Here is a 1,153,433-nt window from a genome sequence, read left to right on the forward strand (position 1 = left end):
TTGTTATTGTCTGAGACCAGATTTTAATTCACAAAGATGAGTCTTTCTAACTCCAGGTCTGGCACTCTGTTCACTGAGCCCCATAACTGCTCTAGGCTACTTCTTTATCTTCTGATTAAGCTTGTAATGCTTTTTGTATAGACAGATAATTGATGTCCTTGCTGTGAATGAAGCCAGCAGTCACAAAGGAAGGTTAGAAGTTGGTAGAGGTAATTTCCCTTCTGCCCAAAGGCAACAAAAAACATCTCATGTTGCAAATCTAAACAAACAATACTGTGAAGATGATTCATTTATATGGAATAATATTTGTTGCAGAGGACAAATAAGTTGAAAAATGCTATGAAGAATTTGGTAAAATATTCCTAACAAAAGCAACATTTCCTTGATTCTTGGATTTTGTTGTGAAAGGGGAGGACAGCAAAAAAGGATGGGGGGATGAAGGGTAATTTCAGAACTTTGATCTAGGGACCAATGAGTGGAAAAACACTGGCACATTGACTGCTCAGGAATTTCCTACCTATATATCATGACTCTGTGTTTCAAGAGGAGACATAGTCAGCCCTGAATGTGACAAGTACTGAATGACATTGTCTAAAAAAACCAAAACAAAACCAAAAACAGACTTACTATATAATTTAAGAGAAAGAAAATGGTTAGAGACAGGAGTTATTTCAGAATAACCCTGTGTGCAGATCAGTCATCAAATGGTAAAAGCAGAAGTGAGCATATGCACTGAATTAGAAAAAAGGATAATTATATAAATATCTCTGTTTATGATTACAGCAGTTCCAGCCTCACCTGTTTAATAAGCTGTCAGTCCTGAAAAATGGGGACTGAATGCAGATAAGAAAATTCATTATCACTATTTCCCAGAGAAGTTGAACTAAAACAGAGTTGCCACAATGGGAAGGTGTTTTAAAAAAAACAAAACCTGTTGTAGCAAAAGGCATTTCACAATTCAATCCCAATGATCCAACAAACATTTAATAAATGCTTAATAAAGCACTGTTTTAGGCCCTGAGGAAGCAAAGACACTAATATAATACTAAGTGGAAGAAATGAGGGAAGGGTTCCTATAGGAGGCAGCACCTGAACTGACCCTTGAAGAAAGAGAAGGATATTGAATGGCAAAGAAGAGAGAATGCCAGCCCGGTATTGGAAAACACTGAGTGAATATATGGACATAGGAAGTAGAATGAGATCAGAGAGCAGCTAGTAATCTAGTTTGACTAGAATATGAAGGAAGACCATTGAAATAAGGTGGGAGCTAAATTGTGGAGTAACTTACATGCCAGTTTAAGGAATTTGATTCCCCATTGCTTATAGGACATATGAGCAGAGGGGGCTGTTATCTACTGTCCCCACAGGGGTCTCCTTCCTTTCTGAATGGGTTCAATGCCTGGATCACAGTCTTTCTTTGCACCACAATTCCTGTTCACATATTAGGGGATAGACAAATAATAGAATTGATGATAAATAGAAATAGAAATGATAGAAAGATAATAGAGAAAGATGATAAATAGATAGTTGATAGAGATAGATATAGATAGACAGAGAGAGATAGGTAGAGATGAGAAATGAGAGAGATAATAGATGATAGAAAGATGATGGATAGAGATATAGGTAGATGATAGAGACAGATGATAGAAAGATGATAAATAGATACAAAGATGATAGAGATGATAGATAGATAGATATTCCCTCAAATACTCTGTTTTCCCAGCTCTTCAATCTCAATTTCCATGACCTACTCCTTCACTCCATCCTAGCTAAACATAAAAATGGTTATATTCATCACCAAAGTGTTCCACTGTCATGTTCATAAGCTCAAAAATTCCTTTAATATTTTAATAGCATAATATTTTATCATTCCATCTTTTTCTCTGCCTTATAAACCCTAACCCATTCTAAGTGCTCACTATGACCTTCAATCCCTCCAACTCAGTTCCTTCCCAGGCCATTGCTGATACGCTACCTGCATTTAACACTCTCTCAACTTCCCTATCTCATCCCTTGGGCGCATCATTTGAACTCCCCACCCCTGCTCTACACTATCCTCTATATGTGCATCCCTTGGCCCCTTACCCTAGAGCTGATCATTCCTTGCCAAACCCCAACCCTACCCAGTTTATTCCCACCATCAGTTGCTTTTACTTGTATTCACATGCTATTGAACAGAGCTTAAATAAAAATGATTAAGTGGTACTGACAGGGCTCACCATAAATTTGTTACATAATGAAGGAGAATCAATATGTACATATACACATATACCTACATACATATACAAACATATTTGTGTGTGTGTGTGCTGAAGTCCCCTAATATAAGAACAGGAGTTGTGGTGAGAGAAAGACTGTAATCCATGCACTGAACCCTTTGATGAAGGAAGGAGAGCATCCTCCAGAGTCAATAAATAACTAGGCTCTCACTATCCAAGGCAATGCTTTTCTACCTCCCTGTTCAGTTCACTATCCCAGTCACAACTGTGGCTATTCCAAATGTTTTCATCTCTCATGGCACCCCTTTTTTCACTTCTGAGAGCTGAGAGTTTGACCTCATACTTCACTAAGAAAACACCATTTGTTGAAAGCTGACGGTCCTCATCTCACATCACTCAGATGCCTTCCCCCACTATCCCTTCCTTCACCCCTGTCTCACACAAAGTACTGGCCCTTCTTCTTGCCAAGGAAAACCCTTCCACAGATACCCCTGATACTATTGCATCCTGTAGTGTCCAGAAGATTGTCCCATCCATCATCTTTACTCTCTCACTAATCTCCAGTCTCTGTCTACTGGCTCCTTCCCTGAGGCACAAACACATGCACATCTCCATCCTTAAAATGTCCTTGCCTGATGCTGTCATCTCCACTAACTCTGTCACTGAATAGCTCTCCTTTCATGACTCAATTTCTTAAGAAAGCCATTTAGAATCGATGTTTCCAGTTTTCTCACTGGCTTCTAAACCTTCCGTAGTATGCCTTCTACCTTATCATTCAACTAAAATTGTTCTCTCCAAAGTTACCAGTGAACTCTGAATGAACAAAATGAATGACCTCTTCTTGATGCTCATCCTCATTGGCCTCTCTGAGGTCTTCAATACTATCAATCACCCTCCTCTCTTCTTTAAGTTTTCATGACATTGCTTTCCCTCGGTTCCTCTTCTACCTGTCTGACTACCATTCAGTCTTCTTTGCTGGCTACCCATCCAGGTCACACCCACTTATTATGGCTGTCCCCCAAGACTCTGTCCTAGGACAGCTTCCCTTCTCCATCTATACTGTCCTGCTTAATGATCTCATCAGGGTCTTCTTAGGGGGCAAGTCTGATCATCTCTGTCTCTGTCTCTCTGTCTCTCTCTCTCTTGCACATGCACACACACACACACACACACACACACACACACACACACACTCCTCCAGTGACTTTTTATTATGTCTAGAGTAACAACCTTCTCGATCTTCTTTTATTTTACTCCCTTCTACTTGCAAGTCAAGACATCACCCTCCTTATGTCATTGATCCACATTCTCTTTCATCCAGTGAAACCAGTTTTCCTGATGTTCCTTACACATGATACTCCATCTCCTGATTCTTTGCTCTTGCCCTGGCTGTCCCCTGTGACTGGAAAGTTCTCCTTTTTCACGTCTGCTTACTAGCTTCCTTCAAGATTCAACTAAAATCCTATCTTCTTCTGCAAGAGGCCATTCCTGGTCCCATCCCACTTCCAGTGCCTTCCTTCAGAGATGATCTCCCTTTTATACTGTACATTTCTTATGTGCATGTAGTTGTCTACAAGTCACCTCCCCCAACTCAAATGTGAATTTCTTAAGGACAAGGAGTGTGTTTTTTACTTTTTTTGTATCTCCAGTGCTTAGCCCAGTGCCTGGTACATTAAGAAATGATTGTTGACTGACTGAGGACTGACAGAGGCAGACCTGTGACTTAGAAGTATTGATTTTCCTGAAATTTTGGTCAGCAAATTGTAGAGGTGAGAGACTAGAAACAGGAAGATTAAGAGGCTTCCAGAAGAGTCCAGGTAAGGTCCTGAATTAGTGGGACATGTCCCTTTGTGAAGGAAAAAAGGCATAAAGATGAAAGCTATCGTAAAGGTAGAATTGACCACACTTATCAATGCTATATAGGGTGAGAGAAAGGGAAGAGTCAAGGATGGCTCTGAAGTTACAATCCATATGGCTAGAAGGGCAGTGGTGTCTTTGAAACAAGGAAATATGGAGGAACTTGGGTTTAGGGGAAAAAGAAATTCCCTTCATGTTATCTATTGTTTATTGAGGGTTTCTAAATTGGCAATTGGTTTTTATATTGGCATCAAAATCATAAGATATTCTGAGAATAATAAAATAATTTTAAAGAATAATACAGAGACAGAATAATGAGGTAATTTTCTTTACTTTTTCACTTAGAATTGAGAGGTAGCATGATGTACTCTAAGGAATACTATTCCTGGATCCGATCTCATTCTGACTCTTCCTAGTTGTGTGAGCCTTAACAAATCATCTTACCTACCTGAACCTTAGTTTTCTCATGCATGAAAAGAGGATAATAACACATGTGCAGAAACTAAGGGAAACACTTAAATATGAAAAGCCAGCAACAGATTTTGGGAGAAGGAATAGAAGTTATTGTGAGGCTTAAACAAGATAATACATGTAAAATGTTTTGAAAAGTTTACAGTGCTACATAAGGTTTATCATTATTGAAATAAAGTAAGAAAAATAGGGATGCATAAGCTCACCTAAGATAATAGCTAGCGTCAGGAAAGATGTCTCGTGTAAATTTTAAATAAAAGAAGCATTCAAAGAGGTAAAATTCTTCTAGTGCTCCTATCTACAAATGGACTTTATTAATTGTACAGTGTCCAAACACTAAAAAAAATTAATAAATGAATCCCCTCAGTTACTTCTACAATAGTGTTAAAGATATTGCTCTAACCATCCATGTTGGAAAAACAAAGTGGATGAAAAAAAATATTGCCCAGATTATGGCATACACCTGGACAAAATGCTCTTTGAATTAATCCACCTAAATGTATAATTTGGAAGGCTCTGCAAATGGACTATGAACTAGGGCCAAAAGAGAGTAAGAGGAGATTGGGGAATTACAGTGGCTCCAATAATCCCAAACTTCTCATTGCTTCACAGGCCCATTTCTTTAATATCAGCATACTCCTTCATGAAGTTATATGGCTATGACCCATGAAACACTACTACCTTGGAAGAATTATAGTTACAAATAGCACAGACAGTAATGAAAAGACCCATGGTGAGCATCAATACATTATAGCACATAGCATGGCATGTGTATAGAAAGTATTTTAAAAGAGAGAATTGCAAATATAGATAATCAGAGAAGGACATGTAGGCAGAGGAAAATCAGGAGGACTGATGAAGAATCCAAGTGGTCATATGAGTACCCCTAAAATATTAAATCAAAACAAAATGAGACCTCTAGAACAGTTGGTGTATGCTCTTTATGGGATTGACAGTAAAACATAAGAGCCACAACATACACAAGGTAAAAAGGTTGCCAGTAATTTCCTTTAATGGGGGCAACACCCAAACAACTCCATTTACAGTACTTCTACCACATTAGACAAAGGCCAGAGGATGGTCAAATCTGGGACTCTCAATGATCTAATGGTCACAGGGAATATAATCATTTTGTAGAGGTTCATGAAGCCACCCAAATCACTGTATCCCTGGCAGAGACTCAGTATTATAGACTCCAATAGAAAATCATTTTACATGTGTTTAAAAATCTGAATTAAATTTTGTTCACAACATTTTGTTATGTGCTAGGGATTTGCATCTTATGAGAAAATCACTTCCTAAGATACCTGTTTCAAAAGTCTTCATGTGCTGTTACTAGGGCTTTTTTTTTGTAAAGCTAGCCACTTCAGGGTAGCAATTAAAATATACAATAGTATGTAAATTAATTCAGTGGCCCAAGCTAATGAAAGCTGAAATTAGGAGAAAATTAGAAAAGCTGAAAAAGGAGAAATTATAAATGGTAAGTTGGCAGCCATTTAAAAAAATGGGATTGATTTGAAAGCTACCACCTAATAATGATTAGTTTAGAACAGTCTTGGCAGCTGTTTTTCAGCACCTACTTCTATGAAGAAAGTTGACAGCTGCTCTTAGAGGTTGGAAAACAAAACAGAGAATTCTGGAAAAGCAAACAAATGCCCTTATGTGGTGAGCTCAGAAGGAAATGTAATAAAAAACATAATTAAAAGAGGTCTAAATTTGGAGTCAGATGAGTTATGATCAAAACTCTAATACTTCCTATCTTAAAGCAGCTGGGTGGTTCAGTGGTTAGAGGACTGGACTAGAGTCAGGAAGATCTGAGTTCAAATCCTGCTCAGACACTTACATGCTGCTGTATGACCTTTGGCAAGTCACTTCAACTCAATTTCCCCAAAGGTGCTAACAACAGCACATACATCACAGGGTTGTTGTGTCATAGTTAAGACCTAGTTGGGGGTAGCTAGATGGCTCAGTGGATAGAGCATTGGACCTGAATCAGAAGCCTTGGACATTTAACTAGCTGTGCCACCCTAGGCAAAAGTCACTTAACCTCTATTTGCCTTAATCCATTGCAGAAGAAAATAGCAAACTCCCTACAATATCTCTGCCAAAAAAACCAAACCCATGGACAGTAAGTGTGCCCCCCAACCCCATAAAGAATGAACGAGGCTTAGTTAGAAAAGTACTACATTGTCCCACAGGCAATAATTCTTTGTGCTGCTTTAAAAAAATTATCTGTTTTCACTGGTCAATACTGATAAAGTTCAATAGTTGTAACAAAGAGATTTACTTTTTGCTAGTAAAAGGAAATCAGAGATGATGCTAGTCTAACCCTTTCAAAATGACTTTGCATGTATTTTGTATTTAATTTTCAATGTAGCTACCACTCTGCCACTCATAAGACAATGTAACTTTCTTGAGAGCAGATTGTTTTAAATCTTTGTCTGAAAGACAATTATTACTGTTATCTATTATGTTGTTTAATTTTATCTATTACTCCAACTGGGTCTTTGAACAACACTCCTGCTGCTAACATTTTTCACCTTCACATTCAGTTTTCTCTTTTTGAAAAATTAAAAAAGAATGCAGGACTTGCATTTTCCCCAGCCATGTAAATGCACAGAGCTGTTTAAAAGGCACTGTGTTCTTGTAGCAGGATGGGGATTAGCAAATCATTTACCCTGTCTGGGTCTCACTTTCTTCAATTATGAAACGAGGGAGTTTGACAAGATGGCCTCTAAAGTCCTTCCCAGTTTAAATCCTGCCTCAGGATTTTGATTTTGTGATTTTGAAAGTAACTTGCTTTGTGCTTCCAAGTTGAGTGATGGGTGAGAGAACCCATTGCATATTTGATGGGTACTACTGTGATCAAGTCATCAGGGCAAGTACCTGTAAGGTTTAAGAAAATGAAAGAGAGGGAGAAGGAGAGGGAGAGAGAGACATAGAGAGACAGAGAGAGAGAGAGACAGAGAGACAGAGACAGAGACAGAGAGACAGAGACAGAGAGACAGAGAGAGAGACAGAGATAGAGAGACAGAGACAGAGACAGAGACAGAGAGACAGACAGACAGAGAGACAGAGACAGAGAGATAAAAACAGAGAGAATCTATACTGTTATTAAAGTAAACACCAAACACCTAAATGAATATTGGCTGAATTAAGAGTTTCTGTGAAGATTCATGCAAATTTTAAATTGCTAATCTTGCCAACATTAGCAAAATTTTTTAAAAAATGAAATAACCTTTTTCTACTTCAATTTCTTGCTCCTTCCTCCTCTTCCTCACCCTACATGACACTTCCTGATTAGACACTGCAATTGAGTTAATCAGTGACGAATAATGAACCGTGCCCAGTATTAAGTACTAGTTTGCTGACAGCATTGGTGTGAGGAAACATCCATCTTCCCTTAATATGTGTGCACCATCATTAATAACGTAGGTCATTCTCTGTTTCAAGACCCATGGCAAGTGTTTGTCAATGTCATTTAAATTTCTCTGTCTTGTGTAGACTTTGCCTCCTGAGGAATGTGGGAGGTAGTGTGGTGTGGTAGAAAGACTTTCACTGGAAGTCAGCAACACCTGCTTCAAAATTCCTTCTTTGCTACTTACTGCGTGACCTTGGACAATTCACTTTTCCTCACTTTATCATCTGTCAAATTGGACTAGATGATTTTAAAGTTCCCTTGCAGCTCTTGAGACTATGGTCCTGTACCTATGGTGGAGTCATTGCAAGGCTCGTTCATTAGTGATATTCAGAATCCTCTTCAACCAGTGTTCCTAATTTTGTTGTTGCTGCTGCTACTGTTTAGTCGGTTAGTAGTGTCTGACTCTTCATGACCCCATTTGGGGTTTTCTTGGCAAGGATACTGGAGTATCCTTCTCCAGCTTATTTTACAGATGAGGAAACTGAGGCAAACAGGATTAAGTGACTTGCCCAGGGTCACACAACTAGTAAGTGTCTAAGACTGGCTTTGACCTCAGGTCTTCCTGACTCCAGGCCCAGCATTGTATCTACTGCTTCACCTAGTTGCCCCTTCATTAGAAAATAAATTGCATTAAAACTTGATCAGCATTCAAAGTCTTTCATAATCTGTCTACAATTTACCTTTCTAGCCTTATCTCCTTACTTCCTTTCACATGGTTTATATTTCAGCCAAACTCAAACATTAGTACTCACTCTCCCCATTCTGATCTAGCCCTCTCCATCTTGCACATTTCATTCACAATATCTTTCATGCCTACGTGGAGTGGCTATTACTTTGTTGTAGCATCCCAGGGTCTCCACTGTTCATCCTCTTTACAGCCTCTCCCACCAAGTTTACTGGGATTGCAACAACCCTGATATCTGCCATTGGCCTCCCCAGTAGTGTCCTAGACTCTCTGTACCACACACATCACCTCTGATCAAGTAAAATGAAAATGCAATTTGGGTCAGCTTGCCTTGGTTGCAAAAATACCTAGTTACAGTTTTGCTCTTTCTTTCCACTCCTCATCTCTTCCTGTTAAAATCCCTCCCTCCTTAAAGGCCCAGTTCAAGTGATGCCTCCTTCATCACTCCATTTCCGCTCTCACCCACAGTCAAAGTAATTGCTCTCTCTCTCCTTCCCTCTCTCCCTCCCCACCCCCCTCTCTCTCCCCCTCTATCTCTACCTCCCCTCAAATTTGCTATAGTATCTTGTTCAAATCTCTCCATTGAGCTTATAGCATTCTGGGTTGTGTCATAGCCATTTGTGTATATTACCATTTCTTTTTTAAATAATTAATTAGTTTTTAGTTTTCAGCATTCACTTCCATAAGATTTTGAGTTTTAAATTTTCTCCCCCTATGTGTCTTCCCCCTCCCTGCTCCAAAACAACATGAACTCTGATATAGGCTCTACTTATACATTCATATTAAACATTTTCACTTAGTCATGATGTAAAGAAGAATTAGAACTAATGGGAGGAACCATGAGAAAGAAGAAACAAAACAAAACAACAAAAGAAAAGGAGAGCAATTAGTCTGCTTCCATCCACACTCAGACTCCAAAGTTCTTTCTCTGGATGTGGATAGCATTTTCCATCATGAATCTTTTGGAGTTTCTTAGATCCTTGCATTGTTGAGAAGAGCTAAGTCTATCAGAGTCAGTCATCATACAATGTCACTGTTACTGTATACAGTGTTCTTCTGGTTCTGCTCACTTCACTCAACATCAGTTCAAGTAAGTTTTTCCAGGTTTTTCTGAAGTCTGCTTGCTCATCATTTCTTTTTTTTATTATTAATTTTATTTATTTTCAGTGTTCTACAATCACTACCATATAACTTAAATTTTTCCCCCCTCCCTTCTCCCTCCCTCCCCAAGATGGCATACAATTTTATATAGGTTCTACATGTACATTCCTATTAAATACATTTTCACTATAGTCATGCTGTGTAGAATTGTTTATCATTTCTTATAGCACAATAGTATTCCGTTACATTCATGTACTACAACTTGTTCAGTCATTCCTCAATTGAGGGACATCCCCTTAATTTCCAATTCTTTGCCACCACAAAAAGAGCTGCTATATATATTTTTGTACATGTGGGTCTTGTTTTGTTTTTTACCATCTTTGTGATCTCTTGGGGATATAGACCTAGAAGTGGTATGGCTGGGTATGCACAGCTTGATAATCCTTTAGGCATAGTTCCAAATTGCTCTCTAGAATGGTTGGATCAGTTCACAAGTACACTAACAATGCATTAGTGTTCCAATTTTCCCACATCTCCAACATTTTATATTATCATATCTTCTCATCATTAGACTTTCACTTCTTAGAGGATCAGTGACATTTTTTGCCTTTGTATCCCCAGTGCATGCACATAGAAGGTGCTTAAAAATTTTAGTTGAACTGAATAATGATTCCATTTACCAGAATATTGGTCTTCTCTTGACTGCACTGCTGTTTGTAGGTAATTCTGTCCACCAATCCCCATACAAATAATGCCTGACACTAGTGAAATATCATCTAAGATGAATCTTTTTATAAAAGAGTGAATATTCTCTAATCTATGGAAATAGCCGAATATTGTGGTTAATTTACCTTTCATGCAACAACTAAAAGCGATGGTATCATTTGAGGGAAGGACCCACTCTGGGTTCATTCTCCCAATTTGCAAAAACACTGGCTGACTGGGTCCAAGGCAATGACAAATTCTTTGCTGAGAGTCCTAGGGGCAACCTTGAAGAGTTAGAATTTCTAATTCTGCCACTCAAAAGCCCTTATTTGTTACACCTATCCAGGCTATGACCCCTAATCATGAGAGTCTCCCAAGACTCTTTTCTAGGCCATCTTCTCTTGTCTCTTCATTATTCCAGCTCCTGTGGATTTAAGTATCACCCCTATGGGGATGATTCTCAGATCTTTTAATCTAGCTTGACCCATAGTGTCACTCTCCAACCACCGACTGGACATCACTTGTGAAAAACCTTTTAAGTTGCCTCATATGTGACAGGCCTGATTCCTCATCTATAAAATGGAGGTCAAACAAAAAAAGTTCTTATGTCTTTTCTAATTCTGACAGTCTAGTTACTTATTACATTTTATGATTTACAAAGGCATACAGTACAATCATTGTTATCCTTATTTAACTGATGAAAAAACTGAGGCTCAAAGAAGTAAGTGTTTTTGTCCAAGGTCATATACTGGTATTATATAGTAAATAGGAGATCTGGATGCAGTCTTAGGTCCAAATCCAGTGCCCTTCCCACTCTACCATAGTTCCCCTCTAAACCCCTAGGCATCTAGAAGATATGTGCCATGCTCACATAATCTTGGCAAGACTTTAGTCCTTTTTCTACATCACCAAACCCTTTCTGATTCTAGTACTGAAATCAATGTCACATTTTAGTGGTAGAAAAACTACACTGAAATAATCCTAACATCATGAAAAAAGTCAACAATCTATAATCATTGGACACTCAGCAGTTTTGTTGTTCTAACAGGCTTTAAAAAACTAATGTTGTTCATTTTACCAATGTTAGTCAATAAAGTCTCAGGCTATTATTTGATCCTTGTTCATGTTTTGACTGTATATGAAGTTGTTGGTGAAATGAGAATGTTCTCTGACCTCACTTCTACTTCTTGAAATTCCTTGCTTCCTTCAAAATTCGTCTCAAGCACCAGCTCCTGTGGGAGTCTTTCCTGGCTCTCTTCTCCGGTACCCTCTCCCTGTTCTTAGTCCTCCCCTCCAAATAAATTATTTTGTATTTACTTAAATGTATACCTGTTATTTCCCTTCAGTAGAATATAAGGTCCTTGAGGTCAGGGCCTGTCTCATTTTTCCTCTTTGTGTTCCCAGAATCTAGCAGACTCCTAACAAATGCTTATTCAATTGAATTTAACCTTCTTCACTTACTGTGTAATGTTGGGCAAGTCATTTCATCTCTCTAGATTTATTGCCTCATCTGTAATATTAAGATTTGGGATGAGATGACCTTCAAGGTCCCTTCAAGCACAAAATCCATGATCCTATGGGTTGTTAACTCTTAGGATCATGGAGGAGAGGACATGGTATTTGGATGTAACCTTCTGGCCTTCTAGACTTCATCTTCATTTCTTTGTGACGAGTTGGGGGAGGGGAGAGAAGATAGGAATGTGCACTGATAACCTGTCTTCTGCTTAACTCCTTCATAGAATGAATTAGTCTTGATTAACAATAGGCAAAAGAAAGTAGAAGTTTGAGATGTGTGAGACTGATCAACACACTAAACAAAACATCAAGGATTGCTTCATGCATGAGCATAACTATTTAATGGCTTTCTCCCTAGCTGACTCATCTCTAAGACAGGTAGAACACAGGTCTGCATCATAGGTACATATAAACTGTAACTACCATTTACCCAGAGTGTGACTTTTGAAAAGGAGTGAAGGTCTCCGGCCTGGAAGAAATAAAAGTAGTAAACCCTCAGGGGTATATGGCTTTTAGAATATGACTGGAATGTAGTCCCACCCTGGGATGGTAACGCCTACAGGTATGTCACTTACAGCCACAATAATAATCACGTATTCCTAGTAATTGAAAGTTGGCCACGCCTTTCGGCTCCACCGACAAAGGTCTGGGAGTTTGTTTGGTGTAAACTTTGCTTCTCTCCTAGGACTTGTCCCAGTGAAATGCACATAATAGCAGAATCAGAGAGCTGAAAGGGCCATCCAACCTGTACCTGGACAGAATTCCCCTCTCCAACATCTCCAACAAGTCATCATCCAGCTTTTGTTTGATGACTCAAGACAACCCATTCCCATTTGAGGGTAGCTGTATATGTCTGAAAATTCCCCTCATCATGTTCTATGCACTCATACACTTTTGTTGAATTGAATTTAAAGTATTTCCCTCATAATAACTCCATGGGTTAGTTATAATAAGTCATAGTACCTCCATTTTACAGATAAGGAAACTGAGGCTCAGAGAAATTAAACAATTTGTCTATGTAACCTGTCTTTGGGGTACAGCATCAATTCTTAGGTTTCTTAGGACCATTGATCTAGAATTGGAAGGGATCTCAGAGATGTCTTGGTCATGCAGTTAGTAAGTGGTTGGGATTTGAATTCAGGTTTAGCTTCTTCCATTTGCTACCCACAATTCTTTTTGTTTCCAATGGTGAGTGGAAGGCAAGCATGGACATGAAGTTCTACCCACTCCATCCAGTGGTAGGGCTATTTCCCTAAATCTCTTCCCCCTAAAATTATACCCACAGTTACCCAGCTAGTAAGTTGAGGACTTCTCTAGGTGTTTTCTGAACCTAATGAGAGGAAAAAAGCAAAATCTATGGGACTACTTGCCAGTTCCAGACAATTAGATTATACTTTGAGGGGAAAAGTGATGTCTAGTCCCATTCTAAGGCTATTAAAAGGATATTATAAATGACATTGACTGAGAAAGGGAAACTGGTCTTTACAATGAACTCTAAAAAACAAGGGCACGGCAATTTGGAAGAGGCACTAGGATCCTCTCCTGGGTTTAGGAGTTCTGTCTATGTTCAGGAACGTGGCCAATCTATCAGGAAGTGCTGGGAAGTAACTAGCTCCTGGATTCTATACTACAAGAGCTATGTACTATACTGAATTATGTGCGATCATTTGCTGGTTCTCTCCTATATCACTCTGGTAAATAAATACAGAGTAGAACCCAGGAAGAAATTCAGGACATCCTTCAGATGCCACAGGGATGCTTGGGTGCACACCAGCCATTTCACCAGAGCAAGAGATGAATGGCAGCACTCTGAATGGTCCAATCCAACTTGACAAGCATTTAAGTGCTGATGGTAATTCAGGGAACTGGCACACAATGATAAAACATTCCTTGAGGAGATTACATTCTCCTGAGCAGGGAGGAGGGGGAAAGGGAGGAAAATGGCATTTGCTGAGAATCTACTATGTGCAAGGCACTATGCTAAGCACTTTATTGTCTCATTTGATCCTCTGAACAACCAGGAGAAACAGGTGTTGTTGGTGCTGTAATTATCCCCATTTTACAATTGAGGAAACTGAGGCAAATAGATTTTAAGTGACTTGCCTGGGGTTACATAAGTAGTATGTGAGGTTAGAACTTGAAGCCAGGTCTATCCTGGCTCCAAGGGTCAGTGCTCTATCCACTGAGCAACCTAGCTGGCAAGGTACAATCCAAACAAATAATTTAACCAAAGATAAGAGGTCCATGAATCCTAAATCAGGCATATGGTGGCTCTACTGAGTTAGGTGAAATAACATTATTAGACAGGAATAGAGGAATAGACAGCAGGGTCCTGAAGAAACTGACTATCCTTTGGTAACTGAATGACGTTGGCCAACATAAAACTGTAGTCCACTGGACTTTAGTGCCATCCCAGGAAATCTTATCTTGTTTGACTAGTTGTCAATAAATCTCTCCCACTGTGAACACACACTTGTAAGTAGGAGAATTGACCTGCCCAACTGTCTTTCCTGAGGAGGTTGGGGGGGGAGGGGGCGGGATTGGAAGACCTCTGGATTTAGAATCAGAATGACTGGGCTTGAAGAGCCATCCCTGCCACTTAACTACCACCTGTACAAACTTAGGCAAATCCCTTCCTTTCTATTCCCCTCAGTTTCCTAAACTGTAGAATGAGCTGGTTAGACAGATCATCTACCTCCAAAGTCCTTCCTATAATTCTGAAGAACAGCCTGGTGTCGTAGGAAGGGCCCTGGACTCCACGTACTGTCATAGAAGCTAAGGAAGGATGTGTTCTTTTCTAGTTCCAGGAAAACTTATATTCTGGTTGTACCTGTCCTTCCCCTTCTCCTCCCTCTCAGTGACATCACCCAGTTGTCGAATTTAACTGAACTGTTTGGTCAAACAAACATCCTATGTTTCTGGGTGGGAGCTCAAATTTGTAACTGATTGTTTGGCTTTTCTCCGAAGCGTGGTGCCAGGTTGTGCTGCTTCAGTTCCATCCCCAAAATAAGATGGGGACGGTCAGAGTCAATGGATTTGGCAGTATTGGGTGCCTGGTGACCAGGGCTGCATTTACCTCAGGTAGAGTAGACATCATGGCCATCCATGACCCCTTCATTGACCTCAACTACATGGTTTATATGTTTCAATATGACTCCACCTATGGCAAGTTCAAGGGCACTATCAAGGCTAATGAGAAACTGGTGATAATGAAAAAGACATTACCATCTTTCAGGAGCAGGATCCCACTAAATTCAAATGGGGAGATTCTGGAACCAAGTATGTTGTAGAGTCCACTAGAGTCTTTATCATCATTGCAAAGGCTGGGGCTCATTTGAAGAGTGGAGCCAAGAGGGTCATAATCTCTGCCCCTTCTGCTGATGCCCCAATATTCGCAATGGGAGTGAACCATGAAGAACATGATAATTCCCTTAAGACTGTCAGTAATGCTTACTGCACTACCAGCTGCTTGGCCCCCTTGAACAAGGTCATTCATGACAACTTTGGCATTATGGAAGGACTCGTGACTACAGCCAGAAAACAGTAGATGGCCCAGTAGCTGGTGTGATAGGCATAGTACCTCCCCAAAAGACATCACTCCTGCTTACACTGGTGCTGCTCAGGCTGTCGGCTAGAGAAGCTCACAGACATGGCCTTCTGCATTCCTATGCCCCATGTATCTGTGGTGGATCTGACCTGCCACCTGGAGAAACCTGCCAAATATGATGATATCAAGAAAGTGGTGAAGTAGGCATCAGAGGGACCCTTGAAGGGTATCTTGGGGTACACAGAGGACCTGGTAGATTGTATCCTGTGACTAACAGCAACAGCCACTTTTCTACCTTTGATGCTGGAGCTGGTATTGCCCTCGATGACCAATACGTCAAGCTCATTTCTTAGTATGACAATGAGTATGGTTATAGCAATTGTGCAGTAGACCTCCTGGTCTACCTGGCCTCTAAGGAGTAAAGAGGAAAGCCATGGCTCTTCATCCCCAGCCAAAAAAGGAGTTCCACTACTGGGGAGCTTACATTTCTAATCTATGTTCCTATGCTGGAGGTCCCATGTCACATTCACAACCTTGTCCCAAAGCACCCCTGTAGTAGGGGGGAGAAGCCTAGAGTTCTGTATTGTGTACCATCAATAAAGTCTCCACGTTCAGTGCAAAAAAAAAAGGGTAACTGATTGTTTTAGTTGAGATTCCTCTTATTATAGTTAGAAAGGTAAGATTCCACATCTTACATGCTCAAATAAAGCAATGGACAAATCTCAAGAAACATTAGCACTTCCCTTGAAAATTTGCACAGTCACACATCTTCAGGAAAGCAGAGTCCAGTCCCACCTGAGAACAAATTTCCCAGAGGTCTAGAATCTGGCAACCTTTCAGCTCAGAATGTGCTGAGTGTTTAATCTCTTCTTATTCAACTGGCATGTTCCAAGTCAAGTCCAATAAAAATTCTTTCCTCTTTCTCTTTCTCCTTTACTTCCTTTTATTCCCTTCTCCCCTCCCCCCCTCCCTCTCCTCTCCTCTCCTCTCCTCCCTTCTCCTCCTTCCCCTCCCCTCCTCTCTCTCTCTCTCTCTCTCTTCCTTTCTCCCTCTCTTTCCCTCTCTCTTTCTTTTCTTTCTCTCTCCCTCCCTCCAGATTTTCTATAATTGTAGTTTGCTTTTTCTGCCCCATAAAGTATTTAAGAAGCACCTGGAATTACCAACTCTTCAATCTATCTATTGAGAGACAGCCTGAAATCTGTTGAATCCAAGTGGAGCAACAAAATGTCCTAAATATGTACATTTCAGGAACACTTCAGACTACAGCCATCACTGAACAACATCCAAACATCTCCCACATCAAAGGAAAAGTCATCAATAATCTGGCACAGGACCTACCTCAGGGACTAATTTTTAGGATTTTCTTAAGTCAACTTCTACTGAAAATTCTATGCCCATCCAAATGAACCAAAGGACCTAATTGGTTGTGATGCATTTTCTTGTTGTTCAATTATTTTTCAGCTGTGTCCCACTCTTCATGGCCCCTTTTGGTGTTTTCTGGGCCAAGATATTGGAGTGGTTTTCCATTTCCTTCTCCAGCTCATTTTACAGATAAGGAAACTGAGGCAATCAGAGTTAAGTGACTTGTCAAGAGTGATACAGTAAGTGTTTGAGGTCAGATTTTAACTCAAGAAGATGAATCTTCTTAACTCCAGACCTGGTACTCTATCTACTGTACCCCCTAACTGCCCTTATGATCCAAAGGTCTCACAGAAGTTCAACAATTCCTCTTTCAAATAAATAAAGAGAAAAAGTCCCTTCACTGACTTAAATACTTCTGTTATTGGTGGAGTCTGAAATTCTACCAATGTGAGATTCATTTGAGTTTACAAGCAATTGTTCATACCATGGTGTGCACAGAATTGAGGTATAGATGAGGCTAGGTTTAGATGTAATGGGCTCCTGAATCAACTCTCCTTATAAACATTTCTTCCTTGTCAATTTCCCTACTTGGCCTGAACCTCAAGGTCAGCCACTGACATCCTCAATGGACGAGCCATCATTCTCTTGATCACTTCATCTTCCATCCTATTGATCTTCAAACTTGGGGAATCCCTTCTATCCATTTTTGTCATTCCTACTCCAACACTGTAGAGGAAGTCAAGAAACCACTGATTTTATGTTACAAATTACTTGCATAGCTTCAAGGAGGGCCCTTGTTGCCTCTCATCAGTTCTTTCATATCACATCAATTCTTACAGCACTCCTCACCAAGTCTATCCTAAATCTTCCTTTTTATCCTCAAAATCCAACTGCATTCTCAGCAAATGACATGACCTCTCACTTTATTGAAAAAGTTAAGGTCAGCTAACTATTCTGTCTTCTCATCTCAAAGCAAGTCATAGAATCCAAAAATTGGGCACATGCCCATAATCTCTGCCACTGGGGAAGTCAAGACTGGTAGATTTCTTGAGTTCTAGAGTTCACAGCTACTTTAGGGCTAATGCTGATTAGTTGTCCACACTAATTCTGGCACCAATATGGTGAGCCCATTAGCCCCTACCCAAGAGTGGGAGGCCACCAGGCTGCCTAAGGAAGGGCAAACTAGTCCAGGGTGGAAAAATGGGACAGGTTCAAAGCTTCTATGCCAATCAGCAGTGGAATTAGGCCAATAAGTAGCCACTGCATTTCCCATCTGAGAAATGAAGGAAGGAAGGAAGGAAGGAAGGAAGGAAGGAAGGAAGGAAGGAGGAAGGAAAAAAGGAAGGAAGAAGGAAGGAAAAAAGGAAGGAAGGAAGGTAGAAAGAAGAAAAGAAGGGAGAAAGAAAGAAGGAAAGTAGGAAGGAAGGAAATAAAGAAGAAAGGAATGAAAGAAGGAAAATAGGGAGAACCCAAGAATTGGAAGTGCCCTTAGTGGTCATCCACCTAAAATATGAACCCTCTTTACAGTGTCACTGAATGATCATTCAGCCTCTGCTTGAAGATAGAATAATAGGGACTTTTTCCTTTTCCTTTTTTTTTAAAGATATTATCAAAGAGAAAAAAAATAAATTAGATTGTTGCTGATTACTTGGGGGCGGAGAGAAGTACAAAAAGTAAAAAATGTGCATTGCAAAGTAAAAATTTGCTAAGAGCATGTAGTTCTCTTTGTTAGTAAACATTTTAATCTTTCTTTTATAAAAGATGTACTCTAAAACTAGATAACCACATTCTTTAGCACTAGAGGGGTCCCTTGCTATCAGAGTATATAATGTGAGAACTGACTACCGAGGGCCCAATTCTGACCAGTTATTGTTGATGATTTTTGCATAGTTTGTTGAATTGTGCTGAATGAATGTAGAAGCCTAGGGGATAGAGAAGATTAAGGAAGAAATTGGTCAACAGGATCAAATGCCTCAGATGCTGAGGATGAGACTCCAAAAAGTCATTTAATTAGTTGGGAGTCTATTGAAAGAACAAATCAATACCAGCCAGATTGCAAAGGTTTGAGGGGTGTCAGTAGTAAGGAAATAGAATTGGCAGTGATTGTAGATTATTTGTTCAAAAAAAATTGGAAGGGAAAGGCAGAAAAGAGGGACATGTATAGACATAAAGCCAATATGTTGATTTGTTTTGTTTGATTATACCTACTAATTACATGAAAGGATTTTTATTTCAATGAGTTCAATTAGTGGTTAATAAGAGTGATACCTCCCTCCCAAAAAAGGAAGATAAGAAATGATTATTCTGAGAAAGCTGAATGGTACAGTGAAAAAGAACACTGGCCCTGAAGTTAGAGGATTTGGGCTCAAATCTCACCCTTGATACTTATACTTGGGCCTTAGTTTCCTCATCTGTATAATGAGGAGGTTGGCTTCATTACCTTCTTTGGTCCCTTCTATTTCTAAATCTGTGATCCTTTGATCTTAGTAAGACATTTAAAAAATTAGCACAGACAAGAGACCAGAAAAAACTTCCGAAGGGAGCACAGGCAGTGCAGATTTGTTACTGTTGTAAAAAAAAATTCAAATAATTTCAAAAGCTTTAATGAGAGAAGTCCACAGTTCCATATGTGATCCTTTTTATGTTCCTTGTTCGTTAGAATACGAGCATTTATGTTGGCTACATTCACAATAAAAATAATTTCTAAAAAGAAGGAAGAGATAGCAAAGTGAGTTGAGGAAGAATGACGTATTTTTCTTCAATGCCAGTAACTGCAAGTTCATTAGAACACCCCAAGGTGGTTCCTCCTTCTCATGATCTTAGGCTCTTTCTTCAACTGGGCACACCCCTCTTGAAAGAGTCCCTGCTTCCAGGCCCACGTGGTGCAAGGTGTCCTGTGGCTCCTCTCATGGGACACTGACTCCCCTGCTTTAGCCAGTATTGACAATGAGGTGGGGCAGGAGTCAGCTGTTATGACCTGTGACCTTCCTCTTTGGGTTGGGGGTCTTGGCCAGCCAGACCCTATGCTGTTCTCAGGACGCAATGAATGAGGCGGGAGGCAGGGTGTAAGGCAACTCCGTTTATTATCAGTAAAGCAGCATTATTTATAACATAATAGCCTCCGGAATTACGCCCTTCAGCCAATCCCTTTGAAGGTCAAATCTACTCCTCCAACCCTGCTCCACGATTACCCACTTTCCCCAAACTCCAGGAGAAAAACAAGGGCGGCGGTCCTGCCTCAGATGCCATTAGTTCTAGGCACCTTGGGTGCGGTCCTACCCTGGCGTCCAAGAGTTCCTAGCCCCCTTACAATGACCCACGGCCCAGGTACCCCTATCACATCTAGTCAAAACTATATTTGAACAGGAATCTTCTCTAAAACACCTCCAGCAAGCAGTCAACTGACCTTTCCTACAGAAATCTGTTGTGCAACCCAGTCTCTCCTGAGGCAGCCCATGGATAGCTCTAATAATTAGAAAAATGTGGAAAAACTTGCACAAAGTAATTGAGTGAAATTAACAAAACCAAGGGAACACTGTATACAGTAACAGCAATGCTATTTGAAGAATGACTGAGTGAATAAGATTTTTTTGTCTATCGTAAATATCCAACTTAACTATAAAGGACATGTGAAGAAAAGTATGTGCATGTATATGTATATACACACACATGCCTACCTGTGTCTAATGGTAATCATCTTTAGGACAGGAGGGAGGGGGAGGAAAGGAAAAAAAGAAATTTACATGATAATTTTATTATATATTTAAAAGGAATAGGAAGTTGATCATAATAGATTTGCCATTTCATGTGCAATCATCTTTTTTAAAATTATATTATGTTATGGAAATGCTTGTTTTATTCTATAAATAAAAATAAAATAATAGTACAAGAAAGTATTTTCTTATATCAACAAAAACCTACCTCCACCACTTCCACTCATTGCTCCTAATAGCTGTCTAGGGTCAAGAAGGACATATAATAACACTTCATATACCCTCCCCTCTGTTTAAAATAAAGGGAGTCCCAAAAGTCACTTTTAAACTTGCTTTAAAGCTGCACTGAGTCTTTTGGAACAGCCAAAATATGTACGTGTATGTTAGTTGGAACTTAAGAATTTTCTCTCCTTTTTGTTCAGAAATAGTAATTATCCATTTTTGGCCGCAATCAACGACCCAGTAGGCTCTGCACAAAACGAGGTTATTTAACTTGACAGTGGGAGCAGGTTAAAAACACAAACACAAGCTCAAAGAGTGGATTATGGGTAGTACACCCAGCCAAGAGGAAGGTAAGGCCATTTCATCATTCCAGTGCCTATGGTTTTCCTGCATATGTGATTTAGATGCCAAAAACTCTTTGAATCTGAAGATTTTTCTTTGTAAATCCTGGCAGCACAATAGTTGTTTGACTACAAGGAACATTTTCCACCTTTCTTTTCATGATGGTAAAAGCAAATAATAAATCACTTTTAAAAATAGAATGGGCATAAATTCTGTTCCTTCCTTTGAATCTAGGATTTTTATTCTGGTCTTGAACATTTTTACATCCTTTTGCTTTCTTTCTCTATGTTTTTAAACTTCAAAAAGATTCATTTTACCAAGTGTTAGGGACAAAAAAATGTGTCATGTCTTCAATCAGGGTGTTTAAATATATTCTAACCATATTGCTAGGGCAGATAGAAAGAATGCTGGGCTTGGAGTCAGGAAGACCTGAGTTAAAATCTGACATCAGACACTTATTAGCTATGTGATCCTGGGCAAGTCACTTAGCCCTGTTTGCCTCAGTTTCCCCATCTGTAAAATGAGTCTGAGAAGGAAATGGCAAGCCACTCCAGTGTCTTTGCCAAGAGAACCCCAAACGGGGTCACAAAGAGTCGGAAATAACTAAACAACAACTTCCATACAGATCTTCATCTGAGTTAAGACTTTTTTCTTTCTTACATCCTTTAACGGCAGAGCATTTACCAGATCTTTTAGATACTAAAAATTGAAGTTCCACTGTCAAAGAAAGCAATACTTGTACTTGTTTAGAGGCAAATTGCCTTGTTACTTAGGAGCTGTTACTGAGGGGTTGGGGATGGGAGAACTTGATCACAGAGCACCTGTACACAATCAATTTGCTAATTCCTTTTCATCCCCATCCAAGTATTCTTTCATATTAATGACACATGATACTGTTTTTGGACTTAAGATCTCTGGAATCTTACGTGGTAGAGGCATTTCAAAAATGCTTGTTGTACTGGCTTGTTTTTTTGGCATTTTAAAAAGTGTGTTTGTATTTGTTAAAATAGTTTATATCAGAACTTCTTACATGACACAGAGGTCCTGAGTAGTACATCTCTATTCCCCCTCCCCGCCAAAAAAGATTGAACTTTCAAATATACAGATATGACCTAGTATATTTTCACTCACCTTACATCTAAGTGCACACTTCAGTCAACTAATCAGTCAGTCAAAAAAACATTTATTAAGTACTTGTTACATCCCAGCACTGGGGATATGATGAAAGGCAAAACCTACCCTCGACAAGCTCATAGTCTCTCCAATCAGCAAGCTTAACGAAGAAAAAGTTTATTTGTAGGTCAATTTATAGGACAAATTGAACTCATATGAGAACTCCTGAAAACTATGAACACCTGCTAAAAAGATTTTTCTATATCTTCAGCCACTTGCAGTCACCCAGTAAGCAGGACGCCCAATAGGTCCTACCTATTGGCATGGCACCTACTACAACTTCCAGCAGATGGTGCCCATTGGGGGTGCTCCACCCACTCCCAATTGTCTGAGGATTACAGGAATCATTTTATCAGCTAGCTTTTAGAGCTCCAGCAATGTCCTTTGTTTATAGGGCCATACCTTGGTACAAACAGAGCTTGTGCTCCAGGTGAGCTTAAAGCATGTAGTGTAAGGATCATTGCCATGTTATTACCATAAGAAGAAAACTTGGGCAGCTGAGGCATGGAGTAGTGAGCTATGGGAGTCTATGACAGCATAGGTAACAATGGCTAATGAACTATTCCAGCTCAGCACTGTTACTTTACTATTCTCTACTGTTACCTGTTGTAGAAGGTACCATGTCCCACTGTCTCCAGTGCCTTGATTTCCCCAATCACCATCCCACTCCATGTCTGTCTCTAGCATGTTCCCAGACCTGTGGATCATTTCTCTTAAACATCTCCTATGGGTCCTCAATGAACTAGACTCCTGGGCAATAACTTTGGTATCTCCTATATGACCTGACACTTGCAGGATGGGCTTAGAAGGTGGACCAGGTAGGCCTTTGTTAAAGTTTCTGGAACCTAGAACCCTGATATATCAGCCATGGCATGCAGTTCTGGGTCTGGGCTCTGGTCATTAATTATGGCAATAACTGCATCAAGTCCTCATACACCTTTATGAACTCTGTGTCTCCCATCAGCTCATCTGAGGTAAGAGCAGTTAATCCAGCTAGAACAATCTGACTTGACTTATATCTGTATTTTCTACAGTGCTATCACTATCTCACACTTTTTTACTTGATATATGTATATGCTACAAAGTGGTCAACACAACATTAAACTGAAAAATATGATCTGGTCCTGGGCTGACAGAGTCATCAAAAGATTATTGAATGTTTTGATCATACCTTTTCAAACGCTCTTTAAATTTTTTAAAATTCTGAACTTTTATACCACTTGCTTTTAAAAAATAAAGTATATTATAAAATAGATGCATTACTGCTCTCTGGAGGCATGCCACTATGTTGATCAGAGTTCTTAAGACTTTCAAAATTGCTTTTTTTTTTTTTACAGTTGTTGTTCATGTATAAACTGTCCTGGTTCTGTTCATTTCACTCTGTATCAATTTATAACTCACAAAATTCTTTAAAAGTATCTCTCATCAATTATTTTTTAAAATTCTTATTATTTTATTATCTTAAAAAATTCAGTTAGCAAGCATTTAACTTATTTTCCTTCTACCCTTCTACTTACTAGGAAAAAAAGGAAAAAAAAACCCCTGGTAACAGATATTCAGTCAAACAAGACAAATTCCCATGTTTACCACGTCCAAAGATGGTAAAATGTGGGTAGTATGAATCATCAATTGATCCCCTGGAATTGTAGTTAGTTATTGCATCGATCAGAGTTAAATCTTTCAAAGTTATTTGTCTTTACAGTGCTCTTTTGTTTTCCTAGTTTTGCTCACTTCGTTCTGCATCTGTTCAGAATTCTCAGGGGAGAATTCTATTCTCTAAAGATCAAGAAGAAACCCTAAATCATAACCATTTCCTAAAGAAGTAAAGCTGGTATAGGTTTTACAATCAAAACTAATCTAGTCAACAAGCTTGTATGCCTGCCAAAAGCAGTGAATGACAGGTTCATGACAATGCCATTGTCACTTGCAGGAAAATGCCATGCTGTCATCATCATGCCTATGCTCTCATCATGACAAACCCTGATGAAAAGTTTTATGAAGCCCTGGAGACCCTTATCATCAGTGTGCCAAAAGAGGATGAGCTTATGATTACAGATGACTTTCATGCTAGAGTAGGCTCAGACTACCAGACACGGCAGGGAGTCCTTGGGAAGAACATAGTTGGAAAAAGTAACAGCAATGGATACTACTGAAGTCTTGTGCATCTCATGACCTTCTCACCACCAACACTGTCTTCCATTTTCCTAAACACAATAAAACTTCATGGATGCACCCTTGCAGCAAATATTGGTGTTTAATAGACTATGTGATTGTAAGGAGAAGAGACAGACAGGATGTCACAGTGACAAAGCCAATGTGTGGTGCAGAGTGCTGGACTGATCATAGATATCCTCTCCAAGCTAAATATTCTCAACCAACAAAAGCAGCAGCCCCAAGGCAAAATGACTAACAGAAGAATTAATGTCAACAGATTAGAGAGCTTCTCTGAGTGGAAACAGTTGGTTGCTAACATGGAGGGAAAGTTGAGCCAACACACAGTTGACAACAGTGGAGCAGAAAAAGAGTGGACAGCTTTCAGAGATTTGGTGTACAGCACTGCATTTACTCATCTGGGCCAGAACACTGGCAAACATCAACTGGTTTGATGAAAATGATGGGGAAATTCAGAAGCTGCTAAAAGAAAAACAAGAACTTCACAGGGTTTACCAGCAGGATAGTTCATCCACCTCTAAGAAGGCAGCATTTAAAATTACATCAAAAGTAAAGTACAAGTAAAGCTTAGAGAGATTATGAGGATTTGTGGCTCAGAAAGAAGGCAGATGAAATTCAGTTTTATGCTGATAGTAACAATCTGAAGTGCTTTTATGAAGCCCTGATGGCTATTTATGGGGCCAAAGACCTATTGTACATCTCAACTACTCAGTGCCAACAGTGCCACATTGATTATTGAGAAGGATGTGAGTCTAGAGAGATGGGCTGAATACTTCCATAGTGTTCTCAACAGACCGTCATTAATCAATGTTGAGGCCATTGACCTTTTATCTGAGGCTGAAGTCAATCCCTCCCTAGCTGAACTTCCAACTGAAGAGGAGGTTTTGAATGCCATTAGTCTCTTTTCGTGTGGCAAAGCACCTGGTGCTGATTCTATTCCAGCTGAGATTTACAAGGTGGTGGTGGTGGGGTCCATTGCTCATACAAAAGCTGACTGAAATTTTCTGGGTTATATGGCAAGAAGAAATTATCTCCCAAGAGTTCAAGGATGCCTCCATTGTCCATCTCTATAAATGTAAAGGAAATAGATTGTCCTGTGACAATCATAGTGGGGTCTCTCTCTCTTAGTCATTGCTGGTGAGATTCTTGCCAGAGTCTTCCTTAATGGGCTGATACTTCACTTGGAAGAAGGTCATCTACCTGATAGCCAATGTGGCTTCAGAAAGGGTTGAGGAACAGTCTATATAGTTTCCAGGAGAAAGGCCAGGAATAGAACAGAGGTCTGCACACAATGTTTATAGATCTGACCAAGGCCTTTGATACTGTTAGTAGTGAGGTCTTATGGAAAATTATGTCAAAATTTGGTTGCCTGGAGAAGTTCATTAGGATGGTATTTCAATTTCTTTCTCAAACTACATTGCCAAACATTCAAATTCTACTTCAGAGAGCACAACTCTGATGGGGTGGCCACACTCTTCAAATATGAAATGTATACTTGCCAAAACAACTATTTTGTGGAAAACTCACACAGCACAAACACTCACATGGTGGTCAGAAAAAAGTATACAAGGACATTCTCAAGGTCTCTCTCAAGAACTTTGGAATTGGGGGAGGAGCCAAGATGGTGGAGTAGAAAGATACACATATGCTAGCTCCTAACCCACAGCTCATAAAATACCTATAAAGAGGAACTCCCAACAAATTCTGGAGCAGCAGAAGCCACACAACAACAGAGTGGAGAAGATTTCTGTTCCAGAGAGACCTGAAAAACTGACACGAAAGGTCTGTCACACCCCAGACCCAGAGCACAGCCCAGCCCTGCTTTGGCCATGCAGCACCAAGAGGAGCAGATCCGAGCAGGCTTCAGGGACAGAATCTCCAGTGGCCACGAAGGTCCCTCCACCCACAGGCGCCAAAGGTCAGTGAGAGGGTCTCTGAGAGGGGAGTGGGGTGTCCTCATAACTCAGGCCTCCTCGGGAGGCAGCAGCAGACAGGGGCTCCCAAAGCAGGCAGGAGCTTGGATCCGTTGTTGAAGGTCTCCACATAAACCTCCTGAGGGAACTGAGCCCCGTGAGGTGGCCCTGCCCCCACCGAACCACCTAAACTTAATCTCACACTGAATAGCAGCCCCGCCCTGCTGAAGCCCTAAGGCTGGGAAGCAGCACTTGAATCTCAGACCCCAAGCACTAGCTGGGCAGATCTGGAGGTGAGTTGGGTGTGGAGAGGAAACTCAGAAGTCAAGTAACTGGCTGGGAAAATGCCCAGAAAACGGGAAAAAAAATAAGACCATAGAAGGTTACTTTCTTGGGGAACAGATATCTCCTCCCATCCTTTCAGATGAGGAAGAACAATGCGTACCATCAGGGAAAGACATAGAAGTCAAGGCTTCTGTATCCCAAACATCCAGAATAAATATTCAATGGACTCAGGCCATGGAAGAGCTCAAAAAGGATTTTGAAAATCAAGTTAGAGAGGTGGAGGAAAAACTGGGAAGAGAAATGAGAGAGATGAAAGAAAAGCATGAAAAGCAGGTCAACACCTTGCTAAAGGAGACCCAAAATAATGCTGAAGAAAATAACACCTTGAAAAATAGGCTAACTCAAATTGGCAAAAGAGGTTCAAAAAGCCAATGAGGAGAATGCTTTCAAAAGCAGAATTAGCCAAATGGAAAAGGAGGTTCAAAAGCTCACTGAAGAAAATAGTTCTTTAAAAATTAGAATGGAACAGATGGAGGCTAATGACTTTATGAGAAACCAAGAAACCACAAAACAAAACCAAAAAAATGCAGACTGGAAGATAATGTGAAATATTTCATTGGAAAAACAACTGACCTGGAAAATAGATCCAGGAGAGACAATTTAAAAATTATGGGACTACCTGAAAGCCATGATCCAAAAAAGAGCCTAGACATCATCTTTCATGAAATTATCAAGGAAAACTGCCTTGATATTCTAGAACTAGAGGGCAAAATTAATATTCAAGGAATCCACCGATCACCGCCTGAAAGAGATCCAAGAAGAGAAACTCCTAGGAACATTGTGGCCAAATCCCAGAGTTCCCTGGTCAAGGAGAAAATATTGCAAGCAGCTAGGAAGAAACAATTCAAGTATTGTGGAAATGCAATCAGGATAACACAGGATCTAGCAGCTTCTACATTAAGGGATCGAAGGGTGTGGAATATGATATTCCAGAAGTCAAAGGAACTAGGACTAAAACCAAGAATCACCTACCCAGCAAAATTGAGTATAATACTTCAGGGGAAAAAATGGTCTTTCAATGAAATAGAGGACTTTCAAGCATTCTTGAAGAAAAGACCAGAGCTGAAGAGAAAATTTGACTTTCAAACACAAGAATGAAGAGAAGCGTGAAAAAGTAAACAGCAAAGAGAAGTCATAAGGGACTTATAAAAGTTGAACTGTTTACATTCCTACATGGAAAGACAATATTTGTAGCTCTTGAAACTTTTCAGTATCTGGGTAGTTGGGGGATTACACCCCCACACCCCCACACCCACACCCACACACACACACACACACACACACACAGAGCACAGAGTGAATTGAATAGGATGGGATCATATCTTAAAAAAAAGAAATTAAGTGGTGAGAGAGAAATATAATGGGAGGAGAAATGGAGAAATGGAATGGGGCAAATTATCTCTCATAAAAGAGGCAAGCAAAAGACTTTTTAGTGGAGGGAAAAAGAGGGGAGGTGAGAGAAAAACATGAAGTTTACTCTCATCACATTTGACTAAAGGAAGGAATAAAATACACACTCATTTTGGTATGAAAACTTATCTTACAACACAGGAAAGTGGGGGAGAAGGGGATAAGCAGGGTAGGGGGGGATGATGGAAGGGAGGGCAATGGGAGGAGGGAGTAATCTGAAGTCAACACTCTTGGGGAGGGACAGGATCAAAAGAGAGAATAGAAGCAATGGGGGGCAGGATAGGATGGAGGGAAATATAGTTAGTCTTATACAACACAACTATTACGGAAGTCATTTGCAAAACTACACAGATATGGCCTATATTGAATTGCTTGCCTTCCCAAAGGGAATGGGTGAGGAGGGAGGGATGAAGAGAAGTTGGAACTCAAAGTTTTAGGAACAACTGTCAAGTACCGTTCTTGCTATTAGGAAATAAGAAATACAGGTAATGGGGTATAGAAAGTTATCTGGCCCTACAGGACAAAAGAGAAGATGGGGACAAGGGAATGGAGGGATGATAGAAGAGAGGGCAGATTGGTGATAGGAGCAATCAGAATGCCAGTGTTTTGGGGTGGGGGGAGGGGACAAATGGGGAGAAAATTTGGAACCCAAAATTTTGTGAAAATGCATGTTAAAAGTTAAATAAATAAATTTTAAAAAAAAGAACTTTGGAATTGATTGTGTGACATGGAAGACATTGGCACAAGACTGCCCAGCATGATGCACCCTCAATAGAGAAGTTACTGAGCTCTATGAGCAAACCAGAATCAAAGTAACTCAAAAGAAACATGAGATGTGCCAGTTTAGAGAATCTGCCCCAAATGTTCATATGGACTATTTGTGTCTGACCTGTGGTAGGGTATCTCAAGCTCACATTGGTCTGATCAGCCACAGTCAGACATATTGTGACTTGACTCTAACATAGTGATGTCATTTTTGTCCTCTTCAAGAAAGAAGGATAACAACCAACTATTCAGATGGATGAATACATATAGAGTTCTTCCGTTAGTACATTGGACAGGTAGTTGAATTGGAAGAGGATGGGCTAGGTTTCATTTGAGAACTGACTTATTACTCAAGCCTCTCCCTTAAAAAAAGACTTACCTTGAATAACAAGGTATATGGTGATAATGTATATGCCCGTAAGTCATGGAATACCACTATGAAGAACTGAAGTTCAAGATCACCCAATGAGCAATGGAAAGATGAATGGCAGCTATGAATAGACTGCAACACATTATATATAAGAAACTATATGGAAGAAGCAATGTAATGGATGTCATCAGAGAAATGTGTGATCAGAAAAGAAGATAAGTTGGTCAAATAGTAAAAATGAGAGATAATGGATGATAGATAGCATGTATTCCCCTGGCATAAGGATGACTAAAGAAAGATCTCCTATTCACCATACCACATTGGGTGTACTCCTTATGTTGGATTCATGGGATATCATGGACAAGACACAGAGGTGGGGAACCAGCAGCCTCGAGGTCACATGTGACCCTCTAGGTCCTCAAATGTGCCCCTTTGACTGAATCCAAACTTCTCAGAACAAATTCCCTTAATAAAAGGATTTGTTCTGTAAAACTCAGACTCAGTTAAAAGGCCATACCTAAGGACCTATAAGGCCACATGTGACCTCAAAGCCTCAGGTTCACCACCCCTAGACAAGAGCATCACAAGATAGGCTTGCATAGATGGACTACCATATTCACTGTTGCAGCAAGCAAATATATATGTATCAAAGTTCAATGAATAATACCTTAGTGTATTTACACGCTCATGGGAAATTCTACTCTGGATTACAGCTCCTACATTTGAAGGGAAATATAAGGAAATAGGGAGAGTTTTTGATTGTTCCAGTCCCTTGGGATCCTTGCTCTAATGCCTCTATTGCCTTTTGAATCAAATAGAAACTCCTCCTTTTGATATTTAAAACCCTTCAGGACTATCCTTGACCTACTTTTCTGACTTCATTCTACAAGGCACACATGTTATGTCTACTCAAACCGGTCTTTTCACTATTCCTTATCCATTACATCTCTACGCCTTTGCATATGTCCCATGCTTGGAATGAAATCCTTCCTCATCTTAAAATCCCTACTTTCCTTCAAGTCTCTGCCCAGATGTTACCTTCTACATTAAGGTTTTCCTTATCCTTCATCTCTCAAGCCTTTGTCCTTAATGTCTATACTTGTGTATGTGTACATACACACATGAGATCTATACATATATGTGGATCTATACATATATGTGCATAGATATGCAGACATATTCTGTGTCTGTATATATGTGTATAGATCTTTATATATCTATATGCACACACATATACATATGCACACAAATATACATATATATACATATATGAAAATCATATATGTATATGAGAGAGAGTTATTCTAGTTCAGGAACTATCTCACTTTTGTACTTCTATTCTCTAGTAGCTATAGAGTGGATGCTTAATAAATGCTTTTTAATTGATAAATTGTATTGTTCTGGTGAATGATTTTCAATATATCTAGAACAAGGGAATAAGACAAAAACAAAACCTCCCATTCAGCCTTGCCCTGAAAAGATTCAATGCATGAGGTTCAAGTCGGGGTCAGAATATTCTCCACGATATGAATTGCCACAACTAGTAATTACACCCTCCTCTGTGGGATGTCAGGAAAAGCCTTGGATTCTCTCGGCTAGATCTTGATGATAACAACTCTTATAAAATCCAGTTGTGTTTTTAAGAATAGTCTTTCCATCTGAGTGACTTCTACTGTAAGCCTTCCTCTTTCACCTATTTACGTAGTGCCCCTATCCTGCCTTGAAGTTTTATGTACTCTTTAAAATGTCATAGTCCTACAGTGGAACTTGAACCAGTGTCCTGGCCCCAGGGTGACAGTTCTGTTACCATTCAATTAATAGTGTTTTCTCAAGTCTTCTAAATGGAAACTCTAAACTGAAATCCCATCTGGTAACTGCCTGGTGCAATGCTGATAAAATATCTTATCTTACTTAAAAATGCTTATCTTGTTATTTTTCACCAATTCATTGATGGGTACTGGGTGTAATAGAAAGTGGAAACAAAAAGGAATAAAGTTGTCAGTTCCAAAGTTGAGACTAAAGTCCTTAAACCTCTTTCTGTAAATCTTCTTTACATACTGTCCTAGGACCACATTGCTTCATGACTACTAGACTGTAGAGTCCTTTAGAGTGGGGTGTGAAGGAATTACTCAGGTGTTGTCTAAGGCAAACCTTGTTCCTGGTTTTTAGATAAGAATTCATTAGCAATTCAGCACCTGGGTGTACTTGCAGCATGACTAGTCACTCAAAACTTCTCTGGGGACACATACCTGATCAATGTATCTGAGATATATAGGGAAGAACATCTGCAGCCCAATTAGTCCTCCATGAGGAGATCTCCTTGCTCATTCTCTCTCTCTCTCTCTCTCTCTCTCTCTCTCTCTCTCTCTCTCTCTCTCTCTCCCTCTCTCTCTCCTCCATTTTTCTCTCATCTCCTAAGAGAAAAACCTCTGTTATAGGGTTTCTATATTTTTTTGTGTTATGGACCCCTTTGGCAGTTCTTTGAAACCTACAGACCCATTCTCAGAATGATATTTTTAGATATATATAATAAAAATACAGTGTAAAACATCACTAAGATTTGGGATGTGCTGTACAAAGGATTGCAAAGAAAATCAATTATGTTGAAATCGTTATATCAAATTTTTTAGGGACTATAGATTAAAAACATCTGATAGATAGTGTAGTTGATAGAATGCTAGTCACACAATAGCTGTGAGACCCTGAGCAAGTCACTCACCCTCTATTTTCCTCAGTTTCCTCATCTGTAAAATGGGGATAATACTAGCAAATACCTCCCAGGGTTGCTGTGAGGATCAAATGAGATAATATGTAAGTGCACAAAAAACTGTGTTATTTTCAATTTTTTCTCTCTAGAACCTATGCCAATGCTTTGTGTTAATAATAATAAATATTTATTTGGCATTTTAAGATCTAAAAAGCATGCCACATAGTTATAGCTTTTGATCCTCACAACAGCCCTGTGAGGAAGTGCTATTATTATCTTAATTTTATAGAAAAGGAAAGTGAGACTGAAAGAGGTCAGGTGACTTACCCAAAGTCACACCTGTCCCAGGCAGGATTTAAACTTGAGTCTAGTAAGCTCTTAATTTTAAAATTGAATTTTGCTTCACTAAACTTAAATATATATATATATATGTATATATATATATACATATATGCATATATGTATATATATATATATATATATATATATATATACATATATATATCAGTGCTTATTGTGAACCCATTGAGGAGCTAGGCAGCCTAGAAGATATGAGTATATGACATAGTCATAGAATTTTTTATTTGAAAGGGATCTTTGAAGACCCTTAGTTTAATCTCCTCATTTATAGACAATGAAACAAGATGTCAGTGTCAAGGTAATTTACCTAAGGTCACACAGGCTCCTTGTCTTATACTCAGAACAATAAAGAATCAAATGCTGCTGGAGTTTTTGAGGCTATGTTCACATGTTAAAGATGTTTGGAAAACAGTGTGGGCTGAAGATGACATTTGCCACCTGAGAAAGATGGCCTTTGAATGAGGTAATACCAGGATCCAAGGGAGGGGCAGGGCAAGAATCCAAAGAAAAAGATGATTAGGAAAAGAAGAAAACAGTAGTGATAAAAATGAGGGAGGAAATCATGCTGATGCATCATCCTGCTGCCAACATCATGTTTATCTCCCTTTGAAATATACTTATAATACCTCTCTATATTCTTGGTGGAATTTGAACCTCACTTATAGAAATATAGCACTTGATTGTTTTTTTTATTCCTTTAAGAATCATAAAATGCTTTTAGATATTCTGTCTTTATGGGATAGGCTTCTGAATTTATAGACATTTAAGAGCACTTTGAATAAAAGGGCAAAAAATGTTTTTTTATTATTCCAGTAAAATCTTTGTCATGATTGATAAGAATCCCAGAAAAATAGGCAGAGTTTGCAAATGGAACAAAGATCCATAACATGGCAGCACTTCTACTGATTTTTTAAAAATTTTTAAATTTTAAATTTTTTAAAATTTCATTTTTTTAACGAACAAATATTTTCTCTTCCTTCCACCTTTCCCTCAACACCATTTGGAATAAAAAGGAAAAACAGAATAAAATCCTTTTGACAAATATGTAGTCAAGCGAAGTGAATTCTTCCAATGCCCATGTCTAAAAATATGTTTTATTCTTTCTTAAAAAATGTATGTCATATTGAGTTCAACACTTCTAGTAGGAGGTGCTGTTTCATCTCAGTCTTCTGGACTCAAGATTTATTATACTATACTCAGAGTTCTAAAGTCTTTTAAAGTTGTTTTTCTCTGTAATGTTGTTAATGTATAAATTATTTTAGTTTTTGATCACTTTGCTCTGAATCAATTCATAGAGACCTTCACAATTCTCTCTGATACTGTCCATTTCATCATTACTTATGGCATAATGATACTCCATTACCATATACCATATTTTGTTTATATACCATATAAACCATATATCATATACCATAATTTGTTTATCCACTCCAGAAAGAAAAGAATTGGTTTGCAGTTTACTTTTGGTTCAGCCATTTCAGTTATGTGTAACTCTTAGCTATCCCATTCGGGGTTTCCTTGGCAAAGATCCTGGAGTGATTTGCTATTTCTTCCTCCAACTCATTTTATAGATGAGGAAATTGAGGCAAAAAGGGTTAAATGACTTGCCCAGGGTCACACAGCTAGTATCTGAGACTAGATTTGAACTCAGGTCTTCCTGAGTGATTTTTTTCTAGAGCCTCATGCTCGATCTACTGTGCCACCTACCTGCCCTATATGTTGTTTAGTAACTATGATCACAGTTCCAAATTTAACTGGGCCAATTTACAGATCTACCAACAGTTCATAAGCATTGTTTTCCCATAACCCCTTTGACATTTGCCATCTTTGCAATCTTGTGGGTGTGAAGTAGAACCTCAGAGTTGCTTTAATTAACATTTATCTAATTATTAATGTTCTGGAGCATTTTTTTTTCCAATGGTTATCGATAGTTTAGATTTCTTCCTTTGAAACCTACCTCTTCATATCCTTTGACCATTTATCATTTGGGTAATGGATCTTATTTTTATTATGTGAATCAGTTCTTTATATAGCAAGGCTGGCTCAATTTGGTGTTGTGTATCTCACAGAAAGGCAAAAATAGGTACATTTCTAGTGTCTCCTCCCCTCCCAGACCACACACACACACACACACACACACACACACCCCTTTTCTGCAGCGGACACTGGTTCTTAGCAGGAAGAGAAGGAGGAGGTTGGGGCCAGAGGCTACACTCTCTCCTTTTCTCAGATACCAGAATAGAATTTTGTCTCCTCCTTTAAGTATTATTAGTCTAGCAGATGCAGTTTTCGTGTTAAGCTAAACTCCTGATCATTGTTTCTTAAAGGGGAAGGAAGACTCCAAGCTTCGCTACCCAACAAATACCGATTCCATAATGAACAGCATATAGCAAAGAAACCCATTAGTCAAATTGAGAGCAGAACAAATCAGGGGAAAAAAATCTCCACATTAGAAGATAAACCAGACAATTCTTATCGAAGGAGCTCTCCCATTGGGAGTAAAATGAGCAACTCAGCTAAAAGGGAAAAGTCCCAGATCTAAAAGGGAAAAGTCCCAGATCTCACAGGGGGAAATTCCACTAAGTCCCTAGTGCAACACGCTGTGGATAGGGACATGATAAAGATCACCAACTCTTCTCATGCTGACTTGCTACCAGAGTCTCTTCTCTTTACTGACCTAAAAAAAGGGTAGCATGGTATGGGTCTTTTTTTCTTCCAAAGTACTTGAAGAGACCAGATCTCTCTTTTCTGACTGCCCCTCATGCAGATATAGGACACTGATCTCTAACCATGATGAGAGAGTCCCATGACAGTGGTCTTTGGGGTTCAGGTTATGTTCATATATATATATATATACATCTGGAAATGAAACTCATCAGGGAAACCTGCTGCAAATATTTTCCTATTAAAGATTTCCTTTCTAATATAGGTTTCATTGGATTTATTTTGCAAAACCTTTTAAATTTTATATAATCAAAATTGTCCATTTTATGTTCTATAATCTTTATTCGTTGTTTGGTCATGAACTCTTGTCCCATCTACAGATCTGACGTTTTCTTTGTCTCTCTAATTTGGTTATGATGTGAATTTTTATATCTGTCATCTATCTATTTGGAGATTATCTTGGTCCATGGTATGAGATGTTGGGTCTAAACTCTAAACCTTATATTTGCTATTGAGTCTTCCTAGGAGTTTTTGCCAAATAGGGAGACCTCACCCTACTAGCAACAGTTCTTTGTGTTTGTCAAATACTAGGCTGCTAGTTTTGTATACTTCTGTTTACTGTGGAGTTCATCTGTTCCACAGATTGGCTCTTCTATTTTTTTTAACCCATACCAAGTTATTTTGATGATTATTGTTTTATAGAATAATTTGGGATTTGGTGCTGCTATGTTTCCTTCCCACTTTTTTTTTCCCATTTTGCCCTAGAAGTTAATTGTTTCATTGAATTTTATTCCTGCAGATGAATTATGTTATTATTTTTTCTAGTTTTAAAAAAGTCATATTTTAGTACTTTGACAGGTGTGGCACCAAATTATTTTAAGCAGTTTATTGTTTTCATTATATTAGCTCAGCTTATCTATAAGCAATTGTCATTTCTCCAGTTTTTAGGTCTATCTTTATTTTTGTAAATAGGGATTGTATTGTTTTGCACATTGTTCCTAAATGTACCTTGGTTAGTACGTTACACATTTGGTAGTTTTTTAAGTGGGATCTTTCTTCCTATTGGTTTTCATTGGTGATGTGCAGAGATACTGATGATTTATATGTTAATTTCATATCCTATTATTTTGCTGAAGTTTATTTCAATTAATTTTAGTTGGCTCTCTAGGATTCTCTAAGTAAACTATATTATCTGCAAAAAGTAATAAATCTATTTCCTTTTTGCTTGCACTTACTCTCTGCATATCTTTTCTTGTCTTATTGCTATAACTAGTATTTCTAGAGCTAGTAGCAGTGATAATGGACATCCTTGCTTTTCCTCTGATCTTAATGGAAAATTTTCCTATTATTATATATTATTGGCTCTTGGTTTAGATAGATACTGCTTATCATACTAAGGAAAAGTCAATTTGTTCCTTTTTTTTTAGTGCTTTTGACAGGGATGGGTATTGTATCTTATTAAAAAGTTTTTTCCTTATTTGTTAATAGAATGACATGATGTTTTATTGTTCTTGTTATTAATGTGGTTTAGTTTGTTCATAGCTATCTTTTTTAAAATTTATGGAATAAAATGAGCATTTCCATAACATAGTATAATAAAAAAAGGTGATCATACATAAAATTGCAAATCTATTGTGGACAACTTCCTTTTCCTTTTTAATGCATAATAAAGCTATCATATAAATTTTTTTTCTTCCCTTTTTCCCTCCCCTGACTTAGAGCTGACTATCTTTAGACACAAATAGGTATATGTATGTAAAATTATTCTATACATATTTCTATTTGTTAGTTCTTTCTCTGGATGCAGATAGTGTCTTTATTCATATGTCCTTTATAATTAATTTTGATATCTATGACTTATTTGCTCAAATGACTTATTTGCTCAAAGCCGTTTTGAAAATAATATGGTTGTTACTGCATACCATGTTCTTTTGGATCTGCACATTTCACTCTTCATTATTTTGTGCAAGTCTTTCTGTGGTTTTTTATTTAAGATAATTATCTTAATGTTAAACCAGTCCTGCAATCCTGATATAAAGTGAATATGGTCATAGTGTATGAACTTTTTGATACATTGGCCTCTTTGCTAATATTTTTTTTTAAATTTTGGTGTCAATATTTATTAGAGACATTGATCTATTGTTGGGTTTTTTTTTTAACTCTTCCTGGATGAGGTATTAAGGCCATATTTGTGCTACAGGATGAATTTGTTTGCATCCTTATATTTCCAATTTTTGCAGACACTTTCTCTTATATTAGAATTAACTGTTCTTTGTTTGATTCACTTGTAAGTCCATCTGATCACTTGATTCTTTTCTTTAGAAATTCACTTTTTGTCTTTTTTCTAAAAGGGTGTTATTAAAAATCTCTGTTTCTTGTTATATTAATCTGGAAATTTTATATGTTTGTATATAATTGTTTCATTTAAGTTTTTGTTTTTATGTAGCGTATAGTCACTAAAATAATTTCTAATAATTTTCTTTATCCTTTTTTGTTGTGAGTTCTTTTTCTTTTGCGAACAGTAATTATACTTTTTAAGAAAAAAAATCAAAAATAGCTAGTGGCATATCTATTTTATTGTTCAAAAAATAACTCCTACTCATTTTATTTGTTAATTCAGTGTTAGTTTTTTTCTATCAGTTTGGTCAATTTCTTTCTCAATTCTCTGTTTTTCTATTTTGAGTGTTTAAAACATTTTAATTGTATTCTCAATTCATAGATATGTTCTTCTTATTCTCTTTTGTTGATGAAAATATTGATAGATTAAATTTCCCGCAAGGACTGCAACTCCCAAATTTTGGTGTATTTCCATTGTTGTCATTATCTTTAATGAAATTATTTATTGCTTTTATAATTTGTTCTTTGTTTCTTTCTTTTTTGCTTTTTTTTCTCAGAAGAAAATATTGTGGTATTTTTATTATCTGGTACTACATTATGAATTATTTGTAAAATTATTTTTCTGTAGGGCTGCAAAAAGCATTTTCAGAGGGACTTCAGACCTTATCTCAGTCTGACAATAAAGACAACTATCCCTTCAAGGAAGGGAGCCAATTGTCCTTTGCTATCCTTACCTGATAGTGAACTTGTTGGGCATGTCTCCAAGGTAGATGACTACCAGAGCCAGTCAGGACGCTCTGTTCCACTTCGCTTCTTTTTTCAGTTTAGAGGGAAATGTTTTATAATCACCACATTTTGTCTGATTTTACTCTCCTCCTGGCAGTCAGTCAACTAGCATTTATTAAGCCCTTACTATGTGCCAGGCTATATGCTAAATGCTGGAGATACAGGGATACAAAGAAAGGCAAGTAAAATAAAATTCAAGTTTAGGTTTAGGTAAAGAGCACTGGATTTGGAGTTGTAGATATTGTGGTGAATCTTGGCCATGTTACTTAATATCTGTATGACCTTCATTTCTCTGAATCTCACTTTCCTCATCTATGAAATGAGGGAGGTTGTTTTAGAAAACTTTAAATGTCCCTTCTAGTTTTAAATATCATTATCAAAGTGTTTTGCCCCCTACTCTTTCACTTCCTCATGGAAAAAAAAAGGAGAGAGAGAGATGGAATGTTTTGTGTGAAGAATGGGATGGAGGCCAGTGTCACTGGATCATAGTATATACTGCATTGGAAAGGAAGGTATAAGAAGACTGGAAAGGTAGGAAGAAGGGCTTTCAAGATCAAACAATGGATTTTGCATTTGATCTTGGAGGTAATAGCAGTTACTGGAGTTGATTGAATAGGGAGGTGACATGCTCAAACATGTGCTTTAAGAAGACAACTTTTATAGTTTAGTGGAGGATGGCCTGAGCTGTGGAGAGACTTGAGGCAGGGAGACCAACCACTAGACTAGTCTAATAGTCCAGGCTAGAGGTGATGAAGGCATGTACCAGGGTAGCAGCATGTCAAAAGACAGAAGGGGTAATATACAAGAAATGGTATGTAAGTAGAAGTTAGATATGGCAACAAATCTAATATGGGGGGAATAAGAGAGGTTGGGGAGGAGGGGAAAGAGTTGAGGATGACACCTAGCTTGTAAGCCTGATCAACTGGAAAGATGATGGTACCTGGACAATAAGAGGGAAGTTTGGAATTGGGGAGGACTTAGTGCTTGATTGGAAGGGGAAGATATAAGGAATGTGATCTCCTTGGAAGCAAGGTCAGTCTTGCTTTTCTATTTGTTTCCCTTGGCATTCAGCACATTCTTAAATGCCTTTTCATTCATTCCATCATTCATTACTGATATCATTGCTAGTAGTGAGCTTATCTATTTCCTCAGGCTTGGTCACACCAAGATAACTAGTGAATGGGGTCACACTGAAGTCTACTATTTCAGAAGACCTCTGAAAATGATGAATTAAAAAATGTACCTCAGCTGGATATGATATTGAACACCTATAATCCCTGCTACTGGAGAGGCTACTAGGGTGGATCACTTGAGCTTGGGAGTTCTGAGCAGCAGGAGGGATGAAGTTAATCAGGTGTGTCCGTACAAAGTCCAACACCAATATGGCAAAACCCCAGGAGAAGAGGACCAGCAGGCTGCCAAAAGGGATAAGTGGTCCAGGTTAGAAAAAGAGCATGTCAGAGCTTCTGAATGGATCCACACCAGGGTGGAGCCCATGAAGAGTCATTGAACTTTCAGCCTGAACTAGCTAAGGAGACTCACTGTCCACCCTCTTTTCCCCCAAAAAAGTATACCTCCAAAATTGTCTATGAGATATTTGGAAGGGGAAGCAGTATTCAGCTGCAGATTGTAAAAATGAAGCACTGAAGTACTGAAGCAACTAAGCCAGGCCAATTTGCCATGATAGAGTTGCAATTTAGACTGTCTCCTGATTCCTGTCCAAAACTGCCTTGAGCCATGACATGTAAATAGGTCTACTTAGAAAAGAACTACCTGTCTCCAATGAAGACTATCTGTCTCCACCCCTAGCTATTGGGAACCAAAAAAGAATCTAAAAATTGCAACTTGCTGAGCTTAAAAAGAAAAAGCATAAATATATTTTATAACCTTATTCAAACAGGAAGTATGAATAATGAATGGTAAAGAATGAATAATCAACTATTTTAATAATTTTTTTCCCTCCAATTACATGTAAAAACAATTTTCAACATTCTTTTATTTAAATTTTGAGTTTCAAATTCTGTCTTCCCTCCCTGAGATGGTAAGCAATTTGATACAGCTTATATATGCACAATCATATAAAACATTTCCATATTAATAATTTTGTGGAAGAAAACAAACTAAAAAAGAAAGAAAGTGAAAAATAGTATGTTTCAGGATGCATTCAGATTCTATCAGTTCTTTCTGGAGGCAATTTCATCATGCGTCCTTTGAAATTGTCTTGGATTATTGTATTGCTGAAAATAGCTAAGTCATTCACAGTTGTTCATCATAGAATGCTGCTATTATTGTGTATAATGTGCTTCTGGTTCTGCTCACTTCACTCTGCATCAGTTCATGTAAGTCCTTCCAGGTTTTTCTAAAACCATCCTGCTCATTATTTCTTATAGCATTATAGTATGCCATTACCATCATATACAGTTTGTTCAGTCATTCTCCAATTGATGGGCATCCCTGAAAAATCAACTATTTAGAAAATATATATTTGATGGTATTGTAAAATGTAAACACTTGGAAGCGATCAGGGAAGGATTTCTAAACAGAAACCCTTCCCCTCCTTGATCAAGTTATTAAGAACTATCAGAGTAATAAGAATTTCAAGATGTTACCTCCTTCAGTTGTTAAAAATAACAGAGAAAGCAAAGTTCTCAAAGAAGTCAGTTTGCTATGTGGAGGATATCACAATCAAATTCCAAAGGACAAGTAGCATTGCTCATCATTCACTCAAGAGATATTTACCAGGATACCAAAATGATAATACTTGATAATACAATGCTAATACATAGTAACAATTCTATCATGTAGGATTTATAGTCTAGCAGAAGGGGATAAGTCAAATGCAAAAACAGTATAGACTCATCTTGAATATGGTAAGTGTTCTAACAGAGCTACAAAGTGCTATATCTGAGTCCAGAGGAAGAAGAGGTGACTTCTTGTTAGAGGAATCAGAAAAACCTTCATGAAAAAAGTCACATTTGATCTGGGCTTTGTACAGCCGGATAAGATTTCAAAGGTGGGAAATGGCAGGGATTGAGGAGGGACAATGAAGAAAGGCATTCCAGTAAGAGGGAATAGTATAAGAAAAGTCACAAAAATAGAAATGTAAAGCATATTCAGGGAATATCTATTAAAACAGTGTAACCTTAGGCAAGTCACTTAATCCTGTTTGCCTCAGTTTGCTCATCTGTAAAATGAACTGGAAAAGTAAATGACAAACCACTCCAGTATCTTTGCCAAGAAAACCCCAAAAGGGGTCTTGAAGAGTTGGACACAACTGAAATGAATAAACGACAAAATAGAATATATTATACTTAATAGAACATGAAGTCCTTAACAGCAGAGACTGTTTCATTTTTGTCTTTGTATCTCTAGTGCCTAGAATGGTGCATAACAGGCAAACAATAAATGCCGATTGATTGATTGATTGTCTGTGTTCATTAGTGGTGGTATTTTTCTTCCTGGAAAGGTAGAGAAATGGGGAAAACAATTCCTAATTTTCAGACCTGTAAGTTAAGACCATTCATTAGGGCATAAAACAAGTACTAAAGAAAATTATACCTGTATATATATCAGCAAGGGTAGTGATTAAAATAATCCTCTTCATCTTTTGGTGGAATAAATATGCATCATCAAAAAGGAACCCATAGATAAACAGGTTTCTGTATTGAGATAGACTATCCATTTATATGAGAGACAGCAAGGTAAGGCAGATTAAGGCTTGACTTCAGATTCAGAATCACATAGGTACTGGTCCTTCCTCTGACACATATAAACTGTTATCACCTTGGCCATGTATCTTAGCCTCTCAGTGTCCCAGGCAATTCAAGTTACAAATGAGTTTCTGACCTGGGAGAAGGGGGGCAAGGTGGGGAAGAAGGAAATTTCCATAATGGGAGTTCCCTAGGCAGATGAAATCCTAAATCAAGATCAAATGAAAAAATCAGTTAACCATACAATGAATAAATAAATAAGTTCAGTTGTATAAGTGTTGTCCAAGTAGTCCCTGACGTATGGAAGGTCTCCGGAAGAGAGAATAATTAACGAGCTGTCCATCACTCTAATTTGTTGGGAGCTTGCTAGGTCAGAGTGCCAGACAATAAGGGGACAGGGAGGAAGTAATTACAAAAGAAGGGATAGAAACTGTCTCTGTTCTGGATGTCCTTAGCATCCAATGATCCAGAACAAAGCTGAAAGCATACATGTAAGAACACAACACCATGTCCTACAGTGATTAGCTGCAATGCCACATACAACTATATACACCCAGAACAGCTCAAAGTTCACCTTCAGAAAAGTGATAATAAGAAGAAATTCACTAAAGTAACAATCCAAGTTCTCCCAATTATGCTTGGGTTAACGTCAAACACCTTTAGAAATCACCTTTCACTCCTTCAAACCATCAAGGATAATATAAATTTGGATCCTTCCCAAATTTTAGCCAAGGTTTTATGTAAAATTTTTCTATACCAAAGAGCACTTAATTCTCCTCATCTCTTTATCTTGGTTAATGTGAAAATCATGTCATGTATGTGTGTCTATGTATATATATATGTATACCCATATATGTATGTATATATACACATACACACATACCTACATATATACGACTACTTGACAACTACTTGAAACCAATTATATACAGTCCATTTTACTGTGATACATGAATTCACCAAAAGCACCTCAATTTGCAAAACTGTTCAATAAGAACCAGTGTTTATGGGGAAATGGGATTGTAGCACAATGATCAAAAACTTTGTGACACATAAGAACATGCATGCTAAATGGTTAGGTATTACATAAATACTAGTAGAGTCATGATGACAAATGCTATACACATCCAGGGAAATAATTAATGGAGTCTGAATACAAATTGAAGCAGCCTTTAAAATTTTTTTTCATGGTTTTTTCCTTTTTTTGTTCTGTTTCCTCTTTCACAATATGACTAATTTGGAAATATGTTTTACATGATTGTGCATATATAACCTATATCAAATTGCTTACTGTCTTTGGGAAGGGAAAGGGGAGAAAAAAGGAGAAAACATTTGGAACTCAAAATTTTTTTAAAAAAATAAATGTTAAAAATTGTCTTTGCATGGAATTGGGAAAAAATAAAATAGTGTTTGAAAAATTACTACTATCGAGAGTTTGTCTCCAGATTTGGGAAACTGTTTGACTTGCGTACATGACTGTATCAGCAAGGTGGGCAGGGGAAAACTGGCAGGATGGCGCTGCCTCATGCCCCTACTACACCAGAAGAAATGTAATAAATATGGCACTTTACCCTGACAAAGACCACTTTGCTTATGGAAGTGGACGATGGAAGGGTTGCAACTTGTGAGTTATTGTGAAGTGGTACAGTATTCTACATTTTTTATGTTTCTCATAGAAGAAATCTCACAGGAGCAAACTGAAAATTTGACTTATGCTTGAAATGTTCCCTAATATATCAATCACACTGGAACAAATTTGTTTTTGAAACATGTTACAAAAGAACTGATTACACATTATTTCTCTTTAAATATTTCTTGGTGGCATATTTCATATATCTTTAAGAAAGTCTCTGAGGCTATATTTATTTTATTTTTGCTTTTTTCAACAAACAATTTTTGCTTCTTTCAATTTCTTATAACCTGTCCACCAAGCTTGCTAGCTTTTGTGTTGCTTAGTGAAAAATCAACCTTTTCCCTGAAGGGGATTCTTCTCTCATCTCCTCTCATCTCACAGTGAGCCAGGTACCTAGAAGGTAGCTGACTACTACCATTCTCAGGAGTCTAGGGATAACTGAAGGGCTGGAATTTGTAACCCTGTAGCTCCTGAACCTTCATCTGCTTTGGTTCCCTATAATCAATCAATCAGTAGAATTCTATTAGCTTTTTAAAAAGGTTATTTTAAAAAGTATAGTAAGAAAAATCATTTCAAAAATATTCTCCCCAAACTCCGATGTGCACTCTTCCCTTGTACACACAAGGTACTTGGGAAGAGTGGGTACAAACCTAAAATACAATGGTAGTGAGGCACATGTGTAGAGAATAAATGTGACCAAGAAGTACCTCTCAGTTCTGGGCCCAGAAGTACTTTTCCACCTTTGTGGAGTTCTCATGAGTTTCCCTTTAGGTATGATTCTCTGTTGGGCTCTGAGGATCAGTAGTTTTCTGATCCATTGCCAACAATTCTCTTTTTCATAGGGGATCAGGATTACTGAAGCTATTCTTCATCCTCAGGTGACTTTCTTTCCATTTCTATCTTAAGGTACTTCTTCTTTTATCAGCCTCTACTATTCTGGTGGACTCTGCTATTAATTATAGTTGCTATTGGGACCATTGATGGCTTTGATGAATCTCCCAGTAACCTGTATATAGCAGCCTTTCAGAATCTTCATTCCAGATCAGGGAAGAACAAACACAAAAGAAAAAGGGTGCTAAGTCTGTGGACACATGGTGAGCACGTGAGAAATAAGACTGTTACCCTCCCTCATTTTTCACATATTCTATAGCAATTCTTGCTATAGTTGGTAATCAGGAAGGAAGAGACTGAGAAATCATTGTGTTCCCTTTTGTGTGTGAATTCAGTCCAGGTTCAGTACCTCTTCAGTCGTTAGCATTTCTGGTTCTGTAGCTAATTAAAAGATTTTGTCATCACACTATACCAGCCCCACTCAGTAACTAATGGCTGGAAACTGACTCCCCAAAATTCCACATACTGGATGAAAACCAGGTAAGGAATATCTTCCCATGCTCCACATAACTCATGAGGAAAAGCCAATCTGAGCCTGCTGGAAGGACTGAGCCTTCATTGTACAGTCCTATTATATAAAAATAAAGTTTTAGAACCATTCATTTAATGTGGGTGGGTTGAAGATTTTTCCTTATATTATCATTTGGAGTTTAAATAGCTACATAGTGCTTCCTGGTTTACAAGACACATTCCTGTGAGTTGTGAGCACAATATTACCCCATTTTGCAGAGGAGGGAAGTGAGGTTCCATTGGCTTGCCAGTGATGGTAGAGATGGGACTGAACCCAGGTCTCTTGATCCCAAGATGATTTATTCTTTCATAACCTATTTCAATTTCTTTCAAATTGATTATCCTAGCCAAATAAACTAAACTCACCTCTTGGTTAATGGAACATGTGGGACATTTGTGAGTATATGTATATGTGTGTATAAAAAAAAACTGGTTTATATAACTGCGGGATGTTTGAATGCCAAATGTACACTTACCTAAAAGACTGTTTTATGAAGAACTCACACAGGATAAGGGCTCAAGTGGTCAGAAGAAGAGATACAAGGACACTCTCAAGGCCTCCTTAAGAACCTTGGAAATCATTGTGTGACATGGGAGACCCTGGCACAGGACCGCTCAGCAAGATGTGCCCTCATCAGAGAAGGTGCTGTGCTCTAAGAGCAAAGGAGAATTGAAGTAGCTTGAAAGAAAGGTGAGATAGGCAAATTTAGAGACTCCACCCCAAATGTTCACATGGATTATTTGTGCCCGACCTGTGGCAGAGCATTCCAAGCTTGTATTGGTCCAATCAGCCACAGGTGGACACGCTGTAACTTGACGCTAACATAGTGATATCATTTTGGTCCTCATCAAGAACAAAGGACAACCACCCAACCAACCGTGTGTGTGTGTGTGTGTGTGTGTGTGTGTGTGTGTGTGTGTGTGTGTGTGTGTGTGTGTGTGTGTATGCATCTAAAAAACTGATTTATATAACTGTGGGATGTTAGCTATGGGCTACAGAGCTGAGTCATTAGGTGGGGCTCACTTTAGGAGAGAACAATTTAATATCAGTTCTTAACTTTCTTTTTGGATGGAGTACAGGCATGTATTAAGTGCATTAAAGATATTTATAAATCTGAGTTTTTACTGAAACCAGCTTATCAAAACATTTCTTTCGTCTGCATTATTTTACTTTCTTATAATCCAGATAGAACTCCCTCTTCCTACAATTTGTTGGTGTGGCAAGAGCACTGGATCTGAAATCAGAAAACCTATATTTTGGTCCCGGGTATGCCAGTTAGTAACTAGATGACCTTGGGAAACAGAACTTCAATTTCTTCTTCTGTAAAATGAAAGATAACAATCTTTTCCCCTATCTAACTCACAAGGTTATTGGGAGTGTCAAATGAGAGGATTCGTGTAAAGTGTTTTGTAATCTGCCAACAAATTGTCATTATTATTCCTATTGCAGTCAAAATTGTATTCTACAGGACTTTATTCAATTCACCTTCCTGTACGGCAATGCTATAGATTAATGGACTTGGAATCATGAAGAGCTGAATTCAAATCCTGCCTTTAATGATTATTAGCTGTGTAAAACTGGGCAACTGACAACCTTTTTGAGTATTGGTTTCTCCATCTGTCAAATAGGGATAAGAAAACTTAGAGCTTCTGCCTCATAGAGCTGCTGTAAACCCTAAATTACAGATTGTTTGTAAAAAACCATATTATTAGATTGTCGAGTCAGTTATAAATTATCCATTACATTATAACCCTGATTCTTTGTCTTGGACAAATTCTAACCACTGCTGTCTTAGCCATTGTGCCAAAAGTGTTTCTGTGTTTCAAATGTGATCTATGCTACAGAAGATGGGATGAAACTGGATGCAAGCTTTGGTCACCTTTCTACCTTTATCATTGGTGTTTTTTGTTCAGTCAGTCACATCTGACTCTTTGGGACCCTATTTTTTTTTTTGTTGCAAAGATACTGGATTGGCTCACCATTTCCTTCTCTAGCTCATTTTACAGATGAGGAAACTGAGGCAAACAGGGCTAAGGGACTCACCCAGGGTCACACAGCTAGTAAATGTCTGAGGCCAGATTTGAATTCAGAAAGATGAGTCTTTCTAACTTTCTAACTCCAGGCCTTGCACTCTATCCACTGTGCCACTTAGCTGCTCCTTCTACCTTTACATATAATGTTAGAGTCCTCCCTCACTCAAAACAAAGTCAAGCTCAAGTCATGTCATCATTTCTCTGATGGCATGGTCTTCTTTGCCAACAAAGGACAAACACAAAAACAGGGTTAGAAAATTGTCTCAGATGCTAAGAGATTGAGTGGTTTCCCCAGGGTAAATACAATATATGTCAGAGTCAATATCAGAATTAAGAATTTCCTTACTTTGAGGGCAGCTCTTTCTACTACTCCAGGTTCCCTCCTAGCCACAAGGGGATAAAATTTCCCAGGGCTTTCTAGCAGGGATATGAAATAGCCTTTAAGAATATGAATACCTAGTTTAGTCCTATTAGGAAAATTATTTTCTTACTTGATAACAAAGTGGAAATTAGGATAGTATTCACACTGTTTGGCACAATCATGTAGCCTTGCATACATAATGGTGAAAGAAATATCTTAGGAGAAATTGAAGCAATTCCCATCCTTCCCCCCCCTCCAAAAAAAATTTGTTTTTCCCACCCAGCATTCACCATCAGTAAAAATTTTGTCAGTGTCAGAATGGAAACAAACAAACAAATCACATACATGTGAGAAAAAATAGTTGAAGTCATTCATTAATATTCCAGCTATTTGAAAGTACACGAAAAAGTAGGGCAGCTAAGTGATACAATGGATAGAGCCCCGACCTTGGAGACAAGACGATCTGACTTCGAAGCTGGCCTCAGATGTTTACTAGTTGTGTGACCCTGGGCAAGTCACTTAGCCCTGTTTGCCTTAGCTCCTGACCTGTAAAAAGAGATGGAGAAGGAAATGGCAAATCACTTCAGTATCTTTGCCAAGAAAACATCAAATCCAGGTTGTAGAGAGTCAGACACAACTAAAACAAGTAGAAGGCTAAATTATAAAAGGATTTCTGGAATATGGATGTAATAAAATGAGAATCATTTTTATAAACAGTCTAATTTTGTCAATATATTTCATTTGCAACTAGCTTACCCTGGGCAAATTTTAAGTGATGGAAATCTGACCATGTAACTATCAGAGAAGAAACGTGTTAAGTGAACCTTGAAACCAGAAATAATATTGCCTATCAGCGTTACTCATTTACAACCCTGTTTATGCTAAACTTGCTTCTTTAGTTTTTATATGTCTTCCTTTACTGCATTTGCAGATATGTACCATAAAGGAGCTGATACATCCTGCTAGTTCACCTGTGCTTTGCCGTCTTTTTTTTTCATTATTGAAGTGCCCAACACATCAATATATCAAGTGTCTGTGATTTTGTAGGTAGGTGAATTTCCTCCACCAATTCAAGGACAACCAGCTATAACTTAATAGGATGAGGAGAGAAACTAGACATGTGACTTTATTGGTACTGTAGGGAATTCCTGGGTGGAACAATTACCCTCTATTAAATGCAAATTTCTACCTGAGATTAGATGGTTACCTAGAGCAGAGATAGCAAACTCAAAGCATATCAGAAAACAAAAGGAAATTTAGAAGGAGGCACAGAAAAGCAGGGTGGCTTTGAAAACAATTTATAGTACTTACCCCGTAGTTAAAAAAATAATAAATCGTGTTAGATGGAAATTTACTGTTCTATGTTGACTCTTCTTTTTACATACATGGAAAGGTTCTCTTTTTTTGTGTTTGTGTATTTAAGTTCAAAATGAATAATTTTTTTAAAAAAGGCATATAATGCCCCAGTCCTGCCTCTCTTCCTCCACCTTATTTCTGTCTTCATCTGTCACCTTGTGTACATTTAGAAAAAAAAATATTACTGGTTTCTCTGTTCTCACTCTGTTGCTAACCTTGGCTGCTACATGTCTGTTGTCTTGTGTTTTCAAGAAGCAAGAAATTTCTTCAGGACTGATTTTCTTTCTAAGAATGTTTTAAACATATTATTGTGATTCTCTTTTTTTCATTTATGGTTAAAGCCCCACAAAACTCCTCAGTGTTATAGAGTCAGATTAAAATGTAATTGGAAAATGTTTAACAAAATATATAAAAAATGACAGCATAGATAATGTTTGCTGTGATTTTCTAAATCAATATGTAACAAGAAGGGTCTGTTTCTATTTGAGCTTGATAGTTCTGTCTAGAACACTGAGATATTAAGTGGATTGCTCAAGGTTCCACAGCTAATATGTGTCATAGGTCTTTCTGACTGAGGACAGATCACGCTCCTTCTCTTTTCTAGCACATAGTAAGTATTTAATAATTAATAGATGAATTTGAATTTCATTCAAACAATAAATATATATGATAATATATTGTAAGTTGAGCAACACTGCTAAAGGTAATAGATCACTTAAAGTATTTTTTGAGTGGAATAATTTAGAATCTTTTAGTCACAAATGTGAGAATCTCATATTTGAAAGGGAATACAGAAGCCCTATAGTTTAAACTAAACCCGAAGAAGAAAACTCTTGGAGAATGATAAAATTGGGACTTTTTATAGAAGGAAAAAAAAAGTCAGCCCATCTTCCAAGTAGCACTTTGGCATGGCAGAGACTTGTTTGACTTTCATAAAGCTCTCTTATGTTGGTTGTGGACATTTTAAAGTGGACAGCAATTAAATGCTTTTTGGGTGTCAAAGGCTTCAGAGAGATCAAGAAGTATGAGGACTGAGAAAAGGCATTTGGGTGTGGGATTAAGAGATCACTAGAAACATTGAGAACAGTTTTGGTTGAATAATGACGTCAGAAGTCTAACCATAGAGAGTTAAGGAGAGAGTGAGAGTAGTGGAAGTGGAAATACCTATTGTAAATAGCCATCTCAAGAAGTTTAGGAGTAACATGGTAAGGAATGTTCTTGCATTAGCTTCAAATCCTCAGTTTTCTTGTAGTTATAAGAATTTAATCATAAGTTTGGATCTCTGCTCTAATTTGAATTTATGTTTATTTTTAGCTAACCCCTCACCTCTTCATAGTTGAGGCAAGGATTCAAGTTAGAAGGTAAAGAAAAAATTAGGGCATGTTAAAGTGCCTATTAATGGACAGGTACCAGCAAGGCAATTTGAGGTAAGAGCAGATCTTTTCATTTAACTTCCCTCAGTCCTTGAGAGGTTGGATATAAACTGGTGCCTTCAGTCCAAATCTTTTGCTCTGAGATGCCTGTGGAGGTCAATGACCTGGCTTGATCTGTCTTTTCTTTTTTTTTACATCAACTTTACTTTTTTTTTTTTTTTTTTTGGCATATTGACCTTGTGTTGAGGATTAGGACTCTTGAGGTCCTGGTTCCTTTGTTTCTCTCAATCTCCTTGAAGATTGGGTTTCTTTTAGAGCTATAGTGTGTGATTCAATTCCTATGGCTGGCTTTTAAATTATTCTCAAGACTGAGAGACTATATATGACTACATGGGAAAGAGGTTTTTGACTTGAATGCTAGAAAGCTGCCTCAGTGACAACCTCAAGTTATATTTCTTTCAAGGGGAAGTTGATAGGCTATTTGAGCACCTTATATGTTTCTATATCTGTCTCCTGTGAAATCTCTGAGCTTGTGGTGAAATAAATGCCATCTGTACCCTATAGTTATTCTGTAGTTTAAGTACTTGTGTGGGAGCTGGGGACCCTATTATCTACATTTGGAAAGACCTAGACAATAACTGTGAGTACAAATTGGGCAACAATTTTTAATATATTAGGGAAATGTAGGACCACTTGCCCTCCAGCCCATTTCAGTTTTAGAAAGCTCCTTCCTCGAATTAAGCCTAGTCAAGAGAGAGAATAACCCTCTTGGGGATCCATGTGAACCCAGAGTCTTTTGGCAAGGGGTAAAGAGGGAATGTTGGATCACAGGTTACATATAGTTTTATAAAAATTAAGGCAACTACTGCTAAGATGATAATCTGAGGTGAAAGCCTTTGTGATTTAAAAAATGACTGCATTATTACTCTATGTAACAGCTAAAGATTTTCCTTACAGATATGAGGAATTTTAAAAACTCTATCTCTTGTTCTGTCAGATAAGTCAATGAATTAGAAATACATACTGTGCTTACCTCTCTACATATTGCAGGCCTTCTCAAGTTACCACTAAGTTACAGTAAAAAAGAAGTATAGTTGTGTGAGAGGTAGACTCTGAAATAACTGAGGAAACAAAGTTTTGAGTTTCAGAGCATACCAATTTATTAAGCAATGCACACCAATTGCATAACAAATCAGGACCAGACCTCCTTAGCTTGGAACTGGACTCTGAATACAGGGGGAAACAGAATTTTATGCATTAAAAGAAAACAATTAGTCGGATATAAATCGGAATGCAAGATTACACAATCTGATTTCTAATTGAAGGAAAGATTAGGGGCTTTCTGATTTGGGAAGGTGATGGGTGATTTTTTGAGACCTGGGTGGGGATGGGGAGGAAACACATGATTCCCTGAAATCAAAAAAAGGTGTTCCACTCCTCTCAAGTATCTGTATTCAATCAAAGGAACAAGGAAACAATAACTGATTGACCTGTGTAGGTCCAGTTTTTAGATAAGACATAAGAGATTGCTTCAGATGTATAACTGTGAGAAAACTTGCATCAGTCTTTGGATAACTCTGGGTTTCTGGGCAGTATAACCTCTGTCCTTAGTTAAGGGTCTCTAAGCAACAGATAGAGGTGGTCCAGCTTCCCAGTCATGCAAGGCTAGGTTCAAATAATGCAGTAAGGTTTTCTCCCAATTCTCATAATTGAATAACGTTTTTTCCCAAGACCTAAGTTGGACTAAATCTATAACTAAATCAAAAAGAAATTGAGCTAGATCCAGAATTGAGTCACAAAATGGAGTCAATGTGGTTCACTCAATTCCCACAATTTTCTCAGTTTCTATCTATGATTTACTCTCTATGAATAAATATACTTCCAGTTCCAGAAATGCCCTTCAAAAGGAAAGGAACTTTGGCTTTGTTTTTTTTCTCTCTCTTCTCCTTGGGTCTTTCAGTTGCATTTATACAATCATGAAGATGAATTATCTTTTTTTTTTTCCTGAAAGCATGTTATTTTTAAAATCTCATCTATGTAGTTCAATTCATAGACTCATAGGTTTAGATCTAAAAGGGACATTGGAAGTCATCTATTCTAACTCTTTTATTTTACAGATCAGGGAGCAGAGAGATGAAAACTACTTGCTCAAGGTCACATAGGTAGTAAATAGCAGAGTCCAGATTAGAATTCATGTCTTCTGGCTCCAAATACAGCATTATTCATGTCATCTTAGATTTTGGATACTTTTTCCTCACAAAAATCTTTTTACAACTATAATTCTAGTACAGATTTGTTAGTGTATAATTATATTCATTTAGTTCTTGGGAAGTTTTTAAATTTTATATCAAACTTTCAACATTCCAATTGGTAATAGGGGACAGAAAAAGCATAATCCTATTATTAATCTTTAACAAATACATAGATATGTGTTTCTAGTGTGAAAAAAATCACTGTCCTACAAAGAAACAGAAAACAAACACTAAGGATAATTCTTTTCAATTTTCAAAAAAAAAAAGATTATTGTTAATAATAAAAAAGGAATAGCTTGACATAGGGAAAATTAAAAATGAAAGCAAAGTGTTATTATTCTAAAGAATGTGGGGGTTGTTTCTTCCTTCTATAGTCTATCCTCCACACTAAACTTATTATTTTTTAAAAAACACAGATCTATGTCACTTAGTTACTTATATATCTTCAAAGATTCCTTATTGCTTGTAGGATCAAAGATGAATTCTTCAACCTGGCACTTAAAACTTTCCCACAGTATGACTGTCACCATTAGAGTGAGGAGAAATGGGGTTTTTTTTTAACTTTTCTTTGTAGCTCCTGTGCCTGGCACACAGTAGGTGCTCAATAAATGCTTACTGACTGAGCAGTCTTACTTAATATTACTGTCCTTCATGAACTTTTTTCTTTTACATGACATTACATCTCTTGCTCCCATGCCTTAACACAAATGTCCCCCCTCTGTTGGCAGAATGTTTCCTCACCTCCATCTCACAAAACCCCTAGAGCTTCTTTCAAAGCACAGTTAATTTTTGCTTCCTGTGCAAAACCTTTCCCTATCCTTCAAGAAGGATAGTAAACTCTCCTTCTAAAAACTATGTGTGTTACTTTAGATACACTTTGCGTTTATTTACTTGCATGCACGTCTTATTCCTTCAATGGAGGAATAAGTAAGGACCAATAAGGGCAGAAATTGGTCCTTTTTTAAAAAAAAATTTCCTTTCGAGTGCCTAGAATAGTGCCCTGCATATAATTGGTTTTTAATAAATGTCTGCTGAATTAAATTTAAAATTAAATTAAATTTCATTGAATTTTCTTCAGATGAATGCACCCCCCCCAAAAAAAAGTTAATACAAGTTGGAAGAATAATTGTACTGAAAGAACTCAGCGAGTTTCTGATAAAATTCTGATATGCAAGATGTACAGGAAAGTGATAAAAATATATAAGCATATGATCCATTGACCAATAGATAATTGGTCAAAGGATATTGAAAGGCAGTTCTCAAAAGAAAAAAATGTAAGCTATCAGCAAAAGTATTAAAGAATGTTCCAAATGTCTCATGACAAGAGAAATGTGAATGACAACACATGTGAATTTGTATCTCACCATCATCAGATTGGCAAAGATAACAGAAAAGAAAAATGAAAATTGTTGGAGGGCCTGCGAGAAAATAGGCAACATAGATATGTGAATTAATCCAAGCTTTCTGGAAAACAATTTGGAACTATATAAAAAAAATTACTGAACTGGATTCTTCCTTTGACCCAGTAATTACCATTAGTAGGCGTGTAACCCAAAATACACCAAAGACTGAGAGAAAGGAGCAGTATGCATAAATATATTTATAGTAGCACATTTTGCTATGGAAAGAACTCTTTTTTTTGTAAAAGTGAGTATCCACTAATTGGGAAATGGTTGAGTGAAATACAATGTGTAAATGAAATGGAACACTATTGTCCTGTAAGAGATAACAAAAGGGACATAGAGACATGTGGGAACACTTACATGCACTGATGCAGACTGAAGTAAGCAGAACCAGCTATGTGACATAATGGTGGCCACCGCAACTGGAGTCAGAAAAACCCAAATTCAAATTTTGCCTCAGATGTTTACTAGCTGTGAGACTGTGGGCAAGTGACTTAACTTCCATTTGTCTCAGTTTCCTCATCTGTAAAATGGGGAGGGGTTAACAACAGCACCTACCTCTCAAGATTGTGTGAAATCAAACGAAATAATAATTGTAAAGTACTTAGCACAGTGCCTGGCACATAATAAGTACTCTGTAAATGCTAGCTATTGCTACCACACATAATAGTAATATTACTATTACACAACCAGGGTACATACCTGACAATGATGATGGACTGGAGGCACAGAATGACATATTTCTTAGACACAAGTAATATGTAAATTTTCATTGCTCTACTATATTTGTTTCAAGGAAGAGAAGAGAAGAGAAGAGAAGAGAAGAGAAGAGAAGAGAAGAGAAGAGAAGAGAAGAGAAGAGAAGAGAAGAGAAGAGAAGAGAAGAGAAGAGGAGAGGAGAGGAGAGGAGAGGAGAGGAGAGGAGATGAGGAGGAGGAGGAGGAAGGGGAGATTGTGATAGTGATGACAAAAAAGGAAAAGAAAGGAAAATATTAATGAAACATTTTTAAGAAACACAGGAAAGAAAAAGAGAATTGGAACTGAAAATAATTTTTCTTAACTGAAATACATAGAAAAAAGTAGAAGAAAGTTAAGACAAGCAGGACAGTATTGGAACTCTTTTGTTGCATTTAATATACATATTTAAAAGTAAGCTTTACATACAAATTTATAGTTTAAAATAAATAAATCTAAGTGATTGAAGAAGTTGTTTAGTGAGTCCTTAGAAAAAGAATCTCAATAAGAAGTACAGGCTCCATAAGTGCTAATCCATCCCATTTTAACTTCATTTCCTTTTTTTCACAGGGTTAAAAGGCTAACAGGAAAAGGATCTCTACATAGAATTCCTAACTTCAGCAAGGCATTTGGCAACGTATCTCATGATACTTTGAGAAAACGGAGATTTGTGGGTTGGAAGATAGTACAAATAGATAGATTCAGAACTGATTAAATGATTAGACCCAAAGATTAGTGATTAATAGATATGAATCATCTCAGAAGAGAGTTGCTAGGAGGGTGCCACAAGATTCTGTCCTTCATTATGTTTTGTTCATAGTGTTTATCAATTACTTAGATCTTAAAATGTAGTCTAAGGACCCCTAGAATTCACCCAAACCCTTTCAAGGTCAAAAATTAGTTTCATAATCCTATTAAGATGTTTTGATTTCCAATACAATAAATAGAAATAGATATAATCCAAACAAACAAAACTCCAGGAGTCTTTACTTTCATATTCTAAACATATCTTTTAAAAACTTAAGTTGGATTATGAAGTTCCAGTGTATCTACTTAGACAATTCTCACCCTTTTATCTTCATCAAAATAGTTTCCCTTAGTTTTTTCAGAATTTCATTTTTAAGAAAAGTAGAGTCACTGCTCGGAGCCTCAATTTCCTTATCTATGTATGGGAGGAGGGATTGGTTAAGATCTCACTGATCAATTAACCTCCCTTTGTCCAAACAAAGAAATCACAAAAAGGCCAAGGTATTATTTTCTTGATCAAAATACTAAGCAAAGTTTTTATTCTTGATGAGTTAGTGAACAAGTTCTTCATTGATGGAATTTGGAATGTACCTTGTCATGGCTGGCAAAAAAAGTTAGCTTGTAAACCATATGAACAGTTAGGGTAGGAGAGTTTTGTGGAGTGTGATCCCTGGCAGCAGAGAGGAGAGCCAGTTATAGAGGAAGAATACAACTCCAGAGATGGAATCACTCTTTATCGTTCCTTTTGCCTCTTTGACAGAGGACAGCAGAGATGAGGAAGCATATTACTTTGGAGCTAATTATCTAGTGGAAGGACATAACAAGAAGATAGTCAATAAGCCAGTCCAAGGATTTACTGCTGGCCGTAAAAAGGAGCCAGTAACATCTGACTCCTGGTAGTTAGGAGGATAGTTACAGAGGAAGGCAGGCTCAGGAAGCCCCACTGAGAACACTACCCAGCAAAAATACAACTCCATGTGAGATGCAAAGTGAGATCACCACAAGAAGACAAAGGCCATTGGAGCTCTGCATTCCCAGGGAAAATTACTTTCCTTGGCCACATGTGATCTCTACATGTGTGTTTCACTATGAATGTAACCTATGTGTCTGCCCATTCTTCCAAGTGCCATTGTGTATATTTGTGGGATAGAACACCACAAGTTTGTTGGGGGGATGCTTTGTAGTTACTTACTATACCATCTTAGAAAATAACTTTGCTTTGAGCTAATTTTGTCTACTGGCCATCTATCAAAGGTAAGGACACTAGCTGGGGCTCATGAACAATATCATTTGGAAGTGTAGAACCACAGAGTATCTTTAAGTCTGGGTACGTAATCACCCTCTGAGGGACACAATCTATGAATGAGTGGGACAACTGGGGGATAGCCACTGAGGCAGGGATCCTACTTATAAAATAACAGCTGTGGTACCTACCTCACAAGACTAGTGAGAGGATAAAATATGACATGCCTGTACTTTGTAAATATACATGATACACTTTGTATAATTTATAACATTGTATAAATGGCCATTGTTGCTGTTAATGAGAAACGTAAAGCAATATGCTTGAGTTTAAAGGGAATCAGCTGTAGTAATACAAAATGAAAAGGGCAGAGATGAACAACAATTCATGTGAAAAAAAGACTTGGGGGTTGTAAACCCCCACTATTTAACTGTGAATTATTTTTTAGTGTGACATGGCAGCCAAAAATGTGAATGTGATTTTAGGCTAAATTTTGTTGTTGTTCATTTGTTTCAGTTGTGTCCAACTCTTTGTGTGACCCCATTTGGGGTTTTCTCCACAAAGATACTGGAGGGGTTGGCCATTTCCTTCTCTAGCTCATTTTTATAGGTGAGGTAACTGAGGCAAATGGTTAAGTGACCTGCCCAAGGTGACCCAACTAGTAAGTGTCTGAAGCCTGATTTGAACTCAGAAAGATGAGTCTTCCTGATTCCAGTTACTCTGTCCACTGCTACCTAACATCCTCTTAGGCTAAATTATCAAAAACATTATCTAGATTAAGAGATATTATAACTTTGCTTTAATCTATCTGGTCAAACTGCAGCTGGAGTATTATGTTCAGTTCTGGGCACCATGTTTTAGGGAAGACATTGACAAATTGGAGCATATCTAGATCTATAAAATAATCTGGCAATTTAATTGGTATGGCATTTAGGCAATATTGTCATTTTATTATATTGGCTTAACCCTACCCATAAGCAAGTAATATTTCTCCAATTATTTAGGTATTTATTCATTTAAAGAATATCTTGTAATTTTATTCGTGTAAGTAAGCATATCTAAAGAGGACAAACCAGATAGATCAAGTTAATTCACACCAGCTGATGCTGAGTGAAGTGAGCATAACCAAGAAAACACCGTACACAGCAACAGCAACATTGTTTGATGACTGACATTGTGGGATGTAGCTCCTCTGAGCAATGCAATGGTTTACGATAATTCCAAAGATTCATGATGGAAAATGCTATCCACATCCAGAAGAAAAACTGTGGAATCTGAGTGCAGATCAAAGCATACTATTCTCCCTTTCTTTTGTTGTTTTCTGTTTTTTTCTTTCTCATGATTTTTCCCTTTTGTTCTGATTCTTCTTTCACAACATGACTAATGTGGAAATATGTTTAATGGGATCATATATATATATATATATACATATATATATATATATATGTATATATATATATATACACAACCTATATCAGATTGCATGCTGTCTTGGGAAGGGGGGAGAGGAGGGAAGAGGGAAAACAGAACTCAAAATCTTATAAAAGGGAATGTTGAAAACAAATTAATTGAAAATTTTTTGGAAATTTGAATATTTGAAAAAAATTTTTAAAGTTAACTCATACCTTGTGAGATTTGGTTAAAGGGATTGGAAAAGTCTAGTTCAGAGAAGAAATGACAAAGGGAAATTTGATATTTGTCTTCAAGTATTGGTGTAGAACTATTATTTTGTTTGTTTGTTTTGTCTAGGCCTAGACAGCAAAATTAGTTCCAAAGGACAGAAATTTCAGAGAGGCAGATTTCAACTTGTTATAAGGGGAGGGGTGCAGGGAGAGAAATGCGTACCAAGGTTGTCAAAAAGTGAAAAGAGCTGCTTAAAAAGGTAGGGATTTCCCCATTACTTCTGGTCTTCCAGTGCAGGAGCACATATCCAAGTAGTTGTAAAAAGCAAGCTGGATCTAGATAGCTTCTGAGGTCCCTTCCAATTAAGTGTCTATGGATTCACAGTCTTCTCACACATACCCTTAGCAGATGTGTATCTACATGGGTTTCAAAGCAATTGTCTTCATACAAGAAGGAGAAAGAATAAAGCTGGGAACAAAAGAATACTTTTTTAAAAAGGCTCCAATTATAAAAAAAGAATACTTAATGCTGTACATTTGAGGGCAAAGTTTGCCAATTATCAACATGAACCAGTCTAGGGTTTCTTGTTCTTCCTCTTCATAATATACCCCAACTAACTTCTCTCATGTCATCACCTTGATTTCAGTTGCTCAATTTGTAAACTGGTTTTTTGGGGTTTTTTTTTTTTTTGGCATACCAGTTCTTAGTCCAAAGGTAACTTTGACAAGACTTAAATTGGTCTAGTTGTGGTTGTGCTTTGTCCTTCAATCTCAAAGAGGGCCATGACATCAGGGAGATGATGAAATGACTTGCAATTGACTTTGATTTAAGTGAGGGAGAGCTATGCAAAGTCACCAGCCTCACTTTCTCCTCTAGAGCCATCTGAGTCCAGTGGCTATCTATCTATCAGGTCAACAGGTCTGCCCTTTCTGTGATCATTTTTTTTCTGAATGACAATGTGTTTTGTGGGCAAGTCTCCAAATTAGGTTTTCCAAAAGGCTTCTTGATTCTCAAACTGACTGCTGCAGGATTCACTTCTAAACTATTAGCATTTCTACAGCAACTAAAGTTACTTTATTTTCAAATTCTCCTGCATCTCCCAGCGTGAAAAAATTCATTTTTTTAAACCTCACTTTACCTTAGGAGAACTAGGCAAAGAGATGAAGGGAAAGCGTTTTTGTTTAAGACATTCGTGGGTAACTTGCTCCAGGAGTTTTTGGGTTTTATCTAGAATACCTCGTTATCTTCTTAATACAACTTAGAAGTAAGCAACAAATAGTTATTGTTGCAGCTTCTCCACATTTTCACTGACTTTCCCCCAGGCCTGGAATTCTTTCCCTCCTTATCTCTACCTCCCAGTTTCCTTCCAGCCTTAGCTAAAGTCCTACCTTTTGCAAGTCTGTCTCATCCCTCTTACTACTATTCCCTTCCATCTGAGATTACCTCCAATTTATCTTGTGTGTGTGTGTACGTACGTATGTATATTTGTGTATTATATATGTATACACACATATAACACACACATATGTATATGTATATATACACATATATACCCACACATATACATTATATACACATATACACATATAACATATATATATTGTACACAATTGTTTTCAGTGTTATTTCTGCCATTATACTATAAGCTCTTCAAATGCAAGGACTATTTTCGTCTTTATTTTTACCTCCAACCTGGCATACGGTAAACATTTAAAATGCTTATTGACGACTTATAGAGGTTCTTCACAAGTCACCATTCCAAGTAAACACTATATTCATCACTAACCATTAGCAATTATGTACTATTATTTTGCTTATGATGTGTATTTACAGAGGTTCATGTGTAATCTGTATAATTTCCCAGGACTACACATCTTTACCTGGGTGGGGGGGAAGGCTACAGAGGAACAGTTAAAGTTTACCCCCTGCCAAATACTGCACTGCTTCTGACAAATATGGTAAATAAAGGCAGAAATGCGTGTGAGTAGAGAACAAAGTTTTTGCCTCCTTAGCTTACCTTTGGTTGTGACACCAACTTATTTGCATGCCAAACCATAAAGGAATTTGTAATGTCTAACCCTAAGTTAGATAATTATCTGGAAAGGAATACTAATGTTCTCAGATTTAGGGGTTGAAAAGAAAACAATCTTAGCCTAGAGACAATATGCCTAGCCTTTATGAGATAATATAGTAGCCACTACTAAAGATCTACAAGATTGTCCTTATCATGGAGAGATTTTAGTCACTGAACCTTAGTGAATGAGGTGATATGGACAGTGAGTGACCCTGAATACATGATTCAAGAACCTGGTGGCAAGAAATAATGCCTAGTTAAGACTATGCACCCAGTAGCTACCGCAAGACCCAGAAATCACCATGAGATCAGGGGAGATAACATCCCCAGTGGGAGGAGCTTGATGACATTATCAGAAGATCAGCATCATAGGAATAGATTGCTTTTTGTGTACATGCACCTGCCACATGTTTTCTTCATGCCCCTTCCCCCTCCCCCATGCATTCACCCTCTCCCCACTAATAGGGTACTTATTTGTGATAGTGTGCCCTAGGTCTATGGGGAGGAATATTCTATTGAAATTTTCTTATTATATTTTTCATTAGATTAACTTTGCAATAATTGTACCCTCTGTTTATTAGTGAAAAGGGGGCAGCTAGGTGGCACAATGGATAGAGAATAGGGTTTGGAATCAGGAAGAGTCATCTTTATGAATTCAAATCCTCAGATACTAACTGTGTGTCCCTAGGCAAGTCACTTGACCCTGTTTGCCTCAGTTCCTCATCTGTAAAATGAGATGGAGAAGGAAATGGCAAACCACTCCAGTATCTTTGTCAAGAAAACCCCCAAAATGGGGTCACAAAGAGTCAGACATGACTGAAATGACTGAACAATAAAATTGTTAGTGAAAAAGTGATTGCTCCCCAATTGATAAATGGTCAAAGGATATGAACAGGCAATTTTCAGAGGAAGAAATTAAAGCTATCTATAATCATATGAAAAAATGCTCTAAATCACTATTGGTTAGAGAGATGCAAATCAAAACAACTCTGAGGTACCACATCACACCTATAAGATTGGCAAACATGACAGAACAAGAAAATGATAAATGCTGGAGAGGATGTGGGAAAGTTGGAACACTAATTCATTGTTGGTGGAGCTGCGAGCGCATCCAACCATTCTGGAGAGCAATTTGGAACTATGCCCAAAGGGCTACAAAAATGTGCATACCCTTTGACCCAGCAATATCGCTACTAGGACTATATCCCCAAGAGATCATAAAAATGGGAAAGGGTCCCACATGTACAAAAATATTTATAGCAGCACTCTATGTAGTTGCCAAAAACTGGAAGTCAAGGGGATGTCCATCAATTGGGGAATGGCTGAATAAATTATGGTATATGAATGTAATGGAGTACTATTGTGCCATAAGAAATGATGAACAAGAAGACTTCAGAGAGGCCTGGAAGGACTTATATGACCTGACGCTGAGTGAAAGGAGCAGAACCAGGAGAACTTTATGCACAGCAACAACCACAGTGTGTGAGAGTTTTTTCTGGTAGACTTAGATTTTTGTTATAACACAAGAACTTCTTACCAAAAAAAAAAAAACAAAACCCCAATGGAGGATCTCAAGGCAAAATGCCTGCCACACTCAGAGAGAGAAATATGGAAGTCACTCACATATTGTAGCAGATCATGTTTGTGTATGTGTATGTGTTTGTGTATCATGTTCTGATTTGTTATACGATTTCTTTCATTTATCTTAGTCTGACTACATAGCATGACTATAGTGAAAATATACTCAATAGGAAAGTATATGTAGAATCTATACAGAATTGTATGCAGTCGTGGGGAGGGAGGGGGGTAGTGGGGAGTAGGTGGGGAGGGATAAAATCGCAATTGTATGGCAGTGATTGTTAAACATTACAAAATAAAAAAATAAATAAATAAATAAATAAAAATTAAAAAAAAAGAAAAGAAAAAGTGATTGCAAACTACAATTTCAAGTGGATGTAGACCCACAAAATACCTTAAATCTGTGTTGGCTATTCCAGGAGCCCTAAAATAAAGAGAAATACCTCAGGGATACAAAAATTACATGAAAATTGCCTTTGAGAGGTGCTATGTGAGGCCCAGGAGAAATCAGGGAAGACCTCCTGGAGCAGGTAGCATTTGAATGGGATTTTAAAGAATAGGCAGGCATTCAGCTGGGACATAGAAGAAAATACAGAAAGTTTCTTAATACTACACTTTCCTTTGTACCCCCCAGCATCTAACACAGTACTAGAGATGCTTAATAGATGATTAATGTTCTGTGGACAGAATACTATTTGAATAAGGTTTACAAAGTAATTGTGTCTCTCCTACTTTAAGGGCAGGAAAGTCATAGTCAAGTTTTCCAACTGTACCAGCTATGCTAAGATAGTTCCTGATGTTCCCAAAGAAAAATGCCTGTGTCTAGGGATCAGGACTATCTCAGGAGACCCTAGGGAATCCTGGAGTTTCCAAAACCATTTAGTGTCCCCTGGAATCTTGTTTTATTCTCTCCCCCCATTTTTTTTTTTTTGTCCTCTCAGTACTCCACCTTGGGAAAGCTTATTTTTTCCCTTAAAACAATGTTAGACAAGACTCTGAAATATCAAATCCAAAACAGAACTGTCATTCACTTCTGCTGAAAGATTTGATTCTTGTCTGAATCTGATGAAAACTCCATTCCTTGTGGAAGCAAGAGAGCAGTGTTTCCAATTACATGGAAGTCAAAGGTGCATGAGAATGGCAAAAAGAGAAATTCCAAATGGTGAAAACATTGCTTAAAATAAAACATCATAAATTGACCTTTCTACTTGTGCCTTCTGCTTAAGTTTAAGGGAATAACTAGGACATATTCTTCTTTCCTTTCCAGAAGTTAATTTTGGTTATCCCTCCATAGATCCCAAGCTTTACTTTTGCATAAGCCCTCCTGCCCTTAGCTAAAATGAGCAGCTTCCATTTAAGAATGTAAGCTTTGACTTCACCTGATCACCACACCCCAGAAGATGAATCCAGGTGGAGACAGGAGGCCCTTCTGTCCCAGATTTACATTGCCTAATCAGGGCTGGGAATCTTTGTGACCAGACAGCCCTTCAGAACCCTAACAAGTTTCTGGTGTGGGCGAGAGAGGCATGTAAAGTGGAGGTGCAGAAGGCAAAGATTCACAGGAGAATGTGACACATCTCCATTCTTCTTGCCACCTGTGTTGAGCATGACCCACTTGTGATCAGACAAAGGAAAACTAGCTCGATTTCCCAACCTGTCCTTTCAAATGTTCTCATTCATTCTCCACTTGACTGTCAAGGTAGAACTCCCAAGGCTGTGCCAATGTTCCTTAATATGAGCTTGCCCATAGATGCTACAGCTGCCCTGCTATTATTAGGAAATTTGGCACCTGGGCTCTTCGGGACCCCCCCCCCCCCCCCCGCCCCAGCATACTTACAGACTCTGGTCTTCCCTGGACATCGAACCTTGCTGCTTCCCTCCCCTTCCTCCACCTGGAGGGTGGAGCCCCTGTCCGTCCCAGCCTCCTACAATTCCAGCTGGCCAGGTAGGTGGGCAGGGCTTGGAGCAACACCTTTATAGGAGGAAGAAAAAAAAAACCAACCAAAGATAAAAAAATCTTCACATTTCCTCTGTCTTGGCAGTCCCGTAGAGGCGCTCCAACCTGCCACCATGGGTAAGTGAGAGGGAACAGAAACTTAGCGGGTCAGAATCAAAAGTTTTGCCCAACTCCTTGAACTTTCCCTTTTTTACTGCAGAATGCCTGCTATCCAAAGACCTCCGGACCTAGCAGGTGGGCTAAGGGAGACGCGCTCAAACTGGAGCTCTTAGACTTCCAGAGGCTGAAGAGCGCAGCGTAGTAGGAGATGGGGGTAGAAGCGGAACCAAAGGAGCAGCAAGCTCGCGCTCCTTCCAGCAGTAGCAACCTGCCCTCCTCTCTCCATAGCACCTACGATCTCCTTGAATAGCAACAACCCTTCTCCTAGTAGCATGGAGCTCCCCTCCCCGCCTTCTCCGCCGAGACCCCCCCCAAGGGGCCAGGAGCCCGATCCCCCCACCCCAGCACCAAACTTCCCCCTGAATAGCAGCGAGCCCATTACTCTGAGCTCACAGAATAGGAGCGAGCCCACCCCCTCCTCCGCTCAGGTGCAACAAGCCCACTACTCAGACCTCATTCCGAGTAGTGGAGACCCTCCCCCCCCCCCCCCCCCCCAGGAACAGCGAATGCCCTCACTATACGAAGCTGAAACGGAGGTCTCAGCTGAGTGCCAGCTCAGAGCTCAGCCCCGGAATAGCGGGCACATTATCTACCAGAGCCGGCCAATCCCAGAATCCTCACAGTCCACTTCTGTGGTGGGGACGGGGGATGGCCGTAGGTTAGGGAGGTTGGATGGAAAAAACAGACGCCAGAGCACACGCAATAGGAGATAGGGAAAAGAATGAGTGCCAAGAGGCCACGGAGATTGGTTAGGCTGGGGTCCTAAAGTCTAAGTCCCTTCCCTCAAATGCTGAAACAATGTCAGAGGATTACATCGGCTTGGGTGGACGCTAGGTGAGCGACACCAAATGCTGCCTACTTGGCGGGGCCTAGTCTTTGGCCACCTGCAGGGAGCCTTTAGGGAAATGGAGTGAGGACACAGCCTTTCCTGTGTATTCTGCGCGGAGGGGATGCTTCCGGACTCCTTTTGTGATGGAGATAGGAGGTTGGGGAGGAAGGAGAGGAAGAGACTCAAGCTGGTAGGAAAAGGATATGTGTGTGTGTGTGTGTGTGTGTGTGTGTGTGTGTGTGTGTGTGTGTGTGTGTGTGTGTATGTACGTATATGTATCTGTATCTGTATCCAAAGGAGGAAGAAATGGAACATTCCCTCTTTGTCCAAAAGATTCCTTTTCTATTTATGAGTCCTTCCCTAACTGGGCATCCTTTCCACATCCTTCAAGCGACTATGCACCCTGCTGTCTGTAGGCCATGCTCACTCTCTTGGGAGGCACTCCACTTTCTAAATAGCTAGCTGTCTGCAAATGTCTTCTTTTGCCAGATTGAAGTAATAGCAATTGAACAACATGAGTTTGTCCCAGTTCTGACTCCCTCTTGGAGAGGAGGCTGATGCAAAACTTTGGAGACAGCTGTGTTACCCCCTCCCCCTTTTCTCCTCTGGTTTTTTCTAATGTGGCATGATTTTCTTACTAATTGGTACCTTTTACAGTTCTGGATAGACTCCATTTTGTCAGTATTTTTCATAAAAATTGGCACACCCACACTCTAGGTGTTTAACTTGGTAAAACATTTTGGCAATGGTTTTGGTTTTGGTGGAGATAGGGGAGGAAGATAAATTTGTTCTGCCTAGACAATGGGAAGGAAGAAATTCGGAGTGGAAATGGGCAGAAAAATGAAACTCCAAGTTTCTCAAATATAGTTTTTAGACATGACTAAATCTAATTGTCACCTGGAGTTGAATGAACACTATCAAGTTGTGGGCTTGTCTGGCAGGAGTTTAAAGAAGTGGTGATCTCTAGCAGCTAGGTTGTGTTTGTATGGTCTTCCCTCTTTACTGCTTTTGTGAAATGGGCCCTTGATAGCAACTACTCTGCCAGGGAAGAAGAATCATTGCCTTTTGGGGGGTCATTGTTCAGTGTTCTGGAGCTAATTCACATGTTTTTTATGCTAAAGATTAAAGCTTGAATAATTCTGCATCTACAAAGCATAAGTGGCCCCTGCTCATACCACATATTGCACTCAGTTTATAGAAAAACAGCAAATCAGCTAGTTGGGCTGAAACATGCAGTGAGTGGGGAACAACGCAAAGTATGTCTGGAAAAGTGCATTGAAACCAAATTTTGAAAAGCTTGAAGGCCAAACCAAGGAATTTATATTTTGTCCTAGAGGCAATAGGGAGCCACTAGAATTTCTTGATCAGGAATGCTGTGCTCCAGGAATATCATTGGATAACTGTGTGAAGGATGGATTAGAGAAGGAAAAGACTAGAAGCACTGAGATCAATTAGGAAGGAAGGAAGCATTTATTAAGTACCTACTGTGTGCCCAACACTGTGATAAGCCTGTTGCTAATATCTCATTTGATCCTCACCTTGGGAAGTAGGTGCTATTATTATTCCCAGTTTAGGGGACTGAGGAAACTGAGGCAAACAGGTTAAGTGACTTGCCCAGAGTCTCATAGCTAGTAAGTATCTGAGGGCACATTTGAACTCGAGTCTTCCTGATTCCACACCCTGCGCTCCATCCACTGGGCCAGAAGGAGACTATTGTAGTAGTTTTGGTGGGAAATGATGGACTGAAAGAGGCTGAATGGGGAGAAAATGATGGTTGTGAGATATTATGGAGGTAGGGTAAAGAAGCCTTGGCAACTTATTGAATATAAAGGATGAGGAAGACTGAAGACAGGAGGCTGACTAAGGTTTTTAGTCTCTGCGTTATAGATATTTCCACTTTCAAGTACAATTCACTGTTCTACAGTGTCTATAGAAATGTTCATTTATTTCGTGTTTTAAGTTGAGAATAAGAAAAAATGAAAAACACTAAAAAGATGCTAATGACTTCAACAGAAATAAGTGAAGGGAACAGGAGGGCAGATTTAGGAAGAGAGGTGAGTTCTGTTTTGAGATGTTTTAATTTTGAGGAAACACATGGTACGTCCGGTGGCAATGTCCAGTAGGCAGAAAAGAAACTCACATGTGAGGGCTGGATGTATAGATATGGTGGCTGGATAGATGGATATGGGAGTCACCTACAGAGAAACAGTCAATGAGATTATCGATTTTACGTGGCAAGGAAAGAAGAGTACTTAGGGAGATAACCTGGAGATAGCAGGAAGGACTTGGTGACCTCAGATAACTCTGGACAACTTCATCTAGACCAATGATGTCATACTCAAATAGAAATCTGAGTCTGAGAAATTTGAGATTAATTGGAGCTACTCATCCATACATGAGGGTGACTTTGGGCTGCATATTGACTTAGTTTTAAAATGTAACGTTACCTATGCTTTATTGTATTTTAACTTTGTTTAATTTTTCCCAGTTACATTTCAATATGTTTCTGGCTTCATTAAGGAGTCATATGTCCCAGGACTTTGTGCATTACATTTCTCCTCTAGATTATTTTAGGTATGGTCAAAGACCTGTCCCTTAGCTAGCTCCAAGAAACATTAATGAAATCTTGGCGAAGTCCTTGGCTTGCACTGTACAAATTATGTGGAAGTTGCAGATGTAGTAGAAGACTACATGGTCTTAGATCTTAAACCTATAATGACTATCTCTATTGAACACCTGAAACTGAGAATATGCAGGGGAAAACTGTTACCCAAGTGATAGGTGACTGTATCCAGAGGGTTGCCATTTGAAGTGTTCCAAGTGCAATACTATGTTAGAAAAGGCTGATTTTTAGACAAATTAGATGCTCTAGAGTTAGACTGAATGATGTTTGAGGTCTCTTCCACTTCTGAATGTATGTTCCTATATCCTTAAAGTCTGAGAAGGGGGCAAGATGATCAAGTATTGAAGAGAATCTCTGACTTACTTTAAGACTCAACTTGACACACTCTGCATTATAGATATTTCCACTTTCAAGTACAATTCACTGTTCTACAGTGTCTATAGAAATGCCCATTTATTTCGTGTTTTAAGTTGAGAATAAGAAAAAAGGAAAAATGACAGCTCTAGTGCTACTTGCTCTAGGAAGCCTTCTTCTGTTTCCCTGGCTGTTAGTATCATCTCGTCTAAGGCTACCTACCCTCTGTATACTCGATTAATCTTGAAGGTGGTGATTTTTATGTGTGTGAGAGCATTGTCCCCTCTATTAGCCTGCAAGTTCCCTGAAAACAGTGACTGTTTTTGCCTTTTGTTTATCTCCCGAATACTTAACAGTGCCTGAAGTCAACAGTTAAAAAATGCTTATTGATTGAATTTGGCATGGATTAGACTAAGGATTCTGGGAATCAAATGTAGTATCTATCCCTAGTATAGTTATTCATAGGGAGGGGGAGTCAGATTTTTGAGGTAGAATAGGAAAATGTGGGATATGAAAAATGTTTAGTTCAAAATTTTGACAAATTGTATTAGACAAATGTAAACAATGAAAAATTATTTGCAAAAGTAATTTGGTATGGAAATGATAGTATTAATTTAATTACTTAATTAAATCAATTAGATATTAGTATAGGAATATGTAATAAAAATTCTATGCAGTTATGATTGTTTACAATAAGTTGTGGTTTGTCCTTCATTCATGAAGAGGACCATGACATCAGGGAGATGATGACATGACTTGCAACTGAATTGGATTTGAATGTGGGAAGGCTGTGCAGTCACCAGCCTCACTTTCTCCTCCAGAGCCATCTGGGTCCAGTGGTCAGATATAGATCAGGATGCAGTGGGGGACCTCAGCCTTTTTAAGCTAAGGTCTTTTCAAGTTCTCACTTTGACTGAGGTCAGGAATTGGGACAGACAGAATTAAGGCATTAAATGTTAACTTTGGTTCATAGTTTTCCTGGGGTCAGTGGAGGTGGAAGGGCCCTGAATTTCATCCAGTTATTGAGTAGGCTAACTACAGTGGTATGGAGAAATTACCCCTGGAGAACTTGGTCTATAAATAACACTGTTAAAGGGAGTTCAGCCAAAAGTAGGCACAGAGAGCTTGAAGGAAATGGTCAGTAGGATGGGTGAGAGAACATTACTGGGACACAAGCCAGGATTCAAGGAACTGGGTTGGTGTACCAAATCCAGAGTCAACAGACCCAGACAAAATAGTCATGATGACAATATTAAACAGCAGACTTGAGTCAGAGAGAGAAGACAGATTTGCTATATTCTGACAGGCATTGAGGGGACATGATTGAGGTCAGTTGGATGTGGATGAGGTCTTCACAAAGAAGTTCCTATTGGTTGACTGGAATAATCTGGTAGCCATTTTCCACTGTAAATTCCTAGTCATTGGTCCATTAGCCCTAGAACCTGTGGTTCTTTTCCAATTTGCCATGATACCCTTTTGTTGATTAGGTGTTTAGTGGTTTTCTTGGCAAAGATACTAGAGTGACTTTGCCATTTCCTTCTCCAGCTCATTTTACAGATGAGGAAACTGAGGCTAACAGGGTTGAGTGAATTGCCCAGGGTTATACAGCTAGTAAGTGTCTGAGGTCATATTTGAACTCAGGAAGATGAGACTTCCTGACTCCAGGCTTGGCACTCTATCATTCTTACCACTTGACTGTGCTTACAACTTTCTTAATCACAGTTATTCTTTCCTTGTCTTATTCATCCTTTGAGCAGTCTGTTGAAGCCTATCTACATGGACCTCTGATCCTATTACATCTGTTTCTTCAGCAGATTGCCTCTTTTATCATCTTTACTTTCTCACTTATCTTTGATCTTCCTATCTATAGGCTGCTATAGTCCCTGCTGCCTACAAGTATGCCCATTTCTCCCCTATCTTTTTAAAAAAATACTCATTTGATCCTACCATCCCTATTAGGAGTTGTCTTGTACTGTCTTGGCTAACTTAATTGAAAAAAGCTATCTATACCTGGTGCATCCACTTCCTCTCGCATATCAAAATATGGGTTTGAATTCTACCTCTCCCATATCAAGTCAATAAGGTTTTATTATGTACCTACAATGTGCCAGGCACTATGTGAAACATTAGACATATAAAGGCAAAAACAGTCCTTGATCTCAAGGAGCTCACAGTCTAATAGGGGAGACAGCTTACAAACAAGATGTGTGTGTGTGTGTGTGTGTGTGTGTATGTATGTGTATACAGATACACACAAACATATGATAAACCTGGAGTTAGTCTCAGAGGAAAGGCACTGAATTAGAGTTATCTCTGAGAAAAGGCACTGGCCAGGGAAAGACTTCTTGGAAAAGATATGGCTTTAGCTAAGATTGGAAGGAAACCCAGGAGGCAACAATGAGAATGGGGAGGCTTCCAGGTATGAAAGCCAGTCATAATACATGGAGTTGGGAGGAGTTATAGTAAGGAGGATAGAATCACTGTATCATAGAGTAGATGGAGAGAAAGATGTGAGAACACTGGAAAAGTAGGAAGAGGACAGATTAGAAAGAGCTTTCAAAACCAAACAGGATTTTATATTTGATCCTGGAGGCACGAAGGAGCTTGTTTATTGAACAGAAGTAGTTTATTAATAATATAATAATATTAATTAATATTATTTATTAAGAAGTAGTTTATTGAACAGAAATGAGATATGGCCAGACCTGCACTTTAGGAAGATAACTTTGAGAATTGAGTAAAGAATGGACTAGAGCAGGAAAATTCTTATTAGCAATGGAACCTAGAGAAAGTCATTTCAAGCCTTAGTTTCCTTGTTACTTGTACTGTTTAGCTTAGAGGGTGAGATTAAAGTAGCTGAAAAATGATATACAAATGTGAACTTTTATTCTCCCAGCCCAAAGGTAGGCCAAACTCAGAAGGCAAGAAACCCTAGCCATTACTAGCTATGGACACTGCAGGTGTGGGGATGTGGGAAGGAGTAAGAATGATTAAGAAAATTTTAAAAAGGATGGATCTATTGCTTGGAAAGTTTAAGACATGGGATAGAACTACTCTATTTTGCTTCTGTATTCTCTAATAAAGACAAAGATCTCTAGGCTAAGACATAAAATTTAAATTAGTCAGAAGTGAGATAAAACATACCATAAGTGAGATGACTTAGTGAGAGTATTTACCTCCCTTTATGTAGTCAAGTTAGGAGATTTGATTAAAAAAACAACAATAAATGAAATAATTTAGAAATGATGGCCATGCCAATGTTTTAGCACAGTAATGGAAAATGGGAGAGGTGCCACAGAACAAAAGAATCAAAAGTCTGTCTGTCTCTCCCCCTCTCCCCCTCTTCTTCTCTCACTCCCCCCCTCTCTCTGTGTCCGTCTGTGTCTCTGTGTCTTTCTCTGTCTTTCTCTCACTGTCCCTCTCTCTCTTTAAATGGGAAGTTGTTTGTAGGTTTTCTGAAATTGCCAAGCTTCACTTGGTTTCACGTTTTAGAATATTGCAAGGAATTGGTTTACGAGTACTTAGAAGGGAAAGCAATGATGATGGTATGTTAGCTTGTGGACATCTAAAGAGACTAACCTTATTTCCCTTTGGCAGAGGTACCAGATGGGAATGCCATGCAAATTGTACTGAGATTGCCAAGATTTTTAGGATCAAGGTATCATGAACTGATATTTAGAGTTGTAGCAGACCTTCAATATGATCTAGTCCACTCTGTTTTGAAGATGAACCACTGAAGACTTAGAAATACTTAATCCAGACTAATCTTCACAGGTAGTAAATAACAGAACTAGGATTTGAGCTTAAAGTCTTCTGGTTCTAAATTCAGCACTCTTTCCAATGTATTACATTAAATTTTTTACGTCTTCTGTCCATCTTTTGATGACAGCTGTGTCCTAGATGAAAGTAATTATGTGGAATCAAAACTGATTGAACAATTGGACCTAAAGAGTTATGAATGGATTGAATAAGATAACATATGAAATGCACTCTGCAAACCTTAAAGTGTTATATATATTATTATTTTCATTATTACTAATTAGTATATATCACCCTGATATAGAAAGGTTTATAATAATGTCACATATCTATTCTTAGTCCTTGTCAACATTTTGATCAATGATTAGATGGTCCCTTTTATCAGATTTGTGGATGACAAACCAAGACATCCACCATATTGGATGACAGAATTGGACCCCACAAAGATTGAGTAGGTAACAGCAATGGGATGAAGAAGATGAAATCAAACAAGTATTAGTGTAGGGAACTGGACTTAGGTTAAAACAAACATCCACAGACATAAGCACAGTGGGAAAAAGTGTGGGTACATAGTTCATACAAAAAGAGATGGAGAGGTGGGTCTTAACGAACTACAAAATTAACTGCTTCACAATTACATAAGATTTCTGCCCCCCATGTGAAATAGATGTACCTGTGTTTTAATTTGTGTCATAGTTATCCATGTATGTAACCTTTTGTTGCTAGGACTTAAGACAGCAACAAGTCTGCATTCCCAGTGAATTGCCAACACCACCCACTTTGCAATCAAATAGTGTTGTGCAAATTATTTGGAAAAAGTAAAATAATTAATCTGTTGACTAAGAAGCTTTAAAAGATTTTTTTTGCTTCAATCACTTGTTTTATGTGATTTGATGTTGAGTTCATACATTTTGAAATTCACCAGGAAACCGTACTTTTATTACATATTACATATAAAGCATCCTTTTGACAAACTCGTTTTTCAATTGTAGCCTTGATTATAGCTCATAGGTTTTCAGCGGGGTTTAAAACAGGCAAATTCCCAGGCCACTAAAGCATGTTTAGCTCTACCTCTTTGATAAATTTCATAGTCTTTTGTGACATGTGACTGATCTGCTTTTGCAGAGTTTCTTTAGTTGGTAGTTTTCTATACCTATGAATTCACCGGTCAGGTCCCTGTATCTAGCAGCAGAGTATGCTGCTTCAGGAAGAAACAGTAACTAGTTTTCAGTGTCTATGATTTGGTCAAGACTGATAATTGATCATCAGAAGGAATAAATACCCTAGCCCTGGGCTTTTGTTAAAGGCTTTATACTGTAACTTACAAAGTGTCCCTTTAATAGCTAGTCATTCTAAATTATCTACTTTGGGCATTATACCCTAGCCCTGGGCTTTTGTTAAAGGCTTTATACTGTAACTTACAAAGTGTCCCTTTAATAGCTAGTCATTCTAAATTATCTACTTTGGGCATTATTCATGCTGTTTCTCATTGCTGACCATTCATTTTTACTGTTTGTGATTGGTTTCATTCTTTAAAAAAAGTAGTCAAGGGAAATGAAAGATCTGCTTCAAAATTAGTTGTTTATGTCTTATTAACACTGGCTTTTTGGAGGAGAATTACATTTAATTTTTCTTTTTTTCCTCAATTACATATAAATACAAATTTTTGACTTTCATTTTTTTTCAATTTTGAGTTCCATATAGTCTCTCTTCCACCTTCTCTTCTTCCCTCCTTGAGAAAACAAGCAATTTGATATAGATTATACATGTGCGATCATGTAAAACATTTCAACATTAGCGATGTTACCAAAAAAAAAGAATAATGAAGTTCAAAAGAGTGCTTCAATCTGCATTCAGACTCCATCTGTTCTTTCTCTGGAGGTGGATATCATTTTTCATCATAAATCCTTCAGAATTGTCATGGATCATTGTATTTCTGAAAATAGCTAAATCATTCACAGTTGATCATTGCACAATATTGCTGTCACTATGTACAATATTCTCCTCATTCTGTTCATTTCACTTCACTTAAACCTGTTTTCCTCATTTCCTCATCAGTAAAATGTTCTGGAGAAGGAAATGGCAAACTACTCCAGTATCTTTGCCAGGAAAACCCCAAATGGGGTCACAGAGAGTTGGACATGTCAGAAGCAACTCAACAAAAACATTCCATCCTAAGCATGTACCTAACTGACTGGTTCAGCCATTCCCCTATGGATGAGCATCCTCTCAATTTCTAATTCATACTAATCCCAAAAGAGCTGCTATAAATATTTTTGTAGATATAGGTCCTTTTCCTATTTTTCCCCTATTGATTTTAAAACGGGAGATGGGAACTTAAAAGAAGCAGACACTACTAAATAAAAGAATTTGTGGTGACTGTGTGTGGGGGACAGCCAGCATGGCAGAGTGAACAGACAGAGCCAAAAAGACCTAATGTATGACTCCTGGCGCATATGCCTAGTTGAGTCACTTAACCCCCCCTCCCCCCCTCACTGCTTTAGATAACTCTAAGACCCATCAGTTTCAGAGAAGTTGCTGACATGCTCTGGTAGAAAGAATTTCCTCACCTGGGAGTAGCCTCTATCAACACTTTCACAGGTCCAAACCTATCCCTAGGAGTGTTTGTAATATTGAGGCATTTAGTGTTCCATTTCCTGCTGCTATTATGTGACAAGCACTATGCAAGGTGTAGGGGTTACAAACACAAAGGAACTGTCCCTATCCCCATCAAGGAGTATGAATTCTAATGGGAGAATGAATACATGTGTAAGCATTGAGATAATAGCAGTTAGGAAGGTAAATAGGGTGGTAGGGCACTATCTGTTGACGGGAGCAGTAGTCAAGAAGTAATACTTGAACTGCACCTTGAACGAAGAGAGAAGGTTCTATCAGGAGGAAATGGATAAACTGCTTAGTAAGTGAAGGGAGCTTAAAAGATAAAAACCTTACCTAAAAAAAAAAGGCCTGCCTAAGGTCATACCAAGATGGGGGTGCATAAAACAGTATGGCTGTAAAATTATTAAATGCCTATTGTATGCAAGGCACTGTACTAGGTTCTTAGAATATGAAAATAAAAAGTCCCTGCTCATCTTCTCCACAGAATGTTGGGATTGACTAGATTTCTGAGAACCTTTCAGTCATAATAGAAGATTCAACTGTATCATATATCCACTCACTCTGGATGTTTGAAACATCCTTTTTTTCGATGAGATTCCTCACCTACTAGCTTCAGAATGCTACACTTAGCAGTTGACCCTAAACAAGAGGAGATTAACTGTTCTTGGAAAGAGCCATGCCAAGATTCCCAACACCTTTCATTTTGATAGACTCTGCCTTGGAGAGGGAGTAGGGGGAAGAAAAAAGTATACTGAAGGCAAATTGGACATTGATCACTTACCATTAAGTCTGAAAAGTAGAGAGTGGGGAAGCCCTACACCTCTTAGTGCTTCCTGCTGGTAGTGACTTTTCAAAATGGCAAAGGGTTTATGCGTGCAGCAAAACAGTTGTTTCAGATCTCTGTCGAAAATCAAAGTGATTAGAAGCTCTAATCAGAGGCTGATTCATAGTTTCAGTTCTACCTCCATGTTGCTATGCTACCTATTCCTATCTGTTCACTTGTAAAAGATAATAATTTTAATATTCCCAAGGCAAGTGCTAAAAATCAAACTCACTACTAACTCCTAGAAATTCAGTGCCTTCCTGTTATTACTCTCCGTCTCAAAACACCAACAGAGTTTTGGTTTCGCCTGATGTTCTAAGAATCCACTTGCCCCACCTACTCTTGGAACAACACCAAATTTCCCTTATGTCTTGTGCTAGGTCAAACTAACCTAAGAACTGAATTTATCATTGCTATTTCAAGTATTTCATGTTAAATCACGTATTGTTTTATGTTACCTAAGAAGATATCTAAACTGACCCTACTACTATTTCAGGGTTTAAAAAAAATCAGCTTCCTAGAAGCTTTTCTTTCTGGAAAACTTAACTAGGATGTGTAAAGTCTCGTTGTCTAAAGTATTTTCAAGGGTATAAAACTTAGCCCTTGAGTTATACATCTGTTTTCTATTTCTCAAGTCCTCCTCTTTTTGATATCTTATTACTGAAGTTATGGTGCCCTATCCCTTTCATTATGTCTTTTCATTACCCTTGCGATACTAGTATTTTAGATTCAGGTTGTGACATTTTATGATTTGCCACCATGGAGCATTGATTGGATAAAATGGGCATTTGAGGGTTAGTTTCACAGCAATGAATAGCTTTGGATTACTGAAAATACTGAGTAACTTGCCAGATGATAAATTCACCTCATGTCTTACCTATAAATTTTGGGTCCAGCTCATTGGCCAACTGTCTAGGTAAAATTTTTTTCCCTGAACATGCACCTATCAGTCTATTTGCCCCACCTTCCTACAGAGAAAGTTAAGTTTAAGTTTGAAAATTATGAACAAACCATGTTACCAAAGAAAAAAAATATGACCTAGCACATAAGCTTAAAAATCACATAAGCATAAAAACTTAAATATCAAAGTACACATCCTCTTTGCACTTGAGCTTTCTGTCCCTGATAAATCTGTTTACCTTTAGTATATTAAGATAAGAAATGCTGACCAGGTTCTCTTAAACTTAAGAGTCCAATAATCTCTGATCTTTCTTATGAAGAATGTTCCCCTTCAGGAGGGCTATAAAGGTGACTACTTGAAGTACTTACTGTAGGTGGAGCCTCCCTTCAATGCCAGAGGTCAAGTATTGAATCCCAGATTTTACTTGAAGTTTCTTATATTTTAGAGCTGGAAGAGACCTTGAGGATGAACTATTACAATAATTCTCATTTTATACACAAAGAAACTGATTCTCAGATTATCCAAATCTTATCAGTGCCTTATTCAAAATAACATAGCCATTAAAACCCAAGACCTCCAGATGCCAAATTCAGGGGTCTTTTCATGATAGAATATGGACATGTTTAGTAACTTGACTTTCTTTAGTATTAGTTATGATGACTGATTGAAACATACCCATATCAATGAGGTCACAGGTCCAATCATTTATGAAAACTGTGGTAAGACCCCACCTTTCTATTGAAACTACTCCCTTAAAGAAAACCACTCATCTCTTTATTGTTCAGTGGCATTTTCTCGTTCTTCATCTACCACAACCTTTCTGCAGATTTCAATACCAAAAATCTTCCCTTCACTTCTCTAACATTTTTCTCCTGGCTGTGTTCCTTTCTTATAACAACTTCTCATTCTCTCCAGCCTCTTTATCTCTTGTTTTCAGAGTATGGAATATTACTCAAGACTGTATCTTAGACTGCTTTATCGAACCCATCTGTTTCCATATCACATCTTTACAGATGACTCCTCAAGTTATATCTTCAGTTCAAACTTCTTATGTACCTCTAGTCCTATATCTCCAACCTCTTATTAGACATAATCTGTAGTCATCAATAACAATTCAGATCAAACACAAAACTCTTTTTCTTTCCTCTCCTTGAATCTATTTTTCCCTCAATCTATCAGGAAACAATGGTACCACAATCTCCCCAGTAACCCAGGGTTGCAGCCTCACTCCTGGATCTTCCATTTGCCCACTTCCATCCCAGTTGCCAAGTCCTGTCAATTCTACCATCACTACAGTTTATGTATCCACCCCCTTCTCCTGGTCAGTTTCTCTCTGTGTCTGTCTGTCTGTCTCTGTCTGTATCTCTTTGTCTCACTTACACACACACACACATACACACACACACACACACACACACACACACACACACACACACACACACCCCATTCTAGTTCAGATCTTGCACTACTTGCCTTGACTATTACAATAGCCTTAAACTGAGCTCCCAGTCTTTCCAGTCTTCACATTAAGAGGACAGGGACGGGAAAAAAAACGCCATCTATATAGCACCTACTCTGTATCCGACACTGTGCTAAGCACTTTTTACAAATATCCTTTTTTTTTTTTTTTGATCCTCACATCAGCCTTTTTATAACTGTTTTTATTTCAGGCTCATCTCTCTATCCGCTGAGCTATATAGTACTTAATTTAAATATGAAAGTGAATGGTATGATTCTACGATTTTCTTCTAAAGTAGCTAGGAAGCCATTGCCCTTTTCCCACCCGTCCCTCCTGTGGTAGCCAGAGCACCCTCTTCCAAGTGGGAAACCAGTTCAGTTCTCTTCCTGATGATCTAGTGGTTAAGTTTCCTGATGAGTCTCTCACTAGACCAATTAAACCAGGGCATAATTAGGTTCTATAAACCTACAAAAGAATTATGGGGGAAAGAGTATGACTCTTTAGAAATCTGGGAATCGTTCACTTGGATCTTCACTAAGTAAATCAGGGGTCACCAAGACAGAATGTTGCTTTGGTCTTTTTTAAGGTAAACACAATCATATCATAGGTATAATGCACTCTTCCTTTTTCAAGAAAAAAAATGGAACCCAGAATATTTCACAGTTTGATTTGTATGTTTGTAGGGGGGGCAAACATGGTTAAATTTTGAGTTTTTCTTTTGTTAATTCCCTTGTGATTAGGAAGGTTTTTAAATTGAAACTTATTGAAACTACCCTAATCAATGACATAAATCAAAGATCTTTATTTGTGTTTTTCATTTGGAAAATGAACCTAAAGTGCATTAAAGTAAAAGTATAGCACAATTGTTTATTGTGTTCTAGAAAGAGTTATTTCATAACTGAAAGATCATACACATTGTATTCACAGTAACCTGAGTTCCCTAGTCACTAACTAATACATTTGAATTCATGTTTCAGTATTTAGGAGATTAATATATAAATATTTAGAAATATTTTATTTGACTTTCTAGTCTTAACTGAATATTTTTTCTCTCATTTTAGGGACCACCAAATCATTGGTGAGTATGTCATTTCAGTTATTGCTTAATGTCTTCCTTATTTAAGACTTCCATATGTGTAAACAATTATGTTATATTCTTAAATTTTTAAAATTGAATTAATTAATTTGTTTTCAGTTTTCAACAATCACTTCCATAAGTTTTAAATTTTCTCCCTCTCCCTTTTCCCTCCCTCCCCGAGATGGCATGAAATCTTTTAAGAGTTCTACACTTACATTCTAATTAAACACATTTTTGCATTAGTCATGTTGCATAGAAGATATTCTTAAATTTTTATTGATAATTATCGAGTAGTCTTCAATACCTATCCCTTTTTAATTATGAAGAGATTATATTGACTAGTTAATTTATATCAAATATTTTATTCATAAACTCAGTGAATAAACTTTTCTCCTAGACCAGTTTATAGTAAGTGTGAAATGATTTAAGACAAAGAATTTGAATTTTTAAACTCTGGATTGTTGCAAAACTTTGGAGCTTTGAATAAGTAACTAAATATAGCTGTCTCTTTTCTTGTCTCTGAGAACACTAATGTGAAATATTCTCTGAGTCCATGATACACATTTCAGTTGTGTAAGTTGAACATTGTCTCCCCTTCCTCTTCAGAGTTGCCTTGGTTACCCTGTAAGCATCTTTTTCATTATTGTCAATGAATTCTGTGAAAGATTTTCCTACTATGGAATGAGAGGTAACTATTTGAATTCACACTCTTCTATTAGCTTCAACAAATGCTTGTCTTGAATATTTGAACATCTCCTTTTTCCACTCCTTGCCCCCTCCACGTACAGCAATTCTAGTTCTGTATTTCCAACGTTTCCTTCAATGGGATGATAACCTGTCTACTGCCATCTATCACACATTTGTTGCTCTATGCTATCTAACACCAATCCTTGGAGCTCTTATTGCTGACTCATGGCTGGGAAAATTCAAGTGAGTAGTCTCTATTTTTTATTTAAGGAGATTCTTTATCAATTCAGATAGTATCCTTTTTAGACTCTGGGAGATATGGACTAAACAAAGTATATGTACTTTTCTTTTTGTATATAGAGTTAAGCTTTAACATTCTTTAAGTAATGGAACAACATTTAAGCACATGTTACGTATAGGGCACCATGTTCAAGTGCAGTAAGGATGGATACATAGGACATCTTTCCTCATAGGTCTTGTAATTTCACTGGAGTTGTAAATATGGAAACACAAAAACAGAATATACTATCTTTTATTAAATGAGACTATGCTATAGGCAGCCAAAGAAAGTGGGAGGACTTGAGTTGAGAAATGAAGGCCTTCATAGGAAGGCATTCTTAGAAGAATGACTTGAGCAAAGATGCAGAGGCTGGAATGTTTGATTTTAATCACACTAAAATTAACAGTATACTTTGGTAATGCTCTGTTCAATTCAACAGGCATGTTCCATGATACTTGCCATCATATGAGGCAGATAGTTATAAAAGATCTCAAAAGAACTTATGATTTCATGAGCAATTGATGTTTATGAAATGGGGAATCTTTTTTGGTCTAGGGAAAAATTTGCAAGTATAGGTAGATCTTCTTATCGCAACTTTTTCTTTGTTTTAAAGAACAATCATCTCATTGTCCATTGTTTATACTTTGGGGCAAGCGGTCCTTGCCATAAGTTCCATTAATGACCTCTCGGATGCTAACCATGATGGAAACCCTGATAGCATTGCCTTGCATGTGTAAGTTGAAACTTATTTTCCTATGTATTTTTTCCAGCTTTATCTGTTTAACTTACTTCTCTCTGGCCTGCTAAAAATGTGCCTGTTCTTCCACAGTTAACTTATAGAAATAAAAGAGACCATTCCTCTCAGTCACAAGTTGGGCCTTGAATATATCATCATTTTGACGTCGGATGGTATTTTCTGTCCTCTGGTTTTGATGTTCCACTTACCTCCATGCCTTACTCATAAACAAGCAATTTGTATTGTGATCATGCTCTCCTTGAGGCAATTGAAAGATTCCTAGTAATAAGCAGCTTGGCAAACACAGGGAGCTTTTGCAGTGTTTATGTGGCACCTTCTTGCTTACTTCAGTGTTTATGTCAAATGCTAACTTTTTCTAGACTGAATTAATTTTCTTTTCATTGAGGTGTGGCCTAATGACCAAGGTCCTAATAGTGTCCTTTGTTGTGTATTGTTTTCATAAATCTATAGAAAGCAAAGCTGAGAACTAATCTGCTTTGCAGTCTGGACAAGCCAAGCTGGGAAAAATTGTTCCTTCAAAAATATTAGATACCTTAATTTACTTTCCATGGTGATCATTCGATTAATAGTAGATTTTTTTAATGTTAATAGTAATAACACAACATCACTTCCAAAGGAAATGTAACATTTAAAAGCCTCTATTGCCAGGTAAGCCAGAAAAACAAAAATTTTTAAGAATTTTTACTTTTAGATAATAACCTCTTGGCTTTCCTCCAGGTTTTTCCTAAAGTTTACAAGGTGTTTGGTGAATATTCTTAATATAAAACAAATAATTTAACCTCACTTTTTATTTATGTATAGCTGAATTTCCTTACTAAAACTTGCTGGTTTGTTGGCATTAACTTGTTTTGAAATCTAGTTAAAAAAACTTTTTATTAAGAAAAAGCATTGAGAGAGAATGTGAGGTACTTAGTCTCGGCCATCTCTAGAGTTTAACATAAGTTATTTAACCTATTAGGATTTTCGGGAACTCTAAGACAGTCATAGATGAAATGTCAGTCTGTATCAGCAGAAGGAATCTTTTCACTGAGAATCCCTGCACTCATGAAATTGCATCTGGAGCCCAAAATAATACTGCCCTAACCTCTGCCATTGTGTGACAATGTGATTGCTATTCTATACTCCACCCTACAGTTGGGATTCCCTATACCAAGAATCTTTAACCTATCCACAGAAACTATCCCAGTCTATCCATCATATTTTTATGTGAGGACTTAAGTTTTGTAATGATGTCAGTTACTTTCCATAAGCTGTCCGTATTTAGGGACGATTTCTTTGTCAGTAATAATAACATTAATATTAGCTAGTATGTTGTAGCATTCTAAGGTTTACAAACGTTAACTCATTTGATTCTCATAACAGCCTGGGGAACAGGTGCCATTATCCCCAGAGATAGAGTTAATTGACTTTCCCAGAGTAACACAGCTAATAAATCTAAGGCAGAATTCAAACTGAGGTTTTCTGACTCAAAGTTCAGCACTTTATCCATTATGCTACCTAGTTGCCTAATTCATGACAAGTTGTTAAGATGTGGCTATTTGGATATGGTCAAGAAAGCAAAAAGAAAAACCACATACATTTAAAAAGCTTTTAGGCTGTGTTCTATAATTTTAGGTCACTGCCCCATCAGTTTACTCAGCATCTACAGTATCTGACATAAGGGGAGTCAGGGATATTTGACTTCCTAATCCCCAAGTTCCAGCTTTGGTCTACCCCATACAACTTGTTAGATTAACACTTTGGACTTTCTCTGTCAGTCTAAACTCATTTGAGTTATAGTCTCTACTTGAGAAGATCTGGTGATTACTAGGGAAAAAAGTGAGTCACTCTTCCCATTCTACTTCAAGAAGGCTACTTAAAAATTCATCTCCTATCCTTGAATCAACCATCTCTTAGCACTCCAGCATTCTACCTGTAAACCCTCAGGTGTTCCTCTGGTAACCTTCTATATAAATCTCAACATTTTGTATCTGTTAGTATAGCCAAATAGACCCACCTACCACCCCAGCACTATTAATCCTAATAGCTCCCCAATGGCTGATTTTAAGCTGATTTTGTCCAAGCCTTAGCTATTCAAGTATACCCATTTCAAATATATGTTGTAGCTATGGAACTTAACTATCTCTTATAATATCACCTTGCTTAGTCCCATTTTCATGGAACCATTCAGAGGCATTAGGTACAGTATGCTTATGTCATTTCTCCAGATAGGCTGTTTACTGGGAGGAGAGAAAATTTATTATATGCTACTAAGATATTGTAGACAAAATTTGTAGGAATCAGAATATCACTTTCTTCAATAAATATTTGAGCCTCCTCTGTGCCACTATATCAAATAGAAAGAGAAGATTATTAAGAGCAGAGAAGAGACACCCTCTACCTTTAAGGAATGGATGTTTTTAAAAGTTAATTCCTTTTCCTAGATCTTTGTCTATGGTGGGACTTATCCTGATTGCTCTTGGTACTGGTGGAATAAAACCTTGCGTGTCGGCCTTTGGTGGAGATCAGTTTGAAGAAAATCAGGTACGTGCCCTTTGTTGAAAATAGGTGATTGCACCAATATGTCTAGGAACAAAATTCCATTGACACAAGTTCCATCAGCCACTTGTGTTTTTCAAGTATGCCTTGAGTAACGTATACAGTGATAGAAGATGAGCTAATGTCAGACAACCAGTTGGTTTTTGTCCTTAACAGTTGCTATCAATTTGTGCTCATGTTTTTTTAATATCCTTTCCAATACAGGAAAAACAAAGAAACAGATTTTTTTCCATATTTTATCTGGCCATCAATGCTGGAAGTCTGATTTCTACAATCATAACACCCATACTCAGAGGTAAAAAATCTTGACCCATAGGATTCCTACTTCTTCCTCTCTTGAATGGTAAAATCACATTATTGCACATTAAACTGGGAGTCAGAGCTTGAATTTGAATGCCAGCTCTGCTGACAATATGCCAATTTAGAGCAAGTCTCTTAATCTCTATTGTCCTCAGTTTTCTCAACTGTAAAATGAGGAGGCTTGACTAGATGACTTCAGTGCTTTCTTTCTTTTCAGTGCTAACTCTGAGCCCATGAACTTTTCCTTTTCCTCCTTGCTATTTATCTTATAATAATAAAAAGTGCTTTCCCCTTCTTGCAGCTCAGGCTAGGAAGAGAAATCTGGACTCAATTTCTACTCAATTTTATCTCTACATTCTAGTCCCTTAATAGTTATGTAACAAATCTCAGAGAAACTTATTTTAAAAAAAGCTTTATTCATTAGTTTTTAATCCACAATGCAACTTATTTAAAGCAAAGGAGGTTAGTTGACATTCCAATCTCCCTGCCCCCATACACCGTATGAACCAGAAGTGTTTCCTTGAAAATTTAAGAAAAGGATATGATCATTCGGAAAATAGTACAAGTATTTTCTGGGAAAAAAATGGAAAAGACAATTTGAAAATCAACAGAATTCATAGGACACCAATAAGAGTAAACTTCCAATGCAGTTCATCTGGATATTGTCAAGCTTTAAGACAACAACAAAGTTGGTTTCATAATAGCTAAGTAGAAAGTGATCACATGAAAAATTCATCACTGAGCCAACACAGTTTTTCTGTGTTCCTACAAGAAAAACAATAGTAATATTCTGATAGTTAATTTCCCAACTAGCTCCTCAGAAAAACCATGTTCTTTTTTTAATAAATAAAATTATATTGGTATTTTTTATTTTTACATCACCTAAATTTTTCCCCATATCCCTCCCCTGCCACGCAACCATTCATATAAGAAATAATATTTTTGAGGAAAAAATGAGAAGAAAAATATTTTTAAAATCAGCAAAACTGATCAATACATTGAAAAAGTCTGAAAAAATGTAAGAATGGAGCAAAGGTTAGATGGGTAGATCCCTAAACAACATTCCCAAATCAAGCAGAGGTGGAGGTATGTTGGGGGAGAAAAGAAGAAAGGACTGGAAAATCTCGATTTCAAATGAAATCTAGAGTTAATAGTCTAAAATAGAACTATGTTGAGTTGTATATACTTGTATGTATAGAATTAATACTAATGAAGTGAAAGTACCTATTGCCTTCTGATGAAATGATTTTATCAAAATATGATAGAAGATAGAGTTTAATTATTATAATAAAATTTAATGTAAATAAATTGAGTTGTCCTATTTAGAAGAAAAGATATTTAAGGGCATTTAACACAATCCAACAATGTTGCCTCCAAGCAGCAACATTAGAGCACAAATACTTACTACTCTAACATGATAAACTAAAATTTACAATGCTTGAGCCAGTTTTGGGAGATCAAGAGTAGCCATAATATTAGACTCTAGTAGAATTAGGAAACATTGAGATAAGGGAATTTTATAGCATGCTTAAGTGTTTCATTAACAGAACATCAATATTAAACATATAGGTACCTAATTGAATAGCAACTGCATTTATAAAGGAAGCATTAATAGAGTTCTAAAAAATTAGAAAGTCAATAATAATAAGTTTTAACACCAATGAGATATGATAGAAAAATCAAGCAAAGATCAGAAATCATGCTATAGGTAGAATGATGTAGAAATTGGATTACTTTTGGAGAGAACTTAATGAAAAATATAGAGAATGTGTACTCTTTTTTAAAATAACAAACATTCAAAAATACATGTAGGACATCAATAAAAAAAATTTCAAGCACATTTTAAAAAGTGTTATATTGTCTATGTGATCCCAGACAAGTTTCCTTATCTCAGTGCTCTAGATAATGCTCTGAGACTCTCAGTAGCAGAACTGTAGCTCTTCTGTATTAGAAGAGGCAATTTCCTCACTGGGAGTTCTCTGCATTGATCATCACAATTCTACCCTAAAAAAAAAATTCAGAAACAATTGACAAAGAAAATAATATCAGAAGGTACTTATAGGCTTGAAAATGATGTGTATACCAATTTTTTCATTAAATTACAGGATTAATAGCATAATGATATTATAAACATAGCATATAAAAATCTGAGATTGAAACAAATTATATCAGTTAACTAGAATCTAGCAACTTGAGTTTGCAGCTAGAGAACTAATACCTGAAAAAATGGTAAAGAAAATATATAAATATAAAGAATTATCAAATTAATAAAAAATAGATCTGATTTTTATGAAGACAAACTTAATAAACCAGCAGCGAATTGAATCCAGAATGAAGAAATGGATCAAGTGGGCAAAATGAGAGATCTCAGTCAATGGAGAAATCTAGAAAAATATATTATGGTTTTATGTTACATACTTATATATTATACTATATATTACATGTTACATTATTTTAAAAAACTAAGCATAAATAAGTGCATTAATAGCTAGAAAAAAATCTAACCCAAACTGAAAAAATAAGAAAGCAAAAATCTATTAATTGTGGAAAAAAGACATTTAAACAGGTTAATAAAAAGCTGATATATTAAAAACTCCAAAATCGGACAGATTCACAGTCAATTAACAAAGAAAATTAATTTTCTTAAAAAATAGGCAGTTCCATCAGGTAAATACAGTAGATATGGTCCCCAAATCTGTTAAGAATGAGGCAGAGAACTATAGACATATCACTGAAGATCAATGTTAAACCAGTAAATAAAATAAAAATGTCAAAATGATTACGATGATCGAGTAGGATGTATGGAATTGGCTGCAAGAATGAGTCAGTATTAGGAAGTCAATCGGTATAATTGCTTCTATTAAAGTTCTGCTTTGTGGTTTAGTGTTTTTCAATCATGTCTGACTTTTTGTGAACCTATTTGGAGTTTTCTCCACAAAGATACTGGAGTGATTTGCCATTTTCTTCTCCAGCTCATTTTACAGATGAGGAAATGGAGGCAAGCAGGGTTAAGTGACTTGCCCAAGGGTCATACACTTTGTAAGTGTCTGAGGCCCAATTTTGAAGAGGAATCTTCCTGACTCCAGGCCCAGCATGCTATCTATGTTCCACATAACTGTCCAACACTCTACTACAGTGCCTTAACCTTCTTTGTGTCAGAGACCCCTTTGGCAATCTGGTGAAGCCTACAGACCCCCTTCTCAGAATAATTTTTTTAGTGAATGAAACACATAGAATTACAAAGGAAACCAATAATATTGAAATAAAAGTGTATTTTTTTTCAATCAAAGTTTACATACCTATGAACAATGATAAGTTAAGGGGTATGGGTAGGAAGAAATAGATGTTTACAGAAACATTTCTTCTGGTGGAGAGGAGAAAGTACAGACATCCAAGAAGCCAAAGAAGTGAGACTGCAAGAGGGAAACCTTGAGGACTGTAGAGAGACTCAGTGGGATGCATTGGAGAAAAGTGGTTTAAGGATTGTAACTTCACCACTAGATATTTGCTGTTCCCTCCTCCATGTGGTCTTGAAGAGATTGAAAGGGGTCCCTTAGGAAATATCCTAGGAACTGGTCCCAGAAGGCAGACCTGGGACCAAAGGATACCTCTTCTAGGGAGGCCAGAGACATTCCAATTGGATCAAGCTTCTTGGGGAAGTAATAAGCATCTTGTCACTGTGAGTATTCAAGAAAACACTGAATGACCTAGTGGAGACCATTGTTGTTGTGTTTGAGAGGACTATGGCATCAAAATGATGACATGACTTGCAATTGACTTTGATTTGAGTGAGGGAGGGCTGTGCAAGGTCACCAACCTCACTTTCTCCTCCAAAGCCATCTGGATCCAGTGGCCCAATATTCATCAGGATGACTGGAGATGGTCCAGGATGCAGTGGGAGACCCTGGACATTTTAGGCTAAGGTCTTATCACATTCTCACTTTGAGTGAGATACACCCATTCAATGAATAGGCCTCTTCAAGCAGTTACTCAAGGGATGGCCCCTTTTAATCACAGACCCAGGATCATAGAGATGGAAAAGACCTTAGGGACCAGATAATCCAGGGGTCCTTAACTTTTTTGTATTATGGATCCCTTTGGCTATCTGGTGAAGCCTCTGGACTCTCTTCTCAGAATGATGGAAAGCCAATTATAGTGAAATGAAGAATTTTTTTCCCCCAAGTACATGGACCATGGAAATCTATCCGTGGACCTCAGGTTAAGAGCCACTGCCCTATGTCATTGAAATGGCTCTGGGATCTCCAAAGCTGTGAATTAAGCACAAGCTCTGGTAGGTCCTACTGAGGTAGAAAATGACTTTTATTGTTGGAGAACCAACCTAGCAAAGTTTGGAGGAGCTCTTGAGGACAACTGCAGGTTTATCCTAGTTGCAGTAATTCTCAAAGACCAGTTATTAAGTTATAGCTGGGTTGTTCATTGATCAGTTTGCCAAAGAACTGTGAGTTTAAGCTCGGTATGTTGAAAAGGAACCATTGAATTTAATATATTTTTTTACTTAAAGGAGTCTGTGTATCAAGTTTTGGGGTCTTTGTTTTAGATGGCTTTTTATCTCAACTGGGAAGGGAAAGATTTACCAAAATGAAGTATTTATTTGGAGCTATCATATAAACATTTTTTCAAATCTGTTAATTGATATATTCTTTTAAAATTTGTTTTCTTTTTATTTTATGGAATAAAATAAACATTTCCATATTATAATACAATAAAAACGATGATTATACATGAAACTGCAAATCTACTATGCACAACTTGCTAACCCTTTCAAGTACACACGACAATTATCGGGTAAATTTCTTTTTGTTCCTCTTTCTCCTTCCCACTTTAGAGATTGCTACCATTAGACACAAAGAGGTGCATGTGTATGTATATGTATACATATATATTTATGTATATGTATAGACTCATGCATACATGTATAATTATTAAATATTTTCTTACCCATACCTCCCTCCCTTTTTTGCTCAGTGTGAAGAATATGTTGTAAGGAAGGAGAAAAAAAAGTGTGTGGGGAGTGGACAAATCAAGTTAACCAGCATATCCACTCTATGTGGCAGCATATGCAATGTTTCTCACCTGTAGTCCCTCCTGCAAAGAAGAGATCATAGGCTCATAAGTTTAGAGTTAGAAGGTACTGAGAGCACTGATTCCAACTCCTTCATTTTGCAGACAAGGCCAAGTACTCACAAAGAAGGTGGCAGAGACACTATTTGAACTGAGGTTCTCTGACTACAAATCCTTTGTTCTTTCACACTGTACTAGGAGAGGGTGATAGATAAAGAAATTCATTTTAAAACAGAAAGCTTCCTACGCTTACTGAATTTTCTTGTGTGCATATCAAAGTCTTATAACATGCGATTCTTAGCATAGTAGATTTTTTTTAAAATTCAGTTTGATTTTCAGCTCCAAATTCTCTTCCTCCTCCCTCACCTTTCCCCACTCATTGAGAAAACAAGATTGACAAAACAGCCAAATGTGTCATGGATAGAGTTCTGGACCTGGAATCAAGAAGACCTGAGTTTAAATCCAGCTTCAGACGCGAGCTGTGTGACTTTGGACAAATCACGCATAGTCTTGTACTATATAATAAGTGGGGGAAAAATGAAAACTTAAAAAAACTGTAAGAAGACTTTTATATAAAATAATGCAGAATCAATATCCAAACCAATTATAGTCACACCGTTGATTGTTATGCTGATGATGGAAATAAAATCTGGAAAAGAAAAAGGTTTAGAAAGAGACATGAGCCCAATTTTGTCATTTTTTCATCAAAGTTATATGTATTTGAAATGAAAATGCTATCATAATGAAATCTTACAATTCATAGTTTACAAATTCATTATGTATTCAAATCTGTTAAAAACATTTTACAATTTCTCATATGTTATCCAGTCTTCTTTTTTCCTTCTGCTGGATTTTGATTCCAATTCATTGCCCATTTGAACTACCTCTCCCTAATATGTGTGTATGTATGTATGCTTATGTATATATGTATATAATTCTGTGGGCTTGCTATCCAACTGCATGACATAGTTTGGATTACATGCAATTTGCTTCTCTACTTTTCTACAATATAAGGCTAATTTTTTAATCGCAAGGACAAAAGCCCTTTTTGTTAACTCAAATTTTCTTCTGGTGAGCCTCTAGGGTTGCAAATCTTCACCTTCCAATATTCAAAGAACTATAACAGTATAGGAACTGAGAAGAATGCTAATAGGCTACAATATATCTGTAATCATCGCATACTGCAAAAATTCTGAAATGAAGAATAACTAGGAAGTGAGTGATGAGAAAAGTAACAGACAGATAACTAGATTGATATACTGATAGTGACAAAACGTAAAAATGCCTAGAAATAGATCTTTAGAATACACACTGAGAAGGTCTCCTATGGGATGACATGATCAAATATTTTACAGCATAAGAAGGCATAGATGAGCTGTTGATGGTATCCAAGTCAATGAAGTCACAAATATATTTAAATATAATGGATGTATATGTATCTGTGGATAAAGACTATCTGTAAATTTTTTGAGGAGGCAAAAAGAAAAAGATCAGAGCCACCAATTTGAATTTTTTTTTTGTTTAATTTCCAGGACAGATTCTGTTAGAGAATCTTTTTGTGACTCAAACATTTCAGGATATCCAGGTTTATGTTAAAAAGTAAACGTTGATCTAAAACATTATGTGTCAGAATTACCACGTGATTACATTTCATGATAACTTATTTCTCTTTTTTCTCTATAGAAACGCTACAGAACTGAGTCATAGATTTTTTTTGTTGTTGTTGAGGGCTGGTTGCTTTCATATATGTCAACTCACTTTTTTTTTCCCTATGAGGAAACAGGCCTAGAGAGCTGTCTTGCCTAAAGTTGTGGATCAGGTTGGAATAAGAAACTAGGTTTCCTGTCTTTAAGGTCATTATCTTTCCCTATTCCTTTTTCTCTCTTCATTATAACATAGCCTACTGAAAGAGGAACTTTTGTAAGTCAGAGGTAAAAGGGAAAGTTCAGGTAGTTGAGTAAAGATAAAACGTATTTAAGTCAACTGTAAGTTCTTTGAGGAAATCTTCAAAATTTGTTTCATCTATCATGATGCTTTTTATGCGGTAGGTACTTCATGAGCATTTTATCTTTAAATTGGTAACTAATCTAGCTTTTGTTAAAGTGTGTATTTCTGTAACGAACTGTGGTCTATTTTAATTTTCCTGCAGTTCAAGAATGTGGCATTCATAGCAAACAAGCATGTTATCCATTGGCATTTGGAGTTCCTGCTGCTCTGATGGCTGTCTCTCTATGTAAGTCTCTCCAGTTTGCTAATGTAATAAACTTGCTGAGTCTACCATCATACACAGCATGGTAGACAGCTTTGTTTTATGTTTACAATCTTTGAAAATCCAGGTAGAACGATTATATTCCTCTTTCTAGAATGTAAGTATAGATGAGTTCATTTTTTTTGCCTTTGTTTCCCTAGCACCTAGCGTATTGTCTTGTACATCAAGCTGGTTGATTCCTCCTTGCTGCCTCAATGAGTTCAGCAGCTTACTGATGGGCTTTCTCTTCTCCCAAACTACTTCTCTAATACTAGGATATTTCAGCCTCTATGTTGCTACTCCCTCAAACACCTCAACTTTCAAGTTCCTCAATTTACTCCTTTTCTATGACCTATTCCTCCACTCTCCCTGTCTAAATATACCTTTGACGCTGCCATCACTGACAAATGTTCCACTTCCATGTTTTTAAACTGAAATTCCTTTATCTAATCATAATCAATCCTTCCTTTCTTTCTGCTTTGCAATGCCGATCCCTATCTTCACTGTGAACTCTACCCTTCAGTTCTTTCTTAGGATGTAATCCCTACACTAGCAATACACTCTTCTCCCTTCTCTGTCTTGAGTCACCCTTTGGTGACTCTTCTCAATAATCAAGTCCCTTGTCCTCCTAACTAATCATACTTTGCTAAGCTTCAACATGATATTAACCTATCATCTTCCTCCTTTCTCCTCCCTATTCTATATGAATATATAGAATATTATATATCTATATAGAATATCTGTATCCTATAGAAGATGGTATTTGTAAAGCACTCAGAACAATATCTGGCTCATAGCTGGTTCATTGGTGGTTGTCCTTTGTTCTCAAAGAGGACCAAAATGGCATCACTATGATAGAGTCAAGTTATAGTGTGTCCAACTGTCGCTGATCAGACCAGTATAAACTCAGAATGCACAGGTTGGTCACAAATAGTCCGTGTGAACTTTTGGGGTAGAGTCTCTAACTTTGTGCTCCTCATGTTTCTTTAGAGCTACTTCAATTCTGCTTTGCTCATAGAGCACAGTACCTACTCTGATGAGGGCACACTATGCTGGGTAGTTCTGTGTTAGTGTCTCCCATGTCATGCAATCAATTCCAAAGTTCTTAAAAGAAACCTTGAGAAAACACACTAGGTGCCATCTAAATGTTTATTCCTTTTCTTTCCTCTACTGTTATCCATATGCTCCTGAGCAGAGCTACAGAAAATCATGAAATTGTATTGTCTAGGTATACTACAAAGTTATGTTACATAATCTCAACTGGACTGTCATTCATTACAGCAAGGTAATCCTGTTATATCTCCCTAATTGATTATTATTCAATCAACACAATTTTTCCAAACATTTTCATCCTTCCTCAAACCTCCCATGGCAACCTCCTACCCTTTCAGCTGAGAATCTTGCTTCATACTTTGCTGGGAAAAAAAAATGAGGCGATTTCCTGAGAGCTCTCACTTCCCTCTTACTCATCTTATGTCACTCAATTATCTTCCCTATTATCTCACAGGAAGTAGCCCTTTTCCTTGCCAAGGCAAACGCTTCTGCATATACACATGATCTCATTCCATCTCATGTTTTCCAGAAAAATGACTCCTTTTATCATCTCTGCTCTCTCACTAATCTTTAATCCTTCTCTATCTACAGGCTGCTTATTTGTTGCCTACAAAAATATACCTGTGTCTCCTCTATCCTTAAAAACCCTCACTTAAACCTTCCATCCCAACAAGTTATAGTTGTTTATCTCTTCCTTTTCCGAGTTAAGTTCCTTGATCACTGCCTCTACTTCATATCCTCTTATTATCCTATAACTCTTTTTCAGTCTGATTTCCCAGCTCATCATTTAACTGAAGCTCCTTTTTCCAAAGTTACCAATAATATTTTATTGCCAAATCTTTCACATAATTATTGTTTCTTTGATTTTTTTTCTTTGATTCACTCATTACTTAAGATTTCATTATTAAGTCTCCATTTGGGTCTGTGTTTTGTGTGTATATGTTTCTGTGTGGCTGTGTTCCCTATACTGAATTCTATTTTGATTGTGTTATAGTCTGTAATAGATGTACTTAATCATTTCCATTTTTTTATATTTGTTTGCACTATTTATGTGCCTTAATATCTGGATAGCTTTTATAAAAGTTCCACATTGTGTCAAGAAATACATATGTTCTTTAGTAATCTCATTTAGAAGATGCTATACATCTTTTATCTCTGGTCTCTATCAATTTGTTGAAATCTAAATTTCCCCTTTTATTTATCATTCTGTTAGACTTGTTATAAAAACTAAGAGAGAGAGAGAGAGTGAGAGAGAGAGTGAAATCTCCTTGTAACTATTGTGTTACTATGTCTTCTTACAGTTCAGTTAATTTTTTTCTTATGAATTTAGATTTAAGGCATTTGAAGCATGTAAGTTTAATGTTGATATTTGTTGTCCATGATTTCGTTTAGCATATTGTAGTTTGCTTCCTTATCCCTTTTTATACTGTGAATTTTTTTGATAACATGAATATAATTCTTATTTATACATAGTTTTATTCTGTGTATATCTTTGTTTTTAAATGTGTTTCTTATACTTGGAACTTAATTTTCTTATCCTATCTATTACTCTTTTCATTTTATTGGATTGTTTAATTCTATCGTATTTAAAGTTGTGAGAATTACTTTCCTCCACTTGTCTCTAAGGTTGTTTTTTTTTTAAGTGAGCAACATGGTCAGACTGGAGTTTTAGGGAGATTACTTTGGCAGCAGCAAAGGATGAGATGGAAGGGGATGAGACTTAAAGTAGGGAGGCCAACCAAAAGGCTATTTGCAATGTTGGTGACTATGTGAGGAGAGAAGGGGAAATATATGAGAGATGTTGCAAAGGTAGAATTGACAAAATAGGCAATAGAATGGATATGAGAGGGTGAAAGCAAGTGAGGAATTAAAGATGACATCTAGGTTTAAATCCTGAGTGATGAAGAGTATTGTAGTGCCCTCAACAATAACAGGAAAATTCAGAAGACAGGAGGGTTTAGGAATAAAAATGATTTGTTCAGTTTGGAACATGTTAAGTTTAAGATGGAGAAAAGGACATTCAGCTGAAATATTAAATAGGCAGTTGAAGATAGGAGACTGGAGAGAGGTGAGGGTTAGACAAATAGATCTAAGAATTATGCACATAGAGATGATAATAGATTTCATAGGGACTGTTAAGATCACCACAGAACATAATATAGAGTGAGAAATGGAGAGGGTCCAGGACAGAGCCTTGGAGGATACTCATAACTTCAGCTGTCTACATGATCTAGATCATGTAGAGAAAGGTAATCCTCAATTTTCAATGTGCTCCCTCAGCACTCTCTACCCCATTGCACTCCATGCTTTGGCAAGACTACACAATCTATCACAGAACAAAACTCAACTCTACCCTCTTTCTTCCTCCCAGTATTTTGTAAAACCAAAAACACAGAGGTTTTCTCTGGTTGAAATTACAATGTGAGAATTTCTCTGTACTACAAAAGAACTCAGCCAGAGAACTGAGGAATGAAGGGAACTAGGATAGGATGACAGGATGTAAGGCTGTGTGACACAAGAGTCCGGTATCCAGTTAAAACCAATGCTGTCCTCCAAAAAAGATGGGATAGAAACTGAGATTGGTAAAATATAAATTGTCCATCATGGGAGGAAGGTGAAATGGCTTTGAGGTCTAGCCTCCAAGGAAATCCCTATCAAAGGGGAAAGAGTCCAAAAGTGAGCAATAGAGAAATATAAAGAAAAAAAAGATATTCTGAAATTACCAAAGATCTTAGGACAAAGAAAATGCAACTAAAGATCTTCAATATAAGCAGATAAGTCAACAAGTAAAGCATTAATAATGAGAGGGAATATGACCTCTAGATGAGATAAATGAACCCAGGCATCTATGAATAAATATTTTAAGATAAAAGACAATGAATTGACACCTGATAAGGGACAATACCTTGTGGATTTCCAAGACACCATAGAACCAGAGCAGAATGTTTTTGAATAGTTTAAAAGGAAAATAAGAATTGTAAAAGTAAAATTTATGGTTTTCACAGCAAAAAAAAAAAAAAAGGCAAAATAGAAAAATATGAATCCACAGTGGCAAATCTCACCAAAGAAACAAAAGTGAGAATAATTGATTGGGAATGCAAAGACACAGAAGTGAAGGACAATATGAAAGGAAGGAAACAAAAAGCAATGATATTATAAGAAAAGATGGTCTTACAAGCAAAACATTTTGATCTTGAATATAGGGTATGTAGGGACAACTTAAGGAACATAGGTCTCCCAGAAGAACACAATCTGTGTATATTTAGAAAGAAACTTTGATCTAATACCTGAAGAAATTAACTTAGAACATTTAATGAATTATTGAATTGTCTAACGGGAGTCCTGTCTTCCAACTTATTTATTTGCATTGTTAAATCATCAGAAAGCAAACTAAAAAAGACTTATAAAAAGTGCGTCCATCAAGTTGTGAGTTTTTTATGCTCCATGTTTTTATAAAAGTAAATATGAAAACAGTCTGTTTGAAGAGTACTTCAGTGTCTTTTATAAAACTGTTACAGATTTCATTCATGATGTCCTTGATATGGAAAGAATAGTATAAGAAATTCTTCCCTTCACTTTAGTTATAAGGGGTAAAGTATTCCTAATAGATGGGATTATATGTGTATTTCTCTTAATCATAGCAGTTAGGAAATTTGGAGCCAGGTTTGCTGTTTTTAAAAATCCATTGTATCTAGATGAGTGTATACCACATGATTTGAGAGTGGAAACAAAGCAGTCACATTTAGGGGAGGGTGGATATAAGAAAGACTTCCTCTAGGAAATGCTTTGAAGAAAGGCAAGGAATTCAAGACAGAAGGGCAGTTTATATTTTTAAAATGTTCATCCTTTTCATTTAGATTGTCAAATTTATGGGCATACAGTTGGGCAAAGTAATTTCTAATTATTGTTTCAATTTCCTCCTCGTTAGAAGTGAGTTCACCCTTTTCATTTTTGATATTGGTAATTTGGTTTAGTTCTTTTTTTTTTAAATGAAATTGACCAATTTTATTGGTTTTTTCATAAAACCAACTCAGTTTCATTTATTAGTTCGATTTCTTAATTTCAATTTTATTAATCTCTCCTTCGGATTTAAGGCAGAAGGAAGGGAATTAATTCCCAAATACTTTCAAAGGCACAGGGAGCAGTAAAATATAGAATGCCATGTTAGGGGAATGGAGAGGCCAGTTTAGCTATAATAGAGTGCTGTGAGATCCAGCTTGAAAGATAGTTTGGAGTTCAGTGGAAAAAAGATTTAATACAAGACAGTGTACTTTATCTGGAATACATAAGGAGTCACTAGAACTTCTTGAGTTGGAATAATATGGTCATATATACTCTACAGGAATACTAAAGTTACCATTAGAGGATGGATTGGAGGGGAGAAAAATTGGAGGCAGGCACAACAATTGGAAGGCTTATCTAATCATCCAGGTGAAGAATCATGAGAGAATGAGCTGAGTGATAGCCATGTGATCAGAGAGAAGGAAATACATGAGATGCTGATTTTTTTTTAATCTTCAGAGAAGTGCTGACTGAATGGACATGGGAAGTGAGAGTGAAGGAAAAAAAGATGACTCTGTGGTTGGAAAAATTGAAGTCTAGAAGGCTAGTGGCATCATCAACCAAAGTAGGAAAGTTATGGGAGGGCAGTTTAAGCAAGAAAAAAATAAATTCTTTTGGGAGTATGTAGTATTTGAAGTGCTGATTGGACATTGAAGACAAAGTATCTGGCAGGGAGATATTGTTATAACATGATTGGTGTTCAAAGAAGATACAAGTGCTCTTGTATGGAAGCTGAGGAAATCAATGAAAGCTGACATAGTGGAAAGTCATAATAGCTAATTAGGGAGTTAGCTATGGCATGATTCAAATCGGGTAGACATTATATACCTTAAAGGTCACAAGGTCTTTTTGATACATCCCAATATAATATAAGCACCTTGACAGCGAAAACTGAGTTTTGTCTTTGTAATCTTAACACAACACATGAAACACAGGAGTTTAATAAAGCCTTGCTGACTGATTCTCTGATCTGTTCCTCTGTAGTTGTGTTCATCGTGGGCAGTAGCATGTACAAGAAGGTTCAACCTCAAGGCAATATCATGTCTAAAGTTGCCCATTGCATTGGTGTAAGTATGACAAACTTCTATGTTAATATTTAATTTAACCATCTTAGAAAAATCTTTGTTTCCCATTGGGGGAAAAAAATTTCTCTTTGTATTATATTCATAGTCTTTCTTACCATTTCACTTTTTTAATGCCATGTAATTTACACTGAAAGACCTTTTTGAAAACATCAGGCAGTTATAAAATAATCTTGGATCTCTTCTAGTTTGAATTAGGTTAACTTATATGCTTAGCTTTACAGCTTTAAGAAGCTCTGCAAATGTACCTTTCTTACACAAGATACATATATATATTCCTAAAAAATTGCCAGCAAGAATAGATCCACTTCAAACAATCTTCTTCTTCTTGGCTTCCATTTTAAAAATGGAAGATTTTCCCATGAAAAAGAGCTTCAGCATTTAAGTGAGGAACCTGCCATTAAGTAGCTATGTGCCTTGGAACAAGTCACTAAAGGCATACTGGGCCTCAGACCTGGGATGTCTAATCCAGGTATTCTGACTCTTTACCCAGTGCTCCTTCTATTGTACCACTCTGATTCTAAATAAGAAGATTCATCATCCCTTAAGTGAGACATGTGACTTTTAGAGGGTGTGACTCCTTGAATACTCCAAGTGAAGAGTTGTTATTCATAACTTAAAAATCGTGAATGATCTAAGGATCATTTCTTATGCCATTTGGTTCAATCCTTTTCAATGTGAAACTGAAGCCTGGAGAAACTTACTGTGTTGTCCAAGATATTTAATAACTGAAAGGGGAGTAGAATTTTGATCTTCTTCTAGTCTAGTATTCATTTAACAACATCATTACCTTGATATCTGTTATTGTTCAATCATTACAGTCATGTCTGACTCTGTTGACCCCATTTGGGGTTTTCTTAGCAAAGATACTGGAATTGTTTGCCATTTCCTTCTCCAACTCAATTACAGATGAAGAAACTGAGGCAAGCAGGGTTAAATGACTTGCCCAGGGTCACACAGCTAGTAAGTGTCTGTGGCCATATTTGAACTCAAATCTTCCCGACTATAGGTCCAGCACTGTATCCACTTCACCACCTATCTGCACAACCTTGAAACACCTTTCTTTTATTTTACAAAACTAGCAACCCCTCCAAAACCCAAGCACTTATGTTTAACTACTCTGATGGTCATTGCTCATCATCAATCCTCTTCTGTCTTTTAAGATCAAGATATTCTCTTTACTCTTGTCCTTTTATTTAATTTCTGACTATCTTTAATAGTGATACCTTTTATTGTTTTGTTTTTCCAGTTTGCAATTAAGAATAGATTTAATCACCGGAGTAAAGAATTCCCAAAGAGGAAGCACTGGCTGGATTGGGCTAAAGAAAAATATGATGTAAGTGCTTTATCCATCTTAGATTGGACTCAATCAGTTTCCCCTGGAAAGAGTTTCAATAAGGTTTTCCATGTGGTAGTCACTGTCTGGGCTGAATTTAATTCATTATCAGTGTTCTAATATGAAACCACCCTGTGTGTTCCTGAAATACTTAGCAGGCATATTGTGGTTGAAGTTTCTGAATATATTCCTTTGACTGCTTCATTCTATTCTACCATTAGTCTTTGTCCCTCATGTAATCTTGTCTTTCAAGATGTTGCTCAAGCACTGACTTGTGTGTTAAGGTTTCTTCACGCTTTTTGTGACAAGGAGACATTTGTCAGTCTCACGCTTATGGACCCCTTCTCAGAAGAATGTTTTTAAATCATAAAGTTATATACATGTGGGGGGGGGAGGCTACAAAGGAAGCCAATTGTATTAAAAAAATAGTTATCTAAATAAATATTGATTAACAAAGACCTTAAGAAAGTATCTGTGGACCCTAACTTTAAAATCCCTCTTCTACAAGAAAAATTTCCCAATTTTACCTTTCCCTAACTACTAGTTTTCTGCTTCCCTAGGTCACCTTGTATTTAATTACTTTTTATATATTTGTCTTTATTCTGTACACACTTATTCTGTATTCACCTACATCTGTGCTTTTTGTCTTCCTCATTTGAATCTGAGCTCCTTGTGAAGGAAGAATTTTCATTTTTTGTATTTACATCCCTAGTGTCTAACGCAGGGACTGGCATATGGTAGGTACTCAATAAATTTCTGGTTCATAGTTTGATGTCACTTTCATATATGCTAATATTTATCATTTCAAAGGCAAATCTTGATTTTTATGCACTTGGTACAGTCCTGAAATAAATATAAGTTTGGAATCACTTTTTGAACAATTGTCAAATTCTTCCATAACTTTTAGGCTTTTTGATCATGTGAATTTCCAATTACTTGTACGTTTTTTGGACCTATATAACAAACAGAGGTACACTAGAGCTGGCAGATGAGAGGTGAAGGAAATACTTAAATGAGATGTCTTGTTTTGTTTCTCCCCCTTTTAGGAGCGGCTTATTGCCCAAGTAAAGATGGTCCTAAGGGTATTGTTCCTGTATATTCCTCTCCCAATGTTTTGGGCTCTGTTTGATCAACAGGTAATAAAGCTACTGTCAGGTGTGCATTTTAAATATTTAAATTCCCAGGAGGCATACATTTGGAAGGATGGCAGAGCATTCTGGGTCCCTGTCCCATTATTAGCCATACTGCTGGCTATACTTCTGACTCAGATATTAAGTGAGAAAGTTAGATTTGTGAATCCTGTGAAAGCTTGGCCATTTAAAAAAAATAATTCAGGATCTGAGGTAGAAGGGTAGCCAGCAGAACAGCCTAGAACAGTCATTACTTGCTAAGAATTCAGATAATTTCATTCTTACTATATCATTGGGTATTTATAATGATATTATTTTCAAGGGCTCAAGATGGACTCTACAAGCAACAACCATGAATGGAAACTTTGTAAGTGTATAAAATCTCTGCCCCAACCTTAAACATTCATTGCTTATTTGGGCTGACTGATCAATGAAGCCTCCTTTCTCTCTTGTAGGGAGCGATTGAAATTCAGCCTGATCAGATGCAGGTATGGCCGAGGACTTGGAAGACTTTAATTCTTGAAGATGACTGGAAACTTTGAAAGTGGCTAAATTAACTGTGTGTACTTTGTTCCTGATTTACTTGCAACAGACTGTGAATGCCATCCTGATTGTTATCATGGTACCAGTTGTGGATGCCGTGGTTTATCCTTTAATTGCCAAGTGTGGGTTAAATTTCACGTAAGTATAAGTTATTTCATACATCCTTATATGTATATGTGTCTATGTATACACCTATGCATATGAGTGTATACATGGATATATTTGTACATAAATGTGAAATACATTTTATTTATATATAGATTTATATATAATATAGATTCCCTACACATAAATGTATATAAATTTATAATAAAATATGTAAATATATAATAAAATATGCAAACATGTAAATATAAATTTATAAATAAATATATAAATAATGTAATATGATAAAATATATAAATATCCATATACATGCATATAGAAATATAAATTTGTAATAAAGTATGTAAATATATAATAAATGTAATGTAATAAAATATATAAATATACACACATATAAATGTATATAAATATGAATTTGTAATAAAATATATAATGTAATATAATAAAACATATAAATGTATATAGATATAAATTTATAATAAAATATATAGATATACTATATCATATTATAATAAATATACATGAATGTAACAAATATAATGTAATAAAATATATGCATATACATATATAAATCTACATTTATAATAAATTATAGAAATCCATAAAATATGATGTAATATAAATAATAAATGTAACAAAATATATACATACATATGTAAATACACACACATATGACTTATGCTGTTTATGGGTTCTATGCCTCAAGTAGACTGAGTTTCTGGAAGGAGATGACTTTTTTATCTATTTCCTCTCACCTCCTAATTTAATGCTTTTTAGGACTTTGCAACCAAGAGTCCAATAAATGCCTTAGGTTGGTCAAGTGTATGTTCATGGGCCTCTCAGAACTTACCCTTTAAAATTAAGCACCCTTGAAAGAAATCATGAATGTATGTGATCTCTAATTTAGGAAAGGTGAAGGTTGATTAGACAATTCTGGATATCTTCCTTATGGAATAATAGATTTGGAACTATTAGGAGATCATTAGAACTATATTGTAGACCATTGATAACAACTTATTCCTTTTATAGATAAGAAAACTGAGACTGAGATAGATTAACTGGCCTATGATCACACAAATCCTAAGTGTTGGAGGCAGGATTTGAACTTAGGTCTTTTTGACTACAGGTCCAGTGGTGTATCCACTGGGCCACCCAACTGCCTCAAGAAACAGCCTTTGACTCAGATGAGGTCTGAGATTTTTTTTTTCTTTTAGCAAAACTGTTTTTTCACCTAATGTAGTCACCTCCAGTAGACCAGCAGTGAATAAGGAGATATTGTAAATTAAAGCCTCCTAGTAATTATGAACTGCAATTAAACCTGAATGTAATTAATTACAGCCTGTAGAGACATGAATTTCTAATGTGCCACTGGTGAAAACTTAAGACACCCCTGATTTTATTTTTGGAGGGTTTTTTGAATGGTTTGACTGGCTTTTTCAGACTATCAGATACTTCTTCAGTCCAGACCTGCAGCATCAGGAGTTCTCAATGTAGAAATTCCATCCATTAGGTTTGCAACTGAATCACTTCACCTGTAGTGGAGAAGTACCTGCCTTACATATTCCTCTAAGAAACAGGACTCCGACCTAGATCTTCTAACTCCAAGGCAAGCTTTCTGTCCATTGTACAGTGTTGCCTCTGGTTGTAGATTAGTGTTTCAAAGGCCATTGCACAAATACTTTAAGATCAGTTTGTCATTAATTTTTTTGAGCTGTTAGGATTTTCTTCTCCCACTTCTTCCCTACCTTCTCCTACTCTGTCTCTGCCTCCATCTTGTTCTCATATTGACCATTCAAATCTAGTGGAATTTAGTCCCAGGCTATGTTTATTCCATTCGTATAAAGCAGGAGGTGAGGAATTTATATTGGGTAGTAGTGTAAATGCTCCACATCTTTCCTCTGCAGGGCCCTGAAGAAGATGACAGTGGGCATGTTCTTAGCTGCTATGGCTTTTGTTGCAGCTGCCATTGTGCAATTGGAAATTGATGTAAGTTGCCCTTTGTAATTAGGTAGCATCTTAAGGGATTTCTCCCAGTTGCTCTAGGGAGGTGGGGGTTCCTTGGACAATGAATGAAAGGGAGTCCAGGTTCTTTTCCTCCCATGAAAGCCCCAAAAGTCTGAGTCAGGGGTGGGAAACCTGCAACCTCAAGGCCACATGTGGCCCTGTAGGTCTTCAAGAGTGACCCTTTGACAGAATCCAACCTTCACAGAACAAAACTTCTTAATAAAAGGATTCCTTTGGAAAACTTGGACTCAGTCAAAAGGCCACACTCAATGTGGCCTCAAGGTTTTGGGTTCCCCACCCCTGGAAGGAATGAACCCTGCCAAAACAGTGAAATAACCCATCTCTAAAAGATAGAGCTGGGTAAGCTGTTAGCTTTGACCTTCCCCTAGTCAAAGAGATAAAAAACAAAAAGATTGTGAAAAACTTTGGGGAATTTCTGAGAAGTTTGTTTGAATGGGAGGGAAGAAAGTTACTTATCAAATGCTATTGGTAAGTGGAGAAACAAGTTATTAGGGCAGAACCTAACAGTTTTGAAATAGGTTCCCTTCTGTTTCGGCAACCTCCTCCTCCCTTCGTTTTTCCATATTCCTTTCCCTAGGTGCAGCCCACCCTTGCCCACCCTTCCCCAAGGAGCTTAAAACTAATTACAGGGAGTGTTTGTTTTTCTTTAGTGAAGTGAATCCCAAATCTACAGGCTAGCTCCAGCTTACTTCTCTAAGATATCGTGGCCCATTACATCCTTTTATATTCATTGTTCTAGATTGCTTGTTCTAGCTTGCTTTTCTGTCCATTGTTCCAACTATTGCTCTAGTCCTTGTTCTAGATTGGTTTTATGTTCATTGTTCTAGCTTGCTTGGTTTTCACTCCCCACACCCCAGACTTGATGTATAACCTCCCTGTCTTTGACCAACCTGCTTCTCTGCTCTGGTATTTCATCACACGCTACCTTCTCTTATCCTAGCTATTAGCGTCCTCTCGCTCAGCCCTTTCAAATTACCTTTTATTTACTTATCTGGGTACGCTTGGTATTCCATCCAACCAAACAAAGGTAAGCTCCCTGAGGAAACTTACCCTTTTACTATTTTTATGTTGGCTTTGCTCAGAGTAAATCTAAATGTTTAGGTTAAATTTAGTGCCAGGAAATAGAAAAGGTGCATGGCGTATACCCTAACATGCAATTTTGGGCCCACATCTCCTAGAATTTGCCACAATACGGCGGTGCCAAACAGAGCTATTAGCAAATAGCACAACTAACAATGAAGAAATGTATATGTGCGAGTGTGTGTGTGCATGTGTGTTCAAGACCTTTATATTAGGTGATGGATATGTAATGGTGTGCTGGTAAATGTTTAACAATCAGATCTGGAGAGGGGAAAGGGAATAAATATGTCTAATCTATTTTCAAGTTTAATTTTCATAATTAACATTTTTTCCATCACTTACTTAAGTCTAGACAACCAACAGTTGCTCATGCTGAAATTTTAACATTCAGCTCTTGTGGGCCAGTTTGAGTTGGCTCCAGCACATGCCTGTGTATAAGCCAATTTAGAGATTTCTGCTTATGATTAAGGCTATTTTTATGCAGTTTTCATTTAGATAAAATTCCACTGATTGTAATTACTGCACTAAACATATTCTCCTACCTACTTTTTTTTTCCATTTTGCCCAGAAAACTCTTCCAGTCTTTCCTACAGGGAATCAAATCCAAGTTCAGGTACTGAATGTAGGCAATCAACCCTTACATGTATCTTTTCCTGGACATGGTATGAACATACAGGTGAACCAGGTAAGTAGGATTGAATATGATTTTTTGTATTTTTGACTCCTTGCTTGCTTTCACTTTGATTTGGAGAAGCTATTTTCCAGTAAACCAATTAGACAAAGAATACCTACCGCCTAGACTATGGTCAATATTTGGATGGACAATTTACAGAACTTGTCCATGAGTATATGTGTGTGTGCATGTTCATGTTTATGGGTATATACACATAAAAACACACATATATATGAGCATAAACATATATGTCACAAGTCCTAAAGCATGTATAGAGAAAATCAACATGGAACAATTTTGAATGACATGACGATTTTATTTTTAACAGATGAACTTTTTTCAGTCATTCTGACTAGTTGCTTTGCTTGAGGCTTGAAATCCTGAAACTACTTTTATAGGAAGAATTACTTTTGCTGCTTCCTGATGTTTGAAACAACGTACTTGATTATCTAGCATAGTATCAATAGTTATTTATAAGATCTCAAACTATTTTGAATAAGATCAGTAGTGAGTAAGGAGATTTGGAAGCTAGTTCTATCTCAATCATCAATAACTACCTTTGTGAACTTTAGAAACAGATGTGTCTTCTTGTGACTTGAATTTCTTTACAAAGCTGGAGGATTTGGACCTCTAGAGTCCCTACTAGCTCTAAAATGAACATATTAGAATCGAAATATTCTCTGGGCTATTAATGACTTATGGTCGGGAGGTGGGGTAGTATTCTCAAGTCCACTCTGCCATTGATTTGTATGACACCATACAGATTATTTTCTCAATATATTGATCAAATTCTCATTACATTGCTTCTCTCATTCCCTATTTATTCAATCAATCATAAATGACTCTAGTCATAGATTCTCAGGAACTGGAAGAGACATCACACATCATCTAGCTGAAATCTTCAAGTCATGCATCTTGCTTCAACCATCCTAAAAAAGTATTTATTAAGCCTTTGCTGAAACACTTCCATTGACAGGGAGATTGTGCCATCCTCCAAGGAAGCTCCTCTTTTTTGGATTACTATAGCTATTTTTCCTAAAATATGCTTCCCTATAACATTTTCTCGGGCAGAACTCCTAGCTCTGCTTTTTGGAGCCAAGCCAAACTGGTCAAATCTATCTTTGGTACAATAATCTTCAAATACTTGAAGACATCATATTCTTTCCTTTATTATCCCAAATGCTTCTCTTCTCTAGCCTAAACATTTTCAATTCCTTCTACAAATTTCGTATTTTTGACTCCTTCACCACCCTCTTCCACCTCTTTTTACACTATAGGAATTGCCTGGCAAAGTATTCACATGGAATTGAACCTTGTTTGACCTTCTGATCATTGCTTGATATTAGGTGATACATGAAACAGAGAGAAAATGTCACTGTCATGGAGGAGGTGGAGTCCAGAGTCCAAGTTAGAGGATTTCTGATAATTATACTAAGTCTTCTAGATTATCCTGTTTGCTTGAATTAAGCCCTGGAACATTTCAGGTCCTACTGCATAAGATAAAGCTCATAAGTTTGGTCTCATTATCCAAAAAGAAAAAAACAATTAGATGAAGAATGTATATTATTTAGTCTGTGATATGTATCTGAATGGATAGTCTTTAGGGCTCATCCATGAATATATATGACTATCTTAGGCAATAAATTGAAACTGAAGATTGCCTAGAGAGTAGTGAGGAAGCAAGCATACGATGAGTGTGAAGATGAGGGAACATATCATCAATAAGAAATTATGAAGAAAAACTGGAGTTAGGGATGGTATTAAAGCAATGTATTTGTGAGAAATATGACCACTTTATAGTAAAATTGAGGGATGAGCCATAGATAGATAAGCTCTTGTGTTCCATTCTCAACCCAGCAAGGAAAAGAGAAAGAAAGGAATGTCCCCCACCTGTTGGGTAGACCTTCTGTGTCAAATTTAGGAGAGAAAATAGACAAGTCACACAAGCTGGACTGGCATTGTTGACAAGTGAGCTGCATCGTTGCAGGGAATACCCTTGATGAAAATACAGATCCATTTTGGCTGAGTTTAATATCTCTTCTAATATGTCACACAGAATTAGACTTCCAATGTGATCTGACTTTCCTTGTTCTCTCTATGTTTATATTAATGAAATTTTAAGACTTTCTTAGTTCTTTTAACAGCTACTGACTCTTTAAGCTTACAGTTCACTAAACTCCTAGGTCTCTCACACATAAACAGCTATTGAATCATGGCTCCATTGACCTGTATATATATAACTGTGGTGGTGGTTTTTTTTCTTTTTTAAACCCAGGCAGAGGATTTAAACAAAATTAAGTAGAGAATAAACATAAATTTGAGCCCACCATTCCAGTCAGCCACTTTGGCGATCTTAAATATGCCATGCTATGTATTGGCAATTCATAGCTGTCATACACTAATTTGATAAGCACACTATCGGGGCAGCTAGGTGGTGCAGTAGATAGAGCACCAGCCCTGTAGTCAGGAGGACCTGAATTCAAATCCAGCCTCAGACCCTTACTAGCTGTGTGGCCCTGGACCAATCATTTAACCCTGATTACTTCCAAAGAGCGGAAAAAACTAGAGTAGTTAATACACATACTAACTATACTTTAAGCCAAAAACTTTCTATCTTTCTATCTATCTATCTATCTATCTATCTATCTATCTATCTATCTATCTATCTATCCATCTATCTATCTATCTATCTAGAATAGGGCAAAAAAAATACTCCCCCATGCCACTTGACTAGTCAACCTAGCAGGATCATTCATTAATTCTTTTGTACTAATCACTATTCCAGAACTATCCATGAAAGAATTGTTACAATTCAAATAACTATACCTGAGGGGGGAAATGATATCAGTTGAAATGACCTATTCTTCATGAACCCATTTTGGTTCTTGGTAATCACTTGCTGAACACCGTTGAAACCTGAATTCAATCTAGAATTTTGTTACGTATTAAAGATAAGCTAAGCCAGTGAAGTATCCATGCTTTTCCCTTTTTAAAAATTGTGACAATGCTTTGAGTATCCATCTCCAGTTTTAAGCACTTTCTCTTTCTCTATAACTTTTCCAAGAGCAAACATAATTGCTTAGATTGATTGTTTTTATTGTCTTGTTATTGTTGGTTTTAGTACATTAGGATATGGTTAATCTAGAGAACTAACTTGAACCCATTAAGGAAAGCGAAGCTCTCTTACTACCTCTGAATTTATTTCTTGTCTTTTTTTGCTGTCAACTCCAGTCTTCTCATCTATTAAAAGCAAGAGTCCAGTAACTTCCTGATATTTTTTTCTTATCCCTAACATAAGGGGGGAAAGTTTTTGTTTTTAGCACTTAGTACAAGCCTCAATACCTACTGAAATTTATTCTTCCTGATAGGACTCATACAGATCTTCACCATTATTTTTTTTCTATTTGTCCTCACTTGCCACATCATCAGTATCTTGCACATTTAAAATCTCTGATCTTACTAGACATTCTCCTTAGCTATACTTCCTCCCCCTTTTCTCCTCATTCTAATCAAGTGTGACTTTGAGCTAACTTCACTCTCTAAAAATCTTTATTTAGGTCATGATATCAATCCTATATCTGAATTCTCAAATCCACCCTCTTGAAGTCTGAGGTTGTAAAACTGTGACTCCCTTTCCCTCTTTATTATAGATTCTAAGATTGCTTTTGATGTGATAGACTTTTTATTCTTAACTTTCATGTTAAACTGACATTAGTTCCTACCTTTCAAACTATGACTAGATATATATTTGATAAAGTAACTTCTTTACTGGAACACACTCTGATGTCAGGATGATTAAAGTAATAAGGGCTAACATCATGGAAAATTCTCCAGGGTTAAGTCATCTTTGGCTTGAGTTATTAGTTAAAATTATCACTAAATAAGTAGACATTTGACACTTGAGCTGTCTTATTCCAAAAGAATAGAGGAATTTACTGCAAATGATGTGACTTGTCACTTGGTAAAGCTGACTGACTTGACAAGAGTAGGAAACCAATTCTATTTCAAACCAGACAGAATGTGACAAAATTGTAATTGTGATCAAATAGACTTGGGCTTGAATTCCACTTCTAACAGTAGTTTCATGACAGTCATCAAATAACTTAACCTTTCAAGGCTTAGATTATTTATCTATAAAATGAGAGAGTTGGACTTGACCCCTAAAGTCTTTTCTAGTTGTAAAGTTGGTCCACTTATGATAGCTAATATTTACATGGCAGGTTAAGGTTTATAAAGCACTTTATGTATCTTATTTGATCCACACAATAACTCTGAAATAGGTGCAACATGTATTATCCCTGTCTTACAGGTGAAGAAACTGAGGCTCAAATTAAGTGAGTGCCCTTGGTCATATAGCTAATAAGAATCAGACACAGGATTTGAATCTAGCTTCCTTGTTCTTTCCATTATATTATATAGCCATTATATCATACTTAGTAGAAAGCTCAAAATGGTTGACATCCAGTCTGAACTGAGAGTTCTGAGAAATTCTGGTACACCCCTTTGTACAGTGAAAAGGATGATTTTTCCCCCTTTTAATTATTGGGCATGAGATATTAAGGGAGGTATAAGACCCTTGATTACTATGGCTAGGAAGATAACAGATAATGAGAAAATTACTCATAATTTTTCTTCCGTTTACTTTGCCAAAAAGAATCTCCAGACTGGGAAAGATAAAATAAAAGTTAATAACAAGCAACTAAAACCCATATAAGTGAGAATAAGGTAAGGTCATAGAAGCTTCTTTAGGCCCTTGACATAACCCAGACTGGGTTATGTAACCCATAGTTACATTTTACCCATTGATAGCAATTTCTGGCTTATGTTCTTTGACCTTCATAGGATATAATAAAGACAGATATGACAGACCTTGTGGAAACTTACGTAATCCTTCTGTAATCCTAAAATATTTTGAGGCAAAGGTTGTTGCATGGGAGGTCTGGGCAAAAAAAGAAGCAAATATGAAGAGATAAAAAGCCTGTTTGTTTAGATATGCATGAAGATGATTCAGGGATGATGGGGAGTGTTCCACAAGCAACTGAATTCCAAAATCTTGAAGTTTCCAATTTGGCATGATAGAATAGATGAGATTTATGATTATGGCCATCTTTTTTTCTTCTACAGGCCAGTGGCTTCCACACTTTGGAAGCCAGTATCCCGCCAAATATAAACATTACTTATGGGCAAAACCTTTACACAATTCCAAATAACTTTGAAAGGGGCTATCGCCACAGTATTCTAGCATGGGATATCAATAACATTGTTGTGGTAAGTCTTTCTACTAAAGTACTAGCTCTGTATTGGTGGGGCATATAGTTGATATCCTTGGCTTATTATTGTGGTTTTTGACGTTTGCCATCTCTGGAGATGATTGTGGGTCTTTTTTTAAAAGAATTGTCTCTGTTCCTGTTGCTCACAAACGTAAGTTAGTTTACCTCCTTCCCATGTAAGCTGAAGCTAAGAAGACAATGCTTGATCTCGGTTACCAGGGTGTTAGTTATAGTTAGTCCATCTGATTTCCTTGAGAAGAAAATAATTAGAGATCAGTCAAGGATTTATTAAGTGCCAGAAACTATGTTAGGCACTGAAGATACAAATATAAAGTTAAGAATTCTCATTCTGAAAGAGATGAGTTAATCTTCCACATTATGACTTGCCCCACATAGTGGTTTTGATATTGTGGGTCAGCATAAGAAATTAAATGGGAATTTGGGGGGAGTTTTGCAGAAGCTGCAGATGACCCACAAAGGCCAGCAGATGATACAGAAAGAGTTTAGAAATTTAGAAATGCATAAAACATTTGCATGGTATTGTAAAATATCAACATATTTTATCTTTTAATACCATAATAATTCACACTTCTCTGGTACAAAGAGAGGACCAAAAAATTTTATGGATTTATCAGAATGCAGGGACGTGATATCTCTAACCCCTACCATGTGGAAGGTTATAATATATTCACATAGCATATAATTAATATATTAATATAATTATGATATCTTAATTCCATCTAACAATGAACATTGAAACCATCAGTGTTCTTTCCAATGAATCAGAAAACCAGCAACATCTTAGTACCTGAGAAGCTAGATTTTCCAATGAAATTAATTTGGTGACACTAAACACTTTTAAACAGCAAGGGAATGCAGATATATACAAGGTTTCCTACTGATACACCTCAACAAGAAAGAAGCTGGAGAAATTAATTGCTCTGCCCATTACACCATCTAACCCTTGAACTATGCATCCCTCTACTTTAAAGATACTTATGGTTAATACTTAATCTGACCTTTATTCTCTGAGAAATACATACTTAAATTTTCTCTCTCTCTCTCTCTCTCTCTCTCTCTCTCTCTCTCTCTCTCTCTCTCTCTCTCTCTCTCTCTCTCTCTCTCTCAGCTGCGAGATAGCCTTAAAAGCAAGCCAGAAAAAGGACAAAATGGAATCAGGTATCTTTTTTTTTTTTTAACAAATCTACATTTTTCTCTTCAGCAGTCTAGATTTCACTGAGGATTTGACATTTTCAGTATAAATTTTACTATTTTCCCCAATCACTTTATTGAATCAATTTATAATCTGTGTTCATTTGAAGGTAGGTATTAGCAATAGCTTTCAAAAGCCATGATCTGTCACTTCTGAGGGGGTTTTTGATTATGAAGCTTAGGAAAAATATCAACTATTTTTGGCCAAAGGCTGACTTCATTTAATGATATGATGAGGTCAAAAAGTGAAGTTTGTATGAGCTAGCCTTAAATTAAGCTAAGTCTTAATCTCTAAAGATGGATCTTGTAAAAGGCAATTCTGCTTCTTATTTTAAGTTTGGTGTTTTCTCATCTTTCTCTATTACAGCCCTAATGTAAGTGCCTTTGATTTCTATATATTCCCCTTTGGAATGTGTTGACTTAATCATCTTAATATGAGTTCTTCAATATGCTCTGGGATTTACATATCTTAAGTCAAGATCCTATTTTATCACACATTCACACATCTTTGATAATGAGCTCATACCATTGAATGCTTTTCTTCAGGCTCAAAAACAGAAAGTGACTGTACCAAGATCATACATCTATTAAATGTCAGTATCATGACTCAACTTTGGTCCAGATCTCTCAAAGATTACATTACATCTTGTTGTCTCTCTAAAACTCTATGTTTCAGTCCTCCTTGAAAAGTGGGTCTTCTATGTGTTTTGTTTTGCGTGATTGTACTTATTTGTTAATGAGTGAGAGTTCTCCCATTGGATGGAGAATCAATGAGAAGTAAGAGGTTTTTTATTTGGTTTTTTTTTTTTTTTTAGAACATCAATAAAATACTTTAAGAGAGACTTCCCCTAAAATCTATTCTTTTGTGTTTATATTGCTACTTGTGTTATAGTCTGTCTGTCATAGAGATATCATTGTAATAGGGATCTGAGAATTTGCTACAGCTCAGCTCTCTCATGCTATCCCCATTCCCCATCACTTCCTTAGCAGTTCACTCCGTTAGGTGGGGCTAATACTGTTATATGAGTGCTGTTCCACTCATGAAGACCTATTTCTTTTCTGTCCACGGGCCTTCTTGGAGATTCATGTCTTTTTAAATGTTAGACATTCTCAAGTTCACCTACAAGTTCAAAGATCAATATAGTTCATGGGTTAGGAGGGAGCACTTCTCCCTCTGAATTCCAAATTACAGCCAAACCCTATTACCTCATGTTACACAATTGAGTTTCTATCTATCACTTTCCCATGTAGCATTTTGCTTAATCCTCTTTCAGTGGGGATAGGTTGGGAAGGTTTTTCCATTTTTAGAGAAATATAAGATAAGGTTCAATAAAATAAATGGTGGCTCTTGGACTAGAATCTATAACTTCTGATTCTTAACCAATTAACTGCTCTTCTTAATATGATTCTATTAATATTCAGTCAATGAAATAAATTCTAATGATCTGTTTAGAAACTTGGCATAGCAGATATTTAGACTATATAGACTGACTCCAGCATACATTCTAGAAATACTTTTTAAAAACTGAATACCTTTATTTTGAGTCTTTCTCCTATATGTAGTGCCCAGAAAATTCTGGTAATTTTAGAATGGTGGAATAATTGTATATTAAATGTATGTTGAATTTTTATAGGTGCTTTAGAATCTCAGAGAAGAGATTAAGTTTCAACATGGGTTATTTTATAATCCATAGGTTACTTTTTATTAACTATTTAAACTCTTATAATTTTATAGTATTTTAAGACTTTCAAAGTACATATTTTCCTCGTTAACGTATCCTAAATTTTAGGAAGAAAAAAATCCCCAAAGCTTTCAACCTCAGTTTTCTTGCCCAAAGTCATATGGTCTCTAGGAAGAAAAGTCTGTATTAGAACCCAAGTTTTTTAACTCCTAGTCCAGTGTTCTTTCTGATATGTCATTATGGTCATTTTTTTTTAGCACCTTTAGAATTTTATCCTTTATTTACAATGTTATTTTTTATAGTTGAAACTTTTCTTTTTCTTTAATGGATTTATTTGTATAATGCCATAATGCATAAAGGAATTTCTTTAGATTTGGCACTAAACAAAGCAGACTATAGAGTTAATACTATAGTAGATGTATTTAACTATTGGGGGACCTCTTCTCTTTTAAAAAAAACACTAATTTATTTTATCGTAGGGAAGGCAATCAAGGTTAAGTGACTCAGGTCCTTCTGACTGCAGGGAAGGTGCTATATCCACTCTGCCACCTAGCTGCCCCTAAAGTTATTCTTTTCTAAGTGTCAGACAAATATTTTGAACAGAAATTCCGTCAAAGAGTGTGTGTGTGTTCATCCGTTCATCCTTCCTTGCCGAAGAAGACTGTGCTATCAGAGAAATAATGACATGACTTGCACTTGACTTTGTTTTGAGTTAGGGAGGGCTGTGCAGGTCACCAGCCTCACTTCTCCAGGGCCATCTGAACCCAGTGACTAGATATTCATCAGGATGACTGGAGATGACCCAGGATGAGGCAATTGGGGTTAAGTGACTTGCCCAAGGTCACACAGTTAGTGAGTGTCAAGTGTCTGAGGTGAGATTTGAACTCAGGTCCTCCTGACTCCTACACTGGTGCTCTATCTACTGCACCACCTAGCTGCCTCCCATCAAAAAACAGATCTTAGTAAAGACAGTGAAATATAAGGGCTCTGTTAGAGAACTAGTGATGACGTTAAATGCTCAAGATGTGTACTTTATTGTATTTTAAAAGGCACCTAAATCATTGCCAAATCTTTCAGGTTTGTCAATGCCTTGAGTGAAACCATCACTGTCAAAATGGCTGAAACATTGTATGAGAATATCACCAGATACAATGCCAGTGATTATAAGTTTTTTCCTTCTGGCACGTAAGTACATTCAAAAAATTTCAAGTGGGAACTTTTAGCTCTATTTTCTTTAAAAATAATAGAGTCAAGGCAAAGAGCAGTAAAGATGGTGAAACAGAAGGAAATGGTACAGCACAGCTCCACCCTACAACTATTCCAGCAAAGCCCTAGAGCGTCAGATTACCACAACCCAGATTTCCAGTTAGAAGATTATACAAATAAGGATGAAGAAATTGGGGGATCAGACTACACTTGTACCTTATTTTCATCTGAACTAGTCAAAGGAAGGTAGAATACATCCACATTCACTCACTGACACATGCAAAGAATTGGGTCCAGAAGTACACTTCAGTCAACAAAGAAACAGAATATGGGGTCAAGAGGGGAGAAAACAAGAAACAAAACAAGAAAACAAGAGGGGAGGCAAATTCAGGAAAGGATTAATTAGAAGCAAAGTGAACTAGAACCTAGGAGAATGGATTTCAAAGAAAGATTTTAAGGAAAAAGAGAAAGAGCAAGATTTGGATCGCAGTCTCAGCTGAGGAAAGAGGAAAGCCACTGAGGGAGGCAGAAGCAGAATGCATCAAGCACATAACACTGATGTTAAACACATTCATCTTTCACCTCCCTCTTCTTCCTTAAAAAGGGATGGGTAGCAAAAAGATGAAAAAAGTATAAGAGACTGGATAGAGGCGAATGTACAGTTAATGATCACAACTCTCAATGTGAATGGAATGAACTCACCTATATGCAAAAAATAGAAAATTATAGCAGATGGATTAGAAAGAATCCAACAATAAGTTCCTAATAAAGGGCACACTTGAAAAAAGGTTTACAGAGAATGAAAAAGGGTCTGAATCAATATCTATTCTGTTGCAGCTAGAGTCAGAGGCAGAGCGTAATGACCATAATCTCAGAAAAGGCAACTTTGAAAATATCTTTAATGAAAGAAACCATCAGGGTGATTATATTATACTGAAGATATAATAGAAAATGAATTAATATTAATATTTAAAATATATGTACCAAGTAGTATAGTACATACATACTAAAAGAAAAGGCTAAATAAGGTACAAGAAGATATAGATTTAATAGTAGGGACTTGTACCTATCTCAGAGCAGTTAGCTAATCTAATGGAAATATAAATAAGTAGTTAATTACTTAATAGAATTATAGAAACTTTATAATAGACATTTGGTGATTATTAGACAGAAGTGTACATTTATCTCAGTCACACATGATACCTTTACAAAAATTGATCATGTACTAGGGTATAAAAAATGCACAAAAGCACAAAAATGAAAGATTTATATTTTATGATCATAGTATAAGAAAAATTGCATTTAATAAAGGGCCACTGAAGAAATAATTAAAAATTAGAAATTAAATAACTTTATCTTAAAGAACTGGTGGGTCAAAGAACAAGTTATAGAAACAATAGTTAATTTATTAATGATAATGACAGCAACTAGACAACAGGACAAAATTTGTGAGATATAGTCAAAACAATTCTTCAGGAAAAATGTATTTCTTTAAACATGTTTATGAACAAAAGAAAAAAAGGGTCAAGGAAATGGGCATGCAAGCAACTAAGAAAGACCTAGAAAACCAGGAACTTTAAAGACCTCAATTAAACACACAAAGCAGAAATTCAGAAAATCAAAGAAGAGATTAACAATGCTGAAAGCAAAAAAAAAAAAAAAAAAGAACCAAAACCAAACAACCCATTGAATTAATAAAAAAAAGTCATTATCTGCTTTGATTTTTTTTTAAAAAGTAAACCAAATTACCATTATCAAAAAAGGAACATTCACAACAAAGGAAGAAACAAGGAATTTTGGATGATAATTTATAAAATATAAATTGTCCAGATTAGCAGAATATTAAACAAATATTTAAATAACCCTTCTCGTAAAATGACACTGAACATACCATAAATAATTTCCAAAGTAAAAAAAAAAGGCTTGAGACCATTTGGATTTACAAGCAAATTCTGTTGAAATTCAAAGAACAATTCCAACATTATATTAACTGTTAGAAAAAGTAGGAAAATAATGAGTACTACCAAATTCCTTTTGTAATATAAATACACCTTTGGTACCTAAACTGGGAAGAACCAAAACAGAAAGAAAACTATAAAACAATGTTCTATAACCATAAAACAATTTTTAATGAAACTTTTAAGTAAAATATTAGTAAGGAGACTAGAGTAACATACCACAAAGATATAGGCTATGGCCAGGTTGGATTTATATTAGGAATTTATATCAGTATTAGAAAAATTATCAACAGAATAAATTAGAGTGACAATAAGAACACCAAAAACACATGATTTCTATCCAATAAATGCAGGAAAAGTTTTTGAAAATGTACATCTATTTCTGTAATAGAGAGCTTAGTAATAAATAGATCTTTCCATAATAAAAGCAGTATTTGTCTAAAACTAAGAGTGAACATTATATGTAATGAGGATGAACTAAAAGTCTTGACAGGCAATCAAGAGTAAAAGCAAAAGTGTCTATTTTTACCATTAGTGTTTGATGTAGTCCTGGAAATACTAGCTATAGAATTAAGACTAGAAGAAGAAATTGAGGAAATAAATATAAACAAACAGAAAACAAAATTATTGCTTTTTGCACATAACATCATGGTTTATTTAGTGAACCTTAGAGAGGAAAATAAAAATTACCTAAAATAATGTCAGCAACCTTATAGACTGTAAAAGAAATCTACATAAATCAGCAATATCTTTACATATTAGCACTAAAACCTTTCAACTCTATGAATTAGGGAACACTTCAAGACCAAATGAAGATTGGAGAAAATCTCAGGAGATACAGTGGACAATTTTTATTACATAAAATCTAAAACTTTCACATGAACAAAATCTATTCAGCTAGGAAAAAAATCTTTGCAGTAAGTTATTCTGATGCCTATCATTTCCAAAATATATAAGGAACGAATTCAAATTTATAAGGATAAAAACCATTCCCCAACTGACTCAAGCACTAGAAATAGGCAATCCTCAGAGGAAAAAAAAAATCCTTGTTATTAATAGCATATGAAATAATGCTTTAAGTCATTAATAATTAGAGAAATATAAATTAAAGTAGCTCAGAAGTCCCACTTCACACACACCCCACTCATCAAATTGGCAAAAAAGACAAATATTGAAAGGGTTGTGGGAAAAGAGGTATATTAGCACACTATTTGGAGTTGTGAATTGGTTCAGCCATTCAGGAAAGCAAGTTAGCAATACTACCCAAAACTTACTAAATGAAGCAGACAATGTAAACTCAGTATATCACTACTAGGCTTATATTCTAAAGAGATCAAAGAAAGAGGAAAATAATTCATATGTACAAAATATTTATGACGTCTTTTTATGGTAATAAAGAACTAGAAAGGCATGTCTATCAATTGGGGAATGGCTGAACACATTATGGTATATGAATGTAATGGAATATTCTTTTACTATGAGAAATTATGAAAAGGCTGGTTTCAGAGAAATTGTATGAAGAATTGTATGAACTGATGCAGAATAAAATGAGCTTAATTAGAATAATTTACGTAATGACAACATTGTAAAGACAACTTTGAAAGCAATGCTAATCAAAGCAACTCCTACAATACTAGGAGTCCCATTGATAAAACATGCTACACAACTCCTGACAAAGGGATGATAGACTCAGGATGCAGAATAAGACATTTTTTGGACACATCCAGTGTGGGATTTCATTTGTTTATCTATGCATGTTTGTTAAAAAGGGGCTTCCCCCATAGTGATAATGGTAAAGAAATAGATATTTACTAATTGAGCATTTTTCAATTAAAAATAGTATATGAAAGCCTCTGCTTATGAAAAAAATGCCTATTAAATGAGAAATTCTTTCCCCCCCTTCAATAGAAAAACTATCCAAATTTTAGGAGGCTGCGAAAGTCATTCTCCGAGACTTGAATTTGGGAGTGCATATACTTATGTGATAACAAAGGTAAGCTACCAATTCCATTGTAGCAGATTTGTTACAGATTTCTGTGCTATTTGCATCTACCCCCCTCCCCCATATCACTATAGTTAACATTTCTAGTGTTTCAAAAGTAATTATCAATTGAGTATGTAATTAATTTAATTTGGGATTTACCTTATTAAACATTCTTTCTAACTTTAATTCTAATTCGTTGAAACCAGAGACTATTTAAACAATCTTCTTGATTTTTTTTGTTCTAAAATTAAAAAATCAAGCCCTGTCTCCTCGAGATATTAGTGATAAATAGATTTTGAGCCAGATTTTTATCCTGTTAAGATGCCTTAAGCAAACTGTATCTTTGCTCAAATTTTATTCTCACCCTTTGAAAGAAGTATTGGTAGCAAATACTTTTATAGTCTACTAAGATATAGTTCCATAATTCTTTCATGTGAATTAGGGTACTTTCTTAAACTTCATTAGAAATGCTCATTGTGTGTCTTGGTTAAAAGAAAACAAAACTCATGACTGTCCTCTAACCTTTAAAATTCCATTACTACTCTTTTTTAGGAGGCAAAAATGTATTAATCTCTCTTTACCCTTTATCTCTTTTCTTATTACTTTAGTGTGATGCCAATGGCCTAGAATTCAAGAATTTTGTAGATATTGAACCCAATACAGTCAATATGGCTCTACAGATCCCACAATATTTCCTTCTGACCTGTGGTGAAGTTGTCTTCTCTGTAACTGGCTTGGAGTTCTCATATTCACAGGTTCTGTATTCTCTTTTTCTCTCTCCAAAAACATTCATATCTGTACCCTTGTTATTTAGATTGTAGATCTAGCAATATCATTAGTCCATACCTATTGAATATGTTACTCTTTGGAACAGTATTAGAACAATTTTGTTTGTAATCTCATTTAAGGTTCGTATGAAAATTTATTCATACTATTTCTCGATGCTCAAACGAGAGTCCATAAAAGATTTTTGAGGCATCAAACTGCATTATCAGTTCAGAATGAAGCTCAGAATAACTGAAATACTGTTTGATTTTCCACCTAGCCAAACTTTGTTTGTAATAACTAGCAAGGTACTCCAGTAACAGTTGTATGGATTAAGCAGTTGGAGTAGTTTAATAGATCCAGTTCATTAGAATTGTTACTTTAATCAAATATCTACTAAACAAAATCTAGAACCCTAAATTGTTACAATTCTCCCTCATCAAATTAATTTTTTCAGATGAACAAATTTCTAAGGAGACATTTGTGCACAGGAAAAGTTTGAAGGGACAGGCTGGTGCTAGAGATCAGTATACCATTAACTTATTCATGTTGAGAATGATCATTTTCATCTAATCATTTTAGACTCAACCTAGTAAGTATCTAGGTAGCTTAGGGAGAATAGTTTTTTGCTAACAAATGATGAGCTGGTTGATTCTAGAAAACATGAGACTTGCATGAAATAATGAAAAGTTGAGCTGAACCAAGAGAACATTTTATATGGTAACAGCAATATTGTCCGAAAAATAGTTATAAACAACCAGATTGTTCTGAGTACTATAAATACTCAGATCAACTGTAAATGTCATCTATCTCCAGAGAAAGAACTGATAAATAGAAGTATGCATAGGATGGTTTTACATACATTCATAAATCTGTGCCAAATGGTGGCTTACTCTAGTGCACAGTGGGGAAGAAGGGAGGAAAACAGTTCAGAATTTGAAATTTTAACCAAAAAAATTTATATGTATATATATAAATATACATATATGTGTGTGTGTGTGTGTGTGTGTGTGTGTGTGTGTGTGTGTGTATTCCTTATCCTGTACTAGGTAAGTGACTATTGCAAGGATATTTTAACATTTGACTTAGTTAATTATTCTTTTTCTCTTCTACATGTAAGCCAGAATGATTGACCTAATGATAAAATTTTAGTGCCAACCAAGCAGGCAATCAAAGCTTCCTGCTGTTGAATTTGCATCTTTTTGTGAATGTCTTATTTCTACAGGCTCCTTCCAACATGAAGTCAGTACTTCAAGCAGGCTGGCTGCTCACTGTGGCTGTGGGGAACATCATTGTTCTTATTGTAGCTGGAGCAGGCCAGTTCAGTGAACAGGTAAGTAGATGCTTGAAAGAGCCCTGGTTATGTTCAGCCCCTTGGAGTTCTGCTTGGGCAGAAAGAATTGGCTCCATGGTTGAACTCATCAGTATTGTTAGTCCCAGTGACCCAGCTGTCTTTGTTGCAATAGCAAGGGCTGTATGGCTTTCCCTGTACTTTCTACATTATGGCCACTGGTAGCTGTTAGACACAGGAGAATTTCCATGAAGTGTGTATATATTAACAACTTTTCCCCTCCCTTTTTTCTCTACTACTTCTGCACCTTTAAAGTGGGCTGAGTACATTCTCTTTGCCGGGCTGCTGTTGGTTGTTTGCGTTATATTTGCCATCATGGCGTATTACTACACCTATGTCAATCCAGCGGAGATTGAAGCCCAGTTTGGTGATGATGATGAGAAAAAGAAGAAACCTGAAAAAACTGGGGATGTATATGATCCATATGAAAAACCTGAGTCATTTTCCCAGACATCGATGTGAATGTTAAGAGCAAATGCTGGGAACACATGAGGACTACTGTAATGTAAGCAGAGCATGATTGGACTGTGACTGATGAGGAAGAACTTAATTTGTCAGTACCTGTGGTGGGCAACCATACCAAGCTAACTCTTCTCAGCTGTAGTGAATGGCAATCTCTGAAAGCATTTATAAGACAGATTTGCTTTTAAAAAGAAAGCACAAATTTAATTTTTATAACACAAACTCAACCTTGTTGAGGACTATCCTTATCTCCACCATGAAAAGAACTAGCCATTTTTTATATTTTTCTTTTTTATCGTGAAAAGGCATCTTTCCAAATACACCCTACTGTCTACACTTCAGTACACTTCTAACAAGAGACATGATGTTAGAAAATGTAACTAAAATCCATGCTAAAAATCAACCAACCAACCCATAGTTCAGTATATGAATGTCTAATTACCTGTTAGTATTACTTCACTGTCCACTTTCACCAACTTCTACCTCTTCTTAAGCTGTGTGTGTAACTCAGAAAACTGCTCAGAAGAAGGCCAGTTATGGTACTGGGTGAATAAATGATTTATTGAATAAATTCCTGTTCCTAAAAATAAATGCTTAGAATTTTTGCTTTGGAGGAAGTAAACAGTTTTACTTGTTGGATCTTGGCTTTTTGACAGATAATCGTTTCAATGGTTGGACATTGTAAATGTACTTCTTGGGCAGTTCATGTCCCACGAACTCAGGTTTCCATATTTTCCCAATTTCTGTCCTCAGTTTGTGTATTTCTTGAGCCAGCAATCTAGAATGTCAATGAAATCAGTTCTTTTGAAATATTTAGTGTGGATATTCACTCTGTCAACCTAAACAGAATGCTTATGTGCCTTAGATGATCTTTACAACCAAAAATTTCATCTCCTGATAACCCAGTTCTCTGGGTCCTCTGAGCTCAATGAATTGAGAAGTGAATGAGTGATGGGAATGTCTCTTGGTAGAGTCTCTTTTAGATACTATTGGGTTTTTTCCCCTCTCTTCCTTTTCAACCAGGTTAGACTGAATCCCTGGTAACCCCTCACACAATGGAGAGAGTCTAATCCTCTAAGACCAAAGAGTGAGGATACAATTGTTCTTAATCCTTGATACTCAGCTACTTCTGCCTTAATTAAAATGCTGAATGCTGAAGAAATTCAGGCTAAAAGGATGAGGCTTCTATTGATAACTATATTTGCAATGCTGTATTAGTCATATACTAAAGGATGTAAAATCCCCATTCTCTTTTCTATCAATAAATCTTTTGGGTTTTACTATTCCTATTCTGCACTTGGAGAAACTGAGGATCAAGGTTAAATTACTTGCTCAGGATCATACATCTAATATATGTGTGAGGCAGAGTCCAAACCTAGGTGCCTTATGATTTCAAGTTTAGGAATCTTGCCCACTACCCTGTCTGATTTCATCAATGTAACATTCCCTTCATTGATGCAGGTCAACACTCCTCTCTCATAATTCTGAATTGCTGTTGCAAACAAAATAAAATTTTAAAAAATCATTACTTGACAGTATGATAAGACCTTGCTTCAAAACCTAGCTCTGCTTCTTGCTATGTAAACTTGTACAAGTCACTAATTTTCATTGGGTGTCCACTTCTATATCTTGCCACTAGACCCAGATGGCTCTGGAAGAGAAAATGGGGCTGGTGACTTTGCACAGCCCTGCCTCACTTAAATCCAGTTCACTTGCATATCATGGCATCACCTTCTTGATGTCATGGTCCTCTTAGAGAATAAAGGATAAACAATGACAACGGAGTCAGTGTTGTAAAAGACTTAATGCATTTCACTCTGATGATCAACCATGATTTCAGAAAACTCTTGAAGAATGCTGTCCACCTCAAGAATGAAACACAATGTCCAAATATGCATCATGAGAAACACATTTTTGGATGTGGCAAAGTAGAAAGTGGTTTGGTTGACTGCTCCTATGACACGAGATTATTTTTTTGTTAATCTTTCTTTGTGGCTAGATGGAACAATGGATACCATTGAATCTGGAGTCAGGAAAACCTGAGTTCAATATAGTTTCTGACATTTATAAGCTATGTGATCCTGGGAAAGTCACAGCCTCTGTCTGACTCAGTTTTCTCATCTATAAACTGGAAATAATAGTAGAATCTATTTCTCAAGATTACTGTGAGGATCAAATAATGTTTCTAAATCACATAGCAAACTTTAAAGCACTGTGTAAATTCTAATTATATGTTCCAAATTTCGGTATTTCTTCCTTTCTATCTATTCTTTCTTTATGGTGAGGGAAGAGGAGATTTAAAGGGAAAAATGCTTTATAATTGAGAAAATTATTTCAAAAAATAAATTAGAAGTAGAACAGATGTTTCTTAAGCTCTCTTTCATTTCTAAATATTATGGATAGTCATAAGTTATAATCCTCCTAGGTGAAAGAAAATTCTTTCTTTCACAGAATCATGGTGTTATTAAATATTGGATTATTTATGCACAGGAAGAAGAAAGAAAACTGAAAAATAATATTTAGAACTTGTATATTTAAAATTGAGTCTATAGTGAAATTTGATCATTTATACTGGGTGCATACTACCAAAAAAGTACAGTATGAATGGTGATATTGGTTTCTATAACAAACTCAGCCACTGTAGTCTGGTGGTGATGGGAGAAGATAAAAATTAGTAGCTAATATTTTCAACTTTTTTTTAATAAAAGGAAAAAATCTTGAAGGCATTTAGTAACATCTCCATTTGTTTAATGACACCTTACTTCTGCCTAGTTAATTGAGATTGATGTCAATTTTCAACCAATTTATAGTAATTTAAAATAATATTTCATTCATTTAATTTTAAAAGAAATTTCGATGTCACCTGACAATTTTTTCTTGGCCACTTCATTCTTTCTACCTGTCAATACTATGACATTTCTAAAAAGAATAGTTTGTATTTGTTGGTTCTATCTTCCCACTCCAAATCCCTGCAATTTGGTTTCTGTTTCCATTCCTCTTCTGAAATCATCTGCTGCAAAAATGATCAGTGACCTAATTGCTAAATGCAATGACATCTTAGTTCTCAATCTTCTTGACTTTTCTGCAATATTTGTTACTGACCACTCCCTTTTCTCTAATGTTCTTTTTCTGTTTTACTGTCTTCCATGACACTTGTCTCATCACTTCCCCCCCTAACTTTCTGAAAGTCTGTGCTAGTCTTCTTTGTCCTTCCTCCTCTTGCCCCTTAAATGAAGCCATCCGCTAAGTCTCTGCACTTGGATTTCTTCATTTCTTTGGTGATGGGTAATTTTCCAACTACTTTGGCTTCAATAACAACTTCTAAAGATGGACAGGTCATAACTGCACTTTCTGAGTAGGTGAGAAACCTACTCAGAGATCATGTAACTCAACCCTTAACCATGGAGTAACGTATGTGGAGAAATATATGGGTGGTCATCCAACCTTGGGCACCTACGTGGGCATAGTGGATAGAGTGCCAGACCTGGAGTCAGGAAGACTCATCTTCTTGAGTTCAAATCTGGCCTCAGACAACTTGTGTGACCCTGGGCAAGTCACTTAACCCTGTTTGACTCAGTTTCCTCATCTGTAAAATGAGCTGGAGAAGGAAATGGAAAATTATTCCAGTATCTTTGCCAGGATGACCCCAGATAGGGTCATGAAGAATTGGACATGACTGAAACAACTCAACAATTATGACACTAACAACAAAATCTAACCTTTGCTTGAAAAAACCATCAGTCTGGGGAATTCACCACCACTAAATGTCTGATTTTGAATAGCTCTAATTGTTGGGAAGATTTTCTTTAGATATAGCTGAAATCTTTGTAATTTTCAATCAACCTTAGTTCTGTCCTTGAGGGTCAACCAAAATAAATCCTATTCCTCTTCCCTATACTATTTCAGACCAAGGCTATAAAGTGAGACCCTCACTACCTTCATTCTCCTCACCACAGTCCTATTGATATGGCTTAAGATCCCATTAGTCACAGAATCATACTTTTAGAGTTAGATGAGATCTCAGTGGTCATCTATTCTATCCCACACATTAAAAAACCATCTTCTTTACAAACACACCAGAGAAGTGGTTATCCAACCTTTTCTTGAAGACCTCCAATGAGGTGCTCCCCAGGCAACCCTTTCCATGACTGTCTAGCTCTACTTCTTTAGGATATTTTTACTTCTATCAACTCTGTTGCCTCTCTGAAACTTTCATCCATTGCTTCTAGTTCAAGCCTGTGGAAAGCAAAACCCATATGTCATAGACTATACACTTCACCTGTCACTCATTTTTCTGTGACTGGCTAGCTTCCCGCCCCCCTTTTCCACTTAGCAATTTAATTTCCTTCACTAAAGTCCTCTGAAACCTCATCTTATAGGAGGCATCATCGTGTAGTGCAGAGCTTCAAACATACAGGTCCATAAAACTCCCCAGTGCTATCAAACCACATTAAAATGTATAGGGGAGGTATTTAACAAAAATAAATACAAGATAGATGCTATTAAAATTTAGTTTTCTAAGTCAACATGTGGCTCACAGGGATCCTTACGTATAGTGCTCAGGGCCTGCCCTGAGCTGTCGCCTGGAGCTTACCTCTCCAGCTGCTCCAACTGCTTTACCGGTCTTCCAACGGTTCCGGGCCCCTCCTGTGGGGGAGGGGAATGACCAAACAGTGCACTCGAGGAGCTGCTTACTGCACTTTATTGCTTACCCCAAATCCTCCCGACCTTCCCGTGTTCCCCCTTATATACCCTGCCGTAGCTCCTCCCATGTTCCGCCCTGGAGGCAGAGCTCAGCTCCGGAAGGGGCGTTCCCAGCACCCAAAGGCGGGTTCTCACCCCCAGGCGTCTCCGGGCTCACCAGCGGGCCATGGTCCAGAGCTTGGCCCTCTACAGTATAGTGGCACCTGTTTCCACTTGAGTTTGACACTGTTGGTGTAGCAGAAGGAATGCTGGCTCCAGCTTCCAATCTTGGCTCTACCACTTACCTCTTGTGTAACCTTGAACTTTCTGCCCCTCAGTTTTCTCATCTATAAGATGAAGATGCTAGATTGACTCTGAGATCCCTTCAAACTACAGATTCATGAGCCTATGATCACCATGGCATGACTGTAGTTTCAGTTATCCAAATACTGTGCCACGTGAAACATAAACTCTAGCACGTCTTACCAAGTTGGAAGGCTTCAAGTATTGATCTGGAAATTATGTATATTTTTCATCCAGAAACCAGCCTAGTTAAATCTGGAGAAACTCATCACCAGGTTGACCATAGAGTGAACAAATTTTTAGCCATGCCACCTAATAAATAGCAATATTTATATATAAATATTAATAATATTGATTATATTCATTATATTTGTTTTATTTATATATTATAGTAATATAAATGTTAATCTAAATAAATCATAACTCATAGGGAAGTTTTCATTGGTTTTGGTCAAGTACTCATACCAACAACACCACAGATCCTTGGACCTCTGAAATACCTTTAACTTAGATAGAAGGAAATAATTACTGGACTTGGAAGATCATAGTTAGCACCTTTGTGCCTCCTTTGTATGTATCTGCTAGGGTGGGCCAGGTGTGTGAGTATAAAGGGAGAAAACAGGAAGAACTGGCTATTCCAGACAAGAAGATACAGTGCAAAGACAATGTAAGGAAAGATTAAAACAGAACTTACCTCTAAGTATTCTGTCTTTCTTGTTGCATACTCTGAAAATGACCACAAAGAAAACTTTGTCATAAATGCTTTTGAAGACAGCAAGCAACATTTCATAATCTCCCAAGACACTAAGCTATGATAGAAATATCATCGAAATTGCAAATGAGGTTAAATCTGAGAATAATTCAGTTGTGTCTATAGGAGAATCACTTATCCTTTCTTAGCCTTAGTTTTCCTTCTCTGTAAAATGGGCGTACTCCTTATGCTGGGTTGCTATAAGAAAAGCATATAGGAAAGCATTACTTAAATGTGGGTTGTTATTGTTGCTATAAATTACACACACACACGTATACTTTTTTTTTTTTTTTTACTATTCCTATGATTTTGTTGGTCGAGGGAATTTCTGGTGAAGAGCTCCTTCTACCAAGGGAGAACTGCAACTTAGGTTTCTTAAAGTATTCAATGATCTGAGGCCACTGAGAGTATAAGTGAATTTCTTGGGTCATACAGTCATTATTTGTCATAGGCAGTACTTAAACACAAGTCTTCTCACGCGAAGCCCAGATCTCTAGCTACTATATTACACTGCCTCTACATAAATGTTATTATTAAACACAGAGCAGAACCAAACCAAAGCAGAATTTAAGAATCCCTGAAATTTCATGGTAGGCTTATAGCATCAATTCAATTCAATAGACATTTTAAGTTTCTACCATGTGTAAGGCACTTTGCTAAGTGTCAGGGATACAAAAGAGGTGAAAGATAAAGGAGTTTACAATTTAATGGGAGACAACATACAAACAAATATATTTGAAGCAAACTATACACAGGATAAATAAGGTCTGTGTTATAGATAGAGATAGGTAGAGAGAGATACACAGATATCTCTATCTATCTATCTATCTATCTATCTATCTATCTATCTATCTACTATCTATTTATCTATCTATCTATCTCCACATGAGTTATCCGAAATGGAGCTTGTGACAGTCACTGATAGATATGAGCTGAGATCTGGACTAACTCTGAGAAGATTTCAGTTACTGCCTTGAGGGGAGGAGAAAGGCCACTCACTTCTAATACTGAACAAAAATTGTATTTGTCTTTACCCTAAGTTTACCCACTGGCTTAGCTCCTTTCTACCAAATATTAGTTTCACAAAATGCCATAACAAATAGTGAATAGTGAATAAGTACATTTATCCAACATACAGAAACTGGAGAAGCTATATACAGATCATAATATATCAGAAAATGTATAAGTCTTCTAGAGAAAAGTGAGACAAGAACTTAGATTAGCCAAAAGGAAGGTCCCAGTCTCATGCTAGGGGAAAATCTCTGAAAATTCTACCAAAACAGGTTGGATATCAGGATCATGTTGAGGGACCAGCTTTCCCCCACATATCTATCACTTCCATATGCCTTTCCTCAAAGAGCTTGGAGCTATGCATCTCTGCCTATCCTTCCTCCCACCATACCCTCAAAATAACTTTCACACAAACTCCCCTTCTCACTGTCATAACATGTGGCATCATCATTCTGTCCATCAATTAGGTGAGTCATGCAGAAGGACCTAGGCTTAGCTAGAGCCCCAAGTTAAAATAAATTGGAAGTTTTCTCCTCCTTTAAAGAGGAAACTTTTTCTCTCTTAGGTAGCAAACCATTATCCTGAACTTGATGCCTAAAGTATATAGTAGATAATTTTTTTGTCATACTATGCTATGCCTTCAGTACCTTTATTATCCCTTGTATGATTTTTTTTAATCAATTCTAGACCACAGACTCTTCTCAAAATTAGAATATCATATTACCACACTGAATTCTGAGTCAGATCTTACCATAGCTCCCTGTTAAGAAGAGATACAACTGTAGGAAAATAGGCACATTAATGTATTCTTGGCAAAGCTGTGAATTGGTCCAGGTATCTGGAAAGCAATTTAACCTATGTCCCCAAATTTGCTGAACTGTGCATAATCTTTTATCACCTCAGTGATAAAGGAGGGAAAAGATCTATTTGTCATAAGTAACTTGGGAGATGCTCCTCAATTGGAGAGTAGCTGAACAAATTATGGTATATGAATGTAATGAAATACTATTATGAGATAAGAAATTATTAAAAGTGATGGTTTAAGAGAAACCTTGGAAGACTTCTATGAATTGACACAGAATGAACACAACCAATTATACAATTTATACAATAAAGAAGGCAAACAACTTTGAAAGACTTAAGAACTGACCAGAACAATAACCAACTGTGATCCTGGAGGATCTGTGATGAAACATGCTATCCATTTCTTGACAGAGGTGTAGAATAAGACATATATTTTTTGGACATGACCAATGCAGGAATTTGTTTTGCTTGTCTATGGATATTTGTTACAAGGTTTTGTTCCCAACCCCTCCATGGGGTAGTGGGGAAAGGGAAGAAAAGATTTTTTCTTCATTAAAAAAATAATTAAAAAATAGACCAGCCCAATGATACCACTGCTAAGGACCTCAGATAGAATTGTAGAGTAGACTCATGTCAATTTCTGAGGAACTGCTTCTAAAGAATTCTTTTTTATGCAAACTAAGAGACAAGGCAAGGCAAGTCAACAAGCATTTATCTGTGCTGAGTAGTACATCAAGTGCTGAGGATACAAATAAAGGCAAAAGGACCTCACAGTCTGAGGGAGATAACATGCAAACAACTAAGTTCAAATGAGATATACACATATACATATATACACACGTATATATAATATATAAGATAAATTAGAGATCATCAATAGAGGGCAATAGCATTAAAAGGAATCAGGAAAGGCTTCCCACAGAAGGTGGGGTTTTAACTGGGATTTAAAGAAAGACAAGAAGCAGTAATGAGGAAGGATAGCATTCCCAGCAGGGGGTATAGCCAGTGAAAATTCCTGGAGTCAGGAGATGGAGTGTCTTGTTCAAGGAATAGCAAGGAGGCCAGTGTCACTGGGTTGCAGAATATGTTGAGGGTAAGAAGACTGGAAATATTGGAGGAAGAGCAAATGGAACTTTCCTTAAAATAAAAAATAGTTATCTTTCTAAAATCATCAGCAGGCATTATCTGTAACGGAGATAAGCTTGTAACTTTCCCAATGAGAGCAGAGGTAAAGCAAGGATGCCCATTATCACCACTATTATTCAATATTGTACTAGAAATGCAATTGTAGCAATAAGAGAAAACAAAGAAATTGAAGGAATTAGAATAAGCAATGAAGAAACAAAACTATAACTTTGCAGATATTATGATGGCATAATTGGAGAGACATAAAGAAAATCAACTAAAAACTACTTGAAATAATTAACAACCTTAGCAAAGTTGCAGAATAGAAAATAAACCCTCATTAATCATCAGCATTTCCATATATTACCAACAAAGTCCAGCAAAAAGAGAAAGAGAATTCTATTTTTTAATGTAGAATAATGTTTTATTTTATTTTATTTTTTAATGTTCTACAATCACTACCATAAAACTTAGATTTTTACCCCCTCACACCTACCCCCTACCACCCCCCTCCCTCCCCAAGATGGCAAACAATTCTATGTAGGATCTACATATACTTTCCTATTGAATACGTTTTCACTATAGTCATGCTATGCAGACGAACTAAAATAAATGGAAGAAATCATAACAAATCAAAACATAATACACACACACACACAAACATGATCTGCTACATTCTGCAAATGAATTCTATAGTTCTTTCTCTGAGTGCGGAAGGCGTTTTGCCTTAGAAAACCATTGGGAATTTTTCTTTTTTAAGTTCTTGCGTTATTACGATGTTCAAAGTCTACCAGAAAAAACTCGCACACTGCAGTCATTGCTGTGCACAAAGTTCTCCTGGTTCTGCTCCTTTCGCTCAGCATCAGTTCATATAAGTCCTTCCAGGACTCCCTGAAGTCTTCTTGTTCATTATTTCTTATGGCGCAATAGTACTCCATTATATTCATATACTATAATTTATTCAGCCATTCCCCAATTGATAGACATCCCCTTGATGAGAATTCTGTTTTAAGTAGCTGCAGACAATATAAAATTCTTCAGAGTCTACTAGCCAAGACAAATCCAGGAATTATATGAACACAATTACAAAGCACTTTTCACACAAATAAAATCAGATCTAAACAATTGGAAAAATATTAATTGCTCATGAGTAGGTAAAGCCAATATAGCAAAAATGACAATTCTAACTAAATTAATTTACTTGTTCGATACCATACCAATGAAACTTCAAACAATTATTGTATAGGGCTAGAAAAATTATAAGAATATTCATATGAAAGTACAAAAAACAAGGAATATCAAGAGCATTAATTTAAAAAAATGTGGAGGAAGATGGTTTCAAACTGTACTTCAAAGTAGTGATCATCAAAACAATCTGATTCTGAGTAAAAAATAAAGTCGTTTATCAGTGGAATAGATTAAGTACACAATATGCAGCAGTAAATGTCCACGGTAATCTAATCTGATAAACCCAAAGACCCAAGATTTGGGGACAAAAAAAATCATTATTTTATGAACAGTGCTGGGAAAATTGGAAAGCAATTTTGGTAGAAACATCTCACCCTGTATATCAAGATGAGATCAAAATAGGTATATGATGTAGACATAAAGAGTGTTAGCATAAGCAAATTAGGGGAGCATGGAATAGTTTATCTGTCAGGTCCACGGATAAGTGAAGAATTTATGGCAAAATAAGAGATAAAAAGCATTAGGGGTTACAAAATAGATAATTTTGATAACATAAAATTAAAAGGTTTTGCACAAACAAAATCAATGTGGCCAAGATTAGAAGTAAAGCAGAAAAGTAGGAGAAATTTTTATAGCAAGTTTCTCTAATAAAGGTCGCATTTCTCAGATTTATAGAGAACTACATCAAATTTACAAGAATATGTCATTCTCCAATTGATATGTGGTCAAAGGCATGAATAGGCAGTTTTCAGATGAAGAAATCAATCTATAGACATATGAAAAAATGCTCTAAAACACAATTGATTAGAGAAATGCAAATTAAAACAATCCTGAGGCACCACATCACATTCATCAAATTTACTAATGTGACAAAAAAAAGGAAAGTGATAAATGTTGGAGGGGATGTTGGGAAACTGGGACATTAATGTAGTATCGGTTGAGTTGTAAACTGATCCAACCATTCTTGGGAGCAATTTGGAACTATACCCAAGGGAGTATAAAACTGTGCATGCCCTTTGATCCAGCAATACCACCACAAGGTCTGTATCCCAAAGAGATTATTTTTAAAAAGGAAAAATAACCTATTTGTGTAAAAATATTTATAACAACTCTTTTTGTGGTGACTAACAATTGGAAATTGAGGGAATACCCATCAATTGAAGAATGACTGAACAAGTTCTGGTATATGAATATAATGGAATACTATTGTACATGATTGTGATGGAATACGAATTGATGAGCAGGATGCTTTCAGAAAAACTTGAAAAGATTTATGTGAACTGATTCAAAGTAAAGTGAGCAGCCAAGAGAACATTATACATTTTATCAACAATATTATATGATAATCAACTGTAAGTGACAGCTATTCTCAGCAATACAATGCTCCAACACAATTCTGAAGGACTCATGATGAAAAATGCAATCCACCTCCAGAGAAAGAACTGATGGAGTCTGAATGCAGATAAAGCATACTTTTTAAAAATTGTCTTTACTGTTCTTGGTTTGTTTGGGTTTAGTTGTTTTTTTTGGTCTGTCTTTTATTCACAACATGATTAATATGGAAATATGTTTTATGTAACTACACACACATAACTTGTGCCAAATTGCTTGCCTTCTCAATGAGGAGGGAGAAAATCTAGAACTCAAAGTTCAAGAAAAACTAAAGTTAAAAGTTGTTTTATATGTAATTGGAAAAAATAAAAAAAGAATGAAGTGAACTGGGAGAAAGATTTATTCAGTAAGAGTATTGACACACATTTTTAAAAAATTACAAATCAGGGGATTTGTTTTGCTCGGTTATACATGTTTGTAATGGGGACTTTGTTTTTTTCTTTCTCAACGGCGGGTATAGAAGAGAGGAATGGTGCATTTCAAAATTCAAAGATGTCATAAAAATAACTTCGTATAATCATAGAGATTTTGGTAGGTATGTTCTAATAAGTCCTTTTGGAAATAAGGAATAGAATTTGGTGATTGATGCTAATTCAATAAACTATAAGTTTAAATTCTTTTATTTTTAGAATTGTATTTTCCCACTAGGAAGAAATGAAAGTGTTACGTAGTATTTGTCCTGATAACTGCCAGTATCAATCTTTCTAGGAAATATTATTGCACCATAAGAAATTATATCCAGTAAAATGGATAAAAGGTTGGCCTCATATAGACCATGAGCTTTCAAGTCCAATGTCTTACACATACTGACTGTGTGACTCTGGTCAAATTATTGAACCTCTGAGTGCCCTAAGCAATGCTATTAAACTATAAATTGCAAGAGAGTTTCTGATCTGCATTGGGAAGAGGAGTTTCTTCATGGGAAGCTCTCTTTACCAAAAATATTTCCCCATCATCTACCACAGTGCTTGGCACTTCATAAATGCTCCTTGAATGAACAAATGGTTAAATGCATCTGCATTCACTTACTCTAAGCAAGAGTATGTTCTGTCTCTCAGTACAAGTGAGTGCAACTCAACACAAAGGTAGATAACATCAACAATCATTTTTACAGTTTCAGTAGTAATTTTAAATGGTCCAATAATATAGATATAATCAGGTCATTTTCGGTTGTCAAGATGTCCACAGTGACTGAACTGGATATTACCCAAGAGTTATGCAATGGAGAAAGCACTGTTCTTGGAGACAAGAAGCCCTAAGGTTAAAGTCTACATCTGATAGACACTAGCTTTATGACTCTGAACAAGTGACCTAACCTGTCCCAGTCTGTTTCTCTGTCTGAAAGATGGAGATCGTATTACCTGTGGCCCATGTCTCCTAGAGTTGTGAGAGCTCAGATGAAATATAGGATGTAAAATTGCCATGCAAATTATAAAGTGCTATGCCATAGGATCCCAGAGACAGAATGGACTTTAGAGGCTATCTGATGTAACTCCTTCATTTTACAGTGAGGAAACTGAGGTCCGGGGAAATTAAAGGATTTGCCCCAAATTACATTTGTGACAAATATAAAAGGGAAGACTTGAACCGAGGGACTTTGAGTCTAAAGCAAATGTTCTACCCCACCACGTAAATTTCCCTTGCTATGATTGTTATAAGAAGAGGTAACTACATGAATGCAGTCTATAACTGAAAACTAGTATGACATGAAATTCGAAGAAATGGAGAAGGGGGAAAAATTGTAATTCCAAGCTAGCTGCCTATAGCTATCCTGGGTGGTTCAGTGGATACAGTGAGGAAAGTCTAACTTCAAATCCTGTCTCACTAGCTGTATGACCTTGGGCAAGTCACTTAACTTATGTCTGCCTCAGTTTCCCCAACTGATAAGAGATATAATAATAGCACCTACCTCCCAGGGTTGTTGTGATGATCAGATGAAGTTCTTAGCACAGTGACTGGCCCATAGTAGGTGCTTTATAGGTTCTTGTTTCCTCTCTCCTTTCTTCCCAACACATTACTAGATTGCTTCTTCAATTTGTCAGTTGGGAATGTACTTAGAGAAACCAATTTTCAGATTAACTTAAAGAAAAATAAAATTAGCAAGATAAATCTTGGTGAGGGAGCAGTCAAACTGTATCATAAAATAATAAGTGAATTACTTTTGAATTATCCTCATGACTATTTCTTGATAGAAACAAATAGTATTTAAAGTGTTTGAAACCATCCATCACGGTATTCTCTCAGTCTACCCCCTCCAGATAGATCCAGTGGCAGGTAGAATTGTTGCTTCAAGGTCCTTCTAGGACTTTTAGAAGCAAAGGAACCTTGGATGGGGTTTGAACCTCATGTCTTACACTGAAGACTGAGTCTTTGCTTGGAGGAGGGAATTACAATTTTGTTTTGCAACTCTGTCATATTTTTGCTTGAGAGCATCCAGACATTCTCTCATTTTCCAACATTTTAAGCCTATTTTTTTTAAAAGGGACCTAACTCTCATTAAGAAAAGATTTCCGCGGGGGGCTTCCACCTAGACTGTGTCTTGACAAAATCAAGTGCTTTCTATACTCTCCAAGCCTTAAAAAGACCTGAAAATGTTCCTCTTGCACATTCACTTCTTTCCACCATTTCAGGGACATAAAGTGAGGTTTAAATTTATTATCTAGACTCCTATGCACTAAAATCTATGATAGATTCCTATTTTATTTTTCTAGAGACAAATTCTATTATGGGTACATCACATTCTTTGTCAACAACGCAACACATTAAAGTCAGGAAGTTGGATTGAAAGCACAAACAAGGAGAGGTCAATACCTTGCGATGTCTTTGCTGGGTATCAATGATGGTGACCCTCACTGCATGCCTCCCCCACCCCAAGGGAACAGAAGTGTGTGTGTTAAAACATCTTCCTATCCATCCTGAATCTCAAAATCTCAAAATCCCTCTGGCTTTTATTTTTCTATAACAGCTGGCTTGTTCTAATGAGGACCCCTGGCTCTATGAAGTCCTTGGGGATTTGAATGGAGTAGGTGGCTAACTATATGGACATGAAATTATTCCTTTGTATCTATTATCCTTGAGTCTCCTCTACCTGCTGGGCTGAAGACCGATCCTTTTTTTTCTGTTCTGAGATTAAAAGAACTATTCCCTTTGAGATACATTTCCTGAGAGAATCTTTGGGATTTCAAGATCCTTTCAGTTCTGTGGGAATCAAAGGACTACTCCCCAGTGCAGGACTGGGGCTTTGGCCTTGGTTACTCTCTCCACTGCTAGTGCTATACAAAGATAGATATATAGATATATTTTTATGTAACAGTTTCCGTTTCATAAGTGACTTTTGGAAACTTAAAGCGCATCCCATCCCTGCCAAGAAAAAACAGAAGAAAAGGAATCGGCAGCACCAAGTAAGTGTTCATATCTATGTAAGTTTGTCAGGCTTTCCCTAAATTCATTATTATGGGCAAATAGTACTGATATGAGAGTCAGAAAATTTGGATATGAGTCTTGATTCTGTCACTAAGTACATGTGCGGCTTCGAGGAAGTCACTCTCTGGTCTCAGTTTCCTTATGGGTCAAATGAGACTGTCACTCTAGGTAACATCTGAGGGATCTTGAGCAAGTCATTTGAGACATGGTAGCACGAAATAGTCATTGGAGAAGGAAATGACAAATTAATCCAGTATCTTTCCCGTGAAAACCCCATAGACAGCGTGGTCCACGGAATCACATAGAGTCAGACACCACTAAATTACAATGACAACAAAAAAGGATGAAGTAGTAGGAAGAATACCAGATTTAGAGAAGTCAATAGACCAGTGAGTCACTTGTCTGGTCTTCAGTGTCATCCTCTGAAAAATATGGAAGTTAGAGTCGTGACTACAAAAGTCTTTCCAGATCTACATCTAGGATTTATTCATTATTTAACCTCAGTTTCCCCATCTGTAAAATGAAATGATCTTTAAAGTGGCATCCAGTTTTAAATCTATGACTATGATTCCTTTCAGCTCAAATTACCAGAGTCCAATGTTCTGTCTAATGATTACTATCTAATCTCTAATATGTTTTTGATCCTTGCACCAAATAGAAACCCAAGCAGCATCTTTATGCAGAGATTATAATTTCCAGCTGCCCCCTTCTGTTCAGATGACGTCCTAGTTATCTTTCTTTGGCTACTGGGTTCAAACACCTAGAAGGATTCTCAGGATGTATCCATCCATCTATCACCTTGCTCCAACTAATCAACACATACTTATTATGCTACTATTCTGTGTCAGGTTCCAGGGCTACAAAGACAAGAATCAAATAATACGTGCTCTCCAGGGATGTATGTTCTATTATGTCATAGGATCAAAAGCCTCTACAATTTTAGAATTAGAAAGGAACGTAGAATCCCCTTATTTTACAGAAGAGGAAATGGAAATCCACTAAGATTAAGGAACTTGTTGAAGATGTGGCATTCCTATAAATGTCAAGGCATATTCGAATTTTATAAGTGACATTCAAATGTAATTTATCATATATGAACTGTATTATATATGGATTATAAATGACATTCACATGTAATTTATTACATATGGACTGTATGTTCTGTGCTCAACATTATAGAGAATACACAAGTAGAAACCATTGTCCTTTTCTTAAAGGAGTTATAATATAACGGGAGAGACAAGATAAAAATGTGAGGAAAAAACAATCTAGTACATCAGGTAATTGAGAATTCTCTCTTTTTTTCTTGAGTCAAAAGGTCTCAAACCTTTATTAATATTTGCCTTCTATGTGATAAGAAACATACTATATGCCTTAAGCATCAATTTTATGCTTATGTATGTCTCTCCTAGCTCCTTTTTCACCTGATTCTTTTTTTTAAATTAGGTGTATTTTATTCTGAACTTAAGAAATTAAGTAAGCTTTCCATAGCAGAGTAGAATAGAAAAAAAGAAAAAGATGATTGTACATGGATTTCTCATTTCATTGTCTGATTCATCTTGATCTTGGGAACAGAAATCTTGGTAGGCTCTTTCAATTATCCTGGATCTAACTGGGGGAGGTGAGTAGGGGTTAGATTGGTATGTAATGTAAGGCCTAAATGGGATGATGGGGAGAAGACATGGAATCTTTGCAAAAGTATTCATCTTGACCTGTCATGTCTTGACGTTTTAAGTGATTTTTTAAGGTTCTGTCCTCAAATCATATCCTAAGACTACTTATTAATCCAGTGAGACAAGGGGAAGGTATCCATGGATCAGAGATTGTTGGATTTCTTTAATGAGATTGTGACAGTACTGTCAAAACTAGCACTGTTGTAATGTTTTCCTTTCATAATGCATATGAGGCATCTAGGTGGTGAAATGACTAGCATGCTGGACGTGGAGTCAGAAAGAACTGAATTCAAATCCTGTCTCACACATTTACTAAGAGCCACCCAGGGCAAGCTTTTTTAGCCTCAACTTTCTCATCTGTAAAATGGAAATAATAGCAGTATCTACTTATTGTGGGATGTTGAATGAGGTAATGTATGTAAAAATGTTTTGTAAACCTTAAAGCCTTATATAAATGCTAGCTCTAATTGTATAAGTATTTTGTTCTGGATATGGGATTGCTTTGGCGTAGGAAATTCCCAGTTGAGAAAAGTTGTTCAGCGATGCAAATCAATACCTGCTCTGCATTTTATAGTCTTAGGGATTGTAGCCTGGACAAAGAGAAATTAAGTGATTTGCCTAGGGTCACAAAGGCTGTCTGTGTCTGAGCTCAAACTGAGCCCCAAGGGCCAACTCTCAATCCACTAGCTACCCTGCTTATGTTTAGTAGAGACAGGGACTCTATTCCTAGGGACCTAAGATTTCACTCCCTCTACCAACTGAAGCTCAGCAGCTTCTCTTAAAGCATTAGTCAGATTCTGGGTCTAAGCACTGAGATGTCAGACTTGCCCAGGGTCACAAAGACAGTAAATGGTCAGAAGGAGATCTTGAACCATCTGCCTATTTCTGAGGCTAGCTCTCTATTCACTATATAATGTTGTCTTTCAGAGGTTTGTTATTTAATATTATTATAACTACAAATACTTCCTTTCCTTTTATGAATGAATTGACTTTGCTTGCTAATCTCCTTAAGGAAAGAGCCTATTGTCTTTTCACTAAAGAATATGCCTCAAGGTCATTTCCCTTGGCCATGGTCAAATCATTTGGAGATAAAACTACTCCTTTTAGGATACTAACTGTATTTTCCTGCTTACTGATATAGTTTGCTTCTTTAGAGCTTGAATTGTTTATTTTCCTGCTGAGGAATCCAATTTTTTGTTTTCCATTATTTGACTTTCTATTCCTAAACTGCTGAGATCTTTCCTTGTTTCAAAAAAATTACTACTGTATTTTATAGACAATGCTCATCTCAGCCCAAACATAGTCATTTTTTTAAGGTTCCCTAGTTTCCGTAGATCACATTTTTGTATCCTAGGTAGATAAGAGAAACTTTCTTTTTTCCCCCTTTTCTCTTATTATGTCCTTCCCCTTACTGCACCTACCACCGTCATTGAGCAATATTTTCAAATGAAAATAAGGCTGTCAATACCTAAATGCATAGACCAGAAAAAAATCCCATATTAGCTATGTCTGGATATGTATATCTCATATATATTTGCCTTCCCATCTTGCCAGTTACTGTCTTCAGATTTCTGGGAACTGGAAAACTGAAATAAAGATGACATGTATCAGCGATGGGACTTTTTCTGTTAAAAAAGGGTGAGATAACGAGCCCTTTTCAGTACTGCAAACCCAAGGGTCATCTCCCACCCCCTAGTGAGTTGAACTGAGATCATAGGCCCCTGTGTCTGCTCAGAGAGCTGGTAGAAACCCAACTCAAGAAGAAGACTTGAGGGGTCATACAACCTCTATTTCCATTCTTTATAAGACCTCCTCTGGCTATAAAGAATATCCTTCAATATGTGTGTGTGTGTGTGTATTTATATATACACATTTTTTTCTTTTCTTTCTAGTGGGACAGTTTTCCACAAAATCACTCATTTAGGGAGTGATGTTGCTAAATGTAGAAAATAAAATGGACAAGAGAATTTGATCAATTTCCTTTTCAATTATTCCTATGAATCTCAAAAATAATACTTGATATGTCTAGTGCAAAATATTAGTATTCTAAATATAAAGAAAATGAGCAAGTTGGCTTTTCACTGCTTAAGACAGATGGACGTAGAAATCATCAATGGACCCTGAAAATGTAAAATCTATTTTGATACACCAAAGGAACTGCTCAGTGTTGACAAGAGAGGTTGGAAAATAAAATTAAGAATAAATAATTAATGAACAAGTGTAGTTTTTCAAACAATTATGAATAGGACTATCAATTACAATAGGACATATATGATGAAAATTATAATATAGCTGTTGTATTAATTTTTGGCTGAATTTTCTATTTCTTTTCATGTGATTCATGACAATTTGCCACCATCATGGAAGATATCCAGAAGAGAGAGATTCTCTACAGATAGTGAAATTCTTCACATAGCCTTGTTTGCATTTTACATTATATACTGATTACATTAAGCAGAATATAATCAACAACAATTACTATATGAAGTGCCTACTATGTGCCAGGCACTGTGCTAAGAGTTTGCCCTAATTCTCTATGCAGGAATAATAACATGGATTAAGAATGCATGTTATTAAGGCTATTATGGTCAGCTTGTATAAGCTATAAAGATCTCTGTTTCTGTGTGTGTATGTATTTCTGTCTCTCTGTCTCTGTCTCTCTCTGTCTCCCCATATAAACATATATTTTGATAACTATATATCTATGTCTCACTATGCATCATAGTGAGATGTAGACATATAGTTAGATAATTATCAAGATGTGTGTATGATAAATATGTACATACACATACACAGATATATACACATATATGTGTATATATATGTATATATATAATGATAAAAATTATTTCACCTCTGGCACTCTCTGGTGCTATGACTCTCTTAAATGAAGGGATGATCCTACCATTTATATTTGCCTGTTTTTGTTACAGGTCACTTCCATGGACCCAATGCAAAGCATCAGGGAACCTAAGAAGCCCCTTTAAAAATTACCAACTTAATAAGACACTGAAAAAATACAAAGCAAAAGAGCATTGTCTTTTGAGTCAGAGGACTTGGGTACATATCCTGCCTCTGACACAATATTTACAAGAACAAATTACCTGAGGATCATTTTTCTCATGTAGAAAAAAGGGAATTGGACTAAATGATCTCTGAGATCCTTTTCAGCTCTAAATCTATGATGCTATGACATATAAACCAAAGAAAAATTTAAAATCCCTAGCAAAATTTAAGTTATTTATATTCCAATAATAAAACTTTAGAAAAAAATTAGTAACAATAACAGTTTATTCTCCACCCCCTTTGAATAGGGATGTACTTAGGGGAGCTAGGTGGTACAATGGGTTGAGTGTTGGGCCCAAAGCCAACAAGATCTGAGTTCAAATCCAGCCACAGACATTTACTAGCTGCATGACCCTGGGCAAGTCATTTAATCCTGTTTGCCTCAGTTTTCTCATCTATAAAATGAACTGGAGAAGGAAATGTCACAGCATTCCAGTGTCTTTGCCAAGAAAGCCTTGATTGGGATCATAAAAACTTGCACACAACTGAACAACACAACCCGTAACTAGAATGGTTGAGTGACTGTGTTTGATAATAACTATTGGTTTAGCACTTTAAATATTCTATGGTAGATAATATTAGCTACATCTTACAAATGAGCAAAGTAAGGCTCATTGGTCTTGTACTGTAGTCACCCAGTTAATAAATAGGTTTAAGCCAAATCTGAAGGCAGATTTTCCTCACTTCAAGTCAGCTCTCTATCCACTACAACACTCAGCCTCTAAGAAAGTTGTAGTTAATTTGTATGTTTTCTTGGTTTAACTCATAATCATTCATTTCCCTGAACTCAATTCTCTCTTTCAACGAATTATTTTGTTCAGTGGGCTTTTGAACCTTCTCCTCCATTTGGCTAATTCTGCTTTTTAAAACCTCCTTCTCCTCGTTGGCTTTTTGGACCTCTTTTTCCAATTTAGTCAGCCCCCCCTTTTCTTTCTTTCTTTCTTTCTTTATTTAACTTTCAACATTCATTTTCTTTTTTTATTTGTTTAACTTTTAACATTCATTTTAACAAAATTTTGGGTTCCAAATTTTCTCCCCTTTTGTCCCCTCCCCCCCAAACACTAAGCATTCTAATTGCCCCTATGACCAATCTGCTCTCTCTTCTATCATCCCTCTCTGCCCTTGTCTCCATCTTCTCTTTTGTCCTGTAGGGCCAGATAACTTTCTATACCCCTTTACCTGTATTTCTTATTTCCTAGTGGCAAGAACATTACTCGACAGTTGTTCCTAACACTTTGAGTTCCATCTTCTTTACCTCCCTCCCTCCCCACCCCTTCCCTTTGGAGGGCAAGCAATTCAATATAGGCCAAATCTGTGTAGTTTTGCAAATAACTTCCATAATAGTTGTGTTGTATAAGACTAACTGTATTTCCCTCCATCCTATCCTGTCCCCCATTACTTCTATTCCCTTTTGATCCTGTCCCTCCCCATGAGTGTCAACCTCAAATTGCTCCCTCTTCCCCATGTCCTCCCTTCCATCATCCTCCCCACCCTGCTTATCCCCTTATCCCCCACTTTCCTGTATTGTAAGATAGGTTTTCATACCAAAATGAGTGTGCATTTTATTCCTTCCTTTAGTGGAATGTGATGAGAGTAAGCTACATGTTTTTCTCTCACTTCCTCTCTTTATCCCTCCTCTAAAAAGTCTTTTGCTTGCCTCTTTTATGAGAGATAATTTGCCCCATTCCATTTCTCCCTTTCTCCTCCCAATATATTTCTCTCTCATTGCTTGATTTCATTTTTTTAAGATATGAGCCCATCCTCTTCAATTCACTCTGTGCACTCTGTCTCTATGTGTGTGTGCTTGTGCATGTGCGTGTGTGTGTGTGTAATCCCACCCAGTACCCAGATACTGAAAAGTTTCAAGAGTTACAAATATTGTCTTTCCATGTAGGAATGTAAACAGTTCAACTTTAGTAAGTCCCTTATGACTTCTCTTTGCTGTTCACCTTTTCATGCTTCTCTTCATTCTTGTGTTTGAAAGTCAAATTTTCTTTTCAGCTCTGGTCTTTTTATCAAGAATGCTTGAAAGTCCTCTGTTTCATTGAAAGACCAATTTTTCCCCTGAAGTATTATACTCAGTTTTGCTGGGTAGGTGATTCTTGGTTTTAGTCCTAGTTCCTTTGACTTCTGGAATATCCTATTCCATGCCCTTCGATCCCTTAATGTAGAAGCTGCTAGATCCTGGGTTATCCTGATTGTATTTCCACAATACTTGAATTGTTTCTTTCTAGCTGCTTGCAATATTTTCTCCTTGACCTGGGAACTCTGGAATTTGGCCACAATGTTCCTAGGAGTTTCTCTTTTTGGATCTCTTTCAGGAGGTGTTCTGTGGATTCCTTGAATATTTATTTTGCCCTCTGATTCTAGAATCTCAGGGCAGTTTTCCTTGATAATTTCATGAAAGATGATGTCTAGGCTCTTTTTTGGATCATGGCTTTCAGGTAGGCCCATAATTTTTAAATTGTCTCTCCTGGATCTATTTTCCAGGTCACTTGTTTTTCCCATGAGATATTTCACATTATCTTCCATTTTTTCATTCTTTTGGTTTTGTTTTGTGATTTCTTGGTTTCTCATAAAGTCATTAGCCTCCATCTGTTCCATTCTAATTTTTAAGGAACTATTTTCTTCAGTGAGCTTTTGAATCTCCTTTTCCATTTGGCTAATTCTGCTTTTGAAAGCATTTTTCTCCTCATTGGCTTTTTGAACCTCTTTTGCCAATTGAGTTAGCCTATTTTTCAAGGTGTTATTTTCTTCAGCATTTTTTTGGGTCTCCTTTAGCAGGGTGCTGACCTGCTGTGCATGCTTTGACTGCATGTCTCTCATTTCTCTTCCCAGCTTTTCCTCCACCTCTCTAACTTGATTTTCAAAATCCTTTTTGAGCTCTTCCATGGCCTGAGCCCATTGAGTGGGCTGGGATATAGAAGCCTTGACTTCTGTGTCTTTGCCTGATGGTAAGCATTGTTCTTCCTCATCAGAAAGGAAGGGAGGAAATGCCTGTTCACCGAGAAAGTAACCTTCTATAGTCTTATTTCTTTTCCCTTTTCTGGGCATTTTCCCAGCCAGTTACTTGACTTCTGAGTATTCTCTTCACACCCACTTCACCTCCAGATCCTCCCAGCCAGCGCTTGGGGTCTGAGATTCAAATGCTGCTTCCCAGCCTCAGGGCTTTTGGCGGGGGCAGGGCTGCTATTCAGTGTGTGATTAAGTTCAGGTGCTCAGGTTGGGACAGGGCCACCACACATGGCTCAGTTTCCTCAGGGGGTTTATGATGAGACCTTCAACAATGGATGTAGGCTACTGCCTGCTTTGGCCTTGTCCACTGCTGCCTCTACTGCTGCCTCCTGAGGAGGCCTGGGTTATGGGGACACCCTGCTCCCCTCTCAGCCAGCCAAAAAGACCCTCTCACTGACCTTTAGAGCCTTTGGGTTGAGGGATCTGTGCTGCAGCTGGAGATTCTGTCCCTGAAGCCTGCTTGGTTCTGCTCCTCCCTGTGCCGCCTGGCCAAGGCAGGGCTGGACTCTGCTCCATGTCTGGTGCATGACAGACCTTTCCCATCAGTTTTCAGGTCTCTCTGGGATAGGAATCTCCTCCACTCTATTGTTCTGTGGCTTCTGCTGCTCTAGAATTTGTTGAGAGTTCTTCTTTACAGGTATTTTATGGGCTGTGAGGTAAGAGTTACCATATGTTCATCTTTCTACTCCGCCATCTTGGCTCCACCCCCAATTTGTATGTTTTCTTATTCAGCTGAATGGTCTCTTTTCAGTTCCCTGGAGTTAGATGAGTCTTGGAAAACAAATTTTTTTATTACGTGAGGAATTATGACCTCTGGATTCGATACCTCCTGGTGGTTACCATGCATGGGGGTGGGAGTGGGGGAAGAAGATGAGAGGTAGTTCTCTAAGCCTAAAATCATTTAAATAAGCAGTTTCTCAATTGCCTTGAATCCTTGAAAGTTGCTGAGCCTAGGCAGCATACTTATAGTAAAAATAACAGCAATTTGGGAGTTAAAGAACCTGGGTTTGAATCTCACCCCTTCTCAGCTGCAAGAATACCAATTTCAACATCTGTTAAAGGAGAAAATGTTCTAATCTAGATGGTTTCTAAAGTGACCCAGCAGTGTGCTAGTGTTTAACAATCAGCTCTCAGGGTGGGAAAATGTATATATGACATACTTTTAAGTTTAACCTGTTTTATTAGCATTTCTTCCATCTCTTTCTTAAGTATAGACAATTGATAAAAAAAAAAACAAATCAGGCCCTGATTTGGAGCATCTGGTGTCACTGCAAATTTGGTCACACTGCAAATTTAAGTATCTGCTCTCCCAAATCAACACTCCCCTTCTAAACATTTCTGCCACCTCTAAATCTAATTAATCTATTTATTATTTTCCTTTTGTTGTTTAGTCATTCAATTATATCCAATTCTTTTATCCATGGGGTTTTCTTGGCAAAGATATTGCCATTTCCTTGTCCAATATTATTTTCCTACCCTAGATCTGTCTGAAGAAGGATTTTAATTTCAATCTGAGTTTCTGGTAGACCCTGACGCTATATATTTTATGAGCAGCAGAGATACTGGTCCAGTAGAGGTGATTTGACTTCACGCCATGCTCCAAGAGAGTAAATTAGAAAACAATTGGAGTGCCTAGTCAACCCTTAGGCCATTCAGGAGAAGTCCTTAAAATACTCAGGAAGACATCAAAATTGAGCTAAGCTTTCAGTCACCCTACCTACAAAAGGAGGCAGTTCATCTGACTTTCATGCACTGCACAATAATCTTCCATAGTGAATCTCCGTCGTTCTAGCTCTGCTATTTACCGACTGTGTGACCTTAGGTAGGTCACTTCTGTAGCAGTCCCAAAGGAATGAGTAGCATCTTTTCCTTGCACAGGAACAGGAGATGATATTGAGGGGATTTATAATACACAGCTAGACTTCAGCCAGGTCACCACTAGGAGCTTGCTCAAAGCAACCAGCTGTCCAAAGAGGCTGCAGATTAAAAAGCTAAGCCAGGACCCTTGAGAACCTCAGACCAAAAGAGAGTTGGGGTGCCCTGCAAAGGGACAGCAACAATAAATAACAAAAATAATCATTGCTACAGTATTTTAGGGTTTACAGAATGCTTCGCAAATATCATCTTATTTTATCCTCATGATAAGCTCTGCAAGTTAAGTAACTATTATTATCCCCATTTTACAGATAAAACAACTGAGACAGACAGAAATTTAGGGACTTACCCAGGAATAACACAGCTAGTAAGTGTCTCAGGCTGGATTTGAATTCAGTCCTTTCTGCTTTCTGTCCCCTGAAACACCTAGCTTGCCTCACAATGGTGACAACGCAATAGCAGTGGGGGATGGTAAGCCACCCCCAAGAAGAGACAGTCAAGGGCTAAAGGATAATACTGTGCCTTCCTGAAATCTATTCACTAAGTACTCCTTGAGTTTTCAGAGATGGCAGTCAAACCTCTTTAGAAGAAAGAGGAGCTCATGGAAGGGGGCTATTTATTTTGCCTTTGTGTTAACTAATAAACCTATTCTTTGTTTGATATTTTGTTAGCCTCAGTGCCTGAAGTGAATTTGGTCACTTAAGGAGACATAAGTCAAATTCTGATGCTCATAGAACCTACCCTGTGTGTAGGCTGAACTATACAGATGAAGAGAAGGAAACTCTAAAGACTGAGCAGGGTGTATCATACCTGACTGACCGAGCAACAGGTGATTTTCTGGGCCTCCATTTCCTTATCTACAAAATGAGGTGCTTTTTTTTTCTTAAACCAAATTTTCCCCAAATTCCCTATAAGCTCTAAATATAGAGACAGTTGAATTATTATTGAATATGAAATATTATTGAATTATTAGCCAAATTGACATGCCTTAATAAAGAGAAGCCCTTGGTCTAGCACCTCATTGCTAGAGCTATGAATTCTGTATGGGAGAGCAGGAACCATCTGGGCAAATTGAGGAATAAACTCTCAGACTCTCCTTAAAGACCTATAGAATCTTAACTGGAAAGAAGCTTAGAGGTTATCCAGTCTGATCCTTACCTGAATAGCCATCTCCTTTACATTGACAAATGTTCCCCAGTCTCTCCAAATGGGGAACAGATTTCTTCTGAAGGCATCCCATTCCTCCTTCGAATAGCTCTAGTTGTTAGGAATCTTTCTTTCCTTACACTGAACTGAAATCTGCTTCCTTGCATCAATTTCTCCTAATTCTCTTATTTAAGGTCTAGTCAGACATGAAATTCCCTTCCACTTGGCCACCCTTCCAATATTTGAAGATAGCTATTATGTCTTCCCCAAGTCTTCTGCAGGTTATACCTCTCTACTTCCTTCAGACCAGTCTTGTCTATCTGTCTTCTGCTGAGCACAGGAACTGGGTCACAGTAAATACTTAATAAATGCTTGTTAACTGACAAAAAGTCTTCAGCATAATTTATAGTCCCTTTGGATTCATTCATTCTCCCTTGCATGTGTTCCAGTTTGTCAGTGTACTTAACTACAGTAGCAGTTCTTAACGTGTGGTCTATGGGACCCTTCGGGTCCCTAAGACTTCTTCAGTGGTTTCCTCAAAGTCAAAACAACTTTCACAATAATACCAATATTGACCTGTTAAAATACTCCTTCCTTTTCCAACTACATACCTGTATGCGGCTAGATTTTCTTCTTATACTTTGACCAAAATGTTGTTTGTCCTCCATTTTTGAAGAGCACCATGGCACCAGGAAGGTGATGCCATGACTTGCAAGTGAATTGGATTTAAATGAGGGAGGGCTGTGCAAAGTAACTGGCCTCAATTTTAACCAAAATAGATGCAGTATAAAAGAAAATATGAGAATTTAATTACCTTTTATTAGACCAGACATTGAATAGATTTCCAAAAATATATAAAACAATACTAATTTCCTCAAAATTTTTTATTTTGGAAAACATAGCTATTTTTGTAGAAGCATATTATTTATGTTAATATGTAATGGCTTATTATTATTTAAATTAATAAATATTTAAAAATTTTATCTAATATGGCAAATATTGACAGATATAACCCACATATTTAAAAAAAGATTTTTGGGGTATTCAGTAATTTTTAAAATTTAAAAAAATTTTTAAAAGGGGGTCCTGAGACCAAAAAGTTTGAAAACCACTGAGCTAGAATATTCATAATAAGTAGTGCCTGCCCCCCAATGACCTACAAAGCACACTGATCAAGAAAAAAATGTCAGTTTCTTTTCTCACCTTAAACTTATCAGATGCATCCTTTTGGGAGCAGCATTCATGGAAACAGTGCACATAGCATGATGGTGGGAAAGTAAATGACCCGAGGAAATACTGAATATGAGATCTTGTGGGATTTGATCTATGATTTTTGTTGCAGGATACATAATATTTGTTGATTTTTATTTCCAACTAATAATATTTTATTTTGCTCCATCACACCAGTCTACATGTAAGTGAGAGTTGGTGCCAACTTCCAAGAGTGGGCTATCTAATAGGAAGATTGTCCTGTTTCTCAGTGGGGAAAAAAACGGATGTTAGAGCTGGAAGAGACTTTAAATGTCATCTGATCCATCCCCTTCATTTTACATGTGGGGAAACTGAATTTCAGACATTATAAATCATATGATTTAGAGCTGGATAGGATATTAGAGGTCATGTAATCCAACTCCTTTATTTTGTGGATGGGAAAAGCTAGAAAGTAGCACAGCTAGCACTTTTAATCTCTGGACTCTAAGTCTAGTCCAAAGACTTGGTGACTTACTGGAACTGGAATTCATATTTTCAAATTTGAATTTAATTGCACTCATGCCACTAGTAGGTCTATGTCCCAAAGAGATCAAAGAAAAGGAAAAAGGAGATATTTGTACAAAAATATTTATAGTAGCTCTTTTTATCATTGCAAAGAATTGAAAATTGAGAGAATGCACATTAAGTGGGGAATGGCTTAACAAGTTGTGGTATAAGATTGTTACAGAATGCTATTGTTCTATAAGAAATGACTAATAGGATGGTTTTAGAAAAAACCTAGAATAACTTCTATGAACTGATACAAAGTGAAGTGAATAGAAGTAGAAGAATATTGTACGCAATAATAGCAATTTTGTAACAATTATCAACCGTGAAAGACTCAGCTACTCTGATCAAGATAATGTTCCAAGATAATTCCCAAGGTCCCATGGTGGAAAATACTATCCATCTTCAGAGAGAGAGAGAGAGTTGATGAACTCTTAAGTGCCGACTGAAGCACTCCTTTTTTCATTTTCTTTATTTTTCTTGTTTGTGTGTCTGAGTGTGTTTTTCTATTACAACAGGGCAAAAATGAAAATATGCTTTGTATGACTTCGCATGTGTAATTGATGCCATATTGCTTGCCTTTTCAAGGTTGAAAGGGAGAGAGAGAATTTGGAACTCAAAATCTGAAAAAATGAATGCTAAAAAATGTTAAATGAATTTTGAAAATATTTAATGAAATAAAAAATATAAAAAAAGAATTGGATTGCCTTCAACTACACTTTCCTGTAGTGTGACATCTCCCCCAAAGAAATATGAGCCCTTTGTGCCATAAGTATGAGTCAGTAAATAAACCTTTGTTAAATGATGCTGTGGGCCAGACATTGTGCTAAGCAGTAGGGATGCAAATAGAAATGAAAGAAAATTAATCTCTTCCCTCAAGGAAGCATATAATCTAATGGAGGAAGACAATACACAAAAAAACATTGAAAAGGGGGACCCTACAGGACCATGACGTTCATGGAGTCAAAACCAAGCCGATCCATTGGTGGAAAATGAAAATTAACTGGAAAATTCTGAGCCCTATAAAAGGGAAGGCTTTGGGAGGGTTTGTTGTTTGGATTCGCAGTCCTCCAATTAGAGGGAAGAGGTAATTAAGGGTGCTAGAAGGTGTTGAATACCAAATATGAGTCAGTCTGCATCTCTGATCCAAGGATTACATTTTTATGAGCTATTCTATTAACAATAATAAGTTGCCGCTCATTGGCATAACGGCAAAGTCCAAATTGCTAGTTTCTAGTTAGAATTAGAATAGCAGATAAGGAAAATAGTTATTTATAGGCACTTACTAGTTGTGTGAATCTGGGCAAGTCACTTAACCTTCAGTTTCCTCATTTATGAAATGAACTGGAGAAGGAAATGGCAAACCAGTGCACTATCTTTGCCAAGAAAACCCCAAATGGAGTCATGAGGAGTCAGTCATGACTGAAAACAACTGAACAATAAGTTGGAGAGTTAGAATAGCAAACAAACAAAATTGTCACTTATAGAAACTAAATGATCTGCTGTGGTTATGATGTCATCTCACTGACATGGTAGAAAATAACGCTGGATGGAATGAGAATATCTTGATTTTAATCTTGGCTCTGTTACTAGAATGACAAAATGGGAAAGGGATCCTCTCTGGCTTTTAAAGCCCACCATAACTTCTTCTAAGAAGTACCTTCTTATCTTTTAAAACCTTCCTCCTCCCCACCTTCTGCCAACCCTTCAATCCAGTGACACTGACCTCCTAATTCTTTTTTTAACCAGACACTCCATCTTTCAGCTCTGGGTATTTTCACTGGCTATTTCTCACGCTGAGAATTCTCTTCTCTCCCTCTTTATCTTCACCTTCCTTCAAGTCCCAGCTAAAATCTCACCACCTCCTGAAAGAATTTCGACCACTTAATGCTAGTACCTTCCCTCTGTTGACTATTTCCACTGTACCCTATATATATCTTGTTTATATATGATTATTTGCATTTTTCTCCCCTAGACTATAAGTTGCATGAAAACAGGGACTGTTTTGTTTGTTTTTCATTTTTACTTGTTTTATTTTTAATTTATGAAACAAAACAAGCATTCCCATATAATAAATAAAAAGAGGATTATACATGAAACTGCAAATCTATTATGTACAACTTGCTATTTCTTTTAAATATACAATATCATGTAAATTTCTTTTTCTTTCTTTCCTCTCTCCACCCTGTCCTAGAGATGGCTACCATTAGACACAAATGTGTGTGTATGTGAAATCATTCTATACATTTATTTATCAGTTTTTTTCTCCAGAAGCATTCATATATCCTTTGTATATTTGGGTATTTATACTAGTCAAAATGATTTAGTCAAAGTTGTTCTTAAAATAATATTGCTGTTATTGTACACAACATTCCCTTAGTTCTGCTCATTTTGTGCATCTATCCATGTTTTTCTAAGATCGTCAAGGTCATCATTTCTTATACCATCGTAGTAATCTATCACAATCATACACCACAATTTATGCAGCCATTTTCCAATCGATGAGTCTCCCCGCAATTTCCAGTTCTTTGCCACCACAAAGAGAGCCATTTTAAATAACTTAAAACATATAAGTTTTTTTCCTTTTTCCCTAATCATCTTGGGAAACAGACTGAAGAGCGGTATTATTGGGTCAAAGGATATGGGCAGTTTAATAACTCTTTGGGATAATTCCAAATGGCTCTCCAAAATGGTTGGATCAGCTCTACCAACAATGAATTAAGGTCCCAATTCTTCCACCTTCTCTCCCACATTTGTCACTGTTCCTTCTATCACTTTAAGTCAATCTATGTCAATGGTATAAAATGGTATCTCAAGGTTGTTTTCATTTTCATTTCTCTAATCAATAATGATTTAGGTCATTTTTATATGACTATTAATTGTTTTGATTCCTTCATTGGAAAACCACCTGTTCATATCCTTTGACCATTTATCAGTTGGGGAATGATTCATATTCTTATAGATTTGATAAAGTTCTTTATATATTTGAGCTATGACACCTTTACCTGAGAAACTGCCTATAAATTTTTTCTCCAGTTTTTTGCTTTTCTTCTGATCTTGGCTGCATTTTTTTTTATTTATACAAAAACTTTTAAATTTAATATAACTGAATTTATCCATTTTACACCTTGCAGTGCTCGCTATCTTTTGTTTCTTCATAAATTGCTTGCCTATCCCTAAGTCTGTAATATGTTCCATATTCTTCAAATTTTCTTGTAATATCTCTTTATATTTAGGTCATGCATCCATTTTGACTTCATCTTGGTAAATGATGTTAGATACTGGTTTATGCCTAGTTTCTGTGATACCGCTTTCCAGTTTTCCCAATAACGATTACCAAATAATGAATTCTTATCCCAAAATCTTGTCTTTACACTTGTCAAATACAAGGCTACTATATATACCCATATATCCACACACACATATATATATATATGTATGTATATATGTATGTGTGTATGTATATATGTGTGTGAGTATATATGTGTATATGTATATATAATATCTATATTTGCTGCTGTAAATTGCATGTCAACTCTCTTCCATTGATCTACCTTTCTATTTCTTAGCCAGTACCAGATAATTTTGACAATTATTACTTTATAATATAGTTTAAGATCTGATACTGCTCATTTTGTGTGTGTGTGTATTATATTTTGGTTTGTCATATATTTCTCCCATTTATTTTAGTTCTTCTACATAGCATGACTATAGTGAGAATGTATTCAATAGGAATGTATATGTAGAACCTACATAAAATTGTATGCCGTCTCGGGGAGGGAGGGAGGAGATGGGGAGTAGGTAGGGGGGAAAAAATCTAAGTTTTATGGTAGTGATTGTAGAACACTAAAAATAAACAAAATTAATATGTATTAAAAAAGATCTGATACTGCTAAACTTCTTTCCTTTATATTTTTTCATTAGTTCCTTTGATATTCTTTTCTTTTTGTTCTTCCAAGTGAATTTTGTTATTATTTTCTAATTCAGTAAAAGAATTTTTTGGTAATTTAATTGGGATGGTATTGAATACACAAATTAGTTTAGGTACATTGTCATTTTTATTATGTTAACCGTCTACCCATGAACATTAACATTTCTCCAATTATTTGTATAAAAAAAATTTTATAATTTTTCTTATTTGTAATTTTATAAGTTTTATAATTTATATATTTCCTGGGATTGTTTTGGCTGGTGTACTCCCAGTATTTTATACTGTCTGGAGTTATTTTAAGTGGGATATCTCTTATTATCTCTTCTTCCAGGTTTTTGTTTGTGAGATATAAGAATGCTGCTGATTTATATGGATTTGCTTCATATTTTGCTAAAATTATTAATTGTTTCAACTAACTTTTTAATTGAGTCTTTGATGTGTGTGTCCTTTGTTGCTGAAGAAGACCATGCCATCAGAGAAATAATGACAAGACTTGCACTTGACTGTTTTGAGTGAGGGAGGGCTGTGAAAGTCACCAGCCTCACTTCTCCTCCAGGGCCATCTGAACCCAATGACCAGATATTCATCAGGATAACTGGAGATGGCCCAGGATGAGGCAGTTGGGGGTAAGTGACTTGCCCAAGGTCACACAGCTAGTGAGTGTTAAGTATCTGAGGTAAGATTTGAACTCAGGTCCTCCTGACTCCTGCACTGGTGCTCTATTCACTGCACCACCTAGCTGCCCCTGAGTCTTTTGTATTTTCCAAGTAAATCATCATATCATCTGTAAAAGAGATAGTTTTATTACCTCATTCCCTATTCTGATTCCTTCTGTTTCTTTTTCTTCTCTTATTGCTAGGATTTCTAATACAATATTGAATAATTGTTTGTTTGTTTTTAAGCTTTCTTTGTAACTCTAATGTTTAGCACAGTGCCAGGCATATAATTGTTGTTTGGTCATTTTTCAGTCATGTCCAACTCTGCATGACCCCATTTGGGGTTCTCTTGGCAAAGATACTGAAGTATTTTGCTATTTCCTTCTCCAGTTCAAACAGGATTAATTAACTTGTGTAGGGTCACACAGCTAGTAAATGTCTAAGGCCAGATTTGAACTTAGGAAGTCTTCCTGACTCCAGGCCCGTAGCTCTATCCAGTATATCACCTAGCTGCCCTAGGTACATAGGCATTGTGGTATAATAGGTACCTAATAATTCTTTTTGACTGACTGATTGAATTCTACTACCATGTTTCCTCAATCAGTTATATTACTTAGGATAAGGAACAAACTCTCTGGACTTCAGGTTCCTCATCTGTAAAATGAAGGGGTTCGATCAAGCCACATTTACTCTACACTTGTGACTTCATTTCATTTAGGTAGATCTAGCCAAACCATTTATAACTACTAACATCTAAGAAGCATAGAGTTTTTAAGCCAGAAAGACCTTACACATTATCTAACTTAACATAATTTTTTATGGATGAGGAAACTGAGGCAAGTAAAAGTGATTGTTACTTGACCCATGTTGTATCCCATGTCATAGGCAGAGTAGAATACTGAAGCCAGTGTCTCCTGATTCCTAGTATAATACTCATTTCACTACCACACTCTGTTTGGGAACTTGACTACATATAGCGAGTGCCAGGATATATTCTCCATCCTCCCCTCCTTTTGTCTGAGTGGGAAGCATAGGAAAGGAACAGCTCTCTGATTTCATTGATGCAAGAAATTCCCCATGAGAAAACTTGGAAGGGAACCTGTTCTGCAATGTCTACTCTCAGAGAGTTGCCCAATTTGAGTAACTAGGAAAAAGAAAGCGTATCCAGCATTGTAGAAGGCATCCAGTCACTGCAACAGAAGAGAAAAAAAGAAAATGGGAAGATTTGGCAGAAGCAACTAGGAGAGAAGATAGGATTTTGTCCTCACGTTGTACAAGGGAGATGGCACAGAAAGACAAATCTTATTTCTGTTCAGTATTATCACAGGGAAACTGGTGGGACCAGAGAATGATCCTAAAGAGAAACAATTGGAATTTAAGTAGAGAAAGGAGAAACGAACACTATATCTAGTCTTTCCTTATTGACTTACATGGAGCAGTGGGGCAGTTAGGTGGTGCAGTGAATAGAGCACCAGTTGAGGAGTCAGGAGGACCTGAGTTCAAATCTCACCTCAGACACATGACACTCACTAGCTGTGTGACCTTGGGCTTAACCCCACTTAACCCCAATTGCCTCATCCTAGGTCATCTCCAGTCATCCTGATGAATATCTGGTCACTGGATTCAGATGGCTCTGGGGGAGAAGTGAGGCTGGTGACCTGCACAGCCCTCCCTCACTCAAAACAAAGTCAAGTGCAAGACATGTCATCATTTCTCTGATGGCATGGTCTTCTTTGGCAATGAAGGACGAACACACACAAAGCAATGGGTCAATAAAGACCAGAGGGTGCTAAAGGGTCCTAGAGGGGATTCAAGGTGGTGACCCCAGGGGCGCATATATCTATCGATATATAATAATAGGTATAGATATGTATAAATGGAACAGCTAGGTGGCACAGTGGATAAAGTGCCAGGTCTAGAATCAAGAAGATTCATTCTCCTGAGTTCAAATCTGGTCTCAGATACTTACTAGTTGTGTGATGTTGGCCAAGTCACCCTGTTTGCCTCAGTTTCCTCATCTGTAAAATGAGCTGGAGAAGGAAATGGTAAACCACTCCAGCATCTTTACCAAGAAAACTCTAACCAGGGTCACGAAGAGTCAGACATGACTGTAAAAGGCTAAACAACAAATATGTATAAGATAACCTTGGTACTAATAGCTGCTCATTTGAGGATTCTTATTTTGTTTTCCTCCTTCCTTAAACAAAACTTTCTTCTTCTGTAATTCTGTGAACTCTGTCTTTCCAAATGAGGAGAAAGTCTGAGGATGCTGGGGAGCAGTAGCAGCATTACCACAACCCCCTCATTTTACAGCCCAGAAAATGCCATGCAGACATTTCCACAGGTCTCTGATTGGGCTTTATAAACCAAAAGAGTGCACCTGAAGTGTCCCTGCACCCTTAGTGGTAAGAGAGTCTCTGAGAGGATTATGTTTTTTTAAAAATACATGTCTTCTGAAGAAAAATTTTGTTATGGAAACCCTGCTTCCAAAAAGAAAAATGTTTATTATGCTTTGAATAAAATACTTGAATTCTAACTCATTGTTCTAGATTTTTATTGGAAAAATAAAAAGGCCTGTTAAATATTAGAGAACCCTACCTTCTAAATAATGCCTGAAAACTCATAGCAGCTGGGAACATAGTGTGTGAGCTATGCCTACAACATTGTGAGAACAATACCTTGGGTTTATGGGTTCTTATTTTTCATTCTGAGGCTTGTGTCACTTGATATAGTGTGTCCTTTCATTTATGTTCACAGCAGTAATAACTAGGACTCCTGGAGATCAGTCACTATGGTTTATGTATCTTTATATTCCCCACAGTGTCTCATAAGCGCCTCACACACAGTAGGCTGTACTCAATCAGCATCTATTGATTTGCTTTCTGAGGTTTCTAAACAATGGGGGAACTTGAGAAGCTGGGTAGGATCAGAATTTGGTCAAAAAGTGACAACAGGTTTTTGGCCTCCTGCCTTCTGCAAGTCCAACCCTGCCTTCATTCTTTTAATACGATGGATGAAGGGAGTCTATTGTAAATGGTAAATGTGGAATGTTGGTGCTTAGCCACTAGATGGCAGAAATGTATATGGCTCAAGGGCTGTCTAGGAGACAAAGGAATTTCATCCAGAAGATAAAAGCTGCGTAGAATCTTAATAATTTAGAAATTTCTAGTTCATTGCTACAACAAGACCTGGTATCTAGACTTGGATGTATTTCTTAGATGAAAATAAAAGAGTCTCATTGATATGGGTATGTGGAGGAATTAGAAATTGCACAATGATTTAGGTTTGCCTCTGGTTTCCAGGTTGAAATTATGACAGGAGTAAGTAGGCCATCACAATGCCAGAGGACAATTGAAGGAAGAATTTGCTTCCAAACTGGTTTTCTGAAACTCCCTAAATCATTCTCATGTGAGTGAAAATGGATATCATTACATCACCCTCACTCACTCTGTTGCCCACAACGTTCCCAAGCAAAACCAAAATTCAAAACAACAGACCAGATGGTCATTTACAGTGTGTAGTCTTGGGGAGATGGATTTGAAACCTGAAAAGAGAGAGGTAGATTGTTCAGTCATTTTCCAGTTGTGTCTAACTCTTCATGACCCCATTTGGGTTTTGGGGCTTTTTTGCAAAGATACTGGAGCGGTTTGCCACTTCCTTCTCCAGTTCATTTTAAAGATGTGGAAATTAAGGCAGACAGGGTTAAGTGACTTGCTCAGGGTCACATAGCTAATAAGTGTCTGAGGCCAGATTTGAACTCAGAGTGAGTATTCCTGACTCTAGGTCCAGCACTCTATCCACTGTGCCAAAGTCTGAATGTTCTTATCAGTTGGGTGGTGAAGGCTCCCTCTTGTACAAATGAATATATTCTTAGTTATTTCTTTAAGCATTGAGATATAAGCACTTTGGAGACAGAAAGTTTTTCATTTTTGTCTTTGTATGGTGGTTTAGGGTGGTATAACAGAGTACTTGTGAAGTGGTCCTCTCACCAACCCTCCCCCTACCTCTCCCACCAAAGAGTACCATACTGCTTCAGCACCAGGGCAGCTCCTCACTTGAATTCCAGAGACAGAAGTTGTGGGAATACATACAGCAGGTGCTCATTAAATGATTGCTTAATTGAATTGACCCAAATGAATCCCATTGGTCTCATCATTGGCCAGAATAGTTTGGGTCAAAACAAGGATATTTTCTAAGGGAAAAGGCGTGTGTTTGTCCTTGGTTGCCGAACAAGACCATGCCATCAGAGAAATAATGACATGACTTGCAATTGACTTTGTTTTGAGTGAGGGAGGGCTGTGCAGGTCACCAGCCTCACTTCTCCTCCAGAGCCATCTGAATTCAGTGACCACATACTCATCAGGATGACTGGAGATGACCCAGATGAGGCAATTGCCCAAGGTCACACATATAGTGAGTGTCAAGTGTCTGAGGTGAGATTTGAACTCAGGTCCTCCTGACTCCTGCACTGGTGCTCTATCCACTGCACCACCTATTTTCCAAGGGAAAAGGAATGAGTTCTTAAGCCAAGGTAGATTTAGAAAAAATAAATTGAAGATGAAGTTCTGACAATATTGTGCTTACTAGTTTTCCTTTATTTTTTATCTTTACTTTGTATGTTGCAGATTTTTAAAGCAAATAATAATTTATAGCTCATCAGAAGATTGGCTTCCAGGTGTTGAATTTTTTTGTTCACTTCCTATAAAAAGTGTTTCTTGATTCCCCTTGTTAAAGCTTTCCCTACCAAAAAAAAAAATACTTTTTACATGTTTTGTATATTTTTTATTTCCTTATTTTAATATATGCCATTTCTCACAATAGGATGCTTCTTTAGGGGGGCATTTTTTTCCTTTTTGTTGCTAGATCCCCGTAGGTTCCTAATACAGTAATTGGTACATAGTAGGCTGTCGAATTGAATTGGCCATGGCAAATCCTAAGGACCTGCCTACTCCTGAGCTGTATCCAGAGTTGGATTCCTTCTGCATAACTGAAAAGAGTAAGGTACACTGATAAAGATCACAGGGCTTTTTTAGGTATTGAAAAGATATTTCTTGTGGCAAACCATTTGTATCGTTTGTTGGTTTTCTATTCAAAGCTCTGGAAATGAAGAAACTCCTCTTAGAAGCCCAGGTGTGATCCTTTAGCTTCATTATTGTCCTTTCTTCTCCTTCACTTTGCTTCTCGGAAGGGCAGGTTATAAGTTTTCCTGGTACTATCCCTGATTGACTTCATAATAACATTATTAATACATTATCACTATTATCATGTTATTAATACATTATACATGTACAATCATGTTATTAATGTATTATAATGTCATAATACTTCACTGTTAACATCATTTGGCCAATCAAGCATTGCTAACATTTACAATACAGTTCCTATATAGAACTACTTTCCCAGGTGGACTTGGTAGTCCCCTGAAAGACAGCATACCTATAGGCAGACATCAGTCCTGATTGGTATGTAAGGGAGACATGACTCCAAACTGACTGAGAAGTTTTGAGGGGTGATGAAAGTAGAGAAGATAGACTCAGAGTTTGAGAGGATAAGATGCTTCCCATCTTGTGGAACAACGTGGAGGTTTTCGTTTCCTCCTCAGCTCCTGCATCCAGAGGGTCCGAGAACCTATGCCCACAAAAACACTGCCAAGTTTAGTAAGAAAACCCTAGTGATGCTTTCCCTTCTGAAGGTTCCTGTTAAGAGATGGTGAAGGTTGTGATTGACTACTCTCCTGTCCTGTAGCTAAGCAAGAAGCCTCTTCCCTTGTCTGTAGTCATAAAATCACTGCTACCCCATGTCAGAGACAGGTCTACATCTAAGCACCTCTGTCCTCATCCCTTTATGCAATACCACATGTGAAAGCGGGTCCTCGACACCTGATTTTGTTTCCATCACTTTTCTTTGGTTTCTTTTACTAATTATATAAATTTAGCCTTGACATATTGCTCACATTGTTTTAATTTGAGCTGATCACTTCACAAGATACGTTTCTCTTTCTGGGAGTCCAGGTTGCTTGGAGCTTAGGCATGGACATAATTGTAATTGCGCTTCCTGCAGGACAGAATCTTATAACCATTCTCTTAGTTCTTAGTCTCATATCCTTTGCTATGGTTATTTTGCCTCAGAAAAGGATTCATATTTTGTTTGGCATTTTCCCCTAAGAGATTTTTTGAGACAATTTTGTTTCATTTACTGGTTATATGCTGGAATTATTTTCCTGGTGATTATTCTAGAAAAGATCTATTATTTACTATTTATTGATTTTTATAGGGATGTCTAGCAGTTATTCCAGCCCAGCTTGGTTTCTCATATTCTATCTGATACTAACATGAAAATATTGCTATGAAATATGTCCTGCTGAATTTTATAAGAAATGTTTATAAGAAAGTTTTGAATGCCAGCTGTATGCATGCTTATTTGCTATATGTTAGTACATAAAAAAGTTATTGATACTGCTTTCGTTAGTTTCAGTTTATGCCTGGAGCTTTGACATTTTTTGCATAGTAGTTTATGCACAGAATATTAATTGCATAGAGGTTAGCTTGCTGCAATAGTCACAATTATATTGCTTGAAATAACTTTTTTTGGTATTTATGATGTCACACATTATCCAGCCCCTTAAAAAAATGGTAGTTGAAGCATTTGAATTGTATTATCACCGTTTGGTGTGGAAAATCATAGTCTTCATAATAGGTATCGATCTGATTTTAAGGATAAATATATTTAAAGAATTTTACATAGGAATGTGAAGGGTTTAGAGGACTGTACGAAGGAGATTACTAGCTTAAAAGCAGGTAAGATCATTCAGAAAGTATTTTTGATTTTTTTACACCTTCTGGATACCTTCTATCCTCTGGTTTCCAGAGGGACTGACATTAGGAAATAATACCTGGAAACTGTGAAGCAGTTCACCACTTGAGGATGAAGAGTTATTAAAAAGTAAGATGCATACTAATGAAAAAGGTTTTTCCACAGAGAAAATGAATGGCACTTCTATTGTGGCCTTGAGGCCACATGTGGCCTTCTAGATCCTTAAGTGTGACCTTCTGGCTGAATCCAAGTAAAACCGCGCTTAAGGATGTAGAAGGTTCTACTTGTACCATCATCACTTAATAACCTCCTCCTTTGATGTTCAGTAAATCCGTACATACTACCCAATCAAAATTCTGGTAGATGTTGTCTGCTGACCTGTCAGGACACTCTTCTTTCCTTTTTTTCTTTTAATATTTATTTATCTTTAGTTTCCAACATTCATTTCCACAAAATTTTGAGTTCCAAAATTTCTTCCCATCTCTCCCCACCTGCCACCCCAAAACACCGTGCATTCTGATTACCCCTTCCCTCAATCTGCCCTCCCTTCTATCACACCTCTCCCTTCCCTTATCCCCATCTGGTCTCTTTTCTTGTAGGGCAAGATAGATTTCTATATCCCATTACTGTATTTCTTATTTCCCAGTTGTATGCAAAAACAAGTCTCTACATTTGTTCCTAAAACTTTGAGTTCCATTTCTCTCCCTTTCTCCCTCCCCACCCATCCCCACTAAGGCAAATAATTAAATATAGGCTATACATGTGTAGTTTTGCAAAAGATTTCCATAATAGCCATGTTGTGTAAGACTAACTATATTTCCCTCCATCCTATCCTGCCCCCCATTTATTCTATTCTCTCTTTTGACCTTGTCCCTCCCCAAAAGTATTTACTTCTAATTACTCCCTCATCCCATTTGCCCTCCCTTCTATCATACCCCCCACCCAACTTATTCCCTTCTTCCCTACTTTCCTGTAGTATAAGATAGATTTTCATACCAAATTGAGTGTGCATGTTGTTCCTTCCTTAAGTCAAATGTGATGAGAGTAAGCTTCATACCTTTCCTCTCACCTCCCTCCCTTTTCCCCTCCATTGAAAAAGCTTTTTCTTTCCTAGCTCACAGTATTTCTTCCTTAACACCTACTCTCATGTTAAGGGATCTTGATATCCATTTTGATGCCCTCACTAAACTCTCATTTCACAGTTATTCAACATCTCAAACTGAATGTCTTTATTGTCAACATGTCCAAAACAAAACTCATTATTTTCCCCCAAAAACCTACCTCTCTCCCTAATTTGCCTATTATTGTTGATGGTACTGCCATCCTCCCTGTCACCCTGGCTTATGATCTAGGTGTCATCCTCAACTCCTCAGTCCTCCCCTTTCTGTTGCCAATGCCAGTCAATTTTGCCTTTGTAATATATTTCACATATGTGCCCTTCTATCCTCTGACACTTCTACTACTCTGGTACAGGTCCTCATCACATCACTCATAGACTATCACAATAGCCTCCTGTTAGGTCTGCCTGCCAAAAGCTTTTCCCACTGATACCTTTATTTAGGTACCTATTTAGGTACCTAAGCACAGGTCTTAGGGGTAACTAGGGGGCACAAGGGAGAGAATCCCAGGAGTCAGGAGACCTGAGTTCAAATCTAGCCTTAGACACTTACTGGTTTGTGACTTAACCCTGATTGCCTAGAGGAGGAAAAAAGCATGGGTCTTACTATGCCATGTCCCTACTCAATAAACTTCAGTGGCTCCTTATTACCTTCAAGATCAAATATAAAATCTTCTGTTTGGCATTCAAGCCCTCAATAACCTGTCCCTCTGCCTCTTACATCCTCCCCCATATTCCATTTAGTGACTCTGTGATTCATCGACATTGGCTTCCTTGCTGTTCCACAAACAAGACACTCTATCTCTTAGCTTCAGACATTTTCTCTGGCTGTCCCCAGTACCTGTAATGTTCTTCCTCTTCATCTCTACCTCCAGGCTTCCCTAGCTTCCTTCAAGTCCCAGCTAAAATCTCACCTTCTATAGGAAACCTTTCCTGTTCTCTTGGAATGTTAGCATTTCCTTTTGTTGATTATCTCAGATTTATCTTGTATGTAGCTTGTTGGTACATAGCTGTTTGCATGTTGCCTCCCATGTTAGAACATGAATGCCTAGAGAGCAGGGACTGTCTGTTACCTTTCTTTGGATCTTCAGAGTTTAGTATATCGCCTAGCAAGTAGTAGACAATGAACGTTTATTTTCTGACTAATGTTTAGAAATATTACTTCAGTTATGGGTAAAGCCAGAGGTGGGGAACCTGTGACCTTGAGGCCATATGTGGCCTTCTACATCCTTAAGTGTGGCCTTAATTGGATTCAGCCAAAAGATTGCACTTAAGGATCTAGAAGGCTATATGTGGACTCAAAGCCACAGATTTCCCTATCCCTGGGCAAAGCTGAGGCCATACTACCTGCTGTAGATAGATATTGTTGTTCAATCATGTCCAACACTCTGTGACCCCATGGACCATACTGTCCATAGAGTTTTCTTGATATTTGCCATTTCCTTCTTCAATGAATTAAGGCAAACAGAGGTTAAGTGACTTTCCCAGGATTACACAACTAGTAAGTGTCTGAAACTGTGTTTGAAGTTGGGTCTTCCTGACTCTAGGTCTGGCACTCTATCCATTAAGACACCTAGCTGTCTCCTGTAAATAGATACTATAGTCCAAAATATAGTGTCTTCTTTGGACAGGAACTATGCCCCTGCAGAAGAACAGCAGGTTTGGATTCAATAGTTTGTTTTGTTTTGACAAGTTAGAGACTCAGTATGGTGGAGGCAAGACATTATGAGAAGCATATTATCATTTTATACAGAAAAGCAAACAAAAGAAGGTATGATTAGTTGACCTTGATTTTTCAAGATAATTTCTCTCAGGTGGACACAAGCTCCTGATAATACTACCTAAAATGAGGGATGTTCTCCTGAACATGAACCGTGAGGCTGGTAGGAAAGGGTCGTCAGCATTGGCTGGTCCAGGATCTCCTTCTTGAAAGTGTACCACAAAAGCACAACAAAGAATGAGGAGACACAAGCCCAGGCCCAAAAGTGATGAAAGAGGGAGCAGAGTTTAAAACCACTGTTCTAGGGCAGACAGAGGATCAACAAATGGGAAGAAAGGCCCAAAGCCCTGACACGCAACCTCCTCCATAAGACAAGATGCAGTGGTGTCAAACACACAGAAGCAGGGGCCACTGATCCTTGTAGGCTACATGTAGACTTTTAAAAACCATACTTTTTTATATGTGTATGTATGTATACACTGTATACACACATATATATATTTATTAAGACATCAGCACATTAAAATCAGATAGGAAGTGCATTTTGATCTGATTCAGGCTACATGGGGGTGCAGGGGGGAGCGGTGTTGTGGGTCACATGTGGCCTATCTGTGGGCCATGTTTTTGACTCCTTTGCATTAGGACATGGGAATGAAGTGTTGATTGCAGAAAAGCTGATGTCTTCTTTTTCCAACCTGAGGCAGGGCAGGGAAAGAGGTCTTCCTGACCCCGAGATGATGACCTCACTGTCTCACTGACCTCATCATCTGCTGCCTTTCATGTAAGATTTGGTGTAGGATGATGGTAAAGATTGAGGATGTGAACTGCAGTACCGTCCTGGGCAGTGGGGCTCAAGTTGACATAATTTCTCAATCTTTTTTAATATGCTAGAGAAAAATACCTGTAAAACCTATCGTGGGGGGGTGTGTGGGGGGGGGACTTGGGCTTGTTGGATCGAGTGATCAATGCTGCATCAAGGTCATATCAAGGTGAGTTTCACATTCCCTGAGAAAGTTGTTTGTTATCCACAAAAAAGTAGACACTGTGACCCTGCTATGTTCATATCCTAAGGGGCAGCTAGGTGGTGCAGTGGAGAGAGTGCTAGACCAGGATGACCTGAGTTCAAACCTGACTTCAAACACTTACAGGTATGTGACCCTGGACAAGTCACTTCACCCCTGATTGCCTTGGTTTCCTCATCTGTAAAATGGGGATAATGATAGCATTTATCTCCCAGAGTTATTGTAAGGCTCAAATGAGAGAAAAACTGGAAAGTTCTTAGCACAGTGCCTGGCACATAATAAGTAATATATAAATCTTACCTATTGTTGTTATGATGAATTATTATTATCGTGGATGAGAACAAATTCCAGCCTTTCCAGAATTCTGGTGGGATACTACCCATGAACTAATGTTTACTTATTGAGAGCCAAGCAAATCTGTTGTTGTCCACATAGATACTAGCCTGGAAGTTTTGGAATCTGTCCTATACCAAGAGAATAATTGTCACCAAAAACCAATAAGAGTACAGGCTTGACTTATTGCCTTTTCCCCAAGCTTGAATTATTTTTTAAATAATATTTTATTTTTTCCAATTAAATGCAAAAATAATTTTAAGATTCTTTTTTTCTATCCCTCCCTCCCTTTCCTGTCCCTTTCCTGAGACATTAAGCAATGTGATATAGATTATATATGTGCAATCATGTAAAACATTTCCATATTAGTAACTTTGTGCAAGAAAACTCAAACAATGAAGAATGGAAGAAAGAAAGGAAGGAAGGAAGAAAGGAAGGAAGGAAGGAAGGAAGGAAGGAAGGAAGGAAGGAAGGAAGGAAGGAAGGAAGAAAGGAAGGAAGGAAGGAAGGAAGGAAGGAAGGAAGGAAGGAAGGAAGGAAGGAAGGAAAGAAGGAAGGAAGGAAGGAAAGAAAGGAAGGGAAAAATAGTATGCTTCAATCTGTATTCAGATAGCATCAGTTATTTCTCTGGAGGTGGATAGCATTTTTCATCATGAGTCCTTCAGAATTGTCTTGCATCATTGTATAGCTGAGAACAGCTAAATCATTCACATAATTGTTTATCATACAATATTGCAGTCACTATGTACAATATTCTCCTGGTTTTGCTCACTTCACTTTGTATCAGTTCATGTAAGTCTTTCCAGGTTTTTCTGAAATCATCCTGCTTTTCATTTCTTATAGTACAATAATATTCCATCACAATCACATACCACAATTTGTTCAGCCTTTCCCCAATTGATGGGCGTTCCCTCAATTTCCAATTCTTAGCCACCACAAAAAGAGCTGCTAGAAATAGTTTTGTACAAATAGGTTCCTTTCCCTTTTTAAAAAAAATTTCTTTAGGATACAGACTTTGTAATAATATTGCTGAATCAAAGGGTATGTAGTTTTATACTCCTTTGGGTATAGTTCCAAATTACTCTCCAGAATCGTTGAATCAGTTCACAACTCCACTAACAGTGCATTAATGTCCCAGTTTCCCCACATCCCCTCCAAAATTTATCATTTTTCTTTTTGTCATATTAGTCAATCTAATGGGTGTGACGGTACCTCAGAGTTGTTTTAATTTGCATTTTTCTAATCAATAGTGATTTAGAGCATTTTTTTTTGTATGACTACAGAGAGCTTTGATTTCTTCACCTGAAAACTGCCTGTTCATATCCTTTAAGCATTTATCAGTTGGGGAATGGTTTTCATTCTTATAAATGTGACTCAATTTTCTGAAAAATTGAGAAATGAGGCCTTTATCACAGACACTTGCTGTAAAACATTTTCCCCAGTTTTCTGTTCTCCTTCTAATCTGGGTTGCACTGGTTTTGTTCATGCACTAATTTTATATAATCAAAATTATTCATTTAACATTTTGTAATGCTCTCTATATCTTATTTTGTCCTTAATTCTTCTTTTATCCATAGATCTGACAGGTAAATTATTCCATGCTCTCCTAATTTACTTGTGGTATCACCCTTTATGTGTAAATCACGTGCTCATTTTGACCTTATCTTGATTTTATGGTGTGAGTTGTTGGCATATACTTAGTTTCTGCTTTTTGGCATATACTTAGTTTTAGGTTTACCAGAAATTTTTGTCAAATAATGACAAGCTTTTGTCTCAAAAGCTGGGATATTTGTATTTATCAAACACAAGATTACTATGGTCATTTTCTGCTGTTTATGGTGTACCTAATCTATTTCACAGATCCAGCACTTGTTCTGATGCTTTTTGTTTGAGATCTGGTACATCTAGACCATCTCCTTCACATTTTTTTTCATTGATTCCCTTAATATTCTTGACCTTTTTTTCCTTCCTTTTCCTTCCTATTTTTTTTCTATCTCTATCAAGGAATTTTTGGTAGTTTGGTATGGTACTAAGTAAGTAGATAATTTAGGTAGAGTTGTAATTTTTACTATATTGGCTCAGCCTAACAACTATGAGCCATTAATATTTTTCTAGTTGCTTAGATCTGACTTTATGTGTGTGAAAAGTATTTTGCAATTGTGTCATATAGTTCCTGGATTTGTTGGGCAGGTTGACTCTCAAGTATTTTATGTTGTCTACAATTATTTAAATTGTAGAATTTCTATTTTTATCTCTTGCTGTTGAACTTTGTTTGTAATATATAGAAATGGTGATGATTTGTGAGGGCTTATCTTATATCTTGCAACTTTGCTACAGTTGTTAATAATTAAATATTACATCGTATCATCTGCAAAGAGTGATTGTTTAGTTTCCTCATTGCCTATTCTAATTCCTTCAATTTTTTTCCTCTTATTGCTATAACTAGCATTTCTAGTATGCAGCTGAATAATATTGGTGATGATGGGGATCCTTGTTTCATTACTAATCTTACTGTGAAAGCTTCTCACTTATCCCCATTGCAGATAGTGCTTGCTGGTGGTTTTAGATACGTATTATTTATCATTGTAAGGAGAGCTCCATTTATTCCTATGCTCTCTAGTGTTTTTAATAGGAATGGTATTATGTTTTGTCAAAGGTTTTTTCCTCCATCTATTGAGATAATGATATTACTTCTGTTGGTTTTGTTATTGATGTAGTTAATTATACTGATAGTTTTCCTGATGTTGAACCAACCTTGCGTTCCTGGTACAAATTCCACCAGGTCATAGTTTATGATCTTTGGGATATATTGCTGTAATCTCCTTTCTAGCATTTTATTTAAAATATTTGCTTTCATTAGGGAAATTGGTCTACACTTTTCTCTGTTTTCACTCTTCCTGGTTTAGATATCAGCACCATATTTGCATGAAAGAAATTTGGTAGGACTCTTTCTTTGCCTATTTTTCCAAATAGCTTATATAGTATTAGAATTAGTTGTTCTTTAAATGTTTGGTAGAGTTAACTAAACTTGAATTCTTGGCATTAAAATTAGCTTTCACTAAGAAATTAGAAGACTGGATATGTGAAGCAAGACCCAAAATATAGATGGATAAATTTCATTGATATATTTTGACCAGTGCAAAGTTGGGGATAGCTTACCAAAGATAGGTAGTAACCCCAGCCTCTGTTGATTTGAGCATAAACTACAGACTTCATAAAACCAATGTGGAGGCAGATGCCCTCTACAGAAACCATGTGACATTGAACTATATTACAATCAGAAGAAAGTGTGAAAGCAATATGTGACACCCCCAAAATTGGACTACAGCCAAGTAGATAATATAGCTGAGAGCTTGGAACTGCCACTAGATAGCATGCCAAATTAATAGATAAATCTTGTTTTTATTGAACCAATTTTCCTTGCCTCGGTTGTCTGTGATTGACAGTGAGAACAGATGGCTAATGAAGGACTAAAAGAATAGATACAAGCCAAAAAGCAAAGAAGTGCTTCTAAAAACTTTACATCAAGGTCAAGAAGGATGAGGCATGAGAAAAAACCATGAGATTTCCTTTTTTCACAGAACAGAGTCTGAGCAAGGTACACATAAAGCAAAGCAACATGTTATCAGCCACCATTTTGATATTTGGCAGGAAGTCTGAAAAGGGTTATCTAGAACTGAAGGCTCAGTATAAACATATCTTTCTCTCTGTGTGTATATGTGTGTATGTAATTGCACATGACATAGGTCTCAAAGTTGTGTGCATCCATTAGTATGAATTAGTGTAAATCTGTCATTTCAATGTCATGGAAAGAAAGACAGAAAGAGGCAAGGAAGGATGGACTTTAATAGATGTTTTCTATGTACCAAGCACTGGCTCAGGTGCTTGTGTTTGATGAAATTCACCTCTTAAGTTCATCTGGTTAAAGATTTCCATGCCCCATCCCTACCCCCAAGTTCCTTTATAACTAGTTCAACTTTTTTCCCCTAAAATTGAGTTGGTGTTCTGTTCATTTGGATCTTTTACATTTTTGTAAATAATTCTCTGTCTCTTTCAAATTCTCAGTTTTGCTGATATTCAGCCGAAACAAAAACAAAAAGAAACTTTGAAAAAAGAAAAAAAAACCTTCCCTCAAGGAACTTACATTCTAGTGTTTGTATGTATGGGGATGGGGTACCATATATGAAAAGAGAGCTAAAGGGGCTGGTTTTAAGGTCTAAAAGAGATAAGGAGCAGGGCCAGGAGGGGAATAAAGGCTAGTTGGCCTGGGCCCCTCCTCCAAATGGAAGTTCCAGGAAGAACTTACCAATGGTAGAAGAAGGACAAGTTTTGCAGAGGGATAATCTCTGTTGAATGTTCTGATGGGGATGGTGATGGGATACTACTACTTTACTGTAACAAATGATGAACTGGTTCATTTTAGAATAACATGGAAATACTTACATGAAATAATGGCAAGTGAAGAGAGCAGAACCAAGAAAGCATTGTTATATAGTCTGAGAACTATTGTTCAAAGAATAATTGTGAACAACCAAATGATTCTGAGTACAATGCATACTCAAATCAACAATGAAGGAAGATGCTAGCCACCTCTAGAGTAAGAACTGATAAATAGAAGTATCCATAGTTTGGTTTTACAAACATTTATAAATATGAGTTAAAATGGTGGCCTTCTCTAGTGTATGGTGGGGAGGGAGGAAGAGAGGGAGGGAGATAGTTCAGAAGTTAAAATGTAACAAAAAATATATAATTTATTTTTTTAAAAAAGAAAGAAAACATACTAGAGTTACTGAGAGCCAGCTAAAAAAGTCCTCAGGGAAAAAGTCATATGCCCAAGAACACATGCTAACAACTAGAAAAAGAAAAAATTAATGAACTGAATAAGCAATTCAAAAATTATACAATGAACACAAAATAGGAAGTCATAAAATTACAGAAGAAATAGGAAAGTTGGAATAACATAAACACTATAGAACTGATTTTAAAAATCTTTTAAATGCTAAAAAAAATAGACAAATCTTTAGATAATCTGATTTAAAGAAGGGGAGGGAAGTAAAATTAATTTAAAAATGAATAAGGTGAATTCATAACAGAGAAGAAATAAAAATTATCAGACCCTTCTATACAATTATATGACAGTGAAACTTAGAATTTAAAAGAAATAGAGGATTACCTACAAAAATATAAACTATCCACATTAGCAGAATAACAACTAGACAGCTTAATTAAATTTTAGAAAAAGAATTTGAACAAGTGTCATGGGAGTTAAAAATCTTCCCTACTCATTGATAAGCCTCAGGTGGGGCTATTGAGGGAGGCTTGATTAGGGGAGGCTTGTTTTGTATGGAGGCCCACATCTTTTGCTGATTGAGGCAAGAGTATATATACTCTGAGTGAGGTTTTGCTTTGGGACTTACTTTTTGGAAGAAGGTTCTTGCGCCAGATGAGACTCTGGGCAGCTGTTTTAAGAAGCCCTTCCCAGCTTTGAAAACCCAGATGTTGGTGCTTCTGTCTCTGGCAATAATGTATATATTGCCTATGGTCAGACAGTTGGAAGCCCTGTCTGTTGGACCTGCTTGTATTTTTTCTGTTGGTATGTGTGTTTGATTAAAGCGATTGTTGACCCCTCAAAAGATGCTTTCCTTTAAGAAAAGCAGATCTAAGAACCTTTGCAACAGGCCCTCCTGTGTATACCAGGGTCCTTGCTACTATAACAAGTTATAAAGGAACTGAGTAGAAGGGTGAGGATTCTGATCCAGATGAATTTAGATGTAAATATTTTCAGTCTTATAAAATAATTACTATCTATATTGCACAAGTTATTCTCAAAAATTGAGAAAGAAAACATTCAAATTCCTTTTAGAACCTAAATACAATCCCAATATCTAAATCAGGGAAGTAGAAGGTAAAAAAAAGAGAACTATAGATCCGTCACTAATTAATAAAGATTCTAAATTTTTCAACATAACACAGAAAAAAAAGACTAGATTAATACATGAAAAATATTATCAAATTGAACTTATACCAAAGATGAAAGCAAACTTCATTGATAAGAAAACAATTAGCATAATTACACACAATATTTTAAATAGAATTATATCTACATATGCAGAAAATATTTGACAAAGTAAAACATGAATCTACAATGAAAAATGTAAAAAACATAGGCATAAAAATTGTTTTAAATATGAAAAAATATATAAACCAAAAGCTAGCATTATATGTAAATGGGGAAACACTAGAAGTTTTTCCAACAAATACAAGAATAAAGCACAGATACCCCTTTTCACTACCCGTGTTATTTGATATTGTTCTGACAGCAATAGCTAATAACAGTTCTGATAGCAATACAGTAAAAGAAAGAAGTCAAAGATATAAACATTGGTAAGGGAAAGATAAAACTACCCCCATCTATACATGATTGTTTCTTAGACCAATAAAGATTTGCTAATGAAATTGAGATGAGTTTCAGTAAATTAGCATGATATAAAATAAACCCCCCCAAAATCAATACCATTTCTATATAACAATCAAAAATCCAGGGAGAAATTACAGAAATGGAAGCCCCATTCAAAATAACTATAAATAGAGGTCAATAACTGGATACATATTCAATCCTCATGGGTGAATCATGCTAATATAATAAAATGATATCACTGAAATAATTATACAGATTTAATGCTATACTAATCAAACTGCCAAGATTATAATTTATAGAGCTACCTTTAAAACATACATTGGACAAATAAAGGATCTATATAATATCTAGAGGAAATGGGGGGAAAGTAAGTAAGAGAAAGAACAAGCACCTCCAGATCCCAAATTATCCTATAAAGCAATAATAATTTAAATATTTTTGGTGCTGATTAGAAAATTAGATCTGTGGGGGCAGAGCCAAGATGGTGGAGTAGAAAGATGCACCTACTCTAGCTCTGCCCCCACAGCACATAAAATATTTGCAAAAAATGACTCTGAATAAATTCTAGAGCAGCAGAAGCCACAAAACTACAGAGTGAAAGAGATTTCCATCCCAAGGCAGCCTGGAAAGCCAACAGGAAAGGTCTATCGCATGGGGCATGAAGTGGAACACAGTGCAGCCTTGGCTACATGGCACCAACAGGAACAGGATGGGAGCAGGCCTCGGGGGCAGAACCCCTGGCAGCAGCTACAGTTCCCAGATCCCTCAACCCACAAATGCCAAAGACAGCTTCAAAGGTCAGTGAGAAAGTACTTTCACCTGGTTGAGAAGGGAGTAGGGTCCTCCCCTAGCCCCAGCAACAGCAGCGTCCATTTGGGGAGTGCTCAGCCTAAAGCCCCTGGGGGAATTGAGATACCGATCAGAGTCTCAGCCCTGAGTGGTGGTCCTGGAGTGAGGAAGAGTGCTGGTGTGGTGGACCTGGTGCAGGCTCTGGAAAGGGAATTGTACTTGCAGATCCTGGGCAGAAAAGCTTTGGTATCTCCTAGACCAGAGCACAGGCCAGGAAAGGAATAAACTCCTCTCCCTTGATTGTGCCACCTTGGAAGAACTGAGAACATACAGGTCCCCAGGGTATACCTTCCTCTTGACAAAGGACACAAGTGCCCCAGAAAAGGGGAAAAAATAAGACTATAAAAGGTTACTTTCTTGGTGAACAAGTATTTTCTTCCATCCTTTTGGATGGGGAAGAACAATGCATACCATCAGATGAAGACCTAAAAGTCAAGGCTTCTACATCCAAAACCTCCAAAATAAACATGCAATGATCTCAGGCCACTGAAGAGCTCAAAAAAAGGATTTTGAAAATCGAGTAAGAGAGGTGGAGGAAAAATTGGGAAGAAAAATGAGAGTTATGCAAGAAAATCATGAAAAGCAAGTCAACAGCTTGCTAAAGGAGACTCAAAAAAATGCTGAAGAAAATAATACCTTTAAAAATAGGTTATCTCAACTGACAAAAGAGGTCCAAAAAGCCAATGAGGAGAAGAATGTTTTAAAAAGCAGAATTAGCCAAATGGAAAAGGAGGTTCAAAAGCTCACTGAAGAAAATAGTTCTTTAAAAATTGGAATGGAACAGATCAAAGTTAATGACTTTGTGAGAAACCAAGAAATTACAAAGCAAAACCAAAAGAATGAAAAAATAGAAGACAATGTGAAATATCTCATTGGAAAAACAACTGACCTGGAAAATAGATCCAGGAGAGACAATTTAAAAATTGTGGAACTACCTGAAAGCCCTGATCAAGAAAAGAGCCTAGACATCATCTTTCATGAAATTACCAAGGAAATGTACCCTGACATTCTAGAACCAGAGGATAAACTAAATATTGAAAGAATCCACTTGCACCTTCACAAAGAGATCTGAAAAGAAAAACTCCTAGGAATGTTGTAGCAAAATTCCAGAGTTCCCAGGCCAAGGAGAAAATATTGCACGCAGCCAGAAAGAAGCAATTTGAGTATTGTGGAAATACAATCAGGATAATACAAGATCTAGCAGCTTCTACATTAAGGGATTAAAGGGCTTGGAATATGATATTTCAGAAGTCAAAGGAATTAGAATTAAAACCAAGAATCACTTACCCAGCAAAACTGAGTATAATACTTCAGGGGAAAAAATGGTCATTCAATGAAATAGAGGACTTTCAAGCATTCAGCAGGGCTGAATAGAAAATTTGATTTTCAAACACAACAATCAAGAGAATCATGTAAAGGTAAACAGGAAAGAGAAATCATGAGGGACTTACTAAAATTGAACTGTTTACATTCCTACATGGAAAGGTAATATCTGTAAGTCTTGAAACTTTTCTCAGTATTTGGGTAGTTGAAGGGATTATATATATATATGGAGAGAGAGAGAGAGAGAGAGAGAGAGAGAGAGAGAGAGAGAGAGAGAGAGAGAGAGAGAGAGATGACAGAGGGCACAGGGTGAGTTGAATAGGAAGGGATGATATCTAAAAAAATAAAATTAAGGTGTGAGAGAGGAATATGTTGGGAGGAGAAAGGGAGAAATAGAATGAGGCAAATTATCTCTCATAAAAGAGGCAAGAAATAGCTTTTTTAATGGAGGGGAAAAGGAGAGAGGTGAGAGGGAAAAAGTGAAGCTTACTCCCTTCACATTTGGCTTAAGAAGAGAACAACGTGCACACTCAATATGGTATGAGAATCTATCTTACACTACAGGAAAGTAGGGGAGAAGGGGAAAAATGGGGTGGGAGGATGACAGAAGGGAAGGCAAATGGGAGGAGGGAGTAATAAGAAGTAATCACTTTAGGGGAGAGACAAGGTCTAAAGAGAGAATAGAATAAATAGGGGGCAGGATAGGATGGAGGGAAATATAATTAGTCTTTCACAACATGATTATTATGAAAGTCTTTAGCAAAACTGCACATTTATAACCTATATTGAATTGCTTGCCTTCTCAGTGGGGATGGGTGGAGACTGAGGAAAAGAGAGAAGTTGGAACTCAAAGCTTAAGGAATGAGTGTTGAGAATTGTTTTTCCATGCCACTGGGAAATAAGAAATACAGGTAATGGTGTATAGAAATCTGTCTTGCCCTACAAGAAAAGAGAGAAGATGGGGATAAGGGAAGGGAGGGGTATGATAGAAGGGAAAGCAGATTGGGGGAAGGGGTAATCAGAATGCACCTTGTTTCAGGGTGGGGCATGGGGAAATGGGGAGAAAATTTGGAACTCAAAATCTTGTGGAAATGAATGTTGAAAACTAAAAATAAATAAATTAATGATAATAAAAAAGAATTAGATCAGTAAACAACTAGATAAAGAAGAAAAAATTATTAAATTTAGTAATCTAGACTTCAGTAAAGTCAAGTGTATAAAATACTTGGGGTAAATTCCCTGTTAGACATAAAAAGGCTAGAAAAACTAAAAGACAGTTTGACAGAAATCAGGTTTAGATCAACATCTTAGGCCATATACTACAATAAGATCAGAATGAATGTGCAACCTGAATACTCAAGGTCGTACAATAAGCAAATCAAAAAAATGAGCACCAGATCAGGTATCTTTCACAGTTAAATCTAGGGGAGAAATTATTAACCAAATAAGGAACAGAAGAAATAACATTTTTTTAAAAAAATGACAGATAATTTTAGTTGTATGAAATTGAAAGGCTATTGAATGAACAAAATCAATGCAATTAGCATAAGAAAGGAAAGTCAACTATGGGGATGGAATCTTTGCACCAATTATCTTCAATAAAGGTTTTATATTTAAGATCTATAGAGAGCTAATATCAACAGATGACTAAAAGTCATTTCCCCATGGATCAAAGAATATGAACAAATATTTTTCCAAAAAAAATAAAAATACGAACTCAACCATATGAAAGACTGCACCAGATCAAAATTGTGCCAAATATTTAGGGAAATGCAAATAAACACAACTCTGAGGTTTCATCCCATGCTCAGTGAACTAGCAAAAATGACAAAAGATGGAAAGAAAATGGAAAGAAAAGTGAATGAATACACTATTGGTGAAGTTGTGAATTGATTCAATCATTTCAGAAAGCAATTTGGAATTATGCTACTAATTAAGTGACCATATTTTTTGGTCTAGAGAAAACACCAATATTCCACTGAGAGGTAAAAGGTGGAAAAGTCCCGTATACCGCAAGATATATAAAGCAACACTTTTTGTAGTAATAAAGAGCTAGAAACAAAAGGGGATGCCTGTTAATTGGGGAATGGCTAAAAAATTATAATGGAACATTATTACTGTGTGCCATGAGAGACAGTAAAAATGAGGAATACAGAAAAATATGACAAGATTCATATGAATTGGTGAAAATGAAATAGAACCAGCAAAACAATGTAACCAATGAATACTATGTAAATATAAATTTAAAAATTCAAAGTTGAATGATATATAATCATAATGACTAAATTTATTTCTGAAGAAGTATGATAATGCCCCTCCTTCTCTTCTTTGTACAGGTATAAAACTCTGCATATGATGTCAAACTTAGTTGATATATTGATTAGTTTTGCTAAACTACTTTTTCTTTTCTCTTTTTTATTCTTTGTTAAAAGACTTGGCCCTTTTGGGTAGGGAAGGCTGAGGAATATATTGGGAAATGACAATGACACAAAGACAAAAGATACTTATATAAATATATGTCATACACGCACGCACACACACAGGACAACTAGATAGTACAGTAGTTAGAGTGTTGGACCTGGAGTCAAGGAGACTTGGCTTTATGAGTTCAAATCCAACCTCAGACACTTACTAGCAGCATGACCCTGGGCAGATCACTTAACAATTTTCTCATCTATAAAATGGGCAGGAGAAGGAAATGGTAAAACATTCTAGTATCTTTGCCAAAAAACCTAAAACTGAATCACAAAGAGTTAGACACGACTGATAGTAACAGCAGTAACAATCAATATAAATATTTTATGTGTGGTATATATATTACATATTATATATACATATATATCCACAGACACACATGTATGTTTGTATAAGTGTATGTATATAATTTTGTGTGTAAAATGGAAAGAAGTTAGTTCAAAACCGATGAACTGCCCCAGTCTAAAAAGCAGTTATTAATCAATTCATGTCAATCTAATGGGAGGTCCTGGTGCCATTGCCCTTTTGTTCTCGACATTGTTTTAATGACTTGGATGGAGCTATGGGTAGTATGCTTCTTAAATATTCAGATCACACAAAATTGGAAGAGATTTATTAAATGACAGAATTAGTACTCAGGAAAGGCTGAATCTAAAAAGTTAAATCTGAACAGGGATCATAGATCTAGAATGGACAGGGACCTCAGAAGTCTTCTGGTTCAACCCTCTCACTTTATAAGGGATAAATGTAAAGTCATATAATCTAGAGAGAAAGAAAATCTACCTAAGTACAAAACAAAGGAAACCTAGCTCAAACATTAGTTCACATGAAAAAAGATCTAAGAGTTTTTAGGGACTGCCAACTGAATTTGAGTCATCAGTGAAAAAGGAAACCGAAAAGTAAATGCCTCCTTTGGGTACATTAGTAAAAGTATAATGTCCAGAGTAAAGGAAGGAATAGTCCTACTACATAAAATTTGCCCTGATTGCACCATATTGGGATGGTTGTATCCAGTTCTGGGTGACACAGTTTAGAAAGGACATTGACAAACTGGAGCTCAGTCAGAGCAGGGAGATGAGGGGAGAGAATTTTGAATGATGCCATACCATAGCAGTTGAAGGAACTATGATGGCATAGTGGATAAAGTGCAAGAGTTAGAATCAGGAAGTCCTTGAGTGGGAATCTTGTTTCAGATACTCAATAGTTGTGTGAACCTGGGTTAGTTGCTTAACTTCTCAGTTTCAGCTTCCCCCATCTATAAAGAGGGAATAGTTATAGCACCTACCTTGTAGGGTTGTTGTGAAAATCATGTGAGTTAATACATGTAAGGAGCTTTGCAAACCTTTAAGTGCTATATTCATGTTTGTGATTATTATAATTATAATTATTTTCACTAAAGAGAGAAGACTTCGAAGATACATGATATCTATTTCCATATATTTGTATGTTTGTCATAGGAAGGAGAGAGTAAACGTGTTCTGCTTGTCTCTGGAGCATAGAACTTAGAACACAAACTTGTTCAGAAAATTACAGGAATATAAAGTTTGTCTCAAAATAATGACAGACTTCCTAATAACCAGAACTTTCCAAGAAGAAGGTGCTAAGTTCCCTTTCACTAGGCGTCTTCAAACAAAGTATGGATGATCACTTGTCAAGGGCATGGCAAAGGGAACCATGATTTGGGCACGGATTAGATTGATGTACTTCTAAATCTCTTCCAGCTTTGAGCTTTAATGAGTTTAGGATTTTGGGGGAAGCTAGGTGGCGCTAGCATCCCAGGCCTTAAGTCAGGGAGACTGCTCTCCCTGAGTTCAAATCTGACCTCAGACACTTACTTATTCATTGTATGTCCCTGGGCATGTCACTTAATCCCATTTGCCTCAGTTTCCTCATCTGTAAAATGAACTGGAGAAAGATATGGCAAACAACTCCAGCATCATTGTCAAGAAAACCCCAAATGAAGTCACAAAGAGTCAGACACAACTGAAACATCTGAACAAGGACTTTTGTCATGTAGAACGACCCGTCAAATGATTGTAAAATCATTTTGATACATTTCTTTTCACGTTGTAAAGTGCTAGGACGCTTTTCACAACAAAATTAAATTTGATAATCAGTAAGGATACTTAAAATCATTAAACCAAAGTCCAGGAAAAACACTAGTAGCTAGGGCTCTCAGCATCTACTTTATAAAAAGTGCAGAGAAGTGGAAAAAGCACTGATTTTGAGGCAGAAGATCTATCTGGGTTCCAGTCCAAACTGCCAGTCTAATAACCATGATTACTTATGTGGGAGATAGTAGAGTGTAATGATAAAATATTGGAGTGGGACTCAGGAAAGATATGGATTAAAACTTTGACCAGATTATTTTTAGTTGTGTGACCTTGGAAAGTCACTTAGCCTTAGTTCAACTAAAAAAAAATAGTTTTGTAAGGAAAGCTGCTACGTTAAAATGAATTAGTATTATCATGCAATCTTGAACATGTTATTCATGTCTGTGAGTATCAATTTCCTGATCTGTAAGATGGAGATAAGAATACTTGTCACATACCTCACAGGGTTTTTGTGAAAAAAAAATTATTCTCTAAATTAAAAAGCAATATATAGATATGAGCTGTCATTATTATTTGAGAAGACTTGAGGTATAGTGCAAAGAGTCCTGATTTGAGGTCAGAGGATCTGAGTTCAAATTCTATCTCTAATACTTATTATCCCTATTTTGCAATTGAGGAAACTGAGGCAAACAGTTCAATGACTTGCCCAAGGTCACACAGCTAGTAAGTGTCTGAGGCCTCATCTGGACTCAGGTCTTCCTGATTTCAGGCCCAATGTTCTATTTGCATGACCTGGGGAAAGTCTTTTAAAGACCCTGAGCCTTAGTTTCTTCATATGTAAAATAAGAGAGTTGGACCAGAGGTCCTCAAAGGTCCTTTCCATCTCAATCTATGATCCTACAACCAAATGAGCAGCTAGGCGGCACAGTGGATAGAGCGTTGGGTCTGAAGTTAGGAAGACCTGAATTCAGATTTGGCCTCAGAAACCTACTGTGTAACACCAGGCAAGTCACTTAACTCTGCCTCACTTTCCTCACCTGTCAACTGAGCTAGAGAAGGAAATGTCATACCACTCCACATATCTTTGCCAAGAAAATCCCAAATGGAGTCACAAAGAGTCAGACACGATGGAAGCAGCTGAACAAAAAACACAACCAAACACTTCTGAGGACCCTAAATTTTGATCATCTATATTAGAATAATAACATCCATTACTATCTCCTGAGTAAGCAGGGCTTTCACTCTAATTATACAATTAATTCATTAGTAGCCTCTGTGAGAAATGTAAGATGTTTTCTAATAACATAATAAATTTGAAGAAGAATAGTATCCAGGAATATTATTTATAGATGATGAGAATATTATTAGTCAAATTAATGGGACTGTGTTCCCCAGATGTCCAATAAATCACACTTGCAGATTATAAGTTTTTTTCCCTTTAGAGCTGCACCACATAGATTTGAATATGAAACAACTACGAAGACAGAGCTATTTGTAATCAAATTGAAATGGAAACTCAAAATTATTTGAATGAAATATGTATGATTCTAAAATATTTTTAAATGCAATTATACTTCCAAGAGGCAAAGTTTTATCTTCTTTTCCATTTATCATTTGGATTTCAAAAAGATTAAGATATGTAGAAGGGAAAGGAAGGGTATTTGTTGTTTAGGTGTTTTAGTCATGTATGCCTCTTTGTGACCCCATTTGGGTTGTCTTGGTAAAGAGAATGGAGTAGTTTTCCATTTCTTTTTCCAGCTCATTTTATAGATGAGGAAACTGAGGCCAACAGAGTAAAGTGACTTGCCCCAAGTCACACAGTTAGTAAGAATGTGAGGTCACATTTGAACTCGGACCTTTCTAAGCTCTATCCACTGTGCCACCTGGCTGCCTGATCAACGCATCATATGTATCTGTGCTTTGGGCAAATACACTGATGATTAGTCATTTTATAGAATAACTCAGGTCTTAAGTTAAAGTAGAGCTATATTTATTAGCATCATGGGATCATAGATTTATAGTTGAAAGGGACTTTCAGTCCATCCTTGTCATTTTACATTTAAGGCAACTGAGGCCCAGAAATGTTAAGTGACTTGCCCAGGGTCACCCAGTTAGTTAATGTCTGAGGTGAGAACGGAATCCAAGTCTTCCTGATTCCAATTCTATACCCTATCTACTATGCCAGGCTGACTATGCCTGATACATAGTAGGCCTTAACAACTACTTGTTAACTTCTTTTTCATTCCCCTTATCTTTTTTTACTGGACTGTACAGGTAGAAAGAACTAGAAGAGACTATAGAGGTCATCTTGTAGAAGCCACCTCAGGTATACAACTGTAGAGAATGGAATATATAGGAGAGATGTTTTATGAAGGTATCAGCCCCAAGACTTGGCAACAGATTAAATATGTGGGTGAGCACAAGTGAGGAATCAAATATGGCACCAAGGTTTCTAGGAAGATACATTTGTACAAGGTACAATGTACAAGGTACATTTGAAAGTAACATGGGTGATGACCCAGAGAAGAAGTAAGGAGTCAAGGGATTGGTGATCACAGTACGAACTAAGAATAGGGTTGAGGTTATGGGTAAAGAGATGGCGTGACAACAAATCACGAGCTCATAAGGGAACTTCAGAATTTGTGAATATGAAAGAATAAATAAGGAGTATTTGTGGGTGATGGCAAGATCAAAGATATAGCCATCTCAGTGTCTATGTATAGCTGAACTGGGGTGGAAGAATATGTCATGCGAAATGAGTAATTTGAGGAATTGGAAGGTAGGATGTGTGAGGGTGTATCAATCTGCACACTGAAGTCCCCTAGTTTGAGGGCAAGAGTTGAAGAAGAGAGAGACTTTGAACCAACCACTGAATTTCTTGAGGGAAGGAGAGAGTCCTAGAGATCTGTAGATAACAGCTCCCAGAATCTTAATTGGGTAACAACTAAGCATTGAATGAACCTCAAATGAGCTTTGTTATCTATGGAGCAAGCATTCCAGAGAGCACAGTAGAAGGAGTAAGTAGCCTCAGAGTGGGACATGGGGGATTGGAGTGGGGATGGATCTTTCATCAGGGATGGAGAATGGCATTTGAACAATGATAGTTGAAAGTTCAGAATCACTGGTACAGGGTAAGGGTTTGATGGGGTGAGAGTTTGCCAATCACTGAGGAATAAGTTCAAATAGACTATCACCATCCTTATGGGTCAAAATCTTTTTGGATGCTTAACCTACAACCTAATGAATTAGCCGTACCTCCCAGCTCTGAGTCATCCAAACAAATGAAAATCACATCCAAACTTTCATCTAAGTCACTGGTTAATGTTGATCAGAAAGTGGTGGGGAGGGGGAGGAGGGGGAGCAGCCAAGGAAAGACCCTTGAGGTATTACATTAGCAACTTCCTCTAAGTTGACATCAAATAGTACTCTTTGAATTCAATCATTCCACCAGTTTGGAATCTACCTAAGTATACTATATTCCTGCTCAGATCTCTCTTTTTCTCTTTTCTTCTCTATGTGTCTGTCTGTCTATTATCCACAGAATACCACGAAAGACTCAGTCACATGCTTTGGGCATTTCCAGGCATACTGTATTTATGGCATCTCCCTGATTTTTCAGCCTTGCATACTTTGAAACCAGTTGGTCCATGATTTTTATGGATATAGCTACTGTCTCTACCAATCCCTTTACATTTTATATCGTGTAATTCTTACTCATAGTTTTTAATAGGTGACTCAGTGGATAGAGGACTGAGGCTTGGTTTAAGAAGAGCTCACATCCAGCCTCAGATACTAGTCCTGTTCCCTTGGACAAATCACTTTAACTTCAATTTCATCTGCCAAGTGAAAATAATAATAGCAACTATCTCCCACAGTTGTTGTGAGGATAAAAAAATGAGGTAATATTTATAAAGCACATTGCAAATCTTAAAGCACTATCTAAATGCTGGTTATTGTTATTACTTACATGATGCACAGGGTCTTTTAGCATTTCATAGCTATCAGGTCAGGACTCGAACTATTATCTTTTTTCCTTGCTAGCTAACAAGCCCACCTCCTTTTCCAAAAATAAATGCCTTTGATGTCTCTTACATCACTGCTAACATGCAAATTGTAATTGACATTATCCTGCTACTCTCTACGCGCAACCACCGTGTGTCTTCCCATTGTCCTTTGGTTCACTTGCAATCATTTTCTTCCTAGACCATGATGTTCTATGATTTGCAGTTAGCGTCACTGAAAGAATACTGGTACATCTTTAAAAGTTGGACTTCCATAGCAGGGAGCACATTGGGATCACTGAAAGTGCTCGTTAGTCTCTGATATTCAGGCCAGCCTGAGCCACTTGGTCCTTTGATTCTAGATAGTTCATTGTCTATCTACAGTGTGTGTCCAAGATATATGAACTAATAGACTGGTTAAAGGGCCATACTGTTTAATTGCCTCTCATAGTCTGGGCAATATGCATTCTTTATCCACTTGATTTTTCCCATGCAGATTATTAGATCAATCTTTTTTTGAATGACTCTTGAAGAGGACCATGACATCAAGATGATGACATGATTTGCAGTTGACATTGATTTGAGTGAGGGAGGGCTGTGTAAGGTCACCAGTCTCACTTTCTTCTCCTGAGCCATCTGGGTCCAGTGGCCTGATATTCCTCAGGACTGCTGGAGATGGCCCAGGTTGCAATGGCTAAGGTCTTAAAGCATTCTCACTTTGAGTGAGATACACTATGCATCTCATCAACGAGGGGAGACAGCATGATGTTATCCACAAATAAGAGCATCTAGAGAGCGTCACTATCTCTAGGCAATACATCCTTCTCCCAAGGCTATCTTTGTTCCATTGACATTAGAAAACACATTTGGCATTCAAGCAGATGGCTCTATGTTTATGCCTCTCTTGATGTTGATGTTAAGAGGAAAGTTGAAAAAAATTATCTTGGCTGCTGTACTTATCATGAAATCTCATATTCCATGATAGAAATGGAAGTTGTTACATAATCATAATATATTCATGAGAAACACCTTGTTAGAAAAGAGACTTTGCAGTTACATTTTGTTGTAATCAAGTATTTATACAGTGCTTCAAGGTTTACAAAGTGCTTTATAAATATTATCTCATTTTATCTTTACAATAACCTTGGGAGTTGTGCTATTATCACCATTTTACAGATAAAATAAACTGAGACAGCCAGAGGTTAAATGATTTGCATGAGGAAACACAGTTAATAAGTGTCTAAGACTGGATTTGAACTCAGTTTTTTTTTTCAAACTCCAGGTCTAACGTTCTATTATAAAGCACATTGCAAAACTTAAAGCACCATCTAAATGCTAATTATTATTATATAAATAATGCACAGGTTCTTTTAATATTTTGTGGGTATCAGATCAGGACTCAGATTATTACTACTGTTCTATCCACTGCACCACTCAACTGCCACTAGTGAGTCACTTGTTTGTTGGGAATTTTTTTTGGTAATCAACAAACAATAAACAAAGCAGAATTTTATATTTTCTACATGTCTGAGTCATGACATGAAGCAGTGGTCTGTTGTAAAAACAAATCATCTTCAAAAGCTTATTTATGTCTTCCTCTAGGAGTATATCCCTATATAGAATTCTCATGAAGATGTTATAGAGGTAACAAAGTAGGAATGTGTGTTCTTGGTTCTGACTATTTTCTTGATTATTTATTTGTAAAAATTCTAATCATCTCATTTTCATTATTTTGAACACAGCCTCATTTAAATGCTAGCTATAATAATTATTATTAATATTGTTATTCTAACTATGTTGTCCTTTCCATGGGGAACTCTTTTTTTTTATTTAGGGACCCAATTACAGATGTAAGTATCATTTCAATATCACCTACTTTCTAATTTGGTATGAGGGCTATTGTTTAAAAACACACACACTCTCTAAAAAACAACCTGACTAAATTTCGTTTTTTTCCTTTCTTCCCTCATCATCCTATTTGTCACTCCATAAAACAGACCTATGTGCCTGTTTCCTATGAATATTTTAATAACCTAGTCTTTCTCTTTTTTCCCATAGTAGCTCCTTGATAATTTGATAAAGTAAAGAAATACAGCAAAGGCTGGAAAATATGATTCTCTAAACCAGAATTGTCAACTTCAAGGTTTACAGGCTGCCCCCAAACTCCCAAAGTGCAGTTGAAACCAGACCATAATGTAACTGGGAAATGTTCAGTAGAATATATAAAAATCTAATACAATTTAGATGATATTAATTTGTGATTTTCTCAGTCAATATATAGCCTACAGAATTTCTATTTAAGTTTAACATCACTGCTTTAAACCAGTGATTTGCAAGCCTTAGAGACTGAGCTACATTTTTAGTTTTATTTAACATGTGACAGAGCAAGGCAGATCTACTGCTGGACATCAGAGTAGATAGATGATGGAGCAGACACCCCAGTTGGGAAGTCCACCATGGCCCTAACACAGCTGCCTCTATAGCAAGAGAATGAGGAAGCTAGCCAGCAAGTAGACACACCCTACTATGATGACCCTTCAAGGAGATCAGGAATATAAAGCCAGCCTGCAGCCAATCCCCACTCTACCAGCATTAACTATTGCTGGTAGACCTTGACCTACCTTACTTCCTGTCTTGCTGCTCTCCTGCTATGGTCTAGGACTCTGATTTTCATAGAAGGTCAGAGCCAGAAGGGACCACAGTGATTATCTAATCAAATCTCTTCATTTTCCATTTTAAAAAAACAGAAATCTACAGAGAGGAAGTGACTCACCTAAGGTTACTTAGGTAGTAAGAGGCAAAGTCAAGATTTCTGTCACCAAGTCAAAGACTTTCCCCACTGAACCATGCCTCCCCAACTTTCATTATTATTGCTGGATCCCACTGAGGACCTACTTTGCTAAATTACAAAGATACAATTTTTGTCTCTAGATCTTTGGAACTTTCTTTTGGTTGACCCCTTAACAAATTGTTCATTGAAGATAAGCCCCAATGCTTACCTGTTCCCCAATCAGTCATCGATGGAACTAATTCCACACTCTTAATTTCATTCCTCCCCATGTTGCATTCCTGATTCTCCATAGTTTTTCTATCAAACCACAAAAATCTCTTCATTCTGCAATTTCATTCTTTCCATCAATTTCTCACACTGGAAGTACCCTCCACCCTGCAGCCTCTTCCTCTGTGGTTCACTGGTTCCTTCCAGAATCTCCATTTTAAGGAGGATGTCCAGGTCAGCCATGTCTTCATTCCTCTTCAGGTTGCACCCTTGACTCTCTGGATTTTCTCTGTTCCCTTGTGTAGTCAGAGAATTTTAGTTCTAATTCTTAAAAGACAGATATTTTTTGAATATTAATTTATGAAGGCCTTTATTTTTATTCATTAAAGGCAGGAACAGATAACATTCAAGACAGGAAACAGTTTCAAGAAATGAAACTTCTAGCAGCATAGAAAAGAGCTGCTTATGGATTTAAGACAAAACTATCTTTTAAGAGCTGATCTGCAGAGAAGAATAGACTCCAGAGAATCTAGGTTAGCCATCTGCTCAGGGTCTCTTATAAAACTTCATGAAAACATAAAGAACATTTAAACTCAATTGCAATGAATCATATTGGCCATGTGTATTCTCTACAGGTGCACCTCATCACTATTGTAGTTTGTGCCCATTTTTCTCATGGATAGTTTGTATATTTTTGGGAGCATGTACCACAGGCTAGGGCAAGAAGATGGAGGGGGGGGGTGTTTTGTAACTACTCTTTTTATCATGCCATCTTAGCAAAATGCCTTTGTTTTGATCTGATTGTGTCTTCTGCTTGACTAAAAAAATAGTAAGCTCACTCACTGGGGATAATGACCTGTAGTTTTAGGAGTATGAATGTATAGGGTAACCTCTAGAACAGGGGTTCTTAACATTTCTTGATATGGACCCCTTTGGCAGAATGGTAAAGGCAATGGACCCCTTCTCAAGAACATTTTCAAGTAATTGAAGGAAATACTAAACTTCTGTTAGAAATTCATGAAAATAAAGATGTTCAGGGTTTTCTTCATCCAAGTTCCTAGTGCCCTTGAAATCTGTTCACAGATCAAGAAATCCTTGGATTCCAGTTGAATGACTCTGCTCTAGAACCTATAAGAGTAGCTGCCCTACTGAGGACTCAGTCCATGAGTGAGTTAAGCAGGTAGTTTCTGTAGGGACCATTAATAATAATTACTAACAATTTACAAAATATTTACTATGTGCCAAGCACTGTTATCTCATTTGATCCTTATAACAACACTAGGAAGTAGGTGCTGTATTATCTCGATTTTACAGGTGAGAAAACTGAGGCAGTCAGACCTCAAGTGACTTGCCCAGGGTCACAAGTATCCAAGGTCAAATTTGAACTCAGGTCTTCCTGATTCCAGACTCAGCACTCTATCCATTGTGCCATTATAACCCTTCTTAGCATTTAACACAATGCTTTGAACATACTAGACCCTTGGTAAAAAATATTTGCTGAATTAAAAAATATAGTTTAGGATTGAAAACATACAGTATTTCTTATACAGCTCAAGAAGGTTCATCACTGGGGCATATTAACATTCTCTCCCCGTTTCACTCCCCCCCCATCTAGGTTGCTTTCACAAACAGCTTCCCCCCTCCCTGATTCTAATGTGTTTATTTTAGCCCTGACTCACAAGATAGTTTTACTAATAGGAAACAAGGGAAAAAGTAAATGTGAGTTGGTGAGTCAGCTTCATTCCTCAAGCAATTTAGTGAGTTCTTTTCTAAAGAGCTCTCCAGTGACTCACATAAGCTGGAGTATATTAAGCTAAAGGGAACATAGACCTGCTAAAATGTCACAGTCCTCACACACAGATGTTTTCTTTTCTTCCCTTAAGGAAAAAAAAATCTATTCCTAATCTAGTCTTTTCTGGCAATCTAAGCCCTGAACTTCCAGAATTTTCTTACAAGCCTAGTTTGGAATACAGAATGACAAGTAAACTAATGTCTACCACTACAACACTGACAACTATAATTACAGATGTGTCCAGGGGTTTCTAATAGGAAACTTAGAAGTTCTGGCCAACCACTTTATATCTGGAGCCTAGAATTGTAAAGTTGTAGATCCTGAGAGACTTGTGATTTCATTTCTGGCAGGAATGAGGGATAAAAGTAGCCAGCCTCACCCAACAAATTCCAGGTTTCCTAAATGAACTCTCTTTGATGAGGTTTGAAGGGAATATTCCTATCCTAACTCAGAGATCAGGTTGTATTCAAGTAGTGGCAGCTGAGGTAGAAGTAAAACAGCCATAAGGTCAGAAAATGCCAAGCACTCCTCTGGCTGGCTGTGGGTCTGAATCACAAGGAGTTAAAATAAACCCTGGGACTATGAGCCAAAAGAGTTGAGTCTTCTCCCCCATAGGGAAAAGGTTATTTAGCAGCTACTATTCAGAAGAAAGCCAGCAGGTGGCAGCATCAGAGATTCCGCAGAAACATTAATAGATGGCAGACAAAGAGTACCAAGTAGACTGGTAGAGGACTCTAGCCATTTGTAGAAGGAGTGCTATTGCCATATGGCATCACCAGCACAGCAGATGAAAGCAGCAGCTCTGGGAGGAAACAGACCACAGCATCAGAGTCGAAAGGGGATTCCAGGGGAGATGTAGCCCTAGGATTGTGGATTATTAATGAATCAACCAGCCAATACAAGCTGTGTACCATGCAGGGAGCAGGAACAGAAGCCAGCTGGCACCTATGTCATTATGACCCTGAACTCCAGTGGGGACCTTGAACAGATTGCAGCTCAGACCTGAGGTTGTGTAGCAGGAAAGAGTGTTTAAGCATCCAGCTCAAACTTCACTACAGAGTAGAGAAACTAGAGAAAGGGAAACCAGTTAGAAGGTTGGCAGTAGGTAATAAGAGTAATGATGGTGGAAAAGGAGAGGAGAGAATGGATACAAGGCATATTTCACTAAGGCTTCATCTGAAAAAAAAGGGAAATAATTCTGAGATTTTGCACCTTGGTATGTACCTGGGAGGATGACTGTTTCACGGAGAAGAATGGAATTATCCGCAGGTTTAGTTGGGGAAAACAGAGAGAATGATGGAGTCAGGGGATAATATTTCATTTTGGACAGAATACAAGTTGATTTAAGAGACAGGAAGTTTTTTCATTTGTTAACTATTAATACCATGCTCTGGAGAGAGTCCCTTTGAACCAGTTGCTGCATTCTTGAAATCATTGTGTGTTTAGTCCATAACCCGGCTGAGTATAGTGATGTACTCTGCCTCCCGCCAGATGTCTCAGAAGCACAGGGAGCAACATGAAGAACAGCAATTCCACCAACATGTTCAATATCATTAGAAGGATGACCTACAATGAACCAATTCTTCTCATTCCGCATTATTCCTCTCCTTGTTTAGCATCTTCTTGCACCAGGCAATGAGTCATCTACCAGCCTAAGGTATGCATCGGGAATAGAGGAGAATAAATGCTGTCCAGGAACTTTCCAGGAAGGAATGTAGTCATTCCTCCTAGAAAATCTAAGGTCCTGGGGACAATGCCTCACCCATAATAATATATGCTTAATATATGCTTGTTGAATGACTTATAGAGTATATGAATGAGTAGATAGATAGCCCATTTCATAGCCAAGAAGATGTGAGGTTGAGATCAGCCTCTGGCACACACTTGCTACATGACCCTGGACATTTAACTTCTCTAAATGGTAACTTTAAATGGTACAACCCTCCCTCACTCAAAACAAAGTCAAGTGAAAGTCATGTCATCATTTCTCTGATGGCATGGTCTTTTTCAGCAACAAAGGATAAACACACAACTTTAAATGGTTACCTAGAAGAAAGATTAAAGGTGATGCACTGGAATTCGGAGAAGAAAGAAGTATTTCAGTGGAATTACAAGGCAGGGCAGGAGGCCAGCATGAAGGCCCTAAAATCCATGCAAAATGGTGGCCAGTAATAAAACTCAGTTCCTTAGGCTCTTGCCCTGCAAGTTTTACCATGTTTTACGTTTCCACTGTGGTACCAGCCCAGCAGTGCAAGCAGGAATAGTCCTGGAAGGAAAGGCAACACTACAGAACAGAGAAATAAGAATTCCTATGTGAAGAAAGTAAGTCTACCAGAGGCAAGGATAGATAGATGCACCAGCTGAAGCCAATACAATGCCAATGATGGTAGCTAGAAATAGCTATCTGTTGGACCTGAATCAAAGAGCCTGTTGCTGAAAATTTATAGAAAGATTAAATGAACATGCCGATACCAATTGGTCTCCTTTATTGGCATGCTCAAAGTCACATGGATAATTGAGGATGCCTTAAGGAGACCACAGATGGGGTGGGAGAAACAGACAGGAGCATTAAGATTTAAGTAGTAAGCTTGACATTGGAGTCAGGCCTATTGCCTCTGAAAGAAAGAGAAGATCAAAGGGATACCAATAGGAATGTGGCCAGGGTATTTTGGACGCAAGAGTTCTTCAGCTATAAAGATCTTGAGAGAGGTTACTCTGAGGGCAATTAGGTGGCACAATGGCTAGTGTACTGGCCCTGGAGTCAGGAGGAACTGAGTTCAAATCCAACCTCAAAGACTTGACACTTACTAGCTGTGTCACTTAACCCCAATTGCCTTACCAAAAAAAAAAAAAAAAAAAGGAAAGAAAGAGGCTGCTCCCAGGAACTGGTACATAGTTACTCAAGAAAGCTCTAGCCTCAAGACAGCTGGGGATCTGGGCAGTTGAGGCATTTTACAAGGAAGAGGTGGGCTCTGCTCAGGCCTGTCTATTTAGTTTTTCACCTCTGAGGTTACAACCTGGAAGTGGCAAAGCAATGAGGGTTTCAGAGTGAGGACAGGGCAGAAGAAAAGGATAAATCACAAAGTGGAGGAAAGGGCGTAGCTGAGGCATAGACAGTTTGTTGGGCTAAAAAATATTTGTCCTGAAAAACCAAAGATTATTCTAAAATTAATGGGCACCAAGCATTAGTTGATTCTAGATCCTTAGGGAGCTGTATTGCCTAAAGCCAGACAATGAAATGCAGTGAAGGAATGTGAGGAGATGCCACTATGATAGAAATGCATCCTAAAATGGATAGTTAGGATGTGGCATAGAACTCTGATAGGGAGTCTACTTTGGAAGAGTACATATCATTGACTTGTTAGGCAATCAAGATCCACTCAGAGGGTGATCTTAGAGATGGTAAACATGGCTATGGTGAAGGTGGCTTTTGACCTGCAATGGTTACAATGAGACATTCCCCTTGGACTGAACTATGTTGACCATGTTGCATACGAACTTTTCTGACCATGCAAGTCATTGGACCTCCCCAAGAATGCTCTATAAAAATTATTGTTAATTTTAAAAGATTTAAGAACTCTCATCAATATAATCATCAACCAAATATATGTACATATATGTCTGGACCCAGATGACTCTGGAAGAGAAAGTGAGGCACAGCCCTCCCTCACGTTAATCCAATTCACTTGCATGTCAATTCTCTTCAAGAATGAAGGACAGATAACAACAGATAACAATATTCACACAGAATATATGAATGCACAGCCTTCCCTCACTCAAAACAAAGTCAAGTGCAAGTCATATCATTATTTCTCTGATAGTATGGTCTTCTTTGGCAACGAAGGATGAACACACATGAATGCATGCACATATACTCACATACTTATATATACATGTACATACATAGTACATATATACATGCATGTACATAATGCATGTACATACTCATACCCCTATATATATACATGGACATACATAGATACATACACATGTATATGTATGTATGTCTGTATATGTACGTATGTATGAGGTAGTCAAGAGGACTAGCACCTCTGGTGTTGAGGGCTTGCTCAGCATTTTTCAGATGCTTCTCATCCATCTTTGGTGTCTTCCTGGTTCACCCAATTCTCATCTGTGACTATAGGAAGTTGAAGTTAAAAAAATCTTGGCAGATAGGCTAAAATAAGTTGAGGCCTCAAAACCTGTCAGTGAGTTACCGGGATGCCTACCCCAAGCAGGTGAAGACTTTCCCTAGTGCAGTGAGTAGATGAGAACATTTTGTTCCACACACCATGAAGGCGGTTGAAGCAAGCACTGTGGAGCACTTAGAGCTTAATCAGGCACCAAAGACACTGTAGTCATCCACTACATTCTAGGCCAGTGACAGCCATCTTGATTTTTGTCCTGCCACTAGACTTCGATGATTCAGGAAGACAGAATGAGGCTGATGACTTTCTGTGACTCTGCCTCACTTAAATCTAATTCACACACAAGTCAGGACATCACCCCATGATGTCATTAATCCTCTTTGAAAACAAAGAACAAACAACATATATACACACACATAAATGTATATACGTACACATACATATATATGCATGCATATACACACATACAGAAATACACACAATATATTCACACATATATGTGGACATGTGTGTGTGTATACCTAAATATAGATAAGCATGATGTACCTACTTAGATCTGAGCATATCTTTTTAAAAATTTTATTCATTTTTAGTTTTCAACATTCATTTCTGCATGATTTTGAGTTCCAAATTTTCTCCCCATCTCTCTTCTTCCCCCAACCCCAAGATGGCATGCATTCTGATTACCCTCTCCTCCAATCTGCCCTCCCTTTTATCATCCCCCCCTTTTATCCCCTTCCCTTTTACTTTCTTGAAGGACAAGATAGATTTCTATACCCTATTGACTGTATATCTTATTTCCCAGTAACATGTAAAAAACAATTTTTTAACATTTATTTTTAAAACAATAAGTCCCAAATTCTCTCCCTTCTTCCCTCCCCACCCACCCTCATTGAGAAGGCAAGCAATTCAACATAGATTATACATGTGTAGTTATGCAAAACACTTACATAATAGTCATGTTGTGATTATCCTATCCTGCCCCCCAATTATTCTATTTTCTCCTTCAACTTTGTCCCTTTTCTAGAGTGTTTGCTTCTGCCTACCATCTCCTCCAATCTGCCCTTCCTTTTATCATTCCTCCCTCTTATCCCCTTCCCCCCTGTTTTCCTGTAGGGTAAGATACCCAATTGAGTGTGTATGTTATTCCCTCCTTAAGCCAAATCAGATGAGAGTAAGTAAGGTTCATTTATTCTTTCTCACCTCCCCCCCCCCCTTCCCCTCCATTGTGAAACCTTTTTCTTGCCTCTTTTATGTGAGGTAATTTACCCCATTCTATATATCCCTTTCTCCTCCCAATATATTCCTCCCTCATCCCCTAATTTTATTTTTTAGATATCATTCCTTCATATTCAACTCACCCTGTACCCTCTATCTATCTATCTATCTATCTATCTATCTATCTATCTATCTATCTATCTATCTATCTATCTGTCTGTCTGTCTGTCTGTCTGTCTGTCTGTCTGTCTATCTATCTATGTACAAAGTTCTCCTGGTTCTGCTCCTTTCACTCAGCATCGGTTCATGAAAGTCTTTCCAGACCTCTCTGAAGTCTTCCAGTTCATTTCTTATAGCACAATAGCATTCCATTACATTCATATACCACAACCTGTTCAGCCATTCCCCAATTGATGGTCATCCCCTTGATTTCCAGTTTTGGATCACCACAAAGAGAGCTGCTATAAATATTTTTGTACATGTGGGACCCTTTCCCATTTTTATGATCTCTTTGGTATACAGTCCTAGAAGTGATATTGCTGGGTCAAAGGGTTTGCACATTTTTGTAGCCCTTTGGGCATAGTTCTAAATTGCTCTCCAGAATGGTTGGATCTGCTCACAGCTCCACTAACAATGAATTAGTGCTCCAACTCTCCCACATCTTCTCCAGCATTTATCATCTTCCTGTTTTGTCATGTTAACCAATCTGATAGGTGTGATGTGGTACCTCAGAGTTGTTTTGATTTGCATCTCTCTAATCAAGAGTGATTTAGAGCATTTTTTTATATGACTATAAATAACTTTGATTTCTTCCTCTGAAAACTGTGTGTTCATATTCTCTGACCATTTATCAATTGGAGAATGACTTGTATTCTCGGACATTTGACTCAGTTCTCTATATACTTTAGAAATAAAGCTGTTATCGCAGATACTAGTTACAGAAATTCTTTCCTAGTTTTCTGCTTCCCTCTTAATCCTGGTTGTGTTAGGTTTGTTTGTGCAAAAACTTTTCAGTTTAATTCAATCAAAATTATCTATTTTGCACTTCATAATGTTTTCTATTTCTTGTTTAGTCAAAAATTTCTCCATTCTCCATAAATCTGACAAATACACTGCTCCTTGCTCCACTAGTTTGTTTATAGTATCAATCTTTATACCTAGATCACGTACCCATTTGGACTTTACTCTTGTATACAGTGTCAGCCATTGGTCTATGCCCAGTTTCTGCCACACTGCTATCCAATTTTCCCAGCAATTTTTGTCAAACAGTGAGTTCTTATCCCAGAAGCTGGAGTCCTTGGGTTTACAAGAGAGATTGCTATATTCATTGACTACTGTGTCTTGAGTACCTAACCTGTTCCACTGGTCTATCCCTCTGTTTCTTAGCCAGCACCAGCTGGTTTTGATGATTGCTGCTTTAGAATACAATTTGAGATCTGTTAGAGCTAGGCCACCTTCCCTAGCATTTCTTTTCATTAGTTCCCTTGTTATTCTGGACCTTTTGTTCTTCCAGATGAATTTTGATATTATTTTTCTAGCTCTAGAAAATAATTATCTGATAGTTTGATTGCTATGGCACTGAGTAAGTAAATTAATTTAGGTAGAATTGTCATTTTTATAATATTGGCTCAAGCCAACTGATTGGCTCGAGCCAACAGTTGCATGAGCAACTGATGTTTTTCCACTTACTTAGATCTGACTTTATTTGTGCAAAAAGTTTTTTGCAATTGTGTTCATATAGTCCCTGGGTTTGTTTTGGCAGGTAGACTCTCAGATATTTTAGAGTGTCTTCTGTAGCTTTAAATGGGATTTCTCTTTCTATCTCTTTCTGTTGGGCTTTGTGAGTAATATGTAGAAATGCAGATGATTTATGTGGGTTTATTTTGTAATCTGCAACTTCCTCTACTTCTCTTACTTGATTTTCAAAATGCTTTTTGAGCTCTTCCAAAGCCTATGACCAATTCATATTTTTCTTGGAGACTTTTGATGTGGGAGCTTTGACTTTTTCTTCTGGTTGTATGTTTTGATCTTCTTTTCATCACCAAAGTAAGATTCTATAGTCTGAGTTCTTTTATGATGTTTACTTGTTTTCCCAGCCAAATATTTGACTTTCTAACTCTTTGTCAAGGCAGGACTTTGCTTCCAATGGGGGTAGGGGTGGGGATGGGGTGGGTGTACTGTCCCAGGTTTCAGGGATTTTGTATCAGCCACTTGATCCCCCACCATCTGTGGGCCCAGAGTTCTGGAAATGGCCTCTGCCACTGCTGCTGCTGTTGCAGCCACACTGCTGCCACCACCCCCACACCCTAGGACTGGGGCCAGACCACACCAGACAGCATGCTCCTCTTTCACCCATGTCCAACAGATTTTTCCCACTGACCATTTAGGCATTTGTTGGTTGAGAAGTCTGGAAACTACCACAGCTGCCAATGATTCTGTTCCCTGAGGTCTGCTCTGGCAGGTCTGTGCCAGTCCTGGCCATGCTGGACTGCAATCCACAACCTGCCTAGTGTGATAGACCCTTCCCTTCAACTTTCCAGGTTGTCTTGGGCTAGGGATTTATTTCACTCTGTTATTTTGTGTGTTCTGTAGCTCTAGAATTTATTTAGTCATTCTTACAGGTATTTAGAGGTCTTTGGGGGAGAGCTCAGGGAAGTCCCTGATTTTACTCCTCCATCTTGTCTCTGTCCCTGAACATATCTTTTTAATAACTGTGTCCCACAACTTAGGAATGGAGGATTCAGCAGAAAGAAATGGGAATGAAGCCACGGTTCATATTTGGGATGTGTACATTTGTGATGGATCAACCAAGAATGCTTCAACTATATAGCCACCAAGGGTGCTTGATCATGTCAATGCAGAGAACAAGTCTCAAGGTTATATCTGAGAATCTTACCAAGACCAAGAATTTTACCTACTGGCATTAGAGATGAAAGACTGGATTTGCAAGATCCAGCTTAGAACCGTGGATGCAATTGATACCAGTGGACAAAGGCCCTAGAGGAGACCATGCAATACATCTCCCACAAAGTGGAGTGGGAGGGGCAATTCCTGGGGGTAAGCTAGAACCAGCTTACACCAGCTTGTAAGAGCCAATTATTAAATTTTTGTTGTGAGCATTTATACCTAATAAATCACCAAACACTACGTACCATGAATTGAATTATTGTTTTGTTGATTGTACAGATTTAGGAAAGTGATGGAGAAAATATTAATTATATAGATTAAACTTAAAAGTGGGTCATAGGTATATTTCCTTGCCCACCCCCACCCCACCCCACAGAGAGCTTGGATCTAGTGACCAGATATTCATCAGGATGACTGGAGATGGCCCAGGATGCAATGGGAGACCTTGGCCTTTTAGGGTAAGGTCTTTCCAGGCACTCACTGAAAATGAGGTAATGCCCATTCATATAAATGGATGATGCAATGTTGGAGCAGAACCTTTAAAGCTGAATTTTGTTCTTCTTGGTCATATACTGTTTTATAGTCCACAAACCATAAATATAGCAGGATTTTACATTGTTTGCACCTGTTAGGCAATAATGTATTGTAAAGATGAAATTGTAGTCTACTGTAAAAGTTTTCTAGGGAGGGATAATAGTACAGCAAAAGAAAATTCTGGAAGAAGATCTGGATTCAAATCCTGACTGACACTACTTGTGTATCTATGGAAAAGGCACTTAACACGGGCATTACCTGTTATATGATGGGATTAGACTAGATGGTCTCTGAAGTTGATTCCAGCTCTAGATGCCTATTACCCCTATTCTCTTTCCATACTCCTCATCAAAGATACTCTGAATGAGTGTGTAAGTTGCTCATTTTCATGAAGAATTTAGAAAGATAAGAAAATAGTAAAATGCTTTGTTACTACTGTATCAAAAACTTTTGGGGGAGAAAAATTCCTATCTCCTAATATGGTACTGATTTTAACTTTTTCTCTTTTCAGCGTTTTTTACCTTGAAATTTACTTCCAAAATAACTCCCATGTTAGTAATCAGTGATTTATTGTTCAAGATGTAGTCAATTTCATTTTTTTCTTATGTTGTGAAGTGAGCCCTATGACTAGTTCCTTCCCAGAGTATATTCTCATTGAAAGCCATAATAACTCAGATGAAATCAACCTAACCCTCCATACAGGAAAAACTAAATGAATGAAGAAGTCAAATTCTCAAAGTTAAGGCACACCATAAGAAGGGCAGCCCTTTGATTCAGTCCATCAAAACAGATCTTAACAGCAACTACAGGTGGACAATGAGCTAGGCCCAAAATTGAATAGGAGAAAGACAATGCATGGCATTATGTTTGAGGGAATTGTATCATATCTTCAAAAATTTTAAGGAGCTGCTGGATACACAGAAAACCATTTTTATGTACCACTATTCTCTATATGATGCTAGGGGTCATGAATTATAGAATACCAGTTTATGAATAAATAAAAATGTGGGTGACCCAAAGAGCAATGATGAAATGCAAAGTCTAGATAATTGCCTACAGCATGCTACTAATGACTTCCACAAAAGAACGAGCACAGAAGATATGGTGTAAAACATATCATCAAGGGAATTTATGACCAGAAAAGAAGATAATAATAATTTTTGTTGTGTCATTTCAGTCATGGCCAACTCTCCATAGTCTCATTTGGGGCTTTCTTGGCAAGGGTACTAGAGTGATTTGTCATTTCCTTCTCCAGCCCATGTTATAGAAGAGGAAACTGAGGCAAACAGAGTTAGGTGACTTGCCCAGGGTCCCATAGCTAGTAAGCACCTGAAGCCAGGTTTGAACTCAGGAGGATGTCTTCCTGATTCCAGGATTTCCTGATTCTCTATCCACTGTGCCACCTAGTTGTCCTAGCAACAGTAGCTGGCATTTATATAGCTTTTTAAGGTTTGCAAAGCACTTTACAAATATTACCTCATTTTTATCTTCACAATGATCTTGGGAGGTAGGTGTTATTATTATCTATAATTTGTGAACAAGGGAATTGAGGCAGACATAGGTTAAATAATTTACCCAAGGTCATACAGGTTACCGTTTGAGGCAAGATTTGAATTCATGTCTTCTGACTTTGAGTCTAATGCTCTATCTATTCTACCATCTAGTTAGCTCTAGATGGGCAAGGTGTATACCAAGATCATAGATAACAGATAACCTGAATATTGCACTGACACTCACAAAATATTAAAAGACCAACACACATTGTTTAGAACCTCCATGGAGATACACTGAGATGGTGTGTGCTGCACTCTGCCTCCCTGGAGGAATCAAAGTGGGAAGAGAAAATACAGTTATAGAATATACAAGCATGAACTTCCATTACATGTCATCATGATTCTCCTGGAAGCAGTTGCCTAGCATTCTCCATGTGGAGATACCATCTGAGCAGACACATGTGCCAGACCCCCATTAAATTAGTTTTTATTTTATCACCAAGCTTCATGTAGGCGCACAGTTGAAAAAGGCAATGAATTTTTCATTGTCTTTTTGTGAAGAGCTAAACATTTTCTCTTTGTTCTTATCTCAAACTGTCATATTTAAAAAATTATTGATTGTAATCTAAAATCTGAAGATAATTCTCTAAGTTTTTCCTACTTTATGTCCAGAAGGTTGTTATTTTGGTAATTCAGCAGTGGATTTTAAAGATTCATGCAAGTATTTCCCCAAGAGTTTATAACTAATGTTTGAACTTCTTATATTTAACCTTGAAAATTCAGAGAATGAAGGAAACATTTCACGATTATTCTCTTTGGCATGCTTCAGCCAAACATGGGGGTTCCATTATACAAATTGAGGGTGGTAGCTTTAATATCTTGGAGATTCAAAGTTAAGTCATTCATGAATGAAAAGAGATCAAATAAATAAGTACACTTTGCAATTTATCATGAAAACATTTAACCAAATTTAAATTCTTTTGATTTTGCAGCATTTATTTTTTTTTTCAAATCTTACCCTCTCAGTGGGTCTATACATCTGTTTTATGATAGCCAGTGGACTTGAACAGTAATTTGTAAATGCTTGTGTTCAGATCCCGTATTTATAATCCAAATTGAAAACATTTGTTAATTCAATGCTCTGCTTCTAATATACTTTACAAATTCAACTGATTGTGTAAGCACTGCAATTGAGCATTTGTTTTTTGCTTCTAAATATACATGGTTAATTTTTAAAATGTACAAATGTAATTTTATCTGTCAAACTTCTTTAATTTTCACTCTTACACCAGAATGGCTGCCAATTGTATTTGTTGCCCCATCTGTACATAGTCTAACACATTACCAATCAAGAAATATATTGCCAACATGTTAATATATTAACTTAATTAGTTAATCAATTAGTTACAAACTAGTTGCTCTAAAAGATATTTCAGTAGAACACAATAATTCTTTCATTATTAGCAGTTCTTATCATTATCATAATAATTAATAAAATAACTACAGAATAAAAAAAATGCTTCCATTTTTGTCTTTCTATTTCTTCAGTATGACTGCTTAGCTGGCTTTTTTTCCAAGCTTTCTTTAAAAAGGTTTCACCCTCCTGTGTTTACCGTCATATCCACTGTCTTGCTATGCTTTCATCTTTCCCTGGTCACTGACTCATTCCCTGCTGACTATCCCCCCAGTCCATAAAAAACCCTCATTTGATCCAGCTATCCATGCTAGTTATTACTCTTTAACTTTCCTTCTCTTTATAGCGAAACTCTTTGAGAAAGCCATCTACATTAGATTACTATACTTCCTTTTCTCTCACTTGCTTTTAAGCCATCTTGAAATTCAAACCACATCATTCAACTGAAACTAATCTTTCCAGAGTTCCCATTGATCTTTTAGTTGCCAGATTTAATGGCCTTCTTTCAGCCCTCACCCTTCTTGATCTCTCTGATTTCTCCTTCTGAAAACTTTCTCTTGTATAGTTTTCATGACACTGCTCTCTCCTGTATGTCTGACTACTCCTCAGTCTTCTTTGCTGTGTCTCCATCTAGATACTACCCACTAATTTGTGGGCTTCTCCCATGGCTGCGTTTCTTCTTTTCTTCCCATATATCATCTTGCTTGATGATTTCATCAGTTCTCTTGAGTTTAACTATTATCTTATGCAGATATTTCTCAGATCTATATATTTAGCCCTCCTCTCTCTGCTAAACTCCTGTTTCACATCATTAATTTCCTTTTAGACATCTTGAATTGGATTGCTCATAGTTCAAACTCAACACATCCAAACAGAACCCCCCATAACCTTCTCTTCCAAATTTCCCCATTACTGTTTAGGTCACCACCATCTTCCATGTCACCAAGCCTTACAGAACTTGATGTCATCTTTAATTATTTACTTTTACTCCCTCCATCCATATCCAATCTATTATGAAATGTTATCATTTTTACCTTCATAGGGCAGTTAAGTGGTACAATGGATAGAGTGGTAAGCCTGGAGTCAGGAAGACTTATCTTCATGAGTTCAAATGTGGTTTCAGACACTTATTAGCTGTATGATCCTGGTCAAGTCACTTCACCCCTACTTGTTTCAGTTCCTTATCTGTAAAATGGGGACACATTGGAGGATGAAATAGCAAACCATTCTGGGATCTTTGCCAAGAACACTCCATGAACAAATACATGCACTCATGAAGAGTTGGATATGACTGCACAAAAATAATAACAAAAACAACAGCGTGTCAGACACCATGCCAAGTGAACGTATTGTAGAACAATAAAAAATTGTTGGGTAATAATTCCAGTCTGTAGACCCACAGTGGGAAATATCGCTCTATAAGGAAATGGAATGATAAATATGTACAAAATCACATGTCAATTCACAAGTAAAAATAATAGTAATAATAACATATTTATGTGACACTTTATAATTACAAAGCATTAGCTCATTTGAAAATCCTAAGTAAATATTTTGTTTGCAATCGTATTGCCCAAATGTAACCATAAAATGAAAGTGACTATATAAGATGGATAGTGACAGGCAATATTATCAATTTGTTCTGGAAATATTTTTAAAATGATACCTATGTGAATACTAAACCCTGTGAAAGTTCTGTATTTTGTTTTATGTAACATTATGTAACTTTGAGGTATAATGAGAAAGTGCTTGGAAAAATCCCACCGTGTGAATAGGGAAAACTTCATAATCAGATATGGGATAAAGAAGATTATGAAAGACAAAACAATTTCCATGAAATAAAATTGTAAAAGTTTTTGAATGAATAAAACCAATGCAGTTAAATTTACAGAAATGATATATTGAGAAGAATCTTAGCATCAAACATCTGTTTAATAAAGTATGATATCCAAACTCTACAGGAAATGGACATGTCTATAAGATTAAGAACAATTACCCAATAGACATGTGACCAAAAGATATAAGTAAATTATTTTCTTCAAAATATGTGTATATATACATATATATGTATATATACATTTGGCTTTCATTTTTACATGACAGATAGTTCCTAATAAACACCTAAACATCTTTTACAAAGAAAATGCACTTAGAAAACATTTTGATTATTGATTACTAACAGAAAAGAGGGCTGTGTCCTTTGGCAGTATATATTAAAATTGAGAATCTTATTTTTCCCAAGTTTTGTTGCCTTTCCAAGTTGACTTTGTTTACAAGGTTATAATCATATTATTCTCTTGGTTCTGCTTCCTTCCTTCTGGATTAAATCCAGTCCAACCTAATCCAATTACTTCATACAAGTCTTTCCATATTTCCCTGGATTTTTCATTTGTCATTCTGTATGTTACTGTAATATTCCATCATGTTCATCTATAATTTGTTCAAAGTCATTGCTCATATAAACCTCTTCTATAAACCTCGAATTTCTTTTGCAGAATTTTAATTATTTTTTACTGCCAAGTGGGAAAGGTTTTATTTTATAATTCTTGTGATTTCTTTTAAAATCACCTTTTTAGGGGGTGGAGCCAAGATGGCGGAGTAGAAAGACGCACATATACATAGCTCCGAACCCACAACCCATAGAACATCTACAAAAAAGTAACTCACGGCAAATTCTGCACCCAGAGGCCACAGAACATTGGAGCAAGGGAGATTTCTGTTCCAGAGAGACCTGCAAACCTCTCGCAAAAGGTCCTTCGTGCCGCGGACTGGGCGCCAGGACTGGGAGCTGAGTACAGCCCTGCCGCGGCCGCGGCACCGAGAGGAAAAGATCCGAGCAGGCTTCAGGGACGGAATCTCCAGCGCCCACACGGGTCCCTCTACCCACAGGTGACAGGGGTTGGTGAGAGGGTCCCTTTGGCAGGTCGAGAGGGGAGTGGGGTGCCCCCATAACTCAGGCCCCCTCGGGAGGCAACAGCGGAGACGGGAGCAGACAGGGGCTCCCCAAGCAGGCAGGAGCCTGGATCCATTGTTGAAGGTCTCTGCATAAACCCCCTGAGGGAACTGAGCCCATGAGGCGGCCCTGCCCTGACCTGAGCACCTGAACTTAATCACACACTGAATAGCAGCCCTGCCCCTGCCAAAAGCCCTGAGGCTGGCAAGCAGCATTTGAATCTCAAACCCCAAGCGCTGGCTGGGAGGATCTGGAGGCGAAGTGGGTGTGAAGAGAATATTCAGAAGTCAAATCACTGGCTGGGAAAATGCCCAGAAAAGGGAAAAGAAATAAGACTATAGAAGGTTACTTTCTTGGGGAACAGGCATCTCCTCCCTTCCTTTCTGATGAGGAAGAACAATGCTTACCATCAGGCAAAGACACAGAAGTCAAGGCCTCTATATCCCAGCCCACTCAATGGGCTCAGGCCATAGAAGGGCTCATAGAAAATCAAGTTAGAGAGGTGGAAGAAAAGCTGGGAAGAGAAATGAGAGACATGCAGTCAAAGCATGAACAGCAGATCAGCTCCCTGCTAAAGGAGACCCAAAAAAATGCTGAAGAAAATACCACCTTGAAAAATAGGCTAACTCAATTGGCAAAAGAGGTTCAAGAAGCCAATGAGGAGAAGAATGCTTTCAAAAGCAGAATCAGCCAGATGGAAAAGGAGATTCAAAAGCTCACTGAAGAAAATAATTCTTTAAAAATTAGAATGGAACAGATGGAGGCTAATGACTTTATGAGAAACCAAGAAATCACAAAACAAAACCAAAAGAATGAAAAAATGGAAGATAATGTGAAATATCTCATTGGAAAAACAACTGACCTGGAGAATAGATCCAGGAGAGACAATTTAAAAATTATGGGCCTACCTGAAAGCCAGGATCAAAAAAAGAGCCTAGACATCATCTTTCATGAAATTATCAAGGAAAACTGCCCTGAGATTCTAGAACCAGAGGGCAAAATAAATATTCAAGGAATCCACAGAACACCGCATGAAAGAGATCCAAAAAGAGAAACTCCTAGGAACATTGTGGCCAAATTCCAGAGTTCCCAGGTCAAGGAGAAAATATTGCAAGCAGCTAGAAAGAAACAATTCAAGTATTGTGGAAATACAATCAGGATAACACAAGATCTAGCAGCTTCTACATTAAGGGATCGAAGGGCGTGGAATAGGATATTCCAGAAGTCAAAGGAACTAGGACTAAAACCAAGAATCACCTACCCAGCAAAACTGAATATAATACTTCAGGGGAAAAATTGGTCTTTCAATGAAATAGAGGACTTTCAAGCGTTCTTGATGAAAAGACCAGAGCTGAAAAGAAAATTTGAGTTTCAAACACAAGAATGAAGAGAACCATGAAAAGGTAAATAGCAAAGAGAAGTGATAAGGGACTTTACAAAAGTTGAACTGTTTACATTCCTACATGGAAAGACAATATTTGTAACTCTTGAAACTATGCAGCATCTGGGTACTGGGTGGGATTACACACACACACACATGCACACGCACACGCACACATACATAGAGAGAGAGTGCACAGAGTGAACTGAAGAGGAGGGGATCATATCTTAAAAAAAAAAATGAAATCAAGCAATGAGAGAGAAATATATTGGGAGGAGAAAGGGAGAAATGGAATGGGGCAAATTATCTCTCATAAAAGAGGCAGGCAAAAGACTTTTTAGTGAAGGGAAAAAGAGGGGAGGTAAGAGAAAAACATGAAGTTTACTCTCATCACATTCCCCTAAAGGAAGGAATAAAATGCACAGTCATTTTGGTATGAAAACCTATCTTACAATACAGGAAAGTGGGGGATAAGGGGATAAGCAGGGTGGGGGGGATGATGGAAGGGAGGGCACCGGGAGGAGGGAGCAATTTGAGGTCAACACTCATGGGGAGGGTCAGGATCAAAAGAGAGAACAGAAGTAATGGGGGACAGGATAGGATGGAGGGAAATATAATTAGTTCTTACACAACACTACTATTATGGAAGTCATTTGCAAAACTACACAGATCTGGCCTATATTGAATTGCTTGCTTTCCAAAGGGAAGGGGTGGGGAGGGAGGGAGGGCAGACTGGCAGACAGGGGCAATTAGAACGTTCGGTGTTTTGGGGTGGGGGGAGGGGACAAAAGGGGAGAAAATGTGGAACCCAAAATTTTGTGAAAATGAATGTTAAAAGTTAAATAAATTAATAAAAAAAAGAAAAAAAATCACCTTTTTAAAAATATCACTAATTAGTGTTCTAGTAGTGAGATCTTTGGTTAAAGGGATCTAGACAATTTAGTAACTTTTCTTTCATAATATACCAATTTTTCTTTTGAAATGGTTGGAAGTAATCCACAATTCCGCGAGGAATGGAATGGCATGAGTTTTTTTCTTTTATTCCAACAGCCCTTTCAACAATGAATTTTCCCTATCCTTTAGTATCTTTGCAATCTTTATGTCTAAGAGAACCCTATCTCAGGGTTCTCTTAATCTTAGCATGTTTCAAATGAAGAAATTTAAACTATTCAACAGCCATATTTTTGTTAAAAATTGTTCAAAATCTGTTGGAGAAATTCAAATCAAAACTACTCTGAGACATCACCTCAAACCCATGGAACTGGTAAAAATGATAAAAGATGGAAAAATTCAATGTTGAAGGAGCTTTAGGAAACCAAGTATGTTAATTCACCACTGGGAGGTTAACCACTCTGGAAAATAATTTGTAATTACTTGAGACAAGCTACTGAATTGTTCATGAATCCTTCTCCTGGATTTATGCCTCACAGACAGAAAGAACCAAATTACCAAAGAATTTATATACCTAAATGATCATGTTATCCCTATTTGTAACAGCAAGAAACTAGCCACATGCCCATAATTGGGGAGTCAGTAAAGAAATGGTGTTATGTCAACGTAATAAGACCGTATTTTGTAAAGGATGTTAAGGACGATGTAAAGAATTTTCAGAATGATTAATGTAAATAATGATAAGGAGAGAAGACTTGTTCAAACTGATATAGACTAAACGAAGCAAAGTCAAAGAACAACATAGATAGCATTGAAAAAAATGACTCAGGACTATGCTTCTGCTTAGTCAATTTTTTTTTTTTTTAATGTACAAGGAAAGAACCAAACCATGGATACATTACTAGGTTCCTTAGACATAGTCTTCCCTGACCTGAAAGCAGAGTATTCAATTCTTAGGGATTACAAAGTCAAAACATAGGTACTGCACAGTTGAAAGACAAATGGGGAGGAGGGGAAGTAACACATAGCATTCTGGGAATAAGTAACATACTGACAGAAAAATTGATTACAACATGCTGGGCAAGTGCTTTCCCTTGTTCTGCCTAGAGGCAGCCAAGTTTTTAGAGGAAACATAATGTCTCATGATCCCTCTGGGTAGTGATGCTGGTCCCTTTGCAGTAATGTCAACCAACTCTAGAGGTACAGTAAAGAAGGAAGGACAGGTCTTGAATCTTGTTTCCACAATGGTGACTATAATTATGTAAATAAAGACGACACCAACAGGCTATATAATTCAAGTCATATGCCATGGACAAAATCCTTTCTGTTAAAAACAACAAAAGAGAAAGTCACGTTTACCATTTTTAAAAATCAGTTTGTAAGTTTTATTTTTAGGTTAGGAACTTAACAAACATCAGCAAACATGAATATTTCCATACACAAAGAACACAAAAGAGAATTTTATATGAAACCAAATCTGTAGTATATACAGCTTATTTTCTAGGTCTAAATTAAATTATACCTATTAGTACCAACACTACCCAGCTTGTCCGGGTTCCCTTCCAAACTTCCTTCTGTTCTCAAGTCACTCTTAACTCCAATGGCTCCCTATTGTATCCAAGATTAAGTATAAAATCCTCTGTTTGATATTCCAGACTCCTGATAGCCTCCCCCAATTCCAGCTTTCCAGTCTTATACCTCTCTGGTCATGTAATCTTTGATCCAGTGACATTGGTCCCATCTTGTTATTCCTTGGATAAGCATTCCATCTTCCAACTCTGGGCATTTAGATTGCCAGTCCACCATGCTTGGGATGTCCTTCCTCCTCATCTCTGCCACCTATCCTTGCTTTAATGTCCTCCCCATTCCTCCAATCTTTCATAATTCTAGTGCCTTACCTCTGTGGATTATTTCCTATTATTTCCTATTTTTCCTTTATGTAGCTTTTCTTGTTATTTGTACCTTTTCTCTTTTTTGATATTCTTTTTATCTCCAGCATTTAACACACTTCCTGGCATATAGAAGATGTCTGATAAATGTTTATTTGTTGACTGACTTCTATGTATTTTAAAAAAATTTTTCATCAGCACTATTTTCTTTCTTTTCTTCTGCCCCTTCAACCCTCTCCCTTCTTCCCACAACTCTTATCCACAAAATATAAAAGCTTTTCATTGTAACAAGTAAATGTAGTCAACCACGACAAATTCTCACATTGCTTGTGTCTGAAAATGTAGGTTTCGTTCTGTTCCATCAGTCCATTATATCTCTGCCAAGAAGTGGGAAGCATGTTTCCTTATTATCCTTCAAGAGTCATGATTGGTCACTGAACTGGAGAGTTCTCAAGTCTTTCAAAGGTGCTTTCTTCTACATTATTGTTGTAATTGTAAAGGTTGTTCTCCTGGTCCTGTTCACTACACTTTCCATTAGTTCTTAAAATTGTGCTTGTCTGAATCTGACTCTTTCATTGTTTCTTGAAGCATAATCATATTCCGTTACACTCATATATCATAATTTATTTAGCTCTTCCCCAGTTGATGGATATCCTTTCAGTTTCTAACTCTTTACTATCATAAAAAGAGCTGCTATAATTATTATTTGTAGCTTTGGGTCTTTTCCCTTTTTCCTCTTTGGAATATATGCCTAGTAGAAATATCGTTGAGACAAAGGTTATCCACAGTTTAGTGACTTTGGGGGGTATAGTTTTAAATTGCTTTTCAGAATGGTTAGACTATTTCATAGCTTCACCAAGAGCGCATTACTATATCTCCAACAATTTTAATTGTCATATTTATTAATCTCATAAGGATGAGGTAGAACCACTGAGTTGTATTAATTATATACAATATAATATGATATAAAGTAATGTAATGTAATGTAAAGTAATGTAATGTAGTGTAGTGAAGTGTATTGTAGTATGATATGATATAATCCAATGTATGATATGATATAAATAAGTTATTATAATTGAATAATTTTCAACTTTATTCAATTTTTCAATAATTCAACAATATAATATTATTAAAAACAATAACAATTAATAATTAATATAATATTTATATAGTATAATAACATTTTCATATCATTAATATGTTAGTAGTTTGCTTTTCTTGTTTTTATCAATCTGATCATAAGGCAAGTAGCTAATACAGTGAATAGAATGCTACACTTGGAGCCAAGAAGACATGAGTTTGAATTCGGCCTCAGATGCTGTATAGCTGTGTGACCCTAGTTTTGTGGGCAAGTCACTTAACCCCTGCTTGCCTCAGTTTTCCTCATCTGCAAAATAGAGATAACAATAAACTCTACCCCAGTGTTTTTGTGAGAGTCAAATGAGACGATATATGCTTTTCAAACCTTAAAATGCAATACAAATGCTAAATTAGTTATCTATTGGAAAATGACTCTTGTTCTTATATATTTGTATCTGAGGCATACTATTATTTTTAGTCAAATTAGTGATTTAGTTTAAGTTATTTATGAAAAGCTGTTTGGGAATGGGTATTTGTTGGAAAGTGATAGATGTGTCATGATCAACAAACCATTTAGTAAGCACCTATTTTGTGTCAGGCACTGTGCTAACTGCTGGGATAAAAAAGACAAAAATTGAATAGTCCCTTGCCCTGGTCCTTGAAGGAGTTTATATTGTATAAACAGAGTGCATCAATTTTTTAAAATCCCACTGAAGAGTTGCTAAGAATTCTTTTTTAAAAAGCTTTAATATTTCTATTTTTCCAAGTTCCCATTTTATAATTTCCTAGTCTCTATCCCCATTTGGGAATAATTATCATGTATAACCCCTGATGAATAGGGAGCCTTTCCCAGCCTGTTCAAGTTCAATGTTCTTCTACTTCAGTGCCTACTCGTGCTGATGCTTTCTCTGAGTGAACCATATTTAATCACTGAAATTCCCAGGGAAATGAAAATGCAATAAAAATAAGAACAGGAAAAAGACAAAGATAAAACATGCTTCCAGAAGGAATGCTCTGTTAAAACATTTTGAAAACTTAGCCTCTTTTTATTAGCAATTCAGAGTAAAGGAAATTATTCTAATAATAGATCCTAGGCACCAGTGAGCTGAAAGGACCTATATTGGCATGAAGTCAATATTAGCATGCCTGATTAAGAACAATTTATGGATTGAAGGATGAGCGTTTCTTAGTAACATTTTTTTGGAGGAAGATATTATAACTAAGCAGTTTAAATTTTGTCCTCCCTCTTCACCTCCCTCCCCCAATACTCTCCTCCCTGTTCCCTATTCCACAGATCCCATGCTTTCTCATTTAAAGAAATGTAATTCTCATACAATGATCTAAGACAATTTCTAAGGACTTAATGTTTAAAAATGCTATTCACCACCAGAGAAAGAACTGATGGAGTCTGAATGCAGATCAAAGCATGCTATGTTTCACTTTCTGCATTTTTCATGCTTTTTTTTTTCCTTTGGGTCTGTGTCTTTTCTCACAACATGACTAATATGGAAATGTGTTTTGCATGATTGAACATGTATAACCTATATCAAATTTCTTACTGTCTCAGGGAGAGGGGAAGTGAAGGAGGGAGAGAGAAAATTTGGAACTCAAATTTTTTTAAAAAATCAATGTTAAAAATTATTTTTATATGTAGATGGGGAAAATAAAATATCACTTTTTAAAAAATAAAGAACTGTTTTCTCATGGAGTTTCAAAACTTCAAATAGAGATGGAAGAGATATGAAAGTGTGGAGAGATCAATAGTTTGTTATAATTTTCCTTTCACTTACTCCTATTTTGGAGGAGATGAAACATTTGCCATTTTAGATTTTAATTTTCCCTCATTGCTTGCATGTAATCATTTTATAGAATAAGATTATAAGATTTTAGAACTGGAAGGTCCAACATGGAAATCTCAGATTTAAATATGTAAGAGAACTCAGAGGTCACCCACCTAGACAAAGTTTGTAGATGAGGAAACTGGAGTCCAAGAAGCTAAGGGATTTGCTTAATGCAGTTTGGTTGGTTGGCTGGCTGTTGTCCTTGGTTCTCAAAGAGGACCAAAATGACATCACTATGACAGAGTCAAGTTTCAATGTGTCCAACTGTGGCTGATCAGACCAACACAAGCTCAGAATACTGTACCACAAATCGGGCACAAACAGTCCATGTGAACATTTGGGATGGATACTCTAAATCTGTGCATCCTGAATTTCCTTTGACCTGTTTCAATTCTGATTTGCTCACAGAGCACAGCACCTTCTCCAATGTGGGCACATTATGCTGAGTGTCTTGTGCCAGTGTCTCCCATGCCACATCATCAATTCCAAAGTTCTTGAGAGCATCCTTATATCTGTTCTTCTGACCACCATGTGATTGCTTGCCCTGTGTGAGTTCTCCATAAAATAGTCTTTTTGGCAAGTGTATGTTTTGCATTCAAACAACATGGCCAGTCCATCAGAGTTGTGCTCTCTTAAGCAGAGTTTGAATGTTTGGCAGTTTAGTTCGAGTAAGGACCTTCATGTCTGATATGTTACCCTGCCAGATGATCTTCAAAATCTTCCTAAAACAATTCAGATGGAAGCATGGGGCTGATAGATTGTCCAGGTTTCACAGGCACACAACAGTGAGGTCAGCACAATGGCTCTGTAGACCTTCAGTTTGGTAGTCAATCTAATACCTCTTTTCTCCCATACTTTCTTTTGGAGTCTCCCAAACACTGAGCTAGCTCTGGCAATGCGTGCATCAACCTCATTGTCAATGTGTTCACTATCAAGGTAAGTGAACTTATCCACAACATTCAAAACTTCACCATTTGTTGTAACCAATGTTGCCACATAGGAATGGTGTGGTGGTGGCTGATGGAGCATCTGTGTTTTCTTGGTGCTAATTGTTAGGCCAAAATTAACACAAGCAGCAGATACTTTGTTGCATCTGAGCTTCAGAGTCTGCATTGAGTGCACAGTCATCTGCAAACAGAAAATCATGCACCAATGCTCCCTTCCCTTTGTAGCCTTTTCAAACTGAAGAAATACCATTGGTGTGGTAGCTAACCTTGATGCCATGTTCATCTTCGTTGAAATCATTTGACAACATGGCTGAAAACATCAAGCTAAAAAGGATGGGAGGAAGCACACAGCCTTGTTTCTCTCCTTTGGTGACTGGGAAGGTAAGAGAGTATTGTCCATTATTTAGAACCTATGCCAGCATGCTGTCATGAAATTGATAGGCAATACTGATGAACTTCTCTGGGCAGCCAAATTTTGACATAATTTTCCATAAACCCTCATGACTAGCAGTGTCAAAGGCCTTGGTCAGATCTGCAAACATTGTGTACAGACCTCTGTTCTGCTCCTGACATTTTTCCTGCAGTTGTCAGGCAGCAAACTCCATATTGACCATTCCTCAGCCCTTTCTGAAGCATTTTAACATGTAAGTGACAAAATCAGAATTCAAACCCATATCCCCTGACTTCAAATTTAGCCCTCTTCCCACTGTACCATATTTCCTTATTTTAAAGATCATCAGGTCCAACTCTACACATTTCACAGTTTTGCACATTAAGATTTCAATAAACTAAATGGGCAATGTTCTTACATGTATGTGACAGAGCCAGGGTTTGGAAACCCAGATTCACTGTCTCCAGGTCCGTTCTCCTCCTACAACATCAGATTAATTCCCTATTTCCTTACAGTTTTGTAACACATGAAGGTACACTTCTTAGGGCAGCTAGGTGGGACAGTGGATAGAATGCTGGGTCCGGAGTCAGGAAGACTCATATTCCTGAGTTCAAATCTAGCCTCAGACACTTACTAGCTATGTGACCCTGAGCAAGTCACTTAAACCTGTTTGCCTCCATTTCCTCATTTGCAAAATGAACTGGAAAAGGAAATGGCAAACCATTCTAGTATCTTTACCAAGAAAATCCCAAATGGGGCCATGAAGACTCAGACACAACTGAAAGGACTGAACAACAGGGGACACATCCAGGATCAGGAGAATTAGCAAAAGATGGAAAAAGTAGTTCAATCTAAATCAGCAGGATGAAGTACTGAGGTTTAGTGAGTGACAGGTGAGCCAGACGAGAGAGATAGCTGGGATCTGTCGACTAGAAAGAATCACTGAGGAAGGGAACCTCCGGCGTAGGGTAGTTGGAGGAAGCAGGGACATATGCATGGCCTGTCAGAGGAGTGTGACAGCAGGTAACAGGCAGAGAAACAGGTTGCTTGTGTAAGGGAGGTCTAGTAATGGGAAGCACATGGGCTCCCTGCAAGGTGGATGAAACATGACCTCAGGGGTCATGGGTTTGGATGATATATCATATATGAAGTTCTAGGCAGGCAGCCAGGACCAGAGAAAGACAGAAGGAGGTAGCAGGAATCCAGCCATAAGGACAGTGACTTAGGAAAAGGGCAAGTGGATATGAGCAAGAGTGTGCTGGTGAGTGTTTAAAAACTAGCTCTTTCTACAGACGTGTACGTTGGGACATGCTTTTAGGTTTAACCTGCATTCCTAACATTTTTTCCATTACTTCCTTGTTGATGTTGTAGTTGAGTTGTTTCAGTCATATCTGACTTTCTCAGACTCCATTTTGGGGTTTTCTTGGCATGGATACTAGAGTGGCTCGCCGTTTCCTTCTCCAGTTCATTTTACAAATGAGGAAACAGACTAACAGGGTTATGCGACTTTCCCAGGGTCACATAGCTTTGAACTCACAAAAACAAATCTTTCTGATTCCAAGTTCAGTGCTCTATCAACTGTACCACCTCACTACTCCTTTGCTTTCTGGAGTCTCCACCATCAACAGAACAATAAATCAGTCCTGGATTTGTAGCCTTTGATAATTTTGGTGTAAAGGCTTACAATGAATATTCAATATTTGGCTCTTGAGCCTGTTCAAGCTGCCTACAGCACTACCCTTGGACATGAAACTTGCTGACAAAGCTACGGATGTAGGCGTGAAAGACCAAAACAGATATCAGTCTGCTGAGAGGTTGGAGTAAAAGGTAGCTTCTTGGTCATACTGAAGCAAGCCAGAGTGAGAGTGAGAAAAGGCACGAAAGTACTCGTTCTCTTTGACTCCGTGATCTCACTATCAAGCATACACCTCAATGAGATCAGTGACAGACAGTCCCATGTATTACCAAAACATTCATATCATATGGGAGGGGAAAAGCAAAACAAAACATACTGTGAATTCCCATCAATTAGAGAATGACTGAATAAATTGGGGTATCATAAACATATCTGAATAAATATATTGCCTGGCCTATAATTGGCGCTCAATAAATGCTTATTGATTGATTGCTATTGTAGCATAAGAAATAAATTAAAAGAATGTGAGACTTGCATGAAATGAGCATTCCTTTTCTACGTCATAATGTGTATCATGCTTCCCCTCCCTCAGTGCTCTGCCCTTTGCTCTCTTTTCCCTCTCCCTACAGTCCTACTCTCTTATCAACTCCCTTGACTTCAATAATCATTCCTCTGTCATGAATCACAGATCTATTTATCCAGCTCTAGTCTCTCTCCTGAGCTGGACTTCAGTAATATATTACCAACTGCCTGTTTATTACACACTTAGAACTGCATGTCTCACAGGCATCTCAAACTTAGCATGTCCAGAAATAAACTCACTCTCTTTCTCCTGAGAATATACCTCTCTTTTGAGTTTCCCTATTTTTCTTAAGGAGATCATCATTCTTCCAGTCTCCTAGCTTCAGAACATTAGGGTCATCCTTGACCCCGCTCATCTCACTTATTCAGTTAGTTGCTTGGTGGTGCAGCGGATAGAGCACTGGACCTGGTGTCAGGGAGATCTGAGTTCAGATTATGTGAGCCTGGGAAAGTCACATAACCTTGTTTGCCTCCATTTCCTCATTTGTAAAATAAGCTGGAGAAGGGAATGGCAAACCACTTCAGCATCTTTGCCGAGAAAACCCCAAATGGGGTCACAGAGTTGGACGTGACTGAGTAACAACGCCAAAAGCTGTGGATTCCACCTCCTCAGCACCTCTCACATCTGCTCTTTTTCCTCACTCCCACCCTAGTTCAGGCCCTCCTCACCTCTTGCCTGGATTGTTGCAGTAACTCCCTAACTGTACTTCCTCCCTCCACTTTCTCCCTCTCTCCTTCCTACTTCATCTCACCCAGCTGCCAAAGTGGTTTTCCTAAAGCATGACCATGTCACTCCCCTCCTCAATAAACTCTAGTGGCTCACTGTTACCCCTAGGATCAAATACAAATTCCTCTTTTTGGTATGTAAATCCCTTCACACTGCGGCTCTAACGTTCCTTTTCAATTTTGTAGTACTTTATTTGCTTTGCACACTCTAAAGTCCAGCCAACCTGGCCTTGTCGCTCTTCACATGTTAATACTTTATCTCTGGTCTTTATACATTTGTTCTGGCTTTTCTTCCTTCCTGGAATGTGTTCCCTCTTTATTTTTGCCTCTTAGAATCCCTAGTTACCTTCAAAACTCAGTCCAGGTTCTCCCTTCTTTATGAGGCCTTTGTTAGGATCTCCCTCCAGAAAAATTCCCTTATGTTTTTTGTGTAAACGTATGTACTTGCTTTTCTCCCCAGATAGAACATACACTCTTTGAGGGTAGGGATTTTCATTGTCTCTGTGCTTCTGGTGCCTAACATAGTAGCTGGCACTTAAATGTTTGGTTCATTGACTGAAATAATGCAAAACAAAAAGAAGAGAAATAATGTAGAACAAAGAAAAGACCAAGAGAAAAATATACAAAACAGCTACAATAATGCAAATGACAAATACTACTAATAGGCAGCTGGCTTAACTACAATGAAAAACCTTGATTTGAGAAGATACAAGATGAAATGCTCCTAACTCCTTTCTTAGAGAGAACAGGCACCACGTGCACAGAAAGGTATTTATGGCATCATAGGAGGTTGTTTTGTCAGTTGGTTTAGTTGTTTATCTTTATTATAAGAGAGGATTGAATGGGTGGGGTTAGCATGTCAGGAAATATTTGTAATATGAAAACAAAGTATCAATTAAAAATAAAGGAAGTGAAAGGTGGAAGAAAGAGCCCAGTTATACAAGGTCAAAGAGGGACCAGAAGTAAGGAGGCTTTGAGAGGTAAGGACCCATGGATCTTTATATATTTCAGCTTTGGGAGTCTAGATTCATTCCACAGCCTGGTGTGGGGAAAATCTACTAGCAGAAGTCAAGGGTCTCCAATTGCAGATACAATTAGCAGGATGAGGACTGGGGAACCAGGCCAACATAAGCTTATCTTCATTGAATGAGCAAGCAGTCGGTTGTCAATGACTTGAAATGCAGGACTTTCTTTTTTCTCATACCTAAATCATTTATCAAAATCACTTAATTGTCTCAACAAACTTCATGCATAAACAATGTCTTGAGCTCATCAGCATCACACAGATGTAGAGTCCACCAACTTTCAGATCCTTCTGATAGGATGATCTACCATCACTATGCTCCTGCCATTCACTATTTCTTTGGCTTTAACTATGGGATAAAGCTCACCCACACCCAGAAGGAAATATAACAGAGACCAGAGAGTAAACAGTCCCAAGGTCATTCTAGTGTTCTTTGCTCAATACTGTTACTTCTGTGAACTCTCCAATCTTCTGGACCATGTACCTTGCCTCCCTTCCTGTCTAAATTCTCTAGACTTGTCCAGTTCAAGCTATTACTCACTCCGTCTAACCTTACAGCCTTGCATGATCCATCACCAGTTCTAAGCTTAGATATCTTCCTGATATAGTAAGCCAAGTCTCATTTCCTGCCCCATCCCCACTCAATGACCTATACCTTGCTTCTATCCACCTCTTTTCCTTATTCTCTTCAATGTGGCAAGAGAATAAGAGATCTCTTCATTTATTAATTCACTGAATTAATTCTACAGACATTAATTGAGTGCCTGCTAGGATGGGGGAGATGATGAAATGGTGTTACCAAGTTTAGATTAGAGATGGTCCCTGCCCTCATGGAGCTTACTTTTAAAAAACTAAATTTGAGTTTTTCAAAGAAAAATCTATTTTTTTCTCCCTCTTAATCTACCTCTGCCACTAAAAATGGGAAAAAGAAAACTTTTGTAACAGATATGTGTAGCCAAGCAAAAAACAAATTTCTGCCAGGACCAAGTCCAAAAAAATATATTTTTCATTGTACATTTTGAGTCCATCACCTCTTATCAAGAAGTGGGTAGCATGATTCATCCATCATTGGTCCTCTGAAATCGTATTGGTCATCGCATTGATTAAAATGCAAAGTCTTTTTGTTTGCTTCTTGTTTACTTACAATGTTATTGTCCAAATAGTTCTTGGAGCTTATAGTCTTAAAGAACCTGTGAAACTCTATGGAATTATACCTAGTGAGCTTTGTTAGTGAGAATGGTCATTGATTAGGAAACCTCAAGGTCACCAACCTGGATTAGCTAGAGACAAATATGAAGAAAATAAGCCATCACAGAATCACAAAATATGGGTCAGTTAGTGTTGGCTTTTTAGGGATAAACCCTAGCTTTGGTATCAGTTCAGGGTCTGATTCTCACTTAGAAGCTATGTGACTATTAGCAAGTCACTTCCTCTCTCTGATTTTTCCATTTCTTTATGAACACGATACTTACACAATGTACCTCATAGAATTTTTTCTTGAAAGAAGAGCTCTGCCACTCTTAAGAATACAAGCTAGTATCTATACTGCGCTTGATGGTTTGCAAAGTGCTTTACAAATATTATTTCATTTCACACTCCTGGGAGGTAGGTGATATTATTATTCCCATTTTATAGATGAGAAGAAAGAGGTTTAGAAAGATTGACTTACCCAGGGTCACAGCTAATAAGTGTCTGAAGCCTAATTTGATCTCAGGTCTTACTGATTTCAGCTCTAGCATTTTATCTGCTGCTATTACTATATAACCAGGTAGAGGGTCATGGGCAAATATTCATAGCCCATAATCTGAATAGTTTAAGATAGTGGCTGGGAAATTCCAAGGGGAAACTCGAATGGAGTCAGAAGGGTTATGACAACAGTCATATACACATGTAACAGTAAAGAGAGGCTATGAGCAACCTTGGCTCTGGAGGAACTTCTGCCTTTTCATGATGAAGTGGATCAGTTTCATTTACCTACCCTGGATAGCCAACTCTTTTCATTGGAAATGACCCTTGCTAAATTATGACTAGACATCTTTACCAAGCCACCTACACAAAGAGAGCTATATCCTTGGCAAGGACTGGGGAGGCTGACTGAAGGTAAGGTCCAATTTCTGGGGACTTGAAAGATAGACCCCACATTTTCTCTTTGCCAATGCTATCTCAGAGCAAGCACACTCTTCCAGCTGGTACCATATGGGCCCTAGAACAACCAAATGTATCAGGCTAGTGCCTGATTATGCTCAAAAAAATTCCTGCTCTTCTTCTGCTCCTAAATGAGAGATGCCAGATTTAAGTGGAACTGGGTCTAGGAAGAGTTATTGGAGTTGGTCAGGAGGGTTCTTCAATTGCATAAGGAACAGAAGGATGTTTGTCAAGTGAATTAACTCTATTTATATAAAGAATCATAGCTTTGTTCTATGTGATTAGAACATACTTGTCCAGCCACATTGGCATTTTGTTTGTTTGAATTTTATATGTCTTTGCAAAACCAATACTCAGTTAACAAATTCTGGTTTTTTGGTGATATTAAGATGCACAACGTTGAATAGAGAGCATTGTTCAAGGAATTTGGTGGAGTTTTTATTATTCAAATATATTTGACATAAGAGTAAAATAATTTTAAATTTGATTTGAATAAATGTTAAAATGAAAAAAATAAGAATCATGGCTTTGGAGGCAGGTTATTTGCCTCCTACTTTTGGGTATTCAGTAAGTTTTGAGCCTGAAAATCAAGTATTGAGAAGAAAAGGGCTGCCACTGATTCAATTTTCAAGCGGTCTGGAGACATTATTAATTTATCTGTTGGTTGGTTGATTGCTTGCTTGATTTACTTCAATACTTAAACAATCAGAGATTTCATCGGTGTGGGACATATCTATCATAATTCTCCATGACCTAGTGGAAAATCTTCAAGAGCTACTAGGGGTAAAGAATTTCTCATCCAAAGACCAAGCTGGAAAAGAAACTCACTGAAGTGAATCCGAAACAAGTGTTCAAAGCCCTTCTAGCTACCAGAGCTTGTGTTCATTGACATAGCCATGGAAGACCCAGGTGTACCTTCACACCATGACGAGGTATTAAGGTAGATTTGTAGGACTTTGTTCACTTTTAATAATGATGAAGTTGAGCAACTTATAAGAGGGAAAAGGACCTACAGAAAAGAGTTCAGGGGAGGCGGAGCCAAGATGGCGGAGTGAAAGCAATGACTCACCTAAGCTCCTGGAAAAACTCCTTTGGATATCTCTGGGGGGAGAGTCTGACCAGACTTTGGAGGTGTAGAATCCAGTGGGAGACGGACTTTGACAGATTCGGAGCCCAGGCTGGACTGGAAGGTCCACGGGAGGGATCTGTTCCGCGGGGGTAAGACCCCGGCGCACAGCGCAGCGCGGTCGGCGCGGCAGGGTGGAGGCGACCCGAGGGGCCCGAGAGTGGCGGGCGAGACCAGCAGAGCAGGAGATAAGCCAGGCCGAGCCAACGATATCAGCGCAAGAGCCTTTGAAATCTTCAGCCTAAAGACGGGACTTCAGTGGGTCACTACTTGAACATCCAGGAGCTGGGATGCCGGAGTGATCAGTAAGTGCTCTCCCCTCCCCCCCGATGACCGTGAGGGAACCATAAAATTCTTCCCCAGATTAATCCTGGATCAGTGGGAACAGCAGAAGGGGGCAGGTGGTCTCATAACACCAGAGGCTGGAAAAGTGGCAAAGGGGGATTCTTCCCACCGTGGTGGAGGCTATCTGGAGGGACAGACGACCCAGGGCAGAGAAAATTCGCACTGAGACCCAAGCAAGCCTCAGCCCGGGAGACCCAGGAGGGGCGGGAACACGCATTAGCCTCTAGGCGTGCCCCAGCCCTCCAGGGGAAAGGGAAGACAATAGGGAAGCTGGGATCACCATCCCCGGACCTTGCCTTTGCCTCAGGCCAGCTGAGGAGATATCCTGAGACCAGACCACACCTCCCACACACCTATCAAGCTAACCCCAGGGTTGATCTGGGAAACAACAACAACAACAACAACAACAACAACAAAAAAGCCTGCTTTTAGCCTAGACAAACATCAACTCAACTTAAAAGATCTGTACCTTCTGACTGAAAGAACCAGAAGCTACAACACTCAGCCAACATCATGAATCGGAAAAAGCAGACGAAAAGTGAAAAAACCATAGAATCTTTCTATGGGGATAAGGACCAAAACCCAAACACCAAAGAGGTCAGAGCTGAGACTGTACTTCCATCTGAAACCTCAGATGGGACTATGAATTTCTCGCAAGCACAACTAGATTACCTGGAACGTCTGAAGAAGGATATAAAAGAAAAACTGGCCAATGATTTTAAAACTATAAAAAAAGAATTCACTGATGAGAACATCAATCTGAAAAAGAAAATTGAAGAAATGGAAAAGGAAGTTCAAAAATTAACTGGAGAGAATAATTCCCTAAAAGGAAGAGTTAATCAAACGGAAAAGGAAACTCAAAACCTAATAGGGAAAATTGATCAGATGGAAAAGGAAACCCAAAACCTAACTGGGAAAATTGGTCGAATGGAAAAAGAAGTACAAAAATTAAATGGAGAAAATAGCTCCTTAAAGGGAAAAATTGGCCAGATGCAAAAGGAGATGCGAAAGCTAACTGAAGAAAACAATACGATCAAGATTAGAATTGGGCAAGTAGAAACTAATGACTCAATGAGGCAACAAGAATCAGTCAAACAAAATCTAAAGAATGAAAAGATAGAAGAAAATCTAAAATATTTAATTGGAAAAACAACTGACCTGGAAAATAGATCCAGGAGAGAAAATCTAAGAATTATTGGCCTGCCAGAAACCCATGATGAAGAAAAGAGTCTGGACAATATCTTCCAGGAAATCATCAAGGAAAACTGCCCAGAAGTACTAGACTCAGAGGGCAAAATAGTCATCGAAAGAATCCACCGTTCCCCACCGGAAAGGGATCCCAAACTCAAAACCCCAAGAAATATAGTTGCCAAATTCCAGAGCTATCAAGTGAAGGAGAAAATACTACAAGCAGCCAGAAAGAAACAATTTAAATATCAAGGTCACACAGTCAGGATCACACAGGACCTTGCAGCTTCTACATTAAAAGATCGAAAGAATTGGAACCCAATATTCCGTAAGGCAAAGGAGTTGGGACTCCAACCAAGGATCAACTACCCAGCAAAGTTCAGCATAACATTTCAGGCAAGGAGAAAGTCATTCAACGAAATAAGGGATTTCCAGAGCTTCCTGACCAAAACACCAGAACTCAATAGACAATTTGATCTTCAAATGCAGGTCTCCAGAGAATCATAAAAAGGTAAACAGAGGGGAAAAAACAAAAACAAAAACTTGCAACTCAATTAGGGCAACCTGTTTACCTCCCTATAAGGGAAGATGATACCTGTTAATCTTGAGAACTGTGCAGCTATTATGATAAAAGGGATATATGTAGAGGGAACGGGCATAAAGTAAATGATGTCATGTCAAAAATATGATTTAAGTATGAGAAGGGAATGTAATAGGAGGTGTGGAAAGGGGGAAGCAGAAAATGGCAAATTATATCACAGGAAGAAGTACAAAACTATAGTAGAGGGAAGGAGGGGAGGGAGATGAGCATTGTTTGAGAGGTACTCTCATCTGATTTGTTCAAAAGAGGGAACAATAATCTTAAGCAGATAATCCTAACTAGCTCTATAGGTAGTAGGAGGGGAAGGGGGAAGAAAGGGGAGGGTGGCTAAAAGGGAGGAAAGAAGCAATAAGAGTAAAGGGGACTAAAAGGGAGGGGGGCTAAAAGAAGGAGGGGAAGGCTGCAGGAGGAGGGGGAGAAAAGTGAATACTATTGAGGAGGGGAAGGGAGACGGGAGAGTTAAAAGCACAAATGGTGGGAAAGAGGGTGGAGGGAAATACACAGATTGTAATCATAACTGTGAATGTGAATGGGATGAACTCTCCCATAAAACGGAGACGGATAGCAGAATGGATTAAAAGCCATAATCCAACAATATGCTGCTTACAAGAAACACATTTGAAACGGGGGGATACACATAGGATAAAGGTCAAAGGATGGAGCAGAATATATTGTGCCTCAGCTCATGTAAGAAAGGCAGGAGTAGCAATCCTAATCTCAGACAAAGCAAAAGCAGAAATAGATCTAATCAAAAGGGATAAGGATGGAAACTATATCCTACTAAAAGGCACCATAGACAATGAAGCAATATCATTACTAAACATGTATGCTCCAAGTGGTATAGCATCCAGATTCTTAGAGGAGAGGTTGGGGGAGTTGAAGGAAGAAATTGATAGCAAAACTATACTAGTGGGGGACCTCAACCTCCCCCTCTCTGAACTCGATAAATCCAACCTCAAAATAAACAAGAAAGAGGTTAAGGAGGTAAATAAAACTCTGGATAAGGTAGATATGATAGATCTTTGGAGAAAATTAAATGGGAATAGAAAGGAATATACCTTTTTCTCAGCGGTACATGGAACATTTACAAAAATTGACCATGTACTAGGACATAAAAATCTCACAATCCAGTGCAGAAAGGTAGAGATAATCAATGCATCCTTTTCAGATCATAATGCATTAAAAATTACATGTAATAAAAGGCCATGGAAAGAGAAACCAAAAATCAATTGGAAACTAAATAATCTAATTCTAAAGAAGGATTGGGTTAAAGAAGAAATCATAGAAACAATCAACAACTTCATTCAAGAGAATGACAATAGTGAGACAACATACCAAAACTTATGGGACACTGCAAAAGCAGTTATTAGGGGAAGTTTTATATCTCTGAATGCTTACATAAATAAAATAGAGAAAGAGGAGATCAATGACTTAGGCTTGCAGTTGAAAAAGCTAGAAAAAGAACAAATTGAAAATCCCCAAGTAAATACCAAATTAGAAATACTGAAAACCAAAGAAGAGATTAATAAAATTGAAATTAAGAAAACTATTGAATTAATAAATAAAACCAATAGTTGGTTTTATGAAAAAACTAATAAAATTGATAAACCTTTGGTTAATCTGATCAAAAAAAAGAAAGAAGAAAACCAAATTACTAACATCAAAAATGAAAGGGGTGAACTCACCTCCAATGAGGAGGAAATTAAAACAATAATTAGAAACTACTTTGCCCAACTTTATGCCCACAAATTCGACAATCTAAATGAGATGGATGAATATTTTAAAAAATACAAATTGCCCAGATTAACAGAAGAGGAAGTTGAATACTTAAACAACCCCATCTCAGAAAAAGAAATTGAACAAGCCATCAATGAACTCCCTAGGAAAAAATCTCCAGGGCCAGATGGATTCACAAGTGAATTCTATCAAACATTTAAAGAACAGTTAATTCCAATACTACATACACTATTCTTGAAAATTGGGGAAGAAGGAGTCCTCCCAAATTCTTTCTATGATACAAATATGGTTTTGATACCCAAACCAGGAAGAGACAAAACAGAGAAAGAAAATTATAGACCAATTTCCCTAATGAATATAGATGCAAAAATTTTAAATAAGATTTTAGCAAAACGAATACAGCATCTTATCACGAGATAAATACATTATGATCAGGTAGGATTCATACCAGGACTACAGGGCTGGTTCAATATTAGGAAAACTATTAGCATTATCGATCACATCAACAACAAAGCTAACAAAAACCACATGATTATCTCAATAGATGCAGAAAAAGCTTTTGACAAAATACAACATCCATTCCTACTAAAAACATTGGAGAACGTAGGAATAAAGGGAACTTTCCATAAAATAATAAGCAGTATCTATCTAAAACCTTCAGCAAGCATTATATGCAATGGGGATAAGCTAGATGCATTCCCAATAAGATCAGGGGTGAAACAAGGTTGTCCATTATCACCACTATTATTCAATATGGTACTAGAAATGTTAGCTGTAGCAATTAGACAAGATAAAGATATTCAAGGAATTAGAATAGCCAAAGAAGAAACTAAGTTATCACTCTTTGCAGATGATATGATGATTTACCTAGAGAATCCCAGAGATTCAAGTAAAAAATTACTTGAATTAATAAACAACTTTGGCAAAGTTGCAGGGTACAAAATAAACCCACACAAATCTTCTGCATTCCTATATATTAGCAACAAAGTTCAACAGCAAGAGATAGAAAGAGAAATCCCATTTAAAGTTAGGGTAGACAGTATAAAATACTTAGGAGTCTTCCTGCCAAAACAAACCCAGGGACTATATGAACACAATTACAAGACACTTTTTGCACAAATAAAGTCAGATTTAAGTAAGTGGAAAAACATTAGTTGCTCATGGGCAGGCCGTGCTAATATAATAAAAATGACAATTCTACCCAAATTAATATACTTATTTAGTGCCATACCAATTAAACTATCAGACAATTACTTTCTAGAGCTGGATAAAATAATATCAAAATTCATTTGGAAAAACAAAAGGTCCAGAATATCAAAGGGACTAATGAAAAGAAATGCCTGGGAAGGTGGCCTAGCGCTACCAGACCTTAAACTGTACTATAAAGCATCAATTATCAAAACCACTTGGTATTGGCTAAGAAACAGAGAGGTAGACAAGTGGAATAGACTTGGCACTCAAGAGGCAGTAGGCAAGGAATATAGCAACCTTCTGTTTGATAAACCCAAGGACCCCAGCTTCTGGGATAAGAACTCATTGTTTGATAAAAATTGCTGGGAAAACTGGATAACAGTGTGGCGGAAATTAGGCATAGACCCATACCTGACACCGTACACAAGAATAAAGTCCAAATGGGTACATGATTTAGGTATAAAGATTGATACCATGAATAAACTGGAGAAGCAAGGAATAGTGTATTTATCAGATCTATGGAGAAGGGAAGAATTCTTTACTAAAGGAGAGATAGAATGCATTATGAAATGCAAAATGGATAACTTTGATTACATTAAACTGAGAAGTTTTTGCACAACCAAACCCAATCCAACCAAAATCCGGAGGGATGTAGTAAATTGGGAAAAAATTTTTACAGCTAAGCTCGGGGATAAAGGCCTCATTTCTAGAATATATAGAGAACTGACCCAAATGTATAATCATACAAGTCATTCCCCAATTGATAAATGGTCAAAGGATATGAACAGGCAATTTTCAGAGGAAGAAATTAAAGCTATCTATAATCATATGAAAAAATGCTCTAAATCACTATTGGTTAGAGAGATGCAAATCAAAACAACTCTGAGGTACCACATCACACCTATAAGATTGGCAAACATGACAGAACAAGAAAATGATAAATGCTGGAGAGGATGTGGGAGAGTTGGAACACTAATTCATTGTTGGTGGAGCTGCGAGCGCATCCAACCATTCTGGAGAGCAATTTGGAACTATGCCCAAAGGGCTACAAAAATGTGCATACCCTTTGACCCAGCAATATCGCTACTAGGACTATATCCCCAAGAGATCATAAAAATGGGAAAGGGTCCCACATGTACAAAAATATTTATAGCAGCACTCTATGTAGTTGCCAAAAACTGGAAGTCAGGGGGATGTCCATCAATTGGGGAATGGCTGAATAAATTATGGTATACGAATGTAATGGAGTACTATTGTGCCATAAGAAATGATGAACAAGAAGACTTCAGAGAGGCCTGGAAGGACTTATATGACCTGATGCTGAGTGAAAGGAGCAGAACCAGGAGAACTTTATGCACAGCAACAACCACAGTGTGTGAGAGTTTTTTCTGGTAGACTTAGATTTTTGTAATAACACAAGAACTTCTGAAAAAAAAAAAATCCCAATGGTGGACCTCAAGGCAAAATGCCTTCCACACTCAGAGAGAGAAATATGGAAGTCACTCACATAATGTAGCAGATCATGTTTGTGTATGTGTATCTGTTTGTGTATCATGTTCTGATTTGTTATACGGATTCTTTCATTTATCTTAGTCTGACTACATAGCATGACTATAGTGAAAATATACTCAATAGGAAAGTATATGTAGAATCTATACAGAATTGTATGCAGTCGTGGGGAGGGAGGGAGGTAGTGGGGGGTGGGTGGGGAGGGATAAAATCGCAATTGTATGGCAGTGATTGTTAAACATTAAAAAAAAAGAAAAAAAGAAAAAAAATAAAAAAAAAAAGAAAGAAAAGAGTTCACATCTCTTAGTTCTCTACCGGTCTTTGTTAATGGACTGTATATCTTTACATATATGTGTACATGTTATTTTGTGCTTTGCTTTTTTCATGTAATGTTATTTCCTAGACACAGTCCTACATACTGATTGTTGAAAATAACCACATACTATTTCATTGCATTATGACACCACATTTTGTTTAGCTGTTCCCATGTTTTTGAACATTTGGGTTATTCCCAGTTGGTTTTGTTGTTGTTTGGGGATTGTTGATTGAAGGTCTGTTTCTTGACAGTATTTTAAATAGCTGTTGGACCTATGATTTCATTGGTAATAAGGGATTCCTGGTGAGAAAACTCCCTTTGAAGTGTATTCTCTCTGGAATGGAATATATACACACATATGCATACACACATGTATGTGTATATAGTGGAACATATATAGATAATGTATATGTAATGTACAGTAATAGCAATATTGTTGTAAAGACAACTCTGAGCAACTAAGTTATTTTGACTATTATAAATACTCAAATTAACTACAAAAGACCTATGAAGAAAGATATTATCAACATCTAGAGAAATAACTGATAAATAGAAGTATGTATGGAATGATTTTACGTATACATATTTGTGGCTAATGGTAGCCATCTCTAGGGTTGGGGGAGAATGAAGAAAAAATAAAGAAAAAAGTTACATGATAACTATTATATATTTAAAAGAAATAGCAAGTTGTACATAATAGATTTGCAGTTGCATGTGTCATCGTTTTTTATTCTATTATGTTATGGAAAGTTTTTCATAAATTAAAAATAGTAAACATATAAAATGTAATACATATAATAGATTATATATACTTGTAAGCATATATGATGGAATGTGTGTGTATGTGTGTGTATGCACACACATATATTCCATTCTGGAATTCTTGGGGCAGCTAGGTGGCACACAGAACACTGGGCTTGGAATCAAGAAGACTCATCTTCCTGATTCCAAATCCAACCAGTGTAACCCTGGGCAAGGCACTTAACCCTGTATGCCTTAGTTCCTCATCTGTAAAATGAGCTGGAGAAAGAAATGGCAAACTACTTTAGTATCTTTGACAAGAAAATCCCAAAATGGGGTCAGAGGAGTCAGACATAACTGAAACAACTGAATAACAACAAAAGGTATGTGTATATACATATGCACATATATGTATACACACAAAACATATGTATACATACATATGTATATATACAAATATGTATATAGATACATGTGTATATATGTGTGTATATACACACACCTGTATCTATATGTATGTCTAGATATGTTGTTGTTGTCCAGTAGTTTCAGTTGTGTCTGACTCATTTGACTGCATTTGGGCTTTTCTTGGAAAAGATATGGAGTGATTTGCCCTTTCCTTCTCCAGCTCATTTTACTGATGAGGAAATTTAGGCAACACAGGGTTAAGTGACTTTCCCAGGGTCACCCAGTTAGTAAGTGTCTGAGGTCAAATTTGAATTCATGAATATGAGTCTTCCTAATTCCAAACTCAGTACTCTACCCAGTTTACCACCTAGCTGCCCCATGTCTAGATATATAAATATAGATCAATTTGTGTCTCTAAACACACAAATAGATCAAATGTAGTCCAGCCATTTCTGCATCTCTTTTTTCTTCAATTCCATTTCTACTTCTTCAGGAAGCATATTCAGAACTGTGATGTCAGAATCTCAATAGAGTGACAGCTCCTCGACAATAAGGACCATTTTAATTTTGGTTTTCTATTCCCCATGTTTAGCATAGTATCCATCACATAGTAGGCGCTTAGTAAATGTCTGTTGATTGTTCAATTGACATTGAAAGGAGTTGGCTATGAAAATCTTTACTGATCTTTTCCATCTCTGATCACTGTTGTCCTCCCAACTGCAGCCAAAAATGCCCTCAGGATAACTTTATTTAACTAGGCACCTTGCCAGGCTTTCTTGAATCTTATTTTTTAAATCTCAGACAGATGCTACAATGGGCATCTGGACAGATGCTACAGTTATGACTGAAACAGTGTAGGATGAGAAAAGCAAACTGACCTGCCTTTGGGAAATTACATAATTCTTTTAATGAATTCAAGTTTCTCCTTGAAACAAAAGCCCATCTTTTTAACACCAGTATTGTTATATAGCTATGAGTCATTGAATACTATGGCCTCCAAAGAATTAAAGTTGGGGATCACCCAAAGTACAATGAAGAAGCATATGGTGGGTGTTAGCAGGCTGGAACACACTGTCAATAAGAATTAATTCAGGAAAAGTGATATAAAGCATATCGCTAAAGACATAGAAGATGCATAGTCACATGCATCCTCACCAGTATCTTCACAATGTTCATGGAGGCTCTTAACATTTTGTGAAGGCTTCCAAATTCATCTGTGATAAACTTATAGGAATACATGAATAAAAGTCACACAAGCACAGAGTAGGCAACTACTGATATGGTATTTTTTTCCGAATTAACTACCTTTATACACTCAGACCACCAACTTGGTAGTATCAAAATAAAGTTTCAAAACTACAATAAAAATGAGAAAAAAAAACAGTATGCAAGTAAAACAACTCCAATCTGATTTGTACCAAAAACAGGAAATGCATAGAGATGCCAAGTATTACAATTACCTTAAAGATAATAACAAAAGATCCCAGAAACCTCCTCTGTCACTGTGAACATTTTTTTTATCTCCTTGCTAAACAAAGAGAAAAAGCAGCCAAAAGTAGTGCTGCTTTAGAAATGTAAACTTATTTGTAAAGTATAATAGGGGATAACAGAAGACTATGAATAGGATCACCTCATGAAACAATGAGAAGGGGGCTGTAGTCAAGATGGCAGAGTAAAGGCAGGGACTCACCTGATCTCTCCCTCAAACCACTCTAAATATCTTTAAAAGAATGACTCTAAACAAATTCTAGCGCAGCAGACCTCACAAAAAGACAGAGTGAAACAAATTTCCAACCCAAGGCAACCTGGAAGGTTGACAGGAAAGGTCTGTTGCACCAGGCTGAGAGAGGAGCGCAGTCCAGACCAGGCTGGGCCAGGGCAAACTGGGCTCCAGCAAATTTGGAGCAGGCCTCAGGTGACTGAATCATTGGCAGCAGTGATGGTTTCTGGATTTCGCAGTCCACAGATGCCAAAGACAACTTAGAAAGTCAGCTGGAAAGGTCTATTGGACCTGGGTGATAGAGGAGCACAGTACAGTGCGGGCTGCTCCAGCACAGTCCCCACCCCATTAAACTAGGAGCAGGCCTTGGAAGTGACTGAATCAGCAGTGGCAGTGGCAATGGCTGTTTCTTGAACTCTTAGGCAATAGACAGTAAGGGGATTGAACAACGGGTCAGAAAGAGATTACAGGAGTCTCTTTGCTAGCACTGAGGCAGGACTCTGCTGCTTGGATCTGAGTTGCAGTCCTGGGTGGCAGTCTGGAAGAGAGAAGGAGCAGAGCAGAGGCATAACAGAGCCTATGGACACAGTTCAGTGTGGACACTCCTCATAGTTCCAGGGCCTAAAAGAGTGCTGTGATCACCAGATACAGGTGAAGAAAGGAGTAAACACCTCTCCTTTGATTGTACCAACTTGGAAAAACTGAAAACCTACAGGTCCCCTAGAAGTATCTCTGAAAACAGCTGCACAAAACCCTTGAAGTATGGGACACTTCACCCTCCACACTGGAAGCAGAGTCTTACCTTTAAAAAGAGTTAAAAAGTCAAGTAATTGGCTGACAAAATGAGCAAACAACAACAACAACAACAAAAACCAAACCTCTGACTATAGAAACTTACTTTGGTGACAAGGAAGATCAAAACACACACTCAGAAGAAGACAACAAGGTCAAAGCTCCCACAGCCAAAGCCTGCAAGAAAAATATGAATTGGTCTCAGGCCATGGAAGAGCTCAAAAAGGATTTTGAAAATCAAGTAAAAGAAGTAGAGGAAAAACTGGGAAGAGAAATGAAAGTGATGTAATAAACTCATGGAAAATGAGTCAACTGCTTGCTAAAGGATACCCAAAAAATGCTGAAGAAAATAACACCTTTAAAAATAGACTAGCCCAAATAGCAAAAGAGGTTCAAAAAGTCAATGAGGAGAAAAAATGCCTTAAAAAGCAGAATTAGCCAAATGGAAAAGGAAGTCCAAAAGTTCACTGAAGAAGACAATTACTTAAAAAGAAGGAGCAAATGTAAGCTGATGATTTTATGAGAAATCACGAAACAGCAAAACAAAATCAAAAGAATGAAAAAATAGCAGACAATGTGAAATATCTCATTGGGAAAACAACTGACCTGGAAAATAGATTCAGGAGAGAAAATTTAAATGTTATTGGACTATCTGAAAGCCATAATCAAAAAAAAGAGCCTAAACATAATCTTTCAAGAAATTATCAAGGAAAACTGCCCTGAAATACTAGAACCAGAGGGTAAAATAGAAATTGGAAGAATTCGCTGATTGCCTCTGGAAAGAGATCCTAAAAGGAAAACTCCTAGGAATATTGTAGCCAAATTCCAGAGTTCCCAGGACAAAGAGAAAATATTGCAAGCAGTCAGAAAGAAACAATTCGAGTATTGTGGAAACTCAATCAGGAAAACACAAGATCTATCAGCTTCTACATTAAGGGATTAAAGGGCTGGGAATATGATATTCTGGAGATCAGAGGAGCTAGGATTAAAACCAAGAATCACCTACCTAACAAAACTGAGTATAATCCTTCAGGGGAAAAAGTGGACATTCAATGAAAGAGAGGACTTTTAAGCATTCTTGATGAAAAGACCAGAGCTGAATAGAAAATTTGACTTTCAAATAAAAGAATCAAGAGAAGTATGAAAAGGTAAACAGGAAAGAGAAATCATAAGAGACTTATTAAAGTTGAACTGTTTGCATTTCTATATGGAAAGATATTTACAACTCAAAAGACCTTTCTCATTATTAGGGTCATTAGAAGGAGTGTATATAGACAGAGGGTGCAGGTGTGAGTTGAATATGAAGGGATAATATCTAAAAAATAAAATTAAGGGGTTAGAGAGAGGAAGGTACTGGGAGAAAGAGAAAGGAAGAGGTAGAACGGAGTAAATTATCTCACATATAAGAGGCAAGAAAAAGATTTTATAGTGGAGGGCAAGAGGGAGGAAAAGAGAGGGATTGAGTGAACCTTACCCTCGTCGGAATTGGCTCAATGGGAATAACATAAATATTCAATTGGGTATAAAAATCTATTTTACCCTACAGGAAAATAGAAGGGAAGGGAATAAGGGAGGAGAGGATGACAGAAGGGAGAGTAGATTGGGGAAAGGGATAGTTAGAAGCAAAATACTTTTGAGGATGGAAAAGGTGAAAGGAGAGAGAGAACACAATAAATGGGGGGACAGAATAAGATGGAGGGAGATATAATCTCTCACAACATGACTTATGGAAATATTTGGCATGACCACACATGTATAACCTGTATTGAATTGCTTGCTGTCTCAGTGAGGTGGGGTGGGGAGGGAGGAAGGGAGAGAATTTGGAACTCAAAGTTTTAAAAAAATGAATGTTAAAATTGTTTTTACATGTAACTAGGGAAAAATTAAATACTAAATAAAAGTTTTAAAAAAACACACCCAGGTTGGGAGGGATAGAGACATAAGAATTATAAAAATTCTAAAAACCTAAACAAGCAGTAAACAAATCCATGGCATAAGGGAAAAAAACCCATAATGACTCAAAGGGAACCAAACACCAATAAAATGTTTTTCTCTCAATAAATAAATAAATAGAAACAGTGGGAGAAAAGATAAATTTAAAAGAAAACAAGCCTGGTGATAAAATCACCCAAGCAAAGTCATCTTGAGGGCATTTAAGGATGAAACTTGACAAAGCACAGTAAAGAGATGAAAAATGGAAAAATTCCATTAAGATTTCTATAACAATTTTCTATCCATCAAGGATCCTCCATATTGGGATTTTAACTGGAATGTTGTATACTGATGAAAAGAAAGAGAGGAAAAATGGGGGGACTAGACCTAGTAGACATAGAAGACATCCATGCTAGAGAATACAATTCTGAGGTACTAAGGGATTGACTCTCAAGGTTACATGAAAGAGGAGAAGGCTTCTAAATGTTTGGAAAAAATCTCAGGTTTTGTTATTGCCAAAAAATAAAACCAAGAGGATTGTAAATAATTAATGGCCAATATTTAAGTTGGGCCCAGAATCAAATGGGAGAAAGACAAAAATGGGTTCCATTCCTCTTGAGAGATTATGTCGTGCTTTTAATGACCCCAAGTACTCTCTGGTATCAAAGTCCATCTTTTTAACACAAATGTTATCTCAGTGATGCTGTGTGGCTACAAATCTGGGAAAACCCAAATCTGAGAATCAGAATGGTAGCTAACTCAAATGGCTTTGTGAAGAAATGCATAGCAGATGAAGGTAGGCTGCAATATTATTTCCAAAAATGGACTAACTGCAGTACATGACATAAAGGATATAATTCATGTTCTAAATTAATGAGTATCTTTATTTATGGACATGAACTTCCCTAACAACCCATAAAGCCTCCAAGAAAGCAGCAAAAGAGCTGTTTTTTATGTTGGTGAAAGTATGAAAATTCCTAATATGCAAAATCTTTTCATATACAAAATAAGTTCTCAGAAAACTAGTTTCTTAGCTGTGACATGTTCAAAAAGTCAGTTTGTCATAGTTTTCTGAGAGCATTGTAGGAAATTACTTCCAATCTGAACACATTTATGTTTACCCCATGTCTTGAGAATCCCTGCAAGCCAGTCAACTCAGTGTCAGTAGGACCTCAAAACTGTTCATTTTCACCTCAACCTAAGTATACTTTAGTAACTATCTCTAGTCTTTTAAAACTGCCATGTAACTCACTTCCATGCTCTTGTCATTCCAAACTGAACACGATGAACTGATCTGTCAGGTTAACATAACCCCATCATTATCATCCCTTGGAGCAGAAGAAGATAATTCATCCTGAGCAAAATCCATCACCACCACCACCTTCACTTCAGGAAGACAGTCGTGCCTTTCATTTAGCCCCAAATGTTCACTGGTCTTTCTTCCCCTCGTTCCTTCTCCTAGGTCACGTTCTACCATTCTCAGACCTCCTGACAACTTAAGATTCTTCCATGTCACTTGATACCATTCTTTTTTCTTTTCTTTTCTTTTTTTTTAAATATCTAAGTACTTTTAAGATTACAGATTTACAGTTGTAAAGAACTTCAGAGGCCAGGAAGCTCATCCTCCTCATTACAGATGAAGTTAAGGGACTTTCACACAGGTATCATCAGAGGCTGGATTTGAATCCAGATTCTCTGACTTCAGAGAAAGCATGTCTGTTCTTTCCAGGAACATTTCATTGTCCCTAATAACAGGACAAGTAGAAAGGTATTTCTCAAACATCATTTGGATTGCTTGGCTTTTTGTTTGTTTGTTATTAGGTTTGGGTTTTCTTGGGGGGGTTGGCAAGATTTTAGTTTTTAGAGGCAGTGTGGTATAGTAGATAGAGAACTGACCTGAGAATCTGGAAAGCTTGAGTTTCAGTCCAACTCACACATAGAGGCTGTGTGACCTTAGACAAGTTACTTGATGTATAAGTCCTAGGCAACTCTAAGTTTCAGAGATGGTGCTGGTCTATAACGGAAGATGGAATCTATCCATTTTAGGGGCATGAGAAAACAAAATCACATATCCAGTCCCTACGTTTTAGTTTTTGATTTTTAAAGATGATGGGATAGCACCCAATACTGGTAGTTATATTGGTGTAAAGAATTCCTAATGTGAAAAACCCTTTCTTCACTCAAGATCCACAACTGTTTAGTAGCATATGGGGTCACACAGCTAGCATTTGTCAGAAATAAGCATGAACCCAGGCCACCCTGATTTGGCAATCTTTCTCTCTATGCAGTATTCACTAATCTCTTAAATGAACACACACACACACACAAGCATGAATGTGCATGTATTTAAGATTGCCTGACAACCACAAAATGAAACAAAGGGAAAAGAGGTGGCCAAATGGGAGATTTTTCACCAAGTTATAATAGTTTGGTGAGTGACCAGCCCAGATACTTGTCAGATAATTGTGCTGTTAGGGTTCAGGAAAATTCTTCTTGCTCAGCTCTCTTCTCTGATGAAAACTAACACTCCAAATTTATGAAAACAACATTCCATCGTTATCCTTTGGATGGAGTGTTTATTCTAGTTTTTAGTTCCACTTCCTAATTAGCTCTTGCCTGGCCTCTGGGCTTCTGCCCTACTGCCCCACTGCCTGTTTCCCCTTCACCCAGTTCCTCTGTCCAGTTGCCTAAAAAAGGCCTCTTTGTGCACCTAAAATTACTATAGTGGGAGGGACCAGTTGACATGGAGAGGACTAGCCATGTACAAACATAGTTTCTCATGGCAAACTGGAGAAACTAGTTTTTCAGGAAGCCTGCTGAAGCAAGAACTGGTTTTTTTTAGGAATGTGTTGGCACACACACAAGGCCTACTGAGCTCAAGTTTGCATTTCATAGACTCTAACGCTAGACAAGGTTCAACCAGCTCTGATCCTATCAGGCTCAAAAGCAAACGGTGCAGGAGTTTGCAAGGGTTTGCTGTAAGAATATGTAGGAATGGTGCTTCCAGCAGTTGGGGAGCTGGGTGGTATGCCAGAGAGAGCTGGGCCTGGAGCCGGGAAGACCTTATTTCAATTCTGGCCTCAGAAATTTACTAGCTATATGAACCTGGGCAAGTCACTTAACCCTCTGTTTGCCTCAGTTTCCTCAAATAGGGATAATAATAACACCCACCCCACTGCTAGGGTTGTTGTGAGGATCAAATGAAAAATTTGTAAATCATTTGGCACAATGTCAGACACAGATTAGGTACTTAATAAATGTTTATTCCCTTCCTTTTCCCCAAACAGCAGAGCTCTATTAGAAAAAAGCCTGAGGTCTGGGTGGTTGGTCATCACCTGTCTCTTTCATTTTCCCGGGCAGAAAGGTAGGGCTACTTCATGGATCACCAAGCAAATGCTCCAAGCCAGTGACTGGTATGTAGGACAGAGAGCAAACAATATAGAATGAAGAACTTAGCCTAGAGCTGCCTTCCAGCATGGTGATCAGTCATGGGTGAGAGAAATGATAAGACTTGGCCTCTAATACACGGTCTTATCTGAAGCAGCCTATTAAGGTATGCGTCAGAGAGGCATTGAAAGGATTTTTTTAAAGAGCTAAAAGTGGTCTGTAAAAAGTTGGCATAACTAACTCCCTTTTTTTCTGTAGTTGTCTTTTTTTTTAAGCTATGTCATGTTTCAACACATACAGCAAAATGTCTCTCCCCTTCAAAATCTCTCTTCCTCCTAATCACTTTACAAAAGAAGACTCCAGAGGACTTTGACAGGTCAAGGGACTTGTCACCTTCTCCTTATCCTGTCTAATAACGTCCTTATTGGCAAAAGTCCTAATCTGTAGTATTGCTTTGGGTTCTGGGTATCCCTATTTAAGGAAATGAGTCCTCAGGTGATTGGTGCTTAACAAATGCTGATTGACTGACAAACCCAATGAATCCACTGATGAATCAGACTGATTAGTCAAAAAGACTGATAAAACTGTTTGGTGTAATATAAATAGCTGGGCTAACAAGAACAGATTCTTGCCTTTGAACAAGTGATAACTATCCCCTTTTATTGCAATAAGTACCTTTCTTGTCTATATGTTGTACCCACTCTAACTGAAACTGCTTTGTCAGAAGCAATTATGATGACAGTGATGGCTAACATTTATTCCAGGCACTGTGCTAAGTGCCTCACAATTGTCATCTCATTTGGTTTTCACAACAACCCTGGGAGGCAGATGCTGTTATTATTCCCATTTACAGATGAGGAAACTGAGGCAAATAGAGGCTAAGTGACTTGCCCAAAGTCACACAGCTAGCGTCTAAAGTCAGATTCAAATTCGGCTCTTTCTGATGCCAGTACTCTATCCAATGACTATCACTTAGCTGCCTGGTTTTTTGTTTTTGTTTTTTTTTGTTTTGTTACTGCATCTTTTTTTTTTGTTACTCTGGCTCATGTAGCTTAGTGTAACAGTGAGAACCTCAGCACACACAGAAGGGCTTGCTGTACAGATTCCTAGATCTGCTTTTCTAAAAGGAAAGCAATTTTTGAGGGGTCAGCAAGCTACTTTCATCAAGCACATATTCATTCAGTTAGTTCAGGGGAAAAGCCAGCCCCCTGAACTTCAAAGAAAATACAAACAAATTACAAGCAGAAATTACAAAGAGAAAGACCAATTTACTTTTACTAAATTCATCTGGATCAGAATCCTCACCCTTCCACTCAGTTCCTTTATAGCTTGTTGCAGTAGCAACGACCCCTGCATACGCAGGAGCTCCTGTTGCAAAGGTTCTTAGATCTGCTTTTCTTAAAGGAAAGCAGCTTTTGAGGGGTCAGCAATGACTTTAATCAAACATACCAACAGAGAAAATGCAAGCTGAGAAATAAAGACCAACAGACAGGGCTTTCGACTATCTGACCATAGACAATACATATATCATTGCCAGAGAGAGAAGCACCAACATCTGGGTGTTCAAAGCTGGGGGACTTCTTAAAGTGGCTGCTCAGAGTTTCATCTGATACATGAACCTCCTTCCAAAAAATAAGCTCCAAAGCAAAGCCTCACCTCAGAATATATATACTCTTTTCAGGGCTGGAGGGCAAGACCCTCTTGACCCAGTGCCTCATTAGAAACTAACAAAAGGTATCTGAGGCTTATTAATGGGTGGGGAAGATCTTTAATTCTTCCCCCCACTCACCATTAATCTTACATTAATGTTACACTTAGGAAGGAAGAACACACACACACGCACACAGGCAGCTAGGTAGCACAGTGGATAGAGTGCTGAACCTGGAATAAGGAAGACCTGAGTTCACATCTGACCTCAAATATTTACTAACTGTGTGACCCTGGGCAAGTCACTTAATCCTATTTGCCTCAGTTTCCTCATCTATAAAATGAGTTGGAGAAGGAAATGGCAAACCACTTTAATACTTCTGCCCAAAAAAAGAACCCACCAAAATGGGGTCACAAGGGCTCAGACATGACTGAAAAATGAATGAACAACATATACACACATAAATACACATATACATATATATATGTCATCTTCTGAGTTATCAGACACCTACTGATGGTAGATATCACAGTACTGAGTGAATAAACAACATGTAGTTTACTTGTCTGTATCCTATGCAAGTTTATTTATTAGCAGTTGCCCAGAAGGACTCTGAAGATTCTTTCAACAGAGGGAAAATGAAGTTTGGCAGTGACTCTCAGCCAGAAACTATGTTAATGTTCTATCAATCAATCCACAAGTTCCTATGTGTGCTGTCTAGGGTACACACTGCAATTTTGTCTGACTCTTCGTGACCCCATTTGGGATTTACATGGCAAGGATACCAGAGTGGTTTGCCATTTCCTTCTGCAGCTCATTTTACAGATGAGAAAACTGAGTCAAACAAGGTTAAATGACTTTCCCTGGGGGCACACAGCTAGTAAGTGTCTGAGGCCAGATTTGAATTCAGGAAGATGAGTCTTCCTGATTCCATGCCCAGTGCTCTTTCCATTTGCCACCTAAAACAAAAATAAAGTCATCCCTATCCTCATGGAACTCACATTCTAACCAGAGAGACCATACGTCCACACAAAAATATATAAAATATGAATATGTAAGTGCTTGCTGAGCAGTCATTTTACACTCCACTCTTCACATCACGACCTTGTTGTGAGCAAAGCTATCCTAGGATTTATTCCATCATTCCATCTTTGAATGGGACATATGTCAACCCAAAAAGCTTATGCAATCTTGAGTTACATTAAGAAAGGAACAGCTTCTACCTAAATTAATTTACTTATTTAGTGCCATACCAATTAAACTATCAGATAATTATTTTCTAGAGCTGGATAAAATCATATCAAAATTCATTTGGAAGAACAAAAGGTCCAGAATATCAAAGGGACTAATGAAAAGAAATGCTTGGGGAGGTGGCCTAGCGCTACCAGACCTCAAATTGTACTATAAAGCAGCAATTATCAAAACCACTTGGTATTGGCTAAGAAACAGAGAGGTAGACAAGTGGAATAGACTTGGCACTCAAGATACAGTAGGCAAGGAATATAGCAACCTGCTGTTTGATAAACCTAATGACCCCAGCTTCTGGAAAAAGAATTCACTGTTCAACAAAAATTGCTGGGAAAACTGGATAACAGTGTGGTGGAAATTAGGCATAGACCCATGCCTGACACTGTACACAAGAATAAAGTCCAAATGGGTACATGATTTAAGTATAAAGATTGATACCATTAATAAACTGGAGGAGCAAGGAATAGTGTATTTATCAGATTTATGGAGAAGGGAAGAATTTTTTACTAAAGAAGAGATAGAAAGCATTATGAAATGCAAGATGGATAATTTTGATTACATTAAACTGAAAAGTTTTTGCACAACCAAACCCAATGCAGCCAAAATTCAGAGGGATGTAGTAAATTGGGAAAGAATTTTTACGGCTAATCTTGGGGATAAAGGCCTCATTTCTAGAATATATAGAGAACTGACTCAAATGTATAACTACACAAGTCATTCCCCAATTGATAAATGGTCAAAGGATATGAACAGGCAATTTTCAAAGGAAGAAATTAAAGATATCTATAATCATATAAAAAAATGCTCTAAATCAGTATTGATTAGAGAGATGCAAATCAAAACAACTCTGAGGTACCACATCTCACCTATAAGATTGGCAAACATGACAGAACAAGAAAATGATAAATGTTGGAGATGATGTGGGAGAGTTGGAACACTAATTCATTGTTGGTGGAACTGTGAGCTCATCCAACCATTCTGGAGAGCAATTTGGAACTATGCCCAAAGGGCTACAAAAATGTGCATACCCTTTGACCCAGCAATATTGCTACTAGGACTGTATCCCCAAGGGATCGTAAAAATGGGAAAGGGTCCCACATGTACAAAAATATTTATAGCACCACTCTTTGTAGTTGTCAAAAACTGGAAGTCAAGGGGATGCCCATCAATTGGGGAATGGATGAATAAGTTTTGATATATGAATGTAATAGAGTACTATCGCACCATAAGAAATGATGAACAAGAAGACTTCAGAGAGGCCTGGAAGGACTTATATGATCTGACGCTGAGTGACAGGAGCAGAACCAGGAGAACTTTGTGCACAGCAATGACCACAGTGTGAGAGAGTTTTTTCTGGTAGACTTGGAATTTTGTAATAACGCAAGAACTTATTAATTAAAAAAAAAAAATCCCAAAGGTGGTTCTCAAGGCAAAATGCCTTCCACACTCAGAGAAAGAAATATGGAAGTCATTCACAGAATGCAGCAGATCATGTTTGTGTGTGTGTTTTTGTGTATTATGTTTTGATTTGTTATGTGATTTCTTCCATTTATTTTAGTTTGACTGCATAGCATGACTATAGTGAAAACGTACTCAATAGGAAAGTATATATAGAACCTATACAGAATTGTATGCTGTCATGGGGAGGGAGGGGGGTAGTGGGGGGTAGGTGTGGGGGGGGATAAAATCTTAATTTTATGGCAGTGATTGTAAAACATTAAAAAATAATAATAATAAAATTAAATTAAAAAAAAAAAGGAACAGCTTCCAGGAACAGGCTGGTGATGATTCTCATTAGACTTAATCTGGAAAATTGTGTTCAGTTCTAGGTATCACAGTTTAAGGTCACTGAGAAGATGATGAAGGGCCTCGAGTCCATGGCATGACTGTTGTTTGTCCTTTGTTTTTGAAGAAGACTGTCAGGGAGGTGATGCCATGACATACAAGTGAATTGGGTTTAAGTGATAAAGGGCTGTGCTCAATCATCAACCTCACTGTCTTCCCTGCAACCATCTGGGTCCAGTGGCCAGATACAGATAAGGACAACTGGATGTGGCCCAAGATGCAATGGGGGACTTTGGCCTTTTCAAACTAAGATCTTCAACAGGTTTCAGTCTGACTGAGGCAACACCCATTCAGTGATTAAGGCTTAATAAGAAATGAGGCTGAGAATAGCCTCTTTCCCTCATCCAAAAAAAAAATCAGTCAGAGGGTGAGGGGGTGGGGAAGGCCCTACATAAGAGGATTGGTTAAAGGGACTGGGTGTATTTAGACTGGAGTAAAGAAGACTCAGGGGAGGATATGATGGTTGTCTTCAAGTATTTGAAAAATTACAATGTAGAGAAGGGATGGGCTTTATTTTTTATCCCAAAGGGTAGAAAGGGAAGCACTGGGTAAAGTTACAAAGAGGCAAACTTAAATTTAATGTCAAAAAAAAAATTCCTGGTAATTAGAGGTGTCCTAGACTGGAAAGCGCTGCCTCCATAGGTGGCCAGCCTTCCTTCCTTGGGAGTTCTCAAGCAGACTGGATGCCATTTGTTTGCTATGTTATGATAGAGATTCCTCTTGTATTTGGGTTGGCCTGAATATCTGTAGGATATAGATAACTTGCAGATTCTATTATTTTGTGATCACCTATGTGTAAAGACCACAGTGCTAGGTATCAGGGAAGACTCAAAGTGTGTGTAAGATACTGTTTCTGCTCTTGAAGAGTTTAAGAATATGCGATATGTATGTGTAATTGCTTGCTAGGCAATCATTTTGCTGGGGATAAGACACCTACAAAGATAACTTTAGTTGTAAGAATTTAATCGCAGAATCTGTATCACTGCAGAGAGCAAAAGTATCTCTATATGAAGCAGAGGGAAATTTGATATACAGATGGTACAGCTTGGATTGCCTCTATTGGCAGTTAGCTTGAGCCTATAAATCAACAAGTCAAGTTAAATAAACAAGAATTTCTTAAGCTCCAGCTATGTGCCTGCCTACCACTGTGTTACATGCTAGGTATACAAAGAAAGGCAAAGCAAACAAAAACAGACCCTGCTCCCAAGGAGCTCACTTTCTAATGGGGAAAACAACATACAAATAACCCTGACCAAACAAGGTAAATATAGGTACAGAATAAATTGGAGATAATCTCAGAGGGAAGGCAGGAAGATTAGGGAGGATTGAGGAAGATTTCTTGCAGAAGGTGGGCCTTCCGCTGAGACAAGTACTAATATCGGAGATATCTCCAATGCTGGAAATCTGGTCTGGTTTCCTTTATCAGTCTGTATGTGAGAGGCTGCTAAACAACAGAAAGAAAGAAGGAAGGAAGCAAGCATTTATTAAGTGCTTCCAATCTGCCAGGCACAAAGTTAAGCCCCTACACAGAAGCTCTGTGTAGTTTCACATATGGGATGCTTAACTAGAATAACATCAGATGGTGTAGAGCTACAAGTCTACTGTATCCTGACAGTCTAAGTCTAAGGTCTAGCATACTTGACCCCATTGCTCCTGTAAACCTAAGGAACCTAAAGGAGGGGATATGGCAGCTAGATGGTGCAGTAGATAGTAGTACCAGGGTCAAAGTTGGGAAGAATTGAATTCAAATATGGCCTCAGACATTTACTAGCTATCTGATCTTGGGCGAGTCACTTGAACTCTGTTTGTTTCAGCTTCCTCACTTGTGAAATGGAAATAATAATAGCACCTACCTCCCAGGGTTCTTGTAAGGATCAAATAAGATAATAATTGTAAAGTACTTAGCACAAAGTAAGTGCTATATCAATGTTAGCTGTCATCATCATTATCAGGGTAAGTACTGTATTGGCTTAGCTTTATGTGGCATAGCACAAGTACTTTACAACCAATCGTGTCCCCCCATCTACAAGGGCATGCTGCTTCCTACATCGACCATTATTTCCCCACCCATGATGCAGGATCTACAACAACAAACGCCGATCTTCCTAGGCTATCTTATGGTGAGAGGGGTCACTCATGAGAATAACCTTTATTGTTGGCAAGAGAGTATGACGGTGGGGTACAGAAACTGCTTTGGACAAGGAAATTCTTCTACTAAAGAAAGGAAATCTGTAGATGTGGCCCTATCAGGCAGTTCCTAGGAGAGTTTCTCCATTCCAAGTAGGAAACAACTCCTGCCAGTGCTAGGTACCCAACAAGGCTGATACATTCTAATAGGAGATATAGTCATAGACATAGAAGATGTTTGTAAAGATGCTATAGATATAAATGATATGAAATAGATATAGCACATAGGATATAGAATATAGGATATAGCTATAGACACAGATATAGGCATAAATAAATTCTACCAATTGCGGAACCACCTTGTTCTGGGAGGATGTGGTACTAAGAGAAGGCTTGAATGAAAACTTAATAGACCACTTGATAGTCTTTTCCTGGGGATCTGGCAGATTAAATGATATTAAATTGAGTGATATAACAGTAAATAATACAACAGTTCAGTTGAATGCTCACCTAGAAAACAGGAAAAGGGAATAAGTTTGGGCTCAGAAAAACTAAACAGAGTCATAGGATCAGGAGGAGAGACTGAATCCAAGGAAGGAGAGGTCAGCAAAGGATGGCAATATTGAGTTCACTGTGACCTATACTTCTAGTTAAGGAGATCTTCATTTTTTTGTGTGTCCTTTGGCAGTCCAGGGAAGCCTATGGACTCATTTTTAGAACAATGTTTTAAAATGCATAAATTAAAATACACAGAATTATAAAGAAAACCAATTATATATTGAGATAGTTACCAGAATATGTTAAAAAACAAATTCACAGACCCCAGTTTAAGAACCCCTGTTATCTGCTATGACCTCTGATCATCCAGCTAAGGAATACCATGGTGTCTAAGACTGACCTTATAGAACAGAGTCCTTAGAAAGTCAGTGGAGATGGAAGAGTGGGCAAGTAGAGACCTGACAAAGACCTATCTAGGTTCACATTATTTCCTCTCAATAGAATATAAGCTCCTTGAGGGCAGGAATTATTTCATTTGGGGCCTTTATATGCCAATTGCTTAGTGCCTGTCACATAGTAGAGGCTTAATAAATTATTATTAGATGAATAGATGGTGCAATCTACCCCTCCTTGAAGAATTCCAAAGGTACAAAGGGAAAAGGAAACAACTGGAATAGTTCTGAGTGCAACCTAGTCCTTTGAAAAAATAGCAAGAAGGAAGACTGATTGAAAGAAAAGACAAAGATCAGTAGATAGCAATACATTGAGCCAGGTATGCAAAGCCTCTATATGTTAGATCTGAGGGTTCATCAGCTGTGAGCAGAACTACCCATAGCTTTTGTGATTAACCTCATCCCCTCCCAGGAACATAGGAGAAGCATCAAAGTCTTGCCCGAGTCTGGCATTCCATGGAAAAAGCAGACGCTCCTGTTGGCTGAACAGAGTTGTAGTGGATACATTTAAGGGTGCTCGAAGCTTAGTTCCACGAGTGAAGTTTAAGAAGCAAGTGTGTCTTTGATATAATCCAACTTAATGTGCTTGTAAGAATGAGCTATATGTTAGTGTGCACGTTAAAAAGTATAAATCTACACGAATGGATTAGAACCTATCTATATAAATGTGCCTATATGAGGACACCTGGACAAGAGAGAGGAAGCATTATTTGCCCTTCTGTACCTTGAGAGGTAGAGAGAGATCACAATGTGTGTGTGTGTGTGTGTGTGTGTGTGTGTGAAAAAGAGAGAGAGAGAGAGAGAGAGAGAGAGAGAGAGAGAGAGAGAGAGAGAGAGAGAGAGAGAGAGAAGTTTTGTGAGAGTCAAGTAGCGTGGAAGTCCACAGAGCTAGGCACTGATGCTCTCTTGTCAGAAGCATGGAGATGACTGCTGCTCTGAAAATACAAAGTCTTGGTATGTACCTACTAAAGTGTTTGAAAATCCTGTGTCTCTAGCTAATCCCCACAGTGACAAGCTGTCATCAAGAGTGGGAAGTGGGGCCATTATAAAATTACAGCTGTGGAATCACAGTCGGGAGAAAGCAGATGGTCATGGAGATTGTTGGGGCCATGGACCATTCTCTTGACTTGAACCTTTCTTCTCAATGTCCCCAATGCTGTAATACCTTGTTGCCTGACCAGCATAGACTTTGGGTGAGTTGAGAGGGAGAAGGAAAGAGCGGCAGAACCTGGGACAAAACAATACTAACGCAGTTGTGCTGGACCCAGTCAGAGAAATCAAAAAGCCTTTTAGAGAGATGTCTAAAGCATCTCACTAAACCTAACTATCTAGGCTGATATGATTCACACTGCTGGTACAGCAGCTGAACAGTCACACCCTCAGTGTCTGTTCTACCTTGTGTACAGAAATGCATGCTTTTACTTGGTGTTTGCCAAGTTCAAAAACAAAAAAATTTTTTAAAAGCAAAGCAGTAGCCCTTAGCTATGGATTAGGAAAAAGAAAATCTTCCCTAGGAGAGAATGGGTACCTGTTCCTTTTTTTTCATTATGAAGTCACTTGTCTTGCATTTTCAGCATCATGACTAGAAAGCTTTCCATCTCCAACAGTGACTTAGACCTGCACAGCCCTCCCTCACTCAAAACAAAGTCACGTGCAAGTCATGTCATTATTTCTCTGATGGCATGGTCTTCTTCAGCAATGAAGGACAAACACACAAATCAGGTATCAAGCTCTTTAGGAAATAGGGCAGATAGATTTATTATTTTATTTAAACTAAATTTCCTGATCCTGGGCTTGGGTCTTTAAGAGATTTCAACTTAGCATTTAGTCTACTTCAGGGTTTGGCCACACCTAGTCATTGTCCAGGTAGAGATGGTTCTTTCAACAAACTACCAGGAGCTTTAGCGTTTCATGTTCCCCAGTTTCCCAATTCCCAACCCACATCTGCTCTCTCACACAAATTGTTGTTGCTACTGTCCTTTGTTTTTGAAGAGTACCAGTGACATGATGGGGCGAGTGTCTTGTCTTGTGCATGAATTGGATTTAAGTGAGGCAGAGTTGCATGGAGCCATCAGCCTCACTCTCTCTTCCAGAACCGTCAAGGTAATGGCAAGCTAAAAGTCAAATGACTGGTGATGGCCCAGGATGCAATGAATGACATCTTAGATGTCTGGTCAAGTTCTAAGTGTCCCACAGCATCTGCTTCAGCCACCTTCATGGCTGCTGGGAAAAAAAATTGTTCTCATCTGCCTATTTTGCCAAGGGAAATTTTCACATGCTTGGGGTGGACAAAATTAGTAGACAGTTGGCAGAAGTGAGAAAGTCCCAGACACAAAGCTAAGCCCAGAGGCTAAAGTCATTGTCTAGTCACATTCCTGGCCTATCATCTCTATGCACAGCAGTCAAAGGTTTCAGACTTTGAGTCTATCCTTATACCAACAGAAACTTTGGTACAATGATACTGAATATTGTCAGATCAAAAACTTTTGTTGTTCAACCAAAGGATTTATCTGAAAATAGGAGCATCTGGAGGGAATCCACCATCTCTAGGGAATCAGTCTGTCATTTGGGCTCTGGGTTAGACATCCTCTGTACAACAGTAAATGTCTTTGGCAAGCATGTCTACTTATTTTATCCATCACTGATAATGATAATAAGAGGAACACTGAACAAAGTTATCTCTTTGTTATATGTCAAATGTTACATCTTTAGAGGAATCCTATATAATTTTGACAAATGCATGGGAAATACCTTGTTGGAAGGAAGTTTTTAAGGTCTTTTGCTTTTCAAATTAAACAAAATTAACTCCATTGTTATATCTTTCAAGGAACCATTTAAGGTTTTAAATATGCGTGTGAGATACTTTGAAGGAGAGCCTTTGAAGGGGCATTTTGCTCTGTAAATTAAATCCTTTTTTTCAATAGTCAAAGAAGAAGTACATTGAGGCCTTGTATTCTCTACACTAGTCAAGTGTGTGATTGTAAAGCTGCAGCCTACTGTGTGGGATGGCTCAGGCCCCTACATAAATCAATTACTCAGAGGCCTCTCAAAGTGATGACAGAAAAGAGATTTATTCGATTCTCGAGAATCTGGACAATCCTACAGCAGTTCACCTGGTGTAGGAAAGCCGAAGACAAAGAAAGGGCAGTGATTTATATAGACTCTAACGCAAGTCCCTCCCCCCCACACTGACCATTATTCTCATTAGCTGAGAATATGATCTTACATTCTAGACACGAAATCTAACCAATCCCTTTCGAAATGAAGACATTGAAGAATTAGGTAAACTTTACCCAGTCATTGAGACCCTAATATACTACACAGTTTTATATCCTTATATGGAATTATTCTGTTCTAAAAATATAGTAACCTTGAGCCTCTCAGTCTTACCTCACCCCTGGGAGAAGAATTACAATCTGAGAAGTCTTCACTAAACCTATCCCACTCACTACTGTAGAGTATCAAAAAGTCATCTTTTCCCTTTCTCATCATTCCTCAAGAAATCCTCCAATACACATGTATACTGTTCTAATAGATATTTTGCAGAAGTAAAATATAGATTAATAGGTCAGTAATTATTATTTTCTCTACTGCTCTTCTTTTGGTAATAAGTGTCAGGATTATTCAAAGCTTTTGGTCTCCCTTTTTCATGTCAATCAATAAGCATTTATTATATACCTACTACATGCCCATAACTATATGTTATGCATTGGTGATATAAAAACAAAAATAAGGACAGATGCTGGCCTCAAGGATAATATCCTTTGCTGAGAGAGACAACTGTAATGTTAATTATCTTAATGAGAGTTAAAGGTCCTGACCCATTAATGGGCCTGCCCATTAAGGGAAGTTTGATTAGGGGAGATTTGTTTTGTAGGAAGGCCCACATCTTTTGCTAATTTTTAATGAGACCCTAGTTCTCAAGGGTTGTGATGCTCTCTGGCTCTGAAAAGTGTATATGTACTCTGAGGTGAGGTTTTGTTTTGGGGCTTACTCATTGGAAGTGTTTGACCAGAAGAGACTGTGAGTAGCCACTAAGGAGGCCTCCCCCACCTTTGAAAATCCAGATGTTGGTGGTTCTATCTCTGGTAACTATGTATGTATGTAATGGTCAGATCTGTGATGTATGTATTGCTTACGGTCAGACAGTTGGAAGCCCTGTCTGTTGGTCTTTATTTCTCTGCTTGCATTTTCTCTGAAGTTCAGGGTGCTGACTTTTCTCCTTGAACTAAGTGAATGATATATGTACTTGATTAAAGTAGATTGTTGACCCCCTCAAAAGTTGCTTTCTTTTTAGAAAAATGGATTTAAGAACCTGTACAGCAGGCCCTCCTATGTATGCTGGGGCCCTTGCTGTTACAACAACATGTAGCTAAGTATATTACACATAATATATATTATATAATGAGAGAAAGAGAGAGAGTGTGTGTATGTATGTGTGTGTAGTATGAGATAGTGGGAAAATCTGGAATATAGTATATATATAAATGTAGGACGCAGGAAAAATCCAGAAAAACTTTTATATAATTTCAAGGCAAGAGATGGACATGTGGAAAGCAATGAGACTTTGAAATTACTGCAGAAAGATATAGATCTACTTAAAGGAAGTTTAATAATGGCCAAGTTTCCAAGCCAAAAAGATAAGTACTGAAGACAATTTACACTTCTCAAATCAAGATAAACCAGTTTCTGGCAATGCAAGAATGCTTAGATTATCAGGTTGGCTAAGTTACTAAATGTTTCTAAAGGGCATGTCAAAGAGAGAAAAAAGTATATCGGGAAGGGGAATCTGAAAAGGAGAGAAGTATTATAAAAGTCATGTTTTAGGGAAGGGAATCCTAAAGTAAAAGAAATATATCTTGTCATCAGGATAATACAGGAGAACTTTGCATAGAGTAGCTTTGTTGATTTTAGGATAATAATAGAAATAATAAGAGTAAGAAAGTACACATTTCAGTAGGATTTAATAAAAGACAAACGTAACAGCTGTAAAACTAAAAGAAAATGTATTAAACTCTCTAATAAAAATACTAAAAGAAAAAGGAATGTTTTATTCCAAGTATGGAGAGGATGAACATTTTTTATCCATCAAGTAAATTAAATAAATTGAGTCAAAATCAATGAATTTGATAACAATACAGATAAAAGGATTTCAGTAAAAAAAAAAATAATACCACAGAAATTTTTAAAAAATAGATTGAGGAAAAGTTGTTGTTACTTAGTTTTCAGTCACATCTGACTCTTCATGACCCCATTTGGGGGTTTTCTTGGCAAAGATTCTAGAGTGGTTTGCCATTTCCTTCTCCATCTCATTTTATGGATGAGGAAACTGAGGTAAACAGGGTTAAGTGACTTGCCCTGGGTCACATGCTAGTAAGTGTCTAACATCAGATTTGAACTCATAAACAGTAGTCTTTCTGACCCCAGGCCCAGCACTCTATCCACTGTGCTCCCTATTTTCATCTTGCTGAGGGAAAATATTGTCTGTAATGTAAAATGTATCTGGTCTCATATCCAGAATCTATAAAGAATCAACACAGATCTATAAAACTGGTACATACTTCCCAGGGGAACCGTGTAAAAGCACCAACTTTCAAAGGAGAAAATTATACTGTTAAATAATTCCCAATTCCCTAATTGTCAGAGAAAAGCAAATCAAGATACCACCATTCACCCACGAGAATTCTAAAAATAAGAAAAAAACATTCAATGTTAATGCTGACATGTCTACAGAGGTTATAGAACTCTGCTACCTTGTTGGTGGAACTGGAGATTAGAGTAAATGTAACTTGGCAATATACACAAAGAGTAACAAAGTTTTATAATGATAATTGACATTTATATGGTGCTTTTTAAAGTATGCATAACATTATCATATACACTATCTCATTGTGTCCTACAACACCTGTGAGGTAAGTTCTGTAAACATTATTATCTATTTTACTGATGATGAAATAGACTCAGAAAAATTAAATGACATGTCTGTGGTCCCAGTTAGTGTCAGAGGTAGTACTGGAATACAAGTCTTCCTGACTCTCAAGTACTGTGCTTTTTCCACTACACCTCTTGACCCAATCATTCCTTTTCTACAATTCTGTCCCCAAAATTAAAAAAAATGTAAAAGAAAAATTACCTACCAGCACAAATGTTTTCACAGATCTACAAAAATATTCATTCATAGTATTTATTTTTAATGGCAAAAACCTAGAAACAAATTAGATGCCCAAACTATTAGAGAATAGTGTGGTATGACTAACAACTTACAACATATTAATGTAACAGAATAATATAATACTATTGAAAATACACACACATATTTATTTATACATAAACTAAGACAGAGTCCGAGTTTAAGTGACTTGCCAAAAGCCATATAACAAACTGATGGACTACAATTGGACTACAACTCATTTCTCCAGACCACTAATCTGTTTCTTCTTTAATTGTTATCATGTTTTCTTTTCTTAAATATTTATAGAGACATCTAGATGGTGCATTGGAGGACCTGGAGTCAGAAAAGACCTGAGTTTATCCAGCTTCAAACACGAGGTATATGACCCTGGATGTCAAAATTTTCATTAAGTTTTAGTGTTTTTATCCAGGCTGCTTGAAAATCCTCTATTTCTTTAAATATTTATTCCCTCTCCCCAATTGGGTTATACTTTGTTTTGCCAGGTATGTTATTCTTGGTATAATCTTAGTTCCTTTGTCTTCTAGAATATCATATTCCCACCTTCTACTCCTTTATTGCGGTAGCTGCTAAATCTTGTATGATCCTGAATGCGGCCCCACAGTATTTGAGTTATTTCTTTATAGCTACTTTTAGTAGTTTCAACATGACCTGGGAACTCTGGAACTTGGCTACAATATTACTAGGAATTTTCATTTTGGGATCTCTTTCAGGAGATTAACCAAGGATTTTTTCCGTTTCTACTTTGCTCTCTGGTTCTAAGATATCTAGGCAATTGTTCTTGATAATTTCTGGAAATATGATGTCTAGGCTCTTTTTCTGATCATAAATTTTAGGCAGCCTAATTTAATTTACCTTTCCTTGATTCATTTTCCAGGTTGATTGTTTTTACAGTAAGATATTACACATTTTCTTCGACTTTTTTTCAGTCTTTTCACTGTGTTCTATGTATGTCTCATGGAGTTCTTAGTTTCCAACTGAACAGTTCTCATTTTTTAGGAGTAATTTTCTCCTAGGAGGATTTTGTACCTCTTCTGCCAAGCTGTTAATTCTCCTTTCATAATTTTCTTGCAGAATTTTTGACTAAAAAAGAGACAGAAAGCACTATGAAGTACAAGATGGATAATTTTTATTACATTAAACTGAAAAGTTTTGCACAACTAAACCCAATGCAACCAAAATTTGGAGGGATGTAGAAAACTGGGAAAGAATTTTTACAGCTAATATCAGTGATAAAGGCCTCATTTCTAGAATATATAGAAAACTGAGTCAAATGTACAAAAATACAAGTCATTCCCCAATTGATAAATGGTCAAAGGATATGAACACGCAATTTTCAGAGGAAGAAATTAAAGATATCTATAGTCATATGAAAAAAATGCTCTAAATCACTTTTGATTAGAGAGATGCAAATCAAAACAACTCTGAGGTACCACATCATACCTATGAGATTGGCAAACATGACAGAACAGGAAGATGATAAATGTTGGAGAGGATGTGGGAGAGTTGGAACACTAATTCATTATTGGTGGAGCTGTGAGCTGATCCAACCATTCTGGAGAGCAATTTGGAACTATGCCCAAAGGGCTACAAAAATATGCATACCCTTTGACCCAGCGATATTGCTTCTAGGACTCTATCTCCAAGAAATCATAATTTTCTTGCATCACTTGCCTTTCTTTTCTCAATTTTTCCTCTACTGCTCTTATTTGATTTTTAAAATCATTTTTGCTCTTCCTATAAGATATCTTTATTTCCTTTTGGGATCCTTATTGGGTTTGTGTATGACCTATATTTTTCTTTGAGGCTTTACTTATAGATATTTTCAAATGATTGATTGCCTTCTTCCAAGTTTGTGTCTTGAGTTTTGTCATCACAGAAACTTTTTGTGATCAGGTGCTTTCTTTGCTGTTTGCTTATTTTTCCAGCCTTAGTTCTTGGCTTTGGACTTTATGTTAGATTTGAGCTCTGCTCACTTTTAAGGAGGGATAATCAGTCTGAAGTTCTGTAACTTGATCTGGGGACCTATAGGTTTCTGGAGCTTCTTAGATGGAGTGACCCAGAGAGTAGTCTGATTACCACCCACCTGCTCTGTGCTCTGATCCTTGTCCAGATAGGACCCTGCCCCCTTGTGACAATGGCTTTCTTTTCTACCCTGGAATTGTAACCTAGAACTGGTTAATAGTCTACAAAGTTGCCAAATGGATCCTATGCCTAGTGCTAAAAAAGTTATCCCTAGAATTTCTTTCTGATCGGAGGTTTAATCTCCTTACCACCTAACTATGGATTGGGCATGTCTGGTGCTCCTGCTGCTGTAGCTGCCTCCAAGGCTCACCTCAACCTGTGCACTGAGCTCCCAGGCAGCCTCTATCCAAGTGTCTAAAGACCCTCTTTTTCTGTCTCTCTAAGCTGCACTGGGTTGGAATAATAACTCACTCGGATTTTTTGTAACTAGTAAGTGTGTGAGGCCAGATTTGAACTCAAGGAGATGAGTCTTTCTGACTCCAAGAGAGGCATTCTATCCACTGTGCCATCTAGCTACCCTGTAATACTACATAAATGTTAGCTATTATTACTCTAGAAATGACTAGTTATTAGACAGATTTTGTTGATATAAATATTAGATATCCTTGATATTAATTTCATTCTTTAAATAAAATTACTCATACAGCAACAATAACAACAAAACCCCAAACCAGTATTCTTGGAATCAATCAATCTACATGCATTTATTGACATCCACTATGCTGATGCCAGGTACTAGCACCAGATATTGTGCTAGATGCAAGGGATGTAAAGTCAAGAATTAAACAAGTTGATGCAATGAGACCACCAAGTGATGAGGTAGAAAAATCACTCAATTTGATATAAACAGCATATCAAACAGAAATTTCTCCTGTTTCTCATGACATTAGAATTATTTGTAAGTGAAACAGAATAAATAACTGAAAAACAGATCCAAGAGACTTTGAGATTTGAAAGTTCTTAATATTCTAAGAAATAATTATTCAGGTGCTAATAAAGGTGATGTGCAAGGACAAGTCTTAATAAATGAGTTAATATTCTTCCTATTCATCACATTAGTTACCTCAATGAATTAATACTTCCTCTCAGCTTGCACTGAATGTATCCTTCATTTTTGTTTTTCTCAGCTTCTCAACAGATAAGAGAAGGGTGGAGGGAAGGAGATAAATTGAAACTGAAAAGAAAATAAAATTGAGCTAAAAAAATATATATATTTACCCATGGTTAAAGTGACCATTAGCACATGCTCTCTTTCAATTCTTTTTTTTCTGATTGAATTAAGAACATCAAATTCTGACTCTCTACCTTTGTTATCTTCTGAATTCCTTTCTTTTAAGTTAATAAGAGCTATCAAATATATTACAGCTAAAACAGGTATTTATAATCCTTTCATCTTCTAAGTTACAGACTGTATGTTTTTTTCTTACTACTGTATGATTCTTTAATTTTAGTATGCAAAGGTTGGATATCTCCAGGTGAGTCCCTTGGCTTCTCAGTGCTCTCCAGGCAACTTGGTAAGACTATAAATTGCCAAGAAGGTACCTCATATCTATGAAATCATAGTTCTAATCCCAATCTCCTGTTCCCTACTATGAATGCAGGATCTTTTTGTCCCTTCTATTTTCTAGGTAGTTACATGCAAAATAAAAGTTTCTAGATGATTAATTCTCCTTGTCAGTGGAAAAATACAATTTCTCCAAGGGTACATATACTAATCATTTTTCTTAAAATCTCTGGAGAATGAGACAGGGAAGGAATGGGTGTAAAAGAAAGGACAGCTATAATCATGAGCACCTCAAAATTCTGCTTACATGAATTTCTTCCTTCCCCAAGAAAGTCTGGAGCATTTAGAAATCAAGGTGATTCCAACAGAAGAATGAGGAGATTAACCATCCAGGTTACCACTCTCAAAGGGCATCAAGTCAGGGATCAAAGGGCCTCATGCTGCGACTTGGTTTCTGCCCTGTTATTTTTACCCTCTTCCCACTTAGTCCAATCACCCACTGATGTGGAAATAAGACTGTAGGGCTGTCTTAGGGCTCTCTGAGATTCCTTTTCTCTTCAGTGCTCAGAGTTTTGGAAAACAGCTCTGCTCTGAAGTAACTATCTAACCATAATTACAATGTGTCCAGAGCAGCTGTTTCCTACTTCCTATTTAAGTATGTTCCCATCAAGAGTAGGTTGATAGTTAGACCCTAAGGTTTGAATTTATAAATGGACTTAGAAGGAGAAGGATTATTGTAAACAATAAATTATTGAATAAGTAAAATACTTTTTTTGTGGGTTCTACCTCCACCTCCCCAAACTCCCCTTAGCAGAATATAGGTTCCTTGAGGGCAAAAGCTGAATTTAATTTTTTGTCCGTGTGTTCTCCAGTGTCTAATATAGCGCATGGCACATATAGGCCCTTTAAGAAAAGTTGGTTCAATTTTATCTTTTTGGTTCACTGAAGCAGATTTAATTAAAATCATTCCTAACATATTTTTCTCTTCAGGCTATTTGTTCCTGTTGTTATTGCTTGCTTAATTAATGAATGCCGAAAGTACACTGACAGATTAGACCTTTGTGTTATTCTCCCTAGAATTATGGAGGTCTACATTTTGCAAAATAGAGTTCAAGGTGCTATGAAGGTATCAGATAATTTGTGTGAAGTTCTAAAGACCAGAAAACAAATCCTTATGTAACCCATGAGCCAGAACCTCGTATTCTAGGCTTACACAGGATAAGTTTAATCTTGGGAGACTCTCATAAAACATTCTTTGGCTCATGTTCCCCTGGGAAACTCAAATTTTGGCTTGTCTTTCTCCTCGGACCTTCTTCTGGAACTGTCAGCATATAGCTTGTGTTTCAGACTCCACAAATGTGGACAAAAGGGGCCAAGCATGTTATATCAAAATCCAGAGAATAATTTCACACAGAGTTGTAAACAAAGAATAAGTCTCCAGAGGAAGTCTTTGAACAAGCCAAGAAAGGCAGACAAGTATCAGAGACACTTTAATCTGTTTCTGAGGGGATATACTGAGAAGCAAAGTTGTTGTGCTGTTTCAGTCATGTCCAACTCTTCATGACCCCATTTTGGGATTTTCTTGGCAAAGATACTGGAGTGGCTTGGAGTCAAAGTTAAAATAAATCAAAATAGAACAAATATATTAGGCTCAATTATTTTTTCCCATCCCAAAATTTCTTTTTTAGATTTTTAAAATTAAACTTTGTATTTAAGAATGTCATTGGGACATTCTTAAATGTCTCACTAAGAAGTGAGAAATCATTTTCTTGCAAATATGTAACACTTCAAATCTGTTTTAGTGATATGGTCTCAATTCAGTTTTAAATTCAGTTGAGAACTATGCATTAAATCTACCTTCACAGATTAAAGGGATATTTGGTCATGATGGTCACTGCTAATAATCTTCCTGTGTCTCAAGGTCCCACCACATTAAAATGTTCAGGATGTAAAATAAAGAACTTTTGCGGGGGGGGGGGGGGAATTAAAGGGTTTAGATTTTCTGGATTCATATTGGTGGTATACTATCAGTAATTTGTTTTATTATGCCTTTGCCAAAATATCATAAACCCATTTTATAAATCTGGCTTCTTGGAAACAGCTCTACTAGAAAAAGGAGTCTCCAGGAACTAGCTTCATGGACTCCTGAGATGTGCAGTTTGGTGTCTCAAATAGCCCTCTTCTCAGCCTAGAAAGTGACAGGATCCTTGGACTGGGCTGAGAGAGGTTATGTCAGTGCAAAAAATTAAAATGTCCGTGACGAGGATGAAGAGGAAGATGTAATAGGAACAATGGAGGATGTTGTGTATGGGGTTTGACAGTAAGCCTTGAGCAGCTGGAAGCTTTTTTCTTGTTTTTGGCTCTACTTTTTGAGAGAATCCAGCTAGGGATTACCTGGAAAGATTGTTAGAATAACGGCAAAATTGCTCCACTCGTGGCTTCTCCATCTGTTTTATTGCCACCTGAAAAACAGCCAGAATGGTTTACTCCTAAGCATTTTCCCAATTAAAAAAAAATGTCTTAGTTGCCATATTGAGAGTATATGTTGCTTTTAGATGACAGTGTTTTTCTCTACATGAAGACATGATGATCTGAATTGTGTCTTTGTATATAGAACTGATATGGAGAGAGGAAACTATTGGTTATTTGAAAACACAGAATTTAACAGATCAGAGATAGTTCTCTCTGGTCTGATGACTAGAGGTTACTCTAGTTCAGGGGTTCTGGGTTTTTATGGCTTTTATTAATAAAAGTGGGTCTTATATCTGTGCAAAATATTCCCCAAGTCAAAATTCTGCATAGCTAATCTTATGTTATGTAGGTTGAGCTGCTTTAACTACCCTGACATGGCAATCTCCAGTTCTACCACGCAAGCCCTCACAAGAGAAAGGAGTGTGGTGCTACCAGGTCTGTATCCCAAAAGAGATTGAAAAAAAAATAAAAAATAAAAGGATGTATATGTACCAAAATATTTATAGTGGCTCTTTTCTGGTGGCAAAGAATTAGAAATTGAGGGGATACTCATCAACTGAGGAATGGCTGAACAAGTTGTGGTATGTGATTGTGATGGTATACTATTGTGCTAAGGGAAATGAGCTCTCAGAAAAGTCTGGAGACTTTTGCATGGGCTTGTATGAACTGATGCAAAGTGAAATGTACTGTCTACAAAGTTACAGCAATATTTTAAGATGATCAGCCATGAATGGTGTAGCTATTCTCAGCTATACAACAATCCAAGACAACTTTGAAGGACTTATGATAGAAAATGCTATCTGTTCCCAGAGAAAGAACTGATGGCATCTGAATATAAATTGAAGCTCACTTTTTTGAACTTTCTTTTTTTTTCTTGGTCTATGTTTTCTTTCATAACATGATGAGTATGGAAATGTTTTACATGACAACATAGTATAACATATCAAATTGCCTGTCTTCTCAATGAGGCAGGGGTGGGGAAGGAGGGAGAGAATTTGGAACTCAAAGTTTTAAAAATAAATGTTAAAAATTGTTTTTACATGGAGCTGGAGAAAATAAAATGCTAAATAAAAACTTAAAAAGGGGGGAGTGTGGTGAGAGAGGGAGTAGAAATGTGACCAGAGGGAAGGTAATAGCCCAAAGCAAAGCTCCATGATTAGAGACAGGTATGATCTCGAAGGCATCCTCTGTTGTAACTTTGCTCCAATCCCCTTTCATCTTCCCTGGAGATAACCCTTTCAATTATTCCCTATTTCTCCTTAATTTTTAACCTTGCCTTACCTAATAACCCCTACTCCCTTACTTACAAACATGCTCACATCTTTCCCATCCCTAAAAATGTCCTTGACTTGGTCCTTCCATTCCTTCAACTTTTCTCTCTGTGTCTGTCTGTCTGTCTGTCTGTCTGTCTGTCTGTCTGTCTCTCTCTCTCTCTCTCTCTCTCTCTCTCACACACACACACACACACACACACACACACACACACACACACACACACACGCCCCATACCTGGACTAATTCTCATCTTCAACTCACAGAATCCATTACTTTCTCCAAGCTCAGATAGAGAGGAGCTTCTGGAGGAAGCCTCTTCTAATTGCCACAGTTGCTAATGATCTCCCACAAAAAATTATTTTGCATGCCTCTGTATGTCGGGTTTCACATTCATATTGATTCCTTCACCCACTTACCTTCCCTGCCCTGCTTCCCAGAACGTAAACATCTTTTTTTTTGTTTTTGTTTTTAATTAATTTGTTTGTTTTCAGTTTTCAACAATCACTTCCATAAATTTTAAATTTTCTCCCCTTCTTTCTTCCCTCCCTCCCTGAGATGGCATGCAATCTTATATGGGTTCTACACATACACAGAATGTAAACATCTTAAGGGCAGGGATTGTTCCATTTTTTGTCTCTACATCCTAGGGCCGAGCATAGTACCTGGTAGTAGTAGTTGCTTTTAAAAAATGCTTATTAAAGGGAACTGAACAGCCTGATGAGGATATTGACACATATAATGCAAGTTGCACCATCTGAACCAAAGCTAAAATTTGATGGGTTTCTTAGATGGCATGTTTTTGGCCTGTTTTGCATGAGGCATTCATGAGGAAGTCTTTTAATGGCACTTTTTGAGAAATGAATAAGTCAGAGCTCTCTGTTTGTTTTTTGCAATTCTGGGATTTCCAACAGAATCCATTTTGGACAATGGGTATGTATTTACCTCACTAGAACTTAAGGAATTTGTAGATTTCTTAATAGGACCGTTCTCTGAGTTGTCACCATGGTACCAAATTATTCTGAATTAAATGGTCAAGCTGAAAAGAGATACAAAGCAAGGATACTCTGAAGTAGATTTTTGGATAAAATTGACTACTAAGTTCTGTCCTTTTCCCATCATTCAACATATTACCCTATTTTCAACAATTTGAGACAGTTCTACTAGATTACTAATGGAATAATGATTTAAAAGTTTTCATCCAGATGTATTTGAGAATTTACAGTGCAAATAAGAACATACATTCGTTTACGAGTTCCTTGAGAGCAAGGACTGTCTTTTGTCTGTTTTTGTAACCCTGGCACTTAATAAACGTTTATTGATTGATATTGAGTGACTGACCTATTGATCTGTATTCATCTAGTGAGGCAGTGGGTCACTTAGTGACTTCCCTATTAAGTGTCAAGTGTCTGAGGCTGGATTTGAAGTCAGGTCCTCCAGACTCCAGGGATGGTACTGTATTCACTGCGTCACCTACCTGTCCTTGTATTCATCTATTCTTGGTTAACTTTTGCCATAAGAGTTAGTCTTGGCTAGAAACCATGGAATTCAACCAAAGTGTATTCCTGATGCTATACTTAAAAAAAAAATGCAACCTTGGTTATCTAAGTTCCAGAATACAAACGATGAGAAATGGGCAGATCTTGATAGTCAATTTCTTCTTCAAGAAGAAGACCAATCCTTGGTCTAGATTTCTTTTCAATCAGAAAAATTATATGGGGAAGAGGTAACAGAAGTGATAATATTCCATTGAGTGTTCTTCTTATCTTTAAAGATAGCTTTTTACCTGCAAGGCAATTACCAGTGGCGTAATCTTTCTAGTATTTCAAGCCCAAATCTAAGACTTCTTTCTCATAACTTAACCACCCTACCTAAACCTGTCCCAAGCATCCTTACTCCAGCTTCCCAATCAGCAGAGAGAGAATTCTCAGTTTCCCTCAGTTCTCTATATCTTGTCTATGTTTCTGACCCCATAAATACAGTTAGAGCCTTAAAGAATCCCAGTGAAGACAGAGCCTCTGCTCTTTTTACCATCAAAAAACATTAGAACAAAATTTACCCCTTTGAATGCCTTAGCAGCCCTTGCTATAATGGCCCCTGTTCTGAATAGCCATGAATTTTTTACAAATATCCTTTAATCCATTTATTGTCCCCTTAATCTACTGAAATAAATTTTGTCTGTGAAATGGCAAACATCCAAGAAGTTGTTCAACATGAGATGGAAAAGTTCAATTACTTATGTGGATTATAAATTCTTACCAGCAGGCACTATAAGGTTTTATGGGAGAAGCACTATAATGTTTTATAGGAAAGGCATTGCAAAGTAATTTAGTAACCTTAATTACTATTGGAATCACTTGAAACAACAAATCCTGATTTGAATAAAGGGGATAAAGGCAATTGTCAAGTGATATTAGACTCTCATTACTTGCTTCAGGTATATTTTTTATTTATTTTATTTTAATTATTTTTATAAACTAGTGTGCAAATTTTTTAACAGGAAAAGGAGATGAAATGATGACTGTACTTTATTAAGCATCTATTTTGTGCTATGAACTGAGAGTGATACAGATTTTAGACAAAGCACAGTCCCTATTCTCTTAAAGGGATAGTACTAGGACTAGGTGACTCCCTGGTGAGGAAACTGCCATTATAAAATCAAGTCAGCACCTTTTCTGCAACTTACAGAAATGCCTATACCATTGAGAAGTTAAGCGACTTGCCCAGAGTCACATAACCAGTATTTGTCAGAGGTAAGAATTGAATCTAGGTCTTCCAAGGTCATCTTTGTTTCCACTATACTATACTACTTCCTTTCCTCTTCACATCATTATCCTTGACATTTTGTTGTTGTTCAATCATTTTCAGTCATGTCCAACTCTTCATGACCCCAGTTGGGATTTTCTTAGCAAAGACACTGGAGTGGTATGCCATTTCCTTCTCCAACTCATTTTACAGATGAGGAAACTGAGGGTTAAGTGACTTGCCCAGGGTCACACAGCTAGTAAGTGTCTGAGGCCAGATTTGAACTCCAGAAAATGAGTTTTTCTGACTTCAGGATTGGCATTCTATCCACCGAGTCACCGGGCTGCCCTTCCTTGACATTTATATAGCTCTTTAGTGTTTGTAAAACATTTTATTTAGTCTATCTCATTAATCCCCAACGCAACTCTGTGAGGTACTAATAAGGCACTATTAATCTCATTTTACAGGCGAAGAAATTGGGATTCATAAGAGTAATTCGACTTGCCCATGGTCCTGTGGATAGTTGCTACTGAAGTCAAGATTTGAACTTGTCTTCTTGATTTAAAATAATATGTAATAAATTGTAAAGTAAATAAAATGTAATATAATAAAATTCATGTAAAATAATTACACAACAAGTAAATTAGAGAATTATAAGAAGAGAGGGTAGACTGTGTGAGGTCCTAGAGGGAAGGAGGATGAAGGAAAATGTTTGCATTCCTTACAGTACCAAGCTCAATACCTTGTACACAGGAAATTTTTGATAAAATTTGATAAATATTTGTTGAATCGATGAATGAATCCCACAGAATGCCATAGTGGATAGAGTGCTAGGACTAAAGTCAGGGAGATTCACCCTCCTGAATTCAAATCCAGTCTCAGATACTTGCTAGCTGTGTGACCCCAGCCAAGTCACTTAGCCGTTTGTCTCAGTTTCCTTATCTGTAAAATAAGGTGCAGACGAAAATGGCAAACTATTCCAGGGTCTTTGCCAAGAAAACTCCAGATGGAGTCAAGAAGAGTTAGACATGACTGAAAAATGACTGAACTGAACTTTCCCAAATATAGCCATTTTTACAGGTCTTTTCCCTCGCTTCAAAATCCTCCTAGGATGCAATCAGATCCCCGACTGATCTCCAGGATGCAAAGAAGGAGCTAAGATTATGTCAGAAAGGGATACACAGTAGAAACAACTAAATTTGTTTATGGGATGCCCTTTCGCTCTTACTCGTTCTTACTTTTTCAGACTCTTTCCGTACCTTCTGCAATTGTACTGACTCAGACTGGGATTACAGTTGATGACAGGAAGTGTTTAGAAAGGACAGATAGCAGAAGCAGAGAAAAGTGGTCCTATGCTCAAGGAGAAGGTAGTATAAGAACAACAGTGGCATTGCCCCTTGCCAGGTTGCCTATGAACTCCACCACACAGGGCTTGTGATGGGTTTACCACTTCCAAACAAGGATGGAAGACCCCTCTGGAGACCAGAGAAACCAACAACCTCTCTCGAGTTTTTATTTGTACCAGATCCTGGTTTTTGGCTCCTATGCTGCGTGTGAGCTGAGTTTCTGACTTCAGAATTTCTCATTTGTACCTGATAATAAGTCCTATGGGATGTGTATGTTTGTGTGTGTGTGTGTGTGTGTGTGTGTGTGTGTGTGTGAGAGAGAGAAAGAGAGAGAGAGAGAGAGAGAGAGAGAGAGAGAGAGAGAGAGAGAGAGAGAGAGAGAGAGAAGCATCCCTAAGGAACGGTTACTGCACTTTTTTTGACTACTCAGGGAGGGCTCATACAGTGCATATCCTGGTCCCAATCAATATTATGTTAAAGGAAAGAGACCTCTTATAAACTCATAGAGACACTCTAGAAAAGTGGCAAGCAAATATCTATAGATATTTATATGCTTTATAATGCATGATGTTTTAGTAATTATATACTGAGTATTTACTTATTGGCTGTAAGCTAAGAGAAAAAGCCATGTGCCTGGTCAAATTCATTATGTGCAGGCCATGTAAATAGGATTAACAGAATATATAGCACATTCACTGGGAGGTAGGGGTAAATACAATGAGATGGGGGCTCACAGCTAATTTTAATTAGGTAGATACTCAAGTTCACATCCCTCTGGACAATGAATAACACTGCCTCATAGAAAGATGAAGAGCTGGTTACATAAAGGACATAACAATTTATATTATGAAGTCTACATAAAGAACATGACAATAATCTTACCCCAGTAGGGTATTTACAAAATACCAGGGTGAGTGTGGGACCATGTGGAATAGTTTCACCTAGTGGTAAAACAGTGAAAAGGATAAAGAGATTACATAACTCAAACTTTCTGGGTCTCATCTTCCTCTCTGGGGGTAGGACTATATCTAAGATCTGAAATTCAATGATTTTAGACTTTAGTCCAATCATACGATGTGTGTGGATACCAGGATACTATTAAGAGCCATTTGTAAACCAATTGTCTAACTAACTCTGCAAAGTAAACTTTCTAGAATGAAATTAATGATACAGGAACAAATTGGATATATTAGAAAGGCCAAACCTTCTAGTCTTTTTCCCTTTTTGGATCAATATGTCTATATTTGGCCCAGAATGAAATAGATTCCCAGAAACAGGAATCACCTCAGACCACCCATTGTTACCTCCAAAAAATAGCTTCCAGATTTGTTACGCTGATAAGAATTCCATGTACTCTGTTAGTACTCCACAAAATCCTACTCCAAATCTCCTCTATCATGGAGGTGATTTTTGATTCTTAAACTCTTTGCCAATAGAGTGTAAACACTGAAATGTTGTATTATGCCATAAAGGTTTTGTGTGTTGTCCCTGTAACAGACTGTGGTAGTTTTCTGAGGTCCATCTAACTGAAGGATGGAGAGGCTCATCCATAATAGGGTAGTCATTTAATGATGAATTTGTTGGTCAAAACAAAGAGAAACACAAAGTAACCCTTGCTTCTGTGGAATCCCCTTCAGTATTTGTAGTGCTAGTAACAGTGAGTGGGGGATGCTAAAAATTACAACAAATAAAATCATGAATTTTAACTTGACTGTTAATACTTTTGAAAAGATGTCAGAAAAAAATCATACGGGATGTACAATCATTACTCACTTTATCATTAGAAGGAATATTCAAATGGATGAGATCACAAATTCGTGTGAGGGGTTTTTTTTTATTATTATATTCATCATGGTAGGTATAGGTAGGCTACAATCTACTTCCAATGTAGAATTACATGGGATAAATAGTGTAAAGGATGGCATTAAAGAACTGCCTTCTGGGAAGGGAGGAGCACTGGTCATATCCATGCAAACAATGAACATTCATTGGTATCCGAACAATGCCAAGAGATCTAGAAGGTCTCTAGTGAGGTGGGCAGACCCACTGTAAACTATTTATGGGGACAGATAGCATGGAAGTATATTCAACAATAATATCCAGTTCCTAGCCAAAACATTGCCACTTTCTATAAGACTCTTCCTACCCTTCCCACGTTGAAGAATATTAAATCTGAAAATAAATAACCTTGGAAGGTCTTCTGATTCATGTCCTCCTTCTTCAGGCATGAATACACAAACCATTCCAGACAGGGGAAAGAAAATCTATCCTATTTTTAAAAGGCCTTCAGGGAAAGAGATTCTACAGTGTTTCCCTTTTTAAACAATTCTCACCATCAGGAAATTCTTTTTCATGTCTAGTATAGAACTAAGTCCTCTCCCCTTTTATTTTGGACTGAGTAGAAATAGAAAAGAAGTGGTGAGCATTTTCTAGGTTATACTGTAGCTTTTCAAATACTCGGAAACTACTCCTCCAACTTTTCTTCTCTGATCCATCAATGTAGTATTTACTAATGCAATCCTTATGTCAGAGCCTCATGACAAGAAAAGGGCCCAAGCAACTTTTAGAAGTTTTCTCACTTCTTGCCTAAGTCCTCACTCGGGAAATCTGAGAATCTCTGTATAGGGTCCTCTCTACCTCCACACACCCTCCCTGCAATATACTGTGATCAACTTGCAACCTGCAAGTGCAGTTCCCAGTACTACAGAGGGAAGGGGTGGGTTGGGTTTTGTTTTAAGTCATTCCTTTTGTTTTTACAACAGTCATTTCTTAGTGTGTTTCTCCCACCTCCCCTACACAGTAAGTTTTCTTTTGTAAATGAAGAAAAACAGTTATTCAAAAACAGCCAATACATTTACCACAGCTGAGAGAATTTGTAACATCCATTATCTATGGTCCCTTACCTATCCAAAAAGGAGTGAGTTGCATTTGCTTATCTCTTCTCTTATGTGGAGATAAGTCCTTAAAATTATTCAGCATTCAGTCTCTGCTAAGTGATTTTATCCTGAGTCCCATATCACCAACTGCCTACTGCACATTCTAAACTAGGTATCTCATAGACATTTGAGATTTACTATGTCCAAAACTTATTATCTATCTCATCAAACCATCCCCTCTTTTGAATTTCCTTATCCAGGTTGGGGCTATCCTTCTAGTCACTAAGGTGTCTAACTTCGGAGTCATGTTAATATGTCCTGTCAATGCTACTTCCATACTTTATCTCATATTCATCACCTCTCTTCTCTACATCACTACTTGCCATCACCCCAGATCAGACACTTCTTGCCTGGATAATCTTAATAGCCTCTCAATTGTATTTCTTGCCTCAATTATCTTTCCTGTTCAAACCATCCTCATCACACCTGTGAAAGTGATTTTCAGATAATCATGACACTATCCTATTCAATAAACTCCACTGACTCCCTATTGTCTCTAGGATCAAATAAAAGCTCCTCAGTTTGACATTTTAAATCCTTCACAACAATGAACATTTTAGTCACCTTTTGTTTTAGCATAAATCCAAATTATTTTCCAGCATGATTAGATCAAATATCTCCAACAACAGTACATTTGTATGTCTTTCGTCTTGTAGTTCATCCAACATTGAAAATTCCCTTCTTTTGTCACTTTTGACAATTTGTTGAGTATGAGGCAAAACCTCAGAGTTGTTTTAATTTATATTTCTCTTATTGTTAGTGATTTGGAGCAATCTTTCATATGTTTCTTCATATCCTTTGATCATTTACGAATTGGGGCATCTTTTGTATTTCTATTAATACATATCATGGATAGTAGACCTTTATCGGATGCAAAGAGTTTTCCTTGTTATCCTAACTTTATTGTCTTTGTGCAAAAGCTTTTCAATTCCATTTAAGTGGAATTGTTCATTTTATTTTCCTTGATCTTTTCTGTCACTGTTTGGTTAAGAATTCTTCCCCCTAACTGTAGTTGTCAGAGACACCTACTTCCAATTACATGCAGTAAAGTTTTACACAAAGTAGAAAGAAAACAGACTATTGAGTGAACATCTATGAGTTCCTAAGATTTATTTAGATTCTCAGCTTCACTTATAATCCCAGATAGGAAGGCCTTCTTGTAGAGTCTCCCCACCCCCCAACACACACACACACACATACACACACACACACACACACACACACACACACACACACACACACACACAGTCTTGACATCAAGGGCTTATCTCAACTTTTTTTAACTATCCAGGAGTATGGAATGGAAGATGTTTTGTCTTCTAGCTTCCAGTCATTCTGTGGCTCTCCCTGTTTCATACTTTAGTCTATGGACTTCCCAGGAAAAGGTGAGACTTTAAGACTTCCCATCATTTCCATGCCCCCAAGATCAGTAGATAAAAATCTCCAGAGTTCCCTTCTTCCTTTTCCAGTGCTTCCCTTTTCTGCTCTTGCCTTTTTTCCCACCTCTCTATTCATTCTACCAGGATGCATCTCCTTTCCTAAAAGGTTTGTTTTCTAACTCTTTATTCACTATGTCTCTGAATCTCTCCCAAATTCTTTCCTTCTTGATTGTGTAGCATGAGGTTCCATTCCCTGATAAAGATCCCACAAGTTTTGAATTTGGAATTAAGACAATTACTTCATGACTCTCCATGCTCTGCCATTTAAATGCACTCTGGGATCATGTTTCCCTATTTTTTAACTATATTACTACACTCCAGACTGATTTAAATATACTCTGGGATCATGCTTCCTTCTTTCTTTTAACGACAATATTACTACACTGAAGACTTATTTAGATGCAGTCCGAGGTCATGCAGACTTACTTAGAATCTATGGGCCAATAGCTGGTCTTGGTATTTTCTATTATATTTGTAATATAACTGTAGTTAGTTCAGGTGATATCCTGAACTGAGTCTGTTTCAATCTCACTCTACTGATATATGAATACTCATCCAAATTACTAGGTGCCTCAGTGGATTTTACACTGGACTTGGAATCGGGAAGACTTGTCTTCCTGAGTTCAAATCTGGCATCAGGTGGATGACCCCTGTCAAATTACTTAACCCTGTTTACCTCAGTTCCTCATCTGTAAAATGAACTGTAAAAGGAAATGGCAAACCACTCCAGTATCTTTGCCAAGAAAACTCCAGTTGGGGTCACAAAGAGTTGGACATGACTGAAACAATTGACCAAGTACACTCATAATATACTTTAATCTAAATCATTAATATTTTCTCCATCATTTTCCCATCTAGATAATTAGCAAAACAATAAATCAAGCCTTGGTGTTTGGCTTTCTCCAGTTTCTAAGGTGTAAGTGCTCACGTTGAAAACTTAACCATTAGAGCCAGCGCAAGCTAACTCTAGCACATCCCTGTAGAGAGGGATTGCCTCTCTATAATAAATAAATTGCCAAAGGTCACACCACTAGTAAGTGTCAGAAGTCAGGTCCCCTGACTCCAAATCGAAGCCTTTTCCAGCAGCTCTGAGTACTGCAATATCATGACATTTTGGCCTAATATATTGCCTATCTTCAATACATTGCCCAGCTCTATATAAAGTTAAATACATAGCCCAGGTCTGTATAAAGTGAAGAAATATCATTCCCCCAAACTGCCACTTCTTGTCTGAAAACAGACCTAATGGCTGCTAAGGTTTAGTTCTTGCAGTTAGTTGTATGACTGGTATCTGGGATGCTGTCTTCTTTACAAGTAGAGTTTCACTTTGGCCTTTCAAAAATAGTCTCATATTGAAAACAAATCCCAGCCTGGAGAATTGGAAATCTTCACACAGTCACAAGTCACAGGGCTTGAGCCCTTGCATGCTTGGGGCTTTCCCATTTGAGCTGAGGTCAAATGGTGATGGTTCAGTAGGTGACCAGCAGCCTTGTTAATTGGCACTCTGCCAAGCAGGATTGCTAATGAGGATTTCAGTTGTGAACATGCTCCAATGAGCCTTTTGAGCACCTTAAGATGACTCACTATTGTGAGCCCTAAGAACTGCTGATCAAAAATTGCAAAGCTTATAAAAAAAAAAAGTCTGGTCTTTTGGAGTGCTCAGCAAACTGGTGCTGACTAAATGGAAGTCTAGAGTCCCAATCAGAGAAATGCAGAATATTAGCCTTGGAAATGTCTCTTAGAGATCCTTTAGGACAAACCTCTCATCGTACATGTGAGGAAACTGAGGCCCAGAGTGATGCAATACTTTTACCAAAATTAGAGTGTCTGGAGTTAAAAATGACATGTCCTTCAAGTATAATAAAGTTTGAGGATGAAAGGTTTGGGGAGGGGATGGCATTGAATGGTACCTTAGAAGCAGTCAGACCTTTTTCCAACAGAGGAAATGTTTTCAGCCCTTTGGCTGAAAGGAGTATTTATTAAAATCGAAAGAAAGCCTCCCTACAAACCACAAACTTATTTCTGACAAATTTTGCCATGGACTCTGGGTGTTTTCTCTTAGTCAGAAACATGTTATCAGGAAACCACCCAGTTGTGCCTGGCCTTTACTATCAGTTGTCTCTGGATTCCTGCACAGGAGGCCTGTGTTCTGGTTACATATTGTAGGAGATAAGGTTTGAGAGCTACACGCCCAAGGAAGTGAACAAAGGTTTCCTGCTCCTAGCAGACAGGACTCAGTCAAGAAAAGCTTCCTCATTCACGACTGAAACGCAGAATCTTTGTGCCCCAGAGGCCCTGAATAACAGGGCCACTCAGGCATGGCTGAAGAGTCAATGGGGTAGAGCTCATGTGACCCACAATTGGCAAGCCTGCCAACAACTGCTCTCTGTGCCTCAAAACCACAGCCTGGAACTTTCTTCAGATACTATAAGGCATTGATCATCCTGTGTATTAGGGAGGTTTTTCTGGATTTTTCTGCCTACATATTTCTCCCCTTATATCACTTCATTTTTCTAGTTGTGTTATTTTATACGAAAGTAAATTATTTATCCTTCTTTTATGACTGTACCTTTTAAGCATATGTAGATATTTGTTAGGCCTTCTGTTAATTACTTGGCCAACTTATCTATCCCCAGCTTCCCACTTCCAGCTCCAGAAATATCCTCTCTTGTCATCTCTTTGTCTGTCATCTCTTTAATCTGGGAATCTCAATTTCTAATGCTCTGCTTGTGTAACTCTTGTTTGTGACATGGCATTTGGAGTGTTTACCTTTTGAAATAAGAAGGCAAAGAGGATCCTCATAGCACTCCTGAGACAGTACAGCTGTTGAAATGGAAGAGTTCAGGTCAGGAAGTGGGAGTCTATACTCAAAGGTACTCATTCTAGGTAAATAACTATTACTTCCATTTATAGTACCACCCCCAAAGAAAGAAATACAGGAATTATTATCCTCATTTTGTAAAATGAAGTAACTGAATTTCAGAAAAGATGAGACCTGACCATGGTAATACAGATAGAAAGTGGTGAACTCCCCATTTTCTGATCTCAAGACCGAGTCTCTTTCCATTATAACACTGCCTCTCTAGTTATGGGAATGCTTTGTGGAGTTCAGAAGATTGTGTTTAGAAGACAGAGACAGAACTCTTGCCATTTTGTGAACATTTTAATTTAGCCCTTGGGATAGTCTATAAAGCAAAACCATTTGAAGGTCAGTTGTGTCACCATGGTGACAAGGAAATGAGTCATCCTTGTAGAGACCCTCAAAATCCTTCCTTCTGGCTTTATGTTGATATAGGAGCTTTTGTAATTATATCTTTGAGAGGGCAATAAGAACAGTACCAATGTTCACCATGAACAATGAAAATAATAGCATTTTATTTTCTTATATCATTTTTTTCCTCAGGGAGATTGAAGGATATCTCTGTCTCAAATATCCTTCCACTCTTAATACAAGGTAGAGGATAGATGCTATTTTACATCTGATTGATTGAGAATCTGAGAAGCAGATTGGTTCAGTTACTTGTTCAAAATCACACAGCAAGGCAGCAGTAGAATCAAGGATAAACAAAATTCTAAACTGAATGATCAAAATAGATGATTGTGAGCACATAGAGAAAATAAGAGGTGATCATTAAGAATCAGGATAGATTCACTAAGAACAATTCATTCCAAGTTATCCTTATTTCCTTTTTTATTTTTTGTAGTTTCCAGATTGGTAGATCAGGAGAATGCCAAAAACATAATGCATCTTGATTTTTAGCAAGGCATTGACAATCTTTCATGATATCTTTGCGGATATGTTGAAGAAAGATTCTTGGCTGGTTGAATAAGACTCAGAGGATATTGGTTAGTTCAAAGATATCAGTCTGAAGGGAGGTCTCTTATGGTGTACTGAAGTGCTCTTTACTTGATCATATCACATGCAACTTTTTAATCAGTAATTTGTAGACATAGAATTTGTGCTGCTTATTTAAGCTGCACATAGTGAAAAGCAAGATTGGATGTGGTGGTGGTGGTGGTGGTACCTAAAACTTTGAAGACAAAATTCAAAGTTCTCAACTAGCGAAATGCTGGTTGAAACCACCAAAATGAAATTTATTTGTGTACTTCTATGAATCCATGATCTTATCAATGTGGGTGTTCCTTTCCCTTGTGCAGATTGCAACTCATCTACACCTCACCCTGTGTGATTATCTCACAAATATAAATAATCCTTAGAAGATCTAACTGGGGATCTTTTTAATATTCCAGGGCATTAAGGCAACATTCAGACTTTATTTCCTCCTCCTCAGAAAATGACTGTCTCCTTTTCTTTTCTGGTCATACTTGTCCTGAATGATGGCTTTTATACTAATTCTCTCATACAAATCATTGCTTACTCACAACTCACCATGAATTTTTCCATTGCCTTTTGAGTCATCTGGATTTTCATTGTTCTGTGTTGATGATGCTATTCACTGGAAGTGAATATGGCTTTTTTGGCAGAGACCAGTCTGGACTCTAAAAGTGATATACCATTTACAACCCCAAAGGTCCATTCCAACTCTGAAATTTTGGAAACAATTTGAAAGGCTGAGTCAATGATAGATACTTTTATCTCTCTTTTTCCAGTTTAGTTCTAGACTCAGTTCATTATCCATCTGAAGTGGTCATCCAAGGTATATGTATGGATGAAATAACTCAATGAACTACCTTTCCAACTGGATGGATATTGTAATTTGGGCAAATTGTGCTTTTCATCCAATTTGATATTCTAGCCCAGGGGTTAAACCATTCTCCTACAAATGGTTATGGATTTCATTAGGTTTTTGATGCAATTGTTATTGTGTTTGTCCTTAGTTCCTGAAGACGACCATGGCATCAAGATGATGACATAACTTGCAGTTGACTTTGATTTGAGTGAGGGCTGGTTACAATTAGTACAATTGTCATTGGTGAATGATGGCATTTGGAATTAAATTTCTTAAGGAAAAATATAAAGTCCTGCACCTGGGTTCAAAGAAATCAATTATACAGTATCCCATATGTGGAGGTAACTTGGCTTAAATGCAGTTGATGTGAAAAAAAAAGACCTAAAGATTTTATTTGACTGAAAATTCAATACTAATCAGTAATGTGACCTGGCTGTCAAATAAGCTGAAGCAATTTCTCATAGCATTTATAGAAATATAATATCCAGAACAAGGGATGTAATAGCCTTATTTTAAACTGTCAGACTACACCTAGAATATTATGTTCAGTTCTAAGCATTAGTTTTAAAATGGATGAAAAGTACCGAGATGCTGAATGGTCTGGAAAACATCATATGGAGAATGTTGGTAGGAACTAGGATAATGAGGTAACACAAAGGGAAACCTTAAGGGAGACATAATAGCTGATATCACCTTTTGGAAAGACTATTCTGTGGAAAAAGGTTAGACCATGCAGTTCCAGAGTCAGAATTAGGACTAATTTGGAGTCTATCTTAGGAAACACTTTCTAACAATTAGAGAGGTGTTTACAAATGGAATGTGTGAGGGAGTGAGGTTTCCGTTTCAGGCAATACCCCCAATAGAAGCTGGGTGATTAGATCATGTCAAGGATGTCAAAGAGATCCCAGCATAGTTCAGTTGTTGTCTGACTCTTCATGACCTCATTTGGGGGTTTCTTGGCAAAGATGCTAGAGAGGTTTGCTTCTCCAACTTACTTTAAAGATGAGGAAACTGAGGCAGAGTTTAATGACTTGCATTACACAGGGTCACATAGCTAGTAAGTGCCTGAAGCCAGACTAGATCTCAAGAAGATGAGTCTTCCTGATTCCAGGCCTGTAGTCTATCCACTGTACTACCTAGCTGCCCTGCATAGGATGGGTAGTTAAAACTATTTAACCTTCCAGACCATTTACATTCCATATTCACATTCACATCCTCATTTTTTACATAATGAAACATTTCTTTCTTATTTTCTGGGTAGGGACTGAACCTTTCATTTTATTTGTATGAGGAATTCCAAGGTTATTACTCCCTTGGCCAATGCAAGCCAGCACATTCTCTGCAACTTGTAGTGTTGGAGAATTGCCTAGAACACCATGAGATTAGGTAACCAGAAGGTTTCAGGGGTGGGGCTTGAATCCAAATCTTCTGGTCTTCAAGGCCAGCTCTCTACCCATTATGTCTTGTTGCCTCTCTTTGTTTTCAGATGAATGTTAAATGTGGGTCACTGCTATTATCAACTAAATCTGAAAGAAGAGAAACCCCCAAATTGACCAGTTCATGGTCTCTTTTCCACAGAAATCCTGCTCTGGTCAGATGATAAAATGTATTCATTAACTAATAGGATTTTAAGAGGTGGAAGGTACCTTAAAGATCCTCTTGTCTGGCTCCTTCATTTTGTGGATGAGGATGTCCTGAGGTCTAGAGTGAAGAAATGACTTGTTCAAGATTGCACAGTTCATGAGTTTATGATAGAACTAAAACTGTAGCCAGAGCCCAGTTTTTTTGACTCCCAGGCCAGTGAAAGTCCTTCCCATGCTACCCCACATTGCTAAAGTGTTGCACGGTGTTATAAAGCATTTCTTTAAGAGGGAAGAACATCTTTACTGGAAGCTGAACATACTGAGCTGGGGCTTTCTACCCACCCATGATTTTGAAACCTTTGGAATAGGCTTTTGGTCCCAGTTACTTTTATCTTCTTCAGCACCTTGAAAATCTTGCTGAGGGCCAACACTTGCCTATGTTCACCTATGTCCTGACTTAGAGAGTTTTAGAAACCAAGAGACAGGTGTGTGGACATATTTTTACTATGCCTCTTCTTAAAATGCTGTTGACTCATTTCAGTTGGGTCTGACTCTTGGTGACCCCATTTGGGGTTTTCTTGGCAAAGATACTGAAGTGATTTGCCATTTCCTTCTCCAGCTCATTTTATAAATGAGGAATGGAGGCAAATAGGCTTAAGTGACTTGTCCAGGGTCACACAGCTAATAAATGTTTGAGGCCAGGATTTGAACTCAGATTCTCCAGGCTGCCCTGAAACAGTTGTACTTTGGGCTTTAATACAAGAAACTAAGGAAAATTACCATCCTCCTCTTCATCTTTTTTTTCACCCACACCAAACAAGTTTCTGCCTTCTTTGTAGCTGTTACTTCTTGTTGATATAGGTGCTTTGATGACCTTCTTAATAAGTATTTGTTGAATTGAATCAAATCATTTCAAGCTCTCTACACACTTGGCAGTCTTCTACAAAGAGAAATTGGCATTGTAGTCATAAAACACTAATCAGGTGTTCACAGTATTCTGCTGTATCCTTCCTGACTCACTGATGGGGAAGCAGTGACCAAAACTTCTTGTCAACACAATTCATTTGGCACTTGGCATATGATACTTCATGTTGTTATTTATGTTTTTGTGCATGAGTACTGGCTCCCCAACTGAATGTCGATCCCTTGAAGGCAGAAATCATGTTTTTGTATTATATTTTTCCTTCCTATCAAGGATATAACATAGTTCAAAGAATGTGTGCACTATGGGTGAGGTTGGGGGGGGAAATGGGGGACAAAGATATGCTTAATAAATATTTGATCATGGCCAATATGATATCTTTGAGAGTCTTAGAAAAAACAAATAAGCAAAAGGCAAGTATTACATCCAGGAAAATGTCAGTGAATTTAGTCCTAAAGTCCCCTAAATTCCCCCATTTCTCTTTTAGCCTTTCTCTTAGCTGGATAATAGGATGTATTGGAAAATATGACTTTCAAATCAGAAGACTTGGTTTGTAGTTTCTAACCAGATAGCTGTGCAACCTTAAGAAAGGCAAACCCCTTTCTGGACTTTATTTTCCATATCTGTAAAATTAAGAGTTAGATCAGAGGTGTCAAAAACAGTTGGTAACTCCTCTGAATGCCTGCCAAACCAGATGGTTAAAATGGAATTAGGAAACATTTAGAAAAATAATAACAATACAATAGAACATAGATAAAGCTAATGAGTAGTTTTAATATGGCACCTACAGGGATCATCATATACCCACTCTGTTTGAGTTTGACATCACTGGACTAGATGACCAAGACGCTTCCTTACAACACTAAAATTCTATGGTCTACTCGAGTTTAAATAATGAGCAGCTATTATCTATTTTTTCATCTGTCCAGGTCAGAAAAATGTTCAGCTATTTTTAGAGCATAGAATAGTAGCTACAGAAGGGATTTCAGAGGTCATCTAATACAATATTTATGTATCTATTTATCTACCTTCTTAGGACTTTCAGGAGGATCATATGAGATAATCACTTGAGAAAATAGCTCATCAAGTAAGACCGGTATTTAACCCAGTTCATGGGACAAAGTAGGTGCTTAAAAATGCTTTTTCCTTTATCTATCCATCCATCCATCCATCCATCTGATAGATGAGCATACCAACAGAATGTAAGCTTCTTGAGAACAGGTATGGTTCTATTTTTGTCTTTAATATCCCAGTTCCTAATACAGTGACTGGAGCTTAAGATGCACTTAAAAAGATACTTGTTGAATAATTGGTTGATCTTGATGTCTAGCCTACTGCACTTTCCACTGCTTAAGAAAGTTGAGTCTTTGTGACTTGTATTTCTGGTGGCATTGGGAGGGGGTATCACCTCTGGCCTTAGAGAGCACATATGTATTGACATAGAAGCACATTAGGTAGGAAAAGTTATCTGGTCCTAAGTAGTTATAAATTGCTATTCAGAAGCAGATATCCTATGACACAAAGCTGGGGCATGTTCTTATCTCCAGCTAATAATGTAATTTGTGAATATCATTTCAGTGGTTTCCTCTGCCCTGCGCAATGAAGCTCAACTCTTAAACCTGGAATTCCATGCCCTTTCTCAATCTGGCAGCAACTTTCATTTTTAAGCTTCATTTCACCTAGTTCCATTCTCATGGTCTACATTGTAGCTAGAGTGTATAACTCTCCATTTCCTGTTCTAGCCCAGTTCTTTTCCATCTCTGCTCATTTGTATTTACTCCATTCATTGAACCTGGAATATATACTTTAATTTCCCCAACCCCCAATTCCCAATTTCTTAAAACTCCCTCCCATCTCCCAGGGTCCAAATCAGGTACTGCCTTTCTTCATGCCAATCCCAGTCCACCCAACTAGAAATGGTTTCTTTCTCATCAGATTTTTGATGGTACTTTGTGGGAAGCTTTACATTTTCATATTCTGCCTAGTATGGTTAAATTAATGTCATGTCTCATGTAAGACTAAAAGCAGATGTGTTCCCAAGACATCGTCTAACTTTTTGTATTTCCAGAGCCTCACACAGTGCCTGGCACATAGTAAGTGCTTCATAAATACTTGTTAATGGAAGCAAAGGGACTTTTTTTCTCACAAAAAGGACAGCATTACTAATTCAACTTATGGCTCCATTTATGAATCTGATATCATAATTTCACACTGAACTCCCAAACCCTTTGGCTTTTATTCTTGAAAGATAACAGATCAGGAAAAGAACAAGATTAGGGGATGACTTCAATATTATTTGTGGGATTAACCACGTAGCTTGATATAGTAAAAAGAGCACTGCATTTGGAATCAGGAGGTTTTGCCATTAACTAGGCTGAGTGAGTAATTTAACCTTTCTGGGCTTCAGTTGTCTGCTGGCAAAATGAAGGTGTTAGATTAGATGGACCCTGAGGTCTTTTCCAGCTCTAATTCTATGATCTTGTTTCTTCATAGAAAGTGGAATCTAATCTACAGAAGAGTTAAGGCCTTCAACCTGAATCTGAGCTAGAAAAGACCCTCAAGTCTAATTTCCTCATTTTACAACTGAAAACACTGAGGTCCAGAAAAGTTGTGACTTTTTCAAGGTTACCTAGAGCATTAGAGAAGCCACTTCTCATTTCCCTTTGTGCAGCACTCTAAGGGAGATATTACAGCAGGAGCTGATGGAGAAATAGGCAAGGAAATCTTTGCCCCTGATTGAATAGTAAATAGTGTTGTTTCAGCCAAAGTGAGACCAAAGAGAAGTTTCAGGACCTACTGGTTATTCCACTTTTGAAAGGAAGGGAGGGAGGGAGGAAGGGGGAAAGAAATGGAGGAAGGGAGGGAGAAAGGAATAAAGTTCTTTTGACTTATTTTCCTGTTGGCTGCTGGAGCCTATTTCACACACAAAAAGATGGCTAAATGGTTCAGGGCCGTGGGACTGCGAGTAAGAACGGATCATAAAGGCGGAAAGGATTTTAGAAACAATCTAACCTAAGAGGTGGAAAGGATTTTAGAAACAATCTAACCTAAGAGGTGGAAAGGATTTTAGAAACAATGTAACTTAATTCCCTCTTTTTACAGATTCAGGACCCAGGATCACACAGGTAGGAAATCCCCAAGCTGGGATTCCAACCAAGGTGCTATGATGCCATATCCAGCACCTCCTTTCTTCCCCAGAAACTCCTGAGCGTGGGTTAAATTAGGAATGGGATGACATAGGAGCCAAATCAGAGTATTAGCGGGCAGTGTGGTGCAGAGGACAGACATGAGGCTTGGCGTCAGAAGTTCTGGCGTCCCTGGCTACTGAGACCAAGGGAAGTTACTGAAAGATCTTTGTATGAGGGGGGAAGGAATACCATATTTGCGTTACCACCTGGCAGAGCCGCCCAGGGTAAAGCGTTTTGGACTTTGCTAAGAGCTCTACACGCAAGAGCTCACTATTCTTTCTTGGTTCCCTGGTTCCCACGCCCGTGGGGTGGACTCGTTCGCCTGGGTTCGGGGCTCGGAGACGAAGGAATCCAGCCACGTCCCTTGTCATTTGTCGGTAGCTGGGGTGCCTGCGGGGCTCAATGCTCCCAAGCCGTGGTCATGGACTTTCCAGCACTCCAGTCCCCTGGAGAGCCCTCCTCCATTCCTCCTCTGTCCGGGCTGGGAAGTCCGTGGGCCGTGGGAGCACCCACTGGCTCCTCTCCCCATTGTTTCCAGCTGCCTCCCCTCCCCCGCTCTGCCTCCAGGACTCGTTCGGAGGGGCCGGGGAAGGACTATTGATTTCCACCGGGAGGGCTTCTTTTAGCCCGAGTAGTGACAGCGTGACAGCGGAGGAGCAGGAGGGGAAAGGTGAGGACGCGAGGGAGTTCTGAGAGGGGGCCCTCCCCCTGGCCGGCTTCGGTTACCGTCCCTTGGGTACTCCGGCCAGGGGAGGACTGGGGACTGGATGCCCAACCCTCGCGGCCAGCCCCAGTTCCTGGTGCCCCAGACCGCGGAGATCGCTCCCCGCCACCCCACTTCCTGGCCCTCCCCCCGCCCCGGCCTTGGGGGAGGGGTAGGCTGACCCCGCCGCCGCCGCGTCGCCCCTTCCCCGCCCTCTCCGTCCGCTCCCGCAGCCCAATCAGCGTCGGCGGCGGCCGCGAGGACTCCTCCCCTCCCAGGAGCCCGCCCCCGCCCCCGCCCGAGGCCCCGGAAGGTGCGGAGCTCTCGCGGCTGCGGACTCGGGTTTGCCGGGGCCGGCTGTCTGTCGGAGGCCGCCTCCTTCTCCCGGAAACACCGGGCGGGGAGGGGGGATCCCACACCCCGGGGCCGGCCGGGGGGAGGGGGAGGAGGAGGGGGCGGAGGCTGGGGCGGGGGCGGGGGCTGCTGCTGCTGCCCTGGGCGGGGCGGACACGGCTCCTGGCTGGGTGTGCGTGGGGAGTCGCCGAGCGTCCCGCGGCCGCCCCGGAGAGTCCGGAAGGAGCCGCCGCCGCCGCCGCCGCCGCCGCTGCCTCTGCCTCTGCCTGCCCGGGAGGAGGAGGAAGAAGAGGAGGAGGCGCTGCCGCTCGGCCGTCGTGCATGGAGACTGCGCGGCCCACCACCAGCCGCTGATCCCCGAGCCCCCGGCGCCCCGGCCGGGACGAGCGTGGGGGTGCCGGGCCGGGCAGGCCGCCGCTGCCGCCCGCCCGTCCTGCTCCTCGTCCGATCCGCCCGCCGCCGCCGCCGTCGCCGCGGGGAAGGGGCCCGGCCCGGTCGGTCCGGAGCGGCGGCGCAGCCATGGCTCACTCGCCCGTGCAGCCGGGCCTGCCCGGGATGCAGGTGAGAGCGGCGGGGAGCGGGCGTGCGAGAGTGTGGTAGAGGGAATCGTGCGGGAAGGAGCGGGCGTGAGTGCGTGCCTGAGTTTGTGGCAGTGCCAGGGTGCGATGGTGTGACTGTGTGAGTTTGTGGGAATGTGAGGAACTTCTCCCGGTAAACAGAACCCCCCAAGCCGCCAGCTCCGCTCACCCTTCCGGGAGGGGGTGCGCCGGCGAGGCTGCCTCCGCCCCCCGGGCCCGGGGAGGGCGAGGTCTCGGGGGCTCCGTGCACCCGGACACGCCGCCTGCTCTAGGAAGGAGGGAGGAGGAAGTGGAGGAGAAGAGGGTCCTGCAGACCTTCCCCGCCGCGGGCGGGGGAGCTGTGGGCGTGAACGTGGCCCTGGCCGGGTGGAGAGGCCGCCCCGGCCTCCAGGGAGGGACTCTGCCCCGCCGAGGCTTTCCTCCTCTTCCCTCTAAGCTCCCGGCTCCGGGGAGGAGTGATGCCCCCCTTTACTGTGGGTCTCGAGGTGTTCTAGGCCGAAGGGGGGAAATGAGGGTAGAGGTTGGAGAAGCCCCCTTGGGGCAGCCCCTGGGCAGAGGGCGGAGGGGGAGGGAGAAAGCGGAGCCGAGCAGGTCCGGACTGGTGCGGCGGGCCGGGCCAGGAGCCCGGGAAGGCGGGGTGCCGGGGGGCGGGGGGTGCTTTTTAAAACCAGCTTTGCAGGCAGAGCTTTTCCAGTATCCAACTTGGAGGAGCTTGTTGTGGAGCCACGGGGGGAGGGAAGCCCAAGGGGACCCTCTGGGACAAATCCGCTTCCACAAGACCCCGGAGAGGAGAGAGGAGGCAGGAGGCGATCCCTGCCGTGGATACAATGTTACTCGCCTCCCCTCCTCGCCTCGGACGCCCCTCAGCAGATTCCAGGACACCATATTTTTTTTTTTTAGTTTGACTTCCTGTTTTCATGGGGTATCGCTTAGCTACCCCTCCGAACTTTATGTCGATACTTTCCAGCATCGTGACCAAAAAGTACGTTTTTTGGAGCAGTTTTTGTCTGGTTGTGAACATTTTTTTGGCCTTTTGACATACAGTGTTTTCCAAAATCTTACTGCAGTTTCAAACTGTACCAAGACTTTTGGGACGCCCTTTATAGTGTCCTCATACCTTTATAAGTTGATGCTATTTTAAATAGCTTCAGAATTATTAGGATATAAAATCTACATCACCGCTCTCCACATATAGACACAAAATATCTTTGTTTTTTTACTATATCAAAGTAATATGTACATGGTGTAATTTTTTCTTAAAATTAACCAACATGGCTTTACAGGTTTACGTAAATAATCTTGGTGACCAGTCTTTTGGGATTCATCCCTGTTCTAAGCAATTTGATGACTTCTGGTCAATAATCTTTCATCTGGCTAGAGAACAACCCCCATGGCACTCTGTACCTTTCTTAGGGGCTTAACATTTTTTCCCTTATGCTTTAGGTTATTTGTGTAATGAACTTAATCTTATTACGTTGTGAGTTTGCTATGGGAAGGCCTAGGCCTTAGGTCAGGAGGATGTCAACTTGTTATAAAAAATATTTTGACAACAATTTTAATATAATTTATTTCCTTTGTAATTCTATGCTGTTGGATTCTTTTTTTTTTCATTTAAAAACATTTTTCTGACAAGGCTTCTTTAGGTTTCACCGGACTGCCAAATGGCAAAAAAAAAAACCAAAACAAAACTCCTCTTGGTAGAAGAAAGAGACCTGATTTTGCGAATGGTAAATCTGAGTTTAAACTTTAATTTTGATACTTAATAGCTGAGTAAGTCATTTAAATTCTTTGGGTCTCAGTTTCTTTATCTGTCAAATCAGAATAAAAATGATGTTTGCTATTTATTTCTCTTGGTACTTGTGAGAAAAACACTTTGAGAACATTAAGGTGTATAACTGTCACTTCTGTCACCATTTCTAAGAACTGTGCCTTGCGTATTAAGGTGCACAGTAAATTTTTGTTGAATTGAGTAAATGGCATTCTTCAAAGTTTTTTTTTAAAGGAAATTAAAAGCCTCATCTCATGAGAGATGCTTTCGTTTTAGGAATTTCAGATTTTTATAAACTTGTACGTGCAATTGAGGATGGCAGCTGCATTTTCAGTTATGTTTTAGCTATGTGCTCTTAGAAATATTAAAGTGAAGGTGGTGATAGTGGATGTTGTGAAATGGGCTTTGAAACTCATGATTCAATGAAATAAAGTAATTATGCTGTTGCAACTAAATAAATAATTAAAAGTGGCTTTTAAAAAATGTTGGTAAAACTCTGTAGTAAAAAAAGAAATCAGTCTCTTGTATATTTGATTTAATTTTGAAAGGTGGCATTGAATGTTACCTAACCAGTGAAACAAGAATGGCATCTTGTAATAAAATTGATCAAGAGGCATTTCGTGTTGACTGGTTTCTCTGTGGCAGTGTCAGAAACCAGACCATCTCCGAACCAATTTTCTCAGATACTTAGGAATTAGATAAGTGGTAAAAGTGGCCCATTTATGTATTAAGTGCTAGATACTAGGGTTTTGTTTGCACAAAGTGGATTGTAATAGGAAATAACTTCTTAGAGACTTGTATACATTGGGGCTTCTAAGTCAGTATAAAATTGTGGGAATCATTTGGGTATCCAGTATCAGCAACTGCTTAAGAGGGATACATTGGTTAAGTATTTTTTTAAAGTGGAAAAAAAAATTTCTTGCCTTGTGTCTTAAGAGCAAACAAGTATACTTTTCTTGGTAACTGTATAGTGAAAAAATTTGTTTTGGGCTTTTGGAAAAAAAAGACTTGAAAAAAATGTCTTGACAGGAAAGTTATCCCAATTTTGCCATGTTCCTAGTGAGTTTAGGGTTGCCAGTGTGATATGAAGGCATCATCTGTGTGCCTTAGAATTTGTTGATACTTCTTACTCTATTTTGGGAAGAAAATAGTAAAATGTTTTCTCTTCATAGTTGGCCCCTTTAGTTTCCCACCATCAACTTTTTCCCCCAATTGAATCAACAACTCCTTAGAAGCTTCATTAAGGAGAGCTAATTTTTTTTTAATAGTCTGGGGAAGTAGATGGTTAAATTAAAGGAGTAGCTGGCAACTTGCCATTACCCAGGCTAGTCTACAATCCTCTATACTACCTATGAGGACTCTCTTCTTCCCCCCCATCTCTATCCTCTGACTAGACTTTGGGTGTAAGGTTTTGGTATAAACTATAGGTAAAAGGAAGAGGAGTAGGTTATTCTTATATTAATTCATTTTGGTCCAGAATTACCCATGGTCTAAACCTGAAATTTGAAAAGTGTGCAATACTAAACACTCCAATTTATTTGCAACATATCTCTATGCAATATTTCTTTTAAAAATGCAATTAAAATACTAAGTGTCTACTGTGATCATTGTACTGTGGGATACAATGATAGGGCAAAAGGGACATAACTTTCTTTTAGATTGTAAACTCTTTGAGGGTTAGAGCCAAATACACAAAGAACTAAGTGTAGCTATACTAAACTATATCACAGCTATGAGCTGTACTTTATTACCGTTATATAGGCTGTGATAAATGCATTGGAGAGGTCAGAAGATTCTGGTAATTGCTACTTTCTGAGGAAATCAGTAAGATTTTTTTGAAGGAAGTGGCATCTGAGCTAGATCTTAGGGAGAAAAGAAAGGCAGACATATGCAAATGAACCACTGTAGGAATAGGGGATAGATGCAGGTTCTATTCCGTTAAGCCAGCCCCTTTGTTAACTACAAAGGTTGTAGAATTCAAGAATGCTATTGGAGAACAGCCAGTAATCCAGTTTGGCCGGAACATAGAGTGCGTTAAGGTCAATAATGTGAAATAAGTGTAGGGTAGTGGAAAGAGTCCCGACATTGGAAGCAGAGAAACCTGTGTTACTTGGACATTAAGGAGCTTTGTAGCCATGAAAAAAATCACTTAGCCTCTCTCAGCTTCAGTTTTCTCATTGTAAAGTGGAGTGATAGTCATATTTCCTACTTAACAAGCTTGTTAGTATCCAGTGAGCGACTGTAGAGAAAGCATTATAAACCTTAAATCTCTCTATAAATGGAAGCTGTCATTATTAAATAATGCTAAAGAGTTAGGTTGCATGTTAGTGTAAGGAGTTTGAGTATGTTTAACGAGGAGACATGAAAGTCTTTGAATCAGGGGAGTGGGGAGGATGATTCTGACCTTGGAATTTTGAAGATGATTTTGACAGCAGAAGATGGGATTTGGAGAGGGGAGATTTCCCTACTGGGAGACAGAACAGTTGAAAGGCTGCTCCATTAGTCCAGGTGAGAAGTATCGAGTACCTTAATCATGGTGGTGTTCAGAGTGACTAGGAAGTGGATGTAAAAAAAAAGTTCCAGAAGTAGAATCAGATAAAACTTAGCAATTTAGTTCAACCGTATTTATTTAGTACCTACTGTGATACAAAGACAAAAATGAAGCAGTTTCTACCCTTAAAGAACTTAGGTTCTATGACAGTACAACATGTGCATGGTTAAGTAAGTACCCCCAAAATGAAGTAGTACAGAGCAGTTACACGAGATTGAAAACACTAATATTTGGGGGCTGAATGGGTGGAGGGAGGACCAGGAAAATCCTTGAATGGGAAGTGGCACCCGAATTATGCTTTTTAGGAAGCTAGGGATTCTAAGAGATGCAGTCCAGTCCAGATATGGAGGACAGACAGAGTTAGAAAGTTGCAGAGGTCCAGGAGGGACTATAGAGGGGAAACAGGTCAGTTGGAGTGGAATGGAGAGTAAGAGAAGGCAGATAACATGGAAGAAGAGTGGAAAGTTGGATTAAAAACTGTATTGTGGAATATTTTAAATTCTCAAATGAGGGTTTTGTATTTTATCCTAAAACAGGGGTTCTTAACCTTTTTTTTTGTCATGGCCATCTTAGGCAGTTTGGTGAAGCTTACAGACCCCTTCACAGAGTAATGTTTTAAAATGCATAATATAAAATACTTAGGAGTACAAAGGACACCAAAAATTAGTGAAAAAAAGGTGTAAGCTTTTTTCCCATTCAAATGAACAGATTCCCCTGGAATCTATGTATGGACCCTGGGTTGAAAACCCTCATACTACAGACAAAGAAGGTTGATACATGAAGATTCTTGTGTGGAGGAGTAATGTGTTGAGATTTGTGTTTCAGGGGTGTCATTCAGCAAGCATTAAGTATCTGCTATGTGCCAGACTCTGTCCTAGGCAGTGGTGGTATGAATACAAAAGTAAGACAGTCCTTGCTTTCAGGAAGTTTACATTCTGTTAGGAGGATATGGAAATGAAGCCAGAGAACTCCGGGAACTCCACCTGGGTGATAGGGTAGATTGTTAGTAGCAAGCATAAGTCTAGAGGAGGAAGATGATAAAATCTAGTTTTGGGCTAATTAAGTTAACTTGAGAGCTGTGGTATAATTGGAAGTAACAGATTTGGAGGCACAGGGTCTAGGTTTGCATCCAAACTGCCAGTTACCACCTATGTAATCTTGAGCAAAGCAGAATTGAAGTAGCTCAGAAGAAATGAGAGGTGTGCAGCTTGAGAGAATCAACTAAAAATATTCACATGGACTATTTGTGCCCTCCCTGTGGTAGAGCATTGGTCTAATCAGCTCCAGTCGGATACACTGTAACTTGACTCTAACCTAGTGATTTCATTTTGGTCTTTGAGAATGAAGGACAATAACCAGCCAACCATGTAATCTTGGACAAGTCACTTCACTTCCTTTGTCTTCTTTTTCATCATCTGTGAAATGAGAAGTTTGGACTAGGTTCCTTTCAGTTCTAAATCCAAAAGTGCCTGGAGAACATAGAGGAGATGCCCAGTAGGCAGGTAGAGATGCTTAACTGGAACTAAGGGGAAAAGTTTCAGGTTGAGGTAAAGATTTGGAAGTTTTCTGGGTATAGTTACTATTGAAAGCAACAATGGCGATAGCCTAGGGTAGATGTCAGGGATGGGAGATAGCATAAGAACCAGTGATAGGAGACTGAAAAGGATAGTTAAGAGCAGAGTCATGGAAACCAGAAGAATAAAGATTATCAAGGAAGGGGGTGATCAACAAGGTCAATGCAGCAGAAAAGTTAAGGAGGACTAAGGCCTTTGGATTTGTCAGTTCAAAAATAAGTAATTAGTGAAGTTGCAAAGATGGTTTCACAGGAGTGGTGAGGAGGTCAGATTGCATGGGACTGAGGAGTAGATTCCCCAGGAGGATAATGGCATTACAAATATAGGACTAAAAATAGGTATCCTTAAGGTGCCAGTAGATTTGGAGATGTGGGAAAGAAAGGGTCAATGGAAGTTATGTTTAAATTTTGTTTTTTTGGATCTTCTGTTGATTTGCTGTTCATCCAGGTCTTTTTTGCTACTTCTTTCCCTCTCACCCCTATGTATTTTAGATGTTTCATTGTTTTTATTATGGGTGTAGTGGGGAGAAAATTGGACTGAGAATTAGATTGGGTGTCTGGGTCTCCGTATCTTTAATAGGGAGATTGGACTAGATCAGAGGTACTTAACCTTTTCTTGTTTCATGGACTCCTTTGGCAGTCTGGTGAAATCTACAAACCCCCTCTCAGGATGTTTTTAAATGCATAAAATAAAACACATAGGATTAAAGAGGAAGCCAGATATTTTAAAATATAGTTATCTTAATATTTTAAGAAACAGAGTTCGAGGGACCTTGGTTTAGAACCACTGGACTAGATGATTTCTAAACTGTGACTTTGGTGTAAGTCCCTTAACCTCACAGACCTCCAATTTCCCTAATTTATTAAATAAAGAAACATGAATAGAATTGGCGATTTCATTGGCATTGCAAATCTTAGGTGAGGGGACACTCTACCAATTAAGTTCAGCACTTTCTTTGCAAGTTATGGTCTTAGAAAGCTGGTTAGGATGCTGAGAGGCTAAGTGACTTCCCTAGAGTTGTATAGTGAGTTTGCTTTGGAGACTGAACTTGAATGGTTTCCAGGCTAGCTACTATATAGTGCTGCCTCTACATCAGGAATAATGCTTATAGTACTGAATTTGTCCGGTTGTTGTAAGGAGGTGCTTTGCAAACCTTAAGCTGCTGTATAAATATGAATTCTTAATATGATTAAAATTGCAAGTAAGGTTGGTCAAGAAATGAAAACAAATGAAATTGACACGAGTTGAGTTTTTCTTCAGTGCTTGCAATGCAATGAAAAGTTTTTTAATGGAAGATTACTAGAAACATCTCAAGAATTGGTAGGAACCCTAGAAAACAGAAGAATTTGTTCTCATTTGGGAGTTACATATGTAAAATTGAATTTTCCATGTTCTCCCTGACCCTCTAGAACTGTATGTAGAAAGTTAATATGACAGGCTTTGAAGTTGTTTCTGAGTAAAAATTGACACTTGATAGAAAATGACCCTTAGTTTTGTTTAGGGTGCTAAGGTTGGTTTCTAACTGGCTTCCTAAAGTTACTTTGTGATGATCTGTGAATAGCAGCTAATGATGTGAAGCTGCTGTATCAAGAGCAGGTATTGTTTTGATACTGGGCCTCGGGTTGGAGCAGCCTTGCCTTCAATATGGCAAGTATTTATTACTGTCTATTCAAGTTCTGTATTGGACATTGGGGCAGTGAGAAAAGAAGAATCCAAAAGAGGACAACATGTTAATGACTCTCTTCTTCCTCATACTTGGGGGGAAAATACTATTTCACCTATTTATTTCAGGTATTCTTTGAAGGCAGGCTAAAGTTCCAGGGGAGAGATGAAGTTTTCTGAAAGATATCATTCTTCATTTAGAAAGTTTCTCCAGCACTAGAGTTCTGTGCTTGATAAGCCTGCCAGTGCCTTTTTATCTACAAGGAGCAGACCATTCCTGACTTTTCTTTTTTTTAATTTTTTAAAAATTTTTAAAATTTATTTATTTTTAGTTTTCAACATTCATTTCCACAAGATTTTGAGTTCCACATTTTCTCCTCATCTCTTCCCTCCCCTCACCCCAAGACACTATGCATTCAGATTATCCCTTCCCCCAATCTGTCCTCCCTTCTATCACACCCCTCCCTTCCTTTATTCCCATCTCCTCTATTTTCTTGTAGGACAAGATAGATTTCTGTACCCCACTACCTGTACTTCTTATTTCCCAGTTGTATGTAAAAATGATTTTTAACATTTGTTTTTAAAACTTTGAGCTCCAACTTCTCTCTCTTACTCCCTCCCCACTCATCCCCACTGGGAAGGCAAGCAATTCAGTATAGGTTATACATGTGTAGTTATGCAAAAGACTTCCATAAAAGTCATGTTGTGAAACACTAACTATATTTCCCTCCATCCTATCCTGCCCCCCATTTATTCTATTCTTTTTTTTGACCTTGTCTCTCCCCTAAAAGTGTTTACTTCTAATTACCCTCTCCTCTCATTTGCCCTCCCTTCTATCATCACCCTACACCCCACTTATCCCCTTCTCCCCTGCTTTTCTGTAGTATAAGACAGATTTTCATACCAAATTGAATGTGCATGTTATTCTCTCCTTAAGCCAAATGTGAAGAGAGTAAGCTTCAGTTTTTCCTTCTCACCTCCCTCCTTTTCTGCTCTGTTGAAAAAATTTTTTCTTGCCACTTTTATGAAAGATGATTTGCCCCATTCTATTTTTCTCCTTTTCTGTTCCCAGTATATTCCTCTCTCACCCCTTAATTTTATGTTTTTAGATATCCTCCCTTCCTATTCAACTCACCCTATGCCCTCTGTCTGTATGTATATAATGCCACCAGCTACCCAAATACTGAGAAAAATCTCAAGAGTTACAAATATTATCTTTCCATGTAGGAATGTAAGCAGTTCTACTTTAGTAAGTCTCTTATGATTTCTCTTTTCTGTTTACCTTTTTATACTTCTCTTGATTCTTGTATTTGAAAGTCAGATTTTCTCTTTAGCTCTGGTCTTTTCATCAAGAATGCTTGAAAGTCCTCTATTTCACTGAATGACCATTTTTTCCCCTGAAGTTATTATACTCAGTTTTGCTGGGTAGGTGATTCTTAGTTTTAATCCTAGCTAATTTGACTTCTGGAATATCATATTCCAAGCCCTTTGATCCCTTAATGTAGAAGCTGCTAGATCTTGTATTATCCTGATTGTATTTCCACAGTACTTGAATTGTTTCTTTCTGGCTGCTTGCAATATTTTCTTCTTGCCCTGGGAACTCTGAAATTTTGCTGCAATATTCCTAGGAGTTTTTCTTTTGGTATCTCTTTCAGGAGGTGATCAGTGAATTCTTTCAATATTTATTTTGCCCTCTGGTTCTAGAATATCAGAGCAGTTTTCCTTGATAATTTCATGAAATATGATGTCTAGGCCCTTTTTTTTTTGATCATGGCTTTTAGGTAGTCCAATAACTTTTAAATTCGCTCTCCTGGATCTGTTTTCTAGATCAGTTGTTTTTCCAGTGAGATATTTCACACTGCTATTTTTTCATTCCTTTGGTTTTGTTTTATAATTTCTTGATTTTTCATAAAGTCATTAACTTCCATCTTCTCCATTCTAATCTTTAAGGAATTATTTTCTTCAGTGAGCTTTTGGATCTCCTTTTCCATCTGGTCAGTGATACTTTTTAGGGCATTTTTCTCCTCATTGGCTTTTTGGATCTCTTTTGTCATTTGGGTTAGTCTACTTAAGTGTTATTTTCTTCAGCATTTTTTTGGGTCTCCTTTAGCAAGCACTTACTTGTTTTTCATGATTTTCTTGGCATCACTCTCATTTCTCTTCCCAATTTTTGGTCTACTTTTCTTACTTGATATTCAAAATCCTTTTTGAGCTCTTCCATGACCTGAGACCAATTCATATTTTTCTTTGAGGCTATGAATGGAGGAGCTTTGTCTTGTTTTCTTCTGTTTGTGTATTTTGGTCTTGTCACTACAGTAATTAGATTCTGTAGTCTGATTCTTTTTTCAGTTTTCGCTTATTTCCCCAGTCATTTACTTGAGTTTTGAGCTCTTTGTCAAGGTAGATCTCTGCTTCCAGTGGGGGTGAGGGGTCTACTGTCAGCTGCTCTAGTATCCCACAATCTTTGGTCTTAGAACTCCAGAAACAGTGGCTGCAGCTGCCCCTGCTGCTGCTGTGGCTGCTATAGGTTCCTCTGTCCCCTCCCCCCTCTGCTGTCCTGGGGCTGGACTACTCCACTCTCCTAGAGGCTTTTTCCACTGACCTTCCAATTTATCCTCAGGGCTTTTGGGTCCTGAAGTCTGGAAGCTGTCACAGGTGTGAGAGATTCAGTCTCCCCAAGGCCTGCTCAGGTCCCCTGTGTGTACTCGTGACCCGCACTGGACTGCACTGTGCTCCCAGCTTGGCGTGATAGACATTTCCCGGCAACCTTCCATGCTGTCATGGGCTGGAGATTTGCTTCACTCTTGTCATTTGTTTAGAGCCATTTTTTACAGGTTTTTGGCTGGGCTTGGTAGGAGTGCTGTAGAAAGTTCATGCTGTTGCTTTGCCATCTTGGCTCCCCCCCTCCCCTCCCCTGCCATTCTTAACATGACCTTTTGCATGCTTGAATATAAAATTATTGTCACAAAAGGGCTCCCATCCATTAAGTGGATACAGCTTTTGAACTGTGTAACTCCAGTATTATTGCTTAGATTTACTGTTATTGAGCACTCTATGCTTGCTCCATCCAAGCTGTGCCATGGAATTTGTATGCAGATCTGAATATTGCATTGGTTAAGGAGGGAAGAAAATTCTGTCATAGTATCTGATCAGTGAGACTGAGTGAGATTGGCTTCCCTGTCTTCATTTTATATTTCTCCCTGTTTCCATGGGGATAGGTTACAAGCAAGATAGGCCTTTCCTTTCTTTCTTCAAAAAGCAAGATAATTCCAGGTCTGTGGATTTGGAAAGTGCTTGATATGAACATCCTAAGGAACCATCACTTTCAAGGTAATGAAAGGGACTGACCCTGTGATTTCTTTGACTTGGGAAACTACCAATGCAGATCTTAGAGTTGCCTTGGAGCACCAAGAGGATAAGTGATTTTCTGAGGTAGAACTTGAACTTAGACCTTCCTCTATGTCTAGTATGCCATGCTGACTTTTGTTAATAAGAGTACTGAGAAAAAAAAAGACACTTAAAACTCTTTGCTTTGGTCCAGTGGGCTTCAGTGATTGAAAAGAGTAAAGTGGAAATAAAAAGCTCTCAGGTCCAGCCTTAGAGTATATTGTTACTCTATAGCCATGTAACTATCATATTGTATTTGGTTTATGGTTCTAAATGTCCACTATAGTTCATTTAAGTTTATAAAATATTACCTGAAATCCTGAGGAAGGGAGCTGTTATAATTTGAATATTGCCATGCCTTGTCACAACTTCATTTTCCTGGGACTTTAGGAAAAAAAGTCATCCAAGAGAGAAGGACTAATTCATTCACTAGTGTGTACCTTCAGGCATTTTTTTAATGTCTGAAGTTACCCGTCTCATATATCCTTGTGTTCAGTGTACTAATTGGTGGGGAAAGTGGCTTAAATTGTGATCTTGCCATTAAACTGTTCTAAATGTCATTGAAAATGTTACTTTTCCACCCCAAAATCATTGCTTTATTGTATTGAGAGAGCACTTAAGTTTCCATTTGCCAAATTTCATTCTATTTTTGTTCAAAGATCCATTCATGGTATGATCTCAGCAGCAACCACCACATACCACGTAGGGTAGGTCCTGTTTCCTTCAGGGTCAGCTTGTACTCAGGTGGGAATCTCAAGAAAAAGAGATTGAGATCAGTAGTATTCATTGAGATAGGTTATTTTCAAGGTTGTCATTTTGCAGTTTTTTTGATTTTTTTTCTCTTAGTATTGTTGGCCTTGTTACATAGTTAACCTGTTCCATGGCTTTTCAGATCCTGCTGATACGCCTGAGTGAATGAATTTGCTGTATTGGTTCACCCAGATCTATTGCTTTTTACTCAAAAAGTCTTGTGAATTTGTCACTTTCTCTATTTCTGCCATCCTTCCTAACATAAGTCAGCTGCTTCTGAATTGGTCTTCTTTATTCCAGTCTATTCTTCATAAAATGTCAGAACAGTTTTTCATAACCACCATGGTGGTTACCACATTTCCTCTGTTCAAAAGACCGTGGTGGTTTCCTGCTACCTCTTCAAGTCAAATCTAAACTCTAGCATTGAGCCTTCCTAAGTCTGTTCTTGAACCTCATCTTGCTTCTTTTAAGCTCCACTATTACCCTACCCAAAGGAAGGCCAGTTTTGAAGATAGAATTTAAAGCTGGAGAAGGATCTTAGAAATCCTCTGATCCAACTTCTTCATTTTACAGATGAGGAGGGAAGTGAGGTCCAGACAGGGCTGTTGACTTACCCAGGGTCATCTCTGCAACTTCTCTATATCTAGATCTGTCTTGGACTTTAGGTATGCAAACTCACTTTCATTTCCTTCTCTAAGGCTCAGCTTCTGACTTACCACCTCAGAATGTCTTACAAATGACCCATCCCTACTCTGTCTACTCCTTTAGGACATTTTTTGTACATTTTGTGCTGTAATATCACTTGCATTTGTTCTTTCTAGTTCCATCAATATGTACTTTACCAATTAGTTTGAAAACTCCAGGGTAGATTTCTCTCTTGTAGTTTTACATTACAAGAAAAAAAAATAGATCTCTACATTAGCAATGCTGTAGAGGGCATCCTTCAACTTAAATATGCCTTTTATTTACTTAGGATCATAGATAATAGAGGTAGAAGGAATCTCAGAGGTAATCCTGTCTAGTTCCATTGTTTTATAGATGAGGAAACTGAGGTTGAGGGAAACTAAGAAACTTGCCCAAGGTGACACAAGGTTTTAGTAAGTATTGCAGTTGGGGGTGAATGTGTACCTGGTGTGGTTCTCTTCCTCTCTCTACTTTCCTGTATAAGCTTCTTGAGGGGAGAGACTTTTCTGTTTTTGCCTTTTTTTTCCCCAGTGCATAATTCTGGCACACAGAAGATTGTACTTAATACATGTTAACTGATTGGATAATTTTATCTATAACCCTTAGAAGCACAGTAGTACTCTTCCCCTCCTTTATGAATGAATGGTTGTATTGAGTTTTTCCCTTTGTAATCTTTGTTTAGAAATTTTATCTTTTTCCTCTTACTGAAGTTTCAAAAGGATATATAAATTCTTGATTTTGGGGAAAAAAATGTTTCCAGTCAACAGGTACTTCAGTACTATAGTACTTCAGGCCAGGCCTTCAGTGCTATATGTGGTAATTTTTACTTTTAGCCCAGAGAGTGTTTGTATTAAATATTTCATACTACACAAGGTTTTGTTAATTGATTCCATTATTGGACTTTAGCTCTAGCTATATGTCAGTCTTCGTTCTAATGTTGTGCAACTTTAATCTCATTTATTATACATGTTTTTCATTGGTTTTCTGGTAAATGTAACCTTATAGGTGTTAGGTGATTGTCAGCATAGTTAATCACCAGTGATGACAGAAATTTTTTTTTTGGTTGCTTTTTAAATTCACCGGAAACCAAGGTTCTCTATTTATTTAGTAGACCCTGGGGGTGGGATGAGTGAGGTTGAGGGGCTAAATGGATCAGAAAAACCAGTTATAAGGGATTTCATTTGTCCTGTTTTTTCCGTCATTGATGAAAATTTTTGAATCTTTGTTTTAGAGTAAGTCAGATTGTTTCCTTTAAAAAAAAGCAATATATAGCATACATGAAGTACAGTCAAGCTTAATGGCCTACTTCTAAGACCATCTGTATTTGTCTCTGAAATTGTAGCTCAGCTCTAATTAAAATCTGTGAAATCATACTGGTAGTGGTAGTCTTTGTACAGCTACAGCAGAATAGCTACATTGACCTACAATCTTTAGCTTCCTGCTGGTGTAAGACTTCGGATAATAGTAGATGGTGTTCAGTTCTCTAGGAGACATGAAGTGGAATTTTATTTTAAAATTAGAAAGGAACTTTTAAAAAAACTTGAGAATTTGGAATATGTAGTGGCACTGAGCTGGAAGTGAAGAAACCTGGATTCTCATTTGGTCTCTGACCCAAGTTAGCTGAGTAACCTTGGGCAAGTCATTGAGACACTGTTTCCTTATCATTTAAAGAAGAAGTCGAGTTGGACTAGGTGGTTGCTCTGTTCCCTTCTTCCCTTAAACTCTAACATCTTTTCATCCTGTAAGTTAATTTAACTAGCCAAGTTTTTCATTGACAAGAATAATGTGCAGGACAGCCTAAAGTAACATATCTTGAAGAACCCTTTTTCTCATCTAGTAATTTTGAATCCTGGCACAATGCTTGGGGCACAATCCCTGTACTTCATCCCCAGCTGTTGTAAATATATCATGATCTTGTATTTTACTATGTATATACTTATATGTATATGTACATATTATTTTCTCTCCTAGAAAGTAAACTCCTTGGGAGTAGGAATTTTAACTTTTTCCTTTGTATTCCTAGCCTGTAGCCCAGACCCTTACACGTAGTAAACATTTAACAAATGCTTATTGATTGATCTACAGTTGTTATTAGGATAAAAATGAATTTATATATGTAAAACCTTTGCTAACCTTAAAGTGCTATAAACCTGTTAGCTCTTCTTCTTTCTCCCCCACTGATCCCCCTCTTACATCATTCTTCCTCCTTCTCTCTTTGCTCTTTTCTTCCTTCCCCCCAATGTAGTTATCTCTGTTTTTGCAAATGAAGAAACTGAGTCTGGGAGGGGTTAACTGCTTATGTTTATGCAGCTTGTGTCACTAGTCTGGTGCATCATGCCAAGCTACCTCAAGTAGAAGCAACACCGAGCTTGGAATGAGAGATTTGAGGCTTACTTCTGAATCCTAATCATAGAGTCCAAAGGAAAGACCTTGGCTGTCACTCACTTCAGCTCCCTTGGTGAGGAAACTAAGGCATACTAGCTTCAAGACCTTTGGGCAAGTCACTTCATCTCTAGGTGCATGTTTCCTTTCATGAAAAAATGGAATGCGCCACCTACGTCAAGGGGTTTTGACGGAAGTTTGACGGAAGTACTTATGTAACCTTAAGAGTGCTATATACATGTGAACTTAACATTTATTAAGCTGATATTTTATGCCAAGTGCTATGTTAGATGCTGGGGATAGGAAGACAAAAATGAAAACAGTCTTTTCCCTTAAGGAACTCACGTTACAATGTAATTATTGAAATTGAGTCATAGTATCACTGCTATTCTTTTGTAGATAGGAAACTTGGGGAGAAGAGAAATTAATTTTCAGAAGGCAGTAGAGTGAATGGATTTTTGTATGTTGTTGCTCCTGTGATAAGTTAAACTTGAGAGTGGCACTGGGGTGCTTGATTTGGTTAAGTATTCTTCAGAGAGTGAAGAGGAAGAAAATAGTTTATTGGAAATCCTTTGATATCTTAAGATGAAAGTTACCATATAAATATAGGATACTGGCTTGTTATTATCTGGTATATTTATGTGCACTTGGGCATATTAGTATTTTGTGCTGTATTTCTTGAGTATTAGTGTTTTAATTTGATAGACAACTTATACAAAAGGAAGCAAAGCTCATTCATGTGACAGAAGAAAAGGGTAGTTCCCAGCTTACTCACAGGTATTCATAAGTTGAAAGTTCATTCTTTGTAACTTGGAACACTACTGTTCCATAGAAACAATACTACAAATGGAGGTTAGGGTATAAGTTTTTGTTCAATTTTTAAGTGTTATATAAATGAAAGTCATTTTCCTTGCTAATATTTGGCTCATGACTGGATTTCATAGCATGGATCATAGCTGGATTTCTCTACTCAAGCCCTGCTTTGATGTCTTCCATGAAGATGGCCTTGGGTTTTTTAAAAGCTATGCCAGTGGATCGAAAGCTCTAGCAGTACCTAAGATGCTTGCATGCTTTGAAGTTGAGCATCTTGATGGACAGTGGGTCTGCTGTTTGAGAACTAGAACTCAGAAGCTCATCAATATGTAGGCCATAGCTATTTTTTGTTGATGAGCTTATGGCCCTGAAGTTTCAAATGTAAAGTACTAAATTATTGCACCAAATTTGGGGTCCTAGGAGTAGGAATATGCAAAAAAGCGAAACAGCTTTCTTTCTGGTAAAGGTCCTGCTCTGGACACAATTTCAAAGTACGCTGACTTTGTCTTTGGTTCTCTCTTCCCTCTTCCTTTTTGTACCTTTGTCTCATCTCCCAGGACATTGTTTTTCCTAGCTTACAGTTTTCCTGGGTGCTTTACTGCTGCACCTTGATTTTGGGAGATGGTTTTGATTGGTGATAGACACAAAAAGTGGAGTATAGAGCAAAACTGAGTCAGAGTAGACTTGCCCTCATATTCCCTAAAATGGCTACTGTAGGGGCTCTAATCTAGGGCTGGGCCCTTTGAGAGCACGCAAGGGAAATGCTAAGACTTGGCATGCATGAGAGTGACACACCCTGATGTAGGCATTCCACAGCTTGGATGATGCAACCAGGAACACTTTTAATGAACTCTGGGTGTCCTGGCACTCACCAAATGGAATAGTGGAAAGTTGGATCAGGCCTTCAAAGACAGTAGTATTAGAGTCAATGCCAAAGAAATACTTGAAGGAAGACAAACGCCTACAGAAGAGTCAGAGTGAGTTTTTTGAATCTAAGATTTTAAATTTATAGGATATTTCATAAGATTTTTTTTCTTTAAAATGCTAGTTTTATGGGGAGAAGGGAATTTTGAAGTTGCATGTAATCGTGGATTTTTATTCTGTTAGAGACATTGGTATGCATCTGTCAACATTTGGAGTCCAAACATCAGGAATTTTGTAGTGTTTCTATTTACAATGTGAATAATATCTTCTCTACGATACTAGCTTTGCATAAAGAATTACTTAGTAATTAGACTGGAAAGACCTATTTGGAAACTGAGCCTTTTCCATGTATAGAACAGTAAGTGGTAAAAAAAAATCTTGGGAATTTTGAGTTAGTGAAGTTTTGTTTTCAGCTCGGGTACTTTCTGTTTGGCCTCCAGCTGGATGGCTTCACTTCTTGGGGCATCAGTTTTAATCACCTGTAAAGTAGGGTAAGATATACCTACCTCACCAAGGTTGGTGTGAGCAAAGTACTTCAAAGACTAAAGTGTGTTATTTAAATGTGAGTTATTAGTGCTAAGGAGGTAGCCACTTCTGGCAGCCCACCATGAAAAGACAGCAATTGGATAATTTTGCTCAAGTGTTTTTTCTTCTCTTGTCTGGAATAGGGTTTTTTGAGCCTGATAGATTATAAAACTTCTGAGATCTTGGAGAGCATTTTCTTGAGCCTTCAACATTTTCTTCATTTCTTTAAAAAAAAATTTTTAACATCTGTTTTATTTAACCTACATTACCCAATTTCCTTACTCTTCAGAAAACTGTTCCTTTATATAACAGATAATGGAGGGAAAACTAGAAAAACTAATCAGCACATATCATCAAATCTGACGTTATATGCTTAATGTTTTGCTCATTTCTCTGTTCCCAAAAGAAGAGAGAGAGGTACATTTTCATGTGTCTTCCTTGGGGCCTATAGTGGTCATAATTTTGGAGCTCCTAGTTCCATTTACATTATCGTACTTCCAGTTTACATTATTGTCACCTTTGTATATATTGTTTCCCTGTTTCTACTTCATTTTGTATCAATTTCCCATACTTCTATATTCTTCATTTCTTACAGTCCACTAATATTCCCTTTTATTATGTTACCTCAAACATTCATTCAGCAACTTAAAGGAGCCATTCTCCAGTTGATAAAATGGTCAAAGAAGATGAACTGGCAGTTTGCAGATGAACTCAAAGCTTTCAGTTAGTAATATGAAAAAGTGCTCTAAATCACTAATTGGAGAAATGTGGATTATAAACTCACTTGGTCTTCCTAAATCTTATTCATCTGTTCAGATGGAATTTGTAAGACTATGAGATTCCTTCCAGCTTTACATCTGTGCTTCTTTAAATTTGATATTTGGTCTTCTTATGACCATAGATCTGGTATGTGATGAAATTCAGATTATTAATTCCTTATTTTATGAATAATAGGAGATGATTAAGTAGAAATCAAAGACACCAAATAAAAGGATAAAGTTGCGGTAGGTCCTTCAAGGGATCAGCAGTTGATCTTTTCACTTTCATGATAAACTGTTATTCACTTTTCAGCGATCACTTGAAAAGTATATTTGAGGTTTCTCTTTGTCATGCTGCTGGCTATTACAAAACATAACCCTGGGACCTGAGGCCCTGACCATTGAACTAGAAAAAGTGACTTACATGGACTTCTCTCTGCAGTGAAGAAGAAGATGGTTGGTACCCAATATAGGAGCCTTTGTAATGGGGAAAAGAGAGGACCTTGATTTTTATGCTTATGAGAGAGAGAGGGAGAGAGACAGAGAGAGAACACTAAGTGGGGAGAGGTATAGAGATGCTGGTACTGTTTGTCCTGGAGAAGAAAGAAGTCCCCACTGACTATCATCTGTACTTTGGCCAAGGAGTAGGTGACTTCAGCTCCGGGAAGAATCAGAATGATGTAATCCATATGAATTGAAGATTAATTTTAGAGGTGTTTGTGATGTAATCACAAAGTAATAAAGAGTTTCTAATGAGTGAATGGAGAAATGCTTGCTTTGACATTTTGTTGAAACATTAAAGTTAGTGTTCCACTTTGTGGTATGTCTGAATTATGTAGCTTAGTTGATAAGAAAGTAGGGCTAATGAAATCAGTTTTGGCCTTGATCCTTGTATAAGACAGTTAGCCTTTTTTTTTTTAATTTTAAACTTTGACTGATAGTTTTTGTTTTTATCACATTATGAACAGTTTGTCTTGAATAAAGATATTTTTGTGTATCAGGATGCCTTCTGAATCCCCTAATTCAAACTAGTTACCTCATGTATCATTGGTCATAAGGAGACGGCAATTTGTGCTTCATGAGCAAGGCAAAAACAGCTTGGTACTTGTGTCCTGCATAATTATTTACTAATCATGTGGATTGGAAAGAATGGGAAAACCTTTGTTATTGGCACTTAGGTGCCAAGGACTGGACTAAGCTCCAGGGATAAAAAGGCAAGAAAGTAAGGCAGTCCTTGTTCTTAAAGAGCTCACACTCTAATATGGGAAGACAACTTATGTAGGGAGCAGTGATCAGAGAGGAGTGCTTTGGTACTGGTGGATTGATTTTTGTTCTTAGAGCTATGGAAGGAAAGAGAAGGAGGAGGGGATAGATGTGGTTGCCTGGAATGAAATTGACAATGACTAAGGAGGTGACAGATCTGAATCTAAACAACACAGAGCCAGTTTGGATTCCTGGGTTGGAGGTGGAGGCTGGAGTGCAAAAGTATTGTCTCAGAAAGATGACTGGTGAGTAGAATGCTATTATATTTAGAGAATTACAGTTGAGAATTTTGTTGTGAGTGTAAAGGAGGTGAGTGTGCTGGACAATCTCAAATCAAGGAGTGATTGTAGCTACAGAAGTTGCAGGACAGGAAGTGTGTGTGTGTGTGTGTGTGTGTGTGTGTATATGTGTGTGTGTGTGTGTGTGTGTGTATATATATATTTTTTATTTATATATATATGCATGAGAGAGATAGAGAGAGATAGACAGTGTCCCTACAGGGAGGAGGAGAAAGGAGAGAAACAGAATATGCATGTGTATGATATGGAAGTTTTTAGTGGAGAAAAACAAACTTATCTCTTTTAAGCCTGTTTCAAAGGTTCAAAATGGAAGATGAAATGGAAATGAAAGAGAAAAATAAGTTTGAATTTGAGGCTGGAGATCACCCCTTCTGCATTTGTAGAATTGAAGATAGAAGGGCTATTATTGTCCATTGTTTTGTAGTATTTAGAGACTGGCAGCTGGAGTGCTTATCTTGGGTTTAGCTGACCAAAGAAAGGGGAGGACCGTTCTGGGTAGTGGTGGTCCTGTTTGCTGTTGATAGTAGTAAGCACATAAACACTGAAGAAGATAAAGCATCGTTCTGTCCCTTGCTCTGTAGCTCTAAGTAGGTCACAACACAGTACCGGCAACTCTCTCCAGAGTCACCAGTGACCTTTTTTCTGTCCTCTGCCTTCTTGAATTGACTGCAGCATTTTATACTGTGTAATCTCCTTCTTCTTCTTTTTCTCTTGGCTTCCATGACACTCTTGGTTTCCTGCTTTTCTCTAAGATTCCCTTGTCATTGGTTCTACAGCCTTCTGCCCCTTAGATGGCCGTGTTCTTGGCGCACTATTTTTTTCTTGCCATGTATTCTTCCTTTGCTAATCTAGTCCACTCCCATTGTCTCAGTTATTACATCCATGAAGATGAATCCCAAATCTTTGTCTCTGGCATTGACTTCTCTCCAGAATTTAAGTCATTTCCAACTGCCTTTGTTAATGTTTTTTATTTGACTGGTAGGTTTCTCAATTGACAGGTCTCAAATTGGTTCCTCAAACATATGTCTATATTTTCAGCCCAGTTATTGTTATTGACCACCCACCTTCGGAGCTGGCTGAAAGATAACTATTACACTTGAATCCTGATTACAAGGGATTAAACAGTGAGAGGGAGGAGAGGAAGTAGAAGCAAAGAATTTGGTTCTGAGAGGGAGAAGAGATGTAAAATGATAATAGTTTGAGAGAATGTCAGAGTTAAGTAAGAACTTATAACAACTGGGACTATCTGGGTATGTTTTTAGCTTCCAGGAAGGAATCAGCAGATAAATATATTGAAGATGAGATTGGTGAAACAAAGGAGAGGGAGGGCAAGGGGGAGTAGTGGTTAAGGCTACTGGTAGAGAAGGGAAGGAACTCTTTGCATATGGTCTCTATTTTTCTTATCAAGGTCTTCTGAAAAGGAAGTGTGTGGGTAGCTTGAGAAGAAGAAAACTTTTGTAAATGAATGAATAACCATGTATACATATATATGTATATATATATTTATAACATTTAGTAGAAAGAAGATTTAGGCTCTTTAGTTGTGGGATTGAGGTCTCTGCATTCATACTGCAATAAATACTAATAACAGAGATGACTCAGGCTAAAGGACATTGCTGGGGAAAAGGTACTTTTGCTGGTAAGTCCATTCTGAATGAGTTCAACATTTACCTTCTGAAATGTGAATCATAGTTTGTTATCTTGAGCTCTGGCAACACTAACTGAACCGTTTAAAAGCCTTGAGTTCATCAGTTCTCTTTGCAGTAATTATCTTGCCACATCTTGTTCTTTCATTCCTGAAAGGGAACACATGTAATTAAACATGCTATCCTTTCATTGCAGTCAGAGCTGCTTAATTCTTAGAACTATTTTACATCATATGTTATTTCTTTCCCCTTATTTCTTGTTCCCTTTAAGAAGACAAAGCTTTAGAAATGCAGCTGAATAGAATTAAAATAGTCATCTGAGAAACTCCTTTTCATTTTGTTAAATGCCTTTCATCTCTTCAGGTACCTTTTTTTTTTTTTAATTCTTAAGGAATACTTAAAAAATATTCCTGATATAAATGTAAGGAGAAATTAATTTTTCTTAATATTTCAAATTTACATGATGCTTTTTAGGATTTATCCATGTCCTTCCTGTCTATTTTATCTTACATAGTAGTCAGGGGTGAGTCAATCTGGTGGGATTGAGGTTGCTTAATCTAGCATAGCAGAACACTTGCTATTTTTGTTTTTTTATACTGTCTAGGTTTCTTAGAGTTACAAATTAAAAGCCAGTTGATACAGACTTCATGGTGATATTTCTAGACTTAGAGGTCATTGACACAAAAGCTTCCTTCATTGGTCAGATCTTATCTATTTGAGTCTTAAGTCTGTTTGCCAATGTATTTATAGTTTGGGAAGGCTTGGTGATAACTGTGGTGATCTTTCCATTAGTAGATCTTTCCCTAGAATTCTAGAATCTTAAAATTAAATAGGAACATGGAGGTCATCTAGTCCAAACTGTGCCTGTATGGAAGGTCCCCTCTGTTGTCTTCATAGTTTACATGGACTAAAGCCGTGGTCTCTGTGCCTTTGCATAGCTCAGGCTGTGGCCCATTCCTGGAATGCTGTTCTCCTCATCTCTGCCTCTTGGAACTCTACCTCTCTTTAAGGGTCTGCTCCAGTGCTACCTCTTTAAGAGACCTTTCTCAGTTTCCCCTGGTTGTTACTGCAAGCATCCTCTGTCTCACCTCTCCCCACTTTGCATAAATCTGTGTATATCATAATAATTTATCTGTGAACATGAGCTTTTGGTTTTTGTATCCCCAGCACATAGGACAGTACCTGGCACATAATTGGCCCTTGTTAATTGTAGGTGGAAGGAGAATGATTAATTGAAGTTGGGGAGAGGTGACTATTAGCTGCAGAGGTGTGGCCTCAATAGCATCCTGTGTTGGGTATGGTAGAGTAGGATGTTCGTTCTGAACACTTATGCCAAAGTGGTTATGGTATTCATCATCCCCAGAGACTATCTGGAACAGATTAATGAAGCTCAGCTGCTACAATGGTTAATTCATAATAGAATTTTGAAGTGGGTGTGATCTTTTTAGATTTATGGTTATTGTCTCTTAAAGTATGTCAGGTACTAATAAGCTGTTTTTAACAACCTCGAGATACATTGCTTTGTTAAATGTAAGGAAACATAAGTTACTTGTTCTCGTAAGTTCATTTCAGCAAACTTAGAGCACTATGTCAAATGGTGTGTGTGTGTGTGTGTGTGTGTGTGTGTGTTTGTGAGGAAATAAAATAATAAAGCTCAATCCCTGCCTATAAGGAGCTTGTGATGTGTGTAGGTGGGGGAGAGAGGGGAAATGAAGCAGTTGTAAAAAGCAGATATAGTAGGAAAGAGGCAGTATGATTTAGTGGATAGAGAGCTGGCCTCAAAGTCAGAAAGACTTTCGGCAATCCTGGGCAAGTCACTTAATCTCTAACTGACCTAGGCTAGTGGTATCAAACTCAAATAGAAATGGGGACCACTAATCCATAATCCACTAATCCATATGTAAGGATCCCTGGAAGCCACATATTGACTTAATTTTAAAATGTAATATTATCTATGTTTTATTGTACTTTTATTTATTTTGTTAAATATTACCCAGTTATATTTTAATCTGGTTTGAATGCTGCAGGTCTCATGGGGTGTTTCTAGGCAACTCAGTCTGTGAATTGGAAGGGAAGGTACTATCCTGCATTGGCAGAGTGGTTTCTTCACCTGGGGATTATTTTTAACTTCTTTGTTCGTTTCAGTAGATTCCTTCACTTGAACTTTCAATTTAATGAGGAATCAAATGTAAAAATTACTCATTATGACATTGTGTTCTTGTTCTGCAGTTGGTATCCACAAAGCTAGCGACTACTTTCCCCCTACCCTCCCAATCTGACACTTTAGCGTATAACCTTTCATTGTATTTTCAAACTGGTTTTGAATCTTAGACCCACAGATTTCACTTCAATGAACATTTATTGATCTTTGAGTTTGAGATATCCTCAGGGGATTGGTAGTGATTAATCTGTATCTGAAGCTGAGATGTTCTTCAGAACCTTTTGAGGAGTGGTCATGTAATCTCATGAGAAACCTCCATAGAGAACTCATTACTTACGTAAGGCATTTCTTTTTACTTTTGCGTGATTCTAGTTATTAGTCAGCAAGCGTTTAAGTGCTTACCATGTGTCAGGCACTAACCTTAGTCGAAAGTATCCTTATCTTGAAGAAACATAGAGTGTAATGTGGGAAACAGTGTGTGAGTAGCCATGTACGTAAAAGATATATACAAAACATGGAAAGTGGGCAAGAAAGAGACAGCATTGGACTCCTACAGAAGGGTAGGCTTTTGAGCAGTTTAAGTTTTCATTATGTCAAGACCAGGGCTTCCTCTTTGTTATTTTTTCTCATTTGGTTTAATTCTCCTCTCTGGTGCCAAAATCAATAAATATAATCCATATTTTATATGACAGCTTTTTGAATCTTTGATGTTTGCCATCATGTCTCCTCTAGGTCTCTTCTCTAGATTCTTCAACCAGTCTTTGAAGCAAAGGCATATTTACAAGTTCCCATGTCATACCTTTGGATTTTCTCACCATGCTTTTATGGCCATGTTTTAGCTTGTCAACATCTTTCCTAAAATGGGGCTGAACCAAGCAATCCAGATGTGACCTGTGAGGCCTGGTACACTAGGATGTTAATATCCTTCATTCTAAATATTATGCTTACATTAATGCAGCCTAAGATCATAATGCCTGTTTTATTCTTGCTGTATTATTCTCGACTCATATTAAGCTGTAGGAAATTAGCACTTCAGGGCCTTTCCCATATAAACTATTGTAGTTCTTCTATTATATACTTGATGTATTTTAACCTAAGCATATGACTTTATATATGCCTTTATATTTGGCCCCACTCTTATCATGTTATTAGATTTAGCCTAATGTTCTCGCCTGTTGAGATTTTTTGGAGCATTTCCCCATTTTCTACATTTTCCATTCTCCACAGGTTTTTGAAGGCCACTGACATTGGTTTAGCAGCCACATCAATAGTTCTTTCAATACCCAGGAGTGCAGTTTATTCAAATGTAGTTGGTCATCCAGTGACTTGAATTTATTGAGTATATTTAGAGAGGTAAGAGAGTGCTTTCAGTACCCCTTTATTTCTCCTGGGCTTCAGTTTCCCATTAATTGTTTTTGTTACATCTTTCTAAGGGTGAAGATCATTCTCTTTAGTAGAGAAAACAGAAGCAGATTGGGAATCTCCACTGTTCCTTATCATGGTACTTACTATATACCTCATAGAGTAGTCCTATCTCATTAATATAATTCTTTTTCTTCTTCCTGATATGGCTTTTTTTTTTTAAGAAGGTCAGATTTGAACTCAGGAAGATGAGTCTTTCTGACTTCAGGTCCAGTGCTCTATCCACTGTACCACCTAGCTTCTCTTTTTAAGAAAAATATTTTTATTCTGTTTAGTATTCATTGAAAGCCTCAGCTCACTCTAGGCTCCAGTTTTTCTGATATTCTTATAGAATTGTACCCCTTTTATATTCACCTTTGATACTTCAATTCTCATCTTTTAGGGGTGTGAATATGTGTGTGTGTGTGGGGTAAATGGCATTGAACTTCAACAAAATATGCCTTATAATGTGTATTTTGTTGATGTTCAGTGACATTTAGTGCCTTTTCAATGGTCTACTCCTTTTGATTTACTTTTTAGTGTCTTTGGCATTCTTAAGGATCCTACCCATATTTAAAGGAAGTTGCAAATCACTTAAAACCACGTTCACCTTCTAAACTATGTTTTACTTCTTCCACCTTATCTTGTGGACTTGAGTAAATACTGCTGCACTTCCTCTTAAATTCAGTACCTGTATTAATCCATCTATTAGCTTTACAAAGGATCTCATGACCTTCATGAAGAAACTTGCTTCTCCAGCTGTAAAATTGTTATATAGATTTGTTAAAATCACTAAGATTTTTAGTGTAATGAATGCTATTTTAAAATTCTAATGAAAAAAGTTTTTAATTGTATGTAGTAGTGAAGATACTGATTTACTTTTGTCTTATCTCATTTTTGTATTTGCAGTACCTGGCACATGGTAGGTTTTAAATTAATACTTGTTGATGGACTGAGTCATCTTTTCTGGTGTGTTATCCCAGGATATATGGAGAACCCTTTATTGTCTGTTTTACCTAAAGAGTAGGATGTAGGAAACTTGTAGGGTCAGTTATGGTGGTAGAAAGTGTTTTGGACTCATGCTCAGAATCAACTGTCCTGAGTTCAAGGTCTGGTTCTCTCATTTATTGGATCTATGATGCCGAGCAGGTTGCTGAATCTTTAAGTCTCAGTTTCCTTATCTGTCAAACATGACTAATGTAATGTTGGCAAAGCTGGTTCAGAATCAGGAAGAACTAGGTTAAAGTCCTACTTGTGACATCTATTGACTCAGTGATCCTGATCACGTCAGTTAAGCTGGTTGTTCCTCCTTCATTTTTGAAGACAGCCAGTGTCATCGTGGGTGATAGCTTGAGTTGCACGTGAATTGGATTGAAGTGAGCCTGTTTTAGCTACCTTCATGGCCATTGGACAAGTTATTCTCATCAACCCGTTCTTGGGATGGGGGGGAAAGGTTTGAAGGCTTGTTACCCTTAACCTAGTTTAAGGGTCTGTCTGGCGTATGGCCACTGCCTATGCTGCAGCATCTTGGAGGCATCGGTAAGAGTTGGGTGGCAGGTGGATACCAAAGGTGGGTGAGCAGCCCTGAAAAGGACTCAGCGATTTCTCACACCGGAAGTGCTAGTCCTCCCTGAATACCCCACGTGCTAGGGACTAGGTAGGTAGCTCAGTGGATAGAGTACTGACCTGAAGTCAGGAAGAGCTGAGTTCAAATGTGGCCTGACACTAGCTATGTGACCCTGGTAAAGTCACTTAACTCTGCCTCTGTTTCCTTACCTAACTGGTAGCAGAGCAAGTGAAGCTCTACATTGGAAGAGAAATTGTACACTAATGAAATCACAGTTTCAGCAAAAAAACAAAAACAATTCTTGGTCTGTTTAGTAAGGGTTGTTGCCAGAATCCATTGTATTGGTGTATATGTAGAACTTTGCAAACCTTAAAGTGAGATATGAATATGAATTATTATCTTTAGCTCTTTTGGAATCTTAGCTGTGATTTGTTAGCAGCTGGCAAGCTTCTTTTGTCCTGGAAGAGCTTGTATATAATAAGACAAAGACCTTCAGTTGATCTCCCCCAATTTTCTAAGTCATTTGAACTATGTTAACTAATTTTAGATTAGAAAGTTTATTCAGAAAACTTGTCTTCTCATAATGTGTTCTTATGATAAGTAACCATAGAACCCAAAAACTTTCAGGAGCAAGGAGTGTATAGGGGAGGAATCTATAAGACTATAGGTTATCTAGTGTTATTGGTAGAGGAAGTGGGGTAGATGAGTAAAATATTCAGATTTGGTTCAGTCAGATAAATATTCATTGAGTATTGTAAAATGTACAGCATTGTGCATGTGTTTTGACCTGCTTAGGCCATCGCAATAGGTCTTCCTTGCTTCTGTACTCTCAAAAATATGTACAGCTGCAGTTGGACAGGTTGAGAGGGAATGGTGGTAACTGTGATATTCATGTTTGTATCAGAATTTCAGAACTATCTGGATAATACCCAAACAAGAAACAAGTGTTCTTTCTTCCCTTTCCTCCTCCTTGCAGTGTACCCAGTAGGAATTTATTTATGTGATTTGTCCTTCAAATGTTTGCTTTTGCCTTTGTGTGTGTTTCTTAAATCTTCTTAAATAAATTTTTTAAAATAAATCTTCACTACAGAGTATTTGGAGAGAAAAGAATTATTACCCTCAAATTCAAACTTTCACATGATATTAGCAGTGGCTTTTTTTTTTCTAGTACAAAAATAAAAAGTCAGTTTTTATGTCTTCTTCCCTTTCCCATTAGTAGATCTATAAAGGTCAGTGTAGCTTCAGTTGAGACATTCTATTACACATTGATGCAAGTTATTACCTTCAAAGGAATTGAGTTTCAAGTATTGATTTGCTGGATGAAAAAACAAGTTCCTCTCATCATATTCCCCACAGTGACTGTTTAGATCCTTTCCCTGTCCCCTGTCCTACAACCATCCCAGTCCCTATACTTAGATAAATTGCCATCCTATTTCATTCTGAAGATGAAGGCTAGCAATTGTGAGCAACTTAATCTTTTTTCTGATCCTTATTCCTCATGCTTCAAAACTTCTCAGTGTTATCACCAACTCATTCTTCCCTGTGGTCACAAAGCAGTATCCTTGCTCCTTGTGCCTTCCCAAGGCTAGTTCTTCTCCTCTTCCTTCTTTTTAGATTGTTTTGTTGCCTTCCACATTTTGTTCATTTGCTTTTTCATTTAATTTTTTGCTATTCTGAACTTAAACATCAGTAAACATGAATATTTACACGTGGAAAGAACAGAAAAACAAAATGTATATGAAATTATTATGTGTGAACAGTTTATATTTTAAAGTATGTAGTAAATTCAGTATGTTTCACAGCTAGCTATATCACTTGTGTCTTCTGAATTTTCCTCCATTCTCTTGTACATTAAGAAAAACGCTTCAGTGACTCTATTTTTTTATTTTTTGACATTATTATCTTTCTGCTGTTTAACCTAATTTAATTCACTATTAACCCTCATTCTTGAACCCTTCATGTGTAAAATAGTGGCAGTGTGGATGTGGGGGCTACTTAGACTTCATGATGTTTAGGGCTCTTTGAGTGTCTGACAATCCTGGGTTTTTTGGCAGTTTGTTCCTATGGATGGTAGAGCTGGAGAGGGCTATCCATGATTTGCAATGCTTTGTGCAGTTCATACCCCCATACGTATTTTGTGTAAGCACCCTTTTGTAATTGGTTATACAATTGATGTTCTCAGTAAGCACTGAGCAGTCAGTAGAATGATGCATCCAGAAAACAATACCATATCATCAGATGGGCCTGTCACGCGAGGAAAATAATTAAGACTTGTGAGGGCCCTCAGTTTTCCAGCTGGTTATTAAAAAAAACAAACAACCTCCCACTCCCCCTGACAAAATAAGAGTTATAAATAGTTTAAGGTTAAAGTCATTAAGCAGTTTTTAGAACAGGAGAAGACTAAGCGCCAAATATCTGAAGCCCTTTGTTTCCAAATCCAGAGGTGTGTGCATGTGGACTGTTTGGTGTCTTGCCAAAGGTCAATGATGGATTGTTGGAGCTCTTTCATGTATGTGAGTCCTCTTTGGCTCGATAAGTGGGTGCCCTCACATCCAGACTAATGATCTCTCTCCTGGATGATGCTTAGCTGAGAATTTTGCATTGTGGTCAAGGATTATAGTGTGTTTGACTCTGGGAATGCAACCAGTTTTGGATTAGTGGAGATTCAAGGCCAGGCCTCACGTAGGCTGGTGACTATTGACTGAACCATTTCAGTTAGTGGCAGCGATTTCAGATTCAAGGGAGTACCTTAATGGGGATAGCATTATCGTCCTCTCTTTACAGATGAAGTGATCCATTTTCTAATTAGTTTCAACAAACTCTGGAAGTGGAAATTTTCACTACTCCAGCTATTGTTATCCCTTGAACATCCACAATTTTTTTCATTTAGTCTTTGTCCTTTTGTTTAGGCCTCTACTTGGAATGTCTTCCCTTCTTACCTTAATTCCACCTACTCTTAAAGGACCAATTCAAGTTTGCCTCCTTTGTGAAGCCTTCCCTGACCACTTTAGCCCATGGTAACTATACAGCTGGGTAATATGATAGATAGAACACTATATTTGGATTTAGGAAGACCCGAGTTCAAATGTGAACTCTTACTTATAGGTTCTAGGCACAGAACTTGGGCAAGTCACTTAACTGCTGCCCGCCTCAGTGTCATTATCTGTACAATAGGAATGATAATATCTACCTCAGTTGTTGTGAAAATAAAGATGAGGCAATATTTGTAAAGCTTTTGCAAACCTTAAAGCACTCTATAAAAGTTATGAGAATGATAGTGATGTTGTCCTCCTGATGTATTCTAGTGTCTTCTCCCATAGTATTTAGATATTTACCATACCACTCCTGGCACTTATCAACTGCTTCGTTAAATATCTTCTGTGTATGTGGTGATTGGACTGTAAGATCTTGAGGGTAGGAACTATATCTTATATCCCACAATATGCTAGCTCAGCACACAGTAATTCTTTGGTAAATACTGATTAACTTTTAAAGTAATCACCAAGGATCTCTTGGAGAATCTTTAAGTTGTAAGAAATATGATTTTTAACAAATACTGAAATATAGTTCATTATATAACCAAATCTGACCTTTAACTACAGGTGTTCTGTGATGAGAATAGCCATGAAGCTAGATTCTTCCAGTTTCCTCTTCCATTTGCTACCTGTGTGACTGTGGCTCAGTCATTTAATTTCAGTTTTCTCATCTGTGAAATGAGAAATTTTTTAAGGTCTCAAGAAGCTCTTTAAATTATAACCCTATTTCACTCACCACTCCTTCCTTTAGACTTAGATATTTGAAGTTCTGTGTTAAATGCAAATTCTCAGCAGTGGACACCCACTTTAGTTCTGTTACATGATGTAATAATCTTTCAGGGAAGTGGGGGAGATTAGCCCCACTTCTTTTTAGGGGTGGGGTGGGGAGGGACTAGAGCTTTTCCTTGATAGTATAATTTCTGATTGGAAATTTGTATAAAGTTGAAAATGTCCATGTTCATTAAATTCAGTAAGTACTTATTAAGAGCGTTATTAAGAATACTTCTATTCCAGGTAGTATATTTGGTGCTGAGGATATAAAAACAAAATGAAGCATTACCTGTCTTCAAGGAACTTATATTCTGTTATCAGAAACTTGAGACTTATTTATCTCCCTTGCGTTATGTAACACTGAGCAAATGAATAATACAAACATGGCTCATTTATATTGAGTGAATTGTAAAGTGATATTGACAAAAAAGTTATCCCCAAATACTCTACCATAGGCGTGCACAGTATTTGGCCTGTGTGCCTCTTTTGGCCTGTGAAAGGGTTTTGGGCAGACCATGAAAAATGTAGAGGATGTAAAACAGGCCTGTACAATATGCCACCTGTGAGTCGCATGCTGTGCAGCTCTGTTCTACCAGAAGAATATGTTAATGGCAAGTTTGATAGATCTCTTAAAAAGTTTCTAAATTGAGGTAAGCACTTCTTTGGTCAGAGGATAGGAAGCAAAATCAAAATGATCTGAAACTTGTGAACCTCTTAGTTCTCTTGTAGTGTAAGCCTTCACTGAGGAAAGATTCCCATTTTCAATGTGGGAACCTGAAGTTCAGGGCCTTTGTAGTAATCAAGAAGCTAACCCAGCAGGTGTGGCATCAATTCAAACCACTTCCTTTACAGAATTAGTCACATGAGGTACATTGTGTTGGAGATATGCAAACCATAATGAGTGAATATCACATGTCAGTTTACCGTAATACTGCAAGAGATTCATGAACTCATCTGTGGGTTCTCCATCAACCAATTCTTCCATACCTTAGTAGACTGTTTCATGAGTTGCTGTGGCCAAAAGTTTTTTTATTATCTCATGACCAACCCTTCTGGTAGTGAATGTCTTTGGACTTGGCTAGGTTGTTTCTTGAGTTGAGGCTTGGGCAGTCCAAGGCTCCTACTCAAAGCTTTTCCAACTCTGTAGAGCTGCTAGAGCTCTATCTTAAGTAAACCAGATCTTACTGTCTTCTGAGACGACTTTGGAGAACCTAGGATCACCTTGAAGGAGGCATAAGAATAACAAAGGTATATATTATTAGTACATTTAAAATGTTAAGTTTTACATCAGGTGGTCCAGACTCCAGAATTATATACCCAAAGTTTTTTTTTTCTTTTTTTAAGCCAAGAGTTAGGCTGTATAACTGATCCAAGGTACACTGGAGAGAGCACTTATTTAGGAATTAGGATTCCTGGTTTCTAGTCTGGGCTCTGTCCACTCACTAGCTATGTGACCTTAGGCAAGTTCACTTTATCTCTCTGTGCCAAAGTTGACTCATTTATTTATTAAATAAAAGGATTGGATTAGATCAGGGGTTCTTAATCTGGGGATGGGAGGTGGGGAGAGTTATGAGAATTATTCTGAGCAACGACACATAGATTTTGTTGGATTCTCAGAAGGGTCCATGATAAGAAAAAGATTGAGAATCCTTTAAGACCTCTTCCAGTTCCAACTTTTTATGACTGCGAGTAATCCAGTTCTGACATCCTTCCCAGCGTTGGATTCAGATCCTGAAGTGCCACTCCTACTGAAGTCAGAGCAATTAATTGTGGACCATGGCTGCAGGAATTGGCAACAGGAAAGAACAGAACTAGATAACACCAACATATTGCATGCAAGTACCATAATGAGGAAATTTTGTCATAATAGCTTTGACTTGGTAAATGAATGTAACTGAAATTTTTTTTTAATTTTCCAAAGTTGCCTTGATCCTTATCATTCTTTGTTGGTAAAAATAAGAGGACAAGAGTATTTTCATGGAGACTCAGATTATATGATGTTTTTTCTTTAAAATCCTGGAATGCTTTCTTGGATAGAATTGACATGGCCTATAGTTCTTCTCAGCCTCAAGAAGTTCCTTGTCTTCAGTAGCTTATGTCTGGATCCATAACTGATCTTAAGTTGCATCCCAATGATTGAAAGTCATTTAGATTCATTTCTTTAATGGGAAATAAAGCTGAGCTCAGTGTGCTAGATAAGCTTGTAAAACATTTTGAAGTTGCAGTTAGCTTAATCTAGCCCTGGATAGACCATGTTTAGAGGCTAAAAAAAAATGAAAGTACATGGAATGGTATCGGGTATCATCTTGGATAGAGTTTATCAAGTCACCTTTTTATACATTTGATACAATCACCTGATCTTTTGTTGTATCTTTCTGTGAATTCTGTGAGGGGCAGGACCACCTTTTACTTTTTTGTATCTTCAGCACTTAGCACAATGTTTGGCACATGGTAGACACTTAATGAATGCTTATTGACTGATTTTTCACAGGAATGATGCTACCTTTATTTATATGCCACCTTAAATTATATGTATGGAGAATCTTTCTTACAGCAACCCTGTGAAATTGACAAGGCAGCATGATGCTGGGGATAGAGCACTGGACTTGGAGGAGTCAGACTACCCCGAGTACTTCACGCACCAAGAAGTTGCAAAGTTGCATGATTTTGGTCAAGTTACTTAACCTCTGTGAGTCTCAGTTTCCTCATCTGTAAAATAAAGGAGTTGGATCTATAAAGTCCCTTCCAGGTCAAAAAGGTTATCTAGGCCAGCTCCCTTGATTTACAAGTGAGGAAACTGACATTGAGTAGAGCTGCACAAAAATCTTACAGCAGTGGTGGAGCCAGAATTTGAACCCAGTTCTCTTGACACCAAATCTTCCATTATTTATATTACCACACCACAATTCTAAGTGCTGATGGAAAATAAGCACTTGACTGCAAAGGGAAGCAGGCAGTTCTGATATAATGGAATAAAAGTAGCATTGACACTTTGTCATCTTTGAAATATCCCCTTAGGAATCATGACTCTAGCATAAGAAATATTGTTACAGTCAAGGTGGTTGCCTTTTTTTTTTTTTTTTGTAAAGCCTTGGGATATCTGGAGCAGAGGAAGGAAGAGGAATCAGAGATATGGAAGTAATTAAAACAAGGCAAGGCTTATGAAAACCTTAGGTATAAAATAAATTTTTTACTAGATTAATAATTTACTTCTTGCAAGTCCTCAACTTTTCCCCCCTCCATTTGTGCCTAGGGTCAGTTCAAGGTGGAAGCTAAGAGACTAAATGCAAAAAGGATTGTAAGTAGAAAGCTTGTCTTCTTTCCTTTCTTGCTGGAGCCTGAAGTTCAGAGTAGTTGGCATCTGAGAGAAGTTTTAGGCCATGGCAGAGAGACTTTTAGAAGAATTAGTGGGTATTTTCGATGAGTATGGTGTAAAACAAATAACCAATTGTAGGAAGTCAGGAGGTAGGCTGGTTGTTGACTGCTCTGGCCAGATGCCCTTCTGTGAACATAAATGAACTTGATCTTGACTCCTCAGCGGATTCAGGGCTTCAATGAAGGACAAACACATCATGCCCAGTTGAAGGCCAGAAACAGAGGAATCCTTACTGGTATCATAGGTACTTTTTACAGTGAGAAATATCAGGGAACTCCCCACTCCCTTACCTCTCCCCTACCTCCCCCAAAGAACCTCTTAAGCAAGTTCTTCTCCATTTCTCCCTCTCAAACCTCTTGATCCATGACCAAGTGTCAAAAGAAACTAACAAAAAGAAAAAAACTTAAGTGTGACAGTATGATTCTTTGGCCAAGGTTAAGGGAGCAAATGTATTGATGCAGCATTTTGATCAGGTCCCTGAGAACAGGCTGTTTTTAATGTAGAAGCAAAAAAAAAAGAAGGGAATAGTAGCAGGTATACTTTCCAATTCTAAGTAATAGTAAAATGTTCATGATGTTTGGTGTTAAGAGGCACTGAGGCATAGTGGATGGAGGACTGGGCTTGGAGTCAAAAAGAGAAACACTTCAATACTTGAGTCCTTTCCACCTTCTTTCTTCCTTCCCTTCCACCCTTAAGACTTGCCCTCTCCCTCACACCTTTTCTCACTTTCTCTTCCTTTCTACCCCTTCCTCCAACACTAGATAGTACTATCATGAGAAAATGACTTGGTGAAATCAGGAACAAATTTTCTAAAATTCTGTCCTGCTCAGATGAAAACAGCTCTTGTTACACAGAGAGCTCTCATTGCCTGTAACTGAGTAACATTCCTAAAATTCTAACACGTTAAAAAAACAAAGCTTAAAAGAGGAGAAAGGGAAGGAAAAAAGTGTCCTTGAATTAGTGGAGAGTTGTGAAGCTACCCTACAATGTAGGAGAGGCAGCATGGAAAAGTACATTAGTGTATTGGACCCTGAGTCAGAGAACCTGGGTTCTAAATTTTGGCTGTGTGCCCTGTTAGCTTTGTGGTCTTGGTCCAATCACTTATTCTCTTAGGGACCTTATGTTTCTTTGTATATAAAATGAGAAGTTCTAGCTTTAATATGTGATATTGATCCTTTCTGAAAATTAAACAAAAAATGAATTGGGACTTACTTTTGTCATCCTAATAGCAAATATCTATCTCAGACCTTTGAAATACTTCTGTTTTAGATATTGAAGTTACCAGGCAATAGATTAGGAAGACTTTGATGATTGTATTTTAAGAGCCTGGAAGCAACCAGATCAACTGATCTAGTCCCTCACTTTTTGGCCTAGACACTTGGCCAAAGTTGAATAAGTAATCCCAAAGCCAGGACTAAAAACCCAGATATTTAGTACCATTTCTCCATGGTGCTCTTCAATACTTCCATTCAATTCATTCTGTTCGACAAATGTATATATTATTTTATTAAAGGAGGCAGCCTTTCAAATGTTGAATTCTTTCAGTTCTAGAATTCTGTTATTCTGTATCTTAGGTTAGAAAATTAGAGAGGAGAAAACTCATTCTCTTAGCTGGCTATTTTGATTAGAAGTACATTTTCCTAGCATCAGACTCCCTTAACTTATGTATCTGGAAATTACACAGTTGACTATCAGGTTTAGAAAAAGCACATCTAATTCTGCATCAGAATTCTTTATGCATTTGTTGCTAGAAATTATATTAAAATTTGTCAAAATTTTGCTAATTAATGTTTCATCTAGCCAGACTGGCTCAGTAGCAAACTTGCCTGAAGGCCTTATTTTATCTATGATACTGGAAAGAGATTTCTGTTGTGAACATAGGACTATCTGTCCCAGGCAGTGAATATCAAAATAGTTCCTTAGCAGGTAGCTAGTTCCTTCATCACTTTGTTTGGTTGTGAGCCTTGAAGAGAGGTACTCATCCCGGTAGGAGGAATGAAGAAGATTGCAAGGAAGATAGGGGAGGTTTTTAGTTCACTGAAGAAGGTAGGGGAAGGGAAAGGAAGTTGTGGGAGGAGTTCTGCTGAGTTATTCAGGGAATATGATCTTTGAAAGAGTAATATCTAAAAGTACCTCCTATCGTGTTGCCATAGGATGATTTGGCCGCGCCACAGTTGTGTGATAGATGTATCTATAGAAAGGTTTGGATTTAGTTGCCCAATCCAGGATCTTTTCTCTGGAAAGTCATTACACTGCAGAAAAAGGACAAAAGACTAGATCAGCTGTTGATTGATTCAGTGATTGCATTGGTGCCTTCTGTTATCTCTGTGAATTATGCAGTTTGTTCTATCTTAAATACATTTGATTGGTATATTCCTTTTCTCTTGCCAAAAATGTGCTTCTCTCTTACCTTCCAGAAATGCCCCATAATTTTTTTTCCGTCTCAGGGTCCATCATGAAAATTTAGCTTTGTCTTTAGTCTGTTTCTTTTCTATCCAGTTCTTTTCCAGTTGCTTTCTCCTTGCAGTTTGAAAGGTTTTCAAAGGAAAGGGAACATGAATGCTGATTGAAATATTTAATCCAAGGCTATTTATGAAGACAGTTGTAGGATTGAAAACGGGCTAAGACTAGTTAGTATATTTGATCTGAGTGTAGTCAAAGGTACAAGGCATGAGAGAAAGGGAAAAAAGCTTCGCAGCTTCACAGCTTTGTGCATTTAGCATCTTGCTTGCCCCTTAATCCAGATCTGATCTTGGAATCTTGGTAGTCTAGAAATAAATGGGAAGGGACCACATTTACCGAAGATTCTTCTACTTGAGATATAGTCACATCTGAAATTCACAAGCATGTTCCCAAATATCTGTTGATGGGGTAGGAACTTTTGTAGCTACTCACCATGGGGGGTGTTAAAGTATTGGAAACAGAAGTTCTTTTGTATTGTAGAGGGAAGTTATAAATTTCACATTCTAGTTGCAGTTATAAGAGACCAGAGACAAAATAATATTGCAATATTATTCATAGTAATTACAATAATATTAATAGCTGGATATTTACATAGTGCATATTTTCTCTCTTGAGCCTCAGCAACCCTAAGAGGTGGTTGTTACATTTTGGAGATGAGGAAACTGAGGCCAAGAAGCTGGACTCACTAACTCCAAGTCTAACGCTGTCTAAGATGTGTTTTCATTTCCATTAACCAGAGATAGCTCAATTTCTCTGTATTCATATAGTATGTTATTCAACAAGTAATAGAATATTTAGAAACTGGATATTTTAGGGTGACATCTGGAAAATAGGAACCCAAAATAGACTTAAATCACTTTGTGCCTCAAGTTCCTTTCATGTTAAGTGGGGATAATTCTCCTTACTAATACAATAATACCTTATTAATTCAGACTCTACTCTTTGGAAATATGTGGCTATTAGGGTAGGTCCAGTCTCCTTTACTACCTGAACACAGAAAGAAACTTTCCCTGTAATGACAGGGTTTTTTTTTCCAGAGAATATTGTCTGCCTGGTGATTTTATTACCACAGTGCCATAAGCCTCCCTACATTGGTCTTGAGCTCAATAGTAAGTTTTTTTTTTAAAAAATCTTATTTAATATTTTTTTCCCCCAATTACATGTAAAAACAATTTTAACATTTTTTTCTTCAAATTTTGAATTCTAAATCTCTGCTGAACCTTTCCCTCTCATTGAGGAGACAAGCAATTTGACATAGGTTATAAGTGTGTAGTCAGAAAGAAAACACAGACCAGAAAAAAAAATCCCAAAGAAAAAGTATCTTTGGTCAGCATTCAATTTCTACCATTTCTTTCTCACTTTTCATTTAGGGTTAGGGTGGATCACAGTAGTATTCCATCATAATCACTTGTTTAGCCATTTCCCAATTGATAGACATCCCCTCAATTTTCAATTCTTTCCCACCATAAAAGGCCTGCTATACATAAATTTGTACACATAAATCCTTTTCTTTTTCTTTAAATCTCTTTGGGATGCAGTAGTGGTACTAGATACTAGTAGTGGTGTTGTTTGGTCAAGGGTTTTATAGCCCCTTTTTAAATAACCCTTTAGGCATAGTTCCAAATTGTTCTCCAGAATGATTGAATCAGTATACAACTTCACACGAGTAGAGTAGTGTTTTTAATTTTGCCACATTTTCTCCAACTTTTGTCATTTTCCTTTTCTGTCATATTAGCCAGTCTGACAGGTGTGAGCTAGTAGCTCAGAGTTGTTTGATTTGCATTTCTCTCATCAATAGTGATTTAGAGCTTTTTTTTTATATGAGTATAGATTGCTTTGCCTGTTCATATCCTTTGAGAGTTTTTCAGTTGAGGACATGGCTCTTATTTCTATAAATTTGACTCATTTTCCTATATGTTTGAGAAATGAAGTCTTTGTCAGAGAAATTCACTGTAAAATATTTTCTCACAGTAATGATTATCAACTATGTATTTCCCTCCATCCTATTTTCCCTGTTTATCCTACTCTTATCTTTTTACCCTGTACATGCTCAAAATGGTTTTGCTTCTGATTTTTACCTCCCCCAAACTGCCCTCTCTTTTCTCAGCTCCCCCCTACCCTCCCCATCCCCTTCCCTTCCTAATTTACTGTATGGTAAGGCAGATTTCTGTACCCAGCTGAGTGTGTATACTATTCCCTCTTTGAGCCAATTCTGATGAGAGTAAGGTTCATGTTTTCCTGTCCCCATTCCGCCATTTTCCCTTCCACTGTAAAAATCTCTTTCAGGCCTCTTTTATAGTAAGATAATTTCTCTCATTCTGCTTCTGCCTTTCCCCTTCTCCCAGTGCATTCTTTTTTCTCATTCCTTAATTTTTTTTTTTTAATAATCATACCGTCACATTGTACTCACTCTTCTGCTTTCTGTGTATAGTTTTTCCAATTGCACTAATGAGATGTGTGGGATGGCTCAGGTCCCTACTTCAATTAATTACTCAGAGGCCTCTCAAAGTGATGACAGAAAGTTGATTTATTCGATTCTCGAGAAGCGGGACAATCCTACACCAGTTCACCTGGAGTAGGAAAGCCAAAGACAAAGAAAAGACAATGATTTATATAGACCCTAACGCAAGTCCCTCCTCCCCCACTGACCATTATCTTCATTAGCTGAGAATATGATCTTACATTCTAGACACGAAATCTAACCAGTCCCTTTTGAAATGAAGACATCGAGGAATTATGTAAGTTTTATCCAGTCATTGAGACCCTAATATACTACACAGTTTTATATCCTTATATGGAACTATTCTATTCTAAAAATATTGTAACCTTGAGTCTCTAGGTCTTACCTCACCCCTGGGAGAAGAATTACAATCTGAGAAGTCTTCACTAAACCTATCCCACTCAGTGAGAAAGTGTTTAGGATTTATAAATGTTTTCCCATGTAGGAAAGTTGATTTCTCTTTCCTTTTTACTTTTATATGCTTCTTTTGCAAGTTGTATTTGAAAGTCAGATTTTCTGTTTAGCTCTGTTCTTTTCACCAGGAATGCTTGAAAGTCTTCTATGTCATTGAATATCCATTTTTTTCCCCTGGAAGGGATTATACTCAGTTTTTCTGGGGAGGTGATTCTTGGTTGTAATCCTAGGTCTTGCCTAGGAAATACAGTAGTACAGTGCCCCTCCATTGGGGCATCTGGAATATCATATTCTAAGCCCTTCAGAGCCTTTAATGTGGAAGATGCTAAATCTTGTGTAACCTTAACCGTGTTGCTACAGTACTTGAACTGCTTCTTTTGGGCTACTTACAGTATTTTCTCCTTGATTTGGAGGTGTGGAACATGGCTGTAATATTCCTGGGAGTTTTCATTTTTCTGGTCTTTAAGGAAGTGGTTAGTGAATTCTTTAAATTTATATTTTACCCTCTAGTTTTAGAATATCAGGGCAGTTTTCCTTGATAACTTCTTGAAAGGTGATGTCTAGGCTCTTTTTTTTTTGATCATGTCTTTAAAATAGTCCAACAATTCTTAAATTATCTCTCCTGGATCTCCTGGTCAGTTGTTTTTCCAATGAAATAGTTCACATTTTCATCTGTACTTTCATTCTTGTGATTTTGTTTGGTTGTTTCCTGTTGTCTCAAAGGCATTTGCTTTCACTTGCTCAATCCTAACTTTTAAGGAATCATTCTCTTCAGTGAGCATTTGTTCTTCCTTTTCCTTTTGGCCAATTCTGCTTTTCAAGGTACATTCTTCTCTTCATTGGGTTTTTGTGCCTCATTTACCGTTTGGCCTGTTACGTAGTGCCTCCTTTACCAAGCTGTTGACTCTTTTTTTCATGATTTTCTTATATCACTCTCATTTTTCTTCCCAATTTTTCCTCCCTCTCTCTCTTACTTTTTAAGATCCTTTTTGAGCTGTTCAGTGGTCTGAGACCAATTATTTTTTTTTTTTAAACTCTGAGGCATTGGATACAGGAATTCTGACTTTGTTATCTTCTTCTGAGTATGGGTTTTGACCTTGTCACCATAGTAACTTTCTATGGTCAGAGTTTTTTTCTGTGGTTTGATCATTTTCCAGCCTATTTCATGCCTTTTGGCACTATACTAAAATGGAGCCCTGCTTCCCAAGTGCAGGGGCACTGTACCAAACTTTAGTTTTTTTGTGCAGCTCTTTTCAGAGGTAATTCTGGGGACCTGTAGGTTTTTGTCTCTTTTAAGGTGGTATGATCTAGGGAGAGGTGTGTTTACTACTCTCCTGTACTGTGCACTGGTTTGTGAGTGACCACAAGCTCTTTTTTCAACCCTGTAACTGTGTTCAGAGTCCTTGCTCCCCTGCATCTGCAAATTCTGGTGTGCTAACTTTCCTCCTCACACTGGGACTAAGACTCAGATTTAAGTATAGGTAATGCAACAGTCTTGCCCCTGGTGCCAGCAAAGGGACCCAGCTGTAGGCTGAGAGGTCTTGAAACTGCCATTGCTGACACTGATTCAGTCAGCTTGAAGCCTGCACTTGATCTGCTGGGGCCTGGTCTGCTGCCAGTGTTGGACTTCGCTGCTCTCTCACCCTGTTGCAGCAGACCTTTCCTGCTGACCTTATAAGTTGTCTTGGGCTGGAAAATTGCTCACTCTGTCTTTTTGTGGGTTCTGCTACTCTAGAATTTTAGAGTCTTTATTTAAAGGTATTTAGAGGGTTTTGGGGGACAGCTTAGCCTCTGTCTCTCAGAAGTAGGCTCTGAACTCCTTCCTCTATACTTAAAGGAAGGGAGGCTACTTTAGATATCTAATAGTGACACCTGAGTAAAATATCCTTGAACTTTAAGGATCAATTTTCTCAAAAAAAGCATGGTTTTTTTTCTTAGTAAAAGCTTGAATGAAGGTAAGAATTAGGCATTGCACATTATTTTAAAAAACATTTTTGCTTACACTTATTTCTAGAGTTGTGTAGATGTTTAATATCTCTGAGAAACAAAATAAGATAAACTTACCCAACTCAAAATTCCTGATTTTAAAATATCTTCAGAAAGATTTTTTTTTTCTGTGACTAGTGTTAAATTTTGTCCTTATGTTGTAAACTTATACTCCCTGTATAGTCTTCATTGAAAGAGTATTGACCATTTAAACCTCAGTTCTGTCAGATCTCAGGGAGTTTCTGGCAGTGATTGGATTGCAGACTTGTTGGAAAGAGTGAAGAGACCTAGCTGGAATGTAGAGAATCTGAAACCATAGCAGCATTTTCAGTGGAGCACTTAGCAGTTTACAGATGTCTGTGTTTTAGACAAATTCTGTCTGCCTGGTGGGATTGACTGTTCAAATTCATCTGATAGGCAGGCTTTTCAAAGTTTCTAAATTGTTTGCAGATCCCTAGTACACTTTATTTATAGAAAAGAAGGATTCATGTTTAAATAAATGAGCAATGTATGTAGAAGCATAAAATTAAGCAGCATTTCACCAAAACTAGGGTTGAAGAGAGCTATTTTTGATAGCTATTTCTAATTTTTAAGAGTTCTCCAAAGTAAAGCCCTATTTCAAAAGTAGCCCTTATTGTACTCAAGTGATCTATCACCTCATTATCCCCTTTATAAAAAAGGAGGGGAGGAGGTGGTTGGTTGTTGTCCTTTGTCCGTCTTCAAAGAGGACCAAAATGACATCACCGCTGTAAAGTGAAATTTCATTGTGTCTGACTGTGGCTGATCAGACCAGTATGAGCTCGGAATGTTCTACCACAAGTTGGGCACAGATAGTCCATGTGAATATTTGGGGTGAATATCCCAAATTTGCGCATCCTGCATTTACTTTGTGCTGTCTCAGTTCCTTTCTTATGTGGGCACGCCATGCTGAGTGGTCCTGTGCCAGTGTCTCCCATGTTGCACAGTCAAATCCAGAGTTCTTGTGAGAGACCTTGAGAGTGTCCTTGTATCGTTTCTTCTGGCTACCATGTGATTGCCTGCCCCATGCAATTTCTCCATAAAATAGTCTTTTGGGCAGGTGTACAATTTGCATTCGGAACAACGTGGCCAGTCCATTGGAGGGTGCTCTCTGAAGCGTAGTTTGAATACTTGGCAGTTCAGCTGTAGCAAGAACTTCAGTGTCTGGTACCTTATCTTGCCAGGTGATCCTCAGAATCTTCCTAAGACAGTTCAAACGGAAGCAATTAATTTTCCTGGCATGGTGCTGATAGATTGTCCCATGTTTCACAAGCATATAACAATGAGGGCAGCACAGTGGATCCGCAGACCTTCAATTTGGTAGTCAGTCTAATACCTCTTCTCTCCCAAACCTTTCTTTGGAGCCTCCCAAACACTGAGCTAGCTCTGGCAATCCATGCATCAGCCTCACTGTCAATGTGTACATCCCTAGGAAGTACACTACCAAGGTAAGTGAACTTATCCACAGTTTTCAAAACTTCTCCATTTGTTGTAACCAATGGTTCCACATATGGATGGTGTGATGGTGACTGATGGAGCACCTGTGTTTTTTTGGTGTTACTTATTAGGCCAAAATTAGCACAGGAAGCAGAGAATTGATCCATACTTTTGTTACTTCTCAGCTTCAGAGGCTGCATTGAGTGCACAACCATCTGCAAACAGAAAATCATACACCAACACTCCCTCCACTTGGTCTTGGCTTGTAACCTTTTCAAATTGAAGAACTTACCATCAGTACGGTAGTTGACCTTGATGCTGTTTTCATCCTCATTGAAAGTATTAGTCAGCATGGCTGAAAACATCATGCTAAAAAAGCATGGGAGCAAGCACACAGCCCTGTTTCACTCCATTGGTGATTGGGAAGGCACAAGAGCTTTGTCCATTATCCAGAACTCAGGCAAACATGCTATCATGAAATTGACATACAATATTGATGAACTTCTCCAGGCATCCAAATTTTGACATAATTTTCCATAAGCCTTCATGACTAACAGTGTCAAAGGCCTTGGGCAGATCCACAAACATTGTGTACAGCCCTCCGTTCTGTTCCTGGCATTTCTCCTGGAGTTGTCAGGCAGTAGACACCACATCAGCTGTTCCTTGGCCCTTTCTGAAGCCACACTGGCTCTCAGGTGTATGCCCATCTTCCAGGTGAAGGATCAGCCTGTTAAGGAGGACTCTAGCAAGAATTTTGCCAGCAGTGACTAAGAGAGAGACCTGACTGTGATTGTCGCAGGACAATCTATTCCCTTTTCCCTTATAGAGATGGACAGTGGAGGCATCCTTGAACTCATGGGGGATAACCTTCTCTTGCCATATAACCTGCAAAATTTCAGTTGGCTTTTGTATGAGCAATGGTCCCCCTACCTTTTAAATCTCAGCTGGAATAGAATCAGCACCAGGTGCTTTGCCAGGTGCTTTTCATGTGGCAAGGGGGGAGGTAAGGCATAGTGGAAGGAACACTGGACCAGGAAACAGGAGGCACTCAGGTTCTAGTCTTTAGCTTACTTTATGACATTCCATCATGTCTCAAACTTTTGAAAGTTCAGTTTCCTAATTTGCAAAATGGAAATAATGCTTGCATTGCATTGTGAGGAAAGTAGTTTGTGGAATAAAGTCTATATAAATATGAACTGTTAGTGTTGATTCTCTTGACTTTATCTGTAAAATGAGGAATTTGGACTAGATGATTTCTAAATACTTTTCCAGCTCTCATTTCTGAGCTTTTGTCTCCTGTGCCAGATAGATATATGACAACCAAGCCTAATGGTTTCATTGCTAAATACTCTTGTTTTCCTCTGATTTGTGGTGGGGGAAGGCCACGTAATTTCGATATCTAGTTCACTTGAGTGGATATGAGAATTTCGTTGTAGTAAATATTTTATTTTAAAAAACTCTTTTTTTGTTAAAAAATACTAGGCAGTATCCCTTAGGCCAACCTGGTTTCAGTTCATAAGTCTTTAGTAGTATGTAGAAAAACTGCATGTAGATTCTGATTTGCTTTTGTTTTGTACCTTAAGAGACCAGGTCCACTTGTTTTTACATGTCTCACCCCATTAAGTGTCCATTTTGTTGGTTTATATGTGATATATATGAAAAAAAAAAGCCATGGAATTTTTTTCTCTTTCTGAGCTGCAAACCGCATCTGTTCTCCCACTGAATGTACTATAATAGAAATAAATCACCTGTGGGCTTTCATTATTAAGTTATTCTTTGGGGGAAATAATATAGTAGTTAGCAAGACAAAGAAATGACAGTTCTAGTCAGTTCTTTTTCTTCTGTTTTATTGGAGAAGGAGAATGATTTCCAAACTGGAGAGATTGGAACAAGCATGTTAGAGCAAATTAAAACTGGCTAGGAGCTGCTTTAAATGAGTTCAGATATCCAAACCTAGATGAATTACAACTATTCCAGGATTCTGAAAGAAATTATAGCTGTGGTCTCAGAACTCCCAACTAGTAATCATTGCCAATTCATGGGGAAGAGGGGAGGAGCCAGGAAACTGGAAGTACAGTAGTAAATGTTGCCCTGGATTTTAAAAAGGAGAAAAAGGATGAGAGGTTACAGACCCAAAAGCCTGACATTGATGCCTGGCCAAAGTTTGGAGAAGACAAGTATATGGCAGATGATTTGTGAACATTTGGAAAAGAATATGGATGATTATTAAATATAAATTTGGTTTCATTAAAAATGTCACATGATAATAACCCCATTTCATTTTTGATTAGGGTTGGCAGGGTGGTAGAGAACATGCCAGAAACATAATGTATATTGATGTCGTCAAAGAGTATGACAGTCTCTCAGGGTACTTTTGTGAACAAGATTGAAAAATATTAAGGTGGATAAAGTTTAAAGTATGGATGCAGCTACTTGAGCCATCTTATCTAAAGAGTTGTTAGTGCCCCACACTGTTCTAGAGGCAGAGTATACTAGGACAAAAATGAAGTAATTCTAGTACTCAAGGAAATTATATTAGGGGAAACAAGTACACATTTAAGTGTACAAAATATATGAATTAGCAGCCAGGGGGTTCTGGGAAGCTCTTATACTTGATTGTAGTGCTGTGTATTGTAAGAACACTGTCCCAGGAGATGGCAAATTGAATTCTGTTCCTCACTCTGTTACTAACTTACCTAGGTTACTTTAGAAAAATCAAATAACCTCTTTGGATACCAGTCTTAGGTCAGGACCCAAAGTATAATCACCAGGGATCTAGAAAAGACTTCCAAGGGGTGTTTTGGAAAAGCTCACTTTCTCGTCAGTATTGGTGGTCTGAAGCCCTTCCCACACTGTCCCTTAGCTTAGTGCGTGCCACTGACAGAACTGAAGCAATTGTAGCTGAAAAATCATAGAGTCCAAGAGGTTTCCTAATGATGCCTGTAATTTGTGATACTGTGGAGCGGCCTCTTCAAGTTATGGGAAGAACAAAGCTCTTCTGAAGCTTTAGGTACGATTTTTCCCAACTATGCCAGCCCCGCCGTGAAATTGCAATGTGTTTCAGTAACCTGGTGCCTAGTACCTGGGGTCTCCCACAAGGCCATTGGGAGAACTACGGGTAGGAAATTTTCTTGACTTATGTGATTTCCTTGCTCTTCTTTATCAATTTCAGATCTGGATTAATTCCTATATTTTTACCTAGTTTCTTGAAAATTTCAACCATAACCAGTTATTCATTACATTTAGTTCAATTCAGCAAACATGTATTAAGCATTTACTTTGGGCCAGGCAGGCACTTTCCAGAGGCAGCTGTTGGCATAATGGATAGAGTGCTGGGCTGGGAGTCAGGGAGACCTGAGTCCAAACTTGGTCTCAGATGTGGTCTCAGATGGTTACTAGCAGTGTGACCCTAGGCAGATAACTTAACCTTTGTTTGCTTCAGTTTCTTCAACTGTAAAATGAGGATAATAGCAGCTGCTACATTCCAGAGTTGTTGTGAGGATCAAATGAGATAATTGTAAAGTGCATACCTGGCATGGAGTAGGCACTATTTAAATGCTTATTCCTGCCTCTTCCTTCCCTTCTGTTCCTACTTTTTGTAGGAAAGATAAAGATAAAATAGAAATCTCTACTCTCAACATGAACATTCAGAGGCAGATTGTTTTCTCCTACAGTGAAGTCTGCTAGGTCAGGGCAGTACTCAAGGTGAACTCTACTTACTTTGGACAAGAAAGTTGAGCAGAGTGATTGGCAACGTCTTTATGCTCATGAGCTGGTTAAGGCAGGTAGCAGTTAGCATTGAGTTGGAGCCAGAAGTCCTAGATTTGAGATCTGCCCATTAGGCAGATTTGAGCTTTGGCAAGTCCCTGAATGAACTCTCTTATGTTCCTTTCCTCATCTGGAAATTGGGGGGTAATGAAACTTGCCCTACATTTCTCTCCGGGCTGTTGTGGAGGAAATTGTTTTTTAAACCTCTGGAGTGCTCTATAAAGATGAATTATTGCTAATCATTACCAGGTGACCAGATGGAAATGTAAAGAAAGGCTGAAAAACCCTAGTGCTCCTCTTGAAAGAAACTCCATCACTCTCACTGATTTTCATCATCAGAAACATTGATTAAGCCTGCCCTTCCTATTGGACACAGCACTGTTGTAAGGTACTACTAGCATGGCTGTGACTGATGGCACCTGTAGGTTTGATGTTCTTGGGGACCTTAGCCATTCATTTAACAAGTGCTGTATTCAGCACTTGTGCTGCTTGATATATGTGATATCCTTGCCCTTCAGGAATTTGATGACTTGGAAAAACAAACCAAATGCCTGAAATAAAGCAGTGGTAATTAGGAGCCAAGCTGTAGAGGTGCGCAGATGATGACATTTTTGAGGAGTTTGGAGAAGTGAGAGAAACATGGAAGCAGAAGTAGTTGTGAGAGATGCTTCCTGAAGGGATGGGTAAGTTTTGATAAATAAGCAGACAGGAATTGATCACTAATTTCTAATTTGTGAATGTCCATTAATATACTTGGTGATATAAACATTCACTAAACGGTCTTGAAGACAGGCCACAATATGAGCAACCGCTCATTCAGAGTGAGTAACCTCTCAGCTATAAGCCATCAGGAGCCAAATGGGCAAGAAAGGGAGTTTTGGCCAAGTTAAAACCATGAGGAGCATTTGTGGTGCATGTGTTTCTACTTCTCATTCTGTCTTCTGTGGACTCCTTGGTACATGTGTGTGCCCTGTCCTCCGGGTTTGGACTGGATTCACCGTTTTTTCTGATCCCCATCTCCCTCCCTCCCATTTTAACAAATATTTGGTCAGTGTCTTCTTTGTGTACAGCACTGCGATAGAGGTTGAGATAACTTCAAATTTTATTTTATTTTATTTCTTTTTAAGTTTTATTTTTCATTTTTAGCAGAGTTTGTAACAGATAAAACAATTCAAACTTTTGGTCAGGTGATACTTCTTCTTAAAGCATTTACAATATGGACCACAAAAGGATTTCTTTTTAAACATTAACCAACTGAGACACAAATAATATTTATATTGCTAACTTCACAAGCTCTTGACCTACTTGTCTCCACACTATTACTAAGAATTAAAGCACCCTAACTTGTTGTTGGTCTAAAGTCCTATTCCTAATAGCTTAATTTTAGACAACCTCAGATGTTCCCCTACCAATAATCTATAATTCAATAGATCTGGTATTAAGCTTACAAACCTTTTGACTATAGGAAATTGCCACCAAGAGTAGGGACAATGCAGGGATACAATATCTCCCCAACTTCATGTCAATTCCAGGCAGGATTAGATTGTCCACTTGCATTGAGTCAGGCTTAAAGTCTGCCAGGTGTCAGTGGGGAAATTGAGTCAGGAGAATCCTACCTCAGCCCAGGCTGAACAGCTGCTCTCCCACCCTTCCCATGAGATCACCTTTTGCAGTTCTTACCAGGATCTCACAGGCTTACTGGCATCATGGATTGGAGGCTCAGACCGCCTTTCTTGCTATCCATACCTGGAGTTAGACTCAGAAGAACAGTCACTTAATCTAAAAATGGCAAGTTCCAGTAACCAGGTTTCAAATATGATTATAATTTCATTTGGCTAAGAAACATCTTTTGAGGCAAGTCTTAAGTAGCTTACATGCCTTTCTGTACATGATAACTTCAAATTTTAGATAAGACTCTCAGTCGATTAAAATCCTTCAGGACCTAGGTCAAATACTGTTTTCTCCATTGCAGACTTATTATGGGACCTATCTCATCCAATCCCCTCATTTTTTACCAAGGTATAGACCAATTAAGTGGCTTGGTCAAGGGAGCAAATAGAAAACCACTTCAGACCTTGATCCACTGACTTGAAATTCATTGTACCAGACTACTCCTTCCTGATATGGTAATGTACTACCAATTCTCGCCCTCTCAATAGAAGTGGTCCTTTCTCACCTTTAATTTGTAATGTTTTTTTCTTACCTGTTCTGTGCTTTTCATTTTCTGACTTGTGTAATAGTTGTTTCCTTACATCTTATCCCTTCTGTCAGTTTGTAAATTTGTTGAGGGCAAGGACTGTTATTTTTACTTTTCATTCTCATTACTCAACATAGTACCTTGGTACTTAACAAGTGTTTGAATTGTTTTCTTACTGCACCTTGTGTTGCAGTCTCAGTTTCCTCATTCCTAAAAATGAGGATATACCTCCCAGGTGAGGTCAGACGAGATAATGAAGGTGAAAGTACAAGTGGTAAAGTCTTCTAGAAATGTAAGGTGTCATGGTGATCATGATAATTTGGGAATGAGTCTTATTGAATCCACTTGGTTGCCTTAGTTTTAAAGCCACAGATTTATTCCGTGGCCGTGGCACTGGCAGAAATGCACTTTTATTTGATTTAGACTGAAGTTATTGAAAGTGTACATCCAGGGGATGGTAGAATCTGGGTATAAATAGTTTGTATGCAAGTTGATCCCAATATGAAACTATATTTCTGTAAGCATGCCAGAACTACCAGAGTTATGGGTCATGTTTTTCTATTTAGTGCCATGGTGTTGGTTATGTGTAGTAAGTGAATGTTATAAAAGCACTGTAAACTTGTGTAATTCTTTATCTTCATTAAAAAGCAAGTGACAAATTTTGGTCGTTGCCCAGAAAATGGAGAAAGGTGTTAAGTGCATCTCAAGCTAAGTGATCTTAAGCATTCATAACTAATACTAATTGTATTTTACAGTGATGAGACAAAAGGAAACCATAATAGCAGTTCAGGTTTTAAAGTATAAAATAGTTTAAAATCATCACTAAACTACCTTGATGAATTCTCCCAAGGGGCTATAAAATTCTAATGCAACACTGAAGAAACCTGAGCTCCAAACAGACAAAGCCATGACATTTCTCTTTGGCTCTAAAGTGACAGGGACATAGTTAACATTTTCACTTGTATGGCAGAGAAACCTATCTACACCTATCCTAACAATAAATTCAAGTTGCCTCCTTAATAGATAAAGAGCAGAGAAAGCTTTGGGTTTCACAAAACCTTCTGAGGAAGGGAAGTAATGCTGGTCACTTCTGTGTTGAGGCTGGTTGGAATTTGTAGGAGAGATGAGAGATTCACTTTGTTTTGAAGTGGTGTAACTAACTTTTAAAAATGATGTTTTAGGCTTTAGACTGTAACTTGATAGACACTATTTTTGTTTTACCTCTCAGTAAATGTATTTGGTCCCTGATAGCTAAGCTTCTGCCTTATCTTGCATGGGAATCAGCTTTCCCCATGCTTCCCAGGTTATCTCCATACCATTCTCCCTCTGCTTCTCTTCCGCTTTTAACTTCCCTTTTTATTATTTATCTATCTAATCCTATCTTTCCATCGAACCAGGCTGTGATCTAATATTCTTTGTATTGAGATTTTATCTGTCAATCAGCAAACAGGTGTTAATTAAGCATGTGAAAAGAAGCAGCCTTGTGGTGTAGGGGAGGGAGAACTGGTTTTAGAGTCAAGAAGACCTGGTTTGGTTCCCTCTGTCACGTAGGCTCTCTCTTCCTAGCTGACTGAGCCACTTAACATCTCAGTGCCCCAGGCAGCAAAGACTTTAAGTTGTTCAGGAGCCTGACATTGTTCCTTTCTACTTCCTACACTGTTGAATGATGAAGTTACAGGTCCAGGACAAAATAGATGTGTTAAAAAAAAAATCCCTTTGATGTTTAGTTTACCTATAGTGTCTATTTCTCTAATCTCTTTGTATTTTTGCTTCTTGAGCTGCATAACTTAATAACACTTTACCTTTTCTTCCTTATTTCTGAGTCCATTTGGGTCCATCAACCCAATTTTGTATTGCTCTGGCTTTCCACCTCTATACTATTCTCTCTCTGCTCTTTTCCTCCCATCCCCTTTATTTTTCCCTTCTCTCTTAATTCTTCCCTCACTCTCTTAATTTTTAATTGTCTTTTATTGGGGAGGGTGATTAAAGGGGAATTCTGGGCAGAGTGAAAGAGCTCTGGCAGGTCTGGGCGGGTAAGCTTCAGGGATGAATCACTATTAGCTAGAGGCCTAGGTTAGTTGAACATTGTCGTTATTATTAGAAGTTAAGGAGGCATTATTCCTTCATAAAGGTCAAGACAATTTCTGTGGTTATGTGGGTAATAATAACAATTGTTCCACTTTATAGTTTTCAAGTTGCATTTTTCACTGGCCAAGGTTAAGCACATGACCTCATGGTTTCTTGGGCACTGTAACAATGAAGAAAACCAGTGTGTTTATCTCCCTGGGAAAATGTTCACAAATGGTAATGCTAGTGGATGGAAAACTAAAAGAATCGATCTGGCTGAGACCTGGTGAGCAAGTTTTGTCTTGGTGATAGATAATGGAGTGAGCACTGACACAAAGGTGATATTTTTTCCCCCAATTATTCACCTGGAAATCAGAAATTATTTCAAGTGGATAGATATGGAGAAATGTTTTTATTTTCTGTTGACTTTGAATTTATTACTACTTTTTTTTTGTTGGAATAATACTACTCATGATGATTGAATAAATAGCTAGCCAGAATAATTATCATTTCAAAAATTAGAAGACTCATTAGTATATAAAATAATCTGATATCACCATTAACACACATGACTTGCTATAGGTTAAGTTTGTACATTGGAGTTTTGTCAGTTTGTCAGAATATTTTTATTCAAGTTTAACGAGGAGCAGCACAAGTTTCAGGATGGTGAGATCCTCTATCTAATCCAACTCTAATTTTACAGATGAGGAAAAGATGAGTGGGTCACAGTAATACTGGTCACTACTTGTGATAGTGACCTTTAACATTGGGGCCAGAAGGCTTGGGTTCAAATCCTGACTCCTATGACAGGTGGGAACTGGTTGTTACTGTGAACCACATATGTTAATGAATTGCTGTAGTGACTTGCATTGAGAGACAAACAAAGCAATTTTGCAAGCCCTGCAAGTGTAAGTGAGAAGAAGTAGGAAGGTTAAATGTTATTTTCCTAGGTATGGAACTTTAATTTCATTGTGGGAACTCCTTGGTATAGTAGAAAAGAGCACTGCTTTGGAGTTAGAGGGCCTTCCACCTCTGGCTTTAAGCAAGCGGCTTAAATTCGTTAGGCCTCAGTTTCCTCACATGTAAAAAATTAAGTTGAAACAGATGGTCCCTGAGGCCAAGAAAAGTAAAAAGTCTTGTTTTCTGAGCATGTAATACATAGTGTTGAGGTTACTAAGGAGATGACAATTCGGAAAGTCATGTAAATGAATGTTGAACCAAATGAAAATCTTTGAAGGAAATAGGGAGAGAGTTTTAACCTTCTTAGTAGTAGTAGTAGTGGTGTTCTAGCTTAGTTATTCACTTAATAGACTCTTAGGAACATCTAAAGACAGAGAAGACTCAGTGGTTGATTGACCACTTTGGTGATTGATAGGTTGTCTCTTTACTATAAAAGAGCTCATTTCTGCCTATTTTGTTGATGCTCTGGGGTTATTCAGTGTTCTGCTAAAGTCAAGGAAGTGTGGGCATTTGGCACCCAGTGTTCTGCTTTGTTCTCTAGCCAACTTCTGAGGTTAGGGTACTTCTATTTAAGTCACAGCCTCAGGCAACCTTGCTAGAGTCCTGTGCTACTCTGATACTCAGCTAATTTTCAGGGCTAGAATGTGCTTCAGTGGGAAGTCATTGAAAACTGACTTTGAAGAGAAACATTCTTCCAGAAAGTCAGATGGAGGTTGGATGGTCAAGGAGGAGAAAGTAGTCTTATGATATGGTTTTCACTGATTTAGTTGAATTCTATAGTACCTTCTAATGCTATTTCAGACTCCCCCCCCCCCCCCCAAGTCATTTAACCTCTATCTGCCTCAGGCAAAACTTCCAAGGATTTACCTGCAAAATTTACAGACTGGATTTAGTTTTGGGATCCTTAGGAGCTAAAGCTGGAAGGGATCTTATGGTATATCTAGTCCAAAATCTTATTTTCCAAGAATGAAAATGGAGTTCTAGGGAGTTTTAAGTAACTTGTCTAAGGTCAAAGTGTTGTGGTTCTGATTTCCAGAGCTGGAACAGACCTCAGAGATCATCTGTTTCAACTTAATTTTTTACATGTGAGGAAACTGAGGCCTAATGAATTTAAGCTGCTTGCTTAAAGCCAGAGGTGGAAGGCCCTCTGACTCCAAAGCAGTGCTCTTTTCTACTATACCAGGGAGTTCCCACAATGAGCACTGCATAGTGTGATGAAATCAAATTTCCTTGTGGGTGTTTTAAGTTTATTAGATTGTACTCCCTGCTACCTGCTTTTTGCTGAAACAGATCGCTCCTAGAACCTCTCATCTGGCTTCCTTTTAGTGGGAAGTTAACTAGCATCTCCTGTTTGTTTGGAGGAATAGTGTGGTAAGGGTGGTAGCAGGCTGGTGAATAGGTTTGAGAGAACTCACTTAACGTGACCATTGTAAATAAAGGTAAGTTTTTCAGGAAAAAATTCTGAAGAGTATTTTATGGAAGATCACCTTTTTAACTTCTAGTAATAAACCACAGTGTTGACTCATGCTGCCAGTCTCACTGGGTTGTTGTGAGGAAATTAACTTTGCAAACCAGAGAGTACCACATGGATCCTGGGCTTTGAGCTGGAAGGATCTTTGTGGCTTTCTTAGTCCAAACCCCTCATTTTACAAATGAGACTGGAAAAGGTTAAAGGAACTTTTCTCAGGTCACCCAGGGAACAAGGAGGAAGATTGTGACCAAGGTCCTGACTCCAAACCCAGCACTCTCTTCATTCTACTAATCTTAATTCCCTCGTCCTCTGTTTTCTGGAAGGAACAGCCCTGATAAAAGAATATGAGGTAACTTTTTGCAGCAGTCACGTGTTTTTTGGCTTATATTTATGCAACAATGAAGCACTAGGTAGTAATGAATTTTAAGGATGAGTTGCCAGAGGGCAAATAGAGGTGTTACAGAACCATACTGCATTTAGTGTCAGGCTATCAGAGCATATGTCTTAATTGGGACAATTTTCAACCAGGTTTCCAGTTGCAAACACGGTGGCAAAGAGCTCTTAATGACTCAGAATCCTAGAGACCAGATGTGACAATAAAGCCACATTTTTGCTGAACTTACAGGTGGCAGACTCTTCTGGAAATGCATTTTTAAAGAGGCAGTGGCAGAAGTTATAGAGAGAATAGCTGTTTTCTAACCTCTCTGAAATCATGCTAAAGAACAGCAAGCAGTTTGCTAAACTGGAACATTGTTTTCCAGCTTGCCACTCTCGTCCTTCATTGCCATTGAGGTCAATGTTGTTTTTTCAGGATTGGAAATTTTTTGTCTCTGGCATGTCTCTCTTTACTCACACAGTCGCCACGTGGTTCAGGCCCTTGTCACAACTTTCCTAGACTCTTTCAGTAGCCTTCTAATTGGTCTTCTTGTCTCAGGTCTCTGCTTTTCTCCAACTGTCCAGATAGCTAGCTGTCAAACTGATTATCCTAAAGAGTAGGCCTGTCTGTGTCATCCTCCGATTCTGTCAGTTCCAGGGGTTCCTTCTTGACTACAGAATCAAAAGCCATTTTATTTTTGTCTCATTCTTTACTAATTTTTTTTCATAAAGTACAATTAGTGCAGCAGTTTATTTATAAATAAATTTATGCACATGGGGGTGTACATTCTAAAAAACCTTTTGCTGAAGGGCTACAAAATAAAGTTATAGATTTAGTCAGTGACTTTTCACTTGCCTAGGTTAGTTTTTATAAACTTTTATATTCATTTAATTTTAAAAAATTGTTGATATTTTTGTTTTTATATCACATTCTGAGTATACCCCTCATCCTTACTAGCCTTACCTTCTAACAAAGCTGAAAAAGAAGGAAGTCAGCAAAAATTATATGTGACATTTCAGTCATAGTCTCATCCAGCCAAGGAAAGAAGCTAGGCTGTGCCTTCCATTTTCTGAATTTTATATGTCAACAAAGGCATTTGAAATATTATTCTTGATGATCTGAAGGTCCACCGCAGAATTGTGCCTCCCTGTTTTTCCCCCCATTACCAGAAATTTGGTAAACTTTTATCAAGTAAGTATAGTATAATTCTGTTCTTCAGGACACTTAAAAGGTAAACAGAGCAGCAGTGTATTCATCAGTGGCATATGGATACACATTTCTCTCTCTGCCTTTGTGAGCCCCAGCCTAGAATTCTCAGCTCATGCACATTGTCATTATCCAGTTTTAACTAGTATTCCATGCAACCTAATCTTGTGCCAAAGACACTTTAGTAATAAATGATTTTCAAGTAATACTGGCACAGTCAAAAAAAAGGCATCACATCTGCAACGGTCATGGGGAAAGATACGGTAATTGATATATTTACCTTATATCTTCAAGGAGAAATGAAAACAGTAAATAGTGTCAGTCTCATTATTATAGGTTGTTGTCTTAAGTGTGTAATTATACTGTTATGGTTAATGACCACATGAAAAAGGAATGATACACTTTTGTTTCAGCAGTTGTACTTTTTGGGGATGGGGTATTCCTAGAGCAAAGGTTCTTTATCTTTTTTATTTCATGGATCCCTTTGGTAGTCTGTTGAAGTCTATGGATCACTTCTCAGAATAATGTTTTTTAAAATAAAGAAGATGTCAAAGGCAGCCAATTACGTAGGTATTTTTTAGCCCATAAACTCTAATTTAAGAACTCTTGGTTTAGAAATAAGTCAGTTTAGAAAGCATAATGCTTTTCTTCCAACAAGCATGTTATAAAGGGGGATGGAGGTAAGAAGTGAAACAAGAATTTGTTATTTAACATGTGCCAGACATTGTGCTTAAAGCACTTGATAAATATTATCCCATTTGATCCTCTCAACAATCCTGAGGAATAGGTACTGTTACTTTCCCCTGTTTTACAGTTGAGGAAACTGAGCCAGACAGAGGTTAAGTCAGAATTGGAAAACCATTTACCTTGGGTCATATAGCTAAGTGTCTCAGGTCATATTTGAACTTAGGTCTTCTTGCTATCTAACTAGTGACACAAAAGCTCACAAAAAAAAAAAATGTAACAAATTGATTTAATTTATTCTTCCCCTGTTAGTTTACTCATACTCCACAAAATTGTCTTCCTGTTTCCCTCCCACTCTTTTGCTCTTCTCTAGATGATCTTCCTTGATCTACTTTATATATTGCTACAGCTTCGTTATGCGTTAAAAGGCTTTTTTTTTGTTAGTCTGGAGATTTAATATCCAGTCATGATATTGTTTCTTTGAAAAACTGCATTTCATAACCTCGGGCAAGAAGAGAATTTTGAGACTTGAGGAATACTACTCTCTGATCAGGACTGAAGCAAAGTGAACTGATAGTTTTTGCAAATAGAGTATTCAGTGAGTCAGGAAGATTGAAGGAGGTATTTTTGGGGGGTGGGTGGGTTGGGGTGGAGGGGTTAATTGAGTCCCTTAGTTAAGAGCCTTTGAAAGTGTTATTTTTTTTTCCAGTTTCTTTTTAGTTGAACGTTTATTTTACAGATTAAAACTAGGTTAGTAAAAACACAGGTAGAAACATAGGATTTAAAGCTATAAGCCATCTTATTGAAGCTAGTTACTGTAGAGGTGACAAAGATAAAACCTAGAGAAGGGAATTAGAACTTTCCCCCAAAGTCATAGACTTGATAAATCATAGAGCCAGAATTTGAACCTAGATCTTCTGAAAAAATCCAGTGCTCATTTCACTTGCTATATCATGCTGTTTCCCCAGACTGTTATTAACAACACATTTTATGTGCAGAAAGATATGAAAAGAATGCTGGCTTTGAAGGTCAGGAGCTTGGTGGCAGTTCTAAGCTTCCTCCTAGTTTCCTGGGTGACCTTGGTCAATTTCCTCCAACCTTTTCCAGTCTCATGTGTAAAAGATGGCTGCTGACTTCCTTTCCAGCTAAAAATTCGTGATCTTGTGTGGTACTCTTTGGTTTACAAAGTTGATTTCTTCACAACCCAGTGAGAACAATAGCATGAATTCAGTCACAAAGAAAGAGGTTCGGTTACTTCCCTAAACGAAAAAGTGGCAGTCAGAACTGAAATCCAGGGCCCTTGGGTCCAAGGCTAGTTTTTTCCCCAGTCACTGTGACTGATCCTGATGATTTTCTTAAGATGTTAGTATTAAGTGAAAATGTTCAGTCATTTACAGTCTTATCTGACTTTTAGTGACCTCAGTTGGGGTTTTCTTGGCAAAGATACTGGAGTGCTTTCCTTCTCCAGCTCATTTTACAGATGAGCAAACTTAGGCGTACAGGCTGAAATGGCTTACTTGCCCAGGGTCACACAGCTAGGGAAGATTGAGAGTTCCTTTACTGTAAGCCCCACACTCTCTCTACTTCTCTACCTAGCTGCCCTGGTATACAGTGAGTCTACACATTTATTTTGAGTAATTTTTTGTATTAATATTTATTTTATTTATGAACACTTGTTTAAAAATCTATATTCTCATTGTTGTAAAGAAGTACTATATGTGGAATTATAAACATTGATACATCTTAATTTATATTACATGTAACTTTAGCAAGTATTTGAAACTTAAAAGACATCTGTCTAAACATAGAAAAGAGTTATTCTAAGACTTCTCATAGATACTAGATCTGAAGCTAAACAGAAAAATCCCATCAGGACAATGCAAATAACTCTGCCTTCCTCCCTGCCCCTTTTTCTTCTTTCTAATAGAATCTAAAAGCAGACCCAGAAGAGCTTTTTACAAAACTTGAAAAAATTGGAAAAGGTTCCTTCGGTGAGGTCTTTAAAGGCATTGACAATCGGACTCAGAAAGTAGTTGCCATAAAAATCATTGATTTGGAAGAAGCAGAAGATGAAATTGAAGACATTCAGCAAGAAATCACAGTGCTGAGCCAATGCGACAGTCCATATGTCACCAAGTATTATGGATCTTATCTCAAGGTAAGAAATCTTTTAAAAAATCCTTTTGATTTTTGAATGTGAAACTTTTTGCAGATGTGCAGAGAGTTTATGTGAGAGGCTTGGATAGCATAGCTTTGCTTTCAAAAGAGAAGAGGAAACATTTTTATCTTCGCAATCAAACAGACTTTGCTTTCTAAAGCATAAATCTTTTGGGTTTGTACATTGATGACATTTAAAATTTTGAGATAATGTAAATATATATATTATGGGACAAATTGTTTGGAGGTTAAAATTTGATTCAGCTTATAATGAGCTGGAGGGAGGTGGTAACCTAGGATCTTTGTTCTTGAAAACAGAACATAATGAATTTCTTAAATTACTTTAGCAACCAATATAGATTACCTGATTTTAGAAAGAATTCTTAATACAATTCATATAGACTTAGGAGTTTGCTGGTTATAGAGTTTACATTATTTAATTGAATGCTACTACAAGTGTTGTTTTGTTGTATTTTTTCAGTTGAATGTAGAATTTGTCTTAGTTTTACTTTTAAGACCCTTGGGCCAATACATGGTCATAATGTCTTTTAGGAAAAGTTGGAGGTTCAGGACAAGTACAGTAACCATTATTTGTCTTTATTCAGTGATATTGAAGCAACATTTTCCTGCCTTTTCCTTTTCCTGAGTCAAGTAAATTGAATGTAGGTCCACTTAAATTAATTGTTTCTAAAGAAGAACTAGAATACCACTCATTTCTTTTTTCATCTCCACCTCAAGTCTCATCTTGTTCTTGACCCCAATAGAGAGTTTTCTTTATTGGGGATTAAGGATTCTCCGAGGCTTGCTTTGTTGGAGAATTCTGAGGAGATTCTTGTAGAAAGCTGAACTTTATTTGTATTGACAGCACAATAATGAACCATAAACTGTGTATAGAATAAGCTAGTCCCTTTTACCTCTGGGTGTTCCCCTCCATTTCTGCTCTGTTAGTATCTTCTGATATTAAGAAGAACGTGGGAACTGCATTGGTTTAATTTTTTGTTTTTTTGTTAAAAGGAGTTGGAGGTGTAGTTTAAAAATGATATAGAAGATGGGGGATTGTCTGATCTAAAAAGTTTGAGAACCATTGGACTATAAAGTGGAAGTTTTAAGATACTTAGTTTGGAAGGATGCAGCTTCTAGTATAATAAGCTTCCTCAGAATCCTACTTCAAAATGAATTTATAGTTAAGTAAAACAAACGGAGACATTGACTTTTTCTAACAACATATGCCCTATTTTGCACTTTTCCTCTTTTGAAACTGGGGAACTCTATCTCATTATCGTTCTTTAAAAAAGCATCATGTTATCAATATTTTGAAGTCAAGATGGCACGGATTTGGATTTGGATGTGTTTACATTATTGTTGGCAGTGTGTACACACACACACACACATTTATATATGTTCTATTGACTTACTTTTTTTTTCATTCTGCCTCATTTGTCTTTCCAGAAATTTCCTGACTCTCTCATGTTCATTATTTCTTATAATAAAATAATATATTCCAGAATTGTTCACTGGAATGCTAGAACTGTTTTGTAGCTTTGCCAGCCTTGTGTTAATGTGCCCATTTTCCCCACAGCCCCTACAAGTTTGACTAATTCTATATTTTATCATCTTTGCTTATTTGTCAAGAGTGAGAGGAAATTTCAGAATTGTTTTAATTTATACATCTCAAAATGATTTGAAGCATTTTTGTACTTTAATGGTTTGCATTTCTTTTTAAATTGTTCATATCCTTTAGCTTCTTATAAGACTAACTTGGAAACTGCTCTTGGTCTTATGTATTTGTTAATATTTACATTTTTAATTTCAGAGCTTTATCTAAGGTATTTAATAAACATGTTTTTCCTTATTCAGCCATTTCTTCTTTGGGAAATTATTGTCTTACATAAATAGCGTCCCACAAGTCTTAGTGTAGATCTAAACTGTTATGACTTGAAACTATGCTAAGACTTTAGGGACATCCTGTGTTTTCATCACTTCCCCCATATGTATTTAATATGAGAGATACTTGATGTAAAGAATTCCTCCCCCTCCCACTTGACAAGATATTTTGACATTTTGTTCCTATAAAAGCAATGTGTAGTTTTTAAAAGTGGCTAGCATGATATTATAGTTGTCTGTTGTGGTTTGTGTGATTTTCCCTACTCCTTTTTTTGATTGCAGGATACTTCAGGGACAACTCTTTCTTTCTCTGTCTACCTTTTCTTCTGAAAGGACAAAACTTTTTTTTAAAGTTTTCATTTTTATTATACACATAATGATTATTTACAAAGATGAATATTTCCAATTAAAGAAAAACAAAAGAAGTGAACTGTATATGAAATTGTGAACTTTTGTTCTCTTTTTAAAAATCTTCAGGTGTGAATGAGATGACCATTTATTTGTTGAGTGTTAAATTAAGAATTGTTTTGGTGTGGAGGTTTGAACAAGATGATCTTTGAGATCCTTTTACAACTTTCAAATTCTGTGAATTCTTTTCAATGAAGAATTGTAATTAAAAGTAGAAATAATACTGTCTTACATTTTACATAATGCTACATTCTATATACAAAGTTGCCTATTCTACAGATATTCTGTGACATAACAGTATAGCCCATTTGGGAAAATTATAACTATCTCTTAAGTCAGTGAAATAGAAGATTATGTGCTCCTTTGCTAAAAGAATATCAGAGAATGAATCTTGTAAAATGACATTAAGTATTATAAATCTGATTTAGAAATTCCAGTCCTGTGATTTCTGTTTTCTCTGTAAGTTGTTAGCAGGATTTAGCCTATTATATGTTATAGTTTACCCTTCAAACATACCTTGGATTGGAAGAGTGGTTAAGAATCAAAGACTACATGGAAGTTAACTGAATATAATCTTAACTTTCAAGAAAGTAAGAGACAAGTGACTTTGCAAAAGAAAAGTAAACTGTGCTAGAAGTTTGAAAATAGTTTTGTGTATGATGTTACCGTGTGGAGTTTATTTTTTGCCACTCTTCAGTATCCTCACATTTATGGCTGCTGACTTAGTTTTGTATGTAGAAATAGGGTAAATAAAGGGCCTTTTTAGGCTCCACACTCCATGTTACAAGATTTTGTTTTGGATAAATTTACTTTGGAGGAATGTATTACTAAGCGTGTGACTTTTTCGTCACCCAGTGATCATTGTAAAAGTCAGCTAACTATCCCGTGTTACAATTAATCTAGAAAACTGTGTTGAAAGTATTTTATGTGAGGTAGTTCTGTCATAGACAAGACACTGTTACTTGAGAGAGAAATTGACCTGACCCACTTGGGACCTGGGTGTTGGTAGGTTCATATCTCCCCATTTTTGTATACTGCAAGAACCCTTTTCCTGCTATATCCTGTCTTAAGTTTTGGATTGTGAAGGCATGTGCAGGTCGTTGATTTTTATTCTGGGACATGGTTTTCCCATGTCGTGAGTGAGCATACTTCATTATCTAGAACCCAGGTAACCAGTTACTGTTTCACCTTTGTAGTATTATACAATGATAATTGATGTTCTTAAAAGGAATGTAGTGGCTAAGAGACCATAAGGACCTCAGTCAGTAGGCATTTATTCAACACTTATTAGGTATCAGGCATTGTGGTAGGGATATAAATTTAAAAGTTAGGTAGTCCTTGCCCTCAAGAAGCTTACTGATTTTAAGTATTGAGGCATAGTCTCTAGTAGAAACCAAAACAGAAAAGTGAGGGTCAAATCCTGGATTCAGATTTCTCTAGATTTAACTATTGCTTTTTTGACTTGAACTTTTACTTTATTCTGCCTAAATTTCTCCATATTTGAAATGAAGACAGCACCAAAAAATTTCAAAAGGAAATTGTCAAAATTGAGTATTTCCTAATAAAAGAACACTTTGGGATGCTTAGAGAAGTTATACCACAAGTGTCAATTATGTGCAGTTTACTTGATAAAACTTAGAATTATGTATATTTTACTGCCCCAGGGCCTGGATCACAGTAGGTGCTTAAAAAAATTTGATTTGGTTGATTGATTAATAGAGGATTTAGAGTGATTGTAACATCCTCAACTGAGTATTAATTTGACACCCCCTTTTTCCCCGCCCCAGTATTTCTTTCTATTAATTCATGACAGACTGTTCAAATTGTTCGTGTATTGACATCTAGAATTCAGGAAACATTTAGAGACATACATAATTTTTCTGAATATGCATTTCAGTTCAGATCTGTGCCTAGAACTTGATTTAATCTCTTATATGCTTGAAAGACATGAACAACCTTGACAGCCTTCCCCCTTTCCCAATGTTGCTATTTTTGTCTTAAAGAGACAGAAAAACTCACCCCACTTTGCTTTTGGTCTGATGATACATGTGACAAAACTGGGATGATAATGTGGTACATAAGGAGAATTGGAAAACTTATATTTGACTTGGGAAAAGGGTAACAAACCTTAAAAGCTCTGAAAAAAGAGGCATTCCCATCCACTAGTTAGATGCTTCCCAGTCTTAGAACATGGGTGCTATCTGGCCAAGAGAATGGGAGCTCATTCACAAGGGACAGAAGAAGGCCAGAAGAGGCGTAAAATAGAACTGGTGCTGAGCCAACTGAACCGATTCTCACCTTGCAACAGAGGGACTACCTATCTTCATTGTTGTTCCTAGATTATGAATCACTTTTGAAGACCTCAACTAAAGTTAGATTTATGAACATCATATTTTATATATATGCGGGGAAGAACTCGGGAGCCAAAAGCTATATATCCTTTTTGTTTTCTTCAGTATCAGACTCTCTTTGGGAATAAGAAAAAATGTTGAATATGTAATTAGTGGAATTATAAATGAGAAGACTTTTATTACTGTTGTCTTTAGAAAATAGGAGCCTGTCATACATAGATCAAGGCTAGCGGGGACTTTAGAACCCATCTGGAACAACCCCTTCATTTGAAAAATAAAAGAATAGAGGTTATAGATGTCTTCTCTTATCTTATTTGGGGCCAAATGAATACTTTGTAATTTCACAACATTTGTTTTTATTTGCTGTGTGCTTTTTTTCCTATGGTAGTCTTTGTGTATATTATTTTCTTGGCTCTGCTTACTTTGCATCAGTTTGTGTAGGTCTTTCCATGCTTCTCGGTATTCATAATATTCATTATTACTTACTTTATAGTAATATTCCATTATTTTCATTCCAATATTTCATTATTGTATTTTGTTTATCCATTCTTGAATGGATGGGCATTCTTTGTTTCCATTTCTTTGCTACCACAAAAAAATACTAATTCATAGCTCCACCAGCGATGTATCTGTCTTTCTACAATTCTGCTGATTGATTTACCCTATCTTTTATTCCTTTTGTCAATTTGCTAGGGTCTGAGGTAAAACTTTGGCAATTTTCATTTTTATAGTTTGGGCCTGGTTGCCAAGATGACCACAATTCTCTTAGGAATTACATAGGATTGAGAAATTTTCTCTAATATGCCTCTACCTGAAACAGTAGGATCTGTTTTGTGTGGCTTATGAGAGGGCTCTGTCATATTTCTGGTGAACTCCAGCCTTGGTAGAGTTCATCTCTTCTGCTTCAAGAGCAAAGGAATGTTTGGGGGTTTTAATCAGTGCCTGAGTGGGTTTGATACAGAAAGACACTCAAGTGTTACTTCTCTGACTTTTATTTCATTTTATTTAATGTAGTTAATTTGGTGTTTTCTGTTTATACCTGAGCATTCTTTCAAGGGGGAGTTATAGGGTACTCTTGAGATATCAGTACAAGAAGAGAGGAATCTGTCAGTGTTAACAAAGATGAACATTTGCCCTACAGAGGCAGTTTCTGTCAACAGGAAGTGTTGTTTGTTGTGTCTTCCCAATTTTATGCAATTTGAGACTGATATGTCTTTAAAAGGAGTATGTATAACAGTTAATAACAGAAACAAATGTTTAGCAAAGCATGTTAATCTCTTTAGTTCATCTCGACCTCTTATTAATTAGATGTATTCCTGAAAAAAGTGCGTTGAATATGCTTTTTCATTAACTTTGCATTATAATGTTAGAGATGGAGTACCTCAGAAAACAAAAAAAAGGTTCTTTCAAATAATGTTTTTACTTAATCTGAGCATTGTTATAAGAATATATAGTCTGTCCATGTTCTTTATTTATAATAAAGTAGTAGTATAGTAGTAGTAGTCCCTATCAGAGAGGCATCTAGTCAGTTGATGACAAGCATTTATTTAGTACCTACTATGTGCTAGGCATTGCCCAGGAAATCAAAATAGAGCTAGAAGAGACCTTAGAGGTCATTCTAGCCTCTAGTTTTGCAGAGCTGGAAGTTGAGTCCTGGTGGTGGTGGTGGTGGGGTTCAATGTGCACCAGTTTTTCTTTTTTTTTTTTAAACAATAGATTCTTATGTAATAATAAAAAAAGACCTTGCACTTAAATATGAGTCAGAAGAAGATTAATATTTTTAAAACTGACCATTGGGACCCTTGAAGGATTTTATAAACTAATTTAGAGAGGCAGCTAGAATTGGAATCAAAAGGTCTGTGTTTGACTCTTGTCTTTTGGATAGTTGCTAGCTTTGGACCCTGTCAAATTACTTAATGTCTCCTAAGCCTCAACTGGCTTACTGGCAATATGGGTAATAATACTTCAACTGTCTGCCTCTTGGATTTATTGTGAAGTCACTCTGTAAGCCTTAAAGCCTTAAAGAAATGTAAATCAGGAGCATCTGCAAAGGTTCTTTAGAGAGCTCCAGACTTAGAATTCTGTGGCTCATAAAATCAGTGTAGAGTTTTTAACTTTGAGCAAATCCCAGATCCAGGGGTCCCCTCCTTCAGAAACCTGTGCTGCTCCCACAAGTTGGTAGTGTCCTTTTTATCCCCTTCCTCAGCACCTCCCCACCCCAAAATATTGGCTCCTTTAGTGCAGGAATAATTGACTTTTTTTCCTTTGTATCCCTAGTGCCTAGCACACAGCCTGTCATGTAGTAGGCAATTAATAAACTCTTGTTGAATGAATAAATCCTTGTTAAAATTTGTGGAATCATGAAATGAATTTAGTACCTATGTGAATAGTTTGAGCTGGCTGCCTGAGTACCTTTTCCGCCTTTAAGGCAAGGATTCTTTTTTTTTTTTTTTTTAATATTATTTTGTTTTTAGTGTTCTACCATCACTTCCATATATCTTAGATTTTTTTCTCCTCCCTCTCACTCCTTCCCCATACCTTCCCTGAGATGGCATACAATTTTATATAGGTTCTACACATACATTCCTATTAAATACACTTTCACCTTAGCCATGTTGCATAGAGTTAAAATGAATAGGAGAAACCATATAACAAAACAAAACATAATACAAAGAATATGGTCTGCTTCATTCTGTGATCCAATTCCATAGTTCTTTCTCTGGATGTGAAAGGCATTTTGCCTTAAGAGACCATTGGGAATTTTTTAAGTCCTTGCATTGCAATGAAGTTCTAAGTCTACCAGAAAAAACTCTCACACACTGTGGTTGTTGCTGTGCACAAAGTTCTCCTGCTTCTGTTCCTTTCACTCAGCATCATTTCATATGAGTCTTTCCAGGGCTCTCTGAAGTCTTCCTGTTCATCGTTTCTCATAGCACAATAGTATTCCATTCCATTCATATACTACAACTTGTTCAGTCATCCCCTAATTGATGGGCATCCCCTTGATTTCCAGTTTTTGGCCACCACAAAGAGAGCTGCTATAAATATTTTTGTACATGTGGGAACCTTCCTCATTTTGATGATCTCTTGAAGATACAGTCCTAGAAGCAGTATTGCTGGGTCAAAGGGTATGAACACTTTCGTAGCGTTTTGGGCATAGTTCCAAATTGTGGTACCTCAGAGTTGTTTTGGTTTGCATCTCTCTATCAATAGTGATTGAGAGCATTTTTTCATATGATTATAGATAGCTTTAAGGCAAGGATTCTTAACCTAGGGTCCACAGAAAGAGTTCAGCATGTCCCTAAACTTTGATGGGGGAGAAAAGTTACATCTTTATTTTCACTAACTTCTAACTGAAATTTATCATTTCTTTCAGTTATTTTAAAGCATAATTCTGTAGAGGGGTCCGTAGCATTCACCAGACTGCCATATAAGTCCATGACAAAAAAAAAAAAAAGGCTATAAAGCTGTCAGAAATACCTACATAGTATCAGATAGGTGTTTTGGTAATGGTAGCCTCTGAAAGACAAATGTAGATTAATTGGATTCATGTGAAAGGATATGAGGTTTGTGGGAACATCTGAGAGAAAAGATTATTGGAGTACTGAAAATGACATTAAAAATATTTGTGGTTGATTCTAAATGCGCCTGCATGTTGAGGGTGAGGGTTTTTCTGCTGTAGTAGTACTCATAACAAATCATCTTCCCTAAATGAAACAATAACAAAGCACGTTGGACTAAATTTCCTTGTTTATTTAACAATGTTTGTACTCTACCAAAGGGCCTGAATTATTTTACTGGTTAAACGTTGTCTGATCTGATGGTAAGGCAGGGATTTTGAGTCTCTTCTCCCTAGAATACTTGGCTGCTTGTTCTTGCTGCTTCAGGTTGGTTGTTGCTGTGGAGACCAGTGAGGAATTTTACAGCTGAAGGGATTTCAGAAATTTAAAGGACAACAATTTAAAGAAATAAATGCTTATCTGGAGAACAACTTTGGAAAAGTGTGATTATTCCTTGTCTAACAGTGTCCTTTTATTTATTAGTTAGGAAACTGAGTCTGGCGGCAGAAGGTCTTAATTCAAATGTAGACAGAAATACTAGCTGTGTGATCCTGGGCAAATTACTTAACTTCTGTGTTTCTCAGTTTCCTTACTTGTAAAATGGAGAAAATAATGACAAGCACCTGCCTTCCAAGGTGGTTAGTTTAGAAAAGATAATATTTGTAAAGATCTTTGCCCAAGTTCCTAGCCATGTGGTAGGCACTAACTCTGCTATTACTTGTTACTATTACTTCTACTGCTGCGACAGCAGCAGCAACACATTACCTCTCACTTGGCTCCTTAGGACCTTGGGATCCTCATTTTGACTCTTCTGTGTCAGAGCTGGCTTCCTACCTTTGGCCTTTCGCTCTATCTAAAACCTTGGTTCTTGGTCTTACCTTTTCGGCACAGTGATTCCATCCCTTAGCTGCCTCTATGCTTTCAACCAGTGATTTTTCACTCTCCCTTGTTCCTCAAGCCAGGGAGCTTTCATGAAAACAACTTAGCCCTGGGCCTGCCCAGATAAATCAACATATTTATTCCAAAATGAAGACAATCTTCATGGAACACTACTTAATTCAGTCTCATCCAGTGTTGTGCGATGGACAACTCCCCTTGCCATTTTCTTAATTTTCTAGGTAAACTCTACACTACAGGATGAATTTCCTTAGCTGAATTAGCTGTATCTTTGTCTAGGTAATGCCTGGTAATGTGGGTATCCCCTGAGTCTCTATCCTAGGACTTCTTCCATTCTGTATTTATGCTTTTTCCCTTGGTGATCTCATCAGCTCCCATGAATTCAGTTATTTCTGTGTTGGTGATTCTCAGATCTACTTATCCAGTCCTAACCTCCAGACTCTCTTCTCCAACTAGATATCTCAAACTGGATGCCCTGAGACAATTTTAATTCAGCATGTCAAAAACAATTTATCATTCTTCTCAAACAGTCCTTTCTTCCTACTTTCCCTATTGTTATTGATCCCACCATTCTCCCAGTCACACAGATTTGCAACCTAAATGTCATCCTCAACTTCACACCCCTCTTATCTAGTCTGTTGCCAGATCTGTTGATGGTATTTTCCATTCTATCTGTCTTCTCTCTTTGACACTCCCAGTCACCCTTGTGTATCTCACTCCTGGACTAATGAGATAGCTGGCTGGTTAGTTTCCCTGCTTCTTCTCTCCCCACTCCAACCCATCCTCCACTCCGCTCTCAGATTGATATCCTTAAAACTCAAGTCTGACACCCCTCCACCATACCTCCACCTAGGGGGCGACTCAGGTGACTCTAGTGATGCTCTCTTTACCTCCAGGATCAAATGGGTCTATCTTTCGGTTTTCTTTCTGTCCCCAGCATTGAGCACTATTGGCCTGGCAAATGATAAAATACTTATTGACTGACTAGTTAGTGGGATAAAAGGGACCCTGGATTTGAAGTCAGAAGACCAGGATTTCAGGCCTGGATCTGCCACTTACTTCCTATGCAATCTGGGGCAGTTTATTAACTTTGCTGGGCCTCAGTTTCCATACCTGTAAAATGAGGTGATTGTACTAGATAATCTACAATATCACTTCACTTCTAACTGAATGATCCCATAATTCTGTGAACAGGGAGTTAATTTTCCAATTCTCTTTAGAATTTTTCCTTCTAAGGAAAGAAAACAGATTTGTTCTCTGTTTAGGAAATCTATTGAAGTTTGATTTATCTCTCCTTTGGATTCCATCATGTTTCTTAGTAGTGTTTTATTTGTTTTCACCTCAGTCAGGACAACTAGTGGTCGTACGGAAAGTGTTGCCAAGTAGGTGTAGCCCAACAGTGCAGTGCAGTGGAAGCCTGAGCTTTCAGCTATGATTAGAGATGACATTTTCTGAACTTGGAGGTTCTCTCTTGGAATCCTTGAAGAAGAATACCTTCTTAGCATTCTTCCTCCTCGCATTTTCCTCCAGGTTAGAGGGCAAACTTTAATTCTGTATTACCTCTTGTTAGAGCAGTTATGGCAGCTGAGAGAGGCAAAAAAGACCTGTTTTATCGGCTACTTTTCTCTCTTTTTTTTTCTTTCAAAGACAGCTTCTTATGGTAACCTGTACCTTTTTCAGAAAGGAACCTTTGACCTTACTGAGGACAATAGGGCATTGCCAAGGTGGATTTCTTTCTTAGCATTTCTTTTCTAATCATGAGTTTGGAAAAGTGCTGAGACAGAGGATTGCAGATTGAAATTTGTAATCGGTCATTGAGTTATTCAGATCCTGAGCCCACAAGCCCTCTGCATACATCTAACAACAACTTGCTATGTTTCTGGTATGGAGGAATATTTTTCAATTAATTTGCTTTATTCTGCTTGATCTTGCTTTTCGAAAGAGAATTGACCACATAGACAAGCAAGACGGTGGGCCCCCTTTCTAATGTTCTTTGAAGGAAGGAAGAGCCCTTTTCTCTTTAATTTAATTGAGTTTATCTCGTTACTAATAAGGGATTCACAGCCACTGAGGTCTCTCTCCTACTGGGATTGTGATTACATATAGAGATGCCCAAAAAGCTGTGTGAAAGGATTCACTCCCCAGTTTTTCTGCCTTTTTCGTAGTGATTGTGGCAATCAGTAGGGAGGGAGAGAATACTCTCCAGAAGATTCCAAATCTGACCTTTTCCTGGGCCTTTCTCATTCATTCATCCATTCCTCATTGAATGTTTATTACTGTTTTCTCATTTGCGGCATATAAAGTTCATCTGCTTGGCCCAAAGACCATAAATAAAATAAATCTGCTTTCCTTTGCTATCAAATAACTTATTTGATGAGTGAGTTGAAAATACGTTAGACAAGTAAAAACAAGATTATAGCCTTCACAACTACCTGTACTGCTTTTCTGGTTGAAAGTCTTCTGTCAGGGCAGAACTAGGCAGGAGAATCAGTCCACCAGTCCAACACTAGAATTCAAGGAGCCAGAACCAAAGAGGTCAGTGAAATGAATGCTTCCAGCTTACTGAATGAATGAAAGTTTCCCCCAAATAAGGATTGTGTTACTCATCCATCTTTGGTTGCATGCCTGTTATTTAAGTGTTGTCTCCTTAGACTAGGAGCTCCTTGCTCTTGCTTCTCTTCTCCAGTGATTGAGCAGTTCCTGGCACATGTTAAGTGCTTAAGAAATGCTTTTTTCACTGGTTGACTTCGTACTTGTGTCTCTAGCAACCAGCAGAGTGCTGGACGCACACTAGGGACTTAATATATGCTTGTTTCATCATAATGCTATCTATTTTCCATTCCACTTTCCATTCTCCAAAGAGACTCAGATTTTTACTCTCCTTCATTGTGGTTTGGGATAGCCAAAAGTTGAAAAATGGGGCAACATGATACAGTGTCAAGAATGCTGAAAATGAATCAGAGGGGCAGGGTTTGAATATCAGCTATGTCATTCATGACCTCTGTACTCTTCAGTTAAGTCTCTTTGCTTCTTATAGGGCCTCATTTCTTCATCTTTACAGTGGGAGTGCTGCACTAGATAACCTAAGGCCTCTTTTAGTGCTAAACTTTGTGATCTTGGGGTTCATTTTGTATCTCAAGGTCTTAAATGTTAACGCTCTCATTGTTCAGTCTCTTTTTAGTAATGTCTAACTCATTGTTGACTCCATTTGTTTTTTTTGGAGGGGTTGCAAAGAAACTGTAGTGGTTTGCCATTCCTTTCTCCAGTTCATTTTACAGATGAGGAAATTGAGGCAAACATGGTCAAGTTACGTTCCCAGGGTTACACAGCTAGTAAACGTGTGAAGCCAGATTTGAACTTGGGGGATGAGTCTTCCTGACTCCAGGCTGGTTACTCTATCCACTGTGCCACCTAGCAATAGATCGGTGCTGTTAAATGTCTTTAGAATGTTGGAGACTTGTTACTGTGCAGAAAGACTTGGGAGAGAGCTGTTCCTTACATTTGTCTGAATCCTTGTAACGTTCCTTCAGAACACCTTCTGGTGTCACCTGCTATGGGAGGCCTTTTCTGATCTTCCCAGTTGTTAGTGGTCCTTCCTTGTCCCCATGTGATAGTTCTGTATATGTTTTTGTGTAATTTCTGTGTGTACATGTTATTTTCCCCCAATAGACTTCATGCTCTTTGAGCACAAGAACTCTTTCTTTTTTTGTGTTTTCAGGGCGGAGCACAATATCTGGCACATAATAATGGGGGAATAAAATGTTTGAATTGACTTTTGTACTGTAGACATGAAGAACACATGCTTCCCTATTTTTATTAAGAGTTCATTGTGTGAAAATGCTACTTTCTGTTATTATAGAATTACCCTTGATCTCCCCTCTTTTGTATGAGTTATTTGTATTGTGACTGTAGTAGAATGGGCAGGCAAGGAATTCTGATGTTTTGCTTTTTTTCCAGATAGTGATAGTCATTTTTTGGAAGAGGGAGGCAAGAGAGTGGGCAATGTTGTTTAAAGGGAAATTCTGAGGTTATGTTAGATAGCAAATGTATATTACTGATATGTGTGTGTGAATAATATGAGGTTTTATATTATAGTATTAAATTATTTTTGGTTTCTGGTTCTCAGGAGATTAAATTGTTAGGAATGAAATTTACATAACTTGTTAAGTAGATGAAGAAATACACTGGATTAAGCACTAGTATAGAGCCCTCTAAGTTTGATTCCTTTTGTTTGACTCAGTATTTATATTGATTTTCTGATTGGATCCTTCTTTGGTTTCTCATGAATGGGTTTTTCTGGTTATTTATAGTAGCCATTTTTGAAGATAATTAGCAGAGAATAAATTTAGTCAAGTGGTTACAGAAGCTAATCTTTAATATTTTATAGTTTTATTACATAATATTGCCTTTTGTATGTTATGTGATTCTTCAGGTGGTGCTGGGCATTTGGTATTGAGAGTAGGTCTCTAGAGTCCTCATTGATCACCTCTTAATTTGGAAAGTTGTGATATTGTGATACTGCTGGTCTGAAGAAGGCAAGTGTTATTGAAATGGAGGTTGTCAATCTCAGAAGGAATGATTAGGTCTGCTTTGGTGTATAATAAGATGTTGTTATCTGTATCCACCAAAATTACTCTGCAGCATTCAAGCACTTCTTTTCCCCCCAGATCTGTTTCATATTCTGGCAGATATGTATTTTTGGATCATTTGCTTTTTGTGGTTCAGATCCATTCAAAGGCTGACAGACCTGTCCCCAGAAGAAAGGGGCATAAAGATGCCAAATGCAAAACCACAATAATTTCTTTGATTGCAGGGACTTTTTGGCCAGCCTGAAGTAAGAACTTGACTTTAGAAGAACCTTTGGGCCCATCAGTGTCTCCCTCTCCTCAAAAGGGATGGCAGGCTGAAAAACAGCTGGCAATCACCCTGACCGCAGACTTCAGAGGAGGTAAGCACCTCTGTCGGTACTCCTCAGACAAATATATAGTTCCTGCTTATCCCTTCCACCCCCTGAGCTCCGTCCAAGTCTTGTGTAGACCATGCTGTGAAAAATCCTTCAGACTTCATCTTCTGGTTCTGGCTGTGCATAGGTTCACAGAAATAACCATTGTTGCCAACAGCCTTTTTTCCCTTTTGGCCTAGAAAAGGGGTCAAAAAGCTATTTCGTCTTTCCTCTGATTGAGGACAGACGTGTCTGAACACATAGAATACTTTTTTAATTTTCCCCTGGTTTCAGATGTCTGCCATCTTAATTCAGTCTCATTTTCTGCCTTCTTTGAGTTCATGATGCCACTTGAGGACAACTTGCAGAGTCTCACTCCCCTTATTTTTTCTACTTGGGTTGTGAAGGCAGAATTTTTTTAGGGTTGTCTCCTCCCCTAAATGGTAACCAATTCAGAAACTGAACTCTTGAGGATTTTCTAGGAGGAATTACTCCTGATCTTGATACTGGAATAATAATATGGACCAGAAACCTTGCATTTCCTTAGAGGATTGTGCCTGTTGAGGAAGTTGTGGAATGAATAAATATATAAAACCTGAAGGATACTTGGCTGTATTGACAGTCAGGTTCTTAGTGCCGAGGGGCAGTTAATAGTTTCCCCATTATCTGTGTATTTGCTCTTTAGTCTTTAAGAAATGAGTGTCAGAAAAGATAGCATGAATTAGCACAGTTGCTTAGCCAGATTTTCAGTTGCTGCTTCTGTAAATATATTTGTGTGTGTGTGTGTGTGTGTGTGTGTGTATGTGTGTGTGTGTGTGTGTGTGTGTGTATGTACATTTTGGGATTTTGGAGACAATTAGCTCACAAAGTTGGAAGTTACTCTTGGGGAAAATAGAGTAGATATGAATGTTCTATTGACTATTTATAATCTATTAAGAGATTAAAAAAATGGTAGAAGTTGAATGTTTCTAGTGAAAAGAGAATCGATTTTAGCCAAAATGTAGTCTATCAAACTAACTGCTTTTTTATCTGATAACCAATGCTAAAAATAGCAAAGGAGAACATTTATTGTGTGTATTGCCAGAATTGCAGATTTACTGGCACCATTTACAGTGGTGTGCATTAAGGTGTTGTACAGATTGAGTTTAAATAGGAGTTGCTTTCTGAAGACAATTGGGAGTCATCTAGAAAATTACTTAAGGTCTTTATCACCATAGAAGAATAAGTATTTTATAGAAATAGGTGTTTCAGAAAGACTGTATTACTTCTTGGGAAGGAAAAATCTTTAGAGTTTGTTTCATTTTAAATTGTTTTCCATCTAATTTCTAACTCTCTAAACATAATTGTGATTGATCTGGACCTTCTCCAAGTGCTACATCATGCAAGTCAGTATACTGAATCTTGACACTACCCAGAAGAAAGACTCAGTATTGAGTACTAACTAATAGATTTTACAAAGTTATTTAATGTTTATATTTTAAGAGTAACAGAACACTGCTAACTCAAATTTTGATTGGCTTGTAGTTTCTCTTTGGTTTCTAGATCTTTTGTCTTACAGACTGCATTAATAAGAAAAGATATTTTAAAAGTGGTAACATAAAAAATAACTTATCAAGGTAGGAAATAAGCTGATGTTTAACTAAATGGTATTGTCTCTTTGCATGTATGAGTAAATCATAATTTCTAACAAGTAACAACTTCTATTTTATGAACTCTGTCAACCAGAATGTAAATTCTGACCAAAAGAACATTAAATCTGTTAGCCATCATTGGAGGTGGTGCCCACATAAAAAAGTAAGATAAATTTTGTTTGCCTTTAATAAATTTTATATCTTAACTAGCTAACTGAGATTGACTACAGTATCTAAACACAATGTCTGTCAGTTATGTCCAATATAAATAAAAATTAAAAAATCCTTGTTCCTTCAGTAACAGGATGCTATACTTTGGGAATGAAGGGATATTTAGTGAGTTGTCATAGTTTAGGAGTAAAATACAGAAAAATTGAGAACTAACAATTTTTTTTTCAGTTTAGGAATGAATCTTTGAGTTGGAAGAGAGCCTACTTGGTTATGTAGTCCTGTATATAGCAGGACAGAAACTTCCTCTCCTTTTTGTCAGTATTCTTCCTAAAATGTGGTACCCTGGATTGAACAGAACACAACAGATGGGGTCCAGCAATTGAGAATTCTCTTCTTTTCATTCTAGATGGTCTATTAATGCAGACTAAAGTTGTGTCTGCTTTTAGGGTACTTCTTTATCATGTTGGCTACACCTTCCTCCCTAGCCTTTACTTATATACTTATATACTTATATACTTATATACTTATATACTTAAAGGAATTTGCATTTTTGTTTTGCCTGTTGTTCTAGTATGTCAAGATTTCTTGGGATCGGGATCCTTTCATTCAACAATTATCTGAAATGCATTATAGAACCACTGATCTGAGACAGTGTAGAGTAGAAGAGGGAATATTTGTCTTGAGTATGTCAGGCCAAGTCTTTGCTCTAATGATGAGCCTGCAGTATTATTACCCTTTTAAAGTCATTTAACCTCTTTCAGCCTCATACCTTTTATCCATGAAATGGCGATAATAATAATAACAATAAAGAATTTATGTCCCCGGTGGTTAGCACAGAGACATTTTAAAAAGTCCTTTGCTTGCTTTTTGTGGATTTGTGGATCTATCTCTTGGAGTTGTTGTGGAGAAAGAAAGCACATGGTAGGTATTAAAGTGCCATAGAAATTCAAGTTATCTCATCCAGCTTTGTTTTATTTGCAGATTTTATAAACTTGCCATCTCTGCTTTTATCCACATCACTGATAAAGATGTTGAATATCCTAGCCAAGCATAGATCCCTTGTGTACTCCATTAAAGTTCTCCCTCTAAGTTGATACTAATCTGTTAATGTCTAGTCTTTGGGTCAAGTCATTCCATTGGTATGGACTCTTCCAATTATGCCATCATACAGCCTACATGTGTGTTTGAATTGGACCTCTCTAGTTCACTCGATAACCTAAAGAGACTTTGCCATGCTTTGTGGAATTACGTGTACAATTTTGGTAGCATTCCCCAGATTTTACAGTCTGGTGACCTTTTCAGAAAAGAAAATGAGATTATTTTAACATAATCTCATTTTTAAACAAGAAGTTGATGTCCTTTCTTTTTATACCAGAGTCCTTTCCCAGTTTATTATTCCCTGCTCTCCTTTGAACTATCAACCCTAACATAGAAACTCAAGGGTTAAACTAATAGATAGAGAATTCTTGTCAAAATTGTTCTCCTAGGTAACATTTGACATGAGATCTGTTCTTGAGGAAGTCCTTATTTGATGGCCCTTACTGATCGCTACTTTCTTCTCCAAATGTTTACAATTTCTTATACTATTATATGTAATATGTATTATTATACATATTAATGTTGTAGAATTTTGCAAGGAATTGAAGTAAAATGCATTCCCCCTTCTCCCCTTTTGAAAATTCTGCCCTCTGATATTTTTAGAAACCTGACATTTGCTCTGCTCTAATCTTGTGACACATCTCTATCATTCTTTATAATCCTTCAAAAATCATTCTTAATAGCCATTAATAATAATCTTCACTGTTTTTTAGTGGGGGGGTAGGAGGACCCTTTGGTGCAGTTTGTCTAGTCATGGTGACTTGAATTCATTGAGGATGCCTATGTCCTATTTTACCACTTTGTTACTTAATCTTAGGGTAGTGCTTGGATGGAGATTTGTGTTCCATCTTTCCCTGTGTGAAAATCTCTTGATAGTGAAAGTGTTAACCTTCTTCCATTACCATCATCTCATCTTCCTTGAGTATCAGTTCCTTTTTTTTTTAATCTTCTTCTGGGCCCCAACAGACCTCTAAATAAAAATCCTTTCTGTTGTCTTAAACATTCATTGCCAGCCTTAGCTCACTCTGAGTTTTAGCACTTCTGACATTCTTCTGTCAAGACTATACTGGCATGTTTTATATGAATATAAAAAGATATTCATCCTCATTTACCTTTGTTTCCTTCTATGTGGTACACCAAAAAAGGATATGGAGAAAAAGTACTTCACAATGCATCTATCTTGTATTACTGACTTATCCCTTCAGTGGTTATAAACTGGGGTTGGGGACTTCTTAAAAACAAAATCCTGCTACCTTTTTTTTCCCTTTAAGAGCCAAGCTGATTGTTAATGGTTAGGCAGAGGTGTTTTAAACTACTAGTATGAAGAAAGAGCTATGGTGTGAGAATGTATGCCTAAAGACCACACCATTCATATGTGGAACCATCAGTTACAGCAAATGGGGAAGTTTTGAATGCTGTGGATAAGTTCACTTACCTTGATAGTTACTTTCTAGGGATGTTCACACTAGTGATGAGGTTGATGCATGTGTTGTCAGAGCTAGCTCAGTGTTTGGGAGGCACAGAAGGAAAGTATGGGAGAGAAGAGGTATCAGACTGACAGCCAAACTGAAGGTCTACGGAGCCATTGTGCTGACCTCATTGTTGTATGCCTGTGAAACCTGGACAGTCTACCAGCGCCATGCCAGGAAACTGAATCGCTTCATTTGCATTGTCTTAGGAAGATTCTGAAGATCATCTAGTAGGATAGGATAAGTGCCAGACACTGAGGTCCTTACTTGAACTAAACTGCCAAGCATTCAAACTGTCCTTCAGAGAGCGCAACTCTCATGGGCTGGCCATATTGTTTAAATGCAATATGTATGCTTACCAAAAAGACTGTTGTATAGAGAACTCACACAGGGCAAGCATTCACATGGTGGTCAGAAGAGATTACAAGGACACTCTCGAGATCTCCCTTAAGAACTATGGAATTGATTGATATGGGAGATACTGGCACAGGACTGCTCAGCATGGTGTGCCCATATCAGAGAAGGTGCTGTACTCTGTGAACATATCAGAATTGAAACAGCTCAAAGGAAATGCAGCAATGCCAAATTTAGGGTATCCACCCCAAATGTTCACACAGACTATTTGTGCCCGATCTGTGATAGAGCATTCTGAGCTCTTACTTGTCTCATCAGCCACAGTCGGACACATTGAAACTTGACTCTAGCACAGTGATGTCATTTTAGTCCTCTTGGAAAATGAAGGACAACAACCAACTATAAATGTTGGATAGAAATGAAATGCCTAAAGAAATCTAGGTTATAGTCCATTAAAAATATTCATTCCTGAATTACCTCATTTTGTGCATTTGAATTCTTAAATTTCCATTTGAATATTTGGGCCCCGTAAACTGGTTATCAGAAGTGAATATATTGGCTGTCTAAGGTTTACTACCTATGTCACTTTGGGTAATTTCCTTAAGCTCCCTGAGCTTACTTTATTCTTAAACTTTTGGGTAAATGACTTCTGAGATCCCTTTTAGCTCTTGATATCTGATCCTGTCCCCTACAATAGAGTTCTTCCTCTGTCATCTTTTACTATTTCACTTTTATCTCCAGCCTCTCCCTGCTTACTGGTTCACTCCCTACAACCTCCAAACACGCCTATCCTCAAAACAGAACAAAACAAAACAAAAACCCTTCATTTGATCCTTCCATGCCTGCTAACCATCATTTTATCTTTTTCTTGGCCTTTCTACCTAAATTCCTTGAAAAGCCAACTTCAGTACATGCCTCTACTTTGACTTGTCTCACTCTTGTACCATCTTACGATATAGCTCATTGTTCCACCAACTGTTTTCTCCAAAGTTATCATTAATCTCTTACTTGCTAAATCCAAGACTTTTTCTCAGTTTTCATTTTCCTTGACCTTTCTGCACCCTTTGACCTATTAATCACCCTGTCCTTGAAACATTCTTATATCCACTTTTTTTTTTGGACTGTGCTTTCTCCTAGTTCTACTTATCTGACCACTCCTCCTCTGTCTCCTTTGCTGAGTCCTCATCTAGATCATGCCCAGTAATACATTGGTGTCCCTCAGTGTTCTGTCCTTGCCTCTGCTTCACTACATCAGTTGGTGATCTCATCCACTCTCATGAATTTAATTCCTGTCTCTCTTTACTGGTGATTCTCAAATCTACTATAGAAGGCAATGCACCATCCTCCTAAGTCCCTCAGGCTTGTAACCAAGGAGTCGTCCTGGATTCCTCACTGTCTCTCACCCTCACATATTTGCTGCCATGGCTTGTCAGTTATGCTCCCTTCTCTTGTTTTTCATTGCCACCACTCTGGTCAGGCCCTCATCACCTCATATACCTTGATTATTGCAGTATCCTGCTAGTAGATCTGGCTGCCTCAAATTTCTTTCCCACTCCAGTCCATCCACTGTTTAGTCACTAACGTGATTTTCCATTCATCTCCCATCCCCCCAGCTCTCTTTTACTTCAGGATCAACTACAAAATGATATTTGGCTTTCAGAGCCCTTCATAACCTAACCACCTTCTATATTTCCAGTATTCTTATAATTTTATTTCTCAACACATACTCTTTGATCCTTTAGTTCTGTTGTCCTGGCTGTACTTCATCTCTGGCTCTGAAAATTTTCTCTGGCCAAGACTTCCATGCCTAGAACACTCTGCCCTCTGCTCCAGTGACTGACCTTTCTGGCTTTAAATCCCCCCCAAAATCTCATCTTCTAGCCTTCTTCCACCTCCACCCCACCTTACTTCTAGTGCCTTCCTATTTATTCTGTGTGGAGCTTGCTTTGCCTACATTTGTCTGCATGTTGTCTTCCCTCCTTGAGGTTAGGAACCGTCTTTTGCCTCTTTTTGTATCCACAGTACTTAGAACAGTACCTGTCACATTAAACACTTAATAAACGCATATCGATTGGTTGTATAATTGCTTGAGGTAGAATGAATATATTTATAGCATTATTATGTTACTAATTAGTGTACCTTAGGAATTATAAATCAAGTGGATTTTCACTTTGGCCATTATGGAGAGGCTTACCGCCAGGATATTAGGCATTAAGATAATCAACTTTTTGCCCAACCATGAAACATAAAACTACAAAATGGCCCTCAGTTCTGTGTTGTCCTTTTCCATTTCTAAGAACGGTGGAACAGAGCACAGAGGATAAGAATTTCACAATTCCTTGACTATCCGCATTCTTTTAACTTTTGGTATTCTACGTGTGTGATCTTTGTCCATGACTAGTAAATGCATCGACATGTTGTAATAACTTAACATTTGTATTTACTTTCTTGCTGTATCTTGAAACCAAAAAGATACATCAGAGCTGCTATTAAATGAAAGGAAGCCTCATAGAGCAGCTTGCTGATGCAGTGGGTAGAGTGGCGGGGTCTGGAGTCAGGGAGACTCATCTTCCTGAGTTCAGATATGACCTCAGACACTTAATAGCTGTGTGATCCTTAAGTTGAAATGGCAAAGCATTCCAGTATGTTTTCTAAGAAAACCCCAAATCATGGAGAAAAAATAAAGGAGTTACTATCCTGATGCATGTAAAGGTAATAAGAATCATGATTTCATGAGATGCTGAGTCTTGGAAGTGCTTTAGGTGATTTTCCAGAAAATGACCATGAGAATATTCCTAGTTTCATTGAAGGTATCCACCTATCTTTAGCCAGATGCAAGTATTGTCTGGCAAGTAGTGACATTTTAACCAATTATCTAGGTATTCTCTGACATTATGTGATTATCATTGCTATCATGACACATGACTGACTTACTCCTCTTCTGGTTATATTTATTTTTGATGATATATTTTGTTTCTTGCCCCGAGTAACAACTCGTCTGTTTACAAACTGTTTACACACACATTGGGTCATTCATCTTTCTGTTGGCCTACAGTCTGAATTATCTGATATTTTTATCTTTTGTCATACAATGATTCCTTCAAGTTATTTATTTCATGGATATTAACCTCCATTATTTTACAATTTTTTTAGATGCCATTTAAAAATAACTCATGTTTATACTACTTTTTGGATGGTTTTCCCTTTAAGGAAAATGGATTTGGATTTACGATTGCATTTAAATTAGAAGGATGTAAGAAGCTCTGTTAGTATGTTTTCAGAATTGTTGGAAACAGACCTCGGAGCTTCATGCAAATTTATATAAACATGGTCAAATGAATAATTGGGTTTACAAATTGTTCTGGGGCAATAATTTTTTCCAGATTTTTGTTGTTGTGTGTCTATTTAAACAGGGTTTCTATTAAAAAAAAAAAAAGGCCAAATTGTTAATCATTCACATGTGGCCACACCCAGGGCCACAATGTCAGGACCCAGGATAGTAATGGTATCAGTAGTACACAGAGATGTTTTAGGTCTGATGAATATAAAGTTGTTCATTTTCTATCCATCTCTGATTGCTCAAAGTATACCTGGATGTCTGTACTTGATAACAGGTAGTCTGCACCTGGGAGATTTCTTTTTCCCCTGGACTGTAGTCACAAGTTGATGTCATAAGTTCTCAGAATTCATTTTTCTGCCAAGATTGCATTTCTGTGAGCAGTGAGCAAGGTTCTTTCCTTACTACTAAAATTGGTATTTGCCCCTACCCTCTCTGGTCTTACTGCCATTGTGAGGTATTGATGCCAAAGTTTGGCAACGAGTAAATCTTTGTTCAAGTTTTCCCTGTTGGGCATTTAAAACTTGTGATTGTCAGAAAGATAATTTTCCCAGATTCCTCTTTGGTTATTTGCTGGTCCAGTCATGGTCTAAGGATTCCCATGAAATGGGTACCAGGATCTGTGAAATAACCTGTTCAATATTCAGCCACATAGAATTAGTTACCCTGTCAGTGTAACTTTGGTTTTGGGAGGTCATCTGAATTCTGGATTGGCTCAGAACAGATGGAACTTCTGGGCAAGGAAAAAGCACATCTGTTTTCTCAGAGTAATTTTTAGCACACCAAATATCTGTCCTCATGTTTCTGGGAAAAGTAGAAATGGTTTCAGTACATTAAGCCTCTGTTGAATGCCAATAAGTAAAGGAGGTACAAAGCTATTCGTTTTTCTTTTAGGTAGGCTAAACAGACATCAGGCTAAGTCTGATTTGAACTAACAGGAGATAGCTTTTCATTAGCCATTCAATTGTTTAAAAAGTGAGACTGATTGCCAAGGATAATGTGTTGCACCAGAGTATTGTGAAGAATGGGGGTTAGTGAAGAAACTTCTGTCTTTTCCCTGCTCATCTTCTCTTAAGGCAATTGAGAAAAGTCCCTCAAGACATCTGACTGCTTTGCTTTCTTTGTTTTCTCTCCCTCCAAGTAAATGGAATGAAATTCAAGTTCCCAAGTGGACTAATAAGTATTTTAATTTTTGGCCAAGAAAATGAATCCTCATTAGTGAACTAATGTATTAGATCTTTGAGATTTGAATGGGTCCTGAAATTTAAGATGTCTTATACTCTTGTCCATTGTGTTATTTTACTGTAAGGATAATCTCAGGGATCCTGGGAATGGTTGTTGTTAGACTTCATTGTTGATATACTGAAGTAGTAAATGGCAATTTTGTGCCCAGCTTTTGTCTCAGTTGCAAAGACAAAAATGAAAGAATTTCTGCCTTCAGGAAGTTTACTGGGGGGTGGGGAGTGGGGATGTATCACACAAGTTAAGTAAAAACAGAAGTATACCAAGTAATGCAAAGTGATTTCAAGGAGTAGAATATATTAGTAACTAGGTGGATTTGAAGGAGTGATGGGACCTGCACCCATAAACGGTTTGAAAAGACCATGTGTTTGAAAGCAACCCATTCCCTGAAATTTCCCATACATTTCAGTAGCCCAGATCACTAGCTCTCCTCCAAGGCATTTGGCCCACTCCAGCCCACCTGGATACTTGACAGTCCTTTTACTTGCACTCTTGTCTCATCCCAGGCTATTTGCCATACCTTAATCCCATCCAGATCTTTTCACTGTCCCTCCTTTTTTATTGTATATAAGTATCTGTCTCACCCCCATTAAGTTGCAGATTCAGTAGCAATTTAGCCTTCACTATTGGCATTACAATAAACCTTGCCACTTTGACTGGAAGAAGGTTTGAGGGTGTAAATTCTTTCCAGGTGGCCGCCACCGTGTACCCTGACATTTCAGGGTTCCCTGCCACCCCAGACCACATCAGATTGCTGTGAGAGGACTAAGAAAGCCCATATGTCGTTTACCCTCTCTAGGCCTCAGTTTCCTTCTCTGTAAAATGAGGAATTTGTAAGCCCCACTTCCAGTTCTAAATCAGCGCTCTTATTATATAGGGAGAAACATTTGAGCTAAGCTTGGAATTCTGAAAGGATGAAGTGAAGAGGAAATGCCTCCCAGGGATAAGAGAGATTGCCCTTGCAGCAGGTGTGGATATGGGAAGGAGGATGAGGTGGAGAAATACAAACACAGCAGCTTCACCAAAGCTTAGCCTCCTTCAGGTACTTCCCACAGATTGCCATAGAATATTAAAGATAAGGGAAGAACGTCTTTGCTTACTCTGGGAATTCTGTTGTTTCTAATTCTTTATGCTGCTGCCTTCCATGTTGTGGGCATATGTTTACTTTTTTAAAAATTGTGCCCTTGAAAAATGGTTCAGCAATGAGTAAAGGCAAAACATTCTATTTTTAAGAGTAAATCTTTGGGTCCTTAATTGATGTGAGAAAAGACAAGTATTTCAGTATTTTTGCTGTCCCTTTTTTGACCCTCAGATTATTCCTGGGCACATTTAGAGGCAGAAGTATGTGTTCCAATTTTAGTACATTTGATTGAATGAACTGAACTTTTACTGCATACTCTTGAGAGGAGAGGTGGAAAACTTGGGCAAATTAATGACTCGGAATTGGTTTTGTTTATTTAATTATACTTTTTGGATGAGTTCAGGAAGGGGAAAGAGCAGGTGATCTATGTCATGTCTTTGAATCTCCCAGTCTTTCTGGTTTTACTATGGGTATGTTTCGTTGGAGATCCCCCATTCTTTAAAAAATCAATTTAACATTATGTGCAAAATGCTATTTTATGCTCTATAGAAGTTTTAGTTAAGGTAGAGTCCTTGTCCTCCTAAAGTTTATAGTCTGATAAGAGTGAGATCAATCACTAGGCTTCTATTAAGTGTCTGCTCTTTGTGTCAGGTACTGTACTAGAGCCAGGTAATGAAACCGTCCCTGTCCTTAGGGCAGACAGCATGTAACTAAATATGAGATATACGCAAAATAAATACAAAGTAATTTTCAAATTGGGAGGCACTAGCAGCTGGATGGATCACTTAAGAGGTGTCTCTTTGAACTGAACTTTGGAAGAAGGGAAGGAATTCAAGGAGGGGGACTTGAAAAAGGCACAGAGAGAGAAGGTGGAATGTGTTTTGTGAGGAAAAGTAAGGCCAGTTTGGCTGGATTATAGAATGTGTGAAGGTTGTGAACTTGTGATAAGCTTCAAGACACATAGTCAACAGGTATTTTTAACAAAGGTACTTTTTTCCAATAAATACTTTTCTTTCTTTCCCACCCTCAAATCCCCCCTCTCCCCCCGGTGAAAACAAAATATTTTTAAAATGTGCAGAATCAAGCAAAACATGTCCTGCATTTGGACACATCCAAAAATAGATGTCTTATTTTGTGTTGTGTCCTTTGCTTCTCTGTCAAGAGGTAGGTAGCATGTATCATCTTCAGTCCTCTGGAATCATCAATATGTTGATCAGTGTTTTTTAAAACTTTGTATTTTTTTCTTTCAGTTTTTTTTCACCAGTGCTTTTTTTCACCAGTCTTCAAAATTTTTTTTTATGTTTTCTATAATATGGTTATTTTATAAACTGTTTTGGTTCTGCTTATTTTACTCTGCACCAATTTATACAAGTCTTCCTAGGTTTCTCTGAATCTATCCCCTTCGCTATTTCTAATAGTGCAGTAATATTCCATTATATTACTGTTCCATAATTCAGCTATTCTGTAATTGATGGGTAGGGTACCTTCTTAGTTTCTAGCTCTTTGCCACTAGAAAAAAGAGTTCTTTAAAGTTTGTGTTTATAAGGATTCTTTTCTTCCTAATTTGATCTCTTTGGGATATAGGCCTAGTAGCACTGTGACTGTATAACAGAATATGAACAGTTTAATGTCTTCATTGGAATTTTCCTAATTGCTTTCCTGAATGGCAGGACCAATGTACAGCTGCACCAAAGGTGCATCAGTGTTCCTTTTTTCCTTCACCTTCTCCCAGATTTGTCAATTGAATTTTTTGTTCAAGGTTCCACTGAAGCACCAGTTTGTATAGAAAGCATTACACCCACACACACACCCACACAGTCTGTGTCTCTGTGTCTCTCTCTCTCTCTCTCTCTCTCTCTCTCTCTCTCAGAGTTTAACTCAGTAACTCTTTCTTAACTAGAATAGTCAGATGTACTTCCATTTTATAAAAGAAAATGAGTGGTATATAGCATGACACATTAGTCAGAAAGTTCTTTCAGTTCAGAGCTGCACTGTTTTATTCTCCTGATTCCGTTAAACATTTTGCTACACTACAATTCTCAGTGAATTGTTCCTTGTACTTTGGATTCCTTATAGATCAGGTCTGTACAACCTGTGGATGGTTTCTTCCACATTTTTTGTGGGCCACCCAAAATCCTTTGGCATGCTGCAAGAGGCCTGCGGGCTACAGGTTTGTTATGAATTAAATATAAGGCTTGTGTACGTATCATTTACAGTGGAAAAAAAAATCTCACTTTAAGAACCCTAACATTTGCTTTTTGCTTATTTTTGTTATTTTTCATTTACTTTTCATATGCTTATTCAGTCAAGAGTTAAGAGAATGATGGTTTTGGAGTCAGAGGACACCTGGGTTCTGTTTTTGCTCTGCCATTTTCTCATGTGACTGTGACTTTAACCTCTGGGATTAGATGGTCTGTAAAGATCTTCCAACTCAAAACCTAGGAGTCTATGAACTTCTTTTAAAAGATAGTTTTTGCAGGAGCAGTGAACTTAGGTCATGATAGCTTTACATCTAGTGGTATTTGATCTTCTTTAGAAAAACTAGCTCTATATAAGTGCATTGTAAGTGTACCTTTTAAAATTGTGGGAGCAGCTAAGTAGTGTAGTGAATACAGCATCAGCCCTGGGCTTATGAGGATCTGAGTTCAAATATGGCTGTAGACACTTGACACTTAGTAGCTGTGTGACCTTGGGCAAGTTGCTTAACCCCAATTGCCTTTCCTTTTTCCCTCCAAAAAAAAAAAAAAACCAACCTATAATAAAATTGTGGTGTGTGATCCATTCCTGTTTTAAATCAGTTGAGTTGATTTTTTTCATCTGAAACTCTCTACAAGTAAAAACAATTCTAATTTTAAATCATCCATTTGTTCCAGTCTTTGAAAATATGAAGGTTGTAATTACATATATTGGCAAATAACAGCAGTTAGCCTTTACCTGAGAATCAAGAAGGAGGTGTCTTTATTAGACACACCTTGTCAGTCTTTCCTCTGTCCTTCTAAGACAGTCATTTGTAACTATACTCTTGTCGTAAGCTTAGAACATTTCTAAAACATGAAAACATTTCACTTTGGCCAGAAATTTACATCAAAAGGAATACTCATGTTCTGATTTTTCATCAAATTTTGTGTCATTCAGGCATTTGTGAAGTTATTTTGAGCCATAGATTATGATGATAACACTGAGATCTTATAGTTTTATGTCATATTTCATGTGATGCACAGCAGAATGAGTAGCATATACTACACAAGAAAACTGAAGCTCAGAGAAGGGAGGTGATTAACAGCATTGGGCAGCAATTAAATTTAATAAAATTGGACAGAGCTCGGCCCAGAACTTGTGTTTCCTAACTTATAATTCCAAGCATTTTGTGAACTTGTATCTTATGAATTAGAGTGAAGAGATTCTTTCTGTGTATATTGGGGGCCGATGTAAGTAAAGTACTTTGGGAAGGGCAGCATTGGCTTTGATTCAAGGCATTGTAGTATAGTTTAAGCATTTTCAAAAATAATTTGTTCAAAAACATTTTGGGACTTTAGAAATATGTTCATATATTTCATGCTGGTTCGGTGTTCAAGGGTATATATAGAGTTTCTCTGGAAGGGGTTTAGGAGATTTCAGAGCAAAATAGAGGTAGGTAAGGTTGATATTATAACATTTTTATCATGTGTGATAAATATTTTCAGTAAGTAATTTCATGTTTAATTCTTTAGGAGGAAAAAGTTGCTAGCATCTTAATTTTCTTAAGGAATATAGGTTCACATCATAGGCCATAGGATTACAAATTTGGAGCTGGAAAGGACCTTACAAGCCATCTAATCCAGTTCCCTAATATTACACAGGGAAGGAAACTGAGGCGTAACGAGGTGGGTGACTGCTCAAAGAATTGGGACTTGAATCCAACCTTTCTGACTCCAAACCTATATATCTTTTCCATTGCTCTGTGCTACCTTTCACATAAACTTGGGAAGTGGTGCAATGGAAAGAACATTAGGCGTAGGTTTCAGAATTAAAGGGCAGGTTCATGCTGTAGAGGTGATCCCTGCTCCAGGTGTGAATTGGAGTAGGTGCCTTCTGTGTTCAGTTCCATCATTTACTGACCATGGGAATATTTGGGGTGGGGCTGGAGAGTGGGCAGAGTGGCTTCGTTTCCTCATTTCTAAAAATGGGAATGATATGGGCACAATTCTCATTTATGAAGCACTTTATTCCATAATTCAGATTAACCCCATAGCATCACTGGAAGAATATTGATACTGTGAAAAGTGAGCTTTTGTTTCAGGAAAAAACTTGGGAGTTTTCCAAAGCACTGTGCAGTTTTTTAAATACAGTGGGGTAGACCCAGTTCATTTTTCCCTTCTAGAATCAGTCCAAGATACAGATATAGTTGGCCCAGTTCTGTGATCTCTGGAATAATTTGCATGTCATAGTCTAGGAAGTAGGTATTCTTGATTTTCTGATCTTGTTTAGATAGTTTCAGGTCTCCTGAAGGGCACTGAAGAGACATATATATATATATATATATATATATATATATATATATATATATATACACACACACACACACACACACACACACACATATACATATAAAATGTAAAAAGGCTTCTCTTAGATTTTTACCAACAAAGAATCATGATTCAGGAGTAGGATAAAAGATCATTATGAAAAAATAAGAGGTTTGGGAAAAGTTAAGTGACTTTTTTGGGGTCACACAGTTAGGAACTGTCTGGAGTTGCATTTGAACTTGAGTCTTCCTGACTTCTAGTCCAGTACTCTCTCCACTGGGCCCATCTACACTAGTTTTGAGATTTGTTGAAGAAGTAGGACTTAAAGAGGGTAGCTTCACTTTGCTTAGTTAAATAGAGGGAGTGGTGTAAACATTACACTTTTTTACATATGTATGTGTGTGTGTGCATCAGAACCAGAGGCACTGAACTTAGCTTTGTATATATAGGGAATAGTTAGCAGACTGACAAGAAATCCTGAGATTGGATAGGTAGGTTGGAATTAGATTGTGGAGATGCTCAGGGATTTGAGAGCCACTGAAATCTTTTATAAGAAGAGTGACATAATAATTTATATGTAATTTGTAAGTAGTAACATTGAAGCAGCTGGCTGGCATAGTGGATGGAGTCAAGAAGAGTTGAGTTCACCACGTCTAGTGCCAGGTGCTTTGTCGTCAGTCGCTTAACCTCTCTGCCTACACTTTTCCTCAGCTGTAAAATGAAAATAACAGTGACAGCAACAGGAGTAATAATGCGTCCCTTGTAAGGTTGCTGTGAGATGCAAAAGAAATTTTTGTAAAATGCTTAGCATAGTGCTTGGCACATGGTAAAGTGCTCTATAAATGCTCATTCCCTTTCCTTCCCCTAGAAAAGCAGAATTTTTTATTTTTTTCAAGTGGAAAATGGTAGGTGGTTTTTTTGCTTGTGTTTTTTAATATAATTTTTATTTTACACTTAAATGCAAAATGAGGAAAGAAAAAAATTGCCCTGTATACAGCAAACCATAGGAGACAATTGACTATAAAACAAATTTCCATTTCAAGAAAATCTATGTAATAAATACTACGTTATTTTCAAAGCTGCCCAGCTTTTCTTTGCTTCCACTTGCTGATTTTCTTTTGTTGTACATTTTTTACTTTTATCTTCTTTCCCCCTCACCCCACTAAGCGTGGCCACACACACACACACACACACACACACACACACACACACACCCTATCTATAAACATAAATATGTATATACATACACATACATACACTCATACACATGTATGTAAAACCATATTATGCTTATTTCCACCTGTGATCTGTTTCTCTGAGGATGGATAACATCTTTCTTCATATGTCCAAGCCTTTCCATGTTTTTCTAAATCAACCAGTTCATCACAGCAGTATTGTGTCCCAATCACATACTATCCGAGGGATTGTTTATGAAAATTTTTTCCTCCAGTTTTCTGCATTCCTTTTATTCTTGACTGCATAGGTTTCATTTATACAAGAAAAATTTAAAATAATTGAAATTATCCTTTTTGCACTTAAACAAAACTCTCCTTTATGTGATTTAAGGTCTGATACTACTAAATCTACTCCCTTTGCATCCTTTTCCTAGGTTTCTTTGGAATTCCTAACCTTTTGTTCTTCCAAATGAACATATTTTTCTAGCTCAGTAAAATAATTTTTTTACTACTTTAATTGGGATGACATTGAACAAGTAAATTAGTTAGGTAAAATTGTCATTTTAAAAATTATATTTGCTTTACCTATCTATGAACAATAAATATTACTTCAGTTATTTAGAGCTGAGTTTATTTGTATAAAAAGTGTTTGATGTTTATTTTCGTTTAGCTCCCTGGCCTGTTTTGGCAGGTATACACTCAAGTGTTTTATATTGTCTAGTTATTTTAAATGGTCTAAAGCTGTACTGAAAAATATTGCTGACACATAGTACAGTTTCTCTATTTTTTCACTTTAGATTAAATCTATTTTAACTGTTAACTTTGAGATCATGATTACCATCCTTTTTTTTTTTTTACATAATAAATTCTACTCCTGGCCTTTACTTTATCTTTGTGTATATCTCTCTTATTTGATTTTTAAAGTCCTTTTTGAGTTCTCCCAAGAACTCTTTTTGCTCTGGGGACCATTTGACTGTCCTCCTTGAAAAAAGGAGGGGCTTTTTTTTTTTAACTCCATTATCTTCCTCTGAATAGGAACACAGATTTTCTCTATCCTGATAGTTACTATCTGTGGTTGGGTTCTTTCTCCTTTGCTTACACACTCCACTTATTTATTTGTTTATTTACTTATGTTTTATGTTTTATTTTGTTTTTTAGCAGCTATTAGTGTAATCAAGTTGTAGACTTGAGGTATGGGGAATGATGCCACAAATCTTAGGTCCTTATTGCTGTTTTCTGAGGTCTGTCTCCTTGAGCACTTCTGTCCACTCCCAAGCCATGGCTAGGGCCCCCAGCCATAAAATCTGCAAATGATCGTAGCTTGCTGCAAACTACAGCTGCCCTCTTTGTCCTGGAACTGAAACTGCTCTCCTGTAAGTGCCCACAGACAACAGGATTCTTGTTCCTCACCACTGCACTCACCAGGTGTGTGGTAATGCCTTTTTTCCGCAGCTTGGACCTGTCTGGTCTGCACAGCTGTTCCTGGCATCCCTATAGGTGGAAGTCTTCTACTCAGCCGTCAGATTCCCCACAGTCTGCAAAATGAAAGTTTCTGAGGCTGATGCTTCCTCTCCATTCAACTGCCCCGGGGACTTGTTCATTGATTATGTCAAGATGACTTGGGAGTGTTTGCACTTCACTCTGGCTGAATCTGGCCCCTGCAGGTTGGATCTTTCCTGAAGTCTTTTCAAATTGTCTTTGGAGGACAACTGCTTTACCCATGTTTATTTCTGCTGCTCTGAGGTGATGTACTAGGTTTTGATTTTTTTTTTTAATGGAGGAGATTTGGAGAGACAGCCATCTTCACAGAATCCTTCTGATGACAAGCAGTATTTTTTATAATATGACTTTGCCAGCATGTTGCAGGGACAGGAAGACCTTCAGAAGAGAGACTAGAGATAAGGAGACTAGTTAGAAGATATTTGAAGTATTTAGCTGTGAGTTTTTAAGAGTCAGAATTAACTTCACTCACCATCAGTTCATGTAATTCTTCTCAGGTTTTTCTGAAATCTTCCTGTTCATCGTTTTCCTATAGCACAATAGTATTCCATTACATTCATAGACCACAGCTTGTTTAGCCATTCCGCAGTTGACGTGCATCCCTTCAGTTTCCAGTTCTTTGCCACTACAGAAAGAACTGTTACAAATATTTTTGTACATGTAGGTGCTTTTCTCTTTTTTATGATCTCTTTGGGATACAGACCTAGTAGTGGTATTGCTGGATCAAAGGGTAAGCACAGTTTGATTGCCTTTTGGGCATAATTCCATATTGTTCCCTAGAGTGGTTGAATCAGTTCACAGCTCTACCAGCAATGAATTAGTGTCCCAGTTTTCTCACATCTCCAATATTTATTGTTTTCCTTTTCTGTCATATTAGTCAATCTGATAGGTATGAGGTGGTACCTAAGAGTTGTTTTAATTTGCATTTCTCTAATCAATAGTGATTTAGAGCACTTTTTCCCCACAATTTCACCAGTCATGTTGAATAGAAGAATTAAAATGAGTGGGAGAAACCATAAAACCAAACATAAAAAATACAACACAAAAGAAAATGGTCTGCTTCATTCTGTGATCCAATTCCATAGTTCTTTTTCTGGATGTGGAAAGCATTTTGCCTCAGGAGTCCTTTGGGAATTTTTTAGGTCCTTGCATTGCTATGAAAGACTAAGTCTGCCAGAAAAATTCCTCACACACTGTGGTTGTTGCTGTGTACAAAGTTCTCCTGCTTCTGTCAGCATCAGTTTATATGAGTCTTTTCAGGCCACTCTGAAGAGCATTTTTTTTTTCATGATTATGGATACCTTATCTGAAAACTGACTTCATAATAGGATCCTATATTTTAGCTGGGAAATAACTTTTGAGATTTCATTTTGTAGATGAGGAAATTGAGACCAAAACAGATTAAGTGACTTGTTTGTAGTCAAATAGCTAGTTTGTGACACAGCCATAAAAAGGGCTCCCAGCTCCTGTCTTGGAGTCTGGGCGGAAGTAGGAAAGAGGAGGGCAGAGTTACATTTAATTGGAAAAACGTAATAGACAGAGATAGACTACAACTTGTTTAACAGCTCCAGCCTAGAGATAGAGATTGAGGATTGAAGGAGAAGAGCAGAAAGCTAAATTCTTAATTATAAGTATTCAGTTTCAGGGAATAGCCCTGGGTTAGAAGGAAGAATGAGAGAGAAGTCGACAGCCAAAGGGTGGACACCCCTCCCTTATTACCTACTTCTCTTAGTAGGCCAGATCTGCTTGGTTACGTGGTTTTATTTTTCTCTTGTAGAAATGCTCTGTGGACCTTTGGGCAGAGAAAATACGAGTTATTGTTAGAAAAAAGAAACACCAAGTTTAGAGGTTTTGGAGATAGAGTTATATTTTGTAAGGAAGAGTGTCATTCAGCCAGGGTATGTCATGGATGGTGTGGCTAGATATGAGGTCTAGAAGACTGCTTGTGTGAAAAGGAAGAAAGGTAGGGGCGGGATGGGAGGAGGCACAATGAAGCTGGGCTATTTTGGCTCCTTTTCTGAGGTGTTCCTGGCCAAAATGATAATTCTACATATGCCCAAATATTGTTTGTCTAGTGGTACAGTTATTTTTAGGGCTTCCATACAAAAAGCTGCTCCCCTGGTTTCACTTTGTCAGCTTATGCTTATAGTTTAATTCATTCCTACTAAAAGATATTCACACAAAAGGCCATCACAAATAGTGAACAGCAGACAAACACATGGGAGAGGTTCTCCAAATTAGAGTATACTGGAAAATACCCAACATCAAAGAAAGCTATCTGCTGGAATATAACAGCTCAAATCAGAAAGAAGCTTCAATGTCATCCAAGAGGAAAGTCTCCAGAACTTCTGGTAAACCATTCTAACAGTCAGGGATGTACTGAGGAGCCAGCTTTTTGCCTACATGACTGTAGCTTCCTCTTGAACTTCTTAAGTGTCAACTCCAAAAAGCTCTGCCACAACCTTACTCCTAACTCTGCTCTCCCTCACACTCCTTCATTCTTCTTCCATCCACAGTACAAGGTTCCCCTTCCCCACTCAGATTGGGTGGAAATTGAGTCACATTCTTAAAAAGTACCAGAAGTCAGATTAGTGCTTCTGCTCCCTCTCTATCCAAGTAGAAGATGGTAGCCATAACTGAGGGTGGTATTATTGGTGTTTGAGAACACCGAGTGGTCACTTGCCTTTGCTGTTAAGTCACTGATTATTTTTGGTGGCTTTTATTTGACCAAAACGCAAATGAAAACATTAGTACAGAAAACTGTTTGAATTCTAAATGTATGCCAATTTTGGTTATTAAAGAATTTAAAAAAACCACTTCTTTGATTTTTGTTGTTGATACGGTGTCTCCACCCCCATGAGGGACTATTAATTACCCTTTTTTCCTCTGAAGACTCGTTTTTTGCTTTTTTTTGCTGACTAATTAGGAGGAGAGAAGCCTGGAAATAGTTGATGGATAGGGGATGGAGGCTTTAGGATAAATTATTAGAGGAATAGTTTGTGGCCTGTTGCTGTTCCAGGAAGTTCTGTGTATGGATGTTTAATTTCTGAGGTCATCAAGAAACTTTTCCCAGGGAATAGTATTGCACAATTGGCTGCAGATGGGGCTTGCTTGTTTTTTTCTCTTAAAAAGATTAAGGGAAGGTGAAGAAAGATATCCACCCAGGACAAACTTATCTTGACATCAGTAGGGCCTTTATTTTGATGCTCCATAAAAGGGTACCATGGATTAAGGAACATAACTGTAAGAAGAGTTATAGAGCACCTTATTCCTCTGCAGTAGATTACTACAAGAATTCAGGAATTCAGTGTTTGAATGCTCTTCTGTTGTCCTGTGTCAGGAGGTATTGTGGTCCAGAACACTAATGGAGCCAGAGAGGCTTTTATTAAATCACCTCACTCCTCCTCAACAAATACCAGCTGGGACTGTTGTGATCCCAGAAGCAATCAAGCCCACCTGGGGCAGATTGAGTTAACTTTGCTTCCCTTAGATTGATCTGTGGCTCTTCTCTGGGTCCAGCAAGAAAGACATAAAGACAGTTTTTAGGAGTTGGGAGATTTCCTGAGATCTAGAAAAATTCCTTGGTAGTTGCCAGTTGGCTTTTATCTTGTAGACTGCTTTTTACTATCTTGTGGATATTTTATTTGGGGATTGTTGAGTATTTTTACAAAAGTAATTGTTTATCTGAACCTTTGGACAGTGAGTGACCATAGGTGGAACCATGATTGGGACAGGTTATACAGTATAGTGATATCAATCTTAATTGGAAATTGTTTTCTGCTGTTATACCCTCCCTTCAAAATCCCCCCTCCCCTGGGGTGTGGGAGAAGTTCCTAAAGGGAATAATTTAATTAAATATTTATCAAGTTGCTACTATAGGCATGCAGCTGGCCAGGTTCTAAGGATAAAATTAACTGTACATGTGCTTGAATAGCTTACTGTATTTTGGGGAGATTTTACATGCACATAGATATATAGATTATTGTCATAAGTTTGACACATACCAAATTCAATGAGGTTAAAGTAAAAACAATCACCTTTCTAATTTTTGTAAAATTTTGCTGCTTTTCTCCCAAAAACCAAAAGTACCCAACTAACAAAAACAAAAATTAACTCTTGAATTAAAAGGCCTTCTATAGGTCCTCTACGAAAACCCATGACATTTTCTAAGGTTGCTATCAGTGGCTTTTGATTTTGATTTGCCTGCAACATCTGATAAATTACCAGTTATTTCTATATTTTGCTCACTCAGCCAACAAGCATTTGTTAAGTGCCAGGGATTATGTATGCAATGTGCTGGCAAGACAATGCAAAAAAACCCAGTATCTTCCCTCAGTGATCTTACATCCTAATATGCAAGTAACTATGCACATACAAGATACATACCTTTATACAAGGTATAAATAGAAGCAGTGCTTCAGTAGGTATGGTCAGGAAAGGTGAGATTTGAGCTCAGTCTTGAAGGATGCTAGGGAAACCCAGAGGTGAGGAGGGAGAGAGGAATGGAGGCTAGCCAGTAAAGAGACTGGGTTTGGGAGATATGTCTTCAGGCATGGTGATTGATTGTGTTAAGAGTTCTGAGGTGCTTCATTATACCTCTGTGGTTATCGAGCACATTGTTCTCCTACTTCTGCAACAGTCTATACAAGGCCTAACTTCATATTCACCACTTAAAGAACTTGTGCCAGCATTTTTTGGAGAAAGTTCACTCCAGAAGCTTTCGCTGAAAAAGATGACAGTTCCTCAGGCATGAAAACAAGCCCGAATTTTTATTTCAGAACTATTCTCTTAATATCTTCTATTGAATCGAATTCCAAGTTCAGGAAAAGAATTGAAAATTGCCATTTAATTGCTACAGCCAGATTTGCAGTTCTGTGGGTTGCCTTTAGGAGCAAATCTCTCATGACATCCTTTCTATAATGACACATTCATATTCTGAATAACACTCTCATATCAGTGAAATAGCAATGACAGGGAAAGCTTGGAAAATATTACTTGATACACTGCTCCCTGAACGTGAGTTTTAGAATTGCACAGCTTTGTGGCCGATGTGCCTACAGTATTTTTGCCCTGTGGGGATCAAAAGACATATAAAAACTTGTTTCTTTCCCTCCACTATTCTCCCATACTGGAGCACACAGCAGTAGACTTCCCCCTGGTATTCTATGAAATTCCTCTTGGGGGATATCTGAGTGTTCTCCTCTTTGTCACCTTACTCTGAACAAGCACTACAGAGACTTTATTCTCTATCTTTGTCACTTACCTTAGTAGCTGCTGCTAATTGATCACCACTGATCTCTTGTGTCTTTTAAAAAATATTTTCTTTCTTTATTATGGATCTAACAACTAATGAATACAATTTTTAATATACAGAAACACAATGTCTTGTGTAAGAAACCAGGCTTTTATTATGTACAGCTTTCAAAAGAAGTATGCGTGTATGTATTAAATTTAAACAAGCTATTAACAAAACTTTTTTATCTTCTATACCATTTTTCTAATGTGTATTTTAAAAATATATATCTTATTGGCATCCACTATTCCCCCAGCCCCCACCCCAATAGAAATCCTCTCTTGTAATAAGTACATATGTTTTTGAAATTCTTTACATTTTTAAAATTAATTTTGTTTTCAGTGTTCCACAATCACTACCATACAACCCCACTACCTCCCCCCTCCTTTCCCGAGATGGCATACAATCTTATATAGGTTCTACACATACATTACTGTTAAATACACTTTCACTATAGTCGCACTGTGTAGAAGAATTAAAATCAATGGGAGAAATCATCTAACAAACCAAAACGTAATACATGTACACAAAATGATCTGCTTCATTCTGCGATTGAATTCCATAGATCTTTCTCTGGATGTGGAAGGCATTTTGCCTTAGAAGACCATTGAGAATTTTTTTAAGTCCTAGCATTGCTATGAAGTTCCAGGTCTACCAGAAAAACTCCTCATGTACTGTGGTCGTTGCTGTGCACAAAGTTCTCCTGGTTCTGCTCCTTCCACTCAGCATCAGATCATATAAATCTTTCCAGGCCTCTCTAGTACATATATTCTTGCAGAATAAATTAATGGGCATCTCCGGAAATACACCTCATCCTGCATCTCAGAATTTATTTATTTCTCCACCAAGAGATGGGAGTTATATTTCAACAATCACTTTCTGAAGTCATGATTGGTTAGATGCTTTGGTCAGAGTTTTAAGGTCTTCAGAGTTTTCTTTCTCCCCTATATTATTGTTGTTATGTATTGTAGATTGTTTTCCTGGTCCTGCTCATTTAAGGCCGCATAATTTAGTATATCTTCTCATGTTTCATTGAATCTACCATGTTTATTATTTCCAATAGTATTCCATTACATTCAGAGAACATAATTCATTTAGCCAGTCCTCAGTTAGTGGGCACCTGTTTTGTTTCAAGTTCTTTGCTACTACATAAAGTGCTTTTATAAATATTCTTGTGCAAATGGACCCTTTTCTTCTATCCTTGATCTTAGCAGTACATATACGCATACATATAGCACAGTAATATTACTGGGGGGGTGCGGGCGGGGGAGAGAGAGAGAGATTTAGTGATAAGGTGCAGAATGTTTGCATGTGGTTGAATCAATTCACAGCTTCACCTACAGTCCATTTTAGTGTGTCTCTTCTCACGTAACCTCTTCAACAAATGCCATTTTGCTTTTTTGTAATCACTGCCAATATGAGTATGAGATGACTTCATAGTTTTAATTTGCATTTCTCTAAGTACTTAGAGATTTAGACTTAATTTTTAATAGTTTGTATTTCTTCATTGGAGTTTGACTATTCAGCTATTGAAAAATTGTTCTTGTTCTTACATCTATTTAAATAGCTTGATCAGAAAAAATTAGCTGTGATGATATTATGTAATTTTCCTTTTAATTGTAGCTGCATTTATTTTGCTTGTGCAAAAGCTTGAATTTTTTGTGATCTTAAGTTCTACTTTATCTTTCATATGATTACGTATTTTTTTTTAAATTTTTTAAAATTCTGAATTTAATAAACTGAATAAAACAAACACTTCCATAAAACAGAAAACAAACATTTCACACAAAGCCACGAATCTGTTTCATATAGCTTGCTTTTCCTTTCAAGTATAGAAGTTCAACATGGAGCTTTGAAATCTGTCTAGCTTCTGGCCTTCTTAGGTTAACTGCATCTTAAAAGATGTCTTAGTGATCTTCTTCTTCTTCCATTTATGATTCTCTCCCTTTAAAAAATAAAATAAAAACAAAGCCTTTGTAGCAAGTACACATAGTTGAGCACAACATTGCAGACATTGTTTTTCTCTGAAAATGTCTCCTTCTGTACCTACCTCTCTTTCTACCAGGAAGGGCCACAGCAAGCATGCTTCTTCGTTGTTCTTCAGTAATCCATTGATATGATTCATATTCTTACGTATTTGTAAAATCTTTGTATATATTCTGTATTAGAGTTTTATCAAAATTTGCTGTGAAGATTTTCCTTCATTTTCCCACTTTAATTCTTAAACTGCAGCTATTACGCTTGTGCAAAAGGTTTTCAGTTTTATGTTATTGAAATTGTACAATTTTATCTTTTATCTCTATCCCTTAGATTAGAATTTTCTCCTTAGCCATAATTATGGAAGAGATCTTCTTTCCTTCCATGATTTCTCTATGAACTTTTGTATTTGCATCGTTTATCTGTTTTCTTTTCTCTCTTTCTTTTCTGTTTTTCTTTCATCTCTACTCTATCTCCCAGTGTTTGTACAAAAAGCCTATCCTTTTGTATTTATCAGCTCCCCAGACCTCTTTTGCTTTGACACAATAAGTAGACCAGGTTAATCCTGTCACAAGTAAGCTTTGTGGATTTCATTCCTCTCAGTTTTATTCTTTTGCCTCAGAGATGGCCATTTTGCTTCTCAAGTCTTTTTTTTTTTTTTTTTTGAAGGACACCTCTTAACTGTTTCTGGTCTGAGACAATACAGAAGAAGGGATCCGTACAATAATAATTCTAGCAAGGGAATGGTGCTTAGGCCTTCTCATCTAACTTTTCCTTTTTAGTTCTAGAAGGCTGATCTCCAGTTAGAAGCTTTACTATTAATCAGTTTACTTTAAACGTGTTCACTATTCAGTATGTATTGTGACAACTTCCTATTCCTTTCGAAAGTGAACCTGTTAAATGGAGTTGTAAAATCTTCTAGCTCCCAATTATGGTCAGGAAGAAGCCTTTATTTTGATTATTTTCATTTTTAAACCTCTTTTGTATTTTGTTTTCTAGGATACCAAATTGTGGATAATAATGGAATATCTTGGTGGAGGCTCTGCATTAGATCTAGTAAGTATAACCTTAAGAGTTTCCTCGTGTAACAGTTTTTTTTTAAGGAAGCTTAAAAAAAAAACTACTTTGGCTGTAGTTCATTTCCTTGTGTCCTTTTGCAATGGTAGTATTTACATCAGGGGCAGCTAGGTGGTGCAGAGGATAGAGCACCAGTGCAGGAGTCAGGAGGGCTTGAGTTCAAATCTCAACCCAGACACTTGATACTCACTAGCTGCATGACCTTGGGCAAGTCACTTAACCCCACCTGCCTCATCCTGGGTCATCTCATCATCCTGATGAATATCTGGTCACTGGATTCAGATGGCTCTGGAGGAGAGGTGAGGCTGGTGACCTGCACAGCCCTCCCTCACTCAAAACAAAGTCAAGTGCAAGTCATGTTGTTATTTGTCTGATGGCATGGTCTTCAGCAACGAAGGACGAGCACACACCATTTACATCAGAAGAAACCTGCTCTCGGCCCCCACCAAATTTGCTCTGGACAGAATTGTTTGCTTTAGTTTTCCATAGTCTGAAATTGCAAATACAATTTTGATTTATTTTCTTTAACAGGATGATAAATGTTATAAGCAAATGAACCTATTCCTTAAGAGTTTTTCCCCAGCCTGGTGATCTAAGAGAACTTTCATTTCTCTGATTGTGAAGATCTGGTGATGACAGTGATTCTTATCCTTCATATAACTGATACTCCCATTTATTATATATGAGCTTTAGAAGCTTCCACATATCTCTACTCTCTGAATGATGAGTTTCAAAATTAAATTGAATAAATAAAACCTTTGTTTAAAAGACCATCTCTTGAAATAATGGGAAATGCCTAGTTAGGTTATCTCTTGTGCATAGAACTTGGTTACTTCTGTTGTCAGAGGTTATAACTGACATTGGGCCTTATCTTAAATGATTCTTTTGGAGAGTGTGGCCTCCTATATATAATCCTTCCTTTAGGTCTTTTTGAGGTTTTTCTAGGAACTGAGGTGATGATTTTACTAGCATGGGGAATTCTTAGATAGAGAGTAGCTTGGTGCCTTCTTTGCTACGTGGGTGCTGAGAGTGACTTGCCGAGGTCACATAGTTAATAGCGTCAGAAGAGACTGAATTTGAACCTGGGTCCTCCTTGCTCCAAGACTAGCATTCTCTCTGTCTACTGTACTATGCTACTTTTCTTTCTTGAAACATAAAAATGTGTTGGAGGGTTGGGTTTCACTTACAGTTACAAAGATAAGGGAAAGTTTCCTAGCTTAAATTAATCATGGTTTTACATGCAAATGTCCAGGAGCAAGTGATTTTCAGCTCAGCTGACTAGCCCAGTCCTGTCCAGGTGGAGTGCCTCACATTTCTAGTTGGTGTAGATTCTGTTTGGCAGTCATTAATAATGTATGTCAGCCCGTTTCCCCATCTCTGAACCTGCGTACAGAAGTCTGTGCCTGCCGTAGGCATCTACTCAGTTCCCTGCAACATGCTATCTTCCCAGGTTTTGACAGGCAATGAATGAATTTGTGGTTAGTTGCCTCCCTTACCATATGCTTTCTGGGCATGGACCTGTAGATATTTACCTCAAGTTCCTTCTCCAGGAGGACTTTGGCCTGATACTCCCCTTTTTTACCCTTTTGGAGATGTTAGTGGTTTGAGTGCTTGCATGTCTGAAACACATGTACTAGTCATCAGTGCCTGGTTCTGCCTTTTGTGGTGAAGTTAGCTTTTCTAGATCAGGAGATAGGAATATTTTTATTTTCATGGACCTCTTTAGCATTCTGGTGAATCTTGTGGACCCTTTAGAGTTATATTTTTAAATAATTGAAAGAAATGCTGTGTTTCAGTTAAAGGTTATTGAAAATAAAGATGATTTCCCCCCAAACCCCCATACAAGTTCAGGGATGTCTTGAAATCTTTCCATAAACCTCCATATTTAGAACCCTTATCCTGTATTTACATCTTGGCCTCTTCTCGGGAAATCACATATGGCTTATGACACAGGGGAAGGAGAAAGAACAGGTGATTATTTCTTTGATATGGAAATCAGGCAGCATAGGGGAGGTAGAAGATTAATACGAGTTCTGAGAAGAGGTCATGTATGCACAGAAGTCTTGAAGTTTACAAAATATTTTACTTGTAACTTTTTGATACAGACAAGGAAATTGAGTTTTTAGATAAAGAGGCTTGTTTATAAACAAACAATTGGGAAATGACAGCTAGAGAATTTAAACCTAGATCTCTGACAAGTCCACTGTAATATTAAACTTTTAAATTCATCGGGACCTATAACTCCTTTAGGTGATAAACACAATTTATTTTCAAAAATTATATTTAATAATGTTTAAATAATGTTTTAAAATAGTAACATCTTTAAATGCAAAGCATCTGAATTATGATTAACCGGAAAAAAGCTGTTGATGTTAGATCTTGTATCTTCTAATAGAATATAAATTCCTTAAGAATAGAGATGGTTTTCTTTTTGTCTTTGAATTCTAGCCCTAATACAGCATGAAACAGGTACAGAAATACTTATTGGAGAGTTCATTTGAAAATTTAGAAGAGTTATAGGACTGTTGTTAAAAAAAAAAAAAATAACATGCTGGGGGAGAGGGAACAAAGTGACTAACAGACATAAAAACTCCCTCATGATTTGTCCTGTTCTGCTACTTGACGATGATAAACCTCTTAAATATGTTAATATATTTTTACTTCCTTATTCTCTTGGGAAATCGTTCTTGAGGAAAGGTTAGAGTTACAAATTATTCAAATTTTATAGAATTATATAGACTAATATTTTAAGTTAAAATTTGCTTCTCATACAATTATGTAAAATTGCTGTTGCTCCCACTTGGCATCACTGGCAAAATTTTCAGATCTCTGGGTTCTGAATGTTTTAGGTAACTGTTAATAGTGATGATGATGATGATGGTCACACTAAGATTTCTTAAGAGCTTATTGCATGTATTGTGGACTAAGATGTTCTCTAAGGTCCCTGCTAACTCTGAACTTGTGATCTCATTTGATCCTTACAGTAGCCCTGTAAGGCAGGAGCTACAAGTATTGTATCCATTTTATAGCTAGAGTAATTCATAGCTGGTGTATATCAGCAGCAGGAATCAAAACTAGTTTTCTGCTGACTCGAGAGCTAGTATTCTTTCTACTGCATCAAACTGTTCCGTTTTAATACTGCGTTGATTTAATTATATTTAATGGATATTGAGGGACAGCCATGATGAAGCGGAAAGCTCTCTAGACTTAAAAGACCTGACCAAGTGTTTGGTTGTGAAATTTAAGAGATTAAAAAGCAGTCTTCTGTTTGATTTTGGGGTCAGCTGTGAGGTACCAAGAAAAGAGCAAAAAGAATCTTACTGACATGTTTTTATCCTTCTGGGCCTTGCTGGCATAGGGGATTTGGTCACTTATTTGAAAATCTCTTACTTGTTAGTTTGTTCTTGGAATACATTTGTAGTTAAAACTTATTAAAAATATATAGTTCAAGGATAATAGTATATCATTTCTTTTTCATGTTTTATTATTGTCTTTGTATTTTTGCCTCTCTTCTCCCTTCCCCTTGGTTAGTCTAGTTGGGGCAGGGAAGAGAGATCTTCAGTCATTTATATTCCCTATAGATTGATGCCTCTTAGTTGTCAAAATAACCCTTAATATCTCTTCGCTTAGGCCGTTACACCAGTGAATAATCCTCCATTGAACCTTATGACTGTACGGAATTAACGGAAAACTGGTATCTGGGTGGGTCACAGCATAGAGCAGTGGGCCTGGAGTCAGGAAGACTTGAGTTCAGATTTGGCCTCAGATACTCATTAGTTTAGTGACCCTGGGCACATCCTTTAATTTCCGTTTTTCTGTTCCACTGGAAAAAGAAAGGGCAAACCACCCTGGTATCTTTGCCAAGAAAACCCCTCATGGAGTCACAGAGTCAGACATGACTGAACAGCAATACAACCACACTCCTTATATAGGGGAAGCTAGGTGGCACAGTGGACAAATCTCCTGGCCTGGAGACAGGAAGACCAGAGTTTAAATCTGGGTGCAGACACTTAATAGCTGTGTGCCCCTGGGCACGTAACCTTGTTTGTCTCAGTTTCCTCATCTGTAAAATGATGTGCAAAAGGGAATTGTAAACCACTCTAGTTACCTTTGCCAAGAAAATCTCAAAGGGGGTCCTGAAGAGTTGGAAGCAACTGAAATGATAGAACAAGATATCTTAATTTTTAATGTCACCTTTTTCTGTCTAAATATCTGGGTAAATTTATTTTCACTTCTCTGTCTCTTGGGTGATCATATTTGAACTCTTGTGCCAGAGCTGCTATTCACACATTTCATCCCGGGGACAGATGAATTAGCTAACTGACTTAAATCTGCATAGCAACACAACTGAGTCGATAATAACTTTTAGAGTTGGAGAAAACCTTTGAGATCTCCTCCCCCAAACCTTTCATTTGATAGATAAATTGAGGCCCAGCCTTAATTGGGATTGGGCCTTGCTCTGAGTTGGTTAAATTTTTATGTATGTGCCAGGCACTGTGCTAAATGTTGGAGATACACAAAGAGTCAAAAGATAATTTTTACTCCCAAGGAGTTTACAGTCTAATGGAGGAGACAGCATGGAAACAAAACATACAGGATAAATAGTCAATAATCATCAGAATGATTGATCACTAGAATGATGAGGGATTGAGGAAAAGCTTCCTACAGAAAATGAGGTTTTAGTTGGGACTTAAAGGAAGCCAATAGATTGAGATGAGGAGGAAGAGCGTTTCAGACATGGGGATAGTCAGAGAGAATGCCTGGAGCCAAGAGATGGGGTGTCTTGTTCATGGATCAGCTTGGAGGACAGTGTCACTCAGTGGAAGAGTATATATTGAGGAGTAAGGTATAAAAAGACTGGAAAAATAAAGAGAGACCAAGGTTGTGAAGGACTTTGAACACCAGACAGCGCATTTTGTATTTGATCCTGGAAGAGCCACTGGAGTTTTTTAACTAGAGTGTATGTGTGTGAGATTATTGGACATATACTTTAGGAAAATCACTTAGGTGGCTGAATGAAGCATGAATTGGAGTAGACAGAGGCTTGAGGCAGGTAGACCACCAGTTGGCTATTTAAATAATACTGGCATGAGGTAATGAGGTCTTGTACCATAGTAGTGGCATTATCAGAGGAGAGAAGGGAACATATTTGAGAGATGTTATTAAGGTGAAATTGGCAGGCTTTGGCAACAGATTGGATATGTGGGGTGAGAAAGTAAGGAGCCAGGATAATTGAGGGACTAGGAGGATGGTGGAGGATAGGGGAAAGTAGGAGGCAGGGAGGGAGTTTAGGATGAAAGGCAGAGTTAGGTTTTGGACGTGTCGAATTTAAGATGTCTGGCAGACGTTCAGTTATAGGTGTCTCAAAGGCAATTAGAAATCCAAGACTGGAGAAGTCAGGGCAGGATAGGTAGATTTGAGAGTCATTAGCATAGAGATGGTAATTAGCTGAGTGCTGAAGAGATCATCAAATGAAGTAGTATTAGAGGGAGAAGAGAAGAGGACCCTGAGGCACACCAATGGTGAGAATGATCTGGAAGGGGAACCAGCCACGAATGTCAAGGAAGGAAGTGTGAGGAGCATGCAGCAAGGTTGAGGAGAAGGAATATTGAGGAAAGGCTATTGGATTTGGCTTGGAAGAGATCGTTGTTAACTTTGGAGAGTGATGAGGTCAGTAGCCATTTTATAAGTGTTTGGCACCACTTCCTTAAGAGATCTCCAGTTCCACTCTCCTCCCCTCAATCAGAGTTCTTTTCAGATTATTTATTACATAAATCTATTTCAAGTAATAATTTTTAAACTTGTGGATAGAATATTCAGTAAAAATAACCAGCATGTGTCTAGTGCTTTAAGGTTTGTAAAGCACTTAATTATTAAATCATTAATCTTCATAACAGCTTAAGGAGGTAGGTGCTATTATTGTCCCCAGTTTAGAGATGAGGAAACTGAGGCAGACAGAGGTTAAATGATTTATCCAGAATCACACAGCTAATACATCACTGTTGCTGGATTTGAACTTAGGTCTTCCTGACTCCAGGTTCAGTACTCTCTTTACTTGGGAAACAGAAGTCACTATTGAAGTCACTCTGTCACTTAGCTTTGGGACCTCACTGAGTCTGTAAAATGGGAGTAAAAGGTGGGTTTTGGGCTACATGGGCTGAAAACTCCCTTCCAGCTCTATAGTGCTGTGCTTGATTTAGAGTGTAGTAGGAAATACGCTGGATTAGGAACCAGCCTGGATTTGAATCGCAGCTTTCATTTTCTGCAGCAAGGCACTTACCCTTTCTGTACCTCAGTTTCCTCATCTATAAAATGAGATTGAACTAGACAGTTTCTGAGACTTTGAGGCAGAAGAAGCAAGGTCACACGACCAGAGTTCTGGAATGTCTGTTTAAACTCAGGAGAGATTTTGTTTATTCAGAGGTTAATAATGATCAGACTCTGAGGACAAGTGAAGTGTTTCCTTCACACTGGCAGAGCAAGTGTGTGAGCTCCCCATGCGCCTGATGACCATTCTTGTCATTTATATATGATTAATACATATGTATGTAGCTCATTATTTACATATGTAATTCTACTGTGGCAATAAGTGTATTTTGACCCTTTCAAAAACTTTGCAGTTTAATTCCTGTGATTTTGCTTTGTGTGATTTTTATAGAGACCTTAAAAATCAGACTTTATTTTATCATGATAGATAGGTCTTAGCTTATAGCAACAACAGCAGTGAGAATAACAATAATATATAGTGCTTTATGGTTTGGCACATGCTTTGTTTAAGAACAACTTGGGGTGGGTTCCATAGGTTATCTCTGCTTTTTTTCTTAGGCCAAACTTGTGATTTTCCTCCACCAATGCAGATTGACACCCTTTTATCCTGTTATAATCTTAGAGAGTTGCCTGGACTGTTGAGGTATGAAGTGACTTGCCCATATTTCTACACAAATGAGCCTTGAACTCAGCCTTTGTGACTCCAAGACTAGCTCTGTGTGCTCTGACGTTATGCTCATCTATTACAATTTTTCAGAAGCTCTTTAACTAATGATTTGCCTGTCTCTCTTTTCATTGTTATTTTAACGATCAAGTCTACTCTTCTGGTTTAACAGTGATTTCTAATAGATGAACACTTAGGAGGAAGTGAGCTTAGAGATTGTTCAGTATTGAGTAAGCACAGAAGATCTTCATAAAGCAGAATTACCATCTCAGTTCATGAATTCTTGCTTTGAGTTATTGAATGGCAGTAAATTGAAGCTCAAACACTGAGACCAAAGACTAAAAAGATTTTAGCTGATTAATGGATCAATTAGTATTTCTAGAAGGGCGGGCTAAGTGACAGCCTGGGAGGTTAATTGAGAAAGCTCCCTGCTGCTCTCATTGATCACCCTTAGTCATGAGTTTCATGCCAGGGCATGTGACCAACTGAAAAATGAGTATTCTCACAGCCTTGCACGAAGGAGGCAAAGGAAGCAACTTGCCCAGAATGCCTTTGTGAGGGCAAGGATTCTTGTGAACCTGTTTTAAGTGATCAGTTTCTTTCTGATGTTCTGCTCCCTGGAAGTGACAGTAATGTAAAATATAGTCTTTCTTGTTCTATGCTACATAAGAAAACTTGGGCTGTCATCATGGTTTTAATTTTTAATAAGCCACACATTTGAGTGTGCTGTTTCAGTATACCTTTGCAGATGAATTCAGTAGAAGTATTTGTTAGGTTTTTTTTCCCTCTCCCAAAGAGTGGTATCATCAGACAAAGTTAAATTGACCAGTTAACTTTGTACTTGAATTGAGCTATGAAAACGCAGGTCATGTAGCCAACTCAGGGTCATTCCATCCAGTTAGTTTAGCTGATCTACTTTGGTACTTCTCTGTGGTTTTGCATGCTACTTGACTGTTTCCTTACTCATCATTAGAATTAGCAACTTCATCAGAGACTGGAAATAGGAGCAGGTAAAATTCCTGCAATATTTATTACTTCTTCTAATAACTCTCATTTATGGAACATTTAGTATTTTCTTCACAGTGATTGCATGAAGTAGGTTATACAAATATTATACCCATTTCATAAATAAGGAAAGTAGTGAATTGGAGAAGCTTAAGAGCTCATGAGAACACAGCTAGTTTTGAAGCTGGAATTTGAACCAAAAGTTTCTTGATTCAAGTCCAGCACTCACTGCGTTCTATCCCGCTGCTTCATATAAGTTTTGACTTGTTTTGATGGGGGAGGAGATCGGAGCCATAGTCTCCAGTTCGATGATGGTTTTGCCTTCTGTGAGTAATCCATTAGTGAATTGGGTACAGAATAAACACAGTATTTCAAACTGATAGATGGTAGAATTACTGTTTAAAGTTTTTTTTCTGGTGTAAATTAATATTCAGAATGGAACCAGTTAACTTTTTACTATTCAACAAACTTAAAATAGGTGAAACAAACCTAAAATAGTAGAGAATGACTAAGAGCTGACTTGTGCAGTGTCTTTCTTATAACAAATCATTGACATTTTGCCTCAGTTCCAGAGGTAAAATCATGTAGAAGATTGAGAGAGCAAATGAGTTATTTGCTCATATAGCCATACCTTCCGTAAATCAAATTATATCAGAATCTAGATGAGTATGATTAGCTAGAGTTCAAATTCTGGACTCCCAAGCAAAACATTCAGTAACAGCTCCATCTTGGTTAATTGCAAAATGGGTTTCCAGTTAAATGTTGCCTTGTGGATATCAGAGTTCATAGCTTTGATAGGAGGCAATTATCAATAGGAAAGAAAACCACAATGTCTGTGAAATTATAATATACAACAATTAAAAACTGATTCTGTTTTTAAAAAAAATTTGATTTATGCTTAACTTTTCAGGAACACATTGTATGGTACAAAGTAGGCCTCTCTTTTTCCTTGAGGAAAGATGTGGAGTATATAAATAGAGTAGTCTGTGTTTACTCACCCAACTGTGGATTTATCAGTAATGCATCTGACCTTACAATGAATATTTTGCTTTCATATCTTCCTGGCTTTACTGCAGATTCTGTTTTTACTTGAGTTAAAAGTACACAGAGCATTGGGTACTTTCATTCACTGAATGTGCTCAAATATGTGCAAAACTGTAAGGGACCAGTATTGGTAAGTAGTGACCATATTTTGAAAATACAAGTAAAGGCATCACTAGTCTGCATACAGACTCTACTGGTTATTTTGTTAAAGGTGAACATTGAATTGCTGGGTCTCTCCAAGGCCCCAAACCCCCATCCCACCTATGTCATTATCTCCTTGTTTCATGGCCTGTGATGTCCATATTTAGGTCTTAGTCCTACTTTCTCAAGAAATAATTTAGATAATTAATGGAGATTTCACTTCTTAGTTCTTCACATTTGGATTTTATCACTGACCAGCCTTGATCCAGTCATTAATATTTTCTTATCTTTCTCTCCTTTGATAAATGAATTGATATGGCTTCCCAAGATCAAGAAGAGTATTGAGAAAATTAAAGAAAGTATTGATAATTGTAAGAGATGAAGGAGTCTATCAAGGACAAAGTATTATCATCACAAATAATAAAAGTATTAAGGACACAGAAGTGTTACAGTACTAACTAGAGTTTTTTTAGACACCCCCTCAACCCCCAAAGCCTTTTAAAATTCCTGATTCATTTCCTTGTTATCCTCTTTCAGTTTCTTTTTGGTCAGCGAACATCCCATGAATCCATAATATACTCTAAAGCACACGTAAAACATGAAGCATGGTGGTGCAGTGGCTAGAGTACTGGGTCTGGAGTCAGCCAGGCCTGAGTTTAAATCCCGCCTCAGACACTGAATAGCTGTGTGACTGAGAGGTAATAGCACCTACCTCCCAAAGGTATAAGGATATTTGCGAAGTGGTTTGGAAACCTTAAAGCATGTATAAATGCAAGCTGTTTGTCGTCATCGTCAATGTCATCATCATCATCGTCATCATCATCATTATGTAGCGGTCATGCTAAGTGTGTATAGTTACTACTTGCCCTGTAGGGGTCAGTAAAGGTAATAATATTTGAACCATTTCTCAAGCCCTTCCTGCAGGCGTAGTTGAACAGAGGGCCTAAATATCTTCTTTTCCTTGAATTATTTTGCTTGAGCTTCTTTAGCCTTACCATGAATCTGGGTTTTTCTTTTTCTCTCTCTACTCCTACCCTGCTCAGCTCTCTACAAGTTCTGTTATCGTAGCTCCAAGTATGTGGACCATTCATTGAACCCTCTGTTTTTGAGTGCTTTGATAGTTGACCTTGTGTAGACAAAAGGTTCAGATGTTTGATTTTTAAAACACCCTCCCCTCCCAACGTTTTGGTGTGCTGCAAACAGTAAACTATGCTTTCTCATGCCTTTTTTTTCAGCCCACAGTTAATTTTTTTTAGCATGGAAGATTCATGTTTCTTTTTTGTAGGATGACCAAAGGTGGTAGGATTCAGCAGAAATCCTTCAAAGACCTAAGATAGTCCATTTGAGTTTCTTGACATGCCTCGATTTCCTGGGCTTCTTGTCTTAGGGCTATGCCTCTTTGGGCTTTGAATTCTACCCGTTCCCCTCTTGTGCAGCATGGTGGACCAGAACTTAATATAAGTTTGCAGCAGATCCGGGTGCAGGTCACTGAAACCACAGACCTAAAAATATATGTTTATTTCCTCTCTTCTGGTCCGAGGCTGACCATCCCCCTTAGTAGCCTGGTGAGAACATTTGCTGGGGCAAGACAGGGAGCCGCTTACACCACTTTTTTCCTCTGTTAAATTTTTGTAGAAAAGGGTTTTACGTATACTTTCTCATCTGGAAAACAGAAATGATAATGCCTTCCTTGAGAGCTCAGAATGCCTCATACTTTTCCTAGCTGTGTGGCCCTAAGTCTCTCAGACTCTTAAGTTGTAAAGCAGGAACAAGCCTCTACTGAATTTCCTTGTCAGAATGAAATGATAGGTGTGTTTGAAACATATGCGTGTGCATGTGTGCGCACAGACACACACATACCATGCCCCCTTCCTTTCTGCAGTTTCTTAAAATTCTGTAGAAACATGAACCACTGTGGTTGTTGTTTACAAGTTTTGTGGGGTCTGATACATTACTCCCCCCCAGGTAAATTACTTTGTGATTGAAGATGTCATTTTAATGACTGTCACCAATTTATGTTTCTGATAGCTGGAACCTGGTGCTCTAGATGAAATTCAGATTGCTACTATATTAAGAGAAATCTTGAAAGGACTTGATTATTTGCATTCAGAAAAGAAAATTCACCGAGATATCAAAGGTAAGAAAAACATTTTGCTTTTCACTCCCTTAAAATTTGGGGTAATTGATCAAGCAGCTGAGGACCAGAACTTGAGTATGACTCCCATAGCTCTACAGTTCTCTCTGTTTTGAGCAGAATCTTTTTTCAGCTAATGAGCCTTGCATTCATTCCTCTTAAGTGCAAAGCACCGTGCTGGCTTTTGGTGGGAGAGAGAGGTAATATGTGGTATAAAGATCTGTACATATAAAAATGTATAAAAAATGATCCCTATCATTAAGAACCTTTATAGGTGAATTGGAATATCGACTCCATAGCTTTGAGAAATAAAAGTAGGCCCAGAATTGAATAGTTCATGACAATATTACACAAGATGTCACAAGGCAGCCCATGTTTTTTGTTTTCTAGCTGCAAATGTTCTGCTGTCTGAACAAGGGGAAGTGAAACTTGCCGATTTTGGAGTAGCCGGGCAGCTGACAGATACCCAAATAAAAAGAAACACCTTTGTGGGCACCCCATTCTGGATGGCACCTGAAGTTATCAAGCAGTCTGCTTATGATTCAAAGGTAAGATCAGAACAAAGCTTTATGTAACTTCTAGTAATACCTTCTTTTAAAGCAGGTCTTGAAACAGACTAAAAAAGTAAATACCTTGTTCTGAATCTACCAAAAAAAACCCAAACCAGCCACTGAGATGGCCCCTCCCCCTTACACACACACACACACACACACACACACACACACACACACACACTCTCTCTCTCTCTCTCTCTCTCTCTCTCTCTCTCTCTCTCTCTCATGTTTCTCACTCACTTTAGATCTCTAAAGCTCTGTTTTGGTCTTGATCTTACCCCCCATTTTCCCCTTTTGTCATTAAAACAAAATAACTATTCATTTTTGTCAACATTTGCCAATCTCCAGAGCTGGTAGCTTCTGTACCTGATGACCTAAATGTTTTATGAAATGAGGCTGGGAAGAATTTGAAAAATTGTTAGCTAAACTAAGTCTCAACACTGTTTAAAAGAATTGTTATTTTGAATGGCTATACCCACTCCCTGTATAGCTTGTGGAGGAAAGTTCCAGTTCATACAGGAGCTGTTGATTTTCCCCAGAGAGATATTATTTATCTGTCCAGCTTAAAGCTGCACTAAAACTTCTGAGGTATTAGAAACATAAAAAAGTTATCAGTTTTATGTGGTAGGAAGTCTGATACTACATACTTCGTATTTACTACATACTTAGGATGCATAGTAATGCATGCTTCTTGGGCATTGCGGTGGATCCATCCATGAAGGTATTTCTTCTAGCAGTGCAGTACGTGACCTTTCCATGTCTTCTCATTCTGTGCTGTTTTTGTCCAAGTATCTTTTCTTCTATTGAAGGCCTACCTAATATGCTAAAGGCTTTTTCCCCTTAGGTCTTTTAAAACTATAGGATCATAGCATTATAGATTTAGACCCCTAGAAGCCATATGATGCTTGGATAGCACTGCATACCTAAGGATATTTGTCTCTTGGCCCACAGTTTTGCTCTGAATGGCACATGTTCCTTCAGATTGAACATTTCTTGGTGATGTCCTTTATGCCAGTCCTGGTAAACATGATGTTACTGGCAGTATGCTGTAGCAATCTCGTTATGTCTGCCATTAGTTTTTTTCTGTCTTGCTTTTTTGAACTACTCACAATGTTGATTCTTTATAAAGGTTGAAAGGTTTGATGATCGCCAAACATTTAGCATCGTTGACTAAGATTGGGGGCGTGAGAGGGGATTAGGAGTGGTCCAGATGTGTGATTTACTGGTGTGGGAAACTCCCTTTCTCAATGAAGATCAGTGGCTGTTTTCCAAAACAAGATCTTGTAAAGCAGATCTGAGAAATCAGGTGGTTTGCTGAAGGACCAGAACCTAAGGTTTCCTGACTTGGAGGCCATCTGCCACTGTCCATGATTTCATGTCTTGCTATCTGAACTATTCTAAAGTATTTCTTACACTAGAAGCATATTAGTGTTAAAAAGGGGGAGATATGTGCTACATATAGCAGCTTGGGATGTGAGAAGTGCTGTGTCGTTTCCCAAATACAGTCTAGCCCATTCTCTTCTCTTTTTTCAGTTTTGGGCCCCAGATCATTGTTCATTTGTAGACATACTAATGACCTTATTTGATGACTACATCTCTTAATTAGGGAAAGCTTTCTTCATCCATTTTGTTTCTCTTGAGTCATTTTGAATCTCATTGAAGGATCTTGGGGCATGATGTCTATCATCATCACAGTGTCATCTGAAAACAAATGTACATGGAGGACGTCATAATATAAAAGAGAAGGCTTCAAAAAAAATAACCTGTAAGAGATTCATCTTCCAGGTAGATGCTATATAGCCCATCTTCTCTTACTGTGGCAAGCACATTTACTTTGAGTTTCTTTTTAATCTAAAAAATGAGGGAGTGGGACTAGATGACCTACCTCTGAGGTCTTTTTCCTACTTGAAATCTATGATCCTATGAGCTTCATTAGACTCCCTGTCCTGTTTTATGTCTCACTTGGTATTGAAGGAATTACTGAACAAAGTTCTGTCTGTGGTTCTGGCTGTCAAGGAATCTCATGTAGTTGTAACTTTTGTATAAGAGATACCTTGTGGGAGAAGCACCTTTATAACTTCATCTGGCTTTTCTCAAGTTAGGTCCTTTTTTTTCTTTTCTGATGAAGACATTGGGAATCTCAGTTGTGGGATTAGAAGATGTCTCCTGCTATGGGAAATCACTTGAAAAATCTGCCATTTCCTTCTTTTTCATATTTTCATCAAGATTGTTCTTGATATATTTGGAGATCATTTTCAGAAAGATATTACTGGAAGGAGGAAATAGGACTATGAATATATAGTTTCTGATGTCTTCTCAATCTCTTAAAAAAGTGATATTTAAATACAATCTTTTTTCTAGTCCTCTTTCAGATAGCTTGAAAATTTATCACTCAGTGTTTTAAAAGATTCTCTCTTCATCCTAGTTTTCTTCTGTATTTAGCTGGTCTAGCTGCTTCCTCAGCCTTAATATTGCCAGTTCCCCATATTCACATAGTACGTTGGGGACTGAGGCATTAGGACTCCAAATGTAGTAATTCTGTTTAAAAGCCTCACTTCCACATTTAAAGGGATGTGGAATTTCTTCATTATGGTCAGGCTTTCATGAGAACAATTCTTAGTTATGGGAAATAGTTCATGTTCTCCAGGGCCTCGTTAGGATTATGAATGATTGGAATTATGGCCTATTCTGGAAAAGCTTTTTGATGAAGTGTCTTAATCTGGTAGATGTTAAGTGTCATTTTCATTGCCTTATGGATATGTTGACTATTATTTGATGGTCTGCTTCATTATGTGTAATCTTTTTGGTGAAATTTCTCTTAATTATTTTAAAGGCACATTTACTATTTAAGTGCATTTAATGTTTTTGCTGAAATAGGCTCTTAATGATGTTCTCATCACCCATTATCTTTGATAGTTGACCACACTCAATATTCCCATAAATTTCTTACCAATGTTAGATAAAAAATGTAGTGCATTTTTTCTACCCAACAAATCATTCTTACTGAACTGCTTTGCCTTTATCTGTCTCAAGACTCTGGGCTGACTTTATATGCTTTTCTTTTAATGCCGAAGCATTCCGAGTATGCTCTCTAAGCTGAGGCTTTGATCAAAGTGAAGTCTGTGGCTGCCCCAGGGGTCTGGGAGGAGACAGTTGAGGAAAATTGTGATGGAACAAAGCCAGCCCTTAATTATCTAAGCCTCATATGAGCCAGAACCACACATAATCAGAAACCCCAGTTTACCCATGGATTTTATCATAAATGATATGTTTTTCTTCACATATGAATGGTGGTGGTACTAGGCCTTTTTTTGGTTGTTTTTTCCTTAAATGGTGATGGACACACACACTCACATCCACACCCATGCACACTCACTTTGATTTCCTTCCCCTTGTGGTCATTAGTATACATTGGGGATGTGGCTAACTGACCTACAGAGCAGTTGAACTCATGACCCTGGTCTCAGGAGCACACTGTTGTAACCTGCTGGGCTGACCTTCCCTGTACATAAGATACTAATAAACACCGAAGTTGGCTAAGAATTGATTTTTTCTAATTCTTTTAATGAAAGGTGGCAAACGTGCAATAAATGTGATTGATTTGAAGGGTATCTGTGTAATCCACTAGGTATAATTTTTTAAAAGAATTGGATGAAGTGACTCATAGCTTCTTTTTTTTTCCCTCATGGCCTATTTTATACATTAATCATTCTTTCCTTCTTTTTAAACTACTTAGGACGAAAACTTATTTGCAGCAAGATGGTGCGGTTCTGATAGTTTTTTTACTTTCTGATAATTTTATTCTTGTTCCTTTAAGATTTTTTTTTGGTATACCCTTTTATTTTTTTTAAATGAGCTTCCATTATTTTCTCCAACTTTTCTCTATCTGCATCTCATGAACTCTGACACAGGGATATCCAGGAGAATGAGGAATGGTTCAGAAAGGGTCAAGGATGCAGTTTTCACTGACGTTATGAAGACTAATAACCACCAAATCCCTCTGTAGCCTAGACCTCAAAATAACCTGTAGAATACCAGTAAACCTCCCAGAGTTTTCCCAGCTGCACCGTAAAGTGCAGGTAGCTCCCACACCTTTGTTTTTTACCTTCTATATTTTTTCTTTTTTGGAAATCTGTTCTGCTTTACCAAATATTTGATGCAGCTTGAACCTCTCTCTGAGTTACAGTCCCACGTTTTTAACTACCTTCTGGACTTCTTCATCTAAGTGCCCTGTTACTCACTACTTTGAATTTAATACGTCTAAACCTGAACTCATCGTCTTTCCCACTAAAACTTGCCCCCTTTCTTGACTTCCTTTCTTTAGGTGACAGCAGATCTTCCTCCAGCTCAGCCTTCCCCTCACCCATCTTCCACATTTAGTTGCTTGCCACATATTGATTTTCTCTCCCTAAATCTTCCTAATCTCTCCTCACCTGTCTACTTCTAGGTAGAGGTGCATTCTCTTAAATATGTATGGAAGTGTCAGAGTCTGAATGTTTCTCCTTTAAAGACTTACACTGCTGCCTCCGTCCCTTGGGCAAGACCCAGAGTCTCCCTTCTCATAAACTACTACCACACTTATTTTCCCTTCTGCACATATGGAACTGTTTTCATCAGCTTAAAAACCTTGAGTAGCTTTCCATTTGTTCTTCTACTTGAGGACTTCAGTGTACATGCAGGTGTTTTCTCAGATACCCTCCTCAGCCTATAGTTCCTCCAAGTGTGTAAACTTCACCTCCTCAACTGCACACAGGTCATACCTTTGCTCCTGCCTTCAGCCACAAGATTTGTCCTTCTGTGATCTAGAATTCCTAACTCTCTCTTCATTCCATCTTTTTACTAATACTTGCAAATAACTTCTTGGTTTTTTTGTTTTTACCAGGAATAGATGACTCATCAGGGTTTAAATCAAGCTCCAAAAGTTTATCTGAAGTTTTCATCCTACTCGCTTAGACCAAGAGGCTTGGGAAATACTCTAAAAGTTGATGTTTTAACTGTTGTTTCTCTGTCTTTGTAGACATCTTTTGTCGTCTTTATTTTCACCTCTTCAAAGGTGATCCTATATAAACCAACGGGAAACTTGAGGGCTATCCAAATAACTAATTTAGCACCAGCAACAGACTTTGAAAGACGGCAGGATTTGTTTTCCTGCTGACTGACACACTTGGTCTTGTAGCCACTTAACTGCTTGTAGAATCACCTTCAAACCTTATAAATTGACTCTTTTTTTAAAGCAGAGTCATCCTTTCCCCTCCTTCCCTGGGTTTGAAGAGGTCTGGCTTTCACATTCTGTGCTTTCCTTCTTCCTTAGCTGCCTTTGGCTTCACAGATAATTCTCCATTTTCCTCTGTTTTATGGAAAGGAACTTAGAGAACCCAGAAAGTTGTATAATGAGCGAGATTTCATTATAGAGAAATTAGGTCACTGAGTCAGAATGAGGACTTGGCACCTGTCCTTTAGTGTTTTTAGAGCTTTCAGACATCTCTCTTGAATAAGAAGGAATTAACATAGTTAACTGCTGGGCTGGTTTATCTGTCCCTCCTGAAGGGGTAGACTTCTCTTTGACAAGATTAAGAGGCTTTCTAATACTGGTTCTCTATCCTAGGTAGGGGACAGGTCTTTTTTTTTTTTTTGCCTCTTTATTATTTGAATCTCTGTTTCTCAAGTTGACCCCAGTGATATGCTTGGCAGTGGTGTTGTTGCCCTCAGGTCCACGTTCACGTATCATACATTACATATGTGTGTGTGTGTGTGTGTGTGTGTGTGTGTCAGAGAAAGAATATATGAACTTCAGTTACTTCTGGCAAATAGGAGATTCTAGCTCTCCCCAGCCAAGCCAGCACTGTCACCGAGAGGCAGAGAAAAGCTTATTCTTCTTATTTAATAACCATCAGAATAATGTGGTAAGACACTGGGATTTGCAGCCAGAACATCTGGGTTTACTTTTACCTCTGCTCCCTACTCTGGCTCACAATAGGTTATAAGTCACTTCTTGTGGGGCCTTGGTTTTCTCTTTTTCAAAATGAAGGAAGGGGCTAACAGTTTGGGATAATCTTTCAAGATCCTTCCAGCTCTAGAACCTAAGCCCAAAGCCTGTCCTTTCAGGAGGATGTAGGAGTCATGATAGGAGGAAATTCTGTGTTTCTCATTAGCTGTTGAATGTGAACGTGAATTCTTAAGTTGACCAGCAGTAGGTGATATAAATGTGATGTGGGTCACGTTCAACTCAGTTCCTTTTTCAGGTTGCATGATGTGGGGGATTGAGAACCTGGAAGCCAGCAGTCTTTGGCATCATATTCTGCCTCTCACGTACATTGGTTCATGAATGCTTAAGTGGTCATGCACAAGATCTCAGTGCTTTGCAGGGAAGGTGCCGCCCTGTGTTGGGCAAGGGAATTTTCTCACCTGGGAGTACCCTGTATCAATGAAACCACAGGCCCAGTTCCTATTACAGCACCACTTCTTAGCAGTTTTTAATTGCCTTTTTTTCCCCATGCAAGTTTTCCTTCCTGTTCAATTTTGAGCCTTCTCATTCTCTTTACATGGGAAGTTCAACAAGGGAAGTGGCTCCTTCCCCACTCTCCATCAAGGGTCAGTATTGGCTGCCTTCTTTTTCTAAACTTATTTCTTCTGATAGCTAATAGATTACATCTGATGACCCCATTAATGGGGGTGACAGGTGATTCCCAAACACTTCTGCTAAGGATCTTTTAAATGCCTACTGTGTGCCAAGCAATGTGCTAAAAACTACAGATATCCCATTTTACATTTGAGGAAACTGAGGTAGGTAGAAGTGAAATGACTTGCAGGGTTACACATCTAGTTGAGTGCCTGGAGCCAGATTTGAATTCATGTCTTGTTCACTCCAGCACCATTATTCTGTGTCCTGGATCACACAACTGCCCCCTTCTGATCTCTCATTCTTGACGTCCTCCAGTCTCTGCCTTTGGGTGACTTTTACAGTAAAATTTTCATCTTAGTGAATTGAAGTATGCTTCTCTCTAGCTTCTGTTGTCTATTGTTGTAATTTCTCTCACATACTAGAAGACAAGTATCATTTTCTTCTGCGGCCTTCAACCAGTCCTCCGAGCTTGGCCGTGCAGCCTCCTTCTTATCTTGGTTGCCCTCCTTGGGACTTATTTCAGCTCATCGTTATCCTTAAAATGTGGTGCCAAGGACTGAACCCACTGTTGTAAAGGAGACGTGACATGTTTGCTTAACTAAACCATCTTTGTTGAGCTGGCCAAGTGGCAGCTGTTAACACTTTCCAAAGATACCAACGCTCTTGGCATGTCTTTTCTCAAGCTACTTCTACCCAGAATGAAAATGTCATCCATACATGCCTTCAGTCCCTAAAGATTGTTTTGTGTTGCAGGCAGATATCTGGTCCCTGGGCATAACAGCGATAGAGCTGGCTAAAGGAGAACCTCCCCATTCGGAGCTGCACCCAATGAAGGTGTTATTCCTCATTCCAAAGAACAATCCACCAACGCTGGAAGGGAATTACAGCAAACCCCTCAAAGAGTTTGTGGAGGCCTGTCTGAATAAGGAGCCGAGCTTTGTAAGTTTTATCAGTGGATCTCTCTTGGAGTGTAAAGAATGGATTCATGCTCCTAGGATTTATTTTGCTTAATCGCAGAGAAACTTTAGTGTGGAAATATTTCCATTAGACAAACATTAGGTCTTGGGATCCCAAATTTTTTAAATGACAGTATGGAGTCAGGAAGAAATCACAGCCAACTGTGAAAATACTTTCATCTAAGTTAGGTGTGGAGGGTGGGAGGGTGCACACATGTTGGCATGCCAACCACCAGAATATCTTAAATATTATATGAGAAGAGCCACACAAACTTTTTCTTGGAATTTTTCCCCAAAGACTTCTAAAGTGACATCAGAAAAAAATCATTTGGAGGTGAATTTTCCACTGCTCAGTCTTGTTGTCCAAGCATGTTGAAATGCCCTTTAATGAGAGAATGAATCTGAATATAACATTAAAGTCTAAAGTCCTTCTATCTCAGAGTTTCTGAATAGAAACATTTCCGTTCCAGTCACATTATAATTTTGAATATGCTTCCTGCATTCTTGTAAAGATGCACCCATTTAAAAAATCTTAATTATAAGCTCACCCATTCTTTGAAAATCTTAGCCTAGATTTCAGTTGTCTTTTCACAACTTCCAGAAAAATCTGTTGTGTTCCTGTTTCTGTGACTGAGAACTTGAAGCCTTTGATGTTTTTTTGAATTAAAGAATAGATGAGGAAACTAAGAGAGAAGTCAAATGACTTGCCCAAGGTCACATGGACAAGTTTGAAAGCTGGGATTTGAATCTAGGTCTAATGCCTCTAAACCCTGTGCTCTTTCCACCATGTGCTGCTGCTTGTGCTCCTTTATAAGAAGAGGAGGTTCACAGGACAGAAAGCTGGGAGGAAGATTAGATTACTGTTGCCTCTGGTTTTTGTTTGGTTTCATTTGATAGGGTTGGTCCCCTTTGAGAGATGGCAAAAATTGAAAACCTGTGAACTTGACCTTTGGTAGGCAAGTGAGAGACATTCCCATTCTTTATGGCATGGAATGCATTGCTGTTTTTAAGTCTTGGGACACACCCTATCAACAGTTTAATTTTATTACTAGCAGGTTCAGAACAACATATCAGGCCGAATGTATATTTTCCTTTCATTTTTGTCTTCTGTTAACTATTGTTCACCTTGTTACATAGCCCTTTCTCTCCCTAGCCAGTTTGTGACTTATTTCTTCATGTAAACTTGTTTTTATGGTTGTTTTGCCTTTTAAAGCCTTTTACATCCAGGTCCTCCGTTCCTGGATCCTGATGATGCTTTTTTTCTCCTGGATTTTGATCCCCAGTTTCAGGCTGGAAGATAATTGTATTAAACATAGAAAATCCTAAAAATAATATTAAAATTTATCAAGAGCAAATTGTGAAGTATTAACAATGTTTTAAGCAATGTCAAAGCAAGTGAGAAAAATAATAGCTAGGTAGGTTTTTATGTAACTGTTTTCAGTTTCAGCTTGGCTTAAAACAAGAGAGAAAAAAACTTGAATATAATTGGCTCTCAGAAGGGTGGATGTGTTAGATTCTTCTCTCTTCTCTGTCTTTGCCTTTTTCCTCTCCTTTCATTCCATTCACATTTAATTAGAGGTAGAAAAGTCAAAGAACACTGATGATTACATAGTTTTGGCTTAACTTCTGCTCCAAATTAAGGTGTTAAGTACATGAGGCTGGTATTTTAGATGGAGTTTGGGGTTTAACAGCATAAGATGATAGTATGTAGAGCTGGAAGAGACCTTAGTGCTGGTCTGGTCTTCCCCCCTCTTTTTACAGATGAGGAAACAGGTCTGAGAGAGGTTAAGTGACCTGTCTGTAGGAACATGAATCATGAGTAGCAGAGCTAGGTCCTCTGACTCCAAAAGCAGGGCCTGTTTCCACATTACATAGGCGCCTTCCACTGAAGAGTCCTGAGCTGTTTTAGCTCTTTCATCTTTGTTTTCTCGTTGACTTCTATCTTAAGATGTAAAGCATGGATTGTTTCAGTGTAGTAGGGTATGCTGACACCTCGTCAGAGACTGAGTGAAGGAATAATGAGCTAACAGGATTGATAAAGCCAGAAACTAAAATGTCTCTATCTGTTCTTCTTCAGGTAATGTGCACTAAACTATCAATCTCATAAGATTGATACTCTTTTTGTTGGGTTGCAGGGAATCAGCAGTTGTAGATACTAATTGATCTGACTTTGATTTGACCCTCCTGTAAATTAAAATGCATACACCTTGGATATTGATAGCTGTTGATACAGCTATTTACCTACCAAGTCCCATTATCACGAAAGGAATCAAGAAGGAAGGTAGGGAACGTGATGTAAGGGCATTGGGAATGAGTAGGAAGTGAGAAGACATCTGATATTGCCAAATGTGTCGACGGACACAAGACTGAGTAATATGACACTCTGGTTAAGTACATCATTTGTTCCAAGAGAAGAGGTTTGATCTAACTCCAATTGTAGTTTCTGTATTTCCACCAAGTGGTGATTTGGGCCTTCATTTCATCCCTCCCTGTAATTGATATCCATTGTCCTCTCAAATAGCAGAAGCAGTTGGCAGGTCTTGGCCTGTGGCACCTCTGGGTCATGGCTGTTGCTATGCCAGAAGCATGAAACACTTCTTGGCTTAAGTAGTTGTAGGGAAGGTGCACTCCCAGAATGTAAGTGACATTTGCGAAGTTACTCAGTTAAATGATCTACCCATGACAAATCATTCAGATTCTTTAAAAAAAAAAAAAAGCTCCTGGCACATGAATATTTTGAAGACAACAATGTTTACAGGTTGCTATTTAATTTCCTTTAATCATATTGGAGCAGTTCTTGTATTTTCCTACAGAGCAAAGCCGGGCACAGAAAGTGAAGGAAACAGCTGGCTGTCTTTTTTCTTGTCAGAATTTCCAGTCCTACATAGATTCCCTCTGGATAGTGCACCTACCCTAAGCCACACAGATAATGCTGTATGAATTTCTTTTTGGAAGACGTTCCAAAAAGGAGAAGAACTTGTTCCTAAAAACTGAGCCATGATGACCTTTTAATAATAATCAAAAAAAGAGGTAACAATGATTGAAATAAACCTGCAGAACCTATACTCACCATGGTTTGTATGTAGCTTTATATATCAAAGTATCACTTACCTAAGTTTCACTTGTATACGTTATATTTTCCCAGTTGAATACTAGCTTCTCTTTTTATTTTCTTAGTATCTCCAGCATAGTATCTGCCACACAGTAGGTTCATAACAAATGTTTGAATTGGATGAGTATCGAGACAAGGACAATTCGAGGGAGACAATATAGGGCAGCTTCCTATGTGCTCACCTGACAAGTCTAGTTTTGTAGTGGTGTCATCATTGGAAGCACCAAGAAGGGAGGGATCCTAGAGGTACTTTCAAATAGAAGGTAGTGAACATCATCTTATTGACTTTTGTTTTTTCAAGAGACCTACAGCAAAGGAGTTATTGAAACACAAATTTATAATAAGGAATGCAAAGAAAACATCGTACTTGACAGAGCTCATTGACAGGTACAAGAGGTGGAAGGCTGAACAGAGCCAGGATGACTCCAGTTCAGAAGATTCAGACACGTGAGTATCTCCTGTCTGTTAACTATTTCATCAAACAGTAGAGAATATGCTTGGGATTTTTTTCTCCTCCTCTCCCAGCTGTTGCTTTTTCTCTGATATCCACTGCATCTAGTGGGCTTCCGATAGCAGATAACTGGTCTTGCAGGCCTTCATTTTAGTACTTCAGTAAGCACTAAACTTCAGTAAGAAATTTAACCATGAAGTACTTTGTTTCCCATGGTTTCTCAAAAAAAAAATTTTTTTTTTTGACGTTTAAAGCCAAATGAAGATTTTTAAAAAATGAATGAATCTAATATATTATTTGGATGTAAAACCAGGGATGTTCCAAAATATGATGTAGAAACTGAATGTGGTTGGGGATGGGAAAGGAAATGGATGTGTGATAACATCAGAATATATATCTCTTTTTAGAGAAAGAGAGAAAGCTATTAACAATAAAAACTGATAAAACCATGTATGGAAAGTCACTGGCTGATAAGCACCAGAACTTTAAAGAATGTATGTGCATGTATCAAGAGAGCTGCTTGATAACCCTGAAAAACTAAGAAGTGAAACCCCCACCTAAGGTGTATTTTCTGACTTTATCCAGATAAAAAGGCCATTGTGATGACCTGACACCCAGATCTCCATGCATTTGAGCAAATGGCTACGTCTTTTTCTTATTATATGTTCACTAAGTTCTGACAGCTTCTGTGAATAATAAAGTTCATCTACAGCTACTTCCAAATAGGTCCCTTTTCCTGTGGACATTCAGTAATGGAAATGCTCATTTGTAGTGGGCAGTTTGGGTTCCTCTTCTCACAGTTAATTCATTTAGCAGATTGCACGAGTAAATATAAATTAGTGAACAGGTTTATTTGGCTTTCTATACCTTTTGGGTGCCTTTATTTAAAAGATTGTGTCAAGTGATCAGACGCAAAAGAATTTCTTAGCTTGAGTTGACCACAGTGCTAATCAGCTTTCTCCAGCTCTTATAATCAGAGAATCACAGAGCAGAAAATGTCACTTCAAATTACTTTATGAGTTTTGGGCAGTAAATGTACCAGATTGAAATGATGCCTTTGTTAAGATTCCTTCTTAGAACATGTTAATGTTCTGTTAACCCCTTGATGCTATGAGTGAAACATCCCTAGGGTACAAATTGCTAATCCTTAACTGGTTTTCTTTTCCTGAAAATACTTCTGTGGTCAGTCTACTTCAAAATTCTGTTAATTTTTTTATTGATAACTGATCCTTTAAACTTCTGTTCCTTCTTAGCTAATGAGGTTAGGGGGGAAAAACCGAAAGTAACCTTGTTAAGCCTCCACAGCCGTAGCCAGATAATAGACTTTATATGATTAAGACAGAAAATAGCAATAGCCATTTAAGGACTGATAACTGGAAAGGACTTTTTTTCTAAAACCCCAGAGTCCTGAGAAAATTTAGACTAAAAAATTGAGAGTTAGACAGGAACATTCTAAAAATGTGTGCGATTAAGATCACAGATTGGAATTAGCTCCAAACTGAAAATGATTAAGATTTATGAGAAAAGTTTCCCTGATGTTGTTTTGATATCTTTTAAAATCTTACTTTTCAGAAACTATTTTTTATTTTAAAAAACCACCATTGAGCAGAAAATTTGTGCTTCATTTCTGGATTTCAGGCAGATTTGTGAACTCTAGGAAGCTAAAGATAGAAGCTTACGGCAGCTAGCTTTCATCAGTCTAGCAAAGTGGTGACCATCTCATTTTCTAAGCAGTGGCCCTGTGTAAATGAGAAAGTGCAGTGTTTGCAGTTTGGCTTCTGAAATCACAAGGATTCTAATTGGAGAGGGCTACCATGCCATGCTGGTTGTCTAAATCTCCTTCAGAAGAACTCAGTTCTGTGGCACAACATAGTAGATGTACTGCCGAGTTCAAACAGATCCACTAGAAGTTCTGTTGAGCTTGACTTCAATAGGCCACCCAGGATGTAGAGCTGCCCTTTATGTCTTAAATGCTGTGGCCTTGATTGGTGTTTCTAGTGTTTCATCTTCCCCTTTAATTGAATTGAGTCCTTTCAGCATTAATATACTTAGTGATGGAAGCCTTCTGAATTTTTGTTTTAAGAGAAACAGATGGTCAGGCATCAGGTGGCAGTGACTCAGGAGACTGGATCTTCACAATCAGAGAAAAAGATCCTAAGAACCTGGAGAATGGAGCAGTTCAGCCACAGGAGCTGGAAAGAAATAAGGTAGCATCTGATTATTTAAATATGAATAGAATTATTTAAACACAAATGTTTGAATATAAATTAGTTACAAAGGTATAAATAGAACCTGATTATTTAAATATTGTTGTTAATGATCACCTTTTTAGTTCTGAACACTGTGCAGTTATACCTCTTATCTCACCTGATATATGGAATTTTGCTGTTTAACTTAAAAATTTAGGAACAGACTGTGGGAACTTAAAACTCGACCTTTAGATACTTGGAAGACAGCTATCTTAGGCCCCTAAGCCTTCTAGCTGATTTCTTCCATTGAGCCTTGTTTAGCACATTGTCTCTTCCCACTTTTTAATGCTACTACAGTAGCTGTAGCTTTCAGTACATATTCAAACTAATGGTTACCTAGTAATGGTCTTGCTAATTCTGCTTTAATATAGAGCTGGATCATTTATAATTAACTCGGCAAGTAGGTATTACTGTAGTGTTAAGATAGTTTTTCTAAAAAAGCCTTAAAATTGGGGTCCCCATGCCCCATCTTGATTATAGTGTTAACTTAATTTACCTCAAAAAACCTTTCTCTCTAAGTAATTTAAAGATAAAATTAATCCCAGCTTCTTTATATTATGGATGTGATCCAGGAATTATTATGAATCAGAATAGTAAGGTTTTGTTGTGCTTTTCTGCCTCTGTGAGGAGAAGCATCGTAAGTTGTCATAGGCTGTCCTACTAGTTTGTTATTCTTCTCTTTAAATCATTTTTCCTTCGTTGGTGTTCACCCTTTAGAGTGAAAACTCTCTGTGAGGAGCCAAGTCTTCCACCTCTCCAGTAGCTTAAGGGTATAGAGCTATGTTTTGTTTTGTTTTTGAAACAAATATTACATCTTTTTAACCCAATGACAGTTTTTCATTGTAGTCTACAAGCTGTTTGCCTACCTTTCTATATTTGATTTTGTTTTATATATACAACTTCTGGTCTAATGAGAGAGAAAATCAAATTTGTGGTTACCTTTGATTAAATCCGTTGATAATGAACATGAGAGAACATTGTTTCCACTACCTTTGAGTCCAGGTGCTACAATGTAAGCGGCTTAAGTTCAGTGTTAAGCAGAAATAGTTACGCTTTGAATAAAAGATTTGAAATTAATAAATTTTGTTAAATGCAGAACAAATTATCAAATTATGTTAACGTTAATGTTTTTTTTTTAAGGTGAAAGATATCCCAAAGAGGCCTTTGTCTCAGTGCTTATCTACAGTTATTTCTCCTCTATTTGCAGAGGTAAGATTGATAACATTGCCAGCATTTTATTTTAGGAATTAGTCTTCCTGTGCTGGCAGGAGAATGGTAAATGAGAGAAATGTGTGCTTAAAGAGGTTCAGAAACTCAGGGTGTGTCTTAGGTCCTAAGGGTGCTTAGTATCAGTTCTGAGGAAATCTCCCCTCCTCGCACCTGCCTTCACATGCCTCTTCCTCCCCCCCCCCAGCCGGCTGGGCTGTGGCCACTTTTTCACCCCTGTGCAGGCTGAGGGTTGGTCACAGTGGTATCCTGTGTGGGGACAAACAGGGAACACTGTTCACTACAAGTACGTGGATCTCTGCAGCATGGGTCTTCATTTTAATTTTACTTGTAACTCTTACTCCCTAAAGAATAATTTTACTTCAGTCCATTTTGCTTTTGACTTCAGGCATCTTATTTACATGGCTTTGCCAAAAGTAGATGCGATCAGAAGAGTAACAGGCCCAGGGAATGCTTTTAGCATCTTAGATCCCTTTCATTTATCTCCCAGCTGTTGTCCAGCTTCAATTTTTTTTTTAACTACTTAAAGCAGTCCCATTAAAAGAAAAGTGAGAGCAGCCTATTAGGAGTTGGAGGGCCTGTTTTCCTTCCTTTGTATCTTGGTTCTCTCTCTGATGGGCATTTTCCTGTCCCTTTTCACTGGGACACTCCCCTGCCTCAAGGTGGTATCAGCATAGTTGGTGTTCTTTCCAGGACAGGTTCCCCCTAAGTACAAAAAAGAATGCTGCAATTACTTAGAAAGCACAAAGGATTTCTGGCCTGGGCAAAGCTGTACCTGTAGCCAGCAGTTAGCTAGTCTTGTACGTTGTTAGTTAGTTTCATTTTCAAAGCCTTTTCAGAGATGTTATCTTATGTCATTTCCACAGCTCTTGAGGTAAAAGGGACAGGTAGGAGACGTCATAGAAGATTCCCTTAAGATCTACTTTCTTGAAAGGGAATTTTTAGTCCTGTCCTTCCTTTAGGCCTTTGAGGAGCTGCAAGATTCATTTATATACTCTTTCATCAGAATTCCAACTCAGTGTTATCTCATCATAGGCTCATTTAGTAATCCTGGTTTCCTGTTTCTAACAAAACTAGTCTGTACTAGGGTACAGACTAAGGTTAGACTGGGGTATAATGCTTATCACAGAAATGGGAATGATCATAGGATTTAGAGTTAGGAGCAATCTTGGATGCCATTCAGTCCAATTCCCCTCCTTTTATAGATGAGGAGACCAAGGCATAGGACTTGACTTGCCCAAAATCACAGAACTCTAAAGAGTCTAGATTGAATCAAAATTTTCTCTTCCTGACTTCAAGTCCAGTGACCTGTCCACTATACCATGAATAGCTTCTGTCTGCTTTTCTCTACATGGTTTAGAGTGTCCCTTTTGAAAATGTTTAACAGATCTGATTTAGTCTATAGATCAGCACTCCGTTGTACAGAGGGGAGTATTGGCGGATAATTTAGCAGTACCACATACCCAGGTCTAATTGACTTTAAAACTAACTCCCATTGGGCTGCATTCATGCTTAAATTCAAAGGCTTTATACTTCCCTAGATAGTACTTTATTCTTTGTCTCATTACCATTCCAGTGTGTATATACGTATGTATATACACACATACACATACTTATGTATGTACATACGTGTGTATGTGACATCATTTTGATTTTTCTGGTAGATCAGGGTTTGTAGAGTTTCCTGAGTGTTCTTTCAGTTGTCCAGAATCTTACCAGTGTCACTTTGATAGGCTCAAGATCCACACTAGGCAGAATGTCATAGGTTTTGCTAAGTTGTAGTTGGGGGTGGGGTTTATGTTTTGTTTTTTGATGGGCACATGGAAAAAATATTCAGGAATATTTCCTTAGCTAACACCAGGAGGAAACTAGTGCGTTTGCTTTCCTTTTCTGTCAGTCCTTCAGCATGTTAGCTGCCTACTGTATGCCAAGCCTCATGCTAGGAGCTGGGGATACACAGAAAGGCAGTCCTTGCCCTTGAGGAACTCAAAACCTAATTCTCAGTAGTAGAACTTGAATAATGAACAGTCTGTTCTCTAATTTCCATAGCATTATTTCATGTCCTGTCTTTCAACTAAATTTATTATTCATGAACTTAAACCATAGCAAGTTAAAAAGAAAAAGGAAACCCCTTCAAATTTGCCTCAACCAAAAAAAATAATAAATCATACCTTGAATCTGAAAAGCACCTATTTGAAGAAGTACCAAGGTACTCTGTCTTAAATTCACTTATGCTGTAAAATACTTCATTGACCCAGATAATTGTTAAATGTTGGAAAAGTAGTACAAAGAGTTTTTGCTTGGGAATCTGGGTTTAGATGATGACTCTGATGTCTCCTACCTGTTTGACCCTGGTTGGGCTTGCCATTTATTTATTTATGTGTGTGTTTGTTTTTTGCTTTTAAAGTTAGAAATTTATTCCATTTAATCCACAACTTTATATACTTTTATTTAAAAAATGGACAAAAAGAAACCCTTATGGAAACAAAATAAGATGGTGAAAACATGACCATGTCCAAAACTGAGCCCCTTCCACTTTTCAAGAGTAAGAGCTCTGAAAGTTCAGTCTACCAGCTGGAAGAACCCTAACAAGACAAGAATTATGACCGGGGAAACGGTGTCATTTCACAGACAGAATTTTACTCCAGGTCCCTTTCTAGGCCATAACCGTCTGTACAAGCAAATGGGCAGTTGTGGGGAGGATTGGGGGGAGGGGGAGGGAAGAGAGGAAGGAACAAAATTTCTGTTCCAAATTTAAGTAGTTTACACAATGGGGTTTGGACTAGGTGGGGTTTGAGTACCTTGACAGATCTCTGGTCTATGATTTTATAAGGTCTTTGATTTATTTAGTCAATTTACATTTCAAAAGTCTTCACTTGAAAATGCTAATATAGACCTTGTAATGGCCAGGGATAGGGTCTTAGAAAAGGAGTCATGGACTATTGCAAATAACTCATTTAAAGACTCTTACTTGCTGTGGTACATTTACCTCTCTGAGAGATTTAGTCTCCTCTTGGTGAAAGTCTCGAGGTCAGACGTGTTGCAGTCTGGGTAGAAAAGGAAGAGATCTGTGTTACGAAGTTGAATTGCTCAGTTTCCCCTGATGTTTAAGTCTCATATGACATCTTGTCTTTCCTATTCGATTGCTGTTTGGTAAAAATTCAAGCGAGTAATTGATTCTAGGATGGTAAGAGCTAAAGAGAAGAACTGTCTACGAATGGGACACTGAAACTTTCCAAATCCTCTTCCAGTGCCAAAGCTGGACATGCAGCAAAACGTTTCTCACTGTTTGTAATAACAGAACTGGTTCTAGGCACCACCTGGGCACTGATGCACCCTTGCGGTCTCCAGCCTGCGCCTGCCCAGAAAGGCTCCCACGAGGGCCTCTCAGAGCAGCCATTTAATCCACTGCAGCACTGTCTTTGGACACCTGCAATTCCACAGCAGTTGCCTTGCCCCTCCTCTGGGAAAACCCTTCCCGCTCTGTAATGCTGCTTGATACCTTGGGACAATGTCACCCTAGGCAGAATCTCTCTGGGTGACGATAACCTATCTGAACTAACTCCTGCTCTTCCATTTCTTTCCCATCCCTCGGCTCACATTGCTCAAATCCTGTCCTCTGTTTGCAAGTCACTGTTCCCTTATTCCTTTCCTCACCTTGACCCCACTCCCATTATCCGATTCTTGCTCTACGCACCCCTTCCACTGTGCTTTCTGGAGTATCTGTTCCATAGGTAGCAAACAGGCTTTCATCTTTTCCTTTCTCATTCCCTCAGTTTTCTTGGACTTGAGATCTAGCTTCCACGGCCATCCATTTCACCATTAGTTATGCTTTGACACATAACCCAAACTCACTGTTTGTGGAGATGCTTTTGCTTCCCATAGCCACTTCCACACTCTCCCTCCAACACTGTCACTCAGTATCATCTCTTCCTTTCATGTTCGTTCAATCCGTATTTGTCACCCAGTTAAGGTTCTGGCCTACTCATCTCCAAGACTCCTTCCTTTCTCAGTGAGTTCAGTGTTTGGCTCACAGTCTTTCTTCGGTTTCTGTCATCACAGTAGGAGATCACAGTCCTCTCCTCCCCTCCCCCCATTTTTAAATGTCTCAATTTGTGCAAGAGTTTATCATTTCTCTGTTTGGAGATAAATAACATGTTCCACCAAAAGTCCTCTGAGATTATGGTTGGTCATTGTCTTTGACATACTCTTAACACTGTAATCTCCAAGTTGCTCAGGCGTATTCATTTTTAAAAAAAATATTATGTTTTATTGTATTTTTTTTTAGTTTTTGTTAAATATTTCTCATTTACATTTTAATCTGGTTCTGGTGGCACCCAGGAGTATTGTGGGTGGCATATGGCCAGCTGGCTTTGTATTTTATGCCTCTGATTTATATATAAATATATCTATATACCTATAATATATATCTGTGTAATATATATAGATATATATCTACATATTTGTACATATCTCTCTCTCTCTCTCTCTATATATAAAAATCTATACATAGACCAACATGAGTTTAACAGGGTATCCCTAACTTTGGATTTTCCTTGATAATGTTATGTTTGCTTTTTTGTTTTAATGTGTTTTTAACATTCTTTTCTTTTTACATTTTGAGTTCCAAATTGTCCCCTCCCCCAACCACTGAGGTGGTAAGCTACATGGTATCAATTAATACATGTGAAATCATGCAGAACATTTCCATGTTAGCCATTTTGCACACACACAGAAAAGTAAGAAAATTCGACTTGAGTTTGCACTCAGAGGTCATCAGTCTCTCTCTGGAGGTGGATAGCATTTTTCATCATGAGTCCTTTGGAGTGATCTTGGATCCTTATCTTTATCAGAGGAGCACTCGTGTCTTTCATGGTTGATCATCATTACAATATTGCTGTTACTGTGTACGATGATCTCCCAGTTCTCATTTCACTTTGCATCAGTCCTTATTGCTGTTTTTTTTCTGTCATTTCCCAGAGCACAGTGGTACTTCATCATGATCACATGCCACAAATGCCACAGCTTATTTAGCTGCTGCCCAATTGATGAGCATACACTTGATTTCCAGTTCTTTGCCATAAGTATACAGTTTTGATTTCTTCTACAGAAAACTGACAGTTTATATTCTTTGACCACTTATCAATTAGGAAATGGCTCTTATTTTTATAAATTTGACTCAGTTCTGTACTCAGTATATATCAGAGAAACTTGCTGCAAAAATTTTTGATATTACTTCATTGTCTCAAATACTTTTAAGAGAAATGTTGTTCAGCATCGTGACTGACACATAGTAGGTACTTATAAAATGATTCTTGGTTGACAGGAAGTTGGAAGGGATATAAGTAGGGGTTCATATTTGTCATCCATGCGATTTCATGTCTTAAGTTCCTTTTGTTCTGGGCAGTGTTGTTTGCACAAGTGAGTTTTACGTATGGACCAGTTACTTTTATAATTAATGAGGTTCCTAGGAAAATTGGCCTTAATTATTGTTGGAGCAAAGGTGCAAATAGTTATTCAGGTTAGATCTGCATGGTGAATTTCCAAGCATTCCTGTACTACCAAATTGAACCATTTGGCTCAAGACAGAAGACAGATTGCTGCATCTTTAGATTAGTCCTTTCAAGAAGGTGATTGACACATGACATTCAAAAGACTCTAATTAGTAAATAGAACTCTACTAAAAATCAGAGCTGAACTCTTGATGTGGGGTATTATGGGATTTGGGATTACTGTTTGATGAGTATCTCCACTAAAGTCCTGCTCTGACACTTTTTGGCATTCTTGATGATTGGTAGCCTTAGCTAGAGCTTAAATTGGGTGAGTTTTTGAGTTATGTGATCAGTGATGCAGTTTATGTCTATCCTTTGAAAGTGTATCATTGAAAATACACACACACACACAACATATCATATAGCTTACTATGCATAGAGAAGCTCTGTCAGTCTCAGGAAGTTAGCTGCAGCAGCCTGAGACTACTACACACTTGTGTAGCAATCTCTCGGGGAACATTGACATCAATGAAATCCAGAATCCTGGGAGAATTGAAGAAAATATTTCATTGATGACCTGAGCAGGGTTCAAGCCAAGAGAAAGTTTATATAGTGCTTGTAGTAAAACAGTGAAGCAGCGGTTTTCTTTGTTTTTTTTTAATCTGATATTATTTTTTTAAATGAACAAAAATCTTTCCCTTCCCACCTCCTTGACTCCCATTGCCTGGGGGTTGGGGGGAAGGAGATGAACATAAGAAAAACAAAACCTTTGTAACAAGTAAGCATAGTCAAGCAAAACACATTCGGCAGAGGCCATGTCTAAAAACCAGATGTCTCCATTGGACCCCTCTGGTATCATCAGCTCTCTTTGAGTTGGGATGCATGTGTCAGCCTTGCTGGAGATCTGCTTGGTCATGATATGAATCAGAGTTCCTAAGTTTTTTAAAGTTATTCATCTTTACAGTTTTGTAATTGTGTAAATTGTTCTGGTTCTTCTTATTTCCCTTAGTTTCATTCATGCATTTCTTCCCAAGTTTCTCTGAAACAGTTACCCCATTAATTTTCACATCACAGTAGAATCCCATTTCGTTCATGTGCCATAATTTGTTTGGCCATTTCCCAGTTGACAGGCTATCCTTTATCTACAGTTTTTTGCCACCACAAAGATTAATCACTGAATGAGCTTTTCTTCAAACTGAGACCAGTTAAAGACCTTAGCTTATAATGGCCAAGGTCTCCCACCATATCCTGGGCCATCTCCAGTCATCCTGATCTGTATCTGACCACTGGACCCAGATGGCTCTGGGGGAGAAAGTGAGGCTGGTGACTTTGCAGAGCCCTCCCTCACTTCATGTCATGGCATCCGCTCCCCGACGTCATGGTCCTTTTCAAGAACGAAGGACAAACAGCCCTAACATCACCACCACCCCTACCACAAAAATGAGCTGATAGATATTTTGCCCATGTGTGTTATTTTCCTCTTTCTTTGATCTTTTTGGGGTAGAGGCCTTTGTTGGGTCAAAGAGTATGCACAGTTCAGGGACTTTTGGCATAGTTCGTTCCAAGTAACAACTTTTTTTTTCTTATAAAGAAGGAATATATATGGTAGAGGACTACAGTGTGATAAAATTCCTCTGAGAAGTTGTCCAGTTACACCTTTTGAACCAAGCGCTTCTATTGCCAGACATTTAACCCAAGGAAGTCAAAGATGGGCTTGAATTTCCCTAAACTCTAAATACATTCATGGTAGTAGCATTTTGTGCGGAAGCAAAGAACTGGAAACAAAGTAGGGTCCATCGATTGGAAAATGGCTAAACAAATAGTGGTACATCAATGTGACGGAATATTACAGCTCCATGAGAAATGATGAATATGAAGAGTTCAGAGAAGTGGGCGGGGGGGGGGGGGCAGACTACTGAGATGAATCCATGGAGAATAAAGTCAGCAGAACCAGAAAAGCAAAATAAACAGTGCTTAGAAGGTGATTACTATCCTTAGAAGGACCAAGTGTGGGGGAGGACTCTGAGAGAGCAGTCACATCATGGGAGGTGGGTGTGCATGTGTTTGGTTTTTAATCTTTGTTACAAGAGATGGTTTGCTGGGTAGGAGAAGTGAAAGGAATAGATTGGAAGTGAAGGCTTTATTTTAAAAATAAGATTACAGTAATATGAGAAAAAGAAAAGCATTCTATTAACTTGATTAATGTTTATTTTTCCACATGTAAGATACATAAGTAGTATGTAAGTGCCGCTATTCACATATGGCTTCCAGCGTTTTCTCTAAACACCTGGGAGAAAGTATCCCCCTACCTGTCCTTGTCTAGGAGAAACCAGATAGTTTCAGGACCACTTAGATCCTCAGGAGTAAAGCTGGAAATACAGCCAAGAGATAGACAAATTTAACTTAGGGCTGTGCCAATGTGTTCACGTTATATCTGACAGTTCCTTTGCTGATATCGTTTTTGTTTTTTTATTGGTTTTTAAGTTGAAAGAGAAAAGCCAGGCAAGTGGAGGCAACATGGGATCCATTGAAGAACTGAGAGGTGCGATTTATTTGGCAGAAGAAGCTTGTCCTGGGATCTCGGACACCATGGTGTCTCATCTTGTACAGAGGCTGCAGAGGTAACGGACTCCTCAGTTTCCATGGGAGCTGAGCCCGAGCATGTGCTGGGAAGCAGTGCTAGTAGATGTGTTTATTGTTTTGGAAATGCTCTTTTTTTTAAACTCTGGACATGAAGAGACTTCAAAAAGGAACAGACCTTATTTCCTGTGCAACAAAGCAAACCTTACTCAAGAACCTTACTCTCCAAAGAAGAGTAACCAAGGCCAGTAGATGGGAGAGAACCCTGGGCCCTTCTGAGACTGTCACTGCATTCTGTATTCAGGGAGTCCTCTTCTTCCATGCCCTTCCCCCCTGCCCCTCCCATGAAGGTCTTTTAAAAAAAAATCATTAAGATGCTTTGAGAGCTTAAAGCTGTGACTAACAGCTGAAATTGGAGCAGTCCCTTGGCTACACACCAGCCCACATCTGTCACTCTGGCATTGATTTCCTGGTTTAAAGTACTCTTAGGACAAAGCTTTTGTCGTGATAAAGTTCATTTAAGCACTAAGGACTGTTGCTTTCGCAGGCAGATCACAGGCAGATTTGGCCCAGAGCATTACATAGTGTTTTGGACAAGGATTATGAATTTGGAGCTAGAACAGACACCTAGGAGTCCTGTAGCTCACACAGCTCATCTTAAAAGGGAGGAAATCAGACTCTGGGGAATTTGAGTGACTTACCTAAAGTCACACAGGCACTAAAGGGGCAGAGGGAAGATTTGACTTGAACCTGGGTCTCCTGGCTCCAAATCCAACACTCTCCACTCTGCCCCTCAGTTTCCCCAAATAGTTGTTTCTTGTTAAAGGCTTTCACTGAATTTATATTTGTAAGATTCGTTGAGGATGACAGACATAGAGACGATGTTTAGACAGTCCCTTCCAGCTCTAAGAGCTCTTAATTCTCTGATATCTATGAAATCCAATGCTGTTGTCAGAATTCCATGTTTATCACAAGATAGCATTATAACAGATAGCACAGTGCCTAGCACACAGTAAAATCCTTTTTTGATTGTTTGATTGTGCTGTAAATGAAGTCAGAAAGACCCTGGTTGCTGTCCTGTCTCAGACATTTACTAGCTGAATGAGGCTGGTCAAATTGCTTAACATCTGTGCCTCGGTTTCCTCATCTGTAAAATGAGGGAATTTGTACTTACTGACTTCTGAGGTTCCTTCCTTTCTTGAACCTGTGATCCAACATCTGTGGTGACATTTTGGGCAAAATGAGGCAGACGTTCTGAGACTTGAGTGTTCTTCAGACACACCTTAGAATATTCAGATTAATTAAAGTAGCATTAGACCAAGTCCCCTTCATAGATTGTTTCTATCGTCCCTTTTGGTCCTAAAGAAAGAATGGAGTTACTGCGTTCTGCTCCCGGTGCATCATGGGTTATCCCCATCCTTCTGGGATCTACATCCTCTCTTTGAGACGTGGGGCTCCCCTGCCCAGTGTGCTTTCAGTCGTGCTGTGACTCTCCACCTTGCTGTCCTCACGCCTAGCAAAGTCCGGGGCCAGCATTCACCTTGGTCAGTGTGGCTTATTGAGACCTGACTGTGACTGATAATTCCCCAAGCTTTTTGTTGGATGGTCATTGCATGGGATAAAGAGATGAGCCAGTTTTCAGTAAGGCTCACCTTCTTTCTCTTGCCTTCCTCTTTTTTTCCTTTTTGTTTTCTCTTGCTTTTCTCCTTCCTCCTTGGAATAGAGATGAAAAAAAATGGTTGGCAAAGTGGCTCCCCCCAGGGAGAGGGGATGAGAGCTGCTGACTGAGCCCGACCCCTCTGTCTTCATCAGGGCAAGTGCATTTCCTGAGAACTGTGACTGCTCTGTAAATGTCTTGAATTTTATTGAGGATAGGAATTAAAAGTTCGTATAATGAACTGTCTTCACTTGTATAAGGATTAGCCTGCAAAGGCTACTGTGAGTGCTTGCTTAGTGCATTTGAGCACCACCTGTTTTCTCATTATGAAGATGGTTATTATCAGGGAAGGGATCCCCAAGCACCCTGTGTTACCCTTGTGTGGAGGAGCGTTTCCAGCACTCCTCTTGCCATTTGGCCAGACCTGTGTGAAATTAATAGTTCTGAGCCTTAGTGTCCCTGGGACCTTGTGCAGACTTTCAGTTGCTGTGCAGCTTCCCATCTGCATCGGTAGGAGTTCCCTTGCTGGGAATTCTCTGCACCAAAGAAATCACAACTCCTATAAAAAGAAAAAAACGAGTAGTTCTGTTGCTTACAGGCAGCAGATAGGAGGGCTTGGAGTCCAGAAGACCTAACTTCGTATCACTTTGCCTCAGTTTTCTCAACTGTAAAATGGAGATAATAATTACGCCTGCCTGCCAGGGTTGTTGTAAAGATTAAATGAGATAATGCTTGTAAAGCACTTGGCACTATCCTTGGCAAGGCTCTTAATAAATTCTCCCCTCTGCCCTCCTTTCCGTCCTTGCCTCCTTCCCTCATTAACATATATAACTCTTCATATTTATTTGATCTATTCTTGCTTTGTAAGCCCTTAAATATTTTTTCTGCAGTTATGATGCAAGATACTAGGTCAGCTATGTCCTCAATTGTCACAATTAATTTTTGAAATATGTTTATGAATCATAAGCAGTTGCTGAATGTTAAACATCTTTTAAGAGTCTTATCTTTTATCTCAAGAATTGTTTTCTATGGCTTTCCCTTTTAAATGGGACTTTTTTCCCCTTGTTGACAGTGAAATCACTCATTAATTCATGTTTTGTTTCAGTAAGGGTTTCCCTTTCTTGTTCTTACAAGGCCTTCCTACCATGGCCTCTATCTTTCAGGGGTCTTCATCGCCCCGTCTTCTGTTTCCAGTATAGAGATCCCATACTTCCAGAGCACTCTTTCACAAAGATAGCCGATGTAGCGCTAATGTAACGGGGGGCGGGGGGCGGCTCGGCTCCAGGTGCATTATAGGCTTGAAAATGAAGTAATTGATTTTTGAAGAAATGCCTTTCAAAGACCTAGGAAGTACTCTGGCTTGGAAGTTTAGTTGGAAGGGCTCTCTGCTTTATTCCCCTGCTCCTTCTTCCTTTTCTTAATATATCTTGTGGTTCTCAGGTTCACTTTTGATGTGGCTGGAAGAATGAATTGGATAATTTGGGAGAGGAATTGTGCTTGCTTAAATTCACCTGTTTTTGGTCACTCCTTGGCTTAGTGAACTGTGGCAGGGAAGTGATGTCATTTTTTTCTTTCTTTCCCCAGATACTCACTGAGTGGTGGAGGAACTTCATCCCACTGAAATTTTTTTAGTATTTGGGTTTTTGTTTTTCCTTCTTTCTCTTTCCTTTTCTATTTTTTAAAAAAAATCAAGAAGACCCTGCGGTGACTCCTTGAAGAGGTGTGTGACTGACTGCAGGGATCATCTCCCACGGCCGGAGGAGGGAGAGCTGTCCACAGAACAAACATTCCCCAGTGGCCCACAGCAAGATGAAGTCTTCCAGTTGGGTGGTGTGTCAGCTCCTTAAAGCTAGTTTTATTTTATTACTGTTATTATTGTTTTTAATTTTAACCATAGTGCATATATTCAAGGGAAATATCTTTTAAAAAAAAGAAAAATAAACCAACCCTGAAATGTATATTTGGGATTGTGATAAGGCAACTAAAGATATTGTGAAACCTCAGGTATCCTGCTTTAAGTTGATAACTCCCACAGGAGATGGAGAATCGCTCTGTTGGATCTGTGTACAGATTTGTATATAGTGTCATTTTTACTGAAACCCTTTCAGCGTGCATAAGAAATCACTGTGTACAAAATGGCCAAGTGCTTCTGTAGATAATGTTAGTGGAGTAAATATTTGACGGGCCATAACTGAATATATTGCCTTGCCTTTATTACATGTACATTTTGAATGATGTGACCGTTGATTTGGGTTTGATTTGGTATCTACAGGGTTTGCCGTTCAATAATAATTATGCCCTCCTATGGACAGCTCCTGTTTGTACCTGAACAAATGCAGGGGTTTTTTTGACCCCGTATCTCTTGGTACACAGAGGTTGCTTTCATTTTTCAATGATGGTACTATTTCTCAGTGTTTTAAATTGGAAGGCGGCTAGCTTCACAAAGCTTTAAATTATTTTAAGTTCTCCCCCCACCCCCAGATTAAGTATCCTCATTTCATTTTGGTTTTAAATTGTACCACTGCCAATTTTGCACCAAATGTATCATCTATATTCTGTTGAACCTTGTAGTAGAATCTGAATATCATCTTTCCCACCTAAACATGTCTGAATGCTTACATGAATAAATTTTATATTACACCACTTTTGAAAAATCTCCTTGAAATGTGACTGTAAGAGAAAAGTTATTTCCTTCCACCATTTCTTGTGTCTTGTGTTTGTGTGAGTGTAGGTACCCCCTCAGTTTTTGAAGGAAACCATACAGAAGACTGCTAGAAGAAATGGCTCATTTTAGAACACTGAATTTTATTCAGGGTCCTGTGCATTTCCCTGAAGAGATGTGGATGAATGTTGCTGGTGTTTTTGACAAATATTTGTGAGAAATATCTGCTGTAATATGGACGGTCTGTCAGTCATTGTGTTGTTCCCAGGGCACACTGACTTCTTGTAGAAACTACCTTTCAAAAGGTACAAGGAAACTCTTGGTTTCCCTGGATCGGGCAGGGTCATTGAATTGCTTTAAGGTTTCATGACTGAATGTCTTAACATAAGGTTGTATTGATATGTTTGTACCTTTGTTTCTTACATGTTTTTAAGAATTGTCATTTTTAAAGAATGTTAAATATCTCATTGCCTGTCCTTGTGTTAGAGCGAGAAGGCAAGTAATTCCTGGAAACACTGAAGTTGTATGCAAAGTTTAGGCATGTGAGATGCCCATTGGCTTAGGGCACTACGTACTGTAGTGATGAGGAAAAAAGATTGCCAGGTGGTTTTTAGGTTTTTATCTGAATGGAGGAAGCACTATTTTTTTTTTTTTAAATTCTACCTTCAATTATATTGTGATATTAGATAATTAGAAACAGACCTTGGTTGAGCCGTGAATTTCTGTGTGGGATACATTTTGGTTGTAGGAAATAAACATAACTTAATTTGTTAAGTCTAGTTGTACATCTCTGTCCCCAGCATATTACAACAAATGTTTCATCTTGACGAGCAATTTTGGGCTTATTTCAGCCTATGTTGCCGAGTCTGTATGGTCAGAATTGGCTTCCATGAGTCATGTACACACCAGAGTTCATTTCAGAAGTAGGGGCCACTAAAATAAAGAGCTGGTTTTCTCTGGCAGCTATGTGTTAATAGCATTGTTTTAAAGGTAAAATGGATGACAAGGTAACAGCAGTTTGGAAAGATTCATAATTCCTTTTAAACTTAGAAATCAGCAAAGATTATAGATATTTTCCAGTGCTGAGGCCAATTTTGTTCTGAAGGGCCAGGCTTTATTATTCAGGATTTTTATATTAATAGTTAGTCTTTAAATCATCTTAAAATTGTAGGTCTGAATTCTGTTATTTGTAGAACTGCTTTGAATTACCTCCCATTTGGGGAAAACTTGTGGAGGGTTATTGACTTTCTTTTGAGGGAGCTGAGACTTTCTATGTATGAGTACCTAAGTTCAGAAAATTCTGAATTGTTAATGCATTATATAGTATGCTTTTCTGCATTATAACGTCTCCAAAAAGGAAAGACTTTTAATAGGAGATTTGGTCTTCTGTGATATCAAGTGTTCTTAAAGGAATCTAGTCTGAGTTGGACTAAACACTTGCCCTTCAGAGTCCCTTCTGATTCAGATTCCATCTCACTTCCAAGTTCATTTGTCCATGCACGTACAACCCATAATTCCAGCAGTATGGGTGCTGTAGGACTTAAAATTATACCTATCCTAGATGAGACATTCTTCATAGGCCTCTAGAGATAGACTAGAAGGTCAGTGGCTTAGAAGAAATAAAGCTTAGTGATACAGTGATTAACTCAAGTCATATATCAATGACTTACTGTATATATCAAAAGCTTATTGTAGAAAAAGGTCTTTAAATTACTCTTGTTTGGGTAAAGATAGTGATTGCATACTTAGCCTTTCAGGTTTGGCCAGCCAATGTCCAACTTGGTATTTGGGGTTATTACCTTACCGTTTTGGAAATCTTTCAGCATCCCTGAAACTGCACTAGATGGATGGATCATCTCTGTCCTTGTGGGGCCTGCTGTTGGAATAGGTGGTATCTTGGGAAAGTCATGAAACAGTTCTCCTATTTCTCTTCCTAACAGTTATTTTTCCCCCTCTGATATCCTTAACTTTTACTTACGGTATCTATTTCAGTTCTTGGGCTTTCTGTAGCATGTTGTGTGTGTGTGTATGTTTTTAAAACACACGGTCATTTTGGATATTTTTTATAATTTCCTCTAAAAGTGAAAAACATAGCTTCCGTATTTCTCTCTCTATCTCTCTCTCTCTCACACACACACACACACACACACAGAGGTAGACCCATAGGAAGTGTTGTTAAGCACAGGTATACTGTAAAATGTAAGAGACAGTAAAGATCACATAAAATGGTTTTTTGGGGGGAATAATGTTGTGTTTATATGATGTCTCTGAAAATCCAGTCATGGCCTGGGACCAGTGGGTGGATTTTAATCAACCTTGAGAAGAGTTGCCCTTATTATGTCACTTTCCCGTTGTGGCTTTGTTCTCCAATCCTGTCCCCACCCCAACGTGCAAATGCTTTAAAGAACCCCCACCAGTCATTAACAGTGCATGCTTATGCAACAGAAAAAATAAAGAGGACATTTAATACTAGTTTGATAGGCATGGTTATCAAGTTTCTGTAGACTAGACTTAATGGGGAAGTTATTGATGTACTTTGAGGGGAGAGATGTTGGAGGGGGAGGGGGAAGGGAAATGTCATTATTGTGAAAAACATTTCTTTGAAAATGTCCATTTGTATTTGGAACTATACATCTAGTAGAAAAATGTTGACATACAGACCACTTCTGGCCACAAATGGCTTTTAAAATGTAAACATTTTAATGTGTCTCAAGTGAAGAAGATGGGCCCATACTTGTCATTTGATCTGTAATCGCAAACTCACTTCCTGGGTCAAGGTTTACATGAAAAGTCAGTGAATGGAATTCTTCCAAAAGATGTAAACATCCATGTGGCCATGATTCTGAAAATTTCATTGCATCTTTAAGGTACACCATCAGCCAGGCATTGATCCTCACAGGGGGAGAGAGTCTCCTATCTTAGTTCAAACTTGTTGGAAAACCAGGATACTCAGAAACAAGCCAGTGGTCCAGGAATGGTTAATAAGTTCGTTTTTTTTTTTCTAAGTTTTGAGTCTCCTTTCTTCCACAAAGTTATTCTCTCCCACCTTGCTTATCTATCCTCATGGTGTAAATGAGCAGACAGCTAGCTGTTGGCCAGAGCTCGTAAGTGGTATGTAAAAAGTTTATCTCCACTCTGCTGTAAGGGTATGCTTGAAGACAACCTCTGAGTACCTTGGTTGGCTATGAGAACGCTGAGCACAGGACAAGCTGTCAGCCAAACGCTTTGTTTGGGGGAGGAGGTGGTTAACGAACTCACTGCACAGAGCCACTTATGTCCTCAGTAAGTTTTGGAAGCCTTTGCTCAAACTCAGGCTCTGACACTCACTACCTTTGTGATCTGGGACATGTCCCTTCATCTCTCTGATTCTCCAGGTTTACATCTGGAACTGAAAGAAGCCATTTTTAGCTCTGGATTTTTCTGTCAGCATAGTGTAATGATGGAGGGAAAAGTCTACCAGTAATGACAAACAAATGGGGAGGGGGGAGGACTGATATCTCTTCACTCTTTTGCCCCCAGTTTTCTTACGATGGCATTGACATCAGAGTTACTCCTTTACCCTGTAACTCCTCCCAGTTTAGTATATTTAACCTCATCAATTCATCCCCTTTTGACTCCAATAATCTTGTCTTCTTACAGAGTTTTCCTCCCCTTGTGCCTCCAACCTAGCAAGGAAATTGTAGTGTGCAGGGCGATAATCCCACCCTCCCCAGATCAGAGGGAGGAGGAGGAAGGAAAGGACAAGTTGTATTGCCTTCAAACTGTGGTATGCCCAGTGGTGCTGTGAGGTATTTTTATTCCCTTTTGTTGTTAGTACTTTAAACCATCTGGTACATGTTGTAAGGCAAGTGAAGAAAAAGTCTAAACCTACTAGTCCATCTCAAAATTGCAGTTTCCATATTTATCAAAGCCAGCCTCAGCTCTGGGAAGTCTTTGTGATCCAGCAAAAATTCCTTCCTTCATACCCTCCATGAGGCAGCATTAGCCTGGCTGGTGGGGTTGGGGGAAGAGAGGTGTGTTCATTGAGCTGGGCTTCTGCTCTTCTATGGTTTGTTTAGACTTGCATTAGCAAAGGCCTTCAGACCCGTAAGGGAACAGTCATGGATGCTTCTTGCCTGTCTTTGCACCTGATTGATGCCCTGTGGATACCAACAGTCCAGCACGTAAAATATCACACTACTGTTAATAACCCATGACCACAGGGCAAGAGGGAGATAACAGAAGAGACAGTCACAGTCTGTGTGCCCACAGAATGCTTCGTTTTAAATGAATTCTTTTCAGTAGGATAAAGGTCTTAATAATGAAAGCCTGGGGAAAAGGAGTAAGTACCATTACTTTATAGTGTTTCTGCATCCACTTAAGCCGACAAAAAACACTCTTCATAACTTAACATGTCACAAATGGCCCATGGTTAATGACATACAGGTATTTTTCATGCTTGTGAAACAAACAGCAAAACACCACAGCTTAATATCTTCCCATTGTACACACCATTCACAGTACATTTATAGCCCAAATAATATTGCACTGGACTTCTGTTTCATTGTTTCTCTTTAAAAAACAAACTACATTTTGCAAATAGTCATTACTTCTCAAAATTAACAGGTAAACAATTTGGTCAACTTGCACCAAGACAAAGGTCTGATAAATGTCATAGAGTAAGTAGCTCATTATAACATGAAACCCCGAAGTGAAATATTGTTTGTGTGCTGCAAACTTTTATAACAATAGAAAATTAGTAGGAATTCCTTGATTAATAAAGTAGAAAGATTGAAAAACAAAATCTGAAAATGACCTCCTTTACTGTAAGACTGCCTCTAGGGTGTATCATACACTGTGAAAAAGCCATTATTACATTTAAAAATGCAGTCTGCTGATGAAAACAATAAAAAGTTTTTTCTTTTTTTTCTTTTTTTTAAGAAAAAGAACTAGCACTTGCACATGGGATTACGTGTTTCACGGGGAAGGGGCAGGTACATTTGTACTGCTTTTTAAGGTGCAGTCTTGGAGGAAAGGAAATGTCATTTGGCACTCTAAGAAAGATATTTTAATACTGGCACAAGCTTAAAAAAAAAAAAACAGCACACCAAGAGAAGGACCTACAGAACACCACACAGGACAGGAGGTGGTGTGGTTCTGTTACCACCGGGATGGGGAGTCAACAGCCGGAAAGACTAGATTAAAAACAGCTTTGCTGGGACAGACAAGAGTTGCTGCAAAACCACTTGTTTTAATTTTACTAGACTTCGTTAATACAGGAGAAAGTAATTTCAGACGTCCTCTAGAAAAGCAGCTGGAACGAGAAACATGGGTGTTCGGCCATCAATACACGTGAGATTCTTTGTGACTTAGGACACAAGCACGTGACGCAGAGGTGGTGGCGCTCCGGATCACCTCCATCCACCTAGATGGGGAATACAAAAGATTAGATTCTTAAATTTTTTTTTAACCAACCCACACAATCTTAACTATACTGATGATTTCTCTGAACAACTGTCAGTAATAAAGGGAAGTATGGCATTTGGTATTGGAGAATCAGTATGGGATTCTAGAAGGGCCCATAGAGATAATCTATTCTAACCTACTGACTCAAGATCAGTCACGCTATATTTAGAGTTGGGAGACAAAGACGCAGTCACCAACCTTCATCCTTTGTCTGTAAAATGAAACTGAGCTAGAGTGTAGGACCTTTAGGTAGAAGGTTAAGTATGGCTTTTCTGTTGTTACCATATCCAGCTATTTTATTAGTTTAGTAGTTTAAAACCCTGGACTGAAATAACCCTTTTACTCAGTAATACCTCACAAGCTACAGTGACAAGAAGCTGATATTGAAAACTGAATTCAAATAAACTACCTCCTGGTTTTTAACAGCCTCTTTAGCCACTTGACGCTGAAAAATCTGTTGAAATGAGCAAATCACAAACCCTGTTTCCTCATCCTTTACCCTGTTTTTGCCTTCCTTTGTTTCCACAGCACTTGGCACAAAGTAATCACAACTGTTGACTCCTACAAGTAGAAGTTTTAAGGGGAGTGGTCGTGGAGTTGTCATTCTACAACTAGTTACTGAAGGAGAAGTAAAGGGAACTTTGGGACAAATTTTCATCACAGAGTTTGTAACAGAGGAAAAAGCAAAGTCAGATACAGTTTGAAGGAGGTCAGTTCAAAAGTTTGAGGAAAGAATATGGTATGATTCTGTGACCTAGTATTCTGCAGGTGAATTTTACTCCAAAGGGTTGTGACTCTGAAAATGGAATTCTGAAGAGAAGTGATTTTGAATGAGAAAAGGGAAAATTGCCTGAAGAGATCAATCTGTGTACTCTGGAAACTCACAGACCAACTCGGATCATAAAGAAATACATGAGATGAAAACGAGGGCATGTATGATTCCACAAGAAGAGTGTGTTTGTGTTAGAACCGTAGCTGGAAGCTCCAAAATGAAGCTAAGCCCAACAAAAAGGAGCAAGAGGGAGACCAAATAAAGGCCCATTCCCTGCTCAAGTGGGTGCGAAGGCTCTTGTCAGAGCTTGTCTCTTCCAAAGATAATGGAGGAGATGGGAAAGAAGCCTCATGTGCTTGTAGCCATGAGTCTTAACTCCATCCTGAAATGCGATTGCTAAGCCATTCTCAGTGACCTGAAAGATCTTGGGAAACAGGAGGGGTAGCATTAAAGACCAGGAAATTTGAATTGTGGCAAAATTCTAAAAAGGATGTGGTTTATGAGCACTTCTAAAAGGCAGGCCTAATTTCATAGAACTGGTCATATGCTCGAATAACTTCATTTCAGTTTCTTACAGCACGACACAGGTACATGCTTGTATTTCAGCCAAGCATGTCATGCGTTCACTTGTGAATAAGATGCTTCTATAAATTAAGAGCATTCAGAACTGGCTGAATGACCAGTGCAAAGAATGGTTGTAAATGAATCAAAGACCGTTTGGGGGAAAGTCTCCCATAGGGTGTATTGTAGTGTTTTGCCCCTGGCCTTGTATCGTTCAGTATTTTTGTAAGTGATTTGGATGAATCCCTAGAAGGTGCCCTGTGTCAGATTTGCAGACATCACAAAGTTAAGAGATTGCTAACCAGTCAGGATTTCACAAAATCAAACTAGATTCATAGCTCTGTGTTGCTTCTGACAAACAAAACACCATGGACAACTTTACAATTATTGTCCTACTTAGTTTCATTAGATTTGTTTCATTTTTTTATGTTATAAACTATTAAAGCTTAAGAGGATATTCTGTATTCAGGATCTGGGGGGCTTAGTGGACTGCTACGTCAGTTGTTGAGCATGCTGCACACAACAGGAAACATAATGTACTTTCATCAGACCAAGTTCAGAATACTACATTTAGTTCTGGGTGGTACATTTTAGGAAGGAAAAATGCTGGTTATTTCTGTTTCATGGCCTTATGGATGTTCCAAGGATTCCTTTTAGAGGAATGTCTCAGCATTCTTTAAATTATTTGCTAGACATAAAAATAGGGATAATATATTTGCAAACCTGAATTCTAATTAGACATTATGTATAGGACTGTCACCTAGAGTTTTAGTTTTGTTTAAAACCTCATTACAATTTAGATCAAAGACTCTTCCTGTGCTATTACCTAGCATTTATATGACACATTTATAATGTATATATTCAGGGCATATATCTTTTTTCCCTAGCCATTGAACTTGAGTGTTGAAATTTATTTCATATCCTTTGCTTATGAAAATGGTATTTATGTACAGGTGAGCACTGCTTTCCCTTCCCATCAGTTCTCTCTTCTCAAGTATCTTCTGGGCTGCTTCTTTTTACTTGTTTCTCTGACAGGAGAAAGAAACGGATTTTTTGTTTTCTTTGCATCAGACCATCATTAACAAGTTCTCCCCCATCTCTATTTACATATTTATTTTCTGTTATGCACAAGGAACTGCTTCTGGAACTAGATTCCTAGGGAGGTGGGGAGAAAAGAAATGAGGGAGGGAAAAGCAACCTGGAGTATCCAAATAAAAGGTGGCCCCCATTCAAATAACAGTTTCTTCGTTGCTGTGAGTGTTTAAGTGAATTTAGAATTATTAAAACAATTAGTTTCCTACATTAACCTCACCCACATACAAGTAGGAAAGATCAAACTGCACAGTGGAGGAACTTGATTTCTGAAACATGAATTCTCCCACATTACACCAAATGAAGCATCGAGGCCACTACTCACTTAGAGGACTCTTTTGGCTGCTGTAAATGGAACTAAAATACGGTCTAATATTAGACTGTATATTCCCATCCGTATCAAATAAAGGAATTCTTATTTGTGAATCATAGAGCGCAGAGAGCCATGGTGAAGACACACAGTGAGGCTACCGTCCTTGTAGCCAAAAGGGGCTAACTCCATCACTATAGGAAAGTCTTGCATTCAATAAACAAGATGCGCTCTGCCCAGGTAAGAGGTCAATCGAATACACAAAAAATCCTACCTTTCGAATGTATATTCGCTCTCAGCCCTGAAGTAATAGACATGGGACTTGAAGTGTAGTTTGAACACATAGTCTTTGTGGATGTTCTCTGATTCCAAGGGAATGGTGAGTGAATATCCTAATAAAGGCAGACTGGCTAAGGGATGATTGTCCTAGAAATAATGAGCAGAACAGGTTTGGAAAGCAGTCAGAGGCTAGCTCAACCACAGTTGCCTTGTAAATTGTCCCTAGAGCCTTAGTAACATGGCTTTCTCATCAGCACCATCCTTGATGCTCAGGTACTCATCAGAACTGGTTACTCCATGGACCACTTTGATAACTGTTCTCCATAACCCTGTTAGGTTGGGGATAGCATACGTAGCTATGTAACCCTGGTCAACTGATCCACCCAGTCCTAATTGCTCACAAACAGCTCCTGACAATTGGGAGTAATTAAATCATGACTCTTTTCTCCTCCAAGGTGGATAAAGATGAACAAGCCCATGTAAAAATGGCTGATGTTGTTCTCCCTGCGCCCTAACTTTAGATATTGTCTAGAAGCTTACAACAAGGAGTTAGAACAAGTTTGATGTTTCTTGGCTATACCCAGTCGTCTTCCATGACTATGCTTTTCATCACAGCCCTGCTTAATAGGAAAATGAGAATCTTAGACTAGGGCAAGTTGGTGGCCTAGCTGGGGCACACTGGGGACAGGATCAGAATGGACACTGGCCATGACTTTAGATGGCAGAGTTTGCTCGGTTTGTGTATTTTAAACCCAGACAAAATTAACCCTTAGGCTGGAGACACTGAACTTGTGACCCACAACAATCCAGAGGATGGGCCAATCCAGATTAAAATGTAATTGGAAAATATTTAAGATAAAAAAATACAATGAAACATAGACCATATTACATTTTAAAACAAAGTCAATATGCAAAGATCTATATGTACTGTTTCTATTTCACTTTAATACCATTTCATCTGTATCTAAATATTTTTTTATATATGGAAGATAATCTGATTTTTTTTCCCCTTGGAAAAAGCTTCCCCTAGCTGGGTGAAAAATAATAATCACATTTAAGGTTTGTTTCATCTCCTTCCTTTATCCTTGCAATAACCCTGACAGGTATTATTACTCCCATTTCACAGATGAAGAACTGTATGACAGAGATTAAGTCCAGGATCATACAGTCCTTAAGTGTGCAAGGCTTGGTTTGCACTCAGATCTTACTGACTTCAGGCCCAATCCTCTATCCATTGTACCATCTAGCTGCCTAAGAATAAAGAGAGGCCTCAGGTTATTTTATAAAACTCTTCCCTGGCATAAATTCCCTACTCCCTGTCCCTAAATTAACCACTCATTCTTCCTTAGATGTCTTTTGGGGAGAACACTTAAGCTGGAATCTATGTTCAAAGGCTTCATTCTAGCAGCAAAGATGTTGCATTAGCTTTCCTAATGGAAGTTTAAATGCCAAACCATTTACATAGTCGAATGCGCTAACCCTCAAAGGCCTTCTCCTGAGTAACATCTCAAGATTGATAGCATAGCTATCAATAGCACTGAGTGCCTGATCCTTTCATTGGACCTTGCACATCAAATGTGATTTCAATAGTGCTGTCTTAGAAAACAAAACATGGGAGCCAAAGTGTTAACCTGAGGCTTCTCTGTTGGTGAAGTCACTTGGATTAAACTGGCCTTAACTCCAAACTATACTAGGGTACAGAGGTTCAAGGCAAGAGACACTGGGAATAACTCCAGGAGTCTGCACATGCTTGCCTAGTGACCATCTCTGTCTGCCTCTGGACCAAAGACCTCCAGATTCTATCCATTCGGAGTAGCCAGTCCTGCTATGCAGTACAGAAGGATCCCATTTTTCTTCAGTGTGGCCACAGATATATGGACTACCCTGGAGAATGGGTTATCTGCCCTTGGGGGGAAAAAAAGCAAACCTATCCCTCAGAAGGTCACTGTTCCACTGCTTCAAAATAGAACTCCCTTAATTACCATTCCCATTATCATAGTTTGACTTCTTATGCTTTTAAACTCGTTGTTAGAAGCACCTACATGTCTCATTTACAAATCTTTATGCCCAGCCCTGATTTACTGGTTTGATTTAATCCACCACCATTTTTTTGGGTCAAGTGCTAGCTTCAAAATGCAGTGCGAAAGCACTGTCTGGGGGGAAAAAAGCCATGAAACAAGTCTTCCCAAGTTGGCAAGAACTGCAGAAAGTAACTCCTGCTCAAGTTTGTTGGGAGGTTGGATTCAATTCTATCCCATCACTACAGGCAGAGATGTTCAGATCCTATAACTTCTAGATCTCTATCCACTTTCTTGGTCTGATTCCATTGTAGAAGCAAGCCACACATGGTATTTACCTGGTGGGATTTGTAGAAGAACAGGCAGAAGTTGGTAAACACCACCCAGAGTTTCTGCCAACCATTGCTGTTTTTAAATTTCCTTAGCAGGTTCCCAGATAACTGATTCTGAAATGGAGAAAAATCATTGAGAGAGCAGCAGAAGGGCACACACACACTGAAGACTGAGAACCCTTGTCTGGAAAGAAGCAAAACCCAGCATAAAAGGAAAACTTATCCTCCACCCTCCCAATTTTTAATTACAAAGGAACACCATCTCCACCAAGGGTCCACCAACCTTTCCTGATGATCTGTATTTCTAGAAAAATTAATGTTCCTCTAAATGAAGCTTGTCTATAATCTAAGGGGAAAAACGGTCTGTTATTCCTTAAATGCAGAAATCCTTGTGGAATTAGACAAGCTAAGCTTAGCCTGATTAATTCTTCTTCAATCATCCCTCAACAAGCTTGGAATTTTTTTCTCCAAGTGCACTGTAAGCATTTTGCATTCCTCTTTGTGGGGGGGAGAGGGGAGAGAACGCCTGTGCCATAGGAACTGGCAGCCCAATCATTGGTAAAGGCGAGATAGCTCTTTACCGCCATCTAGTGCACTAAGGTCTCCCTGGTGTTTTTGCACGCAAAGCTTCAGAAGGAGCAAAGCCTGATACCGTGACTGTGCCCGGATAACAGAGCTGCCTGCCCCTCCTAAACTTTGCTCAGGGCTTCCCAGTTCTGGGAATGAATGGGGGAAAAACAAGAGAGGATAAAGACCATCTTCATTCGGTAGAGAAAGTCCTTGCTTTTAAAGTTCATGGAGATGAAAATTTGAAATTTCCTTCCTTTCCACCTGGAAAATCTCCGAAGTAATTAAGCATCCTGCCCTCCCTTCCAAGGGAGGATACCCTCCTAGGCCCTCTTTGTTTAGCTGCCTAGTTTTCTTGTTTTCAATGAAGAATGTTCTGAGGAAGGGTCATTTCAGTAAGGGAGAATGCTCCTTTGTGCCAAGGGCAAGGATTTGGAGGTTTGTTTCAGGAACTGTAATGATTGCCTGCAAGAACTAAGCAAAAACATCCTCTTAAGGTTCAGATTGGGAGCTAAAGGAACAGTGTAAATTCTGTCTGAACCAGGAAATGACCCTCCACATGGAGTTTCCACACCTAAGAAGAGAGCTACTCAAACTGGGAGTGAACCTAAGCCTTGAAAAATGGGCTGCCCATTTGAGTCCTTGGTTCCTGTGGAGGCGACTGAAGAAAGCAGATACACACAACGGACTCTGTATTTCCCATAAGAAGACAGAATAACACTTTATCTGTTTTCTAGTAAGAATGACGTAGCATGAAGAGGCTATTTCATGTTACCTGAAAAAAGAATTTTGACAGATGTGGCAGAGAGGAAAGTGCACTGACCCTGGAATCAAGAGGACTTGGTTCCAAAATCTATAAAATGAGAAAACTGGACTCGAAGGCCTCTGAGGTCCAGAACTCGACTTCTTAACTTTGTATCTTTAATACTACTAATAAGAATGTAAATGATAGCTATTTTATAGCACTTTAAGATTTGCAAATAAGGAAACTGAGGCTGAGAAAGATTAAGTGACTTGCCCAAAGATCACAAGGCTATGAAATGTCTGAGGCAGGATTCAAACTCAGGTCTCCCAGACTTCAAGTCTACTACTGTGCTCTGTTCCTTACATCACTTGCTTAGCTGCCTCTTTGGCATTTCGTTGGAGCCTACGGACCTCTCATCAGAATAATGTCTTTGAATACATACTATGTCTCAGTCAGAGATTAATGAAAAGAAAGATGTAATTTTTTCCCCATCCAAATTCATGGGCCCCTGAAACCTTTCCACTGACTCCTTTAGTACAGGTTAAGAACTCCTGTTCTACAGCAATGATCTTATAAAATTTAAGGTTAAATATCAAATAACATGATATGGCAGACTTCACTGTATTACTGAAGTATCAGGGGAGGGTCATACAATAGGTTTCACCATTTATAGGCAAGTTTTCTGGAAAATAAAGTGTTTTGGGTAATTCAAGAGTAAAGCTTCTTTAAATGGAGTTTAAGAGATGTAAACCTTATATCAAAATTCACTTTAAAACAAGCATGTAATAGGAAATTACCACTGTGACATGTACCAAAGTAGTCCAGCATATAACTTAGATTGGCCAGAATGTTCATAGTGCTTAACCAGAAAGTCTACAGTTTCGCTCCTGTCCATTCACGATCCTGATGAAATGTCTACTGGTCATCAGATCCAATGACCATTTTCTAGCCCATTCTTTTCCACTTTCCCCAGCACTTGATAAAATCAAACATTGTTCTCCATTTGCAATGTTTAGTCTTTGTTGGTTTTAGCGACATTGCACAAGGGCATTCCTGGTTTTCTGATGACACATCTGACTCCTTTGCCAACTAGTGCCTATCTCTTGCTTACAAAAGCATTTGCATGCAAAGCTTCAGTGCTTGCCCCTTTTGTCGTTCTCCCTTTACAACTTTTCCTTTGGAAGATCATCCACTCTAACAACTTTTCCCATCTTCATTCCTGACCTCTTTCTAATCAATGATCCTTTATTTCCAATTGCCTCCTGGATGGTTCTACCTGAATATCACGCCTTATAAGTCTCAAACTGAGTCCAACATATTACTCTCAAAACCAGTCTTCCCCCTAACTTCCTTTTTCCAATCATGAATTATTGTCTTTGATTCCCCCCTCCCTGCCTCTTGCTCCCCATATCCAATAAATCACCAAGCCTTGATCACTCTCTGGCTTCCATCCATTCCTTTCCATTTCCACTGCCATGACCTATTTCTAGGCTACTTTCAAGACCCGTATATAATGTCCCAGCTGGTCTCCTTATTGCCATTCTTTCCCTAATCCATCCTGTACATTACAGCCAGATTTAATCCTTAGCTTTCCCAAACCCTTCTTTCATCCTGTCAACTCTCAAGGATACTCTTGTCATGAGATTAAGTCCAAAATCCTTAGTCTGACATTCGAGGCCCACAATAACTTGGGCTCTACCAAACTTTCCAACTTTAAAGACCCTCAGCTCTACTGTAACTATTCTCACTACCCTTCTGAATATGTCTTATGTTTTCCCCTTTGGTTGTGCTGTTCTTTTACCTGTAACACCTAGAACAAACACCTTGCATGTTTGTGGATGAAGACCAGAATATATGAGAGAAAGAGATCTGAGCTGCCTTTCACATAAAATGTTGCCTGGAATCAGTCTTGAATCTATAAGAAACCTGAAACACTCTAGCACTCATTTGTGAATTCCATTTTTCAGTGTTTCTTGACTGGCTAAAGACATCTTCATGAAGAAATTTCTAAAATACCTTAGAAAATATACTTATACTTAAATAATTCATGACCATAATTGTACAAAATCACCTCTACCATCTAGGGAAGAAGATCTATGCCCAGTAGGACTTGTTACTTACATGGAATTAGGCTTCAAGCACCACAGTGTATATCTCAGGACGTCACTTTACTCTGATCAAAGGGCCTGTACTAGCTTTAGGGCTCAATGCCCTTGACTGCATTGGCTCTGAGTCCAACAAGATTTCCTCAAACTCTACAGTGTCACAAGCCAGCTTCTAGCATACAAACTCTAATGCTGCAAAGGCATGAGCAAGAACAGGTAATGGTTTCTCCCTTCAACAAAACATTCCCCTTCCTGGAGTTTAGCCAGATAGGTAAGATATCAGTTTGATTCATTTTTTTAAAAAAAAGACAGCTATCCATTCTTTCCTTTCTCACTATACATAAGCAGATCCTTTTTCCTTTTCCTCGCTCATCTGGAAGATTTCACAAAATGACACTTTGCATTTGGTGCCATCAGAGGTGTGAAATGGATACAGTTTGCTGACCACTGATCAATTCAGCAGGCCATTAAAGACAAACTCACAAAGAATAAAAAGATAGGGGTAGAAAATTGTGGGGAGGGGAGGGATGGCAAAAGGGAAGAAAAGACAGAGATAAGAATAAACCCTAATGCCCATAAGAAAGTCACACCAAGAAAAGGTGGAATGGATGGCTTCTGGGTACAAGGGGACAACTGGAAAGGATGGAATGTGGTGGTGCAGGGTGGCCATAGACTGTGGAGAACCAGATCTACTTCTGTTGAGTTGAAAGAATGAAGGAACAATAGTTTGTAAACTGCTTCAGCAAACAACTCTGACATAAGGGTTTACCTTCAAGGGGGGAAAAATAAAACCACCCACAAGATTTTCATTAATCAAACAACTGGGCAAGTTTTCAAGACTGTGGGTGTTAGAACATAACTGGAAAGCCTATGCTCAAGTCAGCTCTTGAATGGAAATTGATTCACATTTTAGTAGCCAGTTTTCCAAGATCAGTGTCATACACAGAACATGACAGAAACCCAAGCTTGCAGAAGCAATGTATCCAACTCCCAGCATAGACCATGAGGTACAAAAGCAATTGATCTCATCAGGTTTTCATTTTAAGACAAAATGATTTATATATCTTATGTATCTCATATATATATATATATATATATATCTCAAATGAGTTGGGCAAACAGAGAGCTCTGTGACTACAATACATGCTAATTAAAAGGCATCCTATAGAATAAGTGGTATTCCCTGCCTTCCCCCTCCTTACTCCTTAGATGAACCACTTTCTGAGTGTCTCTGTTTATATTATATATAATGGGATTAAATGGAATTAATATAGTAGTAGAAGAACTATGCCAGAACCTGAATTCATGTTAGGCTGCTGATACGTACTGGGTGTGTGAGCCTGGACCAGAAGTTACCACCTCTCAATGCTCTAGGCAACTGTCAAACACTATAAGTGGATAGAGGAGGAGCCAACCTGTAATGATACAGGGAGTCTGCTGATGTGGGAGTCCCCTTTACTAATAAATCATGGGTCTAGTCCCTACGTCTCTATGATACATAGGACAATATAAGTTTTCCTTTTCCCCCTACCAAGATTAGGCCTGGAGACACTCTACTTCCTTCTAAAGAGTTTGTTAATGCAGAAGTTCCTGATCCATGAGTTAAGGATCCCCTGAGGGAGAAATGGAGTTATTAAAAATAGTAGTTGCTATGTGTGGGTCCTCCAATCCAAATGAACACAAAGTATGACAGTTCAGACTACTCTTTTCTGTTCAGTTGTTTTCAGTCATGTCTGACTTTCTGTGATCCCAATTTGGGGCTTTCTTGCCAGAGATACTGGTGTGGTTTGCCAGCTCCTTCTCTAATTCATTTTTACAAATGAGAAAACTAAGGCAAACACAGGGTTAAGTGACTTTCCCAGGATCACACAGCTAGCCCTAGTAAGTATCCCACACCAGCACTGAACTCAGGGAGAGGAGTCTTCCTGCATCCTGGCCTGGTACTTTATCCTGTGCCTTCTAGTGGCTTATATCTTTATTTAGCCCTAACAAATTAGGCAAGGCAATATAAATGTAAGAATAGAAATTCCTTCTGTACCCTAAGTCTCATATATGTGTCAGTGTTTCAGATATATGTAGATCATGCTGTAATCAATGAACCCATTTAAAAGCACTGCTGAATAGTAGCTTTCTCTATTGGTAAATATTAGTATTTATCAGTAAATATTATAAATACAAATATAATAAATATTAGTAACAACTTTCATGTGCAGAAGTGCTGCAATATTAAAAGCAGATCTTCATACTTAAAAAGGTTAAGAACTGTGACCCTGAGGCAGCTTTCTGGCCAAAGGTATTTTGCAGTATTCCACCACCATCTCCATATTTAAATGAAGACCACCATGAAAGGCAGCTTTCTGCCTTTCCCACCTGAAAGTAAGCTTTCTAAGTATTTCAAATGCCTTTCTTCAAATATTTCACTTCTGGTGAGCCATCAAAAACTCCCCTCCTACTCCAAACCATTCTTGATTCTCAATACCTGCTATGAAATTGGTTTAGCCTGTGGTCAAGACTTTAATTGCACCATTTAAGGAATGAAATGATGGGATAGAGATCACATGTAAAGAAAAGGCCATGATGGACTGAACACACAGAGACCACAAGAAGACATCTTAAAAAAAACGAAAAGTGATTATTGGTATGGAAAACCAAGAGGCAGCTCTGCACTTACCAAGCCCAGCAAGAACACCCTTTTGGCTTTTCCTTGGTAGGAGGGATTGTTATACCCTGTGCTCAGTAACAGAAATATTTTGTATGAGATTTTCTTTGGTTTTTGTTGGTTCAGATTCATTTTTCCCTAACAACCTTAGGGTTTAGATAAAAACAGATGAAGACTGTACAAGCACAGATAATACTGCAATAGCTCATCAGGTACCAACAGGGAAACTAATTTTCAAGGCTTGCCACTGTTGCTCAAAATGGCAGAGCACAGCTAGACCCTTAAAGTAGTGGTGGGAAATGTTTCAGCTTGGCAGAAAAGCTCAAGGTAGGCTGGCCTTAGACCAAAAGGAAGTACTGTTACTGAGAAGTAGTCACTAGTTGGGTGGCCCAGGTAGATACCTCCACAGCAATGCTAAAGTCGATCATGGAGACACTGGTATTTCGGTGCCAGCAGACATGAACCATTGTGTTGCCCCGATGGGGAGATTGCCGCTCAAGGGAGGTGCGGGAGGCGCTGAGGTCATCCTCTGATTCTTGGTCTGCTGTGGAGTCATCAGGGCACTCTGTGGGATGCAGGTAAAAAAGCATCTCTTCTTGCAAATGTACACAATTTTTCCCTGTTATCATTATCAAGACTTAGAAAGTAGATTGGAGCTCACTGAGGCTTAGCTCTCTTGAGATACCTTGTCAGCCCACAGTGTCATACACTTTTAAATGTCTAAAATACTCTAACTGCCATTCGCTTGCTTTCCATGAGTTATCTTTCTCTCTGTTTTTTTTGGTTTGAAGGAAACTGACTCCATTTACACCTGGAGCTTGTGGTCCTTCTTTGTAAAATGATGCAGTCAAGGCTTAGAGAGGTTGGTGGCTTGCTTGAGGGGACATACATGGGCAATAAAGAGCAGAGTTGGAATTTGAATGCAGGTCTTCCAATTCAAAGATCCAATGCTCTTTTCTACCCCACTGCCTCACTATATAAGTAGTAAGGTTATAACCAAGCTTATCCCCAAAGAAGAGACTCCCCTCATCACCCCTTTTTAAAAAGAAATAGAGGACTACGTATGGTAGAGATGTCAAACATGCAGGTCACCTGCAATTCTGCTAGGTGCAGTACAAATCAGATTAAAATATAATTGGGAAATATTTAATAAAATAAAATTTAAAATACAATAAAACATGGATGATGCAAACATGTATTTTTCTAAGTCAATATGTGCTCACAGGGATCTTTATGCACAATCTAGTGGCCCCTATTTCTATTTGAGTCTGACACCACTGATATACAGGAAACATGGCACATAATATCAAGCTTTGTTGATGGTTATGTTACTTTTTCTGAAGTGCCTTTTTTAATTTTTTGTTGATAAGCAATAGTTCTCGAGGCATATTAAGGATAGGTATATGTTGAGAAATCAAGGCAATGTAGAAACAAAAGAAAACAATAAAAAAATTCTAAATCACTTTGCTGTCTTCTCCCCCCGCAAACCCTTTCTTGCCCTTGATACTATGCTTATGAGTTGACTATTAGGAAACTTGATTTTCCAACATACATATTAAAGTATATCACAAGCATAAAAGATGGCCAGAGATAGAATTTTTTAAAAATGGACTGCAATAATAATTTTCCTTAATATCACACTTATTTTCCCGTAATTAATCAGGGGGTTGATTGACAGCACTGGGTAAAGTTTGCATCTTACCACCATACTTACTATTTTCAGGTGGACTACTTGCTAGTAATTCAGGGGTGGGACCACTGCTTTTTTCTGCTAGGTCAATTGCCATCTGTATGTCCTCAACCCACTTTTCCATCTCAATCCGAGAACTGGAGATAGAAAATTTACATTTTATTTTCAGATCCAAAGCAGGTGACAGAAAAAAACATCAGTTAAGAAGTTACTTCATGAAATTACCTTGCTGCAACAATAATGGACTGATGTTGACCACAAAGTGTAAGACAGTGAGGAACACCCCACTCTTCTTCACTTTCTTCTATCTATAAGATACAAGTGTACAGTACGTTGTTACTAGACAGAGAAAACTGTTGAGGAAGTGAGTAAAAGTCAATTTCTTTTTAAACAATAACTAAATATATCATTCAAGTTGTCCCCTGAATTCAACAGCGTATGTACAGAAGTCTCAATATTCTCATGGACATTTGGGCTAGATATTAGTATGGTTTGTGGATTTAAAACTGTGTGAAATGACTGAGCCCAAAGAGTGATATTTATGGATTAATGTCATTTCAGAGGGAATTTTCTAGTAGAATGCCCCAAGAATCTTTCATCTTTTTTATCAATGACTTGGATGAACGTATAGGTGGCATGCTCATCAAGTTTGAAGATAATAAGTTAGGAAGAAAAGCTAACATGACAGTCAGGAACCAAAAAGTTCTCAAATGGATTGATCCAGGTATGATGGATATTAGACAGAGATCAGTGCATAGTTTTGGTTCAGAGAATTGTTGGGTGATTTGGTCTAGCCATTTTGGAAAGCACATTGGAACTATGTCACAAACATCCCTAAAATGTGCATATCTTGCCCTAAAGAGGTCAAAGCAACAAGAAAAAGACCTGTATGTGCAAAATTGATAATAGCCTTTTTACTAATAGCAAAGAATGATAAACCAAGGGAGTGTCCATCTATTGTAAAATGGCTAAAGAGATTATATGTATATGAATGTAAGGGAATTCTGGTGCCATTAGAAATTATGGAAACCCTGCTTCTCCCCCCTCAAAAAACACCTTTGGAAGACTTGAGCACTCTGGATATAATGGAAAATCATGATTCTAGAGAATTAATAATGAAGAATTCTTCCCACTTCTTGACAAAAAGGTAACGAACTGAAGATGCTTTAAGATATATTTTGGACACAGCTAATGGAGAATTTGATTCCCTTGATGATGCATATTTGTTGCAAGGAATTTTTCTTTTTTTATAATGGGAGGGCAGGTGGGAGTAAGAAGGGGGATAGAGAAACCTAAAAAAAGAGGATCATTGAGGCATCTTTTTAGAAAACTGCACAGAAAATAACCAGATCAAGGCTGGAAAGAAATATAGACAAGCAGAAAAGCTTTGAATGTTATAGTTTGATCTGTTAACTTAAAAGAAAATTGAAAAGTATATAACAAAGATCATCAGTTTCATCTACAATCCTCATTTTCTGTTCAACTAAAGCTATGGAAATGCTCATTTTACTTAACATTGTGTTCAGAATAAAAATAAAAGAAAAGATAAAAGAGCAAGATTTAGTCGATGTAAAGAAAAGAATATAAACAACTGTCCATGAATGGAATGGGTTGTCTTAGGAGGATCCCCTTCACAAGAGATCTTCCAGGAGAAATTTGGATGAATACCTATCTGGAATGTTACAGATCACACTACTGTTCAGGTAGTTCATGGACTGAACAGCCTTTAGGTTCCTTTGAACTGTGAGAGTTAGTGATTCTATAACTTTAGGCTGGGAAAGGATCATCACACAGGGAATTCCTCTTCCTTCACTCAATCGGAGACTTTAAAGAAATGGCCCTTGGAATAACCACAGCTACTATACAAATACACGCAAAAGCTTAACTCTTCCATTCATGAATAGACACAGCCAAAGTAGTTTTTCACCACATAGAAAACCATAACATTTCTGCTAAACTTGGGAGATTCAACCATGAACACAATGGTACCAAGGTGCATATCAGGGCTGTGCCAACAATAAATTCAACCAATATTAAGCACTTAGCTCAGGTAATATGAAAATGAAGATGGAGAACAATAATAGTGCCTTGCCTTCACAGAACCTGTCCATAAACAAATAAATAAAAGGTAGACTATAATATGGGCAAAGGAAAGAATTAGACAAAAAGCTAGAAGAATAAGAAAAAGTAGTGTTGACGGAAGGTATATAAGCCGGGCAAGGATTAATTCATTAAATGGCCTTAATCAGCAATGCTTTCCAGATTAATACCATGAAGAGATTTGAGAAGTGGGGGAAAACTAATTCCAGCTCACTAAGTAAGATCTAATCAAGGAGTTCTTAACATGAGGACTCTGAACTTGTTTTTTAAATGTTATGATAACCATATTTTGATACACTTGGTTTCCTTGGTAATCCTATGTATTTTACACATTTTAAAAACATTATTCTCAGCAAGGATTCAGAGGCTTCATTAGCCTGCCTGAGGCATGTGATACAAAAAAGGTTAAGAAACCCCAAGCTCATCAGTGGACAGAGGATCTAAAGATGGTACTGCTTTCTGAATCAGTTGAAGGTAATTGCATAGGTAATTATATAGAAGACATATTAAAAAAACCAGAAAAGGTATCCATTACTCTGGCAAAAAGACACAGGATATGAAGGTGTGGTTGGGCTATGTCCTGTAATGGTTGAAGTGGTACCCACACAGATGAAATCACAGGTCCCTTGCAGACTTGAGGAGATGAATGAAACCATAATTCCAATTTCTCAGTGTTTACTCTGCGTGAAGCAAGTTGAACCATCATTACTTTCCTTTCCATTACATAAGGAACCTTTCTCTCACTGGGCCCCTAAGAACTCATTTCTACTCTTAGGTCCATCAGAGCAGAGCAAGTTTCTTCACTGTCACTCTAGAGGATAACTGAAAGGCAAACATTCTTTGCACCTACCCATTTATTAGAAGAGAGGGAAGAAAATGGAGAGAATTTGGCACTCTATCTGTCTTCTGGCCAAGGGAAGGGTTCTAATATAAAGAAGGACTCTGTGATACACATACAAACTTTCCAATATTTTCGCCCACAAATGTCAACAACCCACGCTTCTTTCTACCCTGTTACAATCCATCAGCTACTGTAAGCAAAGCCTCCAGGTCTGATAGCATTCTGCTAACCCACTGCATACTCACGGTCATGCCATAGAGTGGGAGCTGTCCATGAACTTTGAACTGGTTGGTGGCAGTCAGTCCTCTACTTGTGTACAGCAAGACATCATTAAACTAGGAAGGTAAGGAAGATCAGAATGTAAGAAAATCCACAAGTAAGGAAGATCATTTAAAACTGAAGTCATTCTATTTTAAGAGACCAATAGTAATAGATAAGCCCAAATAAACAATCCAAATAATAAATAATAAACCCCAAAGTAAGGTAAAGCAACTCTCTAAGGCTAGAAGGTATATGAGTTGGCAGTCTCCACTGATGCAGGGAGTTTCTACACTGGAAAGAAGAAGCTATGATCCCTAAACCAAAAATACAGTGCAGGTTTATAAGTAGATACATAGCATTTCATTAATTTGTAGACCTTGAGCCTAAGTTATCACTACCATTTTGCTTCCCAGTTCCCATTCGTGTGACTCAATTCAAATGCCACTTCATTCCTTGGTACTAGTCATTTAAGTATACAGTAAGCACAAAATAGATATCCTTACTTACCAAGAAAAACATACGCTGCTGTAGCCCTTTCCCAGACAGCTTACTGAGGCTTCCCAGGCGAATGAATTCCTACGAAAGAAGCAAATCATGAGTGTCTCCTGACAGAATCTCAAGTTGAGTTAATGCCAAGATCCCTGACTTGGAAAAAACACTGCCCTTTGTTCCTGTCTGGAATGTTCAGAAAGGATTTGAACCATGGTGCAGACTTCAGTGCTCTTCATGAAGAGACATGTTAGAGAAGGGAAGACACACAGGAGGGAGAGACATCCTACATGCCTCTAAGAAGAACCTATTTATCCTTGGAATTGCTTACTGCAATGTGTATTCTATCCTGCCCTATACAAGGGATTTTATTCACTTTTTTCAAATTGGAAATTTAACACTCTCAACAAGTAATCTAATTATTAAGCCAAATAAAGCCATAAGCTTTGGAGAAGGAAAGGACAAACCACTCCAGAACTCTGCCAAGAAAACCCCAAAAAGGGTCACAAAGAGTTGGACCTGACTGAAACAAATGGACAACAAATTCAAATGATTTCCATGCACAACTGAGAAAAAATAACACAAGGTAATGGGAGCTGAGGATGGAAGCGGCATCTAGTCCAAAGTCCTTAATGTCCATTTGAGGATACTAAGTCCTAGAGAGAATTGACTTGCCCAGGATTATAGTAGCAGTAATGGTGTCAGAATCTGTAACTGTAAATTCCATAATCTTTCTACTATGTCATGCAGATTCTCTAACTGCAATAAGAAAAACACTAATATGCTTCTTCTATGTCCAGTTTTTGAATCTGTTTACAGATAGGTGTTTCCAAGGCAATCCAAAGAGCAAAGTCTTGTTATTTTAATATAGTTGTATTTGGTGTAAATAACCACTCTTATTCTGCTGACTTTTCATTTCTTACCCATATCACACTGTTGCTTATCTAAAGCAGGGCTCTCTCATGTAATAGACCTCTGGGTCCTATTAAAAAAACTGCATGTAGACAAATTAGCAAAGAACAAGTTGCCCTATTGCCTTTTCAGACTCTAAGTTCCTCAAGGGAAGGTGCCATATTTTATCAACAATACCCTCGCAGTCCCAAGTATCATGCACATAAATCATTGTTTTTTCAGACTCAACATAACCTTGCACAAACAATTCCAACTTTCTTGGGCCTGGGTGTGCTTTTAGGAAAGGTGAATTTCATTACTATATTGATCTAAATAGGTAATGTGGCATGAAGGAGAGAAGGCCAACCTTGGAGTCAGAAAGACCTGGGTATAAGACCTGCCTTTGGCACATAAGAGCTGTGTCACCCTGAGCAAGTCATTTAATGTTCTCAGGGCTATAAGAAACCCTCTAAGAGTATAAGATATGAGAGTTGACACTCTGTATTGGTGAAGGGAGTTTCCACATTGGAAATTCCACATGCCAGTGAAATAAGAGGTCTTCACAAACCCCTTCCAATATTTATCTGTACGTGTGTGTATATATATATGTATATATATATACATATATATATGTATATATATAGTCTTTCACCCAGAATATAGGTCACAAACCTAAAATAAGATCTCTCAGAAAAGGAAACAAATATTTTTAGACCCATCTAGTACTCACATTCCAAGTCAGATTTAGGGTCAAAAGTGACCTGTTTTCAAGCTAATAAGGTACCAAATGTTTTTTATTTGAATAACTAACAATATTAACAAATCTTCTCCTCTGTGCAAGGTAAAATATAAAGAGGAAAAAAGGCCCTCTTCAAGGATCTTTCAGTTTAGTAGGAAAAATAAACCATACAAAAATAGCTATCATACAAAGTAGGACATGACAAGTGCCTGAGAGAGGTGTGTCACGCAAAAGTTCAGGGGCAGGAGAGAGATTGTTTCTGGCAGGGAAGCAATTTATCAATTGAAGTGGTATATTTTGAAGATCAGTAAATAACATTTGGGAAACACTTGAATATCCTTGCATGAAGGGCACAGGAAGACCATGACATATCGCCGGTGTTATTTGAGGAAATGGTGTTAGAACTGAGTTTGTATGATGGAGGAGTAGCTACCCATCTATTTAAAAGGGGATACATTTCCAACAGATGCTTCTGATGGAACCGAATGTGGAAAGACAGGAGTGTTGCATTTAATGCTGTAAATGATTAAAGAAAGAAAAAGAAGGCATTTTTTCCAGCCCCTGGAGCCTACAGATAAGTGAGAACAAAGGAGGTGCGGAGTCAGAGTTCAATCCTATGGAGACAGAGATGGGAGATAATACTTGTTATATCAAACCAATTCAAAAGTATGGAAAGGCTTCATACAACAAAGCACCAAACAGGAATATTCTAAATGCATTAACTAGGGGATGAAGAAGTCCATCCTATTGTGACAGATTGTTTCACCAGCTATTAAGTTTCTTATTTGTAATCTGTAGGCTATTTATAGTCATACTGCCTTCGATAAAAGTCTCTGTCAAGACACTTAAGCAGAGAAAGGGGAAGGAAACAGATGCACAGTATCTTTAAACTTGGGTTCCTTCTCTTCTATAGTAAAGGAAAGGACCCCAAGGCTTATAAGTCAAAATAATAAATAGTTCACTATGCCAGATTCTCCCTTCCAGGTGTTGCCTTATTTTTCTACTTTGGGAAATGAGAAAGGAAGCAGGCAAGAGAACTACCTTTCTCTTGAACCAGAAATTCAGTCTGGGAGGAAACTAGCTACCAGCTCCACTTCATGTCCGCAATGAGCTTCTGGATGGAGGTCTAAAATACTATGTATTAAGAAAGCTCTATCTGCCAGGCACCAATACTGTCCCAATCAGAATCCTGCTGAGCACTGGGTACAAATGATGTCCCTATACGATACATAAATCATTGTCATAAATCACTGAAGGAAACAGATTTTAAATGGAAAAAATAGGTTGGTATGATTATTTGGGCAGTTTTAAGACTTTTTCACCCTCAAATAATAAATTTTCAAATTCTGTTTATAAACTAACTCATCAGAACCCATCTGCCCCACATCAGTCCCTTCAAATCATTTTAAAATGGTTCATTCAACCTTGCAGAATTAAAGTAATCCATTAGAGAATCTTCCTGATGACTAATAGGCACAAATGCTTCACTCTCTTCAGATAGGAGTTCAGACAATGAATGAGTCATGTCAGTTGGATGAGTAAGAAAACACAGTGATAAGGTGATTCTGCAATGCTAACTAGGGCCTTGATCTTTATTCAGATTTCCTACTAACTACAGGGTAGGTAGACCCAACAAAATTATAGCCATATGACTAAAAAAATACCCTTCCAATTATACACGTTGTAGATAAAAGAAAATTTGTTTATAATAATTTCCCATGGGAAACTTGTTAGTCACTTGCTTTAACATACAAATTTATCCAGAGAAAATTGAGCTCTCAAGGTGATTGCAGGCAACTTCACAAGTCATTTCCCTAGGACCCACATGAACCAAATATGACACTAAATGCTTAAAGGATTAAGTAGTTTCTACTCCTGCATGGCAGAGACAAATACTAACTTTAATTTCCACCCACCTCTTTCCATATATAACTATTACAACATGCTTCCAACCAAAGAGGAACGGTTTTGTGATTTTCAAGTCTGAAATACCCAGGCTTCCTGGAACCACATTTGGAAGGTCAATTCATCTTTCTTTCAGGGTATATCTCTCTCATATAAGACCAAAGCATTTCATCAAAAAAAGGAGATTTAGCTCTATGGAGTTTACATGTAAGGATCAGGAAATTGGTGATCCCATAATAATTCTTAACATTCAATCAATCCTGTATAAACAGTTGGGTTTATAACAACTACTGTCATTTAGAAAGCCCTTTTAAGACTGCAAAGGACTTCACAATAAACATAATCTAATTTGATCCTCACAACTCTGTGCTATTGTATTATTCCCATTTTATTTATGTGGAAACTTAAAGTTTTGATATAATGACTTGCCACAGGTCACACTGCTAGTGTTACAAGCTTGACTTTAAAAGCCAGGTCTTCTGGGTCCACTCTATCTGTCTCTCTCTGCATCTAAGATACTTAAGGTACCATTTTGACATGTTTGGCACAGTGCTGCGATAGTTCCTATAGAAGGACTGTTTTTAAAGGCTATATAATAGGTTTGTGATTTTCCCTTTGAGTTAGTTAGTGTGATTCTCTTTTTCTTAGAATGAATGCATCTCTATAACAGGCTTTGCTTTATTCAAAGATGTCAACATATCGCTCTAGGCCACTGGAGGACTCTGGTTAGATGAATGCCAAATGGCATAAATGAGGTTGCTTCACTCCCAGAACCGTGAGCTGGCATTTGATTCCTGAGCAGCTTGTGAGGGAAGAAAGAAAAATGACACCTTTAGGAGAAAAGCAAACCATTAGGCATTAAGATTTAAAGGGTTGCCATGATTCTCCTCCAACTCAATTCATGGCATCAATCAATCAATCAATCAATAGCTATTAAGTATTAAGTATCTACTAAGTGCATCCAGATCTTTGCAGCATTTTCTTAAACATATTAGGGGTAAAAGGAAAAACCCTAGAAGTAAGACAGTTTGCTACTGGGGCTTAATGAAAGAACATTTATACAGGCATATCTCCTTTTACTATACTTTACAAATACGGCATTTTTTCTTTTTTACAAATTGAAGGTTTGTGGCAACCCTGTGTCGAGCAAGTCTCTAGGTATCATTTTGCTAACAGCATGTGCTGATGTCATGTCCTAGTGTCACATTTTGGTAATTCTAGCAATATTTCCATTTTTTTCATTATTATTGTATCTGTCAGGGTGATCTGTGATCCGCCATCTTTGATGTTATTATTGTAATTGTTCTGGGGTGCCAAAAACCATGCCCATATAAGATGTCAAACTTAATCAATAAATGTTGTGTGTTCTGATGCTCTACTTATTGGCCGTCCCCCCAAATCTCTCTCTCCTGTCTCTCATTCTCTCTTCAGGCTTCCCTATTCTCTGAGGCATAACAATATTGAAATCTGGTCAATTAATAACTACGGTGGCCTTTAAGTATTCAAATGAAAGTTAGAGTCAAGTGATGCAGCAAACTTCATTGCTGTTTTATTTTATGAAACTGCCACAGTCACCTCAACCTTCAGCAAACACCACCCTGATCAGTCAGCAGCCATCAACATCAAGGCAAAACCCTCTACCAGTAAAAAGATTACAACTAGCCAAAGGCTCAGATGATGGTTAGCATTTTTTTTAGGAATAAAGTATTTTTAATTGCTACATGAATTGTGTTCGTAGATATAATTTTATTGTACACTTAACAGACTATAGTGTAAACATGACTTTTATGTACACAGGAAAATGAAAAAATTCATATGATTCACTTCATTGCAATATTCACTTTATTGTGGTGGTCTGGAACCAAACCCACAATATGTCCAATTCAGGCCTATTCAGAGTTTTAAGATTTGCAAAATGTGATCTCATTTGATCCTTACAACAACCCTGTGAGGCAGGAACTATTATTATGAGGTAGGTTAAGGCAGTGTCTAAGACTGGATTTGAATTCTGGTTTTCTTGACTTCAAATTCAATGTTCTATCCACTTCGCTATTTTGGACACAAATTGATTTAACATGAAAGCAGGTGGATCTCACCTTTTGCTTTGCTCACAGGTACCACCACTGACTGACCTGTCCTACTTACCCTTCCTGGGATCACAAGATTGTCAATGCCAATCAGATCTTTCTTGAGTTCATGCAGTTTCTGGAAATTTTCCATCTTTATCATGGTGCCATGGAGCTGAGCCACCATTTCTGTAATCTCTGCCAGTGCAGCTAATAAAATAAAAAGGAAAGAAAGTTCTAAGTGTTTATGAGAGACATGGGGGCTATTGGGTTTTTTCCCCCTTCTCCAGTTTAAGCTTCAGGATAAAACCCTCTAGGAGGACCATGTCAGAAAGTCTTCCTAGGGTTTAAACGGCATTGTTTCCCTCAGAGACATCAGCATAATAAAAACATAGTGATTTACTTCCCAGTGATAGCTTCCTTTGCTTTGGTTTCCCAACAGCATTTGACACATATAAACAATACCTTTACTCTTAGTTTCCATGGGGTACAATTGGCCTTCAAAGATAGTAACCTTGTGGTAGGCAGTAAAGAGAAAGCACCAAATGAAAGTGCTTATAGATTCTGTCACCAGGTTACAAAAGATCTTTGGAAGTTATTGTAACTGAAAAATGCATCGCCTTGTGGTCAGTCATTCTTAATATAACGTCTCTGAATTGAGCTAGGTTTATTCTCAGATTGATGTGACTAGAAGGGACTGGAGAGATAATTTTATAGATAAGGTAAATGAGGCCCAGAAAAGCTAATTAATTGATTTGCCCAAGGTAACTGCTAATTGAAGAAACAGGGCAAGAACTCGGGTTTCTTTCAGTCACAGAATCTCACATTTGGAAAGTACCTTTCAGGTCATCTGGTCCAACCTGTACCTGAATGAACAGGAGGGTACTTTTAGTCCTAGATCTATGGTCCCTCTAAAAAAAGTAAATATTTCAAAAGCATTAAATCCAAAGTTCCCCAAGACTAAGGGAAGGTTAAGGGCAAGTCAAACCAGGAATTGCATTCTCTGATAGACTCTAGGGAAAAGATTCTTGCCAGCAGCATACTGCTTTCAAACCGCTGTAATCTAGCCTTCTACGTTAGGAAGGGCATCAATTAACTCCTTCGTTGGAAAGAAAACAAACTTGGGAACATTTCCCCCCTACATCAACAGTGTCAGGAGAAAACGAAACATCACCAAAAAAATCCATCGTCATCACTTTTTAAACTTCAGAAAATTCATCACTTCCCACTTCCTACAGAATGTCATTACTGGCATAAAAGTCCCTCTAGGTATCAGTCTGTGAGTTAGCAAAATTGCAGATGTAGCATTAAAATTCATGAAACTCGAATGTATCCAGTGTTCTTTGTGGAAGGGACAGGGGGCGGGGGGGGGGGGGGGGTCTTTCTGCTTACCTCTGCAGTCCCTGAAATCCGAGTGGTTTGGTGGGTAATGCTTGCACAACCTCTCCATTATCTGCTTGTAGTGCATAAGCCTGTGCAAAGGCCGAAGGAGGAAGGTGTTGAGAGGCAGATAACAGACTTTCTGCAGCTCAAAGTCTCGACAAAAGCTCTCCAGTCTACGAGAGTTCTTGATCCCATTTTCCAACTCTACCAAAGCCTCATTGTGCTTCCACAGGTGATTTGTCAATTGCTTAGAGAAGGGGGAAAAAGGTAGATGGGGAAGAAACAGATTTGACATTTGTAAAAATGCAGCCTATATTTGGATTAATATGGTACCTGTTCATTATTTGAGGTATTGGAGGAGATACAAAGATAAACAGGGCATCTAGGTGGTACAGTGGATAGAGTGCAGGATTTCGAATCAAGAGGACCTGAGTTCAGATCTGGCTTGAGACACTAGCTGTGTGACACTGGACAAGTCACCTAAGCCTGTTTGCCTCAGTTTCCTCATATGTAAAATAAGTGGGAGAAGGAAATGGCAGATCACTCCAGTATCTTTGCCAAGAAAACCCCAAATGCGGTCACAAAGAATTGGATGCAACTGATCAACAAGAACAAAGACATTCATTTGAACCTTAACTCAATAAGCTTGTACCCATATTATAGTTCACTTTAAAAAAAAAAGTTTTTTGAACTAACAAAATGTTCTACCTAAGTTCAAAACAATACTGATGATGTTAAATTTATATCTATTAGAAAATAATTATACCAATCTTGAGTGTAGGGGCTGGCTGTTTTTTTAGACTGTGTAGTGTGGCTAAAATAGAGAGGGCACATAAGAAAGATAGAATAAAAATAACGTCAGCAAAAATATCCCAGCTAATGTACTCCACTGGCAAAGCTCCCTGAATAATGTCAACATCCTCCCTGAATATAAGGCTAATAATAAGATATTCACTAATCTCTCCTGCAAGTATGTGCAGTGGATGGTGTGGGAGAGGAGGTGGGGAAACAGCAAAGGTATGTATACTCCCTCTAGGATTTTTAATAGGTTTCTGGTAATGATGACTTTAGGCAAAACAATGATACAAGGGCCCTTGGAAAATTTCTTTACTTATTTTTCTTTTGCTTGCACTGGCCACCATCCTATAAACCCTCATAGCATTAGTACAATATTTGAAATGCCAAAGCAGCAAAGGAAGCTTACAGAATGACACATTAAGTCACTAGGCTGAAGATATAGTACACAGGGAGGGAGGAATGTGTATACATGTGTGTGTCTGTGGGGGAAGGGGTGGTTATAAATGGAAACCATCAGAGTACGTGTCCTTGTAAGAGGACTGGATTGGGCTGGAAGTAAAGAGATCTGATAGATTCTGAGTGTCAGCACTTGGTATGAAAGTGAAATGCTGGAAGTAGCCAGGAAGGCGGCTGTAAAAGAGAAAAACTACCATGGTTAGAAAGATAAAGAAGGGCAGAGCAGGAAGATAGCACAGGACAAGACAAAGGAGACCCAACTTCTTTAATGGCTCACAGCATGGTACTAGATACTGTGAGATGAGAGTTAAAGTGGCTTAAAATCTTAGAGCATGAAAGCCTTAAGCACAGAGGATGCCAAAGGAAGACTGGTAAGGAAGGATAATAAGATTTATAACAACCATTCTGAGGAGATAAGGGGGAAAAGAGAAAAGGCTGAAGGGAACCAGAAAGTAGATATCCTGGAAATGAACAGATGTAAGGACAAAGGCATGACCAGAGCAAAAGCGGATAGGAGGCAAAACTTTAGAAATGGAAAAGATATGAGTTAGTCTGCAACACATGAATCTGTGTACTTCAAACTATAATTATGGGATAAACATTTCATCTTTACCTGAAAAATATAGTTAGCAGGAATTCTTTTATTACCACAAATCAAACATATTTTCTGATAATGCATGCAAGATTATCACAGTATTTGAACTTGAAAGGAACTTAAAGCATCATGTAGTCCAAATCACTAAACCGAATAGATCAGAAAATAGGAAAGAGCCTCAGAAAAGTAAAATTACTTGACTAAGGTCATATAGTAAGTCAGTGACAGAGAGTAAGGGACCAAATTCATTTTGCTGACTTTCAGTACTGGTTTCTTCCCACTCTTTCCTACATCACACTTAAAATAAGAGCATCGCTTTAGTAATTAGTAAAAGAACAAACAGGGCACATTATTCAATTGCTTATAATACTATAATGGTGCAGGTAGGTGACACAGTGAGTAGAGCACTGGGCCTGTTGTCAGGAAGACCCAAGTTCAAATGTGACTTCAAATATTTACTGTGTGACCCTGGGCAAGTCACTTCACTCTGCTTACCTCAGTTTCCTCATCTATAAAATGAGCTGGAAAAGGAAATGGAAAACCACGCCAGTATTTTTGCCAAGAAAACTCCAGTTGGGGTCACAAAGAGTCAGATGTGACTAAAACAACTAAACAACAACAAATACTATAATTATCATTAACATGACAATAATTATCAATAAAATATCCCAACCAATGTCTTTGAAAAGAAAAAAAAGGAGAGTGATTGATTTGTTTCAAGAAACACTCTGAAAAGTTTTCCTTTCCTTCTCATTGCATGCTCCAAATTTCCTGAGACATATAATCACAGAATGTTAAATCTGGAAGAGACATCAAAGCTTGTCTTGTCCATCCCTGTCATCTGACAGATGAGAAAACTGAGATACATAGAAGTTAAGTAATAGGTTCAAGGCTACTTAACTTGCCACAACTAATTTGTGGCAAAGTTGGAGCTAGAAACCAAGTCTTTTGATTCCCAGCTTAATGCTCCTTCTACCATACTGCACTGTAAGAAAAAGAAATACTTATTCATATCATATCCCTAAGTTCATCTCTTTGGTAAGTGCATTAATTCAAGACTCAAGAATAATTTTTACTATGACAAATATTATAACAAATTATTATCAGACAAATAGTTTATTAAATTCCACCCTCTTGGCTTACTTGAGCCTAAAAGTTATGTTCTCTAATAGTATTTGGCCAATTGGGATGGAAAAAGTTTGCTTTTAATTTAATTTAAAAGCATTTATGAAGTACCTCCTTAGAAAAGGTGCTAAGTTAGGCAAAGGTGATACAAAAAGAGAAGAAAAACTCAGTTCCTTCACAAAACTTCCATTATACTGGGGGGACTGAATGTTCATATAAATCAATACCACATAATTAAAGGACAAAAGCACTAACAATTACAGGAACCAGGAAAAGCTTCTATGGGTACCTTGATGAGCCTTAATACAAGAAGCAAAGGATTCTAAAATGTGGAATTGAGGAAAAGGAGTACATTCAAGGAAAAGGATACAGACTGGACACACAGAAATGGGAGAGGAGATACCAAATTTAAAGAATATCATAAAGTTGTCCAATTTGGATGGACATAGAATATATAAAGAGGAATAATGTGAAATAATCTGTAGTAAAATGGTGAACCCAAATTAGGAAGGGATTTAAAAAAGAGGCATTTGTATTTTACCCTAGAAGCAACATGGAGTCCTTGATGAACAGGGGAGTGACATGATAGACCTGGAAGATTATTTTGGTACCTTTGTGGAAGATGACTTGAGGAGCATAAAGACTAGAAGGAAGCAGACCAATTAGGATGCTACTGCAATAGTCCATGTAATAGGTTAAGAAGCATGGAACGAGAATGTTAGTAATATGAAAGGAAAAGGGGAGATGGATATAAGATACTGTGAAAGTAAAATGGACAAGACGTGACAATTTATTGGCTGTGGGGAATGAGAATGAAGACTCTAAGATGACTCTGAGGTTGTGAACTTGACTGAGTGAAAGGATTATGGTACTCAAAGAGAAACAGGTAAATCTGAGATGGGTAGGTTAAAAGGGAAGAATAATGAATTATATATTTGAGATACCCCTATGATATGTCCAGGTGGAGCTGTCCAGCAGACAGTTGGTATGGGGATGCAAGGGACTGGGCTGGAGAGAGCGAAGGGAGGGAAGGAGAAGAAGAGAAGAAGGGAGGTGAGGATACATGCATGGAAGTCTTTTGCAGAAAAGTGATAATTGGACCCAGGGACATTAATAAGCTCACTCAGAAAAAGAATGTATAGATATAGATAAATATACAGGTAGATAGATAGATAAATGGATAGATTCTCTCATCAGGGAAAGAGAAGGGGGAAGGAGGGAGGGGAAGAAGGAGGGAGAGACACATCTTGAAGAAATTCCTTAGTAGGTAAGTGAGGTTGGATTATAATCTACTCAAAGACACTGAGGAGTGATCAGATTGGAAGGAGAGTAGTATCCTGAAAGCTGAAAGAGGGAGAGGGTATCCATGAGACAGAGGTGAGGAACTGGGTAAAAAGCAGTAGAGAGATAAAAAGGATGAAGACTGGTCATTTTAAATATTTACAGACCTTTGTACTCTATATTAGTGAAGAGAAAATTTAAATTTACTGAATTTGTGTTTCCACAATACTCAAATTTTTTCTTTCTGGCTGCTTGCAATATTTTCTCCTTGACCTGGGAGCTCTGGAATTTGGCTACAATATCCCTAGGAGTTTTCCTTTTGGGATCTCTTTCAGGAAACAATCAGCGGATTCTTTCAATATCTATTTTACCCTCTGGTTCCAGAATATCAGTTTTCCCTGATAATTTCCTAAAAGATGACATGATGACTTTTAGGTAGTCCAATAATTTTTAAATTGTCTCTCTTGGATCTATTTTCCAGGGCAGTTGTTTTTCCAATGATATATTTCACAGTCTGCTATTTTTTTCATTCCTTTGGTTTTGTTTTGTAATTTGTTGATTTTTTTCATAAAGTCATTGGCTTCCATCTGCTCCATTCTAATCTTTAAAGAATTATTTTCTTCAGTGAAGTTTTTGGACCTCCTTTTCCACCTGGCCAATTCTGTTTTATAAGGCATTCTTCTCCTCATTGGCCTTTTGGATCTCTTTTGTCATTTGGGTTAGTCTGTTTTTTCAGGTGTTATTTTCGTCAGCATTTTTGGGTCCCCTTTAGCAAACAGCTGACTCATTTTTCATGATTTTCTTTTATCTCATTTCTCTTCCCAATTTTTCCTCTACTTCTCTTACTTGATTTTCAAAGTCCTTTTTGAGCTCTTACATGGCCTGAGACCAATTCATATTTTTCTTGGAGGCTTTGGATGGAGGAGTTTTGACTTTGTCGTCTTCTTCTGTTTGTATATTTTGGTCTTCCTTGTCACCAAAGTAAGATTCTATAGTCTCATTCTTTTTCCAGTTTTCATTTATTTCCCCATTTGCTTGACTTTTGAACTCTTTGTCCAGGTAGTTTTCTGCTTCCAGTGGGCCTGGGGAGGGTGTGTACTGTCAGCCACTTGATCCTCCCACAATCTGTGGGCCCAGAGCTCCAGAAACAGCTGCTGCTTTTGTCCCTGCTGCTACTGCCACTGACTCTTCTACCCCATCTGCCACCCTGGGGCTGGACCACTCTACTCTCTCATACAGGTCTGACAGGTTTTTTCCACTGACCTTCCAATTTGCCCTCAGTGTTTTGAGATTGTGAAGTCTGGAAACCACCACAGGTGCCAGAGATTCAGTCCCCTGAGGCGTGCTCAGGTTCCCTCTGTGCACTCACAGCCCACACTGGACTGTGCTCTGCTCCCAGCAAGGCATGATAGATGCTTCCCATCAACCTTCCAGGCTATCTTGGACTGCAGATTTGCTTCACGCCATCTTTCTGTGGGTTCTGTAGCTCCAGAATTTGTTTAGAGTCATTTTTACAAGTATTTGGCTGGGCTTGGGGGGAGAGTCTCTGCTTCTACTCCACCATCTTGGCTCCATCCCCTCAAATTTACTGAATTTGTAAATAAAGTTTAATACCTTAAAACAATCTAAAACTAAAGTTGAATTGTGAGAAATTGGGCACAGTTTTTAAAATTAATAGAAGATCAATATACAAAGCACTCAAAAAGTATTCTATTTATCTTCTGAACACATAGATAATACTTAAGTGGACCAGTCTGCAGATCTCTATGTAAAGTGATTTTTACGTAATGTAATTTTTATGGCTTGAGGATGTGGGGAAGGGACGAAGGGAAGGAAATAGGAAGGAGTCTCTTGCCCATGGAAGGAGGGTTTAAGGACATGTGGGGCTTGGGGATAGAGAAGAGCAAAAGGAGGAATGCATGGGCGCCAGAGCCATCTGGGGTGGGTGGGGCTGGCAGTAAGCAAGAGGAAGAATGTGTGGGGAGGCAGACATGTGGGGGCTGGGTGACACCCATGGGCCATGGACAGACATGAGGTATCTGAGCCCAAATGGACAGCAGATAGACACATGAGGCTAGACACATAGGTGGGTGGGTAGAGCAGAGCAAAGGTCTTCTCTCTCAGTGTTAGAGGTCTCAAACCAAGCCACCATTTCAGTGTTGGTCTCTCTATGTGTCTGTTCTTCTTCCATTTGAAAAGTTTTTAAATTTTTTGGGGGATGGGTGGGGGAAGAGGTGGGTTGGGAAGCCAAAGAACACCCAAGTCAAAGGGTAGGAGTGAAGAGAAAAAGCATAGTACTGTACAATAAAGTTAACATAGGTATTTTTCTGGAATGCATATTTCTTTCACATAAAGTGAAATTTGCATAATGTGAATTTACTTAAAATGAGAACTTTAAATTTAAATGAGAACTTTACTTAAAATGAGAACATTTGTATAGCTTCTGTCATCGATATATGATCCTTACCTGTTGTTGGTGACTTTTACACTCAGGATAATAATAACAAAAACAACTTACTTTCCAAGATGCTTGAAGGTTTTCCAGGTAACAATCAAGTTACATAGGTAATCAACAAATCAACAAACAGTAATTAAATACTGACAAACACTAATTAAATATATACCAATTATTGTTCCAGGTGGTGGGGACAAAAAGGAAGAATTAAAATAGTTCCTGGACTTAAAGACCTTATACTCTGGAGATTAATTAGGAATACTGGGAACATAATCTACACTTTATAAATTCTTTTGAATGATAAATATTATCTGCTTTACAGATAAGGAAAACAAGTCACTGAGGGGTAAAGTGACTTACTCTATATAATTTTACGTGCGAATGTTTGTTGAAATGAATTATGCCAGAGTCAGATCTCCGCACTTCTTTCTCAGGACAAGAAAACTTGCATGTTCTCTATCTTGAATGTAAATGACAGAATTAACTAGGAATTTCCATACGCTTCTGATTTCAGATTTGAGTCCTGTCTAGGCAATACTAAAACATTCATTTAAAAAAAATAAAAAATTTCAACATATTTGTCAACAAAATCACACAATCAACAAGTCAAGTGTTTTTCCTGCTGTTGTTCAGTCATTTCTTAGTTGTGTCTCAGTCTTCATGACTCCACTTGGGGTCTTCTTGGGAAAGATACTGGAGTACTTTTCCATTTTCTTCTCCAGCTCATTTTACAAATAAGGAAACTAAGGCAACCAGGATTATGTGACTTGCCCAGGGTCACACAGCTAGTAAGTGTGTGGGGCCAGATTTGAACTCAGGAAAATGAGTCTTCTTGATTTCAGGTATAGTGCTCCACTTTGCTGCCCAACTGTTTAGCATGCAAAATACTGAGCAACTGTTTTGTTCTGTTTTCAGTGATATTACCATATGTTTTGATACTCCACGTACAGAAACTTTCCCTTTTTCTGTTTGTTCTTTTGGTCCACATGTGATTTTTCCTAATTAGGAAAGCACCAAACAACTAAGTCTTAATACATTTACTGGCTCCCTCAGGAATTAAATGACTTGTGCCTGGTGACATAGTTGATTTCTGTTAAAAGTATAATGTGCATCCAGGTTGTCCTGACTCCAAAACCAGCTGTTTACCCATTATGGCATTCCAAGAGAATCTTTCTTTTTAAAAGGTACAAAAACAGCTTCCCAAGACAGGCCCTGTAATTTCGGCATGTCTTCAAAGAGGTTTCTTGGCCTGAAAAATGATTTGCTGAAATACCCTCCCTTTACAGCTTTATTTAAAAAAAAAATCCCATAGAAATTTAGGCATGAAAAAAAGCAAGAAAAGCTTGCTGTACACACCGACTACAGTACCTCTGATATTATCAAATCTTAGAGAAGTTTCAACTCCAGGGGGGCAGTTTCTCAGGGGTAATTTAATATTTTATTTTTTACCCAATTGCATGTTAATAGTATTGTGAGTTCCAAATTCTCTACCTCCTTACCCTCCCTTGGGACCGGGGGGAGGGAAGTGGGGGGGGGGGAAGGGCAGGGGGTTGGGGTGGGGAGGGACATTTTCACTGCTGGTGTCTTCATGTCTTCATTTAGGGCTTCCACAGAAGCAGAGAGAGTGAATTCTCTTCATATGGGAGAGTGACCCAGGACAATAATGTTGTCACCTGGCTTACCTTCATGCCTTGAATATTTTTCAGCATGACATCACCAATTCTTTGGTAATCTCCTTTGATGTGTGCATTGGAGCGGCCTTCCCTAGGAGCAAAGCAAAGGCAACTACAATTATTGCCCAGTTTGACCAATAGCACAGTAAATATGCCATCACTGCACAGAAGACCAAGAGCCTTTTTTTTTTTTTTCAAATGTCATAAGATTCCATCCATGTCTCTAACTCTGATTACTTTTAGAGTACATACCCTGTTCTGGATTAGACAGGGAAGAAACTGTGTGTGTGTGTCTGTGTGTGTGTGTGTGTGTGTGTGTGTGTGTGTATGTGATATAGTAAAAAAACATTTTTAACCTAATTAATTCCAATATCACTTTTCATGTTACACCTGAATAATTTCAGAGTTCCTACAGAAATCTAAACACTATTTTTAACAACTAGGAGCGCAAATCCTGGCTTCTGATGACTTGCTATTTATAGGCTAACTCAAGCATCTACAACACTTTACAGAGCTGAAGACACAAAGAAGACTTTGGGAGCTCTTTATCTAAATTAGACCAAGATAGTCAGGAAAGCCTAGGAAGAAGAAAATAAAACACTCAAAATAAAAATCTGCACAGTCAGAGATGGGAAAACTGGACACAGAAAAAGCCTAAAAGTTTCACTTTAATGTTAAGAGAGATAGTGAGGAAGGAGCAATCTACATACTCTAAATATATTATGTTTGAATGAATGAAAAAACATTAAGTGCTTACTCTAGGCTAGGCATTGTGGTAACCCTGTGGGTACAAATACAAAAGCAAGAGAGTCATTGCCCTCAAGAACATATACTATCATAGTGGGGATAGATAGAGGGGAGTAATGGCCAAGGTCAAGTTTTTGGTCTAGAAAATCAGAGAGAAATTAATGGAATAACAGGTAGTTAACTGACATGCCGTTATGAGAAACAAGGGTAGGGCTGACAATTCCATTTCCAGAGCCAGAGGTTATACATGGGTGTAGAAGTATGCAGAAAATTTACCCAGACAGGACTGTCATAGCTAGATTTTTTAAAAAGAAATATCCACTCTATAAATTAAAGGTTACACATCCAAGCCAACTCCTCAGGTGATATACAAGTAAACTTAAGATTTGTGCTTCTATGCTTGATGACTGAGGGGGGTTGTCCACTAAAAGAGAAGGTTGCAGTATGGAACACAAATCAGTAGGAAACTCAGACTGTATATGTCAAAGATGTGGTATCTAATACATAGCTTTCAAACAATAGAACATAATGGCTTCCATTTCAGCTGAAGTCAGGCTGAAACATTCAATGTATCCAGAGTCATATTATTTAATCTTTAATATATCAAGCATTTCTCCTAGGGAAGGGAGAGGATGGAGGGAGCCTGATAGCAGGATGCACTCTCACGCTTAATTAAACAAACCAAGAGCAGTTTATAAGGGCACAAGAGAAGTCTTGCTGGTTGGAAACAATAAGTTCATCTCCTAAATTACAATAGGCCTGCAGGTCATAGGCAAATAAACATGCAATGAGCAAGTAGCATGCTATTCATTTTGGTGGCTCCAACTAAGTATATAGAGTAAATAATGTTGCAGCGACAACTGAGAGCCCCAAAGCCCATTAACTAATTAAATCTCTCCTACCATGAAAGTTCTGAACACAGAGCATATGCTTTCCAGGCTTGAAACAGGCTCATTCATCTTCTTCCCTCAGTCAAGTTTACTGAAGTTCCTATCTGTCTTTCCCTCTATTTTTCATTTCTTTTCCTTTACTTTTTAATTAAGATTCAAAGAAAACTGATCTTCCAAGAGTGTTTCTTTCTTCTAACAATTTAAGACAATAACTTTCATCTTGTTGACATGTTACCAAAAGGGGTAGGGATAGGTGGGAAATACACTACCACTGTGCTGGCAAAATCGACAGAGATGACCCTTTCCTCCTCAGAATCCCTGGTCTTAGAGTTGCCTCACAGGTGAGACATATTTAAGTAAGATCCTTTCAATGCTTCAGTAATTAATTTCTTGGATGAGGTCCAAGAGAATAAACAACATTAAGCAAGTTCCAGTATACATAGCACCACAATTCATCAATAATGAAGCAAATTTCTGTCTCCCTCGTCATCCCATCACCCAGTAAATTCTCAGTGATATTTTCCTCCAGATAAGTAATAGTCCACATACCTACTGTTATCTAGCAATTGGACTACTGTAAGGAACAAAAATCTTAACTTGTAACTGCTAGTGTCCTCTCACTTTGGGGAACATAAATCTTACCACTTCAAGGCACTGTAGTAACTTAATCATTGGTCTGGCTTTTGGCCAAAATCATCATAACCTCAAATCTGGACAGAACAAAAGTTTATCAGAAGACCACTTTTCTGACTTCAAAATATTGTTATGGCTGAGATCTGTTGGCAATTTGTTGATTGCATTTAATTAAATGAATAGGGGGCTCAAAGTTTGTAAAGGTTGCATTATAATCTTTCCTTTGATTAGTCAATCAACTGTCATTTATTAAGCACCAACTATATGCTTTAGCACTGGGTTAAACGTCAGGGATACAAAGAAAGGTAAAAGACAGTACCTGCTCTCAAGCAGCTCACAGTCTAAGTGGGGATGGAGAACAATCAGCAAACAAGATTGTGTGTGTGTGTGTGTGTGTGTGTGTGTGTGAGTGTGTGTGTATGAGAAATAAACAAGGGAAAACACTACCATTAAAAGGGGTCTGGAAAGACTTTTTGCAGAAAATGGAAGTTTTGCTGAGGCTTGAAGGAAGTCAGGAAAGCTACGAACCTTCAATATAGCAGTTTTTATTTCTCTACACAACAAATAAAATAATGATGATAAAACTACTACCTCTTGCCTCTTTGATAGGGAGAAAAACCTCGGAACCCAGGCTCCAACTGTGCATTTACTAACTTTATTTACTTACCACAATGACACTTTAGTGTCCAGTTCACTACATAAACACCAACGTCCCCCAATCCTAGTCCAGAGATGTACGTACTCAAAAATGACCCATGAACATCTAAACCCCTAACTAGAAAGTTAAGTTTTATATCAGCATAAACAATTGGCATCCAAAACTGCCACATGCTGATCAATTTGCAGTGGCACAAAGAGCTATTGCTTAATTCAGATTTGTGAGTTGTTAAGTCATCTGCAAGCATGCAAGGTTTGCAAGTGAAGCATATCTTCTGCAATTGTATAGAACAATATCTAAAATTCCAAAAACTACCATTATCTATCTTGACAGTAACCAGACCACATCTAAAGTAATATGTTCAGTTCTTGATACTTCATTTTAGTGAGGGTATCGAAAAGGAAGGAAAGAACAGAAAAATGTGACAAGGATGATTTCGTATGAACATCACTTGAAAGAACTGGGGATTCTAAGTTTGAAAAGATGACAGTGGGAATGAGATGGCTATCTTCAAATATTCAAAAGATTATCATGTGGAAGAAGAACTGCCAGGAATGCACTGAAGCCAGCTTGAACAGTTTCATGAGAGTTGACTATTAGATGATCAGTGTGAGCTTTTACACTTCAGAAATTGGCAGATGCTACAAATCAGGGCTGGATTTATTGCTTTGTTGATCATCAGGACTTAAAAAGTGATGGGGAAAATGTTAATAATGCATATTAAACTTAAAACTGCATCATGGGCACATTTTTTGAGATCTGCTTATTAAATACATACCAGCATAATACTGATGGATTTATGTTCATTTCCCCCACAGGGCAAGTGTTGGGCCAATGCATAAAACTGCAGAAATGTTCATTTTGGCTCAATATAAGGAAGAACTTCTTAATAATCAGAGCTCTCTAAAAATAAAATGAAGTATTTCAAGAAGAAACACCAGAAAGTTTGTGCTTCTCTGATCCCTTACCCTATAGAACACATATAATCTAGCTCTTACTAGTCAGAACCTGTTTTGTTTTTTACCTTTGTATTCTCAGCACCAACACAGTGTGTGTGTGTGTGTGTGCGTGTGTGCGCACGTGTGTGCGCGTGTATGCGTGCACAGATATTTTCCCTAAAACAATGTAAACTACTTTAGTACAGGGACTATTTAATTTCTATCTTTGAATGCACAGCACTCAGTATAGTTCTGCCATAAAGGATGCTTGTTGCTTTTAGTTAACTGAAATAACAAATACAGTTAAAATCTCAGAGAAAGTAGGGAAAATTGATGTAGCAAGCTTCTGCAAATGTCAAGGGCTATGGGGTCAATACCACTTGGAAGGAAGGGAACAAGACTGGGTAGGGAGAAAAGTAAAGGTAAATTGGGGTAATGAACAAGGAATGTTGAAAGAATTGAGGTCACAGTGTTCCAGACACATCCCAAATTCAACATGCCCCTAAACTGAAGTCATTATCTTTCTCCCAAAAATGTACTTCTCTGTAAAAGTTCTTTATTCTAATAAAGACACTATAATTCTTTCAGTCGTCTATACTTAACTTAGCAGTGTCCTGTACTTCCCTCACCCCACATATCTAATCTGTTAAGTCTTCCTGATTCTACCTCCACAATATCTACTGTATCCAACCACTTTTCAACACTCATGCATCTACTATCTTAGTTAAGACCCACATCACCTCTCACCTCCTTGCCTCATTTTTCAAGATATAACTCAAAAATCACCTTGTTAGATGAAGCCTTCCCCACTGCTAGTGCTCTCCTCCCTACCAAGCTATTTTGTACTTATTATTTTTACATTTACTTCTGTATGTACATACATTTATACACAATCATGTGTATATATATATATGTATATATATATATATACGTACATATATGTATTAGGTCTATATTTAAATATATAATTTTATCTATATAAATGTACAAGTATATATGTAACACACACACACACACACACACACACTTGTCTTCAAGGTCTTCAAGGTAGAATGTAAGCTAGTTTTAACTAGTGATGTTTCATTCATTGTATTTTTATTCACAGAGTCCAATCAGGACACAGTGTATACCCACAGAATAAGCTTAGTAAATGTTTGTTGATTGAAAACTGGTGTAGATGAGCCCAAGTTTGTTAAGAGTAAGGAATTCAATTCAACAAACACTTTTGGAAATTAGTGATATACATGGTAAGAAGTGGGAGAAGGCGTAAAGATCATTAGTATGAATACTAAGGCCAAGAATGACAAGCAGGAAAAAAATAGCCAGATGATGAGGTCACCATGGAAGGTGAGGGAAATGCATCCCAGAGTTCAACAATTAACAATGAAATATTTCCTATTCATTTACTAAACTCTCCAAAACAAGATCTTTACTTCAGATGTCTATCACAACTTACAGGGGAAAGAAACTAGACAGTTTTTCATGTGCAATTTTCAAAGGATTCCTTTGTACATCAAGCAAAACTTGGTTTCCCGCCCACAGCCAGGCCTTTTGTCATCACTAGGCACATGAATCAACCAGTCTATGTGTCCTTAGGTCATTATATGCTTTCAGATGCCGCTGCTGCATCATGTGGAGAAATCTTTCTAATTTCATTTTTCCTACCTGTTACTTAACTGAAAACTCTAGAAACCCTGCATTTTGAAAAGCAAAACAAAAACCCAATCCTCTAAACACATGATCAGAGAAACAACCAAATCACCACAGCGTTTGTTCTTCTGTGAACAACCGTGAAAAGGTCATGTTTGTCGTGAATAACATGAAAAGGGAATTCTAACTCTTCCAAAACATCCTCCGGATGTTAGCTCCACAAGTGAAAAGAGTCCTTGTATAGAAAGCCTATTTGCCCTGGGAAGTCATTAATGCCAGTATGGAGTGTTGCAATGAAGGAACTGCCCATAGCAAGAACATAAATCAGAGGAGGGCCTAACAGGCCTTACAAATGCCACACACTTTAATTTTCATGTTATAATTAATTTAGCCCTCATCAATGAACAAATACAATGTTTGGAGATGGTACAGTGGATAATAAGGAAAATGAGAATTCAAAAGGGACCAGAGACACTTACTAGCTATGTGACCCTGGGCAAGTCATTTAACCTCTGCTTCCATTTCCTCAAAAATAAAATGAGGATAAGGATAGCACTACTTCACAAGGTGGTTGTAAAGGATGAAATTAGATAATATTTATAAAAAGCACTCAGCACAGTGCTTGACACACAGTAGGTTCTATGTAAATGCCTGTTCTCTTCCCTCTTCTTCTTAGCAAGTGAAAAAAAATATTACCCTGTTTTCAAATCTTCTTGACTGTTTAAACATTTTACAGCTAGCATATAATTCAACAATAAACTCTATAAAAGAAGGACCAAAAAGAGAGATGGTAGTCATATCGTGTAAAAGCTGGTGGGCTGGGAGATCTGAAAGATGGAATTTATCAGCCTGCTTAGGCAAGACAGAGAGAGGGAGGGAGAGAGAGGGAGGGAGGGAGGGAGAGAGAGGGAGGGAGGGAGGGAGAGAGAAGGAGGGAGGGAGGGAGGGAGAGAGAAGGAGGGAGGGAGGGAGGGAGAGAGAAGGAGGGAGGGAGGGAGAGAGAGGGAGGGAGGGAGAGGGAGGGAGGGAGAGAGAGGGAGGGAGGGGGCGGGGGAGAGAGAGAGAGAGAGAGAGAGAGAGAGAGAGAGAGAGAGAGAGAGAGAGAGAGAGAGAGAGAGAGGTGTTAAGTAATTTGCCCAAAGTCACTGAGTGTTAGATAATAAAAATGGTGGACATGTGCCAATAAGGAATCATATTCTGGACTCTTAAAAAATGAACTGAGAAGTTTATCTCTAAAGTGTTGAAAAATACTAAAGTGTATATCTGTGTCCCAGGTAGGCATATACCATATTATCACTATACATTATTTCTTCAGGTTTCTGGGGAACAGTCATGAGGCAGTAAGAATCAGTGGAAAATAAACCAGGCTAAATCAAAACAGAGCTCCCTACCTCACTCTGTACCCTTCCCTTCAGTTATGGTCAATATAAAATCTGTTCAAAACCCTGAAAGAAACAAAATTTACTGGGTAATGATGACCTTGTCTGCAATAAAGTCACAGAACTATCCTATAAAAGTTATAAGCCTGAGGATAGGGCCTCCCTTTGGGAATGCAGCTTTTGAATGCAATAAGTTTAAAATGTGCTTTTCTGAAGGGTTTAAGTAGATTCTTTTGCCAATTAAAGAGTGTACTGAAACTGCTGGACCTGGAGTCAGGAAGATTCATCTTCCTGAGTTCAAATCTGGCCTCAACTACTTATTAGCTGTGACCCTTGGCAAGTTCCTCAACCCTGTTTGCCTCAGTTTCCTCACCTCCAAAGTGAGAAGGAGAAGGAAAAACGGCAAACCACTCCAGCATTTTTTTACAAGAAAATCCCAAATGGGGTCATAAAAAGTTGGACATGAATGAAACAACTGATAGTTTTATAAAGGGGGTACGTAACAATTTTTGTGTTGCAGACACCTGTGGAAGATGGATAATATTTTCAAGTGTATAACATTATACAGAGTTTCAGAGGAAATCAGTTATATCAAAATACAATTATATAACTATGTATTGTAATACAGTTACATTTGAGTATATATGTATCTATGTTTACTTAGGGATCCCACATTAAGAAGCCTATTGTAAAATTAATTAGGTTATGGGAAGCAGAATGCTGGAGTAGAAAGAACAGTTTCAAATTTAAGATACAGTCTTTAAAAACTGTGTGTAATAGAAGTTCACAGTTTTGCATGCAATCTTAATTTTAAACGTTTTATGTTTAATACTTAAGTTCATATTAAAAGAGAACAATATTTAAAGAGAAATAAAAATGGTTTTTAACTTCTTGCGGCCTCATTTTCTTATTTGCAAAATGGAATGATCATCCATGCCCTTTTAAAATCCTTTTTTAAAAAGATACAATAAAAGATGGATAGTATATAATTAGGTTTTAAAATTATATTTTGCTCTTGGGGGAAATATAATTGTAGAATTTAAAACTAGAAGATATCTTAGAAACATCTCAAGTAAGACCCTCTCATTTTATAGATGAGGGTATTGATGCCCAGTTGAGTGGGGTCTTACCTAAAGTTATATAGTGAGTAACTGAAGTCATTTGACACCAGATTCAAGGATATTTCAACTTCATCACGAATACCTCCCTAAAACACAGCTGTGATGACAGTAAAATTACATATGTAAACATATCTCAGAGTGTTATATAAATGTCAATTGTGTCATGGTTCTAATTTTCCTCATCCTATATTTTATGTAGTTCAGGTGGAAAGAGTCCTAGAACAAACTGCTCTCTTGCTATTCTTTTACATTAAAATGTTTGGGATAGCATTATATAGATGGATGTTTAGATTTTACAAATGAATATGGGTTGTAATGCCATTCCATCTTCTATAAGATCACTCAAAGTATTTTCAGAACAACTGAAAGGAGAACAGCCGTAGAACCTTGGGTCATCACTCTGGATTCCAAGGAAGTAGTACATGAAGACCCTACTTGTCTGCGGCAGTAAGTCATAATGGGTATGGAAAAGTGTTGGTGAGCTATCCTCCCACTGACTCGTCCTAAGGGATGTAACCCCCCCACCTTCCTCTTTACTCATCATTATTTCTTAAAATAAGAAAATGTCCACTCTCAACACCACCCCATCATCTCTCTTTCCAATCCCCAAGATTTATCCATTGTTTTTTCTCCCCTAGTCATTAGCTTAAAGGTATCACAGCGGACAGGGCAATAGGCTTGGAATCAGGAAGAGACTCATCTTCATGAATTCAAATCCAGCCTCAGACAGTGACTAGCTGTGTGACTCTGGGCAAGTCACTTAACTCTGTTTGCTTCAGTTTCCTCATCTGTAAAATGAGTCAGGGAAGGAAATGGCAAACCACTCCAGCATCTTTGCCAAGAAAACCCCAAATAGAGCCATGATGAGTTAGACACAACTAAAACAATTAAACAGCAACATAGCAAGTTTTATCAACTATTACCTGACTTCTATCTCAGTGGATTATTCTTTAAAAACACAACAAACAACTTTGGGATTGTTAATGGTTGCTTTCCCTTTATAAAGCAAAGAAAAGGTTATAACTGGTCCATTCTGGTGATTGTGATACTGCCACCAACTCTGCAAATCAAGAGAGAGAAGAAATACCTTCCCAAACTCTTCATCCATTATATACACACACATTATAACAATAGCAATGACACAGCATTTAAAGGTTTGCAAAGTCCTTTACCTACATTTTAAATCCACAGTTTAGGTAACACTTCATGCTTATCAGGTGCTTTTCTTGATCTTTCCCATCATTAGTGCCCTTGTCCTTCTAAGATTATCTTACATTTACTTGTTTGTATCCATGTGGAAGAAATAGCAATTGCATGGTAAAATCAATGCTAGGCTAAGCCCCGATTTCATTATTTGAAAAATAAGGATGATAGTACCTGTAGCACTGGCCTCACAGAGAAATCATGTATGTGCAGTGCCTGGAAAACTTGAAAAGTCTTTGTAAATGTTAATATTATTATTATTATTATGCATATTATCATGTTGCAATAAAAACAATAAAGTTTAAGTTTATTAAAGGCAGGAGATGTTTCAGTTTTTCTCTGTGTTTGTATTCACACAGTACTCAATAAACATTTGTTGAATTGAATTTATTTAGAAATCTTACTGTTTAACCAAAAGTAGCTGCAGTCACCCAATTAGTTCACTTTGCTAAGAGGGAATGAGAGCCATGACAGGTGAAAAAGCAAGGCTTTCTTTTATTTCTCATTGTCATACCCACCTCCACCAGAGAAGGAGGGAGAATTAGGAGGGATATAGAACATTTTCTTCCCCAGCTGCATGAAAAGAACCTTATTCATTTCACTCTCATGGCATAGAACTGCTGTGATTTTAACTAGATTTTTATAACATTTTATGCTGTTGCCCTCAATGTAATTGGCAGTTAGCTAAGAGCGACTTTTAAAGGGTTTGCAAATAAACTTTCCTACCTGCTTCTGACAAACTCCTTACAAAGACGTAAACATGGTCTGAACATAAAAACCTCAAGAGACTGGGCAAAGCTTGATATGAAGCTATAAAAACTATAATGTTTGAGCAGCATTAATATTTGAATTGGGATGAATTATTCTATCAATCAACCTAGTGTATAACATGGCAGGATGTGGAGTAGAAAGAAGGTGTGAGTTGGGAACCACTGTTGGAAGGAGGCATGCATATATGTAATATGTAGACATGAGGAACTGAATAAGTGGGCACCTCCACTCCTAACCTGAAACATAATTTAATAACATTTCAGTGTTAGTATCATCATGCAAACTCAAAAATACATTGGGTGGTTTGATGACCCTTGGTAACCTCTGACTTCCTTAGAGTCCCAGAACTGAAAAATAAATGTGCCACTTTCTGTGGCAGTCTCACCCCAAATACCCAAAACTCAGGTTGCTGGAGTGGTAAAAGTTTCTCTGTACATTATTACCATCAACTATCAGAGCAGTGAAGGATCCTGACTTCTTATAAGTGAACTCTTATCGCAGCAGAGATCTCACACCATGCCCGAATAATTTTAAAACCTCTTTGGAAATTTTTGCCATGGAGATGATAAGCTTAAGCCATGATGTGTAAGGCTTCTAAACTTTAGGTACTGAATCCAACTTCTGGTCTGGTTGTAGGCCAGAGAAGATGGGAAAAAACCCACTATGCCTCAAGAATTTCCCAGACACTACAGGAGGGTTAAGAAAACAGAGAGAAAAATCTGATTTCCCCAAAAGCTTCTAAGATGCAACATAAGATTTTAAGAATAACAAAAGCTCCCCTAAGTCAAGAGGGAGGAGCAAATGTTTTCTCAAGATGCACTTGTCAAAGAAATCAGTGCCAAACAGCCCACACTGTTTAAAAAGAAACTAAATAGTGAGGGAAGGAGAGAGGGAAGTGCATTTTTCTTCCTCTTCCTTCAGTTATTAGAGCAACAAAAAAAATCACAAGTATTGTAAAATGGTACCCTTTGTTCTAACTTGACAGAGAGTCAAGCTAAAAACAATCATCAAAAAGTACTTAATGAACACAAATATTATGCAATTAATTGTTGATGGGAAAAATCTAACAACTAAAATCCATTTATTTTATTTTTATTTCTAGCACAGCTGAGTTCACTTCTATTTAGTTACAATTTCCAGATTCTCTTGTTATGGGGGCCTGCAGTGTCACAATTTCTCTGTGCTTTTTCTTGAATTTTTTTTAAAAAAGTGTCTTATTTTCTTGATAAAGATGTTATATGATGAGATGACAGTGAATAGAGTTTTTTAAAAAAATTAAAATTTCAGATAAAAAACAAAGTATTATTTGGTTTACATAAAGAGATAGGGGAAAAATACAAGGCTAGGGATGCTAATATCAATAAACATTCATAGACAAAGGTTTTCAGTTATCAAAGGATAAGTTTCCCTAAGTTTCTTGAGCACTTAGTTTAGCCCAATTTAACCTATTACAGTAGAAGCCAGACAGAAAAGAAAGCAGACTTGATCATAACGGAAACAACCTTTTCTCTCTAATCTCTAGTCAAGGTCCTGTCCATTAAGTTTCTAGAATTCTCTCACTTCCTTCAATGGGAGTGGGATCTCTTTGGTTGTGGGTGCTCTGTCTTCTGATACAGATTGTAACCTCTCTTTTTTACAGTCTTGCACAATTTATATATATATATATATCTGTATATATGTTATATATATACAGATATATATATATATATAATATATATGTGCCTTTCCATCAGTCTTCCGCATTGAATTTCCTCAACTCATTGAACACTTTCTCTAGGTCTTTTATATTTTCTGGATATGACTTGGGCAACACTTGTATGTCTGTCCATCGTCTCCTCATCTCCTATCCTCCCAACAACTACCAGCCCACCTCCTTTTTCTTGTGTTTGATGAAGTCCTTTATTCACAAGGTATCACTGATGCTATGCTGTAACCTTATACCAAGCCTGCATTTTATCCATTATTATGAAATTTGCAAGTTTCTCACTCCAATGAATTAAAAACTGAAGGAACTGAACAGCTTATCATTTCTAGAAACCCAAAAAATAATTCTTCTCATTTACATATGTCTAAATATTGTTACAATTATTTAACCAGAGTTACTTCTCTTGAAGTTAAAAAAAAAAAGCATCCAGTAACTTAAAAAGGAGCAAGGACAGCAGTCAGTTTTGGACTAGAGTTTGAAAATATAAAATATAAATCTAATGCCAAAGTTTGCAAATGGCTTACTCTTCTTCCATCAAGTAGGTGAATCCTGATACTTCAAGGATTTGATTTTATCCATATGGCAATTCCCTCTTTATCTTAGTAGACATTGTTCTTCAGTTATTGTGACCAGGAATACCCATTACTTCCTGGCCAACTTTCTGATTAGTACGTTTATTTGTTGCTGTAAATTATATGTCTACCCTATTCCATTTCTATTTCTATTCCTCTCCGTTTCTTAGCCAGTACCAGATACCTTTGTTAATTACTGTCTTATAATATAGTTTAAAATCTGATATTGCTAACCTCCTTCCTTTACATTTTCCCCATTTTTCCTTTGATATTCTTGACCTTTTGTTTTTCCAAATGAATTTTGTTATTATTTTTTCTAATTCAGTAAAATAATTTTTTGGTAAGTTAAGTGGCATTGAATATATAGTTAGGATAAAATTGTCATTTTTACTATATTGGCCCTGCCTACCCATGAATAATTAATATTTCTCCATTTATTGAAATCTGATTTTATTTGTATAAAATTTTTATTTATAATTTTGCTTATATATTTCCTGGATTTGTTTTAGCAAGTATACTCCCAGGTATTTTATATGGGGTAGAGTTATTTTAAGTGGGGCATTTTTGCTATCTCTTCTGCAGAGTTTTGTTTGTGATATATAGTAACGCTGATGATTTAAAGAAATTTACTTTATATCTTGTTACTTTGCTGAAATTGTTAATTGTTTCAACTAACTTTTTAGGTGACTGATTAAGAGCTGTTCTAAGTTTAATTATACCGGTCCTTGGACAACAGTGCACTGATAGGCTTATCCTTAAAGTCCCAGTTTGTTAGGAACTTTCAGGATTCTGTAGGCATAGCCTTGCAGAATTCAAGGTCATCTCCACACCACACTTTGACTTTGGAGTAGAACAAGAGAAAAAAATCCCCAAAAACCTTTTGAAGTGGTTTCACTGTTTTTAGAAAACACCAAACCTGTTCCTTTGCTTTTGAAGCAATAGTATTAGCTAGTCTTTTCTAGTGAGAAGGAAGTTTTGTGGAATTGTTATCTGCTCTGTTCAGGTGCATTTACTTGGGAGTACCCATTAATACTTAGGGATGTAAACAGGTGTGTTTATTTGAACCAGGACTCCAGGCATTGCTTGTGGGTAAGTATCTGTCCCAGAAGCTTCCTACTGCTGACAAAGGTATATTACATATCCTTATTGTGCATGTATACACAGGTTATTGATATTATGAATTTAATATAACATGGTTTCATATTCTGAGGAGTTCTTATTATTAAGTAACCTTTCAAATTAATTTCTACTCTATTCTCAAGCGTTTGAGACAACGTGCACTTTGTAAGACTTAAGAAGAATAAATAAAAATGCTTTTTATGAAGAACATAGATCTCTCTCCTGATCACTAACTCTTGCCAAACAACTTTGGGCTTTGACTATAAAATAGAGATGGAGTAATAAGGATCTTAGTAGCTTCCCACTCAATGAAAGAATTCTTTCTTGAGGAGACCAGAAACATAATCAACCAAACTTTGTTTAAACATTTCCAGTGATGGGGAATATCTTACAAGCAATTTCTGCCATTACTAGATAGCATCAGTTGGTATAAAAACATTTTCTTTTATCAAGATGAAGTCCGTACCTTCCAACAAAATGACTGAATTAGAGGTTGTATCTAAATTTAAGGACTCAAACTGAAAATAGCTAGAAAATGCTTGTAAAAAATAAGAATGACCATAAGATGGGAAAAAGAAGGAAATTCATATAGAATATTCATCATAGAGAAGAATGAGTAGGTAAAGAAAAGCTATTCATAAAATGAATTAATACCATAGAATAATAGAATATTAGAATAAAATCTCTCAAATAAGAGCACAATTCTGCTCATAACACAACCAGAACCAAAGAAAAGAAAATAGAATGTTCAAAACATCATTAAAAGTTTTGAGAAAGTCTAAAAGACAGCTAGGTGGCACAGTGGATAGAGCACTGGGAATGATTCGAGAAGACCTGAGTTCAAATCTGATCTCAGTCACTTCCAAACCTCTGTCTTTTTCAGTTTCCTCAACTACAAAATTGGGGTAATAATAGCACCATGGATCATGAAGGGTTCTTGTGAAGGTCAAATGAGATAAAATTTGTAAAGTGTTTAACAGTTTCTGGAAAATATTAGGTACTTAAATACTTTAAAAAAATAAAATAATTGAAGGAAGAGACAAGGAATTAAATCAGAGCTCTTATTGAATAATTAATGCAGTAAGAAGAAATGATATAGATTGGGGAAAAAATTTTATATAATCTATTTGTGATAAAGTTTGACATTCACAATTTAAAGGGAACTGACAAAAATATATGAAGTGTCATTCCCCAGCAGAAAGGTGGTCAAATGAAAAATAGTTTTCTAAAGTAGTAAAAACTTTGAAAAACCACCTGAAAAAAGCTCACAATCACAGAAAAATACAAATTAATACTATCAGGTATCACTGAATACTCATCAAGATAGCAAACACGGTAGTTTGTGGGAAAACACAAGAAGACAAACATGCTGATTCTCTAGTAATGGAACTAAGAAATGGCTTAATTTTCTCCCATTTTGTATTTATTTCCATGCACTTAAGAAATGCTTGCTGAAGCTTTTTCTTGTGGTGGCTAAGAATTGGAAATTGAGAGGATGCCCATCAACTGGGGAATGGCTGAACAAGTTATGGTATATGATTGTGATGAAATATTATTGTGCTATGAGAAATAACAAGCAGGATGACTTCAGAAAAACCTGGAAAGACTTACATAAACTGATGCAAAGTCAAGAGAACCATGAGAACATTGTGCATAGTAATAGCAATACCGTATGATGAAGAACTGTGAATGATTTATCTATTCTCAGTAATACAATGATCCAAGACAATCCCAAAGGACTCATGATGAAGCATGTTTTCCACTTCCAGAGAAAAAACTGATATTGTCTGAATACAGACTGAAGCATGTTGTTTTTCACTTTCTTTCATTCTTTTTTTATTCAAGTCTTTTTCTAAAAAAATACAGAAATATTTTACATGATTGTACATGTATCAGATTGCTTACCATCTCAGAGAAGGGGGTGGGGGAAGAAAAGGGAGAGAACTCGGAACTCAAAATTTAAAATAATGTTAAAAAATGTTTTAACATATAATTGGAGGAAAAAAATACTATTTTAAAAAAATAAATTTTTACTGATGGATTGTTCCTAGAAAACAATTTGCAAGAAAAATTATAAATATTTTTGCACACTTTAACCTCAATATTCTACTACTGAGTATTGAAAGAAGTTAATATCAGCAAGAAAAATCTACATAGACAAACTTCTTGGCAGCACTTTTTGTGGAAACAAAAAGCTAGAAACAAAACACGTTCCAATGACTGGGCAAGGCTTAAATAAATTATGGCACAGCATTGTAATTGAATGTCACTGTGCTATAAGGAATTAGAAATATGAATTCTGAAAAACATGAGTAGACTTGAATAAAATAACAATTTGGAGAAAGGAGAATGAAAAGATTAATATATATGATAGTAGAAAAATGTAAATAAAATCAATGCATAAAGGGAACCAATTGATTAAAACCATAAGTTTCATACTGTCCAAGGAAGGCATGTATCCCTATTTTCATGAAGTCTGTAAGGCAAAGTTTGGTGAGGTTTTTTGTTGAAGTATCTGTGGTAAACAAAACGTATCATTAAATGTAAGTATTAGACACATAAAAAAGGCTGTTGTTTTCCAATCATTTTTAGTCAAGTCTAATTTTTTGTGACCTCATTTCGGATTTTCTCGGCAAAGACACTGGAGTGGCTTGCCAATTTCCTTCTCCAGGCTTTAGAAAGACCTGAGTTCAAATTCAGCCTCAGACATTTAACAGCTGTATGGCCCTGGGCAAGTCCCTTAAGCCAGTTCCCTTAGTTTCCTCACCTATAAAAGCTGAATCCCTTCTCAACACCAGTATTTTAGCCACAGCAGTTGCTGCTGCTTCCTTCAAACACTGATCCCTGAGCAGCCTCTATTGTTAAAGAGGAATTTGCATTCTAACTTGTTTGAAGAAAATCAGAGGTGTTAAATATGGTTCAACATCTAATTGAGGTTTTTTTTTTCCAGATGTGATTGGAAGAACCAAAAAAAGAAAGAACATTGATTGGATAAATGTCTCAAGCATTTTCTTTCAGGAATGGATACAATACTTGTGTATTTCATATTTCCTTTCGTGAAGGGAAGGAAGGAAACATTTATACGAACTTTGGTGCTAAGAACTGTGCTGATGCCTCTACAAATATCTCATATGATCTTCACAACAACCCTGGGAGGTAGGTGTTATTATTATCTTCATCTTGTAGTTGAGGAAGCTGAAGCAGGCAGCTGTTTTGTGACTTGTCCAAGGTCACACAGCTAGTTAGTGTCTGAAGACAGATTTGAATTCAGGAAGATGAATCTTTCTGACTACAAGCCCAGCACTCTATCCATTGTGCCATGTAGCTGCCTACAGAAGCTACGCTCTGAACAGATTCGGATGATCTATAATGGATGGATCTGTTGAAATTCAGTTTGAGAAAAATTTGAATACCTTGCTAAATCCTAAAAATGTATCTTTGATGGAACTGTTGGTCTCTAAATAGAAGAAGGTGAAGACAACAGAGAGGATTTAATCTACAGTTTTCATTTCAGATCTTGACACATCTGTCAGGTGAAAGAAGAACTCTGAAGTTAACATATCCAAACTGAACTGAAAAATTATATGATTTGGTCAAATTAATGGTTGGAGTAAAAATATTTGGGTTTCAGTTGTACAGCCATTTAGTGGCTGTATGGTCCTATAAAAATCATTTTATCTCTCTGACTTTTAATTAATTTCCTCATCTGTAAAGGGAATAGGCATGGTAGTGAGGGAATAAGCATTCATATAGCACCTACTGCATCCCTGGCAAAGTACTGAGCCCCTTTACAAATAGTATCTTAGTTGATCTTCACAATGATTCTACAAGGTAGGTGCTGTTATCATCCTGATTTAACAATTGAGAAAACTAAGGCAAACAGAAATAAGATGATTTACCCAGGGTTAGTTACATAGTTGGTTAGTGTCTGAGGCTAAATTTGAACTCAGGTTTTCCTGACTCCAGAATCAGAACTTAACCCACTGACACCTAAGTGCCTCTAAAATATAAATGGGAGCAATAGCGCCTACCTCACAGGACAGACTTATACAAAACACTTTTTAAACCTTGAAATGCTATATAAATGTGAGCCAGCATTATTAATTGTATTATAATTTTCAGGCAGAATAAAAGTGCAGCTTCAGACATAAATCAGAATCATACCTAGAACAGCTCACAATGATCTAGTGCTTTGATATCTGTAAAGCTTTACATACATTCTCATCTGATCCTCACAACTCTATGAAATAGGTATTACTCTTCTCCCCATTTTACAGATACAGAAACTGAAGCACACTACTTTGTGTAGGGCTCACATTGCTAGAGTATGAAGTAAAATTCAAATTCAGATCTTCTGCACTCTTTCCCACCCTTTATCCCCCTCACCATCTAGCTGCCTATTAGATAAAGTTAAAAAGGCACAATGAAGACACTGAATAAAATCTTCCACCTTTCAGACGAAGTCAGAGTTTAATGTATATGTACATGTACACACACACACACACACACACACACACACACACACTTATTTTTCCTTTATTCACAACAATAATCAAAAGTCAAACTTCTGATAATCTGAGAATTTCCTATTCTTTCTCTTTTTATCTAAAGTTGAATGTGAGTCTGCTGTTATCAGCTCTAAGCTAGATTTTCTTGCTTAGATTCTTTTTACACAATTGCATGACCTCTTGTCCTTGGAGTATATCTGACTTACTCCTGAAGGTCACATTAGATGCATACTAGTGGCAAAATCTTACATAAAGATCTTTGTATTGTATCTTTATACAATCCTATATTAAATATTGTATTGTATTGTATTGTATCTTTATACAATCCTATATTAAAGACCACAGCTAGCACCCTATGCTAAGGTCATAATTTGGTGGTTGTTGACAACTTCATACATGAAATCTTATGTTCCATGCTATGTGGCAAGATACAAGCTTTTGAGATAATCTTTTTCAACTATGAGGAAAACTGTCTCTTCTTCCTCCATCAGTGGATACTGTCCGAGATAGATTTGCATGTGAAATTATCCTTTATATCAAGGTTACCATATATGGATCAATGTTCATAAATTAGAATCAGAAAGGATCTTAGGAGTCAACTAGTCCAATCCTTTCCTTTATTTTGGGAAGGGCTTTAAAAAAATTGTTTTCTTTAAAAATTCTAGCCAATGACAAATCAGACCAAATACCACACAAAATATAAAATCCTTCCCATTTTTCATAGTCTCTTTTGACTTTTTGAGATTATTGGTATTTGGCTTATTTAACACAGGAATGTTTTTAAAAATTACGAATCACTCTTTTCCCCAGATGGGTGAAAGGCCCTAAAGACCAAGGAAATGGCATTAAAAGGCATCTAAGTGCCACACTGAAAATAAAATCCAAATGTTCCCAAGCTTCAGAAGATACTGAGCCTCCTCAAGCAACTCAGGCACTCTTGGAGAAAACCACCTAGGAGGAACAAATTGGAGCATTATGCTTTTGAGTTCTCACCAACTAATGAAGAAAGTTGAGGACAAGAACTACCTGGTACTGACTGTGGCTGTCTAGTCAACAAGCATCAGATTAAACAGGCTATAAAGAAATTGTGTTACATCACCATGGTCAAGGACAGTACAACTGCTCTAGCCTTATGGAGACAAAAGGCCTATATTTGACTTATTCCTAACTGGGATGCTTTGGAAGCTGTCAAAATTACAATCACCTAAGTCATATCTACTAAGACCACTAAATATTCAAAAACTAGTTTCTCACTATAAAAAAAAAACCACATATGCAACAAAACCTAAAAACATTAAACGCAAAATTTTAGTATTTAACTGAAAAAATACATGGGTTTTATGATAACTCAATTAATCTGGTACCAAGTTAGAATTTTTCATTTTACCCTCTTATGACTTCCAGTCAGCTACTTAGGGACATTATGAATAATATCTTAGTTTGGTGAAAGAGAAATAACAGAAAAGGTTATCCTTACCAAAGGGCAAGTCTGTGCTCAATTTCCTTGAGAAAACTTGTATGAAATTTGTGCAAAGGTTCGAAGTTAGAGAAGATGAGACTTTTTAGGGTTTCAGGCATTGATTCATCCTTGTTCACTGTGCTCTGAAACCACTGGAAGGAAGGAAAAAGAACAAAATTGCAAGTATAAAGATTAAAGAATGAATTTTTAACTTACATAGAATTAAATCTAGCAACAAATGAAATCACAGGTTAAAAGCAGTATACTATGGGAACTCAAGAGATTATCTCCCATATGGATGGGCACAGTATTATGGCTAGGTATAGTTTCTTCATACTGGGGGATAAAAAGTACTATTTCCCTCAAATCTTCTAGATTTGGGATGATTTGATTGTCACAACTTGGGCAAATCTCTAAATATAAAGCTCCTTACACCCAATCTGTATCCAGCTGCATCTGCTTCAAACCACAATTTACGACAGAGATACTTAACTACATGTACCCACCAAGTGCACACACTTCCTTATTTCTCACAGGGTTGTTATTTTAAAGAAACCATTTTGTAAACCTTAAAAGGGATAAATAAATCCAAGTGTTTCAGAATCTGAGAACTGGGAAGGAACTTAGCAGTCATATAGCCCAATTCATTTTGGAAAAAGAATTCCTCTTAAGGACATCTCCTCTAAGTGATCATTCACCCTTTGTTTAAAGACTTCTAGTTATTGGGAAACCGTTATCTCTTGAGGAAACCCATTCCACTCTGGGACAGTGTCAATTATTACAAAGTTTTTCTTTCCATAAAACCTAAGTTATTATATGCAAAGTTAATAGTCATTCCATCTACTCTTTTATCTAAGTCAGTGACAAAAATGTTATCCCAAGCATAGAGCCAGTAAGAGCCTTGGAAGAGCCCAAATATTAGACCAGCTGATTGGTCTAAAACATGAAGAATCTTTGTGTAGTATTTGATCTGACTTGTCATTGGTTAGAATTTGTAAAGAAAAAATATTTTTTAAAAAGTCCCACCCAAAATAAATGAAATCATTAGGCTGGATGACTTCTAAGACCTCTTCTGAGAGTTCTAGACCTCTTTCCAAGCTGACACAACCATTAACGACTAGTGCATTAAGTGCAGACATTCAACCAATTCTAAATCCCCCTAGTTGTACTATCATGTAGATTTAGAGCCAGGGTTCCTAATCTGGGCTAGTGAACTTTTTGATGACTCTATTTCAGTATAAGTGGTTTTCTTTGTAATCCTTGTATTTTATTTTATGCATTTAAAAATTATATTTTGAGAACTCCACGGAGTTCACCAGACTACCAAAGGTGTCCGTGAAACAAAAAAAGGGTTAAGAATGCTTTATATATAGGTATATCTTTTCCACAAGAATAGTGTATTAATCAGATGCTTTGCTAATAAATTCTGCAATAAACTACACCTACATTATTTTCCTGATCTATCAGTTTAGAAAAAAATACAGTCTGGTTTTACTTGTTTTTATCAAAGTCAGGCTAAATCTTTGTGATGACTAGTTCCTTTTCCATATATTCAGTAGCCACCTCTATAATAATCCATGTTAGAACTCTGCTTGATTATAATTCCTTTAGCTCTCCATCTTTAGTATCTTTAGAGACTCCAATTTAAAAAATTAACACCTGCATCATGCTTTGTGTAGGTCTATGAGATTCCACACTTTTGTTAAGAATGACAAAATTCTAATATGGCTAAACAAGCAACATAATGCTACTTTGTAAGTGTAAGGTCACTTAGGTTATGGAGTTTGAACTAGTATTCCATATTAACTAATAAAAACTCAATAGATCTTAAATAATCTCTGAAGCGCCTAGTTGTTTTCTAAAATTCTGAGACTATTTAGAATAGGTATCTTCAATATTTAAGGAAAAGAAATTTAAGCAAGGAAGGCTGGAATCAGTTCCCAAGACTCACTAGAATATTAATAGGCACTTAGTGCGGGCAGGGTATGTGTAAGATACTGCTGTCAGGATTTATTTTGTTATCAAAGTTACAATGAGGCTTCCACTCACCTCTAAGTCTCCCTGGGGTGAAAAGAAGTGACTACATTTTGACAACCAGCAAAACACAAAGTGCTCTGGATCAGTGCACATCAGAAGTAAAATGTTTAATTCATATTTCCAACACTATGGAATTTAATTGCTTCTTTTGCATTTTTTAAACCACAATTACTAAAATTATTTTGCAGGGTACATTCCAAACTAAACACACTGCAGATGTCTAATCAGTCTCCAAGGACCAAAGTCCTTTTCTCGGAATGCAGAGTCCTTTCATTACATGCACAGAATTTAAGGAGACTCAATTTCTTTATTAATGATAGACTATAGACACAGGTAAAGTATCACTGAGGAAAAAATGGAAGCTGAGGACAAAATGTTAAAAGTGAACATACTGAAGTGATGACTTCAAGATCCTTCAGATAAGTCCTTTCAGTGGTGGATACTTCTTTAGCAATGAAATAAGCTTTGTCGGTTGGAAATCTCTGTAAAATGCAAAACACATAGATAAAAGAAGCTAGAGCTTAAGAGAGAAATCTTAGAGTGAAAAATGGTTCCGTTGACAAACCGCGGTGTCAGTTATTTGTTTATTTGGGGTAGCTGGTATCTAGACTAAATTCAAATATGGTTCCCTTTCTGATGAGCTAGAGAAGTACCTATGGAATGGGTTGACAGAACAGAAACAGAAATTAGTACTGCTTTTCCTAATTTTTTTTTGCAAATTTAATTTTTTTTAGTTGAAAAATCTACTCTCTCTCACTTCCTCCACTGCCTTGTAACAATGAAAGAAAAACAAAATCTTTGTAACAAATATGAATAATAAGGGACAAGATTTTAAAAAAGTTATGTCTCAGTCTGCACCCAGAGTCCAACGCCTCTCTGTGAGGAGGGGGGTAGTATGTTTCATTGTGAGTCCTCTGTAACTGTGGTTGGACGTTGCAATGATCAGAGTTTTTAAGTCTTTCACAGTTGTTTGTCTTTACAAGCCTTCTTATTTCACTTTGTGTACAAGAGTACCCACATTTCTCTGAAATGACACTTTTCATCATTTCTTATATCATAATAGTATTCCACTATATTCATATGCTATAACTTGTTCAACCATTCTCTATTTGATGGGCATCTCCTTCAAGTCTAGTTTTTTTCCCCACAGAAAGAATTGCTAACAAGGTTGGGTTTTGTTTTGCACATAGGTGGTCCTTTTTCATCTTTCTTTGATCTCTTTGGGATATATATATATATATATATATATGAAATAATATAACAGATGAAATTACTCCACAAAAAGGTATACACAGTTTGGTAAATCATTTCCCCTTATTATTAACATTATTGTTATCAAAAAGAGTTAGTACTCTGCCAAATAATGGAGAAAGTTGTGAACTTGGGGAAGATTTGAATCCTAGCAATGATACCCACTAAGACTGTGATTAGGTATTAAATCTTTCAGTTTCAGTTCTGTTGTATGTAAAAAAGAAGTAATAACATCTGCACTTCCAACATTATAGGGGGGTATGGGGATCAAAGAATTTCATAAATCTTAAAGTGAGCTAATTTTTTTTAATTTTTAAAGCAACTCCTGAGCACAAAATAGATACCATGAAATTTTATAGATCTAATAAAAATACACAATTTGAATGAATGTGTGTGAATTTTATCTAAAAAGCTAAGTTATTACTTGTTCTGTGGTTTGCATGTTTGGTGCTTTTAAAAAAATTTCTTCTCTGTTAAAAAGAATTCATTAGCATCATGTATTTTGTCTAACAAAGACATTATCTTGCCTCCCTGGAAAGAATTGGAGACATCCTGGAGCAGAACTGTGAAGAACAAATACAATCCTTTATGTGTTTGGTTTGTGTTTTTCAACATATTCCCTTTCATTTTAGATCACTACTGAAAAAATATTACCTAAAAATGGAAGGAAAAGGTTAATTCCCAAAGAAAAACATAATATGGGGATATGATTTTGTTTAACCTTTCCCTCAGGTTACGTCTGTGTGTTTAAAAAGGCAGTGCTACCTTTCTAGTTTGATGGCTTAGATTTAACATTACCAGTTCCGTTTCTGCGGAGAGAATGTTTCATAGGAATAAACTGAGCCTTTTTAGGGTGAAAATGAAAGATCTTCCTTATTTGTGGTTGGTTTATATATCTCTTTATGTTACTTAAAATCTGAAAGCCTAAGATCTTAAACTTAGCTGCTACTGATTGCTATTTATTCATATAATTAAGCTTTCTCACAAGAAAAGTGCACAAGAAATCCAATTAATTAGTAAGCAAAAATAACAGAGTCATGTTTCCTTTAGGGAAAACAACAAAACACACTGCTCTGTCTGTGGCTGGCTACCAGCAGGGTTATAAGAGTTGGAATGTAGTAACTGTGGCTAAAGGCCTCATAAAAATAAAAAAAAAGTCACTGAGTATGAGTTAAACAGGAAAGTTGGCAAGCTGGTTATGCTTATCTTCTGTTTTGATGAATCGCAGAGCAGACCAGAAGTCACTGTCTTTTTTAAAAAAAGGTTCCCTAAGTTGGATTGCAGAATGAAGCAGACCATTTCCTCTTCTGTTTTGTTTTCTTTCTCATGGTTTCTCCCATTCATTATAATTCCTCTCTGCAATATGACTGAAGTGAAAATGTGTTTAATAGGAATGTATGTAGAGGGCCCACACCACACTGCATGCCATCTTGGGGAAGGAGAGGGAGAAAATTTAAAACTTATGGGAGTGAATGTTGAAAAATGAAAATAAATAAATTTTTTAAAAATGACTGTCCAGTGTTGATGTAAATATTTTAAGCCTTTGTTTAAATAAAAAAGTCCAATACTGAAAAAATATAAACTCTGCATTACCAACTTCATCCTCCCTGCCCCCTTCCCAAAACACACACACACACACACACACACACACACACACACAGAGACACCTACCCTTCTTTCAGAAGGGAAGAAGCATTTATATTATGCAGAGTCTAAGTAACTTGCCCAGAGTTACAGAGCAACTAAGTGAGGTCACATTTGAACTCAGAGCTTTCTGACTCCAGGCTCACCATTGCATCATCTAGTACAGGAAGAAACTTTGCAAAATCCAAATAAGTTCAGCTAGATACCTTTCTCCTGACCTCTTCCTCATCATCTGTCCTCGTACAGGTCTGGTCATTCAGCAGCGGGCTGACTAGTGGAGATGACTGCTTGGTATCGGGGCTCAAGTTTGGAGACAAGGTCATATTTGCTGCAGCTGGTCCTCCCTGAGAGTTGATTGACAGTTCTGAGAGGTGAGGACTACCAGTCAGGGAGCCTGTTTGGGGATGGGAGATTTTAAACAACAACACAGCAACAACAAAATAATTCCTACAAGGACCTGGTTCACTATTTCATAGCTGTGACTAGGATTGGGGAAACTAAATATGGTTAGCTCCTTAATAAATTGATTCTCTGAATTCCAGCTGCCTTTACAACTAAAGATACCAGAATGAGAATTAACTACCACTTAACTAGACTTCCACTAGCTAATTTAAGATATTGTATGAATCTCTCCGATATACCCAGATTTTAACTGTAAAAGTTTAAAAGTATGATAAAATAGTATTCTGTTTTCTTGGGTACTATAATGGCTCCTAAAAATTAGTCCACAAGAACAGCATATTTCACAAAGAGATGTGGGTAAATCATTAGGAAATAAACTATGCTAATAGGAATCTAAATTATTAATGCGTTTTGGAAGAAATGCACTATTACATCATAGATAACACAAAAGGAAAGCAACTAATGCCTCATTTCTACAAAGAACAGAAGCGAGCTTAGAGTACCTGGTAGTGTCACTCCATGCTTCTCTCACTGTTTGAGATAGAAACACTAGCATCACATTTACATGCAAAGCTCATCATTTTGTATGTGCAAAGCTGGAGATCATGAGAAATTACCACAAATCCACTTTATGTAGCAAAAAGTGACAGTCAATTCTCTGTACAGGAAGATACAGAATATTAAAAATTCTAAAAATGTGTTCACAGACTCTTAAAAGTCAGCCAGGTAACTGAATGTCTAAATGAAAGAGCTTATCCAAATATTCACCTTCCCTTCCTTTAATATCTAATATACCATAGCTTTAAAAAAATTGTAATTTAATCTGGTTTCTACTTTATACTTTAAAAATTTCAATAAGAAAGCTGCTGATTTCAATGAGTAATGTTTGGTCATCAAAATAAAAATATTTAACCTATGGAAGTGACAATGATTAAAAGCAAAGAAAATATGAAGACTGTCTATTTTGTAGATCATAATGTCTGGCCTGCCGGCTGTACAACATATAACCAAGGCCCATCCTGATGAGGCAAAGCTACAACAGAGGTAAGAGGTGTGAAATATTATTTGTTTCACTTCAAGTTGACTGAACTTTGATTTTTCATCTCTTCCTTCTGGATTGGTTAATATTTACTTCATGATTACTGAAAAAACCATAATAAAAACTAGGAAGGGTTAGCTCAGGTGACTTAAGCATTGTGCTAACAAAGCTAAAAGGTCATGGGTGTAATCTTCATATTGGTCATATCACTTCACAAAGAAAAAACCAACAACAAACATTTTCCCCAGCCTCAGTCAGCACCCTCTAATTAGCCCCAGACAGTTCTCTCACAAAGGCATCCTGTTCACCTTCAGCAATTGTATGAAAAGCCACCACTTCTGGAAAAAACAGATGAGAGTATGTGTTCTATTGGTAGTGATCTTTATAGAGAAAGAACAGAAAATAAGTACTTTTAAAAGGTAAATCAAAAAGTTAACCACTCTTAGAGCCGGAGAACACACACGAGATAATGTAGTGTTATTTTGTTAGCACCCAGTTTCTCCACACATCACCATGCCCAGTAAAATCCCAGAGAAAGGCCAGAGCTTGCTTCACAAATGTCAATTTTATTGACACTAGTACATAACTGAATACAATAGCAGAAGTATTGAAACTCGTCACGTAGAAATGGTGAAATCAACTTAAAAGGCAATTTTTAAAAGAAGTACTATACTACTCTTTAGAAATCATGTAAGAAAAAACATTACTACTCTAGATCTGATTTACAAGAGAAATTCTGGTACTTCCCCTGCCTGATATCAAAGATTACAAATGCTTTGAGGACTCATAAGGGACAACCTTGGGTGTGACTTTTTTTTAATCAGACCATAATTACCCAGGACACAGGTAGGCTGACCTATAGCCCTTACGCGGTCATTTGGAATAAGAAGAGGTTCATGTTCTGAGTAGCTGAGTTTCAAAGTATAACAGATGAAACAACAAGCAGTCGTATAATGGATTTGTATTCAGGACCATTCATTTTTGTTCCTTGGTGTCTTGTGTTAGATAGGACAAGCACCAGCACAGTGGACACAGCAATAAGGCTAGTCTGAATGGGCATTGGGTAAAAAGGAAAGCAACTGGTTGCTAGACCATGCCCAACAAACAAGCATGATGGTAAAGTACCTCATTTGTTTGGAGGGGGAAAATAATGGTGACTAAATTCAAATACAACCACTACCACACCCACAGGAAGGAAAGAAGCTATCCTTGTAGTTGGGGAAGTTTCAACTAGAAATCTACTTGGGAAAGTTTGAATTAGAAATCTACTTAGGAAAAAGTTTGAACTAGAAAAAGGAGTACAGTAGACCAAAAGGACCAAGCTCATAGGGGAATATATGTAAGAAAGAAGAAAACAGCATTTAAAAGCAGACAGTTTGAATTTAGAAGAAATGCATTTGACTAGTTCACAGATCGGCAATAACAGACAGTAGAAAGTAGACTTCATTACAACCAGCATAATTCATGGCAGTATGGACAAATTCAGCATTTTTCAAAAATAGAACCTACTACATTTCACATATACAATGTACATTTTTTCCACCCTTTGTGATGCTGGGTATCGACAATCTAATTAGATTTATCAATTTATCTTGCCTCAGACTAGCTTTAAATATTTATTTGACGTATATAAGAGGAGTCGGGAAATTTAAAACTGATGGAAAGAGGGGCATAGGAATTGTCATATCAATAAATTAGCAAGTACTCTTGTCTGTAAGTCTATTAACAATTCCAAGGATTCTAAATATTAAGAACAAACCTAAGGCTTTTTGAAGGTAATTTTTTATGCCCATATAAAGTTATCAAGAGAACTGGCTTTGGAGTTAGAAGTCTGGGTTTAATCCTGACTCTAATTCTTACTAGTTAGGTAGCCTTGGGCAAATCTTTTTGTTTGGGTCTCAGATTGTTCTACTGAAAATGGCCAGATGGCCACTGGCCCCTTCCATCTTTAAATCTACGATCCTATAATTTTGTAATAACATCTAACTCTTAAGATTGGCCAGTTAGCTCTGAAAGTGCCAGTGGAGTCTTAAGGCACATTCTCAACCTGTAAGAAGGTATATCTTGAAGCATTTTAGAAAGCTGATACTTGTAATCACCAAAGTGGTGGGGGAAAGAGAGAAGGAGGTTCAAATAATAAGACTAACTTGATTTACAATTCAGGCAATCAATAAAATATGCTGATAAAGGTAATGAATAGTTTATATAGCAGTTCAGTAATTATCTAGAATTCTACTGCGATAAAAAACTGACTGAATTGATGAAATTTGGAATATACACAAACCTAATTCTATACTATTTGTGTATCCTCTGGAAATTGGAAAAAGAAATAATAGCAAGATGTTTAAAGTTACTAGGTTGTCTACACAATATACGAAGTAATTTTGTCACCTATTTTTCTCCTAAGATAGTCTGTTTTGAAGCATGATTTTGAGTTAGTTTGTCTCCTAGATAAATGCCGAGGTCACATGCTCTGCTGCTGTTCTAAGAGGCCCCAGGTCTATGGACATTGGGAGAGAAGACATTATTAGTTCATTTTTAACAATGGACTTCAGTTCTTTAATTCTCTAATTATTTCCCTACTTCTTCTCATCTCATGAAGCTAATCCTTTAAAAAATGCAATTTTTTAAAATATGTAATTTGCCAGTAAATATGCAATTTGCCAGCCCCTTTAAGTAAGTAGCTAAGTATTATGGCAAAAGGGAGAAAGGGAAAAGAGATGAGGTTATGACTAAATTAAATTACACAGTGAAAGTTAGGAGGCTTTGGAAATGTTATGGACATTTTTACTGTTTCCAGAAGTTGAGCTAGAATTTTTTGAAACGTTCAAATAGATCCAAAGGTTAATGGCTTTCAAACTCTTCTCATCTCTCCCAATGATTTCTCTAGGGATGTTACTTTTTTTTTGGTCACTTTAATATGCCTCAAGTGATTGAGTGTTTAGCTGGAAGACATTACATTGTCTCCATGGAATGAAAATCCTTTAGCATATAAAACCCCAAGGGAAGCATTTTTAATAATTGCTTTAAAAATTCTTTTTAAATGTACATTTTTATTCCTCTAATACAGAGAGTCAAGGGGTTCTAAAATAGCACAGGAATAGTATTTACTGTACTTTACAATTTATCACCCAGCACAACAGCCAGTTGGGCTCCTTCATTTTATTAATTTAAAACACACTCATAATTCTATTTTACTGGCAGCTCTGGGGAAGAGGAAATTTGCAGGGTCACATGCTGGGTACGCATGTCAGCATTTCCCCCGTAGCCTCTTAATCATGAGAACTATTAGGGTAAGAGTTTATGATTAACAACTCTCATTTGGCTTCTATCTACACTATGATTTTGTTATCCAGGTTGGAAGTGAGGGGTTGTGCCCAAGCTGAACATTAAACAAACAAGTAAATTTTATGTCTTTAAAAGTACTAATGCAAAGGGATGGGTTATTTTTTTTAAATAGGAAAAATCAAAGATCTGAGGTAGAATATCAAGCAATTTTATTCTATTGTTCAAGGCCTACAAGACTCTGCTTCGTCATTGAGAAGATAGGAATGAAGTAATTTGTATTTTTAAATTGGCATAAGTACTGCCTCCATCAACATGTAACCTATCCATACATTTGCAGATGGTTGCAAGTGAAAAAAAAATTTCTCAATGTCCCTTTTGAAATATAAATAAGTCAGAAATATTTTAAATATTCCCTATGCCTTTTTCAGTGCCTCAAATAAAGATGATTACGTAATCAAAATCTGTTTAGCTGTTTTCAAGAAGCCACTTCTAAAACATTTTTGTCTTCCATGTTTTCATCCTAAAATACCAGATTTTTATCTTTGAATACCAAGATATGATTCAAAGGCACATAGAGGAAATACATTAAAACAATTTTCTCCCCTTTTTAAAAAAGAACTTTTTTAGAGCTATCATAATTGCTTTCAAAAAGACTACAGTGAAATCTGTGTAAAGATTTAATTTGTCCTAGAATATCACTTTTCTATAGAACCATCACTAGGTCGGGTTTCCTTAAGCAGGCTTTACTACAGTTTAATGTCTAGTTTATTAGGGATGTTGTCCTCTAATCGTTAACATCAACAAGTCACAAGGACAATGAGGTTGTCTATCTATAATCAAGTCCTTTGAGAAAAGTTTCACTAAACATTAGCTTAGGGAGCTAAAAATCAAACAACTCAGAAAAGCAATAGAAATAAATTTTTCACAGGAAAATAAAGAGATGCTATTAATGGAGAAGTAATGTTGGATACCTAATGCACTACCTTGCTCTGACATATGGGGAAGACAAGAAAGGAAGACCTCCTTTATTTGACCATGGTGGTGGGTAGCGGTGGTGGTGGTGGTGGCAGTGGTGGCGGTAGTGGTGGTAGTGGTGGTGGTGGTGGTAGTGGTGGTGGTGGTGGTGGTGGTGGAGGTGGGGTCATGAGATTAGGGAGTATAACACATCATACCAATGGAAAATATCATCTTGTACTTGGCACAAAGCTTCAGCCATCAGTGAGATAGAATAGTTAAACCATTGACAATTTTTACAGCAAAGATACCTGTTAGAACAAGTAAAAGCTTTCAGTTTAGGTAACAAAAAGTATTAATACCGTGCATACAATGTTACATGAGTTTGGCTTGACATGCTTAAAGAGTCACCAAGCTCAGTGTTATTGGGAGAAGCCAGCAACCCTTCGAGTGGTACAAATCCATGCTTTATTGATATACTGCAATATTAGGCAGTGAAAAAGATGAAATCAGACAGTGCTTCGCTGTAGCTCATCTACATTTAGGGTTAGCATCTTGCTCAACGAGACTTGGGATTGATCAAATCTAAAAGTCATTCTTACACTTCCCATTTCCTCTACTCCCACCCACCCCCCAAAATTTACAAGAAATAAAATTGAGTGTAAAATGTCTAGTCCCACACTTAAATATCAGGAACACACATACTTAAAATGTGAGACCCAATCCTTTGTCTAACTAATCCCTTTTGTAAATGACTACCACAGACACTGTCGGTTTCAGCAAGATATCTTCCCACAACTACAGTGGTCCTGCTTGCTTCAAAATAAGTCTCCAAATATATAAATTTTTAAAAATCACAAGAAAGGTACTAGAAAATGAAATATGCAAAAGATACCCTCCAAATGGCAATAAAGGCTACTCCTCCCTCCTTTTATTTCACCCACCTCTAAGGAAGTATGGTTCAGAGAAGTAGCCCAGAGCTTTTGGGTTACCATGATCATTATTTGAAGTGAACAGGGTCACTGTATGTGGGGAAAACAGGTATTCCAAGTACAAATAGGTATTCTGCAGTTAAAAAAAAAAGACATCAGACAGCGCTCCAAACAATGCAAGGAACAGAGGGCACACCATGCTTTGAGGATAAAGACAGAACATTGAAAAGATTTCCTTCCAGAGAGGTACATGCTGACAAAACAGTGCATACAATGGATCAACAAAATAAAAATGTTTTTTCTTAAACTTTATTAAACAAATGACAAAAATGAGAATGAAGTCCCCAGTATTTTCTATTTAAAAATTAATTTGGTTTGTTAGAGATTTTTATTAAAAATATATTCTCTATACTGCCATATATACAAACAAATTTTAAAAACACAGAAAGGGATTAATGATATACAGCCAAGCTTATGAAATTTGGTTAGTTTTCCCAAGTCAATTTCTCAGGAGGAAGAGGTGAGGGGAAAGGGGATTTATTAGCCTATCAGCCATTTTAAGTGCTTACTGAGAAAGCAACAAGTTGAAGCACTGAACTACGAAAGACCTACCTTTGATCTCACCATAAATCATCACAGGCAGAATGACAACTGCTTTCTTCTCACCAAGGAAATTTGAAACACATGAAAATGAACTGTTAACCCACTTTCTTGGACCAAAAAGTTCTTATCTAATGATTGTGAGCTCAAGGGTTATCACTGTCACCTCACACTATTCCAAATGTTCACGTGGACTATTTTTGCCTGCCCTGTGGAAGAGCCTTTGGAGCTCCTACTGGTCTGATCACCCAGAGTAAGACACACTATACCTTGACCCAAACATAGTAATGTCATTTGGTACTCTCTGAGAATGAACAATAACCAATTTACACTCTATCAAAGATGTTTTACTTTTTCCTGCTTTAAACTCACAGAAAAAAATCAATTCACAATGAAACAAAATCAGAGTTTCAAACACTCTCAGGTTTACCCCCATCACTGTATCTTACATAAGAGCCAATTATTTTAAAGATTTCACACTTTCACTAGACTGACCATATAGGGTATGTGTGTATGTGTATGTGTATGTATGTGTGTGTGTGTGTGTGTGTGTGTGTGTGTGTGTGTGTGTGTGTGTGTGTGTGCGTTTTAATCCTCTTTCTTGCCTGTTTTGTGTTCAAGGGAAGTACCCAAATTGCCCTCCATAACATTCTGAAGAGATCACATCTGGCATAGAAAAGTTATCACCCTACTGGTATGGAAACATCAATTTGTTGTACTCTATGAAGGCCAGCTCCCAAATATACAAACTTGTCAATGTCCATGTCCATGTATCTTATGTCATCCATTCTCTTAACCCTTACTAATTTGTAATATAACACTCCAATTCCAAATCATATTCCAAAGTTTTTTTCCAAGGAATTCTCTGAATATTCACTGGATTAAGTCAGTTGCCCTAAGGGAATACAAATGCTTAAGCTGCCTTCCTTACTCAAAATTTCCAACAAAAAGATAAAACCCTGATGCTTAAATGCTACTGTAGAATTATAGGGCTAGTACCTCAAACTTGGGCTGAGTCACACTTAAATTACTCCGAATGGATGAGACTCTATCTTGCTTTTAAAGTTTTTTTTAAGAAAAAAATCATCCAAATTCCCTGGGATGTTTAATAATTTTTATTGCTGCCTATTTTTCAGTATGATGAATCTCACAGCCTCATGCTGAAATCGAAATATATTCTCTTAGGTCTTTAGTAAGGCAAGAAACATCCTGGTCAGCTTTTGAGGTAAATTTAAAAATTTCTTCCCTAATTTCAAATGTATTATATTTCTAAGATCTATTAACATACACACAATCTGTAGCTTTCATGGAAATGCTCCTTAGAAATGTGCCTTTTTCATTGGAAGAAGGAGCTGAAATGTTCTGATTTGCTGGACAGTTTAAAAAGTACTTAAGAGTCTGATGGGCCCTTGACAATGACTCCTGGGAGTGGAACAAAAGCAGCAAATGTGAATGTGTGAAAAGTGAGCACAATATACTCATTTATAAATCTACATTTAAATACCTCTAGATGTCAAAAGACTAAAGACATATATTCCTAATAAGAAGTAAAGAAAAAAGTATGTATTTTTTTATTAAAAAATACCCAAGAAACCTTACAGAATTGATATCTAGTATGTCTTCAAGGACCTGTGTGGCACCCAATAGGAGAGTACCTCTAATTAAACTGTTTTCTGTAACAGTCGAAATTTTTATTTCATTCTCGACATCAAGAACCACAAGGACAACTTTTCTCCCTGGCTCAGTAAAGTAGAAATTTGAAAATAAATAGAAAAGATAAAAAATTAAAATAATTATAGTCTGAGTCTGTGAGTACTTATGAACTCTACCCACCAAATATCCCAGACTAGTGAGAAATATGATTTAATGAGATTGGGCTTGTTCTAGGTAATATTCCAAAAAGATTACGCTTTTATTTTATTCTTTTTTCTGTGTAATTGTGCATCCCAAATCATGAGTTAATTTTGCATTGCCAACATTCCTCCCAATCCCTTTGCCAGAAAAAGTAATCAAGGAAACTTGTATTTCTCTTTTTTAAAAAGTTCAAATTTCTTTATTATGTGACATCTTAACACTGACCTAAAAACCTATGGCAACCTTAAATACAGGCCAATGTCGAGGAAAATATGTAAGTGCTCGAAGTATTACATTTCACTCAATTTAACAGAAGCGCATGGAATCAACCCAAGGGGAAAATACACTGCCAGCATGTTTTAATGCTGCCAGGGTAAACTACTCTAATCTCCAGCAGTATCTAATAACTTCTTTGGGAGTAACTCTCCTTTTGTGCATCGCTAACTTAGTTCAATGGAATGCCATTATGAAATGGATATTTCCAAGGGACTCTTGAAATGTTCTCTCCTATAAGCCTTATATGAAATTAGTGGGAAGCACATGTATGTACATTTTATCCATTATATGTGACATACAATCTGCAAGCGAAATAGGGACTTAAAGAACATTTTCCATCTGAATTGTACTCTGTGACTGATTTACTTCCTTCCATGTCAAGCCTATGAACATATTCACATTTTTAATCAATATAACTAATCAAAAGCAAAAACAGACTTGTGTTATTAGACCATGTGGAAGTCACATAAAGTGAAGTGAAAAGAACACTGAACTTGCCTGTCAAAGGATAAGAGTTAAAATTTTTTGCTTTTCCACTTATAAGCTGACTAACCCTGGTCAAGGCATTTAACCACTCTAGGCCTCAATTTCCTCACTTGTAAAATGAGAGGGTTTAAATAATCTTAAAATCTATAATGATAATGAAAATGTTATCTGTATAAAATCACACTTGTTAAGAGTAACTCAAGTTCATTACAATTAGACAAAAGACAGGAAAAATTTGAGGGAAAGTGAGAAACTTCTTTTCTTTGGAAAAGCATCCCTTTTGAGGGGAATCCAAGGATTCTTAAGAGTGATATGGCTGACTTAAATAGATTGAAAGTACACAGGCATAGAAAAGTTTTCAGGAAACAAAGTATATAAACTCAAATTCAGTTTGTGACCAGTGAAAGAAAAGGGGAAGAATTTACTTAATCCAAAACTGAACCTATACAATAGCACAGTAATCTGCCAAAAGGTAAAAAATTTCAACCAGTTGTTTTGCCCCACAGAAAACACTCTGATTTTTTCACTAAACCACTAGATTGTTTCAGTAACATATAGACACAACCTCAGTACCACATGTCGTTCACTTTCTCTAGAAGGGGAACAGAATAGTCTATAACCTACTATACAAACTGATATGAGAGTAAGCCTTGAAGTAATCGTGAATTCCTTATTAATGGATATTATCTGAGATCTTCTAGGCTGATTCTTAGGAGAAACTACCAATGAATTCAAATGTCACTAAGTTATAAGAGCTATGGGTCAAGACTTTAAGAAAAAACTCTATCTGACAGAAAATTCCATTTGGCAGTGGGAAAATTCTCAGTCACATTAAAATACACAATAATTTCATGGGAAAAATATTTTAAAAGCATTGGTATTTTAAAAATGCAAACACAACCAGTAGTGTAGACCTGGAGTATATCTAAAATGGTGCTCTCTGCTGATATGCAAATGTTGTCTGAAGCCAGGCAATGAAAAGTGGATTTCTGTGTACTTTGTGGACAGAAAAGGCACATCACATGGTGCTTTTTCTATAATCGCCCTGCCTTTTCTCTCTCATTCTCTAGGAGTGTAATATGTTGGCTTTCAAGCCATTCTTGAGAGAAAAATCTGAATGGTTCTTATTTTAAATGGCAGAAGCAATTTATCACAGCTCAATGACTTAGAGTCTTGGCAAATTCTCAAATTCCCATCACATATCTAGGAAAGAATCTGGCCCACAGACTGCCTTTAATTAACTGTCTGTCTAATCACACAACTTCAATAGCATACAGATGATTGTCATAGAGGGTTGGCATTACTCACTTCAAGTTATGGAACTCATTAAGTACATTTCTTCACAATGAAAGAATTTCTTATAGCTTGACTCAGCCTTAAGGAAAAAAACCAACTAAACAACAAAAACATTTTGCAGTCTGAATATCTTCCAATATTATCCAAGAAAAGAAAAGGAAAATACTAATTACTAAGTATATGGGTATGGATGCCCAGGCCTTTGATGTAAAAACATGATTTGTTTTACATACTTGAGTCTTAAAACCATTAACTCCTAGGGCAACTGTGATATGTTGGTTATTCTGACAATGGAGTAATAGGCTCTAAAGATCATAAATTGCCTTAAAGAAAGTGAGCAGCAGTTGGTCTATCTGATAAGAACCACTTTTGCCATCTGAGTAAATTTTTAACATCCTCCTACCTTACTGCAGAACTTACTTTACACATATTTGTGCTCCTATGTCTCCCAATCAGATTCTGTAGGATCAAGTGAAATGTGTTTAGAGAATGGAAAGTTTCTGGGGAAAAAGAAAGTCCAGAGGATGTCCTAACAGAGTCTCTGCTTTTACTGTATATTATACACCATGTGCAATATGCAAAGTACGTCATCGATCTGTTTAATGGGGCTAGAAAGGTGTTTGGAATAATTCTCTGATTAGTGTCTAAAAACGTTTATTTTATAGGCTTCCTTCTAGAAATAATAGCATCCACTGTGTTTTTGATTTTCTGAGGACACCAACAGGTGTGCCTTTAAAAACTTCATACTAGGGATTTGCTGACAGAAAACTAATGATGCCAACAATAACCCTTTCAGAAATAGTAAGAAGTAAGAGTAAGTAACCTCTACAGATGTCATCCTCTGATGTCTTATCTTGTAGAGGCAACTTAAGATTCCCAGCAGCTACCCATGTGTCATTCCAAATCTGGAAGGTCCTACCAAGTTGGAAAGGCTCTATGTGCAGACCCAAAAATGATCTGTATGTCTCCAGACCTAAGACTAAGTTCAGCTACACTGGAGTAGCTTAAGACCTTGTTGGTCATTAGGTGATTACGATTTCAGCTATAGTAACTGGTTTCCACCACTGTCATGCAGACAGTATTCACATCAAATAAATCACACAAGCATTTCAAGTCCTGAAGCTTATAAAGAGTAAATAAAGCACATATCTTGGTTACTACAAAATGGAAGGAAGAAAACTGCTTAAACACCAGTGAAAAGGTAGACAGTTTTGTCCTCACAGACATGCTCTATCCTAGAACTAAACACCTTCTCTAAAATACTACTTCGGATAAAGGAAACCGGCTGCATTACACTCATTTGCCTTTGAAAATTCATCTTTGTATTTATACACTGTACACTGTATAAGGTTTTAATTCATTAGACTACCTATTTCAGAAACATATGTAAGCATCAGCAGAAGAAAAGAATTGGGAGTTTAGACATGAACAATAGACACCTAAAGAAAGAGAGTCCACAGGTTGCTACACCTGGTTCCACTTAATCTACATTTGAATGCAGTTGGGGCACTCATTTGATATCAATTTCTAAGTAAAAAACAATGGCATGTGCAAGAAAACTTTTACTTTAACAAAATGTACCTCCGAATAACTATAATATAAGAATAAGACAGTCATACTATTTATCAGTCAATTATTAAATAGAAATGGAAATTCTATGATTATTACCATTCTCCAAATTCAAATATTCATCTATATTTAGAGAAGACTCCAAACTGAAATATGGAGATAAATTAAAAGAAAAAAACCAAACTAATTTCTATAAGGTATCATATGTAATGCAAAGAACCCTAGTCTGGGAGTTAGAGCAGTTGAGTTTCTAGTCCTGGTTCTGCCCCAATAAGTCACATGACTCTAGGCAAGTCGTTTTTGCTTTCTAGGCATCATTTTTCTCATCTGTAAAATATGAATGTCAAATGAAATGACCACTAATGATACTCTCAAATAGAAAATTCAGAAATTCTGTGAAATAATTAAATCTGAAAAAAAACACCTAAGTATGCCAATATTACAAACATCTCTCAAACTCATCAAGAATCAAGCTAAATATTAAATCACCCTCTGAATCAACAGGAAAATGGAAGTTTCCCAGACCAACCAAAAAAGAACTGTTTTAAAACTGATTAAGTTTTAAGAATATTTAAAACAGGCTTATCAACATTCATGTGGGTAGATAATTATTTGTGGTTCACTTAAGGTCAACCAGTATTTTTGTTGAGCTTATACTACTGCCAAAGTCTACTTAAGCTAGCCAAATATATCCAGTTCTTCCTCCAATGTAACGTCATAAAATGATTACAGTAAGGCCACTGGCAGGGATTTCACAGTTGCAACCAATTTCAACATTCTGGTGGTTAATTAATAGCTACAAAATTTGTTCCATGATTCACATTAGTAATAAATGCAGCAAGTAGTGAAATAAAAGGCATGAAAACATTAATGTGATACTTCTCCAACTATATACGTACCGAAGTATTTTAATGTCTAATATTTTACACTGAGGGAAGAGGGGTGGGAGTCTGGCTGAGAATGGACCCCAGGATAGAGCCTGTCTGTGAGGACAAGACTCTTTCCTTCTTTATACCAAAACATAATGAAAAAAGGCAGCAACACAAAGGAGGTACCTTAAAGTCAATCACCATCAATTATATGGTCTTGTCAATGTAAGTTTTTTTTCCTGGTCAGGAAAGGACCCAAGTTATTTTTTAGCAAGAATGGGAACATACAAAGTATAATAAAAGTATAAATATAGAGGTAACTGCGCAGGAGAATATTCTCCTGTCTCATACCATGTTCAGAGAAAGTTATTTAGTCATCTAATCTACTGGTCAACATTCAACATCAACAGTCAATAATGTTTTTCCTTTCCTATAGAGATATGAGGACCAGAGTTTCTTAAGACTACCAGTCAACAACAGTTTCTTCCACCAACTACTCAGAAACTAACCCTCTTTAATTAAGTTACAGTTAATGGATATTATGTTGATTTTAATAGCAATTTAGACAAGTCCTGGAGAGAAACAAAACCAAATAAATTCTCCCCACCAAAATGTGAATTATTTTTGACCAATCATTTCATCAAGATTTGATTATAAATAACCACTTACATTTAGCCTAGAATTAAGTTTCATACCTACCCCTATTTACGAGGCACTAAAAAGTGGATCTCCTCTTAAGGAGTCAAGTAAAGTCAATATGCTTTCCTGTAATTTCAAAGACAATCTAGCCCAAGCACTCAAATTAATCAATAATGAAGACAATCTGCTTTACGTGACTGAACCAACACGAATATTTTCTACAAAAACACAACCCACCTAGATGTCATATAAAACAGATTATGAATTTCCTTTTGCTAGCTACCATCAAAAAAGAAAACAGTAATAGGCATATTATGATGATCCATTATTATCATTTCTCTTATCTATCTGGTGAAACAAATGTTGAAGAAAGCTATACTGTCCAGTCATTTGATTTATTTTTTCATTAAAAACTTAAAAATATTATGTATACTATCTAAAACGTTCCTTGTATAGACCTTTTTCTTTCTTTCTAATAAACAGTGGTGAAGAATGAGGGAGCCATCAGAGTGGAGGCCCCAACCTAAATTCAGGATCTATGATCCCAGGCTCCCATCAGCTAAAAACACGCATGCCATCCACATTACTAAGAGACAGACACACACACACACACCCTATTCTGTTTCCTCATCAAGCTGTAGATTACCAAAGGAATGCTTGTTCCGAGGTAAGTGGGGGGAATTTAGCACAACAGGATTACCAAACATGAGGGGCTGGTTGAAGGGGCTTACTATTTCAGAGTCTGAATCACTTGATTCAGTGCCACTGCTGGTGGAGCCCTCTCCTATTTGAATAGCAGCCATACGGTCTATCATACCACTGGCACACCCAACCTTCTTGTTTGCACCAAGAACAGCTATGCCATTTGCCAATGCTTTGCCTTCTGAACTAGCCATTTTGGTGAGGTCTCCCTTTCCATGGCTGTCTAGCCTGTTTTCTTCCCCTGGGGTTGAGACTACATGGCTAAGGATGAATGGGTCTGTTTCTGACTTATTAAATGCACGAGAAACATTTTTTAAGTATGGCCTCTGTAAAACAGGGGAATGATTTCCATAAGGAAGATGTCTATTTGGGACAACGTCCTCTTCCATAACTATATTTCTATAGTCATGCCCATTTTCTGAGACATAGCCCTGAGACCCAGTTCTATCCCAACTCAAATTAGGACTTGATCCTCTGCTACTAGGAGACAATGGAGTGGCAAGAGGGCTACGATTACCAGACCCCCTAAACATTTCATCCACCAGAGAGCTATGTCTTTGAAGTCTGGGGCTCCCACTACCATAAAAGGTTATATCTTCTAATTCATCATCAAGGTACTCTCTGGAAATGGGCTGGGAAGACTTCCAAGAGTTGGGGGAATCCCTGTGCCTAGGCTTGTTCCAGTTTTCATCTCTAGAGAGCATATAAACACCACTGGTCAAATCACCCTCATGATTGTCATTTGTTGGGGAATGCAACTGAGTTACTGGTTCTCTTAGAAGGTCATATTCACTATCTACATCACTGCAGTCAATGAAAGGAATGGAGGTGCTGCTGCCCCGAGCAGCCCTCGATGCTGGACCTGTGCTTGGCTGCTGTGACTGAGGATTACTCGGCCGCGTTCTATCCTTAACGACCTCCTCCTCTTCCTCCATTGTTGCCATCACCACACCATCAACCCGCCGGCCATCCTCGGGACTTTTCTTCAGAGAAGGGCTCCTGTGTTGCCCAGATTCCTCGACAGAAATGTTCAGTTCTTTCCCTTGGTGGCAACTCTGGCCCCCTGGTGAATCAGCACCATCTCCATAGGTAAAACTTGAGCTCTGCAGTGGAAAGGGAGTGTAAGCAGGAAAACAGAGATAGGGAGAGGAGATAGAGAAAATGAAGGGAAGAGAATAAGATTAGGTTTGGACTTCTTCATTTGTTTGATTTGTTTCCCGATATCTGAGTCCAAATGAATGAAATCTCATTAAAACCAGAGTTTCTAGAGGCATTTGTTTGGTTTTTATTGGAGAAAAAAGGTGAGGAGAGGAGGGGTTAAATTCCCAATGTAGAAACTTCCTGTGTTGATGCAAACCAGTACTTTACTCTGGTTACTGGGAGAAATAATAATAATTAATAATAATGATAAGCTCCTCCAGACAGTATTTAAATATAGTAATACTGCCTACATTATAGCTACAACACTTAAAAGTTTTCAAAGCATTTTCACATACATTCTCATTTGGTCTTCGAAAAGCATTGTGAGTAGTAAGTATAAATTCACCAAATATATTTGAAAATCATACAGAAAGAATTTAGGAACACAAAATTTTAGCTTGAAAGGACCTCAGAAATCACCTTGTCTAGCCTGCTCATTTTATAGATGAAGAAATTGGAACCAAGAACAGTGAAGTAACCTTCTATGCCCAAGGTTGAACACCTTGGTAGGTAAAGCTGGGATGTAAACCTTGGTCTCCTAATTTTTTATTCTTGGTGCTCTATCATATGTAAAAAGTATAGAGGTAGGTGCCAGACAAATGCTGGCCCCTGTTCTCCAGAACAAAAAAGTTCTTATTTAGTGTTTGAAGTTTATACAAAACAAAGAAATCCTTCTCATCCCTAAGTAGCTCTAGGGAACTCACAAGCAATAGAAGAAGGGAATTTGTCATAGACCTATAAAGACAGGTTAAAAATATCTTAAAAAAACCTTCTGTGCCCAAATTCTATTTGCTAAATGGACATATTTATGTAAAGGAATTCCTTAATGTTAAGTCTTAACACAGTTCTTATTCTTCATCAGAGAAAACTCAAGGCTCTTCCAGAAATTACCTCCAGGAAATATGCTTTAGCTATCCTCAGAACAACACAGTGATAATGTCTCTTGTTGAGAATAGCAGTTGCTGTCTTGTAAAATAAACCCTGGGAACTCATTCCTCAGTTTGATGCCAACGAAGGGTTATGACCTTGGCAATAAGCTGCAGTTACACCCATCAGCTAGCATAACGGTTTCTAATCTTTTCAGGCAAGTGAACCTGTTTAGCTGATGGAGACCTCAGCTCCACAAACAGACTTCTTTAATTTTTCCACTTAGCTAAGTTTGTGACAACATGGGAACCTTCTGTAGGGTTTATAACACACATATAACTGAATAGCACACACCAAGTAGGTTGAATACCATGGGACCCCATGGTAAATTTTAATTCCAGGCTGAGAGGTAAAAGAAACTGATGGCTTAAAGTCTGGACATACATAATAGAACTTCATGCTTTTATACTAGAGCCTTTGCAAAAACTGCTAAAAAAGAAAAAAGCTAAAACTAAAATTAGATAAAAATTCCTAAAATTAAATAGGAAGGATAGTAAATAGTAAAATATTTAGCATTACTAATTAGAAGACACTTGAATAACATATACACAATACTGGATGCTTATCACCATTACTGACTTGTTTTGGCACCTCTGAGTTCTGTTCGGAAGGCTGAGCAGAGAGGCTTCTGATTGACTGGATCTTGCTGTGTTTCCTGGGAGAAATCACATCAGGGAGCTAAGTTATATAAAGTTCTTTCATGAAAAACTAACACTGAGCACTTTTCTTAAAAAAAGAAAAAAAGCCACACCCCCAAATCCTCAAAGCAAGCTTTTATAATTTGTTCTGAAAGTGACTCAAATTCTGCCTTTTCTCATCCCTTGAATACCTTATGAGTTACTTAAGTATGATTGAAGAGAAGGTCACAGTCAACTCATTTTCAAAGATCATTAGAAACCTTAGAAATGCCTTGCAATTTGCAAATGTCAATGGAGACAGAAAGAGAATTCCAGGGAATCTGGTACATTCTGAGTTGCAAGCTCCAGGCTAACATTTTGCAATTAGTTCTGTGTATTCAATATATTTACTTTCTAGGTAAGCTTTATAAAACAGACTACTTATTTAATCAGCTTACACTATCTAGTACTTGAAATTCAAAGGAAAAGAAGTAGCTGTCTGCCAATAAGAATGGGTGTCGATGATAAAAGACTTATCTGGGGATCACTGCGATTACAAGCTCAATCAGCAGTTGAATTGGACCACAATTTCATCAATAATGTCTCCCTTTACTTTTCCCTTTCCTCTGAAAAATAATAAAACTGAAAAGAAACTTAGGAACTTTTTCTGGGAAATATAATGAAAGAAAGCAAATTATGTAGCTATCAAAAAATTGATGCTATGAATAAAAACTGAATTACAAGGCATTTTCACATATTAAAAAGGCAAAGATTAAATAAAGAACATTTAAGGATGATTTAAAGATCCAGAAAAGATTACTATTTTTGGATGAAAATGCTATTCAAGATGATTTATGAGAAGAACATGGACTTAACTATACTCAAATATAATCTACAACTTTCCTGGTATTAAAAAAATACAGGCTTCTAAAGTAATTAATAATACAAATAATTGTCATACTCTCACCTATTATTAAGATTTTCTTACTTTTCCGTCATTGTCTCTCCTTTCATTCCTTTTTTCCCTTTCTCCATGCTAAATTTTCTAATCCTATCTTCTCATCCATGACTTATCCAATTTACAAACTCATAAAAATTCATAAAGCTTAAGGTTAACAAATATTTACTGTGTTCTTACCCATGTAAGTATTCCCTTCCAATCCTTCATATTCAATTTTCTGTTTTGTACTTTTGTCTTTTTTTTTCCAGTGGGAGTTTTTCTTCACTATCCTTGGATGAATAGCTCTCATTCCTTGCTTAATGCTCTTGGCCCGTTTCTTTCTCTCATATTCCTTTACACAGATATAGAAATGTCTCCTGATTTTGAATTGATCCAATCACTCTGGAGAACAATTTGGAACTATGCCGAAAGGCCTATAAAACTGTACATGACTATTACTAGATCTATAACCCAAAGAGATTTTTTTAAAAGGGGGAAAGAAGCTATTTGTATAAAAATATTTATAGCAGCTTCTTTTGAAATGGCTAAGAATTGAAAGTTGAAGGAGTTGTTACCCCACCAACTGGGTAACACCTGAACAAGTGATATAAGATTGTAATGCAATATTGTTATGCTATAAGAAATGATGAGCAAGATGATTTCAGGAAAAAAAACTGGAAAGACTTACATGAATTGAAACAGAGTGAAGTGAGCAGAACCAGGAGAAAATTGTACGTAGTAACAGCAAGACTGTATGATAAACTGTGAATGACTTAGCTATTCTCAGCAATACTATGATCCAAAACAATCTCAAAGGACTAATGATGAAAAAATATTATCCACTTCCAGAGAAAGAACTGATGGAGTTTGAATACAGACTAAAGCACACTATTTTTCCTCCCTCCCTCCTTCTCTTCCTTGCTTTCTTGAATTTCTTTCCACAAAATGACAAATATGGAAATGTTTTGCATGACTGCATATACATAACCTATCAGATTGCTTACCATCTCAAGGGGTGGTGAGGGGAGAGGAGGGGATAGAATTTGGAACTCAAAATTTTTTTTTAAATGTTAAAAAACGATTTTTACATGTGATTAGGGAAATATTGAAAAAAATGAAATAGTATTAGGAAAAAAGTGCCCCTTGAGAAGATACTGAAAAAATAAACAATAGACAGGAGGAGTTTACTTGCCCAGGTCAGTCTAGGAGTTGGGAATATAGTTGAGAAGCAGCAAGTCTGTGATGGGACACTGAACCTTCATGGAGACAGACATTCTTGGCAGCAATAACAGGTTACCTAAAGAGTATCATTGCCCTCAAATCATAAATAGCATCAAAGTTTCTCTCACCTTTCAAATGGAACTTTCTTATGTCCTCCTTCTTTAACATAGTCAAGAACCTGCTTCTGAGTCCGACCGCTAGGATAAAAACCACAGTTATGGGAAGAGAGAGAATACACAATTGTTCTTATTTATACTGATAAACACAAAGATTTATCATCTTGTTTCCTTTCTTCCAGAACAGTCAGCTGTTACACTTGAAATAAAATTTTCAGTGGGTCAGAAATGAAAATAATGATAACAACACAATCCTCTCCCTCTCATTTTGGCTCTGAGTTTCACTAGTGAATGGGGAGAGGTGAGAAGGTCCCATTTCTGAAAGCATTGTTCACAAAGATTCTGTGTTTTGTTACTGCATAATTATAGGCATTGCCACTGTTGTATACTCTTTCTTTTTAGACAGGTAAGTGTAATAAGATACCTCAGATTCTACAGAGATTATTGTTACTTTCACTCCTAGAAAGAAAGGCTGTTTTTAGAGTTTTAAATCTAGTGTTGATGGCAAATCTGAAAGCGGACATCAAGGGGCTTTGCTTTGAAAGTACCTGATTTCTACCACTTGGAAAGCTCAGGGAAAGACCTTACTTTTCATCACTTGCAGAGGGTTTCAGGTAGGGCCTCTACTACATAAAACAACACTGTATCAGTTGTAAATTCTAACACTTCAGTCATAGAAGGAATTCAATTCAAGTGAAACTTTCACTGAAATAGTTCAGAAATGACAAATTGTGGTTATAGGTCTTGGAGATAGATTCTACCTTACCTGAACCTAAATGATGACCCTCTTGTGAAGAGAACAGGCTTAGGCTTTGGTTTAGGCTCTTCAAAAAGTCTGAAAAAGGCATGATGCTCCACACATATTTTCCAGAAGGACTTGCAGAAATCCCTACTGGCCATTAGGAACTCCAATGTGTCCTGATATGAGCTCTAAAGAGAATGAAAATTATGACTTTGTATTTCCTCTTATCACCTACACAAAAATTGACTGAACTACACAAAAAAGTAAGAGGATGGGAAGTAATAGGCCATATTCCTTTTCACTTCTGGATTCACTAGGGCAAACATTCCCTTTCAGTGTTTGGCAATTACCTTTGTCAGCAATGATCTAAGTCATAATTTCACACATACATTTAATTCTCCACACACTTAATCCTGCTCAGAAGAACTAACAAAGAAAGACTGGCTTGAGCAGGACTCATCAAATTTCTTTAATAGGATTCAAAAACAGAATATGCATTCTTTATTTGTAATTATGCTTAGACATGCCTAAGTATAGAAACTCTTGAAAAGCCTTAGTGGCTAAGGCTCATAATTTTTCTTCCTTAGGTTTCATGCCAATGTTGGGACATTATCTTATGTCTTCTTGGCATGTGTGTCAGGCCTAAAGGAGGCAATCAGGTGCCCTTTTGGAAAGGAAAGTCATTTCTAGGGAAACCAAAGCCCCACCTTAAGCTAACAAGTCTACATATTTTGTTTCTAGAAATAGGATACAGCAATATTCTTTAGGGTCCTAATATATCTCTTTTTACCATTAACTACCACTAACTTAAAAGGCTATGCAGCTATGCATGCATCCATCCATCCACCTAGTATCTATCCACATACATACACACGTGTGTAGGTATATGTTTATTTGTTGTTGTTGACTTGTTTCAGTCATGATCTCATTTGGGGTTTTCTTAGCAAAAATACTAGAGTGATTCGCCATTTCCTTCTCCAGTTCATTTTACAGATGAGGAAACAGAGGCAAACAGGGTAAAGTGATTTGCTCACAACCAGTAAGTGTTTGAGGTCAGATTCTAACTCAGGTCTTCCTGACTCCAGGCCCAGCACTCTTTCCACTGGGCCACCTAGCTGCCCATGTATGTATGTATCTATCTAGAACAACAGTTCCTATAATTCTCAAGAGAGCCAAATTTTCATAGGGAGTTTACCTGATATACAATGCCCAAGAAAAAACAGATTATATTTCAAGATCTCATTTTTGGTGAACTACTTGCAAGTTAAGAGTGCATTTTTACATGGAAAGAATACTGCAAATAGGGCTGAGTACCCAGGTCAGACTAAAAAAGCCTATTTAGTCAATAATAATAATATTAGAATCTAAATCATTTGTAACACCATTATTATGATAAAACATGGTTCATATTTAAAGTAGATACCAGAAATGCATTTATTATTTCCATAGTCCCCATCATAAGAGCAAAGTCTCCCCCCGCCATCCCCTGGAAGAGGGAATGGCTATCCCTGAGGAATTCCTTGGTCTGGTTATTGCTACTATAGACTCAGGTGGGGAGCAGGGGTCCATGGAACAGAAGTGTAGAAGACAAAATGAAGGAGGAGGAGGTAGGAACTCTTATGCTGGCAGATACTTTTAGGGTATCAAGGGCTTCAGTTTGGTAATAAGGATGATAAGAAGAGAAAGGGACAGTGGGGAGGAAGAGACTTGGGAGGGTATTTTCTGTTCCTTGTGGATATCAGAAGTAGCTTTTTCTAGGTGGCAATGCTGGTTGGGGTCCCAAGAGTACAGCAATGTACACAGAAGGAGATTTCCTGGATTTATAAAAATAAATTATACCACTACCCTCAGACGCTCTACCTATCTTTATGCAGGTGCTAGTACATTTTCTCTTTACTAAGGATTAGAGATTTAGAGGCAGAAAGGACTTTAAGTTTAACCCTCTCCTTTTAAAAATGAGAACAATGAAGCAAAGAAAAGCTTTGTGACTTATGTAGGATCACGTGGCTAGAAAATGTCTGATGTGGTTTATGAACTTGAGTCTTCCCAATTTGAAATATCCCACCTACTACCTGCTATTGCCACTCATAAAGATGACAGTTAAGAAGCTACTTTCCCATTTGCATGCATCTTCCAACTATAAAGACCACCCCCCATCCACCTCCAATTCCCAAGGGTATCTTAGTAACTGTCAAAATCAATTCTTCAAATTAAATTCAATAAACCACAGACAGACCCTAAGTATTTATTTCATTTTTACTGGAATAACCAAATTAGGTCTCCCCTAAACTTCCCTGATCTACTTACATTAGCATCAGGGCGCAGCTTGATGAGAAAACGTTTCCTTTTGAAGCTCAGCTTCCTCACCTTCGCCCAATTGAAGGCATTGATCTTAGTAAAACCCTAAGAAACACAAAACCATCCAATAAAACACATAGCCATCCAGTGAAGTATAACAACAAATTCAAGGGCTATGTCTACAAATCATAAAAGGTCATCAACACATCTCTAGTTCATTAGGGATACAACTGTGTTCCTACAAAAGTTGGCTAGACTTATATGAATTATACCCTTAACAAAGCCTTGGAATATATAGGGATGAACTTGAGTTCTCTGGTTCAATTAAACCAACTGATCAATGGGTAATTGAAGCTCTGAGGACCTGATATATTATCATTACTTTTACCCTAGAATTTTACCCTGGAATTCATTTGGCCCACTCAGAAATGCTTTGCTTAGGGTTTACTTTCTAGTGTTTGTTTTGCTTTCTTTTGTTTGAATACAATGTCCACCACCAAATCTAAGGACAATAGGAATTTACTACGTCTTGAATTGAACTTGGAAAATTCAAATTTCTTGATTCCAGTGTCAATTGAACTTGGAATGACACAGGCAAGAGTTAGAAACAAGGCTGATCTTGGAAAACACAAGTAATTGAACTATAAGACAGGCATTCATTAAGTCTAAAGTACAGTCTGTAAGACTGGTATAGATATATCACTATATGTTTGGCTTCTGGTGTTTTGGCAGTTAAGTCATATTTAGTAAGGAAATCATAAGCAAAAGGGCAAAAAATTCAAAATTATAGGAATAAATAAATGAAGGACTAGCAAGAAGATTAACTTTAGTATGCAGTACTTTTACATTATGAATTTACTATGTAATTTCCAATATTCAAATTGTTTATGCTGACAGGGAAGCAACTTAATAATGCTATAAGAAACAGGCTTTGGAGGGAAATTTTAATTTTTTTTTTAGTCTCTATGGTAGATTAGTGTTACTTTGGAATTTTAATATTTTATAGTAAAATATATATTCATTTTGCAGTAGGGATCTTATCAAGTGCTGCATTTGCCTATTAGAAAAAGTTTTTGGAAGGCAGATTCTTCCTGCCACATATCATAAGCAGACAGTAACATTTTGAAAGCTATTTGATACAGAAAGAGATATTTCTTTGAATCGTCTTTGAAAAATTATCCCCAAATAACCAGTTGGTAATTAACCCTCAAAGTGCAACAGCAAAATAGCAATGTCCATCTTCTTAAAATGTGAGAAGGGTAAAGCTCTAAAATTAGCCCTCACAATATTATTTTTCCTGATTTGAAGAAAACCTGACAATATAGGTATGTAATGGTTAACTACAATTCCAAGAAATTTGATGAAATTTAATCATAAGACATTATAATATTTGAGGAAAGCAAAGATGTCTCTTCCACCAATGTCTGAAAATCAAAGAGATTGCTAATTGCTTTCATTTGGTAAGAAAAGCATGGATCTGAAAAGCATGGATCTACTATGTTTACAGCTACGTTCAAGAGAGCTTATGTTCTAGATCACAGTGGGTCACTGAATGATTTTTGGGTTCCTGTGATCAGAAGAGGCAGAGTTAAATATGGACAGCACTGACCAACAGGCCAACAAGAATCTGCTGGTCCATTATGCTGATATAATAACTGTAATAGTATGAATATCTCCTCTAGTAAACTTCTTAAATTTACAGGTCTGGCATGTCTGTACATATGTATGATTATACAGGTATGTATGCGTACAAATTATATGTATACATGTGCATATACATCATGCATATTCTACATTTCACAAAATAATTATAACTATAGATAGCCTCAATCACTATCATTGAAAATATCATGACTGGAATGAAATTACTAAGACCTTACTCCAGAGTAGCATTGTGAAAAAAATTTAATAATGCAGAAGCTATTTCCTGGGCTGAGGGAACAAGTATGACTTCATACTATGTGTTTTTTGATACATTAGATGTCATATGTTGATCTCAGCAAGAATTATAAATTTCTAGGCTCTCATAACCCAAATAAATCCTTAATTGAGGATTCCTTAATTATATGGAAAAATGCTAATTAAATTAGATGCAGGAGTTAACTGAGTAAAGGGATAGTGAAAGAAACTAGACCTATGACTTAATTAGCATTAATTATATTTTAATTAATTATGATTTAATAAGAAACATTTTCTACCAGTGTAGGAAGTTTCACCTTCTCTTAATACTTAAAATCTTAGAGATTTGCCTATATCATGGTTGCAAGGTTAAGAGACTTGATCAGAGTTTAAGTGACAGCCAGTATGTGTAAAAGGCTTTTTTTGGTTCCAAAGCAGGCTTTTCTTTCTACTGCACCACTCTGGCCTCTCTCTAGGACACAGACCAAAGTGATAGAGTAAGTAAATAAAAAAGTATGTAGGGGGCAGGGGAGAGAATGGATTTAACATCTCTCACCAAAAAATAACATAAAAGGGTATGACTTTATCCGATCCTCTCCACCAATTTCAATAAATAGTTAATCTGGAATTGAATTCAAAGGCCCAATTTTCTTCCCCTCTCCTGGTTAAGGGATGTGAACAGTATTCTGAAGTGGCTCTCACCTGAAACACTAGAATTCCTGTGTTAGCAACAGCCAGGTTGATCTTAGTACCTTCCCTGTCCTTCGCTGGGTGCAACCGGATTCCATACATCTCCAACCGGCGAGCAACCTCTAGGAGCTGGAAATCTGATTCTGCTGGTGTTTGTCCACTTATAAAACAAAAATTAAAAAGAAAGGGCAGAAGATTTGAATTCCCTACGTCTATTAATTTGGGATTAAGTGGCTTCTCTAGGGACATAAAGAAGCATTTCATCCAAACACTGAGGCTTGCTGATCAGATGATATCCAAACTCTCTTTCATTTCTACCCAAAGTCTAGCAGCTGGAACAAAAGCTCTATTGCTCATGTAATTCAAAACCCCAAATGTCTACTTCAAATTCTGCCAATTTTCAAAATCTCAAAGAATTTCCTTTAAGGTTATACAAAAGCAAAAAAGCCACTGTGTTAAAACAAGTTTTTCAGTCATTTACAATAGACCTAGCCCTGTAAACCAAGTTCAAAACCATACTTTAGAGAACAGGGATTATAGCATCATCATGTCTTAAAAGCTTTATTTAAAAAACAAGGCAGCCACAACAAAAAGAAAAGCCAATGGAATCCTTCATGATAGTAGGGTTGTGGGTCAGGACCTGACCTACCTTTCAGACTATGTCACATGAGACTTTTTCAAGGCACATTATCTGGTGCACAGCTTTTTATTTTTGTTTTGTAAATAACTGTGCAATGGAGTCCTCTGATGCATGATCATTTCCATTTTCATATTGCTTTGACACTTACAAATGGCTTTCACATAACATTTAATTCTCACAATCTGGTGAGCTAAGTGGACAGGGCAAGGATTATCATACCCCATTTTACAAATGAATAAATCAACCAAGAAGCATTTCTTAAGCACCATGTACCAGATACCATGTTAGGGTCTTGGGAAACAAAAGCAAAAGTGAAAATTTACATTTTATGGCTGAGACAATATGTACAACATGGCTACATGCAAAATATTTTCAAGATGAATCCAAAATAATTGGAGGCAGGAGAACAAAATGAAGGATCTGAAAAGGGATACGACTTTTGCCTGGTGTGGATGGGGCAATGATAACTGAAGGTAAAGGTGCTCTATTCCTATTTTATTTCTATTTTCTCTGCAAAAGACAGTGTCTTTAAAGGACAGAATAAAAAAATCCCTGAAGGGTAGCTGATATTTAAGATCAGTAAGGAGATTAGAAGAGAGCACCTTAAAGAATTCATATCACTAGATCCAAATGAACTATATGTTCAAGTCTTGAAAGAAGTAGCAGATGTGATTTCTGAGCTATTGTTAGTGACAAGAGAATGATCATAGAAAACAGGCAAGGTACCACAAAGACTTTAGAAGGCAAATGTTGCATCAGGTTTCAAAAAAGGGGGAGAAGAGTCTATAAGCCACACTCCAATAAGCTTGACTGCAATTCCTAGGACTCAGATTAAAAAGGTGGTCAGCAAGTCTCTAGATAGGAAAGGGATGCTTATAATGAGACAGGATGGTTTCATTGAGAACAAATCACTCATTTCCTTTTTGGATAGGGCCACTACACTAGTCAATGAGGGGAGTGTTTTGAACACCTAGATGTTAGCAAATTTTGCGATAAAGTAGCTCATACTGTTCTTGTAGAGAATATAGCAAGACAGAGACTAGAGCCATTTAGATTTGGTTAGACAGTTAAGACTCAAAGAGGTAGTTAATGATTCAGTATCAACACAGCAGGAAATTTCAAGTGGGGATGCTGTTGTGAGTTGGGCTTGACCCTGTGCTATTAAACATTTTTAAATCTATGACATGGATAAATGCCGACATGGCACCAAGCTAGAGGAGACTACCGAGACAGTCTACTGGAGATGGACTAAGGATCTAAAACAATCTTGAAGACCTAGATCATTGTGTTGGATCTAAGAAAATGAAATTTAACAGGGTAAGTGTAAAGTAGGGCACTTGGTTAAAAAAAAAACAAAACTTCACAAGTATAAGATGGGGAAGACATGATTACATAGCAGTCCTAAAAAAGTTCTAGGGTTTTTAATAGCCTGCATGCTCAAGAAGTCAGCACTCCAGTATTGGAATTTGAGACCACATTAAGAGGGACATAGCTTCCAGGAATAGGGAGGTGACTGTCCCATTGTAGTATGACAAGATCTAATCTGGAATACTGTGTTCAGTTCTGGGCACCATAATTTAAAAAGGACATTCATAAGTTTGAGAATATTCAAAAGAAGGGAATCAGGATGGTGAAAAGCACTTGAATCCATGTGGTACAAAGATAGGCTGGCGACAGGCTTTGAGACCCATGTCATATGAGAACTGGTTCAAGGAACTGAGCCTGATTAACCTGTAGAAAACCCAAGGAAGAATATAATCACTATTTTCAAAAATATGAAGAGTTATCACATGAAAGAAGGATTAGATTTGTTCTATTTAGCCCTAGAGGGCAGAATCAGGAGCAACGGGAAGTCATTTTTAGGCTTGATTTCAGGAAATACTTCCTAACCATTAGAGTTGTCCCAGAGTATAAGTTGCCTCAGCAGGTGGTGAATCCAGTTCTTTGGTGATGTTCAAGCACAGGCTGGACTGCCTGTTAGCTATATATGGTGGGGAGGTGGGAATTCCTTTATACTTTGGACCAGATGACCAATGAGGTCCCTTTCACTCACAAATTCTGTAATTCAGTGATTTTGGGAGTGAAACCACTACCAAAGGAGGAAGGAGGTACTGGAAAATGAAGGTAAGAGAAGTCCAATAACTTATACAAAGTTACACATGTAGAGAGTGACTAGAGCAGAAGTTGAGCTCAGGTCTTTTGATTCCAATTGCATTGCTCCTTCAAATACATTACACTGTTCAGCCTTCCTGATAACTAGCTTGCCACTAATGCAATCATCTCAATGACCATAAACTGAAGGTAAGTACTAATACCTATGTTTCGATGGGAAATAATCTATAACAAAATGTCTATCAATTTTTTAAAAATTTTTATTTATTTTTAGTGTTCTACAATCACTAAAATAAAACTTAGATTTTTTTCCCCCTCTACCTACCCCACACCTCTCCGCTCCCTCCCTGAGACAGCATACAATTCTATGCAGAACCTACACATATATTCCTATTAAATACATTTCCACTATAGTCATATTGTGTAGAAGAACTAAAATGAATGGGAGAGATCACATAACAAACCAAAACATAATATACACACACAAAAAATGATCTGCTACATTCTGCAATTGACTTCCATAGTTCTTTCTCTGGATGTGGAAGGCATTTTGCCTTAAGAGACCAGTGGGAATTTTTTTTTAAGTAGTTGCATTGCTATGAAGTTCCAAGTCTACCAGAAAAAACTCTCATGCACTGTGGTCTTTGCTGTGCACAATGTTCTCCTGGTTCTGCTCCTTTCACTCAGCATCAGATCATATAAGTCTTTCCAGGCCTCTCTGAATCTTCCTGTTCATTTCTTATAGCACAATAGTATTCATTACATTCATATACCACAATTTATTCAGCCATTCCCCAATTGATGGGCATCCCCTTGATTTCCATTTCTTGGCCACCACAAAGAGTGCTGCTATAAATACTTTTGTACATGTGGGACCCTTTCCCATTTTTATGACCTCTTGGGGATACAGTCCTAGAAGCGTTATTGCTGGTTCAAAGGGTATGCACATTTTTGTAGCCCTTTGGGCATAGTTCCAAATTGCTCTCCAGAATGGCTGGATCAGCTCACAGCTCCACCAACAATGAATTAGTGTTCCAACTCTCTCAGGTGTTCTTCAACATTTATCATCTTCCTGTTCTGTCATGTTTGCCAATCTGATAGGTATGATGTGGTACCTCAGAGTTGTTTTGATTTGCATCTCTCTAATCAAAAGTGATTTAGAGAATTTTTTCATATGATTATAGATATCTTTAATTTCTTCCTCTGAAAATTGCCTGTTCATATCCTGTGACCATTTATCAATTGGGGAATGACTTGTATTGTACATTTGACTCAGTTCTCTATATATTCTAGAAATGAGGCCTTTATCCCCGAATGTCTATCAGTTTTTAAGTCAGCTTTGTCAATATTTTTAGAGCCTTGTCCAACCTCAGAATCTAAAAATAAGTCAGTATTGACTTCAAGACCCAAGACAAAATTTCAGAAGCGTAATAAGCTCAGGATTTAAATCTCTTAAAAGGAAATGGAGGAGGAAAAAGGTAGTTGCACAAAAACTGTTATTTCCTTAAGATCTTTGCTTCTAGTGAATACTCTGTTGACCTTTTGTTTTAATGATTATAAATACAAATTTCAGATTATACTAGCAGTTAAAAAGCTCAAGGATGATGCAATTCAAAATGTTTTTATAAAGATTACGTGTAAGGTATCATCCAAATATAAAAAGGACATAGTAGCCATTCTCAAGGAGTTTACAACCTGAGAAAGATAATATATGTATATAAATCAATCAATAGTTTGAATGCAGGCCCAGATAGTTCTTAATTTGATTGACTTTAATGTATGAGAAGAGAATTGAAATATTACCTAGTCCATTATCCTTTTACAATAGCTCCATTGGCAGAGAACTCATTACATCAAGAGAAATCACATTTAAGGATCTGAGATTTCACCACTGTGCCTGTTTTCCCCTCTTAATACAATCTGCTACCCCATTATAACTTAGCAGATTTTTTGTTGAGTGACCAAAAATACAGCCAAAATGTTCACCTCCTTATGGTCAATCTGGCATTGATTTTAGGACTGAAAACTGAAATCGCCTAATTCCTTTCTCCTCATTTTAAAGATGAAGAAGCTGAGACATTAAAAAGGAGAATAAACTTGTCTAAGGATGCAAATGTAGTAAGAGTCAGTCCCAATTTCACTTCTCAAATGGTCCTGTCAAGCTTAGCTAGGCTGGCTTTCAGATGACAGACATACAGTCCCACATCATGTCTGTGCTTAAAGCTTCTCACTCTTGGTAGACCCTTCCAGAGCTTATATCTTGCCATTCGTAGCATTTGAGAACCCAGCATTATTTTTATGCCAGAAAGAAGTGTAGGAACGAGACAAATGGTGTCAAGGTTAGCATCCTCCTTATACTGAGTCAAAATTTCCCTCTACATGCTACTTACTATAGCTGTCTCTTCTGAAACTCTATAGAATATATCTCACCCTATTTCTATTAGACAATATTTTCTCCTAGGTCTTTTATTTCCTAAGTTGAACAGGTACTATTATTCAAAATGATCCTCTTGTGATATGAATTTTAAATTCCCATTTTTTTAATTTTAAGGAAATAATTTATTTAGATTTAAAATATTTCATGACATATTACAGATAATATCCCAAAGAAGGTAAAATCCATTGTCTTTTAAATCCCCACCAATAAAAAAATTTTTTTTAAATACTTCCACTACTGGCTCATATTGAGCTTGTGACCAACTGAATTTGACAAATCTTTTTCACATAAACTGACTAGCTAATTCTCTTGCAACTTATACTAGTATGATTGATTTTTTAAAAATATAAGTGCCTAACTATACACATAGCCCTGTTAGACCTATTGGAGTTATTTGGTTTCTTGAATACACTTCCCCACTAAGAGAGAACTTGCCATTAACCAACACAAATAGATATCCATTTGAAAGTTATGTTTTTTCAGTATAGTGAAAATTGGCTTTCTGGATTTTTAAAACCAGCGTCTTAAAAACTATTTATCATGAGTCAGCTTTTTCTAGTACCTCATACCCCCTAGAAAAGGAAAAACTGCTATATGTACCAGACTTCAATCAATATTTGTTGATTGGTACATACAGAGCTATAATGTTAATTATGAGAGTTAAAGATCTTCCCTACCCATTAAGGGAAGTTTGATTAGGGGAGATTTGTTTTGTAGGAAGGTCCATACCGTTTGTTAATTTCTAATGAGGCACTGGTTCTCAAGGGTTGTGATGCCCTCTGGCTCTGAAAAGTGTATATATACTCTGAGGTGAGGTTTGGTTTTGGGACTTACTCATTGGAAGTGTTTGTTTGGCCAGACCAAATTCTGGGCAGTCACTAAGGAGTCCCCCGGCTTTGAAAACCCAGAGGTTGGTGCTTCTCTCTCTGGTAACTATGTATGTATGGTCAGACAGTTGAATCTGTCTCTTGATCTGTGATGTGTGGTCAGACAATTGGAAGCCCTGTCTGTTGGCCTTTCTGTTTGTAATTTCTGTTTGTATTTTCTCTGAAGTTCAAGGTGCTGACTTTTTCCTGTGAACTAAGTGAATGATGTATGTGCTTAATTAAAGTAGATTGTTGACCTCTCAAAAGTTGCTTTCCTTTTAGAAAAACAGATCCAAGAACCTGTCCAGCAGACCCTCCTGTGTATGCCGGGGTCCTTGCTGATATAAGAGCCTATGACCAAATGTTGGAGTGGGGAAAGGAAACTGACCTTTCTTTTCTTTCTTTCTTTCTTTCACTTTTAACATTCATTTTCACAGAATTTTTGGGCTCCAAATTTTCTCCCCCCTTGTCCCCTCTCCCCACCCCAAAACACCGAGCATTCTAATTGCCCCCATCTCCACTCCGCTCTCTACTCCATCATTCCTCTCTGCCCTTGTCTCCATCCTCTCCTCTGTCCTGTAGGGCCAAATAACTTTCTATACCCCTTTACCTGTATTTCTTATTTCCTAGTGGCAAGAACAGTACTTGACAGTTGTTCCTAAAACTTTGAGTTCCAACTTCTTTTCCTCCCTCCCTCCCCACCTCCTCCCTTTGGAAGGCAAGCAATTCAATATAGGCCAAATCTGTGTAGTTTTGCAAATGACTTCCATAATAGTCGTGTTGTATAGGACTAACTATATTTCCCTCCATCCTATCCTGCCCCAAATTACTTCTATTCTCTCTTTTGATCCTGTCCCTTCCCATGAGTGTCGACCTCAAATTGCACCCTCCTCCCCATGCCCTCCCTTCCATCGTCCCCCCCACCCTGTTTATCCCCTTATCCCCCACTTTCCTGTATTGTAAGATAGGTTTTCATACCAAAATGAGTGTGCATTTTATTCCTTCCTTTAGTGGAATGTGATGAGAGTAAGCTTCATGTTTTTCTCTCACCTCCCCTCTTTTTCCCCAAACTAAAAAAAAATCTTTTGCTTGCCTCTTTTATGAGAGATAATTTGCCCCATTCCATTTCTCCCTTTCTCCTCCCATATATTTCTCTCTCACTGCTTGGTTTCATTTTTTTTTTTAAGATATGATCCCATCCTATTCAATTCACTCTGCGCACTCTGTCTCTATGAGTGTGTGCGTGTGCATGTGTGTGTGTGTGTAATCCCACCAAGTACCCAGATACTGAATAGTTTCAAGAGTTACTAATATTGTCTTTCCATGTAGGGATGTAAACAGTTCAACTTTTATAAGTCCCTTATGACTTCTCTTTGCTGTTTACCTTTTCATGCTTCTCTTCATTCTTGTGTGTGAAAGTCCAATTTTCTTTTCAGCTCTGGTCTTTTCATCAAGAATGCTTGAAAGTCCTCTATTTCATTGAAAGACCAATTTTTCCCCTGAAGTATTATACTCAGTTTTGCCGGGTAAGTGATTCTTGGTTTTAGTCCTAATTCCTTTGACTTCTGGAATATCCTATTCCATGCCTTTCGATCCCTTAATGTAGAAGCTGCTAGATCTTGTGTTATCTTGATTGTATTTCCACAGTACTTGAATTGTTTCTTTCTAGCTGCTTGCAATATTTTCTCCTTGACCTGGGAATTCTGGAATTTGGCCACAATATTCCTAGGAGTTTCTCTTTTTGGATCTTTTTCAGGTGGTGATCGGTAGATTCTTTCAATATTTATTTTGCCTTCTGGTTCTAGAATCTCAGGGCAGTTTTCCTTGATAATTTCATGAAAGATGATGTCTAGGCTCTTTTTTTGATCCTGGCTTTCAGGTAGGCCCATAATTTTTAAATTGTCTCTCCTGGATCTATTCTCCAGGTCAGTTGTTTTTCCAATGAGATATTTCACATTATCTTCCATTTTTTCATTCTTTTGGTTTTGTTTTGTGATTTCTTGGTTTCTCATAAAGTCATTAGCCTCCATCTGTTCCATTCTAATTTTGAAAGAATTATTTTCTTCAGTGAGCTTTTGAATCTCCTTTTCCATCTGGCTAATTCTGCTTTTGAAAGCATTCTTCTCCTCATTGGCTTCTTGAACCTCTTTTGCCAATTGAGTTAGCCTATTTTTCAGGGTGTTATTTTCTTCCGCATTTTTTTGGGTCTCCTTTAGCAGGGTGCTGATTTGTTGTTCATACTTTGCTTGCAAGTCTTTTATTGCTCTTCTCAGCTTTTCCTCCACCTCTCTATCATGATTCTGAAAATTTTTTGGGCTCTTTATGATCTTTTCCCAGAACTGATCCCATTGAGTGGGCTGGGATGTAGAAGCACTGACTTCCGTGTCTTCCCCTGATGGTGAGCACCTCTCTTCCTCATCAGAAGGGAGGGGAGGAGAAACCTGCTCACCAAGAAAGTAACCCTCTATAGTCTTGGTTTTTTTCCCTTTTCTGGGCATTTTCCCAGCCAGTGACTTGAGCTCTGAATATTCTCCTCACAGCCACCTCGCCTCAGGATCCTCCCAGCCCACGCTTGGGGTCTGAGACTCAAATGCTGCTTCCCAGCCTCAGTGCTTTGGGCAGGGGCAGGGCTGCTATTCAGTGTGAGATTATGTTCAGGTGATCAGGTGGGGGCAGGGCCGCCTCACAGCTCAGTTCCCTCAGGGGGTTTATGTGGAGACCTTCAACAATGGATCCGGGCTCCTGCCTGCTTGGGGAGACCCGGTCTGCTCCCGCCTCCGCTGTTGCCTCCCGAGGGGGCCTGAGTATAGGGGCACCTCACTCCCCTCTCGACCCACCAAAGAGACCTTCTCACTGACCCCTGTCACCTGTGGGTGGAGGGACCCACGCGGCCGCTGGAGATCCTGTCCCTGAAGTCCGCTCGGATCTGTTCCTCTCGGTGCCAGGGCCAGTGCAGGGCTGGGCTGGGTTCCGCGTCCATAGCATGACGGACCTTTTGTGAGAGGTTTGCAGGTCCCTCTGGAACAGAAATCTTATCCGCTCCACTATTATGTGGCTTCTCCTGCTCCCGAATTTATTGGCAGCTCTTTACTACAGATATTTCATGGGCTGTGGGTTCGGAGCTAGCGTATTTGTGTGTTTCTACTCCGCCATCTTGGCTCCGCCCCCTGAAACTGACCTTTCTTTTCAATTTAGATGGTCTAGTCCTACAATGAAAAAATCTAATTACTTCATCAAGCTTTCAAGCTAGCTCTTTTCTTCCTTTCATTACCAAACTTCTAGAAAGTGGTTTATACTCATTTCTTCTACTCTACCATCTTCTCATTCCTTGAGTCCTCGGAATTTGACTTCTTCCTCCACCTCACCCAAGAACCTCTTAATCACTCAGGCCCTTTGTTCCCAACCAGCTCACATTGCTGATCATTCCCCATATCTTGAAATTCCTCTTACTTAGACTTCCATGATATTTCACTCTTCTGATTTCTCTATGACTGCCCCTTCTCTGTCACACTCTGTATGTTGGTGCATATGGAGTTGAAGTACCTGAGCTTCAATCTTGGTTTCATCACTTACAACCTGTATAACTCTGGAAATGTCATTTAAACTCTCTGGTCTCAAAATTCTCATCTGTAAAATGAAGGATTTGGGATAGGTCTTTTCCAATGTTAAATCTATTACGCTAGGATATTCTCCTTTCAGTCCTCTATACACAGACATTCTCTAAAGCTGTTTTCTTGACCTTTTTCTATTACTTTCCTTTACAACTTCTTTGTAACTTCAACCACTTCTATAGTTTTACTTAGCATCTTATGCATACTATTTTGCAAAACTACATATCTTGTACTGATCTCTCTGCTCAATCCCATGTCTACAATTCTAACTGCCTTCTGGGCGTTTCCATATGAATGCCCCCGTCTTCTAAAATGCAAAGTGTCAAAAGCTAAAGCTTCCATATCTTCCCCTTTAAAAGTTGTTTTTCTACCCTCTAGTATCAATTTTTTCACTAAGGCATTCTTTCAACCATTCAAATTTCTTTCTTTCTTGTCCCTCACATCTCATCAGTCACTCTTAGAGTCTCTTTCTTTAGAAACATGACAGGCAATGGTTTAACAACTAATGCAGTGCTAATGGTAATAATGAACTAATGTAAATGCTGCATTACTAAATCAAACAATGAATTGCTGAATACCCAAAATGTCATAATAATAGAACAAGGAAGTAACTGCAAAATCAAGTTAGTATCTTATTTAATTCTATTAAGTAAGCAGTTCTTACTAAGCCAGAATAACTTTTATTATGGGGCTGATGATGGACTAGGTATCTGTATCTAAGGATCAAGTTACACAACAAGAATTTGCAGGGCAGAAAGATTATTTCTGGTGGAACAGGGAGGAACAGGGTGGAGACTAAATTGCAGTGGGTTGGAGAGGGAATGGATATTGAGGAAATGGAGGAAGCATGTATTTACTGTTCTTTCTAGAAATTTGGTAGTGATAGAAAAGAAAGTGATAAGATGATAGCTTAAAAGGTTAACAAGGTAAAGGAAAAAGTTACTTTTTAAAAAATTTGATGGGTTTTTAGGATAGAGAAGACATAAACATATTTATACAGAGAGGAGAATTAGTCAGTGGAGATAGAAAAATGAGATATATAACAAAAGACAGATGAGAATTAATTGATCAAAATGGGTGAAAGGTTGGGATCTAAATTATAGGTAGAGCTGGTAAGAAGAAATGACATTTCTTTTGACTCTGAGATGAGTACAGTGGCAGAGAATAAGAGATGATGCAAATTCTAAGCTGTAGAGAAATGGGGCAAAGGGATCTCTATTTGTAAAGCATTTAGCACAGTGCCTGACACATAATAGGAACTTCTAATAAAGTTAAAATAAAGGCTTTTCTCTTTCCCATTCCCTTTTCCTTATATCAGATATATATCTTCATATCTCTGTAGATAAGATCACATGCTGAGAATGAAGGAACAAAGGGAGGAAAAAGGTTTCATCGGAAATAAAAAAAAATGTGAAGTTTTAAACGATAAAATTGTTACCTATTGCAATATGGCTTAAGTTGCAGAACTGCTTTCCCAGGAGGTCTTTAAATTTTTTTAAAACAAAAACTTCCAGAAAATTATGCAGAACATTTTAGGAGTCTTAATTCCTCAAGATAGGGATGGTGAGGAATGGACCTCCCTAGTTCCCTTCTTGCCTTAAATTCTATGTTAAAAAAATAAATTACAGGAAAATATAAGCAAAAGTAGTGAGACTTACATGTGGTTGTGGTGAAATTCCACGATTTTGTCTTCGAGTGCATCTTGTTGAGGTATATACTTGTTCTTTGCTAAGTGCTCCCGATCTACTGTTTCATCAAAATCCCCAATCTCAGCTAACAAATAATACAGAAAAAACAAAAGTCACATTTAGCTGTCACTTGACTGCTTCTGAATTGTCAAAAACATAGCTGCCAAACATAATTGCTCATGCTTGATAATGCAACTTAAGTGTAGCTGTTTTTCTGTTCTGTTTGAAAAAAGTAGTGTGATTTAAGACTGATCTATGAGGAGCTTTCTACAGATTACGTAGGACAAAGTTCTTTCTTTCATTCCCTTCTATCTTAGAAATGATGGAGATTGATTTAATTACTTGCTGGAACCAAAAGTGATTTTGAAAAAAATCTAAGAATGTTTCCATTAAACTTTCTAGTATGTACACACACACACACACACACACACACACATTTATATGTAGAGATGTGTGTACATCAATACATATGCATATATGTGCAGGGTACATATGTAGTTATACAGTTACATATATTACTTGCATATATACACACATACACATAGCTTGCAATTAAGTCACACATGTATACATATCTTTAATACATATATTCCAGTAACTAGCTGTTGGTTAAAAAAAAATTCAGAAGATGGTTTCTCTTTCAGCAGTTCTATTACTTGGTTGCTTAATATTCTCTCCTAGACACATCGCTAGATAATTCTGTTCCTCTATATTCTTGGAAATGCCTCAGCTGCATCTCAGTCACCGCCTTTGGAATCTTAGAAATCCCATGGGAAATTCCAGAATTTACATACTCCATGTTTTAGTGAGCTTCTAAAAGTAATTTGATTACACAGAAAACTGAAACATTTTAAATTTCCTCCTCTGTAAAATGAAGGTATTGCCTAGGTGATCTCTAAGGCTCATTCTGGCTCTGAAACTCTAAATACTACAAAGAGAAGTTTATATGGTAATAAATGGGGAAAGAAAAGGGGCTACTTTTTGAATGATAAATTTTAAAACCTTAGATTAGTATTCTTTGACTCCGAAAACAAAAACTGCTGGACAAAATAGTTCCTCAAATTAACCTTCTAATGTAAGAAACTGTTTTATCCTTTCACTTTACCATAACATGGCCTTAAAGTTGCTATAATATGGAAATTAAAACTATATTATTTTAAAGACCTCACTGTCACAGGTTAAAACTTAACCTTGTGTGCTACTTTCTTCCTATGTCATGGTCTTCAGATACACTTAATAAAAAATTACATTATACACTGAGGCCCATCTGTCACAGTTCTGAGGATTAAACGTAAATCACTTGTTGCCATATAACCTCTCTTTTGGGTTTTGTCAAACTAGACTGGATGTCATTTTGGGAGAAATCTACCTCTTATAATCACACCAAACATAGCATAAATGCTGCTGCTGCCAAGCCAGCAAATCATCACATTTCATGTTTGCTTGTTTTATACAGGGTAGCAGCCACCCATACACCAAGAGCAGAGAAATTTTATGCCTTTATCTGCTTCCTTCCCTTGCAACAGACAGGTAAATAACGTCATCCAATTTCCTAATTTCCAGATACATGTCTTCCCTTAAACAGACTGAAATTGCCATCTGGGAAACCAAAGCCCTCTTAAAATCTCTATCACAGAAAAAGTACTGAAATAGAAAATAATGACCAGATCATATCTTTCATCCTAAACTGGTAGCCTTAACTGTATAGTAACTTTGCTTCACCATCATCGTTTCCCCTCTTGTACTAAGAGGAGAACTCAAGAGAGAACACAGCTCGTCACAGGTTTCCAGTGAATTTCTATCAAGTATTTAATTTTCAAGGACTGTCTAAATTGCTTTTTTTCTAAAACTGAGCAGGCACACAACAAAGAATCCCAATTATTTTCTTGTCTCAGCAGGATGAATAACCCTTTGTAATTCTCATCCCCCTCTGGAACATTTGTCCTTCATATACCACCTAAAAGAGCCTTCAGCATGTTACTGCTTACTAAACTTGTTTTTTTTTTTTTTTTTTTTAAATTTTTTTATTTTTTTAATGTTTAACAATCACTGCCATACAATTGCGATTTTATCCCTCCCCACCCACCCCCCACTACCTCCCTCCCTCCCCACGACTGCATACAATTCTGTATAGATTCTACATATACTTTCCTATTGAGTATATTTTCACTATAGTCATGCTATGTAGTCAGACTAAGATAAATGAAAGAATCCGTATAACAAATCAGAACATGATACACAAACAGATACACATACACAAACATGATCTGCTACATTATGTGAGTGACTTCCATATTTCTCTCTCTGAGTGTGGAAGGCATTTTGCCTTGAGGTCCACCATTGGGATTTTTTTTTTTTCAGAAGTTCTTGTGTTATTACAAAAATCTAAGTCTACCAGAAAAAACTCTCAAACACTGTGGTTGTTGCTGTGCATAAAGTTCTCCTGATTCTGCTCCTTTCACTCAGCATCAGGTCATATAAGTCCTTCCAGGCCTCTCTGAAGTCTTCTTGTTCATCATTTCTTATGGCACAATAGTACTCCATTACATTCATATACCATAATTTATTCAGCCATTCCCCAATTGATGGACATCCCCTTGACTTCCAGTTTTTGGCAACTACATAGAGTGCTGCTATAAATATTTTTGTACATGTGGGACCCTTTCCCATTTTTATGATCTCTTGGGGATATAATCCTAGTAGTGATATTGCTGGGTCAAAGGGTATGCACATTTTTGTAGCCCTTTGGGTATTGTTCCAAATTGCTCTCCAGAATGGCTGGATCAGCTCACAGCTCCACCAACAATGAATTAGTGTTCCAACTCTCCCACATCCTCTCCAGCATTTATCATTTTCTTGTTCTGTCATGTTTGCCAATCTTATAGGTGTGATGTGGTACCTCAGAGTTGTTTTGATTTGCATCTCTCTAACCAATAGTGATTTAGAGCATTTTTTCATATGATTATAGATAGCTTTAATTTCTTCCTCTGAAAATTGCCTGTTCATATCCTTTGACCATTTATCAATTGGGGAATGACTTGTATGATTATACATTTGGGTCAGTTCTCTATATATTCTAGAAATGAGGCCTTTATCCCCGAGCTTAGCTGTAAAAATTCTTTCCCAATTTACTACATCCCTCCGGATTTTGGTTGCATTGGGTTTGGTTGTGCAAAAACTTCTCAGTTTAATGTACTCAAAGTTATCCATTTTGCATTTCATAGTGCATTCTATCTCTCCTTTAGTAAAGAATTCTTCCCTTCTCCATAGATCTGATAAATACACTATTCCTTGCTTCTCCAGTTTATTCATGGTATCAATCTTTATACCTAAATCATGTACCCATTTGGACTTTATTCTTGTGTACGGTGTCAGGTATGGGTCTATGCCTAATTTCCGCCACACTGTTATCCAGTTATCCCAGCAATTTTTGTCAAACAATGAGTTCTTATCCCAGAAGCTGGGGTCCTTGGGTTTATCAAACAGAAGGTTGCTATATTCCTTGCCTACTGCATCTTGAGTGCCAAGTCTATTCCACTTGTCTACCTCTCTGTTTCTTAGCCAATACCAAGTGGTTTTGATAATTGCTGCTTTATAGTACAGTTTAAGGTCTGGTAGCGCTAGGCCACCTTCCCAGGCATTTCTTTTCATTAGTCCCTTTGATATTCTGGACCTTTTGTTTTTCCAAATGAATTTTGATATTATTTTATCCAGCTCTAGAAAGTAATTGTCTGATAGTTTAATTGGTATGGCACTAAATAAGTATATTAATTTGGGTAGAATTGTCATTTTTATTATATTAGCACGGCCTACCCATGAGCAACTAATGTTTTTCCACTTACTTAAATCTGACTTTATTTGTGCAAAAAGTGTCTTGTAATTGTGTTCATATAGTCCCTGGGTTTGTTTTGGCAGGTAGACTCCTAAGTATTTTATACTGTCTACCCTAACTTTAAATGGGATTTCTCTTTCTATCTCTTGCTGTTGAACTTTGTTGCTAATATATAGGAATGCAGAGGATTTGTGTGGGTTTATTTTGTACCCTGCAACTTTGCCAAAGTTGTTTATTAATTCAAGTAATTTTTTACTTGAATCTCTGGGATTCTCTAGGTAAATCATCATATCATCTGCAAAGAGTGATAACTTAGTTTCTTCTTTGGCTATTCTAATTCCTTGAATATCTTTATCTTGTCTAATTGCTACAGCTAACATTTCTAGTACCATATTGAATAATAGCGGTGATAATGGACAACCTTGTTTCACCCCTGATCTTATTGGGAATGCATCTAGCTTATCCCCATTGCATATAATGCTTGCTGAAGGTTTTAGATAGATACTGCTTATTATTTTATGGAAAGTTCCCTTTATTCCTACGTTCTCCAATGTTTTTAGTAGGAATGGATGTTGTATTTTGTCAAAAGCTTTTTCTGAATCTATTGAGATAATCATGTGGTTTTTGTTAGCTTTGTTGTTGATGTGACCGATAATGCTAATAGTTTTCCTAATATTGAACCAGCCCTGTAGTCCTGGTATGAATCCTACCTGATCATAATGTATTAATCTCGTGATAAGATGCTGTATTCGTTTTGCTAAAATCTTATTTAAAATTTTTGCATCTATATTCATTAGGGAAATTGGTCTATAATTTTCTTTCTCTGTTTTGTCTCTTCCTGGTTTGGGTATCAAAACCATATTTGTATCATAGAAAGAATTTGGGAGGACTCCTTCTTCCCCAATTTTCAAGAATAGTGTATGTAGTATTGGAATTAACTGTTCTTTAAATGTTTGATAGAATTCACTTGTGAATCCATCTGGCCCTGGAGATTTTTTCCTAGGGAGTTCATTGATGGCTTGTTCAATTTCTTTTTCTGAGATGGGGTTGTTTAAGTATTCAACTTCCTCTTCTGTTAATCTGGGCAATTTGTATTTTTTAAAATATTCATCCATCTCGTTTAGATTGTCGAATTTGTGGGCATAAAGTTGGGCAAAGTAGTTTCTAATTATTGTTTTAATTTCCTCCTCATTGGAGGTGAGTTCACCCCTTTCATTTTTAATGTTAGTAATTTGGTTTTCTTCTTTCTTTTTTTTGATCAGATTAACCAAAGGTTTATCAATTTTATTAGTTTTTTCATAAAACCAACTATTGGTTTTATTTATTAATTCAATAGTTTTCTTTATTTCAATTTTATTAATCTCTCCTTTGGTTTTCAGTATTTCTAATTTGGTATTTACTTGGGGATTTTCAATTTGTTCTTTTTCTAGCTTTTTCAACTGCAAGCCTAAGTCATTGATCTCCTCTTTCTCTATTTTATTTATGTAAGCATTCAGAGATATAAAACTTCCCCTAATAACTGCTTTTGCAGTGTCCCATAAGTTTTGGTATGTTGTCTCACTATTGTCATTCTCTTGAATGAAGTTGTTGATTGTTTCTATGATTTCTTCTTTAACCCAATCCTTCTTTAGAATTAGATTATTTAGTTTCCAATTGATTTTTGGTTTCTCTTTCCATGGCCTTTTATTACATGTAATTTTTAATGCATTATGATCTGAAAAGGATGAATTGATTATCTCTACCTTTCTGCACTGGATTGTGAGATTTTTATGTCCTAGTACATGGTCAATTTTTGTAAATGTTCCATGTACCGCTGAGAAAAAGGTATATTCCTTTCTATTCCCATTTAATTTTCTCCAAAGATCTATCATATCTACCTTATCCAGAGTTTTATTTACCTCCTTAACCTCTTTCTTGTTTATTTTGAGGTTGGATTTATCGAGTTCAGAGAGGGGGAGGTGAGGTCCCCCACTAGTACAGTTTTGCTATCAATTTCTTCCTTCAACTCCCCCAACCTCTCCTCTAAGAATCTGGATGCTGTACCACTTGGAGCATACATGTTTAGTAATGATATTGCTTCATTGTCTATGGTGCCTTTTAGTAGGATATAGTTTCCATCCTTATCCCTTTTGATTAGATCTATTTCTGCTTTTGCTTTGTCTGAGATTAGGATTGCTACTCCTGCCTTTCTTACATGAGCTGAAGCACAATATATTCTGCTCCATCCTTTGACCTTTATCCTATGTGTATCCCCCCGTTTCAAATGTGTTTCTTGTAAGCAGCATATTGTTGGATTATGGCTTTTAATCCATTCTGCTATCCGTCTCCGTTTTATGGGAGAGTTCATCCCATTCACATTCACAGTTATGATTACAATCTGTGTATTTCCCTCCACCCTCTTTCCCACCATTTGTGCTTTTAACTCTCCCGTCTCCCTTCCCCTCCTCAATAGTATTCACTTTTCTCCCCCTCCTCCTGCAGCCTTCCCCTCCTTCTTTTAGCCCCCCTCCCTTTTAGTCCCCTTTACTCTTATTGCTTCTTTCCTCCCTTTTAGCCACCCTCCCCTTTCTTCCCCCTTCCCCTCCTACTACCTATAGAGCTAGTTAGGATTATCTGCTTAAGGTTATTGTTCCCTCCTTTGAACAAATCAGATGAGAGTACCTCTCAAACAATGCTCATCTCCCTCCCCTCCTTCCCTCTACTATAGTTTTGTACTTCTTCCTGTGATATAATTTGCCATTTTCTGCTTCCCCCTTTCCACACCTCCTATTACATTCCCTTCTCATACTTAAATCATATTTTTGACATGACATCATTTACTTTATGCCCGTTCCCTCTACATATATCCCTTTTATCATAATAGCTGCACAGTTCTCAAGATTAACAGGTATCATCTTCCCTTACAGGGAGGTAAACAGATTGCCCTAATTGAGTTGCAAGTTTTTGTTTTTGTTTTTTCCCCTCTGTTTACCTTTTTATGATTCTCTGGAGACCTGCATTTGAAGATCAAATTGTCTATTGAGTTCTGGTGTTTTGGTCAGGAAGCTCTGGAAATCCCTTATTTCGTTGAATGACTTTCTCCTTGCCTGAAATGTTATGCTGAACTTTGCTGGGTAGTTGATCCTCGGTTGGAGTCCCAACTCCTTTGCCTTACGGAATATTGGGTTCCAATTCTTTCGATCTTTTAATGTAGAAGCTGCAAGGTCCTGTGTGATCCTGACTGTGTGACCTTGATATTTAAATTGTTTCTTTCTGGCTGCTTGTAGTATTTTCTCCTTCACTTGACAGCTCTGGAATTTGGCAACTATATTTCTTGGGGTTTTGAGTTTGGGATCCCTTTCCGGTGGGGAACGGTGGATTCTTTCGATGACTATTTTGCCCTCTGAGTCTAGTACTTCTGGGCAGTTTTCCTTGATGATTTCCTGGAAGATATTGTCCAGACTCTTTTCTTCATCATGGGTTTCTGGCAGGCCAATAATTCTTAGATTTTCTCTCCTGGATCTATTTTCCAGGTCAGTTGTTTTTCCAATTAAATATTTTAGATTTTCTTCCATCTTTTCATTCTTTAGATTTTGTTTGACTGACTCTTGTTGCCTCATTGAGTCATTAGTTTCTACTTGCCCAATTCTAATCTTGATCGTATTGTTTTCTTCAGTTAGCTTTCGCATCTCCTTTTCCATCTGGCCAATTTTTCCCTTTAAGGAGCTATTTTCTCCATTTAATTTTTGTACTTCTTTTTCCATTCGACCAATTTTCCCAGTTAGGTTTTGGGTTTCCTTTTCCATCTGATCAATTTTCCCTATTAGGTTTTGAGTTTCCTTTTCCGTTTGATTAACTCTTCCTTTTAGGGAATTATTCTCTCCAGTTAATTTTTGAACTTCCTTTTCCATTTCTTCAATTTTCTTTTTCAGATTGATGTTCTCATCAGTGAATTCTTTTTTTATGGTTTTAAAATCATTGGCCAGTTTTTCTTTTATATCCTTCTTCAGACGTTCCAGGTAATCTAGTTGTGCTTGCGAGAAATTCATAGTCCCATCTGAGGTTTCAGATGGAAGTACAGTCTCAGCTCTAACCTCTTTGGTGTTTGTGTTTTGGTCCTTATCCCCATAGAAAGATTCTATGGTTTTTTCACTTTTCGTCTGCTTTTTCCGATTGATGATGTTGGCTGAGTGTTGTAGCTTTTGGTTCTTTCAGTCAGAAGATACAGATCTTTTAAGTTGAGTTGATGTTTGTCTAGGCTAAAAGCAGGCTTTTTGTTGTTGTTGTTGTTGTTGTTGTTTCCCAGATCAACCCTGGGTTTAGCTTGATAGGTGTGTGGGAGGTGTGGTCTGTTCTCAGGATATCTCCTCAGCGGGCCTGAGGCAAAGGCAAGGTCTGGGGATGGTGATCCCAGCTTCCCTATTGTCTTCCCTTTTCCCCTGGAGGGCTGGGGCACGCCTAGAGGCTAATGTGTGTTCCCGCCCCTCCTGGGGCTCGTCTCCCGGGCTGAGGCTTGCTTGGGTCTCAGTGCGAATTTTTCTCTGCCCTGGGTCGTCTGTCCCTCCAGATAGCCTCCACCACGGTAGGAAGAATCCCCCTTTGCCACCTCTCCAGCCTCTGGTGTTATGAGACCACCCGCCCCCTTCTGCTGCTCCCACTGATCCAGGATCAATCTGGGGAAGAATTTTATGGTTCCCTCACGGTCATCGGGGGGGAGGGGAGAGCACTTACTGATCACTCCGGCATCCCAGCTCCTGGATGTTCAAGTAGTGACCCACTGAAGTCCCGTCTTTAGGCTGAAGATTTCAAAGGCTGTTGCGCTGATATCGTTGGCTCGGCCTGGCTTATCTCCTGCTCCGCTGGTCTCGCCCGCCACTCTCGGGCCCCTCGGGTCGCCTCCGCCCTGCCGCGCCGACCGCGCTGCGCTGTGCGCCGGGGTCTTACCCCCGCGGAACAGATCCCTCCCGTGGACCTTCCAGTCCAGCCTGGGCTCCGAATCTGTCAAAGTCCGTCTCCCACTGGATTCTACACCTCCAAAGTCTGGTCAGACTCTCCCCCCAGATATATCCAGAGGAGTTTTTCCAGGAGCTTAGGTGAGTCGTTGCTTTCACTCCGCCATCTTGGCTCCGCCCCCCCTTAAATATTATTAATATTAAATAACCTTAAGATATTAAATAACCTTAAGATTGTGAAGCTAGCAGATACAAGAGGTGGGACTCAAACTCAGGTCCTCTACTTCCAGAATGAGCCTAAACTTGTTTTCTTATCTCAGTTTTCCCTCCCTGAATTTTCCTTAGAAATTTGCTTTTTTTGATCAATCACCAAACATTTAATGAAAGCACCCACCATGTATCAGGAAACAAGCTAACCTGTGAAATACAAGGATCAGAAAATGATACATTTCCTACCCTGAATTAGCATATCTTCTTGTTTTCTATGCACATACAGATAATTTGTTGTTTAGTCATTTCATTTATGTCCAATTCTTCCAGAACCCTTTAGGAGTTTTCTTGACAAAGATACTGGAGTAGTTTGCCACTTCCTTCTCCAGCTTACTTCACAAATAAAGAAACTGAGGCAAACAAGGTTAAGTGACCTGCCCAAGGTCACATAGCCAGGGTCAAGGGCAGATCTGAACTCAGTAAGATGAATCTTTCTAATTTCAAGCCATGCGCTCTATCCACTCTGCCACCTAGCTGCCCTAAACAACAGAAAGTTTTTTCTACTGAAATGTCTTAAAACTTTTTATTTATAATACACATGCCACATAAATTATCTTGTTTCATACAGATAACACAGTTCCATTTTTTTGCTGCCACAGGGCTTTATAAAATTAGGTTTTGCTAAATGAGAAATTTTCACAAGGATTCTTTTGGACTATCATTTTGTAGCAGATAACTCAAAGGCAGAAATTAACTCATTCATTACACCTCAGAGCTTAGTCCTATTTCATTATTTACATTGCTATCTCTTCCTTCTATTAGCAAAAAACTGTATTTAACAGATGATAAAAATCATACTTTACTGAAATTCAGATATTAAATATTACAGAAAAGATACTACAACCACACAAAGGTAGGAAACTTTGATACTGTAGGAAAAAGAATTAACTATGATCTCTTCAGTAAAGAACACATAAAAACATAATAATGATGATTATGATAACTAAAATGCCCAGTGTTTTAAGGTCCTGCAAAGCACTTCACATACTTTAGCTCATCTGAGTCTCACAACAACACTGGAAGATAAGCACTATGGGTATTATTATCTTCACTTTACAGAAACGGAAACTGAGGTTTAAAGAAGTTTACTGACTTGTTCCATGGACAAATAATAAACTATTAAGTGTCAAAGGGTGGATCTGAACCTGGAACTTCTTTATTCCAAGTTGAGAAGTAACTTAGTAATGAATTTAGTCTAGAAGATTATTTTGTAAATGGTAGAGGGAATAGGAAAAAATATATTTCAGTCACAGGTATTTGACTATGAATCAAAAAGCATTTGCTAAGAACCTATTGTACTTCGTGCTCGGGATAGGTCAAAAATAAATAGTTCCTGCTCCCAACGAACTCATATTCTATCACAGAAAACAACGTGTGTACATATAAGCAGATGCTGAGTGTACATAAAGTAAATATAAGGTCAATTTGGGTGATGTAGGGTGGAGACCTAAGTAGATGTGGAAAGCAGAAAGGTCTCATGTAGAAGATGATATTTTTGATCTAATAAGCTTTGTAGGGAGCTAGGATTCTAAGAAGTGCAGTAAGGAGGGAGTGTCTGTTAGACATTTTTGCCTGTGCAAAGGGATCAATACAGCTAAAGGAATATTATGTGTGGAAGACAGGAAAGGGCCAGTTTGACTAAGTGAGAGAGTATGTAATGGTTAAGTATGGTATAATAAGGCTAGAAAGATAAATTGAAGCCAGATTATAAAGGATGCTATATGCCAAACAGAGAAGTTTGTATTTTGCCCTACAGGCAATAGAGAGCCACGAGGATTTGTTGAGCAGTGGAGTAACATGCCCAGATCTGTGCTTTAAGAATACAACCCCAAAAAATATTTTTAACAAAAAATAATACTTCAGTACCTCTGTAGTATGAACTGGCGGTAGGAGAGAACGCCAGTGGGAAATACTTATATGGTTTTTGTCATGAAACTGAATTAAGGTAGTAGACATGTGAATAGTAAAAGAGATAAATGTGAGAGATACTGTATAAGAAGAATTAACAAGACTTGGCAATTTATTTGATAAACAGAGATGAGGGAAAATGAACAGCTGAGAAGAATTTTAAGCCTACAAATCTGGGTGACTGCAAGGATGATGGCCACCTTTGGCAGAAATAGGTATTTGGAAGAGGGATAGGCTTTGGGGAAAAGTGGTAAATTCTGTTTGGGATGTGATGGATTTGAAATGGCTGCAGGATATACAATTTGAAATGTACAATAAAGAATTGGTAATGTGAAAATGGAGCTCAGGAGAAAGGCTAGAATTGGATATATGGTTCTAGCATAACGAGAAGATGATAACTTGACTGTGGGAATTGATTAAATATATTTATTCTCTTTCTTTGTGAACTCACCAAGAAAGAGATTATGAAGGAAGGAAGGAAGAGAAAAGATGTCTGGGAAAGAGCTTTAGGGGACACCCGTCATTAGGAGGAAGGGCACGAAGGATGACCCAGCAAAGTAGAATGAGAGGCTGCAGTTGGACAAGTAGGAGGAGAAGTAAGACCACAAAATCCCAGAGGTAAAGGCCAAATACTGCAGAGAGGCCAGAAAGGATAAAGGATAAGAAAAGGCCATTGGATTTTACAATTAAGAGGGTATTGATAACTTAGGAGAGAGTAGTTTCAGTTAAGATATGAAGTATGAAGATATTGAGATATGAAGCCAAGCTACAAAAAGAAATGGATGACTGCATAGAGAGGAAGTAGAGGCAAAGAATGTAGACAGCTTTTACTATGAGTTTGGCTGTGAAAGGAAGGAGAAATATAGCATGCTAGTTTGGTATGGGGAGTTAGGTCTAGTATGAATTTCTGAAGGACATGGAGAACAGGGCATCAGTATACAGCCAAGAAGAAACCAGTGGAAATGGAGAGAAGGAAGATTAGTGGCAGATGATTAAAGGGTGGTATGCCAACAAGTGACAGAAGGAGATATGATCAAATACATAAGAGAGTTCTGCCTTTAGGAGAAGGACCACCTCTGTATGAAAGATGAGAATAAAGAAGTGGATGCAGAAAGATGCTAAGGAATTTTGAGATGCAGAGAAGGGGGAGTTTGTGGCAAATGACTTCTATTTTAATCAGTAAAGCATCAATGGAGGTGAGAGGGTGAGGCAAGCTAGAAGAGAGGTTTGGAATCGCCACTAAGGAGGATTAAGAGATGAAACTTTGAAATAATCGCCAATGCTAATTATTCAGATTTTAATGACCAGTCTTAAAACAGAATTTGAAACATAAAACAAAGTGATAATTCATGGAATCTGATTTGGATTACACAACAAGGATCACCTTGGTGCAATTCATACCCATAAAAGAATTCAACCTACAAACTACCAAACAATATGGTAGAAACTCCCTATTCCCCAAGGCAGCTTTCTAACAGGAGATTTTCCCTAGCATTAAACCTAAATATACCTTTCTGTAACTCCTATCACTGTTTTTAAATATGTCCCTTCAGGTCAAAGGGAAGTTTTAATTCCTCTTGTAAGTAATAATTCTTCAAAGAAAGATATCTTCCCCCTCACCAACATCCAAAGGCTTCTTGTCTCCATGTTAAAAGTCCTCATTCCTCCAACAAATTTCAAAGCCATTCACCATCTTCTAATGGATGCTCACCTGCTCAGCTGATAAACACATTTTTTAATAGAATGTGCTTTTCACTCAGAACTGACCATAATACTCAATAGCAAAGTACAAGAAGATTATCATGGACACTTTCTCAGAGAAGCCTAAAATTATATCAGCAATTTTATTTTTGGATTCTGGTTTTTTTTTAATAGTATTTTATTTTTTTCCAATTACACATAAAGACAATTTTCAACATTTATTTTTAGAAAGATTTTGAGTTACATATTTTTCACTCTCTCCTGACCCCCACCCCAAGATGGCGAGCAATCTGAAATAGGTTATATATGTACAATATACCTTAGTAATTTTAGCTAGCATAGCATATTCAGTCTACAATGCATTAAAACTTTCAGAACTTTTCCAAGTCTAACTATGCTTCCTCCATTCTTTTCATGAAGTTGATTTTTCTTTAGCCCAACAGTAAGATTTGAGGCAAACTAAGATGCCTGTGAGATATACAGTTGGAATAATGCCCATTGGCATTTATTTTTAGTGAAATTTGTCTTTTTAAATCCAGCCCAATGTTCCAGTTTGTTAAAATTTTTTAAATCCTCAATCTGTCAATGTGTTTGCTATTTGTTACAGTTTCTTGCTATTTGCAAGTTTTGTAAACATCCATCTATGCCTTATTGAAGTCATTCATAAAGATCTGAATCAGCATACAGAGAAAAATGTTAACTATCACAGATCCCTGGAAGGTGGAGGCATCAATGAATAATCTCTGGGCCTTCTTTCAAAAGCCAACGTTGTAAGACGTCATCGCCAACATTGCTTCATCTTTTCCACAAGAATAGCATGGAGAAACTTTTTCCCAAGCTTTCATGTAACCAAAGTAAACTATGGCTTTGGCATCCCCCTAACCTACAAGTCTAGTTTTTCTGTCAAAAAAATGAAAGAAAATTAATGTTAAAATAAGCCTGTTCTTGATGAAAGCATGTTACCTCTTGGTTTCTCTAATGATATATTCTAGAATTTTGCCAAGATTCAAAAATTAACTCAATGGCCTCTTCCTCAAGTACTCCATAAATGTTACCAACTCTTATTATTATTCCCTTCCTGAAATTGGGAGCAATTGCCTTTTCCAGTCCTGCTAGACCTCACTTTTCTTTACAATCTTTTTACTATCAGAGATGTTGGCTCAGCAACTCAACTCAATTCAGCAAACATTTATTAAGTGAGCATGACAGTGGGTAGGGCACTGGGGAGGCAAAGGGGAAAAAATACACTAAAAGTGGTTTCCCTCCTGCTGGGGGGGATAGAGATGGAATAAAATGTGTATAAAAGTACATACAAAATATGTGCAGAGGGATAAAATTATAAGAGGCAGAGAGTGTTAATAACTGGGAAATGATGAAGGAAAGTCTTATGTAGGAGACAGCACTTCAGCCGTACTTTGAAAGAAGCCAGGGATTAAGTGAGGAGCGAAAGGATTCCAGACATGGGGACCATTTATGGAAAGGAATGGGTACATGAGATGAAATATCATATCTATGGCAAACAGCCAGCAGACCAACTTGTCTGAACTGGAGAGTGTGTGAAGCTGTGTAATATGAAATTGGAAAAATAGGAGCTTTAAAAGTCAGGATGAGAATTTTGAATTTTATTATAGAGGCACAAGAAAGCCATCGAAGATGTTTGAGTGAGAGCATGGCACAGTTCTATCTGTGTTCCAGAAATACTGATGTAGTAACAATCACCTCTGCCAGTTCTTTTGAGCTGGGGATGCAATTCTTTGGAAACTGATCAACTGAATTCATCAAGTTCCATAGGTACTCTCTTGTTACCTCTTCACTTATCCTTAATGGTCATTTTGGTTCTGCCCTTTCTAATCCAAAAGTCATTTTCTTTGGCAGAGAAAAGAATAGGAAAATTATAAGTGAGCACTCACCCTTCTCCAAATCATGGGTTATCATCATTTCAACATACCAGGAACATCAGTCCAGTTTTCTTCTAGATTCTCCTCTTTCAAGCAATATAGGTTTTTGTCTTTTAATTTTTATTAGCTTTTTTTTTTTTTGCCAGTTTCCTCTCAGGATGAGCTTTATATTCTTATGGGATTATGCCATGCATTTATAGGCACCCTCCATCTTAGCAAAAATGAATGGAGCATCTAACAATTTAAACCAATCAGATAAATTTTCATTGAGGATTTTTTCTTTTAAATGATTCTATATTTTTGAATGGCAAAGGATGTCATCTTATACTACAGTTAGGCTCTAGATTCTCAATAATAATAACAGGTTAGAAAATATATATTTCTAATGACCATATGGCAAATATACAGAAACATAAGGACCTTGCAACCCCAAAATGTCATTTCCTTTAGAGAATTCAAGATATATGAGAGATTTTTAGCACCATTTTGGATCCTTAGAAGATAAATAGAGAGGGGAAAGAAGACAAAAGGTTCTCTGGACCATTGTGAATTCTCAGTTTTTATAAATATAAGTGAGCTTCATTGTATTAAAATAATACTTAGGAATTCTGTGTTGACAATGAAAAAAAATTTAGGTAGTTATTTCTCAGATGAATGAAATGCATGGAAGTCTTTCTAGAGCCATGGAAAAATAATTTAGAACTCCTTTCAGAGAAAAAAATATAAAATCCAAGTGGAATGCAGAGAATATTCTTCTCCCTTCCCCACCCCACCACTGTAAGCTTTATTCTCATCCAAAAAGAAAAAAAAAAAGAAAAAAGATGCTTCAGTAATTTTTCATGGAGTTCCTACTTAGATAAGCAAGTCATGTTTTCAAACTTCACATTATATAGGAAGAATAATAAATCATTTGAGCTGAGGGAATGCCAAAACAGAGGGAGGGGAATACACTTTGTACTAAAACATTCCATTTCTATTACAATACACATGTGACTGGCACATAAAAGGTGGAATAAATTTATTTCTGAAACACAAAATGTTACCAAATCTCAAACCATAAGTCACACAGTAAGTCCCTGATATGGCTGTGTTTGTTTTCATGACTTCTCTAAACAAAAAAGGGAAAGAACCTAGAATCCACTAAATACAGTTAGTGTCAAATAAATACTGGCTGACTGACAGAAAGTAGAAGACAATTTAAGTGAACAGATGTGTCAGCAACTGCCTAAAGGCAAGGTAAGAAGGAAAGTTCTTTCAAATATCACCTTATTGGATAAAAACAATGAGTTTTCCCCATGACTGACAAAGATGTTACTCTCTAGAACCAAGACAAGCTTCTTAACTGGGCAAGTAATTTCTATTTGGCAGTGCTGAACAGAGCACTACCTTTTATACAAAGGTAATTAAAAATGATAACACAACTTTGAGCTTCTTTTGGCATAGTTTAAATGCTTCACATTTGATTTTTCATAAAGTGACCTTCCCCAAAACAGAAGGCACACATTCCACTTCAAATAACTATGATTTAAAGTTGTCTGATTAAAAACTGCTCTGATGGATTCTCAGTAGATTTGAATGAGAATGGTCATAATCTCATTTCTAATATTTCTAGATAAAGGCTAGTTAAAATACCTCACTTCACAAATCACTGAGTTTCAATCTGTCATTCTAAATGTCCTGTTTTACTTTAGGCAGCATAAAACAAGAGGATGAACTGGTGGTAGTCTTTGGTTTAATAATGGTTATGATCATTAATATCAATACTAAAACAAGGACCAAGTCAAATAACACAAGCTATTTGTCATTTTTCAGACAATGATGGGGCACAGTCCATAGAAATCAAAGAAACATAAGAATATAGATTTGATACTTCAATGCTTCATTTTATTCATTTGCGATAATAATGTCTGTCTGTCTGTCTCTTTCTCATCCCTATAGAGGCAGTACAGGAAGAGCATGATGGTTTATGTGCCTAACTCCTGGGTCATTTCCTACTCTATCTAATTTTTTAAATGAAAAAGAATAAGACTTACATTGTACAATGTGCGAGATCAAGAGTGCAGCACTGGTTTCATTACATGTTAGCCTGCCCTGAGCCAAGTCCTGCTTCACCTGCAGAGCAAACAGGTACCTGCAAACACAGAAGAGAACACAGGAATCAGCCAAATCCAGGAAAAGAGACACTAAGATTAGACTCTCCCTTGGCAACAAGTCCTCCGCACAGTTAGAAACCAAGGAAAAACTGAAAAAATCCAGGTTTAAAGGACAAACCCAAAACAAAGAATAATTTAGACTTGATATTCATTATAATTAGATTCCATATATGAGTAAATGACAACATGAATATCCACCTCACCTGAAAATAAAAGTTTATATTTACATGCTTCTCTGTGATTCTTCCTCTAACACTTACTACCTGTGTGACCTTAGGAAAGCCATTTAATCTCCTCAGATCTCAGTTTTCCTATCTATAAAATGAGGGGTTGGATTAGATGGCCTCTCAAGTCCCTTCCAGTTCAAGAGCCATGATACAGAATTATATTCCATCTCATTTGATCCTGATAATCTTGTACAAATATTATTTTACAGACCAGGAAACAGAGACTCTAAGAAGTGAAATAACTGGCACAAGGTTGAGTCAGGTTCACTGCTACCCCATATTTTCTTGAGAAAAAATATATTGAGTTAGCAACATAATAAATTTTTTAAAAATGAGAAGTAATTGTGTTAGATTTTGACAGTTATAGTCCTAAGCAGTATAGTCACCTTCTATAGGATTATTCCCCAAATAGTTTAGAAAATGGTAACAGAAATTATAATAAGGAAGGAAAGAAGGAAGAAAGGAAGGGAGGAGAAAGGGAGAAAGGAAGGAAGAAAGGAAGGAAGAATGGAAAGACGGGAGGAAGGGAGGGAGGGAGGAAGGAAGGATGAGAGGAAGGATGCAAGGAAGGATGAAAGGAAAGAAGGATGGGAGGAAGGAAGGAATAAGCATTTATCAAGGACTTTCTATGTACAAAGCAATGGGGATACAAACAGAAATGTCGGACTGTCCCTGTTCTCAAAGAGCTCCCATTCTAATGGGGAGACAGTATGTATGGAAGCTTTCAGCTCAAATCAGATGGAAAAGTTATGAGGTCTTAGAAGTTCCAGGTCTCTTCTCTAATGTAGTTTCTATTTATAAAAATCAATTTCTAATGCTGAATGACTTGACAGCTTTAAGGGCTTTGGTGGCAATGACTTTCTTTTTTGAGTCTTCAGTAGCTGAAGCTCTTATACCTACAGGAACATCTGCATCTTCACAGGTCTTGTTTCCCAGGATGAGGGCTAAAGAGAACGTGGTAGAAGCATGGCTATTTCCAAGGTTCCTGAGTCTGTCTCCACTGACACCTGAGAGAAGATGGTGGTCAACGTTGTGGTGGTGATTTCATTCACCTGGTATGTATTGCCCCCTGTCTCTCCTTCAGGGTGACCTATTGCTTCAGCTAGACTGTCTTACCTGCTCCTGTGAGTGGCAGTTGTTTAGAAGCTGGTAGGGATGACTGACCCTCTCTCCACAAGAAATGCTTCCCTTAGAGGATAGCATTTAGGACCATGCTGTCACTTTTAGGGCTCTGATGCCCATCTGCCATAATGCCTATTTAGTCATCATTGGTGGCTACCTGCCGAGATAAAGAAGATGGGCTTCTTCTCCATGATTTGTTCCTTCAATAACGTCAACAAAGACTTGAAATAATATCTTATAAATGCCCATTATTAAGTGTGCCCCAAGGCCTTTGAGATAGAAATTTAAGATGCAAGCGTAGTTCTTAAAATTTCCCCTAGCAACATTTTACAGAGATATACACACATAGCCTCTGCCCAAGATTCTATCTATTAAGAAAGGAGCAAGAGAAAAAATAGGATATGAATAAAGTAAATTCAGTATTACATATAGTGCTATTTCTATAGTTCAGAGATACAAAGGGGAAGGAAGAAGTATACAATATGGTGTAATCTCTTTTTTAGACAATGATTACTTCATTTATTTAAAAAAAACCCCACCATTTTGATGTTGAAATTCACTTTTTTTTTTCAAATAAAAAGCAGAGGACCTTATTGTACTGAAATTTCAAATACTATAGCATTACTATTCCAAAAACATACTCCTTATGTTTATATAAATAAGTAATCAGGAAAAGATCCATGGGGAGAATCACAGGCTTTGCTGATCTTTGGAAATGGTCATTATGTGGGCTGTAAGTGCTATTTGGGTTTGAACGCATACCTTTTTAGAGGACCAGGTGCCTTTTTCAAGACTAAAGCAAACAATTTCCATTCCTTCTCCATACTCTTCTCCAGCCCAACTTTCTGGTGATTCTTCTTGTTTGGTTTAAGACACTATAAGATTCTTGCCCAACATGAAATAATAATCACTAATCTCTAAGTTGTATAGTGTTCTCCACAAATATATATCAAAACTCATAAGTTCCCTTCTCTGCAGGGTTTTGAGTCTGACATAGTACTAAGACTTGGATTTCTATAGAGTCAGGGTATAAATAGTTGGTTGGCTGATGTCCTTCATTTTCAAAGAGGAGCAAGTGACACCACTATGTTAGATTCAAGTCACAGTGTATCTGACTATGGCTGATCAAACCAACAGGAACTTGGAATGCTCTACCACAGGTGGAGTATTCTGGCCAATGTAGGCAATGGGGTGACCAAGCTAGGGAATACCATAGGGCTGTGGCAGGCTGCCTGGAGACCACTACTGTCTGGGGCATTGGCAGGTATTTCTCCTGCTCTGATCTTTTTCACGGAACTTTGATTGCAGGTAAAAATATTCTTCTTAATGAAACCAGTAGTTCTAAAGGTTCCTCAAGGAGATCATTATTATTTCCCATGTAACTTGAAGGCATTTTTGACACTAAAGAAAAAAACAAAATCCTCAGGACTTTAGATTGAAGGTTTTCCTTTCCTTATTCATCTAGCTGTTGATCTGTCTTCCCTTAACCAACATTTTATATTTATTTTGAATATATCCTTACACTCACTTATCTCCCCCCAACAGAATATAAAGTTCCTTGAGGACAGAGACTATCTCCCAGTTGTATTCCTAGTGCTTAGGATGTAAGTATTGAATAAACATTTGCTAACTGATTCTGACACAATCAGAACTAAGTACCGAGGGTTATTTTTGTTGGTTTGTACAATATCATATTCTGAAGTTTGCCAAAATTACCCTGAAAACACAATGATAATATGTCATTACAAAGGAATTAAACCTTAAATGGCAGGTTTGGTTCGTGAAAATAGCTCAGAATTGCCTTTTCTACCTAATTTGAGTAGGAAAGAGGGAATCTAACAGTTGTAGTAACACTGATTTTGATGCTTTCCTTTTTACATTTCTATTTTAATTATCTTCTCTTGGGAATCCTTATCTAATTTCTGTCTCATTTTTTTTTGGTATGTGTATTTCACAGAAGAAATTCCTAACTCCTCTGCTAGTCTGAAGGAACAACAGCAAACACTTGATGCTTCAATCTGTCAGCAAGCTGCAACAGTCACTTCAAATAGTATCCATCCCATTCACAAGGAAATTCATAGCCAGCTGGAGAGGGGATCAGTGACTGTTTTTAGGGGAAATATGCTCCCTGTGACAGAAAGAAAAGATACTTTGCACATAGAAATATGCCAAGGCTGGTCACCAGAGAATAAATGACTCAGAGTTCCAAACTGAGGGAAAAAATGAGCTTCTAAAAGTAAAAAAAGTTTTATATATGTATTTTTTCTGTTTTCCCTTTTAGATTAGTGGCACAATTAGAAGAGTTCATATTCAGCGCAACTCCAATGCCTCCTTAGTTATAATATAGTCCATATTCTGAGACACTGAAAGCATCATGAACCCCTCATAATAAGAAATTAGGTTATATCTTAATTGCTTTACAGTCTGATTTTGCTGATGTGGGAATTTGGCAGTGTGGCAGCTCTGACTGACTCTCAGTACATTTCAAGAGACTGAGCAGATGTTATTTACCTTATAACACCAGTTGGTTGCTGTCATCAGATTTTAATAGATCAGAAATTTTAGATGAGTTTTATTTCACACTGTACTAGAGGAATTTTCTCATGGGAAATTTTTTTTAATGGCCATAGTGATAGCTGGAAGAGAGTAAACTTAATACCTTCAGCTAAGAATATAGAAAAGCATATGCTTATCTGTTCTGATAGAGAAACTGGCACAGTACTCACGCAGGTTTGGTTTGATGACAGTAAGGTATGCGAGATTGTTTAAATCAAGAAACTCAATAGAAGAAAAATTATTAAAAAAAAAAAAGCTATTCACACTGAACTGGATTCTTTCCCTCTCCTTTCCCCCAAAAAAATGCTCAAAAGTGACCAAAAAGAACAGAATAATGGATGGAACATAAATTTCCTTCGAAAACTCATAAAACTCAACCAAGGGACACAATGAAAAATAAAGAATAATAAAAGATTATTTTTATTAATAACTAATAATAATAATTAAAAGATTAATAATAAAAAATAATAAAAGAAAAATAAAGAAGGTTCACTGAACCAATATAAGAAAATACTTTTTCACTCATTTGTGACATTACCTACCGTCTACTCTGTATATCATACACACACACACACACACACACACACACACACACACACACACACAAAGAGTTATTTACATGTACTCTCCTCCATTGCAGTGTAAGCTCCTTGAACGTATGGATTGTTTTTTGTCTTTCTTTGTATCTTTGGTGCTTAGCATAGTGCCTGGTATGCAGTAAGTGATTAATAAAAGCTTGCTGACTACCTCTTACATATGACTATAGCAGCTGACTATTTATCACAAGTCATATATCATCACCAAAGCCAGTGAAGTGTACTAAGTTGTCAGTAGGAATTGGTAGGAAACTTTTTTTCAAAATGAATGAGCTGAGGCTTGTTAAAAGGGTAATTATCCCCCCAAATAATAGTAATTTTAAAAAATGCTTCCAGTTGTATAGCACATTAATGTTTTTGCAAAGCTCTTGACATACATTATTTCACTTATCACAAGACATCCATTGACATTCTTCTTCTTCTAGTTTTAAAAACAAAAAGATGGAGGCTCAGAGAGATAGGCTGATGTTCACACAACCAATTAGTTTCTGAGATGAGATTTGAACTCAGGTCTTCATAAGTGATTATCCACCATAGTATTCACTAAATTTTACTACCTCTCATCTAAATTGGGAGCTTTGTCAAAAATCAAAAAAGTCCTCAGCAGACTGATATGAAATCAAGAGTCTTAAGCCAAGGATTTGGGTCCATTAATGGTTACCTTTTTTAGTCATAAATTGATAATAGTGAATCAGATAATCACTTGAGAAAAAATTAAAAAGCACTATCCCCACTACGTTTTTCATTCATCAATAAATATTCATTGATTATGTAAGTGCTATTCATGGCCCTGGTCCTAAAGCAGCTTACATTCTCCTAGCCAGCCAGCTTCATGCTCACACATTCTGAGAAATTTATAGGTCAAATGTTCCTACTCTTTTTTAATAAGTGGAAAAACAAATTATTGAGAATATTGATATTTAAGACAACACCCACTCATCTCTAGAGAAGGGAGTATACACTGTGCCAAGATATCAATAGGTATTTTAGGTGGTTCCTATAAAAGATTAGAGTAGCACAGGATAAGAGGGCATTCATGGATGGGAAGAGATCTGTACTGCTGGAAGTAGGATGCATGTAGATAAAATGACAGATACTCTAAAGCTTTGAAGCAGAATGACAGTTTTAAAAAACCAGACTTGTGTATTCATCAATATAGGGATTTCCCATTGAAGAACTTCTACCAATAATCTATATCCTTCTCTGCAACTTGATGGTCTCAAAGAGTTGCTTGCAGAACTGGGAGGGTAAATGACCTTTATATCATCACACAGCCAGTATATATCAGGGATGAGACTTAGATCTTTCTGAACTCCAGGGGCAAGATCTCTATTCACTATACCCACCCTGATTCTCATTAATACATTTTACAACTATATTGATAATGAGATTACACTGGGACTTAGAAATGAATTACTAGAATCGTTTTAATAACAATAATTGTCTAAGAACAATAATAAAAAATGTTTAAGAAAGAAGCAGATGTAAAACATCCCAGGTTTAATCACATTTAATTCACTTAAAATCATTTTTACAGAAAGCAGACCAGGTAAAAAAGAGCAAATTTCTCAAATGTAAATTGTGGGTTAAATATGAGAACAAATGTTGGTCAAGTAAATACCATAAAAACTATACAATTGCCACTAAGAGAATAACTTAAATACCAACCTTGTAAGTTCTTCTTGAAGTTGAGCATGGTCAGGTGGAAAGAATTTCACCACAAATTTAACAACAACATGCTTTGGCCCTAAGAGAAATGGAAAAGAAATCACCTTTAGGTTCTCTATATGGACCCTTGATTTTTAAGTGAAGAGAGCTTACAAAATGTCCTAGAAATGATTTACTGATTGCCAGTTCTATAATAAACAACAGTTTTAAATAAAAAAGGAAAGAACATAAAATGAAAATTGAAATAAACTTGATTTATAAAAATTTATTTTAAAAAGATTTAATATTCAGTCAAGTATGTTAAAAAGGGCATGCTGTTAAAATGTAAACATAGGACATTTTTATTTTCTGAATTATGCCATAAAAGAGTAAATGGATGCATTGTGCAAAGCAGGTCACAGTTTAGGGTTTTGTTGTATAAACCACATGAAGTATATCATCAGTTCCAAGATTTTAAATGTTGGGACTGAATTCACATACCAAAATACTTATCAGTAAATAAAATCTTTCATAAATTCTCTAAGGGAGATAGAAATGGGAAAGATTTAGTCCTGCTTTCTTCTGACACAAGAAGTATGGCATTAGATTCTAATTTTCTGTGATCACATATAGAATTTTAGACATAGATACAATAAACAAAGGGTAAAGCATTTTCAGAAAAGTTAAACTAGAGACTCTAAATACAGAAATTGAATAGTGTAGCAGTAATAAATTCATCAGAAGTTGAGCAGACAGTAGAGCAGAAAGTAGGCTTATGGAAGTGAACACAGAATATTTCCTCCTATCTCAGTCACTATATCATACAGTTAATATAGTCAAAGGGTGAAACACTCTAACTCCCCTTAATGATTTCCATGGGAGCTAACTCATGACCAGTCTCCTTCCTCAGATGCTTAGGAAATACCAAAGGTAGGTAGATGCTAATGCTAACCATAAGATGACCCCTCTGTGGGGTCAAATCAAAGCATATGAAACAGAGGGAAAAAAAGCAAATATTCCTCAAAAGAGTTACTACAATGCATCTAGTAAGAGCAAATCACTTCTGAAATGAAAGTATATCATGGAGATTTTGCTATCCTGAATTTCATGTGGGCTCATTAAATAGGCACCTTTACAACACTAAAAAAGTAACCATCTTTATTTCATACAAAAATGTAATGTTTTGATTATAATACTTCTAGACTGTAAACATCCTTAGGACAAGGATTAATGTGTGTTCTCTTTCATACATTCCCATGTGAAATAAGGGAATTGTTCAACAATCCCAGTAATTTCTAACTAAATGAGTGAATAAGCATATTTCATTTTCTACATTCATAGTTTCTTCAATTAACTTTTGAAAAGTTGAACACAAAATTCAAATTCAGAGGAGAGTATGAAGATAGACCTCCTCTCAGAGAGTTGCTTCAATTAAAAAAAAAATCACACCACAGACTTATACACTTTATATTAAGAAAACATGAATTTAACTCTTCACACCTTAACTTCATAGGCTTTTTAAAAAGATGAGATTTAGAGGTGGCAATAGGATATGAGAGCTAAAATGTGTTTCATGAGTAATTTCTTTACTTTCTCCTCCTCCAAGATGCCAGTAATAAATATGTGTGCATGTGTGCATGTATGTGTGTGCATGCACGTGTGTGTATGAGAGAGAGAGTGACAGACCAAATTACTCTTTGGTTTAATGATATGTGCTAGTTACTAATCAAAGATATTTTTGGTTTGCAAAATCAGATTCTGATTGCCAACTTGTTACATTTAAAACAGTATAATTTTCACAGATCATAGCATGCTGGATGATGAAAGATAACCAAAGAGACCAGAAAAAAAAATCATCTTAAGACTCTATGTTTAACCATGTAAGAAGAAAGCTACTTCTAATTCAGCATTTACCAGCACTGTAAAATAGATAAACATACTTACTTCTGATCTGTTTCACAATGGGTTTTAAAAGATCCAACCATACCTACAAGAAAAGCAGATTGAGACATTAGCTCCTAATGGATGATTACAAAATTTTAAGACTGCTCAAATCTGTTGAAATTCAAAATATTTTTTTCAGTGTATTTTGGGCCATCTGCTACTTAATGTTCCAGAACAAGATCTGCATTGTCTGCTATTTTCATGGAATAGAATAAGCTAAGAACGATCCTGAAAATCAAAACCTCGCCTCAACTCAACAAGTGACTAACAGAGCAGACTAGGAATTTTTCTCTTTTCATTTGCATCTTTTGCCAACAATTCAGAAAACATCAGTCCTGGTTGTGAGCTCTGTGAAGTGTGTATGTCTCCTCTGGTCTCTCAAATAAACAAAAAGTATTGCAATGTGACACCTTTCAAATGTGAAGGACAAGTTTTAAATGAGGGGCAAATTACTGAAAATTGATTCAATTTACTTCTAAAAAGTAAATTCATCACTTTCTCCTCTTTACCAACAAGAATTAATGTGGATTCCACTAATGTGCATTTTGTGAACATCAATTACAACAAACATCCGTTCAGCATGTACTATTGGAAAAGCACTATGCTAAGAACTAGAGATACCAAGACAAAATTACATAGTCCCTAATTTCAAGGAACTCACATTCTCACTGGAGGCATGGATCATCTTCACAGATAAGCAACTATAGGGTGATTTGAAGAAGATAATTACATGTGTCAAGGGGCAGTGGAGTAGGTAGAGAACTCAGCTTGGGGGCAGCTAGAACTGGATTCTTCTCCTCTCTTATAGACAGACTATTGTGATCCTGGGCAAATCATGTAACTTCTTAATACTCCAGGTAACTCACTCTATAAAAGTATAAGTTGAAGAAAAGTTTCCAATCTGCATGAGTTATGGGAATTTCTCACTGACAGATCAAAACAACAATAACCAAAAATACTATATATTTACAAGGTTTTCCCTGATAAAATGTAAGGTCCTTGCTGTTTCTTTTGTATAAGTTCTTTTGCGGCTTTATTGAAGGAGAATTCACTACCAACTAAAGGAATCATGGAAGAAGACTGAGCCTTGAAGGAATATGAGGATTCTGATAGGTACCTATGAAGAAAGAGGGCATTCTAGGCATGGGGAATACCTTGTGGAATGAAGGGGCAGTGGAATGTCAAATTCTGGGAGAAGTCACTGGTCTGGTTTGATATGGACTGGGATGAAATTTATCTTCCTACTCCACACTGAGTTGAGTTTACTCTCAAATTAATAGGACAAAAAGACCACATTCACATATATTTAAAAGAAGCACCCTAAATTACAAACTGTTTAAATACTAACACAATGATTTTTTATGTAACAGGGTTTTACTATAATTATAAATTAATCTTACCTATTCATTAAAACAAACCTGGCAAGATCTCTACCCAGTAATATTCTGCTCGTGATTAGTTTTTACTTTATATGATTGGAAGTAATAAAAATGATTTTCCTTTAAAATATTCTTCTAATCCACTGATTCTATAATCTTTACTTTATGAATTCATGATAGCTTTTTTCCTTATTAGATCTAAATTAGTAACATTTTACAGTGAAGTTATCTTTATCACTCACTATATACTTTTCCAGCCTTTCGCCAATCCCCTCCCCCAAGAAAAAGGAGAAGAAAAGATAAAATGATAGTATGAAACTTCCTTTCAATTAGCTTTATTAATGTTCATAGGCAATATAGTCATATAATGGAAATAAAATGTTACTTCATATTGCTTCTGTATTTTCCACTTATCTACAGCAAAGAAGAGAGGCATGGCACCCAAAGACCTGGTCTTCTCTGAGTAAATTCAGACTGGCTGGGTGACCATGGGTAAGTCATTTAACATCTGAGAACCCTAGGCAAATCCTTAAGTCTCTCAGCTGCCTAACAGTTGCAGAATTGCATTCAGAAAGAGATATTGTTCATGGGAATCTCCCCACATAAGTGGAATCACAGACATGTTCAGACCAAAAAGAAAAAAGCATTTTCTAAGCAATTCAGGACAAAGTAACCATATCTTGGCAACATTTTTAGAACTGTTTTTAAATGGCAACAACTCTATTCAGTCTTTGGCATTTTGTGAAAACCACCAAACACAAACACCAGTGTGAGCCAACTAGGCATGTGGTTTTGAAAAATGCAGGTCTGGGCAACACAAAACGGAACTTAAAAAAAATCATCTGAGTTTGCCCTCTCCATCAAATCAAATGTTGCTGATGATTGCTATTACAGAATCAGCATGGATTTGTGATCTGAAGATTCTATCCCTTGACCAATCTTAGGTAAACTTGATAATTTGAAGTTATAGTGAAGGGATTTGGGGTTCTCATGCTTTTTATTTTATTTTTCACATTTATTTATTTTTTAATTTATGCCATAAAATAAGCATTTCTATAACACAGTATAATAAAAATATGATTGCACATAAAACTGTAACTCTATTATGTACAACTTGCTCTTCCTTTTAAATATATAATAGTTATCATATAAATTTCTTTCTTTTTCTTTTTTCCTTCCCCCACCTCCCAGCCTAGAGACTATTCCATAGAGATGACTAACATTAGATACAAATAAATAAAGAAAAAATATAGTACCGCTATTAAAAGTTCCTTGTTAATATTTCAGATAAAATATTTAAGCAATATCCATCTCTCGGGCAAGGGTGGGAGTGAAAGAAAAAATAATGAAAAGTTACATGATAACTTTATTATATACTTAAAAGTAATAGCAAGTTGCACATACTAGATTTGCAGTTTCACATGCAATCCATCATTTTTTTTTCTATTCTACTATGTTATAGAAATGTTTGTTTTGTTTCTTAAGTTCAGAATAAAACAGATAAAAATTTTTTTTAAAATAATGTGGTTTTTAAACAAAGTCACTGTTATGGATCAGCAACCAAACTGTACTTGTAGGAAGCAACAGCAGGTGAAGTTTGCTCAATTATGGTCATGGGCAAAAGGGCAAAGTACAAAGAGCCCAGTTTCATGAAAATAATATAAATTGTACTGTATCAGCTTGGAATATAATCACTTTCTTGCCCACTTAGAAATAAAAATAGTAACCACAATAACAACAAACTTAGGCTTGACTAAGCAATTTAAATTTAAATTCATTAATATAAATTTGATCGTGAAATAGGGATTCTGAATACATCTCTTTTATTGTCATGGTGATTCCCAAAATTCATAGTGTAGTCCCTTCCTCTTCTCCCACAAAATACAAATTAGTAAGACTTGCGTTAGCACAAACTACGCATGTCTAGATACTTACACAAAATTCCATGCTAAGACATGTTTTATTTTTAAAATAGGCTTTTATTGGTTTTGTAAAAAAAAAATCAAGTTTCCCCAAATATGCCTTCCCAATCTCTTCCCAGGGAGTCATCTTATGAGGTTTTTTTTGTTTTTTTTGTTTTTCATGACAAAATAAGGAAAAAGAGGGGAAAACATAATTAATCAATATGTTGAAAAAAGTTTGAAAATATGTGCAATATTTAACACCTGTTAAATCCATCTCTGCAAAAGGGAAGAACTGGGAGTTCCAGTTTTAAAGGAGGGGAAAAGCAGGACTGAAAATAATTGTTCAATTCCAAATTTAAACAGGCAAAAAATCATATGCAGCTCCCAAATTAGGTAATCTATCAGGTCATAAAACATGTGACAAAGTTCTGAGATAATGTCAAGATTGAATATTAAAGCTTAACATTTGAGGTTTTCAGGACTTTGAAGCATTTTATATGCACACTATGATAATACAAGACATACTGTATTTAATAATTAAATTAAAATTTCTCATAAATATATATGGTATAAGAATTCAAAATCCTAAAAATTAAAATTCAAGATAGCTGTAAATGATAGTTGCAGTAGGCCCTTCTGTAGTATCAACATTTTACCATTAATAGTGAATGGGGAGGGGGGGTGTTGAGGAATCCTAACATAAAGGAAGTACATAATGATTATGTGTTGTGAAAGAAATTCAGTAGGTAGTCATATGCCATACTAATAAAAGAGATTATCATGGATGTATGTTTAGAGGGTGGTGCAACATGAATGTTTTTTTTTTTATCCTATTAACTTTCTGTTAATATTCTGTTCCATTTCCCATAACTGGATGGAACCAGTAGGTTTTGCCCATAGCCTCTCGATTTTTTTTGATGGTATATGACACAAAAGATTTTAAGGTCATACCCTTCATTGTTAAAACCAAAAGAAATGAAAATGGGACCTGGAAAAAAGAAGGGGACATGAGGATGGGAGTAATTTTTCTTTCGCCTTTAAGCATATGAATGATGCCTATTCCCCCAATCTGATGACTATAAGCTGAAAGAACGATGAACATTATTCCACCTACCGTGATCTTTTTATGATCTGGAAACTCAAGGCCAAAGTAGTCTCCTTCAACTAGGTTTAGGTGGTTACAAACTGCATCCAGCAACACCTTCCCTGGAGCTCTTTGCTGGGAAATAAAACAAGAAATTTCACCTTCATGAATAAGAAGCAACTCAAATCAATGAACATACTATAATACCCATTTACTGAAGTCTAAGTGCCAGTTCTATTAAAAGGATAAGGGTGGGCAGGAGAAATACATTGGGAAAAATTCTTGCCCTCAAGGTTTTTCATAACCACACAGTCCAGTCAGTCAGTTTGCATTTACTAAGTACTGACTGTGTGCCAGGCACTGTGCTAAGTGCTGGAGGCAAAATAATCATTGCTTCCAAAGACCTCACAGTCTAATGAACTCTAGCTTCTTCTTAGTCTCTTGAGTTATAGTCTAAATTAACAAGCTAAAATGGACCAAACTGTGACCTGCAGCACAAAGAGAACAGTATCATAAATGCATTATATGTGGTTGACAGTTTAGCATTTTTTTAACCTGACCTCTGGCAAGAGTGAGGTGCACTTCAAGAACCAATTAATTGTCCAAAGGATGTACTTGGCAATGGCAGCTAGGGACCTAGTGAATTTACAAAGCAAATCACCTATGCTAATGCATAAAGATATATTAAAAATACATCCATGCAAAATACTAAATTGATTTTTTTCCCTTAAAGGTCACCTGTGCTCCTAGAATTCTTATCATATATCCAAGGTGACATATAAAGCCATATTATGTTATAGGAGAGCCTCCAGGGATATAACAAAACAGAATGTACAAGTCCTAAGAGCTCAGAGAAATACTTTCAGCTACTCCCACGGCTCCAATAGCAAGCATAAAATAACCAGTCACTAAGTCGATAAACATTTATTAAGTGCCTATTATGTGTGAGGCAACAATTATGTGTTAAGTGCTAGGAATGTAAAGAAGGCAAAAGACAGCACCCAGCCACTCTCCTTCTCCAAGTTCAGTTTAATAGATGAGACAACATTCAAAAAAACTACAAACAAGTTATATACAGGATAAATTAAAAATAATCAAAAGAGGGAAGGCGCTAGAATTAAGCATGATGACAAAAGGCTTCCTGGAGAAGGTGGGGATTTTAGCTGAGATATGAATGAAGCCATAAAAGCTTAAATTTCTCATTCTCATGCCATCACCATGCCCCTATCTTGACTGGTAAAGTTATACTCTACCCAAAACATATAGGCCTTTTCCCCTAGGTCCTTAAACGACTATACTGATTCAAGGTTTCATCTAAAAAGCCTAAAAGAATAGGGAATTAATTATTTAGTCAACAGTATCTTAGAGGCTTACTAAAGCAAAGTAAGCAAATATAAGGGTAGCAGTCTTTTAAATAGGATAAAGAGTTGTGTAAGAATCCTGCACTACAGAGTTTGTTTTTTTAAACCAAACAAACAGAAAAAGAACCCAAAATTTCTAATCCCTTGACGACAACACCAGACAATATTTCCTTTTGGAGGTAAATTACAAGAATGACCAACCAATTTCCAGATCAATTGGCAAGTGCTCAAATTTCCCAAAGAATTCCTGGAACTAAGTGAACTTCACAAACTCAATCTGGTCTGGATTTGCAAAATCTAGGAAATAAGCCTTATAAATTCAACACTGTAACTCTGAATTCAGTACAAAAACCAAAATGCAGTGAACATCTTCCCAGATCTGACTTTATCCTCTGTACTTTAAAAAGATTTTTAAAAGAAGCTTAGTATAGTGTCCAGTGATGAGGGCTGGAAGGGGGGTGGTGGGACCCCCCACAAAGACCGGGGTACCAGGGGCAGGTCATCTGGAGAAGAATTCATGGACTGAATTCATCGTTGAGGTCAAGGTAAAGATTTATTACGCTTTTCAATGGGCAAGAATTCTTAGGGAATCTGCAACCTTAAAGGGGTACAGGGAAAGTTTATACAGGATATTCTGTAGTATCACTTGTGCCAAATATGCTAACTAAGTGTTGAAGTGGGATTAGGGAGTGGTTAAGGAGTGGTCAGTTCTTAAAGGAACATGCACTTTTGGTATCTACTGCGCAGGTATTTTACCCAGAATTCATTGGGAAACAGCCTGGGTGGGGTGCTACCTGGAGGTGTAGTTTTAGGCCTGAAACATCACTAAGTCAGGGCTGGCTCAGAAAAACTGGGCTTCTCTCATCAATGTTTTGTTAGACAAGATAAATGTAAGGGAGTATGGGTATGTCTAAGTCTAGGATACGTATGATTGGTCAGTGAGTAGTACATGTCATTATGACCCAGTACACAGCCCTTTAAACCAGTACACAGCTGGTTAAGCCTAATGAGCTCAATAGGTGCAGCTGGCTCCTACAGCAGGAAGGGAGATAACGGTTGTTGCTAAGGCAGGCTGTATCCTTGGGCTGGGGAGAAACTGCCCAAAATAGTATTTTGAGGCTAGGGAGAAACGTGATTTTTAAAGAGAAATGAGATTTTAGAATTGGGGCCCAAGTACAAGCCACCAACCACCACAATACCCAGCACATAGTAGGGACTTAATAAATATTTGATTGATTGAAGTAAAATGTCATCAATATCCTAAAATGAGTAGCTGTTAAAAAAAAGGTTTTAGAAACTTGTGGCAATGTTTGAGTATCATTAATTAGTTGTAGTGAACCTTAAGTCTATCAGTCATATATAAGCCTTTTAAACACCACCTATGCTGTCTCAAAGCTATCAAGAATCACATGCCTAAATCTCTATGAAATGATGCATCTCCAATTGATGTCTAGAAAGTAATCAGAAAATGTAAAACCAGATGACTAACCTTTGTGCAGAATATTCTAGAGTTGTTTTAAAAAACAAGCAAAACCTCTCCCCCCATCCTGAAATGTGATCACATTCCTTTAAAGAGTTAACTTAAAATCAATGTTTGTTGAATGACAGACTGATTCACAAAGTGCCTAAAATTCAACACAGCTTCCTGTTTGCTCAATACTCTGGTGGTTCAACAACAGAGGTCCACTAAAACAGTGTGTCTTAAAACACTAAATTTGTTTCTATGTGATTGTGATACACACATACACATATGTGTTGACTGTGTTTTTGAGCAAGAGAATACATAGCACTGCCACTGAAATTTCATCATCAGGGTTGAAAATAACACACACAGTAGCCACAGAATAATAAATTTAAGCCATTAATTATCTATTGAGTATTTCTCTACAGGCTAATGGCACTATAATGGACACTAAGGAATTTTGACTTAATATTTCTACTTTTCTACATCGGTTACTGAGCACAGTTAAAAACATGTTCAGATGCCATGGTGTCAAAAAACCTTGGATCCTTATGGTTTTGCAAAATTTCCTGTGTACATCATTGCCCATACAGCTGGATGTGATAATATGAAAAGATCCTCCTAACAGAGCTAGGGTGAAAAGATTCCTACCACTCCTAAAAGAAAAGTTAGACAAGGGTTTTCCCTCCCTTCTTTCTTCCCTTTCTCCGTTCCTCCCTTCCTTCCTGACAACTTTTCGTTCTTGCTATGTAGTGTTTAACCAGTCTACAAAAGGGTTCCATCAATATGCCACATTAGTCATCTAAGGTTTCTGTTAACAAATTTTTCTTGATGTTTCTGACAGAGACCAGGATATTTAATGTCTCCCATAAATGAACTGATCATCTTGAACTCATCTGCACTATAAAATGTCAAAAAACTAAGTATATGAAAGCGAAAGAAATTGAACTTTTCATATCTCTTTTGATCAAGTTCAGTCTTTCCCAATGTAGGAGAGAAATAATTACTCTGTAAGAAGGGTCTTACAAGTCCAGATCCCCATCAGCTTGTTTGTATAAATGGGGCTATGGAGCATGTTTCCAGAAGAGTCAAAAGGTCAAGGAATGGAAGTGCTTTGTAGAGACTGGAATAAGTACAGAAATTATGTAACTGGCTCACTTATATCCAATTCACACAGAAGTGAAGACATCATCTTGTGATGTCACTGGTCCTCTTTGCAAACACAGGAAAAACAATAACTGATTCTGGCTCTCTAACCATGTACAGAAGAAGAGGCTTGTGGACTGGCTGCAGAACCTGATCAAAGGATTTATCAATTTCACGCACTTCCCAACGGCCTCATTCTGTGATTCTTTTACTCATAATGTATGGTGAGAGATAACGACAGAGACCATGGAGTCTTTTCCCCTCTGAGGTCAGACAGACCAGTGAAAGGGACTCTGAGTCAGTAAGCTCAAATTATAAGGAGGGTACTGCAGGATCCCAGTGCTCCACAGTTTGGAAAGTACTGCAACCAGAGCCAGAGATGCATTAATGCCCCAAGGGGCACTCTTTGGTGATTCAAGGCCAGAAGAAGCTGAGATGAGGACAAATCTAGTGGCCATTTCCTATATGGCACCTCCAGCCCTAGATCAAGGTGGTACAGGGGAGAGTATGCCCCCAATGGGTATCTCATGGGACTTTTCCCTGTACAATCTTTGTATATCGGTGAAACTGGATTGCTAACTGTCTTTGAATGTTCCCTCTGTTTTCCCACCTCTCCACCTCCTTGTGTTTGCTCATTCTGTTCCTTCTGCCTGGATTACCTTTTTCTCCTCTATACCTGTTGAAGACTTGCTCATCCATAAAAGCTAAATTCAAATACCAATATGTCCTCCATAAAGCCAAAATTAATCTACCAACTGATAATAAACTGCCACCATCAGGTCAAATACTCACAGAATGAGATATGAAACAACAGGACTTAAAAAGTTATTTAGTCCAGCTCTCTTATTTTACAAACGGGGAAATTGAGGCCCATAGAGGTTGGGTGACTTCTCCAAGGTTGTACAAGTAGTAAATGGCAGAGCCAGGATTTGAAATCAAATTTGAAATCAATCCTTGAACTATAAACTGAGCACAATTTCCACTGGATCTCACCATTACATCTCTAAGAGATACGCAATAAATTAACTTATGAAAAAGAGAGAGAGATACACAATACACAATAATAATTATGATGATAATAAAAAAGTCAAGCCATCCTTCCTTGGAAATTTTGTGGAAGAGGAAGCACAAATTATTTATTACTAAGCCTCCTGCATTGTAGTATGCCAAATAATATATTAGCAAAGTCCTTATTCTGTCCAGAAAAGATGAGGTATCTAAAATTCAGCTATGCAAAAAGGCACTTAATTTCAAATGATGCATTCTAAGCACATTTTTCTATAGGAAGATGATAAAATGATTCTCAAACTACAAGATTTATAATTCTAAATTGCTAAGGTAGAACTGCAATGAAACTACTGAGGTTTAAAGTAGATATACCATATTCGTCATTAAAAAGAAGCACATTAAAAACCCCTAAAGGAAAGTGAGCAATTGGATATTTAATAAAAAATACTGAGATAAAATTATTACAAAATAGCAAAAGCCATAAAATAATTTGAAAATGCTTCATTATTATTTGAATATGGTACAGGATTTTTACACTAAATATAGACACGATCTGAGTGCAAACGAAAAAACCCAACCCATATATCTTCAGTGTGTATGTTCTTTGAGTCAAATATACCAAGATCCTGATGGAATGATACTGGCAAAACATGCCTACAGGAACATTAGAAACAGTTACTAGTTATAGCGTATAATTTTTAAAAATAATAACAGGATCATTGGTTGTAGAAATGGATCTTATAAATCACTTAGTTCTCTTCCTTTCATTTTGCAAATGAGCAAACTGAGGTCCAGAGAAAAGTGATTACATGACAAAATTACTATTCTGTTTTTTCTTTTTGGGAACTTTTAGTTGCAACCCAAATGACATTTGAGTTGTAATGTAGTAGAAAAACAAGTAGACTGATTTCAAACTGCGGGTTCATACTGTTTCCTGAGTTTTAATGGGCTATTCATATCATCCTATGAAACTAAATTTGAAAGGTTTGGGGGGACAGGGATAATATAAGAATTTGGGGGAATGTCTAGCAAGTAAGCTTTGGATTATAAATAATATGCATTTCCACATTTAGCTGCAAATTATGAAGACACTAAATCAAAGTTTCCTCAGTTAACCATGCATTTTCAATTCTTCCTATCTTCAAGTTATTTTGATTAAATAAAATCTCTTTCACCACAACGATCGTTACGAGAATTAAACTGTAACTACTTCTTTGGAAAAGCATTTCATCAACCCTATGCCACCTCTGCAATCCTAAGAGGGCTAATGTAGCTATCAAAAAGAGCCTAAGTGAACACATTTCCCTTAGTAAAGTGAGGCATAGTCCAATAGGTTTCCTGTGGTATAACTACAGATAAAGAAACCTGTAAAGTTAATTTATAAAAATTACATCTCCTGAAGTTTCTGGCTACTGTGCAGGGAACTGTTTTGGCCTTCACACTGTGTTGCAATGTAACTATGGAAGCCATGCTCATACGACTGAGGTAAAGTGTCCTATCTTTTGAACTAATTATTTTTTAAAATTTTTACTATTAATTTGTTTTCAGCTTTCTACAATCACTTCCAACAGTCTTAGATTTTCTCCCCCTCACTCTTCCCTCCCTCTCTGAGACAGCATACAATCTTATATGGATTCTACATAAAAATTCTTATTAAACACATTTTCACATTAGTCATGTTGCACAGAAAAAGTTAAATGAATGGGAGAAACCATGAGAAAAATTAAAAAAAAAACACAGGAGAAAATATTCTGCTTCATTCTGCGATCCAGTTTCATAGTTCTTTCTCTGAATGTATAAGGCATTTTGACGCAAGAGTCCACTGGGAATGTTTCAGCTCCTTGAATTACTGTGAAGGGCTAGTTCTACCAGAAGAATTCTTTGCACACTGTGAGTGTTGCTGTGTACAAAGTTCTCCTGGTTCTGACCCTTTCACACAGCACCAGTTCATGCAAGTCCTTCCAGACCTCTCTGAAGTCTTTCTGTTCATCATTTATAACACAATAGTATCCCATTACATTCATATACCACCACTTGTTCAGCCATTCCCCAATTGATGGGCATCCCCTCGATTTCCAGTCTTTGGCCACCACAAACAGAGCTGGTATAAATATTTTTGTACATGTGGGACCCATTCCCATTTTTATGATCTCTTTGGGATACATGATATTGCTGAGTCAAAGTGTATGCACACTGTTGTAGCCCTTTGGGCAGAGTTCTAAATTGCTCTCCAGAATGGTTGGATCAGCTCACAGCTTCAACAACAATGAATGTGTTCCACCTCTCCCACATCTTCTCCAATATTTATCATCTTCCTGTTTTGTCATATTAGCCAATCTGATAGGTGTAATGTGGTACCTCAAAGTGGCTTTGACTTGCATCTCTCTAATAAATAGTGATTTAAAGTATTTTTTCATATGACTATAGATAGCTTTAATTTCTTTCTCTGAAAACTGACTTCATATAATTTGACCATTTATCCACTGAGGAATGACTTGTATTCTTGTAAATTTGACTAAGTTCCGTATATATTTCAAAAATAAGGCCTTCATCACAGACACTAGTTGCAAAATTTCTTTCCTAGTTTTCTGCTTCCTTCCTAATCTTGGTTGCATTGGTTTTGTTTGTACAGAAACTTTTCAATTTCATTTAATCAAAATTATCCACTTTGCACTTCATAATATTCTCTGTTTCTTATTTGGTCAAAAATTTCTCCATTCTCTATAAATTTGACTATTCAGATACACTTATTTCTTGTTCCTCTAATTTGTTTACAATTTCAATCTTTATAGCTAGCTCATGTACCCATTTGGACTTTATTCTTGTGTATAGTGTCAGGTATTGGTCTATATCCAGTGTCTGCCACACTGTTATCCAGTTTTCCTAGCAGTTTTTGTCAAACAGTGACTTTTTAATCCCAGAAGCTGGGGTCCTTGGGTTTTTCAAATAGTAGATTGCTATATTCCTTGATTACTGTGTCTTGAGTACCTAACTTATTCCACTGGTCTACCTCTCTATTTCTTAGCCAGTACCAAATGGTTTTGATGATGGTTGCTTTATAATACAATTTGAGATCTGGCAGGGCTAGGCCACCTTCCCTAACATTTCATTAGTTCCCTTGATATTCTGGACCTTTTGTTCTTCCAGATGAATTTTGACATTATTTTTTCTAGCTCTAGAAAATGATTATCTGGTAGTCTGATTGGTATGGCACTGAATAAGTAAATTATTTAGGTAGAATTGTCATTTTTACTATATTAGCTTAGCCTACAAATGAGCAACTGATGTTTTTCCACTTCCTTAGATCTGACTTTATTTGTGGGAAAAGTATTTTGTAATACTGGATTTGTTTTGGCAGACAGACCCTCAGATATTTTATAGTATCTACTGTAGCTTTAAATAAGATTTCTCTTTCTATCTCTTGCTGTTGGGCTTTGTTAGTATTATGGGGCAGCTAGGTGGTGCGGTGGATAAACCACTAGTGGATAAACTCAGGATGACCTGAGTTCAAATCTCACCTCAGACACTTGACACTCACTAGCTGTGTGACCTTGGGCAAGTCACCTAATCCCAACTGCCTCATCCTGGGTCATCTCCAGTCATCCTGATGAATGTCTGGTCACTGGATTCAGACGGCTCTGGAGGAGAAGTGAGGCTGGTGACCTGCACAGCCCTCCCTCCCTCAAAACAAAGTCAAGTGCAAGTCATGTCATCATTTCTCTGATGGCATGTTCTTCTTCGGCAATGAAGGATGAACACACATACACTGTTAGTATTTTTACATATATTTTATAAATGATATAAAACTTGCCCTAAGAACTGCTTTTGCAGTATCCCATAAGATTTGGTAGGTTGTCTCATGATTGTCATTCTCTTGAATGAAGTTGTTGATTGTTTCTATGATTTGTTGTTTAACCCACTCATTCTTTAGGATTAGATTATTTAGTTTCCAATTAATTTTTGGTCTATCCTTCCATGGCCTTTTATTACATATAGCTTTTGTTGCATCATGATCTGAGAAGGATGCAGTGACTATCTCTGCTTTTTTACACTGGATTGTGAGGGTTGTATGCCCTAGTATATGATCAATTTTTGTATGTGCCATGTACCATGTGCCATGAGAAAAAAGGTATGTTCCTTTCTATTGCCATTCAATTTTCTCCAGAGATCTATCATATCTACCTTATCCAGAGTTCTATTCACCTCTTTAACTTCTTTCTTGTTTATTTTGAGGTTAGATTTATCAAGTTCAGAGAAGGGGATGTTGAGGTCCCCCACTAGTATAGGTTTTGCTGTCTATTTCTTCTTGTAACTCCCTTAACTTCTCCTCTAAGAATCTGGATGTTATACCACTTGGGGCATATACATTTAGTAATGATACTGCTTCATTGTCTATGGTGCCTTTTAGTAGGATATAGTTTCCTTCCTTATCTCTTTTGATTAGATCTATTTCTGCTTTTGCTTTGTCTGAGATTAGGATTGCTGCCCCTGATTTTTTTACATCAGCTCAAGCATAATATATTCTGTTCCAACTTTTTACCTTTACCCTGTGTGTATCCCCCTGTTTCAGATGTGTTTCTTGTAAACAACTTATGGTTGGATTATGGTTTTTAATCTATTCTGCTATCCACCTCCACTTTATGGGAGAGTTCATCCCATTCACATTCCCAGTTATGATTACTATCTTTGTCTTTCCCTCCATCTTATTTCCCCCATTTATGCTTTTTAGTTCTCCCCTTTCCCTTCCCCTCCATAACAGAGGTTTAATTTTTGACCACCACCTCCCTCAGTCTTCCCTCCCTTCTATCAGTCCCATTTATTTCCCCTTTTCCCTTACTACTTCTTTTCTCCCTTTTAGCCTCCCCTCCATTTTTCTATCCCCTTTCCCCTACTACTGGCTATAGAGCTAGTTAGATTTCTACACTTAACCGAGTTTGTTGTTCCCTCCTTCAACCAAATCGAATGAGAGTAAGTAAATCTCAAGCAGTGCTCATCTCCCTCCCCTCTTTCTCTCTACTGTAATATGTTTTTGTTCCTCTTCTTGTGATGTAATTTACCTTTTTTCTGCCTTTTCCTTTTCACATCTCCAATTACAATCCCCTCACACCCTTAAATCATATTTTTCATCATCACATCATTATATTTATACCCTTCCCTCTATCCATCTCTTTTAAATATCATAATAAATATACAATTCTCATGATTGATAAGTATCATCTTCCCTTATAGGGATGTAAACAGTTTGCCCATATTGAATAACAAGTTGTTTTTTTCCCCGTTTACCTCTTTATCCCTCTCTTGAGACTTGTATTTGAAGATCAAATTTTCTATTGAGCTCTGGAAAGGCCCCTCTCTTAAAGTCACTGGGTCTACTTGGCCTCACTTCTACTATATCATTTTATAGATGGCACTCTGCAAGGTTAAATTCTTTGATCAATGCTTGGGACATAGTACGAGATGTGTAAATATACATTGGTTGAATTTGCAAGGTCATAGAGGGAATAAATAGCAGAGATGGGACTGGAATTCTCTCTTCCTCTCCCTCTCTCTGCTTTCTTCTCTCCCCCCTCTCCCAAATATGATGAAAGATACATGGGAGACACTGGGACAGGACCGCTCAGCGTGGTGTGCCCACATAAGATAAAGTGCTCTGCTCTATGAGCAAAGCAGAATTGAAACAGCTCAAAGGAAACATAGGATGCACAAACTTAAAGTATCCACCCCAAATATTCATATGGACTATTTCTGCCTCAACTGTGGTAGAGTATTTCAAGCTCATATTGGTCTGATCAGCCCCAACTGGACACATTGAAACTTGACTTCAACATAGTAATGTCATTTTGGTCCTCTTCAAGAATGAAGGACAACAACCAACCAGCCAGGAACAATCACATGTGTGGTTTGTAGTTAGAAAAGATGATTTGTGGAGAAAGGACCTATAGTTTCCTCTCATGTATGTGCTTTGAAGTTCAATGGAAAATAACATTATAAAAACACGGTGAGATATATTATTGTTAAGTGGTACCACAGTCCCCTAAAAAAAAGGGCTCACGCATCCTTAAGTGAACAATCTACCGGATGAACTAAAAGTCTAAATCTTTCTGCCTGTTAAATGACTTGGATCACAGAGCCTTTAGGAGGCAGGATATAAACCTATGTCGACTAACTTCAGGACTAGGTATCAGCCCCAAACCTTCTAAGTGGTCAGGCTGCATACTGGTGCAGTACACAGGGTTTCTCAAAGCCTGGGATGCTTGTTGCCACTCACTGTCAAACACTCAAATAGAAATGCCAATTTAGTTATTCCTTCTAACTATGCAGACCACAATCAATCCAAGGTCTGCTCATTTTGCACAAATTCTCATCCACGTCCCTCCCTGATTTCAACAAAAGGATCCACCCAACACATTGGTTACCTTCATTGCTTACTCTTGACATCATAATAGGGCACTTTGGCTGTCCATCTGTCATTTTATCCATATCTCCTTACCAACCTACTTCTTTATCTTTCTCTGATGACGTCTTTTTACTCCAATTCTCCTTCAAAGTTCCTCCTTAATTTCACTTTGCCCTTTGTGTTTTATTTTTTAATTCCCTCTGTCGTATAGCCATACAATAAAAAAGAGTCTCTTTCAACAACATCTCTCCCACTGACACTGTATATTAAAATCATTCAAAATTCTTTGGATGTGACAGAAATAACCTCATTTAAAAACCCAGATAAAACATAATAATAGATGTAATTTATACAGTACTTTTAAAGTTTACAAAATATTTTGCATAAATATTTTCACTTGATCTGTATAACAATCTTGTGCAACTTTTATCCCCACTTTGCAGATGATAAAACTGGGACTATGGAAGGTTAAGGGAACTGACTATCGTCATATACTTAAGTAATTGAAGCAGGATTTGAACTCAGTTCTTCAAGGCTCCTGGGGAATCTACGTGGCACAGTGGATAGAATGTAGGGCCTGGAGTCAGGAAGACTCATCTTTCTGAGTTCAAATCTGACCTCAGATACTAACCAGGTGACCCTGGGCAAGTCAAATAAACCTGTTTGCCTTAGTTTCCTAATCTGTAAAATGAGCTGGAGGAGGAAATGGCAAATCATTTGCCCTCCCTCCCCCCCCAAAAAACCCAAATAGAGTCACAAAGAGTCAGAAACGACTGAAATAACTGAACAACAACTTCCATATTCCAGGACCAGCCCTTTATCCACTAGACTACCTAATTGCCCAACAGTTCCTCAAGGTAGGAGGCATAAAACAGGGAGATGTACATTTGCCCAAGGTTATGTCAGTATTGTGGAAGAAATCTAATTCAGAATTGAAGTCAAAGGAGTCCCTGTGGATGGTGAGGTCCTCCAGACATTTCGGTTTGTAGATGACATTGTCCTGATGGCACTGAGTCCTCAAGCTATCACAGAACCAGATATGTAATCACTCAAAAAAGTTGGACTTTATCTTCTACAAGAGAAGACCAAATGGTTGCCCATAGTTTGACATGCAATTGGGTGGACAAACATAATTTGTCCATCAGTATGTATAGCTGAGACAAACAATACAAATGGACAAAGCATTGGGTCCAGAATTAAATAGGAGAGTGGGCCTTCAGGAAATTGTAATGCAACTTTAATGGCCACGAGTTTCTCACAGAAATAGGTCTATTATTTTTTTTAAAAAATGGTACTTAACCATATATACAAATCAGTGCAAAAATATATCTCCTTCCTGGAATACTGTTTGAGCTATGTTTTTATAAGTCCTTTTTCTTTTGTGGACTTCCCTTGAGGTTCACTTTAACATCACCTGCCTGAATTTAAATGTTAGGGGGAAGGAGAGGAATTTCAACCCTACCATGTGGATTGGCACCATCCTTATAAAAAGTCCCTGACTTCTATTGTTCCATTCTGCCTCTACTGGTTATATGGCAGCTCTGAAATGGAGGGCAGAAGAAATTATTTCATTATCTCCTTAGTAACAGTTTCAAATCATGTGGTACAGGTATGGAAACTTGGAAACTGCTATAACAATTTGAACAATTTCATCAGAAGCAAGCAAAAATTGATCTCTTCTATTTTTTTTTTTTTTTTTGAGAAAGGTTTCAAGTTTGGCTCATCCTTTAGAGTCTGACAAACAGAATTAAATACAGCAAGAATTTCAGTAAAGGATTTAAAAATATAATCCCATTATTTATACAGTGTGCGAAGAACAAATGACCAGTATTTCTTTTAAGCACACCTGTACATGCTGAAAGCAAAGAATATCCTCATTGTTTCATTTTTTTTTTGTTTCCTATCCTCAGTACAAAGACTGGCACACAGTAGTCATTTAACAAGTACTCTCTGAATGAACTGAATCATCAGCAGTTCTGTTTTCAATAACAAAGAACGAATGACAGAACAAAATTATTATCCAAATTTAAGTTGATCTCCTATGTGTTCAATAATCATTTCTATGCATATGCTTCCTGTGTTTATTTCATTTATCCACTCCTAACTTCTCTCCAGATCACCAGGCTTGTGTCACCAACTGTCTATTTGACATCTCAAATTTAACACTTCCAAAACAAAATTCATTATCTTTCATCTCAAACTCTTCTCTCTTCCCAGCTTGCTTTTGACTGTTGAAAGTACCACCATCTCCCAGTTTGCAACCTCGGGGTCATCCTCAATTTCTCACTTCAGCCTGCTCAGCCCACGCATACAATCTGTCATGGAATTTGTTGCTTCTATCTTCTTAAGATCTCTCTTATACTTCTCCTTCTCTCCACTCATGCTGCTGCCACCTCGACAAACCTTTGTCGTTCCACATCTCTATTACTAAAATATATTTCTGGATGGTCTCCCTGCTCCAATTCATTCTCTCTACTCATCTGCCCGAGTGGTATTCCTAAAGTAGAGGTCTGATCATGTCACTCCACACCTATCCCCATCCCCATGTTCAATAAATGTCACTGTTTCACCTCCACAATCAAATATAAAATCCTCTAACTTTTAACACCTTTTACTGCTTGGTCCTTTCCACCTAGCTGGTCTTCTTTTTCCTTTTCATGTACTCTATCAATCAGTGACATTGATCATCTTACTCCTCTTCACATATGATACTCATTGGCTGTCGCCCGCACCTAAATTGCATGGAGGACAGCTCTTCAACCCAACCTCCTGACTTCTAAGATTCTACTCAAATCCCACCTTCTTTGAGGTCTTTTCCCCAGTAGACTGTGAGTTCCTCCAGGGTGAGGACTGACTTTTATCTTTTTTATTATTCTCAACATTTAGCACAGTGCCTGACACACAGTAGATGCTTTAATAAATGTTTGTTCTCTTATTCTTTCTTTCCCACTTCCCAGGAATCCATTAAATACATCAGCTCTCTTAGGTAAGCCCAACCTCTTAGACAATCAATTACAAATGGAAGGACCAACTGTAAAAGGGGCAGAAATTAAAGGAATACGTAATTTTTTCTCAAATTATTATAGAACTATCAACAATTCTCCACACCACTACCAGAATGTTTCTTATATTTATGTCTAGTTTAGTCACGTTATTTCTCTCTTCATAAATCTTAGTTGGCTTCTGATTTTCTACTGTCCAAACTGTTTTCTTTGCCCAGCAGTCAAGTCTCCACTCCCCACAGCAAGGTACCAACCTACTTTTCCACTCTTTAATATTTCTCTCAACTCACTCCAGTTAGAAAAATAAAACTGTGCAAAGCATATTTGAAACTGAGAGGGAAAAGTGAAATTTTTTCATAGAAAGATTAATTTCACTTTAATAACCCACAACTAAAATAAAACTATAATGAACATTTAATGTAATAAATAGATGATTTCACAATTTTCTCCTCCAGGGATTCTAAGAATAAATTGTATTATAATGTAAATTCCCTTCTTCCTAGAAGGAATTAACTTTGAAAAAAATAACTCCCTTAGAAAGAAAAATAAATTAAGTATGGTGGGTGCTAGAAGCAAAAAATTCTTCTAAATAATCTTAAAATCCTAATTGAGATTGGTATCCTCTGATACCTTTGGGTAGATCTGCACTTCAAAATAGCTTAGTAATATGAATTTTAGAGAATAATTTCTTTTCTTCTGGTACTAAATGAGATCCCTAAGGGTCCATGGAAGGTATCAGCAATATTTAGGCTGTATTTATATGTACACAACATAAATTAAAAAGTAACTAATCACCATCAACATCTCCTCTAAAGGGGAGCCTCTCCTACTTCTTTTGAAAGCATTGTATTTGTACCTTTACTATGAAACTTCCTAGTTCACCTTGTATTTGGGTTAGCCACTGGAAAGTAGTGAGTCTGTTTACTCATCTATCAAATGGGGATGATGATGATGGACATGGTGGTAATGATGATGATGATAACAATTAAGTTAGCCAATAAGCATTTATTAAGGACCTGCTGCATGGAAGGTACCATGTTAAACACTGAAAATATAAAGAAAGGCAAAAGACAGACATTACCCTCACGGAGCTCACAATATAATGATGATGATGATGATGATGACCATGACGATGACAATAATATTTGTATAATCTACCTTACAGAATTATGATCAGGTTCAAATGAGACCATATGTCAAGTTTATTGCAAACTTTATAGTGTTACGTAAATGTCAATTGTGTATTTTAATGAAATCACAAATCTATTTCCCACTCTAAACCTCTAAGCCCAAGAAAATTATTAACGTGGTAGCAGCAGCACTGATGGTTATTATTATTATTTCCAATATCTCATCTTGAGAGAAGGTAGGTGATTTTTACCTCTAAGCTTTTGGCAGCAAAGCCGAGGAAGGCTACAAATCAAGGTTCAAAATCAAGGCTGAGAGACCATAACAGAGCCTCCTAGAGGGATGTAATTTCAGAAAAATAGAATTCAGAAAATGTCAGGTTGGCCATTGGGTGATTAACTCTCTGGTCACAGCAATTCTGCAAGACCATTTACAAAGTCTACAAACTATCTAGTTTCCTCAACTGTAAATTGGGGATTATAATAGTATATACCTCCACAGGGTTGTTGTAAGGATCAAATGAGATAATATTTGTAAAGCACTTAGTACAATGCTTAGCACATATAGGCACTTAATATATGCTATTAAACATAATATTGTTTTCAGAACAAATCTGGATGACTAAGTAATTTTGACTATTATAAATACCCATATTAGCTACAAAGAACCTATGAATAAAGATTCTATCTGTATCCAGAGACAGAACTGATATACAGAAGTATTTATAGAATGATTTTACATATATATATAGTATATAAATATAGATATGGATACATATAATCCAATGGTAGCTATTTCTAGGGCAGAGGTGGAGGGAGAGGGAAGAAAGTTACATGATAAACTTTATTATACATTTAAAAGGAATTGTACATAATAGATTTGCAGTTTCATGTGCAATCATCTTTTTTTCCTATTCTACTATGTTATGGAAATTCTTGTTTTATTTCTTAAGTCTAGAATAAAATTTAAAAAAAACAACATGCTTATTCCTCCCCTCTCCCCCAAAGGGATTGGGAACTTCATTGTGGATGCAGTATACATGCCAGCAGATTTCATGAAAATATCTGTTTCTAAAGGAGATATGATTATTCAAATAAATGGGAATGTATATCAATCAAAAATTAAATAACACTTATTAAATGCCAGGCCAGTACTTATGCCCTGGGAATATCTGTGCAAACAAACCAAAACAATCTCCATTTATATGGAGTTTTCATTCTAATGAAGGTGTTTAGAAAACTATGAAGTTTTTATAAATATAAAATATTATTAGATACAGTAATGAGTCAGGAGATACTTCCAATATTATACCAATAACAGCTGTGGGATAGTTACCTCTATTACGGTATACTGAAAGTGATCCAATGAAATATTTGTAAAGACAGAGCACAGTGCCCAACAGTTACTGTGTGCCAGGCACTATGCTACACAATAGGGATATAAAGAAAAACAAAAGATAGCCCCTGTCCTCAAGGGGCTCACAAGGTAATGGGGGAAGACAATATATTTTTTAAAAGCTGAAAAGTGGAGGGTGGGAGGAAAGGTACCTAGTACACAGGCATGATAAAGACTGAGAGTGCAGCCTGGTAGGAAATGATGAGATAGCTGCCCTGGTCACTCATAAACCGATGTAGGAGGAGCTTTCCACTATCCACTCTCTCCAGTCAAAGAGAAGGGGACCCAAGGAGCAGGACTACTAAGGAAGTATGAGATTGGGGTTGACATGATCTTGGAAATTGATGAGATTCTGGAGGGGGTAATGATGAAGTCCAAGAGTGCAGAAGTGTAACAGATGGCACATAAGAGGTGCTTAATAAATGCTTGTTCTCCTCCCTTAATCCTTCACTAGTGTAGTGTAGCTAGGTCTGGTACAGCGGATAGCGCCCCAGGCCTGGAGTCAGGAAGAATCTAAAGTCAGTTCAGATCTGGCCTCAAACACTTACGAGTGGTGTGACCACGGGCAAGTCACTTAGCCCCAATTTGCCTTAGTTCCTCATCTGCAAAATGGGGATACAGTGGAAGAAGGAAATGGCAAACCTCTCCAGTATCTTCGCAAAGAAAACCCATACAGACAAGTCCATGGGGTCATTTAAAGTCAGATACCACTAAACAACTCAACAACAAAGAGGGAAGAAAACAGCAAGGAACTTCTGGTCTCGGCACTGACCTTGGTTGTAGGTAGTAGGAAAAACTTTAGCTGGTTCCTTCAATCCTAAGACAGAAGTGCTATTTACTGACCTAGCTTTGGAGTTCTGTTTTGAATACCTCCACATGTTTCCACAGAGATAGAAGGGAATGAGGAAGGAAGTGACAAGATAGGGTAGTCAAGGCTCTCCTGAAACATCAACCCTGAACCAAGTTTCAGACAACATTACAGAGCCTCTCTTGATGAGCTAGAAAAACTCTATCACTAAGTGATATAATTCCAGGAACCAAGTCTGGCTACAGTCAAAACAAAAACCCCTTTAAATTTGGTGGCGTTTCTGATGAGCCAACACCTTTCACTTCACACAAAGAGATAAAGCCCCTTTGTATGAAGCTTTCCTGGGCAGCTGAGATATGACTGGTGGAAATTTAAAGCAAAGAGAAAACAGATCACCCACCTGAACTCACTTTCTTTGGTTGGATGACATCATCAAATCAGTTCAAAAGGCACACAGTGGATGGGGCGCTCACTAGACAAGCCAGGCTACAGTCTCAGGGCTCTGATCTATGTTATTAGAATATGCCAACAAAAGCAAGAAGTGAAGTAAAAGCTCAAGTTTTAAACCGTGAGTAACTGTCACTGAGCCTTCATCTGGGGGGAAAATTTTGCTACACTTTTAGGTCTGGACATATACCTGTTCAACAAATATTGACATTTTTCTTCCCTCCCACAAAACACCGAATGAGTTTAACCCCTGGCCTTGGTGCCATTTAGCAGCACACTGGACTCCTTGTTCCCCCAATGGTGCAGAATCCTACATTCTGAACACTCATTAAACATACTTCAGATTGAATTTCATAGCCCACAACTTTGAGAGAGGAATAGAATGGCCCCATTCAGACTCCTCACTGTAATTTAGCTTTGTAACAACCACGATGTCATTAGAGACAGAGCCCGCCTTCTTCCTAACAAGACTTTGCAAAGACAGGCTGTTGGGGCAGCATTTCTGTAGCTTTCTTGTAAACCAGTTAAGCAATGAGCAGAAAATGTTTATAGGGGAAATTTCAGCATTCATAATACCGAGTGTGATACTGCTTTGATATTACTTTGCCTACCTGATTTGCCATCTTATGATTATCACCCTCTCCAAAAAAAAAATGCAAGAGTAGCAGCATAAAAATCCCACATAATAATGTTTATTATTTTAAGTACAGCAAGGAAAGAATAAAATATTACACAAATAATGAACAAGACAAGTATAAATCAGAATGCCTTGCACTACAGCCAATAACAGGAAAGAGCTTACTGTTTTTCCTTACATGTATTAATACATATTTATACATGTATAAAGCTTGGCAATTTTCTCTTTGGACTCAAAAGTCCAATCAATCCATATTATCTCAGTATACCTCACTGCACCTGAATCATCTGAATGAAAATTCATTTGATTTGTCACATATTCATTCTCCAAAGCAATTTGTTGAAATGGGGAGGTGTGTGGAAAAAAGTCCTTAGTTCTCCGTTTTAAATTTGTAAATCTGTACAGAAGGTGAAAAAAGTGCAATATAGATCCTTAAGCTCTACATAATATTTCCTGTTCTTCTCTATTTTAAAAATTCATTCTGGTTTTTCTCCTGATGTTGTTTTGAATGCAGATTTTTGTATCTAGCCTGCTTATAATCCTCCTAACCCTCCCCATCCAAAGAACAGTAATTGAAAGAAATAGTCTCAAAGCAGTACAAGGTACTTCATCAATGAATATTTTGAAGAGAATGAGAACTGCTAGGAAGGGGAACAGAACTCATTAAGGAGAATTGGGGCCACTGACTTTTTATTGAAGGAATCTGTGTTGGTCTTTATTTACAACAAAGAAATGATCCCTAACAATCAGCTTAAACACTCATTTTATTCATCTGGATTGATGAGATCTAATGATGAAGCAAATCGAACAAATCCCCTAATGATACAACAAACTTAAGGACCCCATTATTTCTGGAATCTCATTAATATATAATTCCTGCATGCAACCTTGCATATCATTGACTTATCCAAATGGAAAGTTCAGACGCTTTGTAAGATTGATGAGGAGTCTTCTTATAGGTTTAAAAAGTCATCCTAAATCTTTTTCTTAAAACAATGATAGAGAAAGAATTCAGAGAGGGGAAGTATAAGAAACTCTAATCAATGAATACTGGTCTTCTGTCAGGAAATGCAAACTTCAAGATGAAAAAACATGGGCATACTTAAAGGAAAAAAGACAACAAAAATATTTGTTATTATTATAAACAGCTTTAGGGTAGTATAGTTGGCCTTTTTGAGAATCATCTTTTCCATAATTTTCAAATCATAAAAAACGTTTCCAGGTTTGGAAATTTTGAAAGGTCATGTTTCATTTTTAGTGTGGAAATTCCTCTGTCATGAAATAACCAACATTAAAGTCCCTTCTAGCTCAAAGAACTTGTTATCATAAAAACTTCCCCTAGAAGTTTTAACTTAGGGCATTATTTCTTTCCCTACCTCTTATTCATCATTGGGGTAAAAGTTCTGATAAATGCATAGTTGGCTCAAAAAAAGAAGGTATCAATCTATCAAGAAACATTTTTAACACCTCTGTGCCAGATATCATGCTAAGCAAAAAAAGAAAATAAGTTAGAAACTTACAATCCAAAGGCAGACATAGGGAAAAAATGAGAAGGATTTCCTAGATAATTAGGTATATCAACTGTATAAAATAGTCCTTTCAAGGAACAGTCATTGAAATGCTTAAGAAGCCATCCAAAAGACATTTTATAAGAAAATATACAACTAGAAACAAAAATTAAACGGTCAATTGAAGCAATTAGATTTGTGTATATTTCAATTTTTCTTACTATACAGAACAATATGCATGTAGGAACTAATAAAAAGATGGCCTCAGGCAAAAGGAGGATCATTCAGGTTGTTCATGAAATAGAAAAGCTACAAGTTCTCTCAAATTTAATAAGAAAGAAATACTGATCAAAAGCCACGGTCCATTTAAGAGACTCTTCTAGTACAGCATTTACTAAAGCCTGTCTGCCTACCAAAGACATCTTCCTGAAATTCTTTCAGGGCGTTATTATCTTCTCAAGATGGCATTTCAGGCTACGTGGTAAGGTCTGAAGGCATCTGCCAAGTGGGGTTGAGGAAGGTGAGGACAGGGGAGGCAGTCACTTATAAATGACACTGAGACAGAATCCAAAAGCCCAAATTCCAAGTGGGCAAATGAACAATTACAGGTTCTTTCCTTTATGAAGCAAAGTATATGAACGTTACAATCAAAGACAATAAAAGTGAAATACTTTCCATGCTATGATGGTTGGAATAAAAAATGGAGTAAGATCCATAGAATACTCACACATAAGACCATCAATCTATATAAACTGAGAGCATTTTAAAAAGTCAATAATAACAATAATAGTAATAACTAACATTTATATAGGACTTTTGTAAAAGTAATACACATACATTATCTCATTTGATCCCCAGAACCACTCTTTGAAGTAGGTATTAGTAGACCAATTACAGAGCAGGAAACTGATCCTGAGAGTTGAAGTGACTTGCCCACAGCTAGCAAGTGTTTGAGAGAGGTCTGAACTTATATATTCTTGTCTCAAAGTCCAATGCTCTTATCCATTGTAACATCCAGCTATCTACTCTGGTCTACAGAAGAAAAATGGTGAAATAATCCTGCAGAGCAGACAGATCACTCCCTGTTTGGAGACCTCTGCAATATTAATAATAATAAATAATAAAATTACTGAATAAAGCTGTACTGGGATCAAATGTGATGGTGAACACTCAATTACTCTAAACATTTGAGAGCCCATGTTAAAATCCTGAGAGATCATCTTGCAGTCCCCATGGACAGGGATCGAACCTCCTCATTTTATAATGGGACCTAGATGAAACAATGGATAGAGTGTTGAGCCTGGAGTCACAAAGACCTGAGTTCAAATATGACCTTAAATACTTTTTAGCTACGTGACTCTAGAAAATTCACTGCCTCAGTTTCCTCACCCATAAAATGGGGTTAACAATAGCATTCATCTTCCCAGGTTTTTGTGAGGACTGAATGAGATATTAATTGTAAGTCACTTAGCACTGTGCCTTAGTCATGTGCCTAGCACATAATAAGTAATGTGTAAATATTAGGTATTGCTACTATTATTACAAACGAGGAAACTGAGGCCAACAGAGGTCATGACTGATGTTAGATCACTTATACCAGGTAGTAAGTGAAAGTTTTAGAATGTGAACCCAGGTCGCCTGACTCCAAATTCAGGGCTTCTTGCCCCCAATATCACAGGTCTATGTTGCTTTGTATGTGTTGCAACTGTCTGAACTAAGTGGAGCAATTATGGTCTACATTAGAGGTGTCAAACATTCAGCTTCTACTACACACCCCCATAGTGCCCCCAAGTGTGGATGGAACCAGATTAAAATGCAATTAGAAAATATTTAACAAAATAAAAATATAATAAAACACAGATAATACTAATATGTGGTCCTCTAAGTCAACATGTGGCCCACAGGGATCTTTATGTATGATTTGGTGGCCCCTCCTTTTCTATTTTAGAATTCTATTTATTTATTTCTATTTCTATTCTATATTTAGTTTGATACCACTGGCCTATACAACTCCTGATGGAAAGAGTCTGACTTTCTTATTAAATTATTGCACAGTCTTAAGCAAATTTAGCAAAGAAGCTTTCAAATTTATTCAAAAACAGTGAATAAGAGAGGTTGCCTTGGGCACATCTCATTGCAAAGATATCCAGGAATCTGACAACACTTATACTTGACTTTCTGTTAACAAAATGTGGTGTTCTAAGTTCCTCTCCTGCATGAACATTCTATTTCATGACTGCTTGTATGTAAGTTGGTATGTTTGTTTCTTAAATATTATGTTTTGTTTGAAACAGAAAGTGAATGGGAATGTTCAGCCTCTTATTTCCTAGCAGAGTTGCTACCAGCATGTATATAAGACTGAACACAGAAACTAACAAATATTTTGTGTAATTTGCATCATTTACTTGTTGACAAAACTCTGTGAGCTCTGATGATTTTATTTCTTTGGCACTACTCAAGCAGTCAACAAAAACTTAATAAATGCCTACTATGTGCCATGCACTGAACTAAGCACTATGGACATAAAGCAATGGGGAAAAATCCACACACTCAAGGAGCTCAAAATCTGATGGCGAAGACAATTTGCAAACAAGTACAAATTTTTCATGCACGTACTATATAGATAAATATAGATTTATATTTATACACACATAGATATATGTGTATGTTTATATGTATATACATGCATATATGTATTGTATTATGTATGCATGTATAAAAAAATCAGAGACAATATCAGAGGGAAGGCATTAAGATAGAGAACCAGGAAAGACTTCTTACAGAAGGTGGGGTTTTTAGTTGAGACTTGAAGGAAGCCAAAGAAGCCAAAAGGTGGAGATAAGAAGGAAGTGCATTCCAGACATGGAGGAAAACCAGTGAAAATACCTGGAATCAGGAGGGAGATGAAATGTGTTGTGTTAGGAATAGCAAGGAAACCAGTGTTACTGGATCAAAGAGTGTAAGTGAGAGAGCAAGGTGTAAAAAGATTATAAAGGTAGGAAAGGGCCAGTTTATAAAGAACTTTGAATGCCTAAAAGAGAATTTTATATCAGATCCTGGAAGTGATAGGGATCCCCTGAAGTTTACTGAGTTGGAAGGCCGACATGATCAGACTTTCATTGTAGGAAGATTTGACCATTGAGTGGAGGATCGAATGGATTGGAGAGCAACTTAATAAGTGTGGGTGTGACAAAAATACCTATATTTCTACCTAGTGCCAAAGATTAAATATTGCCTATGACTAAAGGCTCATTCACTAATGTTCATTTTTCCTTATTGTTGCATGAAATTAAAAAAAATTTTCCTTGAAATTTGACTGTGTTCTTCAATAGGTTCTGGGAAAATGGATCTTTTCTGGAATTATTTTAAAGAATAATTTTAAAAAAGGAGAAAGTCTTCTACTATGGAAGCAAATGCCTAAATCTAACTTTGTACATGAAAACATTGTAAGTGGCTTCATAGGTGGAATGGAATTAACAAAGTAATTTATCTTTTATTGATGTAACACAAAGATTTGATTTGGTTCTCTTATACTTATCAAATCATTTTTAAAATTACATGTTACCGATGGCCCATTACTGAAACTCTTGGCTCACAATGAGTGGGTTCAATCTTAGAACTTCTCTGTAAATCTCTGACTCATATCACCCACCCAGAGTTTCTCATGGGAACAAAAGAACTTATTTTGGGGGGAAAAAAGAAAATTAAAAGGGTTTTCAGCTCCCCCTGAAAGCATTCAGGCTAACAGGACCATAAATATAGTAAAAGTTTTATTTAATATGACAGAAAATACAAAAGGCTCACATCCAATTAAATAAGAAGTCAGGACAGGTCAATTCAAACAGTCAAGACCACTTCTGTAGTGGTCTCAGTTTTCCCAGGACCCTATGTACTCCAGGTGAATCACAGTACACTAGGACAGATCCAAGTTGTTTCTCCTCCAAGCTCCTAAGGAGCTATTTGGATAAATAGGGATTTTTCCAGGGAATCTAATCCACTCTGACTCAATGAATCTAGTTCAGATGAGAATTGGGTTTGTGACTCTAAAGGAGTGGTATTCTTCTATCCTTCCAATGGTAAGTGGGATGTGTATGTATGGTCCATCTTCACTTCTTGACCAGGCTACTGCTTTCTTTCAAGTCCTCTTCTTCTTTGAGAGGTAAAGTACAATTTGTGAAATTCCTGAGCAGTAAGGTATTAGTAAGTGTGTTAATCCTTACTATTACAATCTCATGAATGTGCATTTCTTCAATGCTAGGGAAAAAAAAAGGTCACATCATACAAAGAAAACCCAGAGAGAGCTATACACTTTGTCAAGGGAATTTCATTCTCTTTTCTTCATTAGATAGTAGAAGGAAGATTCGATATGTGTGTTGAGGCATGCCCTACTATATGTAATTCTGGAGAACTGAATATTACTCAGTGTAGGATTTCCCTTGACTATCACTGAGGCAATTAGAAAAATCATTTTCATTTCAAATCATTCTTGCTCAAGAACCTTACCAAAAGGTGCCTCCACAAAAGAGTTACAGGAAGGGCAACTGCTTCTAGCATTCCAAGAATGGTAAAATAAAGGATGGAATTCTGACTTTAACATAATGTAAGAGTGAAGCTATTCAGTATGCAACAAAGCCTACCATGGGAAAGCAACATTTCAGTGAACAAGTATTAAGCACCCATGTACAAGTACGGTCATAGTAGCTGAGGACATAAAGATAAACACATACAGTCTCTACCCCTGAAGGAAGGCTTATAGTATAAAAGGAAAGGCAAGAATGTACACATGTGAATATGAATCGAAATACAGGCAACTGTGCACTCCAAAGGACTGTGGGAAAATTTAAGAAAGCAAGCGATCATTTTCACTTGAAAGAGATTGGAGAGAGGATTCATAAAGGGAATGGGGTTTATACTGGCAAATACTTTCTTTTTTAAAAAATTGGACCTACATTTGCTACAAAAGTATGGTGGGATACACTTAATTAATGAACCATAGCCTGTCTTGTTTCATTGCTCAAGTTAAATCTCAAGTTCTAAAACAAGAGGATAAAAGAGGTCATTCTAGCAAATTACCTTTCTTATGTAGAATTTTGTCTTTACATAAAATAGTTGTCTTGCTGTTTGGGAGAGTGGGTGAAAGGGTGGCTGAGAGTGAAAATAAATTTATTTTACATGATGTAAACTAGAACTTATGCTTCACATCAGATTTTTTAAACATCAACTAAATTCAGTATAGTTGGACTTGGCCAGTCTGCAAAGCAGCTTTTATTTCCCTCAAAGTGCCAGCATTATAAAGGGCTTATACTACATTCTACAGATTTTTTCTGAAAACCATAAAAATGCTATGAGTTCAATAAAACAGTCCTTACTAGAAAAGAAAAAGATAAATCATTTCATGGCAAAGAAGACTAAGTAACTAAAAATTTTGGAAACATCTATTGACCATTTAGTATCATCAAAAACTGATTTGCTTTCCCTAAGTACACAACTTTGCTATGTATGGAGATAGCGTTCCACCAACAATAAAGGGTCTTAATTGAACATAAGAACTTCTAGTGTTTAAAGCAAGTAATTAAAAAAAAATAAAGGATATAAAATCAAAGAATTCATAGAATCCTAGAGTTGGAAGGAACCTAGGAGATCACAAATCCTACTCATGTCTGGATCATGAATCATGTCAACAACACTCTCAATACATGATCGTGCAAATATCCCTTGAAGACCTTCAGTAATGTTATTTCCTGAAACTGCTCATTCCGCTTTGGACAACATAATTATTAGGAAGTTTTTCCTTATACTGGACTGAAATTTGCTTTTCTATTACTTTTAGTCAATCAGTAAACATTTATAAGCACCTCTGCACCAGGCACTGGGCTAAGCACTGGGCTAAGCACCTTCTTTTACCCATTGGTTCCTAGATTTGCCCACTGGTGCCAAGCAGAATAAGTTATATATCTCTTTCCATATAACACTACAAATATTTTGTACCTTGCAATTATTTTTTCCCAAGTCTACTCTCACCCATGCTTACCTTCCCTAGTTTCTTCACATTGGGTTCATATGCCTAAGTTCTGAATCACCTCACCAGGCAACATATTTTGATCATATTTTGACAACAAAAAGTTCCTCTTACCTACAGGAAATTCATCAAATAACCTTAGCTTACATTTTACCAGGGGAACAGACCTGAAGGATTCCAAAAGCTCTAATTTTTCATCTCCTTTGCAAATGAGGTCTATCATGTGAATAATAGGAGTTAAGATTTTGAAAATATTTTTAGTGGTATCACGGCCATTCAAGCAAAAAAAGTTAGGGCTACTATCCATTGTGAATCACAATTTCCATCATGTTTTACATGCAACCCCACTCCCACTCAAGCATGAAGCAGTTTTCCTGAGGAAGAGTCATACATCAAGCCTAGAGGGCAGATACCTCAGATAGCAATTTGGGGACCTCTGGTAGAGAAATAAACATAAAACTTTTGAATGACAGCTGGGAGATTTCCCTAAAGCTGCAGATATGAGGAGAAGCAAGACCCTACATATACCTTGATTTCTGACACCTGCAGCATAAAGAATGCTAAGAATGGACATGATCCCAAGTGGATGAGCTAATTTACTCTGGTGTATTCTACTGTTTACCCTAATCTGTATAATTTCTTCAATTTCTGTTTAATGATTCTTTGATAAAGAGACTGATTCCTTATTCTCTTTTATGTAAACTATCTTTAGTGGGAATGGCCTAAGCTGAAGTTAAGCCTTCCATTGATTATGATCAAGAAAAGTAGATCTGATTCTGCACTCTTAATGTACTCATAGCCCATAATTCTCGATTTTTTTTTTTTTTTGTCTCAGGAGTCCTTTACTTTTCTAAAAATTACTGAGGGCCCTCACAAAGAGCTTTTCTTTGTGGGTTTTCATTTATCAATAGTTATGGTATTAGAAACTAAAACATCCTTGTATTATTATGAAAATAGGTTTGTTCTCACAAACTCTTCTTTCCGGTCTTAATGACCCCAGGAGTCCCTAGACCATACTTTGAGAACTGTTGTTCTATACTATAGATATTTAATGTGTGGTAGACATAATTTGAGACCAACATTCTTCTTGGAGATACGAGAGTGATGGAGACATCTACCAGCCACAGAAGTCATTGATTCTATTTGTACATTAACAACCTTTTTAAATTTTCCACAAAGGAGGAATCAGGATAGTCCAGAACCCAGGTCAGATATGTTGCACAGTTGTTTCCAACTCTCTGTGACTCCATGGACTATAGAGTGTGGCAAGCCCTTCTATCCTCCACCATATCTCAAAGTCTGTCTAAGTTCATATTTGTTGTTTCCACATTATCCACCTCCTCCTCTGCCACTCCCTTTTCCTTATGCCTTCAATCTTGACCAACATCAGGGTCTTTTCCAATGAGTCCTTGCGTTCTCATTAAGTGACCAAAATATTTAAACTTCAGCTTCAGTATCTGACATTCCAGTGAAAAGCCTGCATTAATTTCTTTAAATATTAATTGATTTGATCTCCTTGATGTCCAAGGAACTCTCAAACCTTTTCTCCAGTGCCACAATTCAAAAGCATTGATTCTATGGTATTTAGTTTTCCTTATAGTTCAACTCTCACAGCCATACATTGCTACTGGAAAAATTATAGCTCTGACTGCATATGCCTTCGCTGGCAAGATGATGACTCAGCTCTTTAGTATGTTATCCAGATTTGCAATAGCTGTATTTAAATTAGATAACTACCAGCCACATACAAACACATGTATTTTGCTCACAGAAACTAACAGGTAAAAAAAACACCACTTTTTTTAAACTTCTGTGCAAAAAGCATCTAAACTATCATTCTACAGAAGAGTTTGAGGAATAAATGTATTTAGTTACATTTATGTAAATCAAGTATAACAATGAAGGCTAGTAATTTATAAATATATTCCTGCAGGGAAAACCATGTTAGCAATGTTATACAGCTGAAGGGAAAAACACTAGTATGTGCCAGGTACTGTATTAAACACTAAAATACTACTGAGTTTTGACTCATGAACCTTCTAGACACTTTTGATTCTGGCTTCAAAAACACAAGTTTAATAAAGTAGTTATGATCATCAATAATTGAGGAAAACTGAATTCCAGAGATACGCTAATTTGTCTAAGGTCTGAGTTCTTAAGTAACTTGTGAGTGAATTGGAATGAAATTGAATGTGATTTAAACTGGGATCCTCTGATGATAAATCCAGCATTCTTTCCTTTTTTATTGCTTCTACTAATATTCAGGGCAACATGAAGGAAAAATGTAAGAAACACCCAAAGATTAATGAAGTATTAATGGATGACCTAGAAAAACCAGAACCACTAAATTCCTATTTTCCTTTCATTTGCTCCATGGAGGAGAATGATTTCCAAATCATAAAAAGTACAATAAACACCAGCAAGAGGGAACAGAAGCTGGAATAATAGAGGACCTAACTACCTTTTATGAGATTAGTCCCCAGGCCCAGAAAAAAATTACCCACTAATTTACTGAAACAAATTTTAGGTATAATTATAAAACCATTGTCAGATTTAATATACCATAAAGACTAGGAGAACGTCAGAAGACAGGAGATGATGAAAATTTAATACTAATTTTCACAAAAAAGGGCAAAAAGTTGAGCTCCTTAAAGGCACAGATGGTCTTTCTATTTGCTTGGGATTATGATCCTAACACTTAGCATAACACCTGGTGGAGAGTGAGCACTTATAAAATGCTTTAGTTGATTTGACTTGTAAAAACTACAGATTGATTTGATTGATTTGCCCTGACAAAATTGAGGAATAGATCATTAAACAAATGGTTGTGAGCATTTATAAAAGGAAGGAGATAAGAGATAATATTATTTCACACACACACACACACACACACACACACACACACACACACACACCACAAAATGCAGACATGTCAAACTAACTTCATTTACTTTCTTTTAAATATAGGGTCACTAGATTAGTAATGTAGGGACTTTTCTCTGTTCACACCTTTTCATGTGTCATTCTTTCAATTTACTATTTGTTCTCACCAACCCTCATCTATGCTTCTCAAAAAATCCACCTGCCTTCAAGGTCTTTCTTAAATGCTACTTCCTTCTCTGTGAAGGTTGTCCTGATACCTGGTCCTGCTTCTCCATATAATTGTTCTTTCCCTTGAAAACTCACAATCTTTACTTTGTACTTCTTTCTGATAGAACTCAGACAGTCTGCCTTGAATTATAGTTGTATTACACTTGTCTTTCCTACCATCTTGACAGTGCATAGTGACTGTTCTGTTCATCTTTGTATTTTCAAAGTGCTTAACGTTGTGCCATGCACACAGAAGAGACAATAATTATTTGTTGGATGAATGAATGACATACCATATCTAGATGTTAGCAAGAAATCTGACAATTTATCATGACAACTTTGTAGAGAAGACTAAGTAAAGTGGGTGAGAAGATAGTATTATTAGGTGGATTTGTAACTAGGGAAGCAATCTTATTCAAATGATAACTGGATTTATGTTAACCTAGAAAGAGTCAAGATTTGGTGCTTGACTCAAAATATTAACCAATGACGGTGTACTGAGAGAGTAAACTAATTGGGTCTACAAGACTCAAAGCTTATCACACACAGTCGGTTGATGTAGTAGTTGAGACACTCAAATATTCGATTTAGTCAATGGGGAAATTCCAATTCCTCATCCAGGAGGGTTGGCAAAGTAGGTTCAGAGAGCCAAATATGTCAGCTTGCCTACTTTTTGTATGAGCAGAGAGGTAAGGATAGTTTTCATATTTTCAAATATGACACAACTTTATTTAAAAATGTAAAAACCATCCTTAACTCGCAATCATTCAAAAGCAAGTCTAAGCTGCTGACCTCTAGCCTAGGTATTTGCCACCTCTCTCACTAGATACATACCATGAGCAGGAAGGAAGAGGACTTAATACTTATAGAGTGCTTTAGAGTTTACAAAGTGCTTTACTCATATTATCTTTGATCTTCAAAACCCTGTACATTAGGTGTTATTAATATTTCCATTTTATAGTGAAGAAACTAAAGCCAAGAGAGATTAAATGACTTGCCCAACAAGTCTAAGACAGGATTTGAACTCATGTCTTCCTGACTCCAAGTCTAGCTCTTTTACCTAATTGTCTATCTCACTTTCTGTATACGCCTAATCTGGATATTTGAGAAATGCAGGATGGAGCATGTCAGCAAATGTGTAAACATTATTGTGCAGTAGAATAAACTAGTTCTAACTACATTCTTCAGAACACCAAAACTCAGTTCTACCACACTGTAGTCAAATCATTCAATCAGCAATTACCTGTCTATGTCATGGCTATCCTTGAACCTAAATTAATCCAAAGTTGAATGTATTGCCATTCAGAGAGAAGAAGCAGAATTAGGTATAATTATTTAGGAATTGGTCAGTTAAGGACTATCCAAAAGAAAGAGAGACAAGAAAATGTCCCATTTACTTAGATGCCTTTCCTAGTCCTTCTTCATCTTAGTACCTTCTCTCTGATATCAATCACAATTTATCCCATAAATATCTTATCTGTACATAGTTGTTTGCATTGGTCTCCCTATCAGTCTTGCTTGAGAGCAGAGACTGTTTTTTTTTGTTGTTTTTGCCTTTCTTTGGTATCCCCAGTACTTAGCATAGTTCCTTGTAAGAATAATAGTTAATAAAGGCTAACATTTATGCTGTATAGTGCTTAATATGGGCCAGGCACCGTACTAAGCATTTTACAAGTATTATCTCATTTTATCCCCCAAGAATCTTGGGAGGTAGATGTGATTATCATCCTCATTATACAGATGAGAAAACAGAGGTTAAATGACTTGTTCAGGATCACAATGCTAGTAAATTGTTCAAACTGGATTTGAACTTAGGTCTTCCTGACTCCAGTTCTAGCACTCTATCTGTCACATCACCAGCTGCCACAATGGACAGAGTGCTAGATCTGGAGTCAGGAGGATGCACTGCCTGGACAAAGAATAATTATGAATGATATTCCAATATTTGAAAGAAAAAGGAGACAATTTCTGTTGTTACTCCACAGAGCAGAATTATGACTAATGGAATGGTAATAGTGTAGTATGGGTGAAAGACTGCAGGATTAGAAATAGCAAACCCAGGGGGCAGAGCCAAGATGACAGAATAGAAGGATGGACCTGTAGAAGCTCTCCCCCCATAGCCCATAAGATACCTATAAAAATTACTCTAAACAAATTCTAGAGCAGCAGAAGCTACAAAACAACAGAGTCAAAGAGATTTCCAGCCCAAGACAGCTTGGAAGGCTGACAGGAAAGGTCTACCACACCTGGCTTGAAGTGCAGCCCAGGCTTGGCTGCATGGCGCTGCACAGATAGAACCAGAGTAGGCTTCAGGGCTCAGAATCACAGGCAGCAGCTGTGGTTCCCAGATTCCTCAACCCACAAACCCCAAAAACAGCTTCAAAGTTCAGTGAGAAAGCTCTTTCAGCTGGGTGAGAAGGGAGCAGGGTCCTGCCCTAGCCCCTGATCGCAGGGCAGTGGAAGTCACTGCGGCACAGCATTCATTTTTGGAGCCCTGGGCCTAACGACCCTAGGAGAATTGAGTGGCTGAACTGGGTCTCAGTCCTGAGTGGCTGCCCTAGGGTGAGGAGGAGTGCTGGTTGGTGGAGGCTGTGGAGAAGGAATTCTACTCACAGATATGGACAAAAAAGCTTGTGGTTGTTCCCAGACCAGAGTGCAGGCCAGGAGAGGAGTAAACTCCCCTCCTTTGACTGTGCCACCTTGGTGGAACTGAGAATTTACAGGTCCCCAGAGTATATCCTCCACTTGACAAAAGACTCAAAAGTCAAGTAAATGGCTTGGAAAAATGCCCCAAAAAGAGAAAAAATGACTATAGAAGGTTACTTTCTTGGTGAACAGGTATTTTCTTCCATCCTTTTGGATGAGGAAGAACAACACATAGCATCAAAGGAAGATAAACCTCCAAAGGAAATATACAATGGTCTCAGGCCTTGGAAGAGCTCAAAAATGATTTTGAAAATCAAGTAAGAGAGGTGGAGGAAAAATTGGGAAGAGAAATGAGAGCAATGCAAGAAAATCATGAAAAGTGAGTCAGCAGCTTGCTAAAGGACACCCAAAAAAAAATGCTGAAGAAAATAAAACCTTTAAAAACAGATGAACCCAAATGGCAAAAGAGGTCCAAAAAGCCAATGAGGAGAAGAATGTTTTAAAAAGCAGAATTAACCAAATGGAAAAGGAGGTTCAAAAGCTTACTGAAGAAAATAGTTCTTTAAAATTTAGAATGGAGTATTAGAATGAGTTTATGAGAAACCAAGAAATTATAAAACAAAACCAAAAGAATGACAAAATAGAAGATAATGTGAAATATCTCATGGGAAAAACAACTGACCAGGGAAAATAGATCCAGAAGAGACAATTTTAAAATTATGGGACTACCTGAAAGTCATGATCAAAAAAAGAGCCTAGATATCATATTTCATGAAATTACCAAGGAAAACTGCCCTGATATTTTAGAACCAGGGGGCGAAATAAATATTGAAATAATCCATTGATCACCTGCTGAAAGAGATTCGAAAAGAAAAACTCCTAGGAATATTGTAGCCAAATTCCAGAGTTCCCAGGTCTAGGAGAAAATACTGCAAGCAGCCAGAAAGAAACAATTTGAGTACTGTGGAAATACAATCAGGATAACACAAGGTCTAGCAGCTTCTACATTAAGGGATTGAAGAAGTCAAAGGAACTAGGATTAAAACTAAGAATCACCTACCCAGCAAAACTGAGTATAATACTTCAGGGGAAAAAATATCATTCAATGAAATAGAGGACTTTCAAGAATTCTTGATGAAAAGACCAAAGCTGACTAGAAAATATGACTTTCAAACAAAAGAATCAAGAGAAACAAGAAAAAGTAAACAGGAAAAGAGAAATCATAAGGGACTTACCAAAGTTGAACTCTTTTCATTCCTACATGGAAAGATAATATTTGTAACTTGAAACTTTTCTCAGTATCTGGGGAGTTGGAGGGATTATATACATATATAGACAGAGGACACAGGGTGAGTTGAATAGGAAGGGATGATATCTAAAAAAATAAAATTAAGGGGTGAAAGAGGAATGTATTGGGAGAAGAAAGGGAGAAATGGAATGGGGCAAATTATCTCTCATAAAAGAGGCAAGCAAAAAGCTTTTCCAATGGAGGGGAAATGGGGGGAGATAAGAGGGAAAAAGTGAAGCTAGTTACTCTCATCACATTTGGCTTAAGGAGGGAATAACATGCACACTCAATTTGGTATGAAAATCTATATTACACTACAGGAAAGTAGGGGAGAAGGGGATGGGAGGGGTGGGGGGATGATAGAAGGGAGGGCAAAAGGGAGGGCAAATGGGAGGAGGGAGTAATTAGAAGTAAACACTTTTGGGGAGGGACAAGGTCAAAAGAGAGAATAGAATAAATGAGGGTCAAGATAGGACAGAGGGAAATATAGTTAGTCTTTCACAACATGACTATTATGGAAGTCTTTTGCATAACTACACGTGTATAGCCTATATTGAATTGTTTGCCTTCTCAGTGGGGATGGGTGGGGAGGGAGGAAGGGAGAGAAGTTGGAACTCAAAGTTTTAGGAATGAATGCTGAGAATTGTTTTTGCTTGCAACTGGGAAATAAGAAATACAGGTAATGGGGTTTTGAAGTCTATCTTGCCTTACAAGAAAAGAGAGAAGATGGGGATAAGGGAAAGGAGGGATATGATAGAAGGGAGGGCAGATTGGGAGAAGGGGTAATCAGAATGTCTTGGGGTGGGGAGAGATGGGGAGAAAATTTGGAACTCAAAATCTTATGAAAATGAATGTTGAAAACTAAAAATAAATAAACAAACAAATGAATGAATGAATAAATAAAAGAAATGGTAAACCTGGGAACCTCATCCCCAGGTCTACCATTATGTAACCTAGAGCAAGTGACAACCTCTGTAAGCCTAAGTTTGCTTATCTTTAGTATAGTTTGCTGAGAAGTGTGAATTTTGGGCAAAGGTGATGTTGAGAGGTGGTAAAGAAAGGAAATTTTTTTTCAATAGTCACTGTGCATAATGAATAGGAAACTGGTAGAAGTAATACCTAATCATGACTTAAGAGTTGGCCAGGACCTTAGAAGCCATCTGATCTACCTCTCCTAATTTACAGATGAAGGAACTGAGGAGCAGAGAGCGTGGTTAAGTGACTTACCCAAAATCATCTATATTGTAAAGAGCAAAGTCCACATTTGAATTCAGGTCCTCCAACTTTAGATCCAGAAAAGATTCCATTTTACTCCACATGAGACTCCTACATTTTGTATAAGAAAGTGCATATCATTTGATAAGGTGCCACTTGAAGGACTATATCTTAAATCAAGATTTATCTGGAATTATGGTAGGACCACATCACCTCAGGCTGGTACAAAACACTAACCCCTTTAAGGCTAATCACCAAGGTAAAGCCTTGTACTTACAGTGAATCATGACTCTTGTTGTCTTCTCATATGCTCAGTTCTAATACAGGTATTCATCCTGTATTTAGGGAAAGACTCTTAGTCCTTTGAAAGAGGCATTTGACAAATGGTTAATAAAGACTTTTTATATCATAAAAGGAATAAAAGATTTGTTTCTCTTTTCCTTTTTGTTTATTGATTTTTCTTTTCCCTTTTTTTACCTGATTGCTGGGGAAAAAATCTGGGGGTTTCAGTGAGTAAATGGAAAAAAACCAAACCCTAGGGATATAACATAAAAGCAAAGAATATTTCTTCCCTTAATGAGCTTACTTTCAAAGCAGGGAAAACATACATAAAGAAGTGGTGGGGAAGGGAAGGGAACTTGGGTCTAGAAAAATACCAGGATGGTCAGTGGGGGCACCCAGGAGCAGCGAAACTCAGAAAAGTATATTGGAAACTCAAAATAATTACACAGATGGCTGTCTTTGAAAGTACATTGTCACAACCAAAAGCTTACAAAAACTTGATATGATTCATGGACAATCTAACCCTGCATTCTAGAGAAATCTTTAACTCAGATTTACATATCTAATTACAGCATCTCTATTGAATATTATGAAGCAGAGTGAGAAAGTGAATAGAAAGCCAATCTTGGAGTAAAAAAGAGATGGTTTTCAGTCCTACCACTGATACATTCTTAACCTCTCAGTACCCTGGGCAGTTCTCTAAGATTATAAATCACAATAGAGTTTGAAGCATTCTTTCTCCTAAAGAAACCACAGGTTTGTGTTATACAGAAACTTGTGATGGGTGGGATTTTTTTAAAATAACAAACCCATACTTTCTTAATAACACTGCAAAATGAGATATGAGCCATTTTCTTCAGCTGCAAACAGCATTCTCAATGTTTATCATGAATGCTGTGCTAATCTATATACTTTTCAAGCAGGAATGACAAGTGGTTCTCCTTTTCTCCTTCTCCTGGCTGATTCCAGGAGGACTGAGCAAATACAGCACTGATGAGTCTTTCTCTACCCCACCCTCCAACCACTCCCAAGTTGAAAATTTTAGTGAATAAGCCCTCTCACTATCCTCAGCTATAGGAAACACTGTCTCTCAGAGAGAGTCTCTTGAAGAGGGGATGACATTTAGAGCAGTGGGAACATAGTACTCATTGTTTGTCCCTGGAAGGGATAGGGTGGGATTCTCATATAACAAATTACAACAGTTTCCTGGATGGGCCAGTAGTTCAATCTGAGCATGCTTATCATGGATGATGACAGGTCTTGACAATGTGACTTTGGATGCAAAAGCCAACTTAAATACTTAAGAGTCATACTAATTTTTTGAGCTTTCAAGGAAATAAGAACAAAAGACAAGGAATAACATTCTCCTAATGCTCTACAGAAGAGTCTGGAAGAATGCACTAGAGAGACTTATAGAGACCCCCCAGACACCAATTACCTACCCCTCCAAGATCCATCTTGATCCACTATAATGTACAAAATGTATAGGGTACAATCCTGAGCTAAAATAGGTACCCTGGGTATTTGAAAATCATAAGGAACCCCAGGTAAGTACCCTTAGCTTTCCTGTCCTAATGACACTATCTAGTCCTATGAACTTATTCTTTTCAAATTCCCATGACTGTAAAAACATGAAAGCATATGACTAGGAAGAAGACTTCTTAAGAAAGTTACACCAAAAATATCAAGTGCTGCCAGGAATTCATCAGGTACTATGGGGACTAGCACCACCCAATCTGCCAATACCTATATTACACAGAATGCAAAAAACCCATCACCCAGTGGTGGTTGACACCAGAAAGGTACGAAACCTATACAATATTCCTAAAGCTTTATAACAGTTTGATGTTTCAACTACTGAATACACTTTGAAATATAGCAAGTTTTTATCATGTGTAATGAATTCCATTAATCTCCCACCCCAGTTATTCTCCAGATCATATGTGATTACAATTAACCACTTTTCAGTGATTTACAAAGAAAAATTCCAAACAGTAAGAATTACAATTGGCACAAACAGCCCTCAACAAATGATAGCTAAGCCATGTTCCCATAACCAGGGGTTTAAAATTTCCCTATGTCACTCTTAGTCCAGTCATCTAGTTCTCTCAGTGGAGAGAAAAGTTCCTACCAAATGGCATAAAAACAATAATCCTAAACTCTTCAATTTATCATTTAGAAAAATGCTGCAGTTTTTACTACACTGCCAGTCTTTTAAATTATCCATGGCATAGGCCTAAGGTAAAGTTCCCTTTGCCACCTGCTCAAATTGCTTAAATTCAACATGCCTTTAATAAGTGCCTACAGCAAAAAAGCTAGGTGTTGGGGATACAAAACCAAAAATGAAACAATCCTTGTTCTCAGAGATCTCATCTTCTCCCAGGGAGAGGGTAAGAACAACATACTATTTGAATAGACGTTAGGAGAAGGGAGAGACAGGGAGCAGATAAAAATATCTGCAGAGACATGCCAACTGGCATATTTACTAAGAGTTGACAACACATTTTGACAGTGGAAAGTAGCATAGTAAGTGCTCAGTAGGCTTTTTTTTCTCAAATTATGGTGAAGAATAACTTTGTTTTGAGCAAGTTGTGAAAACAGCATTCTCTCCAGGGTAATATTTCATGAAGGGAAAGTCAATTTGCTTCAAGAAAACTAAGCTCATAGGAACATTCAAGTTATTATTACATCAAACCATTCAAGCTCACCTCATGGATCATGAATTTCAGCCAGCTGAAAACTTGCAGACAGTTATGAAATTAAGTGGGGACAACTTAAATACCAAGAGTATCCCCCACAAAAGAAATTTTACGTAAGTAGCCTTGGGAACACTGAGAACTATACTCTCCTTATCCATATTGCCAAAATACACAACCTTGGCCTCTGAGTGTCAAAATTTCCATATGAAAATGGGGTTTCCTTTATAAAGACTGGATGTTAAAGGCATGAAAGAAACCTGAATATATTTTTTTCTTAACCGCAAACTGAAAAAAAAAGAAAAATTAAAAGTTGTTAAAACAAAGAAACCATTTACATAGCAAGGTACTCCTCCTGAAAAAAAGAGATAAGTATTTTTTAATTACAAGTATGAATCCATTCTTCTAAGAAAATTCAACATGAAAAAAGTCCAAATATGTAAGAGCCTCAGACATTTACTAGCTGTGTGACCCTGGACAGTCACTCTGCTGCCTCAGTTTCCTTAACTATAAAATGGGGATAATAATAGTATCTATCTCACAAGGTTGTTGGAAGGATCAAATGAGAATTTATAAAGCACTTAGAACAGTGCCTGGCACATTGTAGATGCTCAATAAATGTTTATTTCCTTCCTTATTATCTTTTGTTTTTTTATATAATCAGGATTTCTCCAGTATGCGTTCCTCCTCTTACTCCCAGAAAAAACTTCCATATAATATTTTTAAAGAAAAAGACAAAAGAGGAAACAAAAAAAAACACCTGATCAAAATACTGAAAAACCAAAATACTGAAAAACTCACAACCATTTATTAAGTTCTCTCAATGTGCCAAGAACTGTTCCAATCCTTGGGAATACATAGAAGAAAGCATAACTGGTCCCTTTTTCAAAGAGCTTACATTTTAACAAGAAATCTAAGGAGAAATGTATGCATTTCTTAACACCTTCAGAATTATTTGAAAAATGCATGTCTGGGGAGTTTTGGTATTGTTGTCATGTGAAAAATTGCCATTTGAAAAGCTGAAAAGTTAGGTACATTATCTATTTGTGTCTGTACACACAAATATTTCTATATGTATATGTATACACACATACACAAAATACATTTCAAAACAATGGAAACAGAAATAAAGCTTTCCCATCTCTATATAATCTCATTAGGCTTCTCATTAAAGCTCCCTCCCCAAATGCCTCATCCATTATAACAATGAAGTGATTCTGGGTTTTTAAAGATTATACCAGCAGAAGACAGGCTCTGGAAGGAGGGTTCTTTTACAACAGGATTATGTGTCTGCTCTCAAAGAATCAGTCAAGAGAAGTATAGTGAAGTAGTTTATGATCACAAAGCTGGCTACCATTCAACACAATGAATTCTTCAGCCATGGGAACTCACTCATGGGAATCCACTCAACATGATGGAACTGTGATCTGCTTCAGAGGGAAACCACAGGATTTGCAACAAAACCACAAATCTTTTTAATTTATTGTTTTCACTTAACAAAAATCTATTTTCTCTCTGTCCCAACCCCTCCTTATTGAAAAAAAAAACCAAAACAAAATCCTTATAAGAGCTATATCAAGCAAAACAAATTGACCACATCAAAAAATGTCATTCTGCTTGAGTCTATCATCTCTCTGTCAGAAGGTTGATAGCATGTTTCATCTTGGGTCCTCTGGAATTGTGAAGACCATAGATCTTCTAAAGTGACAAAGTATAATTTTCATTAAAAAACTGATTCTTTCATTTAATCTATATTCTTTGCTTAGAAGATGCTTCCCTTCCAGAATTAGAGAATATAAGAGCTAGCATAAACTTTAAAAACTATCTAATCTAATCTTTTCATAATAGATGAGAAAAATGATCAATGATTTGACTTGCCTTGGGTCAACTGGCTAGATAAGTGCCAAAATAGGGACTGGAACTAGACACTAAGTCTCCTAATCCCCACCTTTTACCATGCTGTCTCTGGTCTTTTAAAAACTGGAAAGTAAATAACACTATAAAATTACAAATGACAAAAGGAAAAGATTCAGAGAAAGCTTGGAAGACTTGTATGAACTGATGCAGAGGGAAGTAAAACCACAACAATTTATACACTGACTACAAACTTGTAAAATAAAACAACTCTGAAAGGCTTAAGAATTCTGATCAAATGACCATTCAGGATCCCATAATTCTGATAATGTAGCATGTTTCCCTCATTTTGGCATAGAGTGATAAACTGCAGGCACAGAAGGAAACATACATTTGTAGGCACAGCCAATATCTCACAATTTTACTTTGTTTGACTATATTTATTTGTTACAGAGGATGGCTTTCATTAGGAAAGAGAGAAATATTCTGGGGGAGTGGATAGAAAGTGACGGTCAAGCAAAACAGAAAAAAGAAACAAGCATGTCAATGAGACATAAAAACATGGAAGAAAACAGAAGGCTATTCAGAAGGTGGTAAGGATAAGGAGTGCTGGTACTGTGACATTAGAGAGGATACTTAAAAAAAAATAACAGCAAGCAGGACATGGTGGATTTAAATTCATGTGTAATCTTCTTTTCTGTCCATTATATAAAGAAATGCTCATGTTTCTTGAAAAATGTCAAATTCATAATTTAAAAATTAGATGTTTTTAAATGAATGGTAATAATGTGCTGTGCCATGTCTAAACTATGAACCTTTCAAAAAACCAGCCCTTACAAATCCTCTCTTTAAAAAAATAAGGAATGAAGCAAGTTATGAATGTATTACAATGTTTATTTAATATCTTTATTTGTAGTGGGCAGTGGTGAAATATTTTTTGATAAGTCAAACTCTTTCTCTTATTAGAAGTATAATGAATTGTTATTTTTAATACAATAATGATACAACATTGCTATTTACAACAGTGCTACTTACTGTATAACCTAAATGTCAGATTCAGGTATAAGAAATGAAATTGTCACCTTAGACCAACTGGGAAGAAGGATTCTAAAGGTTTGTCTATATCTTCAAAATGACAGCCTGGTGCTCAATTAGCTCAGCAGAGCATGATAAAAAAAATGTAGATAGTCAAAGGGGTCCTAATTAGAAAAAAAACCATTTGAACCACATTTTAAATCAAAGCCAATTGCCAATCTACCTTCACTGCTTTGGTGCAGCCACCTAACCATGATGATGAAAAACACAGCAAGGGAGAAAAAAAGATTATGTGATGTGAAAAAATTGCAAGTACTATGTAGAGCAAGTTCCATTTTCCAACTAAACCAGGCATTACAAGAACAGATATAATGAAGTGATAAGAAAACAATCAATCTGCTTACTGATGACACACAAGGAATTATATGATTTATCACAAATTGAACATGCAAGAATGCCTCTTACTGTACTACCTCTCAACCAGAAATTCTTAACCTGGAGTCCACGAATAGATTTTAGGGAATCCAAGAACTTGAATGGCAAAGAATTACATCTTTATTTCAATAGAATTGGTTTCCTTGGTAATCATATATATTTTATTTGATGCATTTAAAGGCATGCTTATAAGAAGACTCCATAGGAAGGCTTCAACAAACTATTAAATGTGTCCTTAACACAAAAAAGATGAAGTCCCTTGCTCTAGCTTCTATCAAGTTAGGCTATATTATGGGTAAACACATATTGTTTTCACATCTATTTCCATTTCTTCATTCACATGGTCACCAGCTTGTGTTCAGGACCTCATCTTCTTTCACCTGGACTATTGTGACCGCCTACTAATTGAACTCCCTAGTTGGAGTCTCTCTCCTCTCCAATTTATTCTGCAAATCGTTGCCAAAATGACTTTCCTGAAATGCTAGTCTGACTATATCACTCACTCCCCTACTCAATAAATTCTAGGGGCTCCCTATTACTTTTAGGACAAAATGCAGACTCCTCTGTTAGGCATTCAAAGTTCTTCAAAGCTTGACTCCAGCCTATCTCTCTAGGGTTATCACAATATTACTTTGAGTCATACACTTTGGGGTTCAAACAGGTCTCACAGGTTCCTCACACCAAGACATTCCTATCTCTCTGCCTTTGCATAGGCTGCCCTAGACTCTGGACAGCTTAAAAACCCTCTTTTCCCTCAAAGTTCAGCTCAAGCACCACTTCCTACTTCAGTCTTTCCTGACCTCTCTGGTACTGCCTCTGTACATTCAAACAATTACCTAGCACATAAATTGCATACATTTTGTATGTACTTTTGTGTGTATGTTTTGTTTCCCTAGACTGAAGACAAGCTTTTTACAGGCAAGAATTGTTTTTTGTCTTTTAATCTCAAGTGCCTAGTGCAGTAGACCTATATTAGGCACTTAATAAATACTTCCTGACGTACTGGTTGATTTGAGGGAAGGAAGCTATATCCTTATTATCCTACTTCAAATAGTTGTTTTGCAAAATGTGTTAAGGCAGCTAAGTAATGTGGTGACTTGAATTTAGGATGATCTGAACTCAGGTCACTTAATGCAATGGGCACCTAACTGAAAATTCCTTCCGCAGCATCCCCAATAAATGGTCATTAAGGTATTGCAGGAAATCTGCTAGAGAGAAGAAAAATAAGCTACCTCCTGGGGACACTCATTCCACCTTTGGACAGCCCTAATTGTTGGCAAAATTTCCTAGTATTAGGTTTTAATATTCAAAGAAGGTGAAGTTTCCTTTCAAGCAAATGAAGAGTTGAAATTTGGGAATTACGTTAGTCAAATAAAGAGACTTTCCCTTACATGCTTCCAAAAACACCATCAACCATTCATTGCACAATATCTTCCCAATATCACCAGCAGTTTTTACTTCCTACAATGTGCCCTTTATAATTATATATATAGTTATATATATTGTACAGAACTATATATATTATGTCATAATTATAATCTTTATATAAATCCACATGTCGCATTAAGAAGCCAGAGATCACAAAAACTTTGCCTGAATTGTATGATATCTTGTGTTTGCCTTCTCTGAAATGGAGCTGGCTTTGATTTTATACTTCTAAAAGGTTATATACCATTTTGTAAACCTAAATATCTCTAAAAAGAAAGATCTAACTTAAATTTTCAAGAATAACTTAGACTTTATTTAAATTTATCATTTCAGACTTAGGAGACTAATAAAGGTCACTACTGTCTAGAGGTGAAGAGCAGAGATTCCAACTTCACTTGAAGTCAAGTTAGAAGGAAAATAGGAAGAAGCAAAAAGACTCCTCTCCTCTTTGGTTGGGGGTGATTTATTTGTTGGGGGTATCTGTTCCAGAAAAGCAGTAGAGAAGCATCTATCTGACCTAACCCGATGAAACTGAACAAGGACATCTTGTGAAATACATGGTATCACTTTTCACAAACCAAAAACCCAATGACACTGGCCTCCTAGCTATTACATTAAAAAAAAAAGCACCTCCATCTCTCAGTTCTTCTGTTCCAGGTATTTTCTCCAGCTGTCTACCATACCTGGAACACTCTCCTTGTTCTATACTGACCTCTTTGGCTTCCTTCAAATCCCAACTAAAATTCCACCTTCTAGAAGAAGTCTTCCCCAAACCCTCCTCATTTTGGTGCCTTCCCCCATTAATTATTTCCTATATGTCATATAGATAGCTTGTTTTGCATATATGTGTTTGCTTGCTCTGCCCCATTAGACTTCTTGAGGTCAGGGACTATCTTTTTGTCTCTCTTTTGGTATCCCCAGCACTTTAGGCCAGTGCCTGGTAAATAGGAGGTGCTTAATAATCGTTTGATGACTGAGATGCATGATATTTTTTCCCAAAAATTTATAAAACAGATTCTGAAAGATAAAATGTTATAGACTTTAGTTATAACGCCTACAAAGCCTGGATATTTATTGACTGATCTAATTAAGGTAAGGCCTTCTAATCCAAATACATTCAGGGTTTTCAGGGTATTCAGAAATCCCCTGTAGAGAGGGCTTACATTTTTCCAACTCAGAGGCAAGCCATTCCAGAATGTGCCCCTAAACAAGAAAAAGCAGTAAATTTAATTCGATTCAGCAAGCATTTCTTTATGATAATTTATATTCTACTAGAGGGAAGCAATATGCGTACAGATAAACACAAAGTAAATACAGTGTCTAAATCTCTGCTATTTCATGGCAAATGCTAGACTTAACTCAGTACCACAGAAGTGCCAATATTTAGTTCAGGGACCTCCACACTTGGAACTCTCTCTTCATCAACCCCTCCTAGATTCTTTGACTTCCTTTAGATCTCAGCCAAAGTCTCACCTTTTGCAATAAACTATTCCTAGCCATCCTTAATTCTTAGTGCCTCCTTCTGAGACTATTCCCAATTTATTCTATAAATGTCTCATTGGTACCTGGTTGTTTTCTCATGCTGTCTTCTCCATTAGACTATGAGGTCCTTAAAAGCAGAGACTGTTTCTGTTTTGTTTTTTGCCTTTCATTGACTCCTCAGCGCTTGGAGCAATGCTTTACACATAGTAGGAACTCAATAAATGCTGTCTGATTTTGGATACATGAACTGCTTAACAGGAATAAAAAATAACATAAGAAGTTGGGGCAACTGCCTTATGTGATTTTCCCCTCTCTCTACCTGATACAGGTACTTCTAGTACCATGGCTAGGTGGGGCAGTGGAGAGAGCACTGGTCCTGGGGTCAGAAAGACCTGAGTTCAAATTTAGCCTCAGACATTTTCTAGCTATGTGACTCAAAGCAAGTGACTTAACCTCTGACTCAATTTCCTCAACTGTAAATTGGGTATCATAATAGCACCTACTTACTGAGTACAACGCTTGACACACAGTAGGCTCTTAAGAAATGCTTGCTTCCATCCCCTCCCTGTCACTGCTACAGAATAACACCAAGCTTTTGAGTATGATAGAAACACTATGCCAAAATGTCTAATTTTAGAAAATAAATAAAACTCATTTTAATTCAGGTAGAGAAATTAGGTGATTATAAAAAAAGACTAGCCTATGTTCAAGAAGAGGTTGAACCAGATTTCATCAGCATGAAATGCTCCTCATTAACTTTAACCTTCTTATCACAGGATCCATCATTGATAATGAAGTGGATGTACAAATGAAAGACATTTCCGCTCCACGTCTGCTCTCTGATGATGTGAGACTTTGATGGAGAATACTGGTCCAACAGGAAGTGATTGAGACCCTCAACTTCATTCCAAGGGCACTTAACAGCTGTTTGATAGTACTCATTCTAAGTTATTATATTAATATCTGTGGCCAAAAATGAATTAGAAACTATGAAGTTAAAAGATACTTGTGTCTCCTCATCATTTCTTTAGCGTTCTCATTAATGACTGGTTGACTAGAATGACTTTGAGTTGCAAACAAAAAAAATGTAGCTTAGGAAATACAACTCTACACAATTGTTCCATGTTTTTCAGTTTCAGATGTTTTCAATTCTAACTTTTAAAAATACATGACACCCACAGAAGGGGATTTTTCATCTATTTTTAAAGTAATAAAAGCTATTCGAGTAAAATATTTATTTACATTTTGCAGAGAATGGGCACTTCATTCAAGTTTCATCATGTAAACAGCAAACGAGTTGTAAGGAAGACAACAAAAGTTTGAATTTATGAGTATGGCTTGAGTTACAGCACACAAAATTAAGATATTTTCTGTTCCACTGAGAACTGACAGCTTTGAAACTCAAAAAAGCTTCAGGCTAGAAAGGACTTCAAAGGTCATTACAGAAAGCTTCCCATCCAATGCAAGAATTCTCTTTATCATTTCCCTAAGCAGATGGTCAACTAGCCTGAGTTGTAAACAAAGGAGAGGGAATTGTTAAGTGAGTAAATTGGAAATAAAATGCCAAACATATGGAAAAATTCTACAAAAAGTCATTAATTAAAATCTCAATTGTCAATAAATCCAAAAGAGAAGTATCCATGAAGTCCAATCATGTCTAAATCTATTTTTTCTTGTTTTGACTAAGAAGAATATCTTACATGTCCGTTGTCAATGATCAACATTGATGTGAACTTAGCCAGAGGGAGAACTAAGATGTGATAAGAGATAATGGTGTCTCACACACTATCTACATAATCAATATGCTAACAGCAAAACAAACGCTCAACCTTATTTAACATGTATGTTGAAAGAATTCTCAACAAATATTAGATTCAGCACAAACATAATCAGCTTAAGTAATAATATGGCAAACATTATCCATGTAGGACAAATGCACCTAGAATGATAGATAAAAGAAATATCTTCCAGACAGCTAATTTCTTTTGGGCCAATGAATATGACTATCCATCTCTTGGTTAAATAAATCTCATTGTGCTGATACCTGGGACAAGACATATTTGAGAACAGTGGCTTATGATAAGATATTAAAGGCCTAAAGAAATGATCACTAGGTGAGAAATCATCTCACCTAGCTACATTAAATCAAGAATTGTTTATGCTATTTTTTAGAAACAAATTCATTCTGCCCAGTTAAAATAAGTTAATAGTGTGTTTTACTGTTGTGTTTTTTAAAATAATGCTTCATTGTAGTTTTTTTTTTTGTATTTACATTTGAAGGGAAAGGAATTTAAGTAGAGACTGTGTACTTTTTCTCAATTTTTCTTAACATATTTCATACCTCTTCTTTTAAAATATTTTAGTAATTTAAAAATGTAGCTAAGAAATATGTACACCACTTCAAATTAGTTTACACACTATATGTGGAAGCACAACTAAACAATTATTTATACAGAGAATAGTAAAAACTCAGAATTAGTAGGGACCTAATGTCATCTCTCTACAACATCTCCAAAAGGTGGTCTCTAATCTCTATTTGAGGATCTCCAATAACAGAGAATAAATGACCTCTCATTTGGCAAAGCATTTGTTCTACAAATCTGTTTATTTTTAGGGAAATTATCCTTAAGATCTTCAGCTACTGCTCTGAGATCTAGTTCTTTCAGATGTCATTTAAAAATCTATATACAGCTACATTGATCTCTGAAGAGATCCTCTTTCTTGTCTAAATCAATGATCATTCTATGAACAGAGTTTGTTTTTGAAAGTCTCCCATCCTCTTCAGCTGACTTCTCTCTTGTGCTTCCCAGAAATCCAGGCCTGCCCTAGTTTAGTAATGTAACTGCTTATGCTAAGAAGCAACCCTGAGTTTTGACATTTCCCCAAGTGACTGAAGATATAATGTGTGTGTGTGTGTGACTCAGAACTGTTGAATACATGCCAAGATTTTGTCTTGGTCAAACCAAATGGTTAGAAAAGTTTAAGGAATCCACAAGACCTGATTAGACCTAAGGGGAATAATGACAGTTCATACTCTGTTAAACTGAAATTTGAGATGATTTGTCCAGGGTTTGGGTTGGTTTAACTCTGCTTAAAGAAATAACTATGATCACATGGATAAGGAAGTATCACAGATAGCGTGCTGGTACCGGAGTCAGGAAGACCTGGAGAAAGACCAGGAAGACCTCAAATCCTACTTCTGACACTTTGGCTGGATGACAGGGAAGGTTAATTTACTTCCCTGAATTACAGGTTTCTTATCTGTAATAGGGTACAGCTGAAATGTTCTTAAATAGTTGAAGGAAATGCTATATTTCAATTAAAAGGTTAATGAAAATAAGAATGTAATTTCCCCTCCCACTCAAGGTCATGGTGTAGGGGGTGAACATGGACCCACAAAGTAAGAACCCCTAGACCTAGGAAATCAGCTTTCAATTAGACAGTAAAGTGAGAGGCAAGTGGTACATTGAAAAGAGTCAGGATTTGGAGAGTGGTAGAGCTAGCATGAAATTCCATCTCTGACACTACCTTGTGACTTGGACAAATCCCTTAGCCTCCTTGGCATTCGCTTTCCTCACTGGTAAAATAAGGATGTCACCTTGACCTTAAATGACCTTGGAGGACCCTTAGCACTCTAAATCTGGGATCATGACTACCATACTTTGGAAGAGTCACTTTAACCTCTCTCTGAGCTTTGGCCATTTTTTTAAATGAGAGAAATCAATATTATCATCCTTAAATAATAGGATTATTGTGATAGAAGTGCTTTGTAATCCTTGAAGTGCTATGTAGGTGTTACTTTATTGCTGAAGAAATAGGATGGATGATACAAAACAAGTATTAAGTTCAAAGATGATTTTTATTTGACTTTCGAATGTACCATTGTTTAGATTGGTGAAACATGTCTATGTGTATGTGGAGTAGACATACTTCATTTTAGGTGATATTAAAGAGAAATTCATTTTGTTGTATAATTATAATGATCAATCTTACCCCAAGGAAAGAGAGTACTTCCCTCCTTTCACTGGAGAAGTTGGGGGCTACGTGTAAAAATGTTACAAATGTCATCAAATTAGTTAATATATCCTTTGACTTAAATTTTACATGACTATATAATTAAGAATTTTCCATGATTATATGGGGTAAGGATATGACATATGTTATAGCCACAAAAAGTTAGCATTTCATATTTGGTCTATGGACTATTTGGTCATATTTTTGGAATCAACTTAATAGGTTATCTTTCTTATGCTTATCAGTCTAGTACAGGGGATTATTAACCTGAGATCCTCAAAATCCTCAGTGGTCCACAGATAGATTTTAAGGGGTATATGAAGGTGGATAGAAAAAAACAATTTTTATTTCACTATCCTCTAGCAGAAAGCTAGCACTTCTTTAAATTGTTTAAAAACATTATTCCAAGAAGAAGTCCATAATCTTCACAAACTGCTCAAGAGATCCACAATATAAAAAAAAGGTTAAGGACCCCAATTTAGTGTGAATGTTGGCTATTGATGAGATAGAAAAAGCATATCTACTTTTTTTCACAAATTATTCCAATTCTGAGTTAATGCTTTACAAAGAATTCATTAACTATATACATTCAAATTCCCAAATTTTATCACCTGCTACACTGCATGCATGGTAATAAGTACTATAATAGAGACAACTGAGCCAATAACAGATGCTTCCCATGCAAATATAAACTGCCAATTAATCAACAATTATATCAAGCATACAAACACCCTTGAGACCTACAGCAATATTCACTGAACAATAATAATATGGCAGAGCACGCAGAATCTGATGAAACACTAGGAAGCATAGGGGAAAGTAAACAGAAATCAAATTGGGGCAATGAAATCTAAACAATTATGTAGACATTATAAATATTTTTGGCTTAGTTATTAGAGCCTATTTAATTTCTATGCGTGGGAAAAGCTGGCCTTACAGTGAAAAGGAGGCCCTTTCTGTTGATCAAAATCCTATAAATGTAAATGAAAATTTAATGTTTTAAGTTAGGAGAAGGCTTTTAAAGAAATTATTTGAGGCTGATAAAAACTCAAACGAATACTTAAATCAATCTGGAATTTTTCGCTTCCCAAGTGGTTTATATTCTGATCTAAAACACATAAAACTAGCAAAGAATTCTCCTTATTATAATGACTCAAACATTAACTGTCATCTTTGCCTCTTCTCTCCTCAGTAGCACCACCAAGTTAAGGGAAAGACCCAGCAGCAAGCTGAATTCACTATATATTTCTTACTAAGACAGTTATGGTGTGTGGAACATCTCATTGCCCCCAAGTGCAGCTACCTTCCCAGGCAGTTGACAATGAGTGGTGGAGATAGTAGATTTGATCAGAAAAGCATCTATGCCTCTGGCAAGCTGTAGAACATCTTCCCCTAAAAAAATTTCCATCCTTACTCAGACACTAACTAACTGCTATTATTCAACTTCCTGAAAAGGTTCAAAGAAGTATGTTTAAAACAAGGAGAGTCAACAGACCTTTTCCCTTTTTTTCCACATAATTACACATGGCCAATTAACTCTCCATTTCTCAGCTTCTTAGTTTTCTCAATCGTACCCTAGTACTTTTCCAACCTGCTCTGATTCAAATCTTCCTACCATCTGCTGTCTCCAACATTAGTAAATAGAGACAGACAGACAGACAGACAGATGGATAGATAGACAGATGGATGAGTAGACAGATAACTGGTCAATCAATAAGTTTTTATTATGTACTTACTATGTATTAGGTGATGGGGTTTAGAAGTACGAACAATGACTAATTACAAAGAGTTTACATTGTAATGGATGGGGGGGAGACAAGATGTACTTGTAAAAATAAGTACCCCATAAATATAAAGTCAGATACATAAAACAGTTAAATAAAAGGTAGCAAGGAATAAAGAATAAAACTCTCAACAACCTATAAAAACAACAAGCAAAGAGAGTTTGCTTCACTTCTTCCCCAATGTGAACAATTTATTTTCAAAAAAGCAAAGCTTGACATGTGGTCTCTTTTCTCCATCTTCTCTAATAAGAAGATGGGTAAGAATGAAAAGTGTCAAAAAATGGGATAGTTTTTAAAAGATATGCATATGCCCCAACTATTCTAATTGACTTACTTTCCCTTTTCTCATTAAAGCCTCTCTAAAGTCAAGCCAAACCATTTGAAATTAGCCAACAATTGTTTATATTAATTTTTGAAAATTAAAAGCTGTCTTTAAAGCATATCAACTGGCATGGTACCCATAAAAAATTCAGCAAGCTAATGAGGTATAACACTGAAAGTAATTCTAACACATTTCATATTTCCATAACTTTTTATTGCCTTGCTTCATACTTCCTAGGATATTATCTATCACAGTCAGACTACTGCAGTTAAAGAGTGGAGGAAAATCAGGAGACTAGGGCTTGTGTTTGGTCCTAGTTGTGTGGCAAGGTCATTACATGCCTATAAAGTCATTTACAGGCAACCTTTGTTTCATTGCACTTCAGTTTTATTGTGCTTTGCAGATACTGCAGGGTTTGGGGTGGTTTTTTGTTTTATTTTTTACAAATTGGAGGTCTGTGGCAACCCTGCGTCAAGCAAGTCTATAGGTGCCATTTTTCCCCACAGCATATGTTCACATCGTTTCTCTGTGTCACATTTTGGTATTTCTCACAATACTTCAAACTTTTTTGTTATTACATCTGTTATGGTGATCTGTGATCAGCAATCTTTGATTTTATCTATTGTAATGGTTCTGGAGAGCCACAAACCACACCTACATAAAATGGAGAACTTAATTGATAAATTTTGTGTAGGTTCTGGCTGCTTCACCAACTGGTATTCCCCAGTCACTCTCCCTCTCCTCCAGCCTCCCTATTCCCTGAGACACAATAATACTGAAACTAGGCCAGTTAATAAAGAAAGAATCAATCTCTGTGGCAAACTTCATTGCTGTCTTATTTTAAGAAACTGCCACGACCATCCCAACCTTTAGCAAATACCACTCTGATCAGTCAGTAGCCATCGATATTGAGGCAAGACCCTCCACCAGAAAAAAGATTATAACTAGCTAAAGGCTCAAATGACGGTTACCACACATTTTTAGTAATAAAGTATTTTTATTAGGGTATATACATTGGGGTTTTGGATAAAATACTATTATACACTTAATAGACTACAATATAGTATAAACATAACTTTTATATGAACTAAGAAACCAAAAAATTTGTTTGACTTATTGTGATATTCACTTTCTTGTGGTGATCTGTAACTGAATGCACAATATCTCTGAGATATGTCTGCATTTATCTTTGGTTTTTGAGTAAGAGGCCATATGTTCTACATTCCCTGAGGGTGAGAGTTTGACCAATTTGTCCCAGCCCACTTGTTGGAAGATTATGCTAAAAGAACTACCAATAGACCTCAAAATAATTACATATTCCCTAAAATGTTGCCTGTAAATTTTAAAGAGAATTCTATGTTCCTACTTTATATCTGTGGAAATACTATTGTAATCCAGGACCCCAAGTTATATTCTAGTACAGTAGTTACAAACACAACACAGTAGAAGTATGTCTCTTACATCCATCCCATCCCTTTTATTAAACTAACATGGCAGCCAACCTAGTTTAGACCTTCAATAGTTCTCACCTACACTACAATAATATTCCCCCAAAATGGTAATAACTCTGGTCTGGCCCTTCTTCAATTAAGGCCCTACACAGCTGTCAAACTGTGTGTGTGTTCATCCTTTATTGCAGAAGAAGGCCATGCTATCAGAGAAATAATGACAAGACTTGCACTTGACTTTGCTTTGAATGAGGGAGGGCTGTGCAGGTCACCAGCCTCACGTCTCCTCCAGAGCCATCTGAATCCAGTGACCAGATATTCATCAGGATGATTGGAGATGACCCAGGATGAGGCAGGATGAATACTGGTCTAATTACACTGCTCCCTTTCTCAAGCTGCTTGAGCTTGAGTATGAGCTAGTTTCAGACACAACACTGCTTGACTTTCTCACTCCAACTCCAACTGACCATTCTAAGCTGTGGTTGTTGTTCAGTTGTTTCAGTCATGTCCAACTCTTTCTGACCTCATTTGAGATTTTCTTGGCAAGATAATGGAGTAGTTTGTCATTTCCTTCTGCAGCTCATTTTACAAATGAGGAAACTGACACAAACAGAGTGAAATGGCTTGCCCAGGGTCACACTGCTAGTAAGTATCTGAGGTTGGATTTCTTAACTCCAAGTCCAGAATTCTATCCAGTGTGCCACTTAGTCTATTTTATATTTTTCTCCTTGGTGCACTAGGTCTACATGTCAACCAAACTGGCCTGTTTGTTGGTTCTTCATACAAGACTTTCTCACATTCAGGCCTTACACAGATTACCCCCACGCGTGGATGCCATTTCCTCATTTCTACCTCTTAGAATCCTTAGTTTTCTCCAAGACTTAACTCCAGAGATAACCTCCTCTACAAAGCCCTCCTTGATGCTCTCAGTTATTAGGCTCTCTTACATCCACTCAAAAAAACACCCCTGACAAACCCCTTTATATTTTCTTTGGATATATTTTGCACTTAGAGTATTGCCCTTAAGTCAAGAAGACCTCAGTAAAAGTCTTGCCTCTGACAGTAACTGACTGGATGACTCTAGGGAAATCACCTCTCATTACCCTAGGAAACAATCTAGGGCTATGTAATTGAAGAGTGGATTTGTTCTATTTGCACTGGTACATGGAGCTTCCTTATAGACACTTCTCCATACCAGTGAAATCATCTGGTCTGAAAATATTTTTTAAAAAGATTTACTTCCCCTTTGTTACCTATCTCCCATCATACTATTAGCATTCATCATACATCCTACTACTTGTTAAAATGTGCACACACACATACATGTACACACATTTTAAAAAAAATACATAATAGACATTCATCTCTTTTTTAACCTATATCTTTGTTTTTGATATCTTATTTGTTTATTAAAAAATAATAATAATAAAACAGAAAAGAAAATTTTAAAAAGAAAAGTAAGAAAAGCTTCCAAAATATAGTGGCCTAGCCTATGTAGGAAATTGTAGACCAGGCACATCACTGCTATAGACATCATTCTTCTTTTGAACAGACACAGGGCAAAACAGTGATGGTCATAGGTGACCAGAGGTATAAATGGTGGATCTTCATTATCTACTAATAATTCAAGAAGTTTCATTTATCTATTGAAGAAAAATTTTAGACTCGTGCATCAGTCCCAAAGTTCATCCTATTTCGTGTCTGAAAGTCAGCTTAAGAACATTTTCTGACAAGCTGTTCTAAAAGAATCCAAGAATGCGGAAGCCAATTAAGTTCAAGTAATCTCTGCAGAAAGGAAGGTGGATAGGGGATGAAAAGATCATGTTGCACAGCTTGGCACTTCAACAGTACAAGGACCCAGAAAAGGGGCAGCACAAAATTCTCTTTCAAATTAGACTCTACTATTTCTGTCATGTAAAGGATATTTGTTGCTTTAAATTTTCTCTCTTGAAAATAGTGTCATTGTCATATGAAGACTCCTATTTAAAAATAAAAGTGATGCAGTTGCATGTATTAATTATTTTTGAGTTATTTTAACCTCTCCTTAAAATGAAAACTTATTTTTGTCATTTTTTTCATATCAGAAATGGAACAAGGATATCTAGATTCCATTTCCCCAGAATCAAAAGAAAACTACTGCAAATACTGGCAATTTATGAATGCTTATCTTAAAAACAGAAGCTAATTTACAAACAAGCCAACTACTACAGTACAACAATCTTCCTCAATAAATTTTCAGGGGCAACTTACCCAACTTTCTTTGGGAGCTGAGACGTGTTTTTAAATGGAAAACTCATTTGTAAACGAAGAATCATTTTAAAATATGCTCCAGGCAAAAATGTCTCAAAACTGAAAAAGGGCTAGTTTTATCTATCAAAAAAAACTTGTAATAGAAATTCCAAAATCTATCTTTCACCACACCATTATTAAAAAATAAAAACCAAAAAATCCTATCTAGCTTTGCCAATATTCCCTGCCGTGTGCAAGAAAACAGACCTAGAAAGAAAAGGGATTAATGAACACGAGACAAAAAAACAGTAAAGAGTACCAAATCCAAAGAGTGATTACACAGTGGGGGAAAGAAAGGAAAGTCTCAAGGAGGAGTCTGTAGGAGTGGAAGTTGCCAAATGACTAAGAAAAATGGAATGATAGGAGATTTTTAAAAGACCAAAAATTATTAACTTGGCAATTAGACACAAAGCATAGTCTTGGGGGGGATTAGTTTTAAGATTTAGGAAAACTTAGGAAACCATGGTCTGGAAAACCATAGTACTGGAAAATTACCCAGTCCCTACAGTCTATCTTCAAAAGAGCCTAGAGGACATACATTTAGATTCCTTCTCCATTCTTTTATTTCTCTACAGTGAATGAAATAAATGATTTTTTTTTTTTTGAGTAAAAACCTTCAGTAGTTGAAGGCATTTAGGTGCAGAACTACACCCTTATAATCTTCTTTAGTTTCTCAGTAAGGGAAACGGGATGGATAAGAAATCCTAAATCTCATTTCTCTAGGCTAAAATATATTTTTTCACTCATCTTCCTTCCTTAAATTAAAAAAAATGTGTTTGGGGAGGGGGTAGGGGGAGAGGGAACAAGCCTCCAAAGAGAAGCTTTGGATAAATGATCATCAAGCTGGAAGAAAAAAAAATGGGAATTTGCCTAAGTATCACCCCTTTGAAATACGGCTTTATGTCAACAAAGTCCACAGTTAACTTATAGGTTTAATAATGCAACACATTTTAAGGCAGTATTCCTTCCTATCATTTAGAATCTCCCATCTGGTGTCTATACTGAAGTAAAAATTATATACCCAGTGATTGATATCCTACTGATCCTTTAAATCCAATTTTGGATTTGATCAGTCTCTATGTCCCTGTGAGTTAACATTTCAAAATATAAAACATCCTCCTATCTTCCTTACCCCTAAAGTCCCAAAAGTCTTTTGCCCTAAAACGCTCAATTAAATATGTATGCTATGTATTCATTTTTATGCAGCTGCTCATAAAAGTTATGCACAGCTGTATATAATAATAATGACATTAACTTCATCTTTATGTATGCCTATTTATCTATATTCAGACTTATTCCAGCTGAATCCATGTTACACAGATGAGAAAGAAGATACGACTTTGTTATTTTGGAAATGCCATTAACATTATAATATCTAGGGAAAATAAGAGTGGCATGAAGAGGAGGGTTAGACAGAAGATAACATAAATTACTTAACCTATCTGAATCCTTATTTGACAAAAGTAAGCTGATGTCTCTCTATCTTAGGAAAAAATAACTGGAGGGGAAGAGAGGAAGTAAGGGACAGATGGACTGACTATAATATGAAAATAATATTAAGTTCCCATTTTTGTTTCTCTGTCATGATTCATGTGTATTTTTTACATTTAAAATTGCCTACTTAAAGCAAGATAGCCATAGAAGGAAAGATACAGATTGTTTCTGCTTAAAGACTTATTACCTCGTAGGCACTCTTTCTATGGGGAGGAAAGGGGAAATATCATAAGTCTTTACAACTTAGGTTTTCTCCTTTTTCTTTTCCTCTCTTTCCACTGCTTCTTTTTTCTGGGCAGGGGTGGGGGAGGGTAGAAAAACTTAACCAAGTCTTTTTTCTTTCTTATTCCTTTCTTTTGGTCTTCTCTATCTCTTCTTCCTCTGGTCCTTCCTCCATTTGGACCTACATCTGCACCTTCATTTCCTTCCTCCTTTCTATTATTTGCTTAATATACCACTTATTATGGTAACACTTAAGATTTGAAAGCATTTTCTCATGTCTGGCTCTCATTCACAAGCCTAACTAAACAATATTCTTTAAACTAAGTGTTCCAAACAGACATGACATATTGTTAGGAAAGCAAGAAAGCCACTGACCTTTAACTTTCCATCAGGAGGTAATTGTACTCAAAAAAAACAAAACAAAAAACCAACTCCATTCATCAAATAACCTGGATGAAGAATTCTAAATCAGCTTCCAATAAATCTTGTAAAATCCCTTTAGCCTATTGCTAAAGTCAACCAATTATAAATAAATCAATGTCATTTACTGAACACTTACAGAACATATTGAAATAACATCCAACCTCAGAGGTAACCCTCAATCTATTGCTTTCTCTGGATAAGAAATTATTTACTAATTTTATATATAAATCAGTCATAGAATCCAAAGTAGTGACCTCTTAAAATATATAGGGTAAAGAAATTTAAAGGAATCAAGTAAAAAAAAAATCAAGTGACAATAGGAATAACTACAACTTCCCTTGAAGTCTCAAAAGCTCATAGCTCTGGCACCTCACCACCAGTTTCTTCCATTTTTCCCACAGAATTTTTACCCAAAAGGGTAGAGCTGAACTGCTACCTAAAGGGACATCAGAGTTAGGTAGTTTCTCTCTTTCTACATAAGTCAGGTGAAAAACATGGTCTTACATTTCTTAGTTTCATGTCAATGGAAAGCAAGAAGAGGGACAAAATGAAAAGACAAATTATTACATGAAGTACGGTAATGAATAAAGCTAAATTCCAACGTCGTACATATCACCGAAGTCACTGACGTGTTTGTATCTGTAGTGATAATCCCTATGTACGTGTACACATACACATCTGTACACACACATGCACATACACACATATGTATACACAGACATACATACACATATTTATTTATATAAAATAAAAGCAAGTACATTCTCTATGAGCTTATCACTCCACTCTGAGGGCATTCCCTGAGCTCACTTCCAAAGTTTGGATATTCTCTCACTCTCTGGAACCTTTCACTCCTGCTTCCCTTTACTATTTATATTTCTACTCCATGGTTCTGAGTTCCAGCGTGCCCCCTTTGTAGCTGTGAACAAAAGCTGACAATTATCTGTCTTAAAAGCTCAAGTATAAGGAGAAGAAATGTAGCTTGTATCCCCAAGAAAATGGCAAAGAATACTAGAATTTTAGATGGAGACCTTAGATATAGTCTAATATATAGATTAGGAAATTAAGGTCCAGAAAAGTTCCTAAGGTCACAACTCTTATTAGATCAGAGTCCTGGCTCTGAAATCTACCGGGTTTTTCCTCCCACTGGTGTCCCCCTTCCCTATGGGGTGTTTGCTTAGTTGATAGCCCTTAGCCAGAATTTTTAGCACATGTGGCACCTCCTATCCATTCCCACCACCACTACCTTAGATCAGGTCTTAATTACCTCTCACCTAGACAATTACAAGTCTCCTACTTCCAGTCTCTTTCCCTTCTAATTCACCCCTCCCGTGTGGAGGGCGGGGGGGGAGGGCTGGCATGGAGAAGGGGGAAAGGAATAAGGATTTATACAATGCTTTATAGTATCTACTATAGCATACCAGGAACTTACGCTTGACAAACAATCTCTCATTGGATCTTCAGGGGCGGAGGGGGCTGAGGTGGAAGTGAGGGGAAGTAGGAGGTCAGGGAGGAGGAGGGCTAGGTGCTATTATTATTTCCATTTTACAAATGAGGAAACAGGTTAAAAGAGGTTAAGCTCTTTGCCCAGTATCACATAACTAGTGTCAGAGGCCACATCACTCTTATCGGCTGCATGACCTAGATGCCCCTAAACACCACTGCCAACATAATCTTTTTCCTAGAGTACAGGTCTGATCACATCACTGTCCTGATCAAAAATCTCTAATGGTTCCCTACTTCTTTTTTCCAAAACCAAATACAAACTTTTTAGCCTGGTACTCAAGGGTATCCACAATCTGGTTCCAAATTACTTTCTAACTGTATTTCATATTACCCTCCATTTTGCATTCAAAACTCCTAGCCAAAGATATGGCTGGGTTCCCCTAGTCATACATAGTGCTCTCTCCCATACCTACACAACTACACATATCTGGGAATCGATTTTTCCCTACCCCCACCCCCTCCATACCTTCATCTCCATCTCCACCTTTAGAATCTTATAAGGCTGAAATGAGATGCTATTTCCTCCATGAAACATTTCCTAATTCCCCCAAGTTAGAAGTGATTCTTAATGCTTTAATTTCTCAAGCCACTCTGGTTGCACATATCCATTTTCTAACATATATATGTGTGTGTGTTATATACAATTATATATATGTGTGTGTGTGTGTATTTCATCTCTTCTACATAAATGTGTTTTATTTTTTTATGTTCCCAGAACCTAAAAAAGCATTTTGAAAACCGTAGGCATTTAATGTTTATCAAATTAAATGGAACCTAAATCTCAGTGACTTACTGTTCCCTCTAGAACAAAACACAAATTCATATAATCTAATCATAGATTAGAGCTGAGAGTGTCCTTAGAGGTCATTTTACAGATGAGGAAATTGAAGAACAGAGAGGTTAAATGGCTTGGTTAGGGTCACGCAGCTAGTAAGGAACTGGGGCAGGATTTGAACCTAAGTTCTCCTGACTCAGAGTCCAGCATTCTACCCATCACTGTGACTCTCACAAATTCTTCAGTTGAACATGAAAGCCCTTCACAATCTGGCTTGAGCCTACCTATCTAAAATGAATCTACATTATTCTGCCTGATGCACTCTAAATTACACTTCTCACCTCACTAGCTCTACTTCTTTACTTCAACTTTGTAGAACCCTAAGCTAAGATCAAGAACCAACTCTTCAATGTGTTTAATAAGAAAGAATGAGTAGAACCCATATAAGATTGCATGACATCTTGGGGAGGGAGGAGAAAGAGAGGGGGACAGAATTTAAGACATATGGAAGTGATTGTTGAAAACTGAAAACAATTAATTTTAAAAAAAAAGAACCAACTCTTTAAAGAGGCCTTTCCTGATTTCCCCAGTTCCTAGTGAATACTCCATTGCTTTGCATTTATTTTGAATATATATCTGTGAACATGTTGTACCCTGCCAGGAAAATAAAACCTCGCAGAAGGAATGTCTCACTTTTGCATTTGTACCCCAGCATCTAGCACAATACCGTTATATAGCAAGCATTTAATAAATATTTCTTCAGTGGTTTAAGGAGGTAGATGGAAAAGCAAGCAAATGGGTCAAGGAAAAGTGTCAGTCATTCATTTACCTCAGGGTATCTGGTCCTTTTTGCTATGCCAATGAGATCTGTCATGGATGTCCCCAAAGTGGTGCCAACTTTGAGTGCAGGTGACAGAAAGAAAGAGGAAGAATGATGTTTTAAAGGTGCTTGTAAGCTCTCACCAAAGAAAACGTAGCAACTGGCCATATAGCAGGCCCATGCTTAGATGCTAGTTAGTGAGGAACAAGGACTAGGTTAGCACCAAGGAAACTATGCCAGTCACTTTTGGTTAGATTAAGGTTATAAACCAGTACTTTGCAAGCTATTATATTCTGTTTCTCTCCACTAATTACTGGTTAAAGTCTTCTGGACAAAAAAAAAAATTCAACTCCTGTCTTGTCTGAACTGAACCTGAGTCACTCTTGAGGGATTTGGAGTATCCCAGACAGTTAAGTTCTCATGGTAAGTGAGAGCAAAACATCTTGCTAACCCAACAACCCTGCATTGTGGTCCTGAATTCAACAGACTAAAACAAAACCAGGTAGAGTTGAGACTAGGATTTGGATATGTTTTCTCTCTTCCTATATGAGGTAATTTCTTTGCATTTGTGCCACACCTGTTTTCAAAAAGGGTGTGTGTGTGTGTGTGTGTGTATGTGTGTGTGTGTGTGTGTGTGTGTTTTCAACTAAGCACACATCTATTCTTTGTTATTTGTTCTTAATTATCCAGCAAGGGAACTCAGCCCTAGATAAATACAAAAACAGTCGGTAATTCTAAAGGCATTTATACTAAATTTTGGTTGATCAGATTCAGATACATGCTCTTACTTCAGATTCTCAACCACTTCCCCATTTAGGCTCAATAATCAACAGCCTACATTCCCAAATATGGAAATCGGATAAAATAGGAACATAGAAAAAAATCTGTCAAACCAAAATGCAGACCAGTTACCAACTTAGAATCAAGCAATTCATTAAGCATTTTATACCATGTACCACTCTTTAAAGGGTATGCTGTGACTTCACCATAGTAGAAAGGGTGCTAATTTTGGAATCAAAGGAAATGGGTTCAAAACCTGACTTGTTATTCATATTACCTTTGGCAAATCACTTAACCTCTACAAGACTCATTTTCCTCACCTGTAAAACAGGGCATTTGGAATAGATGACAGACCTCTTTGAGCTTTAAAACTAAGATTTACAATTGACTATTGAGAAAAGCATCCTATCTTAAGATTTCAGTACAAATAAACAAGTGCCTATTCTATATAAAAACTTTTATTTTTCTTTTTTTCTTCTCTAGAAAAATTATCATAGTAACTGTTAATAGCTCACTAAGATATGGTCACAGTTAATGCTTTACCACATAGATGTGAAGTGCAGCAAAGTCCACAGTATATATTTAAGGAAGCAGAGACACAAAAGAGCTTCACTGCTTACAGATTTAACTGGTTTGCTGTATATGATGTGGTTAACTTTTAAAGGCTAAACTAACAGATGGATATGTATCCTGTTTCAAGTGCCTCTCAAAAAAGCTAATACATTAATCTACCTTTTGTCAGTTTTCTGATTGTGCCACACGTGAGGATATACACACCTCCTTGAGGAAAGGAATGAGGGGAGGAGATAAAAAAACAACAATTAAGCAATTTTAGATTTGCAGGGGAGCCATGATCTGGACCTGTGATTTCTATGATGAGGGAAGTACAGAAACTGATTCCACTGAAACAGAACACTATTCCACAATTTCTAATCTTAGAAATATTCCTAAGAGGTTAAGTAACTTGCCCATGGTGACATAGTACTACTGGGCAGAGGCAACATTTAAGCCTGGGTCTTCCTACTTCCAAGGGTGGCTCTATTCACTGCATTATGCCATCGTATGCATGCACAAGCACACACACATGCTTCTCAATTCATAAATTTAATGAGTGCTTTTAAATCTGAGCCTGTTTTTTAAAAAAAAAAGAGTCTTTGCTACCCATTCCTGTGGGGATTTCAAAAGAAAGAACCCCAGACAGAAACGAGCTAAAAGTGAAAGAAGTCACTGGGTTAAGTGTTTAAGAAGTATTATACTGAGTGATTTATACTTCTCCAACATTTATCTCACAAATGACATTTCTTGAAAAATACAGAACAGGAGTATCCTACCCCCAAAGTACTTTAACCTTCAAATTCTTCAAATCTTTAATAAATGATATCCAAAATTGATTTTGTCAAGGATATAATTGTTTTTTTAAAAGGAAACAGCAATTTTTATCAGGTAAGGATTATCAGACTGTCCCCTACATCCCTGGAAACCCACCCCAATCAGTTTAACGCTAAAGTCATAGGTAGAAATAAAGGAGAGCATATACCACACTGAGAAGCACAGCAACATAACTGGTAACTCATTGATCAGAAACAGAATAGAATCATAGAAGTTTTAGGGCTAGAAGGAGATTTAAAGATAATTTAACACCAACCCCATGATTTTTTAAATAGATGTAAAATTTTAGAGGTCATCTAGTTCCAAATCCATGTCTTACAGATAATAAAGTAAATGAGGAACAGAGGAATGGAATAATTTGGTCAAGGTCAGACAGTTGGGTGGGTAGTGGCAGAGCCATGATAAGTAATTCTTAGCCAAAGATCATTTTCACTCTACCTCAAGCCTTCTGGTACAAAAGTTGTTTCAAGACACTGTCAGAGCCCTTCTATAATAAATTTAGGTATAGTATTTCATCACAACATAGATTGGCAATTAACACTTTTAGCAATCTTTATGTCTCAAAACAAGTCACAATTCCATCTAAATCAAACAGAGCCCTTTTCCCCTTTCACTTCCATTCAGGGAAGCTTAAGAACAAAAGAATGAAGGGATTTACGTAGGTCGAGATTGTGGCACATTCATAAGAAACATTCTTTAAGGAAAAGTATCTCTTATTAGGGAAACCTGATGTATGTTGTTCAGTTTTGAAATTTGATCAGTATGATTAAGACAAGCACGCAGAGCATACTTACCCAGATTTGTGCCTTGTTTTTACTTCATATGGTGTTCTCAAATTCTCACTTCCAAAAGAATCATAAAAAAATGCACAAGCATTTAGGTACAGGTGCGTACACTTTAATTAAAACACAAATCAAAACAATGGTAAACAGCTAACAAAAAAAAAAAACTGAAGGAATTCCTTTGTGCATTTCTAATATCATGTACCATAGTTTGGTTTGGATTTTTTTTGTCTTTAAAAAGTATAAATAAAACTGTTTCAAATCTTCACCTTAATCATTCTCCTTCTGGCATTAATCCCTATGAAAATTAGGAGTTGATTTAGTAAAGAATTGAAGTTTAAGAAGCTAAACATCCATGCCACAGGAATAGCATGAGACCTAAACAAAATTTCAGAAAATACACAAATGCCAAGCTTCAGAGTCACTTCCAGGAAAATTATAAATGGAAAAAGACAAAACAAAGACTTAAAAAGTGGCTTAGAAAACTGACACCTTCACTTGATTCAACTCTTCTAAGGCAAGACAAACAATGGAAGTACTGTATTTCATAATCAGACCCATCTGACACACTTAAGAAGCAGGAGAGAGCCTTTATCTCTTCACCCAAAGGAGTCTGCATTTGACAAATGGACTTTGAAAATGAAATAGACCACTGTAGAGAAATGCAAGGTCCCAAGAGGAGTGATACAGAGTGTAAGGTATAGGGTGCTTTCCTGGTTTAACCCAGAAGAAAAGAATCTTATAGAACAGCAGAATGTCAGGGTTGGTAGGACTTCAGAGACCAATGAATCTGCTCCACTTGATTTTCCAGATGAGAAAACTGAGGCTCCAGGAGCTTAAGTGATTTGTCCAAAGTCACACAGCTGCTAAGTGCCAGAGCCAAGATTAAAGCCTGGCAATATTATTTCCTTTCCAAAGGCTGAATTCTTTTCACTACAGTTATGTTGCCTTTCATAACCTGAGTCTCCTACCTCCTAGTCAATCAATCAACATTTATTTGTTAAGTGCCTATTGTGCTGGATGTAGAGTATCTAAAAACAAAAATTAGGAGGAACCTACAAGTTTAACTTCTGGGGGGGAGCATGGGGGAACACAGAAAATACAAAATATATACAAAGTAAAGACAAGGGAATTTTTTTTTGAGAGGACAAGAAGCACTAGTAGCTGAGGATAAGAAGTCAAGAGAGGCTTAATTTAAGAGATGGCATTTGAGCTGAGTTTTGCAGGAAGAAAGATGATTTTAAGAGATGGAGGAGAAGAGATTGCCTTGCAAGCTGCACTCCTTTCCTGGCTCCCCTTCCTAAGTTCATCATCACTTCAGTTGCCTTTTCACTTCTGAAGTTCCTTCTATCTCCTTGTAACATTCTTACCCTGAAAGAATCCTTGGGTCCCTCTGACTTTTCCCACCTGTTGGTGAATTCCAAGTAAAACCTCCATTGGAGTTAGTATCCAAGCCAGTCATCCTTCTTCCTTTCATGTCGCTAAATGCACCCCCTTTCCCTTTCAGCTCCCTTTTATGTTCTGTCTTCTCTCACCAGAATGTAAGGCCTTTGAGGGAAAGAACTGTCTTCTTTTTGTTTATGTTTTCAGCACCTAGGATAGTGCCTGGCATATAGTAAATATTTAATAAATGATTGTTGGCTTATTGACTTCAAGGCATGAGAAACAGTCTCTGTGTGCTAGGACACAGAGATAGGAGAAGGGATGTGGAGGGTAAAGACTAGTAAGCAGTATAGTTTGGCTAGAGTATAGATGAGAAGTGGGGGGCAATATATGATATGTCTGGAAGAGGAAGGAGCCTGAGTGCTACACAAAGGGTTCTTCTAAAAAGGGATAGATTATTGACAATGCCATAATCTAAAGCACTGCTTTGAGGTGAGGAAAGGAGTCATGATAAACTACTGAAATGAAAGGGAACTTTAGTCTCTTTTTATTATTATTACTTGTTTTATTTTTATTTATTTATTTTTTTAGTCTTAAGATCATAGGGTTATAGGATCATAGATTTAGGGCTCACAGGAATGTTAGAGGTTATTGAGCCTAACTCCTTCATTTTGCAAGTAAGGAAACAGGCATAAAGATGTTAAATGATTTGCCCGTGGTCACATAGCAAGTAAGCATAAAAGGCAGAATATGAAGCTAGGTCTTCCAGACTCCAAGTCCAGTACTTTATCCACTTATTCCCATAATAGTTTAGACATTTCAGTCTTGTTTGACTCTCTGTGACTCCATTTGGGGTTTTCTTGGCAAAGACACCTTGAAATGGTTTGCCATTTCCTTCTCCAGCTCATTTTACAGATGAAGAAACTGAGGTAAATGTGGCTAAATAACTTGCTCAGAGTCACACAGCTAATAAGTGTCTGAGTCCAGTTTTGCCTCTTAAAGACTCTTAAATGGCATAAGGGACTTGAAAATTAATAAATTTTAAGAGCAGAAGCTAAAATGATTCCCAGTAAACATCAAAATCAAATAGCATTTATTCCATGTTTCCACACACATCCTCGGTACTATATAAAATAGCTTGATTTGCTTCCTTCTGTCTTTATACTCTGCAAATTCTCATATCTAGAATTAAGTTACTTAGGTTACTTAAGGTACTTAAGTAATTTTTAGGACTGATAACCCCGGACCCTGGTGAGATCCCCACACCCAACAGTGGCCCAGGATGGATGTACAAATACACAGAGGTCCTTCCAAAATTGTTTGCACAGTAGAGGAAATTTTACTGACTGACAGTTTGGGGACTAAGACGCCTGATATCTTTACTCATTATCATCTCAGATAATTCATTTACAGTCAGATCCAGCACAACCCCTTCCTTTTACTGATATGGAAACTGAGGCTCAAAGAGATTAAGTGTTTTGCCAAAGGCTATACAGGCACACAGTAAATGACAGAGCCTGAATCTGAACTCTGGTCCTATGACTCTAAAGCCAATTGCTCCTTCCACTGCACCTCCTACTTTGATCATTCATTTAGAATACATTTATTAAAAACCAATCAAATGTCATGACACAAGTAGTCTAAGTGGGGGAGACAGAAAAATAAGTCACAGTCTCTGCCTCAATACATCAGCACTTGGTAGTCTTTGTTTCAGAACCTTGTGATCTAAAGAGGATAATTGCTTTCTTTAGTCTAAGGTTGAACTCAGTGAATGTCTAATTTAGATAGAAATCAATGCAGTCCTGGCAACTGGTTTAATACCTAGCATGTTACTGGTGCCCAAGAGGAGTTAGTAAGAAGAAATTATTTCAAAGCCATTTTAGATCCATTTAAATACATTAAAGCAGAAGAGGACTGGGATTTTTCATTGAAATTGCAATATTTTAGTTCATATTGCTATGAGGAAACTAAGTAACAGAAGGCTTTAGGGACAGAGAGGCAAAGCTAGATTTAGAAATATCCATTACCAATTAATTATATGCTTTAGTACGAATACTATTTTACTTATTGGGTATAATCTTTGTATAGTTATATTATGTAAATAAAATCCTCTCCACTTTCTCATAACTACTTATGGTTACAAGTTATTTGCCCCAACGTTCCACTGAAAAGATTAAGGAATCATGTCTCCAACTAAGACTTCTCTGAGAAAAATATCAACTCCTTAGGAATACTGTTGCCAATTATATAGTATTCTTGTAATTTGTAAATTCAAATTCCTTAGCCAATTATCCAAGTCAAGTTAATAATATAGGTCTTTTGGACTAGAATCATGTGTTTCTGTATACTCTGCCCCCTTTGACATTATGCTCAGGAGCACAGATATATATACACACACACACACACACACACACACACACACACACACACACACACACAATACTAGAATGTGAGGTGGGGGAGAGAACAATTTGAATACATAGTCAATTTTTCAGGATTTCAAAAACAGTCTCCCAATTTCCATCCAATTCACCATCTGGGATCCATGTTTTAAATTAAGACAGGGAATGAGTGCTGCAGCACTCTCCTTGGTCTTTGGCTAGTATGCATCTTGTTCTGTGTGTGAGAGATCCTGTGAAGATGGAAGATATGAAGGAAGCCAAAGAAAGAGATTGCTTTCAGAAAAATGACAGTATAACACCACCATATAGGAATTCTGAATCATGCCCAAATAATCTATACATTTATTCATTGCAGGCTGGAAAGCTAGAAAAGCACATGGCCCAACTGGTCAGATGGCATCTTAGTAGCATGTTCCATATTGACAACCCTTCTACTAACAACGTGTTAACTTCATCTCTAGAAGATCCAGCTAGAAGTAGAAACTGTTCAGCGTATATTCTTCAGATCTTTTCATTCACTTGTATATGGGTTCCATTTGCATCTCAATGTTCTCAATATTACATAATCATTGACTTACAGCCAGAAGGGACTTTCAGAAATTATCCAATTTAAGCTCCTCATTTTACAGATGAGCAAACAGAATCACAGAGCCACTAAGTGACTTGCTCCAGGGTCACACAGCTAATAAGGCAGCAATTGAACAGAGGTCTTCCAGACTTCAAGTTCAGTACTCTATCCATAAAAGTTTTCAAACTTTGCAAAGATTCTAATCCTTCTTACAATCCCACAGGGAACTGCATCTTATTTATTTCCCTTTGGAGTTAGGAGACCTGGAGTCAAATCACAATTCAAACAAGTCACCTCTCAGCTGCAGTTTCCTTATCTGTAAAATGCAGATAACATCACGCATGCTACATCAATACCTTACAGGGTTGTCATGAAGAAAGTACTCTGTAGATCCTAAAAATATTGTATTAATATGGACTACAATAAGAAGTCAATCTCCCCCCTCCTCCCCAGTTACTACTGGCATCTGCTCCAGGGTTACTTTCTGTCTTTATATATGATATGATGGACATTCTCATTTACGTTTTCTCCCCCACTAAAATCAAAGCTCCTTGAGGCAGGGGCTGTTTTTGCTTTTCTTTTTATCTCCTGTACTTAGTGCAGTGTAAATGCTAAAATAAATGTTTGTTGATTGATTGGAATCTGAAGATCTGGGTTCAAGTCCTTGACTGGGCCACTGCTACACGATCCATTTAAGCTCTGGGATAAATCACTTAATTTTTCTAAGTCTCAAAAGTCTTTACCTATAAAATATGGGTAAATAATACTCTATAGACTTAACAGGATTGTTATCTGGGATGTCCTTTGTAAGCCACAAAGTGTTTTGTAGGTTCTCATTGTTATTATTGAATGGATTGCTGTCTTGCAAAGAAGGTGGCTTTGGAAATGGGAAGACCTGAGTTCAAATCTCACCTATGACACTTTTCTAGCTATGTGACCAAGAGGAAGCCATTTAACTTGAAGAACCACAGAATAATGGAAAGAACACTGGATGTGGAGTCACAGGACTTGGGTTTGAAACCCAGCCCAGCCATTTTATTAACTAGGTAGTCTTAGGTAAGACTTCACTTCACATATCAATGCCCTAGCTTCTTCATCTATCAAATGAGAAGGTTGGGCTAAATGATTTGGGGAGTTTTTTCTAGCTCCAAACCTATGTCTCCAAATCTGCAAATGTCTCTGAGATCAAGTTTAATTATATGTAAAATGATGATGGTAAATGTAGTCCCTACATCATAAGGTAGTTGTCAAACTCAAAAGAGCTAAGATATGCAAAAACAAAACAAAATTCTATAATCTTTAAAGCACGAAATGTTAATTGTTGTTATAATGCCTAACATGGTCTCTACACATAATTAGTAAATACTTAACCAAGAAAAGATTGAAAGCTAACCAGGGCTACTACTAGTATACACAAGATAACCAGCAACTCTCAACCACAACCGGTAATAACTGAAATCCACAGATAATCCATAAGAACTCCTTTTATACAATAGTTTCAGCCTTATCACACCTCTTATCTTCAGTGCTTCAAAAAAAAAAAAAAAACCAAGGAAGGAAATAGAAAATTCAGTCCCAAAACTAGTACATTTCAACTACTCTGGTATTCTTATTCCCTATGATTAGTTCAGGATTTAAAGAGCCATACACACTAGGTTAGTCTCAGTATATACAGGAAAAAATGAACAGAAGAATGGTTATCACTTATTAATATGTAAGTTTGCTAAGCACCATGTTCCCCAAAATGGGCTGACTCAAAATCACGTTCAAGCAACAAGAAGGAGAAGCAGGTAGGAATCAAAATTATCAGGAAATGAAACAATTTCTGAAAGTTAACTATATTTTTCATGTCAACAATAAACTTATTATTCATGATCCACCTAAAGATGGATCCACATCTCCTAACACCATCTGTACAATGGGTATGATGCATGATGTAAATTTACTGAGAGAATTAACTTGCAAATCAAACTGCTGTTCTATTTTAATTTAAATATGACACATGATTAAACCTCACTCTTCCATACAAAGCTTGACTACAGCCCCAATGGTTCCAGCTGTACTAAAATCCCAAAGTACAAACTCATAATCAAAGGATGAGAAGGTTGTGAAGCTGTTCTCCTGGCCAGAGGAAACACAGCTTTACAGAATAATTAAACCATTACCTCATTTGTGTTAGGACACCTGCAACAAAATTGCTTCACAGAAACAAACTCACAGATGGCTTCAAAAGGTTCAAGTCCAGAAAAATAAAAAGTTCATGGGCTTATTAGTTATTTGGAAAAAATGTTGGAACACTATGTAGATTTCCCTAGGCAAATGAATTACCTAATTAGTTGCAAGCGATTAGCTATAATCTAGTTTCCAGTTAGTTGACTACATACTGTGCTATTCCATACTTCTAGTCCTCTCTCAAAGAGAGCAGACTGTGCAACAATGGAAAGAGCACAGGATTTGTAGTTCAGATGACCCGAGTTCAAATTCTGCCTTCGTACTCTGCTACCTATGTAACCTTAGGCAAGTTTCTTCAGTTTTCTGGGTCTCATTTTCCCCATGTGTAAATAGAACTAGATTAGGTGACCTCTGATGTCCTTTCCAGCTCTAAACTAATCATCCAAAAAAGTAATCTGATTAACATGATGCTCTAAACTCTGGGGAAATCATTTAGTTTTCCCTTGAATTCAGGTTGCCAAGTATGAAATTTGAATTCTTGTTGTCTCAATCAAAGTATTAACATATAAAAGCACTAATATACTATTCCAATAATTCTATTCTACAACCATTTATTAAGCACCCACTACAACACAAGGATACTCTGTAGGAGACTAGAAACTAAAGTGGAGAGGAGGAAATGTCTCTACCCTTGAGGAATTTCTGATCTAATGTAAAGCAGAAATTGCTTCACGTTAAATTTTCATAGAATTTAGAGCTGAATCTTAGAAGTCATTTAGTCAAACTCTTCATTTTAGAGACAAGCAAACTGAGGCCCCAAGAATTTAAGATTCACCCAAGGTTACCCAGATAATAAGTAGCAAAGCCACAATTGGAAAGTCCTTTGACAATAACTCTGCTGCTTTTTCCAATACTATTTTTGCCAGAGAAAGTCTGAGAAAATCTGTTGCTTTAATCAAAATGCATGCATACATATACACTTCTTTATATATATTTTAAGGCTATATGAAGAATTTTAACCTGTGTTCCTCCTGGTGCTCCAGAAAAACTAAACTAAGGTCAATGCAAATTCAAGCTGCTCTTCTTTTCTCAGGAGACCAAAGGAGAGACTTGATATAAGTAGAGGAGAAATAAAAGCTCTGAATGTGGTTCCAGTCTTCAAAAGACAATCTTCTCTGGTACAGAGCAATTAGCTAATGAACAAGATCAGTATCATAAATACATTCTTCAAACTGACTCAACCAATGGACCAAATATAATTTTTAAAAACCTTTTCCATTGGGCACTACGTTTTTGTTCCATTTTTACCTTATCAAATTCAGTGCTTTCAAAAATTACCTGATAGTTCTGGATTTTAAAATGTTTGATTAAACAGGTAAATCTGATCAAGTTTTCTCAAATGTCTTTTTAATTTCCTTCTGCTCCCTGAAGAGGAAAGTATTTGTACCAACCCATTGAATTCATTTATTTTTACTAATAATATGGAAGTAGATACATGGGGAGAGGGAAGAATGTCAAAAGAATTGGGTTCACCCAAGATTTTCATGGACTGATATGATTTTGCCATATTGCTAGGATTTTCATGGCTGCTAAAGTAAAGGGAAAGAAATCCTTAAACCATGGTCCTTGGTGTCAACCAAGTTAGTTGGCATAGTTCATAGTGAGAAGGGACACTCAAGTGTCCATCTGGTATAGCACTTTTATTTTATAGAGAAAGAAAGTGAGGCCCAAGAAAAATTTCTGAGAGTATATAAAATATATATATGACTAGAAATTTCATTCATACTAATTCATATGGGCCAATAAATCAATTCTTTTATCTCTTGTCTTTTAGTAAGCCTTTTTATAATCATATATACACATGTATATAATCCCTATTCAATTTGAAATAAACTATATTCAAGTTTAGCATGCACATAAAAGAAAATAAAAATATTAATTTCAATAGGATAAGTATTTATCAAATATTCCCTGCATTCCTTCAATAAGCCTCTTGCCCTCCCCTAAGAGTTACACATAACCCAGGTTGCCAATCCCTACATTAAATCTGGTTACTTTACATATCAAATGACAATCTCAGGTTTGGAATCTTCTAAGTCTTTTAGACTTGGAACCTTCCTATTTCAGTTTCCTTATATTTAAAATACTGTGTACTTGCAAATGATGTTGCACTATCCCAGAAATGCCTTTACTGTGAATTCATGTGGTAACTTAAGGGTCCTTTTGGACTCAAAAGGCAATCAATGGTATATTAAAAGAACAAGTTGCACAAATAAGCCACTGAGGTCAATTAAGGCAAACACAAAGTCTCAGACACCTCATACTGTAGTACAGATATTTTCCTAGAAAGATTACACTCCCAGGCCACTTTTCTCCCCACAGAGGAATTGCAACATTGTACAGTACAACTGAATTTGTCACAAGTATCAGCCACATAAACTGAAGAATCTCAAATCTGCCAGAAGCTGTGGTTCCAACTCACTGTCAGGATACTAGAAGTAATGGTGGGGTAGAGGGAGACGTAAATCTACTGGTCAATCTTATAGCTCCTGAGTCCCTGCTGCTGTGCTTTCTATTTGTATAAATCAGTAACAGTGATATCATTAACTCTTATACATGAAACCTTTACTGAACAAGAAGGCAAAAGAAAGAATAATTATAACATTTACTAAATACAAGGCAAAAGCAGAAAGTATAAATCTGGGTCACATTCTCCAGTCAATACACTCTCTCCAACTACACCTTTGTATCATCACTTATCTTCTTCATCACAATGAACAAGATAAGCGATCATACAAAAATATGGAAACCTAGTAGCAAGACCCATGACTAGGTAAATCCATGTTTCTGCGGGGGGAAGGGTGGGCGGCGGTAAGTCATGACTTCAGACCGCAGGCCTGGATGCCTGTGTTGATTACAGAGCAGTCTGCACCAAATGTCACCTGCCATGCAGAACTGCTTCTCTTCTGAACTCCAATTTTCTGCCACTGAAACAGTGCTGACAACTTTTAGCTAACAACAGCTTTAATATTAGGAATCTGAAAAACTTCAAAAGTCTGTTCCCTTGACTGTTCCTTTCACTAAGAAAAGGTTAACTCTTTCAGCAAAAAGCAGTTCCCTTTAAGCCTGAGATCTGCGAGCAATTCAGGTTGGTTTTCTCTGTGGGCTTTGAAGAGTTTTCCCCTCCTGAGCCAAGCCTCTGGAAGGTTTCCCCTATTTAAACTATTTGTTGATGTTCAGTCATGTCTGACTCTTTATGTCCCGTTTTGAGGATTTTCTTGGCAGAGATACTGGAATAGCTTGCCATTCTTTTTTCAGCTCATTTTACAGATGAGGAAATTGAGGCAAATGGGATTAAGTGACTTGTGCAGAAGTTATCAAGCCCTAGTAAGTGTCTGAAGCCAAATTTGAACACAGGTCTTCCTGACTCCAGGCCCAGTACTCTACTTCCTGCACTGCCTAGAGCTGCCTATCATTCAAACTATAGATAGTGCTGTAAAGCAAAGCAGCCTATCTCCCAGCCAACACTTCACACAGCATAGGATGCTGCCTTCTCAAATCAGTGGGTCAGGATTAAAGCTTTTCTCCAATCAGATCATCTCCCTGCATCAACCTGCAGAGCCTCTCTGTTTTTAGTCAGTTGGTCTCAGCTATGTTCAGATCCCATCAGCATCTCAGTTCTACATGCTTTTATATTCTGGTTCCAGATATCTGCTTCTCTAAGCATCTTGCCTTCCCTTGATGTTCTCAAGCTGACTTTTCATCTTTCTTAATTCCTCAACCCATGCTTCCTTATGTGTAGTAAATCACCTTTACCTTAGATTGATAAAACCTAAATTCATATTTGTCAGATATAATTAAAATAATTTCATAAAATATACCCATAGTCCCAAACCAGCTCCCCCCTCCTAGTTTCCAGATATTAAACTTCCAAATCCTAAAAACAACCACATGTAAATTAATTTTTGGTTTAAAAACATATCAGTGATATTTTTACTTCTGAAGGACATGCTTTTTTTTTTCTTCTCAGAACTATATATGTGTATACATATACATATATACATTTATTTTTGTGTATATATGTATGTGTGTGTGTAGACAGAGAGAGACACACATAATATGTCCTTGAGTATTTTTTTTCCAAAGGGCAGCTTTTCTCTAGGGTTCTTTCAGAACTGCCTGCATTACTCTGCAAACAGCTTTTCTGTGTTTCATGCCCGTCCTTTTCTGCCTCTTTCAGCAAAAGAAATGTACACAAGGGGCAGTACACTTTAAACACATATTCCTTCTTAACTATCCCAGTATTAATCATCCACTGATGCTAAGCTTAAACTCCATTCCTTTCAAAAATTTTCCTCAACTACTTCCATTCTCAGAGATTTTAAGAACATGGTAGGCTGAAAAGAGCACTGGGCTGCAAAATGAAGCAGTTAGACTAGATGGATGATCCTGAAGGTCCAATCCAGTTTGAACATTCAATACTTCTATGAATCTGTGAATGGGAGTCAGTAGATTTGGATTCTAGTTCCAACTACATCACTTTAAAAAGTGACAATTTTTCTGGACCTCAGTTTCTACAGATATAAAATGAAGGGGTTAGGCCAAAAGTTCTCTAGGGTCCCTTTTCACCTTTGTATTCTAGGAAAGCCTCTGCTCTCAATTTCTGTAACACACAAGCATTTAATTATATTCTGTCTTGTATATTTCCCATTGTTTCCTATGAAATGATTTTTGTTTCTCTAATGAGACTATGTGCTTACGAAGCCAGAAAACAGTGCCTCGTACTTTTTTTTAATCCTCCAGAGAGTCTGCACAATAGTAAATGGTGTACTATTGAATGAATAACTACTTAAGTGACCTCCGCGCAATAAACACATGCAGAAAAGAAAATGGCTTTCTCAAAATGCTAGGTACATAATACAAGGAAATTTCCATGGACTTTAGAGACACTTGGCCACATTCATAGTCAATGAGTAGTTCATTTTTGAAGGCATACTTGTGACCCTTATCTACTGTTTCTCTAGTTCCAGACATGCTTTGTTTAGGGCAGAGGTTCCTCCCAACTCTAAGATTCTATGATTGTAGGTTATTAAAGAAAGTCATGCTGGTGCTTGCCTAAGAGTCAAGACAACACACGTTCAAGTCTAGCCTCTGACCTTTACTGGCAGCATACCCCTATGCAAGTCACTGAACCCATCAGGGACACTGGCAACCTTCTAAAATAGGGAGGGGTTCTTAACATGGGGTCCAAGAAACTCATTTAAAAAATATTTTGATAACTGCATTTCAACATAACTGGTTTCTTTTGTAATCCTATATGTTTTATCTTATATACTTAAAAATATTATTCTGAGATCATGTCCAGTCTGAATCTTCTGTTCTCCAGACTAAACATTCCCAACTGAATTACTCCAACGGATCCTCCTAAGATATGGATTTACGGACCTTCACCATCTTGGTTGTTCTCTTTTGAATACTCTCCAACTTATCAATTTTCTTCTTGAATTGTGGTTCCCCAGAATAAATGTCTCAAAATGTGATATGAACAGGGTAAAATATGGTGGGACTATCACCTCCTTATTCTTAACCTCCTTTTAATCCAATCCAAATTTGTAGGAGCTTCTGGGGGCTTCCACACAACACTAATGACTCATGCTGAGCTTGCTGTCCACTACAGTCCTCAGATCTTTTCCAAATTGCTGTCTAACAACACCTCCCCAATCTTGCTGTGAAGTTATCCCTGTTGAATGATACTCTACTCAATTTTTGATTTGCCATTTCCCTTTTCTGCCTTACCTTCATTTCACTTTTCCATATGTACCTTCTATGGACTGACCACAAGGTTTCCTTTTACTAGTTACTTTATCAGCTCTCTAGTTAATCCCCTTAAATTTTGTTGGCATCAGGGTCTCTTTGCAATTCCAGCTCTCTCTTATTTTTGCATTAAAAAAATTAGTTAAAAATTACCAGAGTTTGGGTTAAGTACCACTTAAACAGGATTTTACTGTACTCTATTCATAAAAGTAGCCACATAGCATGTTTCCTCTAGGGTCACTGATGGATCAGTTAATCTTAAACATCAGTCCCAATATAAGTATATAGTTAGCATAGTTTTACTCAAGGCAAAATACTGCCTAACTGCTAATTTTCTTACTGTGTAACAAGACTTTATATCCCTTACTACTATAGAACAAAGACTGTTAAAATTAGGGATAAAGGAAGAAGTAAGATTTTACAAAAACCTTCCTGTGGAAAATAACTAAAAGGCATTAGAAGAAGAATAATTAGACCTGATTTTTTTAAGCTGGATTTTATAGATAAACACCACCATGGTTTCAAGGTCTGGATTATTAGTGTTTCTACTCTGTCATTCTCATGGCCACTTTATCCACAAGTTATCAAACTCTAGTAAAACCAGATTATATAACCCAAACTCAAGACAAACGACTTAGTACCAGAAAGAAAATAGGGAAAAGACTTCCATTAAACCAGAACAGGTATTTTAGCTGGTTAATACATTTTCTTTTCAGTATGAAAAATCTACTTCAGAAACTCAAAAAAGATTCAAAGATTGTTTGGTGAATGTCGAATCTGAGCAAAGAAAACTGGATGATGATCTTAAGGAATATTTTGGTCCAACCATATAAGTGCCTATTAACCTAGAACTCTATTAAAAGAATATGCCTACCTTTACTATTCAAGTGGGCTACTATTCAAGTGGGCTACAGAAAAAAAGTAACAGATTCCTATGGTAGAAGAGGCAAACATCCCAGTGGATAAGCTTCTTGGGTAGGTTTCAGGGGATCTGAGTTCAAATCCTCTTTTAGGTATTTATTAGCTGTGTGAGGTTACTTAATCTCTCTCAGACTCATTTTCCCTATTTGTAAAATGAGAAGGATAGACTCAACGATTTGTTTGGGTTTTTTTCTAGCTCTCTATCTATGACCATACGAACATTTCCCCCAGATTTTATGCAAGATCATCTTTACATTCATCTTGTCATTATATCTCTCTCACTTTCATTTCTATATGTTTTTATAAGGTACTAAAAATGTCAAAGTTTACAAGATATTTTGTACATTTACATGTATATTTTATACAGGCTTCTTCCAGAAGCCATCTCAAAGTCTTCAACTGAATCTCATGAGGAGCAGGCTTCCAAATCACACTGTAGGACAGATTATATCTGGGAACGTTTCTGATAGGCATCTGTGGACAACCACAGTATGTAGCAAGCATCTCATTAAATTCTAAGAGCAGGCCTTCCCTGATGTTTTTTGATACCTCCTACCTCCATCATCTAGATTCTGGAGTCCACCTTACTAAAGTACTTACAGCTTCTGCTCACCTCATGTGACCCAATTTGGGATTTTCTGGGCAAAGATACTGAAGTGGTTTGCCATTTTCTTTTCCAGCTCCTTTTACAGATGAAGAAACTGAGGCAAATAAAGTTAAGTAACTTGCCCACAGCTAGTAAGTGTCTGAGGCCAGATTTGAACTCAGAAAATGGATCTTCCCAGCCCATGTTCCATCCACCATCCCATATAGCTGCCCACTAAATAGAATACAACATAGATAATGTTAATTTGTGATTTTCTAAGTTAATTTGAGCCTACATAGAGAGCTACTTCTATTTGAGTTTGATATCACTGATCAGGTAGAGAAAAATGGAAAGGATAAAAAGGCTGATGGCAACATAAAGGAGAAACTTTTTTTTTTTTGTCCCCTCTCTGTAAGTTCCCATCCTCCTTCTTTGTACATTCATTAGCAGTCACCTTTCCTGATAGTATCATATTTAGTTTGGATGCTAATCTTCTGGTTCTGGGTCCGCCCCCTTCCCTTGATTTATTTAATAAATGACTTGGAATTTTTAAGGGTTTTTCAGTCTTTCTACTTCAGATAGTAAAATTCTTTCTCATGACTGCTATGATGGGAATGTTAGCCACTTCTGGGCATCCATGTCCCACTCCTGTTTTCACAAGTCTTAGTCAAGTTGGTAAATATTTACATGGCATGCCTGATCAGGTTTAAGGAAACAGTGATAAACTCAATTTGCCTGCTGCTGGAATTAAAAGGTAGGAGGGAGGCAATTGGTTCCATTTAAATGCATCTGATAAACAAGACAATAAAATATCAATTGTGTAGGATGGAGTTAAGAAAAGCTTGGCAAAGTTTAGCACAGAGGTCTTTATTGGGAGTTTTTGTTACCCATAATTCATAATCATTATGAAACACCTCCTCTCATGCCCCACTTACCTTCTCAGGCATTTTCCCCTCTAAATCTAAAATATCTGCATGTGTTTCTAAATGAAATCATCTTGTGGGTTCATCAGTTAAATCTAAAAAGATGTACGGTAGAAGCAAACAAGTTGCACACTTAACTGTGATACGGCACACAATTCTCTAACTCTAATTGCACGAGAAATATCCCTAATATTGGTACACATCAAAGCTGAGACTTGTAAATGCTTTCCACATGCAAGAGTACACAGATTGAACGGTTTCAGATGAATGGAGATCTTCTCCAAGCCCTTCAATTGTTTTCCTTCCTAACTAGTATTCAGGCTAGATTCTGACAGAGGAAACTGAATGGCTACAATTCTTGCTGGGGTTTTTTCTTCATGTAACATGCTAAAATCACTGTTACTATGTATCATCTTGCCTTCTTAGATGAAAAGAGGTCTTGGCAAATATATTTCCTTCCTTGTAAAATTCGCCCTCTTACAAAAAACTCAGTCTCTTATAAATTTCTCATCTATACCTCACTACGATTCTGTATCTTTCCCCATTCTTTCCTTCTTTGCCATCTCAGAGGATAAACTGGTCTTTCATATGTGCCCTGCATTCTTTCCCCATGCATCTACAGCAAGACCTTTCTACATTGAGCATTCCTTGTCTTTCTTACCTCCAATACTTCCTTTCCACTGACACAAAAATGCCTTGGGTCTCTCTAATCATAATGGCAACATAAGAACTTCAAATCTTCCCTCAAATTTGTTTCTACTTCATGTAAATATCCTACCATTCTTCTTTCCTTGAGTGATAAATTCTAGAAATAGTCTGCTTCTATTGTCTCACCATTCATTTAACCCATTGCAACTTGGCTGCAATTTCCTACTGCTATGCTGAAATAGTTCTCTATGACATCCTCAATGAACTCTTAATGTCCAGATCCAATAACTTCTGCACAGTCCTCATCTTCCTTGAACAGTTACAGCATGAGACACTGATGATCCCCCTCTCTCTTCTCTCCATCCTGTGATACTCTCCTCTCTTGGTTTCTTTGACACTGGTGTCTCCCTTTACTTCTCTTACTGATCTTTCTGTGTTGTTATTGACATTCCTCTGCTCCTTATGTACCCCATTTTGTCCTTGGCCTTTATCTCTTCTTTTCCTACATCCTTATCTTCATCCCCATTCTTTTTCACTCACTGGCTTTACTTACCCCCTCTACGCAACAAAGCCTCCTAGATTTCCTGGCTTCCTTCAGTTCTAGGTTCAAATGCTCCTGCCTTCTTTCGTGTCTGCTCTCCCATCCCACTTTACCCTTTGCCTTCCTTCTGAGGTTACCTTCCTTTATTTATACCATATAGATTTTACATGTACTCAATAGTTGTAATTTTGTGAATGTTGTCTTCTCCGTTAGAATGTAAGGCTATTTGAGAAATTTGTTACTGCCTTTGTCTATGCCCAGAGCTTAACATAATATTCAGCACACAGTAAGCACTTAATAATTGTTTGCTGACTGCCTTCTGACTGGAGATGACTCCTCAGTCTACATATCCAGCCCTGGAAATGAGTTCCCTGAATTCTAGGCCTAAATTTCAAAATTGACTTTTGGACATTTCTACATGATTGTGAAACAGTGACACCTCAAGCTCATTGTCGCTAATTAATCTTATCACCTCCCCTAATTTTGCCATATCTCCAAGTTTGCCATTCTGTTAACCCTCCTAATGTCCTACATTAAAAAAACCTGAAATCATAATTGATTTTTCTCTCTCCCAATAACTTCTGATTCTACTACCACAGTATCTTTCACATTTGTCTCCTACTTTTCAATAACAATGCCACCACCTTAATTTAGGCCTTCATTGTAATAACCTCTAAACAGGTGAGTCTGCTTCATATGCCTCCCTTTCCCAAGTCATGAGGCATATACCTTCATGTAACTGTCAAAACTGAATATCTTAATTTCAGTCTTTCATGTCACCCCCCCCACACACACACACTTCAATTCTTGACAATACCATTAATCATTTGCCCCCTCTGGCCTCAGAATTCTCAACTAAAAAATGAGGACTATGGACTAAGTCACAGGTGCACATAGGTCAAATGTGCAGCCAGGCATTACATGGCTTTCAATACTTATAAGTGTGGTTGGAACTCGATTTAAACATAATTGAAAAATATTTAATGAATTAAAATATAATAAAACATGGATAAAATCAATACATGGTTTTCTAGTCAGTATGCACTCCCAGAGATCCTTATATAAGGTAAAGTTGAGTGACCCTATTTCCTATTGGTGGAGCTTGACACCAGCGAACTAGAAGACCTTTAAATCCCTTCTATTGTAGGTGTTAGAGCTTTGATTGAAAACGACATTTCATAACTTTGATTCTACCACACTCTACTTTGTTAAGGAGCACATAAGGGTAGACCAGAAGTTTATAAGTTTAATTACAGCTTTGTTTCCTACTAAAAAAACCATGTCTATATTTTCCCACTAAGTTTAGAATATATTTAACCAAAGTATTTAGAGTATATGTCCAAAGAAACCTTCATTATTTTTAACTATCTTTCATGTAAGCCTTTGTTTCCAAGTTTATTTCATGATAAGTAGTCTTCCAGAGAATACTGGGTGTAATTAGATCACATTTACCCAAGGGAGGAGCAGGCAGACTTGATGACCATAATGGGCTGACAGAGACCAGGTCACTTAACCACTGGGGGTTAGAAACTCTGCGATTTGTTGCCCAGGAAGGTAGCAACCAACCACCTGGCCCTGTGGAGACCAAAGGGAGAAGGGAGGAAGGGATGGATGGTTCAGTTAGCTTGGTGAGGGTATAAGCAGGATTATTCACTGAGTTTAAAAAATTTTATTTTTTTCAAAAAGGATTTTAGATTTTAAGGTAAAGAATTTTGCTAAGTTGTCATGGACTTCAATTATAGTAAAGAGCACCCACTCTCAAAAACACCTGAATTCCTTGGCTGGCATTTAAGCCACACCAAAATCTGGCTCTCATCTACCTTTCCAGTTTCATTTCAGTCTTCATGACATTGACATTCCAGTGAACTCTCTCTCTCTCTCCACACACACACACACACACACACACACACACACACACACACACACACACACACAAAGAGACACAGCAAGAGATTCATTATGCCTGAAATACTCCCTTTTGTCTCTTTGAATCTTTATCTGCCTTCAAAGCTCATCTTAGATGCTACCTCCTGTCCAAGGCTCCCTGGATTCCCCTATTTCTCACCATATTTGTTAATACTATCCCTTCATTTTTCTGTGTACTACACTTATGTGTTCAACCCTTCCATCTTTCCTTCCTTTCCTCCTTCCTTCCTCTTACTAAGCTCAGCATCATGTCTGGTACAGAGTAGGCACAATGTGTTGAATTGAACTGAACTCTAGCTGTAAACAGAATGAGAAGCATCTGTTAATTTCCTACTATGGGAACAATACAGAGTTCCATACAACTAAAGGCAAGGGAGTGCTGGAGTCAGCTCCTACCCCTCATGAGAGCCTTAAATTTTCAGTGTGAGCACTTACACCTGAGAAATCAACAAATGCTACAAATCAGGGCTTGATTTATTATGTTGCTGATTGTCTAGACACAAGAAAGTGATACAGGAAATGTTAATATTACAGATTAAACTTACAGGTGGATCTTAAGTACTTTTTTCCCACTGAAGAACCAGCTGTTAAAATTTACCAGCTCATCTCTGGCTAAATGTGATCTCACCAAACCTGAGGTCAAGGTATCTCCTGATGCCTTCACTGCACAGACATGTTATGAAGAGACTAAGAAAAAGAATCTAAGGGGCCTTATCAACTTTGCAGGGCTTTTTAAAAAGTGTTCAGAGAGGTCAGGAAATAAAAACCCCACATTTCAAGAGAAGCCAAAGACTGGTGGACCAATGAAAAAAGGCAAGAAGGCAGATACCAATGTCCTTAACTGAGCACCAAAAAACACCATCATGGTGCTTTTACGATGCTGTCTTGCAATCAAAATTAAAACACGTTGACACATCCATTGGAATATGACAAAAAAAGCTTGGTGAAATACTGTACCATTTAAATAACAATTAGAAATAACTATATAACAACAAAGGCTAAACTGAAGAAATACAAAAAGAATTAAAAACTAAAAGGAAAAACTGATGAAGGCAAAGAGAGCAGTAAAAGCTGCTCAGAAAACAAAAATGTTAGAGATAGACAAGACTTAGATGAAACAGAAGAAAGTAAAGATGACAAATTGTACTATTTTGTGTCTCCACATAAATATCACAGATTAGAGGAAATATCATTAGATGAAACACTTTTTATTTGTGATGGTGTCATATGTCCTCGTTAGGTTTAATTGGATTATTATAATATCGTAGCTTCACGGAGCCATTCTAGACATGAAGTGGCCGTGACTGTCTTGGAGCAAAGTGAAACTATATCAAAGCTATAAATATGTTCAAATTTTTTAAATGAAAAGGCATTTTTATTTCTTAATTCTGTGCACCAGATTCTTTGTATGTAGTTATTTGTGGGTTGTCTCTGTCAGAGGACCATGAACTTGTTGAGGGCAAGAACTGTCTTTTGCTTCCTTTACATCCCCAGCACTTAGTACAGTGCCCAGCACATATAAGGCACTTAATAAATGTTTATTTGACTGACTGAGATGGAAAGCTATCTGTTCAAGCTGTCTAGACCTTGGTGAATGGCTGAATGTGATATAGCATGGATTAGCCAAATATAGAAATCTGAGGTAAGAATGGAATGACTCACTCTAATGCACAGCAGTTCCCAAAAGTGAATGAATTAATTAGAAAGGAAAGACAAATTACAGGGTTCTGAAAATGCTAATTAAATCCATGCAAACATTTTATAAAATGCAAATTTTCCAAGAAAGACAGTTTTTTGGACAAAATAAAATAAGTAATAAGTCAGTTTTAATATTTACAGTCTTTTATTTCTCTCATTCCCCCTTCCATCAAAGTTTTAAAGAACTATGGTACTGTCCTTATGCATATATATCAGTATGCCCTGACAAGAGATGATACCACTACCATGTAACATTTCTAAAGATGTCATACTGCCTGTCTTCTTATTTTATTTTTATTGTGAACTTAACAAGCAATAAAAAATGTCTTTTTCCCATTTCCTATAATAAGTGTGACCCAGAGACATGGGAAATAGTGCAGGCAAAAAGTAGCTACAAATAAATATTATTAAAGAAAGCAATACTCTAGTCAAGTAGACTATTCAAATAGTAAACTAGCAATTTTTGGTCTTTTTTTATGGAAAAGCATTTGCAAATCATAGATTCTACAACTATCAAGGACCTTAGGCATCATCTAGTCCAATCGACTCATAAGCAAGAATGAAACATGTCTAGCAGAGCCATTTCCAGGTGGATATTGACCTGATCATGCTACAAAATATTTCTAAGTAATCATTATTATGAGTGAGATCCTTGAACCAGTGAGAAATTGAAGACTACAAGACTTAAGAAATTAAGGTGAAAATGTATTTAATAGGAATGTATGCGTAGAACCTATATAAAACTGCATGCTGTCTCATGGAGGTAGGGAGAAGGTAAGGGGAGGGTGGAGGGAGGGGGAAAAAAATCTAAGTTATATGGAAGTGATTGTAGAACACTGGAAACAAGTAAAATAATAAACCAGAAAAAAAAGGAAATTAATTCTCAAGTATGCCTTTTCCGTCCAAAAATATAAAATTCAATAATCTCTTCTCAGTCACTCTACACACACCCATAATGAATATGTTCTCAATTACCTCAAATTCTAATACATAACTCCTACATTAAAGATGTTAGCTAACTCTAATTCTTCTTACCACATGTAATTCCTACTACTACTACTACTACTACTACTACTACTACTACTACTACTACTACTACTACTAACAACTTTATCTTGAGAGAAGTGTTTTTGTACTGTTTGTGGCACCATAATTACAGCAGAGAGAGGAAAATCAAATGAATGAGTTCATTCAAAAAGGAAATCATAAGTTTATTACTGAATTATAAATAGGAAATTGGTGAAAAAAGGAATGATATTATATTGGTTGTCAGTGCTTTAAGACATCAAAAATTCCCTTCCCATAAATCTTTGGCATAGTTGTCTTTGGATTTTCTGAGACAAGCTTCTGTATATATGTAACCCCTAGAAAGCCTGATAACAAAATCAAGGAAGTGGGGGAGGGAACCCTAAGTATCTGAACTAAATTCTCCTAAGAATCCCACATACATTAGGATTTAAAGTTACTCTTGGAGGAAATTCAAGGGAATATATAAGCATTGTTTATCAGTCTTGGGATATTTTTTTTCTCCCTGGATGGCTGATCATTCACCATTTTTGCTCATGAGGAAATGTTTCAACATTATTGCTGTCTCTATACTATGCCATCTATGAGTACTTGTGTTGTTCAGTGCCAAATGCTTTAGATCTTAATCCCCAAAGTCTATGTTCCAATAAAGGGAAAAAAGAGTCAGCAGATGGCAAAACAGAACCATTCAAAGAAAGTGTTAATGGTCTCAGGATACTACCATAACCAAGGCAATGAGGCTAAATTGGCTCACCAGAGTTTACTATATAATTCAGCACAGTATCTGGTCAACAAAATAGTTCAGTTTCTAAGCTAGACCAGACTCATAGTCTTACTCCAAGAGTCACTTCTGCATAAACCCAAGATTTTGGAGTTTGAGGCATGCAGAGAAATGTGACAATCATTCTGAGTCTTAGTTTCTTTATCAGTAAAGTATGACTGTTGAATTAGATAGTATCTAATGTACTTTGGAGTTCATAAAGTCTATGATTCTATCATTTTGGGATGCTTCCTGAGCATTCTATAATGAAACAAATCTCAGATTATCTAAGAAGGATCCTAAGATCAGAGGATTATAGATAGACTAGGAAGAACTTTAAAGATCACACCTTCACATGCAGCCACCCCAGCCATCATTTTTGAAATTATTACAGAGTACATATATGGGTGTGAAATTTAATATGCAAGATGTATTTTTATTTGGCTGATACTGGAAATTTTCTGTAAGGAAAAATTATAATTTTCTCTCATTGGATCTTTACAATAAGTGCTGACAGTCCCAGATGCCAGGTTCTCTATGAGAGCATCTGCTTATCCAGTCAGGATTAGGTTAAACTACTTAACCTCCAAGTACTAAATCCACTTTTCATATGTATTGAGTTTAAGACACAAAAAGCATAGTTTCCCATCATATTGATTGACTTAAGATTTCAAACATTACATTAATATTTTATAGTTTATTGACAATAAAAGGAACCTTTATGGAAATGCTATTTGGACAATCATTTAATAGGGGGAAAAAGGATTTCTCTTTTGAGCTAAACTGTTCCTATGTCCTTAATTCAAAACATCATGCTGTGTATGGAATTGCAGGAGCCTCAGATCAGTCAGTGCATGATGCTGAGTACCATATGGGCAGGGATAAAGAGGAATTTTTAATTGTAGAGATAACCTGGAATTTCCTCAACTGTACTTAATTCAATGGAAACACCTTGCTTTATTCAAAATAATAAACCTATATTCTTTTTGTTTTATTTTTAGAATGTTTGGACTTAAGCAAGCACGTGCGAGCATGCACACACACACAGTCTTGGCATATGGTCTGAAACTGTCACTAGATTCAATATGTTCCCTCTGATTTTTGGCTTAGGATTAATGCATTATACTACTAAAGTACATTCTAATGGGTTCTTAGCCTCTATTACAGAGCTAGCTGACAGATGACTGTATATTTGAATACAGTATGCTCCAAATATTAACAAGTTAGAAAATAAAATATCATCCCACTGAATCAGACTGATCATGCACTTAGAAAGCACAGTCCAGCTGCTCCTGCACACAGAGAAAGAGAATTCATATATTCTATGGAACTTTTAAACCTTTCTGGGGTTCAGTCCCAAGGAATAAGGTACAGGTTTTTTTTTTTTTAAGTCTAGCAGTTGTAACTATTTAGTTTATGGGCTAAATGTAAACCAAACTGGTTTAGTTATTTGGGAAGAAGGGTGTGAAAACTGAGTATACTGATGAGAGGCAAAATGGTTTAGTGGATAAAGGGCCACTCTAGGAGTCCTTGGCCCAGCTTAAGTCTTTTAAATTCTCAGTGCTCTAGGCAATGCTTAAGACCAGAAGTTTCCAAACATCAACAGATCTGTACTGGTAGAGAAATGGGAGTTTCCTACACAGATAAAATTACAGAAGGTCCATTTACCACCCTGCCTCCACCCCCTAAACAAAGAGAAGCATACTACAGGCTAGTACTTTCCTACCAGTCTGGAACCTAAAGCTGAAACATGAACAAATAAAGTAGTGAGTACAAAAAGAGCTGTCTGTAACAAAAATAGAGAGAGGGGCTTGCTTCATGGAAGCACTTCTCCCGATATTCTTTAATGCATTTAACCATGTAGTTTCTTCACACAGTAATGGCTGCTCTACAACTCAGTAAGCTATAGCAGACAATAATGACTTCTTTTAACTTAAATTTGTTTATTCATTTGGTATAGGGAACTTCTGACAAAGAACTAATACTGGTAGACAATGAAAAACAAAATTGAAGAACAAAACATTTTTTCCCATACTGAGCTCTTTGTGACAAGTAATTTGCCTTTTGAATTGTTTTTCTGATGGGGGGGAGTATTGTAGTACCTACAATATGCCAAGCACCGTGCTAAGAGATTCACAAATACTATCCCATCTGATACCAACTGAGAACTGATGTTATACTTTTCTCCCACACTGGCTGACCCTGGGATATTTGACTTTTCCTAGTGTACATGAAAATAACCTTCAGAAATAAGCCTATGAGGCCATGTGAAAACCTGTGGGGAGGAGCCTGGAGCTGACCCATAGAGAAGCGGAGGAGGAGACAGAGTCTTGGTGGCAGAAGTAGATCACCAGGCTATACAACGGCATGCATACAGAAACCCTTCTGTAAACATTTATTTTATTATCCAAAGACACCAAATAGCTCAGCCCTCACTGCTCTCATTAAGTGCTGGAGGCTTCTGAAGTACACATATTTGGAGAGGTGCTCAAGTGAAACAATGAGCAGAAACTTGCAGAAGGTATCACCTATCACTACTTATTTTCACTTGTTGAACCCACTTGCCTTTGGCACATATTCAGATCATATAGTCAACAAGGAGAACCTACCTGAAATAACCATGGCCCAGAAAAAGAAATTCAATCACCTCACTATTGTAAGCATGGCAACAAGAATGAATGGTATTCCTTCCTCAGTGCTGCTGAAGAACCTCAAGATGTAGAATCTTTGGAAGCTATAAGATCTCATCATTGAAGCTGTCTACATAAACATCATTCATGGCAAGCTGGACCAGTGCAACCAGCTTTGTGTACTGGATAAAATATTCAAAGGAAAGACACTGACAATCTTGTCACAACCTTGTAGGAATGGTGTGACAGATGTGAAGCAGTTCTGTTAAGAATTGAGCAACAGGTCCCAAGAGCCTCCCAACAGAAAGATAACTTCAGCTGGACTCAGCAGCAGGTGGAGGCCAAGGTCACTAACATCAAAAAACATGAAAGCTACAGTAGTAGTTTTTCAAAATCAGCTCAAGAGACTGAGCAGCAACTGGCAGAGCCACTCTCATGCTGAAAAATGGGAGCCCACTAAGAAGATGTCCAAAGTGAAAGGTCTGGTCTCCAGCTGCCACTGGGCAGGCTGGGGCAGCAGGCACTCAATGGAGGGGGGTTGGGGGGGAATAGCAGGGACCACGGTCTTTCCTTTTTACTCTCAGGCAATTCCAAGTCTATCATTCTTTCTGTGACTTCCTCCTACCCAACTGGCATGATTCTAGCTAACTGACATTCTCTTTTCCAACTATCCCCTTAAGACTCAGAGACTCCATTGATGCCACCTTTCAATGTCCCTTCTCTCTATGCCAAAAGTTTCACTGATATATGTCCTACCACAGTACCAAAAGTAGTATAGGGGATCTCTAGCCAGGTATGAACAAGAAAGGAGTCTGCTTCAAGAAACAAAGTGATATATTCTGTGCTGTGTTCTGGGGTTTCATGCCTGTTAAGCCTTGTTTGTGTCTCTCATGGGTAGGGAAAAAACTAATGACTGGAGAGATGACTAAGCCCAAACAGAACTGTCTGCTGGGTATGGTCTTGGGCAACTGATGTCTCTCTAGGTCATATAGTCCCCTCTGGCCATCTCACCCTGCAGCATATAACTTCTCAAACCCCCTTCATCTAGCACAAGGCATCAACCATGCTCTCTCTCACAAGGGCAATCTGCAAATGCTCCCCCTCCTGAGATCTTCAAATTCCAAGAGAATCTCACCCTGGTGGAGATTGATGCTGGGGATACCCATTTGAAGGATTTGATGCTGTGCCCCAGTTTCTTGCAACTCCCTACTTGGCAGTTGGCCCAGAGTCCTTTTTTGGTAATATTCTGGTAAAAGAAATGGACTTGACTGGCATTTCTAAACTTGGATTGTTTTAATTTTTTTTGTTCAGGTTTTAATTCTAAAACATTTTAAACAATTTATAGAATCATAGATTTAGAACCAGAAGGGATTTTGGCGGTCATTTAGCCCAACCCTCATTTTAAAAATGAGAGAACTGGGGCTCATAGAGGTTAAGTAACAATCATAAGATCACACAGCTATTTAATGATGGAACAGGGATTTGAATCCAGCAGGCCTCTGGACTGCAAATTCATCGTTGTTGTTACTAAAAACACTGATGCAAACAAAAGGTGAGGGAATCTGTTCAAATATCTTACCAGTCAGGTCTGGGATATGTAGCCTTAGCTCTGCAACATTATCAGTATCACTTTGATGAACCCAGGAGTTGATGGCAATGTGCTCACTATAAAATGCCATCACACAATATTCAAAAAAAGAAATTTAAGATATAATTACATCTAAAAGCATCATCTAAAAATATTTCCATATTTTGTGCCTGGCTTCAAGTCCTGCCTCCAACATATACTGGCTTTGCGATCCTAAACAAATCATCCAAATTTTCAGTGCTCTAGTCAACTCTCTAAGACTAAACTTTAAAATCTCTAAGCTAAAATTAAGGTCCCAACCCATTGATAGAGGAAGCTTCCTCACCTGAGAGTTCCTTAAATAAATGAAACCTTAAACCAAAAATCCAGTCCCTATTCCATCTTGTGCCAACTGCAGGGAAAAATATTCTCTCCTGTAACTTTTTCTTATGCCATCAATTGTTATAATGATGTGCCCAATAAAGATCATTTGGAAATGGATTTCATACTTTCTTCCCTTTGAGTATCTCCACAATTATAATCTACTGAACAAACTTCTGTTATTTCACACCCCAGACCTGACTGCTAACTGGAATAGTTCTTCTCAAAGAGGAATGAAAGTCACAGGTGAAAGTTTAGAATGTATATACAGAGAGGCCTTGAGATAAACGACAAAAGGTTTTTGTTTTGTTTTCTTTCCTTGCTTGTTTTTCTAACAGATAATAAAATGGAGGAGAAAAACTTGGAAAAGTAGAATTACACAGCTGCAGGTCATTTCTCAAAGAAACCAAACACCACTATTTCTTGCCCCCACTGGCAAGTCTCTGATGAGTCTAACAAATGACCTCCTTGATAAAGTTAACTGAAGCAAGGCTGAAAAAGGTATGTTATGGCTGGAGCAGGGATGAACCCATTCTAATGTCACTGTAACCTTGGAGGCAAGCTTTGCGCTTATTTCAATTTCACATGCAGATAACTGAACACCACAGTCTTCATTCAACTTAGTGGCCACTATATTTCATAAACCCAAATTACGACATCTTTTCAAAGATATGGGAATTTTTAAGAAATGCTTTATTGATGTTTTAAAAAAAATACTATGGCTGTTTTGTAATGGGAAAAGGAGGAAAGGGAAGAAGAAGATAAAGAGGAAGAAAAAGAAAAGTAGAGGAAAAGGAACAGGAAGAGGAAGGGGAAGAAGAAGAATCTTCACTTAAAACAGAGGAGCAAAGCAAATAAACACACCATCATCGTTTGAGAATTTCTGCTTCACTCTGAATCTATGTTCTATACTTCTCTAACAGGAGGAAACCAGAGGCCTTCGTATCTAGATCATTACAAGCAATCAAGTATTTCTAGTTGCTTGTAATATTTTCTCCCTGACCTGGGAACTCTGGAATTTGGCTACAAGATTCCTAGGAGTTTTCCTTTGGGAATCTCTTTCAGGAAGTGATCAATGAATTCTTTCCATTTCTATTTTACCCTCTGGTCCTAGAATATCAGGGTAGTTTTCACTGACAGTTTCTTGAAAGATGATGTCTAGGCTCTTTTTTTGATGATGGTTTTCAGGTAGACCAATAATTTTAAAATTATCTCTCCTAGATCTACTTTGCAGGTCAGTTCTTTTTCCAATGACATATTTCACATTGTCTTCTATTTCTTTTCATTCTTTTGGTTTTCTTTTATAATTTCTTGATTTCTCATAAAGTTATTAGCTTCCATTTGCTCCATTCTAGTTTTTACGGTATTATTTTCTTCAGTGAACTTTTAAGACCTCCCTTTCCATTTGGCCAATTCTGTTTCATAGGGCATTCTCCTCCTTGGCTTTTTGGACCTCTTTTGCCACTTGGGTTAGTCTATTTTTAAAGGTGTTATTTTCTTCAGCATTTTTTTGGGTCTCCTTTAGCAAGCTGTTGACTCATTTTTCATGATTTTATTGTATCACTCTCGTTTCTCTTCCCAATTTTTTGTCTACTTCTCTCACTTGATTTTCAAAATCCTTTTTGAGTTGTTCTATGGCCTGAAACCATTTCATATTTCTTTGGAGGCTTTGGATGCAGGAACCTTGACCTTGCTCTCTTCCTCTGGTTGCATGCTTTGATCTTCCTCCAGTTGTATGCTTTGATCTTCCAATCAGAAAGTATGGAAGAAAATACCTTTTCACCAAGAAAGTAACCTTCTATAGTCTTATTTTTCTCTTTTTTGGACATTTTCCCAGTCATTACTTGACTTTTGAGCTCTTTGTTAGGTGAAGAGTGTACTACCCCAAGTTTCAGAGCTTTTGTGCAGCTGTTTTCAGAAACATCTCTAGGGACCCTGGCCTGTGTTGTGGTCTGTGAGCAACCACAAGCACTCTTTTCTGCCCTGGAACTGCAAGTAGGATGTGATCCAGATCAGCATTCAATTCCCCCACCATCTGTAGGCCATGAGCTGCAGAAGCAGCTGCTGCTGTGGCAGTGGCTGCCACCACCCTGGGGCTAGAGCCAGACCATGCTCCCCTCTCACCCAGGTGAGAAAGATTTCTCATTGACCTCTGAAGCTGTCTTTGGTGTTTCTGGGTTAAGGAGTCTGGAAACCACAGCAGCTGCCAGCACCCTGAAGCCTGCTCCAGTCCCATCTGTGCAGGCTCAGCACTGGTCATGGTCTGATCAGAGCCTGGTGCAAAAGACTCTTCCTGTCATCTTCCAGATTGTCTTGGGCTGGAAGTCTGTTTCTCTTTGTTATTTTGTGGTTTCTGCTGCTCTAGAATTTGTTTAAAGTCATTTTTACAAGTATTTTGAGGGGCTTAGGGGGGAGAGCTCAAGCAGATTCCTGCTTCTAGTCCACCATCTTGGTTCTGCGCCACCACCACCCCCTCCCCATCAAATATTATACTGAAACTACTCCTCTTTTCTTCCTCCCTGACTGTGTTCAGTGTTGCCAGGCAAAAGTTATGACAAGACAGGTCTCATGTTTCAGGCCAAACTAGCAGGTTAGGTTATTCTTTATCTTCCTTATACCAACACTGTTTTCAGCATTGTTATGCAGCTTCAGGTCATGCTAGGTTCAAGGACCTCTGAAGAGACCAAGAAACAGTACATTATGTCAATCCTAAAGCCATACTATCCATAAAGGTCACTGTTAGAGTGTGAGCATGATGATGGGTATCAATGCCTAACTGTGAAAGGCATCCACGTATTCTATACCTGCTCTGGAGCAACCCAGAACCAGCCTGATTTAAAGGATCTTTCTGAACCTATCAGTACATGTAAACATATCCCTCATAAGACTACTCAACCAGTTTTACAATATCATTAGGATAAATAATAACTAATCCCCCAATTCTCTGTTACACTGGTTGGCTTATCCTTCCTTTATAATATTGTTCCTGTGAAATTAACTTTTTGCTTAAAATTATAATTTTGGAAAACCAATGAACAGCATTAGATAGAACTGTATCTATAATGATTAAATAACTTCTAAGGGATCAAATAATCCTTAGCCTTCTTAGAACTACCTCAATTTAATTGCAGAGAAAAGAATGGAAGAGGTTTTTTGAATGAACGAAATATTTGGGGTGAAATATAAAATATGGAGGGAGCCAGTTTGTTAGAGGTCAGTCACTCTTCAATTAGGACAGCAAGGGTCTTAAAATTCTCTTTTTTGAATGTTAGTTCTTTAAGGACACAGAACACCCTAATAATAGAAAGGAGGAATGGGAATGAGAAGTGGGAAGTAGTGGGCCTCCACCCTAGCACAATGCTTCACTTTGCCTTCTGGGCATCTGGAAGGGAATTTCCAACTGTAGCTTCTTTCAGTCACTTCAGTGGATATCTCTGTGCTACCCAATGGAAAGAGTGCTGGGTTCAGAGTCAGTGGATCTGATCCCTTCCTTCAACTGCTCTCTAAGCAAAATATCCATTCAATATAATATTCCTATACTTTAAAAAGTTAGAGGTTTGGTTATTTTTTACTTTTTTAACATCATTGATTCAAATTAATACGATAAAATAGACTGGGCAGGGGGGATAGAATTAAACCTAAAACATTTCAGTCCACAGGAACGCTGGAGACCACAGTCTTAGAACTGATGTGAATAAGGATTTGCCCAAGTTTCTATCGCCAATTATCACCTGATTGCTCTCTACCTAAATGGTGATTTATGTACCGTTTAAGAAGAGCTTCAACTCCTCAGGGAAAACTATTCATTGTTAAAAAGTATTTGCTATTCAAGCCAAAACGCAAATACCAAAAATAAACTCCAATAAAATGAGACTATGGCTTTTGATTCACGAAGTAATGGAATCAGCAGGGAGTCAATTTTAGTAGAACACTAATAGAAATTACAGCAATGTTTTAAAAATCGGCAAGGGGAAGAGGGAGCAGTTTCTTGACAGAAAATTGTTGAGGGCTATACACTAACTTGGACAGCATCATCAGTCTTCCTAAAATATTCAAATCTTCATGCTTAAATCACGATGGTTGTAAACGTGATACTTAAAGCTTTAAATCAAATCACAGAGTAGAAATCAATGTAATTCTATAATGGGAAGGTAGCTGCAAGCTTATTCTCTGGATACCTTATCCAAAAATTAATTAAAAGGATCAGTGGGTTTATTTTAAAAACTAGAATAAAACTACAAGGATTTTGGTGAGATTCATTTTAAAATATGTATATTCCCCCAAAATCCAGATGATAATTTTTTTGCATTATTATCCTAACCCAATTGGTAGCTTTTCCATATTTGCACATAAAGTTAGGTGGACAAATATTTTTAAATGGTGAATAACCAAATAAAACCCACAGAGCACTAAAAAAAAATTTTTAAGCACATGGTTCCAACTGTCTTATCTCAAAATTTAGACTACTCTCCTCAACCCTCCTTCAGTAAAAACAGTGTTAATGTCAGAGGGAAATGTCATTCTCTCTCTTCTTCTCCCTTTAGTACATCCCTGCAAAACATATCAGTTTCTGTCACTTTAGAGAAAATAAATTATGCTTCAACAAGACTCAAGTTTGAAGAAGAACAACACAAGGAACTAAAACCACTACACTTCAATACTTGTTTGGAAATTGATGCCACAGAGTGTCACATCGCATACCTCAGACTAAAGTATCTTTGTTTTTCTTAATAAAATGTATGAACTCAAATGAATTAATTTGCTGTGTCTGGCACATAATAGGCACCTAAAATACCAATCCCCTTCCTCCCCACCCCTTTTTAGTCCCTATAGTTCAGTTGGGCACAACCTTTGGACACAGTAAGTTGAGATGTGTTTTACTCAGACTAATCTTTCGGAGTACAGAGCTGAACTCACTTCATATTATCAGATGCATGTTTGTGTGCATTAGGGCCATGGGCAGCTTCATCAGCTACATATGGTAGTTTTATGATTGTTCCTTTTTAGAAGCTTTTATGAAAGATCCACAGGTGAGGGGGAGGCAAAAAATTCCTGAAGGAACTCATCTTCTTTATACTTGGGTTCCATCAACTGTATCACCAGGGGAGGTCAAACAAAGAGAGGTCTACTATTACAGTCATGCTTTACATCACTGGTGATATGAAATAAGTCTGACAAAATGACATCACCGCTAACTCAACAAATACATTTTTATTATTGTCCTACTTCATTCCATAAAGGAAGGGAAATGGTATCTTTTAGTCCACTTAAGACTTTTAACAATCATTTTCTATGCTAGTTTAATATAGCCTGTGATTATTAGAATTTCTAAAAAATATTTTGAAGAACAAGGAATCTATAAGAAACATGTAGCACAACATTTTAGGTTTATTTCTTTAACTCTTACACAAATCAAGTGTGCCTCCAGTCCAGGAAATGAACAGGGGTTAGATGTCAGCTATTCATTGGTCTAAGGCTTTATTCTCTTCTCATGCCTGAAATTGTTCAGCCACCACTGCCAAACTATTCACAAAGAGAGAGGGGCATTTTATATTCATTAATTGTCACAATAGCTCAGCTGGGTCTTGGAGAACTACAAAAAGAAAGGGAAAAGATCTTTTTCTCCAAAACACCAAAATGTAAGCTTATTATTCTGAGCTCAGGATTGTTTTCCCCAGAGTTATTCATATTTTGCTTTTGGGAGGGGACACTTTAAAATCATGTAGTTACCTTTTTTTAAAAAAATTAAAAAAGTAACCTTTGCTTGTATCCCACAGGACAACAGTCAAAGGTCAGAGTCCATGATTAATGACAAAGACTTGAACTCAATTTCTGGGGGGTTCTTTTGAAAGCACTGTTACCCTGGAAAACAGGTTAAACTATTCACTTCTTACACATTACCAGTGAACAAGACTTATACTTCCAGTCTTTCAGAACTTTCCCAAATAGAGGAATATGAAAAGTATTGCTATGTGCCTAATTCACCAAACTCCTGAAGGCTAGAAGATAGGCTAGAAGCAGTATCATGTAGCAGTGGTCCACTTTGTCAAGTAAGCATGTTACTTGAGAATTGACTGTAATCCTACAGCAAAACTCTGAATCGTCGAAGACTGAAACTAGAGCCACATCTAAGGACGTGGGGGAGAACTGAGGAAAAGGTTTGATCTTAACTTGTACTTCATAATCACTCTCTTAAGGTCACTTTCAACTTTAAATCTTGTAATCTTGATTCCAGAGTTACCTTAGGGAAAGTTTAAACTACATTTTCCCTTAAAGTGATAGCGAGCATTTATATAGCACTTCAAAGTTTACAAAGTGTTTTAGATATGTTAATCTCACTTTATCCTCTCAGTAAGCCAGTGAGGTAGGTACAATGATATCTCCATTATTTGCACATGAGGAAACTGAGGCTAACAATGTAGGTTAAGTGATCCGTCCAGGGTTATACAGCTATAATATATAACTGTGGTAGGAAATTGATTCACCTAGGTCTTTCTAACTCCAAGTTCAGCAATCCATCCTTTGTGACATCTAGCTAAAAATTCACTTTGGGGTTCCAATTGATGGGATGATACCTTTAGCTTCTTTTATCTTCATTGGTAAGGACTGCTGGTTCAAAAGAAGAGTGGAAAAGGAAAGGAAAATGGCATTTTTGCATTCATGTCATGATTTCTGTACAATTTGCTCTGTACTTTGATGTACTTACTTAGTCATTTTCAACATGTATTCTAAGAATTCATTTTTTTCCTTCTACGGAAATAATGTATGAGACAAATAAACTTGTCCAATTACTATCAGGTAAAGATAAAAATAAGGCAACCAAGGGCTCAGGGCAAAATGAGTAAAGACTTTCCTTTCTGGGATGAAACAAAGCAAAACATGATAAAAGAAGGAAATTTTCCAAAAAAAAAAAAAAAATCCCAAACCATATGTATATCAGCCAGAGGAAATGCTTCTCAAATGCCTGGTACATCAAGATTCATCAAAACTTGCCTGACTGTGGGGAGGGCAGTCAGAGGCCATCTTTCTGACAAGTTCTAGCTGCAGTTACTGGAATTCTGACCCTGGGGCTGTGATTTCTGGATTGGGGAGAGCCCACTATACTAGTATGCCTAAAGCCCCCAATTAATGTTCCAACTTCATTAGAAAGTAAGTTCCTTGAAGACAGAGTTTGTGTATTTTGTTTTGTTCCTTCTCTTTGTATCTCCATCCCTTAGCAAAGAATCTAGCAAACAGTCAGCACTTAATAAATGCTTAAGTTGATGACTTGGTCATACTACTAGTGCAGTTAGGTCCACCTTTCCACTCCCACTCTTCACTTCAATTCTACCATCACATATGCTAAAGGCAAGTCAACTCACCACCCTAGGCTCCACTCAACACCTCCTGTTACTTCTCAGATCAAAATATTTTTCCCTAGCTTCCAACCACATGAGCAGTCTAACCCCTCCGAAAATAAACTACTTAAGCGATAGGAACTGTTTCTTTTGGATTTGTATCCCCAATTCTTAGCCCAGTGCCTTACAAATACTTTGTGCTTATTAATAAATACTTTTTTTCATTAATTAGTTTTATATAACTATAGAGTACAATAATAATGGAATAACAGAGTGTTATGGGAATAGTGGAGATTAGCTATACAGCAGAAGTCAAATTGGTCTTTTTGAGGTTTGGTTTTTTTCCTTGTAAGTATCCAATAGGTATTCATTCAGATGCCTATTTTATACTTTTTCTGTACTCTAGAAATAGATGAGAAAAAATTATCAAATTTTCAAAGCTCTATGCCATCCCCAAAATAATTTAACCAGTAAGGGTTTATTTGTTTTACATAATTAGGCCATTTATATACTATGAAAACCATTCATTCTTTACCTATCACTCTTACATTTATTCAAATGTTCACGCCAGGCTTTTTTGGCCTTTTTCATTTAACTTTTACTTACGGTAATTTTTGCTTGTGTCCCCAGGTCAAAGCATATCCGTCACTTCAAGTCTACAGTAATGAACCTCCTGTTGTTAGTCATGAATACATGAATACTCTGACATCTCCTGTAATTCAATTACATCTGTGCACAAGGTGGCATGTGCAGTGATTTTTAATTATAGCGTTTACAGGATTGCTTAGACAGCACAGCAGACAGTCATAAGCAAGGTTTATGTTTATGTTTCTGCCTATACATAAAAACATAGGTGGTTGTGAAGATGAAATGTGATAATGAATATAAATATCCCCTGTGGGCATATTTTATAAATTTAAGCTATTACAGATGTTTGTGTGGAAATTCCATAAACTGGCTTATTGTTTGCTGTACTTGATACTGTTTTCTGTCATTGTGATATAAGAAATTATTATAATACTCTTGACATTTTTCATAAACTTTTATTGATAGAGAACTTGAAAAAGAATGAAAGTCTTAGATGTCTGTCAAGTATTTGGTTTCTTGTTACAGTTGTTCAGTTCTTTTCAGTCATGTCCAACTCTCCATGACCCCATTTGGGATTTTCTTGGCAAATATACTAGAGTGGTTTGCCATTTCCTTCTTCAGCTCATTTTACAGATGAAGAAACTGAGGCAAATGGAGTTAAATAACTTGCCAAGGGTCATACAGCAAGTGTCTGAGGTCATATTTGAACTTATGAAGATGAATCTTCCTGACTCCAGGTCTAGAAATATATCCACTGTGCCACCCAGCTGTCCTTATATTGTCTATGTCTCCTTATATTTGAAGATTTTTAAGTGTTCCCCCAAATTTCTTTCCATGAGGTCTCCTGAGAAAATACACACACATACACATTGACATGAGCAGCAGTTTCAGCTTTCTAGCGATATCCTTCCAACCAAATTAACTTCTAGAACAAGATACAGCTGGCACCAGAGAAAGAAGTGGACAAAAAAAAGACTGTTCCCATTGAAATATCTTAAGAAAAGTCATCTCCATCTGTAAAATGAGCATCTATAATAATGGAAAGGGAGCATGATAGCCTTGGAGAGTCTATCTTTCCTCAGAAGGCTTAGGCTAAATTCAAAGTTATCAACTTTAAGAGGACCTATCGATTTCATACACTTGGCTGACAGGTCAAAAGAGGAAAGCTTTAGGTTCTCGTATGCTGCCAAATGACCAAGCAGAAAGCTATCTCTATCCATGTGTTCCTGAAGATTCAATAGTATGGATTTTTTAAAAATGAAATGCTAAAGAATTAAAAGCCACATCACATTTTTTAAAAATCAAAGTATAATAAAACCTTCTACATGAATATATATGTACATCTATGCATACATATATATATATATTTAAACTGCTAAGATATTCTTAGAGAGATAAAGTATTTATGGCTGCCTGTGACATCTGTGGGAAAATATACTAAAATCAAACACAATTCATTTTTGCCACATTTACTAGGGAGTTCACTATATTCCCTTTGCTTTTCTTGACAATGTCAAGAGGAAGAGAGTGAAATTGAAGAAACCTGACTGACATAGACTCTGTAAAAATTATTGATGGAACTGAGCCAGATGAGGAAAGATTTCAGCTTAATAAATGACTCTTGTACTAAATCAGTCTGGATTGTACCCACTTAAAATGGACAAAACTGAAGCAGATGCAGTAACTGTCTTGGCATTATTATTATCAGAAGAATCTAAGTATAGTCCATTTTTTCCTTTAAAAAATATGGATTGGCAACAAATGCCTTGTATACATTTTGTTTACACAGAGTTGTTTGCATGCTGTCTCCTGAGTTCCTTGACAGCAGGGACTGGGAATTTTTGGTCTTTTTTTAATATGCTCAGCCCTTAGTACACTGTCCAGCACAGAGGAGATATTAATAAATGTTGGCTTGACTTGACTATTATTCAATGCAATGAACATCGTTAAGTGTTACTATGTACTATGCTGGGGTAGCTAGGTGATGGAGTGGAGAGACTACCAGTCCTGAAGTCAGAAGACTTATTTTCCTGAGTTCAAATTCAGTCTCAGATACTTACTAGCTGTGTGACCCTGGGCAAGCCACTTAACCCGGTTTGCCTCAGTTTCCTCATCTGTAAAATGAGCTGAAAAAGGAAATGGCAAACTACTCCAGTATCTTTGCCAAGAAAACCCCCAAACAGGATCAAGAAGAGTCAGACACAGCTTAAATCACTGAACAATAACAAAAGTGCTATGCTAAAACACAGGGAATACAAAGTCAAAAAAGTCAATTCTGACCTTAAGGAAGCTTACAGTTCACATTTTCTATTGGGGGGGGGGGGGGGCGGTCCATGAACTTGTTTTGTTTTTTTAATATTTTGATAACACTATTTTAATATAATGGTCTTCCTTTGTAACTGCATTTTATTTTATAGATTTAAAAATATTATTCTGAGAAGTCTACAGGCTTCATCAAATTGTCAAAAAATCTCTCTCTCTGAGTCTCTCTCTGTTTCTTTCTCTGTCTCTGTCTCTCTCCCTCTTTCTCTCTCTCTCTGTCTCTCTCTCTCTCTCTGTCTCATACACACACACACACACACACACACACACACACACACACACACACACACGCTCCAGAATTCAAAATTAACTTTCATCTATGGTTATCATGACTTTCCCCTTCCATCTCACACAATCCTCATGGTCTTCACTGGTCAACTCTACTACACAGTATATATGAAGTACTAAGGCAAAATTTAATTAGTAAAATAAACCTTTGCCTCCCCTACCATAGTTACCTTTCCTCTCAAAAACAAAATGTATTATGAAGTAAATACCATATTTACATAGAAAGAAAAATGAATTTGCTCTTTAGAACTCTCCCCACTTAAGCTTTGGTTTTTTATTTATATTATTTTTATTTATTTATATTATTTATAAAACTGGGGGAGGGGATTAGACTAGACCAGAGGTTCTTACTATGAACTGGGATAGGAAAATATTATATCTTTATTTTCATTAATCTCTAGCTGAAATTTAGCATATCTTTCAATTATTTAAAAATATTATTCTGAGAAGGAATTGAAATGCTTCATCAGACTTCTAAAGGGGTCCATACAAAAAGTTACAAAAAAGATTCAAAACCCAAACTAAAAGGTCTCTCAGGCCCATCTCACACTGTACCATCCTTAAATTCCTACAGTACTTCTTTCCACCAGTCACTTACCATGTATTGTTATCTGCTATTTGGCCAAAAACCTTTCTTCATGACTCCTCACAATACGAAGGCAACCATAGGTTCCCTAAGTCTATGGCAACAAAAATCATAAAGTTTTGTCAGGCTGGACTAAACTAGAAAGAATTCAAGTATGGGAAGTGGTGACAGATAAGTCTGCTGGATAAGCAGTCTAACTAAACTTTGAAAGGCTCATCCCTAGTCTAGCCACAGAGTGATGAATTTTTCAACCACAGCAACTCTTGGAATCATGAGGAAATTCATCTCTGTACTGATCACCCACACTAATTCAGTCAACAAACATCTATGTATTTACTGTACCCCATAAGGCACTATGCTGGATGAAGAGGGGGAGACAAAATTTAGATTAGACAGAGTTCCTATTTTCATGGAGTTTATAATCTAGTAGGGAGACTGGAACAGATGATTTAATACAAGTTAAAGCAGAAGAGCCCCATAGAGGGGGGACAAAGTGCTTTTTGAAAAAGTTTATCTCCCAATTATAAAAAACTATCAAATGCCTGCTGTGTGTATGAGCAAAAAGGGCCTTCTTTCTCCAACCCTCTGTAATAAATAGTTAAAAGAATTTATTTTTTTAATCTACTCGACTGTCTAAAATTAGGACAAATATATGACCATTATAAACTATTACCTTAGCATCTTATTGCCAAAACTGCCACTAAAATGAAACATAAACATTTGTTTCAGCTTTAAAGCCCTTTCCATTCTATTTTTCCAGCCACATATTCATTCTTCCATATTTTACAATCCACCCAAATTGGTCTTCTCTCTGTTCCTCACATAGGACACTCCACCTCCTATCTCCCTATCTTCACAATGTCTCTGTCCCATGCCTGGAATACACTCCTTTCCTCACCTTCACCCCCTTGGGTCCCTCTTTTCTTTCAAGATGCTTCTCAAGCAACCTCTTCTACATAAAGCCTTTCATGTTTTCCTTACTTAGCAGTGCTCTTTCTCTCAAGGTATTTTGTATCTGATTTATATTTATTGACTTCATATTTATTCATATGTGTAGCACACGTGTGTATATATATGTATATGTAAATACAATTATGTGCATGTATTATGTATGTATCTCTTTACTTGCTCCACCATTGAAATGTAAACTCCTTCAGAGTAATATTAAAGTCCCATTAGCTAACACTGACCACTCACAAAGCACTTCATTTAACAGAAAGAAGTCATAGACAGCAAACAGGAAACTAAAATCACTATCTGAAATGACGATGACAGGCACTGCTTGAGTTTCATGTTTGTTCTGACCCTGCCTGATGATTTCTGTCAGGCTAAACATGAAGACACATTTTTTTAATTTGTATCTTATAGGGAGCCCTGATTTCTTTGTTGCAAGCAGGAATAACTGAGTTTGAGACAGGTTCCACAGGGTCTCCCTTAACCAATAGCAGCTGAACACTTTGTAGAAGCATATTAAAGCTGCGAACAAGGGAAGGTAGCCAGCTGGCTGATGTATCAGGATGTGCTTACCCTCCTCACCAAAGGGGAGGAGTTGGAGCATAGCCAAGCTAACTTTTTTCAAAAAGTCCAAGGAAAGGGGGGAGGGGAAAATAAGATGCATTCTTTAACTCCAAACAATCAACAAGAAAGGAAAAATGGTAATAAATGCAGACTTTTCAAAGTAGAATTAGTTAACAACTTTACTCCCCAGTAGTCAGGCTGTGTGTAGCAAGGCCACTTGCAAAGGACACAAAGCTGTGAGGCAATTCCAGCCAGTCTGCCTGGACACTGCCAGGAAATGAAAAGGTTATATCAGTATTGGAGCATTTCTTTGCACAGTACAAAGTGGTGCTTGTTTCAGGATTAGCCACTGGCTAAAATTCTTTCTTGAAATTAAAACATCATACTTTCTTAAAATGATTTCAGTTAGGTTACAACATAGAACAAATTCTATACCGTCATTGTATTCCAATTGTTAACTTTACAAGCAACTTGGGTGTTTTTTTTTTTTTAATCCAAATTTCAACCCTGGAAATGTTGAAAGTCTGTTTGAAATTTGGGATTGAGACACACACTTTTCAACTGCCTTTAATCAAGTAAGTACCCAAAGTGCCAAAAAGTATGGCATTTCAAATGGTGACTCCCAATTCACCAAGATGTCTATTTTTCCCCCATAAAGCAAGCAAATGATCAAGTTCTTCCTTAACAAACAAACTAAATCACTTCAACACCACAGACATTGCCAAACTCAGTCCTACAAATACTGTATAACACGTAGAGAGACAAGCACATGTATAAAACCAAAATTACATGCATGTATAAAGCTAAAGTAATCACCACAGGTTTATACAGATCAGTATAAAGGTGATTTAACTTTGACTATGGAAAATTTTATTAAACTTTATTTAGTATTTTATTTTTTCCCTGTTACATGTAAAAACAATTTTTAACATTTATTTTTAAAACTTTGAGTTCCAAAATCTCTCCCCTTCTCCCTCCCTTAAACCCCTTCATTAAGAAGGCATGAAATTTGATATAGGTTATACATGTGTAGTCATGCAAAACATATTGATTATGGAAATTTTTTTAAATGTATAAAGCTAAAGTAACATATATGGAGTTAAAGTAACCAGCACTGGATGAGGGGTCAGAAGATCCAACTTCTTATTCTAGCTCTGCTCTTAAGTAGCCATTTGTTGTTGTCCAGTTGTATCTGATACTTGTGACCCCATTTGGGGTTTTCTTGCCAAAATTACTGGGATGGTTTGCCAGTGTCTGAGGCCAGATTTGAACTCGGGAAGATGAGTCTTCCTGACTCCAGGCGTGGCACTCTATCCACTGTGTCACCTAGCTGCTATACGATCTTGCAAATCTTTAGCCATCAGTGTTTTTTTTCTCCCAGCCGTATATTGAAGAATCTGGACTTGAGCATTTCTGTAGCCCTTTCCAACTCTAAAATCTATGACCACCCACCAATTCCTACTCATCTACTTAGATGTCATTTAGTTTATTTTTCTTATCACATAAGGTCATCAATGTCTCCCCCCTCCTCTCCAATAATCACATGAATGTTTTTGTCAGTGTACAGAATTGTGTGAGGTCACCAAAGTATCCATTAGTCACAAAATCACAAGTCACTGACATAATTCATGCTTCATTCTTATGAGTCAGAGCCATCTCATAGAATCATAGTACAATCTCAGGGGATAACCACTGAAAATTTGACTTAATTATATATGATATATATGTAAGAAATCAATGCACAAGGATTATAAGATAACAAGTTGGCTTAATATTATGCAAAATAATCACCTTCTAGAGTCACAAACCACATTTAGCTATATAATCACATGAGAGATAATATATACCTCTACATATATTACTCTACTTTGTCTTCATAACGCCTGTGATGGTTAGATAGATAACACTATTATTCCAATTTTTAAAGATAGGAAAACTGAACCAGAAAGAGTAATGAGCACACTACCCAAGGTTACACAGCAAATTAATGAGAGAGTCAGAACTAGGACCCAAAGTTCCTGAATCTTGGTCCAGTTCCCCAAGCCAAAATTCACTTTACTTGCAAAAAATGTGACAGAGGTTCATGTTCCAGGATCCTCAGCAGAGGCTAGTTCTTCACTTTGTACAACATTTCCAAATAAAATTGGCTAAAAGTCAAGGAGAGTTTAAATTAACATAGGTATAAAGAGGTATTCTAAATTATGACTTCCAACTCTAAATGATACTGCAGTATGCTCTGGGCTTCTCATTCTTCCTATTTTTCTGTGTTAAAAATATTTCATTAAATAGAAATTACAAGGCCTAGTCTTCTTCCTATACAATCTACAATGAGCAAGTACCCTTTTCATATATTAACCTACTGCTAGTAATGAAACAGACAGTTCTCCTTAATGCTAATGTTTTTTCTCGCTTTTCTTTAATTTATCCTGTAAATGTCTTGTTTGTACATAGCTGTTTATGTGCAGTGTCCCCATTATACTGTAAGCTCCTTGACTGTTTTTGCCTCTTTTTGTGTATCCTTAGCGACTTAGCCTAGTGGCTGGTACAGAGAAGTCAAATGATAAATACTTGCTGATTTGATTTGACTACATATAAAATTTTTTTTAATAGAGCTAGTTTCATTATTCTATGCCAAAAGTCATTTCATTTCAAGATCTTCTACAACGTAAGTTCATCATCCTAACCTTTGCATCACTTTAAAGTAGGCTTGTGGAAGGGCCTTAGGGCTTGCTCAGCTTTCAGTTATGCTAAGCAAGGAAAACAGATCCAGTTACTTAACCTGCTCTGGAAAAAAAAAAAAAGTTGTGGTCTAATTTACAGACTACCCTCCAGCTGCTTGGAGGCTTTCTCCATCCCTCCTCCCAAATAAACCAGCCGTAGTCTGTTTTGTTTTGGATGGTGGGGGAAGGGAAAGAGCGTTTATGACGGATATAACACACAGCGGTCTCAACATGTATAAACCTAAAGTAACACAAGGAAGGCTATTTAAAGAATGATCTGCACAGAGAAAATTCAAGACATATGTTTGATTTTTTTTTACTCCTACACAAGCATGTTTTGCATCAAAAAGTACCATCTGTACTACAAATGTTGATATTTTCATAAACATTAGTGAATGCTCTTCATATAACTTCATACAATTCCCTTCCCACCCACACCTTTCCCACTTACTTTTCCATTCAAAGTCAAGCAGGATTTTTTCCTCCAAGCCAAAAAAAGTACAAAGTCACTAAGATTTGGAGAAGACAGCTTAAATGTATGCTGGGGGAGTTTTGATGAGAGGAGTGGAAAACAGTAACAATATAAAATAAGAGACTGCACTTGCCTTGAGGGTGAATGTATTTATTTTCTACCAGAGAAGTGGGAATTTTTCTATCCTACCCCCAACCCTCACAACAGAATATTTCAGCAGAGTAACAGGCTGTGAGCATCTTCCCTCCAAATCTTTCTGTCTCTGGATGAATTATTATTGAATAAGGCTTTTGCTATCTCCAAATAAAACACGGGATTAGGACAGCTATCCCCAGCTATTCCTCTTCCTCTCACTTTTACCAGGCTGACAACGTTCAATGAAAGCTGTGAAGCCCCAAGTACAAAGTTAACTTCACATTTTGGCTTAGCCTGTTCCTAACATTCTGCAGATGTTGGAGCAAGCCAGAGACTGGAGCAGAATCAGAGCATCTGTCCACGTGGCATGCTTCTTTTCCTGTGCTCTCCCAAAGGAAGTCGCGAAGGAGTGATTCACTCTAAGAATGGAAATCTAAAAGGTAAGTCAACAAGGTGCTTTAGAACAAACATGTATAGGTGGCATAGACTGGAATGGGTTAAATCTTCATCATTCTGCTTCCACAAACCAAAGAGTTGGGACTGTTTTCAGTTTATTCCGGACCAGTGAGTAACGTGAACTCTGTCCTTCATATGAGTATGATGTTTGTTTATAAGTCAGTGGCTATTTGTAATGGCTAAGAGCAAAAGAGATAATAGTTACTGCTGGGAAAACCTTTTTCAATATATCAAAATCAATTTTAAGAGACGTATTACCAGAGGGACATAAAATTAAAACTGAAAAGGACCTTGAAGGCCATCAAATCCAACCCTAACCTAGTTTTACAGATAAGGAAACCTCAGGCCAGACAGATTAATGATTTGTCCAGAGATATATGTCTATAAAGTATCTGGGTAAGATCTTTAACTTACCTATGTGACCTTGGGCAAGTCACTTAACTGCATTAAAGGTTAAAAGTCACGTAAAAAACAGACATTTCAGCATCATGAAAAAGACAACATATTTTTACATCTGTGTGACCAGGACATGCCCATTGGTACAAAAGACAGGTAAATAAAAAGCCATTACATACAACTTCTATGGTGAAGTACCTTAGTTCCCTGAGGTCAACTAGACAGTATGCCAGGTTCATAAATGGAAAAGACTGGGAAAAGGAAGGAAGGTCCAAAACCCATAACTGCTCAGATATCCCAGATTAAGAAGGTCATAGATTTTTGTTGGAATGGTGGATGGATTTTTTTTCTTGCTAAAATTAGGAAGTGTCCCTTCTAAATAAGGGGCAGATAGTAGTCCTTAAAGCATAGCAATGTTTTTATTTTGAAACTAGGCATGTGTTAAGTTGTCAGAAGCCCAATTTCTAAGGTTTCAACTTGCTTCTTGAAAAATTCTCTGGTTTCTGAAATGAACCACTCATCTAAGAAATTAAAGTCATCTAGCACTACATAAAGCCAAATTCACAAGCCATTTCAATAACAGCAAAAACTGAAAAGCAGCCTGACTAGAGAATCACAGTGTCCTTTAGGAAGAATGAAACTTAGATGTTAGCTCACACTTATACATGAATTTAAAGTTTACAGAAAAATTTCTTCACAATAGCCTACTGTATTATTCTGTCATTCTCCTTTACGAATATCTTCTATGACTTACCATCACTGACCAAAACAAGTATTAACTTATAACCATGATATTCAAATCTTCCACAATATGGTTCCAACCCATATTTCAAGCCTAAGTTTCATATTATTCTCATGCTACTCCCTTTCTTATTTTTCACTTTATCTGCTTTTTTAAAAAAAATTAATAAAAAGCAAGAATTAAGAAACAAAATTAACAAGAAAATAAATATTCTCTCCACCCTTCACCTCTCAAATTTAAAAGAAAAACAAAACCCTTTTATAAATTTGCATAATTAAGACAAATTTCCACGTTGTCCATGTCCAAAAATGTTTATGTCTCATTCTGCATGCCGAATTCATCAGATCGCAGTAAGGAGACAGGTTTCATCACCAATCCTTTGGAAACATGGTAGGCGATTGCTTCAACCAGAGATTTTGAGTCTATCCAAGTTTAAGTCTATTCAAATTGTGCTCACTTCACTCTGTATCAGTTCATACAAGTCTTCCCAGGTTTCTCTGAATCTATCCCTTTCATCATTTTATAACACAACAGTATTTCACTGCATTCATATACCATAATTTGATGAGCACTCTCTCTCTAAATTTCCAATTCTTTGCCATTACAAAAAGAACTGCTGCAATTATTTTTATACATCGGTCCTTTTATATATGGGTCCTTTTCCTCCTTCTTTGATCTCTTTGAGGTATTGGCCTATTAGAGATATCACAATGGCATTGACTTTCCTATGTGTTACTGTCTCATCTCTCCCTTACCTGTCTGGGTCTCTTTGTTTCAGTCATTCTCCATGTTTGAAATCTGTTCTCCCTCTGTCCTTTTCATATCCTCATCTGATGAAGTTTTTCCTTCCCTCAATGGTTCCTCCTCCAGGAAGCTGTCTGTGATACCCCCTTCCTTCCAGATAAAAGAGATCTGTTCCTCCTAACATTTCTCAAAGTATTTCCTGTGGCCCCTTCCTTTGTTAAAGTCATTGTCCCCTATATCACGGTTATTCCTATAAATGTCTACCCTACACACGAAACCAGAGGCTCTTTGAGAACAGGGGTTATATCATACATATCTTTGTATCATGAACACCGCCCATATAAATAGGCATTTAATCAATCTTTGTTAAACTCAATCTGTCTTTTACATAAAAAAATTGAGAAGCAAAGAGAAATTTAAGTAATTTGTCAGTGTTTGCATAACTATAACTAGTAAATTTTTGAGTCAGGTCTCAAACAGGAGTAGCGAAGAGGTATAGTACATAGAGCCAGAAAGACCTGAGTTCAAATCTGGTCTCAGACACTTACTAGCTCTGTGACCCTGGGCAAGTCATTTAGCTTCTGTTTGCTTCAGTATTCTTATCTGTAAAATGGGGATAATAATAGCTCCTACCTACCAGAGTTGTTATGAGGATCAAATGAGATAATAATTGGAAATTGCTCAGCACAGCGCCTGACACATAGTAAGCACTATTCATCATCATTGTCCTCAAACTCAGGTTTTCTGATTCCAAGTTTACTGTTCTCCCCACTAAACACTGCCTCTTAGAGAAAATCCAGTCCATACTCCCCATTCTACAGATGGGGAGAGTAAATGTGAGAAGTAATGTGCCCAAATTCAAGTCATCATCTCAAAATTCTTCATTTTCTCTCATATGAATCAGTCACACTGCAATTTCAACTAAGGTTACAGTCCTTTCTCCACTCTCCACTTAAAAGTCCAAATCTATAGTAATCCACTTTGAAATTCTGATACCACAAATATTTTCATTTTAAAAACTGAAGGAAATATTGTCTTTCTGTTCTATCTGTTCTACCATAGGCATATCCAATAAAGGAGACAAGACAGTCCTCAAATCACCTGTGACAGATTTTTGGGCAGAATAAGCAATTTTAGTTTCTTGGTAGCTAAGGTGGTTGGACTTATAGTCAGGAATTCCTGAGTTTAAATCCTGCCTCAGATACTTACTTAACCTGTTTCAGATTTAGTTACACTATATGTAAAATGGGACTAATAATACCATCTACATCTCAGTGTTGTTGTAAGGATCAAATGAGAAAACACACATAAAGTGCTTCGCAAACTTAAAAATGCTATGTAAATACCAGTTCTAATAATTTTAACTAATAATACCACCTATCTCACAAGGTTGTTGTAAGGATCAAAGAACATAGCCTGCAAAGAGCTATGCAAATTTTAAAACTCTACATTAGTGCACACTTATTACTTAGGTTCTGATTAACTTTAAGCTTCACTCAGCTATTGGTTTATTTTAGTGTTTTGTGTGAGTTTAAAAATCATGTAAGAAAGATGAAAAATGCTTTAATCCACAGGCCTTAATGTATGGGAGGAATAAGACAACTCTTATAAACAGACTTCTTAAGACACTTCTGATACCTACACAGAATCAGAGTATGACTATTTTTTCTGCTTGGTCTCCAATTCAGGAAATTTGGTTTTTTGTATAATCAGATGGTTTCTAAAAGCCACCCATGTTATTAAAACTGCTTGCAATGTGTAGGTGGGATTCTTTTTTGAGTTATACTCTCTTTTCATCTTCCCCAATTACCACCATCAAGCATGTGCATGTAAGGAATACATTCAAGTTGCTTTCAGTGGAATGCAAAAGTGCCTAGGAAAAAAGAAAAGTTCTACTCATCTTAGTCTCCACCCAAATTCTCTACAACAGACCTTAAAATACTAGTTTAGGCTGTTTCAAAATACAAGGTGTAGGCTGTAAACATAGGATACAAGTTGCTATTGACCTTGGTGTATTAAAAAGCATGCCATCATCAGTCTACTCTAAAGTTTACCGAAGTTGAAGGACAAACATACCAGGTTCAAGAACCCAAATCAAATCTCTAGCTCTGCATATGCTACACTAGGGACAATTTCCCTTCCATTCCTTCTTCACCCCCAAATCCTCCCTCCCCCAAGGTTCTTTCATTTTCTCCTGCACAATGGACAGTGTAAGACCTATGACAATACACACCTGATAGTAGAAAGTACTGTAGTGTGTTCTTACCGGTCCATTCGTTCATTTGGAAATCCATATATATTTCCATGCAACAGATATTAATTAAGTGGTACAGTAATGTAGGAAAAGTATTGTGCTAGTAATTAAGGGAGATGCAAAACTGGTATAAGAAACAGCGTTTCTGTCCTCATAGCTTTACAATCTAATAGAGGCAGAAAACACAAATACATTACAATATTACACAACAGCACTCATCCCATGATAAGATAAAGAAACCAAGTATTTTTTCAAGTCTAGGGAGGAATTGTGTTACTACAAGGCAATGAACGGGAGACTCATAGACAGTTTCACGGAGGGGTGGTATTTGGATTGAGTATTAAAAGATGGATAAGAAACAGTGCTGAAGAGGGAGAGAGGTTGTGGCAGAGGGGGACGATGAGAAAGGAGGATGGAATGAGCTATAGACAAAGAGAGACAGAGTGACACCTGGCACTCTGCTATGTTACCAAAAATGGAAACCCACATGATCTTTAGCATCACCAAGTTTAAAATGTCTACCCTTGGTAAGTAGGCTTTTATCCAGAATGGCAAAGGAACATTATTCTTGACCTGACATGATAAAATATGCTTATCCTGCTTTGTAGAGCTCAGACTCTGGTTACCACGGTCAATCTAAAAAAAGGCCTGATGGGTCTTGTTTTCATTGGAAAGCCTAGGACCAATGCACTGGGGAGGCTCTCAGTGGATAATCTGGCCTGCATGTGAACTGGCAAAGATTCCTTAAGTCCCTGGTGATCAAGCTGGCAGCCATCCAGTAAACTTTCAAGGCATAAGACAGAATATCAAATGGGAAATTCTTATAAGAATACCAAAAAGAAAAGATACAATATGAGGCATCCTTAAATTGTAAGGTAATTTAAGTACTAACACAAGTGTAGAGAGGAATATAAGGAAGAAATTCACAAATTCTCAACAGCCATTCTGTTTTAAAAGGCTCAGCATGTACAATATTCAATGAAAGAGCTCTTTACCACATACTGAAACATTCAGGTCTGCTGTTCTTGCAGACAACTTGTACATTATTTTTTAAATGTCAAATAAATAGTCTACCTTGGTCTATCATTTTTCCTTCCACCTCTTATGAATTGCAAAGGTATAATTTTTTTACCATGTGCTCCTTAAAACAATGGTTCGGTAGCTTTAAAGAGGCTTAATGAATATTTGTTGCCTGATTTACATTTTCCTCTTACCATTAATGTAATACTTCTACACACTTCTTTTTAAACCCATAAGTATTGAACATTTTGCTTTTCAAATTTAAATGAATATGTTTTAAATTTTACTTAAATTTTGTTTAAAATGAACAGAAATGTGCCAAGCACAATACTTGGTGCAGAGTAAGTCTTTCTCATTCATTCAAATGGTTCAGTCCTCATAAAGTACCCCAATGCATTCCAAGAAACTAAGATGAGGTCCAAGGATGGAGCTATCAGTGATTTACAAATTCTATACATTGGAGATGCTAAAATACTCTATAAAAAATACTGAGTCAGCTGCAAGTCTAACAAGTGCCAACATCAAATCCTTCTCTGATTAACCTTCTCAAAAGAAAAATAAATTCAGCAGAACACAGGGAGTATTTCCCTAAATCTTGGTTCATTAGCAGCTAGGTGGCACAGTGGATAGAGCACCAGCCCTGGAATCAGGAGGACCTGAGTTTAAATCTGACCTCAGACACTTACCAGCTGTGTGACTCTGGGCAAGTCACTTAACCTCCTCTGTTTGTCTCAATTCTTCAGCCATAAAATAAGCTGGAAAAGGAAATAGCAAACCACCCCAGTATCATTGCCAAGAAAACCCCAAATGGGGTCATGAAGAATCAGACACAACTGAAATGAGTGAACAACAACAATGAAGATGTAAAATAATAGAGCATCAGCCACTTTCAGTAATGTGATTATGAGTCCAGGTTCCTTTATTGTGGCAGAAATCCATCTGAAATCTACTTCTTTACAGAACGATCTTAATTTTACAAATATGTGTGTATCTATACCTAAATCTATCTGTCTATCTACACATATGTCAAGAGAAAAAAGAAAAATCAGCATGATATGAAAGAAAGATGATGGCAAATGGAAAAACAGATAAATTTTCATGTCTAATTTGACAGGTTATGGCTCTCTCAGTAAGACAGATTAGCACATCTTGTCACACAAGCCCTCTTCAAATTAATATCATAGTTGGCAGCCCTAAGAACACTACAGTGATAGCCACTTCCATATTATCACAATTACATACACCAGCAAGTCCAGTGACAAATGATACAATGACATGCTTAGAAATACATAGCAAAGTCAATTACCATTTTCATGACAATCTTGAATTTTTTAAGAGGAAACTATGATTGAAGTAGGATTGGGGTTTTTTGAGAAAGTTTTCAATTAAAGGAAATAACATTTTCACAAATATTAGTCATCTGGTACCATACATGCTCTCATGATGAACAGACTTTGAAAGTCACTAAGTCAGTCAGTTGATAATTAATAATATAATGCAGTGTCTCCATGTTACATACTATCCTGCTACTTTAAATGAAGCCAGTATGATATGCCTATATGTACCACTGAATTCCCCCTAGGTCATTTAATAAAAGTATACTGGATACGTATGATAAATTTTCAAGACATACACCTAAGAGAATATTTCTACATTAATTTCTAATGATAGAAAACCATTTCAAAGTATTTGTCTTGCTGCACTGTCTTCTGTATAACCTACCTTCTTTTCTTGAAGCCCTAACTTAAAAGACATTTCCCCAAAGAGCTCTACCTGACATATAGATAAAATAACTTGAGAAAGATCATAAATTTTAACACAAGGCTCAAAAAGACACATTTCTAGTAGGAAATTATACTTCTCACTTAAATATTCATTAAGGACTGTACTTAATAGAGCAAAGTACTGAGCTCTGCGTAGTATTCAAAGACAAATATGAAGCCATTTAGATTCCCTCTCCTTAAGCAGCCTACTCTTTAACAGGGAAAACCTGACAGGCACAAATACAAACAGAAGACAAAACAAAAAGATGGTAAGAGTATGCAAGTTTGTGGAAACGCTTCGTGAAAAAAAAGAAGTGACCTGAGGAAGGAGAGAAGGAACCACAAGCACTGATTAAACTCCTACTATGGTGCCAGGCAGTATGTTAAGGACTTTACAAACATTTACCTATTTGATTCTCACAACAACCCTGGGTGGAAGGTACCATTATTATCCCCATTTTACAATTGAGGACGTTGAAGCAGACAGAGGCTAAATGACTTTTCCAGGATCAAACAACTAATAACTATCTGAAGTTCATTTTGAACTCACATCTTCCACACTCCAGACCCAGTTCTCTAATCACCGATTCATTTAACTGACTCAAGACAGTTTGAAGAACCAATATATTCCAATGGGTATACTGACAGTGCCATAGGATGACAGCTTTGGAGCTAAAAGAGACCTTACAGATCACCTTTTTCAACTTTTTAATTTCACAGTTGAGGAAACTGAGGCCCAGAAAAATGAAATAACTTACCAAAATTCAAATAAAATAAGTAGCAGAGTCAAAGGGAGTACTATTGTCATACTCTTCTACCTTTTGTAGAAACGGAGAAAAGGGATGAAGTGAGGCTGATACAGGCTAGGTGTGAGGAAAGAAGGCATGCTAAGACATAGGAAATAAACAGTATGGGTATGATGTTGAGAGGTCAGTGTGACACAGTGGAAAGAGTAGAAGACTTGCAATTGGAACAACCTGTCTTTACATTTTATCTCTGTCTTTTATGAGTTATGTGACCATAAGCAAGTCATTTAACTGTCATGAGCCTCTGTTTTCTCATCTGTAAAATGGGGCTTATAATACTTGTCTTACTCACTTTGCAAAGTTATCATTAGGAACTGTAAAATAAAATTCTATATACAGTAAATCTAAAGTACTATCATTGGAACATATACTATGTACAGATGACTAATGTGAGGCAAGGATGGAAAGGTAGGCTACAGTCAGATTGTGGAAGGGCCTGAATATTAGGCTAAGCAGTTGAACTTTATTTGTTAGATAATGAAGAGCCTCTATAGGTTTTTTAGTAAGAGAATTATGTGATCAAAGATATGCACAGGGAATAATACTCTATGGACCATCTGTAGTATAGATTGGAGCACAGACAAACCAAAGGCATGAGATGAATTTGGAACACTAGTACTATAGTCCATTGTGATGGTCCAATTATGTGGGCTGAACTAGCATGATACATCTGAGGGAAAAATGGAGAGAACCAATGGCAGAGATACTATGAGATGTAACTGGCAGAATTTGGTAAATGAATGGATTGCGGATGGGTGAGGGGGAAAGTATCTGAGGTTTTGATCAGTCATTGTGAGAACAGTTGTTAACATTCACTGAAATATGGATGTCAGGAGGATGATGAAGAAAGATGAACTCACCTTTGGACATGTGGAACTTAAGTTGACCAAGTAACATCAAGGTTAAAATGTCCAACAGGCAGTTGGAAATGTTAATGTAGCACTCAAGGTTGAACTGGAGCTATAGATATGTGAGTTATTTACAGGTGATAGAAAAAGTCCTGGGGGTAGATGAGATCATTAAGAGATTGGGGGGGAGGGGGAAGAGAGTCAAAGATAGAGTTGGGGGATAGCTTCATGAGGTAGGAGGAAGAAGAGCAAATAATTGGGATACAATGAAGGAGTAAAATTAATAAAAATTTCATGCAGTAATAAAAAAACATAGCATTTCTTTTATGGGGTTTGAATGTAGGAGTGGTTAAGCCAATAGGAAAAATTTAACCAAAAAGACTACACTCTTATACGCAAGAGAAGAAAGAATTCCTCTTTTTACAGCAATTTTATTTGAACATAACCAGTGTCCTTTTCATTACTGTAAGTTTTTCTAAGACAATTAGCCAATAAAAGCAAACTCAATTAGAAAGAACAATGTTCCATTATCTTTTGACCTCCTCATGCTATGGTGAATTTAATGACCATAGCACAATCTCTTTTGCATTTGAAGCAAAATTATTAAACTTCACAATTATTTATGTAAACAATGAACCTTATTTGTGCTAATCTGAGATGGCAGGAAAAGTGCCTGAAGAGCAAAGACCAGTAACCCTGCCTCTACCAAAGTTTTAATCTCAAGATCAGAATTTTATGATTGCATAAAATGGTTATTTAATGAAAAATTATTCTCACATTTTAGAGCTTTCAATGCACTCTAACCTTAAAAAACAAATTGAAGAAAAAATATGGCATAAAAAGGAACTTTTTACTCAATGTATCTTGTTCCCTGCACCAGCAGTTGCCAAGCCAGCAATTTCTCTCCATGAAGTGGTTCCTGAATATCCCTCAGTTACATTTCCATTTCCCCATTGCCGTCAGTAACATAAACATATGTTTTCATTTACTGCATTATGAGTATTCTCTAGACAGCCAGTCTGTTGAAAAGAAATTAATCCCAGCAGTGAGCTAAGATACTGAATTCTCAGCAGTTTCTTAAGAATTCATGTTAAGGCTATTTATGCTAAGATTGAATCTGAATATGTACCCAGCTGGCCATGGTAAATTATTACACATTTCGCGTTCTGGCTTAAATCTCATTTAGAACATGGAACATGATTTTGAAAGGAATAAATTTCTTATTAAAAGCACCTCCCCAAATAAATGGACGAAATGTTCAGAACAACTTTCTGAAGTATCCAAAAAAGAAACCCCTTTTATAGTTCAGGGAAAATAAGACAGAGAAGTTTAACAATTTGCCCAAGGTCATTCACATAACAAATGGAGCCGGGATTGGAAACTACATTTCTTGACTCCCAGAATCTCAAAGTTGGAATCCCTCCTATGACAGTCTAACACGCTGTCATTCAGTTCCTGATTCAAGACCACTGGTGATAGGGAGCTCAACTACATCTCAAAACAGCTCATTATGCTTTTGGAGACCTCTAATTATTAGGAAACTTTTCCTTCCATGGAGCCAAAACCTGACTCTCCCTCTTCCCCAAGATAGCTTCTCAAATACTTGACAATAGCCATCACGCCTGTCCATTCTGCCATCTTCCCCTCCCTAGCCCTTTCCCCAAATCTTCTCATCTTCCATTCCTTCAACCTAGAGCTGATTAGACCACGTAACAGAACTAAGAGAACTTACCCACTTCCCACTAAATTTCAGGGAAATATATTTTCCAAATGCAGCTCCTCCATTATTCCATCTGCCAAATGCATGCAATTTGTATTTTCATATCTATTACAAAGCTATAATAAATGATGCCAACAGGCAAACTAGTACAAATATTCCCAATAAAAAATCCCATGGTCAGTCACCAGGCAATTTATTGTGTTTCAAATTGTTTTAAAGTCTCTGTTTTACATTCTCAAAGACTCTAAATTAAAATATTTTTTCTGGTTGAACAATAAAGTTATACAGAATTGCTTTCATTATATCCCAAACAAACTTGCAGTTATTAATTTATCATACTCTATCCTTACTATACCAGTGCAGTGGAAGTTTCTCTTTCTCTTGGAAAGAAGCTGATTTTGTTTTCACAAAAGCTACTTAAAATTGCAGTGGAAGATGCCTGCCAAAACTGAGTTTTAAGAGCTGCTCTATTTTAGTTCCAAATCATATAAAAGTATTCCTTTAAAAAAATAACTTACTGTGATAATATGGGGGTAAGCTACAATTACTTGTTCTCCTGATGTCTAAGTTATTGCTAGGGCCCATTAAATTTTTTTAGTGCTTTTTAGTGGGATAGTGTAGTTTTCCTTAAATATCTTTGCAGAATAATTCACCTACATATACAACTAAGGACACATAAATTTGATGCCTGCATAAAAAAGCAAAGTCCTGTATAGATTGATAGTTAAAATTTCAATCAGTAGCATCAAAAACATATTAAATATAGCAAATGTATGCTATCTCCAGAGAACTTAACATTAGTTTCTCATGAATAGGGAAATCTTAAAATACTATTCTACACAGATGATAAAGACACCTCTTCCCATTTTCTGCCCATAATTGGCCAATTAGGATTGGCCCATATATAAATGAATATGAATATACAGATAGGATTAAGTAACAGACCTGTGATTTTGAAAAATAAATTCTACCAACTCGTGTCAGCACATTCTATACAACTTACAGTCCTAGAAAGTTTAGAATACTAAAGAAGTTAAGTAACTTACCCAGGGTCACATAGCCAGCATGGGTCAAGAGGTAGGACTTAAACTGAGTCTTCCTGGTTCTAAGATCTGCTCTCTCTATCCATTACTAATGATAAAAATGCAGTAAGTTAATTAGTCCCTTCTCTCAAAGAGCATGGGGGAAGAAGCAACATATAAATATGCATACAAACAAGATAAACATAAAATACTTTTGGAGCAGCTGGGAGAGAGAGGGATCAGGAAAGGCCTCATGGGAAAAGTGGGGCTAATCTCAGTGACAGACTAATTCTACTTCATGAAGACCAATCTACATTAAAATACCAGGAGGATCATCACCATTAGGTTGGCCACTAGATGATGAATCCTTTGGTGTTGGCCAACCATGAAAGACAAAAAAGTGGCCTCCTTCAATTTCACAAGGATGATAATGGTGTTACAGAAAAGAGGGCAAGAGAAGAGTGCTAAGAATGACACTTTTTATGTGCTGTATAAAAATTCACTGAAATGACTATTTTCTCTTGTGTTATGTTTTGCTGAGGTTAGGTTTTTCTCATGGTTTCTCCAATTTGTTTTAATTTTTCTATGCAACAAGACTAATGTGAAAATGTGTTTAATAAGAATGTATGTGTAGAACCCATATAAGATTGTATGCCTTCTTGAGGAGGGAGGGGAGAAAAAATGGGAGAAAAATTAAGACAATGGAAATGATTGTTGAAAACTGAAAACACATAAATTAATTAATTTTTTTTTAAATCTACTGAAATTTAGGTACTCTAAACATGAAATCTTTATCCAATGACCAATGAATACTAATGGAAAAACTGAACTGCATCCATATTGATATACCAGATTGGGGGGTTGGTAAGTTTCAGCTCCCTATCATGAGCTACGAATGGTTTTTATACTTTTTTTTTAGATGTAATTAGAATCAAATACAATGAAAAGTGTAAAAACTATTCTTACTTCACAGTTTGCCAGCCTCTGTATTAAATTAAAACCAAAGGGTAAAAAGAAGTCGTAGTTAAATAAAACTACGGCTCCTAGGTTACCATTGGAAAGGAAAAGGAGTTGGCAAAGTTGGTTTCAACATGTTCAAACATTCCAAAGGGCACTTGTCCATCTTATTGCAGAACACAAGCAAACAGTGGAACATGAAGCTAATTAATTAGTAAGCATTTATTAAGCACATACTATATATATATATATATATATGAGTCAGGTACTGTGCTAAACACTACTTAGAAACCAAAATCTGTTGTAAAAGAGATGAAGAAAGTCAATTCAGAACCAGTTCCTCCAAACCAAACAAATGAGCACTTGGATACGTGATGACTTCAGTGCACAGGTAGGCACAGGATAGTGAAAGATATGGGAAAATAAGATTCAAGTTCAAGAGATAAAAGATGCCAAAGATTTGTAGTAGAGTACCTAGAAACTTCATCCCTAAACTGATGCTTAATTTTAAGCTATCAAAAGGAGAAACTTCATCCCTAAACTGATGCTTAATTTTAAGCTATCAAAAGGAGATTGCTGAGCTTACGCTGTCTCTCACACACCAATTAGAGCACACAACACTATAGATGAAAATGAGAAGGTATATGTAATGTATTTTCTTCTTGCTAGAATTCTTTTTTTTTAAGCCTGTCTGCACACTGTCAATGAGAAAGCTATACTATTTCACATTTCCTTCTGCCTTTCTTCTTTGATAATTCCTAGAGGCATATGCTTAGAAACAGGACCTGTGTGATCTTGATTTCTTGGAAGTGCATCTGGTTCTGTTCATGCCTCACACTGAGATGCATCTCCCTATGGCATCAATCATCTCAACAGCCAAACAATTTAACGTGTCATCTGCAAAAGGCTGTAACTTTTGTGGAGAACATGAGGAAAGTGTAAGATTTATGCTAACACCACTAAAATGACTCCCTGCAACCATAAAGGAAAAGTGAAACAATGACTAGGTAGGAAGTTATTCCTAACATTGTCATCCATCAGAAAGGGCTGCTGATTCCTGGAGGACAAAGTTAACCTCCAGTAAAAAGGAATGAATTACAAAACTCTGAGGTCCTTAGCTATGTCAAAAATAAGTGGTCCCAGAACCTTTAGAAATGTTTTTTTTTTTATTTTTGAAGAGAATACTTTGAATTATATAAGCATGTTTTTAAATCCATGTAGATACAAAGCTATACTACAGAGAAATTATGTAAATGAAACATTCTAAGTTTCAAATGAACATTGTCACTGATTTATAATTTGAAGAGATTAAATCACCATGTACATTTAAATAACTATTTTTGCCTCATATAAACTGGCTTAATTTAATGAAAGAAGTACAATGTTGGAAGTGTCTGTATATAACAATAATAACACTAGAATTTTAAATGCTTCCTTCATGGCTGTTAGGGAGCTAAATCACTGGCTATGATCTCAAATGAAAAAATCATAAGGATCCTTTCCATAACACAAAAAGAAAATAAAAGTTTGACTGATTTTATTATTCTTCCATAGATTTGTGATCCCATCCATGTGATTACTCCCCTCTATACCCACCAAAAGCAACACCTATCAATGTCTTCTTAGCCTGTGCTATTCTTCTACGTGGCTCATCTACAAATGCTCCATAGAAGACCTACTCATCACACTAAAAGCCATCCCCCTATGTTTTTTAAGATTCTACAGATTCCAATTCATATCTGGTATCCCTTATTCTTGATGCATAATCAGTCCACTCATTCTCCAAGTACACATTTTTGGGAAGGTATCTTTTGTACCACTCCTTATACTTACAATGTATCCCACCACTGCTCATCAGATGATTTATAATTTGGATTCTTAAGAGACTATGTGATTGATTCTGATTCAGTGCTATAAAGAATCATTAGATAACATTGGGAGGGAATACAGTTTTACTGAAAAGAGTCCCAGATATGAAGTTTAAGAACCTAGATTCAAATCTTATAGGTCATAAGCTTTTTGACCCTCCCTTTCTTCACATATAAAATAAAGGGTTGAACTGGATTTCCTTCCTCAAACTTTATGATTAATTTTGTGAGGTAAATGAATAGCATACCAAGATTAGGGAAAATAATTTTACAAATGTTTATATCAGTTAATTTTGGGTATGAAAGAATGAATAACTGAAATATTTCTCTAAAATTTGTATTCTGTATATAGATATTAATATGAGATCTATCAGCTTACTTATAGATTTTTGCATATATATTAACTATAACAAAATGGGATAAAATGAAAGAATGTTCTCTTCAGAGTATGGAAAGCTGGGTTCAAATCCCAGTTCTGCTGTGTGACCTTTAGCAAGCATTTGCTGAAGCCTAGAGATAACTCTAGGCTTCTGTTTCCTCACTTGGAAAATGAGGACCTCTCAGTTTCTTTCCAGCTCTAAGTCTATGATCCCTTAATTCTGGGGGCTCCTAATGCGTTGAGCAGAGTATTATGGACATTTTTCTATGCAAAAATTTGATTATACATTTGTTTCTTCATATACTCTTTGCCCTTCTCCCAAATGATTAATCTCAAACATAACTTTGGGGGTATGGAGTGACTATTATTTGAGAAGGAAAAAAAAGTGACTATAAAGTTAGGAATCCCTTGACAGGCAATTAAAAAGGGAAACAGAAGAACCTAGTCAATATGTGAACATTATCATGGGACTTAATAGCCTATAGATAATAAATACTTACACTGTATGTTGCAATTACAATGTTAAATTATTTTAAGTGAACCTCAAAAATTGGAGTCAACATACTCTAGGAAAGCTACTCTAGGACTGCTGACAGCAGGTATGAACCTTCCACAATTACCGGCTGTTTTAGCAGTTAATAAAGACAAAACCTTTACTACTGAAAGTAGTAAAGAGATAATACTAGAGTCAAGCAAAGGGAGTGGGCAAAGGAGGCAGCCACTTAGGAAGCAACCTCTACAGGGGGATGCAACAATGGACATGTTTAAATATTATTTGTTGTATAAATGTTATGTGTTTATTGCCATAAGATTCCCCTCTTTCTGGCCCCTGCAAGTATTACCGTATTTTGGGATAAGTCAAGTTGCATATGTTATTGTGAAAGCTCAAAGCCTGCTCAGGTGTAGAGCAATAGGTGTGAAAGATAGATTTCTAATTGCCAAACATTATGCAGAGCTTAAGGAAAGTGCTCTAGGCTTTAATGTCTATGTAGGTGCTTAATCAGGGCAGCTAGGTGGCTCAGTGCATAGAATGTTGGTTGGGCCTGCAGTCAGGAAGACACACCTTCTCCAATTCAAAGCTGGCCTTAGACACTTATTAGCTGTGTGACCCTGCACAAGTCATTTAGCCCTGTTTGCCTCAGTTTATTCATCTGCAAAAAGTGAGCTGGAGAAGGGAATGGCCAACCACTCCAGTATATTTGCCAAGAAAACCCAAGTGGGATAAGGAAGAGTTAGACGTGACTGAAACAACCAAACAACAACATGTCGTGCTTGTCTACATGTCTTGTGGATGAAAAACTCATTACCCTTTAGCTATCCTGATTAATATGTTTGGTATCATGAAAAAAAGAGTTGCTCTTAGATTTGAGAGATACCCACAATCTGGCTTTGACATTCCCTAGCTGTGTGACCAGGGATATGTCATTCAATTTTTGAGCCCAGACTGCCTCATGTGCACATGGGAATAATGAGACCTGTAGTACCTACTTCATTGTGTAGTTGTGAGGATTGTACAAGACAATACAAACCAAAGTCCAAGTGTCAGGTGTTACTACTTATCAATGTTATCCTCTTCTGAACTTTGGTTAATCCTTGAATTAAAGATATAGTCAGACTGTCAAACTCTTTGTCAAAAGCTTTTTAGTTTGTGGACAACTGCCAAGGCTTGTATTCTGAGACTGCTAGTGGTACAGTAGACAAGAAATTAGACCTGGAGTCAGAAAGAACTGTCAGATACTTACTAGGTGATCCAGGGCAAGTCATTTAACCTCTGCCTCAGTTTCCTTGATGGTAAAAAGGGGATAATAATAGCACCTACCTTGAGGGGTCATTGTAAGAATCAAATGAGATTATTTGTAAAAAAGCATTTAGTGTAGTGTCTAGCACATAGAATATACTATTTAAAGGTTTATCCCCTAAATGATTTACATTTAGCAAAAGCCAAGGTTTAAAAAAATTAATGTTTCTAAATTCTTCAGGCAAGTGGCACCTAGTTCTCAAGTATAATCTGTGATTTATGTTCTAACTTACTTTAATCTTTCTTGATTCTTCAATTGGGGACCCATTTGTGATAGAAAATGCTGCTTTCTCCTATTCATTTCCAGTCCCTTCAAGGATGCGTGTGTGTATGTGTCTATGAGAGAGAGAGAGAGAGAGAGAGAGAGAGAGAGAGAGAGAGAGAGAGAGAGAGAGAGAGAGAGAGAAGCAGGTAGGAGGGGAAGTCCAGGATGAAGAAAGAGAGGAAAAAGAAAAAATAAGAGTGAGATCATGAGGGACAGAGATAGGGGGAAGGCAGGAAAGGAGGGAGACAGACAGGATGTTGGCAGAGGAGACGGTGAGGAGAGAAGACAGGGAAAAAAGAAAAGGAAAACACATATACCTTCCTTGTATCACATCAGTTCTGATAGGAATTTTATGGGAATCTAAATGAACCTATTAAATAGATAAAGTCTTTATGGACAAAATCTTAAGCATCTTTCCTCAGAAGAAGGAGTGATATGACTGCTTAAAAACAAAAAAGCTAATGCATTTTTATGCCCACAGTATCTTGCCCAAGCCAGGACAAGAATCTCATCTTCAGTTCTGGGTGATTCTACTTAAGAGAGGCAAAGATCATCCACATTATATCCAAAACAAAGTTATCAAAATGTTAAATAAGGGTCTGGAATTCATGTCATAGAACAGAACTAAAACCAAGCATTATGAGCCATAAGCAAAGTTTTAAAATCATGCACTGCACAGAAATGAAAGACAGAGAAAGTCCGTCCTTCATAGCTGTGGGACTGAGCATGTGTTATTGTCTACCACAGGCACTCAGCCTTCAATGTGATACATTATTTGACTGATTCCCAAAAAATAAACCCATGTGCCATGACAAAAACATTTTCTAGAATTAAACATCAATAAACAAATGCCCTTTACACCTCTAACTTCACTACCTCTTTATGAGTTCTTAATCTCTGTTTCAAAAAAACTTCTCTAGCTTTCTTCCATAGGCATAAACTATAAAAATGAAACTTCAGAAAGAAACTAAGACAGTAGTTTGTTTCTACTGTCTTTACAGAAAAGAGATTGCCTAGTTTACCATATAAGGCAAACGAATTCTAAATTCCTTAGTCAAAGTCAAATTCAAGACTGTATTTTCAATTCTGCTTGATGGTATACGTGGGTGTATGTGTATATACAAAAAGAGAGACAAAGAAACACAGAAAGGCAGAGAGAGTGTTGCCTTCTATATTTAATCAGAGAGAGTGTTCCCTTCTATATTTGATAATGAAATTACTGAGAATGATTTCTGTCTCTGTACAGAAATGTTGCTAAAAAGCCAAAAATAAAGTTTAACAGTCTGTCACATTTTATACACATAAACCCCCAAATAAAATAATAAATGATAAAATCAGAGAAAACAAAATAAATAATAAAATCAAAGACTTTTTAAAGACAGAAGGGACCTTAATGATAACCTAGTCAACTTGCACATTTTAAAGATGAAGAAGCTGAGGCACAGAAAGGCTAAATGACTGAAAGTCACACAACAACCAAGTATTAAGTCAGGACTTGAATTCTTCTAACACCCTTTCTACCATATCTGGATTTCCAACAGTGATCACTATTTGATACACCTCAAGTTATTGACAAAATATGACTCTGTCCAGTGTGCTGTCATTGTTCAAAAATGTACTTTTCTCTTCATGGTGCTTTCAGATGGACTGTTGATTTTCAAGAGTGTCCATCTATGCCATATGCTTTTGAGGTCATGCTTCCAGTATCTTTGAAGTGTCTTCTTTCCAGCCCTTCATTCAGTCACCCCACTTTTTCTCAAGTGGATGTGCTTTGACACCCTGCTGTTATACATCTTCCACATGCTCAGTCCAGCAGGGCTGTGCTTTGGTAATTGCAGTTATTACTATGTGGTTGAACAGGCTCAGATTCAGAGCATCAATGGTGGTGACCCTGTCTATCATTTAGTATAATGCACAGCTTCTTCATGATGCTAGAAGAAGAATTTTTAATATTAAATTTTTTTCCATAGCCAGTTCAAAGTCTCATGAGATGTAAAAAGGTAGGAACTACCTACCAGCCAGCTTGAAATAAGCCTCAAGCTTGATTTGATGATGTTATTACCTTGCTGTGGGACAGAGGAAGACCCTGGCTAAAAGCAGAGAAATCACACATATAGACTAAAGAGGCCTGACCAAGTAGCTGGACTTATTTTTAACCTAATTAACAATTTATATTACATTTCAGCAGCAAAGTATATAAGCACAGGGACAAAGCATCTATTCATTAAGTAAATCCCTAAGTGATATCATAGGGCTCAGACACCTGGTTAAAGTTAAACTTTTTGAAATGAATCCATCATAGTATTATCCCAGTACTCAGAACTAAATATTCTAAGCTTTAAAAAAAAAACAACACCCACTCCTAAAAAAAACAAAACAAACAACTAAAAAACTAACACCTGTTAATGTGAAAAGGAAAGACTACAAATACCAATAAATATTATTAAAATTAAAATCTTGCCAAAATGTTTGTGGTTAGTCTTCCCAAGCCACACAATATAAGAAGAGCACATTAAAAAAAAAAAAAGAAAAAGAAAAACTAAGAAAGGTCAAACATCAGAAAAGGCTTTTTTGACATGAACCCAGAAGCTGAAATCTGTTAAGGATAGGCAGCTAATACTTAAAAGCAATAAAATTTCAAAGTGAAATATTTGCTACTCTAAACAGTTTGGGCTTGTTTATGCATCCTCCCTGCAGAAGAGAACTAGAGTGAATAAGAAATAACCGAGTTGGTGTTCCAGCAAATAGTAAATGACCTTCATGTTACCCTAGGAAAAAATGCACTTATCTCTTGCTTTCAATTAGAGAAGTTTTCACTCTATTACTTAAGTACTGTATCATTCTGTCAGAAATATTGAATCAAACACAGCAGCTGAAGGCCTGTCTTATCAACAAAATTAATTATTGTCATATAAACAACTTAGAAATTCTTATCAAAAAGTCATGAAGGCAATCATAAATTAAACAATATAGATATTCAGATGTTATTTGTCTCTTCAATATTTCATGAGTCATACTCCTTTCTAATGGTTTCAGCTGAAAAATATATGAGAAAATCATTGCAGACAGCACAGGGCACTGGTAGGTGGTAAATGAGGTTTTCCTTCTAAATTTTTTTAAAAAAAACACAAATTCTTATAAATTAGACCTCAGCGATGAACACTTGAAAAATAAATGAATAAAATTATGACAGAAGCTGGGTTTTGAGAGAGAAATGAGAAGGGAATAAGAATTGTCTCAATTTTAAGACTTAGCAATAAATGTGATTCCTCTCCCTTTTTTCTCTTCAAATCAATCTAGGGCTGGAATGAAGAAATCAACCAGTATCTAGCTTCTAACATCCCAGAGCAGAAAAGCTATTGTCCTCTTTTCTAAAACGTGACAGTTTGATATGTGTCTTTTTGAACAAAGTAGTAATTGAACTGCCACCATACAGAACAGATTCAGTTACATACAGAACAATACTTTCTACTTTTCCTCACCTCACCAAGGTATCCAGAAACAGAATCCTTCTTCCGTATTAAACAAGCAGAACAACAATAAACTCAAAAAAGCCCCAGACCAGACCAGACAAAACACAGGTATGCAAAACCATGATCAGAAAGACTCAACAAGTCTTGAACTCTTTGAGTCAGGGAATCTATCAGCTTAACAACATTCAAAGACTTCAGTAATACCCAGGTTTGTACCCACATGGGGATATTTAGGAACACTGTCCCATTTGGGAATATCTGGCCTTAAAATCATCAGCTGTAGAACGGGTTATATGAAGCAAGTGCTTTGTAAATCACAGAGACCACATGTAAATAGTGGTAGTAGTAGTAGTAGCAGCAGGAGGGGGAGCAGGAGAAGGAGGAGGAGGAGAGGAAGAAGAAGAGAGAGAGAGGGAGAGGGAAAGGAAGAGGGAGAAGGAGAAGGAAGAGGAGGAGGAGGAGGAGGAGGAGGAGGAGGAGGAGGAGGAGGAGGAGAAGAAAAAGAAGAAGCACTCATCTTCACTTAATAAATGCCTATTCCTTTCCCCTTTGAGTATATAAAGATAGGTTGGTCAAGCCCATCACCTCCTGGAACCTACACTTCCTTTGTGGCCAACAGCAGACTCTTTCCAGTCCATTTTGAAATCACTCGCCTGTTGGAACTCTTGCTAAATTATTCCTTTGATTCCGAGAAGCAAGTAGAGATGATAAAGTCCAGTACTCAATAAAGATTCATATCTTTCTTACCTTATGTTATCAGTTCTGCTCACTTTACTATATTATCTCTGTTTGGAGATTCATAATAAAACTGCTCCCTTCTCCCTTTGATCAGGAGAATGACTTCTTGAGAATTGTATTACCATAAGCTCAAAATTCAAAACAAACCATTTAAACATTAAGCAATAGCAGTCCATTTCTGTTAGCAAAAAGAGAATAGTCATTTTCATCAAACCTGACTTACCAAGATTTAATTTGTCAAAATAAGGAAACCACAAGGTAAATATCCAATTTGAGAGCAGCTAAGAAGCCAATCAGCTTTCTCATTGTGTCCAAGTCTTCAATTCTATCCCAGTAAAGCAACAGATGTTAGGTAGGCATAGAGCTCTTTCTCTCAAAATTATAAAAGGCTTACTCTCACAAAAATTTTGTGGAATATGAAGGTGGATGAATTTGAAGATTCCTTCTTACCTTGAAGGATTCCTCCATCCCTTCTACCCCTTCCTTCCTCTTACTGATCAGTTCCTCCCAGAACCTCCATTTTAAGAAAGGGCTCAGAGCAGGTACGTTCACTCCTTAATTCCTCTCTGGGCTATGACTCTAATTCTCTGGACCTTTTCCTTTACCATGTCCTAACTGATTTTTCACTATGGAAGATATATCCAACCCTGGGAGTCACTTACTCTAACTGGTCAGTTCTTCCCAAGGATCCAGGCTAGGCATGTTCACTTCATACTACAATTCTCATCTTTAAGGAACTGGACTAGGTGACCTCCAAAGGTCCTTTAACTTTTCCATTTATAACACCATGTTAACTACAATAGATGTTCGTGACTTTCCCCTTTTCCTCTATTACTGAAGCAAGTTCTCTCCATAACTCTGTTTTCTTCTCTATTTACAAAGTATATAACAGAACTTGTATTACCTGTTTTAAAGAGCTGTTTTGAATAAAGTGGCTCTACATCCCTTAAAGCGTGATATAAATGAGTTGTATTTAGAAGCACAATAAGTATTTGATATCGGAAAATGATTTTACTAGAAAAACTAATTTGGTAGGTAACTGTACCCAAATCAAAGACTGTGCACAATTCCTTTTTAAAAGAAAGAAACACACAATAACTAGCAAGACGGTTTTATTTTTAAATGTTTCTCAATATAGGTGGGGGAAAAACACCCACTAAAACCTCATAATGCTCACAAGATTAAGTTCCAAACTGTAATTAAACCAAAGTGAAAGTCTAACTAATTTTATTACAGTCCAAAATTTCCTTCAGGGAATTGATAATCAATACTACTTTGAACTTTACCGGGTGTGTGTGTGTGTGTGTGTGTGTGTGTGTGTGTGTGTGTGTGTGTGTGTGTGTGTGTGTGTGTGTGTGTGTGTGTGTGTAATTTAAGAATTTCAAGAGTATGCTACTGAAAAGTACGCTTTTTAGTAATGTTTGGTCATCTGCCTATACATGACAGTATATCTCAAAGGAGACTTTTTTTTTAAAGTCATATTGAAATTCAATAGTATCTCTCTCTACAATATAAACAACAAAAAATGGAATCCTCTCAGGGCCCAGTAATGGAAATTAAAAATTATCTATTGATGTTCAATAATCAACATTCCACCAAGTAAAAGAACAAAGTGAATTCACAAGTACAGTATAAACACAAAGATTTTTTTTATCTTGTTCATTGAATTAAATTGACACTAATAGACATTATGTTACCAGCTTCTCATCCCTCCCAAACTGAATAACAAATTGGGAATGTCAAATACTACTTTTATCTGAGGCCCCCAAAAAAGAATCTTTTGAAAAGGGCACTCTGGGCCCACAACTAAAGGGAATCAGTAAACTAGAATGATCCCCAACCTTCTTCTTCTAGACATTTAATTGTTTGTTTGTTTTTAGGAAAATATTTTAAAAGATGTTTACGATCCACCATCCCTGACAGACAAGGAAGGAAGAAAAAGAATCCTAGGCCTTACAAGGACTAAAACTTTTCGGTATAACATATAATAAATGGTGTCCCCAAAGCAACATGAATTTTAGGAGCTGAAACTGAAACATAAATGTTAAAAATGAGTGATAAAAGTTTATTTGTCTTTTCCTGAGTTAAATGTCTATGGTATAATCTTTTCCTTCAGGCAATACGCTTCATCCTAACCAAAGAACTACAATTTTGGTTTTTTCATTAATGGAGGTCATGTGAATAATGAAAGCATAGGAAGGTATGTGTGTTTATGTGCACAATTCTAAATTTTCTTCAAAAGCCAATGTCTATATAATTGAAAGTCAAATACTCTCCAAAATTTTATTATATTTCTCAAAAAAAAAGAAGAGCAAAATATCATAATTTTTTCTTCAGATTCTAGTATTGATTTAGTGCAACCTTTATGAGGAGCCTACTTTCTAATGATAACTAGAGACTGTTCATACTGTGAAACAAGATTTTTAAAATAGCCATTCTTGCACCCTGGGAAAGAAAATTGAATACCTCTGCTCCTGTTTAATATGAAAAGAGATCACAAATAGAGGATTCAAGTTCAAAATTAAGCTGGAGACAGATCTATTTCTAATTTGTCTTGATACCATTGGATGCAAGAAGAGCCTTTGGGAAGTACAGAAGGATCCATGACTCTTTCTGCATAGTGGACTCTCAATGTGGGAACTCCTTGGACAAATGTAGACCTTAACCACCCCCACAACTACTCTTCTATAACTTAGAAGGTAAGTTCTAAGGAGTTGCCGAAGGCCAACATCACAAGGTTTGTAAGTACTGGAGACAGGGGATTTGATTTCAGGTCAAGCATTCTATCCATTTCACTACAATGCCTTTATTTTTAAAGTCCTTTAAAAAAAAGTTAGTGCCAGCAAGGAGAGAAACCACTGTAGAAATGATATGCAACTGCAAGCTTTCTTCACATTTCTAGAATGGTCCATCTAAAATGGACTTTATTTTATGTACTCTCGCTTTAAATGGAAGTTGTCAATGAACCATCTATTGCTACAATAACCTAAGTTTTAAAATCAAAAGAAAACCTGCTGTATATAGGGCCTATATGTTCCAAAGCTTATATTTAGGTTAAGCTACAGAGTACAAAATTACTTCAGGTACACATTGGTGTAAATGACGCCTAAGGTCCCTTCCAAATCAGATGTGATTCTATAAAACCCACATCAACCATCTACAATTTATGTCCATCAGTCAATAAAGCATTCGTTGAACACTTACTATGTGCCAAGCACTGTGTTAAATGATGGGGATATAAAAACAGGGGGAAAATAACAGTCCCTGTTCTCAAGGAATTCAAAGTCTAATAAGCAGACCATATACAAATAACTATGTACGAACAATATATACAATGGATAAATTGGGGACAGTTTTAGAAGGAAGACGCTAGTATTAAGCAAGACAAGGAAAGATTTCTTACAGAAACCTTTAGGTCAGACCTGAATGAAATCAAGGAAGCTAGGAGGTAGAGATGGAGAGGGAGAGGCTTCGAGGCATGGAGGGCAGACAGTGAAATTGCATGAAGCTGGAAGATGAGTGTCTTGGGACAGCTTATGTTGCATCAACTTCATTTCAAAGAACATATTGTGTTTTGTCTTCAATGACAACTTGTAATATGATCCTCCTCAATAATTCATCTAGTCAATTTCATTTTTTCCTTATTCCTAGGTTACATCCTTCCATTTCTCTCACGGTAATTTTATCTGCTTATCATACTTGCTTATTTCTGCCATTGTGACTCGACACAAGCCATTCCCTCCATCTAGCAATTATCCCAATCATAACCATCACATGCCTTAAAGTCTTACTCAAAACTTATCCAATGTGGGAAACTTTTGTTGACTCTAAACCCTCAATCTAACTTCAGAATTTATGGGTTTAGTTTTCATCGGTGCCATTAGTTAGTCTTAGAAATGTTACACTAAAATTCTTGTTCTCTGTCTCTGTCTCTCTCTGTCTCTGTCACTGTGTGTCTCTCTCTGTCTCTGTCTCTCTCTTCCCCTCTCCCCATTGCCCCCCCACACTTTTAATCTCCTTGCCTTTTAAAGACAAAAGACCATGACTCCTATTTCTTTTGTACTCATAAAATCACAGGATATCAGAACATGAAGAGGTCTTAGAAATCATCCAGCCAATGCTATTATTTTGAAAATAAGAAAACCAGACTCTTCAAAACACTGTATTTCATACAGAAGTCAGTAACTAAAAATATACTTGAGCTAATAAATACGTGTAAGGTTTTAAAAAAGCCAAAATGGAATGCTTAGTGGTCATTCCAACATCCACTTTTATCAAATATTATACAATCTTTCAACCTGCCACCACATACAAAATTTTCTACTATTTTTATTATTGTTGTCTCCCTAGGCCATTTATAATTTAAATTTTTTTCTAATTATGAAGCATTTTCCCCCTTTAACTTTCCCCTAAAAACTGGAAAAAATGAAAAAGAGAATCAAAATCCTTGTTTAAAAATATGCATAGTCAAGCAAAACAAATTCCCACATTGCCATATCTTTCTCTTATTTTAATGAATCTTTAAAGATTACCATTAATACTATGAACAATGTTGTTGGGACTTGTTGGTCTTTCATTATTTAAAAAGAGTCTTTAGAAACTCTAGTAATATTCTCCTCCTGTTGAACAGTGAAATGAACCTATTTTCTTTGAAAAAGCAACATAACCAGAATAGAATTTTCTCCATGTATCCTTCCCTCTAGACTACTCCACCAAATACTTTCATGAAATTCTGCCTGTCCTCCTAACCCAACTCTTAACCTAACCAAAATTCTGCCTGTCCTTCTAAAATTCCATTCTGGCCTTAAACATAGTTAATAATACATAAAAATTCTAAACAATGATCTCTAACCAAAGTTGGGATTAAAAAGCCATAATTTTGCTAATTTGCAAACTAGAGAAGTACAGAATTAGTCAGATCCCTTTTAAAACTCTTCTCACAAAAACATTTCCATCATGTTCATTCTTTTAATACACAGCATAGAAAAATGAGAGAAAAAAATCTTATCCAATGCAAAATGAGCTAACATTCACTTTAGTCACTCTAAAGCCACACTAGAGTTTCCAGTGTTTTTACTTAAATTATACATTAGCCACCAAAGAAATATTAACTTGCTATTAGCTGAATGTTGACACTTTCTTCATATATGGAGAATAGATACTGGCTTACTTTATACCTTTGTGATATTAATTATAATACTCAAATACACACACACGCACAATTTTATTGATTTGGGAATTCACTCTAACAATGCGAATCACAGACCTGCCTATTCTAAATGACCATTTAGACCAACATCTAAAATGATGTTCAAAAAGTTCATCACAAGGAGTCCACTCAACCTAAAGGAAGCTTTTCTTACTTCTTCCTAATATGGTGAAATTATTAATGGAGCCTTCTGGTTACCCACCTGACATTCCCCATTCCTGCCTTATGATCAATCTAGATTCTTTTCCTGTCATATAGTTTCTTAATGATATTCATATTTGTTCTCCAGAGTTCTTTATTAGTTATATGTCAAAATTTGCTCACAGTCACCATTGTGTCTCTTAATTGTCCTCTGTGTGATATTCATTTTTAGTTTTTCAGAGGCAGATATATTCTATCTCTCCATTTTAGACTATTGAAATATTTAAAAGATGGGTCTTTACTTTCACAGGAAATTTAGAGTTTTCAGGAAAGTAACTTGACAATTTCCCAAAAGCAATCAGTATGTTCTTTTCCTCCCAACTCTGGACCTTTTTTCCTTGTCTATCTGTATTGTTTGTCCTAGATATACATATTATTGGACAAGCTCTATAAGATGTCTACTCAAATGCAAGCTGAAACCTGGACAACAGACATTCTTCATCCACTTTGTATGGATAAACATGTCAAAGTCCTCTGAACAATTAAAGAACACTTCCAAGGGGGTCTGTAGTGTTTTGGAGCTTAAAATCACGACAAATCATCCACAAACAGTACAGTGGCATCAGGTTCAAACAGAGATCTCTGCAGGCTGCATTTTGAGTTAGAAAGCTACAAATTAACATTATCTATGTTGCACTGCATTTTTATTTATTTAGCTAAACGCTTCTCAATTATGTTTTAACCTGGTTTGGGATGCATTTTGTCCTAGTTTGACATCTCTGATGTAGAGAACCTTGCTATCCACATGGAATCCCTTCTTGACCTGAATTCTTCACTCTGTCTCCTCTAGTACAATATCTAATAACTTCTGTGAGCATGTCTCCATGTTTTATGTATCATCTCTCCTTTATTTAATTACAGAATCTCTGAATAGAGAGAGCAATTTCTGTTGTTACATCATTCACTTTAATTATTTTGATATATGGATGGGAGATACCTTGTTGGAAAAGCGCCTATAATGTGACATTTACTAAATTAAGTTAAATTTTCATAATCAAGCAACAGTAATTCACTGTGCTAGACATTAGAGAAATAAAATAGTCTCTGCACCCAAGAAATAAACAAACCACACTTCCTACACACACATAAATTTAGAGCTGGAAAGAACCTCAGAGGGCACTTAGTCAAACATTCTCATTTTATAGATGAGGAATCTAAGGACCCAAAGGATGAGGTGACATATCAGGAGTAAGGACCAGAATGAAGATGCTAACCCAGATCTTCTAAAAACAAATCCAGTATTCTTTACTCTACATCAAAATGATTCCCTGTAATACTTGTCCTCTAAGAAGCTACATCTTAGAAAGAATCATATCAACAATAAATTGCAAAAAAAAAAAAAGTATGACCTAAAAAATTTAATTTGGGAGAAGTAAAGATAAAAAGAATAACTACTAGTACCAACAACCTCAATGGTAGCAGGAATCCTTAAAATTGCAAATGAAGGAGGGAAAATTTTTCTGAGTAGGAGGAACACAAGGGACAAAACATAGTTTTATGAAAGTAGCGAAATATCTGTTAGAATTATTCCTCTGCCACTAACTTTTGTGTGACTGTGGTCAAGTCACTTCAACCCTCCAATTTTCTCATTGTAAAGGCATTCCACTAGTTCAGAAGTTCTTTTTAAAAATTACTTTGGTGGAAATTGAGGTTAAGCCACTTGTCCATGGTCATACAGCTAGTGTCTGAGATCAAATTTGAACTCAGGTCTTCCTGACTCCAGGGCCAGTGCTTTATTCACTGCCCCAAGTTCAGAAGTTCTTCACCTAGGGATCTACGGATGGATTTCAGTTAGTCTGTGAACTTGGAAGAGGGGAAAAATTGTGTGTATACACACACATAAACCCCTACATATGCATATATTTATATATAAAACACTTCATTTTAATATAACTGAAATTATATTCTTAAATTCTTAATACATTATCTTAAGCTTACAAAAACATAATTCTGAGAAAGAACCTAGGTCCATAGGCCCTCACCAGACTTCCAGAGGAGTCCATGACACTTGAAAGTTAGGAATCTCTACAGTAGTTGAGCACTAAGGTCCCTTGCAGTACTAACAGTCTTTAATTCCATCACCCTAACCTTGTCTACTTCTCAATGTTGGTATAAAATCCCAAGGACACGATTTGTGACAAAAGCAAAAAGTAAAAGTTCAGTATAAATACAAGATATTATGTCTGCCCACCCAGAGTAGCAAACCGTGAAGCCTGAGTACAAATGGAGACTGATACTGTTATCAAATAAAACCTAAAGAAGTCAATTTGACACATACTTAATGCTATAAATAATCATTTTTGTGCTGAATGATAATTAGGGAGAAGGGGTAAATAGTTTGTGCAAATGACTAGAAGTAGTAATAACTTTCACATCACCTAGCCAAATCGCCATTGTTTTTCTCTTCTTATTTTATTAGCCCTCCAGAATTATTCTCAAAACTGACATTCTGTGATTCTAGATATGGCTTCATTTTTTTTTCTCTCACAAACACACATCAGAAGTCAAAAGTATTAAATTTAAAGATTAAAATCCTAGATTCCTGTTCCCCATCAATCAAGAGCCCCTTTCCTAGCACTTAGCACAGTGTCATACCAGCAGTCAATAAATGCTTACTGCTGACTTGTTGACCTGATGTACTCCCTTTCATTCAACCCTTTTCTCCTCCCCAATAACATAGTTACAAAGTCCTCTATATAAGTTAACTTATCTAACCGTACAACTACATGGTGAGGTAGTTATTATACCTATTTCACAGACAGGGAAACATTCAAAAAAGTTATTGTAATCACTCAGACAACAAGCATTCATTAAGCACCTACTATGTGCCAGACATTGGAGATATAAAGAAAGCAAAGGATAATCCCTGCTCTAAAAAAGTTCATAGTCTACTGGGAGAAACAACTATGTGCAAAAAAGATATATACAGGGTAAATTGGAGATAATCAACAGAAAAGACACAAGTATTAAGAGAGATCAGGAAAAGTTTCTTCCCAAAGGTGAGACTTGAAAGAAGTCAGAGAAATCAGAACACAGACATGAGGAGAAAGAGGATAATTAGGGAAAATTCATGGAACTGGGCTTGACCAAAGAAACATGGCTAATTAGTGACATGAGAAAGGACATAAAACCCAAGTCTCCTGACTCATCTAGAGCTCATTCTAATACACTAAACAGCTCATTAGAGAAGTCTTAAATTGTATATCCAGCTGCTCCTTGTTTCTCTTCCCCTTATCCAGAATATCTCAGAAATTCTGGGTCAAAAGGGTATGTTTAGATGATGTGTTGATGATAGAGGTGTTAGAAACCTAGGAGTTGTGGCCCAGAGAGTAAAGATACCATAAGGAATGAACTGGAAACCCAAAGATTAGGAGTCTGAGAGTCCAGAAGCAAAAGAAAGAGCTCCTTTTAATCTATAACCACACCCAACCCATTGGCTATTTCTGTCTCACTTCCAACCTAACTACTCCTAGTGGAATTCAAGATGGAAGGGTTCCAAAGAATGATTTCTTTCCCTTTGAATTGAACCTGAGATTTCACTGGAATAGGGAACCCCAGATAAAGAAACTCTTTCTAAGAATGTTATATTTTCTAGGGACACTGAATAATTTTGACAGACAGGAGAAAATCTACTGTAAAAGGGAGTTCACCTATTCTGAAACAATAGTTTTACAGAGTTACCAATAATGAATAAAATGCAAAAATTAACTGTTTGAGTGGCATATATATTTTATTAGTATTTTGGGTTGATTAAAGGATAAAATTCATTTTCTTTAAAAATTTCTACATTTTTAATTTAATTAGCAATTAAATCATCTGCCCTGTAAAATCACCTTACTTGAAACTATAATGAAGGAATTGTTATTGTTCTTGTTTGTTGTTCGTTCTCAAAGAGGACCATGGCATCAGGAAGGTGATGCCATGACATGCAAGTGAATTGGATTTAAGCGAGGAAGGGCTGTGCAAAGTCACTACTCTCACTTTCTCCTCTGTGGCCATGTGCACCCAGTGGCAAAATGTAGATCAGGATGACTAGAGATGGCCCTGGATGCAGTGGGAGACCCTGACCTTTTTAAACTAAGGTCTTTTCCATGTCTCAGTTTGATTAAGACAATGCCAATGCCATTCAGTCATTAAAGCTAGGTAAGAAATGAAGCAGAGAGAATGGCCTCTTCACCTGGTTAAAAAAAAAATCAATCTGGGAGGGGAAGACTTTCAGGGTTTCTGGTCAAACAGAAACAATTGCTATTTTACGTTCACTATGAGATAGCAATTAAAAAACACAACAGAAGAACTTGAAAGCATTTGTTAGCCACATTTCTCAAAACTTTCAGTGGTTAGGGAACAAAAATTTTAATGATATGCAAATCATTTAAATACTCTGGGAAAATCATTTCACCTATCTGGCTCTGTTTATTAATTTACAAAATGAAGAGTTTACCTGTGTGATCTCTGAATCCTTTCCAGATTTGAAACTATGCATATATTAATGTAGGTATATAACCACAATTAAATGATAAAATGATCTGGTTAAATGATTTAATCCACTCATATCTATAACTGCAGTTATAATTAGTAAGTTATTATACTGATTACTTTAAAATAATAACACTAACACTGTAGTTCTCAGTTCCTACGTTCTTATTAGTGTTCTCAATCTGGGGGTCTATGAACTTTTTTAAAAAAATATTTTGACAATTATAATTCAATATACTTAGTTTCCTTTGCAATATTATGTATTTTTTATGCATTTAAAACATTATTCTGAGGAGGGGAGCAAAGGTCACTAGACTGACCACTATCATGTCATGACATAAACAAAGTTAAAAACCATTAGAATAGATATTCTCTAAGATTCTTTCCAGCTCTACATCTTATAATTTAACTGTCCCTGACTTCTTTGCCAAATACTTCCTTACTAAATACAAAACCTTTACAGAGATTACAGAGGTCATATTAATGTTTTGATTAAAGGCAACTGCAGAAGATACTCAAGAAATCATATAACTAGGAGTATCACTTCAAAAGTATTAGCAAAACCAAAAATTAAGAGACAGGACTATCTTTGAATACTTATTATACAACAGCACATTGCCTTTTAAAATCCTAACTATATATTTGAGTGTTAAACTACAAGTTATAGCTCTGGGATCACAAGACAATCAGAAAATAATCTCTAATACAATGATAATCTTGTTCATCCAGGGTCAGTTGTGAGGGGACCTCAATTCCTCAGAACACATCAAAGACCAAGTGGGAAGCAACAAAAGCTTCCATGTAGCTAAAATGGAAGGCACAAAGTACATGCATGAAAATTTTTTAGCTTTACATAATAGAAGTCCACAAGAGCTCAATCTTGGCCCCTTTCTTCTTACTTTGCACATAATTCCAGCAAGCCTAGCTGTCTAGTTACCCAAACCACAAGAGATTAGAAGTGACCAAATGGGGGTGGGAAGCAGGTGGGGATCTGGCCAGGTCCAAAAAGATTGACAGAAGAAGAAAAAAACAACAACCTAAGAGCTCATAATATGGGAAAAGATAGAAAAGTTATAAAAAGCAAACATAAGAATTAAACACATAGCAATCTGGGACCATTTACAAAATAAGCAAACAACCTTACCTTCCTCAGTATCTCAAGAACATCACTATATAAGCATGCAGGACAATCTACCTTAATAATGATCATTCTTAGTCATCAAGGAAAAGGTCAAATTATAGTTAGTACATTCTGTTTAAGAAGGCTGGAGGAAATGTAATGCATTTTAGAAAGAATCCTAATAAAAACTGTTAAATAAAAGTTTTAGTACTTAACCAGGTAAGCTCCAGAATATGGAAATTCACTTGTGGAACTCTTTATTCTGTAATCACACCAGACAGAAGTTACAACATTGCCACCTCTATCTAAACTTAACTAATCTTCAGCTGCTCTCTGTTCGCACTAATAGATGCCAACAATCTAAGAATGAGATCTGGATCTGGGGGCCATTGTAGTACAAAAGTCGTTTTGAATTCTAACCAGGGAAAAAAAACCAACAAAACAGTAACCTGTCCAAAAGATAGGGTGATGGTGATGGATTTGGAGTCAGGAAGTCCTGAGTTTGAATCTGATATCAGACGATCGTTTTGTGAGCCTGGACAACTCATTTAATTTCTCTCAACCTCAGTTCTATCATCTGTAAAATGGGGATATCAAGAATTCTACCTCATAGGGCTGTTGTGAAGTGGAGATAATATAATCTATGAAAAGCACTTTGCAAATCTTAAAGTACAATATAAATGTTAGCTCATTACTATTCATGTTAACAATCATATTATTGTTCTACACTAAAAATTATCAAATTTCTTTTGAGTAACATCACAAGAATTCAATGATTATCTTACCAGATTAAAGAAAGAAAATGTACAGAAATATGATTTGTTTTAAGTCCTAAGGAAAAGGAGGTTAGAGGAGGTGCAAATATTTGGGGATGTTACATTTGTTTGGAAGGTCAGAGTTCTTCCCAGCTCTGTCTTCCACTTCCTAAACATGGGAGTTTATAAAACCTTTCATAAGATAAAACTTTATTTAAAATTGCAAATTACATATTTAAATATGCTATAAGATCAATATATCTTTTAATGTCACACTAATTTCATCTTTTGCCTTTTCTTTATCTATAACACATTTCCCTGAAGAAAAGATACAATACTTAGAGTTATGGAGGATGAAGACGTAGGTTAGAATCACAGCTCTACCACTAACTTCAATGTTTCCTTGGGAAAATAACTTAACCCTTCTGAGCCTCAGTCATCTCATTTATAAAATGAGGGGCTTCAATGAGAAGACTTTCAATGTTCCTGCCAGCCCTAAATGTAACATTTTAGAAAAAAGATTATTTTTAAGATATCAGGTGTAATTTGAGTAATTTTCTAATAAAATGTAACTGTTATTATGCTCCCAAGCCAGTGATTATATATTAGTTATTTTTCAAATTTTCATTTATTACATATTCAATTATTTTGGAGGGGGAATTTTTAAATACTAGACTCTAAAATGAGTCTCAACTTACATGAACTCATGCTGAGTGAAGTGAGCAGAACCAGAAAAACATTGCACAGAGTAACAGCCACAGAGTGATTTTGATAGACTTAGCCCTTCTCAGCAATGGAAGGAGGACCTAAAACAATTCCAAAGGACTCATGATGGAAAATGCCATCCACATCCAGATACAGAACTATGGAGTCAGAATGCAGAGCGAAACAGACTATTTTCTATTTTGTTTTGTTTTCCTTCTCATGGTTTCTCCCATTCATTATAATTCTTCTATGCAACATGACTAATGTGAAAATGTGTTTAATAGGAATGTATGTATAGAGCCTATTTCATATTGCATCCCATCCTTGGGAGGGAGAAGAAGAAAATTTGAAACTTATGAAAGTGAATGTTGAAAACTAAAAATAAATAAATTAACTAATAAAAATAAATAAAATGAGTCTCAAGCTATTAATGGAAAATTTTCAGCATTTTAGGTGAAATATTTATTTGTCAGGAAAGCAGCTAATTGAAATCTAGCAATGAAGGTCCATTTCAATGTGATATAACATCATACACGTTTTGATTTCTCCTTTAGAAAATATCTGTTTTTAAAACTGAGAATTCTCAAATCTATTTTCTAATCCACTAGATAAAACCAGAAGAATATTTAGCCTCATTTTAACTATGTTATTGGATGACCTAAGAGAATTTAAATATAAATCATAATTTTCTAGAGCCAGGAATGGAATGTAGTCAATTTAGCAAAATCTTACTGATATAAAGTAATCGAAGGATGGCAAAATGTCATTATTACACAGTATTTTAAAAGTATATAGTTCAATGCCAACAATACGCTATTGAATAGAGAACCAAAGATCTTCTTCAATCAATGGATAAGATCCATTTACATGCTAATGATACTAGATGCTTAAAAATATTTCCCCAAGCAATCTTTCTTACACTATTAATTTGATGAGTAAGCATTTTTCATAGATAATATAAAAATAAATTTAAGTTAAATCTCTGTCTGAATTAACTACTGGCCATTAGTATGGTCTAGAAATGATTAATGAGACCGCAGGCTGAAATAAGGGTAAATTGTCAAAAACTAGTAGGTTAATCAAAACTTGGTTTATTATTTTAAAGTATCATTAATAATAATTGCATGTATTATTTATTGCTAAAATGTTATTAGCATTTAATTAGAGCCAAGCTAACAGGCAATGTGGCCAATGCCTCTAAAAGGGTTATAAGACACTATAAAATTCACAGTTATTCAACTATGCCCATTAAAAAGGCAATCTAAGTTGTGGAAAATTAATGCAAATTGGAGGAATCTCATTTTTCTGAGATCCTTTCATGGAAATTTGGCATATCATAATTACAGAAGTTTTAATAGTTAAAAAAAAAAGGCGTATTGTGGGGAAGAATAAATCCTGATAATGCAAAAAAGGTGTATCAACCTAACTGCTGACTTTTCCATTCCATACAATATTCCAGTACTTCATAATCACCACAGAAAGACTAAAAGGGCACACATATCTGAATGTTTTAAAGAATATTTCAAAACATAACTTTTTGTTCTTTGCCCCTTGATAAAGCATCTCAGAAGAGGATAGACATGCCTGTGAATATGATCCACATACCTGAACTCCATTTTTTTTCATTGGAAAGGGAACAGATGTGGGGGTGGGGGGAATTTTGGGCTATACTGCATCACAGGCAGCTGTGTTTACTTCACTAGTGCGAAGTAAAACTTTTAACTGCTTGTTACCCATGCACAAGGGTGTCATAAAAGTCAGAGGGCTTAATTAATTCATGTCTATAAACCACTAAGGGCCCCAGGTTAAAGACCTCTATGTAAATGCCTAGCGCTATCATAGAGTAATTGCACTGAAAGGTCTGCCTCAAATTGTCATCTATTCCATAGCCTTTATTTCAGCAAGATTGCTCCTAAACTACTCCAGATAGATGGTTAAGTTCTAAGACAGGAACTCTAACTTAAAGAAACTTGGTATTTTCCCAAGTGTCTAGGCAATATTCTACAAATAGCAAGCACTTAATATGATTCTTGAATGAAGGAAATGAACAACTACCCTTAAAGAGTCCTCCAAAAAGCAATCCTTATGCTGTACATCCCGTGGTAGTCTGAGTGTTTAACAACCTCCCAGAAACCAGAAGTCCTTTGATCTTTCTGCATTTTCGACACATGCTATCTTGTCTTGTACTCTGCATGTTTGTTCTTCATTGCCAAAGAAGACCATGCCATCAGAGAAATGATGACATGATTTGCACTTGACTTTGTTTTGAGTGAGGGAGGGCTGTGCAGGTCACCAGCCTCCCTTCTCCTCCAGAGCTATCTGAATCCAGTGGCCAGATATTCATCAGGATGACTGGAGATGACCCAGGAGGAGGCAATTGGGGTTAAGTGACTTGCCCAAGGTCACACAGCTAGTGAGTGTCAAGTGTCTGAGGGGAGATTTGAACTCAGTTCCTCCTGACTCCTGCACTGGTGCTCTATCCACTGCACCATCTAGTTGCCCTCCTGAACTTTGTAGAGACTGAGAAGAGCACCTTAGAAGCTTTCTCATAATATCCTTTCATACATCTGAATATAGTTATGGAAGCCTATTCTCAACTTGCTCTTCCTTTATGGACACATCTTCACTTACAGACCCTTTAAATTACTCACCTCATCTTCAAATATTTTTAAATATATGAAGTTCTGAAGCAGACATAATACTTGCAGTGAAGTGCCCCTTACTAGGTGGGCCATAATGTGAGATACATTTTGTGCAGTTTTTTTCCTGATCTCAGTGGAATGACCATAAACTGTGAGTCAGAGAACCTAGGCTCTGGTGTTAATTCCCCCACATTTATGACAAATCATGTGAGCAAATCTTTTTTGAGGTTGAGCAAATCATTTTACTTCTCTGGGATTTAGGTTCTTCATGTATTAAACATGTAAGTAACTTCAATGATCCCTTCACACACACACACACACACACACACACACACACACACACACACACACTTTAAATTCTATACATTCATAATTAGAGATGGTAGTAAGTCTGATCCTGCTGTCTTGTGGTCTTCCTGAAGAGAGGTCTCAGTGTTGATCACTGAGAAATCAGATATTTAAGCTAGAAGAAACAAAAAGTTTAGGGAAAAAAAGAGATTAATTCTGAAAATTATTTGGAGATAAAGGCAGCTTAGATCTGAAGAAGAATACAGACTCCTAGAGAATCAGGCAAAGAGACCAAGAAGAAATGATGATCACAACGATAATGACCAAGAAAAATCAATTTATATTTAAATAATACCTTAAAATTGGACTTAATGGGTTGGTAGATAACAAGGGAAAGATGTCTAAAGACTGAGACAAGTCAGAGAAATTTACTTTTCTTTATCTAAATTCTTTATCTATTATTCTTACTTACATTACTTGCTAAGACCCAAGAAGGTTGGACAGATTTTGTAAAACATCTATTTTGAATTCAGAGAGAGGGAGAATAAATAACGAGAGGGTAAGGATAGCTATAGGTGCTCCCCAATAATCTAAAAGGTACTGCATCACACACTCACAAACCACGAAAGCTATAATTTTAAATAGTTTGTATCACTATCATGTCCACTTAGTATCAGGAAGTTGAGAATGCTTCACTCAAAAGAACTCTAAATATACTGCTTAATTACTCTGAGGAAGGGATGAGATTCCTGAATGAGTTCCTTCATCTACTCACTCTTTATGCATCCCCATCCCCCTTCCCATCCCTGAGGGATGAATGGCTCTCAGCTGCCTATCATTTCAAAATGTTATATAGTTTAATAATTATATTATGAAAAAACCCTCAATGTAAAATGAAGCTAAAAAAAAAGTTAAGGACACAAACTCTCAAAGATAAAAGTCATATTATTTATCTCAAACCAACAAATTATAATTATGTTCTAATTTTTCCCTCCCTTGCCCCTTCTTCACTTCAGTAATGCACCTGATGTTTGCTTGGAAAATTACAGTTTCATTAATAATGTAGAACTAAAAATATGTATAATGAAAAAGTGCCAAGTAATTGATACTAAAAGGTATATAGATGTGGATAGGGGTGGCATAAGGAGATGGGTCCAGTTATGTGATTTTATTTGCATAAGGAATTTCTGGTGAGGAAGCTCTCTCAGAGAGTTGCCAAAGGAAATAAAAGGTTAAGTGATTTCCCTAGAGTAACATCTAGAATGTGTTGAAGGAGTAACTTTCAAACTTTTTTTTAAAATTCATGACCCACATTACCTCATACCATTTACTAGCTATGTGATGGGGAAATTATGGGCACGTAGGTATCTGTAGTGGCAGTTTCAACATTAGTGAATAACTGATATAATAAGTAATGGCAGCTGACAAATCCATTTTATCTGCCTCATCCCACCCCAGAAGAATGTTTTTTAAACAATGCAAACCAAAATCAGAATGTAAAAAAAGTATTTAACTTTTTAACTTCAGAGAAGGTATATCACTTAGTTTAATAATAAAAGTACGTCAATAAATACAACAAAACATTACTTCAAAGATTTATAATTTTGTTGGTGGGGTTCCTCACTCGACCAATGCAAATTATAACTTATCTAGGATTCAACAAATGTTCTTTGTGTATCATCAAGACACAAAAATTCATCACCCAGCAACCAATCTGTTGGCTGATAATAAGCTAACTTGTGCAGGTGATGAGCTTCCACAAAGTGACCTAGGCTAGTGTTCATACAACAGACACAGTCAATTACTTGGCTCACACTCAAATATCTGTCCAGTTTCATAAGCTATGTCAGGGTTTATGCACTGCTGCCAAAGACTTTAAGAATCTAGGGTCAACTCCACACCACAATGTGCTAATGGAAGAGGACTCTAGAGAACAACTGATTTTATTTTGTTTAGTAAAGTAAAATTGCCTCTCATTCTGGAAGTCTCATTCTAGACAGTGGTAGAAACCACAATTAAATTTAAGGGTATTTTTTGTCAGTATTATCATCATAATTTCTCAAAAAAGAACCAGAAACCCAGTAGGTTACTATACATTTTACGCATCTGTGTTGAGGTTTTGTACTGTTTTCTGAGATTAAACTCTAAATTTTAATGTTTCATATAACAGATATGTCTTAAATAAGACTTTGTATTAAGATGTAAGAGTCAACCTTCCTTCCTTATACCTATCTAGGACACTGCTGGGGTAGGCAGCAATTAAGAATACTTATCTGAGTTATTAATGAATTATCCAAAGTCAATCAACATGAACAGGCAGTTGGTCCCCAAAATATTTTGTCAGTACTACAGGGTTCAAGGCCAGCAGAGGCACTATGTATCTCAGTCAGAAAGACAGAGCATCATAGTTTCATAAATCAGGTCAAGTCAGAGGCCTTTTAGGACCCTGGAGAGTTCCTAGGGAGAAAAATTATTCTGAAATCTCCTAAAAAGAAGAACCCCGGATCTACTAAACAGACTCTGCCCTTTACCCAGAATTCCCTGGTTGCTAAAACAAAACAAAACTACAATAACAACACTTCCCCTATTTCTTCTAGCTCTAGTTAGTACTATGAGATCAGGGAACTATTTTACCCTACTCAAGAATTTGAATGGGTTGCCTTACTTACTGCCCATCAAATTTACCATAATTGAAGCTTCCTAACCCCTACTTATAAACTTAACCCTACTCCAAACTCTGGGATCACTCCCATGCCTTAGAAACATAAAATACAAGGTTCCATGCATGCATTAGTCTGTTTATTGACTACTGTCTTATCCCTGAACACTAAATAATTTCATTAAGCATCTATATTCTTTACTGTCAACTCACTACCACATGCAGACATGACTCTGTCTGCAGGATTTTTCTGGTTAACTACCAAAGAATCTCTATGACCCCACCACCAGCCTACCCAAAACTCTGATTCATTACTTGTAGCTAAACTCCGCTATTGCTACCCCAATCACCCACTCAGACTTCCTCATATCATGGAGGATTTCACGTTAGAGATACTCTTAGATTATCTTCTCCCACCTGATAAAGTAATGTTGTTATTGGGCTCTGGAATTGAAAACATCCTTGCCAGAAAGGAGACTTTAGTAACTTAGTGTATCTGTGTTCTCAGGAACTCCAGGAGGCAGTCTGAAGAAAGAATTCTCTTCTTCAATGGGTGATGTGTTCTCTGAAGACCCTCTCTCTTCCAGGGCAAGGACTCCACTCAGAGTCCTGGTTCTCTACATAATTACTGCATCTACTAAAGGCATCCCCAATCACTCCTACACTTCCTACAATTCCTGATACCTCCCCTAATTGAGAAGGGAAAATGTACTAAAGACTTTTTTTTCACATTCTTTTCTTCTAAAGTCCTAGAGTCTATAAGAAGATCTGCAAGAGTCTTATTTATACTATCCACACTTGAAATTTTTGAGAAAAGTGTTCTCATAATAGTGGAGTGAATGAAAATTCTAACTGTTGCACTGATTCAAATACGTTTAAATTAATCAGAGGAAAAAGTCTGGTTCCTTTAAGACATAGATAGGTTGTTTAAAAAAAAACTACAGGTCTTAGGAGTAAATTGATTTACTATTATTTCAATATTGATAAATAAGGGAAGACAGATGAGTGATTTAAGCAAGTTAGCAATCTGGTTGCTATAGTGACTTTCTCATGTTAAAAATATGAAATTAGATGCTGACTTAATGAAAATGGAGGAAAAGACATATAATAATCTTTTTTCCCACATATTTTCTGTTTTGGGTCTAGAAAAGAAATTATCAAGAGACACAACAGGTTCATAAAACAGGACCTCTTAAATAGGAACATTGCCTGAACAAGGTAACTATCTTTAAGGAGGACTAGATTCTAATAAGAGTTATGCAAAAGCATAAGGATGTCATGTTATCAACAGATCTTAATTAACACAGATAACTGAAAAAATGCCACTGGTACTTTAAAGCTATCTCAGGAGGCAGGAGCTTGGGACTTTTTAATAACCAGAGGCAATTTAACTAAAAGAAAGTACAAATTTTGAAGGACTTGGAAGTGAAGATGTAGTCTAATAATCTTTAAGTAACTGCATATTAATTTACATGCTTGTATGTCTTTAAATTTTGTTGTACATTGAATTTTGCCTTAAATAAGATTTTAATTATTAACCTGTCAGTTGTACCTATTTTGATTAATAATTATTTTATTAGTTTAACAAGTGCACAACCCCCCCCCCCCCCACAAATGTGCTATGAATGATGTTCCCAATTATCCACTCTTGGGGAAAAGCATAAACACTACACCTACACAGCCAAACCTAAAACACTGTTCACCTGTTGACTAATATAGAAATTGCAAACACAGAACCTTCCTTCTACAGTACTGACCCTTAATTTGCTAGGATCCTAGTGAGCCTTTAACTTAGCTCAAGCCCTCAGTCAAAAATTCTTTTTACTCATGGTTTCACATAACACCTAATTTGTTTGTAACTCTTTTATGTATTTACATTTTATTTGGTCTTATACTTACTTGTATAGAGAGGGTGCCCCAAAAGTTTTAGTGCAGTTTTAAGTTTTAATAAACACCTGGGGTATGAGTTGCAGCGTAAGCTCCAGAATGTCAGGATTTAATCTTTGTATCCCAATTAGCACCTACCTCAGTGCTCTCTGTACATAAAATGTACATAATAAATATTTGTCAAATGTAAATGTGCATTAGTGATAACTTAATGGTAGTTTCTCTATGTCCACTTCCTCCATCCCTATGATCTACCTTCTTGGAGGTAGTTTCCTCTCCCCTCCATGGTTACTGATGGGCTTCAGAGAAGAGATAGCAATGAAGAAGGATAGAAAAGACACATTTACAATGGCAAATTATACAATAAATAAAGGCATTATCTATAGGCTCACAAACCAATCAAAAAACTAGCAAACAATCAGCGAGCAGCATTTGTTAAGTGCCTGCACTGTGCTAGGTACTGGGGATACAAGTACAAAGACTGAAATGACCCCTATTTACAGTAGCCTACAGTATTCTAATAACCACTGTGTGGGATGTCAAGATTCCCTACTTAAATTAATTACTGAGAGGCCTCTCAAGGTGATGACAGAAAGTTTATTTATTCGATTCTCGAGAAGCGGGGCAATTCCTTCTACCAGGTGGTCCGGAGCAGGAAAAGCCAAAGACAAAGGAAAAGCAGTGATATATATATAGACTCTAACGCAAGTCCCTCCCTCCCCTCTGACCATTATCCTCATTAGCTGAGAATATGATCTTACATTCTAGATGCAAAATCTAGCCAATCTCCTTTGAAATGAAGTTATGTAAGTTTTATCAAAAAGTTATGTAAGTTTTATCCAATCACTGAGACCCTAATACACTACATAATTTATATCCTTATATGGGAAATATTCCACTCTGAAGGCATGGCAACCTGAGTCTCTCAGTCTCCTTTACCCCCTGGGAGAAGAATTTACAATCTGAGAAGTCTTCATTGAATCTATTCCAGTCATCACCTATACCACAGTTTAAATATTTCATCCCAGAATTCTGAAAGGAAGTAATTCCAATAAATTACTAGCTCATAGCTTGAAGTTCTCATCTTATTTCCTTTCTTTTTTTATAAGGGAAGGCACCTGCCCATCCCTAGTCCTGCAATGTCTCTGCCATTTTCCAAGACCCCTTGGAGATCACTGATGGCATTTCTAGCACTTACATTTGCAAGTTCATAGAAGCACAGAACTAGACAGGACCAGGGACATCATCTTATCTAAACACTTCAGTTTACAGGTAAGGAAACTGAAGAAATGTGAAAAGCCTTGCCCAAGGTTACATAGTAAGTGACACAGTCAAAATTAAAACTTCCTTCTAATTTCCAAGTCCATTATTCTTGGCACTTCATCATAACTTTTTCAGTCTACTCAAGTGGAGTTCGTCCATGCCAGGTGATTTAAACTTATTGAGGGCAGCTAATTACATGCATGCCTGTCCAATCTTTCTTTTGGATTATAAGTTCTAGAAAAAGGGAAGGGGTCTGTCTTACTTAAACTCTGAATCTCATCTAGTATTTAGCACATTCTGCACACTGAGCAGGTGCTTTAAAAAAATATTCACTGAATTTGCCTGAATCAGAAGAGATCTCTCAAAGAATAACATGGAAAAATACTTTGAAAACCTTGAAGCACTATATAAAATTTGAGTTGTTATTTGAGTGGGTTATTATATATTTAAAACCATGCTTCCCTATTGAAGAATTCTCTCACCCTTTAACCAAAGATACATTTATTTAGTCTCTTCAAATACTATCTAGATAGCTAGATGGTGCAGTGGATGGAACACTGGTCTTGGAGTCATGAAGACTTAAGTTCACATCTGGCCTCAGACATTTACCAGCTGAGTGATCCTGGACTTAAACTGTTTACCTCAGTTTCCTCAACTGAATTCATAACAGTGCCTATCTGTTGTGAAGATCAAATGGGATATTTGTTAAGTGCTAAGCACAGTGCCTGGCACTTAACAGGTACTATATAAATTCTTATTCTCCCTTCCTTTTCCCACTACCTTCCTTTCTTCTTTGGTAAGGGGAGGTAAGGGAGGAAGGAAAAGAGTCTGGAAGCTGTGGCAGGGTTTTTAAAAAATATTTCCCCCAATTACATATTAAGACAATTTTTAACATTTGTTTTTGTTTTGAGTTCCAAATTCTATCCCTCCTTTTCCTCTTCCTCCTTCCCTCCTCCCTGAGACAGTAAGGAAACCAAAATAGGTTATACGTGTTCAATCAGGTAAAACATTTTCATATTAGTTGTTCTGTAGAAGACTCAAATAAAATAAAAAGAAAGAAAGCAAGTGAAAATAGTGTGCTTCGGACTGTATTTAAATATCAGTTCTTTCTCCGGAGGCAGATAGTATACTTCATCAATAGTCCTCTGGGATTTTCTTGGATCACTTTATTGCTGAGAATAGCTAAGTCATTCACAATTCTTCACCAAACAATATTGCTGTCACTGTATACAATGTTCTCCTGGCTCTGTTCACTTTACTTTGTATCAGTTCACGTAAGTTTTCCGGATTTTTCTGAAATCATCCTTTCTTTTAGCACAACAATGATTCCATTACAATCATATGCCACAGCTTAATTAGCCACTACCAAATTGAGGGGCATACCATTGATTTCCCAATTCTTAAGCACCACAAAAAGAGCTGCTATAAATAGTTTTGTACTTATAGGTCCTCCCCCCTCCCCTTTTATGTCCTTGGGATATAGACCTAGCAATGCTATTACCGGATCAAAGCGTATCCACAGTTTTGTAGCCCTCTGGGCATAGTTACTTTGGTATGATTTTTCAAAACCACACTACACATTATGCCAATGTTGTTAAATTTGTCTTATGCTATGATCACTCAGAGCTGTGATGCTCACCCTGTTCATTGCCCCCCATCCCAGTGGTAATTGCTGATTAAGCTATATGTATATATGTTTAAGGCTCAAAAGAAGAGAGTCAGTATTACAATAATTAATAACACTTCACACAGCTCCTACTATAAAATATATATGAACTGAAAACAGCTGGGGTCAACTACTTAGTGTTGGGCAGATTCTTCAATGTGCTGTGCAGCCAGGACAAAAATCATTTAAAATTGCATGCCCAAAGTTACAACACCCTAGCATAAATATTCTTCTTGCAGTATTTCATTTCCATTATTCAATGAACCTTTTGTAGTACAGGCTAAAATGTAGGCAGGATTGGAAGAAGAAAAACAAAAAAAATTTATCACTGGCTAGGAATTAATTGGTGCATCTTATACATCATCCCTTGGCAGCTTTATTCTAGAAATGTTATACATTACTAGTCATAATTTTAAAACAAAATTACAGAAGGTATGTGCTAAAAACCTGTACTTTTTGACTTATTTTCTCCAAGAAAATTTTACTTAAATTTCAAAGAAATTAATATCTAAGGTGTATTATTAATGTATTTTGAATGGAATTAATGTATTTTGAATGGAATGGGAAGATCTTTCCAATCCATTAACTATATGACCCGCTTAAGTCACATGGAAGCCTGTGGTGTGAGGAGGTTGTGGAACAGGTAGAGCTGGAGCAGAGTTGAGAGGAAGTTGGTTAGACTAGTCAGAGCTGGGAAGGACAGAGAAAGCAGGCAACTAGCATGAGTGGGAAAGCTTGTTTGTGATTTTGCTTAGGGGAGCCTGTATGTGCGAAAGACTGATAAGGTATATGCACTTCTTGGTTACTATGATGGGTTTCTTTGCTGATATGATGGATTTGGTTTTCCAGTGTTGGGATTTGGCTTTCTAGTATCTGAATAAATGTTTTGGTCCTGTCTTCCACGTGGAGAGTCTGTTATGATTTGTGATTCAGAACTCTGCTGGCAGATTCATAGCCACTGTAGGCACTGTGAATACTGCATTGGTGCTACATTAGGACAGCAATATTTACTTCATCTTTTCATATAGGAAATCACTAGAGCCCAAAGAAATCTGCTAAACATTTATTGCTTTTATCATTCCAATGAAAATTTGTATTTATAAAATTATATATAATCTTGCATAAAAATTGTTAACAACTCCAATATAAAATAAATTGATCCTGATGGTCACACCTCTTGCCTGTGGTCCCACAAGTGACTTAATTAACCACCAAGCAAACTGAGGAACAGACAAACATAGGGACAAATATGGCATTTGCTAGTGCTTACTATGTGTTAGGCACTGTGCTAAACACTAAGGTAAAAATACAAGAAAGATGGCAGAGTAGAAACATGCACATACACATAGCTCCGAACCCACAACCCATAGAACGGCTACAGGGAAGTAACTCACGGCGAATTCTGCACCCAGAGGCCACGGAATATGGGAGTGAGGGAGATTTCGGTTCCGGAGAGACCTGCAAACCTCTGGCGGGGGGTCCTTCGCGTTGCGGACTGGGCGCCGGGACTGGGAGCTGAGTGCAGCCCTGCTGCGGCCGCAGCACCGAGAGGAAAAGATCCGAGCGGGCTTCAGGGACGGGATCTCCAGCGGCTGCACAAGTCCCTCCACCCACAGGTGACGGGGGTCGGTGAGAGAGTCTCTTTGGCGGGTTGAGAGGGGAGTAGGGTGCCCCCATAACTCAGGCCCCCCCCCGGGAGGTAGAAGCTGAGAGGCGGCTGCAGATCAGGGCTCCCCAAGGGGGCAGGAGCCTGGATCCATTGGGGAAGGTCTGTGCATAAACCCCCTGAGGGAACTGAGCCTGAGAGGCGGCCCTGCCCCGACCTGACCACCTGAACTTAATCTCACACTGAATAGCAGCCCTGCCCCAGCTAAAAGCCCTAAGGCTAGAAGCAGCATTTGAATCTCAGACCCCAAACGCTGGCTGGGAGGATCAGGAGGCATGGTGGGTGTGAGGAGAATATTCAGAGGTCAAGTCACTGGCTGGGAAAATGCCCAGAAAAGGGAAAAGAAATAAGACCATAGAAGGTTACTTTCTTGGTGAACAGGCATTTCCTCCCTTCCTTTCTGATGAGGAAGAACAATGCTTACCATCAGGCAAAGACACAGAAATCAAGGATTCTGTGTCCCAGCCCACCCAATGGGCTCAGGCCATGGAAGAGCTCAAAAAGAATTTTGAAAATCAAGTTAGAGAGGTAGAGGAAAAGCTGGGAAGAGAAATGAGAGACATGAAGTCAAAGCATGAACAGCAGATCAGCTCCCTGCTAAAGGAGAACCAAAAAAATGTTGAAGAAAATAACACCTTGAAAACTAGCCTAACTCAATTGGCAAAAGAGGTTCAAAGAGCCAATGAGGAGAAGAATGCTTTCAAAAGCAGAATTAGCCAGATGGAAAAGGAGATTCAAAAGCTCACTGAAGAAAATAGTTCTTTCAAAATTAGAATGGCACAGATGGAGGCTAAGGACTTTATGAGAAAGCAAGAAATCACAGAACAAAGCGAGAAGAATGGAAAAATGGAAGATAATGTGAAATATCTCATTGGAAAAACAACTGACCTGGAAAATAGATCCAGGAGAGACAATTTAAAAATTATGGGACTACCTGAAAGCCATGATCAAAAGAAGACCCTAGACATCATCTTTCATGAAATTATCAAGGAAAACTGCCCTGAGATTCTAGAACCAGAGGGCAAAATAAATATTCAAGGAATCTACAGAACACCGCCTGAAAGAGATCCAAAAAGAGAAACTCCTAGGAACATTGTGGCCAAATTCCAGAACTCCCAGGTCAAGGAGAAAATATTGCAAGCAGCTAGAAAGAAACAATTCAAGTATTGTGGAAATACAATCAGGATAACACAAGATCTAGCACCCTCTACATTAAGGGATCGAAGGGCATGGAATAGGATATTCCAGAAGTCAAAGGAACTAGGACTAAAACCAAGAATCACCTACCCAGCAAAACTGAGTATAATACTTCAGGGGAAAAATTGGTCTTTCAATGAAATAGAGGATTTTCAAGCATTCTTGATGAAAAGACCAGAGCTGAAAAGAAAATTTGACTTTCAAACACAAGAATGAAGAGAACCATGAAAAGGTGAACAGCAAAGAGAAGTCATAAGGGACTTAAAAAGTTGAACTGTTTACATTCCTACATGGAAAGACAATATTTGTAACTCTTGAAACATTTCAGTATCTGGGTACTGGGTGGGATTACACACACACACACGCACACATACATAGAGACAGAGTGCACAGAGTGAATTGAAGAGGATGGGATCATATCTTAAAAAAAAAAATGAAATCAAGCAGTGAGAGAGAAATATATTGGGAGGAGAAAGGGAGAAATTGAATGGGGCAAATTATCTCTCATAAAAGAGGCAAGCAAAAGACTCATTAGTGGAGGGATAAAGAGGGGAGGTGAGAGAAAAACATGAAGTTTACTCTCATCACATTCCACTAAAGGAAAGTATAAAATGCACACACATTTTGGTATGAAAACCTATCTCACAATACAGGAAAGTGGGGGATAAGGGGACAAGCAGGGTGGGGGGGATGATAGAAGGGAGGGAAGAGGAGGAGAGTACAATTCAAGGTCGACACTCATGGGGAGGGATAGGATCAAAAGAGAATAGAAGTAATGGGGGACAGGATAGGATGGAAGGAAATATAGTTAGTCCTATACAACACAACTATTATGGAAGTCATTTGCAAAACTACACAGATTTGGCCTATATTGAATTGCTTGCCTTCCAAAGGGAAGGGGTGGAGAGGGAGGGAGGTAAAGAAGTTGGAACTCAAAGTGTTAGGTTCAACTGTCAAGTAATGTTCTTGCCACTAGGAAATAAGAAATACAGGTATAGAAATACAGGGGTATAGAAAGCTATCTGGCCCTACAGGACAAAGACGGAGACAAGGGCAGAGAGGGATGATAGAAGAGAGAGCAGATTTATAGGGGCAATTAGAATGCTTGGTGTTTGGGGGGGGGGGATAAAAGGGGAGAAAATTTGTAACCCAAAATTTTGTGAAAATGAATGTTAAAAGTTAAATAAATAAATTTAATTAAAAAAAATAAAATAAAATAAAAATACAAGTAAACCAGAGAGTCCCTGGCATGAAGGAGTTTATATTTTAATGGGAAAGAGAGGGCATAAAAGAGTTGTAGAAATTAGGGAATAGAGTTCAAAGGCCAGAGTCCAATGTGGGGGAAGATGGAGATGACGGCTAAAGTATAGGTTGCATGATTTGGAAATGGTAGCCAGAGAGGAGGATAGTGGTCTTCCAGGGAAAGATACTGTGAAAGCTCACCTGTTAGTGCCCCGGGTAGTTTCAGGAGCAGTTTCCAAGATTCTTGGGAGCACAGGGAAGGAGAAGCATTGAGTAAGAGAGAAATTCCTAGAGTACACAGTATTTTGTTTTTAAATATATTTTATTAATATGATAAATATAAATATAATTATTTATATTTTAAAATGGTAGTCAGAAAAACCACCTACCAAGAGTAGGTAGTACTAAATGTAGTCAGGGACACAAATTATAAGACATGGTCCCTGACTATGAGGAATTCGTATGTATTTGGAGAAACAAGACATTTATATAAAAAGAAAATGAAAAACACAAGGCAATGTAAAATTGTCAAAAACAGATCTGAGTAAATGCTCACTTTCATGACCTCTGATAAAGTTGGAACAAGAAGACTTAAATGCCTGAAATGTGGACACATTTCACTTAAAAGTCCATTTTATTTTTCAGATCAAGCACTATAAGTAATGAGGAAATACATAACATTAGACTTCAACATAACACAAAAGAAACTAACAGCTAGACTATTTTTCTATGAATTGGAAGTTGACCAAAAAGAAGTGGTTACTGCTAGGTCTGGCACAATGTACTCTACTGTCACCTCCTAAACACAGGGAGGGTCCTGAATTTATACTGAAGGCTCAGTCTTTTCAGCCTTGACTAGAGAGAAAGGAATGTCTGTTTGCTAGAATGAGATTGATAACTGTTAAGCCACTCAATAGGATATTGTCGAGAGGAAGTATAAAGTGACTCTCAGACAGCATCCCCATTAACTAAATCTAGTAACAAAGGCTCAGTGGGAGGGAGGAAAAGAGTCTCCAAACATCTCTGTACTCATTGCTCTTTCCTATAACTCAAGTGAATTAACTAATAAAGATATTCAATCTAATGTAGCTAAACACTTATCTCTTTTTGGCTGACTTGTTTCTACCCAATTCACTCTTTTACAACACACTCCATGACTATGTCAAACTTTGCTCTATTTCTGAAAGAATCATGCCATTTTATATTGTCCCTTCCAAGGGAAAAAGGAGAAGTGAAGCATTTATGTGACTTGTCATTTTGGTGTTCAGAATCCCAACATTAACCACCATAAATCTCTTTTTTTCAATCTTTCCATGACTTGAGTCTATATAAGAGAAAAGAACAAGGTCACCTCTGGCATGAATATCAACAAATGACAAATTAGATCATTTCTAGACTTAGGATAAAAAAATGCAACACTTCCACCTCTAGGTCACAAATCTAGGTCTTGCCAAATCTCATTCGGTTCACTAAAAAGCAACAGCCATCTGAGGGTTCATATGGGTTCAGTGGCAAGTTTTGAAAAGAGCTTCTCTTCCTTCAGTTCCTTGTGTTCCTTTCAACAATTATCAAAACCAAAATTCACTGACTCCCTTTGTCAACAATTTCAGCAACAAGATAGAGCCCAAGGATAAAGATGGAAGCTGTGCTACCCCTTTGCCCACATAAAAGCACTCTCTGAAATAGGGCACAGGTTGGCAGGACAACGGAGAGAAGCTGGCAGCATTTTGGCCAGTGCTGAACCAGTTTTGTGAACAAAATGAGAATGTTTTTTTCCAAGGATATCTGTTCCACGTACCTTTCAGTAGCTTCAAAAAGGAAACAACAAGGCAAAAAGAAAGAGGGAGAAACCAGACAGTGGGAAAGGTCACCTTAGGGGAATTAGTCAGCCAATTAGTATTTCAGAAACCTCTTTCATAAAATAAAACCAAAAAACAAACCCCAGGGGGTAAGAGGTGTTAGGAGGGAAAGAAAAACAGAAAAACTCATAAAGGTTATGTGTGTTTCTAATGGAATTTCAGAAAGAGCAGCGTTAAAGAATGGAAATTATTTTCTTATCTAGTTTTAAAATAATTTTTCACTGTTAAATGGGCACAAAGGGAATATAACAAAACTTAATAGATCAACTGAGTTCTAATCAAAGCAATCTCTGCCATCTCTCCCTATCATTTAATCAGACATCAGGTAAAAAAAAATCTTTAGTAATCAATAACATATAACTGTACAGGATGAACTGTTAAAATAATTGTTAAAAGGGAGATAATAAAAGGAGGGAAAGCAATCCTACGAGGACAGATTTATAATTTAGTATTTCTAATAACTTTTCCTAGTACTTTTTTAAACTAATGAAATTAGATTTAAATGTGATAAAAAATTTAAAAGTTGATGTATAGGTTTTGTTTTAATTGAAATGTGCAGTATATGCCATATACTCTACTGAGATCTTTGTTTAGCACAGAGACCTCTTAATAATTGAATTGCAATGTCTATTAATAAAATATATTAGCTTATTAAATTATTATAGTCCTCTGATTTGCATCTGATGGTTTTCCCTATATAGCTTCTAGAATTATGATGTTAATTCAGCTTATCTTCTTTTTACATTTAATGAATATCTCTTGTCCTTATGACAGTCACTTTCAGATCTATCCTCCCTAAGAGCTCTCCCTTGTAACAAAGAAATACAGTGAAGCAATGACAGCCAACACAGTAACTCTAGCTAACCAGGTATGCAACATTCCACATTCACAGTCTCCAGTCATATCTATAAAATGAGGGAGTTGGACCAGAAAACCACTAAAGTCTCTTGCAGTTATATATCTGCATATGTGTATGTGTTCAAAAAAACATGGGAAGACTTATATGAAACAATTCAGAGTGAAGTACGCAAAACCAAGACAGTGGTATACACAAGGACTAATACCCATAAATGAAAAGACCACCTAGTGAAAAGTCCAACTCGGCAACTATAATGACCTATCTTGGCTTAGAACAGCAGAAGATGAAATATATTTCTTTCCTTTGTGCAAATTTTGTTTCCAGGTTTTAGGACTTTTTTGCTACCATAAAAAGTAATGCCACTAATATTTTAGTACATATAGGATGCCCAGTGGTACAAGTCTGAGTGAAAGGTTGAGTATCTTTTCTTGCTTTTCTAATTCCAAATGGTTTTCTAGAACTTTTGAACAAACTCACAGTTCTACCAGCAGCGAATTAGTGTGTCCCTCTTCTCACAAGCCCTCAAGCATTGACTATTTTTGTCATTTATCATCTTCAGGAATTTGCTGGGTGTGAAATAAAACTTCAAAGTTGTTTTAACTTGCATTTCTCTTCATTAAAGACTAAGAGTAACCTTTCATATGGCTATTAGTGCTTTCAATTCCTTGTGAAAACTTTTGTTTATATCCTTTCAGCACTTGGTTATGGGGAAATGGTTCTGGGTCTTATATTTGTGTCAATTCAAATTTGTGTAAATCAAAGTTTTATCAGAGATATGGGAAATGAAGTCTCCTTTCCCCAGTTTCTATTACTCATGGAAAAGTTTTTTTTTAATTTACATAGTCACAGATAACTATTTTATCTTATGATCAACTCTATCCCTTGTCTACCTAAGAATTTTTCTCATAGCCATAGTTATGAAAGATAGCACCTTTCATTCATCTTGAATTTCTTTCTTTCTTGATGACGCTTATTCATTTAGAACTTATTGTGATATGTAGGATAAGGTGCTGATCTAAAGTTAATTTTTTCTAAATTGCTTTGGTTACCATAGTAGCTCTTGTCAAATAGTTAGTCCTTCTCCCAAGTAATTTATATGCTAGGGTTTATTGAATACTGCACTACTGCATTTTTAAAAAATTTTTGCTGCTCTAGTCTGATTCACTGAACCATTTCTTAATTGAATTCATAATGCAAAAAAGCAAAACAGAACAATCAGGACTAAGAATCACATAAGCTATGGCACTCATGTTTTCCTGAGCTTTTTACCTTCCAAAAATAATTCAGTCATATACCACTGCCCTCTTCAATGATAGCTGCTGTTCAGAATTCAATATTCAAAACTTTAAAATTCATGATTTTAAAATCACACTAAAACAGGCTCTTTGCAGTATTTGTTCTTTTATATAAATATCTTAATGATTATTATAATTTTACCCGAAAGTCAGTCCTTTTTTTCTTCCCATTATTCTCTTTTTAAAAATTCCCATAAGAAGAAAAGGTTACTCATCCATTTTTTCATTGTGAAAGTGAAGCATTTCTAAGTACAGTAGTAATAAACTAGTGTTAAAGGAATCCTTCATGAGACTTAGGTTAGAATTTATATTTCCATCTTTTAATTAACGTAGAAAATCTCTTTTCCTGTGATTGTAAAAGCATATCACTAACTAAATTATCATAGTAAAAAAATGTGGTTATTACCAAGCAGCTTACAAAGAGGCTCCAAACGTGTCTTTTTAATATTGTAGCTATTCAGTGTTAAGCTTCATTAGAAGATACCAATTGTGTGCTATTAGGCAGCAAGTATAACAACAGATATAGGGACAAATGCCCATTTAAGCACCATACAACCAAATGAACCTAATGTGATTGCTCAAAGTTAAGCCTATAACAAAATTAAATGATTAAAAAAGTCACTGATGACTTCCTTTCCAGGAATTGTTAGGGAAAATATGTTCAGTCATGACTTATAAGCAATTGCCTACAGAGAAGCAAGGCCCAAGGTAGTTTTGCTACAGTAAATATATTCAAAGAAAATTCCAAAGGGCATAAATGTTTTATTTCAGCTATTTTCTTGTTTACATTTTTTGCAGCATCTTTACCCATATGCTTTTAAGCTTAATTTACAAATTTATAATTTTTTTCTGTTAATAAAATGTCAATGTCTTTAATTAGTGCTACTAAAATAACTAATTTTATTTATTCCAACCAGAGAAGCAAATACGTTAATCAAAACAATTTTCAAGAGTAAGACCAATACTAATGTTAACTTTCTTCCACTTCTAATGTTTATAAAATATTCCTGCAGTCACAGTTTGAAGAACAACAGTAGGGAAAGGGACCTTAATGATCACCTACACTTACCCCTCATTTTACAAAAGATGAAACCGAGGCACAGAGTTTAAGAGGCCTTTCCAAGTTCATTCAGCTTTATGGACTATTGTTCTTGATCTTCTAAATATTATCTTGAAGAACAGAACATTTTTATTTAATAGAATCTCTATTTTAATTATTAGAATTGACGTTAATGAAGGGAAACAAAGCTATGGACTATTCAGAATGGCAAACAGTCCTAAAATGATTCACACTTCACTTGAAATGCAAATAATTATATGTGTGTGTGTATATATATATATATATATATGTATATATGCACACATATACATATATATTCATATATGTGTGTATGTATTTGGGGGGGGGGGGGCAGACCAATGATTTGCTTAGTGTAGTAAGAACCAAGAGAGGAAATTGCTTCTAAGAAAGGAAATTAGCAGTGGATTTGAAACTTAGTCAGAGAATTGCCTGTGGGCAATTGAGAAGTGCCTTGTCCAAGGTCACACAGTACTGGTCAGATGCAGAATTTCAACCCAAATCCTTTGGTCTCCAAAACTCTCCCTAGATTTAGTCCCTCCAGGATGCCTCTCATTATTTCCTAAAGTAATGGTTCTTCCAATTAATCATTCTAATGGATCTATAAGATAACAACTATATTGTTTACAGAATTTTGAACAATCTGATTTTATTTTAAAATATCTAAACTAAAAGTGAAGGGACCACTTGTAAATATTATCCTAAAATCACAGTTTGATCTAGAATTGTAAGAGATCTAGAGGTCATCTCTTCTAACAATTTTATTATACAGATTAGGAAACTGAAGCCCAGAGAAATGAAATAACTTGCCCAAAGTCACAGAAGTATTAAGTGGCATATTCAAATCTGAATCCAGGTCCTTTGACTCTGAGCCTGGGGCACTTTTCCACTATGCAAATTCTTCAAGGCCAAGCATGTAAATCCATTTTCAAGTAAGAGAAGAAAGGAAGATTAACATTATTTTTAAAATGTTCTACAATATTTTTAATGTACTGAAGTAGCTTTTATTTTAACCTTCCAGACATAGAAATAGATGAGAAAACCAAGCATAGTCCTATTCAAAGCTTTGTTTCATTTTTCTTTCAATTGGTACTGGCAGGTAAACAGGAAAGCAAATAACTGACATATGACTGCAAATAACCTACCAGCAAACTTATTAAAAGTCATGTATACTGTATATTGTAAAAGCCTGTATACTGTACAGGCATGTCCTGTCAGGAGGATGGAAGGAGAGAGAAAATGCAAAGCCAAATGGAAGCCAGTGGAAGCAAACATGAACGCATTTATTTTTAAAGCACTAGTTAGGTCCTCGATGCTAAATGCTAAATAAAACAAAAAGTTAACAAACCACAGAGAAAAATTAATTTCCTATTTCAGGAACTTATCAAGAATATGTGCCAAAAGTTAAACTGATCAGAAATTTTTAAAAGGGGACAAAAAGAAACCAGTAAAATGCATTTACCCCCCAAAAATGTATTTTACAAGTACAGAACCCCCTGAATTAGTAATCTAGTACCTCCTCTACTACCTGCCTGGACTCAATTCTATTTGATTTGGGGCCACTACTAAGGGCCTAACAGATGTGAGGCAGAGAAGGATTCTGAGGAAATGTTGATAATGTAAAAACAAAACATAATAATAAAAATCTATTTCTAAGAAGAAATAGATTAACTTTAAAATTCCGTTACCAAATCCTTGACCTGTTATAATGGGCCTGGAGTCAGGAAGATTTGAGTTCAAATCCAGCTTCAGACACTTACTAGCTGTGTGACCCTGGGCAATTTATTTAACCCTATTTGCTTCAGTTCCTCATCTGTAAAGTGGGGACACACTAGAAAAGGAAATGGCAAACCACTCCCGTATCTCTGCCAAGAAGACCCCCATGGACAGTCCATGGGGTCACAAAGAGTCAACAACAACCCTGTGCTAGACACTGAAGGAGATACAAATGAGTATAAAACAGGGTTCCTACCCTATATGAGTTTCCAATCTATCTGGGGAGACAAAATATATGGACACACATGAGAAGACAAATAAAAGAAATCTTACAAGGCACAAAACAGATTTTCAAAATTTGGAATCTGAGAGCTTACTGGCACTCTCTAAGTTATCCAGAGAACCTTTCCATTTTGTAGCAGAGAAAACCTGAGATCCAATATGGATACTATGTATCCATTACACATTAGTTATTGGCAATGCCAGTATTAGATTCCATGATGAAATCCTAAATGAGTAATACCTATAAATCAGTGTCGTAAGTCCAAAGAAGAGGTCCTCCTGACTCCATGGCTGCTGCTCTATTCACTGCACCACCTAGCTGCCCCTCTCCAAGTCCTTTTTAGCAAAACTGCAGTGGGTTACCCAGAGTCAATAGGAAGTATCAGTAAAAAATGGATTGGTATGAACTTTTCTTTACTTTCTCCCTGCTCTCCTTGTGATGGCACAGATTCATTTATTTAACAAGCATTTATTTAGGACCTACTAGGTACCAGGTATTATGGTAGGGGCTAGGGATACAAAAACAAAAATCTACATAAACATAACAGGGAACTCATTCCTCCAATTATGTAGAGAGTCAAAATGGTCTCAAATAATTTTTGGAAAAGAATTTGATAGCAGGCCTGTGGGAGAGGTAGGAGAGTTTGAATTATAATGCTCACAGTCAAAAGGTTTAAAGGGTAGAATTTTCCTACTACCAATTTCCAAGTCTAACTCTTATGGTAAGAAAGAAGTAAAATAACCATTTCAGGATGCCATATTTGAGCCAACAGGACTAATTTAATACAACTTGTACAAGAATAAACAACAGGGCAAAGCTTGTTTATACACCCTTATTCAGGTAAAGATAACTGTTCTTTAAAAAAAAAGAGGGAGGAGTATCATATTTTTTTTTTTTTGCTTCCCACTCTGTTGAGGGGAAAACTGACAAGCCTGCAAAGTTACCCAAAATTAAGTCAGCAGCAAAGGGTGAGTGTAGACCTGTCTAGAGGAAGAAAAAGCATGTCACGTAGTGTGTGCCACCTTCAGGGTTATCAATCTTAAGCAAAGCGGGTATAAATAATGATTGATGTCAACCACAGGAGTATGATGTAGTATTTGGTGCTGGAAAAATATTCAAAGAATCTGCTCCAAAATGACTACTGTGGCTGCACAACCACTTTAAAATAAAAACAATCAGGAAAGGTCCAGGAAACCAAATCCCCAGGGGAAGAAGACACAGTCCACACAACTTTCCCAAAGGAAAATTGCAAATAATCTTGGCAATATGCCCCAATTCATCTTCTTGGAGGGAAAGAAGAATTCATTCACTGAAGACTTGTGACTCAAAAAGGAAAACACAAATATAAGACCTAAATTAGCACAATAATTGGAAAGTTATTATTCACCCAATGGGTTAATAGTAAACTTTTAGAAACAAAGACTTTAAATGTTTAGAGACTTAGTGATATATATGTGCGTATGTTTGTGTGTGTGTATGTGTGTGTGTGTGTGTGTGTGTGTTTGCAAAGCTGCATAATTGTCTACTGTTTTATAGCCCTCCACAACCAGAGGTCAGACGATATTTTCCAGCTATTTTAAGGCCTAAGCACTCTATCTCTTAAAAGGGCAATTCCTCTGCTCCACAGATACGGTGTTAACTTTCTTTTCTTCCTTCTCTTTTCTTTCTTTTGCAAAGGATGAGACAAAGCATGAGCTGTACTCCGAGGAAGAAAATTCTAACAAATCATTTTTTTAAAAGGGGCAAAAGGACATAAGAAGGAACAAAAGAGACAGAAATCCTATGAATAAAAGCATACTGTGCAGAAAAAAATAACCTAATTCAGTATGATATACTGAAATACTGGAATCAGAAAACCTGAGTTTGAATCCTCTCTGCCATATAATATCTGCATGAGCTTGCACAAGTTACTTAACTTCTTTGGGTCCCCAGTGAAAAATGAGAACATTGGCTTAGATGATCTCTAAGACTCTCTTTCGCTCTAAATCTATGACTTTTTAAAATTCCCCTATGATACAAAGCCTATTACTTTAATCTTATTTGCTCTACCTGAAAACTGGAATCCCATCGTGACAATGAGGATGATTACAATCCATAATGTATAGTATGTACTTACAGTGAAAAGAGATAGAGACTGGACCTGTGATTTCACTGGTTTAAAGCAAGTTTCCCAAAATGGGCAATGCCACGCCTGGGGGTTGCTGGAAGGATGGGAGGGGTGGTGGTGGTAGTAACCTCTGGGGCAACTAGCGAGCACTGAATAAAAATAAAGGGGCAGTGGAAGCATAAGGAAAAAGAGAAGATAATAAAATTTTGAAAAACCATTCATAAGTGTTTCATCTGTTGTGTAACAGTCAAAGTGATAGTGATTATATTATTTTCCAAATAAACACACAAAATGCAAGTTATAGCTTATCAGTGGTCAAGTCTTAACAAGCACGTGTGGCAGGTCAGCATATCATTCATTGTTGTGAAGCTCACGATGCACTGGCAGGAGTATGTGTGTGTAAAGACTTGTTTACAATATGATACTATATGGTTATATGACACAATACTATATCATCCAAATTTCAATGCAGGGAAACCTCCCACAAGTTTACAATAAATTATTAAATTTAAGATGCATCATTTTTTAAAAATACATATTTTTTATTTTTTGAAATGATACCAATTTCAAAAAGCCATTAAAGTGTTAAAGAAAATAATTTCCAGGGGGACAATAAGTAATTTTTTTTAAAGGGGGCAATGGGCCAAATAAGTTCGGGAACATCTGGTAAAGTGTTCCCTGGTGCACTTAGGACAGTTAGATGGCAAAGCAGACATAGCGCTGGATATGGAGTCAGGAAGACCTGAGTTCAAACTCAGCCTCAGACACTTACTAGCTGTGTGACCCTGGACAAGTCACTTAACCCTGTTTGCCTCAATTTCCTTATCTGTAAAATGAGCTGAAGAAGGAAACCACTTCAATATCTTTGCCAGTAATACTCCAAATGGGATCACAAAGAGTTGTACACAACTTAACAATAACAATAAGGTACAAAATACACTTCCCATAGACAAGACTAGAGTGTCATTATGAATGTGAAAAATAAAATACATACGTCCCACCAACCTCCAGGGTCGCTTACTCAGTAACTAAACTAGCTGTCTACGGGGGCAAGAAAAGTGCCAATGAAGAAATCACTTCAAAAGCTCACTTTTATTGCACTTTAAACATTCAATACTATTGCAAACTCCCTGGAAATATCTATCTTTTATGCTCACAATTTTTTTGCCTGGCAAGTAATTCTACCTTCTTTGGTTCGGGGCTACAGGAGAATACAGTCTAATGTTTACCACACTTGTCACACGTAACAGAATTTGATAAATGGTCTAAACTGCATTCAGGAAACATCATTTAACACAGTTTATTGGTATAGAATTTGATTCAGGAATTCATAACAGTCACTAAGCCCAAGATATTTTTATAAGAAGGAAATGCTGAAAGTAAATATCTCTCTAATAAACCTGTTTGAAAACTAATAGCAACATCCCCCCCCCATTCTCCCATAAAAAAACTACAGAAAACACAGTAAAGCTCTCAAATGTCTAATTTTAATTTTAACAGGTCATATCCCACAATATATCCTAAAGTTTCAAAAGATTAAGATAGCTTTATTCAGATTTTAATTCCACAACAAAAAATGAGGAAGTTATCCAGGCTTTCTATACTATATACATTTAAAAGGCAATTTTATATAAAGCTCTTCTTAGGAGTTCTTTTCCTAAATAACATTTGATTCTAATCTATGCCTGTTTAATAATATTTTGATACAAATATAATCACTTAAATTATAGCTGTATTCTAAGCAACGGATTACTCTAAGTCAACAGAAATAACACTAATTGATAAAGAAACCTAGAATCCATCCACAAAGCTCTTTTCTTTCCTATATTCTATACAAAGCATTTTTTCTTTAGAGTCTTAAAATACTTTCACTCTCTGCTGCTTTCCTTTCCTGTCTTTGGCTAGTCTTTTTTCAAGTCTAGTTCATGAAATACTCTACTTACCAATGTATAAGTAACCAAATTTATCAAATTCATGATGTATTCAAAGTATGCATAGCACTTTATCACATCCTGAACGAAAAGAAAAGCATATGCCTACTTTTTGTCTCAGACTTGCATAGAACACTACAGAAATGGGTCAGAACAGATGGGTAAGTAATTCTGTCACTGCACTCATATATAGAATGCAGAACTCTTACATACTATTCCAGATCATATCCTTCATACCAATCCAGTATTCAATTCCCACCATCATCACCACCACCACCACCACCATCACCACTTCACAAAAAAGTATATTTTGGAGTTTACGTATTTGCCAACAACTTACTGGAACTTCAAATGCTTCCTGGGTATCATCCAGCATCTGGATTTTAATGGAAATAAGCTTTCCTGGTGGCACCGTGGGCAATTTCTGTCCATGTTCCAATGTACTGATCCCAGCATTCTCAGGAGCTCCTAACCGTGATCCTGGAGTTGGCTTCTGCTCTATTTCACCCATGTTTAAAGTAACTTATATAATATCTAAAAGGGGGAAAAAAGAAAAGAAACTGAATTAGAAGAGTATCTTTTTTTTAACCATTTCACACTATTTGTCACCACTTATAATTTTTTGCCAGAAGTGCTGCACATTACAGAAGAATATCACTGTTGGTCCCTTAGTTTTTAGGTTACTACCCATAAGATAAACCAAAATTGTAGGGCAACTTACTATTTTTAATACAATCACAAAAGTTTTACCAGGGAGCACAGGATTTAGAGGTAGAAGCGGCCTTTGAGAACCAATTATTCCTCAACTTTAATTAGTGCTACATGCTAGAGATTAATAACATCCTTCTCTGAACCAGTATTCTTTTTTTTTAAAAAAACTTCATTTTCAGCTCAATTATCCATAATGGATTTCCCAAACACTCCAGGGCACCCCCCCATTCATTTATTCATCTAACAAATATTTGTTAAATACCTACTATTTGCCCATTACCCAAACTAGATGCTGCGAGGTTAACACAATACAAAATAAGTATGATGCAATTTTTGCCCTCAATAAGCTTACAATCTGGTTATGAAGAAATGATATATGTATGAAAAATTCAAGCAAGTGTAAGACTAGGTCAAAATGAGTTGGCCAAACAATTGATTTTTAGAGGTAGAAAGAAGGGAGAAATCAAGTGAGCTGAAGAGGCAACTAAATGCTTCATAGGAAGGCAGGACTTAAACTGGATATTCAGAAGGGATAGATACATAGCTAAAGGTCTCTCTCCTGAATAACCACAAAAACTCACTGTGAGCATTAGAGATTTTACTACTATACTACAACACTTAGGTTAAGAGATTGGCTTTCATTCACACAGTTTAAATAAGTGCCAGAGATGAGATCCAAACTCCAAATCCGGCAACATTTTCCAGTCTCCCACAGTGCTTCTTCTAACAAAGATGCACATAGTTTTCAAAACTTGGTGTCACAGTGTTCCATTTAACTAAGAAAGCAGCCAAGCCACATTCTGTGATGGAAAAAGCAATGACCTAGGAATCAGAAGATTTGTACCCCAGGATCACCTCTGACGTTAATTAACTTGTGACCTTTGGTGAAACACTTTTACTTTTACAAACTTCATTTTCCTCACCCAGAAAATAAGAAAACCTTCCAGGTAACATACTATGGCTCTATATAGGAATAAATAAGGAGGAAGAGGAGTAAAAAAACAAAATCAAAAAACTTTTACAAAGTCTTAAATTTGAAAGATTGATGTGACTGAGAAAATAGAGAAAGCAGGAAAGAGACATCAATGAGAGTCACTGGTCTGGGGGAAGGGAAACCAAAAAGAAAGCTGAGTTCTGTTTTCCATATGATTCGTGAGAAGTAAAGCCAGACGGATATACAAAACAGGAGCTTAGGGAAACTACCAGGCTAAAGCTATAAAATTAAGCCTACCCACACAGAAGATAGTTAAAGCCATACAAACAGATGAGATCTCAAAGGGAAGGAATATAAAGAAATTCAAGGAGTCAAGGAGTGAACCTTCTATTTTAGGGCTTGGGGAGAAAAAACAAATTAGTTCCAAGAGTTAAGCAAAGAAAATGGTAATTTAGTATCAAAGATGCAAAGTTTCAAGAAGGATGAAGTCATCAAGTGTGTTTTATAACACACTTTTCTACTTTATAGTAGAAAGCCTTATATACTTGAAGACAATAATTAAAGTTAACTTCACCTTTCTTCTCTTCAGGAAAAATCCATTTCTTTCATCTTATTTCCACTATTTTACTGCTTAATCCTTGTTTGTCCTCCCTTGAGATTTCTCTCAGTTCTTCACATCTCTCAATTCAAGATTTATGAAGTCTCCCTCACATTCAAGGGTTATAATAACAAATGAAAAAGAGTACTGTCTGAAGAATTAAGTGTCCAGGAGCCTAACTCAACAAATCCTAAGGAAATCTTTGTTATGAATCATACTAAGCACACATTCATAACTCTGAAAAAAACGGCATGGAGTACTGGCTCTTTAGTTAGTAGTTCAGAATTGATGATCGGAACCTGGAAGGTTCAGAATTTCATTCTAGACTTCAATTCTCCCTTACCCCTCATTTTACTGCCATTTAGCTTCAAAAGGCTCTGCCTGCCACTTCCTAAAAAAGATTTCCTTTGATCTGACAAAAAGGGAGCCTGAGTATCATCTTAATAATGCCTGCTAATATTCAGTGACCTCTTCACCATCTCCCCCCAAAGATGGCTACTCCCTGTTGACCTTTAAAGGAAATAAGCTAGATATCTAGTTAAGAATAATTCCTTTTTGGGTGGGGAGGAAAGCTTTTCTTAAGAGTTGCTCTAGTCAGATGATCATAGGTTTTAGAGTTGGAAGGGAGGAGTGGCTTTCATTGCACAGATGAGGAAACTGAAATCCAGAAATTTCACTTTCTCCTCCTCTCACAGTATTATTGGCTTTATAATGATAATCCTAAGCCACTCATTTTGGTGAGTGTATGGGAGACACAGATTCAGACATGTGCTTTCATTTATATGAAAAATTCTGAAGTGTTTAAACTCTCTCCACCAATGTAGATCAATGACATAGATCAACTCTCTGAGAGTTGCCTGGGGTACCTCCTAAAATGGCTTGCCCATGGTCACAGAGTTGTGCATTGACCACAGGACTGAGATCCAAGTATTTCTGACTTTAAGGCTAATCTTGTATCCACTACTTCCAGGCAACCACTCAGATCACTGATACTATTTCTTGTTTGAATAGTCCTTCCACTCTTTTTGCTTTTCAGAATAACCCACATTATGCATGTGATATGGCATAAATAAAGGGTAAAAATACAAACCCACAATCCTCAAGAATACCAAAAACTCTATAGGGAATTTTCCAAACTAATGGACACTTTATACTTTGGGGCTTGAAATATATTGAATCAACTTATAAATATTTAACTCCATGGTCAAGATCATCAGATTCTTAGGGAAGGGAGGGCACTTTATCCATAGTTAACATATAACATAGTTAACACATGAGCAGGGAATGGATATTGGTTTTAAAAAGAGAGAAAGGGAAAGAAAGAAAGAAAGAAAAGTAGAGGGAGAAAGAAAGAAAGAAAAGTAGAGAGAGAAAGAAAGAGAAGAAGGAAGGAAGGAAAGAAGGAAAGAAGAGAAAGAAGGAAGGAAGGAAATAAGGGAGGAAGGATAGATGGATGGAAAGAAGGAAGGAAGGAAAGAAAGAAAAAGAAAATCACAAGATTGAGATCAAGGTTATAATCCCTTTTTTTCAATTATGTTTATCTTTTGTTAAAGCAGGTATGAGCATATATGAATATACGAAGGGGAAGAAGAAATCCAAGGAATGATATGGCATGCTTCTTAGGGGATATGGACAAGGTTTCTGGACTGGGTCTTACCTTAAAAAGTAAAGCACCATTCCCAGTAGAAAGTGTGTTTAGGGGAATCAAAGGTGAGAATGTGCTACAGGAGGCAAGCCCTAGTCTGAAACAGGACTCCTTAGATTAGAAAGCCGTCTTAACATGAAAAAAAAGGAAAATGATAAATGTTGGAGAAGATGTGGGAAAGTTGGAATACTAATTCATTATTGGTAGAGTTCTGAGTTGATCCAACCATTCTGGAGAGCAATTTGGAACTATGCCCAAAGGGTTATAAAAATGTGCATACCCTTTGATCCAACAATACCACTTCCAAGACTGTATCCCCAGGAGATCATAAAAACGGGAAAACAACTCACATGTACAAAAATATTTATAGCAGCTCTTTTTGAGGTGACAAAAAACTGGAAATTGAGGAAATGCCCATCAATTAGGGAATGACTGAACAAGCTGTGGTATATGAATGTAATGGAATACTAATATGCTATAAGAAATGATGAAGAGGCAGACTTCAGAAAAACCTGGAAAGATTTATATGAACTGATGCTGAGTGAGGAGAGCAGAACCAGGAGAACATTGTACACAGTAATAGCCACAGTGTGTAATGACTGATTTTGATAGACTTAGCCCTTCTCAGCAATACAAGGTCCTAAAGCAATTCCAAAAGACTTATGACAGAAAATGACATCCATATCCAGGGAAAGAACTATGGAGTCAAACTGCAGAGCAAAGCAGACTATTTCCCTTTTTTTTTTTTTTGGTTTTCTTTCTCATGGTTTTTGCCATTCATTATAATTCTACGCAACATGACTAAAGTGAAAATTTGTTTAATAGGAATGTTTATGTAGAGACTGTATCAGATTGCATGAGATCTTGGGAAGGGAAAGGATAGGAAGGGGGAGAAAACTTAAAACTTATGGAACTGGATGTTGAAATTCAAAAATAAATAAACTAATAAAAAAAAAAAAAGATTAGAAAGCAACCTTTGCAGAGAAGGGGAGAGGGGCAGCACCTTCTACAAGGCTCAGTAGGACAGAAATTCTCTCACAGAAAAAAAAAACCCTTGTAACAGTGTTGCTGGGTAGAAGTTCTCTTTGTGGTGACAAAAACAACCTGGAATTTGCAGGGATGCCTATCAACTGGAGCATGGCTGAACAAGTTTGTAGTATGTGAATATGATGGAATACTATTGTGCTATAAGAAATGATGAGCTCAATGGTCTTAGAAAAACATGGATAGATTTGCAAGAAATAATGAAGAGCGATACGAGTAGAACCAGGAGAACACTGTACACAGTAACAACTCTATTGTTTTAAGAACAACTTTGAGTGACTAAGTCATTCTGAGAATTACAAATGCCTAAATTAACTACAAAGGACATATGAAGGAAGACACTATCTTCAACCAGAGAAAGAACTGCTCAATATAGGTAGAGAATAATTGACGTGTGTGTGTATGTGTATGTATGTATGTATTTGCGTGTGATGGTAGCCTTCTCTGGGGTGCGTGAAAGGGGAGAAAAAAGGAAATAAAAAAAGTGACATCATAACTTTACTACATATTTAAAAGGAATAGCAAGTTGTACATAATAGATTTGCACTTTTTTTGTTTTACTTCTTAAGTTCTGAATAAAATAAATACAATTTTTTTAAAAAAAGAGAAAAACAATCTCGTTCCTACCAAGAGAAAGAACATTTGGAAAACTACTCTAGGTTTTGACTTCAGTTAGCATCAACAAGACACAAAGAGGTGAATGAAAGGAATCCATTATCAAGGAAAGGATGGCAGAGCAAAGCAGCCATTCTCAAAGACAGGAAAGGGCTGCCATACTCTTGATCAATAATTACAAAGGGATTCAGAATATGTCACATTATTATAAACAGCTACCTTATTAATTTATATTCCATTAGACTGAGATTGAGTAAAAGGAAAATTGAAATTGACACATGATTGATCCCATTCTCAAGAGTGTTAATCAACAAGTATTTAGTAGTCAGACATTGTGGTAAGTGTTGGGATCACAGAGACAAGTCCATGCCCTCAAGAAGTTTATGTTCTAAAAGGAGATACAACAGTGTGCACATATAGGTAAAAACAAAACACAAATAAAATAAATAAAAAGCTCTTTTATCTTAAACAGGAAGCATCATAGTTGATCCCTTTGCAATCACTATCCTATCATTTCCACAAGTTCACAAAACAACACAAACTGGAAGACCATCATTTTTCATGAATTCCATATAATGTTCATATGTCATCATCATCCCATAATCAATACTATCACAAGTACCAATATTAAGGATTGTTGACCTGGAACTTCTGAGATCATCAAGTCCATTCCCCTCATTTTTTTTCCTCAGGAGATTACAGTGTGAATAAACATTTATTAAACTCCTATAATGAGTAAAGCACCAGGTTAGGCACTGAGGACAAAAAGTTAAAAATGCAACCATCCCTGCCCCACGGAGCTTACATTCCACTGAAGAAATACAAGTAGACAAATGATATGTAAATACAAAATGATTCAAGAGAATGAGAGAGAGCTAGTAATTGGGGGAGATGGGAAATTTCTCTTACGGCTAGTGGTAGGTGAAGAGTGCTTTTCATTAACCAAGGATTCTCCAAGATAGAGTTGAGAAAGAAGTGAAATCTAGAAAGGGGGACAATTACACAAAGATATAGAGGCTGAAGATGTAATGCTGTATTTGGTGGGGTTCATACCTTTTAATTAAGCTCTCAAAAATATAGACCATTGGAAGGGTTCCATGCTAAATTAAATTCAAACTAAGTTAAATGAATTTTAAGATGAGTTCTTAAAGAAAAAGTCCTAACCCCCCAAAAAGTGGATATACTCAAAACTACAGGCCGAATAACAGTTTTAGATCCAGAAGCAATCTCAAACATATTTTGTAGGTACAAAGGAGAGAAAATTCACCACTATATGAACATCTTCTCTTGTTAGCAATGGAGAGGGGAGAAAAGAGGACAAATAACAAAAACTATTAAATTGACTACCTTTTCCTCCACGTTTGGAGCCTTATTCAAATCCGATTTACGTAAGCTCTAAAGATACTCATTGAAGAAAGGGCTATATGGGGATGAAAAAAGTCTAAATCAGAATAGTTGTTTAAAGCAGCAAGGCAAGGCAAACTCTGTTTTGACTACTTATGGAGACTCAGATAAGGCATTTGTAAGACTGTTCAGAGACTATCTGTTGGGGTCAATTCACTTATTTCCAGTTTCTGTGTTTAGAAGCAAAACGCCTAAGAATCACTGTTTCACATCATGCAAATACTTAAGACAGGCATGTTTTGAACTATTTGACAATTTGAGAAAACCCAGAAGAGGATGTTAGCTTTTTCTAAGTAGCAGCACACTATTTTACCTCCATGGCAAGAAAAAAAAGTTTTAACTTCTGAAATCAAATAAAGTATCCACCTCCCCTCCCCCAATAACTTCAACTTCTCCTTAAACACATCTCTCAAGATAATCAAAATGTCACTAAAAATATCCTACCAAAGATTCTCTAGTCATAAGAATAGTCCATTTAAAAAGCTTTCTATGACATGTCTAAGGTCATTAGCATAAAATAATCTTCCTTGATCACAACACAAGAAATTCAATCACCTCAAAAAGAGTCTACTCAAATCTATAGTTGGCTACAATCTGACCCAAACAACCTTTTGTTGGTTCATTTTTTTCTCAAACATGAGTTAAGGTGATGTAACTGAACTGAAATGAAATGTCTTAGTTTATTATCACATGCCAACTTTGTGATAAAACATGAACACTGTAAAACTCTTCCTCATATTTTCCCTACCTGATTAAACAAACTATGTTGTAGCTGGAAAAACTAAATCTGTCCATTATTTGTATACATATTATATTTCATTCATATTATATGTTATATATACATACATATATATTATATGCAGACATCCATGTATATGTATGTTATTGGGTTTGTATTTGTATCCAAAAGCTCAAAATACTTTAAAAACTCATTATTTTTAGTTCCAACTTGTGATTTCAACAGCTTAAGAACACCCTATCAGGCAACACCCTCTATCAATGCAAATTAACAATCTATCAGCAATTTATAATGTAATTGGGGGCACACAGAGTTTAAGCAATTTGCATCATCAAAGGTGGTATTTAAACTTATCTTCTAGGCTCTCTATCCACTACTCTGTTTCTTGAGCTACCTCTCAAAGAACATATGAAGACAAGAATTGAAGAATAATACTGGGTATTCCAGTGTGGGGTGATGGTGTGATATAATGACAGCTGGATTTGAAATTGTGAACACCAGCATTTTAATCTCACTTCTGGCACTCAGTCAGTCAGTGACTATGAACAAGTTGCTTAACCTACCTGAGCCTGTTTCCTCATTTTTAAATAAGGATAACTACTTACCATCTATATCTCATGGGGTTGTTGTGAGGCTCAATGGATAACAAACAAAACATGTCACAAACCTTAAGGAAGTGATGAAAGTAACAGCTATTACTGTTAATTCAAAGCTCACTAATGCTCACTTATAATGACTCTGGTAGCACAAAGTTAAATGCTACAAACAAGATAGTTTGGGTTGTTGTTTCATTTGCTTTATTTGTTTTTGTTGAAAAAATGGATAGCTTTAAGTACAAAACAATACTTACTCACAAAACAGCTGAGGTTGTGCCCAAGAATAACTTACCCAGCAAAGTTGAATATAATCCAGGATGGAAAAAAAATGGATATATAACAAGCTGAAAGACTTTCAGGTATTTGTGAAAAAAAGACCAGAACTCAAAGGAAAAATGAATATAATAAGATGCAGAAGAAGGATAAGAAAAATATTAAAGACTAATTATAAGGAACTCTTTAAGGTCAAACTATTTACTTCTGATATATGAAATTATTATTATATTATGTAAGTGATTATTAAGATATTTCTTAGCAGTAGACAGTCAAATCATTACTAGTTTGAAAGAAAGGTTGCAACTGAACTGAATATGATGGTTTGATTCTCAAAAACAAAATTGGATAGAAAAGGTAAAAGAAGTGCAACTATCTCATACTTTTCCAACTCTTAGAAATATCCATTTTTATAAAAGCAATGTCAGTGTTCTGTAAGTAGAGTTTTATTCTACTTAGGATCATAGTAAATTGAGAGCTGTATGGGACCTTAGACACCCACTCTGCTTCATTCTACAAAGCAGAAAATTGAGGCCAAGGGAGGTCACACAGCTGACAAACGTAGGTCTTCCTGACTCAAAGTTCATCGATCTTTAAGTTCCTGCTTTGTCACATACTTTGACTCATTGTTATCTATTCATTAAAATAAGACTTCTGTCAAGCAACACTTGATTGGTTAACCCAACTTATTAAACTCACAAATAACAAAACTTAATTTCTTTTACAAATAGGTGAGGTTTCACTATAATCATCACAGCTTCCAAAAATAGGTAAGATAAAATAATAATTTTCTCTGCATAGGATATGAGAGAGTAGAAGACTCAGATTCCACAAGGATTCTCCCTCTGCCCCAGCATGCGCGCACACACGCACACACACGCACGCACACACACACACACGTGGCCTCCAGTTCTACATAGCAGTACATCTCACTAGTTTATAAACTATTATTTTCTACTTATTCACGTTCACTCACTAGCAGGTACTAAGACCTCTGATCTTCTTTAGTCTAAAAACTATTTAGAACTAAGTAACAAGGAACATTCACTCTTGCAATTACCTCCTCCCCCAAAGAAAGCCTTATATTAAGAACTGTACATGAAGTCTGGAGATATAAATCAATCATAATTCCAACTGAGGAAGCAGAATCTCTAATATGAATACAGAATTAAAGAAGAATTAAAGACTGAGTCAGTAAATCAAAATTTATTAAGTGCCCCCTATTGCCTGGTACTAATTATTTAGGAAAGGCAAAAAATAAATTTGTTATGGAGTTTATGAAACTCATAATAGTATTGTTTACTGTTATTTCAGAATTAGTATCTCAACAGTTCACAAAGTACACAGATAATAAGATCAGTATTTATTTTTCAGGACTGGTGTTATGGCAAAGCAAAGCAAAAACATTAATTTTTTTTATCAGAGGGCAGAAGAAATCTGAGTTTATAAAGGCCTTGAAACAATTATGCAAGTTCTATGAGAGGTATAGACAATAAATCTTGGTAGAACTTGTAGCTATGATGTCTAATCTTGATTGTAGAAACATTATACCTGAGGCAAATAATTTAACTCAGCTGTTCCATGAGAAATATGTTTACCATGCTCCTCTATTTTATGTGAAAGTGATGAATGTGGAATAATGCATCAAAACAAATACTAAGTTTTTAAAAAAATTTTTGTTAAAATATTTCCAAATTAATTCAGAAAGATGTGTGGAGAAAATATCCCTAACAGCTTCTTTAATTAATAATGAAGTTTTTACTATGAAGTTCACAAACACTTGTGAACTTATTTCACTGAATGCCATTCCATTCTCACTGTAGTTTTACCACTATGAAAATAATTTTCTAGAAGCTACATGACAAAACATAACCATATCCTATTTTAAAGAAAAATATTTCATTGACATCAATCTTGCAATGAACTATAATTTATTGTTTACATGATTTCAAGAGGTACAGAAAAATGTTTTCCAACCTGATATATTAAAAATAACACAGTTTCCCCCTCAGGGTAGAATGAGGAAAAAGCAACTACATGGAAAAGTTATTTGTTAAATTCTACAACAATAGTTCCCACACTAATAAAGAAATAAACCAATTAATGTTACTGCATGCTGTTAACTGCACAATAATGTTGTAAATATAAAAGTGCTGAAAAGCCATACTGATTGGAGTAATATTCCATTTTTACATTAAGGTTAATAGTCAAGTTAAAAGTTAATTAAAAAACCAAAATGTATTTTAAAAGCACAACATTATGTAAAAGAACAATGAAAATGATGCTGAAGTCATAGTCTAATAGCCACCACTTTATATTTCTACAGGTTAAAATAATTTCTTCACAATACTGTAAGGTATAGGTAGGCATATAATATGTGTGTGTGTGTGTGTGTGTGTGTGTGTGTGTGTGTGTGTGTGTGTGTGTGTGTGTGTGTGTGTGTGTATTGTCAGAGAGGAGCTCCTCAGCTCTAACCTCTAGTAGGTTCACCCTGGTTCTGGGCAGAGAGAAGGACAGCACTGAAGACATGATAAGGGGTTAATATATCTTTATTCTTCCTGATGGTACGGGGTCGGGAGGAGGTGGGGGAGCTTAGTCCCTACCCAATCTGATTAATTTACTAGTGGTGGTCAGTGAGATGGAGGCAGAGGGAGCATTCACCTTTACAGTATCAGCCCCTGGAACATCCACACTCACTGACCAGTGCTAGTTTGATTTTGAGAGAAACAAAGAGGCAACATGCCAACCACAAGCTCATAAGTTGTCAATAACTTTGGTTATATCATGATGCATCAGCATAGAGCAGGCACAGTGTATTGTTTAAAGGTTAAACTCAAATGTTTTTATTAGTTTATTATCACCGGAGTTGTTTATGGGTCATGATTCTGGGAACTTGTATCTTGCATCCATGCCACTTTAAAAAAAATGAAAATGAAACTGATAACTCTTTCAATACCCCCCCCATCCCCATCCACACACACACACACACACACTTTTTCTTTCTTCCTCTACCAGGAAGAGATTTTTCTTTTTCTCACTAAAACTGAAAGTTCCACCCGAGTCTTTCTGTTGGCAAACTTCTTGAAAAAGTAGTATCACTGAACAAATGGTCATCAAAAGTACTTCTGACTATTAGCAACCATATGAAAGATTGCTCCAAATCACTAACAAGAACAGAACCTAACAAACAGGTAAAGATGACAAGAGGGAATAGCGGGTGTTGAAGGGGCACTGTTGATTTTGTTGATTCAACTATGAACTGTTGCAACTACTCTGAAAAGCAATCAGGAATTATATGAAGAAAGTGACAAATATGCCCATTCCCTTGGCTTCCAATATCGGTTTAATGTAAAAAACCCTGAAATTTGTATTTCCAACCTCAATCTCTCTCCTGAGCCCCAGACCCACATTTCCTACTGCTAATTGGATATCTCCATTAGAATGACCAACAGAATTTCTAAATCAATAGACCGCAAAATGAACTCAGCAGTTTTCCCCCAAAAAACCTGTTCTTCTTCCTCTCCTTTACTTCCATATTCCTATTAATGTTATCACTTTTCTCCTAATCACTCAGGCTTGAAACATTTGATTCCCTCTTCTTCCATATCTGGTCACCAAGTTTAGATTCTACTTCTAAAATGTCTCTTAATTGTGTCTCCTCTTTTCCATTCAGAGCCATCATCCTGGTTCAGGCCTTCATTAATTCGTAGCTGCATTATCCTCCTAGCCTACTAATTAACCTCCTCACTTAATAGTTCTCTCACTTGAATGCCCTTCCCATCTTAACAAATAATCTTCCTAATGCCAAACTTACATTATTCTATTTCTCAAAAACTTTAAATGACTTTCTAGTACCCACATAACAAAGTTCTAATGAATTAACATGGAATTCACAGTTTAACCTGAAGTGACTTCACCAATGTATAACTAGCATGGGAATCATAGGCAGCCAGCTGGCTTTTTTCTCCATCACCATCTCTTCATTCAACAATCAAATCTTTGACAACACAGACCATGCCTTATTTATTCGTGCATCTGTATGCAAGGCCCTTCACAGCACCTTGCATTTTGTAGAAATTTAATAAATGTTTGCTGGATTTCTGGATCAATACACATTCAACTCTCCTACTATCTGTCCAGAAGTTTCTAGTAACCAACACTTCTACTGCTTTTACAATACAATGAAAACTGATGTTCTCAGCTGTTCCTGGAGACAATGCCTATCTTTTCAGATACTGATGTTAACCTGGTGAGGTCACATGGCTGCAACTCGAAGAACACCAGGGTCTCAGAAGAATCAAAACTGTAGGTTACATAAAGGAAAGATGTATGCAGATGGCATCATGTTACAAATTACTTGCATATAAGATGTAGTGTAAATGGCATCTTCATAATTATAAAGGAGAAGGTCAGTCATACAGTGAAAATGAGAAATAATAACTTGAATGTTGTGCTGATTACACACACACATGCACAAATATGTAAAGGAAAATCTCTAGCATGCTGTAAAGATCCTTTAAGAATAATTTATCAAAGACTATGGACCAGAGTCATATGGAATAATAAGACATCGATGGATCCTGATCCATACCAATACCCATATAGATAACTTCAGAAAGTAGTGCACAAGGTGCAGTGGAGTATAATGACCCTGAAGATCCTGAAATGCCTCCTAAATCAGAGAAATACTTCAATTTTTAAAATCATAATTCAGTAGTTTTATTTCCAATTCTTAGAAAAGTATGTAATCCATTTATGAGATAAAGTGATCCTATAACTAAAATATTCAATTTAATCAGAAGATTCCATTTTTCAACTTCATCGTACAACAGCAAATTTATTGCACAAAGCATAAGTTAAGGGAAAGTCTTATATCAGTAGTATATGGTTGAGTGAATTCCTGCTCCCTCATGAGCCTCCCAGAAAAGACTAACATTTTGACACAGTAAATATGACTCACATCAAAATGTCTCCAGACTATCTAAAATTACCACATCAGACAAGAATGTAACATCTCTTTATTCTGAGAGGCCTTTAAGAGTTAGCTACATATTTACTTTAGGTGCTTCAAAGTTTAAGTAAATTTGTATCTATATCACTGAAGCCTATCTAATATGAAGAACACAAGACTTAATAAGGTATCATTCATATAACCAGGGTTGTGGTAATGTCAGGTTGAACCTGCTCAGAGATCCAATCTTAAATCTTCAGTGTGAGCGATTACAAGTCAAAAACTGGAAAACTATGAATTAGGATTTGATTTGTTGTTTTGTTGATTGTCTAAAGACCAAAGGTAATAAAGAAAATGTTAAGAATGCACATCAAACTTAAAAGCGTGTGTGTTACAGTGCTTTGCTTTTCCCCACAGAACCAGTTGTTAAACATTTACCAGCCCATCACAGTATAACTTTTCCTTCTTATTCTTGTCCTCATGGCTGTGTGGGGCAGAAACACCCTCGATCTGGAGTCAGAAGCCTTGGTTTCGATCAATCAACCAAGAGTCAAAACCCATTTATTAAATACCCATTTAGGATTACAGATTTAGGGATGGAAGGGATTTCTGAGGACATGGAATCCAACCTCCTCATTTTATAGATGAGGAAACTGAGTTCCAGTCAAGTTTAACTTGCCCACAGTCACACAACAAATGAATATCTAAATCAGGATTCTAACCTAGGTCTTCACGATTCTGAATTTATGATAGGTATTGGGGACACAAAAATAAGAATCAGTCAATGACCACACAGATCTTGCATTCTATCAGGGGAAAAATTTGTCTGTGTGTGTATGTGTGTATAAATATACATACACATACATATATATGTATATATATACCCACATATATGTATATATGCCTGTGTATATATATACATATATAATGTGTATATACACACATATATGTATACGAATGCATGTACACACATAGATGCATTGTGTATACTTACATATATACATATATGAAAAGTAGACAATGTTTTATTATTATATGTACCTACATACACAAATATGAAATGTGTGCTAAAGGACTTTAAATGACAAATAAGAGTTTCCATTCAAGGGAGCCAAAGAAATTTCCAGAGCAAAGATTGTTTTTTAAGGAAAATTATATTGACAACTACATGGAGGGTGAACTACAAAAGGGAGAGACTTGAAGGAGCCAGAACATTTGGAGGAAACTATTGCAAAACTTTAGGATAGGGGTAATTAAAGCCTGAACTAGGACGAGTGGCCATGTGAATGAAGACAAGAAGATGAATATGAGAGGTGATGTGCAAGTGGAATTGACAAGATTTGGCAACTCAATGAGGTTAAAGAGAATGGGGAATGAAGGCTGTCTCCAAGGTTGCAAACCTGGGTGACTGGAAGGACAGCAGTACTTTGAAAGAAATAAGGGGGAAAGGAAAGAAGGTTTAGGGGGAAAGATGATGAGCTCTGTTTTGGATATAATGAGTTTGAGATTATTAAGAGGCATCTAGTTCAAAACCTTCATGATATGGTGACAGGTGACTGAAACTTAGGAGAGACTAGGGATGATCTGAAGTCATTTGCATGATAAATGAACCTGGATTTGTCACTTACTACATGTGTACCTATGGATGTCACTTCATTTTTTTAGATTTCATGTTCTGTAAAATAAGGGGATTGGAATAAAGACATTTATAGTCCCTTCAAGTACTAAAATCCATAATCCTCTGATTTAAAAGAGCAATTATTTGAAGAATGTTTGAAGAAAAAATTAGCTACAATGAAAAACCAAAGACAAATTGCTTTTCTACAAAGTTCAAAATTCCAAGACCTTACAACTCAGGTTGCTTCAGTTTCCTGAAACGTAAAAATGGGAATAAAAGCATCTAGCTCCCAGAGTTGCTGTGAGGATTAAATGAGGTAATATTCAGAAAGTGCTTAACACAGTGCTTGTGCTTGGCACATAGCAGGTGTTTAATAAATGCTTCTTTCCTTCCTTCTGTCTTTTCCCACTCTAAATTTATTTTCTTATGAACTTACAACTGTAATGGAAATGAAAATGGGAAATTGTGTAATGGGGATAAAGGCATTCATTATTAGTGAGCATGATGATACTGAGGCTCTTATGACCAGTTTATAGGAGTGATATAGTCTGTGCTACAAGATACTTTTACTCCATGAATACATAAATTATCTCTTCCCTAGGATGTGATGTGTTTGCTTTGCATATTGATATTTAAAAAGCATACTGCACTTTAGACAAATGACACAGATGGTTACAATTTTGTTAAAGACCTAAGTTCTGAACAACCCAAGAATTATAATAAATTTTAGAACAAAATCAAAAGATTGAAAAAAATAAAATAAAATATAAGATATCAAAATCAACTGACCTGGAAAGCAGGTCAAGGAGCAATAATTTTAAAAGCATTGGACTCTCTGAAAACCATAGTTTGTTTAAAATGGCTTAGACACTGTATTTCAAGAATTTATAAATGAAAATTGCCAGATCTAATAGAACCATAAGCCAAAGATAGGAAAAAAAAACTATTAATCACCTTCTGAATGGAACACCAAGAACAAAAGTCCTAGGAATGTTATAGCCAAAATCTAGAGCACCCACATAAAAGGGAAAAAATGCTGCAAATATCCTGGAAAGTACAATCAGGATCACACATGTCCTGACAACATCTACTAAAAATGAGAGATCTTAGAATACAACATTCCAAAATTCAGGCTTAGAACTAGAAAGGTACTGAGGAGTTAAATAAGAAAAAACAGGTCCTGGAAGAGAACTGTTTTGGTTCTGAGGGTCTGAAGAGAGCAAAGAAAAGGAAGGGTAAAAGGAATATATTGGTGTAAAAAGGAAGAAACAAAATAGAACTTGCTAGTTTTCATAATTAGGACTTAGAAGGAAAGTAAATTAAAGTTCAGGGAGAAGGAATCATATGAACCTCACTCTTCTCTGAGGAGGAGTGAACACAAGCACACATACACACACACACATATGTACACACAGTTTGGTATAGGCATATATGAAACTCAGTAGCAGCTAGGTATCACAGTGAATAGTGCCAGGTCTGAAGTCATGAAGACTCATCTTCCTGAGTTCAAATATGAACCAAGTTCCTTCTCTGGAAAAGCTGGAGGAGGTGAAGAAGGAAATGGCAAACCACTTCAGCACCTTTGCCAAGAAAACCCTAAATGGGATCATGCAGTGTCAGATACAACACATATATAAAACTCAACAGTGGAACAAGTGCAGTGGAAAGGGGGCAAAAGGGAGGAGCTGCAAAGCAAAAGAAACTTCCTAATCCTGAAAAGAGGGTTAAAAGCGGGAGGGGGAGAAAACAACTAGAATCTAAGAGAATGTTGGACAAGTGGGTAATGATTGAACAAATTGTGGGATATAAACATAAAGGAATATTACTACACTCTAAGAAATGATAGAAGAAACAATTTTGGAGAATCCTGGGTAACACAAACTGATATAGGACATAGAATGAAGTGAACAGACCCAGGAGAGCAATCACACAAGGATGGTAACATTGCAGAAAAGAGCAACTTTGAAAAACCCAAGAATTCTGAGTAATACAATGCTAATCGTGTCTCCAGAGGGCTGATGATAAAGCACATTACCCACCTCCTGACAGAAAGGTGATGTACATGAGGCCAGAAAGTGACAACAATTCCTCAACTTGGCAACTCTGTGGATCTGTTTTGTTTGACAACCTATTTGTTGCAAGAGGTTTGTTTTTTTTTCCCTTCTTCCTTTCTCTCAGTTTTAATTGAGGGGAGGGGGATGACCTGAAAGGAAGGGAGGTTAGCAATAGTGATGTTAAAATAAAGAGGATCACAGAAAGATGTTTTAAAATACACAGAACTGTATGAAGTTCAGAAGGAAGCAAACCAAGCAGAAGAATTTAAAAGTAATGTGTAAAATTTATCATAGAATTGTTTTTAAAAATATGCAGTAAAATGAAGATTCATAGTTTCTTATGGAACCTCTTGCGTTTTTCTGCACATATGGACATGTTCTTTTTGGTATATATGTTCAAAATAAAATAATTAGAAATTTTAAAGTTTAAACGAATACTGTTTCAGAAAAGAAAGCTACCTGATGCACATGTTTGTATAATGGATTTGAGTTCTATAATCAGAAAAAACTAATTAATGATTACGTATCTCAATAAAATTTGTGTATTTGCACAATATTTTTTAAAAAAACTAAACCAGCAGCAAAATTTTATTTCATCAAAGAATTTTTTTAGATGGCAAAATCACCTAATAAAGCAATAAGCATATTTTAGTATATATACTGCCTTAGTATATATACTGCCTTAAGTTACTCTGAACAAAGACACCAAGTTTTTGACTTGTACTAAAACAAAATATGAAGTGAAGGGAAAAATCTGTGATAAGATCAATATTATAATATGACAGCTGCCTTATACATTAGGAAAACAAGTCAGCAACAGGGTCAACCCACTTTTGAAGTGTTGTTGCTCCATGATCTGAGATACTACTTCATTCTTAGGTTGAGGAAAGGCAGAAAATGGGAAAGACCAAAAAATTTTCAGTATCGAAGTTTTCCTTCTCTTCTTCCCCCCTCTTAGTACAGAGGCTTTTTATCTGTTATTATGACTTTCTCTGCCTTCCTCATTTAACAGAGCTAATCCAAGATTTTAGATTTTAAGAAGAAGATATATTTCTGAGACTTTTAGCTTTATAGCAGAATAAGCTATTATACTACCTTCCTAAATGGAGTAATGTTAAAAAGGCAGTCCCTGAATTTCAAAGGAACGTTCCCAAAAGTTCACTGTTAAGCTGTTTGTCTTTTAGAACTCAAAACTCATCTTCCTTAAGAAATAATAAGTTCTAAAAAGGGTTAATTCATGCCCAGATTTGCCCACAAAAAACTACTTTTCTCATACTATAGCAAAACTGTAGTACTTTTAAAGACCCTAGCCACCAAAAAAAAAAAAAAAGTTATTTCTATGAAAAACTGCAACTTAACTTCCATACTGGGATTCGCCACACCTTACTCTCAGAGGTTATGCACTGCTAGAAAACAGTTTCAGTAAAAGGTTCTGTGTTCTGGACCCACCTCATTACATCCCTACTGTGCAACCAGGAGCAAGTCACTTACCTTCTCTGAACATTACTTTCTTTTGAAAAACAGAGGGTTGGACTAACTAGAAACCTACCTGCTGCTTAAAACATAATTTCTCAGCTCCTTTCAACTCCAACATTCTAAGCTTTAATGACTCTTCTAGCTCCCCCAGTGGGAGTGGTGGTTGGAATATATGAAACGTTAGCAGAGGCAGAAGCTTGTGTGCAGGCTAATCTCTAAGGAAAACCTCTTTGGGGGAAAAAATAGATGGAGCAGCATTGACAAGAGTTTTGCCATTCTTCACGGTACTGGCTATTCTTTGTAGAAAAAAAAGCTGCTTTAAATTGTTTTTCTTACATGTTCATCATTCAACAAAAAACATCTTTCCAAAGAAATAATGCTGTAAAACACTTTTTAAAAAGAGAATAATTAAATAAGTAGACGGTATATATTTCTCTGGTGTTTTAGGGCACACTCAATCCTCACCTTCATCTGAAGACATCATGCAACAGTACCAACTAATCTCTAGGCACTGCAAGCAACACTACTTCCTCTTTCAGCATATCTGCTCAAGAAAGAGAAGTTACAACATGCTATTAAAAAGAAGGCAGGTGGAGTCAGAGAGAGGAGGCAAGAAGTATACATTAAAAGCAGAGAAGAGACATACAAAGGAAGCAAAGGAAAGGTAGGTTCCGAAGAGTTCAATCACAAGGAAACAAAAGAGAAAACAAGAGAAACAAAAAAATCCTATCAATAAAAAAAGACACAGTTGCCTGAAAGGAAGAAAGGAGACAATAAAAATGCAATCAATTAAAAATCAGCTGCTGTCCCAAGGTTCTGTGATTACACATCTTCACAGGAAGTCTTCCTGGGGCACTAAAAATAAGAACAAAAGAACAATCCGTGTCTTATTAATAGCTCAACTTCACACTGAAATCAAAATTCAACAATTCATGGCTTGCAAATTCTTTATAATGGATACAAAAATTTTAAGCCAATGGCTAGCATGTTGAGCTTTGTATTTAATTTTATCATTATGCTATACTGCATAGGGAATTTCTAATATGAAGTATTCATATATTGAGGTAATTTATTATTTCTCATATTTTTATGTTAAGGTCTAAAATAGCTAACTACTTAGTTGAATCTTGAATTACCTTTGTATCATCCTTCCAAAAGTATTAATTATGCATATGGCATTTCCTGACATTAAAAAAACCCTCAGAATCTTAACAAGCATCACCTAGGAAGTCAGTTTATAAAGCACTAAGAGACATGAAGATAAATACAACCTTTTAAAAAAAGAACCACAGTTGAGATGAATGGCCTTAAAATGACAACTTGGATTTACATGAACTGACACATAGAGAAGTGAATGGAACCAGAAGAACATTGTACACAGTAACAGCAACATTGTTCAGTGGAGAACTATGAATGACTCAGCTATTCTCAGCAAAATAATGATCCAAGACCATCCCAAAGGACTAATGATGAAGCATACTATCTGCCTCCAGAGAAAGCTAATATTGATTGAATATAAACTGAAGCATGCTATTTTTCACTTTATTTTTTCCCTTTTATTAGTCTTCTTGTACAAAATGACTAATACAGAAATGTTTTCCATAACTGCACATGTATAACCTATATCTGGTTGCTTACCATCTCAGGGAAGGGGGAAAGGAGAGAGGGAGAAAAAGACAGAATTTGAGACTAAAACTTTATATAAAAAAAGTTTAAAAATTGGGGGAAAAATGACAACTTGGCAATTTTCAATTAGTTTCTGGATTCCTCAGTGGCATAGCTTTAAAATATTCCCAAAGAGATCAGAGAAGCAAGAAAAGAACCTAGAGGCATTATAAATAATTATTGCAGTTCTTTGTGTGGTGTGAAAGTACTGGAATTTAAGGAGCTGTCCACCAATTGTGGAATATGAATATAAGGGAATATGATTGCTTCATAAGAAAGGATGAAAGATATAGTTTCATAGAAACATGGAAAGATTTATAGCTATTGAATCAGAATATAGTACAGAACTAGAAAAACAATTTATACAATAACCGCATTATAAAGACAAACAACTTTGAAAGACTTAAGATTAAAATAACTTTGAGATATCTCACATCTATTAGACTGGCTAAAATGATAGAAGGGGAAAATGACAAATATTAGTGGAGATGTGGAAAAATTAGGACATTAATACACTGCTGGCAGAACTGTGAATTGATCTAACCATTTTGTAGAGCAATCTGAAACTATGCCCAAAAGGTTATAAAATTGTGTATACCCTTTGACCCAGCAATACCACTATTAGGTCTGTTTCCCAAGGTGATTAGGGAAAAAGGAAAAGAGCCTATTTGATCTAAATATTTATAGCAGCTCTCTCTGTGGTGGCAAAGCATTGAAAATGGAGGGGTTACCCATCAATTGGGAAATGCCTGAATAAGTTGTGATATAAGATTGTGATGGAATACTAATATGCCATAAGAAATGACAAGCAGGGAAACCATGGGAAGATTTCTATGAAATAATAAAGAGTGAAATGATCAGAACCAAGAAAATGTTGTACACAGTAATAGCAATACTGTACATGAGTAAATATTAATGACTGAGCTATTCTGAGTTATATGAATATTCAAATCAACTACCAAAGACCTAAGAAGGAAGATGCTTTCCATCTCCAGAGAAAGAACTGATACATAGAGTGATGTATTACACAGTTGTGTGTGTGTGTGTGTGTGTGTGTGTGTGTGAAAAATATTGGCCTTCTTTAATGCAGGGTCAGGAGGGAGGGAGAGAAGGAAACAGCTTGGACTCAAATGTAAAGAAAAAAATTTTTTTTAATCTTAAAAAAAATGTTAAGATCTCTGAGTTACGTAGTGATTAAACATGATTGCTGAGAACCAACAGTGAAGCATGCTTCTCAACTCCTGACAGAGAGATGCTGAATTTAAGATGCAGAATAAAACATACTCTTCTTGGGCAGGATAAATGTGTTTTGTTTGAGTGCACATACTTGTTAAAAGGGTTTTTTTCTTCTTTCCTCAACTAGAGGAAGGGATAAGGGAGGAAGCAAAAGAAATGCTTGCTAATACAAAATAAAATTATTTCTGTATGTATACATGTCTATGTATGTATATATACATATGTACTCACATGCATATGGAGAAAGACAATCTCACCTTCACAAATCACAACAATGCTGCATAATCAATGCAGAATATGTATGTATAACACCTGCATGGTTTTTATAAACTTTGGGAATGTATTTTTCTTATAACTTATGCCTGTCAGTAGACAAATTTCAGGCAGCCAGTCGGTATTTATTAAGTTTTAGTTGGCTAGGCACATACTAGGCATCCACTGCATTACTCAGTGCTGTAAAAAGTATGATAGAACAGGTGGCATTATTTCCACTGACCTATGGGTACCAAACTAAGAAATACTATGGTATCTTCCTGGCATCCTGATATAGTGCCACTTGCCATTTCCTTTTTTGATAGGGTTTCAACTCCCAAAATATCCTGGTTCCAAAGGTCAAGGAGTTTGTTTCTCTGCTACAAGACAGGAAATTAAATGTTAACAGAAAAGAAAAATACTATTCAGGACAGTTTATCTTGGGATCCTCATGGAAAGGATTCCTTTTTTCTCAATATAAATGGTGCTGAACAGTGATATGGGCAGCTCACTGGTGCAGCGGATAGAGTGTCAGGCCTGGAGTTAGTAAGTCATCTTCATGAGTTCAAATCTGACCTCAGACACTTACTAGCTGTGGAAAAGTCACTTAACACTGTTTGCCTCAGTTCTCATCCATAAAATCAGCAGGAGAAGGAAATTCAAAGCACTCCAATATCCTTACCAAGAAAACTCCAAGTAGGTTCCTGAAGAGACAGACACGATTAAAATAACTGAACAATAATAAACAGAAATAGGTTTCATCCCTTCCTCTCCAGAGTACCCATGGAAGTCTAGTCATTGCCCTTACAGAAGCCTAGAATTTCAGAGTAGTAAGGATCTTAGAACAGTTCATCTATTCTCACTACCAACCTGGAATAAAAATCGACTGCCACATCTCCAAGTGCTCACAGAGTTTTTGCTCTGACACTTAGGATGATGGATAGTGCACAACTCCAATGGGCTGGTCACGTTGTTTAAATGCAAAACTTGTACTTGCCAAAAAGATTATTTTATGGAGAACTCACACAGGGCAAGTGATCACATAGTGGTCAGAAGAAGAGATATAAGGACATTTTCAAGAACTTTGGAATTGTGTGACATAGGAGACACTGGAAAAGGACTGTCCAGCATGGTATGCCCACATCAGAGAAGGGGTTGTGCTTTATGAGCAAAGCAGAATTCAAAGGAAATGCAGGATGCAAAAATTTAGAGTATCTACTCCCAATGTTTACACAGACTATTTGTACCTGACCTGTGGTAGAGTATTCCGAGCTCATATTGGTCTGATCAGTCACAGTCAGACACACTGAAACTTGACTTCATCATAGTGGTGTCATTTTGGTCCTCTTTGAAAACAAAGGACAACAACCAACCAACAATCATCATGAAGCAGCTTATTCTATTTTTCATATATTCTAACTACTGGGAAATTCTTTATAGAAAAGAGAAATTTACTTCCTATTATTTTCAATTTATTGAGCATCTACCATGTTCAGAGCACTTTGCTCGGAGTGACAGGAAGCAGAAAGTTTAGAAGTGTGGCATGGTGGAGTGATTCTAAAGAACTACACTCATCTCAAAACCATCACTTACTGCCTGTGTGCATTTGGGCAAGTCACTTAAAACTATGAGTTTCAGTTCTTCATCCATAAAATGCGGAGTTGGACTACGTGGCCTTCAAGGTCCCTTCTGCCTCTAACTTGATATGCCTATGTATGGACCCTGATCTTAAGGAAGCAACAAGCATTTATTAAATGTTTACCAGTGCTAGCACATAGTAGGCACTTATTAAATGTTTACAGATTGATCGATTATCATATCCTAGACAATGTGCTAAAAGGAATGGTAGTTATCAGTCCTCAAAGAGTTTAAATTCAAATAGTGGAAAGCCAACACAGAAAACAGTAGCTGAAAAGCAGGTGGAGAGGGGAGAAGGTGGGAGTATGGTGGTTATGGCCAGGGAATCAGAGTTCCTAGAATCTTCCACAAAATGGAGGTTCACCAGTGGTAAGAACTCACTAGTGGCATAAGAGGCCTACAAAAGCAGAGTCAGGCTGTAGTTAAGATATAGGAGTCAATCTGGAAAGACAGAGATGGCTGGTTTGGGGTCCTTCCTCCAAAAAGAAGGTTTCGGGAAGAACTCACTAAGAGGAGGAGTCCAGAGGACCATAATCAAGAAGCAGCTGAGGCAGAGTACTCTTATGAAGCTTAATGTGAAAAACAAATCTGTCTAACTAGGTGGCATAGTGGATAATGCTGGACTTGGAGTCAGGAAGACTTGAGCTCTAATTCTGCCTCAGATCTTTATTAACTATGTTACTCTCACTTAACCACTCAGTCTCAGGTTCCTCACAGCATTGTTGTGAGAATCAAATGAGATAAGACAGGTAAAGTATTTTACAAATCTTGAACTGATACTCACTAGTATCACTAATACTCACAAAATGCTCACTAACAAAACCAAAATGAAATAATTAAAGAAAAGTACGTAATAGAGGTGCAAATAGAGGGAATTAGGAGAAGTTTCATGGACTCTTTGAGATGAATTTTAAATGACAACAAGTAGGAATTCAGTAAGAGGGAGAAAAGGGAGAGTGGAAGATAACCACCTCAAAACACACACACACACACGCACACACACACACACACACTTCAGAAAGAAGGTAAACTCTGCCAGTAAAGGCCTGTATTAAAGCATCCGATAAGGTGATGTGAGGATGTTCAGCTATCTCAAACTAAGGGTTCATTCACTAAACGAGGGTGAACCATTGAGTCAGTTAATAGTCTACTGCCCTAAATGGAGCATAACCCTCACTCCCAGTACCAAAAGAAAGAATAGTTTGTTAGTGAGGTTATCCAGAAAAAACTGAATCACGGAAAAGAACTTAGGGATTAATGCCATCAAATACACTTTAAGTCAATCCAACCAAGGACAGTCTTCAGCTAAATTATGATACAAGGCAACAACATTTGTAGGCAGGGCAAAGTGCTGGATTTGGGTCAGAGGAGCTGGGTTCAATTCCTGGTTCTACTTACTATGTGACCCTGAGAAGTCCCAAACTTTGTGCGCCCATGTTTCTCCAAATGTTAAGTAAAGGAACTGGAATAGTTTACAGAGTTCCTATATCTATGTTGTAAGTCTATGACCCTACGATTAAGTCAGAAATAACATTGGAACCCAAACAAGTATATACAATCCTTTCTGAAAGCAAAGTCTAGGTTGCCTGTACGTATTCAATTTTAGGATATCAGACAGAGTCTGAAAGAATTGAACAAGATCAAATAATATTTTAAAGTGACTGAGAAGACATCAACATCTACCGAACCTTTTCTCTTCAAAATCTTTATGAAAATGGTCTCTTCAATCATCAAGGACATACTTGATGAAAACATGAGAAGGTTATGTGAAGGCTTTTAGAAGATTATTTTCTACAGTAGAATATATTTTTATGGTCACATAAATGACTAAGATATAAAAAATATATTATCTCAGTGTGTCTTTATTTTAAAAAATGTCTCTAGTGAACAAATGAAGGGTGTCCTCAAACAAGGTGGCATATCACACATGTGTGAAAGTTATATAAAACTAGGAAAAATTTACCTTTTGCATTTACTTTGTTCAACCATCTACTGGCTATTAAGATCTAGTAAAGTATAATCCTTGACAACAGATGGAGCAGATCTACAGATGGTCTACAGCTGTACTTCCACCACTGGGCCAGAATGGATGACTTAAAATTCTCAAGGGATCTTTCGCCTTATCTGGTAGAGAGGGCAGGAAATCCTTAGTATTAGCCCATTTCATTTTCTCATTTCTGTGTTCAGGAATTCCCTGAACAGGGGGAAGCCCCTGGTCTCTGTATTTTGTTTCATTGTGTTTCTGTGTTAGAAAAATAATAAGACAGACATATTCATAGGTTAGGAAGGTTGCTTATTTATCCTGCTTCTATTAATATTTAACTTCATTGAATATAATTTTCTGTGAGCCTCAGTGTCCTTCTCTGTAAAATGAAAGTTTTGTACCAGATGACCCAAAAGGTCCTTTTCAGTTCTAAATCTGTGATTCAGTCTCTAAAGGCGGAGTCATTGAGGGGTAGGAAGGAAGTTGAGGAAGGTGAATGGTTAACTCTAGAACTGGAAAGTTGAAAAAGATCAGTTCATTTGTAGAAAAGAAAAGAAAATCCACTCTGAGTTCTCTTATGGGTGAATTATGAGTAGAATTTTTTAGTCATTCTCTGAGAGATCTCTTTTCTCCCTTCTTCCTCATCTCACGTTACTCAGAGAGGCAGTTAGGTGGTCCAGTGGATAGAGCACCAGTGCAAGAGTCAGGAGGACCTGAGTTCAAATCTCACCTCAGATACTTGACACTCACTAGGAAAAAATGTTGTTATTAAGATGGGCTTTTGTGACAACAAGCAGTTTGAGATCATTGAAGGTGTGATTCAATGTTTCCCAAATGCAATCTAGCCTGACTTCTTTATGTTACTCAATTTTGTGCCTAGCTTGTTGTCCATCTGTAGGTTCTGGCCAGAGGTAATATATAAAAATTTAAATAGGAATGAATGTTGAGTCAGGAAAGAGTTGGGTTCAAATTCCCTCTCTGAAATTTAATTGCCAAGTGTGGTAGTGCACCTTGCACAAGTCACTTAACCCCAATTGCCTCATCCTGGGTCATCTCCAGGCATCCTGTTGAATATCTGGTCACTGGATCCTGATGGCTCTTGAGGAGAAGTGAGGCTGTGAGACCTTCACAGCCCTCCCTCACTCAAAACAAAGTCATGTCATTATTTGTCTGATGGCATGGTCTTCTTCGGCAATGAAGGACGAACACACACAGGGTGATTTATGCTCAACTAAACTGATGTAGAAGATATACCACATAGAATTGGAACAAAAGAAGGATATCCTACTGATGGCTTGGTTTCCTAAATGTTCCTATTTGAAAATGACACAACTAATTGTATCAAAGGGCCAAGGTCTCTCACTACATCCAGGGCCATTTCCATTCATCCTGATCTCTATCTGGCCACTCTTTCTAGCCACTGGAACCCAGATGGTTCCAGAGAAGAAAGAAAGGTTGGTGACTTTGCACAGCCCTCACTTAAATCTAATTCATTTGCATGTCATGGCATCACCTCCCTAGTGTCATGGTTCTCTTTGAGAACAAAGGGAAACAACAATATTTGAAAATGACACAACTAACTGCATTAAACCTGTAACATTATAAAACCTCTCAATTAAATTCATAATACAATGGACATTTATCTAATCATATACAACTGAAAACAACATATATGAAAGTACATACACACACACACACACACACACATATATATATATATAGCCTAGACTACAAATAAAGCTGGAAAAGTAGCTGAATGATCTGAGAGAGAGAGAGAGAGAGAGGTAATGGCTGGCATTATATAGCACTTTAAGGTTTACCAGGTACGTGATACTTATTATCTCATTTGATTCTCATGATAGACCTACAAAAAATATAACTACAGATATAGTTAGGTTCATGTAAAGTATGAAAAAAACTGAGGCTGAGGGATAAGTGACTTGTCTTTTGGGTTCATACAGTTAACAAGTATATTTATTTTGAGATTGGGTTTCCCTGTCTCCCATGGGCTGAAAGTATAGCAGTCACTCACAAACCTAATCTCAATAAGGACCAGCACAGAAATTTTAACCTAGTCTGTTTTTCAGATCTGGGCTGATTTATCCCTCCTTAAGGAGTCTAGTGGACCTCCATTCTTAGGTGCTTGCGATATTTGCTTATGACAGTATGGACACATATCCATGCTAGTTTCATTGCAGAACTCCCAAACTCAAGTAATCCATCAGCGTCAACCTCCCCTATATAGGAGAAATTACATACATGCACTACCACACTTGGCAATTAAATTTCAGAGAGGGAATTTGAACCCAACTCTTTCCTGACTCAACAGTCATTCCTATTTAAATTTTTATATATTACCTCTGGCCAGAACCTACAGATGGACAACAAGCTAGGCACAAAATTGAGTAACATAAAGAAGTCAGGCTAGATTGCATTTGGGAAACATTGAATCACACCTTCAATGATCTCAAACTGCTTGTTGTCACAAAAGCCCATCTTAATAACAACATTTTTTCCTGATTTCGATGCATGACTATGAATTGTGAAATATCATGATCCTGGAAAATCAAAATTACAATGGAAAGGACATGAAAGAGGACAATTAAGACACATGGTGGGCATAAGCTAGCTATGGCATTTTACCCACACATGGAGCAGTATGAAAGATATCATAGAGGAAATAAATGTGACCAGGAAAGGAGATAGAAAAGTCAAATGGAGAGAATGAGAGAACAGAAATGGTACCTTATTACCCTTAAAACTAAAAGTTCAAAAGTAAAGCTTCCTTGTTATTAAGTAGGTCTTCTATAGAGTATTTATATGAAAAATCTGGACAAGAATCAAGCAGGATAAGAAATTGGGAGAAATCATTAATTACATCAATAGTAGGGAAATGTTTACATCAAAGTTAAGGGAAAAAAGGGGACCTAAGGGACAGATCCTGGACAGGTACCAGTGTCAAGACAAGGAAGAAACAATGGGATGGCAAGAAAGTATACTTAGGGATAAACACAGAGAATTAGTTAAAAAAAAACAGAGTAATATATAATATTCTTAACTCTAATTATTTGTAACACTTCTTTTGTTTCCAAATTCCTACAGTCTTAAAAAAAAAACTACCTCAGTCCAAATGCTCCAAAAAGAACCAACAATCCACAGCTTGACTAAAATAACCCCAAACAACTGATATTTATGAACACTGAATGCTAATTTTACTTTCCCTGCTGTGCCCTTGTTAAAATTCACCAACTAAAGGGAATGGTTCTCTCCCATTCACAACAGAATAGTACCTTAACAATAAAATCCTAAAAATAAAATAGCTATAACCTAAAAAGATGGTCTATTCAGCCGTAAATGTAAGTGCCAAATTAGCTTCCAAGAAAAAAGAAGTATAGGAAGGCTACTTGATTCACACAAAGAGTTTTCCTCATAAATTCCTCAAGTTGGCTACAGAGATTTTCATAAAGATAGTGAAGTCTGTCAGCACTACTCAACACAATATTCAAAGCTCAGTGAGAACATGACTAAAGCAAACAGTTGGACATATTCTGGAATAATGAAACCCATCCCCAATTTGTAAACAGCATATTGTCTAGGGAGAAAAATAAAAACAAAACCTTTTGTAGATTCACTATAATTTCAGTAGTATCCATCAAAGAAAAATATTAATGCTGTACTCTCTCTTAGGCACAAGTCTGCCAAAGACAATTTTAAAAAATAAGTTCTATTGATGTATTTTTATATTACCATAGTTTTACCTACTGTTCCTTCCAGAGAGCATATTAACAAATAGTATTTTAAATAAATAAATAAATAGAGGGAAAAATGAGCACATCTCATCAATACATGAAAAAAGGTCTGAAATTATGTGCAATATACAACATTTGCGCATTGCCCAGTTCTGCAAAGGAATGAAGCTAGATTATCTTCTCATATCTCTTGTTCTTTATAATTTGCTACTTTCACTTTTGATTTTCTTTGTGGTTCTTCTGATTTACATTGTTGAAGTCATTGTGGATACTGTCAATCTACATCCGTTCATAAGGAACTGTATTCTTTACATTTGCATTTTCTTACAGAACAATAATATCCCATTACATCCATCTACTACATCAATTTTGGTGAATCTACTTTGTTTCCAATTCTTTGCTATCACAAAAAGTGATGCTATGAATATTTTGGTGCACTTTAGGACTTTCTTCATATTGACAGACTCTGGGGATATAGGCCCAGTAATGGACTTTCTGAGTCAGAGTATGAATATTTTAGTCACTTTATGTGCATAATTCCAAACTGCTTTCCAAAAGAGGTATACAGCTATCCCTTCCATATCACCATGGGTTAGGGGTGCAGTGCCCCCGTGATCTGGAAAATCTTTATAACATTTTTTGGCCTTCCTTTTGTACTAAGTTTCTAAACTTTTTCTGTGTCACCTGCATGTCATTTGCAGATTCCATAAAACTCCTCCAAAATTTCCATTTAATTTCTTATGCTGACCCCCAATGTATCAAAACACCGATGGGGAAAGTTGTAATGTGAAAGGGACAGCTTGTATTTATTCACAGCTCCATCAACAATGCATTAGTGTGTTCCAATTTTGCCAACACTTATTATTTCCATCTTTTTTTATGCTGCTAATTTGCTGGATATGAGGTGAAAATTCAGGGTTTTTTTAACTTACACTTCCCTTATTACTAGTGACCTAAAATTAATCTAACATCCCAGCATTTTCCAGCTTAGGGAAAGACAGATGATCTTATACTATATTTTATGTGTATATATATATATATATATATATATATATATATATATATATATATATATATATATATATATATATATATATATATATATATTATACACACACACACACACACACACATACTACAGCTAAAGTTAATATTCTAGAACAATAATCACTAGTCAATTCCTTCCTTGGTGCTTCCTCTCAAGGACTGAAAGGGTTTCTTTCCAATGAACAATATCTTAATTTTTGAATGGAAAAGAAGACACTGACCTAAGGCAAGATTTAAGCATTTCAAAATGCTCTAAATCACTATTGATTAGAGAGATGCAAATCAAAACAACTCTGAGGTACCACATCACACCTATAAGATTGGCAAACATGACAGAACAAGAAAATGATAAATGCTGGAGAGGATGTGGGAGAGTTGGAACACTAATTCATTGTTGGTGGAGCTGCGAGCGCATCCAACCATTCTGGAGAGCAATTTGGAACTATGCCCAAAGGGCTACAAAAATGTGCATACCCTTTGACCCAGCAATATTGCTACTAGGACTGTATCCCCAAGAGATCATAAAAATGGGAAAGGGTCCCACATGTACAAAAATATTTATAGCAGCACTTTTTGTAGTTGCCAAAAACTGGAAGTCAAGGAGATGTCCATCAATTGGGGAATGGCTGAATAAATTATGGTATATGAATGTAATGGAGTACTATTGTGCCATAAGAAATGATGAACAAGAAGACTTCAGAGAGGCCTGGAAGGACTTATATGACCTGATGCTGAGTGAAAGGAGCAGAACCAGGAGAACTTTGTGCACAGCAACGACCACAGTGTGCAAGAGTTTTTTCTGGTAGACTTGGAATTTCGTAATAACACAAGAACTTCTTAAAAAAAAAAAAAAATCCCAATGGTGGTTCTCAAGGCAAAATGCCTTCCACACTCAGAGAAAGAAATATGGAAGTCATTCACAAAATGTAGCAGATCATGTTTGTGTATGTGTAAGTTTTTGTGTATCATGTTTTGATTGGTTATATGATTTCTTTCATTTATTTTAGTCTGACTACACAGCATGACTATAGTGAAAATACACTCAATAGGAAAGTATATGTAGAACCTATCAGAATTGTATGCAGTCGTGGGGAGGGAGGGGGGTAGTGGGGGGTAGGTGTGGAGGGGATAAAATCTCAATTGTATGGCAGTGATTGTTAAACATTAAAAAATAAAAAATTAAAAAAATTAAAAAATTAAAAAAATTAAAAAAAAAAGATTTAAGCATTTCAGGGGGTGTAAAGGCAAGGATCTGAACTAATTAAGAGTTAAATTTTATTCCCCCCCCCATCCATTTCCTAGCACCTCTGACTTTGTTCCTTACACATTTTCAAATAGATAAATGGAATTTTTGGGCAAAGAAATACTATTTCTTTATATTATCATAAAAAGTATAATATAAAAAATAATATAAATAAAAAAATATAAAAAATTATATTTTTCAGCTGAACTAAAATGAACATTTTAAAATATGCTTTCACAATCCCAAAATTTTAACAAGCATAGCTAAGGAAGTCATGGAAAGGATGTTAGATCTGAAATCTGAGGATCTTGGTTCTAATCTCAGCCCTGCTACTTGCTACCTGTGAGACACTGAGCAAGTTTTAATTAACTTCTCATGGCCTCCAATTACTCATGTCCAAGAGATTAAAGTGTCCAAAAAAATTAAATTAAAATTAGAAGGTATAAATGGAGGCTTCTAAGGTCTCTCTTCCAATTGTAATTCTATGATCCTAAGATCCTAAAAGTCAGTATGGAATAGTAGGTAGATGGTCTGCTCAGATTCAGGAAAATCTGGATTTTGACTCATAGAAGTCTTGTCCGTGGTACACAAGGTTTGTGATCACAGGCAAAGCACTTAAAACAGTGAAGGACATTTCCTCAGCAAGTTCTGTACTCTGATAGAGTAAAGACCAAATACAGCAACAACAAAATACTTAAATAAATCATATTTTCCTTGCCAATACTACCCACTAGGATTTTCACAAGACTATTAAGTGTATTGGAATTTATTCAACCAAAACTATATAATATTTCTATCCTTAGACGTATAGTGAGATGAAGAAAAACTTCTCAACTTATTGTTAAAAGACCCCCATTAGAGGAACTGCTAGTTTAATGTTATGTAAAGCAAACAGTTTAGTAATTCTAAAAGGTGACTCATTTTAGTCAGTCTGCCATTTCATTGTTATATTAAATATCCATGTTATACACAGCTTTGCTCTAAGAAATCTTATTAACCTAGATAATAGCTTCCAAAGCCATTTATAAGCACTGACATCTACTTCTCAGAAAGTCTTTGTCAAAGTATTATTTTAGTCACCTTATCTGAAACCTTCAAATAAGGATTTAAGCAGAAGTTAAAAACTTCTAATAATGTATGGTTTTTCCTTCTCCTAGCAGATCTTCTATCAAATGATTTCAGATACTTCTGGTGAATTCCTTATGTTTTCCAGACTCAACTAAATGTCTCAAACTTTATCAATGGCTTTTCTAACAAACTTGGTTATCACTCTTATTTCTAACACATTTTAAGGTTTAAAAAAAACTTTTTCTAAATTGGGCCCAATTTTTCTAAATTAGTCTTGTTGGCAGCTGGGTTTAAACTCAACAAAGATAAAAAAGAAAAAGTCTGCATAGCTTTTTTCAGCTTATGGCTTAAGTATTTGCCAAAGACACTCCAGCTGACTGCCCTATTAACTTTGGTTTAAGTAGCAATGGGAGGGAAAGTTGATAAAAATAGTATTAGACAGAGCATCCATTTACATATAACAAGCAAAAGTCAAAAAATTACATTTCCATGTAGAGAAATTCAAGTTATATCATATGAAAGATCCTGTTATAACCAGAAAAACCAGATTTCTGTGATAAGCTGTGCATGTAACATTAGTAATTGAAGAAAAATGAGCCATTACAAGATGGTGGGCAAATTTAAGTTTAACCCTTTGTTTATGGAATCTTCTTATGACTAGAGCTTCTTTTCTACACAGACAGAACTAAGTTAAAACCACCTCAAGAGCCAATAATCTGATTAAATGAGTTTTACTAGTTCAAAACACCAGATCTGAAAAGTAATAATAAGTAGCATTTATATAATTCTTTAAAGTTTGGAAAGCACTTCACACATCAGATATTTTATCCTCACAACAACCTCATGAGGAAGGTGCTATTATTATTCCCATTTTAAAAAGGAAAAAGGCTAAGAGAAGTTAAATTATTGCCCAGAGTCACACAGCTAGTAGGTATCTGAGATAAGATTTGAATTCTGGTCTTCCTAAGTCCAAGGCAAGAGCTCTTACCTACTGCCCTACCTAGCTACCTCAGAGTGCTCACCCATAATTTCTGAGATAATTTGCCAAATTAGTTCCTTTATTCTTATTTTTTATCTGAAGCCAGGCCAAATTTAAATTAAGGAAATGTCAGGTGTCCTTGGATATTTTTGATCATCGGTGGCTCTGGGCAAGTCTTCTAATCTCTATCTGTCTGTTTTCTCATCTGTAAATTTGGGATAACAATAGCACCTGTCTCACGGTTGTATCTGAGGATAAAATGAGATAATATTTGTAAAGGGCCTTGCAAGCCTTCAAGCACTACATAAGGAGTAATATTAGCACACAGTAGGTCTCCCTGGAGGCATAGTTCCTCTAATGCCTGCTCCCAGGCAAGTCAGTTAATCTTTCAGTGTCCCAAGCACCTCTCATTCTCTTACATTATAAATAGAAGATCAATTGCAAATGTGCACTGGCATAGTTTCCTCACCAGCAGTTCTCTATATATCAATTAAATCACAGGGCTGGACACTCTCTCCCCATTTACTATTAGATATTATTCATAATGGACACTGTAATAGGGTAATTATCATGTAAAACCATGAATTTTGGCGAAATCATTATTTGTTAATGCTTTTTTAAAAATAAAAAGCCTTTTATGTTTCTTCATTTCACTTTTTAAAAAATCCGTAATGTAGTTCACATAGTTCCTCCCCATTACCTCAGAGAACTGAAAGAAAGGGACTAGGGAAATAGTATAGGCACAAATGCCTCATTCCTCCTGAGGAGGTACCAGATACAAGTATCCTGCTCAGGCAAAGGGGTGGACTGTAGCAAGTAATCTGTGGTTTATCAATAACTCTATCCCTCTGGTCCCCCTGGTATCCCCTGGTCAAAAAGGGGTAGAAAAATCATTTGTACCTCTCTGAGGATTTAGGACAAGTTTTGGGTCCTGGACAGGGATAGAAACAAAAGAAAGACTGAGTTTGTTAGGACATACATCCTTATAGAAGGAATATAGGCTATTGACAGTTCTGGAGTAGACCTCTTCCACCCTGGGAGTCCTTGGCTGAAATTGAAAGCAATTTCTCCACCAGACCTTCACCCCTAAGGGGTATCAGCTAAAGTTGTGACCTCCTCAGGGTCATTAGTAGGGCCTAGCTCTCCAGGAGCTACTGAAGATGTCTTAATAAACTTGTCAACTGAGAGTAGTCAGTTCTGCTACAACCTGACATGTGATCCTAAAAACCACCCTGCTATGCAAAATCATGCAGGGCTCATGGGGAAAAGGAATTAGGACCACAACACTCAAATACTTTGTCAGTGAAACATTAAAAAAAAAGATAGGAACCTAATAAAAATGGTAGCAAAGTTTTATACATGTTAAATGTTAGGAAATATATAAATATTACAGTAAATTGTGGCTGTGTCCAATACTTTAGGCTGCTTCTCAGTCTCTACCTCTATTCCCAAAGGGGCTGAGCTGGAAAAGTTGAAGGTTAACAGAGAGAAGGTCAAGCAACTCTTTGGAGAAGGAGGATGCCCTGATCACATATTTAAAGGAAGGGAGGAGTGTGTGAGTGCCTACAACTTCTACTGCACCAGAAAATAATAAATGTAGCACTTTTCTTTGAAAAAGATGAAGTTTCTTTATGGAATTGGGAATGAAAAAGGTAGAGTTTATGAGTTTTTATTTAGTAATGCAGTTTTCTCTTGTTTTTACTGTTTCTCGAGGAGAAAATCTCACATTAGTAAACCCAAAATTCATGTTATACTCTAAATATTCCCTATCTATCAATCACATTGGAACAAATTCTCATTTTTAAAACAAATGTTATAATACAACAATGTAGTATTAGGTTGCTGCCACAATAGGGTGGATCCCAGAACTACAATTCAGACCTTCTAGAAGTATGTCTATCCCATTTTTAAAATTTAGCACCCCACCTTCTCAAACTTCAAGAAGAACAGGAAGGAATCAGACAAGTAACTTTCTCAAAACAAAGATCATGGATCCCAAATTCACATAGAGACATTAATTAGTTGGTACAGATCTGAAAAGCTGGGCATTAGTTCATTTGCTTCTCTATCCAACTTCTACACTCCCATAAGGGTAAGCATATGATGATTGCCTGGGGTCTAAAAGAAATATGAGAGCAGACCAGTAAAAGTTCTAATAAGCTTTACTTTTATTATTTCATATTAGGTTTTAATAAGAATTTTTTTGTGCATGAACTTTGAGGCTATTTGACTATAGGCAGTCCAGTGTTTCTCACATTGATGATTGTAACCACTGGGGTGGTGAGGTCATGGGGAAATTCCAAGGGGGGTGGGGGGAGGTGGTATCAGAGACTGTAGCTCTAGAATTTCAAACAGTTATTTTGATGTGACAGCAACATAGCTTGGCAGAATAACATCCTTCCACAACATTACCACAGATGCTTTCTCTTCTTTCTAGACACATCTGTTTCACCCCTTCACCTTATCTCTCCTTCTCACTCTCTCCACAACCCATCATTGCTTAATTCCCTATCTCCCTCGGTCAGTCACCACACCCTTTGTTACTCTTTGAACCAAATTACTGATCACAAACAGTGGTTCTCAAACTTTTTTTCCCACCACACCCTATATGCATATTATTCCTTCATGGTGGGAAAAGAGAAAAAAAGGATTTCTATATTATTAAAATGTAAAATCTTTTCTTTGTTCACCCCAGAAGAAAAGAGGAAAATTGCTAAAATGAGGTAAGTGTTGCTAGATGGTCTGTCAAACATAGAAATGAATAGTGAAAATACTGCTGTCCTCAGTCTTTTAAAAAACTTTGTTACCAGGTTGATTTTTGGGGGGGACAAAGAGATTGGGGGGGACAAAAAGAGAAGGGAAGTAAACATATGCAAATTATATACACATATATAGTTGGGTGTACAATTTTCTATGGAGCAAATTTGAAAACACAATTAAATCTTGTTAGGCCTATTTCCACTTGGGGGCATACCTTAATTTACAAAACAAATTAAAATGTGTTACATGGATTAGCCTAGCAAAATACACAAATGTGAAGTTATATTTGAGCAAATCTAAAAACACAATGAAGTGTCCTCCCATCCTTATAGGTAGGGAATTTTTTTTTTGCCAATTTTGTACCAAAAAGATAAAAAATAAAATGAGACTTGGTATACACAGGGGCACCCAAAAGTACCATTTTGCTTCTCTCGTTAGATATCTGACAAGAAAGTGATAAGATAAGCTCTTTTTCTGTCTCCCTGAAATACATCTTCAGGATTTGTCCAAATATAAGTATACAGTTCTAGATGTTCACAATCTAAATGCTATCTGGAGGCAAACCACAATTGTGCTGGACATCTTCATGTGGCTAGTTTCAAGATTCACCCTCAACATATACATGTCATAGCTCTGTTTCTTTAAGTAGGAACTGGTTTTCCCAACTCCACCCCATTTCCAGTAATCACTTTATTAAAAGATTTAGATACTTCCATGAAACACATTTTTATTGCTGATGTTTTACGTAGTTACATAAAAGCTGTGCATGTCTAGGCTATATAGACGCAGAAAAGTTACCAGGATGAAGTGACCTAGTGATCAGAAAACTATAAATGATAATTACTCAAGGTAAATTGTTGGTGATATCCCACTATGCTTATATCATAATCAATTCTTTTCCTCTTCTATCTCCATCATTTTTCCTTATCCTTTATTTTCTCCAACCTAACCAATCTAGAATCTAAAAACTCAAACTAAGAAAGGATCACAGAGATCATTTAGCCCCAGAAAGTCAGCTTTAAAAAAAAAGGCAAATTTTTGTCTGTTTCCCCCCCCACCAGTTACACCATGACCAAAAGAGATACAATTAGTTAACACATATGAACCACCAAAGGTGTCATGAACTTAAAATCTCCAACATGTCATCAAAATTAGAACTCGTTTTTAAAAAATTCACTTCAAACACAGACTTCTGATATGTGACCCACAATTGAAAATAAACAAAAATGTTGTATATCTTAGATCTTACCCAACCCCTTTGTTTTACAGATGAGTTAACTGAAACCTAAAGATGTTAAATTATTTTCCCCAAGGTCAAATAGCTGATTATCAGCAGAGTCAGTCTCCTTACTCTTACTCCAGAACTTCTTCCACTATAACAGATTTCCTTTCCCTACTTTCCTTCCATGCTAACTTAGTACTGCCTTCTGTACCTAAGGCATTTTCCAGTGCATTAAAACAAATATCAGGACTACAGAGGCCACAACTTGGACCAGTGAGCGAAAGGGAAACAGATTTCAACTCAAAGGAAATCTTCCTAACAATTAAAGGTTGGAAATAGAACAGACTGCATTTATGAGAGAGTGAATTTCCTAGAGGGTTTCAGCAAAAACTAGATGGCTGCTTGTTAAGGAGAGATTCATACTTCAGGTTAGGGTTTGTCTAGATAAGACCTAAAATCCCTTTCAACTATGACATGTGGTATATACTATATTTTCTGGTAAGACAGAATTACAAAGTATCATTGCATGAGCCAGAATTGCAAGGTATTATTGGCAGCTGACAGTAGAAAAACACTAGCCTGAGATTTTAAAACATCTGTGATAGTCTCAGCACTTTCAACATTAGCTACTCAGTCATGTTGGACAAGTAACAAACTCTTTGGAACTCAGTTTCTTTACCTATAAAATGAGGTGATTGATCTAGATAGATCCTATTATAAGTAGCTTCAAGATCCAAAATCCTTTAACTATTATCTTCCTCATTTATTTCCTAGCTCATTTATTTACAAATGCTACTTGGACTTAAACTATCATTTCAAATTCAATATGGATTTTTTTTGGTTTTGAAAAATTCAGTTGGGGACTGCTCCCATAAATGGTGGTACATGAATAGAATGAAAAACTATGTTGTCATAAAGAATGACAAAAGATACAGTTACAGATAAACCTGGGAAGATATGGATGAACTGATATAGAGAGATGCAAGCAGATACAGGAGAATAATTTATTCTATAATAACAGTATTGTAAAAAGGGAACAACCTTGAATAACGTCAGATCTCTCATCAGTACAGAGACCAACTCATGTTACCAGGTCAGGTATGCTATACTTCTTGACAGAAAGGTGACAGACTCAATGAAGAATGAGAAACATGTTTGGACATAGTCAATTTGGGAATTTGCTTTGACTGACTAGACAAGGGTTTTGTTTGTTTCTGTATTGAGAAGTGAAAAAGAAAGAGGGGCAAATAGAAGGGAGAGAATTAAATACTGGCTAGTCGGGAAAAAAAATGTTTTTTAAAAAAGAAATTCAAACAATCATTGAAGAATGATTGATAAGTAAAAAAACCTAGAAAGTTCAGTAAAAAATAACTCAAAAATTCAGAACTGGGAAATGATAAGGTCTAATAAAAGGGACTAATAACAAATTATTTGTGTTATCATTTTTCCTAATGTAAAAAGGATGCACCACAAAAATATTTTCCTTCACTAAAAGTTTAAAGTTGACTTACTTATTTTCAAAGTTAGATGGAAAATAAACAGTAAATATGATATATGTGGACATACACACACACTTGGAGCTGTACATATACAACATCAAATGTAAAGTAATAAATGTTATTCTTTTCTGGAGTTATTACCTAAGTGAATAATTCCATTGTCGGACATTTATATAGCTTGGTTGTGAGTTACTATTGAGGGGAAGAGACAGTTATACAGAAGGAAGAAAATTAAATGGAAAAAAATATATTTAAGGGATATCAGTTTTACCATAAAATAGTCAATTATCTAAGTTCATCATTACTGACCACATTATTTAGCTGAAAATGCATAATATCCCTTGCTATCTCTAGTTTTCCAGTCTGTTCAGTCTCCTGCTTATCCAAGCTGGCCATTTATTTATTTCAAACATCAATGACAAAGCCTTAAGAACTAGAAGTCCTGCCTGGTCTGTTCAATAAATACAAATCATTTGCAATTAGCATGTTATTTACATGCTGTAAGTTATTTAAAAAGTTTCTTCTCACCCATGCTGGAACTTGTGCTTATTTTAGTAATTTTTACTAAGAAATCTTCAGTCTCAACAAAGTTTGAATTTGCCAGAGATTTGTTCATACCATCCAAATTAAGGAGGTTTGGATATATATACCAAATAGACCCTTTGGTATCAGTATTATTGCTTCAGTATTTCCATGCTGCTTTTGTTAAAAACCTTAAGGCTATCTTTTAAATAAAATCTGTGTTATAATCATCATTCAGAAAAGTGGTAGTCAATTTGAATTATAAAACATAAAATGAAATATTAAAATCAATAACTAAAACTAGATACACAAAATTTAAAATTGTTTTCAAATTTATTCCTATGATCTATTATTAACTTTAAAACTAATCACATAAGCCTTCTTATATACATACTGACAATCAACAACACACCTGTTTAAGTGAATAAAGCACTGAATTTGGTGTCAGAGAGACTTGGGTTCAATTCACCTCATATATTTATTAAGTTGTCCCCTGGGCACACAAGCTAATCTATCTGAGCCTCAGTTTCCTCATCTGTAAAGTGGAGATAAATAAAGTCCCTATTTCACAGGGTTGTTGTGAGGATTAATTGAGAATAAAATACATAAAAATAAATTAGATGTATATAATACAAATATGTTGTATATTTTATATTAATATATGTTTTCTATAAAATCTATAATTCAATATACGAATAAGTGAAATAAATAAAATATAACAAAGAAATGTACTTATCAGACTTTGAACCACTGTATAAATGTGAGTTACTGCGATTATTATAATTCCTGCATGTCTACTTATGCTATGAAATACATCTTACACAATTCTACAAACTGAGAGAATAGAAAAGGTGACTAAGAACGTCCGAGAAAGAAGCTGATTAATACTCTGACCTTCTAAATCCAATCGGTTGTCAAGTCTTGCTGTTTTTACCTTTTAATATCTCAGAGAGAGTCTCCCTTTTGTCCCTTGTTACTACAACCACCTTGAAACAAGCTTTCATCATCAGGACTATTACAGTAGCTTGATACTGGGTCTTCCTATCAGCTCTATGGTCAAAAATAAAACCCACTGTTTGGCTTTCCAGGTCCTTCATAACCTAGTCCCTACCTGTCTTTTCAGGATTCTTATACTTGTCTCCCTCCACAAACTAAGGGCTAGTGACACAGGCCTCCTCTCTTTGCTGTTCCTTACACAAAAGGCTCTATCTATTGATAACACAATCTCTTAACTCTCAGTTCTTAATGTCTTCACTGGCTGTCCCCTATGCTTGGAATTTTCTCTGCACAGCTCTGTCCCTAACCTCTCTGACTTCCTTCAAGTCTCACCGTATGTACAAAAGGCCTTCCCAATCCTCTATAATCTTAGTACCTTCCTTCTGAGATTGTCTCCAGTTTAGATCCTGTATATATCTTGTTTTTTTTATTGTTGTTTGCATGTTTTATCCCTTATTAGATTATGAGCTCCTAACCTAAGGGAATTTTTTTTCTTTGTATCCTCAGCACTTAGCATCTAGTAGGTGCTTAATAAACACTAGTTAACTGACTGATATTTAAAACAATGAGATCTAAAATCACTCTCACAAATCATCTAAGGTCTTTCCACAGAGAAATAAAACTTTTCCATTCATAACAGAAAAATTTTAAATCATCAAAGATTAAAGCCACACATGCAATTAACCACAAATAAAAGTAATGCAGTATAACACAAAGAATACTGTACTGAAAATACAAGGAGAATTGGCTTCTAAGTCAAGTCTTTGCAACCAACTGGCTTTGGTAAGTAGTTTAACCTAAGATTCATTTTTCTCCACTATAAAATAACAAGCTGGGACTAGATCTCTAGGCTCCCTTCCAGTTCTAAAATTTAATGGTTACTTTACAAAAATAAATTTATAAATTTTGGCATTTTTTTCCTAACACCAACCAAACAAGAACCCTAATCTTCTATTTTTATAAAACACACTGAAACTTTCCTCTGGTTCATTTAATATTTCAGAGATTCCAATCCAGCATTCAGGCTCTCCATATGTTATTTTTCTTGGTGTGATTAACCTATTAATTCTTTTTCTTCAAGGTTAGATATATCCTTAACAATATTATGATTTTTAACGAAACCAAAACTATTTACCATAACCAAAGCACATAATACAACAGAATCTCATATCAACAGAGCATAATTGTGGAAAAAAGTTCTTCCACATCAAAATCCTTAAACAACAAAGGTCTATTAGCTTTTCTTCTTCTCCTGTTTTTGCATTCTATTAAGATTCCCTGAAATTAAGATTACTTGACAGAAATTTGTATCAATAACAAAACTATTTGTATCACAAGTGGCCTAGCAAATATGCTAGGAATAAGAAGAAACTTAAACATGTAGTATGTAGAAAAGATAATCCTTTGCAACTGGGAAATGAGATGCACAGGCAATGGGGTACAGAAATCTACTTTGCTCTACAGGAAAATAGAGAGAAGGGGGATAGAAAAAGGGGAGGGGTAATAGAAGGGAGGACAAACTGGAGGAAGGTGTGGATGGGGTGAATGCTGTCCTGGGGTGGAGGTGGGGAGAGATGGAGAGAAAATTTTGAATTCAAATTCTTGTGGAAGTGAATGTTGAGAATTGAAAAATAAATTATAAATATTTTTTTTAAAAGAAAAGACAGTGCTTGATTTTGTGTGGTAGAGACCAATTTAAGATCCTATATTGACCAAATACCTGGTTTTCTTTTTCATCTAAGTGGGTATGCATTTAGTTTGAAAGAAATTACAGTTACTTGATTCAAGAATGCCTAACTATTCAAAGACATTAAATAGCAACCCAAATCCCTAACACTTTACTTGGAGTTTTGAGTAAGACAATAACAAAAGAAAAACAAAACAAAATGTGAAAGACAAAGGTTAGTTAAGTTCTTACTAAGGGGGAATCAATTTCCTTTTATTTACAACCAAATCTTTTTTCACTTTTCAGGCAAACTCAACTATTAATGGGGTTTTTTTCTTGACAAAAATACTGAAGTAGTTTGCCTTTTTCTTCTCCAACTCATTTTACAGAGGAAGAAACTGAGGCAAATAGGGTTAAGTGACTTACCCAGGGTTACACAGCTTGTACATGTCTGAGGCCAAATTTGAACTCAGGAAGATGAATCTTCAGGCCCAGCACTCTATCCACTGCACCACCAAAACAGCATGAATGGATCTTTACTAGTTTCTACAGGTAGTGATAGAAACAGCTTGTTTCATTTGGAGGGAGAGGAAATTCTATTTTATTGAGTGACTCAAAAAACAAAACAAAACTTTCCCAGCCTGGAGAAAGATCTGCTTGGCAAGCATACAAAATTCAACATTTGCCTATCATCCACAGCTTTATTTTATATAAGTAAAAAAGGAGATTTACATAATGCTCTTGCCTAAGTTCACTTACTAACTTTACTTTGCTTACCCCGTACTTACTAAATCACTGAACATGATGTAAATGTGGGGGGTCACAAGTTTACCAACGAAAATGAGTGCTTTGCCTATATCTGTAGTGTTGTGCTCCTGTTTATCTTCCCTAGCACACTGAATTTCATACTGAAAACTTTCTTGTGGAGGTCACAGAAACAGAATTTTGGAGCAGGCATAATGAGAATCTAGCCCAGTTTCTTCATTTTACAGGCAAAGAAAAGAGGGCACACAAAGGGCTATAAAAATGCACATATCCTTTGACCTAGCAATACCACTTCTAGGGCTGTATCCCAAAGAGATCACAAAAATGAGAAAAGGATCTACATGTACAAAAATATTTACAGCAGCTCTTTTTGTGGTGACAAAGAACTGGAAATTGAGGGGATGTCCATCCATTGGGAAATGACTGAACAAGTTGTGGTATATGAATGTAATGGAATACTATTGCACTATAAGAAATGATGAATAGTCAGACTTCAAAAAACCTGGAAAGACATATATGAACTGATGCTGAATGAAGTGAGCAGAACCAGGAGAACATTGTGCACAGTAACAGTCACAGTGTGCGAGGACTGTTTGTGATAGACTAAGCCCTTCACAGCAATGCAAGGACCTAAAATATCCCCAAAGGACTCTTGAGGCAAAATGCCATCCACACCCGGAAAAAGAACTATGGAATCGAAACACAGAATGAAGCAGACTCTTTTCTCTTCTGTTTTGTTTTGTTTTTGTCTCATGGTTTCTCCCATTTAATTCTTCCATGCAACCTGACTAATGTGAAAATGTATTTAATAAGAATATATGTGTAGAACCCATATAAGATTGCATGCCATCTTGGGAAAGGAGGGGACAGGAAGGGGGAAAAAATTTAAGACTTATGGAAGTGATTGTTGAAAACAAATAAATTAATTAAATTTAAAAAAAAAAAAAGAAAAGAAAAGATGAGCAGATGGACTTCAGAAAGACCTGGAAAGACTTATATGAACTGATGCTGAATGAGGAGAGCAGAACCAGGAAAACATTGCACACAGTTGCAGCTACATTGTTTTTCTTGATAGACTTAGCTCTTCTTGACAATGCAAGGTTCTAAGACAACTCCAAAAAGCTCATGATGAGAAATGATATCCATGTTCAGAGAAAGAATTATGGAGTCTGAATGTAGATCAAAGCAGACTATTTGCTCTCTTTTTTGTTTTGTTTTATTTTGTTTCTTCTTTCTCATGGTTCATTACAATTCTTCTTTACAACATGACTAATGTGATAATATGTTTAATATGAATGTATATTCATATATACATATATAGAGCCTATATCAGACTGCATGCAGTCTTAGGGAGGGGGCAAGGAAGGAGGGGGAAAATTTTAAACTCAAAAACTTGTGGAACTGAATGTTGAAAACTAAAAACAAATTTTGATTTAATATAATATGACTTGGACTACAAAACTAACCATTCATTTACAAAATCCTGATCGCTATTATGACCTAAATCTATTCTAATCCTTGCTAATTAGCAAAACTAAAAACAAATTTAAAAAAAAGAAAAGAGGGCACAATGAGGTTGTAATTTCTCTGTAGGGTTTAATTTTATAAAACAAGGAATCAGAGAAGGTTAGAAAAGAGAACTTTTATGTAGCCCATAGTCCAAACCTTTTATTTTACAGATGAGGAAAGTGACACCCAGAGAGAAATGGCTTGCCTACTAATGTGACACAGTAAGTCAATGGCAGAGCCAATACTTTAATACAAGCCTAACTTTGAGTCCAGAGTTCTTCCAAAGCTTTAAAACAGTATTTTTAGAAGCCAAATAAAGTGTCCACTCATCCCACCAAATGTAAAACAAAGCAAATAAATTAATATACCATAAATATGCATATTTATACTAACTGGCTCTGGACAGTATTTTTTCCCCTGGATTCTCAAGGATGGAGACTTTGCCCTTAATACTGCTTTCCAAAGACAGGAGAGGAAGCTTATTCTAATTCCTCCTCCCTGCTCAGTTTGGAACTAAGCATATTTCAGGTAAACTTCTATAAGCTACAGATGTTCAAAGGTCAAGTTTTCATCTATGCCTTTCAGTGGTGCCTGTCTGTGGCAATTCTTAGTGGGAAATGCCTCTATGAGGCTGTCCTACCACATGTATGACTTCAGTGAGTTAGTTTTGAAATTATAGTCATTCTCAGTCAAAGTACATTAAAGGTACATATGAGGTACATTGAAGTCCCCTTAAGGACTCATTCTCTAGGAGTTGCAGGAACACATACAGCAGCTCCTGAAAAAGAAAACCATGTGATAATACAGATTGTCAATCTGTGAAAGGCCATTCCACCCATTATGCCTCCAGTACACAATTTCAAAGAGAATGGTAGTACTGCATTAGCATTCTCAGAAGGCCTCATTTCCCAGCCCTTTTATTATGTGACTTTAATTTAAAAACAGAACTCCTTTGTTCTGATGTATTATTACACTGATATGAAACACATAGCTTTCTGGCCATGCTGACATTAAAAGACTTTATCCAAATCTACGTTATTAGTCTTATCAAAGATGGAATAAAAAATATCTATAGGGTTTCAATAATTGCTTTTTTAAAAAAGTACAATCTTCAAAAGCAAAACCAAGTTATTTTTGAAAGCTTTTGCAATATGATTAAACTTCCATGAAGAGAAAAGAATTCATTACATTACAAGAAATTGAAATGATAAATCTAGTTGTTGTCTGTAGTCAGCCTTATCCTATTAACAGAAGATTTTTCCTTATTTTACTTTTCCCCTCCTTTTACTACTACTAGGCTGAGCATTGAAGCAAATGTATAAGGTAGAAGAAAGGTGAACAGGGATTATCAGAAATCTGTCCTAGCATATATTTGAGAAGAAAATGGTTTAGGAAGCAGAAATCCAATAGTACCAAATAGGTTTCTAATTCTAAAAATGAGCATTCAAGTGTAAGAAGAAGCACAGTACAGTGGACTTGGAATTGGAAGACCTGTTTTTCTTCATTCCAATTCTGCCTCTGTCTTGGCTCTACAACTCTGAATAAGTTAGGACATGGAAATACACATAATCCATCCAAAAGGGAAACATACAATTTCTTCTCCTTATCTAGATCACCCTATGACCATTCCCAAGTCTAAGCTCCTTTACTCCCCCACCACTCCAATGTTATTGTACGTAAAGAGTTTTGTAAATTCCATTGTGCTATGTAACTATTACTATTATAATTATTCTCACTGTTAGTAAACCCTATAGTTTTGCTTTAGATGGCCAGTAAGTCATTCTGAGCCCTATTCCATTTCATTAGTATCAGTTACCTGCTAAAGTAGAACAAAATCACTTCAGGATCGTTATGCAAGGCAAATAGGCAGCTAATAAGCAATTTTTACGTGCTAGGCACTGTGCTAAGTGCCAGACATACGAAGAAAGGCAAAAGACAGTCCTAATAATCCTAGAGTAAGACAGCAATGAAGAATAGCCTAGTAATTATGTTATTGAATAGAAAATCTAAGTGTAGAGGTCTAACCCCTCTATAAAACAGGACAGGTAGATGAAGGTCTCCTTTGACTTAATATAATATGACTTGGACTACAAAACTAACCATTCATTTACAAAATCCTGATTGCTATTATGACCTAAACCTATTCTAATCCTTGCTAACCTGTAAACCACAGTCAGGGGAAGCAATAAAAAAAGATGTTGAGATAATTAAACATCCTCTATTTCTTCCATTCTACTCCTGGTTTTACCCCTATAGTATCCTCAGAGAAGCCTGGACAAATGCCACAGGGTTGCTACAAATTGGCAAAAATGACAAAAAATGGCAACAGTCAATGTTGAAGGGGTTGTGGGAAGATACACATACTAATACAGTGGTAGAGCTAGGAAATGGTCCAACCATTTTGGAAAGGAATTTGGAATTTAGCAAATAAAGTAACTAAAATGTCCATACCCTTTGAACCAGGGACTCTATTATGGGATTTATACTCCAAAGAAGCCATTAATTAGAAAAGTCCCTACATACTCCAAAATATTTATAGCAGAACTTTTTGTGATTGCTAAGAATTGGAAACAAAGCAGATGCCCATTGACTGGGGAATGGCTAAACAAACTACGATACATGAATGTAATGCAATATTACTGTACTGTATGAGATGATGTATGTGATGAATACAGAGAACAATGGAAAGAGCTATATAGACTGAGGCACAACAACATAAGCAGAGATGAGAAAACAATATACACAGTAATCACAAAAATGGAAATGGAAAGAACTACATACCAAAAAATCAAAAGTAACTGTAACAAAATTATAAAGATCAGGCAGCATTCATAAAGAGATATGAGAAGACATCCCTCTTTGTAGAGATTGGAGGTCCACAGTGATTACAAAAATATTTTCAAACTTTCTCAATGTATTGATAAGTTACTCTGATTTTTTTCCTCTCAAAACAAAACAAAACACTGTGTCATATGTAATGACTCTCAGGAGGACAGGGAGGAATAAATACATGAGATACTATGGTGATGTAAGAAACAGAAAACATCAATTTTAAAAATGTCACAGAGTTAATGGTGCCCATTAGAATATGCTCAATGAACTTGAGCAGCAGTTAGATTCCCAACGGTATCCACTCCCACATTTAAAACTTTGTCCTTGGCACTGTTTACTTGCAAAGCTAGGCCAGCATTGCTCAGCAATCATCACAAGAAAGACAAATGCACCAATTATTCTTAAAATCAAGAAGAAAAAAGAGTAGCCCTCTTTTACTGCTACATCATTTATTTCTGTCACAGTCACAACAGGAATTACACTATTTCAGATACTGATCAAGATAGAAGAGAACTCAATTTAATAACCTGAAGGACAAGTTCATTTTCAAAATTTTTGTGTTGTGTGTTATTTCTCAACGAGTAAAAACAAAAGCCCAGATTACACGGCAATCATCTCATTTCCACTCTCTGAACAGGACTAACTTATCAAGCTGTCACTTAATCTCCCAGGTCTAAAATGTTCCTTGGTTAGCACATTTATTATTTTCTTGGTCTATTAGAAATGAGAAAGTGAGAAACAGGTACAGAATTTGGTTTTTGTCTGGCTAAACATAACTAGATTTGCTCTTTTAGGAATGGGAACACATATTTTGGCACAGAATGACAGAGCTTTAGACTTGGAAGCAATCTTAGAGATTTCCTAACCCAATCCATTCTAAATTGATTAAGGAAATGGAAGATCCGAGAAGTGAGATGATTTTGCCAAGGTAACACAGTTCCTTAGTTGGCTACACTGGAACAAAAAGTCAGTTTTCATGAGTACCAATCCAATGTTCTGACCATCTTACTTAAAAAAAAAAACTTCAAAGAATATGCAAATGAATACATCTGTTACTAGAGCTAATCTCAAAAGACATGCTAATACTAGCTCTTTCCCAGATTCTGATTGTTATTTCCCCATGGTTAAAATAGTGCATATTTTACCCAACTGACTCTTTTTAAATTGTTTTATAGTTTAATCAGCACTACTATGGATGTATTCATTGTCACACATAGCATATGCATTTTTAAAATAGTTCTAAAGTTTAAAATTAGACTGTTTTTACAAACATTTATAAGACATTCCTTTTTAAAATATATTTACTTCCTGCTGGGATCACTGATTTGGCCTTTTGTTGCTTAAGACAAACATATGAATCATTGAACTATAGAGCTTTAGAGATGAAAGGCTCCATAGAAATGATCTCTTTGGCGACCCTTTCAACAGAAAAATAGATAGAAAACTACTAGTTAAACCAGGAGATTATTTAACTCATTTATCAAATGAGCTTCCTTTTATTTTTTAAATTTATTTATTTATTTTTAGTTTTCACAAGATTTTGAGTTCCAACTTCTCTCCCCATCTCTCCCCTCTGCCCACCCCATGACATCCTGCATTCTGATTACCCCTTTCCCCAATCTGCCCTCTCTGTCATACCCTTCCCTTCCCTTCCCTTATCCCCATCTCCTCTATTTTCTTGTAGGGCATGATAGATTTCTACACACCATTACCTGTATTTCTTATTTCCCAGTTGCATGTAAAAACAATTTTTAACATTCACTTTTAAAACTTTGAGTTCAACTTCTTTCCCTTCTTCCCTCCCCACCCATCTCCACTGAGAAGGCAAGCAATTTGATATAGCTTATACATGTGTAGTTACGCAAAAGACTCCCATAAAGGTCATGTTGCGAAAGACTAACTATATTTCCCTCCATCCTATCCTGCCCCCCATTTATTCTAGTCTCTCTTTTGACCTTGTCCCTCCCCAAAAGTGTTTACTTCTAATTACTCCCTCCTCCCATGTGCCCTCCCTTCTATCATTCCTCCCACACCCCACTTATCCCCTTCTCCCCTACTTTCCTGTAGTGTAAGATACATTTTCACACCAAATTGAGTGTGCATGCTATTTCCTGCTTAAGCCAAATATGATGAGAGTAACCTTCACTTTTTCCCTCTCACCTCCCCCCTTTTCCCCTCCATTGAAAAAGCTTTTGCTTGCCTCTTTTATGAGAGATAATTTGCCCCATTCCATTTCTCCCTTTCTCCTCCCAATATATTCCTCTCTCACCCCTTAATTTTATTTTTTTAGATATCATCCCTTCCTATTCAACTCACCCTGTGCCCTCTGTCTATATGTATATAATCCATCCAGCTACTCAAATACTGAGAAAAGTCTCAAGAGTTACAAATATTATCTCTCCATGTAGGAATGTAAACAGTTCAACTTTAGTAAGTCCCTTCCTGTTTACCTTTTCATGCTTCTCTTGATTCTTGTGTTTGAAAATCAAATTTTCTATTCAGCTCTGGTCTTTTCATCAAGAATGCTTGAAAGTCCTCTATTTCATTGAATGACCATTTTTTCCTCTGAAGTATTATACTCAACTTTGCTGGGTAGGTGATTCTTAGTTTTAATCCTAGCTAATTTGACTTCTGGAATATCATATTCCAAACCCTTTGATCCCTTAACGTAGAAGCTGCTAGATCTTCTCTTATCCTGACTGTATTTCCACAATACTCAAATTGTTTCTTTCTGGAGGCTTGCAACATTTTCTCCTTGACTTAGGAACTCTGGAATCTGGCTACAATGTTCCTAGGAGTTTTTCTTTTTGGATCTCTTTCAGGAGGTGATCAGTGGATTCTCTCAATATTTGTTTTATCCTCTGGTTCTAGAATATCAGGGCAGTTTTTCTTGATAATTTCATGAAAGATGATGTCTAGGCTCTTTTTTGGTCATGGCTTTCAGGTAGTCCCATAATTTTTAAATTGTCTCCTCTAGATCTATTTTCCAGGTCACTTGTTTTCCCAATGAGATATTTCTCATTATCTGCTATTTTTTCATTCCTTTGGTTTTGTTTTATAATTCTTTGATTTTTCATAAAGTCATTAGCTTCCATCTGCTTCATTCTAATCTTTAAGGGATTATTTTCTTCAGTGAGTATTTGGACCTTTTCTCTTCATTGGCTTTTTGGATCTCTTTTGCCATTTGGGTTAGTCTATTTTTTAAAGTGTTATTTTCTTCACCATTTTGGGGGGTTTCTTTTAGCAAGCAGTTGACTCGTTTCTCATGATTTTCTTGCACCATTCTCATTTCTCTTCCCAATTTTTGCTCTACTTCTCTTACTTGATTTTCAAAATCCTTTTTGAGCTCTTCCATGGCCTGAGACTGATTCATATTTTTCTTCGAGGCTTTGGATGGAGGAGATTTGACTTTGTTTTCTTCTGTTTGCATGCTTTGGTCCTCCTTGTTACCAAAGTAAGATTCTATAGCCTGATTCTTTTTCCGGTTTTTGCTCATTTCCCTAGGCATTTACTTGACTTTTGAGCTCTTTGTCAAGGTAGTTCTCTGCTCCCAGAGAGGGTGTACTCTCAGCTGCTCAATCCTCCCACAATTTGTGGGCCTAGAGCTCCAGAAACAGTGGCTGCAGCTCACTGCTGCTGCTGTGGCTGCCTCAGGTTCTTTCATCCTCTCCTCCCTCTGCCACCCTGGGGCCGGGGCAGGACGAACCATTCCACTCTCCTTCACTGGTCCCATAGGCTTTTCTCACTGACCTTCCAATTTGTCCTTAGCATTTTGGGGTCCTGAAATCTGGAAACTGCTACAGGTATGAGAGATTCAGTCTCCTCAAGACCTGCTCAGATCCTATCTGTTCCAGCACAGCCCACACTGGAATGTGCTCTGCTCCCAGCATGTCACAATAGACACTTCCCTGTGACCTTCCAGGTTGTCTTGACTAGAGATTTGCTTCATTCCATCATTCTGTGGGTTCTGCAGCTCCAGAATTTGTTTAGAGCCATTTTTTTATAGGTATTTGGCTGGGCTTGGGGGCAGCACTCTAGAAAGTACAAGCTGTTACTCCAACATCTTGGCCCCGCCTCCATGAACTCCCTTTTAAAGATTTTTTTTTTCAATTCTCCATTTTCTACCATCTTTTTGCTACATTTATTCTGGGAAAAACTCCTATTCATTTTGTGGACTGAGGTGTTATATCATCTCCTTAAATATCCAATTCCTAGTGTTATTTTTTTTTACCACCCAATCCCGCATTATTTACTAATTTTTTAAAGCAATAAATCCCTATTATAATCATATTACTTAAGATTCTCATTCTAAATCTAAATTTCTAAGTGATCTTGGTAAGGAACACCAGTAGACCTCATAGCCTGCCCCCTCAACTCTGACATTCTATGAACTATTCAATATGATTACACTTGAAATACTGATGAATTGCTCTGTAAATTAGATGAAATGACCAAATTTATATAGAAAACCAAATGGGAAATAAAAAGCAAAGGCAAGTTCTTGGTAATTCAAGGGAACTCATCTCCATTCATGTCAGCTCTAGCTGTCCTATATTCTGTGCCCCCCTTCCTTTATGGTCTCCCAAAACCCATTTTGTTGTTAAGCAAACTGACATTCCTAGATTGGCACTTTTTGTTCTCCTTCCTTTATTCTCATATGGTTATGAAACTGGCAACCTTCAAAGACTCTGCATCTGTGCTCACTGTTTCTACCACTGGATGTCCCTTTCTCTTATCTTGTGACAACCAAGAGACTCATAAAGAGAAATGACTAAAAATTCAATGAGAAGACAGAACCCAATGAATAAGTATTATACAATTAAGGAGAAAGAACCAAAATCCCTGATGAAACAAAGAATTCTGCATCCTCCCCAGAAATCATGAATAACAGCAAGAAGTTCTCAAATCATTCCACAGAAAAATAGAATTTCTGAATGCATTAGGAATGAAATTGTCAGAAATAACTCTATTCTCAATGCAGAATTTACAAAGATAAATGTTTATCATAAACATAGAAAATATGATACTGAATCTATCCTAAAAGTAGGGATTAGAATTAGGGCCTTGATCTGTGATATCTTTAGTACAAGGAACACTTAGATGAGGAACTTCATCTATCCATGCAAGTTAGCACCATCTTTACAACTTAGAGTCTTAGAGAGATGTCCAGAACACTCAATGGTTACAAGATTTGCCAGCATCTCACAGCCAATTATTGTGTCAAGCAACAGGACTTGAACCAACATTTTTCTGGCTTCAAAATCAGTTTTCTATCCTTTGTCCCATACTATTTTTTACCTTAAAAAATAGAAGTTTTTAATGAGGGAATAAGAGATTTGGAACACAAAAATACAGAAGCAGAAGAAAATGTCAAAAGAGAATCAAAAGGAAACCACTTTAAAATAATAGATTTATTCCATATAAGCCAAAGAAACTGCCTTGAAAGACAAAATGCACAGGGATAATTCTATCATCAAAGAAAACTACCCAAAATTTTTGAATATAGATTAAAAAATGATTAATTAAAAACAAATTGTTACCAGAGAATAACACCATATTGAAAATGTAAAGACATATAACTCTATTTTATAATTTTGATGACCAACAACAAATTGTAAGAAACCAGGAGAAAGCCCTTCAAATTTGAAAGAACACCAATTTGTAGAACTCAGGATTATTCTACAGTCATGAGAAATCAAAGGAAAAAAAATAGGATAGAATATCCTGTGGAGTTACGGCCTAGGTACATTGACTAGACATGGTCCCAGACTGTGGTTGTGGAGAAGAAAATCAAATACATGCTGGTTAAGTCTAGTGGCAGAGGGTCAGGGTCCTCCTGGCTGTGGTTACCAACAGGAAAACAAAGCTCCTGGTTTCAGTTCCAGGGCATAGTATGTAGCCATGAGAGGGACTGCAGGGAGTAAGAGAGTTTGAGGTGATAGTGTCCCTGTTGGTGACTCTGGTTGAAGCACAGAGGTAGAAAGGAGCACCTGAGGTCAGGCACCCAGAGAGAATTCAGAAAACAACAGCACAAAAAACATGAAACTTGAGACATTATCTCTCATACCTTGGGACCAGAACCCAACTCCAATATAAAGTTAACAGCCAAGAAATAAGCCATTAAAAAGAATAAGTAAGCAAAAGAGAAATAACCTGACCCTAGATAGCTACTATGGTGACAGAGAAGATCAGGGATCAAACTCAGAACAAAACAGTGAAGTCAAAACAGCTACTTCTAATTAAAAGAAAAACGATAAATGGTCACAAGCCCAAAAAGAATTCTTTGAAGAGTGTAAAAAGAACTTCACAAATCAAATAAGAGAAGTTGAGGAACAATTGGGGGAATAAGAGTAATGCAAGAAAGTCAAGAAAATTATGAAAAGAAAGCCAATCAATTGGAAAAGCAGATCCAAAAGCTTACAGAAGAAAATAACTCCTTACAAATCAGAACTGGGAAAGGGGAAGCCAATGATTTCATAAAACTCTAAGAAATAATAAAAAAAGATAAAATTAAATGAACGAAAAATAGAAGAGAATGTGAAACATCTTATTAGAAAAACAAATTGACAAAATCAGCTTTAGGAAAGACAATTTAAGAATTGTTTGACCACAAGAAAGTTATGATCAAGAAGAGTCTAGACACTATCCTGCAAGAAATTACTAAGAAAAATTACTCTGAAGTTTTAGAACTAGAGGGTAAAATAGAAATTGAAAAAAATCCACCAATCACTGCCTGAAAGAGATCAGACGATGAAAACTCACAGGAACTTTATAGCTAAGTTTTGAGGCCCCCAGGTCAAGGAGAAAATACTACAAGCAACTAGACAGAAATAATTTAAGTACTGTGGAGTGACTGTCAGGATAACACAAGATTTAGCAGCTTCTACATTAAAAGACTGAAGGGCATGGAACATCATATTCCAAAGAGAAAAGCAACTAGGGTTGCAACCAAGAACAACTTACCCAGCAAAGCTGAGTGTAATCCTGCAAAAAAAAAAAAAAAAAAGGATATTTAATGAATTAGAGGATTTTCAGGTATTCTTGAGGAAAAGACCAGAAGTGAGTGGAAAAATCTGACCTTCAAGAATCAAGAGAAACATAAGATAAACATGAAAGACCAATTATAAGAGATTTACTAAGGTCAAACTGTTTACTTGTTATATGGGAAAATATCTGTAACTCTTAAGAATATTATCATTACTAAGGTAATCAGAAAGAGGATATATAGAAGGCTTGGGACTGAGTTGAGTGTGGATGAGAGTGATGGGAAGACCCTAAAAAATAAAATTGGATAGGGAGACGTAATAAGGAGCAACTATCAAATAAAAACAAGAAGTGAATGGAAGAACTGTTACACTGGAGGGCAAGAGGATGAGGACAGCTAGTAGTACTAGAACCTTATTCTCCTCAGAACTAGGCTAAAGAGGGAATAACATTTACATCTAGAAGGGTATAAAAGTCTTCTTAACTTACATTGGAAGAAGGATAGGGTAAAAAATGGAGAGAAGGATGAACACTGAGGAAAAACAGGATGGAGAGAAATATACAATTAGCAATTATAACTTTGAATGTAAATGAGATGAACTCACATATAAAATGGAAATAGATAGAAGAATGAATTGAAAATCAGGATCCATCAATACGTTGTTTATAAGAAACACATTTTAAAATGCAAGTTGCACACAGAGTAAAAGCAAAGGGATGGAGTAGAACTGATTAAGTTTCAGCTGATGCAAGAAAAAGCATGGGTAGCAGTCATCTGAAAGTTAGCTAAAGTAGATTTAATTAAAAGAGATTATGAAAGAAGATGCCATCTACCTCCAGAAAAAGAACTAATAAATAGAAGTATAGTACAGGGTGTGTGTGTGTGAGAGAGAGAGAGACACACACACACAGAGAGAGAGAGACAGAGAGGGAGGGAGAGAGAAATTTACAGAGAGACAGAGACAGATGGTGGCTTTTTCTAGTGCAGGGTAGGAAAGGAGGGAATGAGACAGTTTAGAACTTAAAATGCAAAAAAAATATAAAATTTAATTTTAAAATATTTGGGGGGAATAAAAAATGAAAGAGGTCAAAAAAGGAAGGAAGGAGAAGTATTTGTATGAAAATATTTATAGCAGATCTTTTTGTTGTGGTAAATAACTGGGAACTGAAGGAATGCCCATCAATTAGGGAATGGTGGGACAAGTTATGGTACATGATTGTGATGGAATACTATTGTACTTTAAGAAACAACAAGCAGGAGAGTTTCAGAAAAACGTGAGAAGACTTACATGAGTAAGCAAAGTGAAATGAGCAGAATTAGGAGGATATTGTACATGGTAACAATATCATATATGATGATCAAATGTGAAGGACTTAGTTATTCTCAGCAATATAATGGAATTGTCTTAGATCAAAAGAATCATGATGAAAAAATGTTATCTACCTCCAAAGAGAAAACTAATGAACTCTAAATGCTGATTGAAACATACCTTTTTTAAAACATTCCCCATTTTTCTTTTTTGTTTGTTTGGGTCTTCTTTTGCAACATGGCTAATATAGCACAGTGTTTTGAATGATATCACACATATAACTGATATCAAATTGCTTGCCTTCTCAAGGAGGAAGGGACAGGAAAGAAGGAGAGGATTTGAAATTCAAAATGTTAAAAAATGAATGTTAGAAATTTTTCTACATGCAAATGAGAAATATTTCACAAAATTAATACAAAAATATATATAGTTTAAAAAAGAAGCGAGAAGAGGGTTAGGGTTAGGGTTAGAATCAGAGCGCATTTAGGGTTAGAATTGGATTTAGAATCAGGGAAAGGTTGTAGGATAACAACTACCAGAATCTTGATTAGATGGCAAATATGGACTGAATGAAACTCAAACTAAGAGTAAAGGTGGTAGAGGGAAAGCCCAGAGGTGGGAGTGGGAAGCATGGAGAATTCTAACTCCCCACTTTGACCAATGAATCAGGTAATCAGTGAAATAGCAACTGGTGCTTGAAAAGGGTGATAGCAGGAGAGAGTCAAGTATCAGTGAGAGCAGGAAGATGAAAGAAGTGAGAAAGAAAAAGGTTTAAAATGAAAGCAAATTTGTTACTTGTGGATCAGGCATTCCAAAGAGCAAAGACAAGGGGTTAGGTAGCTTTAGAGTGAGTCATTGGAGTGGGGAAGAGAAGGGAGAGGTCAGTGAAGCACAGAGGACAGGGATTTGAACAAGGACAGTCAGGGACTGAAAACCACTGGAAAAGGGGAGGATATAAGTTTAGTTGGATAAACATCATCCCCAGAAGATTTGCCTCAGGTTTAAGTCTTCCTAGGGTATAAGTAACAATACGTAAAGTCTCAGGCAAGGTAACTAGTGGAGTGGGAGTTGCAGTAAGTCACAGAAGTGAGAGGGAGTGAGATGGAATAGCTGCCTACAAGATGAAGGACACTAAGAAGTACCGTCCTGTGGTAGAAGGGATATGGATACAGATGTGTCCATATGTGACTCCAATTCCCAATTTTCCTTAGTCTATCTCTCTTCCTGGGCTAGGACTTGCTCACTCACCCTACCAACCCATATCAGCAGTTTGGATTGGTGCCCCAGAGAGGTGGCCACCCAGTTATTATTCTACTTTTCAGGGACTTAAGGGATAGTCCTTGTGGTTGACTTCCCATCAACACTAAAGCTCTATACCCTTTACTAATTTATTTCTCATGAGCACATCAGTCACTGATACTCAACCTTCACTAAAGTATTTACTGAAAATGCAAAGCAAATATCTTTACATAATTTTCCACTCACAATTATATTTCCCTGTTCCCCAATAATGCAGAGGATCCATAGAGTTATTGGACACACTCTTAAAGTCCCAGGGTAGTGAGGCACACATATGGAAAGTACATGTGGCCAGGACAAATCACAACTCCGTCACTGGAGACTGTACATAAAAGTCCCTTGAGAGATGTGGTTTCTCAGTTTAATAAAAACATCCAGTGCTAAGCTGTGCTGATCCAGGCTGTGCTTGACTAGCATAGCAACCAGACTAGTGCATCTACTGATTTACTTCTCTGATGTTTTTTGTCCAAGATGTTCCTCTGTTTAGCTAAACCTACTCCTCGGCAGCAACTATAACATCCATCACTTTTAGATTCAGGCTTTGCCAATGTCTTCAGCTAAAGTGGTATTGTGCCATTTTTGGAAAAGACACTAACCTTCATCCTAAAGCTGGCAAAAGCACCTCCAACTCTACACCCTTGTAGGATTCTTATACTTCTCCACTTCTCAGTAATATGTGGCAGTGAGAAGAAAGGTACCATGGGAGTTTTTTGGAGAAAAGATAAGGTTTGAGAATCAATTAGAGAAGTAAAAGAACTATCTTGATGCAGTGAGGATCCATTTGATGCTAGATAATAAAATATTTTGTGGACTCAGAAAAGACATTTACATAACTTTTTACAACTACATTCAACAAAATGTTGATTACAAATAGAGGCAGAAGATGAAGGAATCAAGGATTGGAAATTGGCAAAATGTACTACTGATTGGTTTTTCTAAACTGAGTTTTTTCTTTTACAATCTTTACTAAAAGTGATACCTCACTGGGTATCACTGGGTGGAAGGGAGAGGGATATATTCAGAAAAGAATGCAATGAACAAATGATTTCATTCTGGTTAAAAAATAAGGAAGCTAAATAGTGAAACAAATTAAGTACATTATTTATATTCCAATATAAAGAAGTAAATTAATGTAGTAGCTTTTAGTTTGATAAACTCAAAGACTCTAGCTACTGAGGTGAAGACTTGATATTTGACAAAAACTGCTTGGAAAACAAAAATGATTTAAGAGAAATTAGGTTTATGCCAACACTTTACACCATATATCAAGATAAGTTCCAAATGAATACAAGACTTGGATATAAAAGGTCATATAAACAATAGAAGGGCAAGGAAGAAATTACCTTTCACATTTATGGATAGGGGAACAGTTCATGAAGAAACAGATGATAAAGAGAATCACTGAAGATAAAAAGAACAATTTTGATTACATAAAATTTAAAAGTTTCTGCACAAAAAAACCCAATGCATTTAAAATGAAGAGAGAAAAAGTTAAGAAAAAAATTTGCAGTGGTTTTCTCTATTAGTCACCTCTTTTCCCAATATATCAATCAATAAATAAACATTTATTAAGTGCCCACTGTGTGAGGCACTCTGCTAAGTGCTGGGGGGATGGGGGGAGAGGAATGGGAGGAAAAGCAAAGACAATCCTTATAATTTAATGTGGGAGACAACACACAAATATATACAAAGCAAGCTACATATAGGATAAATAGGAAATAATTAACAGAAAGAAGGTACTGGAATTAAGAGGATTTAGGGAAGGCTTCCTGTAAAAGGTGAGATTTTAATTGGGACTGAAAAGGAAACCAAGGAGGAAAGGAAAGAGAAAATGTATAAGAACATTTATGAGAATAAGAGCCATTCCCCAATTGATAACAGATAGAGAAAAAGAGAGGGAGAGAGGAAGGATGGAAGGAAGATTATAGGCAGTCATATAAAAAAATGTTCTAAATCACCAATAAAATCATGGAAATGTAAGTCAAAGCAACTATGAAATTCAAACTTACAGCAGATTGGCAAAGATGATAGTTTAAAACGTTCTGAATAAGTTATAGTCTATCTTATATAAAATCCTACTCCATAGCAGAGGTATCTATATCAGTTTATCTTCTTCTAAAGCATTGTGAAATATTAATTGAAATAACTATTTCTTAGGCTTATAGAGATATGACATTTCTGATAAGGTCATGTTTACCTTACTTTAGAGGTAACATATTACTTCTGGGGCATCATTTCTGTAACTGGCATAGAGGAGAGAGGACTGGACCTTGAGCCAGGAAGATCTGAGGTCAAATCCAGCATAACACATTTACTAACTGTATGACCCTGGGCAAGTCATTTACCCCATTGGCTTTAATTTCCTCATCTTAATATGAGAATAATAATAGCACCCACCTCCCAGAGTTGTTTTGAGGCTAATATTTATAAAGTGTTATAATAAATGCTAATTATCAATAAATAATTTCTTTCTTTTCTTCCTCAAACTCCTTCTGCATTCTGAGAAAGAACAACTTATCATTTTTGGTTTCAGACCATCTGTTTGTTTGATTGCAGTCTTAAGCTCATATTTCCTGTCTTTTTAAGATACACATGTAATATTATCATTTTATAGCTCTTTTTAGTTCAGTTTTATTGATGCAATAGCAAAATTCTCGTATGCTGTTATCAAACATGTAACAATTGTGCTCAAATGTAATGTGACCTGACCTCAAATTCCTAAGTATTTTTCATAATTCATAGAACAAGACTATTGATATTTTATACTTTCAGAGTTGAATAAGTCAATTGACCTTTACTAGCTAATCCTTATGAACTGCCTTCCCCACAAGCAATAATCAGGGTCCACTTTTGGTAAGGTTTTAATACAGGAGATCACTCAGCACTAAAAAGTAGGATCTGACCAAAGGTTAGACTTCTTTGTGCAAGATGCTACATGGAGCAGCTATCTTCGGAATTAAAAGGAGTGGCATTATCCTTAGATTGATCGTTGGAAATTAATTCCACGATATTTAATATTTCATAATGATACAAACTATTAATTTAAAAACCATGTGTACAAATGTTTGGGTTTTTATTCAATTTTAGGATGTGGGAGAAGGAAAGAATTAGGCATAAAGCAAGATTATATTCTATGTGTTTCTTAGGAATGTTAGTAAAATTCAAAATAAATCAAGATAAGCAATTAAAAATCTAGTTTCCAACTGCCCAGAACACTAGGAAGTTGTCAGCATTAATATGAAACTTCCTTTAAAAAAATGAAAGACTAGTTTTTAAATACTCCAAAATCAGTCAATACCTAATCAAGCCAAAAAAACAACAAAGAACATCTTAAAACTGGATTTTCCCATCATCTTGATGTAATTTAAAACAAACCACCAGACTAGAATAAAATCTTCTATAAAGTAAACTCAGAAGAGATCTCTTGTAATGGGAAATGTCTCTAACATAATAATGTAATGTCCAAGCTGACTTTTCCTTTATTAAAAGCTAAATGCATCCCAGGTTTCACTTGAGGTCACCAATGACAATTTTCCATATGAAATTAATTGAGGGAACTCATCTACTTCCCACATGAATTTAATCTGCAAGTCTTCTGCCATACCTGACATTCTTCATTCAATACTTTAATAGAAAGGAAGTTACAGGTCAAAGTTGAAGATCACTGGCAGTAAGGAACACAGATACTAAGAGTCACATTGTACTCTCTGACCCTATCAGGCTTGCACAAGTATCAGTTCTCCAGACACAATATATGTTTTTCAATGTCTCAACTTAAAGCTTTTAGTTTTAGCATTGCTAGGATGCTATGATTCTAAATGGTACACATGGAGACACCAAAGTGACCAAAAATAACCTAGATAAAGAACTTTCTCCACTTTAAAATGAACTAAACATTTTTGAGACACTGAGTAAAAACAAAAGACCTGTATTTAGCAAGAAATGACTCCCAACTTCTTTGTCCAACCTTATGACACAAAACAACCCTTAAAAAAATCTTTAGCAGTCTCATAATTGCAATGATAAACCACAATTCCAGATGACGAAGGATAAAATGTGCTACTCATCCCTTCCCAAAGAAGTGACTGAATTAAAAGTCAGAATGAGACATACATTTTTGAGTGTAGGAATTTGTTTTGCATGTTTGTGATGGGGGGTTTATTTTTCCTTCCTATTCAATTGAGGAAACTGGAAGGGAGAGAAAATAAATATGTGTAATAAAGCAAATGTTTCATATTCAATGTTTTTTATTTTTTTGTATTCCTACATGTTCATGTTTTTAATAATTTCATAATTAAAAAGTTAATTTTTTAAAAATTTACTTTCTCAAGTTCTTTGATGACCATGGTGTTTGCTAGTCAATTTTACTTCAAATTGGGCATTTGGAAAATGAGTGATAGCATAATACCTACGCAGTTCCTGTACGGTAATCTAATAAGCACTATGGGCAACAGGGACAGAAGAAATGCTATCAAGTACTTTCTGCAGAAAAGGAGATTTTTGCAGAGCAGTACAATCAGAGACTAGTGTATGCAAAAGAAATAAAGAGATGAACTTGGAATTCAGTAATCAGAGATGGGATGGCCCCAATTTGAACAAAACCGGCATATAACTAAAATGAATAGAAAACAAAGAATCCACAAACATGGATAGTCTCCTTAGTCCATAGTCAACCAAGAGACAGATTAACTGTGTGCCCAGGGGCAAAATAACTTGAGTCATTTGCAGCAATAGTCTTAGTCTGTAAAGATAACAAACATCACCACTATCAGGAGCAAAATCTTCAAATAGGTAAAAGAAGCATTACTCAAAACACATTGAATAAACAGGAGTGTTTGCAAATGGATTGTTTAAAAAGTCTAATCACAACATTACCAAAAAACTAGGTGAGAATCTTTACTTAAAGCAATTTCCCTCATTCTTCAGAGAAATTCTAAAAAGCAACTTTTCTAGAACCTTCAACATGATGATTAAATGTACTTTCTTTCTTTAAACTTGTTTACTTCAGGAACAGAATCTTCTTATTTTTTTAATATTATTCAAAATTATATTCTCAGATTGCTTATTTCCCACTGAATTACATAGACAAATATCTATATGCACTATGATTGTGGAAGAGTATAAATTTGTACACTGTGTTGTTTAACGTTCAATAGGTAATTAAATCTCTTAGAAACTGGGGTTTTTTTTTGTGAACTGTATTTATGCAGTTTACAGTCTCAGTATTACCATGATGTAATTTCTATAACCAATGAAGAAAAATAAATAAGGATAGCTAAAAGTAGGTGATGGAATACTGGCAGAGTAGCATTAGTATTCTAATATGACCCAATGGCATTCAATCCCCTGGGTCCTTTGAAAAAGAGGATACATAAGGAAAAAGATTATAAAAACCAAACTCCACAATATACCCTTCAGTTACCTTGGATGTCTGTATTTCCACTTAAAAATGTAATACACTCTCTAAAATCACAAGCTCACATCTTGTAGGGACTGGGGGTCACTACTAAATAAGATATCACAATCCAAGTAATCTTGAATTCCATTCCATACTAAGCAAAGAAGTTACAAATTTTCTGAGTTTACCTGAAGAGGTTAAAATCTGGTTATCTCTACCCCAGAGCATTGTATCTTCACCACCAGTACTTTTTGGTTCACAGCGTGGTGACACTTAGGTTAATTTAGGTTATCCAACACTAGACTCCTGGTAATGTCACTATTATAAAAAGTAGATTACGAAGGTTTTTTTTTGGTGGTGTGAAATATAGTTCTGATACTAGCTGTATGATCATAATCTGAGCCTCAGTTTCCTCAAATGTAAAATGAAGTTAAGGACACCTGTTGTACCTAACTCACAGGGTTGCTGTGAAGAGCAAATGTGTATGTAGAGCTCTGTAAACTTTAAATAATTATACTGTCAGGCATTATTATTTTGAGTTATATTTTTTTTATTTTGGGGGATTTGTACCTGTGACTTCATTCCCATGTGTGCAAGGAAGTTCAAGTTCTCTATCAGTGCAGGTTGGCAATGATTCTACTACATAACACCTTAGAGAATTGCCCTGGGTAAGAGAGTTAGTATGTGTCACTCAGGACTAGATTCCATTCATGGCTCCACCAAGCTGCCAATTTCATTAAGGCTGAATTAATTCCAACACTAAATTCTTGCCACAGATATGTGTTGCAAGAATACAGAACAATTCTATTGGCCTGGATTTCCATTACCTTGTATACATATCTATAGGGCATAATTTTGCTTTATTTGTTTGTTTTTATTTCCCTGTAAAACTGCTTGGAGGTAGGTCTGTCGAAGAGGGAGGAAGGGAGGGAGAGGGAGGGAGGGAGAGGGAGGGAGGGAGAGGGAGAGGGAGAGGGAGAGGGAGAGGGAGAGGGAGAGGGAGAGGGAGAGGGAGAGAGAGAGAGAGAGAGAGAGAGAGAGAGAGAGAGAGAGAGAGAGAGAGAGAGAGAGAGAGAGGCTATCATGCACCAAATTGGGTCATTCCTCAGCAAGGGGGGTTGGGGGGTGTGGGAAGGCAGATGTACAGAAGTCCAAAGAGCTTTCTTTGCTTCATCCTAACAATGAAGCCAATTTTAAAACCAATCTTAAAAGCCCTTATTACTCTTATGATGCGAAAAGCCAAGTAAAGAAAATGACCAACCGACAGGCACTATAACGGTGAGGTAGCTCAACTAGACCACATTCAACTCTTCATAGCAGTTTTGGATCTAACAGTATGCTGTTTATTGAAGGAGAGGAATTACGGTTTGTTCAGAGAATCTAGTGAGATCCTAGCTGGGTTCATAAGGAATGGAGTACACGTGCTATAGAAGGGCTAGAAGCAAGAGAAAGGAGCTGTAAAGCATATACTGCATTACAAGTCACAGAGGAAAGGTCCGTTCTCTCCCGACCAGTCTACTAAACAAATAACTGGAAATTCAAAGTGATTTCTACCATAGAACAGAATAAAAAAGACACACTAGCCACACTGCTTTTATGTGTACTGCGCTAAGCTGTTCCAGATGAAAATCAAGATTTTTTCCCCTCCAAGTCCTTGTACTGAACAAGCCCATGGGGTTACAAGGAACTCATTCCTTTGTAAGGTTCAATCCGGGGGATACTGAACAGATTCCCCAAACCAGCAGGAAGCAATGAGTTGTCCATTTGGCATTACAGCTATAAATGCACTTCAGACTCATTAAGTGGAATTTATCCTTTGATTTAAAAATAAACAGACGCACACTCAGCACCAAGCTGGATCACACATTTAAAGTTTCCAGAACTTAGGGTTTTTAAATCACATCTAAAAGATTTTTTTAAATGTACACCACATTTTTTTTTCAAAGATAGAAGTTTGCCACACGTGGAAGTGGGAAGGGGGGGGAGAAGGGGGATGGGGGGATGGGAAGGAAAGGGAAAGATGTTCGATGAAATCTAACTTGTGCTCTGACCAGATTCGTCTTTGTCACCCAGGTCTAGGGACTGCAGTGTAACTTTGCGACCAGATCTGAACAAGCTCCGGACACTTCACAAGACACACAATCAAGTTTAACAGCTATCGGCCTGCTATTCAGCTGTAGGGACTAAAATTTACACGCTAGGTGTCCAGAAGAAGCTTCCCAATGCTGTCACCAAAGGGGGGGATGGGGGCGGGGTAGTTCGGTTAAGAAGGAAAGGGGCTGGAGATCCAGAGTCCCCGGGATTCCTCTGGCGGGGACTTACAGGAGAGCAATGGAAAGTGTCCTCCCATGCTCGCGCTGCCCCGGGAGTCCAAGGGGGCACCCGAAATCCCCTACCATTGTTAGGTTACAGCCGGGTCCACCAGCCCAGCCCAGGAACCTCCGGCTTCCCCAAAGCCCCACCCACCACCCTATCTCCCACCCAGGCGAAGCCATCCTCACCTGCCCCATACCCCCACCCCGCTTCCCAGGGGCCGTCCGAGGTCCGATCTCCTCCGAGGGCCCTACACCACCCCCCGCAGCTTTCCCCAGGGGCCAAGGGACTTCCACAAGTTGTTGCAGCCGCAGCTGCCCTCGCTCTCCCCACACCCACACCTCCCCCTCGGGGCCAAGTCCGATGCCCTCCTCTTCCTCCGACCTGGCCTCCCCGCCCCCCCACCCCACCCCCTCCACAGCCTTCATTGTTCCCGTAGCAGTCCGTTCTTACCTCCCCGGCTCGGGACTGGAGCTGCCGCTGCTCCCCCAGCGTCCGGGGCTCGGGCTCCTGCTGCTCCCCCCGCTCCCCCTGCTCCTCCTCCTCCTCCTCCTCCTCCCCCGCGCCGAGGGCCCCGGGCTGCTGAGGGAGGCGGCGGCGGCGGCTGGGGCTGCGGCTGGGGCTGGGGCTGCTCGCGCGGCTCCCGGGCTGGGGCGCAGCGGCGGCTTTCTATTAATACTCCCGGGCGCTGGTGGCTCCCGTCTCCGGCGCGCAAGTAGAGCTGGCAGGGGCCGGCGGAGGTCCGAGCCATTAAAGGGTGCCCGAGGATGGGGAAGAAGGGGAGGAGCAGGAGGACGAAAGACCAGAGAAGGAGAGCGAAGGTAGCGGGCTCAGGGTCGCCATGTCCGGCTCGACGCCCAGGCAAACACCATTCGCACGGGAGAAGCCCGAGGGGCGGCGGCTGTGCCTCCTTCCTTCCCCGCCCCCTTCCCCCTCCCCACCCCTCCAAATAAAATTAAAAGGCGGAACGGAGGCTGCCCAGACGCCGGAGACTGGCTTGCCTCTGGTAGACCCGGCCGGCGAGCGGGAACTGAACTCGGCGGCCCCACCGCCGCGGCCGCCGCACCTCCCCGCCCCTAAGCCGGCCCCCTGCGGGGGGAGGGCGGAGGAGGTGGGGGGAGGGGGAGAGCGAGGGAGAGGGAGAGCCACAGCCCCCTCCAGCGTTCGGCCCCGCTTCCAGCCGGCCTGCTTCCCAGGCGCCGCCCCGCCCCGCCCCGCGCTCCCGGGGAGACCCCAGGACACGCCCCGGTCCCGGGGACGGAGCTCGGGGGCCAGCGCCCGAAGGAAGCTAGGAGGGCTCTGGGGCACGGGGGCCGCCGCCACCGCCCTGCAGTGGGGTCATCCCCGTCCTCCCCGCCCGGCACAAACAATGTGCCTGTCCCCAAGAGCTCGCCCCCTCCCCGAGCCCCCCGCGGGACTCCCTCCCCCTGGTTCCTTAGGGTCACTGAAGGTCCGGGCATGTTTTCTCACTGCGACGCCACCGAAAAGGGCATGAAAATGGGAGAAGGAAGCGGGAGGGAGACTTAAGCCATTGTTTATAGCTTTTAAGAGAAAGAGCCAGGTTTGCTGATTTTAAAGAAAGGAAACTAGCGAGGTGGATGAACAGGTAAGCCTGGAGACGGGGCAGAGGTTTGAACCGAATAACTAAGAGATGCCTCCCCGCCCCGCTGGGCGCCTCGGAGGCGGCGTCCCTTCTAGCTACCCACCTATGGGTGTCCTCCCTCCGGCGGCCCCCGGGGGACAGGAGCTCGTCTTCGCTGCCACAGCACCGCGCCGCCGCTACCTACAGGCGCCAAAGGGTTAATCCCGAAGGGATCAGCTGCCACCAAAGCCCTTCCCACCCGGCTGGAGGAGCCCGAAGTGAGCCCTAGGTCAGGCCGTTCCCACCCACCCCGGCCCTTCCTTCCCTCCTCTGGACTTGCTGCAAGGACAGATTGGCTCTGGGGGGAGGCACACCTGGATCCCTCCCCTTCCGTCCCCCGCCCCTCACTCTCGCCCCAGCCCGAAGCCTGGCACTCCCGGACGCAGACGAAGTCCCTGTACCCAGTTTATTTTCTTTGCATGGGGCAGGATGGACTCCCCTGACTGGCAAGCTTCGGACTCTGCCCCCAGCCATTTGCAATGCTCTTGTGAACTCAGAAACACTGACGAGGCGTGCTCCCATGGCCGGATTGACAAAAGAGAGATACCGTTCCAGCAGGTGCTGCCATAAGTATTCACCCTTTAGACTGCTGTCTTTCTTTATGGCCCTTCCGGCACCTTCTAGCTTCCCAGTAGTCTCTCCTCTTTTTCCCTTATCCTTTAACAGATAAGAGACCTCTTGGCCTATTTTTTTTTTACCTGAAAAATCCTTTGTGGCAGTTGATTAGAATCTGAGCTTCAAGAGACAGACGCGAGAAAAACAAAAAGGTGCAACCAGATCCTCCTGCCACCAAATCCACTCAGAGGTCTCGCTGTGTGTGTGTGTGTGTGTGTGTGTGTGTGTGTGTGTGTGTGTGTTCAACTCAAAGGGACAGTGGTACCATGACCCTTTCCAGCGCGAGACCTACTCAGGATTATAGACCATAGATTGTCCCTAACAAGTTTTAATAAATGATATAGTATTTCTATTTATCATTCCTGCCAACTTGCAGGTCAGCAAGAGTACCCCTTATTTTGGATGCCTAAAATTTACAGGTAAGCCTAACATTTCACTTCAGCCCAGAGTCAAAGCTTTAAGGAGACCTCATTTTAATGAGTGGTTCCAAAAGATGCTTTAAAATTTTCCATCTCATTTCTTTGACCCTCTATCTGTAGTGAAATGCCAATGAAGAGGTCAAACGGTAGATCTAAGGAAATTCAACAATGAGTCTAGTGGAGCTGAGTCTCACAGTATGACTGAGCCATTAGGTTAAGCTCAGGGGTTAGCCTCCCTCTCCAGTTGAGTGGTTTTAAAATTATTCCAGAGATTAGCAGGAGTGAAGTGTAATGAAAAGTGCACTGAGCTAGAAGTCAAAAGACCTCTGTCATTAACTAGCTGGTATGATCTTGAGTAAGATATTTTCCCCCTCTGGGCCTCAGTTTCCTCATCTGTAAAACTAGCGGTTGGATAAGAATTATGTCTACAATATTTTTTGGCTCCAAATATTTGTATAATTTGTATAATTTTTAATTAAGTTGAAAGCAGTTTTAAAAGGTTCCTTATCTCAAGAGCTAAATACAGTATTAGGTAAGTACCAGCGTATTCAAAAAAATCTCCTAATTAGCTCAGAAAAATCCCAAATCCTTCCCAATTCACAAACCAAATTATAAGATCATAGATCATAGATCCAAACCTCAGAAGAGACTTCAAAAATCATCTAGCCCACTCCTCCTCCTTTCACAAAGGAGGAAATGAAACTCAAGGAGGTCTAGGCTTGCCCAGTATCACAAAGGCAGGAGAGAGAGGGAGAGAAAAAGAGAGAGAGCTATAGATACACACACACACATACATACACACAAATACTACCTATGCATGTGTGTATGTAAACGCATGCATCTATACACATACTTATAGATTAGCTATAATCTCAAAGGTGGGGTTACATATTATATATGATAGATATATTATAGACATCTATGTATTTATCTTGGATATCCATGATATATAATATAGATATAGATATTGTAGATAAATATAATATAGATATATAACATAGATAGATATAATATATCTATATATATAATAGATGTATTATAGGTATAGATTATATCCATAATCTCATAGGTAGAATTTGAATGGAGTTCCTCAGTTCCAAGCCAGTGCTCTTTCCAGTCAATCAACAAGCATTCATTAAGTGCAGCTCTAGGCCCTGTGCTAAGTACTCCAGGGACAAAGAAAGGCAAAAGACAATCCATTTTCTCAGTGAATCCAACTGGGAAGATAACAGGAAAACAACTATGTTTTCAATAAAGTTCTTGAAAAAGTGAGAATTTTGTGTCATTTTGTGTCAGTTATTCAACATAAGTATCTAAGCTTAAGAATTCAGCAACCTCTAGGTCCCCGGTTAATCCTCATTGTTCTCATAAATTTCCAGTGCTAAGCTCAGCTGGTTCCGTACATCTGAGAGCCTTTCTAGATATAAAGCAGTCACCTCATACCTAACCTCTGCTTTTTAAACCTTCTGAAATCTTTTCTTCCTTCACTACTCACCACTCCAATCTTATATCGGCTGAAATCTGGAGAAGAATATTAGAATACCTAGCTCTTGGGGGAAGTGAAGCAAAGTGGAATTAAGGTAAAAAGTGAAGGACTTGCTGGTCATCCTTTTTTTTCTTTGTTTTTCTAAAGAATAGTAGAAATCTGGGAAAATGTCACAAGAGAGCATCAGACCACAAATATTTTGAATTTGGCTATAGTCTTTTGCCTTTTGATTTCTGGAAAGTGAAATAGGGAAGATAAGTCATGTTTGATGGTTACTTGAAATTCTTTCATGATACTAACATGCTGGCCTCCTTCCCCCAAAGAGTCCCTCTGGAGTCTCCATTTTGAGGAGGATTCCAGGCCCTACAAACTTCATTCCCTTCTCCCTTCTGCTATTTCAGACTTCAACAACCAGCCCTGGAATAAGCACCTTTCTCCCCCAGCCTCATCTCCATCCCTTGAACTTCCTTTTGTTTTGTATTCCCCCATGAGGTTTAAGTTCCTTGAGGCTGGGTCTTTCTTTCTAATAACTTGTATTCCTATCGCCAGGTTTTTGTACAGTGCCTGATATAGAGTAAGTAATTAATCAGTGCTTATTGTCTGTCTACCTACTTGCCTCTGGGAGGAAGTAAAATTGTGAGGGGAAAGTTATGTGTATTCCCCCTAAAGATAACTAATCTCCTTTTATCTTTGCTTTATGGTTATATGTTTAACATCCTAATTAAAATAACCTTGATATTCATAAGTGTTGTAATAGGATTTATAATATTGAACAAATGAAAAGAGCATTTATGAATCACTTACAATGTGTGCTAGTCACTGCTAAACTCTGGGAATACCAAAACAAGCTCTTGCCCTGAAGGGATCTATTGCCCTCTATTAAGGCCTTGTTAAGGTCTGCCTTATTAAAGTTGACCCTATGAAGGTCAACACTTAAAGGGGAGCTAAACTGGAAAGAGCCAAGGGGAGGTAGCAACTCAGGACAGAATGAAAAGGGCTGGGAAATGGTGTGATACTTAGTTCTGGTCAGGATAAAGAGAAAGGTCACCTATCAGAGCCCAAGGTCCCTGGGCAGTTTCTAGTAGGAGGAGAAGGGTGACCAGTGCTTAGTGTTTTGGAAATGACTGGGAAGTAGCATGGTTACCTGGTTTCAAGCAAGATAAAGAGGGCTCACCTAGAAGAACCCTGGTCTCAAGAGCAGTGTCCGGGATTATTTACATAATCCATGCCCTTTTATTAATATAACTGATATTTATATAATGTTATATAATTTACAAATCTATTTGTAGTGATTCATTTGGATAGCAAAACCTGGAGTTGTATAGTACAACTATTATTTTTCTCCTTAACTTAATGAGAATACTGAGATTTAGAAGTAAAATGAGCTCCCCGTGGTCATTGCTAATATGAAACAGATCTGGAATTTAAACCTAGGTTCTCAAATATAAATCTAATGCTTGTTCCTTCAGAACAACACTTTTTGTGTCCCAACATTCATATTTTCAGAAGGAAATATAGAAAAATGTTTTTCCCTACAAAAGCTCATATAATCCAATGAAAAGACAAAAGTAGGACATTTATTGGTTCTTTTTCCCAAGACTAAAGGGTGGTTAAGTCCCACACCTGAAACTTGAAATTATATATGACCCACCCCAATATCAGAGTGTATGTAGCATTACAGTAGGACCTGGTAGAGCCTTGTGGTCGTATGAATATGACCTTTGTATCTATATATCCAGTCTTGTATTCTCTCCTGAGTTTCAGTCCCCCATTACCAACTGTTGCTTGATCTTTTCAAACTGAATGTTCTGGAGACATTTTAAACTCAACATGTCTAAAGCTTAACCCATATCTTTCCCCATAAATCTTGTCCTCTTCCAACTTTTCTATTTCTCTTGAAGGGGCCACTATCCTTCCAGTTACCTAGGTTTATAACATCTGCTTTATTATGGACTAATCACTTACCCAGTTCAGTGCCAAATCTTACTGTTTCTACCTTCTCATCTTTCACATTTGACCCCTTCTCTCCACTTGTTCAACTACCATCTTAATTCATCACTTCTCCCCTAGATAATTGCCACAGTTTCCTAAGTGGTCTCCCCGACCCTTCCCACTCCTATATTACTGACAAAGTAATTTTTCTTAAATCCAGATCTCACCATGTCACTCTCTTACTCAACCAACCAGGCATTCTATTCCCTTTAGCATAAAATATAAACTGCTCTGCTTAGGTTCTTAAATCCTACACAAGCTGACTCCAACCTATATTTCCAGCCTTATTGGACATTACATCCTCTCCCTCAGCCTGTCATCCACCTAAGTCGCCTTCTCTTTCTTCTTTCCTCACATAAGACAATCCATCTTTTTTTCTGTTTGTGCCTTTGCACAAGTTTTTCCAATGCCTGGAATGCACTCCCTCCTTTTCTCTACCCCAGAGAGTTCCACCCTTCCTTGAAGATTTAGCTCAAAACTATCTTTTGCACAAAGTCTTTCCTGATCCTCCTCAACTATGTATCCTCTCCCTAGTAAACCATCTTGTATTTAACTACTTTGTACGTATTTGACTAATTTATATTCATGCTGTATTATTTATCATATGTACTTTTATCTATCACCATCAGCACATAAGCTGATTTCAAATGACACCCAGCACCTAGCATAGTGACTGGCACATAATAAGTGCTTAATAATATCTAGCTGATTGATTCATTGATATAAAATGAGAAATTATTGATTTGCGGTTCACTCTGGTCTATTGTAATAATGAGATTTTTTATATTGTTCTTCTAGGCAAGTATTTCTCATGCTTCCTTTTTTGAAATTACTTTTTTTATCCTAGTACCTTATTTATGATGCTTTAGTTAAAGTTTTTAAGGCCACCTTATATGAGATAGAAAAATATAATAATACATCTTCTACCCTCAGTGGCCTGTAAAAAAAAACCACTCAGCCTTTTCATTTTTTGCCTCACTTTATTTTCTAACTTTTCGACATTACCTGAAACAGAAAATTTAACGCAAAAATTTGCATTAAATATATGGAGACATTTCACATTTTCCAAAGATACTGCACATAGTTGGACTTCCTCCACTGATGTACATTGCAAGCCCTCTAGGACCTTGCAAACAATCTAAGAATTTCCATGGCCATAAAATTCATCACCCTTCATAGAACCTGATGTTTGGCTTCTCTGAACTTAACTACTCTGATCTTCAGATGACAGAAATACCGTATATCTCCTGGTTATACTTGAATCCTGTGCTTTTGAAAACCTCCATAAACAACAATACGTGAAAGTAACATTCTATTGGGAGGGAGAAAGGGAATATAAAGGTCCAAAAACCCAGAAAATTATAAACTTCCTGTAAACATTGCTCTTGGTTATGTTGTAAGCATTCAATTCTTAAAATTCCATATTTCATATTACTTTGCTGCTGTGTTGGATCTATGACTTCAATGGTATGAACTACCAAACATATCATAGCTTGTCTTCCACTACTTACCCTATATGATTCTTGTCCACATCTTTCAGAAATCTTCCATGGAGAAATTTGCCTGCTTCTTATTCTTGTCATTTCCTCACCCTGAATCATTGCTCACCTCCTTTTCTGGTCATACATATCTTTTATACTACTTCTCACCAGCAATAATGTGTTAATAATCATGATTTTTTAAAAAATAGCTAACATCTATAGAGCACTTACTATGCTAGGCGCTCTATAATTATTATCTCATTTGATCCTCCCACCAACCCTGAGAGGAGGTACTGTCATTATCCCCATTTTACAGATAAGGAAACTGAGGCAAACAGAGATTTTTTTTTTTAAGTGATTTGCCGAGTCACACAGCTAGTAAGTGTCTAGGGTATAATTTGAAACCAGGTCTTCCCAACTCTAAACCAGGCACTGTAGCTACTGTGCCATCTAGCTGCAATAATGTTGCTGTCATGAATTTTTTTTTTCCTTTTTCCCTTTTAATTCTGATCCTTTCAAGAGTGTGGTGTTTCAAAATTCTAAACCATATGTCATTACTGGAAACATATTGGTATTAAAGAGATGGGCTTTTTCAGTAGGAGCAGCTGGGAAACAATGAAAGCATTGCACAATTTCCAAAACATAAAACTCAATCCACTACTTCCAGAGGCAGCTCATCTCACTTTTGAGTAGTTTTAATTCTTTTTTTAACTTTTTCAGAATAAATTTTCATTTTATTATGAATTTGCCAATAATCAGCAGACATAACATACAAAGAACAATTTTTAAAATTTTTAATAAAACCAACAATATAAGCAAAATTACTATTTGTGTCACCTTCTGGAATTTTACAGGATGGGGAGTGGTTCTGCATATTTTAATTTCTAGTTGATACATCTTTTCTTATTCTAATAATAATTAGAAAAAGAACAAGATTTTCTTTTTTTTATCTCTATCACTAACTCACTACCCAAAGTAGCCAAATAAATACAGTTAAGCAAAACAGATGAATACATTCTACATTCTCTAGTCTGTCATTTCTCTACCAAGGAACAGGAGTCATTAATAATTCTAATTTTTAGGAAGTTTTTCCTTACGTTAAGCCTAAATTTGCTTCTTTTATAACTTCTGCCCATTGTTTCTACTTCTGCCTTCTGGTGCCAAGATTAAAAATGCCCTTTCCCCATGGCAACCTTTCAGATACTCCAAGACAGCAATTATATCTCCCCAAAAGCTCTTCTTCGTGCTAAACACCCCCATTTTCTTCAACTGCTCTTCATATGACAAATTCTCAAGATTTTTTATGTTCTGGATTGTCCTTCTCAGCTTAAAAATGTCATTTTTAAAATATGGCACCCACAGCTGGACATCAAACTTCACATATGACCTGATCAAGATAATATATAACAAGACTATTTCCACTTCCACCCATATTGTGGGCCCCAGTCTTGTGTATCATGCATTTTTAGATGCCGTAATGGAAGTAAAAGTAAGTGGGAGAAGAAATAATCAAAGATAGGTCTTTATTGCAGAGTGTTTAATTTACCTAAGGGGAGTCTTGAGGCTTAAAATAAAATGCCCTGGGGTAGGAGCATAGGAGAACAAAAGAGTTTGCCAGAATTTTTGAGAAAATGGTTTTCCTCAGCATATAACAGGAGCAGAAAGGAGTGTTCATAGAGTCATTTGTAGAAATCACACTAATTAGACATATCCTGCTCCACTACACTCTCTATCATTCATCCTAGTCAATGTAACAGTAATCCTTGGAATGAGGTGGTCTGTAGTCTATTTCAGTGCCATCCTTCATGATGTAAAACCCTACATGTGCTGCAGCTGGAATCTACCAACAATATGGGGTATAAAAATCCCTACCCAAGTGTGTGAGACACTTTGTGGCTCTCTGAGTTTGGCTTGCTCACTCCCACCTACTCTCATACTAACAGGCTTTTGTGTCCAGAGATAGAACACCAAAGCATGGTTACATTCCAACTCTCTCAGGGTCCCAGGGGTAACACTGTTAAAAGGAAACATACTTCCCCCTAGCTGATGCTCTAATCCAATGCTTCGTATCTAAAACCAGCCACTCAACAATAATGATACTTTCGGATCTTAAACATAACTATTTCTTTAATAACAAGGCCAAAGAAACAATGTTACTGTTACTTAATATATTAAAATAATGAACATGTTAAACTAATTTAAATTAATTCATTTTAAAATAATATATTAAAGCAAATGCATAAATTACAAAGTATACCATAATACACATATAATTAGATCACACTGTTCTACCAAAACACTAGCTATGGTGAAGTGCGGACACACACTTATAGAAATCTGTCAGGGAGGCCTATGAGGAAAGAAAACAAACGTGCTTAAGAAAACTCATGACTCTGGACCACAGGCTTCAATGTTACTGGTGCAGTCAGGAAAATCTGCACCACCTGAAACTGCCTTTCTGCTCACTGCTTGACTCTTGACCCTCTCCACTCCTCAGCCAGGGAAAACCTTTTCTCTTTTGTCCTGGAATTGAGCTTTTGATTAACCATCTCCCTTAAAAGAGCATCTAGAAAGTGTTGGCTCACAATGTAAATAGTAGTTCTCTTCAAGCCAGACAACTGCCAAGCTCATCCAACTAGCAATCTCTGGACTGTACAGACCAGACCAGTCAGTTATTTGCTAACCTGAATACTGTTCTGTTTAATCAGAATGAAGGTCACAGCAGTAGTGTTCAGGTTTACTTGATGCCAGCCCACCAGAACACCATCCCCATTATAAAATTACCTTTACTTTTCCTTCCTCGTAGAGGGGGCAGCAGAGAGCAAACTCTTATGTAATTCCTTCAATTCTAAATGGTACCGATAGGTAAAACGTGTCACTAGAACTCCTAGCCAATGGTGTTAACTCTCACCAACCAATCTGGATTAGCTCATCTTAGGCATTTTCTGAGCTGATTGTCTCTAGCCTGCCAGCTGTGTCTTTTTCTCTGGTTCCTCTACCCCAGATGTTGCTGCTGTCTTCTGTTGTCCAGTGGTCTTCACCTTACAGTAACTGTAGTTCAATAACTTAAGTTAGAACATCTTCATTTTGTGTCTCATCTTTTACTCAAAAAGTCACAACTCTCCAAGTTGATTCCATCAAATTTACAATCCTTTCTCAAGCCTACCTCCATCTTCAAATGTTAATATGAGTTCTCATTTCTTTAGTTTTAGCAGGTTTACTTATAAAACAATTCTATGAAAATTAATTCACATACCATCATGTGTTGCAGTTTGGGGATTCTTGACATGGCAATCTCTGGAGTCCCTGGTTCTGTGTTTCTCCCTCTTCATGTTTCTCAAGCTTTTAATTTTAACTTTTCTTCCTCTTTGTAACATTAAAATGCTTTCATACAATAACTCCACATTGCTAGCAAAGAGATCCAAGTCCTCAAATCCATACCACAAATTACTTTCTTTCAAAAACTGTCCAAAATCTCACCTGAAAGCTGTTTTTTTCATATACTCATTTTAGGATTTAATATTAAGACAAAGATATTTCCCTATTTTTGTTATTTATCAAGATGTTCTTCTACAACAGTGGCAATATCTTACATCTTTTGACAATACATACAAATCATCTTTTTTTGTATAAAAATATCTTTTCATTGTTAACTGCTCCATATGAAAATAGACAGTGTACCTTCTTAATAAAGTCTGGGCAACTCTCTGTGGGTGCTGAAAGCCATAGTTCTTCTAGGTTCTTGCTTAAATTGGTTTTTCATCTCTGGAGATACAAAAGGGGATGTAGGTAGTAGCTGATAAAAGAGACTTCAAACACTTAGGGAGTGCAAACATAGGACAGGAAGTTTCATGAAAAAGATGGAAGGGACATGCTCAGTGCCTAAAATAGAGTTGTTATTGTTCAGTTGTGTCAGATACTTCATGACGCCATTTGGGGTTTTCTTGGAAGAGATACTGAAATGGTTTACTATTTCCTTCTCCAGCTCATTTTACAGATGAAAAAACTGAGGCAAAGCAGTTAAGTGACTTGCCCAGGGTCACACAACTAGCAAATGTCTGAGGCCAGATTTGAACTTTCTGACTCCAGGCCCAATATTCTATCCATTGAGCCATGTAACTGCCCTAAAAGAGAGGCTTCCTGCCAAAAAAATGAGACTTGTAGGTAACAGAGAAACCCATAAGTTCTATTGTTGTTTATTGTTGTTTTGGCCTGTAATAGCAGCTTAAGATTTCATTAATTTTCTTCACTGACCTAACACACAATTGACCATAGGTATAAGAAGCATTGATTCTACAAGCAGAAGACCTGGATTCAAGTCCTACCCCTGATATTTACTACTTGTGTGACTTCCCAAGGCACTTAATCTTCTTGACCATCAGTATGCTTAACCACAAAATGAGAGAATTGAATTAGAAATTGAAATCCTTGTAGTTCTTGGTCTCACTCTTGGAGCTCTTTTTTTTTTTACTCAATTATTCATGAATTAATAGGAATCATTGGCATTAAAGTTGGAAGGAATTTTAGAGATAATCCAATACAAACACCTGTTTTACACAGAGAAGCTGAATAGCTTGTGAAACGTCCCATAGCTATTAAGTAGATCCCAAGTTTTCTGACTCTCAGTTTCAAGGCTGTTGCCATGACAGCATGCTGCTTTGATACATTTTATATTCATTAATGAAGTAGATGTGATAATTATTACCTTACATTTCATACATGTAATTTTGCATTTATTAAAGATTTGGTCTACATATAAAGTAGGCTTGTGGCAACTCTCTATTTCCAAGTGTAATGTTAAGGAAATTTGATGATCTTCCCTGTCCCTTAATAGGCTCAGGTGACCTGTTTTGAGCTTTGGCCCAACCCACAACTTGAGTCATATGGCACAGTGGGAGGAGCTTGCTGAACTAGTGGGGTCCAACTGGAAGGAAGGGTGGAGCTGGTGAGGCAGAGCTGGGATAGAGCAAGGCAGAGCTGAGGCAGAGCAGTTAGCATGAGTGAGAGAAGGAGAAGTTTTGCCTAGGGGAGCTTGTTTGTGGGGAGGTGTAATGGAGGGAAGGTTTGGGGGCTTCCTGGATTGGTGATGCATATAAGCTTCTTTGTTACCATGGTAGAACTGGCTTTCTGGTATCTAAAGAAATATTTTGATTTTGCCTTTGAGGAAGAGAATCATTTATATTTTGCAAATTTACCCCGAAATATGTATGCATATTCATAGAGGCTGCTATGGGTATCACATTGGTGTTATACCAAGTAACTAAAATTCAAGCTGATATGCCTTCATTTAGACATTTTCTTCATCTTCCATTTGACTTCTTAAGCAGTTTGAATTTGGGATTCAGGAGACAGTAGCTTTATTTTGGGTTGTGGGCCAAAGTGATAAACAGCCTGTAAAAGGTGAAGCAACCTTCTTTCCAGTAGTTAAGTAAAAAAACATAACTATGTGCTTGGAGATGTGCTACACCCTGGCTTGCTCTAGCTCTCAACATTATGAGCCTTTCCTAAAGGCTCATAAACTTAGGATTTTTTTTTAGAGCTGGAAGCCACCTTTGACTTTACCTATTCCAATCTCTTCACTTTGATGAAACAGCTGATAAATAGCATAACTCAGAATAGAATTCAGGTCTCAACTCCCAGGTAGTCTTTCCATTATATCATTCTATTATACTCCTCTTTCCATTATACCATGGTATTCTCTGTGATCCAGTCTCTTTTTGTTTCAACAGCCTGAAAATAATTTTGTCCCTTTGTTCTCAGAAGCTCTTTACAAAATGAAGTGCTTGCTTTTTTGGTAGCAGCAACAACCTGTAAATAAATACCCACTGCTTGAGAAATGGCTAGACAAGTGGCCATACATGAGTGGAATAGAGTATTATGGTGCTGTAAGAAATGATGAATATGATGAATGCAGAAAATCATGGGAGGACTTACATGAAATGATATAAAGTGAAGAAAAAAGTAGACAAATAATAGAATTACTACAATAACAAAAGTATAAAGAATAATAAAAATAATGCATTTTAAACCGAGTGATATGAAATCATAATGAGCAAGGTTGGCCCTAAGGTATATGAGAAGGCAACCTCCTCCTACTTATTGTAGAGTGGAGGGACAATGGATTGGGAATACTGCATATAATATCACACTTTTAAAAATTTGAAGGTTAATTTTCCTACCCCTTTTAGTTCTTTAATATATAATAAATGGTTCTCGGGGCAGGAGGGAAGGAGGGAGAAGGAGGAGAGAGAGGGTGGAGGAGGGACAGGAAGAAAGAGGAAGAGGGAGAAAAAGGGAGAGAAGTAAAATGGAATGTGAACGTAAGGTTCAAAAGTTTTAAGAAAGACAGAGAGAGGGCACATGTCTAATGATGAGAAGGATCCTTTAGGAAATATAGGTGATCTAAAAGCAAAAGATCATAAACATTTATCTAAAATAATAATGCCCTTGTTTTGGTTAGAAAGCTGTATTGATGTATGGGTTTGAAAAATGAAAACGTTTTACAAGTACTGATTTAATAGAACTGGCAAGGTTTAAGAATCAGGACACTTGGGAAATAGTGCCCTATTTCTAATAACTCTGCTTGGGGGTAAGTCACTTAAACTATGTCCCCATTCTCTTATCTGATACTATCAGTCTTCTATATACCTTGCATGGATGTTCTACAAAAAGATATTTAGTGCTCATTTTATGCAGGATTTGGGAGTACCAAGAATCAAAGGGTTGAAATATAAAAGTATATTGGGTCAGTAAATCAGCCAAGAACATTTACTGAAGATGCACTGTTTCCTGAAAACTATACTAGAAATACACAGAAAATTGAGAACCATAGAGAAATTATATGGCTTACTACAATAGTTAATGATGTGGAAAAAAGATGGACATTATACCATAATAGACAGAACAGAAAAAATTGATATTTTGACCGTGGATGACCTAATAATCTTCTCCATAAGGAGAAATGAGCAAGAAAAAAACTCAAAAGCACTGCCGAGTGGGATAGATAGAATAGTATTTCAGATATCTTCATTTTAATCCCAGTTTGCTACTCTATAACCTCACACAAGTCACTTAATGTTTCTGGTTCTCAGCTACCACATCTGAAAAATGGGCCTCATACTCCCTGTCCTATCAACTTTAAAAGGTTACTATGAGAACCAAAATGAGTATGAATAGGCTTTTTTTAAATTATGAGGTATTATTATTGCTTTAGGTTGAAATTTTGATTTTTGGTATCTTAAGAAAGAAGAAAGACAACATGATATAAAAGATAGAGAGTTGACCTGAAATCCAATAAAATATGAATTCAAGTCTTATCACTGACACATGCTATCTGTGTGACCCTGGGGGAGTCACTTAATATCACGGGACCAAGCAATTCTCTAAGATTATAATGGCAGGGAAGGTGTTGACCTGGCATTGATTGAGAAAATTTCCTCATCTGAAAGTTCCTTTTACCAGTGGAATTACAGATCCTTCCACTAAAACAAAGAATAGTAGCAACAATTGGTTGAAAGAAATATAATAAACCTAATAATACCAGAGGATAAGGCTCTGAGGTTTTTTAAAAAATAATTTTAAATTTTAATCCTTCCCCTCGGGGAAAACAGTTTTAAGAAGTCTAAGCTGGAATGAGAATTATGTGAAATGTGTTAAGGTACTTGAAGTACTGGGAAAGAAAAGACATATAATCTCAAATATCCTTGTAAGTCCCCTATTTATCTTTACTGGTGTTAGTATGTTCGTGATCATGTACAGAAACCCATAAATTGCCAAAGGAACTCTCTTCCCTCTCCTGGTCCTGCTTAGGGTTCTCCTTTTCCCTGCCTTTCCTTTTCTCTTAGACCCCCATGCTCCTGGAGTCATCTCCCCTTCCCCATGCTCCACATACCTTTATATCTAAATTTGTAAAGAAAAAGAATTAACTGAATTATAAGAAGACATAGACAGTAATATAATAATAGCAGGAGACTTTACTTTCCTTCTCTCATTTTTGGACAAATCTCATTCTTCATGATTTTGGTTCCCCCCCACCCAAGGAATTTGAACTCCCCCTCTCTTGAGGGAGGATACTATCCATAGAGGCATGATATTTTCTCAAATGTAGGGGTCTCCCTAAACACCAAATTCCCACAGATTACATCCATTATAAGGTTATTGTCCCTCATTACAGAATATTTTTCTTTTTCCAAAGAATCATTGAATCCACTGAATCAATATTTTCCCCTTAATTTTCTTTTGTTTCAGTCCTCCCCTTTGCCACTCCCCACCCCCACAGCATTCCTCTTCCAGGAGTTATTTTCCCTCTGTTATTTACCATTGATTTCTTGAGAGTATAGTATACATGCCCCTTTATATTTTTCATTTTCTTTCTCCCTCCTTTTCTGCAGTTTAGTGCTAAAAAAAAAAAATTGATTCAGAGGTGGAGCCAAGATGGTAGAATAAAGGCAGGGTGATAATAAATAAAGGTGAATACCTGAGCTCTCCCCAAAACCCTTCTAAATAATGACTCAAAACAAATTCTAGAGCAGCAGAACCCATAAAAAGATGGAAATAATTTTCCAGCTTAAGACAACATAGAAGGTTATCAGGAAAGGTCTATTGCACTAGGGTGAGAGAGGACTGCAATGCCAGCACAGCCCCACTTCCAGCAAACCAACATCAGACCTTGGGAGTTGCTAATCAGCAACAGCAGTGGCCACTTTTAGAACTTTCAACCCACAGATGGTAAAGGGGTCAAAGAACTAGTCAGAAGGAGATTACGGGGGTTTCTTTCCTAGCATTGAGGCAGGACTCTGTTGCTTTGCTCATACTCAGATCTGGATCATAGTCTTGGGGGGCAGTCCAAGGGTGAGGAAGAGCACTAGCAAACTAGAGCTTGTGGCCACAGTAGAGTGGGGAACCCTCTTTCACAGTTTCAGGGCAGAAAAGAATGCCTGTGGTCACTCACAGACCAGAGCACAGGCAAGGAGAGTAGTAAATATACTTCTCCTTAGATGATACCACTTTGGAAGAATTAAAACTTACAGGTTCCCAGAAGTATCTGAAAACAGCTGCACAAAATCCCTGAAGTTTGGGATGGTGCACCTTCCACCCTGGAAGTAGAACACTACTTTAACAAGGAGATAAAATCCAAGTGATAGGCTGGGAAAATGAGCAAACAGCAAAAAATGTTCTGATCATAGAAAATTTCTATGGTGACAAGGAAAATCAAAACACACACTAAGAAGAAGGTAACAAAGTCAAAGCTCCTGTATCTAAAGTCTCCAAGAAAAATTTGAATTGATGTCAAGCCATGGAAGAGTTCAAAAAGGATTTTGAAAATCAAGTAAGAGAGGTAGAGGCAAAATTGGGAAGAGAAAGGAGAGTGATGCAAGAAAATTATGGAAAACAAGTCAACAGCTTGGTAAAGGAAACAGACACAAACAAAAATACTGAAGAAAATAATACCTTAAAAATATAGACTAGGCCAAATGATAAAAGAGGTCCAAAAAGCCAACAAGGAGAAGAATGCTTTAAAAAGCAGAATTGGTCAAATGGCAAAGGAGGTCCAAAAGCTCACTGAAGAAAATAATTCCTTAAAACATTAGAATTGAATAAATAGAAGCTAATGACTTTATGAGAAATCAAGAAGAAATAAAACAAAACCAAGAGAATGGAAAAAATAGACAATGTGAAATACCTAATTGGAAAAGCAACTAACCTGGAAAATAGATCTGGAGAGATAATTTAAAAATTATTGGTCTACCTGAAAGCCATGATGTTAAAAAAGAGCTTAGATGTCATCTTTCAAGAAATTATCCAGGAAAACTGCCCTGATATTTTAGACCCAGAGGGTAAAATAGAAACTGAAATACTCCACCTATCACCTCCTAAAAGAGATCCCAGAATGAAAACTCCCAGAATATTATAACCAAATTCCAGAGCTCCCAGATCAAGGAAAAAATATTGCAGCTTCTTCATCAAAGGATTAGAGGACTTGGAATACAATATTCTGGAGGGCAAAGGTGTTGGGGTTGGAAGCTCAATTCCGTGTGGACAGTCTCGGGCGGGTAAAGGTGGGAACTTCTAAATCTTAGAGCTCTCACGAGACCCCCCCAGGAAACGGCTGGGAATCGAGGTGAACCGAGCTATCTCGTGTATTTCCGCCTCTTCCCATGAGAAACGTGATGGGAGAGAGATCTCCCCGCCCTCGAGATTGTCCCGGATTGGAGCACACCTAGTTACCTAACAGGCACGGTATTTAGATGCAAACTATGAGACTGGAGAGTTAAGTAGGATCAGGGAAGCCTGAAAGCTCTCTTAGCACGTGAGGAGCCAAAGAGGACACAAGGCTCCGCTTTTCCTCTTCTCCTTCTCTCCCCTCCCCCTCTCTCCCCGCTTGTACTTCTACTTCCAATCTCTTATTGTAAGATCTTTGCCTCCTTGGGAGATTCTTCTATCCCTCCTAAGGAAGAATCCCCTGCACTTGTAACCGAGACCCTGAAATAAAGCTCAACCCTTGTTTGACTCTGGAACGTCCTTTCTCTCATACGAGCATCCGGTTTGGCCAACCGAAGACCTCGGGAGGTGAGGTAAGAAGACTCGGGTAGCCCACAGGCCTCTAGGCCTGGCACAAAGGAGCTAGAAGTACAACCAAGAATTGCCTACCAAGCAAAACTGAGTAAAATCCTTTAGGGGGAAAAATTAATATTCAATGAAATAGAGGACTTATTTGGAAAAATAAGGAAAAATTTGACTTTGAAATATAAGACTCAAGAAAAGCATAAAAAGGTAAATAGAAAAGGGAAATCATAAGGAACTTAATAAAGTTAATTTGTTTTCTTTCCTACATGGGAAGATGATACTTTCTCATTATTGGGACAGATAGAAGGAGTACATATAGACAGGAGGTACAGTTGTGAGATGAATATGAAGGGATGATATCTAAGAAAATAAAGTTAAAGTGTGAGAGAGGAATGGGAAAAGGAGAGGTACAAGGGGGTAAATTATCTCACATAATAGAGACAAGAAAAAGCTTTAACAGTGGAAGGGAAGATGGGGAAATTGAGGGGGTATGAATGAACCTGACTTAGCAGAATTGACTCCAAGAGGGAATAACATAATACTCAATTGGGTATAGAAATCTATCTTACTCCTCAGGAAAGTAAGAGGGGAAGAAGATAAGAAGGGGGTCATAGAAGGGAGGGTAGATTGGGGAAAAGGGTAGCCAGAAGCAAAACACTTTTGAAGAGCGACAGGGTGAAAGGAGAGAGAAAATAGAATAAACAGGTGAGACAGGATGGAGGGAAATATAGTTAGCCATAGTAACTGTGAAAATAAATTTTGAAGCAAGTTTCTCTGAAAAAGGCCTCATTTCTCAAACATATAGAGAACTGAGTCAATTTATAAAAATAAGAGCCATTCCCAAACTGATAAATGATCAAAAGATATGAAGCTTTCAAATGAAGTAATCAAAGCTATCTATAGCCACATGAAAACAATTCTCTGACTCACTATTGATTGGAGAAATACAATTTAGGACAATTCTAAAACAATTAGATTGGCTAATTTGACAGAAAGAAAAATGATGGATGGTGGAGAGGATGTGGGGAAAATGGACATTAATGCATTGTTGGTGGAGTTGTGAACTGATTCAACCATTTTGCAGCAATTTGGAACTGTCTAAACTGCTATAAAACCATCCATATCCTTTGACCTAGCAATACCGCTACTAGGTCTGTATTCCAAAACAGATAAAAACAAAAAGGAAAAGGACTTGTATGTACAAAGATATTTACAGCAACTCTTTTCTGGTGCCAAATAATTAGAAACTGAGGGGATGCACATCAATTGGGGAATGGCTGAAGAAACTGTGGTATGTGATTGTGATTGAATACTATTGTGCTATAAGAAATGATCGACAGGATGCTCTCAGAAAAAACTGGAGAGACTTACATGAACTGATGCAAAGTGAAATGTACTGTGTATGTATATGTAGAACCCATGTAAGATTGCATGCCATCTTGGAAAAGGAGAGTAGAAGGAGGGGGAGAAAATGTAAAACTTATGGAAGTGATTGTTGAAAACTGAAAACAAATAAACTAATTATAAAAAAGAGAAATCTACTGTGTACAAAGTAATGCTGTGAATAACTTGGCTATTCTCAGTAATACAATGATCCAAGAAAACTCTGAAGGACTTATGATGAAAAATGGTATCCATCTCCAGAGAAAGAACTGATGGTGTCTGAGTACAGATTGAAGCATACTATTTTTTTACCTTATTTTTTTTCTTGAGGTCTTTTTTTGTCTGTTTTCTTTCACAGAATGACTCTTATAGAAATGTTTTGCATGACTACACATGTATAACCTGTATCAAACTGTTTGCCTTCTCAACAAAGTGGGAGAGAATTTGGAACTCAAAGTTTTAAAAATGAATGTTAAAAACTTTTACCTTTAACTGGGAAAAATTAAATTTTAAATAATTTTTTTTAAAAAGGAAAAAATATTAACTCAGTCATAGGTGGGGTGTTATGAGGCTTTTGTCCATGGTGTTTCAGGGCTATTCCTCCAGATTAATTCTTCTCTTTACATTCTGTTCTCATCTTTATCTCTTTATCATCTTTATCAGTTTGGGAATGGCTCTTATTTTTATAAATTGACTCAGTTCTCTATATGTTTGAGAAATGAGGCCTTTTTCAGAGAAACTTGCTTCAAAATTTATTTTCACAGTTACTATGGCTAACTATATTTCCCTCCATCCTGTCTCACCTGTTTATTCTATTTTCTCTCTCCTTTCACCCTGTCCCTCCTCAAAGGTGTTTTGCTTCTGGCTATCCTTTTCCCTGGGTATCCTGGGAAAAGGGGACCCTGGCTATCCTTTTCCCCAATCTACTATCTATCTAATGGTCCCTCAATTGTTATTTTGTTGTTTGTTTTTCTTAAACTAAAAAGATTTATTAGAAGATATTTCAGGTGAAGTTTGAAACACAGCGACTATGGGAGAAGATATGATCATTTTAAATTAATTGTTTCACACAAAATTGATAATATAACTAAGTGAACACAGCCATTAAGTCCAGAGGTTTCTCTGCTCCAGAAATATCCATCCTTGCATCTTTGCTGTTTTAGCAGGCCTGGTGTCTTTTCATTTAAACTCCAAAGGATTAAGATGCAACCATCATTTTACTTCATATGTTTATCCTGTAGATCAGCTAGGATTTTGGCTGAAGACTTGGCATCACAGAAGAGTTCATTAATTTCTTCCACATGTTCCTTCTCAATACTGTCTTTCCCACTGATCTTGGCCAGCAGGTTGGCTGGGGTCAGGAGCTGCACTGAGTATCTGAATGTTGTCTTGGTACCAATGTCTCCCAGGTGGTTCAATGCTCCCTCACTCATGTTGATCCCTGCTGTCTGGGCTCTGATTTTTATGATCTGTTTCATTTCTTGTGGGGTGTACAGCATGGTGCGGATGATCATCCCTCTATCCAGAAAGTCAAGGGGAATTTCACTAGGAGAGATCACGTCCTCGGTACCCCTGATGATGCAGTTGTCCCAGTTGGAAGGGAAGATGACGGTGGGAGCAATGGAAGACTCCAGGGCTCGGTGAGGGTAGGTGAAGCATTAGATGTCCAGCATGTGCACCTCGTCAACAAACAGCACACCCGGAACCAACTCTGCTCTGCCCTGGTCGATGTACTTGTTGACCACCTTGTTGATCTCCCTTCGAAGCTTGTCTGTGATTTCAGTCTTCTTTGGCTTCGTTAACTGGCCCATCATAGAAAGGATGTCCTGCCCTCCCTGGGACCTAGCATTGACAACATCCAAGTCATGGAGGGTCACATTCTGAATAATTTCCTTCTTTTTGTGCACATCACCCTTTGGCAAGGGAACATACTCTTCCGCTTCAAGGTCGAATTCGGTAGCATAGGTATCACACCTGCTGCCTTGCCTCTTCGCTGCACCAGTTTGCTTCTATATCTATCATGTCTCCAGCCTCCACTCGCTCTTTCTGCAAACTTTCAAAGATGCTAGGGTCCAGTTTCAACTGTTTGGTTCCGTTTGCCATTTTAAGTCCTATGATTACATGGCTGATGGTTTTGCCATATCCACCCAAGGGGTTTTCCATCTCACATGGAGTTAATTCTGTGACTTCACCTTCATAAACTTCCTTGGTCTTCTTTATCCTCAGATCAACTGCTTTTCTGAAGTTTTCCATCAGAACTTCTGTCTTCTTAATTTCCGTAGAGTAGACTTCACTTCCCACCATGGGACAGAAGGGGACCTTACTACCCAAGTCTTGAGCAATAGCCAGGGCTAGGGCTGTCTTGCCAGTTCCACAAGGTCCTCCCAACAAAATAGCTCTCCCAGCCATTTTCTTGCTTTTGATTAATTCTACTATCACACCACATGCCCCGCAGGCATTCTCCTGCCCCACCAGCCAGGAACAGGCCGCTCTCGTCCAGCCCCAGCCCCTTCACGTGGCTGTGCGAGGCGATGCGCTGCGTCTTCGCCGTGCTTTTCACCTCGATCTTCATCTTGTGGCTGAGGACGGGCCGGCGAGGCTGTGGGGGCTGAGGGTAAGCAGCTGGAAGGCGAGCGAGATGGCAGTGGGCGAAGTGCCCACTGCCCCGCTGTGGTTGTTAACCCCGTAGATGTCTCTTGTAGTCTTATTTTTACTCTCTGAAGTAATTTGTTTTGTTACTTATGCTTTTCTTGGTAGCTGTATTTATTAACATTCCTATATTTCTGTTGTGCGAGGTATTTGCAAAACATATATATGTATGTGTGTGTATATAAATATATACATATATATATATGCTCCCATATGGATTTCTAGAGGAATTCTTTAAATGCTTCTCTTTTATTAGATCCAACTGTTTGCATTGATGCTCAGGTTCAGTTTTGCTGGGCATGTCACCTCAGATTTCATCTTGAGGCTCTTTGCTTTTTGGACCATGTTATTCTATTCCTTTCTATAGATTCTGGTGGGTGCAAAGTAGTCGTGTTATTCAAATTTCATTTCCTTCGTATTTAAAGGTCCTCTGGTTACTTGAAATTTTTTTTTATTATTGGAATTGCTAAATTTAACTACTTTGTGCCTTAGAGTTTACAGCATCATGGGGTTTTTTTAGGTGATTTGTAGATTCTTTTGACTGGCACTTTTTTTTCTGTGCCCAGGAATTCTGAGCAGCTTTTTTCTACCACTTCTTGTATGGTGGCGTTTTGACTTGTTACGTTCCTCTAGGAGACCTGAGATCTTTAAGTTGTCTCTGTGCATTCAGTTTTTGAGATAAATATGTTTTGCTTATATCGATATCATTTGATCTTTTAACTTTATTGTTTTTTGTTTCTGTTCTTCAAGATCATCCTTCACTTCGGTGTGTTTGTATTCCTAATTAGGCATTTTTTCTTTATATTTTCATTTCTTTATAAACATCAGCGTGATTCAAATTTTTCTGTTCTGCTAATTTTTTTTGCTACGTAAGCCATAAATTCTGATTTTATGCTTCTTATTTGTCTTGAACCATCTAGGAACCTGCTGTAGTTCTATGCATTTTAAAAAATTGATAGATCTCTCAATTATCGGATGATTTACCTCATCAGATGTTGATTCATTTTTTTTTGTTCAAGGTTTAAAATTAAAATTTCTTCCTCCTGAAATCTTTGGTAACTTCAGGCTTTTGTCCCCTTTGATTTTTCTATTACTCATTTTTCAGCTCCTTCTCATTTATTGTCAGACTCCCCCAGAGCTGGACTGCAATGCTGCCTCAGCCTCCTTCTGCTTAGAGGAATTCAGCTTTCACCTGCCTTAGTCCCTTCCTGAAGTAACTTCTTAGAGAAGAGAATTAAGCCCAACTAAATGGCAGTCCCTTTTACTTCAGGTGTGGTGCAGCTATACACACAAGCTGCAACCATGTCCTAATTCCTTCTGTTCTTTAGTTCTCTAGCTAAGTGCTACTGCTGTGGCTGCAGAAGACTCTGGAGGAGAAGTGAGGCTGGTGACCTACACAGCCCTCCCAAAGTCAAGTGAAAGTCATGTCATCATTTCTCTGATGGCATGGTCTTCTTCGACAATGAAGGATGAACACAAACTGCTGTGGCTTCAGGCAAAACATGCCTCCACTTTTTCTATATCTCTACCTCTGGACTGGTGGGAAGGACATGGGGAGGGAGGGGCGGGGTTGGAGAACTGATTTCTGTTGCCACAGAATGATGGCTTGAGGGCAAAGACTGGCTGTGCAGGCAAAGACTACTGCAACAACAACGCAATTGCTGGATAGATCCCAGAGTACAAACCTGTGAGTCTAGTCATGGTGCCATTTCAGAGTGTGTGGGCTAATGAGGGAAAAGGAATGCTAAATGAGTGTCTTAGGGATTAGTGATTAGCATTCTCTGCTATTAATTCATCAAGTTGTTGCCTCCTCAGAGTCTCGATGTCTTGGCTTAGACAGACAGCTATAATTACTAATCTCATGGGAATATGAATTTTGAGAACTCATGAGGATAAGAGAAAATGTATAATCCTCTATCTTTTTGGTCATGTGACCAATAAAACCACTTTTTTTGTCTAAACAATGTAACAGCAAGCAAAGTAGGATTTTTTGCTCTTTTTTCTGGAATGAGTTTTAGCCAATCAAGTGACTTTGAGTGAGTCTTGCCTTTGAATCAAGAGTCTTTGAATGTAAATAACACACACACACACACACACACACATACACACACACATGCATATATGTTGTTTACCTTGGAGGCAGAAGAGAGAATAGAAAGAGAAGCAGAGCTGAGAGAGAGAAGCAAACACGAGGGGGCTAGGGGAACTTTCTTGTGGGGGAAGCTTAACAGAAAGAATGTTTGTGATGTTGGTCTGTGCTAATTTCTCAGGCAGAAGTTCTGTCTGTTCATCTATGTGAATTTCTCAGAAGCCCTGTCTGTTGGTTTTTATGAGTGAATTGAGATAATGGTGCTGTAATGTATATAAATATTTTTATAGCCCTGTTAAGCTTTGTTTTCCTAGAAACAGAAGCTGTGAGCAAGAGTTTCTGGAGCCTGCTATCAAGCAGAAGCAGGAAGAGTTTGGAGCAGAACAGTCCTATGAGCTGAGACAAGGAGTAGGAGCAGAGAGCTGCCTGTGTGTGAATCCAAGCAAGAGCTGGGAGTGATCAACCCATGGAGGAGGAGCCATCTGGTTTGAAAGTCAATCTGAAGGCAAGATGAGAGAGGACTTTACTTGAACACTGCGCATTGATTAAGGAACTTGGTGTTACAGTGACCTGGGGTGGATGATGTGGTATTTTCTGCTACCACTTAGGGATGCATTGTGCTACAGAAGACACTAGCCTGGGACTCCCTGACTTTGGGGTTGTAATGATATATGCTGTGTGCCATATGACATATTGAGTGTTATGAGAGACATATATGTATTAGATGATATGTTTTGCTTAAGGATGTTGGTATGAGTGCTATGCTTTACTTTATTGAACAAGGTTTAATTTATTGCTAAATAATAGAGTTCTTTATACTATGCAATTAGACCCCTGAAATTATTCATAGCAGCAGCCCTCAGATGTGCTGCCATGATTTGCATTACAAACAACTACAAACTATTTGTCTAATGATTCATTCTAGAATTTTGTCAGAGATCAGCATCATACTTTTGTAGTTTTAGGAATCAATCTTCTTCTGTCTTTGAAAACTGATACAACAATGTCTATATCCAATATTCAAATATTTCTCCTGTCTTTCATGATTCTCAAAATCTTTGAGAATTTGAAAGCAATAAGTGCATATAATGTCATTCATTCATAGCAAATATGTAATTAATGAGTCATGACACAACTCAATTAAAATACTAAAGATGGTGAAAGTTGTGTATCTTTTAAAAGACTTGTTTTATTGCTTCAGCCTCCAACTCACACTTCAACCCACATAAAAGATTGTCGTTTGTGATTAATATTTCTAAAGTTACAATTGAAAATGTTAAATGAGTTTCAGGTTTTTTTAAATTAAAGAATTGAGTACTGTTTTATTAATACAACACATCTATATAAAGACGCATTTGAGAAAATCACTTAAAGGACTAAAATGGCTTAGTTCTTAAATTTTTTAAAAATAATGTTTTATTTTTTCCCCCAATTACATGTTAAAACTTTTAAAAAATATTTTTTAAAGTTTTGAGTTCCAAATTCTATCCCTCCCTCCTAACATCCCTGAGATGGTAAGCAATCCAATATAGGTTACAGATATGCAATCATTAAAATATTTCCATATTAATCATTTTGTACAAGAATAATTGAAAAAGAAAGAGAGAGAGAGAAGAGAAATAGTATGTTTCAGTTTGTATTCAAATAATATCATCTCTTTCTCTGGAAATGGATAGCATGCTTCATCATGAGTCCTTTGGGATTATCTTGGATCATTGTATTGCTGAGAATAGCTAAGTCATTCACAGTTCTTCTTTATAAAATATTGCTGTTGTTGTGTACAATGTTCTCCTGGTTCTGCTCACTTCACTGTGCATCAATTCATATATGTTTTTCCAGGCTTTTTGAAATCATCCTGCTTGTTATTCCTTATATACCACAACTTGTTAAGCCATTCTCCAACTGAAGGACATCCCTTCAATTTTCAATTCTCAGCCACCACAAAAAGAGCTGCTATAAATATTTTTGTACAAATAGGTCCTTTTCCCCTTTTTTGGTTGCTTGGGATACATAGCTAGCAGTGGTATTACTGGGTCAAAGGGTATGCACAGTTTTATAACCCTTTGGGCATAGTTTCAAATTACTCTCTAGAATGGTTGGATCAGTTCACAACTCCACCAGTAGGGTATAAGCATCCCAGTTTTCCCACATCCCCTCCAACATTTATCATTTACATTTTTTGTCATATCAGCCAATTCGATAGGAGTGAGATGGCACCTCAGAGTTTTTTTAATTTGCATTTTTCTAATCAATAGTCATTTAGAACATTCTTTTCATATGAGTATAGATAGCTTTGATTCCTTTATCTGAAAACTGCCTGTTCATATCCTTTGACCATTTATCAATTGGGGAAAGGCTTGTACATAGTTGAGAAATAAAGCCTTTATCAGAAACAATTACTATAAAGATTGATTTCCAGCTTTCCACTTTTCTTCTCATCTTGGTTGCACTGGTTTGTTTGTGCAAAACTTTTTTAATTTAATATAATCAAAATTTTCTATTTTACATTTTTTAATGATTTCTGTATCTTGTTTGTTCCTAAATTCTTCCCTTATCCATAGATCTGACAGATAAACTATTTCATGTTTTCCTAATATGTTTATTGGTATTACCCTTTATGTATAAATCATGTACTCATTTTGACCTTATATTCATATACAATATGAGATGTTGGTCTATACCTACTTTTTGCCATAATATTTTCCAGTTTTCGCAGCAGATTTTGTCAAATAATGAGTTTTTGTCCCAAAAGCCTGGATCTTTGGGTTTGCCATACACTAGATTGCTGTAGTCATTTACTGCTATGTAATGTGTACCTAATCTGTTCCACTGATCTACCTCGTTTTTTAGCCAGCACCAAATTGTTTTGATAATTATCATTTTTATGATACAGTTTGAGATCTTTTATGATTCTAATTTATGATTCTAGCTGCTAGACCATCTTCCTTCACATTTTTCCCCTACTGATTCCCTTGATACCTTGACCTTTTACTCTAGATGAATTTTGTCATTCCTTTTTCTAGTTCTATAAAATAATTTTGGTTAGTTGTGTATGGCACTAAGTAAATAGATTAATTTAGGTAGAATTTTCATTTTTATTATATTGGCGTGGCCTACCCATAAGCAACTAATGTTTTTCCAGTTGTTTAGATCTGATTTTATTTGTGAGAAAAGTGTTTTGTAATTCTGTTCATATAGTTCCTGGGTTTGCCTTGGCAAGTGAACTCCCAAGTATTTTATATCGTCTACAGTTATTTTATTATTTTATTTTTCTTTTTTTTTTTTATTTAACTTTTAACATTTATTTTCACAAAATTTTGGGTTACAAATTTTCTCCCCTTTTATCCCCTCCCCCCCAAACCCAAGCATTCTAATTGCCCCTGTGACCAATCTGCTCTCTCTTCTATCATCCCTCTCTGCCCTTGTCTCCATCTTCTCTTTTGTCCTGTAGGGCCAGATAGCTTTCTTTACCCCTTAACCTGTATTTCTTATTTCCTAGTGGTAAGAACATTACAGTTGATCCTAACACTTTGAGTTCCAACTTCTTTACCTCCCTCCCTCCCCACCCCTTCCCTTTGGAAGGCAAGCAATTCAATATAGGCCAAATCTGTGTAGTTTTGCAAATGATTTCCATACTAGTTGTGTTGTATAGGACTAACTATATTTCCCTCCATCCTATCCTGTCCCCCATTACTTCTATTCTCTTACGATCCTTTCCCTCCCCATGAGTGTCAACCTCGGATTGCATTCTCCTCCCCATGCCCTCCCCTCTATCCTCCCCCCCACCCTGCTTGTCCCCTTGTCCCCCACTCTCCTGTATTGTGAGATAGGTTTTCCTTTCAAAATGAGTGTGCATTTTATTCTTTCCTTTAGTGGAATGTGATAAGAGTAGACCTCATGTTTTTCTCTTGCCTCCCCTCTTTATCCCTCCACTAATAAGTCTTTTGCTTGCCTCTTTTATGAGAGATAATTTGCCCCATTCAATTTCTCCCTTTCTCCTCCCAGTATTTCTCTCTCACTGCTTGATTTCATTTTTTTTTTAAGATATGATCCCATCCTCTTCAATTCACTCTGTGCACTCTGTCTCTATATATGTGTGCGTGTGTGTGTGTACTCCCACCCAGTACCCAGATACTGAAATGTTTCAAGAGTTACAAATATTGTCTTTCCATGTAGGAATGTAAACAGTTCAACTTGATTAAGTCCCTTATGACTTCTCTTTGCTGTTCACCTTTTCATGGTTCTCTTCATTCTTGTGTTTGAAAGTCAAATTTTCTTTTCAGCTCTGGTCTTTGCATCAAGAAAATTTGAAAATCCTCTATTTCATTGAAAGACCATTTTTTCCCCTGAAGTATTATACTCAGTTTTGCTGGGTAGGTGATTCTTGGTTTTAGTCCTAGTTCCTTTGACTTCTGGAATATCCTATTCCATTCCCTTCGATCCCTTAATGTAGAGGGTGCTAGATCTTGTGTTATCCTGGTTGTATTTCCACAATACTTGAATTGTTTCTTTCTAGCTGCTTGCAATATTTTCTCTTTCACCTGGGAATTCTGGAATTTGGCCACAATGTTCCTAGGAGTTTCTCTTTTTGGATCTCTTTCATGCGGTGTTCTGTGGATTCCTTGAATACTTATTTTGCCGTCTGGTTCTAGAATCTCAGGACAGTTTTCCTTGATAATTTCATGGAAGATGATGTCTAGGCTCTTCTTTTGATCATGGTTTTCAGGTAGTCCCATAATTTTTACATTGTCTCTCCTGAATCTATTTTCCAGGTCAGTTGTTTTTCCAATAAGATATTTCACATTATCTTCCATTTTTCCAATCTTCTCGCTATGTTCTGTGATTTCTTGCTTTCTCACAAAGTCCTTAGCCTCCATCTGTGCCATTCTAATTTTGAAAGAACTATTTTCTTCAGTGAGCTTTTGAATCTCCTTTTCCATTTGGCTAATTCTGCTTTTGAAAGCATTCTTCTCATTGGCTTTTTGAACCTCTTTTGCCAATTGAGTTAGGCTAGTTTTCAAGGTGTTAATTTCTTCAACATTTTTTTGGTTCTCCTTTAGCAGGGAGCTGATCTGCTTTTCATGCTTCTCTTTCATCCCTCTTATTTCTCTTCCCAGTTTTTCCTCCATCTCTCTAACTTGATTTTCAAAATTCTTTTTGAGCTCTTCCATGGCCTGAGCCCATTGGGTGGGCTGGGACACAGAATCCTTGATTTCTGTGTCTTTGCCTGATGGTAAGCATTGTTCTTCCTCATCAGAAAGGAAGGGAGGAAATGTCTGTTCTCCAAGAAAGTAGCCTTCAATAGTTTTATTTCTTTTCCCTTTTCTGGGCATTCTCCCCAGCCAGTGACTTGACCTCTGAATATTCTCCTCACACCCACCTCGCCTCCTGGTCCTCCCAGCCAGCATTTGGGGACTGAGATTCAAATGCTGCTTCCCGTCTTAGGGCTTTTGGCGGGGGCAGGGCTGCTATTCAGTGTGAGAATTAAGTTCAGGTGGTCAGGTCGGGGCAGGGCCACCTCTCAGGCTCAGTTCCCTCAGGGGGTTTATGTACAGACCTTCCACAATGGATCCAGGCTCCCACCCGCTTGGGGAGCCCCTGTCTGCAGCCACCTCTCAGCTTCTATCTCCCGGGGGGGCCCGAGCCATGGGGGCACCCCACTCCCCTCTCGACCCGCCAAAGAGACTCTCTCACCAACCCTCGTCACCTGTGGGTGGGGGGGCTTGTGCGGCCGCTGGAGATCCCATTCCTGAAGCCTGCTCGGATCTGTACCTCTCGGAGCCGCAGCCGCCGCAGGTCTAGGCTGGGCTCCGCGTCTGCAGCGCGACGGACCTTTTGCGAGAGGTTTGCAGGTCCCTCTGTGGGTGGAGGGACCCGCGTGGCCGCTGGAGATCCCGTCCCCGTAGCCCGCTCGGATCTTTTCCTCACGGTGTCGCAGCAGCTGCAGGGCTGCACTCAGCTCCCAGTCCCAGCGCCCAGTCCGCAGCGCGAAGGACCCCCCGCGAGAGGTTTGCAGGTCTCTCCGGAACAGAAATCTCCCTCGCTCCAATATTCCGTGGCCTCTGGGTGCAGAATTCACCGTGAGTTGGTCCCCTCTAGCCGTTCTGTGGGTTGTGGGTTCGGAGCTATGTGTATGTGCATCTTTCTACTCCGCCATCTTGGCTCTGCCCCGTCTACAGTTATTTTAAATGGAATTTTTATTTCTATCTCTTCCTGCTAGCCCTTAGATTTAAATAATTACTATGCATATTTATAAATCTCTTTTATTCACTTTTGTAATTATGTTTTTACAATGCAATAAAGAAACTTCAAAAATATGTAATATAATATCTGAATTAAAACTTTCTGCTTCCTTTTTTCCATTTTTTTATCCCGCCTCTGCTTAATTTTAGATTTTTTTTAAGCTGATCATTTTTTAGAATTCAATCCTTTGCTTAATCAAAAAAATAGCCTTAAGGGCCACCTGGTCTCAGAAATATGTCCTATGACCTTTTCTGAAAAGAAAAAAACAGAACAACAGCCCTCAGCTCTCCATGGGTCCTGAGAAAGAAGCCAATTGAAAAAGTAGTTTTTGTGATAGTGACATTGATTCAGTAGGAGCACTGGAACTGGGTTAAAAATCATTATACTGAGACTAACTAGGCCAACACTCACTATAAAGGAAGACATAAGAAAGAAAAAGTCACTAGCAAAAAGATAAATACTGACCTTATTTCAGAGCAGCTACCTAGCCAAAATTTTGGATAACACTTTGGGAAACAATATCTGTGCTCAGATGAGCAATGGTGGAAGAGTTTCTGTTTTAAGGACTGGAAAAGAAAACCTTCAATACATAGGAGTAGGCTAGAAAGCATGTGTTGATACTGTTTCATAAAATATGTGTTTCGTTGCATTTTTAATGGAAAAATATCATGAAAATTTCCTGAGATATAGGAAAGCCAAATAAAACTATAGATAAGCCAAAGTTTTTTGAAGCTTATTTGAGTGTTCAGTGATAGAATCCATATGTGTGTACATACAAACATACACATACACATTCACACACACACATACATAAGTTTATGATACAGATGCACTTATAAAACTTTTGCAAAAGTTTTTAATTTGGGGGTCTATGGATAGATTTCAGGGGGAATCTGTGAAATTAGATTGGAAAAAAAATTACACCTCCATTTTCACTAAACTCCAATAGAAATTTAGCATTTCTTTCAATTATTTAAAAACATTATCTTGCAAAAGATTCCATATGCTTCACCAAACTGCTCCAAGGGTCACAGACACATGCAAAAACTATTAAGAACTCGTAGACTAGAAGATATTCAAAACAAAACTGATTGGAATTGATTTCAGGAAAATCAGCAAAACCTTTAAAAAAATGCATTTCAAAGCTTTACTTTTAGGGCTTATTTATCATGTTCTCTCTCTCCCCAAAGCTCAAGGTAATGAGCTATATGAATAACTTTCTGATTATGGATATTTTTAGATGTCAAAACAGTAAAACCAGTTAAAGGAGTGGGGAGTAGGAGAGAAGATGAGGAAAAAGTCACCAAGATGATGCACAGGGGAAATAGCATCTGAAAACAGGAGACAGAACAAGTTATGGCAATTTTATAAGAAAATATATGATAAGCTAAAACTTTTCCTCACCAATTCTCAGAGACTGCTGAGAGTGCAACAGGGAGCCTCAGGCCATTCCAGTGACCCACATTCTGGGCTGGGCTGAAACTTGTGAATGAAATAGCTCTTTCATTTCCCCCTCTCCCTCCTGCATTGACTTATCCTCCCCTCCTCCCACCCCTGTACCGTTGCTAGATATATGAATAGACAGGAGAATTCAGCAATTGTGGGTCAAGAACACATAAAAAAAGTGAGCCATTAATAACCAGACAATTAACCACTTTTTGCAGTGATCCAAACACACTATGGTGAAAGAATTCACAGTATCAGTTTTATAGACAGTCAAGCACCAATTTTATCTGCATTAATTCAGGAGCAATTGGCAAGCTGAACAAAGCAGCTCAAATCATAGGTATTGCTGTCACACAAACCACCCTCAAGGTTTAGGGATTCTGAATCCAAAGGTATGAGGGATCAGAGATCCAGAGATGAATGGACCTTAACAATCACTCATATGGATGAAATGGAGAGATGTGGGGGATTCAGGACTGGTTAATGATTTAATGAAAGAAGGTGTCTAGTGGAGTGCCTTTGGGATCAGTGCTTGACTCTGTGCTTGTCAATGACCTTGATGAAGGCAAAGATAAAATAATTAATAACATTTGTGGATGAACAAACCTGGAAAGGATAGCTAAATTGTTAGATGATAGAATCAGGATCTATTGTAAGCATGAGTATGGGTCAGCAACACCAAATCATGTTACAGCACAGTTATGACTTGAATGTTAGGCTAAATTTAATAAGATGAAATTGAATAGGGAAAAATATAGTCTTATACTAGGAGTCATAAAATCACATTATAAGATCAAGATGTAGTTCATCTGAAAAAGATCTTGGGATTTTAGGGATACTGGGATTCCAGTATGAGACAACATATGATATGGTAGCCAAAAAGCTAATGGGATCTTAAGAAACATTTAGAAGCAAAATATTCAGAAGATGGGAAGTTACAGTCCTGCTGGAATTTGTCCTACAGTCAGACCATATCTAGAGTACTGTGGTTAGTTTTGGTGCCATGTTTTAGGCAGGCCCTTGACTAACTGGCTTGAGCACCCAGAGAAAAGTAACCAAGATGGTGAAAGATGTCAACACCATGCCATATAATGCCCAGTTGAAGGAACTGTGAATATTTTACCTGGAGAAGAGAAGATTTACAAAGGCAATGAATAGTGGTTTTAACGTATTTGACAAAGAGTCATATGTAAGAGGAAGCAAACTTGTTTTGTTTGCCCTAGATGACAGAACTAAGGACAAATGGGGGAAAGTGGCAAAAGGGGTAGATTTAGACAATCAGTAAGGGAAAAGTTCCTAATAATTAGTTATTTAAAAGTGTATTCAAAAGGGATGGCTTGGGAGATAATGGCTTATTTGAGGTCTTTCATCAAGAACTGGATAACCATTTGCCAGTTACATTGTGGAATGGATACTTATTCAGATACTGGTTGGACTAGATAGGATAGAATAGCTGGCATTTCTACAGCACTTTAAGCTTTACAAAATGCTTTACACATATTCTGTATTCACTGTACTGCCTAGCTTCCTCATCAAGGACTCTTCCAAAGTTAAGATTCTATAATTCTGTACAATACTTAGAACTTCCTTTTGATTCACATGATCTAATTTGGTAAGTGATATTTATATGGTGTTTTATGGATCCGCAGATTCACATATGTCCTCACGTGTCCTTGATGGTCTCAAAACCAGATTTAACCAAAAACATCACCAGAACACAAACAATGACTATAGTAGAACTCCCCCCCAAAACAAAAAAATATATATATAGATTATATAAGTCATAGTATGATTGGTCAGTTGACAAATGGAAGAAAACCAGTAATTGATTGGCAATGCCTATAAAAGCTGAGTCTACTGGCATCCCAGCTAAGAAATATAGAGTAAGTCATAGAAAAACTAAGGAGAAGAAAGAATAAAAAAATAAAACTAGATAGTAGAGATCACAAGGAACACAGGCTCCTCATGATACCTTTCAACAATAATGAAAGACATACTGAAAAGAAACTAAATTGTTAACAATTCTCACAAGAAAATTAAAATTAAAAGGAAGGGGGAAAGAGAAAGGGAAGAATACAAGAAATGCATGCCAAATAAGTATCAGAAGTAGCACCAGAAATGATGTAAGAAATCCTGAGAGATGCATTCAAGTGGATAAAAGATTCACTTGAGGATGATAGAAAATTAAATTTTCTTTAATTAAAAGAAAGAGATATTGACAAAACTCATCAAAATGGAATATGGAATTTGAAAATGTGAATGGAATCATAAAAAACAGTATTAACACAAAGAAATAGGCAGAAAAGGCAGTGAAATGGGGTAAAACAAACTTTGATGATAATTTTTATAGGTAGGGTTGGAGTAGGAGATCCTGGACTAGTTGGATCCCCCTATTTCACTTGATGAAGTGATAGAATATAAGGAGAAGGCAACCATAAGAAAAACAACTAAACAATGTCATTACTATTCTTTCCTTTTTCAGACTTTTCAGATCACAGTCTTAGCACAGAGGCACAATCTAGCAATGATTACCAACTTTAATTACTCAGACATCTGCAGAATTCTGTCTGCCAAATGCAGGGCAAGTAATAACTTCTTGACTTGCCTTAGTGATAATTTTATACTTCAAAAGGTTGAGGAATGAAGAGGAAATTTTATTCTGAATCTGCTTTCCACTAATAAGAAGGAACTCCTAGGAAAGAAATGATAGGAATTCATCAGGTAATTGACTAATCCCTCCTTGAGTTTGTAACAGTGGAGAAGAAATCCACTCATAGTCTTTAATGAACTGGAGAATGATTTGAAGAAAATAGATTTCAAATAGTTCAGAGGGAATATAGGTAGAATCCTATGGGCTAAACACTATAGGCAAAGTCATCCCAGAAAGGACCAGAGATACTCAAGAATGAAATTCTGAGAAATAATTCCAATGGGGAAGACATATGGGATTTGGTTGAAGCACCCATGTAAAAACAAAAGGAATTCGTTAAGCAACTAAGATTTTAAAAATTGTAAAGATGGAAGAAAGACTAGGCAATAGAATATGAATATAGTAATGTGTCACAGTCCTATGAAGACTGCAGTCAGAATGAGCAGGGGCTAGTGAGGTAAGCAAAGGACAACAAAAGAGAGGCTCAAAAAAAGGCATACTTTGCTTCATGTGATGGGACAATGTAACTAATAACAAGGAAAAGACATAACTGCCGAATTCTCACTTTTTAAATGTTTAAATTATAAACTTAAACACTGAAAAAAAGCATTTACATATACACAGTAGAACAAAAAAAGGATTTTATATGAAACCATGAATCTCTATTTCACACCACTAGCTTTAAAAAAAAGTACATAATAATTTTACATGTCCCTTTCAAAACTGTCCTGATTGTTCGTTCTTCCTTCTGAATTTCCTTCTCTTCTCTTCTGTGCCTTTAAAAAAATGTTTCTGAGGACCTCTTTATTTTTGGCATCAATATTGCTAATTTCCCCACTGCACTCTCTTTTCCTATTAAAAGAAATATACAAATAAGAAAAAAATTCTTGTAACAAATAATCATAGTTAAGTGGACTTAATCAATGTAATGGTCACTTCCAAAAACGTAAGTCTCTTTCTGCACCTTGAGTTGATCGCTTTTCTCTCAGGAGATGGGAAAAAATATTCCCTCATTGCTCTTCTGGAATCATGATCGGGTAAGATTTAAGTCCTACAAAACAGCTTTCCTTTATCATGTTGATGTCCTTGTAAAAATTGTTCTCCTAGTTCAACTCACTTCACTCTGTCCCAATTTATATCATCCAGGATTCTCTGAAATTGTGTCTTTATCATTTCATTTCTGGGGTTTTCTTTAGTTTTTTGCTAGCATTTCGAAGTTCCTACTCACTTACGATCTTTTCATTAAAATGACAGTGCTCTGTTCCATTAAAAATTCTTTTTCTGCTTGTTGGATTATACTTAGTTTAATTAGGATAAATTATATTTGGTTGTAAGTCAATATCTCTTTTTAAATGTTATGTTCCAAGATCTCCTTTCATTTGTGTAGAAGTTGCCAGGTGGCAAGATAACTTGCCAAGTTGTCTTGACTGTGATTCCTTGGAATTTGTATTATTTCTTTCTTATACTTTCACAGCATTCTTTCTTTGATGTTAGAACTCTTTATTTTGGCTATGACATCTTTAAGACTTTACCCTTTTTTTCTTTAGGAAGCAATTAATTTATCCTTTTGAGCTTTAGTTTGTCTTCTGATGCTAATATATCTGGGCAGATTTTTTTCATGATTCCTTAAAATATAGTATTGTGCATACTTTTAAAAATCATGGCTTTCAGAGCGTCCAATGATTCTTAAATTATCTCTCTTTGAAATGGTTTCCAAGTTAGTTGCTTTTATATCAAACATCTTAGATTTCCTTCCCTTTTTCAATCTTTTGCTTTTGTTCTAATATTTCTTAATGCCAAATGGACTCATTGATTTATGTTTTGTCTATTCTATTTTTCAGGGAGTCTGAAAACATTAGCTGGGAAAGATTTACCACATTTTCTTCTAAATTATTTATTCCTTTTTTAATTCTTTCTTTAAAAGGTATTATTTTGAGGGGGTGGAGCCAAGATGGCGGAGTAGAAAGACACACATACACATAGCTCCGAACCCACAACCCATAGAACGGCTACAGGGAAGTAACTCATGGCAAATTCTGCACCCAGAGGCCATGGAACATTGGAGCTAGGGAGATTTCTGTTCCGGAGAGACCTGCAAACCTCTCGCGGGGGGTCCTTCACGCTGCAGACTGGGCGCCAGGACTGGGAGCTGAGTGCAGCCCTGCAGCGGCCGCGACACCGTGAGGAAAAGATCCGAGCGGGCTACGGGGACGGGATCTCCAGCGGCGGCACAAGCCCCTCCACCCACAGGTGACGGGGGTCAGTGAGAGTGTCTCTTTGGCGGGTTGAGAGGGGAGTGGGGTGCCCCCATAACTCAGGCTCCGCCGGGAGGTAGAAGCTGAGAGGCGGCTGCAGACAGGGGTTCCCCAAGGGGGCAGGAGCCTGGATCCATTGTGGAAGGTCTGTACATAAACTCCCTGAGGGAACTGAGCCTGAGAGGGGGCCCTGCCCCAACCTGACCACCTGAACTTAATCTCACACTGAATAGCAGCCCTGCCCCCACCCAAAGCCCTGAGGCTGGAAGCAGCATTTGAATCTCAGACGCCAAACGCTGGCTGGGAGGATCAGGAGGCGAGGTGGGTGTGAGGAGAATATTCAGAGGTCAAGTCACTGGCTGGGAAAATGCCCAGAAAAGGGAAAAGAAATAAGACTATAGAAGGTTACTTTCTTGGTGAACAGACATTTCCTCCCTTCCTTTCTGATGAGGAAGAACAATGCTTACCATCAGGCAAAGACACAGAAATCAAGGATTCTGTGTCCCAGCCCACCCAATGGGCTCAGGCCATGGAAGAGCTCAAAAAGAATTTTGAAAATCAAGTTAGAGAGATGGAGGAAAAACTGGGAAGAGAAATAAGAGGGATGAAAGAGAAGCATGAAAAGCAGATCAGCTCCCTGCTAAAGGAGAACCAAAAAAATGTTGAAGAAATTAACACCTTGAAAACTAGCCTAACTCAATTGGCAAAAGAGGTTCAAAAAGCCAATGAGAAGAATGCTTTCAAAAGCAGAATTAGCCAAATGGAAAAGGAGATTCAAAAGCTCACTGAAGAAAATAGTTCTTTCAAAATTAGAATGGCACAGATGGAGGCTAAGGACTTTATGAGAAAGCAAGAAATCACAGAACAAAGCCAGAAGAAGATAATGTGAAATATCTCATTGGAAAAACAACTGACCTGGAAAATAGATCCAGGAGAGACAATGTAAAAATTATGGGACTACCTGAAAGCCATGATCAAAAGAAGAGCCTAGACATCATCTTCCATGAAATTATCAAGGAAAACTGCCCTGAGATTCTAGAACCAGAGGGCAAAATAAGTATTCAAGGAATCCACAGATCACCGTCTGAAAGAGATCCAAAAAGAGAAACTCCTAGGAACATTGTGGCCAAATTCCAGAGTTCCCAGGTAAAGGAGAAAATATTGCAAGCAGCTAGAAAGAAACAATTGAAGTATTGTGGAAATACAATCAGGATAACACAAGATCTAGCAGCCTCTACATTAAGGGATCGAAGGGCATGGAATAGGATATTCCAGAAGTCAAAGGAACTAGGACTAAAACCAAGAATCACCTACCCAGCAAAACTGAGTATAATACTTCAGGGGAAAAATTGGTCTTTCAATGAAATAGAGGATTTTCAAGCATTCTTGATGAAAAGACCAGAGCTGAAAAGAAAATTTGACTTTCAAACACAAGAATGAAGAGAACCATGAAAAGGTGAACAGCAAAGACTTACTAAAGTTGAACTGTTTACATTCCTACATGGAAAGACAATATTTGTAACTCTTGAAACATTTCAGTATCTGGGTACTGGGTGGGATTACACACAAACACATGCACACACGCACACATACATAGAGACAGAGTGCACAGAGTGAATTGAAGAGGATGGGATCATATCTTAAAAAAAAATGAAATCAAGCAGTGAGAGAGAAATATATTAGGAGGAGAAAGGGAGAAATTGAATGGGGCAAATTATCTCTCATAAAAGAGGCAAGCAAAAGACTCATTAGTCTTTTAGAGGGATAAAGAGGGGAGGTGAGAGAAAAACATGAAGTCTACTCTCATCACATTCCACTAAAGGAAAGAATAAAATGCACACTCATTTTGGTAGGAAAACCTATCTCACAATACAGGAAAGTGGGGAAAAAGGGGACAAGCAGGGTGGGGGGGATGATAGAAGGGAGGGCATGGAGAGGAGAGTGCAATTCGAGGTCGACACTCATGGGGAGCGATAGGATCAAAAGAGAATAGAAGTAATGGGGGACAGGATAGGATGGAGGGAAATATAATTAGTCCTATACAACACAACTATTATGGAAGTCATTTGCAAAACTACACAGATTTGGCCTATATTGAATTGCTTGCCTTCCAAAGGGAAGGGGTGGAGAGGGAGGGAGGTAAAGAAGTTGGAACTCAAAGTGTTAGGATCAACTGTCGAGTAATGTTCTTGCCACTAGGAAATAAGAAATACAGGTAAAGGGGTATAGAAAGCTATCTGGCCCTACAGGACAAAAGAGAAGATGGAGACAAGGGCAGAGAGGGATGATAGAAGAGAGAGCAGATTGGTTATAGGGGCAATTAGAATGCTTGGTGTTTGGGGGGAGAGGGGAGAAAAAGGGAGAAAATTTGTAACCCAAAATTTTGTGAAAATGAATGTTAAAAGTTAAATAAATAAATTTAATTAATAAAAAAAAATATAATAAAATACTTACAAATAGGAAACAAAAACCAGCCTGGTCAATGTAAAAGTCTTACATCTCTCTCTCACTCCCTGGCCTTTGAGATTTCATGGTAAGCACCTATTCAAAGCCAATGATTTCAACATTTAAAGACAATAAAAAGTAAAAATAACACACTAAAAAAAAAAAAAAAAGAAAAAAGAAAAAAGAAAAGGTATTATTTTATTTTTTTACTTCTTGCTTCTTTTGTCTTAAGTATTCCTGTAGTTCTTGTGGAAAAACACATTTTTTTCTTTGAGTTTCTGCTTGGCATTGTTTGAATATTAATCTCTACTTGTTTTTGGAAATATATAGATATGCAATAACTTTTTATGGTGATTGACTCCTTTTTTCAGTTTATTCCTCCCTTCAGCTTTAGTTCTTGAATAAGGCTTCGTACTAAGTCATACTTCGTCTTTTCTCTGCAATACTTTTGGATTATGGGGGTGATTAGGTCTGCATTTCTCACTGCTAGTTTTCAAGCAACCTGAGGCTTTCTCATGAATTGTTCCATTCTTGTTGTTTTCCACAAGAACATTTCTCTGGCATTCTTTCTTTGGGAAACTCATGAATAGGAAATCTCATTATGCTGCAAGCTTAAAATCTTTCTAGTATTCACACCTCATAGGTACTCCCTTGCCCCTTTGATTGGACCCTGTGACTAGAGGTCAAGGCCATGGGCTCCAGGGCCTCTATTTAAAGTGGGGGCTCAGGACATTTCTCACAAAGTATATTGTTTTTGGACTTTTGGGGGAACTCTTTATCAAACCACTGTGCCAGACAAAAATATTCTTTCCCCTCAACCTCCACCCCTAATTTTCAACTTCCTTTTGTGTGTTGTCTTTCCCCACTAAAGTAAGGTCTTTGAGGACAGGGACTACCCTCAAAGTTTTTATTTGTCTTTGTTTGTCCAGTACTTAGCACAGTGCCTGATACGTAGGCAGTACCTAATAAATGTTTATTGACCAAATTGACTTGCCCTTCTCTGGTTGAGCTGGGAAGTTATGAATTTTGTAGGTATCAAACTTTGATGGTAGCCCCGTTTTTCATGTTGGTCTCTGTCAGGGGTGGGGAATCTGCAGTCTCAAGGCCACATGTTGCCAAATGTGGCTCTTTGACTAAATCCAAACTTTCCAGAACAAATCCCCTTAATAAAAGGATTTGTTCCGTAAAACTTGGACTCAGGGGAGTAGAAAGACACTCATATTCTAGCTCTTCCCCCCATAGCTCATAAAATACCTGTAAGTAATGACTCTCAAGTTCTAGAGCAGCAGAGGCCACGGGGCAAAGGAGTGGAGGGGATTTCCAGCATAGGGTAACCTGGAGGGCCAATGGGAAGGGTCTGTTGCACTGTATGCAGAGTGGAGCCCAGCTTTGACCGTGTGGCACCAGGAGGTACAGGGCCAGAGCAGGCCTCGGGGGCAGAATCCCCAGCAGCAGCAGAGGTTCACGGATCCCTCAACCCACAAAGCCCAGAGACAGCTTCAAAGGTCAGTGAGAGAACTTTTTCACTTCAGTGACAAGGGAGTAGGGTCCTCCCCTAGCCCTGGTCCCAGGCAGAGGCACTGGTGGGCAGCAGCAGCTGCAGTGGTGGTGGCCATGGCAGGCAGCAGCCAGCCTCCATTGTTGGAACTCTCAGCTTGAGGTCCCTGGGGGAATTGAGCAGCTGATCTGATCTCAGCCCTGAGTGGCAACCCTGCTCCTCTGCCTGAAGCCCCTGAGGGAATTGAGCAGCTGATCTAAATCTCAGCTGCAAGCCCTGTCAGAGAGTAAACCCCTCTCCCTTGATTGTGCCACTTTGGAGGAACTGAGAACTTACAGGTCCCCAGAGTATACTCTACTCTTGACAAAAAACCCAAAAGTCAAGTAACTAGTTGGGAAAATGCCCAAAAAAGGGGAAAAAAGACTATAGAAGGTTACTTTCTTGGTGAACAAGTATTTTCTCCCATCCTTTCGGGTGAAGAAGAGCAATTCTTACCATCAAGGGAAGACATAAAAGTCAAGGATTCTTTTTCTCAAACATCCAAAATAAAAATGGAATGGGCTCAGGCTATGGAAGAGCTCAAAAAGGATTTTGGAAATCAAGTAAGAGAGGTGGAGGAAAAATTGGGAAGAGAAATGAGAGAGATGCAAGAAAATCATGAAAACTGAGTCAACAGCTTGCTAAAGGAGACCCCAAAAAATGTTGAAGCAAATAACACCTTTAAAAATAGGCTAACTCAATTGGCAAAAGAGGTTCAAAAAGCCAATGAGGAGAAGAAGGCTTTAAAAAGCAGGATTAGCCAAATGGAAAAAGAGGTTCAAAATTTCACTGAAGAAAACAGTTCTTTAAAAATTAGAATGGAACAGATGGAAGCTAATGACTTTATGAGAGACTTAAAAAATTACAAAACAAAACCAAAAGAATGAAAAAATGGAAGATAATGTGAAATATCTCATTGCAAAAACAACTGACCTGGAAAACAGATCCAGGAGAGACAATTTTAAAATTATGGGATTATCTGAAAGCCATGATCAAAAAAAAGAGCCTCGCCATCATCTTTCATGAAATTATGAAGGAAAACTGCCCTGATATTCTAGAACCAGGGGGCAAAATAAATATTGAAAGAATCCACCAATCATCTCCTGAAAGAGATCCCAAAAGAAAAACTCCTAGGAATATTGTAACCAAATTCCAGAGTTCCCAGATCAAGGAGAAAATACTGCAAGCAACCAGAAAGAAACAATTCTAGTATTGTGGAAATACAATCAGGATAACACAAGATCCAACATCTTCTATACTAAGGGATGGAAGGGCATGGAATACAGTATTCCGGAAGTCAAAAGAACTAGAATTAAAACCAAGAATCACCTACCCAGCAAAGTTGAGTATAATACTTCAGGGGAAAAATGGTCTTTCAATGAAATAGAGGACTTTCAAGAATTCTTGATGAAAAGACCAGAGTTGAAAAGAAAATTTGACTTTCCAACACAAGAATCATGAGAAGCATGAAAAGGTAAACAGCAAAGTGAAATCACACTAAAATTGAACTGTTTACATTCCTACATGGAAAGATAATATTTGTAACTCTTGCAACTTTTCTCAGTATCTGGGTAGTTCGAAGGATTATATACATATACATACATACATACATACAAACATGCATACATACATATATATGTATATATACATATATATATATAGAGAGAGAGAGAGACAGAGACAGATAGATAGAGACAGAGAGCACAGGGTGAGTTGAATAGGAAGGGGTCATATCTAAAAAAATAAAATTAAGGGGTGAGAGAGGAATATATTGGGAGGAGAAAGGGAGAAATGGAATGGGGCAAATTATCGCTCACAAAAGAGGCAAGAAAAAGATTTTTCAATGGAGGGAAAAAGGGGGGAGGTGAGAGGGAAAAGTGAAGCTTACTCTCATCATATTTGTCTCAAGGAAGGAATAACATGCACACTCAATTTGGTATAAAAACCTATCTTACAATACAGGAAAGTGGGGGAGAAGGGGATAAGCAGGGTGGGGGGGGGGATGATAGAAGGGAGGCAAATGGGAAGAGGGAGCAATTATAAGTAAACACTCTTGAGGAGGGACAAGCTCAAAAGAGAGAACAGAATAAATGGGGGGAAGGATAGGATAGAGGGAAATGTAGTTAGTGTTATACAACGTGACTATTATGGAAATCATTTGCAAGACTATACATATATAGCTTATATTGAATTGCTTGCCCTCTCAGTGGGGATGGGTGGGGAGGGAGGAAGAAAGAGAAGTTGGAACTCAAAGTTTTAGGAACAAATGTTGAGAATTGCTTTTGTGTACAACTGGGAAATAAGAAATACAGGTAATGGGGTACAGAAATTTATCTTGCCCTGCAGGACAAGAGAGAAGATGGGGATAAGGGAAGGGATGGGTGTGAGAAGGGAGGGCAGATTGATGGAAAGGGTATTCAGAATGCAAGACATTTTAGGGTACAGGAAGGAGAGACATGGGGAAAAAATTTGGAACTCAAAATTTTGTGGAAATGAATATTGAAAACTTAAAATAAATAAAAAAATCTTGGACTCAGTCAAAAAACTGCACCCAAGGACTTAGAAGGCCACATGTGACCTTGAGATCACAGGTTCCCCCTGCCTGGGTGGGGTGACATTTTCCTTACATAAAGAAACTCATTTATAATTAATTTAATTATTGGATATCTTGATCATTATTTAGTCAACTGTCAATTTCAAATTTTTAATGGAGAAGAATATCAGGTAGCTAGGCAGTCTACATCCGTTGAGGCAGCCATCTTGGTTCCTGATTCCTGGCTAAATAAGTATCCCATATTTTCAACATTAATATTAAGTTAATCATTCATCTGTTCAGCAAGCATTTATTAAACATCTACTATTTGCTAGGTCCTATGTTGAATTCTAGTAATACAAAGAGAAGAATGTACAAGTCTCTACATTCAAGCCAGAAACAATGGGGGGGCGGAGCCAAGATGGCGGAGTGAAAGCAACGACTCACCTAAGCTCCTGGAAAAACTCCTCTGGATATCTCTGGGGGGAGAGTCTGACCAGACTTTGGAGATGTAGAATCCAGTGGGTGACGGACTTTGACGGATTCGGAGCCCAGGTTGGACCGGAGGGTCCACGGGAGGGATCTGTTCCGCGGGGGTAAGACCCCGGCGCACAGCGCAGCGCGGTCGGCGCGGCAGGGTGGAGGGGACCTGAGGGGCCCGAGAGTGGCGGGCGAGACCAGCGGAGCAGGAGATAAGCCAGGCCGAGCCGATGAGAGCCGCTGAGCGCCAGATATCAGCGCAGCAGCCCTTGAAACCTTCAACCTGAAGACTGGACTTCGGTGGGTCAACTACTTGAACTTCCAGGAGCTGGGATGGCGGAATGATCAGTAAGTGCTCTCTCCTCCCCCCTGATGACTGTGAGGGAACCATAAAATTCTTCCCCAGATTAATCCTGGATCAGCGGGAACAGCAGAAGGGGGCGGGTGGTCTCATAACACCAGAGGCTGGAAAAGTGGCAAGGGGGGATTCTTCCTACTGTGGCGGAGGCGATCTGGAGGGACAGACAACCCAGGACAGAGAAAATTCGCACTGAGACCCAGGCAAGCCTCAGAGCCGGGAGACGAGAGCCAGGAGGGGCGGGGACACGCATTAGCTTCTAGGTGTGCCTCAGCCCTCCAGGGGAAAAGGGAAGACAATAGGGAAGCTGGGATCACCATCCCCTGACCTTGCCTTTGCCTCAAGTCAGCTGAGGAGATCTCCTGAGACCAGACCACCCCTCCCACACACCTAACAAGCTAACCCCAGGGTTGATCTGGGAAACAACAACAACAAAAAAAAGCCTGCTTTTAGCCTAGACACACATCAACTCAACTTAAAAGATCTGTATCTTCTGACTGAAAGAACCAAAACCTACAACACCCAGCCAACATCATGAATCGGAAAAAGCAGACAAAAAGTGAAAAAACCATAGAATCTTTCTATGGGGATAAGGACCAAAACACAAACACCAAAGAGGTCAGAGCTGAGACTGTACTTCCATCTGAAACCTCAGATGGGACTATGAATTTCTCGCAAGCACAACTAGATTACCTGGAACATCTGAAGAAAGATATAAAAGAAAAACTGGCCAATGATTTTAAAAGTATAAAAAAAGAATTCACTGATGAGAACATCACTCTGAAAAAGAAAATTGAAGAAATGGAAAAGGAAGTTCAAAAATTAACTGGAGAGAATAATTCCCTAAAAGGAAGAGTTCATCAAATGGAAAAGGAAACCCAAAACCTAATTGGGAAAATTGATCAGATGGAAAAGGAAACCCAAAATCTAACTGGGAAAACTGGTCGAATGGAAAAAGAAGTACAAAAATTAAATGGAGAAAATAGCTCCTTAAAGGGAAAAATTGGTCAGATGGAAAAGGAGATGGAAAAGCTAACTGAAGAAAACACTACGATGAAGATTAGAATTGGGCAAGTAGAAACTAATGACTCAATGAGGCAACAAGAATCAGTCAAACAAAATCTAAAGAATGAAAAGATAGAAGAAAATGTAAAATATTTAATTGGAAAAACAACTGACATGGAAAATAGATCCAGGAGAGAAAATTTAAGAATTATTGGCCTGCCAGAAACCCATGATGAAGAAAAGAGTCTGGACAATATCTTCCAGGAAATCATCAAGGAAAATTGCCCAGAAGCACTAGACTCAGAGGGCAAAATAGTCATCGAAAGAATCCACCGTTCCTCTCCCGAAAGGGATCCCAAACTCAAAACCCCAAGAAATATAGTTGCCAAATTCCAGAGCTATCAAGTGAAGGAGAAAATCTACAAGCAGCCAGAAAGAAACAATTCAAATATCAAGGACACACAGTCAGGATCACACAGGACCTTGCAGCTTCTACATTAAAAGATCGAAAGAATTGGAACCCAATATTCCGTAAGGCAAAGGAGTTGGGACTCCAACCGAGGATCAACTACCCAGCAAAGTTCAGCATAACATTTCAGGCAAGGAGAAAGTCATTCAACGAAATAAGGGATTTCCAGAGCTTCCTGACCAAAACACCAGAACTCAATAGACAATTTGATCTTCAAATGCAGGTCTCCAGAGAGTCATAAAAAGGTAAACAGAGGGGAAAAAACAAAAACAAAAACTTGCTACTCAATTAGGGCAAACTGTTTACCTCCCTATAAGGGAAGATGATACCTGTTAATCTTGAGAACTGTGCAGCTATTATGATAAAAGGGATATATGTAGAGGGAACGGGCATAAAGTAAATGATGTCATGTCAAAAATATGATTTAAGTATGAGAAGGGAATGTAATAGGAGGTGTGGAAAGGGGGAAGCAGAAAATGGCAAATTATATCACAGGAAGAAGTACAAAACTATAGTAGAGGGAAGGAGGGGAGGGAGATGAGCATTGTTTGAGAGGTACTCTCATCTGATTTGTTCAAAGGAGGGAACAATAATCTTAAGTAGATAATCCTAACTAGCTCTATAGGTAGTAGGAGGGGAAGGGGGAAGAAAAGGGAGGGTGGCTAAAAGGGAGGAAAGAAGCAATAAGAGTAAAGGGGAGTAAAAGGGAGGGGGGCTTAAAGAAGGAGGGGAAGGCTGCAGGAGGAGGGGGAGAAAAGTGAATACTATTGAGGAGGGGAAGGGAGACGGGAGAGCTAAAAGCACAAATGGTGGGAAAGAGGTTGGAGGGAAATACACAGATTGTAATCATAACTGTGAATGTGAATGGAATGAACTCTCCCATAAAACGGAGACGGATAGCAGAATGGATTAAAAGCCATAATCCAACAATATGCTGCTTACAAGAAACACATTTGAAACAGGGGGATACACATAGGATAAAGGTCAAAGGATGGAGCAGAATATATTGTGCTTCAGCTCATGTAAGAAAGGCAGGAGTAGCAATCCTAATCTCAGACAAAGCGAAAGCAGAAATAGATCTAATCAAAAGGGATAAGGATGGAAACTATATCCTGCTAAAAGGCACCATAGACAATGAAGCAATATCATTACTAAACATGTATGCTCCAAGTGGTATAGCATCCAGATTCTTAGAGGAGAGGTTGGGGGAGTTGAAGGAAGAAATTGATAGCAAAACTATGCTAGTGGGGGACCTCAACCTCCCCCTCTCTGAACTAGATAAATCCAACCTCAAAATAAACAAGAAAGAGGTTAAGGAGGTAAATAAAACTCTGGATAAGGTAGATATGATAGATCTTTGGAGAAAATTAAATGGGAATAGAAAGGAATATACCTTTTTCTCAGCGGTACATGGAACATTTACAAAAATTGACCATGTACTAGGACATAAAAATCTCACAATCCAGTGCAGAAAGGTAGAGATAATCAATGCATCCTTTTCAGATCATAATGCATTAAAAATTACATGTAATAAAAGGCCATGGAAAGAGAAACCAAAAATCAATTGGAAACTAAATAATCTAATTCTAAAGAAGGGTTGGGTTAAAGAAGAAATCATAGAAACAATCAACAATTTCATTCAAGAGAATGACAATAGTGAGACAACATACCAAAACTTATGGGATACTGCAAAAGCAGTTATTAGGGGAAGTTTTATATCTTTGAATGCTTACATAAATAAAATAGAGAAAGAGGAGATCAATGACTTAGGCTTGCAGTTGAAAAAGCTAGCAAAAGAACAAATTGAAAATCCCCAAGTAAATACCAAATTAGAAATACTGAAAACCAAAGGAGAGATTAATAAAATTGAAATTAAGAAAACTATTGAATTAATAAATAAAACCAATAGTTGGTTTTATGAAAAAACTAATAAAATTGATAAACCTTTGGTCAATCTGATCAAAAAAAAGAAAGAAGAAAACCAAATTACTAATATTAAAAATGAAAGGGGTGAACTCACCTCCAATGAGGAGGAAATTAAAACAATAATTAGAAACTACTTTGCCCAACTTTATGCCCACAAATTCGATAATCTAAATGAGATGGATGAATATTTTAAAAAATACAAATTGCTCAGATTAACAGAAGAGGAAGTTGAATACTTAAACAACCCCATCTCAGAAAAAGAAATTGAACAAGCCATCAATGAACTCCCTAGGAAAAAATCTCCAGGGCCAGATGGATTCACAAGTGAATTCTATCAAACATTTAAAGAACAGTTAATTCCAATACTACATACACTATTTTTGAAAATTGGGGAAGAAGGAGTCCTCCCAAATTCTTTCTATGATACAAATACGGTTTTGATACCCAAACCAGGAAGAGACAAAACAGAGAAAGAAAATTATAGACCAATTTCCCTAATGAATATAGATGCAAAAATTTTAAATAAGATTTTAGCAAAACGAATACAGCATCTTATCACGAGATTAATACATTATGATCAGGTAGGATTCATACCAGGACTACAGGGCTGGTTCAATATTAGGAAAACTATTAGCATTATCGATCACATCAACAACAAAGCTAACAAAAACCACATGATTATCTCAATAGATTCAGAAAAAGCTTTTGACAAAATACAACATCCATTCCTACTAAAAACATTGGAGAACGTAGGAATAAAGGGAACTTTCCATAAAATAATAAGCAGTATCTATCTAAAACCTTCAGCAAGCATTATATGCAATGGGGATAAGCTAGATGCATTCCCAATAAGATCAGGGGTGAAACAAGGTTGTCCATTATCACCACTATTATTCAATATGGTACTAGAAATGTTAGCTGTAACAATTAGACAAGATAAAGATATTCAAGGAATAAGAATAGCCAAAGAAGAAACTAAGTTATCACTCTTTGCAGATGATATGATGATTTACCTAGAGAATCCCAGAGATTCAAGTAAAAAATTACTTGAATTAATAAACAACTTTGGCAAAGTTGCAGGGTACAAAATAAACCCACACAAATCTTCTGCATTCCTATATATTAGCAACAAAGTCCAACCGCAAGAGATAGAAAGAGAAATCCCATTTAAAGCTAGGGTAGACAGTATAAAATACTTAGGAGTCTACTTGCCAAAACAAACCCAGGGATTATATGAACACAATTACAGGACATTTTTTGCACAAATAAAGTCAGATTTAAGTAAGTGGAAAAACATTAGTTGCTCATGGGTAGGCCGTGCTAATATAATAAAAATGACAATTCTACCCAAATTAATATACTTATTTAGTGCCATACCAACTAAACTATCAGACAATTACTTTCTAGAGCTGGATAAAATAATATCAAAATTCATTTGGAAAAACAAAAGGTCCAGAATATCAAAGGGACTAATGAAAAGAAATGCTTGGGAAGGTGGCCTAGCGCTACCAGACCTCAAACTCTACTATAAAGCAGCAATTATCAAAACCACTTGGTATTGGCTAAGAAACAGAGAGGTAGACAAGTGGAATAGACTTGGCACTCAAGATGCAGTAGGCAAGGAATATAGCAACCTTCTGTTTGATAAACCCAAGGACCCCAGCTTCTGGGATAAGAACTCATTGTTTGACAAAAATTGCTGGGAAAACTGGATAACAGTGTGGCGGAAATTAGGCATAGACCCATACCTGACACCGTACACAAGAATAAAGTCCAAATGGGTACATGATTTAGGTATAAAGATTGATACCATGAATAAACTGGAGAAGCAAGGAATAGAGTATTTATCAGATCTATGGAGAAGGGAAGAATTCTTTACTAAAGGAGAGATAGAAAGCATTATGAAATGCAAAATGGATAACTTTGATTACATTAAACTGAGAAGTTTTTGCACAACCAAACCCAATGCAACCAAAATCCGGAGGGATGTAGTAAATTGGGAAAGAATTTTTACAGCTAAGCTCGGGGATAAAGGCCTCATTTCTAGAATATATAGAGAACTGACCCAAATGTATAATCATACAAGTCATTCCCCAATTGATAAATGGTCAAAGGATATGAACAGGCAATTTTCAGAGGAAGAAATTAAAGCTATCTATAATCATATGAAAAAATGCTCTAAATCACTATTGGTTAGAGAGATGCAAATCAAAACAACTCTGAGGTACCACATCACACCTATAAGATTGGCAAACATGACAGAACAAGAAAATGATAAATGCTGGAGAGGATGTGGGAGAGTTGGAACACTAATTCATTGTTGATGGAGCTGCGAGCGCATCCAACCATTCTGGAGAGCAATTTGGAACTATGCCCAAAGGGCTACAAAAATGTGCATACCCTTTGACCCAGCAATATCGCTACTAGGACTATATCCCCAAGAGATCATAAAAATGGGAAAGGGTCCCACATGTACAAAAATATTTATAGCAGCACTCTATGTAGTTGCCAAAAACTGGAAGTCAAGGGGATGTCCATCAATTGGGGAATGGCTGAATAAATTATGGTATATGAATGTAATGGAGTACTATTGTGCCATAAGAAATGATGAACAAGAAGACTTCAGAGAGGCCTGGAAGGACTTATATGACCTGATGCTGAGTGAAAGGAGCAGAACCAGGAGAACTTTATGCACAGCAACGACCACAGTGTGTGAGAGTTTTTTCTGGTAGACTTAGATTTTTGTAATAGCACAAGAACTTCTTACAAAAAAAAAAAATCCCAATGGTGGATCTCAAGGCAAAATGCCTTCCACACTCAGAGAGAGAAATATGGAAGTCACTCACATAATGTAGCAGATCATGTTTGTGTATGTGTATGTGTTTGTGTATCATGTTCTGATTTGTTATACGATTTCTTTCATTTATCTTAGTCTGACTACATAGCATGACTATAGTGAAAATATACTCAATAGGAAAGTATATGTAGAATCTATACAGAATTGTATGCAGTCGTGGGGAGGGAGGGGGGTAGTGGGGGGTAGGTGGGGGGGATAAAATCGCAATTGTATGGCAGTGATTGTTAAACATTAAAAAATAAAAATAAAAAAATAAAAATAAATAAAAATAAAAAAAAAGAAGAAAAAAAAAGAAACAATAGGGAGAAAGAGTATGGGGGGGGGAAGAAGCTAAGTAGGGAGGCACAGGTCCTGGGTTCAAATCCTGGCTCAGCCACTTATTTCTTGTGTAATCTTAGACAAAGTACTCAGTCTTTTAGACCTCAGTTTCCTTGTCTGCAAAGTGAAAAAGTTGGACTAGATGACGTTCCAGGCCCTTCTGTCTCTAAATCTTATCCCCTGATCCTATATAGCTAGAACAATACAAATACATAAATAAGTCAATAAAGATGTATATGTATTAAATGAAAACTAATATGGAGGAAGGCATTGGCAACTAGGAAGATTACTTGGGATTGACATTTGAGCTAAGGATGCCAAGAGACAGAAATGAAGAAGGAAAGTATTCCAGGCATGTGGTACAGCCTGTGCAAAAACAGAGAGGTGGGAGACAGAATAAAGGAACATCAAGAAGATAATTTTGACTAGAACATAAATTATTTGAGGGGAGATAGTATATTGCTGTGAATCTTAGAACAACATAATTTCCGAAGAATCAGAACTGCAAGTGAATCATTGGGCAATGGAAAGATCAGTAATGGAAGTAGGTAGACTGAAATATATTTGCAGAGAAAAATAGTGCACAAGAAGTGGTATGAAAGACCTTGCCAAAACAGGAAGATGATAAATGTTGGAGGTGTGAGAGAGTTGGAACACTAATACACTGTTGGTGGAGCTCTGAGCTGGTCCAAACATTCTGGAGAGCAATTTAGAGCTATGCCCAAGGGGCTACAAAAATGTGCATACCCTTTGACCCAGCAATATGTCTTCTAGGACTGTATCCCAAAGAGATCATAAAAATGGGAAAGAGTCCCACATGTACAAAAATATTTATAGCAGCTCTTTCTGTGGTGGCCAAGAACTGGAAATTGAGAGGATGTTCATCCATTGGGGAATGGCTGAACAAGCTGTGGTATATGAATGGAATGGAATACCATTATGCTATAAGAAATTACGAACAATTGGACTTCAGAAAAACCTGGAAAGACTTATATGAACTGATGCTGAGTGAAATGAACAGAACCAGGAGAACATTATACACAGTAACAGCCACAGTGTATAATGACTGTTTCTGATAGATTTAGCACTTCACAGCAATGCAAGGACCTAAAACATTTCCAAAGAGCTCTTGAGGCAAAATGCCATCTACATCCAGAGAAGGAACTATGGAATCAGAATGGAGAATGAAGCAGACTATTTTCTCTTCTGTTATTTTTGATTTGTTTTTTCTCATGGTTTCTCCCATTCATTTTAATTTTTCTATGCCACATGACTAATGTGAAAATGTGTTTAATAAGAATGCATGTGTAGAAGCCATGTAAATAAGATTGCATGCCATCTTGGGAAGGGAGTGGGGAGGGAGAGGGAGAGAATTTAAAACTTATGGGAGTGATTGTTGAAAACTGAAAACAAATAAATTAATTAAAATTTTTAAAAAAGACATTGCCAAGGACATGTGAATGGAAAAGGATTTGATCTGCCCATATAGAAAGAGAAGAAGAAGAATCAATAGAAAACCTGAGGGCTATACAAAATATTAAAAGTTTTAAAATATTTTAATTTTATTTTTATTTTAATATATTTTATAATATATTTATTTTTATATTTAAATTATATATATATGTATATGTTCAAAGAGAGAGAGCAAGAGAGAGACCAGTCTGTAAACTATAGAACAAAGAGCTTAACTTTGATTCTGAGGAAAATTCTAGGATAGACTATTAAAGAGAAATTTGATGAACATATAGAAAGGGAAGGCATGATTACAAAGAGCCAGCATGGCTTCGTTAACAACAGGTCATGTCAGCCGGACTAATCTCATTTCCATTTTATGACAGGGGAATGCTATGGATTTATTTTTCCTAGACTTTAAGCAAAGCTTTTGATTAAAGTATCTCATGCTCTTCTTGTCAAGAAGATGGAGAGAGATGGATGAAACAACAATATAATTAAATAAATTCAGAATAGCTTGTACTGCTGAATTAAAAGAGAAATTACTAATAGCTCAATGTCAGTGTGGTGGGAGGCCTCCAGGGATTTGTGCTTGGCTCTGTGCTCTCTAACTTATTTATCTTAGCAACATGAAAGGTAGTATTGAATAGTGGATGAGGAGCAATCTCAGCCAGGAAATTCTGGGTTCAAGTGCTGCCTCTCACATGTACTGAAAAGTAATCTAATCACAGTATTTCAGGGTTGTATGACCGCTGGTAAGTCACTTAGCCTCTCAGTGCTTTTGATAGACTGAATTTCAGAGAAGGTGCTAGCCTAATTGGTAGGAGTTTCTTCACCAAGGAGTTCCTGTACTGATTAAGTCCCAAGTCCAATCCTTCTCCTATCTCTTTTTTTATTAATTACTTGGATAAAGGCATAGATGGCAAATCTATCATCAAATTTTCAGAGGACGCAAAGCTGGGAAGGGTAACTAATACAGTGAATACAGTATAATAACTAATACAGTTGGGAGGTTTTCAAGGAAAAGCTGGATGGCCACTTATCAGATTACATTATACTGGTGATACCTTTCATGGCCAAGTTTGACTACATGAACTAGAAGGCTTCCAAAGCACTTTCCACCTTTCACATTCTGTGATTCTGTTACTTGGAGTAACCTGCATTCACATATTGTAAGGGGTGATACAAAGCTTTCACATTAGAGGCATTATAAAGAAGTGTCTATATTTCATTTCTCCTTTAGGTGAGAAAGTTGTTCAATCAACTTCTTGATGGAACTTTAGGGCAGTTATCTATTGTCTGGGTAATGGAATAGCCACCTTTCGTGGCCTTTAAAAAGCAAGACACTCTAAGGAGTCAATCAAACAAGGAGAAGCAGTTGATCAAGTCAGTCATCTCTGGAAGTAGAGAAAAAAAAGCTAGCTACGCAGAAGGACCTTAACTCAAGAAAATATTACTCTTTGTTTTTTTACTCAGTGCAACTGAGGAGTGGAAACTCTCTTCACTTTATCAACAATGGCATCTCATAGCAGAACAACTTACCAAGTGTGCTACACTTTGCCCAACATAAATAAGGTCCAGAAAATCTGATTGTGGAGTTAAAGTGAATTGTAGAAAGGAGCAGACTCAAGAAGCCCAGAAAAGTGAAATGTCTATACACATAGGACTGTGAGGTTACCATGAAAAAACATTGGGCCTTTCCCCCAAGATGGCGCCAAAGACAAAAAAGGAAGTCATTGTCTCCCCCAAGACAGAAGTCAAGTCCGAGGCCTTGAAGGCCAAGAAGGCAGTCCTGAAGGGTGTCTATAGCCACAAAAAGGAGAAGATCAAAACATCCCCCACCTTCTGGCTACCCAAGACACCAAGACTCTGAAGGCAGCTCAGATGCCCTGGAAGAGTGCCCCTTGGAGAAACAAGCTTGATCACTATGCCATCATTAAGTTTCCCTTGATCACTGAGACTGCTGTGAAGAAGATTGAGGACAACAACACCCTAGTCTTCATTGTGAATGTCAAGGCCAATAAGTATCAGATCAAGTAAGTGGTAAAGAAGCTGAATGATAATGATGTGACCAAGGTCAACACACTGATCCAGCTTGATGTAGAAAAGACCTATGTCCGATTTGCTCCACATTATGATGCTTTACATATTGCCAACAAAATTGAAATCATCTAAACTGTGTCCAGCTATTGCACTCCGCCTATGATAAAAAGTTTTCCAGTATAAAAAAGGAAAAAAAAGACATTGGCACCTTGGAGTGCTGGAAGTATAAAGAGGTATTCTTTACAAGTGTTTCCCTCTACTAAAATACTCTATGTGTTCATTCTCTCTTCTCAAAGGTTCTGTATATGTTTGTGGGAAAGAATTTATAAGGAGAATATTTTGTTACTACTATTTATGTTATGCCTTTTAGTAAATACCTTTGCTTTAAGTTGATTGTGTCAACTGACTACTAAAGGTAAATACATTGATGGGGACCTATGAACTATAGTATTAGGAATGCAAATTCTCAGAGTACTTTGAAATTAGAATAATCACCCCATCAGTAAGAATTGGTATGGGTTGTTAAAAAGGACTTTTATAATTCAATTAGGAAAAGATTTAGTACTAATACAGTAACAAGGACAGATGTTAACCACATGAAGATGATGAAAAGGAAACCTCAGAATTACTGGAGGCTCAGTGGGAAAAAAAAGAAAATCTAATCACTTAGGCAATTATTCTAAAAATGTTTTCTAGAAGTAGCAAAGGGAATTGGTAGTCTGCAAATAAAACGAGTACATAGAGGTACAAAATAGAAGAACTTAAAGTATATTATTATCAATCTTAAAAACTACAATGATAAAAATAGAATTTTTCAAGTCATTTGAAAGAAGAAAGTGGCCATTTATTTAAAAACATTAGTTAGAGCCTCATCAAATTTTTTCTCCAAAAAAAAAGTAAAAGAAAAAATGTGAAAGAAAATATATGATATTTAAAATATGTCTCCCATTGCCAGGATCCATAAGAAAAATAGATTTTTGTTTTTCAATTATTCTCTTAGTTTCAGAGCCTTGTTTATTTTTTAAAAAATTATTTATTTGTTTTTAGTTTTCAACACACACTTCCACAATATTTTGAGTTCCAAATTTTCTCCCCATCTCTCCCCTTCCCCCATCCCAAATCATTGTGCATTCTGATTGCTACTTCCCCCAATCTGCATCACATCCCTCCCTTCTCTTATCCCCATCCCCTCTATTTTCTTGTAGGGCAAGATACATTTCTATATCCCACTGCCTCTATATCTTATTTTCCAGTTGCATGTAAAAACAATTTTTACCATTTGTTTTTAAAACTTTTGAGTTCCAACTTCTCTCACTTCCTCCTTCCCCTCCCATTCCCACTGAGAAGGCAAGCAATTCAACATAGGTTATACATGTGTAGTTATGCAAAACACTTCCATAACAGTCATATTGTAAAAGACTAACTATATTTCCCTCCATCCTATCCTGTCCCCCATTTATTCTATTCTCTCTTTTGACCCTATCCCTCCTCAAAAGTATTTACTTCTAATTACAACCTCTTCCCATTTGCCCTCCCTTCTGTCATTCCCCCAATCCACATTTATCCCCTTCTCCCCTACTTTCCTGTAGTGTAAGATAGATTTTCATAGCAAATTGAGTGTGCATGTTATTCCCTTCTCAAGCCAAATGCAATGAGAATAAGGTTCACTCTTTCCCTCTCACCTCCTACCTCTTCCCGTCCATTGAAAAAGTTTTTTCTTGCCTCTTTTAAGTGAGATAATTTGCCCCATTGTATTTCTCCCCTTCTCCTCTCAATATATTCCTCTCTCATTCCTTAATTTTATTTTTTTTAGATATCATCCCTACCTATTCAACTCACCCTGTGCCTTCTCTCTCTCTCTCTCTCTTTCTCCATATATATATATATATATATATATATATATATATATATATATATATATATATATATATATATATATATATATATAGATAGATAGATAGATAGATAGATAGATAGATATAATCCCTCCAACTACTTTAATATTGAGAAAACTCTCAAGAGTTACAAATATGATCTTTCCATGTAGGAATGTAAAAGTTCAACTTTAGTAAATCCCTTATGATTTCTCTTTCCTATTTATCTTTTCATGCTTCTCTTGATTCTTGTGTTTGAAAGTCAAATTTTCTATTCAGAGTCATCTTTGAACCCATAGTTTAATGGTCTCATTCTCTCCATCAGTGCATATTCAAATATATCCATGTCTTTTTATCCTGTCCTATGTGTGTGCCATAGAAGATTTAGCCAATGTGCTGAAGGTCTTCCTTTAGATCTTCTTATATTTTGTGAGCACCAATACAGTACTTGGCCATCTACCTATTCCCCTCATTCTCTCTACACAAACATCAAAACATTCTTTTTCTGCGCACACATTTTTTCATTATGATAGTCATTTTCCATTTCTTTTCCCTACCTATTATATGAACACTTTCAAAAACTACCTTGTTTTCAAAGCACAATTTGGATAAGTATTCAATCAAAAACCATAGAATATAAGGCCATATCAATGTTTCTTTTATTGGACCAATTAGGAGACAACTAAACAAAACCAAAAATAATTTAATTCCAAAGTACAGGAAAATAAATTATAAGGAAAACTGCCCTCATATATATAAAGGTATGCTTTCCCAAAGATGATGCCCACACCACTGGCAGGAGAGGGAATGTACCTGAGGAACATATGAGGTCAGGAAACAAATGGAATAGGATGCATGCATAACTAACATGCATGGTCAGATAACACACATGGGAGAGACCATGCCATTGAGTTGTATGTAGAAAAATGAATCCAGTTTCAGAGTCCGAAAAACCTGGGTTAAAGTCCAGATTCTAACACATGCTGGTTGCAAGACACTGGGCAGACCACTTAACCTCCCAGTGCCCTAGTCAAATCTCTACTATAAATTGCAAAATAGTTGCTGACCTGCATTGGTTGCAGACATTTCTTCATTAGTAGTTCCCTACAACATTGAAATTACTGGAGTAGATTGAAAGAGGGGCTGAGAGAGATGGTTGTTCATAGCAGGTATTTAATATATATTTGTTGATCAATTTGTTCATTAAATTTGACAGAAGTAATCATTTGGAACACAGTGAAGACCCACTGAAATCAGAGGGAGACAGAAGTGGAGAACAGAGAAGGTCACAAGAAAAGACTAAGAAGCAATACTACCTAGAAAAGTGGTTGATCTATCAAGAAAAATAAAAATACTTATAAAGTGCTTGCAGAATCTTTTAAAAATAACACTTGGAATTTATTATAAGCTCTAAAAAAGCAAGCAATATAAAATGGAGATTAATGGTTTCATATACAATCTTTTTATGTGTTTTGCTGTATAAGCAGAAATGCTCCTTTTTAATGTTTAAGGTCAGAATAAAATATCATATTTAAGTATGAAACAAATCTCCTTGTTAACCAGTTATGAACCAATTCGAAACAGTGAACCCTGGGTAGAAAATAGATTCTTCTCTAAGACCCTTCACAGAATTGGTACTGTCATCTTCCTTATTTAAAAAGGAAAATTATCTCAATAAAACATGGATATCCTGGATAATTTAGCTCATTAATTCCTTGATTGAGATATCATCTTAAAAATAAAACAAGTCAGGACCATGTTCTTTTCTGCATAGTGTGAACTCTGATATCAAGTGTTTTTATGGACAATATTTGCCACTTCAAGTTTTCCTGGTAAGACTGGCAGCAAAACAATGTGAATTGTTTTTGTCAATAATTCAGGTTCTACTAATTGAAAATGTTCACCTATAGTTTAATCTCCTATCCAGTATTTTTAATCTAAGAGGAATCAAACCCAGGATTTACTTTCTTTTTTAAAATTAATATTTTTTCACTCAGCAAACATTTGCCTTCACACACTGCCCCTCCCTGCAATTGAGAATGAAGGAAAAACACAACCTGTATTATAAAATGGTCAGTAAAATCCTATTACAAAATGGTCAAGCAAAAGAAATTCCTACATTGTCCATGTCCAAAAGAATGTATAATATAAATGCATGTGTGTGTGTATGCACACATATGTGCATATATACATACATATATACATGTATATTTGTATACATGTACATTCAGTACATTGTGTATATTACATTATGTTATTCACGCACAATACATTTCTAAATATATGTATTAAAATATATACTATAAATAATTATGTTTTGCAATTACATATTGTAATATGTATTCATGTATATGTATGTGTGTATCTCATGTGTTCATGTATGTGTGTCTGTGTGTGTCTCTATACTCCGTGTCTTTCACATCTCTATCAGGAGATGGGTGGCATGTTTCATCATTAGTCCTCTGGAATCATGGTTAGTCGACACTGATGAGAGTTTCTAAGTCTTCCAAAGTTGTTTGTTTTTGCCATATTGCTGTCATTGTGTAAATTTTTCTCCTGGTTCTGTTAACTTCATTTTGTATCAGTGCTTTCAGGTCTTTCCAGATTTCTTTGAAACTGTCCTCTTCTTATTTTTTACACATAATAGTAGTCCATCACATTTATATACCAAAATTTATTCAGCCATTCCCTAATTGATGGACACTCCCTCAGATTCTAATTCTTTGTAACCTCAAAAAATGCTACAAATATTTTTTTATATCTTTAGTTAGGGCTACTTTTTCTTAGGACTAATCCCTCCTTTAATCTACCTTTCCTCTAATTGTCCCTTCTCCCCCTTCCTTCCTAATTTCTTTGTTGAATGATATATATTTCTGCATCCAATTCTCTGTGTGTATTCCTCCCTTTGACCAGATGAGTGTGAAGTTCAAATTTTAGTCACTCACTCACCCCTTTCTCTTTGTATAGATTTCTCCTTGTACACTCTGATCATGTGAAATATTTTCCCCTAACCTTCCTTTCTCTTTCTCCTCCTAAGTGTGTTCCTCTTCTCCTCCCTTTCCACTCTTCTTAAGTTGGAGGAGCATTTCTCCTATGTAATGTTTACATAACAATTGCACCAGGATGTGATTTCTTTTGGATGATGACCTTTGATACAGTCTTCCAGTACTTTTTTCTCTCCTTGAGTAAAACACCACATGTTGCTTGCTGCAACTCTGTTCTAGAGCTAAAAAGTACTCAACTGAAGCCCCTTTGTTTGGTTCAGGAGTCCCCAGTGGTTGCTCTTCAAGGATGACCTAGATCAGTAGCTTGTTATCTGTTCATTTGTTTGTCCTTTGCTCTGGAAGAGGACCATGGCATCAAAAAGGTGACAACATGACTTGCAAGCGAATTGGATTTAAGTGAGGGAGGACTTTGCACTCACTCACTTCTGAAGCCATCTGGGTTCAGTGGCAAGATATAGATCACGGTGACTGGAGATGGCCCTGTATGCAATGGGAGACCTTGGCCTTTTTAAGCTAAGGTCTTCCCACATCTTAAGTTTGACTGAGGCAACACCCATTCAGTGACTAAGGCTAGTGAAAAAATGAAGCAAAGAATGACCTCTTTTACCTAGTGTCTTCCCCCCGAAAAAATCAATCTGGAAGGGGAAGGGCCCCACCCCTGTTTCTGGTCAGAACTAGAACAATTGCTATTTATATTCACTGAGCCATCAGAGCCCAAACAGTGACCAGGTCAGGCTTGAACTGGGTTTGGGCCAATCTAGGAGAGCCAGAATGATTTGATTTTAAGGTACGGTGCTATTTCATTGCATAATTGTCGCAGATTTTATGCCAAATTTTTGCCCCAAAGTGGGGCATGGCCATTATGTGAAGCCTTTTTGTATGTGTGTTTTTTCAATTGTGTCAGTACTACTTAAAAATCATTTATTACTATTTACTGGTAAATTAAAAATTATTTATGACTAAATGCATTAAAATACATTTATTACTAAACTGTTCAGTTTAGCAGTACAGGAAGATGCAAGTCTTACCATATCACATGACTAACTCATGGCAGCTTTTGCCTGCACCAGTTCCTTTTGAGCTACTGCTCTTTGTTGGGTTGAGTGATGATACCATTAGTACTGCAGCGCTCTAAACAAACCACCTAAGTCAGCTTTCGGAAATATATTGACAATGAGTGTGTGCTGAGAATTCTAGGCTCAAAGCTTCCAGTGTCTGAGAGATAAATGCATATCCAGGCCTTTTAAACAGCATGATGAACAGAACTGTACCATGCAATGATTACACAATAAAAGGTTACAAATAAATTTTTGAACTGAAAAACAGGGTACAATGATTATATGGGGGCAATGATTATGCAGTGAAATATAGCATTGCCAATGTAGCCTTCCTCCAGATCAGGTTCACTTCCACTTAAGAGTTGTGAATTTACATAGCATTCTTACCTACTTTGTATTACCTCATTGGGGCAGCTAGCTGGTGCAATGGATAGAGCACCAGTGCAGGAGTCGGGAGGACCTGAGTTCATATCTCACCTTAGACGCTTGACACTCACTAGCTGTGTGACCTTGGGCAAGTCACTTAATTCCAATTGCTTAATCCTGGGTCATCTCCAGACATCCTGATGAATATCTGGTCATTGGAGTCAGATGGCTCTAGAGGAGAAGTGAGGCTGGTGACCTGCACAGCCCTCCCTCACTCAAAACAAAGTCAAGTGCAAGTCATGTCATTATTTCTCTGATGCCATGGTCTTCTTTGGCAACACAGGACAAACACACCTTCTTTTAAGGTTATCAAGCCATAACAGGACCACTCCCAGTCCTTCTGTCTGATAATTGCCTCTATTACCTCTTCATGATAATGGGCTTCAGGGTAGTCATAGGTATCATCTCCCCAAATTAGAATGCAAGTTTTTCCTTTATTTGTCCTTTATTATTGTTCTTTTATCTTTACCTTTTTATGTTCTCTTAACTCAAGTTTGAACTGCAAAATTTCTGCTTAGCTTTGATCTTTTGATCAAGAATCCTTAGAAATCTTCTAGTTCATTAAAGGTACATTTATAATCTAGTAGGATTTTACCCAATTATTTCTGGGAAGTAATGTTTGGATATAAGCCTATATCCTTTGCCTTCTGCAATGGTGCATTCCAGGCTCTCCCCCTCCTTTTCAATGCTGGCTGCTAAATCTTGTGTGATTCCAACAGTAGCTCCTCAGACCTTGAATTCTTTTTTCTTTTTGACTGCTTGTGGTATTTTTTCTTTGACCTAGAAGCTCTGACTAGGGTGAGAATGTTCATTTTGGGGTTTCTTTAAGGAAGGAACTGGCAGGTCCTTTCTGTTCTCATTTTGTCCCCTGACTCTAAAAGGTCTGGGCAGTTTTCTTTTAAGATTTCTTAAAATATGATGTCTAGGCTCTTTGGTTGTTTGTTTGTTTGTGTCTCTTTTTTTGCTCATGATTTTCAAGTAGTTTAATGATATCTACTTTTGTTCTCTTTTGTTTTTTAGGTCAGTTGATGTGACTATGAGATATTGTAGATTTTCTTCTATTTTTTCATTCCTTGACTTTGTTTCACTATTTCTTGAAATCTCATGGAGTCATTAGCTTCTATTTGGTCCAGTCTAACTTTCAGAAAGTTTGTTATTTGGGTAAGGTTTACACCTCTTATGCCAAACTTCTAATTCTCTTTCCAGTTCTTCCATAGCTCTCATTTCTTTTTCATTTTTTTCCTCTAGCACCTTCATTTCATTGATAAAAACATTTTTATTTCTTTTGTTTACTTATTTAACAACTTTTCTTCATCTCTTTCAGGAATTCTGGTTGAATATATGCCTAGGCTAATTTATTTTTTCTTGGAGGTTTTGCTTCTAGATGTTTTGAAATTCTCTTCTGGGTTTGTGTCTTGACCACCCCTGTCATCACAATAGCTTTCTATGGTGGGATTTTTTTTATTTGTGTTCTCATTCTTCCATCCTACTTTCTGATTTTATGCTAGGTACAGGCTCTATGCACTTCTGGAGGGAAGGTCTCAGGAACAACTTAGGCTGGGTACCTATAAACTTTGAGTGCTTTTAAAGTGGTCCAATCCAGGGTTAATTTGAATCACTGGCTCCCTGGTCTGAGCTCTGCAACTTTCTGACTTTTGTTTGAAACTAACTCTGAACTCAGCCTTTATTGTCGTCAGTCCTTCATCCTTGAAGAAAACCAATGACTTCACAATGTTGGGGTCAAATTATACTGTGTTTGACTGTGGCTGATCAGTCTAATCTTATTTTGGAAGGCTCTATGACAGGTTGGTCACAGCTCAGCCATTAACAGGTTCAGAGTGAAAGACTAACAGGTTCCCCTTTGGGTTCATATTCCTGCCTTGGTTATTTCTCTGCAGCCTTCAAATTGTAGAAGCTGAAATGTGATTCCTACTCCCCTCCGCACACAGTGCTGCTGCTTGCTTCTAAAATACCTCATTGTTCTATAAACAGGCAAGGCCTCTGGACCTCTCCTCACCCCCAGAGCAGGTTTCCTCTTCAGTTCACCCTGAATCTATTACTCAGAACTGGTGAATAGGTGACAAAGCTGCCCATTGGAACCTGCTCCTGAAGTCTGTAGGGTTTTGGTGCCCCAGATGAGTCTGGAACCTCATCTTGCCCTGAAGCATGGCCCTCAGTCCTCTTTCAGTTCCTGTGTCCTGGAATGCTCTGCTCAGTGCATTCTTGGTGACCAGACCCTGTTCACAGCATCCATAAATCTGTCTCTCTCTGCCAATCTCAACTGGAAAAATAATTCACTGTGACTTTCTAGGATTTTTTCTGATCAAGATTCAGTTTGAGTCATTTTCTAGATCTGTTTGGAGGAGTTTTGGTGGGGAGAGGGGGAGGAATGATGGTGAGCTTGCTTCACTTCCTTCTGTGATACCATTTTGGCTCCTTCCCTAGGATTTGCTACTTGTAAAGTTTAAGTCAAGTCAACACCACAACAATGTAAATAGTCAATACAGAGAGGCAACAGGATTCTATCAATTACAAAAGTTCTAGTCCCTTTTTAATTTGTAGAGGCTTCCCCTTTCCTTGTCCTTCTCTTTGTCCTCCTTTCCCCCCTTTTTCTTTCTCTTCCCAGCCTCTCTCCTCCTCAAGATTATGTGAACCTCAGGAACTCTGGGCAGCCTGTACAGTTCCTAGGCAAGACTTACACTTCCACTGCAGATGGAGATGAGTAAGGCTAGATTATATTGGAAAGGGTCCATTGCAACAAGATATCAATAATTTTTTAAGAAATATTTTCCCCTCAAGTCAATACTTTTAGATATTGATCAACTTGAAAGTCAATCCATGTGACAGGATAGATTATTAAAGGTAATTTTTGTTGTAATAAGTTTAAATTTTTTTAGGAAGATTACCAAAACAAAACTGCCGTATTGTTACTGTCCTCTGTTAGGAATCAACCATATCCTAGCTACTACTTTACTACTTCTAAGATTCTTCATGAAACCTTGTTCACCGTCATATCATATGAATATTCAGTGGAATTTTTTTCTCTTTGTACATTTAGAGTAGATGACTTAATTATCATGAATTTTATCTTCAATTTTGCTTTTTAGATTATTTTTTTAAATGTCTGGTAGGTGACAACTTTAAGAAGTAATCAGATACAAGCTATTATCAGCTGACAGAATGTTGTCCAAAAGCACCATTTCTTGTAAAGGTCAGACAGGGGCACTTATTACACGTAATCTTATGATAATGGAGAATAAGAAGAAAATGAAATATTTCTCTCTCTATCCAAGTTCTTAGCATTTATAGAAAATAATTCTTTCATGAGCCATCACTGGCATGTTTCTTAAGAATAGACAAGATAGGGGTGGAGCCAAGATGGCGTAGTAGAAAGACGCACATACACATAGCTCCGAACCCACAACCCATAGAACAACTACAAAGAAGTAACTCACGGCGAATTCTGCACCCAGAGGCCACAGAACATTGGAGCGAGGGAGATTTCTGTTCCGGAGAGACCTGCAAACCTCTCGTAAAAGGTCCTTCGTGCTGCGGACTGGGCGCCGGGACTGGGAGCTGAGTACAGCCCGGCCGCAGCACAGAGAGGAAAAGATCCGAGCGGGCTTCAGGGACGGGATCTCCAGCGGCCGCACAAGTACCTCCACCCACAGGTGACGGGGGTCTGTGAGACAGTCCCTTTGGCGGGTCGAGGGGGGAGTGGGGTGCCCCCATGGCTCGGGCCCCCTCGGGAGACAGAAGCTGAGGGGCAGCGGCAGACCAGGGCTCCCCAAGCAGGCAGGAGCCTGGATCCATTGTTGAAGGTCTGTGCATAAACTCCCTGAGGTAACTGAGCCTGAGAGGCAGCCCTGCCCTCACCTGAGCATCTGAATTTAATCTCACACTGAATAGCAGCCCTGCCCCCGCCCAAAGCCCTGAGGCTGGAAGCAGTATTTGAATCTCAGACCCCAAACACTGGCTGGGAGGATCAGGAGGTGAGGTGGGTGTGAGGAAAATATTCAGAGGTCAAGTCACTGGCTGGGAAAATGCCCAGAAAAGGGAAAAGAAATAAGACTATAGAAGGTTACTTTCTTGGTGAACAGGCATTTCCTCCCTTCCTTTCTGATGAGGAAGAACAATGCTTACCATCAGGCAAAGACACAGAAATCAAGGCTTCTGTGTCCCAGCCCACTCAATGGGCACAGGCCATGGAAGAGCTCAAAAAGAAATTTGAAAATCAAGTTAGAGAGGTGGAGGAAAAGCTGGGAAGAGAAATGAGAGACATGAAGTCAAAGCATGAACAGCAAATCAGCTCCCTGCTAAAGGAGACCCAAAAAAATGTTGAAGAAAATAACACCTTGAAAACTAGCCTAACTCAATTGGCAAAAGAGGTTCAAAAAGCCAATGAGGAGAAGAATGCTTTCAAAAGCAGAATTAGCCAAATGGAAAAGGAGATTCAAAAGCTCACTGAAGAAAATAGTTCTTTCAAAATTAGAATGGAACAGATGGAGACTAATGACTTTATGAGAAACCAAGAAATCACAAAACAAAACCAAAAGAATGAAAAAATGGAAGATAATGTGAAATATCTCATTGGAAAAACAACTGACCTGGAAAATAGAGCCAGGAGAGACAATTTAAAAATTATGGGCCTACCTGAAAGCCATGATCAGAAAAAGAGCCTAGACATCATCTTTCATGAAATTATCAAGGAAAACTGCCCTGAGATTCTAGAACCAGAGGGCAAAATAAATATTCAAGGAATCCACAGAACACCGCCTGAAAGAGATCCAAAAAGAGAAACTCCTAGGAACATTGTGGCCAAATTCCAGAACTCCCAGGTCAAGGAGAAAATATTGCAAGCAGCTAGAAAGAAACAATTCAAGTATTGTGGAAATACAATCAGGATAACACAAGATCTAGCAGCTTCTACATTAAGGGATCGAAGGGCATGGAATAGGATATTCCAGAAGTCAAAGGAACTAGGACTAAAACCAAGAATCACCTACCCAGCAAAACTGAGTATAATACTTCAGGGGAAAAATTGGTCTTTCAATGAAATAGAGGATTTTCAAGCATTCTTGATGAAAAGACCAGAGCTGAAAAGAAAATTTGACTTCCAAACACAAGAATGAAGAGAACCATGAAAAGGTGAACAGCAAAGAGAAGTCATAAGGGACTTACTAAAGTTGAACTGTTTACATTCCTACATGGAAAGACAATATTTGTAACTCTTGAAACATTTCAGTATCTGGGTACTGGGTGGGATTACACACACACACATGCACACACGCACACACACATAGAGAGAGAGTGCACAGAGTGAATTGAAGAGGATGGGATCATATCTTAAAAAAAATGAAATCAAGCAGTGAGAGAGAAAGATATTGGGAGGAGAAAGGGAGAATTGAATGGGGCAAATTATCTCTCATAAAAGAGGCAAGCAAAAGACTCATTAGTGGAGGGATAAAGAGGGGAGGTGTGAGAAAAACATGAAGTCTACTCTCATCACATTCCACTAAAGGAAAGAATAAAATGCCTACTCATCTTGGTATGAAAACCTATCTTACAATACAGGAAAGTGGAGGATAAGGGGATAAGCAGAGTGGGGGGGGGATGATAGAAGGGAGGGCATGGGGAGGAGAGTGCAATTTGAGGTCAACACTCATGGGGAGGGATAGGATCAAAAGAGAATAGAAGTAATGGGGGACAGGATAGGATGGAGGGAAATATAATTAGTCCTATACAACACAACTATTATGGAAGTCATTTGCAAAACTACACAGATTTGGCCTATATTGAATTGCTTGCCTTCCAAAGGGAAGGGGTGGAGAGGGAGGGAGGTAAAGAAGTTGGAACTCAAAGTGTTAGGATCAACTGTAATGTTCTTACCACTAGGAAATAAGAAATACAGGTAAAGGGGTATAGAAAGCTATCTGGCCCTACAGGACAAAAGAGAAGACAGAGACAAGGGCAGAGAGGGATGATAGAAGAGAGAGCAGATTGGTCATAGGGGCAATTAGAATGCTTGGCGTTTGGGGGGGGAGGGGAGAAAAGGGGAAAAATTTGTAACCCAAAATTTTGTGAAAATGAATGTTAAAAGCTAAATAAAAAGGAAAAAAAAAAAAAGAATAGACAAGATAAGGTGAAACAGTAATGATGACATACAAGTGGGTAGCATTTTATTCCTTTCCAATGTATTATTTTATTAAATCTTCATAACAACACTGTGGGGTTGACAGGGCAAATATGATTGTTTTCATTTTAACTTAAGCTTAGGGTTGGTAAAGCTTGCCAAAGTTCCCAAAGACATTTTGTAATGGAAAAGTCATTGAAAAAAAACTCCAAGTGTCCTAATTTCCAGTCCACTGATCTTTTCATATTGCCTATAGATATTTGATCAATCAATCAACAAACATTTATTAAGTACTTACTGTGTTCCAGACCTTGTGCTAGTCACTGAGGATTGAAAGACATGAATTTAGACATACATTAAAGATTAATAAGTCTATGCCATGTAAAAAAAATTGTATGTAAAAATATATTAGGAAAAGGGAGAAAGTATTTCAAAGTGGCAGATGTTATAATTTGTCCATGCCCCAATTCAGCTCAACAAATATTCACCCAGTGCCTGGTGGTTAAAAGCACTGCTATAAGTGGTGCAGAGTCAAAGATAAAAACCAATGGAGTGCTTAAATGCATTGTCTATTTTTAAACTTTAACTTTCCTGCTCATCAGGGACAAGGTCTCTATCTTGGGCATCTATCTGACTTAGGGTTAGGAATCCCTTATACCTCTCATTCAGTTTCCAATGACTAAACTATATCCATTCAGAATACCTTTTTAAAAACATTTTTTTGGGGGATGAGGGAATCAGGGTCAAGTTACTTACCTAGAATCACACAGCTAGTAACTGTCAAGTATCTGCTGTCACTTTTGAACTCAGGTTCTCCTGACTTCAGGGACTGCACTCTATCCACTGTGCCATCTAGCTGCCCTTATTCAGAATAACTTTAAGGCTTATCCGTTTAACAGATCACCAAGTACCGAACAAGAGTTCCCGTTGCAATGTACTGCTGAAGCATCACTGAGCCTGTTCTTAAAACTCTCCTGCAGAAAGAACCCATTTCCACTTTGGGGAGGATTTGCCTTACTCTGGACCAAAATCTATGTCTATAACTTCCATCCATTGTTCCTAATTCTACCTTCTCAGGCAAGTAGGACAAGTTTGATCCCCTCACAATCTTTCAAATGTCTAAAGACAGTTATCATTTCCCTCTAAGCCTTCTATTCTCCAGACTTAACATCCTCAGTTCCTTCAACTGATTTCTGACCTGGGCTCTTTCACACTCCTTAAACAGTCTAATATACCTTTCTCCCTCTCCAGGGGCTCACTATATTAATGCTAGACTTAGCAACAACAACTGATTGGCCTAGTGCACTGCAGGGCAGAACCCCTAAGCTCAAGAGATCTGCCAGCCTCAGCATCCCTCACAGCTGAGATTACAGGGGTGTGCCTCCATTCCTGGTTTAACCGATTCATTTATAGCATGAATTCCAGGCCCTCCTCTGGCTGCTCATCAGTTAAGCAATTTCCTTCTTAAGCTGTGGCACCTAGGCCTGACTATAAAACTGGTGCTGTGGTTTAACCAAAGTAGAATCATGTGGGATTTCCCCCTCCTTAGCTCTCAACAGCCTGGTTCTCATCACATCCTAAAATTACATGAACTTAGCTACCATATCATACTGCCACCTCACTTTAAGTTCACGAAGACACCTAGGTATTTTTCAGATGAATTCTGCTGTCCCATTATATCCCTCCCATCTTTTATCTGTGAAGTGGATTTTGGGAAATCCAACTGTAAGATTTCTCATTTATCCCTATTAAATTTTATCGTACTTAATTTTGAAGGGAAAAAATATTGTAGCCTGACATCATGTCTGGAGAAAGGTCTTCAGCTTCTAATTATAAAGAAGGATTGTTGCCTTTGAGCAAGTCCTCCCTAAAACACAGAAAGAGGATCTCTTGGAAAGATAAGAATGACTCTTCCTTCACACCTAGTTAATTAATAATCCAAGTGAGATAGAAGAGTGGGTGACCAGGAAGCGCTTGGGCTCTACTCTGTTAAGGATATAGTCATGTTTTCAGTGTTGACAAGTCAAAGGACCCTGATAACAAGAGGAAAGAAGATAATTTTCTGGAAAGCAGGGACACCACTTGGCAGGCAGAAGCAGTGCTTCATATTTTCATGACACAACAAAGAAACTATAATGAAACATTATTAAATGCCTGCTACCTTCATGGCGATGTGCTGGGTCATAGAATCCTTCTATTATCGTAGATGTAGAGTTGGAAGGAACTTCATAGGCCATTTATTCAATCCCTTCATTTTACAAATGAGGAAACTGAGGCCCAGGGAGGTTAAGGGAATTGTCAGGTTAATTAACTTGCCCAAAGTGACAAAGACAGTATTTTTACCTAGATCCCCTGACTCCAAATTCAATGCTTTTTTCCATTGTATTACTCTACCTCCTAATATTTTTCATCACAGCCCTGCTACCTAAGCTCAGACAAAATGCCTTCTCAGGCAACGTAAAGTATTGACGAGAAACACAGCCTCTCAGGGTCACATACCACAACTCTCTTGATATCATGCACCAAGGGAAGGTATATGAAAAGTCTCACAATAGGGGCATGCTCAGGGTCTCATGGGTCCCCACTGCTTTATCATGCCTGCATACCTCCTTCGGCTTCTCTTTAAATCTGTCTTCAAATTCAGATACCCTATAATCCACAGGGGGGAAAAGGCTGCATGTTCCCCCAAGCATACACACATGTAAGCAACCTTCCCTCTGTCTGCTTCACTTAATGATGCTGACTGTGGCCACCCAGGGGAACATGTAGAGGAAATAAGACAGCTTTTCAGCAGCCGTCCTCAGTAGCTATAGCTCTGTCAGTGCATCTTCCAAGAGTGAAATCCTGGGTATTGTGCACAGCAGGAATTCTCTAGTCTCTGTACCCAGATGTACTTATTTCTCCCTGTTCTGCTGACATCAGTCCCTATATCTGTGTCTACAGCGCCATCTACTGTACAGCACTTCATAATAACTGATAATCAGAATGGCAGCCTTCGAATCATTAACAAAAGCTTAAATCATCTAACAAGAGAAGACAACCTATACATAGTTTGTTAGAAATATTTCTATCACAAACAAGGTAAAATGAGGATGGTCTGAAACTCAGCCATCAGGAAATCCACCATTCCTGAAGAAATTTAGAATCTTGGAGTCAGACAGGATTGTCTAGGTCTTCCCTTACTCAGTAGAGATAGAAGGATAGTGGAAGTTAACACCCGATTTTGCATCAGATGACCTGCGTTTGAATCCTGACTTTGCAACTTACCACCTGTGGGATCTTGGGCAAATCACAACCTCTCTATGCCTCAATTTCCTCATCTGTAAAATGGGCACAATAATACCAATAGCATTTACCTCACAGAGTTTTTATAGGGATCAAATGAGGTCATATATACAGAAAGTGTTTTGCAAACCTTAAAGTGTTATATTACTGTTAACTTCTGCTATTATAATTATTATTATGGTACTTAACCACTCAGGGTCTCAGTTTTCTTATTTGTGCAAGTGAGAAGGTTGAGCTAGATGAACTCTATGCGCCTTCTAGCTCTAAATCCTACCATCCGGTAGACTCCTTCTGGGGCTACTCTCATAACTGGGCAGAGGATATTTAATAACTAATGCACTGAGGATTCTATGGGTAGATAACCCTTGAGGGTCTGTACTTCTGGTACCATAGCTCCTGAACTCCCTTAACAATCAGCCAGTTGACTCCATTAGCCACTAGGAAAGGGATTTACTGAGAAAATACATCAAAGCCATTAGTATAAAACATTCCCACAAATATGGGATACATTCTTCACTTGCATAAGTTCCTGGGAAGAGTGGATTCAAACTTGGAATATAAAAGTAATGAGGCACTTACAGGGCAGAAGGGCACCTTGTAGCTCCTGGCACTGGGAATCATTTTCTCCCTTTATGGATTTTTTAGAAATGTATTTATTTAAGTTTTCAACATTCATTTCCACAAAATTTTGAGTTCCAAATTTTCTTTCCATTTCTCCCCTCCCCGCACCCCAAAATGCCGAGCATTCTAATTACCCCTGTCACCAATCTGCCCTCCCTTCTAACATTTCTCCCTTCCCTTATCCCTATCTTCTCTTTTGTCCTGTAGAGCAAGATAAATATCTATACCCCATTACCTGTATTTTTTATTTCCTAGATGTATGCAAGAACAATGCTCAATAGTTGTTCCTAAAACTTTGAGTTCCAACTTCTCTTCCTCCCTCCCTCCCCACCCATCCCCATTGGGAAGGCAAACAATTCAATATAGGCCATATGTGTGTAGTTCTGCAAATGACTTCCATAATAGCCGTGTAGTGTAAGACCAACTATATTTCCTTCCATTCTATCTTGCCCCCCATTGCTTCTATTCTCTCTTTTGACCCTGTCCCTCCCCAAGAATGTTGACTTCTAATTGCTCCCTCCTCCCATTGCCCTCCCTTCCATCATCCCCCCCACCCTGCTTATCCCCTTCTCCCCCACTTTCCTGTCTTGTAAGATAGGTTTTCATACCAAAATGAGTGTGCATTTTATTTCTTCCTTTAGTCGAATGTGATGAGAGTAACCTTCATGTTTTTTCTCTCACCTTCTCCCTTTTTCCCTCCACTGAAAAGTCTTGTATTTGTCTCTTTTATGAGAGATAATTTGTCCCATTCCATTTCTCCCTTTCTCCTCCCAATATATTTCTCTCTCACTCCTTGATTTCATTTTTTTTTAAGATATGATCTCATCCTATTCAATTCACCCTGTGCTCTATGTCTCTGTCTGTCTCTGTGCGTGCGTGCGTGCGTGTGTGTGTGTGTGTGTGTGTGTGTGTGTAATCCTACCAACTACTCAGATACTGAAAAAAGTTTCAAGAGTTACAAATATTGTCTTTCCATGTAGGAATGTAAATAGTTCAACTTTAGTAAGTCCCTTATGATTTCTCTTTGCTGTTTACCTTTTCATGCTTCTCTTCATTGTTGTGTTTGAAAGTCAAATTTTCTTTTCAGCTCTGGTCTTTTCATCAAGAATGCTTGAAAGTCCTCTATTTCATTGAAAGACCACTTTTTCCCCTGAAGTATTATACTCAGTTTTGCTGGGTAGGTGATTCTTGGTTTTAGTCCTAGTTCCTTTGACTTCTGGAATATCATATTTCATGCCCTTCAATCCCTTAATGTAGAAGCTGCTAAATCTTGTGTTATACTGATTGTATGTCCACAATACTCAAATTATTTCTTTCTAGCTGCTTGCAATATTTTCTCCTTGATCTGGGAACTCTGGAATTTGGCCACAATGTTCCTAGGAGTTTCTCTTTTTGGATCTCTTTCAGGAGGTGATGGGTGGATTCCTTGAATACTTATTTTGCCCTCTGGTTCTAGAACATCAGGGCAGTTTTCCTTGATAATTTCATGAAAGATGATGTCTAGGCTCTTTTTTTGATCATGGCTTTCAGGTAGTCCCATAATTTTTCAATTGTCTCTCCTGAATCTATTTTCCAGGTCAGTTGTTTTTCCAATGAGATATTTCACATTATCTTCCATTTTTTCATTTTTTTGGGTTTTGTTTTGTGATTTCTTGGTTTCTCATAACGTCATTAGCCTCCATCTGTTCCATTCTAATTTTTAAACAATTATTTTCTTCAGTGAGCTTTTGAACCTCCTTTCCATTTGGCTAATCCTGCTTTTGAAAGCATTCTTCTCCTCATTGGCTTTTTGAACCTCTTTTGCCAATTGAGTTAGCCTATTTTTAAAGGTGTTATTTTCTTCAGCATTTTTTTGAGTCTCCTTTAGCAAGCTATTGACTTGCTTTTCATGATTTTCTTGCATCTCTCTCATTTCCCTTCCTAATTTTTCCTCCACCTCTCTTACTTGATTTTCAAAATCCTTTTTGAGCTCTTCCATGGCCTGAGACCATTGAATATTTATTTTGGATGTTTGGGATACAGAATCCTTGACTTTTATGTCTTTCCCTGATGGTAAGCATTTTTCTTCCTCATCAGAAAGGATGGGAGAAGATATCTGTTCACCAAGAAAGTAACCTTCTATAGTCTTATTTTTTCCCCTTTTTTGGGCATTTTCCCAACCAGTTACTTGACTTTTGGGTCCTTTGTCAAGAGTAGGGTATACTCTGGGGATTTGTAAGGTCTCAGTTCCTTCAAGGTGGCATGATCAAGCATATACACTGGTCTGGGAGCAGGAAGAGATTTTTGTAAGAAAAATCTCTTTCCTTAAAGAGATTTAAGGAAACTTAGCAGAGTTTCTGCTTCACAACCACCTTGCCTCCAGTTCTCCCAAATCAGCACTGGGGGCTAAGATTCAGATAAGCTGCCGGGGCAAGGCTGCCATTCAGTGGGAGATAAAGATCAGCAGCTCAAATCCCTCAGGAATTAGGTGGAGGCAGGGCCTCTACACAGGGCTGAGGTAAGAGTCAGCTGCTCAGTGCCCCCAGGGGTTTTACAATCCAACAATGGATGTGGGCTGCTGTGGGATCTGTTGCTGCCTGCTTGATGTGGCCTCTGTGACCACTGCCTGAGGCTGGGGCTATGGGAAGGTCCTTCTCCCTTCCCAGCCAGCTGAAAAAACCCTGTCACTGACCTTTGGCACCTGTGGTTGAGGAATCTGTGAACCACTGCTACTGCAACTGGAGATTCTGCCCCCAGGCCTGCCTGGTCCTCCTCACAGAGCCACACTTCATGGCCAAGGCTGGGCTGGACTCTGCTCTGCGTCTGGTGTGACAGATGTTTCCCATCACCTTTTCAGGTAACCCTGGGCTGGAAATCTCCTCCACTCTGTTGTTCTCCACTTACGCTGCTCTAGAATTTGTTGAGAGTCTTTCTTTACAGGTATTTTATGGGCTGTGAGGGGAGAGCTAGCATATGTGTGTCCTTGTGCTCTGCCATCTTGGCTCTGCACCCCCCCCTTATGGATTTTTAACTAAGTTCCTATTACACATAACTTTCTGATGTATAGGCATCCCAGCTGGACCCTTAAGGCCTATGCCTTTTTTGAGTTTATTAGAGGCATTTCTTAATGTTTCCTGAGGGGTCTTACTCTTTGAAGCTATCTTGCCTCTGATAACAATTATTTTTTCTACATATATCTTTGGTATATTTCTGCCCCCTGTTCAGATGTTGCTATCAGCCATGGCTACTACAGTGAACCAAGCTGACATTAAGCTCTGAGAATAGAGCTCTGAAAGAACATCTGGATCTCCCCAAATCACAGGGTTGTCTGGGCACTGCCATTTCAGCATACTTATTCAACTAAGATAAGAAAGGAACAAGTGCAAAAGAGAAGTGACCTTATCTGGGGAAGGGCTGACCTATATAGAGCATGTGCTCAAGGCTAACATTTGGCCAGGTGGGCGCCTAGGCAGCCACCCATTCCCTGGGTCTTATGAGGAAATTCAAAAGAGCCCTTCCACTTGAAAGCCAAGAGGGAGGGAGGGAAGGAGAAAGAAATGGCAGGGGGAGAGAGAAAGAGAGGGGGGGGGGGGAGAGAGAGAGAAATAATAGGGTCACTCTTTCTGAATTCTATCACAGCAACCACTGGGTCATAAGTTCTTCCAGTTCTGTAACTAGAGAACTCTCCATTATTATATGGTATAAACCACTGAATCATCATGACCAGAAATAAGCTTATCCCAAGCTTCCATGTCATCAATCTGACTAGACTCAAATAGGAAATATCCAGGTATGTTCAAAGGACTAGTCCCTCATTGGACAGTCTACCCTAATTACAGCCAATAAAGGAATTACCCTTATACCATTCCTGACAGATGGTCATCTGAATTCTCTGAACAATTCTATGGTCAAGTTCCCAAAGCCAGAAACATGAAATTTAGCAAGAATACATTTAATAAGGAAAATGCTTCAAATAAATTAGCTTTGCAAGTACACAATGGGAAAAGGCTCCTGATGACTTAGTGCTATCCTTGGTGATATTAGGAGATGCAATGTTCAGAACATAGGAAATGATAATACCACTATACTCTTGTTCTGATCAGCCCATGGCAACAACATTCTGTTCTGTTCTTTGTACAACATTTTGGAAAGGACATTGACAAGTTGTAAAGCATTCATAGGATAGTGGGGAGACTCAAGACCATGCTATACAAGGCTTAGTTAAAGGAACTGAATATGTTTCTAGGCTTAGAGAAGAAAATCACCTGGGAGAAGTCAAGGAAATGGTAGCTGTCTTCAAGCACTTGTGTGGTCTCACCATCTTACTGTGTTCAGGTAGAGTGTCAAGTTTTATGAAAGACACTCATAAGCTGTAGAATGTCCAGTAATGGACAACCAAGATGGTGAAGGGTGCTGATTTCATATCATGTGAGGATCATTTGAAGAAAATGAGGAAATTTAGCCTGGAGAAGAGAAGACTTGGTGGAAGGGATGGAGAACAACATAGCTGTCTTCTTCTAGCCTCCAATCTGTGCTGCCCCGAAAGCATTCTCTACCCAGTGACCAAATTGATATTCCCAAAACACAGATCTGATCAAGTCACCCCCCCATCAAAAAACTTCAGTGGGCTTCCTATTGCCTCCAGGATGCTCATAGATTCCTCAGCAGGACACTTAAAGCTTTCCAAAATATTGCTCTCATGTACCTTTCCAGTCTTCCTTCTTTACCCTTCCCACAACCTCTATTCCATTCAGACTGACCTATTTATTCTCCTCTTCTGTCTGTGTGCCTTTGCATAGAAGATTCTTTTTGTCTCAAATTCATTTTCTCCTTACTTCTGCCCTATAGAATCTCTATAGCTCAGGCTCCACCTCTTATATAAAATCTTTCCTCATCCCCTCGTTATTAGCATCCTTGAAATAACTTTTTTAATCAATTTAAGGTCAAGGACTATTTTTTTCTTTCTATCCTCAGTACCTAGCATGGTTCCTGGCCCATAAATATTTGTCAAATTTAAGAGTATGACTGTCATGGGCAAGAGGCGTTAAGCTTGCTCAGCATGGTGGATAGAACACAGGACATCTGTTCAAATCCTACCTCATATATTTATAGCAGTATGACTCTGGGCAAGTCACTTAAACTCTCTGAAACTTATCGTCCTCCTGTGTGAACTGGGAATAATAGGTACTATTTTTGGAACAAGATAGGTACAAGAATTGTTGTGAAAGTCACATAAGATACTATATGTAAAACTCTTTGTAGAACAATAAAGTGTTACATAAATATGAGCTAGTGCTATAAGAAATGGTGATCTCACTGATTGTAGAAAAACATGGGTAGATTTGCACGAAATAATGAAGAGCAAAGTGAGCAAAGCCAAGAGAATGTTGTATATAATAAGAGCAATATTTTTTTTATTGTCTTATTTATTATTTGAGTGATTAAGTCATTCTGGCTATTATAAGGACCCAAACTAACTACAAAGGTCCTAGGAAGGAACAACGCTATCTGCATCTAGAAAAAGAACTGATAAATAAAGTATGAATAGAACGATTTTAATTATGTATATGTGTGTGATACATTTCACTGCATAATCATTGCATCCTGGTGTGTTTTTTTCATTCCAAAAATTGGTTTATAACCATTCATTGTAATTGTCTCATGGCATAATTCTGCTCATCATGCCACTTCAAAGGTAAACAGAGCAGCAATGTACTCACCAGTGGCATATGGACATGCATTTATCTCTTGTGCATTGTGAACTGCAAGCCTAGAATTCTCAGTGCAAATGCATTGTCAATAATGATTTTTAATGTATATTCATGAGTATTTCATGAACCTTAATCTTGTACCAAAAACAGTTTACTAATAAATGATTTTTAAGTAATATCAATACAATTTTTTAAAACTTCACTTAATGATGGCCATACCCCACTTTTTTGCAAAAAAATTTGGCATGAAATCTGTGATGATTATGTAGTGAAATATAGGTTATGTGTCTCTGTGTGTGTACATATATGTGTCTCATTAGACTATATATATTGTGTAATGGCAACCATCATTGGGGAAGAAGAAGGAAAAAGGGAAAAAAGAAAGTTACATGATCATTTTTAGCAAGTTTTACATAATAGATTTTCAGTTACATGTGCAATCACCTTTTTTTATTCTACTATGTTATAGCTTGTGTTATTTCATAAGTTAAAAATTAAAGTAATCTGAATTATTATTCATCTTTCTTGGCCCCACAGGGCAGAAGCAACCGTTAGAAGTTGTAAAGAGTTGCAAATTTAGGTTTGATGTTCAAAATTGTTCCTAACCATTAGAGTTATTCCTAAAAGTAAATGGGCTGTCTTTGGAGGCAGTAGGGTCCTGCTTATTGGAGGTTCTAAAAGCTGGATAGATAACTACTTGTGGAAGTTGTGAGGTGAGAGAGAATCTTTATTGGATTAGATGGACTCTATAATCCATTCAAATCTGAAATTCTGTGAAGGAATATCTCCCTTCCCTGGAGTTTTTCAAGGAGAAACAGAAAGGGTCATTTTGGGGGGATGTTATGGAGGGGAACTCTTAGACAGATACAAGTTGGACTTGATGGTTTCTGATGCACTTTACCTCTCTGAGATTCAGAGGTTCCGTGGTTTAAAGATATTTGAGGAGAGTGTTCTTTAAACTTTAAAGAACTATATAAATACTTTAATACTTTTATATGAGCATTCTCTCCACTGATGCACATCACAAGTCATCCATGTCTTTTCATCCTCTGAATCTTGTCCAAATCTCTCCATAAATTCTTAATGAGTGGGAGTGAGAAAGAAATCCATCCAGTGTCTTGGGAGTCTTTCCCAATGTTTCTTAAGATTATGCACTTACTGGGAGTGGTACCAAGATGGCAGAGTAACAGCATGGACTTTCTAGAGTGCTGCCCCCAAGCCCAGCCAAATATCTGTAAAACAAATTATGGAGCTGCCAAACCCACAGAATGATGGAGTGAAACAAATCTCCAGACCAAAACAGCCTGGAAGGTGGCACAGAAGTGTCTATTGTGCCATACTTGGGGCAGGGCACAGTCCAGTGTGGGCCATGCCAGCACAGACAGGACCTGAACAGGCCTTGGGGAGACTGAATCTCTCACACCAGTGGCAGTTCTCAGACTTCAAGACCCCAAAACGCTGAAGATAAATTGGAAAGTCATTGGGAAAAGCCTGTGGGATCAGTGTGAGAGAATGCAGTGGTCAGGCCCCAGCCCTAGGGTGTTGGAGGGGAAAGAGGGCTGGGAAAATGAGCAAAAACCAGAAAAAGAATCAGACTATAGAATCTTACTTTGGTGACAAGGAAGACCAAAACATGCAAACAGAAAACAACAAAGTCAAAGCTCCTCCATCAAAAGCCTCCAAGAAAAATATGAATTGGTCTCAGGCCATGGAAGTGCTCAAAAAGGATTTTGAAAATCAAGTAAGAGAAGTAGAGTGAAAATTGGAAAGAGAAATGAGAGTGATGCAAGAAAATCATGAAAAACAAATCAACTGATTGCTAAAGGAGACCCAAAAAATGCTGAAGAAAATAACACTGTAAAAAATAGACTAACCCAAATGACAAAAGAGATCCAAAAAGCCAATGAAGAGAAGAATGCCCTAAAAAATAGAATTGACCAGATGGAAAAGGAGGTCCAAAAGCTCACTGAAGAAAATAATTCTTTAAAGATGTGAATGGAGCAGATGGAAGCTAATGACTTTGTGAAAAATCTAGAAATTATAAAACAAAACCAAAGAATTGAAGAAACAGCAGACAATGTGAAATATCTCATTGGAAAAACAAGTAACCTGGAATATAGATCCAGGAAAGACAAATTTAAAATTATGAGACTATCTGAAAGCCATGATCAAAAAAAGAGCCTATTATCACGAAATTATCAAGGAAAACTGCCCTGGTATTCTAGAATCAGAAGGTAAAATAAATACTGAAAGAATCCACCCAATGCATCCTGAAAGAGATCCCCAAAGGAAAACTCCTAGCAATATTGAAATCAAATTCCTGAGCTCCCCGGTCTAGGAGAAAATATTGCAAGCAGCCAGAAAGAAACAATTTGAGTATTGTAGAAATATAATCAGGATAAGACAAGATCTAGCAGCTTCTACATTAAGGTATCAAAGGGCTTGGAATATGATATTCCAAAAGTCAAATTAGCTAGGATTAAAACCAAGAATCACCTACCCAGCAAAACTGAGCATAATACTTCAGGGGAAAAAAATGGTCATTCAGTGAAATAGAGGACTTTCAAGCATTCTTGATGAAAAAACCAAAACTGAACAGAAAATTTGACTTTCAAACACAAGAATGAAGAGAAGAATGAACAGGTAAACAGGAAAGAGAAATCATAAGGGACTTACTAAAGTTGGACTGTTTACATTCCTACATGGAAAGATAATATTTGTAACTCTTGAGACTTTTCTCAGTATTTGGGTAGTTGGAGGGATTATATACATATAGACAGAAGGCACAGAGTGAGTTGAATAGGAAGGGATGATATCTATAAAAATAAAATTAAGGGTTGAGAGAGGAATATATTGGGAAGAGAAAGGGAGAAATGGAATGGGGCAAATTATCTCTCACAAAAGAGGCAAGCAAAAGCTTTCTCAGTAGAGGGGAAAGGTGGGGAGGTGAGAGGGAAAAGTGAAGCTTACTCTCATCACATTTGGCTTAAGGAGGGAATAACATGCATACTCAATTTGGTATGAAAATCTATCTTACACTACAGGAAAGTAGGGGAGAAGGGGATAAGCCAGAAGGGGTGTGGAGGATTGTACAAGGGAGAGCAAATGGGAGAAGGGGCTAATTAGAAGTAAACACTTTTGAGGAGGGATGGGGTCAAAAGAGATAATATAATAAATGGGGGGCGGGATGGGATGGAGAGTAATGTAGTTAGTCTTTCACAACATGATTTTTATGGAAGTCTTTTACATAACTACACATGTATAACATATTTTGAATTGCTTGCCTTCTGAGTGAGGATTGGTGGGAAGGGAGGAAGTGAGAGAAGTTGGAACTCAAAAGTTTTAAAAATGAATGTTAAAAATTGTTTTTACATGCAAATGGGAAATAAGATATACAGACAATGGGATATAGAAATCTACCTTGCCCTCCCAGAAAATAGAGACGATGGGGATAAGAGAAAGGAGGGGTGTGACGAAAGGGAGGGTTGATTGGGGGAAAGGGTAATCAGAATGCATGCTGTCTTGGTGTGGGAGGATGGGAGAGATGGGGAAAAAGTTTGGAACTCAAAATCTTGTGGAAATGAATATTGAAAACAAAAAATAATTAAATAAATTTTAAAAAAATATTATATGCCAACTTCTTGCTCTTGTTAAATTGTTGGGTGACCTTTTTTGTCTTTCTCTTTAATTATATATTTTATACTTCTCATTGTGTGCTATTTATCACTGATAATACTTTGCAGTCTAACTACATGCATGATCCATATATCCATTTCCATTTGGGTGACCAGCAATTTTGATTCCTTGGAAATTGTGATATTTCATGATTTAGATCCATTTAGTATCATTAAAAGAGTATTGGTGTTAAAGAAAAAAGTTCTGTTTGTTCATTTGTTTGTATTAGGGAGAAACTTGGCACATCCTCATTTTTAAATTAAATTAAATTTTTTTATTTTTCATTTAAACACAGTTCATATTACAGAAAACATTTCCAACTTTTGGTCAGGTGATACTTCTTTTAAAGCATTTACAATATAGACCAGAAACAATTTTTTTTTAAATTAACCAATAATAATAATTATGTATACTAACTTCACAAGCCCTTGACCTAACTGTCTCCACAGCATTACTAAGAATTAAAGGACCCTAACTTAAAGTCCTAAGCCTAATAGCTTAATTTTAGACTTAATCTCAGATGTTCCCCTACCAACAATCTATAATTTAATAGATCTGGTATTAAGCTTGCAAACCTTTTGACTACAGGAAATTGCCACTAAGAGTAGGGACATTGCAGGGAAACAATATCTCCCCAACTTCATGTCAGTTCCAGGCAGGAGAAGATTGTCATCTTGCACTCAGTCAGGCTTAAAGTCTGCTAGGTGTCAATGGGGAAATTGAGTCAGGAGAATCCTACCTCAACCTAGGCTGAATAGCCGCTCTTCCACCCTTCCCGTGAGATCATCTTTTGCAGTTCATAACAGCATCTCACAGGCTTACTGGAACCATGAACTGAAAGCTCAGACTGCCTTTCTTGCTATCTATATCTGGAGTTAGACTCAGAAGAACAGTCACTTAATAGTCCCATAGCATCTAACAATGGCAAGTTCCAATAACCAAGTTTCAGATACGACTATAATTTCACGTTGGCTAAGGAACATCTTTTTTTTTATTTATTTAACTTTTAACATTTATTTTCACAAAATTTTGGGTTACAGATTTTCTCCCGTTTTCTCCCCTCCCCCCCCAAACCCAAGCATTCTAATTGCCCCTGTGACCAATCTGCTCTCTCCTCTATCCTTCCTCCCTGACCTTGTCTCTGTCTTCTCTTTTGTCCTGTAGGGCCAGATAGCTTTCTTGACCCCTTACCCTGTATTTCTTATTTCCCAGTGGTAAGAACATTACTTTTGATCCTAACACTTTGAGTTCCAACTTCTTTAGCTCCCTCCCTCCCCACCCCTTCCCTTTGGAAGGCAAGCAATTCAATATAGGCCAAATCTGTGTAGTTTTGCAAATGATTTCCATACTAGTTGTGTTGTATAGGACTAATTATATTTCCCTCCATCCTATCCTGACCCCCATTACTTCTATTCTCTTATGATCCTTTCCCTCCCCATGAGTGTCGACCTCGGATTGCATTCTCCTCCCCATGCCCTCCCCTCCATCCTCCCCCCCACCCTGCTTGTGCCCCTGTCCCCCACTCTCCTGTATTATGAGATAGGTTTTCCTATCAAAATGAGTGTGCATTTTATTCTTTCCTTTAGTGGAATGTGATGAGAGTAGACCTCATGTTTTTCTCTTGCCTCCCCTCTTTATCCCTCCACTAATAAGTCTTTTGCTTGCCTCTTTTATGAGAGATAATTTGCCCCATTCACCTTCTCCCTTTCTCCTCCCAATATTTCTCTCTCACTGCTTGATTTCATTTTTTTTTTTTAAGATATGATCCCATCCTCTTCAATTCACTCTGTGCACTCTGTCTCTATGTATGTGTGCGTGTGTGCATGTGTGTGTGTGTGTACTCCCACCCAGTACCCAGATACTGAAATGTTTCAAGAGTTACAAATATTGTCTTTCCATGTAGGAATGTAAACAGTTCAACTTTAGTAAGTCCCTTATGACTTCTCTTTGCTGTTCACCTTTTCATGGTTCTCTTCATTCTTGTGTTAGAAAGTCAAATTTTCTTTTCAGCTCTGGTCTTTTCATCAAGAAAATTTGAAAATCCTCTATTTCATTGAAAGACCATTTTTTCTCCTGAAGTATTATACTCAGTTTTGCTGGGTAGGTGATTCTTGGTTTTAGTCCTAGTTCGGCTAAGGAACATCTTTTGAGGCAAGTCTTAAGTGGCTTACATGCCTTTCTATGTATGTTCTAGTTCCTGATTAAAATAACAATCATAAAATCAAATTTACCATTAAAATCTTATCTTTTTCATCAATGCCAAATTTTACCTGAGGTTACCTGTCTCTAGGAAATTTATACTAAACTTCTTTTCCTCAAACTAAAGATGTCTCTGATTTAGTCACAGTAATTAATTCAGTCAATTGTTTTAATGCTAACTGCTTTTACATCACTTTGTAACATGTTCAATTTTTCTCCCCATCTCTCCCCTACCCCTACCCCCTAATTTCTTGCATTCTGATTGCCCCTTCCCTCAATGTACCCTCCCTTCTATCACACCCCACCCTTCCCTTATCCCCACATTCCCTCTTTTCTTGTAGGGCAAGATAAATTTCTATACCCCATTAACCTGTGTTTCTTTTTTCCCTGTTATATGCAATAATAATTCTCAACATTCATTTCTAATGCTTTGAATTCCAACTTCTCTCCCTCCCTCCATCCCTACTCATTCCCACTGAGAAGGCAAGCAATTCAATACAGACTAAATATGTGTGATTTCGCAAAGGACTTCTATAATAAACATGTTGTACAATACTAACTATATTTCCCTCTATTCTACTTTATCCCTCCTTATTTTTTTTATTCCCTCATTTGATCTTGTCCCTTCCCTAAAGATTTTATTTCTAGTTAGTCCCTTCTTCCATTTGCCCTCCCTTCTATCATTCCCCTCACCCCACTTGTTGCCTACTCTCCTACTTTCTGTGGTGTAAGATAGATTTTCATATCAAATTTAGTGAGCATGTTATTCCCTCTTTCAGCCATATGTGGAGAGAGTAGCTTTACTTTTCCCCTCTCTCTTTCTCCCTTTTCTCCTCCATTGAACAAGATTTTTCTTTATCTCTTTTATGACTTATAGCCTGCCCCATTCCATTTCTTCCTTTCTCCTCTCAGTATTTTCCTCCCTCACCCCTTAATTTTTATTTTTTTGTGGACATCATCTCTTCTGATTCAACACAGCCTGTACTCTCTGTCTATATGTGTGTGTGTGTGTGTGTGTGTGTGTGTGTGTGTGTGTGTGTGTATGTACAATCCCTCTACCTACCCAAATAATAAGAAAAATCTCAGGAGTTATAAATATTTTCTTTCCATGTAGGAATGTAAACAGTTCAGCTTTAGAAAGTCTTTTATGATTTCTCTTTCCTGTTTACTTTTCCATGCTTCTCTTGATTCTTGTGTTTGAAAGTCAAATTTTCTCTTCACTTCTGGTCTTTTCATTATGAATGCTTGAAAGTCCTCTATATCATTAAATGACCATTTATTCCCTTGAAGTATTATACTCAGTTTTGCTGGGTAGCTGATTCTTGCCTTTAATCCCAGTTCCTTTGACTTCTGAAATATCCTATTCCAAGCCTTTCAGTCCCTTAATGTTGAAACTGCCAGATCCTGTGTTATCCTGATTGTATTTCCACAATACTCAAATTATTTCTTTCTAGCTGCTTGCAGTATTTTCTCCTTGACTTGGGAACTCTAAAATTTAGCCACAATATTCCTAGGAGCTTCTCTTTTCAGATCTTTTTCAGGGGGGAAATAGATGGATTCTTTCAGTATTTATTTTGCCCTCTGGTTCTAGAATATCAGGACAGTTTTCCTTGATAATTTCATGGAAGATAATGTCTGGGCTCTTTTTTTGATCATGGCTTTCAGGTAGTCCCATAATTTTTAAATTGTCTTTCCTGGATCTCTTTTCCAGGTCACTTGTTTTTCCAATGAGATGTTTCAGATTATCTTCTATTTTTTCAAACTTTTGGTTTTGTTTTTTAACTTCTTGGTTTATCTCATGGTCATTCATTTCCCTGAACTCAATTCTCTCTTTCAACAAACTATTTTGTTCAGTGAGCTTTTGAAACTTCTCCATTTGGCTAATTCTGCTTTTTAAAGCCTCCTTCTCCTCATTGGCTTTTTGGACCTCTTTTTCCAACTGAGTTAGCCTCTTTTTAAAGCTGTTATTTTCCTCAGCATTTTTTTCGTTCTCTTTTAGCAAGCTGCTAACTCACTTTTTAAGTTCTTCTATTGCCTGAGTCCAGTTTAAGCTTCCTTTGGAGGCCCTGGAGGCAGGGACCTTGACTTCCTGTGACAGTATGCCTTATTCTTCCTCATCCGAAAGGATGAGAGAAGATACCTGTTCTCCAAGAAAGTAACCTCCTAAGATCTTATTTTTTTTTCCCTTTTTTGGGCATTTTCCCCAGTTACTTGACCAGTTACTTGACTTCTGAATACTTTGTCAAGAGGATGGTCCTATAGTCCTTCCTCTCCCCAATGCTGTATTCAGGGCTGAGATTCTACTCAGCTGCTTGATTTCCTGGGGCTTTGGGTGGGGGTAGGGCTGTCACTCAAGGCTGAGGTTTAGATCAGCTGCTCCCTACCGCCAGAGGATTTAAGCTGAGCTGCTTGGATAATGGACTCAGGTTGCTTCCTGGCCACTGTAGCTGCCTGCAGTCTACTGCCCCAACCTCTGCCATCACCTGGGGCTATTGCTGGAGAAACCCTGTTCCCTCTCACTCACCTGGGAAAGCCCTCCTACACTGACCTTTGGAGCTTTCTTTGTTGCTTGTGGGTTGAGGTATCTGGGACCCTCCCTGCTGAGAACTCTGCCCTGGAGGTCTGTTCAGGTCCTGTTCCTCCCAGTTCTGTGTGGCCAGGGCTGGGCTCCACTCTCCTCAGCATTCTGTGAGATAGACCTTTCCTGTTGGCCTTCCAGGTTACCTTTGGCTGGAAACCTCTTTCACTCTGTTGTTCTGTGGCTTCTGCTGCTCTAGAATTTGCTGAGAATTTTTTTACAGGGATTTTGTGGGCTGTAGGGGAAGTGATAGTATATATGTATCTTTCTACTCCGTCATCTTGGCTCCACCCCTCATTTTTAATTTTAGCAGTTTGCAGGTCACAAGGCCATAGGTTGATGAATTTAGAGATGAAAAGGACCTAAGAGGTCATTGAGTTTAAGCCTCTCATTTTACAGATAAGTACAAGGAAAGTTAGAGAGGTTAAGAGATTTGCTCAGGGTTACACAATTGATGAGTATTTTGAGGTGGGAAATGGACCCATGTTTTCCTGCTTCTAAGTCTGGTTTCTTATCTTCTACATCATGAATTGTAAAGGAACTTGCTCATTCATTCTGGTTCATTCTTTACCATTCAGTTTCCCAAGATGAAACCAACTCTCTCACTTATTTAAACTAATATGCATTTGGTTAATATCTAATTATTAAGTAGACAGCCCCAATACTAATGCAATGTTAACTTACCCAAGGTTAATAACTCTGGGATCAGAATAGAGAAGTAGCAGAAAAAAAGATGATATATTATTAGGTAGATATGGTTCCTCAGTACATGTATCTTGATAACTTTATGAGCTGTCAATCCAAGCAAAGTCATGGTTTGGATGACAGATATTCTTCATCCACTTGGTTCTTTCCTCTATGGAGAGTTAGACCAAATTATTTTCTCACAGTTATAGAATCTCACATAGGAGGATTTGCAGCTTTTTGGAATTTACTATAATCAGCACAATGCTGTCTAAAATAGGAGTAGACAGATACAAATACAATTATAATGATAATTGGAATACTATATGTTTAAGTATTCATAGAGCCTGGACTAGATGTGTCAGGATAACCTTGGGGGAACATTTCCATTTGTCTCTCCCCTTTCACTCGGCCACACCCAGTCAAATATTCTATGAATGCCTATGACTATACAAACATGAATTATACAGATTTACCTCATCTGGATCTGAAATTTTCCCCCAATGGAGTACAGAACCGGATTTTTCTTGGTTCAGTTTAGTCATAGGATCATTAAATCAGAGAGTTATAATTAGAAGAGACTTTAGAAATTCTCTCATTTTTAAAATTTAAAAAATTATACCTTTTTAAAAATACCACATTAATTTCCAAATAAATTTCTGCCCCTTTCTCTACCCAACAGTGCTTTCCTTATAATAAAGATTTTAAAAATAATAATGAAAGCCATTTAGCAAAAATCAATCAAAACCCCAATGACATCTGAGTGTATGAGGAGTACTCTGTACCTATATTCTCTCACCTCTGTACTGAAAGGAGAGAAATACATTTTCTCCACTTTTATCAAGGTTTAGATCTAAGTTCAAACTTTATAATAAAATGTTACGTAGTTTTGCTTTTTGTTTTTGCAATTTATACTGTGGTTTTTGCATACGTTACTTCCTGATTCTGCTTACTTCATCCTGCTTCAAAATAAATATGTACATATACATATTATAATATAAATATATCACATATTTATATATTTTATATATAAATATATGTATATATATAAACCCTCTCATGAATATGAGTTCTTCATATTTATAATTTGTTGAAGTTAAGGAATAATCCATTATATATTGTGCTACAATTCTTCTAATGCAGTTGTATTTCATTACATGCACATGCCATTCCCCGGTGGATGGGCACCTACTCTATTTCCAGTTCTTTGCTACCACTAAATGCAGCCATGTCTCTTTCAGTATTATGATACCTTTTTTTGTCGATGAGGAACTGAGGTTGAAAAAAAGTTAATTGATTTTTCCAAGTTTCTGACTTCCTTAAGGGATATGCCTAGCCATGGGGTCTCTAGGTGAAAGAATATGGACATTTTAATCACTTTTAAAGCATAATTCTAAATTGTTTCCCTAATACTAATCTCCTAAGTTTGCAAATGAGGAACACTGAGGCCTAGATAGGTTAAGGACAAGCCCAAAGTCACTAAAAAGTATCAAAGGCAGTGCTCTAAGTTCTGTCCTCTGTCTCCAAATCAGTGCTTTCCCCCATTACAAATAGTGCATGAAGGGGCAAGAACTTGACAAGTTCTTGAGCTGTTTGTTTTCTTCCAAAACTATGAATCCAAAAAAACAACACCTGCAAACCTCCTGGATGAATAGTCAATAAGGAAACTGTTTGCTTATGCATGAATTTCCAAATCATTCTGGGAGCTCAAATAAAGATGCCAAATCCAATATTCAAGAACTATGTGAGCATTTTTTACATGCACAGGGAATCTCTAAACCTTTGAATGGGTTAGACAGGAGTCGTCAATGTGTATTTTGTGCCTGACATAGATTTGATTCGGATAGTAGTTTTAAAAATAAGCGTTGTTTGGCATAATCCTATATGCATTACTAGCAACAGACAGAAGTATTCATTTAATTTTTTTTTCTTCCTCAACAAAGTACAATCCCTCCTGAATGAAAATTATTCACACAAAACACAGGAGATGTGACTGAATTGTCTGGGATTTGCAGCACCCAGCATCATCTTGGGCATTAGAAGGCTTGTCACATTTTAGATTTTCCACTGAGACATGTCACAAACAGAAAAGCTGCTTGGAAAAGACCTTTTTTCTTTGGAGAAGAATGTGTCCTCCACAGCTCAGTGCTGAAGCCCTGTTATATAGACATGCCAGATGTGTTTGGATTCATAGTTGTGAAAATAAGTGTAATAGTTAATTTGAAGAGGAATTCATGGGAAAGATGGAGGAGAAATAGTTTTATTTCATTGCTACACAGATGTTGCCCAGGCTACTTGAATCCTACAATTTCAAAGAAATATGGCTCATTTCAGACAAACAGAAGCTATTTTTCAAAAAAAAAAATTCAATACTAATGCAATGCTAAGTGGCCCAGGTTAATAACTCTGTGGTCAAAATAGAGAAGGGGGAAGAGAAAAAAGGGGAAAAAAAAGATTCCATAACTTGGAAGTATAAATATGGCAGCTTTTCTTTTTTCTTCATATTTCCTTTTGTGTCCTTCATTCCTCCCTTCTTTTATTTTCTATTTGTGCTTCCTAACTCCTTCAGTCACAACTTTGAATTAACGTCCTATAGAATCTGAGCTATAGATTTATGAGACGTAGGATATATATTATAACAAATGGCCTCCTTTTTAGAAGAGATGGAAATGATTTTAAGACCTATAATCATAGCCTGCTTCCTCAGACTGAAGAAAAGAAGTGGAAAAACTTGATATCAGAACATTTGAGTTTAAGGCCTGCCTCTGTCAATGACTAGTTACGTGTCCTTGGATAAGTCAGATACCTTTTTCCTACTAAGTTTCCTCATCTGCAAAATGGAGATATGACTGACTTCATCTACCTAATACTTAAAGTCAGAAGACTTTGGTTCAACCTCCAGCTGTGGTTGTTGTTGTTGAGTTGTGTCTAACTCTTCATGACCCCATTTGTTTTTTTGTGTTTTTGGCAAAGATACTGGAGTGATTTGCCATTTCCTTCTCCAGCTCCTTTTAGAGATGAGAAACTGAAGCAAACAGGGTTAAATGACTTGCCCAGGGTCATACAGCTAGTAAGTGTCTGAGGCTGTATTTAAACTCAGATCCTTCTGACTCTAAGGCTGGCACTCTATCCACTGTGCCACTTACCTGCTTCTCCAGCTGTGTACTAGTACTCTGACAATAAGCAAATCATTTAAATTTTCTGGGCTTCAGTTTCCACATCTGTAAAATGAGGATAATGATAAATTCCTTTCCTCACAGGACTGTCAAAAAGAAAGCAGTTTCTTAGCCTCAAAGTACTCTAGAAATAGAAGTTATAGGAATTACATAAGATGATGTACATGAAAGTCAGTGGTAGATCAGAAGTGTCAAACTCCTGGCCCTTGGGCTGCCCACAAAACTCCTCAGTGTAGCTGAACCAGATTAAAATATAAATAAGAAATAATTAACAAAATAAATAAAAATACAGCACAGATAATGCTAATTTGTGCTTTTCTAAGTCAACTTGAGGTCCATGGCAATCTATGTTTATTTGAATTTGACACCATGGCTGTAGGATCACTCTATAAATGTTAGGGATTATTTCTGGAAACCCTAATAGGTATATAAATTTCAGCTATGATAACGATGATGAAGATGATGATCTTAGGTAGACAGTAAGAAAAAACCTCTAAGAAAGTGGTAGAGAATTAACTTCTCCATATCAAACATTTCCTGTTAAACAGCAAAGGGCTAACCACAGATCCCAGGGGAACTGACTATCTCTTGTTATAGTGACATTGAATCATGAACAATTATTCTTTGAGTACTAGTACCCTAGTACTCTGTGTACTATGTGGACTCCTGTCCCATTTAAATACTAGATTTTTGTAATCACTACTGCCCTTTGTCAACCACCTCCAAATGATTCATCCTCAAATTCTCAGGAGTTGAAGTCAAGCTCACCAGCCTATAGTCTGTGAACTCTCTCCTCTCCCCTTTTTTTGAAAACTCAAGCCACACAGTTGACCTCCAGTCCCTCTGTGGTTTTCCCTATTTTTTTCAAATATCACAGACGAGTTATAGCTCAGCAATCACATCTGCCATTTTTTTCAGAATGTTGAGGACATGGTTTATGTGGATCAGGTAATGAATTTATTAAAGGAAGCTAGGTACCTTCTTATTATTTCCTTGTTTATCTTGGGTACCAGCTCTGTTAGTTATTTTTATTCTGTCTTTTACGCTTTGAAGGGCATTCTCCTTTGCAGAGAAAACAAATAAATTACAATGAAAGAGCTCTGACTTCTTTCTGTGATAGATGCTATCATCATCCCATCTACCCCAAGCAAAGGTCCTAGACTTTCTTTGATCTTCCTTTTATCTCTTATATAGCTTTAAAAAACTCCAAACCTTTTGTTGTCCTTATCTCCCCTTATTAGCGTCTGCTCATTTTGAGTTTTAGCATTTCTGACACTATTTTTTACAGGATTTTACCTTTGCATCATTACCTGGCCCTGCACCTATTTTCTGTATGTTTCTTTTTAAAATCTAAATTGGTTGTTAAGTTCCCTACACATCAACATTGGTCTCTTTACACAAACCCCATGTTCCTTCATTGTTTCCCTTTGTGTCTTCAGAATTTCATTTTTGAGCATCTCCTATCTCCCTCTTGAGCCCATGTTCTCTGAAGCATTATAATTCATGGAATCCTAACCTGTCTTTCTTTTAAAATCTGCTCTCATAAAATCTAGGGAGTACGTCCAACTAGACCCAGATTTCCTCTCCTCCATCAAAATCTCTCAGATGAAGTGGTCAGTTTCCCCTAAGTTCTTCCCATCATTTCCAACCCAACCACCTGGATCTAATATTTCCCTTTGTTCATTCACCTTTGAAAGAGTAAGGAGATATTGGCTGCTTTGCTTCATAGAAAGTACCAGCATTTCTTTAGATAATTGCTCTCCCATCATTCCTATATCATGTCTCTGTGCCAAGCTTGTCATATTTCCCAAATTCTTCAAATATTTCTTTTTGGCTTCCAAGTGCTACGTATTTTAGTCCCGTGACAAAATTGTCCAGATGTTCTGTTGAAGGGTGTTGTATTTGAAATCAAGGATTTGGGTCAGAATCCCAGATTTACCTAACTACTCTGTGGTCTTAGACAAACTATATTGCTTCTCCAGGTCCCTATTGCTTCATCTACAAAATGAAGGCATTGGTCTATATTGACTTTAAGATCTCTCCTAGTGCTCAATCTATGATCCCATGAAATACAATGCCTAAGTAAGGCTAAGTAATTGTTCAGTGTCACATAGCTGGTGGCAATGGCACATAGCTGTCACATAGCAGAGACAGGCTTAGAATAGTTTCAAAATCCAGTCTCTGCAATGGCTTTGAATTAATTTGAAGACAAGTTTAAGGTTCAACTCTGCCAATTAATCTCTGTGTAACTTTTATTCTATAGCACTTCATCTCTTCTGGGCTTAGTTGCCTATAAAAGGAGGAAGTTGGACCCCTCTCCATGATTGAATATGCTAAAATAATAGAATCCAGAAAGAAGGAGGCAATCATTCCACTGTCCATGGCTCTAGCCAGACCATAGCTGGAATATTATACCCACTTTTGGGTTCCACATTTTAGAAAGTATTTTAATAAGCTTGCCTAGGTCTTGAGGAAAATGACTATATTGATTAGTAGATTTATAAACTATGTCATGTTAAGAATGAATGGAAAAATCAGGAGGCTCAGTCTGGAAAGAGAAGGCTTAAAGACATGATCACCTTTTTCAGGTTTGTCATGTATCAGAGGGTCCTGGACTTGTTTTTCTTGGACCAGAAAACAGACTCAGGGGTCAATGAGTGGAAATGAAAACTTCTTAATGATTAGAGCTACAAAAAAGAATGGGTTGGTAACTTGGCAGATAATAAGCTCTATGTCACTGAGTTTTTCAACTAGTTCAACCACTTATGAAGGATTCATGCTTTGAGATGGTTTGACTAGGTGACAACTCAGGTCCTTTTCAACTCAAGCATTCCATAATTCTATGAGTTTCCTAAGTTCCTTTATAGTTACCTCTCTACTATAACTAACTACTCAGTATACCGGAGCAGTATTGTAGAGTGTGGATGTAAGGTAAGTATTGTAATTAGGATAATTTTTTTTGGAGGCAGTCAGGGTTAAGTGACTTGACCAGGGTCACACGGCTAGTTAGTGTGTGGCAGGGTTTGAACTCAAGTCCTCTTCTCTTCAGAACCCAAGCTCTATCTACTGCACCTCCTAGCTTGTAATAAGGATGATTAAGCAGTCAAGGAGCTCTGTGAGAATGGAATCCGTAGAGACAAACATTTGTTTACTTCAGCATCTTACTTAGGGCCAGTCTTGGATCTCTCTTACTGTGGCTGAAGGAGAAAGAATAGAGGAATAATCACAGAACGCTGAAAGAGAAGAAGTTGAAGGGGAGAGAAATGGGGAAACCATTAAGATGCTCTTGGATTGACTATTGGAGGGATATCTGTTTCACTGACTGACTATATGATTGCAAGACCTTTGGGTCCAAGAGCCTCCTCCCCCTCTAATTAGCCAGACTTCCAGTCTAGATAATGCCTAATATCCAGTTTGCTTGTACTTTGGACTTGGTCTTGCCTTGCTCATGCTGTACTGACCACATGCTTTGGCAGCACACCGTCTCAAAAAACTTTAAGGATTTTCCAACAGAAATAAATCAAAGGAAGGTAACAGAAGAAAAGAAAACATTCAGCAGCTACTCACCACTGACATTCCTGTTCCAAAACTTTTAGGATGGAGTTTTCATAGGACTTATGGATGAGATTTTCTGGGACTGGGAGTTGGAGGGGTGGGAATCAGCCTTGACTTCTAGTAATAAGACTCCTAAACCAGACAGAGGTCTTGCTCACACCGTAGTGTTTGGAACTTGAGAATTCAAACATATGCCTTCTACCTAAAGCAAGTCCATTTTCCAAGACTCCCTCCCTTCGGCCTGGGTAATTGTTCAGAAGACTATTATTTTAGATTTTAGGTTCTTAGCCTTTTTGTGTGTGTGATTTGGATCCTTTGGCAGCCTGTTAAAACCTTTGCACCTCTTCTTAGAACAATGTTTGTTTGTTTTTAAATAATTGAAGAAAATGTTAAATTTCAGTTAGAGGTTAATACAATTATACACACACACACACACACACACACACACACACACACACACACATATATATGTATGTATAGTTTCCATTTAAGTACACAGTCCCCATCAAATCTATCCATAGACATTTTGGGGGGTACCTTAAGTTAAGAACCCCTGTTCTAGATGGATACCTGTAATAACCCAGTGCTACACTGAGCACATATGGGCAGATGGGGTTTTACAAATGAACCTGAAAATTCTTCCCTGTCTCATAACTTCTTTGTGGACACACCTGTCTAGGCAAATAAAAAAAGAAGTTTTGGGGCAGGGTTTGTGTGTTTGTACAGATAACCTCCCAGATCTCTTTTAATTTGATAATATAATCTACTCTAGAATAACAGACCAAGAATGATATGGTCTACTACATAGGGGTTAAACTCAAATAGAAACCATGCCTATGGCTTGTATTTTCATTTGTTAAATATTTTTTTTAAATATAAACCTTTGTTAAATATTTCCCTATTATATTTTAATCTGGTTTGGATGGAACAGTGAAGATTTTTAATTTGACACAACTGGTTTAGGATGCATATTCTTAAAAGTCCATGAACTTTTAAAAAATAAGTTTGTTAGAATCCTATATATTTTACCTCATGCATTTAAAAACATTATTCTAAGAAAAGTCCATAGGTTTCCCCAGACTTTGTTCGCTCATATCTGTCTCTTTGTGATCCTGCGGACCATACTGTCCATGGGGTTTTCTTGCCAAAGGTACTGGAACAGTTTGCCATTTTCTTCTCCAGCAAATTAAGGCACACAGAGGTTAAATAAGTTATCTGAATAAGACACTAGTAATTGTCTGAGACTAGGTTTGAACTCAGGTCTTCCTGATTGCAGATCCAACATTCTATCCATTGAGCCATCTAGTTGCCTCCTTCACTGGACTGCCAAATGTCAAATTATCAATAAGTATTTATTGAGTACCTACCATGTGCTAGGCACTGTGCTAAGAACTGGAGATACAAGGAAAGGTAAAAGACAGTTCTGCTCTCAAGTTCCTCAAAGTCTAATGCAGGGGTAGGAACCTGAGGCCTCGAGGTCACAAGTGGTCCTCTAGAGAGCCACACTTGAGGACCTTCTCACCTCTGAAGTGGGAGAGTCAGCATGCAAACAACTATGTACAAACAAGTTCTAGTCAGGATGAATTGGCAATAATCAATAGGGAGAGAAGGAAGGAACTGGAATTAAGGAGCATCAGGAAAGGCTTCCTTTAGAAGATTGAATTTTAGCTGGGATTTGGAGGAAGCCATTGAAGCTTCCAAGTGAGGAGGGAGAACCTTTTCATTATGTGGGACAGATGCAGAAAATGCCTGGAATGTTTATTTTAAGGAATATCAAAGAGGCCAGTGTCACTGCTTCACAGAATATGGGGGGTCCCTAACAAAAAATGTTAAGAATTTCTGATCTTGTAGAAAGTGCATGAACTAGAAGTTCAAGAGATGTGTCTTGTAGTTTTGACTTTGCCACTAATTAGCCTTGGACCTTGGTCAACTCGTCCTACTGACAATGCCAAGCCACTCGTGACCTTGGATTATGTCATCATTGTTGCTTACTTCTATTTATCTCTCTTGAACTTCTGATGTTTTCTGTTTTATTTTAAAATTTTTAAAGAAAAAATCTGGAAGTAGAGGAGTTACCCATGGGCTCAATCCCATTACTGATCAGCATAAGACTTTTCACCTGTTTGGTTTTCAACCTGGATCTTTTGCCCTTCCTTAGGCAACCTGGTGATCCCCACTGCTAGGGTCTCCATCACATTAATGCCAAATTTAGTGCAGGCAATTAGTCAGATAGCCCACGATGGCTAAGAATTCCCAAGCTCAAGTGATCCACTAGCCTTAGAATCCTTGGTAGCTAGGATCACAGGCATAGGTCACCATGCTCAGCTATCTGTCTTGTCCTTAGCTATGAGGCAACTTCCCCACGAGTAGGGGTCTACCAGCTTCTTCTATTTTATTTTGGGCTTCGGTTTTCAATTTCCTAATTTGTAAAGAGAAGGGATGAAACTAGATGATCACCAAGGATATTTTTGGTTATTGTAATACCCAGAGCTCTTCATACACAGGAGATTTCTCATACATAGGACCCCAGAAAGGTATCCCAGGTTGATGATACTTTATGGGTCATCTTGAGCTCAAGAGAAAGAATAAGATTATATAGATAGGTCTGGGAATCATCTGTGTAGAGAGGATGGATGAATTAAACCGACCAGAAAGGACACATTAGGTCAAAGCAAAACGTATTTTATAAAATAACATAGTGAAATAACTGAAAAGAAAGATTCCTGCCCCTCCCCCCATAGAGAAATATAGGTTACTTACCACAACACCAGTTGGGGGAGAGGTTGTGTTTGTCTGTTCTTAAAGAGGACCATGTCATGAGGAAATGATGACATGACTTGCAGTTCACTTGGATTTGAGAGAGGGAGGACTGTGCAAGGTCACCAGCCTCACTTTCTCCTCCAGAGCCATCTGTGTCCAGTGGCCTGACATTCCTCAGGATTGGAAGAGGGTATATATAATGAGAACATATATGACCAGAGGGAGGGCTAGCACCTCTCATGTGAGGGCTTGCTGAGCCCTCCTCCGAGCTGCTCATCCATCTTTGGTGTATACCTGACAGTCAACTCCTACCTGTAGGTCCAAGAAGTTGTAGCTGGTGTAGTGGCCACACTCTGGTAAAGCAGTCTCAGAAGACAAACTAAACCAGGTTATGGATAACAGACCTCAAAACCATCGAGGAATTAGAAGGATGTCTGCCCCAAGTATGTGAAGACTTCCTCCAACAGAATGGGTGTATGAAAACAATTTGTTCCAAGCACCACGTGGGCAGCTGAAGCAGGTTCTGTGGAACACTTAGAGCTTGGTCAGACATCAAAGATGCCGACGTCATCTACTGCATCCTGGGGCATTGCCCAGGATGTTTTCCTGACTTTTGTCTTGCCACTGGACTTGGATGACTCTGGAAGAGAGAGATGGATGACTGTGCAATTCTGCCTCACGTAAAACCAATTCATGTACAAGTCAAGACAACAACCATGATGAAATTGATTCTTTTTGAAAATGAAGAACAAACAACATGTGACCAGGGAATGCACAGGGCTGGAGCAACTCTTCCTCAAGCCAAAATTGTTCTCTCCATACCATAAAAGATTTTGTGATTAGGTTGTTTTGTGTGTCTACCATTCTCCTGACTGGGAGATTCATGACCTTTTGAGGATAGGTCAACATTATCATGCTTGCACTCAAAAGAGATTACACTATTATCATTCATTTGAGGGGTTTGTATGTTAACATATGTACATTTGTTACTGTTCTTACGCATATTTTGTGAACTTCTGTACTGTGTATATATTCATTGATGAGTTCCATTGTAGTAAGGATTCTTTTTCCTCTTCTAATTCTTTCTCTCCTTTCTTCTTATTTTCCCCACTCCCAACCCCATCTATTTCAGTGCTTATTAGCCTGTTCAATGTAATGGTCTTGTTGACAGAATATAATAGAAAATTTGCATTGTTGCTATTAGTTAAGAGCTTTCAGTTTGGGACTTCTCTCAATCTCATTGCTCATCTGTGAAATAAGATAAGCTGGGACAAAATGATCTTTCAGGGCTCTTTCTCGTTTTAAAACTCATTGATATGATTCCTCTGTTTGCCTTTTAATACCCTTCATGATCTACTTCCTGCCTATCCAATATTCTTACACTTGTTTCTCACACACAACACTCCATCTAATTACTCCATGCTGTTCCACGTGCCTGGAGGGCTCCCCTTCCTCACCTTTGCCTCCTGATTTCCCTGGGTTCCTTCAAGACTCAGCTCAAATTCCATTTCTGCAAGAAATCTTTCCCTTTAATGTTAGACTGAGAACAAAGGAGCCACTGTTAGTGGTTGCTACCACCATCACTGTCACCAACAGCTTTTTCTCTGAAATTACTCCCAATTTACCGTGTGTATATTTTGTGTATGTATACTTGGGTTTTGCTTTTTTTTTTTGCATATTGTCTCCCTCACTAGCATGTGAGCTCTTTCAGGACAGGGACCATGTATTTGTCATTCTTTGTATCCCCAGCTTTTAGAAGAAAAGCCTAGCACATAAAAGGCAATTCATAAACATTTGATCAACTGACTGGTGACCCAAACTCATGTCTTATGACTAAAATCATAGTGTTCTTTTAATTTTGCTTCCTTATAATCAGACATAAGAAATTAAAATTCTGTGAAGAAGCTAGAGAGAAAGTCAAGGATATGACTACTTTGATTTTGTTTTTTGTTGTTAACCTCAGATACTACTTCCTAACTTCATATATAATGCTTGCATTCCATTTTTAATTGTCTCTACATGGCCTTACTTAAAGCTTATAAGTAGTATAATGACTTTATATTACATTGAAAATAATTACATTATGAAATTAGTAATGATAATTAATAATAATCGAATATGTATCAACAATTAAAGAAACAAAATGAAGAAAATCTTCCCAAATTAGAAAATTTAAACTACTTATATTTTAATCAAAGGAAAATTATATGCTCTGTAGTCCTTCAGGTTTCTTGCTGGTATTTTTTCTACAGGTAGAGTTAATGTGTCTGTTTTTTTATCAGTTCGAACATCTTCTTTCTGTCTCACTTTATATGTCTATATTTAATGTCCATTTTTGTATTTATTTGTGTTCTTTAGTGTGTTCATTTTTAATGGCACAGTCAATATTTCATTATACGAATATATCAGAATATATCAGCTATTCCCCAGTCATTCAACACCGAGATTGTTTTCAATTTTACTATCTTCCAGTCTTATCTGTTCCTCTTTATGTATTATGTGTTACAGGCAAAGTGGATTACTTTCTTCCAGTATTTTGGCTCTCCCTCCATCTGTCTCCATTCCTTTGCTTATTTCATTCTCCATTCCTGGAATGGACTACCTAATCCTTGTCTATGGAAGCCCTTCCCTCAAATGCTTGTTGATTGATTGATTAATTCCTTCAAGGACTAACTCAGAAGCTTCTTCCCCCAAAATGAATCTTTCCCTTTGTTTCTGCTTTCCTACCTCCTTTCATCTCCCCCACCCCCATGAGGGCAATCTTTCCCTCTACACATTTGTCATTGTTCTTTGCATTTGTCTTTCTGTTTCCCTGAATGGTCAGCATTGGGATCTCTTCCTTCTTCTCCTCCATCTCCTTTTTGAGTGATTGAGTTTGGGGTCTTGGAAAATTCTTGGCAGAGAGGGAGTTAAAGGGGGAAGACAATCTAATAAGGTCTTCCTATGAGGAAGACTCTCTTCAATGTTTCAGATTATAATTCATAAATCCTGCCCATCCTATGCAACTCTTGTCCCTACCCTTCCACGAGTTTGCTACAGGGCTTCCATTTTATGTATTGGGAAGCATCCCAGATTTTACTTTTCTTCTTTTTATTATGAACCTAATCATCAGCAAAAACAAGAATTTCAATAAATAAAGGATGACAAGGAAGGATCATATATGAAATTATGAACTGTTACATAATTTATTGTGAAATATATATGTTAAATTATCAAGGTAGCAACAAAATCATCCCCTTCTGAACTTCTTTTTAATTTCTTTTGGGTATTTTAAATGCTTTTTATTAGTTTTTTTCTTTTTCTTCTTCTTCCTCTTCTTCTCCTTCTTCCTTTTCTTTAATTTTGCATTACTATCATTACTCCATTAACTACTCTTCCTTCCCCCTCCCTAACCCCTTCCACCCAACATGGAAGCCTTCCTCTATAACAAATAAAGATAATTAGGCAAAACAAATCCACATACTGGCAATATGTGAGTATGTCTTGTTCTGCATTTCTAAGTCATTGTCTTTTTGCCAAGAGGTAGGAAGAGGAAGTATGCTTTATCCTTAGCCTTCTGAAGTCATGATTGATCACTGCATTGGTCATAGTTCTGAAGAACAGAGACCTTCTCTAGCTCTGCACTTGATGGAGACCAGCTGTTCTTCCCAACTTTGAATTCCTTAGCCCCATTTCTATTTCCTCAGTAAAGCACATATGGGACAGTGATGCTAAACACAAAAAAAGGTGGCTCTATTGTCTTCAGTGATGAAAAGTGTTTATTATAAAAACCTTTGCGGATATTTTCTATATGTTGTAACATGGGCCCAACTCAGGCTGGTCCTCTGGTACTGTAAGTCCAATATTTGAACCAGAAAATTATAGGTCATGCAACAGTTAACAAATGCTTGTTTACTTATCCTTAACACAGAAAGGGCCTTCACTAAAGACATAACACTTAGCTTGGGTAGGCACCAACATCTGTTGAGTAGGGTGTGGTGCCTTGAGCAGCTTTAGGACATCTGCCTAATCTTAAGGGTCTCTTTCCATGTGGGCGAATCTCTTTTATCCCCTTGACCAGGAAATCAGTCAATTTGGCCAGAGACCAGGAAGAAACTACAGGTCAATCAAGACTTTGTGATTGCTTCATTGCCTTTTTTTTTTTTTTAAAGAAATAGCTTAACTTACATGGAGTGTGGGAGGGGTAGAGGTGGGGATGGGGGAGGTAGGGATTGTATTTCATAGTATCTTTCATCTTTCTGTTATTCTCCTTCCAGTTTCATCCTTAAATGTTTGGGATGACTTTGCAAAAGTCTTTAAGATGATTTTCTACTTCACTACTTCTTGCTGTTTTAGAGGCAATATTGTTCATATCTTGCACCATTCTTAAGATTTTAGTTTTTTTTTCAAAATTAATACTGCCCTAGGCTGCCCTATCTATCTTTTCTGAAAATAAATCAAGTATTTGTTGACTAAGACAGTTTTCAGGATCTTTTAGCCTCCTCATTATAGCAATCAACATGGGTTAACTTTCTATATGAAATGACTACAATTGTTGTTGTCTTTTCCTCTACCCAGTTTTCATTTTTTGGCATCACCATTTTTTATAGTAGGTTAGATTGGAATCGTCTTAATTGAATGCCATATCTTTTTTTCTTGTTTTTTTTTCCCACTTTTTTTAAAATTAATTTTTATCTTTGTTTTACCAAGTTAGTGACCTAACTGTATATAGTCAATTGATTCAGAAATGACTGATAAAATAATAAGCTGTGTTAAATATAATAGATTTCATTTTTTGTATATCATTTGGTTTAACTGTGTCTAATATCTTGTAATTTGTTTTCTCAAAGTGTTCATGATGTCTAGGTGTAATATTTTTATGTAGTCTGCAAGTCTTTTACCACTTTACTTTCTGTTTACAATACTTTTTAATTTATTTCTTACAATACTCTAAAGACCTGTTTTCCAGTATATTTATTGCTACCCTTACCCAGTCTCACTTTTGCATTGAAGTCACTGAGTATCAAATTATATACTGGTTTAATTTGACTTACCAAGTTCTTCACAGAATTTCTCTTCTTTTTCATCCTCTGCAACAGTAAACTACAATCATTTTCATTGTTCTTTCTTTGCAGATACTAAACCCTCCAGTACAAAATGACAAGATGCCCCAAGAAATGGTGTTTGTTGTTGCTTCGGTACTCACCATAAAACCAACTCTGTCAGTATTTTTATTTATCTCTGCAAGGAGAACCACTGAACTCTCCTTCCCTTAGGTGTGACTCCTTTCTGATTTCTGTTTCTTTTATAGTGAAAATGTCAATATTAATATAATTAATTTCCCCATTAATACAATATATCTATTTGGTCATGAGACTAGGATCTCACATTTAAAGCAGTAACCTCTTAAGTTGATGTTTCTAGATGGCCTAAAACCTAAGTGGTTCTTACCAGTCCTGTAGAACAATGACTACTCTTTGTTTGGCAGGTCAAGTGACTCAGAATTTATTAAAACAGCTGGGAAACAATTATAAATTTCAGAGAATGTCTCTGTAGTGGGTCAAAGTACTAAAATTTTTAATGAGCATAATTAAAAGAACCAGTAACTATCACAATTGGGAACAATGGTCATGGGTAATATATTCCTGGACATAGAAAAATGGTACAATGTATGTCCACCATAGAAAAATGTAATTGCTGAAACAAGGATGAAAACAGATTTATATGCTCTTTCACTTCAAGTTAATGGAGAATAGTTTATCAAAATGGAGACATTTAAGCTAATCTGGATTCTAAAGCACTTTCTAAAGCAGAAGCAGAGCCATGGAGGATTGATAGTCATTTTGGATTTTTCTTTCTTTCATAGTTTGTAGCTGCCAAATAAATCATTACCAAGTGATCGGTCTTTGGGTGAGAGTTTTCTCTACATTTAGCTAGACTGGTCTTTGGAAAGAAGATACTTGGAACCATCCTATAAGTCTTCTTAGTATAATTAGAATTTGTGCTCTAGTGAATAATCTTCAAAAAACCAGAGTAAGCTATACATATGATAAGGAATCAGAGTTGGACTTGTAGAGATTCAATCCAAGTCTATTAAGCCAAATTGCTATATAAATATGTCATTATTAACAACAATAAAAAATTCATTCTATCACAAACTATTATTTATCTTTGTTTGACACATTTTCAAAGCAAGGTGCTGAGATTCTTTATAAAAATTAATTTTTATATGTTTCTTCCTGAAAATTATTTTCCTTTATACATTTAACTGATACTATAATGTAAATACTTATATGTTCCAAATTCATATGTTCTCATTTTTAATAGTATTTTTAACTAAGAGATAATTTTCTTGTTCCTCTCTTTTGCTGTTTCTGATTTGAACTTGAATTTATCAAGTACCATAAATGTGACTTTAGATCATTTTTACTAGCTGTAGCATGATCAATTTCATTCCATTTCTTCACCATGACTTTCTGAGAATCATTTTGCATTTTATGTGTATCCTGTATAAAACATATTATTGACTTTAGTTTGTTAATCCATTCTATAGCTATTTTTCTTCTCAGTGGAACAGCTGATCCACTTATGTTCAACATCAAAAGTATTGAATTTGACTGACTGTCTACTTCATTAAATTATTGACTTCTGCAAAAAGGAATGTAGATTCTTTACTTTGCTATTTCTATTCTTAAGCCCAACTAAACAGAATTCTCATATTTTTTGCTCTGTATTTATGTTTACAATTTAGTTCTTCCTTTCTGTCTTTGGCAAAGATGGAAGCTTCTTCTGGGGATAGCCGCAACTTCCTATTCTTTTCCATTATTTTTACCTCTTATCTTACTCCTTCCTTCCTTCCCCCTTTTTTTTGCAAGCCCAGTTATACTATTGAGAGTCAGCATGGTCTAATAAAACATGCTGGACTTTTGAGTCAGAAGAAATCTGGGTTCAAATCATATCACTGTCATTTAGTAACTATGTGATCCTTTATGTCTCTGTGTCTCAGTTTTTCTCTTCTTTAAAACTAGAATAAAAATACCTTTAATGCTAATCTCGCAAGACAGTTTTAAGGTAGAAATGAGATAATGTGTATAAAACACTTTGTTAATCTAATGTAATTTAAAATTCCCAGTTGTCATAATTATCAATTAGTACTTTAAGCAAAATACTGCATTTAAAAAATTAACTCACAGTGGTTCTTATCATAAGACGACTAGTTAATCACAATTAAAAAGTATTTGTTATTCCAATTCCAACAATGATAAGCATTGCTGCACCCAAGGGAACACTGTGCCCAATTCTTTGTCAATAAGAGACCCCTCTGCTCAAGACCCTTTCATGTAGTGCAGCTGATTTTGGTTGGGATGGGGGGAGGTTGTTATTGTTGTTTAGTTGTTTTCAGTTGTGTCAAACTCTTCTTGACCAAAGGTTTTTCTTTGCCAAAGACACTAGAGTGGTTTGCCATTTCCTTTTACACTTCTTTTAACCTATGAGGAAACTGAGGCAAATAGGGCTAAGTGATTTGCCCAGTGTCGCATAGATAGTAAGTGTCTGAAGCCAGATCTGAACTCATGAACATGAGATGAATCTTCCTCACTCCAGGGCCAGCACTCTATCTACTGCGTCACCTAGCTGCCTTTCCCTGGGGAAAATTTCCTCTAATTGGAGCGGTTAAGCTCCATTTCCTCACACTGTTCAGTTCATTAACCCTTGACTCCAAAACCAATTTACTGACATCCAATTACTTTTTTCAAATTTATTTATTTGTTTTCAATTTTCAGCAATTACTTCCATAAGTTTTACATTTTCTCCCTCATTCCTCTCTCTCTCCCCAAGATAGCGTGTGATCTTATATAGGTTCTACACATACATTCTTATTAAACACATTTTCACATTAGTCATGTTGCATAGAAGAGTGAAAACGAATGCAAGAAAGCCTAAGTAGAACTAAACAAAACCAAACATAACAAAAGAGAAAACAGTCTGCTTCATTCTGTGTTCCGACTCCATAGTTCTTTCTCTGGATGTGGGTGGCATTTTGCATCATGAGTCCTTTGGAAATGTTTTAGGTCCTTGCATTGCTGTGGAGGGCTAAGTCTATCAGAAACAGTCCTCGCACACTGTTACCTCCAATATTTGATTTCATATTTAAGATCTCCCCCAAAACAGGATTAGAAAATACTCAATCTACAATGCAAATCAGGTGTGGAGACAGATATTTATTTCTTACACATAAAAGAAATGCTAGCAGAGTACTCTCACCAGTGTGTATTTGACAGAAACAAACTTCAACAAAGGAGACAGCAAGGTGGCTCAGTGGATAGAGTTCTGGGCCTGGAATCCGGAACAGTTCAAATCTGGCCCCAGACAAGTACTTCCCAGCCCTGTGACTCTGGGCAAGTCACTTAACCTGTGTTTGCCTTAATTCACCAGAGAAGAAAACAGCAAACTACCCCAACTTCTTTGTCAAGAAAAGCCCATGGACAACAGGGTCTCGAGGAGTTGAATACAACTGGATAACCACAAAACTTCAGCAAGTAGCACTAATAACTCTAATACTTTAACTTCTAAACTCAAGGTGTTTTGTAGGATTGCTAAGTAGGCCTTTTGTATTTCATCATGGCTCTGCCCCATTTCCCTCACCGTCTTTATCTTCTGCCACGCCAGGCCAGGGCTTGGGTTCACCCTCTTGGTGGTGGTTGTCTACTCCAGGGTCTCCTCCCCTTTGCTACCAATCTGCTCTGATCAAAGGACCCACGACCACTGAACTCCTCATTCTCACAAGGTGGGCCCAGGCATGTCTATTTCATGATTGATATTTGTAACACTAGGAACGGGATGAGTGGTTTGTGGTCTATTTCCGTTGCTCCAAAATGTAACAAGATAAATGAGTTGCTATGGTGGGATATAGTCCATACTACAATATGTAGTTCTTGGACACTTCACACTTTTCACCTGGATGTGTCAGGCACACTCTTTCTCTGGGATAGGTTTAGTCCTCTACTCTGCTCTCACACCAGCAGATCTCAGTTCCCAGAGACATTACTACCATGTGGTTATATTAAAACTCTCAGGATCCTAGGAGTAACCTTTTTAGGGAAAATATATTTTCTCTATTCACTACTCTTGTCCTTAAACCCCCTTCCAATGTTTTTTTCTATCTATATAACCAACCACTGGGGCAGTTAGGTCATGCAGTAGATAGCCCTGAGCCTGAAATCAGGACAATTCTTCTTCATGAGTTCAAATCCAGCCTCAGACACTTACTAGCTGTGTGACCCTGGGCAAGTAACTTGACCTTGCTCGCCTCAGTTTCCTCATCTGTAAAATAAGCTGGAAAAGGAAAAGGCAAACGACTACAGTATCTTTTGCCAAGAACTGGACATGACTGAACAACAACCAACCACTCACAATAATGACACTTTTGGCTCAAACACAATCATTTACTTGACAAGGCAAAAGAAGTAATATTAGGGATACTAATCTATTAAATAAAAACACAAATATATCACTAAACATATATAATAAACCTGAAGCATGGCATCCACCAATGCACTTAATAGTTTAAGGAAAGAATTGGCACACACTTATGGAAGCCTGTCATGGTAACATGAAGGAGAAAAACTTAAGTGCTTAAGGCACTCACAACTCTAGATTATAAGCTTCAATGTTCCTTTTCTATTTAGCAACACAAAATTACTTCTCTGCCTGCTCCTAGACTATTGATCTTTGCCTCTATTCAGCTGAAGAAATTCTCTTTTCTACTTGAACACAACCTTTATAAATTCTTTCAATTAACCATCATCCTTTAAACTTTTAGAAAGCATTAGCTTTTATTGTGAATGGCAGTTCTATTTCATGTAGAGAGCTGCAAAGCTCATCAGACTATCTCAGGGGTGATGCAGACCAGCCCAGGCAGTTATTCACTCACCTGGATGCTGTGCTATCCAATCGAATGGAGCTCACCTCAACACAGGGTCTATCCTGAGGATATCAAAGCAGATGCAAAATCCTCTGCATTTCCTTCTCAAGCCAGAGCTGTCAGCTGAGAGAAACAAGCCATAAGGCAAAGATTTACCTTTCTCCTATACCTGTTAGTAGGACTCTAGGCCAATAACATCAATTCTGTCTGACCAATCCTGAATCGCTGAGCCAAAAAGCCTTCTCTTGTGTTTTCTTCTGCTCCAGCTCTGACTGAGCAGCTTTTCAAACATTACTCCTTTAATCTGCTCTCAATTACAGGGGGTGGGGGGAGATCCTCTCTCTTAGTCATTGCTGGCAAGATTATTGCCAGAGTCTTTCTTAATAGGCTTAATCCTTTACCTGGAAGATGGTTATCCATCCAAGAGCCAGTGCGGCTTCAGAAATGGCAGAAGAATGGTCAATATGGTGTTTGCTGCCTGACAACACCAGGAGAAATGTCCCAAGGAGAATAGATATCAGTATACAACATTTATTGATCTGACCAAGGCTTTTGATTCTGTCAGTTGTGAGGGGTATATAATGGTAATTTAAATGGGAAGATCTTTCCCATTTATTAATAGACCCATGTGACCAGTCACATGAGTCTAAGTCACATGGAATGGGAAGGGGCAGGGCAGGAAGAGGCAGGGCTAGAGCAGAGCTGAGAGGAAATTTGGTCAAAGCAGTCAGAACTGAGGGAGTGAGAGGAGGCAGATTGCTAGGCTCATGAGTGCTTGTTTGTGGGAAGGCCTTAGCAGGGGGAAGACTTGGGGATGGTGTTGTCCTCTGCATTGTTATTGTGTATAAATTTTTGTTACTATGATCGATTTAGTTTTCTGGTGTTGGGATTTGGCTTCTTGGGTGTCTGAATAAATGTTTTGATTCTGTCTTCCATGTGGAAAATCGTTGTATTTCATAATTCAGAATTGCACCAGAATATTCATGGTCCCCATACACTCTGTGAATATCACATTGGCTCTACAAGTTTGTGGGAAATTATGGTGAAATTTGCCCAGAGAAGTTTATCAGTATTGTATGTTAGACAGCTTGCATGCACAGGCTCTGATGATAGACTATGCTCTTGTGCTTTCCCAGTCACAAATGGAGTGAAACAGCATTGTGTGCTTGCTCCCATGCTTTTTTAGCATGATGTTTTCAGTAATTTTTTCAGATGTCTTCAAGGAGGATGAAAATGGCATCAAGGTTAGCTACATATTGATGGTAAATCGTTCAACTTGAAAAAGTTACAAACCAAGACTAACGTTGGAAGGAGAGTTGGTATGTGAGTTTTTGTTCACAAATGATTGTGCACTTAGTTCAATCTCTTAGGCTGAAATACAACAAAGTATAATTGATTTTCAGCTGCTTGTTCTAATTTTGGCCTAACCATTAATACCCAGAAAACAGAGGTTCTCTATGAGCCAGTACCACACCATCCATATGTGGAACTACTGGAATTGTCTGAGACATGGGAGACCCTGGCACACCAGTATGGTGTGCTTGTATCAAAGAAAGAGTTGTGCTCTATAAGCAAAACAGCTCACAAGAAATGTGAGATATGCAAATTTAGAGATATCTCCATGACAGATGTTGATATGAACTATTTGTGCCTACCCTACAGTAGAGCCTGGGTAGAGCCTTATGAGCTCTTATTGGTCTAATCAGCTACAGTCTGACACACGTCAGCATAGTGATGTCATTTTGACCCTCCTGGAGAATGAAGGTCAACCAACCAATCTGCTCTCATACATTTACTGCTCTTCCCCTACTACTGCTATGTCCTCCTATTCCTTTTTCACTTTAGTTTTATGGAGATATGGGATCCAAATCTAGTTCCTTTACTCTGCTGTTCTTTCCTGGACCTTGTTGTAAGAATTTCAAGAAAATTTTGCTCCTTCTCAGAGTTTCTGTTGGCTTCCCCCTCCTTTTTTTTTGAACGAGGGGGTCAGGACATAAGCAACCTGTCTAGCTGGTAAGTCTTCACTCTGTCATCTTTCTGGAAATTTTCTTGTTATCATTTTTCCAGCTGCTCTCATGCAAATGGATAAGGGAATGGAGATTGTCTTTACTTTGTAATATATGCTCAGCTTGAAAACACATCTAAATCAACACAAAGACTTTTTGATTATTATCATCAGGGTTAGATTGTAGATTCTCAGTCCCCTAGAATTCCATCAGTTTCAGTCTTCAAAATCTTTTATTTTTACAGAGGGTTTTCTGAAATATCAGTTATGGGTTCTTCTCTCTGATATTTCTGAAAGAAAATGAAATCTCCCCTTAAGTGTTTCTAATATACTATTGTTATAAAATTAGCATCTCATTCATCTTTATCCTCAGTTCCTTTAAATGTGAGGAATGATTGAAACATTAGATTCTGATATTTCTATAGAGTATTTAAAGACCTCACCACCTGTTCTAAGTTTTGGTGAGCTTAGCACAGTGTGGAGAAGTTATAATGAATAATACTTGTTAGTGGATTGACCAGTCACGGGCCCAGAGGAGATCAATTGTTGAGAGTGTAGACTTAAAAGTAGAAGAATCTTAATTATCTCCTGTGCCCTGTGCCCTCCCAATAGAGCAGCACATCTACTGAAACAAAGAGAAAGCATCACGTACCTGTTATTATAATCTCTTTGCCACTAATCCTAAAAACCAATCCCCTCCCCCCAATCCCATCAGGTGTCCAGACTGTTTTCAAACTACTAGACTTAATTTCATAAATTCTTAGATTTAGAACTGGAAGGAAACTTAGAAATCATCTAATCTCATTTTGTAGGCAGAGGAACTGATGTCCCCCAAAATCAAGTGACTCCCCCCCCCAGATCACATGAGTGAGAACAATGAGCCAGAGAAATGAGAAGTTCCCAAGGTGTCCCCCCACTCTGTGTTAGGTAGAGCCTCTAACACTAGGATTACTATCCATGTACAAACATACAATCAGCTCATACTTTTCTCACCACTGTCACCAAGGCAAAGTCTCTGGTCCACTTCCACAATAAGTCTCTCTCTTTTTTCCTTTCGAGTCTGCCCTTTAAAGTTATTTTCACCTGACTTCACATATACAGAAACTGAGGGGCCAGGAATAGGAGTTTCCTGTATTTTTTCTGTATTTTTCTATATTTTTTTCTTTTTTTTATAGATTGAGTTTTCTAAGTCTCATCCCCACTATGGGGTGGCTCTGAGTCCTGGACTGACATCAGCATCATCACCAACAACTAACAACTATATAGCTCTTTCAGGTTCGCAAAATGCTTTGTAAATATTAACATATTTTATCCTCACAAAAATCCTGGGAGGGAAGTGCTATAGTTGGTAAGTGTTTAAGGCTGGGTTTGAACTCAGGTATAGCGTTCTATCCATTGCATCAACTAGCTGCCTCTATTTGTTCAGTCATTTCAGTAGTGTCCAACTCTTTGTGATTCCATTTGGTATTTTCTTGGCAAAGATACCAGAATGGTTTTCCTTTTCCTTCTCCAGCTCATTTTATAGATAGGAAACTGAGGCAAACGGAGTGAAGTGACTTGCCCAAGTAAGTATTTGAGGCCACATTTGAACTCAGGAAGATGACTCTTTCTGAGTCTAGACCAGACACTATGTATTGTACCTAACTGCCTCTATATATTATCCAATTTGTACCTTTTGATATCCCTCATATACATATATATACACACATATGTATATATGTGTGGGTATATGTATATATGTATACACACAGACACATATATCTATATATCATAGACAAGAAAAGGGAAAGAGAGGGGTGAAACATGGAACTAAAAACAGCTAATTTGGCTGATTTTAATTTGGTAGAGGAGAATGACTTGGGGGTGGGGGAAGAGAAATGTTATGTCTACTAGTTAAAGGATTAGGATAAATCCAATGAGTAGATTTGTACTTTCCATGCATTTTAATGAGCTATTAAGATGATATTATAAAGTAAACTCTTCACTGTACAACCATTAGTAATACAAGGTGTTATCTTAATCTTTGAGGCTAAATCAGGGAGACATCATCTTACTGTAGAGACTCTCATGCTTTTCTTGAGTCTACTGTTCAAGATCATTATAGATAATGTCTAAAAGCCACAAGAATTACATTTTAATTAAAATTCCTAACTGTATTTATAAAGACTGACTGACGAGATACAGTTTTAAGTCTGCAGTGCGTCAATTACATTCCTAGGGAAGACTCACTGATAGATAGGGAGTGGGAAGGGGAATATACCAAAAAAACTGCAATATAAAAACAAAAGATGTCAATCAAACCTAATAAAGAGAACCTCCCTCCCCAAAAAGAATAAAAACCAAAAACCCCTTCTCATCATTCTGTCCCTCTGTCTATCCATTATAAGGGAGATAGAGAAGGATGAGAAACAATTTACAAAAACATCCTACTCAGCAAGGGCCTCATTCCCCCTCAAAATTGAAGAAAGTCCAAGGGAAGCCGAATCAGACCTCCTGTAGCTGCAACCTACCAAATTTACATTTACAATCTGCTTTGAGCAAGAGCTTCCTGCAAGAGAAATATCTGCACATGCTGAGAGGCAAACCACTTGTATTAGTAAGAAACCAAATTAGGCTTCTGGCAAAACTCCACCAATCAGCCTTTGTTTCCATCAAGCTAACTGTTCCCGGATGTTTGCTTGGAATGTTGGGTTTCTTTTTTTTTTAAACACACATTATTCTGTCACTATTGAAACATTTTAAAGCTTTCATAATAGAAAACTGATGCTGTTTTTAAATGCTGGCTTTTAACTGCAGTCTTTCTCATCGTGACCTTTCTGTGAAATAAGTGACCTGAACTTTTACTGTACGCTGACTTTGAAATCCATTTGCATTATTCAACTTGGACTAATTTGTCTTCCAGATGCCTAAGGCTGAATCCAGGGACTTGGCTAACAAAAATCTTGACTATTTATTCACCAGGAGGAAAGGCATCTTAGGTATGACTTCTTCATTTTTATTTTTGGGCTAATTACAAATTTTACTTTCTCAGAACATTGACCATTCACTATCATACTTCAAGTGTCTTAAACAGTTTTTTCATAACAGCTTTCTTGAAAAGTTGGCTGTAGTTCATTCCAATGTTCTTTAGAAAAAAATCATTCTGTAACCTTCAAGCAGAGATGCTGTAGAATCTGAGATCTAGAGGGTCATTTGTAAGAAAAAAATAATATGCAGAGATATTCTATCTTGCACTAATTGGCGTATTGTTAAATCTACAACACTGCCTCTCCATACCCTTTTTCCTTCCTGCAATTCTCCAGTAGTCTGGTTCTGGAATCACTTGTTTGTTTTTCATTTTAATAATATTTTATTTTTTCCAATTACATTTGCAAAATAATTTGCAGCATTCATTTTTTTAATTGACCTCCAAATTCTCTCCCTCCCTTCCTTCCTCCCCTTCTTCCTCCCTGAGAAGGCAAGCATTTTTATCTAGGTTATACATGTGTAGTCATGCAAAACATATTTCCATATTAGTCATGTTGTGAAAGAAAACAGACCAAAAAGACCCACGAAAAAATAAAGTAAAAAATAGTATGCTTCAGTCTGCATTCAGAATCCATCAGTTCTTTCTTTGGGGATGGATAGTATTTTTCACCATAAATCCTTCAGAATTGTCTTGGATCTTTGTATTGCTGAGAATACAGGAATATGCAATTGGCCATTGCTACAATATTGCTATTACTGTGGACAATTTCTCCCAATTCTACTCTTCACTTTGCATCAGTTCATTTAGGTCTTTTCTGGAATACGTTGTTACTTTTTCTGGGCTCACTATGAAGTGTTCTGGGCGATCAATTATATAAATCATGGCTAATAGAGTGCAATACTCTAGGCAGACAATATATATCACAAATCCAAAAACAAAGCATTTAATGAAGATAAAAAATAACATAACAAAGAAAGAAATAATTGGATGGTTGAGTAAAGCTCAGCTCCATCCCTCCCAACTCCTCCTAAAATCTTTAGCACTTTCTAAAATAATGGATGGGGACAAAAATCTCCTGGAGAAAGCTGATTCAGAAGAGGGAAAACTATGCTTCTTGTATATGGACGGATGAAGCTAGTCTTCCTCACCTTCTTTTAGCACATTCTTATATTCAGCACAGGGATTGCTATAACCTGTGGGCTACTTGCTTCAGCTTTGACTGTGGGATGCTAAAAATTAGCCTCCTGAGTTTCTATTCTCTGTAGTGTCTAAGGCCCAAATGTGCCAAGAAGAAAATATTTTATGATATCAGAGGACTCGAGTTCAGCCCTCCATCCTTGGCAGTTCCTTAGAAATACATTCAAAAGATTCTGTACAGTCTGTTTCCTACTTATATTTCCAGCCTTATTTCTCATTCACTGGACAACAAGCTGTTACTCAAACTCAACATTCCACCCCCCACATTCATACCCTTCACACAAGCCATCACATGTCTGGAAAGCTCTCCCTCCTCATCTTAGCCTTTCTTTAAGTCTTGGCTCAGCTACAATAGCCTTCACAAAGGTTTCTATTATCTCTTCAATTGTTAGTGATGTCTTCCTCCTCCGATTACCTTGTATTATGCTGTATACATTCTGTAGCTTAATATACATTCTGTATATTATATAATCATATAATATACATTGTATATTACATGTATATAATATATATACACGTATATTATATAATCATATAATATACACCTGTAATAGAATACATTCTGTAATATAAACCACATGGAACCTAAGTTCCTTGAGTATAGGGATCATATTTTTTCCCCTCTTGTGTCTATACCACCTACCACTGGGCCTTGCAAATCATAGGCACATAATAGAATTAAATTGAAATGAGCAAAAAAAATCCCTTTTGGGGAACATTGTTGTTGTTTCACCCTCATGAGGTCGTTGGTCCTCTTCCAAACAAGAAGAAGAACAGTTGTGTTAATGTATCCTAAGATCAAGCTTGCTCCTTTTTTTGTCCACCAGATCATACTATTGGGCTTTTAGGGTGGTAAACTTCCCAACACTTTTTCTTTCTTTTTTTCCCCCAAGGCTTTTTCAAATGAATTTCTGTATAACTGTCCCCTGTGTTCAACTTGCATTTGGTTTTTAAATTCTCCTTGCCATTGTTAAGAATTTAGCAAACATCAGTAAATATGAACACTTCCCTAATCCAAGAAAAAGAGAAGTGTATATGACACTGAATCTCTCAGACATGGAGCTTGTTTTAAAAAAAATTCAAAATGAACATAGTACTTCCTACACTCTCCTGCTTGTCTACCTTCCTTAATTTTCTTGCTCTTGATAATTTTTTAGTAATTTAATGATTCTCTTTTCTTTCTTTCCTTCTTCCCTTTTTTAAAGCATTACTAAGTCTACCACCAACAAAACAAAATATAAAAGCTCTGCCTTGTAACAAATAAATGTAGTTACACAAAATAAATTCCCAGACTGGCTGTGTCTGAAGACCTATGTTTCATTCTGTATCTCTAGCCTATCACTTCTTAGCCAATAGGTGGGAATCAAGATCATTCTTCTGGAGTTGTGTTTAGTCATTGCATCAGAGTTCTTCAGTCTTTCAAAGGTGGTTTATTCTATAGTGTCCTCATCGTTATATAAATAGCTCTCCTTGATCTACTTATTTCATTCAGTTTCTGTTTACCCAAGTCCTTCCTAGGGTCTCTGGGTTCATCCTTTTTGGTATTTCTTACAGTGTAACAAGTTACATTCCATATATTATTTATGTACCATATATCAAAACTTTGTTTTCAGTTCTTTGCTACAAAAAAGAACTTGTTCTATTTTTGTACATACGAGTTCTTTCTTTGATCTTGTTGAGGATATAGACTTTGTAGTGCTGTTGTCATTCATCCTTAATTCTCAGAAAGGACCAATGGCATCATGAGGGCGATGACTTCAGAGGGAATTGGATTTAAGTGAGGCAGAGCTGAGAAATGTCTTCAACCTTACGTGAATCCAGCGTCAAGGCAAAAGTCAAGAAGACTGTCAATGGCCCAGGATGAAGTGGTGACCTTAGCCTTCGGTCAAAGGGTATGTATATACCAAGTTTAGTGACTTTAGGGGATTAGTCCCAAATTGCTTTCCAAAATGACAGGGTTCATTCCCAGCTTTACCAACAATACATCAGTGTGCTTGTTGATCCTCTTATACCTTTCCCAAAATTGTCATTTTTCTTCTTTGTCATGTTTAAAATTCTGATGGGTAGAAACTTAATAGTTGCTTTAACTTTTAATTTGTTTTATTTTTAGTGATTTGGATAATTTTTTCATATGGTCACTAAAAGCTTATTGGGCTTTTTTGAGAACTTCCTGCTCATATTCTTTGACCATCTATTGGGGATGCACACATTCTTTTTCGATATCAATTCCTTTTATATCTTGGCTATCAAATCTTTATTAGGGAAATTTGCTGTAAAGATTCTCTCTCCCCCCCAAGTTAACTGTTTCTACTCTAATTTTCTGTGGAATTTGTTTGAACAAATCTTTTCAATTTCATAGAATCAAAAATTTCCATTTTAATTGCTGGGACCTGCACGTTCTCTTGTTTGGGTAGAGACTTTTCTACTGTCTTCAGTTGTGAAGGATATCTTCTTTCTTGCTCCTCCAGTTTATGATGTTACCTTTTATAGTTTATTTATATTATATATCCATATAGAGTTTATTATGATATGTGGAATGGGAAGAGACTTGAGGTAGAAAGACCAACTGTTAAGCTACTGCAGTAGTCCAAGTATATGGTGATGAAGATTCCAATAGCATAGCAGAGTGTCAGACAGAAGGGGGCAGGTAGACGACACTAATAAAGTCATTGATAAAATATTAAATCACTGTTAAAACTTTTAAAACAGCTTAGAATTAAGTAAACACAGATTCCTGGGGTGTTCCAGTAGAAATCTCTTTATGATTTTAATATGGAACCATTAATGACTGTTTTGGGTCCAACGTTCAACCAGTTCTGAACTCACATCATTTCTCTGAACTTTCCCTATCCCCTATATGAGGGGTGTGCTGGTAAATATTTAACAACTAGACTTTGAGGGAGGGGGTGTATGTGGGATACACTTTTAAGTTTAATCTTCATTATTAACACTTTCTTAAGTCTAGACAAAACAATAAATCAAACCCCATTTTGTAGTATTGATGATTGCTGAGGTATAAACGCCCACAATGAAAATTTAACAACAGGCTCAAACCATTAGAACTGGCTCCAGCACACTCCTGCCCTGTACCCATACTGTTGCTTCTTAGTAAAGACCTCAGGGTGAATGATTTTATCTGTATGGAACAGAGGTTCCCAAATATATTTGGCCTATGCTCCTCTTGAAAAATATTATTCAGAACACTCCCTGGGAATCTAGCTTCTTTAATCCTTTGATGTTTTTTTAAATTTGCATCATTTAAAAAAAATCTAAAATATTTTTTGAAAAAATGATACATCTTAAATTTAATAACTTATTATAAATTTGTGGGTTTCCCTGCATTGAAATTTTGATGATACAATATTGTGTCATGTAATCATATAGTATCATATTGCAAACAAGTCATTGCATGCATATATTCCTGCAAATGCATGCTGAACTTTACAACAATGTGCAAAATGCTCACCTGCCAACACTTGCTTGTTAAGACCTGTTGGTAGACTTGATCACTGATTGGTTATAACTTGCATTTTGTGTGTTTTTTGGAAAATAATGTAATGACTATGACTTTAACTCTGTTACATATAACAGATAAAACATGTATGAATGTTTTTTCAAAATTTTCTTCTCTTCTTTCCTTATGTTTCCACTGCCCCTTATTTTTATTCAATGCCTCCCAGTTGCACCTGAGGTTACTACTGTCTCCCATCATTCCAGCCCCATAAGGGGGCAGTATCACCCACTTTGGGAATGTATGTATCCCTCTTAAATCTCTTTGTATCCCCAGAGCCAACACTATTCTTTGTACATAGTAATGGTACATTACATGGTCAATGAAGATAAAGATGATGCTATAGACCTCTTATACCATAACAGGTAGCAGGCAACTTCACTTCTATTACATAAAGGGAAAATACAATAATATTCCTGTATTGCATATATTAATTACATAAATACATTATATTGAAGAGAATGAACTCTTTTCAAGGATGAGCAAATATATACTTTAAATTGCTCACTTATGTGTAACTGATGTGCTAGTTTACAAATATTTAAAGGTCTATTTATTAAAACAAGTCTCCTTATGACCTCTTCTGTGTAAATTTTTATTAGTTTATTTATAGTAGTAGAATCTTGAGGGGAAAAAATGTATATTTTAAAGAAGGTTTTTTAATTCAAACTTTTCATTAATTCAGACTGGTTTCTCATATTAGTCTCAAATTAGAGAAGATTTATTATATCTTTTTAGAAAAGGACAACAGTAATTACATATAATAATAGCTCATGTTTCTCTGTTGTTTTACAGTTTACAAAACATTTCTACAGTCATTATTTCTATAGAAAAGACCCAAATACTAAATTCATTCATTCTGAAGTAATTGTACTGTAAAGGAAAAAAAGGGGGGAAACAGGCAATGTACTACTTATTAATCTTTTGTTTTGGGACATGTCTATGATCCCTAGTTTTTTTCAACAGTAAAATAAGGGAATTGGATTAGGTGATTTTTGCATCTTTAAATCCTATAACTCTACACATATTTCATGTGCCAAATCAGTTGGACTGACAAAAAAAATTCATTTCACCTTATGTGTATATGTATATATAGTAGAAACACTATATATTTTTGCATGTTACCAGCTTACATACTTTTAAAAAGCTTATCACCTACCTATATGTTTGACTTTTTAGAAACCACAGTTGAGTAATATAGCTGTTATTTCTTATAGACCGAGTCAATGAGATGTAACCACTCATTGCCTTGTCACTTACTTTTTGACTGTACAAAGGAATTCATTTGTCAGTTCTTCCTAGGGTGTTTTTCTTTACTTGATTTTTCCTAGTAGACCACTGCTTCCCTAAACCTCTGGTGGTTTGGTAAGAACAATGGAAGACATGTCTACTGTGCTTAACACTATGCTCTGAAAGTAAATGAAACCAACATTAATGCTGACACCTTAGAGATAATATGCTCCAGGTTTCAATAGTTGACAGTTTCAAGTTTTCCCAGAACCTACATAATTGCCTTTTTTTGTTATTTCATTGATAAAATTCTGCAAAAAGGAAAGAAATAATATAATTAAATTCATGCTTCATACATATTTAATGGGCATCATATGAGTACCATTCCCTGTATTAGATAACACTGTTTTATGTGGATAAAGAATATGAAAAAAAAGAGCTCTTTTCTATGATTGATTCCCATGGAGACTGTATTTTGGTTTGTGGCAAAAACTTTATGGTTTTTTGTTATTTGCATCATGAATTGGACCACGTCACTTTGTATCACTCTGCCTTCAACTGTCTTCAACCAAATTTCACTTTTTTATTGTTGCTCATCATCTCACAGCTGATGTTGTTGACCATGACATCAGGGAGGCGATGCCATGACAAGTAAGTGAATTGGATTTAAGTGAGGCAGGGCTGTGCAAAGTCACCAGCCTCACTTTCTCCTCCAGAGCCATCTGAGTCCAGTGGCCAGATACACACTAGGACAACTAGAGGTGGCCCCAGATGCAGTGGAAGACATTGGCATTTTAAAACTAATATCTTTAGCAAGTCACAGTTTGACTGAGGCAAAGCCAATTCAGTGAGTAAGGCTCATTTTAACTAAATGCATGTGTTTGTGTATGTAACTATGTATGCATGTATGTGTGGGTTTATATATAATTTTCACGTGGATAATAAACACACACGTATGTGCATATGCATACATGTACATATATGTATCATGCGTATAGTGATTTTTTTTTTCCTCCTAGTAACTTGCTAAGTCACTTTGTTATCAGTTTCCTCATCTTCTGCCTAGGAGAGTTAGGATAGCAAGAAGCAAATCAGTGCTGATTGTTTGGTCTCATTCTAGGACCTTGATGATCTTATCTTGCCAGATACTATTAATGTTATTGACTTATACTTTCAAATAATACAAAAATTACTAATAATATTATATATAATATATCTTATAATATAATGATAATAACAAATAACACAAAAAAACTCCTTGAAAATAATCTCTCTACCACTAATGCACTGTTGGTGGAGTTGTGAACTAATCAAATCATTCTAGAACTATGCCCAAAGGACTATAAAACTGTGCATAACATTTCACTCTGTAATACCAATACTAGGTCTGTACCCCAAAGAGATTTTTAAAAGTGGGAAAAGGATCTATATGTATAAAAATATTTACAGCAATTCTTTTTGTGTTGACAGATAATTGGAATTTGAAGGGATGTCCCATCAGTTGGGGAGTGGCTGAACAAGTTGAATGTGACAGAATACTATTGTGCTATAAGAAATGATGAGTAGAATACTTTCAGAAAAACTTAGGAAATGATGAGTAGGATACTTTCAGAAAAACTTGGGAAGACTCACATGACTGATGCAAAGCTAAATGAGAAGAACCGGAGAACATTGTACACAGTAACAGCAATATTGTACAATCATCTTAATGAATGACTTAGCTATCTCAGCAATATAATGATCCAAGATAATTCCGAAGGGCTTATGATAAAAAATGCTATCCACCTCCAACGAAAGAATTGGTCTAAATGCAGATTGAAACATGCTTTTAAAAAACTTTTAAAATTATTCTCAGGGGTTTTTTGTCTGCATTTTCCTTTTGCAACATGGTTAATATAGAAATGTTTTACATGATGGCTCATGTATGATCTATATCAATTTGCTGTTTCAAGGAGGGGGAAAGGGGAGAGAGGGAAGTAGAGAATATGGAATTCAAAATTTTTAAAAAGAATGTGAAAAATTTTTTGCTAATGTAATATAGAAAAAATAAAATAAAAATTAAATATTTAAGAAATAATCTCCCTAAAGCAAAGGTCTGATCATGATCATGATCAGAAATCTTTAATAAACTACAATTCTTTATCGTATCATTTAAAGCTCTCTATGATCTTATTCTAACCTGCTTCTTTCAGCCTTCTATCATTATACACCTCGTGTTACAGGCAAACCAAATTTCCAAATCTAACACATCTTCTCTCTCAGCATTTGCAGAGACTATTTCTTACACTGGTAATGCATGCTTTCTCATCGCCACCCTGATGACACTTCCTGTGAAACTTTCCATGGTACCTCAGTTGAAGGTGTTCTTTGCCTCATCAGATTTTCCTGGCACTCAGTTTCTAGACTTCTCCTTTGTCCCCATTATATCCCTTTCCCTCTACTGTATTACATTTATTTGTCTGTATGTCATAATTTCCCAGTAGCCTAAAAGCTCCTTGGAGGTGGAAATTGTGTCATTTTTCATCTTTATAGCCACAGCGTCCATAACTATAGGTTTACACTTAGGTACTTAATAGTGGTTAAAAAAAAAATGAACAAAACTGGATGTGTGGCAAACTCAATTCTTTTTTTTAATATTAATTTATTTATTTTTAGTCTTCAGCATTCACTGCCATAAGCTTTTGAGTTTTAAATTTTCTCCACTGCCCTCCCCTTCCTCCTCCCCAAGACAGTGTGCAATCTGATATAGGCTCTACATATACATTCTTATTAAACATGCTTTCACATTACTCATGTTATAAAGAAGAATTAGAACCAGTGGGATGAACCATAAGAAAAAAGAAACAAAAAAAGAGAAAGAGAGAGCAAATAGAAAACTTCGATCTGCATTCAACTCCATGGTTCTTTCTCTGGATGTAGATGGCATTTTCCATCATGAGTCTTTAGGAGTTGTCTTAGATCCTTGTGTTGTGGAGAAGAGCTAAGTCTGTCAAAGTTAGTCATTGCACAATGTGGCTGTTACCGTATACAATGTTCCCTTGGTTCTGGTAGACTCAATTCTTGCAGCTGGAAAAATAGGAGAATATCACCCCGGTGAGTTTGGCTTAGAGTTTAGGGTCATTGGCTCTGTCACCCTTTGTAAAATTGCTTTACTTTGTCCCACATTATAAGAGAAAACATTTGGAAAATATGGCATGTGCCAGAGCAGATGGAATCTTTCAACTCCCTTTTGTATTCCCAACTAACCAAGCAATAATAAAATAATCCAGTTATTTCCTCATCTTTTCCATCCGGCCCTAATGGAACTCCACCCAATGACAGATGCAGGAATTTCTAAAGCAGACTTAAGAATGATCAGAATCTAAAAGTTGTAATATATAAAGTCTGTTCTAAGCCTGTTTGAATTCATAAAATCATAGAATCAGAATTGAAAAGAACCTCAGAGATCCTCTAGTCCAATTCTCCCTCCCAGGGATATGACTTTGCTTTGGATTTAGGTGATAGTTGCATTTCCATGCCCCAGCCCCTCTCCTCCACTCCAGCTTTCAAGAGAGAAGAGAAAAGGAAGGAGATTACTTAGGTTATTGATTCCCAGCCATAATTTAAAGGATCTATGGAACTGTATCAAATGATTTTCTGGAAGAGGCTAAAAGCACATCTGGCAGGGGCATTATCTAGGTCATGTACAGGCCAGGAGGAAGCCCCAGTAGTCATTGACCTTTCCTTCTAACCTATCCGTCTTGCTTTTCTGCTCCTTCCTTGTGTACGAATGAGGAGGGGAGCCCAACACTAAGTTGGGGTAGATTTTGATGTCATGCTTTACATCTCATTTGATCCTCACAAAATCTCAGTGAGGTAGGTATTACAGATATTATACTTTCTTGTGACTTGGTTATAGCCACATTATAGCTAACACGATTAATGAGTTTCCAAGGCATGTTTCTTATAAATCCATGTCTAGTATTCTCTTAATTATGAGATGCTACTTTCCAGTGTATCAAAACCAACATGTTGATGAAGACTCCACCATCCTACCAGTCATTGAGATTCACAGTTTCAGAGCTATCTTTGACTTTTATTCTTTCCCATATTTAATTAAGTTTAAGTCAATTCCACTGCCACGTCTTTCACATCCATTTTTTTTCCTCTCTCTACTCAGAGAGCCGTCATTTTAGTTCAGGCCCATATCACCTCTAATAATAGTCAATAGTCTCTCAATTTATCTCCCTGTCCAGTCTTTTCCTTCTTCTCTCTATTCTCCATACAGCTGCCAAACTGATGTTCCTATAGGTTAAGTGTGAGATATAAAATCTAAAATCATCAGTCTTGGGGGAAACAGAAGTTGTTCAGATAAGATAAAAGTTGTCAGCCAATCAGCAGCAAACCAAGGAGGCTTAGAAGCCATAACCTTGGGGGTCCTAAGCAAACTGGACCAAGCCATTTTGGAGTCATGAAGGTTGGCCATTCTCTTACTACAGTGCATGCTTAATTAACCTCAGGTATATAATGGAAAACTCCCTGCATAAAATTAGAGCCTCATTAGAGCATCATGCAACACATGGGGAAGGAGGGAATACATGGGAATGGGAAACATGTAAGGTGTATATGAGTAAGACTGTGACCTGAAAGGATTAGGACCAATCCTGATCCAGAAGGATTATTAACCCTATAAAGCTTGTTCTCCCTTTTGTATTGATACTCTCCCTTTACTACCAGGGTGTATCTGCTTCTTGAGAATCAAAGGGAAACACACTTCAACTTTCCTAGTAAAGAAACTTTGAGACACCACTCTTTGGAATTGAGTCTGGGCTCATCCTTTACAACAATAGGTCACTCCCTACTCAAAAATCAGAAGTAGTTCTCTCTTAACTCAAATGTGAATATAAAATTCTCATACTGTCATGGAAAACCCTACTTGATCTAGTTCCTTCCATCTTTCCAGGCTTATTTCCTAGTCACCCTATCTCTTGCAGTCAAATTGGCTTACTAATAATTCCCCATAAATTCTATCTCTTGCTTCTTTTCCAAGTGACTCCATTTCTCATGAGCAGTTCTGCTTTTGACTCTACTAAACATGATGACCCAAGCAGAAAGAGCTGAAGTCTTATCATCCAGTTCTTAGGCTATCTTTTTGACCATCAACACCTCCTTAACTCCTCAAGGGTCTCTCCCCTCAGATTGGAGAACTGGGGGGTGGGGCCTTCCTTGATTAGAGGGCTTTGAGCTTTCAGAAGTTTCCAAGTAACTCTCCAAATCAGTAACTCTGCTTGGTTTGGAGACAGATTTTTCCACCTTGTTCCCAGAGAACCTCCCACTCTCCCTTCCCTTTTCAGCTTCCTTTTTTGTGCTATCTTCCCCGTTAGATTGCAAGCACCTTTTTCTAACTGGTATCCTCAGCACTTGGCTTAGTGCCTAGAACACAGTAGGTGCTTAATAAACGTTTATTGAATTGAATTCTACGCTTTTGTATAGGCTATACCCCAAGCCTGGAATGTCCTTATTCCACACCTCCACCTGTCCAGTTTCAAAGCAAACAGGTGCCACTTTTCATTGGGTTTTCCTGACTCAGCTACTTCAGCTATAAAATGAGAGGGCTGAATCTGAAGGCTTCTGTGAATAAATGCTACAAAACAGAGGCTCAACATGTGGAATGTGATGGAAACATGAGCCAAAAATACACTGTTCTGTTGTGATTTCAAAGAGAAATAAGAGTTATGAGAGCTGAATTTATGATTCACACTAAAAAAAAATAATGAGAACAGAAAAACTTGTACCTGTGATGGCAAGTCTTACAAAAGAAACATAAGAGAGAACAATGGATTGGGAACACAGATACACCAAAGAGAAGGATAATCTGAAAAAAGAAAAGCAAAAAAACCAACAACATTGAAAGAAAATGGAAAAATAAAAGAAAAAAAGAAAAAGGCAGGATGCATAGAGACAATCTAAGGATCATAGGTTTCTCAGAACATTAGATAAAACACCTGAATGCCACAATGCAAGAAATAATACAAAGGACTTCTCAGAACTTCTGAACACAGAAAATGACACACCAATGAAATTAATTCATGCGGTGTGGAGCAGGGAAAACCCAAGGCTGCAAGATTCCAGGACACAAGTGGTTAAATTCAACAATTTAATTCAAAAATAAGTTCTGCAAGTGTTTCAGAGCAAGAGCTTCAGACACAAAGGTTTGTAAATTTGAGAAATGCAAGACCATTTTGCACCCATCAGAAAATGCTGGAGAGAATGGAATAATGTGTTCCTAAAAGCATTGCAGTTAGGATGCAGCCTCTGCAAATCGGAGTTTAGCCATAAACGAAAAAAGATGGATGTTCAATAACAAAGAACCATTTGAAACATTTTTAGAGTGAAAATCAGACCCGAAAAGGTTATTTGCTTTTCAAACCTCCCCAGACAATAGAAACATAGGAAGGACACCCAAATGCAGCAGCCAAGGTCAGCAATGGGAAGAGAGTGACCAGGGAGAGACCAATAAGAAGACTTCTTTCTAAATGTACACAAGGAGATGGGTGAAGGCAAGGTGGAGGGAAAAGTGAAGAAAGTGGGACACTATGTAAGAACCTGGCAGCACCCTGCCTGTAGGGGAATCAACGGCTCTTGTGGAACTATATATATATGTTATGTGGAAGATCAAGGGAGAGTTTGTGATGTGCCAGGGTCAAAGTAAGAGTTAGCAATGAGGGTAATGGAGCACAGACTCTGGGAGCCTCCTGGAGCTCCCTTGAACCTTCCCACTAAATCTGGTCTTTCTTACTCAAATCTAATCTTCCCATTTGTTCCTGCAGTCTCAGGAAGCCCATGGGCTTTTCATTATCACTCTGCTCAGGTCTCTGTTGCACGCCCCCACCCCACCTTGATCCCATCAAAACCCAATCCCCTAGGCTGCTGACCACTCCCATCAAGATCTGTATTCATTCCCGAACCACCCCTATCAAGATCTCTGAATTGCCCCACCTCCTTCCCCACCCCCCAGCCCTTCATTGTCTGATATCTCCTGATTGCCTCCAGCTGTTTCCAACCCTAGACCAGTCATTCCCTCTTGGACTTCTCCTCAATACTTTCCCTAAACCCATTCTCCCATCACCTTAGACTATCAGACCACCCCTAGATGCCTCCTATAGTCTTTTCTGTATTTAGTTCCATCTCACCTCCATGAAGGCGCTCAGATTCAATCCAGCTCAGACTCTGTCTAGCGGGGATTCTATCTGGCTTGTGAATACAAGCATTACAAATGCTTAGGCTCTTTAAGAGCCAACCTAAGGAGGCAAATCTTTAATAAACGTTGTTTTCTTTGGCTTTAAGAAGGTTTGAGTCGAATTCATTTGAGCACGACCCGGTGTGATGGTATATCAGGGTCCTCAGCACCCCTAAACATTGTCAAGGGGAAGGTGACCCCTGTGATTTCAGGAAGAGAAGAGCCTAGAAGGGGATGGGTGAGAAGGAGGGGAGAAGGGAGGCTTTTGGTGATGAGACTTGACTGATGAATTCTCTTAGGGATGAAGAGAGGTGTACTGGGGAACTTGTACTGGATGTGGTCTGGGGGATTTAGTATTTGAAAAGATGTTCTACCTTGGTAGGGGAGGGGGAGTTGGAACTCCTGGGGCAAGTGGCACCTAGAGGAGTGGGAAGGCATGGACCTAGGGAGATTTTGAGAAAAATGGGGGAAAGATGGTAACAAGGGGGAGGGAATAAATCAGTGGTGGGCTGAATAATCAGGGATATAAGGGTATGGAGAGGATCCTACCATCTGGCAGTGTCTTTTCTGTCACCTGCTGGAACTGGTATTGTTATGGGAGTGAGGCACAACAAGAGACTGGAGTGAACTCTATAAGACAATTCCAGTAACTGCCTAGAGTGGAGAGCCAAGAATGGATATCTCTGACATTTTGATTCCATAAGGAACACAGAGAATAAAGAGAGATTAGATAATTATAGGGGTCATGAACCACAGAATTAAGGTCTAGAGTAGATAGAGGATGGATAATGAAGAGACAGAAAGTTTCTCTTGAAAGAAGGGCAAAAAGTGGGAAAAAATGAACAAACAGAACTAGTTGAAAGGGAGGAAATGAAGAGAGAGTCTAGGAGAAGAACTAATAACCAGAAAAAGCAGGAAAGAAAAAGGAACTAAAAAATAAAATCCCAAAGGAAAAGAGGTAACAAACAGGAGTGGGGTTTGGGGGTAAGGAGAAGAGAGCCAGTGGGAATAGGCTCACCTTTAAAAAGATTAAGCTAAAGTAACTAAAGGAACATTGTACTGTGCTTACAGCAGAGGAGGAAAAAAATCATAACAAGGGAAAAAATGATGGAAAAATGTGAGTAGGATGATATTGTTAGGTGGATTTGAACTGGTTAAGACACAGAGAGTATCTCTCAGGTGGCTCAGTGGATAGAGTACTTGGCCTGGCATCAGGAGGACTCATCTTCCTGAGTTCAAATCCAGCCTCAAACACTAACTAGCCGTGTGACCCTGGACAAGTAATTTAATCTTGTTTGCCTAGTTTCATCAAATGTAAAATGGGGAAAATAAATAAGTAAAATGAGGAAAAGCACTTACCACCTAGGATTGTGGGGATCAAATGAGATATCTGTAAAATGCTTAGCAGAATATCTGATACATAGTAGGCATTATGTAAATGCTCCTTTCCTTCCTTTTCCCTTCCATGTTTTGGGAAGGGTACCTGCAAGCTTCAATGTCCAAAAGGAGATACTGAAAGTTATATTGAATCAGCTATCCCTTGTTGCAAGTCCTACTTGTTGCAGCTGCTGGTGGTCCTTCATTTTCAGAGAAGGACCAATGATATCATGGGTAATGTTTTGACTTATGTATGAATTGGATTTAAGTGAGGCAGAGATGCACAACACTGATAGCTTCACTCTCTCTTCCTGAGTTGTTGACGTCCAGTGGCAGGACAAAAGTCAAGGTGACTGAAAATGGCCCAGGATGATGTCCATCCAAGCTTCAAAATGACCTTCATGTCCATTGGAACAAATTGTTCTCATCTACCCATTCCTCCAAGGAAAATCTTCACATGCTTAGGGTAGACATCCCCCTAACTCACCAATAGGTTTGAGACCTGCTGGTTACCTGCTGATGGTTTACCAGGAGATGGAAAATACTACAGTTTCTTGGAGCCATAGGTAAGAGTTGACAGAAAGTGGACATCAAAAGTGGATGAGCAGACCTCAAAAGGGTTCAGGAGGGGTGCTTGTCCTCCCTGAATACCCCCATATAATTCTGCTTGTAAGTCAGTGTTGAGGAAGGCTCTGTTGAGGGAGGCAACATTCAATTTGGGCCTTTGTATTAACTGCTATACATCATTAAGGAATTATCTGTTAGCCTTCACTTACTGGGAGTTGGGGAGGTGCTGAGGTACAATGGCCCATCCCTTTTTACTGATGTGAATCTATCTGAATTGTCTTCATCTCACTGTGACTTATTGACCTCCAGGGATCAGTCTGTCAATGTATTTCTACCTTGACATAGTTTAGTATACTCCTTTTAATTCTCTTTGTCCTGAGTTTTGCCTCATTAAACCAAGAATTTTCCTTTTAACAAAGGCAACTAGAATTACGAAGGTCTGTTAATTCATAGCAAATGAAGATCAATTACAGGAACTGTTGATGTTCAGTCTGATGAAGAGAAGGCTATTGTAGGATTTGATGTCTGTCTTCAAGTATTTGATAGGCTAGAAGAAAAATTAAAATAGTATTTAACCCCAGCAGGAAGAACTAGAAACAACACATAGAAGATACAAGAAGGTCTGATGAGAGGTAAAACTTCCTAACAATCAGGATTATCTAAAAGTGGAATAGGACTGCCTAAGGCAGTAGTAGTACCCCATAGTGGTATTCAAGAAAGCCTGGACTGCAGGCAAGTGTCAGGTAGCCCAGAATTTATGACCAAACAAGAAATAGAGAACATTATGAAATGCAAAATGGACAATTTTGACTACATTAAATTGAAAAGTTTTTGCACAAACAAAGCCAATACAACCAAGATTAGGAGTGAAATAGAAAACTGGGAAAGAATTTTTACAACTAGTGTCTGTGATAAAGGCCTCATTTCTAAAATATATAGAGAACTGAGTCAAATTTACAAGAATACAAGTCATTCCCCAATTGATAAATGGTCAAAGGATATGAGCAGGCAGTTTTCAGAGGAAGAAATTAAATCTATCTGTAGTCATATAAAAAAATGCTCTAAATGACTGTTGATTAGAGAGATGCAAATCAAAACAATTCTGAGGTACCACATCAGACTGACATGACCAAACAGGAAAATGGTAAATGCTGGAGAAGATGTGGGAGAGCTGGAATACTACTTCATTGCTGGTGGAGCTGTGAGCTAATCTAACCATTCTGGAGAGCAATTTGGAACTATTCCCAAAGGGCTATAAAAATGTGCATACCCTTTGACCCAGCTCCAAAAGAGATCATAAAAATGGGAAAAGGACCCATATGTACAAAAATACTTATAGCAGCTCTTTTCGTGGTAACCAAGAAGTGGAAATTGAGGGGATGCCCATCAATTGGGGAATGACTGAACAAGTTGTGGTATATGAATGGAATAGAATACTATTGTGCTATAAGAAATGATAAACAGGTGGACTTCAGAAAAATCTAGAAAGACTTATATGAACGGATATTGAGTGAAATGGGCAGAACAAGGAGAACATTATATAGAGTAACAGCCATGGTGTGCAGTGACTGACTTTGAGAGATGAAATGCAAGGTCCTAAAACAGTTCCAAAGGACTCATGATGGACGATGCCATCCACATTCAGAGAAAGAACTATGGAATCTGAAGGCAGAGCAAAGCAGACTATTTTCTTTTTTGTTTTGTTTTTTTGGTTTTTTCTTTCTCCTGGTTCCTCCCATTCATTCCAACTCCTCTATACAACATGACTAATGTGAAAATATGTTTAATAGGAATGTATATGTAGAGCTTATATCAGATTGCATGCCATCTTGGGCAGGGAAGAGGAGAAAAATTTAAATTTATGGAAGTGAATGTCGAAAACTAAAAACAAATAACAATAAAAAAAGAAGAAATGTTCCTCCCTACTCAGATTCTTATGCTACATTTTTAATATAGTGTCCAGAGAAAAGAAGGTGATATTTCCTCTGTAATTACAGGTTGTATATCATAGTCAGATCCTAATCTAGGCATCACATTTTAAGAAGGATGTTGATATATTGTAGTAAGTTCAAATTTTAAGGGGGCTTGAAACAGGCATTGGTTAAGTAACTGGAGATGTTTAACCTTGAGAAGAGACAATTTAAGTAGGCCACAGTCACTGTCTTCAAAAATCTAAAGGGTTGTCATGTGGAAGAGGGATTTGATTTATTATGCTTCAGCCCAGAGGGAACTAACTAGCTGAAGGGAATGAATTGGACAGAGTTTTGACTACTGGCTACATGCCGAGTACTGTACTAGACCTTAGGGGAGACAGACATTAAGATGAACCTGGCCTTTATACTAGTTTAGTATAAGTAAAGACATACATAAATAACTCTGAAACAAAATATGTCTATGAGAAGTGCAAGCCAAACGCTGTATAAAGTTTGGTGGCAGAAGTATTATTGACTAGGGAAAATGGAAGGCTTAAAGGAGAGGTATGGAAGGGATCTCAGAGATTCTCATCTAATCTCTCATTTTACAAATCAGGCAAATTAAGCCATAAGAGGTTAAATGATGAGCCCAAAGGCAATGTAAAGGTCACACAGGTGACCAGGACAGGGACTAAGTGAAATCCAAGTTTAGGTTCACTATATCATGCTGTCCCTTCATGCATAACTTTTTTGCTTAACTTAAGCCCTTTGCTTAATTTCATCTTGCACTGCACCAAGTGGAATTGAGCCCAGAACTAAGTCTGTCCTTCAGGTCATGGAATGCATTCCAATTTTATAATGGTATTTTACATTCCCTTCCAAAAGTCTTCCATAAGCTTTCCAGACTATCTCAATAATGTCAGATACTAACATATAGAGAAAGTTTTATTCCCAGTCAATAGTTTATTAAGAGATCTTGCCACAAATGTAGTTACCTCTTTGTTTTCTGTATTAACTGAAAGGGAGTCTTGAAATTCAGTAGGACTCAGAATGAGTGTTAGTGCTTTGCCAACATTAAATTTTTCAAATTAGCAAAGTATAGACATAAGGAAGTTACTTTGCCTCCTCCACAGAAGAGAGAACTCTATTTAGAGGAGCTTTTGCTATTTCCTCAATCCATTATCCTTTAGAAACTGGAAGATTAGTTTTGGAAACTGAAAAACCTGGAAGAATCAATTTAGTTCTAAATGTTTGCAAATTAAAATCACACAAAAGTGTTAAATCTTGTATTGTTCTGCGATGCTTCTCTACTGCCCTCTGAAGGTTGTAATTTTTTTTTTTAATATAACAAACGGGAAAAAGAAATCCCCTCCCACCCATAGTTTTATTCTGATGTGTCATTACATAGCATAGAGATTCTGGGTTCTCAAAGGCTATCCCAATTGAATGCAAGCTTTGGTAGAACCAAGCTGAAAAGGCTTAGAATCTGGGCAGATGAAAAACTGCATGTTTGTCTCCTGAGGACCAACCTAGCTAGATGCTTATTACCAGATCAGAGTGATAGATTTTTTTTTTTTGACCATCTGAATACCTGAAGCCTCTAAGATGTAAAGGGTTGGCAATTCTGCCAGATCTCTGTGTCACTGAGATACATTCTTGAAACTGCTACATCCAACATTGTATTGGCACACTGCTTGGCTGCAATAAGCATCTCTCAGATCATCAAATTCCTCTTGGTTGACTGTATCTCACACTCCAAATTTATTAGGACTTACTTTTGCTGGTATTGAACACAAGTAATGGACTCTAACAAGCAAGGTGGCTACACAATTCTTAGATTCACCTGTCAAATGATGCTTTACAAATGTATTTTTTATAGCACTTTCATCACCAAATTTGACACATCTGAATTGAACTTAAGGTTTTCCTTAGGGGCCAAAATGATGGTGCTTCCAGAAGTGTCTCTTGAGTGAACAATGGGAAGATGGAAGAAACAAAATAATAATAATATTTTTGTTAAGATCTTTATTGATCTAACAGCAACCATTGGTGAGACTTTTTTTTTTAATGTTTTCAAATACCTGCTGGCTTTGAAGAACAGTTAAAATAAAAACCAAAGGAAAAAAACCTCCACAAAATCCATGGAATTTATATTGAAGTACCTAACGGCCTTGACTGGCAGTCTTTTATATCCATCCAGAATGATAATGAAAAGGAAGGGCGTGGGAAAGATGAATGGGTAAGGAGGTAGCTAAGGGCAGGGGAAGGAGTCTCAGTACAAATTCTGGCCAGCTTTTTGATTCAGAATGGCACTGAAAAGAAGGGCAAGAGGGCAAGGGGGTCAGCTGGACTGGTGAAGGGGAATGAACATTTTATTTATAAAAAATTATTGAAAAGAAGCTTAACATGGACACCCAACATGCAAGTGTTCTTTGGGTTCTCCAAGACATCCTACCTCACCCTGCTCAGGAAGAGGGTGATTTCACCAAGATAAAAATAGATGGATTCCATCTTGAGGTGAAAGAAAAGCACCAGACCACCAATGCCCAGTGATACTAACACAGACATGGGAAAGTTAGTAGTGGGATGCATCATTCATCCTGTTCCTCTAATCACATCTCTATTCCATACAGGATGGAGTTAGTCCCATAGTTTCAGGTAAATTGTCCTTGGTACAGGTTTTGAAGTTCAGGACCAAAGGGACATGGGCGACTAGGATGGACACACCACAGTTGTTTGATTCATGGAGTCTTCCAAGTCTTTCAAGCCTAGGATGTTAAGTAACTTCAATTTCAAGAGCCAATGCTCTCTAGTACTGAAGAGATTTCCTTTACAAGAATCTCATTTGGTCAGATGATTGGTTGGTTGACTGTTGTCCTTTGTTCTCGAAGAGGACCAAAATGACATGACCATGATAAGCTCAAGTTTCAGTGTGTCTGACTGTGACTGATCAGACCAATACGAGCTCAGAATGCTCTACTACAGACAGCACAGATAGTCTGTGTGAACATTTGGGGTGGACACTCCAAATTTGCATGTCCTATGATTACTTTGTGCTGTCTCAATTCTGCTTTGCTCATAGAGCACAGAACCCTTTCTGATGTAGGCATGCCATGCCAGTGTCTCCCATGACATACAATCAAATCCAGAGTTTTTGAGAGGGACCTTGAGAGTGTCCTTGTATAGCTTCTTCTGACCACCATGTGATTGCCTGCCCCATGTGAGTTCTCCATAAAATAGCCTATTTGGCAGGCGTACATTTTGCATTCAAACAACGTGGCCAACCCATCGGACTTGTATAGTTTGAATGCTTGGCAGTTCAGCTCAAGCAAGGACTTCAGTGTCTGGTACCTTCTCCTGCAAAGTGAATCTCAGAATCTTCCTAAGACAGTTCAAATGGAAGCAATTCAGTTTTGTGGCATGACACTGGTAGACTGTCCATGTTTCACAGGCATACAAGGTCAGCACAATGGCTCTGTATGTCTTCAGTTTGATAGTCTCATACCTCTTCTCTCCCAAACTTTTCTTTGGAGATTTCCAAATACTTAGTTAGCTTTGGCAATGTGTGCGTCAACCTCATTGTCAATGTGTACATCCCTGGAAAGTACGCTACCAAGGTAAGTGAATTTATCCACAGCATTCAAAACTTCTCCATTTGTTGTAACTGATGGTTCCATGTATGGATGGTGTGATGGCTGATGGAGCACTTGTGTTTTCTTGGTGTTAATTATTAGGCCAAAATGAGCACAGGCAGCAGAGAATTGATCCATACTTTGTTTCATCTCAGTTTCAGAGGCTGCACTGAATGCACAATCATTTGCAAACAGAAAATCATGCACCAACACTCCCTCCACTTTGGTCTTGACTTATAGGCTTTTCAAATTGAAGAACTTGACATCAGTATGATAGTTGACCTTGATGCCGTGTGGGTCCTCATTGAAAGCATTTGACAACATGACTGAAAAGCATGGGAGCAAGCACACAGCCCTGTTTCACTCCATTGGTGACTGGGAAGGCACGAGAGCTTTGTGCACTATCCAGAACCTGGGCAAACATGCCATCGTGAAACTGACATACAATACTGATGAGCTTCTCTGGGCAACCAAATTTTGACATAATTTTCCATAAGACATCATGACTAACAACGTTAAAGACCTTGGTCAGATCCACAAACACTCTCTTCTGCTCCTGGCATTTCTCCTGGAGTTATTGGGCAGCAAACACCATATCGACTATTCCTAGGCCCTTTCTGAAGCCACACTGGCTCTCAGATACGATTCTTTCTAGAGTCGTCCTTAATAGGTCAGATGATTATCAAGCTTCCAAGCATCTTTCCACCTGCTCCAACCATTAGGCAGGTAGTAGGGTAAGAGTTGAAACAGGTTAGGGAACTTACTTCATCTCAGTCACATTCCCCAGTCTGCGGCTTTGTGGACATAAAATGCAATCTACCAGATTGGCAGAGTTTAAGGAAAGGGGAAGAGTAGTAACGTAAGATTAACATGAGAACCAAAAGACCTTTCCTGTTTTTGAGTTTCAACAAAAGGGATCAATTTCCAGGACACAATGCTCTTTTTAATTATGCCAAATCTGAAAGTCTTTTCTCAGTCCTCCTCCTTTTTTACCTGTTATACTGAACATTGTTGACCAACCTCTCCAGGATGCTTTTTGCTCTGGGTTTGTCAGTATCCTTTCCTGGTTTTCCTCTCCGTGAATCACTTCTTAGTTTCCTTTTTTTGGGTTCATCATTCATATGATGCCTCTTAGCTGTGGGTGCTTCTCAAGGTTCTGTCTTTTCTTTCTCTTCTACTACTCCTATAGTTTCATTATCTCTCTGTTGATGACTCATAGATTGATATGTCCAAGTTCTAGGCTCATTAGTCCCAGGTCTGTATATATTGGACATTTCAAACTAAATGTCCCAAAGCCACATCATGCTCCACATCAAAAACAACTCATTCATCCCCTTACCCCCAAACCACCCCTCTTCAAAGCTTTCTTGTTTCTGTAGAGGTACCATCATTTTTCTACTCTCCCATCTGTCATCCAAGGACACCTTGTTATCCCTTGCTGAATTTTGTACCTAATCCCTTCTCTGTACTCACTCACCAGCTTTGTTCAGGCTCTAAATCACTTCTTTTTTTAATTGCAATGGTCTCTTAATTGTGGTCTCCTAAACTTTAAGTATTTTTCCCATTTCATCTATATTCTCTACATCTTGCAACATGATTTTCCTTAAGCTCAGATGTGGCAGAATGTCAATTCTCCTTCTCAACAAATTTCTTTTTGTTGCCTCTAGAATCAAATATAAACCTGTTTATTTTTTAGCTCCATAAACAACTTGGCTCCAGCCTATCTGCCCAGTATCATTCCTCTTCTTCCTTCAGGAGATAGGACAGTTTTGGTGAGATCAAATCATGATGTCAAAATCCCAATGAGGTTGTTTTCTGGCAAAAATTCTCCTGAAATTCTCTTTCTTCAAAGCCCAGGTCAGGTACTTCATCTATGAAGTTTTCCCTGATCCTTCCAGGTAACAATGCTTTAACCTGTCATAAGTTTCTGAAAGCATTTTGTTTTCATTATTTTAATTTGCCTTGTAACATACATATTTATATTGCTTGCAAACTTGAAGCCCCTGGCACAGTAGGCCTTGGAAATGGGAAGGTACTTAATAAATGGTCATTAAATTGTTAAACAAGTAAGGTCACAGTGACAAGAACTTACAGAAGATACAGATTCTAAATCGAATCACTGCTAGTTCTAGGTGTTAATCTGCTTTCTGAACTCTGGAACATTCTTCCAGGATTATTTCAACTTGCAGCTTTTCACTTTGCTTTCATTTGTCACACTTGAAGTAGGTTAAACATAAAAGAATCTTGAACTTTTGGGATAAGTGTGGGAGAAGCCATTTAAATATCTAAGAATTGAAGAGGCCTTTCAATTAGTTATTGGACTTGAGTTCACTTTAGAGTCAAACAGATCTGTAAGGCAATCAATCACATTCCAAAAAGGATCTGAGGGGAGGAAAAGGATAAGGAAACCCTGACAAACATAAATCTATGCAGTCTCATTTTCTGACCTTATTTCCCTACTCTCCAAAGACTTCTAAAGCCAGAAAATTTTGACGAAGAAAACCCTTCTTTTTCTGCTTCACAATTTAGTTTATCTCTTAATGTGATATACTTATAAAAAGAACATTTCAGACATAAGCATCAGAAACAGTTTAGAATCAAGTCATCAGGAACTAGGTTGTTCAAAAGTCTGGCTGCTAAATTTTACTCTTAGAAGTAGTCTATGAAACATCTGAAGCTTTATATCCTGACATTTTCAAGCTTGTTATGGACTTTATTCCCCAAGACCTTCATATTGCTGTGTAATTAATTAATTTGATCTTGGACCAATCACTTACATTTTCTGGGCCCAAGTTTACTGAGTTACAAAAAGTCTTAGGATCATAGGTCAAGAGTTGGAAAGTGTCTTAGAAATCATCCAGTCCAAAGTTGGAGAATCTGCAGCCTCAGGGCTGTAGTTTGTTCACCCGAGTCCAACCCTCTAATTTTACAGGTGAGGAAAAAAACTCACGATTAAATAACTTGCACAAACTATAACAAAGGTAGTTAGTGGAAGACTGAGGATTCAAACCCAGGCCCTATGATCCCAAATCCATCACTTCTACCACTATACCAGATACCACCTCTTTGGTAATGAATGGCAAACATGGCATGCTTAACACTTCTGACTTTGAATCATTAAAAATTTTTTCAAAAGCAAGAAAATTTGTGTTTGCCTCAACCTCCCTACAGATGCATTCAAATTCTAGTATCAAGAAAATTTATTAAGCTTTTACTTCTGAGTTTGTGAAGTTAGTTTCTCTGCATTTTATCTATAACTATACAGTATCTGACAAAATTTTACTCAGCTGCATCACTGTAAAAACTCCTTGATTTTTAGAATTTTTAGGGAATTCTGGAGTTGAATCATAGAAGACATCTTTACTAAGTATCACATGTTTACGATGATTTCATGTACTTTGTAATCCTCATCTTGAAAAGCTTTCTTTAGTCAGTTGTCAAATGGACATTACCATTCCATTTCAAGATATACTTGTTTTATTCCATTCTGGTATTCTTTAGGAAAAGAGGTAAAGCATGAACAAATTTCTTTTATAGTTAACCAAACTTCCACCCCCCACCACTGTTTACGTGTCTCACATATGAATTACCTTATATTTACATGGTACACTTTCGCACATACTTGAATATTTGATGACCGGTGGATTTCATAAGTGTAAGACCAGGAAATGTATACCACAGGACAATCAATATGTGAATATTGATCTGTTTACTATCTACCAGCTGCTTAAGTCACCCACATTGTTAACCAGTAAATACCTTACCTACGTTCTGTGTAGAATTTCATTGTTTTATCACTGGTGTACTCAGCAGTATGTTATCTTCTGCTAACATGCTTCTGAAAAAAATAATAGTAACACATATGCCCGGCCACAAAGTGGTTGAGACATTATCTAAAATTGCCTCAACCCTCCCACGGATGCATCCAAGTTCCAGTATCAATTATCCTTAAAATAAGGGGTTTATGCTAGGACCCAAAGCACTAATAGTCACAAGACTTCATTTATAGTCCATTTCCTGTTTGATTCCAACAGAAGCTTTGTCTGCGACACAAACAACATGGTTTGAAATTTCCTTCCAGTTTAATTTTTTAACTACTGAAAATGGAATTATAGGTAAATACAGAGCTCTTGGAATGACCACGAATAATTGTCAGATGTCATCTTAATTGCAATGAAGCTTCCTTCTCCCTTCCCATTTGGCTGCTTGAGATTAACCCAAAGACTATTCCTAGTCCGAGAATTTGTTTTCACCATTCCTTTTGATCCACAAAGTTTCCATAAAGGACACAATAGAAATAATGTTAGCTAATTCTAGCAGTAATTGGGGTTTTTATTGTGGGTAGGCAAATTGCAGTTCAGCAGCTAGTTTGCACATGAAGCCAGTTTTGTTCTAATTGTCTTACTTCACTGCTAAAGGTAATTTTGCCACCAAATATTCAATTCAACTATTTTCTGGATCATGAAAATATCCTAACATAACTAAAACAGTTTGCTAATCTGAATTCAGGCAAATTAAAACTCTTACCTTTAAATATAAGCTGCATATTTTCAAACTCTTTGGAGATCTAAAGGTCAGAAGTAAGCCAGGTTTCTATCTCCTTGTAAACCTTGTGAGCAAAATGGTAAAAATCTCCTAGTTTCTAATCTTAAATGAGATTATCCTGAATTACTTTGATCTTTTGGATGCCACCAAATAAAGTCATGTCCAATTGAAAGTCATGAAAATAGCAGATGCTTTAAGGTTTATAAAGCACTGTATCATCTCATTAGATTTTCACAATAATCCTAAGGTTTTAGAAGTCAGAAATGTGGAAACAGGAAAAGAGTCAAGTCACAATTAGTAGCTATCCCTTCCACACAGCAGCACAGTGCCCACACAAGCTATATAAAATTTTCTTGCCCTCCCTTCATACCGGAGAAGTCTGAATGGCATCAGAAGAGAAAATGTTATTATATAACACTACACATATTTTATGCATTTCTGAGTTTCTTAACTTTTTCTGTATCATCTGTTGCTGGTCTTTGTTTATCTGTAGCTTCCTGCAAAACTCCCCAAGAATTCCCATTTAATGTCTTTTGCTGACCTGAGATATTATTGAAACTGCAATGGGGAAAGTTGCAATCTGGAAGAGGTAACTGTAATTATCTAAAGCAAGATTTCAGCTCAGCTGCTATCAAAATACAGTAAGTAAACCACTAACATAATAAGAAATGAATACATAGAAACAAGTCAGCATAATTTTTACTAAGGACATTATTGAAATTATAACCGAACATTTTAGTTATGTTCAAAATGCCTCTAAATCAAGGAACCAGGAAGCAATTTTTATATGGTCCTTTGTGACAAGTGCTCAGGAACGTAAAGAATTTATCCCCCCCTCCCCCCGCCCCCCAAACATGTAAGTTTCAGCTTTTAAAGAACACATTTTAATTAGTGATACTGCAGTAGCTTTTGACATGGGGAAATTGAGTACACTAAGGAGGACCTGGAAGAATCAGTGAATTCTCTTCTACAGTGACTATATACTTGAAGCTAGAGGAACAGAGTGGTCAAAAAAGCTGCTCATTAACTGCCATGCAGAAAAATACCTGTCATAGACAATAGATTTAGACTCAAGTATTGAAGAATGTAAAAATTTTATTGGTTAAACCCATTTCCTCATTCAAAGCTATAATGTTATAATGTATAAAACCTTTTCAGAATACATCTAGATAAATTGTGAGATGTATTTTTATTAGAGCAAAATATCCTAAAAATGTCTTGTGGATTTTACTTCAAGTGGACTTGGATATTTTATTATTGAGGGTACAAGACATACAATTAAATAATACCAAGAAGTAGAAACGTTGGGGATAGAATTTGCAAAATGATTATGTCATACCACAAGTCCATAAGGCGTTAAATTTATCTGAAACATGGAGATGAATATGCTTCAATGGTCTGAGAACTCACTAGTCTTGGGGAAAAAAAAGTTCAGATGCTTAACATTAAAAAATGAGATAAATGTATGATTTCATAACGTCAAAATATTAGTGTAAATAATGTCAAATAACTGTAGCTACAAAAGGACATAGAACATATACCATATTTTAAAAGAGATAGGAATGTATGTGTAGAACCTATGTAAAATTGTATGCCCTCTCGGGGAGGGAGAGGAAAATAGAGGGAAAAAAACCTGCTATATGGAAGTGATTGTGGAACACTGAAAAAAAATTAAAAAAAATAAATTAAAAAAACCTAAAAAAAAAATTTCAGGGGAAAAAATAAGATATAAAAAGTTGTCTAAGGTTGATTGTGCAAGTCCGTATTTCACTTTGCCTCAATTTGCACACCACTGTACCTGACATTCAGAATGAGAACCTGAGGACATACTTCAAAAGTGTTGTTTTCAGTTGATCAAAGGAAATATTTAAAACATTCAGGTTTAATTATTTGGGGAAGACATTAAATATCAAGTGTAAGGAGCTCCCACATGTGAAATAAACCCACTACTGCTTTTTCTTAGGCTTTACTTTTACTTGGATTGGAAGGTATAGAAGTTTCAAACAACCAACCTTGGAATTAAACCTCATTATTGAAATACTAAATATATATATACACACACACACACACATATATAAAACTGATACAGCACCTTATACACACAAACTCACACCCAAACACAGTTAACTGACAATTATTTAAAATAATAAAATTAGCTAAGGGTAGACTGATGTCCCCTGTTTGGTTACAGCTACTGAAAATCGTACTTTAATAGCCTCTGTGCTCGAATGTGCAAATGCTTCAAATGACAATGAGGAGACCTTAAAACTATAACAAGCACCTCAGTACATTTAGAGTTTAAGAAAGTGATGCAAGTCATTTAATGAAAAATCTTTAATTCTGAAAAGTTAATTTTCTGGTCTAGGCATAAAGTTCATTTTCATATCACGGTTAAGTTTAGTACAAACTATAAAATGTTAACACTGAAGCTTTCAACAGAAATCTTATAAGATCCCTTAGAAAAATTGTATATTCAAAGAAACAACAGTAAAGCTATTTACTGCTATGAGGTTAATAAATACATAAAGAAAAAACATTCAGACACACGAAACTTTTTGCTGAATTTATCCATTAAATATTTTAGTCATAATATCCCATAATGTTGATAGATTGGCAATTTGTGTGGCATTCCAGTAGCTGCAATTTAAAACCAGTATAACTGAATCTTTTAAGTTTGAAATAGGCAATTAATCAGGATGAGCCTAATTAAAACAAATTCTATTTGCTGAGATACATAGAAATCTCAAGGAATATGTGATTATCAATTGTGAAAGAGGTTAACAGTATACAGCAATGGCTAATTATTTTAAAATCAGTGGGAAAAGGCAAAAACAGAAAATTGCACAAGGCAAATCGTGCTAGGAAAACAAACAAACATAAGCCAAGCTGTGACTTAAAGTAACATCAAGTTATTATTACATCTTTAAAAAGACTTAAATGAATAAAAGCCACACAGCACTGAATTTGTACACAAGCTTCTTTTGTATTTCAATGTTGTTTATTGAGGAGTGAATGAGAGACTCTGTCAGACATGCCAAAGACACTTCACATTCAAGGGCTAGAAGCTGAATAGCTTCCCACATTGAGTCACTGCACAAGTCTTTTAGGAAAAAAAGAACTCAAAGTGACATCAATATGAGATCTTCATGCTTGATGTTTCTGTCTTCAGTTTTTTACTTTGTGATCTACTGGTGTGCTGGGTAGAAGGCTTCTTTCTACCCTACAAAAAGACTCACACTCCAATTAATACAATTAACACTAGATGTATAGAAATGTTTTCTGTTAAAATGCACATCTACTGCTGAATAACTGGTCTTAAAGCTGTTTTTCTTAAAATTCCTTATGTCTAATGAGAATATTCATTTTGGTTCCCTTTCACCTTCCCACAGGTGGCATATACCGATAGAAAAATACTCTTCAGTGCTATGGTAAGGTTTAGAGGGAACTTCTTCGGTCTTACGATGGGCATCCAGTTAAACACCCGTCTGACACCCAGCTCTTCTCTTTCTGGCCGCTTTGCAGAAAGAATGGCCTACACGCACTACAGTTCTTTTGTGCTCAAAAACAAAACAAAGAAACCTAAACAAAAGGGTAAACGTTTATTTGGAGTTAGTTTTTCTGGTAGGTGATATTAAGGCCCTTCAAGCAGAATTCAGGAGCTCCTGTATAGCCGCCTGCTGCTCAGCACTGAGCTGTGATATGCATTCAGTCCATAATCCTCCAGAGGTCTATGGAAGAAAAATATTTTTATTAGAGGACTTAGAAATGATACATAAATTTCAACAAATATTCCTCAAATTTATCTGATTTTTTCTTTTCCAAGTAGAAACTTAAACAGAACAAGTAATTAACTCTTTACCATGTTGCAAAGATTTTCAGCTAATATTATATATATGTATGTATACATATTATATATATGTAGATATGTATCTAGTCTACCATCCTTCCTTCAATTTATTGATGTGGAAACTAAGATGCCAAAAAGTTATAAGGCAGGTGAAAAGCCAGTATTCAAAGCCAAGTCTTCAGATCCAAAATCTGGCACTTATTACATAATATTACGCTGCCTCATGTGCAAAAATATTATATTTTATTGTAAGGTGTGCCAGTTTGTTTAGAATTGTGTTTTTGATTTTTTTGTCTTTTTTTACTCTTGAACCTAGTTTTACATGTAAGAACTTTAAATATATTTCCAAAATTGAGACCATTTGTTTAAAAAAATGGAAGAACCATAAGGCTTACAGGTTTTTTTTCCCTTTAAGCAGGAATGGTGAAATAAAAGAAATGGAACTAATTTACTAAAATGAACATGAACCATAAAACTGTAATTCAATCCCATCTGAAAACAGTATTCCTTCTCTCTCAACTTAAAAGAATTGAGCATACCTGTACTTGGCGAACAACATTAGCCAGACGTTTGGCACAAGGATCTTCATGTTTAATAGCCTCATGAATTTCACCATCTGCAATTATGCTGAATATTTTCGGCAGATTGGAATTGTTCGGACCAAGAACAACTGGATGATTACTGATGACAAGAAAAAAAGAAGACATGATCACAGACACTTGAGAGTAGAAAGTAACATCTATACTTAACAAAAAAATTGAAACAATGGATTGTCCTTTCTAAGAATAATGAAAAATTTACAGAAATATCAAATGAAAAAAATGGTGGACTGCTTAAAATAGTTTTCTTTAAAAGATACACTTGCTTTTTAAGAGCAAGAGAAAACTTTTAGAGGTAGCAAAGAACTGGAAATTGCGGGAATGTCCATCAATTGGGGAATGGCTAAACAAGTTGTGCTATGTGATGACTGATGGAATACTATTAGGCAAAGATTTACACAAACTCACGCCAAGCGAGATGAGCAGAACCAGAAGAACACTGTACACAGTTAAGAGAAGTATCACAACTGCACTATTCTCAGCAATACAATGATCCAAGACAATCCCAAAGGATTCATGATGAAGGAAAAGTGCTATCTTTTCATTCAGAGAAAGAACTGACAGATTCCGAATGCAAATTGAAGCAAACTTTTAAAAAATTTTTCTTTTTTTCTTCTGTGTATTCTTTACAACATGGCTAATATGGAAAAGTGTTGCATGACTGCACATGTATAATCTATATAAAATTGCTTAATTTTCAATGAAGGGGAATAGGAGGAAAAGAATTTGGCCTCAAAATAAACCCCTGCCAACAAAACTGAATGTTTAAAATTTGTTTTTTTATGTAACTGAAGAAAAATTATATAAATAAAAGCAAGAACAAAGCTGTAATCCACACAAGAGCTTAAATATAGACCTGATACACAAAGATAATACAGAGGAGGGGTAACATTCTTTTCACACTCCATTATGGGACTTGAACACAATGCCAAGTGAGCAACCTGAATAAATTATCTCCATTAAACATGCCCTTCTTTTTTTTTTTTTTCCAGTGCATATTCAGATTGTTTCCTTTTAAGTAGGGTGCTTATATGTATGTATCAGGACCAACAGAGTAAATCAACAGATGTTTTCAAAACAGGTTGTCAGCTTGTTCTGCCAGGTGCCATCAGCAGAAAAATAATCAAAAAGGAGAACTTGACTCTCCAGAAAAAGAGATGGATTTACCATCATCAAGGAAAATCTTATAATGGCCATGGAATGCATAGTGCCTAATGTCAGCTTAGAGACAATATTCAGCTCTGTATGGACTGACCAATGCATTTAAAATATACATATATTTATACATGTACATATTTAAACCTATTTATTTAGCCTCATACTTCATTGATGTGCTGGTACAGTACGATATTAAACGAAACAGAACTTGAAGGAATTTTAAATATTATCCTTTCCTTATCTTCGAATAAAATAATTTTGTTGGTAGAAAGTATTTTAGGCTGTTTATTTCAAATGTCATTTTATAAAAAAGGAAGTTGATCCCCAGAAAGGTGATGGGACATATTCAAGGCTGATGGCTAGTAGCAAAGGCAGAAACAGAAATTCAGATGTCTACTATCAAGCGATACTACAGACCAAACAGAGTCTATGAACTTGCAAGGGGAAAATATTACATCCTTATTTTCACTAACATTTAATGAAAACTTAGACTTTCCTTCAATTATTTAAAAGGTCCATGACACAAAGAGTTGAGAACACCGGTATTTGGCTGTGCTGCCTAGCCAACTGTTAATTCTTACAGTAGCAATCAAAATATCAGAATTTCCATATAGGCAGACAACTGGACTAAAATGTTTTGATTTCTTTGTAAATAAAAAGTGCAAGGGATTCTCATAATCTTATTTTTCGCAAATTTCAGAACAAAGTACATCTTTCTTATACCAGAAAGATCTAATTATAAGGTGGTCTTTTAATATAAATAACAAAGGTAGCCCAAGAAAGGTTATATTTTTAGGGATTTTGAAGAGATAAGAGATATACTCTCCAGTTAATCCTTTTCAAACTATCCACAAAGAAAAACAATATGTTATAATTAAAAGTATGGTTATTTTTTTCTTTGTTAAGAAACAGCGTACTGTGATCATACCTTTCAATTAGGTCACATAGATAGTTGAAAGTGTGAACTGCTTCTTCTTTATCTTCATGAAGTGGAAGCCATGATAACCAGTGTGGTAGAATTTCTTCAACATTAACACAGTCAGGTTTGAACTTCATAATCTTCCCTACTGCAGAGATACAATTCTCAGTTGCATTAACATTTTCTTTGGTTTTAGAATCTGCAGACTGAATCACTCTTACTAGCAATGGAAGTGCTTCTAAAAAATAAAAACATTAAAGAGTAAGATTTAGTTAAATCATAATAGTTTCAAGAGAAAACTGTGTATGTATACACACGCATATATATGCTACATAACATATATGTAGACGATGTTTAAAAAGAAGAGGATGTTAAGTAGGATGGGGTTGGGATATTTAGCTCCAGGTTTAAAGAACTGGGAAACAGTACTCAGTTTCTGCTTCTGGTGTGTCAAACAAACCAAGGCCACATAAATTTTATGAAGCTACTACTCTGCGTACTCCTGTGGCTCAAGGTTCTCCTTAGACAGCCAGTAGTCAGCTATGGCTTTCCTTTTATACATACATACACACACATATGAGTAAGTCTCCAAAAAATCTCTGAAGCCCATAAAAGATAAGAAACTACTAATGATTCCACTCTGAGACCTCCATTACCGTAATAGGAATATAATAAAAGCTGGAGAAGAGAAGTAGAGCAGTCAGGAGAGAATTTAAGCTAGAAGCAGATCATCATTATGAGTGAGGATCAGAAAGAAAAGTATATGGAGAAATTTGGAATACATAAGGCCTGATGGTTATGATAGTGACTAAACTAGGAGTACCTGTGCAAAAAGGACGATAATTTTCTCCACCAAACTGTGCCATAACTCCTAGGCCGTAAGCAGCAGCTTGTCTGACTTCTGGGCTGTTGTCACATACGTACTGTAGCATTGGCCTTAGGAAATACTCTGCGTATTTAAAAGAAGATGGACTGCAGTGCTCTATGACATCATCAAAGATGCACAATCCCCACTGTCTGTCTGGCCACGGTCTATGAGGACACTACAAAATAGAAAAAAACATTCCCCCAAATTTCTCTGAATAAAGGTTTTTAACCAAAGTGTCACAGGATAAACTTAAACAATTTCTAGTGACTTAATTACAACTATAAGCAGCATATAAAATACTAAAAAAATAATTTTATTGGCACGGACAAAGTAAAATGGTAGCTAATTTTGTGTTTGCCTCTGAAATGATATATTTTTGCAGCCCTCACCTCTTTAATTAGTTAGGCCAACAACAAAGTCTGATACCAGTCCAAGAACCCATTGTGGATGTGACTAGTAAGGGAAGGCTGTAAGCACCAAAGCTCAGAGCAAAAGGGAAAAAAACTGGTAAGCTAAAAATATGCTGGAGACAATCAAAAGGTACGTGGGAAGATTTGTGGTTCAAGAGTATCTCCTATGATCTGAGTTTGCTCATCAGAAAAATAAAAGATGATCTCTAAGTTCCTTTCTACTGCTAACATTCTATGGCTTTAGTTGAACCTATATTTAAAAGATTTATCTCCATTTGCCTGAGTATATAAGCTAATAATATCAACCTCATGAAACTAAACAGGGAGAAAATACTTACAATTAAATTGACAATTAGTGGAAGCAGCTGTTCAAACCATGGCAGTATCTTTTCCTTGTAGCTACTAAATATTGAATGTAAAATATCTGACACTTTAGTCAGAATATAAACATCACTGTCATCCTAAAAGAACGAAAACAAGAGTTTAATCTTTACATAATTTTTACATAGCACTATCTTTGTTAGTAGTTAAACATTTTCATTATTTATTTCAATTTTATATAATAACCAATTAGGAAAAACATACTAGTTCTGTAATTGTGTCTCTTGAATGTTTTTTATGACTTTATCATAAAAACTAAATAACTAAACACTACATGGTATAGGTACTAACTCAAGAAAAAGTTGTTCTCTGAATGCCACACCTAATTTCTATTAAAAGCTTTCCTAAAGGAAGTTAATATTGTAAATATAAAAAATACGTTCCCTTATTAGTTCTAACATGGGGAATGCAGATGGCAAAGCGAACCGGATGTGCAACGTTATCCCAGGTAAATAAAGAAATCATTTAATCTCTCTACGCCCCAAGGACCTGGAGTGGACTAGATGACCTTTCAGATCTTTGCTAGGAACTAAAAGTGTGACCCAGTTATCTTAGGGGATACATTTTCTCACTCCTGTTCACTACCAGTGCAATCTAATTTGTCCTAACTTCAAAACTTCCCAATGAGAAAACAACCTCATCCTAAAGTATTAACACATGGTGGTTGTCAGTTTTAAGAGTTAATCAAAGATGGAACCAAAAAATGTTACAATTTTGAGTGGGGGAAGAAGAGAAGAAAGTATTGGGAGAAAGCAAAACCACAGTTAATTGGATAATTTTTAGCAAAGATGCTCCATCACAAGCTAGTCATTTTAGACCCTAAAAATGGCCAAGTATTTGATGGCAAAAATTAGTTTTACAATGGGAGAAGAATTCCTGAATACATATGATTTCCTTTCAAGCGGTAAATAAAAAATTAAAAAATAATTACCAGCATTATTTACTATTGCTATAAAATTGCTACAATCAAATTACTCCCTTCAATCAATGGAATGGCTTGGTAAAACAAATGATTGAAACATTTTTTTTTTTTTTTTTGCCAGAGACTTGAACAGTCTGGCTTTACATTAAAATGATCAGTTACATTTGGATTATAATTCCAGTTCAAAAGATCTAAGTTCTACACAGTAATAGCAAAATTGTATGAAGATCAACTGTGAATGACTTTAGCTATTCTCAGCAATACAATTCCAGAGGATTCATGACGAAAAATGCAATCCATCTCTAAAAAGATCTAAGTTCCAACAAGGGAATAAGTTACCTCATCTTGTAAGGACTCTTCGACTTGTTCATCATAGTCTTCATCTTGTCTTTTAACTAAAACAATAAATCCAAATAAAATCTTAAATGGAAGCTAAATACTGCTAACATATCCATTTCAGAAACTGGAATCATTGCATTCAATTATTAAAATTGGCAATAAAAATATTGAGAAATTTACCCTGTCTTAATTCTTGATTTTTAAAGTGTTCTTCAAGTTTGCCTTTCAGTATTCCTCCAAGTTCTTCAAAGTGTTCATTATTAAGGCATCCATCTCCCATTACTTCAATGCACTAAAATATTTTAACGCAAAACATGTTTGTTAATTTATTACATTTTAAAGAAAATAATCCCCCTTAAAATAGGATTGGATTTTACTAAAGGCCTGGGAAGGTCAATATTAATTGGCTATAATATGGTCAAACTACGTTTCAGTATTGCACTATTATATGATTGGAAAGATAAACAAACTCATGCTCTATTTGTTGGAAAGTATAAACGGCTTAATGTTTATTTTTATGCTTAAGAGTTTGGCACAAACCATTAAAATTAATTACAACTGAAAAGTTATTAATTTGAGTCACCTAAGAGATAAATCCAAATTATTCTTTGCTCCTGAGAGTAAGTCAAAGAAGTACAGTGACCATAAAGAAATCTTTCAAGATTCAATTATACTGAATGTTGCAGTCTCATTCTGAGATGTACATCAAGTCTTAGAATAAGCTATTACTTGCCAGATGACAAAACCCCAAAGACTCGATCTGAGGTTAGCGGTTGTTAGAACTACCTCAATCTCCTCCAGACTGTTACCAACAGGGTCATGGAGCCAAGAAGTTGGATTCTAGATTCAGATGAGTTTCAAGGACACTTCTCTCTACTCACACACTATATAACTGTGATGGAATGCTACTGTGCCATAAGAAATGAAGAGCAGGATGGTTGAAGTCTCCTATGGACTCATGCAAAGTGAAGTGAGCAGAACCAGAACACTGTACACAGTAATAGCAACATTGTAACAATGATAAACTGCGAAAGACTTGGCTACTCTGATCAATACAGAGCTCCCACATTAACTCCAGAGGATCCATGATGAAGAATACTATCTACCACCTACAAAGAGAGCTGATGGACTTGAAGCACACTTAAAACAAGCTCTTTGTTCCTTGCTTTTGCTTGTTTGTTGACTTCACATGTATAACTGATATATTGCTTGCCTTTCTCAATAGGAAGCAGAAGGAATTTGGAACTCAAAATTTAAAAGAATATTAAAAACAAAAAGGGCGAAGAACACCTTATTTCTAGAAGACTGTTATCTTGCTATTGAATACTTGAGGGAAGAACAAGAGCAGGTGCAAAATGAGATCCTAGAATTAATGACCACTGATTATACTTGAAACTGGTTTGTACACGGAACAAAAAAGAGGAGAATGTGGAAGAGCCTTAGTCATACTGCAAAACATCAAGAATTATTATATCAGCATCCTGGTCTCAAGTCCTCGGTCTCACTTGAACCAACAGAGTGTGGCATACATTTATTTACATTACTATATATCTATTTACTCTGTTGTGGAATTGTCTTTTGTTTGACGATTACCATGAAAGGACTTGAGAAAAGTGTTTTACAGGCTAAACTCTGCCAGTCTGAATCTCACTTAGCCAATAATGTCTGTGTATTAATAGACAGTCTCTGAAATATTTAGGCATTAAACCTCTTAGATTGCTTATATTGGACAATGAAAAAGATGAACAAGTATTAACCAGACCATACAGCTCAACTCAAACCTTTGTTCTCTAGGTTAGATATAAAATCTAAGTTTTTTTTTTTTATTTTGAGAAAATCTAAGCAAATAACACACAAAACTTCTAAGAAAAATAAAACAAACAATTACCTTGGCAAAAGAATGCATGATTTCTGACAGGACATCAGAATCTGGCTCTGTTCCGATAGCCTTGATAAGGGCATCACACATGAAGTGCCACATCTGGGTGAGGTACTCAGGACCACGGACTCTTGCACATTCTAGGAGAAGGGGCATGGATTCTGCAGCTGCCACTCGGACACGTTTTGTTATTAAGGAAAGGGAGCAAGTGGGACAAAACAGACCTCCAAACAGATGTTACCTTTTCCCATTTTTCTCGGTCACTTTTGTTTACGGCATGAGCTACAGCATATAACATGGGAGAATAGGTTTATCAAGTCAAAGGCCAACAAATCTATTCTCATCAATCTGTATGAAAAGTAGTAATGCCAAGAGTGGAAACAGGCCTTTCCAAGCACTCATATTCAAATAATATCAATGTAACTAGGACAAGCTAGATTGTAAACTGAACTCACGGGGCTTAGGCTTTTGTTTTATGCCACAGAACAAAATCTAATGAATTCCAAAATGATTTTTAAAAGGGCATTTAACTAAACTAAATCTAAGTTGCCACAATTAGTTAGTATAAGTATCCTGAGATATTTTTTTAAAACCACGTGAACATGCCTAGATGAATGCCTGACATTCATTTGTAGTAAAATCTTGATAGTGTTGTTCAAATGCCCTATTTCTGTGATATTCCAGAACTACATCAATTTTCAAAGAAATGGTCTGAATATGATTAGAGAAGCCAGCAAACTTTTTTTGCTTTAGTTTCTGTGATTTTTCTTTAAGAGTTGGCATAGTGTGGGATCTCTACATACAAAAAGTAAAAAATTTAATATCGAAAATAAATGATTACTTTAAAAGTTTCTAAGTATATGATACATTATCTTCAATGCATGCTATTACATAAGCTTAGTAATTCTTTGCAAGTCTGTAGCTTATGAGAAATTGGTAAACACAAAAACTATGAATTATTTCACAATCATACAAAAATCAGCTAATTCTTAAAATACCTAAGGCAATAGAATCCACAAACACTATAGCAACTGGGGAACTGTCACTTTAAGCTCCAGGAAGCGTTGCTTTTATAAACAAGCCAATGTTTTGTTGAGGTCTTATTCACAACTTCTACTTAAAGCACTTGTTTTAAAAGAACCTGTTTAACCTGTGGTGATAACACCACCACCTTAAACAGGTTATATTTAATTGTAAAAAGCTGTTTTCCTATAACTAGAAGTGAATTTTGCATTTAAAAGGCACAGGATATCATCATGAAAATAGAATTTCAATAAGGGAACCATCAGCTTTACAACTTGTTCAGTGTACTCCACAAATCCTTCCTTTAATTCCTTTGCATAGCAAACCTGAAACAAACAATAAAATATCAGTATTAGTGCTCTGCTTCAGTACTGATATAACAATTCCAACAGAAAACAATAAAGTTCTCAGACTCAGCCCCACCAAGTGATAAACATAGTAAGTGTGTTTATATGTGAACATTTTGGATGTCAAAATAATTTTCCTTCACTTCTAAAAGTTGGAGACAAAATGTACTCTCATTCGATGCCTAAGTTTTCCTAATTTTGATGAAAATATGTCTTCCTCCTTTTCTGAGATTTACTTTGTGCAGTTCCCTGCCCCCACCCATTTGACTGACAGAGAAAAAGGATAGTAAAGAGATACATGGCACAAACAATCAGCATTTAAGAGTAAGACATGGGGAAACAAACAGCCCAATTTTCTATAAGAAAAGTGAAGACTCTAAATGATAAAAATATCAGAAATGTACCAAGTAGGAGGCAGTAAGTAATATGTATATAATGTTAATGTCAATATTTCTTTATTCTAGATAAGTGGTGTCAAACTCAAAGATAAACAGATCCCTGCAGGCTGCACATTGGCTTAGAAAACAAAAAATTAATCTATGTTTTATTGTCCTTTTTTTTTGAAATGTAATCTCCCAATTACACCTCAACATGGTTTGGGCTACATGTGCCTATGGGCAGTGAGGTTGATACCACTGTTCTAGATGACACACCATCTTACAAACTCTTACAGGGAGTTCCTATCTCTTACCAACATCTGGCAAGCAGTTGATTTTTCTTCAAGGCCTGCTGTTTTAATTCCAAAACTCTGCTGGTCTCCAAGGTTCACAAACTCCCAGCCATCATCATCACTCATATTTTCCATGTCTTGTGCTATTAAAGGGAAGAGAAAAGAGATTAGAACAAGGAAATATTAACAAAGAGAGAAAATTTACCACAAACAAAATAATATACCAGATCACTTACTGTCTAAGAGAGCCACTTCAGGTTTAATTGATGCTGTCTTCATTAAAGGACCCATAACCACAGGAAGGTACTGCTGAAACTCTTTCCCCAGGATCTTGCACATTCGAGCCCACGCTGAGATCATGTAAGATATCTAAGGGGTTGAAAAGGGAAAACCTTCCAACATTTTGATTTAAGTATGTGTGTAACTGAATGTTAATGACCATTACAAAGGTAATATTCTATGCAACTGATCAATCAACCAACATTTATTAAGTGCATACTATGTACCAGGCAGGGGACTACACTCTTGGGAACACAAAGAAGAAAACTGAAACAGTTCCCCCTTCTTGTAAAGAACTTTTATTTGCTCAAGGGAGATGACATATAACAAGTACATAACAAAATAAAGATGAACTGCTCAGTGCAGCGGGACAGCTTTGTACTGAAGGGGGTACATGAAGTGAGCCCTAATGAAAGTGAGCAATTCTATGAAGACATGGAGAGGAGGGAGAATATTTCAGGCACAAGAGAACCACTGCAAAGACATGGCCATGGCAGATGATGGGTCCTGTGTGGAATATAGCTAGACTGCAATGCAGAAAAAGATAACAAGATAGAATGAGGCTAGAAAAAGAGGTTGGAGATAGCTTGCTATAAAATTCAAATATCAGAGTTTATCATCTGGTCCCAGAGACAACAGGATGCCTGTGGAGTTTATTAAACAGGGATGTGACACAGCTGAAATCTGTTCTTAAGGAATATCACTTTGGCAGCTCTGGGAAGAATAGAATGACATGGAAAGATTGAGGGAGGTAGATCAATTAGGAAACCAATGAAATATTCCAGAAGAGAGGTGATGAGGGCCTTGATTAAGGTGATGGAGGTAAGAGTAATGAGAACAGAACTGCTGCAAGACATACTGAGGCAGAAATAGCAAGAGTTAATAACTAACTGGATATTAGAAGGAGAATGAGTGGTTTAAAAAAATACATGCTTTGTTGTTTTGATCATAATCAATGCTATATATAAAGAAGGTGTGTATATGTACATACGTGCATAAACACACACAATCAATGCTACACACACATATACACATAATCCTAAAATGAGCCTTCTATGGTCTCCAATCATGGACGTGTCACTAAATATGATGAAACAACAGTAAAAGCTAACATATAGTGTATCACATTTATAAAAACTGGGCACATACACACATGATGCATTTTAAATTGAATAAATCATAGAAAATATTCAACTAAAATTTCGTATTAGGGTACTAAAAATTCCAAATTGGAGTATCCTGCAAGGTTGGTTGCATGGGCCCTATCCTCACTTGTAGAAGAAAAAACTAAATAAAGCTTAGTGATTTTGACTTGGTTAAGTTCATGGGTCAAAAGCAAAGACTTTACTATCCCACTAAAACCCTAGTAAAACCTGTACTTAGGGATGCCTCAATTTCTTATGTTCAGAGGTGTCTCATTAGGTTGAGTCCTACGTGGAACAAGACATTATAAATGTGTGTGTAAAGGATTTTATGATGTATGTAAGAAAGAGAATAAGACTGTCAGAGAAATCAGTTTGGTAGCTCAACTGTCCTTTCTTGATTCACTAATTACTCTGGAGGCTCAGTTAAAGGGAGCAATAAATGAGACACTAACAACCTGAATATCTGTCAAATGTATTTCAATAGTTTTAAAATGTTGTTTTGTCGATATTCAAATGTAGATATTTTTCAATTATTATTATTATCATGACTGCTGTTAGTGATGCTGTTATTATAAGCTGTAATATTATCTTTTAGTCCAAACAGATTATCAAAATGGAATGAAGTCTTTATCATCTGTTTAAAAAAAACTCCTATATATAAATATATTAACAAAAATATCAACTTTAAGCCATTTATTTTATTTAGTAGTAATTCATTTAGAAAACAAAACCTTCAAAAATTTGCTTTCAGTGATATTAGAAAAAGTCAAATCTAATAAAAAAGATTTACATGACTGGGAAAAAAGCCAATGCACTAACATCATTACGATTTACCTGTGGGTCATCATCTTCCAATTCACTAAAGTCTGTCTGTGTCTTCAGCAACAGCTGCATCACATCTGATGCATCTTGCATGAACTAGAAATAAAGTATTTTCAAACGTGAAATTGTAAAATATTACTGAAACAAATTAGAAACAGAAAAGCACTTGCTCTTATATAACTTTTCATGGTTATTCTAAAAAACTGCAACCATAACATACTTATTGGGTCAGCAGATGCCTCACAATTTTAAGTAATTTTAAGACAAAAAAAAAAATTCCAAAATGACAAGAAAATTTAGATTTGTATCCTGGAGTTAACTATAACTTAACTCTTTATGCACAATGCCTTCGTAGATTTTGTACACAATATACTCTAGCTTGTTTTAAAGTCAGATGTTTGGAACTCAAATTATAAATGATGAGGTTCTTAGGTTAGGCTATATAAACTGATTAAAACCATTTATCAGTTGAATTACAGTACTACCTGTAGCCTACTGCCATCAAAGTTCTTTTGAAACTCTAATGGCTGGGGTAAATTAGGTCAAAAGAGTTAGCAAAAGCAGCTTAGGAAGCAAGGTGTGCAGGAAAGGATCCCTTGAGATAGGGGCAGAGCACTAATATGTATGAATTGTACTTAAGTCTTCCTGGATCAAGTGCTACATCTCTAAGAATACACAGATTGTGTGATATTAGAAACTCAAAATTTGAGACTAAAAGAAAACAGCAGGTTGTGATGACCCTGATAAACATTGTTCTGAAGAGTTTTTATGCATGGGCAATACTTTCAGAAGACTTTCATTACTTTTTGGCTATGAAGCAGCAAAAACGTACCATTCTTTTAAATTATTTCATAGTTCTGGATTATGTCTTTAGTAAAAAGGTTAAGTGATATGAGATAAATGAAAATGGAAAGTTTATTTAATAGGCACAAAATCAAATTATAATAAAGGAACGTATTTCTCTGTCAAATTATTCTAAATTACCAAATTATAAATAGTAAATGCAGAATATTTCATAATTCTTACCTTTTCCTTCCCAACAGCAAGACCAATAAGACTAATGCACTCAATAGTTTTTCCTCTCAGAAGTCGGAGTTCTTTCTGAACAGCATTTTCAACTATGTGCTTTAGAGATGGCATAAACAAGTCATAATATGGGACAAACTTTTCTTCTGCTGTATCTGCGACTGATGCGATAGAAGTCACAACTTGTTCCAAAACCAGTTTGGTGCCTTTCTGAATCAGCTTGGAAAAGAAAAAACACACACAGGGAAACACATGAATGTAACGGAAAATTACCATACTGAAGAAAATAACAAGCATGATGGATATAGAGAAGCACAGGAACATTTTCATGAGGCGATGCAAAGTGAAGTTGAATCGTGACAACAACATACACATGCCTTTAACAATTTAAAGGGAAGATCAACAAAACAATCAAAACTGAAAGCTTGGCCCCCAAGAAGGCAGCTTCCCCAATATCACTGAAGGAGCAGGGCATTATGGGTATGGAACACTGCATATCATGTTTTTTCCCTGTGTTGATTTTCTCTTTTATATTCTTTATTATCAGGGATGGCTCTCTGGGAAGTGGAGGATCTAAAGCGGGAAATAAAGTAATGCAAAGACAAAAAACCACTATGTCAAATAAAAGTGGTAAAAATAGAGAAAAAAGAAAATCTGGGACAAACAACCAAAAAGGGAAGTAATAAGAGTAATTGAATCCAGTGTTATGGCCTCAATTATCAATTGATTCAGAACCTTTCTCCTTTCCCCCCCAACCACAATGTCAGTGAGACATTTTCTTGGAATAACTGGCCAGGCATTAATCTGGGGGTGTATTTGTACCCACATTCACAATCATTCTGCCACCTCTCTATAGACTGTCTCGTACTTTTGCCTACCAAGCCCTGCCCATCTATTTCATTTGTGATACAACACTGTTAACACTTCCTACTAGGCATCTCCTCCTCAGAAGTTTCCCACCCTGATCCTAATTTTCTAAACCACAAATCTTCTCTTTGGTTTAATCAAATTTAGCACTGACTTCCTACTAAGAGTCCACTGTGTAGTTAAGTAAAATACTTCTTTCTCCCCTCAAGACCCTTTCAGTCTAGCCAAGGACAAAGAACTGTAACCAAGTTGACTAGACTGGATTACTTTTCAAGTAGAAACCTCTTTTCTTTTTCATCTCATTATATTACAAGGCTAGCTTCCTCATCTTGTCCCTCCAGTATTCTGAGACCACATGTCACCTCCATGGCTTAGGATGATGGGAAGGTCAGGCTTGTTTTGTACTTCAGTGTCACTCTGAGTCCTCCCTACCATCATGCCATCCACCTCACTGCCTTGAATAACAGTTAGATAGTGTGCTTTCAAGATACAGTCTTACCTACAAAAATATTTATAGCAGCTCTCTTTGTGGTGGCCAAGAACTGAAAATTGAGGGGATGTCCATCAATTGGGGAATGGCTGAACAAGTTGTGGTATATGAATGTAATGGAATATTATTGTACTGTAAGAAATGAATAGGTGAACTTCAGAAAAACCGGGAAAGACTTATATGAACTGATGCTGAATGAAGTGAACAGAAGCAGAACACAGTATACAGCAACAGCCACAGCGTACAATGACTGACTTTGATAGACTTAGCTCTTCACAGTAATGTAAAGACCTAAAATAATTTCAAAAGCATCATGATGGAAAATGTCACCCAAATCCAGAGAAAGAAATATGGAGTCTGAATGCAGAGTAAAGTAGACTATTTGTTTTGTTTTTTTCTTTCTCATGGTTCCTCCCATTCTTCTATACAACATGACAAATGTGAAAATGTTTACTAGGAATGTATATGTAAAGCCTATATCAGATTGCATGCCATTTTGCGAGGCGGAAAACATTAAAAGTGAATGTTGAAAACTAAAAGTAAAAAAACTCATTACAAAAAATAGATATACTCTTATCACCTAACACCTCATAATCCCCACTGACTTCAACATATTGACCTAAACCTTTGATTGCTTTACTCATTTTGAGAATGCAAACAATTTTAACCTTAATCACATGAATAGACCACAGACCTGGTATCATTCTACTCCCAATACCTCATATGTGGTGCCATCTCCTTAATCAAACAGAAACTATCACTCAACGTAACTTACACTTTGCTCTAAACACGCTCTCCAATTAACTGTATCACTTTTTACCTAGAATGGACCACAGGATCAATTACTTCCACCTTGTCTTTACCATTAACTTATACTACTCCTTTGCTTCATTATGATCAGCCAAATCAAAACACCCTGTAAGACTAGATGCTTTCAGAACCTCTCACATTATATGTTCTGTTCATATATTTTTGCTCAGATGCAGAAATAACACTGGAAAAATATTAAGAGGCAAGAAATGTAGTATTCTGGGGAAAGCACTAGATTTGGAATCAGAAGACCCGAGTTCAAAATCCAGCTGTGTATGACTATGGGCAAGTCACTTTCATCTTGGTCATAATTTCCTCAAATGTAAAATGAGGGGCCAAGACCAGATTATGGGATCCACCTGAGACCTTCACATTTATCTAGTCCAACCTGTACCTATTCAAAATTCTTTGAGAATTTTAAGATCCTTTAAAGTCACTTTCACTAATTTCTATGAGGCAGTGAATTCTAGTTCTAATAAATATTAGCAGTATATTATTTATTGTTTCTTAACCCCTTGAAGACTCAGTTTTCCCATCTATAAAAATAAAATAATTTTGGCATTACTTGCAAGAATTACTTCGAGCACAGTACACACCATAAAATGTAAGGTACAATATGAATATGAGGCACTAAGAAGCAACACTGCAAATTCAGCTCACTGTGGTATTTCATGTGAATTTGGTCCTACCTACGGCTCAGTAATTCTTAATAAATACACAGCAGAATAATCACGTCCAATTATTTGGGAAAGGGTAGAGGTAACGTGTTCATTGTATAATTTTTGTCCTGAAATCCTAACAATATGAGTATTCAGGATCTATATATTAAGTCTCACCTAGAGAAGGAAGGAAGGGGAAGAGGGAGAGAAAGTACAATAAGGAGAAAAAGTTGCATAATCTCCCCTGGTTCTTGGGTATGTCTGCTGCAGGACCACTTGGCACTTAAGAGTTTAGAATTAAAGAATATGATGAGACTAGCTGAAATATGCCATGAAGAGGTGACTGGATTGTATCCACTGTGGAAATGGCCTCAGTTTAGGAAGCAGGGATTACAATATCATGACACACCTTGTTCCTTGACCACTGCATTCAAGTATGTCTCATCTTGTAATTCTGTTGCGTAACTACCAGATTGGAGGAGGGGGGGGGTTCTCACAACAACTGTGGTAAAGCTGTTGGCAGCAGCTCATAAGATCAGACACACACAACTACAGGGTCATCAGACTTGTCATTTTACACATGAGGAAACTGAGGTCCTGGGACCTCACTGAAGAAAGGAAAAACTGAAGATCTTTGTTTAGTCTACCAGAAAAAAATGGACCAGTAATTATTATCACAGGCTTGAAGCCCTTTCTTTTTCCATTCTCAATCATTTTTTTTTCAGCTCTATGCTATAAAACGCCCTAAGATTACCTAGTTGATGGCAACACAACACGTACTACATTGTTAATTCAGCCTGGAAATCATACCAGAGGGATGCTGAACCACTTTTATACATGAATTTTCTCAAATAGAAAATATATTTAGTCAAAATGAAGGTGGTGTTAACCCCCCTGCCCCAGAAAAATTCTAATTTGACCTACCTCCTGAAGTTTAATCACCATTATGGAATGAAGATGTTTCACCAAATTGTCTAAATATGGAATAAGCAGCGATTTGGGACAATCTTCGGTAAAATTAATAAGAGCCGCAGCGGCATGTGCTTGAACACGCTGATTACCTTGGTCTTCCATGGTTTGTAAAAGAGCTGCAATCACCTGTACAGAATAAAGACTCTTAGGAAATAGTCATTTTGTAACTTTCTTTTTCTTTAGTGTTTGAGGGCTTACTTGCCTTCTCATGGAATTTCTTTTGGAAACCAGGTGCAAAGTCTGTTGCCATTTGTCCAACTGCATTACAGGCAGCATACCTCACTCTTGGATGCTGAAATCATATTTTTACACATGCAAATATATTAATGCATTGTGATAAAAGCTGCAGTGAATTTAACAAAAAACAAACAAACAAAAAACTGAACCAAACCACTAATGCCACTTACAGGATCTTGAAGAAAAAGCAAAACAAAATTAACTATTTCATTTAGAATCCCTTCCATTTGCTGGTGACATCCCTCTCCAATGGCAGATAAAGCCATTAATCCAGCATGCCGGTATTTCCAATCAGCTGCAGAAAAACATTATAAACAAATGAATACCAGACAAATAAAAACGTTTATAAAAACAAAGTGGAAAAGATGAGATTTAAGTATTAAAAAACCAAAAATAAAAGGATAACTCTCAAATTTTCACAAATGTTCTTACTTAAAAGTGGATATGAAATCTACTCAAGCAATTTCATTTTATTAACCATAGTAATAAATGTTTCACAACTGCATGCTAAAATCTCAATTTAGGATCAGACAGAAGGAATAAATAAAGAATAAATAAATTTACAGAATAAATCAGCATTGATACAAAATATTTATAAAAAATCACTCTCTAAATAAAACTTTTTACTGACATCTCATTCATCATCATGTAAAATCCTAACAAGATTGAAAATAGACAGGTAGTGTGGTTTTTATAGAAAAGGATACAGAAGCTAAATAAAAGAATAGCAGCAAAGTCAGGAAAATAAACCTAAGCTCCAAGAAATAATAGTTTCGTCTAGGATTATCATTATAGGATAAAGGAGTGATAGTTGAAATTTCTACAGTATTAGGCTTGTTGATTTTTAGAGCTATTTAGAAATGTCACAAAATGCATTTCCCTCCAAATTCCTTAAGAGTTCAAATGTCAGTAATGCTACAAATGATGAATTTAAAATTCAGTGAAACTTTAATAAAGCATACACATTTTTGCTTACTAGAATTAGTCAACCAGTTTTTTGGTCATATGTAAAAGTGAAATGTAAATGCAACAGAACTTTATGGATATAAAATTGGGTTGGAATGTAAAACTAACACAACTATATGTGACATGTCACATTGTACATTCTTTATTGTTCTGTATAATTTAACTTAAATCTGAGTCAACGTAAAATTGGTTACTAAAACAAGGTTATTTAACAAGGTATTAAGTACTTATTAAGTATTTGTGGATACTTTAATCCACATCCAACCACACTTTTACAAATGCTCCTAATTAGTTTCAGTTGACACAAATTTTAACTTCGGTGAAATTGGAAAATGAATACATCAGCATTTGATGTATTTATTTGACCTTTTCCAACTTGCACCTTTTAATTTCCAAGAAAGAATGCAATCGTCAGATCATGAAATCAACATACCTATCATTTAATTGACTCTGCATATATTCCCAGCTATAAAATTAACAGCAAATATATGCAATTTCATTAGGCTATGATTTATATGATGGTGAATGAGACACATTTGGCAAAATAAACAAAAATAAAGAAACCGCTGCCAAATACACAGAAAGATAGATGGGCAGGGTTAAAAAAAAAAAAAAAAAGGAAACCATAAGAGATCAAAAGGTTTTTTTTTCCTTCCAACTGTTTTATTTTAAATTTAACACGCTGGATAATATAACACTAAATAATGCGCCCAATTCTTGATAAATGAATGGACAAAAAGTTTTAGTTTACTTCGAAAAAAAATCCAAAAATTTAGAGATTACCCAAAGGAAGAGGGTCATTTAAGGAAGGTCTGATCGATAAACTCATAACCACCATACTACAAGGCTAATGTGGGATAGTTAATTGTTCATTATAACTTTTCCATGTTCTTTTAGGAATAAATATATACTATGAGGCAAGAAATGAGAAATAGATTACTAATGACAATGAGGAATGAGTGGCTTTAAAAAAATTTCCATTATATGTTTTTCATGATAGCACATGTATAATCTATATCAAACTGCCTACAACATTTGGAAGAGGGGAGAAGAGGAAGGGAAAAAAATTTGGGACTCAAAATCTTGTAAAAATGAATGCTAAAAATTCCCCTGGAATGCACACTTTGATGGCTATCTTTCATGTTAGTCTTCTTTCACTTTCTTGACATTCTTCTATTATCTCCCTTAGACATTTATTTGGATGGTTTGTCCAGTCATAACCAAACTTAAAATTCCAACTGCCTCAGTTGGACATTCCCACTTGAATGTCCAGGAATACCTCAAGTTTAACATTTCTAAAACAAAAATACAATCAGGCCTATCAACAAGGTCTAATGTTTTTACCTCAAAAAATCATTTCTACTCACACTGCCAGCCCTCATCACAGCTAGATCAATGTAGAAGCCTTCTCAACTGACTTTCCTGCCTTTAGTATTTACTCTTCAAATTCATCTGTTGCAACTACTGGCAAAAAAAGCTATCAAATGAATAACATCATTCCTTTGCTTGAAAAAAAAGCCTTAGTAGTTGTTTAATCAATCTGATTGAGTCATTTGATCACATTTTAAATTGTATTATAATTATTTAGTGTATATCTCATCATCTATATTAAACCAAGGGCTCTGCTGTTTTACGATGACATCCAGAAATCTAACTGGTATCAATGTGGCACTCAGCAAGCGGGAACTTATTAAATGTTTGCTGAGTTGAAATTCCTTTTTCAAATTTAGCTGTTGGACTGCTCCTCTACTTAATTGGTTGCATAGAATGTATCACACAACAATGGAGAATGGTTGACTCTTAGGCAAATATTCAAGATGTTTCAAAGAGGCCAAATTCTTATGCTATTAAATAAAAAGAAACAATAAAAGACTACGTATCCTAAACAAAACCAGCTACGGAGACATTGATACATCTAAGAAATTATAAGCTAGCAAAGGGGAAAATAATAACAATGAAGATGTTAAAGAAATCACCAAGTTATTACCGACTGAAATCATTTGCTATGGAAAAGGGAAATGCAAAGGTAAATCCCAGGGTTTATGGTTATGCATTATACTCTGAAGTAAGCCATAAACTATAAAATTTTCCTAGTGTACAATTTTGATCAACTCAGTGAAAAGGACACTGGAGTGGTAATGGCAGGTTAAAATGTCTATGATGTCTACATACAAGATTAACAGAAAAGGATAAAAATTAAATCTAACATAAACAATGTCATAAAAATGGCTTACGGTTCTGAAGCATCTGCATGATGTGTTCCTTGATCATTGGTAAAACAAGTTTTCCACCAAGCCCACAAGCCATTCTGTCTAATGCACTCTCACCAGCAACTGCATTGCTAAACACAGAAATGATGCATCAATAAATTTATTCAAAAATGTCAGAGAATAGAAGTTTTAGCCTAACATTTTTAACATGAAATTTACGATAGCTGTTACAGGTATTTCAAATAAAGAAATGGTCGATATGGCTAGAACATTAGTGGGAAAAACAAGTATAGTGGTTTTAGGTGATGTTTCAAATACTGGTTTGTAAAATCTTGTTAAATTTTAAATTCTAAAAACTAATCTCAAGAAAGAGTTGGGGTATAGAAGTCTCCTTAAATGTTTTTTGTTCACTATAGAAACAGTGTAGATGTTAAGATTTTACTAGAGATGCTGCAAACAAGGCACTGCCACTATTTGGTTTCATATTCACTGTAGAATTCTATAGCTGGCAAGCTTTTGAAAAGTTCTCTCTCCCTACTCAACCCCCCAAAAAACTATACCTGTATTTGCAATATTTGAAAAAACCCAAAAACCAAAAAACACATCAGTTTTGTTTTTCAAGACTTCTTAGAAAAATTCTCAACAATAAAAATTCCTCAACAACCAGTTCAAATATTTAACACCATTTTTGCTCTAAAAATCTGTCCTATTTCTATTCCAAATTTTTAAATGAGTATCAAAAGACTCTTCTAACTGAAATGAATACTTTGCCCCAAGTAAGTGAACTTCACTATTTCCAAAATAAACCAAAATACCTAAATCATATGCTACAGCTAAATCTTATTTCCCCTACTAGAATCAATGTAGTTATTTTTTTTATATTCTAAAAACACTTTCATTCCTTAATGTCCTATTTACCTGTTGTGCACATCAAGCAATAAATATTTCAAATAACAAAGCACTGACTGTTAAAACTATGTGTAGGTGGTAAGAAGGAATAAAATATAAGCCTTAGGAAGGAAATGCCACGTTTCTTTAAAAATGCTAGCATATCTGATAAAATAGTGCATTTAGTTACTTGTGTAAAAAATACAAAAAATATACTTAGTACTGCATGAAAAGGAATACATCATCTGTTTTTCTCCAAGTGCAGTACTTTTCCCAGATAACCATGCTTACCTCTACCTAATTAAAATGTTCAATCAGAGTCTACTGAGAATTTTGCTACATGAAACCCTCTAAATATAGAAAGCCTGTGGGAAAGAGTATTCACTTATCAAATTTGGCATTCATTACAACACAAAGAGTTCCAACTAGGTCCCCCCCCAATAAACCAATAAGCTCAATGAATAAATGAGTAAACAGGTAGTACCAAAAACAATCAGAAAGAGAATGATACTAATAAAGTAATGGTGAAAGAATCTGGAAAGAAGTCTGTGGTACCTCATAGGTAGAGGGAAAACTAAGAATCAAGTCAAGCAAAATAGTAACAGGAACAAGTTAGTGAAATTCAGCTCTAAATTCATCTTCAAGAAATGTCAACTTAATTATGTAGTCTCTTACTACAATCATGCTCTGTATTCTGGGAAACAAAGCTGACTTTGCACAGGTTTCCTTGCTCATTCAGACACAATGCTAAATGACAGACTGTTAGACCTTTCTTGCTCATTCACAAATAATGTTAAAAATGACAGGCTGTCAAATCTTTACTTACATGGCTACCCAATGTTTATTATCAATCAGGTATGTATGATTTAATTAAAGATTAAAAGAAAGCTATATGATACACTTCTCCAGGGGTTTTGGTTTGCAAAGAATATCAGAAAAGGTTTCATGCTATTTGATATATAAAGAATCAGTGCTTAGGAAGTATATGAATATTCTGATAATTTCAAAAGATTCTTAATATTGTACTCATTAGTTTTCCTCTCTTCTACACTGTTAAAAAAAAAAATCAACATTAAGAACAGTATAATGTCTAATACAATGCCAAGTACCAGTAGACGTTCAAATGTTTGTTGATTGTAGAACAAAAAAATAAACTCTTTTTCCTAAAGTTTAAAAATCAAGTGAATTGAGCAGAGAGATGAGTAAAAGAATAGAGGACATAAAAAAGGACTGAGCTAGAGATAAAATATTGATTCACAGAATAATGAACAAATACTCTAGATTTAAGCTAGATAACAAATTCTAATCCCCTTTGTCTATTACTTTAAAACATGTTTAACAAAACGTAATTACTCATTTATTACTCCTCCAAAGCAGTTTCTGAGATAAATGGTATAAAATTACACCAGAAGTCAGTGAGATGAGCTGGAATTAGAATTCATAAGCTTTCACTCCCAGTCTTCAGTTTTATTGGGCCATGCGTTTAAGTTTTCTGAGCAAATTACCTGTCAAAATCATCATCTTCCAGTTCATCAGCATTTGCCCAATCTTCATCCTCTTCTAGGTCTACCATCATTGCTAACATCTGAGGAACTTAATACAAAACAGAAACAGGTTTCTTAATTTGATATTCCCCTCCACCCAACACATATTAGAAAGTAAAAAAATCTGTCTGAAAGAATATCTGATAAAATTCAAATATTCCAGTGGGAATGTGGCACAGTGGAAAGACTTCCAGACTTGGATTCATTAGAGACTTTGGTTTGAATCCTGCCTGATATTTACAAGCTGAGACCATGTGTCCAAATCACTATTTCTTTGAGTCTTAGCAACCTCAGTTGTAACATTAGAGAAATAGGCAGACATTTTCAAAAGTTGCTGTGATGATCAAATGAGATGCCTGTGAAGTGCTCTGTCAAACAGATACTATAATTCCAATTCATTATTACTTCTAAGAAATATAAAGGAGAACAAATTTTTTGGCTATTAAAATGAGTGTACAACTCAACATATACAATAATGAAAGAGGAAGTACAAGTGTAAACATCAACTCAAGAGTTCAATACTTCCAACACAACTGGAAGGACTGTAGTCAATTTTTAGTTATCGGGGTTCCAAATCTTGTCCTTAAACTGGCACAGAGAGAACAGCATGTGAGAAATACAGGCATTTCCTGCTCAATGTTGTTAATGGCTCTGTAAATACAACAAATGGTTGTGTAAATACACAACCTCACAGAAAGCACTTAGTTCCTTAGTATCAAAGTATAAATGAGAGGTAAAGTTTGTTGACAGAAAATTCAGACCCTACTTGGGAGATAGTGGGGCAAAGAAGGTAAACACTGGGTGTTTGGGTAGAAGAACCAAGGCTATTGACTATCCAAGGGTGGAAGAGCTGGTTGCATTTTAGAGGCTATCAATTGCGACCTCGAATTCACTTTGGTTTGACAAAAAGGTGAGTTGTGAGAGAGTTAAATAAAATAGAAGTGAGAGCTTAAGAGTTGTAATGGGCCTAAAAGCTTCTGAAAATTAAAAGAGAGACTACTGTAATAGATACTCTGGTGAAGATGGTCACTATTCTTGTTACCATCAGGATACAAAGCAAAGGTATCAAGGGTATACTAATGAGATATTTGTGACAATGTCCAGGTTCATAGTGTAGAGAAATCTTTCTACCAAGAAACTTTCCAAGGACTTTGGTATATTGAAAAGCATTAATCTTGTTTTACAACTTTCTTTTGGGAAAACAATTACCCAACATGCACTCAAACATAGGTAACAATAGGATACTGTTGACTAAAGCCTATAAATATTATTATGGCCCAAAACTTTATTTTTATCTCAAGGCAGGAACTGTGTAACTACTTCTATCCTTCTATCATCTAATATCATAAACTACACATACCACATACTAAAATGCTGACAATGAATCTGTATATCATCATTTTATGTTGCCACAGGATTAATTTCAAATGAAAGGAATAAAAAGATATAATAACAGCACCTACTTGTAAATAATGTGAACAAATAATTCAAAAGACACGAGAGGAGTAGTTAAGAAGAAAAACCCACTGAACTTCACAAGTCAAGAGATTTGTGTTTTGCATGTAATTCTTTGACTCTCTAGTTCCCTGGGCCTCATCAGGAGATAATTTCTACTCTAGCCTGAGTATTCTGTAACACTAAAATGTTCCTGTCTTTTTGGTTGGTACAAGAAATTCAATGCATTCCTTAAGTTTTGCTTGAATGGGGTGAGCAAATAAAATGTTTTGAGGGAGTTAAAAAAAACCCCCCCACAAAACTTATTTACACAGAAAGGTAATTAGTATAGATATATATACTGCCTTGAACTCTTTACTGTTTAGCTTACCCAACCAAAAAGATGAAGGTAATATAACCCTACAGGCTGTTCCTTTCTACAACCCTAGGAATAGGGTATAAGAAGGGACTCTCAAATTGATCAGAATCCAAAAGAAGCATCAGAAGTCACCTAGTCTCCCTCATTCTACAGATCTGGGTTCTCAAAGAGCTAGAGTCACTTGTCTAAGATCACACAAGTAGCACAGCCAGGATCTGAGCCTAAGTCTTTGAACTCTCTATCCAATATATTTCTCACTATCCTCATCAAAGGGTTTTCCCCTTTGAAAAGCAGAACCAGTTGATAAATGCTTTATTTGATAGCTTCATTCCTCAAAAACAGGACCAAGTGATGAGGGCAAAGGCTTTTCCTGACCTAAGTATTACCAATAAGGAAGAACCGCTGTACTAAAATTAAAAAGTCAAGGACCTTGGGAAAAAGGACACTGCAACTTGGATTTCATGAAGATCTACCATTTGTCTACAATTAAGTAGAGTAGCTTTCAAGAAATAAAGAATAGATCAGGCCCTATAGCCAAGAATTTTACAGAGTAAAGGAAGGAAGGGGGTTATAGATTTCAATCTTGAGGTCAAGATTCCAGTTCCCTAGAGAAGAACATATTAAGTCTCACCAATGAGGAAACTGAGTCTCAGAGATCAAGTGACTTGCTTAAGGCCATACAGTTAAAGTTTTTAGGTCAGGTTTTAAAACTGTATTTTTCCAAGGTCAAGGCCAACCATGATACCTCTATGAAGAACAAAAATTCTGATGACACAAATGATTCCAGTGAGGAAGAGAAGTTGAAGCTAGATAAAGACTTGTTGTAGGGATACAAAGGAATTAAGAAATGAGTTAAGACTTTAAAATGATGCATATGGAAGATGGAAGTAATAGCAAGTAAATGGAATAAAAAATATACAAGAACAGTATGGTCCTTTAAGAAGGGTAATGACGTGAATGCTGAGATGACAATGAGTATGAAGATGAATAAGATGGGCTTTCTTTTTTGCTTTTTAAAAAGACTTGTAGTGAGGATGTATAATTGATATCATATTGTTTGCCTTCTCAGTCAGCAAAGAACAAGCAGGAGGGAAGAAAATTTGGAACACAAAATTTTGACAAACTAATAATTAAAAAAAGAGAGCTGTGGTGAGGACAAAAAAGGGATCAGATGAATGCTATGAGTAAATAAATAGAATGAGAATGTATCATCAAAAAAAAAGGGGTAGAAATAAGCAGGTCATCTTCTATTTTGTCTACCAGTAAAAACAACCCTTAGACTACAAAAACAAAACAAAAATGGTTAACACGAATGTGATGTCAAAGATTATATAAGAACTGAAAAGGACCTGGTTACTCTCAATGTGTTCAAATCAGGAGGTCCAAATGATCCATATGCCAGGGAACTTAAAGTTACATAAATGACTGAATAATTGTTATCAGTGACCTTTTAGAAATTAAAGAGAACAAAAAGAGGTGCTTCAGAAAAGAAGACACGCATATGCAACTTCAATTTCTTAAAAAAGTGGAAGATTCAAACTATGTTCAATAAGCCTCACTTTAATTTCTGGCAAAATTCCAATGCATATACATAAAATAAAATATGTAGAGTTGCAAAGTGAAAAGAATTATATTAGAATATAACTATCAAAACATGTAAACTTCATGAATCTGAGGCGAAGCATTCCTGGTCTAGACAAAAGTTTCAGTGAAAGGGTCCTGGGACTGCAAACTCTATGAGATAACTATGTGATAACAGTAAGTAAAAATGATAACAGATTCTTAGGCTGCATTTAATAAAAGTAGTTCCACAGTAGTCTGCTCTAGTCAGACTATCTAGAACACCATGTTCATATCTATATACCACATTTTAGGAAGGATACTGACAAATTAAAAAGGGAAAATGAAGGGACTGAAGACAATGTCAAATGAGGCTCTGTTACAGTACCAGGGTAGTGCAGCATTTAATTAGAGAAGGGAGGGGGAATGGAATTGCTTTTTTAAAGTAATTGAAGGCTATTATGTGAAAAAGCGTGAGACTATTTCTGACTTTGGAGAGTGGAACTAGTAACGAAGTTGCTAATAGGTTGCAAATTTAGATTTGATGAAAGGAGAATTTTTATGGTTAGAGCTGTCCAAAAGTAGAATGGGCTGTCTTGGGAGACAGACATCAAAAAATTACTAGAAATCACAAAGACTGGACAATCATTTGTCAGGGATGTTATAGGGAGGGTTCCTATTCTGATATAAATTGCAAAAAAGGGGCAAAGTAACATCTATTTGTTCTGCTTAGCACAGGAATTAGTAATAGAGAAGGGAGTGTCAACAAATCTACTTGCTTTCCCAAATATAATTTGACATAACAATCTTTAATTCAAGTGATCCTTTCATATGGATAGTGAAATGAGCTCCTACTTTTAATTCAATGAGGTTATGTAGTGGATAAACCGACCAAACTTCTAACTGGTGTACAAATGAAGACATCATTCAAGAACTTTCAACTTTCTCTCAATTAAGTATCATTTAAGCCAAACAAAATATTTTACAAAGACTTTTTACTTACTAGCCTGTGCAACAATATTTGTGTGTTTTCTCAGCATAGCAGCAGCAGTTTCAGAGAGGGTCACTATTACTTCAAGGGCAAGTTGACGTTGCATATTATTGAGGCTAGTATCTGCACATAACTACAAAACAAGAAGATCTCAGTACATTTACAAGCAAAGAATATTTAGGAAACAAATTTTCTTCTAGTGATAAAGTTTACCTTTAGACTGAGCTGTAGAGTAGCTTCTAAGTGGGGACGTAAATACTTTGGAACAGTATCAGCAATCTCAACAAGGGATTTGAGGACTGAGTCATCATTCTGGTAGCACGAGTCATTTACAGCCTACAAAGAGATGAAATGGAACAACTTATTTATATAGTGCCTTACTCTCAAAACAACCATGTCAGTTAAATGAATATAAACATTTCCATGATTTGCTTTTTATTTTAGTCACACAATTATTCATTCAGTAACCAGTGTATAATAATATTCTTTACCATGACAATCAGAAAAAAATATCTGATCATTTCTAGTGACCAAAATATAAGATTCTTGATTATCAGCTTTTGACATTTGTGCTTTCCTTTGTGCAACTATAATGGGAAATGCATGTGTTGGGAGACTGTAATGCAGAGGAAAGAATGCTGGATTTGCAGTCCTAAGACACAGATTTAAGTGTGAATTCTACCACTTCCTGTGTGTTATTAGGTGGACCAATTAATCCTTCTGGGCCTTGGCTTCCTTATCTGTAAAGTGAGAGTATTAATCTAAAAAAACAATAGGGTTTTTCTAAGTCTATGATCTTATGTCAAAATTACAGACTAATCTAAAAATAAAAAGCTACTAAATTATTTGTTAACAGTAAATTAACATTTATTAAATTCATAATAAAATTAAAAAAATCTAACAGCCTGAAATATGTCTAGGCTCTAATAATTATTAAACTTCTGATTTGATTGCTATGAGAAATTAATAAATTTTTATTAAATGAAGATACAAAGAATCCACATTGATTTCTGAAGTTTCCAGAAGACACTTGGGATATTCTGTTAAACATATCCTTTATTTAATAAGCCCAGATTTCTCTAGTTTCAGGCTTGTCATTTGATGCTTCTAATTAGAAATATCCCCTAAGGTTGCTCTACTAGAGCTGTCCATCAAATTCCCTCCATACAGCAAATCTAAGTTCAAAATGATTTAATTTTTCTTCCATGTAAAAACATTTTGTATATTTTTGATCAAGGACAGCTATTAACCACCAATTTCGGTATCTACTCAAAAATCTATTATCTTTTACAGAAGCTATAGACGCTGTGCAATGACTCCTCTTAAAGCAAAGTCTAGTATCTTACTGCACTTGTGACAATTATAAGATCTTCTTGAGCTGCCTCCTTTAGTAGCTGATATTTATATACTGCTTTTAAGATATGCAAGTGCTCATGTACAAAAATATTTATAAGCAGCTCTCTTTGTGGTGGCCAAGAACCGGAAATCAAAGGGATGCCCATCAATTAGAGAGTGGCTGAACAAGGTGGAGCATATGAATGTAATGGCACACTATTGTGCTGTAAGAAACGATGAACAGGAAGGCTTCAGAGAGGCCTGGAGGGACTTATGAACTGATGCTGAGTGAAAGGAGCAGAACCAGATCATTGTACACAGTAACAACCCTAGCGTGTGAGGCATTTTTCTGGTAGACTTAGCCCTTCACAGCAATGATTTACAACATTCCCAAAGGACTTCTGAGGCAAAATGCCACCCACGTCGAGAGAAAGAACTAAGAAATTAGAACGCAAATATTTTCTCTTGTTTTTGTTTAGTTTTTCTCATAGTTTCTCCCATTCATTTTAATTCTTTTGTGCAACATGTCTAACGTAAAAATGTGTTTAATAAGAATGTATGTGAAGAATCCATATAAGATTGCATGTTGTTTTAGGTAGGGAAGGGGAGAAAATCTAAGACTTATGAAGTGATAGTAGAAAACTGAAAACAAATAAATTAATAAAAAGATCAAGTGCTCTATATACATTATCACAATGGTTTCTCTCAAAAGCCCTAGAATGTAATATATTATTATCCCTATTTCCTAGATGAGTTAAACTGAGGTTCAGAGAGATTAACCGATTTGTCCTTAGTCATACAATTGGTGTTTGAAATGAGATATGAAACAAAGTCTCTCTAGTCTCCAACTCTGGTATTCTTTGTAAAACATGGAACCAGGGTAGTAAAATAAAAATTTATCATCACTCCCAGGATTACCTCTCTTATGTTCAATTCAACAATCATTTGTGCCATACCCTTAGTCAACCTATGAGGAAGGCATACCATAAGTCATATTCTGTTTTGTCCACACCCATATGCATACCCATACACATCCACTAATTCACCATTGGAGTTGATATTGGTGATGATTACCAGTATTGTATCTTCAAAATACACAAGCTGATAATAACTTTAACTATTCCACTTTATTAATGGATTTCAATAACTTAGCCACCACTGTATGCCATAGAATTTTATCTGCAGAACTCAGCTGTTATCCACTTTGAGGAAAAAAAGTTTTTTTATCAATCTACATCTAATACTTTGTAAAAATCACATAATCAATTAAACTTTTTCAGGAAATGGCAATAAATAAGGTCAGCATATGTACCCTGATCCATTTCCCATTTCTGAAGCTCAATGGTTTATTTCAATTTCTTGCAATTGTTTACAGTATATCCTCATTTTTATACTTTTCAAAAATCATGAAAATTTTGGGCTTACTTTAGTTCAACTGTGTAAACATCTGGCTTATTCTCTGATTCTTGTTTATTTCATTTCTCGTGTGTGTGTGTGCGTGTGTGTGTAGGTGTTGTCATGTTCATCATCTTCTGACTAAATGCTTGTTGACTTAACTGACTCCATAAAATCCTATTACAATATCTCATTACCATGTAGAGAAGACATGGGATTCACAAGGACTAGACCATCAAAAATTCTACTATGTTCAAAAACACTTCAAAGAATCTGCATGTGATGTCTTGGTGAAGGACCAGTAATGAAATTTAGGGACTAACCTAGTGAATTCTGTGGAGTACAAAGGAGTATTTCAAAATGTGGATAACCATGAATAAGGTATCAAATTTCCAATATATATATACTTATATGGATAAAAATAAATTTAAAACCATGGTTCCGATATTCTTTGATTTGCACCTCTCTAATCAACAGTGATTTAGAACATTTTTTCATATAACTACAAATAGCTTTAATTTCTTCCTCTGAAAGGTCATGATATTCTTAAAAGGCTAAACAGGGAGAGTACAAATATGTTCACCACTACATGATGTTCTCTGACTACAGCAACCTAAAAATTTTTTTTTTACATTTCTTACAGTTTTACCTTACCTCCGCCCACTTTCCCAATGGTGATACTGAAATGGCAGGAAAGGAGGCAGTAGAACTAAAAATCACATTTTTGAAAGTCCATCTAAGTATTTATTGAACTACTTGGTACTTTAAAAAATATATTTTTTTATTTATTTTTGGTTCTCAGCATTCACTTTCAATGCAAGACATCACAAGAAAGAAGAAACAAACAAAAAAAGAAAAAGAGAAAGAAAATAATATGTGCTTGGCACTTTTAATGTGAGCTTTTTGTTCAATAAACTAAACTGAATTAAATCAATACTATATATTAAAAAAAGAAGCTAGAAAAGTTTTGAGCAAAATGGTAAGACTATTCTGTAATTCTTTTCATTCCCCCACCTATAAGGGAAAGAAACTAGTAGTTTGCTTTTATCATGTTCTCTCCAAGGCCAAAAAGACCATTATTTCATGAGGTTTTTGGTTATCTCAATTTACAGAGCTCACTGGAAAGTCCCTCATAAGGGTAAGAGAAGTGAATGGGCTGTCTCTTCTTATGTAGGTATGTATACTAACATCTCTTGAGGATAGAGAGTGAGGAACACTAGGAATACTACAAAGAACCTAACCAAGCCCAACATACTTTGATATTTGGTCACGTCAGTGGCAAATTTAGGCACTGGGAAAGGCATAAAATGTTATGGAGATATGGCCCAGGTTTAAAAATACTAGAAACTTTGTGCCTGTATGCAATAAATAAACATTCTTTTTGAAAACTGGTTAAAAGAAAAAACAACTTAGGATTAACAATTAGATCTAATTAAGATTTGTCTATGTACATTTATATGCAGATAATATATATCCTTCCATAACCCTAAACTTGCAATATTTAAAACTTCACAAGATACATTTTATAAAGCACAGAGTTGTATATTTAAACCAAAATTGTACAGTAACACCCTTGCTTTTATTTTCTTACCTGTAAGATTCCAGGCAGCAAGTCTGCAAAATGTTTGAGTAATGCAACATTATGCTCATTCGCAAGCACAAATGCAGCTGCAGCTCTTGCAGATAATGTCCTGATCTGAAAAGAGTCAGAACAGTGTGTATTAGGAGAAATAATTTATTTTCTGCTGTGAATTCAAATCGTCCAATGCTGGATACTACTGTGTAAACTTCCTTTCTACTTACTTTACTAATAAATCCTAGTTATTAATCCATTTGGAAGTGAAAATACCATGAATTATTTGCTAAATTCGCTTCTTTGCTAATAAGATGCCAGATTACACTGGGTATTTCAAGAAATGTAAATTTTTATTACCGCTGGATGTTCCTGGTCTTGCATACACTGAACCAACATCCGTTTGATGACATCCAAATAATGCTGTTGTTGATTTCCAAAAATTCCAGGAAAGTTCCTGAAAATGTTACAAAATATATAAATTAACTAGGTCTTCATGTCAAGTGTTCACATTAAGTTTAAATGATCTTAACCACTGAACCTTGCCCCCCACTTCCAATAATATAATTTTGGGCTGGGGTAGAAAATGTGAGCAAAGGTAACACCACAAAGGTGGTTCCTTAGGCTGGCCCAGGGCCACTGCTCCCTGGTTTTCACCTCTGCCGTCACTTTGGTTCCTAGTTGGAAGTTGCTTCTGGTTTAAGAGATTAATAGGAACAGGGATCAAATCTGAAGCAGGAATGACAACTGGGGGAGGGGCTTTTGAATACTTGGTCCTATTCCCAGCAATCCAGGTTATTTGAAAGTCTTCTATATTCAAGTCAATGAAAAACTGAATGTACCTATCTATTGATGTTTGAGGTCAGGTGGTCAAGATAATAAAATTAAATTAGAAATATGATAAAACAAAGTAGAAAAATAAGAACAGACTTATCAGATACCTACATTTCTCTTCTCTTTAAACGCTTAATTGAAAGTAAAGGCATAACTTAGCGAACATAGATTATGTTTCTTGGTGTGTTAATCAAATCATATCTTAATTTTAACCAGGGAATGAAAATAACCCCAGAAGTAAAATAATTGTTTGGTAATGTAGATAAACACCCCTAATGCATCATTTTTAAAAAATTTGCATAAACATATAAATGTGTCACACACTTGCAAAAAATATATATATTTTCTTAAATTGGAACACTATAGTTTTTAAAAACGTGGATATAGCAGACACTACCTGACACTTGTCACAAAAGGAAAAGAGAAAGATTAGTTTGTTATTGTTTGGGCCACGAATTACAGAGAAAAGCAAGATAATTCCACTTATGATTATTAGAAGAGGCAGAGGTCTGGTCTATAATAGAAAGTATAACATGTAATAAGATATTACTATCTACCTTTAATACAAAGTGCAAGAGAATTAATATGTACATATACACTTACTAATGTATATACATACACTCAAAAGTATTTTAAAGACCATAAAAGCTGAACAATTTAAGTTCAGAGTTCCTAGACAGGGGCTGAAACAAATATTAAATGTTTTATTTTCTTCCAAAAAATACATCATAACTAAATCCATGAATATACCAGAAAATGTGAAGGGCAGCTTCCCGCAGTCCCACATTTTGAGAACTGACTGAATCAAAAAGGAACTTCAGACCTTCTGGCCACTGGTTATTGCCATCCTCATCTGGAAGCAGAGAAATTTAGGCAGTAAATGTATAATTAGACTTTAAAACTGAAGTTTCTTAAAGGGTGACTCCTCATTTAGAAAAAAATGAAGTCAATATAATATTGTATTATAGTTTAATAGTAGTATAATAAATTCAGAAGGATAAGTTTAATTGCCAAAAAAGGTCAACCCATGTGTATTCATAATGTTCACTATCTCATATTAAATTTGCAGCTACCAAAATGTTTCTCTTAAATGTAACTATTTGCACAGTTTTAAAAACAGCCTTTTTTTAAAAAATAAAACCTGAATAAATTTTAACCTTTATTATCACTTTCACTTAGACTCAAAACTATTTGAATTTTTTTCATATTTTAAAGAAAATTATTTTAGCTTCATAGCACAGAGGGATTTTTATTTCTTAGGTTAACTTTTCAACAATCAATATAGTTAAAAAAGTCAAGGACTCCCTCAACCTTTCTTACTTTCTAAGAGGTTTTCAGTTTAAGGATTCACACTCTTCAGTTACTTAAAGTCCACATTGAAATTTGAGTATAAAACAGGATGAGAACCACCATTTTGGGGACGTGGATGATGAAGTAGCTTCAAATAACTACATTTCACTTAGATCAGCATTGAAGTAGAAAAGGAAGTTACACCAAGAAAGTTCAATGTTAAAAGGGTTGTCTTGTCTCCAAAGTACTTTAGAATTTTTTTGGGGAGAAACGAAAGACATAGGTAATTTTAATTAATAAATGTACTGGATTATCAACTGTGCTTCATAAATATGTTCTCTTTATATTAAGTCTTTAAAAGTCTTTGTGAAAAGGATTCTGAAATTCAACTATCACCTAAATGATACAAATTCTATCAGTTAAAAAACCTCATGAATTCATTACTGAGCAGACAAGAGGAATTTGCAAAGGTTTAAGAAAAAAGACAGAATTATGTAGCATTCAAAAAATAAGAGTTCTCAACTTATAAATGGGCTGTGTTCTGAAGGTTCATTTACAAGTTGGTTGTTTGGAATTTAGAATAAATTTTCCCATAGAAACAATGTTATAGTAGTTAGTTTCCTACTGGCCTAAAAAAGTCTGTTTAAAAAAATAAACCACTGTATGTTTTGAAAAACAGTAGGAAACAAGTACTGTTACACTTAAATCATAGAAAATGTCATGGATCCCCATTAATTGTACTGCTAGAATTCATCAGCTAAGTAAAGCAAAAAAAAAGTTTTTAGCATATTATAAATTTAGTAATGCTTTTAAATGGAACAGGTACTTCATAAATTATAAAAGCCTCTATTACAGACATCTGAAAAATTACTACATGTGTAAAACATTCATTATTCAAGATAACTTATTTTTAAAAAAAATTTAATATTGAGTCACATTACTTTCTTTTCTGGATCTAAATAAAGATCAAAATGCACATAAAGAAAGGCAGCTCTTGAAATAGGTTTAGTGCTTCCCAGGGGATCCTCCATCTAAAGACTTGGGAACCACTGATCTAGAAGTTGACAGCATTAGTTTTTATGTCTACTTTCAAGTCAAAATTCATGGTCGCCTTCTTCCTGGATACAGGTATAATCCTCAGCACTATTCCTTTGCATTTTGGCCAATACAACTGTTTTAGAGTTATAAATGAAAAGAAGATTGTCTTGGGATAATGAAGGAGACTTCACAAGAAAATGTCTATGTGAGAAATACTGTTTACTATTATTAGCTGAGTTGTGAGTAATGTAAAACAGAAAGATCAGTACCCATCCTTCTGAAAGAGGTGGCTGGTGATTTGGGGTGAGGCCATGGACCCCAAAGCAGAGAGCATGTAACTTGCCCAGCATTCTCTCCAAAACACTAATAGCTGCCTCAAAGTAAAACAGGCACTGGAGCTATTATACATTCCCTACTTTAGAGGCTCAGAAAGGGTCAGTGATGTATCCATACCAAGTTGCACAGCTAGTGTCAGAGACGGGAATTGAACTGTTTAGCCTTACTCCACCTTTCTCCAGTATACCACTCAGTACCCAAACTAAAATATCAATTGAGCTCACTGAAGCTGAGTTTATCAATATTTAATATGATGGATTTAGAGGGAAATGAACAGAAAATGAATCTGCCATAGTAACCCCTTTAAACCAAATTAAGAAAGATGTGGCTAAACAGTGATTTCTATCAGATGCAATAGCATTTATTTTTAATAGTACAATGAGGGAACGGGGAAAGTTCAGATAAGGAAAGAAAAAAAAATCACAAAACAAGGCAACTTTCTAATTGTGACTTCAATTTTATCAATCGGACACTTGCAGACATTAAGGAAACCCATATTATTCACATCTAGAAAGATTCTAATACTCCAAATCAAGTAATAAAAAAAGAATGAATGGCTACTTTGTATTTTTCAGTTTCACTGGCATAATTAATAGACAGTTTTACTACTGGTTTGCCTGTACTTCTAAATTTTTGCCAGAACATAAGGGTAAAACATCATTGACAAGACTGTTTCATTTAAGTGCTAAATATCCAGGGAGTTGCCTAGGAAAAAGAGAGATAAACTGATCTCACTTAAGCACATCGGCATATACATTAGCTGATGCATAATTTATTGCCAGTCAGTCACACATGGAAAATCTGAAATTATAATTACTGCATAAGGAGAAGCATAGTATGTATATTTTAGAGTCTATTCAAAGGATTCCACAATAATTCTAACTCTTTAGTCTCATTTAAAAAAAAAAAAGTCCTCAAATGTGAAACAGGAACTTTACTCCAAAAGATACTGAAGGAATAATATATGCACATTTTCTGTTACAGTATTTTCTTTTCAGACCTACCTATTAAATTCCTGGCCAGCTCAGCAGCAATATCACAGACTTTTTTCCTCATACTAGACTGTGTTTCCATCTGAATAATTAATAGTAGTTCAGTTTTGATGGCATTCTGAACATCAGAAGGAAGAGTTGGATAAACTTCCTCAAAAGCAGAGGACAAAAGACGTCGTAGCAGGACAGCAGCCATTTGTCTAGCCTAAAACAGAAAACAAATTTTGTTACCTTGTGTATTATTGGAGAAAAACTTGCAAATTAATTTCATTCCACTCATTAACATATAAATTTCAACTGCCACCAGTAGATTTCTAAAATTCTTCAGAAAATGACTCCTTTGACACCTTCCCACCCCTCAAAAAGTGAATAAGGTATATGAAAAGTTTTCCATTGATTTGTCTTTGTTCACTTACAGCAAAATTTGAACCAACACTCTCCTTCCTTCATTACTATGGAAAACAATTAAATAATGCTCCTTTTAAATTCATCTTTCCACATTAAACATAGTTCTTCAGTCCTGGCCCATCATTCTGCATGACTACTCTCTTACAAAACAGCTTGGAAGAATGCCTTCAAGGCCATTTTATTCCTTAACTATCATCTACACAAATGAGCAGAGTATACAAGTCCCCTTGGTTTTCCACTTCTAAAATCTCTTCCACTTTGATGGAGTAATTCCTTTCCTTCAAGGACTTATTCAGGTGCTGTTACCTCCTTTACGAAGCTTCTCTGATCCCACTTCTTGTTAAAAATAAGCTCTTACTACCAAACTATTCAGACTTGTTTTATGAACTTACACTTATAGTCTAGTTATCAGTGTTATCTATCCTTTCTCCCCAAAAAAGATTTCTAACTCAAGGTCTGGGACTATTTTTTATTTCATTGTATTCTCAGCACCTAGCACAGCATATCCCCATGTAGTAAGTGCTTAAACCATTTGTCAAATTCCATAGAAATTCTCAGGTCAGCGTTTACTAACAAAACTTCAGGCACAGTTGACCAAAATAATAAATTGTTATTTTATGCTACGCTTAAAATCCCTAAAGTAAACCTATGACTCTGGACTCCAGAAAATAAGAATTTTCTGTCAAAATATATTTTCTTTTTTCACTAATACCTTGAACTTTTAGTGATCTGTCAGGCTCAAGAGTCTTTTAAGATTTAAATTACTTTCAATATATCACTAGTGTTTTACTATAAATTTTTTGAAATTTTATAATCCACATAGGGAAGTAAAATTCTCAAGTGGTTAGTTGGAAGGAGCTAATAACCTCAGAAATCACTTAGTCCAATCCCTTTGTTTTACTCTTAAAACACAAGTCTGACAAATGATGGAACTTTATACATTAATATTCTATATATGTTCAGTTAAGTCTTATATAGTAACAGAAGACCCAATACTATTAATGTTCCATTTTTCAATGCCTTGCACGCAGCAAGTGCTTAATAAATGTTTGTTTCGTTTCTTTCTTTCTTCCTTTTTCCTTTCTTACCATCAAAAAATTTCAGACCATATAATCATCTATCCTTCCAGATCTGGTGCTCTTCTTGGCCTTCCTTTCATATACTATGTACCTTCTAGTTCTCATCCATGTTGTTATCCATGGCTGTTGTTAAAGCAGTTAGTTCACACAGTGGATAGAGCGCTGAACCTGGAGTGAGGAAGACCTAAGTTCAAATCCTACCTCAGACTCTTACTAGCTCTGTGACCCTGGGCAAGTTACTTAATCTCTGCGTCTCAGTATCATCCTCTATAAAATGGGGATGATAACAGCTACTTCTCAGGGTTGTTGTGATGATCAAATGAGATACTATTTGTAAAGTATTTAACAAAACTTAAAAGAGTTATATATAAATGCTAGCTCTTATTACTGTTGTTATTAGGAATATCAAATTTAGGTTAACTCAACCTTACCAAAAGTTCTTTTTTAAGGCCAATTCATTAGTTTGTGCTTAACTTCTTTATTAAAAATATTCTAATATTAACTTTTGTCTTTAGGGGTACAATCTGATCTCCCCAGGGAACAAATATTTTGTCTCTGTATTTATATACCAAGTATCTAGCATAGTACCTGGCACACAGAAGGTACTTGTTGACTGATGTAAATACTTGCAACTCATTCATGAGTTCAAATAGATGTTCTATCTACTAAGTGCCTCAGTAAAACACAGGATTTCCAAAGCAAAGCTTTCTCAAGGATGTGAATTAGCCTGGTTCATCTTTGTCTCAAACCTAAGATACCCATATAGCCTCAGCCATGGTCAAACTAGAGTAATATGAATACCAAACTCTTCATGATACCAAACTCCTCAATTAAAAAAAAGGGACCAAAAAACTTTAAGGATTATTTCATTAATTTTTAAAATATCATTTTAAATTTTTTAAAATGACATTTAAAAATTATTAGTCTTTATTTTTATTGATACAAAAAACTATGAGAATGTTAATTCAAGAAACAGCAGACACGTATATAAGAACAACTGTTAAATAGGAGTGTAAAGTTTTCAATCAAATTTTGCCAAGACATCTGGTTATCTATCAACAAAACAGGCCCTTAAAAGTTTCAAATCCAAATAACGTCAGAGGGATTATTGCTGCCAAACACGTATATGTTGGCAAAAACAACATTTACAGTCTAGTTCCCAAGTTCTAACTTGTATTAAAGATTCATACCAATGGTTCAGCTGTCTTTGAAAAGATTTCCTACAATGTTCAAGTCACTGCTGAAGTGTCCTTGTCACAATTTTAGTTTGCAGAGAAAACAGCTGTTTTCAACAAGCAAAATGGAAATACTTCAAATGTAGGCAGAAAGAAAAACATTCTGCACTGTATGTAGTCAATGTGGCAATGTTTCACAACAGAAGGCATGCCCCCCGAGGGCAGACTTATGCTTTTGTCTGCATTTCCCAGGACCTAATACTCAGTCTAGCCTATCAGAGGCGCTTAAAGGTTGTTACATGATTATACATATATGATCATGGGATCAAGAACTTTAACGTGACTTAAAAGATTATTTAGCCCACACCCCTCACTTTATAGGTGAGGAAACCAAGTCTTAGAGGAGTTAAGTGATTTGTCCAAAGTCTCATTGATAATATGTAGTAGAGGTAAGATTTAAACTCAAGCTCCTACTATACCACACAGTTTCTTTTATAAAAGCAAATATACTGATAATTTATGAAATCATTAGCAAAGGTTTAAAAATCAGCCGGAAAGCTGGTGCTCACAGTACTCTAGAATGCTTATGTGTAATTCCTGTAGGCTTAGGACTATTCTAGAAATGTATGCAAGAAGACACTAAGGAACCTGAACTCTCATCATGCACCGAGCAAAGTTATACCATAAAATCAAAATATTTTAATGCTCAACTGAAAGTGTTCACTAAACTCAGCTATTTAAGAAATGTATAGCCCAATACAACACTAACAAGGAAGAAAAACAAGAGCACAGTATAGAGAATATTTGGACTCAGAGTTAGAAAATGTGACCACAGGTGCTAGTGATAATTTCTAGCTTGTGACTAAGCAAATCAAACTCTCCAAACCTCACTTTCCTAATTTGTAAAATGAGAATATTTCCACTACTTCTATCTCTCACACAACATTGTTTTTCATAATTTCAAAAGAATACAAACTGCAGGTGACCCCAAGGCCAATGGAGAGAGCTGTGGTGAGCGTAAGTATATTGCAGGTCGTAATGACCACTAAAGCAGGAGAAATGTCATAAAAACACTGTTGTTAAGGCCAAGTATGATTAGAAAAAAAGCAGAGCCAGTTGTCACATTGTGAAAATGAAGTATAACAGACAACCATGGCCCAACTACAACAGTAGGCTTCCAGTGCAGTTACTAGACCCTCTACCAAGGATTTACAAAGATAGGATATAAGAACACACAGGGTGAGGCATGGATGATCAATACCAGAAGAGGGCAGTATATCACAGAACCACTGAAATGTCCCTATAGTCAGTTCTGCTATAACGTGACAGGTACATGTATTCCCTCAAAGTTAAGCAAACTTGTGCAATAAAACACACAGGAATTATGGGAGAAATAGGGTTGGGGAAAAGAGCTCAAAAACTAAGTGACACACAGCTGAGGGGAAGGGGTGCAGAGCGACCAGTCCTTCTTGACTCACAGTCTACAGCACCGCAAGATACACAATAAATATGGCACTTTACCTAGAAGAAAACTTGAGGTTTGCTTGTGGAAATAGGCTGTAGTTTGGGAATTATTGTGATGTTTTCTGCATTACTGCTGTTTCTCAAGGAAGAAACTGAGCAGAAGCAAACTTGAAATTACGCTCAGAATGTTATTTAATATATCATATCCCTAATGTATCAAAACTCAGGTTACAGCAAAACTGATTGTACTTCAACTGATCTGTGATCTCATCAATAGGGGCAGTTATGCCAACCAATCTAGATAACAACCCCTCCATGCCTTCTTATCCTGTAAGGTTCTTTCTTTGTCTTCCTTATAGCTATGAAACATGGGCCAAATCAGTGGGTTCTATGAGACCTTAATAATTTATTTACTATCTCTGGGCTCAGCTTTATTTATTTTGTAAAATGATGGGGTAAGCAGATGATCTCGAAGACCTGTACCAGCTTTAAATTCTATGATTCTGTGAGCACATATATCATATTTAACATCTTATCTTGGCAATTTTATCAATCAATGTCATCTGTAAGTTATGCTAGATACTGAATAGCAAGTCTAGACCACAAACAGGACAGTTAAACATCTTAATCCACCAGCAAAGAAAGACCCCTATAAGTACCTATTCTATAGTAGATCTGAAGGCTAGAGACAAAAACGTACAAAAGAAATTCTATTAGGTCAGCTGTGAAATGCTGACAAATCCAATCTGATCTGTAGTTAACAAAAAAGACTAAACAAGTTAACCTATAACTTTTGAGGCAAAGAGATGAGGAGACAAAATTTACATGGGTAAGGAAAGATATCTATCTTTCCACCTTGCCACTCACCTCCACATCTAGCTACCACATTCAACATACTGAGAATAGAATATAGGAAAGTATATAGGATATTTTATAATACTTTCTAAAATAACATAATTACATGCAACTAGAGGAATAGCTTTTAAATTGTGGCCTGGGAAAGGTGCAACTATGACAGAACTCACAAGACACAAATATCACCACCCCATTTTTACAGTTCCAACTCTTTTTTCATTGAGGAGGGGAAAAGGAGGCAGAGGTAATCAACCTGGGATTTCCTCAATGCATGATGTTCCCAGTGAGGCACTCTCTAATGCAGATCAGCAGCTGCTACTTTGTAACATGTGCCTTGTTTAGGGCCAGAGTCAGAAGTCAATCTTAACCCAGGTCTAACAGACTCCAAGGTCAGCTCTTAACTATTATTACACTAATGCTGCCTCTTGTAGGTCACAGAATAAAATTCATTACATCTATCTCATACAAGAAATGCTAGCTTTTTATGTGCCTATGAGTACATTTTGGAGCATTAAACAACTGAGACAAATTGAAATTCTTTTACTCAGATTTTAACGCTAGCTTTTTGACATTTTTTTTCTACTAAGCAAACATTGAATTTCTTCCATTTTTTTCATGACCTCTAAACTGAAGATTTTTAGATGATTGTTTCCCATGAAGACTCCAACATAGTGTATCTGAAAACACATTCCTTCAAATTCAGATATGGCCTTAAAACTCAAGTAATAATAAAAAAAAAAATCAGGTGTTCAACATTCTCAGTAGCAAGATCAAGGGAAGTGAGATCTAATCTCCCAGGTTCTTGGACTCCAAGGTTACTCTTTTAATATACAAAACTGTCTGACAGCAGCAATTTTAAGGATTTGTGAATATATTAAAAAAAAAAGGGGGGGATAACAACGTTTGCCTTTTTACTAGCAAAAAACAAAAACTTACCTTTTGATGGTTTAGCAACATGGACATAGATCTTATTCAAGATTTAATCAATTATTCAATTATAAAAAGAATATAATCAGCAGTGTGTTGATCTCAAGTGGACTTTGAAAGAGAGAATATGGGTTTCAATTCCTGACTCCTACTTACCTGGGTAAATAGATTTATTATGGATTTCAGTTTCCTCACTTGTAAACTGAGGGGCTGGATAGATTTCTAATGCCTGTCCCACTTCTATAATCCTTCTATATTTCAGTATTCTCAGAATTTCTAATGAGGGGGTTGAACTATATTCTTCTAGGGTGGATCCAAGGTACAATCTGTATATAAACTTTTTACTACCCTTGTTTTCTCCTAACAATAATTCAATTTAATTATTTTAGAGAGTGAAGTTATTTTCAGATGCTTTAATACCTCCTCAGCAGCAGTTGTGTTTCTGATGGCTTGCAAGAGGAATGTGATCTTAGATTGTCCAGGGATATTCTCGTAGGTTTCCTAAGGGGGGGAAAAAAGTTAAGATTTAATATATAAATTAATTGATCTTTTCTAAACCATCCTACTCTTTAACAAGATCTGAAACCTCAACTCTTTGTTATCTCTTGCCCCTCCCTATTCAATCACTTACTGATCTACAAATCTCCATTCATACTTTTCTCTATCCACACAGCCAACACATTGGTTCAAGTCTTCATCATCTTGACTATTTTAATAGCCTCCTAATTAATCTTGCAACCCTATCAGTTCTCCACAGAACTGCCAATGATATTCCTACAGCACAGAATTGACCATGTGACTCCCTATATAAAGAAGGCCCAAATAAGTAGTTCTCTCTTGACTCTAGGATAAAAAAAAGAGCTTTTCTGTTTAACATTTAAAAACTTCCATAATCTCACTCTAGCCTGGCTTTCCAGGCTTACCACAATCACAAGTCACTTCCCTTCACACTTTTAAGCTTCCAGCCAGGCTGGTCCTCTGTACACCATATTCTAACTCCTGCATCTGTAACTTTGTACGAATTGTCCTGAAGATTTGGGAGCTACAATGATGTATTGATACCCACCCCCCTCCCAACTGTTAGCATCATTCCCTCTATTACTTTTTAGATTTTGTGCATACTTTTAATATATTTATTTTTGTGCACCTTCATTCTCTTCCCCATACAAGAAAGTACCCTTTTTTGAGGACAAGGACCTATTTCAATTTTTCTTCACATACTAAGAGCTAGCGTATATATAACACCCACCATGTACCAGTGTTGTGTGCTAAGTGCTTCACAAATATATCATTTGATCCTCACAACCACCCTGGCAGGTAGTTGCTATTATCACCATTTTGCAACTGAGAAAACTGAGACAAACAGAGGTCACAGCTAGTTAAATACTGGAGGCTGGATTCTTCAGGCCGAGCACAATTCCCAACATCCAGTATATAGTCAGAAATTAGCAAATGCTTGCTGAATGATTAAATCAATTACAGTCACATAAAGAATATTATAACAGAAACATACACCTAGAAAAAGGAGGCTAGTAACCCTTTGTGTCTGTGAAGTCTCTAGAGTTAGAGGTCCATGGTATCATATAGAGAATTTATAGGAACACAAGGTCAAGATTCTCACAAGAGGAGGAGGTGTGGGAGAGATCTCAAGAAAATTTAGATACAGAGATAGGTATCTGTTATTGTTTTGAGTACGGTTATAAGGCTGCACTAAAAAAGGGGATGATACAGAACACAGAACCAAGGAAGGTCACTGTGTCCAGTACCCCCAACCCTTTCCAATATGTGCATTTATACTTGGTACACAATGGCCAGGAACCTATGTCAGGGGTATTAATGGTTCAATTTTCTCCCTGCCATTTATCCACCCATCTGTTTTTCCAAATCCTTCCCTACCAGTTTCTTACACATTACATATAGTTATTCTTTTTCAATCCTAGCTGTCACTACCTTTAGCTCCTCTTCTGTCCCATGTGTCCACCCCAAACTCACTTCCCTTTTCCTCCCCTTCTCCTGGGTTAAAAAAATGGCAGAAGGGAATGAAACACAGACTGTAACAATGTTTCAAGGATGAGTTATCTGGAATATCACGAGGAACCAGTGATTTAGTTGGGTTGTAACTAACCTTTGTCAAGTACTAGGGCACTTAAAAAAAATTGAGAACTGCCCCATAATAGTAGTTATACTACTGGTATCTATTCAATAGAAAAGTTTTAAATGATTTTGTCATGTTGCTAATCACAACAGCACCTACGTAATTTAGCCCACAAAAGAGGTATTGGTTTATTAGAAATTCTGAATTGGAAGGGACCTTGGAAATCATCTAGTCCAAAGCCATCACTTTATAAATAAGGAAAACTGTGACTTGCTGAAGGTCACAGAGAGTACTACAGTCAAAGTTTTACAAACATAATACTTAGAAGCAGCATGGTACTAGAACCTAGGTCTTCTTTCCCCATATATTGATAGAATTAGATACATTATCAAAATGATATTCCAACAAGTATGTTTCTATGCACATGTGGATTCTAGGACCCTTTGCAATAACTCCATGCTCCACGGGTTGGGACCCATTAGTTCATCACCCTCCTTTTTAGGACTAAGCCTCAACTTCATGCCAATCTCTTCACAAGAACAAAGATATCAACAGAAAGGTCATTTCCTCTGTATTCTCTAGACCAGGGTTGGGGAACCTGCAACTTCAAGGCCAAATGTGGCCCTCTCAGTCCTCAAGTGTAGCCCTTTGACTGAATGTAAATTTCACATAACAAATCTCCTTTATAAAGGGGTTTGCTCTGTAAAACTTGGCCTTAGGTTCCCCACCCCTGCTCAAGACCAAAGATAACCCAGAACTGGCTTAAATTACTTATGGCCACTACAGAGCTACATGTGACATGAAATCAGAAATCAGGATAGCAAGGTAAGCCAACCTACCATTTCCCAAGACTATAACTAAAATATTCTCACATAATCACCTACTAGTCAAAGAATAAACCTCAAAATCAGAAGATTTAAGTTGATATGGATGCCCACACTGAGTTTATCATAAGCACCTCAATATTTAAATTGACTGAACTTCATAGCACACCCTAGTTTTTTTTTACAGGATAAAAGTTAATTTTTCTCAAGATGTCACTCTTTTCCCCTATCTTTAATTACCATCCACTTACTAACCATTAATAGAAGGAAAGTATCCTCCACAATTATACTAGCTCTTTAAGACTTAGCACTGTAGGTCAAGGTAAAGTTTTCTGCTTGGCTGATAACTTTATAATAAGGTTTAGAAAGCACATATATTCTCTGATTTGATCAAAGCAAGGCAGGTTAAGCGTATCTCCACTTTGAGGCTTAGGAAACTTAGAAGACTTGCCCAGTATAGCCAAGATAAGCTGCTAGTACTCCAATGCAAGTCTGTCTTCCAGTTCAGTACCTCTTTCCTTGCACTTGCATTGATTCATCTCTTCCCTATATAAGAAATATTCTCACTGCAGGCACTTTGTTGCTTTGGAGGAAAACAGTTAAATATGAGGGTGAAGGGGAAGGAGATGGCTTAGGAAGGGGATGTAAACTTAAACTTCTTTTTGGATAACAGGACAGATCCACAAATTCAAAGTGATACTGATGAATGGAGAGAAGCTAGTGAATGCAGTCTGCAAATTTCAAAATCAGTAAAGTCAGGTGTGGATAATTTTAAACTAAAGGGTAAAAATAAGATTTTGAATGTTCAGTGCATTTAGATCAGATGGTTTACCTAGCTGAACAGCTGTTATGTCTTGCTATGGATGACCCTGAACTTTTGTAGCAAACCTGTAGTATGATGATGTGAACAGTCCTTAAAGTCTTCAGACTTTTTTGAATCTTTAGATTCTTGGGCAATTTATACTCAATACTAGTGAACATAAACTATAACGTAAAATACAATATCACACTAACTAATATTGGAGGTAGGATGGCATGAGAGGCAGCAGGATGAAATGAAAAGATGTAGAGTATACTAGCTGGACTTAAAAATCAGACTTGAGTCCAAATTCCCTCTCCAATATTTACCAGTCATGATACATTGAGCAAGTCAGTTAACATCTGAGTCTTAAGTTAGCTCTTCTATAAAATTAGGCATGACACTATTCAGGTGAAAAAGAAAGAACTATGTGAATTTGAATCACAATTATTAGCTAGGCATATTGGTATTTCTTTAAATGGTTTTAGATGAAAAGCTATAAATTCTTATCCTAGAATGTTTTGGAGAATCTTTGCATCACTTATCTTTAAGTATAGACAATGTAAAGAAAATGTATATAGGCTTAATTCTAGAATAATTATCATTTCCTCTCCCAATACTAAGCTATTCTAGAACTAAGCCTACAAATTATACACTTACTCAAAGATAATTACAAAAAGATCCTTCAAAACATCCAAGAAGATTCATGTTGTTATCACTGATTTCTTTAGCACACATAAATCAAATCTAATTATAAAGATTAGGGAGAAATTCTAGTCAGTAAAACTTTTTCTCTTTAGCACACCATTCTTTCAAATGCCTAGGTCAAACTCCTTTCATCAGCTTCTGAGCCCTATAGGAGATATTTGCATGGTAGATTATACCCATGTTTATCCTAGTAATGACCTTAAAAATGAAATTCCAAATACCAAATTATATTCTCTTCCAGACTGGCAGTCAATGGCGTATAGTTTTGGAATACAGCTCCCACTAGGAAGTGGGATTCTTTTAATTTTCCATTCATATGTTCTCCACGTTGACTGCCTCTGTGATTATCAAATCAAGTCTGTGAGTATTCATTACTTCTGGTTGGAACTTTGTTTCTGAGAAAAGAACAGTTTGGAAACGAAAGCTATTTGCAACTACAGATAATTTCTTATAAGGATAACTGGCATAGACTTTAAAAAAGCCACGCTACATTCTAGGTTCCCCAAAAGATGAGCTTAATCTAAACTTGGATGCCAAGAAAACATGAGAATTAAAAGATTTACCCAAAGAAACACTTGCCTTCAATAAAGAAATATCCATATTTAGAAGATTCTTTTTCTGACCCTTTAAAAAATTCTACATGAACTAATTTTCTGGGTACAGTACAAGTTACAAACTTCAAGGCATGATTGAATAGAGATATCCACCTGGATCAGTGATTTCATTGGTATATGGAACTCCTAGATGAGGAAACTCCCTCTACCATTTCAGGGATACATTTTTTTCCTGCAAACTTGTGTTAGAGAACTGCTGGGGCACTGAGAGGTTAAGTGACTTGCCCATGGTCACACAGCTGGTATGTGTTGGAGTTGGTTCTTGAAACTAGGTCTTCCTGAGTTCTAGGTCCAGTTCTCCTTCCATTATACCACAAAGAGGTAAAATCTGTCTGCTTACTACCTTCTACTTCCTATTACGGTTCTTAAAATACAATGTGCTCTTTAAGAAGTAAGCACAGCACTCTCTAAATTCCCTATTAATAGATTATAACAATAGGTACAATCCAAATGATCTCATATTAGTTACTGGCTTCAATTTATTCTAAGAGTATGGTGCAAAGAGCTCCAGATTTGGAATCACAAGACCTGAGTTCAATTTTCTGGATCTGTCACTTTGGGTAAATCACTTCATTTCTCTGGGTCTGAGTTTTTCTATCTTTAAAATGAGGTTGAATGCATGACCTCATAGATCGTTTTCTAGCTCTAGATCTGTGAACCATGGTAATCCTGACAAAGGTGATACTACAACCAAGCTTCTAGATCGGCTAAGACTAGGTCTGTATTTCATTAATTCAAGGACCTGTGGCTTTTCCTTGGTGTGCACTGATGTTAGGATCTCTTGAACAACTCAGTAGATGATCCTTTTTTATTGTTCTGCAGCCAAATTGATGATGAGTCTTTCTGAACTTAGCCATGCTGGTCTTTGGACAACAGACATAACATAAGCCTATTGTTGGAATCCTTTCAGCCCAAGCAGGACTCTAGAGCTTGCACTCTTCTGGCAGAGACTTGTGGAATTAAGGGTCATTTATCTTACACGCTGTAAAGAAGTACAGCAGTAGTTGTATATAAAATGTATTATCATTACGAATATTTGAGGCTGCCATTCAATAATACTTCTTCAACAGTAGAAAAACTAGAAGCACTAGTCTATGTCATTTACCAGGTATTTATCAGTTCATAAGTGCTGACAGGCAAAATCCACAAATATTTTGGTTATATCTGATTCTTCAAGAGAGCTAGTCTTTCCTTTCATCCCACTTTCATTGATATTAATGAAGTTTTTTCTTCCCTTAGGATCAAAGGAAAACAAACTTTCTGGAGAAAATGAATGGATTCTGCAATCCACTCAGAAAAAACTTTGACTTTTAAGTTATATTAAGAATTCTAGTTATGAGTTTACACAGATCAATTTCCTCAGTGAATACCCTTTCAATTATTTGTTCTCTTTCATAATTACCATTTCATTACGATTTTTCTGCTTCTAATCTCAGGGAATATTCTATTTCCCCCCAAAACATTTGAAGATCCATTTTGGGAATAAAGTGGGGGGGAAAAAAGCCTTATGAATTTTTTTCTCACTGTGAAGCAAGCTTTTGCTTACAAGAAAATTCATCCATATAGAAGGATTTTATGATACTGCCTCCTTTTTTTAAATACAAAGATAGAAAAAAAGTATCAAGGCCTACCGATAAATGATTTATATAGTATAAGTAGGGAACATAAGGAAACAAACAACATGTAACCCACACTAAGAGTAACATCTCACTTAACAAAATGTCCAAAACTTAATCACTTTTGAACACAGAACAACTCCACCTCTTCAATAGTCTGCTCAATTCAAATGTTAACAAAGTATATTTTACTTAGATATTATATGGGCATTTCCTAAATACCAGTTCAAGTCAGTTCAAAGAAAATTTGTGTAAATCTTTTATATTTATGATATTAACCTATATTGGCCAACTATCTTTAGTTTGATTTACTAAAGGGAATGGATTATTCAATCTATAAATTCAATTTAGAGTAATATAAGCACTTAGTCTTCCTATTACTGAAACTTAGGTGTTGACAGCTATTTAATATTAGTTTATTGTCATCAATTAAGTCACAAAAAAAATCAATCTACATGACTTACAGCCAACTTTTTATAAAGCGGCAGAATCACCTTTAACCATGTTGCCAGTTTAAAAAACATTATAGACACAAATAAATGATTTGAAATAAATATATAATAATCAAGAGGCACAAATGAAAAAAAATAAGCATCTGAGGCTTCACTATGAAACTAATGAGAACACTGATTTTCCCCCAATTGTTTCTTATGAAAGAATGTGCTGAACTCACCAACAAAGTGAAGCAAGTGATAAAAGACCAAAGACAGCCACCAATAGGAATTCTTGCTAAACAACCACTGGTATTTTAGTTCAATAGAAGAGAGATTCCCCACTAAGCTCGACAATAGAGATTTAAGCAACTGGAGGAAGGAGAATTAACCTAGCTTACTTATAATACCATTCTTTGCTTTGCAATATATGAAAAGTTCTACTTTAGAGTTAGCTGAGATAAAGTGTTTTATTTTGTTTTGAAAAAGCAATCAGTTACCCAAAATCACCACGGCAAAACTATTAAGTTTCATTAAAATATTTTCCCCAAAGACCAAATTTCCAGCACTGAAATGTTTTTCTTGTAAAAACCTGAAGCCATGCACTTATAAAGCACCTTTGAAAATCACTGTGATCTTGAAGGCAACCACTAACTCCTTCAAGGAGGGGGCCACGCAGAGAGAAGATGCCAAGTAAACCTTCCAGGATATAGGTGTACGTAAAACAACTCTTTGGCCATGGTAACCCAGAAACAAAACACGTCTTTGCTATGTGATATCTGGCACATAGCACAATAACACAATTCTTCCAGCCCCCAGCTTTCCAAAGTTTGGGCGAACATGTCCATTTAGAGGGAGCATCCTGTCTTTGAGTGCCCTCAGGTGCCCAGCCCAAAGGGGCGGCCAGCACCCCGACCCTAAGCTGCCCTTCCTCGGTCCCACCTGAGCCAGGGGCTCCAGGACACAGAAAAGCCCCTCACTCCCCTCGTGTCACAGAGATGAGAGCACATGGCTCCCCGAGAGGAGGAGGGGCGCGCCCCCCTTACGTAAAGCGGGGCAGCGGGCTGGGGACACGCTTTACGGAAGAGCAGACCGGAGGGAACCACATCCATCTTCTCCCCCACCCCCTCCCGCCGCCCCGGGACCGGAGGAGGAAGAGGAGGCTGGAGTGCCGGCAGCGGAGGAAGAAGGCCGAGGGGATGGAGAAGAGGACAGCCAGGGCCAGGTGGACCACAAGGAGAGGAAGAGGAGAAATGGGACAGGCGGCAGCTCGGGATTTGGAGGAACGGTGGGGGAGGGGGCAGAGGTGGAGACAAGCCTGGATGGGGGAGGGGAGATCCCATTAGGAGAAAGCGGGAAAAGGGGGCAAGGGGGGCATGGGAAAGGTCAAGCCGTGCGGGGGGAGGGGAAGGGGACGAGCCAAGTCGGGTCAGGGTTCAACCTTCCCACCCCCATCTCCAGAGGCAGGATCGGGGCTCTCCCGCTGGACCCCGTAGACTGTGCATGCATAACAGCCCCCGGGGACCACGGCGGGGGGGGCGGGGAGGGGGTAACTGCCGGGACGGGACAGGACTGGAAGGGCAGGGCGGGGGGGAGGGGGAGCCGAGGCCGCCCCATCCCGGGCGGGAAGGGGCAGCGGGGCCGGGATGGAAAGTCCTCGGCGGCGGCCGCGGCGGCTTCAGCTCCCACGTGGGCTGGGCCGGCCCGGCGTCTCCGCTCCGCCGGCCCGGGCCCGGCTCAGGCCGGGCACACAGCGGCGGCGAGAGCAGCGTGAGGTGGAGGGAAGGACTTGGTCGGGGGCCGCCGGGGTGGGGGGCGGCCGCCCGCGGGGCCCGGAAGATCGGGGTCGGGGAGGGGGGGAGGGGGAGGAGGGACTCATTTACCTCCGCCTGTTTCCGCACCACATTGTCGGGGCTGAGCAGGTTCCCCAGGAGCAGGTAAAACTGTTGCTGCTCGGCCGCCGCCGCCGCTGCCGCCGCCATTGCGCTGAGCGTGAGAGAGAGGGAGAGAGAGGAGGGGGAGAGAGACACGGAGCCTTGAGGCGGGAGCGCTCGCGGGCGGGGAGGGGGAGGGGGAGGGGACACGAGCTGCCGGCACCAGGAGCAGCACCAGCGGCAGCGCACCACCAGCAGCAGCAGCCGCGGCGGCGCTGGGGCGCGGGAGAGGCGGGGCAAAGGGGAAGGGAGAGGAGGGGCGGGGCCCCGTGACCTCTCACCTCCCGTCCCTCCCACCCCGCGGACACCGCCGCCAGCCTCTCATTGGTCCCCGAGGCTTGAGGTCGAGGAGGCCTTCTCCGCCGGCCCCCGCTCCGATTGGCCAGCGCGTCCCACCGTCCTGCGATGGCGTCACTGGCCTCGCGGGCGGGGCCGAGTCGGGGTTAGAGTTTGGGGAATGATTGGGGGTGGGGAAGGGGAGCTTCGTCTAGGCAGAGACTTGGGGCCTGTCACTGGTAGCGGGCTCAGGCGCGAGACTCGAGCCTGTGCGCGGAGCGTGCTCCGCTCATCCCTTCCTACCCCGCTTCCTCCAGGCCCAGGAGTCCCGGGCCTGAGGACCGTAGCGACGTGCCCCCTCCCCTGAACCACACCCCTGGTTCTCCCCTCCCGGGGAGGTCCCTCCAGAGGCTGGCGTGACTCAGGCACTCCAGACCGGGGAGTGAGTCACGGACTCCCGCCAGGCCTGGCCCTACATGGTTCCGCGCACCCCCCTCCCTCCGCTTCCTCCTCTCTCCCGCCAAATGTGACCACGTTGCACTCTAGTCCCTCCCCCAGCCCCCCACGCCGGATCCGCCCCAGGAGCCGCGCGAGCTGCCCCGGGCTCCTTTCTGCCCTCGCTGATGCGTCTCCCCCCGGGATGCTCGGGGGACCCCCCTTGCACCTTTCAGTCTAGGGCGCAGGCCGTGCCAGCCACAGGCTCCCTTTGGAGCTTGAGAAATGCCTCGAATGAGAAAGCGGGAACCGGTCAGTGTGCCCTGGCGGGTGTCTGGGACTCCACCCTGTAGGCGGCAGAAAGGGGAGTCCGGGCCTTTTGAAGACCACGTAGAGAAACTGAGGCGAGTTCTGGAGGGCCCGGTGCCCAGGAGCCCCGATTGTCATGCCGTTGCTCGGAGGCGAGAAAATGTTTCTTTCTGCTTTCCAGAAGCAAGCTGATGAAAAAAGTCGGGGCTCCTTTCCAACCAAATTCCATCAGAGAGGACATCAGCCTCCACTGAGTGCCCATGTGGCCGGCTCTCGAGGACCGGGCACGACTCCGGGGTCCTTATCCCAGCGGGGGAGGGGCGTGGGGCAGGGTCATCCCAAAGGAAAGAACCCGGGCCGCTGAGGGCTGCTGACCGGGAAGGTAAAGGGCCTAAGGTGGGAAGTGAGGTGCAAGGGCGCTTGCATTTGGGGGCTCGCTTTCCCTGATTCATCATCCCTTAATGACTTCACTTCTGGACAGCACCCGTGATTCGGTGCCATGGGCACTCTCGGTGGAGTTAGGCAGCTCTCCCCAGCCGGTGGTTTGGGGGGGCCATGGGCGCCCCCAGATTGGTAGGGCGAATCCTGGTCTCCCTAACTGGAAGGCTGGCCCTGCCTACGAGTTAGGCTCTTTCCTTTCTGTACTCACTAAATAAGCATGTAGAACTAATTTTAAGGAAATAATTATGAAATACTTTCCCCTACCCTTTAAGAATTCTGAAAGCTTTACAATCGAATTATAGGGAAAAACTCCCCTACTAAGATTTCCCTGCCCTGTGGCTTCCTCTCTGTATGGTGGATGTATAACTTGGATTTTTCCAGGATATCCCTAATTTCAAGAAAAGTATATCAAAATTTGAAACTGAAATACCGTTTTTCGGAATCTACCAATTTTATTTTAGAAACTATAGCCATTCTAGAGTGGAACCTTGGACAGGGTCCTATTTGTGTCTCTTAATAATGTTTAGACTTTCCCCTGAGGTGGATAATGTATAAACTCCCTTATTGATAGTTCATTAAGCAGGGAGATCCTTTCCATTAATTCTGGCTAATTCTAAACTTTTTTGTTTGCTTGTGAGCGTAGATAGGGTAGAGTGTTCTGTGGAGGATTCTGTACTGGAAAATTAACTTTTCCACTCTAAAGCTTGAGAATCATGTAGTGAGATTTGGGCAGTGAGAAAATGTTGAGGTGGAATCAGATGAGCAGTTCAGAAAGCTTCCCTAGTTAGGCTGGGGCTGTCTATTGCATTCTGACATCAGTAGGTTACTTTTTGAAAGAGAAACTGATGGAAGGATCAGAGTCAGTTTCACTTGCATGTAAATTTCAGATATTGTTTAATTATGACCATGGATATTGACTACATGTTAAAGAATAAAGACAGTTCCTTTCCCACAATTTGATAACATTTAGAATCCTTAAAAACAGAAGGAAGAGGGTTTTATTTATGTAAAAGGGTGTTTTCATCAACATTTTATAAAAAAAAAATCAATTTTCATATTAGGTGGTGTCACCTACTGGTGAACTGTGAAATCACAAACTGACCCTATTTAACCTTACTTGGTAAATATTCAACCTAAAACAGCTGGAAAGAAATTTCTTAGATTGTAAGTGTAAAGAATGAGATGCCCACACATGATAGAAAGTCATGTGACCTTAACTAATGGCAGGTTTAGTGAGAGAGAGGGTGATTGGCAGTGGAGAAATATCTGGAAGTCTAGAACTCTTTTTTTCCAGAGGGTTTAACATAGCCTGGCTAATCATAATACTAATATTTATGTAGCCAATTTACACAGTTATGTAGAAGCACTTTACAATTTATTTAAAATGCTATGGGGTTAGTTTATTTCTTAAATTAACCCTTATCCCACCAACATTCTCATTTATTTTATTGGACATTTTCCCCACTATGGGGATGCATTTCAGATTTTATATGAAGATAGTCAATGGGAAAATAGGCTTCGCTTTTATAGAAATTTTTATTTTCAATCAACTATGCAGATAATTTTTAATAAAGTAAGGACTACCTGGATTCTTAAAGCAAGTGACTTTGTAAAATATTTTGTTATATGTATCACATATTCATATGAAAATATATGTATGTCATGTGTACATATGAATACTTAATGAAACTCACTTGACTTGCTTGCTAATAAAAGACATCAGACTAATTTCTATGTAAACTCAAATAAAAGAAAATGTCCCCTCTATAATTTAGAATGAGAAGATTTGATTATGGAGGATATTTTGGATTACTTTGTTATGCAGTCTCTGAGGAGTTTTAGACAGTAACCTCTCCTGGGATATTATTAAGTGTGACTATCATATGCATTTCCACGTTTTCCTTCCTTGAATATCTGCCCCCTTCCCCCCCCCCCCCCCCCCGCCCAGTTCTGAGTAGGAAAACAGCACCTAGGACATAATCAGTGCTCACACACAACTGATATTAGACACTAAAAGTTTTGCTTATATAAATAAAGGATTCTTCTTCCTTTTGGGCAATAATAGTTTGAAGCTTTACTGTATAAGAGCAGTTTCAAAGATGTGAATTGTACTAAATTAAGGTTTGTGGAAATTAATGGTAAGTAGTTTGCTAATTTCAACTTTTGCAACTTGAAAAAAAAGTCTGACTTTAGATATAGCTCTGAATGGGACAACTAGAGAACATCCCAATAAGAGGGGAAATTTGTGCCCTAAGATTTACTGATATAAGGGTAAAATTGTTTTAATAAATTGATTTATTGTTCTTATGCAACATAAGATATAATATATAGATATAACATATGACATATTAAATTCATAACTGTAGGTGGTTATTTTAGAACCCTGTCCTGTGGGCTTATAGACTAAATATTTAATACAGATCAAGCCTCCAAATTTGGCAGAGTTAATTCTAGTTCTGTGAGTTTTCCTGTAAATAGTAATGATACGCCAAACTTGTACAAATGATGAAAGAAGGTAAATGAATGGAATCTTTTTTAGTCTGTAGTACCTTTATGGGATTGTTTTTCTTAACTGATTCTGATAAAGGCGCAAGGAATGCTGTATACAAATTGATTGTCTTACTGTTAATCTAAATTTAGCATATTCACTTTTTCCAATGATATAGTCCTATATAGTTTGGGATTCTTTACCTTATGGCAGTTTATCCTTGTGTTTCCAGTTTTGACTTGAATTTCAGGGGATTGGAGACATGGTACTGTACTTCCTGAGCCGAGTTCCTTGCCTAGGAATTCCCTCTTCCTCCTGGTTTGACATAGACAGATTTGTTGACCTTTAGAAGACAAGACCACAGGTTTGACCATGTCAAATAAACTCTTATTGGTTAAATATAATAACTGCTAGGGATGGAGTAGGTTGAGAATGAGCATCTTTTTATTATTGAATTCTAATGCTGATTTTATTTTATTTTTTCATTTAAATGTAATAGATCAATTTTAAACCTTTGGTTTGTAGCTTCATTTGAAGTAGAAATAATTATATTAAGCAAGGTTTAGATTTGGAAGATTTTTTTCTAGAGAAAGAAAGCAGACTCAGTGCTGAACTATTGAATCTTTGTGCCCTTTTCTATGTATTTAAGATTATTCGCAATATATAGATAAGAGAATTATGACCCTACTTTTTCTGAGCCAGGATTATTTTTAAAGATTCAAAGATGACTCATTCATCATATTTTTCCTCTTCATTTAATCAGAGATTATAGCAGCAACTAGGTTACTGTTTAGACATAATGACACACAAAGTTTCCCTCTCTTATGGAGGCATAAAGTATTATTGTGACATCAAGCCTTCCTACACTATTTCCTGTGGTTGGTGTTACAAATATATTACAGGTCCATAGAAAATGAAGACTCCAAATAAGTCATCCTCTTTAATGCCACCCACCCAGTATCTCTTTCAGAGCTAAGGCATTAGTATGTGTATTAATGAAGGCACAAAGTAGTATTAAGTCTACAGTATAGTATCTAATAAAACTTTAGATCTGATCTCTTTCCATTTTTCTTTTGCATCTCTGAATCCAGAAATTTTTAAAATTCAAAAATCACCAGTGATGAAGTTGATGAACTTTCCCTTGTCCAGTGGGAAAAATATTGGTATGAAGTAAGATAAATTAGAAAACAAAACAAATAAAATTCCATTAAAAAAGCTTTTGGTACTCCTAAATTATGAGTTTTTTTTAAACCAAATAGTAAGATCTATTGACTAAAAAAATATTAAATTACCTGTTCAGCAACCCATACATACTTGATTTATATATAACCCTCACAAATATTATGCCACCATGGAATTAAAATAATCACTTAGAGGCCTTATCTAAAATAAATATGCAAAAATAGTCTCTCACCTTATGAATATATATGTCTGATTATTTTTATTTAAATTTAATCTTTGTCCTGGTTCCCTTCCCCGCCTAAGGATTACAGAGTTAGAGTTGGAAGGGACCTTCTAAGTCATCTATTCCAACCTCCCCCTTATTTTATAGAGGAAGAAACTAGCTTCCAGACAACTTAAATGATTTATGCAAAGTCATATGGGAACAAATTTTTAATCAGTTTTTTTTACTCAAACCACTTCTCTGGCCTCACACTTTGTTTGGCAACACTTTTGTATTTATATTTTTGAGTATTATAGTTATGTTTTTAGAGAGTGTAAACTCCATCAGGGCAGGGACCATGTTTTATTTAAATGTTGACTCTCCCACAGGACCTAAAAGAGTTCTATACACAACAGTTGCTGAACAAATTTTGAATACTGCCAATTAAGGGAAAATAATATACATATTTTGAAAGTATTTGGAGGAATGTGGTATAATAAAACAAGAACTTCATTAAGGCTACTTTGTAACATCTTGTTAGTTACAAGAATTCAGATATAGCACAGATCAAATAATTTCCCCTAAAGTACAATTATATTTGGAAAAGCCCGTAATAGGAATGTTGGTCCTTATACTTTAAACTATCAATATAAATGAGATATATATGTCTTATTAAGAAAGACAGTTCTCTGGATTATAATTTGCCTTCTAGACTGTAGTATGTAGTCAATATTTAGAACTTCAAAGCTGTATGATAGAGTGAAAAGAACAATGTCTCTAGAATAAGGGGACCCAAGTCCAAATTTGATTATTGATGTTTACGATGAATGCCACTTTGAAATAAGTCGCTTAACTTCTCTGGTCCTTAGTTTCTTCATCAGTAAAATCAGACCTTCTGGAGTTCCCATTCAGCTCTAAGCCTTGTAGGAACTCAACAGATGTCCAGTTAATTAAATAAATATGTGAGGAATGGGAAGAGACTAGGAATTCTAACCATACCTGATCTGAGGAAAGAAGTACTTAAAATAAGTTAAATTAAGAGGCATCATGGAATCCTTGGATAGATAGCAACTGGTCTTGGAATCAGCACATCAAATTCTGCTCCTGACACTTACTGTGTGATCTTGGGCAACTCACGTAATCTCTCAGTGTCCCAGACAACTCTCTAACACTATAAATTTTAGAGAAGGTGCTGGTTTCGTTGGTAGACATTTCTTACCAGGAGTTTCCTACGGTGATGAATCTACAAATTTACCCCTTCTACCTCCCCCATCAAATTCAATTTTGCTTCCTAAAGTGACAAGGGTATCAGTCAACATGCTGTCCCCAGTACCACACGTAATATCTCTTAAATCATTGGTTAGAGAAATTTGATCTTTATATCAACAATTAGAAATATAATTCTTTAGAAAGAGAAATGAGTAGGAATCTTGCTTTAAAGTTACTTAGAGTTCATGCTATGGGACTGATGATGGCAAGTAAGTCACTTAACTTTTCCAGTCCTTGAACATAGTTGTACAATGCCAATATTCTTATATGGACTTTATAAACTATAAAATGGTATGTGATAATAATAGCTCATATTTGCATATATTATCTATTTGATCTTCCCACAATCATATTTACATGTATTATCTATTTGATCTTCACACAATGGGGATAGGTATTGTCTTCCCATTTTAGAGATGAAGAAACTAGTTCCAGAGATATTAAGTGATTTGACTCAGAGTTACACAGCTATTTTGAGGCAGAATATGTATACACACACACACACACACACACAGACACACACATATATGTATATTCGTAACATGAACTAATCTTCTGATTCAACAAACATTTGTTAAGTACCAGTTACTATGGAGAGCTATCGAGTGTGATATAGGATTAAATAATACTTATTCCTTAATGGAACAACATTCTAGAAAACTTCAGTTTTATCACTGACTTTTTTTTTTCTTGAACAAGACATTTGATCACTGTGTGACTCTGAATAATCATATTTTCTGATTTATCTGAATAAAAATATTTTCCGTTATCCACTTGACTGCTCTGAAAATTATGAAGATGCCTTTTATGTCCTCTGCAATGTTGAAAAGAAAGGACCAGAATTAAGATTCATTTCTAATAAGAACGCTGAGGAGTTCAAAAAGAATATTTTTTCGGGGAATTGAGGCATTTGACCAACAGGCTGCTTTGAAAATACTTTTCCTTAGGCTTATTTAGAGGTGTGGTCAGAAAATTCAGATGCCTTTGAGGATCTTCTGAATTGAAAATGAAATGGACAAAACTATACACTTTCAGACTTGGAAAGGGCACCCCAATATCCATCTTGTTTATTAACCCATTCCTGAAAAAGAACTGTTTGATGATAACATCCAACCAAAAAAGGCACTGGCTTCTAAGGCATTCCATTCCACTTACGGGTAGCTATAAGTGTTTGGCAAGTTTTCCTTGACAAGAAGCCTAAATTTGCTTTAGCAACTTCCATCTATTTACATTTGTGAGGGAAGGCATAGGAATTTTTTTGCAGTATCCATGAGAAATAAAAGAACATTATTATCAATGAAAGTGTTGAGGAAAGAAAGCAAAATCTGACCGTTATTGTCTTACCTGGATGATTCAGGGATCCTGTTCACGGAAAACAGCTGTGTGCATACATTGGTCCTGGAAAGGTTTTCACCTGAACCACCTATGTGCAAACACAAACAAAAACAACCCACAAGTATCTTTACCTCGTTCAAGATTTCTGTACGGATCACACAGTCTGAGAGTCTATAGCTTTTGTTGAATCTCCCAGACATTTTTATCCAGATTCTGACTTTCGTGATACTTTTTCCCAGTGTATTGTTGGATTCCTAAACTCATTTTCATGAGTTATTGTTAAAGAGAAGTGAAGAATGATGAGTCTTTGTTCTTTAGGGCTTGATTTATATTTAGCAAGTCCTCTGAATCAATTCCTTCTCTCCTTCTAAGATGCCTACAGCATTACTCTTGGGAGTCAAAGTCTATGAAAATAAGGGACTTTAAGGGGCTAAAGGAAGTCTCCTGGATTTCTCATAGAAAGAAAAGGTGTTGGGCTTTCCCTCCTATTACCTCCCAACTTTTTCTTGGACATGGAATAAAAACTTACATTCTGTTTTGCCTGTAAGTTTTGAAGTTTGGACATACTTACAGTAGTCAAAGCTGTTCTCTTCACTGTGGTTGCTCCTGTAATGGTATGTCATTAATCCCACAGTTCCGACCCTCACTAGGTCAGGCAGGTCACCATGGATACGTTTGTCTGCACTTGTGACCCATGACAGATAAAGCAGCAGCTGCTGGACCACACTTGAGGCATATTTCATCCTGTTTACATACAAGTTGTACTGACCAGATTCACAAACTGCCCCTGCATAGACATTATGTCCTCCCAGGTGTCCCAAAGGTACACGGTAATGGAAGGGGACCCTTAGTCTTATAATGTGCAACTCTACAGCTTATAAAGGGCGTTGACACAGTATAAGTTAAGTTTATGTAGTTTCTAAACACAATCTAGTTCACTGTTTTCAATTCTGAGCCTAGCTCACTGCCCACTTCCAGTGTCTATATATATATAGCTCACTCAAAGGGTTGCTTGTCTAAATGCATTTCATAATCTGGGACATATGCATTCTTCATATGTCTGTTTTTTTCCAGTATGAATCCAGTATTATTAGTAAGCCAAACTCTTTGCAGCCAACTTTTTTTTTTCTCACTAAAGATGAACCACATGTGTACTGTATCAACTAGATGCAGTAAGTACAATGTCATTTGCAAATAGCATCTGGTGAATTTTACCATCCATAATGGATCCTTATTCTGCTTAGATACTATAGAATATTCTCCATGATGTTGGAGAATACCTTTGGTTGGCATATCTCATTGACAAATTAATGATTCATTCAATCTATAAGCATTTCTTAAATTTCTAAGGCAGTGGTGGGGAACCTGTAGCCTCAAGGTCACATGTGGCCCTCTAGGTCCTCAAATAAGGCCCTGTGACAGAGTCACAGAACAAGTCAAAGGGCCTTACTTGAGGACCTAGAGGTGGCTTCGAGGTCACAAGTTCCCCACCCCTGTCCCAGGGGCACTGTACTAGGTGCTAGGAACCCAAAGAAAGACACAAAACAGTCCATGCCCTCAAGGAGCTTCTAATCTATTAGGGAACGAAAAATATGCATATAAGCTACATAAAAAATAAATACAAGCTAATTTGGAGAGGGAAAAGGCACTAGGCATAATGTAAAAAATAGTACTTGAGCTGAGCTTTAAAGGAAACGAAAGATTCTAAGAAGCAGAAGGGAGTTCATGCTAGGGAAGAGGGACATCCAGGGCAAAGGCACAGAGATAGGAGATGGATTGTAGTGTGCGGGGAATTGGAAGACGGACCAGTTTGTCTAAGCCGAACAGTAAATAAAAGAGAGTAATACATAATAATCAAAGATCATTGTGAAGTTGTGAATATCTTCAAATGCCAAATTTGATCCTAGAGTTTTTAGTGACCCAGGGGAGTTTATCGAGTATGGAAGTGACCTGATCAGACTTGTGCTTTAGGAAAACCACTTAGGCAATGTGAGGGATGGATTGGAGAGGGGGGTCAGGGAGACCAATTAGGAGGCTATGGGGCAGTAGTTCAGGTGACAGACTGAATGAGGATGGTGGCTGGGTGAGTTGAAGAGAAGGGGAATGGGTGGGAGACATGCTATGGAATTGATAAGACTTGTTAATTGATTTGATATGTGGGCATAGGATTGCTCTGAGATTGAGAACCTCTGTAAGTCTAGAAAGAGAAGTGCCCTTAACAGGAAAGGGAAGTGAAGAAGAAATGGAGTTGGTGCTGTGGGGAAGGTAATGGATTCTGTTTTAGACATGAAATGTCGATGGAACATCCAATTTGAAATGTGCCCTAAGCAGTTGGTGATGAGGAACTGAAACTCAGAATAGATCCTAGGACTGAATATATAGATATGGGGGTCATCTTCATAGAAATGGGAGCTGATGTGGTCAACTCCTTCCCTGCAGGTCTCCCTAGTCCTTAAAAACAAAACAAAATATGAATGGCTGAGCAAGCTGTGTAACAGAATACTATTGTTCCATAAGAAATGAGGAGCAGGCAGATTTCAGAAAAACCTGGACTTACCTGAACTGATGCTGAATGAAGTAAGCAGAACCAGGAGAACATTGTACACAGTAATGGCAAGATTGTGTGATGATCAACTATCGTTGACTTAGCTCTCCTCAATACAATGATCTAAGACAATTTCAAAAGACTCCTGATGAAAAATGCTCTCCGCATCCAGAAAAAGAACCATGGAGTCTGAATGCAGATTGAAGCATACTATTTTCTCTTTTTTTTCTTTCTCATGGTTTTCCCCTTTTGTTCTAATTCTTCTTTCACAACATGACTAATGTGGGAATATATTTAATATGATTGTACATGTATAGTCTTATCAGATTGCATGCTGTCTTGAGGAGGGGGAAAGGGAGAGAAGGAAAGAAAATTGAGAATTCAAAATCTTATAAAAGTGCATGTTGAAAATTAAAAATTAATTAAGTAAAACAACAAAATAAAAGCTTCATTCGACCTTATTATTTCTTGAAGCCGTTCTCTAATATTTCTTCTCCCTTTTACCATCATACTCCTAGAATAATGATCTACTCTACGTGTTTTTACTTCCTCTCCTCTTACTCACTTCTTAACCCTGTTTTATGACTTCATGACCACCGATAGTGTTCTTTCCAAAGATACTGATGATCTTGTAAATGCCAGATCTGCCGTCTTTAATTCTTACCTCTCTCTTACTCCCTATCCCCCATATTTTATCCGTTGTCATGTCTTGTTCATTCTTCCTGCATAGTGTTGCTCGCATGTATCATTTTCTCTCATTGCCTCCATCTTTGTTTGGGTCCTCATCACCTGTTACCTGGACCATTGCAATAATCTTTAAATTGGTTTCCCTTTCTCTAGTCTTTTGTCTCTCCAAATCATCTCCCACATGACTAACAAACTGCTATTACAAAATCCCAGGTATGAGCATTCAGACTGCTCAACAAGTTCCAGTAGTCAACAAAGCTCTCTGCCCCAAGAAGAGCTCAGTTAATATTTATAGAAACCTTCAACAAAAATTACAATCTGAGTTAACATTTCAGAATTTCATTCTCTTTGGTACCACTTCCCTCACTCCTGGAAATGAATATAGCCTCCTCTTCCCATTGAAAATTTTAATATCTTAATCCTTTCTCAATGGAGAAGGGTAGATCCTAGTAAGAACTAGCCTAGAATCTGATCTAAAAGTACCACCCTCAATCCATGGCTCTAAGAAAGGGTTCTGCTTATGAAAGGTACTTAATAGTTGCTTGTTAAATAAATGAATGACCCATTATTGTTAATGATTTCAACTACTCCTTGCCGCTAAAGGACATCTTTTTGACATTAATATTCTCTTGGTGATACTATGTGGCTATAAATTTTGGAACACCATAATTTCAGAAGAATCACAGATAAGGACAACCCACAGGGCAATGGAAAGTCATTTGGTGGGTATAAGTGGACTTCAAGATACCACAAATAATACTTCTGTGTGGCATGAAAAACTTAATCAAGAGCATGCATATCATCAGAAAAGGAAGTAGTAATCATGAAATATAATAGCAATGACTAGCACTTATGTAGTATTTACATATGTACATATGTATGTCAATTCATTTAATTCTCACAAGAATCCTATGAAGTAGATGCTATTATTCCCATTTTCCACATGAGGAAAATGAGATTGAGAGGTTGAGTGATGACCAGAGACAATCGCTAGTAAGTGTGTGAGTCAGGATTTGAACACAGGTCTTCTTGACTCTGAGTCCTGCACTATGCCAATATTAAAAGATCCAGAGAAAGGACTCCAGCATTTTAATTAGATCTTCTGTGGAGACTATATGGAAGGACATGGATGAGAATTACACTGTTAAGAAAGCATGTGAAGGTCACAGTCTGCATTAGTAAAGAGTATGTGCATCAGTGACATCATGGATCCATGGAAATATCCAAGTAAATACAGTAAGTTGCCAGATTTCCCAGTAACTCACAAGGTGAATTATGCAAAGTTGAGATTTTCTTTTTAGATACCCCAATACCAGTGTAGAACTTTTTGAAAGATAGTATTTTTATTCAGGGTAGCATGCTGGATAAAGAATACTTTATCACTGGAGATTATAAAACTCAGGAGCAGCACCTGCAGCAGCTTCATCTTCATTTTTCTCATTCATTGGGATCCTTTCTTTAAATTCCTAAACAGTCTTCCCAAAACATTGCACTTTTTTAAAATAAAGAAATAAAAAAAGGCTTAGTTCCAATTCTGTGTCTAAAGAGTGAACCCAAATGACATCATTACTCAAGTTGTTTACCCTTTTCTATATCCTTAGACTCCTGAGGACTTTGTTATCACTCTAATTCTTGATACTGCTATTCCCAAACTGCTTATAACTTACTCTCTTCTTGACACAAACAATGCATTTCTAAAGATGTAGCTTTGAAATTGAGCACAAGGCACTGATTTTAAAGCCACTCTTTAAAGATATTTATCCAGAGCAAAAACAACTCAATGTAAAGTATCTGAGCAGAGTAGACCCTACTTAAACATGTTATCATTACACTAAAGTATAAGTATTCCCATCAGTGATGTAATTCTTTGGTAACTCAGTATTCTGAAACGTTCATGTAGCCCAGTCTTTTGAATGCATGCTGTAGAATTGGCTATAGCTGATAGCATCTTTTAGTTCTTTATTAAAGTGTCACAAATGTAGTGCTAAAAAGAATTCCTATCTACTGAATTCTGAATAGTGTTACAATGTAATTGTTTCTAAGGTATTTCTGGAAGACAGAGTGAGGCTGACAACTTTGTGCAATTCCACTTCACTTAAATCCAATCCACTCGCGAGTCAGGATATCACCTGTGATGTCATTGGTCCTGTCTGAAAACAAAGGACAAATAACAACACCAATCTCAAATACAATAGTGGATCATCCATCTCCCAACTATACCCAGGTTCTGCGTGCTGTACTGCTACTCAGGCTTTGGTCTGAGCACCCATTTAGTACATCACTCTGATGTTGGGTATACCATAGACAAATCTAATGGGAAAAAGCGCTTAATTAAAACATGAACCAGTGTGTATAACAAGGAAATGAATCATGTGGCAGAAAATTACCATACCCATACAAAAAAGGCTAAAAACCTCCTATGTCTCCAAGGGAGTTCAAGTCTAATTCACCTTTAATCCCTTTGACTTTTTTCCAGTCCCAAAGATATCAGGAGAAGTCACGTACGCTCACTGACCAATGGATCAATGTTTAGCATATGCCAAGGCCCATTTCTTTTTTTTTTCTTTTTTTCTTTTAATTTTTTAAAATTTAATTTGTTTTTGGTTTTCAACAATCACTTCTATAATAAGTCTTAAATTTTCTCCCCTTCCCTCTCTTCTCCCTGCCCAAGATGGAATGCAATCTTACGTGGGTTCTACACATATATTCATTCTTATTAAACACATTTTCACATTAGTCATGTTGAGTAGAAGAATTAAAACAAATGGGAAAAACCATGAGAAAAACCAAACCAAAGCAAAACATAACACAAGAGAAAATAATCTGCTTCATTTTGCGATCCAATTCCACAATTCTTTCTCTGAATGTAGATGACATTTTGCCTCAGGAGTCCTTTGGGAATGTTTTAGGTCCTTGCATTGCTGTGAAGGACTAAGCCTATCAGAAACAACCCACACACTGTGACTGTTATTGTGTATAATGTTCTCCTGGTTCTGCTCATTTCACTGATCTTTAACTCATATAAGTCTTTCCAGGTTTTTCTGAAATCCAGCTGTTCGTCATTTCTTATAGCACAATAGTATTCCATTGCATTTATATACCACAAGTTGTTCAGCCATTCCCCACTTGATGGGCATTCCCTCAATTTCCAGTTCTTGGTCACCACAAAAAGAGCTGCTATAAATATTTGTGTACCTGTGGGTCCTTTTCCCATTTTTTTGATCTCTTTGGGATACAGCCCTAGAAGCAATATTGCTGGGCCAAGGGGTGCACACATTTTTGTAGCCCTTTGGGCATAGTTCCAAACTGCTCTCCAGAATGGTTAGATCAGCTCACAGCTCCACCAACAATGAATTAGTGTTCCAACTCTCCCACATCTTCTCCAACATTTATCATCTTCCTGTTTTGTCATGTTAGCCAATTTGATAGGTGTGATGTGGTACCTCAGAGCTGTTTTGATTTGCATCTCTCTAATCAATAGTGATGTAGAGCATTTTTTCATATGACTATAGATAGCTTTAATTTCTTCCTCTGAAAACTGCCTGTTCATATCCTTTGACCATTCATCAATTGGGGAATGACTTGTGTTCTTGTAAATTTGACTCAGTTCTCTATATATTTTAGAAATGGGGCCTTTATCACAGACACTAGTTGTAAAAATTCTTTCCCAGTTTTTTGCTTCCTTCCTAATCTTGGTTGCATTGGTTTTGTTTGTGCAAAAACTTTTCAATTTAATGTAATCAAAATTATCCATTTTGCACTTCATAATGTTCTCCATCTCTTGTTTGGTCATAAATTTCTCTATTCACCATAAATCTGACAAATACACTATCCCTTGCTTCCCTAATTTGTTTGTAGTATCAGTCTTTATATCTAGATCATGTATCCATTTGGACTTTATTCTTTTGTATGATGTCAGGCATTGGTCTATGCCCAGTTTCTGCCACACTATTATCCAGTTTTCCCAGCAGTTTTTGTCAGACAGTGAGTTTTTATCCCAGAAGTTGGGGTCCTTGGGTTTATCAAACAGTAGACTGCTATAGTCATCGATTACTGTGCCTTGTGTACCTAACCTATTCCATTGATTGACCCCTCTGTTTCTTAGCCAGCACCAAGTGGTTTTGATGATTGCTGCTTTAAAAATACAATTTGAGATCTGGTATGGCTAAGGCAAGGCCCTTTCCTTTAAGTTCTTCCCTAAAAGTACACTGAAGAACAGCTAACTTCTTTCACCTTTGCTCTCCAGTCATCTGCAGGGACTAGACAGAATTATAGCATTCAAGATTTTATGGGAATTAGAGTGCATGATCCTTGACCATCAGCTCTCACAGTCTCATGCTTTACAATTTACAAGGTCCTTCATATATCTTCCTCATGCAAGGAGGAATTACATTTTTTTCACATACTAAATAATTTTAAAAGCAGTGAGAAAGAAGGGATGCTGCCAACTGGTTTCTTTCCATAGAATGAACTTCCTGTGGTAACCTTTGAGCCTAAGAATTCTTCCTGAAATATACTCATCACTTCTCTGTAGTAGTCCATCACAGTTTGCTCATATATTCATTATTCAGGAAACAGTTACTCTCTCTTCTGTAGTCTTACTAGTTTCCATTCTAGGTCTAGTAAAGGCAATCTTGAGAAATATTTCAGTAAGGACTTTTTAAATATATTTCATCCTAAATCATAAATTCATAGAACTAGAAAGTTAGTCCACCCAGACCTTTTAGATAAAACTATGTCTAAACATCTCTATGAGATAGTTATTTCCTAAGCCTTCCAGGTTCCCCAGAGTCACTCCTTTCAATTGCCTTTTCCAGCATTTAACAGTCCTTGCTATCAGGATATTCTTTCTTATATAGGGTGTCCTCAAAGACTTAGTACAGTTTTAAACCTGGATAGCATAAAACTATACCAAGACTTTTAGGACACACATTTAAGCTAAGTCTTTTATGCTCCAATTTAAATCCATACCATTTTTACCCTTGGTGACATACAGAATCATAGAGTTGGAAGAGAACTTCCAGGATACGTAGTTTGATTCAGACCAAAAACATGAACCCTCTGGCAGCATCTTTGACAAGTTGTCATCTTGTTGTGGTTGTCAGTCTTCATGACCCCATTTGGGGTTTTCTTGGCAAAGATACTGGAGTGGTTTGCTCCTTCCTTCTTCAGCTCATTTTACATGTGAGAAAACTGAGGCAAACAGGGCTAAGTGACTTGCCCAGGGTGCACACAGTAAGTTTTGGCCAGATTTAAACTCATGAAGATGAATTTTCCTCACTTCAAACCTGGCATTATATGTACTGTTCCACTTAAAGAGTTCCCAAGGCAGACTATTTTGTGTGTGTGTGTGTGTGTGTGTGTGTGTGTGTGTGTGTGTGTGTGTGTGTGTACAGCTGTGTGTCTACAGTGTGTCTACAGTTTCTTAATTTTGAGTTAAAATCTACCTTTCTGTAACTTAGCCCTCTGGGGCCAAGAAGAGCAAATGTTTGAAGACATAAATTATGTCTTCATTTATGTCCCCCCTTCTCTTCTCTCAGGCTAAACTTTTCCAGTACCTTGAGCTGATCTCAAAGATAATTTATGTTGAGGACATCACTATTCTTCTCTCTAGGCTTTGGGGATATCACTGTATCCTGATTTTCCTCCTACATATCTGATCCTTCTTTTTCTGTCTCCTTTGCTCGATTGTTTTTCAGATCATGCCCTCTAACCCTAGATGTCCCTCAGGGTTTTGGCCTGGCCTGTCCTCTCTTCTTTCTCTATACTACTTTACTTGGTAATCTGATCAGTTTCCATGGATCTAATTACCATCTTTAGGCTGATGATCCTCAAATCTACCTTTCCTGCCCCAATCTCTCTGCCAGCCTCCAATCTTGCATCTCCAACCTGTGTTTTAGGAAAATTGCTTTAGTGGTTGAATGGAGAATGGATTGGAGTGGTGAAAGACCTGGGGCAGGCAGACCCACCAACAGGTTATTTCAGTAGTAGTCCAGGCATGAGGTGATGAAGGCCTGCATTAGAATGGTGTCAGTATTATAAAAGAGAAGGGGGCTGAATCAAGAGATATTGCAAGGGTGAAATTGGCAAGCCTCAGCAACACTTTGGATATGGGGGTGAGAGATAGTGAGGAATCCAGGATCCTCCTAGGTTGCTAGTCTGAGGGACTGAAAGGATGATGTTGCCCTCTATAGTAACTGGCGAGGGAAGGAAGCCAAGAGGGTTTGGGGAAAAGATGAGTTCTTTTTTGGGATACATTGAATTTAAGATATCTATTGGACATCCTCTTTGAGTTGTCTGAAAGGCATAAAAACTGGTGCTGTGAGATTAGAGGTCAGCAAAAAGATTGGGGCAGGATAGGTAGATCTGAGAATCATCAGCTTAGAGATGGTAATTAGATCCAAGGGAGCTGATGAGATCAACGAATGAAGTAGTATAAAGGAAGCGGAGAAGAGGTCTCAGAACAGAACTCTGAGGGACAGCTAGGGTTAGAGGGCATGATCTGAAAGTAAATCCAACAAAGGAGAGAGAGAAGGAGTGATCAGTTAGGTAGGAGGAAAATCAGGAAGGAGTGCTGTCCCCAAAACTCAGAAGAGAGTATCAAGGAGGAGAGAGTGATCAACAATATCAGACTGCAGAGAAGTGAAGGAAAATGAAGACTGAGAAAAGGTGATTGGATTTGGCAGCTAAGTTATCATTAGCAGCTTTGGAGAGAGCAGTTTCAGTGGAACGATAACATTGGAAGCCAGATTGTACGTGATTAAGAAGAGACTGAGAGAAAAGTGGAAGCACTTATTTCAGACTACCTTTTCGAGGAATTTATCTGTAAAGGACAGAAGAGAAATAGGATGAAAATGAGCAGGGATGGAAGGATCAAGTGAGGGTTGGGTTTTTTTTAGGATAGGAGAGAGACATAGGCATGTTTGTAAGAAGTAGGAAATGAACCAGTAAAGGAGTCATTGAAAATATCAGAAAGAGTGGATGACAGAGGGAGCAATTTGATGGAGGAGAAGGTATGGAATGGTACTGATTAAACAAGTAGAGAGGTTAACCTTGCTAAGAAGTAATTATGTGAGACAGGAGTGAAGGAGGAGATAGTGTCAGAAGGCACCTGAGGAAATGAGGAAAAAAGGAAGATCATTGTAAATGGCTTCAAACCTTCTGTAAAATATGAGACATTGTTCTCATCTGAGAAATTGCAGGAGGAGGAACCGTGGGAGTTTTGAGGAAGTATGAAAAGGGTTGGAAGAGATTCTGTGGAGAGTGGGATAGTGAGTTGATAAGGGAGGTATAGTAGGATTGCCTAGCAACAGTGAGGCCTCAGTTGAAGTTATGTAACAGAAATTTGTAGTGGATCCAGTTAGAACAATTATGTGATTTTCTCTACCTTCATTCAACAGCACATGTATGAATGTGAAGACAATGAATGGTGGGAGTCATTCAAGGCTGTGACTTGGCTGGGTGTAATCAGGGTCAGGAAGGTTAAGAGAAGACAATGTGAAGTTGAATTGGTTCACCAAGGAGTCATTATGGTGAGAAGTGAAGAGAATGGCTCGTACAGGAGAGATGGCCTGGGAGAGAATTAAGGGGCCAAGGGACTGGAGGTCCTGGTGAAGATGAAGAAAAGGGTTTTATAAAGGAAGACAGAGAGGGGAAAAGTCAATATATTATGGTCAGATAATGGACTTTTTATAGTCAAGGGGCAGCTAGGGGGCACAGTGGATAGAGTGCTGGGTCTGGGGTCTAAAAGACTCATCTTTATCAGTTCAAATTTGGCCTCATACTAGCTATATGACCCTGGGCAAATCACTTAACCCTGTTTGCCTTGGTTTCCTCATCTATAAAATGAACTGGAGAAGGAAATGGCAAACTATTCTAGTATCTTTGTCAAGAAAACCCCAAATGGGGTGATGGAGAGTTGGATATGTCTGAAATGACTGAATAACAAAGGGAATTTCAGAAGTCTTGAACATAGAGGTGGTACATTTGCAGGTGATGCAAGACTGAAGGTATGACCATCTTTGTGTGTGGTTGATGTGGGGTGGAGGAATAACTCATGGGAGGTAAGTAGGTTGAAGAACTGACTTGTTAGGGTATTTGAGAGAAAAATCAATATGAATATTGTGTCCTAGTATGAAGGCGGGAGTTAGGGAACAGGGAAAAATTGTAAGCAAGGTATTAAACTCATTGAGGAAGGAAGGGGAGTGACCTGGAGGTTGTAAATAATAGCTGCTAGGATTTTGATTGAGTGGTAGATATGAACAGCATGAACTTCAAAGGAAGAGAGATTACTCAGTGAAGGAGGAAGGGAGAGGACCTGGAAGTGGCCATGGGGAACAAGAAGCATTCAACTCCTTTGCCTTGAGCGGTGAGCCAAGGAGAATGAATGAAAGTGAAGTCAGTACTGGAAAGGGGTGGCCAGGGAGGCTGTATCATCAGAGAGAAGCCAGGTTCCAGTAAGAGCTAGTAGATGGAAGGAGTAGGAGAGAAATAGATTTAAGATGTAGGGAGGGGAGTTTGTGGCCTATGGAAAAGGCATTACAAAGGGCATAGTGAAAGGGTTAGGTGGAGTTAGGATGAAACTGTGGGGTAGGGATGAGGAATTAGTTGGTAGGGGGTGTGGAATAGGGTTTGGATGATGATATACAGGACTTCAAAGTCACTGGAATGTGAAGGGTATGACTGGGTGGGAACTCAGTGTTCATTATTGAGTGGAAGGCACCACCACTCTTCTACCCTCAAAGGACAGATATAGCAGGAGATGGGAGGCCTGAAGTGCAAAGGAGGTTTGCTTTTCTTTGAACTAGAAGTTCTCCACATCCTAGCTGGGAAATTGGGATGGCAGCAGAAGTTAGAAGATGACTGTTGTTGATACAGATGGAGGTGGTTACTTTGGGGCAGATAGAAAATGGTGCAAAACACTCCACTGAAAGTCTACAACACACTTTCATACAAGTACATCCAGTATCCAGGGGGAAGTGGATACAAGCTTTAGAATATATGGGGCAAAAGGGTAACTCAGTTCATTTCTACATGGTAATCTTTTTATTCTTAACTCATTTGTTCTCAATCATACTCCTTCCATCTATTATTTCAAACCTTCCTTTGCTTCCTCAAGACATCTACAAGACCCTTTCCACCAAGGATCTTTATTCCAACTTTCCTAAGGAGTAAAACTCACATTTCATGATCTTCTTCCCTCCCATTCTGCCCTCCTTTGCTCTAGTCTCTGAGCAAGTAGCCCTTTTCCTCATGAAGAACAGTTCTGCTTGTACATTTGATCCCGTCCTCTTGTTCCCTGTGGGAGCCTGACCCTTCCTTGTCTCTTTTTCTCTCACCTCCAATCTCTTTTTCTACTGGCTCCTTCCCTGCTTCTTACAAGCATATCCTCCTGTCCTCTATCCTTAGGAAACCTTCACTTGACACAGGCAGCCCTGCAAACTATTACACTATATTACTTCTCCCTTTCATGAAATCCTGGGCCAAAAATTGTCAATTCAATACTCTATTGTATCCATTTCCTCACCTCTCATTTTTTCTTTTGTCAAATTCATCTTTTTATTTTTATACGCATTTATTTTCTTTCTTTACTCCCACCCCCCTGCCCCTGCAACTGAATTTAAAAAACAAGAAAAAGAAAAACCTGATACCAGATTCCCACATTGGCCTTGTTCAAAAATACATCTCATTCTGCATTTTACGTATGTCAACTTTCTGTTATCTCCTACTCATTCCTAAATCTTTTATAATCTGGCATATTATGGGGTAATTGGTATGGTAATGATACCACCATTTAACTGAATGGCTATTAAAAAGCTTTTAAATTGTTAAATCATGACCTTTTCTAAATCTTCCTGTCTACAATTTGATTTAACTTGTCACAGTTATCCACCTCCTCTTTCTGGATTACCTCTCTTCCTTTAAGCTTCCAAAACACTGCTTGATTTTGGCTACATCTCTGACCATATGCTTGTCAGTCTCCTTGGCTGGATTATCACTCATCTCTCGCCCATTCACCTTGAATGTCTGCCAGAGCTCTGTCTTGAGCTTTCTTTTCCTGTCTCTGTGTACTCTCTTTGTAATGCCACTGCTCCTGTGAATTCAATTACCATCTGTACTCAGATGAATCTTGGTTTTACATCCAGCCCTAACCTCTCTCCTAAATTTTAGTCCCATCTTGAATTGTTCCATGTCAGCAAATACCTTGCGTAAACCAAACTCAGTACTTCCCCACATCTCCACAACTTATCCCTCCTCATTGCTTCCCAGTTTCCATTGAGACCATTATCTTTCCTCTAGTCAATTAGGTTCAACACCCTGGAATTGTACTCTTTTCTTTCCCCATAGATTGCCAAACCTTGTTGATTCTACTTCTACCTCCTGCATCAGTCCCCTTCTCTCTATTCGCTTGGTTGCTACTTTTGTTCATACATCATCTCTCTCCTGGATTGTTGGACTATCTCAGTTGTCTCATATTTTGTTCTTTTGTTTCTACTAACTCTCTTCTCTCTTATCCAAATCCTACAAAGCTGTCAAATTAATACTCCTAAGATAAGATCCTAAGACATTCTACCATATAGAAATCTTCAGAGGCTCCATAGTACCTCTAAGGTAAAATACAAAACCTCTACTTTGTATTTTAAGTCTTCTACAATACACTTCTCATCTGCCTTTCTAATCTTCTGTCATTTTTCTCCTTTTCACACACTTTCTGTTCTTTCCAAATTGGGTAACTTGCTGTTATCTACATAGAACATTCTATGCCCCATCTCCTTGTCTTTGCAAAGGCTGTTTTCCAAGGGTGGAATGCATTTCCTTCTCACTTCTGCTTCTTACAATTCTTCTTTTAAAGCTCAGCTCAGGTGTCACCCTTACTCAAATTCTTTCCTGATCTCCTCAGTTACTGATGCTTCTCTCATCAAATTCTTGTATTTGTATTGTATTTTTCTCTGTATAAATAATAACTAATATTTTATAGTACTTTACGGTTTCTAAAGTATCTTATATATATTATCTCATTTGATCCTTACAACAACCCTTTCTGTAACTTCAGTTGGAATGTATGCTCTCAAGGAGAAGGGGATGATTTGTTTCTGTCTTTGTATTCTCAATGCCTTGCAAACAGAAGGCATCTAATGAATACTTGATGAATAAAGTCAAATGGTCGCTTCCAAGATTTGAAACCATACAGCATCACTGGGATAACATTTGTGTCCAAAGGATAGGTTAGAATTGTTAAGTGTAATTCATAATTTTCCAAATCAAATCTGCTCTCTCCCTCCTGTTCAGTTCTGGGTCCAAGTGATTATTTAGCTTAAGTGTCCACCCCACGCATATGTATCATACTCAGTGAACTGACTATCCAATTGCATTGCATCCTTTGGAACATAATCATTTTTTATTACATTGCTTTCCTTGTATGATTTGTTAGGTCAATCTTGAATAATTGTAGAAATTATTGAGGACACCATCTATTATTCTTTTTAATTTGTTGGGGACCTGTAACTTCATCTTTGTTGGCAACTCTTTGGTGTGGAATTCCTGCCAGAGGCGCAGATCTTTGTAACTTAAAGACTTAAGAGTTTCTGGAGGCACTGAAGAGTTAAATAGCTGATTCTGAGCAAAATAGCATTTGTTAGAGATGGGACTTGAACCTGGGTGTTGCTAACTCCAAGCTGGCCCTTTATTAACTTTGTCATATGGATTCTAATGCTGTTCTATGACTAGTGCAATATCCTTCTCCTACCTTATACGCATATTGATTGTGTGACCCTGGGCAAGTCGCAACCTTGCAGTCTAGGCTGTGTTGTAGACCACTCAAACTGGGTCTGAGAACATCTTTAAATTTCAGTGTGAGCATTTACACATAGGAAAATAGCAATTGCAGCAAAGCAGGCCTTGTTTTATTGTTTTGTTGAATGTCTAGATGAGGGGTGGGGAACCTGTGGCCTCAAGGCCACATATGGCCCTCTAGGTCCTCAAGTGCAGCCCTTTGACTGAATCCAAATTCACAGAACAAATCCCCTTAATAAAAGTTCTGTAAAACTTGAACTCAGTCAAAAGGCTGCATCCAAGGACCTAGAAGGCCACATGTGGTCTTGAGGCAGCAAATTCCCCACTCCTGGTCTAGACTTATGAAAGTGATGGAGAAAACGTTAGATGATGAAAATTAAACCTAAAAAATGTGTCCTGCTGCATTTTTGTGGAGAGTGATTTATTAAACACTTATGAGTACACCCTTGTGTCTCAAGGAATTCTCTGGCTATATAAAATATAGAGAAAGTGAAAATTTATATTGGTACGGAAAGTTCATCACCAGAAACTCTCCATACAGATGAATGCATGGGTCAATTGTAAAAACAAAACAAAAACTAAAAAAAACCCTTTTGGGGGAAAAGATAATAAAGTTGTTTTGGCATGTTGTCCTTTCTCTCGCAGAAGACCAAAACAACATCCCTGTGTTGGGATCAAGGTACAGACTGTGTACTGTGGCTCATCAGACCAATATAAACTCCAAAGGTTATATCACAAGTCACACACAAACAGTCCACAGGAACATTTGGAGTGGAGATGTCTCTAAATTTCTGCATCTCACATTTCTTTTGAGCTACTGCAATTCTGCTTCACTCATAGAACACAACACCTTCTTTGATACGGGCATGACATGCTGGGCAGTCCTGTGCCAGTGTCTCCTATGTCTCACAATGTTTGGCATGATTTGTTGTTCATTTGTTTGCTTTGAGACCAGGTTTCCCTATCTCACCCGGGCTGGAAATGTAGCAGCCACATGCCCCTTCTCCTAAGCCTCCTCCAAGCCCCTTACTCATCAGCCTAGAAGCTTTGACTTTATCTCTTTTCTGATCGGAGCTGGCATGCCAGTCCCTCTGTAGACAGCCTGATGGCCACTAACTCTCCTGGCTTCCTGTTTGGGTGCCTGACAGTGCCAGCATACAGTTGGCTTTAGCCTTTCTTATTGGAGTTCTGAAGTCCTGAATTCAAGTTATCCACCAGCCTCTTCCTCTCCTAGTAGTAGGGGACTACAGGTGTGTGCCGCCATACCCAGGGGCATGATTTTTTAAAAATGAACTCTTGCTGGCTCATTTTGATTATTTTTTTGATTTTTCACAAACTATAATTTTAATCATCAATTGTAATTCTTTACAGGAATCAAAGTCAAACTCACTAGCCAATAATTTTCCTTGTTTTGAAAATAAGTATCTTTGTCCATTTCTGATCCTCAGGAACCTCTACTGTTCTCTCCTTCACTTCTTAAGAAATACCTACTGTGTTCAGTTATAACATCTTTTTCCTTCAATACATTGGGAAGTAATTGGGGGTCAGGTAACTTTAATTCATTGAGGGTAGTTAGATTGTCTCTCAACTATCTCTTCACTTAACCTTGGATTTAAATTTTAAATTGGTATTATTTTGGTTCTATATTTCTTTTATAGAAAATCATTTTTTTTAGCTTGTTAAAACTGAAATAAAATGCTAAATAAGTCAGCATGCCCTTTTTTCTATCATCCTTTGTTGCCTTATCCAACCCCAGAAGTAGTCTTGTCTCTTTCTTATTCTTTCTTTTGCCACAAAATAATTTCAAAAAGCCATTTGGGGCTGTTTTTAACCCTTATATTAAACCTCAGTTCATTCTGGTTTTTACTGTTGCAGATGTTATTCTTCTAGGACTATGTCTCTCTTTTTTTTTTTGTATTGAATTATATGCCCTTGTCTCTGAACTTTCTATATTTCCTTTTAAAATCTGAGCTCTTTGATAAGCTTCCTGTGCGGTCACATTGGTATCTTTAGACATTTCTGTCCTTTCTTTCTCCATAAAAAGAGCAAAACCAGCGAAAAGTCAGACTTAGAATGGATCAGAAAGGCTCACTAGATTTCACCTTAGCGCATATAGCCAAACTAGCCTTCTGGCTGTTCCTCACACATGGCACTCAGACTTCCATCTATGTGCCTTTGCACTGCTCATCCGTGTGCCTGGAAAGCACTCTGTCCTAACTTCCTATTTGTAGAATTCCATCCTTTTTTCAAGATTCAGATCAAACACCACCTTCTACATGAAGCCTTTCCTAATCCCCCTCCCCAATTTGCTAGTGGTCTTCTATAGGAAACAGAATTTTCAGAAGACTTTATATGGAAATATAGGATGAATAAAGGACCTTTCTCCATTTTCAGCTATCGTAGTGACTGCATAATCAGTAGAAATATGGGAAGCTTGTCCAGTTGGATAGTGACATGAATCTGTCCAGATGAACTCTCTTAACTGTGTACCTACCTAGAATCTAAATGACTCTCTAGGTTGTGTATCCAAGGGTGATCTTCAAAAAAAAGTCACTTTAATTAGGCTAGTTGAAGCTTCTATGTGGATTCAGTCAATGATGCCTGAAGATTCAAGTCCTATGATTTATTGATTGGCGTATTCTCACTTAATAATGTATCAGGGCTAAAATGGGGTGGGTGGTTTTATACCCACCCTTACGTGGCTGTTTAATGATAGTGGGTGTATGTTTGTGGGTAGAGAACTTCCACATTCCCAGGTGGCTGATGTGGACTCCTATGGCAGAGACCATGCTTAAAATAGGGCATTCTTAGCCTTTGTGTCATGAACCTCTTTGGCAGTCTGGTGAACCCTATGGAACCCTTCTTAGGATAATGTTTTTAGATGTGTAAAATAATAATAGCTAGCATTTGTATAATGCTTACTATGTGCCAGGTACTGTGCTAAGTGCTTTACAATTATTATCTCATTAGATTCTCTAACAACCCTGGGAAGCAGATGCTATTATCTCCATTTTATAGATGAGGAAACTGAGGCAAATAGAGATTAAGTGACTTGCCCAGGGTCACCCAGTTAAGAAGTACTCAAGATTGAATTTGAATTCTGGTCTTCCTGACTCCTGGCAAAGCACCCTATCCATTCTGCTACCTAGATGTCCCAATAAATAAAATATAAAATATAGGATAAAGTATACGGGAAATAGGTTATATTGAAATTCAGTCATTTTAGTCATATTCGACTCTTTGTGATCCCATTTGGGGTTTTCTTGGCAAAGATTCTAGAGTGGTTTGCTCTTCTCTTCTCTAGTTTTACAGACAAGGAAACTGAGGTAAACATGGTTAAATGACATGCCCAGGGTCACACAGCTAGTAAGTGGCTCAGATCAGAAGATGGGTCTTCCTGACCCCAAGCTTGGCATTCTATCCGCTGCACCATATCAAAATTCTTAAAAGCAAAACAAAACAGAACCCAACAACAATCCAAGTGTGTTGTCTCTAGGTTAAGAATCCTCGAACTGGAAGTCTTTCTGGAACTAGAAGAAGTCCACCATCACCTGCCCAGGCAATAGAGGGGTATGTCTTCAGGAATCATGAGGGGAAATAGAGGTGGGCCATAGCTGGGAGGAGGAGAGAGGATCATCTGGTATGAATCCTACTTGCTGTGTTTTATTCACTTAAAAGGCTTCTTGTCTCAGGCATAAGCTAGGGGTTAACAGTTGCAGGTAGGGATGGCAGGGGTCTACTAAATGACCCAAATAGTAGAAAGTGGAGAACTGGAAAATGGAACTGAAGCAGAACTGAAAACGTAAGGAACTCTTGGATGGGTCCTGCTTGCTGCAAATTAATCACTTGTAGAAAGAAGCAGTAAAAAATGGGACTGGAAGAGAGGAAGAGTGGGAGGATAAAGGGCATGAAAGAGTGATTATTAGAGCAAAGAAATCCCTTTTGGAGGTCATTCTGAGACCACCAGGACTGTCTGAGATAATACGTGTTTGAAAGTGGGATGGGATGGAGGTGGAAATTTTGGTGTACCTAGCTGCACCAGAAATGTTTTGAGAGAGAATTGGAGAAATCTTTGAAACAACCCTCTTTAGAATACCCTGACCATTGATTACTTTACTCAGTTTTATTTGGGTTGGACCTGGGTCAGGGGAATGTTCATGTATTTCCCTAGGAAGAAGATTTTCCTGTACATTTCCCTCTCCTCAGGTTATCTTTCTAAGTCTCAGGAAGGTGCTGGAATGGTGGAAGATGCTGCCCATACCTGAAGAGACACTTTGCAGTACTATAATAGGAAGCCATTTTGCAAAACCACCAGCTGGGCCTGAAGCCTAACTGTGTCTCTAATTTGCTGAAAAGTCAATCATGTTATTTGTACAGTTTTGCATATGTAGATGTCCTTCCCTTCTCTCTCCCTCTCACCCTCACCTCTTCCTCTTCCAAAAGAAGTAGAAACCTATAAATGCCACTTTTGTTGTAATGATGGATTATAGGATATAAGAAATTGGTGGAATATTTTATATGGAAAGAAAGGGTGAAAAAGGGATCTCTTTCAGTTCCAGTTGTAATTGTGACCACTTTCTGCCCCTAGAGAGCAGAATTATATGCCACACCTGCTAAGCAAGGTAGTCTTTAGCTGCTTAGAGATCTATATGAGTCTCTCTAGGTTACATATCCAGCACCCATCTGATTAAAAGAGACTACCCCAGTTAGGCTTGTTGAATTTAGCATCCAGATCAAGATAGAGATGCTGGAAGGTTTCCCTATAGGCTGCTACTTTGCAGAGTGTTTTGCAGGGCTTTTTGCTGCTTCTGAAAACTTAGCAAACCCTCTGTATTCCTCCTACCCTACAACCGTCAATTGTCTGAAACCAGATGTTTTCACTGAAACTCTACTTCCCTTGTATGTTTAATTTTTTTGTTTAAAAAAAAAATATCCAAACTTCTTCTGATTTCCAAAACTGCTGGAAAAGAGTGGGACATTTATTGGATATTTTGTCTATCATCTGCTCTTGTGATTAAATCTTTTCCCTACCTTTTTGGTGTGAATGAAAGGTGAAAGACAGAGTGACTGTAAGAGTGGATAAGGGGAAAAATGTGCTTATGAATGCCATTTCTAGCTCCTGTCGTGGTTTTTTGTAAATAAATAAACTTATGTTGATTTGCTTTCATACCAACTACATTTTCTGGTATATCCATCCCCAGGAGAGCCACATCTTATAACAGAATAAAAAAAAAGCAAAAACAGTTCAGTAAAACTAACTAGCACATTGAAAAACTCTGATATCAACTTTAGTTTTTCCATACCCATGGTCCTCTTCTGCAAAAAAGAATGGAAGGGGGTGCATTGTCATTCATATATATATATATATATATATATATATATATATATATATATATATGGACCATTTCACAGTATTCCATTTCAATTGTTTTGCCGTTCTTTCCATTTATATTGTTATAATTATTGTGTCTGTTGTCTCCCTGGTTTTGCTTTATTCACTTTGTGTCAGTTCATATAAACCTTGACATCATTCTCTGAATTCATCAAATTCATTATTTCTTACAGCATGGTAGGATTTCATTATATTCATTTCCCAAATGGGGGACATCTACTTTAATTCCGTTTCTTTGCTACTATAAAAGGTGCTGTTAGAATATTTTGTTGTCTTAGTGTCATTCTTTTTTTTTAGTTGATCTCTTTGAGATATATTCTTAGCAGTGAAATTTCTAGGCCAAAAGGACTGGACATTTTAGCCAGCTTATTTGCAAGTTCCTTTCCAGAGTGGTTAGACCAATCCATACCTCCAATGACTATGCATTAATGTGCCTGTCTTTCCATACTCTTCCAACAATGAGTTGGAATGAGTCTTTTGTCATCTTTGCCAATTTGCTGGGTATGACATGAAATCTGAGAGTCATTTTGATTTGTGTATCTCTTATTAGTAATTTGGAGCATTTTTTCATATAGTTGTTACTGGTTTGTAATTCTTATTTTGAGAACTGTTGGTCCATATCCTTTGACAACTTATCTACTAAAAAATGTCCTTTGGTCATGTATGTTTCTGTTAGTTGCCTATGTATCTTGAGTGTTAGTCTCTTAGAGATACTTGATACAAAATTTCCCTCCAAATCACAATTTTTTCTTATTTTAGTAGCCTTAATTTTATTCCTGGAAAAGTCTTTCAACTTCATATAGTTGAAATTGTCTTTTTTATAAGATAAAATAGATAATTTACTCTTATAGCTACTTGATCTACTTCACAAATTTAAGATATATGAAGCTTTGTACAAAAGACAAATTTCTTTAATTGGATAAAGCAGTTTTTCAAAATTTGCTAAGACAGAGGATTTCTCCCAAAGTAACTATGTAAATCAACTCGTATGCCCTTTTGTGTAAGATGATTTCAAGTAGAAATAAAGAACTAGTATAAGAATAACATATTTGTAAGATCCTCAGTAGTAAATACTTTAATACTGCTTTCTCTCTTTACTATCCTTGTTTATTTGAGCCATGAAGCTTGCTGCTCTCAGTCTTCTAGTCTCACAGAATTATAGTTGTGTACATACTGGCCATTTTTGTAGACCGTAGGACGCAGCCTTGAGAATGTAAAGATAAGGCTGTCTCATGAACCCCAGACCAAATCCTTAAGAAAGATAAGGTCAAGTAATCTAGTATTCAGATGCCCTGACTTAGGTGGCCATTATCATGCTATCATACAATCCCTGACCTATAGGTTTTGAAGCAAGGAAATTGATAAGGCATTACTAGCACATATCAGAGGTAGGCTGATTTCCTTTATGTAACTCATTGACTTCAAGGTTTCTGTTTTGAAAGCATTGTTACAGAAAGGTTAAACTCTAGAAATGGCTACACTGTCCCAGAATTTACCAGTTTGGTGATATTTTTTGAACTTGGATTTTAGATTTGTATGAAAGAGAGGCAGATAGAGATTCCATCTCAAGGGCTATATGGAATGAAGGAAGGTGGACAGAGTCAAATGAGTGTGTCCTATCGCTGGATGTCGGCTTCCTGTCCACCATTTTGCCCCCTTCCTCCAGGACTCCAGTAGTCGGTGGCTGCAGAATGGTAACACTTGTATCTGTCAGACACTTGCTACCTACCCTCTCTGGCTTACTGTTCCATGGGGGAGAAAGAGGAAGAAGGAGAAGAAGAGGTCTGATAGGTAGCCACTGTTGATTTCCATTTTTTCCCTTCTGATTGGGTTCTCATTGCATTATCATGCGTGGCTATTTTGTGATAAATGAAAACCATAATGGCTACCTGTATCTGTATGTGATTAATACTGATGGGGTAGAGATTTGGGAAGGTTTCTTTTTAAACCTCTTTAAAGAGATGAGAGACTCTTCCTTTTTTTAGCATGAACAAATGCCCAAATAAGGGGTGGACATGCATATTATTTGGATTTCATACAAGCAAGAGATATGCTGTAATCATATTCCATGTAGAGAGACACAAGTTTCTCATAGAGCATATAAACATTTGCCATACTTTATGTAGCTCTATATACCTCTAGAACTAATATAGAGGCAGCTTGATGGTTTAGTCGTTGCTAGAGTGCTGGATGTAAAGTTAGGAAGACCTGAGTTCAAATGTGGCCTCAAATACTTACTAGCTGTGTGACCGTGGATAAATCACTTAACTCTGTTTGCCTCAGTTTCCTCTTACGTAAAATGAACTGGAGAAGGAAATGGCAAATCATTACAGTATCCTGGCCACGAAAACTTCATGGTTAATATTTGAGTGCTATGATCCATAGGGTCATGAAGGATTGAACACAACTGAATCACTTAACAGTAACGGACATAACATAGATAAAGTCTTTGAGGCAATAAGAGCTTAGGCAGGACTAATCTCATGAGGGGAATATCCTGAGCCAAACTTCCTTTGATCAATCTCATGTATGGTGATTTGAAGTATCTCTAGATTATTAATGTCTATTATGTTTCCTGTGCAACATTTACATTTTTAAGGGGGGAATTAAATTCTTGTCTAGTGTTGATGACCCATCCCAGGAGCTAATCCATGGCTACTGGTGTTTGTTTGGTCACTGATGATTAGTGTTTAATACATTTTATAGAATCAGAAAACATGTCTTTCATTTGGAAGCACGCAGTAGGGTTACAGCAGTCATGGTCTTAGCTCTAGTTTTCTTGCAAGATGACCAGCTTGCTATACCTATAGTCTCCAATATATATTGCTAGAATTTATGTTTGTGATTGGGCTGTCTTTACACTTCTCTAGAATGCTGGCAAAAATCACATAACCAACTATCTAGGGAACATTTACTACTAAATGATGTGTCAAGTACCAAGGAAATGGTCTCTCTCCCCTATGTGTAGTGCAAGAGGACAATCTGTTACATTATATCTATGTCTACACCTGCATCTACGCCTGTGTGTCCATCCTTCGTTGCCAAAGAAGATCATGCCATCAGAGAAATGATGACATGACTTGCACTGGACTTTGTTTTAAGTGAGGGAAGGCTGTGTAGGTCACCAGCCTCACTTCTCCTCCAGAGCCATCTGAATCCAGTGACCAGATATTCATCAGGATGACTGGAGAGGACCCAGGATGAGGCAATTGGGGTTAAGTAACTTGCCCAAGGTCACATAGCTAGTGAGTGTCAAATGTCTGAGGTGAGGTTTGAACTCTGGTCCTAAAGTCAGTAACTCTGAGGCTCTGGATAAATATGAAATAGATATATTTTTTTCCCCTGAACCTGTCCATCCTTGTAATAAACCACATGACCATGAATGCCTACCATGATCACTTCCTCTACATTTAGATAAGATCTGGGACTGGTGGACTCAATACACTCAATACAGCAAAGTACAAACTTATACACTCTCCTTGAACAAGAAGTTGTAAGCACATGCTAAGATTATACTAGATTCTTCAACAGATGGGACCATAGAGATAACTCTTTTCCATGATGCTCTGATTATTAAGGTTAAATGAAAGATAAACCAGAAAGGTATATGCTCAACAAAAGTGTTCACCATTCTCATGGAGGGTAACTTATTCAAGGTCCCAATTGAAGCAGAATTCCCTAGATGGTGAAGTCTACATGTTCTTATTTGTAGATGACATTGTGCTGATTTCATCAAACCCTGGGATATTACAGGACCTTCTCAGGGACATCCATGATTAATCAAAAGAATAGTCTGATCAGGAAAAACTAAATGGTTATAAGGTTCTATTACCCAGGTTATAACGTGGTGGAATGGACAGTCTCTTGCTTTAGTGAATCAGTATATATAGCTAAGGGGCAGCTAGGTGGCACAGTGGATAGAGTGCCAAGGCTGAAGTTAGGAAGACTCATCTTCCTGAGTTCAAATCTGTCCTCAGATGCTTACTGGCTATGTGACCTTGGTTAAATCCCTGACCCTCCATTTGCCTTAGTTTCTCATTTGTAAAATGAACTGGAAAAGGAAATAGCAGACCACTCTAGTATCTTTGCCAAGAAAATCTTAAATGGGGTCATGAAGAGTCAAACACAAGGGAAATGACTGAACAACCACAATAACAGAGCTAAGACGGATGATGAGATGAATTCAGAATTATATGGGATGAGGAGAGCAAAGGGATTGGGAGGAAGATAGTAGGTTTGGGATATCACAACAGATTTTCAATGATTCCTAGCTGCTCTCCAACAAAAAAATCCAACTTCTGAATGCAGGTGTTCTGTCGGTGATGAAATATAATGGTGAATCTTGGAATACTACACTCTACAAAGAATCAAAGTTGAGTATAAGCCAAGGACAAAGGAAAGAGGCATGTTATTGAAAATTGGATGTGGTACAGGTCCTACAATAGCTTATGTGTATTATATGACATAAGGGATATTATCAAGGAAATATATGATTAGAAATGAAGGTAGGTCATCATGTAGTGATATAGAGAGATTACATATAAATGAGTATCTCTTTGGCATCCATAAAATGTAAAAAGTTGAGGAAGTTCCCTATATGTTGGGTAGATCTTCTATAAGGAAAACATGGGTGAAATTGCACAGGATAAGATGCTATGGTTGTGTTGTGATATATACAAGTATATAGAAAATGGCTACATGAGAAAAATAAAAATTTCATTGAAGTGTATTGCTCATCACTGAGAAAGACAGTATAGGATAGTAGATTAGAAAGCTATCCTTAAAGCCAAGAAGATCTGGGTTCAAGTCTTGCCTCAGACACACACACTAACTGTGTGACCCTGGGCAAGTCATTTTACCTTTCAGTGCTTCAGGCAACACTCTAATACAGTTAAGTTATAGGGAGGATCTCAGTCTACACTGGTGGAGGAAGTTTCCACACCTGAGAGTTCTTTATACCAATGAAATCACAAGTCTTGTCTCTGTCGCTGATTGAAGCACATGCCCTCTCTTCCATGCTTCATCCATAAATCTCATGCATTTCCTCCCAGAACTATGTCTTCTTGACATTTAATGCCATTCTGAAGTTCATTTTAGAATAGCAATAAGCTGAACTCCCATACCACTGTAATTTACAAAGAACTTTCCCAACAGCACTCTTTTGAGGAAAGCAGAGATATTATTAACTCCATTTTACAGATGAGGAAATTGAGGCCCAGAAGGTTGTGACTTGCCTATGGTTACTCAGTTACTAAGAGTCAGAGCTGGCACCTACACTAAGCCTAACTCTATATCAAGAATATACCCTTTTTAGCACAATATATTGCCATCTGATATACATAGTGCCTATATGACCCTTGGCAAGTAACATACTCAGTGCCCAAAGCAACTCTAAGGCTAGAAGTTGCACATCTTTAGTGGTAGTGTAAGAACTGTACTGGGAACTCCTTATACCTATGAAATCTCAGGTCTTGTAAAAAAAATTATTATTTTTACCATATTCTTACCAGGTGTAGCATCCCACCTTATTTCAGTAATGCCTATGAGGTCATATTCTCCTCATATTAAGGCATCTAGCTTTCCCTCTTTTAAAAAAATATGACTTGCAGATTAATACCTAAAAATTTGACAGCACACTCTGTCTTGGGGTGGGCAGAGGGGAGAGATAGGGAGAAAATTTGGAACTCAAAATGTTGTGGAAATGAATGTTGAAAACTAAAAATAAATAAACTTTAAAAATTTGACACCACAAACAAAATTTCTGCTGCTCCTTCCTGTTATTTTCTCCTGAAAACTGCTATATCCTTCTGTTGTAGTTTTTCCTATGTCATATGTATTGCCCTCTTGGTCTGTAGTTCAACAGTTATATGTTCAGCAGTTTTTTCTCCTTTCTTGATTTTCCTTTTAAATCTCCTCAGACCAGATCAGCAAAAATCCCAAGGAACATAGATGTTTCCCAGTCCTCATTAGATGCATTCAGTGCCTGGCCAAAATCCCATTAATCCTGTCTCTTAAACCATGGTCCAGGAGGTCAAATCCTGTTCTTTGACCCCAGATTCATAGCCAAATATTAATTTTCCCTTTGCTCCTTATATTCTAACTTCACTACCCTCAAAAAACAAGTGATGACAATTTTATTTTATTTTTAAATAAACATCTGCTTTTTCTTCCTCCCACTTCTTCCTTCCTCCCATTGAGAAAGCAATAAACACAAAACCCTGTTACAAACTTGTATAGACAAGCAAGATAAATTCATGGATTGGTCATGTCCAGAAAAAGTCTCGATCTGAACTCTGATTCCATCACTTTTGCATGAAGGAGTGAGTAACATGTTTCATCCTGAGTCCTCTGGAAGTATGATTGGTCATTGTGCTGATCAGAATTATAAGAGAATCATAGGTTCATAGCTTTAGAGCTGGGAGAAACCTTAAAGGTTATCTCGTCCAACCCCATCATTTTACAAATGAGGAAACTGAAATACAGAGCAGTAAATGACTTGCCCAAGGTCACAAAGCAGGATCTGAACTCAATAACTCCAAATTGATACCTAGTATTCTTTCTGCTGGATCACAAAATGTACGTAAAATGCTTTGCAAAACTCTGAAGTGCTATATAAATGTCAGCTATTGACGATGATGATGATGGTGATGATGACAAAGAATCCATGTTAATTTCTTTAGTAGTATAAGGAGTTAGCATTTGGAAGGAATGAATTAGAGTTGGAATGAGTCCCAATCCTTCCATATAACTTATCATGAAAACATTATTTCTTGCAAAGAACAATTGGAGCAATTTCTTTTAATCATAAACCCTTCTATATTTGTCCACTGTAGATTTATCTTTCAGACTTCTATGTAAGAAACAATTTCCATATACTTCTGTGTGGAAATACATGGGATTTATGGATGAAGCATGAAAGAGAGGGCAATTTATTTCTTAAAGAGCCTGTTCCCTAACCTTTGAATCACTTTTGTACTTCTATTGAAGCCTGCACTTCTATCTGTTCTTTGCTTAAGTATATCTGGCACCTGAAAATGGAAATATCAGCCTGGCCATTAAAGAACAGTGTCATTAGTTATTGGATAAAATTAATGGGACTAGTGTGCACATGGCAAGGGGCTGCAATGGAAACATGGCAAGGCTTAGGACTCAGATGATTTGTTCTTAAACTTAGCCCTGCAACTTACTGTGAGATTTTAAGAGAGTCAGTCAATTTCCTTGGGTGTACTTAATTATCTTTAAAATGGAGATAATATTCTTTCTTTTCCTACCTCATCAGAATGTTATTAGAAGAAAATAGTCAAATGAAGTGATGCATGTGAACTCTTTAAGGGTACTGTTTTAATGAAACAGTTCATTTAAAAGAATGAAACGTGGACCTTTTAATTTTTGGTCTTGCCTCAGCGACTGTCTATTGCTGTTTTATTTTGAAAAGAACACCGATAAATTGTTCACAAGACTACTGCATACACATTTTTTTTTTGGCTTAGGTTTTTTACTCATATGTTAAAGATGGGTTAGGGATTTTGAAATAAATAATCATTACAGTTATTGATAGTAGATTGTAATCAAGGGTATACTGGAGCCAGCTTGAATAGTCTTCTTTTTCTCTTTTTAAAATTTATTTTTAGTTTTCAACATTCACTTCCACAAGATTTTGAGTTCCAAATTTTCTTCCCACCTCGCTCCTCTCCCGCCCTGAGACAGTGTGCATTCAGATTACCTCTTCTCCCAATCTGGCTCCCTTCTATCACACCCCCTCCCTTGTCTTATCCCCTTTCCCTCTATTTTCTTGTAGGGCAAGGTAGATTTCTAAACCCCATTGCCTATGTGTCTTATTTCCCAGTTGCATGTAAAAACAATTTTTAGCATTCATTTTTAAAACTTTGAATTCCACATTCTCTCCCTTCCTCCTCCCCTACCCCTATTGAGAAGGCAAGGAATTCAATATAGATTATAAATGTGTAGTCATACAAAACACTTCCATGTTGTGAAAGACTATATTTCGCTCCATCCTATCCCCCCCATTTATTCTGTTCTCTCTTTTGACCCTGTAATCCTTCAAACAGCTTAAATAGTCTTGCAAGGGCTAGTTGTTACATTTTCAATGTGTATATTTATACCTCGGAAATCAGCAAATGCTACAATAGGGGCTTGATTTATTGTTTTGCTGATTGTTCAGCCTTAAGAAAGAGGGCTGAGGATTGTTGTTTTTCTTAGGTTATTAAAGCTGGGCAGAGTAGGGGGTACCTTCACATATGGCAGCAAGGAGGTCCCCAAATCCAGACTCTGAAGGAAGTCATGATTAGAATCATGAATGGGGTGATGGATTAGAGAGTAGTAGAAGCTCGGAGCAAGACCCTAAGTGCTCTTTGGAAAAGCTAAATATTTATTTACTCCACCTAGGGCAGTAAGTTCCCAGAATCAGCAGGATTTCAATCTAGTCCCAGAACTAGGACAGCTACCCTTGCTGGTGTCTTCTTTCCTGGCTGAGCCAGTGGTCATGTTTCAATGCTATGACATATGTTTCAACATCTAATTTGACTTATCCCGTTATTTCAATATCATTTCTAAGTGGGTTTTTTTTTTTTTGCTTTGCATTATTTCAAAAAGGTCTTTCCGTATTTCTTTATATTCCTCATACATACCATTTTAAATTATATTATTTTATTCTTTTATATTCTTTTTTTAGCAGTAAAGATTTTATTCTCAAATCCTAGGAGTTGCATCACTTTTGTGGGTTTATTTAAATAGGTACTTTAGAGCTGTTTGGCTCGGTTTCCAAATTCAAACTTGATAGAAAAAATTTAACTCTGTTCTGTATTTTTTTTTTTAATCAAATTTTGCCATAAAAGGGAATGACTACAAAGTTCTGCCTAAATACAACAACTGGAGGCAAAAGACTCACTGAGGAAAAAATTCTCTCTCCATCTGTTCTCCCTCCCCATCTGGGGCCACTGAAATCCTCCCAGATTCTCCAAGATGGAGTCATTCAGTGATTCACTCATTATTGGACATTTAGATCTATCCACTTTTTTTAAACATTGCAAATACTGCCCATATATATTTGAATAGATAGCCCTTTTTTCTTCTTTTTGATATCATTTTAAGGATATATTTGTAATAGAAGGTGGGGATCAAGTGAGCCAATTAGTCAATCCTACTTTGCCCTGATACCATCATCAGGAGAGAATATCTATGCTGAATTGTTAATCAAAGGGATTTCAAACAGGTGTGATAAGAAGTCTTCAGGATTGGTTGAGAAGACTTGGTCACACCCTATAGTGCTTATGTAAAACTGGCAAGATGGTATGAAATAGGAGTATTTGATTATCTGGCATTCTGTCATGCCATGGGAACCATTCCAGTCAAACTCCTGAGAAGGAATTTCTCTTACAAGCAGAGTAGGGTAGAGGAACAGACATGAAATCCTTGGTCTCCTAATTCTCCTCCTCCAGCCTTGACTGCAGGGTAATCTTATGAATTTTGAAGAGCCAGAAGATTTGGGGACATCCATAGGCATCCTAGTCCTAGTAGGAATCACTGAAGCAGTGCCAAATTGGGATCTGAGGACAAGCCCTGCGTACTGAGAAACATTGATTTCAAGACTCCCAGGAGAGAAACTACATGCACCATGTCTAAGGGGAACTTTATGAGTACCCCATGAAAGTAGAAAAGGCTTCCAGAAACCAGGAAGAGCTAGTTAACCCTTTGCCACATATGTCTTCTAAATTCACTTTCCCAATACTTCTGGTGGGGAATAGTGTGTATAAACTATCATGCCATCTTAGTAAATACTCCTTTCTAAAAGCTGAATTAGTTTGGTTGTCTTTTTGAGATCTACTTATAATCATGGGGGATGCACACTTTTGTGAGTTTGTGAGCATTAAAAAAGACATCCCCAGTCGCTCAGGGGAAAAGTATCAGCAGCCCTTTGGAGACCCAGAGTGACTAGAAGTTGGGATCATAGGCCCTGGGCACGTATTGTATGATGAGTTTATGGGTCTAAAGTAGTAATTATTATTATTTTTATTTTACAAAGTACCATGAAGTTGCTTTCCAAAAAGATTATGCAGGTTTACAGTTAGATCAGTAATGTATAAATTATATTTATTTCTTTACTTGTTTCTTAACCTTGAAGTTTATTGCTTTTAATTTCTTTGTGTGCCAGTTTTAAGGATATGAGACCGCAGCTACAGCTCTGACTTGCTTTAATCTGTATTTATTTGATTATGAGTGAGGCTGAACATTTTTCAAGTGATTATTTGCAATTCATATTTTCACTTTTGTAAATCGTATGTTTTGAGTAAGTGGTATCTATTGGGGATGTGGTTTTGCTAATACAATTGAGATAAATACATTATTGTATTTGCTTCAATATTTTAAAGTTCATTTTTTATATTTAAATCTATAATCTACCTGGAATTTATGGGATGAGATGTAGATCAACATCTACTCTCTGACATACTACAAACTTATTTTCTAAATTACTTTTATTAAATAATGCTTTTTTCATTTTTAATTTTCTCTTGGGTTATCAAATAATACTTTTACTATCCATTTGGTTTTCCCTCTTCTTCCCGGAGCACCATCCCATGTAAAAAATAGCATTTTTTAAGACTAAAAAGAAAGTGGAAAAAAATCAGTTATTACTGATCAGCACATCAAAAAAAGTCTTAAAATATGTGTAATGTACAACATTTGTAGACCTCCCACCTCTGCAGTGGTTTGAGGTGATAGGGTCTTCTTATATTTCTAACTTCATGCCATATTTGTTCATTATAATTTTGTGACATCAGCTTTTGATTCATGGGGGGGGGGGTGCAGGGAGTTGGTCTTTCCATTTACATTGCTGTAATCACTATGTATATTTTTTTGTCTCTGCTTACTTCACTCTGCATCAATTTATGTAGATCTTTTCATATCTGAATCTATCACATTCAATAATTTTTTTATAGCTCAGCAATTTACATGCCACAAATTGTTGATCCATTCCCCAGTTGGTAGGCATGACAAAAAGTATGCTATAAAAATTTTCCAGATGCATTTTATTATCATTTTATCAAGTTCCATAAAGTATCCCATTGATAATTTGATTGGTATAGTCTTAAAATTATGAATTAGCTTTAATAGTGTTGATATTTTTATTATATTAACATGGCCCAGCCATGAGCATAGACTATTCATTCAAGCTATGCATGTTATCCTTTATTTCTTTAAGGAGTACTTTGTAATTGAATCTATGCAAGTATTTTGTGTGCTTGATAGGTTGATCTCCAAGTATTTGACACATTTTGATATAGAAATGCTTTTGATTTTTGATGATTTATTTTTTAGCCTACAACTTTATTGAAGCTACTAATTGTCTTTATTATCTTTACTAATTCCCTAGGATTTTTAATTTCCCTAGCTGTCACCACAGCTCCTGAGTTCCCTGAGAGAAGTGTATCACCAACCATGGCTTCTGAGCGAGGGAGACTGGAGGCCCAGGAATGAGTCAACCTAAATTTCCAAGCCTAGGGACAGGCAATGTTTATGATCCTCAGGAATAGTCCAGGTTCCCTTTGTCTTGATACTGTATGTCAAATAAACCATCATATCATTAGCAAAGAGAGATATAGTCTTATCTCCATTCTGCATTTAAATTCTCTCTCTTGTCTAATTGTTATCATTTCTAAAACTATGTAAAAAAATAATAGAGAGAGTAGGAAACGTTGCTTTAATCCCATATTTATTGGAAAAAAAAGTTTCAATGTATTCCCATTGGATATGACGCCAACTTTTGGTTTTAGATAGATATTACTATGTAGTTTTGATGATAAATATTTTGTAATGTGTTTAAAGTCTCAAAGTATAAGGCCACCCTGATAAATTATTATTTTTTCCGGTGTATATCCTTTGATAAGTTGGTCTGCTCATTTTTACTATGATTTTATCTAGTTCTACAAAGAAACTCACTGGCATTTTATTTGTTATTGCACTAAAGGTGTATGTCAGTTTGGGAGTACTGTAATTTTTACTATCTTGACCAAATGTATTTGTCCTTCCAATTATTTAGACCTGTCTTTATTTTCATCATTACAAATTTGTGGTTGTCCTTAAGGTAATTTGTTTGCTTAGAATTTCTAATTGTTTAGTGATTTTTGTAGTGGTTGTAAATTGAATCTTTTTTTAAATATATTTTCTAGATATTTATTATTAGTTTAAAAGTATGAATATGCATTTTGTGATTTCTTTTAATCCTATATCCTTAGTGAACTCATTTGTTGTTTTTTGTTAAGAAAGTGGAGTTTTTAGGTGTTGTCACCTGAAAATATTTTCTCTTCTTCATTTGCAGTGTAATCTTTCTAATGTCTTTCCCATCGTTTAGTTCCCTGAACTTCTACTTTGGTACCTTTCTATGAAGGTGACCCTGTTTTCTCAAAGATTAAGGTAGTGAGGTGCAAGCTCTGTTAGGTCCTACCAATCTGGAAAGAATTCTCATATAGCTTTAGTGACGGACTATATATTTCTTGTCTGAGGACTAATAGAAATTAATTCTGAGAGATTCATCAACAGGTTGACCACATGGCACTGACTATTTTTTAGCCACATTAACTCTTGAAAACTGTCTTTGAAGTTGTGGAATGGTATGATGTCTGTTGGTGGACATACAATCACCATACTTGAAGTACTAAAGAAGTAGTATAATTGATAATATTATATGTAAAATAAAAGTAGTGAAAGTGTTTCCCTTGTTTTATACCTGTTCTTAATGAGAATTCTAAATTTTTTTTTTTGTGGTAGTGTTTTGGCTTTCCTGTCTCTCCCACTACCATCTCCTTGATCATCATTTCCTATCAAACCCAAATGCAATGGCCTAGGAACCCAAGAGACTTGGGAATGAGACTGTCCCTGAAACCACCAGACTTGTTTCTAAGCCAAATTTCTTTTCCCTTATGGAATAGAGAAAACATTGTGGAGAAGGACCTCACCTATCTCTTCATTACCAGCAACAACTGCTAACGAACTGCTCCCCCAAAAGCATAGACTCCCTGGGAATGGCAGCATCCTCTAGACCAGTTGTGTCCAATTCAAACATAAATAGGGGCCACTAAATCATATATAAGGATCCATGCTACCTATTGACTTAAAGAAGCTATATCAATATTACCTGGAGAGATGGTTCCTGTATATGATTGGCAAGAATTAGTCATTATACATGGATGGGATTTGGATGGATGAAAGTGGACAAATAGCTTGCAGATTAATTAATTAATGCAGATCTGTTCCATTTCACAGCTATTTGTCCACCCTTTAATCTCATCTATAAATATTTTCAGGATGTTGCAACTTAGTTGGATCTTATACTGGGCTGTCTAGAGTCAAGTTTTTCCTTCAGTGCTTTTTGCCATTTTGGGAGGTAATATTGCTAATGATCTCATTTACCTCTATGAGGTCTGGGCTATGAGCTTGTTCATAGTTAAACTGAGGCTCTCTGGTTACTGTGATCCCAGATTCCCCCGCCCATTATCTTGATAAGAAGAAGTGTTTGTTGGCTGGGGCCATTTCTGTGCTCTTTTAGTCATTTTATTGTAGTGATTGCTTTGCATTGATTAAACTTCTTTCATATGTGATGACCGTCAGGACCTCACTTTATAGATTTTCATTTTTAGAGCTGGCCACTTGTTTAAACAGGACAAGTCAGAGCAGCTGTAATCTCACATCATTTTCATGTCTTCTAATTTGCAGTCAGTTGGCATTTGCTCTGACCGCTTGATCTGATTGCTTGTCAAAAGTTGATTTAAAAATGGCTATTGCACTTATCTCTAATAATTTTCTTCACTTTCATAAGGTCCTTCAGGGTTCGTGTGGCAATCTCCTTTTACCATCTATTCTGCAAAGGATAGTCCTAGAGAATTGCCTGGGGGATACTGAAAGAATGAGAACTTAAATGACTGGCCCTGAGTATGTGTTAGATGGAGTTTAAACCCTGGTCAAAGGATCAGAGACTTAGAACCCAAGGGGACTTTTAAAGTTAAGCTAGTTTAACCTACTCATTTTAAAAATAAGGAAACTGAAGTTCAATGTAAGTGATCTGCTCAAGATCATACAACGTACAAAGTGACAGAGACAGTCCATCCGACTCCAAATCCTAAGATCTTTCTACTGCACTTACTGATAGTCGAATTTTTGCCTACATATCTAATCATATTTCATATTTCTCCCCTCAAAAATCTCTCTCTTCCAGCCATACTGTTTCTCTACTTCACCAGCTACTTCTCCGAACATTCTTATTAAGGTTTTGTAGAACTGAGAAAGCAGACATAGGAGTAATTTAGTTGCTCATGACTTTTGAATTCTCCATTTCTTTAGTATTTCTTGACAGATAAATTCCTGAGGACCTTTAAAGGTATGTCATATCCAATAGGGATTTTTACTGAGGGGATTTGATCAGGTCCGGCTGCTCTTCCAGACCTATCTTAAGTGTAATCACCGTTTTATCATATGATATATTCAGTACTAAATTAAGGTGTAGGGTTTAAATATGGCAGTGCTATAGTTAGGGTAGGGGTGGCTAGGTAGCACAGAGGACAGAATGCTGGACCTGGAGCCAAGAAGACCTGAGTTTTAATATGGCTTTAGACTCTTACTAGCTGTGTGACCCTGGGCAAAGCTTCCATCTGCTTCACTTATGATAATAGCATTTACCTCCCAAGGTTGTGGCAATGATAAAATGAGATATTTGCAAAGTACTTTGCAAACAAAAAAGCATTACAGAAATGTTATCATGGTGATGGTGATGATAATACTGCTGCCTTTGCCACAGACACATTATACAAGTTGTATGTGGTGGATTTGTGGGAGAGCATGGGTGAAAAAACATGGAATGGGTCTTCCTCTATAAAATATTGCCTAGAACAAGGGTTTTTAACATGAGATCTATAGACTAACAAGGTGTTGATGAATATCTTGCAGGGGTTCTATGAAATTGGATGGGAAAAAATTACTTTTATTTAGCATTTCCACTAATTATTTAAAAACATTATTCTGAGAAAGGGGCTTCACCAGGCTTCCCAAAGGGACCAAGATATAAACAAGGTTAGGACCTCTTGCCCTAAAACATATACCTTTTCATCCCATGAATGCTAATATCTCCTGTATCTACTTCTAAATATTTTGCTGTTTTGGAGAGAGACTTTTCCCTACCATTATAAACTTGAAGGAAAATGCAGTTAGACTAGTTCTATTACATCTCATCTTGATATGTGGCTCTTAAGAAGATCATAATGATCTCTTTGTGTTATCTTTATTTGATATTTGTTCATGTTAATTGATATTAACACTGATCATAAACCACATAAATTATCAGTGATTATCAATTAAATAGTGTTTTTATTTGATAATGTTGATATTATAATTTAGAGAGACTGACAATTCCCAATAGGTAAGTGACTTTGTAGTCATTCATTTTTTTCAGGAAACAATTTATGAATATAAGAGGGGGTACCCCAGGTTACAAAGGGGATAAGTGTCAGAATTGGAATTTGAAGTGACATTCAGAACAGGAAAATTTCCAGTGTCTCACTGGATAATCATAACCACCAAACTCGTTAAAAATGTGAGAGGTTGGTATATAGCCTTGTTAAAATTAAGGCACATACATAGTCTTTCTGTCTTTTAACAAACTGTAAATACTATAACAGAAATATAGAGTTCCATGTACAGTTAGCCACAATCACTCTTTTGTATTGTTTTGCTCAACTGTTTTCCAGAAGTGTACTGTTTCTTGTCTGAATTTGTTGAATTCTTGTCTGTTTGGTTAAAACAAAATTTCAAAATTACAGTACTGCATATTCTTTAATCCTGAAGTGAGAAAAGATAGAATGAATACACCTTGTGACCATCTTTTAGTCAGTTGACTTCATAACCTGTGGATGATTTCTCTAGGGTAGAAATTTCCTAAGGGTGACAATGGAGGAACAGGATTTGCATCGCTATTCCGAAGGCTGAGATGAGTATACCTCAGTGACATGACTTGCTGCTGATGTGACAAAGCTTCCCAAGCTTTGGAAAGTATCCTAAGATTTAGGATTCAAAATTTCAGTGAGATTCAGCCAAATAAATTTGGTTGGCTATGAGAAATAAACATTCCAAGACTGCTTGGACAACTTAATTTGAGCAAAGAGTGAGATTATATTTCAGTTAATAATGCTTTGAGATTATTAAATGGAAGAAGTCCAGGATCAGCCTGATGCAAGCTTTTCAGCAGAACATAAAGCAGAGAGGAATCATACGCATGTAGAAGGGAGAGAGGGGGAGGGGGAAAGGGAAGGGTGGGGAATGGGATGGGGGGGAGGTTGAGATCTGTTGCTAGGGAGAAGTGGGACAAAGCACAATGGCTTTTCAGGATTCTTCAGCCAGCACAACCGCTGCTGTTTTCAAAGAACAGAGAAGCTGATGGAGTGAGCTGACACCACCATCACTCTGTTTGTTCCCTTTCCATTTGAGGAAGCAAAGCTCCAGGGAGATTTCCTTCAGCCAGGGTGTTTGCTAAGGAAGCTCTACCAACTAAAATGGTTTTCTGACTATGTTAGGGAACAGTTAAACTGAATTACTTAGGGGAAACTGTAGAAAACAAAACAAGGGAAAAAGAAATCCAGCAGTGTAACTTTCACACCACCATTTCAATTTGCTTATCTGTGTACAGGTCTGCCTTCCCTCCTGCTCCCCCCCCCCCCCCCCCCCCCCGCCAAGTGCTACGTAAATTGCTTAACTACAGAGAATTTCTTCTTTGTCTCTGTATCTCCAGCACCAAACACAGTGTGGGGCACATTGTAGATCCTTAATAAATGTTAGCTAAATTGAATTGAAACAACTCTGAGAGGAGTTCAAAAGGTAGCTTAGGCTTCTGTCCTTCTTGACACAGCCTAGCAGAGAGGAGACCTTCAAAGCCAATAATTGAAGTTGGCTGAGAAGATGGAAGAGAATTTCAAAGCCATTAAGTGAGAAGACTGAAGAAAGCTTTGTAATTATTGGCTGGGGCTTCTGGCTGAAGATGGGAGTAGTTGTGGTTTTTTTTCCAAGGTAGACACTTTCTAATTGCAACACCTCTAGTAGATGGATGACTAGAGTGGCTGGTAGCCCTGAAAATAGCATTTCAGATGAGGACTGTAGTTGAGACATAAAAGGAGCTGATACAGTCAGCTGACAGAGGCAGGCTGAAAGACATTTAACCTTTTTTTGTGTGACGGAGAGTGTAGGAACCAGAGTAACCTTCACATCAGTGGATGGTGGAAATCATGGAAAGAACTCTTTAACAGGCTAGCTAGAGTGGAGGCAAAGTACCTGGCCCTGACAGGGGAGTGGCCCCCACAGCAGGGGGTGAGGAGCAGGTTCAGCCAAGAGTGGGGGCACTGACATTAGGAGAAGACTGGCAACTTTGGAGCTACAAGGATACCTGTTGTCTGGCCTTGGAAGTGTCCTGGTCGTTCATATTTCCTGCTTGGGCATCCCTTCATGCATATACCCTGGCCATGTTATCCATGTGTGGGTGGATGCCCCATGAATAATTCCTTTAAAGATGATCTCTCAGAAGTGAAGCCTCCTCAAAGAGTTAATTGTTTCTTGTATTGTTGAAACACACTCCCTTGAAAAACTACATCTGCAGCTAGCTGACCTTGTAGAGAAACAGGCTTTGTAATATATCTTGTGCTGGGCCCGATTCCCCCTTCCTCCTGACCTTGTTTCAGGCATATAGGAGGAAAAAAATATAGATTGTACCCCCTGAAGCCCAGCCAATGGAATAAGGGGAAGGGGTTAGGGAGGGAGAGCTTGCATTAGGGTATAATTGACCCTGCTTCCTGTACCCCCTTCTACTCCCTGGCCAGCACTATTAGTGTGAGGGGGGGTACCCTTTCTCATGAGAAAGCAATAAACTCCCTTTTTGCCTTTCCTAAGACAAGTCTCTGATCAATTATTTTTGGGGATCTCAAGACCCATCCCACACAGTTTGGGGGCCATCCAGGATTCCCCCTTATTTGAGGAAGGGTCTCCCAGCCAGTCCTACGACAGGTGCCTGCTGGCCACTTGCCAGCAGTCCTGGAATGATTTGGGGGTTTCCTTTCCCTTTTAAGGAATGGACCTGAGGGGAGATGACCTCAAAAGGCAAAAATGAAAGTAGAACGACTGTGGAGGAGGAGAGGCTGAATCAAGAAGGCCATCTAAGTTTGTGTGCCCAGATCCAGGTAAGCAAGACCTATGAGTCTTCTTAGAGGATAAGATGGGTGAGTCCCTGGGTGACCACAGAGTTAGGGCTGAGACAAGATCAGTGAGTCTCTCTAAGGGGGCAAGAACTGTGAGTCTCTGCCCATTCCCCTAGGCAAGATCAGTGAGCTTCTCTTAAAAACGAGGGCCAAGAACTTGTGAGCCATGGGGAAAACTCAATAGTCTCCCTCCAAAACTCTGGATGATAGGTAGTAGGCTGAGTAATTGGGAATTGTCGAAGTATCAGGGAAAAGATAAGAAGGAAATGATTAAGTATCATTGTTGGATGGGTAGGCACTCAACTTCGAGGAAATGTCTTCTGGCCAAAGTATGGATCCTTCACAGACTGGGTCTGCCAAAAATTTAAACCTATACATGCACTCTTTCATGTGTGTCAGATGTCTTGTCTGTATATGTTGTGTTGATATTTCTGTGTCAGTGAAAGTCTGTGTCTCTGTTTTATCTGACACTTTGTAAGGCTGTAAATTTAGCCGGTCGGACAGTGAGAACCGAAAGGCTGAGCTGGACTGTTCTTGAAATTCGGGTTACTTCCCTTCAACCCTCTCAGATCAGATTCAGAGGAGCAGAGGGACAGGGATGGAGGGAATTTCTCTTTTTCTCTCAGACCAAAGAAGGGCAGGCTAACCAGCATTTAACCATTTCCTGTCTCATCTAAAGGAGAAATTTTTGTCTATTAACAGAAAGTTAATTGAATTCATTCTGTTCGTATTTGGAATTGCGAATGGGTGAAATGTGTCACTCTTGATTTAATGTTTAAGATACATTAAAATTTATTAAAGTCTGGTAGAAGTAAGTGGAAGATTAGTAAGTGAAAAAAATCTCAAACAGGTAACTTAAGAAAAAGGGCTGAGAGTTTTGGATTTAGGTTTAATTAGGTCTTGAAGCTAAAATTGGTACTTTATGTTCAAATTAAGTCAATATATCTGATACCAGACAATGTGTTTAAAGTGGCAAAAAAAATAAATAATAAGAAGAGGTTTTTCTGTTTTTAAAAAGTGATCACTTTAGGATAAAGAAAAAGGGTTTTATTTATTTATTTATTTTTTTTTTGCAGAGGGGAAGGGCAAGAAATGTCCCTTTCTTGGTATGTAAATTGTTAGACATTTAACTCCCTCTAGTTTTTAAGGTTTGGGGTAGGACAAAATTGTTAGGTGTATTATTTTTATTTTTTTAAATACATTTTAAAATATTATTATCTGATTGCAACTCAACAAATTCAACACATTTTCTTTACAGAAATAAGTCAAGGACCTATGATTTTTGTCCACCAGCTCACATTTCAGCCCATCTCTAATCTAGAGCCACAGAGACTTTCCTGAAGCTCTGAGAAGTGACTGTCCTTGACTTCAGGTCTAGGGCTTTACTCACTGAGAAACTGCTTCTATACATTTATGTCTCCTAATACTTGTAAATAACAATCAAGGCAATAGTGTGGTATATATAGGACACTGCGTCTGGAGTGAAGGGAGGTCAGCTCTAGTCTGAGTGATGCTCAGTATTTGTGTGATCTCTGATAAACTTCTCAGCCTCTCTGACACTGTATGATCATCTGTAAAAATAGCATGAGTAAAGTAGGTAATCTCCAAGGTCTCTTTCAACTATTTTAAGTGTATGGTTCCACAAAATTTAAGTAATAGTCCATAAAATAAGCTTATGGGCAGGTATGTAGTGTTAACAAACCAGTTGTAAATTTTAAGAATTGGACCATAATGGCTTGGATTGAGTATTTCCAGTAGGAACTGAAGTTTGATTGCAGTAAACTTTGCCTTATTAGTTATGTGATATTCTGATATTTCCAACATTCCATGGAGAGTATTTTTCAGAGCCCTGTCTCTTCAAAGCACTATCTTTCAAGTATCATCTAGGTTCTTCTTACAAATTTACTTCTTTAGTATTTAAAAAAAGTTCCACAGAAGATAATGTTAATTTCTGGGTTTTTTGGTTTGTTTTAGGGAGCTTCTGTTTGCCTTTTCAATTTCTCCAAAATCTCTTCTGGAGTTGTGGATGCCAAAATCTTTACCACTTTTTCACGAGATTTACCACCCTTTTCATGCTTCTCTTGATTCTTGTCTTGAGAAGTCAAATTTTCTATACAGATCTGGTCTTTTCCTCAGTATGAATTATTGAAAGTCCTCTATATCATTGAATGACCATTTATTCCCTTGAAGTATTATATTCAGATTTGCTGGGTAGGTGATTCTTGGTTTCAATCCCAGTTCCTTTGACCTCTGGAATATCCCATTCCAAGCCCTTTGATCCCTTAATGTTGAAGCTGCCAGATCCTGTGTTTTCCTGATTGTATTTCCACAATACTCAAATTATTTCTTTCTAGCTGCTCGCAGTATTTTCTCCTTGATCTGGGAACTCTGAAATTTGGCCACAATATTCCTAGGAGTTTCTCTTTTTGGGTCTCTTTCAGGAGGTGATTGGTGGATTCTTTCAATATTTATTTTACCCCCTGGTTCTAGAATATCAGGGCAGTTTTCTTTGATAATTTCATGGAAGATAATGTCTAGGGTCTTTTTTTGATCATGGCTTTCAGGTAGTCCCATAATTTTTAAATTGTTTCTCCTGGATCTATTTTCCAGGTCAGTTATTTTTCCAATGAAATGTTTCACATTATCTTCTATTTTTTTGTATTTTTGGTTTTGTTTACTAACTGCTTGGTTTAACTCATAGTCATTCATTTCCCTGAACTCAGTTCTCTCTTTCAACAAATTATTCTGTTCAATGAGCTTTTGAAACTTCTCCTTCATTTGGCTAATTCTGCTTTTTAAAACATTCTTCTCCTCATTGGCTTTTTGGACCTCTTTTTCCAATTGAGTTAGCCTCTTTTTAAAGCTGTTATTTTCCTCAGCATTTTTTTGGTTCTCCTTTAGTAAGCTGCTAACTTGTTTTTTAAGATCTTCTATTGCCTGAGTCCAGTTTAAGTTTCCTTTAGAGGCAGAGGCCTTGACTTCCTCTGACAGTAAGCCTTGTTCTTCCTCATCCAAAAGGATGGGGGGAGACACCTGTTCCCCAAGAAAGTAACCCTCTATGGTCTTATTTTTCTTTCCTTTTTTGGGCATTTTCCCAGCCAGTTACTTGACTTCTGAGTTTCCTCACCACAACCACCTCACCTCCAGTTCCACCAGGCCAGCACTGGGGGCTGAGATTCAGATAAGCTGCTCCAATCCCCTAGGGGCTTTAGGCAGGGGCAGGGCTGCTATTCAGTGTGTGATTAAGATCAGCTGCTCAGGCGGGGGCAGGGCCACCAGGCAGGGCTCAGTTCCCTTAGGGGCTTTACAATGAGACCTTCTACAATGGATGCGGGCCACTGTCCACTGCTACCACCTGAGGAGGCCTGAGTTATGGGGATACCCTGCTCCCTTCTTGGCCAGCTGAAAAGACCCTCTCATTGACCTTTGGTGCCTGTGAGTTGAAGGATCTGCGCTGTGGCTGGAGATTCTGTCCCGGAAGCCTGCTCAGATCTGCTCCTCTCAGTGCAGCATGGTCAAGCCTGGGGTGGGCTCTGCTCTATAGCCAGTCGACAGACCTTTGCCATCGGTCTTTCAGGTATGGGCTAGAAATCTCCTCCACTCTGTTGTTCTGTGGCTTCTGCTGCTCTAGAATTTGTTGAGAGTCCTTCTTTACAGATATTTTATGGGCTGTGGGGTAAGAGCTAGCATATGTTCGTCTTTCTACTCTGCCATCTTGGCTCTGCCCCTCCCCCCCCATTTTATTTTTATTTGGAATATAAAGGAGAATAAAGGTAGTCTGAGTAAAGGCAGAAAAGAAAAAAGAATGGCATAAAGAAAAATGGGATATGGGGGAGGAACAAACTCATGTGCTTTCAGTCACTCCCTTCCCCATATCAATTCAGAAGATTTGGGTACGTTGAGAAAATGACAATTTGTAACTTGAATGGAAAACCAACAGACAATTATTGTGATTGGTAATAGTTACAATTCAATGAATTATTAAGTTTCCATGTTCCCTGCTTGGAGGGTGAATCAAGGCCACCTTGTTAACACTGGTTCAGGATTAATAAGATCTCTTTTACCTAGGCTAAAGACAATTAACTTAAGCACATTTTAAGTTAACATAATTTTAAACTTTTTAAAAAAAATTATTTATTTTTAGTTTTCAACATTCATTTCCACAAAATTTTGAGTTTCAAATTTTCTCCCCATCTCTCCCCTCCCCCCACCCCAAAATGCCGAGCATTCTAATTACCCCTACCACCAATCTGCCCTCCCTTATGACATCCTTCCTTTCCCTTATCTCCATCTTCTCTTTTGTCCTGTAGGGCAAGATAAATTTCTATACCACATTACCTGTATTTCTTGTTTCCCCATTGTGTGAAAGAATAATACTCAACAGTTCCTAAAACTTTGAGTTCCAACTTTTCTTCCTTCCTCCCTCCCTACCCATCCCCACTGGAAAGGCAAGCAATTCAATATAGGCTATATGTGTAGTTCTGCAAATGACTTCCATAATAGTCATATTGCATAAGACTAACTATATTTCCCTCCATCCTATCCTGTCCCTCATTTCTTCTATTCTCCCTTTTGACCTTGTCACTCCCCAAGAGTGTTGACTTCTAATTGTCCCCTCCTCCCATTGACGTCCTTTTCATCATCTCCCCCACCCTGCTAATCCCCTTCTCCCCCACTTTCCTGTATTGTAAGATAAGCTTTCATACCAAAATGAGTGTGCAATTTATTCCTTTCTTGAGTCAAATGTGATGAGAGTAAGCTTCATGTTTTTCCTCTCACCTCCCTCCTTTTTCCCTTCATTGAAAAAGTTTTTTCTTGCCTCTTTTATGAGAGATAATTTGCCCCATTCCATTTATCCCTTTCTCCATCCAATATATTCCTCTCTCACCCCTTAATTTAATTTTTTTTAGATATGATCCCTTTCTATTCAACTCACCCTGTATTCTCTGTCTCTGTCTCTGTCTCTCTGTCTCTCTCTCTATGTGTGTGCATGGGGTTATATAATCCCACAAACTATCCAGATACTGAAAAAAGTTTCAAGAGTTACAAATATTGTCTTTCCATGTAGGAATGTAAACAGCTCAACTTTAGTAAGTCCCTTATGATTTCTCTTTACTGTTTACCTTTTCATGCTTCTCTTGATTCTTGTGTTTGAAAGTCATATTTTCTTTTCATCTCTGGTCTTTTCATCAAGAATGCTTTAAAGTCCTCTATTTCATTGAAAGACCGTTTTTTCCCCTGAAGTATTATACTCAGTTTTGCTGGGTAGGTGATTCTTGGTTTTAGTCCTAGTTCCTTTGACTTCTGGAATATCCTATTCCATGCCCTTTGATCCCTTAATGTAGAAGCTGCTAGATCTTGTGTTATCCTGATTGTATTTCCACAATATTAAAATTATTTCTTTCGAGTTGCTTGCAATATTTTCTCCTTGACCTGGGAACTCTGGAATTTGGCCACAATGTTCCTAGGAGTTTCTCTTTTTGGATCTCTTTCAGGAGATGATTGGTGGATTCTTTCAATATTTATTTTACCCCCTGGTTCTAGAATATCAGGGCAGTGTTCCTTGATAATTTCATGAAAGATGATGTCTAGGCTCTTTTTTTGGTCATGGTTTTCAAGTAGTCCCATAATTTTAAAATTGTCTCTCCTGGATCTATTTTCCAGGTCAGTTGTTTTTCCAATGAGATGTTTCACATTATCTCCCATTTTTTCATTCTTTTGGTTTTGTTTTGTGATTTCTTGGTTTCTCATAAAGTTATTAGCCTCCATCTGTTCCATTCTAATTTTGAAAGAACTATTTTCTTCAGTGAGCTTTTGAACTTCCTTTTCCATTTGGCTAATTCTGCTTTTGAAAGCATTCTTCTTCTCATTGGCTTTTTGAACCTCTTTTGCCAATTGAGTTAGTCTATTTTTCAAGGTGTTATTTTCTTCAGCATTTTTTTGGGTCTCTTTTAGCAAGGTGTTGACCTGCTTTTCATGCTTTTCTTGCATCTCTCTCATTTCTCTTCCCAATTTTTCATCCACCTCTCTGACTTGATTTTTAAAATCCTTTTTGAGCTCTTCCATGGCCTGAGACTATTGAATATTTATTTTGGATGTTTGGAATACAGGAGCCTTGCCTTTTATGTCTTTCCTTGATGATAAGCATTGTTCTTCCTCATCTGAAAGGATGGGAGAAGGTATCTGTTCACCAAGAAAGTAACCTGTAGTCTTACTTTTTTTCCCCCTTTTTTGGGCATTTTCCCAGCCAGTGACTTGACTTTTGGGTCCTTTGTCAAGTGTAGGGTGTACTCTGGGGATATGTAAGATCTCAGTTTCTCCAAGGTGGCACAATCAAGTATATACACTGGTCTGGGAGCAACCAAAAATTTTTTGTACTCAGAATCTGTGAGTAGTAGAATTTCCTCTCCACAACCACCTGGCCTCCAGTTCCTCCAAGCCAGTACTGGGGGCTGAGATTCAGATAAGCTGCTCAATTCCCCCAGGGGCTTTCAACGGGGGCAGGGCCACCACACAGAGCTGAGGTAAGAATCAGCTGCTCAGTTCCCCCAAGGATTTTCCGATCCAACAATGGATTCAGGGTGCTGTGGGAGCTGTTGTTGCCAGGTGCAGCCTCCACCACCACCACCTGAGGCCAGAGCTATGGGAAGACCCTGCTCCCTCCTTGGCTAGCTGAAAAACTCTCTCACTGACCTTTGGTGCTTGTGGGTTGAGGGATCTGCAAACCGTAGGTACTGCCACTGAGAATTCTGCCCTCAAGGCCTGCTTGGGTCCTCTTCCAGGCACTGTGCCAGCTAAGGCTGGGCTGGGCTCGGCTCCACTCTGCATCTGGTGTGACAGACCTTTCCCATTGGCCTTACAGGTCATCCTGGGTTGGAAATCTCCACTCCATTGTTCTGTGGCTTCTGCTGCTCTAGAATTAGTTGAGAATATTCCCCCATATGGGCTATGGGGGAAGAGCTAGTATATGTGCGTCTTACTACTCTGCCCCTCCCCCCCAAATTTTAAACTTTTTAAGAAAAGAAGAAAGGTTATTTAGATTGAACTGAAATAAAAAGTAATAACTTATGAGCAGTCTTGTTTTATGATTAAAATGTAAAGGAAAACTAGATAATCTGAGTAATGGGTTGAGAGATTTGGAAAGATGAATATAGATTTGATTGAAAATATGGAAGACAAATAAGGTTTGGGGACAAATGAGGGTTATTCAAACCCCTCCTGTCCCTATATGGTTGTTCTGAACCTTTGTGTCAATTTCAGATGATTTCAATAAGTGGTGAAGATGTGAGGAAGTACTTCAAGAAGACAGAAAAATCATTTAACTTGATTTGATAATTAACAGCTCAATCAAATTTGAGATAACCCTGTCTGATCAGGTGATAGACTGTGCCCACATGGTAGTAAAGAGATGAATTATTGTGCAAGGTGATGTGGATATCCATTCACCTGAATGAGTAATGGCTTATTTTAAGTTTTAAGTAAACTGAAATAGTATAAATTTTTAAGTAAATTTAAATGTTGTTATATTAGGAATTGCGTGGTTAAATGAATGATGAATTGGTTTTTAAAAAGAAGCTGTTATGAATTCTGTGTGTTTGTATTGTAGAATTCTTATTAAGAAAATAGGAATCTTTAAAAAATACATGTGTATTTTTATATATGGGTGTGATTTTCAAGCCTGTTCCATCTAGGGATGCATTAAGTATATTGCAAAGTTTATTTCTGCTGTTAAGAATGAAGTTTTAACTTGTTTTTGCTATGAATCAAGCATTTACAAATGTGTTTGTAAAAGGAAGCTTAAGGGCAAATGTGCAAAGTCCTTGGTTTTATAGCATGTAATTTTTGTCAATTAATTTTAAACTGTTCTTAAAAGAGGAAGGTATTTGTTGTAAGAAATGTTTTGTAAAAATCTTTTGTATGATTTTTGAAAAATCTACCTACTAAATTTATATTTGTAAGCTAATTTGTTATAATAACTAAAGGTTTATTGGGGGTTGGAAGATATGGGGCAAGATAAGGGAGACCAAGAATTTTATGGCTCCAGGAAACTGGAGATAATAAACTGTGATAATTTTAAGACAAAATGCTTCCTGGACTTATCTCTCTTTCCTTTTGAAGTCCTGTCATTACAGAAGGACTTCTTAAATCTAATCTCTATTCAGAACTGCTCAGAGAAAAAGATGTAACTCTTTCCTATTGTCAAAGGAAAGCAGGGGTGCCAGCCCCATCCTGGGGCCCTAAGACTTGAAAAGCCAAAAATCATCACCCAAGTGGTGTGGTGCCTCACTTTGTTAAAAGTTAAAACTTTGTTAAAGTTTTTATCTCCTATGTAAATGGAGTTCCTAAACAAGGAATTTGTGTTGATGATAATTTCCAATGATTAGTTTTTAGGACAAATTTAAGATTTAAGATGTGAGTCCTGGTAAAATTTCTGATTAGTGAAACCTGTCATTTAATTTATAAGCCTCTGCAACCATATTCAAGGAGGAATGTGACTGTTATAGGCAGAAATTTGCCTCAGGAGACAATCCTGTCCTTAGTCTGGGATGAGATCCTTCTGCTTCAGTGTCCCCATTGTGTTCCATTGAAAAGGAATGTTTTCCCACTTGACTATTTCTGAGTCTCACTATAAAGTGGAGATGATATCTAATTGGTCCTTGCTTTTCATCTTCATGGCATGTTTCTATAATCAAAGCAGATAGTTTAGGATGTAAGCACAAAGCAAGTAGTAGAATTTTGCTGTTTTCAATTAATTGATTAGATGGGTACTTTGGTATGAATGGGACATTTTTTCTGAATGTTATAGGAATAATTAGATAAAAGAAGGAAACCAAAGTATAAATATAATGTTGTAATATTGTTCCATAGAGCAAAACTGGGATTTAAAGTTAACTGTACTTGTATGGAATTGTTGAGGTTGGGGGTGCTTGGGACCCAAAAATAGTAACACTCTGGGTCCTACTCAAATGAATTCAACCCAAGCCTTCTTTCAGCTAAAGAGGGTGAAAGTTTGTTATCTTATCTACAGAGGGACTGAGGAAGGTGTGCAGGCTTGGTCCCAGGTGGTCTGGGGGTTGATGGGAATGGCCAGTAACCTGGAAATTTGGATTGCGAAAGATTGAAAAGATGGGAAATAGAACAGAGATTTGGTTATAATGATAAGGAAAAAGTTTATGGGCCTCTAGAGAGCCAGATCAAGTAGAGAAATCCAAGGAGATTTCAAGGTGAGGTTTTCCAGGGCCCTTTTAAACAAATGGGACTAGTATTCCTTTGGAGTAAGGGACAAAGGTCCCAACTTGGAATAAAGTCTTTACCTATTACAAAATGATGTGAAAGCAATTTGTATTAAAACAATCGACTGAATCAAATTACTGCGACTAAATCAGAGACATCTTCAATTTGGGGAAAAAAATGTCAGTGTAGTTTCTTAGAGGCAGGTAACCTCTGGTAATATTTTGCATTGATGGAAAAGGTAAATGTCTCTGTTTTGATCTGAATTCATTTCATGAATATAAGTTTGAACCTATATGTGTAACTCATTCTTTTAGGTTGAGCGTGGTTAGAAAGGAACAGAGTAGTTTGGGAAACATGTAAATCGATTAGACCAATAACTTATGGTTTTAATGGTAAATTTGATTTTATGATTGTTATTTAATCAGGAACTAGAACATGTACAGAAAGGCATACAAGCTACTTAAGACTTGCTTCAAAAGATGTTCCTTAGCCAATGTGAAATTATAGTCATATCTGAAACTGATTATTGGAGATTACTATTTTAAGATTTTATGGGACTATTAACTGACTATTCTTCTGAGTCCAACTCCAGGCATGGATAGCAAGAAAGACTGTCTGAACCACTGATCCATGATGCCAGTGAGCCTGTGAGATGCTGGTATGAATGGCAAAGGGGTGATCTCATAGGAAGGTTGGGAGAGCGACTATTCAGCCTGGGCTGAGGTAGGATTCTCCTGACTCAATTTCCCCTCTGACACCTGGCAGACTTTAAGCCTGGCTGGATACCATTTGGCAATCTATTCCTGCCTGGAACTGACATGAAGTTAGGGAGATGTTCCCCTGAAATGTCCCTACTTTTAATGGAAATTTCCTATAATCAAAAGTTTTGTAAGCATAATACCAGATCTATTAAATAACAGATTGTTGGTAGGGGAACATCTGAGGTTAAGTCCAAAAATTAAGCTATTAGGCTTAGGATTTTAGACCAACAACAAGTTAGGGTCCTTTAATTCTTAGTAATAGTGTGGAGACAAATCAGGTCAAGGGCCTTTGAGGTTAATAGACATAGTCATTATTATTTTTGTCTCAGTTGATTAACGTTAAGAGAAAAATGGTTTATGGTCTATAGTATAAATGCTTTAGAAGAAGCATCACATGACAAGAAGTTGAAATTATTTTATGATGTGATATGTACTGTGTTAAAAATGTTTATTTATTATATTTATGTAGGTACTGGAGCCTGTTGTTGACTCCTTAGTGAAATCTCATGAAGGGGACTGCCCCCCTTGTAATTTGTCAATGCATCAATCAACCTCATACCCGTGTGAAGGGACTGTTGCCAGCTCCGACCCAGTGGACTATAGAGTCACAAGATCCTGGAGCCTTAAAATTAACTTTGAGAAGGGGATCGATCTATTTATGACTGAAAAGACTGTTGTGGGTTTATTGTTCTTGTTAGTTGCTATACGTTTTCTTTGCTTTGCTGCAGGTACTTTCCTTTGGCTCTGGCCTCTAGGCCTTAGCCCTTGCTGTTGCCATGCACCAGGTTATAGTGGAAGCAGTATTCCAACAATGGTGTGAGGAGTCTTCAAATTGTAAGAAATGAGGGGGGGTTGTGAGAGATGATCTCTCAGAATTGAAGCCTCCTCAAAGAGTTAATTGTTTCTTGTACTGTTGAAATACACTCCCTTGAAAAACTACATCTGCAGCTAGCTGACCTTGTAGAGAAGCACACTTTGTAACGTATCTTGTACTGTGCCCAACTCCCCCTTGCTTCCAACCTTGTTTCAGGCACGTAGTAGAAAAAAAAAGATAGATTATATCCCCTGAAGCCCATCCAATGGTATAAGGGGAAGAGGTTAGGGAGGGGGAGCTCAGGTTAGGGAGAGGGAACTCGTGCTGGGGTATAATAAACCTTGCTTTCTGTACTCCCTGGCCGGCACTATTAGTGTGGGGTAGGGGGTACCCTTTCTCATGACAAAGCAATAAACTCCTTTTTGCCTTTCATAAGACAAGTCTCTGATCAATTATTTTTGAGGATCTCAAGACCCATATCAGAGAGAGAGAGAGAGAGAGAGAGAGAGAGAGAGAGAGAGAGAGAGAGAGAGAGAGAGAGAAACAAGAAAGCTCTTTTATTGTTACTTTATCTATATTCGTATTTCATTAAATCTCTTTGTTATGCTCTAAGTAAGTCTTGTGTGTTGAGTGGTATGAAATACGTCCATTAGTACATTTCACCTGTGACTTGGAGAGTATTGTGACCCACAAAATACTTAGAACCTGGGGTAGTGTGGGCTTCCAAGGAGTTATACACACATAACTGAAAAGACTTATTTTCAACAGTTCTGGTTTAGAAGGAAGTTGGAAGGAAAAATTGTACCAGAGAACCTGCTCAGCAGCAACAGAGTAAAGAAAGGAATAAGAAGAATTTTAAAAATCACATAAAACAAAATATGGGTGTATCTTGGCAGAACATATGGATCAGATTGACACCATTATAACCACTACCTCTAAAGAAGCAACATCCATGTAATTTTAGGGAAGTAGCAATACTTTATGCCCTTGTTCTAAAGGAGTATGTACTTTTCAAAAGGGGGCAGTGGGACAAAAAAGTACAGTCACTTTTATCCAAACATGACTGATGTGACCTGGTTGGAAATGTTAAACTTGGAGATTCATAGATTATTTTAAAACCTTGTTCTAAAGCACTTCCCTATTTCAAGAATTCAGGTCATACTTAGTATATTGTGGAAAGCCTCCGATGTAGGTTTCATCTTTTTCCTGAGCTCAACTCCAGGGTAGTAATGCATTTTTATTCTAGTCAGAGCAAAAATCTCACAGGAAAAGGTGAACAGAAAATCTAGGTTGAGCCAATCTAGAGATCAAAGTAAGATTTGTTCTGTCTGATAGACTGGTAGCCTACGATAGGCTTTATATTGTGTTTGTGCATTATTGTGGATAAATGATAGAAATGGAAATTTACTACAGCTGCAAAAAAATGCCCTGAAGAGGGATCCTGAAATGGTAAATTCTCAAAAAAAGCAGGAGGAGCTTTATTTGTGACTATGCCTGTAGAAGGCTAAGAATCTCCACCCGTTAAAGACCCTCCCAGTGTTCTCATAAGGAACTCAATTTCCCCTTTTGTGACAAACCTGACTAGCATTTCTTCAACTATTTTTCTTCCCCATGACTTATAGACAAGCTTTTGTTTTGCTAAAATCTTGTCAAGTACTTTGCATCTATCCACATTTTTCTATCATTACAAATCACCCACAGGCCATTCCCCTTTGTCACCCCTAGATTCATAGTGCCCCCTGCATTTCAGACTTCTCCTAGAAGTCAAAGCACTCCTGAAGTAAGGTTGCAGGACTTGCATTTTTTGAGTAATTCACTATAATAACTTGATGGAGTGGGATTATGTAGGCAAGGTCTAGATCTGTTTCTTCCCTTCACTGCCCCTCCAGCCAGAAGGGGCCAATGGCCAACCCGTTTTTTTTTTCTCCAAGAGACGCACAAGCTCAGGAACCCTTTTCTCTCTAGAAACCAGCTTGCTGAACTGTTCAATTTGGGGTTACTTTTGAGATACTGACACTGACCAAGAAATTTCCCTGCTCTAGTTAGAAAACTGAATCTTGGGATCACATAGCCTAATGTATCCTTTTCTTTGTCTATGAGGCTAGATTCTAGAAACTTTGAACTTGAAGCTAACTTCAAGGCATTCTCCAAGACTGGTGCTTTGCTTGCCAGTATGTCTGTCTTCTCTGGCTAGCAGACTAAATTCAGGGACCATGTTGCCTAGGAAATTAAATTCCCTCCTGCCCTTCAAAGTAGATTTGGTTTCAGGAACATTGTCCTACTAACTTTTCTTTCAGTCAGAGAGGGCCAACTTTTGTCATGTGCTCCTTCCTAACCTATTTCCAGTTTCTGACTTGTGTTCTAGCTATGGATGAGCTCACATACCTCCCATGGATTTTGGATTTCTGTTCTGAGGCTGTTACAAACAGTTACTGGTAGTGCTGATAGGGAAAGTTGTGTGTATGCACAAGCTTCATTTCTGCTTTCTTACCCCACCTCTCACAGATCTACTCTCCTCATTTTGTTCTGTTGTTTGAGAGGGAAAAGAAGGAAAAAAAAGGCAAAATAGCAAAAAGGATCACTTTTATCGCCTGATACAGAGGTGATTCCTTGGATCAGAGGTAATGCCTTCTGCATCCTAGCCAGCCATTCTTCTTGGGGACAACCTCCATCCCTGAAAACCAACTGGTATTCATCGCCTGTCTCCTCAAGAAGGCAACATTGGATATACTCATACTTTATTAATCTCTCCTTTGGTTTTCAGTATTTATAATTTGGTATGTACTTGGGCATTTTCATTTGTTCTTTTTCTAGTTTTTTTCAGCTGCATGCCCAATGCATTGGTCTCCTCTTTCTCTATTTTATTCATGTAGGCATTCAATGATATAAAACTTCCCCCAAGAACTCCTTTAGTAGTGTCCTATAAGTTTTGGTACATTGTCTCATTATTGTCATTCTCTTGAATGAAGTTGTTGATTGTTTCTATGATTTGTTGTTTAACCCACTCATTCTTTAGGATTAGATTATTTAGCTTCCAATTAATTTTTGGTTTATCTTTCCATGGCCTTTTATTACATATAATTTTTATTGCATTATGATCTGAAAAGGATGCATTGATTATCTCTGCCTTTCTGCACTGGATTTATGCCCTAGTACATGGTCAATTTTTGTATATGTGTCATGTACTGCTGAGAAAAAGGTATATTCCTTTCTATTCCTATTCAATTTTCTCCAGCGATCTATGATATCCACCTTATCCAGTTTTATTCACCTCCTTAACTTCTTTCTTGTTTATTTTGAGGTTAGATTTATCAAGTTCTGAGAAGGGGACATTGAGGTCCCCCAGTAGTATAGTTTTGCTGTCTATTTCTTCCTGTAACTCCCTTAACTTCTCTAAAAATTTGGATGCTATGCCACTTTGGATGCTATGCATATATGTTTAGTAATGATATTGCTTCATTATCTATGGTGCCATTTAGCAGGATACAATTTCCTTCCTTATCACTTTTGATTAGATCTATTTCTGCTTGTGCTTTGTCTGAGATTAGAATTGCTACCCCTGTTTTTTTTATATCAGTTGAAGCACAATATATTCTGTTCCAACCTTTTACCTTTACCCCCTGTGTATCCCTCTGTTTCAAATATGTTTCTTGTAAACAACATGTTGTTGGATTATGGTTTTTAATTCATTCTTCTATCCATCTTCGTTTTATGGGAGAGTTCATCCCATTCACGTTCACAGTTATGATTACTATCTGTGTCTTTCCCTCCATCCTATTTCCCCCCATTTAGGCTTTTAGTTCTCCCTTCCCCCTTCCCCTCCACAATAGAGTTTTAATTTTAGACCACCACCTCCCTCAGTCTTCCGTCCCTTCTTTCAACCCCCTTCCCTTTTACTCCCCTTTTCCCTTACTAGTTCTTCCCTCCCTTTTAACCTCCCTTCCCTTTTCTTTCTTGTTTCCTCTCCTACTGCCTGTAGAACTGGTTAGATTTCTATACTTAACTGAGTTTGCTGTCCCCTCCTTGAACCAAATCAGATGAGAGTAAATCACAAATGATGCTCATCTCCCTCCCCTCTTTCCCTCTGCTGTAACATGTTTTTGTGCCTCTTCCTGTGATATAGTTTACCTTTTCTCCCTCTTCCTTTTCACATCTCCCTTTATAATCCCTTCATACCCTTAAATCACATTTTTATTGTCACATAATTTACTTTATATCTGCTCCCTCTATGTTTATCCCTTTTAAATATCATGATAAATGTACAATTCTCAAGACTAACAAGTATCATCTTCCCTTACAGGGATGTAAACAGTTTGCCCATATTGAATAACAAGTTTTTTTCCCCTGTTTACCTTTTTATGCCTCTCTTGAGATTTGTATTTCAAGATCTAATTTTCCACTGAGCTCTGGCTTTTTCATCAGGAAGGTCTGGAAATCCTTTATTTCACTAAATATCCCTCTCCTTGCCTGAAATATTATTCTCAGTTTTGTTGGATAACTGATGCTTGGTTGTAGTCCCAGATCTTTGCCTTGCGGAATATCATATTCCAATCCCTCTGATCTTTTGATGTAGAAGTTGCAATGTCTTGTGTGATCCTGATTGTAGTTCTTCAATATTTGAATTGTTTCTTTCTGGCTGCCTGCAGTATTTTCTCCATCACTTGATAGTTTTGGAATTTGGCAACGATATTCCTTGGTGTTTTCAGTTTAGGATCCCTTTCAGAAGGTGATTGGTGGATTCTTTTGATAACAATTTTACCCTCTGGATCTAGGACCTCTGGGCAGTTTTCCTTGATGATTTCTTGGAAGTTGGAAGATATTGTCCAGGCTCTTTTTTTCATCATGGTAGGCCAATAATTCTTAGATTGTCTTTTCTGGATCTATTTTCCAGCTCAGTTGTTTTTCCGATGAGATGTTTTACATTTTCTTCTATTTTTTCATTCTTTAGATTCTATTTGACTGATTCTTGATGTCTCATAGAGTCATTAGCTTCTACTTATCCAATTCTAATTTTCAATAGATTGTTTTCTTCACTTAACTTTTGTATCTCCTTTTACATTTGCCCAATTGTTCCTTTTAAGGAGTTATTTTCTCCAGTTAGGCTTTGTACTTCCTTTTCCATTTGTCTAATTTTCCTTTTTAAGGAGCTGTTCTCTTCAGTGAATTGTTTTTTTCATATTTTTAAAATCATTGACCAGATTTTCTTCTATTTCTCTAATTTGGCTTTTAAAATTCTTCTTTAGCTCTTCCAAGAATGCTCTTTGGGCTTGAGATCAGTTCATGTTCCCTTCTGAAGTTTCAGATTTGAGTACAGTCTAAATGCTGACGCCTTTGGTATTCGTGTTTTAGTCTTTGTCCCCATAGAAAGATTCTATGGTCTTTTCTGGTTTGCTTCTTGCTCATGATGATCACTCTTTTCCTGGCTTTTAAACTGAATCTCTGCTTCTGTCCCATAGTTCTTATGCCTAGAACTTGAGGCTTTGTGTGTTGTGGCCTCTGATTCTTTCAGCTAGAAGCTAAAATGCTTCATCTTACTTTGTTCCGAGCTGGCTGGAAAGTGAAAGCAGAGGCCAGGTGAAGTCTTTCTGGATTTCCCTGGAGTTACCCTGGAGCTAACTGCCTTAAGTGTGGGGGAGGGGTTGTCTGGCCACAGGAGGTCTCCTCTGCTGAGCTAGAGCATAGGCAAGTTCAGCAGTTGGTGAATCCTGTCTGTGCTAGTGTCTTCCTGATTCTCCTGGGGTCCTGAGGCATGCCTGGGGTCCTGGTATTGGCGATTGTGGGCTCCACCCCCTGAGGCTCAAGATTTCCTCCTGGTTCACTGAGGTGGGGCTGTCTGGCAAATCTCCAGTACTACACTGGTCCCCTTCAGCCACAGCAGACCCCACTTTGAGATTTTCCTAGCCTCATGGGATAAGAGACTGTTTACCCCTTTAACTGTTCCTACTATTCCAGGATTTTTCCAGGGGAAATATTCTCTGAGTTTTTCAAGGTCAGCAAGGGGAGGGGGAGAGCATTTACCAATCACTCCACCATCTTGAATCCAAGAAGTTCAAGTACATAAGTTACAGACATTTAATCTGCTGACTGGCAGTCTCAGGAGCGGTTGCTGCAGTTACCTGGGGTTCTGTGGTTCTCTCTCATTCACTTCCATTGGACTCCCATCCTGAACTGACATGTTTGAGAATATGCACATATTCCAAGTTCTGTATTTCTTTAAAGTGGTGCCTGCTAAATTGTATGTGATCACTGTGTGACTCCTTGGTAGTTGAATTCTTCCTTCCAGGACTCTTGGAGTGTTTTTTTCTTTGACCTGGAAACACTGAATTTTGACTATGATGCCCCTGAAAGTTTCATTTGGGAGTTTTTCAGGAAGTCTATCTTAAAGTTTCTGTCTCCACCTTGCCCTCTAGTTCTAAGAGATCTGTGAAACTTTCCTTTAATATTTCTTAAAATTAAACATGACAGAACAGGAAGATGATAAATGTTGGAGAGGATGTGGGAGAGTTGGAACACTAATTCATTGTTGGTGGAGCTATGAGCTGATCTAACCTTTCTCGAGAGCGATTTGGAACTATGCCCGAAGGGCTACAAAAATATGCCTACTCTTTGACCCAGTAATATCTCTTGTAGGACTGTATCCCCAAGAGATCATAAAAATGGGAAAAGATCCCACATGTACAAAAATATCTATAGTAGCACTCTTTGTGTTGACCAAAAACTGGAAATCAAGGGGATGCCCATCAATTGGGGAATGGCTGAATAAATTGTGGTATATGAATGTAATGGAATACTATTGTGCTATAAGAAATGATGAACAGAAAGACTTCAGAGAGGCCTGGCAAGACTTATATGATCTGATGCTGAGTGAAAGGAGCAGAACCAGGAGCACTTTGTGCACAGCAACAACCACAGTATGTGAGAGTTTTTTTCTGGTAGACTTGGAACTTCATAGCAATGCAAGGACTTAAAAAAATTCCCAATGGTCTTTTAAGGCAAAATACCTTCCACATCCAGAGAAAGAACTATGGAATTCAGTTGCAGAATGTAGCAGATCATTTTTGTGTGTGTGTATTATGTTTTGGTTTGTTATATGATTTCTCCCATTCATTTTAATTCTTCTACACAACATAACTATAGTGAAAATATATTTAATAGCAATGTATGTGTAGAACCTATATAAAATTGTATGCCACATCAGAGAGGAAGGGGAGAGGTAGGGGGGAGGGAGGAGGAAAAACCTAAGTTATATGGTAGTGATTGTAGAACACTGAAAATAAATTAAATTAATCAAAAAAAATTTCTTAAAATTGAATGGCATTCAGCTAGTTCAATGATTCTTGAAACTTTTTCCTTGACCTGTTTTGCAAATTTTTTTTTTTACTATGAGATACTTTAAATTTTCTTATATTTTTTCTTATTTTAACTTTGCTTTAATATTTTTTTGTGTCTCAGAGAACCATTGACTTCCATTTGGCCCATTCTCATTTTTTTTTTTTTTTGAGTGTGTTGCTTTGGCAAAGCTTTGTCCCTCTCATGCCAATGTGTTATTTCATTTTCTAAATTTTTCTTCCATAGCTCCTATTTCTTTTCCAATCTTTTTCTTCAAGCACTCTCATTTCATTTATAAAAACATTTTAAACTCCTGAAAAAAAAAACCCTCTTGTTTCGTTCCTTATAGGAATTTTAGTTGTGTTTGTGACCAAGATGTGTTTCTGTGAGGCATTGTTTGTAGATGCTCTGTAGTCACTCTCTTCTGCATTTATATCTTGAGCATCCTTACTTACCAGCATGATACTTTATCATGGTGAGGTTCTTTTTAGGATTGCCCATTCTTCCAGCTTGTATCCTGATGTAGGACACTGATGTTAAGTCTGAGCTCTATGACTCTACTGAAGGGAAGATCTTGCAGTATTTATTGTTATATAATTCCAGGATCTTCGGGATAGTCTGGGGACCTTCATGCTTTCAGTGTTTTCAAAGTAGTCTAATTCAGGGCAATGCCTGATGGCTGCTCTCCTGCTCTGGACTGTGCAAGTTCCTGACCTGAATTTCAGTTCCAACAACAATAGAATGCTGCTGGACTTAGTCCCTATCAGCCAGTTAGGAAGCTGGCTCAGAGCAACAGGACTACAGACTCCCTTTTGGTCTGGGATTCTTGCCCTGGTTACTCCTCTGTAGGCTGAGCTAGATTCTGGAACTGAGATCCAATTTTGCTTCTAGATCTGAGCCAAACTCCTGCTGGTGGATTCTGAACTCTCCTTTCTTGATACAGTGTGTGTGTTCATCCTTAGGTGCCAAAGAAGACCATGCCATCGGAGAAATAATGACATGACTTGCACTTGACTTTGTTTTGAGGGAGGACTGTGCAGGTCACCAGCCTCACTTCTCCTCCAGAGCCATCTGAATCCAGTGACCAGATATTCATCAGGATGACTGGAGATGACTGAGGATGAGGCAGTTGGGGTTAAGTGACTTGTCCAAGGTCACACAGCTAGTGAGTGTCAAGTGTCTGAGGTGAGATTTGAATTCAGGTCCTCCTGATTCCTGCACTGGTGCTCTATCCACTGCACCACCTAGCTGCCTCTAATACAATGTGTAAGATTTCCCTGAAAGAGAATGTCACCCTGTCCACAAGTTTCTTCCTCAGTATATCCTGGATCTGTGACCCAGAACTGGATGGTGGGTGACAAAGCTGTCATTTGGCACCAATCCTCATGCTGTTGCATCCCCCAAACTACTCAAGTTCATAACCATCAGCCTATATGTTCTCTGCTCAGGAAATTACTGACCACCACATAGTATTTTATCCCTGTGGCCATTAGGAGATACTTAGGCTGCTCTTCTTTGGAGAAAAGAAGCTAGTTTTTAAAAAAGTAATTTAATATTTTATTTTCCCCCAATTGCATGTAAAAATTTTCAACATTCTGTTGCAAAATTGAGTTCCAAATCTTCTTCATTCCCCTCTCCCCTCATTGAGAAGGCAAGCAATTTGATATAGGTTATATATGTGTAATCATACAAAGCATATTTCCATATTAGTCATGTTGTAAAAAAGAAAACATAGATCAAAATAAAAGCTCAAGAAAAATTAAAAAAATATACTTTGTTCTGTATTTATATTCTATCAGTCCTTTCTCTGGGAATGGGTAGTTTTTCCATATGTCTAAGAAGATGACTTTTTGTTTTTCTTTCAGAAAGACCGTGTTGATTATCTATGAGAAGAGGTTCATACCTATTAAATAGCATTATGTAATTACATAATAATATTGGAGGGCATCCAGTGATATTGTCTGAAGTTCAGAGAGATTAAGTGATTTGACTATTATATTATTATATTTAATATGTGTCAGATATAGTAAATATAATAACATTATATAATAACGGTTATATAACTGCTAAGTGTTAAAGGTAGGTTTGGAACCCAGGTCTTTGTGACTGTAAATCTAGGCCTCTCTACACGTCACCATGCTGCTTTCAGTATTATTATGTAATTATATAATTTTATGTAATAGGTATGAACGTCTTCTCATAGAGAGTTAAAAAGATCAGAGGAAAAAATAGCAGCTTCTTTTCTCCAAAGAATGGTGAAGATCCATAAGTGCCATCAGCAGTTAGAACATCTTCTGCTAAGAGATACTTCGTGGTCGTCAGTAATTTCCTGAGTAGAGAAAATATATATTGATCAGCTATGTAGTTGAATGGTATAGTAGATATAGTACTAGACCTGGAGTCAGGAAGACCAGAGTTCAAATCTGACCTCAGATATGAAATAGCCGTATGACCTTGGGCAAGTCATTTAACCTTAGCCAATCCTAGTTCCTTCGACTGTAAAAATGAAGATAATAGCATCTATGCTGTAGGGTTGTTGTAAGGATCAAAAGGAAAAAGTGTTTAACACAGTGCCTACCACATAGTACATACTATCTAAATGCTTAGTCCCTTTTCTTCCCAAGTGATAGAACCAAGGGGACAATTTAAATGATGTAAAAATGACATAAAAGAGAACAACTTTGTTTTTTAATTTAATTTTTTTTTCAATTAATAACTATTTATTTTCTCTATCTTGCATCCCTCTGCTCTTAACAAAAAAGAAAAAAGATATCAAATATGTGGAGTTGGGGAAAAAGAAATTTTCCTATTGGTTTGTCCAAAAGTGTCTCTTTCAATACCTTGAGTCCATTCCTTCTCTGCCAGGAGATGGGTAGCAAATTTCATCTTTAGTTCTCTGGAGTTACTGTTAGTAATCACGTTGATTAGCTTTAAGTCTTTTCAAGTTATTTGTCTTATGATGTAATTTTTATTGTATAAATTATTCTCCTGATTTTGCACATTGCATTCTGCATCAGTTTATACGTCTTTCTACACTTGTATGGTTTCTCTGAAACAATTCCTTTCATTATTTCTTCATATATTATAATTTGTTCAAATATTCTTCTTCCAATGGGTATTCCCTTAGTTTCCATTTTCTTTTTTGCTACCACAAAAAAACACATGATCTTGGAAAAATTATCTGAGTCAGTTTCCCCATTTATAAGATGAGAATAGTACTCATACTCGCTGCTATCAAGGCTGTTATGAAGGTCAGATGGAGAAAGCATGTAAAACTTCTACATTAGTGGAATTGTGTTTAAAATTTTTTTTTTGTTATTACTCCTGTTGGACAAATTCCAGGACCTTATAAATCAAAAGAAGATGTGGTCATACCTCTGGTTGAGGAATATTGAATGGAAGGTGGGCCACAGCGGGGAAAGACCAACCAACATGTCATTTCAATAGCTCAGTGTGCCTGGACCAGGGTGACAGGCTAAGATGGTGCCAGTGTAAGAGTGGAGAATGGAACTTATGTGAATGATATGAAGGTAATATAGGCCTTAACAATAAATCCTTTATGGGAGATGATAGAACATGAGTAGTAGAGGATGACACCTAACTTTTAAGTCTGTGAAAATGGTGGCATCCTCAACAGTAATGGGGAAGTTAGGAAGAGGGGAGAGTTGGGGTGGGGCGGGGAAGGAAAGTAGCCACATCAATGAAATCATTAGTCTGTTGAAGTATTTTAAAAGTGTCAAAGAAATATTTCGTGACTTCCCAAAGCTCCCAAGTTCTGTCTGGTTTTACTTAGAGTTGCTAAGAACCTGCTTTACCTTTATATTTTTCCAAGGAGTGATGCCAGAAGCTATTAATATAATTAGCCACATTCTTTCATGTTCAGAGAACACTGCTTAGCTACTAAAAGAGGCACTGAAAATCCTTGTTATAGGGACTTGTAATCATGGCCTTGGCCAAATTCATAAGACATTAGAGAGCTGTGGAGACTTCAGGTTGGTCAGTAAATCACCTGTTTTTATTTTACAACAAAAAGTGTTTTCTCTCATATAAAAACCACATTAAAAAAAGGAATGTCTTAAAGCCAAAATAAAAACTGCTTGGAGGCAGCTAGGTGGCTCAAGTGGATAGCTCTGGTCCTGGAGTCAGGAAGAGCTGAACCCAAATCTGGCCTTAGACATTTACTAGCTGTGTGACCTTGGGCAAGTCATTTAATTTCTCTTTGCCTTAAGGAGAAGGAAAGAAGGAAATAGCAAATCACTCCAGTATCATGGCCAAGAAAATTCCCTGGACAGCTTGGTCCACGAGATCACAAAGAGTTGGCTGAATGAACGAGTAACAGTCACTGCCACAGCCACCACTGTTAAAGTTAGATCTTTCTAACACCATCAAAACGTGTGATGAAATTTAAAAATACAGAGACTGTAATGGTTCTTTGACTTCAGAATAATGGCAACTAATGGGACGCAATACGTTTAGTTTAGGTCGTGAGCTGAAGTCTGTAATTAGTGACTGCCTTGGCAATGGAAATGAAATGAAATTTATTTGATCTTTTTTCTACCACATAATGACCAATTAACAGTCATTGGAATGAAATTCACTATTAGATATTTGATCACACCCTTAAATTATCAAGCTATTAAAACATAATGCTGAATAATAATAATAGTAATCCACATTATATAGTGCTTTATAAATTTATAAATCACTTTATAAATTTATAAATCACTTTACATACATTATCTCAGTTGATCCTCTCAAAGGACCTGTAAGGTACCAGCAGTAAGTGTGGTGGGTTAATGTATATACATATATGTATATATATATATATATATATATATATATATATATATATATATATATATATATATATATATATATATATATATATATATATATATATATATATGGTGTGATATATATATCCTATTTAGGGATCTGTGCATCTGGTTAGAGAACAGATTAAGACTGTAAGGATTTCAGTGGTTATAGTTTCATAGCTTCAGAACTGGAAAAGGGCTCAGATCCAAGGGTAGGGTATGCAGATTAATGTATAACATCCTCCCCACCCTCCACCCCCAAGTACCCACAGTACACTTTTATATTTAATTACTATCTTAGGTCTAGACAAGTAACAAACCGATAAAATCAAGTCCTGATATGTGCATTGTTTTAAAATTTCCAAGTTATAAATGCCCATACTAAAACATTTTAAATCAGTTATCTTGAGCTAGTGGTAGCATGTCACTGCTTCAAGTTAGACCTTATCTAGTCTCATTCTTTCACTTTACAGGCGAGGAAACTGAGGCCCAGAGAGGTTCAGCAGCTTGTACAAAATCACATAGATGGTTGGTGGCAAAGTCAAGATTTGAACTCAGGTCACCAAATCCAGTTCTCTTTATTTCTACTCTAACATGTTGACAAGTAGAATTTTTAAAAATATGATGAATTATTCTGTTGTGAAAAGTCCATGTTCTTTCAAATGAGAGAAAAGACTGAGATTTTAAATGTGGAATGAGGCCAAGGCATGTGTGACATGAGTAGGATGTAGGTTTTTGCAGGGGAAAAAGGGAATGAGTCAAGTATTTTTCAGTGTGGGTGATTGTTTTCTGGCTTCTAGCACTACTGAACCCAACTGGAATAAAGAGACTAGCTCTGTTAAAGTATATTTGATGTTGTCTTTCAGGTGGGCCAACCATTTCCATTCATTCACAACCATCCAACTTTGATACTTTGAAGGCTCTATTTATGTCATTAATGCAACTCCTTTTCCCTACACGTTTCTTAAACTGCCCAAGTTTTATTCTGTGTGATTATTATCTATGTTATCTGGTAAATTCTAAAGAAAGGTTCTATCCAAATTGCTAAAGACCTTTTTTGGGGTTCTTTGTGTTGGGTGCCAACCCTAATTTCTCTCTGATCCTTACACATAGCACTCCATCTCCTGTATCCATCGATGCCTTAATACTGCCTGTATCTGGAACACACTCCCTCTCCCTTATGGAGCCTTCTTCCTTTTAGATGTATCTCAAGCACTATTTTCTTCATGAAGCCTTTCCTGATTCCAAATGGTAGTGCCTTGCCTTCCAAACTACCTTGTATTTAACAGTTTGTATATTTGTATATTGCGTTTATTTTTTTATATTTATACTATGTATAATATATAAATATACATAAAGAAGCATGTCTGTAAATAATATAGAGACAAGTGTGTATGTATATATGTAGTCTATAGAGACACGTGTATACATATATTTCTTGCTCTCACTATTAGAATGTAAACTCATTATGAGTAGGGATTATTTCATGCTCAGAGCCTAGTCCAATGTAGGTACTTAATAAAATACTTGTTGATTGATTTGGGATTATTATTCTAATTCTTCTGAGATCATGATGGTCCACAATTCTCATCACTGGGACAATTTTTGTGTTAAGAAGAAAGGCTTTTTTTTTAGAAGGAATCTTTGAAAGCAAGTAGCTTTGAAAACAATATGTAGTACTTATTATATAGTTTTTCTTTTTTAAAAATATTATTTTATGTATTTAATAGGAATGTATGTGTAGAACCTATATAAGATTGTATGCCATCTCAGGGAGGGAGTGGGGAGGGAGGGGGGAAGTAGCAGGAGGGAGGGGAAAAAATCTAAGATACATGACAGTGATTGGAGAACACTGAAAACAAATAAAATAATTTAATAAAAATATTATTTTATTTTTAATTTATGAAATGAAACAAGCATTTCCATGACACATTATAATGAAAGATGATTGCATATGAAATGAACAACCTATTATGTACAATTTACTATTCCTTTTAAATATATAATAAAGTTATCATGTAAATTTCTTTTTTTTCCTTTCTTTCCTCCCCCCACCCTTCACCCTAGAAATGGTTGCCATTAAACACAAATACCATTTGCACATATATATATAAAATTATTTTACACATACTTCTATTAATCAGTTCTTTCTCTGGATGCAGATAGTATCTTTTTTCACCTGTCCTTTATTTTTAATTTGTGTATTTTTAATAGTCAAAATGACTTTGTCATACAATGTCATTCTTAAAACAATATTGCTGTCACTGTATACAGTGTTCTCTTGGTTCTACTTTATATAGTTTTTCAAAAACTGTAAATAGTATGAAATGCAAATTCGTGATTAATAGTGAATCCTCTTTTTCTGTTGTGTGGTGTATATGGAAATGTTCTTTTTGTCTTTATGGATTTCAGTTCAAAATGAATTTTAAAAAAAGAGGTTTTTGTCCCAGTAGACACTGTGAGATTTGTGAAGGTCTTATGCAGTTTCCTAAATGTAGGCATGTCTCCTGTCTTTTTGCTCAGTTTTGATCCCACGTCTCTTTCTTCATAGCCCTTGTCCAAGACAGACTAATTAGTCTACAACTATGTATTTTTAAACACTAATATCTGGTAAATCCCCATACACATCTAATGTGGAGATCCTGGACATTAAGATTTTCATTTTGCATTTATATAAGAAGTAGTTTAATTGAATCAGCGTGTGCTTTGTATATATGTAATGTATTCTCAGTAGCATGTAAGTAAGAATTGTTTTAAATCTTAGTTAACAGAGTTAGTAGATTGTAAGAGCTGAAGTCAGGAAGACTGAGTTCAAATCCAACTTCAGACATTGACTACCTGTGGCAAGATGCCTAACCACTGTTTGCCTCGGTTTCCTCATCTGTCCTTCCAGGTTGTTGGGAGGATCAAATGATGTGATTTTTAAGTGCTTACTACAATTCCTGCCACTAGTAAGCACTATATAAATGTTAGCTATTATTTATGATTATTACTTTTGCCACCTGCACTTATCACAATTTCCTACACACTGCAGAAGCTTAAAAAATATTTGTTGAGTTGAACTTTGTTAAAAATCAGTCAACAGGGACAGCTGGAGGTGGCTCAGTGGGTAGAGCACTGACCATGGAGACCTTTTTTGGGGTTCTTTGTGTTGGGTGCCAACCCTACTTTCTCTCTGATCCTTACACATAGCACTCCATCTCCTGTATCCATCCTGGGCAAACCACTTAACTCCAATTGCCTTGAAAAAAAAAAGTCAGTTAACTCTTACTATGCATCAAGCACCATGCTAAGTGGTGGAGACAGGAAGAAAGGCAAAAAATGTGGTCTCTGTCTTACAGGAGTTTTCATGCTGAGATAGCTGCCCAGCACAGGACACAGACGACCCAACCTCCTACTGAAAGTAGGTCTGAGTTCAAGTCTTCCTTCAGATACTTATTAGTGGTGTGATTGTGGTCAAGTCTTTTAACCTCCCTCAGTTTAAAATTTCCTATCTATATAATGGTGATAAGAATTGCCTCATCAGGTTGTTGTCATGATAAAATGAGATAATATATGTAAAACACTTTACAAATCTTAAAGTGATTTATAATGATGAGTATTATCATTATTCTTTTTTTTTCTAATGGGAGAGAGACAACATATAAGCAATAATGTACATACAAGATATATGCCATATTAAGTGGAAGATAATCTTCCAAAGTGGCTTGAAAGGGTTTTTCAAATGATAATGATGATAATCTTATGGGGACAGACAACATGCAAATAATATGCAAGATATATTATGTGGGTAGAAGGTAATCTTAGGAGGAGCAGGCAGCTGAGGGTTCTTTAAACAGTCAGAGTTGCGCTGTCTTGAAAAAAGTCAGGGAAGTCAGGAAACAGAGTGGAGGAGAGAAAGTGTACCAGAGGAGTGGCCAATACAAAGGCATGGTGATAGGAAATGGTGTCACTCGTTAGGAAGAGCAAGTGTGCCAGTGTGACTGGATTATAGAGTACATAGAGGAGAGAGTATGCTGCTAAGATATGTTTCTCTCATATGCTAAAAAAAGTTACTTTTGGATTTTATTGGTGCATGAGGGTGATAAAAATCCTAAGGAATGATTTTTCAAGTCTTTCTCCATGCACTCCACATGTGGGGTTGTTGCTGGACTTTGTAGCCCTTCTCTGTGGCTCTGTAATTCTTTTTTTAAAAATTAAATTAAATTTCTTTAAAAAATTTTTATGGCTTTGTAATTTTTTTTGGAGGGGGGAAGGCAAGGCAAGGCAGTTGGGGCTAAGTGACTTGCCAAGGTCACACATGTAGTAAGTGTCAATCATCTGAGCCCTGACTCTAGGGCCGGTTACTTTATTCACTGCACCACATAGCTGCCCCCATGGCTCTGTAATCTTGCACAATTTCTTATTGCATTCATTGGCTGCTCTGATACAAAACAAAGGGTTTCCTTAGATGCCCTTCCTATCTGGCCATGGCTATCTTACTGCTGGATCACCTTACAGAAGCTGCTTGGGTGTCACGGTCCGTTCACCCTCAGGGGATTCCCACTCTAACACATCTGAGCTGATGTGAGTGTATTTCCAGTGTGAGCACCATAGCTACATTTCAGCACGAGGTCCTGAGGTTTACCTAAAAATGCTACTGACTTCAGAGTGAGACTATAAACCTGCAGTTTACAAAGTTCTGTGTGATATCTGTTGACTGGACCCTTTTAGCCCTTTGAGATTTGAATTAGAGATTGCCACAACCCGTGGGACCTTGACCTTGCTCTGGATGCCGCTAGACAATGGCATTGGGGAATGAATGGTGCCAGCACAGCACACAATTTGCTAAGCTAGTCTCCTTCCTAGCTAAGCGAATTTCAAAGCATTCAGCCTGTATGACAATTAGCTGCTGACACTCTCTTAAAATACTACAAAGCCAGGCCAGTAATTATATACCCAGAAAAGAACTATGTATAGAAAAGCTGATTAACTTGTGAAGCAGTACAATTTTCTGAACTGGATGTATTTCAAAACAGGATGGCAGTGCTTGTGTTGGCAGGATGAAAAGCCAACTCCAAATCTTCAGCTGCCTACTTAGCAGTAACCCATTCCCACCCACCCCCCCCACTTTTTTTTTTTTATAAAGCCTTCACTCTGTCTACAATTTATAGGTCATGAGTTTAGAAGGTCAACTCTTTCTCAAATTTTCCAGCAGGTGGCATTGTAAGAGTAGCCAAGTGAAATACCTGCCATAAGCATACTAAGATTCCAGGAAAAACATGATTTTGTGTTTAGAGTGGATGGGGATTTTTGGCGGTGATTAGTCCAACCCCTTCATTTTACAGATGGAGAAACTATGGCTCAGAGAGATGAAGGGTACCTCAGGTTACAATAGGTAGATTGTATAGCTGAATAAGGATATAAATATATCTCCTCTGATTCCAAATCTGATACTCTCTCCAGGGCATCATGTTAGTTTCATCATTACATCATCATAATCATCATCCCCATTATCATATTATCATCCTAGTTTAATATTTATTATCATATCTTGGACCTCATTTTTCCCTTTTCCCCATTGTTCACCACTTCAGACAGGCCAATCTCCTCAGACTCCCACCAAAAATGATATTTTTATGTTTGCCTCCTTTCCTTTCCCTATGTTGCCTCCCTTCCTTAGAGTACTCCCTCATTCACTTCTCAGATGTTACTAATGACCTTGTAATCACCAATCTAATGAATTTTTCTCTTTCCTCCCCTTTTGTTGTTTTTCAGTTGTATCTGAGTCTTCATGTCTGCATTTGGGGTTTGCTTGGCAAAGATACTGGAGTGGTTAGCCATTTCCTTCTACAGCTTATTTTACAGATTAGGAAACTAAGGTAGAGCTAAGTGACTTGCCCAGGGTCACACAGCCACTAAGTGTCTGAGGTCAGATTTGGACTTAGGAAGATGAGTCTCTCTAACTCCAGGTCTGCCATGCTCCCTTCTTTGGCTCTCTGCAGTGTCTGAATGTGTTGACCGTCCTTCTCCTTTTGTGTAGTATTTTTCTCCCTTGGCTTTAGACAACACAATCTCTACTCATATCTTTTAAACTATTCCTTCTCTGTTTCTTTTGCTGGTTCCTTTCCTTTCTTCCTGACTTCCTATTGTAGATATTCTCTAAAGTTATGCCCCTGACTCTTTTCTCTTGTTATGTTCTGTCTCTCCACAATTTTCTTTACTCGTATGGCTTCAGCAAGCACTTCTGTGCAGATGATTGCTACATCGACATGCCTCGGCTTAACCTTCTGAGATCCAAGCCACCATCTCTGTCTCCATATCCCAACAGTATTTCAAATTCAATGTGTCCAAAACAAGGCTTGTTATTTTCCTTTCTAAACCTGTGCTTCCTTGGAGTCCCATTTTAAAAAATATACTCTCATTTTAGACTCTTCTCATTTCCTTGCTTCTCGTATACAATCAACAACTAAGTCCTCTCAATTCTATTCTGCAACATTTGTCACATTTTCTCTCTTTTTTGAAAAATTCCCATTGATACCACCTTAGCATAAGTTCCCAGGCTCTGGAGGAGAAAGTGAGGCTGATGACCTTGCACAGCCCTTCCTCCCTCAAATCAAAGTCAGCTGCAAGTCATGTCATCATCTTGATGTCACGGTCCTCTTTGAGAACAAAGGACAAACACAGCAACAATAGCCTAAGTCCTATTACTAGGATATTAGAGAAAACAGTGGCTCTGGAGCCAGAAGGTCTGGGTTCAAATACTGCCTTTGATACTTTCTACATAGCAACTAGGTGATGCATTGGCTAGAGCTGGAGTTAAGAAGACCTGGGTTCAGACAGTTACTAGCTACATGACCCTGAGCAGGTCACTTAATCCTGTTTGCCTCAGTTTCCTTGTCCAAAATGAGCTACAGAAGGAAATAGCAAACGACATCAGTATTCTTGCCAAGAGTCCAAATGGCATCACAGTCAGACAGGACTGAAATGACTGAACAACAACCTCCTAATAGATATGGAAAGGGAGGGATAGGGAATAGTCAGATCAATCTGAGGTTCTGGTACTGAATAATTTAAGTATTATAGTATCAGCAACAAATGTTGTACAGTCATGTTCATTCATGTCTGAATCCTTGTTATCTATTTGGAGTTTTCTTGGAAAAGATATTGGGGACTGCTTTGCCATTTCCTTTTCCAACTCATTTTACAGATGAGGAAACTGAGGCAAACAGGACCAATTGACTTGTCCAGGGTCACACAGCTACTAAGTGTGTGAGATCAGAGTTGAACTCAGGAAGATAAGTCTTTCTGACTCCAGGCCTGGCACTCTGTGCACTATGGCACCACCTAGCTGCCCTTCAAGAAATATAACCTTGGGCAAGTCACTTAACTAACCTCTATGGGTATCAGTTTCCTCCTCTGTAAAATGTAAGGGCTGGATTAGATAGCCTTCTGCGGGCCCTCCCAAATGTATATCTATGGTCCTATGGTCTCATGATCTAATGTTACCTAACTTGTCAAGTTTCTTCACATATTATTCCTCCCCACCTACCCAAACAGCCTAGGTTTCAGTGAGAATGGATTACTTTAAATCCCATTTAAAACTAGGGTAGACACTATAAAATATTTGGGAATTTACCTGCCAAAACAAACCCAGGGACTATATGAGCACAATTACAAGACACTTTTTGCACAAATAAAGTCAGATTTAAGTAAGTGGAAAAACATCAGTTGCTCATGGGTAGTCCGAGCTGATATAATAAAAATGACAATTCTACCTAAATTAATTTACTTATTTAGTGCCATACCAATTAAACTATCAGATAATTATTTTCTAGAGCTGGATAAAATAATATCAAAATTCATCTGGAAGAACAAAAGGTCCAGAATACCAAAGGGACTAATGAAAAAAAATGCTAGGGAAGGTGGCCTAGCACTACCAGATCTCAAATTGTATTATAAAGCAGCAATTATCAAAACCACTTGGTACTGGCTAAGAAACAAAAGGGTAAACAAGTGGAATAGACTTAGCACTCAAGACACAGTAGGCAAGGAACATAGCAACCTCCTGTTTGATAAACCCAAGGACACCAGCTTCTGGGATAAGAACTCACTGTTTGACAAAAATTGCTGGGAAAACTGGATAATAGTGTGGCAGAAACTAGGCATAGACCCATGCCTGACACTGTACACGGGAATAAAGTCCAAATAAGTACACGATCTAGGTATAAAGATTGATACCATGGACAAACTGGAGGAGCAAGGAATAGTGTATTTATCAGATTTATGGAGAAGGGAAGAATTTTTGACTAAAGAAGAGATAGAAAGCATTATGTAATGCAAGATGGATAATTTTGATTACATGAAACTGAAAAGTTTTTGCACAACCAAACCCAATTCAACCAAAATTCGGAGGGATGTAGTAAATTGGGAAAGAATTTTTACAGCTAAGCTCGGGGATAAAGGCCTCATTTCTAGAATATATAGAGAACTGAGTCAAATGTACAACAATTCAAGTCATTCTCCAATTGAAAAATGGTCAAAGGATATGAACAGGCAATTTTCAGAGGAAGAAATTAAAGCTATCTATAATCATATGAAAAAATGCTCTAAATCACTTTTGATTAGAGATGCAAATCAAAACATCTCTGAGGTACCACATCACACCTATAAGATTGGCAAACATGACAGAACAAGAAAATGATAAATGTTGGAGAGGATGTGGGAGAGTTGGAACACTAATTCATTGTTGGTGGAGCTGTGAGCTCATCCAACCATTCTGGAGAGCAATTTGGAACTGTGTCCAAAGGGCTACAAAAATGTGCATACCCATTGACCCAGCAATATTGCTACTAGGACTGTATCCCCAAGAGATCATAAAAATGGGAAGGGGTCCCACATGTACAAAAATATTTATAGCAGCACTCTTTGTAGTTGCCCCAAACTGGAAGTCAAGGGAACTTGCCCATCAACTGGGGAATGGCTGAATAAATTACGGTATATGAATATAATGGAGTACTATTGTGCCATAAGAAATGATGAACAAGAAGACTTCAGGGAGGCCTGGAAGGACTTATATGATCTGATGCTAAGTGAAAGGAGCAGAACCAGGAGAACTCTGCACAGCAACGACCATAGTGTGTGGAGTTTTTTTCTGGTAGACTTGGAACTTCGTAATAATGCAAGAACTTAAAAAAAATAATCCCAATGGTTTTCTAAGGCAAAATGCCTTCCGCACTCAGAGAAAGAACTATGGAATTCATTCACAGAATGTAGCATATCATGTTTATGTGTGTGTTTTTGTGTATTATGTTTTGATTTGTTATGATTTCTTCCATTTATTTTAGTTCGTTGACATAGCATGACTATAGTGAAAATGTATTCAATAGGAAAGTATATGTAGATCCTATATAGAATTGTATGCCATCTTGGGGAGGGAGGGAGGTGGAGGGGGTAGGTGTGGGGGGTTAAAATCTAAATTTTATGGTAGTTATTGTAGAACATTAAAAAAAATTAAATTAAATTAAAAGAAAAAGAAAATGGATTACTTTTTGACCCCATGAACACTCACTCCTTTACTCACCTGATTCTCTATACCCAGGATGCCTTCCCCCTCTCTGATGACTAAATTCATAACCCAATCTTTAAAGCCCTTCTTTCCTCAGCCCCTCCCAAGCTGTTAATAACTTTGCTCCTATGATGTCACAAAATTTCATTTTGAAATGCTATTTTACCCTTAATTAGTACTGCATAGTATAGTTATTTGTGTTTTTCTTCTTAGCCTGTTCGCTCTACCAGATAAGTAGATATTGGATAAGCCTAAGTGTTTATCCAAATGTGAATGAATATTAAAGAAACATTTACAAAGTACTTAATCATAGTCTCCTATCTTTCTAGACCTAGAAGGCTAGACTTCCTATAGCCCCTCAAATGGGGATGGCATTAGTAACTTAAGATGGAGCTGATAGATACCTGGAGTCTTCTGTCACTCTGCCTGATTAAGAAAAACCCAGGGCAACTCCGAGGTACGGTTATTTTGTGATTCGGAACTGTACTATATAGTTTCTGAGGTCCTTCTGACTTTGAGTTCTATGGTTCTATGAAATAAAAATTTCTACCCAGATATACCAATTATGTAGAAAAAGATGCATACATATATATAACATATATATGTATGATTTTGAAAGCACTTTGTAAGTCTTAATGCACTATATAAATGTTATCCAATAAGAATGAGTTATCCCTTTCATATCATAACTTTTCCCATCTTGACTTTCCCCATAGCAGTTTTTATATATCTCAGATTGGCATAAGAAATTAAATGGGGAATTTTGGAGGAGTTTTGTGGAAGCTACAGACAACATGCAAAGGCTAGCATAGAGAAAGCTTAGAAACTCAGAAAGGCATTTTATATATATATTATATATAATTTGTATATTATATATAATATATATAATACACACACACACACACACACACACACACACACACACACACATATATATATATATATATATATATATATATATATATATATATATATAGTGACATGTGATATCAACATATTTTATCTTTTAATGCCATAATAATGCAGACTTCTTCTCTGATACAAAGGAAGGGCCAAAAAATTTACCTGGATTTTCCAGATAATGGGGGCATTGTGCCTGTGATGTGGAGAGATAACTATAATTATAATTTACTACTACTATAGGAGTGAGCTGGCCTTGGAACTATGAAAACATGAATTCAAGACTCATTTCTAACACATACTATGTATGTGATCCAGGGCAAATCACTTAACTTATAAGTTATCTTAGCAACTCTTTAGGGCCACAAGTTTCAGAGAAGCTGTCAGTCTGAATCAGTAAGGGGAGGATTATGTTCATCCAGGAGTTCTCAATATCATTGAAATCACAAGGTCTAGTCCCTATCCCTGCCCTGATCTAAGAAGAAAACAAAATATTAAAGCCTTGACTCTGGGGAACTACTTGATCAATTAAAATTCTCCCAAACTTCCCTGACTGATCAGTCAAAGTATTTAATAGAACCTACTAAGTTTATTGGTACTATTTATCCACATGACCAATATTATCACCCCACTATTCAATAAACTCCACAGGCTCTGGCTTGCCTCAAGTGCAAAATACTCTCTTTGGCATTCCAAACCCTTCATAACTTAACCTCCTTGTACCTTTCCAGGCTTCTTATACCTTACTCTTCAACACATACTCTTTCATCCATTTACATTGGCTTTCTGCCTGTTCCAGGAACAAGATTTTCCATTTCTCCACTCTGAGCATTTTCTCTGGTTTTCTCCTATGCCTGGAATGTTCTCCCTCTCTATTGACTTCTCTGACTTCCTTTAAGACCCAACTAAAATCCCACCTTCTATAGAAAGCATTCCCCAAATTCCTCTTAATTCGAGTGCTTTCTCTCTGTGAATTTTTTCCCTATTGTAATGTTAATGCTAGTTAAAGATCTTCCCCACTCATTCATGGGCCTGCCTATTAAGGAAAGCTTGATTAAGGGAGATTTGTTCTGTAGAAAGGCCCATATCTTTTGTTAATTTCTAATGGGGCACTTGATTCTGTAGGGTCTTGATGTTCTCTGACTCTGAAAAGTGTATATATACTCTGAGGTGAGGTTTTACTTGGGGGCTAACTGGTTGGAACCCTACCCCCAGAAATCTACTTTCTTTAACTTTTGAATTTTTTAAAAAAATTTGCATCATTTGAAAAAATATATTTTTTAAAATGACATCTTAAATTTAATAATTAATTGTAAATTTGTGGGATTTTCCTGCATTGAAATTTTGATGACACAATATTGCATCATGTAACTGTATAGTACCATATTGTAAATAAGTCACTACACACACATATTCCTTCATATGTAGGCTGAACTTCCTGACAATGTGCAACACACTCCCCTGCCAACACTTGCTTGTTAAGACCTGTTGGTGGACTTGACCACTGATCAGTTATAACTTGCATTTTGTTTGTGTATTTGGAAAATAATGTAATCACCACAACATTAACAACTCCTTTACACAACAAATGAAACATGTGTGAATGGTTTTTCAAAATTTTCTTCTTTTCTTTCCTTATGCTTCCACTGCCCCCTTATTTTTATTCAACTCCCTCCAATTGTATCAGAAGCTACTACCACCACCATGTTCCACTGCCCCGTAGAGGTAGTATGACCTCTGCAAGAATTGGGAAGGCTGTGGGGATACAAAGACAGAAAGAAAGACAGAAGCAATCTCTGCCCTCTACTAAAGGAGCAGCATGTATATATAGGTATTTGTAAATATGTATATCTATACAGAATAAATACAAAATAAATTCAAGTCAATTAAATATAAGACTGTTAGAAAAAAGACAGAACTCAGACTTGAGGGGATCAGAGGTTTTGTGCATAAGGTGGTGCTTGAGTTGAGTCTTGAAGGAAGTGAAGAATTCAATGAAGAGGAAAAGAGGCAGTACATTTTATGCAGGTGCAAAGACACAGAGATGGAGTATCATTTGTGAGAAACAGAGTTCAATTTGAGTAGGCAGCAGAGGTGCAAAAAGGTAGGGTGATGTGTGACCCTGCACAAATCATTAACCCTGTTTGCCTCAGTTTCCTTATCTGTAAAACAAGCTGGAGCACTCTAATATCTCTGTCAAGACAATCCCAAATGAGATTATGAAGAGTTGGACACAATTGAAAAACAGCTAAGCAACAAAATACACAATGACACTTGAAAGAGAAATAGGGGCCAGGTGTTGAAGATCTTTAAAAGAAAAATGGAGGAGTTTCTGTTTTATCCTAGAGGCAACAGTAGAGTGACAGTGAGATCTGTGCTTGGGGAAAATCACTTTGTCAGCTGTTTGGAAGATGCATTGGAGATGGGAAAAACTTCAAGCAGGTAGACTAATCAGAAGGCTATTGCAGTAGTCCAAGTAAGAGGTGATGAGGGGGATGAACTGCACATATAACATCTTAGAAAAGAGCTTTCATTTCCTTTCCTTCCACTCTATTTAACCATTTGCAATGTGGCTTGTATTTGCCAAAAGTAGATACCAATGACCTCCTAATTGCCTTTCATTTTCAGTGCTCAGGCTCCTTAATCTCTCTACCACATCTGAATTAATGACCATCTTGTACCACTAGATGCTCTTTCCCCAAAGGATTGCACAGGAAGGCAGCAGCATATGGCTCAAAGCACGAGGGCTGTGGAATCATAGGACCTGGGTTCAAATCCTGCTTCTGATGTTTACAACCTGTGTGACCTTGGATAGGTTGATTAATCCTTTTGGAATTCAGTTTCCTCATCTATAAATGAAGGTTGGACAAAGGGCCTCTCAGGTCCCTTCCAGTTCTTGATTATCCTGACATCTTTTCCTTGACTTCAGAGATTCCACGCTCTCTTAATTATCTACCTATATTCTCCAAACACTCCCTTTTTTTTTAATATGACAAAGTAGGATTATCACATGTTAACTTTTTAAATGTAATCAGATCCATTTCTGCGACTTTTATCCTGTTCCATTGATCTGCCTTTTACATAGTATCAGGCAGTTTTGGTAACTGTGAATTTATATGTTTACAATCCAGAAGAAATTATGGACTTTTTTTGATGGGGGGAGCTGTTTGCTTTTCCCTATAATTTTCACAAACATTTATTCTAATTATATAAAATGGTCCATTGACATTTCTAGTCAGCATTATGTTAAATTATTTATTTCATTGGGATTAAAAATTCTAATGGCCTTCCAATAACTTATCTTTCAAAATAATTCCTGTTATTTTCTAGTACAGGCATACCTTGGAGATATGAACTCTGCTCCAGACCACCACAATAAAGTGAATATCGCAATGAAGTAAGTCACATGAATTTTTTGGTTTCTCAAAAAACTTATGTTTATATTATATTGTAATCTACTAAGTGTACAATAGTACTATGTCTAAAAAATGTGCACATCTAAATTAGAAAGTACTCTATTACTAAAAAATTGCTAACCATTATCTGAGTCTTCAGCAAGTGGTAATTTTTTTGCTGGTGGAAGGTCTTGCCTTGATGTTGATGGCCACTGATTGATTAGGGTAATGGTTGCTGAAGACTGAGGTGAATGTGGAAATTTCTTAAAATAAGAAAACAATGAAATTTCCAGCATCAATCGACTCATCCTTTCACTTGAACATTGTAAGATTATTCATTGGCCTAATTTCAATATTGTTGTCTCTGGCCATAGGGAGGTTGGAGGAGATGGAGAGAGTTGAAGAAACTGCCACTTGGTAGGGCAGTGGGAACATGCACGACATTTATCAATTAAGTTTGTTGTCTTTTGGTGCCCCAAAACAATTATATAGTAACACCAAAGATCACAGATCACCAGAACATATGATAGTAATGAACAAGTTGGAAAATTGCAAGAATTATCAAAATGTAATACAGAGACATGCTGTTGGAAAAATGGTACCTGTTGACTAGGCATAAATCTTCAAATTGGAAACAAATAAAACCCACAGTATCTGTGGAGAGCAGTAAAATAAGGTATACCTGTACAAAGAACCAAAAGACTATCACAAAAAGGTGAGCATGAAAGAAACACATAGTCTATTTTTATATTATCAGTATCTAAAAGGGAACTTTTCTGAATGGCTAATCAGTTCTCACAGTTGAAATGACCATTTTCCAACCACTGTTCACAGCATTTCTCTTAATACAGTCCCTTGGGAAAAAATGCTTTAGCAGGTTGAAGAATTAGTTCTTGGCATGCTAATGTATACTTTTCCCTAGTGAGGAAAATGACCCTGGCAATTAAGATGAGGAAAGGTGGTGCCTAGTATTGATATGAAGATAGAGATAGAAGGCCTCAGGCAATAGTGAGTTTACTCTGGTTTAAAGAATCATACTAATTGTAGACGAAAAGCTAGGAACTAATAAACAGCTGAATCTGATGTATTATCTAAAAAACTTAAAAGAAACCTAAGAGGGCACTATCTTGGTGTTTTAAGACAAGTGTATTTTGTTTTGTGAAACTCAGTTTCTCTCTGGTGAATCAGAACTTATGGCAAACAAAATAGTCTCATGGCTGTGCTTTATTCTAGAAGTAGCAGAATATTTGAGTCAAAAAGTTCACTATCATTCCCTGCTGGTGACCTTCTTCCTAAACTAAGGTCAAGGTGAGATCACCTGCCCTTCTCTATTTGGTGGCTATGGTCATACAAATATGGCAAAATGGACTTATTAAAAGATAGGCAGCCTTTCTTTCTAGACTGGTTTTTTCTATTACTTCTCACTCACTCAGAGTTCCAGTCAGACTGGTTTATACAGTGATCTCTGGCCAAGCTGTAACTAGGACAGTTCCATAGAGCCTTTGCTATAGTCCTGGTAAATTGCCCAAAGGTGGGAAATGTACCCCAGGGCAAGAGATTTAAAGGATTTTTGACCACGGTTTGTATTCCTCTAAGAAAAAAGGGAGGAGAAGGGGAGAGGAGTGGACGGGTGGGAGCTGGTGACTGGGACAGTGTGTAGGTGTTATAAAGGGACCACCACTGTCTGTCAAGGTCTTGGGGGTTTCTTCTGTCTGCCTAAAGAAAGTGGTAGAATCCAACCTCTGGCATAGCCCAGGCTTGGGAAGAAGACCTGTTGAGAGTCAACTACTGTGTTCACTAAATGGGCATTTTCTTTGACTGTGAGCACTGACCCAAGAAGCAGGCTCCCACCATGTCCATAGCAGTTGCCTGGTTTCTCAATTTCTCTCCCCACTATCTCCTTGGGGCCTTTAGGTGGAGATCTAGGCTAGGGAAGAGAAACAGTGCCTCTGGCTAGGGGGAAAGGGAAAGTGATTTGTTAATTGCTTATTATGTGCTAGGCACCATTAGATGCTTTACAGATATTTGATCCTAACTAGAACTTGAGAGAGGCAATACCTTTTGAAATTACCCTTGCCTAATTCATCCTAAGGGCCTTTGTCTTCCCCCAATGGATTTTCCTCTGATTATTGAGAGAATAGGGGTGGGGTAGGGTTAGGAAAATGTTTGGCAGTTTTAGTAGTTTTTTCCCACCTCTCAGTCTGATCTGCCCCTAGACTGGGGATTAGGGTAGGCAAAGGAGGGAGGCAGCGCTTGAATCTGTAAAATGGAATTGAGGAGCTGGAGTGGTGAACTTGGGTCTAGCTACAGTGTTGTTAAAAGACTTTAAGGGTCTCCTTCCTAAGTGGCTTATTCTGAGTCATGGCACTTCAATGTCTCAAAGGACAGAGCCACCTAGGTGGCATATTGAACTGGGAGTCAGGTAGTCCTAAATTGGAAGCCTGCCTGAGAAAACGGCTAGGTGTCTAACTTCAGACAAACACTCAGCCTTAGTTTCCTCTTTTGTAAAATGGGGTGGTAACAACCTGATTTACAGGGTTGTTATGAGGATCAAATGAGCTAATATGTGTGAAGTACTGTGAAAACCTTTAAGTGCTATATAAATACAAGCTAATATTATTGTGAGACCAGCTGTTATGGAAAGGCTAGTGGAAATTTGGAAGACAAATTTCAACATCTTGCCTAAAAGTTTTGGCCTGAGAGGGAATTCTGGAGGTGTGGATTCTTGTCCTAATCAAATGAGATGCATAGACAAAGTGATGTCTAGGTTCCTTCCATCTCCAAAAATCTGAGTCTATTAGATTTGGGCTCAGTCTGGCAAAACCTCAACTCAGCTTAACTTACAGTATAAATTGAGAGAAATGATTATTAATAAACAATGAGATGGGGGAGATCCTGAGTTTCCCCCTTTTCCTTCTCATTTCAAAGTTTAGTCTCTTGGAGGACATTACAGATAATGAAATTAAATTAACTCTTCAATCTTGATCTGACCCCACCCAACCTTCTATTCAGGTTTGGGTGGGGATAAATTCTTTAAATAGATTTCCCTAGGGAGGGTGGTAACTTAGTAGTGAGTGACATAATGGAGTGAGTGACTTAATAGTGGACTAGGTGCAGCCCCTCATTAATTGTTAACCAGTCATAGCTGATCGCTATCCTCAGGAACACCCCTTTCCAAGGGCATATAAAGGGCGAGTCTGCTGCCATGGCATTTGAGAGTGATACTGTACTTTTTTTGTTAAAATTATTCATAAAATGACCAATTACCCAGAAATGGTCTCTTAAACTTTCTAAATGCCACAAAGTTGGATAAGCCTTACTTTGTCAACTTGCCCAAGTCGATTCCATTTTCTGGATCTTAGTTTACTCCTTTGCAAAATCTGAGAGTTGGAATAACTGGATGATCCTTAAGTTCTTCGCCATCTCTAAGGTGACACTCGAGTGGTTTTGTTTTGTTTTGTTTTGATGGACTGAGTTATCTTTACCTTCCCCAAAATGTTTGTTGACTGAGTTAGCCCTAACCCTCTACCCTTCTCAGTAATCAGACTTTGTAAAGCCCAAGTGCAGAAGAGGAATAATGATTTTAGTACCTACTTATCCAGAAGAGGGATAGAGACTGAGGCTTGTGACTTTGTTGATATGAGGAAATCCTGATGAGGAAACTCCTTCTACCAGTGTAGGGTGGCACAGTCTACATAAGTTAGAGTTAGTGCACTCAGTCAGTGATTTGTTTAGCATCGTACAGCCAGTCTGTGTCAGGGGCTGGACTTAAATTGGGGTCTTCTTGTCTCTAAAGTCTAATTTTTCTAGTATGCCTGGCTGCCCATTATCCATAATAATTAGTATGTGTTAAGGGGCAGGGGAGGTTGGACAGATGTGGAGTAGGACAGGGAGTCCTAGGAGCATTTGCTCTATCTACTATCTCTACTGCAAACCTGTTTCAGGAACTGTGGAATGGAGAGCCCTGCCCTACCCTTCAGAAAATGCGGAAGTATTTTGTAAGTGTTTTCTATTGGGTTTCTTGAGTGATAACGCAAAGCCTTTTAAAAGACTGGTGAACTGGAACTGGATGTGATCATAAAAGTCATGAAGAACAAGCAAAATCTCTCTCTTCCTGATATTGATCTAAGTCAGGGACTGCTATAAATCACCTGGGGTAGAGAGAGGAAGTAGGGCCTATGACCTACTCACCCCATGTGGACTGATGAGAATCCGCAAATGAGGACATGAGGCAACTAGTCTGAGTTTCATTCTTTTTCTCAGTTGAATGAGTGTTGGGGATGTAATAGGCTAGGCTTTAAAAGGGATCTCCTACCCAAAGTCTAGGGATGAGAGTTCATACCAGAATTTGCTGGTAGCTGAGTTCATTGGGTAGCACAGACAGCCCTGAAGAGCAACCTGCTTGACCTTGCTTGTGAACTGATGAAATGCTGCCCAGAAGGGAGAGTATGTAGTAGGACAAATGATTAGTAATGACCATCAGGTCTGAGCGTACTATCTCCAGATCTGGAAAGGCAGAGGGGAGAGTGACCCTAATTGGGCTTCTTATTCTATCTTCTCAATAAATATCTCTTAATCAATGTGAAGTATTTATAAATGATATTGAGGACATACCAAATGACTAAGTGATATGGGAGAGATAATTATTGGCACTGGACAAAATGATATTGGGGCAATATGTACGTATCATAGAAATTAAATCAATCAATAAACATTTATTAAACCTTTTGCATACCAGGCAGTGTGCTAAGCTCTGGGGATACAAAAAGAGGCAAAAGTTAGTCCCTGCCCTTAAGGAATGCACAATTTAATAGGAGAGACAATATGCACACAGATATATACAAACAAGTCATATTCAGGATAAACAGGAAAGAATTAACAGAGGGAAAGCACTAGAATTAAGAGAAGTTGAGAAAAGCTGCTTATAGAAGATGGAACTTTTGGTTGAGATTTAAAGGAAGCCAGGAAGGTCAGTAGGCAGAAATAAGGAGGAAGAATGTTCCGCTTCTGGGTGACAGGCAGAAAAAATGCCTAGAACCTGAGAAACCCCACACTTCCAGAAAGGAGCCTGGAATGCTCTCTGCCTCTTAGAATTTCTGGCTTCCTTCTCGACTTGACTGTAATACTATCTTTTCTAGGAGGACTTTCCAGGTTACCCCAGAGGCTGGAATCTTTCTCTCTAAGGCTACCCTCCACTTCCTTTGTGTGTCTTCTATTTATCTTAGTATTTACATGTTGTGCCAGTCATTGGGAGTAAGCCCCCTGAAGAACAGAGACTGTTTTTGCCCTTTTTTAAAATTCCCAACACTTAACACAGTACCATGACTGGCATTACAGTGAGACATGATTGTGAGATCTGAAAATCTTCACTGTATCCAGTCTGTGTCATATTACACTTAACTAGTTTAACTGGTAATTGTCATACTTGATAATTGTCCTGTGTTTTTTTATAACACTTTAATATTTATTCGTATGCAATATTTAATTTATATTTAATATTTCTTTAATATTTATACTCTATATTTGATATGTACCTCAAATACATATCGTATTTATATTATATATTTGCTATGTATATCATTTGATATATTGCATATGATTATATATTGGATATCGAATATCTGATACTAAATGTTTGATATCAGCTATTAGATATTTGGTAGCCTCTAAAAGCTAGTCTGACTTGAGGGTATCAAAGCACATATGAGTGATAGCATTTCAGAGTGAATTGTTTTCTACCCTCAGGGCAGTTATAACCTATACCACAAATAGAGCCCCCATAACAACAGTTGCATCATTGCCATTTAGCAACTGCCCCTTTGCCCTCCCTCTTTCCCTTCCCTGCTTAGATCACATGGCTTTGGCTGGTGGGCACAGCAGAGAGAGACCAGCAAGAGCCCCACCCATCCTCCTTCTTTTAATTTTCAATGGCCCAGAATGAGTCTTATGGAATGGGCAGCCCTAGATGGGTCTAGATGGGAAGATCTTACTATATTATCTTTCTGCTGTAACCCACCTCTCTTCTAAATTTCTCTGTCAAGGGCATATCACCATCCTTCTAGCCACCCAGTCTTGAAAATTTGTTGTCATCTGTATCTCCTCATTTTCACTCATCTCACATATGTTGAGAACACAGCCCATAGGAGGTGGTGCCACCCTTCCTGTTATGCCAGGAGGTCTCAAATAAGTCTCAAGTTTAAGAAGCAGAGTCCTAAATGATTGCTGGGGCACAGAGTAGTCATGCAAGTTATCTTAGGAAGGCCATGTCATCATTGCATTGTCAGCCCCAGAAGACAGAACCCTGGATACACAGAAGGCACTATGGAAAATGGGAAAAGGCAGACACAACAAACGATTCTCCTGGCCAGGAGAGATCTACCTAAATCTAGGGCATCTCCTAGAGAGCCCAAAGAACGCAGCTACACCTTTAGGAAGACCCAGAGGCTTAGTTGCCTCTCTCTGTGTGTCTCTGTGGTTCTGTTTATCTCTGTGAAAACAAGTGAATCTGCCAGCAAGTTGACACTCTAAGGGGTGGGGAACCTGTGGCCTTGAGGCCTAAATACTGGCATCAGGCACTAGTCTGACTTCTCCTTCAGCCATCCAGTATAAATTGCCCTCTAATGATCAGATCTATGAAGCCATGTTAGATGTTGTGGTTAATTGCATTGGTCATCACAGCCCTTGTGCTAATGTACAAAAGACCACCATAAAAATAATTTCAGTTTATGTTACAGAGGAGGAATTGAGAAATTCTATTAAATTAATTCTATTAAAAATTTCAGAAGACCTTCCAAATTAAATCATTATATACTTTGAACTTCCATGCAAAGGTGCAAAGAGGAGAGGATGGTGAGAAATATATCAGGAATGAGGAATAAGAAACAAAAAAGGCCAAGGACAACACAGGGACTTTGTGTCATTGTAACTGTGGCTATCCTTTCTGGGGAGCATGCCTGGGATTAAGCCCCTTCTGGTGACATAATTACTGTGGTCCAGCGAGTGATGCAGTAGATCAAGCACTGAGCTTGGAGTCAGGAAGTCCAGAGTTCACATCTAGCCTCAGACATGGTCTAGCCACTATGATAGAGAAGACAGCATCCAAATTGAAGAGTGATTCCCTACAGATGATGAGATGCTCCAGATGTTTCTGTTTGCATCCTGCTGGTTGTATCAAGCCATGGAACACTGTAGAGTCTTTCAGAAGATACCCCTTACCACTCAAAAAAAGTCAGTTTAACCTACATAGGAAAAAAGAAACCTAGGAGGAGTGTCTACTGACTCATCATGACATGTAATCAGATAGACAAGCTATACAACTTGTCTGTCAGTATGATATCTGGGGCACAGTACAAATGGACAGCAAGCTGAACTTAAAATTAAAGAGAAAGTGAAAAGTGAGATAAGACATCTGTCTTCAGATACTGTGACCTTGGGCAAGTCACTCAGTTTCTGCTTCAGTTTCAACTGTAAAATGGGTATAATAATAGCACTTCTTTCCCAGGGTTTTTGTGAGGACCATATTATATCAAATTTGTCAAGTGCTTAGCCCAGTGCATTTTCACATAATAGATGCTTAATAAATGTTTGTTTCCTTCCCCCTCCCTCCCTCTAGCTTCCTCCATCCTCCCTTTCATCCCCTTTCATCCTTCTCCCTTCCTTTCTCCCCTTCCCCTCCCTAATCTCTCTTCCCTTTCCTTCCCTCCCTTCCTCCTTCCTTCTCTTATCAAAAGACATGTGCAAACAGAAACTTCTGATTGTTTTCTATTTGTCACCTTTTCTTCCTCTCTTTGATAGGATTTGGGGGACTAAGTCAGAGGACTGGCATCTGAACAGTGGGAATTGCCCACCTGATACACTTAAAAGTGAGAGACATTTTCTGTACTTAGTCTCTTCTTTCTTTCATCTGAGCATGAGTTGGCATTTAGACACCTTTCCCTCTGCCTCCACTCCAATCCTCCTGGCAAACCAAAAGCCTGGAAAAATGTACTTGTCTAGGTAAACATGAAGCTGAATCTCAAAAGCTCTGGCTGCATTTTCTGTTTTCTGTTTGCTGTTTTTTCCTGAGCACAGATGATCAGTGATTCCAGGAGGTGGACGTTTTGAACCTGATAGATGTCTCTGGTATTTGGGCTTTCTGGATTCCATAGTCAGTGTCAGCTTGGAGGGAAACGTGACTTCTGAGAGGGTGAGCCCAAGTTGTGCCTTGACTTGCCAGGAGATATAGACCTTGAAAGAGTAGTTCAGATGGTACAGTGATCAAGTGAAGGGAAAATGCCTGTTCAACAGTACCATGAAATGTGTCACATTTTAACAGATAGGAAATGATTCATTACCAACGTGGGTGTCATTCGTGAATTAGCTATTTCTTTCCAGTCAGATCACAAACTTGTCATAGCAAAGATAAAAATGAATATAAAACTAGAAGTAAGAATAAAGTGAGAAAAGAAATGATATGCTATTGATATGATTCAACCTTGACCTATTTAAATAAGTTAATGTTAATTAAAAGTGGGTAATAGAGGGAAAAAAGGACTAATAATTTTATAGGAAATTTAAATGGTATAAATTAATGGACCTAACAAGGGCACTAAAAATGCCTCAAAAACACCTTAGTTTGCAAACATTTAACCTGTTTGCCAAGTGGAGGCAGATGGAAGCTAAAGATGATACTGATTTTGAATACATACTCATTTAAAAAATCTTACAGAGAAGAGTGATAGATTATAAGCAGTATAATCTCAAAAAAAAAAAAAAAGAGTGAGATGACATAAAGCCAGTTTAAATAAAGCTTGGCAAAATACCCAACTAAACAAAGTCATCTTGGAGGCAGTTAAGGATTAAAATGTATTGAGCATAACAAACCGAAGAAAATTGGAAAAGGTATGCCAAGATTTTTTATAACTAACTTCTTTTAAACATCAAGAACCATAGAGCCAGGACATTCATATTCTAACATTACAGTTCCATATGTACTTATAGAGGAGAGAGAAATGGCACTAAAGAGAACAGGGATGGGAGAAGTAGCTAGATTAGATTCAGAGAAGATCAGTGTTGGAAGTTACATAATTATGAGGGCACTAAGCAATTAATTTTTAAGGTATTTAAAGAATCAGAAAATGCCAAAGTATGAGGAAAAAATATTGGACCTTATTAATATTGGAAAAAAAGAATTGGTTGGTTATAAAAAAAAGGTTAGTTGTCAACCTATATTCCTACTCTATGAAATCTTTATGAAAAATTATCTACTCATGTATCAAGGGCATCCTTAGTGAGACCATTAGTAGAGTATGGGTAAATTTACTCAGTATTGCACAGCACAGCACAACACTTTATTACTATCATATCATAGATGGATATCTAGAGAATATAAAATTCCACTGTTCTTATTATTTGTTGGTTCTTCTAAAGGCATTTTATTTTGCTGAACAAAATGACACCTTAAAGGTTTTCTTTCAGCAAGGTATTTCCTTTCCCTATGTCAAAATTTACTCATAATTCTTTTGAAAGATATAATGGTAACCTTGTCTGATGAGCCTTTGAACATAAATGTCAGAATGTAGGCTTGCTAAAAATATTAGCCACTATGATAGGGAAGACAGTATTCAAGTTGAAGAGGGATTCCCTACATATGTTGAGAACCTCCAGATGTTTCTGTTTATATCCTGCTAATTGTATCAAACCTTGGAACACTGTAGAGCCTTTCAGAAGAGATCTCTTACCACTCAAAAGAAGTCAGTTTAACTACCCACAGAGGAAAAAAAAAAACCTATGAGGAGTATCTACTGTGCTCATCATGATGTGTAATTAGATAGATAAGCTATAAAACTTGTTTTTCAGTACGATATCTGAGGCAAAGTACAAATGGACAGCAAGCTGAGCCTAAAATTAAATAGAAAGTAAAGAGTAAGATATATTGCCTTCAAGAAATTGTAAAAATCCTTTAATAACTCCAAACTTCTCTCAGAAACGAAGGCTGACCTTTATAATGCCAATAGTCTACTGGCATTATATGGCTATGAGCCACTGAACACTACGATCTTGGAAAAATTAAAAAACTAATATGATGCAGAAGCCGATAGAGAGGGGCATAGTGGATGTGAGCATGCCGTAATATATAACTAATGCAACAAATGAAGTAAGAGAAATCATGAGTGCTCAGTATGAGCAGAAAGGAAAGTGATGTGGACAAAGGAAAAGAGATGTCCTAAGCATTTCATTGATATCTCCAGAATTTCAAGAGATGAAAAGAAAGGCTTTCTTATCACGTCGGGTGCATCCTCGGGAGGAGATTGTGGGTGAGGAGGTATTGAGAAGGAGCATAAGGTGTCTAAGACTCATGAGTCAGGCAGGCCAGTCACAGCATGCCAACGTGAGGCAGGCAAGTGTGTGGCTCCCTCACCCCCTGACAGTCCCATCACTACACAGTGATGGCTCAGGCTCTATGTATCTATAGCTATAGAGGAACATATCTAAACTGTATTGTAGCTTTCTGGAGGGATGGGGGGAGTAAAAAAGTGCACAGCAGAGAACTAAAAGAAAACTCACAAGGAAGCAAAGATGATAATTCTCAACACAATGTGTATTATCTATCATACAGGCTTTCCTGAGATTAAAATTTATTGAATATTTTGAGGCCTCTCATGTTCTGCTATGGTTACAACATATTTTGTTCTTTCTTACTTTGTATTTAAGCTCCAATATTTAAGTTTATGATATATTTTTGTTTCTTTTCTCTATTCCGTATTTGTATTCTGGCGTTTGTCTAAATACAGTTTTTTTTTTAAAAAAAGGTGGCTCAGTGAGTAGAGCACCAGCCCTGGAGTCAGGAGGACCCAAGCTCAAAACTTGCTGTGTGACCTTGGGCAAGTCACTTCATCCCAACAGCCTTGCATTCCCCCTCCAAAAAAACCAAACAAAACCCAAAACAAAAAAAAAGATGGCTCAGGCATATGATAGATGTGTACTCTAACTGAGAGCCCAGGTCTCCTGGAAATCTGCCCTTATAGCTGATTGTTGTTTCTAGGAATGAATGGGAGGAGGACTTTCAGGGCACTGAGTCAATTTACACTGCAACACCCCTTTTATCAACCACAGGGGCATTGTGATTAGAAAAGTTTGATTACATTGCTTACATGGATTAAATGAAGTTTGCTAAGCTGATTATTTGATAACCTTGTATTCATAATCCTAAATGTAGCTGACTACACCAGTTGTTAGGTATACAGGATTTCTCCTGTAGGGGGATCAATCAGTGGTCAAATATGGAATCGCTTCTGTCAATAACAGTCCAGTTCTCACAACCCAATGAGACAGCCAAAGGGTGTAGACAACAGTTGCACAGGATGGATTGCAGCTTAGATCACTGGAAGGAACATCCAAATCTATGAAATCGCAGAATCACAGAATTTGAGAGTTGGAGTAGCTGGAGTAGCCTTCATGGAAGGGGAATTACCATTACCTCTCTGCGGCAGCCTGTTCCATTTTTTGACAGCTTTAATTGTTGGAAATATTTTTTTCTAATATAAAGCATAAATTGATCTCTTGGCAATATCTGCCCATTGCCCCTGCTTCTACCCTCTGGGGTCAAATAGAATAGATAGAATCTCTCCTTACAGACTCATTATTTGGGTGTTAAGTTTGTAATAAAATTTCTGAAAATATTAAAAATGCTCTTTAGCAACAATTGTTATTAATATAATAACTAGCGTATCAGAGGTGTCTGAGAAAGACTCAATTGAATGAATCTTGAAATAAATAATAATTTGTTCATTTTTCTTATGAGTGAGATTGGTGCATATGATTTCTTTGATTGCATTTAGCCATAGTATTTGTCCTTCTAGAAAGAGCTTTGTCTCCTTCATGCCCCTAGTAGAAAGTATTAGGGGTCTTGTGTCTTCTACGCCCCTGTTGCATAATGGAGAATGGGTCAGTCTTAGGATTAGGTATTCCATAGTTTAAATCCTGCTTCTGACATATCCTTGATGTGTCACTGTGGATGAGTTATTTAAGTTTTCAAAGTCTCTGGCAACTCTATAAGGTCATCAATTATGAATGAGTTCCTGATATACATTCGTAGATGAAGTTGTCACATTAGCGCTCCCTGGAGCAGGTCTGACATGATGTTTCTTCCCTTTTCCACCCTCGCCTCATGGAAAAAACCTGAAACCTTAGCTTTATGATTTTTGACTGTCACCTAAGTTGGGTAGGAAAGGGAGTCCTTGCTCATTACATCCTGTATCATCTTATGCACTTTACAATGAAATGGAAGCTTTATAATAAAATGTAAGCTACATTTTTGGTTTTGTATGTACCCATTGCTTACTATAGGGTCTGGCACATAGTAAGCATTTGATAAATTTTATGTTTAAATAAATGCATCTACTTGATTTAAATAAATGCTAAATGCATCTACTTGATCCTCCAGTGACTGTATTGGTGAATAGGTTGATGGAGACAGAATGACTATCTCGAAGGCTTGGTTTTTTTTTCTCTGAAAGGGAGAATTCTCCTCTTCCTTCCATGTCAGTGGTGTGACTGCTCAGCTCTTGCTTGCATTCTCTGGATCTTGTAACATCTGTGCAACATCTCCAGAATCATGGTCTGGTCACAGAAGGACCATTGTGTCCTCTCTACATCACTTCTAGAGTTTTCTCCTTGGGAAACACAGAAAAACCTCATGGAGGTTATTTTATACTTGGGACAAAAACAATGGAGAGGTTGAGGAAAGGGATTTACAAATGGAAGACTGGCCGGATCAACCATCCTGAAAAATATCACACTGTGAATCTAAAGATAAAGCTATTAATTTCCTAAAGAATTAAAAAGAAAGATTACTGGCACTAAGGGGGATACATATAAAACTCCTTCTAGTGGGAAGACTATATATCAACTGCAAAATATGCATATATTATCAGGCCATCCTGTCTTGTGAATACAAGCTCACCTCTAGCCCACATTCAAATGAATCTTCCTCAAGTGAAAGAATTTAGAAGCAGGAGCTGTTGCACCACAGGGAGCAAGCTGCTAGAGGACTGGGTTGATGGATGGGTACAGGGAGGATGTATCATCCCTCCCTTACCCTCGTGTCAACTGCAAGGAGTCACCTTGCCACAGTTTGGCTCTGCAGAAAGTTGATTGATGGTTGGTAAATAGGTCACTGACCATAGGTCTGGGATTCTGGACTGGAGAAATATCTGAAATCATCTCAGGGCTAGAAACTGACAAAGGATGAGAAAGTTCTGTTCTCATCAGTCTATTTCCAGGAAAGTGCCTATGAAAACCTTGTCCAGATGTAAACTCAAAAAGTTGATAGCTATAACTTTTTTTTGGACTTGGAAGCAGAAAGATCTCAGTTTGAATTCTACCTCAGATACTTATTATTCAGGAGAGGAACAAGCAGATCTGAAACAGTCCCAGTACTTATTTCACTTTGACACTTTAGCTACAGGATCCTAGACAAATCACTTATGTTCTCTTAGCTTCCCCATCTGTAAAATGAAGGGGTTGGACTCATTGGCATTGAGGTCCCTTGTAGCTCTTTATCTATGGTCCTCTGAAAAAAAGAGGAGGTATCTATAACATATAATTCATACAGTTGTTGTAAGAGTTAAGAGTAAAATGCTTTATGAATATTAAAACACTAGGTAAATGTCACTTATAATTATTTCTTCCATTTTACAGGTATGACCTTGGGCAAGTCACTTAACTTCTCTTGGACTTACTTCCTCATCTATGAAATACAGAGGCTGGACTGGAGAAAAACTAAAGTCCTTTCCAGTTGCTATTTCTATATAAATAAATTCATATATATATAAATATGTATTTATAGTCATATGTAAAGCCTTGGAAATGGAAGGTTTTGAATTCAACTTTGACACTTGCTAGCTGCCTGACCTTAGATAAGCCAGGAGACATCTTAAAGCTTCAGTTTCCTCATTTATACAATGAGGAGTCAAAATTTTGTTTCTTTGTTTCTTTGTTCTTCATTCTTGAAGAGGACCAGTAACATCAGGAAGGTGATGTCTTGACTTGCAAGTAAACTGGATTTAAGTGAGGCAGGGCTATGTGAAGGAAGAAGTGAGTATTGCCCAATTGGAACAGGTCAGTTGGGTACTACTCACAGATTCTCTAAAGAAACTTCAACTAGGAGTGTTGAGGGGCTGAAATGAGATAATAAATATAAAGCACTTTGCAAAAATTTAAAGCGGAGCAGCTAGGTGGTGCAGTGGATAGAGTGAAGGGCCTGGAGTCAGGCCAACTCATTTTCCTGAGTTCAAATCTGGCCTCACACACTAGCTGTTTGACCTTGGGTAAGTCACTTAGCTCTATTTGCCTCTGTTTCCTCATCCATAAAATGAGCTAGAGGAGGGAATGGCAAACCACTCCATTGTCTTTGCCCTCTAAAAAACTCAGACAGGGTCATGAAGAGCCAGACACAACCTGAACAACAAAATTTAAAGAGTTATATGAATTCCAGTCATTATTATCAGCCTATGGTCGCCAGGTTTCCAGTCTAATGATGACTTCATCTTACACTCTTACTTAGATCAAACAATACTTATCGTATAATACAAGGGTGTGCTGGCAGATGTTTAATAACCAGGTTGTGTTTCTGTGTGTTGGGGCTGGAGGGAGAGGAGTATATGAACACACATTTTTAAGTTGAATCGGCTTTATTAAGAATTTTAAAGTTTAGAAAATTAGCAAAACAGTCCTAGGTCAGCTAAGGAGAGCTGATAGAGTTCAGAGCCTGGAGTCAGGAGAACCTAAGTTCAAATCTAGCCTCAGACACTTACTAGTTGTGTGACCCTGGGCAAGTCACTTCACCCTATTTGCCTTAGTTTCCCAATCTTTAAAATGAACTGGGGAAAGAAATGGTCAACCCCTCCAGTATCTTTGCTGGGAAAACTCCAAATGAGGTTACAAAGAGTTAGGCATGACTGAAATGACTGACCTACAACACTAAAACATCAAGTCCTGATTTGTAGAAATTACTGATTTCTGAAGTAGAAATACTCACCCTGAAAATTTGTCAGTAACCTGGCAAGCTGGTTAGAACTGGCTCCATCACACCCTTGATTTTTCTGATGAAGCATTGCATGTATCCATGAATGTGATATTTTATGACCTATCGTATATGTGTATGTTATATAGCATTGCATGTCTCAATACACTTTAACATTGCCTCTTTAAATTAATTACACAACTCTGAGTTTGATAAATTCTTTTTACTTGAATGAATAGGTGAGAAATAATTCATTTGGACCCTCACTCTGTTCCAATCAGTTTAATATTCTACATAAATCATATAGTGATAGATAAGTGCTTATAGTGGGTCTCAAACTTTAATGTGACGTTCACTACTTATTTAACAAATTATGAGGCTCCCTTGCACAACCACAAGAATGTTGACAAAGATATGTCCATACTCTTTTACTCAAATTCCATGTCAAAAACCAGCATGAGTGCGATGCCTTGATTCTTTGGAAAGTCACCCAATTTATTTTTGTACCTCCGGACCATTCTCACTTGTCCAACACGAAAAGGTGACTATTTTATGACCACTTAATCAGTGGAGAGGCCCCATGCTTCACTCAACCTGTGAACCCTCCCCCAGTATGTCATTTTTGGCCCTTAAGAGCAAGGTCTATAACAAGATTCTGTAATTCACCATGCCTCTTTTGCATATTTGGGTATCAAACCAAATGAAGACAAGGTCAAGGAAGAAGTGGACATTTCAGATAGTAAGGAATATCTGAGGGTCCACTTCATTAGAGGGGACCATGAGCCCTTTAATAAAGTGCCATTGGTTCAGAGCTCTGTCTCAGTCTCTTTTATTGTAGGTTGGACCATTTTAATCCCCACAAATAAACGTTTAAGAGGGAGTCTTAAAGTCTTGGAAACAGCTTTGAAAAAGTTTGTCTTAAAATATATTAAATCAGAAAAGGAGTTTTCTTCAAGATGTTTCTGTGGGTAGAAGAAAACCCTTTTCTAAGGTGGAAGATGGCCTTTACCTCCTAGGTACCTAGGTACCTAGGACATCACGCTGTGATTCCTTATTTTTTCTACTAAACTGCTGTACATTAACAGCCAGCAATGTGAAAGAACTCTTCAAAATCAGTGGTGATCAGAAGGGTTGTTAACGTGGTTTATGAGCTAGTTTTTAAAATATTTTGGTAACTGTATTTCAATATAATTGGTTTTCTTTATAATACTATGTATTTTATTCCTTTGAAAACATTTTCTGAGAAAAAATCCATAGGCATCACCAGACTTTGAAATAAGTCCATGATACAAAAAAGGTCAACTACCTCTGGGACTATATTATAATGATATAGAATTTTATACTTCAGAAATAATAGAAAAAGTCACATTTTGACTGAAAATATATAGCATTAACTCAAAATCTGAGTTTTAATCCAATGGTTATGAATGAAAAGATATAAATTATCATCGAGGAAAGTTTTAAAAGTGATACCCTCAATGCAATTTCTCCATCTGCCTGACAAAACTAACAAGCTGCTTCCTATTTCTGCTGTACCAGTTCAATAGGACTTTGTCTCAAAGTTTGGGTTTGAGCCAAAAAAAAAAGTGTCAACCTGCCATTTATTTGGTTGATCAAAGATATTCATTGGTAATGTTACTCAAAAGAAACATACATGTTTTACATCAACATAAGCATGTCTAGCCCTCAAAATTCCCAAACACTGGGTTGTATCTGCATATTCTACTTTGGGTGGCAGCTAACAGTGTTTCATGTAGTGGAAAAATATCAGGAAGGAAAAGTATCAGCAAGTGTTGTTATAACTTTCAGGAATGCTACAGTTGAGTTTGGAGTCTGCTGCTGCAAGATTCCTTCCTGTCCCTGACATAGATCTGGAACTGCTGTCCAGGGGAAGGTGATGCTAGATAGAGGGTAGCCAAAAGTGCAGGTGTTAATATCGTAAAGTGTCATGAGTTAGGGAAAGTCACAGCCCAGAACCAATCAACTTGTAATACTACAAAGTTATCCAATCCTAAGCAAGGCATTGCAGAGCATTCTAGTCTCAGGCAATCATTACTAAATTCACCAATAGGGTCTCTTAAATAATGACATGCTTTTCAATCTTGTTAGAAATAATTCAGTCAGAGGCTAAAGCAAATGCAAGGAAAAGGAATTGTGTCTGGAACTAGCTGCCTTGGGAATCTTATCTGCATCGTATAAGAAATGCAAGAAAAAAAAAGGAACAATTCCAGGAACAGCCAGGATGGGTACTGAGGAGTATGATAAGTTGAAAGAAAAAGCTTGAACAAAGTGTGTATAAAAGGGTACAGAATTCTGTAATGTTTAGATCCCCTGGATGGCCACAATTTCAAACTAAATCATTAAATATAATTAACCAAGTAAGGAAACAATGAAGTTACAAATAAAGTGTAAAACTGGTTAAAAAGAAGGAATGACATATGTGTAGCACTTGGGGGAAAATGGAAAAAAAAATTGTGGCTCCACTTGTTCAGAAGAGTTTTCTTTTGACTTCTTTCCCATATTCTCTGGTTTTCTGGGGAAAACATGTTTTCTGTGGAGTTCTTATGTCTGAAAACTCATCTTTCTTATCTGGCGTCTTATTAGGGTCTTCTGGCAGAACCTTGTTGACATGGCTTTCAAAATCAGATGCTGATTCAGTGTGAACTAGAATGAATTATAAAAAATGATTAGTACAATTTTGACCATATTCTCAAGCGAAAATTTAGCATATTCAAAGTGAAGTTTTGCTTTTTTCAAACAGAACTTTTTGCCCTGAACAAAGTCCTCTAGGCTCACCATTAGGTAAGTGATAGTCATTTGGCATTGGACTTAACCAGACTAGTGTGTGTAGGTTCATCTGTTTAAAAAAAAAATGAAATGGGGTGACCAAATCAATTAGTCAACACTGACTTAGTAACTTGGATGAGTACAAACTATCCATCATATCTCTCACTTTCACTACATGACCAACTGGATTTGTTTTTTGGTTCTATAAGTCCTTGATGGGATCTTTTAGGCCCTTTCTCATATAACGTATTTGAATATTTTTTATTAATTTAGTAATTCTCCAGTGCCTAGAGGCACCCATAAAATGTTCAAAGAACTGGAAGAAGACCATAAGAATATCAGGTGTGTCCTTTATGGAGGATTTGTAGAAAGACATTCACAAGTAACATAAAATATCTGAAAATACGGGTTTGGATAGATAGGTATCGTTGAAGGGAGTAACTAACATTGATGAGATCAGAGATCCATTAAAGTACTGAGATCTGACTTGGACTTGGAACTTTTTTTTTCTGTGCATGTTCTAACATTGCCAGTATCTACCGTGCAGGCTTAAATAAAATACAATCCTAATTCTAATCTAGTTAGGCTGCTACTAAGTGCCAGCTAATTACATGTTTTAGGGACTTGTATTTGAAGCAGGTTTTGATTCCATGGGTATGCATAATTAAGATTTTTTAAAAGAGATGATAAAATCTGGCAAAATAAGATTAGTACCCATGCCGTCAAAAAGTAAGAATGGTTGAAAGTAGATGTTTGCCCTTTCATCTTCCTAAAAGATATTTGTTTTTTGCAGCTCAAGCATCATTAAGTAGAGACAGACACTCAGGTCTAGAGGGGTTACATCTCTTTAGCTCAAATGAATAACCCTAATGCTTGCCTTCTGTAGCTGGATTTCTTGGACGATATAATGAAGCCATTGGATTGGCTGGTCATGAACAGCCAGTGAGAGCGATGGTCCTTGCAGGATAAGGCTTATGTTTTCTTGGGGAAACCATCTCCCCTGAGCCACAGCCTAACAACAGCCTACTATTAAAAGGGGCTAAATACAAATATTCCTTTAGCATGCTCTTTTCTGTTTTAGAGAGTACATACACCTAAGGAAATTGATTTAAAATGTTTTTCCAAAGAACAGGTATCATTGCCATCTTTCATTATTTAAATGCCAAAATTAAAGCAATTATTCTCTTTGCTCTTCAGAAGTCTTACTGAATGCCATGTTTGTTGTCCATGCCACAGGGTGACTTTATAAGCAACCCTTTGCTCCAGTGAAGTCTTTCTGGGACTTCTGGGCTTATAATTAACTCACTTTATGCAGTTTTATAATCCATCTTAACTGGCTTTTTCCAGCCCCATTTACAAAACATTCTATTTCCCTTTCCATATTTTTTTTTTTTTTTACACAGGCTGTCCCCAAGGTCTAGACGCGCTCATTCCTACCTCTTAGATTGCTTGGTTTCCTTCAAAGCTTAGCTCAAATGCCACCTCCCACCACTAGTGATCCCTCCTCATCCTCCCAGCCATAGTTCTTTCCTCACTCTTGCCATTTATTTTGTACAAACTTAAATGTGATCTTCCTTGGTCGTCAATCAACAAGCATTTACTTAGTGTTGCTATGTGGCAGACCTTGTGCTAAGCATTGTGTATACAAAAAAAAAAAAATAATGCAAAAAATAGAATAAAAGTCTTTGCCCTCAAAGTTTAATGGGGGTGACAATATGTACTTTAAAATATGTATGTACAGTATACACACAGAGGATGTGAAAGATAACCTTAGTGGGAATGGGATGGGCAGTTGGAGGGAGGTGGGCAGCAAAGACCTGTAGAAAGTAGCATTTTATCATGCAATGGATCGAGTGCAGGGTCTAGAGTCAGGAAGACTCATCTTCCTCAGTTCAAATCTGGCCTCAGACTCTTATTAGCTTTGTGACCTTGGGCAAGTCATTTAACCCTATTTGCCTCAGTTTCTCACCTGTAAAATGAATTGGAGAAGGAAATAGCAAATCACTCCAGTATCTTTATCAAGAAAACTGCAAATAGGGTCATAAAGAATCAGATATGACTGAATAACAAAACATTTTATCTTGGTCTTAAAGGAAAGCTAGAAGTTCTGAGGCTGAGAGGAAGAGGGAGAAAGTGCCAGACATATGATTAAGTGCGAAAGTATAGTGTCAGATGGTTAAGGTGGATGGAGGAGAATTTAAACTCCTTGAGGGCAGGGACTATTTCATTTTAGTCTGTGTATCCCTAGTGCCTAGGCATACTTGATGTGTGTGTGTGTATGTGTATATGTATATGCACATACACACATATGTATATAGATATATAATATATCAAAGGCTTCAGGACAGTCTCTCAGTATTTAATACAATGTACAAGTAATATATAGGTAACATAATGGGAAAAAACTTGGGCTTGGGAGTCAGGAGATTTGGATTCCACTCTCACTGGAGTAGGAACACTCAGAGGGTAGGGACTGGTTTACTTTGGTCATTGCTTCCTTAGTGCTTAATGCAGTGACTAGCACATAGTAGGTATTTAACACATTTTTCCTATTTGATTGACCTTTGGCACTGACATCTAACAGCTGTGTCAAGATTCATAAGGCTTCTGTGAGACAAGGCATTTTATAATTTATAGGTGCTTTGAGTTATTCTTAATAATTACGTAACTGCTTATAACAATTTGAACATGAATTGTTGTGAATACAGCTAGGACTATTATCCCACTCTACCCCTTCAGTTATAAAATTAAAACCATAGCCATTGCATTGAGAAGAGCACATTTAAAAGGCTATAGAAAGGGAAGCCAGTTTTTTTTTTCTTTCTTTTTCTCCCCTGTTCCCTTGGGAAAGTCTATGTTGTCAAAAGAAAAACAGCCAGCCAGCTAGCTAGACAAACAGATGAAGGGGGACAGACAGATGGCATCATATTCTATGGGATCTGGTGACCCAAGGACACTAAACTGGGTGGCTCTTATGGGAATGCATTATTCTTGGCTCTGTCATTAATTAGTAGTGTGACCTCAGGAAAATCATTTGACTTTTTAGGACGTCAGTTTCTTCATGTGTAAAATGAGTAGATTGGATTAAATGATCTTTAAGGTTTCTTGCAGTCTACGATTTGTCTTCTTACTGTGACTAAGGCAGTAATGCCTTTTCCCTTAAGGCCAGAACACTCATTAGAGCCATACTTTATTTTCAAAAAATGTATTTATGGATGCTTTTTCTTTCTGCTTCAAAGTCCTTTCACCAACACCCGTTCATTCTCTCCCCTTTCCTTTGAAATTTCTTTTGTGACAAGGAAAAATATTTATGCAGAAAAACACCTGATACAGTGACCTCCTTCCGATAATGTCCCGGTAGGCATCTATGGATCATCTCCCTTTGTACAGTGGTATATTCCTACCCTGTTGCAGAAGTATTATCTGGATAAAAAGGTTGAGACTGTTTCAGATTTTCTCAGTGCTGTGGGAATAGCAGCTTCCTTTCCTTAACTTAAGGCTGGCTCTAGTGTAGTGTATATTTAAATAAATCATCCTGTCAAGGACCCTGTGCCCCTTTGCTTTTGGCAAGTACAACACATTACATTTTCAAATGTATCAAAATGCCGTGTCTCTGCATTGGGAGTGGAGGGAGGAGACTGCTTAGCTCCCTATTTTGGTGATGGCTTGGTTAGCTCTGGGTTTTTGAGGACACAGCCGTCTCAGCACAGGCCCAATTTCAAAGATAGCTCAGGGCATCCAGAAGGAAAGGTAGGTCAGGTCAGATCTTTCCTGGGCTTTCAAAAGCAGCTAAAATAATTTCTCTCTCTGTCCCTCCTTCCCCAATGGCAGCATTTAGTTTCAAGCTCTGAGGCTCTCCAAGATCAGACTCAGTCATTTTTTTCTTATTCTATCAAATTGTTTCCAGATATAGGTATCATGTTAAAAGAAATCGTAGCAATGGCTGGATTTCAGTGACCGCTCAGAGATGGCTTATTGTTGAAATCTCCCAATACTGCTGATTTGCTGTATCACATCACGTTGTGAAAACTTGCATATTCAGAGCACTTTGGATCTATGGAAAATCTGAAGTATAGATTTTTAAAATGAAGTTCTATTTATCAGTTCTTTCTCTGAATGCTGATAGAATCTTCTGGAATATGTCTTTTGTACATAGATTTGCAGTTTCACATTCAGCCATCTTTTTTAAAAATTATACTATGTTATGGAAATGCTTGTTTTATTCCACAAATTAAAAATTAAAAAATAAGATAATCAAAAATGAAGTTTTATTTTAAAGTTTATCTGAGGACTAGCAGTTTGACCTAGGGGCCTGATGAGTCTTCTTGAAACATTTATTAATTCATTCGTTATGGTTGTAGCTATTTGCACACAATGTGTTTTAAGAACAGGGTTCCCCTTCATTATAATAAATTAAACAGTTCACTTCAACTTGAATACTTTACCAAGCCCCATATGTTCCCATAGTATAAAGGTGATCTTAAGCTCAGCCCAGAAAAGTTGTTATAAATTTTGAATTAGTCATCTCAGTGAGATATTATAATAATAGAATAACATTTGATTTTGAAAATTGAATCATCACTGAAATTTACACTGTAATAGAAGATTTTAGGGCACTACAATGAAATTATGTAGCTAACTCACAATCAGTTCCTACTTTAATTAGAAGTGCCTGCCTTCTGCTAATAGAAAATTAATTTTAAAGCAATATAACAGGATTAATTCCAAGGATTAAGGATTACATAATTTAATGTAATTAATTTAATTATAATTTAAACTTGGGAATAAGTGTTTAGGGAAGCTAGGTGGTGTAGTAGATAGGCCTGGAGTCAAGAAGACTCTTCTTGAGTTTAAATTTGGCCTCAAACACTTAGTAGCTACATGACCCTGAGGAAGACATGTAACCCTGTTTGCCTCAATTTCCTCCATGAACTGGAGAAGGAGATAAAAAACCACTCCAGTATTTTTGCCAAGAAAACCCCAAATAGGGTCACGAAGAGTTAAAAATGCCTGGAAAAACAACTAAACAACAATAATTGTTTAATTTTTTTCAACAACCAATTAAGCAACCAAGTAATCAATAAGCAATTATTAAACACTTGTTTTCTAGGCACTATGCTAGGTTTTAGGGACACAGAGTAAAAAAAAAAAATAACCTAATAGCAAATATAGATGAAGTCATTTTTCATCATAAGGGCATAAGCTGAGGGACAATCATTATATGAATTTTATTCTTTTTCATCATTTTTATACAGTTGAAATCAAATAAAAATGAACAAAAAGAAACTTCAAGGGAGAAATGAGGCCCTAACACAAAAGGGTTGAGAGTAGTGCTTGGAAGAGGGCAGCAGCTGGGAGTTCTGTCCACTTTATCTTAATAATGGAAGGGAAAGGATAGAGATTGTATTTAACAACCAAACCATGTTTGTACAAATGAGAGCCTCAAATTTCCTGTAGCTGGTGGAGTAACTTTCTCTAATGCTTTCCAGAGGTCACACCTTTGGAAAAGGGATGCTTTAAGTCCCATTAAAGCGAAGTACTTTTCAGTTAAAATAATATATGATTTGTGTAAGGGTCATGTGGAGCTTAACTGTAAGTTCTAGGAAGGCAGGGGCAGCTTTTTATTTTGTCTCTGGATCTTTGCTGTGTAAGGAACCATTCATTTGGACCTCTACTCTCTTCCAATCAGTAGTAATCAGTTTGCTATCTTACATAAGTCATATAGGAATAATTAGATAAGATAGTTTTCATAGCAGGCCTCAAAGTTTAATGTAACGTTCATTACTTGTTTACCAGCTATGAAGCTCACTTGTACATCCACAGCAATGCTTTCAAAGATATCTCCATCCTGTTTTACTCAAATTCCATGTCCAAACGCAGCATGAATCATCTTCAGTGACTCTTGCCATACCCATCTTAATTTCTGGCACTCAAGATTAAGGTCTATCAACCAATGAGATTCTATATTTTACCATGCCTCTTTTGAATATTTTGGTATGAAACCCTGTAAAAACATGGTCCTGGGAACCAGGGGCATCTCAGATCAGGAGGAAGAGCTGAGGTCTACTTCATGAGAGGGGACCATGAACCCTTAAATAAAGTGCCATTGGCTCAGAGCTGTGTCTCAGGTTCTTTTGTTGTAAGCTGGACAATTTTAAATTCCACCCTGCCTAGCAGTGTCTGGCACATAGAGGCTGTTTAATAAATGTTAGTTAAATTGAAATGAATTTCTGCTGTTTGCTGAAAAAATGAAACAAATGATCTTATTATGGCTGAAGGAAAACAGGCTTCTTTCTTGGTGGCTATGGCTTTGTAGCAAGACAGTCAAAGGCAGACAGATGACAAGCAGAGCTCACATAAACTGAAACTTCCCATGGCTAAATACTTCCCAGTTACCCAGTTATGTATGGCTTTCCCCAAACACTGATTTAGCCCATCATCATCCATCTTTGTGTTTCAGTTTCTAGTCTTCTACTTTTTGTTGCTTCTCTAGGATCATGGACGTAGAGCTGGGAGGAAACTTACAGGCTATTTAGTCCTACCCAAGGCATTTTTTTTTACAAACAAGGAACTAAGGACCAGAGATGCTGAATGACTTTTCTAAGGTCCCATATCATCAGATTTGGGATTCAAATCCATGTTTTCTGACTCTAAATTCACCATACTTTCCATTTATACCCTATTGCCTTATCAATGTACTACCATTTTTAAAATTTGGGATTAGCTCCTTCATGCCTGATTTCTCCTCCTCCTCCATGATTAGGCAAAATAGTGAAGCACAGAGAGGGCTAGCTTCAGAGCCTGAAGGATTATAGACCTGGGGCCAAGGCCTGTCTTTGACACATACTAGCTGTGTTATCTGAGCAAATTATTTCCTCTGGGTGCCCCCTGATAAGTCTCTAAGATTGTAAATTGAAGACTGGTTGCACATCTGTATTGATAGAGGGAGTTTTCTCACTGATAGTTTCCTATAGCAATGAATCACACAAGTCAGGAACAGAACAATGGCTATCGTTATTTTTCCAGACAAATATTTCTTCCATGTCTTTACTCATTTCGTATTGGGACACACCTGCATAATTAGTTGATAGATTAGGCCTAAGACAGGTCACCATGATTTGTTTTCCTTTCCTTCCTTTATAGGGAATAAACTAGATTATTAGGTCTTTTTTAAAAATCTCAATTAGACAACATTAATTGGTAACTTTGCATCTCTTCTTGTAAAGATTCAGGCCTTCTTTAGCTGCGCAGTAGTAGCAGGATTATAACATTCACTGCTCCAATATCATTATTCTTAGCTTATCTTCCCCAAACACTATGCATACAATATCTCTGGATAGCATTTACACTTCTACTCAAGTCATTGTTAGTAATTGACTGCAGCCCATTCATACCCTTCACCTGTCTTTCCAATTTCCTTGGATACCCTGAAAATTTTGGTGTTTATTATTACTATTGGCTAGTATATATGTAGTATTTCAAAGTTTCCAAAGTGCTTTACAAATATTATCTCATTTTATCCTGAGAAATGGGTGCTATTACCATCATCCCCATTTTACAGATGAGGAGACTGAGGCACACAGAGGTTTAACGACTTGCCCAGGGTCACACAGCTAGCTAGTGTCTGAGGCAGGATTTGAACTTAGGGCTTCCTGACTCCAGGTCCAGCACTCTATCCACCCCACCACTTAGCCTCCCTGTTTAAAATAGAACAACTGAACATAACTTTTTATAATCGTGTGTGACTCTAACTTAATACAATACTCTTTGAGCAAAACAACTAGCATATTTGTAATGTAAACATACCGGAAGGATCATATAACCTTTTTCTATTTAGAAGGAAAATTCATGCTTTGTAAATCAGACCTGTTTTGGACTCAGTCTAAGGGAGCTCTGCTCCCAAGGGCCAAAAGGACTGTTTAATGCTGTAGTATCACTTATCACCCAATCCCATGACATGAATTTCCAAGGATTGCAGTATTAAAAGTGTGATGTTTAGACAGCTTATCCATCTTGGAATTCAAATGTAAAACAAATAAATCAGGATAAGATAAGCATCTACCTTGGAGGGTTGTTGGGATGTTCCAATGAGATAATATTTGGAAGGTGCTTAATATAGTGCCTGGCACATAGTGGTATCTAATAAATGCTTGTTTCCTCTTTCCCTCTTCCTTCCCTCTTCCTTCCCTTCTCCTTCCCTCCTCCTTCCCTCCTCCTTCCCTCCACCTTGCCTCCGCCTTGCCTCCGCCTTGCCTTGCCTCCCTCTCTCTTCCCTCCCTCCCTCCTTCCCTCCTTCCTTCCCTCCTTCCCTCTTTCCTTCCTTCCTTCCCTTCTTTTCTTCCTTCCTCCCTCTCTCCATCCCTCTCTTCCTCCTTTCCTTCCTGCCTGCCTTAATAGTGGCTACTGTCCCTAGTGGGGAGAAAACTAGAAAATTTATGGTTTGTAATTCCACTTATACCACTACTGTGAAGAATAATAATAAATGATAATAAAAAGGTAGTCATCATCATTTTAGCTTAAATGAGATCCTATGCCTTGGTTACATATTTTACTACCAGAATGTGTTGGCTGGATTTCAGTTTGTTCTATGAAATGCAAAATGTATATATTTCAATATGCCTGTGGGAATTCAAAGACTTTAATGTTTATTTGTGGTACTAATGACTTTAATAAAGTCATCACCTGTTTAAAAACAAATGGGCTGTCTTAATAATGCAAGTCTTAAAAGACTCTAAGTAATATTCTACTTCTTCCCTCATGGTTTTAGTAAACAGGATTAAGATTTTAGTTTAAATTTATAATCAGTATTTAATGTGAGTCTTATTAATTATTTCACACATCAGTGGAACACTTAATACTTCTGTTACCTCTACACTTTAAAGTCCTCCAGTGAGGCTATACATTTTTGAATCAGGGAGCACTTTGATGTTGAAAACATCAAAATAGTCTGTGTACCCAAGGGAAATCAAAAGACGGGAAGGGTATAAGTAGGCTGCAGCCAATTACTAACAATGAGTTGAATGGAAGAAGTGTAAATGAGATTAAAAATATATATATAAAGTGTTTCATGAAGATCAAAGTAATATAAAAATGGGTAACACTGTTAAGTGGCTTAAAAGACATCGCTTGGAAAGGAGATACCACATAATGAGAATGAAAGGTAGTAGACAGCTACTACATTGGCATGCTTAAAGTGTGAAAAGATTAAGAGAAAGTCATCCAGTATATGAAGTGGACCCTTTAGGGCGCGTTTTATAACCTGGGACCTATGATCTTGGTTTTAGTATTTCAATATAATTGATTTCCTTTATAATCCTTCTTATTTTAGTGAATGCATTTAAAAAACATTGCTTGAGAATTCCATAGGCTTCATCAGACTGCCAAAAGGGTCCATCACACATACACACACACACACACACACACACACACACACACACACACACACACACAAGAATCTTTGCTCTAGGGAGAATTGCAAAATGATATGAACTAGAATTACATAAAATGAGAAGGCATGGAAAAGTAGTAGCTTCGCCTTTGTAGAGGATGGCCACTTAGATGAAATCACTGATTCGTATAAATATCTAAGCAAGTATTATCACTTTCTTTTGGTAAGATCCTTAAGAATCACCTCATTATATCATCAACCATTGTCACTGTAATGCCCATGCCTCCTCTCTCATCTTTTCTAAATTATAGAAGAAATTGGGAATGAATAATTCTAACCTCTGACTTCTACTACTTTTGAAACTCTTCAGGGATGGATAGGCTTATTCATATGAATTATAAATCTATAAACGATGCTGTACTTGAGACATGACTGCTCATATGTTTATCAGAAATATTTACTAAACAATATGTATTTAAAACTCCATTAGCTTCATACATAATGCCAATTTCACAAATTATCACCCTCTAGGAATTTACACTGCTACATACGCACACATACATATATACACATATATACATATACACATATATGTGTATGTATATATCTATATCTATATCTATATATAGCTTCAGGAACACAGGGTATATATCTTAGGAGACATATAACAAAGTATATGTCAGATACATATCTGAAAGAAATTCATCTTAAACCTGAGTGAATTTTAACTTCTCATTGTGTTTAGGACACATTTACTTTTTAAAATTCACTCCTCTACACATTATGGATTGTTAAGTTTTTGACCTTACCTGGAGAAGAATCATCAGTTGGAAACAAATGGTTATCTAATCTGTTGTCCTCCTGTAAAGAACAAATTAAAAATTGTTAAGAAAATATACATAATTTAAAAACATACCAACTGAAAGAGAAAAGAATAATCACCATCCTCTCTAAAAATCCTGTCATTAATTTTACTTTAAGCCTTCTCTTTTCTGATTTAAATGATTCTTCACATTCGGAAGCTGGGAGACACAAGCAAGGACCTTTAGCATCTGAATGTCATCTCCATGCCGGCTTCCCTGGTCCTCTACCTCCTACTGCTCCCCTCAATAACAATTCCTTCCCATCCCTTAACTGTTTCATTTTTCGATTTGCTTTGCATCTCTAAATAGTATTCATATATTCTTCTGTGTCAGAGTAATCTATGCATGACACGCAGTATGGTATAGAAGGCTGGCCTTGGAATAAAAAAAATAATGGGATCAACTCTGCCTCTCAAACATGCTAGGTGTGTAATCACAGCAAAGTCGCTCAGCCTTTGTGCTCCAGACAACTCAAGATTACAAATTACTGATGAGTGGATGATCTATACTGGGAGAGTGCGTTTCCACACTGGGAGTTCCTCATTCTGATGAAGTCATAGGTTTGGAAAAAGTATATATATATATGTATATACACACACACATATCCACACACACACACATATATATGTATATATACTCACACACATATACACATATACATATAGACACACACATATGTATATATACAGACACATATACATATATACACATATAGACACACACACACATATATATGTATATATACTCACACATATACACATGTACATATATACATATAGACACACACACACACACATACATATATATATATATAAAATCCTTTTTTAGTAGACTGTGAGCCCCAGGAGGTCAGAGATGGATTGTCGGTTGGTTGGTTTATTTAACCTTTGTTTCTCCCCCAGTACCTAGCATAAATCTCTGTATGCAGTAGTTACTTATTTGTTGGAGTTGTTTTCTCCGATATCCCTTAGGTTATGGTTAATATGGTTAATATGAAGCATACCTGGGCCAATAAATGATGAAGCATTCCTTTATTTGCTATACTTTGGAGTTCTAAATCTGGCCATGCAGTGAACTTGGTGCAAGGATTCACAAATAAGTACAAACATTCTTCATAGTCACTGCATTCCATCATCTCAATCAGAACACCCAGTCTTTGGAGCATTTTTAAACCTTTCTGAATCTCGTCATCATCAAAATAATATGGCCTGGATGCTTTGATGTTAAATTCAATTTTGGTTTGAGACATCATTAAAAAGTGGGTTATTTCGTCACAGCACCAGTGGCAGGGGCTATAGGAAAGAAACCAGGTAATACTGTACTTTGTAGCATTAGGAATATTTGCTGCGAGATAGTCTTCAATTTCCCTTAAAACTAGGATTTCAGCATGGCATTGGCCTGGGATGTTGTAAGCATGGCCCCATAATTTCCAAAGTGTTTTATCATCTTCTTTCAGACTAAAACAGAGCAAAGTTTGGTGGGGTGTTTTTATGTTGCAGAAATGTTCATAGAATTCCTCTTCAGATACTTCTTTCTTTAACCTCAGAGGCATCTTTTAACCTAAACAGTTGAGAAAAAAAATTAGAAGGCAAAAAGAAGACAATGAAAGTCAAATGCATTATGTCTCATTGAATATGTCCTTTCTTTTTAAGCAAGATTTTAAAAATATTTTCCCTGATATTTAAATTTTCACAATAAGAGGCTTTTTTTTTTTTTCTGAGGCTGAGAAATCATATGAATGTAAGTAAATCTTTTTAGCTTGGATTTTTAGTCAAAAGAAAGATTTCTAAATGTTGATGCTTCTTAATAATTGTATAACCTTAAGCATATCCCTTTACTTTTCATTCGTTATTGTTCAATTGTTTCAATTTCTTCGTGTCTGACTCCGTGTGACTGACTCTTCATGACCCCATTTGGGGTTTTCTTGCCAAAGATGTTGGAGTGATTCATCATTTCCTTTCCTTCTTCAGTTTATTTTACAAATAAGGAAACTGAGGCAAACAGTGTTAAGTGACTTGTCCAGGGTCACACAGCTAGTAAGTGTCTGAGGCCAGAATTGAACTTAGGAAGATGAGTTTCCTTGATTGTAAGCCCAGTTTTCTATCTCCTGGGCCATTAGGTTCCCCCTTACTTCTCTGGGCCTTCACATTTCCTCACTTATAAAATGAGGAGGTTAGACTAGTTGATCTCTAAGGCTTCTTTAAATTCTAAATCCAATGTTTTCTTTAAAATAGTTTTTTTAAACAATAGGTTTAATTTTAAAGTATAATCTGTCTAATCAGCTATTTCTGATTCATGTAAAGTTCCAAAGTAAAGAGTTAGCAAAAACACTAAAGTCTTTGCCATGGAAATTTCTTAAGTTTATTTCTCAATTCTATAAGAAATATAAATATATATATATATTATGTAATGTGTATTATATAACATATAGTACATATTCCTATGTATATAATAAAAAAGAGTGGTTGAAAATAAATTGAGAATAATCAATGAAAGGCTTAGTATCTACTGAATCTAGTAATACGGAATTTACTTGGTACAAGAAATCAATATCACAAATATAAGATAGGGAAGGTGTACTTAGCAGCTTGTTTGAAAACAATTAGGAGTTTTTGATGGGCTACAAGCTCAACACAAGAAATGAATATGATATGAGAGTCCAAAAACAACATAATTTTGTACTGTATTAGTTTTCAGGAATAAGGAGTTGATGGTCCTATTGAAGATCTCAGTTAGATGGTATAAGTTGATAAGACTGTCAGAGTTGGAGTCAGGAAGCCTCATCTTCCTGAGTTCAAATCTGACCTCAAATACTTACCAACTGTGCGACCCTGGACAAGTCACTTAACCCTGTTTGCCTCAGTTTCCTCAACTGTAAAATGAATTAGAGAAGGAAATGGCGAACCACTCCAATAGCTTTGCCAAGAAAACCCCAAATGGGGTCACAGAGTTGGACACAACTGAAAATGACTGAACAGCAAGAAATCTTATTGTACTCTCATCAGACTTTATCTGGAGGATTATGTTCAGGTTTTGGAATCACAATTGATAAATGAGGCCCTCCAGAGGAGGGTAATTCAGTGCTGTGAAGAACCTTGAGCCCATGTCATATGAAGATCATTGGAAGGAACTAAGGACGTTTAACTTGGACAAGAAATGTAACCTCAGTTCTCCTAGCCTATAAGTTACATAGAATTATGGATCTTTTTCAGTGGAGGTGTCTTTTGGGAACTCCCTATATTGACAGAATCACAGATCTTAACCCTTCCTCCTCTGTACTTTCATTACTAGTATTTATCATTTACCTCTATAGACTGCTTTAATTTTATGAACATATTATAATCTTAATGTTCACTTCTAAAATTTCTGTTTGGAACATGTAAGATATTTTCTTGTAGAACTAGTATTATAATTGTGGTTAGGTTCAAAGGCTTGCTCACAAAAACTCATTTAACCAATAATTTGTTCTAACTGTAGAACCAATGTGTGTGTGTGTTCATCCTTCATTGTTGAAGAAGACCATGCCATCAGAGAAATAATGACATGACTTACACTTGACTTTCTTTTGAGTGAGGGAGGGCTGTGCAATGTCACCAGCCTCACTTCTCCTCCAGAGTCATCTGAATCCAGTGACCAGATATTCATCAGGATGACTGGAGATGATCCAGGATGAGGCAGTTGGGATTAAGTGACTTGCCCAAGGTCACATAGCTAGTGAGTGTCAAGTGTCTAAGGTGAGATTTGAACTCAGGTCCTCCTGACTCCTGCACTGGTGCTCTGTCCACTGCACTATCTAGCTGCCCTGTAGAACCAATAATATGATGGACAATAATAATATGGCCCTAGTATGGTATAAAAATGAATATAGCTATTTCAAAAGTTTTTGATTCAGGCTCATTCCAAGCCAATGTATCGAAATGAGATGGGTGAGGTGGAGGTATTAATTAGGAGCATATATAGGGGTTATATTGCATATACTGTGTAATGGAAATAATCCTGTATTTGTAGTCAGTAGATATATGGTTGAGTCCAAGCTCTGATGGTTGCTAGTTGTGTGACCCTGGCCAAATCACCCAACCTCTCTGAGCCTCAATTTGCTCATTTATAAAATGGGAGGACTTCTTACTTCACAAGGTTTATGTAAGGAGAGTACTTTGTTGATCATAAAGTTCTATATAAATATGAGTTATTTTAATTTTATTGTAGGAAAATGACTCCATAAGAATGCAAAGGAATGAATGAAAAGAAGGTCCAATAGTTACCAAAGCTAGATTGTTGTGGGAAAGAGAGGAATATGGGGGAGATATAGTACTCACCGTCTCTCAGATAGGTATGGGTGATTCTGCTTGTCATTAGGAAAATCAGTTATTATACTCAGAATTTATAGCATGTATATACATGTTGGTATGAACATCCATTAGTAAGTAGCAAAGGCTTGGGAACACTAGCCTACAATAAATTAAAACTAAAACATGAGTGTACATATTGAATATTTTTATCTAATCACAATGAAAATATTAGTTTTGGATAGGATGAGTGCCAAGATTTAAGAGATGGAAGAAAGAAAGGCAGGCTCACTTGAGTTTGATGTCCCTCTCTTTTCAAGAGATAAGATGAGTGAACTTAATAAAATTAAATTTAAAAATTCCTAGGGTTAGATTATTGTAATGTCTCATTGCCTGGAAACAACTGGAGCAGAAGGAAGGGAGGAGGGACTTCAGACAATATTAAGAGTGAAATAATCAAATTCAGGGAGCACAGGGGAAAATATTTTGCTTACAATGTCGCCATGCAAGAAGGCCAGCCTTATTTTGAGATGAACTGCTTTCCCCTCTAAGCTCCTTGAAATCAGAGACCATTTCTTCCTTCTTTATATTCCTGGTGCTTAGCACAGAGGCTGGAACAAGGAGAAGGGTATGAGGAGTAAGACCCTGGATATGACAACTTGCAAGTTGTAGACTAGTTTGACAACAGATGTTCTGCCAGAGTAGAGGAAGCACTTCCTCATTCCTTAGTAAATGTAGATCTTAGGCTGCTCTTCCTTTCCCTATCTTCTACGGTTCCCTCTTGAACCCTCCACTGTTGTTAGGGATTCCTCCCTCATCTTAGCTCACCCTTTCATATTCTTTCTACTTTCCGGTCTTTCCTGAAAACTGTATTTCTCCTAAAGGCACCTTATCTTTTGGTTCCCTTTTTCATAACTGGCTTCTCCTTCTTTTGGCAATTGCCTTGGTCCTCTTACTTTCAAACTCTTACCTGCCACTAGGACAGGACTCCCCTCTATGGAGGACCCCAAGTGATCATCCAATTTCGCCTGAGAACCTCCCAAAATAAAGAACTCATTACCCCCCAAGGCAGCTCAATCCATTTTGGGAAATTCCAATTGTCAAGAAGTTTTTCTTTACACCAAACCTAGATTGTTGCAATTTCTATCCATTACTCCTTATTCTGCTATCTGAAGTCAAGATAGGCAGCTATCATATCCCCCTTCATTTTCTCTCTTAGCTAAGAATCCCCAGATCCTTCCTTGGACATACATTTATCTTGGTTACTCTCTTGAATAAAATCAATGAACAATTATTTTTTTTTACAAAACTGACCTTTTAGACAATGGTGATTCTTCTCCGACCTGTAGCTTGTTGAAAACAGCTGGATCTGCTATGTTTCAATGTTCAGAAACAAAAGGAAAACTTGGCCAATTTTTACTTTCAGTTTCTTTTGACAGCAAAAGTGGCCATCGAATGGAAAGTTTCACTATATCCCCATCTAGTGGCAAATAATATTTACTTACCCAGTGTTTATAGCTGGAAGGGAACTTAGGAAAAGAAAGGGAATGTTAAAAACCAGAGTTGGAATTCGAACCTATGCACTCTGACTCCAATCCACACCTCTGAGAGAGGAAGCTTGATTTGGTGGAAGGAATGATGGATTGGTAGTTAAAAGACCTGAGTTCAAATTCTGATTCAGTTACTATTTGTCTGAATGTGAATAAGTTCTTTAATCTTTCTAAGAAGGGTTGAGGGGGGTTAGTATAAGTTAAGGACTATCCTGTCCCTTAAGAGTAACCGGGGAAATGACATTTGTTTGGAATCTATCATGTTCCTAGATCAATAATATTTGAGAGGTCAGAGAAGTATAATTCTAGCAGTTAACCCAATATTCCTCCTGGAGAAAGGTCAGAAAAAGACCAAGCTCCCAGTTACACCCTTCTTCTGCTCCTCTCCAGGAGGAAATCAAAGTTCCTTAGAGGATGTGGGCTGGATTCCAGAGATGTCAATCTTTGTCACCTTTAAGCCAATTTATGTGGAAATATCTGTTTTACATGACATACATATCTTATTGGTGCTAAATTCTCAAAACATTGTTAATTATAATTCCATTTAAAAAAACTTAGAACTTTTTGGAAGATAAGGTGGGATGGAGAAGGTAAATGTGAGAAAAAAAAGTTACAAAATAAAATAACAAATTATCACAGTTAAAAATATTTTAGAATCATTGTATGAAATGTAAAAATCTGTTGAAATCTGGGAAGGTGCTTATCCTTGTCTAACTCCAGGAAGTGGTTATATAGAAACTAACTTAACTATGTAGACATTTGGGATTGTAAATAATATAAAGTTGTTGGGTTTTTTTTAACCAAACACCAAAAGCATTTAAAAATCCAGTAGGATTTTCTTTTGGGATTGAAGTGTACACAGTGCAGCCTTGCTTTTGAGATGGAATCTATAGAAACAGAACTGTTTCAAGGTTCCTTAAAAAAATACAGAGAGATGATTGCACTGGAAGAAAAACAGAGCCTGAACAATTGTAAACACCTAAGCCTTAGTGGATTGCAGAACTCTGTTTGGAAAGAGTGAAACTGAGAGGATGACAGTTTGTAGAGGAAGGGGAGGGGAGTCCTTTAAGAAGTGATGGGATGGGAAGAGAGACCAAGACACCTGCAGTTCTTTTTTATTTTTATTTTTTCAGAATCCTGAGAAGTGACATCTGCATGAACAAGTCAAAAATTGTGTATGTGTTGTAAAACTCATTCCATAAACAGGAGTGTTGAGAGAAAACTCTACTCAGCCCCGTCCTACTTCTATTGATTTGTGTGTTTCAAAAAGTTGTTAGAAGTCTACAGTTCCTGGAACTTTAATATTACCTTTATTAAAAACCTGTGATTGAGCTTGTCTTTATGTTGCCTGGTGTCCTTCATTTGACACAGGAGGACAATGGAAGCTGCTAAACATTTTTTTTTTTAGAATGGTGGAAGCTAAAACCCTGGCCCATTGTTAGAGACATCTGTTTTTTAACTGGAGGCATAAGCATGAGGCATTTCATAAGTCTAGAATGGCTACAAATTCTGGCCCTATTGTGTCGATTTACTTCATAGACATCTTTTGTTCGTATGTTTTTTCCTGTTTCCTTGTTGGTTACATGTTGCAGCTTGCTCACACCCATCATGTACCTATTCATTTCCTTTTGAGTAATATTCATTTTTAATTCTTTACATATAGTATCGCTCCATGTTTCACGGACATACAGCAATAGCAATACTGGTAGAATGTTGCTATTAGAAAGATGATCCTTTATTTCCATGGGAAAATTGGGATTATTAAAGGAGCTTTGCATATCCCCAAAGGTGATCTTCCCTTTCTCTCCTCCTCCTTTTAAATTCCAGGAGTAATTCATTGTTCACCTGTACTTCCTCTCCCAAATACAACATACTGATTGACGAATTTTAGAGGCTTTCTATCCAAATGCATGTCATGATCTAGGCAATCTTCATCTGCTTGGTCTTTCTTATGTGGTCAGACCAAATTCATTTGAGCTCTGCATCATGAGTTTCAATGTTCTACAATGTTCTGGGAATTGATTCCATTAGTACAATGGTATCCCCAAAGAGGGGCAGCTAGGTGGTGCAGTGGATAGAGCACCAATGCAGAAGTCAGGAGGACCTGAGTTCAAATCTCACCTCAGACACTTGACACTCACTAGCTGTGTGGCCTTGGGCAAGTCACTTAACCTCATCCTGGGTCATCTCCAGTCATCCTGATGAATATCTGGTCACTGGATCCAGATGGCTCAGGAGGAGAAGTGAAGCTGATGACCTGCACAGCCCCCTCTCACTCAAAACAAAGTCAAGTGCAAGTCATGTCATTATTTCTCTGATGGTCTTCTTTGGCAATGAAGGACGAACACACACATACCTCATAGACACGAAGGAAGGTTTTAAGTAATTGTTAAGCCAGTCTTGTGTGTGATAAGGAAGCAAAACATACTCCTTTATAGGGGATTTGAGTTAAAAAAAAGGAATGTTTATACATGATTAATATAATATATTATGAGAATTTTGTTTCCTACATTCCTGAACTTTGTAAAAGACCTCAATATGAAGTGGTCTACAGCACAGAATACACATTCTTAAACTTTTTATGGTGTTATAGACCCCTTTGGACATCTAGTAAAGTTTATGGACCCCTATTCAGAATAATGGTTTTAAATAATTGAAAGAAATGCTAAATTTTAATTAGAGGTCAGTGGAAATAAAGATGTAACTTTTTTATCCCATCCTAGTTTATATGAACTTGCTGAAATCTGGGTTAAGAACTTCTGTTCTCTATGTGCATATAAGGTAAAGGAGAGAGCTCCTAAATCCCCTATAGATGTTGTACCTGTATTTGTGTTGTATGAGACAACCTTCAAGATTAGCCACTGGTTAGGTCAACCCTCATTTTTATCTCCTCAACCAATGGAGATGAACCAAAACCCCAAGGCATAGCTCTGGAAGCCAGGAAATGAAGGTAATATCTCTGAAGTGGAGACCCCTCAGGCATAAACTCACAGAGACCAAGTAGGTTTTTGTACTATCATTCTGTTCATGATTGTAGTATGACTGACAGACTTGGGAGGTGTATCTCCAGACATGGAATTGAACTGGCATGTTGTTACAGTTGTTCGTCCTTCCTTCTTGAAGAGGACCAGTGAAATCAGGAGGGTGATGTCTTGACTTGCTAGTGAATTGGATTTAAGTGAGGCAGGGCTGTGCAAAGTCATCATCCCTCCTCCAGAGTCATCGGAGTCCAGTGGCAAGACATAGATGAGGACAACTGGTGATGGGCCTGGATGCAGCTGGAGACCCTGGCCTTTTTATGGTCTCAGTTTGTGTGAGGCAGAACTAGCACATAGAAAGTAGACAAAGAAAATCCTGTTTCCACCTGACTATGATGATCTGGTTACATTGCCTGAATACAAGTAGAAGAAAGGTATATTCAGGAACAAAGATGAGCATAGCTCTTACTGTATTAGAGACCTTGAAGGGGAGAGGAATGAGTACATTTGCTTACCATACTCACCTTGGAGAAACTTGGCCTAGAGTTTGCTTGCCATCCAGTTGCTATAAATCAGCCTCTTGCCAAACCAAAATAGTTGTGAAGGACACCAGTTGAATTATTGATCTATAAATTGTCCAGAAGTCCAGAATTATGTATTGACTTTAGGACTACTTGTATGATCACATGTTTATGTCTGCTTAGGTTTTTATTTCCCAGGACTTAGCTTTCCCCAGGTACTTCACCTTCACCTGCCTTTTGCAGATGCCTTATACCAAGCCAACTATGGGGGCCTTCATCTGAAAACAGGCTCAGCCCTTTCCCCCTTTCCCTTTAGAAATGATTCCCAGTCACAAAATTTAATGAAATTCAATCCAATAAACGTTTTCCCACTGATTTCAACATTTTTATATGTACCTCTTGAGGATTATAGAACTCAGTCTTAGAAGATCTTGCAGTAGCTTGAGAATGAGGCAGTGTCATTTTTGTTGACATGTCCTTTTGATATTAGTGAGATTTTTAACATGTCTCAGAGTACAGGAAAGTGAGGCTTGGGTCAAATGAGACTGAATGAGGCTTACTTTTAGGGGTAGTAGGAATGGACCATTTCTGTCTGATTCTGTGTATACTTGGGAAAACAGTTCTAGCCTTGTAAATCTCTTATGTAATCATTTCCAGAATCTTGTAATTCAAACTAGATCACTACTCAGGCTAATCTGTCATGTTAATACAATGTGTGTTTGTGTGTTCATCCTTCATTACCAAAGAAGAATGACTACGTCATCACCCAGGATGAGGCAATTGGGGTTAAGTGACTTGCCCAAGGCCACACAGCTAGTGAGTGTCAAGTGTCTGAGGTGAAATTTGAACTCAGGTCCTCCTGACTTCTGCACTGGTGCTCTATCCACTGCACCACCTAGCTGGCCTGGGAGGGTTGTATGGTAGAAAGGTAAAGGAGAGACGGCTAATTTGTGATGTTAAAAAATTTTAATTTAAAAATGATATAAAAAATGTTCTCCCCAAAAGAGTCCAAAGGACATAAGTAAAAATAGAATGGGGATAATGATACCTTACTTGCAAGACTGGTTGTGAGGGTCAGGTAAGATACTGATAAAGTGCTTAACTCACCTTAACTCAGTGACTGGTACTTAGTAGGTAGCTGATAATAAATATACAATAGGAGCAGGAAGAAGAGAGTGCAGGCAGATATTGCATGTTTTTCAAATGAATTCAATTAAATACGAATCAACAAATATCTATTAAATGGCTACTAGATATAAGACACTATGCCAGGCACTAAAGGTATAAAAATTAAATAACACAATCCCTGTCTACAAAGAATTTACAGTCTATAATATGGGAAGATATGATAGTTCCACATATAAATATAAAACATGAGAGAGTGTGAAAAATGCAGAGAAGGTACTGTGAGAAATTAGAGGTGGGAGAGTTCATTTCCGTTGGGGCTGTGATCAGGCAAATTCTTCAAAAGAGGATGTGATTCTTGAATTTGGTATTGAAGGACAGGAAAAATTTTAGTGGCTGGAGACAGGTTGGAAGGAATAGGAAAGGCATTATAGGATTGGGAGAATGGTGTGAGTAAAAGCATAGAGAAGGGAAAGAGTCAAATAAAGAAATTCTTTTGTTATGTGGTGCCATATCACAACATTCAAGTTCTTAGAACCTATTCAGTTCCATTATATATTCAAAACCACTGCCTGCAAGCCTTCATTTTCCTCAGATTCTCCACCAACCAACCAAAATTATACATATGACATTAGAGAAAGGCAAAAGGACATCTACTTCATTTTCTTTTGTGTTACGTTTTGGTTTGTTTGATGACTTCTCTCATTCATTTTAATTCTTCTATGCAACATGATTAAGGTGAAAATGTATTTAATAGGAATGTACGTGTAGAACCTATATAAAAGTGTATGCCGTCTCGGAGAGGGAGGGGGGAGAAAGGGGAGAAGGAGAGGGAGGGAGGGGAAAAAAGATCCAAGTTAAATGAAAATGACTGTAGAACACTGAAAACAAATAAAATAATAATAATAATAATAATAATAATAATAATAAAAAGAGATCTGCTTAAACCAGAACACAAGGTAAATAATGAGGAATTGTGGTAAGCTCAGGCATTCCAATCTTAGTTTCCTCAAACTAAAATCTCCTTGGGATCTAGCTCTTGTCAGACTTTGAGTCTGTTCATCTCTGGATCCCTGAGTCGATGCACAATGATAGAAGTTAATGAGAAGAAAGAATGTAATGATGGGTTCATCAGATGAACACGGGAACCTCAGCATTGGATGGACCCAATAACCAAAAGACTAGCCATGGCATGATCAAAGAGATGCCTCCCTCTAGGAATGGTGGGCTTCAGCTTCAGGTTGATTCTCTCTCTTCCTCGTATCCCTCTCTGGGCTCTCCCTCCTCTTTGCATTTCTTGAATTTCTTGCATTTGATCTCTAACTCCTTTGAACTTTCTGGTCATCATGATTCCTACTAGATTTACAAGAACAAAAGATAGGGTAGAATTGGTGGAAGAGTTTGCTGCTGTTTGTATGGGGGAGGATTCCCCTCTCCATTTTTTTTAGCCTTGCTATTTTATTTAATTAATTAATTCTTATGTGTTATGTTAAATAAAAAGAGCACAGAGTGGAAGTTTTTAACAGCTATTGTTTTAGTAGATATTAAGCTAAAGCATGCCTTAAACACAGATTTAAACTTGGTTTTCAAGGACCTGAACTGAATGGGACACAAGTATGTTAGTATCAGAGCAAAGTAATTTCAGGCTTTGTTGAAGAGTCTGTATCAATCAGTGGCTATGAGCACATGGACATAACCCCATATTTTGTATCTCTCAAAATCTTATTTTGAAACAATGTATAACAAAACCAATTTCAGTTTTGCCTTTTGGTATAATATGTTGCAAGAAGACATTTCAACTTATGACACAGAGGAAGTGTGAAATGTGTTCTATGAATAAATTTGAAACTTATCTGCCTGATCTGAAAACAGATTGGAAAGTCTATCAATAACACTAAGTAAGAATTTCTCCTGAGACTCCTAATCCAATCAAAGTCCCTCGCTTGTTTGTCTACGCTCAAACAGGCTGTCAATTCTGACTAACATTTCAGAAATCAGTATTTCATATGGGGATTAAGTTAGGTCCTTGAAAAGATCATGTTTCCTAACTTCATAAAATAGTTAGGATTATAATAACATTAAAGTGAACAGCGAATCAGTTCCAACATAAATTTTAAGGAAGTTCATTTACATGTGAAATTTACTAAAAGGTCAATATAGCAACGAGCTGATATTCATAAACACCTTAGATTCCCCATATTTATCAGTTCACTAAAATCCAGAGCAATGTTATTGTATTTCTGATATGGGTTCTCTATTATAGTCTTTCTGCATCCAAGTTCACTGGTTTGGAGGCGACCACAGATTCTTGAAAGTTATGTTAGTGGATGAAAATCTCCAGCAGGTTCTCCCAGTTTGGAAAGGCACAGATTCAACGATGAACTGTTGTCCAAGGATTATCCTAAAGAAGCATAAGAGAGAGACATCACCAGAATTTTGGTACTAAGGTAATAATTTTCTTTTCGCATTATGTCATGATATAATCTACTAAGGCATTGAGGGGGAAGGATGCTATTTGGAACTTGGGCAACATTGAGGCCTAGTAATATGAGGAAGGGTCACTACTAGTATAAAAGAGAGGCATTCCTGGCAAAGAAATTAGGAGCATGAAGCCAAACCAGCATTGTGCCAATGCTTACCAGTTCTCCTTTACCCTGGCTCAACACCATGAAGGACTGGAGGCCATGGCTTGGTATAGTAGCTTTGACGGAATTCACTGCAGGATATGAATGCAGCCTACTGCTTATCAATTAATATAAACAGTGAAAATACAGAGAAAAAAGCAGGAAAAAGACTTTTAAAAAAAGGTAATGTTCATAGCAAGGTGGGAATTACTTGAATCCACTGTCAAAAAAGCCCCAATTCTACCGTTCTGAGAACTAGAGAGAGGAAGGAGGACATATACAAAAAAATTTTTTGAAGGTCATTTAACAAGGGTTCTGGGCTTCTCATCACAACAAGGGGAGAAAATACATTTGGCAATTCTGGTCCTCTTTCTTACATCTCTGCCAAATGCTTTTAGGCAAAGTTTGGATTTTTCAGGCTGTATTTCTGTTTTTCTTTTTAAAATGCATTTTAAATAGTCAGACTATAGATTGAACAGATGGGAACAGGTGCTTGTGCTGATGTATGGTGTTATAGCCATCAAGAGAAAATAATTCCCCCCAAGCAATGAATATTCTTTTTTGCATGTGAGAGAATATTCATTACTAAGTAGAACATTGCCATCTAGTATCATTAGGGTACAAAGCTGGAAGAGCAGCTTGTCCTAAGTTAAAGACCACCCAGAGGCATTTTATCTATCGCAGGTCAGCAAACATGGTAGTCATGAATGTCACCAGTGAGAGGTCATCTCATTCAGTTTTCTCATTTTACTTTAGAGAAAACTCAGATAAAATAATATACCTAGGAAGCAGCTAGGTGATGCAGTAGGTAGAACACTGGGCCTGGATTCAGATGGAAGACTCATCTCCCTGAGTTCAAATCTAGCCTTAGATACTTACTAGCTGTGTGACCCTGGCTAAGTCACAGCCCTATTTGCCTCAGTTTCATCATCCGTAAGATGAACTGGAGAGGAACTGGCAAACCACTCCAGTATCTTTACCACGAAAACTCCAAATAGGGTCACAAAGGGTTGGACACAACTGAAATGACATACCTAAGGTCACCTAGTTAACGGCAGTCAATTCAGCTTTTTGGAAATACAGTTTGTAGACTAGCTGATAGCAGCTCTGTTCTATTTCTTCCATTCTTTAGAAAAGTGTGATGAGACTTTTTTTAGGGATTCCTTTGATTGGGAGGTGACTCTTACTAGCATTCAGCCCCTTCTCCCAAGGGGGCTTAGAGGACTGGGGTGAGCCTGGGGTTATCCTGTTGTGTTCCAAGGAGATAATAGTATCCCTGGGAACTTATTGTTTTTAGTCAACTGGGAATAGGGCAGAATGCCTGTAATCATAACTTTCTCTATGTGAAGGCTAGGAAACATTTCCCTTCTCTACCCAGCAAAAAATGATTTTTTCTTCTCCCTTAATACCTTGCCTCTTTCCTCAGACACCTGCTGGTTTAAAATATTTCCCTGGCTGCTTTTTTTTTTTTTTTTTGGATCATCAAAGCCTATTTTATTAGAGGAAAGAAGAATTGAGGGACTGAAGGGCTGGATAACCTGATCACCATAGCATATCCCTTCTTCTAGGTTTCCTTTTTCCCTCTCTTAGCTGCTCTTGCCTTTGTTTGTTTGTTTGTTTTTTGCCAAGCAGTTAAATAGTCCATAAGTGGCCATGGGAGCAAACCATCATAAGCAATGTAATTTGCCAGCAGTTTTAACAGAAAGAAAATTCTGTCCTCAGAGAAGCGGTCCTAGAAGGTAGAATTGCAGCAGGATGGGCTGATGCTGAAACTCCAAGTTTTCTGGCTGAATCAGGCTTTTTGTGCCACTGAAGATACATAGGCTGGTCACGTCTAAGATGACAGACAAGAACCATAGCTGACATGGCCACTACAATGATAAAGAAAGGAACCTTGATGATACTGAAGATGATATAATTATTGCTGGGGGACAAAGGGAAATTAAGCTCCAAAGGCAGGGGGACTGAAGTCCAGGCCTACTCAGCACATATTGTACACACATCCTGACAAGACTGGTTATGGGGAGGAATCACAAAAATAGAGTAGCAGTGGTGAAATGTAACAGGGATGATATAGTAGAGAAGCTAAAGGAGAGGACAAGGAGGGAGAAAGTAGGGAGCTGAGAGAGGAAAGAAGAAAAGTGGGCTGTGAGTTTTATAAGAGTATGAATGAAGAACAGGAAGTCTAAAGTTACCAGTTATGGCACTTCCATGTAACCCATGACCTAGGGACTCTGTATTCAGTTATGGGGGATGATACCAAAAAAGTTAGTTTTCTTTGGTTCGTTGTTCTCATATGAAGTTGCTACAGAAAAGTGTCCCATTATTCTCTATGTGTAGTTTTTTTCCCATGTTTTTTCCAATAAAGATCAAGTTCTTATACAATCACTCTAGGTACCAAATGCATACTAGGGATAGGATGTCCTTTATTGCATTCCACAGAAATGCAGAAGATACAAAGAATTAATCCAGCATCCCCAATTCCCCAAGTTAGCACTCAAAGGTTTTCTGGTTGAATCCCTAGGGGATGACTAATCTCAGTGTTCATGGTATTTTGTGGGTCTTCACTCTTAAAACTATAGTTCGTTAGCCCTTACTGCTGCCTTTACCTTCAGTAGTCAGCCAGTAGACACAATTATCTTTTAGATGTATCTGACTTATAAAGGAACACATCAGAAAATAGTCTAATTATAGTCTGAAAGCAAAAGAAAAAAATCACTAGTTTTTCTTCTAGAGGATCTCTTGAATGCTAGAACATCCAAGAAGGAAGATCCCAGTTGGAGAATCTCTCTACTGAATCTGTACAGATGTATAAGGTATCCAAATATAATCTAATTGAAGCCCCTATTATATAGTACCCCTCTGGGGTAACCTTTCCAACTTTGCATTTATACTTGAAGGTTTCAGGTTGGGTCATGGAGTAACTACTACCCAAGCTTCAGGATACCATGTGGTCAACAAACTTAAAATGATAGATCATGAATTGCCACCAGGGTACTTATTTTTAATAGTCATTCAGTAAGACATAGTTTCCTCAAGGCAAATACTGACTAAGATGACATAGTAAGAAGTCATTACAAAATAATCTCCTCAGTAAAGTTGGAGCACATCCTCTCACAAGTACACACAGAATCAGTGGGAAGAATGCACATAAATTCAGTTTACCTTGGGAGAATGTGTGGCCAATGCAACTAATACAAGGCCCTTGATGTCATTTTCTCATAGAAACCAAAGATTATGACTTTAGAACCACAACAGATTTTAGAGGCCAACAATTCAAACCTACTTATTTTTTATATGAATATACTGAGTCACAGAGGGGCTTGCCCATACTTGAAAAGCTAATAAGGGTCTGAAATGGGATTTGAACCAGAATCTTCCTGGAGCTAAGTCTGGCAGTCTAGTCACCATACCAATACACTGTCCCTGAGGATATCCTTCTGTGTTGAGCAGCTTCATTTTGTAGACTATGGTGTCTATAAAGGTGGCTGATTCTCAACCAAAGAATCGTTTAGAAGTTCTAGGTAAAGCCCCAGGGGGCATTCTACATTCTATGAAAAGTGTCCATCTTCTGCCTCTACACAATAGAGGCCTCTGCCAATTCCTAAAATTCCTCTAATTCATGATTCCCCAGTAATTTCTTTTACTTAAGTACATGTTGAGTGAGGAGAATAATAGAAGAGAGAGTCTGAATCTATGTCTAATAAGCATAATTTCCCACTGTAAAATTCAACTCAACAACGTTTTTATTTATGCACTTATGAAGTACAAAACACTAAGGGAGAGGCATGTAAGACTGGTTCCTGTTCTAAAGGGTTACATAACCTGTAAGAGAGATAAGATATGTGTAAAAAAAACCCCAAACAACCAATCTATGATACAAAATAGAGGAGAAAACAAAGTGCAATAAGGGTTTAGAGTAAAGAAAGAGAATTTCTTGCCTTAATTTCTTATGCAAGACCAGTAAGGGATGACACAATTGGTGTCTAAATTTCAGGAGACAGGTATTCAAGACAGAGAATCAAGCTCTCAGTGGATAAAATAAAAGTAGAATAGAAAATGCTTTAGTCTCCTTGAAGAGCTGGACTCATCTGTGCTAGAGCAGCTTGGTCTCTTTGACCTGCAATCTACTTCACAAGGCTAAAAACCCCATAGATTTTCTAATTCATTTCCTTTACAATGCCAAGAGTATTTTGAACTCACAGTGCATTAGAAGTATAGGTAACCTGAAGTCCTGATCTGGACCTCTGAAATAGATTCCTGCTTGTTGCTGTGTGTGTGTGTGTGTGTGTGTGTGTGTGTGTGTGTGTGTGTGTATCCTGATTTATATTTATGGATTCTGGAAGATGTAAGAATTGCTGTGGAAGGATGAATTTTGAGGAGAGATACAAACTTCCTTTTGCCTATTTACTCTGTCTTTCTCATGACACTTCCCTTTGAAGGGTATTTATTCTAGGTTTTCAGATGGAGCTAGACTGATCCTAGGACTTTGTTTTGTGTTCTACTCTTTATTGCATTTTGTGGAAGTTTTTGTGATAAATGTGATTTGGTCTATGAGCTATGTGAGCATACCCCCTACCTCATCTATTTTCTATGAGTTACCTTACCAGGCAGGTGGACTGGACACAGAGTGAGCCTATTTGCCAAAAGGCACCAATCAGGAGCCTGCAGTGAATCAGTCTTGCTCACTCTCAGGTGACTTTTCGGTGTTTGCTGGCTGACCTGGTTGAACTGGGTACCCCAAATCTATTTAAACCAGTCTTGTGGTCAACTGTTCCTGCTAAACATCCTGCTTCTGTGTCCCACCTCTTCCTGGGAAAGTCTGTTCATTCTTTACCTTAACTCCTCCTTACACCTTCCCTTTGTGGTTTTCAAGCATAAATTGTTCCTGCCCCTTCTAGGTTGTGAAGTATGAAGTATACAAAGTGTCTCAGCATTAGAGTTTGGTTTTAATCAAACTTTTCTGTGTTCAGCCCAATTTGAACTCCTCTTTATGTGAGAGGTGGGCTTCTCCTGGTTAACAGCTAATACAATGTATGTATATAAGTTGGATCTACATGATGTAATGGATGGAAGTACAATACTAAAGGGGGAGAGTTTGGGGAATCCTTCCCTCAGCGCCCCTAAAATTACAACGTATAAATATGAGGCAACATGGAATGTAGATTGTGAATGAGTGTGGAATGTGGATTGGATTTGATATTCAAAGAACCTCCTGGGATTACATTTAAATTCTACCTCTATGAAATCTTGGGCAAATCACTTGATTTTCTGAACTTCATCTGTAAAATGGGAATGATAATACTTGCATTGTCTATATCCTAATGAGGAAAGTCCTGTTTAAACTTCGTAGTATGGTGCAAATAGGACTTAAGTGGCCACTTAGCTTGCTTGTTAGTAATGCTGGTCCAATTTGGGACTTCTGACAGGCGAGCTTTTACTTTATCTTGCCAGCAGCCAGAACTTCACGCAATTTCTAGTCATCTCCATGATACTTCAAGAACATTCTTCTCTCTCCCTCCTCTATCCCCATGTTTTATTTTAGTACAGTGCCTGGCACATAGTAAGCACATCATGAGGGCTCCTGTCAAAGGTGTGCTGGTAAATGTATAGCAACTGGATCTCTGAAAAAGAAATTCATGACACACTTTTCTGTTTAATCTGCATTATTAACAGTTTCTCCATAATTTTCTTAATTCTAAAAATCGACAAAATGATAAATCCAGCCCTGCTTTGTAGCATTTGCTGATTTCTGAGGTTTCACAGTGAACATTTAACAATTGACTCTGGTGAGCCAGTAAGAATTGGCTCTAGCATACCTACCCCTGGCTCATTCACTTTCTATTTCTCTTCATCTATCTATCTATCTATCTATCTATCTATCTATCTATCTATCTATCTATCTATCTATCTATCTATCTATCTATCTGTCTGTCTGTCTGTCTGTCTGTCTGTCTGTCTGTCTGTCTGTCTGTCTGTCTGTCTATCTGTCTGTCCGTCTGTCCGTCTGTCCGTCTGTCCGTCTGTCCGTCTGTCTGTCTAGCTTTCCATCTATTTATCTTTCCACCCATCTATCTTTTCACCCATCTCTCTGTCTTTCCCTCCTATTTGCCTGTTGGTCTATTTACCTGTTTATCTATTTGTCTCTATCTATCTCTCCATCATATCTCCATCTTCCTATCTATCTTTCTCTATATCTGGCTCTTCATTCATCTCTCTTTTCTGTTTGCCTATTTGACTGTCTCTCTCTCCATCTATCTATCTATCTTTCCATCACCTTTCCATCTCCCTATCTATATAATATGTTGGAAAAAGCAAACCTTTGCTGTTAGCCAGACTTCCTAACCTATAGAATATTTATTGCAATGGATCAAGAGTTGTAATTTACATTGCTATGTCAATTCCCCCAAAACGAACAGGTAATAACCAAGGAATTAAATTAGCTGCTCCAGGTGGCAATGTCAGGTGTCAAGCAGCAAGGAAAGTTCTTTTTAATTTTGGCTTTCCTCTGAATGAAATATATTCTTCTTGATTTCAAGTGTGCTTTAGAATTCCAAATAGGTACATAGATGACAAGCACATTTGGGGAGAAGTGTTCCATGCAACTTTTAGATGTTAACTCTGAAACACTAGATGGCAGCCCTTAACATATTTTAGACTGGATTTAAAAATAGGGCTCCTATCAGAACTGTTGAGCAAGATGACAATCATTTTTCAAGCAACTGATGTATCCATATGGATCCTTGCTGATGAAGGAATTAAAAATAAAGCACACTCTGAATTTAACACTTTCCAGGATGAATATTTTTGCTACTTTAGTCTTTTTAGAGGCTGATATAGCCAATTTATATGCTAGCAGAAGAGCCCAAATTATTTTTAAAAAATGAAGTGACCATTTGTTCTTATGAAGAAACACATTCTGATCATACCATTGCTACAAAGAAATAAGCTGGGCAAAAATATACAAATTTGCCCTTGTAGACTTTCTTCATTTTTAGTCCATAGAATGAGGGAATCCTAGTGGGCATGTTTATTCATTATAATTTAGGCTTGGTCCAGTTGGACTAGTTTACTTCATGACTGACTGTTTCAAATAATAGTGTGGCTCATTTTGGGTGAGACTACTAAATTCTCAGGTAAAATACTTGGTTGCTATTTCTAAAAGGATGATTGATTCACTGAGTGACCCAAGTTAAATTCAGTGTTTCTATTTCTCTTTTTAAAAATAGATATAGGGCAGCCAGGTGGTTTAGTTGATAGAGCACTAGCCCTGGATCCAGGGGGAACTGAATTCAAATCCAGCCTCAGACATTTGACACTTATTAGCTGTGTGACCCTGGGCAAGTCACTTAACCCCAATTTCTTCACCTCAAGCCAATAGATATATTAGGAGATTACAGATTTACAGTTAAAATGGACCACAGAGATCATCTAGCTCAAGCTTCTTATTTTACAAATGAGGAAATTTAGGTGTGTCATAGTGTATGGGGTGCGGGGCGTGGAATTAGTAGAATAAGAGTTTAAATCCTTTTCTTCACATGTACTGACTATCTTATTCTGGACACTTAAACCATTCAGCCTCTCTGGACCTCATTTACTTTAACTGTAAAGTGACTGGTTTTGACTAGATGACCTTTTGACTAGATGACCTTTAAGGTACCCTCTGAACCTAAGAGGCCTAGAGAGGTTAAATGATTTACCCAACACCACGCTGATTACTAAGCAGTAGAGAGAGGATTTGAATTTAGTTCTCTTAACTCCACAGCAGCATTCTTTCTACTATACAACTCTGAAACTCATAACAACATCTCCCCAACTTTGAGGGATGCTGGGGCAGTCATTCAAGTTCTTGTGATGAGTCACTGTGTTAAAACAAGAAAGCATTAATCAACCTAAGTGGAAAATGGAAATGTTTGAAGAAATTTCATTTTATCTTGGACAAAGCAAAATGTTCCTTTGTTCCACTGAAGACATTTTTGTAGTTCAAATTTTTATAATAAATCTTGGCTTAATGACTAATACTAATGTAATGACCTTATTTTACTTTTTATATTGCAAAAAAAGATACTTAATACAACAGTCTAAAGGAAGTTCATTTATTACACCTTAGTGATTCCTAAGATATAAGGGTGATGCTATCATAACTTAGAATCCTTTTGAACTCAATCAAGTTTGCATTTGTATTTTTCAAGAATCAGCAGGGATTTAAGTGCCACTGTGTGCTAGTCATTGTGATATGACTGGAAATGAATATTCTATTGGAGGAGACATGTACACATATAAGTATATGCAAATCCATTAAATAAAGGCAAATACAAAGTGACTCTTAGGCCTGTAGGCTTCCTTCCATATCTACAATGATTTAGGAGAGTACTCAAAAAAGGGCAAGGGGTACTAAGGATCACATAGTTCTTAGACTATGAAATGTTCATGTTTCTCTAAAGTTACTTTAAATATTTCATAGGATGTTGCTCTAAATGTGAGAGCTTGGTCTAATGGCTAAAAAATGGACCATGCTACTAGAGAAGTTGAGTCATACCAATCTTGAAATTTTGATAAGGGAAATTAGAAGAAAGAAGTTGCAACGAGCTAGAAGGATGAATTCTTTTTAAAAGAAAGCAATTAAAAGACCAGTAGCAACCATTGACCTATATGCCTGCTTTCCCATCTGTACAGAATCTTTGAGATTCATCTCCAGAAACATTGAGATTAGCCAACCAAATATTAATACAAGAACAGGAAGACTTTCACAAGTGATATTGTACAATTGAATCGCTCCATTGATCGAAAGATGTACAGAATATGAGATTCCACTGTACCTGTTTGTTTATTATGAAAAAGTACTTGATTCAGTATAGCAAAATTCTATCTTCAAGGCTTTCTCTCAGACAGATGACTCCCATACAGTTATCAAGATTTTTCCAGGTTCCTTAAAAGATAAGAACAGAAATATCTGTTCATTGACTCTCTTTGATCATAAATATCAAGTATGGCATAAAAGAGGGAGATGTGTGTTCCCTAAATGTGGTGTAGGGGATCCAGCCAAGAATCCAAGCTGAAGAGGGATATTCTTTCTGTATAAGAAGGTCTTCCAAATTCTGTTTGTGAATGACCTTTTATTGGTTGTATCAAGCCCTATAATATTGCAGAGCCTCCTGGAAACGATAAATAAGTTCCCTAAAGAGTCTGGCTTGTTCATCAACACAGGATTATGTGGATGAAAAATATTCATTTCCCACGTAAGAACATTTATTTGGGAGATAATGGGTTTGTCCAGTGTATCTTTCTGACACAATACAAGTGGACAAAGAATTGGGTTCAAAATAAATTAAAAGAAGCAGAATAAATTAGGAGGAGAAAAGTGGGATGCAAAAGGGAGATGCCGTCTAGGAAGACTGACTCGATCCTAGGCACCTATATTCAGTGTACCTCTTTCAGCTGCACTGGCTTACTTTTCCCTAAACTTAGTACCCCACATCCTGCCCTCCACCTCATGTCTAGAATGTACCTTTTTCTTACTTCTATCTTCTCTAAAATCTCTAGGTTCAAGGCTCAGTTCACATGACATCTCCTATAGGAAAACTCTCCTGAATCTTGGTTGTTAGTATGCATTTTCTCCTTATCAAATGACTACATTTACATTTATCTGTTTATGTGTATTATCTCCACAGTGGAATGTAAGCTCATTGAGGACAGAAACAATGAAGCTTTCATCTTTGTGTTCCTAGAATCTAAAACATTGTGTTGCACGTAGGTGTTTACATGCTTGTTTGGTTAGATTTTTAGATTCTTCTGGCTTCTGTTTCTGTATTTGCAAAAATAAGGGAGTTGTAGCTGATCGTTGCTACTCGGAGATTGTAGTGGTTATTTCTATGATTATATGAAAAACTCTGGTAGAGCCTACCAACTTCAACTTAGTAAGATTTGAGTATGGCCTCAGTGATGAGTTGTAAGGATCAGCCTACTTAGTTTCAGAGGAATTCATTTCTAGGCTGGCCACGGGGTGATTAGTAATTTGACCTTAACAATTTTTTACATAGGTGCTTAAGATACAACAAGGCATTAGGAACAAAATAATGGCTACATTTTGTTGTACTGTTTCCACACAACAGATTTTGTTTCCTAACAAACATCCCCAATTCTCTATGGCTCTCACAAAGTATATTCTACTAGAACTATTTCTTCTAATTTTATTTTGAATTTGTGGAATAAAACAAGTATTTCCATAACATAGTACAATAAAAAAGGTGATTATGCATGAAACTGCAAATCTACTACATAAATCTACTTTCTACTTCCTTGCTGTTCCTTTTAAATATACAACAAAATTATCATGTAAATTTCTTTTGTTTCCTCCTCTACTGCCTACTCACACCCTAGAGAAGGCTACCATTATACACAAATCCATATATATATATTTTTATTTATATATATGATATATATACACACACGTACATACATACATATATATGCAAAATTATTCTATTCATATTTCTATTTGTCAGTTCTTTCTCTGAATGCAGATAGTGTCTTTCTTCAGATATCCTTTATAATTTAATTTGGATATTTATAATAGTTAAAATGACATTTGCTCAAAGTCGTTATTAAAAAACAGTATTATTCTTATTGTATACAATGTTCTCTTGAGTTTGCTCTTCATTATTTTGTGCAAGTCTTTCCATATTTCTCTAAGATCATTGAGCTTGTCATTTCTTATAGTACAATAGTATTCCATCACACTCACATGCCACAACTTGTTCAGTCATTCCCCAATTGATGGGCATCCTTGAAATTTCCAGTTCTTTGCCACCACAAAGAGACCTGCTATAAAAATATAGAACATATAGATTCTTTTCCTTTTTCCCCTAATCATTTTTGGAAATAGACCATACAGAATATATAGGTTTTTCTCCTTTTTCTCTAATCATCTTTGGAAGTAGACCAAGTAGTGGATTTTGCTGGGTCAGAGGTTATAGGTAGTTTAATAACTCTTTGGACATAATTCCAGATTATCCAAAATGGCTGGAACATTTTACAATTTCACCAACAGTAAATTAGTTTCCTAATTTTTCCACAGCTCTCCAACATTTATCACTTTCTACTTCTATATAATTTTACTTTTTTAAGATTTAAATTTATTTATTTATTTTTAGTTTTCAACATTCATTTTCACAAGATTTTGAATTCCAAATTTTCTCCTCAACTTTCCCCTCCCCTCACCCTGATATCACATGCATTTTGATTACCCTTTCCCCCAGTCTGCTCTTCCTTTTATGATACCCTCCCCTTATCTCTTTCCCCTTTACTTTCTTGAAGGGAAAGATAGATTTCTATACCTCATTGCCTGTGTATCTTATTTCCCTGTTGCATGTTAAAACAATTTTTTTTACATTTGTTTTTAAAACTTTGAGTTCCAAATTCTCTCCCTTTTTCCCTCTCCACTCACCCCCATTGAGAAGGTAAGCAATTCAACATAGGTTATACATGTGTAGTTATGCAAAACACCTCCATAATAGTTATGTTGTGAAGGACTACTTATACTTCCCTTCATCCTATTCCACCCCCCAATTATCCTATTTTCTCCTTTGACCCTGTGCCTTTTCTAAAGTGTTTGCTTCTGAATACCCCCTCCCCCAATCTGCTCTCCCTTCTGTCATCTCCCCCTCTTATCTTCTTCCCTTTGTTTTCCTGTAGGGTATGATACCCAATTGAGTGTGTATATTATTCCCTCCTTAAGCCAAATCCAATGAGAGTAAGGTTCCCCCTCCCAACCTTCCCCTCCTTTGTAAAAACTTTTTCTTGCTTCTTTTATGTGAGATAATTTACCCCACTGTACCTGTCCCTTTCTCCTTCTCCCAATATATTCCTCTTACCCCTTAATTTTATTTTTTAGATATCATCCCTTCATAATCAATTCACCCCATGTCATCTGTCTATCTGTCTGTCTGTCTATCTATCTATCTATCTATCTATCTATCTATCTATCTATCTATCTATCTGTCTGTCTGTCTGTCTGTCTGTCTGTCTGTCTGTCTGTCTGTCTGTCTGTCTGTCTGTCTATCTATCTATCTATCTATCTATCTATCTATCTATCTATCTATCTATCTATCTATCTATCTATCTACCTATCTATCTGCCTGTCTGTCTATCTCCTCCAACTACCCTAATACTGAGAAAGGTCTCATGAGTTACAGATATCATCTTTCCATGTAGGAATGTAAACAGTTCAACTTTAATAAGTCTCTTACAATTTCTCTTTCCTATTTTTCTTTTCATGCTTCTCTTGATTCTTGTATTTGAAAGTCAAATTTTCTATTCAGCTCTGATCTTTTCATCACCATTTCAAATCCTGATGTTTGAAAATCCTCTATTTCACTGAATGTCCCTTCTATCATTTTAGCCAGTCTATTAGGTATAAAATGATAGTTCATGATTGTTTTAATCCACATTTCTCTAATCAATAATGATTTAGAACATTTTTATATGACTATAAATGGCTTTGATTTTTTTCATTGGAAAACTGCCTGTTCATATCCTTTAACCATTTGTCAAGTGGGGAATGACTTGTATTCTTATAGATTTTACAACTTTCTTTATATATTTTAGATATGAGACCTTTATCTGATAAACTGTCTATAAAATCCCCTCCCTGCAATTTTCTGCTTTCCTTCTAATTTTGGCTACATTTGTACAAAACATTTTTAATTTAATGTAATTAAGATTATCCATTTTAAACCTAACTTTACTCTCTATATATTGTTTATTCATAAATTGCTCACCTATTCATAAGTCTGATAAGTAAAATGTTCCATGCTCTTCTAATTTTCTTGTAATATTGAGTTGTTAATGGAATGGAAAGATCTTTCCCATTCCTTAATAAGCCTATGTGACCTGCTTAAGTCATAAGGAAACCTGAGTCACATGAGTCTAAGTCACATGGAGCAGGAAAGGGATGGAGCAGGAAGAGTGCAACAGAACTGAGAGGAAGTGAGACAGAGCAGGCAGAGCTAGGAAAGAGAGAGGAAGCAAGCAACTATCTGTGAGTGGGAGAGGGAGTGATTTTGCTTAATGGAGTTGGTTTGTGGGAAGGCCTGGTAATGAGTATAGACTTCTTGGTTACTATGACAGATTTTTTCATTACTATGATGGATTTGACTTTTTGGTGTTTGAATAGATGTCTTGGTTCTGTCTTCATGAAGAGAGTCTGTGATGTCTTGTGATTCAAACCTGGAAATATGTTAGCATATTCATAGCTGCCATTGTAGCTATCATCTTGGTGATATAAATATCTCTCTTTATATGTAGATAGTGTGTCCATTTTGACCTTATCTTGGAAAATATTGATGTGTACAAGATACTGGTCCATGCCCAGTTTCTGCCATACTGCTTTCTAGTTTTCCCAATAACTTTTTCCAAAAGTTTTACCAGAACTCTTAAAACTGGATAATATAGACCTTAAGACTTGTGATACCTGTCATTTTTCACTTTATGTAGTAACATAAAGGACAGATATGAACTTTAACAATTTGGTTTAGTTATTTGACCTAATTTTTTTCCCCATAAGGTTTTTATTTAAATTCTTGCAGTACTTCTGTATATTGGGGTTTGTTTTTTTTTTTTTTTTTGGAGTTTCAATCTCTTTGCTTTATAACATTTCATATGTATTTTTCCATGTTTCTTTCAATTCTTCATATTAGGACATGTTTACCTCACAGTAATATTATATTCACACACCATAGTTCTGCAGCAAGTATTGAAGACTGTCTACTAAATACATTACTTTTCTTTCCATCTTCATAGTTTTCCTCTGACCTTCCCACATGCCTGGATTATACTCTCTCTCCCTGAGCATTCTTCTCTTTCTTTCAGATTCAACCCAAGTACTGCTTTCCATAAGAAGTCTTTCAGGATCTCCCCATCTATTAGTTCTCTCCTTTCCTAATGACCTTGCATTTATTTAATATGTAAATATAGATGTACATATTGTCCTAACTCTGCCCCCAGCCCCCAATAGAATATACATTCCTTGAGAATAGAGAGTATTTGATTTTTTAAATATGTACTCCCAGCACCTGGCATAGTGGCTAGCATGTGATAGATACTTAATAAATGATTATTGACTGATTAAACATGTCAATCTTTTGACTTTGTTCTAATATTTCTCATTTCATTGTAGTATTAAGTTCTCTTTACTGTATTTTTTTTCAGATACTCCACTAATTGGTTTGTGTTTTCTACCATCTATTATAAACTGTTTCTTCTTCTTTTTGTTCAGAATTCTTTTTTAAAAAAAAATTGCTTCATTTTTTTCATCTACTCTTAGAGTTTTGTGGCTAAGCCCTCTAGTACTTATTATTGAATTTACTCCCTTCTTCTAGGTAAAATCTGCTGGGCTTTCCATTATTCATAGTGTTTTTTGTTGTTGTTATATTCAGATATTTCTTCTGTTTACTCATGTTTTCAATCTCAGTTTTTAGATTGGACTTTATGCTAGATGTAGCCTCTACACCTCCCATAATCTTGAATAGAGTGGGCAAACCCTGTTTGGTGTGGATGCTACTGCTGCAGTTTTGGATGGGGTAACTGGTCACCCCACTTTTACATCTGTGATCTAGAGAAAGGACTTAAAGGTTCTACTCTCTGCCTTGTATCATAACATTTATCTCAGTGTTCTGATGACCACATGTGGGTGCTGATCTCTCTCTAGTTTTCCTTGTGCATTCACTTAATGGGAGTCAACTTTGTCTTCAACTGTAGTCATTGAAGGCCTTGGCTGAATAGAAGTGATTGAGATGGGTTCAGTCCTCATAGAAGGGCCTCTTCCTTTTACAGTAACCTTCCAGAAGCTGTTTTTTGTCCCTTGCTGTGGCTCAGACAAACCAGGGCTGGGATCGTGCTGGCTGCAGGTCTTCTTTACTAGAGATTGTGTTGACTAAAGGCTTACTTTGCATGCTCCAACTAGCTTACTCAATGACTTTTATCCATATTCTTCCATAGTACTGACTGGATAGAGGAGCTGACTGATGTTTTTCCTTGGTTTTATTGATCTGATGTCCTTTTAAAATTACTGCTGGTACTTTCTGAAGGGAGCTAGGCTTGGCTATGACATCTGTCCTGACATTTTTACTGGAAATTCTCCATTCCTTTTCAAGAACCTTCCTATATCTAGAATCTTCTATTTCCGGAAACTTCTAGGCTGGAGACATTTAGTTGCCCAACTAACTGACATCACCCTGCCTCTGATAATGAGGCAGCAAAACAATGATATGAATTGGAATTGGATCCTGTCCCTCCCCATTGGATACTTGGCCTTCTTCCTCTTTCTTGACCGTGAATGGCCCTGATGCATTGGTGAGATTGGGCCCAGGAGGTCCAGTAAGAACATGGTGTAACCATGTGCTAAATCCTTTTTCAAGATCCTGTAATGGCCTTAAGACCATTTTTGCTTGAGGTTCTTTGGCAACATCTCTGGTTGTGTTTCTACTCTACCTTTCCCTATACTACTCTGGTGGTATAGTTCTGACTTTCTTGGGAGGTTAATGGCAGGAATGTGCTGTGGCTCCTGAGAAGGAATACCCACACTAATGAAGTTAAATGACCTTAAGGAATTTAAATAAATATAAAATGTGAAAATATCCCTTATTAATAACCAATAAAAGTCTTGCCACAATACAATTTTATTTGAAACATTTTGGCAAATGGAAAAGGCTACAATTCTCATGTAGATATGTGAGATTTCAATTTTATTAATCTTTATTAATTAGTTTGTTAATCTTTATTCATCTTAAATCACCATAGAAAATATGTGGTTCCAGCCAAGATCCTCTAGCAGGACTACTTTTGCCTTAATTTCAGCTTTGTTATCCAAAGAAACATACACCTGATGTCAGGTGACTGAAGGTTATATGGAAATGCAAACAAAGTTAGACACAATCTATTTCCATGGGAAATATATGCCATAGCATGGGGTGATAGTAAATGTGAAAAGTGAAATCATTATTCAACTAATGGTTTCAACTTTCCTCTCTTACCAAATCATTTCCCAGAGCTACTACCTAGAGAACACAAGTAGTAAGTAGAAATCAGGATTCAAATGTAGGTTTTCTGACTCCAAACCTAGTTCTTGTTCCACTGTAGCAAGCTGTCACCTCGTTGCTCCTGTTTCTACCTTCCAGTGGCCAAGCAAGAGAAGTGTCTTTATTTCTTGATTATTTTATTTTATATAATTTAATATTATATTGATATTATTCATATAATGTTATATTTATTATTTTATTTTACTTCTTTATTAAAGAAGTTCATTTTTTCCCATAAAACAGCCCTTCAAATACCTGAAAATACTTCTCATTCTCATATCTTCTCTTCTCCAGGTAAAACTTCCCCAGTTCCTTTGACCAGAAGTTATATGGCGTAAACCAAAGTCACCTTCTTGACCTTCTTTGGGCTTTCTCCAGCTCCAGCTCAAATGTGGCATCCAGAACTAAACACAGATGTAGTCTGACCAGGGAAGAGTAGAGAGAGACTACCATTTCTTTATTCTTGGAAGCTATGACTGTCTAAGATTGTGTTAGCTGTCCTAGGTGCTGTATCACAATATTGACTCATATTGAACTCATGGTCCATGAAAACCTCCAGGTTTTTCATGTCAACTGCTAATTAGCAATACATTCCCCAATTTGTACTTAAAGAATTTATTTTTGAGTTCATATAAGACCTTTTCACTGTTAAATTTCATTTTGTTGTTTGAGATTGTCAAGATTTTTTTGGATCCTGACTCTGTCATCTAGGGTATTAACCATCTCCTTTGGCTTTGTATCATCAGCAAATCTGATGAGCATCATTGATAAAATGGTACACAGCACAAGGTCAAGCAGAGATCTCTAGGGGACTCCATATTATACTTCCAAGCTGACCTCTTACCATTAGTGACAACTCTGTGTGAAGTCACTCAATTAACTACAAATCCATCAAATTATTCTATTGTAAAAATCACATAGCTCCATCTTCTGATTGGAACCTGTATTATTTGAATAAGAATTTCATCTTTCTTTTTTTTTGGTGCATGTTTTTATTTTTCTTGTGCTGTATTTTTTATTTTTTAAAATTAACTTAAATTTTTGTTAAATTTTAAGTTCTGAACTATCTTCCTTCCTCACCACCATATACAAAAGAAAGTCACCATTTCACACAAACACATGTAAAAGCATACTATGCATATTTGTATTTACCACTTCTTTCTCTGGCGGTGGATAGCATCTTCCTCCATACATCCTTTGTTGTGGATTTGAGTATAGTACTCAGAATAACTTAGTTATTCACAGTTATTCTTCAAACAATATTGTGGTTACTGTATATAATGTTCTCTTGCTTCTGCTCATTTCATTCTTCATTATTTCATACAAGTCTTGCCATGTTTTCCTAAAACCAACCTGCTCATCATTTCTTATAGCTCCGTAGCATTCCTTCATAATCATATGCCACGACTTGTTTAGCCAGAATTTCATCTTTCAATGATTGCTGCTTCTTTTGCTGTCTGAGGATTGGTAGTACCTATTTTTTGTGTCCTTCCATATGACATTCAGTTACTTGATACAGGGCTGTTCTGGATAGCGAAGCTAGAATGACTAAGGCAAAAGCAATCCTGGCAGAGGATCTTGGCTAGCACAATGTATTTTCCAAGGAGACTTTCAATGAATCAAAGCAGAACATTTAAATTTCAAGCAAAGAAAGTTTAAAAAAATACAACTCAACAACCCGACAACTAAGAGTCAGTTACAACTGGTCTACTAAATGTGACATTATCTTTTTGGCTTAACCTAAGTTGCAAATTCTTTGTGGGAACAGATTCCTTTTCTTATCATATCTTGTAATGGTCAATAATATTGGCTTTATGTTTAGGGATTTGAGGTAAGGGATACATTCTGCTTCAGTGGCTCCAGCAATAGGAGGCAGCATGGGAAGGGAAGGAAGGAAGAAAAGAGGGAAGGAAGGAGGGAATGAGGGAGAGAGGAAAGAAGAAAGGAAAGAAACAAAGATTTATTGTTTACTATGTCTTGAGCCCTGTGTGAGGCATTTTACAAATGTTCTCATTTGATCTGCACAGTAATCCTGGGAGGTAGCTGTTACATTTTGTAGTTAAGGAAACAGAAGCAAACAGAGATTAGGTGATTTAACCAGAGTCACACAGCTCATTTCTGAAGCCAGATTTGAAATTAGGTCTTCTGGACTTCAGGTCCAATTGCACCATTCAACTGCCCCTTGGTGCAGCAGAAAGCTTAGCAGACAGAATCAAGATGATCTGGGTTCAGATCTGAGCTCTGTTACTTACTAACTCTGAGACACTGAGAAAATTATCTAATCTTTCTGGGCCTCAGTTTCCTCTTCAGTAAAGTATCAAGATTGGGTTAGATCAGCTCTAAGGTTGCTTTTAACTTTAAATTTATGATCTCCTGAGTAATTCAGGGTGTCTTATGGAAGGATCATGGGATCATGAGTCTAGAACTGGAAGAGATCACAGAGGTCATTTAGTCCAACCTCCTCATTTCAGAGGAGGAAACTGAGGCACAGAGAATGGCATGCATGTAGGAGGAAGTATAGGTTTAGTTTGTAATGGAAAGAGATCCTAGGACCCTTTCTCAGATTTTTCCTTGGGTGCCTAGAATCAGACATGCCGTAGATTAGAAGATATAGAGTATCCTCCGTGAAGGGACAGCATTGTTTTGATGATAGGAATTACTGAGGTAAAGTTATCCTTATAGTATATCATAGTAAATGTGTGAGAAAAGTGTCTTTCATTAATACAGATAATTTCTAAAAACACCTTAGGAAAAGAAATGCGTGTAATAAATCTGTGAACTCCAGGGATTTTTGACATTATCAAGATGATTGACTTCTAACCTTAATATATATTGATTCAATAAACCAATAAAGGAAATTGTCCCCTGTGATGAGTTAGATGAAGAAGAATGAGTTTTCAGAGAAGAGGAAGCTGCTCAAGCTGTTCCATAATGGTCCCTAAAAGCATTGCCTTTTTCTAGCCAACTGAACAGCACTTATAAAATTGATTCAAATGAGGCAAGTAAAAACACACACACACGCACACACACACACACACACACACACACACACACAAAACTTCACACTCAGGAAGATTTCAGCTATAAATGTCAAACTCACATCTCTGTATTAAGTGGTCATGGCAGCTCCTTTGAAGGCATTTTCTAGCATTCAGTCTATAATCCTATGATCACCAGGTGAAACTCTTTGCAAGGGGTCCCATGGAGGTTGGGAGAGAAGTGGGAAAGCTTTGAAAGGTGCTTTTCCAAATCTACCACCATATTATAGGGAATGATTTCCTTTCTCCAATGGTATTTAACTCTGCAATAGAAGAAAGGTGAACTTTGGTTGGAAAGACACCATGGTTTTCTTTAAAGAAATTTTTTTATTGGATTTGTAGCCAGAAGATGAGAGTCCAAATTTTGGTGCTGTCACTATCTACATGAACTTGGGGAAATCATGGAAACTCTTGGAGTCTCAATTTCCTCATCTGTAAAATAAGGAAGTTGAACTGGATGAATTCTAAGGTCCCTTGTATCTTTGAATCCATGAACTATGCTGCCATCTTTTGATCCATTCTCATCCTAGTATGAACTAGTTAGCTACAGGACTAAGGGGGAGCATGGAATGATACCAGTCTTTGGAGAGTAAGGAAGAGAATGAGGAATGGGAATAGTTTGGGCTTCTGTAAATAGGCAGTTAAGATGGAGTTGGGGGTGAGTTGCCCAGAGTCAGGATTCATACATATCTGAACCATGCTGTCAAATTCAAACTGGGCAGGTGGTCAGAAGTCAAGAAGAAGCCAGACCACCTGAAATCAGGAGTTCAGACTCTAGTCAACAAATAGAGAATACCTTGGTTTTGAGATAGCCTTCTTTTTCAGCCAGGAAGCTTATGATTCCTGTTGGGACAAGAACAAATTTCATGCTTAATCAGTCTAGAATTTATAGGCAGCAGTAAGTAAGTAGGTAAGGGGATGCCCTTGGTTAAAAGTGGGTATATTTAGCTAAATGTGGGCACACTTCAAGGCTTGATCATCTCTCTTAGATGTCCCGTTCTACATCTTTATTGAGTCTCTTAGTACAGGGTATTCTTAAATCTACAGCTCCATACTGCATTTTCATCTTGAACCCCAATTCCATATCTGAGTGCTGGCTGATCACTTCTGTTTGGATGTTTTGCTGATGATTTAAACTCAACATATTAAAAATCAAATTTATTAATTACTCCCCAAAATCAGTTCTCTGGAGACAGACTCTGAAAATAGAACAGGTTTTCCTACTCACAGAGACTTGAAAGCTGTTGACTCATTTTTTATTCTAATCTCATCATCTTCCAAATTCCATCAGTTGATTCTTATTTCATAATATCTTAAGCATCTCCCTTTCTTTTTATGCTGCCACCACCTTAATTCAGACTCTTTTTGCTTTATACCAAAATCATTATTTTGTTGTTGTTCAGTTGTGTCATACTCTTCATGACCCCGTTTTGGGGTTTTCTTGGCAAAGAGACTGAAGTGGTTTGCCATTTCCTTCTCCACCTCATTGTATAGATGAGAAAACTGAAGCAAACAGGCTTGCCCAGGGTCACACAACCAGTGTCTGGGGCCAGATTTGAACTCAGGAAGATGAGTCTTCTGACTTCAGGGCTCCACATTCTGCTGAGCCACCTAGCTTCCAAAAACAAAAAAACAAATTATTATAGTAGTCTCCAAAATGTTCTCTAGTTTACCATTCTTTCTTCATAGTAAGGTAAGGAGAATGTAGAGAATAGTGTTGAGAAGAACAGCAGGCTTGGCATAAGACATGTCCTTGTAAAGTTAATGAGATTAAAGAGCTTCCCCAGCCATTGATGGGCCTGCCCACTAAGGGGAGTTTGATTAGGGGAGATTTGTAGGAAGGCCCAAATCTTTTGTTAAGGAGGCACTGGTTCTCAAGGGTTGTGATGCCCTCTGGCTCTGAAAAGTGTATAAATACTCTGAGGTGAGGTTTTGTTTTGGGACTTACTTGTTGGAAGTGTTTGTTTGGCCAGACGAGACTCTGGATATTTGCTAAAGAGCTCCCCAGCTTTGAAAACCCATATGTTGGTGTTTCTCTCTCTGGTAGCTATGTATGTGTGGTCAGACAGTTATCTGTCTGTTGATATGTGATGTCTGTTGATCTGTCAGGAAGTTGGAAGCCCTGTTGATGTATTTTCTTTGAAGTTCAGGGTGTTGACTTTTGCCCTGAACTAAGTGAATGATGCATATGATTGATTAAAGTAGATTGTTGACCCCTCAAAAGTTGCTTTCCTTTTAGAAAAGTAGATCTAAGAACCTGTACAGTCGGCCCTCCTGTGTATATTGGGATGCTTGCTTTTATATTTACTTATCACTTGACCGTGGACAAATCATGTAATAAATAGCACTTTGATCACAGTAAATACTTAAATCCTTTAAAATTAATTAATTAATTCATATAAGTTGTCTTTGTTTCAGTTTTCTATTTTGCAAAATGCAAACAATATTGCTTTTGCTACTTTCCTCACAGAATTGTCATGAGGAAAATGCTTCACAAATTACTAAACTACATAAAAATAATTATTGTATTGTATTGTACTTGCCATTGCTACTTTGTACATGTTGCCCTCTTTCTCGAGGCAGGAACCACAGCATGTCTACAAGTTTCCACCTGTAAGTAATGTGAATGTTCTTGGATGGATTAGGTAATGTGAGAATAAAGGTAAATATCGACCCCAGTAATTTGTTATTATCAGAAGACTGGGAAGCCACAACAATAGCTCTAGCAGTCAAGAAAATAATAGCTGACCTTGTATGGCTAGTTGCAAGGTCAAGAAAGACACTCCAATATTTGATAATTACTTGCCTTTTCCCCTTCATTTTCCTCCCAGTTCTCTACTTATGTGGTCACATCTAACTCTGAAAGCTTTTCCTAGACCCTCATCACTTTCCTCTTATAATTGGGAGCCACTGGAATATACTTTCATTTGGTATGGAATGATAGAATCACAGATATCTAGCAGCACATTCTTTGGGATCCTGACTATGGTTGGCCAGAGCAAAGATGGCATCCTCTAAGCCATTCTGCTTTTGTGAAACAGGAATTACATTTAGAATGAAAATAGGTGGAAAGAAGAACATAAGAAGTAACATAACGAGTTGTTAAATGTCGGGGGTAACAATCAGTTTCTGTTGTCTTTCATCTCCCTGCTTCTCAACAAAAGCACTTCAAACAAAATTTCAGTAAATAAATTTTACTACGTATTACAAACAAGAATCTTCAGAGTGTACTGATGATAGTTATTTTCTACTAAAGGACATGATCATTAATGAATGTCATTTTTCTCCCAAGTTATTAGTTTAGACAGACAGGTACTTCTATCAAAAAATCTGTACCCAGGAACACAGGACCCATTAGAGCTGACCTGTAATTCCTGAATGCTGTATTCATTTCAACTCTGATATTTAACGTGGCAAGCATCCATTATTCCTTAGATTAATAGGTCTGCATTTTTAGAATAATCTTTGAAATTAGAAGAAAAGCATGACATTGTTCCTTATTATGCATTTCTTCCTTGCATGGAGTTAGACTGTCATGCTGAGAGAAGACCAATATTCATCAATGCCATATAATTAACGCTATTATAATGTATACCCCTTGATCTCAAACCTGCGCTTATTTCAGATTCATATTTCTTATAAAGGACGTGGCATATATCACTTGTGAAAATACAGTTAAGGGACTTTCTAAAGTGTAGAGAAGAATTGCATTTAAAAAAAGGCTGATTAGGAGCCCATCTAAGCCTGTGGAGCACAGTCCTACTAAGCAAGAAAAGCTTTGGGTTTGGTTGAAACTGGAAATATACGTAACCTGAGGCTTAGCCTAGCTAAGTTCACACAATCAGTCAGTTGTAAGGTATTGAATCTTTCAATTTCAAGATGATCTCTCAAGGCATGGAAGGGGCTGTGACCTATATTGTTAGAAAGAATAACCCATACTGATGAAATCATGGATTCTTGAAGTATTGACTTAAGGTCATAAAGACATAGAAACAAAGCTATCTACTATCCCAGGAGCTAAATGTTGTAGTAGGATAAGAGGTGAGCAGAAAAAATCAACAGAACAACCTGGGAAGGGCCCGGGAGTAGACCCAAAAGGGAGGGTATCTTAGTAATTTCTTTTCAATTGTCATAACTCTCCCTCGCACTTGGTAGTAAGGAAATAGGTCAAAAATGAATCCTTTGGTAGGCAAAGAAAGTGTTTGCCCCTATCCTTTGACCCAGCAATACCACTTCTATGTCAGTATCCAAAAAGAGATAAAAAACCAAAACAGAAAAGGATCTATGTGTATGAAAATATTTATGGCAGCTCTTTTCTAGTGGCAAAGAATTAGAAATTGAGGGCATGCCATTAGTTGGGAAATGGCTGAACAAGTTGTAGTATATGATTGTGATTGAATGCTATTGTGAACAGGATGTTCTCAGAAAAACCTACAAAGACATGAACTGATGCAAAATGAAATGGTAGAACCAGAACATGATACACAGTAACAGTAATATTGTACAGCAATCAACTATGAATAACTTAGCTATTCTTAGCAGGACAATGATCCAAGACAACTCCGAAGGGCTTATGATGAAAAATTCTATCCAATCCCAGAGAAAGAACTAATTGAGTCTTTTTTTTCAAATCAATTTTAAAATAGCTATTAAGCATTTAATGTACAAAAATATTTTTAAACCTGTATATGGTTAATAAGTCTGAGTCAATATAGATCGAAGCATACTTTTTTATTTTCTTTGTTTTATCTGGTGTTTGGGGAATTTTTCAGTCTATGTTTTATAACATGATTAATATTGGAAATATACTTTGCATGACTACTCAGGGAGTAAGAAGAAAAGTATGACATTGTTCCTTATTGCGCATTCTGTATAACATGGAGAACCTGTATCAAATTGCTTGCCTTCTCAATGAGGGTGGTGAGGAGAGAGGCAAGGAAGGAGAGAGAATTTGGAACTCAAAATTTTAAAAGTGAATGCTAAAAATTATTTTTCTATGTAATTGGGGAAAATAAAACACTAAATTTGAAAATTAAGACCTCCCTCCCCCCAAAAAAATTGTTTGCCCCATTCTAAATAGCTGCTAAAGTATGCATAAGCAAATGTTTAGCATCCAAAAATGGAGAGGGATTCAATTTACGTGTGAACTTAGAATTACAGAAATGCATAAACAAAGAAACAAACTGCTAGCTGCTTCGGGGTATAAAGGACATATAAGTGTATAAAAATATACATACCTGTGCTTAAAGGGATAAATTGATACTTAGTGCCCTTGGCATGTCCTTTAATGACAATCCTTTTGGGAGGGTGGAGAGGGGGAGGGAATGGAAGTCAAAAGTTAACAAATTATTAAGCAGTTGCTATGTTCCAGACACTATGCAAAGAAAAAGGAATACAAACACAAACAGGAAGAGAGTCCTGCCCTCAAGAAGCTTACTTTCTAATGAAGGAAGAAAACACATAAAGAGGAAGCTGAAAAGTGGAGAGTTCAGGAATAACACAAAGGTGCCCAGTACAGGACATGGTAGAAGTCTAGGGTACAGCCTCAGCATGATCTTTTACAAGCTGCAGATACCTGGAATTTAGCTATTCAAGTATCTCTTTTCTTTATACTAGTTCTTGATTTTATCTGCTTTGAGAATGTTAAATAAGACATGACTGAAGTACAATTTGATAAATTCCACGTAGGGAGAGCTAAGCATCAGGGTAAATATTTCTTCTGTTTGCTCTTGGTCCTGTATCTCCTCCAGTTTTTCAACATCTGGGAAACCTCTCTAGGATCAGAAATTGTTATTATTATTTTGCAAAATAAATTTTTATTGATATATTTTTCATGTCCTTTTATTGATATATTGATATATTTTGATATTTGATATATTGATATATTTTTTCATGTCCTATATCCTTCTCTCTTCCCCCTCCTAGAGAGCCACCTCAAATAATAAAGTATTTTTTTCAAAGAAAAAGAAGAGGAAAAGAGGGAAAATTCAACAAAAGGGTCACTATATCATCAAATCTGACAACATATGTTGCTGTTCAGTTATTTTAGTCATATCTGACTCTTTATGACCCTGTTTGGGGTTTTCTTGGCAAAGATACTGGAGTGGTTTGCTGTAGTGGACAGCCTGCATCCCTACACGGCTCTGCATCCCCACACGTTTCGGTGATGTGGTGAAGAAGAAAGACACGGGAGGCAGGAGAAGATAGACCAACTCCATTTATTGATCCGAGGGTCAGGGTATTTATAGACAGAAACTGCAAACCTATGTGACATTCTGCTCATCTCCAGTCCTAGAGATTTGGCCAGTCTTATTGTCTTTAAAGACAATTAGCCTAGAGGGCATCTATTTTACATATCCCTTGTATTCTGTAGAGACAGCAACATCCAGGGGGCATGGAGAGCCATTCTGGATGATAACGAGCACAGTCTCAAAGAACAGTTTCCCCAGAGGTCTATCCTGAACTTGTCAACTGTGCTCCATTCTGGCCCTCAACAGTTTGCCATTTCCTTCTCCAGTTCATTTGACAGGTGAGGAAACTGAGGCAAACAGAGTTAAGTGACTTTCCCAGCGTCACACAGCTTGTAAGTTTCTCAGACCTGATTTGAACTTGTGAAGATGAGTCTTCCTGACCCCAAGCCTGGCACTCTGTCCACTTTGCCACCTAACTGCCCTTGACAATGTATGCAATGTTCCCAACCTATAAACATGTACCTCTGCAAAGGAGTGGGAAGAGGTGTTTTCAAGTATCTTTTCTTTGTGGTTACGCTTGTTTTTTGCAATTATGCAATGTTAATTTTTGATTGTTTCTAAAACATTTATCAAATATTTACCATGTACCAGGAATGCTAAATGCTGGATATTGGAAGCAAAAATATATTTCTTGCCCTCAGGGAATACATGTTCTAATGTGGGAGACAACATGCAAACAACTATGTACATAAAAGATCTGTACAGAGTAGACAGACGGTAATCTCAGAAGGAAGGCATTTCTTCTGGGAAACCTGGGAAAGGTCTGCAGAAGGTGGAATTGGAGCTAAATCTGGAAGAAAACCAGACTTAGCAGCAACACTGAACTTCTCGCTCTTCCTTGCACATGATGACACTATCTCCCCGTCTCTCTAGTTCATCTTACAGGCTGTACCCTGTGCCTGGAATGTTCTTTCCTTGCCTCTACCTCCTGGCTTCCTTCAGGTTGCTGAATCATTTTTCAGTCGTGTCTGACTCTTTGTGACCTTATTTGGAGTTTTCTTGGCAAAGAAACTGAAGTTGTTTATCATTTTCTTCTCCAGCCCAGTTTACAGACGAGGAAACTGGGACCAACAGAGCTGAATGACTTGTCCAGGGTCACACAGCTAGTATGTGTTTGAGGCTGGATTTGAACTGCACTTTATCTATTGCACCACCAAACCCCATCTACTGCAAGAGTCCTTCCCTCCCTCTTCTTCCCCCAGTATTACTTCCTCTGAGATTACCTCCCATTTACCCTATATTTACCTTGTACATACATTCTTATTTGCATGACATCTCCACCATTAGAAGATGAGCTCTTTTGAGGGCAGAGACTATATTTTTGTATCTCCAACAGTTATAGTGCCTGGAATGCAGCAAGTACTTAATAAATACTTCTTGACTAATTAACTGACTGACCAAACATTCCATGGGGTTTCACTGAAGATGTTGTGGACCTTTCTTTAGATCTCTTGACACTGGATGGATAGCAATGGGTCATGCAGACTGTCCACTGGTTAATTCACATTCTTAACTGGATTACCTCCTTGTCTAGTCATACTCTCCTCTTCATTGTCCTTTTAGTGACTGACAACTTTAATTCTTTGGAAATTGGTTTTTCTCGTAGAGCCATACTATGTCACCAAAAGAATATTGGTGTTAAAATTTTTTCTAGGAGTAACTTGGGGTTACTAAAAGTACTTTGCAATTTCTCAAAATCATTCCAGCCTGCTCTCCTCCTTTTCTGGGTCCACATTATTGTCAATCTGTAATGTACTGAAGGACCACCTCAATGGGTTGTCTGTTCAATGGCATTTAATACTAATACTCTAGACAATAGTCATTCTTCATTCAGTTGTTCCCCTTTGAGACTACATCCTCAGCCATTTATCTCTAGGTTTGTTGCCAGCCTGTTCTATGATGCAGCCATTATCCTAGGGTCCAGTCAATCTGGACAATGGCTAGATTATTCTCTTTCCTGGGAAGACAGTGCCCTTGTCCAGACTGTCTTCTTTGTCCTGTTTTCTCCCCCACTTCCCCTTGAACTGTTTTTGTCTTAGATGAAACATTTCTAGTTCAGAATTAAAGATGTTTCTGAGGTTTCTAGTTTGGATGCTTAAGAAAACGATATTTCTTAACTTAGCATTCCTAGAGGAGGAGGCTAGGAGAAGATATTTCAGAAGGCTTAGAGCTAGTAGGAACCTTAGAGATCATCTAGTCCAAGGGTCTAGGGTCCATGAATTTCGTTTTTTAAAAATATTTTAGTAATTATTTTAATATAATAGGTTCTTTTGAAATTTTATGCATTAAAAGTTATTCCAAGAAGGGATCTGTAGACTTCATCAGACTGCCAAAGTTATTTCATGACAAAGGTTAAGAACTTCTAGTTCATTAGTTTTCAAAGTATGGTCTAGGGACCTGGGAGATCCCTGAGACCCTTTCAGGGGGATACCCAAGGTCAAAACTATTTTTATAATACTTCTAAGATGTTTTAATTTCTAATATGGTATCAATATCAATAGATATAACTGACATAAAAACTATCTGGAGTCCTCGATAACTTTGAAGAGTGAGGTCCTAAGGCCAAAAAATATTAGAATCACTGTTGTGGTTCCTCATTTGCAGATGAGGAAACTTGGGTCTAGAGAGGTTAATTGGCTTGCTCAAGAACATAGAGAGAGTGTGAGAGCCAGAATCTGAAGGCAGGTTGTTGGATTCCATCACACCACCTTGACTTTCTCTTTAAGCTCCACATTTCCCTAGAAGAGCTGGAAGTGCCTTATAGAGATTAACTCTCTAAGATAATATCATTTTGAGGAAGGCAAGTGGAAAACAAAATTATTTTCATTTTTACTGAAGGAGAAATGAAGCCAGAGAAAAACAAAATGATTTATTCCAAAGCGCTAAGTTAGTAGTGAAGCCAGGAACAGATCTCTGTATATAAAATGCCTTCGATTTTTCTTCATTGCTTTATGTACTTTATGTAGTGGGAGGAGAGAACAAATGTGGGTCGATTTAATGTGGCCTTAAAGAAGAAATCATCGGTGATAGATCTCCCAGGAGCTAGAAATGGTTGCCAATAGATGGCAACCCCACGATGTGGACTGCTACTGTACAGGTTGTCTTTATGTTGTGGTGGCTCCACCAAGCCTTTAGTAAATATATTAACAGGGCCTCAGTTTTCTCACCTGTAAAATGGACAAAGAACACCTACTCTACTTACCTTGTCAGGCTATTACAACAGGATGGAAGGATAAATTGGAAAACCCTTTGAAAAAAATATATGAAGCTTTCAACTTCATGAGTAGAAACTCATTAGAAATTCACTATTGAACAGCTAGCTATTCAGAGTCAGCACTTTAGGGCTATTGAAGGTGAAATGGTGATTTAAAGGGGTCCTTTTAAATACTTCTGGTAACTCCGTCAGCCTTGGATTAGTTCCAGGCTACAGATATGATACTGTGACATCCAGGCTTAAAGAATCTCCAGGAATATGGTAGATATAGAACCTTCCCCTCCCCAGCACATTGGAGGAACTGGTCTCTTTTGCTTAAGTTTTCTGGATCTTCTGTATTCACAGGATCATAGACTTAGAGTTGGAACTAGTCTTAGAGGTCATGTATTATAAACTCATTTTATAATTGAGGAAACTGAGACCCAGACAGGTAATCACTACTCCAAGCTTACATAGGGAATATGAGAGCTGGGACTTGAACCCAAGACAATCTTAGAATGAGGTCATCTAATTCAATCCCTTCTTTTTACAGATGAGGAAACTGAGACCTGGTGAAGTCACTTGTCCAAAGGCTTATAGATAGTAATAGGGTTGAAACTTGAACCCAGGTTCTTTTATTCCAAATCCAGTTTTTCATCTGGGGGTTCAGGATGAGCAATCTGATCTTTTGATAATTCTCGAGCAGCATGTAATATTTTTAAAAAGTTAAAATTTTAAAATGAAAAATAATTTAAAATTTCTACTAAGTATAAGAGCCTTCTATTGAAGAGCTCAGAACATCTCAGTTCTCTTGATAGTAGAGAGGGTAAGTAGCTGCAGGTAGGCCAAAGGCCATTTAAATGTCCTACTGTTTAAAGACCAATGGATAATCTTCAGTCTTCTGGTATCTAATAGAAGCACAAACAGTAAATGCTTGTTCCTACATCTTGAACATTATATGTTGGACTGTATTTATTTGTTTATCTGTTTTATTTCTCTCTACTAGATTGTAAGGGCAGAATTCTTGAGGGCAGGAATTGTGTGTTATTCATTCTCTGAAAAGTCTTGTGCCTTGTCCAAGTGGGCTCTCAATTCGACTCAACAAGCATTTATTAATTACCTACTGAAGTATGGAACACTATCCCAGTATCTGGGATTGCAAAGACAAAACTGCAAGCTATTCTGGTCTTTAAGAATTTTATATCCTCTTGGATATAAGCCCCCAAAGTTTAATACTTTATGAATAATTCAATTCAGAATTTAATTATACATGTCCCATCTCCAAACCCTGTGAGTCAAACCAGAAAGTGTGAAGTACCCTTTAGCAGATTGTGAAGGCAGCTCTTATTTGCAATGATTTCACAGCAAACCATTTAGCAGCTTGGAGTTGCTGCGGTGTTCATGTCAGCTAATTAGGGAAGGCTTTGCTTTGGGTGGGTGTGGATTGGTGGTACTGGAACCTTTTGCCTATTGTTTGGTTTGCAGGGGGATTCGAAGCCCTTCTGGGCAATGCTTTGCCATTTGCTAGAACTGACCAATACTCAGGCCTAGATAAGAGATTTAACGAAAGCTATTTAAATCTGTTATTCAAATCATTCACCACTTTGTCCCCGTTTCCCTCTTATTTGTAAGATCAGAGTCTAGGAATTGGGAAGAACCTCAGAGGTTACCTAGTCTAATGTATAATTGAACTTCCTCTATACTCTTCCAATAAATGGTCCCTGCATCCCTGTGTGACAATCTTCTGTGATGAGGAATTCACTCACTGATGAGATGTTCCATTTTGGGATAACTCTAATTTTTGGAAAGTTTGCCCTTATATCAAGTGGAAATCTGCCTCTCCGAGGCTTCTACCTATCAGTCTTAGATTTCTGGGGTTAATCAAAATAATATCTGATAATAAATAATGTTTATGTAACACTTAAAGAGTTGCAGAGCACTTTAAAAATTCTGAACAACCCTGGAAGAAAAGTACCCCTACCCTTTTACAGATGATGAAACAGAGGTTGGTAGAGGTTAAGAGACTTGCCCAGGATCACACAGCTAATAAATGTCTGAGACTGAATCTGAACTCAGATCCCCCTAACTCTAGGCCCAATACCTTATTCACTGTGCCACCTTTTCCATATTCCATGAATGTTTTTTGAATAATTTAATTCAGAATTGAATTATACAGTTCCATCTCAGAGTCCTCTGAGTCAAATGTCAATCTTTAAAAATTAAGAGCTAAGGACAATTTTCATGCCCCTCCTACACTTGTTTTCTTTGGCCTAATATCCCCAGTTCTTTCAACAGATTTCTGTATGGTATGATATAGTTTTTATCCCCCTCCCCATGAATGTATGATTTTAAATGAAGGACTGGAATAGAATGTTTGGGTCCATTTAGTTCAATGTTTTCATTTTGAATGTAGGAATCTGAGACCCGGAGAGTTAAATACCATACCCAAGGTCACACAGATAGTAGTAAGTAGCAAAGTTGCAGTTAAACCCTGGATTCTCTGACTCCAAATTCAAGGCTTTTTCCATTACAGCTTGACAAAGTCCTTCCTAGAAAAGGGGCATCCAGAAGTGACTGAAATATTCCACATGAGATCTGACCAGGCAAAAATGAAATTGGGCTATAACTTCCCTCATCTGGGACCTGATGTGTCTATAGAACCAGCTTTTTTATTTATATGTTGTCACATCACATTGGTAACATACTGGAGTTGCAGTTCCCTGAAGGATTTTCTACACACAATGTTGTCTAGTTATATTTTCACTCTTCTATACATCCACAACTGATTAAAAAAAGTAATTTAAAAAAATATAGATCTCTCATTTTTACATTATTTCATTCCCTAATTTATTCAGCTTCATCCCCTCATCCAATCATTCCTTGTGAAAAAAAGAATTTTTTTAAGAAAGAAAAAAAGCTATATATCACAGCTAACCAATGTATAAGTCAGATTTGACAACATCTGCAAGTGCTTCACACAATCGATTTAAAAAAAAGCAACTTGTGTAGGATTTAAACTTATCCTCATGAAATTGTGCTCTTTTTGATTTGGTTCATCATTTGAGTCTTTTAAGATACTTTTGAAAGTGGTTCTATCATCTAACATATCATCTTTAAGTCTTCTGCTAATATGATAAGTGAACTACTAATTAAAACGTTTTACAGAATACTGCCTAGAACAAAACTTTATAGCATCCCATTAGAAATTCATATGATTGGGAGGAGGAATCAAGATGGCAGAGTAGAAAGATACACATATGTTAGCTCCAAACCCACAGCCCATAAAATACCTGTAAAGAAGAACTCCCAACACATTCTGGAGCAGTGGAAACCACACAACAACAGAGTGGAGGAGATTTCTGTTCCAGAGAGCCCTAAAAAACCCATGCAAAAGGTCCGTGGTGCACCTGACCTGGAGCAGAGCCCAGCCCTGCCTTGGTTTTTCGACACTGAGAGGAGCAGATCCAGCAGGCTTCAGGGACAGAATCTCTAGCAGCAGCGCAGGTCCCTCCACCCACAGGTGCCAAAGGTCAGTGAGAGGGTCTTTTCAGCTTGCTGAGAGGGGAGTGGGGTCCCCCCATAACTCAGGCCCCCTCAGGAGGCAGCAGTGGAGGGAGCAGAGGACAGGGGCTCCCAAAGCAGGCAGGAGCTCAGATCCATTGTTGAAAGTCTCTGCATAAACCCCCTGAGGGAACTAAGCCCCAAGTGGTGGCCCTGCCCCCACCTGAGCACCTGAACTTAATCTCACACTGAATAGCAGCTCTGCCCCCACCAAAAGCCCTGAGGCTGGGAAGCAGCATTTGAATCTCAGCCCCCAAGCACTAGCTGGGCAGAACTGGAGGTGAGGTGAGTGTGGAGAGGAAACTCAGAAGTCAAGTAACTGGCTGGGAAAATGCCCAGAAAAGGGAAAAAAAATAAGACCATAGAAGGTTACTTTTTTGGTGAACAGATATCTCCTCCCATCCTTTCAGATGAGGAAGAACAATGCTTACCATCAGGGAAAGACATAGAAGTCAAGGCTTCTGTATCCCAAACATCCAAAATAAATATTCAGTGGGCTCAGGCCATGGAAGAGCTCAAAAGGATTTTGAAAATCAAATAAGATAGGTGGAGGAAAAACTGGGAAGAGAAATGAGAGAGATGCAAGAAAAGCTAAATGAAAGAATGGGTAATAAATACCACTTGATCTAAAGAATCTCTAAGCATGAAAAGCAGGTCAACACCTTGCTAAAGGAGACCCAGAAAAATGCTCCTCACACCCACCTTGCCTCTTGATCCTCCCAGCCAGAGCTTGGGGTCTGAGATTGAAATGCTGCTTCCCAGTCTCAGGGCTTCCACAGGGGCGGGGCTGCTATTCAGTGTGAGATTAAGTTCAGGTACTCAGGTCAGGGCAGGGCCGCCTCTCGGGCTCAGTTCCCTCGGGGGGGGGGGGGGGGGGGGGGGGGGGGGGGGGAGGGGGTGTGTGTGTTTATGCAGAGACCTTCAACAATGGATCCAGGCTCCTGCCTGCTTGGGGAGCACTGGTCTGCCGCTGTGTCAGCTACTGCCTCCCGAGGGGGCCTGAGTTATGGGGGCACCCCACTCTCCTCTCGACCTGCCAAAAAGACCCTCTCACTGACCCCCATCACCTGTGAGTGGAGGGACCCGCACGGCCGCTGGAGATCCCGTCCCTGAAGCCCGCTCAGATCTGCTTCTTTCCCTGCCGCAGCTGCGGCAGGGCTGGGCTGGGCTCCGCATCCACAGCGCAACAGACCTTTTGCAAGAGGTTTGCAGGTCCCTCTGGAACAGAAATCTCCTTTGCTCCACTGTGCTGTGGCCTCTACTACTCCAGAATTCGCCGTGAGTTCCTTTTTACCGATGTTCTATGGGTTGTGGGTTCGGAGCTATGTGTATATGCGTCTTCCTACTCTGCCATCTTGGCTCCGCCCCCAACCCAGAAAAATGCTGAAGAAAATAACACCTTGAAAAATAGGTTAACAATTGGCAAAAGCAATTCAAAAGGCCAATGAGGAGAAGAATGCTTTAAAAAGCAGAATTAGCCAAATGGAAAAGGAGGTTCAAAAGCTCACTGAAGAAAATAGTTCTTTCAAAATTAGAATGGAACAAATAGAGGCTAATGACTTTATGAGAAACCAAGAAATCACAAAACCAAACCAAAAGAATGACAAAATGGAAGATAATGTGAAATATCTCATTGGAAAAACAACTGACCTGGAAAATAGATCCAGGAGAGACAATTTAAAAATTATGGGACTACCTGAAAGCCATGATAAAAAAAAGAGCTTAGACATCCTCTTTCATGAAATTATCAAGGAAAACTACCCTGATATTCTAGAACCAGAGGGCAAAATAAGTATCCAAGGAATCCACAGATCACTGCCTGAAAGAGATCCAAAAAGAGAAACTCCTAGGAACACTGTGGCCAAATTCGAGAGTTCCCTGGTCAAGGAGAAAATATTTCAAAAAACTTGCACATTAAGGGATTAAAGGGCATGGAATATGATATTCCAGAAATCAAAGGAACTAGGACTAAAACCAAGAATCACCTACCCAGCAAAACTGAGTATAATACTTCAGGGAAAAAAATGGTCTTTCAATGAAATAGAGGACTTTCAAGCATTCTTGATGAAAAAACCAGAGCTGAAAAGAAAATTTGACTTTCAAACACAAGAATGAAGAGAAGCATGAAAAAGTAAACAACAAAGAGAAGTCATAAGTGACTTACTAAAGTTGAATTCTTTACATTCCTACATGGAAAGAAAATATTTGTAACTCTTGAAACTTTTCAGTATCTGGGTAGTTAGTGGGATTACACACACACACAGAGACAGAGAGAACAGAATGACTGGAATAGGATGGGATCATATCTTAAAAAAATGAAATTAAGCAGTGAGAGAGAAATATATTGGGAGGAGAAAGGGAGAAATGGAATGGGGAAAATTATCTCTCATAAGAGAGGCAAGCAAAAGACTTTTTAGTAGAGGGAAAAAGAGGGGAGGTAAGAGAAAAACATGAAGTTTACTTTCATCACATTCTACTAAAGGAAGGAATAAAATGCACACTCATTTTGGTATGAAAACCTATCTTACAATACAGGAAAGTGGGGGAGAAGGGGATAAGCAGAGTGGGGGGGATGATGGAAGGGAGGGCAATGGGAGGAGGGAGCAATTTGAAGTCAGCACTCTTGGGAAGGGACAGGATCAAAAGAGAGAATAGAAGCAATGGGGGGCAGGATAGGATGGAGGGAAATATAGTTAGTCTTACACAACACAACTATTATGGAAGTCATTTGTAAAACTACAGAGATATGGCCTATATTGAATTGCTTGCCGTCCCAAAGGGAATGGGTGGGGAGGGAGGGATGAAGAGAAGTTGGAACTCAAAGTTTTAGGAACAACTGTCGAGTACTGTTCTTGCTACCAGGAAATAAAAAATACAGGTAAAGGGGTATAGAAAGTTATCTGGCCCTACAGGACAAACGAGAAGATGGGGACAAGGGAAGGGAGGGATGATAGAAGAGAGGGCAGATTGGTGATAGGGGCAATTAGAATGCTCGGTGTTTTGGGGTGGAGGGAGAGGACAAATGGGGAGAAAATTTGGCACCCCAAATTTTGTGAAAGTGAATGTCAAAAGTTAAATAAATAAATTTAAAAAATAATATAAAAAAAGAAAAAAATTCATATGATTCAGAAGGAGTGATTAAAAACGTAATGGAATTCCTGTTTTGGGGAATGGGACATATAGAATGAAGGCTAAATTACTCAACTCCTTTTCTACTTCTGTTTCCTCTGTCAAGAAGAACACTTCATACTGGGAAAACACCAAGCAAAATTGTTGACCTTAGAGATTCTTTAGATCAAGTGGTATTTATTACCCATTCTTTCATTTAGTTCTTTGAAAACTGGTTTCTGCAAATATAGGCTACACATCAGACATCTTAGTTTCCCCTTCTTCCAAAGCAAATTTGAAGGGGATAATGACCATTTCTACTTTGGCAGCTGTTTTTTCCTTATTGGTCAGAAAATGTAATGTGATGTTAGATCAGACTGCTGAGTTTTTTGTCCTTCTGAGGAGAAGTCAGATCAGGGAAGTGTATCTGCTAGAAGTGGTAGGATTTCAATGGCGTGCTTTTCATATAGAGACCCATGCTTCAAGGTATACAGGTGCAAGTGTGAAAGCTATAACTCAGTGCTTAGCTCCAGGTTGTTGTCTGGTATCTGGAAGAAAACCTAACCTTAAGAAAATGATTGGAAAAGAAGGGAAGGGAATTATGTGTGAACCCAATCTCAGCCTTAGAAATTTGTAATCATTTCTGTTGTATTATTAACCTTAAGAAATACATCAAGGTCTGAGCAAAAAAAAAAAAAAATGGCTTTGTCATGTTTCTTTGACATGAAACTGTGTTACTTGTGTTTTAGAACAGTTATCCCTGCCCCCAGCCTGAGTACACGTATTGATGTGTGATCCTGAAAGATTGCTTTTCTGCAATTGTCTACATTAAACTTTCCCTGTCATTTTCTTGGCAGTAAGATTGTGCTTGATACTACCAAGCATGAATTCTGAGGACCATTTCCAACTGAAATGGACAGTAACTTAAAATAAATTAGGTTGCCTCAACCAACTTATCTGTGCAACATGAATTTACCTTTTATTGGCACTTTGGAGAGCTAAATAATGAATCTGTGGCTATCTAAAGTAATAAAGCCTAGTGAAATTATTTTTTACTTTAGGGGTGCATCTCTATGATAATGAATATTTTGTCAATGAATTAACCAGTGAGTAAATATCCTTGTGTTACCACAACACTGTTTTTTAAATTTCCTATGTAGGTACCATTCCCATCTTTGTTTCAAAATATTCTTTACCCCTTTTACTACTCAGTTTTGAAAAGGATTATTTTCACCATACTTTCGGTCTCCATTTCTTCGCTATTTTCTCTCTTCTTAAGCCCTTGAAATCTGGTGTCCTTTATTGCTACTCTATCGTATTGTCTCTCTCCAAGGACAGCGGTGACCTCTTAAGTGCCAAATCCTGGGCTTTTTTCTTAGGCCTCATCCTCTTGTCCTTTCCATGGCATTTCATACTGTTGGCCAGTTCTTTCTTTTGGATATTCTCTTTTTCCTTGTGTTCCATGGCATTCCTCTTTCCTGGTTCTTTTTTTACTTGGTCTTCTGCTGGTTTATCATCTTCTAGTTAATGTTCAACAAGTGTTAACATTCAACAAGGCTCTGTCTTTAGGCTTATGTGCTGAAGATCTCATCCCTCCTTATGTTTTCAATTATGATATATGTATGCTGATGGATGACTCCTGAATATGTGTATACATGTACGCATACATATACATGTATACATATGTGTATATACATGTAGTATATATCTACACACATATGTCTTGTGCAATTGTTTCAGTCATGTCCAACTTTTCATGGGGTTTTCTTGGCAAAGATATTGTAGTGGTTTGCCCTTTCCTTCTCCAGGTATCTGTATTTATCTCATACACACACATATCCATTCTCTCTATATATGTATGAATATTTACAAACACACACGTATATATATATATGTGTGTATGTGTATATACACACACACATATAACTTCATACTCAATACCCATTTCCAACATCTCTAGCTATCTACTACACATCTTTTACTTGATGTCAATGAAGCCTCAAAAACTGAACTTATCATTTTCTCTCCTAAATCTGCATCTCTTCTCAACTTTTCTATTTCTATAGATGGCCACATTCTCCCAGTTATATGTTTTAAAACCTTGGAGACATCTTTGACTATTCCCTTTCCCTTATCTCCCACATTCAATCTGTTGTCAATCTGTTGATTCTACTGTTACAATATCTCTTGCATCTATTCATTTATCTCCACCAGGCTGCTCCCAAGTTAAAACTCTCCTCGTATTTTGTAGGCTTTTAAATCATCTCCTAGCTTCTTATCTCTCCCAGCCATCCCATGAATGTTTGCTAAAATAATTCTTCTAATGGCATCTTTCTCTCATCATCCATCTCAAAATATTTCCCCATCTATTAGATAAAATACCAACTCCTAAGTCTGGCATTTAGAATTCTCCACAATCTGTCTTTTATCTGTTTTTGTCATATCATTTCATACTCCTATTTCCCATTTTCTACATTTTAATAAAACTTCATTACTGACCATCCAATCATCTCATCCTTCATTCTCCTACTCCATGTATCCATATACATCATTCCTGGAATATACTTTGATTTTCATCTGTTGAAATCCTTCTCTTCCTTCAAGACACAGGTCACCTAATATCTCTTGATTTCTCTTCAACAAAAAGGTGAAATTTCTTTCTCCAATTTTCTCAAGATCTTTTTTTCCTGGGTCTTTCTTTTGTCATCATCATTTTCAACCTTGTCTATGCCTTTGTGTCTATGTGATGTCATCCATATTAGATGGTAAATTCTTTGAAGGCAATTATTATATCGTTTTTAATCTCAGTATGCCCAGGACCAAGAACATCTTGCAGATGAGTGTTTATTGAACTGAATTCTATTAACTTCTGCTTTACTGATTGGTACTTTCAAGAGAAAATTCTGGTTTTTGACTCTCTTGGAGACAGATACTTTCTTTGAAAATCACAGTCTTAGATTCTGAGAGTTAGAAGGAACCTTAAAAGTTATTATTCCAAACTCAACTGAAAAGGATTCCTTCTACAATCAGCTCACTGTGGTCATCCAGCATTCTCTTGAAGAAGGAAGAAAACATTCTCTGTTTTCCTCCCAGCCTGATGTCTTCATTTTTCTTTGCCTCAGTAAAGGGGCCAACCCCTCCTCCCCCACTGCTACTTCTTGAATAGACTTATTCAGTGAATGGGAGTTACCTCTCCCAAAGTGAGTACCTGAGTAGACCTTGGCCTCCAGTGCATCCTGGGTCATCTCCAGTCATCCTGATGAATATCTGGTGACTGGATTCAGATGGCTTTGGAGGAGAAGTGAGGCTGGTGACCTGCACAGACCTCTCTCACTCAAAACAAGGTCAAGTGCAAGTCATGTCATCATTTCTCTGATGGCATGGTCTTCTTCAGCAGCAGAAGGAGAACACAACCACAATCTGAAGAACTCTGGTGAAGGGAATCTGCTACCCTAGAGGGTAGACAGCCAATTTTGCTTTTGTATAGCTTTAATTATTATGCATTTTTCCTTTAATGAAGTCTAAATAGATCTCTTGGGACTTTCCATTTATTGCTCTGAGTTTTACCTTCTGGGAACAAGCAAAACAAGTGTATGCTTTCTTTACAGAGTGCTGTGCACATATTATCTCATTTGATCCTCACAATAACCTGGTAAAGTAGGTGCTAGTATTAGCTCCATTTTATAGTTGAGGAAAATGAGCTTGAGGAAGGTATAGTCATAAGCCTAGGGTCTTACAGCTTGCAAATGTCTGAGATAAATATTAGAACTCAGGTCTTCCTGGCTCCAAATCTGCTTCTCTTACCCACTGAAACACCTACCTGCCTACACACAACAATCCTTAAAATATTTGAAACTATGATTCCACTCAATCTTCAATTCCTTTCTCCAGACTAAACATCCTTTTTTATTATTGTTAAGTCATTTAGTCATGTCATGTCTGACTCTTGCTGATCTCATTTAAGGGGTTTTCCTGGCAAAGATCCCAGAGTGGTTTGCCATTTCTTTCTCCAAGGTCCCCATTTTACAGTTGAGGAAACTGAAACAAACAAAGGTTAAGTGATTCACCCAGGTTCACATAACATTGTGCCATCTAGCTGCCCCCGGACATTCCTGCTTTCTTCAATAAATTTTTATATGCTATGACCTTTAGACGTTTCATTACCTAGTTGTCCTCCTGTGGGTACTCTCCAGATTTTCCATGTCCTTCTTATTTTGAGGTGCTCAAAAATGAATATAATACTCTAGATGTTGTCTGGCTTGGGGAGTGTATAGTTAGACTCTTACCTCTAGTCTTGGATATGATGCTTCTTAGCTAAGATCACATTGGATTTTATTACTTCAAGGTACATTTTTAATCTTTTTGCTTGCTTTTGGACGAACTGCTGTCTAGCCATGCTTTTCTCTTTTGTATTTGTGAAATTAATATCTTGAGGCTAAGTATGAGATTTTATATTTATCCCTGTTAAATTTAATCTTCCTAGATTCGACCCAATGTTCTAGCCTGCTGAGATCTTTTTGAATCCTGAGTCTGTCATACAATGTGTTAGTTATCCCTCCTAGTTTTGTATCATCTGCAGATTTGATCAGCATGTATGTATATTTTTCTCCAAATCTTTAATTAAAATAATAAAAAGCACGAGGCTTAGGGCAGCCCTTTAGGCTCTCTAAATATTAGGGGATTCCTTCTAAGTGGACAGAGTCATTAGTGACTGTTCTATATTGATTTGGTCACCTAATCAGTTTCAAATTCATCTATTTTATGGCTTAGCCCACATCTTTCCATCTGGTCCACAAGAATAGCATGACAGATTTTGTCAGATGCTTGACTAAAATGTAGGAAAACTCCACTGACAGCACTCCTTTGTTTTAATAGTTATTTAACGACATCAAAAAACAAAAGGAGTTAGTTTGGCATAACCTCTTCTTAAAGCGATGCTGATTCCTTCTGATCACTGCTTCCTTTCCTAGGTATTCACTAACTACCTCTTTAATTATATATGTGAGAATTTTGCCAAGAATTAAAGTCAAGGTTACTGTCTGATAGTTTGCATCCAATCTTTTTCTTGTTTTTGAACATTGGGACAAAATCTAATCTTTATTCTTGTGACATCTCTCCTATTTTTTCAGAGAGTCATGCAACAATCCCATACACCAGATATTTCAATGACCTGGGAGGTGATTTTGTTCGAACATCAAGAGCTGATAAGTGCTTTCTTACTAATTTCCTTATGAATCCTTGGTTTTGCTGCTGAATCACCCTTTTTTATTTTGTGTTTTCTTGTCCAAAGATGATTTTTGTTGGCAGAGAAACTAGTGGTAAAAATTAGAGTTGAATTGTTCCGCATTTTCTCTATCTATTATCACACTTATCTACCCTTAATAGAGGTTCTCTCCCTAATTTGATTCTCTCCTTTTCCCCAATGTAATTGAAAAAAACCAAACCAGAACCCTATCCTTAGTTTTCCTTATCATCTTCACCTTAATCTAATCTTTCTCCTGCTATACCATTCTTATAAAACTCTTCTATACTTTTATATTTCTCCTCCATTATCTGCAGTTGCTTTCATAGTCTATGATAGAATCACAGATCCAGAACTGTCAGGGACCTTGGCGATCACTTTATACAAAGTTCTCAACTTTTATAGATGAGGAAACAGAAACCTGTAGATCAAGGGCCTTGCCTAATGTCATATAGGAAAGGAAATAGCAGAGCTAGGATTTAAACTCAGTTTCTCAGGCTCCACCACAGTGTGCTACATCTTTTCTTCCATATCTCTATCCTTCTTGTGGTCTAGGGGTGCTAAGAGCCCTGAAATGGCAGGGCAAAGGGCATGGGTCTGCCTTGAAAGCATTTGACCACTCAAGCCTTCTTTCAGTTACAGACAAGGTTTATTGTGTAGCCAATAGATTGGGTGGGATTTTAAGATTCTGAGCAGTTTAATGGGGACAAGATGGACGCTTTTATACAGAAAGACTGTGGGAAGATCTGGATAAGATCTATGAGTGATCAAAAGCCTGGGGTGACCAGATGGTAACAGAAAAGAGGTCTAGATGGGATTAAGGGTGGGAAGTAGCCTGGGGTGGTCTGGAGGTAACAGACAATGAAGCTTTGGTCTGGGTGGGTGGGCACATGAAAGGATAGATGAAAGGATTATTGACTGGGAAGGGCTGGGTGCCTTAGGAAAAGGCCAGAGATCTGGGTTCAGGGGCTTTGGGATCCAGGTCCCAAAGATATGGTCTTTTCCTTTTAGGGGTCTAGCACGAATCCCATCCCCCATCATCCTGATGTCCTGATTTTGCTCTATTGTATTCAGTTTAGGTAGGATTTATTTGGTTAGTAGAAAAAAAGACATATATATATATACATATATATATATTAATCACTGGAGGTAATCTATAAAGCCAATGAACTGCTCTGGATAATTGAGAGTTGATTTGTGCCAAAGTGCTTGGAAAATTTTCAGGATGAAAGATCTATAAGTATTAAGGGTACCTAATATAAGAGTTATTGTCATCCAACAAAAGGTTTAAGTTTATTTTTATGTATAGTCCAAATACATTTTTATGTAAGTTTATTTTTATGTATAGTTTTACATATAGTCAGTGCAGTTTTAACTTTAAGTATAAATTCTATGAACTTAGAAAACATTATTTGAAAGTTTATTTCCATTTCTTTTACTTATGTATTTTTGAGAATTTTCAAAAATAAAATTTTAATTTTAACAGGACAAAGTGGCTTGTCATTATGCATTGTGTGAGAGTTTTCAAATCATACTTTCTCAGACTAGTGGACTGATTGAGGACACCCTTTTGTTTGACCGCCTCAGTCACTTAATCTATGTTCATTAGACTTTTTCTTGAAGTGGTGGTGGGGAGGTGTCATGTCAAATCTATCATCTACACATCAAAATCTTTGGATGATCTTAAAGCAAATGATGACAGGTTATATGAAGTTTGAAAATTGAATGGAGGATGCATAGCACAAAACAGTGATTATTGTAATTTTAATAAACATATTAAATTTAAATAAACATATTAAATAATAAACATAATAAATTAATAAACATATTAATTTTAAAATATAAATAAACTTTTAAGTGATTTGTAGCATTTATAATTCTGAAGTTATTAAAGTTTTAAGCTACACTAAGAATATGGGGGCAGTATATATCTCTATCTGTCTGTCTATCTATCTATCCAAATATACACACACAGAGATAGATCAATAGATAGATGGATAGATAGGCCTATCTATATATGTATGAGTAAAAATATTAAAATACAGACTCATATACACAAACACAATGGTATCTTGATTAACAACTCCTTTAGGAAGAACATACCTTCCTTTGATAAAGTTAGCCTGAATTAAGAGGAGGTTTAGGGAAGCCTTAGTCCTCTCAATATTAGACTCAGTGTCAGAGGCAATAATAGCTTTATCTCAGATACAGACTCAACTTGACCCCCCATTTTTTGGTATATATTATACATTTTTTTAAAAAAAATTATTTTTATTTTTCAACATTCACTTCCATAAGATTTTGAGTTCCAAATTTTCTCCCCATCTCTCCTCTTCACCCACCCCAGGACAGCATGCATTCTGATTACCCTATCCCCCAATCTACCTTCCCTTCTATCACATCCCTCCCTTCTCTTATCCTTTTCCCCTCTATTTTCTTGTAGGGCAAGACAGATTTCTATACCCCAGCACCTGTATGTCTTATTGCCCAGTTGCATGTAAAAAATATTATTAACATTTGTTTTTAAAACGTTGAGTTCCAACTTCTCTCTCTTCCTCCCTCCCCACCCATTCCCACTGAGAAGGCAAGCAATTTGATATAGGTTGTGCATGCGTAGTGATGCAAAACACTTCCATAACCATCATGTTGTGAAAGACTAACTACATTTCCCCTCCATCCTATCTTGTCACCCACTTATTCTATTCTCTCTTTTGATCCTATCCCTCCTCAAAAATGTTTACTTCTAATTACTCCCTCCTCCCATTTGTCCTCCCTTCCATCATCCCCTCCCCACCTTGCTTATCTCTTTCCCTCCTACTTTCCTGTAGTGTAAGATAGATTTTCTTACCAAATTGAGTGTGCATGTTATTCCCTCCTTAAGCCAAATCTGATGAGATTAAGCTTCATTCTTTCCCTCTCACTTCCCTCATCTTCCCCTCCATTGAAAAAGCTTTTTCTTGCCTTGAGAGATAATTTATCCCATTCTATTTCTCCCTTTCTCTTTTTCCCCAATATATTCCTCTCTCACCTCCTAATTTTATTTTTTTAGAAACCATCCCTTCATATTCAACTCACATGATGCCTTCTGTCTCTGTCTCTATGTATGTATGTGTGTATGTATGTATACACACACATACACACACACACACACATATATATATATACACACATACATACGTACATATAATCCCTCCAACTACCCTAATACTGAGAAAAGTCTCAGGAGTTCGAAATAGTATCTTTCCAAGTAGAAATGCAAATAATTCAACTTCAGTAAGTCCCTTATGATTTCTCTTTCTTGTTTATCTTTTCATGCTTTTCTTGATTTTTGTATTTGAAAGTCAAATTTTCTTTTCAGCTCTGGTCTTTTCATCAAGAATACTTGAAAGTCCTCTGTTTCATTGAATGACCATTTTTTCCCCTGAAGTATTATACTCAGCTTTGCTGGGTAGGTGATTATTAGTTTTAATCCTAGCTAATTTGACTTCTGGAATATCATATTCCAAACTCTTTGATCCCTTAATGTAGAAGCTGCTAGATCTTGTGTTATTCTAATTGTGTTTCCGCAGTGCTTGAATTGTTTCTTTCTGGCTGCTTGCAATATTTTCTGCTTGACCTGGGAGCTTTGAAATTTGGCTACAATATTCCTAGGACTTTTCTTTTCGGGATCTCTTTCAGGAGGTGATCAGTGAATTCTTTCAACATCTATCTTACCCTCTGATTCTAGACTGTCAGGGCAGTTTTCCTTGATAATTTCTTGAAAGATGATGTTGAGTTTCTTTTTTTGATCATGGCTCTCAGATAGTCCAATAATTTTAAAATTGTCTCTCCTGGATCTGTTTTCCAGGTCATTTGTTTTTCCAATGAGATATTTCACATTTTCTGGTATTTTTTCACTTTTTTGGTTTTGCTTTATAATTTCTTGATTTTTTGTAAAATCAGTAGCTTCCATCTGCTCCATTCTAATATTGAAGGAATTATTTTCTTCAGTGACTTTTTGGGCTTCCTTTTCCATTTGACCAATTCTGCTTTTTCAGACATTCTTCTCCTCATTGGCTTTTTAGATGTCTCCTGCCATTTGGGTCAGTCTATTTTTTAAAGGGTTATTTTCATCAGCATATTTTTGGGTTTCCTTTAGCATGCAGTTGACTCATTTTCCATGATTTTCTTGCATCACTCTCATTTCCCTTCCCAATTTTTGCTCCATTTCTCTTACTTGATTTTCAATCCTTTTTGGATTCTTCTATGTCCTGAGGCTAATTAATATTTTTCTTAGAAGTTTTGGATGTAGGAGTTTTGACTTTGTTTTCTTCTGTTGTATATTTCATTCTTCCTTGTCACCAAAGTAAGATTCTATAGTCTGATTTTCTTTTCCTGTTTTTGCTTGTTTCCCCAGTCAACTACTTGGCTTTTGAGCTCTTTGTCACTGCTTCCAGTGATGTTTGGGGTTGTTATGTTATCAGCCACTCAATCCCCTCACAATCTGTGAGCCTAGAGATCCAGGAACAGTCACTGCTGCTGCCCTTGCTCTTGCTGTGGCTACCATGGGCTGCTCCACTCCCTCTGCTGCCATGGGGGTGGGGCCAGACCACTCTCCTCTCTTACAGAGATCTGACAGGTTTTTCACTGACCTTCCAATTTATCCTTGGCATTTTGGGGTTGTGAAGTCTGGAAACCAACACAGAGGCCAGAGATTCAGCTCCTCCTGAGGCCTGCTCAGGCCCTGTCTATGGGGGGTGTGACCCATACTGGACTTTGCTCTGCAATCCACGCAGTATGATAGATGCTTCCTGATGACCTTCTAGGCTGTCTTGGACTGGAGATTTGCTTCCGTCCATCATTCTGTGGCTTCTGCAGCTCCATAATTTCTTTAGAGTAATTTTTTACTGGCATTTGACTGGGTTTGGGGGCAGAGTTCTAGCAAGTCCTTGCTGTTACTCCTCATCTTGGCTCTGCCCTCCCCCATCAAGTTAACCCTTTTAGCAAGAGAGTTACACTTCAAGAAATCACATGTGCTGGTCACTTAAGGGTAGGAGTCCAGGCTTTACTATATTCTGGAGATCATCTCTAGTGAGGCAGAAGCATCTCTCCTGTATAGAACCAAATAAAGGTGGAAGCAGTCCAGGAAAAGAGGGAAGAGAAGAGAAGGAAGAATGATGTAGATAGAGACAGAGAGAAATTGAGACCAACATGGATAGAAAGACAGGTAGAGGCAAAGACAGATGGAGACATCTGAAAATTGTAAAGTTCTATATAAATAGGAGCTATTATTGTTATTGTTGTTGTTATATAATATTCTTGTCTGATCCTTAAGTTTTGAACTTAATTAATAGAATAGTTAAGTCTTAACATTTTTTCTTTATCAGTCCTTGAATTGAAAAAGCAATATATTGTGTGCTTTCCAAAATGAAAGCTCTTAAAAAATGCCCTTACTCAGAGTTGTGAGGGATCACAGAATATAGATGATTCAGGCTGACAGAGTAGGAATGCTATAAGGAAGATACTCCAACTAAAGTGGGACATTAATTACCTAAATGTTTCTAATTTTTTACTAATGAAAATGTTGGTCATGTAGTAAACAACTACTCTATTCTAAAGAGACAAAGAGAGTTCCTGACAGGTCTTCCAAAATCCAGGGTGTTTGATTAGTTTTTTGTGGTTCATCTCTCTCTTTAGACAGCTTTTCAAATTCTCTTTCTCCTCAGAATATCATCTCTTTGTTTCATCAGAATTTCATTTTTGAGAACATTTTATCCTTGTTGGGTGACTTTCCCTGTATAATTTCATTCCATGTGATCATGCCTATCTCTTCCCTAAACTCTTTGAAATCTGTTCTTACCAAATTTAAGGTGCATGTCAAAGTATGCACAGAATTCTTTTTCACAAATTCTAAGATGTGGTGGTAGCTAGGTGGTACTGGGACAGAAGTCAAGAAAACCCATCTTTGAGTTCAAATCTGTTCTTAGATACCTACTACTTTTTGGTCCTGAGCAAGTCATTTAACGTCTTTTACTTCAGTTCTTTATCTGTAAAATGAGCTGGAGAAGGAAATGGCAAACCACTCCAGTATCTTTGCCAAGCAAACCCCAAATGAGATCATGAAGAGACAGACATGACTGAAAAACAACTGAACTGAACAAGATGTGATGGTTCCTTCCTCCCAGTAGTCCTAATATTTCTACTTCAACATTCAGTTTTTCTTTGATCAGAGTCCAAATATTCCTTCCCTTCATTCCTTACTCCCCTTTCGAAGGGTGGAGTTAACATTAAGGTGAGTCAATTAAGTATTATGTGGCCTGATTGGGACAGTGAGAGAGAAACAGATTGGATGACCAGGTGTCTGGATAGTTGTAGTCCCTGGATTTCCACCCACCATTTACCAACTCAAATTCTTTCTTCAAGTTCCATCTTCCTAATCATCCATTCATGTCCTAAACCCACCTTTCTCTTCAGAAATCCTTGCCTCTATTTGGTTGTCAACAGTGATGGAAATACCTCCTGTAACTCTTCAGTTTCTTACTCAAGATTTCACCATGCTTAGCAATATTATAGTTTTTTTTTTAACAGTAGAAATTGTCTAGCAACATCATTTGTGTTGACATGAATCATCAAGAAGGGGGAGTAGTCGTCAACTCATAGGCAGTTCCATCTTGTATCCTGGGATATATGTCCCCAAAAGACAGAAGATCTCTCTATTGTTATTAGTAAACTGATAAGTAGCTGCCTCAATACTCTTTAGTAGCAACTCAACCACAATTGTTCAATTAATCTTCTAATGCTGACTGGATAACCTCTCATCTTATGGGATCTAGGGATTAATAAGCAACTCTTTTCTCTCAAAGTGACAAATGGTACAGTTTCATCTTATTTTTGAAAAGCCTTGTAGCTATGATTTAGCCTTAAATTGCTCAGTCTTTTCTTCTTTTTTCATTTTTTTTAACCTTTCAACTTCTTGACACAGGTCAAGATTCCTATTTGCCTCTGAAGATTTTTTTTGTTTGTTTTTACATTAAAGAACACTTACATAGAAAGGAACTTCATATGTCATCAGGATATGGTGACCTCTTGCATTGTCCTTCAGCACTGGGATTCTAAGTGTGTCTCACTCCTACCCCTGTTTATCTTGTGTACATTTTGCCTTCCTCAAAAATAAACTTGGAATGTAGCTACTTGAGGATAGGGATCATCTCATCCTTTGTATTTGCGTCTCTAGCACTTAGCATAATTCCTGAAACAAAATAGAAACATAATAAATGTCTTTGGATTGATCTAATACTCCCCAATAACCTAGAGAGAGTGGAAAAGTATTTTTCAAGTCTTTTTATCTTCCCTTTTAGGGGAAGCTTGCATTTTAATTAAAAAATAACATTTGTTAGGCCATGGCAGAAAGACAAATGTGGGCACTTTATGAAGGTCCTTGTAAATTTCTTCTAGTATTTTATTCATTTTGGAAGTGATATCCTCAGTCCTTTGCCATTCTGGCTAATAATTGCTGTGGAACCAAGTCAGACAAAGTACAAAATACTTATAAATACATCCAGATTTCCATGGAAATCCCAGTTTCAGGAAAAGAGACTTTTATTGAAACTTTGCAGATTGTGTGTCCCAAGTTTTATTTCTTTTAAAAATTTCTTAAAAATTATTTTTCACATTAGTCATGTTGTAAAGAAGAATTAGAACCAATAGGAGGGACCATGAGAAAGAAGAAACAAATGAAAACAAAATAACTGCAACAAAAAGAGAGCAAATAGTATACTTTTACTACATTCAGACTCCATAGTTCTTTCTCTGGATATGGATGGTGTTTTCCATCATGAGTCTTTTGGAATTACCTTAGATCCTTGCATTGCTGAGAAGAACCTAGTCCATGAAAGTCATTGCATAATGTGACTGTTACTGTGTATAATTTTCTCCTGATTCTGCTAACCTCACTCTGCATCAGTTCACATAAATCTTTCCAGGTTTTTCTGCAGTCTACCTGCTCATCATTTCTTATAGCACAGTAGTATTCCATTACATTTATATACCACAACTTACTCAGTCATTCCTCAATTGATAAGCATCCCCTCAATTTCCAGTTCTTTGCCATGACAGAGTTGCTATAAATTTTTTTGTACATGTGGGTCCTTTTCCCATTTTTGTGATCTCTTTGAGATACAGCCCTAGAAGTAGTATTACTGGGTCAAAGGGTATGCACATCAACTTTTATTTCAAGAAATGTGGTATACCACACATATTAAAAATGTTGGTATACTCTAATATCTACATACTAAAAATGTGGTATACCACAACACTTGCATAGTATGATTTCAGAGGGCATCAAAAAGACCTCTTGCCAAAAATATCTCCCTACTGAGATCACTGAGGTTCTAAAAACACACTTTTAAAGCATCCAGGATTACTGTTAAAATGTAAATGTTATTTAGGAGGAATGACATAGTCAGTCATCATTTTCTTTAATTTGAATTAAGTATCAAGTTAGTCCAATTAGAATTATGGTCTTGGGGAAATAGGATAAGAGGAATAATTACATTTCATTGGAAAACAAGCAAAAGTCAAAGTCTAGAACATGAGACTCCATCATGAGGGAAGTGGCATTTGGGAACTGGACAAATGGTGAGACAGGGAGAGTGGCTATCAAAAAAGAGAAAGAGAAGACAGAAATCGGGATGGAGTATCCCTGAAGAGAAGTTTCAACAACTTCAAATTATTTCCTGGAATTTAACTTTACCTTTTCTTAACACAGGAGAGAAGACAAGGTATGGAAGGGCAATCAACTCTATAGCAAACTTTGTAGAGTCAGCCTTACCTGGAATTGATCAAGCACAATATCTGTTTGTGTTCATTGCAGAGAAAATGACAGACTGAGCTTCAATGGGTATTTGGTCCTTGGCTGATCATCTTTGTTCATCAGCTTTATGGGTTGGAAACTCCATAATCACTCACCTCATGCAGGGTGACATGCTAACCAACCTCACCACAATAACAGCTTATTAATTTATAATGGGGGTGAGTTAGGGACTACTTTTCAGTTTCTGGTGTCCAGAGCATAGAGAAATGGTGCTTGGGAAATGGAATTTTGGCTGTAAGTACATGTATTAGGTCTTAGAGAGTGTAGAGTGATCCCTGTTCCATTGTAAGGATGATACTTTTGTAGTGACTGTCATGAAATCAGTCCTCAAAGTTGTGGTCATTTCCCTTGGGGGAAGAAACTCTGTAAATCAAAATGCTGAAAATTGAATCTGAATTTTTCATACACTCAAGGTTAGGAAAAAGGATATTATCACCAAAAGGGTGATACCCAACTTATTCTCAAAGGGACTACAAACATAAGATTTAATTAATAATAAATTGTATATTCATCATCCAAAATAAAGCTTTCCAAAATATACACAAATAAATAAAGAGGGGATAATTCATAGGGCAGTGGGGTGCAGTGGAAAAGACATGTACATACTAGCCAGGAGAATCTGGCTCTAGTCCTGTTTTTGCTGTATGAAGGATAGGAAATAAACCTATGATTTCATTGGTATAGAGATCTTCCAGATGAATAAACTTTCTCTTACAATGTAGGTCAGCGTATTCAACCTACAGTCTGAGGGAATTGTCTTATCAAAGGAAGGAAGATAATATGCATTTATTAAACACCTGGTTTGTGCCAGGTGACAGCTAAGTGGTGCAGTGGATAGATCAGTAGTCTTGGAGTCAGGAAGACCTGAGTTCAAATTTGACCTCAGAGCCTGGGCAAATGACCCTGATCAAGTCATTTAACCCTCCTTGTCTTAGTTTCCTCATCTGCAAAATGAACTGGAGAAGGAAATGGCAAACCACTATAGTTTCTTTGCCAAGAAAACCACATATGGGATCACAGAGAATCAGAAGCAACTGAAATGACTGAACAATAACAAATTGTGCCAGGTACTATGCCAAATGCTTCAGCTTAAAAACCATTATCTCATTTTATCTCCATAAATACCCTGGGAGGTAGGAAGTAGGTAAATTATTATTCTATTTTACAGTTCAGAAAACTAAGGCAATGAAAGGTTAAGTGACTTATCCAGGGTCACACAGGTAAGTATCTGAGATTTGAACTTACTTGTTCCTGACTTCAAGTTCTACACTCTCTACTGTGCCACCTAGCTGTCTAAGTCTCTGAGAGGTTAAGTAAATCACTTGCTCAGGGTAGGTTGGAGGTGCAACATGAACCCACATTTTTCTGACTCTAAGGCTATCTCTCTCCTCACTATTCCATACTACCTCTCTTGCTGTCTAATTTGAGGCTGTAATTTAATCAATCTGTACCTCAGTTTCTGTATGGTTCTGTCCAGTTTCTGTTATGGAATGTCAGTCTGCAAGGGTCGTCTAGAGCAGGGCATCTTGAACTTTTTCAAATGGTTTGGCAGCATTCCTTAGTGTTGTGTGACCTGAAGGCACGCACAGTACAAAGTGAGCATACTTTGTGTTCAGAACCAAGGCTTCAGTGAAGTTGGGTGACTCAGCACAGGCAAGCTCTGCCAGAAACATCTTGGATTCATTATATGTTTGCTTTTTACTTAATTTTTTGATCATTGTTCAGAAACCTTTTTCTCTTGCCAAATTTTTTGTGACGCCATATAGGGTTGAGATGCACAGTTTAAGTTTCGTGGATCTAGAGGAGCCAATACCTTAATAAGAATCCTTGACAAGTAGTTTTCCAACATCTGATTGAAGACCTTCAATTATTTGAACCTCCTTAGAAAGTCTTTTCTGCTTTTGGACAGCTCTGATTGTCATCAAGTTGTCGTTTACATTGAATCAAAATCAGTGTTGCTTCTCCCACCCATTGCTTCTTGTTCTGCCCTCCAAGACTAAGAAGAAAAAGTTTAATCCTCTTTTCATAAGATGTCCCTTAAAGCACTTGAAGACCAGTGTCAAACTCTTTCTAGACCTTATCATTTTCAAGCTTACTATTCCCAGTTTTTTGACTCATCCTCCTATGGAATGGTCTGGACACTGATCTGGCACAATACAAGATACATTATGCTAAAGAAATAAAGTCTAGCTAGGCAGTTGTGTTGAATGGATCAAGGTGGTATTACTTTTAGAATTCAAAATTAGCAATTGATTAAGTAAAATGAAATGAGATGCTTGGTGTGGTGATGTACTGATGTGGTGATGGTACTGTGGTACTGGGAAGGCTGAGGTTGGTGACTTCTTGAGCTCAAGAATTCTGAGCAGTGGGAGGGTTCAAGATGATTAAATGTCTGCATTAAATCTAGCACCAATATGATGGTGGAACCCTGAGGAGCTGGAGGAAGGGAAAATGGGCAACAGGCTGCCCAGTGAATTGAACCAAGTAGGAAATGAAACCAGTTAAAACTTTCATATTATCACTAGAAGCATTAAGCTTAGGAGATAAGGAGACCCAGGCTCATGGAAGTGAATGTGATTGAGAAGGGAAGCTAGAGAGATCCTTGGGACAAGGAATCATTCTGGGAAAGCGGAGGCTGAGACTTTGATCCAAGAGGAGCAGGGTTGTTTGTTTGTTTGTTTTTTTCCTCACAAGACTATATGAGAAAATAGATTGGCTTTTAGTTTGTTTACTGTGTGCTATAAGTATGGTCAATAATAACATGTCTATAACTGGCAAAGTGATGTAAGTATGACTCTTTGGAAGCCATGACCTGTGTTTCTCTAGTCAATGACTCTTATGGACAACAATGGATAAACTTGGACAAATTCTTAATAACTTAATACTCTAAACAAGGAAAATTCCTTATCAGTCACCAAAAGCTTCTTTCATGATGATATTACCTCAAGATGAGCATGCTATACTTAATTGGATTAGAGCTTATTTTACATTAATTCCATTTGAGATTGTATATCCCTGATGGCATTTTAGGAGACACCATGGAATCTGTAAGAAGTTATAAACCAAAGGAGTGTGTTCAGAAGGCTTATTTTCCGCTAGGGTTATGTTATAAAATGATAGAATTGCAGAACTAGATGGAACTCTAATCTAATTCATTTCTGAGATGAATCCCTAATAGTTATCTAGCCTTAATTTGAAGACTTTTAACCATGGGAACTTGATTGTCCCCTCTCTTTACTTACTTTTTTTTTGGAGACAGCTCTAATTATTAATGTTTTCTCTTAATTGTGTGTGACAGTATGTATGTTGGAAGGTAGGATTATAAATTTGGAGTTGCAAGGGAGCCTAGAGGTCCTCTAATCCAACTAGTTTATATACATTTGAAGAACTGAAGCCCAGACATTCTAAGGGAGTTGCCTGAGGTCTTATAACTAGAAAGTAATGCATCCAGGATTTGAACTGAGGTCTTTTGACCCCAATTCCAGTGCTTTTTATACAACATGTAATGCATATATAAATTTATACAAAAACTTCTTCATAATAGTCATTCTATAATATTAGAGAAAACTAGGTGACTCAGTGGATAGAGAGCTGGAAATCGAGTCAGGAAGATTTGAGCTCCAATTTGACCTTAGGCACTTACTAGCTGTGTGATCCTGGGTATATGACTTAACCATTTTTTTGCCTTGGTTTCCTCATTGGCAGAATGAGGATAATAACAGTACCTACCACGCAGTGTTGCTGTCAGGATGAAATGAGGAAGTATTTGTAAAGTGCACAGTACCTGGAACATGTTATGGTTGTTGTTCAGTCATGTCTGACTCATTTGGGATTTTCTTGGCAAAGATACTGGAGTGACTTGCCATTTCCTTCTCAAGCTCATTTTACAGATGAAGAAACTGAGGCAAACAGCATTAAGTGACTTGCCCAGAGTCACACAGCTAGTAAACATCTGAGGCCAGATTTGAACTCAGGAAGATGTCTTCCTTATTCCAGTCCTGGTGCTCTATCTACTGTGCCACCTCGCTGCCTTGGCTCATTGTAGGTATTATATAAATGCTTATTTCCTTCACTTCCCTACCTCATCTTGGAAGACAGGTGACCTTGTATACTCAGAGATTTTAATATGGGCTCTGCTAAGTGTGGATAGGTTCTTTCAAAGGAGGCTGGCCACTAAGTGATAAATTTTCTTGCTGTGATGATCTTTGAAATAGATACAGCCCTTAGTGTTATATGATCGCTTCTACAATGATATGAAAAAGGGTACAAAGGGTATTAAGAGTCAGGCTGTTCTTAGACCTTGAACTTAAGTTCAAACCATCTTTCTGCACCAAACTCCCCATAAAATAAAGAACTAGTTTCACTGTGCAACTGAAAGTAATGAGAAGCATAATTTGTAGATAGTTCTGATAATTTTGTCTTGTAGTGTTAAAAATTAGTGTAAGTGAACAGACCACTAGGAAGATAATTGCTGTGGTTGCAAAAACTTCCATTGTGGAGGATAAAGAAACTGAGAAATTCTATGAAGAACTTGACAGCATCCTATAAAGTGAACATACTTTGATTCAATACAAAGGTGGATCAAAAATGTGTTGAAAAATATATTGAGGATAAGGCCTCTCTGAACTTAGTTTCTAATCTGTAAAATGGGGATCATATAACTATATAGTACCTATTTCCCAGTGTTCTTGTGAGACACGAATGAGGATGCATGTAAAAAATGTTGTAAATCTTTAAGTGCTATATTAATGGAAGTTATTATTGTTGTTTGTCAGGAATGAAAGTGGCCAAAGGCTTGTAGCTTATTTTGAAGCTCCGTATTTATGCGTTATATTTTCTTCAAGAGGAGAATCGGAAGCTACTGGAGAAGGAGGGCACCCAAACAGCATTATCAACAATAAACTGAACAAACAAAATTAAATGATTGTAACACACAAAACAAGATGCCAGGCTCTGGAGACAGAAAGGCAAAAATGAAGCAATCCCAGTACTATTTCATTTCATAGAATGAATGGATAGAGGAGAAGGGGGTGGTTGTAGGGATGAAGTGAGTTGACAAGATACTGCATGTAATCATAGTAGTTTCAACTCAGCCTATTTAAATGGGATTTCAAGTCTGAAAAATGGGAAATGGACAAAAGTAACGAACTCTGATTCCTTTGATAAAAGAGATATCAAAATGATCTCAAGCCACTCACTGTCTCAAAAGTTCACCTTTTCCCCCCGTAATCCTCTTGGTAAGGCTACAAATTATGAAATCCTCTGATTTTGGAATAGTCAAAATTACAAGTAACTCAAAGGGCAAAAGAAAGATGCATGCAGCCATAAGTAGGGTGCAGAGAATTATCAGTAATAATTTAGAGGTAAGAAGTAACATAAAAGGCATCATCACGGATATACATGAATTGGTATAGGTGGGTCAGTCAGGTAAGGAGCATGGGGGATGAGAGATTAAAAAAGTCCTAATTTCACTCGAAGGGAGTTTGTTCTAGCTTGTAGCAATGCACATTCTGATGCTGAGACCATTGTCCCAGTGTGAAGACCACAGGGGCAGGGGATTTAAAAGAAAAAACAAATGTGGAACCATCAGATGGAGTATGACCAAAGTTTGGGAGAAGGGAATCCAGGGAACATAATGGCACTTTTGGCCGCAACAGTTTCCTTGGTACAAGAGACACCTGATTTATGACAGGTTGCATCATGTGGGCATAACCTCTGGAGCATTTCATCTGCTTTCCATTTCAGTACTGGGTGTTACTATTACAGACTGATGTCCAGCAAAGTTACCAGTTCTGAGAAGTAGGAATACCTGGAACTGAATCCACTTTGCCCATGTAGCTGCAACCAGAAGGGGAACTCCAAGTTTCTACAGTCTGAATCAGTCACGAAGAATCTGCATATACAGTTTATACTGCATATACAGCAAGTCTAAGTTTTAATAGGTACAGGGATATTTGTGTTTAGATGCAAGCTTTCTCTAATAAAACCTTTGTGTAGGACATTAGAAATGGATGCTGACTCAAATGGAGTTTTATGCTTTGGAGATTGGAGCATGGATTGAATGAAAATCTCAAGTTGTGAAGTATGTGGTTATGCTTGATTTTAATAGGTCTGTTTATGCTACCACTTGGGTTATTTTTTAAAAATAATAGCTGAACACGTTGTGGTATATGATTGTGATGGAATATTACTGTGCTATAAGAAATGATGAATTTCATGATCTTAGAAAGGCATGCCCAAAATAATGCAGAGTGAAATGAGTGGAACCAAGACAATCTTGGATATAGGAAGAACAATATTGTTTTAAGAACAACTTAGAGCGAATAAGTCATTTTGACTATTATAAATACCCAATTAACTACAAAGGACATATGAAGGAAGATACTATTTGTAACCAGAGAAAGTACTGATAAATAGACACATATGAAGAATTATTTTACGTACTTATTTTATATATTTGTGTCTAGTAGCTATCTCTAGAGCAGGAGGAAGGGAAAAAATAGAAATTTACATGATAACTTTGTTATGTATTTAAAAGGAATAGCATGTATGTTTCATGTATAACCATCTTTTTTATTATGGTGCATTATAGAAATGCTTAATTTTTATTACATATATAGAAATTATTTTTCTTTGTTTCATTTTATGAAATTTCTTTGTAGAAATAGTTCTATTCCATAAATTAAAAAATTAATAAACAAAAATAATGTAGAACCAACTCAATGAGACATAGTACAATGGGACTAATGAAAAAGACTAATAGATGGAGAGGCAAACTAGCTGAGGAGTAGCTAGGGGGTGCAGGAGATAGAACTGGAGTGTATGGAATGTTCAGGTAGAACTAGTGCCTCTGGTGTGATGGCTTATTGAGCCCTTTTCAGGGTTGCTCATCCACTTTTGGGGTCCACCTGTCACTCAGCTCTTACCTGTAGCTCCAAGAAGCTGTAGCATGCACAGTGGCCACACCCTTGTAAAACTTTCTCTGTAGATGAGCTGAACCAGGTTGATGGTCACTGACAGGTCTCAAACCCATCAGTGAGGTAGGATGTCCACCCCACGCATGTGTAGATTCTCTGGGTGGAATGGGCAGATGAGAAAAATTTGTTAAATGGGCATTGAAGGCAGCTGAAGCAGGTGCTGTGGAGTGCTTAGAGCTTGGTTAGACATCAAAGATGACAAAGTCATCCACTGCATCCCAGGCCATTGCCAGTCTTCCTGACTTTTGCCTTGCCACTGGGCCTTGATGATGCTGGAAAAGAGAGTAAGACTTTGTGCAGCTCTGTCTCACTAAAATCCAATTTATACACAAGTTAAGATGTCATCCCATGAGAACCCCATTTGTTCTCATTGAAAGAAAGATGGACAATCAGGTGGTGCAGGTGTAGTAGCAGGTGGAGCTCTGGGACTGGAGTCAGGAAGACCTGAGTTCAAATTTGGTCTCAAAAATTTAGTAGCTGTGTGTCCCTGGACAGATCATTTAACCTTGTTTGCCTCAGTTTCCTCATCTGTAAAAGGAGCTAAAGAAAGGAAATGGAAACCACTTGGGGTTATAAAATGGGGTTATAAAAGGTCAGGCATGACTGAAAATGACTAAATAGCACCAACTAGCTGAGTGATTTTTTTTGGTGTTTGCATAAAATCACACCATTTAGGCTCATGTGGAGTGCTGCGCCATCTACCCAAGAACAGATTCTCGGCTAATTATTCTGAGCTCCAGAAAGAGAGGTACTGGCAGGTTAACTGATAGTGGAATATACTACATGCAGACTAGAGATGTCAGATTTGTGGCACATAGGCCCCATACAGCCTCAAAGACTCCTAAATGAGACCTTAACCGGATTAAAATGTAATTAAAATATTTAATAAAATAAATGAAAATATGATAAAACATGGAAAAAATGCATTTTCAAATTAAGTCAATATGTGGCCTTCAGGGATCTTTTTTAATGCTTTCTCGTTTCTATTTGAATTTTCTCTACTGATGCAGACCTACAAAATGTGGAAAGAACCAGAGAAAGACCCCAATACATTGCGTGTATTCTTTATGCAGGATTCATGGAAAAGCATAGACAAAAATCATGGATGGTGAAAATGTGTGGAATAGTTAATGATCTGCACATATGGCAAGAGTACTCATGCCAATGAGATCACAGATCCAGGTAGATACAAGCATGTACATACATATGCATATTACATGTAGATTACATACACACCTATGCTTCAGGTGATTTATGATTTCATCACTTTGGAGATGCTAACATAGAAAGGACCTGGTCTCAAGAGCAGATGTCATATGGCTCTGATCTTATCAAACTATAAGTTTTCCAAGATGGCGTTGGGATAGGACTTTAGTATGTTTACATACATGCATTAACAAAAAAGATTAAAAAAACACAAATAAAAACAGGATAAAAATCCCTCAATTACTTCCTAACAGTTACAGTCATGTAAAGTCCTGTAAAAGCAAGGACCCTGACGTACACAGGAGGGCCTGCTGGACAGGTTCTTAGATCTGCTTTTCTAAAAGGAAAGCAACTTTTGAGGGGTCAGCAATCACTTTAATCAAACACATATATCATTCACTGAAGTTCAGTCAGCACTCTGAACTTCAAAAAGACCAACAGACAGGGTTTCCAACTGTCTGACCGTAAGCAATACATACATCACAGATCAACAGACAGACCCAACTGTCTGATCATTACGTACATACATAGCTACCAGAGAGAGAAGCACCAACATCTGGGTTTTCAAAGCCATGGGACTCCTCAGTGGCTGCCCAGAGTCTCATTTGGTCAAACAAACACTTCCAATGAGTAAGCCCCAAAGTAAAACCTCACCTCAGAGTATTTACCTACTTTTCAGAACCAGAGGGCATCACAACACTTGACAACCAGTGCATTAGAAATTAACAATAGATGTGGGCCTCCCCTAATCAAGCTTCCCTTAATGGGCAGGCCCATCAATGGGTGGGGAAGATCTTTAACTGTCAAAATTACCATTGTAATTCCTTATTGTGGCCCACAGGTTACTCTGCTTGTTAGAAGCAAGCATAGGGATGAAGGCGCTTCACTAGGGCTATGAACTGGTCACAATTATCATTTCTTACAGCAGATATTCAAGCCCAGTTTACACTGCCTTCAATCCTGATATAACCTGTACAGATCAGCCCAACTCTTTTGTGAATTATAGTATAGTATGTAAAAAAAGTGGAGAAATAGACAAAGTAGTTTCTTTTTGGTATTAATTTGGGGTTTTCCCCTCCTGATTTTCCTGGTGGTGTTATATCTGGTCCTGGCTTCTGTACCTTCAGGGAGTACTGTCAAGCAGGAGTTTGTGTAGTAAGTTTTTGCATCTTTTTGAGTCTTTAGAAAGTCTACAGTTGAACATTGTTTTGCCTGGGAATCAGGACACAAAATTGATTCAAGAGGGGATCTGAGATGTTGGAATGTTTCGTATAGATTTTACTTTAGAACCACAGAACTGATCCTTAATGTCTGAGATTAATTCCTCATCAGTGAGAAAGATTGCCCACTGGAGAGCATCTTATGTCATAGCTTGACTGAAGTATTATCATCAATAGTCTTCTTGCCTCATTCTGCTTACCCTGGAAAAGGTAGCGAAAGTACTGAATCTGTCAAAGGAATAGTTATATTCCTCTTGTAAAGGCACCTCAGGAGTTCAACTGTTTCTCATAACAGCATACCATCTTCAGGCTAATGGCCAAGTAGCAAAGGTCAACAGAGATAAAGCAGTTTCTGTACTGTTATACCATATGTCTGCACTGGGATTGGATACAGAATGTTCATAGGGCAGAATTTGTTGATTATAATGTGATACACTAATTACTCAGTTACCCCATTTTATGTGTATATTTTGGGCTTTCGGTTAGTATATATTCCAAACATATCTCAAACAGACATAGTAGATATGAATAATAAATAGGAGTTCAGAATTAATTGCAAGCAAGAGACTAGGCTGGGGGCAGCTAGGTGACATAGTGGATAGAACATTGGCCCTGTAGTCAGGAGTGCCTGAGTTCAAATCCGACCTCAGACACTTGACACTGCTCAGCTGTGCTATCCTGGGCAAATCACTTAACCCTGATTGCCTTGGGGGACAAAAGAAAATATGCTGTTTTGACTTTAAAAAACTGTTCTGTAATTGCTCTCTAACGCTAAAGCACATTTTTTGACACCTTTATTTTTTCAGTGATATTATATTTCTATAAATCATGAAACACCATAATTTCCAAAGAATTAATGTTTTGGGTGACCCAAAGGGAAGTGGTGAGATATATGGTGAGTATACATAAGTTGTGGCATATTGTAAATGATGACTCACATGTAAAAAGTATCATAAAATAAATTATCTAAGAAGTATATGATTGGGAAGGGTAGTAGTCTAGTAATATGGTAAAAATAAGAGAAAATACAATAACTAAATTCTATGTTGGTATTCACAAAATATTAAAAGGCTCAGAGGAAGGCTTTAGCACATTGGGTGCTCCCCTATAAAGCATTTATGGGAAGACATGCACAAGAGGCACTGATGCGTTATAATCTCTACCATTGGAGAGAGCACTAACATTGATGAGACCATGACTCCATTGAACTGCTGGTGTAATTTGGGGTGAGCTGGGAGTCAGTCTGAGAAAGGCAAGGACTGGACAAGTGCCAAAGAGCTTAAGAATGTGTGAGTGAAAAGTAGTAAGAATACTCATGTAGTTGAAGTTTACCTCTCCGTTAGGTGCTGAGGTCATGGCTATCCCTCATGGCTTTGGAATATGCCCAAAGTTTGGAAAAGGGAAGCCCCTGGAGACTTCATGGCACTTTTGTCTACAGCAGTTCCCTTGCTGCATCATATGGGTACATGCCTCAAAAAGAGGCCTAAAAACCAAAGACATGATGTTGGGAAATGAAGATGAACCAGGTGGGGAAGGAGAATGAGAAATTAGATGGCCAGCTTGGCAGATGCATTGCCATCCCTTGGTCCTTCAAGGAGCAAGAGGAAGAACTCAGAGCATTGGGTAGATCCTTCACTGTTGTTCAGCATTCGTTCTTCAAGAGGACCAAAAATATGGATAATTTTTACATTGGATTAGACAACATGTTGGGACATCAGTCTGCATTGGTAGACATATTATTTGTATTAATATAATCACAGATTTACCAAATGACAAAAAAATCGTGTTGAAGGGAAGTGAGATATATTCTTTTTCATTGAAGAAGGCAGAACTACGGTCAACTGATGAAAAGTAGCAGGAAGATGGATTTTAGCTCAATATAAGGAAACATAATTGGAGGTGTTCCAAATCTCTGGAATGGGCTGCTTTGTAAGCTACTGACTTTCCTATCTCTGGAGGTCTTCAAGCAGAGGATGGACAAGCACTTTCAGAAGATGCTATGAGTAGAGACTGTTTTGTTCATTGTATTTGTGTGCCTAGTACCTAGACATCACAAATGCTTCATAAATGATGCTTATTTGATTGGTGCCATGAATGGGATTCATGCTTCAGGTGGGGATTGGACTAGAGGATGTCTGAGGTTCTTGCCAAGGACTTTATGATTCTAAACAAAATTGTCAACACACAATGTGACTTAAGGGTATCTTGCGAGGGCATTGAATAGTTGGGCATGATCAAAAAGGACAATTTCTACAGGCCAGAGATGTGGCTTTTTTTTATTAAACGAAATGTAATGGAAATTATAGGTCAATTTTTTTTAATGTTGCTTGTTGCCTTCTTAATACGTCAACCCTATCTCCCAACAAGTCATAGTTAACTTGTTGAATTCCTCCCCTCTTTCCTCCCTTTCTGTCCTTTTTTTTTTTTTTACATGTCAGTCTTCAAATACTTGAAGAGAACGATCATGTCTATCCTGTCCCCTTCCCCCTTCTGGAAGAAGTACTAGATTTATTTTGCTAGGGTCTTAGAATTAGGAGTTTTGGATGGATGTTCAAAAAACACAGATTTTGATTCCACGTAAGAAAAAACCTCCTCACAATGGGAGCAATATAAAAGGGAAATGGTAACAGCCATATGGTTCTAAGAACAACTTGGAGTGAATAAGTCATTTTGACTAGTATAAAAACTTAAATGATCTACAAAGGACATAGGAAGAAAGATACTACTTGCATCCAGAGAAGGAACGGATAAATAGAAGTGTCTGTAGAATGATTTTACATATACATATATATACACATACATATACCTATTTGTGTCTAATGGTAACCATCTCTAGGGTGGGTGGAGGAGGGAAGAAACAATGAAAAAAATAAATTTACATGGTAACTTCATTGTATATTCAAAAGGAATATCAAGTTATACACAATAGATTTGCAGTTTCATGTGCAAAAGAAAAGAAAGTTAAAAAAAGTGGAGGGGGTGGTCTTAGGAGTCAATGGGTTACCCTTCAATGCAGATCTTCACATCAAGGCTGGTTGCTCATTTGGCAGTTGTGCTGTCATGGGGAATTCCCATTCAGGTAGAGGCAATGCTAGATGACTGTTGAGATTCCCACCAACTCTGAGATTATGAGTGGATAATTTTTTTTGAAAAACTTATGAAATTGTGTGCTAAGGACTTGGAGGCATTCCATTCTACATTGCTGATTGGAGTACCCATACCAACAAAAAGAATAAGTATATGAAAAGAATGTGTATAACTCGAATCTCAGAGTAATTAAGTGTCTTCTAAAGAGATTATGTTGACCTGAGAGTGGAATGGTGTAATGGAAAATACCCTGGACCTGTACCTATTACTTTGGGCAAATCACTTAACTTCACCTTGCAAGACTTTTCTCATCTGTAAAGGAGATTGGCTTTAAGTAAGGTCTCTTTATGTTCTATAAGTCTGTTTTTCTTTATTCTTATCACTAACACAATCACTAATAACTCAGGTTATTCCTGCTGATTGGTGGGGACTATTTAATCTCTGTAATCAGAATAATCATATTTTTTCTTATAGCTCTTGTAGCACTTAGTTTTGTTATAACTTTAATATACTCTATTTTGTGAGTTACTTGTGTGTGTTACTTCCTTTCTACCAGCCTATATTTAGTTTTTCTTTTTTATCAATTCTTTGACCTAGCAAAGGGCTTTGCTTAAAGCATGTGCTTTTTAAGTTTAGTCTGAATTATTTTTAATGAAGAACAGGTCTAATTAAGAAGGATATAAAGAATCTGAGCATTTTTGACTTTGGGCCTTAGGTGTAAAAGGTAGAGTTCAATGAGAGGGAAGAGTAGCTGGTGATCTCTAGATAAATTTAGCTTTCTATACTATTTTGAGTGGTGGGACTGTCTACATTGAAACCATTCCTCCCAGTGAAGGTCAGGTACTGTAATAATCAATTATGACCAGCAGAGGTCAGATTTTTATGCCTGAAAGGGTCACCTACTGGAAGGATGCTGAATCTACTGAAACTGGGAAGGACTTTAGAGGTCATTCTCATTCATCTCATTTTTTCTTCCTTCCTTCCTTCCTTCCTTCCTTCCTTCCTTCCTTCCTTCCTTCCTTCCTTCCTTCCTTCCTTCCTTCCTTCCTTCCTTCCTTCCTTCCTTCCTTCCTTCCTCCCTCCCTTCCTTCCTTCCTTCCTTCCTTCCTTCCTTCCTTCCTTTCTCTCTCTCTCTCTCTTTCTTTCTTTTTTTTTTTTTTGGCACTGAGATCAGAGAGTTTGCTGATTTTCCCATTGTCACACTTGGTTCGTTTTTTTTAAATTGGTCAAAAAATTATTCAGGATTCCTTGTTTGTTAATTCAGCCCACATTTCACATTATATTCACTCTCAATATATTTAAAGGCAATCGGGGAAACCTGAGTTCTCCTATATTTGTTGCTGGTCACGGTGGTAAGTTTTGTGCTGTGTGAGTACCAGTTACATTGATTACAAAAGAAAAAAGTACCATTAACATTTACACAGTTGTCAGTGATGAAATATCTTAATTTAACAGGTAATTAACGAATACAAAGAAAATACAAGATCTATTTAGCCTTTGCTGGTAGACACAAATTCAATTTACCTACTCCAGGAAGGTTCTAAAATGTCACATTTACGACAAAAAGGCTGTGAGCCAGGAATATCCTGGCCATCGAGGAGACCTAAATTATGGACTTACTGTTGGATAGAGGGCAAATGATTTGACCTTGTGGTGACTCACTGAGCCCAGCTGGAAAACTGAATCAAAAGTAAGATTTGACTAAAAACCAGATGCTTCATCTGACCTGAGCTTTCCAGGCTAACAAATGATGCCTTAAGGACTAATCTAAATTTAAGATTGCATTACATGAGCAGTTTCTCCAAACTTTTTTTTTTTTTTGCGTTCATAGGAATTAGGTAAAAAATGTGCAGGGGTTCCATGGGGTTACTGTGAGATTTAAAATCAAAATATCATTGCTGAGATGCACAGATCAAGAATGTAGACTGTATCTTCCCCTAGAAATAGCCCCATTTCTAACAGGCTAAAGAGTTAAGAAACATTTTTAATTTTAACGAGTGTCATTTCATTTGTGGGAAAGCCAAATGCATCATTTTCTTTAACTTCAGTGATGCTGAGTCAAAGTAAGTGAGAATGAATGAAAACGCATTTAATAAGCACTTACTATATCGAAAACATTGTGCTAAACAATGGAGATACACATTGAAAATCAAAAAGCTCACATTTCGAATTGAGAGAAACTCACATTCTCAAGAAGTTTGCATTCTAAAGGAGAGAAACAAACATGTAGGCAAGGTTCAGCTGATGAGTAAGATGGCAAGCCCAGGAGCTCTTAGGATGCATCAGTATATAACATGACAATCCTCAGGAGGTCTGGAGGGTACAGTGGCCAGCAAGGTGTGACTGTAAGGGAAGACCTTATCTGACCAGAAAGGTTATGATTAATGATGCCCTGACCATCCCTAGTAGTAGGGGACGGGTTTGGAAGGGTCCATCCCATAGCTATTGGAGAGGAAAGAGAAGTTCTGAAGGTTGGAATAGAGTGGATTAGATACTTCGGGTTCCCTCCACCATGGGCAGGGATAGGGGGCCGATGTTCAGCTGAGAAAGGGAAAGAAGAGGGAGTTTTGACAAGATGAAAGTTGGGAGGAGGGAAAGGGCTTCCTCTTCTGGGCCCTCTAGTAGGATTAGTGAGCTGGGGACAGGGGAGGAGGCATAAATAATGATTTAGCAAGTGAGTCATTATGGATAGCGACTTTAAGAGTTAGATCATAGGATTTGGAGCTAAAAGGCACTTTAGATATCATCCAGTCTAATTAGATGAATGAATGGAAGCCAAGAGAGTTGAAGTGATTTGTTTCGGAGACACACAGATAAGGGTCAGTGACACAGATAGGAATTCAGCTCAGACCTAACTGGAAATTCAATGCTCTTTATAGTGTACCATTGAGAAGTTTAGATTTAACCCTGAATAAAAGCCCTTGGAAAGTAATAAAACATTGAAAGTAGTGACTATAGGTAAAAGACCAAATTTGGCTTTGTACTTGAGGTTCAAGAAAAAAAAAACGATTGTTCTGGTTGTAGTTGACCCCTCCATCTCCACCCCCAACGCCAAGACACAGGTCACTTTGTTATAGTTAGAATGTTTTCTCTTTGTATCTCTAGTACCTGGTACATTTTTTCCTCCTTCTTCCCTTCCTCTCTCTCTCCCTTTCCTTTCTTCTCTTTCTTTTCTTCCATTCCTTCCTCCCTTCCCCTTTCTCTCTCCTCTCTCTTTCCCACTTTCCTTTCCCCTCTTTCTTCCCTACCTCTTTCCCTGCCTTCCTTCCCTCCATCTTCCTTCCTTTCTTTCTCTTTCTTTCCTTCCTTCTTCCTTTCCTCCCCCCTTATCTTCCTCCCTTCCTTCCTTCCTTTCTTCCTTCTTTCCTTCCTTCCTTCCTTCCTTCCTTCCTTCCTTCCTTCCTTCCTTCCTTCCTTCCTTCCTTCCTTCCTTCCTTCATTCCTTCCTTCCTTCTCTCTCTTTCTCTTTCTCCCTCCCTCCCTCTCTCTTTCTTTCTTTCTTTCTTCATTTCTTTTTTCTTTCTTTCTTTCTTGGTGTGGATTTGTGACTTTACCATTATAGAGAACTTCTATAGAGGAAACTCCCTCTAAATATGCAGATTAGCAATGTTCTTCAGTTTACATCCTTAGAGAATTGAATAAGATACTGAGAGATGACTTATGACTAGTGACTTGCCCATAGTCAATCTCTTTTAGAGGTGGAACTTGAATTCGGTTCTTCCAGTTACCAAGGCCAGTTCTCCATCCATGCTACACTGTGACTGTAGTTGTGGTTGACTCATTTCAGTCATATCTGACTCTTAGTGACCCCATTTAGGGTTTTCCTTGGCTAAGACACTGGAGTGGTCTGCCATTTCCTTCTCCAACTCATTGTACAGATGAGGGAACTGAGGGAAACAGGGTTAAGTGACTTGCCCAGGGTCACCCCATTAGTTAGTCTCTGAAACCCCATTTGAACTCAGGTCTTCCTGACTCCAGGCCTGGTACTCTGTCCAGCCAGCTACCTGCCCTTGTCTGATACTAAATGGGTGCTTAATAATTTTTTGTTGCTTGCTTGTAGTTACCTTGGCCATCTCACTCTGTGAAAGTGTTGTGACCCAAGGAATGACGTGATTAATAAGTACAAATAGTCAGCTAGATAGGTCGGCTAGTCTTTGACGAAGTAATTTTAAGCAAAAGAATGTCCAGCAGCCTCTATGTTACTTTTTTTTTTACTGGAAGGTTGAGGCCAGCTCTGATCCAAAGGGTCTCGTGAGGCAATTAAGATGGTGCTGAGGAAATAAAAAACCCTTCTCTAGTGGAAGCTGTAGCAAGACAAGGGGACAAGAATATGAAACCATTTGTGCAGTTTATGCAGCACTGATATTCATCTCTCATGAAGTTAGGTCATGTGCAGACCATCCTGCCCCACCAGGAACACAGACACACTCACCAAACTCTATCTACTTTTCTATTTTTTAAAATGCATCCTCAGACAGGCACTTTCTTACTCCAGCTGGCCTGGGAGCTGCTGCTGGGCAATGCTGCTGGGTGAAGGTAATCTTTGAGAGGGGGACATGTGACAGGTCAGTAAGTGCCTTGTCTGCACAATCACTCAGATGAGGAATAATCACATGGCCAGACAGTTATGGAGCTCTGAATGACCATTAGCCTTTGATTTCTCTCCTCTTTCCTCTCTCCTCCTCATCCTCCTCCTTATTTCTGACCTTGTGTGAGTGTGAATACAGCCAATCAAGGATCCTGATTACAGGAGAATACTTGCCTGGGCTGTGATTAAGATTTGTTAGCCAATCATGGCCAGAGAACTCCCCTGTGAGTAGACCCTGGGCAGGCTCAAGTTGGTACTTTAGCTTTTGTGCCAGGAACTTTTGCCATCCATCTTATTAGTTATCCCTCACATCTGCGAGGTGGGGAACTACTATTCTCCACTGGAATTACTGAGTCAAAATAACTTACTGAGGGTTACAAAGCATGACTGGAACTGGAACTCACCTTTCCCCTGAGTTACCCTTTCTGTACAGGCAGGTCAGCCCACTGGTACTCTGGAAGATGTCATTAATTTATCAAGGGAATATTTTCCTCTGTAGAGGGAAATTCATTCAGTATGCCTCACTGGAGGGTCAGACTCAGCGAGGATTAATTAGCAAGCCTCAGAATAAATAATGTAAAATCTCTTTAATGCTGACCTGGTCTCGAGTGCTTCTTTTTCTTGGAATTTTAGATACAATGCTGCCTAAGCCTTGCTGGAAGAAGGTTTGCATGAGAGCGGCACATGTTAAATAATATTTTGGGATCAATGCATTCATGGCTCAGGCAAATCCTGAAAATAGACACGGTTAAATAGACTTAGGTAAAGCCCGATTAGCTCCAAACGATATCCAAATTGGATAAATTTACGAAGCACCCCTTCTGAGTTAATTCCCAGCTTGTACTAGAATTCATGGGCTGAGTCCGCAGAGGGATACTTCTGGATCCTGGGGTGCCCTGTATGTAGATACTCTTAACACTATGGTTTGCAAACCCCAAAAGGTGCTTCCCCACAAAAAGTCAGCTAGCAGATATAATTAGCTCTTAGCAAAGACATTCACTAAGATGATAGTAGAAACAATGGCGACAAAGCATGTTCCCCAGAAATCTGTCACATACCCCCACAGGTAAACACAGAGCCCATAGAAAAAGTGAGTTCAGAATTAAAAGTTGTTGTTTGTCCTTCATTTTTGAAGAGTACCACTGACATCATGGGGTGATGTCTTGACTCTTGTGTGAATTGGATTTAGATGAGGCAGAGTTGGACCAAGTTGTCAGTCTTACTCTTTCTCTCAGTCATCAAAGTCCAGTGGAAAGATGAGTCCGAACAGTTGGCAATGGCTGGGAAGCAGTGGATGACCTTGGTGTCTTTGAGGTCTGACCAAGCTCTAAGCACTCCACAGTGTCTGCTTCACCTGCCTTCATGGCTGTTGGAACAAATTGATCTTATCTGCCATTCTGCTGGGGGAAGTCTTCCCATACTTGGGACAGACATTCCCCTAACTCAATAAAGGGTTTTAGTCCTGTTGGCTATCTTCAACCTGGTTTAGCCTGCTGTGTGGCAACTGCACATATTGTAGCTTCTTGGAGCCACAGGTGAGTGTTGGGTGACAGGTAGATGCCAAAGGTGGATGAGCAGCTTTGAAAAGGACTTGGCGAGCCTTCACATCAGAGGTACTGGTCCTCCTGAGCATCCCATACACCCCCAAATTAAAAGTACAATGGTAGTGAGGTAGGATACATTGTGGGATACATGTGTGGCAAAAGGTAATTCACAATCAGGTACTGAAGGAGCTGGAAGTTTTCTCTTCATAGAGTCCTCACTGGATGCAAAGGGTCTATTCTCAAGTCAATTGTCTTCTCTATTGCCAGTACCCTCTTTTCCTGATGGTGTCTTACTCCCTCCGTTACTGTCTCTCTACGTGTGTGACTGCCTAGAGTATCTGTGTCTTCTCCCTCAACCTCTTGAACTGATGGATGAGATGGTTCTTTCTGGGCAAGCTACTGCTAGAAGAAATGACTGATGGGGGAGAAGAAGAGAGAGAAATGACCTCCATCCTTTGCAGAGGTCTTCTCTGCAGTGTGCTCTTGAGATTTGAGTCTCTCTACCTCCCCAGGGCTTAGCTATTTAAGCACTTGAACAAGCATGTCTAATTTTTACTCCTCCAATGAAATTTTCCCCTTTAATTCCAGCAGAGAAAGGTGTTCCTACCTTTAAAAAGGATCTTTACAGTTAATTCAACACCTTGTTAACACCTTATTACATGGACTGAGTAGGAGGCATGGTCAAAGATCAACTGTCTTACACATAGGAAAGCCACATTTCATTTAGCAAGGCCCTACTAACTGCTGTAAACTCTTAGGCATTGGACATGCAAAGACAAATATAAAACAGTATCTCAAAAACACATTGGCAGGGGACAGAATGTGTACAGAAAAAAATTAAATGCAAAATATATACATGGTAATGTCAAAGCAGAACTCCACCAGCAGCTAGCAGGTGGTCAGTCTAGGTCTCATGCAGGAAGTGAGACTTGAGCTAAGCTTCAAATAAAGCTGGGGATTCAAAAAGATATCGGTGAGAAAGGAAGGTATTCTAGGCATGAGAGTCAGCCTGTGCAAAGGTATGGAGATGGAAATGCAATGTTGCGTGTGAGGAAGATTAAGACCAGCTTGGTTGGAAGGGAGAATGTAAGGAGAATAATGTGGAAAAGTCCCAGACAGAGAGCCTGAAATTACATTGTGAAAAGCTTTAAAGGCTGAGCAGAAAAGTTTATATTTTATCCTGGAGACAAAAACAAGTTGCTAAGCCTCTGAATCTGGGAAGTGAAATCAGAATTCCATATTCCGTAGGATTATCAAAGTGAACTTGGGAATAGGGAAGGGTGATGTTGTCTTTGGAAGAAGTAGAAAATTTAAGAAGAAGGGAAGGTTTGAAGGATGATCATAAGCTCAGTTTTGGATGTTTTGACACTGAGATGCCTTGAGATATCCAGTTGGAAATATTCAACTGGCGATTGGTGATCATGGAGTCCCAACTAGGGAAAAGCAATGATACACACTAAGAAGTGAAAAGCCATAACTTAAATTAAACTCTGTGAAAGGTGGAAGCCTGAACATGGTGACCTGCTAAAAAATAACTTGGATACTGAATAATAATTTAGACACTGAGTCATAACTTAGATATTGGGAATGGTGAAAGTCATAACATGGACACAGTGGCACAATTATGACCTGCACGTGACCAGTGCACAAAGTCTGTGTTTGGGCATTTACTCCATAACATTGGCATGACATCTGAGCTCATAAATGAGATCATTACTAAGCAGAAACCACAAAATATCCACCAATCAGTAGCTACGTGTTCTATCACTCCTCCTTTTGTTTGATTCCTATAATTACCACTGGGCTTTCCTAGGATCTTTGCAGGGACCCACTGAATTATCTGGCTGCTGTCCCAGATGGCCCCTGTTTTGTAAGTAATCATAATGACTGATTAAGCTCCTATAATGAATCTGGAGCTCCTTGGCCTCTTCCTTTGGTATCAAATTCATCCAACAGTATGGGGGAGATGCAAGGTTCCCCTGCCAGGGGAATTTTGGACGTTACAGTGATATAGGACTGGAATTCAGAAGACTGAATGGTGAGAACTGGATAAATAGATCTTGGAATCCTTTTCTTAGAGACAATACTTAACCTCTCCAGGATCTGAGGAGATCACTGGGTGACAGAGTAAGAGAATAGAGGGCATCTCCCTAGGGTACACTTGGGCATATGGGGGAGGGGGGAGAGGTTGCACATGGTGATGATCCAACAAAGGAGTCTGAGGAGTTACCAGAAAGGTCAGAGGAGAACCAAGACAAAACAGTTATGAAGACTCAGAATGCAGAGAATATCTAGAAGGGCCTTGTGAACAACAGTACCACATGCTACAGAGAGGTCAAGAAGGATGACAAATGAGAAAAATAAACCCAAATCAACAGATATGCCAATGAAGAGGTCACTTACAATCTTGGAAAGAACAAGTTGAGTTAAGGTTAGGAGACAGGGAGCTAAGACTGTCCATTTTAGGATTTTTGCTGTGTGATATAAGAAGATGGCTTGAAGCTTGCAAGGGTGAAGTGAAGGATGGGATTCTGAATTTAGAAAACATCTAGACATGTTCATAAGCTGGCGTCAAATTGGAGGAGAACTTAAAAATGGTGGTAATAGAAGGAATGATGAAAAGGAATGAACTCCTGGAGGAGATGGATGGGAGGGAACTGAGGGCATAGGTAAAGAGGTTGGCATTGGCAAAAAGAAAGGTCACCTCATTTTTTGAGGGTAGTGCCAAGGGCAGGGTATGATATTCAGGGGACCCGAAGTGCAGAATTGGGAAATAGATGGAACTCTCTCCATAATATCTCAATTTAAAAAAATAGTAAAGTATGAAGATGAGTCCTTGGCTGAGAGGTAAGAAAAGGGAAGTTTAGGGGGCTTGGGGAGAGAAGGTTGAACTAGAAGCTGAGGGGATTGGGATAGAGAGTCAGTCAGGAAAGAGTAAAAAGAGTTGGCATGTAATAAGGCTTAGTTGAGATCAGATAATAAATTTGTAGTTGACCCAGTCAGTCAGTTGTATGGCTTCCTCCACTGACATCTAAGTAGGAGCAGAGGAAGGAGTAATATAGGGTTTGAGTTTGGAAAACAATAGGACACAGAGGCAGGGGACTCAACTGTAGAAGACTGTGTAACATTAAACTGATTGATATTAGGGTCATGATTCTGAAGGGAGGAAAGTGAGACCTGAGCAGGGGTGGAGGCCTGGGAAAGCAGAAAAATGAAAAGTAACTGGAGATTGTGATGAAAACAGATTGGTTTAGTTAGGTTTTAAAAAACATTTGGGGTGGTGATGAGGACAAAAGGTTATGGTCAGAGAGAGAGATTTCAAAGTTATGGAATGTGGAGGTGGAACACTTGAAGGATGATTATGAAGACTGGAGTTTGACTACCTAAGTTGACATCATGGGAATTAAGAAGGTTGATGAACTGGGAATCAGGGCTCACTACTGGGACCTACAGTATGTATATATAAATGAAACAAAGAAACTCGTTTAAATATGTAAACTGATAATGTATAAACAAACCATATATACTATAACAATTTGTATATTCTCTCTCTCTCTCTCTCTCTCTGTCTCTCTCTCTCTCTCTCTCTCTCTCTCTCTCTCTGTCCTTCTCTCTTCCTCTCTCCTTTCCTCCTCCCAAAACAAACATACTCATACACACAGTGACACAGAATAGACTAAGGGATAGAGGACTAGTCTTGGAGTAATCAAGATGAGCTGAATTTCTTAGAGGAAACTGGGAGAAGTTTATTTCTGTGAGAATAGCAAGTGTTAGGTGATGCATTGGATTGAACACTGGACTTCAGGAAGTCCTGAGTTCAAATGTGGCCTCCGACACTAACTGTGATTTTGGGTAAGTTCCTTAACCTCTGTCTGCCTCAGTTTCCTCAATGGTCAAAAGGAGATCATAATAGCTCCCACCTCCTAGGGTTTTATGAGGATCAAATTAGAGAATATTTGTAAAATGTTTAGCACAGTGCCTGGCACATAGTATGTGCTTGGTAAATCCTTGGTCTCTCCCCCTCCTCCTCTGTTTGCCTCACTTTCTTCATTTGTAAAATGGGTATCATAATGGCACCTACCTCTCAGGGTGATTATCAGGATAAAATGAAATAATATTTGAAAAGCATTTTGCAAACCTTCAAGTTCTCTGTGTTAGATATTATTATAGGAGCTATTTCCTAGGGACAGAAACTCAGAGACCTCAAGTACTTTTTCCAAGGCTAAATAGCCAGTAAGCTGTTGAATCCTCCAGGATTTGAAGCTTGGCTTTTTGACTCCATCTCTGATGTACTTTCCACACAGGCCATGTTGCCTTTTATGAGTAAGTACACTGGAATAAAATCTTCATCCCATGAGGACTATAATGACTGCGCCCCAATTGGGCACCATTTGTAGTAGCCAGTATTGCTATACAACAATAAAAAAATGACTTTGGTGAATTTCTCTGTGACATTAGAAGACAATCCACCAAGATACCTAGTTTGTTCTTGTGACTGTAATAGGACTAATCTCTTGTATCTAAGGTATATCATCTAGTGCTGTTTAAAAAATTCTTGCAAGAGGGTAGTTTCTACCATCTTATTGAGAATTTTCTTTTTTGTTACTAGATAGAACAATAGATTTGGGATAAGAAGACCTCAGTTCTATTTCTGGTTTAATCACTAGAGAGAATCAAATTCTTTTCCTTTCCTATTTTCCCTCTTTTAAAATAAGCATCTATGTTTTGAGACCCTTGGTTAGAAGATATTTCATAAATGAAACTATTATCTCACAAAGTGGAGCCATTTCTTCCTGTTTGGTGGCTATCAGACTTCTCTTTGTTAGCCAGCTCCATAATCACATTTTATTTGGGTTTCTGGGAGTATTGTGGCTTTTCAGAAATTGTTTCATTATCCCCTTAGTGTCAAAGCTATTTATTCTCTTGTAAAAAGAGTATTTAAAGTAAAGATAAAATATCTTATGGATTTTATCATGAATATTATTATGCCTTTTCCCCTATCTTCAGAAACTTCCTATTCTTGGATAAATTCAGTGCCTCACTAGATGAAGCTTTCTTTAGGAAATAATAAAATGGTTTATGTTAGATGCGAATGTCCATTAGAATATGTAGCACAACTAGGTAAAAACACTTATTGAACAGAAAAGTGAAAAATATTAAGAAAAATTACCTGAAACCTTTGTTAGCTGGTATGCAAAAGGTTGGTTTGGAGAGGTTCAGTATGGATGATTTAGTTTCTATCCCCAAGAAATTTGTTTCAAGAAATATAAGAAAGCCAACATATAGAGAGATACCTGTGCCTTTCCCAAGAGACAAAGTTTGTTCACACCTTTCCTTTCTTACTTAAATGAGATGATCAAGCCATTTCTTAAGTATCTACTACAGGAAAGACTTTGTGGTAGACACCTTTGATACAAAGATGAAACAAGATATAGTTCCTGCCTTCAAAGTACTTACAATCTAATTCATGGAAAAGGGTAATTGTTGTTGAGTCATTTCAGTTGTGTCTGACTCTTTGTGACTCCTTTTGGGGTTTTCTTGGCAAAGATACTGGAGTGGTTTGCCATTTCCTTCTCCAGCTCATTTTACAGATGAGGAAACAGGCAAATAGGGTTAAATGTATTGTCTAGGGTCACACAGCTGGTAAGTGTCTGAGGCCAGATTTGAACTCTTCAAGATGGGTCTTCCTGATTCTATGCCCAGAACTCTATCTATTGTGTCAACTGGCTGCCTCTGGAAAAGAATAATACAGACAAGACAATAAGTAAGATACCAGCCATAATATGATGCATGTGAAGGAAAAAAATCAGATTAAAAAAAATTGAGGAGGGACTAATAATTTCCAGCTGAGGGGATTGTGGAAGGATTCATGGAGAATGTGACACTTGAGTTGATCCTAGGAAGAAGAGAGAGATATTTCAATAGGCAAAAATAAAGGAGATTTTGTTTCAGGTACTGGCAAAGACAAGAGCAAAGCCACAGAACCTGGCACATAGTGGGTAATAAATATTTAGATTGAAGAAAGAGACTAGAATGGAAGACAGTGCATATTCTAACTTATTTGGGGCATAGTTGCTGTTCTTTAACATACTGATTGATTGATATTGCTTTGGGATCACATATTGCATTGATGTTGACAGCAATGTGGATGGAAAGAGTCAGCAGACAGATGAAAGTTTGGATGTAGATATATTGGAATTGTGAGCCATTGGAAGAGAGAAAATACTGGGAGTCATAATTGTCACTGAAATTACCAAGCAAAGAAAAGAGATCCAAGGAGAGAATCTTTGGACATACGCATAATAAGGGATGATAGGAGGATGAGGTACCATTGAAAGGGATAGGGAAGGAATTGTTAGAGAGATTAGGAAAAGGACCATGAAAGTGAAGTTTTGTAGAAGGCAAAGGAGGAGAGATAATCAGGAAGGAAGGATTATTTAAAAATGTCGTCATTCAAGAGGTTTAGTGCTAAAATAAAGATTATTTGAATTGGTGATGAGGAGTGTGTGTGTGTGTGTGTGTGTGTGTATAAGAGGGAAGAGAGAGTGAGGGGAGAGAGAGAGAGAGATAGAGAGAGAGAGAGAGAGAGAGAGAGAGAGAGAGAGAGAGAGAGAGAGAGAGAGTTTCAGTTCTCTTAGGTGGAGATATACTCAGTTTTAGATGAGGCATTAAGAGACAAATGGAAGGATTACCATCCAGTGGTAAGGATCCAGTTGACCTTGAATATGTTATGGACTCAGTTGGAAAAATCTGATCATTTTCTGTAGATGTACTCAACAAAAAAACCCCAAAAAGCAGATGACTGTAGTAATCCAATTGAAACTGGGGATGGAGGGAAGAGAAACCAGAAGAGGGCTGATAGATAAAAATAATATGGAGAAATTGAGGGAGGAATCAGAATAGAAGAAATCTGAACAGAAGAAACTCTAAGCAGAAGCTGCTTCAGGTCTCTTCCATAGTCCATGGTTACTCAAAATACTGGGTTCCTTTTTACCTCTGTTATACTTGTGCAGACATCTTGTATTTTTTAGTTTCTCTTTTAGTGCCTTGCCTTGGAAGTCAGTCTAGTGTTGACTAGTCTTTTAGACCATTGGACTATTAAGAGCATTCTAATCTTGATTACTTAGCTACTCAAATGGATTGTTGATTTCATTCAGGTTGATGTGTTTTTCCAGGAATGCAGAAGGACTGCTAGTTTCATCTATATGTTATGGGAGAAATATTTTCTCCCTGAGTTTGTGTGATAGGGTAAAACTGCTGAAATAAATCTACCACAACATAGAAATTAGAGAGGTACAACTCTGGGTTTCATTGTGCTTAAGCACAGATTCAGGCTTCAGAGAAAAAATATAAATTTGGACCCTGAATAAGATTTTAAAAAGCCCTTTTATAGACAAAATTACATAAGAGTAGCTGAGAAACAATTCTTTTACATATTGTAATCTCATACATTCTTTTAGGTTATCAAAGTCAAGAAGAAGATTCACAATCTCACACTTTCTTCAATGTCATAAAAATTGAGCAAATTTAGTTAAGTGGACTCATAATCTCATATATCCCCTAAGGAAACAAACCTAGTTAAACAGACTTTATAGGTAAACTAAGCCAGGTTACAAGTTTGTTTCACAAATAACACATGGAAGACACTGGAGTTTTTGGACCCCAGACTCTAACAGGTTCACTTTTGATCTGGTCAGACAGGAAGGACAGCAAGACATCTTCAGAGGGGTTAATAATCTTACATTATTCTAGTCTAGTCTTCTCAATGGGAATTTGGTGATAACAGGAGCACCAACTCCTACAACTTTCCAAATCACCTTTCTTGCAGGCATAAGCGAGAAGGGGAGGGGACAACTACCCCTATGTCTCCATGTGGTCAGTTGAGATAAGCACAGTATTCCAGCTTGTCCACTCCCTTAAATCCCCTCAAGCCTTGATGGAGGCTGATCCAGGCACACACAGCATTACGCTAGCATATTCTCCTATGGGATCCTCACTCACTGATTGGTGCCCACTTGCTTTATGGGTCAACAGACAAAGGAGACATATTGCCAGCAATAACCTTGCAGGTTAACTTTAGGAATATCAGCATTTGTGAGTGAAGTATCACATTGTGTCATCCCTTATCTCACTGCGTAGTCTCAGTAGGACTGTCTATCACTAGGAATTCTAGGAATTACTATCTAGGATCCTTGAGGCTATTCTGGGAATTATTATTTAACCCCTAAAAACTAGACATTGCTACGGCCATGGATCCTGAGAGAAG

The 1,153,433-nt window shown here is 37.4% G+C and overlaps 5 protein-coding genes, 3 long non-coding RNA genes and 3 pseudogenes across 15 annotated transcripts; 5 read left to right on the forward strand and 6 right to left on the reverse strand.

Moving 5' to 3' along the window:
* Window positions 1-14,985: 14,985 nt before the first annotated feature.
* Window positions 14,986-15,742, forward strand: LOC140512272 (glyceraldehyde-3-phosphate dehydrogenase pseudogene; annotated as a pseudogene).
* A 31,877-nt stretch (window positions 15,743-47,619) lies between these two features.
* LOC140512729 (uncharacterized) lies at window positions 47,620-63,610 on the reverse strand. Its single transcript, XR_011969891.1, has 3 exons — window positions 63,523-63,610; window positions 54,046-54,208; window positions 47,620-47,847 (listed from the first exon to the last, which is right to left on the reverse strand). It is a non-coding gene; the product is annotated as an uncharacterized lncRNA (long non-coding RNA).
* A 68-nt stretch (window positions 63,611-63,678) lies between these two features.
* SLC15A1 (solute carrier family 15 member 1) lies at window positions 63,679-120,642 on the forward strand. Its single transcript, XM_072622071.1, has 23 exons — window positions 63,679-63,759; window positions 78,230-78,246; window positions 78,853-78,934; window positions 79,035-79,176; window positions 79,827-79,946; window positions 82,394-82,493; window positions 82,713-82,803; window positions 90,040-90,123; window positions 96,238-96,320; window positions 97,585-97,671; window positions 98,718-98,807; window positions 99,124-99,168; window positions 99,257-99,289; window positions 99,394-99,482; window positions 101,354-101,435; window positions 103,123-103,239; window positions 108,352-108,495; window positions 109,627-109,676; window positions 112,469-112,576; window positions 116,464-116,548; window positions 117,148-117,294; window positions 118,530-118,637; window positions 118,911-120,642. The coding sequence occupies exons 1-23, from the start codon at window positions 63,756-63,758 to the stop codon at window positions 119,115-119,117; spliced, it is 2,115 nt and encodes a 704-aa protein (XP_072478172.1). The 5' UTR covers window positions 63,679-63,755; the 3' UTR covers window positions 119,118-120,642.
* LOC140512728 (uncharacterized) lies at window positions 119,658-123,943 on the reverse strand. Its single transcript, XR_011969890.1, has 2 exons — window positions 123,712-123,943; window positions 119,658-119,895 (listed from the first exon to the last, which is right to left on the reverse strand). It is a non-coding gene; the product is annotated as an uncharacterized lncRNA (long non-coding RNA).
* Window positions 123,944-271,568: 147,625 nt separating this feature from the next.
* On the forward strand, window positions 271,569-407,542 carry STK24 (serine/threonine kinase 24). Of its 2 annotated transcripts, none has more exons than XM_072622075.1 (11): window positions 271,569-271,774; window positions 328,563-328,793; window positions 368,667-368,723; window positions 379,894-380,002; window positions 380,390-380,547; window positions 387,929-388,114; window positions 391,545-391,690; window positions 393,778-393,901; window positions 395,084-395,152; window positions 403,147-403,283; window positions 406,484-407,542. In XM_072622075.1, the coding sequence occupies exons 1-11, from the start codon at window positions 271,733-271,735 to the stop codon at window positions 406,518-406,520; spliced, it is 1,296 nt and encodes a 431-aa protein (XP_072478176.1). In that variant the 5' UTR covers window positions 271,569-271,732; the 3' UTR covers window positions 406,521-407,542. The 2 variants fall into 2 exon arrangements, with proteins under 2 accessions (XP_072478176.1, XP_072478175.1); XM_072622074.1 differs by lacking the exon at window positions 271,569-271,774 and adding an exon at window positions 273,420-273,518.
* Window positions 407,543-411,883: 4,341 nt separating this feature from the next.
* On the reverse strand, window positions 411,884-765,081 carry FARP1 (FERM, ARH/RhoGEF and pleckstrin domain protein 1). Of its 2 annotated transcripts, none has more exons than XM_072622073.1 (27): window positions 764,924-765,081; window positions 698,964-699,157; window positions 535,572-535,676; window positions 531,175-531,217; window positions 529,252-529,330; window positions 522,963-523,060; window positions 506,360-506,474; window positions 495,048-495,195; window positions 492,456-492,551; window positions 490,173-490,336; window positions 489,419-489,487; window positions 487,092-487,167; window positions 485,248-485,488; window positions 469,686-469,873; window positions 466,977-467,066; window positions 464,566-464,699; window positions 445,204-445,285; window positions 436,821-437,058; window positions 435,508-435,638; window positions 429,846-429,914; window positions 429,323-429,412; window positions 426,362-426,444; window positions 426,161-426,273; window positions 424,848-425,011; window positions 418,377-418,484; window positions 416,016-416,167; window positions 411,884-412,965 (listed from the first exon to the last, which is right to left on the reverse strand). In XM_072622073.1, exons 2-27 carry the CDS (start codon window positions 699,132-699,134, stop codon window positions 412,884-412,886), a joined length of 3,129 nt encoding a protein of 1,042 aa, XP_072478174.1. In that variant the 5' UTR covers window positions 699,135-699,157; window positions 764,924-765,081; the 3' UTR covers window positions 411,884-412,883. The 2 variants fall into 2 exon arrangements, with proteins under 2 accessions (XP_072478174.1, XP_072478173.1); XM_072622072.1 differs by lacking the exon at window positions 764,924-765,081 and adding an exon at window positions 763,671-763,796.
* LOC140512732 (COP9 signalosome complex subunit 7b pseudogene) lies at window positions 621,309-622,013 on the forward strand (annotated as a pseudogene).
* Window positions 765,082-784,018: 18,937 nt separating the features above from the next.
* LOC140511260 (ruvB-like 1 pseudogene) lies at window positions 784,019-785,373 on the reverse strand (annotated as a pseudogene).
* A 115,286-nt stretch (window positions 785,374-900,659) lies between these two features.
* On the reverse strand, window positions 900,660-961,285 carry IPO5 (importin 5). 5 transcript variants are annotated; one of them, XM_072622081.1, is made up of 29 exons: window positions 961,212-961,267; window positions 960,650-960,728; window positions 956,856-956,995; window positions 952,653-952,755; window positions 944,103-944,183; window positions 937,787-937,979; window positions 934,869-934,971; window positions 933,645-933,741; window positions 933,303-933,407; window positions 929,195-929,317; window positions 928,994-929,114; window positions 924,579-924,666; window positions 922,210-922,316; window positions 919,180-919,304; window positions 918,975-919,064; window positions 918,725-918,898; window positions 914,975-915,193; window positions 913,961-914,044; window positions 911,939-912,071; window positions 911,724-911,845; window positions 910,915-911,011; window positions 909,672-909,844; window positions 907,964-908,075; window positions 907,784-907,839; window positions 906,480-906,602; window positions 905,687-905,906; window positions 904,873-905,101; window positions 902,727-902,868; window positions 900,660-902,068 (listed from the first exon to the last, which is right to left on the reverse strand). In XM_072622081.1, exons 4-29 carry the CDS (start codon window positions 952,749-952,751, stop codon window positions 901,982-901,984), a joined length of 3,303 nt encoding a protein of 1,100 aa, XP_072478182.1. In that variant the 5' UTR covers window positions 952,752-952,755; window positions 956,856-956,995; window positions 960,650-960,728; window positions 961,212-961,267; the 3' UTR covers window positions 900,660-901,981. The 5 variants fall into 5 exon arrangements, with proteins under 5 accessions (XP_072478182.1, XP_072478183.1, XP_072478184.1 ...); XM_072622082.1 differs by having other exon boundaries at window positions 956,856-956,967; window positions 961,212-961,264; XM_072622083.1 differs by lacking the exon at window positions 961,212-961,267 and adding an exon at window positions 961,170-961,209 and having other exon boundaries at window positions 956,856-956,967.
* Window positions 961,286-998,912: 37,627 nt separating this feature from the next.
* On the forward strand, window positions 998,913-1,049,914 carry LOC140512736 (uncharacterized). The gene is made up of 3 exons (XR_011969892.1): window positions 998,913-999,284; window positions 1,036,035-1,036,101; window positions 1,049,780-1,049,914. It is a non-coding gene; the product is annotated as an uncharacterized lncRNA (long non-coding RNA).
* An 838-nt stretch (window positions 1,049,915-1,050,752) lies between these two features.
* Window positions 1,050,753-1,069,829, reverse strand: LOC140512734 (single-stranded DNA cytosine deaminase-like). Of its 2 annotated transcripts, XM_072622076.1 has the most exons (5): window positions 1,069,742-1,069,829; window positions 1,068,922-1,069,038; window positions 1,065,145-1,065,701; window positions 1,064,088-1,064,139; window positions 1,050,753-1,053,767 (listed from the first exon to the last, which is right to left on the reverse strand). In XM_072622076.1, the coding sequence occupies exons 3-5, from the start codon at window positions 1,065,691-1,065,693 to the stop codon at window positions 1,053,592-1,053,594; spliced, it is 777 nt and encodes a 258-aa protein (XP_072478177.1). In that variant the 5' UTR covers window positions 1,065,694-1,065,701; window positions 1,068,922-1,069,038; window positions 1,069,742-1,069,829; the 3' UTR covers window positions 1,050,753-1,053,591. The 2 variants fall into 2 exon arrangements, with proteins under 2 accessions (XP_072478177.1, XP_072478178.1); XM_072622077.1 differs by lacking the exon at window positions 1,068,922-1,069,038 and having other exon boundaries at window positions 1,052,687-1,053,767; window positions 1,069,742-1,069,822.
* Window positions 1,069,830-1,153,433: the final 83,604 nt, after the last annotated feature.

Source organism: Notamacropus eugenii, chromosome 6 (genome assembly GCF_028372415.1).
Source record: "Notamacropus eugenii isolate mMacEug1 chromosome 6, mMacEug1.pri_v2, whole genome shotgun sequence".
NCBI classification, from domain to species: Eukaryota; Metazoa; Chordata; class Mammalia; order Diprotodontia; family Macropodidae; genus Notamacropus; species Notamacropus eugenii.

Bases quoted from the DNA above. Each gene is read 5' to 3' on its own strand.
- SLC15A1 (XM_072622071.1), top strand. The intron at 82,804-90,039 runs GTAAAAAATCTT...ATTTTCCTGCAG, and splicing joins CATAACACCCATACTCAGAG to TTCAAGAATGTGGCATTCAT. The intron at 97,672-98,717 runs GTAAGTGCTTTA...TCCCCCTTTTAG, and splicing joins GGGCTAAAGAAAAATATGAT to GAGCGGCTTATTGCCCAAGT.
- STK24 (XM_072622074.1), top strand. From the start codon at position 273,453: ATGGCAAAAAAAAAAACCAAAACAAAACTCCTCTTGGTAGAAGAAAGA. The intron at 368,724-379,893 runs GTAAGTATAACC...TGTTTCTGATAG, and splicing joins GAGGCTCTGCATTAGATCTA to CTGGAACCTGGTGCTCTAGA. The intron at 388,115-391,544 runs GTAAGTTTTATC...TGTTTTTTCAAG, and splicing joins TGAATAAGGAGCCGAGCTTT to AGACCTACAGCAAAGGAGTT.
- FARP1 (XM_072622073.1), bottom strand. From the start codon at position 699,134: ATGGGTGAAATAGAGCAGAAGCCAACTCCAGGATCACGGTTAGGAGCT. The intron at 485,489-487,091 runs GTCAGTAATGGT...TTTCCACTGCAG, and splicing joins ACTCAGAGGTGCCAAAACAA to AGCTCAAGTTTTACCTATGG. The intron at 437,059-445,203 runs GTAAGCCAGGTG...CCCTTCTCTAAG, and splicing joins AAAATATTCAAGGCATGAAG to CAATTGACAAATCACCTGTG.
- IPO5 (XM_072622078.1), bottom strand. From the start codon at position 961,263: ATGACATACCATTACAGGAGCAACCACAGTGAAGAGAACAGCTTTGAC. The intron at 919,065-919,179 runs GTAAGTGGCATT...ATATGATTTCAG, and splicing joins TGCTTTTTCTTCAAGATCCT to CATCCAAGAGTGAGGTATGC. The intron at 911,846-911,938 runs GTAAGTGATCTG...TCCCTTTAATAG, and splicing joins TGAAGTGGCTCTCTTAGACA to CACAAGACATGGAAAATATG.
- LOC140512734 (XM_072622076.1), bottom strand. From the start codon at position 1,065,693: ATGCCTCTGAGGTTAAAGAAAGAAGTATCTGAAGAGGAATTCTATGAA. The intron at 1,064,140-1,065,144 runs GTATGCTTCATA...TGTTCTTTACAG, and splicing joins TTCATCATTTATTGGCCCAG to GAGGACAACAGATTAGATAA. The intron at 1,053,768-1,064,087 runs GTAAGGTCAAAA...AATTCATTCTAG, and splicing joins AACTGATGATTCTTCTCCAG to TTCACACTGAATCAGCATCT.